This window comes from Serinus canaria, chromosome 2, assembly GCF_022539315.1.
Source record: "Serinus canaria isolate serCan28SL12 chromosome 2, serCan2020, whole genome shotgun sequence".
In the NCBI taxonomy this organism is placed as follows: Eukaryota; Metazoa; Chordata; class Aves; order Passeriformes; family Fringillidae; genus Serinus; species Serinus canaria.
In genome coordinates, this window is record NC_066315.1 from 146924581 (window position 1) to 148078013 (window position 1153433).

The 1153433-nt window shown below is 42.2% G+C and overlaps 9 protein-coding genes across 24 annotated transcripts; 3 read left to right on the forward strand and 6 right to left on the reverse strand.

Moving 5' to 3' along the window:
• Positions 1–6278: 6278 nt before the first annotated feature.
• TRAPPC9 (trafficking protein particle complex subunit 9) lies at positions 6279–456380 on the reverse strand. Of its 5 annotated transcripts, none has more exons than XM_050970901.1 (23): positions 456271–456380; positions 453983–454583; positions 444829–444974; positions 441968–442096; positions 438100–438126; positions 436797–436918; positions 434976–435101; positions 429835–430051; positions 427579–427722; positions 413155–413281; positions 409486–409631; positions 404307–404392; positions 397103–397229; positions 395437–395569; positions 393600–393763; positions 386584–386736; positions 376925–377049; positions 304402–304544; positions 293601–293711; positions 247689–247842; positions 238786–238876; positions 16456–16679; positions 6279–9384 (listed from the first exon to the last, which is right to left on the reverse strand). In XM_050970901.1, the coding sequence occupies exons 2-23, from the start codon at positions 454564–454566 to the stop codon at positions 9205–9207; spliced, it is 3459 nt and encodes a 1152-aa protein (XP_050826858.1). In that variant the 5' UTR covers positions 454567–454583; positions 456271–456380; the 3' UTR covers positions 6279–9204. The 5 variants fall into 5 exon arrangements, with proteins under 5 accessions (XP_050826858.1, XP_050826859.1, XP_018769740.1 ...); XM_050970902.1 differs by having other exon boundaries at positions 456342–456376; XM_018914195.3 differs by having other exon boundaries at positions 456217–456374.
• A 5220-nt stretch (positions 456381–461600) lies between these two features.
• On the forward strand, positions 461601–464887 carry CHRAC1 (chromatin accessibility complex subunit 1). Its single transcript, XM_030227912.2, has 3 exons — positions 461601–461865; positions 462484–462610; positions 463373–464887. Exons 1-3 carry the CDS (start codon positions 461728–461730, stop codon positions 463516–463518), a joined length of 411 nt encoding a protein of 136 aa, XP_030083772.2. The 5' UTR covers positions 461601–461727; the 3' UTR covers positions 463519–464887.
• A 1448-nt stretch (positions 464888–466335) lies between these two features.
• On the reverse strand, positions 466336–524197 carry AGO2 (argonaute RISC catalytic component 2). 2 transcript variants are annotated; one of them, XM_050970298.1, is made up of 19 exons: positions 524005–524197; positions 506891–507086; positions 503046–503166; positions 497031–497212; positions 495041–495177; positions 494773–494907; positions 493566–493653; positions 492686–492833; positions 492369–492488; positions 492093–492215; positions 490296–490429; positions 487838–488022; positions 485811–485970; positions 483056–483146; positions 481386–481580; positions 480107–480241; positions 479240–479341; positions 478688–478887; positions 466336–478073 (listed from the first exon to the last, which is right to left on the reverse strand). In XM_050970298.1, the coding sequence occupies exons 1-19, from the start codon at positions 524033–524035 to the stop codon at positions 477965–477967; spliced, it is 2592 nt and encodes an 863-aa protein (XP_050826255.1). In that variant the 5' UTR covers positions 524036–524197; the 3' UTR covers positions 466336–477964. The 2 variants fall into 2 exon arrangements, with proteins under 2 accessions (XP_050826255.1, XP_050826254.1); XM_050970297.1 differs by having other exon boundaries at positions 497031–497215.
• Positions 524198–532492: 8295 nt separating this feature from the next.
• RPLP1 (ribosomal protein lateral stalk subunit P1) lies at positions 532493–535055 on the forward strand. Its single transcript, XM_009088358.4, has 4 exons — positions 532493–532690; positions 532795–532869; positions 532976–533093; positions 534935–535055. Exons 1-4 carry the CDS (start codon positions 532619–532621, stop codon positions 535012–535014), a joined length of 345 nt encoding a protein of 114 aa, XP_009086606.1. The 5' UTR covers positions 532493–532618; the 3' UTR covers positions 535015–535055.
• Positions 535056–535952: 897 nt separating this feature from the next.
• PTK2 (protein tyrosine kinase 2) lies at positions 535953–725884 on the reverse strand. 8 transcript variants are annotated; one of them, XM_050971676.1, is made up of 33 exons: positions 725720–725884; positions 710853–710910; positions 685588–685614; positions 642058–642284; positions 629649–629815; positions 623649–623736; positions 610479–610558; positions 608941–609003; positions 604362–604416; positions 600691–600831; positions 599895–599972; positions 598795–598902; positions 597734–597851; positions 591471–591501; positions 590670–590722; positions 577352–577408; positions 574817–574914; positions 572035–572119; positions 569172–569272; positions 567797–567912; positions 566871–566971; positions 565829–565918; positions 564432–564636; positions 558197–558308; positions 555773–555859; positions 554475–554612; positions 552633–552764; positions 545845–545907; positions 542919–542958; positions 542183–542292; positions 538504–538659; positions 537945–538025; positions 535953–537104 (listed from the first exon to the last, which is right to left on the reverse strand). In XM_050971676.1, exons 4-33 carry the CDS (start codon positions 642250–642252, stop codon positions 536895–536897), a joined length of 3159 nt encoding a protein of 1052 aa, XP_050827633.1. In that variant the 5' UTR covers positions 642253–642284; positions 685588–685614; positions 710853–710910; positions 725720–725884; the 3' UTR covers positions 535953–536894. The 8 variants fall into 8 exon arrangements, 7 of the variants coding, with proteins under 7 accessions (XP_050827633.1, XP_050827632.1, XP_050827631.1 ...); XM_050971675.1 differs by lacking the exons at positions 685588–685614; positions 710853–710910; positions 725720–725884 and adding an exon at positions 667575–667717 and having other exon boundaries at positions 542183–542289; XM_050971674.1 differs by lacking the exons at positions 685588–685614; positions 710853–710910; positions 725720–725884 and adding an exon at positions 667575–667717.
• Positions 725885–802471: 76587 nt separating this feature from the next.
• On the forward strand, positions 802472–834646 carry DENND3 (DENN domain containing 3). Its single transcript, XM_009090835.4, has 23 exons — positions 802472–802655; positions 808514–808787; positions 809339–809454; positions 809967–810106; positions 815427–815538; positions 816754–816873; positions 817752–817970; positions 818273–818394; positions 818857–819012; positions 820823–820919; positions 822160–822263; positions 822548–822729; positions 823713–824234; positions 825038–825300; positions 825775–825945; positions 826391–826520; positions 827019–827126; positions 827936–828075; positions 829250–829410; positions 830378–830511; positions 830674–830789; positions 830910–831047; positions 833166–834646. The coding sequence occupies exons 1-23, from the start codon at positions 802572–802574 to the stop codon at positions 833364–833366; spliced, it is 3810 nt and encodes a 1269-aa protein (XP_009089083.2). The 5' UTR covers positions 802472–802571; the 3' UTR covers positions 833367–834646.
• Positions 834647–843168: 8522 nt separating this feature from the next.
• Positions 843169–905829, reverse strand: SLC45A4 (solute carrier family 45 member 4). The gene is made up of 8 exons (XM_009088415.4): positions 905734–905829; positions 879308–879926; positions 855163–855351; positions 852588–852767; positions 851402–852477; positions 851203–851302; positions 850010–850221; positions 843169–849156 (listed from the first exon to the last, which is right to left on the reverse strand). The coding sequence occupies exons 2-8, from the start codon at positions 879549–879551 to the stop codon at positions 848794–848796; spliced, it is 2364 nt and encodes a 787-aa protein (XP_009086663.2). The 5' UTR covers positions 879552–879926; positions 905734–905829; the 3' UTR covers positions 843169–848793.
• A 64579-nt stretch (positions 905830–970408) lies between these two features.
• Positions 970409–994122, reverse strand: GPR20 (G protein-coupled receptor 20). 2 transcript variants are annotated; one of them, XM_030232876.2, is made up of 3 exons: positions 994025–994118; positions 981251–981347; positions 970409–971833 (listed from the first exon to the last, which is right to left on the reverse strand). In XM_030232876.2, the coding sequence occupies exons 2-3, from the start codon at positions 981339–981341 to the stop codon at positions 970752–970754; spliced, it is 1173 nt and encodes a 390-aa protein (XP_030088736.1). In that variant the 5' UTR covers positions 981342–981347; positions 994025–994118; the 3' UTR covers positions 970409–970751. The 2 variants fall into 2 exon arrangements, with proteins under 2 accessions (XP_030088736.1, XP_018769936.1); XM_018914391.3 differs by lacking the exon at positions 981251–981347 and having other exon boundaries at positions 994025–994122.
• Positions 994123–1049158: 55036 nt separating this feature from the next.
• On the reverse strand, positions 1049159–1088131 carry PTP4A3 (protein tyrosine phosphatase 4A3). 3 transcript variants are annotated; one of them, XM_030231107.2, is made up of 6 exons: positions 1088001–1088131; positions 1056157–1056968; positions 1054773–1054865; positions 1051361–1051491; positions 1050956–1051030; positions 1049159–1050538 (listed from the first exon to the last, which is right to left on the reverse strand). In XM_030231107.2, exons 2-6 carry the CDS (start codon positions 1056259–1056261, stop codon positions 1050421–1050423), a joined length of 522 nt encoding a protein of 173 aa, XP_030086967.1. In that variant the 5' UTR covers positions 1056262–1056968; positions 1088001–1088131; the 3' UTR covers positions 1049159–1050420. The 3 variants fall into 3 exon arrangements, with proteins under 3 accessions (XP_030086967.1, XP_018769945.1, XP_009086694.1); XM_018914400.3 differs by lacking the exon at positions 1088001–1088131 and adding an exon at positions 1075815–1075831; XM_009088446.4 differs by lacking the exon at positions 1088001–1088131 and adding an exon at positions 1062597–1062722.
• Positions 1088132–1153433: the final 65302 nt, after the last annotated feature.

Sequence of the window (1153433 nt, forward strand, 5' to 3'; positions counted from 1 at the left end):
CTTTGGTCTGTCCCCAGCATTGCTGCCCTTTGCATTGCCACCAAAACAACCAGCCAATGTCCCCAGCACAACGAGCAGAGACAAACTGACCCCAGTGATGGTGATGGGTGGCACATGTCCATTAGTGTCCTGCATGTGCAAACAGATAGAGCATCACCTCCCAGCTGCCAAAACACTGCTGCCTTATCTGCAGCACAGCCAGGGGTGCAGGGAACAGAGAGAGGGAAAATATGACCATGCTCATTCAGGAACAGCTCAAAAAGCCTCTCAGCTGAAGGTCTCATCAGGGAGGTTTGCACAAAGCTGAGATAAAGCTTTGTGCAAAGTTTTTCCTCTTCCCCTGGACATTCCACATGGGTGCTCCCCAGGAGAGCTGCATTTCCCCATCATGTGGCTCCTTGCTGACAGGCTGCCTGGTGCCCTGCTGGCCCAGAAGGTCACCCTGCACCTGGCCCATGGTGGGTGTAGTGAAAAGGAAAAGTACTGGGAATGAGACAGTCCCCATGTTTGTACCACAGCACCTGAGTACAAACCTGAGCCCCATGGAACTGCATCCTGGATGGGGAGAGAGAGGGCTTTGCTCTGTCTGATCTGCAAAGAAATGAGGCTCCTGTGCACAGAGCTGGGGTCCAGAGGTGTGACCCTGGGTCCTTTGAAACTTTTAAACACGTTTGCTAACTTCATTCATGTCTGATGGGACAGGACATGGGGATTTATAGGACAAGGGGAAATGGTTTTAACTGACAGAAGAAAGGTTTAGATTGTTCATTAGGAAAAAAAATCTTTACTGTGAGCGTGGGGAGGCTCTGGCAGAGGTTGCCCAGGGAAGCTGTGGATGCTCTATCCCTGGAAATGTTGAAGGCCAGGCTGGATGGGGCTTTGAGCAACCTGGTCTAGTGAAAGGTGTCACCCCCCTGGCAGGGGGTTTGGAACAAGATCCTTAAGGTTCCTTCCAACCCAGATCATTCTCTGGTTCTGATTTATCTCATCTGAATACACTGGTTGGATAAGTGGATGTGTCCATGTCAGTTTACTTCCCTGGCCTCTCTTTCCAGCCACTGGCAAAAACCAGGCACTTCAGGTTGGAAACTTTTCTGATGCAGGGTGGTGTCTCCTTACAGAGCCTCCTTGCCCGGTGGAGTTTTTGGGAAACACACATCCTGTGACTCCTATTCATATCCAGTGTTTTTTAATTAAGAGGTTTTGTTAAGAACATCACTGATCCCTCCTGTTGTTTCTCTCAACAGAGCTTTTGTGACCCCGAGCCCCCAGCATGGACAAGCTTTAGAGGATGTGATTTTATATAGAAACCAACAGCAGCAACATTTGGAGAGCTACACAAAAGGGAAAATCTGGTAGAGTTACCCAATACCGGTGATGAAAATAACATTCCAAAGCATTTGCACCTATTTTGTCTTAATTTTGTGTGACATTTAAATGCACATTATCCATGGGCTTTGTTCTGACATCCCATGCAAGTGGCTAATATTGATAACTCAAACACCACAGAGCTGGGCAAGGTCCCAGTGCCCTCCTCAAGAGACTTGGGAGGGCTCAGCCCTGACAAGGACTTCAGACAGGGAAAGACAGGAGCATCTTCTTTCTCTTCCATTGTGAAAGGAGTCTTGTGAGCTCTGCAGAGGAATGAGAGATGGGATGGGATGGGATGGGATGGGATGGGATGGGATGGATGGGATGGGATGGGATGGGATGGGATGGGATGGGATGGGATGGGATGGGATGGGATGGGATGGGATGGGATGGGATGGGATGGGATGGGATGGATGGGATGGGATGGGATGGGATGGGATGGGATGGGATGGGATGGGATGGGATGGGATGGGATGGGATGGGATGGGATGGGATGGGATGGGATGGGATGGGATGGGATGGGATGGGATGGGATGGGATGGGATGGGATGGGATGGGATGGGAGGGGCAAGCTTTATGCCTTCCTCCAGGGTTATGGAGGAAGCCATGCTAGGGAAGGGCAATTCTTACCTGGCCTGCCTTGTGTTGAGGGTCTGCAATGCTAGCATCTTCTCTGGTGAGATCTTCCATATAAGCAAAAGGCCAGAGCTGGATGTAGGGTTCATTTGATTGAATTAAATTATCACATTCAAGTCTTATTTCATGGCTCTTCTGTTCTTCTCTTTACTTAGTTTACATTCACATTACTTCTGCACTTGTGTTTTCTCCAGGGATCTGCAGGCACCCTGGCTGGCAAGGTGACATCCTGCTGGGGTGACATCCTTCTGCATCCCTGGAGTCCATACCCCCAAAACACACTATACTCATTTGCAGCAGATGGGAGCACACCCAAATACTGCATGTCTTCCATAAAACCTTTTAATTCTCAGGAGCCTGTGGCCTTTCTCAAGCCAGAGGTGAGGAAAACCAATCATTATTAAACTGGTGAATTGAGAGTTGGGGGTGGGGGAATTGGTGTTGCTGTTTTGTTTGTTCGGGGTTTTTTAGGAACAAAAAAAAAGGATGGAAGGGGCAAAAGTTCCCTGTTTCACAGTTCCTAATGCCACACTTCGTATTAAGGCTCCATTTACAAAGAGCACATCATTCCTTGATACATGTTGAGGTGATTGATGAATCATTTATGGTGTATTGCTATTGAACTGCTGGTCCCCAGAGCTGTGATTTAACCATCTATAACACCTGCAGCTGCCGCGGACACCGCCATCGATAATGCTGGAGCACAAAGTATTTGTGTGCAGAACGTGCTTGCCACATCTAACATTTATGAATGCTTTATAAACAATTTATAAATGAAATCTTAATATACAGCATAACCTATTTTTAATGTTGTGGCAGTTACATAACCCGTTTCACCTTGATTCATCTCAGTTAACTTTGGGCACTTGTGGAGGTGTCGCTCTTTGTAGCCCTGTACCATTTCCCTCTGCATTTTTTTCCCTCCCTTCCTCCCACTGCTCATTTACCCCTGTTCTGCCCCAAAAGTTCTGGTCTGGGATGCTGCAACCTCACAGGCTCCTGTGTGATGATGCAGCTTCTCATCAGCAACTCGCTCACGTGTGCACACACTAAAGGAAAACATTCCTCTGCCTTTTCTTTGCCCTTTTCAACCCAAACCCGTTGCATGGGTTCTGCCTTGTGTGGCCACACAAAGAGGTGAATCAGGCAAAGGAATGGGGAGGGAATGGCATCTCTGCTCTGGATCTGGATTGCTGGGAAGGAGGTGGAAAGCCTGAATCAGACCATGGCATCACTTCAGCCACCAGCCTGGACCAGTTTGTAAGAACATGGGCAGACTTTGGAGAGCAGAAGGGCCCAATTTCTGACACAGATTAGTGATGACATCCTCATAGTCATTAACAAGATGCTCATTGTTAAACTGTTTCAAAAGCTGACCTGATTTCCCTCTGGCAGTGTCTACATTGTTTATTTCAAGCTGAACCCAGGCTGAAGAGGGGCTGCAGTCACCCTTCTCCAGCCACAGCACCAGAGAACTCTGGGCTGTAACAAATTCTCTGCAAAGGATCCATCCCAGAAATGGTGCTGAGCTGCCTCATTGTTAACAGGTGCCTTCCCTTATGCCATGTGATTCCTGAGCAGCTCCTGAGGAGTTTTCTTGTGGCTGTGAAGATGGAGAGGCTGGGAGGATGTGCAGGCACCAGCCCTTTGGGGAGAAACACTTGGAAGAGCAACTGCAAGCAGGAGGTGGCTGAGCCCTGCTTTTCCTGGTGCACAGTTCTGGGGACAATGTGGCTCCCCAGGCAAGTCTGTGCATCTGGTTTACACCTCCAGGGTGCATTGCTGGGGTTGGTACAGCCACACACTGAGCACATCTTGGCCTGGAAGGATCTTCTGCACTGCCAGACTTGTATAAATGCAGTGCCAGATTTTGATGAGATGCCTTCTCCCCTGTGCCAGGGCTCCAGGGAGCCAGTGGTGATGGTCCAAGCAACACAATGGCATGTGGGCCTCCATATCAAGTTTGCAGGTTCAGGTGAAGATTTGCTAACCCTGGGCACAGGGTTAGCAAATTTCCCAGGTAGTAACTGAATTACCTGTCAAAAGCGGGCCTATTAAAGTGTTACTGATGTGTTTTTATTGATGTGTTTAACATTAGGCACATGCTTGGATATCTGCTGAATGAGGAACACAGGGACAGGAAGTGAGCAGTGTACGATAAATGAGATGTCACCTACACACAAAGTCTCACTGGTGTTATGGAATGGATGCACTGTGAACACAATGGTCTAAAGTATCCTTCCAACAAGAAACATAAGATTGTAACACAACAGACAAGATCCTGTTCAACTGAAATATCTCAAGACGCTTTAAGGAGAGCATCAAACCCCAGTTTAGCACCTGAAATTGGGTTTGAAGCATTTTTTCTCCAACATGAACGAAGTGTTTGGAGGGGTCCAACATAGATGCAGAGGAAGGAAAAAAAAGAATGGGAAAATTGATCCTCTCTGTAGGGACCAAACAAAGAAAAGCAGAAAAGTGCAGTGAGTGGAAGAGTCAGTGGGAAGGATGAGTTGAGAAAGAGGATGATGAGAAACTGAGAGCTAAGGAGATGCTGAACAACCCAAGAACCCTGACCTAACCCCAGAAGGAAACAGCTGTCATGGAACACTTGACACAAAAATTTTGTTCAGATCTTTTGTGTCTTCTGCATCAAGAAAAGAGCACGAGTGTTTGCAGAGCTCTGCAAAGCAGCCACCTGTAGGAAAGCCTTCCAATCCCCCCCTGTGCCCACACAGCTGAGCTGCACACCCAGAGCTGCAGAAGGCTTGGCTCCATCCCAGGAGCTGGCAGCCAGCACTGCTCTGGGGTGTGCAGTGCAAGCAGGAGGGAGGCACAGCCCCATTCCAGGGACAAACAAAGTGCCCACACCCAGGAAGAGAGCCAGAGGACTCAAGGAAGGGAAGGTGCAGCTGGCCCTCGCTGAGGAAACCGTAACAGCTTCTAGATTGGGAATCCAAACACAGGAGCCCCAGGACTGACAGAAGGAATCACAGAACCACAGAATAATGAGGTTGGAAGAGACCTCTAAGATCATCGAGTCCAACCTATGCCCTAACACCTCAACTAGACTAGAGCACCAAGTGCCATGTCCAGTCTTTGTTTAAACACATCCAGAGATGGTTTTTCTACCACCTCCCTGGGAAGAGCATTCCAGTGCTTTATTATTCTTTTGGTGGAAAATTTCTTCCCAATATCCAGCCTGTACCTTCCCTGACATAGCTTGAGACTGTACCCTCTTGTTCTGTCAGTGCTGCCCATGGAAGAGACCCCACCTGTCTGCAACCTCCCTTCAGGAAGGTGTAGAGAGCAATAAGGTCACCTCTAAGCCTCCTCTTCTCCAGGCTAAACAGCCCCGGCTCCTTCAAACATTCCTCACAGGGCTTGTGTTCCAAGCCCCTCACAAGCCTTGCTGCCTCCTCTGGACGCGCTCGAGGAACTCAGACAAGGCTGGGCATCAAATGTTTTTTAGTGCTTGGAGTCAGTCTTCCAAGGTGGTTCTTCCAGCCTTTGAGCTGCTTCTTAAAGGATGGAAAGGGTGATAGAACAATGGAATGCTTCGGGTTGCAAGGAACATTTACAGGTCTAGTTCCAATCCTCCAGCCCTGAGCAGGGATTATCTTCAGCTGGATCAGGTTGTTCAGAGCCCTGTCCAACCCATCCTTGAATGTTTCCAGGGGTGGGGCAGCCATCTGGGCACCTGTGCCAGGGCCTCACCAGCCCCAACATCAGTATTGGGACACTGAGGCATTTCACAGAGTCACACATTAAGCCAAGTTGGAAGGGATCCATAAGAATCATCAAATCCAACTCCCACCCCTTCCCAGGACCATCCCCAAGAGTCCCACCCTGTGCCTGAGAGCACTGTCCAAACACTTCTTGAGCTCTGTCAGGCTCTGGGCTGTGACCCCTTCCCTGGGGAGCCTGTTCCAGCACCCAATCACCCTCTGGGTGAAGAACCTTTTCCTAATATCCAACCTATACCTCCCTGGACACAACTTCTGGCCATTTGTTGCCTTTCATGTGAATGCCTCTCCCTCTCCTCAGCTGACAGTGAATAGGCACTGACACAGGAGCCACTCTACAGAGCAGACAGGGTTCACCACCTCTGAGTTCATCTAGGAAGAGAAAGTCTGAGTGAAGCTGAATTTTCAGTTCTAGGGTCCAACACATTCTTTCAGAGACACAACACAGAATCAAGAGATACACATTATTATCAGCAAAAACACCCAACACAACCAAGAGCTACAGACCAAAGAGACTGGCAGAGGTGTAAATAACAAGCCACAAGCATTTATTCAGTTAAAGTTACATAACTTATGCTTCTCCAGTGAATTCATATATGAGATCAACATCTGCTCTCAGCAATGGCCATTTAAATTAGGAATAATTTATTGCAACCACTGGTTCGTATCAGATTTACAATGAACAGTTCAGCTCATCATGTTCAAAATAATTGCCAGGTGTTTCACAGAAAGAAAAAGAAGTTTTCAGCACCAAGAAAGGAAAGCAAATAAGAAAAGTATCATCCTCCTTTCAAGCAGTACAAGGACCAATCATGTTAGCAACCCCAGGGATTTTAAGCACCTTTCCCTCAACCTCTCCCCAAATTACACTAACACTTAAATATCGTCATTCTGGACAAGTTAAAAATGACCCCCAGAAGGAAAAACTTCTTGTGTTTCATTTCTTTCACCAAGACAAGTAGAAGTCTGAGAAAATTGGGGAAGATATCATAAATGCCAAAAGCAACTAAGTGTCCAAGTTGACAAGGGACAGAGTAGTCTGCTATATAATGACCAGATAGACCTTTAAGGGTCAGCTCACACATAAGAACTTATATTTATGTGCTCATATGGCAGATTTATAATGGCATATTGGATACCTAGAAAATATACAGCCAGCTTTTGCTATAACAAAACCTGTTCCCATTCCAACAGCTTCAGTGGGCTGTAGATCAGGATCCTTTATAAGTAAAAGGCACAGGAATGTTGCATCCCAGGACAGGCTCCACAGAACAAGACCCTCCCTTCTCAGAGAAAGATGTTGAAAAATAATTAGAGAACAGTCCCTTAGCTGGATAAATTGGAGCATCCTGGCTACAACAGCATCTACCTTACCATATTTTTATTTCAGTGTGGTCCTTACAAAGCCTTAGCTGTATTCCTAGAATCTGCAAATTATCTTCTGGGAACACTGAATAAAACCCAATTTGGATTTTACTGCAACAGTGTTGTGCAACATAGTCCAGACACCCATGTCAAAACCAAGCTTTTAGAGAAGATGTACTGGTTCAGTTCCTGCTCTCCTTGGATCTTATTGTCCTGTGCGTTGCCTATCCTGTGACAGAGGATTCAGCCTCATGGCACAGTCTGGTCAGCCCAGCTCCACCAACAGAGGAAAGCAGGCCCAACTTTGCTGTTGGACCCTCTTTCCAGGGGTGTCTCAGGCCCAGAGCCAGTCTAAGGAACAGTTTTGTTACTGGACCTCACTGGCACCTCACAGAGCAGGGAATCATTGCAAATAAATCCTCAGCAGGGCTCAGATTTTCATCAGATCAGGACTGAAAACTTCCACCTTCAAGGCTGAGTCCAGAGCCACAGCTGAAGCACAAACATTGATAACACTGCCACAACACGGGTTTTTAGAGATAATACCCTGCATACTCTGGAAATGCAGCTGCCATTCCACAGCCACAGTTCCCTCAGGTTGGGAATATATTTAGGATGAACAGTCACTGGCAAACATGCAATGAATAGGGTTTGGAGCACTATGGGAAACACCAATCACATCTAAAAGTACCCCTGGGCATGGTGCAGAGAGCCAGAGCTGAGCAGGAAGGGTCAGGCCAGGCATTCAGGGGTGCCCATGTTTGCATGAATTCTAGAGAAACACAGGATCTGCAAAGAGGTTGTGCATGTAGATTTAAACCATGTAGAGCTAGCTGGAGTGTCCCTGCCACATCTTGGTGTATCCACCCCCAAAGCATACTACCACCAAATTTAACTGTGCATTTAAGAAAAGACTGAGATAGTTTTTAAACATATGGTCCACGAAATAATGTATTAATCATACAGCTAAAACATCTCCCTGCTTTACATGGGGTAAAAACATGTCTAACTATACAAAAACATTATTCTGGAAAAATAGGCTAAATTATCAGTACATTCAACAACTACTCTCACACTCAGGAATTCCATGGCCTTAACTGCCTAATAATTAAACTTAAAAAAACCCCAAACTTTAGCAAAAAAACACTCAAAAAAAAAAAAAAAAGAAAAATCCAGACACATTTAAAATCAGTATATTAGTATGAAAAATCTGGTGAGAAGAGTTTGCAAAAGCTCATGAAAAGTTATAATAATGATCATGTGATTAATTCTGGTGGATCTTTAAGAGTCTGCAAATGTTCCAAGTGACTGTGACTGTGTAGAAGAGAACTGTGAAAGCCTAAATTCACAGCTAAGCCTTAGGCAGCCCAAAAGTTGGCTTATTTATTCTCTCAAGGACAAAATTCTTTTGCTCTTCCTCACCCTCTCTCCTTTCTAGTTCATAGATCTGCCAAACTAAAGGCAGTGACTTTACCAGGAGCAAGTGGCACTGGGCTCAGGGGAGGGAGAGAATAACTGGAGGCTATTCTTACTTCCAGCAGCACACTGAAAAGCACCACTACTGCTATTTGCAACCAAAGACACCAAATTCTCAGCAAACAAATAAACAAGAGCAAGCCAGTGAACAAATCTAACAGAGATCTATATCCCAAGGGAATATGCCATGGGTCCAGCATAAACCAGGAGGAATTTCATACAGATACACAAATCTCACTGAAAAAATGATCAAACAGGATTATTCAAACAGGATTTAAGACCTTCAAACACATTGCAAAATTCAGCCCTCAAGACTTTCAAACCACTGATATCAATAGAGCATATTGAAGTATAATGCAAATAGTTTCAAAGGCTTTCTGAAAACAGAGGAAACCTTCAGCACTGTTATAATCTCTCTCTCTCTCTCTATCTCCCTCTGAAATTAGCTAAAGCAGCTGTCCAAATGACTGTCAGCCAATTCAGAAAGGGTTCAGCTGTTCCTCCAAAGTAGAGGCTGTGTCCTGGGGTTGGACAGAAACAAGCTGGGGTCAAGCAGAGGATGTGCCAAGCCTTGCTGTGTGCTGTGGGTGATCAAGCAGCACCAGTGCATTCACAGCTTAGCTGGGGCCTCGGGCTCTGTGGCACGGATGTGGACACTGGGAAGGCAGAGCCAGGACAGAGGCAGCTCCCTGCTGCTGTTGTCTTCATGGAATTTGATATTCAGGTAGAAATCGCCCGTGTAGAGGAAGAGAAGTGCTCCAAAGTACACAGAGTCTTTGGTTGGCTTTACCTGGCAAGGAGAATACAAAAATCAGTACAAATAAACCATCAACAAAGCAAATTAATTGCAGTTTGCAATTCATTAGCTCCTTCAAAGGGTCTCAGAGTACTCCAGATTCACATCTGAATAATGCTTTCATACAAAAAGGTAAACGTCTCGTCCCCATCCTAGTAAAAATGTTACTTTAAAAATTTTATCCTGTTATTCACTCATGCAGTAAATCTGTGCCACAGCTCAAAACAGAATATGAACATTTAGGAGTAACTGATTCCAAAACAGAATTTGTTTAAACTAGAGATCACCCTAAATCTCTCCTTAGACTGTATTTACCAACATTTCTATTAAAGTTCTAAATCACATCTCTGAATTAATGTTAAATACATGGTTTAAACACCATTTAACAGCTTAGCAATAAGTAAATTCATTCTCCCTTACTGAGACACAATCTAACTGCAAATTCTAATCAGGAACTTAGATGACTATCATTGAAATAATGAAGTTTAGAAAGAAACTTCCCAAAAACAGTAGCCATCCTGATTTACTTGTCCAAATTAAATATACATAGTTCACACTGTTTTTACATTTATGTATCTTCCTTCATCACAAATCCATCTACAATCTGTATCTTCACAACAAATAATATATCTCAGTCCATCATTTCAGCAAGACACTTCAGTAATTTCTAACTTTAACACTCCCACCACTGTTCAGCATGTGATAATGTTTGAATTAGTATCTGCTTCCACAAGATGTTAAATCCAGTTTCAGGATGCCTAGAACTGAGTTACAGCAAATGCAAAACACCAAATCAACACAGAGCCATTCCACTGGACAGAATTTTTCCAAAAATTGTGAAAAGGCAGCTTCATCCCAGCAGAAGAGTCCCAATAAAGGCTGAGGCCCTGAGACGGGAGATCAGGGCTGTTCCCACTACGAAAAATTTCATTACATGGAAAACTGGGCCATGAACAATGGGTGTGAACTGGGGAAATGCTCATGGACACCCTTTGCTGAAGGACAACTTGCCACTGCTTGGGAAGACCAGAACAGGGATGAGGGGAAGGTCATGGTGGGGAAGAGGGGGAAGGCAAATGATCAACAGAAGATTTCAGGGGTGCAGGAAACTCAAGAATATTCCAGAGAGCTAAAAACTTCCAGCCACCACCTTCCACGAGGCAGATTCTCTGTAGCTTCCAGAAGTGAAGGGAATGAGCTGTTTGCATTTTCACCCATTCTAGCTTTTCTTTTGGACTTTCACTGCTGGGTTCTTTAGCCAGGAGACGTCATCCTGCATAGTCCCCTGGGCTATCAGTCTGCTTTGTTGCACCTCCCTAAACTGGAAGAAGTCCAGAGAGGGGCCACAAAGTTGCTGAAGGTACTGGAGCAGCCTTTCTATGAAGACAGTCTGAGAAAGCTGGGGTTGTTCAGCCTGGAGAAGAGAAGGTTGAGTGGAGGCCTCACAGCACCTTCCACTATTTGAAGGAGTTAGAGAGAAGCTGGAAAAGGCTCTCCATCAGGATCTGTAGTGGTAGGACAAAGAGTAAGGGGATCAAATTTAAAGAGGGGAAATTTAGGATGTATATGGAGAAAAGTCTCACCCACTGTGAGGGTGGTGAGGCCCTGGCACAGGCTGCCCAGGGAATCTCTGGATGCCCCATCCCTGGAAGTGTTCAAGGCCAGGCTGGGTGGGACTTGGAGCAACCTGGGATAGGGGAAGGTGTCCCTGCTGGAATGAGAGGAGCTTTAAGTTCCCTTCCAACCCAAACCATTCTGTGCTTCTATGACTCTAAATTGCAGCTCCTGCACAAGGGGCTCTCTGTTCACATCCTCAGAGCTGGAGAGCCCAGGCTCCCTTTGGTTTTGGTGCTGAGCACTTCTGCTGACCTACAGCAAACTTGTACCAGCATCGTGTCATCCATGTGAGGGATCAGAGCAGCCACAGCTGTTCTCCTGACCCTGTCCTTGGCATCTCCCCTCCTGGCTGGGTACAAGTTCCTGCCCTCTGGCACTGCATCTGGACATGCAGAACAACATCCAAACATGTCCCCTCTTGCTCCCCTGCCCTTCTCCCAGGGCTGCCTGCCTGATTTCGGCCTCGCTGGAGCTGATGTGGACTTTCCTCCAGAGGAGGGCAGAGGCAGGACTAATGCCAGCAGTGGGTGCAGGCAAGCAGCAAACAAAGCCTCCTCAGCACCCTGATCTGCTCCAAGCTCCTGGTCCATTTCTCCTGGTTTGGCTGCACCATGAAGGAAGGAATGTGTGTGACAGCACAGCTCAGAGCCCTTGGCAGGCAGGATGGTGCTCCAGGCTCACCAGCATCAACACCAGACATCACAGTCATGGCTTGGGCTCTACCCACGCCTGCTGTGCCACCACCACCGTATCAACACTTGTGGTTTGGAGAAGAAACAGGGAAGCAAAATGAGCTTGAAACCTTCGCCTTGCTCAAGTGCAGGTGGCTCTGCTGAAGCTACAAGATGTTTCCTTCAAAACAGGAACCAACTTTGAAATGTAAGGCTGAGTCTCCAGTGGGGCTGCCAACAAAGATTCCCAAATGATCAGAAATCCAGCTGCAGCAGTCAGGTCAGTAGAGGGTCACATCCAGCCCAGCTGCTACACCAGGCACAGGACTAATTTTGAGGCTGAACTTACATTTAGGAGTCCAGGGTACCCAAGCTCCTGCTACAAAAGGAGGACACCCAGTCAATGAGACAGTGGAGCAGACACAGAATGGTCTCCCCAGGCAGCCTGCAGAGCCAGAACAGAGTTGCCTAAACACAGGTAACGGGGTGGGCTAAGGCACTGAGGCACCTGCACCGGAGTGGGAAGATGCCCAGGATGTCTTATAGGAGTTCTGGCAGCATCTGGTGGTTTGGATACCCACAGCCCCTGTATGATGGCAAACATCTACTTTTAGGCAAATGGGTCTCAGCCCTGTGTTAATGAGCCAGGTCCTACTTGCTGCAGACCACACCTCCATGGCCTCATGGGGGCTTAGTGGGCCAGCACCCCTGGTACCCCCTCCTCATCCAGGTGTCTCAGCCTGGAACTGAACCCACCCAAATGTTTGGCAAGTGGATGTCCACATCTAAACCAGCTGTTCAACACAAGGATTCACCTGATCAAACACAGAACGAGGCAAAATGTTCCCTAAACTGCCTAAGTCTGAGGACTTGCTCAGCCACTCAAAATGGCCTGTTCAGGTGGTCACCTCCATGGCTGGCAGGACACAGCACCCCACAGCCTGCAGTGCCTGACCCAGACCAAATTCATGTTGTCCTCCAGCCCAGCAGCACACAGCTCTGGTGGTGCCACAGCCCAGATCTGTGCCTGTGTGTGTCTGTTGAATCTTTCATCAGGATGCTGACATTCCTGAGCCGGGGCAGAGTTAAAACAGGTTTTATTAAAATTCCATCATTCATGAAAACAAAGATGAGCAGCTTGTACCTCAGAAATTAATGATTGAAAATCAAGGGAAAAAAGTCCACATTGCTCCTTTGTTCCACCAAGACAGAAGAAAAATTAAGTTTCTAGCTGCATCCTAATCCTTCCCTGATTTAGGCTACCATGTGGGACTGTGATTGCTTAGAACTAATTACTACTTATTTATACTGCTGTAGTACTTAGGGAGCTCAGTTGGAGATTAGGGCTGGTGCCAGCTACTGCTCGCTGCCCCAAAGAGTTTACAGTGTGAATAAAACAGTGCCAAGAAAAATAATTTGTTCCAGATGGGCCACAGAGGACCTGCCAGAAGTGAGCAAATGTTCACCATGGCTTCTGAGCTGATTCAAAATGACCATCTTCTAATGAATTTCTCCTCATCTCCCACTATCAATCGCTTGAGCTTGGGTGTGATAACACACAGAGGAAAAAATCCTGCTTGAAGATAAGTGATGGCACAAGCAGGGACAAGAAGAGAGGATGAGTTGCTGGGAGTTACAGGATTCTCCACAGAAAGCAACATTTTTGGTTTTAATTTGACAAAAAAGCAACTCTCTCTGATCAACTAATTATTCAACAAAAAACCAGAGGTAAGAACTAAGAAAATTCAATAATAGGGCAAAAGAAAAACTTTATGTTGTGAAGCAGCATTAAAAAATTAAAAAATCCACTGTATTTTAATGGAGAAGTTCCACCATGTTAGCTCATGTTTCAAAATCACCCACTGAATAAAAAATGTTAAATATTTAAGTCATAATGGAGAAAGTCACTTTTTCTGTCAAATACAGAGAAAAGTAAGGTTAGCCAAATTAGAAGTTGTGCTTAAAAATGCAGACTTTACTTAATTTAAAATGCATGGAAATAACTCAATATCCTTCAAAAATTTTCCAGAAAAGACTTTGCTTTTTGAAGTATCATATCCAGCAGAGACTTTGTGACACAAACTCAGGCTGCTGCATTGAACTGAGGTAAAAGCACAAAGAGGTGAATAAGCATCACTACATTACTTCCAAGATAAATCTTCTAACTTGGACTTCAAGCCACAAGAAAGGGAAATACAAAATTGTGTGACTTTTACCCTTTCAACAATTTATATTCACACTGCAAAGCAGCACGTGCATCCTGAAAATTCTCATATATGTCCCCTGTCTTCCAGGTAGCAGAAGAAACTGCTTTGAGACTTTTTAATCTGGAATCAAAAATAACAGTGAATTTTTGAGCATGAGAGTTAACATTTAGGAAGGCAGAGGGATCTCTTGGAGGGTTTTTTGTACCAATAATGAAGTTTCTGCACGACAACAGAGTGACTTTTTAGGATGTGAGGAGTATCTGCCCTTGCTGCAATACCTGATGCTCCCACTCCTCCTTGACCACGCACCAGTGATACACCAAACCAGATTTGATTCTCCATCCTCCCTCCCACCCAGCTCAGCCCTGCAATAAATCATGTCAGCATCCCTGTGCCAGTGTCAGTGTGAAGTCAGCCCAATTAACTTAAACTGCTGACCAATGTGGTTTTTGTTAAACTGGACAACTTTGCACAAAAACAAGTTCTCTCAGTGTCTGTGCTGATGGGCCTGCACGGGGAGAGGGGAGCATCTTTCACAAGCAGCTGGGAAAGGGCAGCACCTCAAGCTACTTCCACTAAACAAGAAAAATACTCAAGTGCCCAGGACCTCAGGTTAAAAAAACGATGGGGACATTTTTAACAGCTTCCATACAGCAGCACTGAGTTGAAAACCAGCAGGAAATCTGGTCCAGTATCTCAACTTTTGTTTATAAAAATAAAAAACTCTGTTTGTCTTTCATCCCACACAGCCATGAGCTTCTTTGGTTTTCTAACCAGTGCCTGTCTGACTTTTGGCCAAACTCAGAGCATAAGCACAATTCTGAGCATGGTGGTTCTTCCCCAAAACATCAAATGCACAAACCAGGGCTTCCCCTCATCCCCCCCAAACAGGTGGAACTTTCTGAATCTATTTTCTAGTCCTAAATTAGTTATTATGAGGGAAAAAAGGGCCTCTGGCAGACATAAAGGATTTTCTTCCACAATCAGGCCTCTACACCCCAAAGAAGGTGACCAAGCACTTTCCCTAGGAGCCTGTGTGGTGTCAACACCACACACAGTGAAATGTAACCCTTCTTGTCCAAGAGTCGACTTTTTGCTCATTTCACCTTTTTGTATGGAAAGGAGGGCGAGCAGCAGAAAACAATTCTATTTTTAACTTCTTGGGGATTGTGTTTACAGGAGAAATGTCAAACTCCTGAGCAATGGGGCAAAGGCAGGGACCGTAACTATGAGAAGGCTGCCTGGGCAGGCACCAGAGATGTGACCTCCTGACTTTTTGCCCCGTAGGAGACTCAGTCAGAAGGTAAGAATACATCACACTGACATCTCCCTTTTCCCTCATTAGCCTGCAGGGTCAGGCCCTTTGGCAGCTGGGCATCCAAACACCAGCACTCTGATTAAAAACTCCACATTGTCAGAACCAGAGTCAAAGAAAGCCATCCCTGGATGATTTCTGTTGGCATATTTAAATTATTCAGCTACAAGAACACAGTGAGCCCCCATTAAAAATCGAGCTGATGGTACATTTCATGCTCATTAGCTTTTAGAAATATTTTCTTCTGTGATGCGTAATTGAAAAATATGCATGGTGACTATCTCTGTGATTAACCTTTCATTTCTTTCTAACTAAAGTTCACTTATACATTTAATTTTGACAGGTACATTTTATTACCAATCTGAAGAGCTGACCTAAACAAAGATCCTAAGCACAATTCCAAACACTCACCCCATTCTTCATGTTTATTTCATGAGTTACCAGAAATGCTGCTCATTCCACTCTGCAGCATTGCCTGTGAATTTTCATTCCAGGTATTTTTTTGTTGTATTTTTGGGAGGGAAGGATGTGAGAGTGAGTAGTGTTATCTGTATTTTCAGTGTCTTGCCTTAGAAGCAAAAAGCTCCTAGACTTGAATTTAGTTCTAGAGAAATTGAGAGAAAAATCATAATCTCAATTGTTTTAAAAAGGGGCTCTTTTTTTTTTTGCCTCATTTTATGCATTTTCTTATGGTTTTATAACAGTATGCTAAGCACCCAGGAAATGAACCAGCTCATCAGATTGGCCATTAATGCTTAGCATTTTCTTTTTGCAGTCTGTTGTGTTTCCTCAGGACCTGACTAAAACTGATTTGCTGAGTTCCTTGGCTCAGCCTGGGGAATATTTCTTATGGACTGAAAAAAGAAAAAAAAAGTTATTTAAAATCTATTACTGCAGGCTGTGCTGGGAGACTCAAGGGACTGGCAATATGGTATTGAACATTCAATCTAGGGTTACCCAGTCACATTGGAGGTGAAGCAGTGGTTATAATGGTATCCCATTATCAGCCAGATCTGGAGTGACCAGAAATTGCTGCCTCTGATAATTTACTAGTGGTTTACATGGTAGGAAATTGCAGTATTAAACTATTTCTGAGAGACTATTCCAGATGAATGCAGGAGCACTGTCAGCAATAGCTACCATAATCATGGGGCTTTCCAAAAATTAATCTGCTTTCAAATGCACAATAGAGTAATGGAGCCCCTTTCAAATGCACATTATTCAAAATGCTGATACTTGTGACCAAAGAACTCACGGTGTCGATGTGGAAGGTGTTGGAGCCCACGAAGGTGATGGCATCCTGCAGCTCGTAGTTATGCACCCCATTCTGGTAATCCTGGTAGGGCATCATGGTCAGAGCAAAGGGCCCCACGCTGTGCTTGCTCCAGTTGGTCAACTTCACCTGCAAGGGGACAGGGTCCCCCACCTGGCAGGTCACCACGACGTCGCAGTCACAGATCTTGCCATCAACCAGGATGTCTGCAAACCAAGGAAACAAATCCTCGTTAGGCTGGACACCTGCTTCAGAAACAGCATTAGCCTTGACAGGAGGTTCAACAAGAAACAAGGAACCTCAATGAAACCAGGAGTGTGGGACAGTTAATTCTGTGAGAGAAAACTCAGCGCTCTGCTGTTGTGCAGGGCACCTGCTGGAGAAAAGCCAGCTCATGAGGGCCTGATATCTGTCCTCAGCCATTGAAAGAACTATGAAAAAACCACAATTATGATATATACACAAGCACCAGAAGATATTTTTTAACATCCTCCCTCGAAGGCCAAAGCCACAGACCATTGCTCATGGTTCTGCAAATCAACAGCACGAGGTGAAGGGAAATACAAACAGGAACCATCAATACAAACAACAGCTAGAGAGATCCAGGGCTGGAGGCTCATGTTCATGTGTTACAGCCAGAATAAATCCTTCTGTGTGGAGGTGAGCTTTTTGGAGCAGGACAGACATTGGCAGAATTTGCAATGTAATACATAAATTAAAATACTGATTATAAGGGAAAGAGGGATTTTAAAATTATACTGGAGTACTACAAGCTTGTTCACTCTTTGCACTTTAAATCACTCTGGGATTTCTATTTTTAATTTTCTACTTTTCTTTCCCTTACTGGGACAGCAGAAAATATAAAGCCTCTAAATTGGTTACTGCTGGGACAATGACAGCCAGAGTAATGTGTCCATTAACCTTGCCCATTTGCTTATACAGAACCAAAATGTTTCATTACCAACACACTATGAAATTGCCAGTCCAATTCCCTGCTCTGAAAGGGTTCCCAGTTGTGCAGTATTACTGTATTTTTCAGATGAGGGTTATCTCCAATGCACTATTAATACAGGAACATTTCTATTTCACTATGGGTTCATGTTCAGAGATAAGAGAAAGCCCTGGGCACATGTAAGAAAGCATCCTTTGTGTGAATACCTATCCCCACAATCTCATATGCCCATGAGGCATTTCCATCACTCCTGCTCCTCCTTGGATGCTTGCCTTTTGACATACATCATATTATTCCTCTGCATTGGATTTACATTAGTAATATCCCCTCTACAAGGAAAGACACTATTTTTATGCTTCAGGAGTTTTCACAGAAAAAAAAAAATACAACAAAGGGATTTTTTTAACTTAGTTTTGTTTTGTTGCCTTGGACAAAAAGTGCAAAATGATGCATGTTCTTGTGATGCCCTTTAGCCTGGCAAACTGAACAAGCCTCAACACAGCCACTGGATAAAAAACAAACTAAAGTTATTGCCAGAGAAGAAAAAAGTTCAGAAAGGAATATTTATTCCAGAGGTCAGGCCAGGAAAGCTGAGGCACCCAGATGAACACCTCTCCTCGACCAAAGCTGCCCAAATCCAGCAGTATCAGATTTAAGAGGTTTGGCAAAAAGAGCACCAAAAAACCAAAAAACTGGAGTGCTGTGTCCAATTCTGGCTCCTCATTACAAGAGTGACAGAGACACACTGGAGAGACTCCAGTGCAGGGTCATGAGGAGGATTAAGGGACTGGAGCATCCCTCCCATGAGGACAGGATGTGAGCCCTGGCACTGCTCAGGCTGGGGAAGACTCCAGGGGAGCTCAGCACCGTAGATGAACACCTGGAGGGAGGGTGCAAAGAGGACAGAGCCAGGCTCTTTGGCTCAGTGCTGCCCAGTGGCAGGTCCATGTGCACACACTAAAACACAGGAGCTTCCCTCTGACCATCAGGAAACAATTTCTTTCCTGTGAAGGTGGCCCAGCACTGGCACAGGCTGCCCTGGGAGGTTGTGGAGTCTCCATCCCTGGAGATACTCAAAGCCATCTGCACGTGTTCCATGGCAAGTGGCTTCAGGTGGCCCTGCTTGAACAGGGACAGGACCACAGTGATTTCCAGAGCTCCCTGCCCATCTCTGTGATTCTCTGAAAGGAAGTGATAATCACCACTGCATTCTAGGGAAGGGCTGGAAAACCTTTATGGCATTGGATTTCTCCTGCAGCAGCACACTCTAATGCCATGGCTGTCCTGCCCAACATGATCAATCTCTTCTTGCAGTATTGCCCTAAGATCATGGAGGTGAAGCAGTGGTTATAATGGTATCCCATTATCAGGGATTAACTCACTTGGGTTTCCCAAAACACAAAGAATGTGTGTCTGTGGATAATCTTGATGTTTCCCTGTCTCCTAGCACAGAGCTGAAGTCCAGTTGCTTCCTTCAAAACCAGCACATTTATATCAATTCTTTACTTTTATCAGTTCATGTTTCCAAGCTTCTCCCTGCCAGGTGACTCCTTTCATTAACTAAAAAAAACCCAAAACAACCCACTTGTTTTCTGTTTCCTCCACCCAGTGGGTTTTACTGCTGTACAAAGGGTTAGATCCCCAGAGCAGCAGAAACCTTTGGAAATACTCCCTAAGCTTAGTGGATGAATCCATATTTTCAAGCTGCTCATCAACTGCCTTTTAGCTTCAATGGTCTGCTGCAAGAATTGTAAATGAACCCTTTGCCCTCTGTCTCTACCTTTGTATCTAATAATAGCTCAGAGCATTTCTTTCTAATATCTTCATGAGAAAATAGAAAATCCAAACAAAAGGGAAGCATTTAAGTCTGGTTCAACCAGATTAATTTTTTCTTTCTCATTCCTAAAAAAAAATAAAATAAAAAAATTCAATTCTTTTCGATTGATTTAAAAGTGTGTGTGTGCACACTGTGTGTTTGTGTACATATTGAGAGATAATTTCCTTCCTTCCCAGAACACACTCCCCTCCTGCAGTACCAGAGCCAAGGATCTCAATGAGATGTCAGATGAGAGAGCACACATGGCTGGCGTTGAAAATACTATGGAAAGGAGTGTTTAAAAACAGCCCCCTTTCATCAGGGAGAACAGCTTGGTTTGACAGGCAGCTTTACTCCCTTCCTGACACAGAAAACATCTCATGGACCATACGGATTTGCTTTAATATTTTCATCCATGAGCAGAGGAGAAGCCATGTGCACAGGGTCCCGTTTCTGCAGATTCAGCTCCCTCACACAGATGGCATATAAAAGCTGAGACTGCTCACACCACTGCTGTGAGAGTGAATCATTACTGGCTTCAGAGTGCAGGAGCTCTGAATCAGAAGATGCAGTCACTAGCACAGAAATCAGTCGTGGCTGTATCTCCATCCTACTAAGACTCAGAAACGAGAGAAACAGCACTTGAGAAAATTGGAAGGACCAAGTTTAATTCCAACTGCATATAAAAATTGCATTTTAAAAGTGGCAGCATAAAATCTGGATGACAGAAGGGGGGCGGGGGGGGAAGCATAAAGACCTAGCAATCTCCCAAACTCCTTTAATTAAAAGTTAAATCATTTTTGAAGTAATGCAATAAACCAAGAGAAGGCTGTCCTCCCCACCCCTCTTCCTGTTCATTTACCTACAATGCCCAGTTGTGTTGGCATCCTTGGGTGCCAAAATTACCCTGCAAGGCCTGACAGCCATGAGCAAAAGACAGGCATTGTCTGTGCCACACATTAATGAACAGGCACAGGGCCATTCTCTTTTCCCTCCAGCATTTCCCCAAGTGATTATTGTATCCAGGGAGAAGATGTTATCCAACACATTTTGGAAGGTGGAGGATGAGGCTGCTACAGCCACTGAGAAGGGTGATTGGAAAGCCTTGCTTTTTCATGGACAGCCTCTGCCAAGCCTTTTAGGATCTCCATGAATTAATCTTTAAGATGGAAAAACTGCTTCATGGCCCAGCTGATGGGTGATGCTTATTGCCACCACAGGAAGTCTGTGAGAGACCATTATGTAAAAATAATACATCAGTATTCTTATAATGTCTTTCTTTCAGGACCTTAGAACTCTCAAGAAAAGGGAATGAATGTTACTATCAGGAAGACAGTGACTATTCCACAAGGAAAACTTCCTTTACCATCACCTGCCAGGTGCAGTTCTCTCTACATCACCCAAAGGAGCTGCTTGGAACTGAACACCAAACATTAATAACACTTTGTGTTATTTACTCTGCTCATATCAACTCACAGTAAGTTGTTCTTGCCACTTTGTCAAGTTCCCATGCAAGAACTCATTGGTCCCCCTGTATATCAAGAGTCCTGAGTCATGGCTAATTGCATTTTCACACCCAAGTCCCTCTTTGCCTCTGTCCAAATTTAATTTTGGAAAGCCACATACAAATACATTTAATCCCAGTGGAAATGCATATTCCAGCAATGTTTTCTCTCCTCACTCACTTTTGAGCTGGTTTAAAAAATAAAAAAAAACAGCTGCAGAGAAAGGCAGAGTGGTTTTGCTGATCTTTACAGGGTAGGGATGGAGAAGTTTCCTTTGGATATTTCCCTTTAAACTGGATGTGGAATCCCCAGCTGATGCACTTGCACTGGCCTCTGCCATTCTCTGCAGCTGGGAACTTGGCCCAGGACTGAGCAAACACCTCACAGAGGAATGGCTTTGCACAAACAAGTTGGCCAACAAAACTCAAGGCATGAGATGCCCAGATGAGTAAATACTGCTCACAAAAAAAGAAAAACCAGAAAATCAAGAAAAATAAGTCTTGTCTAGCTTTGCTGTTATAATTGGGGTACTCTGTCAATCAACCATTGCAATTGTTAATTAAAAAATACTGATTTTATTCATCTTGGTCTGTGAACCAGGAGAGCCATGGCCTGGGGAGGGGAGAGGAGCAGCAGCATCACTGACATCTCTGGATAATGTCCATCAGGTACTTTGATGGAGGAAAGCCAAAGACCCAGAGCCCATGCTAGAGTTGCTGCAATGAAGATCTCATGGAATGATTCCATTTTTCTGCGCTCAAAAAATCTAAAATGCTGATTGAAATGTTTGCCCAGGCCAGCTTTCCCTCTAATTGCCTTAAAGAACACAGAAAGGGCCAGCCATGTCTGGAACAACTTCTGTACATTTCTTTTTTTTTTTTTCCTTAACCTTTTTTTGCAAGAGCACTTGTTCAGGACTTTGCAAGGAACTTAACAATGAAAGGGAATTCTTTTTTGAAATCATTTATTCAGAAATAGGTTTAATCAATTCTCTCAATTTCTGATCTTACATTGTATGCAGGTGCAAGAAAAGATCAGAAAGGAGGAAAAAACCTGTACTACAGGCAAACTCTGTGCAGAGCAGTCTTCACACAAGCAAGTTTCCCATCCCTCCCCTCATGCTCTGTGTCAAGTAGTCAACAGATTTATCAGCCTGGTTTTTGGTGGAGCTCAGAGGAGCAGGTGACATGTGACATTCTATTGAGACAACAGGACCCTTGGATTTTCCTGTGCTCCTCTAAAGTATGAACCTAAACTCTGTTTCTCTTTCCCCTCTTTGCACTTGTTCTGCCTAATGTAGACCAGCTTCCTTTCAGTTTCCAAACCATTCCTGCAAATTATTTGCACAGAGAGAGGCAGATTTGGTTACATTCATTTGTGCATGATGAGGTCCTGCAGCCCTTTCAGAGCTGAATACATCCATACAAAAGATAATTCCATGAATATAGAAACTGTATTCCCTGTCACTTTCATCAGGAAAATGCTGAATGGTTATTTAATAACACAAGACCCTCTTAGCTACTTGCATTAAACCTTCTGTCTATGATTTGGACCTGCTCTCTGCACCATACCTGAACATCTTAATTTGGAATAACATCCTCACATTCATTTATTGTTATACTGACATAATAGTGAGGCAAATCCAGCCCCTGCTGAATTTCCCTGCAGTCAGCAGTGCCAGAGTACAGAGGTATACAGATGTTTGTGTTGTAACAGCTTCCAACTACACAGATATCTCACCTTGTCAACCACTGCTAGTCCTGTCCTAAAAACTGCCCTTATACTCCGAGCCTGCTTCTCCAAACCCCCTGTGGACCTGAAGAGTTCAGCTCCTCTTTGGGTCAAGGCCCCTGGACAGTGGTGAATGAAAAATACAGAAAAGGATATGAACAAACTATTGCAGCTTCCTGCAAGTACCAACAACCCAGAGACCTTCAGCCAACATCAGGGCATGAACCAGAAAACAGGAAAGCTGGCAAAGGATGGGATAACTGAACATGAATGTAGGCTGGTGAAAGAGGCAATTGCTTTCACAAGACCTCTGAGCTGCCCTGTTCCTGGCAGACTTCCCATTCCCAAAGATTTTAGAATTAAATTAAGGACACTTTTTTTTTTTGCTCCAAAAGCAATTAAAAAGAAAAACACATTTAAAATCTAGTTCTAGCAACAATAAGCAATTAGTGTTTGATAATTGTCTGTGTCTTCCTATTTAATCACTCTTTTGCAGTGCCCAGTATGCTGATGACAGATCCCAACTGGTCCCATTATCTTTCTTGCCAAATTGTTCCCAGTTTGTGTCTGCTCTTAACTCTGTGGTGGCAATGGGCTGAGGATGCTGCAGCATCCCCTGGGACTCGCTTGCAAAAGGATTCCTCAACCTTGTCCTTTGCCCTGAATAAGATTTCTTCCTCCAAATCAGTGCAATTTTTATGTCCAATTTTAAACTCCAAGACATGTGACCAGCATTCAGTTTTAGCACTACTTGATCTTGGCTATGAACATTTAAATGTGGTACAACCTTCTTCCATTAACTCCAAAAAACAGGGTCACTCTGGCTGAGGAGGGAAGCATGAACGTGACTTGTGCTCTGGGGTTTGACTGCCTCCACCTTCTGCTTGGGTTCTTAAAACCTGAATGCACATTAACCACAGATTTATTTCAGAAATGTGTCAGTGCAGTTTAACCTCCCTGGTTTTGGTGGGAGTTATTTTGCTTCACACATGCCTTTTATGACAGACATTTCTCCTTCCCTAAGAAACTGCTGGCACATGGATGGCACCTGCTTGTCTCATCCTCTGGCAGCCAAGATAACCTGTGATTTGGTGCTTTGCCCAATTTGCTATCAAGTGAAAAATCACATCTAGAGTTTATTCTGCTTGTGCCCAGTCCTAATCTAAATGCACAAGGGCAGATCCCTGAGATTTTAAGATGCTCAAAGCTCTGTGTTTTCCAGTAAGCCTGAGCTCCTTTTGACTTATTTTAAAATATTCCATGACATGGCCCCAGCTTGCTGAAATACTCTCATTTATGAACATGGGCCAACCCTTTTTTGTCTGTTAATCACAAGCAGGTTTGACAAAATTTCTTTTTATTATCTGCTACACAGCCTGGAGGTCAGGCTGGCATACGGTGTGTGCCTTATGTTTGAAATTTCACAAGCCTGGGATCTGCATGTTATTTTAAGTTATTGAGAACTTTATTTCTATACTTGTCTGTGTCAGGACTACTTTCAGAGCATTCTAATCCAGCCCTGTGGGGGGAAAAAAAGGAGGGGAAAAAAGTCCTATAATGCATTTAAACAAAACTAAAACCTATTAGGAAGTTTCATATAACACTGGTTTTGGTATATTGGCAGCTTTGTGCAAAACCTCTGCAGGAACTGAACTGAATCATATAAAACCCTGAATTAGAAGGGAACACACAAGGATCATTGAGTCCAACTTCTGGGTCTGCACAGGACAAACCTAAAAATCACACCGTGACACAACCTATAGTTCACTGAAAGCAAATCACCTCTTTCCTCACTGGATGCTTAACGAGACTTTAAATTTTCTCCTTTTTTTCCTGCCATTCTGCAGTGATGGATGTTGGACAAACCTCTCCCTCTGTAGAAGAGATTTTGAAAAGCCTCATGCCAACTTTGTCTGACTTCTGGCTGAAAAGTTAATGGTAAAAAAGGAGCCTATAGCACTTTGTGCTGTTTTGGGAGCATGTCTCAACCTCAGAGCAGGTTTAGTCTAGACACTGGATGGATTGCAGACCTCCAGGGTCTGTTACCTGCTCGACAAATCAGTGACAAAGGTGGTGATTGTGGCAAGGAGATGGCATTGAACTACAACTGCTCACAGGAGAAGTAATGCCTGTTTAACAACAGAGACACAAAACTAGGCTGCTGTACTCAATTTTGTGCATTCAAAGTCAGATATGTGAGTCCAGCCATACAGTTTACTCACCCAAAATATCATGGAATTAGGCAATATGGAAGTGGATTTATTTCCTGTATTTTCTATCATTTCAAGTGGAAACAGTATTTTCTACATTACCCATTCAACAAGCACAGAGTGGTGCTCTGGATTCTTACAGAGGTAACACCTAATAGGAAGTTGCTGGTTTGGTTTTTTTTTTAAGTTGCTGGTTAAACTAACCCTATGTGTAGTATAATTGTCTTTTTTAAGGCCTGTAGGAAAAGCCCTGTGAGGCAATGTCTCCAAACAGAAGGAACTCGAATGCAGGTGAGAAGAGAGATGAGACAGCAGTATCTCCATGCCCAGATGTACAGAGACAGTGGTGCAAGATGCTTTAAGTAAAGAAGTTATACTGACCATTTGAAGAAAAAGTTGTGGGTCTGTGACTCATTTTTCGTACTTATCTTAAAGAAACCCATGAGACACTGCATGAGATATCCAGGCCCATAAGAATTTTTATCTTTGTAGATCAGCCACAGCCTGGTACGAGATAATGGATAACCCCCATTAACAGGCAGGTAGATGATTTACCACATTTCAGTGGCTGTGTAAACATGAGCAGGAGGACACTGAGCCTCACAGGCCTCCTTTAGCCCAGCCACGACTGAAATGCACCCAGCTGAGCTAAATGAGGGCATCAAACAGGGCCAGGCACAGACACTGCCATCGTGGAGCTCTGGGCAGGGCAGGGGTGACCTGTGGGTACCAAGCCACCTGTGCCCAGTGTCCACACATTGGGGTGCCCACTAAATGAACATATTCTCCATGAAGTTTCTCTGAATTTCACTCACAGCATATTTCAGTCTGATGACTCTTAATTGTTTTAATTTTTTCTCATTTTCCTTATGTATGCTTAGTTCACTTTTGTATTAAAGCATGAGACAATAATCCAGGCAGGTGCAGGCTGGAAACTCTCAAACCTTACTATGACTTCTTTATTCTGATTGCATCCTGCTTCTATATCATGACCTGTCTCAAAATCCAATTTGAATGCACAAAAGTACTGCAGTAATAGATACGTATAGATGGAAGTTTCCAGTCATTCTCTGTGACAGAAATCTATATTTTTCCTTGCTAGATTGGATATGAACACTCAAATAACAATCAAACTTAGAGAACACAAGAAATCTTTAAGCCTAGAGTCATCAAACCAAACTACTTTTGGCCTTTCTCGGAAAAATTTCTGTTAATAATTTACTACTTCTAAAACTGAACATGCTCAAAACCTAGCTTCTGAATTTTTCATGAAGTCCTTTTCTCCCCATACCTGTCTTAATTTCAGAAATAAAATCAGATTCCTTCCTGCCAATCTCATCTTTCACTTTGACTTGATATCCTCTCATGACTCATATCTCCACAGCCTGTGATTAAATCCTGATGCCACTTTCTAGAGAACTTCTCCAAAACTGACCTTTTTGCTCTGCCAAGCCCTCCTCTGAGATCTAACTGGATTATACACCTTAAAAATTAAAGTCGCTTCATCTCTGCTTTTGAGACCTTCAAACTTTCTATTCTCCTGAAGCCCTTGCACATGACCTGGCTCTGTGCACCTGGCACCTTGCATGGATCTCATTCCCAGCTTTCTAGATATGGCAGTAAAGCTCAGCCCAGGCTAAATTCCCACACAATGACCCATCTTATCCTGAGGTCACACAGCAATAACCACAGAAACCTGGTGATTGCTGCAGAGGGGGCAAATTGTGCTCTCTGCTACCTGTGGGTTACAACCTGTGTGCAAAACTACTTCTTTCTCATTACTCCGTTTTATTATTTTTCCTATTCCTCCTCCCTGCTCACTTTTTTTTTACATATACCATATATATATATATATTTATAGCATACAACACAGACAAATATATTTACATGGATGTGTATGTATCTATATCTACATTTATATAGATAGATGATAGAGATATAGATAAATATAGAGAGATATAGATTAGATATAGATATAAAATGCAGGACTATAAGCACTCAGAGACAAAGACTATAACCTCTTAGGGACCACAATACTCATGCTCCTAAGAGCTTAGCAGAACAATTTCTGTGGCACCTATAACTACACAGACCATTTCCCTGGGATGTGAAGATGGCACTGCCCGAGAATCAGAAACAAATTTTAAAAAAAATTCCAAACCTAGCCCTAAATAAATAAAAAAAATCTTTATTTATGTATCTCAGAGCTTAAATCTGGTGGGGCAAGGAAGTGAGCATTGCTTCAGCTTTCCACGTGGGGATTCTGAAACATTTTAGGGAGGATTTGACCTGTCCTGGGAAGTGAAGTAAGGAGCTGTCACTAAGAAGAAATGAACTAATAAGCTACCAAAAAGAACTAAGAGATGAAGGTGACTTCCAGAAGATAGAGAAAAGCATCCTAATTGTAAGTTTTCAAAATCCCCATGCTGGCTCATTGAGGTACCAGCTTCTTACAGGAATAACTCTTACACTAAACCAAAGGTAAAGCCTGAGGATTTACAGGACATGCAGGAAGAGTGTAGAGGGGATAAAAGAAAACCCAACCACAAGGAAAAGTAAATTGAAATAAAAATAATGCTGTTTAAAGGAGAATTCTCTGAGAAAAGACTTAAAGTAAGAGCCTAGAAATCCTTTCTTTCCCATCACTGCATTTTGAGGGAAAGGAAACCTCAAATAACAGCACAACAGAGTGCACAGAGGATGAAAATTTTGTGTTTAAATAAAACTGCAAATATGACATTATGGGAAGAGAAGAAAAGAAACACTGAGTTCAGCTAGACAGAGTAAAAAATTAAATCCTCTTCATACCCAAGACTGCAAGGCATGCCTTGGGCTTCATCTGTCAAGTGCTGCAAAGCATTCCTGCAAACCCCTCTCCTTTCCATTGACAACCCGGGTGCCAAAAGCTTTTTCCTCGCTCAAACCCTGCAACTGTGCTCCAGCCTGGAGAGCTGCTGGGGAAATGAGCAATGAGCAGGTGTCAAATTCTGTCCTTTTATCTCTGGCTTTAAAAGACAGACACAATTGTGTGCAAATCAGCCTAGTGTGGCAGCTGATTAAGTCCCTTTTCTAAGAATTATTTTCCCAAGGCTCTGTGCTCAGGCCAGCCAGAGTTATCAGCTCATCTGCAGACACAGTATGGTGGCTGCTCCACCTTCTAGAGACCCACAGACATAGAAACAGAGATGAGAAATTATTAATTCCTCACCCTCCACATCAGGCAAAGAGCCCTGCACTGTCTGAAAAGGCCTCTCTGACACAGTCTTTCCCTTATTTATGTATTTTGAGATCATGTGGGTACATTTGATACACATTAGTAGAATGCCTGGGAAATGAAATGAGATTGTAAAGTACAGGAAGTTGAGAAAGTTGAAAAAACTAAAGGTGAAAGTCTTCAAAATTCAGTGTATGGAGAGACTTTATGGCTCCTTCAGTCTCCCTCTGAAGTAACGTATCGTTCTGTGATTTTACACGTGAAGTGCAAAGAAGTGCATCGTGTTTCAACCTACAAAACAGGAACACAAAATCCTCCCAAGCCCTATCACCTGCTGAGACCAGATTTTTAACTTTATAAAAAATCCATGGATTTACATTACTTAGGGGTCTGGCAAATGGTTTTTACTTAGCCATGCTGGAAAATAGAGTTGGAGGGTTTTAAATTAAAAAAAAAGGATAAAAAAACCCCAGCTTTTGATGGTTTGAACTGACCTAAGAAAGGAAGTTACCCATATCATACCAAAGGGAAATTTTCCTTGCAGTCTTAATACAAAGCCTGAGTGCATTTCCAGGGATCCTGGTTGCCAGCCCAGCCCCAGAAGCTGTGCCCCTTGGAGGGCAGTACTAAATAAAGCTCCTGATGCCATCTCCATCAGTGCTGCTGTTTGCATAAGCACAGCTCCAAACTGTGCATGTGGGATGTGCCCCTCAGTGCTAACTTATCATCCTTACATCCCAACCAAGAGAGGCTTTACATGCATCCTCAGTATGCAAAGAGGAAAGGAGAGAGGATCATTTTGTCCTGATCCTTTCTAAACAAAAGAAATAGAAGTTTTCAGTGCCAGAGAAATTTTTTCCAGATTTTTTCAGGTCTCTTGCAACAGTTTAGCCTATGCTTTTCCAAAAATATCTTTGAAGTAAGAGAGTGGAGAAAAGCTCATGAGTTGCTTGGAAAGTATATAAAGCAAACAGTGACATATAATGGAAACTGCTCCCAAGAGCATTTGGCTTTCAGCAAGCAAACGGCGCTGGGAGTTAACCACTCTATTATGTGGGTTGTCTTTTCCAGCATTAATTTGTGAAAAAGTCCATCTTTTACACACTTGCAATCCAAACAAAAGAACAAATTAAGAGAACCAAGCACAGAAACCATGCTGGGCAATGGAGCACTGCAGACAAATGCTGCCAGTAATCTATATTCACATTGGATTGCATGAACTGACCCAGAATTAAGTATGGCTGCCCTCTCCTGGAAAACTCTCTGGAACAAATGAAGTTCTCTCATCCATTTCCATTAATGGCATTAGCATGCTTGGTGGCAAGACCACAGCAGAACAACTGGATAAACACCTACAAGGAAGCAGAAACAAGCGACAGTAGAATGGAACTATTTTTCCATAGTAGTCCTGAATATTCCAGATATTCCAGTCCCTCTTGCAAACCAGGGATACAACTGAGCTCACCCAGAGAAAGCAAACTTTGCTTCCTGGATTTAAGTTTTAAAATGGATGTCAAATGTCAGGATGGGAGTAGGAAGAAAACAACTTGCAGTCAAGTCATAGAAGTTCTTCACATTCAGATACCTGAGAGCTTTAGGAAACACCTTTGGAAATCTTGATCTCCTTGACGTTCACTGATCAAATACAACATGAGCTCCAAGGGACTAAATGCTGGCTCCAGGCTCAGCAGATCATCCTGCTGGTTTGTCTTTGTCCACATCTAGAGAGCTCTTTCTTCACTCTTCAAATAGAGATGGGATTTCCAGAACAAATGAGGATGGGCAAGGATGTTACTATGAGTCAGCAAAATGTCCTGACCCATACATAGCCTCAATGATTTTGCTAGAATGCAGGAAGGGTGCAGGTGGTTTCAGCCTCCTACCCACAGCTACATAATCAGCAGTTAGGAAACCATTCCTAGACCTTTCCTCTGAAGGCATTTTTTGGTTGACCTCATTCAGAAAGAATCTCTTAAAATCCTTTCTTGAGAAACAACAGCATAAGATGATAATTTTGGAAGATCACTGGCCAAATCCAAGTTATTACTTCTTCCATAAAGGTATCACTGAGTCATATCTCATGATAACAGCACAGAATTACATGCTAATATTGTAGAAACACTGTGAGATTTCATTAGATTTAGTTATCAAATTGATAATAAAGCATCCCTGATCAAAACAAATGAAAGGAAAAACAGAGGTAAAGAATTAATCACCTTCATGAGAGGTTTGAATTTGAAAGCGTTTTAAAAATTGCATCAATCTTAAACATCCATCAGAGAAGAATAATCTGTTAAATGAAGCATTTCATTCAGTACTACAAAGTTCAGTTCAAGCATTTTAGAAGCTCAGTAGTAAATATCTACAAATGTAGGGTTTTGCTAAAATTTCTTCATTGTTCTCCTCTTTATCCATGTTGTTCCTGACCATTTTTTAATGTCTCCAGTATTTGCCTCTGACAGCATCTACAGTGCAGCAGGTCCTACATGAAAACAGGCAAAATATGTGCCTTTAAATAATCACTTTGTCACATAATGACCAGAGAAATCTCCATGCATGCAATGAGCCCTTTCAAATGCCACATTCAATCTGCCTCAATGAAAAGCAGCTGTAATAGGAGGCAGATGCTCCCCAACAAGTCTGCCAGCTGTTGAAGCCATATCCAGATGTTGTGCTCACTGAGCTCCAAACACACAACCTTTCAGAAAAACAGGAACTGGTTCTCTGTCTTAAAAATGCTGAGCCAAGATCTTTATCACTATAAAATGCAATAAAGTAACTCTACTCCTGGGATTCCTTCACAAGTACAGAACAACAAACCCACAAAACTAAGCACCAAAAAATTACAGAAAAATAGAGGAGAATTGTGTTTGACAGGAAAGATCAATTCCAGTTGTCTTTAATGACCTGAATGATATAAAACTCAACTTTAGAACCCACCCTCTTGTTTTCCCAATTCTATTTGTTGCTGGGCTCCATTTTTACCTTCCAGAGCATGGCAGCCTCAAGGAGAAAAATGCTTTGTATGAGCAAAGGTTTATTTCCTCTGACACTTTTCTTTGAAATCTAATACAAATAAATATCACTGTCTTTTCTGTATAAAAGACTAATAAAATTGTTAAATTGCTTGAAAACCAGGCAAGCTTGAGCTTCTCTTAAACTAATCTAAGTGTTTCTCTAAGAGAAGAAACCCATTTCTGTCACAATGTGCCAATGCTTGTTATTAACGAGAATCTGAAAATCAATTTTTCTTGAAGGTGTGTCACTAACAGGAACTGAATATTCTCTCACATCAAAGAACAACTACCAGTAAAGACCAGCAGGAGTCTGTTGGTATTTAGAAGTTTTATTTAATTTTTAACACCCCAAAGTCATTCAGCAGAATGGATTGCTGTCTTTATCATCCCAAAGCACCTCGTTAAACAAGTGAGTTAATAAAGTATATTCTGCTAACAAGAAAACATGATTTTAAAAGTTCAGAGAAGTGGGAATGAGGAACAAAATTCACAAGCAGAAAACATCCTTTCAACCCAGAAACATGCCCGTGGTTCATAAAATGTAAGCTGCAGTTTGGTTAACAAAATATAAGTGATAATTATGTCTTCTGTGAATAAACAGTATATAACCTGGTCAAAAATACATGGGGATACTTTCTGATAGGAGTCATGGGGATAATTTCTGTCCTGCCCATGGTTTGATGGTGAAGAAAGGAAGAGTCTTCCAGCTTTATGACAAGATTTTGTAATTAATAAACAGGACTGTATACCCTGTATGGCTTTGGCATTTAATATCAATTTATAGAAAATTGGTATTAGGACCTTGCTGAACTCCTGATAGATATAATTATCCATGTATGCACCCACTAGGCTTACAGAGAAATACAGGTAATCACACATTCCAGGTATCAGGTTCATTTTTAAGATAGCTAATTGATTAACAATTAATAATAGTTAATAATTGATTAACAGCTGGGAGCTGTCCATACATAGCAGCTACATCAGACACATTTAACCATGGCAACCTCCTTTGCCCTTTGACTGCACATTTGAGTCACTGCAGCATTTCAGATCTTGGGAGTTCTCATACATTCCTTACCCATCCCTGTCCATAGTTCACTAAATATAGAATTTTCTTCTGAATTATGCCTGTCCAGAAGGACTCCTTCCTATTCCAGTAACAGCTTTCCTATGCCTAAAAGTACAAGGTCTGGTAACACCTGGAATATTTCTACCTGATACCAAGATGGAAACAGGGCTTCATTTGCTCAGTCAGCCTTTCCCTGCAAATGCAGGAGTATTTTGTGCACATATTTATTCCTGCATTGTGAATTCATTGACTTACAATAACCCCAGCAATATATCTAAATATTTGAAAGCAACTGTGGCAGAATCACTTTGGAAAATCCTTCTGAGAACGGCGTGATGTTCATTTTCTTGCAGCCTGCTGAAATATTTACACAAATCTTTGTTCTGTGATGCCATTTGCCTGTTAATAATACTGAGCAGCAATCTACCTTGCCTAGACTTATCAAAACAGTCCTAAATACTTGAATCCTGTAATGAGAATAGGCATTGTCTGAAACTTTGGGCTGTAATGTTCTCTTGGATCATTTGCAAGTGTGGCTCTTTATTGCTTGGCCATGGCATGAAATGCCATCAAAGCCAGCAAACACCATTTCCCTGACTGCCCACTCACCAAGTCCTGGGTAGAACAAAAATGTGACACAGGCTGTACTGAGAGCCCTGGAAAACCACCTGCCAGCTTTGGCTCTGAGAAATTTGTCCTTTGCAGTCACAGGAATGGCCTTTCTGTTGAGATTTCCAGTAGAGAAAAATACAGCTGTTAATTAATAAAACAGCCAAAATTTATCTGCAGGTTGCTTCACTAATAAGCAGAGCCACTATTATGACTGCAGCTTTTCCAGCTTCTCTGCTGCCTTGCAGAAAGAGACCTGGAGCAATGAAGGTAACAGTGATTACATGAAGTGTGTCCTAATACTCCTGAAAGAGGTATTATTCAGAAATATCACTCAGGTGAAGGGGAGATAAAAATTCCTTTCTTCTCCAAAGACTAAAAATTTGTTTGGTGTCTGCTTGCTTTCTCTTACATTTCTCTCCTTTGTCTTCACTGCATTGCTGCCATGGGTCTGTTAAATTGGCAGCACTCAAAAGATGCTTCAGGAATGAATGAGTTCCTACTGAAAGCTGGTATCACATGTCTAACACACCAAAAAGTGGTGATCATGATACAAGACTCTTGATGGGTTCAAAGGAAAAGACTCAAAAGTGGCAAAATAGCCTGGCTTTATGTCCTGGCCCTGACTGCCTATGTTTCACTGCAAAAAAAAAGTCACAGTTGCTGCTCAAAATCACAGAATTGTTTTGGTCTGTAATGCTGTGCCCCCATCTCCATCCATGACCATGGCTTTGCCTTTCCTCACACTCTGCCCTGCCACCAATTAGTCTCAAATGCTCTCCAGCTTCTCCTGTTATCAAACCCAGCTCTTCAGAAAGGCACAAACCTCAAATGAAGAATCAAAATTCAATTTTATCATATAAGTGCTGTCAACAGAGCCATGCAAAGAAATCTCTTATTCTGCATTCTGCATGTTTTGTCTCAGAAAATTTTGTTAACAATGGAAACACCTGATCTTCTTAGTTCTTTAGGGAGCAAGGCAGGGAACAGGCATGGATAGCACTGCTCTGCCCAGCAGGTAAAACTGGAGGAAAATCAGAGCTCTGGTGCTTCTCAAATCTACTGGAAAAAGCTACAGATGTCTTTTGCAGTGCAGCTTTCTTAGGTAATCCTCTACACAAACACTTAGAGCAAACTCTCTTCTCTGTAAATTCTTTCCAGTCCCACAGAATGAGCTTGATAGAGCAAAAGAGGAGAAACAGCCAAATTGGAGATTGAAAAGACAGGTAATCTCCAACTGCAAGAAGACTATGATTGCTCCATGTACTTCAGTAATTGAGAAGAATTACTATTCTTCTGAATTATCCAGCCTAGTTTCAACTTAAAAAATTATGAGACTTCCCCCATATCCTGCAGGAAATACCTCCACAGTTCAATAGCTCTTACTGTCAAGGCTCCTTCAGTCTCAGTTTAAATGTTCCCATTCTAATTTTACCCCATTACTCTTAGTTATTGCTCATATTCTGGCCTCAGAGTAATTCCACTCTCACATGGTGTTGGTATCCTAATATTTCTGTCCTCCTCTACCCTTTGGCAAAGGAAGACATTAGAAATACACTAGAATAAATTAAAATTGTCAGAAAAGCCAATGAATGCCAGATAATTTTAAGATAAATACAATTACAGCAGTTAAAAATGGAGAAGGACTATTAGATTACCAAATGCATCCCTGAATACAGAATACCTTAAATTAATCCAATATTAAATGTGATCTAAGACAAAAGGTCAAGAAGAATATCTTGCATATTCTTTAATTTAGAACTTCCTGGCCTTTATACAATAACTAAAAATGCCATACAGCAGCACCCAAAGGCGTGTTAATTTATTTCACAGAATCCTACTTAATTTCTTTTTAAAAAATGATGCACTTTGTCTTTCAGCAAACTCATCTCCAGTGGGAAGACCTTGGACAGGACAGAAGTTGCCTGTCAAGCCTGTGCCTTCTCCAAGCTGAGTGGGAAATATTTCTGTGCCTGTCTGCAGTCAGGTACAACTGCTGCATCCAACCTCATTTCAGCTGCAGTTTCAACAAACACACATGGGAATGCAGTACTGGAAGAATATTTGATTGTGTTTGTTTACCAACAGTGTTGATGCCAAGCAGCTCTGCCTGGCAAAAAAAGAAAAAAAATTAAAAAAAAAGAATTAAATTTGATTTTTAATAATTCCACAACTCTGATAGGAACTGTGCTACAAGAAATACCATTTCATCATCAGAAGACAGATGGTCTTAATGAAACAGCAATACATCAAAATATCAAACCTGTAATTCTTGTGAAAGTTATTTTAAAGGGAATAATAAATTTCAATACATATTCCTAAAGTCAGACCATGTACCATGACTGTGATCAGCAGCAGTCTCACTTCGGTTTGGTTTGAGGTTTTTCTGTTTAGTTTTCTTTGTGGTTTTACCTGGATTAATTCAAGATACAAGGAATTTCACTTTTTCCCAACATAGCACCCTCAGGGAAGAACAGTCAAGTTGTTCCTAAACTTTTTAAACTAATAAATCCCAGTCAATTTCCAAAATATCTAGCAGGCTTCAGTGTGTTGCAGTCTGCATTTACTTTTAAACATTTTTCTGAAGAACTGAAAAATTGCTTTGAAAACATCAGGCAGCTCAGTCCAGAATGAACTCTGTTCCTTTGAATGACACTGATTCAGATATCTGGGCTCAAGAAAGCATTTTCATGTAACAAAACTCTTCATTTTGGGGTCAATTAAAAATAGATTCAGGAGCAAATGAGGTTCCTTAGCAACTTTAGCAAAGCAGGAAAAACCAGCCATTGCCAACCACGAGGGAAAACCAAAGTGTCTCATCTCTTTGCTAAATTACCTTCCTTTATTTCATTAGCAGCCTCTTCAGGCCTGCTGTTTGAGGGACATTTGCTGCCATGTGTAATGACTTCAGAAAGGACATTTTCACTCTGCTAACCAGGCACAAGGAAGCCAGGCTGTGCTCAGGTGTCCCCATCTTTGTCCTTGGGGTGACTCTGCCCTTTGCTCTCGTGAGACCCCACCTGGAGCTCGGGGGTTCCCAGCACAGGAAGGACCTTGCTGGAATCAGCCACCAGGCTGAGGTGGGGATGGTCACCTCTGCTATGAGGAAAGGATGAGATAATTGGGATTGTTTAGCCTGGAAAAAAGAAGGCTCTGGAGTGAGCTGAAAGTGCCCTTTTAGTATCTGTGAGACAAATGGAAACTTTTCCCAAGGTGATGGAGTGACAGGACATGAGGGGATAGCTTCAAACTGAAGGAAAGTAGGTTTAGATTAGATATAGGAAGAAATTCTTTCCTGTGAGGGTGGTGAGGCCCTGGCTCAGGCTGTCCATATAAAAATGCCCCATCCTGGGAAGTGTTCAAGGCTCTGAGCAATCTGGTCTAGTGAAAGGCGTCCCTGCCAATGTCAGGGGATTGGAATGAGGTGAACTTTGAGGTCCCTTCCAATTCAAACCATTCTGTGATTCTGTGTTTTGCTTTGTGCTTCTTTGGCATCTCATTTAAGAGGTCTTTGCTTTGCTATTTTGATTTTCAGGCACTGTGAACAGCAAGCACTTCAATAACAATACTCTGGTTTGTGTGGGAAAAGTAGTGTATACAGCAACAATAATGACACCTTCTACTTGGAAACTGCAGGAAAAGAGATCTGATAGAACTTGAATAAATGAAAAAAAAGCTTTTATTCATAATGATAAAAGCCTGCAGAGTCCAGAATATCTTTTTCAAAAATTTCTTTTTTCTCAAGATCAGTCTGGCAGACTCTAGCTGGAACCATATGCCCCAAACACTATTTGGATTCTCACCAGTCTTTGGAAGGTCAAAGGGATCAATTAAGATTTTCAGAATTTTCATCCAGGGCCAATTAGTTTTGCAACAAACTCTTAAACCAGGTCTGACCAGCATAATTTGGATATCAATTACAACTCTTTTGATTTGGATTTTGCAAACAGCCTCCTGAGTCACGGGCTGTGTTTAAGAAGCTGCACTCACTGCGTTGCCACACACTGCAGGAAAACATAAGACTTTTTTGGTTATTAATTACTAGCTAAGTGATTGCTATTTCATATCAAAGTGAGAATTTAAAAGCCTCTAGTATGTGTATGACCTTACAGACTTAGACTTTAAGGAGAATAACTGGCAAAACCAGATGAGAATGGCAAAGAGAACACAAAGCACTGGGAAGAAACCAGCCACAACTCCATATTTATGACAATTTATTTTAGAATCTTGCAAATATTTATTTTCCCTTCAGCTGGAAAGCCAGGATGAATCAGGTCAAGGCTTTATTATTTATGTTAATAATATGAAAAAAAAGCCCTGCTAATACACCTCAGCTCTTCCATCCCATATATTACAGTCACTTCTGTCTTGAGAAGGAGAAATTTCCTTGAATTTCTTCCTGATCTTTCTTAAGAGAGAAAGGTTCCTGAGCCACTGCCAGCAGACCAGAGCAGAGCTGTGCTGCTGATGTTTGCCTCTTCCTCAAGCAGCGTGCACCAGCTTCCCTCCACTCCTGTCTTGCACACAGGCTGAGATTTTGGTGAGCAGAGCAAATCCACTGAGCCCTGGAAATGACAACGTTTTCCATCACCTGCTGGATCAAGGAAAGGCTGCTTTGCCTTGGTGTCCTTCTGCAGCATTTTGTATCATTAAATGTTAGACCACAAGGACTGGTAAGAGAGAAGCAGATGCCTCATGCCCTTCTCTTGTCTTTTTACCTGTTTTCCAGGGGATGGTTGCCTTTTATCCTACTCCTTAGCAAAATAACTGTGTTCTGTCTGTGCCTTAGGATTCAAGTATTTTTAGATGCTACATCAAGGCACTTACACTAAGTGGCTCATCAAATAAAGGGTTTAATACCTGGTATGAAAAAGGTACCTAAGTATCACTCCAGACTTAGAAGACCAGACTTTGTTTGGTTTTTTGTCATCATAGCAGAACAGTATCATCTGCTATAATAACAAATATTATTATTAAGCACAGCTATTAACATAAAACTAAATTATTTCCTTTGCCTGAAGAAAATAACCTAACCTATGTCTTCCTTTTCTCCAGCATTTTAACTGCCAACACAAAAAGACCACACACACTTCACAATCCTTTTTAAATTGAGACTTTCAATTCTTTGCAGTATTTAAAGGATCAAATTAATTTTTAGCCATGTAAAGGTGACAGCTCAATAAAAGCCCTAAGCCAAGTTGCACAGGGTCTGACCATGACATAATGGGGGGATCTCAGGGAAACACTGTGCTGCAAAAATGTGTCCTTTTTGTCCAAAAAAAGGCCTGGGCACTGTTGTTGCAGGTTTTACATGGAAGACATGAAGCCCAAAATCTGCAACTGTTTTTAGAAAATCATAGAATATCCTGACTTGGAAGAGACCCACCAGGATTACAGAGTTCAACTCCTGGCCCTGAACAAGGCAGCCCCAAGAACCACTAAGAATCTACAATAAAAATTACAATTTTCAAGGGAGCAACAGAGTTGGGGATGGAAGAAACCCCATTAATTAACCTCAACTTCAAGCTGGATAAAGCAAGCTTTTCCTCCCTCCTAATCTGTTTTGTAATGATGCTTGAACAGTGCAGAGAATTATTTAATCCTGCCCCAGAAGCCACAGTGCTGACTGGCACAGGAAATGCACATCAGTGGCCAAAGGGAGGATCAGATCACAGCCCCCAGGTGCCTGGGGATCTATCCCTGGAAAAGCTCCCCAATTCCTACTTCCACATAAACATCCCATCCCTATCCATTAAACAATAAATTAGAAGGGAGGTGCTCCTAACACAAATTGCAGGGCTAAGGCAATATTCCCCTCTACCACAGTGTTAGATGAAGGGCAATTTTCCCATTTCTCCCATTGCTTCCAACATTTGCCACAAGCACTAATCCTGAGGGTGGAACATCCTAGCTCTTAGGGCTCTCCAATGCTGACTACCCTGCTCATTTTGACTAATAAAAATGAAAGCAAGCAGCACATTGAATGTATCCAGCCATTCTATATTGCTCACAAATTCCCCTGTATTAACATCTCATCTACAGTGCAATGATCTACAATTTTACAGCTTTCCAGCAGCAAAATAAGGCACTATTTGGAACATTCTGTAGAGTTATTTCACATCAAAATAATGGCACATTTGCAAACGGTTTTTCAATCCCTGGATAAGTTTTATCCATCTGCCCCTGAAACCAATCTGTCTTCAATTTTTTAGCTGATCCTCACCTATACAGCAGTATAACAAGCTCCAGTCTTCTACCTGCAAAATGAGCCTGTGATGAGGCAAAAAGTTACAAAGGTACAGAGGAGATTTCCACACCGTAGCTTATATAAAGAACAGGGAGGAAAAAAAATCCCATTGCTTCTCATATTAAGCTTTTTTTCTCTTTCTCTTAAAATATCCCCTGATGTGCCTCAGGAGTTGCAGGGAGAAACTCAGGTTGCACAAGCATGGGCTGTACAACTCAATTACCAAGATGTGAAGGAAACTCGTGTCCTCAGACAGCATCTCTGAGGTTTCACCATGAACACTGCCTGATCTAATTAGGAAACACTCAGCATCTTTGTGGCAATTACTAAAGAAAATAATTATGACATGATATGACCACTGTCTTCTTTCAGCTGGAAAAGCAGCATAAAATGACAGGAAATGGAAGTCAGACAGGAATTAATAAAACAGCCTTGGGCAGGAGAGCAGAGAAGAGATGATTCCATGAGAAGGTACAGGGTTTTTGACTGGAAAATGAGGAAAAAGTAGCACATTGCAAGCTAAGGACCAACAGAAAAAGAGTCCATTTAGTCATAAATGAGCCACAGACTGACCATAATAAAACAGGTTATGCTTGCAGACAGATGCCTATCACAGCTTATTATAAGGAAAGAGCTTTTATGGTGCCACAGCTCAGTTCTTGGCTGTCCTACTGTCACATGCTTGCCCTCAAGAGATACCAGGTGACAATGAATTGACAATCCTACAACCATTAATGGCATGAATTAAATCTCTCCCAACACAGAAACTGATCTGAATCACTGCAAATACTTTGAAGTCCCCAGAGGAGTTAATCTGGTGGTTACAACAGAGAACTGGAAAACAAGTGCAGCCCCAACCTTAACCACTGATCTGCAGGAATTTAATCATGTGAACCTAACTGCCCTGTCTCAGTTTACTGACAAATACAGTATTAACAGGTGGCTCTGGAGTAATCAAAATATGGCAGACACTTTCCAAAACAATGCAGGTGATCAGTGCAGTGCTCATGCAATGCAGAGGTGTGAGTCTTAATTAATGTTTATAAAGTGCCTGAAGAACCTGAGAGAGCTGGCGCCGAGGGAATAGAAAGTATCATTACACTTATTTTGCAAAGAGGCATGAATATGTGATTATAATTTTATTACCCACGCAGATTTATAAGGAGGGTTTGAGCACAAAAGAAATTAAACTTTTTTGACACTTTCTCTGCAGCGCAGGTTCATTATCAGAGCCGTGTATCAAATGAAAAATGTAAATTTAACAACTCACTCTTAAGATCAACTATGAAATCATACCCAAACCCTCACTATCTTCAAGCAATGTGTAAGCAAAACACTGTGTGACAAGAGTGTTTTAAAAGTCAGGATTGTTATGTGGTTACAGCATGACACAATCTCAGTTCTTTCAGAGCATTCATTTACTGTAGCAGCTGTATTTTCCCCTATATTTTGATTATCTTGACATTTTCTAATCATGAGAGTTATAAAATTTAAAATTATATGGCAGGCTTGATAGGCTGCAGATTCACCACCTCAAGTGAAGTTACTTTTTTTATTAAATGTTAAATTGCTTTTCTACAGAAGGAGAGTTGCATTTTGGTTGATTTTTGCTTTTTGAATGCTACCACAAATTTCTTCTGATAATACAGTAGTCTGAGTGACAGCAAAGAGATTTTTCTTTTCAATAATCCTTGTTAAATATTGACCAAAGATGCCAGTTCTGTCTTCCACCACTGAGATTAATTCATTTTGGCACAATAACAGCAGGGGTTTTTTAGTATGGTTCTTAGGATGACTCAAAAGTTTCTAATCTGTTCTTAGAATTTGCACAGATTTCTTTTTCCTCAGCAGCTTTATCAGTTTCAGGCATTTAGGCAGGGTCTGAAATTTGACTGGGGAGGTACAGCTGCTTTTCCTCCTCAGCCCAAATTTCTATAAATAATACTTTCTGTAAAATACTGTCCTCTGCATTTGTAATCAAGAATTTTTATCCAGATGTCCTCCATGCTCCCTTTACTGAGCAGTCCCATTTCCAGTACCAGGTTTCTCTCCCAAGCTCTGTGTCCAGCCCAATTCTAAAAGCTGTAAATCAGCTTAGAGGCAGCTCTACAATTTCTTTGCTTTCAGACAGATTTATGGCACAACCAAAACCAATTCTTTAGCATGACCAGATTACCTATTTCCTACCCTCTGTTCCTTTTCAGAAATTATTTGGCTAATAATAATGCTCTATCACATGGTTTCAGTTAAGAATTTAAACTTTTAGTTTAACTTTTGAAGAGAGAACCTTTTATCAAGCCTCACTTCTTTACAGATACCATTTGAAATAGTCTCAATTTTTTCATATTTATATTTAACTGCTTAAGAAATAGACACAAAGGATTAAAAAATAAAATTAAAAAAAAATACTGCATGTCCTGGCAAAGAAACATCCCAATATGGGATTACAGTCCTCTGTCCTGAATCTACAGCTCACACATTGGACAATGTGGCAAAAGAGTTCTGTGTTTTGACAGATGAAATGTAAAGAATGAAACATATTCCAATGCAGAAGGATTTGTAGGTTTTCAAACTGTAAATGAGTTTTGGTTTTGAACCCCCCAACATCACCAGCAGGAATGTGGCCACTATTAGTCCTAGAATCAGGACATGAATTTGGATCTGAAGCTCAGCTCTCAAGAGGGGGTGTTTGTATACAATGAAATCTTCCCTCTGCTTAAACAGCAAATAAAGTAGGTGCAGACATCAGGTGGATAAAAGGACTGAGATCTTCAACCATTTCTCAGAAGACAACTCTTAGCAAAAAGGCACTGAATACCAAAAGAGAGCTTAAGCTGAGATTAACACACTGATTTCAGTGCTGAGAGTCATGCCAACCCTTGCAGCAAACACATCTGAAATCTTATTCCTTAGTCACATTTTTCAAGAGATCACAGGTTTAGTCAGGCTGACCTAAAGCCCCTCCAGAAAGTCAGTGTACTGAGAAGTCTATTACTTTTACTCATCCACATCTCTCCCCATGGATCAGCTCAGAAAAAGAGGCCACAACACAAAGTCTGCCTTGTTTGCAGAACTCATTCTTCCTGCATATATTTACAGTGACCAAGCTCTTTGTTTAGACATGGAGTTTCACTCAAAATACAGCTATCTCAGAAGGCAAACAGCAAGGCAGAAAGGGAAAGCAGATTATCAATGCTGTCTCTGCAGCAGAGCCAAATGAACTCCCTAAAATACTTAACCCATGAACAAAATTTCTGATGGAAACATCATTACCCAAGACCTTCAGGGAGACCAACGTGGGATGACCAAATGGTTACAGACACAAGGAGCTCAAAGTTAGATTGCCTTTGAAGTAATCAGATCACATCACTCTGTACTGTAATAAAAATACAATGCCTTGGAGAAATAAAGGAAGAAAAGGACTATTTTTCATTCTTTTTTGGTAGATCCTGTGGTGTCCTAGTAACAAAACCATATCCCTTAAACTAACTGTAAAGCTTATGGTGCTGAAGCCTCTCAAAGCCACTGCAACTACACATGTTTTATAGCATAGCAGAAATAACCTCATTTTACATTCTGTAAGGAGAGGAAGGTGGTTTAGAAATACATCCATTTATGCACTCATTTCTATTCTTGGAAATTTAAAAAGATCTAAACAGTCAAAAGAGCATGGTGGGTAATAGAAGAAATATCCTCTTCTACATATGAACAACCAGCCACATGCAGCATAAAAATGTGGATTGGGCACCAACTCCTGTTTATTTGGATTCTTATGTCTTAATATTCCAGCTGCAACGCTTCAGCCTGACTTTGGATATACATAGATGTGTCCTCTCTTAAATTTTAAAAGAAGCATTCAAAATACTTTGCTGTGTAATAGCAGCAGGATGTGTACATTTCATAGCTTGGATCTCCAATCAGACTGAAAAAGCTTTATGAAGGAAGGATCTTTAGCCCTACTGGATCATGAGAAACAGATACAGAGGGGGAAAACAACTTGCTTACAGTCACACCACCACCAAATCCATGGGTGGGAATAGGACCCCAAACTCCTCAGCTCTGTCCCCTCTGATACTGCCCCTTATGTTTGTTTTTAACACACATAAGAAACAATTGCTCCAAACTTCAAAAAAGCAAAGAACTTAAAGCTAGGTAAAAATAATTTTATTCCATTTTCTGCAGAAGAATGTCACCTTTTGAGGTTTGTTTTTATTTCATTTGTAGTTTATTCCCTTTCAGCACAGCAACCAACAGACTCATCACTGCTTTGAAGTCATTTTCTTTTTCCAACACTGGCATTAGCTCCACACACAATTCTTTTCTCCCCTTCAGCAGGGAAGGGTGAGCTGTAGTAGAGCTGTCTGACATAGAATTAGGATATTATTTGCTCTGTCTCTGTAAATACTGTAGTGTATCTACTTTCACAGCTAACTTTTAAAGGAACACAATGATAACTAATAATGGATTTTCTAGGAATCATCAAAGTGGAGACAAGGAAGTACAGCCCTGCACAAAGCAGACTTCTTAAATGAAGCTGACAAGAAAAAAAGTAGAAATAAGTAAAATTTTGAGAGAAGTAACAGAGAGGGTTCAAGAGTGGAGACCCTGAAAAGATCTCCCAGTTGAAGGCCAAAGAGGCAGTTCCAGAGGGAAAGTGGTCAGTCTCTGTCAGCAACAGAGTAATGGGACAATGAAAAACCAACAAGGTAAGAAGGAAACCTTGCTGGTCATCACATCAACATTGGCCAGATGTTGCAACTGGAGATACCAGAGGTAGGAGAGAGGCTGTGGGGATGAGCCACCATTCACCCTTGAGGCATTTGCACTCTGTGCAGGAAGAGGGAACAGACCAGACCTTCCCTGGGTGTGTGGCTGTAGCTTTGCAGCAAACTGGCAGAACATAAATGGCACCTGCCAAAACCCAGCACACAATTTCTTATCATTCCATCACTGGTGGTCCTGCACCCCAGAGCACATCCTGTGCAGCAGGAAAGAACCGATCCCATTTCTCTGCAAGGCAGCTCTGCAGCACTTGGCCAATGCTTCTGCTCATTACAGCTGCTCTGGTCAGGTCTCTGGCCATCTCATCTACCATCCAATGTGCTCTGACTCACTGCTGGTAACTTGGATGAATTTTCAAACCTTGTTTCTGCAGCTGCCTCCAGTCCAAAAAATGATTAAAATAAACTTGTTTAATCTTTCTTCAGTTAAATAAGTTTACCATGACACTGACTTTCCCTTTGCTACCATTTCTGATTTAACCAAGCAGCTTATTTTCCTCTGTTACTTGAATGGTCCTTAAAACATTCCCACAGGTGTTAAACCTACCTCTCCTAAAATATGTTTAATTGAATACAATGTATGAATGACTGGAATTGAGCACTTAGAAAATGACCTACATTGAACACAATTTGCTACTGAAATACATTAATTTGTTACTCATTGCTGCTCTTTTCAGAATAAATGTTACAGATCTTTTCAAAATATTGGTTTAAGAATAAAATCAGCCATTGCCTGACTATGAGCCTATGTGAAGTCTTTTCTTTAGCCCAGTTTGAGCTGAAATCCAGATATTTACCATCCAGCATCTGCCTGGTCATTCTCTTCTTTTCCTTCCTCCACCTGCAAGGGCATCACATCACTTAATCTCTACCAACTGTACCAAAATGCTGTGGCCTAATCTGTCTCTGGAAGACTTCCAATACTTTCAGAAAGCAGATTGCAGTGTACCAGTAATTGCAGTTAAAAAGAGTACATAGCTCCAGTAGCTGTTATTTATTCATCTGACATTCTTAAACATACACTTGGAATACCTACAGAGTTTCAACAACTTCAGTGAAGTCTACACCTGCACTTAGTTTTTCATCCCTGTAATTTGCAGGTTGGTCTTGTGGTTTCTTTTATTGCCAATAATTAAGTGATTCAAGGTAGATTATTTCACTCATGAAAATTTACATTTTGCTCCAAGAAAACATGCCCTGGGAAAGTTGTGCTGCAAATCCTTTCCATTTGTTGTCTCTACCAGGAAACTCCAAGCACATCCCCAGAAATCAAGTACTTTGCTCCTCACAGCTGTGTGCTGCTTCACAGGAAGGAAAAAGGAAAGGAAAAGAAGGAATGTGGTTTTTCACAGAAGAAGGAATGTGTTTTTTCACAGAGCCATGGAGTCACTGAGGCTGGTAGGACCTCTGAGCATCATCCAGTCCAACCTGTGCTCAAAGCAGGGTCAGCCACAGCAGTTTCCCAGGTTCAGACAGCTGCAAGGATGGAAAGTCCACAACCTCTCTGGGCAGCCAGTGTCATCTTTCAGACACTCTCATTTAAAAAAAAAAAGGGTTCTTATGTTTAAATGGCACTTCCTGAATTTCAATGTGTGCCCATCACCTCTTGTCTTTTTACTGGATGCCACTGAGAACCTGGCTCTGTCTCTGCATCCTCCCATCAGATATTTATACACAAGAATAAAATTCCCTTCTCTGGGGTGACTTCTTCCTGCTGTCCAAAGAAGGTCTCATCTCCTTCTTCCTTCACTGTCAGTCAGTGCTAAATGTTCACCACTGCACTGCTCTGCTCTCTGAGAGTGACCCAACAGCTCCCAGCTGATCCATCATCCATCTCAAGGCAGAGTTCCATCAATTCTCCCTCCACTCTCATGCCAAATGCAAAACGTGCTGTGGATCCTCACTACCCTCCCCTGTCATTCCTGTTGCTATTTTTTGCCCCACTTGGCTGTGCAGATCCTATCTCTCTGTAGCCACCTTTGATTCCCAAAGAAGATTCCATTGTCATGGAAGCTGGATCCTCATTGCTGACAACAGTGCTGGCCTCCAGAATCTGTCCACTCCTTCTCTGGTCCTCCCCACTTAGGGAGAAAACAGAAAAGAAAAATCTGGGCTGCACATGCTCAATCACAACCTGCGAAACCATCTGGAAATACCTGCTATGCTCCAGGTTTCCTTGATTGGATCACTGGTGCCCACTTGGAAGGGGACAATTGCCCAGTGGCTGGACAGGCCTCAGCAGTCTCCAGCACCCTGGAACTGAGCCCCTGGTCAGCAGAAAACATCCCAGGAGTGGTCAGGCTGAGAGCTGGGGGTTACAGCCCCGAGGGAGGGAGTCACCTGCTGCTATCAGCCACCCTGCTCTGGCTCAGATGCTTCACTGGACAGAGCTCCCAGCCCCTCATCCACACCCAGAAGCTGCTCTGGAGCTGCAGAGCTGCAGGTGGAGCAGGAGCCTTCCTCCAGAGGCCAGCAGCCACAAGTTTCTGAGTTTGCCATCACAGAAATCTTCGTTTCCCACTCTGATTAGCACAGACACCCAGCACATCCTTCAGGATTGTTGGGAGCTCAAGTCTTTTGTATCTCCAGCATCTTGGAGAAGAATCAGTCACTCTCACTTCTGAGCCAGCTGCTGCATCAGGCACCTGTGCTTTAAGGCCTGCAGCTTCTCCATAGTGTCACCGTCATATTTTCTGAAAAATCTCCTTGCCCAGAATTATTTTCTTGGGAAGCTGAGAAGCCTCAGAGAAAAAGGAAAACAATATTATCTCATTTGCTTCTCCTGTGCTTTGCTGCTTTGGAACGTGGCTGGAGATTGTTTATCCAACATGTGAATTGTTTGGACTTAATGACCAATCATGGTCAGGCTGTCAGACTCTGAGGAGAGTCACGAGTTTTTCTTTAGTATCTTTTAGCCTTCTGTCTGAATCCTTTCTCTATTCTTTAGTATGGTTTTAGAATAGCATTATATCATATCATATCATATCATATCATATCATATCATAATAAATTAGCATTTCCTTAATAAGAACATGGAGTCAGATTCATCATTCCTCCCTTTGTCAGAGACCCTGAAAATACCACATCCATAGCACCTGCTGAAAGGGTGCTTGACTTTCTCCAATTCTGATCAGGAATGGCTGGAAAAAGCTGTTAGAGCCTGCTGGAAATTATCCTTTCCAACCAAAGCCAGCACCACAAAAATCCTTGAAGAGCTCCCAGGAGACCTCTGACAGCCCTAGAGGTTCCCAGGAGACCTCAAAGGAAAGCACAGAAACTGTTCATCTGTTGGCTGCCTCTTCCAGCTGCACTCACCTCCTGAATTTACTGCTGAAAGCATCTTTTTTATTTGGAAATAGAGGGAAGAGTACAACTTTAAGGACAAACAATACAGAAGTCATCAAGTGGAACCTTCTTAGTTTACTAGAAGGTTTACTTTTACTAAATTCTATCCCATCACTGGCCCAGACAGGGAAAATTGACGTTTAATCAGAAATACTGCAAATTTCTACATTGCTTTGACATTATCCATTTTTCTTGGTACCTTTATTTTCCTGTGCAACCAACAGCTGTTACAAATCTCCATGTAAAAAAAAAATAATGAAAATACTTTAATGATTTTTTAAAAGTGCTGGGGGAAACAGAGAAACAATTAAGTTTGCAATGTTTCTATTATTTAAAACCCCTGTACCAAAACTCAAATTTCCAAACATCAGGGGGCCACTGTGGTAGATGAATGAGGCATTACATAAACTCTACAAATGAGGTGCTGATTAGAAACTGCACTAGAGAGAACAGTATCTGAACTTCCCTGGAAGAGACAACATTGGCAGACAGATGACTGATTTCTGCTCTATAATGCTGACATCACTAGTCCAGAAGGAAAGCATTTGTAGCTGTCCTTGCAGCAGTGGTTGTTACTCTTCTAGGACTACAGGTAAAAGTGAAGATCAATGCATTGCAGGGCTGTATTTATGCATTTTTATAGTGGGTGAAGAAATATCTTATTCTCATCCTTCTGTCTTTTGCATTTATAAAAGAAAAGTAATTCCAAGGGTACTGATAACCTACAGCTCCTTCTTCTTAGGGTTGGTTGACTCAACATCAGCTTCCTTTGTGAAGAGCAGGCTAAGGGGGCCATAATCTCACCCTACCACTATTCCAAGGGGATTGTAAAGATGATGGAGACAAGGGGTTCTCAGTCATGAGTAGAAGATCACAATGTGGAGGTTCAGACTGGATATCAGGAAATTATTCTTCACTTGCAGAGTAGTGAAGTGCTGGAAATGGTCACTGAGGGACCAGATCTCTGCTCCCTGGTCAAATCTCCAGCCTTAGAGGTATTTGAGACTCGTTACAGGCAAAGCTGACCTGATACACTTTGGACTGCAGGACTTCCAGCAGCCTTGTCCATGTGACATTTTCACCTCCTGTGACAGGGGCTTTGTGGTGCCTGCAAAGGGTTTTGCCCAAATTGCAACCTGCTCACTAGTGCCTTTCCCTCATTTTCTCAAGTCTGTCTCCTTTCCTCCAGACTTCACAAATTTTCAGGAGTTTCATTGTCACTGAACTCTCTGCCTCTCTATCAAATTGCATAAAAAATCGGTAAGCAAATTCAAAAGACATTTGGGGAGAACGAAGGAGAAAACAAATTCAGAAATGCAAGCACACTTTCTCGTCTTTTGCAGACAGGAATGATCATGCATTTAGTTTTTGTTTTGCTCCAACAAAATGGTTCCAAGGGCCAGTGCCTGTGGTAATTCCTGTCCTTTCCAGGATGTCCTGAAAACAGATGTATGAAGGCACAGAACCACCATTCATCTTCCCAACACATGTACAGACAGTCCAACTCTCCAGAACACTTCTTTTTCTGAGACCTATGGTGCCAACTCTGCCAGACAGGACCCCAGACAGGGCAGACAACTGCTCTGACCTGCTCTTGTAATTCCTATGTTCTGGCTCCCATGTAACATTTATTTCCATCACCTGCTCTGCAAATCCAGATGAGGATACAGGGCAGGACAGAGCAGATGGAACAGCACGTTATGACCTGCTGATGGTATTTCTCCTCATGTAATGACTGAGTGAGAAAAAAAGTTACAGTGTCAGACTCTCCAAAATGCTAAAGCTGAGATCAAAGTTAGCAAATAAAAATGTCAAGTGAAAGATGTTCCTGTGCATCACAAATAGCAGCACTGTCAGGCAGTGAGTCCAGTGGGACAGATCTAGCTGCCCATGTTGGGAAGTGGTGAGGACAGAGGCTGGAACACTTAATGCTTCATGTATTTACCTGGTCATTTCCACACATGATGATTAACACAATGTGCACCCACACAGTGCATAAATGATGCCTGAAATACCAGCTATTACCTAAACTGGGTTGAGAAAAGACAATTTTGGCTTGCTTGGAAGAGATTAATGGTCCATTATACGCTCCCAGGCAGAGCTGCTGGCCCAATTGCTATGGGAAGGAAGACAGACAGAACTCCAGTGAGTTTTTTGAGCTCTGACTCCATCATAAAATGTCTTTTATTTACCACCACCTTTCTCCAAAACCTCCTCAAACCTTCCATGTAAAAAAAACTCACCAAAAGTCCTTTGGGTTTCTTGACAGCAACCTCTGTCTTGATAACAACCCTACATGAGAGAGAACTGTTTGATCTTTCTTTTGTTTCACTATTTGACAAGGTTGGCTTCTGCCTGGCAAGTGAGAGCAGCAGCCTTGTGAATGCCATTCATTAATTTCCTCTTTTGGAAAGAAGCTCAGGCCAATTTCTGAGTGATGGTCAAGGCTTGTATGGGCACCATCTGTCCACAGGCATATCCCAGAGGCAGATCTCCATCGTCACAAATTCCTCACCTACACCTGAACATGTCCCGAGCTTTCTGTCCCACCTTACTCCTTCCACTTCCAGAGGGGGAAATCAGAAATCTCATTATGTTGAACCATTCAAAACCAGGCAGATCTTTTTGTGCCCATCTGAGCCAAAGGAGTTTCGAGAGACTGACAGCATCCATCTGCTTCACCTCAGGGGTCCTGCTACAAAAAATATCTGAGGAGGTTTCCCCCTGGATTTGGGACTGTGTATTGCACATCACTTGTTTTTTCTGTGACTTATTCCTCTCTCATTTTCATTGTTATAATTATTCCTGGGGTTTTTTGGTGGGATTGCTATTTTTATTATCATATTTTACTTTATTTCAATTATTAAACTGCTTTTAACTCAACCCATTGATCTCACCTTTCCCTACTCTCCTCCCCATCCCCCTGGGAGTGGGGAGTGAGCGAGTGCTACACAGTTAAACTGCAACAGAGATAACAACAGTACTTTGCTCATATTCTTTAAGACTCAGAGTATTAGTCAGCTAAAACCCATTAGAAAACCACCCACAAACTTCCAATTCTTTTTTCTTTTTTTTTTTTTTTTAATCGAGAGGCTAAAATCATCTTTGTCAGAGATATGCAAGAGAATTGTGTAATGCACATTTTTTTCTGATTCTCTTAGCTTTTCCTACGCTTCTGAGCTCAAGCATCCCCATTTTCTCTATTCTTTGTCTCCTATTTGCACAAGTTTTTTTATTCACCCATGAAATTCATTAGACATTATTGAACACAACTCTAAGCACAACACACACCAACTAACGAATGGGGAAAAAACCCAAACAAGGATGAGTGAGCATAATGACTCACATGGGACAATTAAAACATGTCTGTAATTCTTATTAGTGCTAAAATTTTACAGCCTGACAATGAGTTAAAACCAACATAGGACTAAAAAAAGCAAAGCAATGCAAAACCACCTTGACAACAAGCAACCATATAAAAAAGACAAAGAGCAACAGTGAGTGAGTTCTGCTAAATATGTTCATTGGCTTCACCATTATCAGCTAAACAAAATCCTATTTTCAATACAAGGCCTTTTTTTGCAGTTCATTTCACTTCTGTTTTACAGGTTCCTGACTGAACACTTGGGATTTTCCCTTTGTGCATGACTCAATCCTTGCCCAAAAATATGCATGGGCACTGGGGAAAGCACCATTACTACCTACTTTCTCCTTATATTTTTTCCCCTAAATTTTACCTTGAAGTTAACCAAATTTTCATGTTCCTCCACAGCTATTAAACTAGGAAATCAGAGCCAAGCAACGTGTGCACACTTCCATCCTTTTGGGTCTCAGCTGTTTCAACAACCTTTTTTTGTTAAACTGTCCAAGAACTTCCTTCCATTCCTAAATTCAGGGCTTTATTCAGAATAATCTGCTCCCAGTAGCTAATTTAGGTATCACGACTGCTCTTCTGCACTGACAGCACAGCCAGCCTGGTCTGGCAGCACTGGATTGTAGGTGGCCTGAATCACTGATCACTTTCCCAAATTCAGATGCTAAAGATAGGCTCCTGTAGAAAAACAGTCTGAATATGGCCCCACATCTCTGCCAGTTTTTCTCTCATGGTTTGAGTTTGTCCAGCCCTGAACCTCTCAACATCTCATCAAGGATGCTGCAAGAAACACTCATCACTTCAGGGTCCCTTTCCTAGAACTTGCACCATAACCATGTCTCTGCTTCACAGTGTCTATCCCTCCTTCTTAATGCTTCCCTTGATTTAAATTATGCCATCCCTATTTGCAAATAATCTGTAGATCCTGTTTATATTCTATTTAATAAAATTTACAGGCTGGTGCTGCACAAAGCATTACTGTCCATGTAATCCAAATGCCCTCCCAACAGGACAGAAATGCTCTCTCATTCAAGCCATCATTTCTATTTGCCTAAGACTTTTTTTTCCCTTTTAGCATCTCTTCAAACTTTTCTGATTTAGTTGAGCTGACTATTAATTCATTTACTTTGTATTTGCCAGGCTTCGTTGCAGTCAAAGCAAACACAGTCAGGTGACTGACATGAAATTTGGTCTGAAATACAAATGGCTGTGAGAATTTTAGTGCTTGATTCTGCCAGCCTTCATTCTAAGAAGAAATCCTGATTTATAAAAAAGGTCACCTTTGAATGAGCAGCAGCAATGCTGATAAAAATCTGCAGGACTGAGCCTTATAAATGCAATTTTTTGCAGGTTATTTAGAGAGAACAAAACAAGCAGACAATCAGATTTAGACATCTGTTTTAAAGACAACTCTGCAAATTGTCTGGAGACCAAAATAGATTATTAGCAGGAAATGGAGTTTTCTTAATATTGAATTTGATCCTGCCCTAGTGAAAATCAATGGAATTTTGTTGCAGACTTTTATGTGAAAGGGACTTACAAACAACATATACAAAAGCAGAGTTACAGGAACTGTCAAGGAGAAAGCTCAGTTAGGATAAACCTTCAATTTCAATATAAAAGCGTTCCTGCTTGAGAATGAAAGCGAAACATGGGAAGAGATAAATGTCTGACTTGAGTGGAATTGCTGAATGCAGTAGTGGAACCATTCAGCTTTCTGTATAATCCATGAGGTAAAAAAACTGAGGGAAAGCAAAGAAAATCCAAAAGACTTAGATCCACAAGGGTGTGGTTCCATGCAGAAGTGTTCATATGGCAAAAACTGGTGCTTCCCTTAGTGATGCTATTTTCATTTTTATATCGTCAAACAAAAATATCAGAATATTTTACCATGTCAATTAACCCAGAATCCTTCTGGGACACACATCCTTATTACACCCATTTTTGCAGACTACAATGACACAGAGTTTGACTCATTAAAGGCCAGAAAATGAGTCAGCAAAGAAAAAGAACCCCAAAGCCTCAATCATCCATTGTCTGCAATAACCACTGAATAACCTCTCTTCGTCACTACTCAGCCTTGGGAATAAAGTCACTTATCTGAGAAATAAAACTATTCCTTACTTGATGTCTCCCTTTTTTGTATGTTTGTTTTCCACTATGATTGTCTCCCAACATTTCCCAGCCTTGCACACAGACTGATGCACTTAATTGTGACAGATACAAAATCCGTCTTAAATCTGCTGCAGTGTTTATACTGGGATGCATAAAAATGACTTTGTGAAACAGAGTCTCGGAATAGAAAACGAGATTAAAAATATTTTGCAGATGAAGACTTCTCTAGGCTATGAGAGAATAAGGCCATACAAACCTTATTCTCCCTCCCCAGATCGCCTAAAGGGGCCCCTACAGCAGAACTATTATCTTTAATCTTATTTTCTCTTTTCAGCATGTATTTTATTTTCTTCTCTCTGCTAACAATACCCCAGCCTCTTAATAGCTCCTGAGTTCACCTCCTAAAGATATTCTGGGGTAAGCCTTGTCAGTATTAGATTTGCAAAGGTTTAGAAACAGCTTGGGCTCTCTCTGTGCTAACAAACACTTAGTGATAAATGCCTTCTCGAGGAGTGTATTGCAGAAGTGATTTGGTCAGTGTATGAGCCAGTTTGCTTTACAAGCATGAACTTCCCTGGCCTGCCAGTATTACTGCAAAATAGAATCATTTTCCTAAATGGTTTCATTAAAGGGACGTTGTGAGGCTGAATAGAAGCTATTGAATGAAAACGGACAGAGTGAATTTTTAGTCATGCCAAACCAGTCTGTGGCATCAGTTACAGAGGTTTCACTGAAAAAAAAAAAAAGAAGAAAAAAAAAGTCTCCATTGCTTTATTTGGAGTTGAACTCATTTGCAATGATTCTGAAAGATTCACTGCCACTGAGGCTACAGAGCCCTCATCAGCCATCACCGAGCCAACCTGTCAGAAGAACCCAGGATGAGTTATTGTCTGACAACGCCAAGACTTTCATTTGCTGTGGAAAATCATAATCTTCCCTTTGCTTCAAACAATTCCCATTCAGTTTCTTCCCCCCCAACTTATTCAACCCATACAAAGCCACGATGGGAATATCAAGAAGGAAGAGCAAGGCACACAGAGCAAGCACAGCCTCTCCTCGAAGGGGAGTCACACTGAGCAGCAACAAATTCTGCATTTCAATGAAAACCAGGAAGATGAGGGCCAGGAGAGCATCATGTGAGACAGCTGTTGCTATTTTTAATGTACAGCAATGCTGGAGCACAGACTGTGCCTCCCATGCTTTGGGATTTTTCAACTTTCCCTGGAAGATGGGAGGATGGGATATCCTGAAGGAATTCCACCTACACAGTAATTTAACATGGCCCATGGGCATGGGCACCAGGATTTTTCTTGCTTCTTTTTCTGCCTGAAGCCCACACTTGAATTTCTGGGAGACTGAAATCCAATCCCTGATGTCTTCAGGCTGGTAATATTGTAGTTGAGTGACACTTAGTGGGCTGTGACAAAAAGAGTTGATGATCTGTCCTTCATTTCTGCTGAATCTCTGTGTGCACTTTCACACAGGAGGGTTTTTTTTGGACAGGTACAAATACAATTTTACCTCAGACCTGCCTCATAAAACAAGTGCAACTGCAAAGTCTTCCACATAAAATCCAAATACAACCATTTCCATCAACAGAATTCATCTCCTCAAACTGCAGCCATGCAAAAGCAAGATCCTCTCTAAATTCATGGAGATAAATACACTTGCTAATGTATTTCCACTCCATCTGTCCTGGGCAGCTTTTGTAGGCTGGGAAGAACTGGCCTGGGATTGTATATCTCACTCCACTGACAGTGGACAGAGCCTGGACTTTCAGGCAGTTCAAATTAAAGGAGATTAATATCCATATCTACACCTACAGTCCACAAGTGAGCTAATTATGCACAAGCTCCTACAGTCACAACCTTAACAGTAATTCAGTGGGATGCCTTTTTATTGTTATCAATATTTTGAAGGCACATTTCTAACACCAAATCCATTTTCAGATAGCATGGGCATAATAACAGTTGAGAAATATGTAAGTGTCACAAGTGTAGGTGGGGTTTCTGTAATTCATCTGGCTTCATATCCACTGCAAAGATAAATATCAATGCATGGCAATACTCTTGGAATTTGTTTATCTTGCTGCTGATTCGTGGCTTATTGGTCATCAAAGGGAAATCAGTGGCATGAAGTTGTATTTCTGTGTAAGTAAAAGCAATGCAAAAATATAATGAGGACAAGCAGATATAAACTTTTCATGGCCTAGGGAAAACACATGATTTAGAAAATGTGTGGTGTTATGCACAACTTCCTATGAAATAAAAGGAGGAAGAGAAAGAAACAAGAAAAGGGAAAGAAAAAAATAAAAGTCTCCTTTATTTCCCTGAACTCTCCTTTCCTTCCAGCTTGCTCTACATTACAGATCCCACATGCATCTCTGTCAAGACAGCCTATGTGGGCTCACTGAAAGCTCCTGTCATCCAAGCTGGGGCCTGAAACAAAACTGAGAGACCAATAAATCATGCTACAAAAGAGAAACTCACACACCACATACTGAGCTCTTTTCTCCTTCCTCTTTTGATTTCCCAATGCCTTTTTTTGGCCTTATGTGCCGCATCTTGCAAAGGCATTTAGCAGATCAACAAAGCTCATGCAGCAAGACAATTAATCCTCATCATCCTTAGTGTGACTTGTGCTAGCCAACTAAATCTAAGATCATTTTCTTTGTGAAATGGGATTGGATCAAAACCCTGGTATCAGAAAGCAACTGAACTTTCCAGAGGTTCACCAGAGACAATTTTCTTGATATTAAGAATTCCAGAATAAGACCTCAAATATCTATTGATGGAACCAATTCATTTCATATATTGATTGAACCTTCCAAGTACTGTGGGATGGCTTTTTTGTAGACTTAATTCTGGTGTTACCTGCAGTAATAATATATTTGTGCAACAGCTGTACATCTGTGTAGTTAATGAATTATCAGAGCTGAATCAGGCCAGTCATTCACTGTGTCTGCTTGTCTAGATACTGAATTTGATAATAGACTGTGCTCTTAGCAACAGGATGAGTATTTCAGGATGGATATATTATGGGGGAAAAAAAAAGCCCAAAATGAGATGACTACTGACTACAGCACAGTCAGAGATGGGAGAAGGACTGATCCTTGGAGAGGGCTTTGACTGAGCCAAGCAGGAAGATTTAGCCACACACAGGGTATATTCATAAAGTATAAAATAAAAACAAATTGGCATCTCCTACCCAGTGTTTCACTCCTGCTCTTAACAGATAATGATCAGTGCTAAAAATACATCAGAAGAAAAGGCAGTCTGGGTACCCAAAGGTTTCTTACTTCCACAGAAAACCTTTCAGAGGAGCCTCTTTGCTGTGATGAAAATCATCTCCAAGGAGGATTGAAATCTCCAACATTTTCAAGAGAGAAATCTTAACCAGTCTTTACAATCATAAATTTTCTCCTCCTATGCAAATCATCACTACCACGGCAAAACCCAAATTAATCTCTGGGCTAATATTCAAACCATTTTGCTGTGCTGGTTTTTTGGGAGGTTTGTTTGTTGGGTTTGGTTTGGGGTTTTTTGTGGTGGTGATTTGTTATTTTTCTTCCTCTGTACTTGAAATGAGTTGCCCCAGAGGCTGTCCAGAGCAGAGTACCACACTCCTTGCTCCAAGTCCTGTGCTCTCAAATTTCAGATGCAATTACTCCACTCTGACCCTTGGAAGTGTGAGGACTTGGACAGAAAAATCTCAGTGAAAAACAGCTCAGAAGTGGGTGGTATTTACAGGCAAACAGTAATTTGCCAGACCTGTGGTTGGGAGGCAATTTCACACATTGCTTTCCAGGATCCAAGGGCCTCTGTACCATGTTTTATGCAACTGCAGCTGAAAGCCTTTTGCACAGTGTGAGCTGCCCAATTTAGTGCAAATCAGTTAGTCTGCCTCCTATATCAATACCTGCCAATGTTTTAGCATAAAAAGAAATGAGGATATTAAGGCTATTTCTTTTTCAGACAGCATCTGGTTGGCTATTGTGAAAATGCTAGGGTAGTTGTTCATATCCATTTTCCATTTAGCCTAAATTAGCCTTTTAAATTTAAAAATACCCTAGATTTCCACAGTTTATAGTTTTTTTGCCTTTGATACCATTTCTGAATTGATGGAAACTTCAATCAGAATGTTCTTAACCTCTGACAAATTGAATATTGGGAGAGTATATTAAGCAGAACACAAAAACTAAATAGATTTTTGGAAGGGTTGTAAAAGGCAATAAACAAACTAGAATAAAAGATAGTTGGAAGAAAAAATAAGATTGATTTGTAAGACTGAGATCTGATTTAGGGCCAGCACTCATTGAGAAGGAGTACCTTGTGTTATAGCAAATAAAAGAGGTAATGATTAATGTTAAAATAATAGTTTCCATTTCAATTTGTGTGGGTACAAGTAAGTTTAAAAAATGTTATGCCTTCACAGTGGTAAATTAGTGCATTTTGCCCACACACATCTTTTTTTTTAAAAAAAAAGACAAAGTCATAAAAAACACAATTTCCCTTTTGCAATGTCTAGTCACTGAGCCAGGTGCAAAATTTTAAGGCTCAGGATTCTCAGCCTCATGTTTTGACCCCAGAATTAAATGACATCATCTCTTCTTTCATTTTCTTGAACCCAAATTCAAAAATACCTACTACCTCAGGGTGCCTGTTCCATACAGTCACAGATATAACATTTTTAGAGGTTACCTGCTTTTAAATCCTCACTCTGGCTGAGGCAGGGCTACAAAATCGAGCTGACCCAGACAATAATTATTGATAATCAGAGAGTTTCCTGCCTTCAGATGGGATGGAAGCACAGCAGTGACAGCCTGTGCCATGTCACTTCACTGTCTGTCTTTCCATTTGTGATCTGAATCTGTGTGCAATGCATGTGATTTAAAGATAATGAAAAATCTGGCTTCAGTGTGAGATCACTGAAAATGTGGTATTTATTTTTCCAAAAATATTTCAAAGAGATGAAACCCATGAGGGTGAGCCCTGAGATCTAGCCAATATTTCCATTGAGAATTTAAGTTCAAGGAGGAGGGGAAAAATAATCTAAAAAAATAAAGGTAAACTAATTCGACTTAGAAGATGCTACTGATGATTTGGAGCAAACAATAAAATTCAACAGGATTTTGATGACAGCCCAAAAATCATCAAAATGCAATTTACTGAAGATGAGGACAAAATACTAACACACAAATCTTCAGTGAGAGAATGCAAATGTAAATATCTAGCTGCTAAAAAAAGAAACCTACCCAAAAACCTGGCTTGGGGACCAGCAGCTCTGGGCCAGACTGGGTAACCAGGCACAAGTGGCTTGTAAAGCAAAATACCAGAGGTTCCTCTGGGCTGTGCTGATGTTCAGGAGAGTCTGGGAGAGCATCACTGCACCCCAGGCAGCGCTGCTGGAGCTCCATCACCAGCACAGCTTTGGGTTTGGCCCACACTGTGAGACTCTGCAGAGGTCAGTGGGAAAAGAGGTCAGAAATATGGTAACAGGAGAGGTAAGAGCTTTCACTTCACCAAGAGGGAGTGTGTTCAGTTATGCTAGAGAACAGGGAAAAGCTGTGAGGGGGAAGCCTGCTTCTACCAAAAAGGCTTTTAAACAGGATGGGAATGGAGACCACAACAGGGCTCAGATGTCCAGTGGGAACCTGGTGTTTATTACATCTTGAAAGTCTGTTTCAGGTAAGATTTTATTTAAATCTCAGCTCCCAGAGAGACATAAATTCCCACTTCTCATATAAATTTTTAATGCACTTCCATTATTAAAGCAAATTTTATTCCAAGGAGCTTTGCCTCTGAAATTAATCAAAAGATTTTTGTTGTACTCCAGATGAAGCAAACGCAGAATTCCAGGAGCCTAACACAGAAACCAGACTTCTATAAATAGACTGTGTGGAGCCTGATCTGCTGCAAGTCAGGGGTGTAGGTCACATATCACATCTCTGCAGGCTGATCAGCATTGGTCAGGTATTGCTTGAAAGGCAGCCCAGGATGGAAAGCAAATAGATTGATTCAGCACTGAGCTCAGAAACACACACTGCTAGGAAATGGGAGCTGAAACTACATGAAATGCTCTGATTTCTCTATACACTGGAAAACAGAGTTTAAGGTGTCTTTTTTCTTCCCCTTCCTGTTTATCAGTCTGCATGCAAATGCTGAAAATAAAGCATGTTGGTTATGAATAGGAGGAAGTTAAATCTCCATCCCAAACAGAAATATACCCTAAAGCATCCCTCCTGGTTCTTCCCACTTTGGGCAAATTAATTCCTGCCAACAGCAGAGGTTTTGCATGACCAACAGGAGCTCCAGCTGGGAGCACTAAACCTAATGGGCCATGCCCATGGTCTACCCTCTGTGCTAAGGCAAAGCCCAGCAGAAGGCCATGGAAGGGGTTTTCTGATTCTGGACCCAGTGCAAAGGCAGAGATGTTCAGCACAGCAGCACTCAGACATGAGCCAATGAAGGGATGAAGATCTAAGGGAGGCAACAGTGAGGCACAAAAAAAGTGTTTGCAGATACAGAGAGGTCTTCTGCCTGCCCCTCCCAGCTGTCTGTGGGGTTACACAGAGCCATGCTCACACTCATGAATTTCATGCTATGGATTTTGTTGAAAACAGGCTTAAAAATGCCTTCCCAATCCTCTTTCCTTTTATTTGGTATGTGACAAATAGTCACATACCTAAATACACAGCAAGATACCTTTAGTGAGAAAATCTTTCTCCTTGAGAGGAGGAATTTGATCCAAAAATCAATTTTCTCATTAATTATTTGTATCTACAGAAATGCTGACACATCAAACAATATACTTGGCTTCTTGTATATTACCCTCAGGTGACAGCCTTTTGCTCAGTGCCCAGAAAAAGATTTTGAAGATTTCAAAGCTGCTGCTTTTGGGGACCTCTCCCCAAGACTGCAGAGATGAAGCAGTTCCAGGCACCTGGCATTCAGAGCTTCTTCACTTACTGCTTTCACATCCTTTCCTTTCAACCACACACTCAAAAAGGGCAGAATCATTTTCTAACCCCCTGCTTCAGAAATGGAGAGGAGGAAAAAAGAATATTTGTAACCTTTGCTTGAAGGTTTGTCCCACAAAATTTCTTTTGTGACACTGAGGGAAAATGGGAGAGGAAAAACCTCCATGGATGCTACTTTGATCTTACACCAGGAACCCATAACACCCTCTGTCTGACTCCATTTTGGCTAGACAGGACTGGCTTTCCTCAATGTAGGAGACAGTAGAGGAGTTAGGTCACGTGCCTGGTTCAATTCCAGCTTCAATCCAAAGTTGCTCTTGACACAAAACCAGAGAAAACTTGGCAGCATCATCTCCCAACCTTGGGTTGAGTCCCAATCAAAATTCCAAATGAAACACAAGGTCCCAGATCTGCATGGAGCCAACGAGAGAAAATGCTGGCACTGAGGCTGGCAAGAGAAGCAGCCAAGTTTTGCTGATATCTACGTGGTGCTTCTCTTTCAGCTGCCCACAAAGAACTAATATTGCTTTGTGTGGGCTATTTGCCCTGGAAATTGGGATCTAAAGCCAATGAGAGGGATGTCATGGGAAGCAAAACTGGTGTCAAGCCTTGTGGCAGGGTCACCACCTCCCAGGTCACCAAGAGATCACAGCCAACCTGCACAGGGCAGTGCTGGAAGTCCCAAAAAGAAAATTTTAAGAATGACTAAATAGTTGATCACATCAAAGAAAACAGATTTGTTTTAACTCATGAGGATGGATGGATGGATGGATGGATGGATGGATGGATGGATGGATGGATGGATGGATGGATGGATGGATGGATGGATGGATGGATGGATGGATGGATGGATGGATGGATGGATCACTACTCACATTGTCTCTGTGTAAGACAGAGGATTGGGGGCTGATCTTTCCAACACATTTCCAGCATGATTAGGCCAAAATCACCAGAACTGTGACATCTTTGCTCACATCAAACAGGATATTTATACAGGGGTTGAAACAGTGCTCAGAATGAGTAAGGATGCCAAATTGCCACTCTATGCTTTCCATGATTCAGCCCTGGCTGCTCCCTGAGCTGCCTTGCAGGACTGGTAACTACCCAAAGCCAAAGCAGCCCCTCACAGGCCTAAGTGCCATGAAATCATAGCCCAGATTACACTGCACAGACACTAAACCAGCCTGTGACCAGCCTCTTCCTCAAACACACTCACCTTTTCATTAGCCTAAACTGAAGGGTGCCCACAGAAGGGAGTCAGACCTCCACGGCCAGTGCTCAGGAGGACGATGTTCTCAGGGCATTGCAGACTGGGAGGAAATTTTTCATTCCCTGGAAGTGGGCAGAGAATCAATAGCTCATTTTTCATGTTATGGTTATTATGCCCAGTGCTTCACAGGCATTGTGTCATATCCAGCCTCTATAGCAACGGCTCAGATTCCTCACTCCTGTTTGCTCTGTCAGTGGCAGTAATTGCAAAAAATCCCCAGGGCTCAGGAGTGTTTAGCTCCAACTGGGAAACACAATAGTGGACCCAGTAAAAGTAAAGTAATAAAGAGAGGCCACACAAATATGAAAACAACTGCAGCATGACACCTTTCCAGCTCCATTAGAGTGACTACCCCGGTGGCAACCCAGGTCCTCAAAGAAAGTGTGCTGTAAATGGTTGGGGTTTTATTGAAAGTGCCTTTCACCATTCTACAAGAATTGCTCCTGAGCACTGTAGAAACATCACAACCCTGCACACACTGCTTGTAGACATCCCCTGCATTCCTTGAGCAGCAGGAGGGCTGGGAAGCTGATAATAACTCGGAGCATGACTCTCCCCTCCCAGGCCTCCAGGCCAGGGCAGGGCAACCTCATCTCTGTATTCAACTTTAATCAACCTGTGAGTGCAGAATGGACACGCCATGAGTATAGAGCTGGGAGTTGAGGGGAGGGAACTAATAGTGTCTGGTGAAACACACCAAGCTATGAATCCCCCAGACCACAGCACAGAACTGAACATACTCTTGTTTTTTGTAAAAGAGCCTGAGACCTGAGAGCTCAGATAAACATTAAGACAGCAACAGCAGAAACAAAAGCAAGCAGGTTGCTAAATATCCCTGCAATGGGCTTGTCTTTCAGGTAAGTGAAACAGGGCATTGACTATAAAATGGCTCCTTGGTGGCAAAGACTTCTAAGCCAGTTTAAGAATTGTAGAATTTTTTGGGCTAGAAGGGACCATTAAAGGTTACCCAGCCCAACCCCGCTGCAATGATCAGGGACATCTACTAGATCAGGTTGCTCTCAGTCCCATCCAACCTGATCTTGAATTTTCCCACCACCTCTCTGGGCAACCTGTGAAAAATTCCAAAAGCTTGTGGGTCAAGGGCTGATTCCAAGAGTACACACCAGGGACTGGACCTGCAGCTCCCCCTGCCCTGAGCAGGATTGAGATTGCAGCAATGCATCTCCAATAGATAAAACCACCCTGTCTCACAAAGACCTAATCCCAGCTCACATCCCCTCTCACAGGTGAGCAATCCAATGCTTGGTGAATTCTGCTTCCCAGTGGTAGGAAGAGCCAAGATGAAAGGATCAAAAAGCAAGGTTTCTATGAGCACTTGGCTGCCACAAGCCAGTCCCCCCTGTGGTAACTTTCCTGACACCTCCTACTTAAAACACCAAAAGGCAGAAGAATCACAAGGCCTGGCTCTCATGGGCTGTATTTGTACTGAAGTTGGACATGGAGTGAGCTCCTGCCCTTGTGCTCCATGGGAGGTTTCTGTCCCCACTGAGCTCTCTCAGGACACCCAGATCAGGCTGTGGCAGCTGCACCACCCCAGTCCCACCCCCACTGCCCTGTCCCTGCAGCAGGACCCTCCTGTGCCTGCCAGGCTCTTGGGGCCAGGGAGGAGCAGGATCAGCAACTTCTCTCACTTCACTGGCAAGTGAAAAAACAATCAGAATGAAGAAGGCATTGAAGAAAGACCCCCCCACACCTGGCTCTCTCCATGTTCCACTGACTGCCAACTTCTGTTCAGGGCTGCTTTTCATTCAATGTAGACTTGGGGATCTGTAGAGGAGAATCCTCTTTTAAGAGCTGCCCTGCAGAGACAATGACAGGGTACACTGCCATTGTTAGCCCTCTACCTTCCATCCCTAACCTCTATAAAAGTTCTTCTGACAGCTTGTGTAGCAAATAGAAGTCACTTGCTACACCTTCAATTCACAACTGTACAATCCCAAAATTTCTTATCTCTGCAAAACATACATATTCATACATATATATATTCTCATAAATATCCTTAAGTGTACAGAAAACAAGAATATTTTATTTTCACCCAGATATACAGTACAAAGGTTGAAGCTAGACCTAACAGACCTAAATGGAAGTTGCCTGGTTGTATTTACAGGAATGTAGAAAACATTTTCATCAAATTCTTTATAGACAAGAAATGAAAAGCACTGATGATTGAACAGCAGAAAAGGAAGGAGAAAGCTGCTTAGACTCTCATTTTCTCCTGACTACACAAGCAAATGATCTATCAATAAAACTAAAAGATAAAAATTGATAGGATGAAACAGCACACACAGACCCTAATTCAATTAACCTGCAGAAATCCCTGCCAAGAGTTTCAAACCAGGGCTGATTTTCCTGTGTATTAATACAGTTTTCACTCACTAGATTTGAAATGTCAGAATAATTTATAGCACCAGAGAGCAAACTGATGGTTGTCTCTGATCAAAAACCTGCAGCAATGTTCCAGCCGTGTTTACAGTATTTACAATTGCTGATACACGTTTGTCTTCTGGTACAAATATTTAGCTTTGGCTACTGCCAGAGCAAAACCAATTGGTCCTGAAAAGATGTTCTACTATTTGCTTTATTCAGTCTCTTTAAAAGGGCTATCTATGCATGTAAATAAAGGGTATTTGACGAAGGTTTTGCAGGCTCAGGAGTGGCCAGTTTTACCATCAGCCTGTGCTGAAGTGGTAATTCATCTGCTTGACCCAGGTTGTGTTGGGCACTGTATTTCCAGGCAGTGAAAGGGGCTGGAATGCCAAATTTCATTAATTCACTTCATCCAGCAACTGCTTTAAAAGGATTTAGCATGAGAAGCAGAGCACAAAGCTATCAGAAGAGCACTGCATGAGTGAATAGAAATTGAAGACAAATGAGTTCCTTGTGAAATACTGCAATCACTTCTTTAAGCAATAAAGAGGTGGTTTGTTAAATAATAGACTAGAACAAGTCCAATAAAATAAAAACTGTCAAAGTACCCTTTTCAAAGTTGCCACATAATCTTCCCATTTTGCTTTCATTAGTAAACAGTAACAGATGATCAGATTCTATCGTCATCTTGTGTGGACAATATCTTAGCAGCATTTGAATACATTACAAAATGAAAGAATACCAGAAGAAGAAAATGTAATGTAATTACCACTTTCTGAAAATAGATTGAGCATAACATTCACTTAATATAGCTCAAATAAAGTGAGAAAGAAATCAAGGATGGAGAAACTGTTTCCTATTTAAGAGCAGATACAAACAGCTTGTCCTAACCATCTCTTCAGCATCCACTTGCCTTCCCTGTCTGTTGGACCAAATGAGCAAAAATATTTCTGCCAAAAGCAGCAGCATGTTACTGCCTGACCTGCAGCCTCAGCCTCAGTCACCCAGGGGGGCTCTGGCTTCACTGGCTGCAGACCTTGAGTCACATGAATCCTCTCCCACAAACACTTTTTCCGTCACAAAAAGAGAATGAAAGGACAGAAAGTGAGAAATTTGCAGTAAATTGTGTCCCAGTGCAGCTGCAGCTCTGCCCTTGCACAATGCCCTCCCGTGTGCACACAGAGAATATGTTTTTCTGCAAGCAAGAGAATAAAAAATGCCCAATTTCCCTCACAAGCTTATGATTACTGTCCCATGTCCTGTCCCTGGCTCCCACCCAGTCTCTTGTGACCCCATCAAAGGAACAAGAAACCCTCTCTGTCCCACTGAGATCTTCACCTCTGCCAACTTGTAGAACATAATTACTTTCTGAGATTTCTGTCCTGTTTCAAATACTGTTGAAATCAATCACTAACTTGAAAAATTACTGGGGACAGGCATACAGACAGCATTGCAGCTACCAATTTCCTTAGGAAATAAAGCTAAAAACCAGCTTCCTGCCTGTATTGCCAGGCAGAAATCCTCCTTCCTTAACCCCCTGTGTCTCTAGCTCTACCTACAGCCATCCTAACTTACAGCCAAGCTAAAGAAACAAGGCACAACCTTGGTTACATCAATCATTAACACAAGAGCAGCTGGTAACAAAAGTGCACAATGTCCATGTATCTGTTTAGCATTAGAACTGCAAATATCCTTTGGCCTTCCTTTAAAAATTCTCAACCAGCAGAGAAAAAAGGCACAGTTTTGAGGGAAGAAATACTACATTGGGGCTTTTCTCAAAGCCCTTTACCCCTGATTATAGAGAATGTTTTTTGTCAATTTGTCAACTAGTCTTCACCTGCTGGGCACAAACTGAAAGGCAGAATGGAAAAAAATGAACCATCACTTGGGTCACCACATCTGCTCAGGGAACTGATATTAGAGGCTGCTTTCATTTAGTTGACATTGACAAGGTGCTCCACTCTAGCAAAATCAGCATGACATCCACTGGCAGAGGCTAAACCTAGAGGAATTAGAATGGGAAATTAAAGATGAATCATAGGGATGGCTGACTTTTAAAGGACATGAAAAATTCAAAGCAAAATATGGTATTTGTCTGAAAATCCTGTGGCACATCAACCAGAATTTAGTGGGTCCAGTGCAGAAATGAAGAAGTAGTAGTTTCTGTGATATTTAGGAACAGAATGACCACAGCAATTCTCCTTCAGACCCAGTCTCCAGATCTGTGAAAAGGAGGGAGAAAGAAGAATCAGGATGCCTTAAAGGAGAAGAATACACTGGCACAGAACTCTGACACCAGGTCTTTGCAAAGAGATTTCACACACAGTTTGCAATTCCAGTATTTCCCTGATGTTTCTTGAACGGGAGATGGGCAATGGCTGAGCTCCCTGTGAGCTCCCTGTGCCTCAGTGCACGATGCCCATGGCACTCAGAGCACCCAGTGGCACAGCAGAATTCTGAAACCCTGCATCTGGGGCAGAGCCATGCCACTGCTCTGCTGGGCACACTGGTGGCTCACTGGGAGCTTTGCTTTTACCACCTGTCAAGTGTGAAGGATGCCCTCAGGGCTTTTCTGTTCACTGCTTCAAGGTCTACTGCTGAACAATATTTCAGTAAAGTCATGTTACTGTTAACTCAGGAATCTTTTTCAGGGGTTAATTGTAAATCTTCAATACAAAAGATAAGACTGTCATTTTTTCCTAAAATAATAGGCTCACACTGTAGCAGGCAACTGCTTTGGAAATTAAACCTTACTCAAAGTGAAGGTAAAAAAGGCAAAACCTATGAAAAGAGAACAAAAAGCTTACTTTTTTTTTTTTTTTTGCCTTCTAAATTCTTTCAATGCTTTTCTTTTACTCCTCTGCTGAAATCCAGAATTAAAACAAAATTCTAAATTATGTATCTCCAGTTTTATCAATGGACACCTTTGATTTTTGTTTGAAAGGTTGCTTACTTGCCACCCCCCATCTGAAAAGAATATACAAGATTTCTGCTGCATTGATAATGTACATGTCTATTGTTAGGAATAAATTTCAGGGAAGGTTAGATGACACATAACTTACTGGGAACCACTCTGTAGGATTGCAGGCAAGGTTACAGTAATGTCCTTTCAACAGGATAAATAACATATCCATTCACCACGAGCCAACCCTGTCATGTTACCTCATTTTAATCAGCCCTTTTATGATACAATATTCATGTGGAAATTGGGCTAAAAATACCCCCTGCCAAGGTGATTGAAGAAATAAAACTGAGAACTTTATTTTGCATATTTTAAGATCAGGTTTTGTCCAGAAATAATGTGGTATATTAATTTGAGTTTCATGTGGGGAAGAGAGGCAATGAAAGCAAGGGGAGGGAAGGAGGAGACGGGCCAGGAGCTGTTGCCTGTCCATCAATGATTAACCAGCCCAGGCTAAAGCTAACACCATCTTCTTGCACTCCTCACAAGCAGTCATTCAGCACCTGTGATTGCATTCAAACAATAAAAATTAAAAAGCCAAATGCTGGGCTTGCAGGCTGGACTGTGACCACTCAGCAGCATCCACAGAAACCCAGGTGGCCAAGTCAGCCCTCGAGCTGCTCCTGGGTGGGTCTGTGGACAGACCTGGCACACATGTGCTTTCCCAGGAGAGCAAAATATTGCTCCTGGGGATGTGTAAGGGGAGGAGGATTTCCTCTGGCTCCAATCCCCACCACACAGCAAAACTCAGCTGCCTAGGGGAGTCATTAAAAGGAGAAAAAATCATCTTGGTGTATTTTAAGAGGTTTGTGAAGGAAAGGGAGAAGCACCGACTTTGTGTATGAAAGCCATGCAGAGCCATGGCATTACGTGGTCTCAGAGCTACTCCCCCAACGGGTCTCATTCTCTGCTTGCTCAGTTTACAAATCAAAACAAGATATTTCATGTGGTTCAGCCTGCAAGCCCAGCCTGGTGCACTGAAAGATCAGCCAGTGACCTTTTCCCCCCAGCATTCTGTGCTCATCCCTGCGCCGCCGAGTCCAGAGACACAACCAAGCTCTGCTGGATCCTTCACTCTCATATTGGCTGTGCCACGCTGACAGCAAAGAAATTTGTATCTGTCAGGTTATTAAATTGATCTAAGTGAAATGAATCACAGGGGACTGAGGCTGAGATGAGGTAGTTCTCTCCACAGCCACATGCTGAAAACCTCCTCCTCCTTTTTCCCCAAATCCTTCAACCAGGCACACACAAACTTCTGTCAGTCAAACTCATCTGAGGCTCAGTTTGTTCATCTTCCACAGGCATAAGGACACATCAATATAATGGAGACCAGGACCAGTCCTGGCAGTTCCATACCAGTGGTTCTGTGAAGCTTTAAGCTGGTTTTTGAAAGGGCATTTTGTCAAGAATAACTGCAGCAGTACTTTTGACTTTATGCAGCTGAACTGAAATAGATGAGAAGTAATAGTAAACCAATTAGAATGAAATTGACTATCACACTGCATACAAAAAAATTACAAGATGATCCTTTTCTGCTTTTTTATGTATAATTCCTCTCTACTACATTGTCATAATAGCCAGCAAAGAAAATTCTCATTCAAAAAGCCCCCATCTGACATTAAGAATTGGACTTTCTCATTACAACTAAAGAACAGCCTCTGTTTCCTCTATTATTTTCTTTTTCCTGGCATAGAAAGAAACCGAGCCTAACCAGAGTGGTGCTTCTGAACAAGAACTTTTACAGGGATCCAAGGGATTTTTCTCAGGGCTCAGTACCACAGCTGACACCATTTCCCATCCACACCTGGCTGATCAGATGCAATGAGCTCTCAGCAAGTTTGCAGATGACCCCAAACTGGGGAGGAAGAGCTGTAAAGGTGCTGGAGGATTTTGCTGTTCATAAGAACATCCAGAATGGGCTTCCAGAAGCTGCACAAGGCCAGTCCTGCATTTGGGAAGGAACAAGCTCAGGACAGGTGTCCAGGCAGCTAAATGCACATTGGATTGCTGCCCTGAGAGCCCAGGCTGCAAGTTCTCTACTCAGCTGCTTCACCTGGGATACAATATCCAGTTTTGGAATGCCCCCAGCACCAGAGAGATGTTGACAAAGTGGAATGAACTCACATGGCCAGGGGCTGGAGCACACAATGGATGTGGAAAAACTCAACAAACTGGGAAAGGAGGCTCAGGAGCTGCTCACCATCAATGTCCTGACAATAAGGGGAGCTTACACAAAACACTGGGTAAGATTTTCTCAGAGGTGCAGAGAAGGAAAAGGGGCAATGGTTAAAAGTTTTAGTGAAGTAAATCTTGATCAGAGATATGGAAAAAAAAAAATATGCACACTAGCAAAAATCTCCCTATCCATGGAGATTTGCTGGTGCTATCCAAGCAATATGACCCAGCCTTGGAGGGTAGACTCCTTTGAGCAGTTGGCTTCCAGAAGGCCCTTCCAAACAAAGTTTTATATGATGCTTAATACCTAGATCTCCATTCTTGAACTTTTATTTTTTATGATGGCTGCTGCAGGAAAAGTCAGGCAAGGGGAGTCAGGATTCTACCACTGCTTTTCAAGAAGAGAGAAATAAGGGTACAGCTTAAACCTGGCAGAAATTACCCACATCTTTAATGACTCCAGAAATGGAGAGACAGAAAGAAAGTCAAAGCCTACTGCTCATTAGAGATGAGGTGACCTCCCTGTTCCTCCTGGTGTTAAAAGAAAGAGCACCTTCAGCTTCCATGCCACCAGGGGATCTCAGTCTGACCAAAAGCAGCTGATCTGCTGTGACTCAGTTCTCAGTTTTCCTTCTGAGGGAATGAAGAAATAAAATCCAGAGGGCAATAGCAAGCACAGGGACAATTATTATGTTCTTCACAACAGCAGCTGTGTCTCTCTTTCACTGTGTCATGCTTAGATCATTTTGAAAACCAGCACCCCTGCTATGCACCCTGCTGCACGTGGGGAGCTCATGGTGCAGCAGCACAGCTCCAGCAGCCAAACAGTGGCAGAAAATCACTCCTGCTTTTCAAGTTAAAAACACAGAGATCAAAGAACAGGGTGTTTTCTAGGTCATGGTGTCAGATTCCAGAGCTCACAGTTATCAGCGGGCTTCCTGAAGAACAGCACAAAGACACAAACCTGCACGGGGGTTTTATCTGGTTAGTCCAGAGAATAATTTCACTACAGGCTGGGCTGGGAACAACAGCTCTAACTGTGCTGAAAACTTCCTATCTTGTACTTTTAATTGTAAGTAATTAAGCATCTGCACATTTTGCTAAGTCAACAACCTTTTAACAAGAGACAGATTTACTCTAAGAGCAATAGAGCATAGAAAGAAAAAATGTTCTTGGGATAGTATCCTGCTTTTAGCATTTTGCCTCAACAACACTTGTGTCTTAATGACCTCAACAAAGGTTTATCAGAGAGTTTACACCTAGGAAAATTATTTTTAAAATTCCTGAACTTGGACTATAGGGAGTTAGATTAGTTCCATTAAAATATTCAGGAGCAATGTAAAATCATTGTGGAAATAGTCCCTGCCAGAGCATGGGGAAGGACTGAGCTCTGGTGATTGGGACAGTAAAAAAGGAAAAGCAGCTATTTGAGTATCTGTGCCCCTTCTCCTATGACTACTGATTGAAATAGTAATTGGGTAGCAAAAGTAAAATTACTTTTTCTTTTTCATAATAGAGTCACTTTTTTTTTACTTTTTCTTTCTTTCTAATAAAATCACTCATATATTGGTATAACAACCCTTATTTTGTTCTGGGCTTTTAAGAAGTTTCCAGGGCATTAAGATGATGAACGAAATACAGACTCTCACAGGGAAATTTTAAAAAATAAATAAATTAAATAAAAACCCAACAAAGCAAAACAAAACACCTACAGTTTTAGTGCCTTGCAGCATCCATCCCCAAAACTTGAAATAAGGGAAGCAGCAGCTGAACTAAGAGTTGGCCATTTCTTTGCAAAACTTTTCATGCTGGGATCATAGATCATGCTTCATTTTTATGGAAGATACATCCTTGGCAAAGAGGCAGGTCTAAATGTCTACAGGCTTTGATCCAAATTTAGCAACTGGAATGGCTGTGTTCTATAAAGCACAAAATACACAGGCCTTGCACATGGGATCTCCAGTAAATAACTTCTAAAGAGGCAGTCTGGAAACAGTGGGAAGGAAACAAACACAGCTTCTTTGTAATAACAGAGCACCCCAAGGAAAGGTATTTCTATACAGATAGCAGGAAATTGAAGGGAGAAGGAAAGCATAAAAATGAAATGGAAAGTTTCTGGTTAACCCATCAGAACTCCTTTACTAATTTTAACTTGTGAGTCAGAGAAATGTCATTGCTCTATTAACGAATCTGTTTGGAACATCAAAACAGCTTTGGATCTGTTATTGATTTGCTTTGTTAAGTGATTAATTCCATTCCTCTCTTTTCCTCATGCTTTATCATTTTATTGAGGTGTCCAGGGGTGCAAAACTTCAGAGAATCCCAGAATATTCTTAGTTTGAAGTGACTCTGCACAGGGCACCCCAACAATCCCACCCTGTGCCTGAGAGCATTGTCCAAACACTCCTTGAGCTCTGTCAGGCTTGGGGCTGTGACCCCTTCCCTGGGGAGCCTGCTCCAGAGCCCAATCACCCTCTGGGTGAAAACAAAAACCTTTTTCTAATATCTAACCTAAATTCAAATAAGGAAAATTCTTTTGGTTTTTTTATCTGTGGAAAGACATTTCTGATAACTCATTGCCCTAACAGCAATATCTAAGTGAACTAGAAATTTAGGAAGAAAGATAACATGAACATTTTCAATTACTTTAAAACTTTGAGACTAGAACCAGACATGCAGTTCTCAACAAACAATGCTGTAGCACCAATAATGTCTTTAAATTGCTTGGGTGAACTGAAGCAATTCAAAAAGGGCATGGTGGAGCTCCTCCTGTGCACTATTTTCTTTCCTGTACTCATACACAAAGAAGTGTGATAACTTCCTTTTAAACTGAAGGATTAACAGCCCCATGGAACAAATATTCATTACTCAGGAGAAAGGGTCTTTGAAAACAAACCAGCCACCATCAATCTTACAACTCCAGCTGACCCCAAATACACACACACACTGTCAGCACTCCTTTATTTCAGAGTTAGAAAGACTCATGCTCTTACTAATATGATCAGGCAAGAAAGTTTATATCAAAGCTATAAAAAGTAACAACATTTTAAGAAAACAGAGGCCTATTAATTTTTCCACAAGCTAAAAGAGGCCTTTGAAGCACCACCCAAAATTAGATGCACTAGGTACAACTTTAATCTGTAGCACTCTGGGCCCTCTGCAAAATATCCAGAATATTAAGAAAAGTATCCTAAAATTTAAAACAGGGAAGTTGCCAATCATGCAGGGGGAAAACTGGAAATGCTGGGTTCCAAAGGGGGAAAGTGGGGAAGAGAAGAAAACCTGTTATTCCTGAAATGAAACTTCAGAAAGCAATTTTTTCTCTTCCGTATTTCCTGCAGAAATAGCTCTTCAAAGGCCATCTCCATGCTCTTTGGGTGACCTTTCTGCTGTTACATTTCACTGCCTGCCCTGAAGGATATCTTTTTAATATCTTGTTAAACGGGGAGAGAAACGTGCAACGAGCAAAACTCTCTGAAATGGAGGCACTTCTGCTTCAGTAAATACTTTGAGGATACATAAAGTGCAAAAAAGGGTCTCATTTCCAAAGGCCAGAGATATTTATAGAGTGCCTTTTAGCAGTGTGTAGGGAAAGTGGTTCCTATACAGCAAAAGAACACGAAACCAGTGAGGGTTTTATTGACTGCTGTACACACTGTCAATGATAATATCATTGTTAATGCAGCTAAACCCATGATTTTAAAATAAACCAATAGTGGCCAATCCACTAAAGTCTTTGAACACAGCCTGACATTTGATTAGGGATTCCAGAATGCAGGAGGAGAGGCATTGCCCTGATCGAGCATTAAATGAGATATTTGGCTGGGAACATCTTTCAGTATCCCTGTGAAATAACACACCAATCCCATTCACCTATAATGAACAGAAAAACAACTCTTTCAAAAACTTATAGAAGATATTTTCTTTCTTAGCCTCATTTTTCCTGCAGTGAGAATTTGTTTAAGCTTTTGTCACCTAACAATGGTTCTCCCAGTTCCTCCTCTTCCATGGGACACAGAAAACTTGAAAGTCTCTTTTGTCTAAAAATTTTGTGCTACATTTTCTGCAAAAGACACCAAATTACCTGTATTCAGATAGACTGCATTTCATATGTATCTTTTCTTTGGAAGAAAACCCTGGCTAAGATTAACAGGCAAGCAGAACTCTGGTTTCTATTTTAAGGGCATTTTAAGGGGACAGAAATCAGGCTTTGACATTAGAACACCGCTCGAGTCAGAAAGTTTATTTAAAAAGTAAAATGTGGGGAGAAACAACAATGCAAAACCCCAAGGTATATAACAGAAAAGATTTCCAACTCTCCACTTTCATCCTTCCTGATCTCCTCAGCAGCAATTGCCTTTTGCAGTCCCTTCTGCCCAAGTGTGCTTGACAGGAAGGCTGTCAAGTTTAAAATTACTTTTTTTTAAATGATAACTTTAAAAATAATTCATTCCCACAAATCATTGGGACAGCCAGGGAAGAGAAGCAGAAAAGCAAAGAGGGAGAATTTACCACCCTCTGCACTCAAAAAATGGATACTTAGAAAGAGCAGGACAGTAAATTTCTCCAATTTCTCCACTTCCTAGTCTGGGAAACTATGAAGCAAACCAGAGAGATCTCTGCAATTCCCCTCCAGCATGTCATTTCTGGCCATGTGTCCCCTCTAATCCAAGGCACAGCTCAGCCCAAACCCAATGTGCTGCCCCAGGCAGTTCCCAGCCAATTTGCTGATGCAAACCTGTGTTTCTCTGGAAAGTGCCCAGGAGGTGCCTGAGGTGAAGCAGTGCTCTTAGAAAAAGCAAATTCTCCTCTTGCTCATGATCCTCCACACCTGGTGATCATTCAGTGATCAGCCCTGACTCCCTAGATCTTACTGGACAGCTTTTGGACTTAAAACAATGCTTCATGTCCCTTTTTTAGATATGTCTATCAAGTAAAGCTTTATATTCCACCTAATGCCTTCATTCACTTGGACATTATAAATTTAAGCTTTAGCTCTCAACCTTAGACCAGACTGTAAAATAAACTTGTAAAAGATTATTTCACTCTCCTCTAAATCAGCACTGGAATAAGAGGTAGAAGAATGCAGCTGACAGGAACTGCCCAGGACATCTCATCAACTAATTGAACAGAGACACAGTGATAATCACTGAAAAAGTCATTTACTAAGTTATTCAATCAATATTATGCTATTTATGAGTTACTGATCAAGTATTTATAAATACTGGGGACAGTTCATCAAAAGACATTAAAATCCACGAGATTCATTGTTTTCTTGAGCAAAATACCCATTCTATATATTTTAACATCTTTATGCTAGAATTGTCACTGAATATATATATCCTTTTGAAAATAAAAATATCTTCTACTTTCAAATTACAGCTTTCCCCACCTACGTGATTTTATACTTTCAATAGTATAAATTACAACTTTCAATAGTCTGAACTTAGACTACAGATTTATTTTAGGTTTTTCAACATATGCTCTGACACACAATTAATTAAATCGACATTCTTTGCTATTATCCTTGTACTGATGTGCTGGCAAGCAAGAGCAAAACTTTTAGCACTTAGGAGAATATACTACTGGTATAAAGAGAAATTTCCTTGGACTAAGAAATTATGTAATATAAATTAGATGGTTTTGAAGAGTTAGAGAATTTAGGTTTCTAGCAAAACATAAGGCTCAGATTTGCCCTCTGGGACAGACGTGTTCTTTTACTAGATTTTACTGCTGTATTACATTTTGATGGGAAGGTCATCCTGCACCCAAAAAGTGAATTAACTTATCTATGGGCCTAGAGTTTGGATTTATGTCTTGAATTATGTCACAACTGATGGACACAGGTGTTCAGCTCCAGAATCCTGGTTCCCCAAAACCTAAACCAGGATCCTCTTGGAATGCACCATGGCTCCCTTGCTTTTTACCACCTGACTACTGAGAAATATAGAATACAATTCTACAACAATCATGAGATTTTAAATTTTTATTAGTTAAAAAAGCATTTTTGAAGGCAATATTTGAGGACTCCATTTAAAGTTTAGATGTGCACGAGATTGTCAGAGCAGAGTTGGGCATGTGGAGATTTTGTAGTGACAACACAATGACTTGGACCTTTAAATAACCAAATTAAAATCACTGTCAAAAAAACTGCAGTATGAAACTGCAGTGTTGAGACGTTTCCATGCAGTTCTGTGTGAAGTATCGTAAAAACTCTTTCACACACACCCCTCCAGCAGCACCTCTGCAGCTGTTCCAGGCCAGGTTGGATGGGGCTTTGAACAACCTGGTCTAGTGGAAGGTGTCCCTGCCCCTGGCAGGGGATTAGAATGAGATGAGCTTTTATGTCCCTTCCAACCCAAACCATTCTGTGATTCTGTGGAAGGAATCACAAAAAGTGCTGTTCCCTTACAGTGCTGCAGGACCATCAGAAACCACTCACGGCGCGCGTAGACGGAACATCTCCACACTCCACATCTTTAAAGTCCCATCTGGACAGTTTATTTAATCTTCACTTTCAGTGCACCATAAAACCCTGTAAGAAGCAGTGCCCAGAATGGGGGCCCTGAGGAAGCAGCACAAACTGCCTGTGGCTAGAACGACTCATTGTTTAGACTGTGGAGGGAGGACAGAGATGGAAAGCCATAAAAGTGATCCATGAGACTGAGTCTCTGGAAAACAATGTGTTCCTACAGCAAATCAGCCTTTCATCACACAAGATGTATTTCAGTATGTGCAAAGCCATTCTGGAAAAATTGCTTATGCTATTGAGCAATCAAAGGGATTTTTTTGGGTGCAGTTCCTCATCATTTCTGTTCATTGTACAGATGGTGGAAGCACAAGCAGACCCTACCCCATTGTTAAGTGTCAGCTTTACTTTGGCAATCCTCCCCATCAAACACTGACTGCCACTGAATGCACCTCACCAGGACATGAGGCCAGAAAAGTGGAGGTTTGAGAAAGCCCTCATCAATATCCTAATGACCTCTCCCCTCCCCAAAGGACCAATCCTCTATCAGAAAAAGGAGACCTAATATTATGGCAGTCATGAAGAAAAAAATTCTCACTTGTTTTTATCATTTGTGACTTACGGATTAACATTTGATTGGCCAAGGGAAATGCTGGAGGATCCAGGTGTACATGCAAAATAAGCTCCCATCATTTACAGTAAAATATTGCCTCCCTTAACCCAAAATAGTATCCTCTATTTAAAAAAAATAATTATATAGTTATACATACATATCTATCTATCTATCTATCTATCTATCTATCTATCTATCTATCTATCTATCTATCAATATATCTATATATATTTATAATCTTTCTACCTGGGGATATCCAAAACCTCATTTAAATTACTGGAGTTAAGTCCAGAATGCCAGAATGCACAAAATTTTGCAGAGCCCAGCTCAGAAATGAGTAAGGGAGATTGCTGCAGTCCTCATTAACATGCTGCATTTCAGTTTGTGTCTTTCCCTTCGGGTAGTCACAGGCACAGCATTTTCCTCTGACTTCATTAATTTTTGCTGCTATCAGGTTTTGAATACTTTCCTCTCAGACCTGCTCTTAAAGCCAACCAGTACAGTCACATTCTAGCAAAATCAGACCAACATCAAAGAAGCCTGTGTTTATGCTATAAAGACCACACAATCCAAAATTATCCCCTCGGTGACAGCACCAAATCATCACACAGGGAGACAGGAGTTTCTCAGGAGCACGAGATGTCACAGCAGGGTTTTAATTTGCCCACTGGAAAATCCATTCTCAAGTGTTTACAGAAAAGTGATAGGAAGATAATAGATGAGAGACACTGGAGAGAGATTGTATCATCATTTCATGCAATTCATTCATATTCCAGCTCCTCCTTGCATTCAAACTAAGAGTCTTGCAAACCTGTGCTGTGACAGCTGTCCCTGCTCTCAGCAGCAGTTCCATGGATGTCTCACCCAAGTGCCTGTGCCAGGCCCTGTGTACTCAGAAAAAAGAACAGATTATGCTCATCTTTGTCATCTCCCTGCTCTCTTTACTGTCAACAGCTGGAGTCTCTTTTTTGGTGTTTAGATGATAAATTCAGTGTATCTTCTCTGCATGGCATGTCTACTGCAATAGGGCTGGGAGCTGTACAATCACAGCAACACCAAAAAACAAACCAAAACCCAAAACCTAAAATATGTTCAGTGAGACATTGACTCTATTATCATTGCACTATAGCCCATAATTACTGCTAGCATAGGGCTACACTCAAGTAATATTTGTTGGGGAGATACTTTTCCACCATGTATTTTTACGAAGTTCAGAGAGATATAGAAGAGTATTCCAAGAGAGAAACAAGTAACCACATAACTGATTTATTTAGGAAGTGAACAAATTCCCAGAGCACTGGGCAGAAGTTAGTTCATCCCCTGAGATGAATTCAGATTCCTGAACTATGTAATTGTCTTTATTTGTCACCATAGAAGTCTTATTAAAATTCAATTCAAACTTCTATTAAAATTCAACCAATCATGACATCAAACACCAGTGTCTGAATTTATACAGATGCCTAAAGGAAAGATAAAGGCTAAAAAGCCTTATCTCCTTCAGTGTTAGACAACAGCCTGTCAGTCAGTTCACCAGTTCCTCTCAAAAGAAGTTCATCCCCTTGAAAAGGGCAGTTTAGTATGTGAAGGGAGCAGAGAATGAGCAACAGCTCAATGTAAGAAGTCACAATAATTGACTGGGAAGTTCTGAAGAGAAAAAAAAAGCAGATTTTTCTTGTTCCCTCCACTGACTAAGCAACAGAAATGCTGTCACAAATTACTGGTGCAGCAGGGATTTACAGGAGGAGGAATCCTTCCAGATCAGACACTATCCCTGGAAAAAGGTAGAAAAAGGAGCAAAGACTATCACAGTTCCCCCCATCATTCCCATTTCCCATTTCCATATCTTCTCCTTCAAGACATCTTACCTCTACAGGACAATGGAAGAAAAAAAAAAAACCAAAGAAAACCCTGAGCCTGGAAATCCAAAGTTAATTTGTCCTTCAGTAAGAATTTATATAGTTCCTCTATGTTAATTATATTAGATATTCCATCATGCAGTTCCCCTCACCCATCCACAAAACACAAGATCCCCAAAATCTAGCTGCTCTTCATAAAATGTGCTTGTGGCTACTGTTTCTTGAAGTCCTGATGAAGAGGTGTAATAGACAGCATTGCAGAGGAATTGTAGAGGTATCAAGAAAAAAGTTATACTGGATTTAAAGACAGCAAGGTCAGAGGCTTTAGCTGTACAGAAAAATTACTACATATTTTGCAAAATTAAACAGAATTCTGATTAGTAAGGAGAGGAAGATAGGGCTAAAAATGTTTCTTTAATGTCAGCTACTGAGGGATGGAAATGAGCAGGTCTCTGAGCATGCAGAGACACAGATCTCCTTGCACAAAGTCCATCATTTGGAAATGTGCACCCATCAAACCTCCAGCACTGGGGAGCAGAGAGCAGCATTTCCCTCAAGGCTGCCTTTGAAAGGCATCTTCCTACAGGCAGAAAAGAGCAGAAATACCATAAACTCTCTACAGTTTACAGACTTCCAGTACAAGAAGGATTGTTCTGGGGCTTTTAACTAGATCTCAGTATTTTTCACAAGCTTGAGGCCAATTGCCCAAGCAATGTCCACAAAGAACAACCAGAAGGCCCCTAGAGATGGAGATCTTGGAGAAATTCCAAAGACAAAACTTTCTTCAGAAAAGGTGAGCAATCCAGAACAATTTGGATTATGGTCTGGATTATCTGGACCCAAACATGCCACTGAAAGGGCCCACCATGATGGGCAATTACCATGTTACAGATTCAGACCTAAACCTGAAGAAAGCAGCCTCTGAAGCTGATGTAACCCAGGGAAAATGGGAAGAACAGGAGGGCTGAAGCTCCCTGAGAATCATGTCAACAAAAAAGTGTCAATAATGTCTTACTCTACTAAGGAACAAAAGCCTGAGGTACAGTAAATCTCTCAAAGTGCCCTTTTTACCCTCCATGTGCATCCTCCAGGGCAGAGACTCCCTGCACAGTAATGCAAGAAGAGGCATAAGGAATTCCAGATGGGCTCCTGGGTGTGTAGATTTGCTATATAAACCAAATCCCTGCCACTGCCTTGCTCTGACAGGACACCCAGAGCCAGGTGAGAGGGAATCTTTCAGCTTGGGCATCTTCCAGTCAGTCAGAAGATATTGCAGATCCTGATGTTTTTCCCTGCACAGCCCAGAGCAGCCACATCTGGAGCTTTTCCTCCATCCACTCCACTGGAATTTGAGAAGCACCAGTTGCCTTCCTAGAGTTGGATGCAAACAGACAGGATCAAACAGAGAGGACAGCTTGTCCATGGAAGGAGTGCAGCCTGGCAGGAAGAAAACCTGGAGAACCAATGCCCTGCCCTGCTGCTTTGGAAGCAGCAGCACAGGAAAACCCTTTGGCCAAGATGATAAAAGTAAATTGGAACTAAAAGGGCACTGCCTACTGCTTTTTTCCCCAGCTGGACACCTTTCCACCACAGGCACAGAGTACTGGAAGGTTATTTTGTTTTGCCACTGGAAGCTTCTACCTCTCCAAGAGCCTGTGCACAGCCTGGCAAGCAGACCACACAGACTCCTGACATTACAGATTATTGGGTTCCCACTGTTTGTTTTCCATCTCAGCCCTTCATAATGCCATCAATTAAAGGCTAAATTTATAACTGGTGTGTTCTTTGTAAAAGAAGTTTACTCAACACTTCTCACTTGTAATGTGATTATTTTTTCTTATGGTCTCCTAAAGTGTTTCATGAAATTAAAAATTGCAGTTAGCTCCAAGACAGGAAAGAAATACTGGAGCTTATTCTAAGCAGCATGGCATCAACCCCCAATTACCGTAAAAAACTATTTATTTAATATGTCAGGGCTAATTGTGGCAGCCCACCCAACACTTCCAAATAAATAATTAACAGCTGAATTTAGGAGCATGAGGTAATCAAGTTATCCACGGCATATGACATGTTAAAAAAATGTATTGGTTTTATTTGAAAAGAGAGGAGCCTTTGCATGAAGAATTTGCTGTTTCTGAGTGTGAATGTATATGTATGAGACAGGAGAGGGGAAAGCTGGAGGAAGAGCCATTATTCACTTATAGCCCTAATTCATAGAAATTTCAACAGCAAGTTTATAGAGGAAGTAATCTACTTTTCCTCTCCTCCTGGTAAGGAAAGAAGTTGGGAAACTAAGAAAAAGTGGGAGAGCATGTCTGAGTCTCTGATTCTACTCTGATATGCATTTAGGTGCACCTAGGAAAGTTTAAATCAGTCCCAGTGATGTCCTATGTAGGAAATAGTTTATAGTTATCTCTGGAGTCTCACAGCATCTATTCTTTTTCTGTGAAGTAACACCCAAGCCTATTCTCACTCCCAAATTAGTTTATGATTTTGCATTTGGTTAGTCTTACAATTAAATTTAATACAAGAAAAGTCAAGAAAGAAAATCACCTTCTCAAAATCCCAAAGTCACTACTTGGGACAGTGATGATATTGAGACCCACAGCCCTTTTGTATAACCAAAAATTACTTCTTTATGAGAAGTCAGGGCAATCAAAAAAAAAAAAAAACAAATACAAAAGTCAGGGCAGGTTGATAAGACACTGCTGCTGCAGCTCATGATTAAATGATGCTTTAAAAAGTTGTGCAGATCTGAGAGGGGCCATTGAAATACACATTGAACTTTGTGGTTTTACACACAAGTCTACAAGTCAAGCTTCCATTGTCATCCCTGCTAGAACTGGTGAACTGGTGAACCTTCCCCAGATACCAGCCACAAGTGTGTGAAAGATTCATCTTCTCTCTTCACTCTGGCAGAGAGCTGTGGTCAGGCTCTAGACATGTTTTTCAGTGTCTTGCAGGGGTTGTTCCAAGTTGCTACATGAGATTATTCCAGGTTTTGGACAGGTTCTCATTAGAGGGACCTAGCCCTATTTGTAACAGGGTCATAAGAGGCAAACGCAGCACAGAACATGGATTATCATAAGAAAATGTCCCTGTTCTACTCACACATGCTGGAATCAAAAGTCTGTATTACACAAATCCTGGAGATGTCCCAGGAAGCACTGAATGCCCCAGGGGAGGATATCCCCTCTTCAAGACTGCAAAAAACTGCTTCTCTCCAAGCCTTTTGCCTGATTTCCTTTTGGAATTCCTTGGGGAGAGCATTCAGCACTACATTCTCAACACTTTTAACAGACCAGTGCCAAGCCATTGCCTGTTTTTTCCTGTTTTCCCATTTTAATTAGTTTGTTGTTGTTGTTGTTGTTGTTGTTGTTGTAAGAGTAGTATACAGAACTGAAATAACTTGGTTTTCACTCTAAGATCCTTTTTATGAAATATTTTGCAGGCTGAGTTTTTCAAATTGTCACCAGCATCTTGTTAGAAAGCACTCCACCACTGAAACCCTCTTATGCAATGCTGCTGCCTTAGGAGACCAAGCACATGGAGCAGGCTGCTCGTTCAGGAGGTGACTTTGTGCCAGTGTGTGACACAGCCAAGAAGGGACAAGATTTGCTTGTAATTTTTTCTAACAAGAAGCTTATAACTGATCCTCTCCATGTGAGGCAGTATTTGAAGAGCTGATCTTTCCACATTGAAGTGAACCCTTGATACTTTATATGGATAAGAATATATTTTGATATGCAAAATAAAATATTTCAGCAGCAGCAGATCAGGGGGTTAAATTTACCAGAAGTCACGGAGCCTTCCTAATCTGCCTCCCTAGAAGAGAAGAATTGATAGAGTTTTTTTGTGAGTATTAGGTATAGTAATCCTTTATATTAAAGGATGGTGTATATTTCCCCATCCTTGGATGTGTTCAAGGCCAGGTTGGATGGGGCTTGGAGCAACCTGGGATAGGAAGGTGTCCTTGCCCATGGCAGAGGGGTGGAATGAGATCATCTTAAAGGTCCCATCCAATCCAAACCCTTTTATCTTTTTATTAAATAGGTAACTTTTCCTTCTAATGCCACACTGCATTAAAAAAATTGTGAAATACATAAACAAGTGATAAGCAGAAATAAATAATTTACTTCTGCATTTGCCATTGGCAATATTAAACCTATAACCACAATGCTGCTCTGATGTCAGAACAGAATGCAGGACAGTAGGAGGGTGAAAAGAGGGTGGAAAAACCCTGGAGGTTGGTCCATTTTTAGTGAAAGACTTTAAAAGCCTAATCTGTTTAGTTTATCAGAAAGATTGTAAAAATTACTTGATTAGTGAGTATCTCTATAGAAAGAAAATTAAGAGCAATAAAAGACTCTCTAGTGGGGAAAACAGTTATTAAAAGTAAGGGCTAGAAGCTGGAGCAGAAATTGAAATTAGGCAGGGAACAGGAGGATTACTCCTATCCTGACCTCTTATGAAGACCAGGGCCTTTCCAACCAAACCTGAGCTTCTGAGCACCAGGTATTAGCAAGGAGGGCCAGGAAAGCTCCCAGAAGAAGGAGGAGATCAGATTGACTGGCACCTTCTCACTGCAGGTGTTTATAAATCCCATGGAGTCAAGGAGATCCATTTGCAGTGGTTAGTGGGGAAGGAAGGAATGACAGCAATAAGCTGGGGCTTAGGATGGGATATCAGAAAGTCTCCTGTCAAAACTGGGGAAAGAATCTGCCAGAAAGTGCACTCAGCAGCTGTGAAGGGCAAGGCTGGGAAGGCTGGGTGGGAGGATCAGGAGTGAAGGATGTGAAGGGTGAATGCAAATAACTGCAGCTCAGCAATTACTGAAGGGACACAGGCAGGGAATGGCAGGAGCAGGGTGGCTTCCTAAAGCAGGGAATATGGGGAATGAGCCCCTCCCCTGAGACAGGGAATCAATCCCTCATGGTTTTGCTTGTGTTCCTGCTCCTCAGTCACCTTCTGGGGGTGAGCAGGGGGGGAGGGCAGGAGCTGGGGTAACACACACTCATCCAGATGGAGACAGAGCAGACAGAGACAAAGCAATAAGCCTAAAACACAAATACAAATTACAGCTTTTCTAGATATCATAGATATGAAATAGATGATATCTGAGTTGGTTTTGGAAAAGCAGGGAGTGTCTGACAGGGATCTAATTTTATTGGGTCAAAACAGCCATTAACAAAGGGCTCTCTACAGAAAAGGAGATCATTTCCCAAGATCTTCCTAAATGCAATGCTTCATAAAGAGACATCAAGTCCATATTAGCTTGTATTAAATGCAAAAAAGGAGGAAAGATCCAGCCAGAGGTCTGCAAGAACTAGGAGTTTTTCCATCTTCTTGGACTCAGAGCTTTTCATAAAACTGATTGACTGCTCGCCCTCTCACATATTTATTCATTTGGCAGCCTGTTTTTCCCAGAAAGCTATCTCAATTCAACAATGCCTGTGGAGCAGAGACAAAACCTGGAAACAGGGAATGATGGATGGTTTGCTGGCATGGCAGTGTAAGAATGGAATGGCAAGGGCCTCATCCACACGTCCTCACAACAAATAGAAGAGCATAAAAATATTCATTACCAGGTAAGAAAGAAGGCAGCATCAGAAAACAAATGGGAGCTAAAGGAAGCCAGGCAGAGCAGGGGAAGACAGAGAGGGGATGTGAAAACAGGAAAGGGAATGTCTGAACTGGTGCTACAACACAAAGATGTCATCCCTCAGAAGGCAAAAGCAGCGTGTTAATCTTTGTATCATGCAAGAGGCAGAAGCCAAAACCAGTCTGCAGCTCCTGTGAGCAGAGCAGGGGCCTGAAGGCATTGCTGCTGCCCCTGCTAAGTGGAACTTAAGGTGCTGTCTCTGATTCCATTTCTGTGTTGTGCTTCCTAAACTGTTTTATGTCATTTTAAACAACCACACTCAGTGGATCTCAGTGCAGGCTGGTCTGTGGACCAAGAGATTTCACTAACAGCTGTTTCCCTCACTTTCCTTTTCCACATAAAATCATGCTGTGTGAGATTATAGTTCCCTGTGCAACCCTGAAGAATTTCTGGGAGAGACTCAGCAGTGGGCAGGGGTGAATTAGTTAAAACAGAAAACTTTCTCCAAATTTCTTCTTGGACAGTGAGCAGTACCCAAGAATACACATGGGAAAAGCAGGACCATTGGGCTTTCTGAAGCTCTGTTGTGTGAACTGGAGACTGTCAGACCCTTCATCCCAGTCCACCTCACAGCCCAGTTCTGTAGTCCAGTTTGTCTGTGCAGATGTTATGGGAAACTCTTTCAAAAACTGCTCTCCTGAAATCCAGGGCAGTGAAACCACCATTTTTCTCATCTCTTCAGAATCCTGAACTCCACCATCCCATGGTCACTGCAGCCAAGGCTTCCCTTGACTTTCAGAGCCCTAACTAGTTCTTTGGTTAAAGGCAGATCATACCCACCCACCAGCTCCTCAATCACCTGGGTCTGGAAGCTGGCACCAATGTAATCCAGAAGCCTCCTGAATTGCTTTTGTCCTGCTCTGATGTCCCTCCAGCAGTTTTGGGGATGGTTAAGGTCCCCTGGGAGGACCAATGCCAGTTTAGATGAGGCTTCTTCCAGCTCCTTGCATAGGGACACCCAGCACAGCATCTGTCCTCTGAACCCAACCCAGCAGCTCCCAGCTGTCTCTCCACCAGCTGATGTTTACATCCTTCTGTCCAAACATATTGCACTACTTCCAGCTTTGTTTTCTGTTTGGTATTAAAACCAGAGAGTGACAAAGTGCTCTGGTTTCTCTTTCCTGTTAGTGACACTCCGGCGCTTCCCAGCTGCACTTGCAGGGATCCTGCTGAACCTCAGCTCCACAGGGAGAATAAGACTAGGAAAGGCTGCATCAAAAATATTCAGAAAATATTTAGAAAGGAGTCACAAATGGAGATATTTCTTGGCCATTGGTATTATGGAGTGTCCTTGACCTTACTAAAGTTCCCTCCTTTCTTCCAGGACATTCAATGTGAAATCAGCACATTTTCAGATGTGCATTCCTGTAGCCAAAGCATGCTCTTGAATGTCTTTATTTTCCATTGCTTTGAGAAATTCTGCCAATAAAGTGTTGTTTTAACAGTTTGCATGAAAACACAGCAGTGACTAAGATCCATTACACTACATTCTGAGCCCAGACACCTAGAGAATTAGCTAAATGTGCACAACCTACCTCCTACATAAGGGAAGATTGTGGTTCACTCTCTTGAAGTCAATGCAGATAAGTCAGTGGAAGGTAAGATAAACAGGAGTAAAGTCTACAGCATTATTTTAAAAAGCAGGAAATACAAAAAATAGAAGTAAACAGACCACAGTCTTTCTGCTAAAAAGCACAAACAACCACCTACATGAAGAAAAGTGGAGTAGGTGTGTGTTGGCCATTATTGATATAATTAGGAACTGTTTTTAAAAAATATGTTTTTACAGAGAAGTTACATAGCAAAAATATGTGTCAGCAAGTTATGTCATTTTAGTTATGTAATTGAAAATTAGGCTTACATACATGACATTTTTTCTGTAGATAAATCTCACAGGATGCAGAAGATGAATATTACAGAATTTAATGTTGCTCTTAAAGCAACAATTACAGATCTTAAAGCTATAATTCCAACATCTGGCATCCTAAAAGTTGCAAAAAGTTCAGAGCTTCATTTGAAAGAAGATACTGCTGGACCTTGCTCACCTTTTTTAAGGTGTTTTCACCTAAACAAGGTAAACTGAAATGAGGTATTTCTTTCTCAGATAGCTGTGCTTCTTCATGAAGAAGACTGGGACGAGCCCTGGAAGTTTTGTACTGGCAGCAGAGAGCAGAGCTGGTGGGATGGAATGGGAAGGGCTGAAGGAGAGAAAGGTGGGGATCAATGGAGGTTAACAGATGAGCTCAGGCTGCAGTGGTCAGCACTGAAGTGCAGGAGCAAAATGTGACCAGAGTGGACAATTAAAGGGATGGAAAACTGCTGGGGAAAGAACCAGGCATTAATTTAAAAAGCCTGACTGTGAAGCAAACATATTCCAAGCTAGGAATGAAACTAAGTTTGTGGATAATAAAAAACACTGTAAATCTTATTAAGCAGGAAGTCTAAAGAGGCTTTTCTCTCATTTTGTACCTAAGAGTCTGAAAATCATTGCATTATTAGATTAGCTTACAGAAAGGTAGTCATTCAATATCCCAATCTTATCCATGGGGAAAAAATTTTTTGAAGAAGATTTATAAAAACTACTGATGCCAGGGCCTATAATTGGAGAAGAAGGATGGTTTAGCCCAGAGTTGGGATGACAAATGCTAGCCCAGGGAACTCAGACATTGAGTTCAATGGGGATTATAAAGCTTAATAAAAGGCAATACTAGTCAGCTCTGGCTCATTTTTTTCCCAGCACTGAGACAAGAAGGAGTTGCAAGTGCTGGCTGCAATTGTTCACACTCACTGAACAGTTTCTCTCTGGCCCTAATCAGAGTCAATGTCCAGACCTAAAATGAGTTCTCACTCCTCGGTCCAAGAGGGACTGAAAGGCTCCATGAAAAGAAACAAATCAGGAAGACAGTTCACAACTGCAAGATTTAGTCACACTGCACAAGTTAAGGACTTGGGGGACCCAGGCTTCTTTGCCTGCTCTGCCACAGTGTTCTTGCACACCTTGAGGCATGCCATGAATTCTCTCCCCTTGCTTCTCAGCTGCACAGCAGAGATAAAAGTTCCTCCCTAATTTAGGAGAGTGCTGTCAGCCAAACAAAAAACAAATAGGGGGTGCTCAGACATAAGCACACTGTAAAAAGTCAAATCTTAAAATTAAAAATTCAGGAAAGGACTTGTATTCAAAATAATGTTAAAGTACAAGCTAAATATACAGGTTTATTTAAACCACTGTGGAATAATTAAAAATTTAAGGGCACTTCAGTTTCAGCACATTTTCATTCACTGTCCTAAACAACATTTTGAATACAGCCAAAGCATGTTCATTAATTCCTAAAGATGCACATAAAATCCTGAAACTGTCAAAAGAAAAATTAGCTGAAAGGAGTCCAGGAATTGAACTTCCAAACTAGTCTGGCATAGTTAGCACAGCAGAAACAAGACCCTACCAGGGGGTAAAAAGAACTTTTGATTTCATACAATTTTGTACCAAAATACTCTAAACTATAAATCAATTTACCAGCTCAGTGTAATGCAAACTGCAAGCTTTGTCAAGTATTAATTATTCCCAAATATTTGATAGTTAAAACAAACCAAGCACAGTCTCAACTCCTGTGACTCACTCAGATGAAACAGAAAAAATTAAAATTTCCAAACCATCACTATATTATAACCAACCTCCTTTTTTTCAGGTGTTGAAGGATAGTCTTTGCAACCTGATATCAACATGGAGAGATAGTTAAATATTTTTCTATCTGCTTTTCACTGCTGAAATTTAATCTCATATGTTACATGTCAGCCATGAAGGTATTAGAGAGCTTCGTGTCCATCACTTTTTAATCATATGCCTGTTGTACTTTCAACCTCTCCTAGTATAAAAAAACTCAAAAACTGGATTTATCCTAGCAGCATTTTGCAGTTCTTTTTGGTTATTTCCTATATATCAGCAAATATTCCCTGCCAGGTTGTTTGTCTGATAGCCTCGATAATCTTAACAGTTGTTTTATTCTTTCTAATGTTATGCTTTGGTTTTGGTTAGCAGAGCTGTTTTCTAAAACTCTCTGTAGCATCAAACATGAACAAAACAGGGAAAAACACATGGACTTTAAGCTAGTAAAGAAGCCTTTACCAAACTGATAAACAGGCTTTATTCTGAAGGGTTCACAGATTTTTTAACTGATTGTCACAGCATAGGCTCTACCCAATATCCCACAAACACTCAGCACCTGCTAGAAGAGACAAACAACATTTTACAGCATTTACAGAACAGCATTTTTAATTGACCAGAAAAGGTGCAGATTCAAGCTCAGGATGTCTGCACCAGTCTCAGTGGGGTGTTCTCTTGAAGAGAAGTTGGTACAAGCCTTTGATAAAGGCAGAGGGCACCTCTGTGTCCCTATTTCTGATGCTGCATTGTTGGCCCTGGCTGAACAAGCTCCTGTAATGTCCAGATATGGAACAATTCTGTATTTCCAGAATTTAAATGTAAAACATCCTTTTTTATCTACATAAAAAATAAAGGATGAGAGGATAATATGCAGTTTCCTTCTGGTAATAAGATCCTTTTTAAGCAAAGCTAATATATTCCTAGTTGAGAAGTAATTACAAATTTTTGCTGTTTCCAGTCTTACTTCAAGTTCCTCTGATTTCTCATTACCCAATCTTTGCAGATATTACACTTATTGTCATTGATACCTCTCCAGAGGTTTTCTGTCAACTTCTGGTGAATCACCAACACAATGAACAATTTCTCTGTACCATTAATATTACAGAACACACAATGGTTTGGGTTGGAAGGAACCTCACAGATCATCCTGTTCCAACCACCCTTCCATGGGCAGGGACACTTTCCACCAGACCAGGATGGTCAGAGACTCTTTATTACAATTATATTTTAAAAGAAAGCACAGAATCCACACATTGCATAACTTCACATTGTAGAAAATACTGAGGTTTTTCTTTCTGGTTGCTTTCTATTTGCTGCAAAAGGCTGATTTTCCTCTGCTGTGTCATTCTCATTAATTTGCCTCCCAGGTTTTCCCATTTATTAACAAAAGGTCGAAAGCACCTGAATGTGAGCAGCCAGAATCCCTACAAGAGGTTTTGTAGGGATCCACCAAATCTCCATTCCTAAACCCCAGGACTTCAAAGAATTTCTTCCAGAGGTAATGACAGTAACAAAATTAATTTTAATGTACTATCTTGGGATAAGTGGGAAACGTTCTGGCACCCCCTAAAAATACATTTTTGAATCAAGAATTGTAATTTCCTGGTAACAGCAGCTCTAAAACTTTTTCCCACATGAATCTCCATCTTCCTTCAGCTGTTGTTCACGTCATTGCAGTGCCTAAGTTGCATATCCTTTGTTATGTTTATATTCTTTGTAGACATTGATGGAGACCATAACTATTAAAGGGATAAAGTAAGGAGTTATTTTCCTTTAAGAGTTTTAAAATTGAAAAATTTGTTGAGAGCCTTGGATCCCCTTCTGGCCCCAGTGGTTCTTGGGTTTGTAACTTTTGCTTCAAATGTGTAGCCTAACAATGAACCCTAAGCTGATTAGAGATGTAAATCAACATATTCTCCTGAAGTTCTCTTAAATTCACAGAAGTCTTCATTCAAAACTGGGGGGAAAATATCTTAGCCCTGACTGAAAGCAACTTCCTGGTGTGGTCACTTGGCACGTTACTGCATCTCAAGGCATTGTATCAAGAGAACATTTCTTCCATAATTTTATTTCTGTGACTACCAAGTCTGCTCCAAGCTGTTCTGAGTGATTATCTAGCACTCATTTTCACTTTCTTAATAATAAGTTGACAGCATGCAGCAGATAAATTGATTCATACAGCCACAAAACTGATGAATTCTGAACTGGAAGGAGATTGCTGTTGCCATGCAAATCAGCAGGAATCCTGAGTTTGCTGCTTTCCCCCTCCTCTCCTCTCTTCTCCACAAGCTCAGGCAGAAGGGAGTTTGTCAAGAAAACTTTGGGAGGGATAAGAACAAGTAGCAGAGGGACAAAATGCTTTCACAGAACAAATAAAAGAACAATTGTGCAGGTATACACAGGGAAGAAAAAAGCTGTAAAAAGCTTTATCAAATAAAACCCTCTGAAGGACCACATCTGTAGTGTGTCCATTCCAGAAGAGAAGAGGACACTGCTCACAAGGTCTCAGCAATGGCAGGAGTGGGAATGGATCAGGATGGCTGCCAAGCACCTCCACACCTTCCTCAGGTGCTTCCCCACACACAATCAGCCTCAGGAAAGGCAGCCCAGGAGTCCTGACAGCTTCACATAAATGTGGCTTTCCCAATAGATTCCACATCTAAGATAGTGAAAGAAAAGTAATGAGACCCCAACCAAAATGTGTTCACATGCACAATAATAAGAATTAACCACAGTAGGTCCCACATCTGTATTTTCAGCCAGGCCATTAACTGGGGCATATGAAAAGCTTCAATGCCCATCAAGATTCAGAGTCATACAAGAAACCTTAATTTCTCCATTTCCTGACTCTTTAGGGATTTGATTTTGCCATTCAGTCTTACCTTTCCTGGACTAACCCTCTTTCAGGTTTGTTTTCAGAAATCACAGAGGCACACACTGACTCCAGCAGCAAACTGGCTTGGGGTGTCTCATAGCCAACAAGTTTTGGTGATGAATCACAGAAGAGCTGACCAAGAACCTCACTGCTGAGATTTACAGCCACACAAATCATGGCCTCACCTTGAAACTGTCTTGAATAAAGAAACTGAAATTTTCCTTCCATCTGCAGAACCTGGTATGGTCCCACTACAGCTGAGGAGCCTGTGCCCCACTCTGTGCAATAAAGACTGTTTTTAAGCAAAATGCAGCTTTAGACTACTGTGGTATTTTTAGTGACTAAGAAAAACTACCAAAGGGAATTCCCAAGCAGTAATGCAATTTAGCAGGCTAATACTCACTTGTACTTTGAAAGAAAACCATTAAATTATGTCAGTATAAAATATGCTGAAGAAATATTTGTAATGTAGGTACACAAACAACTGACACAAACAGATTTAAGGAAAGCTGCCACACAAGGAGACAGTGTTAGGGTTTAAGTTCAAATTAAATCACTTTAAGGTACTTGATGTGTCCATACAAAGGCAGAGGCTTTTGGCAGTGAGAACAGAAGGCAAAGTACTGGGAAGAAACTCTTCACTATGAGGGTGCTGAAGCCCTGGCATGGGGTGCCCAGAGAAGCTGTGGCTGCCTCTGGATCCCTGGAAGTGTCCAAGGCCAGGTTGGATGGGGCTTGGATCAACCTGGGACAGTGGAAGGTGTCCCTGCTCATGGCAGGGGGCTGGAACTGGATGATCTTTCTGGTCCCTTCCAACCCAAACCCTTCCATGAATCTCTTTCGTACAGCCACTCTCAAGGAGCTGATGTTCCTAAGGAGTCCACCCATGCTTTCCACCTCTCAGACTTGAAGTGATTTTTAACTGCTTTCTAATTAAATCAGGATGTTATTTTTCCCTACATTTGCTCTGATTTAAATATTTGGTTAGATACTTTCTAAATCAGACAGGATATTATTTATATGAGAAGTCTGATATTCATTAATGATGCAAAGCAGAGAGCTGCAGCTCTTTCCCATGGAACAGTCTCAGATCACAAGATTTTCAAAATTATAACCTAAAACTTGAAAGCCTGAAATTTATTCCCTCCCTGTTGACCTTAATAAATAAAATCTAAGAATTTCAAAACTTGGTGTCTAGAGTGAAGGAGCCTTTCTTCTTCAGAATATTCCCTCTAAAGATTACTTTTTCCAGGAAAAGCTGAAACAATTTCTGAAACTGTGATGGGTTAATTTCCAGAAATGAAGCTGCACTAAAAACAGCAATGAAAATTGACATTTGACAACAGCACTACATTATTTAGTGCTGACATTAAACAAATAATATCTTTTGCTGCCACTGCAAAGCTTTATATTGCATCTATCAAGCACTTCTCAGGTTTCCAATGCAGTCAAAATGCTAATCAAGTTAAATAGTTACTGGGCACATCCTGATTTAACGTTTGCTTTGATTTCAGAACTGGCAAACTCCATATTTCAATATTGGGCCTGAAGTTCAAAATACTGTGTGGTGTCAGAGAGGAGGAGAAGGACCATATCAGTTATCAGAAGAAGGCCCAGTTATCAGAAAAATGAAGAATCAGCAATCAAGGATTTTTAGATTTTTTTTTTAGCCTATTTGGACCCAAGTTAAACAAAAAGCCAGAGGTAAGGGGATGAATGTTCAACCACACAGACTTCCCATTTGCAAGATTAAATAAAGATAATGAAATAATGATTCTTTTTCCTTCTGCACAAACTAAGTCAGCCTCTGATCTCTGAATACTAGAATACTATCATTATTATGCTGCATTAATATGCAATATAATACTTTTCCACTATTTTGAACACTCTGCAGGAGTCTGGTGGTTAATATTCCATTTTAGAGAAGGCAACACTGTGAAAGGGATGGCAAGTAGCAGGCTCTGGACCACACAATAAGACAGAAGCATCTATTAAGGGTAATTGCTCCATCCTCAGGATATTACAGCATGCTAATATTTCCCAATGAAAATTCAAAGTCTCAGCCCAAACACAGCATGAAAACACAGTGCCCAGCCCTAGCTCCTGGACAAACAGCACAAACTACATTTTGCTTAGGTTCATGCAGAAAGCACTCAGACTCTGAGGGGCCAGCAGTGCCTGCCTAGGGACTCATCCCATTTCTGCAGGCTCTCCAGCTACACCAGCCAGGGCCTGAACCACCTGTTTGCAGCATAATGAGCTATTAGCACCTTTGCTTCAGCAATTCACTGATAAGATGTGTCCCAGCACAGCTCTCTGGGGCTGTAAATGAAATTCCTGCAGTTGACAGATGCTACCATGACAGGGCTGTCTGCCCTCACATGTAGCCCTGATTATTAAACTCTGTAAACCCCACTGGGGAGAGTCAGGGCCATCTAAGCAACCCCTATAGGGATCATCATCTATTTTACAGCTGATTTATGTGTTCCCTGCTGAGAAGTAACACCATGCTTTTAACTGCAGCTGCTTGCTTGTTATCGCACCAGACTCAGAGTGTGGGTGTAAGAGAAGGACTGGGATGAGCCAGAGGCCCTGGTGGGGGGAGGACACTGCACTTGGTCTGAGCACCCTTTTCTTTTGTTTCTTTAATCAGTAGAATCACAGAATGATTAAGGTTGAAAAAGATCTCCAAGATCATTGAGTCCAACTTTTGACCAAATACAACCATGTCAACTAAACCACAGCACTGAGTGCCACCTCCAGGCATTCCTTGAACACCTCCTGGGAGGGTGACACCACCACCTCCCTGGGCAGAGCCTTCCAAAGCCTGACAAAGCCTTCAGTGAACAAATTCTTCCTGATTTCCAGCCTGAATCTCCCCTGGTGCAGCTTGAGGCCATCCTGCCACTGGTCACCTGGGAGGAGAGGCTGATCCCAACCTGGTGCAACCTTTCTGTCAGGGAGTTGTAAAGAGCAATGAGACCTCCAATGTTCACATAAAGAAAAGAGTCAAATATTGAAGACAAGTGTGTTTAAATATTTGAGATTAGAAATACAGAAAGATTTACCAGGAGTTTCTTCAGTAGTTTCTTCCATTAAGAAAAGGCAGCCTGAAGGCAGAGACGTGCTAGTTCAGGTATTTAATGAAAACTGAAGAAGGGGAAAGGCTACTACAGAGCACCTCTCACTGCCACACAGCAATCCACTGTCCAGCCACGAGAAAGAAGGAAATAAAATCTCAGTATTGCCCAGAGGATGAAGATAAGGCTCTGTTTGAGGGTGGGATAAAAGACAAGTCATATTTTGGGAAAAGGTGGAGAAAAGAGGACAAAATCCATCCTGAAGTGGGTAAAGGAGATGCCACTTAAGACCTCTTAGAAATAGTGAAAAACAGTGAGTAGCAAAATTTCTCTGAAAGGCAGGAGAGCTCCCCATGAGATCTTATAACAGTTGAGAAACACAAACATGCCCACATTTGAATAGATAAAAAATTGGAATCCAAGTGATTAAACTGATTTGCCTCAGGCCATTAGAAAGTTTCACAACCCCTGGGTGCTCACATGGAGACCTCCACCAAAAGCCAACCTCTGCAGGGGGAACTTCTCTGGCTGTCAGTCTTGGCCTGCAAGATCAGTGTAGCAACAGAAGCCTTTTATGATCCTCATCCAGATCATCTCACTACCCAACAGAAAAACTCCCTGTGAAAGGGCTGGTACCTTCACTTGTATTTTTGGAGCTGATCTGCACTCCACTGATCATCTCACTTCTTCTTCAGTAGGAAAAAGTCAGCAGCAAAAAGAAAATGCCAAATTTTGTAAGCAATATGTCACCATTTTTTTCTATTCCTTTCACTTAGATTATGATTTTCTCTATGACCCAATTCCTAAATATTATACTCTAGATAACTTCTAAATTTTTTCCTGGAATATGTGAGGTCATACTGTCCTCTTATAAACAATAAAATAAAACATATTAAATACAAGAGCAAATACCAAAATAATCCTCTTCTTTTACCAGATTCATTCTCATCTTTCCTAGATATAAATAGAGAAGAGATTTATGTTTTCTTAGATTAAAAAAAAAACAAACCACAAACCAAAGAAGAAGTTATTTTTATGATATATTTTGGAAAGAATTGAAAATTACAAATCAGTGGTTCATGTTTTAATTGTACATCTCTTCCTGATATGTTGAGAATACATTAGCTCAGCAGTATCTGTAGTTTACAGTAGCAATTAGCATCCTGGGGAGTCAGCTGCAAATAACAAATTCATAAACAAAATAGAATTAATCAAGGGAAAAATTAAAATAAGGAGGAGCTTGCATAATCTTAGGATGACAGAACACCTAAGAGAAGCCTTTGCTCCAGGCAAGGATTAGTCTGTCAAAATTATGGTCAAATATTTAAACACTCTTCTTTTTCCTTAATGGTTTCTGAAGTTAATGCAAGGTAATTATCTAATTAAATAATAACTATATTATGGCCTGTCTAACAATTAAATTCAAATTACAATCACCTTGCTAAACTTCAAGATGTCCTTGCAAATTTTTCATTTCAGTAAGACAAGGTACAGGGGAGATGCTCTTACCCATCAATGCATAAGCAGACAAAATAATGGACAGCAGTGAACAAAACCCAAAGTCAAACTGTTCCCAAATGTAAAGATGTGGAAGAAATGTTTTCTGCCATTACATGGTTAAATTATCAGACCAACAGCAAGTAAAAATCAGCCCATCCATGATTTTGTGTACCCAAGATGGAAAGGGGTGGGAAGAGCAAAGAGCTGCAATCTCACCCCTGCCAGCTGAAACCTGCCCTTCCTGAAATGGAACCAGGCTGGCTTTGGGCAAGCCAGGCCCTTCTCAGGCAGTGGCCCCTCACTATCACATGCTGGATATCAGGCTACAGCAACAGAAACAAATCCCACATGGATTTCTTCAAGCAGTGAGGGAAGAGGATGGACAGAGAGAAGGCAAAAGAGGTCACTTGGCTCATTTACCTTTTCTTACAGGTAACAACTCACAAGAGAAACTAGAGCCACAATTCTGAAATCCCATCATGCTGCTCCATGAAGTGAGCACACACTTCATAGCCTGCTAAAATTATCTGCCAAATTATCTGCCAAGACCCCTGGCCAGCCCTTTACCTGGCTCTGAGCTGGGATCTCAAACTGGGCAGCAATGCATTCCCACTGATTCTTCTATTCAGCTATTCCTGTTATCAGGGCTGTTACTTCACTGGCAATATGTTGGAGTTTTTAGTCACTCCCAATCCATGACAGTCTGGAAAAAGCATTCCTTAAGGAGGATATTTTTAACAAAGCTCAGCATAAAACAGAGAAGAGGCTACAGCACTTCTGACCAGCAGACAACTCCCCCAAGAACACCAAGCTCAGAGATGTTTTACCAGCAGCACACAATTTTTAGTTTGTTTGGGGTTTTTTTTCGTGTAACAGCACTTTACCAAGCATATTTATAAGGAGAAAAACATTTGGAAGAAGAGTACATGGGGTCTACTGGAAGCTTGCTATGGTATATTTAATTTACTTAGAGGTAGTGAAGTACTAAGACAGAAACTTAAAGAAAAAATAAACCAAAACCAGAAAGAACAAAGACAGAACAGAGATAGAATCATCTAAGCTGGTCAGAAAGGCAGGAAACACTGTCTTGGACACACTTTACTTAGGTATACCTTGCAAACTTACAGGAAAATTCACAAGTGCAAAGTTACATCCTTAAACAACAAGATGAGGCTGTTATTGAAGTGCTATGGTTTGTTTTGCATCTCTATGTAAAACAGTTTCCCTTTAGAACATCCTACTGAAAGGCAGAGAAGGGCTCTGAAGTGTTATTTTCCTTACATTTGTGAGAAAAAGCCACTTAATATTGGTTGAGACCCAGAGTATTTTAGGATTGCAAAGCCCACTCAGATTGCCCATCTCGGACATGAAAGCCCTGACAACAATTCCAAAACAGCAGAATTAATACAGTCTTAAAAGAGAAAAATCAATGCAGCATTTGTACTTCTCTTTTTTTCTTTTTTTTTTTTTTTTTTTTTTTTGCCCCCATGAGCACAAAGACATTCCCTAATTAGACTTCCTAACACTGCTCCTGGCTAGGTAACAATTATCACTTCCATTTCACAGGTTGCTAACAAAGGAGTTTTGCTCAATTAGAAGTGAAAGGATCAATATCAGGCCATCCCACATCTCAAAGGGACAGAGGCAGCCTGAAGTGCCTCAATCCACTGGGCGACAAGATAAGGTGCAATTAGTTTTGCTTTTTCTCTGATCAAAGAGAGAAATTTCTAATGGACTGCCCTGCTCTGGCAGAATGTGCCACTACCTTTCCTCTTTGTAACAGCAAAATTACAGTGAAAAGAAACAATTTTCTACAAAGCAACTCCTAAACACAACAGTGTAGAAGCTATTTTGGCAGATAATGCTCAATGTTTTGTGCTGCCTTTATTCTAAAGGCAAAGGGTACACATTTCATCTGAGAAATGTACACATCTGAGAAATGATCTGTACACAAAATGAAGATATCCCATGCCTTAACAGAAAGGAAAGCAGATGAGTCACTTAAAATTATAATCAATGGGAACAATAATCCTACAGCTAAGTCTTGATATTTCTCAAGTACTTTCATAAATTTTCAGAAGGGGCATTTCTACCACTTAAACTAATACAGAGCAAGGGATCAATATTACAAGGGTTTCTGTATTGCACCAGAGACTTGAAAAACATCAGCTTGCTTCTGTGCTTCAGCTCTTCTTATCTAAATTCTCTCTGTTCTCACTGGCCTTCAGCAACACAGTAATTAAATGAACAAGCTCAAATTTTTCTAAATATTTGAAATATTTTATTATTTGCACTACTTTATGCAAGGTATGTATCTTAAAAGTTTTTCAAGGATATTTATGAGCTCAAACAGAACTGATGGAGGGCTAAAAATCCATGCCAGCCATGAGGAGCTATTTTAATTTCCCAGAGCCTTGTATTAACTGGGGCTGGCTTGCCAGGAAAACTCAGTACTGGGCAGGTGTTTCAATTCTTGGCTACAGAAATACTTCATCTTCCTTCTCCTCCCATTTCTTTCAGTCTCTGGCCTTCATTATAAATCTCTGCAAGGTCTTCAGAAAGCAGAGTTGGTCTGACAGTCAAACTGAAAGCCTGGAACTCTGTGGAATGTCCTGCACAGTAAAACCTCCTGTGCATTGGCACAAGAACACCTTGCCCACTTGCTCATTGCTGTGTCTCACTCACCACTTGGGACAAGACCCAAAAAGGCAGCTGGGCCATCCTGGCTCCAGCAGGGAGCTTGTCAGGGCTGTCAGCTCAGGAGTCTGTGCTCCAGCCCATCATCTTCTGCCCAAGACTGTGATGCTCTTATAAACAAGGAGACAGATTATAAACTGACTTGATGGATTGTAATGATAGAAGTGACACACGTGGAAACAACACTTTCTTTTTTCTGTCTGTGTCTCATAATCTCTCTCTGCCTTCCCCCATGACTTGATATTTTCTATTTATTCTCTTCCATATGTTTCTGTATAATGGAGAAAGCACAAATAAACTGCAAAGTACAAAAAGGAGAACAGACATCTCTCTATAATTATAAACCTTGTTGTGTGATGCTTTGTATCTGTTGAGCATTTGGGGAAACAGATTTTAAGAACAGGTTCCATTAACAATAATGGGACAAGTTTCCAAAGTAAGACAAGCTGGTGCACTTCACAGGAGCAAAGGCTTCCATTACAGGCTTCATGTCACATTCATATTTTCTGGAAAAAATCCCTTCACCCAGGATTTTTCTTCTGGGAAGCTGAGAAGCCTCAGAGGAAAAAACAATAACTATCCAATTTGCTTCTCCTGTGTTTTGCTCCTTTGGAATGTGTCTGGAGATTGTGTCCCAACAGGTGATTGTTTCATAGGTTTCTGGTGTGAGTGTTTTCACTCTTTGGCCAATCGGTGCCAAGCTGTGTTGGGGCTCTGGAAAGAGTTACAAGTTTTCATTATCTTTTTAACCTTCTGTAAGTATCTTTTCTGTATTCTTTAGTATAGTTTAGTATAGCATTCTTTAATATAATATACTATCTTAAAATAATAAATTAGCCTTCTGAGAACATGTAGTCAGATTCATCATTCCTTCCTTCATCTGGGGGGATCCCAAATACAATAGCTTCAGGCAGTTTTTCCCTTTGCTACGCTAAACCACTAAATCTAAGGAGAAAAATCTGCAGTTTTTGCCTACTTCCATAGTGACAAAAGCTACAGAGTAAAACTCTGCCCAGGCACACCAATGACAGTGTTGCAGTGAAAGAATAAAAACTGTACTGCTTCCCAAGCAGGGTCAAATTCTTGGTCTCTAACATTGCTGGTTCATTACCTCTATATTGTGTCCACTAAAGTGCTCTAAATAGGCAGAACTACCCAAAGGAAGTTAATGGATGTCTAAAGGCATATTTAATTTGGCATAAACAGGATGACAGAGGAGCATGTGAACTATCAGCACACCCAGCTTCGTTATTTCCATGAAACAACAGATTTACAGTAATGGGCTTTAGCTTGCTTCTCATGAAGGAATTCTTTTGGACCCCATGAAGGAATAGATGTGCACCTGTGTTCTTGTGGATTCCTGAAGCCAATGGAGAAGATAACCCTGAGGTGTGAAGGTGAAAAGATAATGTGAAAAGATAACCAGGTGACCCACAGTGGTCCCTTCACATCTCACCCACCTTGTGATTCTGTGGTTAAAAATTGAAATTAACTTGCAGTTGCTTGGGATCTATATTCTGTTTCAAGTGTTTTAGATGCACTGGTCTGGTTTTCATAAACCATTCTAAATTTTTGCTTAAGGATGTTTCTGTATGATTGCCAAGTCTCCCTTTAAACTAATCTCCCCTCCCTTCCCGTCCACTGTAGCATTTATCATTACTGCACTTATTAATTTTTAAAGGCTGCCCTTCTTCACAGGAGCTAAATAGGAAAAAATGGGAAGGTGGAACCATGACAGATAATATAAATCTGGAAAACAATTTCCTTCTCCATTCACAGCTGCCAAAACCCAAAATACCCCTCTCTTTATGACTTCATGCACTGCTGGTGACTTACAAGTGAAGAAAGAATTCCTTCCCTTGCATTTCAACAAATATGAGGAACAGCAAATTGGCATGGATGCTTCTTTTCAGTAGCAGTCATCTTGTCTGGCCAAATACACTTTTTCCTCCTTCTGTGGAGACAGAGAGATCTCTTGGCTGGCCCCTTTCCTACAGAGTGGAGCAATGCAAATCCAGACAAATCCTGTAACTTCCAAGCATTTTGTCAATTCTGAGCATCCTGCCAGCGATCAAACCCAAAAAGTTTCTTTCCTGCTGAAAATATCACCTGCACTGAGCTAGGAAAGTTCTTTTCCAAGTTCTGCCCCAGTTCTTTTCCACAACAAAACTCTTTGCCATTTATTGTTATGGCATTTAGCAAAAAAACCTCCTGGACCCTCTCGGTGCTCCCCTAAGGTGGTGCTTTAATACAGATAAAGAGGCTGAATAGTCTCCACAGCAATTAGAGATTGGGTTGCTTTTAGGCAAACCATTGTCTTTAAGATCATGTTGTGGCCTACAGACCATTTGGTGCCACTTTTTGATACAAAGCAGTTGCTAAACTGCTGAATTTCTACCCAAATGTCTTTTGGTTTGGTTTGGTTTTTTTCACATGCAGACACATTTGAAAAAATAGTTTAAAACTCAATGTGTTTTCTCTTTAGCCATAAGAAAACTTTCTTTAAAGGAACTGCAATATCTAAAGCAAGAAAAAACTGTTACAGAATCAGAGAATCACAGAATGGATAAGGGTTGGAATGGACCACAGTGGGGTCATCTGGTCTAGACTCAAATACTATAAATTCTGTTTAACCCTTTAAGGGTAAAGTTATCCTGTAAAGTTCCCTTAAAAGTAATTATAAATTATTAAAGCCTCTAAATGTATTCAAGCTGTGGCTGATGGTGCTCTAAACAACCAAAGATATAGCCTGAGCTGCAAGATCAATTTGCTTGTGCTTATTTAATAATAAGAAAAATACTATTTCTGTCTCCCATTCTGTTCAAAAGTAGATGAACAAGTTTTACTTAAAGTTGAAAAGTCATGTATCAGTCTTCAGGCAGATATGAGGATGGGAAAAATTCTCCTCAGAGGAAAAATTCAGAAAGGTTTAATGTCACAGTCAAAGAATTAGGATGGGAATATTCATGCAACCCTAAATGTGAGGATTTTTGCAGCACTTTTTGTAATCAGTGTGGATGTATTTAGGTAAAATCTAATTTTCCAGGGAAATCATAAATGCCTCATTTTCCCAAGAAGCCTGAGGGAGACTGTATGTACCAGAGATAACACAGAGATTGTATCAGAATGCAATATCTTTGGATATAAATAACATGAGGAAGCACAGATGCAATTTCATCAAATATCACCTCCCCAGAGTACAGACAAGACTCCACCTCTTTCCTGGTACACACTGAGCATCATCCTGGTGCATTCAGAGGGCTCTGGATAGCAGGACTCACAACTGCCCCGTTGCCCTGTTTCAAAATGTGCCCCTCACCTGCCAGGTGGTGTTGGGATTTCTCTGGGTAGGCTTGGACAGGGCTAAAAGCTGCTTTGCAAAATAGGAAATGGGGCTGGTTTCAAAGTGTTTTACAGCACAGGTCTGTGTCCACATCCTGCAGCCCAGTTCATCCCTCTAGCTACGAGGCTGGATGCTTCAGATCTTGGCTAGGAAGAACCACAATATCTGCAGATTTTCCTAATATGGTTTTATTTCTCTCAAGAGAGGACAGGAAAAAAATTGCCATAATTTGGCAACTGCAAAATGCTGTTCGGCCCAAAAATTACAAGAGAAATGCAAATATTTCCATGTTTTATGAATACTAAAATAACAGCCATTAACCAAGTAAAAAAATGCTCTTTTATCCATCATCAACAGGGATACTGAAATAAAATACTGTTGTTTCCTCATTCTCCTATTTCAGAGAAAGGCTGCAGTGCAGCTGTTCTAAAAATACTCTTTCTTTTTAATTTTTTTTCAGAATCCTCATGATCACCTTTGAAATTTGTAGCTATAACTTCAATTTAGTATGTGGAAGAACAGGACAGTTCTGAGTACTGTTTCAGATCCTGGCAAACATCTTGAAAAGAACAGATGAGCATCCAAAACCACCAGCTGAGAAAGTGGTAGAAATCCCATTGCTAGATCTCAAGAGCAGAATAAAAATAAATACAAAGAGAAAAGTCAGCTTTCCACAGAGGTGCTGGAATAGGCCAGGTTTTGTTTCAGAGTCTCATAAGTTCAGGTCTAAAATCCTGATAGAACCCCAAATTTAATTCCTTACATTAATTCTCCCCTCTCCAGACACACAGAGCTGGATGCCCATTGGTCTCCCTCTTCTCAGGACACTGGTAATGTTTTTGTGAACCAAAATACATCTCCAGGCCCCCTGAGGGTGCCACCTTTCACAGAGCACTTTGCACATGCAGGTACATGACCAGCAGCAGGGCTGGGCTCTCATCCACAAAAAGAGATCTTTATTTAGCCCTTGTGCCACTGAGAGTTTCTTTAACACAGGCAAATCTTGTTTTCATCTGCACAACATTTTAAAGACCAAATTTTCTTTTCGTTGTTCTACTGAAGAACACTCAAATCATATCAACAATTTGTGTCTTTCTTTTTTTTTTTTTTTTTTTTGCTATCCCCATCACTATGCTTCCTTTTTAAAAATCATCTTTAGTTGGAGTAAAATAGAGTTTTTCTTCTTGTCAGATCAGCTTTTCACATGGGAACTCCCCAGCTTTAGTGTTTGGTCAGGCTGGCTCCTTTCCCCTTTCTTTCTCTCTTGTCCAGCAGAGACTCAGGAAAAGAACAGCAGGAAGTAGAAACACAAATGGGATAATGTCCTCTTCTGGCCAGTTGTGCTGGGCTGAGCCAGTCTGACCCACATGTAAGGCACCTCCCCAAGCAACTCCAGACAAATTTACAGGAGACTGAGCAGAAATTCCACCCCAGTCTTCTCAGACCTGTGGAGATGGCCATCCTTCACTGCTGCCAGGCTGAACAACTGAGACACAGCCCAACAAGCAGCAATCCATCACAGGGGTCCTCCAGGGCATTTAGAGAGGGACATGAAAGAGAGCACCAGGATCAATGTTGAGAAGAGACCAGTTTCAACAACACCAGAGTGATGAGCCACCACAGCATCCAGAAGGCATAAAGTTGTCTGAAGGACTGGATTATCTTTAATTGTGGCCCTTGCAAGCTCTGTCTGGAGACAAAGATGCAAAGTCATAGCAGTTTGCAGCAGTGGTTTCTAAACATTTCCAACCACAAATTCTCCTCCCTGAGCAATGAACTCATTTTCATTTACTCTGCCAGGGTCTTTCCCCCATTTTGAGAAATGCTGGTCTGATGGGATGCACAGCATAACCCATCACACTCCCAGCTCATTTCTGGGATTCTGTATGACCTAAAGGTTCCCACCAGGCACAGGATGGTTTAACCTCACCTCTTCTGTGGAGATCAGAACCATAACTTAAATCAAATTCTGATGACAAGGTCTTGACCCAGGGAGGAACACAAGTATGTGTGGGAGAGCAGCACAAATACTCATTGGAACATTGTTTCTCTTCTTAAGATTTTATAACTTTTCAGTGGATTTTTGTTTTCCCTCAGCAACTGACTTGCCACTAAATAAAGTCCAGTATTAGTACCCTCCACTAAAAATTAAGACCTGAATTGTTTGCTGGGAATTGCAATTAAGGCAAGTCTAAGCAGACAGAGCAGTTTACAGTGCTCTGCCTTCCCTGCAGCCATTTATTAACTGTGTCTGATTTAAAGAAAAAAACAAATGCAAATTTTACACATATGAAAACACCCCACATTGACACCAACTAGCTGATTAGTGTTTTAGATGCAGTAAAATTGAAAGGCAACTTCCTACAAGTCTTTCAAACCTATTCCTCCAAAGTAAATCCAATGGCTCAGTCAGACTTTATATCTTTCCTTCCCCTACCAAAGGAATGGTATTATTATTTCAATTAATAAAGAACATGTGGTGGAGATGCACACTTTGACTTCCAGAGAAGCAGGTGAGACTGTAGGAGGGCTGTGGAGCCCTTTTGCCTCTTGTCAAGTGCTTTCAAAGGTGCTTGACCCCAGGTGTGTTCAGGTTTGCTCAGAAGACCCAGAGAAGCCTGGCCTGGGAAAAGTGAGTGGAAGGAACCATGGGCAAGCTGGTAGGACAAATTTTATGTTCTTATTTCATTTTACAACTACTGTCAATGAGAAGACAGAAAAAAAAACAGAGGAGCCAACAACCAAATTTTATGAAAGTTTATTCCCTAAATATTACTTTTGAGTTTTGTTCTCACAGACCACACAATAATGGGGTGTGTTTATTGGTGGGGGGAGACTGCACTCAGTTTAGCACTATAACAGACTGAGAGACATTGCAGGGATATGTCAGGAAGGCTTGGTGGAGACTAAAATTAAAAGCAAGCCTTACTAAATCTTAAAAATGGGATTGCTACATCAACAGCTTGATGTACAGCTTCTATTGTTGTTCCCAGATAATAGTTCTTTTCTGTACCTATGAAGTGCTTTCTGTATTAAAGTACTCCTGCCATCATAAAACACTTGTGGAAATTAACAGCCAACTTCTCTTCTGCACTGAATATTAATTACTGTATGAACATTTCTTGCCACACAGCTTTCAAAACATCTTCTCTCCTAGGATATTTAATTTCATGTGGAAAGCCATTTTTCATCAGCCTCCACAAATTAGTGAGTGGAGGGGACATGGTGCATCTGACTGCCTGTCTGAACTCCAACAAGCACTCTCCCCACTGTGAGTTACAGGGCTTGAAATGAAACATTAATTATGGTTTTTATTTATAAACAGGAATTGACCAAAGGACAGATATGGAGTGGTAATGGTGGATGTCAGTGGGTTTATTAATAAATGTTAGAGCTGTGAGGCAAGTGATGGAGCTGGGTTTAGTTAAAATGAAATGTTTCATACGTGTCACTGGAGTGAGCATTGCCAATACTGTCAAGATGGAGGAGATTAAAATACAGGTATGAATGAATGTAGAGTGATCAGAATTAGAGTTACAGCAGCATTGTAGGTGAGGGGGATTAATATCAAAAAGATGTTCAGGAGGAGAGAAAACTGTTGAAAGCAGCAAGCCCAGAAGCCCCAGAGAACCAGTAGACAGCAACTCAGAGACAGCCTTAAACTGGCCAAGACAGCAAGGTCACTGGCTGCTTATGGAATACATATATTAGTCCAAATTAGTAATTCTTGTTTGTCACAGAGGACTTCACATCAAAACCAGTTCATACACTTCAACACATCTCAGGGCTGGAGAGGTTCAATGAGATTTCTGAGCACAGTCAACATTAATCATTCAAGAGCTGAAGTGCCTAAATTAGTATGAAAGATACTGCAGTAAGTGCAGCTCAGCCAAATAATAATTAAATTACTACTGTGAAGAAAAGAAAAAAGACAGAATGACTGCACTGTACAAGTCCTTGGTTTGAGGAAGGGGGGCAGAACCCAGCAGAGGTGCCTCTCACTGCTGCATCTCCTTCTGAACATTTCTCTATTGGATGCAAGGTGAATTAAAACCTTCACTAGCTATTTTCTCTTTTTAGACTTAGCCCTAGAAACATTTATAAACAACAATAAATCTTTGCTTCTACACATCTAAGTTGAGTTGCTGCAAAAATGTTTCCAAGATCAGCTTTCTCCACCTCTACTGAAACTTTAAGGAATGTATAAAGTTGTTCATAAAAAACAGTCTAAAAGTTCATACTGTATGTTCCCTACGAAAAACAATTGAAATGATGCTCCATGCTATAAAGTAATTAAATTGTTGCTTCCTTTCACTTGAGTCAAATACTCAAACCCCTCTCACATTATTTTAATTTTCTTCCTGCTTTGAACTGCTATCAGATAGCCCAAATAAAACATTTTGCTGGTCAAAACCTTAAAGAAAGAAAAGAGAAAAATATATCAGCTTTCTAAATTGTTTTTATATAAAGACCCTTTCTTGTTCTTGATAGTATGCCTATAAATAATTAAAATACATGAACAGCAATAATAGCAGAATACTTTTCTTGTAAGGCTTGAACTCAACTTTCTATCACCATGATGAGCCTCTATTTATCTTGCCTGTGGTAATACTTTATAATCATTTTACATAAAGAGGGAGGTTATATCTATTTCAGGGAGGTTATATCTTTGATCTCTCATTATATACACAGAAATCACTTGCAGCTGACAGATCCATCACACTTGCACATGATATTCTTTGTCTGCAAACAAAATACTTATGGATTCAATTTGTTTCCTGTGGAAAAGTGCTTTCCTGCTTCTCTCAGCACATATCATGGAATCACAGAATGCTTTGGCTTGGAAGGGAACTTAAAGATCATCTCATCCCAGCACCCTGCCATGGGTGGCCATCCAGCCTGGCCTTGGACACCTCCAGGGATGGGGCAGCCACAGCTTCTCTGGGCAGCCTGTGCCAGTGCCTCACCACCCTCTGGGTAATGAATTTCTTCCCAGTATCCCAACCCTGTCCTCTGTCACTGTGGAGACATTCCCTCATGTCCTGTCACTCCATCCCTTTTCCAAAGTCGCTCTCCACCTCTCCTGTATGCACTGGAATGGGCTCTAAGGTCTCCCCAGAGCCTTTCCATCTCCAGGTTGAACAACCCAGACTGTCCCAGACTGAATCAGAAATAATTGAAAACACACAGTGAAAATCAAAGAGGGCACTGATTCCTCAGGCAAGCATGAAGAATTCATCACATAGATGATTGTTATTTAGATTGTTTTTTCTATCAACTGACACATAAATACATCCATTTAAAAAAATCCTGCCTGCAAACAAGGCATTTCTAAGGCTGGAACAGTTTGTTGGAATTTCCTAGAAAGCAGAGAAAGTGAGAAAGGTGAAGGAGGCTTTTTCTAGTTTGCCTTATGGAGGGAGCACACAGCCAAGCCCTTTGAAGCACAGGACTTGTTCCCAGTACTGCTGAACCCATCTTGCCTCCAACACCACCTTTCCCATCATGTGCTTCACCCCCTCTTTCTGAGGCCTTGTCTTATGTAAGATCATGAAATTCTTCATGTACTCTCAGCCAGCTGAAGAAGTTCCAGGAATTAAGGACCAAATAAATTTTCGGTTTTTTTCCCCCAATGTCTTCAGTGAATGCCTTAAATAGGTTGTGACCATCATCTGCCTCCCCTGAAAATAGTTACAGTGATAGCTACTAGACCACAAGGAAGACACACAGGGACACAACCAAGATGCCTTGATATCTTCTATCAAATTTGACCTACAAATTCCAAAGGAAGAACGAGGTCAAGACCACTGGGAAAATGAATTTCACAGGACCCATGTACCAAGGAAGAAATATCATCTCAGTTTCTCTTCAACAAACCTGTCCATATACAACTGTCAAATAAAAAATAATTCCTCTGCCTTGAACTTTGATTCCTGCACAAGAACAGTTCATGGGTTTCTCATGTTTCAAACAGTCCTGGAAATGCTGTGCTGTTTTACCTTCATTTATCCCACACAGAAGACATCCCCTGATTTAAGTCAGATTTAAACACGGTATTAAATGGGGAAAACTGCTGTTAGGATGACACAGGCTTATTTACATTAGTCCCAGATTGATCCCAATGATCTGCAAGCAGTTTCCTCTGATTTGATGAGCCATATTGACAAGATGGAATGAATGCTGCAAAGCACTTATTGATGTGCAAATAAATATGCATTTGCCACCAAGACTTTGTACAATATAAGCTCTAAACTCCAGAGACAGGGAAAATATGGGCCCCACTGGGGTACATGCTCTCTGCCAGAGTGTGACTAAATCTACTCTGCTGGCAGAGTAGATTTAAAAACGTTCTTCTCCCTCCCAAGAATGTTATAAAGCTGCATTAACATCCTCAGGCTAAAGTCTCCACAAAAATGAAAAGGAATATTGTTTCTATTTTAGAGATGTGATAAAACCCTATAGCCAGCCACCTACATAGTAAGTACTTCCATTCATCTTGGTAGCTGAAAACCCAACATTCAGATCACTTCTAAGTTTAGAATAAAGGAGTATGGGAAGTTAACCACTTGAGGAAATTCAGGATTGCAATTACCTTAGTTAAAGTTCAATCCTGATTTATCACCCGATTCTTACCAGGAATCTCTCTGTCATCTTTCCAGAATGAATGCAGATGACTGCACAGAAGGCTCAAGGCATATAGCAAATAATATGCACTACATGGATTTTGGAGAAGACATCCTTTCATGAATATATCAAACCCTAAACACTTCATTGAGAAACAAATCCACATCCAGTAGAATGGAAAAGAAACCACCAGAAAACGAAAGGTAAAAAATCATCTCAGCACAAGGAATCAGACAAGCAGACCCAAACTGTGCTTCCCAAAATAATTTAAATTCATGTTTATGATGCTGCTTTAAGTCTCTGCTAAACTACCTGAAAAACAGACCACAGAGTTCATGCACAGAAACTTTGGTCAAAGCTCTGGTTTTACTGTTAATGTGGAATATGAAACAACAACTCATTGTTCATGACCAGATACTATGACAATGAGCAAATTTAAAATAGGCTCAGCACTGGTATCTACAGAGGCAAGGACTGGGCACGTTACCAGCACTTGCTGTACAACTGCTGCCTTACAGTTGTATTAACACTTAATCCTTACCTCTTTCACTTCTCTTTTACAAAGCCTAAGTGTAAAATGGCACTAAATGCAGTGTAAAAACACAGTAATTCCCAGCTGCCTTATTAAAACATTGACAAGGTTGCAGTGAGACGTGCTGGAGAGGCAGCTCTGCAATGTTATTACCACGTGGTGGAAAGAAACCCTGTCTAGAAGGGGAGTTCATTGAGATGATATCTTCATATTTTTTCTGACTGATTACCTCTTCAATAAATGAATATATTCCCATTTTAAATAAACATGAAATTTGTAGATTTCTTCATTATTACTTAATCTCCACCAATAAAAGCTTTTCTGTAAAGGAAGGGCACAGTACCGGGCAGAGATTCACCAAAATCTTTCCAAATGCTGTAGTGTCATAGTGGCAGCACAAACTACCCATAAAAGCACTTAAGCTGCCGGTGCCCAGAACAGCACATAAAATCCAGGAAACTTATGGGAATTACACTGGCACTTACAGAAAAGCTTAGCACACAGACAAATTTCTAACAACATCAGAAAGCTCCATCACTGTCACCAAGCTGGACACATCATGGGCAGGGCCAGTGTTTAGGTGACATTGTACAAGCAGGAATAATCCACTTGAGTGACATCTTAATTAATGGCTCTTGAATTCCTGGGGCATACATGCATTTCTCAGATACTTCAGAATTGTTAAATAATGTGGTGAATCCATTACAACAATCCTGCCTGAAGTTCCTGCAAGTCTTTGAAAAGTTCCTGTAAGTCTTTCTGGTTCCTGCTGTGATCTTTGATGCTCCAGTGTCCCCTACACCCTTGGCAGACAGCAGCATGTAGGCAGGGGCATGGCATTGCTGGGAAGCTGGAAGATGCTGTTCTTAGCAGGAAAGGAATGTGGGAAAATGGATGAAATCAGTAAAAATGATGGAGCTGATTTCAAGCTGCAGCTGCAGAGCATCTGCATTTGATCTCCTGTCTCCTCCATCCAAACCTGGATTTGACCCCTGGGCTTCCTGGCATGGCCCTGGAGCTGTCTCCAGGCTGTGGGTTTCCTGGGCTGTGTGTGATGCTGAGCAGAGCCCCTGGACCCACTCCTGGCTCAGTACCTGTGTGTTTTGCCATCACCTGCTCTAGGTGGAGCCGCTGGCCACCACGGCACCCTCCTGCCTTTGGAGCATCACTCCTCAACAAGAGGCACCTGAAATCCTCACAAATCTTCCTGAAGTGCTGCTGAGCACAAAGCAAGCCCAGGGAAGAGCTGGATCCTATGTTGGGATCATGATGTGACACAGCAGTCGGTGCCTTGTTCCATGACTAAGGGCTGACAGATGTTGTCTGCTCCCTCAGAGTGATCTCATTGGAGTAACACTGCAAACCTGGAGGAGACATTAAACCTGTTCCTGCTCCTGGAACAAAGAGCCATTAACTGGAATTCTCATTCTTACTAACAGCAGCATGATTCTAATGTGAGGATTGAAAGGTCCATGTTCCTGGTGGTCCTCAGGTTTGTGTGAGAGGCAAAGACCATCATTTCCCAAAACATTTACAGTGATAAAACTACCAAGGACGTAGAAATTTAAAAAGGCTTTTATCATAACTGACTATCATTTTGTCCTTTTAATTCTTTAGATGAATTTGGAAGACAAGTTCTGCTCTTTTAATGCTTGCAGAATCCTTTTTGCTCCTGCCATTATCACCCATCCTGACCCAACCAGCTTTCCAGGAAAGAAAGCAATTTACAGTAGGGACATCTTTCCATGAGGACAGGAGTGGTAGAACCTTAAACTGTGAAATTTTTTGAGAAGCAGCACCAACATGGGCACATGTTATCAAGTTTTCCATGTCCCAGTACCAAGATGAATCCACTTTTTTAATGTTTTTATTTTGCATGTGGTGCCTGGCAACAAAGATGGAGATCCAGCTGTAAACTTGTATTCCAACAAAATGGATTTTGAGTTGTAAAGCAGACTTGGACAGTGGGAAAACTTGGTGACAACTGTGATTCCTTCAGACTGGTTTTTCTTCGAGCTCAAATGTTTAACCTTCTCCTGTGACCAAAAGGGACAGCAGAATGCCCTTGCCTAGACAAACACAGTCTAGATATAGAATGTGAAATATTCAGGTGCGTCTCTGAGATAACATTAAATCCACAAACTTATTTGAAAACTAGATTCCTTATTCAAAGGATAATTGATAAATGCTTTCAACAATAATGATTCAATGCCATGAGCATGGAATTAACAACACAAATCCATTGCTCATTTGTGACAATTTCACGGTGAACAGAGATGAAATGTCTTCCAAACCAAAGAGAGGATTTTTCCAAGATTAAAAGTAATATGTAGCTTTAAGTGGGTTAATATTTATGTTAGACCAGTGTAGCAAATCGAAATACACAAAGAAATGTAATTCAAGCTTTAGAGAAAACTGCAATTAAAAAATGAATTAAAATCAAATTAATCTTTGCCCTGTCCCAGTGTAATGATTTAATTGCAATTATGAAATCTGTAGCAGAAAATAATTTAAATTAAGAATAAATTACACATATAACTGAACAAAGGCAGAGAAAGCTAAAGGAGAAATACAGCAACTCAACAATAAAAGGGCTGTGCTTGAGATCAATGCTTATTATTTGCCTTAGGGGTACTTGGGAGTCATCTTCATAACAGAAGAAAACAATTTTATAGCAAACTTGTGAAGTTTTGAATGAAGTAGACTGGCATCTGGGAAAGGATATTTCCCAGATAAACAAATGTTGACACGTGACAGATGGATAGAAGGGCTATTTGAGGACTTCTGTGTGCATTCATGCTTTTCATACCATATTTCTCTTTACAGGCTTCCTAGCAACAGAATTTCTAACTAAATCCCTCAGAAGCCACATGCTCTCTGAAGGACTCACTACCCTCCCCCTGAAAGAGCATTTGTGGGGGGAATTCAAGAAAGTCATTCAGTAAAAGTATTAAACAAATGCTTCTCCTGGTTAGCAGAGAAGTACATGAGCCATCTGAGCTGGTTAAGATGGAAAGTTTTTAAAAATACCTTCCAGACAGGACTTGTTCCAATTGTGCCCCATTTTGTTTTAATAAAGCTGAGCCCTGAAAACATTTCCACTACCCAGGAGAGGACAAACCACACATGGTGAAGGCGTGACTCCTGAAAGGCTCACACGTGGTGAAGGTGTGATTCCTCAAAGGTTTTACAGGTTCGACATGCTCTAAGGGATGAGCCAGGTAAGCACTGGCAGCAATGCTGAAAGCTGTGAGCACCTGTAGCTGTAACCTCCTTGTTGGCCTCTGTTTTGGCTTTTACATTTCCTCTGTCTGTCAGCAATGCTGGAGATATTGTGAGAATATTGGCTCAAACATCGTGAGGTTCAAGACTTGAGAGTGATGTGAAGCAGCCCTGCAGGACAGGGCAAAGGGGAATGCCCAGGGAGTTGACCATGGAGCAGTAAATTTAAAATAATCAAACCACACAAGGTCTTCAAGGTGTTAGATGACACATTTCTCCAAATGACCAAGCATACATTGCTTCTCTGCAATTGAAAAAAAAAAAATTCTGCAGAAAAATCACTGGAGGATGATGGCAACTTCCTTCATTTGCCAAAGGAACAGTGAAAAATAAAAAGCTAAACTATTCTGCTACAATCTGGTATTTCTGCAATTTTTTTCTAAATTTCAGAGGGAAAGATGTCAGAATTGCACTGGAGATGGTCCTAGTAAGGTTTGACCCTGACTGCATATCACATTTTTAACACATTGCAGCAGATATACCACTTGAAGCCATTAATTCAACCCAGAAAGAATATTTTTGAGTATCCAGGACAATGAAAGCAAGATAGGGAAAAAAAGAGCATTATCATTAAATACATTTTTATTCGTAGCCATGAACACACTGGGGTTGTTGCCTTGGGGTATGTTTATTAATATATTTATCTTTTTTTTCCTTTTTTTTTTTCAATTGAAGCCACATAGGTTTTTATGGCTTCTCAACACACACAGTTCAAATAAGAGACATAGGATATAAAATACATCCAAGTTAAGATCATGGTTTGCCATTAATTCACTAACAGAGAACTACATGATTTCCCAAAGATCAAAGCATGCATTTTTAAGCCACAGAGTGTGAATTTATCATGAATTACTCTTCATTTACTGACACATCATAAGGATCCTTTCATGATTTAACCATGCACGGCATATGTGAACTTGCTCAAGTGCCAAATACTTATTACCTCAGCATGTACTTCCCTTAAAATCTTGAAGACACAAAGATGTTCCTCATAATCTCCTCACATGTGTGTTTCAGGCATCTCTTCACCTTCCATTTGAACAAAGACATCATTTTAGAAGGCTCAAATGCCTTATTTGATTGTCCAATTTACACTGAAACTTCTTATTTCCTGCACAGGAATCTGTCTGGAGATTAAAACTCTTCAAATGGATAGTTAGTCCTGTGCTTGCCCTAATTTCCACTCTGGACATGTTTTCTACAGAGTCAGGGCAATGCTTCATCCCACTGCCAGTTCCAAAGCCCTTTCTTGGCACTCTTCTGTTATTTTAATACATACCCCAAGAATCCACAGGCTGTCAATTTCTCTCAGAAGACCCAGGGATCAAAGAGAATACTCCTTTCCTTCTAATCAAAACTAACACACAGCAAGTATTATGCTAAAGCCAATATTGGCTGTAGTCTTTTTGAGTATTGTCAGCAAAATGTGGATACACAAATCCCTGGAGGCAGCAGGGACACCCATGGATGTGGCAGCCCAGCACACCTTGGACTTTCATTTACCCAAGGCCTTGCTATTGCCTCAAATACCCACTCACCTACTTTAGAGCCAGCTCAGCTTTTATGCTCTAGTTTTGATAATTCATGTACTGGTTTTGATATATTATTGGGCATGTTTTATTTTTTCTTTTTTGCCATGGATTTGGGCATGTCCTTTCATTGCCAGGGGACTTTTTGCCATATATTCATTACGATATGGGTCGTAATTTTTAGAGAATCTATTACTCTGTAGTTCACTGAGATATTTCTTAATGCCTGTCACAAGGAAAACTGTAAGTTTTTGCATTTAAAAGATGCAAAAAACCTCACAAGCTTCTGGAATAATTTATTGGATTTATGCCACTTGGTGCTTTTAAATCAGAGTGCTGATGACAGATGCATTCCCCTCCCAAATGCTGACTGGGCTCATGACACAGAGGTTTTTCATCTCAGACTTCCAACATCACAGCATTGATAAAACTAAAGACATCTCTCCATCCCTGGCCACTCCCCTAGCAGACACCTCCAGCTATGTCAAGTCTCTCTGCAGTGATGTTTAACTTTTCCTTGGGTTTTTATTATATAAAAATAACTTTTAGTGAAGATGCACTTGGCTACTCTACCACTGGGAAAGGAAAGCAATAAGGAATGGTGCATTCTTGACTGCTGCATACCTTCAGGGATCAGGTTTATAGGAACCACAAATTAAATGGAACAGATAAATGAAAATCCATCTGCTGTTGGGAAAACCAAGCCTCATAGCCCTGAATCCCCCAAAAGAAACTGTACAAATATGTCTTCTGAATTAACATCAAAGGTTGTGGGGATCAGACACAGATGAAATCAAAATATGAATGTATCACTGACTTTACCATGGTTCTACCTGGTACACTTTTGCAGGAAAGGAATTGTGACTTATTTTGGTGAATAGTCGGGCATAAAGTGATGCCATTTGGGTTTTGCCTTTTCTTTTTATGTTCTCTGTATCTTCATACATGTATTTGTAGCTCTGTAGCCTATTAGTGACTAGTTCTCCTGTACTTATCCTTGGTCTTTCCCTAGGCACAAACACAAAACAAATTCCAGAGCTCCAAGCCCCAGGAAATACAAGGCCCTCCACTTTCTTGGTTCTTCCTGGCAACCAAGGCTGAGAACAACTCATGGACTTCAAGATCCATTCTCATGGACAAAGTACAACTAGTGCTGACTCCAGAGAAGGGGCTTGACCTGGAGGAAATTGCATCACCACTTGTCCTCCTAATAATCAATTTTATCAATTATGCTAATTTCCTAAAACCTATAAAACTGTACTCACCCCTGGGGGTGTGGGCTTTGTGGAAATCTTTCCATAACTGCCCCAGAAGGCCTTCATTAAAGATCCCTTTTTATATTACCTCCTTACTAAAATTATCTGGAGTTTCATTTCCAGGTTGGGCAAAAGGCAAGAACAGCAGTCAAAAAACCCCAGTATGTCACCAAGCAGAACTTCAAAGACATTAAATCAGTGGTTTAGCTTTGAGTGCTTAAAGGAAAACACATGAAATAAAACTTATTTTATGTAATACTAATAACAGCTGCAAGTACCTGGATGGTAAAATTCAGCTTACTGGCAAACATATTTGAAAAACTATTCAAATTTACTCACCGATGTTTATCACAACATTCTGAATCAAAATGTCAATCCCTAATTTAATTTTGCTGAGGAAGAAATCAAGTCACAGTTCAATGGCTCTTTCAAGGCCTGAAAAGGCCTCAGTGAGAAGCTCCTATTTAATCTCCCATCACTGGATAACCCATCTTCCTTAGTCCATAGCTCAGTAAAGTGCTTCATTTAATCCCCTTCTCATTCTAAATATCAGAGGCTGGAACTTTGCTCTTCATTTTGTGTTACAGATTAGCACCTTTGTTTTTGCTTTCTCTGAGAGAAATCCCAATTATGCTGTATTTCACATAAAACTGCACACATAAAACTGCAGTTTCTTACTGTATTCCTTTATTAGTTTCCTTTAAGCTGAACTTAAAGTTTACAGCTTGGCTGTGAAAAATGTATCTGGAATAATTTCTTCCTGAGGTGACAATTGGAAAAGAAGAAAAAAATTTCAGAGGAGGCACATGAACTTTTAATTGAGTATCATGACAATTGTATTACCCCAGAGATACTCATTTGAAGAAAGAATCCTGGCAATAAGACATTAAAACAACTATATTGTCTATGTCTTGGGTATCTTTCATCAGAGGTTCTCAGTGCATCTGCAGTCTTTCATTAATTAAACTGTAAGAGCTCCCAGTGTCATCAAGCAATTACTGCTTATCTCCCCTTAGTAAATACCAAATCAGGGACAGGGACAGTTAATTTCTAGACAGACTTTCAATATGTCCTTCCCAACTGACATTACTTGTATAAATGAATTAGGTTTCCTGGGTGGGTATTTGAGGTGCTGATGAGTTGTGTGAGGCAGAGAGAGACGTGAGGCACAAGCTGGTGAACACAAATGGTTGAACATCCGAGGCAGCTCAGAGCCAAAGGCACTGCACAGAAGTGAACCAAAGGAGTCCCAGGATAACTCCAGCCCTCCCTATCTCAGAAAATGCACAACAACCCCAAAGTCCAAAGTTCCTTTACAAGGAAAGCTGCAATAATGGTTGAAACTCATAATTTCATTGATTTATGCAACAGTTTACATCCCTATGCACCTTTTTTGGCTTCTGTGAGCAATGCTTTCCTCAGGTTTTTGGTCACAATTTTCATTCTTTTTGGACCCATATGCAAGGCCGTCATAAGATCTTCTAGTAGCAGCAATGTCACACCCAACTCTCTTGTAGCAGTAATCTCACACCCAACTCTCTTGTACAATCAAAATGTAGTTCTAATACCAAAAATATAAAGTTCTTACTCCTTCAAACAAACCCAGGCCATGAATTCTCCTCCTGTCTGCTAACATTCAGCTTTGTTAAGTTTTTCAGATGCAGTTTTTATGCTGGACTCTACTCATTATGCTTTTAACGTCCAAGAATTCTGAAGCCTTTGTAAAAGCCTCATGGTTTAAATAAGAATGTATTTTTTACTTCAGTTTAACTTTAATTAGACCTTTGCCACAAGTCAGAATTAAAAAGAGAAGGCTGCCTTCCACAGTCAAGTAGGTGTTTGAATCACCCTGAATGAGCAGAAGTATTTCTTTGGGGCAGATAAGTACTATAAACACTGAGAAGTTCCAGAGCGCAATGGTTTGCATATAATGTAACAGCCTTTTCAATTCAGGAAGCTAAAATTCGTTTCTACATAGGACAGCAAAATTAATTTGGTGGCCTCAGTATAGACCTCTTGGACCTAATAAACATTCCAAACCTCTCTCAGAAACAGTGCTTGAGTAGTTTCTTAAATGAGAACCCAAACGAAATAACTCTGTAAAGCCTGAGGTGACAAAGCTCAAAGGGAACAGTCATTTTGGTTCATGATTATGTTTTCTATAGAAGAAGGAAGAGAAATGCATATTAATGAGAATGAAGGGTTTGGAGAGAGATGACCTCTTCTTACAAACTTTATCTCATTTATATCATCAGATATCAAAAAGAGTCAGGCCACCTCTTCTGCACTGTTGTACTATTTGCTCCAACTTTTCACCACCTGCTTCCAGACAGTAGTGAAGACAGAGAAACTCAAATTCTGTTTCATCTTCAGTGCTTAAAAGATACTGTGGATTAAGATCTTTTATCAGCACTAAGCAATGCATGACTGAAAAATGAGTTCCATAAACATCATCCCTCAGCAGGCTCCAGAGCAGATCTAAAGCCATTGGTACCATATGATACCTCAGCCTCCAACTGCCCCTTTATGGAGCCCTTTGAGTGGTACAGATAAAGAAAAAAAAGTATAAAACATGTAAACATGTTCCTACTCACAATTTTATTCAAATGAAAATATTAAATTGGGGAGATCATTCCCCCTCTTTTAGGCCAAGAGAAATCATAGTCAGTGTAAGTAAGACAAGGAAAATGAAATTTCTGAGAAACATTAAGAAACCTAACCAAACCCCAAGTTAATTCTAATCCTCCTTGCAGTTTTTAAAAAGGACATCTGAGAAATTTCACTTGTGTAAGTTTGATGCCAAGCAATCATCAGCTGTGCAATAAATGGAGCAAAAGTGATAACTTAGCAGAGCCCAAGTGAACCAGCGAGGTGATCTTGTCTTACCCTTTAGCCTTAAGCAGTCACTTGGCACATGCATGGGAGGAGGCCCTTTTCCCATTTCTCATACAGAACAGAATTGCCTCCTATCAGCAGAAATGAACATTTCTCCATCCTTTAAAAACACTTTCCTTCGTGTCTCTCTGTTCTCTGTGAGCACTAAAAACTCCAACAGCAAGACAACAAGCACACTAAAAATGCCAACAGCAAGAATCGCTGCTTCTGTAAAATAAGCAGCAGGAAGCTCCCTAGCTTCTCACATTCAACAGCAACAAACTTATTTTAGTCCAGCAGACCAAAGACACATTCCTGCTAAAGTGACCCTCACTTGGTGGAAGAGCAAAGCCATTTTCACCACTGCTGACTCCTCTTTGGAGCTGCATTGCATCCAACTGCATTATGTGGGGAAGCAGCCTACAGAAAGCACCACAGCAAGCTGGTCTCTAGGGCATCAACACCTTCATGGAATTTTCATGGGCCTCCCTAATGAAGAATGTGGGCACATATGTGAGGGCAGCATGAGAACTCATTGTGTTACAGAGGCTTGCTGTGAGCCAGACGTCTGAGCTACTTGAAAGTCCCAGCAAGTCTTTGTCTGAGAAAACAAGTAAATAGCTCTTTTTATTTGGCCTTTATTGGAATAATTGATGTTGCTATAGAGAACACAGTCATAAATTCGATCATCATTCTCTCAGAAAACCAAAACAATCTTTCTAAGGAACAGTCTGAAAGCAAGCAAAGTAATTTAGCAGATAGATTAAACATGACCATAACTGCAGAGAGAATTTACCTTGCAAATTAAGAGCCTACAGGTCTAAATCTATACACTTGAAATGGTACACAATGCTACATTTTCTCAAAGGCAGTTCCAAATATCAAGTGAAAGCAGAATTTTCAGATATCATACACTTCAAACATTGACTTTTGACAGTTTGTACTTACACAGGAGAAAATCATCCCAAAGAACTGAGGTTCCAATTAAATCTCAAACTTTTTTATCTGAGAATTTGGTGGCCAAAAATCTCTTTCAACTATGGGTACAGTAACAGAAGGGATTCAGGATACTTTTTTTTTTCTAGCCAAAATAACTTTCAGCAGATTTTCACAAAACTCCCTTGTTATCCATCCTTTTGAGTACAGATGCCAGTGACTCCTGGGGGGAAGTTGGAAAAGCACCCTTAGAGACCCTTCTTGCCCTTTTCTGGCCCTTGCTTGCTTGAGTTCTGTCTTGACAATCACTCTCTGAGTGGTGGATGAAGTTCACTGTTCAGACAAAGGCAGCTTGCTCAAGGCATTCTCCATTGGGGAAACCATCCACAAGGCCACTTACATTCTCTTTTCCTCTCCTGAGAGCAATTCATTTAGAAAAAAATTAAAAGGACTCTAGGCTGCAAGGTAGATTTAAACCTGTTATTATCCAGACAAAACCACCTCAGCTGGAGCTTCACCTGATTCTTTAAACTCCCTTCTCTCAAGATGGGAAGATGTAACAATTTTCCCACCAATATGTCTCAGAAAAGTGAAATTTCCCTCATCTTTACATCCTCTGTCAGAAGGAATCTGTGGTTTCAGTACATAAAACATCAGCAATGTAATTTTATGGAAGTTCAGGTTTGTGGAAATCAGATGCTGAACTGCACACAAGGCTCAGCCAGACCAGCACTGCCTCTGCAACAGGTACTCCAGGAGGAAAGGAAAGAGCTTCATCATCTGGTACAGTGGAAGGGGGAGAGACAAAACTGAGCAACAAACTCTTTTAGTTCTTCTGCCATGGTCCCAAAAACACTAACATTTAAAAATACCTTGAATTTTCCAACAGAGGCTAGAAAATGATACTAAACGTTTTCAAAAGTTTCTTCATAAAATACCAATGAAATAGAAAGTGAGTACCAGTTTTAAAATAAAAGTAACTTTATCCATTTCCCAAAAGTTTCTCAGTTTTCTGAAATGCCACTCAGGTCGGCATAAAGTGATTTAATGAAGGTTCCTCTGCACCAAGGCATTCCTTCCCAAACTGCAGGGAGAAGCTGGCAGTCACCCCCCTCAGCATGCCAGTGGCACAAAAACCAGGATTTTTATGGGTCTGCAGACAAGATCAGACAGAAAGAAATAAATTCTCCCTGGATGAGCCAACGGGAATTGCATGTCAGCACTTCATGAGGAATCAAATTTCCTTCATTTATTACAAATCATATTATATTCCAGGAATTCCTATATGAAATAGTCATTCCTCAGGCAAGGTCTCCATTTACTCTTGCCTGAGGTAGACTCTGAGTCAGACCTTCAGAGCTGGGCTCCTGGGTGTTGGTGACACACTGGCAGGGGGAAAAGGCTCTCCCAGCCACAATGTCACACACTGATGAAGGGCAGAGCTCCTTAATTTCAACAGGAACGTGGCTTGGGCCCATCACTTCTGCCTTTCAGAACCAAAATGCATAAATAAGTATCTCAGGGAGTTCTTTAATTGGCAGCTTTCTCTGAAGAGAAGCCTGATCTGTTAGTAAAGAATTCTTGGTAAAAACTCTCAAATTTCTTTGCTCTTAAAGGGTAGAAAATCAAGTTTGTAGCTCCAGTCTGGCCTGCTTCCAAAACCTGAACATCTGCAAACTTTAAATCCTCTTTTCACTATAAACTCAAAATAGGCTTAACCAGGAAAGAGTTTGTACTGATTATTGAAGTCTAACAGTACTAAAGAAAAATTAAAACCTGAAATACTAATTAGTAGTACACCTTTTCCTGATTCAAGAGTGCTCTGTAAGAAAATGAGCAAAAATAAGAGTAATATCCAAAACATTACAATTCTGCTTCACATTTTGAGATTTTGGTTTGTCAGCAAGGGCCTGTGACTTTAACAGATGATTCAAAACCCAGGAAAAAAACAAAACAATAACTGTATTTCCTGGGAAACTTGCCCAAAGTTAAGACACTTATAATTTCTGCATATTAATGAAACAAACAAGACAACCTCATCTATTTTTCAGGGTGTTAGAAAGAAAACAAAAATTCTCCACTGCCTTTACCTTTCCTTAGTCTTTCCAACCATCATGCTAGATACCTTTTCACTTCACAGTAAACCCTTTGAAAGGGAACACTATTGATAACACTATGAATATTCCGTCCTCCTTCCTTCCTTCCTTCCTTCCTTCTTCCTTCCTTCCTCCTTCCTTCCTTTCCTTCTCCTTCCTTCCTTCCTTCCTTCCGTTCTTCCTTCCTTCCTTCCTTCTCCTTCCTTCCTTCCGCCACTTCCTTCCTTCCGCCACTTCCTTCCGCCACTCTTCCTTCCGCCACTTCCTTCCGCCACTTCCTTCCTTCCTTCCGCCACTTCCTTCCGCCACTTCCTTCCGCCACTCTTCTCCTTCCGCCCTTCCTTCCGCCACTTTCCTTCCTTCCGCCACTTTCCTTCGCCACCATGTTTTTCCTTCCTTCCTAAGTGCTCATTCCATCTCATTTCGTCCTTCCTCTTCCGCCACTGGGTGGTCCTGTCCTTTCCGTTCGTTCCACTTCTTTTAAGTCGCTTCCTTCCTATCCTTAGACCTGCTCTCTTCGTCCGGTTCCGTTCCTGATTCTACCTTCCTTGATCCGTTCCGTTCGCTCCTTCTTCCTTCCTTCTAGTCTTCCTTCCTTCCTCTCCTTCCTCCCTCTTCTTCCTTCCTCTTCCTTCCTTCCTTCCTTCCTTCCTTCTCCCTTCCTTCCTTTGCCTTCCTCCTTCCTTCCTTCCTTCCTTCCGCCGACTTCCCGCCCTTCCGTCCTTCCTTCCTTCCGCCGCTTCTTTCCGCCACTTCCTATCTCCACTCGCACTTCTCCGCCACTGTCCTGCCACTTCCTTCTCCTTCGCCACTTCCTTCCGCCACTTCCTTCCGCCCCTTCCTTCCCTCCTTCCTTTCCGCCACGTCCTTCCACCACTTCCTTTCCTTCCGCCACTTCCTTCCTTCCGCCACTTCCTTCCTTCCGCCACTTCCTTCCTTCCTTCCGCCACTTCCTTCCGCCACTTCCTTCCGCCACTTCCTTCCTTTCTTCTTTCATTCCCTTCTCCTTCTCCTTCTCCTTCTCCTTCTCCTTCTCCCTCTCCTTCTCCTTCTCCTTCTCCTTCTCCTTCTCCTTCTCCTTCTCCTTCTCCTTCTCCTTCTCCTCCTCCTTCTCCTCCTCCTTTATCATTTGGGATCAAAATCAAAGAGCTGCTGAGGATCACCAATTTACCTGAATCACCACAGACTGTGGAATCAAAGGACATGCACCAATCTCCTCAAGATGAGCTGCTTTATGCCATGTTCTGATATTTACACCCTTAAAAAGCAAACCTGAAGAGTGATGGAGTATGAAGGCTCAAGGGGAAAATGAACATCTACTCTTATCTACATAACTATTAATGGTCAAAATGTTTGGAGCTGTGTGCAGGAAGTGTTCATGGAGAATGTCCAAAGCTTAGAAAGATCATTATCTGACATGGAAACACACTTCTGGTAACAGAAACCCAAATTTTACTAGCAAAAACTCCCTCAACAGAACCCTGAATATAATGTGGTGGAAGGTAAAGATAATTTCTGAGAAATTATTTCCCAATGGCTTCCACCAGAGAAAGAAAAGCCAGATAACTAAAAACAGAGCAGGCAGACCTGCCTTTGCTCTAGTCCTGTGGCAGAAAGACCCACATTATTCTCAAATTCAGTTTCATTTATTTTCTGTAAGTTCTAATTACCACCAGTACTTTAATTACTGCATTTTTCAGAAGACCCATACAATAACCATTGAAAAAAGTCATTAAAGCTAATGAAAAATCCAATTCCATTGACTTCACTAGGTTGGCTTCCAAATTCAGCTTTTAGAGGCTTGGAGTAAAAAACTTTGACAGTTTACATTATTAAATAATTGAATGTCATATAAATGTCCTCTTTTAGTCATCATTCATTTAATTATCTCTACTGTTGAAATAATGCAATAAGCCCATGCTGATCAGTATGACTTAGCACTTCCAAGTCCAGATCTAAGAATACAAAACCAGTTATAGTATTTTTCCTCCAGAAAGTTCAATTTCAATTTCAGGAGTGTATATCTTCTAATATACCTGATTATTAGCTCCTACTGTTGGGTTCACCATTCAACTCAGACTAGAAGAGAGATATATATTTACATATATAAAAAATTTTAAGAGGGTAAGAACTGCTGAATTCAATTAGGGATTGAAATAAAGAAGGAGATGATAAAAGCAAGATCAAACCTTACCTTTTATGATCTGTATCTCTACAAAGAGATTATTTTCCCTTTTCCAGTAACCTGTCACCCTTTTGTCCCTGGAGTGTAGTTGGTATTCCTTGTTTAAAACTCCGTGGTAGCAAACTGACCACGGTTAGCCCAGATGTGGGATTTGAAGGTAGAAATACTGCTATAAATTTTTTTGAAATGTATTTAAAGTCCATATTGGAGTTTGCAACACAGTGGTATCTGAGGTATTCTTAGAATGGATGACACAATGTACAGAAAACACAGTACTTTGTGTTGTACTGATTAGTACAGACCAGTCAATGTGTATTTTATTATGATTTATTGGTCAGTAATAATTTTCCCATTTAATATAATTTCAGGTAGCAGTATCTCTATATTACATCCATATACCAAAATATCTCAAACTGCATTTACAGAAACTCACAAATATGGATATGTTTACATGTGTGTGCCACTGCTATAGCTTTCTACCTGCAAAAGAGAGATGCTGAATGTGAAACAGAGGTACAGTTCCTCAAGGTTGTAAAGTCCCTTTTATTCACATTAAAAATAATCATGCTTGTGCTGGCTACCAGAAAGGATCCTCAAGCTTTCCATTTCTGCTTCTCACAAGTTGTCCAATTGCAACAAAAGAAACCTGGGAATTAAACCACCACCACTCCCTTTTAAGTATTTAATATTCCAGCTTCATTCATCCCATTCTCTGAATTGTTTTCAGCAACTATAAAATGCAGAGTAACGACAATTTTTTTAAGGAGAGCAGGTTCACTGGTAGCATGGAATCAATAATCAACCAAGAGTCTGAGCCTTTGTGACATTCTTCCAATATTGTACTACCTCCAGTGAGGGATGAATGAAAAAAAAGTCTAAAAAAATCCTACATCCTTCTCTTTGAGCACTGCAGACTTGTACTGGAGGAGATCTCAATTTAGAAAGAAAATAAAACAGAACAAATAAACCAAATCTGTACAAAAGGTCTTGAAACATAACAAGCACAATTCTTGCCATCAATAAGCATGGACTTCTTTAACCTTCTCTGGAGAACTCAGCTTATGGCATTCAGCTTGCACTGGGAAAAAAATGCAAGCTGTAGCATTCTTATTTTCAATCTAAGTCATGCAATGGGATGAATCATGTGCCTGAGAGTGGAGCAGAAAAGCTTGTCACTTTCAGAAATCATTACCTAGGTATGCTGGCTACACTGATTTCCCTCCAACATTACTGAGTAATGAGGAGAACAACAGAACTTCACTTTCTTCTCATGACGGAGCAGCGACTGCTCCTGTCAGTCTGTCTATTACACATAAAGGACTCGGGGCATGAGGAATACTACCAAAAAATTCAAGAATTCAGAGAGCAATCCCAGCCCTGAGGAGACCAGACACCAAGGATGGTTGAGCTCATCCAGACATGATGCTGTCACTTCCACAGGTTGCACCATCTCTAACACACCCACCTGGCCCCAGCCCAGGGAGAAAACAGAATTTCTCAGAACTTGCAGTGTGAACTCTACAACACATGCTATCAGAATCCTCCAATTTATCTCTGCTCACACGGGAACAACTTCTAGAAAAACATCAGGTGCTGAGTGCTGGTAAATCCAAACTCTTCATGTGAGTGCCCCTATGATTACTGAGTTTTGTTCTCTCTTTTCAGAAAAGCAACCTGATTCAAGTCTGATGTCCAGCTTCAGACTCCAGTTTGGTTAATTGTTTCTATGTCACCACCAGGTTTTTTTCTCCAATTTTCCAATTCCTTTCCTCAAAAAAGATATGCACAGTTTGTAATCAACAGCCCAGATCCTTGTCTTCCTACAACGAAATACACTGAGCTCCCTCCCAATCCTTTTAACACATTTTTCTAGTCAGCTGAGCATTTCTGAATCTCATTCAATTTTTCAAAAGTATTTTTATTTTTCTTTATATCAACAGTCTAGATGTGACTATGATGGTCTAAAGATGTAAGTACATCAACATCTGCTCACATGTTGGGAACCCATACAGCTTTAACACAACATTTTTAAATCTTTATTAAAAAGTATTACTTGACAAAAAAGGAAACATAAAAATAACCTACTACTGAAAATGTGCAAAGAGTATATATAAAATGGATATATATAGATAGATATATATATTTGGATTACCATATTCAGGTTTTATCCAGATTTCCATAATGCTGTTACATAAGATAACTGGGAAAAGACTGAATTTAATGCACTCTACATGATGTCTGCTGCCTTTAACAATGAAATCTTGCTGGTTAATGCTTTCTCAAAGGCTTCTTTGTAAGGAACAGGGCCAGCTCAGAGAAGAGGATGGACATAGACAACCTCAGCCTGGGAAACTGAAAACATGGACAGTGAGGTAAACCTCTAAGAAACAACAAGCCTTCCTCTGCATGCAAACACCTAAAAAAATAAAAATGTCCACAGTCTATCCCGACAAATTTGTAAATAATTCTTATTCTGGGCTTGCAAGGGATAGCTGGTTAAAAGACACACATCAAACACATGCAACTGAGGCAGTGTGACACCATATGGCTGTAGACAGCCTGCAAAACCTGCATTATTCCATGATGCAAATTTCTTTCAAATCCAAAACATTTCTGACATTGAAGTATTTGTCCTGCCTTAATGGTAATTTCAAGTGATGAGCTTACAACATGACTACAACAGCACAGTAGGAACCAACTGGAACCTTTTAACTTCACATTTTGCAGGAGTCGTGTAAATTAAGTAACTCTGGTTATCAGTCTCATAAGCAGCTCTAAATTCACTGATACCTGAAAAATGCTTCAGGTAATCAACAAGCTAAGTGAAAATATTTCTGTCTTATAGAGTTAGTTCCTCCCAGATTTGAAAATAAGCATTTGGGTGCAGTGAAATGAAAGAGGCAATTGGAAACCAATTAGCTGAACTGAAAATGGAAATGGTTTCAGCCCCAGATCTGCAATCTGCACTGAGACTTGCATCAGTGTTCTTATTATATCTTCTGCTTTGAATTGGGTTTCACGTGATGAAGAGCTGCAAACACTCCCTGGTTTAGTAGAACTGGAGTATTTTGATATTTATCAACAATGGCAGCAACACAACCACCACCCACGTTTTGGGTTATTTGCATTCCTGACTTTACAGGTGTTTAGGCAAGTGGGATTTTGTCTATTTAGAGATATTAAATTCAGACTGAGTGTTTTCACCCAAGGCTGCTCCTCCACACTTAGAAGTTAATTCACCAATGGGATTTACCACACCTAATACAGCCAGAGTCAGGACACTATGGAAAGCCTTCCTGGGCTTCCCAGTTCCCTGGAATGGGCATTTGAAAAGAAGATATTTGGTCACAGTTGTGCTTAATACATTGTATTAAGGGGCAGCACATGAAACACAATTATTTTTTTGGAGCTGCAGAGATCTGTTAATGAGACACGGCAACGTGGCCTGCTTGCTCTCACTTAATGAACTTTGCTGTAATGGTAACTGGAGAGTGAGCTCCCATTCTTATTTCACCTCATGAGCTTTATCTCTTACTCTCTCCTATCCTGTTGAGGCAGAGGAGCAATTCAGAGGCTGGGGGGACATCTGGCAGCTGGTCAAGGTCGACCCACTACACACCTCCCCCAGGAAATGACTGCTCATGTGCTGGATAAATTTAATTCTGTGCGTGCATCCCTTCCACACACATCCAGAGTTCCAGTGTCACAGACTTCATCCTGAATGCACATGGTATTCCTCAGACACTATCATGTGGCTACAGCCAGACAGAAATACTCCATATGGTGTTGCTACTGTACCTATAAAAAGGCTTTAACGAATTCTGACTTCATCCTGCCACAGAAGAAGTATGGAAATGTAATGCCTGCCACATTTCGTTGCTCTCAGCCTCTCCTGCAGTCTGTCCTCCTGTGTCTTTTCCTCTCTCATTCTGCACAGGAGGCTGTGCTCACCTCTAGCAGGCATCTGAGAACATCCATTGCCCATCTGTTTGAGTTTAAATCAAGCTTTTTCCTCCAATCTGTTGCTCATGCTGCCCATTGGCTCTTGGAAGAATTTTTCTGCTTTATCCCCTCCTTCCTTGAAGCATTGCCTTGGCTTCACAAGGGTGGTGCTGTTGACATGTCAGAGATCACTGCCTATTGTGGTGAGCCACAGCATCTCCTGGTTTTCTTGTGTCCTCCCCAGTTCATTCAGTAATTTCCTTTCATCTTTCACACAGATGGTTATTTCTGAATACAATCTCCTTTTTTTGTCTCTTTGTTTGCAGAGCACCAGTTATTCAGCAGGATTAGCAGGATTTCTAGGCTCCATGCTTGTACAAATAAGAAATAATAATTAACGGATTAGGAGTTTGGGAAAATAAATAAGCAATTTTTCCATTTTCATAGATGGTATTTCCTAATTTTCTTTCCCACTTTAGCACTTATTAATGCTTTCAAAAAAGATACTTTATTTTAGGTTTCTCCTTATTTTTCCTCTTTTTTAAAGAAAAATTATCGTAATACTAGCACTAAAACTATTTCTAAACATTAGAAAAACTATTCCTATACCTCAGACACAAACAGGTGGAAATACAGTCCAGCTTGAAGATACCAATGGGATTTCATTGTTGAACAGGAACAATTTATATCTCTGGCTAGTGGCTGGCTCTCCAAAATCCTCACCAGGATTCATAGACATGGACAGAAAAAGCAGCACTATTTTAGGTTGCTGGAAGAAGGCCATTAGTCACCAGGAACACTTTACAGCTGGTGTACATTGCAGGGGCTGTTGACCAAATGAACCTTTAAAGGAGAGCAATTTTAAGCCTACTAAACTCGGACACATGCCAACTCATGAGGAAAAAAAATCTTGGGAATTAAGGAGCAAAAAGCTCTGTTAAATCACACAACTTCTTGTTCAACATGTGCAGGAATCCTTCCTATAGCCTCAAGAATATGGAGAATCCCATGGAAAGGCAAGTTAAATATTGTCCATTTTGAAGGTGCTAATGAGCTCAATCAGTTCTAAATACACAGAATAAAGGGGGCTGGGTTGTTGATTTTATGTTTGGGGGTTTTTCTAAGTTTCTGGATGCATATTTTCAGGTGATATTTTACCTGAATTGTCTGGTGGCCAAATGTGTCATGAAAAGACATTCAAGCTTAGTGAGAGGAGTAAAGGAATTCCAGGCTAAGCAGTCAACAGGAAACAAGGGAAGGAAGGTATGAGGCTGAGGCAGTTCCAGCTGAATATTTCATTTTGGAGTAGGAAATACACTGAGGAGTTCAAGATTATGAAATAGAAAAGGATTGGTCCATATTTCCCATGTTTTTTTCTTAAATAGTGACAAAGGCCCTGCAGTGATGGGACAACCACAACTTTTCTTACAAGAAGACCTAACATACAGAATTTTCTTTTTTGCTTTGGCTTTAAATTACATTCCTTTGCATCACATAAAAATTCATGGTCTACACTGCTAAAGATCAAAACTGAAACAATAGAAAATAGGTACTGCAGGGGAAACAAAGGAAAATTGCTACTATATTTACAGAAATTCAGAATATTACATTACAGCTACCTTTGGCAATGCTCTAGAGAGAGCCCTACAGAGCTGTCAACAGAGGCTTCAGCTCAGGAGATCTCATTTGTTTTGAAAATGATCTCTCTTCATCTGAGAAGCATCTGATTTCTGGGCCACAATTTAAAATAAAATATAATAAAGAAAGTCACTCAACTCCAACACCTCCAAAGATCAAGGGAACAGAGAAAAGCAAACAAACAAGAACAGTTTAGCAGCCAGTTTCATTTACTTTCACATTTTCAGAAAGCAAATTAGTGTTTTAATATTCCAGGGGCAAACCACAGTAGTTGAGCTGTCAGATTTCAAGACATACTCTGAAGCTGTTCCTCCTCTCAATTTTGTGTATTAAACATCCCATCTGGTTTGGGTCTGATCCAGCAAAACTAACCTGCATCCTTCAAATATCCTTTAAATGCTGCATGCTGGAGTTTTAATAACTTTATGAATATAATGTGTATTCTGCTCTTCCTACTCAATGAATCCAGGGCTTGCTCATATTTCAGTGTTTAGCACTTTGTGTGCCCCTTAAATCCTGCCCTCAGACACATTTAGGAATATTACAGAGCATTCCAGGTTTCCCAGAAGCAAATTCCATTCTGAAATTTTTATCTGAGACAATAAACATTCCCTAAATTACTTTAGTGCACAAAACAACTATTTAAGTAGAGTTCTTCAAATGGTATCACCTTTTGGTATTACCAATCTCATCTCATTTATAGTTTATATGCAGAGTGCTTGCACATTCCCTTCAACATTTAAATATTTATATACCAGTACTGCTCTGGGAGGGAACACATGCCAGTGGCTGTTAGCAGGATGTAAAGCAACATTTGGATTGGTAGCTAGTGCAAACCTTGCTTGACTTCTTAATAACCATCAAGATTTCATCACCATGCCACCCTAAAGCATGGCTGGAGTTGTTCCAGTGCTGTGTTCTGCAGCTCACAGAGCTGGGGAAAAAACCCCAAACTTAGCTCCTTAATACAGGAAGTAACAAAGGCAGAATTCAGCTGAGCAGATGTAGCTGGGTTTCAGCAGTTTTACACCTCCCTCTGCTCCCCTCGAGGCTGGTGGGGGACACAGACATCCTGACCCAGACAACAACACAACAACTCCAACCTTGCCAGTGCCTCCTGCTACACTTCCAGTATTGAAGGCAGCCTCCTACAACAGGACAGCTCATGGACAACTACACAGGGTAACATGGATCTTGTCCTTCCTGATTCTGTTTGAACACATCTTCCTTTCACCAAATATCACCTGAGATCATTTAAAAAAGACATATAATTTTTTTCTTGGATTTTTATACAAACGAAGAGTCTCTCTAACGAATGCAAGGTTGCTATTTAGTTGTGGTGGTATCAGGTGTCAGGTTTTTTGGGTCTGGATTGAAGGCATTTGAGACAATAGTTCATGTTTGGACTCAAGTGTTTATTATTTCTTATCAGTAAAACAGTCTCACTACTGTGAGTTTGGCAGCTTTTCATTAGAAGGCACAAAATGGCCAACAATCTCTTGTTACAAGGTCTTTTAAGACTAAACTATCCAGTTAAGAACTGACACCTGGATTATTTTCCCTTTTAACCAATAACTGATCCCAAAGAGCTGCAATGTGGAATTTCTGCCCAATTACAAAATGCCACCCAAACCCATGAAGAAGAAGGAAGAAGAAGCATGAAGAAGAAACCCAGAATGACACCCTGTGCCCTCCATCTTGCTTCCATCCACAACATACTGAAAATCTCAAAACCTCAATTTCTCACCAAATGATACACCTACACTGCTCTCTGTAATCTATTTCACACTTTTGTGGATTCTAGCCTATCTTGAAGTCTGGGAAACTTTCTCCCTGAACAAGGGTCAAAGTCAGTGCTCCCCTGGGGGTCAGAGCATCCCAGAGCAGACAGAGAAATATTCCTGGTGCCCTGGATTTCCACATTTACTTTCTCCTTTACTCAAATCACAAACCCTGCTTTGAATGGAATAGATTTTTTGATTTGTTGCTTCTCTTCCACAGCCTATAGTAGCCTCTCTTCTAATAACCCTGCTTTGCACCTCTGATGCCAACTGGTGGATTGGTTTTTTGGTGTTTTTTGGCTTTTGGCTAGAAATGGAAAGGGAAATAGTAGTGTGTTATAATATACCTACATCAAACATTAAAATATTATGGTAATCCTTCATGTTGTTAAACTTTGGGCAGACCAGGAAATAATAAATTATAGGCATGGTCTTCCCTCTTTTATGGATTTCATGAGCCATGGAGATCAGTGGGAAAATATCAGGCAGGAACATTTATAATTTCTGCAAAGATAATCTGAGATTCCAGGTTCTTATATACCAAGCAAAGTGACTCTGCTGCTGTTCATGGTGCAGAGACCAACCCAGCAGTTTGGCTTAGAATAAATTCAACAGGGAAGTTGCTCAGATTTATAGATGTTTCTTTGGGGAGTTTGTCCCTGATTCACAGACATTACCACCAACAGATAATGTTATATCTTCTTCTTTGACCTCTTGTATGTCCCAGGACATATAATTTCATTTCTTTCTCCTACTGAAACTCCAGTCCCTTGAGTTTGGACACAAATCTCCCCCACAGGTTTTTAGGAGATAAAGTTTATGGTTTTCTCTTTCCAAGGGATCCAAGATGAACCTCTCCTGAGAAATGCTGGAAATCCAGCCTTCAAAAGGAGCTCCAATGGCTTCAAACACTAAATTTGTATAAAGAAATAAAGTCTGACCAGGCAGGTGAGAGCCATGACAAGTCTCACAGGGTTGAACTCCCTTCCTCCCCACAAGAGAACATTCTCACAGCTCCTATTATTCCCTTTAAGGCTGACAAATTCTATGATTTGAGAGCATGAAGAACTGCTGGAGAGATCTTTACATATATAGATACTCTATTCCATATTGTCCTTCTCATTTTCTCCCAAAGGAAATGGAAGACAGGGATGGAAGGGGTGATACCTCAGCAGGATCCAGCCACTCTGGTTCTCTCATTTGCCTCTTGTATCAGCAAAAAGCTAAAACAAGCCCCTGTGGCACAGGGTTAATGGCTCAAAATGGACTCATGCCTTTGATTTCCTGGCTTTGCTTCCTGAAACATCTGCTGGCAAAAAAAAACTTTCCTGAGAGAGCTCAGCAAAAGGACTGTTTTTCCCCCAAAGTGCAATTCCAGGTATAATTCAGGACTAGAAAAACACACTGCAGAGACAAATCATTATCTAGAAATAGTGAAGTAACTGTTTCAAAGACAGGAATTTCCCTCTAAATGAGAAGAACTAGCAATCAGGAGTGCCAGGAAAACTAATGGAGGCTCTAAAGACCCAAAGTTGCATGGTAGAAGCAACACAACTTCCTCCACTAAGGTCCCCAAAAAGAGTTGATTTACCTTTTAAAGAACCTATGAGCATCATGTAGAAGGCTACTAATGAAGTTTGCAGTTTGCTGCAGTTAATATCATTAATAATGGGCAATAAAACACAATAGATGATATACCATGCTATAATAAATAAAGCACAAATCCAAGATGGTGGGAAACCATTTGACAATCTGAGTAACATCCTTGCTTGGTTCAGAGTGGTGTGAGGAAGAACCACATTGTGGTCACTTCCACAAGGAAATTTCCTGCATTGCAGAATCTAAAATGGGAATGTCTACTTTGGGACCCTGTGGGAACAGGAGGAAAAAAACCTCAGAATCTTTACCTCTATATTAATTATTTCTTAGTTTTCCTTCCCCTCAGTCCTAATGTTGTTTTTATGCAACTATTTGCATTTATTAAATTATAATTTATTTCGGATCAAAAGGAAAATAAACATCTGAATGCCTTGTACTGGAATAGAAAACCAATATGACAAAGAAAACTACTAATATGATAAAAAATTTATATCTAACCAAGGCAGAATATCAATCCTACTGCTTCTGGCTCACATTCAATCTCATGAAGAGGCGGAATGAAAATTTTAAAAAATATTTTAATAAGTAACACCACCCCTGTTTAAAGCAGGATTACAGGGCAAAAGGAGCCTAAGTAAAAGCACACTCTGAAAAATTTGTAGATGCAGAAAGGGTAAGCAGGGTAAATATCAATTTTTTCCCTACCTATTTTTACCAATGAAAGTACTAATGGACCAAAAGGAGTCAGGAATAGCAAGTCCTTGGGTATTTATTCATTTATTGCATTCATAGCCAGGGACAATCAGGTGCCCTAACTCGGTCTCATCGTGACTGGCAAATGGTCACAACCAGCTGACAAGAAAAGCAGAGAGAGAGAGCCAGGAGAAATCTCTCACCTCCCCAGATTTCAGCAGCTCCAGAATCACTCCCAGGGGTGGAGGTCACTGATGTGACTGTGGATGTTCACAGCTCTGCTCCACCCCCCAGCACAGCCACAGGCACGACATGAGCACTGCTCTCTGTTCTCAGAGCCAGCTCTGCAATGTGCACAGAACTTCCAGGGCAATTATGTTACACCCTGCTCTCAAATAAATTCAATTATTAAACAACACCATATGTCACTCCCCTCCAGCTGGAAGCACAGCATAGACTTACTTGGTAAAAAATCAAAACCTGCTGGTGGAAATAGTATTGGGTGTGACTGAGAAGCCTCATTCCCTGCTGTGGGATGGGGTGATTGTGTGATTATAAATTTGGGTAAACTTTCACCTCCTCTCTGAGCACTTGCTCAATTTCTCTTTCATTTCACTCTCCCACCTGCAAAATGTTTGCCTAAGTTCTCACCTCTGCTGTTAAAATTACCTTCCTAGCCTGATGGTCTGGAAATATCCTTCCCTTCCTCCCAAGCTACCTAAGCTATCACTGCACAGTCATCCCCTCCACCCAACGTGTCACCTCTAAAAACAGCACGTGCCTGTTCTTGGCTCTTGATCCTTGCTTTGTATCTTGGATTTTATTCCTTCTTGTGGCCCTCTGCTCCTTCTTGAAGCCACCAAGCCCACAGCCTTTCTTTTCTCCTCGCTTTTGTTCTTATTGTTTCTCTGTAATCCTCCCTCAGTTTTCCACAAATGGAGCTGAAGAGTATCTACTGCTGCAAGGCTTTCCATTAAAAGACTTTTCATTACAGGAAAAGCTCAACAATTTCCAGACAAATTGTATATAAACAACTGCAAAAATCTGAAACACTTAACATGTTATAATCTTGAAACCAGTGCTTTATAACAAGAACAAATTTTGGATTCTTAAAACTATATTTTCCTCCTGTGCAGAAATCATTACCTGCAGAAGTTTTACAATTTCCTCTGGGGTTTATAAGGATACATATTATGATAATAAGGAACACTGGCAGCATGGATTGGCAATTTAAAAGCAAGTTCAGGTACTTTAAAGTCTGTAAGACACACACACTCTGGTATTAATCTTTTACAGCCACCCCTTAGTTGCATCCAAACAGTTTTTTTAATTTCTAAATTTGTCTTTATGTTTAAATTGTTAAAAATATAAAAAGAGAGAGGAACACTAAAGGGCCCAGGACCCTAGAGTGCCACTGCTTGATGCCAGAGTTTGAAGGTGGAGAAGTCAAAATTTTCCAAAAATAGAAGTCCCTGTTCACTCCCTACCTGCACTCTGGTTATGAAACAGATACTCCATGGAAGGGAGGAATTACCTGTGCTATTCCCAACAGAAATTCCCAGGAAGGTTCACAGCTCTGGATACCACGTGGGATTTGGCAAATAAAATAAGGTGGCTCAAGTGGGAAACAGAAAATGCAGAGATAAAAAAGAGCCTTTCCAAGGGGAGAGGCTCTGGACGAGCTGGGATCAGAAATCCAATCTCCAAAACTGAATCAAAGAGGCACTGCAAGTACAGGCTCTAAGCCAGAGATAAATGCATTTTACAAGCTACACCTAAGACAAGACCAGGAAAATAAAGATTATTGTTAAAAAAAAAAAAAGAGAGAGAGAGAAAAAAAAAGTGCCCTACAGAGAACATGGAGAAGAAAAGCTTTGTGTTATAAGGCTTCCAGAAGAGATCTCTTATTAAATATTAAAGCAAGCCCATTATTCCCTTCTGCCTGCTAAGAAATATACTGAACATTGTAGATACAAGATCACCCACCAATTTAGGGTGAAGAGGCTGGAAATAAAAAACAAGCAATACCCTTAGAGATTCAGCCCCTTAAAATTATGGAGTATTTCTCAGAACTAGCAGAAAAGAATAAAGAAGAAATACATAAAACCCAGAACCAGCTACCAGCATGGCTATGATGAAAAGCACCCTTAATTGATAAAGCTTCCAATCCTAAAACCCAGGCACTGAATGCTATCTGACAAAAATCTCATTAATTTAAACACAAGGAGATCTAAAACTTTACAAAGAAAATAGGGGAAGGAGAAACAGCAAAAGACAAGGTAAAGAAAGCAGTAGGATGCTAAGTTTAAGGGGAAAATGAACAATGAAGCCATTCAGTTCATTAGGAATAGCAAGAAATATCAGATAACTAGTTCAGAACAAACAGTAACAGTTTTTGGACATGTTTTATAAAAGATTATGTGGAACAGATACATCTTCACATAAAAGACAACCAACCCTGCTATGGATTGACACTAGCTTCAGTAAAAACAAGAGGGTGAGAGGATAAGGCTGGATAATCCAGTTATACATGAGTTCATATCTGAATTTTAAATGCTTTAAAAGAGCTTAAAACATTTATTAGTAAGTCTGTTTTATAAAATGTAGCAAGTAAAAACATTTCCTTCTCCCACGACTAAGGAGAGCTGTACACAGGAACTGGAACAACAGCTTGTTATATAAATCTGTTGATAAAAATGTTGATGCAGAAAAGCTTGCTAAAATGCCAACAGATAAAATAAAAGCTATACTAATTGGATTTATGCACTTAGAAAAGGATTTATGGTAAACAAAAAACCCCACAATTGCAGGTAATCATAGGAGCTCCTTTAGGCTGCTTTAAAATATGCATTAAAAAAAATCACTCCCTGTGATACAGGCACTGAAAAGTACAAGTGTGGTTTGAAAGACTAATTAGATAAATCTGTCTCAGAAAGTTCAGCATGGCCTAACAAACACAAAGCTGGGGATCCAACCTCTGGCTCAAAAAGTGCCCAGGATGCAGTTTCCCAAAAGTAGAAGGGCACTCATTTGGTAAAGTGTTGCTTTAGACTTGACATTTTATTCCCTAAAAATCCCTTAATGCTACTGGCCACTGTCAGAGGAGAGATACTGGGTTGGGGACACCTCTGGTCTCATTAAAACAGCTTTTGGTGTGGCTGCTCTTTCTACACCCCAAAATGCTGAAGGGAAGAATTGAAGTGCTCTAAGAAAATGTTTGTTTTTCAGTGTAACCTAAGGGCACCTGGTTTTGGTTTGTATGAAGGTTTTACCCCTGCTGGATGGAAACACAGGAGGGCCAGGGTGAGACTTTCTGATATGTGACCTCCCACAAGCCCAGACACAGAGGATGCTACTGAGAAGTTCAGCAGTAAAATGCAGGAAAGGGCTTGTTCTTTATAGGTAGGCACCAGGCAGAGAACAAAAGGGGCAAAGGGCTTCTCAGGTCTGAAAAATTCAGATGACTCTGTCTAGAAAAGAAATGAAACCCCAGTTATTTTTCAATATGCTTTCACTTCCCTGCCTAAATATTAGAAATTGTGATCTTCTCCTACTAAATAAGAGTTTTAAAGGTGGTGTGATCTGACTCTTTGGTTTCCAAACCTCCCTGATAAAGTATAGGAAATCTTACAAGAAAAATATACAATATCCCAATTTTCCAGTGTCCTCCAAGGAAAAATAAGAAATAAATATGAAAGAGACCTCTGCTGACCCTTTCTATGTTCTAAGAAATCCTCAGAGCTAAAAGCAGAGCTCAGTTCCACCTCTCAGAGTAGCCAACTTCCCAGCCCCTGTGTTGCAAAGGCTGAAATGCAGCCCTGCTCTGTGTTTTAAGGAACTTCAGAAAACATCCAGGCATGTTCAGGGTTTAAATGTGTTTGTCAAAAGTAACAGAAAAGTATCAACAGTAAAACAATGCAGAAAAGCAATCATTTATCCTCTCACACAAACATTGGCCTCTATCCACGTGAACTTGCAGTCTCCCCTGTTCAGCCTCAAATTGTCTACACTGAAAAACATGGAAGTTTTCTATTTCTTCCCCAAAATGCACTATTAATTTAAATATATCTGCAGATGAAGAACTTCGTGGTTTTCCTTGTTGTATTTTCTCCTGCTGAGCTTCCAGCATCAGGTGCCAGCTTCCAACAACAGCTGGGCCTCTAAACTTAGAGAATAAATAATTTCTTTGGTGTGAGTTAAGTTCTAGAAGAGTTAGACATTAATTTCCTTTTGAGTTAGACCAACTACCATGGCTACCACAGGTGACCAGAGCTCTTCCCCACATCCTAAAGTGAAGCAGAGCAGTGATCATGATCCCATGAGTTAAACATTGGCCTCATATTGAAAAGCATTGAGAAAGCAGATTCTACCAGGGTCCAGAAAGTGATGAATTCTCTGTAAGGACATTTTCAGCATTGCATTGGGAAGGTCTCAGTGAAGCCAATGAGGTGATCCTGTACAGAGGGCAGCAGACATTTTCTTAAGCTGGTGACTTGCCATGATGCAAATCTAGGACATATGTTTCTCAAGAAAACAACTGAAAGGGCTTTTTTTGGCCTAAAATAAGAGAGTAAATCCATCAGATTTTCCATTTTGCACCACAATGAGGAATAACTGAGCGACTTCCAAATCACTGCTGCCAAAATAGGAAACCATTTGAGATGGCCTGATGAGAAAGAGGCCACTGAGTGACCATTAGCCCCTGACATAAAGGATGTACATCAGAAAGAAGTGGGGACAATGACACACAAGATCAGCTTGCAGTATAGCTTGTCCAACTATGGTATTTCTTTTTGCTCTTATTTGTGCTGCAGACAATCTTTATTTTACTCAGATGTGCCACCAGGCAGTGGCTTCCCCAAGAGATGTGCAGTACTCACTGCTTAACACTACAGGACATTTTCATGAGAGCCACAAACACATTTGGATACAGGTCTGATCCACCCCACTCTAAAGATTGTCCTGGGGTCTTCCAGTCCTATCCCAGAGCCACGTGCTGAAAAGCAGCCTAAATTCACCCCAGCTTGGTACCTCTGCTGTGACAGCCAAGATCTGGAAGTTACTGCACTGCCCATGGCAAAGCAGAGCTCTCTGCTGAGGAAACCTTGTCCAAACAAAATACCCATATCCCCCTGACAGAAACACTTTGACAAACACCATTTACACAGCACAAATGTGTGATTTTAGGGGTTTCCTCCAGGCATGGGATGAGTCAGTCAACAGAGGCAATTCTTTTTTGGTGGGAACTCAATTCTGTTCTGAGCCCTCCATACCAGACACCACAGCCAGGCTTCATGACCACTGGGTGCTGGCAAATGTGCTCAGTCTAGACTAACATATAAAAATCTGCCTGCAGAGGGATAAAAACATATTGCTGTTAATCAAGACAATGAAAACAGGGTAAATCTTGTGTATAAATTAATTATTGGAAATAGAAAAGGGGGTAAGGGATATTCTAATTTTTCTGCATTTTCTAGTCATTACCATTTATTCAGTGACATAAAAAAGCTTGACTTCCATACCTGGATATTCATAGAGCACTTGAAGGAGTCACCAGCAGGGACTTCCTAATTGCAATGAGAATTTCTCAACCTGTGGAAGGGACCATTTCAGAGCCACACCTTGCCTTCTCCCAGTCCAGGAGTTCCACTAATAATTCCCATTGCCAGACATATTTTGCTGTCATGAATGAAGCAAGGTCTAAATGAACCCTTTGAACGTGGGTTTCCTTAGGAATTTGTATCCAAACTGATGGGATACACAAATGGGAGAAAAGGAATAGCAAGGATGAGACATCATTAAACAAACTGTGTCCTTCAATGCATGTCACTGACACCAAAATCACTCCTAAAAATTGAATTCTGTCACTTATGAGCAAAACAGAGTACTCCATTTGGTAAAAGGGTGCTCAGTAGTATTTAACATTTAAAACACTTTGACTGCAGCACACACAAGACGGGACACACCAACCACCCAAGATGACACCCAAGTGAGGGCAGCTTTGGAAAGCTGAGCCTGCTTGCCAATTTTGATAGGGAGGACTTGAATCCTGGCCAACATGTTCTCTTCTCTCATCAGAGAAGTTTCAAGAGTCTCTCTGTATAACCAGGAAAGAGGTGCTTTGTTTTCACATCAAACCCATAAAATGCTGTGAGAGTTGTGGTGCTTGAAGCTCGTTTTGAGCTAATTCAAAGGACACAAGAGAAAAGGCTGCAGAGATGAAAAAAACTCTGCTGGTCATTTTCAACCAGCTGTGAGATCTGGCAATTGATTAGAAACCTTAGCTGAATATTGATGACTGACACAGGAAACAAAAGAAGGAGACAACTTTAAAAAAAATTGGGATTTCAGAACATATTAAAAAAACCCCTTTTTCTTCTACTTGTAAGTTTGAGGCCTGGAGGTGACCCTTCAGAACAACACACTGTACTTACAGAACAATAATTTTTTATATTTTTATATGAAGCTAAAACAGATCTAAGATCGAAAGTCTACAAAATTGAAATGAAACATATGGCTGTTTTAAACTGTTATTAGCCTCATTCAACTTTATCATTAGCTCAGCTCAGAGGTTAAAACATTACATATTTCAGCTTAGCCAGTCATATCTGCTACAGGCATGCTGAATAAATATCATATAAATCACAGAGCCTGACAAGACTTAATAGGAAAAGCTGCTAAATTGACCTATAAATATAATGTATTACAATGCATCAGCTGGTGTTGCCACTTTCTTGGAAACAGTGGAAGAATTGGGATAGTTGTCTAATACCCTCTTACGAGTTTTTTTACATGACTATGGGAAGAATATTCAAAACCTTAAACCCAGGGAAGTAACCCCACTATCAATGTTTTACACCTGAGTTATTCTTCAATTATATGTTGAAATTTACAGCAAGACTCCAACACCTTCCCCTGTTCTAATCTTCTCTGATCTGTCTGAAGCAACACTTCACCTCTTTGACATGTGCATTTACAGTTATTTTAAAATCACTTTTTTGAAATCCAGCAGTTCTGCAAACCCAATTTGCTTTGAATCTCATTCCCTCTTTGCTGGGGGAGGCAGAATTTAATATTCATGATCTTTGCTCCTGTAAGGGAGTATTTGCAATTCTTCTGATACATGTTACTGGGTTAATCATATTTTCTTTCTTGAAATGTATCTTTTGTTCCTACAAAGGTAATGAAGGAGAGTTACTCATCTCCATAATGAATCTTGAATTTTAATTAAACCTATTAGCTGAACATGTCAAATGTTTGTCACTTCCAAAGCAGCATAAAAATTACTCTTAGTAATAAATGTTACTTATTCCCATATTGCCCTGGATTATATTGCAGACACAGTATCTATAACAAGATCCCTATGCTATTTTATGCTATATTAATATGATTTATTATGGTATAACAATGTATTTTATTCACTCCTCTGCACCACCAGCAGCACAAGGATAAATTGTGTTGTAGAAGACGCTGGCATGTTCTGTACAGTACACCCTGAAATAAATGAGTCTGCAATGACACAGACACACTTTCCCTTATCTCCCTTAACTTTGCATAACACACTCAAAATGCTCTACTTATGCATCTCCTACACTGCAACGAGTCTAGTCAAATGAACAATCCACATGAATAAACATAAGGATGTAAGAAGGCATTTGAAAGATCAAAGAAATTAGCAGGGTTGGGATATCCTTTGCCATGGTACCTGAATATCTGATAAAAGTACACAGTTTGAAGGACACTGGAGATGAGAAGCAGACTCTGCTTGGAAAAGTATTCCTAGACCAACAGTGATTTTTTGGATTTCCATGCTATGCCATGCTTAGCACAACAGTTCTGATCTCCTCTAAAAGCTCCTGCTCCAGGATCAACCAGGATCTAAAACTGATCTAAAACTGAACCTGTGCTACCATCTCCTCACAGAGCATCACCAACAGCAAAGATCCCACCAGTGCCATCAACACCAGTTAATTAACACAGCCTACAGTTCTTAATGCCTCCAAGGAATCTGCAGACACCCAAATTATCTCCAAATACTCACTTTGGGGATAAGAAATCCATTCCTCAGATACAACAGGATCTGAAGGCTGAGGAATCACTGGCCATGCCCTCACATCCCAAACAGCTTTGCCTTTGCTAAAAGAAATATATCATGTTGATGAATTATTCCCTTAACTAGCTCCTGTATTTCCTTACATCTGTCTTTTCTTTGGAAACATGGCAAGAACACAACAGTGTTTATAAAGTGAGATGTCATGATGGATGCAGTACAGGTAACTGCATCAAAGGGAACAGAAGAGTGTTTCCAACAATCCAGCACAGCCCTTTCAGGAAGGCTTTAAAGCTTCATGATGATGATGATGATGATGAACAGGCATTAGCTGGCTGTCTTTGGTGAGCTGCCTCCTAGGACCCCAAGGAATAAAAGCAGCAAACACATTTTGCCACACAACTCAGGAAAAAACTACATAGATAACAGAGCCATGAGCAAGCTTTGGAGAGTGGCATAAAGTTCCTTTCTAGATAACTCCTTTCGAAGTAAAACTGGGAAAAATCATGTTGGTTTATTATTATTATTGTTGTTGCTGTTATTATTATTATCTGATAGCTCCAGCTGACATAAACACAGTCAGCTCTCTGCATATTAATATGCAAGTGTGACAATGTCATTTTAGTTTTCATTACTATTAGCCTGTAGGGCAGGAGAACAAAGCACATTAGCATTGAGATATTTGGCTGTTAGAAATCAGTGCTCTCACTCCTGTTTTGATGTGTTTGGTGTAAATGTAAATATAGAAGTGTTTTAATCAAGGAGGGGGATGATATGGAGTATTCCCTGTAGGTACAAGATAAATAAAAACTAACTGCCTTCATAGTGAGCTTTAGATTGTAGCATAAAGCACCCTGGTTTACTCTGTTAAAACAACACAAACAACAAACAGGACTCTTTACCTGGACTCCCAGGCAAGAAAACATGACATGAACCATCTCTTTTATACAATTTTTGTCAGTCAACATCATCCCAGACTTCTGAAGGGCTGGAACACAAAAACACTAATCAACATCAGGGACACTACCATAATTCACAATCTTAATGGATATATTCTTGTTCCATTACACCAAATACTGATTTACTCTGTATTATTACAAATATTGTGGAAGCTGTTTGACACTGATCTGCTTTGCATGCTGGCAATCAAAGAGAAAGAAGTGCATTGACCAAATATGTAAAGAGAAACGTTTTTTTTGCAATCAGATAATTGCCAGAGCAAAGAGTGATGATGCTAAAGTTATAGAGATAAGGACAATCATGGATCTTCATATGGAAAAAAAACTCCATCTAAACTCTTTCCTCTCCTGATTAACTTAGTGCTAAAGCCAAGGTGGCCACATGGAAGCTCTTGGAATAATTTGGAATTTCAGTGACACCCATAACATGCAGAATTACAATAATATAGATAAATAGCCCTTAGAAAGTGACTGAAACAGTAGAATTAGGGAAAAAAAATCACAGATAATGCTTTATATCTGAATAAGATTACAGTAAATGAAAAGAGAACAAGGGTGGTATTTAGCACTAAAACAAGATGAACATGGATGGGAACAGAAATAACAAGTTTTGACCAAAGAGAGAATCAACCTCAGGCTGGCAAAACCGAGATTTCCTCTGCGTTTTCAAATGCACCATGAACTCCCTGGCTCAGGCTCCAAGGAGTGGGAATGACAGAGGACAGACCTGCAGCTGTTATGGCAAAATACCCTGAGGGAACTCCAACAGGAGACACTGCTGGAGACCAGGGGAGGTGGGAGGGAGAGGAGGAACCAGACAACTTCTGCCAGATGCCTTGGGGAGACTTTCTCGCTTGCTCCAAGTGACAGTCACACATCCTCAGCTGAGTGCAGAGGCACATTGCACATCTATTTCCATGGATCTCAAAATGATCAACTCCAGCTTCCATCCTTACGTAAGTCCTTTGCCTCTTTGCTCTCCAACATTCCCAAAACTTCCTCCAGGAGGTTGTGTGAGTTGGTCAGGAGACTCCTCAAACATTTTTTTCTTGGTTATTTAATCAAGCTGACCATGGTCCTCTGTGGCCAACCCAGCATATGCATAATTTCACAGAACTATAAAATGGTTTAGGTTGGAAGGGACCTTCAACATCATCAAGTTCTAACCCCCTGCCATGGGCAGGGACACCTTCCACTATCCCAGGTTGCTCCAAGCCCAGTTCAACATGGCTTTGAACACTCTCACCAAACCAAACAAAAAAACTAACCACAAAGATTAGGTGACTGGAGTCTCTCACTAAAGATACAAATTCAGAGCAATATAAAACTTCTAGGAACAGAGATTTCCCCAGCATCCACAGCTTCTCTGGGTAGCCTGGGCCAGGGCCTCCCCACCCTCACAGGGAAGAATTTCTCCCTAATATCCTGCCCTCTGTCCCTTTGAAACCATTCCCTTTGTCCTGTCACTCAATGTCCTTGTCCAAGTCCCTCTCCAGCTCTCTTGCTGTTCCTTTAGGTACTGGAAGGTGTCACAAGGTGCCCTCAGAGCCTCCTCCAGGCTGAGCCCCAGCTCTCTGTCTCACAGCAGAACTGCTCCAGCCCTCTGAGCATCCTCGTGGCCTCCTCTGGACCTGCTACCACAGGTCAATGTCCTTTCCATGATGGAGACCCTGGAGCTGGATGCTGTGTTCCAGGTGGGGTCTCTGGATATACAATGGATACAAAACCTCTTTTCAGCATCTTAACAACACACAAAACACTGCTCCACACCATCATTGCATGGGTAAGTTTCTGCTGACTTTTAATAAATGACTTATGTACAATTTGATCACTTCCACAGCAGTAACAACCCAGGACAGTCTTTGGAAACTCCATCCAATGATTGGCAGCTGCCAGTCAATGCTGCTGGGCACTCAATTCAGACTAGACAAAGCAGGATGATCCTCCAATGAAAAAAAAGGCCAAAATTTGGCTCCATTTTTGTTACAGCTATTAGAAATTCAACATGCAACAGTTGTTGCAACTTCTTGCAGCTGATAGGTTTAATTAGCTGTTGTCTGATACAGAGCCAAAACTATTTTAATCATCTGTCTTAAATAATTATTGACAAAATTAAAAAAGTACTCAGATCACAGAAAAAAAAAGAAGGTACAAGCAGCACTCATTCTCAAAGCAACTAGAGGGGTGAAGGAAAAGCCCTCAACTCCTGCAGGAAGAATGATTTTTTTAAGTCAAGGACAATTGTTTAGACATGGAAATAGATCAGAGCAACTTCCCAGGACTTGCTCTGTGTGTCCAAATATAGACTGCCTTGAAATTCATCATGATACTTTATAGCCACACAACTGATTTAGGAAATTCAGACCAGTCTGTCTGGAAACATTTGGAGAAAGGAAGATAAAGAGATAAAATCTACAGTTACAGCCAAAAAGGAACAAATTATTTTCTGATAACCACGCACATGCAGTTATCAACTGAAATACATGCAATTACATTAAATTAATTCATATTTTAAAAAAAACAAAACCAATAAAAACAAAACCACCAAACCAAACAAAAAAAACTAACTAGGAAGATTAGATGACTGGAGTGTCTCACTAAAGATACAAATTCAGAGCAATGTAAAACTTCTAGGAACAGAGATTTCCCCACATGTCCATGCAAGCCAATGTGTGGAGAAGCACAACTGTGTCTGCTAGAAAGGATGTAGAGAAAATGTTACAGATCCTCCAGCCTTATAAAAATACAAACCAGTAATTCTTCTTTTCTTTTCTCTCTCCTCTTAAATATTAATTTCTAGTAGTCAAGCAAACACTCTGTAGGCTAAAAGATGCTTGTTTCATTTTTCTTCTACAGAAGAAACAGAGCAAGGATGCTGTAATGATGATTCACTTCAAGAGAGGCAGATGGATGTTTTGGTCTGATGATCTGATGTTGCACCACATACCAATGTTGATTAACTATTACTGCTTAGCATATGAAAAGACAGAGTCCAGAAGCACAGCCCATTCATTACTTTGCTAGTTCACATGTACTTTAAATGAGTATTTAAAAATGCTGCATCCTATCAGTGATGGATACAAAAAAAGTGATCATCAATTTACAGGCCTAATTATGCTTAATTTTCTAGAAATTACATGAGGGGTAGAATTAGGGAAACATTTTCCCTCCATGCACCAAACCATGCAGAAGGAATTTAAACCCAAAGAAAGCTGCCCTTAACTGATTTACCTTGAGAAAAACAGGGAATCCATCCATCCATCCATCCATCCATCCATCCATCCATCCATCCATCCATCCATCCATCCATCCATCCATCCATCCATCCACAGATTTAGCAGAAAAGATCCTGAAAACTGTTTCTCCTTTCCCATTTCTTTGTCTTCCATAATGAAACTTTTCTGTTCTACACAAACAGCATCAAAGGGTTTGGGTTGGAAGGGACCTAAAAGGTCAACCAGATCCAAGGTTACTGCCATGGGCATGGAAACACCTGTTCTGATAAAACTTCCTCAGTATCCACAGAATTCCCTGTGTGTAGTTCACACCTCAGCTCAGGCAGGGTTCACACCAGAGCAGACACTCCACAGACATGTGGAGCTTTTTTTGGTGGTTGTGTCAGTCTGAATTTCTGCAGTGTGCATGTCCATTCCACTGGCTGACAGGAATGTGCAATTGTGGGGTGTCTACCTGCATACCCAGGGCTTCTCTTTCTGCCAACGAGGGCAGAGATGAGACAGAAGTGGGAATTTTATGTAACACAATAATAAAAGAAAAGCCTTTTTGTAAGAATATAATCAGATGAGCTATATTCCTCAGGAAACTCTTAAGCCTGAAGGATTAAAAGGTGTAAAATATGGATATATTTCTTTGGGAGGAACCAATACATGCTTTGCTGTACCTGTGAGTTAATGCACTGCCTCACTTTCAATTTAACCCATTCCACCCAGACAGGCTGATGTAACTTTTGAGCTTCAGCTGGTGTAGAGGATAAAAGGAGGCACAGAGTGTTACCATGACCCTTTAAAGAGGACAAGGGAAAGCCACATTCAGGAAACCACAGAAACACAGAATGGTTTGGGTTGGAAGGGACCTTCAAGATCATCCAACCTCCTGCCATGGGCAGGGACACCTTCCACTAGACCAGGTTGCCCAAAGCCCCATCCAGACTGGCCCTGAACACTTCCAGGGATGGGACAGACACAGCTTGCCTGGGAAATGTCTTAGTGCCTCACTACTCTCACAGCAAAGAATTTCTTCCTAATATCCATTCACCTCTTGACTGAATATTGGATATTGATTGGTAACTTCTTTCAATTTAAAGCCATTCCCCCTTGCCCTATCACTCCATGCCCTAGTCCAAAGTTCCTCTCCAGCTCTCTTAGAGCCAATTTAGGGACTGGAAGGGGCTCCAAGGTCTCCCTGGACCCTTCTCTTTCTCAGACTGAACAGACCCAACTCTCTCAGCCTGTCTCCATGGCAGAGGTTCTCCCACCCTCATGAACTTTGTGGTTTCCTCTGGGCCTGCACCAGCATTTTGGGGGCCCCAGAGCTGGATGGTATCTATGTAAACAGAGCACTGTGATTAGGTATCACAGTCCTGCCTCCAGAGGTTCTTCATTTTACAGATTTTGATGGCTTCTGCCTCATGAGCTCACTAACATTTTAAATCTGTGCCTTGTGGTTTGGAAGCCTTGATCAACACAACTTCCACAGACCTTGAAAATACAGGATCAGCCCTGAAGGGCCAAGTGCTCCCCACTCATTTTGTGGCCCCAAGATTAATGGTATTTTGAGTATTTAATTCCTTGCATACCAAGCAGATGTGGGGAGCAGGAGCACCTTCTAAAGATGACTCAGCACTGACTTTCCAGGGAAAGGTGTTCTGATATTGTATAGTGATGACAGCAGCACCAAGTGTGGGCACAGAGGTATTCACATCATATACAAAGGGAAAAAAGTGAAGCATCAAGAACATGATTAAATGAATAGATCAGACAGCAGAGTCTATTTTTAAAGTTCCAATAATAACCACCTATGAGAAAACAAAATAAAAGTGCTTGAGGAGATCAGCCCCAGCATCAGCTGCCCAGTGTGCTCCTCAGCTTTAGGGACACAGACAACACAGAATGAGAATATAAAGGCTATTTTGGTCATAGTTTCATGTACTTTCATGTACTTTAAGTTCTTGCTTTCTTGACACAATATAAACCATCTATTGACAATGTAATTCTGCTGCCATACCTTCCCCTACCAGAAAACATCTGCTTGATATTTTTTAATTGATTATCCCAAGGATGTTCCAGGACTGTCTGCTTGATTTTTGATGAGTTTGCAATGCACTGAGATGTAGCAGTTTGATTATAAGGAGACCACATCCAACTAAGAGGTGTAATCAGTGAGCACACGGCAGTTACTCTTCCCATGTACTTGCTATGGATGTTATCCAACTGCAAGTACAACCTAACACATGTACTCTACTAGTTGTAGAGTCTGCAAGCCTAAAGGAGGGTCAAAACAAAAGATTAAAAAAAAAAAAAAAAGTCTTTCCACCCTAACTGCCAAATTCTGAACTTCTGTTTCTGCTCCTTGGAGACAAGCAGTAGTATTTCTGGGTTTGCAGAAGCAGCTCGGGAATGTGTGAAATTTAAGACATGACTGGACAACATCCATGCAGCTCCATGCTGTACTTCAGTCTGCTGCCTCTTCCTTACAGAGCAGAAGGGCTTTTGCAGAGCTCCAGGGCAGGTGATCTGTGCCAGGCCAGGTGCAAACCTCTCCCACCCAGCCCGTGACACGAGCTGAACACATCACTGGCAGAGCTGCAGCCCGAGCTCCAGCGCTGAGCGCTGCCTAAAGCTCTCTCCTCCTCTTCCAAATGGATTAATTTTTAAAGATAACTTGCTTTTCTCTTCCAGCAGGGAAAGAGTGGGGACAGACTTCCAAAAATAGGCTAGCCTGTCACAACTGCTAACTGTCACACAGTGCTGAGATTGGAGCTGATCTCTTGGGGAGGCGGCTGAGAACAGAGGGGAGTAAGGAAGCAAAGAGAAAGAGTAATTTCTCTTTCCATAGCCCAGCCAGAATGAAAATGAATAGGCAACCTGTAATCAATCACAAATAATACATAAGCCAAAAATCAGTCATTCTGAGTAAAAATACATAAACCTATCAGTTTAGCAGCATTTATTAGCACAAGTGCTATATTCTGCAGCATCAAAAATGATGCCCAAATGTACTCTCTGATCAAGGTCTCACCAGGAAAAATACAAGATTATTGCCCATTTAAACAAATTGATCCAGCAAATTAAACCAAAATGCTCTCTTTAAATTCAATTTTCAAAATGCTGTCCTAAAAAGGCTCCTGTCCACATGGCCTCTGCAGTACATAGACACTGAAGTCACAAGATGACTAGAAAAAATGATGCTTAGACTTTTGTGAGATGAAGCTCCATTCAGATTACACAAATTGAAAGCTTATTTTAAAAAAAATTTAATAAACCCACTTAAACCCAGGCAAAATTTGCCCAGTACCAAATATTTAAAGTTAAAAGAGAAGGTAGGAAAAAAACTACAACTGCATCATTATTAAATGGATGAGAACATAATCTAATTCAACAGTGATCTTAGCTCTGTGCATTCATTTTATTAAGAGGACTGAAAAGGAATATTTAAGAACAAAATGTTATTAAGAAAGTCTTCATCATCCTTGCTGATGTTTTTTTCTTTCCCACTGCATGAAGGAAATGGTTTTTTTTCCTGTACAATCCTTGCCAATAACAGACTAATTTTTTTCCATTGCCTGCCTTCGTCACATGTTGTTGTGGAACATTAAGTGTGCACTTAGTTGAGCTGCAACACCAGGTGTTTTCTGATGCATCTGTGTAAGATGCTAATCTCAGCATCAGGACAAAAATGTAAAAGATGACATAAAATTGGATATCACCACTAATTTATGAATTTAATTTCCCTTTTTGGGTCTAAAACAGCCCACTTGTCTGCAGACAACAACAGGCTTTTGTTGTGTAGAGTCATGAAACACTGATTTAATAAGACAGAGATAGTGACTGAAGAAGGTTATTTGATTTTTTGAATGATGACCATACCTAGAGGCCCCGGGAATGACACAGCCAGGATTTCAGGGGCTGGGTACAAACTGTGCCAGTGTGGGCTCTGCCTGACAGCCCCTTCCTTCTGCATGCTCACTTCTTTATTTGTACTTCTGAATACCACTCTCACAAAACAGAACAGTAATGGGAGCTAAGTTTTATAATTATAATACTTCTTGGATCCTATAGAAAGCATTGCTCTGCTCCAGACATGAATGTGCAGTACAAGCACCAAGTATTATCACTTTCCATGGATAAACACTGTAGTGCTCCTCCAGAGCTGCACACCAAGGGGCAGATCCCAGAGTCCAGGGGATCTGACTCTTGGGACAAGAGAGCAACAGCTTCAATTCCTGCTCCTCAACAGAAAATTCTTCTACTGAATATCTGTGATAACCCATTAAGGTTGATTTGATAGGGAATAGAGATGAGTAAGGCCTGTGGCAATGCACACCATCATTAGAGTCATCACTGAGGGCTCTTACACAGGTGTATCACAGCTTTGTCCTCCCCTCCAAACTCCAATTATCAAAATAAAAGCCTACTTAAAGAAATAATAACCAGTGGCAATTTTTTTTCCTTAATGTCAGATATAAAATAAAATTAATTCCAGTAAACAACTATTGAACTGAGAGTCTGAAGAACAGCACATAGAAAACACAACAGACCTTTTCAACAAGCTCTTGCTGGGAGCCCTTTATTCTCACCCAGTGTTTATGGGAGCCTTTTATGAGAGCCTTTGTGGGGCTCATCCCTATCAGAGCAGACACAGTGATTACTGTCAGGGACAGTGCTCTAATAACACACATGGCACCTTGCTGGGAGCCAAAACACCCAAATATCAGCAGCAAAATATCAGCCAGATCACAAAACAGCCAGATAGGAACAAAACAGCAGCTCCCTCTGGGTACAGCAGGAGAAATGCTTCTGCAACGAGGAGGTGACTGGAGTCCTAAGGCAATTATTTTGTTATCTAAAAGTGGCTTTCAAATTCAGACATTCTGCCCCAAGACCTGAGCAAAGCAGCGCTGGGGTGGCTGCATGGAGGTTTGTCACAACAGTTCTCAGATATTAACTCTCTTCTAGTACAAGTAGCTCAGGGAGAAACAACAGATTTTATGTGTATCACTGGCTCTTTGATCATCTCCTAATGGAAAATTAGACCTAACTTGGATCTTCTCCTTTTGTGTTAGGGATATTCATGCATTATTGGTGGGTTAATAGAAAGAAGGGGGAAAAAAAGACAAATATCTCTAATGAAGTAGTTATAAAAGACCATGGCTTTAAAGCAACTGATTCTTCACAGAAAAAGGCATCTAGAAACAATTTCTGCAATTTCTTCCCTGATCTGAATCTCCTCAAAGATAGTTCTTCCAGGCAGATGGCAAAGGAAAAAATAATGAATGTACAACATGGCCCTTACTTATCTCCTGAAACACTTTGGCAGCCTCAAATATTGGCACATCCCATGGCTCCAGCTCAGGGACTGACCCTCTCTGAGAACATCCATCCTTTGCAGTCATCCTAATGAAGGGGCCAGTGTCAAGAAGCAAACTTTGCACTGGTGGGGAAAAACCTCTCAATTCCACATTTCTGGATGGAAGGGCAACTGGATTTCTGGATGGGAAAGACAAGTCTTGGAGGCACACAAAAAAATTCTCTTCCACTTATTTTCTCAAGTCAAATCTAAAGGCTTGCCAAACTGCTTGGACACTAACATGCATTTACCAAAGCAAAGTACTGATTCAGTGCCCTCACTGGAACAGAATGATGGTTAATACTTTTTGCCAATTATCTGCTCCTACCTTTCCATTACTGAGATGGCAGTGCATGTATCACAAAGGGGTTTTGAGTGTGTGACAAAGAGTTTTGGCTACTGAAAAATAGTCCTGCACAATTTGCAAACCCAGAAGGTTATTTCAAGACAAAATTGCCATGAAACACTGTCATTTAAATAATGAATGGCTATGCTTGCTCGCTTGATTTCTTTCTTCTAAAATAATTTTTCTTGCTTTCTGTCAGTTGGCAACAAATTCATCTTAACATTTGCATTTCAAGCAAGAAGAGAAACCCAGACAGTTGCTCCAAAAGGGTTGGAAAATGTTCTCTGAACTCTGGTATGTACAAAGCTATCAGAGCCATTAGTAGTTTGCCAGGAATTCAGGAGGAACCCCACCTTTGCTTAGAGGATTTGGAAGTTGCTCTTCCCTCCCATTTGAAAATGCTTTTCAGTCTCATCCCACTCTGCAACATCCATTCATTCAGATGGAAAAGGGCACCTGATTCTGCTCTCTCCCCATATCCACACAAACAATAATTAAAAGTCCTTGGCATAATTTATGAGCAAAATGGCTCACATGGGGGTCAAGGTTGTAGTTGCTGCATTGGGATTTTTTTTTGGTGGTGCTGTTTTATCACCAACAGTCACTGTGGAAATCACAGGTCAAGTATTCAAGTAAAAAATGCCCATCCAAGAATCATCAAATAGGTCCAACTCTCATTATTATTCAGCAACAAACCAAAAAAAGGGCTCCACTTCTACCAGAGTTCCTGTTTGCAACAGTCTACCTTAAGAAAAAGAGACATGTGGAAAGAAACCCCATTTCAATTGCTTACACCACTACAGAGAGCAGGGCAATTTTGGGCAGCAGATTTTAGCCCTGTTAGTATGAAAGAACACAAAACTAGAGCATTTGTTTGGGCAGAAGGGAAAAATAATTAACACCCCCCCCTACCAGGTTTTGTACAAATATTTGGCTATGAGATGCCAATGAAGTCAACTGGTCAAGCATTTTGTCTGATAATTTGAGTTTGCAGCCTCATGGACACAAAGAATCTCCTTTAGAAGCCATTTCAGCTGATTTCTTTGGGTACTGTGGGCATTGGTCAGAGGTGCCAGGCTGAAAGGCTGCAGCCTTGGCATGTTCTCCTCCCCCCTCAAATGGTAAGGAGCACTGAACAAGTCTTCCTAACCCTACATTCCACCCCAAAGCAGCCTGACCATCCTTTTGCTGCAGTGCCTTACCAGTTAATAGTAAAAGAAAACAGTGCACAGACAACACTGCTCAGGAACAGCCTTGGATTTTTTTTAATCTAAGGTAATAATGAGGTTAAATGTGATTACTTCACTGATTCATTACCACATCAGAGTTCACCATATATAATTTGCTGTGCATGTTGGCACTGAACTAATGGTGTGTGGCATAAAGAATCTGATTGGGAACTGGACACAGGAGTTATACAACTTCAGACACACACAGGTATAAATGCATTTAGAGAGACAATAAAGATCTCCACAAACATTTCCACTCCTGACTCACTGGGTGGGATGCTTTTAAAAACTGTGTCATTTTATCTCTGCCTCTAAGACAGCTTCCTTGTGAAAAGAGAGAAAATATTCAAAGGGATTAATTATTTTTTTATCATTTCCTGAGTATTCAGAGATCCCTCAATGAATTATTTTCACTGCATTCAAACAGGCAAAATAAATCCACCACAGGCTAATTCCTAACTCCCTCCCACCCACAAGTAAGTCCTAACTGTTGCCCACTTCCAAGCACAAAAAAATGATAAACAGCAACACCACAGACTTTTAGGTTAAGCTGAAATGAAGAGAGATGTAACATTCAAAACGATTTTAAAATATGGGCAACATAAAAACCACTGAAGAAAGACACAAGATACAGAGCCACTTGTTGAAAAATGTTTCATTTAGAAGTTCTAGGAAAGATTAGCATTGAGGAAATGCAGATGTGAGAAAACAAGAGATTTCTTATCCATATTATTAAAAATGGCACATACATTTGTTATACACACACACACACACACACACATATATATATATATATATATAAAGACTGTTTAACTTGTACAGGCAGAGGGTGAGTGAGATGGCCTCCAAACATTGTCATTTTTGGAAATGATATCATTCTATGGAAAGGAAGCAATGACTTTACAAGATGAACTGAGGGTGGTAAATCCCTGTGGAGAAAACATCCTCCTAGGTACTTGAATAATTTATAGCAGCACGGTGCAATGGTCACTCCTGGTAAAATTCTGCTGTATTCAAAGATTCCACCAATTCAGAAGTTTTAATCATTTTATATATTAAACTCAGGTCTCTGCATTAACACAGCCTTTCAGAATTAAAAAGGTTTTCACAGTAGCATATCAAGTGGATGATTTTAATGGCCTTTCAAACACAGTGCCAGGCAGAGACTCAAGTGACACAGCTTTGAGGAGAGAAAGTGAATTTAGAGGCAGCTATATATATTTCCTTATATTTCACTTTATTTCAAAATATAACACTAGTTCTAAGGGATTATAAATGCAACAATTTAGCATTAATGCCTATTGTTGGAGTCTCTAATGAAGAAATTAAGCCCCAAATCCATCTGCAGCCTCATACACAATTGTCCTTTGCATTTTTTATCCGTAAAGATGCTCTAACTCAGAATGACTTTTGGTTACATTTTTTCTCACAAACTAAAATAAATACCAAGAGAAGCTGGCAACATTCAAAACAATCATCCCTGAGCTCAAAACACAAAGATAACAACCCCAAACAACAGTTATTAAAGAAAATAGGCAGAAAACAGTCCTGTCATCAAAACTTGGAGGCCCAAGGCCATCATCACAGACAGCTAGAGCACCCAGGAGGTGACAAAGGTGTGCATAAAACCTCTCACAGCTCTGAGAGTACCCAGCACCTCCAGCTGCCCAGAGCCAAGCAGGAAATAAACCAAAGCTAGGTAATAAACCCTGCCTGAGGGTACAAAATGTGGTGCAACTTTGTCCATGGGCATATTTACACATGCACACCCCATTAGGCAAAAAATCCTTCCAGTTTCTGAGAGCTGCTCCACAGCCTTTGCTCATTGTCACAACTTCTGCTCCTTTCTGACATGTTGCATTTTTTAACTCCTGTGAAATAAACTCGTGGACAGTGACAGCCCAGACCCAAAACCAGACTAATGAGAAGTCTGGTAGGAGCTCAGCCTGAAACCAGAACTTTCTTTGAGAAGTTCTGCACACAGGTGCAAGTTCAGCAGTGCTCAGCACCTTCTATGTCAATGTATCAGGGCCCATTTTAACTTAAAATAAACAGCTGCAGGCTCCCAAATCAACAACTCCAGCACAGCCTGGCAAACCTGGCAGTCAGATTTCAGGGATCTCAATCCCATCTTAAAATACTTATCTCTGTTATGTTTTACTGGAACATCCTTGTTTGCAAGGATACTCCTAAGAATGAATACCTGGTAAAGCAAGTATTTAATATAGTATTGGTTTATAGTATTTACTATAAACCAGTAGAAATTTCTTCCTTGGATTTTTCTGTGTGTGTTCAGATTATTGTTCACACTGTGTGTAAGGCTGCCTTTAAACTCAGCAGCAGAAGGGCTCATCTCTCATGCACCACACTGCTCTGAGGAGACACAGCTTTTTGTCTTCAGGTTCATAGGACCTCTGCTCCTACTGGCCTCAAAAGGACAACTTAGGCACAGACATCAAATGTGCCTTTTATTATCTCCCAAGAACATGGCCAGTGATCAGGACCTTGCAGCATGCAAAGCAATTTTCTCTATTTTGTTACCCAGAAAGCCAATCAGTGAATGTAGTGATTTTCCTCTCAGGATCTGCATTTATTTTTAAAAAACATGATTAATGGGTCTTAATGTAGCAGCAGCTCTTACACTTGACAGCAAATAAAAACTCAACCCAACATGCTCAACTTTAAAAAATGCATAAGAGTAACTAGAGCAAAAACAAAGCAGTTATGTTCTACAATGCCATCTCAGGTCTGCTCCCAGAAAGCATTAGCAAACTAAGATATATTTAGTAAAAATTAAGGTGGCACTATATGTCTGATTTATTCAAAAACCTCAGAGGAACTGGGAAAAAAAAAAAAAAAAAAAAAAAAGAGAGTTTTACTTTCATCCCTGCTTTTGTGTTCCTGAAATGTTAGCAACCATGGCTACCAGACGTCAGTGTGCTCTCATTTTCATCACCATGAACTACCAAAAAGCAACACATTCCCACTAAACTTTCTTCCTCTCCCTCTTTTTTTAAATAGCAGCTTCACATAGTTCAGTATCAGCACAATGGCAAGGTGACCCCACATCTCCTACCCTTTTTTGCCTAAGAACTTGTGAAATCAGCACTTCTTAACCTGCAGGGTAGATTAAAATCAGTGGTAAAAATTCACAGAAACATAAAACCAGAGCATATCCTGAGTAGGAAAAGATCCACAAGGATCATCAAGTCCAACTCCTGGTCCTGCACAGGACACACCAACATTCCCACCACGTAACCAAGAGCATTGTCCCAACACTTGGTGAGCTCTGTCAGGCTTGGGGCAGTGACCACAGCCCTGGGGAGATGTTCCAGTGCCCAGCCCCTCTCTGGTGAAGAACATTTTTCTAACACTCAACCTAAACCTCCCCTGGCACAGCTCCAGCCATTCCTTTGGGTCCTGTCACTGATCACCACAGAGATCAGGGCCTGCCCCTCCTCTTCCCCTCCTGAGGAAGCTGCAGACCAGAACTTGGCAGCATCAGTCTTAAACAACCTTTGGACATTGGTGCTCAGTAACACCTGGGCCAGAATAATCTACAAAAAGAACAATGAAGTCTCTTTTCTTCAGTGTTCACTTACTTTGGAGACAGGAAAATGAATACACAAAACATGTAACCCCCTGGGAGAATTAAACAGGGGTGGTACTTGCTGGGAGGGGAATTTTGATTACCTTCAAACACATCCTGGTTCTCCAATCCCAAGCCAGAGCAGCATTTGTGGGATAAGAGGCTGCCTGTCTCCTCTCCTCCCAGAATAAGCATCTGCAGCAGCTTAATTATCAAGTTACAAATAAACATATTCAGCTTGGTGCATACATTCAATTACAGATAATGAGCTCTAGACAAAAGCTATTGAACTATAACTGAAATTCTATGAGCCAGTACACAACAAACCAAGATTAAATGATATGGACTAAGGACAAGGCAAAAAAAATTCTTCCCTTGCAAGGCATGCAAAGTAAGGAGATTTTTCTGGGGAAAATCTGACAAAGAGGTGATTGTCAATACCTATTATTTTCTCTAGTCTCATCCATTTTTCATAATGTTCCAGCAAAAGTTCAAGTGGTACTCAAATTGCTTCACTCTGACTGTTGCTGTTAAAATGAGATGTTTACAAATAAAAGCTTAGTGTTTGCTCAAAGTCCAACTTTATAGTACCATCAGGATGAACCATAATGTGCCACATGCCTGCAAATAAAAGCTAAGACAAAGTGAAGCCTGAAGGCACATTTTGGAAATTTCTGTAATTTTAAACTCTGCAGTGATACACCAAATAAACTCCAAGTATTAGAAAGTTGGGAAATTCAGACACAGAGTTACTTTAAAGGAAATGAAAACATCAAGGGTTCAGACAGGGAGAGATGAAGTCAGTGGAAAACCCTGACGTCTGTCCAATGCGTCAGGCACGGTCAGGAGCTGCACAGATTAATTTTCTCCAGCTTCAAGACAATTTACAAATGTACATAGAGTTCTTTGAACACATTATGACTATGAATGGCTATGAAAATGTTTTGCTCTCTCAGTTTCCTGACATATGGGAGTGCTCTTTACATTGGCTTTTTTCCTTATAAACTGAGTTTTCATTTGCAATGGAATGAAGATTCTAGGATTCTGCATGCAAACCTTATCAGAAATACAGTTTCTTTATCTCTTCAAAAAGGGCCTGTTGTAGTGTCCCATCTGAAAGGCTTGCTGTAATCCTTCATCCTGGATTTAGTTTATTCAGATTCTAAATATAAAATAATCTGGAAATGTTAACAATTGCTTCTGTTCAATATCTGCCCAGTGGCTGCAAGTTCTTCATAATTTTTATTTCAGACACGTCAGTTCAGACTGCACTCTCCTGATAGCACAAAATTAAAAACTCAAGTGCTGCCTCCTACTTCCAGCATAGCAAAACCCAGACACAGACAAGCAGGATGATTACAGATCACAGAGGGCTTTTGGAAGAGGTATTTCACTTTGTTTCCTATTGCTAGAGAAAATTGATTTCTCTAACCACAACTTGCAGCAAGCTTTCACAAGACTGCAGCCATGACCTTACAAGCATCCCAGTCAGCCCCTGGATAACCAGGGAGGGAGAGCAGGCAGCTCTGAACAAGTTCCAAAGTTGACTTCTTCCACATCAACAGGATGCTGAGAACTTGCTACACAGCAAGAAGAGACACATTTTCCTCCTCTCCAGGGTAACTGCAAATTAATGCAATCTGCCAACAGCCAAGGAAAGCTCACCTCAGACAAAAGAACACCTTCCAGTAGACCTGGAGCATGTTACCCTGACAAAACCCAGCTGCTTTCTCATAACTCAGCTGTCAGATGCCACTGTCTTGGAAAGTATTGCTCTGAAAATACCTGCCTCCAGAACCCACTGGCATGATAATTCCATATACAATGTCTCTGCCTCTCCTCTTGGAGCCACCATACTCTGCTGTTGGGGCTCTGAGGTCTCTGTCTTCCCCTCTTTACAGCTGAGGACTGGAGCTGTATCTGGAAGTGGCCACAAGCCTGGCAGAGTTCAGGGAGTGTCTGGATGAGGCTTTAAGTCAAATCATGTGGTTTAGTTTTAGGTAGCTCTGAAAGGAGCAGGACTTGGACTCAGTGATCCCTATGGATCCCTTCCAACTTGAGAGTTTCTATGATTTTATTATTCTATACAACCCTGTTTCTGTTATGCAAACTCCAAAACTGTCAACTGACTCCTGTCATCCAGGACCTCTTGTAAGGATGAAGGAATTTTTCTCAGAAAATTTAGTCTGAATGATTACATAGAGTGAGAAAAACTGGGCCAGACAGCAAAAACAGAACAAAAGAACACAGAGTTTTGGGTGAACAAAAGTTAAATTTGCTTCATGTCCCTGTAGTAGCCACTGGCTGCTGCATGGCAGTACCCAGTGAATCAGACTTTCTAATGAGGTGAGAGTCAATCTTTTGCAAGGATAAGCTTTGGATTTATTTCCTCAGGTATTTTTACAGCATAGGACACAGCTTGTCATTTCAAATGATCTGGTTCTCTCTCAGCTGTATCAATTCTCCTGCTCCAGTCTTGGCACTGAGGCACTTGATGTTTATTACTTGGTGCCTGGCACAAACTCTGTGTCCTGGGAGGTGACTGGCCTCACACAGGCTGGGGTTAAACTCAGCAATCAGTGCCAGCAGCTGAAGAACAAATCACCCAACAGCTCTGCTAGGGGGTCAGGGATGGGTGATTGGAAGGATGGAGATAAACGTGCAGAACTTTTGAGGAGACGAAGCCCCCTGATGGACAAGTGACATCTGACCTGACCCACTGCTGGCAGCACCTCTCTCTGAATGGGAGACCACCATGGGGTCACCACAGTGTCTGCAGCTCAGTGGAAGCTGAAATTATATGAACATTTTATAAATACCCAGATAAAAAACTTCTTCCAGCCCCATACAAAAGGCTGCTCTAAACAAGGTAATATTGAAGGTCAGGGGGATAAAGCCATCTGTATAAACGCAGAGGGGATGAACCAAACAGATCCTCAGGATCTATTACTGTTGTTCCCAAAAATACCTTCTGTCTCATGTTGGTGCCTAAATCTTATCACCAGGCTGATTTAAACCCATCCCTTTTGGTCAGCCACACTTAAATCTGTTTTACACATCAAGTTAATTGTGGTGTCTCCATGTCTCTATAGTATATTTCATATTTCTGAAAACTATTTTTTTCTTATGACTATCCTGTTGGAAGACTCCAAAAGAACAAACAAACAAACAAACACCAAACAAACAAACAGACAAACAAACAAACAACACAAAAAACCCAACAAACCACAAACTTGCTACTCTAAATAATGTGCAAGCATCAATACCTAGTTGTGTCTTGGTTCCATTACAATTGGCATGCTCTTTTAAATAAACTGTTATTAAGAAATAATTCTAGGAGTACTTGTGCTACTAACAATCTCTGCTCCCAAAAAGGCTGCACAGCTTTTTCCTTCCTCAAATCTTTCACATAACTTAAATAAAATAGAAAAGAAATATATCTGCTCAATGGAACTACCGGGAAAATTCCATTAATTCACCCAAAAGCAAGACAACAGATGAGCACATGAAAGCTCTGAACTAGGAAGACATTTTCAGGGACAGGCAGCAATGGGAAGAAATTGCAAATATTCTTGTTAAAATTATTTTTCTTGAACTTAAATCTAGCTGTCACCAATGATCCAAGCTGTGAGAATGCTGAAAACTCTTCCCCTGTCCCAGCAATTATCTTCATTCTATTTATAAACTGTGCTCATTTGTGCATTGCTTGTACAGAAGAGGAAGGGAACTTGAAGAAGCCAGAGATGGTCAGAACCAGGGCAAACCAATGTAGCATTTATTCTGCTATGAATAATATGCAGTGATGAACAGAGACAATGAGTGCCAAAGTGCCACATCTTTGTCAAGAACTGAATTTCCAGCTCCTGATCCCTGTCACATTTTCAGGATGCAATTTTAGAAAGAATTTTGAGTTATACTTGCAAAGAGTTTGAGAAAAATCACAATGCAGTGTTAGAACAAATTCCCAGTAGTAACATCCCCATTTAACTAAAAAAAAATCTACAAGATTAAATTTTCTGCCACTGGAATGTGACAATGTCTGATGCAAACACTTTAAGGATGAAGCAAATTTATAAGTGAGCTTCAAAAGCTCTCTGGAACAAAAAGCAAAACTGAAACACAAAAGCTGAGGGCCAAAGCACACAAACTAAAGTGAGGCACACAAACTAAAGTGATGTGCAAGCAAAAAAGGTTTGGTACAGAATTTTCATGGAATTACAGTCCGGCCAACAGAGGTTCAGGAAAGGAAAATCATCCTTTCAATATGAATTTAAACGAACCAGTTCTGATCAGGAATCAACATCATCTTAAAAGTGAGCTAAAAGTGCCACAAAATATGTTCGAGACCACATAAGAGGAAAAAAGAAGGCAATTTGCCTAAAAGCTGAAAAAAATAAAGCAAAGCAGAGAATATAGGACTTGATTTGAGAGGTGAGAGCCACACAGTTTTGGAAGTGAAGCCAAAGCTCTTGTGACCTGACCAAATGATGAACTGGAAGCCGTGTGTGATGTGTTTGGTACAGTCAAACACACAAGTGAGGATGTTCCTGCAATGATTTCAGTTCCCACAGCAGCAGAAGGGCACAAAGAGTGCCAAGAGGGTCAATTAAAAACATTTATGAGCAGCTGAAGGACACTGCCACAAATCTCTCCAACAACATGAATTCCCCAATGCCTTTTGCATCCTGTATCCAATGCCTGGGCACTACAGGAGCTGAAATAACCCTGGGTGGAATAACACTCAAGGGCACCTTAACAGGAAAACAAAGGCCCAAGTCAAAATGCACGTGTGAAAGAAGCTGATGTTGCTCCCCTTGAGCTGGATTTGGGGATTTTCTTCCTCTGCTGTGGGAAAGAAGTGAAATTCACACAGCCCAGCTACTGCAGCCACAGCTTCTGTCATTAATATACATTACAGTACAGTTCTTAAATAAGGAAACTTAAATGCATTTTCTGCCTTCCCTCTAAGAGTTAGGTGAGTCAAAAAGAGATACAGCAAGTAAACCACAATAAAATCATACCCCCAACATCTTAAAATAATTGGTTTTGATGACTATCTCACTGTCCACATTTAATTTTTTTTAAAATTCCAAACAAGTGAAAAATAGAAGAGCCAGCACAGTGCTGTTGTTTGATGTAATACTTGAAGGCAGCTATAAACAGATCCACGTTAGAGTATTTCCTCTCATCATCTAATTTCAGCCTGGCTGGAGTCACACACCTGGATGGGAGGTGTGAAGGACACCTGGGCTGAGGAGATGCTGCATGGACCCCACAGATCCAGGGAAGCTCCAGAGGGGGCTCTGAGCTCAGCTGGGGGGACCTGTGGAGGTGACAGGTGCATATTTACATCCTGGCCCTGACTGAGAGCAAAATCCTTTCAAACAGCAGGGAAGGAGTTCTGTTTCACTGAAAGCCACAATCCTAATTTGTCTCTGAGTGAAATGCAAGTGTCAGCCTTCCTGAAGAAACAGTCACAGGGTAAAGAACTGGTTCTGCCTTTCTTGGATACTCCTAAAATGTGGGAATCTGCTTCTCCCACTGCCCCCAGCATGAAAAATCTTTATCAGGAGCACCACCCTTCTCCCACTGTTACATCTTTGGGACAAAAAAGTTACAATTACTCAAGAAAAAAAGGGAAAGACAATGAAAATGGCTGTGATGCTCTGCATTGCCTTCCAGGTAAGATCCCCCAAGCCAGGCATGTTGAAGAATCTCTACACTGTGGCTCATGATGACAATTTTCCTTTCAAACACACATGGCCAGTCTTCCAAAAAATCATGCAACTGGTGTGGTTAACCACTCCTGTAACAAATCACTCCTGCTCCCATCATTCAACAGCTTTGTCTAGTCTTCTCTTCATCACTTCTGCTGATAATAAATCCTCTGCATATTTCAGAAATAGTTTGGCCACAAAAATATTCACTTAAATAATCAGCAGTGTGATCTCTCCACTGGTACACATGTATTATTCATTACTATGTAATCTCAGCAGCTTGCTCAACATGCCTGGGGCTTCTTTAACTTCCCACAAAAAGGCTGACAGAGAACTTTTTTCCCATTTTTAAGCAACCACAAATTCAGTTTAGTCTATATGCTATAACTTTTCCGCTTCCTCTTCCTCCAGCTCATGAGCATAACAAATCACAGGAAAATCCAGCACGAAAAAGTTTGACTAAATGATTTCTAAATTCATCACCAGACTATAGTTTCAGTCTGATGTTGGGATATAAGTTAACCTGACTGTGTTTGCACTCTTCTCCTTCTATGCGAATAAAGAATAAAGCAACTAAAGTAAAATTTTGACCTGTTTTCTGTGCAGGAGTTAAAAATCCTCTATGTATGATAGCAAAACCACATTTGCTTCATGAAGCAGAAATTTAAAATGGGCAAAATCCTTCTACAAATACTAAGAAAGCGAGTACCACCACAGGAGAAGAGGAAGGACAGAGAAACATGAGAAACTTCATCCCGTTTAGCACAATGAGGTTGGCATAGGCACCTTTTTCGAGGAAACATCTCTTGAGTAAAAACAAATCAGCATGACTCACTAAATCTCACTCACCTTGTAGTCACCAGAGGCCTTTTCACTGCTGAACTTTGGAGCTCTCAAATGTAGATTCAAGCAGGGTAATGAGTGTTGCCAGGCTCAGAACAGCTTATTTCTACTTGCCACTCATTCCTGCAATTGTTTCTTGCTGAGGTAAACTCATCATCTGAGCTACACTAAACCAACTCACCAAAACACCTTCCCCAAAGCTCTGCAGTAAGTGATTCCTGCTGTTGCAAAGGAAACCAGGCTGCAAAGCAAGGCTCTTCTTGAGAATGAAAGCCATTTTTTTTCCTCCTTTCATTACTTTAACTGCATCTTTGTCTTCCCCAGCTAGGACCATGTGAGTTCTGGCCTTCAGCTCTGTGACCTTGCCATTCCAGTGTGCCACGTTATTTCCCCAGGGATAACATGCTTTCTTCTAAGCCCTATGGGATGAAGGATTCTGGGCTGCCACCTCCAAAAAATTCTTTTCTTTCCCATCCCTTTTCATCATTGTTCAGTAGCTCAGATAGAAGCCAAAAGAGTATTTCCAAATAACTTTGCACATGCTGCCAATCTGTCGTGTCCCAGCGTGGCTGAGCAAGTGTGTGAGGATTGACTCTGCACCTCTAAACTGCATTTAGTGTTCTCATACACCAGTCAATAAGCAATTCACTCACAAGCACATACTAAAATGACATTGATAAAAAGCTCATGAATGTGATTCAAAAGCAATTGAACAGGTGAACAGCCAGGTGCCAGCTGTGTGCAGCCCATGAGAAGAAACATGAAGCATCTTCTCAAAAGCCTAAGTCTGGATTCTACTGGCAAATGGATTTTCAGGAGGTTTTTTGCCTTATGAATTTATTTCTAAATTCAAAATAGCTACTTTTGATTAGCCATCAATAATGCAGGATGCCTCTGAAATAACAGTTATTCTTTCCATTCCACTATGAAAAGTGCCAAGAATAAATCCTTCCATTTTTTATGATAACCGAGTAATGGAAAAATTCTACTAACCCAAAGCACATTGCACTGAATCTCACTAACTCACTGATTCCAGCAAAGAAGCCTTTCAATGACAGCTCAAAGTCATATGGACAATCAGGAAAAAAACCCAAAGTGCTTCTAAAAATCAGAGCCTGTGCTCATGGTCTGTCAATTAACAGATGACCAGGTTTTTGAACAGGTATTAAGTAAATATTCTGACTTGCTTTTAAGACTAAAAAGCCCTCTTGTTGATTATGTTAACATCCTCCACTATTTGACATACAGGCTTGAACATTGTTTTAGCACATATGACAGTTCAGGTCAGGTCCCAAAAAGCAGGTTGTGAAATTCACATCAGTGACAAAAATAACTGGGTCTGTAACACACCTTGAGAACTGCCAGAAATGCCTGATTCTTATGAAGAAGCGTGATCTTTTTAAGCATGACTTTTGATGTCGTACAGCACTGCCCCATATGTCCAACCAAATGCCATTTTTAAACCCTGAGGATATATTTAGCACCACATACATCATCCTACTGTCGTCATTTCACTGAACAAAGCAAAAGACAGGATCATGCTAAATGATGCAGCCTCAGCTTGTGTCAGGAGCACAGCAGTGAAAGGACTGCAATAGCAATGATGGCTAAAACGCAGCCAAGGAAGCTGAGGAAATAAGATGGCATGGTAGATATCAGTGGGTTTGAATTGTGAAGTCAAGAATAAAGAATGGAAACATAAAACAAGCTGACATAGGAACTGTATCTGCTCCTGACTAATCTCTGCTCCCCTGCCACTCGCATAAGGCACCATCTGATCTTTCAAGTTCCTGCATGCATGATGAGCTCTTGGCTACAGCCTGGGCTGGTGCAGCCAAATCTTTGTGATTCCACCTGGGCAGGACAGAATGCAAGTTATCACTTCCGACTGGCACCATTTCCTATGCCCAGAGTGACCCTGCATGACAACTCTATGCCTCATTACACCAGCCAAGAAATTAATGTACATCACCAGCCCTGTAAAGCTTAATGTCATCTCAGCAGAAGCTTGAATTATTTACCACAATTCAGAACAACTGACGAGTTTGGGGTTTTTTTCAGAGCAACATTTAGTAAATAATAAAATGTAACTGTTTTGGAAAAGAACCTACAGATATCTTTTGTTATTCTGTACTCAATGTCCATCACAACAAATCATTTGTTCATCTCACCTTCCTGCTAATAAACTGTCTTTCTGATGTCTTTGGAGCCTCATCAATCACTTTGTACCACTTTGTTCTGGTTTGTAAAGGATGAGACCCCCTTTCCCCAACAAAGTTGAGTACACAATCCTTTACTGAACAAAGGAGAATCAAAAAGCAAAGCCAACTCATTCAGCCTGCACTGAAGGACAGAAGCAAGCAAAACAGCTCTTGGCACGTATCCGAGTTTTAAAGTAGGCTTTAGAATGTGAGTTTTGTTCAGTTTTTAGGGAGGTCTAGAAGGTACTTAGACACACTTCAGAGAGATGCTTCACCATCAGATATTGCTGATCAGTCCTAAGGGAATCATTTTGGTTTTACCATTTACCCACAACAAAACCCAGTCTTTGTGCTGAGCAGTATAAACAAAAATATCATCTAGTAAAGAAGTATCAGAGTGAACCAGCTGTAAAACCAGGAGTTTGAGAGGAAAGCAAAGCACAGCCAGGGCCTCGTGCAGGAGTCCTTGATGCACTTCAGGTGTCCACACCAGGCAGCTGCTCCTTCCTACAGCTTCTGTTCAGAGCTTCCCCTAAGACACAAAATAACTTGTCCAAGCTGCTAAAACCCACCAGAGCAAACAGGAGAAATGCCAAAGGATGTGTGTGCTTGGCCCCTCCATCCTCTCCATCACAAGGCACCTTCACCAAGCAAAAGCAGTTAAGCCCTGGGCTTAATTTGGACCTACAAACAGTTGCTGCCAAACATAAAATCACGAAAGTTGGAAAAGACCTCTAAAATCACTGAGTCCAAACATCAGCCTGGCAATTCCAGGTCCACCACTAAACCATGTCCCTAAGCACCACATCCACACCAACCAGACAAATCCTTCATATTCTTCCCAAGTTCAATAGTATTTGGGGTCCTTTTCTTCAATTTTTAAAAAACTGATAGCTCTTTAAATGACATTTAAGTCCTCCTCCACTATTTTTAAATTTGGGGTTGGCTACCTGACAGGTTAAAACATAGTAAGAGTGAACAGAGATAAGTAAAAGCCTAATTCCACAGGATCAGTCAAAACAGACTAATAAATGCAGGGAATAACAAGTGAATTCATAGTACAGGTGTGCAAGAATGGGATTCTGCTCTCAGCTGAGATGATTGCCTAAAGACTTGACATTAAATGAAATTCCTTCTCACATAAATCACTTCAGTCAGAAAACACATGCACCTTTCAAATATTTGGAAAGGAAGTAGTTAATTTTGCTTTATTCCTTGAATGTCCCAATTAAGACATTTCTACTAAATTAGGAAGGCATTTTCAGTATTGATTTGGGGGATTATTGTCAGCATTAACTTGATACACATTTCATCCAGTTCTTCAAATCCAGCATTATCAAGGTTAGACTGAAAACAAAATCCATAGTTAGACTTTCTTGAATTTTTGCTGTATCAAGGAAGGGAAAAAGCTTCTCTCTTTTCTCCCCATGACAGGCACTTTATTTCCCTTGAGCATTTTCAGAGGAAAAAAAAAAAAAAAAAGGCTATTTTTATAGAATTGTCTAACACAGAAAGCTCATTTTTGGAGCCCAGCTCTGCCCAAAGGACAAGCGAGGCAAAGCCACTCACCTGCTCCTCTGGACAAATCTGTTCTCATCACCAAGAATTTTCTGGTCCATAATAGATCATTGTGCTGTGTCAGTCTGGGAGATCATGGATTCATAGACCTTAAATGGTTTGGGTTGGAAGGGACCTTCAAGATCACCTCATTCCAACCCCCAGCCATGGGCAGGGACACCTTCCACTATCCCAGGTTGCTCCAAGCCCCATCCAACCTGGCCTTGGACTCTTCCAGGGATAGGGCAGCCACAGCTTCTCTGGGCAGCCTGATCCATTGCAGCCCATCAGATAATTCAGGGAACTCCATGATTTCACAGGGCTTGTGTCTGCAGTGAAATATCCCTCCTGCTGGCTCTCTGGCCTGGAAGTTTCCCTTTGCAAATGCTAGGTTGGTGCTCAACTCTCCCCAAGTTTGCTCAGAGTTCATGAATCCTGAAACTTTTGACATGCATGGGAGATCACCCCTGAGGGACAGGTTACCCACTCCATCCTGTGCTACCTGCTGCTATAATTAAACAAAACCTCAATTTCTTCTTCTCAGGACTTATCTTGCAGAGTTTGCTGGGCAGTGGAATCCCCAGAGATCCCACAGCTTCTCATTCTCTGCCTAAACCTCTGAGACACCTTAGGGGACTTTAAACTCTGCTCTTCCTGTAAGTGAGAGAAAACCCCAACTAAAAAAACCTTCATATTAATACAGAAAATAAAAAATAAAGCCAGAGTGTGAAGTTAGATTAATCCAGGTACTCAACCACAGAGAGAAATGACTGAGAACTGCCACCAGTGCCCAGGTCCCAGCACACCTGAGGTTCACATGAAGGTCTCCATCTCAATTCACACACATCATCCTCTTGGCAATCTCTTTGCAATCTCTGCAAGGCTTCAGGGGTGAGACATCCAAATTTCTGTTGGAAGAAGAGCTACAGAGCAAACAAGGGATGAAAGCAGGGCAAATCAAGGAAAATCTCTAATAGAAGTGGGAATGAGAGGACAGTCAATTTAGAGACAGGCAACACTGCATACCAGGTACATTGTTAGAAAAACCACCAGTGATAGCAGCAATTGCCAAATATTCCAATTATTTCTGCCACCAGACAACACAAATAACAAATGACTGAAAACTAAAGAATCTAAGCACAGGAGTCATCCTCTGGTCGTGATTGCCAGTTCCTTCAGATAACAAGGGCTGAAAATTTCAGAACACGAGAATAATTTCTAGGGAGTCAGACCTGGGGCTTCAGATAGAGAATATACTCATGGCAGGAAGGGTGGAAGGGCAGAGCACAGCTGACAGTCCAAGGCACACAATCTTTTTCCTGTAGCACAAATATTTAGATATGCTACCCAGAATGCCCAGACCCAGAAAAACATTCTTTTTTAAAGTGTGGCTTGATTTACTCTGAATCCAAATACATTTTCTCTTGTTCTGCTATCAAACTGAATACTAAGAATACAACAGCACTGCAAGACAAAAGCACAAGGACTGCATGTACCATTTACCTTGTGTACTTACATTGCCTGTGTGGGTCAAGATGACATCTACTTTTTCATCTAATTCTGGGAAGTATGAAATATTCCATCCCAACTGCAGCAAAGTGAGATGTCCCATGGTGGACTTTGTCCTCCTCCTGTCAGTTCTTTTGTTACACCTTTGCTGAAGAAGCTCCAAAGTCTGTAACAACATCCTTTTTGAAGCACCCACTCCTGTTTGGAGAAGTTCCAGGATTCAGGGTAGCATTTTTCAAACGTGGAACATCACTGCTTTGAGAGTAATGTGCTGAGATGAAACACTTCACCTGTGTTTGGACCATAATCTTATTTAAGCACAGTAACTCAGAGCTGCCTGTGCCACAGCAGTGTGAAAGATATCACACCACTGATCCTGATTTTAACTATGACAATATGTTTAGCAAGAAGATGTGTGAGGAAATGTTCAGGCTGGATATTAAGAAAAGGTTCTTCACCCACCAGATATCTGAGCATTGAACAGGCTTCCCAGAGCAGTGGTCACAGCACCAAGCCTGACAGAGCTCAAGGAGCATCTGGATAACTCTCTCAGGCACATGGTGTGACACTTGGGCTGTCCTGTGCAGGGCCAGGAGTTGGACTCAGTGGTCCCTGTGGGTCCCTTCCAGCTCAGGATATTCTACCATCCGATACATACCAGTCTTGCTTCATTCTACATTTATCTGCTGGTCAAACTTTGCTGGCTTCCTAGTTTAGTTCCATGCCTTCAGAAGCTTTTTTTTTTCCCCAGTAGAACACATTAAATTTTTCCTCTTGCCCCTCCAGATGTACATGACATCAGATAAGGACTCTACCATCTTCTCAGGCCATTGACAAAGAAATTAATACCAAAATTCTAAGATTTTATATGAAATTTTACTGGAAACAGGTTCTGAAGCACTTTGAACACTTCAAACTGATTGTATAAAATATAAAACAAATTCTTCCCTTTCCTTCATATGTAAAAAGTTCTGCTTCTGTAAGAACTGGGGCATAAACCATGATGAAATGATGACTTTCAAGGCTTGGATGCAGAGGACAGTTAGATGTCTAGGTAGAACAGACACCCTCGTTTTCTCTTGGGAGCTCTCCTGTGTCCCCAGGGGAGTTAAAACAAAACCTTCTTACTTCATTCAGTCATTGCTGAATGGTGGAACATGTGAAGAAGTCCCTGGATAAATTTTGAGGAGAAAGTCCCACTCCTCTGGATATTTAAGGACCTTTCAACTGTATTGTTTTGGGTTCCTGACTTTAATATGTTTTAAAAAAATTACAATCTTAAAAACGAAATTCAAATAAAAAATGAAAATACTTTGGTTTAATTATTAAGGATTAGATAAACTGCCTGATAGTCTGAAGTGCTGAGCATCCAGCAAGTCCCAAAATATTGTTTGGAACTAGACTGACCACAATTTCTACCTGAATTCAGAACAGAAGTGCATGGGGTCAGGTTTTGGGTGAGTTTTGTTCAAATCCCTGGGCAACTTCACGGTACAAAAGATTTTACCATTCATAATTCAGCACTACAATATTGGTAAAATTGATTTACATTAATCTATTTGTAAACAAAAAATCCAATGTTACCAGTGGAATCCTTATGATTAACACACTTGTGTCATACTTATGGAATTGCTGCCTTCCATACTTGAAAGCCATTCAGGCAAAGCCAAAAAACAACTGAAAAAAACCCAGCCCAAACTGAAACAAACACCAAACCAGAAACAAAATGCACATGACTACTGAAAAAAGAGTAAATAGCCCATAGAAGTGGAGGCTCCAGGGGATGCTGCCATCTACAAATTGCCTTATTTAGGATTAGCTGGTACACAAAAATGACTGAAAACTTGCCTGAAGAAAGGATATTTTAAATGGTTTTAACTAGCCACGTGAACACATTTTGAAAAGCACCAGCTCATGTAGGAGTACACATGAGCAATATGGCAATTTTCTGGTTGGACTCAATGATCTCAAGGGTCTTTTCCAACCTGAATGATTCCATGATTCTGTGATTGGTGGTGTGCAGCTAAAGTGCTTCTCCTCAGCCTCTGGCAAAGTCACAAGACCAAAACAGTCCTTGGCATCATCACTTAAGGGAATGACATCAAAGCACAGCGAAGACAGAGACACGGCTCCTAATTAGCTCTGTCTTACTTAACAAGGGTGATAAAACCCAACAGAGAGGAGAAAGGAGCTGTTTCATACAGGTAGATATGAAACCTCTTTGGCTCCTCACTGGGCACCTTGGGGCTCTAGGCTTGTCCCACATTTAAAGCACAAAATTCATGATTCTGTAGAGAGCACTGAGGATGGTTTTTAAGAAGTACCAACGAGCTGTACTCAGTCCTTAATTTTTGGCACTGATGTGAAGGCTCCATTTGGTGATGCATCTGCAGTGCTGGGGAGGTGTTTGAAAGGTGGGAAAGAGGGTGATTCCCCTCCTCCAGCATATGCTGGGAGTATTTGGTGATTTCAATACACTTTCCAAACACCAGCTGTGGTCAACGGGACCTTCTGTTTCTGTGTGAATTGCTGCAGCTCAGGAAAAATCAGAGAATGGTTCGGAAAGGCTCTTAAAGATCATTAAATTCCATCCCCCAGCCATGGGCAGGGACATCTTCCATCACCCCAGGTTGCTCCAAGCCCCATCCAGCCTGGCCTTGGACACTCCCAGGGATGGGGCAGCCACAGCTTCTCTGGGCAGCCTGTGCCAGGGCCTCACCACCCTCTCAATAAAGAATTTCTCCTTAATAGCTGATCTCAATCTCTCCTCTTTTAGTCCAAAGCCATTGCTCTTGTCCTGTCACTCCAGGACCTCATCCAAAGTTTTTCTCCAGCTCTCCTGGAGCCCCTTTTAGGCACTAGAAGGGGCTGCAAGGTCTCCCTGGAGCCTTCTCTTCTCCAGGCTGAACAGCCCCAGCTCCCTCAGCCTGAAGCCATGGTGGAGGTTCCCTACAGACCCCTTATGGTATTTGTAGCCCATGCTACAAAATGCAGCTGATTTCTGTGTTGGAACATTGTCAATGGATGGAATTCATGCTCAGATACACAGATTTTTGCAAAGCAGGTATTTTTTATCATCCATTGCACTTTTTGGAACTGTTGGGTGTAAAACATACCTACAAATGCTCCTTTCTAATGTTAAGTATTCTTTATGGTCTGACTAGACTAATTACCAATGAACAGCATAGCAGCTATGTCCTAGAAAAAAAAAAGGTAAACTTTTAAAAACCTTTAGGTTCAATTTTCTTTACATGCTTTTGCTTCACTGTGTTTCTAAATAGGCAAAAAATAAAACTTGTTATTTCCTTTTTTTTCCTGGAAATTCTGGTAGAAACTTTATTCTGTTTCCCTTTGTACTCAATACTGTAGATAAATAGCTTGAGAACAAATAAAAAGAAAAGAAATAATTCATCCTGTGATCCTGGATTCTGCTGACACCAAACTTTTTCTAAGAATATGCATTATCTACTCACAGTACTGTTAATTCCTGCAGCACTCTCATGTTTTGTTCATTAGCTTCCTTTTAGCACTCTGAAGAGTCAGGGAAAAATATATGCAAATGGAGCAGAAAACAGAGCAGGGGCTAAAGAAGTTTTCTAGTTTAACATGAAGCTCCAGGAGCAATAACATTTTCAAACAAATGCAACACAAAATCCTCCCACACTGCAGTGTAACAATCAATTTGTTTGCCCAGAGAACTTCTAAAGCTCTCATAAAGGAAGAGAAATCTAAGACAGACACCTCAACAATATCGGGAGATGGAAATCTGTAGCAAAAGCTCCCTACAGCAAACTGCAGGCAAAAAAGAGAGCTTCCAATGAATAGACACAAATTCATTTAAAAGCAATAATTAGCAGTCCTGTCCTTATTTCAGTAACACTGACCCCTTTCACATGAGTTTTCATGCAGTGAATGCTCAAAATAAAATACCAAAGTTGGGATTTCTTTGCAAAAGGAAAAACTACTCAAAATGAAAGATTTCTGGGAAAAACTGGAAAGGTGTATGAACATGGAATGCTCCAACAGTACCTTATTTCAGAAGCAATCTACCTAATCTCATCCCCAATGCATGAACTACACCATAAAACTGTGAATAAGGCCACGCTTCTATGCATGTGCCTACAAATTCAGCCATTTTCACAGAATAAATGAGAACATGGACACATTTGAGAGGAGGGAGAGCAGTTCATAGAGATACAGAAATAAAGTAAAAGTAATGCCATGAAGGGTGCCATGAATACCACCTCTGATACTGGAATCTGTACCGTGTTTCCCTTAAATAAAACTCCCTGTAAAGATGCATTTCATTATAAATTCTAGAAGTTTAAAATAAATGGCTTCCTTGAAAGAGAAATCTTTAATAAAGACAGATGCTCTGCAGATGCATCAGTGCCTGTTCATTCTTCTTCCTTCCAATTAAAAGACCATTCTAACTCCTGTTTGAATTTTTTCCCATCCCAGTGCAGTGTATTCCAGAGGGCTGCAATAACACAACTTCACACACCCATCCAAACAGGATTTCACATCTGCCCAACAGGAACTTTGCCTCAGATTCCAATTTACTCCATAATGGATTACATGGCAGAGATTCATTCAGCTGATTTCCATAATGACAACAGTAGCTGAAAAGAAGTACTTGCCTGCTAAATGGAAATGTGACATCAATATTAAGGTAAACATTCGAGTCTGTTGAATACTTTACTGGCAGCCACACTATTTTAGCTTCAAAATAAATTTTCCCCAAAAGCAGCTTTTATTTCATTTCAAATCCATCAGATCTTCTGGCTGCTAATTCCCAGAGCTGCTCCTTCAAGTTTTTAATCTTATCTTCCAAGTGTGAAAGTGCTCCAGACCAGCACTTTTAAGCACAACAGTGCAACAGTTTTTGAAAGCTATATAAATCGTGTGAAAGACTACCCTATTAATCCCCTTTCTTATTACCAATTTTTCTCTTTTATTTACAGGGCTTGGGGACTTGAAAATTCAGTTAGTCTGAGAGAAAGAAGAACTTCAATTTCACTGGGACCTCCCCTCTGGCTCTTGACATTTTCAGAAACCTGTGGGACAATACCATTCAGGTCAGCCCAGACATGGAAATTGTGCTAAGCCCAAACCAGATCAATTTTAGTTTGTAGCTCTCAGATAACGACTTTGTGCTCAAGGCATTTCACAGAGACACCAGCAAAACAAGATATCTACCTTCAGAGTATCAGACTGGTAGTACTAAGAAAACCCTGGCTAGAAAAAAGGTTGGTAAACTGATAAAAGAGCACCAGAGGGTAGAGAGGTAACTGGTTGGTTTATTCTGCTCACAAGGACCAGTATCTTTGTGCCAGGTAGGAAAAAATTATCATTTGAGCTGTAAATAGTCAACTTTCCTCCTTTAGATGCAAACATCTGCAAGTAGCAGACACAGAGGAACTGAAAACAAATATTTATTAGATAATTACCAGAGTGCAAGCCTAATGTTTTATGGGACTTTTGTTTTTTAAACAATAATTCTCCAAGGAGAGAAAGGATTAAGATGATGCCAAATGCCACTAATAAGCCACTGTTGAAATGTTTTATTTATCTTCTCTGAGTTAGAAGGGTTGATCTAAGTATCTGGAAGTTATGAATATTAAAGACAAGCTAAAAAACTTGTCTCTAAGGAAGCAAGTTCTGGCTGATAATGTAACCTTTGGCACCATTCTAATCTGGGCCATAAAATTGCACCAGCCATCTGGATCAGGATCTCCCTAGGCCAGCCTCCTTTTCCCTCTAGTGGTGCACTGGCAGCTGGAAGCACTCTAAGAAAAGATTTGCATCTCTCCAAGCTCCCTTAAAGGAGATGCCACACATCAAAACTCTGTGCTTGCCCACTCCAGATAAAAACTGAGTTTGCTGCAATTGATGATCTTACAAACATCAACATCTGCATGGCCAACTCACAGCACCAAATGACCTCCACCAGCTCACCCAACCTCTTCAATACCCATTTGAGAGAGGGTCCTCATCCCATCCATTTCCCGGAGCTCAGACATCGATGGCATTCGGTGCCACCGAGACACTTCAGGAATTTCACAGGCTCAAAAGTTTCTTGCCTGCATCCCATCCAAAAATAAACCTTCAAAGATATGAGTACCCTTGAGCTGTGCTCAATTCCTCCTTGTCACACATTTGGTTTGCTCAGAGAATTAATTGGCTTTGTGGGGCATGAAGAAACAGAAATGGCAATATGTACCTCAATTAGACTCTATTTTTAAAATAATTTTAAACTTCATAAATTATGAGACTTTAAGGACTTTAACAAGTTTGCTTGATTCACTTTGATCAAACAAGGTTAGGGACTCATTATACCCATACATGCAGCTGTTTAACAACATTAAAATACACCATCAAGTCAATCTTTCTCTAAGGGACTTCGCATCACACAGCAAGCAGATCTAAAAAGCCCTGTCATTTGCAACTGGCAATCATCATTCTGGCAGCACTGTAAGAGGCTTTCTTAATTCCACTGGTGTTTAAATTCATGAGCCAAAACTCATCATAAATTGTCTTTTATGGCTGTCAAGAACAATGATGGATATTCTCTTATTTAGCCTTTTGTGACTTATTGGGAGCCTCTGAGTGCCTGAGAAGTGTTTGCTGCACTGAACAGTAGATTGAGACTCTTCTATTTTTATGTTGGAAAGACACAGCACATAAAGTAACAACCTTAGAGCCTGCAGTCAGAACCCACTGGCTCTTTATAAGCAGACTTACATCAGCTCTTAATTATTTTTATTGAAATTCTCTTTATTAGAAATTTTTAGCATGGTGAAAATAGAGGGTGAATGCTGCAACTCCAAAAGAAAATGCCGCCTTCTGCCAGAAAACCGAGGCTGCTTTGCCATGCTCTGCCAGAGCCTAAGGGGAATATAAATGGACTGAGGAGGAAACACATGATTTGTCACTGATAAAATAATCTGGCATTACAAAAGGACCAGCAGCCACAGCTCCACCAAGAGATCAATAAAAGTGCAAATAGCAGCCTCTTTAGAAATCATTGCTTTCCCTCCAATATGTGGTGACAAACTCTGTGACAGCATTTACTTCATGCTATCAGCCTCATTAAATAAAGCAGCCTGTCCCCATCCACCCACAAGGCCAACTCCAGAAGTCTATGGAAAATATTGATTTTTCTTGACTATGTTCAGGTCAACGATGCAAGGCAATAAAACAGCTTAAGACAACTACTCCCTTTCCAGCTGGTAATTAGAGCCTTGAAACCCTGTTTCTAGGTCTTGGTCTGAGATCTGTTGTCAATTCACTTTGACCTTAGGCAAGCAAATTTCAACACAGGGGAACTTGGTGCTTGCTGTAAAATGAGCAGAGTTAACTTCTCTCAGAAGGCTGCTTTGCTGGCTTTGTGACTTTTTGATCCTTTAAGGTTTAATGATGTGATAAAATGCATTTCAGTTTGAGTTTGTTAGATAAAACACATCCTCAAGTGGAATCATTACATGTGAATGGTTATGCACCTGAGGATCTGGGCCAGGAATTGAGCCTCCCTGTAAGTCAAGGAAGAGGAACAAGCTCTCCAGAGCACAATCTCCAGAGACACCCTGCACCATCACTGGAAGGAGTTTTTCCTGTATTGCCACTCCTGAGAGAACTTACATATTTTCCTGGAAAGGATGAGGTTTAGAACAGCAAAGAGACACCATTGAGAGAGTCGAATCCAGAAAACAAGAAAAAGCAATTTCAATTTCTAGGTTTAGGTAAGACACAGAACTATTTCCCTGCTATTGCAAGGACCAAAATCAGCCTTTTCCTGCTATCTGCTCTGTATATATCCTTTAAATACTGCACAATGGATGGAGCCCTGAGGAACCAGCTGAGATATGGAAGCTCATCTTGCCACACCTTCCATATAGACCCATCCTTAAGGAACAGACATAGAACTTCGTATTTTTTTTTTTTTCTTGTTGGATTATCTGATCCTTCTTGGATTATTTTTACCATTAAGAGTGAACATGTATAAACACCACTTTTTCTCCACTCCATACAGCAGCTGATAGCTGGGGCAGTTGCACCCCACAACAGCTACAAGAAGAACCCTTGTGTCACACTCTACACTCACAGAAGGAAAAAAAAATCTTCAGGTTCTGAAATTTATTAATATGGAAATAGCTTAATGTTTTAAGAGAAGTAGAAAGAAAAATTGCTGGTCTCTTCAGCAGTGTTATTCAGCCTTTTATTGCTCTGCAAATTTAGGCAGTGACCTATGGGGGATTCCTGTGTGATTCCAAAATTTGGAGGAGAATCCTCTTCATCCTGAAGTGCTCAGACAAGCCTCAACAATAAAATCAAGGGTTACAGACTAGAACCAAGCAAACATTGGTTATCCACATTATAAATTCAACCTGTTTCATTCTCTTTCCTCAGGCCATCTGCTTCAATTTTTGAAGCAGACAGCATGAGAAGAACCTGAGTTTTGTGGCATTCCAGGAGGTTAACCTCTTTCTAGTTTAGGAGCTCAATATTGAAGGCTGTTACAAACATCAAGCATCCTTAACTACCTTGCACACAGAAAGATACACAAAATCATACAAAGTCCTTGAGACATTTGGAGTTTGAGGCTCAGCTTTGAAACAAGAAGAGCTATCATCTTGTTCCCCATTTCTGAGAGTACAGCCCGTGACAGCAGTGTGCTGACTGTTCTTGCTCAACTCTGATTTCAAGGTGATTTACTTTTCTTGGGCACTGCACACCCACCTGCTGAGAGTTAAACAAAATTTCCATCTTTCTTTACCATTTGGGTGATCACATAGCTCTCAAAGGAACTATGGTTTATATGTTCCAAAAATATCCATCCAATCACTTGAAAGTAAATCTTGTTCCCTCTCTTCCTTGTGGAAAACAGAGTAAAAAAGGGACAGCTTTTGAGTCCAAATGTTGGTGCAAACTCTATGTACTTTTTCAGTTTTGGCTTAATATTTTCCCAGCAGCTGCATCCCAAAAATTGTGCACATGAGCTACACAGAATCTCAAAAATATTTTGAAGACAAAAATGTTATTTAGTAGTGAAGTATCAAAAATACCAAAATTTAAATCTCTAGATCTGATTTTTGCTAGATGCACATTCAGGTTGTTAAACTGCCTCTTCAGGATATATTTATAGGATTTGTATGAGCAAAGAGTTCCACAGAGGCAGGGAGCTTGATTCCCATGGAAAAACACCTGCTCCTCCAGCCAGCAGAGCAAGGCACTCACTTGGGCTCTTATGAAACCTCCTGGTCAACACTGGGCTGCCACTGACTCATTTCATACTTTTACATTTCATACTCAATGCCACCATCCAAAAAGTGACAGGAATCCAATATATAGATAAAAATAACAGAGTAGTTTGGATTGGAAGTGACCTTGAAGATCATCTCATTCTACCCCCCTGCCCTGGGCAGGGACACATTCTCCTAGACCAGGCTGCTCCAAGCCCCATCCAACCTGGGCCTGAACACTTCCAGGGATGGGACAGACTCAGCTTCTCTGGACAGCCTGTGCCAGGGCCTCCCCACCCTCACAGGGAAGAATTTCACCCCAGTCTCCCATCCAAACCTTCCCTCTGTCATTTGAAGCCATTCCCCCTTGCCCTATCGCTTCATGCTCTTGTCCAAAGTCTTCTCCAGCTCTCTTGGAGCCCCTTTATGCACTGGAAGGAGCTCTAAGGTCTCCCTGGAGCTTTCTCATCCCCAGGCTGGACATTTCCAGCTCTCTCAGCCTGTCTGAGCCCCAAAGGCAGCTTTAACCTTGTCACCAGCTGGCCACAGTGGTGTAGTACCTTGGGCTGATTCACCTCACCCTCCTGGAATGATTCAACCACAGCATCAGCAAGAGCACACAGACAAGAACTCCTTTTCCATCTCCAAACCACAAGTGCTGTCTGAGTGTGGCCTTTAGTGCCACTGCAAGAGCTCTGAGTGATCCACCAGAAGTGTTTTTTCTCTAGCAGTGAGAAGACACAGTCTGCTAACACAGCATCCCAAAGTAAACAGGTACTTGACACCCCCACACCGTGCAAAATCTTTAAGTCCTGGTGCAAACAAAACCATTTTAACTTATAAAGGACATCAGATTTAAAAAGTAGGACTAAGAAATAATTTTTTTTTAATGTTACAAGAGGCAGGTCTCAAAACTGTTCAGAACAGCAAATGGCCCCCAGCAAAAAGAAAGCAGAGGGAGATAAATAAAACTGCATCACCAAATGAAAGAGCAGCTCGCAAGTCTCTCCTTTTTTGGGTGTTTTCACCATAACTTGTTGCCATGAGCAGACTAAGCCTGGAACATTGTTTTCATATTGATGAGGAAAAAACCTGCATAAAGCACTACTCATAATGTAATGACAATGTACCAGCTTATTAAAACTGTCCTTTTATTTAGCTTTATGAAATTGCAGGAAAATTAAAAGGTCTTGAATGCAAACACAGTTCCAATGTTCAACACTGCAAGCAGGAGAAGAGCAGAAGCAAAACATGAACATGCTGAAACATGAACAAGCTGAACTTTTTTTTAAAGCCATGAGGACTTGAAACTGATCCAAAAGAAAGTTAGTACTTTGTGAAATTTGAAATCAAAAGCTTTTAGAAAAGGCTGGTACATAGAATCTCTTCCTTATTTGCCTGCAAAAAGCAATAGGATTTTGTGAATGGGCCCTGGCTCACAGTGCTGGAGAGATTTTTAGCACCATCCTTTTCCTTCTGGTTTGTTGTGTGCTTTCAAACCTAGTGATGTTAAATGGCTGTATGAAAGCCATGAAGTCTGGTATATGGGCTGCAAAAGTAGACATGAAAAATGAGGAAAATAAGAATGTGATGGTTCAGCTCAGGTCCTTCCTATCAAGGCAAAGTATCAGCTAAATATAATAATAACAGCAGCCTTAATTACAACAGTCATCTTCAAATATTACACAGCTTGACAAAGCCAACTGAGGGACAATCATGGGGTCAGCATCAGAGCTGGAACAAAAAACAACTCACTGACTTTTGGGAAATAACAAAAAACAAGTGTTAACATGCAAACACAACTAAGACTAAGAAACACTTCAAGATCTTCTGTACTGTCATTTGTCACTCAAATGCAAGCTGTGCTTGCTCTCAGATCATGGCTCTCTTAAGCCATTATTTGAAGGAACTTTCAAAACAGCCTTTGAAACATCTCTCAGGTTGTTAAATTCCAACCTGATGAGGCTTTGGAGTTCTTTGTTTTCCTGTTCTCCCATTTATCCTTAGATACTTCCCTGTTCCTCAGCATGTGGTTTCTGAAGAAAGGGTAAAAATGAAAACTTTCTATTGCTCCTTTTTCTATATTCTGCAGAACCTTAAACATAACCTCACCATTTTAAAATTAGATGTTAAATTTGTAAAGCTTACTACACATTCCTGCTTGCACTGCTAATTAACAGCTTAAAATAAAGACATTCATGTTCTTCAACTCTGCTGGAACACAATTATAGAACAAAACACCATAGAAAAGTCGAAGTAACTGAGACAGGCTGTTACTGAAATGCAAAACCAAGCAGGAGAGTAACCAGCAATGTCAACTTTCTATGAAGAAAATACTGGGCAACTGAAACTTAGAAGATATTTTGGGGACCAAAACCAGATATCTATTGGATGGAGAGTAAAAAATAATTGGAAATTGGTAGCAAAATGAGGTAATGCAAAGGAAAAATTCTTAACAGCATTAAATTCTTGTGCTTTAATTTAGTCCTACTGTATATAAGAGCTACAAAAAGCAGACTGAATATTTATAACTGAACTGGCAAAGCAGCAGTTTTGCTGTGTCTTTTTCATTCAAAATGATCACAGTTCAAGAAAAGGCTCAAGGATGGAAGAAGTATCATGAAAAGACCTAAAATCTTGAAAAAGAGGAAAGAATCAATCTGGTCATCCTAATGGAAAATGTCAAACCCAACAACTTTCAGGCTGATAGTTCTGCCAAATATTATTTATGTGCATAAAAGTAAAAGCTGTGTCCTTTTCTGTATGCAGCAATCTCAGAAACAAGTTAGCACTGCTGACTTTGGGCCAGGGTGTTACACTCAAGGATTTAAGGATGAAGCAGTTCAGATCAAAGACAGCACCTGGCAGCCCAGGATGCAGCTGAAGTGAGGAGATGCCTCAGACTGGGGGGAAAGCTACTGATACTTAGCTGCACCCATCCAGTGAGGGCTCAAATTCCAATTTTTCAGCCAACAGGACAATAATCAGATGTTACCATTGAGGGGAATTTAAAATTTAGCAGCATGCTTTGAATAGTAAGACTATTTAAGAAGCAAATCTCTTTCTGAATGGTAACATGCAACACATGGTCAAGTTGTGAAAGCAGCTCTTAAATCCCCATGGTCTTCCTCTTTCCTAAGTGACCTTGTTCTATTTCCCCTGTTAAAAAACCCTCCCTGAGGCCCTGTGTCCTGTGTCATTTCCCTGACTTTTCCTTAATTCCCTGGGAAACCTTTCCTGGTGAAATCTGTTATTTCTAGGAAAGAATGAGGACAGAAGAGAGGGATACAGGGCTGAGGTCTAACATAGGGAAGCACAGTCCCCACTCCGTGGCTGAGGCAGCCAAGCCAAGGAGTGAAGGAGCAGAACTCCAGTGCTGCTCTCTGTGGTGGAAGGTTTTGCTTTGTGCTTTATTTCCTCCTCTCAAGTTCTCAAAACACCACTGAGGTGGGGCTTCACTCACCCAGCACTGCTGTGTGCCCTTCTGGAGCCTCTTGGTTATAAAGAAGCTGCTGAAAATGAGGGAGCTCAGAGTTAGGGCTGACAGGGCCTTAAAGGAACAATTTCTTTCTGCTTTCTGCAGCTCCCACCTGAGAGTGGGAAAGGAGAATTAAACAGCAACAGATTTCTCCATTTCTTGAAGCTCGAGTCAGAACCGAGTGTAGTCAGGAATCTTTTTGATTTAACACAACATTACATCTCCTATAGAAGTGACTTGGGAGGAGTCTACTCCAACTTCCCATTTACATGGAAGAGCTGCTGTACTGAGCAATGCCTGAACCACAAGCCTACAGAACATTGCCATTAAGAGAGAGCTCCAGTATGTTCCACAGAATGATAACATGGTTTGGGCTGGAAGGGACCTCCCATGGACAGGGACATGTTTCACAGCCCTGCCCAGCCTGGCCTTGGACACTTCCAGGGATGAGGCAGTCACAGCTTCTCTGGGCATTTTTCAGTTTAGTCCACAGGTCTGAAAATCAATCACCTCCTCTCCATACAAATGGAACATGAGGAATAAATAATCTCTAAGCACAGAGAAAAGGCAAGAGTTTATTTTGGTAATGATGCTCCACAGAAGAGCTGGGCAAAAAAAAAAACCCTCTAAGACCAAGATCAGTGTTTCAACAGAGACTTTTTCATTTTCAGTTTTATCTGATTTGTGCCTGTACAGGCAGCTCCCTTATTTCTGGAAAGCTGTAAGACAACACTGGGCTACTTTAATACAAATTCAAAGACACACTTCTGTCATTTTTACTGAAAGTACTGCACCATGTACCCAGATACAAAAATATCTGCTGTTTGGCTTCTTACATAAATTGAATAATAACAGCTAAATTATTTCTAAATATTCCATGAAAACTTTCCATTGTCATTCAAGACAGTTTCTTAAAATGTCTGAGCATTATTAAATGTCTCAGCATCTGCTTTTTTCTTTGGATTTTTTGATCTAAAAGCAAACTTCTGGTAATGTTATATTCACATGTCAAACAGTTCTATGTGTTGTTCTGTAATTAAGCAAAATTTAATATTGGGTGATTAAAATATCAGATTGCAAAGAACTGAGCTTCTCCAATATCTTATTTTCAAATAAATTGAAATTTTAAATAAATTCTTAATTGAAGAATAAGCAGCAAAGAAAGCCAATTTTCACTTAGCACTTACTTTTCCAAAGTTTTGCTAAAACAATGCCAATCTGATTCTGAGGCAGATATACTCCCAGTTTGAGCACTGCATCCTCTCTTACAGTTTTCAGATGTTACAAATTACATATAATGATTAAAAAGCAGCCCACTGAAGCTGAGTACAGCACAGGCCCTTGATGGATCAGTGGTTTCTCATATTCTGCCTCCACCCTTTTCCAATTGCAGCCACTCAATCACACATAAAACCACCAAATTCTGCCAAAACAGAAATGGGTGCTTTCCATTTTACCTATTATTACAAACTTTTGCTTCTAGTAGGAGGACAGAAAGGTAAACATGGGGGAAAAAAGAAATCAGTCAGTATTCAACATCTTTGTGTACCTGAGAAGCCATTGTTTTAGGTTTTTTCTTGATGTACTGTTTCTCAACTCTGCTGGAATCAACAGCAACATCTCAAAATTGTGACAGATTTTTAAACAAGTCAGCAATTACAAGGTTTCTATGTTTTTCCTTCCATATTCAGAAGATAAGACTAAGGAATACTAAAACTCAAAACAAATACACTATTATGAAAGTAACCACTAATTTGGGAGTGAGTGGCTAAACATGCAGGAAGTCAAGGAAGAAGTTCTGGTTATCAACAAAATAAAATATTAAAAGGAATAACCACATTATCCTCTGTTCCACCTTAGAATAATACTTTATCAGCAGTAAATAAAAAGGAAACTGAGAAATTTTCAGCCTTCTGCTTGCACAGCTTTAGTTAAACACAGAAATCAAGGTGTGGGCTGAATTTCACTGAATCAGTGAATTTATACTGACATAAAACTGCAATGAGACAGAGCTGAATGGGAACTATATTCCTGCAGGCTCAGCTATTTCACCTTCTCTAATAATACCTGTAGACCACTGAGCTGTTGACATATTTTTTCCCACTAGGAAGAAATGCTGATGGTAAGTATAAATATGTCTATATACAGAGAGATAATAAAATTTTTAATTAATTCCACCTATAGCACCTTGTTACATTTTTCTCTTACATTATGACACCTCTCCTGCAATTTTAATTCTTTTTTAAAAAGCTCATTTTTTATTCAGGCTGCACCTCTTCTCAAAGTTGTTTTTTGGGTTTTTTTTTTTTTGCAAAGGGAAATCTGCAGCATGAATATTGTTAGGGCTCAGCCCATTGAGTTATCCAACCTTTTATATTCATAGGGTACACACAGGACTAAGATATGATCCATTCTTGGCAGCACATTCTCTGTATCACACACTAACATAGCATCAGAATATGGAATAACAACAACCTCAACCACAGTTTTTCATTGTTATTCACTACATGTGCAGGGAACCCATTTGTTTCAAATTCTTTATGAATTCAACTCAATATGTTGCAAAACAGTCCTGAAAAAGCCTCAAGTCAAATTGCCTAAAGTAAATAAAGAAAAGCAAATTACTTTAAATTCTTCACCTCTCCACTTCCTGCAAAAACACAAGGTTGTGCATATTGCCAAGTATCTTTTCACAATAATCAGTTTCAGAGAAACTGGAGATAAAACAAGATTAGCAGCCTCTTGCATCCACTCCCCTGAAATATTAACAACCTCTGCATCTTTTCCAGTGTTTTCAAGCAGAGGAGAGAGTCCCACACGTTTGGGCACAGAGAGCACTGCTAAAGGTGACTTTTCATGGGCCAGCTGGTGCCTTCCTGCCCAAGTGCTTAATCAAAACCCTGCCTGGGGGTAGGATCCAGCTCAAGAGCAAGACCTCTGAATTTAGTCAGCTGCAGGTGGGATTGCCCACGTGCAGTTGGTGTTTCCAGCCCCATGGAATGGAGATGGAGCTACCAAAGCTGGTGATGCGCAGGAGGAAGAAGAGCACCAGGACAAAAACTCCTGGGAACTGCTCTACACATCCAACCTTTCACTGCTTAATACCCAGCAGGCACCCAATCACACTGAAATACCCTTTATAACATATCATAACACACATATCATGCAAGTTTTTACACACATATCATAACAGCATAATCTATCATGTGCATTTGAAATTTCTTTGCTAGGTTTTAAGACATTTTCATGTGCTTCAGAAGTATTTTACTTCTGGCAACTTCTCCCATGATTAAGTCTGTAGATTGATCAACATCAGGCAGTAAATTTGGACAGTGCCCATCAAACATAAGAAAAAGTCCAACCTGTTTGGATTCTCACCTGGTTATTCTCTTGCTGTTAAATGGAATGGTCAGGAACATACCCCCTGCATCTCCCATTCCAGGTTTGATAAAACCAACTCCCTTCCCACTCTTCCACTTGCATAAGAAGCCACAGTTTAATACCTTCAAAGAACAGTTGGCACCTTGTGGAAAGCTTAAACAAAACATTCCATTTTGAAGGAGTTTTCATCATGGGTTTTTTTTGTTGGCTTGTGTATGATGTATAACATCAAACTACTTGTTCAGGCAACACCTCTTTTAAAGGTCCTGTTCTCAAAGAGAACAGTGGTTTCTACAGCAACCAGATGTGAAATCTTAAGTCCAATATTAGCACATAAATAAAGCAAAGTGTGAAGGAAATAGTTCCTTTCTACTATAAAGAAGCAGAAAACCCAGCCTCAAAGAGGTTAGTGAAAGAGCTATACATAAATATAAAGTTTCAGGAACTTTATCAGCCACATCAATTTACCAAAAGTTTCTTCAGCAGTTATATTGAATCATAAACATCCTCATCCTGTGTGCAACAAAAATTCTCAAAGTCAGCTCATGTATCACATTTATTTCATGCATCTTCATAACTCAATATCTTAATATCTTTTTTCCTGATTCTCTCCTTCTTTGGCATAACCAAGCAGAGTCAAATCTTTCTGGAGACTCCAGTGTATGAGCAGTGTGCTACATGGAAAAGAAAATTTTGGAGGAAGACCCAACCTAAGGAGCATCAGCAGGGCTACAGAGATGGCTTTATCAGAGGGACACACATAAACTAAAAAGGTCTATGTGTCTGGACAGTAATTGGAGCATCAAGATGTGGATGAGATGACAGCACTGAATGAGAAGAGAGCAGGGAAGGGTGCTAGAACATTTGCAAGGCAGTCATGGGGTTATACTTTTAAGCAGAGATTAAGCAGCTAATTAATTGATTAATCAAAACAATTAGCTAGATGTCAAATCACCACAGCGGCAAATTTAAAGTCAATTAATTCAAATATTCAAAAGAACAGCAAATAATTAATAAGGAATTAAAGAGTTTGTTAATTATGTGGCAGTAGATTAGTTATGCAGAAAACTAAGTGAGAAGCAATTAATTAATTATGCAGAGAATCAAATGAACCACAAAATATTTATGCAAAGAATCCCCACAAACGGGCAGTTTAAAAGCAGATGGTGGGAAAATGCTGGGGTATGTTTAAAAAAAAAAGTTAAATAAGTTTCAATTGCTGGCTACTGTAGTTAGCTGAGCTATTCAGAAAACCATTTGAAACAAGAATGGAAGTGAGGTCAGGAATCATTTGACTGAGGAGAATCAGGCTGTCAAACAGATCTGTGCCAAAGACTCCTGGAGACTCTGGTTGTTATTGACATCTCCAAGGGGCAGGTCTGGTTTAGAAACACAGGACAGTGAAACTCAAATGGATACTGAAGTAAACCTTTGTCACATTATTTTATTATCATAATGTCACCATATGCTTTGCTTCTCCCCTTTGCTCACTGCCCCAGTGCTGTACCCTGCACTGTGTTCAGTTTGGACTGGAAGTTAATTAGGATTCCTGTCTTACATTCATGTGTAAATTGTCGTGCATACAGCTGTAGTTTCAGACAAAAATAACACTCTGCACCAACATTATCTCCAAAATTTAACTTCCCCAACATGCCTTGGTTAAAATTGTAAATGAGCTGCATAAAGGAGCTGTGAAAAAGGCTCTGTTTACATCAGTAAAAGGGAGTGAGATTCACATTGTGGTGTCAGTGGAGCTGGAACGGAGCTTACACAGATGTGATGCTACAAACTCTCTGAGCAGTGCCTCCACGTTCAACCACAGATAATACCAGGCCTCAGCAAGATGAAATGTGGTGTCTACTGAGAAGAGATATTTCATTTCAAATGCCTGATTCATTACTCAGAAGACTGAGATGAATTTTTAACACTTCAGCTAATGCTGGCTTATGGGGAAAAAAGCCCCACTCAGATGGAAATGATCACAGGGCTGGAGCAGCTTCCTTAGGGAGCCAGGCTGGGAGAGCTGGGGGGCTCACCAGGAGAAGAGAAGCTCCAGGGAGACCTGAACCCCCTTCCAGCACCTAAAGGGGCTCCAGGAGAGCTGCAGAGGAACTTGGGACAAGGGATGGAGTGACAGGACAAGGGGAAATGGCCTCAAACTGAAAGAGGGCAGGGTTAGCTTAGGTATTAAGTAAAGATAGTAAAGAATTTCGTTACTGTGAGGTGGTGAGGCCTTGGCACCATTGGCCCAGAGAAGCTGTGGCTGCCCCATCCTTCCCAGACAGCAACATAGAAGCTTTTCAAATGGAAAAAGAACTGCTAATATTTTTCCATACTTGGAAAATCTAGCCTGAAAATTTTTGTTCAGAATTTTAAATTAAAGCAATCTTTTGGGTAAAAACATTCACCCCGTTCCCCTCAGACCTGCAGAGGTTTAGAGGGGACATCATAAAAACCTGACCTGAGTCTGGAGCTCCAACATGAAATGCTTCAACAGCTGTGTGCAATTTGGGATAGAAGCACTATTTATCAAAGAAACATTTCACATGTTCAGGAACATGGTCAGAAACAACACAGAGTTTTGCAAATCTGAACACAGCTAAAGTGGAATAAATAAATGGCCACAATAAAACACCATATTAACCTCTCCTTGACTTAAAACTGACCCCCCACTATCATTTCAAGTCAAGTCTCAACAGAGAGAGACAATCACCATAGCTGAAAAGGCCTTTGTGCTCCCTTAATAGCTGCAATGAAAATCACTTTTAGGAACCCCAGCTTTATCACCTGGATGTTTTCTGGAAGTGTATTTGTCATTTAGGGTGACTGTAACCTGACAGGTTATCTGCACTGCAGTGAAAAGCAAAGTAGTTTTTATTTTTCTGACACACACCAACTACTGAATGATGCCACAGGAATATAATATGTAAACTCATCTTGGCATATAAAGGCATTTAGCAGAATTGGAAGGTATGTTCTTGTAAGTGCCCTCCCCCAGACTTCTCTCCAGCCCCTTGCTCTGTGAGATGCTCAGTCGTAAATAAGAAAGAAAATAAAACCAGTAAATGATACTTAAAATAGTATTAGAGATAGAGTGGAATGAGCTTCTTGCCAAGTGGGGGGGGGGGAATCAATATTATTTAACACATTTCTAGATTGCCAAGCACCAGAGCACACAGGAGCTTACAACAATAAAAATACATTTCAATACAGGACCAACAGCGAGCAGCAACAGAATCGATCAGGAGCAAAGTGAAATGCAGGAGGCTTTGGTTCCAGCTGAGAAAGCTCTCCTGTCCTCCCAGAGCAGCCTGCAGAAAGGAGAGGGGGCTCTGGCTAGAAATTCTCATGGTTACAGCAAAACTAAGGAAAGCCAGCCTACAGCTAAGGTTTAGAATTGAGAAAAAATGTTATTAAGTGGAAGGTAAAGTAACTGAATGCACAGGATTTCAAAGTGACTCAAAGGTAACAAGAGATGGAAATGCACCCCAGTATTATTTTTACAAAAATAATCCTGAATTCATTGCAAGATTCCACATTTAGAGCTAGAAATACATGTGCTAGTCAGGGACAGTCACAGGAGATTTTTTTTCCAGGAAGAAAAACCTAAAGCTTTCAATGCAAAAGCCTATTGACATCAAAGATCTCAGTGTACCACTTTACTCTGCCTAAGGACTCACTTAGAGCAATGAGCATTTCCTAGATTTACAACTGAATTTTAAGTAAAAAATTAATTTCTTCCAAGTGTTCATTCATTAGTAAATGAGAAATAAGAAAAAATGTCATTGAATGCCTACTCATACAGTACTTTATCTGACTGGGAAATTACTTCTGTTTTCAGGGCAAATATAGCATTTTACACATAGCCTTAGTACCACCCCCCCACACACAAAATCCATCTTCACATTGCTGTGACTCTTAGCAGCTCTGAGCATAGGAGGAAAAGGGGGAAAGAGCCTCAACCTTCTGATTTAGATAAGGGCTGATGAAGTTTTCCCAGATATCTCTGCTAAGAAATGATGTTCAGACAAATCCTGAGGTATTTTTCCAGATAGCTGAGAGGCAAGTCTGAGCTACTGAGTCAGTCTGGGTGTCCAGAAGCTCAACCCCCAGTGCACATCAACCCCATGGGCAGCAATTCCACATAACCCAGCAAACAACATCCAGAAGTGTGTGCTGACATTGCCATGAGCCCAGAGACCTGTGAGGGAACATGCAAATGCTGCCTAATGCAGAATGACATTTCTCTCCCAAAAAATCCTGCAGTGGAACATACAGACATGTGCTCAGCACCTGATACATACAGTGCAGCTGGTCCCCACCTCCTGTGCAGCCAGAGGCTCTGCTGCTCTCCCCTCTGGCAGGACAAAGAGATCTCCACACGGTGCAGAGAAGTGCAGGGGTGCCCCAGCATCACCCCAGAACAGCCAAGGCAAAGCACAAGACTGGGACCACCAGTCTGAGTAAGGACAGAGGCAGGGGAGGAAGGCTTTTAGCCTGGGCAATCTGCAGCTGGAGCTTCACAAAGCAAAAAACTGAATCCAGGCAAAAATGTCCACTATCCCTTTTTACCTGGTCACAGCAGGGTTTTAATCCAAGTTAAACTCCTCAGCCCAGTGTCTGATTCACTGGATGAAATGAGGTGCTTTCAGCCCTCAAGTTAAACAAAAAATGATGAATTTTAGTTTTAGGCCTGGCAGTGTGACACCAGCCAGGGCAGTGACATCTTCTCACGACCCAAAACCTGGCTTTGCAATATGTAGAAGCAGAAGATCTCACATTCCAGACCTCCAACTGGCCTCGTGCCTTCTCCAGTTAGGCAGTCTTTATTAATATTATCAATACAAGGAAACATATGAGCCAAATGCTTTTATTGCTTTCCTAATCACCTTTATTGATATTTGCATGGAACCTGACTCTTTTCTCAGTCCATCTGTTCCTGCTGCTCATTTATAATGTGAACTCTTAATTCTGCCTTGTTAGAACTGGCTCATATGGAGGTAATTGTGTCAGCAAAAACAAAGGATTGTGATTTCTAGAGGAGAATGGGAAGCAGAAGATACTAGGCTTGCTATTAATGGCATTTCTAATAATCTTTAAATAGAACTGCTTGTACATACAGACCTTTTCAGGATGTATTGGCTGTATTAAAAAGTCAAATAAATGTTAAACTAAAAAGCCAATCTTTTTTAAAAAGAGTAAAAATATTATCTCTTTTAACCTTTCTTGAATGCAGCCAGAGGAATAAGCAATAAGATTTGTGGTGTTTAGAAGGCACCAAGCTAATTTCACTACCTATGAAATGTTTAATTACACTAGCCAAGAAAGAATAATTTTTGACAGGATAAATTATATCTCCTCTATGCCACCACGGGAGCAGCCCACTAAAACATTTGTAATATAGACTATTGATCCTGTGCTTTGTTGTGCCACAGTAAATCTGAGATTCAAGCCTGCTTCACACATCCTAATCCATATGTCCAATTTTATTTTTGAAATAAATATATATGAGAAGGACCTGAAAATTCCCTGAGCTCACATCAGGCCTATTCAAGAACCTATTTAATTAATTGTAGTTCATTTTTCACTGGGAAAATAAAATGGTATGTGTAAGACATTCACTACTTCATTAGCAACTTTCACATATTTCTAGTTTGAAACTCATTCAATTTGCCAGGATAAATGCCTTGATTTTTCCTCTCTGCTTGGTAACAGCATGCAGGGCAATAGAAGCTGGGAAAGGCAGCATTTTTCTTTGAGCAAATTCTACTCAGCAGGATCCAAAACCTTAACTGGAGAAAATCACCATAATTTGTTGAACATTAAATGCTCAAGAAACACTGAGCCCCACCTTTCTGAGAAGTTCTGGAAAAAAAAAAAAAAAACCCAAACAAAGAAAACCTGTACTTTTTTTATTAGTGTGTTAGCCTGCAGAAGTTAAATCTGATTAGGGTAGTCAATAATGCTTGGAAATGGTGATGCACAACCCCAAAGAGCTCTTTCCTAGAAAACTGAGCTGTAATGAATGAAGCAGGCACAGCCGCAATGCAGAGCTCTCCCAACAGCCAGAGCTGAGAACTTCCCCACCAATCCTCTAAACAGCAGCTGTGATTTCTTTTCCTAATTACAATTCACTCCCATCTCCCCCCCCCAGCCCAAACTAATTTTAACCTAGCTTCTTGTTAATTAACTACATTAATTGCTAATGCTTCTTGGCAAATTTAGCCGGTTTCTGCAAGCACTGGCTCTAATATCTGAGTCTAAATGCAAAGTCATCCTGATAAAATTCATAAAAATCTCTCCCTCCAGCCTTTACATACCTCTAATTCAAAAATCTATCTTCTCTTTACCTGAAATCTGGCTGTGAAGTCCCAGAAAATTCTGAGAAAATCACTGCTGAATACACTATAAGCCAGAAATTAATCGAGCACACTCCATGCTATAAACCTCTGCTCTTCGGGATATTTTCTCCTCAGGGTCTCTGGATACACCATAGTTACTAATTTCTGAATTTATTAGGGGAAGAAAAATAACATGCAAGTGCAAAGTAATTTTATCCAGCCCTAAAAATACATTATTAAGTACTGAATCTTCTCTGAGATTTGGAATTTAATGAATTAAGGAATTCAAGTCACCTGTAATGGCATGGAGCTGAATTTAGCCACAACCATTATTGACTCAACAGAAGCCACTGGGATTTAGCTTCATTGAAAGCTGTTTGTTTATTTATTTAGGCTTTCAATTATTTATTTACCCAGGCACTGAGCAAACTATAGATTTCAAAATGCTGGCTTTTATGACTTTAAATTAGCTTTCAAACACTTATCTGTGCATTACAGCAAGGCAACCAAAGGATGTCATCACAATGATGTTTTAGCAGGATTTTAGGGAAGGGAATCTTGCATCATCTCCCCTTTGATTAGCCAGGATCTCCCACCCCAAAAACCCAACACCTTGCACTGAGAAAGTGCTGTGGAAACACTTTATAAACAAATGCTTATTGAAAATACTTGCAGAATGCTACTGCACAACTCCATATTCAGGTTTTGTGCTTTGAACAGAGGTAAAGAAAATAAAATCAGTGAACAGTAGCATCCCCCTACTCTTGTCTTGCCTCCTTCCTCATGCACTTTGCACAAATCTGGAGCAGGACAAAGGGCTTTTAGGAAATTACCTTCTGGAGAAGCACATGCTTTCCTGCCATACTGTTCACTGCAGGGATGACCCTGCAGTACCTAGAAAGAAGTGACCTCCCCCAGAAGCGTGGACATCACTCCAAGCTGTGACTCCAATTTGTGCTAATAGGTCTGTCCAAGGGAAGCCATTCCCCCTTGCCTCCTTGCTGCTGCTCTCAGCACAGGACCACTTCCAGCAATGAGGTTTGTTAACCACAGCCCTGCAACAAGACTGGTGAGAAGGGGAAAAAAATACCTGAAGGCATTTGAAAGCAATTTTAGAAATGAATTCTTCAGCCACATAATAACAGCACTGGGCCTTGGAAAAAAGGATCTGCCAACTCAACAAACAGGTAACTGAGTACACAGGAGAGTGGAACTGCTGGAAAATAACTGCTAATAGGTCTGGGTAGAAAAGGGACAACTTCATCTGCACCAGGACTTACATCCACAGCAACCTGTTCTTGCAGCAGAACAGGCAGTTCACATGTCTTGGTCCATAGGGTAATGAAAAGCTCTAAAAGCTATAAAATTTTCACTCACTCATTACAAAGTGAAAACCATTACAGTGTCAGAAAGGTGTCATCACTAATTTGTCTCTGCACCTCTTTGATAAGATAGGTTGTGATTTTAATGTATGTCTGAAAAAACACACCGTGTTTGCCCTCTCTATTCAATCTTTAAAACCAGTTTTCATGATTTTATGTACTGTTTAGGCTTTTCCCAGTGGAGTTTAGAAATACTCCTGAAAATTTTCCCCCTCAAATCCAGAATAAACTCTTTTTTCAGAAGCCCTTCAGAGCTGAAACCACAACTTCCAGCAGAGGAAGGACTGAACTAGCATTAATACAAGGAGTAATTGGGAATAAAACCCACCCTAACTCAAAACAGTCTTCTGAAAAATCTTCACAGCTCATCAGTCCAGAACCCTGCCAAGCTTCTTCATTCTCTCAGATCCTAATCTCCAGCACTGGGAAGAATAGCCAACTATATCAGCTAACCAAAATTAAGTGTGAGTTAAAGTAGCAAGTAGACAGAAGCAGCTCACAGAATGCATCCTCACCACAAACACAAACAGCAGCAGTTGGGATTTGCCAGAATTGCCACAGCATGTGACTCCTGCCAGATTCCCTGAACAATTTTAATGTAAAACCATAGAAAATTCCATGCCAGTATAGGAGAGCTCTCAATACAATAGGTACAATAATAAATTAATAAACTTCAACAGATGTATTTCCACAGTGGAGTTTCCTTGGTACCATAACTCTAATAAATGTACCATTCTTCAAAACTCAGGTGGATTTTGGTCTAATTGCCATTTATACTAAACTTTTTTTTTATAAAATATTTCACTCACCCATTTTTATTATTTTTCCTTTTAGCTATTTCCAAAAAGATATCAATTCAGCCCCTACCACTAATAAGCAGAGTCTCCAAGGGTTCCACTTACACCTGCACAAAAAGTACCAAATTAAAGAAAAGTCTTTGCTTCCAGCCAAACTTCACATCTTGTGTGAGATTCCTTCAATTTAACTACACACAGTTAAGTATCTGTTAAGTACAATAAAATATATTGGCTTACAAATCATGTGTTTATTTACTGCTAGCCTGCCCCATTTGTAGTTGCAGGAATAAATTAATTTATTACAGAATCACAGACAGATTTGGGTTGTAAGGGACCTTCAAGATCATCTCATTCCAGCCCCTCCCATCGTTTCTGCAAGAACTTTGTTCAGATTGACAGAATTTGGCTCTCTCTTAAAAAGAAAAAGGCAGAACTACAAAAACCCTGCAATCTAAATATATCAATGCATCTGGTAAACAGCTCACATGATGACCGTTAAAATCTATCACTGGAATACTACTGAAAACTACTGCAATATAAACTTTTGATACATTGTGCTGTCTAGAGTTTTATTCCACCATGGCAGCATACACTATCACACAATTTAAGAAAATACAGCAAAGGATATTAAATACAGCAGCATTGATCAGACAGTTCTGTCTTAGAAAAAAAGGGGCATAAAACTGAAATATGTAAACATTACTTCATTGTGATGGCCAGCCTAGGGCTGTAGTGCAAACCAACAAAGGGAAATTGTACTCATGTGCATCTAAATATGGGGACCATCAGATGATCAATAGCTACTTTCTTGCTATTTTTCTGTCTAAAGAATCATAACACAGTAATGGCTGCAGCAAAAAAATCATTGCACAGCTTCATAAATTTTCCCAAAATAAAAAAAAAATTAAAAAAAGAGGCACTTTTCATTTGTGAGCAATGCCTCAAGGCTGATGGTGATTCATCCTTAAATGTCCATCTAATCCCAAAAGAGGGGCTGGATCTCTCCCAGCCAAGGCAGTCATGAGCCTCCCTCCAAACCCAACAAGGTGAAGGGAGTTCCCTTCAACACCTTGAACTTGGTGGTGTAACTTGGTGGTGCTCAGAGCCATGTGCAGAAGACCAAAGACCACCAAATTCTTTACATGCTGTTCACTGGAAAGCTTTAAAAAGAGCCATGTTTGGATATTTCAGGAAAAAAATCCATTGCTTTCCAAAATTATAGCTTGCTTATCAGTTCTCCACAGCAGGGAAACACACAGGGGACCTGTGGATTTTAACACATGATCTGGAAAATTATCAACTAGCATAGTTATGAAGTTTGCTGACAACAGAAAATCATTTGGAATATTTAAAATCAAAAGTTTGCTGCAGCCTTGCTCAAGGCACCCAAGTGATGGGGAGATAAAATGGGAGCCCCAACTGCACTGCTGGGGGAGAGATAAAGGATATGAGAGTGAACTTAACCACAAGAAGAAGGGAGGGATGGGGGAAAGTGTCTTAAGATTTATTGTTCCTTTCTCAGTATGCTACTCTGATTTCATTGGTAATAAATTACATTTTTCCCCCAGTCAAGCCTGTTTTGCCCATGACAGTACCTGGTGAATGATCACTCCCTGTCCTTTTCTCACCTCATGAGCCTTTCATTACATTTTCTCTCCCTGTCCAGCTCAGGAGAGCAGTGACAAAGTGGCTTTGTGGGCACCTGATGTCCAGCCAAGGTCAACCCACCTGGATAAAGCACCTGAGGGATGGGGGCTGAAAGAGCAGCTGGAATGCAAAGGGAAGCAGAGCTCTCTGCTCTCTGGAGTGTAAGGGAAGCACTGACAGCCTCTTCCTCACCACCACTCTGTGAAGCAATCTCAGCTACATGGCAAACAGCTCTGTGAGAGCCACAGCACACAACACAAACCAATTATTATTGTGAGACAATAATAAGGAGAGCAGAAAAAAAAAAAAAAACCACAAAAAACCTCCAAAAGGTAAGGCCCCAAAAAAAAAAAAATCAAAACCCACAGTACTTTCAACATGAGAAAAAAGCCAAGCATTTTCATTATATAGCTGGTAAGCCAGGAACTGATACAAATGTATAAAATCAGGAATTATAAAATAAAGATGACAAGGGACTAATTCTTCCACAGTTCCACATGGCACAACTGGGACAAGAATACAGTTAGCAAGTGACAAATGTAAAGGAAACCCTTGAAAATACATTTCAGACAGCACAGATGAGCTGTGGGACTTTACCACCACCAAATGCTACAGGGGCCACGAGTCCAGAAGCCCACAGAGAGATCAATCTCACTTGTGGAGCACCACACCATTAGCAGCTATTCATTCACTGGAGCTGCAGATGAGAAAGTCCTGAACGTGTCGTTCCCAGAAGCTGGGAATGTAAATCCTGGCCATGTATTTATGGGAAAGCATCATGTGGCATTGTCCCTGCTCCTCACACTCCCTTCTGAGCCACCAGCTGGGATTGGAAGACATTCTGTGCCAGCAGAAGAAATAAACCTGTGTCCTCCTCCTGCAGGGCAGCTCCTGTGGGCAGGTGGACAAACATCTGCTGAAAGGCCCAGAAGGGGAACTGGAGTGCCCCAAGGGGAAATGGAGTATCCCAAGGGAAAAACAAATCAACTGGGAACTGTAAGGGACCCATTACACAACCCCATCCTCCTCCTCCCTGCTTCTGTCTGCAAAGGAGAGTCTGATTTTGATGTACTGAGTGGTCACCTCACTCCTCCCCCCAGTTTAGGTGCTCCAGTGCTGTGGGATCCTTTCACTTTCCTATTCCATGTGCTGAGCCTCTAATATCACAGATCTATCTTCCTGCTCCTGGGCAACTTCAGGCAGTCTCTTCTTCCCCAAGAGAATATTTAAGGGCAGAAATGTGGTTTATGATACCAAATTGTCTAATGTTTACAATCTGTTTCTGTGTAAAGGTGATCATTTTTCCAAGCAATATTAAAGGAAATACAACAGATGGCAAGGGCTGGATAAGTAGTCTCCTCTCCCAATTTAAAATCTATAGTATTTTACACAAAAGTAATTTTAACTGAAAGGAAAATCTAAGTGGTCATTCATCACTGGGCAGAAATGCTGTTATGAGTCTCCAAGTCTAAGAGCTGAAGCTGTGAGAGGCTGAGATCACTGTTCCCAACAAGTAAAAAATGCTTTTTTTAAGTACTGATATAAAATTCTGCTGCTTGGTACTTCCATTACAACAATTTCCAAGAAAATTTTACACCTGTGATACATATTTAATAACATGGATACCTTACACATCATTAACTTCTGCTGACACTTTATCTTTTCCCTCTTTTCCTTTAATAATATTTAAATTCTAGAGGATGATTTTAAAGTATCATTTCCCAGATCTTAGAGTACTACTGTTAATGCCTATTAGGTTTTCCAGCACTATTCTAATGAGATTTTGGGAATGATTCCTACTGTTGCAGTTGAGTTTAGACATCTGAACAATCTGTAGGTAATTTGTAGGCAACTACTTCAGAAAGATGACAATTAAGACACTTGGAGAAAGCTCAAATTCCCATTTTTTTTTCTCTTTGTAATCAATATGCAAATTTAGGCATTTAAAACCAGATGAGAATTAGAGAAAAATGGTACATGTATAAGTAAAACAAGCACTGTGACTACACTCCCCTTTTAGTAAATACCTTTAAAAGAATAAAATGCCTATTAAATATTATAGTTTGTCTACAGTTTTGTCAGCATCATAATGGAAATAAATCTTCTGAGGGGGATCTGAATTTTACAAGGAGAGTAGGCATGGGCCTGGTTAGAGATGAAATAAAGACAAGAGCAGATGGTTAGGCATGGAAAAAAGGCCAGAAGCTTGGTGTAACAGAAGTGATGGACACTGCCTAAAAATCTAGAAACAAAAGGACTATGAAAAAAATCAAAGTATATGTAGAATAGTCTGTTCCAAACAAGATGAGAAAAAAATGGAAAGCCAAGAGAACACAATTTATATGACAGTAAAATGAAAATGAGGAACATCAGAGGCAGACCTAAAGCTTCCAGCTGATGATTCAAGCTGACATCGTGTTTGTCTGTCCAAGACCACTACAAAATAATTCCATAAGTGTTGAAGAGATGGATTAGGAATATTTCCATCTAGTAGCCCAGAAAATTTACTTCTAATCACATAAATCACTCTTTGGTCAACACATTCAGTACCAGTTTATTTTTATAATAAGGTTCACCATCTTATAACATGGGTAAGAAAAAAGACATTTTTGAAGCATATATTAATTATTACTAGAATAATTCTGAGTACAGCTTCCAACTTGAACAGTTCCTTGTTTCAACACTCTAACAATTTCAGAATTCATTTTATCAGCAGTCTTCAATATGAGAGCACCATAAGTCAAGCTGCAGTTTCCACTGGAAATGGATTTCACTCAGAATTATGTACTGAAGCACTGGAGGAAGAGGCACTCCAGTGCACCAGACAGGGAAAAGGTATTGTCCCTCAGAAGACTTAAAAAGCACCTAAAGGTCTATAATAAAATTGATGACTTCAAGAGTGTTTATACTGCTAAAAGATTTTAAAAGCACAAGTCTTAAAGTTTTATGCACACACTGAGTGGCAGGAGGTTAAATGCTCTTGTGACTCTCATGGATTTAAAGTCTCACAAATGCAAAACAACCAGCTGTGAAGAGACTGCCTGGGAGGACTGAGAGCAAACAACTCCATCCTAATAAAAAGGGGAAGGTCTCTTACATTTGACTATCACAAGTAATGAGCTAAAACAGAAATAAAATCTAAAAAATAACCAGGTTGTCTTATCACCTCCAGGTGCAGTTTTATCTAAGTGCATATTCTGATCATAAGGACCAAGCCAGTTTTCAGTTAAAAAGGTAAAGAAAAGCCCTGATGTACAAGAAGAGATTGATTGATTGATTGATTGATTGATTGATTGATTGATTGGAGTTCATGCTATTCAAAAAGGGACATTTGTGAGTAATGTCCCTGCTGCTTGGAAAATGTTGGAAAGTGCAAATTCTCCATCTCAAAACAGCTGTAACGATGCCCATTTAAAAAGTCAAATCTTCTCTCAAGAGAGAGAATGCACAGAGACATTTTAAACACTGACAGAGGGAGCAGAGCTTTCCTCAGCAACCAAACAGTGCCTGTTAATGAAGAAATCCTCAAAATGCCAAACATTATTTGAAAAGGAGTGTAGTTTTCAGAATAATCAAGTTATAGCTTGAAGTTGCTTTGAATCAATGTTTATATGTCATTCTGGAATTTCATAAACCATAATTTCAGAGAAAACAGTGTCAGACTGTAATAACTTTAAATTTTAATTAAATTTTCTTTAAATCCAGGAAACTTTCATTACATGACTTGATGGGCAGGCCATCTTAACATATGACAGGTGAAATCCTTGTTGTCACTCACCCAAAAATCAAATTCTTAAGAGGTAAAGTAAAACCAGGATTTATCTCTGAAAAATTAAAACCACACCCATGGGATGGATGACATGTTCCAGTCAGGGAAACATTCAGCACTTGTGGAAGCACCTAGAAATACACTGTCCAACATGCAAATGGAAATTAAAATTGCTTCAGGAAAAGAATTCCTGGGCTTTATTCACATGGAGGAGAGAAGACTGAAAGCTCAGCAGCATCAGTTGCTGTATTTTGCAAAGATAAAAAGAAGCAGCAGAGTAAAGTTTCCCTTCACCACAGCTACAGTTGAGTGTCTCCCAGGAGTACAAATATTCAGTAATTAAGAGGGTCTAATCAGCTCCCAGGACCCACCTCACCATTTCATTTTCTTCAGACTGCCAATAAAGATGCCAATTACAGCTAAATATAACAGAACAAGATATGCTCTTGTGAAGTACAAAGAAAGATCACATCTCATTTCAAACTGGCCATCAAATAGCTAATAAAGTCTAATGGGCTTTCATTGCTTTGATTTTGAATACAAGGGAGTAAACTGCAGAAAAAAGCTTTCAGAGCAGTTGTCCCACAACTCAGCCAACTCTGCCAGGTCTGGGAATGTAATAAATACATTGTTTTTTCATAGAATCAGAGAATCGTGAAGATTGGAAAAGACCCCTAAGACCAACTATTAACATAACACTGCCAGGCTCACCAATAAACCATGTCCTAAACACCATGATGTCATTTACATTTTAAAAAATACATATGTTGAATTTCCTGACCTTCTCCAAAATAGCAATAGTAGGGTTGATGACCCACACCATCCTAAATGAAACTGTGAAAATTGAAGTAAAATGCACAGCATTTCACTTTTTCTCCTTCAATCATCATGGTCTGTTCTAAAACAAAATTTAACAAATAAATAACACGTCACACACATTTTACCTGCCCTACTTATTGCCAAAAGTAATCCATCTTTACATACTGGGCAATTAAATATTGCATATAAAAGGTACTGACACTATTAGAGCTTCCTCCCCCTGGCTGAGTAGCAATGTGCAGAGCCTGCAATTTTATTTTTACAGAAGGAAGTCATATACCCCTTAAGGCTGCACAGCACAGCTGCTAATCTTGAATCTCTCTCTTACATCTGGATCAGTAAACTCCAAATGGGAATGAACAAACAAGGTAGGTGGTAGATTTTAAAAGGCAAGTGAAACAAAAATAGAAGGATCTTTTTATAGTAAGAAAAGCCTGGGGGAGATCTCACCACCTCTTGTCTCTGCTGAAAAATGCTATTTGCTTTTTAATTAAACCTTCTTCAGTCTCTTTTTGCAGCCCAATTTTCTCTGAGTGCCAGCACGTCTGAGGAGATGAAAAATGCACTGAGTAATGAATTTTAGATTTGAAGAAGTCAGCTCTAGAAATAAAAAAGGCCTCCACACATAGCCAAGATTTGAAGGTGAAGTGATTTAATGGCTGACTCAACTTATGATAATTATCATTATTCATGTTGTGGTGCCACCCAGAGGCTTTGTGTTAGGTACCATACCAATAATACAATTCCAACAATAAATCTGTTTGCAGAACTGTGCAGGGGTTGAAGAGCCCAGGCAGACTTCAAGCCAGAGGAAGAGCAGAGCAGTGGCAAGAGGTGGGAAATGAAGCTCCAGCAGCTACCAGCACTTTATCCAGTATGGGTTTGGTTCTTAACAGGAAAGCAAACACTTCTAGGGAAAATAAAATAACCTGGGACAGGTCACTGTCCCTGGGAGCAAGGGAGAGAGGACACCAAGAGTGACAAATATTGCAGCAAGACACCCATGACAGAATGGGATCCACCCATCTCCTCCTCCTGTGTTGTGAACCTTAGCACTTCAATAGGCATGGCAGGAACAGCACAGGGAGAAGGAAATACAGAGTACAGTGCAAGCTGAGGGGAGGTGGAAGGTCAAAAAGAGTAGTTAGAGCCAAGGGGGAATAAAACCAGAAAGGCACCAGGAGCAAGGGAGGTGACTGTGGAGCAAATGTGAAGGGTTGGTATTATGTGGATAATTTATAATGAGTCAAAACAAAACAATAATGCATGGCAATGTTGGTATAATGGAATGGCAAAAGGCAATTGGATGCTTCAAGTGATTATCTTTAGGCTTTTTAATTTGAGATTATTCCTTACCCAGTGACAATGCTACACTTTCTTCATAGTAAATTTAGCAAAATTCTTTGTGGGCAGCTGCCCACCACCTTTCTTACACAAGAAAATCCATTCTTTATATAACTCTTCAAATTAATAATTAAAAATAATTATGTAGAAATTCTGATTAGACATACCCAAACAAGATCAGAGTTAAGAGTTGTAGGACGGGGGAACAGCTTGAAAATGCAAGTTTAGAGGAGAGGGAGGAGCCAAGTTACTGCCAGTAAGAAGGGTTCTGTCAGATGTCTCAAATTATTCAGCTGTATCCTTCACCCTGCCAATCCCAGAGCTCATGTAAACTTGTCACCAAAATTCAAATGCAGTAAAACTCACATGAAATTCAGCTTTGCTAAATTGATAGAAATCTGACCTTCATTGTAATCACAGCAAAAAAACAAGGCAGTAACTTTCTATGATGCTGTGGCTATGCCCTGGGAGCTCTGCAAGGTTTACTTATTTTTAGTAGTAACCCTCAGTCTCTCTTCAAAGGATATTCACATCTGTGATGATAACAACTATTCAGATGTTTTGACCTGTGTGTTCATCAGATCCAACTAAAGAAAACAAAAATATCACTAAAATAATTCCAATTATTATACCCAAAATCAGGCTGTTCCACAAGTGCCTTGGAACTTGGCTGGGGGACTGCAAAGCAAAATATTCTTTATTTGCCATGAGAACTTAAACTCAGCAGCAGTTATATTAATGTACATTTTCTGCTTCACTTCCTTTGACTTTATCACTGCTTATCATTCACAAGGTTTTTTCAGTCCATACTTGTGCAATCAGAAGGTTATCAAGCACCAAAAATCTTTAACCATTTAACCAGCCCATCCTCTGTGTTTATTAAAGAGAGGTGTCCATTTATTCTCACAGGCACTACTGGTTAAATGAAACATAACTGCAGCCACTAATTCCCAGTCAGCCCTGGACACAAAGTCAGTTATTTCATCCTTGTAAATTAACAACTGGAAACAGCACACCAAACAAGTAAAAGCCTAACAAACAGGCTGCTTTCATTACACTTCATATCAATAGCAGTTGTCAAAATGAAAACCAAATTCAAGCTTCATTTGCTTCCCACAAGCCATTAGGAAATGTGTAAGTTTCTGTTTTGATATGCAAAGGAAGCCTTTATAGTCTCATAAATGTAAAAATAAAAGAACTAATTTATGCACTCATCAACAATGGAGGATATAGCTTGACAAGTTTATATGCCTGAACACACACCCACCAATTAAAATGGTGAGGATGGGTAATCACAAAGATTTCTGGTGTACCACACAGGGCAACCTCATGAGGCTGGCATGACAATCAGAGGATCTTGCTCCTGGAGAAGACATCTGCTCCATCTCCTTCTCCCACATGAGTGTCTTGCTGCACCTAATCATTTCTGAGAAATTTCTGTCTTGTTGGACCTCAGAGGCTTCCACAGTGAAGCCACCACAGCCTCCCAAGACAACCTCTTCCCATAACTTTGTAGTTTTTTTGGTTGTTTTTTTTTTCAAATACACTGCATAAAAATACACTTTTCATAGAACTTTATTTCAATTTTTTTTCTTTTTAACCAGAAGAACAAGAAACCTGTTATTTCTGTGTTGAGGTTAACCCCAGCCAGCAGCTCAGCCCTGTAAAGCTGCTCACTCACCCCTCTCACTGGGATGTGGGGACACCTGGAAGGGTAGAACTAAGAAAACTCATGGGTTGAGACAAAGACAGTTTAGGAGGGAAAGCAAAAGCTGTGAACAGAAGCAAAACAAACCAAGGAATTAATTCACCCCTCCCCATGGGCAGGCAGGTGCTCAGGAAAGCCAGGCTCCATCCAGAACAGTGACTTGGGCAGACAAACATCACCCCTCCTTCCCCCAGATTTTACTGCTGTGCCCAACCTGACAGGGTTCATGGAATATCCCTTGGGTCAGCTGTCCTGGCTGTCCCCTCCCAACTCCTGGTGCATCCCCAGTCTCCCCTAGCAGGGCAGAGGAGGAGCAGAAAAGGCCTTGATGCTCTGTAAGCGATACCTAAAACATCCTCATGGTATCAACACTGCTTTCCTCACAAATCCAAACCAGCCTACAAGCCACTGTGAAGAAAATTAACTATCCCAGCCAAAATCAGTACAAGAATGAACTTATTAGAGGGCTGTCATGCACCTCCTGGTCTTCTGTCAAGCCAAAAAAAGATTCTCTCATTCTGCTCTCAGATCCTGCTGTGCAGGTGTCTAATCAAAACCACAACTGAACTCTGAATTCTCTGCCTCCGACAAAGGCACACCAGAGAATCAACAAAGGCTTCTCTTCTGAACTCAGAAGCTTGTCCTTGTTCCTATGAAAATCCTTACATTTTTCTTCAAGTACTTTCTCTCCCAGCTTTCCTGTATATTTGATGTATTCTAGTCCACCATCAGGGCAGGTAATGAAGATACTCAGCAATACTTTGCTAAGCTCCATTCCACAAATCCTGCCAGTCCCAATGAACCACTCATGATTTTTCTACAGGTGCTTTTCCAAGGAATTCCACATTCCTGTACAGAAAATTAATCCAAACCATATCCCTTCAGCTTCAGGGGTTATGAGAAGGAATGCCAAAAACCTTACTAAGCTCCCCAAAATACATAACCTGGTTCTTCTCTGTCCTTAGAGATTGTCACTTCCTCCTGGCAAAACTAGATTTTTTTTTCCCTTTTCCTGCTCCTTAATTTTATTCTCTTGTTTGAGAGTATTAATGCCTTTGATTTGTATTTTTCAACTCAAAAGGATAACAACAATTTCAATCTGTATAACAGTTGTAAATGATGAGGTGGACATACCAACACATCAGAACCTGTTACTGCCACTTTGATGAGCAGCACCCATACAAAATTCACCAGAAGTGCCAAAAACCAACTCCAAGGAGAAAATGCAGCTGTTGGAAAGGGCAGAAGCATGGCACAATTCACATTCCTTACATCCCAGCCATTGCAAACAGGTTGTTGACACTTTAGAGTGTGAGTGCAGGGCTCCTTCCTGCTGCACTCCTGGGTTATGGCTCCTTTTGCACAGAGCACTGGGGCTCTGCCACATGAGGCTATTTCAGAAAGGCAGTAATAAATGGCTTTGCAGGAACACTGATATTTTTGTGATTTTCTTGTCTGGCAATGACTGCAGATTAAACTGGCTGAGTGGGCACTTAGCAGGGCACTTTTTCAATTATGTACCTTCACACACCCTCAGGTTGATACAGGTGTCATAAAGAATGAACACAATACACCAAACCTAAACAAGGCATTATTTTAAAAGATACAGATTTATGTTCCTGAACAAACACCAGCAAAAACCAGCTGCCTTATCTGAAAGCAAATGTGCACCAGGACAGCTGTAAAGTATTCCTGAAATATTTTTTCTTTTTAATGCCATCTTTTAAACAGATTCTTAGTAAAAAGTACCAAGTGTCTTTAAGCTGGTTGTTTGGAAACAGAAAATCAAAGGGAATGAGAAGCAGGAGTAGCACAAACAGACACATTCCAGTTCAAAAACTGGGATTTCCCAGGTGAGTGCAGCTCTACACTCACTGTAGAGGAAAATTAGCATGAGAATATTAAGTAGAAATCTGGAATGTTATTGCAGAACTATTTAAAAACTTGGTTGTACACCCATCATCTCTGTGAGCAGAGCTTTGTAGAAGTGCAGGGATTTTACAAAGCTGAGAGATTTTAGAAAATGCAGACTCCTTTCTGATGGAAAAAGAATTCCTTTCTGCAGAAATTCAGATGAAAGTGAGAAGAAAAGCATTTTTGTCCTGCATTTGTAAATTAGAATTCACACTTGTAAGAACTGAGCAAACAGGAATTTTTATGCTCTCACATCACAAGCCCAGGTCTCCTTTAACACAGCTCTCTCACTGGAGCCCTCACACCAAAAAGGAGAGGAAACTTTGGGGTTTTGCTCATGAATGCTGAGTGAGGTGCTAGGAAAGTATCTTCAAGACCAATTTTTGACAGAAAGCTGCTCAGCACAACTTCCCACTGCAGGGAAGGACAGAGGGAGGCTGGGAAAAGCAGAGAACATTGGTCCCCAGTTCTGCTTTTTCCATACTTATTTCAGAGTGCTGAAGAGCCCAGTGGTAGCTCTTAAAAACTTCACCTTACAACAGTAAGAAGTTACAAATTTTCAAGTAACATGCCAAGAAGGTCACTCTGTTTCCCTGTAAACACAACAAAATGCCAAATGCATTAGCCAGAATTTCAGAGGTTAAAATTTTACCAGGTAAACTTGACAGGTTTGATGCAAAACTCAGAGATAACCACAGTGACCCATCTTTACACATCTTTCTGCTCCCAATTCTTTCCTATACCCAGAGCAAAAATTGCAGCAAAATAAAAGTAGCAACAGTTTAAACACTGCAAGACACCAATCCCTCTTTGGATTAGTAAGAAAGAAATAATTTCATGAATCAGTCCTTGCTTAGGAAAACCTGTGAGAGAGAAGTGATTCTTGTGTGTGATGATTAATCTCATCAGCATGGATGAGAAGAAGGCTTTTATTGACAAACAATCTTTTTTTTCATCAAAAATTTTGTGATGAGAGAAAGCAGACCTGAAAAAAGCAACTTACCTCCCATCTGGTTTAAAGCATCTGGTTCTAATGCTACTGTAACAAATCTTGCTCAGATCCAAAATATTGCACACTTCAATACTTCTCCCTGTGCCATGGAAATTAGTTCCAGGGGAAAATCAACTGACACAAAGTGATTTTATAGAAGGATGACATTTATAAAAAATTAATGTTTTGCTAATTGATTGGCTGGGGCAAAACATGGAGCAACTCAGCTGAGTTTGAGATTGATGACAATGCTTGCAGAGTGGAAAAGGCAAAACTCTTTGTGCGTCTGATTTGGATTTGCTCAAGTGTATCATGTGCCATAAGAAAACAAGGTTGAGTCAATCTCAGCATCTTCAAATTAAGTTGTCCCTTTCCAGTAACTTTTTTTCAAAAATATATTTTATTACTTCAACCAAATTTGACAAAATGAGAATTCCTAAAGTATAATATTCTGAAGGGCTTCTCAATAAATTAGTGTTATAGAGGTGAGGAACTTCACCAGTTCTCAAACTGAGCTAAATGGAAGAAGAAAGCAAATACCTTTTAGCTTTTACATCCAACACTTTCATTTTCAAGTATCCTCCTTCATCCCTGCCTACAAAAGAGAAAAAAACTCAACCTCCCTGCATCTCCCAAATGTCACCCTCCAAAATCAGGCACAGCACAGTTTTGCTCTCCCAGGATGTTCCAGCAGGGGCCTGGGGAGACACCTCAGCACCATTTGTGCAGAGCACTCTGGCAAGGTAAAGCAAAGATAACATTAATGCACATAAAAGCTGTCACTTGCTTTTTCTTTTGTTTTCTAAAGTGCCTGAAACAGAAATGGGAGATATCAGAGTTGGTTCAAGTCTGAAACAACACCTGAGAGTCCACAGCAACTTCTGTGTTCAGTTTCTTTCTTCCACTCAGGGCACAAACACAAAAGAAAAATAGTATTATTTTTTAATTAATGGAAAATATCTTCCAGTGTCATTTTAATAAATATCAACATATCAATATCACAAAAAGAAAATTGAGTCTCTGTTGACTCTTCCCCTTTATGACCAACAGAAAAGACAGAGACAAGACATGGAACTTCAAACTTTTCCTCTGCTGGTTTCCAGCCAGCTGTCTCCACCCTGTGCTGAAATTAGAAGTAACCAATACCTTCTATGAGTTGTCAATTTTAAATCTTGTCCATTCATTTGGGGAGTCGTTTTTAAAGTACTTATCAATGCATTTTACTACAACTCTCTCTCTCATTTTTTTAAAGATCCAATTTGCATTTCCTTTCCCAATTCATCATGACAAAATCCCATTTATTTAGACCCCCATTGCCATTAAAAAGGCCAAATACTTCAAAATAAATTTATTCAGCTAAGTTATTTTAATTAATGAACACAATTTGGACAGTTTTTTAAGCAGTCCTAAGGAAAATACTTCAACTGCTTATTCCATAAGCAGGCACTTTTTCCTAAGAGCAGAGCTCCAGAGTGAGGTCAGATTTGCCAATATTCTGCTTCAGTCTGGGAAAGAAACCTTGCAGAACTTTTGACTGATAATTTCCCTTCCAAGGTGATTGATGCTGACCTTTCTGCCAAGGTCTGAGGTGCCATTTTCAGACCAGAGACTCCTTCCCTCAACATCCAGCAGTTAAGTTCATAATAATATTTTCCTGAGAACTCAACACAGCATCCACAGCATCCTGTAATATTTCACATTTCCAGCTCCAGCTCCCTTTCCACCTTGTGACACAGTCTCAAGTCAACACTTTATGTTTTCCCTTTTTTCCCCAAGAGGAATTGATGATGCTAATGAACACTTGGAAAATAAAACCCACAAATTAAGAGCTCTCTCATGCCACCAATAAAATGACAGATGACAGCTCAGAGTCACTGGTTCAGCATCCTGGAAATCACTGAGGGATTATTCCACTTGGCCCTGTGTGGGTGTATTACACATTATTAGGCTTCAAGCAATACAAATAATAGATCTAAACATAACAGAATGTAATTTTTATCTTTGTTTCATCTACACAAGCCAGGGACAATTGATGACTTCCAAACCTTCAGAGCAGACAAGGGCACTCTTATTTCAGGAGCTGAGATTATCAAATGAACTGAAAAATTTGCAGAACTATGTCTTTCCCCAGAAAAAAAAAATTGCATCACCAGCAAAGCATCCACCAGCATTGTTTCACCACCTCTTGAAATTTGTCATAACTAAAAAAAATGTTGAAAATTCATACTTCAGGAAAAAAGCTGAAATTAAACTTTCTTCTTTTAGTTCTTAGGAAGACTGATTTTCCAATAAGGAAGTAAATACTGTTTTCTCTAAGCCCATGTCACCCTTCACACAAATGACACAATTTGCAACAGGTCTGCAAGGCTGGAGCACTGCAATAGAACTCCCCTCAGCCTTCCCTAAAAATCTGGGGTTTATTAGAAGAGTTAAGAACTGGACTGCTTCCTCAAGAAGTCAGGATTTCTCTATCTTGTCCCTTGCTGACCATTTAGGATGCAAAGAACACAATGGTCTGCAATAATCCCTTTTTCTCTGCTATGCAAACCTGCCAAGCCAAATGCAGTCACTGCTTTCCCTTTGACACCCCAAACTGAGACATCCTTGTCTGCAATTTTTAAAAACTGTGGTTGCACTTGACATTTATTTCCAAACCAGGAGCCCTCACACAGGCACCCCCTTCCCCCTGAGCTCCTGAGGGAGCCCCAAAGAGAAGGAGCTGACAATGGAGCTGAGGAAAAACTGAATTAATGCTTACAAGAACCACCTGCTTTGTGTCTCCAATTCTCTCAGCTTAATCAGAGCCCAGGGCAACACTGCTTAATGTCAAAATTACCCACTCCCTTTGCTACCAAAATACATCAGTGGTCTGAAAGCAGTGAATAAAACCCATGTCTATTATTAATGTATATCTCATTCATTTCTATTGCCATCAACATTTGAAAACTTTTTACTTTTTCTCCTTGCAGAAGAACACATTTCCTAGGAGTGCAAACACTGACAGATTGAAGGTAAAAATAAAAAAAGAAATATAGATGAACACATAATATAATGGAACATCCACTGAGATGAGTAAAAAAAGATTTATAATTTATTTATAGTTTATGAGAAAGAAGATTTTGCTCTTTGCTTTGAGAATCAGGAGAAGCACTTACAATGCCTCCTAAACCAGCAAGAGCCTGGAGCAGCTCCCACATCCCTACTGCATCCCCTGACTTTTCAGGACATGGCTTTTACTTCTACTGATGCTTACTGCAGGTAACATCACTTTAAGCACCTAAAAGAAAATACCACACACATGTTAACAAATTATGCACCTTCCAGTGTAATGATGAAGGATTTCTCAGACTCTCATAGCAAAGTGAAAACCTTATTACTATGGCTTCATAAAAATGAATGTTTAAAAAAAAAAAAAAAAAAAAAAAGAAGGCATTAGCATGAAAAAATAGATGTTAAAATACATACTATTATCTACTTTTTTTTAAAATTTCCTCTTGATTGGCAGTGCTGCAGGCATGCAGTTTGATGTGTTCAGGGAGAGCCATCCCAGCTCTCTGCAGCTGCCCCCTGCAGGCATGAGGATCCTGCAGCAGTGGGGGAAATCCATCCTGGAGCACTGAGAAAGTGCCAGGGTGTGATGGAAATCACAGGACTGAGCTCTGCTACATCAATTCAGGAATAGGGAGGGCAGTCAGTACACTATAGTAATCCAAAGCTGATTTCTTCAATATTTGGGCAATTTTGGATTTTTTTAGACAGCTTTCAACTACTTTGCAGACATTGACAGAGAACTTTGTACATGTGTTGTATTATTGTGTCCCTAACACCAGAATGATCTGGGAGTGAGCCTGTGCCTTCTGACAGTGGTGAAACCTTAAACCTGAAAAGAAGAAAATCACTTTTTTTAGTGTTTGAAGAACCCCTCATTTTCTACATTGCCTGTTGAAGAAAGGCCAGACTGTGCCAAGCCTTCTGAGCAGGGCATAAAAACCCAGTAAAACTCAGGTGTGCAGGGATAATCCCCCCTCAGGAGACCAATCTCAGAGTGCTCTCATGGGAAACCATTGGTTGAATGTGAATCTATCAGATACCCCTGGCAAGACCAAATTTCAAAGCTTCAGCTGCACATGGGGGCTGCTGACCTCCAGTTCTGAAGGGAAACTCTGCCATGAGAACCATCCCATTTCTCTACACTGTCAAGAAGACATGGACTACACCCACTAGGCTTAAAATATTGACAGTTCTATAAAGGTTTCCAGAGTTTAAAAAAAATCCTGAGTACAAGCTGGGATGGTTACTTGACATCAAAACAAAATCATCTCTGATTTATTTCCCATGTTGGGCTGCACATCAAGAACGACCTGAAAAATTCAGTATTGTTCACCAAACATTCTGAGCAAAACAAAGGAACTCCAGCCACTAGCTGAGATATTGTTGAAAGAAGTTCAAAAGTACCTCAAAAACAATTGATGGATGGCTTTGTGAACTTCCATGATACTTAAACAAGGATAGATCTTGCTGGAATTCTTCTCTGAAGTGAGGATTGCTTTGTACAAGGGAATGGACTGATCACTGACCATAATAGAGAAGAGAATCCCTTTTTTTTTTTTAATTTATTTTCTTTTCCTGAAAGCTTCCTGTTAAATTCCTTGTCTTGGATGAAATATTACTGTAGCAAATTGTGAAATTGCAAGAACATGCTGCAGTGATAAAAGCCCAGTTTGCTGCAGGAGCTAGCAGGGAAAGGAAGGACAAATCCAACTGGAAAGGCTGAAGTGAGACCGGGCACAACCCTCAGAACTTCTGGTGGAATAAATACAATTTTTCCTACAATATGAAGCAGAAATTTTCTTTGAATAGAATTTAATTTAAGGACCTTCTAAACCAAACCCTTCCATGATTCCATGGCATTGCAGGGTCACTTTCACACCAGGGTCTGTACATTGGACTTGGCTGCAGATTCAGGTGACCAAAGGAGGTTATCACTCATTAAGATTCTGAATGAAATTAAGACTTTTCCACACAATTTAAAATGAGAGCAGGAAGCCTGTTGGTTTAACATCAGCATGTTCTGACTGTGAAAGAACTGCCCTTTGCTTGACTTTAAAAATGAGGGAGAAATGGAATGTTAAATTGAGCATTTTATATAATAAATATGATTTTGTTCACTTCAGCTCCCTGAAGTGAGGCAGGTGCCTGGATTTATGCCCTGGACTAAACCACTACATTGAACTTCATTTGATAAATTTATTAAACTCGGTAAGTTTGATGGAAAAAGATAGAAAAAATGCCAAATATGGCAAGGATTAGCTGAAAGCTGAAGTTTGTATGTAATCACCTGCTGTTTCACTCCACAGACAATGCAAGCCATGGTACAGCAGGGACTTTCTGTGCCCTTTTCACCCTTAGATCCCTTGCTTGGTGACTCATGTGTGGTTTGTAAAATATTTCAGTACGAACTGATTCTTGATACTACATATTTCCACCTTCAACTTCTATTCTGTCAATTCAGTTCCTAAAAGAGGAAGAATGGGAAGGAAAAGAAAAAAAAAAAACCAGCAGGCATGGAAATTATTTTTAGTCCAGCCAAAGAAAGCAGTAGTGCAGAGAAGATAAGCTCTCCTGGTATGTCATGTAAGAATTGGGTGCAGACAGAAAAAATAAAATTCACAGCCTATAGAAATACCTTTTTGAAAGCTTTGCTGCAGTCACAGCCTGCCCAGAGCCCACAAAAAGCCCAAGAGAACTCAAGTCAGAGAAGCTCAGAGTGCACCAGGAGAAGAAGCCTGAATGAGCATCCCTAAGAAAGAAGAGTTCACTCAAGTGTGAGACTGCTTCTGGTTTTAATTCTGATTTTATTACAGGTCCCCTTTAGGATCTGTCTCTACAGATCTGTGTCCCATTTATGCACAGGGGGAAAGGAACTGCACCATCAACCAAGGATTTATAAATGAGGGAAGAAGTGGGAGATTTCCTAAAGGTTGATTTTCCTGCAAGAAATACAAAGGCAAAAGCAATTTCCCCAAGGAAATGAGAGAAGGGCTGGTCCTGCAGGATAAGGGGCAGAGTGAGGAGCTGGCAGATAAGGGCTCTGCTGCTCTGCTCCTGATTCCTGGGAGTAGAATTTGGGAAATTTTTGACACTGTCAGAATTTTCTCCCAGAAATATCAGCAGAACCCCAAAAAGGTCAAGGTCTGGATATTTTTAGTTTATCAAGGAGGTTGATGGAGACACTGAGTGACCTAAAGGCTCTCTGATAACCTTGGATTGATGCTGTACAATTATTAAATGAAAACTGCTGCATCATTAAGACCTCTTTCTATATGAAGCATATTTTAATTAAACACATATGATTTTAATTCACTTTCCATGGTATGGCTTGCACTGATATCTGCCAGGTGTGTTTGACAGCCAGAGCAGGTAAACAACTGAAATCCAGTAAAATAAACCTACACTGAGTCTATCCTGTGGTAATTTTATAGAGAAAATGGCTTTATTGCACTTCTTTCTTAGGCAGAACAGGAACTATGTAAAATTAGAGGGATGTAGCTATAAAAAAAACCACAGGGGAAATTGGCTCAGTGTGTATATCACTTTACACTTGGTTTTAAATAATTATTTTGTAAAATATGTTCTCACTGAAAATTATTTTTCTGAAGACAGTTTTACATTTCTTAGTTTCCTGTAATCACACAAGGAACTTCAGCAAATACTGGTGCCCACTCACTCAGGCAGCATTGGTGGAAAGTTAAATACAAAGTACATAGTGAGCAGGGAAAATGCAGCCAATCTCCTCTTCTGAAATAAGGCTCAATGACTGGAATTTATGAGCAGAAATAGTGGAAAATAAAATTGTTTAGAAAATAATCAAAAGTCATAACTATAAATGCATCATATTTAGTTTTCTTTTTAAAAGGCATTGCAAATTTGTTTTTAGTTCTATATGAACATAAACATACAAAATATCTCATTTAAAGACAGCAGTTTTTAAAATATTTATAACAATTAAAGTCTTCAGAAGAAAAGTCTCCTTGGGATTAAATGCTTGTTAATCAATTTGATTTGTATTTTCAGAAGCACTTGTGCTAGCCATCCTGTACAGATGCATTGCCAAATTGAAATAAGAAGTTGGTTAAATTCAAATGGATTTTTGCAATTAGGAGCAAAGAAAATTAATCAATCCAATCCATACAATCCTCAATATTGTTCCAAAATACAGAGATGCAGCTAATAAATTTCCACATTCTTCTCTTCCAAACATTTTTTAACTCATGGAGCTGCCATCCACAACTGAAAGTGGCCCATAAGGGAAACTGTCAAGACATGAAAACTGATTTTCCATAATCTCACCAGCAGGCAAATGCCACAGCTTCTAACACCAGGAATAACCTGACATTCCTGAACTAAAATCAGATCACTGCTTGTTTTCCACCATCATCCTCCCCACTGAGTTCCTGAGCAGAGGAGATGAGCTACACAGGATACTCTCCAGGCATCAAACCAAGTCAAAATCAACCTGAAAGTCAAGAAAGCCACCCTCTTCCTAAGCACAAACTTCTTTTCAGGCTTCTCTGCATCACAGGAAAAATGGAAGCAAATTTTGCAACTAAAGTCTCACTCTGAAAATCTTAAAATAAAATTTGTAATTTGAAACTGGTTCTTGTGGCAGGATTTGGTTCAGGCTACAGTTTAAATGCTCCTTGTAAGCCTGAAAGGTCTTGGATGTTCCCCTGTCTAGAGATCAAAGGACTGGGCCAACCTCATCAGCTGCTGCAGAATTTTACATTTCTGATGAAATAAGGAGCTGCTGTGCTCCTCCAGAGCAGAAAGAAACCTCAGAAATCTGCACCATAACTCAAATTCTGCATCTGCTGCTGGTCACACTTGGGCTGAGAAGGAGAACTGTGCAATAAATTATACTGAGAGGGTAAAATCTGGGGCTTCCAAGCTTTGTTTGGAAGGGATGTTAAAGATCATCTCATTCCAAGCCCAGCCATGGCAGGGACACCTTCCACTGTCCCAGGTGGCTCCAATCCCCAACCAGCCTGGCCTTGGACACTCCCAGGGTGCCACCAAAACAAAAACCAGAAGCAGCTGCTCCAAATGCTGCACTGGGCAGTGCACAAGGAGAGCTGGGATTGCCTTTGACCAGAGAAAAGAAAGGACTTTTTAAAATTTCTTTCCTATTTTTTTGTCCCTTCAAAGCAGTTTTCAGGCCACAAGCATAACAGCATGTGGGAATCCAAAGCTCATTGAGGCATTTCTATAACAGCTGATTTTATCAAATACAGTGATTTTATTGTAATAAAAATATTGAATGAGAAATACTGAATGGCCTGACTTAACTACAAAGATTTTCAGAAACATCTAGAATAGAATTTTTATTTCTCTCAAGTTCATGTCTGTCACTCTAACCTGTGAAACTTAATCTGAAATGAAAGCAGAATGATTTTTATTTTATTTGCCACTTTGTCAGGGATTTGAAACCCATATAAATCAACCTCTTTTATTGTAATTATTTACCCTCTCCTTAAAGTAGAATTACCACTTGTGATGTTTTCCTGCATTATGATTTCAAATTTCTGAATGAAAACATTCAACAGATTTTTCTTTCCCTCCATTGTATCATCATAGATTGTTGTCCATGCAACTTTCCAATTTTTTTACTCAGTATTTTTTCTTGTCAAACCTTGTGGAGCTGATTTTTGAGATTAAACCTATCCTGAGATGAGCTGGTTTTTCTAACAGCCTTTGTCACTGAAGAGAACAGAAAAAAATTCACCTCAGAGTAATTTCAAACAATGGAATTAAAGAGCTACAAAACAATTTCAAGGGACACAGGTCAGCACAAATGCCAGGATTATGAATGGCCAAGAAAAATAGAAAGGGGGAGGGAGATGAGGAAAGAACAGGCCCTTAATTCTGGATTGCAATGAAACATTAAAATTCTTTCTGTGGTGAAGAGTGATCCCTGCTTGTTCACTGGGGCTGATGAATGCCACCAATTTCAGTTCAGCTTCACTTTGCTAAAGGGCTTGGAGAAAATTTCAGTAACAAAAACCAGAGCAATAATGTCATTATGGCTCTTTTCTCTTTCTGAGCTGGAAAATCACAAGTGTGTATAATAAAATTCAGCAAAGAGGGAAGAAGGGTACTTCAGGTGACCTGGGGATGATCATTCAAGAAACAGGTTATTGGAAAGCATTGTACTAGCAGCCTTTGCAGAGCATGCATTATTTAGATAAACTCACTTTATTTACCTCTAAATGTTAAGCAATTCCTGTGTGTAGCACAAGAATTTATAAGCTAATTTGCTGACTTGATTTGTCCCTCTTTGCAGTGAAAGGACCACATCAGTTGCTTCATCTACAGATTCAGAGTTTGGGAAGAAAATGGTTTCAGGAAAAGACAGTAAATAATCCTAATTATTCTAATTTAAAACTACCAAACTAAATCAATTAGAAATCCCTTCAGCAGCCTGTTGAGTCTAGAACTCAAGGTTCACATTTCTGCCCTTTTCAGCATTGCTTTCCCATTTATCCTGTGTCACACATTTCTGGCATGCTTAAGAATATGGAAATATCATAAATACAAGACAATTCTAACCAACAATATGAAGTCTCAACACTGCCCAAGATCCCATTAATACAAAGACCTGTTTCTTTACAGTGTTTCTAACTTCCTATTTAGTTTTGAACATTTTTAGTTTTGAGCATTTTTAATAATTCTCAACAGCCATACATCAGACTTTGACAAAGATGGTGTGTGTGTACCTTATAGGATTTCTCTTTATGAAATGTTTGCAGAATTCAGGACACAGCTTAATTAAGAAATACAGAAGTTCTAATCAAACACATTAAGAATTTTACACATTTGCAAAGCAGCTTGTTGGAGCATATTTTCATCCCTTAAGGATTTGCTAATTGCAGAGTAACCAAAATATTCACGATACCTAATTGCTTAAAAAAAAAAAAAAAGACAGAAAAAAGTCCTTCATTTGCAATATTAATTAGTTTCAATATTTCTTTAGGGCTATTATACCTCTTTCTGATACTCTAGATTGTTCCATTTAGTGAAAAGCCAAAATGCAACAGCAACAAGTATATATCCTCTTTTCAGCCTGGGAAGGAACAGAGGTGGGAGTTGGGTGATAGGAGTGAGGGAAACTGCTGCAGGCCAGAGCCCACCCAAAGCAGCGCCAGCTCTACTCTCTTATTCCATCTGTACTCTCACATCTCCTTCAGGTTTGGTCATTTACACTTAAACACACAAGACAGGAACTGAAAGAGCTGCTCCCTCCTAGCATGACTCAGAATCCTTGGTGTCCACACAAGGTCCTGAGGCTGGAGATGCTTCACAAAACCAGCAAGTTCAAACTACAGTGAATCCTTTTTTAATTTTCTTTCTTATATTTTTTCCTTTTTTTTTTTTTTTTTTTAATATATGGCTTTAATATACCCATATTCAAACTTTAATTTGGTCTGCCTGGGATGGTAAATAGCAATGCACCACACTCAGCTGTTCTTATGAAGAATGAGTTGCCCATAATCTGTGTAATAGAACAACTCTCTTGCTAATCCATCAAGCACTCTGCCAAGGACACTGCAGGGACACCACAAGCACCAGTCCCAGGATTTCTGCTCAGGATGGAAGAATTTGCTGGGATAAGGGAGAATATAATTTGTTGTGACTAACAGATTTCATCTTTTGAAAATAAAAGTCACTCCACAGCAAAGCTCTTCTCTGCTGATCCATTTTTTTACCACTGTTAACATTTGAAAGCTGTGAGGTTTGCAGCTACCCAGAGCTGGGCCCCAGCATATGCTTCTCCCTGAACTTCAGTTCTTGACAGGCAAATCAAGAATGGATGATTTGGCTGGAATGTGACACTGCACACAGGTCTGAGTGGAAGCCACACAACTGCACAGTCCACTGAAACCACACCTTGTCAATCAGATTCTCAGATTGTTCTGAAAATCTTTTGATTAGCCAGCACCAAGTTCTTTCAGAAATTCATTGAGAATTCACATTTTTTTCCCTCTTTGAACTCTGCAGGAATTATCTTCAAGCAATAAAATCAGATTGCCAGCCAGAAAGGCAAAAAAAAAGCAGGAAAAAAACCCCAACAACCCAGCACTTCTATAGTGCTCATAGCACTGCAACATTTATGAACCAGTGAGCTTTAATGAAAGCTGCAGCATTCAGCTTTTCCATGAAGCATGATGAGCTTTCCATAAATTGCAGCCACGTTTCTCCTAGAGGGATATGAATAAAGTCTATTTACAGAATATTCAGCAAGTGGTTGCAGGGTGAAAATATCACTTGTTTCTTCAAAAAACTAAATTACCAAGTTTCTGTATCCTAGATTCCACAATTTTTTCTTCGCCTCCAAATGTGAACTTCTTTTGCACAAATACACACTAACCAGATAAACTGACCCACACACAGCCTTAGGGCATTTTTTGTACATGTAAAGATGCAAAGGGAACACTATAAATGCAAACACATAAAACTGTGCCTAGAAATAGAAACAGCAGCAAAGGCATTTTATGGAAAAATGTGAAAGCAGACAGAAAATATGGACATCCTTGAATGAATACCAGGATGATCAGGGTAAAGGAACAAAGACCATTAAATCTTGAAAATTCCCAATTTGCCTTGGCCAGTTTGATTTAGGTGGCAGGAATATGTGCCTAGTGTGACAACCACAGGTAACAATTATTCACCCAGAATTCATTATGTGGTAAAATCCTATTTCCAAGGAAATCAGATATCCATTAGTCTCATGTTTTGCTTTAACTTGATATATACAAAAGTTGTATGTTCCTGGACAAGGAGGGCATAATTCCAAAATATTTTTTTCATAACATATACAAAAGAATGTGCATAATTAAGAGCCAAAAGCCCTTTCCTACATCAGGCACTTGAGTCTAGCTAAAAGGTAAGAACAATACTCAGCAGTGTATTCATGTCAGGGTTCAAATATTGCTAATGCTGAAACAAATTAATGACAACCTTCAACAGACAATTAAAATTTTAAAAATCACCTGTTTTGAAAAGGTCTGAGGCTGTTAAAATTCCATGTGCATTTTGTCTCTTGGAATGATGAAAGCAGCCAACAGCTGATAGAATGTTCTACCATAGGTTCTATTATTAAGCCATGTGAAGAGGCATTGGCAATTATTACTAATTTTATTTTAGGCATCAGCACAGAAAAGTAGCTGGAAGAAGTTCTTTTCAAAAAATTCTCTCAGTCTTTCCAGACAGATAAAATGCAGCCATTTTCCCAAAGAAAATGTGTGGGGTTTCAATACCTTGAAAGGTCAACCATTCTCAAAAAATTAAGTTCTTAGAAGTCCTGGTGTTATTTTGTGGAAGGAAAACCTAAATAATAATGAAGTTAGCTTGGCAACAAGCTTCCAGGGAAGAACCAACTCTCTAAAGAAAATATTAGAGAAAAATTATTAAAATTTCTGAGAGGGATATTTTCATAGAAAGCATTCTCAAGGTGCCCAGGAAAAAATGGGAGTTAAAATAAAAAGCCATTACATCTACTGCATGACTTATTTATATGTATTTATAGACTCTGTAGCAGTACACACCCCAAATCTCAGGGACAGTGAAAAACACAAACAGGAAACTGTAAATACCACAAATTTGCCCAATGGGTTCAAGTAAATCTGGATTATTTTCAGCATATGTGCTGATCAGTAGGACAAGCACTGAACACAAATACCTGCTGCTGTGGATTAAAGCTTATTTTGTGGGGTTTTTAAAATGAAAATCATGTTGTCACACTTCCAAGATGATGCCATATACTTTAGCAGATGAAATTACACAAGGAGCAAACAGTTGTCTATGAACAAGTTTTCCTGTGTTAACCTTGCACCTTTTTAACACCTTAAACTAAGGCAACAGATTCTGAGCTCCCATTCTAGAAAAGCTTTTTAACCCTCACAACTTGATTTTCCCTTTCCTCTCCATAACCCCAAGTCCTTCCTCTCACCTTAAATTCTAAATATAAATAATGTAACTACTGAAGAAAAGCCCCAGTGCATGTAAGGGGCCTCTGCAGAGATCTGTGAGGAAATTAATGGGAGTGCTGGGGTGGAAACATGGAACCAAACCTGGCTCTAGTGCCCATGTTGGGGTTGGGAAATCACAAAAGAAGGGTGGCACCACTGCTTTCCAAAGCCTGACTTGGCATTTCCTTCCAGTAACAGGACTGGCCCTTCTCTGAGTGGGGTCTGCAATGGCTGATGGCTCAGCTCCAGTCCACCTACGTTCTTTAAAACTTCAGCAGCCACTCACAAAACCCCTTCAACAAAACTAAACCAAACCAACCTATCCAAAGCATCACAACAGATCTACAATAAAGGGGGAAGACAAAAGCAGATATTGTGAGAGTTGAAACTTCAAAATTTGTCAGAAATTTATTCCTTCCTCTTTACTTAAGGGCCTCCACACTTAATCCAAATGCTATATTCTGAAACTCTGGGTTTATGGTATTGAGGTGTGCTTGCAAAGCACTTCAAAAGTGGGATGTAACTACTAGGAGTGACTTTATAACTATAAACTATCAATGGAATGAATGGCATTTTTCATTTGTCTTTATTCCTGTTCCAAAACATGCAGTGAGAGTGTTAAATGAAAGATGTTACAGTGCAGTCTCTATACAACATAGATTAGAATAGATTAGATTAGATTAGATTAGATTAGATTAGATTAGATTAGATTAGATTAGATTAGATTAGATTTTAAATGAGATTTTAGGAAGAAATTCTTTACTGAGGGTGGTGAGGCCCTGGCACAGGTTGCCCAGAGAAGCTGTGGCTGCCCCATCCCTGGAAGTGTTCAGGGCCAAAGTGGTCAGGGCTTGGAGCAACCAACCTGGTGCAGTGGAAGGTCCCTGCCTGTGGCAGGGGGGTGGAATGAAATGAATTTTAAATCCAAATCCAACCCAAACCATTCTATGATTCTGTGATTCTACAATTCCAGGAAACTAGAAACAGTATAGATACTAAATAAAGTGCTTCCATCTGTGATTCAAAGCAAACTTCATACACAAATAACAACTATACAAACCTCCATAACCTCCCACATCATTATGTGGGTATCAAATTTAATTCCAATTCTGTATTTCCAACCCTCTGGGACAAAGCAGAAACATCTGTCTTTATTTCAGCTGCCAGTCTAACAGTATGCTTTAAGATAAATCACCCTCCATGAATAATTAATACTGCTTTCTCAGTCAGATTTGTGATTATTAAGTCATTATTTGTTTGTTTTCAGTGATGATTAATCTGTTTTCCCTTCTCATTCTTAGTCATACAACTCTGGAGGAAAACGAAACCCTCAGATAACTTACAAATTCTGGTTAGAACTGAGCAGTCAGAAGAGCTTTGTATTTCCAAATATCCAGCTGAAAAGGTACACAGACCAAGGGATATTCTGCACTGGGGTTTCCTGTGCACAGAAAAAACCCTGGGTTATAAATTACTCCAACCCTGGAAGGTGTTGAGATTGGCACACTGAAGCCCAGGGACACAGGCATTGACCATAAAACACAATTCTAATGAGGATCACATAAAGAAGGGCTGGGATAGGAATGAAGGAAATTTCATGTCCTCAGCAATCTATTTCCTGTCTCTTTTTGGGAACAGAGGATCTGAGCCTGCAATTCTCAAAGCAATCAAGGCAATCATCCCACCAGCCTTTCCAATCACTGATGCCATAGAAAACTACTGGCATTTCTCACTGGGTTTGTCTTCTGTCAGAATGATCTGGTAAATCAGCACACAGAATCTGCAACAAATTAGGTAGTAAAAATACACAAAGTAATTGAGGAAATCATCTGGAGGAAGATGGGTGAAAACTCCTTAACTTGCCTTGGCTGGCAGTGATACAAACACCAGAGCCAAAACCCAGCACACAGCTGGGAAGTGGAGGATGCACAAAGACTGCAGCAGCTCTCATCTTAGGTCAAGCAGAAAATCCTCCCCAAACTACACTTGAGGAAGGAGAAGGAAAGCAGGGGGTGGCTGGGTCAGGAGGACACTGGGAATTTGACATCCCTCCCATGTGAAGTTCCTCTGAGCCTTGAAAATGGGCTTGGAATAAACTGAGCACAGATTTGTGGATCCTCTATCTGCAGTTAAAAATCCAACCTCTTCCTAGAGGTGGCTCCTTGCAATTCCAAGATCAGGAAGGTCTCTGGATATAAATATTGCTGTGATGCTGAGGGGGATATCCAGAAGTCCTCTCAATTGGAAGGACAGAGGCCTAATGCCACCTCACTGCCAAGCCAGGGACAGGCAAATGGAGCAACAAAATAAAATCTGTCAAAAAGGCAAACCACAACTGAAAGGACTGCTCCTATGGTCTGAACTAAAGATACTGACAGCAAGTCAGTGCAAAAAACCATTTGCTTGCTTATTAACCAGGGATGTTGCCAAAAGCAAAATACAGTCACATAGTTTAAGTGTAATCTCAAAATGGGTGTGAAAGTCCCAGGTCATTAAAAACCCTGAACAGGACACTCTGTTCTGACCAATCATTTCCCAAGCTTTATTCACCACCATTCACTCCCAGAGCTTTTTTCAGCCAGTATAATGAGTCACTCACTGGTTAAACCAGGAGGCTGAGAGACTGAGCTTCCCACTATTTAACTGTCTTACTTTGTAGCCTGAGGCAAAGTAATGATCTTTTCTCAGTCTGTCTATATGTAATATGCACATTATGCTTCTCTCAGGGATATGATTTGTTCACTGATGATAAAAAACATCTCGGTGTTCTCAGAAAAACAGGGTCATAAATCCACAAGAGGGAAGCAACAGGGGGAAAACAACTGTCTTCCCATACCAGTGCAGCTGGACAATTCAGAAGTTGCAACAAACTTTTTACCTAGAATTATACCATTCTCCAACAACATGTTCTTCAACAGTTTTACTTTAATTTAAAAAAAAACAAATCTTCCCAAGAGAGCTTCAAGCCTTGTAAACATAATGTTGGCCAGAAGAAGAGAGTCAGAAGTTCATCCTGCCCTCAGAGAAAGAAACCCATTTGACAATTCCAGGACTTCTACTCTGGAGCCAGAAGGGATGAGATCTTCCACATCACCCCACAAATCCTGGGAGAAGGGGAACAGAAAGACTTGAGCTCTGCCAGTTCAGGAGAACCACACAAGCCCAAAAAACTGATGGAGATGCTGTAGAGCATCTCCAACAAGCTGAGTTGGAAAACTGACGTGGGAGAGGGAGTTCAGGAAAGCAACCAGATAAAATGGAGGAGATGGAATTTGCTTCTGCAGTTAAACAGAGTTGCTCATTTATTTTATCAAAATTCCACTGGAGCCTTGGTGAGCAATGCAGTAGCAGAGGCTGATAATGACATTTCTTCAGAAAGGCACAGCAGGAACCAGGAGTTCCAGCAGTTCTGCAGGAGAATTTTGCAACCTTTTTTTTTTGTTTTGGGAACTAGTTAGACACCGGACCTCTCAAAGATGCTATTTGCTCAGAGTCATGTCCCATGTTTCTAGCTCATATTTCACTTTTCACTTTGTTCTTAGATGCCAAACATGATGTCCAAATTAGACATCTTCACAGGCTGTGCTTCCCCACACATACCAACATTCTCCCTCCATGTTCTTAAAATCCTGCTTGAATTATTCACTGTACAGCTCTGAGGCCCAGAGTTATTGGGTGAAAAGACAAAATTATCCTTTAATCTTCAACTTTTACTACCTAGGAACAGATTGATTATGTTAGAAGTCACAGGTATTCCCTTCAGAAGTGTCAAGGAATGTTTTGAAAGGAATTTTGTTGGCCTACTGAAATACAATTTGGCAGAAACATAGATCTCCCTAATGAAGTCTTGGCTTATTTATCTATATTTTTCTTGAACACAACACAGAAGAATTCTGTGAATTAACAAAGCCAGTATATATTTCTGTGTAGCTGCTTAGACCTCTGCATGGAACAAGCCTGTAGGTGTATTTGTGCAGCAAACAAATTCCATCTGTGGGCAGGCAATAGTAACAGCACCTTTTATCACATCTTATCTGCATTTCCAGCATGTCAATGGCACACAAGTGAGAATCCTGAACAAAGAGGAAGATTTTACTCTGAGACTTACTCATTTAATTGACAACAAGAACAACAAAGTCAATTTCCAGAGTGCTCTACCCTTTCAGCATCCCAATTTAGATTTTGTCAACGTGAATTGCATTGGATCCCAAATGCTGAAATGCCACATAGAGAGAGCTGCAGTCAGACAAGACAACCTTACAGCTCTTAATTCCTTACAAATCTTGAATGACACCCAACCACGAGCTGGAAACCACAGCAGAAATGAATCTAAAGACTCTTCCAGAGATTCATGAGAGCTTTAAACAGACAATAAAACACATCAGCACTTACCATCCACCAGCAGCAAGTCATTAGCTGCAAATGAAATACATTCACTTAACAAATAGGACTGGAATCACAAGTCATCCTGGCTTTGCATGAGGGAGACAGCATTAGCATTGACAAGACTCCCAAAATGAGCAAATTTAAAGGACAGGACAATTCAAATGTTAACCACTGCCTGCAGCCTTCTTTGCAAAAGTGTTCCCAACACTGCCACCATCAAACAACTGCTGCTTCAGATGGCAGGGAAGTGCCAAGACCTTGCACTTGGTTTTAATTTGAACTGGATCTGCAGCATAGGCTGGGTATATACAATAAACTGAAGCCACAGATTGACTCAGATAGATAAACTGAACTCTCCAGACACTGCTCTGTTACAGCCAATAAAGTGAAGTGAAAAGATGACACCCTCAGATGTACACACACAGCTTTGCACGCTCCCCACACCTCCTGAAACAACTCAGTCTGTCTCTAATAACTATCCCTGATGGTTCAGATGTTGCAATGATATTTAAACTGAGAAGCCTAAACTGGAACTTCAGCTGTGTCAGGAATCATTAATCCTTTTATAGAGTAACCAGGAGCCAAATCCATTTTGTGATGACAGACTGCAAATAAAGGGACTTGCAGGGCCATCAAACATGCCAAGAGCATTGCTGCAAGATGCAAGGTAGGTATATCAGGTCAGAACTATATCATTTCCATATTTCATAAGGTTTGCCAAGTTCCAAATTAGAGGCAATCACATAAATCTCAAAACATGACAGTAAGAAGATACAAATTCCCCTTGGTTAACAAACAAATGAAGACAAGAGTATACAAGTCTCAGATAAAGAAGAAAGGAGAACAGAGAAAACCACCCCCAGAAAAATAAAATCATTCAGAGAGCAGTAATTATAGGCAAGTATTCTTGTCTTCACTACAGACACAGCTTTGACATTTCCACTCTCTCACAAAAATTATGTTTTTAAAGTATGAAACCAGTAAAAGACAACTGCCAACTGCTGCATGTCCATTGACTCTGTGTCAATACAGGCTGGAATGTCTTTACTCTGGGATTATCTTCAACCTATCTCTACACAAGGAAGAAATTCAAGGGAGAATTTAATGATTACAAAGTGTTTTAGCAGCTGACTTGCATTGAATTTTACAAATTTACAGCAAATATTGAGTGTCAGTAGATACCAAATTTCCCAGCCTTCAGTTTCAGGCCAAGGCACAACCAAGCAGAAGCATTTGCCCACTGGACTCCAAAAGACCTTTCTTTGGTTTTACTAACAAAAACCACCAATGGTAAGGGAAAAAAAACAAAAAAAACCCCAAAAAACTCCACCAAAACAAAACAAAAAAGAAAAACAAAACAAAAGTTTTTTTAAATCCCTCTGTCTCAGAAATGTTTGTCTAATAAAGCAAATTGGGTGGTATGTGAACAGATAACTGTGAAAACAGCAACTCTGGAAGAAAAAGAAAAGGATGTCATAGTGATTGTAAAATTTCAACAAAGACACAACCCCTAAAGTAATTCCAGCCAGTCTAAGCCCTAACAGGACTGAAATAGCCTAAGAAAGCAAGAAAGATTGCAAACATGGGATTGCTCAGGACTAATGAGTACAAAAAGAATCAAGATTAACTAGAGGGGTGGAGGACTCACATACAGCAACACTCTACCAGCTAGAGCTGGTATAGAGCATTTTCACAGAAAATAAACACTTTTATTCTATTCTAGGTCACTAGTCTGTGACCTAGAACTAACTTTCTTTCCCCACAACACCTGGGCTGTGAAAGGTACAAACATATGAAGCTGTAATAGATGTGAAAGCCATAAAAAATAATTGATTAATCTGCAGTTATTATCATGGATTATGAGTTTATGTCATTTTTTTATCATGTTCTCTGCTGATTCCTTTTGTAGTCCAAATGAGCCTCTCTCCACCTGTGGTCCCTGTTCCAAAGTGGCTCCTGTTCCACATGATGGTAAAGCTGAATTAGCAGCTGAATTAAGAGCTGCCCCCTGCCCTGCTCTGTGCCCGGCCCAGGGGTGCAGGACTCAACCTCTCAGCCTCATCCCACCCAAAACCAGAAGCTATTCTTCTCTTCTGGTTTGGTTTTGGTTTGTTTTTTCCTGCTGCTCTAGTGAGTTGAATTGAGTCACTGTGCCATGAAGTGACAGAGCCAGGAACACCTGAGTTTCTTTCACATAAGAGTGAGAAATGAGAGATAATGTGACTAAGCAACATCTGGCAGTTTTGATAGGAACAACCCATTACTGCCTTGTCTTTTCACAAAGCTATACCCTCCTTCCTCTGTCTTTCCCTTCAGCCAATGTCCATTTACCTAAATCTCATTCCATTATGAAAAAAAAAAAAGTAGAATTGAAATCCCTTCAGTTTTCCCAATTCTTTTTTTAAAATCTTTCAATTTTTTGGTTTATTTATGTAGTGAGGACAGGAGCTGCCTGTAAATGTGTGCTCACTCTCTGCTGCCGGGCACAATTCTTGCAGAGGGAACAATTTATCAGTTACAACCACAGGGATTTAGCCAAATACTGCACATACAGAAAACTTGGGAAAGATGGTGTTAAAAACTGGTTTGGGTATACAGAAAGAGTAGAATTAAAATAATTTCCTGATATGAAAGAAACTGTTTTAAAAAGGTATGGGATAATGGACTCCATGTGTCAGAAGATAGGAACCTTCAGCAGCAAGACCTTGAATAAATTCTCAGAGCAGTACAATTAATTTCATTATACCCTGAGAAGAAAGTGTACCCATCAGTGTATTATTGTACTCACACTTTTCCTATGCTACATGTTTGGTGAATAAAAAGGGTTACATAGCAGCTTATTATTATTAAAATATGATTACAGTGCCTGTGTCTCCCCAAGCAGCAAAAACCTCCAAACTCATCCTCAGAAAAATCTTTTCATTTTTATAAGCCATCTGTCAACAGGCCATTTCTTTTCTGCCTTCCCTTTGATCATACAACCCTAATTTTCTCAATGTGGCAATTAATCTCTCTTCCCCCTGATTTTTATATAAAGATATTAGAAAACCCTCTGAAGCCTCCACACTGTAGACTTAACTAATATATGCAGACTTTATTCCTATAATTATGCTTCCCCCCCCCTTCTCCCTTCTCTCTTTCACATATCAGCTATCATATCTTGTTTCAATAGGACCACATGATCTTTTTATGCTCCCTGAGTACTCACCCAGGGTGCTACAAACTGTCCTGTGCCAGATTTAATCACCCACCACCCACAGCTCTGCTCCTGAAATCACCCACAGAAATGTCCAGGCTCTTTCTCCTATGGCAAACTCCACACTGATTTTATGCCTCCCGTTCATGCACTGCACTGCTAGAAAAATGAATGGTGTAGATGTCAGGCAGAAAAGTGTGTGCCTGAAATCCTTCACTATTTTGGGAGATTGTCTTTTGCTCACATTAGGTCTTATCTCCTTTAATTAAAAAAAAAAAAAGTAAAAAAAAATTAAAATCCCAACTTTCCTAGAATGAATCTTTTGAAGAATAGGTATTGAGACAGTCTTTGGGAAAATAAAATCATCCTCCTAAGAAGCAGAACATTTAATGTGATTGGATACATCACTCCCCAAGCCTTCATTTCATGCACAAAATCCTTTTGATGCTTTATACCTTCAGTGTCACAATAAAAATATCTTCTTATTACTGAGGCACGAGAAGAGAGTAAACAGCAGCTGTGTGATAGCACTGATGTAGCAGAACAAATCCCCCTGAGGATTCTTGACCTTTCAGCCTTGCTTTTCAATGCTGCACCTAAAAATAGCTTTTCTCCACTGACAAACATTACAGCTCCCTGCTGCAGAATAGCAATGAGGAGCTTTATGCTCTAATGGCTTTGCTAAAAATAGAATCTCTTCAATGCTAAAAGCTCTTCATTAAAAGGATTAGTGACTACAACACACAACAGGAGCAGTCAATACCAAACCTCAGGCTCTGCAGCACAGGCTGATTTTAAATTTACTTGATTTTAAGGTTTATGAAGTAACTGTGTAATTTGGTGAGTAAAACGGAATGAAAAAGAAACCCCTCCCCCACTTCCAGGCAACATTGTGGAGGGCTGATTTTGATATAAAATTAATAATTTGAGGAATCAGCTTTCTGCTATTCTCGCTTTCTCCAGTCCGATGCCAAATTGACTGCATAATGCAATGTCAAAATGGAGCACAAAGCCACAACAAAACTGATGTCAGTGCTTGAGCATAACAAATGATCAGTTCTCTGCTAGAGCAGAAAAATTCCCATTCCTGCTTGGCTTCAGACAGGGATAAAATTCCCCCAGGGCTGGGCTGTGGCTCGCCTGTGCTGCAGCAGGTGCCACACTTGGGGACTGAAGCAGGAGGGTGACAGAGGCAGGGAAGACAAGGTGAGCAACAGAATGGGAATCCCTCTTGTCATGGCAGGGTAAACACTTGACAAAGCCAGCTTTAGGGGTTACTTTGAGATACACTGGCAAATACCATTAGTGATGCCCCAGCCATGGGAAGAAGACTGAATACAAAATGTTATTAAAGCTGAAATAAGGCCCATTTTTTAAGTGATGAGTTATCCCAACATGGCAAGAGTAAAATGCTGACCAGGAAGTCTGAAGCTTCCAGGAAAAAGACAAACATTACTTGCCAAATGTGAGATAAATCGACCATCTACAAATATTAGAAACAGGCAAACTTGTCAAATATTCTGTTCACAAAAATGTGTCTGAAGCATTCAGAGATTTTAAATTTCACTGATACAAATGGTGGAGAAAGAGCAGTCAGCCAAGGAAATTGAATCTCTCTGAGACTGATTGTATTTGAAGATATGCAGTAACTTTGCATATCCACAGGTAAAAGGAATCTATCCCATTCCCAGGTGCAGTTCATTTGCTCCCATCTCAGCCTGGCCTGCAGAGCCACCTCTCCATGAGCCACAGCAGCCAATGCTCACAAATGGGCCACTGCATGCTCCAAGCACTGCCCAGTCCTGGGCCCACCCAAGCAAGACTTCAGCCTCAAATAAAGGCTATTTCTTGGAGCACCTCCATGGGTGTTGAACACCTTATCCCAAAACATCCACCAGACAGAAGGTGATTGGAAGATATTTACTGAATATCAAGCCTTCAACCCACTGAGGATCTTAAGGACAGGAACATCTGTCTATGGAGCCATTCTATATTTTTAATTGACAAACCAGTGCACCATCTGATTGCCTATCAATGAAGTCCATTCATGGGTCTTTGATTCTTTGTTCTAAGGTTCTGAAAATATGGTCCTGCTTCAGTACTTTTAATTTGTTTGAATTAAAGCAGATGTGGTAATTTTTATGTTTTTTTTTAAATAAAAGCCACAGATCTGAGTACTTGAAAGCAATTGCACATTTAACTATATTCTGGGTTTTCCTCTTTTATATTTGTTTACTTTGAGAGAACAGAAATTTTATCAAACATAAACCAAATTTAGATTACCAAAATAACTAAGGATGGCTTTTCCCCCTCTGACATTTAGACAAATGGGAAATTTTGATTGCCTGCAAAAATTGCTAATAGGCAGAACTGAATCCTTTTTTTCATTTTAAATTAGAGGATTTGCTACTAACATGCCATATGCTGTGTGATATGTTTAACAGAATGTTACACTTCTAATTGCATACCAATCAAGGCCTCATATTTTTCAACAATTAGCAGAGTATAAATTTCCTTGTGTCGTTGGTGCTTTCAGGCATCCAACACAGTGCCTACAATATTTTAATCCACACTTCTTCCAAATCACAAACATGATTTCTCTTCAGTGAGAGACCTCCAGATGCAGGAGACTGAAAAGGAGAGGATGGGGGCAGAGGAGAAAGAAAAATGTATTTCTACTGACAGAACCATTCTTCTGACTTCCCAGGATTTCCCACAAAATTCTAAGAGATGCCACTCCAAAAATGGGGAGGGGATCCGAGCTGGGATTTGAATCTCTTCATAATGTCCTGACTGGATTATATATATATATATATATATATATATATATATATAAAATATGAAGAAAGAAGTCTGCAGCTATTTCTGACATTTAGGGATCTTACAGAATGAATTTATCTGTACATTCAAAAATCCCCCATTTTCAGGGGTGAAGAAAAGGGATGTTTGATGTTCTCTAGTCTTGGCAATTACATCCAGTTTGAATGGAGTATGAGAATGGAAAAAATCAGGAAACAGCTCTCCAGGTAGATCTTGGTAACTTTCATTTTTAGGCAGCAGAAGGTATCCAGTCCTGATTTTAACCATACATTTCAAGACATTTTATGCTGATCATAGCTCAGTTTTTATTTGTATCTATTTACTCGCTATTTACTATTCAAATTTCACTAACAGCAATGAGTCTTCCCATCATATCATTTATTATTTGTAATGGAGCACAAGTAAGATACCTAATGAATAATAAGATAGCTTGGATTCATTTTAATCCCTGTTTCAAAACAGAAAAAATCCCCAATGACTTTTCTCCTGGCCATTATCACAGATAAGTGAAATTTTACGGAGTAGAAGATTTACTTGTGTTTATTCCTGTGTTTGCAAACTTTAACAAATTCAGTTTGCCATCAGAATATGAAGTAATAAAATTAAAGACTGGATAATCACTGCTTATAAAGGTGGTTGCAATGTGGTATTAATTGGCACATACCATGTACACAAATTTCATTTCTAGTGAAAAGCTCAGGGCCAGTAGAAATTCTTAGCACTGGAAATATTTGAAGCTGCACATGCATCTCCTGTTTCATCAGTGTTATCTCAGAAAACATCTTCACACAGCCTCCTTTCTAGATTTTTACCTGACTGGAAAGGCACAGGAGTCATCACTATATTATTTCAGTTTAAAGCTTCTTCTCAAAAGTGGTTCAAAAACTCACCTGCTGCAAGTTTATGTACAAATAATACCATCCAACAGTATTACCTAATGGTATATTGGGAGTAAATCTGAATGCTCTTAGCATGAACTTCTGGGAACAAAGACAATAACTGAACAGGCGAGGGTCACATTTGGAACCTGTGCCACTGAGAAATGTCCCCAGTCCACACAGAATTCAGAGGGGTTCTAACTAGAGGAGTAAACTATAATGTGAGAGAACTGATGACACAGCCAGCCTGCTTCAAAAGCTCTGAGGAGCCATGTTTTAGAACCTACAGGCCACAAAATCTGAATAAAATGCAGTTCCGGGGTTAAATGACATCTCTGGTTTTCTGCAACATTTTGTCCCTTCCCCTTTAAATTTAGACATGAAACAATTTTCTGCTGAGTTCATACCATCAAAATATCCATCTGAACTTAAGGTTTGCTGATTATTATGGCACTTTGGCAAACAAACAGCTCCACAGTCTGAAACTCCAGTTGAATGACAGAGGTAAATACCATCTGTGGTATTTTACATAAATTAGGTAAAATGACTGGATTATTACCAAGTTGCCAGCACCAGAGGAATACAAAAGACATTTTGAAGGAGAACGAGAAGGATTAAGAATGATGCCATGCCATATATCAGAGTTGTTGGTGATTTCACTCAATACATGGCCTAAGAAATGATTTCTTACACTAACAGAAGGGTTTGTGAAGGTTAATTCTGCATGATGAACAAGTGGCTGGATTTGTTTTACCCTCTCAAAACAGCAGAAGAGTTTCATTGTCTGCCACCGTGCCTTTTGAAGAACAGCTTGGAGATTATCAGTGCCAACCTCTATTAGAGCTGCCTCCCCTATCAGATGTGTATCACTTCATGTCACACTCCTGCTCCCTTCTGCTCATTTTTACTTGTCTGTTTCATGCACAGCATTCTCAGAGGTACAAAACCAGGTACTGTGACAGCCACAAAGCCAAAACAATTCCTCACAAGCAAACAATCCTGTATTGCCTCTTTGTCATTCTGTGTCTTTTGTCATTCCAGATTTTTTCTTACCTTTGTGTAGCATCTATTTGTTCTACAGAGATTTCTCAGTATTAAAGACTCCAAGGAACCGCACTAAAACCTTCCCAAAAATGCAGTTACTGTGTAAGGAAAACGAACATAAACTTGAAATTCACTTGCACATCTGGGGCTGCTAACAACTGTTAAATTTCCAGCCTGTAAGGCTGACACTGTTTTATTACACTATTGGTCATGGTGCTGAGTACTTGAAACTTGAAATTTAATCAAAATTAACTTCTAATGATTTTGGTGCTTTAATTATTCTGTATTTAATCAAAGTGACTACATTATTATCCATCTTAAACATTCAAGATCTTACTAGAGACACACTAGAGAAACACAGCAGCAATTTGTCAAACACTGTGCTGTAGCCAGGCACCAACAACTCTCACATTGGTCTTATTCATAAACTTTGGTATGAGCCAGAAGGTTTAACAAGCTGGATTTACTCCATCTCTGCCTGTTTCAAACTCCTGCTTGTGAGACAGGCAGTGCTGGTTTCAACAGCTTACATCAAGTTCTGTGAAATACTAAATATTCACTATAACTTGGTGGTTAAAGAAGGACATAGAGAGCCTTGGAAATGATAGCACAGATTCACTTCAAGGTGGATCATTAAAGATCCGTGTCAGGAATAATGCTCCTGAAGATCTAAGCTTGTCAAGCAGATCTAAGAAAACAAAAACCACGCTTTACACCGGACACAGACAAAGGCTACTGAGATAATTGTGGGGTGAGAAATAAAAAAAAACCACCCAAACCCTCTGCTATCAAAGAGACTGAGTTAGTCCTGACTGCTGCCTTGAGATGCACAAAAGAAAGAGCAAGAGTGATAAAAGGCAAACAGAAGAGACTGAGAAAAGCTATTTCAACTAAAGAACAATATTGACATGAGAACAAAAGAGCTGGAAATGAGTCACAAATAAATTTAATCTTGAAATTCCTATTTGCAGTAAGGATCTCAGACAGAGCTCAATAAGTTTACAAAAGGCTCTCCAAACAAAATTATATTGAGACACCTTCTGCAGTCTACTGAATTAAATAGCATGAAGATGTATATTTCATGTTATGAGATTAATTTAAAGCAATATGCAGACAAAGCACAATCTACTGAGTACCCATGAGCAGAAATCATCTCCTTCAAACAGAGCTGAAATGTTTGACAAAAACAGTTCATAATTAGGGAATGGTGAGTACACTGCTGATTAATACCTTCATCAGGAACAGATGTTCAGAAACTCACTCATTGATCCAGCAAAAATACATACAAAATTATAGCTGCTAGGAAAACAGAAGAGGTCATTTTGACTCTAACAGGCAAAAGTTCAGGTTGCTCACTCCAACTGACAGCTTCTCACTGACCTTATTTCCATCCCAACCTCAGATCTGAGATTACACTTCTCACTGGCTTTTATTTTCTGTGCTTCACAACTGCTTTTTGGCTGTTTGGTTAGTGAGATAAACCTGGATGTGTTCTTCCTGGAAGTGATGCAGTTATGGGAGAAGAGAAGTGATGCAGTTGTTGGGAGCTAAGCACCACGAAGGAGCTCAGTGTGCAGGACAGTGTGACACCAAACCATGTGGGGTCAGCTCCTCTTTTGGGGGATTTATGCCTGGGCCTCAATTACTGGGCACAATGAAGGAGCTATAAATATGTCTCATTTCAGAGAAAGGTTCCATGTGGCCCAATGCAGAGGTGCAAAGTTTACTCAGCCTGAGCTCTGAGGAAGGCCAAGTCCCAGCCAAGAAGCCCTGCCAGGTCTGGGCTGCTGACTACACCCTGGCAGGTGAAATCTCCAGCTGAAATCTGCAGCTTGTGAGCAGCCTCAAAGCAGCTCTGAGGCTTCATGTCCTGCTAAAACAAATTTACTAAATGTCCCACAGGTGGGAGCACTGATGGAAGGCTTCCCACCAGAACCATCCGAGGCTGGTGCACCTGATTCTGCTCTCAGTTTTCTGATTTATGGGCTCCAAAACTTTTAATATCTGGGTTTTTCCTTTGACTTCAACAACTCAACCCTATCTTTCACTCAGAAAACTGACAGTTGACTCTTTATCAATGCACAGAAATGTAATTATCTCTGACACTTCTTTTAATTATTGAGGATTACTCCTGCTGCCTTTTCTTTCTTTCCTGAAGTTTTCACATGAAGCAACCAATTACTTCTCTGTGTAATTCCAAACACTGTTGAGCAATTTTACCCTTTCTATATCCAACTAACATTTTTAATTGACTCTTCCTTATTTCATCTCCTGTGTCTGGCCTTGATACAGAAATTCTGTAACAGTTCTGTATGTGTCTGATATTATTGAGCCACAACTTCATATGACACTAAGCAAAATGCAATGAGTAATAAAAACCAACTCGAGTATCATTTGACAAAAGTCCTTTTGTACAAAGCCATCCTACAGAATGCATTTGCTCAGCTTCCCTTTCATATTCTGAGATGGAAAAAATGTCTCTTCTCCCTCTGTTACTTCTTCTAATGTGTCCACAGGTAATGAGAAATGTTACTAAAGTGACCCTGAATTTATGCTTAGTAAGGAAACAGACATTGTATAAAAAGTCCAAGTTCCCTATTGAGCACACACTATGAAAAAATACACACAATTAAAGCTCAGAAAATATTTTGTGTTTCACTGGCTCCTTTTGTAAAATCAAATCAATTCATTATTCAAATTAAAGAAATGAAATTAAATTGTATTATTTTAATTAAATTTATTAAGTTTCTTAATCCACAGGTCAGGAATAGAAAATAAAAAACATAAGCAATATCTAGTTCTCATATTGTTTTACGAAAGGGACAACGGGGAGATGCAATAGGCTGAGAAAAATCACAAAATGGAGGAAAAAAAAATCTCATATGCTAAAAAATAGACAGCTAGATGTCAAACTTGAGAGAGACTGAAAAGGAGAAAATGAGAGGACATGAAAGAGAGCACTTCAGTCAAAGCATATGTTTCTTCATACAAATCTGTCTGCTCTGATCTCTGTGCTGCTGAGGTTTTGACAGTTGGAAGCCATTAATTTCAGAATTACAAGGCTTACTGAGCTGGATTTATGGTCTTTGCAGTTGGTAATTCACTTCTGCTTCCTTGATGAAGTAAAGGACTACTTCAGAATGAGCAATGAAAACGAAGCCAACTTCCCTCTCCTCAAAACATCTGGAGAACTTCTGCTGATGGAAGGTCACACTGGCCTTAACCAATGAGTCAAAATACCTGAGGTGGGGGAAGAACTCTTGGAAATACTTGGGAAAATTTGCTTTTAGTAGAACAAAATCAAAGGGAAATGTTCAATTTATCTTGATTAAGTACAAACTTCAAACTGCAGCAGAGTACATGAGCACTTCTACCCAGAAGATGCCATGGTGCAGTCAAATGTCAAATTTTGCTGGTGAAAAAGGGCCTGATCCCAAGCCCAGCATGGCCAGTGAGGCAGCTGCTTTCATTTACAGCATTCCTGGCTTTCAGTCCCAAGCATGTGCATTGGCTTTTTTAGGGAAATAAAACCAAAGCTGAGAAGTGTCAGCAGCCAGAGAAGGAAAGCTCAGTGTCAGCCTCTGGACTGAGGCCTCCCCTCCTGTTTACTGCCCCAAATCAATCTCATGTAAAACCCAACCTACCCAGGCTGTCCAGAGCAGTCCTCCACTACATTACCATATTCTCCATTTCTCATTCTCTACTCACTTAACTATACAATTTGTTTAATTGTTGGACAATTAAAATCTTACCTGATCAAAGCATTTTTCTTGCTTCTCTTGTTAATACATACATCTTCTGATCTAATTTCCATTTTTTTTAAGTTGTCAACAAGCTGAAACATATTTTTTTTCTAAATTTTTATTCAAATGGTATTTTCTATGTTCATCAAAGTTATAGAAATCTATTTCCCTGCAGATTCACTGATATTTTTTCACCAACTACCTTACAAGACAGCTTTTTTGTCTTTTCAATCTTCTTCCTTACAATTATCTTCACACAGTTCTTTTTCAACATGTAACCCATTGTCATAATTAATACAGTAGCTTTTCATTTTTTAATTTGGATGTTCATTTAATCTATTATTCAATTTACTTCTAACAATACCTAGAAAATGAAGTACCTTGCATAACTGCATGACAATTTATCATCATTATGGTGTTTCTCAGTCACCTATTATGGCTTAACTGAAATGTCATGAGGAATACTCCTATAAAGAAGTAAATAAGGCAGGGCTGCTCTTTTTTTTTTCTTTTAAAAATATAATGGTTTTCTAAATTAAATATTGAACATAGTCACTCAACACAAAAAAAAAAAAGTATTAGGCACATTAGGCCTGATCAAGCTTGAATGAGTTAATTTTCCTTCTTCCACAATGTTCTGTTTCATTTTCTCTTTTTTTACTGATTAAACACCATTTTTTGGTACTTTCTTCTCCACCAGTATCTCTACTGGAATGTTCTAAAACCCTTAACATTGTGCCGAAAACCATCTCTGCTCCCATGCCAAAAGTTGCCCTACTTCAGCAATTTCTCTGCTCTCCTGATGGATTCCTGGAGAACAGTCAACTCTTGATTTTTCTAATTAAAAAACCTGCATCTCAGAGATACTGCAACTCAAAGCAAGCAGACTGTAGATCTAAATAGTGAACACAACTCACTCACCAGATTTTCTCAGCTTTGGAGAATTTTATTCAGTGTAATATCTTTATATTATAAACTTGCTAATAGTCTTCATTCCTAGATCACCTCCAAGGCTTTACATTTTCTTGTTCTGGTTTGGTTTGAGCTCTTTTCATTAGAGCTTTGGACAAATGTCACATACACCTTTCCTCACAGCTGAATTACTCTGGTAGCTCAGAGTAACACCCAATTAAATAATTTCCAGCCACTTCAGACAGCTGAACTTGTAGCAGATTTCTGAGTTATTTCTCTCAGAACAGATAAACACCTTTTTTGAACTACATTTCATCCATTTCATTAATGGCATTTGGTTTTTGAGATTACTGAAATATTGCAGAAATACAGAGGGAGACTTTTGACCAAGACCTGCAGTGGCAGGATGAGGGGAAAGGGTTTTAAACTGAAGATAGCAGGTTTAGACTGGTCTTAAGGAAAGAGCTCTTTGCAATGAGGGTGGTGAGACAGTGGAACAGGTTGCCCAGAATACCTGTGGATGATCCTGGACCACTACTTGGACTTCTCCATTAGTATTTAGTGCCCCATTTTCCCTCCTAGTCTTATTGCTTTGTTAGAAGTGCTGGACCTGAAGCTCCAGCTGCCATTTCCTTCAGAAATCTGATATGCAGTAACCACTGGCACTCACACAACCTCTCTCAGGCCATTCCATAAGAGGTTTGGTGATTTATTTTCACTTCAGGGTGCTCTATTTATTCTTAGCATCTTTCCCTTGAAATCACTACTGATCTGGTTGTATCTGAAACCTTTTCTGTGTGAGTTCTTCTTTTCAATTTGAGTAACCAAAGCTTTGGTAGGGATCAGAAAGAACAGCTGCTTCAAAACACATCACACAGCAGTGTGTTTTGACATGAGAGACCATTATTCCTGTGCCAGGTGCCCCAGTTTCATCATGTCAGTCCCTTTTTTCTGAGTACTACCCCAGTCCCTCAACACTTCCCAAGAACTAAAGCATGTTGCTTGCTTGGCATTGCCAAAATACCCTCCAAAACAGCCTGCACACAAGCTGCTAAGATATGGAAGTGTTCCCACCTCTCTTGGATCCTAAAAATAAAAATAAAAAACCTGAAGATTTTTCTAAATGGATGAGAAAGGTCGGTTACCTTGCAAAATCCATTTATCACCAGACTGTTTCTCAGTTTTGGTTGTCCTGTGAATCAGACTGTGATTTTCTACCTTACAGACACCTTATTCTTGAGATTTCCTGGCTAATGCTCTTGGTTCATCTTTCCAATGATGACAATGGCCAGACTACTGTAATGCTAAAATAGAAATAATTGTAGAATAGTTTAGTTTGGTGAACAAACACAGTAACATTCACTATTTATTTCAAGGGCAGGCCCTTATATACCCTGCTGATTTCTTTGCATTTCCAAGTCTGTGTCTATATAACACAAATCATCTTGTCTAGGGCCTGGGAGGGGTTTGTTTATTAAAAGAGAAAGTAAAACTACTTCCTTACAGCTCCCCATTAAGTTCAGTCTTTGAAAACATATCCAAGACAGCCTTGGAATTTCAAATATGGAGCAGCAACGTTGTAGGACTGCCCTGGCTAAAACCAAACTCTGAATAATGGTCCTGTGTGCAAAGATCTGGCTCATTTTAACTAAGCCCATGGGGACAAGATTGTCCAGGGGACATCCAAAACACAGCTTAGAGGTGCATCATTTACTCACTTTGTAGTGTGGTAGACACTACAAAATATTTTCCTGTGTATTTGGGATGCAGTGATCTCACACTGCTGAAATCCCTTAATCACATGAATTATGGAAAGCAAGATTTAATTATTGTCTAGGGTCAGGCTGGAAACTACAAAATAAAATTGGTGTGCAGCTTCAGTAATTAGTGTTAATATCCACAAAACATAAAGCTGTGAAAACTGATTTGATTTGGTGCTCTCTAAAACATACAGTTAATAATTAAGATAATTTATTTTTAAAGCAATGCTTCCGTAAGATGCTTTGTGAAACTCAACCAGACTGAACTTCCAAACAAGCTGTCATGAACCATATGTTCATCAACCATTTCAAAAGACTTTTAAATCAACATCTTCTATTGATTCCAGCTACCTCTAAGGAACAATTTAACACCACCTTCAATTCTGAGTTTGTTAGTTTTCTCTAAGTACAATATTCCTACATGCTGCAGTAGGCACAGAATTTATTGTAGGCACACAACAAGGGGTGCAGCTTTTTCTACCAATAAGTAAATAGTCAAGACTTTGTCTACTGCACATCCCTTTTCTTATTTATGACCTGAGCATCATCCAGCAGCAGTGATTTCAGTTCTCCTGTCATCACATACTAGGAAATAAAATGCACTGCATTGTGAAAAGGCATCCAAGTACACTAAAACATTAAAACTGTACTGAAATTCACATTTTTTTTATGAAGAAGGGAAGAATAAATGAAATGAGTGAATGAAATAAAAGAGTGAATGGAAGCAAAATCTATTTCTGGACTTTTTCCATAGTGAAGCTTGACAAATGCATGTTTCTTGGAACACTACTGTTAGCAATATTAGAGTTCATGTATGATCATTGATTTTCAGTTATTCGGGTAGTTGCTGTGGAGAAAGAAAAGCATTTGTTTGATATATTAAAACCTCTAGCACTTTTCAGTGTCTACAGTTCTAAATTCCTAAACCATTTTACTCCAATAAATCTTCCCTCTAATACTCATGAGGGTCATCAGGGAAAGATTTCTGTACCTGGTGCTTGTAGGCAGTGAGGGAAGTTAAGTTTATTTCACTTTATGTAGGAGAACTCAAAATAAGTTTCTTTTGTGAAAATTGTTTACAGCATTCAAAGTATCAGGAGCCTCTTGTTTCAGAGGAACTTCTCACTGAATGCAGGAATATCCCAAGCCCAGCCTGCTCCAGAGTCAATCAGGAGCCAATTTCAAACTCAGTTCAAGTTCAAACTCTACCTCAAGTTCAATAAAATCTGGTGCACACATTTGTACCCAGGATAATTTTGCTATGGAAACCAGCAGAGCACCATCAAAACTGAGAAGTGTTCTGTCCTGGGATTTTTCTTGCTTGCAAAGTCAGTGGCATAAATTAAATAAAGATTGGGGAAGTCCTGCACAGGCAGCAGCCACAGATGACTCCATCAGATCATTTCCAACCCCAGCATGGCCCAGACCTTTGAGGAGGTTTGGTTCTCCTCATTACACCCTGCAGGCTCTGCTTCCTTGATTTGATGGTATTAATGTATTCACCTCAAAACCACAGCTATGCCTACATTTGGTTTGGTGCCCAGCTGTAAAAAGAAAATACATCATAAATTTTAGAGAACACTGAACCTGCTGGTGTTGAGCAAGATGATGCTTTTCAATTACATGTGATTTACTCACCTGCCTCACAGACAACTTGATTTTGCAGAGATGTCCTAAATCTTAAAATCAATTCTAACAACACATTAAGAACTCTCTTAAGAACTCTCACTCCAGCCTTTGAAGTATTTTCTTTTTTTGTGATTCCTCATGTCTTCAATACTTTTCCCTTCCCCAGTCATTAAATTACAAAACAAACTATGCACTACAGATCACTTTTTTCCCCTCTCTATGAAAAATTTCAAAGGTAACTTCTTACCCTCAGACCAAAACTTCAATGTCACCGACTTTTGATTCTATTCTTTGCCTTGTATTTAATGAAAAAAGGACAGGATTGTCAAATTTACATGAAAAATCATTTCAATATGCTTTCATAATTCTAGAGATGTAATATTAACTCTTATATGAATTAAATATGCCAATTTTAAAAGGAGTGTTGGAGTACAGCTTCTACAAATTTGAATAAGAGCCAGTCATTTTTTTAATCAAAACCATGTTAAATATTCATTCATGTTTCACTGTGAGCACTTATAATAAAGTAAACCCTTCAATGTGACCAGCAGTGCAGCAAAATCCTTGAATAATCATAGAATCAATTTTATTGCATAAAACTAAGCCAAATTTTTAGCCAATTTATGCAAAGGCTCTGTCACAATGATGGCCAGTGGTAAAAAGTTCATATTGAAACACAAGTTATTGTCAACACACAGAAAAACAAAACTCAAAGCAAAGCCAGGTTGTAAATCCAAACACTGTAATGATTAAAAGGAAAAAAAAATCCATCTGATGCTACAATATTGCAGTATTTTAAACTCTTCACATGTTTCCATGCCTGTAAGAATTGAATAGGAAATGTATTCTGGCCCTGAAAGAGAATTTAAGTCCAAAAGAGAGTGTGTCACATTGTCTAAGGGCCTGTACAAGGCACACACATCCCCTGGCTGTCCAAACATTTCAACAGCTCCTTATTACTCCCACCTACCAGTCAATAACAATCTCTTAATTCCTCCTGCATCCCACACACTATTACAGAAAAAATCCTCCTGTATTGCCATGGCACAGAGCCTGGAGGGACTGCAGGAGCTGCAGGTAGGGTTACCTGCCTACAGCACTACCAAAGATTTAACTGCTCAATATTCAAAATTATGGTGAACTAAAAGAAGCTAAAATGTCTCCATTGTCTTTAATTTTCAATTTTTGCTCTTGTCTCCAAGTAAAATCAGCCATTTAACCAAAATGTCCTTTTCAATAATCTCTGCAGTAAACTACAGCTTCCACATGGACACACTTTGTGTGTTATACAAAATAGATAATATTCATTAGCAGTTTAGGACTGGAAAAAATTCAACAAAGAAAGTTAAGAAGAGTTCTGCAAAACTGAACTTGCCACTAGGAAATGCCATATGTAAGTGGTGGCAAACCAAGCATTCAGTATCCCACAGGATCTGCCTCTCCCTGTTCTGCACAGTGTAGAAAATTAAAATGTACAACACCATCAGTCAACAGACTGTGCTTCAAAGGATTTTGCAGCTATGAAGCAGAGAATATCAAAGTTTTGGCTGAAAACTCAAGTAACTGGGACTCTTTAAGTGAATTAATCAGCAGCATGAGAAATAACCAACTCCACAGGAGATTTTATTGTAAATCAGTGCTATGTTCATGTTTTTCAGCCAGTGCATCAAAGATCACTATTCAGGCAGGAATGCCAGGCACAATTCTATTATTCAAAAAGCTTCTTTTACTAAGAAAACAGTGAAATTTGGCATAAAGATAATTAAAAGGAAGAAAAGCAAGGGTACGGGGAAAAAAGAAAAACACGTTTTTCATCCTTCAGATGATGTCTTATGCAGAAGTGCCAAAGGAAGGTTTTCCCCCACAGAGCCCAGGTTACAAACCTGCTGATGGTCAAAGCCACTCTGCAGAGCCAAGAAGTGACCGCTGATCTCACAACACACACCTGACACAAACCACTGGTTTTACTGGTCCAGGGCAATCATGGCCAAATCCCACCAATCATACCAAAAAATGCTGCCAAATCCTTAAATCCTCTGAAGAACTGAGGCCAGGTAAGCTTGATTTCAGAGGTAGCTGGTTATGGCTAAAGTTGGACATACAACAAACTACTTTATTTTTCATCTTCTCATCTACCAAGTGCTCACAGGTTTTAACACATGAATTGAGGGTGATCAACATGCTTGAAAAAGACCAAAGAATTAAGAGAACACAAATAATGGAGTTTGGGGTCACTTCAATTTTAATTATTAACACAGGCAATAGTGATGGATCATTGTTCCTTAAAGTTGCTCCTCATTAGGTCATCAAAGTATTAAAATATGGAGCATAGAGTTAAATTTGCTTTAAAAGCAAAAGCTTTGGCAGCAGTTTGCTGATGACCTAGGGACTTTATCTGAAAGTAAAGTTGCAACTCACATGGAAGTGTTGGGGATGAAACATCCCATGTTCCAAAGCTTCTGAACAAGCCTTGGTGAGAACCTCAGACAGAAGGCGCATTACTATGACTCTCCAAAATTAAATTAATTCACTTTTTCATTGTGGGAACATCATTCTAAATAGAAAATTAAGGCAAGTAATTCTTCTGTGCTACCCAGAGTAAAAACATTTTCTGCACCTCAAAAGTTAGTAATGCAATTGTCTGGAACATAATAAGAAATATATCACAAGGACATTACCATTCATATGAAAAAAAATCAGATTAATTACTTTAAAAACACACACTGTAAGAAAAAGGGGAAGTTTAAGTAGCAGCCACCTCTCCTACAAGACAACTAGAACTGAAAATTACAGGAAAAAGTGCACAGTCAGGTTTCCTATTTACTATCAACCAACAGTGGTACTTAAAATAAAACAGATATCAATTCTACATTTATCTTCAGCGAAGTAAAACAGCTAAAGGAAAATAAAATTCCTATCAAATTCTCCACTATCACACAGTCAGTAAATCAAAGCATTATCATTCTCATGCTGCTGAAAAATACAAGCCAGTAGATTCTCTATAAAAGATCATCAATCCATTTTGACAGCACTCACCCCACTGGAGAGGAGCCAACTGCAGATGCTCCAGGACCAGCTGATTAAGAACCCCTTCCACACTCGCCTCCCCTTCACGCTTCAAGGAAGGGTAAATTGGAATTAAGGAAAATCAGAGAGGAAAAAAGTATGTGATATGCACAACTTTTATTATTGCAAATCAAAACTGCAATCTGCAGATTCATTAATATGGTTTATTAACCCATAAACTGACCGACAGTAAAAGTACAGCAGTTGATATCTTCTGAAAATAAAAATTTAATTCCACTGAGGATGGTTAAAGCAAAGGTAAAATATACTTGAACCATAATAAAACACGAGGGTAAAAAAGTCTGGGAGCTGCAAAAATGTAAAACCTTTATGCAGGATGAGAATTCAGAATGATAAATCAGGAACAATCTGAAAACAAAGAGGTTAAAATTTGATAGGGCAATAGAGAACAGAATAAAATTTCACAGGGCAACAGAGAACAGAACAAATGCCTGCCAGCATATCCCTGACTGCAGACGTGGTGCCAGTTCCATGGGATGTTGGACACTGGCAGTGTCATCACTGAGGGCAAACATCAGAGCAGAGCCACAGGCACAGAACCTCCAAGCTTCCCTTTCTACCCTGCATGAGCTCAGAAACAGGCCCAGACTGAAAAGAGAACAAATTAGGAAATTGTTCTTACTCTAAGGACAGCAGAGCACTGAAATAAACTGTTGTGGACAGAAGAATCTCCTTTAAAAGGGCTTCAAAACAGGTTACACAAGTGCTAAAATAAAAGCATAGACAATATCCAGTGTCATGTAAAGCCAGTATTAAACACTTAAACAAATTAATAATAATTTTGTGTGATGAGTCAATCAAGATAACATTTATTTGTAACAGGAAGAGCACTGGATTTCTTTTTTCTAATTCTCTGACTGCAGAAAGGCACTGAGTTCATAGGGCTTGGAAGCACATGCAGATGTCAGCAGCATCTTGTGTCCCACTGTAATAAAGGAATGAGCTCCTAGTGAGATTCATCAAGATTTCAACCCACTACTCTGAAAGTACTGGAACCCTGGTCCTCAAAAATACATCAAAAAATAAAAGATTATCTGAGTTTTTATCAACAGCTTCTAAATGTGATCAGTCCCTTTTCTGTAAACTCTGGAGATGGACACACAGCATCTGACTGCTGAAGTATAGATTCACCTGTGGCAGTTAAAATTAACAAGCACTGCAGATAACTAATTTCTACCACAGGACATAATCTTGCAGGGTCTCCAGGAGATTTAAAGAAAAGTCTTGAAAGCTCAGAACAAGCACAAATCTAACAGTGATTGAAACTCAGAAGCTCAGAGATGATGGAAGAGGAAAATCAATACCAAGCACAGGATTCTTGCCACTATTTTTTAAAATATTCTCATTATGCCCTGAAAAATGTCATAAATAGCACCTTATTTTTTTTTTTCTTCTAAGGAGACCACAAATAAAGAATTCAAAAACCCCAGAGAGTCTGAAAGCTGTAAACACCATTAAAGAAAAGCACCTATTTGGAAAACTGAAGGCAGCAGAATATCACCTTAGAATAGTGCTGCTGCTGAAAAATGAGACTCAGAACACCAGCACAACTCAATAATTTCCATAAAACACACTAGAGGGTAGAGAATAATTTGAATTACTTCACGGATACAGCAGATAAATAATTCTGTTATCATCTCTTTAATCTAAGGACTGTAAGTGAGAGAAAACACTAATAAAAAGGCAGTATTTAAAAGATGCTTTGAAACAAAGTGGCTGCCATTAACTGTAACATTAAACTAACTTTAATGTAATTTACTTACAACAGACTCACGGTGCTGCCTGGAATATCACAAATTTTTACTGTTTAGAGCTTCATGGAAAGCTTAATGTCTCAACTAACACTATAAAATTACTATAAAACAGGTGATTCTCCCTTCTTTATGGCTGGTAAATGCTACCAAAGCAGACCCATGAATTCAGAGGTAGAATATTCCTCCTGGAACATAAAACCACAGGAGGCAGTGAGGCACATCTGGGGTGCTGTGTCCATTCAGGCTCCTCAGGACAGGAGAGATGTGGAGCTCCTGGAGCAGAGCCAGTGCAGGACAGCAAAATGAAAGGACTGGAGCATTTCTCTTGCAGGGAAAGGCTGCGGGAGCTGGGGATGTACAGCCTTAAAAAGAGAAAACTGAGGGGGGACCTCAGCCCTGTCTGTCAGTGCCTGCAGGAAGGGCTCAGAGCAGAGTCAGGCTCTGCTCAGGTGCCCAGCAATGGGACAGGAGGAATGGGCAGGAACTGATCCCAGGAAGCTCCACCTGGACATCAGGTGTAGGGGGATACAATAGAAGAGGGAGCTGGAGTCAGCTGGCTGCTGGGAGAAGAAGGAAGAGTCAGTGCTTAGAGGAGCTGCCCACGAGAAACATCAAGGAGGCAGGAACCTTTGGCAATGTGGAACCTTTGCAGTACAATGACAACAATCAGGAATCATTTCTTCCCTGTGCAGTGACCAGACTGCCCAGAGAGGGTGTGGGGTCTCCCTCTCTGGGGTTATTCCAGCACTGTCTGGACACAATCCTGTGCCTGTGCTCTGGGATGGCCCTGCTGGAGCAGGGAGGTGACACCAGGTGACCCCACTGTGGTCCCTTCCAGCCTGAACCATTCTCCAATACTATCGGGGTTTTTTTGCTCACACATTTCAGAAAAGAAGTTTGAAATCAAACTGAGCAGTTATTGCAAAAGCAAAAAAATGTTTAAAAAAACCCCGAAAACAAACCCCAAACCAAAAAAAAAAAGGGGAGGAGCAACAAAAACAACAACAAAAATAAAATAATAAAACCAACAAACAAGCAAACAAAAAAAAAAGCCACCAGAAAAACGCACAAACTGATTAACAGAGAAAAAAAATATGTAATAACCCAAAAGTACTTTAAGCTTTCACAGCCCAAATTTTCAGATAAATTTCCTTATTCTGTCACAAGCACCAAGCTCATTTTTAGCACACTGCTTATTGTCATCCAGTGGCAAAATGAATTCTATAGACAAGAAATAGCTCAGTGAGTGTCCTTGTAGATTAATCTGGAGCTTCAGGGTCTTATTTGTTTATTTGTCAAACAAATGGATGTATTAGTTTATCTTAGCTACATGGCCATGGATTGTAGAACTGATGAGAAATTTCAATTTTCACAATTTTATGTGAAATAAAAATGTAGCATCTAAATGGTTAGGCCATGCATGGATTATTTGACTCATGAAAAAAATTGAATTTGTCTACTGAGATCATTGAATGAAGCAGCAGTAAGGAGACTGGGGGCAAAGGAGGGCCATACAACCAAAGTGGACTCGTTAAAACATAAAGGAATAAACACATAAAGAAATTATATGTTCAGATGGACCTACAGAGGGATCTGGATCATGGAATTCCATCTCACTGATCTCTGTCTCATGACTACATTGTCAGGCAATTACATTACATTGTTCATTATAGGACAAATACAAAACTGAAATTTGCAACAAACTCATTTCCTTGGAGATGAAAAGCGACGAGAATAAACAATAAGAAAATATAAAAGGAACAAGAGAGAAAAGCTTAACTCCAGAGTTTGCCTAAGACAAAGCCTTTAGAAGTCAATGAAAGCAAAGGAGTTGAACAGGGGTTGCCAAGATACCCTTTTATTCTTAGCTCAAAGTCAAAGCTGATAAAAGGCACAAGTGTAAGATCCAGGATTTAAAATTCATTGAAAAAGACTTCCCAGATAAACACGAGTACAGGCTGCCAAGGTGAAGTCTGACCTTGCAGAATTTATCTACTTAACCAAATCTCCACACATTTTGCTGAGGTCTCGCTGCCATCACAAACCTGCTCTTCTGTTGGAGCCACATTGCTGACCCAGGCCTCCTTTCCTAAAGTTAATCTTTGTTATTAACAACACAGGCATCTGCCAGGATTCAAAAAGTTGACTTCCAGCTTCCAGCACAACAGTTCATATTTAACAGCTCAAGATATTTTCATCTGCACAATCAAATCAGCCCCAGTGGGCTAAGAAACACACAACCACCAGATGCTGTTTAAAAAAAACAAAACAAAAAAAAAACCAAAACAAACCTAAAAACCTAATTTTTCACAGTTGACACCCTTATTTCACGTTTCTGTAGCAACAGATTGAATATGATATAAACTGCTTCATACCAAAAACCTAATGACAGTCAAATGAACCAGTTATTTCCCCAGGGAAAACTTTGGTCTTTTACACTCTCTGGGTTGCCTCATGTGTAGCTGGGTACTCACAATTAGAACACAGTCTGTTACCTAAAACCTACTGCTTAAAAAGACAATTGGTTTTAAAAAATGGCTTCTCTCTGGAAGTTACTCATGTTTTTTCTCCCTACAGCACTCCACATCTTGCATCCTAAAAGAAATTATTTTCAGTACATATCTCCTTTGCAAATAAAGGCAGGTGGGAGAATGCACATAATCATAAAAAATAGCAAATGCTCATAAATAAGAATTATACTAATTAAAAATAAATCTGCATGAATTGCACATTTTATTTACAGCAGTTGCCTTATCCATATTTTAAGCTTTCTGCTTGATTATTATTGTGGAATTTTAATATTAAAACTAATTATAAGCAGTTATTTAGGGTCTTAAATAATAGTTATTTTTGCAAACAATAAGAAGCAGTACAGAAATTTAAAGAAACCTTTACTGATGCACAGAAGTTCCACAAGATGTAATACTCTCATAGCTGATGATTCATATTTATGATCAAGTCATCAAAAGTGGAATAGACACAGAAAAGTGAATTTCAATAGGAGTTATCAGTAATTTGCTGTCAAGCAAATGAGATGACTCAAGGTTCTGTCTGATAGATGATAATTTCAAAATCCTGATTGGCTGCTTCCATGCTGAAACACAAAAACATTTATAATTTTAATGTATTTGGAAAAGATGGTAGTGTTCACAAACCTAATAAGTGAGTGGAATTTATGAAGATCATTGAGATGAAGTGACGAAAAGTTTCAAGTGCCACCCTAGAAGAAATCAACAAATTGATAAATGAAAGTTGGGAATAATAATTCAGTCAGTTATGCTGAACCACATGCAAAAAAAATAAAATATTAAAGAATAGTTCTCAGAGAAAACATCATCTCTGAAACCTGGAAGGTCCAATCTTATTCTGTGAGAAATCTCACCTGCAGTATTGCCTCCAGCTTTGGAACCCACATATTGAGAAAAATAGACCTATAGTGCAGGATAAAATCAGCAATATGACTAAAAGAAAATGTGCTTTGAAAGAAAATTTTGGCAATTAGGTTTAAATATGGTAAACAAACTGAGGAAGGAGCACAAAATGCAATTCAAAAAATGTAAGGGAACATTGCAAATAAGACAGACTTCCTATACATCACAGATATTAAGGCTGAAGTAAGAAGAAAAAAGTCTGAGTCTTAGAAAAGTTAAATATGGAACATGATATTTAAGGTGGCACTGGAAGTCTGTCTCACTTTTTGAAAGGCTGTTAGGGCCAGGTTTAGAATATTTTCAAGAAAATGACCCCAGAATGTTAAAGTCTCATTTCACTGAAATAGCAATTCCTTCACAGTACATTAGAAAATTTCTCTGGCTGCAATCAAACCTGGGGATAGCAGAAGATGGATGAAGGAAAGAGCTGAGTTTTCAGAAGTCATTCTCTGACCCAGCCCTCTGCCCAGCTGCACAAATCACAGAATAATTTATATTGAAAGGCAATTCCAGTCACTGTCCAGCCCTGTGCTCGAAGCATGGAAAATACTGAAATTGCACCAGGCTGTTCAAGGCATTGTCCAGGATTTTTTAACATCTTCAAAGACAGCAATTTTACAGCACTTTTGGACAACCTGGTCCAGTATCTGAGTAGCCTCATTGTGAAAAGGAATTTTCCTAGTACCTAACTGGAATTTAGCAGTCTCCTCATGACACACCTTGCTCCAAGGGTCAGATGAACTTTGCTGACTGCTGTAACTCCCAGGCTTTGAGGAGGCTGCTCCTGGAGGCCCAGAAGCTTCACTGGGACCAGATCCAGAGTCCCTTCCAATCCTGCCTTCCCCAAAGTCTCCTCTGCTCAAGTCCAGAGTCATTGTCCTGCCATGTGCCTTCCTCACTTCCCTCAGGATATTGTGCTCCATCATCTCAGGACAGCTGCAGCCAAACTTCAAACACTCCAGCTGGATCATTTGTTCAGGGAGCAGATCCCCCACAGCACCTACCAAATCAAACCATCTGACACCTGTACACAAAAACTGCCCTGAAAGGGTTTCAGAAATAAGCTCACCTGCAACTGGATGACTTCTTCCAGTCCTTAAAGAAAAGTTCATCCAGCTTTGCTTCTGCTTTGGGTGGTCTGTAACAAACACACAGCACCTCATTCTGTTGGACAACTCTGTCCTTGGTCAAAAAGCTTTCAATTGTCTCATCCCTCCTTTCCTAACAATTCCCTGTGCACACTCTAATTTCTCCTCCACATGCTTTTGCAAGTCCTGGTATAAGCATCTGGCATGGCCACACCTCAGGGCAGATTCTGTGACACTAACTCACCTCAGCCCATCCCCTTCCCATGCCATGCACACAGAGATGATGGATAACAAAGGGATCTCTTGGCATTACCATTCAAGAGACTTGAAAATGCCTCCTCTAGGGGCAAATATCAGCAATTCTATCCCTTTGTCATTTTGCAAATTCTTTTCCTCTCGTGGCTGCACTGAGGCTGACTCCTGAAGAAAACAAGGCTAAAGCAGCTGAACTATCCATCCATTTCTCTGCCTGTCTGTCCATCAGTATAAACTCTCCTGACCTGTGTCCAATTACTCTGATGGGAGAAAAATATCTCAGAAACCAAGTTTCTTATACTTAGCAGAATGGAGAAAAGAATATTTTTTTATTGACTGGTTCACATCTAAATATTGCTGCAAGAAATAAAAGGATGAAGCCAGAGATGTTCAGGTAGGACATAAGGAAGAATTTCTTTATGGAAAGGGTTGGAGGGAGTGCCCAAGGAGGTGGTGGGGCCACCATCCCTGGAGGTGTTCAAGAAAGGACTCAGTGTGGCACTCAGTGCTGTGGTTTAGTGGGTGGTATTTGGTCCAAGTTTGGACATGACGATTTTGGAGGTATTTTGGTAACTTTTCCAACACTGATGATTCTACAATGCTATGGGAAAGACTAACTCTAGTTGGGACAAGACACCTGGAAAAGAATGCACTCATTTCTTCAAGGATTTTCAAGCACATCTGAAACTTGTTGCTTTTCATGAATTAATGAGTTTTACTTCCTGGAACAGAGAGAAAAATCATAACAAATATTAAAAATACAGAAACTGATGGTTGCACTGAATTTAGCACACAGAACCCACACACTGTTCTAGTGGTGTCTAAGGTACTGACTTTCATGTCAGCCACAATGGTTCTAGGATCAAAACTGGGGTTAAATCCAGAACCCAGAATGGATGTAAACAGTGTTGCCCAGCAACTGGAATGAGTGAGGATGAATTTTTACACCTTGACAAAATGATTACAACTGTGCACTCAATTCCAGTGTAAGAATTCATCTGTGCTATCACAGAATATTTATATCTTCCCATAACACAGACATTTTCTAAGTGAGTTCTGGTTAAATATTGACATTTTTTGCACAAAAGGAGCTCTCTGAAACGTTGCTTGGGGAGTCTGGACTGAACCAGGCATTAGAAATCTCATTTATGTCTCCAGCCTTGCCTTTGACAAATCCTGATCTGAATTAATCACCACAGGGTGGTTAAGGTTGGAAGGGACCACTGGAGGTCATCTTGTCCATCCCCTGTTCAAGCATGAACATGATCCTGTTCATGTCTCCAGAGCACAGGATTGGGTCCAGGACAGCTCCTGAGTATCTCCAGGGAAGGAGACTCCAGAGCCTCTCTGGGCAGCCTGTGCCAGTGCTCAGCCACCTTCACAGTACAGAAGCTCTTCCTCACAATAATTAGTAATGAAACCTCATTTCAGATCACTGGATTGAAGTGTAATTAAAATTACAAACAGATCAAGCATGATTTGATTGCCATTATTCTCTCATCTTCTGCCACCCCCTATCATGTGAATTTGAGGATGATCTGAGTGAAAAATATAAATCTCCAGGGAAGTGCTGAGTGCCATCACATGGCTTGGGGGACTGTTTACTGTACAGAATGTTTCCTGAAGAAAATCATGAGAAAGTGTATTTTTGACAAGGCAAGCACAAGATTTTTTATAGCAATCACGAAATTTATAGCAACACCATTGGTTTATTTTAACTCTAAACTGAATGCTATTTCTTATTAATAATCATAAGGCAATATTTTACTGCATTTAGAATTATTGTGGGGATTTTATGTTTAGAATGACTAAGTCATCACACAAGTCCTGTCTAAGCCTTAAAAAGCTACCTAAGATTAGATACATTACTAAATCTATAGACAGGACTTGGAAATAATTTATTCTAATATGTTCTAATTTACACAAATTTAATTAAATATATGCAAACTCTCTAAATCCAGCTTCATTGATTTCTTCATGATTCAGTTACTCAGTGTGGGGGAGAATAGAAAAATGTGACCCCATGAATCTACTACTCAGCAATCCTAACTACACTTCCTCAGTTCCCTAAAAGCTGGGAAAAACACACAGGATTTATGACATGCCCAGTGACTCAGAAAAAGCCATTATAGGATGACCCAAGCATTGCCTAAATAATATACAGCACAATTAACCTTAAACAGTCTATAATTATGATAAGCTTCACAGTTCTAATTACTTTTTTTTTCAGTAACACTGCCACGAAGTGAGTTGAATTATAAAATAAAATGTATCAGAGGGCATCTATTTATATACTTTTAAAGCAAGTATTTATGAAAGGATATAATTTTCCAGCAAATATCCAGCTTGCTGTTAATCTCCAGGCCTCTTGCTTGTTGCCTTTCTTCTTCCAGCTGCTTTGCATTTGCCAACTGTGCCCCATCAGTGGGGGATTCTGGGAAGCTCTCAAAATTGAACTTGTCCACTTGGATGGCCATGCTGTAGCAAAGGAAAAGAAAGAAAAAAGCCAACAACATCATTCTTGCTGTTATTTCTGCAGAAACTGAAGAGCACTGTGAACACAGGCACTACAATATCAATATACTGGTTTCAGTGGCAGCCAGTCTGCAATTAATGATATAGAAACCATATGGTTTATGCTACTGAAAACAGAAGTCTAAGCCTGTTGATGGTAAAAATGTTTTAGAAATCATCAGTCAACATTTTAATGACTTTGTGAGTGGTGCACAAGACATTTATTTTGCAGTTGCAAGCAGGTGACCTCACTGTGGTTCTGCAGAGCTTCACCTGCCCCTGCTCTTGGTAGGTGCTCAAGACCTGCTGAAAAAAGCAACAAGACTGGGCCAAAAGCTGAACTATATTCTATTTAAAGTTATTAATACCAAACCTTACAAAAGGGAAGCAGAATATTATATATGAAAGTGTCTCCTAAAGTGAACTGTAACACATTGGAGAGTCCATTGGTTTCACAAGGCAACTTCCTCCCTTTTCCTTGCAAAACTCAGGAAGGAAAAACAAAATAACCACAGAAGCAGGGCCTTAATGTGGCCCTTGGACACTTCTCTCCTGCTTTGTGCATCTTCATGAATTACAGACCATATTAATTTCAATATCACAGTAGAATTCATTGGTAGCAAATGGTTAAATAATTGCTTTATTAAATGTACGGTAAGGCAGAAAAGGTAATCAAATTAAATATAGTACACTATAATGCATACTAAATACTGATATGTTAAATTATAATCACTAATCTAATAGAAAAGGGAATTTAGACCAGCTCACATCACATGAAATGTGGTTATGGAAGATCTAATATACTATGCTGCCAAAACAGCTTTAATTTCCTGAATTGTCTGAAATAGAAAAATAATTAGGAAAGAATTAAAATTTATTGCTCTTGAGATGACTTTGCACTTAAGGAGACCAAGCAACAGCTTTGAAAACCATTCAGGATGAAATGCAACTGCAAACTGAGAAGCAATCTGGGAAGGGCATTTCACAAAACACAAGATTACTATTATCCTTTTAGCTATTTCTCCATATAAGGAGGAAAACATATTCCAAGAATGTTGCCAAAAGGAAAACACCAGTAACAAATGTCAACAAGAAAGAGCTTTGAAATCCCTCCAGACCAGAAAGTATTTTCTATAATTCTCATTAATTCAAAAGAATCTTGACCCCAAAAGAAACTGGGTGAAAAGAGATGGCAATTACAAGGAATTATCTAGAGCTTGTGAAGTTTGCAGTGGGAAGATGAATTCAAATAAGCTTTATCAACACCGAGTAGAAACTGATATCTCAGGAGAAGCTTCTGAAATTCCCCCTTCAGCATTCTAGTGTCCATGCCCATGGAAGGGGGGTGAAACTAAATGGCCTTTAAGGTCCCTTCCAACCCAAAACATTTTATGATTTTATGACAAAAAAAGTTCAAATACAGCACTCAGGCAAAGGTTTCTATAAGCTCCCACTTCTGCAGCCTGCATCTTTGCTGATCCTCACATCCCAAAGGCGGAGGAATTAATCTGTTCCTCTCTAAGGGGGGGTTTTGTTCTGGCTATTTTTAATGCAGTAAGAGATCATTAGAAGTTCTTCATTTGCATGCAGAATCCACCAAGTGCTGGGCATATTCAACAGCTAAAGATGAGTTATAAAAGTGGATCACAGTAACTGCCAGAATCAAGCCAGAAATAAAGACCATAATGAAAAACACCCAGATACAATCTGAAGAGTGGATTCTGAAAAAAAATTACCAGGCCTGAAACTATGACTAACATCAATTCTTACTGGCATTGAAGCATGATTTGATTCTGCAATGGCAGGATGGGTTTCCTGGATTTTGCACAGGCAATGCACATGGACAACACAACTGGAATATTTTAAATCTCACAGTCTTTGTGTCCAAGATCACTCCACCCCTCCGTGGTACGAGAGCAGACGCAAACCCAGTACTTCATTTCTATGATATACACAATAATGCTGATATTCTCACAGAAATATAGTTTGTTTCCTATAGCCATATTTTAACAAATTGCCTTTGCTTCTGAAGAGTCACAAGTATTTAGAATCCATCACTGAAGGGACCAGGAAAACAGCTCCCATCTAATTAGTGTTGTGCTTTTCTGAGTGATTGATATCTGAGAAATATGTTCCTGCCTAACAATATTTAATAGGCAACAGCAGCATTCAGATTACATTCCTCTGTTGAAGGATCCTTGCTGGCATTGTGGTCAGTATAGTAATTTTTGTCTGGAAATTAAATATGCATGCAAGCACTTTGTACCCCAACAGCCTCCAATAAATCCACATCAGCTTTAGGAACACAGCCTAGACTGCTCTTAACTCTCCATTGTGCATTTCTGCTTGAAGTAACTTTTATTAAGCTCTAAGTTATGGAAAACTTTAGTAAACAGGGCTCTCAGTACTCAGAGATTCTACTAAGTTTTCAAATCTTCTAACCATGTTTTTATTTATAATGTTTATCCTGTATTTAGCACAGTGGCACCTCATGTCACATGAGAAGCTACAAAAACACCCCCAGTGACACAATTGCCAGCAAGTAAGTGAGGAGTCTGAGTAAAACAGAACTACAGAGAGAAAAATATCCCACCAAACAGTACTATGAACACAGCTCTAGGTAGGATATATGAAAGCAATAAACAGAGATAAAATAAAATGTTTCAAGACTATAATTCCTCTCAAAGCAAAGCACAGCAGAATTAAATCCTTGCTCTTTTTCTTGTAGGTATCTGCATGTTCTGCTTCTCTTGTGTTAAAAAAATCCATTTTAAGTTTTGTCTCTGCATTTTTTATCTGTAATGTTGCTTCAGTATTTTTTCCTCAGCCTATGGAACATGTAGTACATGGGAAGGCTATGCACAAGAATCAAAACAAAAAATAAATACCATAACCTAAATCAGTCATTCATCCTGAAAAATGTACCCCTACTCAAACTCAGCTTCTTCACTTCCTTTTTTAAATACAAAGATTTCTCCCATCTCAAGAGATGCATTTCCCCAGGGAGGTGTTAACAAGGGGATGAACAATTCCTGGAGCCAACTGATGGAATGATAAAATGGATAAGCTGGACAATGATTTACAACCACTAGCTAAAAAGAAAAGGATCTTTTTCAACTTTTAAGTGATGTCTAGATATGGACCTCACCCTGAGGAAGGAGAGGGCAGTGACAGGCAACCTTCTGAACACCACCAACTTTGTCACTGGGCTCAGCATTGGAATAATGAGACTGAAATGTGTTTTAGCCAAAGGAGTCATTCTCTGCTGTCTTCTGCAGTTACTTTGTGACTTGTTTCCTGTCAAGAGATCTCTGCACTCTCCCCAAATTTGTCCTTGCTTGTTGTGATATACAAGAATCTATGGATCTATAAAGAAAAAGGCAAAAATAGACAATTCAGTCTGAAACAGGCATTCAATTTGTTGCAAACAGCCAGGATAATGGCAGCTCACATTGTGCAAGGGCACCTGTTCCTTGCCCTTTACAGTAATTACATATCAGGGAAAACAGAGATCTTAAAACTCAAAAGTTCAGAAATAAACTTGTTCCAGGAAAAGGGACTAGAATTCCATTTTAACTTCTTTGCCTCATGGGGAGCTATCCAAATTTCCTACTAGATGAGTTTTCAATAAATAATGAGATATTTGTATAAAAACACTGCATTGTGGAAAAAAAAAAAAAAAGAAAAAGAAAAAAAAAGAAAGAAAGAAAGAAAAAAAATTAAATATCCAATTCTGCAAATGCAAAACAGGTCTCATTTCTCTCTGGCCAAACTTGTCTGAGCAGGAGGAGGAATCAAGCAACAACAGTTTTCATGAATAATGAAACAACCATGTTTTGAAACTACTGGGTTTTGTCATGAAAGCAGCCCAAGCCATTGTGACAGCTCCTCAGACAACTGAGCACCCTTACAGGGATGCAAATTATTCAAATACAAATGAAATGGATGCAGAGGAGAAGGTCAGCTCATTGGCAATGCTGATGATGTGTCTGCAAGGTATCATCTCCCGTCATCTGTCAGGATGGCTTACAGGGAAAAAAGTGACAAATCTCCTGATGGCACAGCCAACATCTCAATGACAGTCACCTGAAGTCCCATTAAAGTCACAGTGCAGAGCTGCTAAAGGCACTGGACAGCTCATTTCACCTCTTCTCAGAAAAAGAGCTGCAACTTTACTGGAAATCTTACCCTTCCCTGACAACAAAACACTCAGCAGAAAGGATCTGCAGGCAGGAAAACAACTTCCTGCAAATGACATCACGACTGCTCCCGAGCCAGTGGCTTCAAATCCTCCTTTCCCAAAGCAGTGCCACTTAAAACCAAGCAGCACTGACAGCTTCACAGAAATGGCAACTGGCAGAGAAAATTCATAGGTGAAAAACTGAGAAAGGGAGCATCACTGGGCGTGCTGCAAACTCCTGCCTTTGCTCCTGGGAGGACAGGACTCCTGCCTCCTGCTCCTGGGCAGGGCCCAGGTATTGCAAACCAAAGACAACTTTGAAGGGGAAGGTGAAGGGGAGAGAGAATGATGGGTCTGACTCCATCATCAGCAGGTTGATGAATTATTTTATTATACTCCACTATGTACATTTTATCTAAACTGAATCTCCAAGCACTCACTCTGCTCTCAACTGCACAGAGCTGCACTCATCCCCGATTCTCTCGTGACTGTCCCGTGACAGTCCCACACACACCTGGCCCTGACAGGCCAAGGGAATAAAACATCCTCCCTTTGGGTAAACAATCTCCATGCTGCATTCTACTTCAGCACAACACATAGGAATTGTGTTTTCCTTCTCCTCTGCTTGTCTCCCAGCTTCTCTCTGTTCAGAGAGCATGTGAATACCACACCCAGGCACATCCCAACCACCAGTGATGCACCTCAGATCTTTCCAGGTCCTCCTCTGAATCTATAAAGTGAAATTAATTATGTGACACTCTCCAAATAAAACAAGGTTAAGAGCAGGCATGGTATTAAAAGAAAAGCAGCAATCTGGTCAGTATAAGTAGATTTCATCTTTCATTAAGTAAATAAAACACTGCTGCTTAACTTGGAAGAATAAAATATAGAGATAGTCCTTATTTAATTATCCTTAGGAAAAAACAATGTAACAAGAACCCAAAAACTCTTCCTCATGACTAACTACCTATTTAAATACTATCATCCACAGAGGAGTTTGCAAGCTGCTTCCAAAATGAAGCTGACAGGAGGCAGTTGGAGACTTTATTCAATATTATGTTTCCTGTTCATCCTCCTTCCTTATATAAAGTAGACAGTAGGGACACTATGCCAGACCATGTTACTGCCACTTATACAGAATGATTATGTGCATGAAGAGTCCCTGTACACTCAATGATTTTAAATTTCAGGAAAAGAAGTGATGATGATACTCTTGTTCTCACATTCAAGAGGAGAAAAAAAAAAAAGCATAAGGCAAGTTTCCTCTTAAAATTTTGCCTGATTCTTTCATTGTGTAATCTCACTTGTAATGTATAACCTCATGTTTCAGGTGCATGGAATTCCACCCTAAATAAAAGTCCTGCATTTGGTACCTAACTGGACATGATGCCCCAGTATATAATAATTTACAGGCAAAGAGGGACCTCAAGAATCAAATATCTTGTGAGGTGAACACATATGTATCATTGGCTGGAAATAATAACATAAAGTAATGCAAATAACATACACCTTGTGTTGACTTGTAATTACTTGCCAGATTTAGAAGTACAATCTGTATTTCATTCACTACTATAAAACACAACTGTAAAATTCAGAAGCTCAAGTGACCCACAAGTACTGGTCTTCCCTCCTGGCCTAAAGCTGACTGCAGAAAGAAAAATGATGGTTTTAATATCTGAACCGTGCAGAGCAGAAGATAAATTTTTGTATTAATCTCGAGAAAGGTCAATTAAATTTAAAAATTTGCATTTAGAAAATAATTATATATTTAAAATAATTGAAGAGGAGATAGAAGTCGAACTCTAGTGCTGAATATTCAACAGCTTAGACTTATCTGAGTTACAACATTAAAGAAAATAAAAAGTTAAACCAGGAAAGAATTGTTCCACTGGATATAATGTAATATTAGAAAATAGAGCAGTGATAAGAAATAGTTGGCTACATAAATCTTCTGCTTAAATGTGATTATACTATGTATGCTGGGCATATAGCTTCTTAATTCCTAACTCCAAATCTGAAAACCATAACCTGCAAATGAAGAGGCAGAACAATTAACTTCAACTTGCTGCTTTTTTCACTTGCCCATTTAAATAAGTCGGGCTCCCATGGCAATCACCATGCAACAAAGCTTTTAGCTACCTAAAGAAATAAGAAATTTAAAATAATAATAATTATGGTTATAGCCTACTTTATGAATACACCCATTTCCATAGGGGGCATAAGGATCATTAATCAATAGCCTTTCATTCTAGGAAATCTGGAAAATCCAAAGTACAGTAATACTTGAAGATTGATTTAAATATCCTCCCTTTACCACAGCTGAACGACACAAGGATTTCAAAATTCTCTTTATCCAAAATAAAGCCATACTGTACCTCCTACCTCTCTCTCAGTGGAATACCAATAATCAGAGAAATAAATGTCAAAATATATATGTTCATATTCAGCTGCTCATTTGTGTAATTCATTATTGCCTTCATATGGCAGGAAGTTCAGAAGAAAACATATGCAAATTAAAACCATGGAATTTTGTGCCAGATATAACAAACAAAACCAAAAAACCTCAATTCCACAGTCATGCAGTTACCACTCCAGCTGACTGAATCTGCTCAGGAAAAGACTGAGAAGATTGCCCACCCCAAAATACAAACAGCAGAAATAAGAGTGGAATGAGGTCAGCACTTCTGTTCAAAGCATCTTGACCAAGGAGCCTTGAAAGAAGGAAAACCAGGTGCTCACCTGGTGCAAATCTGATTTGCATTCTCACACTGAGCACTGAGGGACAAAACCACCAAATGTCTCCTGGAATGTCCCAAAGAAACCAGAAATGCTGGTCATGAATTATTTCCCAGCCTGGGTTCTGACCTGACCCAGCACTGATGGCTTTTGCTGGTCCCAGAGCCCTGCAGGATTGGAGTGGAGCTGGGGGTGGGCAGCACCCCAAAACACTCAGAGGGATCTCACAGCCTCCTGCACATGAGAAACCTGGAGCATCAATTCACTTTCACCTATGAGAAAAAAGAAAAATTCCCAGTGCTCCTCTTTTAAAGGAATAGGACTGGGACATGTGGCACACAACTGGAAGGTTGCTTCAGAGAAGATGCTGAGATCCTGCTCAAAAACCAAACTAGGGGGCAAAAGCCCCCAGGACAGCCTGTACATCTGTGAAATTATTTACATGAGAGGAGTCCATCTTAGTGACTACTCCAGGGAAAAGACAGAGATACAGAACTTTATATAAAACATAAGGAAAATGTAAGTTTTTCACAAAGGAAGTGATTCAAATATTTTTTGGGTAGAATCACAGGATGCATGAATGCTCAGCGTGCAAGAATACACATTTCACCATGGACTGTCACTTCAAGATGCAATTAGACTTTACATTCAAAATTAATTATTAATTTACCATCTACTTGCTTGTCTTCTCTTTTTACACACAAAGGTAACATTTTCCCTTTTCCCAAAGCACTGCAGCAGAAGTTCATCTCAAGATGATTTAGTGTAATAAACAAACAAATCTTTTTCGAGTCCCTGTTTTCCCAGTATAAGCTGTATAATTTTATCACAGCTGCAACTTTCACATTTTCTGTTCAGAGCACTCACTCTTTGGTGAGTCTCTTGAAGAGTCTATTGTTTCAAGCTAACCCAGTCCATTGACTTTAAAATATTTATTTTGCCACAGACATTGATTCTTTTCACCTCTAGATTCTATTACAGATTCTCAAGTCCTAGATGCAAGTTTTGTGAGTGATGCCACACTTAAAAAAGGAAATCAAGACTCTCTGCCAAAGAGCAAAGCTGGGGAACAGCCAGGACATCCTCAGTTTAAGAAACCAAAGCACAAGAACAGCAGTGAACATCTCCCAGCAAAGCAATGTGGTCCATGAGGTTCAACCTAAAGAACTTATTCTTAACTAGTGACAGGAATAATGTTCACAGACAGGAGTGGGAGCACAAAGGCTTTAATCATGCTCCAGAAATCTCAGCTCACAGTGAGCGTGTGTCACAGGTTCCAGAGCAGTCAACTGCTCAGCACTAATACCAGAAATGATACACAACTCACTCACCCACACACAATTTCACCTAAACCTTTTTTTTTTCCCCACAAAAATCTTTGTACATATTGTAAGTTTATTTATTGCTTTCACCAGCAATGACATCTGTATGTGTGTTTGGAAGCATGCTCAGAAACAAGCTATTTTCAGAAAACAAACCAGCAGGGATTGCTCACCCTGGAGAGGAAAATGCCCTGAGGACACCTCAAAGCCACCTTTCAGTACTTAAAAGAGGGTTATGAGAAGGATGGGGACAGATTTTTCATCAGGACTTGTAGTGATAGAACAAGGGATAACGTTTTAAACTGAAGATAATAATGGGTAATAAACCAAGGTGCTGCTTCTACTGCTCATTACACTCAGCCTTTGGCAGCCCTGGGTGCAGCTTCAGCCAAATGCAGAGCTGGGGTTGCTTCATTTTCATCTCATGTTTATGCTGATTTACCCTCTCACACTTTGCCCCACGTATTGCTGAGCTGTGTTAATTGTCTGATGTGCTTTACCAGTTTATCAGAAAATGAACACAGCTCTAAAACACCTTGTTATTTTAGCCAAAACTCCCCATGGAGAAATCACCATCCCACACAACTCCCCTGCCAGGTGCCCTCCTACTCAGTGAGCCTTGAGCTTGAGCTCCCCTGGGAAAGGGCAGCAAAGCCAAAAGTCCACCAGACTCAGATGTGAACACTACAGCTAGAAATTCAGGATTTATTTCATTATTGTGATGGAATGGTGCTCATTTAGGAGCAGTTTCCTGCCCCATTAACCTCCCTTGGTCAGTTAGGGTGGCATAGAGCACATATTATATATGGCCTATGGGTCCTGCTCACACGGGGCCTGATGTGCAGGCAGTGACCAACCCACCTTCAAAGAACAAATCAAACAAACCACCAAAGCCAAATGAGATCAAGCAGATTTTTACTCCTGCTTCCTGTGGTTCAGAAATAGCTTGAACACAGTAGTCTAAATTTTGGCCAGGGAAATTCCACCTGTCAGCAAAGCCATGCTCGGGAAGCTCTCCCAGAATGTGCAGCTGTGTAAAGGATCTCAGAGGTAAACCCAGGATCTTTGGTGCCACTCATAAAGCAACTTTTCTTGTCAACTTCATATACACAAATCTCTTATATGAGAATGAATTTCTTCACTACATTTGGAGGAAGTGAGGGCAAAGGAACTATAGAAACTACAGGGTAAGAGCAGTCAGCTCATGGCGTCTGAGACACCTCAGTTTTAAAAATCAACTTGTCTGAGCATCCTTTCCTATCATGGCAAGCACAAAGCCTCCAGCTGTGGAACAATTTAAAACAAAACCCCCAAAATATGACCTTCCCATTACAAGTTTACACCGAAGGTATAATTTGAACTCTGCTACAAAACTTCTTCAGAATTTTCATGATTTTTAGGGGAAAGTGTTATTCTTAAAATGAGGCATACAGTTACATGATAAAGAAGTGACAAAACTTTTTATTTAAATATTTCTTCATATCTACTTGAAATAACTGTTTGGAATTGTCTAGCTTTAAAAACATGGAGATTTTAGACTAATCTTTATAATGCTTCATAAACTAAGAAGGGATTATTTCAAGTAAAACACTAACGTGGTATTTAGAAGCTTTGGCAATGTTTTAAATTATTTAAATATTGAAAGTGGTTTATGTCATAATTCTTTTTAGCATTGAAATTTTAAAAGTCTTTTCAATCACCTAAATCTAAATTTTATGAACTAAGAAACAATTTTTATCAATATTTAATCAACATTCTGTTATTCTCTCTTTATTTGTAATATTCCTTTACATATCATAAAAGTCCAGAAGACGATGGTATCTAAACATCTGCCACACAAATATTCCTTCAGAAAAAAAAGGAAACTGAGAGGTAAATTTCAAAGATATTGAAATAGAAAACAGTTCTTTGCCATCTCTTTTGTGAAAATTACATCTACTTTTCACTCATTGACTAGATTTTTCTGACTATAAAAAAAACAGGCATATCTAGATTTAGGCATCTATTTTAAACTGAATTCCTGTTTAGGAATCAGATTTATTCTCTGCCTTTAAAGAATGGCATAATTATCATAGTTTCACTTCCAGCTTATGGAAGAGTTGAAATTCATTTTATATAGATCACCAACATGATTTATCTTAAAATTATTTGTGCCATCAGGCTACCAGTTCCTGCAAAGAAGACAGAACCCCCCAAAAACCACAGAGGGCACAGACATTAACCTACACAGAGCTTTGGGCCAATTTGACAGTTAAAAAAAAAAAATGTTCTTTTCTATCTACAAAGAGCAATTTAATATAGAAATTCCAGATCCAGAGCATCCCAAAAGGACAGACTACTACTACCAGAAAACTTGTACCCCAAATTGTGCAGCAGTTTTATAAACTCCCCATCCATAGCTAAGAAGTCACCATGGTTCTGATGCACTGATTTCCCTGAGTTACTCAATCAAACATTATAAATGGATTAGAGGGTTAATACTAAAACTGAAAGTGTATTATTATTAAAATTGGTTGTATATACCCTATGCTAAGCAGACAATGCTGTAAATACACAAAGCAAAGATTACATGATCTGCTTTGTTCCCAATCTAAGCCTTTCACACAAAATATTTCCTTTTATTACTTACTATTCTCCATTTCTCTTCTTCCATACAACTACAAAAGAGATGCCATCAAGCAAGCAAATCGAGGAATAAAGCTGCAGAGATTTTTTTACTCCCATTCATTCCCATTGAGCCTCCCTCAGGGATATACAAATTGGAAATTGCTAAATTGTCATCTAATAGGGAGAAACAACGTAGGCGAGACCAATTAAGTAAAAGGCAGAAAGTTGTATTACACATGTAATTAAATTAAATTCTTTGACTAGACTACATTAGAATCATTTCCAAAAAGGACAAAACTCGACTTTAATCAGCACATGACACATTGTAGGACATGTCACTAAAATTGTACATTAGGAGTTTGGATATTACCAAAAAGAGCATTTTTCTAAATTGTAAATTAAGTTACTTCCAGGTGGTAGGAAATTGGCTAAACAGCAGCATTCCCTCCTAGATATACAAGACTTTAATGATGCATAATTGAGTACAAAGTCATAACAAGTAGTTTTCTTCTCCTTTTTTAGCTGTAATATCCTTCAGCTGGGTACCTACACACATTTTTTTCAGTGGGACTGTTCTCTTACAGAGATCTCCAGAACCCAGGAAACCACCAGATCAAATCCCCACCTTAGCTGCCAAACGTGAGTGACAGCAACTGGGGATAATTTGTCTTGTGTTCACAAACATCATCAAAAGGAACAATGCAGTGGGGAAGAAAAAAAGTGCAGTGCAAACAATTCTGACAAGGTCTGGGTTCTTCATCTCTTGTCATTCTCAGCACTGAGCCCAAAACCTGCTCACTGTAGGCACCAGCTCAGCCTTCTCCTTGTGCCACTGCACAGCCCCTGGAGCTGGAGCCCAGGCTGAGATGGAAATAATTCCAAAAAGCATATACAAGGGATTGTCCTGGACTACAGGAAGCAGAAGAGGAGGAGAAGCAACATTTATCTCTGCCTATGGTGCTTTTCCCCACTTTCCCCTTCTGGAAATTGGCTAAAGCAGGCAAAAAGCCATCAGCACTCCATTCTGAGAAGAGCACTATTTAGTTCAACTATTAATTGTCCTTCTAGATGATAATCTAATATCAGAAATTGATTGACAGCTCTAAGCACAAAGTGCCTTTTGGAATTAAATCAATTCTGTGATTGTCCAGCAACCAAGGGGGGGCAAACATTTTCACACCCTCTGTGCCCTAGGTCAAATTGGTATTTTCCTCCCAGTAATTCCCAATAACTCATTTTTTATCTATCTCTTTTTTTGTTATGTTTCTTAGATAATACCATTTCAATGGCAAATCTCTGACTTTCTGTCTAAAGTTCCTATCCTATGGGAACACATTTGCCAGGGAAGCTGAGAAATCCTGGTTGAAGCATTATCATTACTTCAATATTGGAAAAATCAGCTTATTTTTTATGTCATACACATACACAAATTAAAATGGAGACTCGGAAAGGAAAAACAGTGATCTGCTTTCTTGATTGAATAGCATGGAAATGCAGAAAATGAAAAAACCACATGGCTTAAATTGCCTTAGGAAAAAATTAACCCATTTATATGAAAAGAACAAACAGCTTTTAAAAATTATAGATATTTTTTAACGCTAATTATTTGTATGAACCAGTTCCTGTGCACAAGGGATCAAATGTAAGTGAGTTAGTGTAGCTGACAGCAGCAGTGAGAAAAGCAAGAGGCCATGAGAAAGACAAAAACCAGGGCTTGTTTTGGTGAGCCTGTTCTGAGGACAAGTAGTACAGACATAACCCACTGTCTAATGTCACCCTGTGCTTGCAAATATCACTGTACAGGAGTCCAGCCTGCACAGCCTCTCAGATAATGCCAGATAAATGGCAAGAAGCTCTCCTTCAAATTACACATGGTTGGTTCTTCCCAGAAAGGGAGACATAATGACAAAATAGAAGGGATAACACAACAAAGAAGCTGCTCTGAACCCACATGGAATGGCCCCAGAAACAATGAGCACTGACATGAAAATATTCCTTATGTAAATTCAGATTCCATCATTAGAGCCTGTGTACATGTATTTATTGCCTGCTGTCACCATGTAATCAGCTGTCACTAATCACCCCATGGCTTACTCTCATAAAATTCTCTATTTCATATTGGAGATCATGACTGAATATTCCAAAGTCCCATCCTATTCAAGTCCTTGTGATTCAGAAAGAAAATAAGTGACAGCTTGAAATAGGCTGCTAGTGAGGCCCATGTTAGGAGATGCTTTCCATCAATACACCAAGAGGGAAAAAGAAAATATTGGTGAAGTGTGATGTGGATTTATTGGGCCTGACATTGTTGGGCTCAGCAGAGTTGCTGTAGGAAGAGATGGGGAAAAGGCTGCTCATGAGTAACACAAAGCACAATAACACAATAATAAGAAGCAGGTTACAGCATTAAAGAACACAGCACAGCTCAGTATTTTCTGCAGTATTATCATTGATATTTTAAAAAACATCTCAATGACTTACAACAGATTTCCCTTTCCAAATTTACTACTTAATGAGTCTAGACCCAAACGAAAAATATGACTTCACTCAATTTTCATCATGATGCCTCTGCTCTTCTACCTTAAAATTAATGATTTTGAATTTCTTAACATTCACCTTTCATTTCATTTTACATGCATACTGTGCTTTTCCCTCCAGTGTATAATAAATAATATACAATACAGAGTGTAATGCCTGGGAATAAATCTAAACTGAATTCAGGGGGGGAAATGAAACAGAGTTGTTACATTCATGTCAGGATCCAAAACAGCAAGGTCTGATCAAGCAGCTAAAAAGACAATGCTTGTAACAATAACGGGTATCAAATATGTAAGAAGAGAAAAAAAACCCACCAAACCCTAAAGATTTCCAAGTGCATGGACTTAAAAATGGTGAAATATTTACTTAGTCTACCAATTCACTGCATTCTTTAACTCACATTTCTTCCCAAGTTCAGTAGACTTCATAATGCAGTTTCTTCTCTAAGGGTGAATACTCTGATTGTTCCATGATTTTTATTGTCATAAGCCTTTCTACCACAATAAATTACCCTTTCTTGGGACAGCTTCAGAAGGGATGGTAGGTTTCCTGATGTGAAGGTACAAAAAACATTTTGTGTTCTGATGTACCCTTTTTATTACAGTGGAGAAATCATCTATTCTCAATCTCAGCTCTATTAATAATTAAAAAGGGTTTTTTGCAGCACAAAATCTTTTTCAAAACATCAACAAGTCTTTAGACAACACCTTTGCCCTGCCCATAAATGCTCATTGCTTAGAGTGAGTTAACTTATAACACTTTCTTTAAAATGCATTTATATTCTAAAAAACTATCCTACAGTTTATTGGGTCACTGACTCCAAATCAAATTTCTTTTGTTTATCATTTAATTCCTTCCTTCCAGCCTTCTAATCCCCACACTCAGATTATTAATGGTTTTTTTCTTACTCATCACTATCAAAACCAAACTTTTCCAAAGTCACTGTTATTCCCAGAAGAGGAAGAAATACAAAGAAAGGACAAATTTTGTCCAAGGAACAAGAATTCAGTTAAAAGTTCTGTAGATCATACATGGCCCAGGCTATAATGACTCTCCATATCACACTGCACCCCAGCAGGCAATCAGTTTTTAGCATTTATAAACATGGACATTTATTTACCAAAAACTGGAAGCTCTTTTAAGATGCCCATGTCCACTTCAGTGCTTATGTTCTGCTTGCACTCAACCTCTGATTTAAGTCACCTTATTAGCCTCAGCCCCATAACCTCACCCAACATCTCACTCAAGCTCTGACCCATCCACATGCTGCTGGAAAATGACCCAAAAAAGGATATTGTAATTCCCTAGCCCCCTCCAGCTTCTCATGATGTTCAAACTGAATTCAATATAAAAAAATGAAACAGATAAAGGGAAGAAATCAGCTGAGTATTGCAGGTTTTACAGAGTTTGTCATCAGTTCCATCCGTTTGGGTGTTAAATCATCTCTGGCCTCTCCACCACCATTAACAGAGGAGTTGCATTTTTCCTGCTGTCAGTGCCTGTCCAGTTGATTTGGGGTAAATTCACCACTCAGTTAAGCTCAGAGAGGCTCCCAGACCATTCACTTCCATCCTGAACTTCAGGCCATTTTCATAAATCAAAAGATCAAGCAGCTGCTGGAAACTCGTTTATGGTAATATGAATATAATTACTGCAGCTTCAGTGAGCTCTTCCTAAGGTATTTTCACCAAGAGCTGGAACTGAGGTAAAGCATCCATCATTAATCCCAACCAGTGAATCAGACACACAGCTGGGCTGGGCCAGGAAAGCACCCACAGCAGAATCCAAGCATTGCTTGGCATCCCCCACACATGAAATTCCAGGTGGGCTCAGTGCTGAAAATTAAATAAAGGACATTATTTCTGATGTTACCTTTTTTGTTTGGAACCCAGAAATGGCTCAAGCACATCAAGATGCTTTGGGCTTCATTTTGCACTGTGAGCACCCACCAGGACCTGGAACATGATGGAGCCCAGAGCTCCAAAGCACTTCCATGGAACACAGATCCTGTCTCCCAACCAGGGAGAAACCTAAACAGGCTAAGGGCTGAAGATGAAAGGCTCCTTTTTGCAGATGCTGGCCATGACTCATCATCAAACAAAAAGCATGGCTCAAATTACCTCCAGTAAGTGGAACAGCTGCACAATCATCTCTAGAAATCTTTGTACCTGTTTGAAGTAATGACAAAAAACCCCTTTACTTAACCTGAAGTGCCCACATCTAATGCTGCAGGGACCTCCATATGCAGCTCTGGAGTCACAGAGACTCCAATTACACATCCTGGTACAGAGAGGGCTTCTCACCTACGAAAAACCGATTCTATTTACACAAGGACATGCAAAATATGAAATGCACACCAGCCCCCAACCCTCCTGAAGATGGATAGATACAAATCAGTTTTCCTCATGAAGGGATACAATTTTATTTCAACCTCAATCACAACACTTAACTTGAACCACCATTTTCTGAAATTTAAAGCCTCTGTACTTTTTTTCTCTTTTTTGTCACAAACCAGCTGCTGTAAAACTCTTTTCTTCTCAAGTGAGAGGAAACCTTGTGAGGAAGACACTGAGTAATGTTTCCAAACAGCTTTCACAGGCCTTTTTTAAGGGTGGAGGAAAAACTGGTGGGCAAAGCAGTTGTTCTCACCAGCAAAGTGCACCAGTGCTGCCTACACTGGTGTTGAAACACACATGAACCTGAGGGAAGGTGACAAAGAGGATGGTTCCTGCAAGATCTGGGGTGCCACCATTCCTGGTGTGTTTCAACAACTGCCCCCAAGGCAGAAAAGGGGCAAAGACAATCTCCTTGTGAAGCTGAAGATCCTTGCAGGAACTCCATCACAGGGTGAGAGAGCTGATAGCAAAGCCAGGTCAAACTCAGAGATTCCCAACAGGCACAAGGAACTGCATCTTCCTGATCTCCAGCTCCTTAAACAATGGGATTTCTTATTGGCAGAGAGCTTTGTCTCTTTGTCCCTTCTGAGAAAACACAACTGCAGCTGCAGGACATGCCCACTGCACCCACCTGTGACACAGCAGTGACACAGACCTGCCTCAGTTCTGCACATCAGCTTGAACAGCTGTGTAGGGAATAATGCTGGGGAGGGGAAGAATTCCAGGTATCTCAAGGATGCAGAGAGATTATACACTTCCATTAACATACTTGTGTTGCCAAGAAAAGGCCTGCAAGGTGTTCTTGGGAAATTCTGTGGAAGCTTCATGGAAAGAAAGACTGAGATTTAATCCCTGGAATTACAGAGGAGCAGTGGAAGCTCCAGGAGGGCATCGATGGCGAAAATGCTCACAGGCACAACCAAAGCTGAGGAAGACAATTCTCCTCTTTGGCTGGGGCTGCTACATGCAGCTTGACTGAAGTCTGCTCCACCTCTCCCTGTGAACACTGAGACCTTCCTCATACTGGCTGTTCTGAGACTTTTGTTGTTTTCATTTGAATGGAGGAAACCAAGGGAAGATCAAACATCAAAAATCGAGTGAGGCCATCAAAGCCCAACAGCTTCAAAGTCAACACCCACAAATTCAAACCTCCTTCAAAGCTCTCAGAACACAAGCACAGCAATATTCTAGAAGAGACATTAAGGAAAATAAATGCAGCTGCAGTGTCATGTTAAGAACGACACAGGCAGATTATCTCCCACAGATGCTCACAGATTTTAAGGGCATTAATTAATTGAGGAGAAGTTGAAGTATTTGGTGACAAGCAGAAGGAAACACATCCCTGCTGGAAAGCATACGTGGGACAGTCACTGAAAGAGGAAAAAAAAGCCCATCTATATCTATTTAAAAAAAAAACAAAAATGTGTCAAAAGCCAACTACACAAAGAGAACTGACGTAGGTGCTATAAAGCATTTTTTCCACCACCAGTTTTCATTAACAGAAAAATACCTGCAGATCCTAGACTTTGATCAAATAATGTGTGAAGAAGAAGCAAGGTATTTTATGAGATTCCAAGACAAGCTTCTCTTAATCCCATCAGGGAAAAAAAACCCAGAAAGACAAAATGCAAGTCATTGCTGGAGAAACTGCCAATCTACTTGTACCTTACACATGAGCCTTTCTCTGGGCAGTCTCAATTGTAAATTTATTGTAAATTTAATGATTAATGTGCAGGTAGGTAAGTTATGGTATCTATTTTTTTCCTTTGGTTTAAATTGTTGATTCAAACCTTAGACTAGTTTAGGTAAAGCTGGGGCTTGGATTTTACCATAAAAATGCACTGGTTTTCAGAAATGCCTAAAAATATAGCATAAAGATGATACACAGTACAACTTATACCTGTTTGGGGTTTTTTAAGGCAGAAAACTACACAACCAGACCAAAGCAGCCAGAAGCTGCTTCCCAGCAAACACACAGTCTCATTGAATCATTAAACCAGCACAAGGCTTGAAGGAATAAATCTCAGCTTTCAAGTGCAAAACAGATTTTGGTTTTAACCACTGAGCCATGACCACTGTCTCTTTAACAATGCTATAAAAAGCTACTTGGCTTTTCAAATTTAAAAAAAGTCAGTGTCACATAAATACACTCACAAAAGATCTAAAAATAACTTTAAGCTGCCAACCCTCAAGGTCAGAAGGAGCAGATGCAAAGAAACAAAGCTCTATGAAGGGTTTCCAACAGGAAAATACCACTGACAAAAGTGAGGGTGTTGCCACTGATCCACAGCTATTTCTTTACAGTTCTTCTGTACCAACTTCTGCTGAGTTCTGCCCAAGCAGTTCTACCCCTTCAGTTCTCATCAGCTGCTGGTGTTGAGAGAACATTTATTCAAACTTACTGACTGAAAACAAACTTTGGTGTGAGTCCTTTCCACTCTTTACAAATGATGTGCTGAAGGAGAATAAAGATGGATATATTTGAGGTGCATGAAGGCAGAAACCAGCAATTTTCAGCATTTCAGGGTAGTACAGAATGCCTCATTACCACGAGTGCAGAGGTCACAAACAATGCTGATCCTGCTACATCAGGAAACTTCTCCCTCTGAATCCGCTAATGGATTCCTCTCCAGCTCCTGATGGAAACCAGATCATCACAGCCCAACCCTTCCTTTCACACACTTCACAGAGTAGAAAATCAGAGTGGAAATAGTGGCAGTGATGGGGGCTGAGACTGCCTTGAGAATTTCCTTTTTTTGGCTGTAGCAGGTCCACACTTGGCAGAATGTCCTGTCCCAAGGGAGAGAGCTGCTCTTTGTGGACCTTGAAGAAGAATCTGACAAGACCATCAATAAGTGAGCTCTGAACACCAGTAAAGTGATTCCCTGATACAAGAGTTTAGGGATTTCGATGATTCTGCACTGAGCTGAGTTTATGGGGCTTGCAAAAGATGAAGGACTGAGCCTGCTCTCCTCTGATGTGAAAGTCTGATTAAAGGAATCAAAATATTTCAAATCTGATGTTTCAAGCAAGCTCCCATCCCCTGAAGCAACACCTCTTTTTGGTTTAATTACTATTATGCCTTTTTTAAGCTTTAATGTTTTCCTTAAGAATGGGCACAGAAAGAATTTTAATTACTGAAGTAAGAAGTCACAGGCTGAAACAAAGCTGTAAGAAATACTCAGCCTGTCAAAGGTGATAAGGGTCTCTGATTATCCTTAACTGCATTCCCTGGGCTCAGCATTTCATTAAATTGCAATGCTCTTTTCTAAAAATAAATCTACCACCATATCCTGAGGGTCTTTCCTATTTTTAGTTAAAGCAATGCACAAAAATACCACTTTCCTCATTAATTGTATTTGATTTTCAGTTTCAGTGTTACTGGTAAGATTTGTTAAGTTTGGGTAATGCAACCTGAAACAAGTCATGAACATTAAAACAGTTTTTTAACTCACTTTTATTAATTTCCTTTCAACTGGATGAATGAATAACTTCCTTGGAGAAACTACAAAATACTTTGAAAATCAGGTATTAAATTAAATGAGGTGAATTTGGCTGTTACATCCTTGAAGAGCAATACAGTCAACTGTGGATCTAATTAGTTGAAAGGTGAAGAAACAAAGTAGAAAGGGTGGTCAGGCACTGGAGCAGGCACAGCCAGGGAAGTGGTGGCATCACCATCCCTGAGGTGCTCAAAAGAGACAAATGTTGTGCTTAAGGACAAGGTTGAGTGGTGGATCTGGCAGTGCTGGATTAACGTTTGGATTTTCCACCCTTAAAGATTCTGTAATTCCATGAATGAATGAAGTTTTTTCCACATGTGTTAACAAAATTCTTCTAGCACATACCAGGATAGAAACTGTTTGCATTTAATAATGCCTGATGAAAAGTTGTGGTTGTTTTTTTGTTTGTTTGTTTGGGGTTTTTTACTGAATATTATATTAAGTAAAATAGCTGACTCTGTAGTAAAAACATTGTGTATTCATGTGGGTGGAAATCTTAATGGAACATTGAAAAGAACAAATTTATTTTCAAATGAATCTTTTTCTTGATGCAATGGGCATAAATGGTTCTGCTCCACAGAACAGTTATCTAACTGGGGAAACCAACAGGAAAGCTGAATTGATTTAAGTGTTAACTGAAACTCAGAAAACATTTTCTACAAGATGTCAAATATCCATTTCCATTCTTCATTGGCAGAAGTTTCATAAACATCAGTAAGAACAGGAAAAAAATTGAAACAAATGCTGTATCTGAGGAGAACAGTTGTGAAATTCCATAGATAAGTTTTAAGTGTGACACAACTGCAGAATAATTACTTCTAGAAAAAACACAGAATTATCTCATGCTTCCACAAGGCAAGATGCTCTTCTAAATGAAATACCTAACTCAAACATTGGTAACTTTTTAATAGTTTTGAAATGTTTTTAAGCTGAAAGAGCAGAGTTTTAGGTTAGGTATTAGGAAGAAATTCTTAATAGGGTGTTGAGGCCCTGGCACAGGTTGCCCAGAGGATTTGTGGATGTCCCATCCCTGAAAGTGTCCAAGGCCAGGTTGGATGGGGCTTGGAGTAACCTGGGATGGTGGGAGGTCCCTGCCCATGGCAGGAGGTGGAACTGGGTGATCTTTAAGGTCCCTTCCCACCCAAACCATTCCTTTGAAGACTAAGCCAAATCAATGAAAAAGATGAAGATGTGGAAAGGAAGAAATGAGGTTTGATCTGGGGTCCCAAATCAACAACTGACTGAAAATAAAGCTAAGGCCACAAGGAAAGGGAAACTACATGGCAAAAAAATTCAGTATTTTGTATTCCCTCTTTAAAATAAATACAGCAGTGTTCTGAAATGAAGACAAGCCCAGCCTAGGGTCATGAAGACAATTAATGGATACAAATATTTGTCATACAAGACAGAGAGAGAGCTGGGAGAGAACCCAGAGGAAAGAAGGCTCAGGAGGATTTTATCCATAAATTCTTGATGGGGGCAAGGAGTAAAGAAGCCAGACCCAGGCTCTTCTCTGTGGTGCCCAGTGCCAGAACACAAATCAAATTTGGGAATTTTCACCTGGACACAGTATAAACCTTTATTCTTGTGAGGGTGCTCTGACCCTGGAACTGCTCAGAGAGGCTCTGCAGCCCACAACTGTGGCTGTGATCCTGTGACCTTGCTCATAAAATTATCAGTTTTGTCTTCAAACTAGTTAGGAAGACTGGAAGGAAAAAAAATAGTCTGAAGGTTATTCCAGAATGTCCATCCTCTAATATATCCCAAGTCCAGATTTTGCTTACTAATAAATAATTAGAAAGTAATGGGGGAAAATCTTCAATGCAAAAATAAATGAAGTATTCCCAATTATTAAAGAGGCTGAAAAACAGAGACTAAAACATTCAGGGGATTGTTCTAGATGAATAAATATGCAGAAGAACAGCATTTCTATTTATCAGGTGGAGAGTTGGGATTTTTTTTACATTCAGTACTTCAAGGATTGCTTGCAGAAGGCACAGTTAGCTCAGAAAACATGTTTAGCATAGTGGAAGAGAAATGTACACAAGAACTTCTGGGATCATCTCCTGCTCATTATCCCTGCCCTCACAAAAAATGGAAGTTTTCTTTTACATTCATTTCCTATTGCTGTTTCAATTAATTTCACCAAAATGAAATGTCTGTAAGGAAATCTCCAACCTTCAGCTACTCCCAATGTCTAAACAAAATACTGCCAAAAGGGAAAGGGGGGGGGGGAAAAAGGAAAATTTTCTTTTGCTTCCAAAATATGTTTACTTGAGATAGGGAGCAGCTCAAGGTGAAGGGATGAGAGAAAAACAGAGACTAAACCAAGAAATGAGTGACAAAGAGAAGAGGAAGGAGCTGCAAAAGAAGCCCTGAGGAATTTTATAATTCTGGGGTTTATATGTGGCCACTTAATGCACCGAGAATTGACCCAAGGCAGACAAAATACACATTCCAGCTGAGCACCTGATGTACACAGCCTGCAGAACATGGAACCTAGCACCCAGGGAAAAATACAGAGAGAGCACAAACCCAAGTGAGCCCATACAGGTGCTCTGAAGCAGCAAACAGCTCCCAAAGTGAGCTCTGAACTTCACAGAGTTTTTAGGATAAAGCTCAACCATCACAACAATTGCAGAGCTGCATTGTACTAAAACTTTTATTTACTACAGTGTTTGTGGCTGCCAGTTCACTCAAGAACAACATTCTGCATCAATAAATCCCTTTGTTCAAGGAGTTCTTGATGAACAGGGAACTGGGTCCTAATGGGAATCTCAAGGGCTAAGTTCTGTCACAGGAGGAGGAGGCTGCTGGGTCAGAGAGTTTTAATGAATATCAACCATTACACACCAGGATAGCTCAGGTGACAGGTGAAACATCATTAAATTCCAGATAGATGAAGAATTTGTTGCAACAGTTAAAGTTTTATTCTCTTTCCATGTAGGAAGGTGAAAGCTAGTGCAGATAAGCTCAGTATCATTTATCTTCTAGCAGCATTCTGAATAACTAACAACTGGGATGCAACATACTCCTTCCTAAATTGCATTTCAGGGATGACTTTCTGCTGGGTTCAGAGGGGGAAAAATCCTCCCTGATTACTTTCTCAGATTGATTATCTTGCAACAGATTAATAAGCAGAGCTGACATGGTTCCCTGCCCATGGCAGGGGGGTTGGAATATATGTTCTTTGAGGTCCCTTCCAAGTCAAAGCATTCTGTTATTCTGTGACTTTATAAAGCAGTTAAAGGAACTCAAAACAGTATGTTCATTATGTGACATTGATTCACTCTTCATGAGCAGACAGCTCTCCTACACCAGAACTATAAAACCTTCTTATTCTCATGTTCTCTCTCTAGCTCATCAAAATGTTCCAAATGTTCCAAAATCTCTCTGGCAAATACCTGACTCAAGGATCACAAAAATACTGACAACAGCAAGTTCAGTAATACAGAAATAGCAATAAGGAGAAAATTACCAAAACAAGTAAAGCACTGTTCCAACTTTACACCAGTATGTTCAAAACAAGTGATTTTAAATTAATTACTACTGGTGAGTAAAGGAAGAAAAGAGAACTAATATCCCATCAGTAAATCACACCAAATCAGCTAATTTGGGTATTTTTTAAAATTTAACTTCTGTAACTTTTACTTCCTACACTTGCATTTTCATTCCACTAGCTAGTAAAAAAAAATAAAAGATACAAAATTGTAATAAAACTCTCCATCATTATTAGGCCTTTTCTGACTCCTGACTGTTTAATTCCTTATTGATTCTTTCTTTTTTTAATCATATCCAAAATGAAAGTGATTCTTTGCCTGCTGAGGACAAATCTGGAAAGAAATCCATGAATTTGCTGAGCAGCATAACAAAGACTATCCTGTCTCATGGACAATACCCTCTGTAGGAGCAAACCTTTCCTTTACCTTGACAGATGCAATTCAAAATGGGGTTAGCTGTAAAATCAAAATATTGAAACTGTCACATATAATCACTCTTCTGGCACATCATGCAGAACTGAACCTTTGCTTTATAGACAAGAAAGATGGTTTATTTCTTTAGCAGAGCAAGGTCTCAGGATGATCCAGACTCCTGCTGGGGAATGCAGAGCCTAAGGAGGAAGATGAGCACAAAGCAGGGACCAAGCCCAGAGCAGAGGGGAGGAGTTTGCACCTGAGAGGGGACAATTGTCCTGCTGGGCACTGGACAGGCTGCAGGCACAATTCCCCTCTTGGTGCTCTCGTAACAAGCACAAAAGAAGGGTGTTGTGCTTTTTAAGCTCTCAGGGAGATCAACCCTTCTGTCCTGATGTTTTCTGTTGTTTCACTGATCCACCTGTGGCACAGGAACCCAAAATATTCTCGTTTCTTTCACTATTTTTTTCTTTCTACATTTCCATTTTATTAGACTGTGACCCTAAAATGCAAGTTTCTTTCTAGTCTAAGAAGTCCCAGTGTTGTCTTCTCCATCCCTGGCCAGAATCTCTGTGTGTAAATCTGAAATGACTGAATGTGGTATACAAAATTTGAAATTCATTGCCCTAAATCAGTTTTTCATGTTCTCCAATCTAATTACTGCTTGTTGCATTTCACAGTCTCAGCAAAGATTACAAACACCTCATCAACACCACATATGAGCATCTGCATCATTATTTCCAGAAATATTTATTCTTTATTTCCAGATCCCAGACATTCTGAGTTGGAAGAGCACATTACTGCTTCTTTATCTTGTGCATGTTATTAATGTTTTCCAAAACTGCTTCTGGGAAGTCAAGTTTTGTTTCCCTCAGGTTATGTAATGTATTTCCTTATCATGTTCTGTACATTATTCAAGACCTTTGACAATAATTAGTTTTGCTTTAAACACTAAGAGAACAACACTGGGTTTGGAAACTTGACAGACTTATTTCTGAACTGAAGCAAGGACAACTGTTTAAAAAACAATTAAATACACAAGTAACAGTGAAGGATGATTATTAAGAAAAAAAAACAATCCCAATCAAGCAACAGAATATTGCCATAATATGTATTATTTACATTAGATTATTTTAAACCCCTGCAGGTCATTATTTCTGTGTAACTTCAGTGTAAATGGATTAGACACCACACTCAGCAGTGAATAAGTTTAATTTGTATGATCTGAACCAGACTTGAAAACTGATGAACTTCCAAGTGATCAACTCTCAGCTTGTTTGTTTTTCAGTGGGTTCAGAAAAGCAAATTTGATTCACTGTTAGTTTTTAATGCAACTTATTTTAACCAAGGAATTGCAATTGCATCCTCCTTGTGGAATCAGGAGGGTTGATAATCAATGAGGAGCTAAAATAAAACATGCAACACACCCAGAGGTATCTGTAAGGCATCACTGATGGATTTGTCAGAATTTTGGGACAGACACTGACAGAACTTTTGGGAGCCTAAATCAAAACTACACTTGTTTTAGTCCAACCATCCAAGGAGCTCATCAGAGTAAAAAGGGTTAGAAGTAGAAATAGAAAATTACAATTCCTTCCTCAGATTTGGGGTCCAAATTCTACTGAAACAGCTTCCTACTGCCTTACTGCATGCAGTATTGTGACTACATCAGTTTTTAATTGGACCCAACATGCAGTGAAGGTACCAAGGTTAAAACTTTCACCAAATGCCAGAATGGAAATCAGGAATGCAGGACCTCTTCTTCTTCCAAGCAAGAACTGAGAGCCCAGAACACATCAAATTTCTAAAGGTGCCCAAGCACTGGGGGATATTCCACACCTAAGAGATGGCAAAAAATGATATTTTATCTTCAGTTTTACTTTTCATTCCATTTGCAATCATTTGAAGTGAAGCACAGCACAGGACACTCCATTGGCTTAAATTACTGTAAGGAACAGAATCTCCTGTCCACAGAGTAATGCCTGCAATTTCTACCATTTCTATTTCAACAATTCCACATTACTCCATGCCTAAATAAGGAGACTTTTTTTTTCTTTAAAAATCTAGTCTAATTTTTATTTCTGTAATTCCTGTATACATTTCTCTGTCATGCAGTTGCTACTTCTCTATCTGAATCAGCTTAAAATAATCAAAATATTCCAAATAAAGCACAGCAAATAACCCCTCAGGTAGTCTGTACAGTTGGACGTTATTATTCACCTTCACTAAAGAAAAAGACATCTGCACTGCTTGTGTTTTCTCAAGCATCCTGCCTGTGAGGCTTAGCTGTAATTTGGATGCCACAAAAATATGCTCTTGTAAATAAAGTAATTTTGAAAACCTGCTAATTTCTTTAAGATCCAAGTATTTCATTCTTGATGAGAATCTATTCAGGCTTCATGCACAGATGGACACAACCTATTTGTAGTTTTTCTTCAACAAAACAAAGTAAAATATTTTGCCAGAAAAGAGGGTACAAAAAACCTTAAATCAAACCCAAATTTTCTTTTAATAGTATTGAGATACTGAGGTATCTCTCAGAAGTCAAAATAAAATTAAAACCCTAATAATTTTTTGTCTAAGAGATCAGACACCCACCACAAGCACTGCCATCATTTTGAAGTGACAAATTTAAATATATCATTTTAAAGTGACAAATTTGCTTACACTTCATAAATTGATCTTCAAGTTATGAAACTCTGATTATTTTAATTACTATATGACACTAAAAGAAAAATTTGAATGGGAAAAGCAGCTTCTGGCTTTCTAAGATTCTTTCAACACTCCTCAAATAAAGGCTAGGAAAGGTAAAGAATAGACAAGATAAAACTCAAAAGCTTTCAGAGTGAAAATGCAATTGTGAATATATATATACATACATCTGTCTCTACATATATCTATACATTTAAACATATATGTAAAAGAGTCTGGAAAAGGGTGAGGCACAAATCTCTGCATGGGTCAAGTCTGAATTAAAGAGAACTGCAGGAAGCTCACCAGTAAATGGAGATTGGACTTTGATTTTAAGGTCTGATAATGATGAAAATTCCCCCTTCAGATAGCTAAAACCAGTGTATTTGCTAGGGAAGAGAAAACCCATGAAAGAGGGAGAATGATACAAGGGAAAGAATCTCCAGATTTTCTGGACCTAGGCAAAAGGCAAGGCAGATTTCATATCCAATCAACAATGTCAACAAAACCACCTTTAAAAAGGGGTAAGGAAAAGGTCAAAGAAACTGAATGTGACATTGGAGTGTGACATTGGAACTATTTCTCATCTTGGAAAGAAAAAAAAATTAAAACCATCAAACAAAACAAACCCTTTTTAAAAGCAACAGATCTGAAAAAGCAAGGGGGAGAAGCCATCAGGCTGGACCCCAGAAGGGCCAGTTTTTCTTGGACACCACATTCCTTGATCACTGAAATTTCAGGGAGACCTTCCAGCATCTCCATAAGTCACTCATCAGCTGCTCTGTGGGGACCCCTCCTCCCCCTTTCATCATCCAGGACCAAGTCCCATCAGAGGCAGAGATAAATGCCTGGACTTCTAAAAGTGCTCTTCAAACACTTTTGGGAGCAGAGAGAAACAGCAGCTTAAAAGGAATCCTGGCTGAGGAAACTCAGTCCTTAAGAGAAAGAGCACTCTTAATACTGGAATTCTGCTCTTTGTGGAGTTACTGTGCTCCTTACAGTCAATATAACAACTTGTCTCAGGTGCAGATAAAACTTCAGAATCCTTTAGGGGAAAAAAAAAAAGAAAAATGAAAAAAAAAAAAAAAACCTGGAGGAAAGCACAGGGAGTATTTGGTGAAAATCCTTCCCTCTGAGAAATTTTAGCAACCACTACATTCTGTACAGCACTGCAGCAGATTACACCTGTGCTAGGTGACCCAGCTGGAGTGGGGGCATGGCACTCTCTGACCTCCAAAGGCCACTCCAACCTAAAAGACCCTGAGTGATGCTGTGACAACACATTTCATTGAAGGTTTTGACAGAGCAAGCTCATCCAAACTAAAATGGTCCTAGAGTTCCTGAATATTTAAACTACATCTACTGTCACTAATGAGAGATGGAGAAAAGACTGAATGGCTGGAGCTGTCAGGAGCATGTTCCATACTTCAATACTTAGGATAGGATTTAATGCCATTTTAAGCAAGTGCATTTTTGCTGCAGATTTTATTAGAGAATTACCCTCCATGAGTTTTCACAAGCCTCTTACTGTGAGCCATTCATAAACGGGATTCACACAGCAAGAAAGCACAGAACTGTATCAACAGCATGAGCACTTCATTCAGCTTCTAACTCTGCTTGGTTCTCCTGAAATTTCCAGGCCTAGAATTTAAAACAAACTGCAAAGTAAAATCTGAAAAAAACCAAAAAACACTGAACACTTTTGGTAGGTCAGCTGAAATTCTTTTAGAATCAGGTGCATGACTAACTTCCATTGAAACTTTTTCTAGTTCCTCCAACAATTACAAAACCAGTAATTATGACTTATTAAATACTTTCTGCACACTTAAGTGAAATACATGAGAAAACATTTGCTACTACAACTTAAATTACTATTTTCCTCTTTTCCATAATTTGTATTACCCCTTAATCTTTTGTAATTCCTGCAACAGCAAGTGTTCAAACAGAAGTACTGATCAGAATCACTTTGTCTCAGGGAGAAAACACACACAGGAAAAAGGCATCCCACTGCCAGTTTGTATCTTTTTATATCTTCATTTTGTTCACAGTGGATCTGTGAACAAAATGAAGATATAAAACTGCTGAGAAGAACAAAAAGTCAGAGTCAACACAAATATAAAAGTCAAAAAGTCAGAGTCAACACAATATAAAAGTCAAAAAGTCAGAGTCAACGCAATATAAAAGTTAACAAAATAAGAAATAATCTTCAGTAGGTGTTCAGCTACAAATTCTAAGCAGCAAATGAATATAATTTGATACATAAAATTAAAGTTTAAATGCCTCTAAAGCTTGAAAAATTATCACAGCATGTGAATGCTGTTTTATTCAACCCACATTTAATTTCAGATTTCCAATAGGACTCAGGTACTTCCAGGACTGACCACTGGAAGAAATTATTTGTCTTGAGCAACATTGCAAATTTCTACATGATTGCAAGCTATCATTTTCATTTCAGATCACCATTGCTGATGTACTTCAAATAAAAACTTCTGGAAACCTTGAAGATGCTCTATCCAATGCCCAGCTCAGGTATTTCCACCTCACTCAGGCAGGGCAGGTTCAGCTGCTGCCAGGGCAGTGAATTCAGCACTCAGCACAAACCCAGAGGAGCAGATTGTGCTCCTGCCCTTGGCCTCTTCCTGCCCACAATATCATTCCCCATTTTGTCTCTCAGGTTCCAAATCACACCTTGCATCTCTTTAATAACATGCTCACAGCAGATGGGTAAAAAACCCCATGGGAGGGACTTTGTTATCCCAGGTCACCCATTGACCAAAGTTTCCAAAAAATGAGCAAAGTTCCAGTTCTCAATTCTGTTCCTGTTCAGACATTCCAAGTGAAGAATACAGGAAAATCTGGAAAACTCAACAGTGTGTCAGGAACTGTAGCACCCAATACCTCAGGGAAGAGAATGAGGGCTCTACAAACCCATTGAATTGGCTTCACAGTGACAAAATACCAATTTTAGATCCCACAAAGCTCTGCTAACTTCATTTTAAATTATATGAAAGGCAGACTTATTGTCAACAAGATATAAATCCTGTCCATCTACTCAGCGCAGAGAAATCCTTCTTCTTATCCTTCATGCTAAAGAAGAATTAAAATTGCTAAAAGCCAATGACAGTCTTCCAGATTTGTTTTGTTTTGGTTTTTTTTTTTTTTTTGTTTTTGTTTTTTGTTTTTTTTTTTGTTTTGTTTTGTTTTTTGGTTTTTTTTTGTTGTTGTTGTTGTTTTGTTTTGGTGTTTGGTTTTGGGGTTTTTTGGGGGTTTTTTTTGTTTGTTTGTTTTTGTTTATTTTTTTTTAATTCTAAAATAGGCTTCTGCTCAAAGTTATACACAGGAGGAAAAAAAAAAAAAAGGCAAATGAAACACAGCCCTGCACAGCCCTTGAGGATGTATGTAATTCCCAGGCCTCCATTATTTCATTATTTTTTAAATTTCTAGCTTTGTAGCAAATTCCCATTCCCAGGCATGAAATGACAGTCCTTGTAAATTTCTGCTGAGGAAGCATGGGAAGAAAATTGAATTGTTCTAACCAGTTTTAGTGCATGATTCTTGGATTTAGGCATCATCCTTGGTGCTTCAGAGTCAACACTGAATAAATGTCTCTTACATCTTCTGAGCTTGCCTTGTGCTAAACTAAGTGCTGATCTACATCAGGACTGAATTAATATTACAGTGAGAAAACTCAGTGTTTAAAGGCTGGGAAGTTTTAAGAGGTTTTCTCTTACATTTCAAAAAGAAGGAAAAGGGCAAGTGACTGCTGGCTGCACCTTTGGGTGAACTCTGCCACACAGAGATGGGCTGAGTGCAGAACAGTGGCTGAACACACATCTGTGTCCTGCACCTCACTGCAGCTGAGAATTTCCTTTCCTTTCCTTGTCGGCCTTTCCTTTCGGTGCCATGGGACAGGTACGGTCCGTGCCGGTATGTCACGTTCCGTGCCTTGGGCACGTGGCAGGGCCTTTCCTGTGCACGTGTCCTGCTGGGAAGTGCAGTGCCTTGCCGTTCCTGTCCGGTCCTTTCCTTTCCTTTCCTTTCCTTCCCTTTCCTTCCCTTTCCTTCCCTTTCCTTCCCTTTCCTTCCCTTTCCTTCCCTTTCCTTACCCTACCCTTCCCTTCTTCTATTCCTTTTTCCATTTTCCTTTCCTTTTAACCCCTGTCCTTGCCCTTCTCTTTCCCCTTTCCCATTTTTCCCCTTTCCTCTTCCCTCTGACTTTGTTGCCTTCTTTAAGGCCACATTTTGTGCCCATATCTGCAGTCCCATTTCCCTGTTCAGCAGAGCTCAGCTCTTCCCTCCCCACACCAGCAGTTCCCAGCCCCACTCCAGTTCAGATTTCTCCTCTCTGCTGCCAGGGATGAGCACCCTGGGAGGGCTCATCAGGTCACTGCTCCCTCCATCCTGGGCCTGGAAAATGGAGCTGCAGTCAATCCAGCAATTAAATGTGAGACTTTTCAGCCACTGGAAGTGCAGCAGTCACCCTCTAGTACACCTACAGGAAATTAAACAGTGATACCATCAGCCATGAATAACTTTTAATTCAACCTGCTGCACGGGCAGATACCAGGTGCCTGCATCTGTACCAAGAGAGCACCTGGGCCAGGTACCAATATAGCTCAACACAAGGCAGCTCTTCTGTTTATCACAGGCTCACTTGAAATGAGCTTTCCAGCTCCTCAGGATATGGCTTGTTTCCCTCTATCGCTGCTGGTAGTAATATCTGCTAATAAACAACATGACTAATATTTGATAATAAACAATAGCAGAAGCCTGCACAAACCAAACCCATGTCTCAAGAGCACTGATATTGCTTCATATCAAAACATTTGGAGGACAGATCTGATAACCTTTTAGTTACCACTGGAAGTTATGATTTAGATTTTTTTTTTTCACAATGAGGAGCAAAACACAGAGTTTAGCTGCCAATTAGTCCAACCCTGTAAAGCATTTTCTCACTAATTCTCCTAATTCATTCCACTTAGGATCTGGAACTCAAATGGAGGAGGAGGGGATGAGCTAAAAATAGCAGCAGCAAAAAAAGAAAATGAAAAAAAAAAGCCAATTAGTAGGAATGGAGGAATTGCCACAGTAACCTTTGTCAGGATAAATTTAAGGTATAATGCTCCAAGATAGTTTCTATGGTGACCATGGGTCCTTGCAAGGTACCTCTAATGAGAAATGCAGTATCTGCCACACAAGCAAGCAGATGCAGCAGCAGCAGCCCAACAGCCTATTTAAAGACACTTTTCTCCCTGCCCCCTTTTTTCAAAGAGGAAAATAAACTGCTACTAAAGTAGCTTTAGTATGTGCATTTTTTCAGTTTTTTATTTCAGTCACTGAACTGTTAAGATCTCAGTGTAAGATTTATCCAAATTGAACAGGTTAGATTTATAAACATTACCCACTCTTTGCCTACTCTTTGCAAAATAAATTCAACTCACAAGTCATCCAAAAACTCCAAGGAGTGAAAGGTTTTTACCTAGAAAAATTACATAGATACAGGTTTAGAGAAGGAAAACAAGAAAAATGTTTGTGAAAAATCTTGCATAAATTCTCTTATTTTCCAAAACAATGTGCAGCTGTTATAATTTTAAAAAATGTATTTTACTAGATGGAAACTATCTCAGATTTATGTTTGGTACTTTATCCAAATATACACAGACAATACTCAAGAGCGAACAGCTTAAAAAAAGAAGGTTTCTCTTTTTTCCACACAAAGTCCATTTCATTTCCAGTCTTCACAAACAAAGTCTCTTTCAAATCTGGGCTGGCACTGCCACCACAAGCACCCTCACTAAGAACAAGCTCGGATTAACTTGTGACAGTACACACAAAAGGACACAGGTCCCATCAGGACCCTCAATAATAAACTTCAGGACCATGAAAAAATGATAAAATGTGTGCTGCTTCAACTCCCTGGCAGCTCTCAGAGTGCTGCAGCCAGCTCTGGGCTCCCCAGCACAGCAGAGACCTGAGACCTGGAAAGCCAAGGAGAGCCATGGGAACGCTCCCAGGGCTGGAGCCCCTCTGCTCTGAGCCAGACTGGGAGAGCTGGGGGCTCAGCCTGGGCAGGAAAAGGCTCCAGGGAGACCTTAGAGCACCTTCCAGGGCCTGAAGGGGAGTGAGGAAACCTGAGAGAGACTTTGAGCAAGGCCTGCAGTGACAGGAGAGCAGTTTGAAGTGGAAAGAGGGCAGATTTCAATTGCATGGAAGGAAGGTGGCTTTTATGATGAGGGTGGTCTGGCACAGGCTGCCCAGAGAAGCTGGGGATGCCCCATCCCTGGAAGTGTTCAAGGCTGGATGGGGCTTGGAGCCACCTGAGGTGGTGGAAGGTGTCCTTGACCAGGGATGGGCAGTGGATGATCCTCAAGGGTCCTTCCCACCCAAACCATTCCATGTTTCTACCATTTCTAGATAAACATTGAATGGAAAGGTTTGTTCAACACCAGCTCAGCCTCAAACCTGGGCACCATCAAAGCCTGGGCATCTGCCAGGGGAACTCAGCTGTGCTGGGAGCACAGAACAGCCCTGGCTCACACACAGGGTCAGCCCCTGCTCCCACCCTCACTGCTCTCACACACACACTTCACTGCAGCTTGCCACTCACAGTTTTTCTTGATCAAGTTCTGGTTTTCTTCATCCCAAACTGAATCTTCATGCAGTAAAAGAATCCTTTTCATGCCTCTTCTTAATTAGCAATAAATTACTAAACTGCTTTTTTTTTGCCTTTCTCAATGCTAAAGGGGCAGCTTCTCTCCTTTTAAACACTGCAAATTAAATACCAAAATCTTTCTTTAAGTAATACATCTAAGCCCAAAGCACTCAGGAGAACACACTGTGAAAACCAGATCAATGGTAGCTTGTGATTTAAATAGGTTAAATGTGGGTTTGGCAACTTTGCAGCCAAGCTTTTGCATTGATATTAGCAGGTGTTAGATCTCCTTGAAGCTGCAAAAGCTCTGCCAACTCATCAGGAGATGCACAACTCATTAACTCAATTTTGATATAAAAGATAGGGCTGAGAAGCTTCCCTGATGAAGTAACCCTGGAAGGAAACTTTGGTGGTGAGTATCATTTATATGTAAGGCCCTCACTTGTCAAAGGAAAAGGTTTTAGCTGAGATAATCCCCTGGCTGGGATTTTACTGCACATTTCACAGCCTGCTATTAACAGAATTAATATTCTGCCATGTGTTCTGCAGAGCTGACTTATATTTCAGTTTCAACTATTTTTTTTTAAAAAAGACAATGAATAAATACTTCAGAAAAAATCCTCCTGACCTAGTAAACTGTCAGAGCAGGAGTCAGTTAAAATTTTGTCATGCAAGCAATGACTCAGTAGATTCTTTCCAAAAGAAGCTTTGTTTATAGAGACTTATACAGATAAGAAGAAAAAAAAAAATAATTCTATGAAAGGCACACTAAATCTCTGGCCCAACCCAGTGTTCTGACACACTGAGTTTATCTAGTTGCAACAAATAGCTGAATTTATCCAGATTGTAACTGTTTTCTTGTGCAGTTTATAACTCTTTCAGCTGACCAAAAATATTAAAGCAAATGTTGCTCTCCTGCTTGTCCACTGCCTTCCCCTCTCAGTTACAGCCCAGACCTAAACCCACCTGCTTGGCAGCAGAACAATCCAAGGGAAAGAAGATGCTTCAGAGGAGAATAAGCAACAGGGGAGAGAAGAAATGGAGTATTTGAAGCACCCAGAAGAGCACCTGCCATTGGTGAGGAAAATCTCTACTCCATCCCAAAATAATCTACTATAAATGGCCTCCAAGCAGCTCCTCTCCTCAGCAGTGCAAATCCTGCAGCAACTGCATGTGTGGGAACACTCCAGAAACCTTCAGGTTAGGAGTCAGGAAAAATCTGTGGACAACAGCAAAACCTTCACCAAGAAGTAAATAATTCAGTTTGTGCAGAGAAGAACCAATAAACCAGTTTCCATTCAACCACCCAAACAACAGTTACACCAACCTGCAAAGTTTTATCCTGTAATTGGCTGAGGGGAAAAAAAAAACATACTGCCAATTATCTTGGACTATTATACTTTAAATATTTTTATACTTCATTCTTCTATTCACAATGTGCGCTTGATTTTCTCTTTTTTCCCTTCAAGTGTAACACTGGATTCTTCTCTCATATCAGGTTCCCTTTTGCAAATATTTTTTTTCCTAGCACTTCCTTTCAACTTAAATAGTTTTCAAGTATCATCTTCCCATTTGGTGAGATCATTCCAAAGAAGTGAAAACATCCTGCCCTGTGCTGATACAAAACATTCTGCTCAAAAAAATGCTTTTTTTGGCTCACTACTGAGCCATGGGTAAGATTTTCACAGATGTATTAAAACCTGGATCCAATTCCTAAGAGGTAAAAGGCAGCCCTGAGCTCATCATCCACTATTTAAAGCTCAGATTTTTTTTCCAGCCTGTTCATCACTTTGGATTTATTAAGACTGAAGTTCACGTGACAATTCATCATCTTGTCCTCTCTAACTCCTCACATCAGCTCCCTCCTCCACAGTCCAGCACCAGGGACCTTCCCAGCCCTCTCTTCACCCCTCTTCCAACCCAATTCCAAACACAGCTGAGCAGTTCAGGGCCCAGCCCCCATTCCAGAGGGGCTCCAATGAAGCTCTACACATTATTACTCCCTTTCTTAATTCAAAACTTTCCCTTCCTATCCCAGAGCAGCTTGGTTTCTCTATCACCTTCTGGTGGGGAACTCCTTCCCATGTCAAGAATGACATTAATTAGACCCTTCTCACTCTTCAAGCTTGTTCATTCCTGACCAGAACTTCCATGTTCTGGAAATGGATAAGCTCACAAAAATGGATTTATGAGCCAAATCTTCCCTGTATAAAACCCTGTTTACTCCTTCCTAGTTCAACACACTTAATCAATGCAGATGTACACATAAAACTGAAATAAACATGTCCATAACTTTCTTTAGCACAAGTCTCCCTCTTTCCTCCATTTTCTTATTTGATATATTAAATCTGGAATGTTTCCTAGATGTCAGGATCTCTCATAGCCTGAAAGCACCATATAAGATAAGGAGCAATTTGATAAATGTATATATGGAGGTTTTAAACACATCTCTTGCACTAGGCAGAAATCAAGGCACTACATAATCCAGACTGAGAGTTGCTCTCCCACTGAGGGCCAGGAAATCAAACAATTCCCAATGATCTCATTTCAGAATTGTCAATTATGCTTCAAAAATCCAAGGCTAGAGCAGAATTCTTCATTGTTATGAAGAATTAGAAAGAATGTGCATTTTTGCAAACCTCAAACAAGGCAAAGCTTTCACTGGAGAGCCACTGGAAAAGTCGGCTGGAGTGGACAGAAAAAGAGGTTGAAGAAGAAATATTACAGATTTAACATCCCCCTTTCTCTGCCAAGATCAGAAACTTTTATAGGGCAAATCACAAATTGTATTCAAACTTAGCAGAATACTGGTTTTTGTTTTGTTTTTTTTTTAATTCAGGACCTTTAAATATTTCCATTATTTCAAAGAAGGCTTAAACTTTTTGCCTGTGATCCCAGTTATTATGGTGGCATAGGTGAGGGGGGAAGAAAACATAATTTCCAAATCAGCATCTGGTGACACATTTGTAACTGCAAAATGAAAATGTCATAAAAGGCTGGCTTTATATGCTACAGCATTTACTTAACATCTTTCAGTGATCTTTTCAAATCACTGTTGTTTTAGCTTTTGTTTCCAGTTAATGAAGGCAGAATTAAATGGATGTCAAGAGTAAGGAATAAATTCAAGCTGATGAAGCACTAATTTTAAATGAGTGTTCTCTTTGAAGGAAATGCTCACAAACTAGCTATTTTAATTATACTTTTGATCATTTAAAACAAATTAATAGAAATTGGATATTTTAATTTCTAATTTCAGGAAATCCATGCTGCACCCTCGTGATCTTTTACAGAACATCAGAGAGCAGGCAGGAAGCCAAATGTGGGCAACATCTGAGTGTAACTTTCATAAATCCTTTGGCCATTAAGGCAGACATAACTGGCAGCCACTCAAGACAATCTTCTTTCATCCCATTAACGCAGCCACCGTGTCACCACAGCCACAAAACACAGCCAAGTGCTCCTCAATCCAGGGACTGCTGTGCTCTAAATTAATCTATTTATCTACAGATATTGATCAAACCAGGTGTGACCTGGAGCTGCACCTAAGCCCAAAAGCTCAGCCTCTTACTGGCAGCATAAACAAAAAACGACCTGAAATGTGTTAGGAGGGTTTTCCACAAAAAATGAAGATGATGGTTAATTGGGAAATGGACTAAAACTATTCAGTTACCTTCACCACTTTTTCCTGCAATCTCTAAAGAGTCTAAGTGCACCCAGAGACCCTTCACTCCTTATGTCCAAGCATCCAAATATCATAACAGAGCAATTTATGGGGCAAATATATTCCAGTGAGCTTTTTATCTGTTTGGTGAACATACAAGACACCAGGTGACAGTGAGCAGAAAAAGTATTGCTCCCAACTGAACCTATGGAGGAGGACTGTGCAAACTCACATTGCTAATAACAACACACTACTGAAAGTGAGACATGAGTTAGAGGTCAAAGCCTTACCAAAAAATAGCACTATGCCATTTGTAACAGCTAAAAAACCAAATAAAAAAGGCTAAGGAAAAAAAATTGTCCTCCAGAGAAGGGTTAAAAAAACCCCATAACAGATAAGGACAAATTATGGAAAGACAGGAAGTCTTGGAGGACAAAAGAAAGCAACAGAGAAACCAGTTCCCACGGACACATGCCCATAACTGCTGGCTTTGGGAAGAACTGGGAAGTTTACCAATGAGTAAGAAAATTTTCAAATCAAGGAATAGTGTAGGTTGGGAGGTTCCTCTGGAAGTATCCACTCAAACCTGGAAGTTGGCCATGGAAGTTGGCCATGAAGCCCCAGGATGGCAGCACAGCACCAGGCAAGTAAATGATTCTTTGCATTGCTGCTCCCATCCAGGCACAGAGCTCAGGGCAGCTCCCCCTGCCTGCCCAGCCTTGGACACTGCTGCATCCCACTGGGTAAGAAAGAATTCTGAATAACCTCTGCAGCACAATCTCTGCAGCCTGCCTTGAATTCACAGTGCAAGGCAAGTCTGACAGGAATTTGGGCTGTGCCAGCTGTGCTGCAGCTGCACAAATCACTCCCCCACTTGTCTGTGTCCTGTGGAGGGAACCCCCTCTCTGCCATGGTTTCACTCAGGACTCCCAAGTTTCTGACATGGATTTCAGGAGGAGAGAGAGCCAACAGAACATCTCAGGGGTGCTGATCACAGGGCAGGTTTGAGACAAAACAGAAATTTTGACTGAGTATCCATCTCACAGAAATAAAGACAAACGTGGGGAGAAAAAACAATGTTGATTAATGCAACTTTCCTTTCTCCTTCAGTGTTCAGAAAACCTACTGGAAAAAGGACAAACCCCAAAGTTCCATGGAAACTTTTCTTCCTGGGAATATTGGTATTTTTGTATTTCATTCTAGCAGGGAGATTCATTCACAGTGAAAAGCTGATAAAGTTCACCTTTAACCCCCCCTTTTTTCCATCACCCATCCATGCTGAAACACGATTTTCTAGAACTACAGTCTGATTTTATTGGTTTGAATATGAGTAAATTAAGGGCAAGCACAATTCATTTTAACCCTGACTTCCCTCAGGAAGAGGCATTTCTTCCTGTTTAGCTTGTTGTTCCATTGTTATCTAATGAATGAAACAATTATCATTTTTCTTACATTCTTACTTCTTCTTCCACATTCCTTGCACAAAAATGAAAACCCAAGAAAAAGGTATTAGAACTTCAATTTTTTTAACAAGCCTGCACTTTGTCAAATGCTTTCACAACTGTGCCTAGCACCCAAAACTTTCAATATAGAAATATTTTTTTTCAAGTATTGAGGAAATTAAGGAGGGAAAAAGTCTGGCTTTTTCTATGAGAAAAAAGGGGTTAAAAAAAAAAAAAGAAATTTTAAATCTGAATCCTGAAATCAATTACTCTTTTTTCAAGAGACAGCTTTTGAGCCCTGCAAGTCCTATAACCTGTAATCTACTTAGGATTTTAGGGGAAAGTGAAGATGACTGGTCTGGATTTTGAGTGATTTATAGCTCATTTAAAACTGGAAGAGCAAACTCGTGCTACATCTGTGGGATATTTTGTATAAGGGCCAAACTACCCAGCCATGTTTATGCTGTACCCTATTAAAGTGAATAAATCCTGTCAGAGACAAACTTGGCCTGTGCTCACAAAGCTCCTGTTTCCCCAGCTGCATGCACAAAATATTATAAATAGTGCAAATTGGGTCTTCTGAGGCCAAGGCAATGTTCAGAGAGGTCAGGAAAAGTGCCATGCAGGCTAGATGCAGTGAGTTAGTCACTCCTGATTTAGGAAAAGGCAACAGAAGAAGTGGGAAAAGAAAAAGAATCTTATGGAAAGTGATGGAATAGCACAAGAAGTGCCTACCCAGTGCAGTAGCCCAGGATTGACAGAATCCATACACTGAGTTTTGGGGAAGGGAGGGAAGGGAAGAGGAGAAATAACCCTCTCAGAGCAGTCTGAGAAAGCTGACCCAAAGGAAGCTCTTCATACCAGCAGCTGGAGAAGGAAAGCTCACCTCAAATACACATTTCTTGACAGAAAAAATGCTAAATTCAAATGCAAATCACAGGAAACAGATTGTCTGCACATTCCCTATGGAAATACACCCTCTCTGTTCAGAAGAAAAGGATGGTATTGCACTGGGGACAGGACAGGGAGTGGAACAGGAACATAGTGCTGAGCAACCTACAAGGGCATTTGTTTTCATCATCATTACAGGGATAGAACACTGCAAAAGGCCTTGCAGTTGGGATGTGTGGCAACTGCAGGCAGATCTTTGGCAATTCCAGGGAGATCTCCTCAGAACCAGCCTTTGTGAAGGTCTTTGCCTCCACTTCTCCATGGGGGAGATGGCCTGATAATGCCTGAGGCCTTGAAATCTCTTCATTTCCAGATGCATTCATACACAGCTCAAAGTCCATTTCTTCATTCCCATGTTCACTTCCCTTCACCTTTTCAGGAGAGCCCTCCTCTGTCCCCACCTCATACAATGAATTAAATTGCCTTTAAATTTTACTGCACTTGGCAAACCAAAGCCGAAATCTTTTATTTTCACCACTCACCTGAATCTTCTCCCATCTGATCTCCTCTTTGTCCTGTGTGTGTGACCAGAGCTGAATATCAAAATTCCTTCCTATCATTCCCTCCTTCTGCTGGCCTCTCCTGCTCTCAGATCACATCTGGGTTTTGCAGAGCAGTCACACTGATCAGCCCCCAGTTGGGATGGATATTTCACACTTTCCAGAGGAACCAGGACCAGGCAGGGACAAGCTTGGAAGGGACCTCAGAAGAGCATCTGCTTTTCATGCAAATGGATTCCTTGAGTACTTCAGCTACAAAGCAGTCCAAAACTAAAATGTCTCTTTATTATTTCTTCTATTGCTCTTTCATTTTTTATTATTATTGTTTGTTATTTTGCCATTCTATAATTTTTGCAGAATCCTCCCGCAGCATCTCCAGTTTTTGCAAAGTGCTTTGAAATAAATATGAACATCATAACTGGTTCATACTCTGAATCTGACCAGTGCTAGATGTATCACCCTTTCCTACCCAAACAATTCCTTTAATTATTTTTGTTGAAAATAAGTAATCATTCACTTAAAATTATGTACTATGTTTAAAGACTGATTTGGCTATTAGTAGAAAAAGGCAAGCCTTAAAAAAATTAAAAGTGCATTTAACAACTGTCAAATAAGACACAAAATGAAAACTATTGCCCTGACAACAAAGGGTGATTTTCATGTTTTAGTTAATACAATTTGACTTGAAGGTATCTCAGAAATATCCAGCTGGCCATAGATTTAACATGAAGACCAAGGGCAACTGCTGTGAAATTTTATTTTCTCTTGACAGCAGGCAAAGCCTTAATCATAGCAGCTTTGTCTTTAAAACACAAAGTGTAACAGCAATGTATGGAAAAAATCATTAATCTCCCATACAGACAACATGCCCTGTCATAATCAGACACACAAATTAAACACTGACTTGGCAGCTGTGAGAAATAACAATCATCATTTACTTACATATGGGCAATAAATTTATTGGGGGAACTTTTGGTTCAAAACAGGGCAGAATTTTTAGTTCTTGCTCCCTTTGAAGGAGAACTTATTTCAAAGTGTTTTCCAAATGTGCATTGTTAACTAATACTGCAGAAATTGCAGTGTACCACTGCAAAGACTTCACAGCTCAATTAATGAAGGCATTTACATCAAATAATTAAGCAGCAGAAATGGCACTCATAATTAGTATGCAGACAAAGGGCTTTTAAAAATTCTTTCATTTCCATGGATAAAAAACTACCAGACTATGGGATAGAAGGTATAAAAGTGAAAATAATAATTTGTTTCTTTAATTATTCTTGTCTCATTAGAATGTAACAGAAAAAAAATCAAACCGGGTGAAGTCAATACATACAAAAGTTCACTTAGCAAAACTGAGCAAAATATAATAATGCTGCTGACTATAAAAAAAAAAAAGAACAAAACTTACTGTAGAGTACATGTGTAAGCAAACACACTCATTTAACCCTGTAACCCTGCTAAAAGGCAGGGTAAAACTGCTGACCCAGAAAGGAAGCCTGAACTTGAGTGTTGACTTTGCTACTGTAGGATTTCTTCAGCTTATTTTTAATTAGGTGACTTCCAATTAAAAAAAATGAAAAGGCCAAAATTCCATCATGTTCTTTCACATCAGCATCCCCTGGGTCACCAGCACTTGTCAGAACTTGTAAATTTTGCACAAAAGTCTCTGATTTGAATTACCAACAGAATTATTGCCTCATTTACCATGACCTCTCCTGTTTGCTCTCCATCTCTCAGCTCCTCACACCAGTCCTGTCCTGGGCATCCCAAGCTTTAATCCCTGTGGTCCCCACACCAAGGCCAGAACAGGCTGAAGAATCCAATGTGTGAATGTGCAGAGCCCAGCTGTGGGGTGCCACACATGGGGAAGGCTTCAGCAGCCCAGCTGTGCTGTGCCACAAGGACAGAGGAGAGAACTGATCTGCTCAGACCCTCCCCACCATCAATCTTCCCCCAGTGCCTCAGACACACCGTGCACAGAATGGGGATGGGAAGGCAAGGCAGGGTGTGTGGTACAAAATGAGATATCCTGGGGCACACAACGAGATTACATCTATTACCATAAATTATGAAGTGATTTGGGCATAAATGAGGGCTGTCATGAAATTTAATTTTAATGGTTTGATAACCAAGTAAGAAACACAATAATTACCATACCTATGGTTTTTCAGTAAATTCAGATCACTGTTAGTGGCAACACTTTTTTGTTCACAGACATTAATACAAATCCCTCCAAGAGCTGTTTGCTATATTTTTCCATGTCAGAGCACCTGTTGATTACCTTGTTGCTGGGATAAACAAGCTCAGATTTCCCACTGATTACATTCAAAACATTTGCACTTTGCTCACTGCAAAACTCCTTTACCAGTGCAGCTGACTGCTGCAAGAAACACTTTTTCTTCTTCAAGAAACTGGAGACTCAGCCAGTCCAGAAAAAATCTCTGGAGGCTGAGCTTTCCAATAGCAGACATGAGAGAATTTGCTTCCTTCATCATCATCACACATCCTATGTTCCACTGGAGAGGTGAACAAAACAGGTTGGTACCACTGGGTGAGATTTGAAATTAGCTGAAGACATTGCCAACACCTCAGCACCACTCACTGCAGCCAGAACTTCCATGGATTAACTTGGCTGACACCTTTTCATCAGGACACCAGGTCTCCAGTGCATTTCCCTGTGGATCCTGAAGTTTTAAAAAAACTCCTGCACACGTAAAGCAGCAAAAATTAATTTGAGTTGGAATTTAGCTTTGCAATAAGCCCTAAAATTATTTTCAGGAGTTCAACAAACGACCATCCAAAACTCTTGCTCCTCTGTTTTCTTCAACCAGCCTCACAGGAGAGGGAGGAAAAATCTCCAGTCTTTTCCTACTCTGCTCCAAAGAAATCTTGGTTCTCTTCTCTCTCCATCATAATCTTGGGAGAAAAAAAGACCTCAGACTAAAACATGTCACTAATTGCCCCACAGTGGGATAGGAAGGAACATTTCAAGTCATGTGGAAAGCAGAGATGGGAATGTGAAGTCTCTAATTAACATCTTGGGATATAGGGGGGAAAAAATGGCTGATCCTTCATTTGTTTGTCTGCAAAACAAGCAATGATGAAAGACAGAAAGATGAGTGAACAAAATAATCACTGAGCCCAAATTATCATTTCTGACTATAAAATGACAGGGAGCAAAATGTTTCTCTCTCCTAAAATAGAGGGAGAAGAGTGTCACTTCTCAGAAACACTGCTTATATATATCTCCAAGAACAGCTACAATGCACACAGTAAATAATCCCAATTATTGGCTTAAAAAGTACAGCAAATTGTAAGTTTAAGCTTTTCTGAAAGCTAAAATGATAATTTTCACTAGTCAGCAGAATAATCTTACTGTAGAAAAAGTCATCTATTTTCCAGATAGTCTTTTAATGGCCTAAAGAATGTCTCTTTTCCTAAGTAATATATTACCAGTTTTTCCTGACATATGCAGTGTTATTGTAGCAGCTATTATTGCCCTGTCTCTAAGTTAATTGAAGCAAACTGCCTTTCAGACCTTAAAATAAAAATATTGTGCAGCATTCTACACATTTGATCCATTTTACATTAATATAAATAAGACAGAGAACAGGGCAGGGTTGGAATGCACCAAATGATGTGGATATTACAAAATGGATCCCAGGGACTGCCCTTCATGGGCTCAGAAAGGTTTGGCAGTGCCAGCACTGATCTACTGCCCCAGACTTTTTCTGGCATTTCTGTTTTGAGGTCCTCACTCTTCCCATTGCCAGCACCATGGTCAATTGTACACCTTCATTATAAATCAAATTATATTGCAGAGAGGGTTCTAATAAGTGCAGCACCCATCAGTATCCCTCATTTTCCATGGGAGCAATGCATGAATCCCCTGCAAATTCCCTCTCAGAAGGGAAAAATTTACATTCTACAGTGCCCACTCTGTAATGTAGAGCAGAGAAGCAACACATCAAAATTTCCAAGTTCTTTTACTTTCTAAACATCCAAAGTGGGAAGCAAAAGAGGCCCAGACTAAGCAGGATGCAGCATTATCCTTCTTTGTAGGTCTGGAGGCAGAGAATATGAAAACACTTAGAGTCCCCAGCAATAACAAAAGGGACAAAGAAAACAATTTCCTGCTACCTCCACTCTGTCAGGATGGGAGATTTCAAAGTGAGAGTGATGAATGGAGACAGAGTAAATTACAAAAGGAAGAGCAAGTGACCAAAGCTGGCAAAAAGTTATAATTTAAATAAAGGTAAAATGAGGCAAACATTAAGAATGAGGACAGCACCAAAAAAGGTACAGGGGAAATGAAAGAAATAATGAACTTGACTGAAAAGCCTCTCTTGAAATATTAATCAGGTATTAATAACAATCAATATCCAAAGAAAAAAATTCCTCAATGGAGACTCTAAAAGAAGAGGGATTTGTTGAAAAGCTTTGGATACTTAGGTTGAAAACCTTGGTTCAAAAGCAGATTCCAGGGAATGCCTGCCCTGTATTAAAATGCAAAGATCTGGAGCCATTGCTTAAAAAAAGAAAAAAATTCTCCTTTTATTTTTTTCTTTTTTTTTCCCCAAAAAGCAACAAAAGCCTTTTCCTAAGAGCAGGAAGCTGATTTTAAAGCCCAGTGAATGCTTCACCTGCTATTCTGTAGTAGATCTACTGGAATAAAAATTAAAGCTCATGGCAACATAGGAGCCATATACACAGTTTTACAATGAAAAGCACTTACCTTCAAGAAATAGATAATAAATGAGTTTAGAACCAATGGAAAACTATGCAATTTCTAACCAACATGAAAAATGTATTTTGCCATAAGAATAAAAATAACTTTAAAGGTTTTAAATAGCTGCAACACATATACAATCTCCTTTGATTAATGACTGTTTCAAAAGACTTATTGAAAGGGTTTTTATCCATTACAATGTAATGATTTAAAAATATTTAAATTTAAATCCATAGAAGTAAAATTGAATCAAAGGGATGCAAAGAAATTTTATAACCTGATTTGTAGCTTAATTTCTATCCGTTATATATTATCCCAAAAAACTGGGAATGAAAAATTTCCAGGGGTTTTAAAACAATAAAAACAGTGAAAAAAACCAAGAGGCATAAAAATAAAATTAAAAACAATATAGATAGGAACAAGAATATTTTGGTGACTGTTTTTAGCATTCACATTCTCTGATAAAATCCCTTCACCCAGGATTTTTCTCCTGGGAAGCTGAGAAGCCTCAGAGAAAAGAAAAACAATTCTTCTCTCATTTGCTTCTCCTCTGTTTTGCTCACGTGGAATGTGTTGGAGATTGTTTACCCATGGTGATTGTTCCATTGGATTCTGGTGTGAGTTGTTTTGACTCTTTGGCCAATCAGGGCCAAGCTGTGTCAGGACTCTGGAGAGAGCCACAAGTTTTCATTATTATCTTTTTAGCAATCAGTAAGTATCATTTCTGTATTCTTTAGTATAGTTTAGTATAGTATTCTTTATTATAATATAAAGTAATAAATTAGCCTGAGAACATGGAGTCAGATTCATCATTCCTGCCTTCGTCAGGACATTCCCAGCAAATAAAATAAATGTTTAGACTGCTTTTTAAAAAAGAAAAAAGGCAATTCTTTCCAAATAAAAGGAAGATCTGTATGTTACTGATGGTTTTGTCCCTTGCTTGGTAAAGTAAAATTCAACCTGAGTTTGAGTCAACACATTTCCACTTGGTTGTGCTTTGGGAGTCACCAAGGCAAAAAGCATTCCCAATGTACTGCTATTTTACCTGTTCTGTGATTCTTTTTGACAGCTGCATTCCTTGCAATTAACGTGGTTTGACTTTGAACTTAATATTCATCCAGAGATTTGCAGACAGGAAAACATCTCTCTTTAACCAAGTTTCTGAGCTGCACGGCTTAAACTCTCCCAGAGAAGAGAGCAGTGCAGGGAGCTCAAGAGCATTTGAGCTCCTTTTCCACATTACCACCTTTCCAGGATGAAATTGGAATTCAGATGCAATGATCACCTGAAGGAGATTAACCAGGCAGCCCGGAGCTACAGCCAGCAGCAGGAACCTGAGGCAGGTGTGTACTGGCAAATAATGGTTAATAATGAGCTGTACATCACTCTGCTAGGGTGCTAAGAATCAATAGCCACAACAGCCTGCTTCATCTGAAATATATTTTCCCACAGAGATTGGAATTGCTTTTTCTTCAATTCTATTTTTCTTTCCTGGAGTTTTCTTTGTAGGAAAAGTGAGGAAATGGCTGGGGAACCACATAACAAAAATTTAGAACTGGGAAAGGATAACAAACTACTGAGATCAGGTTTTAACACCAGGATTACATTCAGAGCACATGGAAATTACATTCAAACACTCTACAAAAGTTAAATGAGCTGTACACCTCAGTACCAACTGCTTTGTATTTCATTATTTCCAGGATCACTCCATGCAGAGCCCAAATAAATTTACTTGAGATACTGCTAAAACTCAGTGATGCACCTCCAAGAAAGAAAACTTTTCTATTCTTTGACATGTGTACAACGTTTAAAAAGAACAACAGGCACCTAAATGTCATCAGTTGTGCACAGAAAAATCCCAGGGCTGACTCTGGGCCCCCTTGGCAGGGGCAGCACTCACCGCTGGCACTCCCCGGCGTGCAGAATTAAATCCTCGTTGTTCCTGGCACTGATGGTCAGCTCGTGCTCTGTGGAATTGAAGACATCCAGAAGGAGATGGCACTGCCTGGTGCTGTTCAGATGGAGGGAAAAAAACACCTTTTCAGTGATGATATTATTGTAGGTTTATCAAAATGAGTATTGATACATGGATATAAATATAAATACAAAGAATTCGTGCATTCACATAGAGGTTTTATCTCCTCCTCCAACTGTAAAAATATCCTTATCCTTACAAAAACAATCTTTTTAAAAATAGATTTTTTTTTTTCTAGAATTAAGCAAAGGGTGCATCCTAAAAAGCTGTCCCATGACAATTCTGTCCTGCACAATATCAAGCCTCACAGCATTTGTTCACCTCTCTATAGTTTCACTTTGCAGCTATCACATTCACTTCTGCAGAGAAAGCCACAGATATTTTTCAGTTCTTTAAGCCTTCACATAAAAAGAAAAAAAAAGAGTTGCATTATTTTAAATTACCTTGACATTACCTCTTTAAGACACAAATTTGCAAGCAAAAATTTAAATTGGTTAAGGTTATTATAAAGGAGAAATTTCATTTCCATGGCTTGTCTACAGACCAAAACAGCTGGCAATTGGAGCACTTAACCTTGAGAAGAACTTCTCTGAGAAGGAGAACTTTCTCCCCTCTGTAAGACAGGCAAGCACAGGCCCTTCTCACAGAAAAACTCAATATTTGTTGGCTACTATCCTTCAAATGCAAATTTGCCCAAATGCATTTGATAGAAATACACCAACTGAATATCTGGCAACCTCAGAAAATAATAGTGACAAAGTTGCAGAATAAAAACCTTACTGCAGAAGTTAATTCCAATAAACCTTTTAATTATAATTAATTTTATCATAGTCACCATTCTTATTAATTATGTTAATAGTAATAAAAATAATAATGTACTGTTTAATGCAATTAAGTGTTAATATTTTCAATTATTTTATTCATATCAAGATTCTGGAATTTTTTTCTAATTTACAACCTTTTCTTCCTAGTGACTATAATCAGAAATAGCAGCATTGATAAAAATTGAATACACATGAAAATTTATTGGAAACAGGTACCAAAATGCCAAATCCTATCAGACAGCTGCAACAACACTTTACCAATCTATCTGAAATTCCAGACTTCCCAAGAGGCTACTGAACAACCCAGAAATATCCCCAAAAGGGAAGAAAGAGGATTATTGGTGAAAGTTGTCAAAGTCATCCTTCAATGTTAATGATCAAGCTACAGCTGTGTCTAGAGCAACCAAAAATATATATTTAAAGTTATAGTTATGGTTATTTACTGCACAATTGTTTACAACTGACCTGAAATGCCATTCCAAAGGCAATTAAACTCAGAGGTACAAGAGTTTAAAAACTGTTCTTCTCTGAAATAGGTTCTCTGGTCTAAAATACAACTCTGTTCTGAAAATCAAAGAAGTCCCTTGCAGAGAACACACAGGAGGAAACGTTTTGCCAATCCTTGGGTTGGGAACACTCCCAGGACAATCCCAGGAAGCTGAGGTCACCAAGTGACAATAATGTCACCTGCAGCCAGGCACTGCAGGACAAGCAAGCACTGCTGGGGTCAGGACCAAGTCTATTAGCAAAAAATTTAAAAAAAGCAAAAGTGGGGGTGGAGGCTTTTTTAATATATATTTTAAGAGATTTCTCTCTCTTTGTAAAACCCCAATGACTGATGAGTATAGAGGGGATGCAGGCAGGCAGCTGAGTGCCTGAAGCAAACTTGTCAAAACTCAGGAATTTAGAAGAGATAAGGAGATGTGGCTCTTGTGAGAAACTTCCTTCCTCAGAACTCACAAGAAAGAAATAACTGGAAGGGCAGTGCTTGAGTCAGTTACCAGAAAGGAATGGAACAGAAAAGGGGGAACAGCTCTTATCAGCTTCTACCTCATCTTTGGCAGAGTGGAATGAGACCAGTGAAGTCTCAGACAGCCTCTGCCTCTCCAACAGATGCAAGGTGATGGTCTGGAGGAGCAACTTCCAGTGCAGATTAGTTTTTAAAACTTCATATGTAAAGAATTTGTTATTTCTGCCACAGCAAACCCAAACAAAAAGCATTCAAGCCTCCTGCAGTATCTTCGGGCAGCAGAGCCAAAGTTTTGCAAATAAAACAATTCATGCCACAAAGGCACGAATTCATTCACTCACCTACACAAGCAGCTGACCTTCAGGACTAAACAACATTGATTTTAAAAATTCCCAAATATGAATTCTTGAAAATTATTCACCACCACAACATTTATTTCCTCCTCTTCCAACACTGCACAAAACAGTCACAGGAAAAAATCATTCTTTCTTTGTAATTTTAAGTAAATTCTCAAGGGAAATCTTTAGGTAAAAAAAAAAAATAAATAAAACTTTAAGTTACAGAATTATTACAGTACCTTGAAAGCTTAGAAGAATAAGATATTACTGTGAAAGAATTGAAAGTAACATTAAGACTGTAGGAAAAGGTAGCACTAGATCTCCAGAATAAATACAGGACAGTATCAAAGAGACTATTACAGCAAGGAAAGCCAAACACAATTAAAGGTTTCTTTGTTTTGTTTTTTTTGGGGGATTTTCTTTGGTTTTTTTATTAAAATAGGAAGCTTCAAACAGAAGCTCCATCCAAGTAAGGAAACCAAGAAAGCATAAGCTCCAGAAAATCGGATGTAATGCCAAAAAAAATCTAAAAAAAAAAAGGAAAAAAAGAAACCCTGAAGTTTTTAAAGAACAATTTGCTGAAGATCTAAAAAATAGCAGGAATATTTTTCTTTTTTTTCTGTAACTTTCTGCAATCAGTAGGACTGTGTAGAACTCATGATGCTGAGTTAGGAAAGTTCCAGGAAAACAAAGAATTAACAAGAAAGCCAAAAATTAATATCAATTTTCCCTCCAGCAGAACATACAGAAGGCCATCCTTTGCAAGACAGGAATTAAAGAATTTATTTCAGGGTCAGTAAAGGAGATTTGAGAGGCAAATTATATTCAGGCAAATGTGATAAAGGAACTCCAGTAAGATTTTGCTGAACTCTTACATTTAAGTGCAGTCAGAAATGTATTGCTTAAACCAAGCTCTTGACCAGAAAATTTCAAACATCAAATTGTTTTAAGGATTTGAAGGCAATTGACCAAATCTTAAACCACTACTGCTGACCTCAACACTATGTAAACAGGTTTTATTAAAATCTGCCAGCTTAAAAAAGAAACCCTAAAACCACTCAAAATAACAAATGGATCTAAAGGTGATTAGATGACAGACCATAATGCCCTACTGACATGTTTGGAAGAGAAACCTCAGTCAAAAGCCACAGAATGCTGGAACTGGAGAAGATTTGCCCATCCATGCACAATTTATTCTCCCTTTCCCAAACTATCCACCACCATGTAAGAGTTTACACTACATATTCAATTGGTGGAGGAGGGTGGATTTTGAGTCCTCTAAGTTTAGTTAATAGGTGTTAGCTACCATTCATCCCAGAGAAGGCAGAGAACACCACCCCCCACGTTTCCCATATTCTGAAGGGTCACCAGTGGCTTCCCAGTCTCTTTTAGGGTTCATTATTAATTACCAGCTCCTTTTGAAGGTCTGGGATGAGCACATGCAGAATAAATCAGTTTCTGTTTGGGTGGGGTGGGTTGGTGGTTTAGGATGGTGTCAGACACACAACATGAAACCATCACCAGCTGTGCTGGACCAGGGACAGAACAAAAGTTCATGAGAGGGTTTGACTCTTCTTTGAAGGAAGGAAGTCTGGTCTAAAAGCTCAGCCTACCAAAAAATCACAGCACTCAAAACATTTTTCCATTTTGATAATCTTCCTGATTTGTTCATGATGCTTGCTTTTGAAAAATCTTTCATAAATGTCATGTTCAAGATTTCCTTTCACAAGTGACACAAAACTGCAGAAGGTTCTAGAGATAAAGCACTAGAATTAGAAGGAAATATTTTCAACAGATTGATTTATCATCTGAACATCTCAGAATTGCAAATTTAGTCAATGCTGGCATCAAAAAACAATTAATTTTTTTTTTAATTGAAAATTTAGTTAATTCAACAATGTCTTAGCGATTTAGTGTATAAAGGAATTTCTGTTATCATCTGCTGTAGAATTGAGAACACAGCACAAGCAAAAGTTAGCAGCACAATGAATCATGCTGTATTTTTAAAATCTTACAATGCCAGTTATGGTTCCAAAAACAGTCACAAAACTGGGGCCATGGGAACTTTAGGCAAGTGACAATGACACTGTGATCTAAAAATCTCTTTCAGGAGGATTGTGATTACTTGAAATGACAGCTGAGGATATTCTTCAGTAACACTGAACACAGAATTAAACCCCAAATGCAGCTGCAATGATGGCTCACTTCAGTGAACAATCTCTGCAGTTCTGTCTCCAGCTTAGTTTAAAAGTCACTTTAAGCAAGAAATTCACAGGAGAGTTGGCAAGTTTTCTGCATCCTGACTCATCTCCCTTTCCCATCAACTGAAATCATGGAGTATTTACAGATCCACTTCTTAATTTTTTTTTTTTTTTCTTTTCTTTTCTTCTGTTTTCTTTGAGCAGTCATTGCTACACAGAAAGGGACAGACAGGGAAGAGAAGCTTTGGCTCTGGAGACAATGGTGTGACAGATGACAGCCCTCTTCTCCAAAATCCACTGACCAGCACAATGATCTACACCACCTTTGTTGATGCTCTTGTGTCTTCAGTAGGGTCTCTTTAACTGAATTTTTAATAAATTATCTAAAAATGGAGTTCTCAGTACTAACTTCAGATGATTAAGTCAGTTTCTCCATCTTACTGGCAAAAGGTCTTCTCACAAATTCCAAGAAAAGTCCTCATCTGACTTCTCCCAGTTGTAAACCTTTTCACTTATGCTAAATATTCCCAGCACATCTATAAATATTTGCAGATTTATGTTCTGACATCTTCATGTGTCAAACCATACATATTTAACATCTGGATCTCAAAAATCAATTCTCTCAAGCTGCAAGCTGCTTTCTGCTGCTCTTTCATGAGCCCACTGCAATGTTACACCATTAGCAGAAGTTAAATACCTCTGATTACCAAGATAATTTAACTATTGGGTGTAACCTCCCACATGTCATGAGCTACCACTCAGTAGAATCTATATTGAGCTCAATAGTGTATAAATAAGGAATATATTTTAGAATGTCATCCACTCCTGAGAACATTCATATAAATCCATTGCTTGACAGATTTTCCTAATGATTTGTCAGTTTAATTGCACCAAATGAGAGCTTTATTTGCTTTATTTAGTTGAATTTGCATGGTTCCCAATTTGACTGACTTTTATTATTAATATTTTTCATTAGCAAAACAGTGAATTTAATACTAATTATTTTCTCCATGTAAAAACATCAGATCAATTTAAACAGATCATATCTTAGTCCTCCTCCAAACCAAACATCTTGCTCTTCAAGCACCCAAACAAGAGAGGTTTTCCTCCACCTTTCAAAGCTCTATGACATCTTGAACACCAAAATATTAAGAAAGAGAAGACTATAAGCAGCTGCCTATCAATAGGTGACTGATTCTCATTCTGGATGTACGAAATGTGAACACTTAATTTAAAAATCTGGCTATATAAAACCAAGGGTTTCAGAAACTGCTACATAACCTTTTATCATATTACAAAAAAGACTGTTAGAGCACAGCTGAAGAAACAATGCTGTTTACTCTTTCCCTTGTATAATTTGTAAATATCCAAAAATCAGGATTTCTGATCCAAACCTTACATGTTGCAATTTGTTGTAGTGAAAACAGGGGCAACCTTGGAAACTGGAATAGAAATTTTAAAAATATGCCTGATTTTATTAAGCCTCAGAGTTCTACCCACCCAGCTGAAGACCTCCTGAGAACCCCCACCACAGCCAAGACTTCTCTGCCTCCAAACCCTCAGTGAAACCAAAAACAGCATCCCAACTTTAAATACAGAACATGAGAAGTCTCAGACTAGGGAGCACCCTGCAGCCTCTGCTGTGAACTGATGTCTTCTGGACAAAACCAAATTATTTCATCTAAGGATGTACATTAATGATACAAAGGACAATCACCTTGAACCTACAGTTAGATGAGCTGGCACTTTGAGTTTAACAGTGTCAGACCTGATTTAAACACAAGAACAGAGTCTAAGGCTCAGTAATTGCCAGAAGAAATCTGCAGCTGATGTCTCGGCAGCTGTACGGTGGCTTTAAGATAGAAAGGAAAGTATTCTTCCCCACTAAAATATTAAAAAATTAAAACTCTTGTAATCTTGAATTTGTAGAATTGACAGGTAAGAATGTCATTATATATCTGGATTCCCAACTTTGCTCAAAAGTGAAGGCACCATCCCTGAGGATTGACTTCATCTACAAATTCAGACTGTCTCACCACATTTGTAGAAAACAAGACCAACATTTTTTGGCCTTTGTAGGCTCTTATTAAAGACACTTTTGTACTGATGGCACAGTGGCAAGGTTCACAAGGGGACCAGCAGGTCCCTCACAGTGGGCAGAGCACATTACTTGAATTCTTGTCAGACCCGCTGTATTTTTTTCTGGCATTTTTCATGCTCTTTTATGAAGGCAAGAAGGAAGGACATTCAGTGCCCATGAAAACTGGCAGATAACACACCTGAGAGAAACAACAGGTATAAAGAAGATTGTTCAAGACAACCTTGATAAGCTTCAACAGCAGACTTGCTTAGGGCTAACAGGACATCAAAATGAGGAGGAGAGTCACCCAAAACTATCAACAGAATGTCTCCTTACACTGAACCATCTGCAATCCATCTCCACTGGCACTTTAGGGTCAGACCATGGGATCCCCAGTGGCAGCCTGGAACCTGCTGGAAACTGCTCTGCCTGGAGGCCTGGGAGCACAGCAGGGTTTGGGGCTGAGCACTGTGTGGAATCAATTAATGTGGCAATGCAATGACAGGAGACAATTAGGACAATTTTACTACACAGATGTATCTGCATTTTATGGTAAATAAGTGGTTCAACAAGTAGATCCCTGAAGCCCTTCAAGATTTCATTGAGCTGCAGGACAGAGTGGGAGAACTTTCAACATTAATTCCTCATCCCTTATATCCCATTCCAGGGTATTCCTGATGATGCTCCTGGGACAGTCCCCTCCTTGCACACACCAGCAAGCAGAGCCAAGGATCACAGGGAACATGCTCAGAGGGAGAACCTCCCAGCACAAGGCTGCTCTGCCAGCCCCTCTGGATGCAGGAGCTGAGGGAGCACAGGGTGACACCCAGGGAAGGACCTGGGAGCAGATGAGGGGTTCTTCAGGGATGTTCTGTCAGTTCTTCACTGTCAGTACCAACAGGAGGGCTGAGATCTGACCCAGAATTGGGTGAGGGCAGAGCAGAGATTCCAACCAAAACTGGGTGTGGGCAGAGCAGAGATCTGGACCAGAATTGGGTGTGGGCAGAGCAGAGACCTGGACCAGACTCAGGCAGCAGATCAGGCACTGCAAGGGCTGCACCCACTCCATCTCAACCACACAGAGCAGCACAGACAAAGGTTAAAAGGATCTGTTGTCATAACTAAACAACTGAAGATATATTTGAGGTGTGGCTAATGAAGCTTCTCCCCGTGAGGCAGAACTTGAGCACGAGTGGAAGATATAATTTACTTAGATATTTAAAAAAAACCAAAAGCCAAGCCCAAATCCCCAGTTGTTTCGGTGATATTTCCCATGCACTTCTGCTCCAGCAGCTAAAGAGAAGAAATACCAATTAAGTTTGGAAAACTTCTACATAAACAATAATCTTTATGTTACAATGGGGGGAGAAGTGTTTTCATTAACATTTTTCCTGAGGTTTTTTTCACTAAAGGCCTAAGGGAAGAATCAATGCTCAGAGACTTTTTAGCTTGATTTGACTTTTTAAGCCCAGGAGTTAGTTAGCTAATGTTTCTTACTTTTGTGGAGGCAAAAATGTAAAATAAAAACAATAAAATGAAAAAGAAAAGGAAAACATTTAATCCAGACAATGAAAGCAATGATAACTTCCATTCTGCAATGACAGCTAAGGAGGTGAATTATAAAATACAATTTCTTGTAATGACTAAACAAAAATAGCTCAGCACCTCAGACAGTACTTAAGCAATGAAGACTCAGTTGTAAACCAAAAGGAAATCAGATCTGAGTTTTTACCAGAGGAAGTTTAAAAAAAAAAAACCCCGAACTTATAATTTGCTGTTTCTGTGTCTCAGATATTGGCAGAGATTATCAACAGTAAAAAACAGATTTTTTCCTCTAATGATAAAAAGTTTTCCTTAGCAGATTGGGGTACACATTTCTGCCAGTTTTTACTCTAAATTACAACATCAAATGCCATGGCTTCTCCTTCTGATGGAGAACCTGCACAGGGATGCAGAAGAGCAAAGGAAGAGTGTTACACTTCACTAAATCTAATAACATGGAACAAGTAGTAAGAGAGAAGAACACAAAATCCATTCATGACTTAGCAAACAACATATACCTAAAGTAACAACCAAAATAAAAAAAGCTTTTTGACAGGTCTGGTGAGAAAACATTTCTGAGAGAAATGTAAATATTACAGTCTTCTTCTCTAAATCAGTAAAGCTTTTAGGCACCCTGAAAAGCAGCCACTTCTTCAACTACATCACCAACCATCAAAGCACTGAAAGTTTCCACTGATTTAACTGATCAGAGTGGTGAACAGGCAAAGGATGAAGCAAACACACACAAGGTGAGATGAACTGGAGCCACTGAGCACAGCACCAGCTGCCACAAACCATGGGAAACTGTCCTGCTAACACAGAAACTCTGAATGAGCACCTCCAACTTTGTGTAAGGATTTCAGGATTAAATGCCTGCCCCACATCAAGAACTCCAGAGAGCAGAGTGACAAGGCAGAGGTGGGATAACCTTGGCCTACACAAAACACAGCTGGGGAAGCCAAGCACAAAAAGCCAAAATCCCAACAAGGGAGAGTCAAATAAAAGCATCAAGTTGCATTTGAGGCTTTTATGGAATGTTTGCAGCTTCACCCCCAATCCACCCTAGAAGGAATTGCAGTGAACCACAGAGCAGCCTGTCCACTAAAAAGATATATTTTGAGAGTATGGAGAGCTTTTTTGACACTGAATGGAGGGAACTAGGCATTCATATAATAAATGAAATCTGGTTATTTTATCCTCTCTAATGAGTCTTCTTGAAAACTATTTTTAGCTGATGCTGTGGTACTTCCAGGTTGTTCAAGAGAGATCACTTATTCACTCTTGAAAACCTTTCAAAGGCTGAAGAATGTGCCATTGCAGGGATGAAACTGAACATCATTAAAAAGGGACCCAGAATTTTGCAAACAGTTTTTCTGGATACCGTGTTCTGACTTTGCCGAGCAGCATCAGATCTGCTTTACTTGAGCAATTCCTAAATTAATAAAACCATGTTATGTTACACTTTCAAGCAGCAAAATGCTCAAGAAACTTGCTTACTAATAGAACCATATGGTTTCATAAGAGCTGGACACAAATGACTCATTAAAAATAATCTTGTTTGTCTCATTTTGTACAATTTTTTTTTAAAAAAAACAGTTGCAGAGTTTCAGTATCTTTGCCTAACATAAAATTCCTTTGCTATCTGCAGAGGTCATTATTTGCTGTATCCCCTGTGGGCAAGAACAGGATCCCATCCCTCTTGGCAGTGTCATGATTACAAACTCCACTCCCTTGTCAGTCATCTTCCCTTCAGCAGGAGCAGAAGTTGCTTTAAACAGATGTTTTAGCAAAAAAATCCTATCTTATCACTCTTCTTGCTCCAGACTCTCCAACTTTTCTTCATGTTCAAGCCTAAAGCTTTCCTTGATGGTTTAATTCTTCTGCTCACAGCCCTGTTTTTCAGGCTGTGTTGCTGCCACAGGCTGTCCATCTATCCTTGGACTTTTCTGCCATGGTACGATACTGGCAACTCAATTCTTTCATTTGAAAATTAAATATTCACCCAGTACCTCCTAGACTGGCATTTCCTTCTTGCCCATATTTAAATTTCTGAAGTCTGTCATGAAAGGGTCCCAGGCCCAGCAGGGATCTCTTGGATCAATTAAGTTCCCTCTCAAGTATTATTATTATTGGTGTTGCACACAAAACTGCACAGAAATAATCTCAGAATTTAATCAAACCAAATTTTTGCTCCCACTGTGCATAGAGGGTTTTTTACAATAATCCTACTAATTATTAAAACTGACTGCATTCAGTGGCTGATAAATTTTATTCAAAAAGATTTTCATTATCACAGCATTTGACCACCATCAAGTGTTGCCTTGATTTTGAAATTCACTATGGCATGTGAAACTACTCTGTGGTTTACAAGAGAAAACAAACACCAATGAGAGTCTGGTCACAATGCATCTGTCACATCAGTCACATGTGCATTTTCAGTGAGGTTCTTTTACAAAAACTCCAAACTCTCTAATACACACCACAATTGCTAAAAGATACAGAAAAAAGTCATCAAATTGTACAATAAACATGAGATTTCCAATCCCTGCTAAAATACATCATCATGAGAAAACATCTGAACCTCAGAAGCTGCTGAATGCACATGAATTGCTTCAATAAACTCCTAAATTAGCAATTTGGAAAACTTCTTCACATAATTCTTTACCTACATCTTGCTGATGATATTAAAAATGTTTCCAACATGGTCTTTAAGTTATATTCACTGGAACAGAGACAATGAGTGAGATTTCAAGAGTCAGGGCAAGGCTCACCTTGTTGCTGGCAGGGTACTGATGCGAGTGAAGAAAACAGAGGGCTCCACCTCCACGTGCAGACCCAGGGCAAGGTTCCTGTAGTATCCTTCAGCATGTCCTGGTCCACCAGAGTACTTGAAGTTCAAAATGGCTTCCAGTGTCTAGAGAAATAAAAGTCAATTCCTTGTTAGCTATTTTTCACTACTGTGCATTTCACAAGTTCAATTAAATTAGGCCCCAGAAGTGATTTGCAAATTTGCTTTCCTAACCCATTCATTCTGTTATCTCAGGAAAAAAAAGCAATCTAACAAATAACTGCTGCTCAGGCAAACAGTTGCCTAATCCTTTTGAAAACTAAAGAGTGCAGCACAAAGTCAGCTGGACTTCCCTTTACATGATTCCTCTCCATATCACATTCAACATAAAAAAAATGAAAAAAGTTGCTTAAAAGAGTTAGGGTTTATTCAATGCTGCACTCCTTCATTCTCTTGAAAAATATTCACCACTTCACTATCTAATCAAATGGAAAAGCTTCAAGGTTTGGGGGCAGATAAAGATTATAGAAAGCTAAAAGAATCTGGTCTCTCAGCAAGTCACTGCAAACTTACTCTCATGTCCATGAACTAACAACACCTAACTGCAAGGACCTTGTCTTTGTGTTCATTTTACAGGAACTGGCTGGCTAGTAAATATTAGAAATGATTGTCTAGCATGAGCCTTCTGCACTCACTGCTCTCAGCAGCACTGAGCCTTTACTTCTGTGAGGAAATTTGGGGCTTTGTGTCTTTGCCTTCAATGAACAGCATGGGAGCAGCTTCCCAGCACAGCCCCACGTCATCATCAGTGCTCAAGCCCAGAACAACCCTTTGACTGATCCAAGGAAATTATTCACCACCTCCTCTTTCATTATATTCCTGAGAATTTGGGAAATGGCACTGGATTTTTTATTTACTCTTTTTATTCAGGTCCTCGGGCAGCTGCTACTGCCACACCTCAGAGCAGGGACAGAGGCAGTGCCAGCCCTGCAGCCTGAGATGGATCACACATTATGCTGCAGACTGTTTATGGAAGGACAGACACTTCTTAAAAGGCTTTAGAAACAGCACCCATTTCGCCTTTGTTTGGCTTTTAGCTCATATTTTATTAAAAAAGGCAAAAAATGCCAAGCCTCAAGTCAACAACTTATCCAGAAAAGCAAATCTATTTATCAGACACCATCAAGCCTCAGAAAGGTAAAAGCACTCTGCCTTTCAACAGAAGACTCACAAAAAAATTTATGAGACCTGTTATTTTTTATCACGAGCTCTAAGGAACAACTAAAGGATTTTCCAACTTACAAAAAACTCCATTTTTGTTTGATACCATTCTAAGTCTGGCTGAAGGAAAAGAAACTGAGAGAAAAATTTTACTAAAATAACCACAATTCAGTGATTTAAAGAATACCAAAATCTAGAGTTTAATGTTCTGCTGCATGTGTGCACTTAACTGTTCTGCCTATTTCTGACTCACTTTCAAGTGGAATAATTTTAATTCTTAATTTAGTTTCATTAAAATTCATGAGAGCCACCTTACAATACAAATAAAACCCTTGACTGGGCACTCTGGACATACCCATCTACTCTGTTTATGTCAATTCCTAATTTGTACTTAATGAACTCAAGTTTATGTTATGTCAGAAGAGCTAATCAATATTAAACACAAAAATAAAAAAGCACAAACCCATTCAAAACATACTTCATCCTAATTAACCAGCTGGACCATTTCATAAAAATCAGAGCCAGGCTCTGTAAGTACAGGGATCTGACACTACTTATGTTGTAATGTGAGAATGGACTTCAATTTCAATTAGGGCATGGTGGAAACTCAGTGCATGTTCTGCATTATTGCTGTAATGCTCAGAGTCCTGCTGGGAAAAGCTCCATGGTTCCCTCTGCACAGGACCATGGAAAAAAGCTGCTTTTGCAGGATCAGCCCTGTGTCATTACAGGTAAACACATATCAGAGTTCAGCTTGAAAGGTCACAGAGCATCACTGTTCCAGATTCAAACTCCTTTCCATCCTAGACCAAGTGAAAAACCTCCAGAAAAAAGGCTACAAACACAACCATTATGGGCCACTGATGAGCAGGAGGGTTTAAGGGCACCATCCTAATTTTGGTCCTTGTTGCAGTGAGGAATTTGTGGGGGAAATCCTTGCTGATGATGCTGTGTCTCCTGAAATCCCACTGGAGAGAACAGGGAAAAGGAAACCCAACCATCTTCTGTTAATCCAGACAGCAGGACATCCCTTCTCACCCAAAATGTAAGATCTAACTGGGCACAGTAAAGACTGAGGAGACAAGAGATTCTGACAACTGCAGAACACCAAACCTCTGTTCTTTTTCTCTGTTTTCTGTTCTTTCTCTGGCCATGATGGTTTGCAGGAGTCTGTGAATGTGCACATGCACACAAAGAAAAAACAGGCAGACTTCACATCAGGACTGTAGATGGATGTGTAGGGGAGGAGCATGACTGAAGGAAATTTTTTTTTTTCAGGAGCCTTCAGGTGGTTAGAGAAAGTTGCATTGCTTAGGATTTATGCAATATGAACAGAAAAAATATTTTAAAAACCCACAACAACAACAAAATTCAAAACTTTAAAACCTCAAATATTACTTCACCTATAACATGAACGATTGATTTTCTATCTCTGTGATAGAAAAAAAAAATCCTACACTTTCATAAACTTACAAATTTAAAATAATATACCACTCTCTCCCACAGCACCTGCAGTGAATGGCCCAAATGTTATATAATGTTATTTAAACTGACCCCAGTTTAAATAATGTTGTACCCTGACTCCTTGTGAAACCTACAGAAATCCCAGCCTGAGCTGCAAATTCTCTTCATCCTTACAAATCCCAACAGCATCACTTAGATTTCTGCAAATTGCATCCTGCAGACTGAAAATGAGATGGCAGGGTGGCCCTGTGAACACCATTCTTCCTGTAGATTATCTATAAAAAACAAAAGGAAGGAAGGAGAGAGTGCACCAGGCTTTCAGGGCAGGCAGGAGAAGAATATTGATAACTGTTGAACACATTTGAAATTCAGACACCTGTGGACTTTGGGGGATTCTTGTTTTTAATACAGAGCTCCATTCTGGAAACTCAACAGTAAATATTTACTGTGATGGCTTTGGCTTGATAAATTTTTTATTATTTCATTGATCCTGCCCTTTATTGATGCAGAAAAGCAAACAAAAATGGTTCTGCATCTAAATTCCAAATGAGAGATTCTTAACCAACAGCACCCACTATCAATGACACCTACCAGAAATATTCTGCAGATAAACTATCAAAAATCCCTGGTTTGGTTTTTCATGCTTTTTTACCTCAAAGTATTTTCAGCATAGAGCTGGCACCAGCTTGTTGACTCATAATAAAATTTAAAGCAAAGTTAGAAAGGAGCTGAGGTTTGATGCCACAAATGAGAAGCAATGGGCACCAAAGTTTCCTCGCTCACTGGCACCAGTCAGCTCCCACCTGCCAACACCTCAGTGGTGACTCTGAGCAGCAACACCTCTAATACTGATTTTTAATTGCCAATTCATTTGCAATCCACAGCTCAGAGCAAGTATTTCTACTGAACTACTACCACAGTACTTCCTCTACAGAAGCAGGGGATCAATTTTAGCAAGAATTTCCACCTAATTCTATAGATTACTGCTGCTCATGCAGAAGCTGGGGCATTACAGAGAACAGACAACGCAGGCAGTGACAAAAGAAATAGAGAAATGAATGGGGAAAAGCTGTGTGAAGGGCATTTCTTGTGCTGGCAAGTGAAATATGGTGCTCAGCCCTTTCTCTCAACTGAGACATGGTTAACTGAATACCAGACTCGAGAAAATTTTCCCCCCAAAAAAGTGCTCAAAGTTCTGTGTGGCAAAGAACACAATTTTAGCTGAAGAATTTTCTTAGACCAGACCATGTTAAGGAACTATAAATCAAGGCCCACCTGCAGAGATGCAATCATTATATGCTCTATGTAAAGGAAAATAAAACTTCCAGAGAAGAACACAAAGCATCATCACAATTTGTGAGCAAGGCTCTCATACACTGGGTTTTCAGGTCTTTTCTAAATTCCCTTAGTACAGTAAAAATGACACTAAGTAGATCTCAGCACTTAAAAGAAGATGAAATGTCAGTGCTACAGGCAGTTTGCTCCCAAGGAACTGCAGATGCTGACTGCAATGACTGAAGAAATACCAGACTGTAGCACTGCAGACTCCTCCTTAAATTCACAACACTTTAAAAACTAAAGGGGAAAAAAATAGCATGAAGACCAAACTCAAAAATATACAAATTCTGAACATAATCTTTCTATTTTAGCTACTAAATGGCTTCTAGAACACAATTCTCATTAATGAGTATAATTCCTTATGCAATTAGGGCTTGAAATTTGAAAAATACTTTATTCTAGGTGTGTAACCTTCCAATAGACCTTCCTTTGAAAAAAAAAAATCGAGATTACTTGCCCAACTGTAAATATGATTTATTCCCAAATCCCATCCTGCTCCTGATCTGCTTCTCACCCAGATTCCCATTAGCAGCTCTGGCTCCACACATTCCTGAGTGTTCAGCCATTTGTTCTGACTTTAGCCCCTTTTCTCACCTGTTGCCTCGTGTTTTCTGGTTTGAGGACAGGACATTTTTTCCTTAAACTCACTATAAACCCCAATTTTGTTAAATGCTCTCTGCCTCCCTCCCTCATTGCTCTTCTCTGACCATTCCACTCTCATACTCAATTCTGAGCAACAATCAGTAAAATTCTCAAATTCTCATTAAAAAAAAAAATTAAATAAAAATGTGCTACTTCATTAGTTCCATCTCACAAAAGGCACCACATGATCTGTCTCAACAAAATGAATTTCCCCATTTCTTCTACTGGGTGGAATGCTGAAAATCTTTCAAGAGCTTTGTGTAAATAAACCATGGATCAGGAATTTCAGCTGCCTAGCTGTAACTAATTAAATGATCTGGCAGTAACAAGGATAAAGTGAGTTTCTCTAATTAACCACAATCTTTTCAAGGGCAGCAGGTGACCCTGGAAATGCTCAAGCTCCTGACAACAGCAGAGATGTCCCCAAAAATGTGCAGAACTGGATCAAGTCCTGCAAGCTTTTAATCCAAGCATGTGGGGTATGCTGGTCCAGGAACACATTTCAGATACAAATACAGGGCATGGACACAGCTGAATCTTTCTTTTTAAAGAAAAGGCAAAAAAGTGAGCATTGGGAAGGAAATGGAGATGCCTAAATAGCTGAAACCAAGGAAGATGAGACTCAAATACATCAAGCTTCCACTTTGGAGCAATTTGTGAACACAAGGATTGGGTCTATGTTTAGCACTGAGCTCCAAACCCAGTCCTGGCATTTGGAAATGCACACAGCTCTGCCTGTGTATTCATCTGGCTATCAAAATTAATATAGATTAGCACTTTCTTGAGCTTTATTTACAATGAAATAATAAAAGAATTCCTGTCATTTTTTTTCTTCTTCCTCTCATCACTGAATCTACAGTCCATGGTTCCACATGGTAACCTGACAAAGAATAAAGTCTATTTTAAAAAAAGAGACTTAAAGGATGATTTTGTATAAAAAGAATGAGACTTAATAGCAGTGTTGGGAGAAGCAAGTGGTGCCTCTGTGTCCATGGGCTGAATATCCTCCTGTCCACTTGATCTCAGGAGGAAAAAAAGGAAAAAAAAAACCACTCCCATACTGCTAAGGAAGAAAAGCAGAGACACTTCTGGATACCTTCAAATCCTATAAGTCTACTTGGGAGGACAAAAATCTCCAATCTATTAGGGAAAAAAATTCTAGCAGTTAAATGACAGAAGCATTTATTTCTGTATTTATTCATCCCCAAGGAAAGAACAGCACTGCTGGAATCTGGGGTTTGAGATCTGCACAGCTCCTTAGCATGGAGCCTCTGGACCCAACTCCCTGAAGGACTTGGACCTTGATATCCTCAAAGAGTTAATTCAAGGTGAGTATTATTTCAAAATTGAAAACAAATGTTTTCTCTTTAATGTCTGTAGTGTCTGGCACAATCATAGGCTGCCCAAGAAAGGTCCATGTTAAGAAATGAAGGTAAGAATTTGAACATGTCAACAAATATTTAGGAAGTCTTCTGACTGTGGAAAACACTACCTCATTATTATTATTATTATTAAAAATAATAATAAATTGAATTTTTACATTAAAATAATAGGTGGGATAAAGTGCACAATGATATCACAGAATCATAGATTCACTAAGGTTGTAAAAGACTTCCAAGACCATCAAGTGCAACCATGGACCTGAAACAGGCAGGGAGAGACCCATTTGCTTTGCAGGAAGAGATTTATTCATTGCACTCTCACTGGACAGTATCAATCTCTTCACTCATGGCTAACCTGTCTTATTTTCTGATACACTAAATGTCCTTTAGGGTTTTTGCATTTTCATAGATTATATAATTATCCTTTTTTTTTTCCTACAACATAAATCCTATACTTTTGCCTGCATGCCAATCCTGAAGAAAATCTGAATCCATGGAACACTTCATTGATCAAGGTAGAATTCCTAAATTTGCCCAAATAAGAAAAGGAGACTCTCCCTGTAGATATTGTTCCTTAGAGCACCAAACAGTGCAGTAATTGATAGCAGGAGCCCTGATACATGCATTACAAAAAGGATGTGCATATGTAATGAACTTGTAGTGCATATGTAATCATCCTCCTGGACCCAACTGCAGCACACACTCTTCATGCTAATTTTTCTCTTCTGTATTCCACTGAAAATACACTTGGCAACTACAAAAGCCAGGATAAAATTCTTAACAACTGATTAAGCAATGAAATAAACTGTGCCTCTGCAGCAAGTCAGACCTTCACATGTACAAATTCAAACAAAGCCCACATGGCCACTCCTGTTAAGTTTCTCTATCAGTCTACTACACAATTCAATGTCATTTTTAGCACCTGTGTTAACAGGTGACTTTACACACCCAGTCTAGTGAAGAAGGTGCCTGTTGTGTGCAGCTCTGGTGCAGTGTTACTCAAGTGACTTTCAGCAGCAATTCTTGCACCACACCAGAGTTTATGGAGCTCATCCATCCACATTTCTGTCTAGTTAAACCCCTGAACAATGAAAGTGCTGCATCTCTCAGCAAAAATAGCACAATGGCAAGTAGCTGAAGCTAAATATAGCTCCTGCAGGCATACACTGGGAATTAAATAGTACATTTTACCCCTCCCCAATCCTAAATCAGTAAGCTTCAACAAGGAATCTCTAGTGAATACACACAGGAGCTCAATAAATCCCCCTTAAGCTTACAAGGCATATTCTGAATCTGTGCAGGCTAAAAATAGCCATGTTTATAATGAGAATGGAGATGTGAGCAGAATAACATTAAGTTTAAAGGCAGGGCTGGTGTAGTCACTCTGCATTAACAAATAGGGTGAATCAAAGGTCGCTCTAACAAACAGATACACAGGCTGACAGATAAAATATAATATCCAGCAATCTTGTACTGAAGAGCATTCATCTCTCATTAAACTCTGCATTTCCTAATTGACTATTGCAGCCACACATTCACAAGTGATTTTGTGCACATTTTTTAGCTGGAATACAAGCTGTTAGTTCCTAAGGACAGAAGGTAGGAACACACAGCATAATTCCCTTGGACAATATTCCCTCCTAGAGTTTCAATCCCCTCTGGAAATATTCAGGAAATACTTCATTATTTTTGTTGTATTAATCACAGAAATCTGCCTTCTTTAGTTAAAGGCAAACTGCATCCAGGCCTCCTGGGTTCCACTATTGCAGCTGGATGCCCAAGGGGCTGATGCCCATTCTCAGCTGCCTCAGAGGTTTTACCTCCCTCAGCCTGGGTCCCAGCACTGCTGACCACAACTATCACAGCATCTCATTCCTGGCTGAGATACAGAGGAGAGATTAAAAATAATTTAAACACAAGTAACTTTTATGTGGAACATTCCCACTGAGAGTTTTCTGTCTGCTGACACTAAACTGCAAAATGTGTTAGAAAAACGTGCTGGAGAACAAACCCTGCCTGCTGGTCTTGGAGGATGAGAAGAAATGGAGGGACAAGTCAGAAGACGTGTTCCTTAACAGCTTCTCTGGTTCTGAAATCAAAGAATGGCATCAGTTGGAAGGGACCTTAAAGACCATCTCATTCCAACCCCCCCTGGCATGGGGACACCTTCCACTAAACCAAGTTGCTCAGAGTCCCATCCAGTTTGTTCTAGAGCACTTCTGGAAATGGGGCAGCCACAGCTTCTCTGGGCAACCTGTGCTAGGGCTTCATCACCCTCACAGTAAATAATGGTTTTGCTTTTATCTAAACCAAGCCTACTCTCTTTCAACTGGAAGCCATTCCTCTTTGTCCTGTCACTCCAGGCCCTTGCAGTCTCTATCCATCTTTCCTATTGGCTTCAGAATGACCTCTTTGTGGCCTTCCAGTACCTACAGGAAGCCATCTCTCTTCTCCAGGCTGAATAATCCCAACTCTCTCAGTCTTTCCTCACAGCAGAGCTGCTCCATCCCTCCAATCATCTTGGTGACCTCCTCTGGAGTTGCTGCAACAGCTCCATGTCCTTCCTGTGCTGGGCCCCCAAGCTGGACACAGCACTGCAGGTGGGGTCTGACCTGAGCAGAGGGGCAGAATCCCCTCCCTTGACCAGCTGCCTACAGTGCTTTGGATAAATCCTGCCCTGACTCTGAAGTAGGAAGGTAGAAACAGAGAATAAATGCGGGGACACATGTTGATAAAGAAATCACAGACACACACAGACACTTCCAAGGGGAAATATATGTGGAGGCTACCTGGTTCTCCCAGCAATGGCAAGAAACATGCTGGGTGCTGTAAAGCAGCATCACTGCACCTATTTCCTCACCAAAACCTGTTCAGTTCACCCTCCAGGCAGAGTCCCCAAGAGTAAAGGCACAAATGCTGGCAGATCCCTTCTCACTAAAGGCACACCCCAGTGAGAGGTGGATAAAACCCCAATGGGGGCATAACAAAGATACTCCTCCAGCATAAAAACCCCACATGTCACGAAACCCTAAATGAAATTACAAACAAACACAATCACAATTCAGAAAGAACTTCAGAAAAAACCAGAAACAAGTGCTGAAGAAGTGACTCCCTGCTGGGACTGACACCTCTGCTCACTGCTGCTGCTCATTCACAGGTAGGTCACCTCTCACTTTGGAGAAAGGGAGCACTGGACTTTCTTTTATGGCCCCACAGCACATCTGCCTGCTCCAGACTCAACAAACCAGCATTGCCTCCCAGAATATATTCCAAATTTACCAAGGGAGACTTTCACAAAGCTCTACAACACTACTAAGGTCTGCAAATGGTGAATCCATGGTGAGTCCTCCTCCAACCTTCCCACAAAAGCAACACCACCAAGCCTGAAGAGGCTGATAAGCAACAACTTCAAGTCTCTGGGTAACAGCACAAAGTTATTCAGTTTTATTGTTTTTTTAACAATAGTTAAAATTTTATTGTTTACTCTTTTATTGTTTATTTTAACCAAGTTATTTCAGTTTTATTATTTTTTCATGCTAAACATTTCTACACTGTTTCGCTCTTCCTCAACCCCTCCCCTGTTCCTTCTATTTCCACCATGTCCTTTGTGAGAAAAGAGGGTAAGATTGCACACAAAGAGAAAGAAAGAAAAAACTTCTTGGTTTGTTCTCTATTCCTTTACTCTCTAATATTCTATTCCTAATATTCTGTTTGCCTTTGTAGAGCATCTCATGCTTTCAAGATCTCTACCCTGCACTGCAATGGTTAATTCAGAGTCCATCACTTTGCATTTGGAATTAAGACTCCAGATTCTTCATGTGCATTAACTTCACCATGCACATGTGGATCAGTGCTGATCTTCACCTCCAACTTTAACCCTCCAGCCCTATTCCAGGATAAGCCTGTAATCCCTAAGAGCTGGCTTCCATGTGTGCTACCCTTGCTGATCTTTGGCACATTCCTAATCACCCTAATGCCCAGATCTTTAAGAGCATGCACAGGCACAACACAATCCCAAGGAATGAGGCAGGAGACCACCCTGCAGTGTGCAAATGAGCCCCTTATCCTACCTTGAACCAGCTCAGCTCATGATGGGACTTCACTTTCATCTCCAGCACACTTGCCTCTCTCAAAGAGCTTTTTGTCAGAGCCTCTGGGAGTATTTTAGGAATCAAGTGAGCAGTATCAATGATTTTCTCTTTGCTCAGGAGCTCTGTACATGTTTCAAAGAACTTGGACAGATTTGCTTACCATGACGCTGCCCTTCATTAACAAAACCCATTTCAACAGTACCCCAACAAATGTACCCTATAATAATACCCTATACCCCTAACAACATATATACCCTATAACCCAATATAATAACTCTGAAACTCTGCAGTTTCATTTCTGGTTTTACCACATTTACCAACAGTAAGTGTAAAGTAACTGCTCCTAATTGCACTGCTTCCCAATGGCAACACACACCTTAACCTGTCAAAGTTACAAACTTTTGAACCACCAGAGAATATGAGAATAATATTCCAGACTAAGGAGGAAGAATCACACGTACCCCCCTATGGGCACAAGAGGGTCCAGTTTCTATTTTACATCACAGGGCTCCATCCCACACTAATGGTTTCATTAAGGTATCAAATCCACTCACTGTTCAAAACAGTCTGCTGAAGAAGCCAGTTCCCCTCACTATGTGTATAATTTTTATTCATAATATTATTGTACTACACTCTGAAGAATAAATATACCTACATCCTAAAGGATAAAAATCCTCCTCTTCAATAAATGAAGTATCTTTAAAAGAAACAATGCATTCAGCAAACCAGGAAAAAAAAAATCAATTCTATAAAAGATTCTTGGAACTGATCAGATTTTTATAGGAGAGCTCTTTGGAATTCTTGGGTTAAACAATCATCATTTTTTCAGGAATTCCTCTGATTAGAAGGGATAAGCCCAATTAGTGAATTTTCAAAAGTAGAAGCAAATGAAGAAAGGGGCTTTAAAAGAGGAATGCTTGAAGAACTTTATCTATAGATCTGTTTATTCAGCACAGACATTAACACATAAATATGAGAGACTGAGCACTTCAGATTTTTCAGCTGCTGCTTGGGTTCGAAAAAATTGCTCCAGTAGCACAATCAGTTTTAAAATCAGTAAAGTTACTGAGCTAAATTTATCACCGATTTAATGAGTTTAATGTGGAATGAATAGTGCAAATTCCTTCTCCTTAATATGATGATCAAAACTAACAGAATAAGAAAATAGTGAAATTATTTTTCAAGAACTAAGACTTCAGAAATTAAATTTGTCCTCTACTCTGGCCAGAAATGGGTTCTTTGAGTTGCAGAAAAGCAACACTTTCCATTCTGATACATCTTCTTTCCCTGGGCAGGCTCTTTGAAAGTCAATCTGCCAAGCAACCAAGCCTTTAGTCACACCAGTGAAACACACAGCCAGTGCTCCTATGAACTCTCTGTATGTGATTCCCTCAAAAGTTTCCCCTCAGGACAGGGAATCTGGACTTAGCTCTTCAGTAACCATCTGAAAAATAATTGCAGATATGAGTCAGACATAGAGATGACACTAAAATTAATTTCTACTCTTTGCTGGCCCCATTCTGGCACAATTCAGCCTGGTGGACACGGCCTCTGCTGGCTGGCTCCAGTCCCACCTGCACTGAGGAGTCCTGAAGGCTGAGAATATACTTTAAATTCTGTGATGTTACCAAAATATACAAAAAAATTTTCCAGAGGCAAAGGTCACAAAGCAAATGAGAGGTGTGACACAGTGCTCTCTCAGAAATACAGATTTATAAAGGACTTGTCAGTGACAATTTGACCAGTCTGCAGCAAGTGTTTGGTGCTGATTTCTGAGCATGAGCTCAGACAATACTTGAACCATTCCCGTTTTCAAGCTGCCACTACTGACACATCTGTATTCTTCACACAGAGCAATAACGCTCCAAAAATAGCAGATCATCAGGAAGGAAGGAAGGAAGGACCTGGTACCTGATGTTTAAACCACTATTTTGATTTTATTTAGGATGCCAACTTGATTCCCAGCCTAAGTGGTTAGCACACACTTCAAACAATTACAAATGCTTACTTAAAAAACACACTGAGTCATCTCTGAGCACTTCATAAATATGCAGCAGGAAACTCCCAAACAGTGACTCATCACTTCAGAGGTTTAAAACATATTCATGCATTTTCCAACTGTTACTCATACTCGATTAAATCCTAAGTAAAACCCATCCTTGTTCTGTGAATTCCACTTGACCACCCATTAAGCTTGGCTTAAGAAAAAAGAGCACAATGGGAAGCAGAAAACTGGGAAGTGTTGATTCTTAACAGCTCCTGTAGAAACACTATTTAATCTAAACAGTCTTTGTATATTCTTTATCTTACAACTGATGCCATGTGTGGCTTTTGTCTTTACCTTATTTTAAATGAATGACTGAGGAAAGCAAACAAACAAAAAACCAAACAAATTTGACAACTTGTTTTAATCTAGAAAAAAAGGAAAACAACATGCAAAAATCTCCAAGTTTCTTCTCCATAAAATTCTATTTGTGCACAACTATTTAGAGTTGCAACTCAAGAATCCATACTCACTCTTGGCGAGACAATGCACTGAGATGCTTTAGCTACCTATTCCTACATAATTATGATGCTAAGAATACCTGCTTCATGGGTTTTTCTGATGAACATCACCATAATACTTCTATTTCATCCTGAAATTGATTTTTTAAAAACTTTAACATAATTTAAAATGGTATTACTGCAAACATTGTGATTTCTGTAAAATTAACACGAACTCCTACTAAATTAATTTACCTAAATCTTAGTACAATACTGGCTTTGTTAGAAAACATTTCACCAAAAGGCAAGTTAATGTATCCACATTGTAAAAAAACACAGAGGTGTTAATGCTTCCCATTTACAGCAGCAACACCAGCTAAAAGACACGAGTAACTTTTGATATGATCCCAGGCAATTACACAATAGTCAGTAGTCAAAAGAGTCTCCTATTCTTGAAATATTTGTATAGAGTACTACATTTTCAGGCAAAAAAAAGAGAGCAGGGAAAAAGACAATTCAAATAATTATGATAGAAGAGCAATTTTATTTTCAAATTCAATTTTATTTAACCAGAATGATGGGTCTTTGCTTTATTTAAAACCTTTTTTTTTTTCTTTGTCTTTAGTTTGTTTGGGAGATTTCAGGTGTTTTGAGGTTTCTTGGGTGGGATTTTTTGGTTTTGGTGGGTTTTTTTGACAGGAGTAATTACATTAAAATTAGATTTTTTTTAAAAAATCAGATTTGTTTAAAATTGTCTAAATACATAATGTCAGCCATCCAGAATTCCTTCTGTGCCCACTCCCCTTTTTTTTAGCTCAATAATTAGAACATGGTCAGGAATGGTATCATTTAAAGGTCAGGAACTGTTTGGCAATAAATTTGTTTGACATCCTCATTAACAGAAGAAAAACTAGCCAAAAGTTGCTTTTAAAAGTCAAGCAACACCAAAGCATCAATACTTGACTCCATATTCCTGCATCTACATGACAAGTGTCACACCCTGCTTTAAAAAACATAATAAGATTATAAAGAATCAAGTTGTTCTTGTCCATCTCTAAGATTTTAATTTTATCACACCAAATGGTAAACAATCTGTTTGGCAACTTATGATCTATTTTTACCAGGTAGCAGGAGTGAAACTTTTTCCTACTGAATTAAAGACACACAAAAAATCAGTTCAAACATATCATCATCTCAGCTTTAACATAGGAAAAGTGTAAATTACTCCTAAGGTCTCTGCTTGAGAGTTGTTTGGTAATTGTTTGCCTAAAGCAACCCACCTGCATTCAACCCAGGTCAGAAAGAAAAAGAAGCTAAATGTTTTTAAAAGAAGGAAAGTAACTTTCTAAAGCAGACAAGAAAGCCTAATGAGTTTTGAAAAATGAAATTTATGAGATTTACATGTAATATTACAAATATTTGATAATATACCTGTGCCAAGCTAACTGCATTAAGTTCAAAATGTTAAAAAGAAACATCCAAGTTTAAAATATCACAGGATAATATGAACCACAACATTGTGATGGCACCTGAAGTCAGCCCAGTTTTGGAATAGAAACTGGGCTTCTGTCTCCTACCATCCTCTCTTTCCATCCACTAGAAGTTATAATATTCTGCTAACTGGTATCATTTAAAAATAAACAAATAGAAAACAGAACAGAAATTTTATAGGTTTTTTAGATAAGTTTCCCCTGCCCACTATACTCTTACACTTTTTTTAATCAGTTCACCTTGTTGATAATCCACCATGGGACTTTATGGGGACACTTTCAGGACTTGGTCTGTCTGGATCAGGAAGAGGCTTTTGTGGTCATCTTATTTCTTTACTTTGTTCTTGAAGAATGAAATTGAAACATTTCAGGGTTAATTACAAGGGTTGCATCAAGAGAATCACCAGCAGGTCAGGCCAGGGGTGATCCTTCCCCCTCTGCTCAGCCCTCCTGAGACCCCTCAGGAGAGCTGTGCCCAGTGCTGGGCTCCCCAGCCCAGGAGAGACACAGACACTGGAGCAAGTCCTGCCCAGGGTCACCAAAGGTTGAGGAATTTGACCACCTGAGGAGAGACTGGAATGTTGAGCCTGGATAAGAGAAGGCTCAGGGAGATCACACCCATGCATATGAACACCCAGTGTGATGGCCTGAAGAAGATGGAGCCAACTGGGCTCTAGCAGAAAGGTGAGGAGCAATGAAATACAGAAAATTCCCCTTAATCACAAAGAAGAGCTTTGTTACTGTTAGCACAGACAAATGCTAAAACAGGTTGCCCAAAGAGCTTATAAAGTGCCCATTCCTGGACATATCCAAAATCTGAGTGGACATGGCCATGAGAAACCTGCTGTAGCTGCCCATCCTTGACCAGGTGTGCTGGGCCAGACCATCTTGAGACATCCTTTCCAAGAGAAATGATACTGGGAGAGCAAACTGGGAGGTGCGCTCGATCCACGACCAGACATTCAAATCCATAAGGTTAGATTAGAGTCTGAAATGAAATCCACCCTTCCTCAAAAGCATTGGCAGCACAGACATCTCCTATCCTCAGAACTCCCTGTTTCACTTTAAAACTCTGCAGGTTTTTTGCCACTTTTCTTACAAAGTAAATCCATTTTTGTCACCAGAGAGAGATGATGATCCAATTTCTGCAGCTCCAGTGAGGGTTTCTGGCTGCTGAGGTCTAACATCCTGATGGCAGAGCTTCCATCCTTTCAGCCACTCCTTTTCCCCTTCTCAGTACTCACTTGCTAAACCTCCCTTCCTGAGCCTTCTGATCTGCTTCCACAAACAGAAAATTCTCTCCCTCTCCAGAAGGTTTATGTGGGCTTTCTGCTTCTTTTTTCTACCTCTATCAGGGTGGGATTGAAGGCACTTGAGATGATGGTTCACATTCAGCCTCAGGTGTTTATTGTTTCTTACCAATATTACAGCTCACAGCCATGAGCTCTGCAGTCTTTAATTAGCAAGGCACAAAATGGCTAACTCTTGTTACAAGGTCTTTTAAGGCTAAACTATCTAATTCAGAAATGACACCAAAATTATTTTCCCTTTTAACCCTTTTAACACAATAACTAATCACTCAAAGCCTGCAATGCTGACTTTTCTGTCCAATTACAAAATACCACCCAAACCCATGAAGAAGAAGGTAAAGAACAACCCGTCTCTGCCCTAAAACCTCCATCTTGCTTCATATTTATTGCTATATTCTAAAACCCAAACTCTGAAGTTTTCCACCCTGTGTTATTACACACTTCTAGCCAGCTACACACTCAGTGCTATTAATCAATTTTGGAAGCCTTCTCCACAGCCTCAGGACAAATGCAGTGCTCTCTTACAGGTCTGTGCCTTTCAGCACAGAAAGTTTAAAATTCTCAGCATCCAGGGTTCCAAGAGTTCAGAATAGGAAGCAGGCAGGACACAGGAGGCAGGAATCTTCCTGCCACCTTCTCTGCCACCCAGGGAAGCCATTGGAAAGAGCACAGACCACAGCTCCTCTTACCTCAATGCCTCCGAGCTGAGCTGTGTAACGCAGGTGAGTGACTGAGCATTTTTAAGGGTTATAATCAACTTCACCACTTTCAAAAGTGCTGTGGAAAACAGTCTGCACCATTCCAAGTATAACCCAAACTCATAAAAGTAACTTCCTCATGCTCTCAGACACTTAAATGCAGTTTTTGTGCTTGATTGATGGAATCCATGTCCATCACTACCTTGAGCTTCCCTCCACTTTTCGGGGTGCTTCACTGAGCACAAGTAGAAGAACTCCCAAGCTTTTCTCAGCAGGGTTCAGCCACCTGCTTCACTGAGCTCTGATGTGGTAAGGGAAATAAACAAGGTTTCTTTTAAGTGTATTTCCTAATTTTGCTCTAGTTTAATCCTTTCCAAATACATGACATAAAGAGATCCAAGGGTAGGACAAGCAAGTGTTCATGTAAGGTTTTCTAAAACATGGTACAGCTAGACAGCATTTCAGCCTGTTTCCCACTTAATATTTCAAATCATATAGATAGAAAAATGAGAAGGAAAAGTGAGAAGACAACTCTTACAAATTTAAATAAAAATGGGGTTGCTTTTGACATACATAAATTCCACCTTTTCCATTTACAGGATTGCCAGTTGTCTTGAATTTTGTCACAGGAGACTCCCAGTTTTCATAGACCTGTCATGTGCCCTGTCAAACAAACTTACAAGATATTGTAAAATGTGTAGAGGGAAGTATCTTTCTACTGTGGTGTGGGGATGACAGCTTTATGAATGATGTCAAGGAAAAATGTTGTTCTATAGAGCAAATATCTGGCAAGTTATTATACACTGCTCACCCACTGCCCACATTACTCAAATGTTTCAGGCCTTGCTCTCCCTTTCTTCCTGCTTCAATTTCAACCATTTTACTTTTTCATAGGCTATTTTAAAAAACACAAAGAAAGACTAACACAATAAACAATTTAAGTTTGGTAATTGGAGAGAGAATAATTAGGGGGTTTATCCATATAATGGAGATTATAGTAGAAACTTAAACTACAAATGTCCTGTTAAGTGGCTGCATGTTTTCACTAACTCTCTTAAAGTAATAACACCATGTTATGTCTACTCTCATATTTTGAAGTGCTTCTTTGAAACATCTGATGAAATAATCAATGCATGAACATACAAAAACAAATCAAAAATAAATCCTGGCTTGCACTAAGAGTTCTAATACAAATCCACACCCTAAAAAGTTATAAATCAGTACAATAATGTAAAGAATAGATGGTTTTTAGTTCAGATTTCTTGTAGCTCACAGCTCTTAGTACTTGCTAGGATGCATCCTTAAAAATATTTAAAGTAGTATGTTTTAAATGCTCATTTGCTGTTTTTTCTTTCAGTGAAAAAAGTATTATACAACATGTCTGAAATTTTCCATAGCTGGACCCCTGCTCACCTGCATTTACTGAGATTCACTGCTATAATCTAAAAGGAAGAAGTCTTTATCCTAACTAAAATAAAATTCACCAATGGCACAGTCTGCAGAGAAAAATTCTCAGTTGGTACTTCTAAGAAATGGCCACATACAGGAACAAAACCAGGATATCTAAAGAACAGTGCCAGAACACAAAATACCTCTCAACCCACTCTCCCAGTCACAAATAGCATGAGATTTCCTTGAAAATGACAGGAGAAATGGGTGTGAATGTCTTTTTCTGCACAAGATTAAGCTGAATTCTATGTATTCAGTAACCCTCACTAATCCTCTCTTCTCTGATCCCGCTGAAGGTTTCTCTGATTCCAGAAGAACTTTCACCATCTCCCTCCTTCAAGTGTTTCTTCACATCTTCAAAGACCTCCAGTATGTCAAGCATATGGACTGTGAAGCACTGACTTCAAAAGCAAAACAAAAGCCTGGTCCCCAGTCTATGGGACACACTCATGTGTCCACTAATTGTGCATTACAGTTTCTGTCAGTGTCCCAAGAGCCATCAGGCTCAGCAGCACACTGGGTCCCAGATGTGGAGTTCTAAGAAAGTACTGGCATCTTGTTTGCCATCTGTCAATCAGTGCACAGGCACAGAGATGGTTCAAAGCAGGAGGTGACAAACTGCAGTTGGCAGCTTAAACCATCACAGCACTTCCCAGAGGTGCTCAGGGTGCAGCAACAGTGACTTTTTTGTTCATTCCTACCACATTATTCTCCACATAAAATTTTTCAGCCTGGAAAAGAGAAGGTCTCAGGGGGACTTAATTGCAGCCTTCCAGCACCAGAAGGGAGCCCACAAGAAAGATGGAGAATGACTCTTTACAAAGGCATTTAGTGAAAAGACAAAGGGAATTGTGGCATTCACATTCTCTGAAAAAATCCCTTTACCCAGGATTTTTCTCCTGGGAAGCTGAGAAGTCTCAGAGAAAAGGGAAAAACAATTCTTATCTCATCTGCTTCTCCTGTGTTTTGCTGATGTGGGATGTGTTTGGAGATTGTTTACCCAAAGGGGATTGCCTGATTGAATTCTGGTGTGAGTTGTTTTGACTCTTTGGCCAGTCAGGGCCAAGCTGTGTTGGGAATCTGGAAAGAGTCACAAGTTTTCATTATTCTCTTTTTAGCATTCAGTAAGTATCCTTTCTGTATTCTTTAGTATAGTTTAGTACAGTGTTTTTTAGTATAATATAGTAAAATAAAATAATAAATAAACTTTCTGAGAACATGGAGATGCATCATTCCTGCCTTCATTGGGGCATCCCTGCAAATGAAATAGGGGATGGCTTCAAATTGAAAGAGAGTAGGTTTAGGTTAGATATTAGGAATAAATTCTTTATTGTGAGGGTGGCAAGACAGTGGAACAGGTTGCATGCATTCCATGATTTTATGAAATTCTGTGTTACTCAGTGATATGTTTGATCTATTAATCCATTTTGCTCTAAATCCTCCCTGATTTGCAGCAATGTGCCACCTTAAAAAAGATCACTGTGAATTCACTGAAATGCCCATCATTGTAATGCAGAGGAAATTATCAAACACCTTGAATTATGTTAACAGAATTTGTAAAATTAAATTCTGCAGTTTGTCATTCTGCTAAGGCATGGTTGAGGTATGGCATTGACTTCAAAGCTCAAATATCCACAGCCTTGTCTAAAAGATCTCCTTTTATCCCACAGCACAGTGAGTCTTCCTCACTTCTGGAATACCTGTCCTGCACTCATCTCTAAGCCTGCAACTATGTGACAGGTAATACATTCAGGATTAATCTAATATATTTTAAGTCATTATTAATGGAATCCACTAATCTGCCTGTGCTTTTAAGTGGTTGTATCACTCAAAACATTAAGAGATGTGACAGACAATTCCTGCATGTGAAGTTCCAGGTTGCTGATTTATCCACACATGTGGAATGTTTACTTTAATCAAGCTAAGAAGTTGGAGTCAAATGTTTCAATGTATAGAAAAGCTACTCAGAAATTCTGCTTTGTGCTGCTGCAGATACACAGCACCACATGGAGGAGAGCACAAGGAACAGGAGAAAGTATTGTAGTTTGATTTCCTGCACAATACCTAAAAATCATTATCTCTGAAAAAGTCTCTTCTTTGTAAAAAAGCCCAATGCTCCAAATATGCCTGAAAATGTTCTCACTTCAAATTTTGCGAGTATTTTAGCAGCAAATTACTCATTAAATTCACAGCTAAACAAACTAAAATTGGGTTCTGCTCTTAAAACAGCAGTTCCTTTGAATCATCATGATGGATGGTGTAATAAGTGTTTTGCACAGCAATATTTTTGTGTTTTAATTACACACACACACAGCAGAGCTCCCAGGTGTCTTCTCCTGCACCAGCTCACAAAGGATCCCATTATCCACTGTTACTTTGTCCCAACTTGAGGCTATGGAATTTTATCAGGAAGATCTGATGAGCAAAAAGACAACAAGGAGGGCAAAAGGATCCTCTCACTTTTGGGTGGAGGTTATTTCCAAATCTCAAAGGCTGCAAGAGAAGGAGAAGGGCAGGAGGGGCAGCCAGCCCAGAGGAGGTCCCCCCTGTAGCCCAGGGATATTTCCAGGGGGATTTTGCCCCTCTGCTCTGCGATTCTCACCTGGAATGCTGCATCCAGCTCTGGGGCTCCCAACATCAGAAGGACATGGAGCTGCTGGAGAGAGTCCAGAGGGGGCCACAAAAATGCTCCAAAGGCTGGGACATCTCTGCTCTGGAGACAGTCTGGGAAAGCTGGGGCTGTTCAGCCTGGAGAAGGCTCCAGAGAGACCTTAGAGCCCCTTGCAGTGCCTGAAGGGGCTACAGGAGCACTGGAAAGGGACTTTGGACAGGGGCTGGAATGACAGGACAAGGGGGAATGGCCTTTAACTGAAAGGGAGTAGGTTTAGATTAGATACAGGAAGAAATTCTGGGCTGTGGGGGTGGTGAGGCCCTGGCACAGGTTTCCCAGAGAAGTTGTGAACGCCCCATCCCTGTCCAAGGCCAGGCTGGATGGAGCTCCTGGTTAAGTGGGAGGTGTCTCTGCTCATTGGACTGGGCCAAAATCAGCACCACCAACACAGGTGGACAGTTTACACACACAAATACCAACCCTTGGCCCTTCACAACAAAACATTCCTCACCATTATTCCACTTTCTGGCAATGTGCAGTCTTGACTCTTGCCTGTTTTTGTCCTCATCACCATCCATGAGCTTTTACATCTTACTCTGCCCCCATCCTACTGCTGGAAGGAAGCCAGGAGGGGTGTCTGGCAGCCAGCCAAGGTCATCCCACAATACTGGAATTGTCTATAAAAACATAGTTTTAATTTAAATTTTCTTCTTACTTATGCTCAAATGGGTAATTTTTTTTCTCTTTTAAAATAGCCTCACAAAACAACTGCTCTCAGTCACTCAGCAGCATCCTAACATGAACTCACTTCTCTTCTGACTTCTTTTTGGATATCATTTGATGTTAAAATTTTAAGCAATTCTTGGTAGTAATCCAGTGTATTTGTTAACAATAAATTATATCCTGGAAATAACCAGAAAACCACAGAAGATCATATTCAGGATCATAATAGGAACTCAAAAAGGTTAATCAATGAAATACAGCATGTAGAAACTTAACAACATGTTCTTGTACTTCTAAAGACTGTGAAGAACCAAATCTTTCTGGGTCTTCAACTCTATGGCTCATTCCAGATATTGTATTTGTATAACCCAAAAAATAAAGCACTCAGCACTTCATGGATGTCAGACTGACAGATTAAAATTAACAATAATAATTGCTCTCAGTATTTACCTTTAAATTGTCTTTCCTAATATATTACCATTGAATCCTTCATTTTCTGTCCTTTTCGGATGATTAGTTCTCCTGTTCCAGCCCATGTGTCATCAAGAGGAACTGCTGACTTGGTCTAAACACAAGCAGCTTGTCAGAAACATCACCAAATCTGAGTTAAATATAGGTGGTGACCCATAGTAAATGTGTCACTTACATTGTACTGCACCCTTACCAGTTCCAAAACCAAAAGGAGCTATTCACATTTTATATTTTTGTTAAGTAGAAAATAAAAGGTACATGGGGTCAAGTTACAGAAGATTTCAGAAGTGCATTTGAGCTGTGGAAAAAGAGAATATACAGTTTAAAAGTCAATAACACAGTCTAAAGAAAGGAAATCCTTCATCTTTCAGAAGGCAGCACTCTTACTTTGGGAGAAGGCGCTGATTTTATATCCTACTATTTAAATACATTGCTGAAATGATTCTATTTCTGCTGAGACATAAAACCCGATTGTTTTCACATGCAGAGAAGTGTTAACCTTCATGTTTTGGACAAATTTCATTTGGACAATTACATTCCAACTACTCCTGTGATTTCAAATGTCTAAGAGTCACCAGAACAAATGACACCACCTTAGCTCTGAGACCAAAACATGAGGCTCTAGAAGGTCACTGAGATAAACAGCAGTGTATGGGTAGACAGTTTCAAATGCCAGCAAGGCAATTTGTGTAGGATATAAAATGCAACTGAGAATTAAGCAGCATTTTTGAAAATTATGCTGAAAAGTTTATAGGATCTTTGGTTAAGTCATAGGCACAGGTTAGGGACAGATTCATTAACCCAAGAAACTAAGTTTTAAACAGTGAGTCCTTTATTTATTAATAAAAGCTATTTCTGTGTTCAATGGAGTTGCTTTCTATAATTTGGCCAAAACCCTGCTTTCTGTGCAGAACCTCTGTTTTCAGACACCAGAGAATGGAGTAAGGATAATTCTTCACACAGGAAATACTGGATCAGAGGGAAACAGGTAAATAAAACAAGGAGTATAAAAAATTCATACAAAATAATGACTGACCAAGTGCAAGAATGAAAACATTATCTAAAATAGCCTTGAAAATGGGTAAAGTCAAAGCAACACATTGCTATGAACTGTTTAGGCAAGATTTTAAAAATAGAACTTGCTTGATTTGTTGGAAGACTTAAGACTACAGTATCAAAGGCAGAATTTTATAAAATTCTTGAGAAGGGTCAGAATTGGATATTATTTTTCATAACATTTATATTTTTTCATATAGGAACTTTCTCTGTTAAATCAACTCCATGCATCAAGCACGAAAATTGAACCAAGGTGCTTCAATTGTTAAAAAAATTGGGCAAAACAAAGACTTTGGAATAAGGGAAGAAATAGACAAGAAGAAAATAACTAAATCCTCTTTTTGAAATATGACAGGAAAGTTTAGCACTTACACTAAAGTTTTTAAGATAGAAGCCATTCAATCGACTATATCTGATAAAAAGAAGTATAAAAGTACTTCTTTTATGGTATAAAGTACACCAGGAAAATAAAACAATATTTTCTGACTAGATTTATTTACTTGAGATTACTTTCAAGACCTTGCATTGCCATTGGTGAGATAAAATATCCTGCTAAAATAAGCTATCACTCATCAGAAAAAATAGATAGAATCACTGAAACAACACTTGACTACTTGACATCCAACTGCACCTAGCAAACCATAATCATCTTGCTGAAAAAGTTTCTGAAGCCCTCTCTGAGGAGTTTATACACTTATCCCAGAGTAGATTTATAAATATTTGGTGTCTTCTATAGTATTAAGTGTGTATCATTAAGTGTGTTTATCTTTTGGAATAAATTAGCACCTAATGTAGCAATCCAAAAGGTTGGTTTCCTTTAGAAGGGATGAGATTATCAGTCTGGTTCTTGATGCACCTCAAACTTACACTCAACCACTTCCCTTTGATATCACAGAGATTAAAGCCAGCCTTTCAATGACTCCACTAAAATTACCCTACTTTTTAACCTTTGATGGTAAAATCACTCTTCTTTAAACATGAGATCCACCTTTTCCTTTAGTTAACAATATTTTCCATAACACTTCATTCTGTTGAACACTTCAGTCACATGTAAATAAATGCACAACCCATCTTAATCCTAAAATACAAAACCACATTGTAAAGAGGGAGCTAAAGACTGTAAGCAAATGTTGAATTATTTGTTAACTCACCCTTAACACTTCTAAAAAAATTATATTAGACATTTGCAGCATGGCAATGATTTGCTCTACAAGATGGTATCACTTCATGAAGACATTTTATATTTTTATAATAGACATTCTTAAAAAGCTCATTAGTACTTTACTTGTAGTGAATCCAGTTCATTCATCTGAAACTCATAAAACACACCTATGCACTGCTTAGGAAAGAGGAATTTCCTAAATGCTCACACTCCTCTGTCCAAATCCACTTAAGGTGAGGAGAAGCAAGATTTGCCTTGATCCACAGTTGCAGAAAGGAATTAACTTCTAAACACACCCCAAAGTGAGATAACAACACAAACAACATTAAATGTTGGCATCCAAAATGATAATTCAACTTAATTTTTTTTCCCCATAAAGGAGGAAAAAGAGACATAAAACAGGAAACTAGAAGAATGCCAGCAATGATGACGAGAAGCACAGGGGAGGGTTACCCCCAGCATGGCTCCAGCACTGCTCACAGAGTGCCATGGGAGATCTCCCTGCCATGGGGAATTCCCCAGGGTCCCTCCCAGAGCTGCCCAGCCAGGGAGCAAAGCCAGGGCAGCAGCACCAGCAGAGTGGAGCAGCCTCATGGGAGCAGGCAGGACAGCAAAGACTCCTACACTTTGTAGATTTTGCATGTCCAGTGGCTGTGGAACCCTCTGAATCCTCCCCCTCAGGGAAATCCTCAGGGTCATGCCTTGGAAGAACAGATGATAAACTTTTCCCCACCCAGGCTGATAAGGAGGACTCAGCCCATGGGGCTCTGCAGCACAACTGCCAATCTACACTAGATTACTTCTCCCATTGGCCAGCTGGCACTGCCCCCCCCAATTATTCATCCCTCATCCCCCCTACAGGCTGCTGCTCTTTGCCCTGCCCTTTGCCCGCCCCTGTGCCCTCAGGTCATTGGTCACTGACCCCATACTTACACCTGTGCCCACCACATGGTTTTGTCTTTGTCCCCTTGGCATGCTTTGGAATAAACTCTTGCTGGAATACATCATACAAAGACCCTTCCTGCCTGTCCTGTGCTGAGCTATCTGTGCAAGGACTTGAAATAGCTGTTACTATGGCCTTACTCTGAGCAGCTTCTGAAGGAGACACTTCAAAAAAGGTTCCAGCAATTCTACCACCCTGCCACACTGCAACATGTGGCAGGTTGGGCACTTGCTTATTTTGAGGGCTTTGAGAGTGGAAGTGTCACATCCACCTCACAGCAGCAGCACGTCCATGCAGAACTTCATCTCTGCTCCCCTAGGTGTTCAGGCTGAGTTTGCCTGATGGATCTGGAAGTTTACTGCTGGCTCACTTGATGGATCAGCTACAGGCTCTTTTAATGACCTTCAAACAGCCTGCTTCATTTTCTAAAATAAAGCAGTTCCTAAGGTTTTAGTTAGAGGCAGTTCAAAACTTTACCTTTCAAAGAAGAGGCGATGGAAAAACATTCCTTACTTTTTACTTGTTCACCACATCCCCAACAGTCTGACAGGTTATTTACAGGAAAGCAGAATCACTGTTTTTGAGGTCCTCATCTTGATACCAAGAAAATTACTTTAAAATCAGACATTCAGTCTCACAGAACTTTAGACTTCATAAAATAGCTTAATGTTTGTTGGTGAACTTAGATAAAGGTACAAGAGAATAGGAGAGCCCTGTTCTCTCCCAGATCCTCATTCATAAGGTCCTTTTGACCCATTCCCTTAGTACTTCAAGACAAGGGCATTTAAAATTCAAGCAATGAAAACAATACCTAGAGTGTTATTAATGCAATGAGATCAGTTAATTTGGACTAATAATTAAGCAGACTAGTGAAAATGTATCTAATTACACTGCTCACCAAATTAATGTTCTGATGCTGCCACACTGTTTTTCGTCTGCCATCTACTTTTCTTCAAAGCAACAGCTTGGTGAGTTTTTTCACAACCAAGCCAGTACTTTGGAACTGGTACTTCCTTGACCATTCACATCTACAAAATCTGAAGATCTTGGAGTACAGTGAGTCCCAAACCTGTTTAAATTGGCTGAATTAGGATGTGGCACTGACTGCAGAAATCACAGCTCAATGCAATATTGCACAGGACAAAACCAGGCAACATTGCAGGATGTTAATGTGCAGTCTCAAACAAAGCAACTCAGCAGAAAAGAACACAGGCTCAATGAATTGCCCAGAATATTGGTTTTGAAGCATTACACCTGTCTCCCATTCTCTGGAGAGATATCATAATATTATACATGACAAAGTCAATGCGCATCTTAAAGGATTAAGAGACAAAATACAATACTGAGACAAAAACAGGATCTGGAAATTGGGGGTTTTATTGGTTTTGTTAAGCAAGATCATAGCCAAGCAACACTCTTTCCTATAATTGTACTGACTGAAAGATAACTGAATATCTGTATAGCTCCCAATTAGTCCTCTTTCAAAAAAACCTACTAGCACAAACCGTCAAAGGGACAAAATTGAGAGAAAGATAAATTCAAAGGCAGTAAGTACACCCATTGACTGGAAGTTCCTTCAAAGTTGTAGGCCAGAGACAACCACCAGAGTACAGAAAAGGAGAGCAGTGTAAGCCACTGAGCCAGAACAGAAAAAATATCTATAAATAAAAGGACTCAAAGGTCCTTTTTATATCTGGATAGCCAAGAAACAGACTTTTTGCAGATCAACTGAATCCTGCATCCCAAGTCAACATCATTCAAGAGGTACAAAGTCCAGCACAAAAACAGCAGCAAGCATATGTAGGGATTCACCATTCCTGGAAGTGTTCCAGGCCAGGCTGGATGGGCCTCTGAGCAACCTGGGATAGTGGAAGGTGTCCCTGCCCAGGGCAGGGGGTTGGAACTGGATAATCCTGAAGGTCCCTTCCAACCCAAACCACTCTGTGATTCTGTGAGTCTAAGTACACAGCCTAGACAGAAAAAAGAGAAAAAGGCTCCAGCCTTGAGCATTTCATGATGCAGAAAAATGTACATTATAAATACACATTAAGGTGTTTTCTGTTCAAAGCCTGCTTAATCAAAATTTCCATTTTTCCATAGTATAGCTAGAATCTCCAGAGAGTTTTTATTTGTTACTTTTGCAAGTAATTTAACCACTTTTCGTTCCTTTATGGTAATAACTATCAACCTGAGAATTTCAGCAACAAGGAAAAAAAAAATCTAATCAGAAGTGTCAAATGTGAGCACAATATTATAGCTGAGTCCACTAAACCCAACTAAATATGACCTTAGAACCATCTAGCTCTCACCATTTTATAGCAGGAAATCAAATGAAAGATACATTAATATTGCTGTGCACATACTGCAAACACATGGTTACACAGGAAAAAGTGATCTGTTCTTCTAGGTTATTTTGAGTAATTATGTACAGGAATATCAAGAACTGACAAGCAAATCAGGTGACTGCTGAAATTTGGGACAGTAACTTCAAGTCATGCTGAAGACTTAACAAAACACCATCAGCCTTCATGTAAACGAAGACTAACTGAAAAACGTTTAACAACATGTGGAAGGATTACACCTGAAAACATTACACTGAAACATACACTGCCTCAAAACTCTGCAGAAACACTCATTGGCTACACCCAGAGAAGCTGAACATCACTAAAACATGCATGGCAGTAAGTCCTTCCTCCCTGCAAGAAAACATTGAAAAAACAAAACCATCACAAAAAAGCCAGCATTTTCCTTCATATATTATCAAATGATTGAGAATTTTCATGGTTAAGAAGGTTTTATGCAATATTTCATCCTCAATAAAAATTTCCACTGTTACTATAAAACCTCTGAAACTTCCAAATTAATGACTTAGGAAGGCTATTTTGGTTCAGAGTGTATCAGTTATAGTGTCTTCTAAAATATTTATAACTAATAGTAATTAGAAAGAAATGGTTTCATGTGCAGTAAATCCTTAATATATTCTGTGCAAGGTTAAAACTTAATAAAATACCTGCTCTGGCAAACTGAATTATCACCTCCATGTGGATCACTCTGCTACTTCAAATTAACAAAAAAGAAAAATCAATCTTCCTTGAATTAAAATGTCTCCATCAATAGGCTGAGTTCTAAAAAAGGTAACAGAACTAGTGCTCAGTGCACTTAAATCTTTCACAAGTAGTAAAAATAAACTTCATAAACATATTTACCATGTATAAATAAAATACTCCCTGCATCTTTCCACACTTCAGGTGTACACTGCTTAACTTGGCCATGTTCAAAGTATCCATAGTCAAAAAAACAAAATAAATCTCTATAGGCAACCAAAACATTTCTTTAACCATTTCATCTCTGCAAGGAACTGCTGTATATAATTTAACATTTCATTTCAACACTATCCAGGATCTTGATAAGGAAAAATAAAGAAAGGAAATGGGATAATGTATTGTTTAATTTCATATCCCTGTTCAGCTCTGAAGTTTTAAAAATTGTAATCAGTTAATGCAGTTGAAACTGATCATGGAAATAAAAATTAAAAAATAATACTGGAATGAAATAGAAATAATGAATAATTAATCCATATACTAAAGGTTAAACTACTTATTTAAGGGACTCTGTGCTGAACTGAGTTTCCATGATCAATAAAGTTACCAGTTGTCTTGGTTCACACATGTCCACTGCATTTCCTGTCCCTGCTGTGTCTGTCAGCATTCTGGACTGCTCAGCCAGGTAATTAACAACAGCTGCTGTTAATCTGTTTGTTTTCATTTAGAGTCTTCCACAGATTTCCTACCTTTGGCAGTTTAGGGAAAAAAGTATTCAAAATATAAGGGGAGGAAAAAATTCTGGTTTTTTTTCAAGCTGCAATACTATAACATACATTTCTTTTTCAATTCTCTTATTGCTTAGTGACCTATCTGCCATATGATACTTCGGTCTGTAACAACCTAAAGAAAAAAATAAATGCCCTGTTGAATAAACCCTTAAAATAAATTACAGCTGCATGACACCCAAGAAAGCAAAGGCATTCTAAACTCTGTACCACAGATGAACAAAGAATTCACTCCTGCTTTCTCCAATTGTAGGCTAATAGTGCTCTCTGACCTTTTTATTTACCATACCTCTTAAAATCTTTTTCTAGAAGAAATATCACAATTGCAGAAACTTTAACAATTCTCCTGTTACTATAATCAGTTTTATTTTCATGAACTAGTTCATTAGAAGTACAAAACATTAAGATACTATTCAGTTTATAATCAAAGTCATTCTGATATGAGAGATTTGCAAATCAACCCAAATGCTACAGAATGCCAGAAGTTGACTTAAAGTTTTTTAATCCATGAAAGTTGTCTACTTCTTATATGGACCACTGTTTTTAGTTACAGCATTATTTTATTTTAATTCAGTTTTGTGTTCCATCTGAAACAGCTTTGTGACTATAAATGAAACACTCTCCACCCCAAGAAATTAATTTAGCCATGCTCAGCCAGATGTAGCAGATCTTCATCTTCAATCAGGTTTTCCCTGAAATGACTCTATTACTCGTCTCTCCCAAAGCCAACAAATGAACTAGTGTTGCAGATTTGGATTAAAATTTGGTTACTTCCTATTTAGTCCTTTTTCCTAACTTGAAAAACTCTGAGAGTCTTGATAGAAAAGCTCAAATAACAGCTGTTAAGTCATCAAAAATTCAATGTGCAAAGGATGAGAATGGTTTCCACTGGGGACAGGACAAACATGAAGAGGAAGAACTCACAGAGAAAAGAGGAAAAGCTGTCTGTAGTTTTCTGCAATAGCAAAGGCTGGAGATGAATAAAAGCAGACTGTGGAACTTCTTATCATCAGATCTTCTTCCAGAAAGGCCAAGGCATTGCTTCTCTACAACTTTTGAGGGAGCATGATATAGACTGGATGTCCTATCAAAGTCCCCCCCAGCTCTATTTTCGGTGGTTTGTTTAGCATCTCTCATGTAAACATGGGCTGGAAAATTCAATAATGGCTGCAGGAATAGTTGTTTAAGAAGTCAGTATTGAAAGTGAGAACAAACTAACTGAAATCCTGCTTTTCTCTGGGAAAGCTGCTTTCCCATTAGGTCAAATAGGAGCTTTCTAATAATATTATGCTACAAAAGCTTATCATAAAGCAGTTTTATTAACTGAAGCTACCTTATCTTAATGGCATACACATATGAGAACCTAACATTTGCTTTTGGTTAGCCAGGAATTTGAAAATAATTTAGGTTTTACTGACTTTGGTCTCAGCTGCAAAAAGGACATCAATGTCTTTGGCAGCTGCAGACTGGATAACCTCACCTCTCAATGAAGAAAGATGACAGAGTAAAGTGTAATGAAAAACATAAAGTATAATTTTGTAGTAATGCTCTGTCATATCAGCAATCTCCTGTCTATGACAGAATCTCTAATTTTTCAAGTTCTAAACTTTGCCTGTATTACTGTGTTAACCATTCACAAGATGAAGCAAACATCAAGTACCAGAAAGCATTTCATGATTCTAAAATATTAAAAGAGAACTAATGTTACTGGTAACATTAAATACCATTCCTACAACTTTCTTCAGGTGAATGACTAATACAACCACCAGGACTAGCATGCACATTTTTCTCATCAAATATTTAAAAAGTAGTATTATTTTATTTTTTAAGGAGTAGTGATCTAGCATTCAAAATAGTCTGGAGATATAAATGCTTCTATACAGCTGAGAGACTGTCTTTTTTTACATATGAATTTATTAGTGCAAAAATGCTTACACAATTTTTGAAACATTCCAGTCTAATAATGCTGTTAATAAATGCATAAAGATATAGCAAATATTTATCTAAAAAATCCTAAGCAAAAAGTTCTGAAATATGACACAAAAGATAATACTCTTTATAAAAAAGATAGCATAGCTTTTCAAATACAGGACATTAACCACAGCCCTGCTATCTTCTTAGTCTGAAAGTGCATTTTCACTGTTTCTTTCAGCATTTCAGGTCAACTCTGATCCTGCTTCAAAAGTTAGTCTTCACAGTGCACTCATCTGTGCTTTCAGTTATTTTGTGAATCACAAAGTAATTAACCTTTATTCAGTACATTTCTTGTTCTGTGACAGGCATGGCATTTCTCCCTCAAGCGTTTCCTCAAAGAAAAAACCATTTCTACTCTTCTGTTCCCAGAAATGTATAGAAAGATACACTGCTAAAACTATACCAAAAGACTAAAATGTAAGAATGGTCAAGAAAAAAACTCATCTCTGCTACATCCCTGTAATATTCCCTATTGGTAATGAGGTCAGAAAATATCCTTTACAGAATGTTCTGGTCACTGCCAGGAGGCTCTGGGGAAACAGTTCCTCTGAACACACATCAAGGAGCAACAAAAGCCAATGGCAGCTGGGGGAACAGAGATCCCAGCCTGAGGGGGTACTGCCATGCCTGTCCAGGGGCATGAGCAGGACAAAGGCAAGGACATCTCCACCTTGACCACCAGGCCTTTGTGAGCCATGGCGGCATGGTGCCCAGAGGCCGTTGTGACACTGGTCTGCACAGTGACCCAGAAAGCAACAAATCCCTGCAGTGGCCACTCCCAGGAGAGGAGCTCTCTGAGGAGGCAGCAGCTTCTCAGGAGGCAGCAGCTCACCTGGGAGATTGTGTTCAGTGTTCAGCAGAGCACTCCCACAGTGTTAAAGAAGGAGGATGTGAATGCCAATGGTGAGCTCCATGAGGGGCAGCCACTCGTGGAGGAGCTGGTTATGGGATGGCCCAGGCACAGCAATGGCCCAGAGGCAGCGAGCCCAGCTGGGAACCTGGCCCAGCCTGGCTGCTGTGGTAGCACCTGCCTTGGGGCCAGGCCAGGGCTTGCAGGCACATGGGGGACACTGTGCTCCCACAGCCACCTCCATCCCGTGCCTCCTCCTGCTTCCCACAGGTGACCCAAGGGCTGTGACAGACAGCACCTCTGGTCACCTGGACAAAGAACATGCAACACAGCAGTGACACAAAGGCACAGAGAGTGCCGGTGTCGGACTTGCCGCCTCTCCATGGCCCTCTGATGCCACTTGCTACTCCGTACCAGCTCAGCCCCCGAATGCATAGAGAAACATCTCTAAGAGTCACGCTGCCCCATCTGCCAGCAGCAGCAGCACAGGCAGCCCCTGGGCCTTCTCCCAAGGGCACAGCACTTCCTGTGGGCCCCAGAGCCAGTGGCCACAAAGAGCTTCTCCCACCTTCAACAAGGGGTGTTTGCCTGTTGGCAGGGCCTGCGAAGCACCTTCCCAGGCAAGGAGAAAAAAAGGGCTTTGGAATGGGTCATTGGAAAGGCATGGCGATCACCTGTGACCAGTGCAACCCGCATGTGGTGTGCCGCTCTGCACTGCAACCCAGCCGGCTTGGAAGCACCTGGGGCACTCTGAGACAGAGGTGCTCACCAAGGTGCAGGCAGGGCATGGGGGCAACACCTGTGGGGACCTGTTCCTGGGCCTGGGCCCATATCTGCGTGAGAACAGGTCCATCAAGTCCACTTTGAGACGCCCTAAGTGGTTAGGTGCCTGCCAAGAGGGGGAGGGAATTCGTTGGCCAGCCAAGCAAACTGTGCGTCCTAAGCAGCTGTGCCCAGAGGATGAGGAGGCTGGAGCAGCTAGAAGAGATGAAGACAAAGTCTTCCATGAAGAGATGCTTAGAACCATCTTCTCCTCCCTGGATGACAAAGAAAGACCCATGAGGTCCAAGTGCATCCCTCAGCAATGCATCAAGCCTCTCCCTGGAGCCAGCTGGAGGCCCCTTGGTCGTGCACAGCACTTGCAGTGTGACCAATGACACTGCAGATAAGACACAAACCCGCTCAGAACTTGTGTCTCTTGACCACCTCTTGGCTGAACTGTGCCCTGTCACGGAAAACACGCTTGACTTGTGATTCTCTTGTCCAGGACTCTGCAGGAGAGGCAGAAAACTATGCAGAGATCGCACATCCTGACCTGTGGGCAGGCCTGTGCCCTGTTCTGGCGACTTGCTGTCCTGTACATTTCTCTACAAGCTCCTGGAAATGTGGGAGGAAGAAGAGCTCCATGACAGAGCAGTGGTACGAGAGTGACAGTGAGATAGTGAGACAGACAGCATGTTCTCCTCCCCACTGCAGGAGGAGGAATCAGAACCACCAGCTTCTCCCATGGACAGCGATCACTACATCGAACAGCCAGCCTCTCCCCACAGCATAGTTTGAAGACGCAAACATGTCTGCCTTGACTGCTGACCCTGCAGAGGAGACAGACAAAGCAGGCATGGAGGCAGGCTGTGCCCATGCCGTCCCTCCCCAGGAAAAGCCCTGCAGGGAGGAGCCGCCGGCAGGAGCTTGCCCGGTGCCTGCCCCAGCCCCTGGCACACAGCGTTCCTGCTTGCCCCGATGGCAGCGCAGCCGTCCCGCAGCCCCCGGCCCCACGGCTATGGCGCTCCATGGCCAAGACAGCCTAGTGGGCTGTGCTGCTTTTTCTAGACCAGCACCAGGACAGTCACCAAAGATGCTGTCACCCAGAGGACGCCCAGCTCCCTGGGGCAACAGCAGGTCTCAGAAGAAACAGCACCAGGGAGTGTCAATGCTTTGATGGATGGGAGGATGGTGGCCAAGGCAACCACTTGCCAAAGGTAGGCCTTGCTGCCGGCCCCAGCCCTTCACCCTCTAGCCACCAGCAAGACAGCCTGGTCAGGGAGAGCTGGCTGATGGAGGATGACAGCGCTACCTTGTGCATTCCACACAAGCTGACTTTACACACGGGCTGCATTTTTAAGGGGGCATCCCTGCCCTGCCCCAGCCTGGATTCGAAGCTGAGAAATGCTCCTTGGGCATCAGCATTGCAAGTAAATGAAGGCAAACTCATCCTGTCTTCATATGACAAATAGGAAAACGCCTCCCTGTATACCTGCAACAAGGCCTGGAGAAAGGTGTTAAGCCCAGAACAACGGCCCAGGGTCCTCACTTCCAGAAGAACTACTGGGGCCCCCAATGCAAAAGCACAGTGTGAGGAAGGAACGATCAGACCCTGCTGCAGCCAAGACAATTGGACTGTTCTCTGCGTGATCCCTTCCCCAACCCTGCCCTGCTCTTCCCTACACCCCACCACCACTAGTCTTCCCCATCCCACCACCACTCGTCACTCACTGTCCTTCTCAGCCTCTGTCCCACATCCTGGCTAGATGGTGACAGTGAGAGGGCGACAGTCCCCCTCTTTCGGGGCTCCATTAAATCCCAGCAAGCAGTGGAGGTGCAACATGGAACAAAAGGCCACAGCACAGACCAGGGGGCACTGGGCTACTTTATTTGATGGTAAACTCCCTGAGTCCTGGTAACCCAGGCAACAAACTGGGGGTAAACAACAGCTTATAAAGGGGTGCAGGTCTCAAGGGAGGATACAATGTTCAACTATCAGGAGAACTGGGCATGGAACACAAGGCAAGGAATATAAGGGAGTAAAACTACATGGGACAAGAAGGGTTAACAACTGCATGTATGGGGGGGAAGGGGTTTGAAACTTGGCAGGAAAGTAGCTAAGTAACAAACAGATAAACCAAAACCTAGCTCACTTGAATAACAAAGGCAGGTCTGTGTTCCTCTAAAACAGGGGGAGGAAAAAACCCAAAAGGACTACCAAAGCACAAATCAAACAATAAACCTGCCAAAAAAAAAACCACATTGCCACAACCCTCTTGTTAAATAAAATCCCAATTGGCAACTTTGGTAGATGGTCTCATTGGCAACTTAATTTGCGCACAGAAATCTCTCACTAATCCCATCTCAACAAGGCCACACATATGCACACAGCACTTGAGGTGTGGCCTCCCCAGTACCCAGCACAGAGGGACAGTAACTGCCCTGGTCTTGCTGGCCACACAGAGGCCAAGAATTCCACTCTCCTCCTTGCCCGCTTGGGCACATGCCTGTCAGCCAGCACCCCAAGGCCTTTCCTGCTGGGCAGATTTCCAGCCACCCTGCCCCCAGTCTGGGCCACTGCAGGAGCTTCTTGGGACACAAGGGCAGAACCCAGGCCTTACTCTTCTGAAACGTCACCCTGCTGGCTTCACACCACACAGCCAGCCTGTAGAGCCTATCTACCATCGAGCATACCAACACTTCCATGCACCTTGGTGTCATCACAAATTTACTACTGAGGATACCCTCTATGACCACCTCCACATCCACAGGACAGACACTGAACAGGACTGAGCTAGGGGACACTGCTAGAGACCAGACAACACTGAATGTGACACCATTCCCCACCACTCTCTGGACACAGCCATCCGGACAGTTCTTAACCCAGCAAAGAGTGCCCCAGCACAAGCCCTGGACTGACACCTTTTCCAGGATTGTGCTGTGGGGAATGCAGTCAAAGCTTTTACTCAAGTCCAGGGAGACTCCATGCCCTGCTTTTCCCTCAGGCCTAAGGCGATGCCCCCGCAGCCCAAGGTACATCAGGTTGCTCAGGCAGGATCTGCCTTTCCTAAACCCAAACTCCCTGGGCCTGATCCCTCAGCTGCCCTCTCTGGGCCCCCTCACGATGATCTGCGCCAGAACCTTGCTGGGCCCCGAGGTCAGACTGACAGGCCTGCAGTTCCCCACAGCCTCCCTGTGGCCCTTCTTGGGCATGGATGTCACACTGCCACCTCCAGTCATCTGCCACCTCCCTGAGTAACACGGAATGATGACAATGAAGGATGGGAGAGAGGCTTAGTGAGGGGCTTCCATGGGCTTCCTCAGCCTCAGTGGGAGACTCTGGGCCAGGCCCAGAGACTTGGCAGTGTCTAAGTGGCTGCACAGGTCACTAACGACTTTCCCCAGGATTGCAGGGGGTCTGTTCTGCTCCCTGTCCCTGTGGGCCAGCTCAGGGGACTGCTTCTCCTCAGGAAAACCCATCTGACTGTTGAAGGCTGAGGCAAAGAAGGCATTCTATACCTCAGCATTTTCCTCATCCCTTGTGATTGTATTCCCCTCATCCCCACTTCCATTATAGAAGGGCGATATTCCTTGGCTATCTGGTGTTCCTAATGGTTTTTAATAAAGTCTTTTTATAGTCTTTTACAGTAGTGGAAAGATTAAATTCAAACAGGTGTTTTGCCTTTTCTGATGATCTTTCTACCTGGGGTCAGGGAAGGGACATATGGGGGGCTGGGAGGGAGTCACACTTTGGCACAGCACATGGCTTCCTTGGGGATGTCTAGGGGAGGAACATACATGGTGTGAATATAGAGAGCTGTACGTGTCTGGGAGAGGAGCAAGCACAGCCAAAGACAAAGAGCAGAAAACTAAAAAAGGCTTTTCTGACCAGGGGCATGTCACCGACATATTTTATGAAAAATCCTTTCCTTAGGATTTCTCCCCTCCTGAAGAAACTGAGAGGCCTCAGGAACAAACGTAAACAATTCTTATCTGCTGCTGTGGAATGCAACAGGGGAAATCTCTGATTGGCCTCCTCAGGTTGTTTCCAATTAAGAGCCAATCTCAGTTCACCTGTCCGGCCGGTCTCAGTCTGGGAGAAGACCTTTGTTTTCACATTCCTATTCTATTCTTAGCTTAGCATTGTAGTGAAATCCTTCCCTCTATTCTTTTAGTATAGTTTTATATATTATCTATCCTATAATAATATCAAGCCTTCTGATACATGGAGTCAACTTTCTCGTCTCTTCCCTCATCCTGGGACCCCTGTGAATGAGACAACAGGGGCATCTGCATGAAAACTGCCAGGCCTCTAGGACCATGGGCAGCCATGGCCACCAGGCCGTTGTGACCCGCGGTGACACCGTGCCCAGAGACCATTGTGACGCTGTGACGCGGGTCCATGTCAGGGCCCTTGGGGCTATAAATACCCTGCAGGGGCCACTCCCAGGAGAGCAGCTCTCTGAGGAGGCAGCAGCTTCTCTAGAGGCAGCAGCTCACCTGGGTGATTCTGGCCAGTGTCTGGCACAGAACCCTAAAGATGTGGAAGCAGCAGGAGGGGAATGCCCATGGCCAGCCCTGGCAGGGGCAGCCACTGCTGTACAAACGGCTTGGGCCAGCAGCTAGGCAGGGCTACAGCCTGCCACCTGTGCAAGCCACACGTGGTGTGCCGCTCTGCACTGCGACCCAGCCGGCTTGGAAGCACCTGGGGCACTCTGAGACAGAGGTGCTCACCAAGGTGCAGGCAGGGCATGGGGGCAACATCTGTGGGGACCTGTTCATGGGCTTGGGCCCGTATCTGCGTGAGAACAGTTCCATCAAGTCCACTTTGAGACGCCCTAAGTGGTTAGGTGCCCGCCAAGAAGGGGAGAGAATTCGTTGGCCAGCCAAGCAAACTGTGCGTCCTAAGCAGCTGTGCCCAGAGGATGAGGAGGCTTTGGTGCGTCGTTTGCGCAAAAAGAGAGAGCAGCTGGAGGAGATGGAAGACAAAGTCTTCCATGAAGAGATGCTTAGAGCCATCTTCTCCTCCCTGGATGACAAAGACCCATGAGGTCCAAGTGCATCCTTAGCGATGCTTCAAGCCTCTCCCTGGAGCCAGCTGGAGGCCCCTTGGTCCCGCACAGCACTTGCAGTGTGACCAATGACACTGCAGATAATACACAAACCTGCTCAGAACTTGTGTCTCTTGACCACCTCTTGGCTGAACTGTGCCCTGTCACGGACAACACGCTGACTTGTGATTCTCTTGTCCAGGTGTCCGTGGGAGAGGCAGAAAACCATGCAGAGATTGCACATCCTGACCTGTGGGCAGGCCTGTGCCCTGTTCTGGTGACTTGCCGTCCTGTACATTTCTTGACAAGCTCCTGGAACTGTGGGGGGAAGAAGAGCTCCATGACAGAGCAGCAGCAGCAGGAGAGAGTGACAGCGAGCCAGACAGCCTGCTGTCTCTCCCACTGCAGGAGGAGGAAACAGAACCACCAGCTTCTCCCATGGACAATGATGCCGGCACCAAGAAGCACAGCCAGCCTCTCCCCACAGCATAGTTCGAAGACCCAAATATGTCTGTGGCCTCTGCCTTGCCTGCTGACCCTGCAGAGGAGGCCGAGGCAGCCGGCATGGAGGCTGGCTCTGCCCAGGCCGCCCCTCCCTGGACACCTGCAACAGGCCCTGGGGAAAGCTGATAACCCCACACCAATGAACTGGGCTCCCCACTTCCCCAAGAATTACCAGGATCCTCAGTGCAGAAGAATAGAGTGAGTAAGAATCAGTGGGACACTGCTGAAGAAAAGCATCTTGGAATATGCTCTCATTGATCCCATCCCCACCCCAGCCCCGCTCTTCCACATGCCCCAACCCCACCAGTTATCCCCATCCGACCCCCACTCTTCACAGTCTTTCCTTCTCACCCTCCTCTTTCCCGTCCATATTTCTCTACCCCACATTTCCTGTTAAATAAAATCCCCATTGGCAACTTTGGTAGATTGGTCTCATTGCCACGATAATTGTCAAACAGGAGTCTCTCGCCAATTCCATTGCAACAGGGCCACACACAGCCCTTGAGGTGTGGCCTCCCCAGTGCCCAGCACAGAGGGTCAGTCACTGCCACGGTCCTGCTGGCCACACTAGTGCTGACACAGAAGGCCGGGATGCCGCTCTCCTCCTTGCCCGCTTGGGCAAAGGCCGGCTCACATTTGGCCACTGTCAGCCAGCACCCCAGAACCTTTCCAACTGGACAGATTTCCAGCCGCTCTGCCCCCAGTCTGGGCCACTGCAGGAGCTTCTTGGGACACAAGGTGATGACCAAGGCCTTGCTCTTCTGAAACGTCACCCTGCTGGCCTCACACCACACAGCCAGCCTGTAGAGCCTTCCTTATCTCCAGAAAATCAACACTCCCACCCACCTTGGTGTCATCACAAATTTACTACTGAGGATACCCTCTATGACATTCTCCACATCCACAGGACAGACACTGAACAGGACTGAGCTAGGGGACAATGCTAGTGACCAGACAACACTGAATGTGACATCATTCACCACCACTCTCTGGACACAGCCATCCGGACAGTTCTTAACCCAGCAAAGAGTGCCCCAGCACAAGCCCTGGGCTGACGGCTTTTCCAGGATTGTGCTGTGGGGAATGCAGTCAAAGCTTTTACTCAAGTCCAGGGAGACTCCATGCCCTGCTTTTCCCTCAGGCCTAAGGCGATGCCCCCGCAGCCCAAGGTACATCAGGTTGCTCAGGCAGGATCTGCCTTTCCTAAACCCAAACTCCCATGGCCTGATCCCTCAGCTGCCCTCTCTGGGCCCTGTGATCCCCCTCACGATGATCTGCGCCAGAACCTTGCTGGGCCCCGAGGTCAGGCTGACAGGCCTGCAGTTCCCCACAGCCTCCCTGTGGCCCTTCTTGGGCATGGATGTCACACTGCCACCTCCAGTCATCTGCCACCTCCCTGAGTAACACGGAATGATGACAATGAAGGATGGGAGAGAGGCTTAGTGAGGGGCTTCCATGGGCTTCCTCAGCCTCAGTGGGAGACTCTGGGCCAGGCCCCGAGACTTGGCAGTGTCTAAGTGGCTGCACAGGTCACTAACGACTTTCCCCAGGATTGCAGGGGGTCTGCTCTGCTCCCTGTCCCTGTGGGCCAGCTCAGGGGACTGCTTCTCCTCAGGAAAACCCATCTGACTGTTGAAGGCTGAGGCAAAGAAGGCATTCCATACCTCAGCATTTTCCTCATCCCTTGTGATTGTATTCCCCTCATCCCCATTTCCATTATAGAAGGGTGATTTTCTTTGGCTATCTGGTGTTCCTAATGGTTTTTAATAAAGACTTTTTATAGTCTTTTACAGTAGTGGCAAGATTAAATTCAAACAGGTGTTTTGCCTTTTCTGATGATCTTTCTACCTGGGGTCAGGGAAGGGACATATGGGGGGCTGGGAGGGAGTCACACTTTGGCACAGCACATGGCTTCCTTGGGGATGTCTAGGGGAGGAACATACATGGTGTGAATATAGAGAGCTGTACGTGTCTGGGAGAGGAGCAAGCACAGACGAAGACAAAGAGCAGAAAACTAAAAAAGGCTTTTCTGACCAGGGGCATCTGCATGAAAACTGCCAGGCCTCTGGGACCATAGGCTGCCATGGCCACCAGGCCGTTGTGACCCGCGGTGACACCGTGCCCAGAGACCATTGTGACGTGACGCGGTCCATGTCAGGGCCCTTGGGGCTATAAATACCCTGCAGGGGCCACTCCCAGGAGAGCAGCTCTCTGAGGAGGCAGCAGCTTCTCTAGAGGCAGCAGCTCACCTGGGTGATTCTGGCCAGTGTCTGGCACAGAACCCTAAAGATGTGGAAGCAGCAGGAGGGGAATGCCCATGGCCAGCCCTGGCAGGGGCAGCCACTGCTGTACAAACGGCTTGGGCCAGCAGCTAGGCAGGGCTACAGCCTGCCACCTGTGCAAGCCACACGTGGTGTGCCGCTCTGCACTGCGACCCAGCCGGCTTGGAAGCACCTGGGGCACTCTGAGACAGAGGTGCTCACCAAGGTGCAGGCAGGGCATGGGGGCAACATCTGTGGGGACCTGTTCATGGGCTTGGGCCCGTATCTGCGTGAGAACAGGTCCATCAAGTCCACTTTGAGACGCCCTAAGTGGTTAGGTGCCTGCCAAGAAGGGGAGAGAATTCGTTGGCCAGCCAAGCAAACTGTGCGTCCTAAGCAGCTGTGCCCAGAGGATGAGGAGGCTTTGGTGCGTCGTTTGCGCAAAAAGAGAGAGCAGCTGGAGGAGATGGAAGACAAAGTCTTCCATGAAGAGATGCTTAGAGCCATCTTCTCCTCCCTGGATGACAAAGACCCATGAGGTCCAAGTGCATCCTTAGCGATGCTTCAAGCCTCTCCCTGGAGCCAGCTGGAGGCCCCTTGGTCCCGCACAGCACTTGCAGTGTGACCAATGACACTGCAGATGAGACACAAACCTGCTCAGAACTTGTGTCTCTTGACCACCTCTTGGCTGAACTGTGCCCTGTCACAGACAATGCACTGTCTTGCGAGGCTCTGGTCAAGGACTCAGAGATAAAAAAGAACGCAGAGATTACACATGCAGACCTGTGGGCAGGCCTGTGCCATCTGTCTGGTGATTCTCCATCCTGCACCTTTCTCGACATGCTCCTGGAAATGTGGGAGAAAGAGCTCCATGACATAGCAGCAGCAGGAGAGCATGACAGCGAGCTAGACATCCTGGTGTCTCTCCCACTGCAGGAGGAGGAAACAGAACCACCAGCTTCTCCTGTGGACAGTGATGCCAGCACCATGCAGCACAGCCAGGCTCTCCCCACGGCATTGCTCGAAGATGCAAACATATCTGTGGGCTGTGCCTTGCCTGCTGACCCTGCAGAGGAGGCCAAGGCAGCAGGCATGGAGGCTGGCTCTGCCCAGGCCGCCCCTCCCCAGGAAAAGCCCTGCGGGGATGAGCCACCGGCAGGAGCTTACCCGGTGCCTGCCCAGCCCCTGGCATGCAGCGTTCCTGCTTGCCCCGCTGGCAGCGCAGCCGTCCTGCAGTCCCCGGCTCCACAGCTGGGGTGCTCCCTGGCCAAGACGTCCCGGCAGGCTCTGCACCACCTTTTCTTCTTCAGCTGCCTCAGGGGGCAGCCAGAGGAGTGAGCCCGGGGCCAGCAGCAGGACGATGGCCAGAGATGCCGGCTCACCCTGAGGACGCCCAGCTTCCAGCGGCAGTCGCAGGTTCCAGAGTCAAGGGCACCGGGGAGAGAAATCATACAATGCACCAAATGGATGGATGGTGGCCAAGGCAACCTGTTGCCAAAGGTAGGTCCTGCTGCTGACCCCAGCCCGGCATCCACAAGAAAATCACAGGGCAGCCTGGTCAGGGAGAGCCAGCTGACAGAGGATGACAGCACTGCCTTGTAGAATTCTACAGAAGGTGACTGTAGGCCTGGGCTACATTTTCTGTGGGCAATCCCCACCCTTCCCCCAAGGCTGCATTAGGAGCTGAGAATTGCTCCTTGGGCCTCAGCATTCTCTCTTCACATGGCAAATAGGAAAACACCTCCCTGGATACTTGTAAAATAAATTGGGGAAAGGTCTTAATGCTTGATTAGTAACCTGAGGTCTTCACCTTCACAAGGACCTCTGGGACCCCCAGTGTAGACACATGCAGGGTCAGGACAGACTGAGAGGATGCTGCTGGAATCCAGCATCTTGGACTGACCTCTGCTTGATCTCTTCCCCTTCCCACCCCAGCCCTGCTCTTCTGCATATCACCCCACCCTCAATCTTCCCCACCCCCACTCTTCACCCTCTCTTCTTCTCATCATCCTGCTTTCCCATCCCTATCTCTCTACCCCACATTTCTTGTTAAATAAAATCCCCACTGGCAACTTTGGTGGATGGTCTCATTAGCACCTTAATTTGCACACAGGAATCTCTCGCTAATCCCATCTCAACAGGGCCACACATCTGCACACAGCATTTGAGGTGTGGCCTCCCCAGTGCCCAGCACAGAGGGACAATCACCACCATGGTCCTGCTGGCCACACTATTGCCACAGCCTCCTTGCCCACCTGGCCACACACCGGCCAGTATTTGGCCACCGTTGGCCAGCAGCCCCAGGGCCTTTCCTGTGGGACCAGCAGTGCCCTTTTGGCCACAGAGGCCGCCAATGGGATCCTGGGGTGCATTAGGAAGAGCTTTGCCAGCAGATCAAGTGAGGTGATCCTGTTCCTCTATTCAGCCCTACAGAGGGGCATCTGGAGTGTTGTGTCCAATTATGGGCTCCGCAGAACAAGAGAGACTTGGAGCTCCTGCGGTGTGTCCACTGGAGAACAAGTATGATTAAGCGGCTGGAGCATCTCTCTTACAAAGATAAGCTCTGAGACCTGTGCCTGTTTAGCCTCAAGAAGCCACATCTGAGAGGGGGCTTTTATCACCCTCAGGAGGGTGTCATAGGATGGACCTTCTCAGTGGTGCCAAATAAAAAAATAGGACAAGAGGCAACAGGCAGAAACTGATGCAAAGAAGTTCTACCTCAATGTGATGAATAATTTTTTTACCAAGCACTAAACAGTTTATCCAAAAAGTGTGTGGAGTCTCCCTCACTGGAGATACTCCAGCACTGTTGGGACACAATCCTGTGCCATATGCTCTATAATGACCCTGCTTGAGCAGGAAGGTTGGACCAGACAACCCACTGTGGTTCCTTCTAACTTGATGCATTCCCTGATTCAGTGACATCCTAACACAGACTGGCTCATCCTAAAGTGGACAAAGTCTTTAAACAAATCAAAGTCATCTCCCACCTCCTTCTAGTGGAGAACAAAAAACTTTCAGCATCCACTAGGAAGGTAACATTGCAGGGCACAAGAAGTCCGACATTTCTAGATTGTGGAAAGGATAATTTTTTGTCACAGATCTTGAACAGGCCTTAAAGATTCTTTAATCTTTTGCAAACTTCTATGTGCCTAAAGAAGCTCTGTTGCTACATGTCAAATTACTTTTACCTTGGTAAAACACATACTTTTTGTACTGATCTGCTTACCCAGCACTTTAAAGTAACCAGAGTATTCTTGGCTGCTCTTTTATCAAGAGGAAAGATGGATGTCCTTTCATTAAGGCTATAAAAATTAGTTCCTTGTACTTAGGAGTCAGATCTTTCTGAAGCAGCTTACTCCTTTTTCTCATAATGGAGTGTTGTGTTGTATTAGGTTGTTCTGTTCCCCTCTCAGTTTGTATGTTCGATTGTTCTGTTTCCAATGGCTCAAGCCCGGTTCACTCTGCCCTCCTCCCCACTGCCGGTCATCCCTGCTCCCCCCCCCAGCCTTATGAATCCTTTCTTTGATCCCTCCCTGGTGCCTGTCTGTCACTTGGCACTCCCTCCCTTCCCTCTAGAAACTTCTAGCTGGAGCGTCGAGTGATTGGATCATGGACCAGGACCCCTCCCTCGATGTATTCCCGTTGCTCTGTCCCTAATGTCAATCCCCTGCATCCCACTCCCCTCTGGTTTCCCATTCGTCCAGAGGTGGTTTCCTCCCCTGTTTCCCCTGCCCCCTTAAAAGCTGTTGCACGTCTGGGGTCAGGGGTCCAACCGGGAAAATTTATTAGACTCATAAAAGCCTGACTCCCTCGGCTGGACTCAGCTCTCTCTTTCTGTTGGCTGTTGCTGCGAGCCCCGTCCGACGCAGGGAGCTGCCTTCCCAATAGCGTGGGGCTGTATCCCTAGGCGCTGTCTCGGGTGAGACCCACCCGAGAGTGCTGCTGCAAGCAGTGTGCTGGTTGCTTGCCGGGGAAAGGGAGGACAAGCCTACCCCCGACAGCTTGCTGCTTCAATGGAGCATTCAGCTTTCATCAGCAGTGCTTCCACTAACAATCCTAAAACCAGCCTAAAAAAACCATGAGGAGTCCTTACAAGGAGTCTGGCAGCAATAATCTTCTCTTAAATACAGACAGACCAGATAAATGCTGAGCTGGCCACAAATTTCCAGACAAACAAGAACTCACTAATGATGGATTTTGAAACTAAGAGGAATGGGGCAGTTGGACAACCAATCATTTGCAGGATTTCTCTTATGATTTAACAATGCCAAGCTGTGCTAGAAAAAAATGTAGCAGGGAATTCAAGGTTCCTGGAAGAGTGGATGTGGGTGCCAAAACTTAAATGTCACTATCAGACGACATTCAGAAAAAAGTTTTGAGAACCCCATTCAGTTAACTCGTGACCTCAAAGAAATCTGACCAAGCTCATCAGTCTTCTTTAAAAGACCAGGAAGAAGAGAAAGGCCTTTGTGATGTTAAGCAGAACATCCAAAAACATGGCCCATATCTGCATGGTGAGAATAACATTCCTCCCCTTTTCCAAAGACCAACTTTCAGAGGTTTTAACTTGTACCACAGCATTCAGGAATTACAAGACTACATCTCTTTTATCCCCTCATAACTGTCAATGTTCTATATCAGTTTTTAAAGAGATCGGGGGAAAAAAAATCTCAACACAAACCAGACATGGCCTTTCAAGGAAAGTTTTGCAAAGTAAATTTCTCTTTGTCACTTTGTCTAAGTACATTAAAAATTTCAGCCACAGTTTCCTAAAAAGGAATGATTTCTATGCACAAATGGGTGGAACTCTCAATGTGTTGCCCCAATACATGGAATTGGTTACCCCGTTATGAAGTCGGTAACATTTTCAAAGATTAAGTAATATTTTAGGCTTACTGAGTTTTTTATATAATTTCATATTTCTTTTAAATCTCAGTTCAAATACAGGCTATTTGCTTGAGACTTTTAGGCATTTACATGCTACCAAAAACATGTCATGCAGAACATCTCAGTACAAGGGGATACGAACTGTTGTTGGCCATGCACACTTGTCGAGAAGTGAGTGATGGAAATTATTATTTCTTAAATGGAAAGCAACAAATATGCCAAGCAAAAGATGAATGACAGCAACTCAATCTACAAACCATATCTTCAAAATTCTATCTGTTCTCAGTCAAGAGAACAGGAAACTGAGATACACAAATGCAAACAAAGTTTGTTTTAGGACTCCAAGCAGAAATAAAATCCATTCTGAGAGGTGATACTCTTTGCAAAAGGCTGTATATAATGTGTTCTTTGCCAAACACCAGAGGAAGGTACGTGCTGTATCACAGATACTATCAGTAACTGGAATTCAATATACCCAACGGCAAAGCCACAAAAATGACATTTGATACCTAAAACCAGTATCTCATCAGTAAAATAAAAGGAGAAACTTGCATTTAAAATTAACATTAGGAAATATGACTGGATGCCTCTTCTTTATATCTGAAAAGCAAAAGCAATGTGACCTAAGCCAAGCACCCTGTGTCTTAACAACTCTACAGCTCCGCACCTTCCTGAAGAAACAAATTCCTACCTTTTAATCTTTTCCTCTTAGTCAGCCAGTGTCATCTGCTTCAGTTAGGATGAGTTTCAGCCAACACTCTTAGCCAAAACCCAATTTCAGTGACACACTAATCATCTAAAAAACCTGACCATCTGTGTTTCATGAAAGAGAGACGTAAAAATGAGTATTAGCAGCATATTGATGAAACTGCAAACCAATCTGTCACAACCTCCTTTGCAGTCTCACATAAAAAGCACAGTTGGCAGGAATCTTAAAAAAATTCCATGAGAAAGCTTCTGGAAAAGAAGAAACAACTGCTTCAAATAACTCAGTTGTCTGGAAGAGAATAAAAAAGGGAGTAATTAAAGCATGGAACTGCCAAACACTAAGATAACATGGCGACCTGGCAACCATCTCTCATGGCCAGTGAAACCAAACACAGAACTTGTGCTTCACATGCCCTGTTGGCAATATAATACTACTAAGCAATAAACCCAGTGTGATTTCTGCGTGTTTGGAGGAAGTAGATGAAATGTACTTGAGAACTTGACAATGCTCAAACTTTTTTACCTTCACAAAGGACTCCGTAACACTCCATAATATAAAGCAGGAGCAGCTGTCCTTTATTCCCAGTGAGAATGCTCTCCTGGCTCATATTAAACTTGGCATCCACTGTGACTACAAAGACCATTTCATCAGAACTTTGCATTTCTCCTTGCAGAACTTCTGAAATTCATATTGGTGCCAGCCTCAAATTTCCCAAGATACTTTTACACTCAATCTCTACCACTTACAATGTTTACTCAACACTCAAGTCTCATCCAGGAATTTGCTGAGGACACATTCTGTTTCACCATCTGGATTTTTCATATATTGGATGGTATCAGCCTCAGCATCATCAAGGAATCAGCCATTTCTGCCAAGAAGACAAAGAGGTCAGTCAAGCTCAAGCTGAGGTTGGTAACCACACTGGTTGTGCTCAACCATGTTCTTCTCTTTAACATGTTTGGAAAAGCTCCATCATCTTATCAGAAACTCAACTAGACTGAGCAACTTATGAAACCCCAAATCTGCCTCCTTATCTTCCCTTTAGCTAAAATAATAAAATTTTTCAGTCATCAGGAGCTTTTCTGAGTTACCAATCTCAAACCTTTTGTCGCTTCACTGTGAAAAAAACCCTGTCCATCACCAGACTTCAAGAAAAAATTGATTGCATCACTTCAAAAATCACACCTGGATGCCATTTATGGAATGCTACTCAACAATAAACTAACACTTTCCTTCAGAATTCCCCTCTCTACCAAGACCATTTTTTGATGCCCTCCAGCATCATTTTTACAAATTTTTGGGGTTTTACTATAACTTCAGATATTTTTTTCTTTCTCTTTCTGTACGTTCCCAACACCAAACACCAAGTTCTCCCACAAGTATCTGGGTATCTGCCTCATTTCTAGACACAACTGGGCACATCAAAATCTGGGTATTGAAAGAGAAAGATAAATTGCAGCATGACTCACATTTCTGGTGCAAAATTTAAGCAAACCCATGAAAATAATCTGGATTTGTGTCCATCCACTCCTTACCATCTTCACTATTAGAAAACACAGACCACAAGCCTTCACTGATTACAACAAAAGTTATTGGCAAGAACACCAGTTAAACCTGTAATTGCTATCAGCTGCATAAAAACACCTGCATTACTTGAACATTTTTGAGGGTTTTGTTGAAAACTGGGCATAAACCAAAATTATTAAGGAACAAGCCACTGAATTATCTTTTTTAAAAAAAAATAAACTGCTCAGCAAATTCATTATATTTGATCACTTAACAGCAAGAAGCATGAAAAATACTAAACAAAATTCCTCTGAGCAGTCAATCTAAACACACTTGGTTTTTGAATTATGTAGCTCCGGTTGTTACTGGAACAAACCAGACATTCCCATGCTTTGCATCCTACAATGGACAGCAGTACCTCTCTGAGGAGAAATATGACAAGTAAGGCATGAAACAATCATCACTCTCATCTATTCTCTGTATCAAACAAGTTTTTAGCACAGATGCTGCCTTTGGGCCATCTGGACAGCAGGCTACCTAGCAAATCCAGTTCTCTATTTCTCTTGTTCCATGTTGAACCTGTCTTTTGTCATGGTCTCCCTAACATTTAACAACAATGAATTTTACAATTTGCATTATGCACATTGTGAAAACAAGCTCCCTTTTGATTATATTAAAATTTCTCCACTGCTGAAAAAATCTATTAATACTGGCACTGTCTCCTTCTAAATATTAATCTTAATACAAATCTTCCTACAAAAACAAATTTAATTTTAGTTTCCATTTTTCAGGCAGGTGTGATATGTATTCCATGTCCAACATATAGCAGAAAATGGATACATTCAGTGACAATGATGATGCACTAAAAAAGCATACTGAGATTTTTATCATTACAGTCATTGTATAAAAATCAGTATAGCTTTTTTTAAAATCTGTAACCAAACAAACAAATTCATTGGCAATTAAAATCTACCACTGCTGTCCATGAACCACAGAAGCCCCTTCCCCAACTCCACAGCAGTAAAACCAGACTGGGTCCTCTTTTCCAGCATGGTGCATGATAACAAATCATCCCAAGCCCTGTTTAACCATTGTTCAGAGCCTGTTACTGTTACTCATGGCCCCACAGTGCAATTCCCTACAAACCCTACAGCACAAGCAGAACAAAAATAAACCAAAGATCTCCAAAGCACTGAAAGCTCCACAACCACACAGGTCCACACTCTGTTCTCTGGTGTCTTTTTCAGTCATGCCACAGTGCTGCAGCTACAGGTTCCTTACAGGGCAGGCACTAAAACCAGAGGCTGTTCAAAGGTGGAACCTGATGGCCTCACTCCAGTCACATCTTCAGCCTCCTCTGTGCTCAGACAGAACAAACAAAGGGCAGCTGAGTCCCAGGATCTGCATTAATGCCACCCCAAAGAGTCACAGAGTCATGGAACGCTCCCAGGGACGAGGAGTGGGACTAAGAAAGCTGCAGAGTTCCTTGGATCATGTGGGGTATAGGCCCAAATGAAGGCATATCCAAGGCTTTCACAGGACACCCAGCCTCAGCCAAGCTGTGGTGCCAGGCAGCCACGGCTGAGGCTCTGCAGCAAAGAGCATCTCACAAACCCTGCAGCACAACACACAAATGTCCGGCCATGGGAAACCTTTCACATCAAACTTCACCAGAACACAGATGAATCACTAATTGAGTACAATTCTGTTATTTCTCCAAAGGCCCAACACTAACCTCATCAGCATGATGACTTTCTACAGTACCGAGTGTGTGCCCACACACACTCCTGATGTACTCGGTGTCAATCCATTACCAATGCAACATGAAATAAACCCCACTGAAATCAAACTGCTTAACAATAAACACCAACAAAATACAGTAAGAAACCCTTTTACAGTTTGTTTCACACCCAGACTTCAGAATATGTAATACTCAAGAAGTTATTGCTTTTTTTTCTTCCAATTATAATTTCATGTGCTTTTCTGCATGTATCATTTCTTTGATTATCATGTCTAGCTTTGTTCATTCTTGCACTGTAAAAATGTGTTGGGATATTAAAATGTTTCTAAGTGTGTACAGATGTATAGCTTCTATTTGAGCAGCTCGGGGACTGGTAACCATGGCACTGCTTCCAAGAATAGAATTATCATCTGTAACAGCACTCATGCTGTGGCAGTTGACAGAATGGTTATAAATATATCTATTAGCAGCCTGAGCTGAATCTTTAAACAGCACTATAGGGACAGCAGTTGGCTAAAAATAGCTTGACAATATTGCATTTGAACACTTGTCCTCAGAAACACTTTGTCACATCCACAGAGCAAATTTCAATTTTTTTTTTTCCTGCACAAAGCTGAAAATGAACTTCTGTGGCACACAGGAGACAGACGGTGTGACATTTTTTGACCTCCCTCCCCCCTAGAACACTACAAATAAAAGCACAACAGCAACAATCTTGAAAAGGCTGCTATAAAACATGAAGTAATGCCTAGAATTCAAAGTACATGAAGCAAGAGCGGAATCAAAACTCATTTTTCATGGAGGGAAAAAAAAACACATGGCAATCAAGAGCACACAAATAATCTGTGTGAGCTGCTGGAGTTCAGCTTCATTCTAACACACTTCCATAGAACTGGAACAGGGAAATGATGGCTCCACAGTTGTTACTAACAACTGTATGAGCCACCACTCAACATGAAGAAAGAAAAACTGTCTCAAAACTGGTTTCTAAATACAGACATACATTCTCAATAAATATCTTTTGCTTGTCACTTTTAATATTTTCCTCATCTCTTTAATCCCAGTTGATACCAGTGCAGTAATACCCCTGTGACCAGTTCAGCCAGCTGATGAAAAACAAACCAGTGTCCTTTATTACTCAGGGAAATGCCTGCATTTCTTTAAATTATGAAATACAATTGCTAATTGCCTAATAATCATCTGTACACTGGAAAATGTGACTCATCAAAAAAAAAGGTTATGAATGATGAAGATCTCTACAAAGAAAAAGATGTGCTCACAGAGTAATCATGTCACATAGTATAAAGTATTTAGCTGAGAAGAAGTCTCAGGAGGTTCTCTGATCAGCCCCACTCAATGCAGGGCTAAATTATAGCAGGTGGTTTTATTGAGCCAAATTCTGAAAATGGAGATTCTACAACATCTCTAAACAGCCATTTTGTGTCTGAGTGAACAAGAAACTCCCTAATATGTGACTGCATCTTTTGTTCGAGCTTGTTCCTACTGCTTGGAATTTGGGTGATGCCCAGTGACAGACAGTGGGCACAGAATGAAACACAGGAGGTTCCCTCTGAACACCAGGAAACATCCCCTAATTATCAACCTGTATCCAGCACAAATCCAAACTATAGCCCCACACCAGCCACGATGAACAAAGTTAACTGCACCCAAAACCAGCACAGGGTGAGAGCACTGGAACAGTTTCCCAGGAGGCTGGAGAATCTCCCACCTTAAATATACTCAAAAGTGAACTGGACACAATCCTGGACACCTGACTGCCTGAGCAGGGTGGAACAAAGACACTGTCCAGATTTGCCTTCCAGTCTCAGCCATTCTGCAGTTCTATTATTGTTTTTTTCACTGCTCATTTCCCATATGAGCCCAGCTCCCTTCACTCTACACTCTGCCACCAGGTAACACCCTCAGCCTCCTCCACCTGGGGCTGCAGAAACCTCAGATCCCACCACATCCATCGTGGACCCCACTGCCCTCAGTCCAGCATCTCCTTGTCCGTCTTACACCAAGAACCCAAAACTGGGCACAGCATTCCCAAGTGCTGGCCAGAAGGGAAGAATCCCTGAGCCTGCTGACCACACATTTCTTGGTACATCCAGTTGGAGTTGGCCTTCACTGCAAAGGCACACAGACACTGCTGACTGTTCCTCCATCAATGTCCATCCAGTTCTCTTCTGCTATGACTCTCTATCCAGTCAGCATCCAGCCTATGCCATTGGTAGGGCAAGAGAAGTATCCAATTTTATTTTATTTTATAAGCATAAATATATGTGTGTGTATAAAGTTTCATTAACAGTGGTTTTGAAGGGTATTATCTACATTAAAAACAAGAAATTAAACACAGCTTAAAATGCACTGAACTTGTGTTCTTCAGCAGTAAAGGTAAGACCTTTGATATATACTTCCAAATGCAAGGGAAAACAAAACCCAAGGAAAAGAAAAATTATCTCCCAGCCAAAACTAAATACAGCTTCTAAAATAGGTTTGAATTACACCTTCCATCTTTCGTGATGATTACTTAAAGATGAACTACAACTTAAATAGAACAAGTTCCACGTGTTGTATCCTTAAAGCTTGGTTTTGGTAAGGGAATGTAATCTGACATTTAAAACTTAGATAATGAAAGCCAACTCCATCATAGTATGAGACTTGAATATTCAGGCGAGAAAATTAAGCTCTTGTGATAATTAGAATTGCTGTTTTCATAAGGCATATGGATCAACTTGACCGTGGCAGTGAACTCAGGCTGCAAGGCAAAAAGAATTAACACTTCTACTCAAATTTGCCCATTATCAACTACACTTTCTTTAAAGTTTAAACACTTCCAATCTTTTTTCTAGATTTATCACAGGGGAATTAGAACATAGAGCACATATTACAACTGTGAACTTCTGAAAATCTACTGACAGTACTACTCCATATCTCTCTAGGATTTCTGCATATCTGCCAAGTGATATTACCACCATGAAGACTTTTCTCAACCAAAGTGTGATGCTGAGGACTAAAGAAAAATCATGTCAGATCTGGTAAGATACTTCATCTAACAGGAAAATTAATGAGAGAACAAGCCTTTAGATTGAGCAATAGCTTGACTGATACCATTCCTTTAAAACATCATCTAGGTAGCTGACTTTACAAATAAAACAAAAATTAGGTTAAACATCTATGCAAAGGAAATTAATTTTTGTTCCACTGAGCTTCAGTGTCAGCTGCAAAAGTGCTGTTATTCCAAGGATGTAAAAGCTTTGCTAAGATCTCCAATTAAAACTATACCACAAATTTAAACAGAATAATATCTGACTATTAGTTTTTGACTCTGTCCTGGTATAAATATTTGGTTAAGTAGAATTTCACAGGATCACAGAATGAGTGGAAGAGACCCACAAGACTTACCAAGTTTAACTCCTTGCTCTACACAGCACCATTCCCAACATTGCCACCCTGTGCCCTGAGAGCACTGTCCAAACACTTCTTGAGCTCTGTGAGGCTTGGTGCTGTGAGCCCTGCCCTGGGGAGCTGTTCCAGTGCCCAGCCACCCTCTGGGGGAAGAACCTTTTCCTGATATCCAACCTAAACCTTCCCCAACACAGCTTCAGGCCATTCCCTCAGGTCCTGTCACTCACTGGTCACCGCAGAGCAAAGATCAGTACCTGCCCCTCTTCTTCCCCTTACAAGGAAATTGTGACTGCAATGAGATCTCCCCTCAGTCTCCTCCAGGCTGAACAGAACAAGTGTCCTCAGCCACTCCTCATGTGACTTCATCTCCAGACACTTCACCATCTTCTTCACCCTCCTTTGGATGCTCTCTAACAGCTTTACATCTTTCTTACATTGTGGTACCCAAATCTACACACAATATTCAAGATGAGGCCCCCCCAGTGCAGAGCAGAGCAGAACAATGCCCTCCCTTGCCCAGATGGTGATGTTGTGCCTGATGGCCCCAGGACAGGGTTGGTCCTTCTGGGTGCCAGGGCACTGCTGACTCACATTCAATTTTCCCTTGACCAGGACTCCCAGGTCCCATCCCACAGCTGCTCTCCAGCCTCATTCCCCAGTCTGTCTGTACATCCAGGGCTGCCCATCCTTGGCGCTTGTCCTTGTTGAGCTTCAATGGCTGCTGATTGCCCAGTCCCTTTGTTCAGGTCTCTGTGAGGCCTCCCTGCCTTCAAGGGCATCAACAGCTCCCCTCAGTTTTGTACCATCTGGGAACTTGCTCTGTGTCCCTTCCAGTCGTGTGTCCAAGTCATTTATGAAGATGCTGAAGAGCACAGGGCCAAGGATGGAGCCCTGCAGAAGCCCACCAGTGACAGGTCACCACTCTGATGTCACCGCTGTCATTGTCACCCTTTGTGCCAGTTGTCACCCTGACCCATCCCATGATGTGCTTACCCAGCTGGGGGCTGAACATTTTGTCCAGAGGGTCACCATGAGAGGCAGCACTGAAAGCTTTACTGAGATCCAACAAGATGGCATCTGCTGGCTTCCCCTGCCCAGCTGGGCGGGTGGCCTGCTCATGGAAAGCAACCGGGTTTGACAAGCAGGACTTTGCTCTCCTGAAGCTGAGCTGGCTGTGACCAATGACTGCATTGTCTTCCAGTACCTGCATTGTCTTTTAGTACCTCCCAAAATAATCTTCTCCAGGCACTGAAGTGAGACTCTCATCAAAATGACTTTTTCTCCTCAAGTAATTTGTTGCATATATTCTCTTAGAAGTAAAAGAAGAATACCAAAAGTTGCCTGAATTTATTATAATTTTATCAGATGGTCTAAAATTAATCATTAGCAAGTATCAGTTGGCTGGCTGCATTGACACAAATGGTCTTGATTGGATAAAGCACAAGCTACTGAAGTTCAACACAGACAGAAAAAATAAAAATAAAGTAATTTTAAAAAATCCTACCACTGTTTGATATAACAACTTCAGAGCAAACTAACATTTATTCTGAGCTGTAGCTGACTATATTTATGGGTAGTGTGTTTTATCTCAGTCACAGTGCCATCTGGTGACTATTTATACCCTTATACATTTTAAATAGATGGTATCTTTTAGGCTCATCCAACCACCTTATGTCATCCATTAACCTCCTCCTAAGTCTGATCTGAAAGTGAGGACAGGAACAGTTCTCGAGGAAATGGAATGATTCCAGATTTCCATTTTACATGTTCTTCTTGTGAACTTGAAGTTCATTGCGAACAGAGTGGACTTAAGCACTAAGATATATGAATATTGCCATAAAAGAATAAAATTTCTGTTGCTGGAAAGGAAGAACATGGTCTCAAGAAAGAGATAAAAGGATACATGGAAGGATTTGCTTTTTTTTTTTTCTTTTTCTTTTTTTTTTTTCTTTTCCCTGGAAATCAGCCTCTAAAAGCCAGCTGTGCAAGGACAAAGAGCACAAACCGTCGCCTTTCAAGTCCTGCTGCTAAAGTTACCCCAGCTTTCATTGAAAAAGTGGTGGCAGATACATCCATTTTGTGAAGATAAATCAGTATTGATCAGCTTACTGTGTCCACATATGAAAAATTCAAATAGACTTCCCAGACTTGTTATATATTTTATCTCTTTTAACAATTTCGAGCAGTTATGAGCCAGTTCTGACACTTTGATGAAAGCAGCAACATGGGAGAAAGATTTATGTTGGTGTTAACCTTTTTTTTCACCTCTTCCCCAAACTCACAACAAATATTCCTGTTATTATTCACCCTAAAACCTTCCCACAACAAAATAAGTGACAAGACTGTAACACATGGCGTATCTATAAAAGTGGAACACATATTATGCCTGGCACTGCTTTTTCTTAATAAAAAAAAATGCTGTATGAAAAATACCTGATTAGAATTAAGGCAGAATATTAGAATTAAGGCAGAATAGACAATTCTCCAAAATCCCCATGGCAGAGAGACTGAACTAAAGGATTTTTATGGTCCCTTCCAATCCAAACCAGTCTATGATTCTATGCAGCCAGAAACTGTTTCAGTAAGAAAGAGGCAGCTATTGGACACAAATTTTGAATAGACTGCTGTCTCTCCTTCTTTCTGGAATAAAAGGATTTTATGTAATATTACACTTACTTCAGGCTTTCAACAAGCATAACCAACTTCATATAAGATGAATGTGCATAGTGATGAGTTAGAAAATTAATTCATATTGTTGTTTCTTATGCTGATACTACCTCAATTTCCAGTCCAATATCTATTTTGTTATTAAGCATATTCACATGGAATCAAGTGTATAAACCACTAAATATTACTTCAGCTGCTACCACCACCAGCAGTAACGAAACATTTCAACCATCCCATAATTAAACAGTTGGGATGCTCAGAGAGAATAATTATTTCCTCTTTCTCTGTGGAAGACACTGTCACATTCCATTTAGGGATGAACTTTCAGCAGGCCTGCTATTCACTGCATAAAATAGGAAAGGCTGTTGTTCAAAACCCCAAATCTGCTCTTCTGATACTTTCACTGGAAGAAACTGCTCTGATTCCACACTCAGTAAAGCAGAACTCTTCTGAATATGTTACACAGGTCAACAATTCCTGGTTAGGTTTTCTTTCCATAAACCCTGCTATTAATAATTTTTCCATTATTCACTGTTTTCTAGAAAGCATTTCAGCCCCCAAAAGCTAACAACCAAAAGTTTTGGTTTTCAAGGGTAATGCAACCTACTCCTGACAACAATGAGCATACACAACTATTTGATAAATTGGAAGGGAAAAAAGACCAAATCTTTCCCAAGTAATTGTAATTAAACTCATCTATTCTCTTTCATTAATATTCCAGAGTGCCACAGAATCATTTTCTATTCCCTTGAATGAATATTCATTAGAGAACTGACTGGAACTCTTGTCCACTTCCCTCATGTGCTCATAATTTCAAACCAGCTCTCATCCAGGCTGGGCAGTCTTGTAACACTGCAGCGTCCTAGCCAGGAAAGGGCCTGAATTTGCATTATTTGTATTTCTGGTGCATTGTATTGACCTCACAAGGCCTCAGGACTGAGATTTGTTCAATTTGCTCTGATTGACCTGCCTGCAACTTTATTTTATGAGCTGTAGCTGCCACAACAATTTGTCCACCTGAGCAGGATACCGTGTCTCATTTGTTTTAGTTGTGTGGGCCAACCACAGCTTTCCACACAGAGTTGCAAGAGGCAGTTACTCTCTGGAGAATGAGATATTCAGGAACAGGTTAATCATGTGGTGTAAATAAATAAAGGCCCTGTCTGATGACAGACACTTTGAGAGGTGGCTGCAGCACAGCTGTACAAGCAAAAACCCCACAGGCTGTAAATCACTCACCAAGAATCAGATAAAGAAATGCAGGTACACAGCTGGACAAAACCCTGCTCAGGGCTAGCAAGAACAAATAACATCTAACATATGCTGATGTGGGATGTAACAAGGAACCACAGGCCAATGAAGAAAAAGTAAGGTGTAAAAACACATTAGAAAGTGCATCCTAGAAAAGAAACCACCTGTGGCATGTTCCACCCAGTGAAGGACACCTCACCAGCACTGGGAAGAGACCAAGCACTGGGAGGGTGGCCAGAGCTCCTGCCCCTCCTCCTCTGCAAGAATTTGGTGTAGAATAATTCCAGCTGAATTATTGTTCTTCCTGCAATGATTCAATCTGGACTAAGAAGGACTAAAAGCTTACAGTTTTAATATTAAATACTGCACTGGCTTAGCCATGTAAGGTGTTACTTTCTTGTTGGCTGTAAGACAATAAAGTGGCATCAGGTCATTTCCAGAGGTGCCTCCCAACCTCAGCTGTTCTGAGTCTGATTCTGTGAATGATGCCTTATCAATAAGTAGCTGGATAAATAAGCAGATGAGATTGGAATGTTTCTTGAACTCTCTGTGCTGTGTTCTCCTATCTGACCTTAGACTTACAGCTCTGCTATATTTGGGACAGATATTGTTCTGATTTTTGCTGTACAGCTCCTAGTCAGTGAACCCAGCTCTGTAATGCAACTATTATTTTTCCTTAATGGATTAGAACCTAAAAGTTCAAATAATTTTATTCTTTTACTTATGTTTTTCACCCATCAGTGATGACTGATGTTCAATATACCTTGCACTACATATTCTCAAGACTTTTTCGTGTACTGGTGAAAAATGCCACAGGAATGCTGCAGTTCACTCAGGAAAAACAGAAAGATGATAGCACAGCTAAAAGAACACAGTTTGATGCTGAAAAAGTCTTCCCATTTTTTTATTTTTCAGAACTTTAACCCTGAAGTTCTTGGATGAAAAATGGCACAGGGCAACCCACAATAAAATGAAAAAGTAGTCTCCAAAGAGAGTGCACTGCCCTGAATTGGGCTAAGGTCTTGAAAAGGAGACTTTTGATCCAAAATTACTGTTGTTAAGATTCTGGGTCTTCTGCAGTTCTCAGAAATATTTATGTCAAGAAAGAATAGTTGACAAAAGTCAACCCTTAAAGTACACTTTTATAATAAGTGAAAAATCTTTTATAATAAGTGAAAATTCAAAATGCCTTTCCTGCTCTATTCAAGCTGAACCACTCCAAGCAAGTGCCCTATCACCAGCCTATTCATCTGCCTGCCATTAACAGCTTGTTGTAACAAGAAATCTCCTCTTGACAAGAGGAAGTTACAAAATTTCATTCCAACTGTGACATCCCAACCACTGCCTATCACTTTTCCCCTTTCATGATTAAAACATTCAGCACAGAACCTCGGGGTAAAAATTCAGTTCACAGAACTCCAACAGGGTGAGGTTTCATTGAGGTTTTCAGAACTTCACAGGAGAAAGTGAGAAGAATCTTTCTACATTTACAGACATCCATGCAATCTCTTACTCAGTGGAAATAAAACAGCCCCACATTCAGATTAAACAAATAATGGTGGCTGGGTTTTATTCCATTATTAAGTTAAAATCAAACAGGAACACTGGAAGATGCAGTCAGGTTGCAATTGAAACAGATTTCTGAAAATAAACAGGCTCAAGTGCTTGACTTCAGCTTTCACCTAAAGTAGCATCTTCAAAAGTAGCACATTTTCAAGCATGTGTTAAACAGAAACAATAGCAGTCAACTTTCCATTTTAAATGAAAAAATTTGTAAACTTGTTTGGAAAGAAGTAAATTAAGAACTGACAAAAATGACAGCTGAAAGCAGTAGAACAGTCATGGTATTTTTTTTCTAAATATAAATCAAGTAAGACTGAAATATCTTCAGTTTCATTTATAAAAACATGTTCTATTTTTCTTTTTTTAAATCTACCTACGTGTGTACAATTTTAACTGGCATTATTCAGTTTAAAATTGTTTTTCATACTGCTGAAGTTATAGTTCTCTTTTTTAAATCTCCATGTTTATATACTATCTTAACAGCATTAATCAGTTTTAATTTTGTTTTATAATGCTGAATGAATTAATTTTATCTTGCAGTTTCCAAGTTACTTGTAGCTTATGCAGCTCAAAACCTGAACCATAGATTAGAAAACTAAAAGCACTGATAAATATATTTAACGAAAGTATATAATTTTCCAGGGAATACATGATGGAATTATATATAAAAAAAAAAGAAGGGCCACAACAAGGGAATGTGAAAGCTACATCAAGCACCCATCTCAGCTTAGTAACCAGGCAGTCTTCAGTAACATTCCTCAAAAATGAGCAGCTCCATATCCCTCTGCTCCAAACCTAAACATTGTACTCACTCAAATCTCTTTCCTGTGTGCTCACAAAGCCTTGCTTGCTTTGGGGTTTTCTTTCTGCAAACTCTGCTATTGAGTGTTTATACCACAGATCTTCAAACATTTCAGTAACTGAGGGGTATCGCTACATGTAGACTACTTGGGCTTACAGGCTTAGCCTGGGTACTAAATAAACAGGGATATTTCAATTCTTTTATGTAATGGAATCTAAGAAAAATGATCTTTCTGAACACTTTTCCATATTATGCAATCTGAATATTCCCAAATTGGTTTAGTGCATTATAGTCTTCAGGGTTTTTTTAAATCTTAGAAATGTAAAAACTCATAAAAGCCTTAAAACTGGTAATTTCAGTCTTTTGCATTAATTGTATTCAAGACCCAACAGATCAAATACTTTCAATAGAAATTTAATGTGTCTGCTGAAGAAGATCTCTCTTCACTGTTATTTCTGGAGTTTTCCCCACCATTTCATGGTACAAACCCCCAGCACATACACACAAAGGATGTATTTAAAATACACACTCCAGTATGTGGATATGAAAATAAATTACATTCCACAGAATATGAATCCACAAATGAAACATTTGCATGCATTTATAAAACAGGTTTGCCATTCACAGTACAATCCACCTTGTGGATATTTAAATAATAGGAGGGAATCATATTTGCACCATGCCTAAATTTCATTCTTGAAATAATAAATTCTGATCAGGAATTCCTGCTTAGATTACACTTCAATTTCCTAACTTAAATAATGTCCAGTTCTATGTAGGCAACAATACTTCTCAATTTCCAACAGTCATTTTTCTAGTCTCTCTTCAAAATCAGTCACAAGTTGGTGGTAGGACAGGCAAACTCCAGGTTATACAGCACAGGGAATTTAAGTATCCTGTAAGATTTTATTTTTGCAAATATAATGAACTCTCAGTCATGCATAGCCTACAAGCAAAAAGATAAGTTAATTTAGACATGCATTTTCTAGCAGTCACTAATTACTTAACACAGCTTTATCTTAAACCATATATTAATGGAAAATGAAAATCTATTTAAAATTAAACTCTGTGAGGAAATGTGGGGAAATTTCATTTGGGTGGCATAATAAATAAAAGACTTAACATTCAATCAGATTTCTTTAAAAAAGGTTCAGATTTTAGTAAAAAAAAAAAAAAAAGAAGAAGGAATAGGAAAAAAATAAACCACCAGAAGTTGCTGGGATGCTGTGATAATTTAAGCTGAATTTTATCCAAATATCACACAAGTTTGGGTAGGACATAAGGATTAACACGTTCAACACTTGCCAAGACTGCCACAACACTGCAATGTCCTTTTGAATTCATTTCAGAACAGGTGCATCCCTACATTTCCAAGAAGGATTCCAGCAAGACCCAGCTTGGAGAGGTCCCATGACAGGGATGGGGATGGGGACACTGCTGACATTTTCACACTGCAGCCACAGCAGTCATGCAGAACTACAGAAGTTTCAGAGCCTTAACTCCTTCCTCTAACTCCCCACGTGAAAAAGGAAAGGAAAAGTGAAAACCTTCTCAGGAGGAAGCAAGGGAAGCGATGCAATCAAAAGGGGAAACGTTGACAATTCCCTTCTGTTTATCTGCAGCTAAATTATTTTGTTTATATCACTGCTTAAAACCTCTAGCTGCAGGAAAAAAAAAAATCTTAATTCCTTCTAGGAGGTCATAAATTTGTTTTCACTCTGTGCCCTGAATATTTATTAAATATGCAGGGTAGCAATTTCTAATAAATTATATGATCATAAACTGATAGACCTGGAGAAGTGGCACTGGCAGGCACTTAGGGAAACTCCTGAGACAGGGATAAAACCACCAGCAGCAGCAATCACAAATACTTTAAAGAACTTGGACATTATCATACAATGTAAAGGAAAAGGCAAGGAATACTCAGATTTCAGATTTTTCTGGTTATTTTCCTTGCAGTCTAATTTATTCCCACTGATTGCTACTGAGCTAAAGCAAGGATAGGCACACAGGAAAACAGGACCTGGACTGAATACAGAGAGGAGATGAAAAGCATCATCCTGATACTGTTAGTTCACAAAAAAGGTGTATCTTTGCCTCATCACAGATAAAGCATTACTCAGATTGGGAGCTGTATTTGCCCTGGAGTCAAATATGGAGAAAAACCTCAGCTATTGCTAAATTTGTGTGACAATAACCAAAAAAACCTTTCTTATTCTTCCTGTCTCAGCAATTTTGGTCACTATGTCTCTTAATAAAAAGTATTTAGATATAAACAAATGTATTACAGAAAAAGTGACATACAGACATTCATCATCATTTCACCTTAAAATTAATTTAACAGTAGGCTTGACTCAATCAATCTCTCTTTTAATTTAGAATACCCTAGAAAAAGCTCAGAACCTGGTGGTTAGGTTAAAAATTGAAATATTGAAACTCCACATTTGATCTTCTCCATCATTTCAGAGCAGCCACTCCAGATCTGAACCTCCTCCCCAAGTACTAAATGCTGCAGAGAAACTCTAAACCTGTAGTGTCTGTTTTTCTTTAATTGTTTTCAAATCAAACAGAGCCTGAACAAAACCCAAAGACAAACCTGCAAGGAAATGCACTGCACTACACAGAGCATGACATAGAAAACACTGTTTCAAACCTGCTATTCTTTAAGATTTTTCCCAATTCATAAAACAGCAGGAAAATGTAAACCAGAGAGCTGGTGATGCAGAGAGAGAATTATGGAAAATTTCAGTTTATCCTGGGTGAAGAGCTAAAATTCAAGGCTTATTTTTAAGGGTTGGAAAAATAAAATGCCCACCACAACTCCAAACGGTAACCAGGCAAATTTAAAGAATACATTTTTAAAATACAGGAATAAAAGATTAAAATAATTTGTACCTTCCTTCAAAGGAATGCAGCAAGTGGTGGGGGGGGGGAAGAGGGGAAAATAAAAGGGGTCAGTGAAGCTGAGAAACTGTGCTGTGATGCAGAACTCCAGGCTGCTCCAGAGCCAGTCCTGCCTGTTTTTTAGGTTAGTCCAAGGCCAACTCCTTTGCCTGGCTGACACAATTTTAATGAAGAGTTTCACTGTTCTGCAGATTTTAACCATTTGAGCACAAAGTATGAACAGCTCCTCACTTTGTTTGCTGCATTCTGAATTTTTAAACTCCTTCCAAAAAAAAAAAAGTTTTCTTGTTTTAGAGACCAAGTTTACAAAGGACATTTTTCATTGTTTTCCTAATCCTGGAACCTGCAGGTTTTGGTGTCCAAAAGCAAGTTCCACTTCTAGAAAATTCAGACTCTGCTGGGAGAGCACAGGGAGCAGTGGCCAAGCAGTTTCCTCTCTTTCCTGAGATACACAGAAAGACTTTCTAACCCTTCTGAAGGTAATTAAACCTTCAGTCACTGAGACAACTGCACAAAGTTTTTACTTTTTAGTTCTTTTTAGCAAGGACATGAACCAGATAAGAATCAGAAAACCATCAATCCAAGATCATGAAGTCCAACCTTTCAACAAATATCACCATGTCCACTAAACAGCACCACAAAATGCCACATCCAATTGCTTTTTGAACACTTCCAGGGATGGTGACTTCCCCAACTCCCTGGGCAGCCCCTTCCAGTATTTAACAACTCTTTCAGTGAATAATTTTTTCCTAATACACAATGTAACTGTTTTGAAATAAGGAGATTTTGTTGGTCTGAGGAAGGAAGGTAAAAATTAGATGCAAATGAAAATGTACTAGAGTCAGAATCACAGACTTCTATCCCCATTTGGTGTTCTACAAATCCTCAAAAAGTCTGATGGTCATAGTTTGATTTTTTTTTTTTTTCCTGAGTAAGATGCAAGCCTGTGAGCTGAACAAATGAGGCAAAGAGAGCATGAGCTGAGCCTTACAGACTTTCACACATTAGGATGGTACAAGGTACTCAACAGATGGCAAGATTCCTGAAAAACACAGCCAGGATTTTGTACATGGCAAAACAACACTGAGTAGAAAATACTATGAGAGATGAGAAGAGACAAAAAAACAAAAACCAAAATAAAAAAGGCAAAAAAGCTTCAAAGAGCTCTATTAAAAGAGTTAATATTAAATCATATTAACAAAAGGCATTTCTAGACAAAGGTAGAAACATGTCAGTGTTCCAGAGGAGGAAAATCAATGACACAGACTTTGCTGTTCTGATGTTCTTTGTGCATGGGAGACGCTCTGCAGGTGTCAGAACTGATCTCCTGTCCCTGGACAGCACCAATAGGAGTTAGGGGCAAGCAGAGCTGTTTGAGAATCCTGCTCTCAGGTTGTCCTTCTGGTTTTATTTTCCATGCATTCCTCACTGGAGCAAGCTGGATATTATGAGAATGGACATTAGAGAAACATCAATCAATTTTGTCCAAAATGCAGAATGTGTTTTTTTCTCAAAGCAAAATTATTAAGTTGATTAAGTTAACCTGAATTCCTCCTGCCCTTCTCTTCCAGCCAGTATTCCCTAAATATTTGTTCCTGGAATATACAGACCCCTATTTATGCCTTCCTGTTTTTGAGAGATTCAACACAAAGATCCAGGAGAGCCTGGTGTGATGATCACACAGCTCAGGAACACTTAGCCTGGCACTGCAGAGTGCAGAAAGCATCTTGTTTTGCACACAGTTATGTCACAAATTCTGATTTTCAGGGGGAAACAAGATCCCCTGTATAGAGTAAATAAAGAGAGAATGTCCATAGGCTCATTGTGTTGCCTTTTCCATCAGGGACTTCTCAAAGCAAGTGGCTTCCACAAAGGAGGTGAAGTGAGCAGAGCTGCAACTACACAAACATCTGAGGATTGGAGTCTTTGGGTTTTGTGGGAGTATTTTTACTCTACAGAAATCAAAGTTACTATTCAAAGTTATTAGTAAAATACAGGGTTATAACTGCTCAGATCTGGGGACAGCTTTTACTTTTCCTCAACTCACCTCCTTTAATTTGAACATCACTCCCAGGAATATTCACTGAAGTAGTATAGAACAGGATAATAAAATTATTTTTACTTTTATTAATTTTTCATTTAAAAATCTAATGATCACCCACAATTTCAACTCTATTCCATCCAGACTTGGAGATCATAACCCACACTTGGATACCAAGTACAAAGAACAGTTACAATTCAAACTATTTTACTTCTTTTGTGGTAGAACATTTGCCATGGTGAAGTTATGCATTATAGTTGCACGACAGTACCCCCACAAAGGAAACCTTAAAGGTCAGTTTCAAAACTGATACATTCAAAAAAACTGTTCAGTATTATTAATAAAACTTTCAAACTTTACAGAAACACAGCTTCAAGAGCAAAACCAGCACTTTGGGGGCAGTCATCACTGAGCTGTATAATAGTGAAGGAAAAGCAGTGTCCGCCTTCCTTCGGAATTTGACATTTCTGTCATGCACAAAAGTGCTGAATAAAATTCTAAAAATAATTGGTCCCACATTATCTCATTTACAACAAGTAGAGAAAAAAGATACCTAGGGCAGAAGGCCTTTTATTTGCTTTAAAATCCAGTGGTGAAAATTGAAGGTAAGACAAATTAGAGCTAATGGTAAAATGCACTTTTAAAAGGCTATTTCACCATTACAGGAGCTCCTGTAAGGATGGAGAAAGTTTTCTGCCACTGAAATATTTCCATAAAATTGGCTAACTTCCAAAAATGCCTGCTTCAGCTCAGAGTTCTTGGCTTGATGCTGAAACCTCAGAGGTAAATTTATCAGGATCAGATTAGATGGGTGATCAGTAGAAAGTTTTTCACCAAGGCTACAAGAATGGATTCCCAGCATCTGGATAACATTCCAATTTTTTTATAACTCAGATCATTTGCTCTCCATTTTTAGCTATTCCCCTCATTATTCTAGCTTGGAGTACCTATAGTCTACAGGGGATTACCAAGCAAGCAGATAAACTCAGGGAGAGGATGTGGACTGCCAACAGCACTGCACTGACCAACAAGAGGTAGAAAAACAAACAATAACATGGAAGAATTCAAACAAAAAGACACAGACAGCTGCTGCCCACAGGGAACAAGCACTGTGCAAGGGGCAAAATCCAGAAATGGCTTTTGGTAAAGGATCAAGGTTCTAGGCAAAGAAATCCTAATGTTGAATTTCTCCAGCAGTGAAGAAAGCAGGATTAAAGATAATTTTTTCATATTCTTAAGAAATAAGATTACATCACCTGTTTCTCACCCTCTTCATGGGATGGAGCATTTGGTGCTTATTTTGACAATATTCCCATCTCTACATCTTGTGTGATCTTGGGCAAGTCACTTATTCCTTGTTCTGGACTCTCAGCTGCTGCATCAAATGGCAGCAACAGGAATATTTGTTTATGACTTGCATTTAATAGTAATAAATATATTACTTGCATTTGCACAGTGTCTAACCAAAAATGAGTATAATTTCACATAATTACTCAATAAAGTCACTGAAATGGACTGCTCACCTTGCTGGGCATTTGATACAAAGATATAACCTAGCTGAAAGTAAACTTGATAAAATATTAGACACATTAGTTACTGCCATGAAGCAATCTAGAAGCCTCCTTGCTCCAGAGATTTACTTTATTACAAAATATGTATTTTAATTGCTTCTTGTCATTTGTCTTCTTCTCTTCTCAGACCTACTTCAGCTAAACCAATAATGTTTTAAGAGCCCCAGGTTTAAAATTAGCAAGTCATTCTGAGTTCTCCACTCTTACCAATCTGCAAAGTCTGATGTATGATGCTCACTGTATTTAATAACTACAGACAGCTGAAGCACATCCAAGTCACTTAACAGTAATATTTATACTAATTTATCATCAAACTACCTCTAAGTGGTGCAGCAAATACTCCACACAAAAACAGCATGCACCAGTTTAGAGGATAAATTTCCCAATGTAATATTCATAGTACTTTTGATCTTCTGCTACCAGAGAACATGCTTTTTATTCCATTTAAACACAAGAACATTAGGAATTTAATTTACTCTAAGATTAGACCTACAGAAAATCAGGTCTAATGAATCATAGAGAAACATCTAAGAAATGTCACTCTATTTGATCAACACCCTCAAATTCCTACACTTTTCCCTCTTCACATAACATTTTTTTCATCACCTGCTTTTCCCTCTCTCACATCATCAGTCACTGCAATTTCACAGGAAGATCAGCAATTTAATGACAACACAGAGAAACCAATTTCATAAAATGACCAACAAAATATGAGCTGGATCTGTTTTATCTAACACAATATTAAAAGCTGCACTTATTTCAGTCTCAGGGCGTTTTCCTCTTTGTCTTACAAAGAATTTCCTCTCCTCTACTTTTGATAGTTTTAGATAATTTTCATTGCTTGAAAATTTCAGCACTTTGAAGTCAATCTTGTCCTACTCCCCCTAACAAAGAGTCAGCCTCTGACTGATCAATGATAAATTTAGCACATCATCATCATTAGTACTAAATTAAAAAGCTTGAAACACACTTGTAAATAAATTGAAATTCTGTTAGCAATCCCTCTTGCAGACCATCTTACAAAAAACTTACAATCTATCACATTTAAAACTTGGTTTACCCATAAACAGCAAATGTGGAGCTTGCTGGGATGATTCTCCTGTCACCTCCCTCAGTGAAACCAAGTTGGTAAAGCAGATTCTGAGGAGCCCTTTCAAAAATGCTTTGGCATCAACTACAGCCATCACAGTCTGCACTTCCCATTTCTTCTGAGCAAAACTGCCACACCTGACCTACCCTTCTGGAGTCCCCACAGTGATAAATTACTAAACTTCATTCTCTTTCTCATATTCCTGGGGAAGGCAGCTATTAAAAATGCCACTTCTAGCTAAACAGAACATTCACAGTCCAAAGATTCTACTTTCTTTTATCAAGATGCTCTTTATCTCCTTGGTCAGCTGCCCAAAAATCAGAACAAAACTCCAAGCCTTACTATGATCTGCCTCTATGATTGAGGATCTAATAATATTTTTTAAAAAGTTATTTGAAATATTAATAAACTGAACTTGTCTGCAGATTTATTTATTTATTCTCAAATGGAGAGAAAAAACTCTGGCACAGTGTTTATCACAGCCTGCAGTACAGCTATTCTTCATTACTTGTCAATGCACTGAGTTTTGTGGGTAAAAGACCACAGAAAATTATTAAATCAATAACATTTATGGAATTTCAAAAATGTTCCATCAAACATTTGGAAAGAAAACATTATCATATGCAGGATGAGCAGTATTTAAGTAAAAATGCAGCACCAGGCTGAAACCAACTTCAGCAGCAAATGTCTGGATCTACAACACAAGTACTGTAAATGTACACAGGTAAGAGAAAAGTAAATAAGGCACCTGAAATAAAGAGTGGTCTTTGATCCAAACCCTGCCTGACCTCCCTCATCTGCTCTCATTAGAGGAGGAAAACTGAACATGCAAGAACTTGCAAGTGCAAAATTAATGTGTAAAGCCCCCAAGGGATTCTGGATTTGTGTCACCTGACCGTGGAGCACACAGCAGGTCACATTCTGAGAGCTCCAGGCTGCAGGGGCCCTCTGACCTCTGGAAGAACATCTTGAAGAAATTTATTATCTAATGCAAGAGCATTCACACAAACATCTCAGTTTCTCATTATTCTTAAAATTTCTTACAGAGCTGACTGGACTTTCACCACCCTGTTCCATATGTTTATTCCAAGCCTCCCTCCCTCCACTTCAAGTTTCCAGCTCAGCAGGTCTTCACATGAGCCCATCTTTATTATTTCTCCATTATTCTAACCCTGCCAACTTCCCCTCCTTTTCTCCCCTCACTTTCTATTCAGCCAACACCCTCTTACAAAAGCCAACCTCAGTATTGAGATTTTTTTCCTGACTTATCACAATGTCATTATGGATGTGACCACCTCCAGCTGGTCCCATAAGCTCTGTTTATTGTGTTGGTGTCAACTTTCATTTCTCTTTGTCCATCTTTAGACAAGGAAGGGATGAAGTGTGGTTTACACAGGAGATTGCACCTGCAGCTACTCCTGAGGAGAGATTTGTTTGGCTATAAGCAGGGTATCATCACTTGTTTTCTGAGTGACAATGAAGAAAGTCCAAAAAAAAGTGATTTTGACAGGCAGACAGTGAATCCATACAATTTTTTTCCTACTAATACTTTATAAATGTTTTAATCCTCCTTTAATGTCAAATAAAATGGGCAAAATAGAAAGTTCTAAACCATTTTGCATTGAAATTGTAGATGCTACTGTGCTAATATTGAATGTACAATACAAGACAAGCTGAATAAATTGAATTTATCCAAATCCAAGGGGCAGTAGAGTTTTTTCCACTCCTGGCTCTAGGGAATAGATTAAGTCAAGTATTTTCTAAGTGTTCTGAATTACAGTCCTCTCTAGGGCACAGCAGACTGTTCCTTTCTTGAGAGACCAATTCACAGAAGAATAGAGGAAGAGGAGTGGAGAGCAGAAATTGTGTGGAATACTCAACTATTTATAGAACTCCAGGCAAGATAAGCAATGCTGAACTGGGCAGGGAAGGAAGCTAAAAGCATTTAGACCCAGACTGCTCAAAAATTGCCAGCTTTCATCCAGATCCAGATCATAATCAAATTTTGCCAGACAGGTACCAACTGCCAAAAACCCATTTCTCCCTTGTTTTTGCAGAACGACTCTATTTTTATGATCCACTTTAGCTCAAAGAAAACTGCAAATCTTGGCCAGGAAGGCAATAAAAAACACCTTGCTGACCTGGCAAAGGTTGATGTGGCTCACAGCTCCAATCTGAGCAGGCTTCAGGAGATGTGAGTGGCCTTCTGGCACTCACATCACAAATTCTCAATTATAAAAATAAGATATGTTATTATTTTGATAGAAATCAGATTTGGAAGAGAAAGAGCTTTGCTTTTTTCTTTTTTTTTTTTTTTTAATATCTTCTACAATCCTGAAAGTTATTAAGGAAAAAAGAGATAAAAACATAAAACCTGACATGTTTAATGTTTAATACTGAGGGGGAACTCAAGGCCACACAATTTATAAGCATAGTAATGAATTCCAAAACAGGACAGTGTGGAAGTACAGCATCTAAACTGGACTATATATTCGTGCCTAAGATTTCATTCCTTTATTCACATTTCTTCAATGAAAAGGAATCTTAATTTCAGTTGTGTTCTATAGACTCAACATCTACTCTAAATTCAGCAGCACCCAAATTATTTAAAAATTAAAAAAAATACCACTTGTTCTGTTTAAGGGCTTAAACTTAGAATAGATATTAGGTTTATGAATAAAAGGAGTTAGAACTTAAAGTATCAACAGTATAAAGTTTATCCCTATTAGCAGCACACTTTCAAATAGAAGAGTAAAGCCTGAGAATTGAATAGAAAAAAATCCAATTAAGGCCTGCATCTCATCTTAATACACTGCTGAGTAAATCAGAAAAGATACATTAAAGACAGTGTGTTAAATTAAATTAGCTCTACATACTGTATTTTAGCACTTCCTACCATTTACTGAGAGTGCAGGAACAGAGCACTTTTATGGGAGTACTTAAACCCCTCCAGCTTCTGCAGCTGAATCTCCAGAATTACAGCTCACATTCAGGATGCAGAGGGAAATTCTCCTGAACAAACAAGTCTCAAAACAAATAAAGAAGTCAGCCAAATCCCTTATAAATTATAAACCAGCCCTGTCTGCCAAACAACTGCCCAGTAAGCACTGGGAATGTTTAACAGCTTAAACCAAGATTTTAAAAAACTCCCAATATGCTTTCAAAGTTTTCATCACTCAGCTGAAAGAGTTCTCCATTTCAACTCTTCATTTGGGTTGGACTGATCTCTAAAGCTCCAGCCCATATGGAATGAGGACTGAAGTGCCAGTTTGTTTCTTCCATCTGACAAGAACTAGACTACACCACATAATCTCAGCTTCCAAGCATGAAAAGCAGTGCAGAATTCCCCAGGTTCAAACTGACACTGTGTTTGCTGAGAGATTATGGCATCTGCTTACATTTCTCACTGCAGCTTTTGCATGAAGACATAGAATAGTTGAATATCTGAACACACTGCAGCGTTACTCAAAAAGTAACAGATTCAGCCTCTAACCTGATATTCACACACCACAGCAATGGTGAAAGGCTGAGTTACCCCAAGCAGAGTAATTCATCCTTTCATGCAGATGCACCCTGGAACAACCAAGGAGTTCAGACAAGGCTCAGCACAATAACCCAGCACTGAACAGCAGAAAACTGTATCTGAACATAACATTACACCCTGAGATTCTATTCAGCTTGAGGGTATAGGCAAGCTTTATGATGAGGTCATAAAGCAATTTTTACACTGAATTTATGAGCTCATTGTAACAGTCATTTCCAGAAGCCAGTGATTGGTTTATTAGGAGACAGCCTACAGCAAAATTGGAAACAGAGATTGCAGAGAAGCTCGACTACAATATCCAAAACTGAAGCACAAAATCTGCAAGGCAAACAAGTAGGGAGGGAAGGTTTAAGCATGAGGCTTATAAATATCTGAACAAGGATATTTCAGAATCAGCAACACGAGAAGCATTGATTTACACTCACTTTCATTTGCAGAAATTCACTTTTATTTGAAGAGGAGCTTATGCACAGCATGCAGGATTGAAAAATAACCACTACCCCTGAATATTCACACCAGACACCTATTGTTAAATCATGAATAAGTGACAGCAGAGTGTTTTCACCACGCATACAAATTGTTTAAGATCCATCTTGCTTCTGAACTTAAAAACTCCCACTTGCTTCTTACATTAGTCCTTGTCAAGCCACTCTAATTGGCACAACAATAAACCAAATGGAACCCAGAGCTCATCCCAAACTGCACTGTGAGGGACAAACAGCCCACAAACCCAGATCTGTTCTGCTGCCACAGGGAGAAACTCAAGGATCTTTTAAAGAGGTTCTAGGGAACTCAAAAAGGTTCATAAATATCAAACATTTTGAGACTCAGCATCAAAGGGAACCTTGGATCCTCTCTCATGTGCAGATCCCAGCTTGTTTCATTTCAGACAGCAATGTCTGAGCAAAAGCATTTGACAATGAACATAATTCATGTACTCAAAGACACCCAGTCTAAACCAGAGAGACTCAAATGCAAAACTGCAGCAAATTCCTCAAAACTCAGCAAAGAAAACTGGACCACAGCACATTCTTATGGTATCTAGAAATTCTTAATTGACTGGATTGTTTACAGTAACCCCCTGTATCTATGGTGTGGAATTGATCTGGCTTTCATTTTAAGCTATTGGTGGTTCCTATGCTGCTTCCTACTAAAGAGCAGTGTTAAACCAGAAGTCACAAGCAGAAATCCACATTATCACAGAATGACTGCCTAAAGAGGCAAATCCATCTCCTCAGTTATAACAGGTCATTTTTTCTGATCATTTACCCACTACGCACTATGTCTGTCCATGTACATGGAGACTTAATCATGTGCACAGCCCAATGAATCAAAAAAACATTTCTAACATAGATCTAAATAGTTTTGAGCTCCATAGGCATTTTTAATCCAAGCAGATCCAATTATTGGTTTATAGTAGTTTAACTGGGACAAACTCCAGGCATGCTACAGGTGATGTACAGCAGTGATGCTCATCAGGCTCAGGACAGAGACATTTACTCAGCAAAGAACTTCTAATGCTGTTGGAATGTGTATTCTCTACTCAACATATTTCTGATCATCTGAATGGTTCTTCCATCACAAAATACCAATTAAATCAAAATTCATTCCATAAACCTGACAACAGGATCCAGCATGTGCCTCCCCACCACAGTTTTGCTGCACATGCTAAAAACCAAGTTTCTGCTTACACCCCTTCAATACCCTTCTAACACTATCACACAGATCATTGGGAACCCGCAACTTCTTGGTTGCCAGGACAACTGACTGACAAGCACAAAGTGCACCAAAATGCTTTTTTCTTTGTGTACTTGGTGCAAAGTTCTGCATTTCTAGATTTTTTTAGTCCTATCTCGAAGTAACACTCCCATTGCCACTGTGACTGAGAAGTGTCTATAGGTCAGACATTCTACACAAAGCTCTGAACAAAAAAATTAATGCTGGACATTTTGTTCACTTAAATAGCAAATTATTTCCTCAATCATGCTCATTTATATTTACAAACAATTTGGAAACACCTTACTATGTCATAAAAAACAAAGGCTTCAGTAATTTTGCTAAGACCTTTCCTATGCTGCAGAATCAATTGATGATGAATTAGCAGTGCTAATGATCCAAAAGAAACACAAATTAACAGCTTCACCTGTTTATTGCTCAGATAGAACTGTAAATATTCTCACTGTGAAGGAAGCAAATTCACAGGCAAAGCAAGTCACTGAGAAAAGCAGAGCCTGAGTTTGCTTCTCAGCCAAACACACGTGAAGCCAAATTTTGCCACGTACAACACTCACTCTAATTCCTGACAGGATGAGCTGATGCAGAACATGGATCTGTGCAGGGAATGCTTCAAATACTGAACACAACACAACATTCACCAAAGCTGGGAAGAGACCAAGGAAGTGCTGCAGTCCATTATTTACAATCTTTCTTACTTTCATCTCAAATTATATCTCCTTCAAATCCGGCCAATATGAAGCCAAATTTATTTCATGCTCTAAACAACAACTTTACACCTTCAACAGGTAGGATCTGCCACAGAAAAGCAAAGAGCAGTTTAGGCCAGGGCAGACTCTTGGTAGGCACAGTGCAGCTTCCACCTACTCAACTCTTCTTCCACCTACACAACTCTTCTTCTACCCTGCTACTTTTATTTACTTTTCCTTTTACTCTCTCAACTATTCTGTTTTATTACTTGTACGAACATCACTGAAAAAAACTCACTGCAAGAAAGCCAAGAATTCACAGAGAAGCACCTTCCTACAGAGCAAATAGCTTGAGAAAGCACCATGAGGTGAGCTGACAGCTCCCCCAGAACACCACAGGGACAGCCAGCTCTGCAATTTCCACTCTTAGCCTGATCTTTCTTCACCTTTTTTGTTTGTTGGCTCTAATATAACAATCCAAACACAGAACATCAAGCTGTGCTAAAGGAAACCAAAGGGAAATATTTATGAGACAAGGAAACCTTTGTTTTTTAATCACACAACAAGCCATAGCACAGTACAACTAAAAAACCACAGGTTTTACTTATTTTGGTGTCATTCCCCTACCTTGACGTGACTGAAATCACCAACTTTGCTGCTTTCTTGGGGATTAAGAGGTTTGGTCTCCACTCTTGGTTTGACAACCTGCCTGAAAGGACTGGAGAGTGGGAGTCCACTGACACTGATTCCATCTGGAAAACAGAACAAAGAGAATTACTTTTGCTTGTCTCATGCTATGTTTTGTTCCAATTAATTTATATCTTATTATCAAAGGGAGAGAAAAGACACAAAAAGTAATATTAACCTTTTACAAAAAGACAAAACAAAAGACAAAGATTATTTAGCTGTTTCTCCCAGGACACCAAAAATTATCAAACTTCAACACACTAAAAACTCAGTGAATATCACAGGGAAGGATGGAAACTGCATTTGAAATACCACAACAGAGATAATAATAAGAGTTAATAATATAAAATTAGTTTTAACGTTTACAGTATTAAAATAAAAATCAAAGATTGTGGTTTTCCATGGCTGTGTGATCCCATCAGCTCCTTAGGATCCTTTAATTAATTTCTAGTACAAGGATTTCTCTTTAAAGTATATATTGTGGAAAATGACAGAAAATAGAGATGTCATGTTTTGTACATCTACTAATGCAAAAATAGATAAAATAGTTCTCATTTATAAAGGAGGCAGAATGGAAACTTAAGGTTTCCATTGTAAGAGTCAACAAAAAAGCTTAAAAATACCCTGAGAGGAATGTCCCCAGTTTAGTGCTTACTCCCAGTCTGGATACTGGCACAGACAGGATGACAAAGATACAACACAACAATTTAACAGCTTCTGTTACTGCCAGCAAGGTGTAACCTGAAGGTAAATAAATGCCCTGCAGCACATTGGGGGTGCTCAACCCAAAAACTCTAAGCACAAATTTAAAATGTTTGAAAATTACTGCTGAATCAAAAGAATTAGAAAAACAAGAGAATTAAAATAAGGAAGCTTTAACAAATAGTAAAAATAGATTCAGTATTTGTTCTTATTTAGATTTTCATTCAAAGAAGAGAAAGACTTTGTTCCTTGATGCTGTGCAGAGCAACTGCAATCCACAAACACCAACTAAATACAAGCAAAATCTCATGAACAGCAGCAGAGACACACAGGAAACACCAAATTGTGAGACAAAATCCAAAGAAATTTCCTAAATTGCTCCTATGAAATCCAGGCATGTTGAGGATACATTACTCAAAAGAAACCACAAGAACAAGATGGAACATGAAAGGGGTTTTGCTTCATTCACCTTCACAGGTATCCAAAGGAGAAAACAAAGGGAGTATTCCCATTTTCCCTTCCTTGCAATTTCCTTCCCTAAGTAATTCTAACATGCACCTTAGCACTGAATTAATATCCTGTTCCATCAGTTCCTGGGGGAGAGCAGGACAGGAGGGGAGAGCACCCTGCCCAGGCAATGCAGCAGGACCATGAACAAGACAAAACACAAAAATAAATACAGAACTACATTTGATCACAGGCTTTGAAAGCTGCTCTTTCAAAATGAAAATTAGAAGTTTTAATTGAGGAAAAATATTCTTCTCCAACTGATGAATGATTTGTACTAGTTCTATATTTAGAACAAAAACTGACACTGACTGGTGCATAAAATTGCAAATTAACACGTGAAAAGAACCAAGTATGAAAACCTGCATGGCATTAGTCAGATTTTCCACTTTTTATATGGAATGAGCTTTATTTCTTTGAGAGAAGAATAGATAATACCTAAAACAACATCACAGAGATACAGCTAATGCCCTTCTTAATTACTTTATCCTTTAAAATCCCATTTTATTTTTAATTTCTATTGGGGGGGTGAAGAAAAGACAATAGTTTAAATATTTTCTCTGGAAAGAAGACATTTTTAACTCTCTGTCTGAAAAAGGTTTTCTAGCAAAGGAGATATCAGGATGAAAGGGAAGTCCAAGGTAACTAGTAGTGGTTGAACTTTCTGTCTCCAGTCTGTGGCATTCTCAGAGAGCCAGTGCCAGGCACTTTGTGGTGCTGCAAATGACTCAGCCCTTCTCAGCCTGGACTGCTCAAGGCAACTTCTCTGCCAGAGGACAAAAAAAAATCATTTTCTACCACAAACAACAATTTTTGTAAATTATTTTGTTTCTTCTGTTCTTTGATCAGGCAGCAATGGGGAAAAAGACCTTGACCAGCTCCCCTGCAGTACATTAAATAGTCAGACTGGGGGAGGGAAATCCTGTTAAAAACCCTGCTAGGCTGCAGAACTTAATGGTGGCAGGAGAAAACACTGAGCACCAATGAAGCAGTTCTCCAGAAGTTTTACATTATTGATACTTTTTTTTTTTGAGATTTCATACATTTTATTTTCCTCTCATGAACTTTAGAGAGATGAAGATGCTAAATCCTCCATAGTTTTCTTTTGTCACTCCCTGCTGTCAAACATCCTGAGCAGCCTTATACTATATAAAAAGTATAATTATCTTTCTACTCTGTCCAGAAATTTTCCTAATTTCAACAATCCACACTGACTATTTCCATGGTAACAGCATATGACCAACACTTTTCCCATGGTAACTGCAAAAACACAGCTTGCCTTTCCAACATCCCAGTCACTGCTGTCACAACAGAGCAAAATCTCTTACCAGCATTTCCTCTCTGCTATCAAATGTTAAGTAAATTGTCAATTTAACTTCATTAGCCACTTTCCCAGCACTGTGCACAGAAGAATCCCACAAAATTTCTTACTTGAATGAGGGAAGTGCATTCAGGGAGTTAAACCCCTAGATCTACAATGCAGTAACTGAGCACAGAAGGAGGAGGTGGCATGGGACAGCTCCTGGCCTGTGTCACACTGTGCTGTGCAAGGACCACTGGCCTGACCCAGGGGACACAAATGGATCCACTTTTCAACAGGTACATCACATCTATGGAGGTCCCAAAGGAAACACTTTAAAACTGTCCCAGTGACACCACAGAGCTTGGGATTGTGAGGCAGTGTCCAGTGTTCCAATGTCACACAAAACAGAAACTATGGAAGGTTTTAGGCTGAAGTGCTGCTTCTTTCCAGGAGAATTCCATATGATCCAACAGCAGTGCAGACCTGCTTCCTGCAGCTTCCTCAACAGCAGCACAGGGACCCTGAGAGGGGCAGGAGGAGGAGGAATCCCAGAATCATTCAGGTCAGAAAAGGCCTCAGAAATCATCAAGTCCAGCCTGTGACCAGACATCACCATGTCAACCACACCAGAGCCTGAGTGCCACTTCCAGTCTTTCCTGACACACCTCCAGGGATGGAGGCTCCACCACCACCCTGGGCAGCCCATCCCAGGGAGGGCAGGAGGAGCAGCTGGCCTGGAGCAGGATCCCCTCCTGCAGCCCAGGGATTTCTGGGGGGATTCTGCCCCTCTGCTCTGCTCTGGGGCTCCCAGCACTGAAAGGATCTGGAGCTGCTGGACCAATTCCAAAGGAGGCATCGAAGATGCTCAAAGGGTTGGGATGCCTCTGCTCTGGAGACAGGCTGGGAGAGCTGGGGCTGTTCAGCCTGGAGAAGAGAAGTCTCCAGAGAACACTCAGAACCCCTTCCAGGGCCTAAAAGGGATCCAAGGAGAGGGACTTTTTGCAAGGCCATGGAATGATAAAACAAGGTGGGGGTGGCATCAAACTGACAAGGAGAAATTCTTTATCCAGAGCATGATGAGGCCCTGGCACAGGTTGCCCAGAGAATTTGTGGATGCCCCATCCCTGGAAGTGTTCAAAGCCAGGTTGGACAAGGCTTGGAACGACCTGGGATAGTGGAAGGTGTCCCTGCCCATAGCAGGGAGGTGGAATGAGATGATCTTGAAGGTCCCTTCCAATCCAAACCATTCTATGATGCTATGTCACAGAATCATAGAGTTTTTGGAAGGTACACAGCTTACTAAATGCCACCTCAACCCATTTGTTTATTTTGTCAATTCTTGCCTGATTGAAATTTCAAAACAAAAACCTCTTGGTAGGCAACATCCCCTAAGAACACTGTAACAGCTTTGAAGTACTTTAAACATGCAGAAAAAGAGAAAAAAAACAACTTGAGACAGGAGACAGACTCTGCTTGCTGAACTTGAATGCCTTTTCTTTTTTTTCCCCTAGAAAAAGAGAACTGTATTCTCATGATGTGTGCAGAATTCTAGAAACTTGCTGTGTGCAGCAACAAAGAGCAGAATAACACCAGAACACACAAGAGTTTGAGGCAACATAATCCACCCTTCACACCTCAGGTGAGCACTGAGATGCAGCTCCTTCCCTCTGTCAAAAATGTGCTCAGGACCATCACAGGAGGGAGCCCAGGCAGCAGCACTCCAGGCAAGGTTCCTGGGAATGCAGCAGCTCTCTGGCTCCCAGGAGTTGGGCACAGCCAACTTGAACCAGACTTAAACTCTTTCTTGAAACCCCATTACCTTTGAAGACAATAATTAACAATAACAAATGCACTGAGGTTGTTGAACTGAACTAAAATTGGAAGATAAATTTACAATAAGGGTGATTGCAATGAAAGAGAACAAATGAAGTGTAAAGAAGTTCATAATAAGCACCAGAGATTATGTATGCAGGTTACATGAGATGCTAAAATAAAGTGCCTCAGCAAAGGAACAGCATAACAGGATGGCAGCTTTATTGGCCTGCATGTGCCAATAATCAATTGATTGTTATTTGCCTCATGTCTGTCTTAGTTATTTACATTGTGAAGATCTGGGGTCTGAAACACCAGCTCTCTGTGTATTTGTGTAGTGGCTGGAGTACTGTGGAACTTAGATACTGTTAAAAAATCCCACCCTGTATTAGGCAAATCATGAGACAAGATGATTTATCTGGTTTAAAGTGCAGTGGGAGGAGAAGAGGGCACCTTATCTTCCGTAAGTACTAAAGCTGGAATGCAAGAAAAATTTTGTAGTTTTCAAAAGAATTAGGAATATTTTTTAAAGTTACATAGGGATGAATTTATTGAGGACACAGAAGCATCTGTATTTTAAAAAACAGAGCAAAAGGGAACAAAACCTGATTTACTCATTTCAACAGTACAACCAAACTGACATCCTCAAACTGCAGAGACAAAAAAAAAAAAAATTTCTTAGAAATGAAGTCACTTCAAAAGAATACTCAGAATATTTAAATGGAATAAAGGCTACTAAGCAGAATAACATGGAAATGATAATACTGCAACATCTCTGAGGACCCCAGCACCATCATCAGTGATACCATTATCCTGATAGAGTCCTCCAGGCTACTTAGTTTCTTGGAAGAACTGTCAAGAGAACATTTAAATTCCAAACCAGGTATTATTCCAACAAAAAAAAGCAGCTTTGTCTGTACACTATGTAAGTGCAGGGACATTTTAAAGTAGACAAAATCTGGCCATTAAAGCAGAAAAACAACAAATGGAATCTGAAAAATACACTGGTCTTGCATACCAATGTTAAAAACTATTCAAGATTAGCGCTCCTAGAGATTTGCTATTATTGCTCTGCAACCTTTTTTCCCCTGGAGCGATGCCTTCAGTTTTAGCTTTCATATTTCCAGATTCTGTACTGCATTAGTTTATAACTCTGAACTTCAGATAAAGTGTTGGCAAGTTCTCCTCATAGCTCAGTCCTTTTCCAGCCCCAGAACCAGGGACACCATTGCAGCTTCAGGCCCAAAAAGTGCAAACAAGAGAGAATTGAGGAGAGCAAACTGGGAGGGTGGGACTTCATAACCTGAAGCTGTAATTGGACAATTAACCCCAATATGTAAAAGGACCAAAACTTATAAAAGTGTGAAAACTCGTGACTCAGGGTCCATCTTGGGTGGAGCCAGGGCCAGGCTCTTGCACTGCCCAAGGTGTGTCCTTTGAAGGCCTTTTGAATAAATCCCTGCTTTATTCCTTTAACACTGCCTAGCCTCTGCTCTGGGCAGCCTCTCCAGGCATCAAGAGAAGGGAATGAGAGACTTAAGGCACAGATTTTTCTTCTCCCTCAATGTGTAATTAATTAGTTCCTTTGATGAGTTTATGAATTTAAATATTCTCACACTTGTCTTTAGGTTCCCTATACAGGGAATAAATGAACATTAATATCCTACATAATGAAGTACTTATTGCAAATTAATTCATTAACTTTGCAAAACTCTGTCCCCATGTAACAGGAGCTTTGTTAAAAGCCTCAAACCAGTAACTGTGTACAATACAGTCCAGGAAGAGCAGCTATTGTTCTCACCCCCTTTTTAGTGTCAGGGAAATGCTGATTTCAGAAACTGCACTAGAATAGCTGGAAAAGGGAATTCATTATGCTCATAATATGAATATCCTGATGATCTTTTTAATCACCTTAACAGGTGAGAGATCTCAGTGCTTCAGCTGCTTGCACCTGGCTGTACCAAGCAGACCAAGGGATTCCCCCTGCCTCACCCAGTGTAGCAACCTCAGAATCAAATTAAATGCCTGTGCTGACCTTCTCAGCCAGAGGAGGAACCTTGAACAATCCAGCTGAGGGACAAGAGATCCAAAATTTCACTAAGATTCGCAGCAAATATGGATCTCCCTGCATGGATCTCCCAAATCTTGGTCAACTGGTTGTAAGATATGGAATCACAGAACTGCTAAGGTTGGAAAAAACCTTGAAGATCCTCCTTGTTCAACTCTCAGCCCAGCACCACCATCATGTTCACCACTAGACCATGTCCCCAGGTGTCACATACACACATTTTTTGGAACATTTTCAGGGCTGGAGAGGCTGGTGAACAGGGCAACCTGTTCCAATGTTTTCCAACCATTTCAGTGAAGAAATGTTTCTTTACATCCAATCTAAACATCCCCTGGTACAATTTGAGCCCCTTTCCTCTCATCTTGTCTTTTGTTACCTGGGAGAAAAGACCAATGCCCAATAAAATTCAGCATAAATAAATGGGGGGAAAGAATCCTAAACTTTTCCATGCAGCAAGAGGCTCTCAGGATATCATTTCTTTTGAGAAGCAAGATCGTGGAGTTGTGGTTCACACATTCATAAATTTCCCAAACCAATGTTCAGTCAAAAAAGGAAATAAATTGTGCATTACCCCATGATTGTAAGCAAAGTAATATAAAACAAAATAAAGAGCACCATTAGGTCATCACATGAGCACATAGATCAGCTTTCAAATAGTGTGTACAGCCTCCCTCAAACAGACAGAAATGAGAGTTCAGAAGGGACAAGGCTGACATTGGAACAGTTCCCATAACAGGGACAACCAAGCTCTCAAAACATAGAAATCCCCAGTCTGCTGTGACAATACCCTGGGAAAATGCATCAATTACTGCAAGAACCACATTTAGAAAATGTCCTGTTACCTCTCATGCAATTAAAAACCTGGGAACACAAGGCCACCAGTAAGTGCAAAGCTGCTAAAAAGTAATTTAGCTGTGACTCTTCTTGCCACAGCATGTTGTGAAGTGCTGACAGGAAGAATAAAGAATTTTAGGAAGGAGAAACCCACTAAGGATGAGTAAAAGTGCCTAGCACCAGAGAAACCCTATTCAGCCCTGGAAGCTCCTAAGCTAACAAGAGTTAGAGGCCTGGAGGAAGACAGAAGTAAGTGCACAATTTTTCCTGTATTGTCCCACTGGAATCTGTTCTTAGCCACTGTCACAGTCAGGATATTCCCTGGATGGTCACTGATCTGATCCTGTAAAGCCACTCATGGTTTTGCCTCCTTTAATCTGGAAAAACACCCAACATTTTTCTCTGTGAGGCAGCACACCATCAACACACCTCAGCAATTCAGATTGATAACTTGGTTTACTTTCCAATTGGATAAATGTGTATCATCAAAACCATCAGTAATTTATCCATTCTGCACCATGTCTGATTACAAACAGTGCAAAAGGAAACAATTCCAGCAGCAAATGAAAAGACAAGGAAGTAAAAATTGCCTACTAAAGACATTGCTTTAAAGAGACAAAAGTATTTTGATCATCCTTGTAAATGTAGCTGGTCTTCAAAAGAAAAAGGTACCACAGTACCCTATGATTAAAAGTCATGTCATAGTTGATTTTTCTAGCTCTTTACTGTTCTTCCCATCAGGCTCTTTGGAAACTTTAGCATTTGTAAAGTTAAAAGCAATACATAAAAATAAAGTAGCAACTAAATTTTCAATATACTTAACATCCCTAATAGCACTTTCAAAGGATAGAGAGTACACAGCACCCACAGATAGCAAAGTTCCAGCAAAGCAGTAATGGATCCTACTCCTTTATCATCACTAAATGAGGAAAGGTTGGATTGCTCCAGCTACACAACCTTTCAGAGGAGCAGGAGGTAGTAGTAGAGTAAAAATGGTGTTCAAAGATTTTGTTCATCTGTGGTCCATTAAGAGCTGGATGCAGGTAAACAGAGGCCAAAATCCAAATCCCACAAGTGTTCAGTGTCCCATAAGAGCTGGATGCAGGTAAACAGAGGCCAAAATCCAAATCCCAAATCCCACAAGTGTTCAGTGTCCACACCATGAAGTATCTTCACCTCCTACAGAATACTTGGGGTTTATGTTATTTCATCAGAAAAGCTCCTAGACCAGTGCAGCTTCAGAGCTTTTTGGACACAGGGCAAATGAAGGGAACTTTCCATATAGATGTGTGCATATATATCTATATACACATATTTACTATGAAATCTCACTTGCTATCAAGGGGAATTTCTCAAAGTCTCAATTCCCTGGCACCTGTGTTTTCACAACGTCAGGGTGTGCTCTCCCTTCACCATCAGCATTTTCAACAAGCTCTAAACTGAACTGCAGTGTAGCAGCACTGTGGGGTTTGAGCAGTAAAGTTTTAAAATATTTTTAAAGTATCTTTATATTTTACATTGGGGAGGTTTCAAAACCAAAATCTTTCAATCATTACTAACAACTGCTATAATTTTTGTCTAAATGCATTTGCAAAGTAACTCACAGAAATCATTCCTATTCAACCTGAATAGGCTCTGCATGTCATTTTGTTGTATTCTTCTGTACTGAAAAATTACTTATAAAGGTAATGCAGACCTGCAAATGGATCCTGGGAAAAAATCCAAATAAAAGAGAGTTTTTAATACAGGACTATCTTGTTTTATCAAGGTAATTTAATCAGGGCAAACATATCAGACAAAGGAAAAAATACAGAGTAGAGTAATTACTCCAGAAAGACTGTGTGTTTATTAGAAAAAGGAAATCCTTATTACAAGTATCTGGTACTTGTAATTCCAAATAATTCTAATAGAAGCCAACACTGCAGCTTCCTTTTATTCAAAATAAGTTTAAATACATGGCACTTTCTCTGCAGTACAAATACTAGGGGGATTCTGCCTTAAATTTCAACCTGTCACTTTAGGCAAAACTGCACTCAGCAATTATTCAGAATTCTGCAATCCTGGATAATTAAATAATCAACTCCATTCTATTTTTCTTTAAACCTCAAAACCACTGTCAAAAATATTTCAAAAGAAAAGAGGGCAAGGTCTCATGATGGGGAAGTGGGCCAGACTCTCGTGCCCACAGGTGTCTCAGAAATTCACCCTTCAATCTGCAGGGCTCAGCCAAGGGTGGACTTTGCTTTACAAGAGACAAATACTCAAACACGCAGCCACATCCCAAATCAGTTTAACACAAAGGGCACAGCAATTAGCAAAGTGTTTCCAGCAGCACATACAACCCTCCTAAGCAAGGAGAAATGAAAAACTCACCATCACTGAGATCCTGCAGAAGGTTTTCTTGGCAAGAAAAGTCCAGCTTCACTTTAATGTTTACAACAAATGTTGCAATCTTTCCAGGTTTTAGAGGAAACTGGCAGAGGGTGTCTTCTAGATTCCAACTCAAGAAATCTCCATACAGCTTCTCTGTACCAAAATAAGTAAATATTTCATAAGCATAAGCCCTGCATTAATCAAGTTTCAGTTCTGAACTGCTATAGAGAGTACTAACCAATCTGTCACGTCCTGTTTAATCTAAAATATTCAGAATTAATGTATTAAAATTAATGTAGCACTAGAAAGATAGAGAAGTTACTGGGTGCTGACACTGACCTGGAATCACACAGATCACAAAGCTCAAAATATGAATTTAAGTGAAGAAGATCACTACCAGGAAAAAAAAAAAACCACTGCACAATAGGCAGCTTTAAACATAAACTTTAAATATAGCCTGCAGGGGTTCTAAATGTTCATGTAGTTTTGAATCCTACACAGTTCAGCTCAGGAGGTGTCACATGAATGCAGAGCACTTTTCATCAAAATAACCCAAACTTAATCAGCTGAAATTCTGAAACAGCTGTAACATCATTCTTCAGTCATTTACTGAGCAATAGAGAAGGCTAAGAAGAGTACTGGCTTTCATCCTTTTATAAAGTCCTTTCTTAAAGCTGAGAAGCAGCTTTTTATAAGACCCAGTCATTAAAGATGCCAGACAGAATCAGTCAGTGACAAAAGAAAATTTGTTTAATAAATTATGTGTCATTTGTCCACTTGATATAGGGCATCTGTAATTATTAAGTCTTCCCCCATAAGTCTGACATGCCAGAAAATTATACAAGGTGGGGGGGGAAAAACCTCAGAATTTACTTTCCATCTACACTGGGTCTCCAGTTCTGGCCAGGGTCAACCCACCCCACCCATAAATCCATTCCTATATGCAAGACCAGACAATGCTAAATACCACTAGAAAGTCTATTGGTACAATCAATAAGTGTGATGGTTTGGCTGGGAGAGCCCTAAAGATATATTTATTGCTTTATTAAGCAATGCATGTTATCTCCAACAGAGATATTAGAGAATTCTTCTGAAAGCTCATTTTAAGACATTTTGAGCACAGCTTTGCATAACAGGGACCACTGAAAGTCACACAGTTCATCTCTGTATCCTCCCAGGCTTGGTAAGAGCAAGGTAATTAAAATCTGCTGTGGTTTCAGAACCTTTCCAAAACCACCATCTAAGATCCACATGTGAGGGAACAGGGTGGACAGACTGCCTCAACTGCCACAACTTGGAATAAAGGGTCTTTCAAAAGCAGCAATCAGAATTCCAGATTATGTCCAAACCACATTGATTTGCACAGGAACCTTTGGTTTCCCTTTCTAGGAAAAGAAGAAGACAGAGAATATTTTTTCCATTAACTTCTACCTAAACAATAAAAGCTTTGCCTGAAAGATTTTCTTCTCACAGAGCACCAGATCTTATCTTGTGTCTTTCCCCATCAAACCAATAGTGCAGATTTCTTTATATAAAAAAAATAAAGACAAGGCAAAAATAAAAAATCCTCCCAAAAATTATTTCCTTAATCTCACTTCCACCTCACCTAATGATTTAGCTGGAACCATATCACCATTCTGATCATTTTCTTCTACTTTCAAGAAAAAAGGTCAGTTAATAAGTATGGCACTCTCTATCCCCTTTTTCTGTTAAGTAAAAATCCAAAATGCTCAAGGAGTCCTTTCCCTCAGTGTAAACAAAGGACATATCCCAAGCACCAAACTCTTTCCAAAATGTGTTTTCATTAAGTAAGAGCTCTATTTGAAGACATTACAAGTGAAAAGACTTTTGAAGTGAGAACAGCCCTTGCAGATACTTTCTAATTAACACCAGTAATTACAACGTGAGATCTAAATGCTTGAGCTAAAAGCTAAGCTCTAGATGTGGAGAAACAGCTAATTTATATTTATCTGACACTTGGTTGTAGTTTAACAATGTTGACCTTGTTCAGTAACCAGTATTACAGTGAATTTTCCTCTGGCTTCAGACCTCAGTTCAGTGAAGGCTGAACTGGGGCAAACCTGCATTCAGCTCTTTCTCAAGTCCAAAATCTGTGTTCAGCAGAGTTACAAGCAACTGTTACCAGGAGTTGCAAATAGCAACCTCTTTCATTTTACTGGGTGCTAAATCACTAAAATCCTAACAAATATCACATAAAAGCTTACCCAGAAGGTAACTTTGGGTCATCCTAGACCACTCTAACTTTTAACAGATTTTAAGGTCTGCCAAAGAAAGAGTCCACACTGAATTTTGCATAGAGAAAAGACAGAAAAGTCTTCTGACAACACAAGAACCTCAATTATTTTCAATCTTTAATCCCCTGGTAAATCTGGCTTTTTGCAACAGTTTATTGTATAAATTCAAAATAACTCTCAGTTCTAATGCACAGGCATTGGCATTCACACATTTTAACTTCTCCCAGAGCTGGTGGATAGAAATGAACCTGCAGGACTTGTTATGCTTTTTCCAATGAGATAACACATTTAGGAAGGAAAGAAGTTATTGCACAGAAGCAATTGTGTTCAGAGCAGACTGAGAATAACTCTGCAGACACCAAAGGTCAGTGGACAAGGAGGGGCAGGAGATGCTGCAGGTGCCAGAGCTGATTCCCCTGCAGCCCAGGGGAGCCAGGGGAAGGATTCTTCTCCCTGAACAGCAGCAGGACCAACGTGGGATGAACAGAGAGCCCCCAAACCTCCTCCCTGTGCCACTGTGGGAGAGGATAAAAAACCTGGGAAAGAGGGAGTGGTGGGGGGAGGTGTTTTCAAGATATGTTTTAGTTTCAATATATACTTTATATAATTTTTATATTTTACTTTAATATATTTTTCAATATCTATTTTCAAGATATTTTACACTTCTTATTATCCTGTCCAATTATCTTAGCAATAAAATTAAATTAATATCCCCAAGGTGAGTCTGTTTTGCCTGTTACAGTGATCACTGAGTGATCTCTCCTGGTCCTTAACCCCTTAACTTCATTATATTTTCTCCTCTTCTGGCCATTTGTGGAAGGGAATGATAGAGCAGCTTTGATGGTGTCTGACATCCAGCCAGGGTCAACCCACCACAATAACCCAACTCCAGTCTGAAAGAATTTACTAAATTTTCTTTAGCAAAAAAGGATAAATAGATCTAGTTCTGGATATTCACAGATCTTCCTGAACCTCAGAGGAGATTTTTCATTTGTGGTCTGGCAGATGTGTTCAAAGGCCATGGGAAGAATGCAGCTGGACAGGTGAACCTACATTTGAATTCCTGAGGTCTGTCCCTGCTAGGAAAGATGAGTGAGGATTTTGCTGCATCCAGGTTCATTCCATGTGTGTAGCTGGGCTCACCACTCATGCTAAGATTGCCAAGTGGGCTCTTCTCAAGTCTCAAGTTTGAAAACACCAGGGTTGCATTTTCCCCCTCAGTGGATCAAATAGTTGGTTTCTCACAGCATTTGGGCTGCATTCCCTTATTTGAGACACAACAAGCCTCTAAAAAAAGCTGACTGGAGCCAAAGGGAAAGCATCCAGCTCTGCACAGGTCATCTTTCCAAAAAAAGGATTAAACTGTCTGACCTGGTGAGGGACAGCGTAAGGTGACACAGAGCTGACCCTGACAGCACGAACATGTGATGTCCAATCTGCAGATGCCCCAGCCTGGCTCAGGGGTGCAGTGAGACACTAAATGCCATGACAGATGTGTCTGTTGTGGCAGCATGACAAGTCCCTCTTGCTGATCTGCCTCAGGATCTGTTCTGTAACACAGGGCTCCTGGAGGACTCAGAACCCTGGGATGTCCTTCATGAACTGCACAGGGGGAGCTGCAAATTCTTATTTACCTGAGGGCCAGAGCAGAAAACCCACAGAGCTGTCCCTGATGGTGACAGAAGAGAGGTAAGGGAAGGCAGGAGTGAAAGTCTAACCTCCAGAGGTTCTCATTAACATGGCACCACTCACAACAATGCCAGTGGAGTTGGCTTCCTCAAGGACATTGACTGGCTATAAATCCAACAACAGTAAAAAAGAGAATGTTTGCCATTTACAGCACTCATCTTTGTGCTAAAAGCTGTGGCTCCAGAAACAGAAAGTAGGGAAATGGGTCAGGCAGGCAGCAGCTGCAAGAGATTCACAAGCAACTGCCAAGACAAAAAGAACCAAAGGAAATGGAGTGTAACAAAAGATGACTGAAAGCTCTTTGTGTTTGGCTGGAATTGGCCAAAACTTCTCATGGGCTCCTAAGCTGACTGGCAAGCTGTGGTCAGGCAAATGAAGGTGACCACCAGCTCTCAAGGACACCTTGAACAGTTTGAACAGGCACATTTCAGCACAGAACAACCAAGGGACAACTTCTTAACACCCTATGGACACCTGCACGTGCTCTCTTGTAACACCAAGAGTTTGTGTGGCTGTTAGAGATGGTTTAATGCCCTGTCCCCAGGAGTTCCATGCCTGTATTCCCTGACCAAAAGGAGCTGCTGACATTACAAACCTTTGGTTCCCTGCTGGCCACCAGAATCCCATCTCACTGACTGTCAGCCCAGCCTCATGCATTTGTATCAATTTAGGGTCATCTAAAATGGAAGAGAGCCCATGAAAAAAGGCAAAGGTCCATCCCCAGCACAAGAAAGACCTGTTGGGAAAAGTCCTGAGGAGGCCACTAAGTTATCACAGCAGCTCTGCTATGAAGACTGAGAGAGCTGGGGTTGTTCATCCTGGGGAAGAGAAGGCTCTGGGTAGATCTTAAAGCCCTGTCCCATGCCTAAAGGAGCTCCAAGAGAGCTGGAGAGGGACTTTGGACAGGGCAGGTAGTGACAGAACAAGGGGGAATGGCTTCAAACTGACAGAGAACAAGTTTAGCTTAAGTATTGGGAAGAAATTCTTTACTGTGAGGGTGGTGAGGCCCTGGCACATGTTTCCCAGAGAAGCTGTGACTGCCCCATCCCTGGAAGTGTTCAAGGTCAGGCTGGATGGGGCTCTGAGCAGTCTGGAGTAGTGGAAGGTGTCCCTGCCCGTGGCAGGAGAACTGGAGTCCAAGGTCTCTAAGGTCCCTTCCCACCCAAAACTGATTCTGTGATATCTGCAACACCTCCATGCAATCACATTTGAAATCACATAATTATTGTATGCTGAATATAGACTATTAGTTCTTCTAATTAGCCCTTCCAGTGCTTTACACTGTTTCCACAGCACAGTCATTTATAGAGTTACACTTAAGTTTCTTTTTTTCCTCCAATAACACAGTTCATCTCAAGCACACAGCTCCAAACACAGGGGTGCATTTCACTTCTGTGAGACAATGCAAGAAACTGAACACTCTGCTTGACAGGACCCTGGATCACCTTAAGCCCTGCTTTCAAAAGAAGGTTAAGATGATTTCCAGAGGTCCCTGCCCACACAGACATTTCTGACTGCATGATTCTGATGGCACAGTTCTCACACTGTCAGAACAAATATCATTCAGTGCCTCTCAAAACTCACTTCTGTTTTTCTGAGATCAGGACTTAAGTTGCATTTTTAGAGTATGCATGCTTATCGCTTACTCAGCAGAAATTTCCTTTTTCTGATAATTATTGTGCCTAATGACATTAAAGACACTGCCAGACACACAAAGAGGCTTCACTGCAAACATCTTTGATAGAGAAAGAAAATATAGGATGAAGTACAATTAAAAGTTTTACTGAACTTAGAGGTGAGTCTGTCAACTATTCTCCTTTTCCCCCACTGCCTTTAACAAAAGTTGTCATGGAGAGATGGTGGTTTTAAAGCTGGCATGAGTCTCAGTCTCTTTTTCAACATTGTGAACCCATTAACTGTGAAATATTACATACAATAATTCTGATGAACATGTGACTCACAGCCCATATATTCCACTATTTCATACATAAATTTCTCCATTTCACTTGAGTGCTGTATTTGGCCTCTCCATTCCACACATGCAGCCCCTGGCCCAGGAGGAGCATGTTGGAATATCTGAAATAACAACAGTATGCTATCATAGGTTTCAGCTCCTAAAATTATTCCTGGTAACAAGTCTCAGACCAAAAATGTGGAGCTGCCATTTTGAGATGATTGGCAACTCCTGTTGGCTGAGGTTGTGGAGAAGGGGATACTCTGTTATAAAAAATCACAAGCTTGAATACTGAAATGAACAGAAATCACAAGGTATCACGCTGCATTTTAATGCTTTGGCACTGACAGAATAAAACCTGCAATAAAATAAGGTATTTCTACTGTCAGTAAAGATTATGTGCTTGTCACCTGCAGTGCTTCTGTTAAGATCATTTTCATAACAATCCCTCAGAGGACAAACCAAAAAAAAAAGAAATATACATCACAAATCAAAATCAGGATTCACCTATCAGACCACCTTTTAATATTAACATGGACAGAGCTTTTCAAGAGAATTAAGTGTACACAGGGGATGTGCTGTATTTCATCCAGAACTTCAATTATTCTTTTAACTCACAATAGCTTATTTTATTTATTGCCCTGTCTTTGAAAGTCTTCTCTCCATTCTTTTTCTTACTGTTCACTGAGTAGGATAGAAACAGGCTTATTTACTTCCACTCCCTCAAGTAGGACAACATTACTGCTAATAGTAATTTATTTAATGAACTAATCAGCATATTTAGACATAAGGAGAAAATAATTTAGACCTAAGAGTCTTCCTCATTACAAGTAATTGCCTCAGGATTTTTCCCCAAGTAACAGTGAAATTAAATTTAGATTTCCAAAAGGCAAATGACCCTTTAATACAGGGATGGTTCTACAATTTCCTTCATCTTTCTATATTCTCTTTCATTTCTATATTCCTACAATAAAATCAAACTGAATTATTTCAGCTCTGTAATGGGGACTATGATATTTATTCTAAACTGTCCTAAAAGAAGTATAACACAAATAATCTCCCTTTCAACAGAGAAGAAGTCAGGATAAATATTTCCCAATATAAATCAGCATACACACCCTTGGTGTTGACTGTTTTTGCTGTCACCTCCAGTTTCTCCAAAGGTTCTGTTCCAATATTTTCTAATTTAATGATGAGCTGCTGGGTCTCTCCATTGTACAGCTGGACAGAAACATTAGTGGAGATTTCATCCCCTGAAGAAGGCTGAAGTGTATGAGCAGACCTACAAAATGTGACAAATTATTATGATGAATATGTGAAAAGCTTCTCCTGGTTACTCTATTCACTATTTTTGGAAGATGCAGAAACTACTGCTGAAGACACTAAATAACAGTTTCCATTCCCATTTTTAGAACCACTGAGGACCAAAATTAATAATTTATGCATAAGACAAATCAGATTTCAAGCAATATAGAATAAATATTCTAACTCTGAAAGCTTGTTAAACTACCTGCAAAAACTGTAAGGAAAGGGAAAGGAAAACAAAATCAAGAGCAGGTTGTTATATTTGTGGGGCTCCCAGATGAAGGGAGGAATGATGAATCTGACTCCATGTTCTCAGAAGGCTCATTTATTATTTGATGATACTATATTATACTAAAGAGTACTAAACTAAACTATACTAAAGAACACAGATAGGATACAGACAGAAGGCTAAAAGATAAAGAAGACTCGTGACTCTTTCCAGAGCCTCGACACAGCTTGGCCCCAGTTGGCCATAAAGTTAAAACAATTCACATGTAACCAATGAAACAATCACCTTGGTAAACAATGTCCAGACACATTCCAAAGCAGCAAAACACAGGAGAAGCAAATCAGATAATTATTGTTTTCATTTTCCTCTGAGGCTTCTCAGCTTCCCAGGAGCAAAATCCTGGGCAAGGGATTTTTCCAGAAAACATGACAGTGACAGCAGGTCACTACAAGGAGCAGGTTTAATGGACAGTGCAGGGCACAAACCTCACAGCAGTGGATCCAGGGAAAAAAATTCCCAGTGTGAAAGGTGAAACAATGACTGGAGCTGAACTCTTTGGAGCATGAATGAGGGAAGGAGGTTGCAGAACAAGACAAATGGGCAGAGGTTCCATTCCTGACTGCACTTTTTGTGCTAATGCAGACTGGTCAGAAGGCATCAAGGATACAAGGACAGAAGTTACTGAGATTAATGACCAATAATTCCACTTCTTTTTGCAGGTATTCCTGCCATCCTTCCCTTTGATCCTGTCCTTCTCCTTACCACAAGACAAGCAGCCTCCACAAACAGGAGGAGATTTCAGTCTTTCAGAACAGATCTGTGACAAGGACTTCAAGTATTTTTTGATCATTCAGAATGTACTGTCATGTACTGATAGCATTTCAGGGCTCTGAAATTTGAGCATGTGGAGTGAAAATGAAAAAGGAATTTCTTTATTCCCCCTCATATTGAGAAAAAAGTATCAAGGAATTATATACTAAAAAGCAAAACAAATTATGCTTTCAGTTACTGTATAAATGTAAAAGTACTTATCAGTGATTCTTCTTCTTCTGTCTATGTTTCTCTCTTATTTTTTCCTTTCTTCTGTGATAATTGATCTGAGTTAACAGTCACGCCTGGACTGGATTTTTAAGATATAAAGAGTGAATTTTTGGCTTGATACATCCTTTTTGCCCAAAACCAAAGTTTTGAGCACAAAAAATATTGCAAAATTATTTCTGCATATTTCTGTGAAAGTCCATGGTTTCAAGCAGTAAAACAAAAACCTCAGGTTTGTATTCTAAAGCAAATAATGCAGATTTAGATTATGTCCTGTTTTACTCAAGCATTGATGATGCACTCAGGTGGAAAAGCTTTTATTCAGCATGTGACTAACACTTAAATACAACCTAATAAAATCATCATTTAATTTAATTTTTCACCTTGGAAGGGAGGTGCTGATCTGCAGCCTTGGCAAAGCTGGAATGACTTCAACAGTGCAGCCATTGGTCTTCACTCCTGGCAGATTGTCCAGAAGGCAATCACTGAAGACTCCAAACACTGAAGTATGATAACCTGAGTTTTAGAAGAAAACATGAGTTATGTTGTGAATTTGCTGTTTTCTGGCAGGTCTAAAAGTACCCAAACCACCACCTTCTCCACAGGAAAATCTTCTCAGGACACATAATATATGTACAGGACTTTCAAACCCCTGAAATAGCAACATGAATAGCAACCTGACAATGTACAGACAACACATGTTCACCTCTGCATCTGTGGCATGTAAAATAAAAGAAATTGTAAAGAGCCTCTGATTTCTACAATGCATTACAGTAACTTCTGCAGAATTCTTTACCAAATCAACATCACAAGTCATGGCATGGATACCATTTATACCTGTCACCAAATTCCCTGGGGCACATAAAACATGTCAACCTTCAACACATATTCCCTATTTCCTCAGAAAAATGTTTACAGGAAAGAATCTAAACATCCAGAAGGATAAAAGAATCCTGAAGGAAATTATTAATGGAAAAAATATGCAGGCATAAACACAAACACCTGCCATGAAAGGCTACAACTTCTGAAAGTTCAATTTAGTAGAAAAATACCTTTCCACTGATTCCTTACCAGGCAATGTTTATGAGTTATATCTGAAGGAAAATTTGATACATTGACAAACAAAAAGCTGCCAAGTACAGAAATCAACTCCTCTACTTGCAATACATTTTTAGTCTGTGGAGCTCAAAGGAGACAACTACAGTACAAATGTTCTGAATACTTTGATGCTATTCTGTATTTACTGAAATAGTTTCTGAGAAAAAAAAAATCACATGAAAAATTGTTTTATGAGCAGACACAAAAGCACTTAAGAAGAACTCAGTGAGAAGTTTCTTCAAGTTCAAAGCCATCTTCTTTTAGAGCTTAGCTTTACTAAAATGGTTCTTATCCTGTATCCCAACTTTGCATTTCAGGAAGACATATTTAAAAATGTGATCTGGTAAGATGATTCACTCCTACTACATGTTGAATCCATCCTCTCCACATATGCCTCCTTTTCTAGGTCTGCTAGCCTTTTGTAAAAGCTCTTTAATTTTCTTCCTCACTACAAACACAGTTTTATTTAGGCTTATTAATGAAATGATATCTTGACTGCAACAGGCCATACACCCTGGCTAAATTGTTTCCACGGAAGCAATCTGCAAAAATTTCTGTAATCTTACATGAACACAATTAATTAAGGGAAAAAAAAAAAACCTGCCAGATTATCTTCTGCATTCTTAAGAAAAAAGTTCAAGTAATCCTCCTCAGAAGCTTTCCAAATGAAAGCATTAATAAAGGGGAGCTGGAGTTCATTATCCTCTTCCTCTCACACATGAGATACTCCAAGAATGTGCTTGTTACTGCTGCTGCAGCCAAGTGATTCATCAGGCTGTTTTTAATGAAGCCTGGTGCAGGGAACAGATTCCCTGTGTTCCTTTTTTCTTTTCCTTACCCAGGAGAATTCAGAGTGGGGAACACACACGTGGCAAACAAAGCCATGCAAGCCACAGGGGTATAAAAGTCAGGTTGTTCTGCCAACAAGGAGTGAGTGGAGCCATCCCTTACCATTGACAGTGATCTGCCCTGTGGTTTGGGGAACACCAACCAGAGTCACAGGATAGAGCCCAGATTCTGCAGGGAGGGAAAGGGCAGCAGGGAGAGATTCAAATTCTACTCCAGTTGTCAAGAGACCCTGAAAAAACACATTACACAGATAAATCCATTTATGATATACACTTACATTTTTATGCTACATACTTATATTTTAATCCCATGCATTACATCAGCCAAACTTTTATGATTTATTCCAATTTACTCATAGCAGTTATTCTGGGTTTGAGTTGCAGTGACTGCAGCGTGCATCCAGAATTACAGCAGGGTTTGTATTCAACATGGAAATGTGTTCCAGCAACTGAGCTGGGAAAGAAAAACTAATAAAAATTTACACCCAAGCCCAGTTAAAAAAAAAAAAAAAAAATCACAGATATCATCTGCATGGTGCTGGTTTGTACCTCCATTTAATTGTACCTGTGACTTTAACTGAAATATTTGATAGATAGTGAAAATCAAACATCAATCACAGATCTTGCTTAGCTTTAACTACATGCCCAAAATATGTTTTCTAAGAGGAAAAAAAAATTGTATTTACAGATAACAGGGCAAGTCTAGCTTAACCATCCAACCTAAATATTTCAGTGAGTTGGAATAATGCATTCATTTTGCTGAACTGATCCTCTCAAGCCTAAATGCCTGCAGTTACTCCCTTAGTGTCAGAGAAATCTTTTAGTATTCTAAATTTAAAACATAGGACAAAATGAGAAATTAAGCACAAAAAAAAAAATCATTGAAGAAATTTCTGAGCACAGCATTACAGTTATTAGTAGACTGGGGCTTTTCTTTAAGCTTGGTTAATGAATTGAAGATGCTTGAGCATAGAATGTGCTGTTAAAAAAGTAAACTTGATTTTGGAAAGCATATAAATCCAAGTTACCATTGTTTTTCTAGACACGTATTTATTTTTATTTTTGAGTGAGGATGCTACAAAGACCTCCATCAATAAAAGCAGTGAGCACAACGAGATTAAATCTCAACTCCTGTGGATGCTTCATGAGAACTGAGACCCTTGTTAAAGAGGAATGTACTTTTGTGAAGAGAGATGAAGAAACTCACAGTTTGAGCCACAGAAAAACACATACCATATCCAAAATCTCTAAAATCTCTAATTCACCTAAAGCTACTCAGGCTTTGTGGAAAGCTGCATTAGAGAACTCTGTCCTTGAGACTGCACAAAATTCCATTTCACCATTGTGCTTGAGCTGTAAATAAATACACTGTCAAACCCTCATTTCTACTGAATTTTTGTTTTCCTCCCATTTTACATGAAGACTTCAGCTGTCAGAAACCATCCACAAAACCACAAGTAAAACCTAACTTTGTCTTTCTATGTATTCAGCACCCAGTGTATCAGAGCACTGAGACTCTTTGATTCTTTAATCCTTCCAGGGGGATTCACCCCATAGAAATGGGATGAACATTCTCTCTTTAACACTGATGTAGCTTCAATTTTCACCACAATTCTGCTGCTTTTGCTTTGGCTGAAGCAAACCTTAGAACACACAAAAAAGCTGACCCCATACACTCTCCAGAACTCACTTTTAAAAGTGCTACAGAAGGCTTTTAAACTTTATTTTAGCCTCAAAATCACTTGGCCTAATGATCTATCACTTGGCATAATATTCAAATACATTTGAATTATTCAGGACTCATCTCAACTAAAAACTTTCATCCAAGGACTTCAAGTTCCGCAAAATCAGTGATAAAAAAACCCCCAAACCCTCCAGTGTCTTGTTTACTATCAGCTGTAGCAAATGTAAATTAAAAAACTGACAGGGACCCCTAAATATTCTCTAATATGTAATGCAAACCTTGAAAACAAAGGGATTTTTTAGAGAACAAACACAATTTAAAAGCCAGAACACCTGCACTAAGCACACACTGTGCCTGGACTAGAAATTGAAGAGCTTCAAGTGCACTAAAACAAAACCAAGAAAGCAGCAGTCAATTCCCCCCCTTTCTGAGTTCTACTAATCAGTAAAACTTCCAAGTTTTGAAAAGTAAAGACATTAAGAAAGCATTAAAACTCATCAAAATGGGGAAAAAAATCAGTATAAAAAGAAATTAGACTTCAGATTTCCAGACATAAATTGAAATCAAGATACTTACCTTTAAAACTTAGTGACTTTTAAAAGACAGTGACATATCTTAGAATGTCTGAAAGATGATTTCAAGAGCACAATTTGCTGAATTGCACAATTCTGCAACATTGCCCAACATTGCCCTCTGGTGCCTGAAGTTTTGCAGTTTAACAGTGAAAACCCAACCAAGGCTGAAGTACTCTCACATCCATTAACTAAAAAATTTCAGCCACACCACCAAAAGTAGGGAAATGTGTTGGATTTCTTTTCCTGAGAGTTCTTATTACCTTATTTCAAGTAGTAATATTTAGTAATCATTTAGTCACCACTTGGTAATCATTTATCTTTCTGACCCTACAGGAACAGATCATCCAAATCCAAGTTTTCCTCCAGGGAATATATGAGTCAGGCACACAAAAAAATGTTTCCATTTCTTTGTATTCTTATAAAACAATTTAAATTGTTTTAGAGAGAATGTATGCATGCTTTCATCACAGCATGTCTTTCAATCACTTCAAATCCCATTTTAGTTTTAGAGGAACAAAACAACTTGCATGTAAATGGCAGCATTTGGGGATGCTGTTAAAATAACAGGAGTATGTAACTGCCTTTTTTAGGCTTTACTTACCAATCCCAAACTGCAATCATTCCTTTTTTAAAGTAACACGACCTTCAAAGTTACTTTCCATGCTGAACATACTCGTATACCATGCTGTCAAATACTTTAAACAAAAACTAAAATATTTATTTTAAAGGAAATTTTCCCTACTATTTCTAATATGGTTATTTCAGGTAGAGCTAGAAAAACACCAAACACAGCCATTTTTATTCTTTTCCCCCCTTCACCTTCCTGTGTACATTCTTGTCTAAAACATTCTCCACTAAATGCAGTGTAGCAGTAATTAAATATTCCCTCAAGACAGCAGAAACAGCAAAAGATGTGAACTCAGGAAAGAGCAGTTCATGGAAACAATTTAAACCATCATAAGCAAAGTTGTGGGACTGATTATACATTCAGATTTATCAAAATTTTAGATGCTCTTTTTAAACATCAAGGTAGAGCTCTTGACTAATAGCACAATTTTCAAGTTAAAAAAAAAAAACAAAAAACAATGGCCATTCTTTAATGCATCATTAATCAAAATACCACACCTGATTGTGTTCAAATAAATACAGGTCCCAAACAGAAGGAAAGCCACAGAAAAGGCTTTATAATACTTAGTCATTCTTGAAAAATGACTAAGTATTATAAATTATACTATTCTCATGGGTTAGGGGGTAGCATTTTTTTTTCCTTGATATTTATTTATTAAATATTGTTTACTGTATTTATTAAATATTTATTGATTTCTTGATATTTATTTATTAAATACAGTTTACACTGTCTGTAGATCTTGTAGCTTTCTTGGAACCATGGCTATATTTTCCACAGTGAGAACAGAGAAAATGCTTTCCCTCAATACATAACATTACCTCAAAATTTCTTTTTTTTTTTTTTGCCTTTAATAGGAAACTTGATAAAAAAAGATGAAAAAGTAGTTGAAATCTTAGAGAACTTAACATTTTGCACTGCATCTTCATATGTATTTTAGTAGTAAATCAGAACAAACTGCAAAAGAGCTGGAGGGCATCACTCAGAGACCTGAGCAAGACTGTACAGAAATCAACACTCCTGGCAGAAAAGGTGAAGTGGTGACACAAATGTGCAGCTGAACATCCCCTCTCCAGGTGACCTGCACCAGCATGGCAAGAATATTCTGTCTAATCCATCACAGCCAGCTCTGGTTAGGCTCATTTTTGTCTCTCATTCTGCTGATTTAGGGTACCTGCTGAGTTTTATTAAAGCATTTGTTCTGATCAACCCCAAGATCTCTCCTACTTCACTTTATTGACTCACACAACTGTGGGAGCTAATAATTCCATGCTCCATGATTGAACATTTCCATTTGTCATTTTACAAACACTACTGCACTTTCCATTGGACCAGCCTCCTAACTATATGGACAAAATAGAAACATGAAATGGAAAAAGACAGAAAATGAGCACAGAAATGGGGCAGGAATGAAGAATAGGTACCTAATTAGAGTCCCAAATCAGAAATATTCATTACAGGAAATTAACAGTAAAAACAAGAAAAATAGGCCAAGATACTTGAGAACAATAAAAAAAATAACAAAAGAAAATCGATTGTTCAGGGTTTCTCATCAGAGCAACACTAATCAAAGTCTTGTGTCCACAGCTTCATATCAAGCCTAGAAACTCAATGCCTTTTACTTAAGCACACCTCAATTAACCTACATGGACTCAGCATTAATACTTCAATTAATGAAAAAGCTCTGGAAGCCTTTCCATGGGGAATCATTCTCCTTAACAACCTGTGCTCAATATTAACTTGTTTACCATCACAACAGAAATTCAACAAACAGAAAGACAAAGTAGGAGAAGTACCATGGCAAAAGCCTGGATTTCCTTTCACATGAAATGAGTAATTTATCAGAACAACAAATCTAAACTGAGGGAAAGGGGAAAATTTTAAAAAATAAATAAGACTGTAGATTTCAGTACAGTTATATACTGGTGGATGGTGGAGCATGGAAAGGACAAAGGGAAATTAAAGCAAGCAATGGAAAACTCAAAGATGATTGGAAACAAGCCTGAATGATCTTGCAAAGGTGAGGTGCTGAGTCAGGCAGGAGGAAAAAAAAAGTTGTGGGAAAAACAAGTTGAAACTGCCACTAAATGGCACAAAAGGATACACTTGCTGTGAAATTGAGTCAGTGAGAGTAAATAATCAGAAAGAATCTGATAGGTGATGAGAAATCAGACAAGAAAAGGGTATGGGGACTGCAGGCATGGGTACATGTTAATAATAAAACACACCATTTTAAAATATTAACCAGCCCTCTGAATTATTAAAATGAAAACAGAGGAGTTTATTCTTATGATAAAGTAATGCCTATTCCCACAATCCAGAAAGTTCACAGATGAGACTGGAAAACCAACAACTTAGGCTGGAAATAAATTGTAGAGGTCATCTTGTTCAGCCCAGTGCTCAAAGCAGGGGTAACTTTGGGGGTGCTTTAGGGTTTTCACATCCTGTTCACTCAAGTTTTAGAGATTTCTAAAGATGGAAGTCTCAGGTTCTCTCTGGACAAGCAGTCCCAGTGTCTGATCCCCCTCCTGCCTGGGAAAAGGGAGTTTTTATCAGGGAGGGAAGTTTCCCAAGGCTGCAGCTCATCCCCTGCCTCCATCCTTAGCTGGGCACCTCTGGGAAGAGCCAGCTCTGCTTTTGCTGCACTTTCCCATTTTGGGATTGAGCAGAGCAGTAGGAATTACCCCAATATTCTTCTCCTCTACAGGCTGAACAGATCTCGGTGTTTTTGTCATTTGGGGACCTCCAAACTGGCCTCAGTTCCAAAGACATTGTCTCTAAAATTCCAAATCAAGGGGAAAAAGCACTTTCCTCAACTTGCTACAGTCTTCATAAAGAAACAAATCTACCAAAATCAACCTATTTCTCCAAGTGAGGCCACATTAGTGAGGAGCAGAATTTCTCAAAGCACTGACTAGAGTTACATTAATCACTTCAAAGATTTGCATCTGGCTGGCAAATTAATTCCTCTTGTGCTTTCCAGTGGAACTGGAATTCAGTGGTAATTCCAAGACAGAACTTTATTACAACAACAGGAAAGAGAAATATTGGTGCTACTACACTTAATTTGCTCAGGGAATGGATGTTGTGTAGACCTACACACATAACTGCATTCTGAATTCTTGAGTGCATGGAAGCACTCAGAAGTAATTTCCTCATTAAGAAATTTTCCAAGTTTTTTAAATATATAATGACATAATTACTTACACAATACAAATTAGACTGTAAATCAAAATGTTCTTAATCAATTAATTCCCACAGAGACCCTTCTGATGTGCAGCTTTACAACTACTTTTTCTATTAACTTCTAAAAAATTGAATACTTCTGTGAAGGTGAGAGAAAATGCTACTGGAGAAAATGGCATGTTGTCTTCCAAGGATTAATTTTATTGTGCTATAAAAACAAAATCTTTGGCATGTTCACTTCCCATGGAAAAGCACTTTATTATATGTGGTTTATTATCAGTAATTTAAGTCAACTTGTTTGACTAAACACTGCAGCAGACATATCAATAAAAACAAAACCCAAACAAAAATCATGAGTAAATAAATGTACACTGATTCAATTAGCCTGACAGAACAAAGGGCTCTAAGAGATGTGATTTATATTTAAGGCAATACTAAAGGTAAAAATATTTAGCATAAAGGAAAATGCTGGATTAGGACTGAGTGGATATTAAGTTGGTCTGGTAGTTACAGAACTTTTAACCTTTAAATGGATAACATTTTTTTTTTAAATCCTGTTAGTTGGAATAAAGAAAGAAAAAAAAAACCCACAATTTCCTTTTTTTCAGGATACAGTGCAAGCAGCCAGCTGAAGTAGTAGTAAGCTTGAGCTTGATCCTTCTAGCCTCACACATGTCTCCAGTGGTTTGGCCTTTTTTTTCACTCCCTTCTGATCATCTGACATTAGAGTGTTTTCAAATAACATAAATCACTGGGAACAACAAATCCAGGGGCTGAAGTTTTTATTAAAACCCAAAGCTTCTCAGACCTAAGTGTTTTAGTTCATCAAGTTTTTAAATTGTGGTCAGAATGGGAATTTGAAAAGCAAGGATGAATGCAGACTTTTAAACAACAGGAGCAAGGGTATAATAATTATGAGGTTTTGGGTTTAATTATTACTTGAAAACCAGTCTATGTAAATCATGTAGCAGGAGTTCTACTCAATGCAGAAATGTACAGAACTGTTTTATGGGGGAGTGCCAGTAAAGCATTTAAACACTCTGAGTTGCAGAGATTTTTCTTTTCAATACCTCATCTCCAAAAATATGAGAAAATTGGTAACACCACACTGTTAAACTGAGCTTATGCTGGCCTAAACCATCTTTAAGGAATATTTATACAAAAACATATTTGAAAGTCCAAATGAGATTTTTCTTCAGAAAGAGAGTAGAAAGAGAAGATTTAGAAAGATGCATACCATGTTTTCTACTCGGAGCTCAAAAGGCATCGGGTTGTACACCATCAGCTGAACTTCACACACATCTCCCTGCACCCACTGGAAGTCTGCAAGGAATAATCACAGAATTAAGGCAGGAACTATCTAATCATAGGGTTATAAATGAACAGCAGCAGCTGAGCTGTCAGATTGCTGTAATACTTAATATGTCTCTATAATCTCCACAGCCCAAGCCCTGCTCAAGAGCATTGTGTGACACAAGCTGTAAATCCCAGGCAAAGCAATAGGGGAAGGGACTGGAAATGTTCATTAACACAGCAAGAGTGCTCCAAAGACCCAAGGCTTCATTGGCAAAATTAACTCAGGCAGCAATTCAAAACTCTACTTCAACACATCCTTCATGTTCAACACTTGAATAATTGGAGTTTTGGAGAGTAAACATGGCCTTGACTTTGGAGACCTGGAGAAGAATCAGCCAGGTAAGAAATGAACACAACAGCAAGAAGGAAACCACAAGTTCTCATACAGGCACAGATGATTATATGGAGTAAATACAGAGACAATGAAGTAAAGTGGGCCAGGTAACAAGATGAGCCTGCAGTTTATATCTTAGCACAAGAGACTGGTCAACTTTAAAGATACTTCACTCTGCCGATTTTAGGGGGGTGGGGGGGTTGAGTTTTATAATTTAAGGAGATGAGGCTGGACTAGTGGAAGGTGTCCCTGCCCATGGCAGGGGAGTTTGGAACTGGATGATCTTCAAGGCCCCTTCCAACCCAAACCATTCTGTAATTCTATGGTTCTGTGGAAGATGATGGAGGTCAGCAGCAGAGATGCAAATTTTGAGTAATTGTTCAATGCAAAAAAATTATATCATATCAGCACTTCATAACCTTTTCAGCCCTCAAGTTTGTGTCTACCTTCCAGATTTCTCACAGTGAACCACATGCATCTGAAGAGCAGAATTTAAACTGAATGTGGCAAGATTCTCCCTGCAAGCTGAGGATTTGCAGTCCAAGTAAACAAAAGGTGGTTTAATTACATTTGTTAAATAAATCATGATTACAAGCTAAATTATAGCATACAGGGATTCGTTCTTACTAGTTTACCCAATGATTTTAACATACATTGCTAACAGTTCTTCTACTAGGATATTAGGAAATGTCCAGTAAAAAACCTGGATAATCAATATTAAGACTTTAATGCACAGTTGAAGCAATCTGTACTCTAATTGTACATTCACAATCATTTACTTTCTGATTACATTTTGCAGGCAATATTAGAGAGCTCAAGGGAGATGTACTTAATGCAAATGTTTAACTCAAATTAATGCTAGTGGAAATTAAACACATACATCCACAGATGTTAATGGGTGATATTACTGTGAAACCTGAAAAGCAAAACTGTTGATTAAAACAAAACATTCACATTCACAGTGATATGAGGTGTTCTCTACATTTCACATTTAATTGCTTATTAGTGTCCATGATGTCTTGTGCATTCTCCAGCCCCCAAAACAGCCAGTGACTGCTCTGCACGGGTACAGGGTTAACCTTTGTGGATTACTACAGCAACAAAGGCACCTGCAGTAGCACAGCAGTCCTGAATCTCCACATTCTAGCAATCACCACACTGAGGAAAGTCTGTTCTGAAAGCACAACCACCCAACAGGGCTCTCCAGGCCCAGGACTCATCCCACCATGATTCACTTATGCCAATGATGTCAAAGCTCTGGGACTGGGCCAAAGCTTCCAGCTGGTGTTTGTTCCTCATGCTGGGGGCATCAGGGTAGAAATATTTCAGGTGTGGTACCTTGGGGCCAACACCTGATGAAGCAGATTGAGGGATCCCATCAGGATCCTCAAGGTCTGGCACAAAATCCCATTGCTCATCACTGGGGAGCCTGCTTTTCTCCCTTTGCTCTTTCCAAGCTAGTTCAGAGCTCTGTCAGCAAGCCCCATTGCTCCTGTGCTAGAACTCCTTTTACATCTGAGAAAGGCTCATCCCATCAGGTGTCAGCAGGCCAGGTGTTGATAGATGGTCAAAAACCCCACATTTTTCCCATTGACACCAACCTCGAAGCCATGCATCGATGGAGCTGCCTGGTCCTATCAATGTTATTCCTTGCTTCTGGAAGGATCAAGGAAATCACTCCTGTGCTCCTGATCCCTCCACCAACTGTCCCAGGGCCTTGAAGTCTCTTTTGATTTGCCTTGGACTTCTCTTTGTTGTTTTGTTGCTGTCAGTCTGAACAAACAACAGCAGACAGGAATCAGGGGGTCTTTCTAGCTGGAATTTTCCAGTGATGTCCCTTACCTGAGCCCCAGACCTTCCATGAGCTGGGTCAGGTCTGCACATGGAGCTCTCTGCTCTCCCTAGAAGGGAGGGAGTCTCCTGTGAGGACCACCCTTCTTCTCCTGCTAGCAGAGGAGGTTGTGATGCAGGGTCCAGGTGGTGCTGCTTTAGGAGGTCCCTCTGCCCCAGAAGGACCCTCAGCCACCTCATCAGTTGTTTGGCCTTCTCATTCCAGAGCCTCACCCCTGTTGTAGAAGGTGCCAGTCCTACTTGTCACAGGAGGAGGAGGAACCTTCTTCCTGATGCATGCAGTGACCTGGTTCCATCCTTCCCCTGTAACAGATCCCTGACTGACAATCCCTCCACTCACCACCCTGCTGGGCTTTGAGAGTCCCTCTGCTCTGAGAGTCCCTCTGCTTCTCCACTGCAGAGAGAGGGAGGTGATCACTCTACTGCCCCCTGGGCTTGTCAGGAACAGCTGTGTCCAGCCCTGGTCCCCACAGCTGGGAGGGACACAGACAGACTGGAGAGGATCCCAAGGAGCACCACAAAGGTGGTCAAGGACTGGAGAACCTCCCTGATGAGGAAGGAGTACAGAGTGGGATATCCTCTCTGGGGTGAAGAGAAGGCTCAGGGGCAATATCATCACAGTATTCCAGAGCTCCAAGGGCTGCTTAAAGAGGACAGAAACTCTTTCCTCGCAAGGAGCCACAGGAAGAAGACCAAGGGTAACAGACACCAGTTGGACTGAAACAGGTTTTATTTTCTTACCAATTTTTTGTTGTTTCAGTAAGAACAGTGATTCAGTGGAACAACCTCCCCAGGGACATGGTGGAGTCTGAATCAATGGAGGTTTTTGGAGATGAGATTGAAATCCCCTGTGAAAAATGTACCAGGGCAGTGCTACAGAATTGTTCCTTGGGGGAAAAGGTTTTGAAAGGAAAGGTAAAATGAGCTATATTTGTGTCAGCTAATACAGGTACAACAGAGCTGCTGGATTTACTAACAGAACTATATTAAATATTCTTGCTGCTTCAGACTATCAGCACTCAAAACCAACAAAACACTTCATGTCAAAAATCAGGAGGTTTATTTTTTACGACTAGCATGCTATTAAAGCAATTGAACTACAATATAATTATCCCTGTTATTGTTTCCAATCAGAAAAGCTTATCAAGTTGAAAGCTGAAAACATTTCAAGACTTTCTAAGGGGTTTTGTTTCCCTTTGGTTTGTCAGCAGTGCTTGATTTCCTTTGCTGTAAAACAATAATTTAACCAAAATATGGAGTACTGTCTCCATGTAAGACAAACAGTTCATTTGCTATTGTTGTTTTTAATTAATGTTAAATACATGCCATTAAAATACTCTCATTAATTTCGAAGTTAATACATTTCTCAGCTTCTTTCAAAAGAAGTATCTGCTATTATTTTGAATTTTCTTTTGTTTGCTAAACTTTGAAACATTAGAGGCTTTTAGCAGCGACTGCAATGTTTATATACTTCAAAAGACAAATGCTGTACAGGATCAGAAGCAATCAGACATCTCCTTAGGCTAAATAAAAACCTAAAAGAAGAATGTTCACTGTAAAATGTAAATCTCCTACGGTACACAAAGCACCAAAACAAATGCTAACCAGCTCAAAAATGCAGGTTCCTTTTGTATCAGTCAAGGAATGAGAATATTGCTTTGGACAATGATGTGACAAAACTGGGAATAAGGTTTTATTTAAATGAAAAAAACACGACATGCTATAGCTAAGAGATTAAACGTTGAAAATTTAATAGTAATTAAACTTTCAATGAATTATTAAGAGAAATCAAGAGACCATTTTAAGATGTTCCCCTATGTGCACATTTTTTCAATTTATCCTTTAACTAATTCTTCTTAATCTTTTTTTAATTTCTTTTCTCTTTTGACATGAAAGTAGTGCTGCAGCAAAGTCACACTGAGCCAAGTGCATCCAAACTGCCAGATCATCATCCCTGCCTCTGCACATCCCAACTGTTCCTGTTTCAGCTGTTTATTGAAAATACACAGCACCATAAACCCAACTGGAAAACCCCGTTGTTCTTCCCAGGGTGAGGGATTTCACCTTCCTCATAACCAGGTCCTCAGCAGGGGCACAGCCCATTTTTGCTGGAAAGAGGAAACCACAGAGACTCTTGGAGAACTGGCCCTGCAGGAAGGCACAGTCCAGATGAACAAGGAGCCAAGGTAAGATAAAACATCCTGCAAATTTCAGAAGTTTTTACAGTCAGTTCTCTTCCACAGTCACACAAATCTTTTTTGTTCTGACATTGATGCCTCTGGTAAAATTATCACGCATATGAGAGGCACAAAAGCCACAAAAAGAACTACCAATATTTGTCACTTAATCCAGGATTTAAACAAATTTCTAATCTTTTTCCAATGGCACAATTACTGCACTGAAAGGCTTTATAATCTTTATAAAAAGAAAACTACTAATATTCCTAACAGGGTTTAAAGAATTTCTCTTGGCTGATCAGGGTCCAATCAGACAGTTCATCACTCTGAGTTTATGTTAAATCAGATTAGGAAAAGGAAAAACCAGAACAGTGCATTTTCCTCAGGATACTGAAACTGTGGTGGCTGCCAAGCAGAGCATGTCAGAACTAAGTTTTCCCTGAATTCTCTTTTGTCTGAGAGGGAAATAAAACTAGTTTATCTTTCTTGAAAAATCAATATTACCATCTATGAGACTTTATTCCTCTTCTGAATATGAAACTGTGCCCCAGAGAAAAAAAAACTTTGTTCCTTCAGGACTTGAGGCTAAAAAACTGGTTATCTCAAATGAAAGACAGCAATGTTCAAGTTTGCTTTCCTTGACCACAGAAGATTCTCTAATTTAACAGAAGAACAGAAAATACTGTAATTATTCTTACCTATTTTCTTATTTCGTTCTTCCCCACGACTGTGAGCAATAATTGGAGAATATATGAAGGGGCTTTTGGTTGACACATTCTGACCAAGTAAACTTTTCATTTTGTGAGGTCGAAGACTGGTTGGGAGGTTCAAGAGCTTCACAGATCTGGTGAGTAAAAATAACTCCTAATTATTTCATTTATTCAATTTTGTAACAGGTGGCTGTGTTAAAAAAGAACTGATAAATATGGAATATAAGTCTGAGAATAAAATACCTGAAATGGAACACTTGGAGCAAACATTTACAATACAAAAGGAAATAACACCAACCCAAGGAAATTGCAGTTTCAGAAAGCTCTCAGAAAACAAATAACAAAAGGAAAAAATCTTCTTTAGAAACCAACCAAGGCAAAACTAGCCAGAACAGTGATTTGAAATCCAGCTATTAATTTTTGAATACAGACTAAACTACAACTCCAGTAGAGAAAGCAGCCAAATATTCAACTTAAGCCCAAACTAGAATCCAGACAAGATTTCCTGGGCAACACAAATAAAGAAACTTCTCCACAGTGAATAAAGCTGATTTTAATACAGTGAAAATGCAGAAGGAAGGAAATGTCCCAGAACTTTGAGGGGGTTTGTTAAACAGCCAGACAGCAATTACAAATAGAAAACAAATTATTTATAAGGTTGCATCCCTGCTAGACCCAAATCCTACAATGCCATGCAGGGAAATCAATGTTCTTCCATTGCTCAGGGGAAAGTAAAGACTAAATCTTGAGCAGAAGAACAAGCAATAAATTGGTGGATATTCAGTAAAATCAGAACCATTCTATAAACCTGTAGGACACCTAATTACTTCAGATCAGGAACTCAGCACAGTAAAGAACAGAAATATCAGTATCACACTAATAGAAAGTAGACACCCACAAGAAACCAAGACAATGTGTTTCTGCTGAAAAATAATGCAGCTGTAAGAGTAACAGAACACAGAAAAGTTCCCTCTGTGAAACAAAACACCAGATAAGAAATTACTAAATAACACTAAAAGTAGGTTGAACAAGAAATAAATCACATCCATATGTTACATATTGGTGATACTTAGTGTCAGCATCAAAATCATGCGTAAAATCCTAGGCAATGAACCTGAGGAATAAGAAGGAAACTGAAAGAGACCCCTGATATTTCATATTTTAAAACCTCTTCTGATAGAGGTTTTTACAAATTAGAATGCAACTTAAAGCAAAAATATGAATTAAACTGATTTGAGGAAACAAACATTGAATTTGATATAGAGGTGATAAAAAGGGATTTTATTTTATATACAGAGCAAAGTGCTTTGGCTCCTTCATGGTTATTATATAAATACTGGTGGCTAACCTGCTTTACCTGAATGCATGATAGTGGAAGGAATGTTCCTCAAACATGTATCAGAGAGCTCTACCCTCACAGGTCAGACATAGAGAGAGCAGATTTTAATTCCTTTGTGTGAAAAGCTTCAGTGGCCTGACACCACTGAATGCAAATGAGTGACAATTAAGAATTACTGACTGATTTCACTAGCTACCCAGCAGATCAAAATCCTGTATTTGGAAAATGCTAATTAAAAACAACCTTGCTTAGATGGGAAAGAAAAAATTTTTTTTGTTGTTTTTAAGAAATCCCACTATACTAAGTAAACAGAGGGAAGGGAAAAATGGCACAGAGTTAATTTGAAGTAGTAAGAAAAATATGCAAGGACAATAAAAGCAGCAGTGGTAAAAAGAAAGAAAAAAATTCTGCTTTTAAATATATTAGTAAGACAATTACCTTTAACACAGGTAAACCATAAAAATGGGAATAGTGCATTTTTTATCTGAGAAAATACCAGATGATGATTTAATATCGAACATGAGTAGTGAAGTATAAAGATTTTACCTTGCCAAATCTTTTCTATTGACTTTAAAGTACTGGGGAGAAAAGGCAACATTGCCACTGTGTTCCTGTTTCACTGTGGCATTTCCATGTCTGACAGTATTTTGATTAAGAAATCCACATCCAAAATATGCACCCCACATTAAATGGATTAAAACTCGTAGACCATGAAATGCCAGCAGTAAACAGAAGTCATCCCCATCAGTAAATGTGTGTTTCTAGAGGGCTCTAACATGGATTGAATCATAAGCTGAGGTTATTCAACATTCATCAAAATGATATTTCCACACATTTATAATTGATGTCACAAAAATTAGCACAATTTAGCTCAGAGAGCTCTGCAGTCCAGCAGCACAGCTGGTTCCCAATGGGCTGGGCAGCTCTACAGCACCAGATCTGCTGGGCAGATGTAACCAGAGCCTTTACATGTAAATTCAACTAACATTTTATTGGAGCACAAATTTTCATTACTATGGCTTTTATAGAAATTTTAACAGACAAGAAGGAGGAGGAGAGGAGCAGCAGTTCTAAAATGTTAAATAAAGCTGGATTCCTCACCCCATGGCAAAACAGAAGGGGCAATTCCCAACATTCCAAGCACAGCCAGATCAAGACAAGTTGACAATTTAAGTGGATGTTTGTCCCCTTCTCTCTAATTGACATGAAGTCTTTCCCACTGCAGTCTTGGGAATCTCTTGCCAGAGTTCTGACTGCTCTCTTCTTCCAGTCTTTACTCCCAGGTAACAAGTGACAGGATAAAAGGAAACAGCCTCAAATTGCACCAGGGGAGGTTTAAATTTGGTCTTAGAATTTTCTTCATGGAAAAGGTTGTCAAGTATTGGAAGAGGCTGCCCAGGGAGGTGGCGGAGTCAACATCCCTGAAAGTATTCAAAAAATGTGTGGATGGGGCATCTGAGGACATGGTTGAAAGGTGAACAAGGTGGTGGTGCTTGGGTTGATGGTTGGACTTGATCACCTCAAAGGTCCTCTCCAGTTTTAACTATTCCATGGTTCTATGATGCTATGACTAAATTCATGACTCCCATGAAGAGGATTCAATCAGCATTTGCCCCATTTTCTTCACTATTCAGAATACTTCTTCTGAATAGGAATTATCTTTCCTTCAAAAAGAAAACGTTTTCTTTCACTCTTCTGTTATTGATACCCAGGGGCTACTTTCTCTCTCTCTCTCTCTCTCTCTCTCTCTCTCTCTCTCTCTCTCTCTCTCTCTCTCTGTCTCATACCAGGCTTCAACCTGAACAAGTTATTATCCATTGGCCTGACTGCATGATCCATTGGCCTGACTGCATGATGTGCCTGAATGGAACTGAGATTTAGAACAGGTCACTGAAGGTGCCAGCTTGAAAATGCAGCATCTGGAAAGGGAGAGGTACAAAAAGCACCATTTCCAGGTGAGTTCCAAGCTCTGTGGATGGAGACTGCATCCACCTCGTGGACCTTCAGTATTGAAATGATTAAGTATTCAACTAAAATCTCAGCTGCAGCAAAATAGCTTCCTTCAATTGAATAAGAAACTGTTGAAGGACAGTTCTTCAAAAAACAAAACTTCTCTCTTGCTGAAACTAAAGGCCACAAAGTATTTTCTGGCCAAAGGCTCTATTTTTGATCAAGAGCTCTCAAAACAATTTGACATTTTGACATTTTTCCATGTTCCTGTGATCCACATGCATAAAGTGAGATGACTGCATCCTTTCAGTATCCCTTAAAATTTGACAGGTACTGTGAAAAAGCTAAAGATTGTGTTTTGGTCTTACTTCACAATAGGCAGTTTGGTGAAGGGAACAGGAGGGAGCTTCAAACCATCTGGAAGAGTGATGACTTCCATTGTCCCAGGGCATTTTGCCGTGTAGCTTTCCAAGCTCTGCGTGACATCTTTCTTTTCTAGAAAATAAAATTGAAAAACAATTTCAAACTCACATTTAATTGAGACTATAGCCTTTTTTTTGTACAAAATAACTCAACTGGCATGCCAACTAATTTCTGCATGCAGCACTTGGAGTTATGTTCAACCTCAACAGATGGATCAAATATAAATAAGTGACCTTAAGCAAAAGAGTTTTCTAGATTTCTCAGAATTTTTCAAGTGTCAGTCTATACCTACTTTTTTTAGGGTTTTTTATTGTATTGTATTGTATTTTGTCAAAAACACAATTTTTTACCATTCCACCTATTAAATCTATATATCCAAACAAAACAATCAGCCTCACACATACTAAGGTTATTAATAATAGCATTATATGGGAACAAAGACTGCTCTGAAACATTAGATTAAATAATATCAAAGGCAATGAAGAGAAACAAATTACTTTTGATATTAACTTGTGTGAAAACTATCTAATCCTCAAAATAATTGTACTGTGTTATGCTACTAAATCATAACAACAGGAAAGAAATATTTTCTTTAGTTTTGCTTAAAAATACAGGAACATTCAAACAAACATATATTATTTGGGTTATCTTCAAGAATGTACAATGATTGCATATTAGTTTTATCTAGCAATTATTTTCAACAATACATAAAACTGTGTCTCCAGAAAAAAAAAAAAAAAGTCTATTTGGAAATATAAATCCTCAACACAAAATTGTATTTGATCTTTATGGTGCCTTCCAACCCAAACCTTTCTACAATTTTATGATTCCCTATTTCTCTGATGAAATGGAAATCTGCAAACAGAGAAAAGTCTGGCAGTGTTTGTTTAGAGAGGAGAATGAGGCAGCTGAAAAGACCTATATTGTTCTGAAGTGAATATTCAAAGAGTGTTGGAAGGAACCTTAAGGTCCAACCTCCCTGCCATGGGCAGAGACACCTTCCACTAGACCAGGCTGTTCCATGTACATGCTACCAACAGAAATAATTATTCAATATCAAAACTGTATCTGGAAAATACTTAAAACATCAAAATACTCAATGATAAAACTAAATAGGAAAGGGGAGGGTGATAACAATTAGCTATCAGTAGCAGTACTACCAGAAAAACCTGACGTGTTAATTGGGTTAGACAGCAAGGTTTTGGTAGCAGGGAGTGGCCTTTGGGAGAAGGCACCAGGGTATCTCCATTCCAGACAACCCCAAACCAAACCTGCTGCTGACCAGAGCTGGGCCAGTCAGTTATGCTGGTGGCAACTCTGAGAGAGCATATCTCAGAAAGGGTAAAAAATGCTGCATAGCAGCTGTGAGAGGGAGGAGTGAGAAAAATGTGAAAGAAACATATCCTGTAAACCATGCCAAAAATACCAAAACTTGCCCAAAACACCATCTTGGGCCTTGAAAAGCACAAACATCCAGCAATGCTTGTGCTGCCCACACCAATCCAGCTCAGTTGGTGAATTCTACAGCCACAGGAGTACACACTCCTTCAAAGCACATCAACATTGATTGTAATCCCCTTCACTGTGGAATTAATGGCACATCACTGACAAATTGCCTTGCTCGTGCCTGTGTTTCACTGAGCCATTCCCCCCATTTTAATTGCCTGTAGGGAATGTTCCCAAAACCACATTAATTAGACATCCATATAGACTGAGAGCAGCATAGCACAGCCAGGAGCTGTGGTGGTTCAAGGCTGAGTATTACCATCAAAATTTCAGGTTATTTGCCATATTATGAGCATAGTGCAAGCAGAATTCACCCAGATGGAAATCTTCACAGCTACCAGGAATGATGAAGGTAATGCTACAGCATCTGCTTAATTGTGCTTGAAACCAAAGGTCTGCCATCCCAGAGCACTGCCTTTCATTCCCCAGTGTGAAATACTGTCAGTTATTGTTCTCAAAGAAAGCAGGCTGCCATTTGTAAGAATTTGTTTACAGATTTTTCAGTCACATGGTTATTTCCTGGCAGCAGCTCCCCACGCTTTCCATGAGAAAAAAGCCAAACCAAACCATTTTTTCTATGTTGATGTGGTGTGAAACACAGCTTTAAACATGCTGCTGCCAGGCCAGCAGCTCAGTTCTTTTCTTAACACCACATCTCAGCCAAGATGCTGAAGGAATCCACATCAGCAGGACACAGGAAGCATTCACAATGGAAAAGAACTGCCTAATCCTGCCCAAGAGCCACTTCTGAAATCCAGCACTGGAACCTTCTCCCTCAGGAGCACCTCAGCTCCCTGACCCCTGTGCCTTAATGGTTGCCAAAAACCTGCTACAGAGATTGCAGCTCTGAATTCTCACAGCTTCTGGCTGCCTGACATCCTGTTCTGACAGAACCTCCTGGGAGGAGCCACTGAACCCCTCAACCTCACTCCTGACCCACAGTTAGGAGATTTCTGTGATTGTTATCACCAGCACTTACCTTTTGGAAAAGAAGGGACAAAAACCAGCTGCTCTTGGAGGTCTTTACCCACCTGGTGCCTTCATGCTCATACAGGTCAGCAGGAAGGCAATCACCACTTGATCCTGTGATCTGTGAATTCACCTCAACAGCTTTAAAAGCCTGTCCTGCAGCTGGGAGCACTACTGGATACTGTTGTGTAGATATTAGAGACTCATTTATTGAGTGAGGAGTGACAGCTTATTTTCTCATCTGGATTAACTATGTTCACAGGTTTTTCCCCTCACTTTCTCTCCAGACTCACTGTAAGACCAGGATCACAGAATGCAGAGCCTCTGGCAGCACTGGCACGTGAGCACATTCTGCTCAGTTTGTTCAGTATAACCCCACTGTATTTTCCCCATTTCATACCAAATTGGCTTTGACTGCTTCTGACAATCAAAATATTTGCAACTTTTTTCCACCCATACTCTTAGAATTTCATTGCTCAACTACTTCACCTCAACATAACAAGCACTGGTTTTGTGTCCAAGCTGCTTCAAACCTTCTTCTAATATGAGAACACAAAAATCTGAGAGCTTCAGATGCACAGTCAGAAACCATTAGTGACTGAAAGCTACTAAATGTGTTAAAGACAAGACTTTCTGCTCGTTTCACAGTCCTGTGGAGCAGTAATTCACAATAATGGAGCCATTGAAAAATCAGACCAGGACAGGACACAAGGTCAGTTATAGACTAACATTTTTAAGCACTTCTGTAACTGTGATTTAACAGTGTAACACAAACAGCAGCTCATGTCTTGGCTGATAACAGAAAATTAGAAGAACACAACTGTTGCAACTGTGCTCTTGAAATATCTGAAGACATTTAAAATAGCTGTACTTGGGTTCAATCACTATCCAAGGCAAATAATAAAAACACAGCATTTATTCTTTGGCAACAATTGGTTGATGTTTTGTTGATTAAGCCACAATGTCCCCTGCAGAACAATCTACAGCCAGGTGAAATACAGAAAGGGAACATTTCCTGTCTCACCCACCAATCCCACAGGAACAACTTCATGTCCTTATGGAGCTCACTAAAATATTGAAAACAAATAGCTCAACACCTTCTGACTCCCATTTTACCTCAGTGATAGGCCCAGAATCAACATTTTAACAAACACCCTTATTGCCCAGGGTGGTTTGTGCTGGCTGAGCTTTCTCCTTCTCCCTTGAAGACATCAAATAATGGTCACAAAGGAGAAGTCTGAGGAGAGCTCCTGCAGCAGTCCTGACTCAACATTCTCATGACAGACTCAACCATTTCCTTAATGAGTGAACAGTAATATATAACAAGACAGAAAAGGCAGTCTGATGATAGGAAAAAATCAAGAGAAAAAGCAGTTTTTGCACCCATAAACATAGATATGACCTTCCACTGCCTGGAGGGAACGTACAAGACAGATGGAGACAGACTTTTTACAAGAGCATGTAGAGACAGGGTAAGGGGAAATGGATTCAGACTGACAGAGGGCAGGTTCAGATGCAATATTAGAAAAAGAACTATTTTCTGAGGCTACTTCTGGCACAGGTTGCTGTGGCTGCCCCATCTCTGGAAGTGTCCAAGGCCAGGCTGAATGGGACTTGGAGCAACCTGGGATAGTGGAAGGTGTCCCTGCTCAAAGCAGAGATGGTAACTTTAATGTTGCTTCCAACTCAGACTACTCTGTGATATTTCCTTCACACACCCACACAAAATGAGAATTGCTTGGTGAGCCCTAGAGAAGAGAAAGTCCATGTCTGCTTCCAGGGGAATCTTCAGTCTCACTCTGCCATGAAAATGCAGTGTACTCTTTAAACCAAAGAATTTCAAAAAGGCCACAAAATACATTAAGACCCTCCCAAAAGCTGCAGTAGGAATTGATTATTCACAGACAGCAACCACCACACACCTTTTACTCTGCAGTTAATCACAGATTGCAGGGGGTGGGCAAAGCTCCTCAGCCTTTCAGGCAGTGCCTCTGGTCTGGGCAGGGAGCACCACATTTGTGTATTCAGGGCATCTCCCTTTCCCAAGCACAGCCAGGCCAGAGGTGTGAGCAAAGCACCTGGGCAGGACCTGCAGGATCAATCCACTCCTGCATCACCAGGGCTGGAACTCAGCAGACAGAGCAGCTCCTCTCCCTACAGGCAGCACCCTCTGCTTTTCCACCCCATTAACTCTGACAGGGATTGGGTGATGGCACTTCCTAGTTTCAGTAACAAACAGCACCATTAATATTTTTCTGAAAAATACATGGAACAGGTAAGCACAACTTCAAACTGCTCAGAAATCTCATACTTGAACAAGCTGCTTTGACAGCAACACAGGAACCCTGAGGGTTCATCCCACTACTGCAATAAATGTGTGTGCTCCCCACTGACTCCAAAGCTGTTCTTAGGGAGAAAGGCACTGGCAGCCACCAGAGAGTATGAATCCCATTTCTTTAAGAAATCAAGCAACATAAATCTCTAAATATACAGCAGAGACTAATGAAATTCACTGTTTGACACAGAAAAGAGCAGAAACTAGAAGAAAATAATTAATCTATGCTATGAGAAGAGTTAGATCTGCTTTCATGAACAGAGCATCATGAACTATATCAGACTGACTCCACCCACACAAAGGATTCAGTTATTTGCTGTGTAATAGCTCATCTTTGAAAAATAAGTTCTCAATTTACTACTAACTTTGCAGGAAAAGGGGAAGAAAATAATATTTTAGAAATGAATGAATATAGCTGTCTTTTAGAAGCAGAATGTTTTCCACTTCTAAAAAGACTGCCACAGAGACAAAGAATAGGAAGAGACTATTAAACACATCACAGTCTTCCATTACAAGGCTTTTAATAATTGTATAAAATGTATACACATGAAGTCCCTGCCAGTTTGCACCAAAATATTTCTATTTAAAACCTGACTTAAAAAATCGACATAGCTGAAGACAATTCATAAAGACACTATTAAAACTTTCAGTGGCTGCTTCTCCACCACATCTCAGAACCTCAGGTATCTGCATACTTTCAATACTAAAAGTATACATTTTGTGCACACAAAATCAGTATATAAACCACTGAAATCAATGCTACTTTTTTCAGGTTAAGGAACACCAGGAGTCCTACCTTTACAAAAAGTGGAATCAATTAGACATAGATAACTTCTATAACAAAAAATGAAGTTCAGGACTGCTGTAAAGCTGCTTATGGGCAAGGCATGTTTTGCAAATATTCCCAGATACAATGGTGTAACTGTTAAACACATCTGAATGTGGATTTCATGTGGAAGAAGCAGAGACAGAGGATGGAAGGAACAACAAATTCAATTCTGCAGGACATTTTCCCCCATATACTGTTATGCAATGTGGAATGAGGAAAATGAGGAATTTGGCCAGAAAGGTTTATCAGGATTCAAAATTTCAATGTCTTGACCAGTGATCTAAACTTGCTTCAGAAGAGGATGGTTTAACTGTTGAAAAAAATGGGAAAGTGCCTGAAAAACTTAAAATGAAGACATGTCAGCTCTCTCTCCTAATGTACAGTTGATTTTTCCCATCCTTCTGCAAAAACATCTCTTCAGTATCACTCCTACCCCACTCATCTTCCCTTGGCACATCCACTCACACTCAATGGACACCACATGGGGAGCTCACTAAGGTACATGGATAATCCATTTTTAAACATGGATATTTCTTTTTCCATATAAACTGCCAATTGCAACAGCAGCCTTGACTCCAGTGCTTTAATTTGAATTTAGGGTGAAGAGCAGTATTGAGTCTGTTAAATGTCATATAAAATGTATTTGAATTTTAGTAATATAGCACTTCCTAAAATAGCTTCCTTTGGTACAAAAAAAAAATTAGCACTTAATAATACAGCACAAATTCTTCATGTCTTCATCTGTCCAACTGAAGTAGCTCTTCCCCAAAGGAATTTCTTTTTTTTTTTTTCCTGGAATAAAAACCTTGCAATGTGCCTCCAATTGCACACCTGTATGTTTTCCGCTCAATAACTGAGGGAAATCACACTTCTTCAAGATCACAGGTACCTACATGAAGACAGCAATTTTGGGCTAAAGCTCAAAGACTTCATTTTGCTCATGAGTGACCTTAAAAAATTAATAGGAAAGTTTTGCCATAGAAAAGCATTAACTTACTGTAAGAACTGAACTGCTGATCATAGCCTAGGAATTTGGCTATGGCATTGGCTGGAGTTTTTGTCTGTACCTCACTGGCACACAAGTCTAAGCAAAGATAAATCACATGTCAGACTTTCAGGCTGGTCTGGAATGCTAAATATTTGATTCACAGTGCATTATTTTTGTCATATAACATACGACTTAAAAATTTGTTGTGTTTCATATTTAGTGCTATGCAAATGAATTTAAATATTTTATTCCTGTTGCTAGTTTATTCTCTTTCATTCAAACTTCAAAAAAAAAAAATCAGAGTCTAAAAGACATTTAATTCGGGTAAATAAACTACACCCTCTTAATAAAGCAGTTTGAGCAAAGTTATTTAATAAGTTGTCTTGTCTCTACAAAACACAAATTCCAGGGAGACATTCTAAAGTTGGGGGTTAGAAAAAGCAGGAAGAAGTGTAGCAGCAACACAACAGTCCTGAAGTTTGATAGCACAGAACTGATGAAAACACAGAGGCAGATGAAAAGCAGCAGAAGTCACAGTACCATGATGAATAAAACTTAACTGGCTTCTAAGGAGTCTCCTTCTACTTCAAATAAAATCTCCCAAGTCTTTTATTCCAGCACATCAGAAAGCATTTCCATTCAGGCTTTTTTAATATATTCATTCTTAGACCACACTGTGCCACTGCTATACATCAAACACACAAGGTGACAAGTCTGTTTAATTACATTTTTATACATATATATACACACATACACTTATTTATATATAAGTACACAGGCAAGATATGGCATTAAGCTGAAGCTGTGAAATATTTCAAAGTAATGGCTAAGAACTACCCAGGCTGCTATAAATATTGTCTGGTTATTATACTGTAGATTTCCATCTTCATCCTGAAATCAGTTAATTTAAATATTAGAAGACCAACCAAAGTAGCTCCCTTTTGAAAGGTTTATTGGTTGGGCAATACCAACTTGCAGGTACTTTGTCAGCTGAAATACAACACAGTGCATCAAAACCAGTTCATCAGTGTCAGTTAAGTAAACCTCACTCCAACTCTGAAGTTTACATCAAGTTTTAATTTGCACTAAATTCTCTGTTCAGTCTGATTAAAGCATCATTCTTTTTAGCCCTTGCAGTCAGTAACATTTACCTTTCCAAAAATGAATTTACACACTACAGCTGATCTATGCTGCCCTAATTTAAATGCAATTTAAAGTATTTTAAGCATTGCAGCACAGAAGAGAAGCTATAGAGCAAAGCAGTTGTGCCTTCATTGCACAGCTTTGGGGATGACCTGTGCCAGCACCAGCAGACTCTGGAAGGGCAGGATTCCACCACAGGATCTCTTATCCTCCACTCTCAAGTAACATCATCACAATCAAGTCAACTCTAGAAATTCTTCCAAATAACCTTGGCTTGGCAACAAATTGTGATATTGTCACTTTGGCAGTTTCCTAATAGCTGACATCTGCTTTGACAAGTGCTGCTTTGGGCTGGGGTAGAGTTAATTTCCTTGACAGTAGCTGGGCTGGGGCTGTGTTTTGAGATTTGTGCTGAAAAGTGCTGATAATACAGGGATGATTTGGTCATTGCTGAGTACATGACTGGGAATCTCTTTCCTCAAGACCTTAAACTCATTCATTTATTGTTTCTATCTCTTTTAATCATTAATGAACCAACATCTCCTTAGATTTGTTGTTGCCTTTTTTTAATTAAGAAATACTATATCAACTAAATCACACTCATTTCAATGCTCCATCATTCCTTGAAAATAAATCATGCTTCAAAGACATTCCAACCCCTTCCTATTAAATCACAATTATTCACACACCTACTAGTATTTCCTAGAATGCACCAGTACTGAGCCAAATTTATTGAACTCCAGAGGGGTTCAAAGGATGGAATTTGGTTTACCTCACTTCAAGAGAAGCATCCACAACCAGGGTCACTTAGTACTGAGAGGGCCACAGACGTGTAAGGGGAGTGATGAATCTTGTAAAAAGAATCACTGCTGTGGCCAGGGTCACTAGGAAGACTATGACATAGATATATCAGTTGGAAGAACTTCCATCCCTCTGGAACTCTTAAAAAAATACAGCAATGCACTTGCCATTTGTAATTCTAAAGTGAGGATAAAAACACTTTACAAAATTAACTGCAACTGTAATTCAGCTGTTTAAAATTAAAATGCTTTTAGTGCCTTTTTGAACCTTATCTGGTACCTGAAATTCATTACTGTTCATTTTACAGTTCAGATCACTCCCCACCATAAACCACCTCTAATTACATTTCAAAATAATTTCACAGATTTATTCTCTGTAGAGAAAGGACCAGCCTTGGAATCTTCTTTCCTAAACAGAAAACCTCGATCCAAATGTTCTGATACAGCTCAATCTTCCCTGAGTGTCTCTTTCCATACCTCAATTATCTTTCTGTTCTGGCAGGATTCCTGCTTCTGTGTGAAGTCATTATTTTTCATGAGTTGAGCAAGTTACACCTCAAAATCTTTTCTGGGCTTATGTCTTTATTTGTAATATTTATAATCTTGTTTCCTCTAACCTAAATATAAAAAATGGGAGAGAAAAAAAAGAAGAACAGCAGCGTTATGAGAATAGGCAGGAGAAATGGCAAACAGAGGGGAGAAATGGTGAGCAATCAGCTCAAACTGAAATGAGCTGAAACTCTCAACAACTCTGGCTACTGCTCTGAAAACATGGGGAAACCAGAAAGTCACAGCAAGATCTGAACCAGAGAACAGGAGGCAGTGAGATGAACAGAGTCACAAGCTGCTCCAGCAGTCCCTCAGAAAAAATATGCCATTTTAAATTATTCTATGCCCAAAAGTTATTTATAGGCTCACAGGTTATTCTTATCTCCTGCTCTAGTGAAATTCATTTAGCCCAATCTCTGTGGGGAGGTAGAACCCACCAAGTGCCTGTGCAGCTTCACTTCATTTTTCCAGGTTTGGATGGAAATACAGGACAATGTTACAATTTTAAGATCCTCAGAAACCAAGTCTGGTCCTTATTGCTGCTTGGCAGGAGGGCTACAAAGAGTTAAAGTCATTTCCACATTCACTTGTGGCCTGTCAATTTTCAGGAGCCCAGTTTAATATTCTTCCTTATTTTCCATACTTCCACATAGCAATTTGAAATTTAAATGACACTGAGGGAATGCATATGCAATCTGTTCTATAAATAAAAATGTCTGAAATACTGCATAATTTCCTCTTTCAAAATGCAAGATGGAAAGACATATTTTAAGAGTTGTAAGACACCACGTCTGACATCACCAAATTACACTCAGTCCAGGCTTAGCTATCATTTCTGAAGATGAACAAGGTTTGGGGTTTCTTTCTTAGATCAAGCTCATCACTTCTTTGCAGAGGGCACAACCTCACCCCGCTAGCTGACATCTCACCTGAGCACAGCAGGCTTGAAAGAAAAAGGTTCCAGAAGTGCTTTCACATTAATGGTGGGAAGACCCTCAGCTACCAATAAGTCCAAGCTGTCAAGGCATCAGGGTGGCCTTCCAAGCCAACATTGACAAGTCCCTCCCAATTCATCTACAGGACGAGGGGAAGTGAAACAGCATTCAGCAGAAATTTTGGAAATTCTTCGCTAATTACAATGATCTCAGTACAGGCTGAGAATAAACATCTTTAGTAGTATCCAATGATTTAAGAAACTACCACTTAGAGGAAGGACAGACACACCAGGATATTCTGGGAAGTTCTCTCAAGGACAAAGACATCCAAACCCCTGGTCAACAGATGAACAATGACTTCTGCTTGTTTAATGCAGAATCATCAGAGAGTCAGTAGTTTAATTCATTGAATACATGACAGAGCAGTTGAGAGCTCAGATGTGAAGGCTGTCACCTCACCTCAAGTGCAGCAACAATAACCACAGGACAGGAAGATACTGGCAGGGCTACACTGAGAATGCACATTTCCCAAACAACAAAATAGATGAACCTTGAGGATCTTTTAGGAATTAGCCCACAAAACAAAGAATGGAATACTCCTACTCCTACTTTCATCCCATGCTATGCATGGCAGGTGAGAAAACTTCACCTCAGCGCATGGAGATCCCTGCCACGAGAGGCAAACAGCAGGAATCCTGAAATGCTGGAAACCTGCTGAATGTCTGAAAGAACATGAACTTGCAGGGGTGAGAGACTGTTCTGATCCGCTCAAGCTGAAGGGAGTCAAGTTTTGCCTTGATCCACAATGCAGAAAGGAATTAGGTTCTGAACATACCCAAAAAGAAGAAGATTAAAACACAGACAAGGTTAAATTTTGGGATCCAAAGTGATAACTCAACTTCATTTCTTTGTAGAGGAGGAAAGGGGAAAACAGGAAAGTAGGAGAATGCCAGCAGTGATAACGAGAAGCACAGGAAAGGGTTACCCCCAGCGTGGCTCCAGCACTGCTCACAGAGTGCCATGGGAGATCTCCCAGGGGTCAGGGGCATTCCCCAGGGTCCCTCCCAGCACCAGCAAAGCAGAGCAGCCTCACAGGAGCAAAGGACAGCAAAGCCTCCAACACTTTGTAGACCTCACAGATTTTTGGCAGGTTGGGCACTTGCTTAGAGAGGATTTTGTGAGTGGCAACCTCACATCCACCTCCCAGAACAGCACATCACTGGTGACCTTCATCTCTGCTCCCCTAAAATCCATTGGCTGCTCCCTGGTACCCAGGCCAAGTTCACCTGATGTTCCCAAAGTTCATTCCTCCCTCCCCTAAAAGAACAACATCAAAGTCTTTCAGTGGTCTTCAAACAGGTGCCTCATTTTCCAAAAGAAAGCAGTTTAAAGCTTTCACTTTCAAACCTCAAATCTTCCCAGAGGCAATGGAGAAACATTCCCAACTCTGTACTTGTTCACCACAGGACTGCCTTGTGAGTGGACAGTCACATTTCCTCAGCAGCTGTCTCCATATAATTCTGTGTTTAGAGAGCCCCTAACAGATGAGCCAACTCAGCATTAATTGCACTCAATGCAAGCCACAACTCCTTTAAGTTGTATTAATATTATCAGTGAAGAGCCACAGTAAAAAGGCATTTTTTCCCAAATATCTGACATTACTCAATTCAAATCCACTGAGCTGTACACACAGTTTTGTTTCAAAAAGCATTATGCAAAAGATAAGTTCAATTCCAAACAACTTTGCAAATGCACATTTTAATTCTCATTTAAAGAACGTGATTCTTAAGGGCTTGTTACCATTAAAACATAATAGCTTGAGATTAGAGGTTTTACACAGAATTTAGTACCTCTTTTTGCTTTGCAGAAGACTGCATTTTACATATTTCTGCAACCGAACAGCTTAATTTTAAATCAAACTTTTAGCTTCCGTGTTGTTAAAATAGTGACTGACATCTCCCATTTACTTGATGATACTCTTTATTTAGATTTGCCAGTCTGTATGGTTGGAGATTCAAGTAAATTCAAGTAAACATAGACAAGCTGTATTTTAAAATGTGTGATTGAATTAAAACATTACATTTTGTTTTAAACACAAACCAGTTTTGACTATGCATTTGTGTTCCATTAATAGAAGCAAGAGTTTCTAATTAATTGATCTCGATTTCATTGGTGCAAATAAATCTCAGCAGCTGAACTTCTAATTGGAGAATAAATCAGTATCCCAGCTTCAATTGAACTAGTAAATGAACAGAATTAAATTTAAAAATGAGAAAATGTTCCTTTTCTGTGTCTAGAAGCAGCTAATTCAGAGAGAAAAAGGGTTAGAAGGTCAAGTTCCAGAGCCAAATGTTTAGCTGGTAACTTCCTCTCAGCTTAAGAGTTTTCACTTCTATTTAGTCTAATTTTAAAAATGATCTGCAAACTACCCAAACTTTAAATACAAGAATAGGATTTAGCAGATAATCAGTAACAAGCTTTAAAAAGATGAAGTTTATTTAGGAAAGAACACATTCAAGTGAAAACTGACTTTCCGAAAGAGTGAGTTTTTTCTCCACCCTTAGGAACTGGTGACTTTCTGTGCAGTAGAGAAAACTAGGAAAATCTGAGCACTCTTGAACTCCAACATCACTGCATTATTTCTGTTTTCTAATTAAACCTTCAATTGATTAATGAAACCTGAAAAATTCAGTCATATGGCATCAGAGAAGAACTCAATGACACCTTTTTGCCAGTTTATAAGGGAACAGTTCACAGTAAGTACCACTGTAACCTAATCCTCTGCCTTCAATTCTCTTGCTTCTGTCCTTTACTACAATTCAAAATTGAAGATTTGTTGGTTCATTTTTCCTAATATTCCAATATTTTTAGAAGAACTATAAATTTAAAGTAATTTTCTATGCTAAATGAACTCTTGCACAACATCAGGTTAGACTTGATGATCTTGGGAACCTTTTGCAACCTTAATGATTCTATGGTCACACAATATCAATCTCAGAAGAGTTACCAAAAAAAAAAAAATACAGGCCAGACATACACTTCTGGCATTTCTTATCAATAGAAGATACCAAACTCAATAGCAAGTTCTATGTTGGATGCATTGAGGGGAGAAGGAAAAAAAATATTCAACTGTTTTTCAAGCACATGGGAGAATATTTAGTTTGATTTTTTTCAAAGGCACTAAACATCAGAGTTATCCTAGGCCTTATGAAACTGGAAGCTTTACTCAGACATACAATGTCTGAAGGCAAAGAACACAGAAAATTCTTGTCTTTGAGAGTTCAAACCTTTTTAGCATTAGGGATTAACAATATCACATGTGGAAATGCAGAGTGGAAGAGTTTAAAACCTTGTCTTCAGCACAACTTTCCATACATATATCAACAAAGCTCCACTGTAAGTCCTGGTAAATCCAAGGACCTTTTGACAGGAAGATCTACAGGCAAAAAGCAAATTTATTCCAGTTTATCAGTTCCTCTCTTTCCTCCAGCATTGATTTGAGCCACTAAACAGAGGGAATAAATCAGGCAAATACCTAAAGTTTGCCAACAAAGTTCTTTGCTGCAGGAGTCACTAAGGGGAGACATTTGGCCATAACTGAAGAAGAAAAAAAAAAACCTACACATTTTACTTCCATCCCCTTTATTGTAAACAAAGGAGTAACTGAGGAAATGCATTTTTTACCTAGCTTACTGAGAAGCAAAACCAAATTTTAAAATCCTTTAGCACTCATTAAGATCATTGGTCTCATTAAGCTGGATGATAAACAAGTCACATGGAATATTTTTCCTAATATTCCTAAGAAACATAATACAAAACAACAGTTGTCACTTTTGGCTTTTTCAGGTGATTCTGTAAATGTTACATGGTCCTAAGCCACAGGAGGGTCCTCACACCCATCATTCCCATTGCTGAAAATCATCCACAGACACGTTCATTGCATTGCCAATCTTTGACAAATCAAACCCTGTTAAAATATATTGCTGAATTAAAAAGAAATAAATAAATAAACTGCAGAAATGTAGAGGAGCTGAAGGCCACTGTCCCAGTTAAACACTGCTTAACTCATGTCCATCACATTCAGCTTCTAAAAGTTAGTAACACAGAATGGTTTGGGTTGGAAAGGACCTTAAAGATCACCTAATTTCAACTCTGTTGACTGACTACCATCAACAACCCACTCAGGCATACACAGAACTCCCCAACTTTCCTGCTCTCTATTCCTTCCCAAAGCAATTCTATTTCAAAACAGAGTCACATTATTTGATTGTGGATCAGAAGAAAGTGCAAATATCTGCTTCTTTAAAAATCCTACCTTGGTCAGAAAGGAAATCCAGCATGGTCTGGAGCAGGAAGGAGAGATGCCTGACACACAGGGCAGGATTGCCCATCCTCCTGGAAGCATAGACCAGCTCATGGAGCAGACGCATCTGCACTGCAGCCCATCCCCTGTGAGTTCCTGGGGAAAATGCAGGCAATGTATCATCATTATAGTTAATGCATTGTAAACTTGGAAATCATCACAAACACGTTGGTTTTGGGTTTCTTCACAAGCTAAGCAGTAATTTTACAGCACTTATACCAATCACCCAGTGGCTGTTACAAAATCCAACCCTTGTACTCAACACAAAAAATAGGATTGTTGTATTTGCTTGAATATCTAAACATGAAATCAAGTTTTGTTTTATATGCTAGTCTATTGACTAATAAATGTACAATTAAAATTCTGAAGACGAAGTTAACACTCCCCAAAAAACCAACATTATAAACAAAACCTTTAAAGTTTTTTTGGTTTTGTTTTTTTTTTTTTAACTCTCTGGACAATGCACATGAAATTTCATACAGAAACTGAAATCATAGAGTCACAGAATGGTTTGGATTGTAAGGGACCTTAAAGATCATCTATTTCCAGCTCCCTGCCATAGGCAGGGACACCTTCCCCTAGACCAGGTGGCTTAAAGTGTCCATTCCTTGGACACCTCCAGGAATGGGGCAGCCACAGTTTCTCTGGGCAACCTGTGCCAGGGCCTCACCACCATCACAGTAAAGAATTTCTTCCTAATATCCAGTTTAAACCTACTCTTTCAGATTGAAGCCATTTCCCCTTGTCTTGTCATTCCATGCCCTTGTAAAGAAAAAAAAAACTACCCAGAAATTCTTAAGTCTCTCTAAAGATCAAGCAAGAGATACTTTTTTCTAAATGCTTTCCCAGCCAATAAAAGCAATAAAACTTTAGAACACAAGGCACATATCCCGATTTCCAGTCTTTAAATTTCAGACTATGAATTACTTCATATTTGTAGAGTATCTATGGGAAGAATAAATAGATGATCTTAACATAACCTTCCTTTCAGAACCATAATATGCAGCACTCTTCAAGAAGCTTAACCTGCTTTTAGTAGTAAGCAACAGCAATAATTTTTAAATAACAGATATTTCGAGATGTTCGATACTTCATAAACTTCAACAGCCTTCCTTGTAATATCACCCATCAGCATTTGGCAAACTGTTTTAGGAATATTTACTGCAACCAAACCTTCAGAGTTTATATTTTGAGAGTCTCATTATTTTTCATGTGTGAAATGTCATTTCTATCTTAGAGTTTGCAGTGATCTTTCCATATGTCTCTAAAAGAGCCATTTCGGGAGTAAAAAACGAGACAACGCGCTTCAGTGCATCATGAAGGTAAGGTAAAATGAAAGATAAATACCAGTCATGTCCTTTCTTTGCTATTTTAACTATAATTTCTTGCAGAACTTCTACAACTTCTCCCAACACAGTCCTCTCCCAGGTCACAGCATATTTTTCCCAGCACATTCCCTCTTCCCAGACTCTTAGCATACTTCCACCGAGTGCACTTGGCATTTGCTACCTCCTCTCACATATAATTTGTCTGGCAAATCACAACACTTTTAAAAAACCCCAACACTAACCATCCACAAATACAGCTCAGCCCATCACTTCCTGCTCCTCTCCTGCAGCTAAAACATTTAGGGAATGGTCCCCAAAACTGCTCCTCAATACACAATGCAAGGTTTTGGAAAGGTTTACTCAAAAGGAGCTGCCAAGCAGCAATTTAGCTGTCTCTGATCTCATTCGTGGGAAAATGTGACATATTTGACCCTATTAATTACATTATATGTATCTATGTGTGTCTATATACAAAAATATGTAAAAGGATTTTTAATCTTTTTTTTCAAACAGCTATAAAACCAAAAGAAATACAATTTCTGATGGAACAGCTGAAGGCATTTTAATTGAAAAAGTAATCCAGAATAATATATGACCTTTTTATGTACTGAGAAACATATTTTTCAAAAACATAAGAAACTAAGTTTTCATAAATAACACATAATTACTTCCTGCAACCAGGGAACCACAGCAACACATTCAGCAGTGACTTGCAGAAATTTGAAATTACTGGAACAACACTAAGAGAAAGTGAAGGCACAGTGTTAAACAACTGCTTTATCTGCTGCCCTGGTTTGGGATTAGCAAACAATTTAGGTGCAGTATAAAATCTCTCAAAGAAATTATTATGGGAAGCCAGCTAAGTGGCAATCCCACTGACCTCTGCTGAAGTCCTGAGGGTCCAGGGAGAGGCTGTAGCCAGGCAGGGTCTCCAGCAGCAGCTTGTAGCAGGCCCTCCAGCCGGGCTCGGGGATGCTGGGCGCCGCGCACTGCATGGCCGCGATGCGCTTGAAGAACGCCGATTTGCGGTGGAAGCCGATGCGCTCGTACAGCTCCGACAGGATGCTGTAACGCTGGATCTTCTCCTCTTCTGAGAGCTGCAGTTGGAAGGGAAAGGAGGAAAGGGCTGGTTTTTATCAAAGAGTGCTGAGTTTTAAAAAACAAACAGGAGGAAAGACACAGTAGCAGACATTGGTGCTGCAGAAGGCCAGGGATTTGCACATAGCCAGGCATGACAGCTTCTGCAGCCAGGGAAAGTTAAGCTTGGTTCAACTGTTAATAAAAACTGCAAAGATGAAGTTCTGCAGCTTCAACTTTATTTGTAAGTGATACTAACAAGTAAACAGTCAAAACAGTCAGTAACAGCTAAACAGCTCCACATTTTACAGAAGATACTTAACATGATATTCATGTGAATGAAAGGAGTGCAAAAATATACCACTTCCAAGATTTATTGATTCACTAAGATTTTTATCCCTTGAAGATTAAATCTAATCTTGAAATCTCAGGCTATGAAAGCAAGAAACTACTGTCTCGATTTTTATGTCTCTAATCTTGTAAACCACAAATTTTTCATTCCATGAAACCGTACTGTGATTTATACACCATGAGATTGAATCACAGAATCATAAAATTGTTTGGGTTGGAAGGGACCTCAAAGATCATCTTGTTCCAACTGCCTGCTATGGGCAGGAATGTTTTTTCTAGACCAGCTGGCTCTAAGCCCCATCCAACCTGGCCTTGAACACTCCCAGGGATGGGACATCCACAGCTTCTCTGGCAAAGCTGTGCCAGGGCCTCACCACTGCTTTGCACAAAGCAAGTTTTGGAGGGCAGCAGTGAGTTCAAGGGGAGCTTTTCCCAACAAGGCAAAAAATAATGTTAAAGTAGCAAAATGTCATAGAAAGACACAGTCCCAGATTTCTTCAGAGTCAAGTATTGGAACAGATTGCCCAGGGATATGGTGAAGTCACCATCCCTGAAGGGCTTTAAAAGGTGGGTAGATGTGACACTTGGGACATGGTTTAGTGTTGGGCTTGCCAGTGCTGAGTTAATGGTTGGTCTTGAGCTCTATTCCAACCTAAACAATTCCATGATACAGTTGCACACTGCCAACAAGTGAGGTGGAGTTTAGTTAAAGTCCTGTCAGGCTTAAAGCTGAAACCAACTTGATAAGGAACTACCACCATGTGCTCCTTTAGCTTATCAGTGTATTGGCCTAAGTCCCAGGTAACTTAATTCCTTTTGCCTCTGGCCTGAATGACAATCTTGCTTTGGAGTCAGCCAGCCATGAGGAGACTGCCACAGAAACTCTGGATGATTCCTGCTCTGTGTCCCAGGAACCAGCAGTGCAGAGCAATGCTGACACCTAGTGCACAGGATCTGGCACAATCAAAAGCAATAAAACGTACTTGAAATTACTCTAAAGCTGCCAACACGTTTTACAAAGTGTTTCAAGTGACAAACTTCACCCAAAAATAGCCCTAAAGGACAGAAACAGCAATTCATTCTTCAAAACTGGAAGAATCAATCAGTTTAACTTCAGGCACTTAAAGGCTTGGACAGTCAAAGGGAAGCTGCTCACCACACTGGCTTAGGATTAGGTCTTGTAAGCAGAGCTTCAAAATGTCTTTTAGCCACTCAAATCCTGATATAGTTACAAAAAGCAGTCTGTTCTCAAAAGTCACTTCTAATTTTAGACACAGGGATATGAGACACATCAAAGAGGAGTTATCAGAGGGCACCACGACCTTATCTGACAGTTCGAATTTTTGTACTGCAGGATATGAAGAAACACACAGAGTAGCAAAGCATTTTAGAGAGTTTCAGACAATTTTTGAAGCTGAAATTTCTATTTTTTCAGAACTGACAACAGAAGACAGTGCCTGACACAAAAGTACCACCCATCCCTAAGACCAAGCCCTGTATCATGAGTTGTGAAAAAAGGTAATTGCACCAGGGTGAAAAATTTCAGAAACCAGTGCAGCTGGAAAAAAACCAAAAAGCACAAAAGGAAAACACAGAAAAAATTTGGAGAAGTTACCATAGATCCCAAAAGCAATCATTCAGAAAGAACACGAGCTGTCATACTGAAGTCACCTGTTTATGCCATTTTTAACAGGTTAGAACAATGAAAAATATGGCAGCAAAGTTGAAAAGGGCACAAGCAAATGATCAGGAAATTAAGCCAAAAAAAAAAGCTTTAAAAAACCCTGTCAAAAGCTATTCCTTAAATACAAATACTGACAATGTTCACTAATTCTTTAAGATAATAAAAGACAGGGCAATGCTATTTAGGTAGCCAGGAGCACTCACTAATAATTGGAACAACTATGAGAGGCAGCAGATTCCCAGAAAGTTTCATTTTCATCGTATCTAAGTTTTACCACTGTTACATAACTTATTGCTTAATGGTTGTCCCCAAAGTTAATCAAGTATTTTCCTCAGATGCAGAAAATCTTTTTTTCATCACCACAAAGAGAGCAAAATTGCATTTTCCTAAGCACAAACAGTTAAGTTATGTGTTACCATCCAGGAATTTAGGAGAAGAAAAAAATGAAAAAACCCCCCACAGATACTCCAAGTAATTAATCCTGGAAAGATTGCAGCAGGCATTCTACAGCCATTGGTGCAGCACCTACAAACATCCTTCCTAACCTCACAAATTTATAAAAGCTTAAAATGGCTGCAAAACAGCTACCACCTGAAGCAAGCATTATTTCCACCTGGGTAATTTTTATTTGACTGCTCTACCAGACAAAGCTACAGCTGAAATCTGGAAAGGCTGTAGGTCACTCTCCAGGTAATAGAGACAGGTTTTTTTCCTCAGGCTTGTTTCAAGTCAGGCTTTCAAAGAATGCAGCTTTTTATTTGTTTTTTAATTATTCCTTACTACATTAAAATTTTATAATCTCACTTTCTCTGTAATTATATTTTACAATTTATTCTTCATAACTGGATGCAAAGTTAAGTCTTATTACCCTGCAGCTCATCAGAAAATACCAATTACATGATATTACTAGACTGAGTAGGAAATAAAATGTATGGATAGGAACTAGTTTTCCTGTTTATAAGTCTTACACTTTAACCTGTGAGGTGTTTTTTCTGCTGCAGAATATTGGTTGTGCTGATGTTCTATTTACCTGCAAATGAAAAACACTGTCCTACAGTTTATTCCCTCAGCTATCCCAGGATGACTCCTCCTCATGAGTTAGTCCAAATTATAAATACAACTCTTATTTGTTTCCATGCTTCATACATTAAATCTTAAAAAGCTGTAAATACAATTCCCAGCCATACCTCTCTTTATGGAAAACACATTTCCCAGCCCTGGGGAAAGCCCTGGAAAGATTGTCCTACAGTTCTTTCACACAATAATGCCAGCACAATCTCTGCTCCAGCCCTGCAGAGATCCCAGTCTGTACTGGTTTGGGCTGGACTGGTTGCAGGGTCACTGCTTAAATCAGAGTGGTTTTCATGTTGCCAAGCTTTGTGTTTGTGTATCATTAGGCAATACATATCAGTTGTTGAAGTGGCAAGTACTTTGTCTTTCACTGGGTGTTGGGGGTTAGGATTCTTCCTTTTTTGTTCTTTCTCTCATGGAATTTTGTCCCATCTGTTGGTAAGAGACAATAAGGATCATTACTTATTAAAAACAATGGCCAAGGTGGGGAGGGGTGCTGCTGACTCTTCTCTCACCTGGGGGTTTTCTCTTTGGGAAGGGCAAAAATACCAAGAGATTTTGGTCAGAGGGTGAGGGTACACACACCAGTAAAGAACTGTGATTCCTTTTCTCAGGTCTTTGCCTGAAAGCCTCAGAATTTCAGAGTTATAATAATTTGGAGGGAAGGTGGGATCACATTTTTTATTCCAAGGGAGGTTCACCTTCAAACCAAGACTCTGGGTCTTAAAGGTTTCCTCTGATGAGAAGTGCAAGTTGCAATATCAGTGGTGTCAGGGAGAACAGGGTATTCTCTTAATGGCACTAATTGCTTCCAGAAAAAGAAACAACAGTGTTGGAGTTAGCAGGCAACAAGAATAACAGCAGCAAAACAAGAGAATGGGTGAACAACAAAGGGTGCAGAACTGCCAGCTAAAAACAGGTTACAGAATTAAAGAGAGGGCCTTTAGCACTACAAGGATTATGGCAATTAAGGCACTCTCTAACAAGATTGATGATTTTTATGACAGCTTATCAATTAATTATTGTCTCATTAACGCTTTGTTAGAAAATTTATTCCAGAGAAAGGATTTTTAGCAAATGAAAGAAAGTGTTCTACCTCCTTCATAAATCTGCTGTCCCTGTCTGGGCCTAATAAGGTCAATGGTGTAGACTTAAACTGCTCATCTTACCAAGATGTAATGAGAAAAAACCAAAATCCATTATGAAACCTAACAGCTTTTTATTAATCCTTTCAAGCACACCAATCTCTCTGTGAACAGTGACACCAAGCTTGAGACACTGCTCAAGTGTTAATGTTGTTTTGTGGTGATATTGAGCACTTTCCACACAGCTCCAAACACAGATTTCCCCCCTGAATTCCTTTCTGATTTGGCTTAATTAAGACTTTGCACTACACAACAAAAATTCAGTTGATTAAGAACACTAATCAGACCCTTCAGCTCACTCTGCAACAGGCCATCCCTGATTTGCTCAGTTTCACTGAATGAGATGCAATCAAGAAAATGTTTAAAATCCACTGCAGAGCAGTCCCAGGCAGCTGTTTTTCCCCAGTACAGCATCACAAGAGAACAACAATGGGATTTTTTTTTATTTTTTTTTTTACTTTCACAAGGGAGAAGAAGCTACAGAGTTTAATCTCAAACTAAGTCCTCATGTTTTTAGATGAACTCTCAATACTTTGTAACCCAGACTCACAGATGTGAAAATCCTCAGAAGTCAAGCTCTTGTCAGAGGGAAGGCAGTGGTACAGAAAATAAACTGGAGACTCCTGAATCTAAGTAACTTTCAGTATATTCTGTCAAATGACAAGAGAAAAAAACCTGGACTTTCCAACTGACCTGCCGCAGGTTGATATAAACTGCATTCTGCAGAAACTCAGAGGCTTCCATGCTCCTCTTCTGCATTGCCAGGACTCTCACAGCCTTCACACAAGCTTCCAGCTCAATCACCCCAGCATTCTTGTACTTGGAGAGGGAGAAAATTAAAATAATATTGAAGTATTGCACCTGTTAGATTTTATGAGCATTTCTGCTCAGCACATAAATCAGCTGTCACATCCTCCAAACCCAGCAATTCCTTAATGCTAATGACTACACTGTTAAATTATCAACATATGCCCAAGTGAAAGTTAAGGTGTCATCTAAAATATTATTGTGCAAAACAGCTGGTTTTAGCCTCTTCACTCACTGCTCTCATTTTGAGACAGAGCACAGCTTCAGCCTGAGAGTTCAGGTAAGGAGAAAAGCTGGGAATATTGGAACCATTTGGGGTAACCTCATATACATGGTTGGTTGTGGGTGCTGCATCTGCAAATTCTACCTTTACAATGCAAATATTTTTATTGCTGCATCCATTTTCTCTTTAATTAAAACAATAATCCTGATGAGAGAATTAGAAACCAATCTGAGTGTTCCAATATTTGTTTGCAAAACATTTGCAGTAAATGACTGTTTAGTGATTTAGCTTGCTTAAGGAAGCTAAGGAGACAAAGCAGATGTGCATTGAACTGTTTGTGCTCAGATAACAAACAGGCAATTTTCTAGCCAGACAATCTGGTCTGGTGATTTCCTCAAACAACACTGATACTGGGTATTTGATCTGGCCCACCTTCTGCTGAACTTAAGCTCTCCTCATGTATTTCTATTTGAAAACTAATGGGGGAAAGAAAGCTCAATAACAAAATGTAAGACTTCCACAAGCAAAGCTGTCACATACTGCTCTCTCATGCATTTTTATTAGCAAAAGCAAATCAGTGGAGATTGAATCTATTTTAGAAGGTGCTAGAAAAGTTTTTTCAGCTGAGTGAGAACATAAAAAATGTACAGAAAGTGCTGTTTCCTCAGTATTAGAGCAAGGAGTTACTCTGTAGGTCTGGAACAGACAGGAGGTAGCTGTGCTTGTCTTGAAGGGTTATAAATCAGTTCTGACACAAACCTCTTTGTTATTTCAAGTGGAGCTGCAGTGAAGCACAGTTATTACTTGCTGAGAGCACAGTGCATATTATAAATAATCAAAATATAAATATCCTGCCTTAAGCCCAACTAAGTCCAATAATTTTATACTCCTAGAGACATCACACCCTTTCAAGATGAGCAATGTACCCTTAAGGTAACATTAAAAAGCTGAATGCATCCTTGACAGTTATTGTTTTACTGATGGATTCTAATTTATCTGACACTGTGCCCAGAACTATCACCTTTCATTGCTCCTGATCATAAATTAACTCATGCACACAATTGAAACTGTTTCACTTGGAGAGTCTCCCTTTAACAGGGACATGAAAATGCCTATAATAAATATTTATAAGCTTAGTCTAAAGATATTTTATCAAACAAGATAAATACCTGAAATTAAAAAGTGATTAAATAACTCCACTGCAATAAAATAAACTTATCTTTAATGTTGATGTGGACACTAAGCCACTATTTTCACAATAAATTTTTTTTTTTTTTCTTTTCTTATTATGACTGCAGACATTAAGCTTCTTTTCCATCTTAGGCTCTGAGCATTTGCACAAAAACCTAAAAAGTGCTCCAGTAGAGCTGGAACCTATTTCCAAACCTCACTGCCATGCTTTAAAAGATCCCCCAAAACCAAAGCCTCAGCCGTTCACAGTTGGAAAGAACTTAAGGTGTTCATTTATAAATAATGAGGATTACCTTGCCATAGTAAGAAATGGCTTCTTTATATTTTTCTATGATGTCTTCAGGACTCAGGCAGTTCTTGGCACGTCCTATCTCAGCACTGGTATCTGCATTGATCCCGTTGGAAGTCAGAGCACCTGGAACAGAACAGGGTCAGAAATGAGCACAGGGACTCTTGGCAAATGCTAAATATCTAAAAAGCAAGCTAGGGTATGCTGTAGGTTTGACACAGAATACACAAGGTACACATGCCCTACCTAGACAGAAAGGAAATAATCTTTCACTTAGTAAAAAAAATATATTTTCATGATTTTTAGCCCTTATCTGAATGTTTAGAGTATAAATTTAGATTGCTAAACTTATACTATGGCCACATCTGAATAGCTGGTTTCATTCTTTGAACTATTCCTTCTTCTACTTTAAAACTGTGTTTCTAAAGCACACCTTAGGGAAAAAGAAGGCTCAGACAAAACAGTAAGAAGATGGTTTTCTTATATAAGAAAGAAGGCAAGAGACAGCAAGGGTCTATATAAGGGATAAGAATTTGAAATAGATACCAAGGAAATCTGGGATATTAGAAAGAATGTGGAAATTTTATTTTTAGAACTTGATTTTATGAGAGTTAACATCATAAAAGTAGAAACATATCAAAGGCTTGGCAAGGCTCAATACCTTCTTACATATTACTTAATCTGTAGCATTATACTTTAATTTATTTAGGATTATACAATAATTGATTTCTCCAAGAGGTTTCTCTGCAAAAATGGCAAAAAAAAAAAAAAATCTGTGTTTCAGAGCTGGCCCTAACAGTCAATAGACAGTTAAAAAGTACTGTGAAAGATATTTCTGAATTTAATCAGGGAGCAGAAAGAATGTTTCTTTACATACTTAAATGCTAAGGCAACTTTTTTTAATATGTTTATTAACGTTAAGGAATCAGACCAAGCACGTTTGGAGATAAGGAGTATTTTTATGGAAGTGAAAGATGTTTGTTCATGATGACTGAGGCAGCACCATGACATTACAGAACCATATATGACCATTCAGGGTGGTCACTTCAAAAATATTTTTAAATCCTCACTACTCATGGAAAGAAATCCTGTTGATTAGAATTTACTGAGATACAATCACAAAACTACAGCATTTATTTTGTGCCAGTTACCCTTCAGCCTCTAGAATTTCTCAAGATTTATAGCCAAAAACTGAAGCATCCGGGATCACTACTAGTTTTGGCAAGTGACAATAACTATCTATACAATTGCAAAACACATCAATAATATAAGAAAATAATTTGGAAACATGCAGGAAAATAATGTACCTGGATCAATGAGAACTTCTTGTGCCCCTAAAAGGAGGAACAAAAATGATTTTTTTCAGCCTTAAATAGAGCCAGCAAAGTAAGTTCTTATAATGCTTTATAACATCAGGCTTGAACAAAATCATCAGATTCATCAGGGTTATCACTGCTGATGTGAAGGACTACCAGTTATAATTTAAGTAGTCCCTGTATGTTAAATCTCATTTTGTTAATAAATAAATAAATGTAAAAGTATATAAAGTTGCAATGAGTTCTAAGACACACTAAGAAGAATTTCAGAATTTTCAGTGTATAATTTAAAGCCACATCTTTTTCTCTTTATCTTTTTGTTTTGGTCAGCAAGTTTCCATTACAGTCCACTTAGTATTAATGCCACAACCTACAGTACTTACATCTTCTTCATTTAATCTGCACAATACTCTAGAATAAAATTTCCAAGTAATTTTATCCCTTTTAACTGTCATTAATTTCTCTCCATCTAATTTTCTGAATAATTGAGTCACATCAAGGCAATAAGCCAGACTGTCCATGTAAGAGCTGCCAAGAGTCCTGCAGAGCTGGATTACCAGCATGGAACACCTTGTTGCCCTAAACTTTGGTTAAACATGGCAATAAAATTGTTCATCTCAAGGATTAAGCAGTCAAAACCAATTATTTTATCAGCAAGACAGACCCTCCCTTCAGTTGATTTGCTCAGATTCCAGACAAGTGAAGCAGAGGTTTAGATCTAGACTCAAATATACACCAATACTTCACTCAGGTGTCATAATTCTGCCTGGGGAAAGAGGAAAGTCAGGCAATAAAATCAGATCTTAGAACTCCCAACAAATAAAATCCAGTGGAGAAATCCAGAACAGCCAGTGACCTAAGCATAAAGCAATCCAGACTCATCTTGTTTGACATACAAATCCCACAACTGACAGACCACATCCAGACTTCCTGGCCAGGAGGAACTGAGCAACTCAGAATCTTCCTTTACACTGAAGGCTGCAGAGACACATCCAGGAATTCCAGGGGACACAGCCCAAACCTGTCCCCATACAAACAAAATGATTTAGATTTGACCTGAGAAGTCAAAGCACCCTTTTCACAGAATAGTTTGGGAAGGGACCTTAAAGACCATCAAGTTCCAAGCCCCTGTCCAAGGGCAGGGGCACCTTCACTAGAGCAGATGGCTCAAAAACCCCACCCAACCTGACCCTGAGCATTCCAGGGATGGGCAGCCACAGCACAGAGCAGAAACTCATTTCTGTTTTGGAGCTTTCTTTCCAAAGTTTTTTCTACATAAAGCAGACACCCCATCTGCTGAGCAGCCAGGTCCTAAAAATGCCCAAGAATGGAAATCACAAGGGATTCCAGAGGAAAATATTTCTATTGGCTGGATCTGGGCAGGAAACTTCATTCTGTGAAAGCGGAAGTACAGGCACAAGAGGTGCAATTCCAGGTACAAGAAAAAGCACTAAAGGTAATTCTCACTTCTACATGTCTCAAAATCAGGCAAAAATTTTAGTTCCAAGTGTAGCATTTCTTGATTTGTGCAAAATTTGGAAACTCCTTTTGTTTTTTTCTGGCTTTATCCCACAGAAAGATTCAGTGGAATTTGTTCCCCAGATTGAGCACTGTCCTCACAAAATCAATTACAGTGAAAGAGACTATAACCAAAGGTGCAGTTTGAAAGGCTTTCAAATGAAAGGCACTGCAGAGTCAGGAATAGGTAATAAAAAGAAACTTTCAGAAAACTTTGTAGGAAAATGACATCACAGCAACAGCTGTTTGGCCAGAGGGAGCTCAGCAGTTCACACCAAACACAAAGATCATAACTAGACTTAGGGAACAGTATCTAATGGGCCACTAAGTAATATTTGGATGACAAAAAAAACCTGTAATAAGTTTTTCTTCACAGAAAAGTCCTTGTAAAATCTTATATGAAACTAAAACATGTTTAAAATACAGCTACACTAACAAGTTTGCAAACTGGACTTTGACATACAAGACAACTTAAATAAAGATCAGCAATAATACACCCAAAATAAATTCAATTATTCTGGTAGCTGTGACTTGTTACCTTCTTTAGCAACCAGGAGTACCCATGACAAACAAACAGATTGCAACATCTCCTGATAAATAGTCATTGAAAAGTAGATAAAGGTCACTAACCAGGTGAAATTGTAACAGCCAATGTGAAATGCATTCATAGGTCATGGGACCAAATGCACAGATTTTAATGACTAGGTATTGTATAAAAATTAGTATTCTGTCCTGAAATAGGGTAATTTTACTATCACAATTATCTGATTTCAATACATACAGTTCATAATAAAGGTATTACAAAGCAAGTGTTTACTAGATTGTGACTTATGAAAGATTAAAGATAGGTGATTGCTTCTTTTAGATGAAGGAATTAATTCTGACCACATTGCACACAAGAGAACTTAACACCACCCTTAAACCCAGCTATATTTCAGTCCTGAGTGAATGCATACACAGCAGCAGCTGTGCTGGGTTAGCCCAAAGGCCTGTGTAACTCACATTAATCAATGTATTTCCATTCTCCTACCCCAGCCCAGCCTCTCCTGAAAGCCACAGAACCTTTAGGAGCTGTAACACCACGTGACAAGTGTCAGGTTATGTGACAGACTCATCTGCTCAACCACAGACGAGTGGAGAGGCTCAGTGACTATCAGCTGAACCCAAACAACCAAATCAGAGCCAAGAGAGCTGTGGGGGGGTGAAGCCCAGCTCAGTTACCCCAGCAGCTCTCTGGATCCCCTTACAGACACTCTCGGGGGTCACTCCTACAGGGATATGGGGCTCACTGCAGGGAAAGAACCTCCTGGCATTGTCCAGGATTCCTTCTGGGGTGTAGGGGATGAGCCAAAGACAAGAAGGAGGGACTGAGGCAGTTTAGGGAACAAGCATGGAAAAGCAGAGGGGAGGGCATGTGTGTGTGCTGGCCTAAGCACCAACAACTGGAATGGGCTCTGGCTCTCAGCCTTGTGGGTCGAGGTGCCAGCAAGTGGTGCAGTGCAATGCCAGCTCCTGGATAGACTGAGGCTGTGTGTGTTCCCTGTGTGTTCCTCCAGGCGTGCTGGGAATTCCTGCTCAGCCTCCTGTCTGCCTGGACCTGGGGCCATGGAGCTGCAGCAGCCTTGCCTCTCTCACACACACCACCAGATCTGGTACCTCTGGATGGCAAGGAGTTCCATGTCACACCTGTAGGCTGGATAAAGAGTAACTCCTCTCTCTGCTTCTCCCTCTGCTAAGCTCTGTTTGATGTCCTCCAGTTCTCTTGAAACAAGCACTGAACCTGTGATCCCTACCCATCTCTTTCCACAATGTTCACTGTATTACAGATTGCTCTCATATTTCTCCTCAGCCATCTTTTTTGCAGTCCAAGAGTTTAGAAAAAGTATACTAAATCTTAAAAATTACGTTGGTTTATTGACATTCCATTTTAAAAAAATCTTTTTGTTACTCATTGACTTTAGAATAGCAAACAAACTCTGAATAAAATGTACCCAACTTAATTCTTTTTAATACATGCAGCCCTGCCAGATCCTATTTTATGAAAACTGTCTGCATCTCCTCCAGCAAAATTCAAACACAGACAATAACAATCAGGTGAAGAAATCAAAAGCTTTGCAATTCTGTGCAAAGAACATTTGTTAACATTAACACCAAAACATACAAATAACTGCAAAAATCTAAAAAAAAAAAAAAAAAAAAGAAAAAAACCTAAATTCTTCCCCAAGCCTCCCTGCTCTGATTAATGCTGTCATCTGTATAATTTTACAGAGTTAGGATGTAGGGAGAAGTTTTCAGATATTTAGTGGTGGCAAACAGAATAAAAGAGAAATGCCATCCTTACCTGGCCTGTGCCTGTTGCCTGCCTCAGCAGAAAGAGAACCTCCTTGAGCCCTGCGAGACCCAACTTTACCCCCAGTGCCACCTGGGTAGTGATAGATGACAGAGGCTGAGCACAGCCCCTCAAGGGCAGCTGCAGAGAAAAGGAAAAAAACCCAACAGGTTAGTAGAGACATTTGCAGGAAGTGAAGTATCCTGTGGTAAAGTCCATTTATACAAACAAAATGTGCCTGAAATGAGATGCCTAATGACAAAGCCCATGGAAAATTCTGAGATATTCAATGTGCTTTTCACCTCTGTGCTCACCCTCAGAGCCCCCACTGTCCCAACCCACTGAAAGAATCTGCAGGAGTAAGAACTTGTCACAGTAGAGGAAGCTCACATGAAAAGCACTTAATCCAACTGGATGCAATTCCACAAAACCAGGTAAGAAGCCAAGAGAGCTGACCAAGGTAAAAACCACTCTCTGGACACCTCCAACAGGTTCATGCTCATTGAGGGAGGTTTCTAGTGGCTGGGAAAATGGAAATGTCATCTTCTTTGAGAAGGAAGTACCAGCACGCATGGATCAACATCAGCTCCCTGGATAGGCTCCAAGAAATCCTGCTGGAAGCACATCAAGTGAAAGAAGGTGGCTGTGAACAGCTCACATCGATTTATTGAGGAGAAAACAGCCTTTGGCAACCTCACTGCCCCCTCTGAGGAGATGCTAAGCTCAGTGGACAAAGGAACAGCAGTGGATGTTGTGTATTTTGGCTTTCAAAACATCTTTGGACATGGTCTCCACAGAATGCTTGCAGCCAAATCAGGAAGATTGGGATAGCTGGACTATAAAGCAGGTGGAAAATCAACTGGACAGCCAGACTCAAAGGCTTGTGATCAGCCAAATGGCTGCCTGTGACCAGTGGGGTCCTCAGGGGGACAAGGCCTTCATTAACTGCAGGGATGATTGCATAGAGCACACCCAGAAACTTCCTGGGTGACACCAAACTGGAGGGCAGGCCTTAATGCAGAGAGAACTTGCCAGGCTGGAGACAGAGGCTGGCAGGAGCCTCATCCCAAAGCAAGGCTGGTGGGAGGCCATCAGAAGGGCTGGAGGACTGGAGCTCCTGGCATATGAAAGCAGAGAGAACTGAGTTTGCTCAGCCTTACAGAGCAAGAGGCTGAAGGCTAGTGCTCCTGCTGCCTTTAAAACACCCAGTAGGGAAGAGATGGAGGCAGGAGCTTCTCAGAGATGCCAGAGTGACCAGATAAGAGTCAACAGAAGTGGACACAAGAAATTCTGCTTTAAGCTAAGACAAATTTATGTTTTGTTGCTGAGTTTTTTCAAATTATAACCAACAAAATGTTAGAACAAGTTGCTCAAAGACTATTTAACTTCCATCATTAAATATGCCTGAATTCAACTGGACAGGTCCCTGAACAACCTGATATAACTGGCCATGATAAAAGCAGGAGATCAGACTTACAGACTTATCAAACTATTTGGATTGGAAGGTCTCTAGGTAGAATTTGAGGAATCCTGAGCCATTTAAGTTTTTGGAATTGCAGAAGGAAAGAAGTGGGAGGTCAAAAGGTGTTAAGGTTTTCATTGCATGTAATCTACAGGGCCACTAGGAAGATAAGGAAAGCTAAAAGCAGAACTGGAGACAGTGATTGTCCTGAAAGGTATGAAACTGAGAAGCAGAAATTGTGCTCAAAGATCATTTGTATGGCCAATAAATAACAAAAAGCAGGCATGGGGAAAAAAGGAAAGAATGGAGGAAAGGCAGGGAGAAAAAAGCAAATCCTAAACCTAATATGAAAGGAAGATATGCCAGTGGAAGTTTAACACTTGCAGCTTTAAGAGATGTAAAGGCAAAAATCTCTTCCTAACAGTCCACAGTGGACACCCATAGGAAATATTTTTAAAACACCTATACAACCCAGTGAATAAAAATCAAATACTTTCCAAGGAATCATGAAAAAATCAGACACAATTTTTTTTAAGTACTACAGTCACACAATTTATCCTGTTTAACATTCCTAAATACATTCCTTTCTCATGTGTTATGACTACGTCATGACCATGACCATTCTCATATCTTATTGAAGTTTTGCTTAAACTTCATTCTTCTTCATGAAAAATGCGTATTTTATGATTGGCTTTTCACAAATATTAAAATGAATACTATATGTGTTATGTTAGAAAGCTATGCTGCATTAATTTTCTTAAGTAGTGTGTTAAATATAGTTTTAGGTTGTAACATAATGTTAAAATAGAAACTATGCTATGTAGGATACTTTTTTTCTAAAGAAAGGACTGGCACCAGACAGCAGCCACAGGACACCTAAATCTTTCAGAGAAAAGAGAATTTATTGCCCCATTAGCAGAAGAAACTAACTTCTTCCTGCCTTGCTCAGCCATGACGATGCTGTCAGGATTCAGAGGAAGAAGCGGACCCTGACCAGACAGAATCCTGTGTTTGAATGGCATTTATGCATCATGTATGAGGTGTGTGAATATGCAACAGGCTGTTGTTTTTAAGGGTTAATCCTCTGTTAACGGGTGTCCTTTTTCAGGCTTATGTTGCCCAGAAAAGGTACCGAGAAGTCTGTAACTCTTTGTTTCTATTGTCTCCTATCGTACTAATCCAAATTGTCCAAATTATTATTACTCTAATTATATTATTATTTTTATAACCATTTTATTACTATTAAACTTTTAAAATCTTAAAAACGAGTGATTGGCGTTTTCCACATAACTCACACCTGATATCCAGATTTTGGTGACTAAAATCATTACTACTTTTCACAACACCTAAGGAAATTATCAAGGATAATTTGATTTACTTGAGATTCCAACTGCCACCACCCAAGTCCTACCTCCAAGCCAGAGGAAGTCGTTGACAGAGCGCAGCAGCTCCACTGCCATGTGGTAGTGCACCAGGGAATCCTGCAGCATGCCAGCCTGCAGGCACAGATCTCCCACGTGCTTCCGCATGCGGCCCTGGCAGCGCTTCTTGTAGTGTCTGCAAAAGAGAGGTGCACTTCAGGTACTGCCAGGGAATGCTGCTCTGGGCTAACAAACACCTCGAGGCAGTTTTCTTCCCTCCTTCATGGCAGATCAACATTGATTTACTCTCTGACTCTAAGCAAATATGAATGCTAACTAATGTAATGTGCAAAAGGACCAACAATTTGAGGATATATTAGAAAAAAGTAATGTATCGCGTTTTGACTACACAGCTAGAGTCACGTGCCCTGAAAAACTCCAAAGCAAGGTTCCTGCAGACTACAGTGAGTATTTGGCTGCCTTGCCATAGCTGATATGCCACTTTTTTGCTTTTCCAGTACATCCAAAAGCTCACTGTTAAGCCAGGGTGGTCTCTTGTTCTGCCTTTTTCCTGTCCCTCAGCAGGGGATGGATTGTTCCTGTGCTTCCACGGAGGAAGCTGTTCTAGAATAAATCCTACAACTCCATGGATGCTCCCATGGAATCCCTCACCTTTTGGCTCTGAGCATATTAAAGGTGACCTTTCCAAAATCCTGCTCTGGGCCTGTCTCCTCTGCTGAGACCCTCTCCACATACAGCCCAAAGGTACTGGGGGCCCAGAGCCCCCTCAGACCCCCCCAGACCTCACAAACCTCCCCCTGCTCCCAGACCCTTCTTTTAAAGGGATGATGAGTGAAAAAGCACCATCACTTCAGGTAACAGCTGACAGGGTTTCTCCTCCTACTCTTTTTTTACATGTTAAAATAAATGGTGATGTTCTTCCCAAATGAACAGACAAAATGACAAAACCTATTGAAAATATTCAACAGACACCTTGGTACAGCTGAAAAGGCAACTTGGGCATAAATCTGTGTGACAAAGGCACTAATCCTTCCATTTTGTTTGTTTTTTTAGCACATTTCAGCTAAAGAAAAGTTTAAAAAGTAACAGATGCAAAGCAAGACACACTGGACTTAAAGAACTCCTCATTGCTGAAGTGATAGTTCAGAACAACTCTGTTCTCCCAAATCCATGAAAAATACTCCTGTTCTCCCTCCTGAAAAACTATTCCCTAGCAAGAATGTCCTTGCACTATAATTATAAAATTGTTTTATGAGGAAGAAATTTAAATGTCAATTGAGATATTTTATTAATTTATCTATGTTATTTTCAATACTATATCTTGTTGTTCTAACAGTGCCTTCCAAGTACATTCAGAGAGGTATGAAAGTTTACTTTACAAACATCACACCAAGGAAAAACAGACTCTTATTTCTTTGGATAGTTTAAACTAAAATAAAAGTCTATCAAAAAAGAAAATTTAATTAGAAGAATTGCTGCAGATGTCATTCTTTATTGTATACATGAAATCCAAAGAATCTGATAAAAATACAAAGAACCAACTTGGATTGATATAGTTGTAAACTTTGAGCTTTTAGGAGATTTAATTAATTTAATTTAAATTAAGTTGAGCAGGTTGTCCAGAGAAGCTGTGGATGCTCCATCCCTGAAAGTGTTCCAGGCCAGGTTGGATGGGGCTTGGAGCAACCTGGTCTAGTGGAAGGTGTCCCTGCCCATGGCAGAGGAGCTGGAAGGAGAGGATCTTTAAGGTTTGTTCCAGCCCAAACCAGCCTTTGATTTTTTAAAAAGTTACTGAGACTATTTGAACTTAGCAACTTTAAACAAAAAAGAAACCCAAAACAATCCCTAAGGTTACACCCCCACTCCAGATGCTGAGCTCTTATTCCCTGGAGTGAGACCAGAATATAAAAGGAATGCCAATGTTATGGAATGAAACCAGTTTGGGGCAGTGGGTTTTTTTTTTCAAGTGAGGAACTTCCCAGAGGACCCCAGGGATGAACTGAAATGTCACTGAAACAATCTCCATAAGGCATCTGAACCAACTGTCCTCATGAAATCTGTAACATAGAAATGACAAAAGGAGAAGAGGCACAGAACATACGAAATGTAAGGGTAGGAATAAGGACATTCATTTATTTCCTTTAGATTTGAAGGCAGAAAGGCCAGGAGGAATGGCAAGAATCCAAACAATTCCATGTCACTGGTTTATTTGCCTTCTAGGCTATCAGTTTGGCTTGGGTAGTTTACACCACAGAGAAGCATCTTTTCAGCCACCAAATAATGTCTCATTCCTAGCAGTTGGTTTGGAAAAAGGAGATGAAGAGAAAGTAACTGATTTATTTGGACAGGGGACAGAAATTGAAAAAGAAAAAATATCTAGAAGTACAGACAATAGCCTTATAAAAACTGAAGAGAGAAGCTATCAGAACCAGTGTTATTGTCTACAAAAAAAAAATAATAATAAAAGGAGACAAGCAATAGGTCTCCTATTGCTTCTCTCCATCTAAAAAGCTACAAATCATTCCTATATAAATGTTTGCGCTTTTCTGATCTACCACACCATATTCACAATTGATGTGAAGGTGTTGATATGTTGATATTAAATGAAGCTCAATACAACTGTTGTTCTTCATCTTTCAGATGAGTCAGGAAGTGAAATATTTGTCTTTTATTTTTCAACAAGCATGTATTTTATAGATCTTTTAGGAACAAAAATGTAAGAGAATTCAAAGTGAAAGCTAAAGCTGCTCTGTATGAACTATGGAAGGGCACCAAATCTTACCAAGATTTCAGTCTAAGCTTTGAGTTATAGAAAAATAACTCCATCAAAAAGTTCATTCACAATCTGGAATCAGCATTGTACAGGAGAGTTTAAATTAATTATAAATCAGATTTTCCTACTCTCTGCACTCCAGAATGAAAATAACATTGTAAATTTTAAATTGCTTTAACTTTTTTTTTGTTTTTTACATAAGTAGTGGAATTGGAGAATGACTGTTTCCTTACCCAGCAATAATTCCTCTCAAAGATGCCACTGCTTCCAATTCCTCCGTCTCTATGCTTTCAAGCAATCTTTATGTTTATGAACAAATTAAAGTTCTTATTCTCTCAAAACTGTACTTTATAAGCTTTCATCCAGATTTTCCAGCTAGCACATGATTAAGTTCATAAATATGAGTCATACAGCAAAGGAAAAGAGATGATGCCTGACTCCTAAATCAGGACCTGATACCAGAATAGTTTCAATCACACAGCCTCACCACCAACTCTTCCTAACCTAATTCTGCTGCTGATTTATGCCCAGTCAATATATCTGAAGTTTGAAGGCATTTATTCACCCAGACATCAATAAATATTGCTCATAAAACCACTGTTCTTTGAGAAACTCTCCTTTATTTATAGAAAACCAGATAATTTATTCCTGGTGATGAAGAAATTTACTATTAATTATTCAAAAACTGAATTCACTCCACCTATTTTTAGGCTCTTCAAGGTATTGCCAAGACAGGATTCATTTCCTACAGTCCCTGCAAGTCATTGCCATCCTCACTAATTACACTAATTACAGAGTAAGTTTGTACAAACAAATGTATAAACTGTCTTAATTAGGCAGTCACAATTAAGTACAGTGAATTCAATTACTTCAAGTATGTCCAAAAAGACAAAAGGCAAAGACTTCATGGAAACGAAACCCACTCTCCACAGACAGCAAAACTTAATTCATTTCACCGTTGGGAAGCCTCTTTTTAAAATAATCTAATATCTACAGAATCAGGCCCTTAAAATCATGTCCAAGGGACTCATTCTTCTTTTGTGCATCCTGGGGTGCAAATTTAATGGGAAAAATGTCCTATTGCATGTATATTCATATATATATATATATGAATATATGTCTCAGCAGAAAATGATGATTGCTCATTTTAATACTGAGATAGTTTTGCTTCACAGCTTTAGCTGAAGAACTTGAAAGTGAGAAGCTTACAGATATCTTCTCTCTGAATTACTTTTTATCAAAACACTGTTTAAATATTTAATCTTTCTCCTGCTTAATCCTAATCTATTTAGGGACAGGAAGCCCACATAAATTAACAATTACTTCCTGTAGGATAAGAGGACAACCTTTCTCTAGGCCAGTTCTTGCAGCACCCTACTGCCAAGAGCAGCTCCTATTAATTTTTCCTCTAGAAGATCATTTACAACAATAAATTTCGAAGAAGCACCCAAAGTCTCCCCCTACAAACCCCCTCCTGAGTGTGATGCACTCAGAAACACCCCCAGGGAAGGCAGTGCCACCTCAGGCAGGACCACCCACGGAATGCTCCTTGGTGTCAGTCACCCAAACTCCTCTTCTGAAGGTCCTCACCACACAGAAAAATTCCACTGACTACAAAACTACTTTAAAATCCTATTTGCTAAAGTTAGTTGGGTTAATGCTCTAGAAAACACACTCTTCTATTCACAGGAATCACCACAATCATGACCAGTGACCACTGCTACCACATCAAAGTGGAGGACAATAAATCTGTTCCAGGAACTACGAAGAACTACTTGATTTCCATTTCTGCCTTCTTTGCTCTATAGGATATGTGCTTTATTCTTTCATCTCCAGCTCTTTTCTAGTATCCCAGGATAATTTAATGGAAAATTTACTGCAATAGTGTTATATTTTAAGACAGAATTTATTTTCACTCCAAACCATCCAGAAACAAGTTTGACGGAATTTCTGGATCCTCAAAATTTGGCTAAATTTACAAACAAGAAACATGCAAAATCAATTCTCAAAAGTGTATTCATGCAAAATGCTCCAACAAAAATTTCCATCAAGTTCTACTAATTCCAGTTAGCATGCAGAACTATAGATATCACCAATCATAACATTATCCAGACTTCAAGAGACACAGCTACGGCATTGGATCAACTGCCAGAACTTTTGAATTTGGAAATCAAACACAGGCAGCAACAGCTTCATGGCTTTGGAGTTTAAAAAATAAAGCAAATTCCAGAGGCCAGCAGCCACCTAAGCAGACTATGTGTGTCCTACAAAAAAACTCAGCATTGCTACCAAATATAATTGCCAAATGCGCCGAAAGGGGGCAGCTGCAGTGGTGAGGCTCCAGGCAGCAATTATTTTTGTGTGTACTGAAAAAATAAAGATAAAAAGCAACACTAAAATATGCAATGAAGGCGAAGTGAAGAGGCAGGACATGGGAAAAAGCTAACTATTTTCAAAGATACACAATCACATCCTACCTTTTTAGACCCAACAACAAACTCACAGGGCAGTATGAGAGAAGAAGGGGGGGGGAAAAAACAGAAAGGAACAAAACAGAAATTAGAAAGACAGAGAACAGAAAGAAAATTAACAGCCACATACACATACTGAGATCATCAACTTTGATAAACCAGTGCACAAATCCCAGCTATGACACTTCTATAAACAGGGCCCTACATCCTCATCCCTCCACAGCATTAAATGATGCCAGTATTAAACAAAGAAAGAACCTAAGACACAAACTGATGTAAACAACATTACAATGAGCTTATCCAAGTAGATTTACAATCATACTTAAGTATGTTTATTTTTAGCTGAAAAGAGAAATAAAATAGAAAACTTAAAACAAATGGGATTTTCAGTATTTCTGGCACATATATTTCCTAGTTTTCAGTTTGTAGGACATTTTTATCATCATGAGAACATGTGTTTCCATTGTTCTCCATCAATCTCCCAGCCTCTACAAATAACTATCAAGTGCAACTGACTTCAGAAACTTTTTCAACTATCCTAGCAGCCCTGTGACCACATAAATATTTTATTCCATTTACAGCTGAAGAAACAGAAAGAAAAAATAAATCAATTTGCCAAAATCCCCACTTGGCTGAATACTCCAGGAATTAACCCAAGGTCAGCCTCTCAATCCTACAATTTCTGTTCAACAGGACAACATTTCTTTAAAACATTTTAGGACTTAACCCACTATTTTTCATACATAAAGTTCTCTACCAGCCAAAAAAAAGTTCTTCTACACACAAAATGCAGTGAGTTTGTGTATGCTGTCATCTCAGTCAGCTCTGGGAATGTGTCTCTCCTGCTCATTATACAAGCAACTTGCAAAAGACAAAGATAATCCTTACTTTTCCCAAGAATTGCCTTATTTGAAATAATAATTAATCTTCCTAATTTATGAGCTTTGCATCTTAAAGGAAGCCAATCATTTGACTTCAATGGCAATTATCATGCAACCAAGCTAATGAAAGTCTTCTAACTGGGTGAGGGAGAAGATCAGGTTTATATTTAAAGCCCTGATCATCATATAAGTATTAACCTTAATATTTGACCATAAAATACTTGGAGAAGAGTATCTTTTAAGATACAAACTATGTTCAATAGTTTTAATTAGTCTCCAAACCATGTGATCAGAATTATGTGGCCCATGTAAATTCTTAGCATATTTCCCTCAATCTATCACCCCAACAGCTCCAGGTTACAGCTGCACCACAGATTTAATTATACCTTTGCTACACACTGCCATTTAACTTCAATTTTAGAGGATATAGGAAAATATATGGTTTTTTTTAGCCTAAGCAGGTATCCACAATTACAGCAGCAGAGACACACCCTCTGTTACAAGAACAGAGTGTGCCTTCTCTGACATTTATTTAATAGAGAACATTTGTGGTTTTAAGTAATTGGTTGCACACTGACTGGGAGGTCAGGATACATTATATACAAAAATTGCAAACAGACAGAAAGTATACGGAAAATATCAAGGGACTTTCTTTGCCTTTTACCCTTCAGAAATTTCTACCTGTTCTAGAAAAAGCTGCTTCCTTTGCCTCACTATCTGAAGATCATCATGTTTTTATTTCTTTCTGAAAAATCATTATGCTGACAGACTCAAAACCAACAAAGTAGCAAAAGTTGTTCTACCAGATGTATCCACTTCCTGCATTCAAACAACTTTGAGCCCTCCCTGATCAGAATTACACATCCAATCTTGCAAAAACAGAAACTGCTCTCTATTGAAGAAGGTCCTTCCTAGCCCTGTCTCTCCCTGGTATGAAGTGATTTCCCTTAATTAGTCAATCTGTCACTACAGAAGGGAATGTGCTAAAATAAAATCCTGTGAACTGCATCCCAAGCACCAAAAAAACTCACAAATAATAAAATGCAATGTTACTATCACTGGCTCACATCCAAAGACTTTGGCTTGAAAGTGTAAGTTAGTTTAATAAACTGAACTGAGTTGATCCTTATTCCATGGACCTGAGTTTCTGCTTTAGAACAGAGGGCAGAAATGCATCAGGCTACATGAAAGATGCCTAGAAAGGTTTCTGTGCTAGAAATATATTTTCATTCAGCTTTCTGAAGTTTTAATGTATAAATCCTAAGTTTTAAAACAATCAGAAGTACTAACTCCACAGTAAAATAGAACTGAAGAACTTTCTCACTACTGAACTGAAAAATTAGAATATTTAACACCTTTTCCTTGAGCAGTTTGGTGCAGCAAACATTTCAAGTGCATCCATTGATCCAGACTTACTGAAAACCTGTTTGGTATTCAAACCTGCCAGCAAGGGTGTGTGCAGAGCTGAGCCAGTGATTAACTCTGGATGAACCCCTGTGTCTACAGGCAGGGTCACACACCTTCCATTCTGCAAAGAACTGAAGCATCACACTGAATCTGTTTGAACTCCTCACTGCAACAGCATCAAACACCTGCTTGGAGATGTGTGGGCACACATTCTGCTGTCACTCCAGCTCCCCACCAGCTCAGAGCTTCACAAGGAGTATTTCCCACTAGTTACAACACAGCCACTGCTCAGAAATAAGTCATTCATCTAAGACACCATTTCCAAATCACAATTTTTTAGAAGACACAACTGAACAGCAGAATCCATTCTGATTTTGAGATTCTTGGCCAACAATTATCATTTTCTACCTATTTGTAACAGGAAATTTTGATTACATTCAGCCAAATTTCATTCAAGCTGAGTAATTAAAGACAAGATTCAAAACACATCTTATCCAAACGTCTCAATTTTACCACCCAGGTGCAAAAAGCAGTAACATAGTAATTCATACTGATAACTGAAGAATAGTGCAGGGACAAACAGGGACCAACAAGTCAGAGCCAGTTCAAGTGCTCACCAAAGAGGAGCAGGGCACTGGGGTACTGATGGTCCTTCAAGCCACCACAGATAATTTAACACAAGACTTCAAACTAATTACAAACCTGGAATGCTTTCTTCCTATTTCCAAGGCCAGGACCAACAATGCAGGCAGAGCTGATTAATTTGATCTAAAAGCTGCACAAACCTGCCTGGACACCTCTGAGCTTTTACACACAATAAAAACCTCTGATATGAACACCACTATTTCCACACACAGCCTGAGTTTTCATAAGGCTTCCCCAACTCTCTCTCTGCCAGGACAAAAGGTGGATGCTTCCATCCCCTGGATTTGACTGCAAACAGCAGAGTCAAACAGATTTTGCACCTGCCTGTAGCTATCAAGCCAGAATTACTTATCCCTTGCACAGGAACTATGCAACACTCAAATCTGACAGATGAATATGCAAATGAGGAGGAAGGAAAAATGGGGGAAGAAAACTCTAACATACAAAAAAAACCAAACAGGTAGCAAAACAAGACAGGGAAAAAGTGGTAATAAAAAATTACATAAAACAAAGAAGGACAGGGAAAGAGGCTGGACTTCACCATCAAAATAAACAGTCATTGTCTCATAGAATGAAAAAGTAGATAGAGATTTAAAGAGAAAAAATACAGTAAGTAGGATAGTCAAATACTACTCAACATGATATAAACAGAGTTTCATTGATGCTAACTGAATCTTTTTATTAATACTGTATATATATAAAACACTGGAAGTTTTCCAGCAAGTCTCATTACAGCAGAATCTGTCAAACCACTCCTGTGACTTCTTCCTGCTATTTGATGAGCTTCATCAATTAAATGTATGTATAAAAACAAGCTCAGAACATCAAATATGGTGAGACTACACATTAAATTCTCTTAAAACTACAGCAAGCAAACACAGAAAGATCAGGGCACAGCTCTGTTGGAACAAGGCTCACCCTGTCCTAATAGGCTTATCCTAAAGGCTGGCAAGCGCCACAGATGGGGCTTTTTAAGACTTGTGAGCTGACAAAAGTAGCTGCTTACCTACTGTCGGTGTCCAGACCTACAAAATCCTTCTTCTCAAAAGGAACACAGAGCAGGGGGATCTTGTCTCCAGACTTATCAGTGGCTCTGTCAAGACGTTTGGACTCCAGCACTATGAAGAGGGACTCGATAAAATCTTCTATTCTCTTCTCCACAGTTTCACACTCATCATAACTGGCATAAAACGCCACATCTGTGCGGGACTGCTCTGCAATCTCTCCTTGAAGCCCAAAGACAAACAACCGGGAATCATAGAGAGTAGAGCCGTACATTTCCTTCTGAAGATGGAATTTTTCAAAAGTCTGAGGCCATTCCTTTGCTGAAGAGCACTCTGTGATCGTGATCAGCCCCACGACCTTGCGGTGTGTCTGAAAATCCCCCCACTCGTTGTTCTCTGGGGGATAGTGGTGCCTGTATCGGATGTAGAGCACTCGCTGCGAGTCGCGCACGTTCACCTGGCTCACGGCTGAAATGCGCTTGTAGATCCTGAAAAAGCTCTCTTCAGGGACAATGCCAATGGGCTGAACCACGACCAGGAGGGTCTGATGATCCTCAGCACACTGCATGTAGTCAGGAACACTCATTTTGCATCAACTGCAGGCTAGTGAAAGAAAAACGCATATTATTTGTTAACCTTCAGAAGTACACGGGGTTGTTGAATCAAACCAAGGCTTTGATGCTAAACACTTCTGCAGCCTGAATTTATGTGCTACAATACCACTGTTTGTTTCATTATTTTACTAAATCTTCAACCATGCAACCTACTGACGTTGCACTGTGCACAAGGAGTACTTTTAGTCACTTGTCAAACAAAACTCTGTAAATAAGGGCTTTCCAAGTGAATCTCATTCCCTGTGCAGCCACAAGCGAGCTCATACAAGTCTCTACTGCAGCCACTAGGTAGAAATACCAGCTCGGGACAGCCTGTCAGACTCAGGCTCTTCAGTCCCATTTTCTTGGAGAAATATGCAAAATTGCGTGCAGTGAGATGCAAACAGGCACCAAATCAGGATCACCAAACTTTACACAGCTGTCAGTGTTCGCACATGGCCAAGCAGAGGAAAATCAGAACCAGAACACCTAATTTTGAGGAAAAGCAAAGTCTTGCTTTCTCAAAACACACATAGGAAAGGACCAGGCAATGTTTTCTGCCTTTACGTTCATGTATTTAGAATCCCTTTTCTCCTGAGCTCTCTAAAACCGATTACTGCACTGCAACTGAGTCTTGAATGAAGATGCACATCCCTGAATCCTTTCACGTCTAAAACCTCCTGGACCCCACAGATCCCCTCATGAATTTCAGCTCCAAAGCCCTCAACTGTAAATACCACCAAAAAGCCACAAACAAAACCCCAAACCTCCACAAAAACAAACACACGGACTAAACAAAACAAAACAACACAAACTCAGCCCAGCTTTAGATTTGACACCATTGGTTTTAGAAGCAGAACGAGTTCCGAGCCCACGGGGACACAGGTGACAGAGAAACAGATGCCTTGAGGAAACGGGCTCCTCAGAACTATGGACTGCAGCTCCCTTGTCCCACCGCACTGCCCGGGGTCTGCCCAGCAGCTCCATTCCCAGGCTGCAGCCCCATTCCCAAGGTGCAGCCCCATTCCCAGGCTGCAGCCCCATTCCCAGGCTGCAGCCCCGTTCCCAAGGCAGCAGCCCCGTTCCCAGGGCAGCAGCCACATTCCCAGGCTGCAGCCCCATTCCCAGGGCAGCAGCCCCGTTCCTAGGGCAGCAGCCCCATTCCCAGGGCAGCAGCCCCGTTCCTAGGGCAGCAGCCCCGTTCCCAGGGCAGCAGCCCCGTCCGGGCACTTCCCCCAGCAGAGGCCGCAGCGGCTGGAAGCTCCCCCCTTTGCCTGTCCCCGGGCACACGCCGTTTTGGGCCGGCCAAGTCTAGGGAAAAGGAATGAACTGCAGAAGAGCCAAGCGCGGCGGAGGCGCACACCCCCCTAAGCTCCGTCAGGGACAGCGAAAGGCGCGGGGGAGCTGCTCTGGGGGAGAGACTCCCGGGTGGCAACCGAGGAAGGGACACTGACAGCCCGGGCAGGAACAGGTCTTTGGGCAGTGACGGCGGGCGGTAATCGGGGAAGAGACACTGACAGCCCGGGCGGGAACTGCTCTAGGACGGGGAGACGCGGTTGCTGGGCGGTAACCGGGGAAGGGGCACTCACAGCCGGGACGGGGGAACGCGGCTGCAGGGCGGTAAGCGGGGAAGCGGCACTCACAGCCCGGACGGGGGAACGCGGCTGCCGGGCGGTAAGCGGGGAAGCGGCACTCACAGCCGGGACAGGAACCGCTCTAGGACAGGGGGACGCGGCTGCCGGGCGCTAGGCGGGGAAGCGGCACTCACAGCCGGGACAGGAGCCGCCCCGCTGCCGCCGGAACTGACGGCAATGGCCGCTCCGCCCCGCATGCGCGGCCGGCCATGGCGGGAGAGTCGTGAGGGGAGCGAGGCGATTTTCCGCCGTTGTCCGCGGTGCTGCTCCCGGGGCTTCCACGGGGACTGGAAGCCTCTGCCTGGGAACATGAGGCGTTGCTCCAAGAGGAACGCAAAATAGGAGTGGACGAATGACTGATTCACCTGGTGAATTTTAGCCGACAGTATGAAAACCTAAAGGGCTCTAGCTAGCCCTTAGAACGAAGTGAGCCTCCCTGGCATTCCCAAATCCCGAAATTGGTCTGGTGTCATAGAATCATCCAGTGCAACTGTCAACCCAGCACTGCCACTGTAACCCCTAAACCACATTGCCAGACTCAGATGCCTCTGAAACCCTCCCAAGAATGGTGATTCCACCACCGCCCTGGGCAGTGTATTCCAATGCCGGACCACCCGAATAGTAAAAAAACCTTTTTTTTCGAATATCTAATCTGCATCTCCCCTCTCTCATCTTAAATCCATTTTCTCTGATCCTCACACCGTTGGCACAGCAAAAGAGGCTGGCCCCAGCTCACTACAAGCTCCTTTGAGGGTAGTTGTAGAGAGCAATGAGGTCCCCCCTGAGCCTCCTTGAGAAGAGGGAGATCTTCCTCTGAGAGGAGTTCTCAGTCATGTAGCTTAAATGGCAAAATCTTGAAAACTGGAAGTATAAAAACTCCAGAAGTATGAGCTTTGTATGAGAGTTCAGATGAATTTTTGATAGAGGATGTGGGAACCTTAATGATGTTCGGTGAGGCAAAGTGTGAGATGCTGCACCTGGATGACCAAAGCCCGGTATCAACACAGGCTGATTGAGAGCAGCCCCACCAAGAAGGACTTGGGGGTGCTGGTGGATGAGAGGCTGGATGTGAGCTGGCCATGTGTGCACTTGCATCCTGAAAGCCAAGCATGTCCTGGGTTGATCCCACAGTGCGGGCAGCAAGTGACGGAGGGGATTCTGCCCCTCTGCTCCACTCTGGTGAGACCTCACCTGCAGTGCTTCATCCAGGTCTGGAATCCCCAGTACAAGAAACTTCTTGGAGTGGGTCCAGGGGAAGCCATGGAAATCATCAGAAGGCTAAAGTGCCCCTCCTGTGGAGACAGCCTGAGAAAGTTTGAGTTTCTCAGCCTGGAGAAGGGTCCAGGGACACCTTATTGCAGCGTTTCATAAAGGGGCCATGCCATGACCTAAAGTAGTGTCACTCCAACAAATTAACTTCAGTAGAACTCGCAGTGTTTGAAAACTTTGGATGAACAATTGCATTTAGGTAGAATCACAGAATCATTTAGGTTAGAAAAGACCCTTAATATCATCAAGTCTAACCTAGTACTGCCAAGGTCACCTCTAAACCATGTCCCTAAGAGCCCCATCTACATGGCTTTTATATCCCTCATGGGATGGTGACTCAACCACTTCCCTAGGCAGATGCTACCAAAGGTTAACAACCCTTTTGCTGGAGAAAGTTTTCCTAATATCCAGTCTAAACTTCCCCTGGCACAACTTGAGATAATTTCCTCTTGTACTGTCACTTGTTACTTGGAAGAAGAGATTAACCCTCACCTGGCCACAACCTCTTCCCAGGTCTCCTCAGCCACTGTGGCACAAGCTGTGGGCTCCAGGCAGGTCTCTCTGCTCCTCTTGGGTTTCCCTAGTTTGGGAGACATGAGGAAAAACAGCAGCGTAAAAGGAACTAGGAACTGAACAAGCTTTAGCCTTGACCTTCAGTTATCTCCCAAAAATGGACAAAATTTCCCAGAGGGAAATGAGCTGGAGAGATGGCAGCACCAGCTGGCCTCAGAGTCTCAGACAGAAGCTGACCAAGCCCAACAGCAACATGGCCTTAGGGCCAGACAGGGATGGGGTGTGCTGAGCCTGGTCACTCACAGCCTCCCTTCTCCTGCCAGGGGCAGCTCCTGCTCCCTTTGTCCTTTCTCTAGGAGACAGAGACTCACAGAGACAACTATACCTGGCCAAGTTCTCACTGGCAGAGGGGAAAGAGCAGCTCTGAGGAGCTCAGAGGATCCTTCACTGTCAGAACCCAGGAAATTCCTCTGGCTGCCCTGGAGGACTCGAGCTCCTGCCCAGGGGGTTCAGAGACCTTGGCACAGAGCACAAGACCCCTGTGCCTTTGATTTAGCCCTTGGATAAAACAATTACCAACCTTATGTGAAGAATTACAAGCCACAAAAGTTTAAGTAGAATGATAGTGAATTTATCACGGGGTGAAAAATAGACTTTTTGGGGGTTTTTAGAATGGGGGTCCAGGGAGGCAAGATGGAGGAATCTGGGCATGTCCAGCCTTTCTCCTTCTTCTTGACCTCCATCATCTGCTGTGATGTTGGCACTTTTAGATTGGTTTAGAATAACACAGATGACAGGTATTGGAAAGTTATTGTAAATATTGTACATGTAGTTTTTAGTATAAAGACATAACACCAGGGGCAGGCAGAGTGCCTCTGACTGTCTTGCTGAGCAGACCTCGGCAGGACAAGAGAAAGAATTTTATAGATAAGATACAATAAACAACCTTGAGACCGAGAAATGAAGAGTTCTGACTCCTTCCTCAACCGCCGGGCTGGGAAAAAAGACTTTCTAAGTTATCTCGGGGTCACTCTGACCAACGAGAGACCCCAAGACTTCACCGGTGCCTTCCCACCACCAAGCTCAATACCCTCAGAAATCCTGGCAGTTTGATGAGGTTTATTTGTACATTGAAATCATGGCAGTTTGATGAGGTTTATTTGTATATTGAAATCATTAAAGACCCCTGTGGTATTTTTGAGAAATTCACTGCTGGAGTAATGTCAGCTATCTCCACAAGATGTCACAAGATAGTCAGGATGAAGAAAGAAACCAATCCTTCCAGACATCCAGACAGCATCCCGGGATACTTCTGCTTCCTTTCAGATATAACATCACACAATGGCCTCACATAAAATATAATCTCAAAAGGATTATACAGCCTAAAAGATACCGATTATCTGCAATAGCTAACTATAAATGATGATTACTCCCCAAATGCAGTAATTTTGGAATTAATAATATATTGTTGTTATTCTTGCACTTCCAACTGCTCATGGTGCTATATTTTATTAATAAATCAGTATAATCTGTAGCCTTGACCTTATGTAATCGGCAAATTCTGTATAAGGTAGCAACATTCAGTCAATAAACTCCCTGTGTTTTTCATTTAATGATTCTTCATGGGTACATTCCCTTCTCCCCTAAATTCCATGTGAATTATTATTGTGAATTCTGGAAAAGGTTCTGCTCTTCTCTGTCATAGTAAGTAGAGATAATTTAATGGCCTTAGCAGATTTCTTACCAATACAAACCATCAGGCATGTTGTTTGTAAAGCATACTGGAAACTTTTTGATTGAAACCATTAATGAATTAATGGAAACAATGTGTCATCACTTCTGAAAGTGCTCACTCACCCTGCAGCTCTTACCCAAACAGGCACAGGCAAACTTCTGGAGCAGACAATCCCAGCATCAAAACCCCAACCATAAGCACTTTACCTTCCTACAGCTACAACCTTCCTATGCAGCATGCCCACAGTGTAAACGTGGGGAATGTGTTAATAATGAAGATGCAGCCCCATCATCACTACATAGTTTACATGTGCCCTCCCCACCTCCCCCACAGCTCTGACAAGTGTCAGGATGACCAGACACATTCCCTGGTACTGTACTACAGCTGCAGAAGTGTTGAGCAGCCTGTAATTACAGTTTGGGTTAACAACTTTGTAGGCAGTGGCCTGTAATCGGGATAAACACAGGAGATGCCCAGTTGCCATCAAACAAGCTCCCCACCCTCCCGTGCCAGCCTGGGGCTGAGGAGCCTTGATGAGAGCTGAGAAAGGGGAAGCCCCAAGGCTGCTCCTGCCTGTCCTGGGGCAGCAGGAATCCACCCAGGTGGGAAGAGTGACTGGAAAGCTGCTCAGCACAAAATGACATGGTGGAAAAGGACCTAGAAGTGCTGGCTGACAGCAGCTGAACATGAGCTGGGGTGTGCCCAGCTGACCAAGGAGGTCTCCTGGGCTTCTGTGTCAGCACCAGTGTGGCCAACAGGACCAGGGCAGTGACTGTCGCTCTGTGCTGGGCCCTGGGGAGGCCACACCTCGAGTGCTGTGTCCAGTTCTGGCCCATCAATTTAGGAAGGACGTTGAGGTGCTGGAGCATGTCCAGAGAAGGGACACAAAGCTGGTGAAGGGGCTGGAGCACAAGTCTGACGAGGAGCAGCTGGGGCTGTTTAGCCTGGAGAAAAGGAAGCTCAGGGGTGTGACCTTATCAATCTACAGCCACCTGGTGATCGGTCACAGGTTGCACTCGATGATCTCAGAGATCTTTTCCAGCCTACTTGATTCTGTGATTCTATGAAGGGACTCGCAGCCACCGGAGCCTCAGCGCGTCCGAGCGTCCCGCCCCCGCCGTCCACCCTCAGCGGGGAGGAGAGAGCCGGCGGGGCCGGGGCGGCCGCAGGGAACGTCCCAGGGTAGGTACCGGTATTGCAGGGAGATGTAGGGAGCTGTAGTCCGGATCCCGCTGCTGCAGGGAGCTGTAGGGAGTTGTAGTCCCGGCAGGAGGCGGGTCCCTGTGCGGGTCCCGGTGCTGTAGAGAGCTGTAGGGAGCTGTAGTCCTGGCTGCGGGCGGCTCCCGGTGCCGTAGGGAGCTGTAGTCCGGGCTGCGGGCGGCTCCCCGTGCCGTAGGGAGCTGTAGTCCGGGCTGCGGGCGGCTCCCCGTGCCGTAGGGAGCTGTAGTCCGGCTGCGGGCGGCTCCCGGTGCCGTAGGGAGCTGTAGTCCCGGCTGCGGGCGGCTCCCGGTGCCGTAGGGAGCTGTAGTCCCGGCTGCGGGCGGCTCCCGTGCTGTAGGGAGCTGTAGTCCGGGCTGCGGGCGGCTCCCCGTGCTGTAGGGAGCTGTAGTCCGGGCTGCGGGCGGCTCCCCGTGCTGTAGGGAGCTGTAGTCCCGGCGGCTCCCGGTTCCGTAGGGAGCTGTAGTCCGGGCTGCGGGCGGACTCCCGGTGCCGTAGGGACGAGTAGTCCGGAGCCCCGGTGCGTGAGCAGCGCTCCGGCCCCCGGTGCGTAGGGAGCTGTAGTCCGGGCGGGCGGCTCCCGGTGCTGTAGGGAGCTGTAGTCAGGGCTCGGGCGGCTCCCCGTGGAGGAGCTGTAGTCCGGGCTGCGGGCGGCTCCCCGTGCTGTAGGGAGCTGTAGTCCGGGCTGCGGGCGGCTCCCCGTGCTGTAGGGAGCTGTAGTCCCTGCAGCCGCCGCCTACAGCTCCCGGCGGGCCGTGCCCTCGCTGCGGCTGGGACGGGCGGAGATGGCGACGGCGCGGCTGAGCGGCACCGAGAACCGTCTGGTGTCGCTGCCCCTGTCGCGGATCCGCGTCATCATGAAGAGCTCCCCGGAGGTCTCCAGCATCAACCAGGACGCGCTGTTCCTCACCGCCAAGGCCACGGTACCGGCTCGCCCTGCCCTGCCCTCGGGCCCCCCGCTCCTCCCCGTCCCCAGCTGAGGGGCCTCTGCCCTCGGAGCGCTCCGCGGCCCCGGGCCGGGCTCTCGCTCCGCTTCTCTGTCCGCATCCTGAGACCGAGCTGACCTTAAAGCTGCCCCGAGTCTAGAAACACAGAATGGTTTGTGTTGGAAGGAATCTGAAAGATCATCTATTTCCAAACCCCTGCCGTGGCCAGGGACACCTTCCACTGTCCCAGGTTGCTCCAAGCTCCTTCCAACTTGGCCTTGAACACTTCCAGGGATGGGGCGGCCACAGCTTCTCTGGGCAACATGTGCCAGGGCCTCACCACCCTCCCAGGGAAGAATTTCTTCCTAATATCTGATCTAAACTTACTCTCTGTCAGTTTGAAGCCATTCCCATTTGTCTTATCACTACATGCCCTTGTAAATAGTCTCTCTCCATCTTTCCCGTAGACTCCTTTCAGGTACTGAAATTTAATGAGTCTCTGCACTGAGTGCCCAGTGTATGTGCAGTTAAATACAGTGCTTCTGCCTTTAGATAGGGATCAACGATATGTCTGAATTCTTAGTCTGACTATACAGTTTTGTTTTAATGTTTTAGGAGCTTTTTGTTCAGTATTTGGCTACATACTCCTACAAACACGGCAGAGGGAAGGAGAAGAACGCTCTGACGTACACTGACTTGTCTCATACAGCAGAAGAGTGTGAGACCTTTCAGTTCCTTGCAGGTATTGCTAACACAAGGGTAAATCCAGTGTCTGCTTTGGAAAATGAAATCTTGCTCTTAATGCTTTGTTTTGTGAGGGCAGAGTTCTCCTACTGGTTGTTGATCTCCTGCTTATCATTCAGCTGGAACTCATAAACTACTTCCTTAGAAACATTTCTTTGTGAGTGGAGATTTTTCTGCTGCCTCTAAATTATACAGTTACACTGTAGACACTTCTCAGGATATTGCCTTAGGCATTTCCTAAATTCCAGCAGTTCCATCTGAAAGCTTTTTGCCTGTGAAAGAAGATCGTTGCACATCTTTAGGTGAGAAGTTGTGTGGACCAAAAATGACACATGGGAATATAAGTTTTGAGAAAAGAAGCTTCATCATATGGTGCCCCTATGCTTCTAGATACATACACACACACACACACGTTTTTACTGATACTTGGATTTTATATTAATGGCTCATTGGATCTAAGGCAGTTGAGCTCTCTGTTTTACAGCAAATAATTTACGTTAGCAGACATTAAAAGTTGCCAGTAATCAGTCATGAAATAGAGTCCTTATCTTTGGTTACTTGTACCATAAGTGGGTAACTCCTTCCTACTTTTACAGCAGTGTGTGGGTCAGGCTGACTTACCTGGTTATTCACCTAAGGTTTGTTAAAAATAGTAATATTTCTTCTTGACTTAATTTCTTTAGTGGTTTGGATGCAACAGGATTAACAAGGCAATGCAAGTATTGAAATTGACTATAAAAACAACAATTCTGCCTTTCAGATATCTTGCCAAAGAAGATCCTAGCTAGCAAATACCTAAAAATGCTTGAAAAAGAGAAGCGAGATGGAGAAGTGAGGGAAGACAATGATGAGGCTGAGGAGGAAGAGGATGAAGACAAAGCTGTTGGTGACAGTGTTGGATCTTAAGGCCAATGGAGAATTGTTTCATAGTCGATCCATTTTTCTATTGTATAAAGGATGTTATTTTTATGACTGAGAATCCAGATGCTGGATGTATTTTTACACTGAGCCATCTGCTTTTGCTTTAAGAAGTTTAGAAATTGAACTTTGTACTCGTTGGAGAATGGAATTCTTCCCTCAGAAACACAGTGGGGTAGGAAGAGACAGTGCAAACCTGACAGCAGAGCTTGGTCAGATGATTTGAAATGACTTTGTCAGACAATCATTACCCAAATTTAAAATTTCTTACAGGTAGCTTTCAGTTCAAAAGCTCCAAAAGTGGACCAAGTCCATTAAAAAGTTGTCTGTAAAAGCAGTCATGTGGGGACCCAAATGGGAGAGGGGATCCATGCCAAGAGCTAATGGTGGTTCTGTAGCTGTGGTGGTAAATGGGGTAGAAAATTATGTAAATATGTGCATCCAGAACCCTTTTCTTGAATGAACTCCACTTCTGCAGTTTCTCTTGCCAAAATGCACATTGAAGTCTGTTAATTGTGGGTTCTTGAAAAAGAACAGCTCCTTTACCATGTGAGTGACAGAGATGGATTTTTTATTTGGTTTTGGTTTGCTTTTCTTTTTTTGCTACAGAAATGGCAACCATCCTGTGTAGAACTTTGCATGCAACTTTTTAAAATAAATGATTTGTATGAAAACTTGACAATGGATGCAGAAACCTCCTGTAGTTCTTTCTAGTTTCAGTCACACACGTGCTCAGTGTGGCAATGTCTGAGAGAGAGAAGTGACCAAGATCTGTCCCCAGGGGTGAAAAATGCCCCAGGTAAGCCAGGGAATGTTAACAGGTAATAAAAACCTCCCACTCCAAAAAAGCTGGGCAGCAGATTGGCAAGGAATTTGTCTCAAGCAATATGGAGGGCATGGTTAAGTTACCAGAACTGAACAGCTGAACAATTTCTCTTGGATTGAAAACACAACCACACTCAACTTCTCTTAAAACATAGCAGGGAGCTCCAGCATCTCCACAATCCAGCACATTCCATATTCTAAGAAAGCCAAGTGGAGCTTAGGCAGGTAGGGTCAGGGACTGGCAGAGCTACTGAGCCACACCAGAAATGCTCCTGATGTTTTAACAGATCAGAGGATGCTGCACTTTAAGAAATTTTCCTGAAGTTGCCATAAATGAAAATCATATTGTGCCAGGAATGCTGCAGTGAATGCTGAGTAGAGCTGGATCCCTGGGGAAATTCCCAAGTGGGTAAAGGCAGAACTAAACCATTGTTCCAAGAGTTGGTTTGTGCTTTTTTGTTTTGTTTTGTTTTGTTTTTTCGTTTGGGTTTTTTTTTAATATTATTAAAAGTGCATGGAGATGGGTGGAAAACTTGAGTGTGGAGTGCTGTTTGGTGGGAGGGGGTATCAGTTTTTTGAGAAAGAAAAAAAAGATTCACCTGCACAAAATTGTACAGTGACTATCTAGCAGAAACAGGGATGAGGGCAACAAGCAAATACCTGAACCATGGGTGGTTCTCTTCAACCGAAGAGAGGAACATCCCCAAACAGCCCTGGCAGGGGTCTGACCACAGCCCCATCCCTGCACCCTGGGGACAGGAGGCAGGTGGGAGAGGGGGGAAAAGGGACTGGGAAAGGGGATGGAAGGTGTTTTAATTTTTGATTTAATTTCTCCCCTAATTCCACCTAATTTGTCATTAAATTATATCCTTTTCCCTCCAGTCACATCTGCTTTGCCCAGTACAGCAGCTTTTCAGTGACCTCGCTGTCTGTACATCAGCCCTTGAGCTTTTTAATCCTATTTTCTCCCTCTGTGCAAACTGCATCATTTAACAGGAGCTTCCTCAAAAGTGACCAAGTATAAGGTGGTGTGGGATTTTAGGCAGTGGAACCCAGGCCAGGGGACACTTTTGGATTAATTATTATTATATGATTATTACAGACATGTTTCTATTGTTTTTTCTCCCGACAATACCAGCTTGTGAGACCCTTCCCCACCCCAGCAGTGCTGCTCAAAAGACATAAAGTTTCCTAAACTTGCCAAAATGACAAAAGAACTGTGGTTACTAAGTATAAATCACCACATTTCATCCCTCTCAGAAGTTTCCTGTGGGATGATGAACATATTCTGTGAATTCCTGAGCCCAGAAGAATGTGCACACCCTTCTGGATTCATTCAGCCAGAATCCTCGGTGGGAACTTCAGAGCTGCCAGAATTGCCACAGCCCTCTCCAAGGCCCTGCAGCTGCCAAAGCTCATTGCCATCAAACCAGTAAAGGGTTATTTGTTTTCCCCAAGAGCCTGACCCAGAGCAAAACCTCATCCAATTCAAAGTGGTGTTTCAAAAAACAATGGAAAAAATAAAGGGAAGAGACAGCTCTGAGTATTACTGAGTAAAACCAATTTGTGTTTGCAGGGTTGGGCTCCCAAAGGAAGCTCCTTGGCATCTCTGCAATTCTGTTGGATGCTTTATAGTCACTACCAGGTGCTACATTTTCTTCATTTAACAATTGATCACTGTAGGGATTCACTTAGAAAGAAAAAATAAAAAAGGAATTTCAAGCATGGTTTCAGGCATGTGGTTTCCAAAATGTACATCTTCCCAAAAGAATTCCAGGATTACAACTTGTAAGCAGTTAAAGCAGCATGGATTGGGCCTGGCTGGGCACAGAGAGGGTGGAAGCACAGGGAAACATCCAAACACAAACACAGGGAGAAATGCAAGGGAGGGCAATGGACCAGAGATTTTGGCAGAGTCTCACAGTGCATAAGTAACTGCAGAAAATGGCCAAATATTAAATGAAAAGAGATCAAACAAGATCTTGTAAAGATGAGGAATTTTATTTTATTGACATTCTATGCGGCAAAACAAAATTGACACCATACAAAATAACTTTATAAAATATCATTCACATCATTATTTTGTCAGGAATTACAGCATTCTGAGCTTGTTACAAGTCTTCTGTTTTGAGGTGAAAAAAACTATGCTAAATCTTTAGTATTAGTTGTATATATACAGTAAGAAACCAGAACAGAACCTGTTAGGTTTTTCATGAGTTTATTGCAAAAGTAGTGCAAACTATTTTACCTTGCAAGCTGTAAAACAAACTTGGAAAAGGACCCACCTAAGCTTAAAAACATGACAATAAATGCTCAATTTCACAGCCTTTGAAGCTTCCTTCAACAGTTCTCAACAAAAATTCCCCATCTCTGCACATTTTTAGATTTTCACTGACTCGGAAATGAAGGAGTAGAGGGTAGACCTGCAGTAGGGAGCAGGCAGAGAGCAGGAGGGTCCTGATCCAACATGGGACACTGCTCTTACCCATGGATTTGGGGAATCACCCCCAAAATACCCACCAGTGGGGCAGGTTTGGTCACTGTGTGCCCCCAATTAATCAACTGCCCCTTTCCACAGGGGCAGTTTCGTATTTGAGAAAAGAGTCAAGAAAGCAGAACGAGCTGAATAAAATCCACAAACCATAATTAAGAATTAGGAACATGTATTGTCTGTTTTAGGAATATAGTATCCTTTTCCTCCTTTTCTGAAGTCTATAAAGCAAATTTCCATGGTCCCCCTCCCCGTGTGTACACACTGCAGGGCACATCCCACCCCAAACTCCTGCATGATCCCAAGGCAGGATACTACATTCTGCGAGATCCAGAGAAAACAACGGCCTAAAACCCTACTGGGGTCCCCCAAAGCAAACAGGTAGCTAAGTCGTCTCCTAAAAAACCAGAAAAGCAAACAAATGCTACATGAAAAATGTTAAAGAAACAAAATGCAGCATATTCAGGCTCTTTTTTATTTTTTTATCTTGAGGTACCTATATAAATATTACCTTCTGCCCAAAGTACGATTGGTTTTGTTAAAAAACTAAAGTCCTTATCCCGAGCCAATTGCAGGGCAAACATTATTACTGAGAAAGTGCAACCATGCTGATCATTTATCTGCAGCATATTAAAGGATGATTAGGCTTTAGAAAGTATAGCTTAAGTCTAGACCTGATGGAGCAGTTTTATAAAAACACTGAACAGAGGCATTTTCCTTTTGCTCGAGTCTCTCTGCAACAGAAAGCCTTAGGAAACAGCTGGGGAGTCCTGCCATGATGGAATGCACTTTTATAATCCCATATATAGATTTGTTTTTTCTTTTAATATTTAAACTAAATATGATTTTACAGCAAAGATTCCCCCTCTGTAGTAGGTACTGGTAAATAGTGGATTTTTAAAAAATTTTTTAAACTTCAAAAAATGATAGCATATCACAACTTAAAGCTTTCCAAAAAGGAATTCTTTTTGAGTAAAAAAGGTTCACGTAGTAGAAAAAGTTTACACATAGCTGTAAACTGTCACATACAAAACTGCGGAAAGGTCAATGATGTTTTATTCCCTCACCCCTACACGTGTATCCCTTCATTTTATATTTATATATGTACACATACACAAAGTCATGTGCTATGTGCATATATAGAGACAGAGATGTAGAGATCTGGGGTCAGGATTAAACATTTCCAAAACCTTCTTTATTGGGTATTTCTCTTTGCCTAGGTCAGCTGTGATACATGATTTTACAACTCGCTACACCAAAAAGTATTTTCAAATTCAGGTTTTTGTGGCGCAGTTAAAAACCATCTGCTGTTTTTAATCAGGAACATGAGTTTTGATTGTTGTGCACTGGGGAGAAAAAAACACAAAAGGCACAAAGAATAGAACTCAAATCCAAGATTGTTGTTTCAGAACAAGAAACCCAAGGGTTTGGGCCATGGATGGGGTTGGTTTGGTCACCTTTGCCAAATCTCCTAGACAATTTGAGTAATTAGCACCCAACTGGTTACATGAGGTAGATCCAAATTGGAAAAAAAAATAAAATAAAAGCAAGCTGGGTCCCCAACACTTTTTTTTTTTTTTTGCCTTGATTAAAAATGTTTTAAGGATCCTATGTCAGTCATAAGAAGTGGAAGCAATGGCACCTACCCAAAAGCAAGCACGGAATTCAAGAATGGCTTTTTCTGGGATGTAAAATTTGAAGTGTTAAATCACAATCCTCCTTCAGGCAGGTATTTGCTGGCAGGGGGAGGGAGGAGAATAGGTCTGACAACAAGGACAACAAAAAGCTGGGATTTGGGAAAGCCTGTTTGGGGTCAGCTGCCAGAGGAATGCCCAAGAGCCTGTGACAGCCAGCACCCAAAGAGGCATCACAGTACAGACAGCTACAGGTGTCCCTTGTTTCTCACATCAGGAGACTGCCTTGACTAACACTGAAGCTCTACAGGAACATCCTCCTGTAGTTAAACAGTATTTTTGCATACTCTGAGAGGAATCTGACACATTTATCATTTAGTTAAGGCTTAATTTAAAGTGGTGTGGCCACAGAGCATCACACAAGTGCTCACCTAGGGCAGCGAGAGAAGCAATGGGTGAGTTCCACCCCCTGTGACCCCCAGCACTGCCAAGTGATGCCACAACCTCCATGGCAAACCCTGCAGTGCCAGGGATGCCCTGCAGATCAGTTGAGGGGAATTCTGGGCCTGGTTTTGCATTACAAGTGCTACTCTCACTCAACACTACTCAACACACATTTAGTACCACTTGGAACAACCTTAACATCATAGCTTTCTTTTTTGCTCAGAAAAAAAAACAACAAACAAACTTTAAATGGTTACAAAAACATTCTGATTGGAGGGAACAATTACAATATGAAGCTTCTGGATTGATTTTTGGTTCTTTTTTTTTCAGTTATTTTATAAAAAATAATTTTAAAAGAATTTTTGAAACTATTAGAAGATTAAAACCTTAAAAGATAAAGTCAGTTAATTTTGCAATGTACCAAAATTAAAGCAAAAAAAAGATTTAAATCAGTATATTCTTTTTTCCATCTTGCCCTCCCAGGATCAAGTCCAGCACTCTGCTGCACAGAAATCTGGGGCTGGATCTTTACTTATCAACTGCCCTAAATGCTGAAATCTTTGTGATTGTACAATAAAATACTGCAAAAGCCAGGGAAATTGTGCTTTTTATTTCCAGCCAAATACTGCCTTGGTATCTTTTACAGACAACCTATACACTCTCCCTATCCTGTCACACATGTGTGTGCACACACACAGAAAGGGACACAGATCCAAAAAATCTACTAAACTTTATCAACAAATTACAGAATAGAAGTGGTAACATTCTTCAGGATGGCACAGAACTTTGCCAGATGTAATTCCTCATTGCACCTCATTGAAAATTTGATTTTCCAAGAAAAATATAAAACTTACTCCTTAATGGCTTTTGATGGTTTTTTGGTTTTTTTTTTTCCTCTTAGTTTCTTTAAAATACAGTTATGAAGTTGTCATTTGTTAATGAGATGAGCAACTGAAAGGCTCAGTCTTTAACTTTCACAAGAAAATCTAACAGGAATGACAGACTTTGGATCAAATCCTTGGTTTTTAATAGCATAGAAGCAGTGCTATAAAACAGTGAGGTTTGAGCACCTCACAGTTGATGCAGAACTTAACTTTGGTGAAATCTAGAAACAAAATTCACTGCATCTTGTGTTGGTACATGAGGGGTCTGATCCAACCCCCAGCAGCTGAAGCTTTGGGGTGCCCATGAAGCCCAGACAGGATCTGCTTTGAGTCAAGTACATATCAGGCAAAAATGTGCAATTTCACAAAAACCAGCATGACTGAAGCTTCCTCTGATCATGACTTTAAAAGCAGGAAAACCTGATAAATACAGAAAAGAGTCCACATTATATTTTTTTTTTTTTTCTGACAGGAAATCTAAGCTAACAAAGCAAACACAAACAGCACCAGCCAGGGGATCAGAGACTCCCAAGCTTGCCTGCTGACCTGTTCACCATTCATGCTTGCCAAGCACACCCAAAAAAACCCCAATAAAATGACCAGAAAAGTTTAAATTTATATTTTGGGGACAACTCCTAGGCTTGCTGCCAGGTCAGACAGCATCTGCAATCCCTGCTGATGAGCAGAGAGCAGCTCTGCTCCAGCAGGTGTTTAGCTGTGCTTAAAGAAGGGAGGAAAAAAATAACAAAGTCCATGGTTCAAAGTTCAACAGCACATCCAAAATGTGGGAAAAAAATGTAACTAAAACTTGTGCACTCCTGAGAGCCTTGTGGAGAGGATTATTCCCTTTGACACAGAACTGCCATGCAAACCAAGGCTCCTCAGGGAGCCTCAGGGAGGTTGGTTGGTGAAGAACATCCCCAGCAGGTTTACACTGGATCTGCTGAGGCAGTGCATAGACAAATCCAAAGGAATTGCTTTTTTTGGGGATATTTAGGTGGGAGCAAGGAGCAGCCACAGCCTGCAGCTGGTGCTGTGGGTTTGCAGGGCTGCCACTTGCAGAACTCCTACAATGAACTCCTGCCAACCTCTCATCCCTCCAGATCCAGCAGCGCCCCTGGCCCAACCCAGCCAAGTCAGAGCTCCCCAACACCAGAAAACAACTCAGGGTGCTCAGGCCCTGCAGCCTTCCCCTTCTGGGATGGGGCCAGCAGATGGGTGCAAGGGTACAGGATTTCTCAGGGGCACTTGCAGAGAAGCCAGAAGGAAAGCTAAGAATTAAACTGTCACCTTAACAAGTGCTTAAATTGGCAATTTTGAAAGAAATCCCTCCCCTCATTTCCTCTCTCATTTCCCCAAGGCTTGGGGAACCCAGAATTTCTCTTATCTAGGGCATGAGCAGCACCAGCATGGAGCTCCTTCACTCCCCCAAACTTCCTGATGATCCTGGGTCTGCCTTGCCTGGAAAACACAAAACTCTGCTCCCACCAATGACAGACAGAGGAGCTGTTCAACATCTCTGCACAGTGCAAGCCCTACCAGCAATAGTGTCCACAATCTGCAGTGCACAATGTAGTGAAACATCTCCTCCAAAGTAGCCACTTACCCTGCACTTCACACTTTTGGGGGGCCTTTGTTAAACCATGACTGAGAACTGAACCAAACTGACAGGATTTTACCATGTTCAGTTATCAATGAGCTGATTTAGAATAGTTTATTCAGTCATTTGCAAAATCTGGGTTCCACAAAGTCAGGACACAAGCAATTCTCCTGCCATGGATGAGCTTCATTAGTGTCTAGGCCCAGAGATTAGGGGAAGGAAATTACAGGGAGCACAGAATCTCAGGAAACTCACTCTGACAGGCCAAAATCCACAGCAGAAAGCCCAGTTACTTGTAAATAAAAATCAACTTTAACACTGCTATGAAACCACACCAGCACACTGTGCTCCAGCAGATAGTTCTGTCAGCAGAGTGGTTTGTTCTGAGATAAGGAAGCTTGTTTGGAATAATTGTAAACAAAATCTGCTGTATTAACACAGTTTTCTACAGTTTCATTTCAGATCACCTAAAGTACCCTCAGTCCACGTGCACTGATGTCAAGGTTGAGTTTTGGCCAAGCCTTTGCACAGAACTGAAACCAAACAGTCCCAAGATGAACACACTCAGGTTTGGGGCTGTTTTTTGGTGTTTTGGTTTGTTTTTTTCCCCACATTTTAGAGTTTAGCATTTTCTGAGCAGGGAATAAAGTATTTTCATTCTTACAGTTGCAGGTCACCTTACCTAAAAAAACACATTGAAAAAATAATCCAATACATATTTTTTTGCCTCAGACTCAAAATGTATTTCAAGCACCTTCATGTCATTTGCAGAGAAAACCTGACATTTTCTGGCCAACAGGTAAAGTACAGAAACATTTTTCATTTGGGAAACAACAGTATAGAAACTCAAGTGAAGGGACAGGTCACAGAGGGAGCTGCTGCTATGGAGTGACCCTGACCAGAAGCAGATGTGCCAGATGTGCCACTTGCCAGATCTGGTACCCTCTCAGTACACAGGGATGCCTCTGGAAGACAGAGGGAAGGCTGAGCAGCCACCCAGGATCACAGTATGGCACTGCCCAATAAGGAACAGACCAGGACAAGCCCAGTCCCTCTGGGAGCATTTTGGCTGCACAGTGGGAAGTTCACTTCAATTAATTCTTCCATGAAGGAATACAGGAGGTAGCCTTGAACTGCACCTGCTTTGAAACTAAAGATTCCCACAAACCCACTTTTGTAGTGATTTGGCCAAGCAATTACATTCAAATTAACACTTCAAAGAAACTACTCTGACAAAGTAACTGAAACACCAAATGGGATCAAACGGGTTCTGTGCCACACCAAGCATACACAGCAACCCCTTCCCACACAATTTGGATTAAACCCTCTCAGAAATGCATCTTTCCAGTCATTAACCCTCAGAAACAGAAGGCAGAACCTGCTGGTTTGCACCCTAACATCAGCCAGTGGGGCTGGAGTTGGGGTCTGTCCTGTCCCTGAGGGTTCTGGAAGCAAAAGGCAACTGCTGATGGATGGATGGATGGATGGATGGATGGATGGATGGGAGATCCATGGGCAGCTCAGAGCACTGAAACTCTGCACTGCCCAATCCCACACCATGCAGGGACAGACAGCCAGACATCATAACTGGATCCCAAATCCCTGACATTCCACTAAATTCTGCCACATCCATGGACTCTCCTTCTGCAACACAAGAATGAGACAAGCAAGGAACACCTGGGAGAGCTACATCTGATAATCCAAATATTACATGAATGCCATCAGTCATCAAACTGATACCAAAACTGGCATTTGAACCTTGCACAGACAATGAGTACAGTGAGAGCTGAAAAACTGCATCTCTGTGGTCTGGGAGAAATGTGCACAGAGGAGAGAAGGAAGAAATGTTTTATAAATTCAGACAAACTCTAAGTATTTCCACTGTGATACAGAAACTGTGCCCTTCTTGGATTGACACCATAATGCACACAAAGTCTAACAGCATTTAACACCAAAGCTCACACCTCAACACTGGAAAATATGGCAGTATTCTGGAAAATAGAACAAGGAATCTTGTTATATCCCCAGCATTTCAGTACTTGCTGTGCAGAGCACTATTTACAGTATTTTCAAACAGCTACAGCAGATGCAAAAAAAAAAAAAAAATCTTACAGTAAAAAGGGAGTTTAAAAACCCAACAATCAGTGCAATTACCTTCTACTTGAAGTTTTCCTTAAGAAAGATGGCATGTGTGCATCAAGAAGCATGTGACCAAATGGAATATAGAAGTAAAAAACAAAGGACTGCCCTGCATTAGGAATGGGGAAAGCCACACCAAGAGAGATACTATGGTAGGAGAAGAGCATTAAAAAAACAGGAAAACAAGTGAGCTTAATTACACTAGTCTCAAGTGTGAAAAATACTGAGAACTCTTCTTACATTCGTTTAGTTAATGAGTAAAAGATATATTATTAAAAAAAAAAGTCCCTTATGGGTTATTTATGCCACCAGAGGTGCTTATTTGACTGAGTCTGCTATTTAACCAAAAGCCTTTGGGCACATACATGAACAACTTTAGTCAGAAAGAAAAACTTAGAAGCATCTTAGAAACTTCAATCTTTTCAGAAAAAAAAAAAACCTAAACTCCTCACAGCTCCTCTCCAGAAGTTTTGATTTGATAATCCTCGTGGAAAAACCTCTGGTCTTATGTTATAAATATGATCCAACAAGAACAAGACTCTGTTACAACAAAGGCTGCAGGAGTTATCGAGAGAGGCAGAATTAAAGCCAAACCTTCCCAACCTTTTTGCTTTTACAATCAGGGAATGCTGCCTGGGGGCCTGGATGGAGATCAAAGGGATTTGTAACCTGACAGATCAAGAAACAAGGGAATTCCTGTGCCAAAGCCTCTGGAACATGGAAGATCATTGATTGTAATTCACAAAGTCAAATATTCTAAAGCAAGCCAAGCCAAAAAAAGGAGCTCTAATAAAACAAGTGACCTCACTCTGTACATCAGTGCATACACACACACGTGTCAAATTGCATAGGGCTGTCTTAAATGCCACATCAAGGCAGAGACAAATCCACCTCCTTCCAGCTTTTCCCAACAGGACATTTGCTCCTAAGGATCAGCTCAGTTGTCTCCTGGGGGCTGGAACAGATGGAGTGGACTCGTTACTCTGTTCAGCCACTGCAGCAGAAATTTCCACCACCAAGCAAACTTCATTATTGCATTAGATTTTGCACATCAGGGGAAAAAAGACAAACTTTTAAGTATTTTGTATATTTTGACAGTACTTGTCACCTCCCAAGAGGAGCACTTCACACTTGCTGATGCTGTTTTGGGGGGGGTTGTGCCATGGGACTCCTTTGAACAGGCTGGAAAATGCCCCAAAGTGCCCAAGGGTGGCACAAATTTGATTATTGCTGAGCTGACCTGGACAGTGACCCAGACTCAGAGCTGTGACCTCAGCTGGCACTTCTCCACCAGCAGCCTGGGGGAGACAGAGACTTCTTGAGCTTTGTGCTGACCTGAGATGTTGCTGTTCTACACCAGACATGTGGGAAGTACAGAATAAAAAATAATTCTAGGATTTTATGTGTATGTGGCAGGTTTTTTTGGACAGGAGACATTTTAGAGTATGTAATTTATGTTAAAAATATTCCCAGAAAGAGAGGTGCTGGACTTCCAGCATGCTGTACTTTACAAAGTATGTACCTAATCAGTATTTTTTTTTTTAATTATTCACTATTTCACCACTGGTGGGAGGGAAAAGGAGGGAGATACAAGTGAGACATGAGGCTTAGAAATTAATTTGCCCATCACCAAATAAATACAGACCTACTTTACACCTTTACCAGTTGTGAAGTCTTTCTGTGAATCACAAGGCATAAAGAATTAGCAGTACTAGAGGCTTAGAAAGGTCTGTAAAAGGTAAAAATGTCCTGAAATGGACATAAACATCCCAAGTTCTTCATACTTAGGGAAGGAAAGCTACATAATTTCTGCTCATTCCAAGAGAATGCACAAACAACAGCTACTCTCAGATGAAGGGCCTGCCTAAAACTCCTTCTCTCAAAAAGGAAATATCTTAAATAGGATGCAGTGCAGTCCCAGGCTGCTTCAGAAATGAGATTTAAGGTCAAGACAGATCCTGCCCTCCTCACCCCATCTGACCACCTGTACAATTCCACTGCCCCAGATCTGCACGGAAAGAGGGGGATGAATTTCACATCCAAGAGGTCTCTGCATAACAGACAGAAAATAAGTTAAATGATGTCTTAAAACTGATGATCTTTATCCTATTTGCTAAGAAGAATTCATATAAAAATAATTCTTATATAAAACTCTGCCAAATGAGTATCTTCACTGAAACAGGAAAGCTCTGAAGGAAACACAGAGAAGTGCAACACACCCACCACGGGGAGGATCTGCAGCTTAGGGGTGCTTGAGGGGAGGTAGGTAAAACCTCGCTGGCACACAGCAAGACAGACACTGCTACCTAGGATTTGCTTCAAATTTACAGAAATCTGTATTTATAGAACTACAACCAAGAAGACACTGGGAGCCAGCAGCCTAATCACCCAATTAGAATAGTACAAATATGATTATTCCATTAACAGGTTTTACATTTCACCTACAAAACACCGACAACTGACACACTGCTACAAGGTGAAGATCTGAACTGGAACTATGTACCTAAAAAAGTCTTTATGCAGCAAAGGTTGGGCATTTTCTAGCTTATCCAACACCACCTGGTTGCAGCTGACCTGCTCTGTGGCCCAGAGCTCTGCATGGGTTAAAGCTACTTGCCCATCCCAGTGGCCAGAGGTAAAAGTGTCCAAACAGAGACTGAGCAGCTGCTTGGAGAAAAGGGAAAAGACAAAGCAAAATCCATCAGTGGAGGAGAATGAAGGTTTTTCCAACCTGCCTCTCAGCATCTTATTTCACTTATCCCACAGAAAAACAAACAAGATCAAGTCAGCATAAACAACTTTCCTGGCCTTTTTCCATTTTCTCCTAAACCTGCTCGTGGCATCGTCATTAGTGCAATGGTTTACATGTGTGTTATGGTTTTTATGAATCCAGTGTGCAAACTAACAGAAGCATCTGTCTCATAATTATCAGTTTTAATTAATGCTTCTCCTTAGAGAATGGCAAAACTCTCACGTTTCCTATGGATCTTATGCATAATGAAGAGAGCTTCACCTCCCTCCCTAAGTAAACTTCAGTTTCCTAATTTTTACCTTTACTGCATAGATTCTCTGACTTGTGCCTAACTTCCAGCAAGCCACTCTCCTCTAGCAGAGCTCCTGCTTCACCACTACTCAACATTTAAATAAAATACAATTGTTTTGTGCTTGAATGAATGTAGGATGTTGGTCTTGTGTGCGTCTGAGCCGCAGAGGTAAAACCTGCTGTGTTGTGTGCACATTGAAAAAGCCTTTCTGCAAATCCCAAGCTACAATAGACACTGGCTGCATCTCTCTCCTCTCACCACATCGATTGCATATTTTTTTTTTTTTGCATTTGAGGAGTAATGTCCCCACAAAAAGGATCTCACTTTCTAAGTTCAAAGCATTCTTGATATGTTAACAGAAGTATAATGAGCACTCCTTAGTAAATAAAAATAAATAATAGCATCTAGTCTATCACATTAATACTGTGAAACATATATAAAATTTACATTAACTCAAACAACAGTGAAAAAGGATTGTACTGTATTTATCACCACAGACCCGTATTATTTAGAGACTTTGGAAAGTAAGTGTCACAGTCCTGTATGACAAATTCTAAAGTTAGCTGTCAGTATGATTTTAAAAAAAAATCTTTACAAATTTTTTTAAATGGCACATTTTCTTCTGCCAATCTAACTGGAGCTATTAAAAGCTTAGGTACAGGTTTACTCTTTTTTTTTAAGCTCATCTTTAGTCTATGAAAAACATTTTAAAATGCAGCACAATAAAAAACATTCAAGAACAAGCTTCAGAAAATACATTTGTCCTTAGACACACAGAGAATAATCTGAGAATAATCTTTATAAGACAATTAGAAACCAGAATTTTGTCACGCTCTTATTTTTGAAAATAAAAATTTTGTAAATGCATCTAGAATAATCAAGGCTTCATAAATACTCAAAAAATGCTTTGCTTTCCTTTGTACTTAAAGCTGATTCACAGCGTTTTAGCTCATCAAACCTTAGTATGAATTAGATCTTTCCAAATTATCAAAACCAACTCAATGAACAGCAAACTGAATGAGGAGTTTTGTGGGTTGGGTTGTTGGTTTGTTTTTTTTTGTTTTTCTTCCCTAAGCCCTGAGATTGCAGCTCTTGATTTAATTATAAAATCTGGGTCTGTTTTATACCAAGCAGCTCAGAGATTTTTGGCAAACCACATTTCCGACAACAGTGGGGTTTGGTACAAGAACGCAGTTTGTGATCAAGTCTGAAATTCTGGACGGAAGGCTTCCTTGCAAATGGGAAAGAAAGGAATAAAGATGCATCACTCATTGCTGGCTGTCCCTGGGCTGGGGCATCTGTTGGTCTAAGTGCAGCTGGTCTGGTGTGAATCCAACTCTGCCTTGTCCGGAGCCGCTGAACATTAAAACATGTCAAGCAAAGTACATCGTGCGCAGCGTGTCCTGGTGCACCTGGACTGCCTTAGCAAGTGCTTGGTGGTCTCTGCCGTTGCTCTGGCCAGAAGTGTGGCTTCCTTCAGCACTGAAAGAGAAGTGAGGGGGGGGGGAAAACAAAAACCAACAGGTTGGGGGGGGGAAGAGAAACCCTATTGTCGCCCTGATTTTTTAAGATTTTCTAAGCCTTCTGATGTTTACATTTTTGTAACAAACTTTCTCACACACTTTCCGTAAATAACTTATTGTTTTGCATTCTTTTATGGAGGAGGAGAAATTTGATGGACTCTCGGTTTGTCCAGTGTCATTGGAGAGCTGGCACTTTCACCCTACAATCCACTGTCACTTTTGGAAATCTATAAATGTTGGAGTCAGAAAATAAACTCCCCTTTTTTCACCTTGAGAGCAGCGGTGTGTGCGTTGTGTTGTTTCGTGTCCTATAATGACACCCTATTTAATCTGCCTTTCCTTGCATGTGTTTCTGTATCATTACTTTCTTCTGAACAGAATGGTCAAACATTAATTACCCTTAAAGCACCACTGAGGTTCTGAATCAGAAAACAGCATGTACAGGAATATCCTCTGCTTTGTTTCAGCAGCAAGAGCAAATCCACCCTTGAACTGCTGAGGACACCACTGATCCCAGAATTGACAAGCCCCACTGCCTTCTAATTCTGCAAAACTGCAAAGGTCTGAACTCACCTATCGTGTTCCTTATCCACCAGATGGTACCTGGCCCTGAAGGCCACCAGGTGAGCGTAGTAGGCGGGGGCAGGGATGGAGACGGAGCGCGTGCAGCGCACGTACGTGTGGCACAGCTGGTAGGTGAGGATCTGCAGCTCGTCCGACGAGAAGCGATTGTCATCCCACAGCACATGGTAGTGAGAAGGTCTGCTTGTTCCCTGGAGCCAGAGCACACAGCTCATCAGCACTCCCAAACATCTCCTGAGCTTCCAACCTCTGCTGGGAACTGCAGTGAAATGGCTGCTTCCTCAAAAACCACAGGCAGCAGTTCTACACACCCCAGCTAGTTTTTCCCTTCAAAGGCAAACAGCCTCCTTCCTTGCTGCCTATCAAACCAATCCCTTCCCCTTTTTTGACAGGGCTGTGTTTCTGAAAATTTCACCTCTGAAATGAAATGATCATACTGAAATGCACTTTCATCTTGGAAACCTCAGATCTGACAAAAAGCCATCAGACAAAGTAGCTTTAGTATAAACATTAACAGATACCATGCCACACAAAATGCCTTACCTGAATCCCAGCATGACTACACAGGTAGAAGTCAAACTCTGAGGGGTGGGTGATTTTTGTGTCCACTGTGGTACCAGCTGGAATGTTTCCACTTTTTCCAACCTGTGTAAACAGGAAATGCAAAGACACTGAGGTACAACACAAAGGATTTTTTTAAAATTTTCAACTGTATAGCCAGGAAAACAATCACAAAAAAAAATCTATAAAAAGCACAAAGTGTAGAAAGATTTTACAAAACTTTTAATTTTGTTCCAACTGAAAATTTGGAGCGTCTCTACTACAGAGAAAGAAAAAAAGAGACAAGCTGCAAAATCTTCTTAGATATTACCTAAAAAGATTTGGTTTTCTGAATTATGTAAAAAGAATTTCCTGCAACTGGATTGTCAAAATTCTTTTCACCTTCCCATTCCAGGATAGAAGTAACTTTTCCTGTTTATACCTGGACAATCCTTCCTTGTCAGACAGGCCACCTCTTCCCTCAAAATCTCTTCAAAGCAGAACATCAAAATACTCTTTACTTTCAAACAATTTAACATCTGTAACCACAGCATTGATTAATATAACAACCACCTTCATGTCAGCTTTGGGAGTTGCTCATTATTGCCTTGAAGCCTGGTGGGGTCCAAGTGCTCCCACAGAGAAGCCTGACAGAAGGAAAAAGAACATGGAAAGCCCAGTCTGTGAGCAGAGCTTTGCCATGAGGAACTCTCCATTCTCAGCAACAGCTCTTGAAGAGTCTCCTCTTCACACAGGAAGTGCCCAAAATTGACTTGTGGAGTCTGATCTCCACCCAGAAAGTGCCACAAATGAGCAGGACCTGGTGACCTGGCTGCCTGCTGGAGCTCTGGGGTCCCAAGCAGAACATACCCGTTCGTTTTTATCCGTGCAGAAGAGTCTGGTGTGGTGCCTTTTCTGCACCACTATAAATGTGATGCCAGGCTGATAATCCTTCTCCAGTTTAATGCAAGCCTCCCTGATAGCCAGCAGCTCGTGGTGGAGAACCTGAGCCACACAGAGAGAGAGGTGTGATCAACATGAACCATTGCCATCATACAAATTCCTCTTATTTATCTACAGATGTTTTTCATTTATCCACAGATAATTTATCATGTTCCTTCTGGCACTGTCACTCAGAGTAATGAGATATCAAAGCTTTCAGGACCAAATCTTAATTTCTTCCCTTGATGAGGGCAAATTACATCAGCAGTTTCCTGAGCCAGGAGAGAGCTGCTTCCAGATTTGTTCAGCTCCAAGCACGAGGCTCAGACTAATAACCTGCATGTCAAAATCTCCTTAACTACCAAATACAAATGAACATTTAATTAGGCTGCTGAATGCAACACACTAATTATTTTCAGACTAGAACAAGGGATAAAATCCAGAAGTGGTCAGCTGCTCTTTCCCAGCTTTGTGCAGTCCCATGCAGGACTACAGATATCAATAAGGCAAGTGGAACAAACCAAAAAGCAATTATTTAGACTGTGGGTTAATTGTACATGAAAAATTCAGTGAAAACCAATGACAATTGAAAAGAGAATATATCAAAAGTTCATACAAAGATTATTTTATCAATTCAAGTTTAGCAAGTGATCTTTCCTCTCTTCCCCCTGGATTTTGACAAGCTGACTCAATTCTGTATCTTTTATTTACACACATAAAAACTAGAAAGAAAAGTGTACATAAATATCTTTAAAATATATAGAAAAGTATTTCATAAAATATGGTACCAGCAAGCAAACAAAATAAATATGACAGAGGATCTGATGAGATTTATCAGAATAAAAATGACTGAAAATCCAGTATTTATTAATCCTCTTAAAAAAAAAAAAAACCATATAATTTTTCTTTACTGCCCAAGTTATATGAGATACAGTCTGACTAATATATCCTAAATAGGAAACAGATGTGGAACATAACTTGAGTGCTAAAACTACATTTTTTCACTAATAATTCTGTCAGAGAAAATATTTTAAAGGGGAAAAGTACTTTCAAAAGCACATGAAAAGTATGCAAACACTTCTCCTTGTTGAGGGAAGATTTGTTGAGGTTTTACTTCTTGTAACTCCAACCACATAGAGGTGGAATTTTAAAATTCCATTACTACCAGAAAACTACACTATGAGAATTTCAAGAAGACAAACAGCACCTGTTGGAACTGCCCCTCAGAAACACCATCCCTGTAGAAGATGATTCGAGTTGGTTTGAACCTCGTTGATTTGTAGAACTGGATCAGCAGCTCCCTGACCATGGCAGCCAAGTCCTGGATGATTTCCTGGCGGTGCTGCTGCACCCGCACCGTGGCACAGTAACGGTTGGGATGAGCATCCATGCTTCCTACAACCTGGACAAAATGCTTGCCATCAAACCAGAGAGCACTTAAATAAAGGTTATTTCATGGGATGACTGCACTGTCTTAACACTGAGTGCTTGGTCTGGCAAAGATGTATTTGGAATTAAAATGTGCTTGGAAACAGCTCTGGGTTTAGTTCACCTGTGGCAGCACACCCTGCTGAAACAGAAAACTTGCTTTAAATCTAAAAGATTCTTTTCCTCTTTGCACCTACAGGCACTTAAAAACTCAAATACAGTGTGGAGCACTGACACCCTGAAGCCATTAAGACAGTTCAGACTGCTGCATAAGAGTTGGAACTCTGGAACACCAAGCCTGTTTTTTGGATCCATCAAACTGAAATGGTGATGGACCACAGAAATATCCACACCCTTTATCAAGGGAAGGGATTTTTCTGTTAATGAAACATTAACATCCATATCCTGTAAAAGTGGCATGGGACTTAAAAATAAACAACAAAAAAAACCCTAAAGAAGTGAGCACATCTCTGTCACCGTCATATTTTCTGAAAAATCCCTTTGCCCAGGATTTCTTTCCTGGGAAGCGGAGAAACCTCAGAGAAAAGGAAAACAATATTATCTCATTTGCTTCTCTTGGGTTTTGCTGCTTTGGAATGTGGTTGGAGATTGTTTATCCAACAGGTGAATTGTTTTTACTTTATTGGCCAATGACGGCCAAACTGTGTCAGACTGGAGGAGAGAGTCACAAGTTTTTCTTTAGTATCTTTTAGCCTTCTCTAAGTATCCTCTCTCTATTCTTTAGTATAGTTTAGTTTAGTATTCTTTAATATAATATAGTAACATAAAATAATAAATTAGCCTTCTAAGAACATGGAGTCAGAGTCATCATTCCTCCCCTCCAGGGGAGTCCCAGACAATACCACACATCTCCACCTGGCTCTCCCTGGACACACAGGTGCAACTTTTTAAAACAGATACATGACATCACCAAAGAACTTCACTATTAAACAATCCTGAGCAGCCACTACAGGTGTTTGACATAGCACAAGCTTAAGACCAGACCATTCCCTGTATTTAAGAAGTAAATTTCCAAGAGATTACTGCACATTTTGTGTTTTCTAGAAGCTTGAGTGCCCAGAAAACACAGCTGAGCCAGCCTAGATCCCTATCAGCAGTGAAGAAATTCTGAATATTTCTAAGTGCTGAAGAAGCAGATTTAAACATGCACCAGCTCATAATCAGGCTGCTAATAAATATCAGCTCCCAGAAAAGCTCCTCTGTGTATCAGCAACTCAGGCATTTTACAAGCTAATACACACATTTAAGTAATTAGCATCAGAGCAAGCTCTCTGAAGTTTCAATAAATTCCTGCAGAAAAATAATTTATAATGCTGTAATTAGGCAATCAGAAGCAATGGACCACAAAAGGACTGAAAGCAATAAAATGCATTAGAGCTGAGCAGCAGGAGGGAGCTGGGGGGAAAGAGCAGGACACAATTTACTCACTGCAGCAATGGAAGGCTTCTTCCCATCCCCAGCTGGAGGGTGAGTTACATCTGCACCAAGGAATATGACAGGCTGTTGGAATACTGGGGGTCTGGCAAAGAGAAGGGAAATTTGAAAAAGCAGCAAGTTTTATGCTTAATAAAGCACATTAAAAATCAAATAAACAGCACTCTGTACTCCTGCAGTGAATTCATCAACAACTGGCACTTGATCAGAGTTGGTCACTTGTTCTGTGGCAGTAATTAAAAATCCTGATTAAGGTTCTCATGCTAAATACTTAGGAAGATTTTTAAAGCACAGCTAGTTGTTGCTGTTAATTAAAAATTAGTTTTAAAATATATCTAGCTTTTTCTAACTTGAAGAATTGCAGTTTTTATCAACTGCACCAAAGAAAGAAGTAAAAGTTGATCCCTTAGTAACAAATTGCATCTGAAAAAATTAAATAACTGTGCACACATGCTGATGCTGTGAAAAAATATATTTTTCCTAATAAAAAACAGTCTTGGTAAGGAAGTCCAAAAATAGTAGGTATCAAAGTTATTATCTGCAAAGTAGATCTTTTTTTTAAACCAAGCTTGAAAGTTTTAAATAAATCTTTAGGTTAAGATATTAAACCACTGCACCAAGAGAGGAACACCAAAGCACTTCAACACAGGTTTTAAACTTCAACTCTGTTCCTTAATAAAACAATTTCAAACAGGAAACCTTGGGCCACCATAATTTCTTTGTGGGGGAATGATTTAATGGTTATGAAGATTAATTTATCTGTTAGCAGACCTTCTTTAGAAGAAATGGGAAGATAATGTTGGGGATTATTAGGCTTTTTTTCTTTTTTTCTTGTTTCTTTTTTCTCTCAGGGAATTTTCTTCCCATTTATTGCCTAAGAGATGATGAATGGGCTGTACTTAAGAGACAAAAAAAATAGCTGGGGGTCTTGGAATTCCGTTAATTTTTTGTTGTTATTTGGGTTTTGTTATTGCTGCTACTGTTGCTTTTTTGTCTACATATATATATATATTCCAGTAAAAACCTGTTATTCCTTTACCCACATCTTCGCCTGAAAGCCCCCATAGTTACAATAATTTGGAGGGAGGGGGTCATCTTTTCCATTCCAGGAAGATTCCCACCTTCCTTGGCAGACACCTGTCTCCTAACCCAGCAGAGGTTTTGGTGCCCAATGTTGGGCTCCAGGCCATTGAGAGGAAATGCTGAAAAAGGAATAACAGTTTTTGGGTAACCTAACTCTGTGTGCTGAACACAGAAACCTCTTTAGGCACCATGTGGTCTAACTTACCCTGGTTTGGTTGGCACATGGCTGTGGTTACATTTTGTGCTCCCATTTGCACCTCTTTATCTAAACATGGATCCTATGGCTAAGGTTACTGTGGCTGTTCCCCAGTTTGCACAACAGGTCAATAAGGTCAGCAATTCCTGGATTTTAAACTTCCTCTGGCATGTGGACACATGGCTGTACAACTATCACAGGCTAAGTCCATGGCTGTGGGGTTTCATTAATGATGGTGCCCATTGTGAGGAAGCACTACAGAGGGGAGTTTTTCCCCAATTCTTCATCCATTTCTTTGGATGTACCCCACCCCAGCACCTTTTAAAGGGTTCAATTTTTTTTTCTAGATGCTGATATCATACAGTGGCTGCTGTTGCTGATAGGCCTAATCTATTTAGCACTTAGAGATAAGGTGGGACCTGTCCTGGTCAGGTAACCACCCTGACATCCACCCCAGAGAACAGGGATGGTGCCCAGGAGCAGGGGACACTGCCCCACAGCCTGACCCTGCCCCACTGCCCATCTCAGGAATGAACCACCCAGACTGGATGGGGGTATGGAGGAGACAGGCTGGGTGCTGAGGGAAAACTGCTCCCCAGCTGGTGGGAAGCCCTCTCTCTCCCTGCCTCAAAGAGGGAAAGTCTGATGGTGCAGCTGTGGAAGCCACAGACATTCCAGCTGTCCAGGCTCCAGCTGAACCATCCCTGCCCCAGGACACAGGTATTGATTGGGTATGTGTGAGGGAGCCAGGGTCCCTTCTTGTCTGGGAGCAGCTTTTAATGAGTGTAAGAGAGAGAACTGTTCAGAGACAGAATGCAGGATCACCATCACAGAATGCCCTGGCAGACCACTGAGCATGGGATCCAAGAGAGAGGTGCCAGTACTGGAGGTACTTTCTGGGAGGGATGGACAGCACAGTAACAGCCCTGACAAGGTCAGTTGCACAGGGCAAATGTTGTGAGCCTGGCACATCCAGGGCCACCCCAGTACTCCACCCTCATGGCAACAGTGAATGTGGAGAGACAGTGGGCTCCACAGCCAGCTAACTCAGGAATTTTGAGAGCACAGTCCAGAGCCCAATGAAGGCTCACACCTCCACTGTGGGTAAGAGTCTCAAAAAGAAAGTTGACCAAAAAGAAAAGGCACTGCTGTTCTAGGTGGTCTCTGTTTTTGAAAACTCAGGGCAAATAGAATATTAGAGATTTTTCATTCTAGTGACAGTTGTGTACTTCAGTGGCCAGATCATGAAAACAATACTTTTATTATAGATTTCAACAGAAACAAGTATTCCTCTCCTGTCTTCATTACCTAACTTCTGCAGGACTATTTATTAGAAGCCAAAAGACTTTGTCTGAAGAGTCACTCAAGCCACAGAGCTATGGCTGCAGATAAAAGCTCCCAGTTATCTCAGCATGTCTCACATTTTCTTTGCAAAACAAAAACCTCTTCCCCTTAGAAAGATGAACTTACCTTCCCTGTGGCAGTAAAATGTTATTTACACCTCCTAATTTGACATTTATTTTTAAGCAAAGGTTGGACAGAGTTTGTGGTGTTGTTCTTTGGACGTTTTTCATCTGCACACACTGAGTGGCCATTCCCAGCACCGTGTCGCCAACGCGCTTCACCTCCGCTGCAGAATGAGAAAAACAAAATACAACATTTGCAAATTGCAAATCAAACCATGGAGGAGACTTGAATTCAGTGCCAATTAATTACCCCTGGAGTTTTAGTGAAGTGGTGCTCAGCTTAAAGGAACACAATGAGACTTACCCCCAAACCCACCCAGCCTCCAGAACCTCCCCCAGTTCTGCTCTGCTCCATCTAACCAGTCCTAAAAGCAATAACTAAAGGCACTGCTGGCTTATATTAACTAAGAAATTGTAAATTAATTCTTATTTTACAATTGTAGCATCATATCATCAGCTTGGGCTAATGAGGTGGGCAAGGTGGATAACATTACGATATTGAGCACTCGTTGCATTATTAAACACTGAAATAGTAACAGTGTAGTGCAGTAAAGAGCTGAGAAATATTCAGCCAAGCAGTTTGGCAGTTCTTCACTGCAAATTTATCACTTGCATAGGAAAGTGGCCAGCTCAGCAGACAACAGTCCATAAAAACTCCAAGAAACTCATTAAGTACTGTACAATTCCAATAGTTAAATCAAATCCTACTGTTAACAACAAAATTGAGACTTCAAGGTTTTCAGAGACCCACACACTCTTACACTCAGGGAAGAAATTTAGGCTCCAGGACTGATGAACAGAGAAAATGAACCCATCTTTTTGGCAACAGAAGAGGGAAAGAGCAGGGTGGGAAGAAAAGACAAGACTGTGGGTATAGGAAGTGCTGGGTATGGAAAAGCGTAGGGTGAAAATAAGGAGAGATGATTAGAGGGAGCAGAAATAACTATAATTAAAGATAATGACAAAGAAAGAATCAGAGTGGTACCACATCCTCTCAGTGGTTAAGTAAAGGAAAAGAATTCCCTTTTAATGCCAAACAGGAATAGTAAAAATGTCATTTTGCTCTAAATTTCTATTGTACAAATTAGAGATGAGCCACTTTCTTTGCAGGCTGAACTCAAGGCGGGAAAAAGTACTATTCCATTAAGGTTCTTTGCTTAATTTCTTTTAATCTTCTAAGAGATTAATATTAAATTTGGAAAATTATTTTGTGCTATATTAACATGGTGAGGGATGGGATAGAACAAATCTGCAGCTGCTTGGTAGATCTGATCCACCAGAGAAGAGTCCATGTAGCTATGGGAGAAGAACAGCGGCTGCTGCTCCAGCTGGGCAAGGTAAGTGAAAAAGGAGGGAGGCAGGACAGGAAAAAAACAGTTCTGCCTATAGGAAGAACTGGAAAATGCATGGTTTATGTAAACATACTAAAGCCCATGTGTGTATGCAATGTAAAATGCACCAATTGTCACTGTTTCCAAAAGAACGTTTAAGTTGCTGGATTTTCACTTTCTATGCACCTGTATCCTTGCAACCCGAGTTAAAAAACTGAAATTAAAAGAAAAATAAACAAAAATCTCCTTCACTCAACATTTTTTGCCAAAGGAAGATTGTGTGAGTAAGCAAAGGTGTTCTAAAAGCTACTGAGTTCTTGAAGTCATTACTTCTTCAGTCACTTGGAATTTTCAGCACACAAGTTTTATTAAGCATATTATAATCCACTGCCTATCCAGGTCAACCTCACCAACCCTGTGCTGGCTTTCTCAAATGCAACCAGCAGGGAGAAACAATTTAAAAAGCATAGAGAAACAAAAATTAATGGGCAAAACCAAATTAAAAGCATAGAAAACATACTGAAAATAATTAGGTCAATATAAAACATCACGCAGCACAAGAAAAATAGTAAAATTAATTTACAGCCCATTTCCTAACTGGAATTTATAGAGTTAAACCAGCATTAATCCTCTCTCCTTTGGCTGGCTCACAAAAACCACACAAAACTGTGACTGAAATGCACCATTTCCACTCACTGACCATAGACTGGTGTTTTTCCTGGCAAAATGACCACGACCAGCTGCAGCCCAGTGTAAGTGTTCTTGAGGTGTCTGAACATGGGCTCCACGCTATCGGCTCCCTGGGCATATTTGCAGAAGCAGGGCTGCCCCTGGATGGGCATTCCAGCATCCCTGGAAATCTTCCTCAGCTGTTCTGTGAAGGACCTGGGCAAGGCACATAAAGATATTACATCATCAGTCAGTCAAAACCCATCTTGGTTTTTGATCTTCCTTTTAATGGAACAATCCTGTTAAACTTGCAGAGTCATGCTGTCCAAAACCCTGGGAATTTAACCCCATGTGCCTCTTTAATTGCCAATGCCTGTGTAGTCAATGAAGACAAGACAGGAAATATGCTGTATAAATAACACCATTAATGAAAAAAACTCATTTCCAAAGCAAATTCTACCTTATTGCTATGGGAAATACAGGATAAAATACTTTTTGCAATAATGACAATTTGGCAAACCTGCCCTAACAATAATTGCATGTTACCACCAGAGAAAGGGCTGGAGTTATTCCTTTTTTTCTTCATGATGAAAACAACCAACAGAAATTACCAGCAACTGTATGAGTGAATTGCTTTAGCATCCACAATAATGCACAGTTTCACAGATACCAGAGGAAATGTGTGTCCTGCAGGTGAAGGCAAACCTTGTCCTAGGCTGGAGAAAAAAAAGTCACCCTTTGATGGAAGTGGTCAGATATGGAGACAACCAAATTTCCTCCGAGGCTTCCACCTGAGAGCCTTTTTAGCTCACTGATAAAAGCCCTTTTTATTAAGTTGGAGTGGGTACCCCCCCACAGTTGTCTAAAACACTGCTCATCTCCACCACAGGGTGCCAGGGTATCACTGACTGAGAGGGTGTGAAGATTTAGCTTCTTCCAAACCTGCTGTTAACTTGAATGAATCATAACAGCCTGTGAGCTCCAGCCCTGCAGCCTGAGGCTCCTTGCAGAAAATGGGTTTGTCCTCTGGAAAAACAAGCACTCACTACAGCAGAGTCAGTGGCAGAACATCTCCCCATCCCTGGGAGTGTTCAGTGCCAGGCTGGATGAGGCTTGGAGCAACCTGGTCTAGGGGAAGGTGTCCCTGCCCATGGCAGAGGGGTTGGAACAAGATGATCTTTAAGGTCCCTTCCAGCCCAAACCCTTCTGTGATTTCAACATTCAAGTCTGAAACAAGTCAGGGTTGAGTCCATCTGGAAGTACAGTGCCTACTGTAGGAAGAAAAGGCTCTCTCTCTGTTCCCAAGAGGTAAACCAGGATGATTTTGAAGACTTTTAGGGCAACTGAAGGTGTTTCCTCTGATGAATCAGCAGCATTTGAGTTCCAACTTGATCAAAAAGATGTAACAAGAGACCACAAGATGGAAAAGGATGCAGACATTTTCCTGGCTTGAAGCAATGTCCTTTCATGGTAAATACAAACTCATTCTAAGCCATCCAAATAATTTTATTTTGGCTCATTATGTTGAGGACTTCTGCCTGTTTCTCAAAACTGAGTAACTTGGCTTACACAGCATTTCCACTAGAAGCAACATCATAGAAGGGAAAGTTCTCTGGCAGTGCCTGGAGAGAACAAGTCCCTCCCTTCCTCACACAATGGGCAGTAAAAAGATTCCCACTGTTTGCTCATCACTTGTTAGGGAAAAATTCCCAAGCTGTTTAGCAAACCATGTGAAGGAACAGAGCCATGGCAATGCCACTGGTGTAAGCAATCCCTGCCTTGCATTCACCTCCCAGAGGGCAGCTGAGTCACTGCCAGGGCAGCTCCACTTGTCCATGCATGAAGGAAAGCAGCTGCACGTGGAAGAAGGGATCAGACATGGATCTGGGCCTGCACACCTTCCCTGAGCCAATGGCAGATGGCACTGTAACAACAGTCTTTGAACAATCCTGTCCCATCCTAAGATAAAGAAACCAAATCTGGAAGTTTCATTCAAACACCTAAAGCCAACAGAACAACCAGTCCTACCCATCTGGCAAATACAGCAACTTGCACATTCCAGAAACTCAGAAGAGGAAAAGGGTTTGGACAAAAAAATTTCCTTTTAAAGAAATTCTACATTAATATGGTCTACTCCATATAACCAGGAAAGGAACCTAAGAGAACACACGTTAGCTGGCACTCTTGAGAAACACTCAGTGATAAACACCCATCATTACAACATTTCAGTTATCTTAAACCCTGTCCTAAGGCCTCACAGGTCAGAAACCTGCCATAAAGCAAAAATGGCTTTTGTTAAGTCTGATTTGGAGGATTTCCTGATGCTGGCATTGAAATCAGACTGGCATCATTCAAAACACCAAAGAGACAGAAGATGTACTGCTGTGTGTTTAACATTTTAACCAAAAATATGTTCTTAATAAAAGTGAAATCATGACATTTGCATCCTTAATAAAAGATAAAATCACCACCTTACACAACACACTTACTTAAGATGAACTTCAGTGCACTGGCGCTGGGGAGCAAAGCAGGCAATTGCCCAAACCTTTATTTCAATTCCAGTGTGAAATTGTTTATTCCTCATGTCCCAGACACCTTGCACTGGTGTAGCAATTGCTTTATTCTGGAAGATAAAAATTAAATATTAATGCAAAACTTGACTGATGCTAAACAAAAATTAGCTTTGCTTCTACTTCCCTCTAAGTGGAGGTGATTTACACTCTCAGGTCACTCTCTCCCCTGTACAAACATCCATCCATCTTATAATAATCATTCTATCACTGGAGCAACACAGCTTCTTAGCCAGGTGAAAAACAAAACTCACATTGTTCATTTTTATTGCTGATCATTGCCTTTGGTTGCATTTATCAGCAACAAACAGAAGTTATATATGGGAAGTAAGATTCATGCTTGGTATGGAACATTAACAAGAATCTGCATTTCTACAGTGACTTTAAGGCTGCTCAGTGAACTTTCCAAGGGAATATTTTACACATCACTAAGGAGAGATAAACAGTGGTTCAAAGTCACTCACACAACTCCAGAGAAAATATGAACAAGCTGAGAAAGGTGATCAGTTATTCAACTTGAACCTGTCCAACACTTTTATTTCTCCCACCAAGCAGATATTACTGGGATGGATTATCTAGAGGATAAGGGATGTAATAAAGCAGCTAAAGTAATTCTGGTGATGTTAACTACCTCAATAAAAACTGATAGATGCTTTAGATGTTACCATGATGTCTTCCTTCTCACCTAGCAGCAACTAAAGCTTCTGGGCATTTTTCAGGACACACACATGAATCTGATAATGGATTTTGCAAAGAGTTGTGTGTGCTGAAGGCAGTGCCTCCCCCAATATGACTTTCAAACATTCATCTGCCATTAAATTCCCCCAGCCTGCTGGTGGCAGAACAGTTCATGAAAGCAGTCCCCTAATCAGGGTCAGTCCCCTGGGGTACCTTAACCTGCCAGGGAAGGGGGGTTTGAGCTAATTTGCCTGAGTCACCTGAAGAATTTTAGACAGGAAACTCAAGATCCTCTCCCATTATGGGTTTGGAGGCGCCAGTCTGCTGTGCACAGGGACAGAATTTTATTCAGCAGGCAATGCATGATCTGCAGAGATTCATCAAAGGCCTCCACAAATGAAATTAATCCCAGCTATTAAAGCTTTCATCTTGCAAAAAGTCCCAGTATATAACTGATGGAAAATCCTGTTCCTCAAGTGTTTTTACAAAGATATCACAGGACAAAGATTCTGTCAGAAAGGCCATCTGAAAAGCCATTGTAACATAAAAACCTGTGGGTAAATATTCCAAACAGGAAGAGACAGCTCTGGGGAAAGACTGACAGAGATGACACCTCAAGACATCTGCCCTAAACACAGCTGCTCCACCCAGAATATTCAAAACCATCCAGAAGTTTAAGGATATTTCAGCATATTTTCAAATATATACAGTGATAATTGAAATGGTCTTTGTTCTTCTCCATACACATCAATGAACCACTATTTGCAGGCTGCTTCTTGCAACACACAATGAGAGTGTTTGAGGCAGAAAAAGGCATTTTTAACCCAGCTTTACTTTCCAAAATAAATCAGCAAGTGAAAGAGATGTAAATCAGCCAATACATTTAAGGATTTGAGAACCTAAATTCAAATTCTGAACACAGCCATGCCAGCCCTCTGATTGCACACAACACAATTAATTGAAAATAACCACATTACAGAGGCCATCACAGCTGCTGCTGGAAGCCACCACAGACTGTAGGGAAGCCACTGGACATACCCTGCCTCCATAGAGGATGGAGGGAGGCTGAAGGACTCTGCCAGTCACATCTGTCATTTCATCCTTGACCATGATCCCAAACTCCCGGACATAAGGGTCTGTGTTGAAACTGGCGCTCCGCATCTGAAATGATCCAAATGGACAAAACCAAGCTCACAACTGTGTGCAGTGCACAAACCTATCCTGAGTGCAGTGCACAAACACATCAGCACCTGCTAAAGGTGAGAAAAATGAAGCCCATTCCTACACCTGCCTCGTGTCTGGCACAACACTCACCAATTTGCTGATCTCTTCCTGCCGGTCCGGGGCTGATCTGGCAGTGGCTCGAATCATAGTGGAAGTTTGATTGTCAGTGAGTTTCTTGATGCATCTTTGTCCTGCCACTATGTTGCACACCTGAAATTTCCCCACAGAAAGAAAATTAAACACAGTCCAACTCTTTTTTTTGGCTCATGGCTTTTCTTTCACTGATGCACCAGAAGATTTCTCAACATTTGGCTGCAAAAAAACTGTCTGCCAGCATTTGAACCCTTTTTCCCTCTGACCCCCTTCCCTCAGGCCCAAAATACAGAATTCTCTATGAGTTTACTTGCCTCCAGAGGAAGGTATGTGTGTTTCTGCTCCTGTCCAACTTGTAAACATGGAAGGTGAGGGTAGCGTAAAACTAATTTATGCCTGTCCTTAAAATACTGAGCTACAGTGCATTCAACTGTTTGTCCATTCTCCTGCTGAAGTGGGAATCTGTTGGAATGCAAACATGGAAAGCAGCTATTACTTCATGCAAAAAGCTTCCCCCACAGTTCCTCTGTACATTTTTTGGCACAAGTTAAGCTTACTGAAGGAGGATGAAAGAAAGCCCAAACAATTAAAAACCAGATTCAGATACTCATCAGTTCTCTTCCTGTAAAAAGCTGGTATCAGTTTTGTTCCTTATATTGCTTCCTTTAAAATGGGAATCACTGTCTCCATATTCAAGTTATCTGCAAATCTCTGGTTGGTAGTTAAAAAGAAACTGCTGCTGATAAATTTTTTCCAGAGGAAAAAGAGATCGCAAATAAGCAACGCCAGGAGGCTGATCCCAACTGGCACTACTTTCCTATTCCAGTTGTGGGAAACATCAGGCTACAAATAGGACACCCTGTCCTTCCAATTTTAAAGAAATCCATAAATTACAGAAAAAAAACCCCAACTAACCAAAAAAACCTCCTAGATCTAAACAGAGCAATTGGTTTGACTGCCATGATACTCATTATAGTATAAAACTAGAACTAAAAGAACAGCAAATTTGGGAAAATATTTTGAGGTATATTTAAGGGTATTAACCAAAGAAAGCATCATTTTTCAAGGCAACGTTCCCCACCTCAATAAGGCAGGTAAGGTATTTTTCCAGCCTGAGACCAAACATTCACCTAAAAAGCAGAACAATACTACCTGAGACCAAACTTATACTTAAAAAGCAGAAATATAATTTACGTTTGGTGACTTGCTGGTCGTCTGGTGACATTGCACACTCTGTACTTCCTTTTCATTTGTCCACAGTGTGTTATCTCCACCTTCAGACCTGAAAATTGGAAAGCACAAATCACTGTTTCTACAAAATCAAGGTGTCAGCCCTAAACTGCTACACAAGACCAGTTAAACAGTGTAATAAAGCCATTTTATTTAGCCCCAAAGGGTAGCCCAGACAGAACTCCAAAAGCAAAGTCTTAAAATTCAAACCTCCTGAGCTTCAGCCAAAGCTCAACACAGAATTTCAGAGACAAGATGAAATCCCAAAGGCCCCAGAGCTCACAGATGGTGCTGAGCACATTCTGCAAATTCCAGTGCTGGAGCTCTAAGGAAGCCCAGGATGGGGAAAGGACAAAAAGGGCACACAAGCTCCTTGAAACAAAACCCTTTATTTATACTTTCTGTCTAAACATATGGGGTCTGTAAGACCTCCAACTCTTGCAATGAACTGGGGGTGTGGGTGGAGTGGAATCCCCAAACAGCCTCTCCAGGAGCTCATGGGAATGAGGCCACAGGGAAGCAATTTGGTGACCAATTATCCTTTCAAAGCACAACCAATGCAAACTCAGGATTTATTTATACTTTCCCTGCTAACTTCTAGTTGGGCAAAGATAATTTTGTTGATTTTTTTAAGAATATGAAAGGAAGATGCAGGATGGATTTATGAATTTAGTCTTTTCAGAGCTGCTTGCTTTCTGCCAAGAGTATCAGGAAGGAAGGACCTCCATTTTGCAGAAGAAGCCTTCAGTGAACAAAACCAGTAAGATTTCTTCCTCCTGTTCTCTTTGATTCAGTCACTACTGAATAATTTCTTATTTACTTCCAAGAGAGTATATGCAGGACAGACGCCTAAGTATGCAAAAACACACTGCTAAATTATTAGTAAAATCTGAAATATGACAAACCTGGTATCAGTAATTGGAAAAATTTAAGATTGGGTAATTAAAAAACCATGAAATCCAAGTCTTTTGGAAACATTTAGAAATCATCAGACCAGGAGCTGGAATATTCCTGTCATGAAACTGGGATTGGTACTACTGATATGTTTCAAAAGCAAAAAATAGGATTTTTTTTTGTCTCCCAATAAGGCAACTGCTGTAGAAAACATTTAGAACACATAGTGGTAATATATCAGACAGAATAAAGTAGCTGTATATAATTTCCCCATTACCTTTTATTTCTTTGGTAAACTTTACCCTTTGGGAATCTGTCAGAGGTTTTTGTTGTTCTTCAATACTTTTGAAGTCCAGAACTTCACAGACAAATTCAATAACTGGCTGTGCTTTGTAAAATGCAGTTGCAGACACTGCAGACAAAAACATTAATGGTGTGTCACAGCAATACAGAGGAAATTCTTAGGAAATCAAACAAATTGAACTAAAATTTTGCCTTTCCATTAAGGAGCAAGAAGAAACAAGTAAATACTTCCTAGTACCTACCATCAATATTTAGCATCATTTTCCATAATGAAGGTCTGACTGACTGATGGAAGCCAAACCAAACTTCTCTGCCACCACCCAAAGGATTTGAGCACCCTTCTGATGCTGTAAAGAAAGATCTCCCCACAGGAGTATACCTGCAAGAAAACCAATAAATTCACATCAGAAAACTAAAGGAAAAATTGCAATAAATCCATTACTAATGCAAATTCCTTTTCACAAAAGCACAGAAATATCAGTTTTTAAAATCACCAGTAATCTGACATTCCTGGCCAGACTCAGGTTACACCTCTCAAAACCCAGCTTGTTACAGTAAGAAACTGGCTGCTACTCAGGTTTAAATTTAATATATCTACTAATTCCAAAAAAAAGCATCAATAACTTTTTATTCGTATTTTATTAAAACTTCAGCTGTGCCTCCATAAGAAAAGAATTAAAAGTCTCTGCTATTAAACCACCAAGGTAACAATCTCTCCCCATACTCTGAATTATGGACATTATGTGAGGGTAAATAATTGATCTAATATTTCTGATCTAACCTTCATCTTGATAATTAAGCACTGGCAAACTCAATAGCAAACAAATCATATCCAGAGCCCATGTGCTCCTCTGAACAATGGTATCTGACATTCTGGGCTCTTTTCTGTGCTGTAAAACCTGATGAAAGTAATTTTATGGGTTTTTATCCTAAACTTGAGGAAAGTCAACATAAGGCTATTTATAGACACATACATACATTTAACTCATATTACCTGTTTAGAGCTTCAATATGGGAAAGTTCAGCCCTACTAAACTTTGCTCTTTTCTTTCTAATTAAATTTAATTTGCACAGTGGTCTTAAGTGACTTGTTTCACTGCAGCAGAATTAAGCCCAGTATCTCTCGGGTGTGACTGAAAATGCTGTAGGTCCCACTTGAAAAACAAACAAATAATTTCCAAGTTTTTCTTTCCTATCAAAATAGCCACACAGGGTGACATTAATGTGCCCCTAACACTGCAACCTTTACACAAACTGGCAATAAACATCCAAGGACACACAGGAACAGGGTAAGAAGTTGGTTTAAATCCACCTTTCCACATCTACTGTGGCATTTACATTCTCTGAAAAAATCCCTTCACCCAGGATTTTTCTGCTGGGAAGCTGAGAAGCCTCAGAGAAAAGGAAAACAATTATTATCTGATTTGCTTCTCCTGTATTGTGCTCCTGTGGAATGTGTTGGAGATTGTTTACCCACGGGTGATTGTTCCATTGGATTCTGGTGTGAGTTGTTTTGACTCTTTGGCCAACTGGGGCCAAGCTGTGTTGACACTCTGAGAAGGAGTCACGAGTTTTCATCATTATCTTTGTGGCATTTAGTAAGGATCCTTTCTGTATTCTTTAGTATAGCTTAGTATAGTATTTTTTAATATAATATAGTATTATAAAGTAATAAATCAGCCTTCTGAGAACATGGAGTCAGATATATCATTCCTGCCTTCATCAGGGCATTTCCCAAAAAATACAATAATCTACCAACCTTCAAGCACTTCCCTCTCGGGGAAAGCCTCCTTCTCCAAGGCTAGAGAGGGAAGTGGGAGATGGCAGAGTCCCCCTGACCTGAGACACACAGCCATGGGCCAGCCTAACACCTCTGGGGAAAGACTCTCATGTCCAGGCTGGAGGCTCCTGATCCCACCAGGTGACCAGGGAAGCACCAATGGCCTCTTGCCTGAGCCTGCCATTGCCACACAGCCACAACTGCCACACAGACTGCCCAAAGAGCCACCAAAACAAAGTACTGGAATGCTCTTCCCAGGGAAGCGGTAGAATCACCATCTCTGGATGTGTTTAAAGAAAAACTGGACATGGCACTTGGTGCTCTAGACTGGTTGAGGTGTTAGGGCATAGGCTGGACTCGATGATGTTAGAGGTCTCTTCCAACCTCATTATTCTGTGATTCAATGAAAACACCCAAGTCACACCTAAAGCACCTCCAGGGCTTCCCCTCACCTCATGGAAGGCAAGTGCCTCATGACCACATCCAGGGCCTGGATGGTCTCAAAGGGGACGCTCGGCAGCCGGCCCGAGAGAGCATCGTGTAAAGCCTGCAAGCTCACACAGGACATCCACTTGATGGCCACTTTAAATATTCTGTCCTTTCCTTCTCCTGGCAGAGTGACCTCCAGCTCCACCTGCAACAATGCCAAACAACAAACCAAGATGATTCTTTCCATTGGAAGGGGGGAAATCAGAAGATTCAATGGATTCCTCTGAACAATGCCACGAAGCAGGGGAGGAGACAAAAAGCGAGGATGAAACAACACCATGCATTAGGTACAGCCTCTTTTTACAGCCCCCATCTTCCCCAAGGGGTATTTCAGAAGCCTGCAGGGCCTCCCAGCTGGCATCTATCTCCTCTGTGAGGCAACACTGGAACTTGGAGGCGCTCATATCAACGGGGAGGTCTCGGTGAAGATCCCATAACCCGATTTCAGATCCCTAACACGCCCCGGCGCGTCGCTGCTCGTGTCAGCTCCTGCACGCCTAAAATAAAGCATGGGGTGTCACCACCTGCCAAGATTCATGAATTTCTGGTATTTGCTCTCACCAGAGTGCTTTACATACTGTTGCTGCAGACACAGCTCAAACAAGAGAAGAAAAGAGCTTTAAAAGAGAAAAAAAAAAAATTATCAATCACCCAAAACAGAAAAGCCACAAAAGCCACCAAGCCACAACTGTTACTTTTAAAGTAAGAAAAGAGAATAAATTACAACCTCCAGTGCTAGTGATGGTATCAGGTAGGAGACAGGGGAACCTCTTTGCCATGGTGTGCCCTACTTTGAATTTTTTGCTTAAAAAGCAATGGCAAACTACATTGTGGTAAATTGCTTCAGCCAATTACTTGTAATTATTTGTAATGCTGATTTCTCCTCTGGCTTAAAACAAAGGAAGTCTGAGCACCAAGGTTTTTAAGCCGACTAAAATTAAGGCTTGTCTGAAATGATCAGGAGGTCTGGGAGTGACTACAAGAATTAAGAAGATCGGAGTATCCTTTGTGCTGGATACAAACAAAAACATTGCATTTTCCCTGCTAGGGGGCTTGCAATTTAAATCTAAAAGGCATTCACTTAAGAGGCAAGGGGTAATTAGCAAAAATAACAGGTGGCTAACAGCAAACTAATATCTGCCAGCATTTGGTCTTACAACAATTTGCTTCTTTAGTCCAAAAATGGGAAGGAAAAATAAAGCACAAATAAGAAGTCTTCCCATGTGCCCCCCAAAATGAGTGGACTATCTATAGCAGGGACACAAAATTAATATTACAGCTGAATCTCTCCTCCAGCACAAACATCATTCCCCAGGGAGACTGGAGCAGAGGAAGGAGCTGCACAGCTGTGGGAGGGCAGTGGGAACAGAGTCTAATCCTGGGGTCACTGCTGTGAGTCTGGCCCAGCTGAACCCCACTGAAAGCTGTGCAAAGAAACCTTGCTGTGGTCTACAGCTCACACAGGCTGGAAACTTTCCATGAGGTCTTTTTTCCACCATACCATCAAAAAGTTCTCAACTTGCATCTCACTTACAGCAGATGGAAGATGTCTGTCACACCTGACCTGCACTTTCTTTTAAGCCTCTCCTCCAAATCAAGTTTCATCATTCCTGTTTGAGCAGCCTGGTCCAGTGGAAGGTGTCCCAGCCCATGGCAGGGCTTGGAGTAGGGTGGCCTTAAAGGTCCCTCCCACCCCAGCCACTCTATACTTATTCCCAATACTGCTCATACTCAACTCATCTGATTACTGAACACTTTGGTGCCCTTAATAAAAAAAAAAAAAAAAAAAAAAAAAAGAGAATACTTAATTTTACTTTTTTCCTCTCCTGGCATCAATTTACAAACCTCCTTCACCATGATGGAATGGGAGATGAAGAGCAACCTGTGCTGCAGTAACCTTGTCCCTGGTGGAAATGAAATTAAAGGATTGAAGACTTTCTATTCCAGGTGCCCAGCTGGAAATACCACTAAAAGTCAGCAGAGCTGTGACTGCTGAATTTGGCCCGAAACAGTTTTTACTGCTGGGTCTAACTCCAAATGAGTTGAATTAGGAGTCACTGATAAAATAAGCAAGGTATAAATAAAATTTTCCTGTGTTTCTTTTATTAAATATCTCACCCAATTAAAAAAATAAATAATGAAAATATTTTAAAAATGTCCCTAATCCACATCCAAAAGTTCACATTTACTTTTTGGCACTGCTAAGCAGAATTTTTCCTCTCTCAGTAATATTTTATTTATCCCACTCTGTATTTTTGAGGACAAATGAACACTCTCATGTTTGGCAAAGTAAGCAAAATATGAAAAAATTAGGACAAAGTAGTTTTAGACAGGAATTTTACCATGTCCTTTACTATTAGGGATAAATCCTAAAGCAAAATACAAGATTTCTTTTCTTCTCTATCCCCAAAAAATGTCAGGATGCTACCCGGTCAACCCACTGCTAAACTGCACCAGAGGTGACTATTTTGCAGCTAAGGGAGCTAAATGAAAGGGATTTTACTGTCAGGATGCAAAAAATCATTAGACCTGTAAAAAATTTTTTGAAATTTTCTGAATTTCTTAAAAAGAATAGGCCTTGAAGCTGATGTGGTCTGAATGAGTCACACAAATCAGCATTATCACTGTTTAAAAAAAAAAAAAAAAACCAAAAAACCCAAAAGATTACACCTGACCATGTGTTTTGGAGGAATTCTTAGTTTTTCTTCTTTTCCAAAAAATAAATGCAACTTCACATGATTATTTTATCATGCTCTGAGCATACAATGTACCTTTTCTCCATTAATCCCAGAGATTTTCCTTCCCAGGGATTCAGAGGAAAACAGATTAACAACAAACTGTGGATGTAGGCAAGAGCTCTGCTTCTGTCACGTGCAGAGTCTTTAGCAATACTTCAGAAAGACAAACTCAGAGAGGCAAGTTTGTGCCCCAGACAGGATTAACATTTTCCTTCTGGAAAAGGGAATAGCAGCAGGATTTCTGTACCAAACTGCTGCTCTGTTCATTCCTAATTACTGTTTTTCTAATAAAAGACTAATGAAGATGTAGGTTAAGATACATCAGTTGCTCTCGAATCTTGCTAGGTGAGAAAGCTTCCAAGTTCAGAGAAAATTAAATTCCAGCTTTTAACTGCAGAAGGATATTTTACGGAAATGCACAAGTAAAGCAGAAATTGAATACAAGGCTGCTGTTAGAGGTGACCTGGGCTTCCTGTGTAGAACCTACAAGGAAAGAGGAGACTTTTAATATCTTCCTACCTTGGCACTGTCCTAAACTCTTCTTTCTTCTCAATATGCAGAAGTAAAAACTAAGAAAATATCATGTTAATATTTACATATTCCGTATTTGTTCTAAAAGGTCTAAAAAATGAAGCAATTAAAGAGTGAAAAGAAGGTACACTAAGGGATGAATGAAAACAGATTTGATAACCATGAAAGCCAAACAGAAAAGTTTTTATATAGAAGAAAATGTTGTTAAAGAAGCAGAGCTGCCAGCAAGTACAAAAAAAAAAAAAAAAAAAAAAACCAAGCCCAGAACAACCACTACAACAAGAGATGAGGACAGAGTGCAGAGTGCATTAATTAAATTAAAAGAGCAACAGGAGGAGAAAAACCTTGGCAATTTGGGGTCAGCCCTCTGTTTAGCATCAGCTTTTCCACTACCAGTGCATACTGCAAGTCAGTTAAGGTCTTCCCCATAGATTAATCACTCTATTTTCATTAATCTTTTCAATATGATCCTAAATGTAATCAGATGTGCAGTAAAGCTGCTATATTTGCTATGTACAGAACAGTCAAAAAAAAAAAAAAAAAGCCACCAAAGAAAGATAATCTAATTATGCTGGAGGAAAATCCTAATACCTACAAGCTTTATAGTGGTTTAAATCATGCTTAAACCAATTTAGCACCATGTAAAAATTTCCTTCATTAAGCTAAATTTCCCCACATCTCATTTAAAACAGCTCAAGATTTATCTCTGTCAGCTCTTTCCTCCAGGGTAATGTTAATATGTGTGGAGCAGAACAAGGGACAAAGCCCTATAACCTTGGGAAACAGGGGAAAATGGGAGTTTCTTGAAATTGAGCCTAGTTGTGAGCCACAGATGAAACTAACTCACGCTGAACTCCAAACACCCTCCCCAGTGAGCACCCACTCCTGAGGACTGCTCTGGCAAGACTGGGAAAGGATGAGATGATTTCTTGGGTGAGATATTCCTTCTGTGTCTGCTGAGCAGACAGGACTCTGTTCCTGATGCTTTGGATTTTACAGCCCACACACACTGAAATACACATGGGAAAACTGAAATCTAGGGACAGTGTGGCAGCAGGAAATGCTCCTGATGCCCCGATTCCTCTGTGTCCCTGCAAACCAACAGTGTAACCTACAGCTGGGAAAAGGCTGACTTGGAAAACTTGGTAAACTCTGTCCCATCCAAAATGGTTATCAGAGCAAGGAGGGACAACTTGCATCTCATAAAGTCTCATTAGACCTGAGCATTAATCTGATCTCTGTTTAGCATGTATAAATGAACCATTTCTCATTTACCTTTACTTTTATTAAATGAAGAACTTTATACTTGTCATAAGGTAGTTATTAATCCATAATTTGTAAAGTATTATAAGGCAACTCTGCATACATCCAGAGTTGTTCAAACCCCTAAGAGACTCTCATCAAGTCTCCTTCCACACCTGTAAATACTTTGCAGTCTTGTGTGTCAAACCTGTAGGAACTGGAATATTGTATGTGAAAGCAAGGGGAAAAAAACACTAAGACTTTTAATGATTTCTTTATAGTTTTCCCAGACATTGCCCTATCAACTGATGAAAAGTAATTAACACTGGAGTAGAGTCTGACCTTTGCTGCATGGCATTCACTTAAACAGATTGGGAGGAAATAAAAATTACACATATGAGATTAAGAGCTTGATTCAGGCAGAACTATTAACTACAAGCACTGCACAGACACCCAATATGAGACAGCAAACAACAGCCTGAGCTATTCTATAGCTGCTGAATTTCAGAGGGCCTGAAAGGTTCCCAGTTTCCACATTTCTCTGTATTTCTCTTTTCCCCCTTATGTTTTATTTTTGTCTAAAGCTGTAATCAACTCCCAGGAGATGGAACAGTCCTCCCTGTAACTGTGCACCCCCAGCAGAATGGAACTACTGCAGTACCAACAAGAATGACTGTGTCCTCCCTCAGGGACTCACCTGAATGACAACAGGGCACAGAAAATTCATTTTGCTATTAGATCACAGATGCACAGGCTCAATTATTTACTAGGGCTCGTGTGTTTGCATGTTCCAACAGAGTCCCTTCCACTCCAGCAGTCAATGGGCACAGGAGCAGCCACAACCAGAGCCCAAAGAGGTCACTGCCCCACCAGGAGCTGGCAAACACACCCCCAGTCCTCTCCAGCAGCCCCAGGGCAAAGATTGCAGGTCTTAACCTGTGCAATGTAAATTCATTTGGCTCTCAGTCATCAAGGATTAGGGAGGAGAGGCTCCAGTACAGGCAACAGAGAGATGGAGGAGCTTCTTTCAGCTACTGATAGTGAGAATAAGCTTAGAGTGGGCCTTGATGAGATTAGTGAGGTGCCACAACAGCTTCTTGCTGCCCAGAGCAGTATTTCCCTCCACTGTCCCATACTCAATTGTGCTCTCCCTTTTTCCTTAGTGCCACTCTGGAGACTGTCTGCTGTATGGGGCAGCTGATCCAGCTCCCTAAAGCAGCAGAAACCACACCAGTAGGGAGAAAGAGAGGGAGGAATGAAGGGATGTAGAACAGGGAGAGAGCACTGGGATAGCAGCAAGCTCACACTTGTGTCCTGGCAAAGAACACCCTGAGCAGAGTGGCAACAACACAGACATCTATTGCAGAAAGAGAAAATCAGAAACAGAAAATCAGTTTCCATTAGTTATTAAAAATATTCTGAAAATACCACATTGACATCTCTAGAAATTTTCTATTTAAAACTTACTTTATCTCTCCCAATGGGAAGTGGCATAGCTGTATAAAGATTTTTTCTTCCATCAAACACTGGTTTGCGATCCCCAAAAATCTGGGTTTTAAAGTGCTGAACCATATGCTCCACTATTTCCCTGAAAATGCAAAAAGATTAGGTTAATCCAACTTTTTACTTTGAATGTTAAGAGGCAGACAAGGACTAGCACTAATATTTACCAACAGAGGCATTAGGTAAATTAAAAGGTTGTCCACTCCTGTCTATTAAAAGCAAGATTTGTTTGACTGATCTGAACTGAAGGCAATCTTTTCACAGACTGAACTCTTTTATTAAAACTGCTCTTTTTATGGTTTTTCTCAGATTTAAAAACTTTCCTTCCTCTTTTGTGTGACCTACTGGAAGTGGAGAAGTGAAAGCTCGTGCTCTCTCAAGCTCAAAACAAGAAGTGCCTGGTGGATCTGGGGCTTCAGCTCCCCCATCCTACAGCCCTTTCTGCAGAGGACCCTGGACCAAAAGCTCAGCAGGCTGAGAAGCTTCCAAAAATATCATTATCCCAGCTTAGAGCCCCAAAGTCAGGACAGCAGTTAATGCCAACAATAGTGAAATGTTTTGCAGCTCCCTGAGAAAAAGAATTTTGAAATGCATTTTTTTTCATACACACAACAAAACTGGGACCCATCCAACAAAACTGGGTATGTGCATTCAGTGGAGCTGTGAACATTAACAGTACACATTCATTTAAAAGTAGCTGGAATTAGGTCTCATTTTTGTATGAACAGGGAAACCACTCACACAGCTCCTGTCAAACCACAGTGTTTACACACTGGCCATCCAAAGCAGCTCAGCAGTCAATGAGAGGTCAGCTGGAATAATAATATTTTTTGATGCCAAAGGTCTTTTGGTCCCAGTGTCCCAGAGAGACATCCCTCAGTGCACCTGTACTACCCAAAATCCATCTGCAGGCTGCAATCTTAACACACAATCAGGGGCAAAAGGGCATTAAGAGGATAAAGTGGCAGAGAAAGGAAACTACTGCTCCCCCAGCACTGCTGACAACCACCAGCTCACAGATGCTGCAGGTGACTGTTCATGCACCCTGACTTGGCAAGGTAATTAACCCAGCACTCAGGTAGGTATTACAGTGCTGCAAAATCTGAGACAAAACTGAACTCGCTCAAGAAAATAACTGAGACTGTTTTAATTGTCAATTTCTTCGCTGTGTCCCAAGGTTCATCTTAAAATAAGATGTGGCCACTGAAAGAAACTCTGATTTCCTGCAAAGCATGAATCAAACCTGACCCAGTAATATCTGCCTCAAGTCTGCAGGGTCTGAATGAACAAGCATGTAAATGGGAGGGTGGGAGGAAGGAGGTGTTTCTCAACCTTAAGATTGAGCATGGAAACCCCACTCTCCCTGAGCAAGTTCTTCCATTTGTAAACTGCCTTATATAAAAAATGAACAGTTCCACTTGATTTGTTTTAAAGCTTCAAACCATATCCACAATTAGCAATGGTGCTTCTCAGCTGTGGGTGGAGATATTTTTAAGAAAAATAAGTTATTTTCTCCATGCAAAGTTAAAAGAAGAGACATTTACCACTTCATTAACTTCAGCCCTTTGGGACGACTGCTCTACCCAGCCCATGCAAGCTCACCAAGAACCCTGGGCAGGCAACTGCAGGCAGAGTTCACCTTGCACAAATCCTCCAAAGTTAAATTGAGAGCACCCAGAGTGCAGAACTAAGCTCACATTGCCCACTCTGCCTGTCCAACTACCCAAACAGATCTGGCCTTTCTGCCACATGTACAGAACTGTAGCCAGACTGTATTGACTCAGGAGCTCGTTGTCCCAGCTGTTTTCCAGTCCTGCTCCAGGCTCCTGTCCCAGTGTGGAACTTGCATCTACAGTGGATACACCTGCAATTGGGTCTGCAGGGTTACAGTGCAACTGGAGTAAAACTGAAGAACAAAGCTGACACACATGAGGGAGTAGAGCAAAAAATAAAACCTCCCTCTCTCCTTTCTAGAGGCTACACCACATAAAGCAATGATAAAAACTACTTACTATATACAAGTGAATTATAGAACCAAAATACTAGAAATCTGTAAGGCAGCTGTAAAAAAAACATCATTCAGAATTAATTTACATGAGCATCCTGCGTAATCCTATATATACACATTTGCACACACAGAAATACAGGTATAGACATAGATCACAGCTCACAAAAACCCAGGTGCAGGTGAGTACAGGTACATCTACAGAATAGAGCAGTAAGCACTCAAAAGAAATAAAACACACTTCAGTATGTGAATCCAAATTGTATTCCACCACACCACTGCTGAATGCATCTATGGCAACTCTGCTTACTGCAAAAGGCATTTCACCAGGGTAGATCTGTACCTGCTCCTGTCACCACACAAGAGGAGTGACTAACCTGACCAAGCAGAGCAGGTCATTAGCAGGCACTGGAGGAAGAATTTGCTACTGAACAGAGTCTGCCTTTCCAGTGAGAAAAACTGCTTTAGTTTTTGTGGCAAGCACTCCCACACTGGACTGTAAGGGAGGTGCTCACACAGAAAGCACCCATGAGCTGTGCAGCACTTGGCCCCCAGAGGAGCTGCAGAGGCAATCTGGATCAGCCAGCAGCAGCTGGCACAGCTGCAGTGGTGGCAGGGACAGCAGTTCAGGAAGCAAATTTCTCACAGCTTCTCTTATGAAAAAAGTGACTGCTCCAAGTGTTCTGCAGTGCTCCAATGCAGGAAGAGCATCTCAGTGAAATCAGCAATTGCCCTTGGGCAAGAAGAGAGTTCAGCTTCATGCACTTAACAACGGTGTTTGCTTTTAAAATTAACCTCAGCTCTTGACTAGCTGAAAAATTAAACTAATAATAGATCACCACAGGAAGTAAAAAAAAAAAAAAAAAAACAGGGCAGCAAAGCACAGTGATGCTGCTTTGTGGAAACATTATCATTACCAACTGCACAGTGCAGCAATGGAGAATGCCCTCAGGTTTATTAACTCACATAAGGAAAACTGTGGCTTTCGGGTGGCTTTTTTGACTCCACTCTGTTTGTTCTCATGACAGCTGGTTCCACCCATGTCACCTTTTTTAACAAGGAAAGGCTTTGCTCTTGAATATATAAACAAGCCGTTCCAATCCTCTACAGTCAAGGTGTAGTTATGATGATGACACTTGTGGTTTCCAGCTGGTGCCAAGTCTCATTCTCAAGTTTCACTTCTGGCAACGCTGCTCCTTTTTCAAGTCAATGAAGTTGCACACTCCAACAGGGCACAGATGCCAAATGCAAGACCTGGCTGCTTGTTTCCCTGGACAGCTGATCCCTGTTTTCACCTTGCTATCTCTTTCAGGAGCATACTTTTCCCTTATATAGAATCTACTGATGAAGGATAATTTTTTACCTGTTTTAGTAACTCCATAATCCTCTCCCACAAACAAATGGGTTTTGCCTCCTCTTGTGAGCAGGGTAAAGGTGGGAAAACAAGGGGGTATCACCATCTCCCTGCTGAAGGACTTCAGCCAATTACACCCCAGTATTTAATAAGAAATCATTTTTATCAAGTTGGCTTATACTGACCCAGCTTCAATAGAGCTAATACAGCTTATCCATCTGCCACCAGAAGCTTCAATCAGCAGCATCTAAAGATTCTGACAAAATCAATCCAAGTAAAGATTTGGAAGAAAAAAAAAGTATATGCATATCCTGTTAATTGAAGTGATCAGTAAAATCACTGATTAAAGCCAGACAACTTTCCAGACAGCAGTGAGGGCACCTGGCTCCAGCTTCTTCAAAGAAAAACAAGACTGCAAATAAACTGAATAAAGGCAAAGCATAGTGTTACCTGTTAACTCTTCTAGGACATTTTTCTGGCTTTATATCCAATTCATAATGGTAGATATCTATTTTAGGAATGTCCATTTCAAAGAAGTTGGCCTGCAGTTTGATTGTTCTCCCAGAAGTGCCAAAATCTGGTCGAGGAGGAGGTTTAAAGGCATATCCCTGTATTGGTGGTGGCAATGGGGGAGGAGGTGTGAGCACTGCAAAAGAGAGAAAACACAACTTAGCCACCAGCTGTCTCAAACTGACATTTCAGCAAATTGTCAGGCTATTAGACCAGTGAAGCCCAGCACATTTAAACCATCACTCTCTTTAAACAACCTAAAAAATGAAAAAAAAGCCCAAACCCTGTTTTCAGGAGACCATGAATTCTGTTTTCTCTTTCTTTCTCATGCTGGCTCACAATTTGTTGTATTTCATAGCCCCAGTTACTGAAAAAAATCTTAAAATCAGTTGTATTTTCCTACAACAAGTCAGCTGGGTAGGAATTTCACAGACCAAGAAGGAAAGCAAGAACCAAGCTCTTCCTTGCAGGGAAGAATCTTCATTTTAAAACCGATCTACCCACATTCATTTGAGCAAACACCTATGAAATGGAGTTTCCACCACTTTCTTCTGTGCTGCAGCTCTCTGCAAAATCCTGTATAAGAACTATATCCTACTGCTTCCACCACACAGAAAACAGAGCAAATACTCTACTGCTGCTGTGCTCAATTCTTGAGCTCAAACATCAGCTGTTGCTCAGACAACGTGAAGCAGAAGCACAAAGGCTGTTTGCTGTTGTTTCAATCCAGGAAAGTCCATTAAAAATCCACAGAGAAGTGTGCAAGGTACCAATCTGAGTGCTCAAAACTTCTGCAGCCTCAGTGCTCAGGTGTTCTGTGCTCTGGAGCAACAACTTGCAGCAAAAATCTTCACGTGTGAAATAACCCAGGAGGTTTCTCATTACTTATGTAAGAATTTAGGTGTGGTTTCTTAAGATTATCAAATTCAGTTCTCTGCTAGAACCAGAAACAATTCACCTCCCTTCATTAACAAATCTGTCACCACTTTTCCACCCTGGAGTTCTCTAATGCTCAGAAAACATCCTTCCATTATTATTTCTTTTTTGGCAGGTTATATTTGGGGGCCTTCATACTGAGTACTCCTGACTGTACTTCTAGATTTAAACCAAATACCCATTTAATACTAAATTCTAGGCTATGCTCCTTCTGTTAGTCCCTGCTCATAAACCAGGCTTCATCATCCTCATCCTTCCAGTGATTTCTCCTGGAGAAGACTAAGTGATAACCACACTTGTACTTCCACCTCTCAACTGGAAAAGGCAGATTAGTGAGCCCTAAAGTGCTTTTGCCTGCTGTACCACAGCCTTTTAAAGGCCATCCAGTGACCACTCAGGGCAGGTGCACCCATTTCAGTTGCTTATGATCACCTCCCAATTCCCTATGAACTCCCAGCTATATTGTTTTTAATAAATCTATTTTTCTAATCCATATCTATTCACCTGCTGCTTTCTGAATGATGCTCAGATTCTCCTTTTGCTGATAATGCCTCCTATACCTCTGATGAAATTTCACATACTTATTCCTATCATTTATGCAATATTTGCTAATGAACATTTCATAATGAACATTTCATTTCAATGCTAATGAAATAATAAGACCATCCCACCATTAGTAGCATCAATTCCCCATTTTACCCCTCAACACTTCCCATGGCCAGTTTCCCACTCATGAGTATCTCCCTATTTTTACCACCCTCCTAACAGTCAGCACCAATTTCCCCATGCACCAAATACTCAATCAGATTTGACAATGGGAAAATGATAGAGGGGTTTGTTATTATTTTTGAAAATTTTCTTTCTGATGTTATCTCCCAGATATATTCTATGGCATCCACCCTTTTAATTCAGGCTACTGAAATCCAATTTCCTTTTTTCCCTCCCTTTTATAAACATTGCCTTCAAAGACTCTGGTTCTCCTACATTAATTCAATCAACACATCAAAGTCACTTGTTGCTGAAGATCTGCATTTCCACAACCTAAAACTTCATGTTTTAGTACTTCAGTTTTGCTTTCAATGGCAATACAGCAATTTTTATTTGTGTATTAATCATCCACAGTGCTACTGCAGTGTCCACAGCTGGCCTGAGAAATGGAGCCAAATATCACCTTAGCTCTTATCTGTAAGCCAGCCCATCTGCCTCTGCATCTGACCTTACCTACCTCCATCCCCCAAGGCAAGACAAAACCCAGCTCACTGATTCTGCTCACCTGACTTCTAAGACATCAATTTTCATCTTTTCCCAACACTTCCAGGCGCTCAGCTGACTTCACGTTTTTCTGATGGTGATTAACTGGCTCAGGTGACCCTGCAGTCACCATGTCCCCTGTCTAGAGTGACAAATTCCCACTGGCTGTGTCATTCAGTGGAAGGAATCCTCTGCTGTGGACAGGACACCTAACAGAGCTATTGACAGCATTGCCACTACAGCTGGGAAGTAGCAGAAAAAATACTCCCACAAATATTTGTACTTGCAATACACCAAAGGTTTCTGTGATCCACCTCCAAATCTGATCAAGAGGATGTGCACAAAGCAGCCACTTCTACTCCTCCAGAATCCTGTCTGCCATCACTTCCACCCCCTCTCCCAAATTTTAAAATAATCTGTCTCCCACATGCATTTTCAGTCACTCTGCTGCTGAATCCTTTACAGATCACCACTGCTCACATTTTTATTTTCATCTCTCTGTAACAGAACGTTCCCACTTGAAAATTATGTCCAAGTCATTAACTTTGTTCTGTGATTTTTGTGTATTTCCATGATTCCCATAACACCACCCATTATAAAATATTTTTATTTTCTGTCCAGGCTCCTGTACTTTAACAGTTCCATTTCTTGTTAACCACACTCTGCATTCCACATTGCCTTACCACTATTACCTGGCCAACTGTTATCAATATATTGATTTCCCTTCTCTTTTCCAATGATTTTTATGCCTTCTAACATTTCTGTATCTACTGCCAAATCCTAATTCCACAGCCCTTCCTTTGCTGTGCCGTATTTTGTACATCATGACTAATTTTCAAAAAGACAAAAGAATTAAAACTAAAAATTTGAGGTAACAAGAGAAGCACAATGGAAGGGGACACACATCCCCACAAGCTATTTATGCCAAATTAAGAAAGTTTGTAATTAAGCAATGCATCCTCCCTCTGTTTTAAAATGGGATTGTTTATGCTTCACAGGGGTACAACAAAGCCAAATCTGTAAGTGTTCAGGGATCAACATGGACACACGTTGCTCAACAATCCCACTGCATTCCTCCACTGGAGTTTCAGTGACAAACAGTGAATAAAAGTGAGGGTTCAGGCCCATTTGTGAGACTAAGATGAAATGCTGAGAGAAGCACAGATTCCTGGGGAAAGATGTGAAGGCAGTTTTATAACCTGCATGACTCACAGAGATAAAAAAGCACCAAGCTGCCCAGAAAGCAGGACCACTGCCACCTTCTATTTCCGTCCTAAACAGTTTTCTCAATTATTTGGGTTTTACAATCCAATTAAAGAAAAAAAAAAAAGGAGGGGGGGTGGTGGAAGCTATTTCTGGCTCAACTCCCAAGGCAAAACTTATTTAGGGCAGGGTGTTGCTTCAAGGAGATAAGTACTGTTTATTAAACAGCAGCAGTGCCCAATAAGCGCTCAGCCTACATTTGTGCCGCCTGAAACAGACACGGATGTGTCAGCTACAGCACCAGGGATGGGAACTGAGCTCCAGGGACAAACACCAAATATTGCAGCCACCCAGCTGCATTCACCTCTTGGACTACTGCCTCAAATTAAGAAAGCAAAGTCAAACTATCACGTGTAGAACTCATTGCAGCAAGCAGCTGTAAAGGGTAGAATCACAAAAGCTGGATTTGGTGCTGACAGAACAGAGAAATAAGGCTTGACTTTCTATCAAAGCATGAGAGAAGCCTTCAGCCTTGAGCAGGAGGCACAATTGCTGCATTCAAAGTGATTCAGCTGCCCCATCTCCCTGTTCAATCACCCCTGCAGAATTCCTATCGCTCACTCACTCCCTTTTAAATGTGACAGAAGCTGTATCAATACAGGAATATTTTCCTTAGTGCCAAGGTTTCTACTAGGAAGCTTTTGCAGCTGGATGAGGTGTGCTGCAGAGGACAGCACTGGACATCTGCGCTGGAAGTGATGCCCTGCCCAGGGAAACCTGCCAAAATTCATGCAGAGACACCTTCATGAACACAGATGCTGCTTCTGGAGACAGTTCTCAAAGCCTTAGAAAATCCACATGCATGCCTGGATTTTAGTTTTAAAATGCTGTCAAGGAAAGAAGGGACTAGAAAAAAGATGAAAGACTAACAAACTGGAGCATCCCTGGGGTAAGTATTGGAAGCTCCTCACTCGTTTGCCAGATGATAAAATGAATAATGAGAGCATTTCAGCCTTGATATGATGATTGAGACTATCAAGAGCCCCCTTTTCAAGGTGTGAATTAAGGTAAGCTGGGTGTGGAATAATGAGGTGCCCACATGCTGTCTTTAGGCTCACTTTTATCAGGAGAGAAACCAGACTTTCTATTATAATTCATCCCATTTACATAAACAAAATGTTCATAGCTATCAATCTTAAAAGCAGCAATTTCCACCAAAAAATCTGGAAAAGACATATATCAGAAAAATAACAGTCTTGTGGCAGTTTTATGAAATAAAATTAGCAATCAAGCAAAATTACTCTCTCAAAAGACGGGGCGGGGGGGGAAAGGTGGCAGTAGAGGAAACCTGGATAATCACAGAAATGCTGTGTTAGTAAAAATAATTTTTGCAAATTGAAAACTATTGTGAACACAAGGCTGGCTGCTCTTACTCCTGCACATTATTGAGGATCAAAATCAGAGATAAAAGTGACTCATGGAGTGAGCAGACCAAGACACTCCTAGTCTATAAAAGGTGTGAATGAGCCACACACTTTGACAGGCTTCCACTCTAAAATCCACACAGTTATGCAATGATGGTTTCTTCAGGACCATGTGCTCCATTAACCATTCTCCAGACTTGGAGCATTTATTTCTTTTGTCCTCCACCATTTTTTAAAGCTTAACTGCTGGCCTGCTCAGCATGCTAGAAGTGCTGCCAGTCAGCATTAAACTTGCACATTGGAGATTTTTTAGCAAAGAATTATGCAATTTTAATGTGCAGTCAGAGGCCTAATGAGTTACTAAATAAGAAGGGGCCAAACAAGTTGCATGGAAGGGCTTGTTGACACAGGAAACCATCTGAGCATAATTACACCAGTACAATTATATCAGTAAGCTTCCTTGTGTGGCAAGTCATAACTCATACTTAATTACCAGGTGATGTTTTCACAACTCTCTGTAGGTTTTAGCATTGGGCTCATGCAATCTACATTTTCCAAGAGGAAGACTCTCTAAAACCATTTTTCTAAAATTTCAAAATGAAACTAAGGTGAAGGAAGCCTTATTTGAAAAGATCACTTTGGGATAAGGCTTCCAATATCAGATAATGGGCTGCTCTTCCAGATCATCACTGAAGGTGTTTCAGGTACAACCACTGTGCACATTCACTGCTGCCTCCAGGTCAGTCTCTGATGCCATCACACAGACCCAGAGAGGATGCATCGCTCCTTGGGCAAAAAAAGGGATTTAATAACTTGTCCTCAACTACTGAGCAGCTATTTTGCCTCCAGAACTGCAAGAAAGAAATAAACTGACAAATGTGTTCATCATGACCAGGTTAAAAAGAACCAAGACTGGCAAAGGAACACCCTCCAGCAGCTGCTGCAAAGGAGCAGAGGATCATGAACACAGAGCACCATAGGTGGGAAGAGACCAGGCTGACTTGTCACGTTTTGAATATCTTAAAGAACAGAGTTTCCACAACACCTCTTACAATCTGTTCCACCCTCATGGTAAAATAAACTTGCCTTCTATTCAACTGGAGTTTCCTGTGCTCCAACTTCGGCCCTGTTCTGGTGCACCTGCCACAAGACCAGCTCCATCTGCTCCAAAGGTTCCCCTCAACCCACTGGAGAAGCTGAAGATCACCAGGATCACCCCTTCTCCTCCTCTTCCTACCCACCTGATTCCCTTCACCTCTCCTGGGGTGCCACATGCTCCTTCCCCCAGTGCCCTGTCACAGGGCTTGCAAAAGGGTCATGTCCCCTCCTGGAAGTGCTCTTTGAAGTGGGAGAAAGGGAGACTTGGAAAGGGGACCCCACACCAGGGGAAACAGGATTTCCACAAATAGTTATTCAACTACCAGTAACAGAAGGAATTCAGAAACATGTGGAAAACACCCAGTACACATCCTTGACAGGATCTGTGCAGAGTTTTTATGTATTCTAGTCACATATAAACAAAACAAGAAAAAAAAAATACAGGGAGTTCAGCCTTTTCTTTTTAGGACCCAACTAAAGAAAAACTTGGGGCTCTCTTCAAGTTTTCTGACTGTCTGGGTTTTGTAAAGAAGTTTAACTTCTGGCTTTCTGTTAAGAGCCGTTAGGGAATGATAGGAGAGAGGCTGGCAGTGTTTTCTGTGAGATAAGGGAAAGCCAAAGCTGCAGCTCACAGTCCCTTGATATTTTAGGGACAGGGGAATCTATATGGGACCTGTAAGTCTGTCTGCTGCTCATTAAGGATGTTTTAGAGCCTGGAAACCAGAAGTTCTTCAATCAAGCAATAACATTCTTGATTAGATAATGCACAATAAAAATGTTACAGCGGTACCTATTAATCTCTAAGAACTCAACAAGCCACAAGGAGAGCAGAGGAGATGATGTAATCAGATTTTCAGTTGTCATTTTTGTCAAAGCTCCATTCAGAGGTTCTTCTGGTCTCAGTGAGCAGCTACCACACTTTCTAAGCACAGCACATTGCATGTGCCAAAGTGGGCTACAAGTAAAAGGGCTGCCTTAATACCGATGAGCAAAAATGAAGGAGCTGTCCTCACATTTGGTCATATTTTAAGGCCCTTGCATGACCACTGAGATGTTTGATGCTACTCTGCCAGATTGCTTCCAGTTTCTTAGTGCTGTAGTATGAAACTAAATACCTTAACAAAGAGTGAAAGTATTGGATAAACAGCACTGCCTTCATAATTGTAATCTCATTATGTTCAGTAGACTACTCCAGACATAATTTTATTGAATAATGGGCACTTCCTGTGAAAGAATTCACGCAAGATTAACTTTCAAGTCAACCCTTTTACCTACTGAAAAATGTCCCTGCCCATGACAGGCAGGTTGGACAGGATGATCTTCAGAGGTCAAGCCCAACCCATTCTGTGATGATTTTGTCTGGAGTAAGTAATCAGTTACAGATCTGCAGCTCCCTTGGTTACCCTGATGCTTTTTTGACCTCTGCAGGATACAGACACGACCTTTTCACAGTGCCAGAAGTGATGTGATCACTGAGAGCAGAATCACTCCCAGACACCAAAGGTGAGAGCTGCAGTCTCAGATGAAAGGGAGAAGAGAGACATAAATCCAGCTTGCTTTTAAATCAGGGCCACATTTCAAAGAGGAATATGTAAGAACAAAAGAGCTGAAGAGGAAGAGCTCAAGGCTCCAGCAGAAAGCAGAATGGTTCTTTCCAGCCCACAAGCTGCTTCTGGACAATGTCAATGAGCAAAAGGCACCAAGTGTTAGTACTCTGCTTTCCTCCCACATTCTCCTTGCAGCCTTGACCTTCCACGTCATCCTCCAATTTTCTGAATACCAACAAGCTGCTTCTCACCACCTACAAGTGGGGTGAGCAGTGGCAGAGCACCCAAAGTGCAGAACTTCCATCCTCACTGCTCACAAACCAGGTGCCTTAACCAATCCCTGCACGTGGAATTTCACCAAGTCCTACCACAACCCTTCTTAAGGGCCACAGAGAAATGCTTTTAATTACAAGCTGCAGCTTGAATTAAGTCATCCAAATAGAGAGCCTCAGCCAAACAATGGAGGGATGCTTATGGCTTACCCACAAGTCAGCAGCCCAGTTTGAAGTTAAATGTGAATTCAAAGTACAAAATAACTCCATCTTCAGACAAACTTCTACTCAATGAAGGGGGAAATGGAGAACATTCTTAGTGCTTTTTATCACATTTGACCATCATGATTCATTCCCTTTTCCATGCCTTAGAAAATGATGCTGAACTAACTCCAGATGTCTTTCCTAACAATTTGAAATACAGAATATAATGGTATTTTCTGCATTCATAAAAAGCAATGCCTCCATTCAATACAATCTCTGTTCTTTGCCATTTCAAAAGACCCAAAGTGAATAAACACATGTATTAAGAGGGAACAAAAAAACCCCAACCCACCTACTAGCATCTACTGCTCCCTTCAGGCTGCTTCTCCTCCAAAGAAAGTAAGACCAGAAATTCTATATTCATCATCCCACATTATGCTTCCCTTACCTCTTGTTTGCATTTAGGTTAGGAAAGAAATGTGGCTCCCCCTCCTTCTGTACTACCTGACACTTAGAACTGCACAGGTGTGTAGGAAACAGCCTAGCCCACCCTTCACTGGATTTACTTGGTTTGGTTTGGAGTCACTACAAACTGATAAAGACTTCTTCATACATCAGGATTGACCATCCCAAAAAATTTAACTCACAGACTGAGGTTTCCATCACTGCTTGGTGTGACCATGAGACAGACAAGCAATTCCATTCAGTCCCCAGGAGCCACAGTAAATCCAGCTGCTGCCAGGTGCAGAGCTGAGCTCAGCCAGGGGTACACAGCCCCATCATTGGGTACTTCCACACCTGCACAGCCCAGCTGCCATCACACAGCCCCACCAGAGCTGCACAACTCACTGACACTCCATCACCTCCACACCTCAGGCATTCAAGGATTTCTTTTTCCTCCCCAGAAACAGTAAGAACTGGTTTCTGCACTACAGCCCACGAGGGGATGCTGGAGAGATTAAATCCCCTGAAACAGAGTCAGAGTTCTCAGCAGCGCTCCCCCAACACTTCTCCTTCCCCTGCCATCACACCCCATCCTCTCCTCCTGCATTTCTAGAGCCATCAGTGCCCACATGCACACCAGCTCCCCTGAATCCATGGGCTCTAATGGCTCAGGCTCTATTCCATGGCCATTGGCATGGCTCTCCATGTGCTGTGCCTCACCAGCTGGGAGCTGGTGCCACGAGGCCCCAGATCCATGTTCCCTGTGGGATCTGCATTGTGCACAACTTAATGAAACACAGAAATGATTTGTCCTCAGCTAACTAAAGAAAGAAGTCAGGATGGTTCTGTTTTGAGTTGTACCTTTGCAAGCACATTTCATACCCACACAAACTTTGGCTGGCAGTGTTTTTGTGCAAAATCTAAAACTAAAAATTAAGTTGTCTGAATTCCTTAACAGTTTTTAATATTAAAAACTCAACTGTAGAGCTGTAATTCAGAAGTAGTCATGTCTTCCTTGGGAAAAAAAAAATCTTTTCCCATACCCACAGTGGATTAATCTACAAACACATGAACACTCTCGTGATTTAGTTTCAGAATAGAAAAATTCCCAGCTAAGATCCGAGGTTATGCTGTATTTTATCATCTCCTGTGGTTTCCAGAGATAGGGCTGTGGTTTTCAGCATTACTGCAAAGAGGGCAAAATGCAGGTTCCTAAGAGTGGAATAACTGAGCTATTACAGAGTGTAGGCTGGCAGCAGAAGTCCCCTATCAGAATTTTTTTTTCCATACACCTCAGGGTTTTTTCCTCCACCTGCTTCTTGTAAGCAACTGATGTTCTCATATTACCTGATACAAACTAAAACTCAGCTATGAAACATAAAAAAGTCACATAAAAGTTTGCTACAGAGAGGCCTCCCTGAAATTTGACATTAAAGGGAATTTGCAAGACAAACAATTAGGAAAAAAACACCACTACTGTGTTCTTATCACCTAAGGAGACCCAGACAACAAAGCGTCATTTCCCTGCCCTGGCAGGAAGTTTCCTCCTTCTGAAAGAAGCTCTGACTTTTAAACAACACACCCTTATGCAAATATTCTGAATCCCTATGAGTTATTCCTAAGAATTCCCTCATTAAACACTGAAGCTCTTCCCAAAATGAAATGCACTGGTTCACCGAGAAATTAATTCCTCTGCATTGTCATTTCAACTTGAACCTGGATTTCTGCTCTATTTTATGTTTTGTTTTGCTTACGGTTTGGAGGGTTGGTGGCTTTTGGGGTTTTCTATTTAAACCCATGTCTCTCAGTAGAGAGAGTTCTGTTTCACAACAGAAATAGGAAAGCCAGCCGAGCTGAAGTTGACAAGCAGCATTATTTAGGTTTCACTGGCAGTAAAAAACCACAAACAAGAGAAAACCCTTGCTCTCCCAAAGCCTCATCCTCCATGAGGATTTCAGATACGATGGAGTATGATGGGGCAAGAGTGTAAAACCAACAGAGAAATTGATTTTAAAAGCCCACAAAAAACCAGCAGAAAGGGAGCATTCAGTGCAAACCACAAGCTGTATGAAAGGACAAAGAAAGAAGTTCATTATCAAAGTCAAGAACACAGCAACATTTAGACAGGAATTTACCCTCTCCAAGAACAGATGCCTTTCCTTTAATAGCAAACACTTGCTAAACAAGTTTCAGAAGGTACATAATGAGGCCCCAGTAATAATTATGTTTTAAAGTTTTATTCATCTACATGACAGGTTTAACTTCAAACAATTTTTTGATTGATCTAGCTAAGCCAGTGAAACCTCCACTCTTGGGAATTCTCCTAAAATTGGCTTATTTAAAATAAATCTAAATTAGCACATCCACACACACTTCCTACTACTAAATTAAAATTAAAATTTCATTATTTTCTCACATTAATAAGCTCTTGTGTAAATTTCATGACTAAACTAGGAACATAAAAAAAGCATTGCAGAGACAGAAAGTTGCAATTCTCTGACATGAGCGGCTCAAACAGAGCCACCAAGGTGTCCAACACTGCCAAGGCAGCTCCTCAGTGGCCACAAAAGTTACTTTTTTCCTAGACTATATACAAAATCACAAATATCACTTGATACACTTGATAAGTTTCAGAAGTGTATTTTCAAGCTTCCCAAGATAACATGCTGAGATTAGCTTACTTCTCAAAAAAATGAAAACTTGAGTTTTGCTCTGCATCTCCTCTTGTCACACCCAACACAGGCTGGAAGTGACACAAGGAGACTGTAAATTCATGTACTGTTTAAACACACAGTCTTCAGACTTACACATATTTTATTGAGAATATTCTTCACCTTCTGATTATAAAGCAGCTTTTATGAGAGAATTCAATCAGGTTGTGCCAGGAAAGCTTTTGGGAAAAACTGTAGAGCTCAAAGCTGCAGATGTAGAGCCCATAACTGGAGTTATTCTGCATCTCTGTAAAGTTAAATATTTTAATGCTTCTCCCAAAGACAGAGACTTGCATGACTCCAGACTTAGTAATGTTGGGATCTGGTCCCCAACATTTTCACTGCAGAGGGCAATAAACTCCCATACAAGACAGACCACAACTGAGCAGCACTACAAAAAATAGAACAGGAAAAACAAATTACAACAGGAGAGAACAAATCACTCTCACCACACCTGTGATTAAAAAACTAAATCAATCCCTTTCACAACCCAAACAGTAACAAAACTTGGTAGCACTGTGGACAGCTCAATGAGGACCCAATTCAAAAGAAATACCTCAAAGCAAGCTTTGGACTGACTTGATTATGCCAGGATCCACAGTTCTGTCCCATCTAAACCAATGGGTTGCTTCCACCTTGGCTGAGTCCAGTTTTGTAAAGTAATATAGTAAACAAACAAGCAAACAAACAAACAAAACTTTCCTTCCTAGAAAACCTGGACACCAGGTGCCACGTGGCTTCACAGCTACAGCACAGCTACAAAGCAGGGCATTTAGGAGAAGCAATTTTGCTTAACACAAAATGCAAAGACAGAGTACAGAAACAGATGAAATAATGCTTACACAAAAACTTTTTATTTGAAAGCAACAAATATTGTTCTGAAAAAAAAACAATAAAAGCAAAGCAATTAAAATAGAGAGGTTAAAATGAATTGCACTAATCTGCGGTGCTTACTAAACAGACCAAAATACACCACTGATTAAAACAGTCCTGAGTATTTAAAAATACAAAAATACAAGCATCACCTCAGAGTTGAGGAGTTAAAAAAACTCCACTTCCTGGACAGTACTAGAAAGTCTCTTCAAAGCACAACTTCTTAGAAATGGCTACCACAGGGACTCACAATTTACAGCTCTGGTGTAAAACAAGAGAGACACTACACAAACTCAGTTTGCCTGGGGTTGATACTGTCCAGATCTGTCTTTTCCCAATTTCTGCAGTATAAAATGTGTAATGAAATTTTTAAGTTCAAACTTGTGTATTACAATATATGTGGGGAAAAGAAAACCCAACCAAAAATCCCTTTGCACTGAATTCAAAGGGCTGTGCTTCCCTAGTCAATAGGATAAGAGACATTTTACATTCTAGGGGGCTGCTTTGTGAGTACATCAGAAAGGAAGAAAGATACTAAAACAAATTAATTGGACAATGCATGGAACAGATCCCTACCCACAGCCACTACAGTCAAAACGACGTAATATTTTCCACCAGCTTTTTTTTTTTTTCCTCTAGTTCATAACTTCCCAAAAATAAGATACTGAAGGCTGACTTTTCTTCATTTAGAGATTTATATATAATTTCTGGTAGGCTGAATATTAGAAACTTCATCACTAAAAACAGAACCAAGTATTTTGCATAAATATCAAGTAAGGGAGGCAAAACACCAAAATTCTGACAGCCCTTACAAGTTCTGTGAAGCTGTTGCCAGGACAGGCTTAGCCAACATGAACAGGACTTTCAGCAGGCATGAAATGTTCCTAATTAGTTAAAACTATCTGTGTTTGCAAAGCCAATTTAGCAGAAGTTTACTGTGTTCATTGGCCGATCCCTGCAATTTCTGGGAGGCCAGAAGTGTTTAGAAGGCCTGGTTTCTGAAATGGAAAAATCGCTCCCTCCTATACAGTTCTAAGGGGTACAAGAACATCAGATGATCATCTAAGGCATTTTTTCTTACTGGATTAAAGCATTTATATCCCTTTTCCACCCTTCTGTGAAAGAGAGGCAGACTGGTGGTGACGGCAGTGAAGGAAGGGCCACAAATTGTGAAAAAAGAACTTTCCTGGAAGTCAGGAAGGTTTGGGTGTTCCCTGCACTGCTTCTTTACATTCCCATGCACCACTAAATATGTATGAGCACACAACAATTCTGCAAAAGTAAAAAACTTCAAGATGAAGTAAAAATAAGTGCACACAATCCCAGGTAACTGCAAATTCAGCATGAGAATCACTGCTGAAAAAGATGTTTCACTTTTCAATAGCAAATAGCATAGTTCAGTTCACCAAGGAAAGGAGAAAGTTTGGTGTCACATCTGACACCACCAATTATCTTTCCATCAAACCACCTCATCTTTAAGCCACCTGAAGACAACACAGTTATCTGAGGCAACATAATGATACTGAATTTTTCCTTCCTTAGGAAAATATATTGGTCATGACAACAACATATTTGAAAAAGTCATGCTGTGTTTTGTAGGCTGTAACTTTGTCAAATTCAATTTCAAGTTTAGCAAAAACAAAAAGAGCTGAGGCTGCATACAAAATTTTCATTCCCTCCTCTTTGTGTGGCAGCTTACAAGGAGTTTCAGCATAAATTTATGGTCTAAAATTATGCCAAAGAAACTGGATGATTCTGCGATACCAGCAGCAGAGTAAGACCAGGTCCCCATCCACCCCCAGGAGAACAGAAAAAGATTTTTTAAGAAGAGAAGGACAGACCTTTAACAGGATATACAGGGGAAACTGTGCATCCACTATCACTGAAACACAAGCTAAGAGGACACTGGAGGATTAAATTCAAGCAGATGAAGATATTATCATTTTTACTACCCCAGTTAAGGCATGAGCACACCCTTCCCTGCACCACATTATAAGACTGAAGATTCCCAAAGAGAATCAACATCTAACATCCAAAATCTTCCAAGAAAATATATGGATGGCAAAAACAAATACCTGCACTGAAAATCAAAACAGACTTGTAAGTTTCAACAGTCTATTCACAATTTTTAAAGGGTAACTTAAAACTAAATGACAAGAAAATAACTTTAGTTCCACTAATTTAATAAAGTTTTTTTTTGTGCTAGGGAAAAAAAGTTGGTATTTCAAATGCAAAGCTATAATCAACTTCACACTCTTGTTCAGACAACTGCTGCTTCAACAATAAATTAGGACCCTCAACCAGGCAAAACCAAGTATCCTTTCAAAGAATAAAAGAAAAACCTGTGGTGTGCAAAGTTTAGAATTAATAAATACATTAAGACTTAGAAGTTCAAGTTCCAGAAGTTTATGCAGCTTTTAATCAAGTCTTTTAACTGAATGCCAGTACTTTTATTATGACATTTTCATGTCCTTCTAAAAATAGTACACCAAAAAGTAGCAGTACCAAGATTTTTCTGCAAAAAAGAATTCCCTCTCAGATTTTCAGATTCTTGACTTTTCACTCTTTCTTGAAGCTAAAAAAAGGGTATGGACACAATGTCACAGCAAATTCAACACCACATCAAGAACTATTTGGGAAAAAGCAAAATGGGATCTTTAATTTCCTAATTATGGAAACAGTGACTTCATGACAACCCCTTCGTGTACAAAAAGCCACGTTACTCCTGACATAACAGCATGTTTGAACAAACTTTGCACGTTCAGCAGCAATGTTTTGAAATCAGTCAGATATGGCCTCCTAACTTGCTTGATACTGTTTCCAGAAAAAGAATTAAGACTAAAATATCAAACCCTGTGGCAAATGCAGCAGTCCCTCTGGCAGGAGGCCAGCACCAGGGGCACCTCGGATGGGCTTGGCTGCACAGCCCAGTTCGGACACGAACTGGGAGAGCAAAGCAGCTCCTGCACATCAGCGGGTCTGGAGAGGGCAGCGGGACCCGGACAGAGCAGAGCTGAATGGAGCCTTTCCTTGGTGTCAAGGATGTGCTGACAGACCTGGAGAGGCTGCAGCTCTCTGCTGTGTTCACAGCAGCTCCGGCTCGGTGAGAGGCTGTAAACCACACTTGTGCTCTCTGCTCCGAGCAGGATTTCACACACAGCGGGTTTGTAGTTTTCAGATTAACATGTGGCAGGGGACTTCACAGTCCCTGCTTCCAGGCTGGCTCACAGAACAGCCACGCTCTAATAAAAAATCTCCACGATGCCCTGCCTTGTGTGTGGAGCGGAGCAGGAAGCTGCCTGGGCTGCCAGAAGCCACTGAGCTGCTGAGGCTGTCCGTGGATGATTTCACAGGAAGGAAGCAGAGCCTCGCTCACCATGTGGAGAACAACTCGCAGCTCCCAGCCCGGCACAGACACGGCCGCTGCCCAGCGCCGCGCAGGGGGAAAGGGCTGAGCCACACCGATAAACTCGGAAGTAAACAAGGCACAAGATGAGCTCGGCCGGAGGGAGCAGAACAGCAGGAGCCCCAGACACACAGCAGTGACAGCACACAGACACCCAGAACTTGGTGAAAGTACAGCAGGGTCAGGAGCCCGAGGTTAAGAGGCTGTTGTTTCAGGAAGGGGAAAGCATTCCTCCACACCAAACGAGGGTCCCTGATAGCAAACAGCAGCCAACAGCTGGGAGATCATTCCAAGTGAAAGGGAAACTGGTAGGATCGGATAGAGAGTAAATAACGAGACTCCCACACATGAAACTACTCTCAGCACATATGACGGTAATATTTTTAATTATCTGTCTCCTTAAGCACCATTTCGAACAAGATCTATCACCAGGAGGTGAACACAGCAACAGCCCGATGTGAGCCACCAAGAGCACCTGTAAAGTGAAAGTGTACCTGTGCCTGAGCAAGGGAACCCGACACCAGAAACAACCAAAGGATTACACCTCCAGTTCTACAGTTATCGGTGCTGAAACGGGCAAATGATGTTACACGTGAAAGCAAGATCTTGAACATCACTCTGGGGACACAAAGCTGTAGAGATCTGTCTGCCTGCTGTGCCAGCAAGAGCGCGGTGAGAAAGTAAAACCAGAGGAACTGTACTTCAACAGGAAAACAATCATCCTGATTATCTTTCCTGATTATTGCCCCTTCAGGAGAACCAAGTCAGAGGGGAAAAAAAATAAAGAAAAAAAAAAAAAAGCCAGCACCTAACTATGTATCCCAAGATATGAATGCTTTTACAGAAGCATCTGTAAGAGGACCACTAAAAGGCATCTCAGTTACTGGTCCTGTATTTCCCTACATTAAACCTTGCTAGATTATCCCTCCGAGGAAAGAAATTTTATGCAAAACAATTGGGAACAGTAGCATAAAATAAAGTTTTATTTATTTTGAAACTTTTCTAGAAGAAAACTAGGTGCCAGTCACCCAAACACTGTTGTTTCTACATAAGAATTCTCGCCGCAGAAACAGCCTAACACTAAAAAGGAGAAAGCATTGTCTCATATGAACTGCACAAACTCGCACAGTATTAATCTGTATTTCCCCAAAGTGATACTAAATGTCTCTAAGAGAGTTGCTAGCCCTTCTTTACACGTCCACCTTTCCTTTGCTCTCAGATTTGCTCCCACCACAGAGCGAGCCCGAGGACACCTCAGGCTGCCCTCAGCTCTCCCAGCCCTCCCGACGTGCGGGCGCTTAGCCCGCACCTCCCCAGCACAACTATAGCGGCGCGGCCGCTGGCGAACACGCGGCCGGCCGGGAATCCCAGGATGGAGCCGGGAGAGAGGAAATGGAGACCCCGGTCCGCAGCGGGAGCTGCGCCGGCCTCAGGGCTCGGCAGAGGGAGGGGGGAGCGGGGCAGGGAAGGCGACCCTCCCCTCAGAGGGGCCTCCGGACACGCGGCCCTGCCCGAGGTGGCGGCGGCGCCCTGACCCTCCTTCCTCCCCCGGCCAGCGCGGCCGCCGCTCCAGCCAGGCCCGAGCCGGGGGGGACGAGGAGCTCCCGAGGCCCCCCACGGACACGGATCGGGAAAGCCGCTCCGGGAGGAGCGGAGGAGGGAAACAAACCCGGGCGAAAGCTCACCGGGTCCGGCGGAGGGGGCTCCCGGGTACATGTCTCCGTGTGTGCGGCGGCGGAGGCGGCGGCGGCTCCAGGGGAGGGCACGGGGGAGGGAGCGAGCCCGAGCCCCGGCTACGCTGTCGGGGGAAGGGGAGGAGGAGGAGGAAGGAAAGGGGAGGGGGGAGGAAAAGAAAAGGGGAGAGGAGGAAAAAAAAAAAAAAAAAAAAAAAAGAGGGAGGAGGAGGAGGAGGGCCGGGAATCCAGGTTACTCGTCGGCACTGAGGAGCGGGGAGGGGAGGAGGAGGAGCCGCGGGGTCACGGGGAAGGGGCGCTCCGCCCTCCGGCCGGCCGGGCGGGAAGCGGCCGCGGCAGCGGGACGGGGATCCGCGGCGCTGCCGAGCCGAGGGGCCCCGCTCCCAGCCTGCAGCCCCGCCTGAGCTCTGCCCGCAGAGTCACAGAATCAGCCAGGCTGGAAAAGTCCTCGGAGATCACCCGACATCACCACGTCAACCGGACCAGAGCACGAAGTGCCATGTCCAGTCTTTATCCTTAAACGCCTCCAGGGATGGTGACTCCACCACCACCTTGGGCAGTCCGTTCCAATGTTTAATCACCCTTGCTGTGAAGAAACTCGTTTTCATGTCCAGCTAAACCTCCCCTGGTGCAGTTTAAGACCATGTTCTGTCATCCTGTGGCTTTCAATGAGACCTTGGAAAATGACTTTGTGCCTCTAGCACTCCATACCTCTCCCTGTTACATGTTTGAAAGGTATGCTGGAATTATATGGATACACATACTGCTGGATCTTCAGTTAAATTTGGATTTGTTTGTTTATATTCTTCTATTCCTACTGTTGCTCTGAAAACCTTAGCTCAGTTACCTCATGGATTCCTGTAGCCACTTTTAGTCATATCTATGAAACCCAGTTGTGGTGGGGTTGCCTCATTGTCCTTGTCAACCAGATAATGTATGGTACTGTACACATGTAAAGTTTAGTACAACCAGATAATGTACTGGGGAAAAACTAGAAATGATGTGAAAGAGTCAGAGTGCTGATGAGTATAATGCACTGAGATCCTGGAGATATCCCTGTAGGAATCTAAAAGACATGGATGTGGCATGTGGGGATATGGGTTAGTGATGGGCTTGGCAGTGCTGGGTTAATGGTTGGACTTGATGATCTTAAACGTATTTTCCAACTTAAACAATTCTATGATTCCACATCAGAGATGATAATTCCTGTAGGAACTGTCATCATTTTGAAGTCACCTAATTAGTACCTCTTCATTTCAGAAGAAAGTAGGAAAAATAAAGTTAAACCTGCTAAGGAGGCAAAGAGCAAGTCAATGATGCTCACTTCCACTGGAGTTACCTACAGAATTCCAGCACAGCCATGATCTATACTTTCAATCACCTCCTCCATGTTTATGTGGAAGCCTTTAAACAATTCATGCAGTTTTTAGCCCAGAACAGTCAAGCCCTATCAAACTCAACTGAATTCCTTCACCAAGTATTATCTGCCAAAGAGCAAGGCAAACATACAGCTTGCAGTGTTCATCAAGCCAATTATCCTTCTTCATCAGTTCATATCTCAAATAATACAGAAGCATCTCACTGTTCCAAAGTATTTACTCTCCCCTTTGGGTCATACTTGCAGATATTCAAAGGCTGCTATTAACAGCTCAGCTTTCACTTCAAGTGAACTATTCCTGAAACCATTGTCACCACTGGAGTTTCCACTGGAGTGATTTTGGATTTGTCTCTATTCCAAGCTTCTGAAATTGCTGGAAAGTAAAGATTTACCCGTAACTATAAAGAAATAAAGGACAAAATTATGGGTCAACTTTAGTTTTAAAGTAAAGCCAAGCAGCTCTAGCAAAAAGATAAACAAAGGAGCTGGCCAAGGAGTTGCCGTTTTCCTCCCTGTGAGGATCTGGGTAACATTTTTTCACAACCACCAATAATTTCTGGTATATAACCTTACTAGAGGCTGAAAAAGAGGGTGGATGGGGAAAAATCCCCAAAAACAAGAGCCAGAAGAGAATTATCTGAGACATTGGGCCTTTCTGCTGAGGCAGCAGGAGAAAAATATGCAGTTTCTGTCTGTCATCTAATTACTTGACGCTATATTTAAGCCAATCTCTTCAACCTGATTAGAAATATAACTTTCTCTGAGATTAGACATACTATTGTGCCTGTTAGACCTGCATTTAAGAAAGAAAAGGGGATAAAACACACTGACAACTTTCTGGAAATGTTCACTGGACTAATTTGGTCACCCTGGCTATCAGCACTGACTTATGCTGAACCTACAAGTCCACTCTGGTACTGTGGTAGCAGTTTGAAAATTATAAGCTAACAAGCATCACAAGACAGGTGAAATATAAGGGGAGGTTTTACAAAATACTAAACACTCATCCCACAGTTCTTTCTGGCTCCACAGGACCCTCTGCAATTGATTTCAAAAGTTCCCTGAATAACAGAGATCCTGAAAGTGGCAATTAATGCCTCAAACATCTTAGATTGCAACACTCTTGTACTGATTTAAAGCTGATTTCTCTGGATTTAGCACTTAATAAGCAAAAGCATTTGTCACTGTTCATACAAGACTGTAGAATTGCACAGTCAGCTAAATAATAAATCAAATTGTTTTATTTAAGCACAGTTTTCCCATGTGGGAGTGCTGCTGTTCCTCGGGTATATTTTCATGGTTCTGAGCACTTCCAGCAGCATTTCTGCGCAGCTGAGGAAAGAGAGTTCCAGCTCTCTTCTGCCTCTCTTCACACGCTCATTTTGGGCCATGTCACTTGCTTTATTTCCAATGCTTTCTGTCACTCACAACTGCTGTTTTGGAGCACAGTGAAACCTAATTATGTCTTACTGGGCCATTTCACCCAAAAAAGGCTTCAGTTCTTGAAAAGGTTTGTTCTGAAAGAGACGTTTGAAAGCTCTGTAACAGCATTCTTTTAAGCATGGTCTTTATATGCTGTATTAACAATTACATGGTAGTGTAAGAAGAGCTGCTTAAATGTTAAAATTAGGTTTTTCTAAAGGAAAAATAACGAGTGACTGTTGGGAACAATACCTGTCTTAACTGCTGTATTTCAAGATGACATTTCCCAGAACTGATATCTGTCACAGAAGTAATTATTAATTTTGGAAAAAAGCATGTTCTAATAATTCTGGAAGGAAAGATGGTATTTAGGAGCAGCATTTAAAAATCATTTATAGCAGCGGCAGCAATCTAGGGAAAATATTTTATCTACATATTGGCCAGTGACAAATGATAGAGCTTTTCTTTTGATGAGAAAACAAACCTTGATCTCCCTAAGTAACAACCATTACTTCCATTACTTGCATTTAATTCCATTAAATGGAATTAATTTTAAACCTCCCCAGAGTTTATAAATGTCTGACTGTCCTTTTTACAATGATAGAGTATCATTGTAAAAAATTATACTGTAAAAATTTTCACAAAAATTTTCACTCAGAGCTGAAAGGTATAAATTTTATTCTTGACTTGGAGGAGATTCAGGGTTATATTTGCCACCTCTCAACTGGCCTAACTTTTAAGTTGTTATCCTGGAGTAAATGCATTAGACCTGTCACATATTTTGCATTCTGCTTTAGATAAGAATTTAAAATCAGAACCAAAGTGAAGAAGTCCATGGCTCTATGCCCTAAAGTGTTCACATTTTACAAAGACTTTGAGGGTTCTGGTCCCCTGCTCAGGAACTGTTTGTTATTTTAACAATTAAATATTTAACCACAATTAATCCACGGTGGAGGAACCAAAATAATTTATTTCTGAGTTTCTATAATCAGATAACTGTCCCAACTACCAAGCTACAAAGCTGCATTTGATTTATTTTGTCAAATGAATTGCAATAATAATTTCTAAATAAACAGAACAAAACAAAACTACTAATTATCATTAGATTACTAACTTCAGTTCACTCAAAAAGAATTTTTCCAGGTGATCAGGATCAATAATGCAACAATTCAACTCGATGGAAAAGATGCAGCACCACCTATTGGGGATGTGTCACACACACTGGTTGTTACAGTTTCAAGAAGTACCAGAGTTTTGTTCTTCATTGTAATGACCTTATTACTAGGCGGGGAAAACCCCAAAACTAAAACTAAAAACAACAAAACAAACAAACAAAACAAAAAAACCCCAACTACGAACAAAGGGACTTTCCAAAAAGAAGATAAAAGAAGTAAATACTGTACCTGAGACTGTTCACCAAGAAAAAAGCATGTCCCTGAGTGCCACATCTGGATGTCTTTTAAATACCTCCAAGGCTCTTGGCTCAGTCCCTTCCCTGGGCAGCCTGTTCCAATGCTTGACCATCCTTTCCATGCAAAAATTTTTCTTAACAGTGAATCTAAACTTCCCTGAGCACAACTTGAGGAAATTTTCTCTCATGCCAGCATTATTACCTGGCAGAAGAGACCAACCCCACCTGGCTTCAGCCTCCTGTCAGGCAGCTCCTTCCCTCCCCAGCTTTGTTCCTTTTCTTCAGACAGGCTCCAATGTCCTTCTTGTAGCAAAGAACCCAAATCTGAACACAGGACTCGAGGTGTGGCCTCACCAGTGCTGAGTTCAGGGGGGGAATCACTGCCCTGTTCCTGCTGGCCACCCTTTGCTTTTGGTCACTGAGAAACTGCAGCCTTGAGAGCTGGAGAGAGGCAGCTTAAGGATAGAAGAATCACCTCAGGAAGGTTAAAAGCAGCAACAAAATAGTAAAGCAAGGACAAGAAAAGAGAAAGCAACTATCAACTTCAAGTCTCCTTGGTGAAGACCTCTTGAGTTTGACCACTTTGATGACCACCAGTGGCCTTGGTCATGTTCTAACACAGCATCGGCTCTGTGTGAACATCACAAAGCTAATTCAGGGTGAGGTGCTAAGGGCTGACTGCTTTGTGTATGATAATGACAGATCTTGCTGATGTTTTCATCTTCCTTGGCAATGCACAGGCACATCCAGCCAGATCTCTGCCACTGCTCCTCACCATCCATCCTCCAAGTGTCAAATATCCACCTCAGGGAAGTTTCATAGCCAAGTTACTTGCTTTGTTTATCATGAAGACAGCCCTGTGTGATCCTGCACCAGTCTGCTAGTACACAGCTGAATCATCATCCTAAACCTCACCAGCCTGGGAATAACTCACTACCCTGGAATAGCAGAATACACAGAAGAATGTAAGGGGGAATATTTTTGGTAGTTTTGTTTATTTGTTTGGGTTTTTTTGTTTTGTTTTTGTTGGATTTTTTTTGCCTCCATGTATTTGCTGTAAATTCATCCAGAACAGAGACTTCTGCTCCAAATGGATGGTGATGTGTTAGACAGTAAAAGTACAGACAGTTACAGCATCAGAGGTGAAAAATTTCCACTGCAAATTTCTAGACCCTTGGTCTGCTTTATTTTCCAGTTTTATTAAGTAAGCTGTATTAATCAGCAATCCTGATCACATACCTAGGCTTCCAAAAGCATTAGGAAGCAGCAAAACTGGGGTTTCTTTTGGTTTTTTGCTCTCTTTTACACAGTGATTTGTTTTCATCAGAACTTTCTTCTGGGCTCCTACAGAGCAGCTTTATCAGTGTCACTCAATAGATGCAGCAAGACAGCCATGAAGCAAGGATGCAGGCAAATCTCATTTAATTAACATCTTTGCCAACCAAAGCCTAAGCTTATGTGAATGTCACATTTAAATTTTAGGTCTTCATATTTTATTTTTTAACAACCTATCAGCATCTCTAATAACTTTTAGCTTAAGGACTGTTATATCAGAACTGTTACAAAACCATGTCTTATTAAACACATAATTTTGTTGACAGCCTGCACACTTCCAGTACTCATCTCCCAGGCCAGCAACATTTGCAAGTTTATTTGATTGAAAAGGAATCTTATTTCTCTGCTGCTACTTTTCAGTCAAGATCATCATCTCATGGACCCTGGGACAACTCTGAGGGCTTTTGCACAGGAGACCTTGGCAGCCCTTGAATGACACTCACACAAGTCCCTGTGAAATCCCATCCTCAAGCACCTAGCAAAGACAGAGGTTCCTGGATATTTAATCCCAGTGGAAAGGTGCATTTATTTGCTGCTTTGACTTAGGTACAAAAATGGAGACAATTGTCCTGTGCCTTGAATAGGAAGTTTACGTAAATGCTTAAATTCAGAGTTGTTGACTCCACTAATAGGGATAAGCACCCACAAATTATGCACTGCATCACTGTGCATTTATCATCTCCAGCAGTGAGGAGTGTTAGTGAAATTTGTTCAGTGAAATTCTCAGCTGTTTGTGATCCTTAGGCAGGGATGGATACAAGAGGTAAAGTCCCTCTTGCCTACCTCAGTTTTCACTTGTAACAGTCTAATAAATCCTGAGATTTCTATAAAGGAGCAGTCCAAAATCAGGCTAGATACACTTTGCTGGTAATAGAAAGTTGTCATTTTAGGATTCTAAAATTTCAAGCTTTTTGCAATTTTTTGAATAATTTTGTTTAAGTTTAATTAGTTTGACTTATTTGGTTTGGGTTGGAAGGGATTTTGAAGGTGAGATAGCCCAGCCCCACTGCAGTGCACAGGAATATCTTCACCTAGATCAGGTTGTTCAGAGCTCAGTCCAGCCTGGATGGAATCCTGTCCCTCAGGCATGTCAGTCACACCACTCAGCTTGGAATTATCTGCAAATCTGCTGAGGGTGCACCTGATCTCCCTGTTCACATCTTTGATGAAGACTTTAAATCATAATGGTGCCAAACAGACCTGAGGGACACATCACTGATCTCCTTCTGGACATTGAGTCAATCACTGCACTGTGGGTGTGACCATCCAGCCAATTCCTCATCCACCAAACAGTCCACCCCTAAAATCCATCTCTCTCCAATTAGACAGAAGGATGTTGTGTGGGACTGTCTTGAAGGCTTTATAGAAGTCCAGACAGGTGACATCCAGAGACCTTCCCATGTCCACTCCATGTGGTCACTCTATCATAGAAGGCCCCTTGGTTGATCAAGCAGGACTTGACCATGATGGAGCCTGGCTGTCCCAAATCACCTCCATGTCCTCCAGGAGTGCCCCAGCACAGCTTCTAGGAAATCTGCTCCATGATCTGCCCCACCATGGAGATGAGGCTCATCAAAGACACATCTGTCAAGAGACAAAAACCCAGAGAACATTCATTTTTCACAATCCGATGACGCCTTTGGAGCAAAACTCTGGAATTTGCTCAGGCTCAGCAGAACCACACGTGAAAAATGTGTATTTTATGATTGGCTTTTCGCAAATATTAAAATATTAGATGTCTTATGTTAGAAAGTTATGCTGTATTAAAATTTTTAAGTAGTGTGTTAAATATGGTTTATATTATAACATAATGTTAAAATAGAAACTATGTATGTGAGATATTATTTTAAGAAAGGAATGAGGTACCCGCACCAGACAGCAGCCACAGGACACCGAAATCTTTCAGAGAAAGAGAATTTATTGCTACATTAGCAGAAGAAACGAACTTCTTCTTGCCTTGCTCAGCCGTCAGGATTAAGAGGAAGAAGCGGACCCTGACCAGACAGAATCCTGTGTTTGAATGGAATTTATGCATCATGTATGATGTGTATGAACATGCAACAGGCTGTTGTTTTTAAGGGTTAATCCTCTGTTAACAGGTGTCCTTTTTCGGGCTTATGTTGCCCAGAAAAGGTACCTGGACGTCTGTAACTCTTTATTTCTATCGTCTCATATTGTCCTAATCCAAATTGTCCAAATTATTATTACTCTAATTATAATGCTATTTTTATAACCATTTTATTACTATTAAACTTTTAAAATTTTAAAAACAAGTGATAGGCGTTTTTCACACACAGAATCCCAGAACCACAGAGCAGGTGAGGTTGGAAGGTACCACAGTGGGGTCACCAGGTGCCACCTCCCTGCTCCAGCAGAGCACAGGATCGCGTGCAGACAGCTCTGGGTTATCTCCAGGGAGGGAGACTCCGCATCCTCTCTGGGCAATCTGTTCAGCGCTCGGTCACTGCACGGGAAAGTTCTTGCTCATGTTCGGGTGGAAAAAATCACAATACACAGTCCTGTAGCAAGGGTTATCCTGCACCTTTTCTTCCCGTTTTATTACGTACAGAAAACGGAGTGTTTTAGCGAGGCAGCGATACGTGAAGTAGTTGTGGGGAAGGAGGACTTGGGTCCCTCAAGCTGTGCCAGGGAGCTTTAATTTGGATCCTGGGAAAATGGCCTCACCAGAGGTTTCACCCAGGGCAGTGCTGGGGTCCGCATCCCTGCAGAGATACAAAAACCGTGGGGATGTGGCACTCGGGGGCACGGCGGGGACTGGCAGTGGTGGGGGAGAGGCCGGACCCGGGGCTCAGCGCTCTTCTCGGTTTTAGGGGTGAATTATTCCCCGTGAGGGCGGGGAGGGAGCGGGAAGGAACCCGCGCGGGCACCGGCCATGCGCGGCGGGTCACGGGGTGACGTCACTGATGACGCAACGCGCACCGCCATTATAAATCCGCGCCGCGACGCCCGCTCCCTTTCGCTCCGCGGCGGCCCAAGGTGCTGAGTCCTTCGTACGAAGCTAAGGCCGAACCACCCGGCGACCAGCACCGCGCCCCGCCATGGCCTCCGTCTCCGAGCTCGCCTGCATCTACTCCGCCCTCATCCTGCACGACGACGAGGTCACCGTGACGGTGAGTGCGGCCGCACAAGATGGCGGCGGCCGCGCGGCATGGCCGCCTGAGGGGCCGCGCCGGCCCGGGCCGGGCGGGCTCTGAGCGCCGCTGTCTCGTTGCAGGAGGACAAGATCAACGCGCTCATCAAGGCAGCCGGAGTGAACGTGGAGCCTTTCTGGCCGGGGCTCTTCGCCAAGGTGGGCGAGAAGGGCCGTGGGCCGGGCGGGGGCGGCGTGTGGGGTTTCCTAGCGCAACTCCCGCCAGTGTTAAGTGGGCTTCTCTGCCGCTTGTCGTTCTCCGCAGGCGCTGGCGAACATTGACATCGGGAGCCTGATCTGTAACGTGGGAGCGGGCGGTGGAGGGGCTCCCGCTGCCGCCGCTCCCGCGGGTGGTGCCGCGCCCGCCGGCGGAGCCGCCCCCGGTAAGTGGCGGCCGTGTCCTACCGAGGCGCGGGAACGTGGGTCCGTGCATCCATGGAATGGCTGGAGTTAGGAAGAGCTTTAAGGCCATGTCATCGTTTGAGCCTGGCTCAATGCCAGTGCCCCCACGAGATCACTTCCTTCCCTGGCACCCACTGTGAGATGTGATCAGAGACAGAGCAGAGCAGGCTCCAACTTGAGGTTTAAGGGAAAAAAACTTTATTAACCTAAAACTACAAAGGAAAACACTAAGGAAAACACACAAAACACATAGAACCTAAGATAAAAACCTTCTAAATTTCTTCCTCCTCCCCCCACCTAGATTTCCAATTCCATTACCACTAAATCTACCCTTTAGATAATCAGTTCTCAATTCCTCGAGAAGAGAGGAGTCTCTCTTGCACCACAGACTTCCTCAGGAAACAGTCGAAACTTCTCGTGTTTCTATGTCACATGTGGCACCGCTCGGAGAACATGTCTAGTGCTCTCACTACTGCACATGGATCAGAGCTGCTTCTAGGGTTTTTCTCTTTAAGGATACTTTGTCTAGTTCCAAAAAGAGCACAGTCTCTCTCCTTTTGGGACACTTGTCCCCCCCCAGATTTCACCCCCTGGGGCCGAGGGGTCTCTTGAACAGAGATTATCTTCTTCCTCTTCTTTGAAGCGGAGGGCATTACTACCACTCTCTTCACCCGTCGTCTCTGTTCACACTCTTCTACATCACTGTACTCTCTTGGCTCTGAGCCATCGCTTCCCCCTAGAATGCAGTCTCTGTGTCACAGGAACACAAGGGGTTCTGCTGTGGCTATACAAGAAAAGTCTAGCCAAAGGCCACTCTATCATCTCCTCTCACCTAGGATACTTCTTAACATATTCTCAATCTCATCAACTTCAGGAGGAATCAGCATTTGCAAGGTTTCCATCCTCCCCAGAAGGGTTAAAAGTCCTAGGCTCTGCCGGTTTGCTTCATGAACTCTCACGCCTGGCTGCCCTGCTGGGCACCCCCTCCTCTCTCCTTCACGCAGGCCGTGCTATCACTAGCACCGGCTCTGTCTCTCTCTCTCTCTCTCTCTCCGGGGGCGGAATGGAGGATGGCTGCCCGAAGCCCTTGCAATGTTCTCCTCCACCCTTGGGCCCAGGCCTGGCCTACCTCCGGCCACATGGCTCCCCTCTCCCCCCCTGCCCAGCTCGGCCGGGCAGGGGGGAGGTCTACTCACTCTCAAGCGGAACTCAAAGAGGAAGTTCCCCTGGGAGATCACAGCTTTTAACCCCTGTGTTCTCAGAGGCGTATCCTGCCCTCAGTGGACAAACCAGGTGCCAATATTAAATCTGAACACTGATTGGCTTGCCCACACCATCACAAAAACGTCATTTCTTTTCAAACCACGACAGGCCATCTCTTTCCAACCTCCTGCCGTGGGCAGGGACAGCGTCCTCTAGCCTGGGCTGTTCAGAGCCCCATCCAACACTTCCAGGGATGGGGCAGCCACAGCTTTGCAAGCATCAGTTTCAGGAGCTCTTAGCATGTGGATTTTGCCATGCAGCGTGTGTGAGTGTTCGTGAGCAAAGCACGCCCTCCCCTTGAGAAAGGGGGCATTGCACATGAAGTCAGTGTACAGGATTAGTGTTCCCTCAAAATTAAGAATGCTCTTCCTGTGTGTCATCAGGATCATGCAGAGCATCAGCATCTCTTTTCAGGTTTTTTCAGCCAGGGCTGCTGGCTTAGGTTTTAGGACTGCTCAGGGATTCGTGCTTGATGTTAGTCATTGCATATGACAATCTTTTGTGACAACTGACTTCTCTGAGGTTTTAAATTGGACAATAAATCCTTTCTCTTTTCCAGCTGAAGAGAAGAAAGAAGAGGAAAAGAAGGAAGAATCAGAGGAATCTGATGATGACATGGGCTTTGGTCTTTTTGACTAATTAGTTTTGTACCAGCCTGGAATAAAGAACACCTGCTTGTACTCATGTCTCTCAGGTGGATGTTTGTGGAGGGTGGAGAATAGTCAAGTTACCTGCACCTCCTGAAACTGCTGTCATGAATGCTCAGCTGGGGCTTTACAACTTCCGCTGTCAGCTTTTTGGTGTTTCACAAGAACAGTTAAAGCTGTAAAAGGCACCCACAGCCTCTGGACAGAGGGAGGAAAGAAATCCCAGTGAGTGGGGTGTGTGATGGCAGCCTGGAGCTGCAAGATGGGGATCTGTTCAGCAGAAGAACTGAGGCTGGGGTGCTGCTGCAGCCTCTGGTGCTGACACCTCTGGTTACAGCAGCAGTGCAGCTCCTGGGGCACCTATGCAGGGACAGCTGTGGCACAGCAAGGCCAGAAGCTTTTTAGAGTGGGGAAAAGGCTGCAATTCTCAGGTGAAGGGCTGAGGTTGTGTACGGTACAGAATGTATTTACCTGGCCAGAAAACTGGTGTGGAGGGTAAGTGTGGGAGGTGATGTAACACTGCACTGGAGCCACTTAAAAGGCAGGAATTTCATAAATAGCTTCTGAACAGGACTTCTCCAGAGCAGTTGAACAAGGTAAGGAATGCATTCCAACTGTGTATTCCAGAGCATTTGAGGCATTACAGAATTCCAGGTGTATAAGAGGGTGTCCCAGAGTTGGGGAGGGGGATTGTTCCACAAACACTGATGGACTCTGGACTGCCCCACCTTTTACATTTATATAACAACTTTATGATTATCAACTCATTTATATTTAAAAAGACACAGGTACCCAGGGAAGAATTCATTTGCATTACACACACATGAAATAAAGAGTCAGAGTTTCACTGGTAACACCTTTTTAATAGGTCAAAGTAACTGTACAGTTCATTATATTCTTCCTGAGAATAATTTATATCCCTCAACAGCAAAAAGGGAGTGTGGTTTTTATTTTAACAGAACAGATGGCATAACTGGAAAACCAAGGAAAATCTAATTACACTGCTCTACTGTAACTCCTCCCAGGCAAGATAGACAAAAGGATGGGTTAGTTAACTACAGTGGGTTTAAAATAGTCATCATGGCTTTAATCTGTCTTTATAAATTATATAAAAATGGGGGACATGAATGGTTACAGATCTCCTCTAAATGCAGCTCTGAATTGCTCTGGTACAAAGCAGCATTTTCACTTCCAAGGAAAACAACATTGCTACAAAAGAACTGGCACGTTATCCTGGTGAAAAAGACGAGTGTTCAGTTGTGTCCTACAGCTAGTTCCAAACAAATGCTTCACACGGTCACGTAAAAGTAAAAGGCAGGAAGATGAAGAGGGCTTTAGTTTGTCTTGAAATGACTGAAGTCTTGAAAATATAGCTTTTTATTCTTTCTCTGTAAATCGTGGTTAGCATATTGCGACGTAAGTGTTCTAATAAAAAAAATTCCAGTCTGGATAGTTCATATACTGTGGGCAAGAATTCTCAGCCCTGAGGTTTCCCCGAATTCTTCACAATATCTTTCTCCCATCTGCTGCTCCAACAGTTTTGGCTCCGAGACCATGGCCCGGTGGCAGCTCAGTGCGAAGCGTGTCCCATGCGATGGAGTGACCTGCCCTGTGCCCCAGCTCCGAGGGTTCCTGTACAAACCTCAGCTGCTGCTGCTGCCTCGGCCTGAATCCCAGCCCGGCTCGGCTCTACCAGAGAGACTCGGTTAAACTGTTGCAATGAGAGAACCCCAGGGGTCGGTCAGGTCTGCTGAAGCCAGAGGTGCTGGAAGGCCAGGACTGCGCTGGGTGAATCCTCACTGCTGGTGGAAGGTGAAGGAACATCCTGTCGCAAGCAGAATTCCGAGGCTGTTGATGCTCTTCCCTCAGTGCTTAGTGCGGTCTGGACTGGTTGATTTTCAGTCTGGCTTGATCAATAACATCCAGCAGGTTTTTGGCATCCACAGCCAGGGCGTGAGCAGCCGTCAGCATTTGCTTCTTGTACTCCTGCTGCAGGCTGGTCATGACATACTGCTGGGCCAGCTTCATCTTGTTGATGAGCTCGGCCAGGTCCGAGTTCAGCAGCTTCTGTGCCATCTCAATCTGCAACGAGACAACCCTGTCAGCCCTGGGGGTCTGAAACACTGCACTCACAGCAGTGCCCCAGAGCCACAGTGCCTGATCCCTGACCGAAGCTGGGCTGTTTCTGAAACACCACGGGAAGCAGCAGATGGAATTTGGCACCTGCTGAGCCACCCACTGTTAAACAGCACCAAGACCCAAGTAGTGGATTTTAAACCACAACTTGGCATTAACAGCTTGTAATGGGTTTTCAGGTTCTTCTTAGCTTTACTCCCTTTACTACTGAAGCAGCTCTAAAAAATGAAACAAGAAGGCAGATATAGGTTACTTAAGCACACAGCTAAGTCAGCATGAACCTCTGAGATGGCACTTACAGAACCATTCCCTGGCTTTCTCAGTACCACACTCATTAAAGGTTTTGGAGGAAAACTGTTTTAATTATGAACTTCATTGAAAGCTCTCAGTCATTCCTTATCCAGAACTACAGACAACCTTCCAGCTGCACCAAGCTCTGCTCAATTGCCTGTTCAATGACTTGGTGTGCAAGCAAATGACAGGTAGCATCTGCACTAAGAATTAACCCTCAGCTGAATCCCTGCTGTGGAATAGTGGGGTTTATGTCACCTTCCTATGGGTGACACCTCTATCCAGTTTAAGAATCCTCACTAATAGCCTAAGTTCATGCAGCAATTAATTTTAATGAAATTCATTTAATGCAGAATTATAACCCAGGAGTTCAGACTGCTCAGGGAGTCAAAAGGTGTGCCTGTGCCATGAAGGGAGCACCAAAACCTGTCCCAAAGTGCTGAGGCTGATGGGAAAGGCAGTGGCTGAGCACCAAGTAAGCAGAGCTCCACATACCTCTCTGTGGGTGCTTGCAGGGAGCACTGGGAGGGTCTCATCTACTGTTGCCAGTAAAGTTCTTAGTGCCAAACCAACCTCCTAAGAAAAAAAGATTAAAGAAATAAACTTCAAAGACTTGGAAGAAATGGATGAGAGAATTTTAAGAGTGCAAGAGGCAGTGGATACATTTAATTGTTCATCTGGATATGGAGAGAGTTGGAACATGCCTAAGGCACTTCACAATCCCACCTGCAATTTATTTATTTATTTTTTGATGGTGATAATAGTTTATCACCATCAAAACAAGATGCCAAAGGCTTAAGAACAAGTTTTTCTCATAAAAAGTGAAAATGTGGAGAAGACGGCACACTGCTCAGGACTCTGGACAAGCACAGGCAAGCTGGGCATGAAGCAGTGCTGTCCACAATAGCGAGCATGGAATCCAAAGCTCCATCCTCTGAACACATGAACACAAACAGCTTTTCTACTTCCAGATTTCCAGAAGAGTTCTCCAACACCACTTCAAGACCTTACTCAGGGTAGGAATACACCCTGACTTTAGGCATTGCCCCCATACCTTCACCATGGGCACGTACTCCTCGGGCGGGGCCGGCTGGATCTTGCTGGACATTTCTATCACCGCCTTCACCAGCCCCGTGACGTTCTCGTAGACTTTGTCATTGGAGCGGTCCAGGTTGGCCGTGGGGGGAGGGCTGATCTCCTGCGGCTGGATCTGCAAGCAGAGAGCGGCTGTTGGACCTCCCGTCCCCAGCAGATGGGGCTCGGCCACTTCCCAGCCGGGAAGGGCTCGGGTTCCCCGCCCGGCCCTGTTGCTGCCCTGAGCTGAGCTGGCCGAGCACGCTGGCTCTGGGATGAAGGAAGTTTCTTTTAGTTCTTCTGACTGAACCTGAATCTCTGAAATGACACTGGGCAACTTCTACCAAGGTTTCCCTGAAGAGCTTCCAGTGTAACACTCAACAGAGAAGGAAATAATTTGAGGCATGAGAGTACTGAGTACTTAACATGTCTCAGTGGTTCAAGTTCCACTGCGAGGGCAACAGGTATCAGGGTCCCTCGTTCCAGAAGGGCTTTCTGTGCTCCAAAATAATGTCAGAGCACACAGTAACATACTGATATGTTAAAGAGAGAACTGGAACAACATCATCCTTCCAAGCCAAACTATTCCATGATTCAATGAGATTATTATTTTGTTAGTAAAAATCTAACAGCATGTTAACAAAAATGGTGTCACCAGTACAGGTGGGAAACATGGAATGCTTTTAGACAGTTGATTTCCAAGAGATCTGAAAAAAACCTCCTAAGTCGTGTGGTCTTTACTCAAGTAAAACTTCCAACAAGTCAGATATGTCTGGAGTTAAATCCAAGACAGACTGAATTAATCCCAGGTCTGAAATGAAACAAACTTTGCAAACATCCTTTGTAAGGTCCTCAGTATCTCGGAACTGTAACACTACCAAGCATCCCAGTTTCCTGCAGCTATTCCCTACAATGAGATGCCCAAGCAACAACTTATTGTGAGCAGAAAGTTTAAAAATTCCTGATTTCCTCTGGGATCTGAGATGGTTCATGGTGCTTCAGCTCCCTACACGGGGTTACTGCTGGCTCTCAGGACTGGTTCCAGCTCCAGAAAAGTTTCACTGCAAGTCCCTGATCCACTGCCCTGAGGAAGCTCTGGAATGCTTTGATGAGACTTTAAGGAAGGAGTGCAGGATTCAGGTGATTGCATTTTGTAGCATTTCATTAAGTGGATACCAACAGCTACCACAGAGATTGAATCTAGTGCATTGATCAGAAAATACCTCAGGAAAAAGAGTACTGTAATTGCCTCAATCAGCAGGGAAAGGCTGTGATTCGAATCAGTTTCAGCAATCAAGAAGTTAAAACAGTCATTTGGCAAAGTCACATGCAAAGACATTTTGGAATAGGGCACGTACACACACGCTCACGCACTGCTTACCCTCCATGGCTATGGTTGAGCAGAATGTGGGGGGAGGTTAAAGAAATTTACCAAAAGAAGGGAAAAAAAGAAAAACAATATTAATAAAACTCAGCAGGAAAAAAAAAACAAAACAAAAAAAACCCAAACCAAAAAAACCCAAAACATGTGTAGCAATCAGAGACCAGTTAAAAGCCTGCAACGAAAACGCATCCTCACCAGAACCGTCAGCCACTCGTGTTAGCTCTGGGCCCTGTGTGACAGAAGAGCTGCTGTGCACCCCTGTGGGCAGTGGAAGGGTTTGCCATGCACCCCATGCTTCCTCCTGACTCAACACACGGGCAGGAGTTCATGCAAAGCTGGACAGGAGCAAGCCAGTGTGGCGAGCAGCAGAGTGGTGAGTGGAGCAAGGGCCAGGGAAACCTGTCCTGGGAACATTGCTGGTCCCTCTGCACAAACAGTCCAGGACCCAATGCATTTAAGAAAATTTTGTATTCATCTTTCTGGAATTTTTGGTTTAGGTAAGTCATGGTGGGAAATACATGGTCATTTAACTGTGCAGGACTTGTTCACAACAACTCATCACAGCCATGGCCGGGAACTACCAAGAACCCATTCTAGATCAGTCCTAACCCTTGGAACTCCAGAGCCAAACCTTTCCAGACAATGGACATTGTGTTTCTCAGCCCTTCCTTTCTCTTTGTTTATACCAAATATCAACACTACTACTCTGCAGAATTTTGAGTTTCTTTGTGGAACTTGCTGGCTCTGCCTCACCCAGGAGCTCTCTGGAGCCTGCCCTGAAGGTTCCTGAGGGCAGGAAATTCCAATCCTCTTCATCTGTGCTCTCCCTGAAAAGGGAGTCTGAACTGGGTGTACAGAAAAGGGAGTCTGAAATGAACCCCAGAAGCATCTTCAGTTTAGGACTGCAACCATTAACAAAGCTGTGCCAAAAAGTAATGGGCTGTTTTCTTCAAGGGGCATGTAACAATCCAATTCCAAGAAAATTTTGACAGAAGAAAACAAAATCAGCCCTTCTTTCCTACTCAAAGAGCTATTTAGTACACAAATCCTGTTTACTTGTCACTACTGATGTCTCTGACTGCTCAGGTTTGTTTGTTGTCAGAAGTCTGTATTTCAAAAACATTTTTTCATGTTCCAGCATCAGCATTTAGAAAGGAAATTTTAGAGAAGCTGAATTTAGGAACACATCTGTTACTGCTTTTTCACGTTTTCTGAGGCTTGGCAGCTCGTAAAGCACTGGCATCAGTTTATAATAAATAATCCTGCTCAAATTCACCACTGCTGGCTATTTACACTGATTCTTAAACATTCCAATAATCCCAGAACACGAGCAGGAGTGAGGCAGGCTGGCAGTGGCCGGGATCAAGTTGTGCTGAACACACTGCTCTGATGGCAGATTCTGAATTTCATGTTCAGATGAACTGGGCTTTCTCTGCATTTCCTTAAATCACCTAAAATAACGGTCACTTATCCCAACTGCTGTGACCACCACACTATGGATTCCTGTTCTTTATTACAGGCCTGGCAGTTCTGTTTCCTGGAGATTAGAAAGATGGCAGAGAACCACAAGCAGGAAACAGCACACAAAGGGATGATTTTGGGAGTGCCTGACATCCTTAGGAGCAGTTCTGTGGACACCAACTGCAGGAGGGGCAGGACACTGCACCCTGCAGCAGCACCTCTGCTACAAAACCACTGTCAAGTTTCAGTTTTGGCTTTATTGCTATTTATGGGAAATGAAACAACACATCAGGAAGTACCTCACTCCCAGGTCAGACAGCCCATTTCCCCTCTTCCCTTGTTCACCAGAGCTGGTAGGATTTGAGGAGCCCTGGTGCTGCAGCAAGAGCTTTTTGAGCACTGCAGGGGAGTTCTCACCTCCTGTGACCAAGGACTGGAGACTTTGGTGCCATCTGAGTACCTGGGATCCCTGGGCATGCTCCATGCTGCTCAACAGGGAGCTGGGTCCATTTGGGACACCTCATCATTCCAAACTAGAAATAAGCTCACCTGGGCAGGTTCTAGGTGAGGAGCACACTAAATCACAGCCAGGGAGAACCTGAGTTTCCCCCCACTCCCCTGGAGAGCTGCCAGGGCATGTTTGCCCCAGGCCATTATTTACCCATGAAGTTCAGTTCCCTTTGCTTTCCATGGTCTCTACTTCAGGAACACCAAACTACCTCAGAGCTGTCACGTTTGATCTGCTGGAGTATTTCACTGGCAATGAATAAAGTGGCCCTGGTAATGTTCCATGTGCTGGGGGCGTTTCCCCTACCTTCACACCCTCGTTGTAGCTGTCCACGGGGCTGTTGAGGCTGGCCAGGCTGCCCAGGTGCCCGGGGGCTCCGGGGCGCGGGGGCTTCTTTGGCGGAGCCGCGTGATCTGCTTGACAAAACAATTGTGGTTTTAGAGCAGCAACGTGTCAGAGGCACCTGGCACCCTTCTGCTCTGCACTGCACAGGCTGCCTGTGCTCTTCTCTGCCAGAGATGGGAGATCTTTAGGTGCAGTAAATGCACTGTTTGTGGGAGCTGCACTTTATGAGAGCAGGATTGTTTTAGTAAATATTAGAAACTCCTTTTGTGGGGTAACTGCTACTGCTCTGGGCACAGCTACCCCAGCTCTGAGATGGTGTCATCCCTGGTACCACAGCTGAGTGCCAACATGCTGTGTGAATCTGGGAAACTGGATTTCTTCCCAGCAAGAAATTGTGTGATTCACTTTTGAGACTGAGAAACCCAATTTTAGGTGTCTACTGATGCTTTACTTGTCTGAACTCCACCCTGGGTGAATTCCCACTCTGACTCAGCTTGCTCTAGACATTTCCTGCTTGTTGATCTAAACACTTCCTTGGCTTTGCTGACTGCATGTCTGGGGCCTGCACGGGGAACCTGAACACCTGGAACTGAATCCACTCTGAATGGAAATACCACCATGAACTTTTTTTGACTACTGCTGCTACAAGACTTGTAATCAAATACTCAAAATGTCAGTATCTGCATTTACTGCTTACCTGGTTTTCCCACAGGCTGATATATGTGCTGGTTACCAGCCTATAAAACAAAATAAACATATAAAGTAGTTATTGCAGTGCTTGCAGCTCTCATCAGCACTATCTCAATCTCAAACACCAAGAGCTGCCAGCTCTCAGCACATTTCCCAACAGCTGAAAATACATCCCAATTCACCATCCTCAGTCCATCACTACAGATCTTTTACTTACAGAACAATAAAAGACTTTTCCTGTGTTTTGTACTGCTCACAATAGCCCTGGCCTCCATATTCCACTTCATCCTTATTACTCAAATGTGGTGAGACAGTCACAGGCATTTTCAGTCTGTGTCCACAGATCCAACTGCAAAGGTCAGTTGGTGGTGAAGGAGAAATGACAACACAACAGATAAACTGCAGAACTTCCTGCTGAATGGTTCTGTAATGGGAACACGTTTTAAAACTGGTTTGCTTTTTGTTTTTGTTGCAAAGCTCTTAGTCAAGGCCCATTTGGTCATCTATTTGGAAGAATTTAGTAACAAACTGAAGTGACTTTCCCTGGTAATTGCATTCATCCATCCTTCACACCAATCTCATCACCGCTGTGAGCAGCCCAAGTGTCAGCACAGCACTAAGGAATATCTCTGTGTCAACTGCCCTGGCCCTTAGGGGTGATCTTAACTCCCCAAAATTCAACTGGGAATATCATAGAGTGGACACAAAGAGGTCCAGGAAATTCTGTGAAAGCAACTTCTTGGTGCAGGTATTAAGGAAGCTGACTGGGAAAGGTGATTCCTGGAACTGCTGTTTGTAAACAGAGAGGGACTCAGGGGCCAAGTGCTGAGCAGTGGCTGCCTCAGTCATGGCAACCACGAGGGAGTTGAGCTTCAAATTGTTGGAGGGAGGAGAAAAAATTCCAGCAAAACCTTGGCTATGGAGGGGTGGACTTTGGGTGCTTTCCAGGAAATAGTGAGGTCCCCTGGGAATCTGCTTTTGAAAGAACTGGAGTCCATGGATGTCAGGTGATTTTTAAGAGCAATCTTTAAAGAGCACGGAGGCAGACAATACCAGACTGCTGGAAATCAAGCAAGCAGGGCAGAAAAGGGCCTGGCAGAGCAGGGATCTTCTAGAACTTAGGTGGACAATGGAAGTGTACAGACTTTGGAAAAAGGGACAGGTGGCATCTCTACAGAGATGCTCTTTGCCACTGCAGGGAGAGAATTTGTGCTGACAAAGCTTGACTGCAGTTTCAGCTGGACAGCACCACAAGGAGGGCTTTTCTAAAATGTCAACAACAACAGGAGAACCAGAAATGACACTGGTCTGTTGCTCTGTGAGGTTGGTCACCTCACAAACAGGGACACGAAGTGGAGACATTCAATCATGTCATTATCTATGTTTTGTGCTGTTAACCTAAATATTTCAAATCCGATAACCCCAGGGGGAAAGAAAGAGACCAAGAGAGAGGCAAAAGAATGACATCCCACTAGAACAATTCTTGCCTTTTTACTTCCACAAAACTGTGTTGAAAGTAAAGGTCAGAAGAATGTGATCAGACAGGAACTGCCAAAATGTGGGTGGTAACTTCTTATTTGTATCACTGCCCAGTTTCTCATCCTCCCAGTCAGAAACTCAAATTGACTCACAGCAGCAATAAGCATTTCCCACTGCAAATGAAGTCAGAGTTATGTTCTGAACCCACTGAGAACTACAAGATCAAATTCTGTGACTAGAAATGTAGTTACCATGAATTAGAGTCTCCTTTAAAACCCATTTTGTCCATGACCATGAAGTGTTTTCTTCACACTCTTTCAGATGGGGTGTGACATTGGACCACCTCATCTGGGCAGACAGGACTTCCCCTGGAAACAGTCTGGAATCTGTAACCTGTGGCATGAACTGAAAATCTCCTGGGCATCTCAAAGCATCTTCACAAGCAGCACAAAATGCAGCAACACTTTTCTTGCTCTTATATAAAGATGCAACAACAGCCAAGGCTGAACAGTAACGAAAAATCTTCTCCAAATTCATGGAAAAAAAACTTAGGAGCTTCCAGACATGAATGTCTCCAGAGACCATGCTGCAGTGTGTCACTGATACACTCATTCATGTCTGTCTTGGCTGCAAATGCAGGAAGAATCCCTAAATTCTTCAAAAGTGAAGAAATGCTGAAGTCATAGCAGGAGTTTACAATTGGATCCCAAATGAAACAGGAGGGTGGATTTAAAATATCCACTGCTTTCCTGGGAGAAACAGTGGATGAACCAGGTTTGTGTCATTAGCAGTGCCTAGCCTAATCCCCCTTTTCCAACAGTATGATCCAGAGATTCCAATGGCAATTCAACAATTGAAGAGATGGTTTGAATTAAATGAAACAGACGGGAGTTAAGCCACTAAGAAAGAACACCCGAGCTGCAGCTGCTGTCTGGGAATAAAGGAATGGCTCTGGGGTTTATTGCAATTGTTTCATAGTGGATCATTTACCCCAAACAGATTTCTGGGTAATACAACAGCAACATTTACATTCCTTGTGAGAAAACCCTTCAGATATTTAAACAACTGCAAAAGTTACTTTAATCCTGCTTCCTGTTGACAGAACTTGCAGAAAACAATCCCCATTTTTAAATAAAAGGCCCAATTCTACAGCACATGAGCACTTGGAAATTACTGTAACATATTTGTGGACATTTTAATATTTGTTTCAAGAACAGCTTCAAGGGGAAAAAACAAAAACAACCAACAAACCCCAAATCCCCCAAACTGCTGCACGAACCACTTTGCTGTGACTGCAGTTCCCAAAGAGGCTGAGCCTCTTGGAAAGCTGTACCACCACATAATAACAGTGGAAACATTTAGCAAAACCTTTAAATCATCTCCCACCCCCAAGAGCATGTTCTACCAGGAAACTGGAGGAAGAGCTGGGAGAGGAAAAGATCCCCCACACTTACAGGGCCCTGGAGACCTCCATCCTCACGGTCAATGCTGCCTCTGGAGTGCCTCATGTCGGGTTTCTGAAACAAAAATCCAGGGATTCACTCTGTGCTCTGCTCACCCAGTGATGTGCCCTTGGCTTAGAGGCAGTGTAAAGACAGGAAAATCCTGTTAAAAATGCACACTGACAAATCCAGATGTCATTTCACTCCAGCCCCTGCGCCCCCGCTGCCGCCACCGGAGCCTCGGCTGCTCCTCCTGCAGCCGCCCCCAGCACAGGAGTCAAAATGCTCCAATAAATATCTAAAGTGCCACTGAGCTGACACAACATTGGAAAATCTGCATTTTAGTTTTCTCAAAGGCAGCAAAAGTTGGGGTTTTTTTCTGGAAAAAAAGCAAAAAAAGGCAAAAAAAAAAAAGCTTGCTTCCCAACAGCAAAATTCCAACCACAGGATGAGAAACGCTGCACATTAATTCCCACTTCCTGCCCCAGGATGGCTTAAATGTACTTGGCTCCCTCTCCAAGCAAATGGGGCCAATTACTGGAGCTCTCTAAACACTCCTTGTGGATACAGCCAGCCAACAAAGCCATCCAGATGCCCTTTTCTTCCCAAACAAGCAACAAACAAATTTATATTTCATGTGTTTTCAGCACAATACAGGATTCCAGGGCTTGGTTGTTCCTAAAAGCAAAATTAAAACCACACCGATATTGATTTTTTTTTTTTTCACACCTAAACCAGTCATTTTTCTCAGAGAATATCCTAAGTTGGAAAGGACTCACAAAAACCACTAAGTCCAACTTCTGGCCCTGCAAAGGAAAACCCCAGTTATCTCCCCAGCAAACCCATGTTTTATTTATTCTTCAAGGACAACACTGATTACATGGAAAGACAAAGGAATAATGGATGTGAAGCCAAAGTTAATACTGATTTGAAGACACGAGCTCAGCAAAATTAGAGCGTGCTTCTTGTGCACCAATTCTGGCACTTGAAAACAGGATTTATCTGACTCTCTCCTATGAGAATGGATGAGGAGTCACTGAAAACTCAAGGGATAAAATGGTCACACACAACATGAAAATAACATTTTTTATTTAGAGAAATGTAGATGTAGCTAAACACAGTGCCACTAAACTGACCACATGTTCTTTCAGGGTTAATTTCAGGGGACAAATACATCCTTTTCTTGTTTTAAGGCTATTTGAGATTCCTTCCTCCTGTAAGAATACTAAAGAATAATTCCAACTCACAAATCCTACTAAGTGACCCTAAAAACCAGCAGGGCAGAAAGAACCTACAAAAACACACTAATATTGATCTTCTGTCATTAAAAATAGTCCAGCTTTGCTGCCAGTCTGTCAGAAGGGCTAACATTTGGGATTTTCATTCAGTCTTCTGCAGACTGAGTGAGGCACAGCCAGAGACAGTCACTGCCTGAAACAACTTGCAGATTAAAAATAGAAAATCATATCAGACAGGGAAATATTTAACCCCCTCTTAACATGAAGAACTGAAACAGACACAAGTGGTCTCCTCATGTTTTTCCAGGAATTTGTGACAAATTTTAAGATGAAACCTACCACTGACTCATCTCCAGTTTATTTCCTTATTACAATAATGGATTTTTTTCTGATTAAAGTCTCATTTGATATGAGTATGTCTGAAACTTCACTAGACAGGTAAAGTCATCATTCTCATAGTATTCTTCAGCTATATTAAATAGTTATCCTTGTTAAATATCCATGTAAAGCATATGACAAACTACATTTCTATTACACTGATGCTCACAATTTGCCATGTTCACTTCTAGCCAAGCAAGTGCCCAAACTCTTTGGAAATAAGCAAAGACTATTTCATCTCAGAGGTCTGTAATGCTCTTTACCCTTATAGCAATTATTACTCAAAAAATGCACCTTAAACCATAGAATGGTTTGGGCTGGAAGGGACCTTAGAGATCTTCTCATTCCAACCCCCTGCCATGGGCAGGGACACCTCCCCCTGGACCATCTAGACCATGTCCCTCAGCCCAGACCCCAGGGACAATGAAATACTGAGCACTTTAAAAGAGCCAGAAGAACAAAAATGCACACAAGTCCAAGTAACAGGACTTTTTTTTTCCCCTAGTAATATAAGCAAAAACTTAAATTATCAGACACAAAACCCATCTCCTCTCCTTGTCTTGCTAAGAAAGTCCCTCCTGCTGGCATCCAAAGGCTCCATGTCACAGCAACAATTCCATTCCCCAAGTCTCCACCAGCAGCCAACATGCAGAACATTGGGTTCCCTCCAGGACACCCCATCTTGGACAGCACACAACCCACAGCCCAGGAACTACTGCACAGAAAAGCTGCAAATGCTCCTCAAATATCACAAAAATGGTGATTATTAACTTGGCCCCCACACAAACAGGGCTGTGAGGGCAGTGGTGCTGCCCTGGCATCTCCCAAGAACCTGATCCCAAACTGCAGATCCCAAGTGCCAGGGGGGGATGGCAAAGCTGAGGGACCTTGAGCAGCTGCACCCCTGTGACCTGCACAGCTACACCTCAGAAATAAGGAAAAAAATCTTTCCTTATTCCAGGACATAAACTTCTCTCAACTTTCACAAGCATTCTCCTCTGCTCCATCAAATCCTGGGTAGTCAGGAACACATGCAATAAAAGAGAAATGTTCAACTTTTGTGTCCAATGACTGAGAAAAGTCCCAATTACATATTCACTGATTTTAATGTTCTAATAAATTCTAACAACTCCCATTGACTAAATGATATTCTGATTTATTCTTTTGTGTAGGTGTGGAAATGTCAGAAGGTAAATTATTGTACAGTAAAGGTGATTTTGATGATCAAAAACCCATTGTATTTTAAAGTATTATTCAGCAGCAGTTCTTCCACTTCTGCAGTTGCAAGAGCTTTGAGCTCCTCATGCTGCCATGACACAAATGCACTGCTGAATTTTTAATTCTGAGATCCTTCAGGTGTGAATGCAACATCCTCTAGGTCAACAATCAGCCTCACACCAAACCTGTTCTGTACATCACACACCATTTCACCCAGAGAACACCCTGCCATCTCCCCAGTCCCTGCCATGGCTCTGGACCTCCCAAAAACCACAAAGAGAAAGAACTGTATGTTGTTAAAATCTTGCAGAAAAACAAAGTCCTTCAAAAGTAAATGGATTTTTTTATTTTAATAAATAAGCCTACTATCTGAAATCTTTGGAAATGTCAAGAGGAATTTTCAGACAGGATGTGTATGTTGACAAAGTGGGACACAATCCACTTTATTTCCAGTATTTCTGGTTACTTGCTAATAAAAGAATATGTAAGCCTTGGAGTTCTCAGGACATGCTGAATTGTAATGTCTTGGTGGGATTTTCTCAGGCTTAAAATTAGAATCTTATTTTAGCAACAGTTCACATCAATTAGACTTGAATTGCAGTTCTCAGTGTCAAAATAGGACAAAAACCACAACTATGTGGGAATTTCAGAAAAAAAAACCAATTAACCCAAGCATGATAAGGAAAATATGTGAGTTATTTCTTCTTAAGCTATCCCAGAAGGGACTTGAAATTTCTTAGTACAAAGCTGTTCTGTCTGCTGAGGAGTTACTAAGAGGCATGCACATATATATCTTTATTTATCTGATTAAAAATAATGTACATAACATCAGCACAGCCAGAAAGGAAGGTTCAAAGTGGAATAAAGGAAGGAGCAGGCAATTAAACAGGCCTAAAAAAAAGAGGTATGTAAAATGTTCAGAGATAATTTTTGATTGTTTTAGATTGTTTGTAGTGCAGCCATTTCATCTTCCACCTCAATGAGCCCTGGACAGAGACTGTGTCCTGTAGTGATCTGCACCAAGCTTTAGGTGCAGTAATGCTTTGTGTCTCCTGTTCAGCTTTCTCCAAAATAATTCACCTATTTCTGTCCTTCCTGGAGATGCTCATCCCCACAGCACATTTATCAATAGTGCATGAAAATTTAATCAGCACAAGTTTTAATCAGTGTCCATTAAAGCTGGCAGAGCTGAAGTGCTGCCTCCCCACCCTGTCAGGGGATGGGGTGTCAGTCCTGGATCCCCCAAAATCAACCCTCCACCAGTTCTCACTCTCCAATTTGGTACAATTTAAAATCAAACACTTCTCTACTCTTTCAGTTTTTACACAACGGATTTATTTTCATTCAGGAGCTCCCCACAAGGAGAGACCTGTTTGTTTTCCCTTTTTACAGCAGAATTTCCAGAATTCTGGATTGTGCTAAGGCTGCAGCTTGAAAACAACATTTTTATCCTTTCAAGTACTAACTAGTCCCATGTTCTCCAAGGACCAGTTTCAAGCAAACTGCTCACACTGATAACAAGCTCCCCAGCGACCAGCACATTTCCATTTCAATGCCCCTGCACTGAATTCCCCATCTGGGGAGTCCCCTCCAGCAGCATCAGTGCTGTTTACCCCTGTACCAATATGCTGTGAGTTGTATTTTCTCCCTGAAGAAGCAGCAATAAATTTCAAGTCATGAGCAAGTTGGTGTTACTCTGGGGAAACAAAAATTGTACTAACAGAAACCCACAGAGAATTTTCCATCTTGTTGCAGTGTCTTACAATAAATCATTTGCAGTTGCTCCCCTGTGAGTCCAACTCTCAGTAGTACAAGTGGGATGTGCTGTAGAGCCTGAGGATTGGGTAAATAGAGCTGTTTTTGGAAGCAGACAGTTTACACTGAGAACACTACACACGGTTACAAAAGTTAAATATTATAGTTAAGTAAGTTAAATATTAAAATCTGACTCTACTCTGTTGTTCTCTGTGCTGAAAAGGACAAATATTATTTGAAACCTGTCTAAAGCATGCAAAGGAGGGCCAGATTTCTTCTCCCTAAATCATGTGGAATGAAAATAGAGGAGGCCCTTTTTCCCAGAGCAGAAATGTTGTCACTCACTAGAGGACCCTGGCCAAGGAGCATGTGTGTGTGCAATACCTGGCTTATTTCTATGCTGGACATCATTATATGGCCTTAATGCCTCAATAAATGACTTATTTCCCCATGTTTGGACTCTCATGTCTGAATTGTGGATATCTTCAGGAGACCTGCAAGGCTTCCAAGAGTGACTCCCCACTATGACTTTTCCACATCCTCACCTCCTCAGGGCTAAACCCAGAAACTCACCCACATTGCTCTTCCAAGAAACACCCATCTGTAAACTGAATATTCTCCTGACACACATCCTGCCATGGGCTCCTAACATGGGGTATAAATTTGTAACAGGCATCCAAGGGTGAACCTCAAAGTTTCTACAGTCAAAATGTTAATGTGGAAAGAAAAAGAATTGAAATCTCTTATGGATTCCAGTTCCTCAACTGAACAGATGCAAGAGAGAAGGTGTTTGCTCACAATAAAACTAACACAAAATGGAAACACAGCAAATCTCTCCCAAATGCTATGAGTGTATTACAGATAAAAGAAAAATCAGCAAGTTCCTTCTCAATGTCAATTTGGGGGATGATAAACACCCTAATGGTCCAGAGATTGAATCAACAAACACCACAAATAATCATCATTTATTCTACACAAGAAATCAGAAAGTTTTCTGCAGAAAGCTCCCACACAACCTACTGCCACCCTGCAAAGTCAATGCCCCATTGACAGAAAGCTGATTCCACAAGAAGTTCTTTACCATCTTTAAAGCTTTAATTGTCAGTGGGATGATTTTGACCTCCTGGGTTGTGTAGGTCACAAGCAACTGGTGCCACACAAGACTGGAAAAGCTAATGCCTAAATTAGGGAAGAAATTTTCCTTTCCCTTCCCTCTCTTCAGACCAAGCAATCTGGGCACAGGGGTTTGTTTGCTGTCACCCCAATGGGAAACTGCAATTCCCAAATGGACTTAGAAGGAAACCAGTTTCAACACCCATTAATCAAAAGTCACTTCTTAGTTCAGGCACAATGTGGATCTCAGCTGGAACATGTCCTGGACATGGGGGAATGTCCACAGCAGCTCCAACACAGGAGATTTCCAGACTGAAACATTCCTTGAAATATGCCCAAGGTCAAGCACAGGGCTGCTGTGTGTCACAACCCACACACATCACTGTAAATTATCCCCTGCCCCGTGAGCCTCAGGCACTCACAGCCTCCTGGTGACATTCTACTCCTACCTTCTAGTCCATCTGTAGCCATCAGCCTCAGGAGAAATTTAACACTATTCAATTTGAATTTCGTCAACTGGGAAGCCAGAGCTGAACCAAAACCAACATACACCAGTGGCACTGACAACAATTCTCTGTGGAATTGCAGAGAAACATAGCAGAACATCCCATTACCAATGATTTCTTCTTCCTGCTCGTGGTGAGGTTCAGAGCTTTTCCCTTCTCACAGAACTCTCTCTTATATTATTTCTTCCCACTAACATGTGCCATTATTCCTCTAGGGCAAGGCTGGGTACAACTCTTAGCACAGCCACAACTCTGAGATGGCTGATGGTTACATCTTTTTTAGGGGTAGAGTTCTGTATAAGAACAAACAGGCAACCTCCAGATGGGCAGAGAATTATACCCACAACTTCCCCCACACAAACACTCAGCTGGATAAAATGAGATTCACCAAAAGCCACAGCTGTTCCAGAGATCTGAACTATGGCTCTCACTAGCTGAACACTTATTTTAAAACCTGTTTCCAAACCCACATTTTGGGGGTCCTATATCTTGTAAATTTTCTCCTTTCACAGAAGTGACCAGTTTTAACCAGCTGCAATACAAAACCCCAAAATGAGGAGGAATTAAGAAGCTCTGTGAAACAAAGAATTACCAGGAATCGTTCTTCTTTTTCGAGCCAGCGCTGATCCTCCTCCATCTCCTGCTGCTGCCGTATCAACCTCTCCTCCATGAGGTGTGTGGGCAGAACCTGGCTCATCCCCCGGATGTCCAAAGTGCCTGAATCCTGCAATCCACAGCAAATTCACTCAGTCTCACAGTTTAAAATTCCTATCAACAGGTGCAAGAACTTAGAGATGAAAAAAGGAAAGTTTTTTAGAAGTCAATTCTCAGCAGCAGTCAAGCAGAGTTTCTTCAGCTCTTCCAAAGCTGAAGAAGAGCAGTGGAAGAAACTCCTTCTAACCCTACAGTTTTTATCTGCCTTGCTCTTAGTCACTGCAACCAAAAAAGATTTGAAAGATTCTGTTCTGTTTTTCAGCAACATTGTCACTTCCTGTGTTGAACTTCATTTAAGCTGGGCAACAAAACCAGACTTATCAATTTTGTTTTCTTGGTCTTGAGCAATAATGTAACCATCCAGTTGTTAAAAGCTACAAGATACATTTTTTAAAATCAAAACAAATACACTATTCAGTGTTAGCCAACAGTGGCAAAGCATGTCACAAAAACATTTTTAATGAATTTCTGTCCAAATATTTACGGCTGTCTTAAGCTTACAAAGCATGTCACAAAAACATTTTTTTAATGAATTTTTGACCAAATATTTATGCATGTCTTAAGCTTACAAATACTCCACATACCATACCCCAATGCTGCCTGGAAATCATTAGGAAATAGTGTATAAATTAGTATTTTTTAAAAACCCAAGGGAAATTTGGTAACAAAGTTCCCTGTATTCCATAGACCACTTAAATGTTTATCAGGAACACAGGGAATAGAGCTGGTTAGAGAAGAAACAAAATTTAAGACAGAAGCTGCACAAACTGAATCTTTGTGGAAGGAAAAAATGGAATTAAAAAGTGTGCAGCAGCAAAGAATAGGAAAAAAAAAAAAAGACAGAGGGTTAAAGGGGGAATTAATTTTATGTTCTTCAGCAGCTCAGTGCAATCACGACAGGCTGGAGAGCACCCAGAAGGAATTCAGCTCAGGAACAGTCTTTTAGACCCTTTCATTTTCTCTCTGGGTAAGTTACAAAGAAGCCTCAATCCTTCAGCTGTGCTGGGGATCTCTCAAGAAGTTTTTTTTATGAGTGTTCCCATCTCTGTGAACAGCAGTAAGTTCCAGTAAAGCCTTCTCTTAACAAACACCAAATATTTGCTATCATTCAGTTAGATAAGTAGTAACAACTTCATCAAGAATCCATGTGAAGTGACACTTCATGCCCAGCGGTCACCGTCCTATTTTCTGAAAAATCTCTTTGCCCAGGATTCTTCTCCTGGGAAGCTGAGAAGCCTCAGAGATAAAGGAAAACAATTCTTATCTCCTTTGCTTCTCCTGTGTTTTGCTGCTTTGGAATGTGGTTGGAGATTGTTTATTCAACTGTGAATTATTTCTGACTTAATGACCAATCATGGTTAGGCTGGGTAAGGACTCTGGAGGAGTGATGAGTTTTCATTATTATCTTTCAGCCTTCTGTCTGTAACCTTTCTCTATTCTTTAGTATAGTTTAGTTCAGTATTCTTTATTATAATATAGATCATAAAATAATAAATTAGCCTTCTAAGATCATGGAATCAGATTCATCATTCCTCCCTGCAACAGGGATCTCAGGAAATACAAGACCCAGTCCACTGCAGTGAGGCAATTTTAAAAGCACCAGAAAAACTCAGTTCTCCTGTAACAGATCTACCTAAATAATAGTAGTAATACAATTTATAATAATAAAAAGTGCATTGAACTGTAGGGAACACAGCAGCAGATGTGTCAGATCTCCTACCTCCATGTTTGGCTGCCACACTGATATTTCCTGAGGCCGATGGTTCCAGGAATCTGCTTGATCCAGGAGAGAAGCCTGCCCAGGATAAATGCTGCCTGCCATGGATGGTATCCCATGAGAACCAGGGTAGCCAGACACCTTTGGGGGGCAAAAAACCCCACAGGGGCAAAAACAAAGAGAAAAACAAAGATATTAGTAAGACCTGTGCTTCCCCATAATGGAAACATCCCCTCCAAGACATGAAAGCACAGAAATGACTCAACTCAAGCAGTCACTGAGAGGAAGAAGGAGAAGCAACATCAGAAGAAGGAAGCTGAGCCAAAATATGACACCTGTTTTAAGTCTTTGAGGATGTTCATCATAACATAACTATTTTAGAATAACTGCAACAGGACACAAATACAGCTTTTGAGTATTTTATGGTGCCTATCAAACCAGCAGCATCAGAGCATGCTCTAACCTCTACAGGCAAGGAGATCAAAGTCCTCTGAGGACAAAACTCAATCTATAGATACATATGTAAGAGCTCCACATGCAGAGCTCATGTTCCATTTAATAGGAGCCTGCAAACATCAACCTACAGAGCCCCATAAAAATGTACCCCCTGCTGTACCTTACAGGCTTAAGGCTGGAGTGGCAGCATGTAATTAGTGTGCTGAGCTGAGTGGCCTGGGAACTTCTCCACAGGAAAATCCAAGTAGTTTTAATGAGCCTGAAGTACTTATTAAATCAATGAAAACCTCCCTCTCTCCATGGAAAAAATCCTCTTGACTGAGACAGCTGTAATGTGGCTGTAGCCTCGAACAGACCTAAAATTGCTCAAAGTCCTTTAAAGACAAACTTTTGTTCTGAATTTCTTCAGCAGTTTTAGGAAGAAAAGCAAAACCTGTGAGTATACAATGTGGTGGAGCTAAAGGCAGCAGCTATCAGAACACAGAAAATAAAATACCAATGACCCCAAGGAAAGGTCCCCAGTTAATGCCATTTTATAAAGCCAGTGATTTCACAGCTCAGCACAAATGTCAACATGAACACCACATTCCCTCAATAAATATGGAAATGTCTGATGTGTTTCACTGCAGTTTCAGGAATCTGAGCACCACATCAGATGTGGAAATATTTACCATCTGGAGTAAACCTACCAGGCTCACTTTGGGGTTTTTTTTCCTATGTAAAACAAAACTCAGAACTGAACTGAATTAAAATAAACCATGTAAGAAGTGCATCAATCCCACCAGCTGCATCTAGGATAGAGAACCACATTTGTAAAAATAAAAACATGGTTTTAAATGTAATACCTGGTAATGATTTGGTTGTACCATATGCTGTGGGCTTGGATAAAACCCTTCACTGGATCTGGGGCTGGGGTAACCAGGTCTACTGGGCTGGAAAGAAAAAGGAATTTTTAGAATCATTAAACACACACAACTAAACCCAGAAAATTATGTTTCAGTGAGACAAACATTTACAGGTTTGGCAAATTTCAAAATAACCCCAAAACAGATTTTCTGTCATTACAAACACTTTTTTTTAAACAACTAAAATTAAGTTTTCCTCCATTTTTGCTTGGCAATGGATGCAGCTGAATTGTTTGCTCAGTATGTCAATAATAATTCTTGCTCTGTGAATTCTTTGTATTTATTTAATTGCTTGCACTCAGTGACCTGCTCTGTTCTGTTCAACTCTAGAGAGAACATCATCTAAGAACCTAAGTCTTAAATCAAATTTCCAGGTGCAATACAGCCTTGTTTCCAATTTTTGCTGTTAATTTGCTGCTTTTGTGACTGCTCTCAAAAGTAAATTCTTTTGTTTCAGTAAGAATAACACAAACCAAATAGATTTATTTGCATGGCTATTTCCACATGGTATTCTGAGGTATAAAGTTAGTTCTGATTATTAACTTCTGTGTAACTAATTACCTCAACATGGAAAGTGCTTTTGATCATATTCTGAATCTCCTAAGTTATGGTTGAGGGTTTATTTTTGAATAAGGAACAGCATTGCTGCATACTTCAGGAGGAGAAAAATTAACCAAAGAGGGAAAACCCCCCCCCCAAACTTCATCATTCTGCAAAGGGCTCTCTCAGTCAGTCCTTATGGCAGTTAAAGGCAACCACATTAATTGGAGACTGCAGAATTGATCATTGCTTGATGAAAAAATTCATTCTCATTCTGGGCTAGGATGTTTTCTGTCTTAGGGTTCTAACAGAAATATCGCTGTGAGATCCAAGTGATCTCATAGTATGGATTGTGAGACTTGGGAATTGTCTGAGGATGTGCAGGAGTTTTAAGACCTGCAACACTTACAATGAATCAGCAGAAGAATTTAAAAATCAGCTGTCCCATTAGAAAATTAGATAATAATTAAAGAGACAAAGCCTCATACCTACAAGATTCCACTTGTTCCAATGCCATTATTAAGCACATCCATATTTTATACAAAAGAAATGTATTAAAAAACCTAACCAACAACAGCATCAGAAATACAGTTTATTTCTACAAGGACACAGACACGCCCTCAAAACAGATTCTCTCCAGTGGCAGAATTAACTGCATTTTAAACATATCTTTGGTCAAGTGTTTCAGTTCATACATCACACACAAAGGTGCTCATTTCAAATGAAGCATTATACTGGTTCAATTTATGCAGTTTATCTGCTTCTGTAACTTGGAATATTGTCTGTTTAGATAAACACCAAATCCTGCTAATTCATCTCAGATGACTAAACAGGTTGATGGATTGTTTGCTGTTTCTAACTCTGAAATGAAAACAGCAATTCCACTGCCCACATTTTCTATTTGCCATCAAGGTACCAAAATGCAGAACTAAGCTCAGAAATCTGATCTATCAGGCAACAACCTGGAAATGGAGAAAAAAACACCCCAAAATCCCCAAACAAACACAAACCCTCCCCCTCCCCTCAAACCAAAACAAAAAGTTGCCTTTCTAGGAGTGCTGGAGAATGTGTTCAGCACAAGGTGCCACACAAGTACTCCTGGAATTATTGTCAGAATTAATATTAATTAATTATTATTCCAGAACCTGGGAGTTCCAGGAATTCACTACAAGCTATCAGGACACAGACAATACAGTGGTGACTGCACAAAATTTACATTCTTCAAAACACAGGCTCGAACTTTCGAGCAACAACTTGCAAAAATAACTCAGAGGGGAAGCAGAGTGAGAGGGAACTGGTGAGGTTGGACTCCCACAGCTGCAGAAGTCATCAGTGACATCCAAACAGGACAGAAATGAAAATGAAGTGGAAACTAAACCACGTACACTCCTTGGAAACAAACCCCTCATTTTCTGTCCAGAAGAAGGAAAATGCAATTAGCTGACTCCTGTCCTGTCACTAATGTGTTATAAATAAACTTCATGCTGGCCTGAGAGCTCATTAGCCAACAATTTACAGGAGTGCTACAAGCAAGAAGGAAAAGGAAAAGCCAGGAGACAGTTTTGTGGCAGCTCTGGGTTTCTTTTACAATTTCAAGTACAAAGAGAAAATCTTTAAAGCAGTATCACAGCACAGATCAGGTCTAAGCACAGTTCAAGCAGAGCTGGGTCATTTCAGGCAAAGATTCCCAGATGGGGACAGAAGTAGCCAAAATGCCGTGGTTTGAACCAACCCATCAGGGCAGGCTCTGAAGAAATAAATGGAATAAAAAGAAAGTTTATGTTTGTTTTTTGTTAAACACACGTAATTTGCAGTCTTAGCTACCTTGGGAGGAGCTTCATCTGATCCTCCTGAGTCCCAGGACACCGTGACTTGTCGCCTGGATTCCATTCTCATTCGTTCTTCTTGCTGCAGCTTCTCTTCCTCCAGTATTGTACTAAGGAAAACACATTGTAATCAAGCAAAACTCCAGTTTCAGTGACTAACAAACCTCTCCCCACAGCCCTTGCAGTTTTCAGACTAATAAACAGTACTTAACTTGAAATGTCATAAAATTCCTGAGAGCCAAACTTATTTTACATATGCTGGTTTTGTGTCTGAAAACCAGTATCAGGAAGAAATATTTCTGTAGGATTACCAGGGAGCTTTTAACAATGAAAACAGCATCACTTATCAGAAAGCTGTGGTTGATCTCACACACAATTTTTTTTCCATACCAGTTCTTTTTATGTGCAATTACACAGAGAAGTCCTCAAAGAAAATCAATCAAGCACTTACTTGCATGAAAGCTTAATCTTCACAAGAAAATATTCTACTGAACTGCTGCAAAGGTTCAAAACAAACTGAAAATTTTCTTTACTGAAACTCAAGAGCTTCAGATCACTGGGATTTTTTTTTTCTTTTGTTAAAGAAAGCAGTCAAAAATACTTCAGCTCTTACGTTTTAGCCTAACCAGGAACACATTCAGCCAAGCAATTTAGCAAAACAGAAAGATCTGACAGAATTCACTCAGCTTCTAAGCATTCAGGTCAAAAGGCTGCATTTTCACAAAGTACAAGACAGTAGTAAAACCAGTTTGCTACTTACCACTGTTCTGACTATTAAAAAGCCTGTTTGAAGCTGAACGTGCTCCTGCTGCCCCCACAGCCAGCCTCCTCCCAGCTCTGCTATGTGGCTTATTAATGTTGGATATTTGCCATTTGAAAAAGACTCAGAGAGAAGCTTTGAAAGAGGGAGCTGCCAATTCCTTGGAGCCGCACGCTACACGGACAGTCTGGAGATGTGAGCAGGGCAGATTGTTTCCATATCACTGTCCCCAGGGTAAAGACAATCCTGTGGAGGAGCTACTCCAGCTTCTTTATCACTCAGGAGTTTCCAGAAACAAAGCTAAGTTCTGAGTTTATAATCTCCTGTTCAGCCTGCTAAACAACCACCCAGAATTACTCATTCAGGGGATGAGATCAACTCCAGCAATCTATTCTCATCGTGGAACTTCACTGCTTATTTCAAGAATAAATTCCTGCTGGAGACAAGAACTTTGCTTTTCCTTACTCAGCCAAAAAAACCCCAAACTATGCCACTTCTAAAAGGCAGAGAAGCTTGTCTCGCTGCAGCTAAATCAAGTTTATAACTATTGCTGCAATTTCAATCCATCATTGCTGAAGCAACACAAGAATGTGGAACAAAAGCAAAATCAGAGAAGTTATTTGTAAAAGTCACCCTGCTAGAAGTACCATGGAAACACAGCCACAGCCTAACAGAGGGAGTGAAGAGAGAATCCTTCTATTTTACCTCTCTCTTCCTTCAGAATAAGGAAAATGCAGGATTTCCTACTTGAACCCACGAAGAACTGGCACAAACCCCCTGATTTAAAGCAATCTCACACTTCAGGTATCCTGTATTTTTATACAGCATGAGAAAGCAGCCAACACACAGCCAACAGCCATGAACCATGATTATCATCTCTCAAGACAAGACCTCAGGATTAGAAAACCCCTCAACAAAACAAGGCAAAAAAAAAAAAAGTGTGCCCAGATTAATGAAAGAGAAATGAACAAAATGTAGGTTTTTAGCTGTTTTTACCAAGCTGTTGGTACAGCAGTTGCTCTAATCTGAGCAAAAGAATAGAATGGAGCTGGCTGGTAGTAGCTGGCTAAATTTAGAGATGGCTTACTGACAATTTGGGGCCATGTGTGGAATTTGTCACAGCACAGTCCTGGTTTTCCATAAAAAGGAATGAAACCCCAATACCTCTGCTTTGCTATCAAAGCCATTTTATCTGTGGTGCCCCAGTGTGCAACACCATCATCGTGCATCGCCAGAAATGACAAATTTCTTTTGAAATTACTTCTTTTTCTTAACACAGGCTCAGCTTTTTGCCTTCCAACTGCAGTTCATCCTCCCTGCTCTCCCACAGCCTGTGCCATCAGGAGGTTCTTTCCCAGCAGCCCAGAGCAGCCTGGCCAGAGGCTGGAGGGCTGCAGCAGCATCTGTACTTGGATGCCCTTGATTCTGCTGACAAGAATATAAAATAGAAATGCCTCAGAGAAGCACTACTAGAAAAAACCACAAGGAATAGAAATGACTCACAGAAAGGTCTTTGTTTTCACAAAGGGAAGACCGGTCTGTGGATGAAGGAAGAGTGTGCCAAGAGATATTTTTGACGTTTCCTCAGTGCAGCTGCTCAAGTTCTCTGAACAGTTTATTAGAATTTTCAGAAGGTCAGGAGAAGTCAGATCTAGGCATATTTTCCCAAACTGCACATATTTTTAGCAGCAAAGAGGAGCAAGCAGAGAATTCTATCCCTGTGGTTCCCCTAGCAAATCTTGAGGTAGCACAGACAAATTTAACTCAACTTCTCTGTGAGGTGAAGTCTCAAGAAAAATCTCAACTATTAAGTTTGCATAATTGATAAACTTACTTAATTTACAAAGAACTTCTTACTGAAATTGGCCTGTGCCAGCAAAAAAGAAACATTTATGGGGACCTTCAGGGTAGGAAGACTTAAAATACTGAACTGTATCCTCATATTCCAAAAGGCATAGCAGCACCAGTGTCTCTTGCTACAGTGGTGTGGGAACCTACATTAAAGTGCTGACCCCCAAAATGCAGCTTCTTTCTTTCCCTCTGCCACCCAAAAATACAAAGTTGGAGGCAGAGGAACACACTTGCACCTATTGTTCTAGCATGAAAGCACCTTTATATGGATAATGGACTATTCTTAATGGTCACAGGCAAAGAACAGAAGAACAGCAAAGCATCTTGCAGCCCCCATCATGTATCTGAAGTATGTGTTACAGTCTTTTTTTTGTCAGAATGCCATAAAAGAAGACTCAAACTGCCCTCACCTTTACCAATTTTCATTTATAAGCAACATTTCAGGATCTACATCAAATGCAGTGACAAAAAGGCTCAAGTCCAGCTCTCATCAGGTAATTATCTCACTGTTGTCATTTAAAAGCATAGTATCTCTCTTTTTCCCCCCCATTTTTTTTAGAGCTGTTTCAATGTGACCTGCAGCCCCAGGATGCCAGTGGGGTGAAACACTTTGTTAAAACCTGTGACCAGCAATGGGCCACCGTGACACTGTCACCTCTGCAATGACACAACTGCTCCTTGTTTTGCTATCTGTAACAGAGCGGGTTCATGAAAGGTACTTTAAACAAAATTTGTTCCAAAACAGTGAAAAATGTCATGAAATGGCATAAATTTGAAAGTTTAAAGTTAAAACCCTTTTATATTATTTACCATTTATATTATTTATATTATTTTGCAAGACAAAAAATCTCTTCTACACAAAACCAGCAAGGCAACACACATTTCCCAATTAAAAAAAAAATTCCTACATTCTAATTCTGACCAAGTCAGAATTGCAGGAGTAGCAGGGTAGCACCTCACTGCCATGACCTAATCTGACTTTTAACCCCCCTCCACCTCTTGAGAAAGGCACTTGGAATGCAAGGATAAATTACATTTGGAAATCCACAATCCACCCATTTGTTTCTGTGTTTGCTGGGAAGACTGACTCAACCACATCCACTTCAGACAGATCAAATGCTATAAAATTACTACTCTAATAACAGTACTTAAATTCATATGTAGCAACAAATAACAGTGCATAAATTGTGCAGAAATCAGCACCTTTGCCTTGCACAATCAGCTGCAAATTCAGTTTAGGTAAAGCAGCTGTTACTATGAAACAGAAAAAGCACCAAATAACAGAGAGCATGTGAAATGCTTATGCTCCCATCAATGCTATTCCAGATGCAGAAGATTTTTCCCAAAGCCATGAATTATTTTTTTTTTTCATTAAACCAGAGAGAGGTGAATGCTGCAGTGCTGTATCTGGCTCCAAGCAAACATCCAGTCTGCTCTCAGCTTGAAGAGACTGCTCTGGACAGCATCCAGAACGAGCAGCAGCAACACCACAGGGAAAGGCCACCAGGGAAATCGCTTGTTTTTGCAAGTTCATGGGAATTTGAGTTCTGAAACCCAATCCTCCCAAGCTGCCTGAGACTGCCTCAACATCAGGGAATTGGCAACCTTTCCAGTGAGAGGCTGGCTCTGTCTGGAGCAGCAAAAAGCAGCCCTAAGGACAACCATGCTGCCTAAATTTGGGAGATAAAGGTCACCAGGTTGGTGTGGCAGAAAGTTCCCTGCTTTGGTGGGAACAGAGTGAAAACTGGATTTTAGGGTTGCAGTGGCCCCAGGAGAGAGATTGCCATGTAAACAATGCTTCACATCTCCCAGCATGACCAGAGGAGCAAACACTCCTCCACAGTGGGCGCACTTTTCATGCAGAATGAGATGGAAGCGGTGCCTGGAGGTCAAGTCTGATCTCCTGCTGAAGCTGGGCTCCCTGCACAGCAAGGGCCAGGTGCTCTGAGCCTTTTCCAATCAAAATCTGAATGTCTGCCAGCATGGAAATTCCAGAGTCTTTCTGGGTGACCTGTTTCAGAGCTCACCCAAGCACGCTGGGAAACATTTTGATGTGTAACCAACGAGACCCTGCCTTGCTGCATGCCCTGAGTGCTGGTTCTGAGGACAGCCAGGCTCTTGGGCACACTCCAGATTTACTCATCCTCTTTCCTTCCTGGTGAGACACTCTCCCTGCTTGGATTTACACACCACAGCCATCTTCCAGTCACTTTCAAGGGCTTCATTCTCATCTGTGCCAACCAGCTTTAAGTTAACAACCTGGCTGCAAATTATCAATCATCCTGTACTTTCAGAGCCAAAAAGAGACAAAAAGCAAGTGAATTGCCAATTTCCACCTATTACTCAAATCACACAACTGTGTCACATCTTTTTCTTGCAACCCCTACCCAGCCCTGACATTCCTCCCTTCGTGTTAACTCCACACAGTCAATGGAGGATGGAAGTTATCTGTGAGAAGGGTCAAGTCTTTCCTTAGTTCTACAAATTATTAGTCTACACAGGAAGTCCCAGAGTAACAGATGGTGCAACTGCATGAAATTTTAATAGGAAAAAACTTCAGGTCTTCCAGTTCTCCATACAGCAGCTCTGAGACAGCATCATAATTACATTCAAATTGTCTCTCATTTTAACCACCAGTAAATTATCTTAAACCATGAACATTCAGTGACAGCAAAAACACAATACTATGAAAATAAAACATGCCACAAAGCACAACTTTGAAATAAAATCTGGAGTAAAACCAAAGAATTCAACAATGAATTACAAGAATTCCCAATGTGGATTGCCAGTGAGCAAAACCTAAGTATTAATCAAAGCTTGTACTGACTTATGCAAAATACATCCTGAGCAGTCGTGAAATCCAAAAGTCACAACATTTGTGACCCAATTTGGTCACAAATATCAAATGTGCCTGCACATTACCTCAGTGATGTTTCAATGCTTAAATACCCCTCCCATTTTGGGGCTGGTGATATCACTGGAATATATTACTGCAGAATCAACTAAGGTGTGAATTTAGACTGGTCTGCAAGGTGTGTGCTCACATTCATTCCAAGATAAACACAAAGGTAGTTTATATCCTGGTTTACAAAGAGCAAAGGAATTTCTGTCTATGATGCTGCATTTACTGCAGGTTCTGCAACTGCCCTATGACAGCTGTGACTGTGCAACTACTGTGCTACATGCCAAGAAAGTAACTTCCAACAGGACTCACCTGATGCTTCATTTACTTAAGATAAATCTCTACCACAGAAGCCCACAGCATGTTTGTTTAAATAATCACTCTAAATTCTTTTTACAATCCTTCCCCAAGGATTGTAAAGGGGACAGATAATTTTAGTTACAATTATAAACAAATTGCAAGTAAAATGTGCAGTTTTTCTTGGGAGAGAAAGGAGGTGATTCATATTTCCAGTTATTTGAATTTACTGCCTTACCTCATTTTCTCTACCAGATAAAGCCCAGTTTTCCCAAAGACCAGCAAGAACCTGGCCATTTGAAGATAAAAACTCCAAACACCGTGCCTCATATTTTCCACAGAACCAAAACACCATAACAGAAGGTAAAGCAAAAAGAAATATTTCTGAACAAAGGAAATGATCTCTCAGAAGTCAAACCCTACCTGAGTTGTGCTTTAAGTTCAGTAAACCTGGGTCTCCTGCTGGGGTCGTAGGCCCAGCACTTGGTCATAAGGCTGTAGAGGGTGGGAGGGCAGTTTGGAGGCATTGGGAGCCGCTCACCGTTCTCGATCCGCCCAATCACATCATTGTTCTTCACCCCCTGGAAGGGCTTTACCCCGTGCATGAGGATCTCCCACATACACACACCTGAGGAACACACACAAAACCACCTTTGCTTCACTGCCAGCAAACAAGGAGAGCTGTACAAAGAGAAAGAAACCCCAGTTTTGTACTAATAATGCAATTTCTTCCAAAATGAATAACCAGGGACTTGGTTTGGACTTACCTGCAGCAGGATCACACACACAGCACCAGCCTCACCTCCTGATGAGGCAGAGTGACCCACAGCTGGCTCACGCAGTCTTTTACCTGCCCTGAACCACTGCTTGCTCATATTCAAATCTCCTCTCTTATAAGGTAAAATGTGCTTGCTTTTCCCTCTGACTCCTTCTTCCAACTGGCTTGTTCTGACATGTAGAGTGCATTTTCACTTTGAGGGGTTTTAGGGTTGGCACTGATCCACATTTTTTGTGCTGAAAACATGTAATAAACCAGTTTCTATTTCTGTCACTTTAGAATTGGCCAAAAAGTTCCATAGGCTTCATTTTTCCAACTGACAGTACTGGAGTTTTCTTCAAACTACTATAAACCCTTCACTTAAAAACATTCAAATTTAAGTTGTAAAGAAGGTGAACTGTCCTGCTCTTATTTCAGTCTCATCACTTTTGTGTTCTGTTTGTACAGGCCAGCTGTCAGCACCAGTTGGAGCACAGGACATTAGATTCATATAAAATGTTGTATATTTGGGAAAAAGATCAAGGTTTCAGGACTTGTCTATTTACCCTTGTATTTAATGTGCTTCTGGTTGCATTTTTCAAGAGGCCAGGAGCTATAAAAGTTAAGTGGGAATCTAGAATTAAGGATCTGGAAATTGGGTATCTCATGGGATGACTGCACATTAAGCAAGGAAATGTATCTCAACATAAAGAAAATGTTAAAATACAACGAGAAATAGCAAATGACAATGGTACAACACAAAAAACCCAAACCAAAACAAACAGACAAAAATAATCTCTGTCATAACTATGAGCTAATTTCCTTGCCCTTTCATTTCTGTCAGCTTCTTACCAGAGATAAAAAGGCCCATGAAAATTCAGGCTTATTGGAAAAGGAAAGAAAAATTCAGAGGCGGAAAAGATGCTGGAAGAAACTGGATTTTCAGAATGCACAGTAAAAATGGTGACAAATATTTGGAAATTATTTCTTTATAGCAGTCAAAATCAACACTGGACTTGTCCAAGAGGACACAAAGATCCCTCCCCACTTGGTTTTCACTTACCAAACATCCACACATCACTAGCTGAGGTAAACCGTCGGAAATTGATGGACTCTGGAGCCATCCATTTGATGGGTAATTTTCCTTTGGAAGCTACAGGGAAGGCAAGAGGGGGCAGGCTGTTATCCCCACTACAGAGCTCAAAAAAAGATTCTGTTCCCAGTGAAATAATTCATAGGCAAAACCCATCTCCAGTGAAGTACTTCAAATATCGATATATACGGATGTTTGGCTTTACATGAAATGGAAAATGAACCAACAAAACTAATAATAATAATAATAATAATAATAATAATAATAATAATCATCATCATCATCATCATCATCATCATCATCATCATCATCATCCCCCAAACCTCCCTTAAAGACCCCAGTAACAAACCCCAAGATACACCAAGAATTGATCACGTCAAAATTATTCCCCCTCTTTGCAATTAAAAAGATAAAAAGTAGCTCAGCAAAGTGAGACAAATAAAATGAGGAAGCACAACAGAGTGTAAGGGGACAGATAATGGATAATTTAAAATACATGAGACCAGAAAAATATTAAAGATGAGATTTATGTAGTCATGGTTTAATAATATACACCAGCTTTGGAATGCTACTATTTGGTACCCAACATGCAATCTTTATATTCCTGCTGCATTTCCCATTCCCCATCTTTCAGGCACTTCAGGATCTCTCAGCTGCTGGAGACACCAAAGCTTGGTATTCCACCCAAAATGGGGCAAGAGTAGCCTCCAAAGGCAGTTTTGTACTGAATCTCCTTAGTCCAATGGCATCTGAAGTGTGCAGCATGCAATGACAGCACAAACTCAGCATTCATCTGTACCCACAAGTGAGTTTGATCCTTTTTGCACCTTAAATCACACCTTGTGATCCTTCTTCTTAAGCACAAACAGGGATTTACTGCCATTAATTAAGTGTTGAATAACTTGCCTTTTTATACAAATGCACCAGCTAGACCAAGGAAATCTGATTAATTCCTCAACAATGGGGAAGCAACTGTGTTTGCACTGCAAGAAGGATCCAGAGGTCCCCTCACCTTTGTAGTAAGTACTGTCTTCCATGTATCGGGACAAACCAAAGTCACCCAATTTCACACAGTCAGTGGTAGACACCAGCACATTTCTAGCAGCAATATCCCTGCCAAACAGAAGAAACAGCATTCCTAGTAACTTCAAAACATGAAGTGGTGAAGTATCATCACCTTAAGAAAATTTATTTCCTGCCCTGCAAATGTAAGGAACTGGTTTAGGATTGCAGTCCTGTAGGAGGTTTCCTGGTAAGGAACTCAAGTTCTCATGGCAGAAAACAACAAGATCCCCCCTGAGCCTCCTTTTCTCCCCCACTGTTACATGTTCTAACATAAATATCTACATATCTATGCATAGCTATTACTTTACATGCAAGTGTTTGCTTATACATTACCACAAGACATACAGAATTACACAGTATTTAAACACAAGTGAATTGTTTAAGTTCAAAATGAATTCTACTTCATAACTGGAGTTTTATGAACTCTTAGTTGCACACAATAAAAGGCTGAAGCCAGTCTCTTCTCACTAGAAACTCATGTTCACGTTCAAGGGAGTAAAATTCAAAACACACCATGAAGGAAATTTAGGTTCATTTTCTGGTAAAGCAAGTACTTGTATTTTATAAATATTTTATTTCCCCTCCTCTTTACTTTAGAAGCCATCTGCCCTTGTTTTGCTTTTCTATATCTGAATGATTACAGTTGACTCACAGCTTGAAAAAAATACTGTAACCACAAAGCAACAACTGAAAATTATTCCGACTGAAATCTGGCACCAGCTCCCAGTCAATCCAGGAGTGAACCAGCAGGTGTCACCCTTGAAAAGGGTGTCATTTTAGTGGAAACCTCTGCAAAAATGACACTCCCTAAAATTTTAAGAGCGGTGACATATAAAAATAGACAGGTACAGATAAATATGTATGGAATCTTACCTATGTACAAATCTTTTGCTCTCTAAGTAGGCAAGAGCTGTGCTAAGCTGGTAAGCATAGAGTATCAGAGAGGCCAGGTCCAGGCTGTACTTCCTTACTTGCAAAAACGACCTCAGCTTTTTGCACCAAGGAGGAAAAAGGAGAAAGAAATTAGAACAAGAAAATAACAAAGCTGAAAAAGGCATATTTCAAATTGTGAAGTTTGCATGAGTATCAATGGGCATGACTTCCTTGCCTTAAAGGCTGGATTAGGAAAATAAACTTCCTATGAAGAATTGTAACTCTGCCTTAGAATTCAAGCAGTTTTTCTATATGAAAACTGTTAAACTAAAAAAATTCCTTTCAGTCTCCTTCTGAAAAGCATCTGCTATTGCTATTGCAGAGTGAAGCACTATTGGACTTTTTGTTTTTTTCTGCCCTTGACTGCAGCCTCCATTTATGGCCTAAATCACTTCAGAATCTAACAGGACCTGGCTAACCCAAACACAGATTGTTCAGTATTGTTTTAGAAGCATTCATTTTAATTATTAGTTTTAACCTACATGTGCTAAAACAACTGCATGTAGCTCAGAGTGACCAATATCAGTGCAGAATATTTGTCAGCTCTATTCCCATAATAAGGCAGGCAGAACCTACTGGAAGGTGGCATTAGAGTGTCCTTATTGATCAAAACAAGGCTTTGAAAAGTGATTTGGGCACTGGACTGGAAATCTATTGACAGAAGATGACTTCTCCACTACAGGTTTTTCTATCCATCCCTCCCGTTTTATTTTGGAAAATGCACTGCAGTTTGATAATTGCAATGACAATCATATGATGTTGTATGAAATATCAGTGCAGCTCACATTTTCAGAAACAAGGCTCAAAGAAAATTGATTAGAAAAGGTGGGATCTAGTTTTCTTTAAAGCATTCATCCAAAAAACATAATAATGAGGGAAGTCATCTTATCTAGAGCCCCTGCTGCAGATATTCTACAGGAAAAAAAAACCAATATAAGAAATTCAATGTTTCAAGGGAAAATGCAGCATTACTCAGGAAGAATAAAAGATGTACAGTTTACTCTGGAAGGTATGCTTGCAAATGCTGTTTAACTGATTATCACATTATCATCATCTTGACAGAGGTCATGCTCTCACTCTGGAACTGCAATTGAATGCTCTGAGAACTCTGACTAAATCACTCTGGAATGAGGTGATGCAGTTCCCCTGGGGGAGGAGAAGGTCAAAAGCTGCCACTCCTGTTTCTGAGTCCATAACTCTGCAAAGGAGTATGATATCATGCTTGATGGCATGTTTTAGTATCATGAAGTGTTTTTTCAGCCTTTTCTGTGAGCTAAAAGAGAGGAGAGCAGAGCTGCACGAGGATTTCTCATACCTCTCCCAGTGTACAGAGCTCCATGATTATCCAGACTGGGTTTTCTGTAATAACCCCAATGAGCTTCACAATGTGGGGGTGATCAAACTGACGCATTGTTACTGAAAGGAAATCACAGAATTCAGTGCATTACATAAAACCTTTCTTAAAAATTAAAACACCCCTGCTGGTTAAGCATTAGCCCATGAGCAGAGAAGATAATCACAGGACTTCAAACAACTGTTGCAAGCAGTAATTTCTGGTCATTCCATGTGCTGAGGGCAGGTAGAAAGAGTGACTGCTTGAGCTTTGCTGTTCTGCACTCACAAAAATGCAAACTGCTGTGGAAAGTGCCAGTCAGGTCAGGCTCTGCCTCTCAGCCCTGGATCTGGGTATGAACATAACCTAAGTTAATAAAATAACCTTTCAAACCAGTGTCCAACCAATTAATCTGTGCCTTTCTACTGGAAGAGGAGGTAAAACCAGACTGTATAATTCAATTACTGGAAAAAACATGTTTGCTAGATTATGATATGGACAAAAATCTTATTTAATCATTACATCATTTTATTTCCCATGGAGTTAATGTCAGTGCTGGCAGCACAGCCACAGTATGTTTTACACAGTATGACACAGGAATTAAAGAACCACAGAATGGTTTGGGTTGGAAGGGATGATCAAGACCAGCCAGTTCCAATCCCCCTGCCTTGGACAGGGCCACCTTCCAGCTTGCTGGCCCCAAGCCCCATCCATCCTGGTGTTGATTACCTCCAAGGATGGGGCAGCCACAGCTTCTCTGGGCAACCTGTGCCAGGGCCTCACCCCCTCATCAAAGAATTTATCCTAAAATCAAATTTAACCTGCCCTCTTTCAGGTGAACCCATCACCCTTGTTCCTATCCCTGCCCTCCCTGATAAAGAGTCCCTCCCCATCTTGCAGGCATCCTTTAGGCACTGAAGGTGCTCCAAGGTCTCCCAAAAGCCTTCTACAGGTGTGACAACCTCAACTCCCCCAGCCTGGCTCAGAGCAGAGATGCTCCAGCCCTTGCAGCATCTCTGTGGCCTCCTCTGGTCTTGCTCCAACAGCACCAAGTCCCTCCTGTGCTGGGGATCCCAGGGCTGGTTCAGCTCTGCAGGGGGGTCTCACCACAGAGGAGCAGAATCTCTTCCAACACAGACGTGGCAAAACCACCCTTTCTGTATCCTTGACAAACATCCCTCATGTGACCCTCCTGCAGCATCTCCTCCACACTTGCAGTTTGTGTGGTGCCAGCAGAAATACACAGGGATTACCAAACTGCAAAATCTGCTTCAGTCTGCCTCAAGTTAGGCAAGAATAAAACCCATTTTCTTCTGCTTTACACTAACCACAAGCCAAAACCAGGAGTTGGTTTTGGATTTCTATTCTGATGAGCTCTGAATTATCTACTTCTGGATACACAGCAACCCCAAAGAAATCCTTGGACAACTGTGTTTACAAGACCAAAAATTATAATGGTTTAGTAACATATCTTCCTGAAAAGAAACTTTATGGAAGATAATATATTCTTTGAAATATTACTGTTATGAATAATACAGGGAAAATTGCAATAAAGTAAACATCCCTGTCATTGACATAGCTTAAGGAATAAATAACATGAAATGTCATACAGGCAATAACAGCTGCTAAATCTTTTCAGAATTGAAAACTCCACCATAGGCAAACCTCAAAATATCTTAATACTCCTAATATTAAAATATTAGGAAAGAAATGTATTAATTCAGTGAAGTAAGCAACTGTTCTGAGGAAATTTGCAGTCTCAACACAAGACAAAGGCAACAGATGGGAATTAGAATGAAAAAGAGGAAGAAGAAATGGCAAAACTATTAAACCAAAATTGAAAAGTATTATTTATGTGTTGACTACAGCAGCATTTCCTAATCTGTCAAACTTGAAGCATAATAAGGAGCATTCAATGAGCAATTATTTTCTACACTGCCAGGAGACAGCAGCCTACCTTGTGACTGCTGAGTTATTACTGTAAGCAATGGTATTTACTGCTCCAACAGATAGAAATGCAATGGAAAAAATTACAGTAATTTACAAAAAATATGACATTCAAAAATGAGACTCTATTAGCTATTAACACAGGTCTTCTGAAGGAGCTGAAAAACTCCTTGAATAAAGGAATAGTGAATAGAATATACTGTAATATCTGACCACAACCAATTACTTTACTGAGAAAATACAATTATCTTTATAACATTCAGAGGCATACAACAGCAGGGGATAATAGGCAAAAATGAAGGCCTAAGTGCCATATCTTAATTTGCTTCCAAAACCAAACAATAGAGGAATCATTAATTTTAATACTCTTTAAAAAGTTTCTGTTCCTATTCACCCCAACAAAAAGCCTTCCTCCACACATGAAATGTGCTGCTTGGGGAATGCAACATTTGTGGCAATTATTTAGAAAAATGGCCTATTCTGGCATAGATTTTAATTCTGAATTTCCAAAGCAGATCTCTCTTGGACACAACATTTCTAGCAAGAACAACTACCTGACCTTCCAAAGCAATAAAGTGGAGAAAGTGCTGTGGGGTTTTTTAATTCATTAAGGAAAAAGAAGGAAATAGAGTATCAGATCTAATGTTCCAGAATTGATTCTAAAGCCCTACAGGAGGCAGACATCAGCACTCAATTTGGAAAATCAAAGAACCCACATGCAATCACACCCATGGGCTATGCAAGGACGTAGAGCAGTCCCCTGGCACCTGCTGCAGGAGGGGAAAACATAAATATTAATAAAGTATTGACAGCAGTTTAAGAATTTTCTGGTACAGGTGGCCACTGTCTTTGCAAGAAATTACAGACATGATTCCAAAAGAAGTTGCTTCATACTCACAGGCTTCTTGTAAGAATTTTTCTCTTACACTGTCTGAAGTGCAGTTTTTACATGTTTTGATTGCAACAGCCATAGCTGGATTTTCCTGAAAAATATTATTGAGGAATAGCTGAAATACAAACCACCAAAAACAGCCCACCAAAAGCTGGTCCTTAAAATTCTGGCAAAATTACTTTGGAAAAAATTACTATTAAATAAAATACCTTTAGTTGAGAAATTACATGCTGAAAGCTTCAGTGTTAAAATACCTTTATCATCAAGACAACTTGCATACAACATTTACATCTAATGTGTCTTGGAAATATTCAATGTGTTTTAAGCCTGTTAAATTGTGCAAAAATTATGAAAAAAGATGGTAAGTTTAACTGAATAGTACTGTAAACTTTTTGTGCTATTGAGAAAGGTAAACTCTTGACAATATTTAGCAAAAATAGAGGAAAGAAAGAGATATGTGCCTAAAAACCACACTTGGCTTGTACAAGCAACCCAGAAAGCCAAATAAAGACTTTTTGTGGCTTTTTCAGAGGAAAGATTGGCTGCAATTGTGAACCCAGAGTACAAAGGAAAGTAAAACAAAGATTTTTATATATTATTTTCATAGTCAGTCAGATCAAGGCTTTAACACCAGGTTCAACAGAACCACATGTATCAAATGGATTTTCTCATCTGATTTCTCATCCTCTAAATACCCAAAAATAAGAAGTTCTTGATGGCTTGAGAGCAGCTGAAGTGTTTTAAAACTAAGCTTCTGCATTAGGAACGAGCTTGTTCAAGGACCTGCATGTCCTCCTTCCAAGTGGGAAACTGGGAATTGTCCAGTGTTTAATGAGCAGTTTACAAATAAACCTTTCCTCAAAATGCTACAGCACTGATGAATGTCCTTATCCAATTTTTAAGGCCAGTAGGAAATGAAGATTCAGAATTATGTTCCATCTCTGCTCATGCTTGGTCTATTTTAAATCTGTTCCCAAACAAAAATTACCAGAATTAGAATAGTATTTATATTTTGCAGGATGAAGTGTCTTATTTTCAAAGTTGCTCACAAAAGAGATCTTCAAGCTGACTTTGCAGGAAAATATTGATCTAATTCTTTTCTCACACATCAAATGCCCATAAACTTACTGAAAAAACTGATAGTAAATCATGATTTTATGATTCCCTTATGAAACCAAGATTGAATAATCAGCCTGGGGATGAGACCTCTGGATGCCTGCCAGACCCATCCCTCTCCTGGTGTTGACATCAAGCTTTTGAAATATCCTTTAACCAACAGGGGCATCAAAAGGAAGAAGCTCAGTGTCTGCAACCAGCAGAGAGATTGTGAAGAACAAATGTTGGAAAAGGCCTGATATTGGGATTTTGTTGATCTTTTGGTTTTGGAAAAGGAGACAAACAAGTGAGAATGTATCAGACTGGACACATTTTCTGTACTGAGCAGGAAATGGTTTTTAAATGACACTTTGGGAATAATTCCACAGTTAATCAGCCTTTAAAGACAATCTGGGATTCCTGGATTGCTTACAGCTGAGCAACAGGATGCTGTATCTGTAAATCCATTTTCCATTCAGTACCCTACACTTGAGCCTGGCTGTGACCCTTCAGGAATACCTGGGAAAGGTGGATGCTGTATCAGAACTTTACAAGTGCAATGAACAGGGATAAATGAAATTTTTGAGATTCTGAGCTAGCAGAACAAGAGGCAAGGACTATCCCCTGTATTTTTGCACTCAAGCTAAACATATAAAGGCTAAACTACCATGTTATTAGAACTAATCTTACACTGATTTTAAGATTTCTTCCCAGAGTGTAAGTTACACTCTGTGACCAGAACATTAAAATTTAGTGACATCACTGTTCTGTTTTACCTTCCCATATCCCAGTGTCTTAAATGAAGTACATTCTTATTAATAAAATAAATCCACAGGTGGTTGTTTAAAAATCTCAACAAAGAATGCCTGAGTAAAATCCATTTTCCAATTCACAAAAATAATGGAGACAGCCAACATTTTCAAAAAACAGCCCATAAGAAAAGGGTCTTTAATTAGTTTTACAGAGCTCTAGACTTAACCACCATTCACCAAGTGAGTGAACCATTCCACCCTGGTACTCCTGTTAACTTGAACCGAATTAAATTAAAAATAAGAATCTCTCTCAAGGCAAATTATATCAGATGTGCTTTCTAAATAAGGGTATCAGAGCAGACTTCAAACTTGCCTGAAACAGAACATTTATCCTAATTTACTTAAATATTGCACTGAAGCTTATTTAACCCACCAAGCCCAGGACCCTAATCAGCTGTTGCTGAAGTTAGAAGCACATTATTGTTCTCAAGAATTCTTGTATAATCTATCAAAATTCCAACAATTTCTTCTAATATGAAATATTTATTTTATTTGGGGTCTTTGGTGAAATTAACTATTTTTTGCAGTTTTCTCTTGCTATTTTACACAATTTTTTGATGTATTTAAACTGAAATCTTAGTCTTTCTAGAAAAACTCATGAGCACCACCCTAAATTACACAAGTCCTGACAACCTGCCTGCTTTCACTGAGGTGACTCTTGTGCATTGGGATTTTGCTGGATCAGTGTCCAAGTATTTTGTACTTTATTTCAGGAAAACATAGGAACTTTATTAGGCTTTGTTGTGAGAGAGACAGCAAGACAACTGTTATTTGTTTTGGAAGATTCAGACCAAGACCTCTAAGAAATATTCTTTTCTTTTTTTTTTTTATTAACCTAGCAAAGTTTTATTGTTAATTTTTGTTTGAGAAGTGAGGCTTACCGGGCTCATGTAAACTCCTTGGTGCACATCTCCAAACTGTCCTTCCCCAATGCAGCGCCCCAGCTCAATCCTCTCCCTTTGAATTTCATAATCTCTGGCTACAAGAATATAATGCACTTGAAATATTAAGTTTCTGCTGAAGGGCAAGGAAATAATCCACAAGACACAAAACTCAAAGTAAGTCACTCAAATGTCTCACATATGAAAAACTAAGATTAACATTTGCTGCACACCAACCTATAGAGATGCTGTACACACACAGTGGAGACCTCTCAAACCTCTCAGTTTGAACCAAAGCAACAGGAAAGGAACTGTAAGATTGTTAAATTAATTACAATGCACTTATTTCAGTGCAATAAACATAATTCAATCCTTTTTAATTACAGCTGGTGAACGACAAAGCACACAAACAGTTTAAGGCAACACCAATGATGTTAAACTCGGCACACATCCCTCTGGCTGTTTAAGAGAACTCCACCATGTGCTGGTTTAGATTTTGGAACCATCAACAAAGCCCAGAGAACTTTTAAAGAGGTAACTGCAAGAAAAGAATACAGGAACAAGAGGATGGCAAATAAAGACAAAATGAAGGAGTGAAATTTTGAGTGCACTACACCTCTGCCAGTGTGTAACTGAAATAAAATTGAGATGTTTGGTGGCTTTATGCAATTTTGTTAATGTCACAGTTTAATAGGCTGAGAATATTACTGCTAAAAATGGCTCAGCACTTCACAAAACATGTAATCAATTGCAACTGAATTATTTCATTTGCAATTTAATTTCTAGCAGACATGGAAAAGTATTTCAGGAATAGCAGAAAAGCATGCACAGTATATGTTTTCACCTCTACTTGTATTATTCAGAGAAAAAATTATAACCAACCAGCTTAGAACTTCATAACCTTGACTTTGACATCACTAACACTACAGAAGTAATGTCATGTAGAGCTGGCTAACAAGGTGATAAATGCCTTTTTCATCTCTTTTTTTAAGTAGTGCATTTTCCTCTTTAAAATCCCAAAGCTAACTGGTTTAACTATAAATAAATAATGTTTATTAAATGAGAGTGAATAGTAAGCTTTAAAATTCCACATCATTCCAAACTGCAAGCATACAGGGATGGGTAAAGAGTCTCCTGTTACCTTCATCTATTCCATAGCTTTCTGCAGTGCAATTAAGAGAAAAATCAAATGCTTACTTAGATAGAGCTTCTTAAAATCAAAACAGGACAAACATTTTTCAACATGAAAAAAAAAAAAAAAAAGAAGAAATACTGATGCAATTTAAAGTTTACATTAGCAGAAGTCACAGGCCTATTCTTGTGATCTTTACTGACTCAGTCCTTTGGGAGCTGAACACTTGAGTCCCCTTCAATCCAGCAAAGCACTTAATGAATTTCCCTCCCCAGCCCATCTCATGGGGTTTGCATTGAAGCCACCCTTCAAGTGTTCAGCACATCCAGGGCTGGGCCCACAAGTAATTACTGCCATGAGAATTTAAATAAAAAAAGGTTGGGGGAGGTGGGGGGAGGGAGAATAAATTATACAAAGTTAATCTGTTAACAAAAATAAAGGATATAATTTATCACACTATGTTTTGATCCTGAAACTATGTTAATACAATATGTAGTCACTTAACTGCAAGATATTAAAAATGCTCTGTTCATTTCTGGAAAACATATATTCTTGCTTTTCAAATACTGATGTTCAAATATACATATATGTTTTGTAAAACATATATTCTTGCTTTTCAAAGGTTTTCCACAGCTGTGGAAACAATGCTGTGAACACTGAAGGATCATGAAACATTCTGCTCCTTGGTGAGCTCAGAAATCTACACAAGTTCATGGTCCTTCAGCAGAACGTGGCCCCAGCTCAGCACCATCCTCCCCTCTGACACTGACCAAACCTGATGCTTTTGGCAGGGTTCTGCACCAATGGATTGTCTGCTTCCAGAGAAATCCTTGGTTGCCCAAATGCAATGAGAATTTCCCAGATGCAGCTTTTAAAAAATCTGAATATTGGATTTTCATGTGAAATGACTTGGCCTTGACAGTTTAGGATTATATCATAATTCAAACAGGCTGTAACACAAAATCCTTGTGGTGGCTACAGCACCACTGTTTTTACTTCAAAGATGAAGACTTTGAACTTCTGTGTTTGTTTCTGCAGTTTTCATCTTTAACAAAATTGCATGTGGTACAGTTGAGTGTTCCTTTCTCATGAACTGGAGAGCATCACATCTGTCACAGAGCAAGGTGAGATACTGACAGACAGCAATCCACAGAGCTTGCCACACTGCCTGCTCTCATCACAGAGACCTTATCCAATCTTTAAGTGTTATGTTCAGCATCACAATAAAAAAAAATTTCCCTATTTTGAGACCAAAAAAAAGAACTTCACTGTGAAATCATAACTAGCAGTAAAGCAGAACATTTTCTTTGCACATTTATTAAATAAGGTTGAAATATTTCAGTTCCTGCTAAACCAAGGAAGCTTTTGGATAGGACATTTCCCAAGTTAACCATGGCACTTACTTGAGGGCATTGTGTAAGTGTCTTCTTCATCTATAATCTCTGCATAGTCATCAGTCTCTGCAAAGGGAGGAATTGAAGAGTTTCGGGAAAAGCAGATGAAAACAATTCCAGAACAACTTCAATGTATCAAGGCTGGTATGTCCCAAACCCCAAGCTCAGCATTGCTGGATCACATTTAATACAGCATGACTAAAGCTTGCTCATGCATAATTCATGATATGATAATGACCTCAGTGCCAACTGCATTACATCACAGAGATGCACTCAACAAAGAAGAAAAGGAAGATTCGTTTGTATTCAAAAAAGTTCAAGTTTTGCAATTGGGATCAATCTAAACTGTTGATTTAAAATCTTTTTAACAGCAAATTCCATTGCAGTAAAGAGAAAAAATTATGAATCAGTTAAATTGCTTTACCTTCAGTAAAGTGTGAATAACAGTTTCCTATTTTTTGTGTCAAACAGGCAGAAGACACCAATGATGTTCCAGGGCAGCTTCCCCCTGCTGTCAGTGTGGCCAGCTGAGTTATTTACCACAGAATCTTCTAGAGCACAAAAACCTTTTTTAAGCCACACTCTCTTCCCCATTTTTCTTACCATTTTCTTTGTTTAGTAGAAATTCACCACTAGTTTTGCTGTCAGGACTCAAGATTTCATGGACAGGTTTTTGGAAACAACTTCCCCAAATTTTCAGAAAAATGACAGTGCATTTCTTCCTCTGTTTAAAAATTTCAACTTTTACATCATCTGTCCTCAAAATGGTTTAAATGGTGTCAAGTCATATCAGAAGGTCTTCCCTTGCCCTAAAGAACTTCCAGTGTGTGGAGGTCATTTCCTAAAGGTCAGATCAATTCCTCCAGGGGTTTTAAAGCCAGTCCACAACAGTGGGTTCATTTTTTTACTTCAAGGCTGTCAAATTCTACTCACCAGCTTTAAACACAAAGAGAGGCTCTCAAAACTGAGTCATTTCTAAACCCCTTGTGCAGTTTTTGTGGTTGATTTCAGGTGATCACACACTGGAAAGCCTCTGAAGTGATGATTTCCTCCCCCTTTTCCCCTGTCTGCCCTGGAGCACATGGATACATCCCTACAGCTCCCTGGCATCATTTCCAGAGCCATGGCTGGGATGGGACAGCCACAGTGAGTGGGAAGGATGGGATGGACCCTCAGCTGAACCCAGCCCTGAAACCAGAGCAAGGCTCATCAATGTTACACACACAGACAAGCAAGAGGCTCAGTTTTCAGGCAAACTGAATATTCAACAATTAGGAAAGTACAGGTTGCCTATAACCTTTGAAGTTCAACACACTTCAGGGAGAAAGTGTAATTTTATGATCCTAGTTTCTTACTACTTAAATAAAATTAAAGCTGTTTTTTCTTTTGAACTCCTGTAAGAATACACCAGGTAAAAGCAGAATTGGTAAATTCTGTGTAAATTTAAATTTTGCTAGGCCATTTCTATTTGGGACATAGCAAAACACAGTCACCTAATGAAAATGCAATAAATTCTAAAGACAGTGCACAATTCTGAATAGACAGAAGACTCCAGAAGCACTTATCTATTTCTTGGTATTTTATTCCCTACATTATAAACTAATGTTTTTGTAAAAATAAGCCTCAGTCTCATTTTTTTTTCAACAAAGCTTAATAAAATAATCCCCAACATGATGGAGATAAATCACTTTGTTTCCCTCCAATATTGTGACATGATTTTGTTGAAAATACCAGAAAGTTCTTCATGTTAGAAAATTGACTGGATGAAAAATATTGTAAACAACCTAGTAAAAATTTTTGAAGTCTGGAAACCAAACTGGTGCCACTTAAAGGACCCCAAACACTTTTCACACTAGGTTACAGAACAGTGTTTTCAGAATGTGATCAATGGCAGGGCTTGTTCATCTGTCTATTTTCAATTAATGAGCTAATTCATACTAAAAGCATTCTCAGAGCAGCACAGAGCACTTTACATGCTTTTGATACATTGCTCAGAACCATCATGAAACCAGAAGTCTTCATAATCAATCCAAATAAATTAAATGTACACAATTAGCTACACAAACATTTCTTGTTCTACATTTAACAATCTGGAGAGGAATATATAAAAAAATAATTCCTATGTATGTCTGCCATTGGTTTTGGGAATTAGAGGAAAATTCAGTCCAGGCATCAACACTGATGGGCTCAAAGTGGTCTGGAACAAAGAGAAGTGACCTCCTCACAGAGGGGCTTGGGCCCAGCATTAATGCTAGACTGAGACTGTTACCAGATCTCCCAGAACTGGGTCTGCTAAGAGATATTCCAGAGCCTAAACTGAGCCTAAAGCAAAGCTGAGCTGGGCAGGGCTCTCCAGACTGCTCCATGAAGGAGGATGTGTCACAGCAAACTCAAGAGCTGAACACATTCAGGGATTCCAGAAGTCCTTGGTAAGTCCAGAAAAACTCAGATTTAATAAGAGGGCTCATCATGCTGCCCTCCTGCACTTTTTAAACCCAGCAACATCATTTGTTAAGATTCCTGGAGATGGCAAAATGAACAAGTTGCTTTCAGGAAAAGTTAGTGGTGATCACACACGTGAATGAGCCAATCTGAGCTTCACTAAATCTGAATTCATTTATTAAATGTAGGGAGAAACATCCCAGGATATTGAATCCATAATAGCTAATCTGTGACCTTAGGTACACGTTTGAACTTCCCTTTTTCATAATTTTTTCTCATTTATCAGAGCTTGTAATTTACAAAAGAAGATAAGTTTCAATAAAAAACTATGTAGGGGTAGTATATGAAATATAATTTTTAAATTTATGACAGAAAAAATGTCCTTTTGATGTTAAGAAAAGGAAGAAAATTGTGTGGTATTATCTCTAGCTTATATCTGAAGGGAAGGAGATGAAAAGTTAATACACCCCCTTACTCTTTACTGAAAGAAGGTTACAATATGTCATCTCTATTTCCTCTTATCACCCTCCTTTGCATATTGCTTTTATGCCCTTTTAGTGCCTCCTACTTAGAAGAATAAAGGTACACACACTATTAGTAGCAGCAGTTTGATTCTTTCCCAACATTCCATCCTCTTCTAAGGGATGGACTCCTTTAGAAAAACAGCCAAAAATCTCTTTTAAAAACCAAACCCCAACCTCTTTTCAGAAGAAAAAAGACTTAAAAAGTCTGCAGAAGTTAAATATTTTGTAGTAAGTTTCAAAGTTTTCAAAAGAAAACCCCAAACATTAAAATCAGTCTTTAAAATGATTAGTTTGAATAGCCGAAACCTGGTTAATATTCATGTATTGAATCTGCATTAATCTATCTTGTACAGCTTCTTTTAATGCAAGGAGCACTTTGATGCCTTTAAAGCATTACTCAGTAGACTCATTTCTCAGGTGTTACATCCCCTGATCTCACCCACTGACCAAATCATGATGATGTAACCATTTCAATCAAACTGGACACTTGCAAACCTCTAAACCTTCTTTGCATCATGCCACAAGTCTCATTGCAAACACATGCATCACCACATCCCTGCGTGTTTGAAATAGAATTTTTCCTTTTTCCAATTCCAGTTCAGCAGGAAGCATTAGTTGCACAGCCTGTAAAGTACAGTATTTTTCAGCTAATACCCAAAGCAGACCACTTTTTAACACTAAAAGCTCTATCAAATGTATTACTGAAATGTGCATTAAGTGGTATACGGAGATAAGAGTTGCATATTGCACGTTAGTAACACACAGACTAGAAAACATATTACCGTCCCCACTAATTTCATCTGCAGATCCAGGTGGCATGCAAGGAGAGAGAAAAAAGAGGGGGAGAGAGAGGGGACAGAGAAGGGGGAGGGGAAAATATACTATTAAATTCATGAGTAATCCAAAAGTATTCAGACTGTAGTTATCTTATATACCTGACTCAAGAGAAACCAGAAAAGCAGCAGAATTTAAGACTTCTCACCTAAAACCCAAGGGACAGAGATATGCTCTAAGAAGCTTTTATGATGAAACAGTTAATGACTTTCAAACACAAAGGTACACAAAAATTAAATTTGGAACTGGTTCTTTTAATGCATGTTAAAAATAGTCAATTTCTGGGTTTATTCAATACTTTAAAGCAGTTCTCCTACAGCCAGATGAGTCGACTCAACTTGACTCTGCACATACACTGAGGACTTTGGATAAGCAGAGTTGGTGTTGACCCTTCCAGATGAACTCCTGAGCTATCACTAAGACATGAGTGAGAAATGGAACCATCTAAGTTTTAATGACACAGAGCATTGTGACTTGTACAAGGCTGAAATTTAATCGAGTGGCAAAGAGAGCAAATCTACAGGGAAGATTTCAAACAAACACCAGATTCCACGTGTACTGCAGCAGCCCTACTGCACACCAAACCCCACAGCACAAGCTAAGGCAAGTATTTTAGACAGTTTCTATAGATAACAGGGAATTCTTCTTACCCATAATAAAGCCAAACTGGTCTAGATCAGTGCTGGACCAGTATGCAGCCAAAAGCATCGCTGTAGTCCGTGTTTAATTCAAAGTGATCTCAGCTGATGCTTATTGTTGCTATTCTGTTTCATCCATAAGCATGCTGTGTCAGGGGTCCAAGAATGAAGTCAAAATATATTTAGCAAAAAAAAAAAAAAGATGGCAGTCAAGGGCTGCATGACTGTTTCAATAAAATAATTTAGTATGTTTGTCATTGTAGCATATGATGTTCGAAAACATGTTCCCCATAAAAACAGGGACGAGCAAGCTGGTAACGCTGCACGAAAATCCAATTCAACAGCAGGAAAACATAACAAAATTATTCTTGGAACTCTGTTTACCTGAGACTAAAGTAGTTTACAAACAGTAACTGAGTTAGTATATTCAGCTTTTGGGTTAATAAGGCAGCCTAGACAAAGAGCAGAGCAGTACCCTTGGGCGGCGACTCATGGGCACAGAAGACGAAAGGCAGAAAGCGTCTAGCTTTCTTTACTTTATGCTGACAGTGATTGACTCCTTTACAAAGAGGCAAGAAAAGGAAAGAGAAAAAAAAAACAGAAACAAATTATTTGGAAATAAAATAAAAGAGACTGAAGAGAACATCTACAACGAACGAACATAAAAGTAAAGGTTTACATTAAAATTCTGTATACCCAAACAAAAATACAAATGTCTCTGAAACTCTAAAGCATTTTTGGTGTCTTCCTTCAAATTCTTTTCTACAGTAATTCATATTTCAGTGTTTAGAAGTGAGACTAGAACCCATTAAAAAGTCAGATTATGCCAGCTATGTACACCATTCATTAATACAAAGAACATTTATCCCAGAAGTGCAACCTGCTTTTCCAAGATTGCCATCGAAGTTCTGTCAGACTTGTGTGACAGCTATATTCCAGCTTAAGGGGCAGCCACCAGACTTAAACATGTATGTATTGACTCTCTGAACCCTTAAAACAACACAGAGGGATGATTTCACATAGCAGGGTTACAAAGAACAAGGGAAATACAGCACTGACAGATTCTGTGATCTCAAATCTGCCACCAGAGTCTTACTCCCAGTGCAGACCTGCCTTGCCAATGGATATTCCAGCTCTGCAAGGACCTCTGGGTGAACAGCCCATGGCAGCCTCACTACTCCCTTTCCCAGTCACCCCACTGCATGTTTTAGCAAAGTGCTTATCAGGATGAGGGAAATTTTGGAGTAGGAAAAAATACCACGAAGCCATACAAGGTGAGAAAGAAGGACTCAAGATGACACACAGCACCTGAGGACACCTGCTCCTTTTATTTCTCTTGTTACCTGCTTGCACCTCTCTGCTTTCCCATTTTTCCTCTCCCCAAAGAAACATGAGAAGTGGTTTAAAAAGCCAATTAAATAAAAAACCTGCATCTTGGTGCTGGTAGCTCTTCACAGCCAAAACTCAGGAGTGAGGTCCAGCCACCTGGAGTTACACAGGCTGGGGATGCAGTGCTAAAAGAGAAGCCCAGTCCCACAGCAGCAGCTACTGGGACAGAGAACCAGACAGCAGTGGGAGGAGTGCAGGAAGGACAGAAAAGGAAAATTATATTTGAATAAAAGTAACTTCTACAATCAACAAAAACTATCATAATAACTGCTGGGTGACTGAGCAAATAGGAATCATTAATCTGGAGGGAAAATGCACATATCAGAGAAAAAGACAGAACATTAATCAGATTCACTGCTAAAAACTAAAAGAGGTGCAAGGAGAGGGGAAAATTCTTGACTAAGTGTATCAGTATTTCCATTTGTCTTGGTTTAAAACTATTTAAAGGGGAACACTCTGAGTTCTCCCCCTTGATAGTCCTAAGGGACTTCTCTTCCTGACATCACATGGCAGATAATTTTCAGCACTGTCATTCTAGCACAAACCTCAGGTAACACTCATAAAAAGCTTCAGACACACTATGAAAGAAAAGGAAAAAATACTGCAGCTGGTTTAAGCAACCACAGAAAGGGTGTTGACATGAGAATGAGGGAACCCAACACTCTGTACTGAAAGAGAAGAACAGGTATAGAGTCACTGCAGGCAATGCAAGCTCTCAAAGGGAGGAGATGCTTCAACTCCTGACCTGCCTGCTCAGGCTACAGAGCTAATTTAAGCCTGAAGTGCTGAACCCTCACACTGACAGGTGGGTAGCACAAGCTGCTGAAACCTGAGCAAATCAACTTCAAATGAAGGACACATTGCAAAGGTAAAAGTGTTTTTAATTCATGTGCATGCCCTGATTCCCTGTGATGGTCCAATTCCGCCCTTGCATTTCAAACTCTGTATTTATGATTTGCTGTCTGGAGTTTGTTCAGCTGCTCTGCCACAATGAATGGAAGATGCTTTGTCTTACCACATCTGCAAGTCTAGCTACACAAGGAAGTTGATTCCAATGAGTTGGCTTGAAATTTTAAAAAATAGAAGTTCTAACACTTTCCCAGAAGTCTAGAGAATACCATACAAAATGGATGGAAGGATTTCCAGCATTCCACAGCAGCTTCCAGCCAGGATATCACTGGTACTCAAGAATGGGCTGAAAACTGCACAGGATTTATTTATTTAGTTTCTCTATACAGTATTCACTAAAATTATTGTGAAAAAAAAATTTAAAAGGCAAAAATAAGGAAAAAAATCACTTGCTGTGCAATAACTATGTTAGAAAGAAAGAGGCCAGGCTTTTACTGCCATTTTTTATAGGGCAGTTATTACTGGAGCTCCTTGTAAGGGCAGAGAGCAAATACTGGAAGGCTGAACCTGAAAATATCCCGTTCTATTTCACTGTACATTCTTGAACCAGTCTGAGGAAAAACCCTGAAACAAAAACCTGTAGAAAGAATAAATCATTTTTTCAGCTTTTGAACTCAAATGAGCACTATGGGGTTGGCACATCAAATATGTTTCTACATGAACAACAAACCCCCAAACCTGCATGGAATATTTCTCCAGTCACAGCACACTGGTACTATTTGCACAGCAGAAGTGTCTGCTCAAATCCAATGAAAGGCCCACAGAGGAGGAGCACAGGAGACTAAAAACTCCTTGACCAGCACCACAGGCTGATGGAATCATTGCAGGAACTTCCTGGACAGTGATGTGGAAGAAATCTCTTCAGACTGTCACCACAATTCATTCTGGTCTTTTTATGCATGAAAAGAAGCCTTTTAGTCAGTCAGGCTAAAATAGGAAAAGATAACAGCACCAGTCCATTCAACTGTGATGGGAATCTGAAACACTGTAATTTATTAGCATTGAGGGCATTTTCAACTATATTATCTTATTAATCAGTGAAATAGCTGGGTGAGTTAAGAAGCAACTCCCTCCTCCATGAACCTGGAGACTAATGACTTGCTCAAGGTTTGTAAAATTAATCTGCAGTAAACTTTAAGCTTGAATGTCTCCCAGTGCTGTGACCATATGGCAGAGCTAAAGCTCTAACAAAGTCTTTATATTCCTCAAATTACTTAATAATTACTTGATTTGAATTTATAACTATGCCATTTATGGCAAGTCTCTTAAGTCTTTCTTTTCAGAAGTGAGCTGTGTAGTGCAATAAAGCTGAGCTGTGACACAGTCCTAAGTGCTCAAGATACAAATTTTCATCTAAAAAATTAATTACATTTCTCACCTTTGTCTTTTTGGAGTGTATTGAGTGTTGAAAAACTGCCAATAATTTTTCAACCTCAAGCAAAGGCCACCTTTTTCCCCACCAACTAATTCAAAAGGAGCTAAGAAATCCAAGTCCTACACAAGAAATTCTTTCAGACCTGAGCACAGGGTAGACCTTCATGTGGAGCACAGCAATCATGTCACAGAGCCTGCTCTGTACTCTGCAAGCAGAAGTGATTCAATAAAATTGAATTTGTTTTTCCATCCTGCTCACACTTTGCTTTGCTGGTGATCAGCCTCGACCCAGGGCACACAGGTCCTTCCACAAGCCAGCATCTCCTTCATTCAGAGCTCTTTGAAGGGCTGTAACACTGACATCAGGGGTTTTTCCCTCTCCTGTTTGTTGTGTTTTCACATTTGGCTTCTGCTCTATAGGAAACCTCCTGAAAGTCTCTTTTACTCACAAACTATACCATAGAGGTTTTTTTTTCCTTTATGATAAAATCTCACTTAAATCATGCTTACCTCCTTCAAAACAGGCTTTTTTTTTTTTCTATTCAAACTGAAATTTCAGCTGAATGTCATGACTAGACTGGCAGCTCCCTCAAACAGGATCTGTTCCTAAGCAGCACCTCTCATTTCACTGCCATGATCAGGAGTTAATCACAGTGATTAAAATTTAACATTGTTATGTTACAAATTTGTGATTTTAAAGCAGAACCTGGAAAGTTGCTGAGAAGCCCCTCTTCCAGGATCCTAAAATCCTTCAGCTCCTATACAGATATTTGCTCCAAGAGATCAAATCCTCCATGGGGCATGTTACTGAATATATCTAAACCATGGGATAGAGAGGCAAAGGCACAACCAGAATTATTAGAAACTCCTGCCATCATTTCATGATGCACTTAGAGCTGCACCCCTTTGAGTTTAAAATGCTGCCTGTGTTACTGACAGCAGCTGCACCAGCTGGGGAGCAGGATAACAAACCAGTTTCTCTTTAATATACTTATTTCCTTCTTAAGGGTTTGTGTCCTGGGGTTTGCTACTCAGGTGCCTTGAAGACTTTGCTTTATCAGCTGAAACAGGGACTGTATTTTCAGAGACCTTTTAATTACCTTCACCAAATAAGCTCATAGTAAAGCTGCAAAACCAGCACCTGCTTTAAGCAAGACCAACCCTGTGGGACATCCTAAAATCCTCTTCAGACACATCCCTTGTGCTGGCTACTGCAGGACAGCTCACCTCTCCCTTCCTGTCATCTTCCCACTCACAGCTCCCTCCCCACAAAACATCATTTTACAACAGTACCTGAATATCCAAATGCCAGGAGGGACTGCTTGGAACCACAGGAGCCTTTAGGTTGAAAAAGACCCTAAAAATCATCTAATCCAACCATTAACCCAGCACTGCCAAGAACTTGCCAAGACTTGTTCAATGCTCTGCCTCTTCAGTGAAACACATGGGCTTGAAATGTCACATTCTGTGGCACTGCATGGAAAGCAGCATTTGAGCTAGGATTAAAAAAATTCATGAATTCTCCAGGGCAAAGGAGGCACAGTGATTAGCCAAGGGATGCAGAAGCAAATTTATTCTTCCTAGTGATATTTACATAAGCAAGGAAGGGGCAGAAGAAACCAAAGAACTCTGTGTCAGGAGGAATTTATGTAAAAAGGAGCAAGCAGCTACTGCTGTACTGATTTCATTTTATGAAAAACTTTTTGTAATACAGAATGGACCAGATAAGTTATTATTTTTGGAAATATGTGTATCTGGAAATACAAGATCACCTTACCAAGGCTAATGTTTGCTATTTAAAAACAAACTGCTGGCCAAAGTAAGTTCCTTTGGACTAGAGCAGAGCATTTTAATAAGGTGTCTCCAAGCCAAACAGTGGAAATACAGTCAATAAAACTAGAGTTAACTGGTGTGCTGCTTCTTACACATTTCATATACTATTTGCACAGAGCAAGTAGTTTAGCCTTACCATTTCCTGAGGGTACACCCTTGGCTAAGTACAAAGAACTCTTTTTTTAATGCAGATGCAGAGGGAGAAGGAGGTAAAAGCTGCAATTCCCTATTAGCTAAAACACTCATTGTTTCTGGTGAATCACAGCAACTTCAGCCAAAACATCAGATGACTACCAAAGAAATCTAAAATCCAACTGATTTGGTTTCACTTATTTATAGTAATTTATAATCTTAGACACAAATGTGTTGAAGCATAAAATCACTATATTTTTCAAAAGGAGGGGAATCTGGCAGGCATCTTAGTTACACACAGTGTCTACTGCAAGGAACAGAGAATTTGAGGAATCAAGGTAGACAACACCAGAAGAAAGAGAAGCAGCAAGAGGCAAGAAATTTGTCGTGAAACCTGGTTCAGTGACTCCCAGATCCAGCAATTTGCTGTTTTGGATTCTTGAAACCAACTTCATCCCTCACTAGTCTGAAAGGACCTTTACTTAGAGGAGGAAAAAAAATCCAGAGGATTTACAAACCTATCTTTGTGTGCTTTGGAGTATGGAGCACTTAGAAAAGACCAAGTTTTCACTTCACTAGACCAGAAATATTCCAAAGTATGTTGGTAAGTACTTAAAAAAGACAAGGTGTCTTTCATGAACAGGTTCCTTTTTAAACCTGCAAAGCTCCAGACAAATACCTGAACTTTCAAACCACCAAATTATGTTTCACACTGGGTTTGGATGTTGCTGGCTTATCCCAGTTTTGGTGGGGAACTCGCTGTGAAACTTCCCTTTTGAACTAAGTGTATTATTACTATAAATGTATATGAGTTTTAAATCTTTTTGCTGAATCTCTGTTTTAGATTTTTGCTATTTATCATTAGCATTGGGAAAGCTCTAAACAAAGAGGAGCAGTGTCAGTGAAACCAAAAAGCAGAGTTAATTTATGATTTATCCATCAAAGGTGTGGAGCAGTTGTAGATGTCACTGAGCTACAAAAACTCATCTGAAACCCCAGGCTCTGATCCCCTGCAGAGTCAGCAGAGAAAAGCTCCTGTTCTGCACCCCAGAGCTGCCTCTGCCCTGGCTGCTGTCAGGCCCTGCTGCCCTGGACTGGGCTGGGCTAAGCATCATGCAGAGCTGGTGCCTCCCTTGTCCCACTGATGGGTGAGCTCTGTCTGACAGCAGCAGTGACACTTCTCCACATCCACACCAAGCATCAAATCATTTATAACAACCTGATTCCTTGGGGGATTCAAGGGATTCTTACAGAAAGCAGCTTCTGAGAATAACCCCTGTCACGTGGGTTCATCTCAGCAATCTGCCTCTGCTTTAAATTTAGTATGATGACACACTCAGTGCACTTTAATTAACTTTGGGGGGGAAACACAACAACAACAACAAAAAGTATTTACATGTTCTGTGTCATTATATTGCAAGAAGAAAAAACCCTTGAGACTATATATTAAATGCATTGGCTTAAACCATTCCAGCATTTCCAGTGGTTTGTAGCATGGTATAAAAACAAGCATCAAGCACAATAATTTTATTGTGGAAGGATATAAAACATTCCTACAATACAAAAATAATACCTAATTGGGTTTCTTTTTTGGTATTGGCAAGAATGAGGATGATGTTTGCTGGTTTAATTTGATTGCACTGTTCACAGGAGCCAGCTTTGCAGTGTCCCTGCCATTCACCTGAACCAGCAGCTCACCTCCAGCACTGCTCTCATTTCCCCCTCATCCATTTTCATGTGATGCCCTCAATGCCAGAGCTGGGGGCAGTACAACTCACTTCCTACATCACTTTCAAAATGCTACTTTAAAAAGAAGTGTTTGTGCTCTGAAACACCTAAGAACTTCAGAAGACACTTAAATTTGCCAAGTCAGAGTGACAGGAAGAAAGGTTCATGAAGTCAACATTTATTATTGTTTTTACTATTAAAAGTATTATTGGCATGCTCAGAAAAAATGAAGGAGTGAAAATCTGAGGCTGCAAACAGCCTTTTTTGTCCTGAAAATTAGCTTTTTTGAGGGTGAGTGGAAGAACTATACAAAAGCACAGAGCTAATCTCTTCAGAAATTTTAACTTTTTTTAACAGCTAAAATGAGCCATAGAGGTAAGAATCCAAAGAGAACATGCTGAGCATGCTTCATGCTTATCCACCTGATCTAGCATGCTTGCTTGCCAAGCACTGAGGAAGAAGAGCTGCTATTTGACTCTGAGAGGCCACAGTAACTGGTGAAGCTCTATTACCCCACTGTAGCTTTATCCTCATTTTATCTCAGATCCTCTCACCAGTTTTCTTGCAGTGATTATTTGAGTTTCCTATGCCAAGCAGTGAATCTTAAATATCTTTCAGAAGTGGGTAAGGGTGGGGAAAGGAATCTGAGAAGTAGGAAATTAATTAAATGTCTACGTATCTTTCCTCCTTACTGTATGAAATATGTTGGGGTTTTGAGTATTTGCCACTAAGAGCTCACATAAATGTAAAAGTGGGGCTGAAGCCTCCCTCTAAGGGGAGGGAAATCCACTGAGTCACAGTATTGGTTCTTCAAGTTTGTGACCAAATACCAGAAACCTATTGAAACATAATATAATCATAATATAAATCTTAATAATACAGATCATACTATAAATACTTTTTTGCATTAAAATCCCCTTAATAAATATTATGTATACTGATTTAGAAATACAATTTCTACTAAGACACTAATAAGACTCAATCCTTCAAAATTATTTAGGATTCTGTAACAGGAACATATTCTCTCAAGCATAAAAGCTCCATGTTAACTTAGAGAATTCTTAGAAACCTACAAAGAACAGAAACAACATGTATTACCTCACATACCCATCCTTCAATTAACTTGTCATTTTAAATAGCAAAAATTAAATGCTTTTATCTAAACAGCTACAGAAAAACAGCTATTAGGTTCCTCCTTCCTGTAAAGCAATGATTAATATTTAATTGCCTATTTTCCCTTTTCAAAGCTGCTCCCTCACAATTAGCACATACTCAGGTAATTTCAGTTCTAGCCAAGACATTCTACTTCATCCCAAAGTTAAGTGGAAATTCTGACAAGCTTTGAAGTAACTGCACAGATGTGGCTGTTGCATAAAAGTTTCTCTTTAGAAACTTCTCTAGGAAGGCAGCACAGCTCCAGCTTGGGGCAGTCAGCAGCCCTGGAGCAGCAGTGAGTGGAAAAGCTGCCTGCACCTCTGCCAGCTCCAGAAATAAACTCAGCTGCTGGCTTTGGATGAGCCTTACCTGACACAGAGACTGTGTGAGACCTCACTCCTTGCTTCTCATTGTTGGCCAGCCTGGAAAACAGAAGTTGGAAGTGCTGAATGCTGTGCATTCTTCACAAGCACTGGGAGCTCACCCCACCAGGCACCTCCTGTAATTAGCAGGGCTGAGCCACCTCCCCAGGCTCAGGATGAGCAGGGGGAGAAGGCAGGGAGGAATCTACCACTGCATCCTGTCTGGGGGAGTGAGAGTGGCTTTTCATCAGCACAACGAGTCACAGAAACCTGGGGAGCTTGAAGGAAACCACAAAACCCAAACTGTGCACACTTTTAAGATGTGTGTAACCTGACTGTGCTTACACTTTCTGTGTGACCTGTGGGAAATGGGGTATGAATTGAGTTTCTGTCTGTAAAAAGACTTATCCTGGACTATTTTGAATTAATTTACATGTCAAACATAGAAAACCAATCGCATTTAAATGTAGCTATTTATAAATAAACAGTGCAAACAGTTTAGCATCACTCCTTTAATTAATTACTGATGGATTCAAAAGAAACAGCCTAAACCCCAGTCAAGTCTTTTCCAAAACATCCTGCTTTTGTTATTGTCAAATATGGGATGCATTAGGCACTTTTGTTCTCTGATTTTCTTTCTGGTATCTTTGTAGTTGAATACTACTGTGTTCTTTTTATGCCCTACCTGCTATTTGTCCTGGAATCCAAAAGCAACAATAAAAATGGTTGTTATAAAGAAGTTCCAAAAGCATCACTATTTTTCAAAACCTTTTTTTAAATATATGAGAAAAGAAAGCACAAAACTTACTTTGGTATGGATGGTAAAGCTCTTTCACCTTCTGTGTAAACAAGAAGAAAACAGGATTAAAGCTTTTGCACGTTTTCAAATAACCACTCTCAAAGTGAAATATACACATGCCTGAAACAATAATCATCACAATCTCTCAGGGAAACTGAGAGAACTCAAAGAATGTTCTATACATGTATAAACAGCAGCACTATCAACAACTCCTTCTACCCACTCACAGAGACCTTCAGGCAAACTCTCATCTGAGGGAACAACGTACACAGAATATAAAAGCTGGTTTTTATTCTTAACAAATAACTCCAATAAATCACTTGCAGAACGTGTGACACTATCTCATCTCGCTGGTAAGAAATGCTTTTCTTTTATCTCCAAGATGTCCTAAGTTCTAACATATAAATAAAACAATTCAATCCGACTTGAATTTCCAAGTAAGACAACTGAAATAAATCATTAAAGCACATATTATCATATTGATTTCACACTGGCTTGAGACTATACAATAATAATGTTTTGTGCCAGAAAGTAAGTCAGCTTTTTGTACACTACATTCAAATCCTTGCCAGTCTTTCTTTGAAAATGCTAATGTGTGTGAGACCTTGGATGTACCTATTCAAAGGGGTTTTTTTTCCTATTGGATTTGATGAAACCCTTGGCATTCCTGAGGGGAAGTTACTAATCCTTTAGCAGAACACCTTTTCACTAGATTGGAATATGCAGGGGAGGAGAGAAGATGGGTAATAAAGTGTCTTTCACTCTCTAAATCAATGTAGCTCTGATAAAGTGCCCTGAGAGAAAGGCCACACTTGAAGAAAATGGTGACATAAAATGTTCAACAAAACAATGTAAATTCTCATTTGTTTTTCTCCCATGTTAAAATTTCCAGGAATTATAGGCGTAAACAACAGTCTCACCTTTGTGTATTAAGAGACTGAGCAGAGAAATGCCCAAAAGCCACACTCAACATGGCAAAATACACTATCTTGATTCATTTTTTCTCCTGTCTACAGGTAGAAAAGCATCATTTGGCTCAGCAACATCAGTCTGTTTTGATCTGTTTGATTATGGGTGTTGAAAAAGAAGTTGCAGAAAAGAAGAGGAACAGAGGCTGCAATTTCAAAGCCCTGGAGCAGCTCAGCAAGGTGCCAAGAACAAGCACCTGAGCACCTGGAACTGGGGGGCAGAGGGAGAACAGTAAGATTATATAAGCAGGTGGGAGATAAAGGTACTGTGATATGTTAGGGTAAGTGATACCTTTGGGCAAGGAAACAAAAGGCACAGATCCACAGAGATAGTGTGGAGTAACAAATATGAGACCAAGGGAGTGGAGGTGCAGCCTGGCAGTAAAGCCTGGGGGACAGGTACCCAAAAAAGAGACTGTAATGGGCACAAGAGGCTCAATCTGACTGAAACTGGGCAAAAGACACCAAGCTTGAAGAAAAAGGCACAAGAGTCCTGCCCACTGCTATGCAAGCCTCCCCAGGGCTGTAAAGAACACTCAAAAGAACCTTAATTTTTACATGACACCTACAGCTGTCAGCATTAGCTGTGAAATCATCCTGGGTTCTGGGTTACACCAATTTATGCTGCTACTTCTGGTTGTTCCAATGCTGCTCTTAGACTTGGCAATGGATTTCAGGCTTAGATGGTGCTGATTAATCACACATGTTACTGCTGGAACATAGAGTCTTCCTCTGCTTTAAAAGAACTTCATTAAATTGCACAGTTAATCTTATTATTCTGTATTTTTAAATCAAGGTAATGGATGCACTATTAATAAGCAGCTACTCAAAATAATTCTCCTTGCTCTTTAATATGTAGCTCCATTGCATGTTAACTACATCCCATTCAAACTGAATTCTAAAGATGGAATTTTAATTTCCCCTAAGGCTTCTTTTTGGTAAAGTATCATATTTGGGGACTTCAGAAAGATCAGTGAATGATTTCATTAGACTTGATAGGAATGATTTCATAACACTTGCAGGGCCACAATGCTTCATATGTTCAAGATGCTGAGATCAGATCAGATCTGACTTTTCCCTCCTTCAACCTCCTAAAAAAGTGAGAAATACCACAGGTGGCAACTGCTAGTGTGTGCTGAAGTCAAACACTGCCTATCAAAGAGGATCTAAAGGAGATAAAGAGAGAATCTGACTTTCCACTGTGATATTAAATTTCCTTAAAGAAGAGAATCTCATTCTGTTCCCATAAGGCTCCATCCCACTTTCTGAACAGTTTCCTATCAGTGCCAAGTGCAAAGCAAGGGTCATAATAAAATGTAATAAATCATAACAAAACAAAATCTTGATTCCATTGTAATAGCAAATCCTTTCTCAGCCCTTTGTGAGATAAGGAGAATGTGAATAAAAGTGGTCTTACACAGTGAGCAGTAGTTTGATGTAGTCAATGAGTCTGAAGAACAAGAAAAGAAGTGAAGGAAAGATGAAAGAATTGAAGGGAAAGTGAAGGAAAGGTGAGAATTAAAGCAGTCTGGAAAACTGTGAGGAAAAGATGGGGATAGACAGAGAAAAGCAGAGACTCTGACCCAAGTGAAATGAGTATTTGCTTCCAGATCCACTGGGAAATCAAGCAGCACACAGGGGTCCACCATACCCAAAACTGTTCCACCTGATCATCCCCCTTCTCACTGTCCCCTGCTGAACTCCACAGGACATAAGTGGCTTTGTGCTCATTTGCATCAGAGCAAGAGACCTGGACCCTTGCCCTCTGCTGACGGAGCTGGGAGATGTGGACAAGGCAGGCTCAGCCCTGGGAAGAAGGAAGGAGCACCCAGAACTGCCTGGAAGCCACAGCCTGGTACCTGCAGGGACTGGTGAAAGGGACAACACACCCCATTTGTGTGCTGGAGATATGTGTCAAGGGCAGGGCTCTAAATGGACAGGGGAAGCTGGAAAAGCAAGTAGACGTTTTTAAAAAAAACCAAAAACACCACACAAAGGTATCCAGGTATCAAAAAAACCCTCAAACACTATGAAGTAGTACCAGAGGTGCAAGGGGGTTGTAGTCCTAGGGGGTTGGAACATATGATTTTTAAAGGTATTCTTCCATGATTCTAGGCCTCCTCCATCACTGGATATAATTAAGGAAAAAAATAATCAGCATGGAACTCCTGATCCTGCAGACGCCCACATGCTCTGGATACAAACTGCTCACTTCAGGCACTGGTGCTCAAGCTGGTGCTCATCCTTTTACAGTTTATATCCCAAATAAAATAGCAATATTCATTAGTACCCCTGCAGGTCTGAAGTCAAAATTTCTTACTAACAGCATCCCAGTTAAGGCATATGTTGTTTTTCACAAGCTGAAACCCACAACATTTTTGCCCAATTCCATATTTTTTAAAGAAATGGGATTGCTGTGAAAGCAAAATCACTGAGGGGCCAAACTACAGAGGTAACAGTATCCTAAAAATGGGAACACATGTTATCAAGATATTAAATCAAAATCATGCCCAGGGTAAATCTGGGTGAAAACAAAAAGCACTGTAGTGGAGAACTTCACCAACTACTTAGATTTGTTATTTTTGAACACTTCCTGGGCAGCTTGTTCCAATGCCTAACCACCCTTCTGGGGAAGAAATTTTCCAAGCATCCAATTTAAACCTCCTCTGGAACAACTTGGGACTGTTTGCTCATGTCCTGTAACTTGTTACCTGGGAGAAGAGACCAACCCTCATCTGGCTACAGCTTCCTTTCAAGTGGTTGTAGAGAGTGATAAACACCCCACAACCTAAAACCTGATAATCAGGTCAACTTTAATGAATTTTTTCATTTGTGCTCTTGGCCTGTAAGAGGTAAATGTGATAATGGAAATACAAATATTAAGTGTAACATTCCCACATGGGTCTAAAGGAACCTATACATCTAAATATTTATGAAAAATAAAACAAACAGAATAGAAAAATGCCAAATACTGTCCAGGTCTTAAACATCACCAAGTGCTGTCTCCAAATTAAGAGGAACTGGATCATTAATGGATAGCATGACATATATCACAAAACCAGGCTCTGTTAGTAATCAAGAAAGACAATTTATGAGGACACTTGCAATAAATGTAAATTTACAACAAAGAGGGGATGGGAAAGCTCAAAGGGGGGATCAAACACATCTGAGGGATCAAGAGTTGCTCCATGTTTTGTTTCTGATGTGTCTTATACAATCAAAGCTCACCATGGAGGGATCTGGGAATACAGATCATGATGGGGACAGCTCTCCTATGAAATGTTTAATGTATATGTTGGGTATTGCTATGAACTTCAAAAAAAGAAACCTCAGACAAAAGAAACCCAGAATTTATTTTAACTGGAGGGGTTTTCTTCATGTGTGCATAAAGAAGACTGTTCCCACAGTGCTACCTGATGTTCCTGTTCAATCACTGCTCATTTGCTCCATGTTAAAATTCTGTGTTACAAGAATAGCACACAAATAAACACCCTGCATCAGAAGTATTGATTTATCCTGCATTCACACCTACCAGAAACCTCAGTGCAGGGCACAGAAAAATCAGAGATATTGCCCTTCAGAGAGCTCAGTCAGCCTAGAAGATGTAGCAGCTGCTGCTCAGAAAGTCAGGTAGGAGCAAGAGAGGAATTAGAAAGAAAAATTGCAAGTAGAACAGATCAGTTTTGATGGGCACCACCACCAGTTTGGAAGTGGCAAGGACTGGACAAAGTTCACATGTGCCCCTAAAGGAAAAGCAGAGACAGAGTCAGAGCCATCCATTCATTCAGGGAAGAGGTCATGTAGAGACATGAAAAGTTTTATAAGATCAACTGAGGCTACAACAGTTCAAGCTGGGAAACAGCCAATCAAATGGCATTAGAAGGAAAGTTTTGGGAGTGAACAATAAGGATTGTAGCAGACCCCAAACCATGATTTCTCAGAAAAGAAGAAGCACAAAAGACCACCACTCATAGGCACACATTAGTCCAGAGACATGGAAATCTTGGATTGTGATGCCTATTTTATTTTTAGAACAATAAACTGTTATTATCTCTGTTGCTAGCTTATCCTTTTAGTGTGTCTGATTTTGGGGCCAATGGTTCATTATCACCCAGCTGTGCACCAGGTTGGCTTGGAGAGCTGAGTTTGTGTTGAGGGAAGATTTTCATTTGTGTGGAGATAAAGCTGCACAACTCACACAGGTTCTAAGAAAACAGCTTGTGTTGGAGCTAAAGGTCACTCACACACACTGAGGGTCAGAAAGAACAAAAAAACCATGCAAATTTAAGAATAATTTGAAACATTACCATGTGCTGTAAAAATATACAAAATATTTATGTCAAAATCTAAGACCCTAAGGTCACATTTCTTTATTAGTGAATGCTCAAGTTTAAGTTTGGGGATTTTTTTTGAGCCACACACAGGGGAGGGTGTTATAGAAGGACCTGGAAAAGACCTGAATTATGTTAACAACATCACCCCAGGGAAAACCTGTGGCAGAAAAAAAACCAAGAATGTGGCTAAAAGAGACTCAGTTTCACATTGGAGAGATGCTGGGATAGTTTATGTACTTTCCTGTACTACAAACATGGAAGAAGGAAATAATTTATTGTTCTAGAAAGCAGCAAAGTTGGATGAATTCCCATGGGTAAAGATGAGAACAACATGAAAGAAGAAAATTTCATTCTTAAGCAGCTTTGCTTACATATTTCTCAATAACTAAAGCTGTCTGAAACTGGAAACAATTCTACTGAAATGTAATCAAATTCTTTCTAAAACAAGGGGTACCTGCAACCTCATCTCACTTCTTGAGAGATGTTACAAAAACAACTGATAGCCACTATACAACTTATCTCTGCTTTAGTTATTTTATGAGAGAAACTCATGAGACCTCTCAAGTTTTTTTATTTTTCAAATGGAGATATTTCACTACCTAGCAGAAAGGCAGAAACTAAAAAATTACCACTCACAAATGCATTTTAACCAACCTCACTGAATTTTCCCTTGTATATTTGGAATCATGTTATAAGATAGCACACCCTTGTTAGGAGTGCCTTTAATAATTACAATTCACTTCTGCCAGTTAAATTTGGAATTAGTGTAAAGCAGTGATTGCTGACACCAGCCTAAGCAATTCTCAGCCACTAAGCAATTTTTTGATGCAATAACAATTTATTATCAGCGTTTCTCATGGCTCCTCCCTGAGAGAAAAGAGCCCCCAAGTGAGAGTTTTTCTGCTACCTCTGTCTTGTATTCAAATGCAGACTGAGCTGTGAGCAGCTCTGAGGCTGGAGGTGTCCTTACCTTTCTGAGGCCTGATGATGAAGGACTGCGTGGCCCCGTTGACCAGCCGGCAGTAGCCGTCGATCAGGTCTGCCATGTTCTCTGCAATGGTTAAGGATGGTGCTGTCACTGTCAGAGGCTACAGAAGGGAAAAAAACAAGGCACCAACAAAGAGGAATTATTGCAGTTGCAGACACTGAGTGGAACAGCTGTGTCATTGCATCAGAACTTTACACACGCCTGCAAAGCGTAAACAGAAGGATGTGGGTGAGCAGGGAGATTCCTGCTTCAGCTTTTGTGCAGCAAATTTCAAGCAGGAGGTTCAGAAAGCACAGCTGGTAAAACCCTCCACCTAATGTAGTGTTAATTTGGGCTTCTGAAATGTAAACCACTGTTGAATACAACTGCTATGACTTTCAGAGTTACAATTAAGACAATTCTGAAGAAGTTGCTTATTCCTTAAAGCTCCCACAGGTGGAATCTTTTTTCCCACCCTCTGTAGCAATTTGTTCTTTGCCTAAAAACAGCCCTTCCCAATTTCAAGAATGATTTTTAAAAACTAAAATGTGTACAGTGGAAAAAGAGATGAGAGACATACAGGCAATCTATTAATTTCAATACTACCAACATTCATCACTCATCACAGATCTGTCACTCTCCCTCAATCCTGCTCTTCCACTGCTTTCTGGTGCACTGGACCAATAAAAAGATTTGATTTCACTTCCAGCACTGCTTCCATGTAATACAGGGGAACAAATTTTCCTTCTTTCATATGTCCTCCTTACATAAAAGTGGAATTGCTCTGTTTCCTCTCCAGGATACAATACATATGCACAGGCTGCTATTAAATTGTATTTAAGAGCTTCTGTTTTTATAGTAAGCTTCTTCTAAGAACATCAAAGTCTACAAGCACCAGATGCAAAACATAAAACATGTAATGAACTTTACATTTATTTAAAAACCAAACCCAGAAAAAAAGGCCAATATAGAGAATAGCCACATTAGGAGTGTGTTACATCCCACTCCTTGAAAGGAAAAACAAAGCAGTAAGTTTATCACCACATACAGTATCAAAAACATACCTCAGGGGCACCTGCTATCTTGAGTTGCAACATCCCTTTTCTGTCCTTGTCTTCACTGTTTGAATACTGAATGGTTTGCACTTGATTGAAATCTGCTAGATGGGTTGGCTGCAGAAAGAAAACACAAAAAATGAGGGAAAAAAAATCAAAATTACAGCAAAATAGCCTGTCTTGATCCCAGGTGTTGCAAAAGCACAAGGACACTTTGATCCCCAAACTACACGTGCAGGTATCTGTTCTCTGTTTCTTTCTAGAGTTTCACTGCCACTCACTCCCAAGACACACAAACATCCAGCGTGGCTGGAAAAGGAACCCAGCTCCACTGTGCCCACAGAGGTCACTGTTGAGCAGTGCCAGGCACACTCTGAAGTGGGAACAACCTCTTGGGTGTCAACAGAGAAAACTCAACAGGTTAAAACCACATGGACACAATCCCAGCACCCCTCCAGACTGCTGGAAAAGGTTTGTTCTTAGCTCTGTGCTCCTGATTTCCCCATCTTTTCACTGCTTTTGAATTCATTTCAATAGGAAGCTGGACATGGGCTCAGCTTAAGCTGTGATTGTAAAGCTCCCAAACATTTTGCTGAAGAATCTGTCTGGACAGAGCTCCCTTGCACCATGGGGGTGCACAGGAAATACTGAAATACAGCTGGAATCAAGTAAGGAAAAGGCTGTGAAGGATATGAAGAAAGTAAATAAGCAGTGCCTGCACAGATGTGCTCACCAACTGGTTAAACAAGCTCTGCATTTACACATTCCTAAGAAAGAGAACAAATCAGAATAATTCACATTTCATTGGTAAGAAGTCCCCACCAATGCTTCAAATTCTGCAAGTGAGTACTCCACTGGGTAGGAAAGCCAACAAATTCAGTGCTAAAGCTGACACAGTCTTTGTACCTTAGAGCAGAGCTTTTCCTCTGATCCCAAATCACAAATTAATACCTGACTAAGAGCTGTACATGCTGAGAGATCCCAGCTCTGCTGGGTTTAACCCAGAGATCAGACTGGTCACTCCCCTTTCTGTGACACCCAGTTCACAACAGGTCATGGCTGTTAACACACTGACTGAGGAAAAACCCACAAACCAGAAGGAGACTTACATTTGCACCCTTGTCTGTCAGGTAACTGATTCCTTCTTCTGGGCCAATTGCCAGCTCTACTGAAATAATCCAGCTTGACTTGGGAGTCAAAGGAGAAAGGGCAGAATTTCAGTCATAAGACAAGGCCTTGCTATGGAATACTATAATCCAATGTGGTAATTACAGGTTTAAGTAATTAATATCTAGAAGCTTTACAACTCTTCAAACAAAATTATATTGAAATCAAGTAATTCTGTAAGTGGCAAAACCCCTCATGACTGTTTTCCAGGGGATCTCTGCTACTCAAACTGCATTTCCATGTATTTTATCTTAGGTCTACATGAGAATTATGGATTTCCTGTTATTTCCTCTTCTCATGAACATTGATATTCAAGTTATAATTTCTCATGGAGTCTCCATTTTCACAAACCTTCCAAACTTGAGGCACTTCTTCAAAATTTGTTTAAAATAGGTAGAGATTAACGGGTATTATGTGAAAATTTACTAACAGAAGTTGACAAGTTTATTTCCTTGTGAAAACAGCTGAAAAAGCACTTGACTTTCACAAACAAAGCATCTAGAAAAATATTTCATTTTACATACAATTCTTACTCAAATAATGAATGATGATTTATTTTAAACAGTCAATGGAGAAAGTTCTAAATAAAATCAATAAATACCATTTGTTGCTAATGAAATCAAATTGTCTCTACATGAAAAAAGGACGTAAGCAAAAAATGATTGCAGAACCAAGCAAAAGCAATTGGACTGAAAACTCCAGAATGGATTCTAATGACTGTCACATTCCTCTACTTACACCAAGAGCACACTTGAAGCATTCCTTGTCAAATCTGTACACTGGAGAGAGGATTTCAAAGAACTTCAAAATACTTTCTTCTCTATTGAGGTTGGCAAATTGTCGAAATGTTTGTTGGATTAATTTCCGTAGTGTTTTGGCCTGTGTATCAAAACATTTGGAGAATAATTACTTCAAATCTAAGAGCTGAGGGATATTTTAAGAGTTTTGGTCACTTAGTAGAACTAACAGTGTCTTTATCAACAAAATACAGACAATTCTCAAGGAATAAAAAAAGCTTCCAAATGTAAGCAGTAGTTCTGCCTTTTAACTTCTGTTTAGGATCAACATTATTTCTGCTCTATCACAGAGAGGATATCTAATAACATTTTAAATAAGTTATAATAGAAGACCACATGTTAACCCTTCTTGGAATATTTATTTCAAGTTCCTCATTTCTCTCAACTTCTGAACTGTGTCCCAACACAAAAAAAACTAAAACAATTTATACCTTCATATGAGTTTCTAAACCTAAACCACCATTCTCTCTCTTACCTGCCAATAACAAGCCAACTGTAGCTGTATTCTAATCTCTGCACACAATAACTTTGACTATCCATAATAAAGTGGATTCTTTCAGTCTGATAATAAGCAAAAAAACATCAATATAGAAAGATGAAATTTAAGTAGTAGACTGAATGCAAAAAGTAAACCAAACATTTAAACTACATTGACTATGTTGTCTAGCACTTTATTAACTGTTTTCAGGGTACAAATAACCACTTAGAGCAGTACAAAGGATAGCTAAACTAACACTTTAAAAAACTGAATTATCTGCCTGTACATAATGTATAATCCCTGAAAGGCAGCCACTCATATGAAAATAAAAATAAAAACAGGGACTGAGAAGCAGTATCTCTAAGATGCCCCCAGTCTGAACAAACTATCAAGAATTGTGAATAAAAACATTGGCCTTAAGTGACTGAATGGCCTTTAAAATTAATCTTCCAACTAACAACAATGACAGAAAGCAAAACCATGCTTATCTTTGCAATATGTCAAGGTTAAGAGAGGAATTACCACTCTTCCTCCATGCAAACATATCTGAATGTCCCATTTCAACAGCAGTAAAACTCTTTATTCTCCTACACTGCCTGTTAACAGCTCCAGGCACTACACAAATACCAACTTCCTTTTGTCGTTAGCACTTCCAGGCAGATTAGACACTCATTTTTAGAAAGCCTTCACAGAACGTTCAGAAGTCAAAATAGCCAGAAATGTTTCTGTGGAGTGTTAGGAGTTACTAATCCAAGGGTGCTGCATATTCACAAAAGGATCAGTTTTGCAATGATGTATGCACAGGTTGGAAAAAAAAGCCCTCTCAGCACATACTAGACTTCCAAATTACCAAAGAAATCTGTAACTTTGGTGTAATTCCAAATTCTTTTGTCAATTTAGCAGACCCAACTCTAGGGTGGATCATTAAGGAGTCAGGAAACTTCCCTCGGGCACCCAGGGTCTACACTGGACCTCCCTGGTATCTTTATTTTTACAGAGAAAACCAACTTCAAGGCAAGTGCAAACCTCAGCCTTAGCTTATCACTGGCAAATACCAGGAGCAAGACACAACAAAATTAAAAAGCATTTGTCAGCTGGTGCCCCAAGTATTTCAGCTACTCAGTTGATCAGAAATTCTGCCCATAGGTTGTTTTCCTGACCAATTCCAGCATCACATTTCCTGCCAGGAACACTGGCATATGTTATCTGGCTCTTTTCAGTCCACCAAGAAGAACTGGTCACTTTAAATTTTAAGACCACAAGCAAGGTGTAAAGATAGAAAGTCCATTAGAGTCACAGGCTGGTTTGGGTTGGAAGGGACTTTAAAAAGTCCATCATGTTCCACCCCCCCTGCCACGGGCAGGAACAACTTACACTGTCCCTGGTCACTCCAAGCCCCATCCAACCTGGCCCTGGACTCTTCCAGGGATGGGGCAGCCACAGTTTCTCTGGGCAACCTGGGCCAGGTCCTCACCACCCCCACAGGGAAGAATTTCCTCCCAATATCCCATCCAGCCCCACCCTCTGTCAGTGTGAAGCATTCCCTGTGTCCTGCCACTCCATCTCTTGTCCCAGGTCCCTCCCCAGCTCTCTTCCAGCCCCTTTAGGCACTGGAAGGAGCTCTCAGGTTTCCCCAAAGCCTTCTTTTCTCCAGGCTGAACATCCCCCAAACACCTCTTCCATAACAGAAGCATCTATCAGAAATATCTGCAAATAGCAACTTTAAGCAAAATACACTGAAAACTTGCTCTTAAAAGTATTTCTAAGAACCATTGTTCATTGTTTTTTTCCCCCTCTGTGTTTGTTCAAAGCAGAGAGAATTGAGAGAAATAATTAATTTTATATTTCACAGCTATTGGGAACCTTCTTTTTCCTGCCAGTTCAAATTCCCTGGTTTTCACAAAGTGGAAGAGCAATTTAAGGATCTGGACTGATCCTGTACTACTTTGAACAGGGATTTCATTTTCACTGAAAAGCAGACACACTTTTCCTTCCCTTGTTTTTCTTCTTATGTCCAACATTTTTCTTCGTGTCTTTACAAGGTTCCTACTCAGCTTCACCTTCTGGCAACTCTTGCTACTTTTTTCTGCTATTCTCCCCACTTCAGGATTTCCAAAGTGCAGTTTTCTTGGTCAGTCAGTTTTCTGGCTCCATAATATTATTTTTGAGACAGTTATTCATACTTTTACGTCTGGAGCCTTTCACCACAATTTTTCCCCATTAGCAGAAAATACAGTTTCAGATAATTGCTTAAATTAAAATGCAGAGGGGATTACTTAAATCCACTTGACTTCATTAGCTTCTGATTTTCAAAAGTCTTTTGAAACAAAACCTTGTCATGACAGACCTTTTGTGTTTACCCATTTAAATTACAATGCAGATTCTTTCCAAAGCTCAAGTTGAATTCTATTATCTCTATAAAGCTCCACTGCTCACCAAAACCAGCTCCAAAATAGCAATTTATGATTTATACTTTCATGTATGAATTGTAAGAGACATTTTACCAGGACATTCATATTGAGGTGGCTATTAATGTAAAATACTTGGTGACCATTCTTAATCCCCCTTTTCAACACACTTGAGAAAAATTTGCATTTTTTACTCTGAGAACATATGGACTTCAATGGGAGCGAGATTCAAGGAACGTTTATAGTCTTAGCTAGGATTAACTTAAGCAGAAATTACTGGAAATCTTCCTTGAATAAGTTGGATACAGTCTTGAGCAAGGAAGGCATCGAGTTTATCAAGTTTCCAGTAAAATATTCTTTTTTCTTACATGTTCCCTTCCACTTTCTCCAGAAGTCTCATTTTTCTTTTAGGGGAAAAAAAAAAAAAAGTTATTTGATCCAAGAGGCTCCAAGGACTTATTTTGCACTTTTACCCCCAAGGTTTGAGAGGCAGAGCTGTGCCCCTCTCACAGCAGCTCAGCAAGGCCACGTGAATCACTTTATCCCTGTCCTGCCAGCTGCATGACTGGGATTCAGATCCCACCAATCCCATGGACAGCTTGGATGTTATTTCACAAAGCAAAACTGCACAGCAATTCCCTTAGGACTGTATAGTGAAAACTATAATGTAATTTTCAGATTTCTGACACTTTACAGCAGTATGGGATTGACTGGGACTGTAATTACCTTCACTGAATCTAGTAAACTCTTCGGGAAAAACCGTCTCAAACCAACATCTTTCCTGAAAGAAAAAATACACACAGCATTAATACCAAAAACATTGTGCAGTATCACATTTCTCTTTTCAAGGTGGTGCTTTGGGTCTGGTTTTTTGTTTTGTTTTTAACTAGCATATACGATTACTAAACCATTTTCCTAACAAGGTCCTTGAAAACTTCAGAGTAACAAACAGACTACCAGTAAAATTCTAATTAGAGACACTCCAACATCAAATGTGGCACAGCAGCATTTTCTAGTTTAAACCCCAAAGGATATTGAGGATATTGTTGAAATTGTAGAAATATTGTTATATTCCTACTATTATTTAACCAGGTACCTGTGTGGAAAGTCTGTTATTTGAAATGGTGGCTTGGGCACAGAGGAGTTTTGAGAATGAAAACTGTTATTTGTACACACTTTAATAATTTCAAGTATATAGAAAAAATATTCTTAGAGCATGTAGTCAGGTGAGAAGGGAACAACATGGGAGCAGAAGATATAAAAAGAATTACAGAATGGTTTGGTTTGAAGGGACCCTAATGACTATTCAGTTGGCAGGGACATGTTCCACCAGACCAGGTTGCTCAGAGCCCCAGCTTGGCCTAAGGAATCCAGGAATCCATCCTTTGAAGCACTGTAATTAAAAGGATGTTTAAATTTCTACTATTATTTTTTCCTCATACTAAGCAAATAAAAATTACCAACTTTTTCCTGCAAGCAGTCTCACTTTTTGCCACTGTAAATCAGGTGACTCTGAGCTCAAAATTTGCAAACTGACTTTATCAAGCTCACGTTCACACCTATAAATTGGGTTGCAGCCCTGGTTTGAGAACCAGAGCCAGTTCTGATGTGCTGCACAAGCTTATGTCTGACATGTGTTTGTGTCACTACTACTGAACATCAGCTTCAAAAAAAGGTGCTCAAGAAGTTGCCAATGACATTGGTGCAGAAGACACCACTAAACAACCAAATGCAAAAAACTCTCATGTAAAAAAGGAAAAATAAGAGAAAAATATAAATAGGAAAAGGATTTATGGCTCAAAGGTGTTATTTACTTTTTTCCTTTAAATTTAGGACGTTACCATCTGTTTCAAATATTCTTATCTGCTTCTGGAACAAGTATGAAAGCAAGCTTTCCATGAGTGCATGCTTTGAACATCCCCAGAAATACATCTGGAATTCTGTCACTTGGCAAAGCAAGGAGAAGCTGTTAGCAGGCAGAGATACTCAGAATTTATTTACTGCTACCTAACAGCACAAGAACAAAACCAACACTAAAGTCAATATAAAAAGCTCACTCAAAGAATAAACCAGGGTATTTTTAAAGCTCTCTGAAGATGAGTAGCATACAATTTCAGACTAAAAACATCCTCAACCAGGAGAAGCAGAATGTTCATGTGCAGCACTGGCATCTGTGCAATGACAGTAAGCTGCAGGATTATAAAACTTCATAAATGTTAATTCCTTCCATGCATTTCTTCTCAAATGCAAATGATACTCAGTTTATCATCCCACACAGTTAAATGAATCTAACACACTATTATCATCTAAATAATATGCAAAGACATTTTGACAGGGATATTTTAGTTTAACATTAAGCATTTCAGAAAGAGTTGGTGCTTCTGAAATGAAGCACCTCCCATCACCCTGGTATCCCTGATTTTAACAGTTCTGCAGCACAGGACTGCCACAGCCTCATTTGATTCATTACTAGGACGAGCTGGAGTGCAGCCTTTTGTACAGATCTGGGTGCAACAAACTGAGAAGAAATTCTTATGCAGAGTACAACAGAGCACAACTCTTAACAAAACTTGTTAATAAAGCATTTCCTGTGTTCAGCTGAGACAGCAAATTTATTTACTGGAGGAGAATTTAACAAAAGAACCACACAGATTTAATGCCCTGGCCAGCAACAACTTATGGATACCTATAAATAAGAGAATAAGCACTGGAAATTGGAACATACAAACAGTTCTACACACACAACCCTACGAACTCCTACCCAGCTGTGCTCTGTGGGGTGGGATGGCCAACAAGGGAGACACCAACTCAGGGCTCTGGATGAAGGATTCAGCCATCTGGTTTCTGATTGCCAACAAGAGATAAGCAGCACTGAGAGCCTGTTCATGCAGTTCTACTACAGCCTGGCACTTAACCTCATCTACTCCAGCTACTCGTGGGCTTAAATCTGAATTCAGTTTTTTAATGAACAAACTTCAATGGGATTAATAAAACACCAACTACTCATAGGTGATACTGCTTGTCTTACAATGATAAGCAGCTTTAGGCAGCATATATCATGTCTTTTTCACCTCAATTCAAGTTACAACAAAAAAAGTAACATTAGATTAACATAATAGACTTCAACATGCATTTTACCAAATTGTGGCTGCACCTGTTCCTTCCTACAGCTCCCATTTCTGTACTTGTAATTATCCCTGTTCTCACTAACAGGCTTCACAGTTATTATGAAGAAATTCTTCTTTCAGTCCATGAAGGCCCAACTATTAAAGGCTACTTAACAATTTGATCCCATCTACCATTTCCCACCCAGATCTGTTCTCACATGACAATCTGATCAAAGACAAGTATACATGAAATAGACATCTGACAAAGGCAACCAAGGAGCAATCACCCCCAATGCAAAAAAGGGCCATTTAAAAATTGCTTTCAGCTGGTTAAGTGCCTCATGATGTCCTAAAACCAGCAATCCCCCCACAAAAAAACACCAAAAAGCCTCACTTGAGCAATAAATATTACTTGTGCAGTTAAACATTTATGGGCTATTAAGGTGATAAGATCAAATTAATGCATTTTGGGGATCACTGGCACTTTTTGCAGACCCTTTCCAGCTTGTAATTATCTGTTCATAGTCAGTTTAAGGTGGTTTTATCCTTCATCTCTCCCAGCTAAATCCCATACAAATCACATCTTGGTTCTCAAAAAAGAAAAAACTTTTAAAATGCACAATTCTCCACATCCAATTCCACATGGCATTAAGCTGTTACATTTTGCATATCAGGGTTTTGCTTCACTATGCCTTTCACAGCAGCAATTTATTATTTCCTACCAAAGCAGTCACTGTCTGAAAAACACAAACTGAAGGAAAGAAATCACTGTTAAACTGAAAGCAGCACCACACTGAATCCTCCTGGAACTCTCACCTGTTACAATTATTAATTTATACTTTGGGTGACCTGTTATGACCCTGCTTTCCTTTGTCTCATTCTTTCCAAAGTCATTAACCTAATTACTCATGCTTGTAGCTTCTGACTTGCTAAAAAACTGACTTAAAAATACTTTACTCAAGTTCTTACTTGAACATATGTGTGTGAATTACACCAACCATAACTCACATACTTTCAAATCTTTTTTTATATCCCCTCTTAGTCCTGTCTATCTGCTCATCCCCTTTATTTTTATTAGTCTTTTCTCATTTTGTGATGTGTTTCCTCAGCCAGAATGTTTCTACTAATATTTCTAAAGAAATTACAATATAATTTTCTATAGACTATTTCGACAGACAAAAACTTGAAGTCCTTAAAAAAATTTTAAAAGTCCCTAATTCAAACAAAACCAGAGTTTTAAAAAATCTGAATAAAGGAGCACTACAGAAATACTAAATAAGCAGGCTATTAATCAAAGTTATCTTTACCTAGTAATATCACAGATCCCTCAAAAATCCTTGTAAACTTGTTCATTGTTGTATAAAATCTTACATTCTTCCTCCAAATGCTCTAATTTCACATCTTTAAAAGTTAACACTCATTTGTCATTAAAAATAAGATTTAAAAATCCAGACTTCACTGCTGCAACAACATTTTATCCCAATTTTGTGTTAAACTGTACAGGATCTTTTCACAAGGGTAATTAGTAGAGATGAGCATATCATTGGTGCATGTATGTCTGAAACCTTATCCACTATATAAATACAAATAAAACCAGTTTTCAGGTTTTTGCTAAAAAGCTGAAGGACTTTGGCTTGCTTGAACTGAAGCCATCTCCTGCACAACACAAATAAGTAAACAAAATACTTCATTACAAGGATGCTCCTTGGTCTTCTTAAAAATTGGGATACTCAGATAAACAATAACCTTGTTAATTGCAAGGTCACGTCTCAGAAAATGCCCACAGTGAGCAAACAGAAACAAAAACAATACCACAAACATTTTCAAGTAACTCAAACTTTACCACAAATGAGTCAGCTGAAGAATGCAACTGGGCACAGAAAAACACTGAGGAATAAAATCACCTCCCAAGCAGAGTTGGTGAATCCCACAAACATTAGCAAAATTGCTGAAAACCACAGTGAGCCTCCTGATCAAGTTTAAACCACTCCAAACCTGTTTCTCTGGAGAGTTAAAGGCATTTTCCTACTTCAATGGGTTTCACCATCCTCTTCTCACATTAAATAAAATTCTTATATCTTAACAACCTTGATGGAATAGAAAACTTACACCAGAGCTGTTCTGTCATTGAACTGAATTTATTGTTCCTGCTGCAGAGAAGGGACAGTTCAAACCTCAAGCTAGAGCACAATACTTACTCTAATACTTCATAGTTGGACTTCTTTTCTAAAGCATTGCCTCTCATCTCTCCGTAGGATCTCCTGAAGTCAGGAAAAATATTTGAAAGCAACAATTAATGGATAATTCAGCCTAAAACTACAACATCAACATAATCAAAACTTCCACTCAGCATCAGAAAACATTGGCAGAATGAATTCAAAGGTAAGTATGAAGTACATTATTATTCTACATCAACAGATCAGATTTTTATTTTACAAATCAACTGCATTTTAGATGCATTTTAAACCACTGCTGCTACCAAAAGTGACCTAACCTGGCCTTCAGCAGCTCCTTTCCACCTCACACTGCACTTCCTCCTGAGAGCCCCCTGTGCTTGGAACAGGGAGAACCAGGGGATGGTGAAAACTGCTCCAATCCAGCCATGCTCACATTAACAAGTAAATTAATAAATAGGAAAGCTTTGTTGGGAGAGGGCTGAGATCATTGTTGTCACAGAAAAAAATGCTCAGAAATGCTCAGAAGTTCATCCATGAGAAATATCTCAAGTTCATCCATGAGAAATATCTCATCAAAATGTTCTGAAGAGCCACAGCTTGAGAAACAAGGAAGGCAGGACCTGGCTGACAACATCATCACAGATTATTACATTCATCCCACGTTTTGAAATAAGGCACAATGATTTTGTAAGTGCATAAGAAGTTTGCAGTTACACAAAGAATTTTTGTTTTCTCTGGGGCTATCAGCAAAACTTGCAACAAAGGCATCAGGTACCCTTGTGATACCTGGGAAATTTCATAAACCTAATTTTTTTTTTAATTGGGAAAGTACTGTTCAAAGGACACTTATTCTCTCCAAACAAGTTTACATTTGTCATTAATTTCTTATCAATTTTACTTCTTCCTAATCTCCCTGTGTGAGACATCAGCATAACTAAAGCAAATGTTTCAGGCTCGAAATTCTCCATAAATTAGCAAAACTCAACACATGCATTTCAAAGCTGGGAACCCTCTCAAGGATCTGTTAATCTGATATATTTATCTTTATTTTCCAGCTGTCTATACAGTTGACAAGAACGCCAAAAATACCCAAAAGGATCCTTAAGATTTAATCATTTCAAAACAGCACATTAAAAATTGAGAAATTACGGAGAGGAAAGGTAGCAGCATTTATCTATAATTACATTCTTTAGCTTCAGGATTTATATATGCAGAATCATAAGACTATTTACTAAATAACACCACAGATGCTTTTTTTTAAAACATACTTAAATGTACTCTACAGGCCTCTGAATTATTCAGATGAAGAATTCACCCAAAAGGCAGTACCAAGATGTAATTAATTAAAATTTTCAAATAATGTTAATTTAAAAATCACTAGAAATGAGTTACAATACAGTCTATTCAGTTTTTCTTCACACTCCTTCATAGCAAAAAAGGTCTTATGATGTTTTATTCAACTCTACTGGTCAGAAATTGATGAACTTTAAGCAGTTTCAAAATTAATGTATATATTCTGTCAGAAAGATGTTGAATAATAAATTAAATTATCAGCTTACCGGATTTCAAGGCAACCTAGTTTCAAAGCAATTTCCTGGTCCACTTGATCTGCTATTTCTAACATATAGTCATTTTTCACCTACAGCAAAAGAAGCAGGTAGGCATCACAGAAAGATCAGTTCAGTGCCAACACAGACTAAAATACTCCCCAACAACTTTCAAATGAATACATCTTAATTTTCTGGAATGACAATTCACAGTCCAGGAAGAGAAAAAAGAATTTGTGCTCATATTCTCCACAAAAGAGCTGAACTTTGGTAAAAAACACATTTTGACCACAATGAACTTGATTGAAAAATTTCTTGTGTATGTCAATATTGTTGATGTTTTAATAAATAGAATCAAAATTGAGAGGGACTGAGCAGATGGTCACACCTGCATTCCAGCTGGGAGAAGGCAGGCTGTGCTCTTGAACTGTCCTGGTCAACAGGATTTCATTGTCTAGGCAGATCTAATCATGCAAGTAAAACTGATAAATGCCCAAGAATTACAGTGAAAATAAAAATGGAAGTAAAGAGAAAAGAATGTAACTGTACTGCACACTGGCATAAAATAATGCTGAACTAGCAAGAAGAACCAAGAGTGAAACTGAGTGGTGACCATATAGAGCAGGAAACATTTCAAATCTTCATCTTGTTTTATTTACCAGCATGGATGTGGGCAGAATCCTATTTTTTAGGTAATACTTTCACCACAGTGGAGTAAGAAATTTATACAGTACTAACAACAACAAAAAATTCAGTCAGTAAGAGAGAACAGAACCAGCTCCCAAGATATTCACTCTGCAAATCTTGCACCAGTAAGAAATCTCAGCAGCTTTTCCTTAACAGCTCCTGTTTTCCTCTTATGAAAACATCAAGTTGCTATTGAGATCCTAAAGTTGCAGCGAGTCCTGAAATCCCACAAAAATCCACGAGACTGACTTGTAGATAAAGAGGAGATGATACACTCTGAAAGCAGCACACTTCACCAAGAGGGTTTGGCGAGTGATGACAAGTTGTAAGAACAACTCGTTCAAACTACTACTGCTAGGAAATGCATCAGTTGGGAGGTAAGGAAGTACAGCAGTGGATCCAACAGCTGGAGGTGTTCTCCACTCTGCATTCTCCTTGGAACATGTGAGCATCCACCTCAGCATTCCCTCAGCACCACTGTGGCAGCTGCTCCTGCTCCAAACCATAGACAAATCCCTAAAAACGTCCTGGACCTGAACTGCATGAAAAGTTTTAATTTGTTATTGAAAGACATGAAAGAAGAAATACATTAAACTGTGCAAGAATAAGAAATGAATTATTACAATAGCTGAAACATGAGAGAAAAAAGCTTCTTACATTTGAATTCATACAGGCACTCAATATGACAAAATAATGAGCTTTCAACTATTGTCAATTCAATTCCTACAAATACTAATGAGACAGGAGAATAATTGCCCTTCAGCATCATGTAGTGTGCTATTTGTACACACATATGGAAATAATAATTCTGTATTCCCATAGTAATAGTATACACAATATAAATTAATAATTCTCCTCTTCATTATGCTCACAACTTTAAATAATTGGATTTAGATTGGATATAAGGGTGATTTCTCCAGTGAAAGGGTGGTCAGGGATTGGAAACAGACTGTTCAGGAAAGCAGTGGAATCACCATCTCTGGAGCCATTCAAAGTGTGGCTGCAGCCCTTGGGGACATGGTTCAGCTGTGGATGTGGCAGTGCTGGGTTAGTGGTGGATATTCCAAGTCTTTTACAACCTAAATGGTTCTGTGATCCTATAAACAGCAAAATGCAATAAACTACACCAGGATCTCTGTTCATGAGAAATGACTTTGAACTGCTCCTGCACTAGAGCTGTCAGACAGAAGCTCAGGGCAGGTAAATCAGGAATGGAGTTTCAGGCTGCACAAACTGCCAAAAATGACCTCTGCAAACACGTGGATGGTGAGCAACAGCACAGCCCTCTTCACCTTCAGGTCTGTGTGGGATACCTCAAAATGAAAAAAAAAAGTGTTGAACATGGGGTCAGATCATATATGGATACCCAAATTCCAGAAATTGCCATGCCCTTTTCCTGAGAATTCATGTACAGCCTAAACTACTTCACCTACCAAGTGAACCTGTTCACAAAATCCCTTGGCTGACCTGCCCTACATCCACCCAAATCAAATACCCATTGACTGACCACTTCTATTTCATTAAACTTATTTTTTCCCCCTGAAACTACAGATTCAATTTTTTGAACCATTTTAACAATTTTGCATCACCAGGAAATTTCAAAGCCGTTATCCTCCTATTACTTGAGGTACTCAGACACCACAAAGAACTGGCTGCAGCAAAGTGGTTTTTCAGTCCTGACACACAAAACCTCCACTCAAAAATGCTAATTTAAGACCCACTGTGTTATGATCAAATGTGGATTCATTTATCTTCACAGTTCTTTGCTTTGTGGATTCCAGTGCTCCAGTGCTCAATTTGTTAAACTAAACAGCTTAAGAGCATCTCCAGTTTCATGCAAACATAATTTTAAAATGCTGCTAGCCTCCTATTCCATAAATAAATAAGCAACATTACCCAAATATTTAAAGTTTGGGGTTTATCTCCTCTTGCCCTGCAGCTTGTGAGCTTTCACAAATTCCAGTCATGTTCCCAGTTTGACTCTGCAACTACAGACACCAGATATTGACTAAGAAAATGTAAAATACCATCCCCCATTTCAACAAAATAGAAGGGGAAAAAGAAGTATTTTACATTATGTACACCTACTTATTTTAGTGGTTAAACTTTCTGAGTTATAAAAGATTATAAGTTTCAGGAAACCTGTGGTGAGAATCCAGTGGTCTGGATTTAACAGTGCCTTACTATGGATAGCCAAAGGTGCTTGGATCTTCCCTTTTTTCATAAACCTGCCTGCACACATTCTTCTTTCAATTTCAGCAAGGGAAAAAAAAAAGTAGATGCAATTTCTACTCCCAGAATACCAATGAGAACTTCTCTTATCACCTTTAATTTTGCTTGACTATTCTCTTTGAGATGGCATCAGATCAATGCATGAACTAATGCCTGTGCAGAGATTAGATAAGAATTTCACAGGAGGTTCAGCACAACCTCCTAAGGAAAAAGCCTGAGCAAATATTAAATGGAAGAGACATAAGAGATAATTTAATGGTAATTAAATGCACTGTCACAAGGCAATTGAATAGTTTTCCAAGAAGCCTTTTGTGTTTGCTCAATTATAATTTTTTTTATTATTATTATTATTATTGTTAATATAATTAAATGAGAGAAATGAGAATATTTTCTGGGTCAGACAAACAAAGGCCCCATCTTCAAGAGCACAAAGCCTATATACACACAAAGGCACAAAAACTGAACTCTTAGAAATCTAACAAAACCCATCAGGTTTTTTCTGCTGACTACAAATTCAGCAGTATGTTAAGAGAGAGGATGAATCCTTCCCTGTGGGGTTTGGAGATCCTGTTATCTGTGAGCTTGTCACACTCCCTGGCAGTGTGTGCAGACCTCCAGCTGCACCTCCTATGGCTTGGAAATTGAAGTAACTGAGCAATACCTGGAGAAGCTGAAGAACACATCTGTCTATATATACACAGATATATAAACACACACATCCTTTTCAAGCAGATCAAACACCACTGCCATAATCTCCTCTGCAATTTAATTGTTCAGAATGGGATCTCTCCAAAGGCCAAACCAGTAAAAAAACCCCACAGAATGCTATTTAATATACCTTAATTTTACCTAGATTGTAAGACAAAACTGATTAATATAAACTAATCTAATTTTGAAAAAACCAGCCCAAAAACCCAAGTGGCCAAACAAGAAATCAAAACAGCAACCCCTGATCTCTTTCTCAAGCTCAACAAAGCCTTTAAGGTGCTCCTATTAAACCTGTGTGCCACTTCATCATTTACACCCCATACTGAAGACCAGATGCTCTGGCAATGATAAAATTACATGAAGTCTGTATTTATCTCCAATACTTTATGGTCACAATGTTACAGCAATAAAAATGCAGAAAGATCAGCAAGGCAAACTCTGGGACTGACACCAGGATTAAGAATTCAAGTGTCAACACTGCTAAAATCCTGTATACTTTTTATTTGGTAACAATCCAAACCCAAAATATGAAACTGAAGTGAGTCACTTTGGTGTATGTTGCTTGGAACATATTTGCTTCCACTGAGTTACTCATTTTGTATTCCCACATAATGTGCTTATCTCAACTCCCCGAGAAAAATACATTGGAGAACAGTTTAAAGGAGGATAGGAGACAAAAGGAATTTATTGCTGCAAACTGCTGTGCTGATTTCAAGAACCTTTTGCCTTGGATTTTTTTTAGTATGTTCTAACAAGCTGAAGTCAGATTTACAGTCCAGCAGGTGCATGCTTTGGGGGGAAAGGATTAGTCTACTTAAGTTCCATTAAAATGGAATAATGGAAATAAAAACTGCTTCAGGCTTCCAGGCAAGTACTACTGCAGTGCCAGGGGAAGCAACTCTGCTGAAATTTGCTCATTCACAGGGTGGCAAATCAGAATTAAAGTGTGACCTAAACTTCACATTTGGACTTCTTGGCCACAACAGCTACAAACAGACTGGTACAAAAAAGGGCTGCAGTGGGGAAAATAGGAATGCCAAGCATAAAGGCACCTCTCAGAGGCAGGAAAAAGAAATCTTTCACCTGTTCTGATAAAATTAAAAATGAAACAAAATTGTCATTGCCCCCACATACAGAATACACATCACCTACCACCAGTGAATAAATGCTTAGAAAGGGCAGTAATATCCAAAGGAAAAAGGATTTTGAAATCCCACATAATCCTACACCATATTTCCTGATTTTTTACTACCCTGATATTCAGCAACAAGTGACTTTATTTAAAACACTTTTATTCTTAACAATTTTTTTTTTTTTTTTTTAGCCAGAACAGAAATCTCTCTTCTGTCTCCAGTATTTTGGGCATCAAAAGTTCAAAGATACTCCTAAATCACAACAAAAGAAAGGAGGTGAACACATTGTGAACTAAGAGACTTCTACCACATGGAAGATGGGCACATAAACAAAGGCCCAGTTTTATTTATGATGTCAAGACTTATAAAATATTTGGTTTTTTAACTGAATGGGGAAATTACTGATGGTGTCACTTTTAACTTCTCAAAATCTACCAGAAAATAATGGACAGTCTCCCAGCTACAGAAATGGACAGCCAATTCCAGATGGAACAATTTAAAATAAAACTTGAAAACAAGGAAAGCCCATGTTTGTGAAGATGGAGAAATTAGAGAACAGCCCTATGCTATGATTTAAGGAGAAATCTATCACTGGCCTTGTATTTTCTAGACCAGCTGCTACTTTCAAAAGCCATCTGCTTCATTTTCCTGCACACGAGTTTTTTATGCAGCTGCAGTATTTCAGAAGAAGGTTCACCCTGGCTGACAAGCAGTTCATAAAAACACCATGCTGGATTTAGATTTCTTTATTAAGAACAACAGTAAAATAATTCTGAACTTGGCAAATGCTTTCCAGTTTAGGGATTTTTTAAAAAAATCTATTCGATACTGTGTCTTAAAAAGATATTTTAGGTTTAGACTTGTTTATAGCCTTATAAATTATTACATAAAATGATCAAACTTGACATTGAATTTTCAAGCATAAATACTGTGGAAATTCTTTAGCAACAGTACTATCAAATGGTGTCTCATAAAGGGCAAATACCAATAATTAGCCACTACTTGCTTTCCCAGCTTAATGTTACCAAGAAATTTCCCACAGGATAAACTCCAATTTTTTAGGAGGACAGTTTAAAAATAAGCAATCTATTTCTCTTGCTTTTCTTTCAATCTCTATGACCTACTTACACAACTTAGTCCTTTTTCATTTCTTTTTTTTTACAAATTTGCACTTCTTTGAACGCTGCATTTAAACAACCCTTCAGTGACTAAGTTCCCACTGAAGAGTTAAGACCATACCCAAAAAGAATCATCCCAACATATGAGATATTTAGATAAGGAAACAAAGAAAATGTCTTCTCTATTCCATTCAGTACACAGAACACAAACAGTAATTACAATCATTTAATGAAGCATGAAAACAAAGATTCATATTACATCACTTTTTCCTTATCCATTTGTTCTACACATTTATTTTTAGCTGGTGCTTTTATATATTGGGAAATTATGTACTTCCACTTAGTTGGTGAAATTTATATTAAGAAAATACAACCTGCCTCTTAATTGTCCTGAATATGCAATAATTTGTTTATTCTCAGTAATTTATCTGGATTTATTTTTAACAGCTCAGGTGTGTTCTAGCACCTGCTTTTAAACATTCAAGTTTCTAACTCTGGAAGGTAATTTGGTGTTGGGTTTTGTATGTTATAGCTCACCGTCAGCCACCACAGAATTCAACCAGGATCTACCTCTGTTTTACACCAACACACAACACTTCTGGTGACACCTATCCTACCAAAATCCAGAGAAATTATTCCTGCCATTTACCAGTTCCAGCTTCTGTAATGAAAGACCAGAATATCTCAATATATCCATGGGAAAATCTGATCTTCAGCAACCACTTTTGTGACCAAGACAAAAATCCAAGTACACAGCTCATTTGTTTTCCCCACAATTTCCCATTCAAAATTAAGAACACTGCTCTGCTCTGCACCTGCAGCAGGTACAACACACAATTCCACCCCAGTCCATGACACAACCCTTCTGTGCATCCCACCAAAAAGAAGGATCCCAGATATTCTCTCTGCTTTCAGCTGTATTGCTCCTTGCAGTGTTAAACACACCACAGCATCACTGCAGGACAGACACATGATTGGGTTAATGTGGAACAGCCACCCAGGATAAATTCTGCTATCTTTAAGGACCAAACTGCTCCTCCATCCTTGTTTTCCAGGTTTATGTAGGACACCAAATTTTCATCACTACTAAATCAGCTTGGAAGATCAGGGTCCCAACCCTCACTACAACAGCCTCAGAAATCTGATGCAGCATTAACCCTGAAAGATTTGTGCCTCATCTGCTCTGAATGAAGCCCCATATGCACAAAAGCCCAATGTCAGCTTTTAATGTCATCAGTACTTTTAGGAGCCACCTTAATGATCATAATGGTAGTTTTTAAAATATACACAGGAGGGAAACACATATGTGTTCCCACCCCTATTCACCCATCTGATAGTATTAAATTTGCTATAGGAGATAAGTCAATATTAGGGAAAATTAGGGCTTTGGCCTCATCTAGGGGAGTTAAAAGCCCAGATCCAGTATCAGGATAACATTCATCTGCCATCTGCCCTCAGCTGCTCCTCCTCTCTGTGTCCCAAGGTCACAGTCTCTATATTATCTAGGGGTGATCTTTGACATCTCTAACTAGTTTTGGAAGCTCCTCTGTTAATAATAAGGGCATTAGAGATGGGCTGGAGGGAAACCAACTTGTGACAAGGCATTGTTAGGGGCAGAGCAGCTAAAAATGGTGCCGTCTGTCCGGGCAGGCTGAGCTCCAGATGTCACTGCAAGAGAAGCTGCTGCCTCGCAGCCCTGCCACAAAGTAGGACTGGACTCTTGGGAGCCATGCAGAACTCAAACTACTGAACAGGCCTTGCTCCCAGCTCCTTTTATTCCTCTCCTTTCCAACACACAGTTTGGAGTTTCTAGATCAAGAGAGTCCTAGCATCTACATAAATCAACTTTTCTGTGGGTTTCTTTTTGTTGTTATACACAACTTAATCTGCTAATTGCAGTCACATTTGTTCCAGACTACTAAAGAGACATTTCCACACATCAGTCCATGGAAACCTGGCTCTAGAATTTTAAATCTATCAGGCTGAATTATGAGCTATTTGAGAAAAGCCCACAAAGGATGATTCTCACTGCTCTGGCTGACAGGTGGAAATTTTAAATCAAAGCAACCCCTTTCCTTTGGCCTGAGCTTGGCTGACCAGTTAGGAGGTGTTAAGGAATAAGAGGAAGTTTCACATTCCTACCACACAGCACTAAGGCAAAGCAGACATTGGGCACACAACATTTGTAGCCAAAGCAGCTCCACAACTCTACAAACAGCAGAGCCTAAAACAAGAATGTCAGCATAGTTTGGAGGGTGTAAATCAACTTTTACAGGAAAAAATAAATACTTTATAGGATACTGTGAAAATCAGCAACTTCAGAAACCTACCCCTGTCAAGGAAACCTCACTTTTAATTGTCTTTTCAAGCTGTTAAGAGCAGACAGGAGAGGTTCAGATTCATTTATATTTTTATCAAAAAATATATTTTTAGTATCTTTTTTATCAGCTGCAGTTCTTTTATTGCCACCTTCCTGTAGGGCACAGTTTATGCCTCAGCCTTTAACTCTTCATGAAAGATCTGCTGGGTTTTGTGTGGATTTTTTTTTTGTTTTGTTGAGGGTTTTTTGTTTTAAATAGGCTGCCAACATCAGGAACAAGGCCAGCTTTTCTCCCAGTGTCCTTCATTTCCTTCAAAGCTTTTCCTGTCAAAGTCATTTGCTTCAGGTCTCCTATTTTTATTAGGGTGTAAGAGATGTTGTTATTTAATTAGGTTAAAGAGTCTAATTCCCAGCCTGCATTTTAAATTACATCTCATGCACCTAAGTCTTATAAAACTTTAATCATTAAGTTATTACAATAATTGCCTGGACTTAAAATTTCCTACATGTCAGGGACAGACTTATAAAAATAATTTAATTTGCATGATGTATTTATCTGCCACAATATAAAGAGGTATTTCATTTAATGAAATACCTTTTGAGTGTGAACATAATCTTTGCAGACACTACAGAGGCAGAGAAAAGAAGTGCCAATTGTCCACAAAAAACTTTTTCTCCGCTTTTTCTGGGGATGTTTTTGCCTTTTTTTTTTTTAAACTTTTTCTTTATAAAAATAGAGTTTTCTTATGAAAATGAACCTGCAGTGTACTTGTCTGGTGAGGCACAGAGCCCTCAGAATTTAGGCACAGAATTCAGCTCAGTTTTTTCAGGGCATCACTGACCTGCCCTAACTCAAGATCATCCCCTGATTGCAATTTCTTCTTACACAAACTTTGGTTAATTTTAAAAAGTAAATTCAAAACACAGTTCAGTCCTGTGGTCTCCTTTATTACATAAATGAACATTTCCAGGCTAGCTCCACACTGCAGGCTAAACAAGGCAGCAGAGAAAAAATTCAACACTGATAAAAACAACCCTTTCTTGATCACTGGGATCTTAAAAAAAAAAACCAGAAAGTTACTTTGAAAGTCTTCTGTTTGAAGCACAAGGACAGCAACAATGGAACAGCTGATGCCCAAGAGCTGCCCCCACCCCCCATACAGATGCTTACTCCCTTTTCATCAAGGGATAAACCATCTCCAATTACTGCAGGCTAACATGTTATTCAAGGATAAATGTGTGCAGGCTCTTGTCCCACAATAAAAGGAAGGCAATTCAAGTAGCTTACGTCTGATTCTCATTACATGAATGTTTTTTAAAAGCTGTATTCTATCTTCACTTGAGATATGGCTCTTGTTGCTCACTCGGCTACTAAGGCAAAAAAGAGGAGCCTGTCCCCTTTATTTCCACTTCCCAACAGCCATGTCACTGGAACTCAGGGAGAGGAAGGCACCCACTAGGAATTTCACCAAAGCTTATTTAAAGCAACTGAAAATACTCCCAAAAAGGATAGGAAAATGGTGAAATCTTATTACTCAAAATCTGCGATTTTTAATTCTCCTTTTGTACCTTTATGTTCGTTTTCTCTGAAAAATGTTAATAATTCATACAGAAATCTAGGTATCTTCACTAGAGACTTACAAAACAGCCAACAGAACACACACACACACACACACACACACACAAAGGATGCCACTTCTTGATAAATCTTAACTTACTTACAGTATTTTTATTCACTGTACTACACTTTCAAGGTTTTGTGGGTGGGATTAGAGCTCACTTTGGTTCAGATTTGGGCATTCAGTACCACAGGACACAACTGAAGGCTGGCACATAAAACCTGTGCAGTGAGCATCTGCCAACTGTGGAGACAACCATAAATCTGGCTTTTCCTGATTTTTGAATACTTCAGCCTCACAATAAAAACAGCACTGGGTGGGATCCAATTTGCCTAATGTGGCTGAAACTGTAAGCAGTTGGGCCCAAGGGAGTAATGCAGTCCATGCAGAATCACCACCTAAGTGCTCCACAGATTGAAAAAATAGAGGACACCCCTGAAGTCCTGTCACCCACTGCCTCTGACACCTGCCAAAGAGAGCAGTAACAAAACAAAAAGGCACAGTTCCAGCATTAGTTTGTTGATCAAAGCTCTCAAGTGGGATGTGAAATGACATGACTGGAACACACCACTCCTCCAGTGAAGGGGAATGACCTGAAGATCAGCCTCTCCCCATCTCTGGCCTCAAAGCTGAGGCACAGCCTGAGCACAAGAGGCATCTTTAGAGGGACTGATTCTGATGTTATTAACGAGTTGTGTGGTTTCCCCCTGCTCCCACACACCAATTTTAATCCCTTGCTGTCCAGCTTGCAGAATGAAAGGTCTCATTAAGTGCCCTGCTTTCCACTCCCAATTAAGAGCAGCTCACGCCCACCGCAGATGGCAGAACGAGCACAGCACGTCAAGCACAAACACTTCTGGGCACAGGTTCTTGAGCTGGTCGAGACTCTTGAAGATGAAGAATATTCAAAACCAAAGAAAGGTCACAGCATCCTTAAAACAGTCAAAAATCAAGGAGAAAATAGTGATTTCACATATCAAGGCCAAGCTGAGAAGCCTGAACTGCAGCCCTTTGCAGAGGGCAGTGCACTCGCTGCAGTGAATGGGAGCAGTCATGCATGTGCAGGCACAAACGTGTGCCAGCTTTGGATTTAACAGCCTGGTAATTGTGCTCTGGGTGAGCTGGATGAATAAACCCTGCCTGTTGACAGTGATTAAAGTAACATTTTGTTATCTTTACAAAATGCTCTGTACTTTTCCAGAAGTTGAAGATCACTTGAGGATTTAAACTTTCTTCTTCAACAATACTGTGGGGCTTGCAACTCAGATTCAAGAAAATCATGAAAATTTCAATTCCCATGGGTGACAGAGGTAACCATGTTTCTTCTCCTTCTCCATGAACTTTTAAATTTGTTGCTATACATTTTTAGTAAGACAAACAATGTGTTTGGTTATTACCAAGTTAGCAGAAAGGTTCCCAGTCTCATTCTGACAAGAAAATCACAGGCATCTGGTCCTCACAAAAATCTTTTTTTGCTCATTTGTAACATACAAGACAGCAATGTCTTTGAGTTTTACATTGAGAAAAGCCAATTTGACAACAGAGGCGTTGTTTCTGTCAGATTTTTAAAATTTTTTAACTGGGTTCTACACTCCTTATCTCTGACAGTTACCTCTGTGCAAAAAGCTCAGGCTATGTATGCATGTATGAATTCTGTACATTCTGTTGCTCTTGCCTACACACAACATGATGCATCTGACTGAGAGCAGTGGTTAAGCAAAAGATGTTAAAATGTTGCAGGAATGACACTGAGATAGGAACAGAATGTGAAAAATCATCTTTCCCTGGTTTTTATATATCCCCCCCCCCTCCAAGCCCTGCTGTGGGCCTGGCTTATGATGCAGTGTTACTGCTTAAATTCTTCTCTTGCCTTCTTTTCATACGTCACTGCTGCTGCCTTAACACTTTACCACATAAAAGTTATTGTCCTAGTTTATCCAAGAGGACATGTGAAATTTATGGAGCAAAGCAGAATTATGGATAGAGAATGACAGTTCTGGCAAGTTCTGCACCTGATTTCCATGACAACGGAGACCCAAATACCTTACAGCACCCCAAAACAAAGAGCAGTGACTCTTAAAGAACTGGATTCAGAAATACCTCACTATAAAGTGAAAAAGAAAGGGGAAGAGAAAATAAATGGGATTTCGTGAAGAGCAAGGAGACAAAAACCTCTGATTTTCATTTTATAAGAGCACTGGGATTCAGGGCACTGTCAGATACAGGCAGCTGTCAGCTCTGCCTATCAGTCCCAATGACCTTCCAAAACCTTCTATTCTGAGCCATTTGCACCCATTTGTAATGATTTCTCCAAATTTAGTTAGAAGTTAAGAAATATTCCTCTGGCATTTCAAACCCCTTGCTTTATAGAAACAGTTCCCTGAGGCAGAAACGAGAGGACACTGCAGGCTTGCCAGGTGTTGAACAGGAATTATTTTGGAACTCATCACCCACTTTTGCATCATGGGAAACACAAATCTCTTGTGTTTAAAGCCAGCATGAAGGAAGTTCCCTGCTGCTAAAGGAAAAAGGAACATGACTTTGTTGTACAAGAACCCCTGGCAGTACTACACGAAAAACTCACCAAAATTCAGACATTTTAGGCTGAATCCAGCATAGCACACAAATCACTTAAACTAGAATGTGAAGTCAAAGGAAGCACTACAGGAGAAGTTTCTTTTCAGAGGTCAACTTCATCATAGATCAATATAAAAACTGCATCACACAGTAAAAAAAAATTAAAAGTAATTTACCTAAGACAAGAATGTTGTGTGCACAGTTGTGCTTGCTGGAAGTAGTGTAACCATTTTAGTCCTGACTCCCCTTAAAAATACCCCCAGGAGATTTTATTGTGAGCTTGTCAGTGTAAAAGCAGAATAAAATAATTCACCTGAATAAAATTAGAATTTAGTGTTTAATTTATAGAAACTTTGACTATTACACAGTTTTAGTAATCTCTTAAAATCTTTTAAACCCAAGAAAATAACCTAAGAATGTGAGTGGGAAAACCATTTGATGGTTTGTAGTGAAATTGTCACTTATTTTAAACTTAAAAATAAAAATAAAGAAATTCATCAGTTTAATGAAGTGTGAATTAACTCTACGAAGCCAGTGGAACAACAGACAATTTTATTTGAGTTAGGACAATTATTACCTGCAGAATCACCTTGGTTTTGGAACACATTCCTCACCACTTCTCGAGCAGAAAGATGCCATGGGCTTTGTGCCCTTTCTGCTTTATATATGCAACCTAAGATTTTTCCATTTTTCTGTTTCTGCAGTAATATGCCACCCACATAAACAAACCCAGAGTTTTCTAAGTTCAGCAAAATCAGCAAAAGACAAAGCTGAAGAACTGAACATACCTGCTGATAGAAAAAATTTAGAGTGGGTTTGTCCTCAGTGAACTGGTTTAGAAATCCTTTTGGCAAATACCGAATTCTCAATTCATATCTGAAAGGCAAGAAGAAGAGACTGTTGAGCAGAATTAAAATTAAGATTTAATCAAAACATTCTTAAAAATACAAATAAACTCAAAATAACCTTAGAAAACGAATGGAAAACTTCCTTTTTGATTAGTCAAGAGAACTAAACTGGAATTTATGTGTAACAGACATTTCACAGAGATGTTTACAAAGGACCTTTGTAACAGAAGCAAACTTAGAGCCTTGCTGCCTTCTCAGAGCTCAGAGAGTACTGAAGCATCAAGACTTGGAGCAGATAAGCTCCAGATCCATGGGAAGGGAGGCCCCAGTTAGGTGACAACAGATGAGCTGCCAGAAGCACTGACATGACCCCTGGCAATAGCTTTTATCTCTGCTTGTCACAAGCAGGGACTTAAAACGCTGATCCTGCTGCTCCAGGAGTGACAAACAGTGTCACTCACCAGGGAGCCACATCCTACAGCAGAGCAAGGAACACGACTGCTCCTTCTCTGATCTATGCTCCAATATTCACCCCTGGATTTTCCACAGGTTTTGAAGGGATTTTTCTGTAGAAGGGTTCTCCGCTCCCTTATTCATCATCAAGACACATGCAAAAGCCAAACAGTTTTGAACCTGACAGTCATCTTTTTAAGAAAATTCTACACCAGAAGTGAGGGAAATTCAGATTGAGCCTTGGCCCACGACCTACACCAAATCTGTATCACTTCCCAAACCTTAACTTCTGCTTCCAGCCCCTACATTTAGTAACATTTCTTGTCATAAACTTCTGCTTTCAATCCCTAAGCTTAGTATTATTGCTTGTCCTGTGGTAACAGCCTACAGTGTTTGACACAGACTGTTTGCTTCCTCCTCTGACACATTCCTTCAATGAAAGTCTGATAATGAATGTCTCCATCCCTTGGGCTGTGCCAACACAGCATATCCTCACACACACTCTTAAAAACACTTCCCAAAGTAAGTATATTTAACAATCTGCTCATGATAAGAGCAAATATTACAACATTTCTATCAGTTGGTTTCAGCAGGACAAGAACTTCTTTTCAGCAAGTGATTTGCCTGTAATCAAGATTTACTAGGGGATTTGGTAAAAAATTTACTAGGGGTAAGTGCTGCCTAGGTTTCCACTGCAAGCAGAACTTGCAATATCCTTATTTACTCAGAATTCATTGAAAATACACTGTCCTGTAAGAAACCATTAAAATAAGGAAAACGTCTGGAAATTGTAAATACACACACTGTATACAAACAAAGAATACTAGAATGATGTCTTGTAGTATGGCAATAGATTTCATAATTCCTGTGCACAGAAAACATACTGTTAAAATAAAGAGTGAAGTGCGGGAGGCTGAGAACACCTGACAGAGCAGATTTGCTGTGGATACATGGGAGAAAAGTTTTACTCTGAGTGTGGTGAGGCCCTGGCACAGAGAAGCTGTGGCTGAAGTGTTCAATGCCAGGCTGGATGGGGCTTGGAGCAACCAGGGATAGTGGAAGGTGTCTCTGCCCATGGCAGGGGGCTGGACTCAGTGATCCTTAATTGTCCTTCTCAATCCAAACCATTCTGTGACACAAGGATACAGACACAGATAAACAAAAAAAAGACTCTACGTCTTTTAAGACAAACTCTCACAGATTACTTTCATATGTAAGGGAACATGGAATCACCTTCTATTGCTGATCAGCCTTTACATTTCATGATCCCCAGCAGATAACTGGTTACTCACTAAAATTTAGGTGTCAGCCAAACTGTACCTCCAGGTGTTTATGTGCCAGGGAGAGAAAGCAGCACGAGCACATTATCCAGAAAAACAGAATCTGTCCTGGTTTTTATTCTGCCATATCCACTAAAATCTACTTCCAAACACAACTGCAGAGACTGCCATGGAATAAGACTGTGTAAAATACTTCCTTCCTTTTTGGGGGCTCTATAATCCAGTGCTTTTTAGAATGACAGAATCATTAAGGTTGGAAAAGACCTCTAAGATCTTCAAGTCCAACCATCAACCCAGCACCACCACCATGTCCACCACTAAACAGGGCCTTTAAGTGCCAAATCCACACTTTCTTTGGAACACCTTCAAGAATGGTTACTCCACTGCTTCCCTGGGCAGCTTGTTCCAGTGCTTGACAGTCCTTTCCGTTAAGACTTTTTTTCTAGTATCCAACCTAAATCTCTCCTGCAGCACAAATACAGTGAGAAGCAGCTGAGGAAGCAAAGGAGGCTCAGGGGAGACCTTATCACTCTTTACAACTCCCTGACAGGAGAATGTAGCTAGGTAGGGGTCAGGCTCTTCTCCTAAGTAACAAGTGATAGGATGAGAGGAAACCATCTTAAGTTGCACCAGGAGAGGTTTAGACTGAATTATAGATCAGAAAATTGGATATTCAATATCAGAATAAATTTCTTCATGGGCTGTCAGAGACTGGAAGAGGCTGCTCAGGAAAGTGGGGGCATCACATCCCTGGAGGGATTTAAAGGATGTGTATATGTGGCACTTGGGGACATGGTTTAGTAGTGGCCTTGGCAGAGTTGGGTTAACTGCAGGGCTTGATGACCTTAGAGGTGTCTTCCAGACCAAATGATTCTGTAATTCTAGGATGCAGAATGCCATTACTCTCTGGGATTATAAAACCAAGAAACAAAAAACAAACCAACAAACAGAGGAGAATCAATCTCTCTCCTTTATAGGGACATGTCTTCTTAACTGATCAGCCATGAAAGTGCTGCTTCTTGCAACAGGCTCTCATGAGAAAATCAGGTAAGGCAAAGCAGCTCAGCTGGGACAGTGACCATGAGTGACCTTCATTAGCTATTTATAACCTCATCTCAGCCTGTGGGAATGAAGGAGCTGACTTCCAAAGGCCAACACAAGGATGGGCTCAATTTTCAATATCCTCCACATTTATGGCTTTGAAATGCAGCCAACTGACAAGAATGACACGTCCCTTTCTCACAAACCAGGTCTGCTCTCAGAACAAGCATCTCAGCTGAGGATCGCTCCCCTTATGTTTGGTAAGTTATTCCTGGAAGATCACCACTCTGCTTCTGCTCTGCCCCTCCACTGGGGCTCAGAAGCACTGACACACCTCACAAAGGTGGGCATCAACAGAGCTCACAAGTTGGGCAGTGAGTGAAGTGACCCATCCACAGCAGAGTGAACACCACACAGCAGTTCTGGGAGCTTCCCTGTCAGTACCAAGCACAGGGCAGCTGGTGGAGCCAAAAGAAAAAGGATGATCCAACTCTTAATAACTTGTGCCACTGAAAGAAAGAATCTGGCCAATTCCAACCCTGCCTCCAGCAGGCTCTGATTCAGTTCACATCAACAGGAAAGTAACCAGAACACAGAAGATAAAAACCAAAAGGGCAAAGGGAAAGTCTTGTGTGAGTTTAATGAACTGAATCAGCTCACTGCAGACTTATAGAAGTATTAAGGCTCATAGAAGGAAGGGGAAAGGACTGGATAACTGGAAACCAGAGAAGAGACAACACAGAGTGCAGCAAGGAGAGGGACAGATCTGTTGTATCAACTTGGTCAACTCATTAAACCATCCCACAGGTGATCTGTGCCAGGGCTTTTGTATCACAGCTACCAAAACTCACAGTCCAGGACTGCTGAGCACTCAGGTGTCTCCTACCTGTCAGAGCCACAAACATGGATGTCACCTGGTTACAGGGACCTGCTTTACAAACCCCAACTACAGAGCTAGGAGGTGTCTGCCCTGTGGGGAACAGGCTGCTCCAACACACACAACTCGTTATGTGAACCTCCTGATATTCCTTTTGTGTGACATAACACACCAGTGAAAGGAACAGGTCTCTGGCCCAGGTCAGTTTTGTCAGAGACATGAAGGACAGCAGCTGTGCCTGCTGTTCAAGGCTCAGTATTAACACCAACCCTCATCATTTTGTGTAGCTCTGATTTAAGAGCTCCACATCCTGCGAACCCTGGCTCACCCACCTGGGTGATGGATTTTATCCTGGTAACTTTTGTGTGCAACCTACTGACAATTCATGTAATTTCTAGTACCTAGATAAGTCCAGAAGAATTCCAAGATGTAATTTGTGAATGCTGTGAATACACAAACCTTTAATTTGGATGATAAAAACAAAATAATCACGTGAGGTATTTAGTGGTTTATAAACACTATAGGAAGCTTTTCATTCAAGAACCATTCCAAGACTACTTCCCCTTTAGTAATCTAAATATTTCTACAAGTACTGTCATATGATCTTAGACAGTTTGTGTTTTGGCATTACAAATATGACAGCAGCATTTTGATTATGCACAGCAAATCTCTCTGGGTTTAAAAGGTATGTCAGGCTGCATGTATTTGATAACATACTAAATGACACTTGGAAAGGTATTGAATAATTTACACCTCATCATAGCTCTTTCATGAGCATTTTACACAATTCCTTTCCACAAGCTTCAAAACAATATCAAACTTTGTTTTTAAAACCAATTAAATGTGTTCTGCAATGTGTAGCATGCAAGTTGCATTGCCTTATAAAAAGGGAATTGACACTGGTACACTAGGTAACAATTTCCACAGCATAAATTATTCACATCTCACACACCACTGGATAACACCACTAATCTCAGAAAGGATTCAAGAATTTCCTCCTTTCTAAGGTGTGATTTCACAATATTATCAATGAAAAACTTCTTGTGAGGGAAAATACCTGTGTAGATCACAGGAACAATATAATATAACATACATAAAAGAGAATATGCAACATTCCAGAAACACAGGTTTAAAATATTCTTAATTTCTTTGAATTTGTGGAATTTCTTAAAATCAGAACCCTAAAGAGAATTTATAAACTAAATATTGCCAAATGTGACATCTGCTAGAATATAACAACTCCACTTGTGAGAAATTATGTATAGGGTATTTACAATACTTCTGCAGAAGGTATGTACATCCTTTAAAAGAACCAGCAACTTCAGCACACTTGTGGTTATGAACATAAACCACAGAAATAGAAGCATGACACCCCTGTAGTGAACAAGTAAGCACTGTAACCTATCCCTGGTTTGATCTCTATTTGATTTATTGGTATTTTACAGCTCCCCATTTTCTCTAGCAGACAACTGGATCTTTCTGCAAATAAACTTTAGTTTCCTCTTGTCTTTCTACCAAAAAAGTGGAGAGAGTTTCCTTCCCTCCTGTCCTGAGTGGGTATCACCAGCTTACCCTCCTAAAAAGCTAAAGAAACTTAGGTTATGCCACTTCTTTTAATCAACTAGCCAGCTGCATAAAAAACCTCAGCAAATGTACCCAGGCTATGAAAACCCCAAAATTCTGCAGTTATCTTTCTACTGTTCATTGCTCCTGGTATAACTTGCGAAGATCACAGTGAGAAGGAAGGCAGATGTCACTTACTGCTCTGGGTCTCAATATAAGTTAGTTTACCAACTGAGAGATTTTTCAAAAGCAGAGGGATAAAATGATCTTTTACTGCATTTCACTCTTTTCAAATCACATATCTCCTGCTCAGTCTATAAATAAATACAATCAGTATTTAACAATATCCTTTTGGCTTTATTTAAATAACAAGATTTATCCTTTTAAAACTGCAGCCATGTGCTGATACCAAAACTAGGAATACCATTCTTGTCCTTTTAAATATAACAAAACTTGCAGATTCCAGCACAAATGACTAGGAGATTTCTGCTCCTATTTTATGCTTCCTCTATCCCAGGTTTCTCTTCAGTTTGCAGGAAACCCCTTAAAACAACAAAAATCCTTTAAAGCAAAAAAAACATTGCTGACAACTTTTAGTGAGGAGTTTGGTGAGTTTATTTCCCCCATTCCACCAGCTCTATTCCACTACAAGATCTTTCTTAGATATTTTTTACAACAAGGCAGGAAGACTTATATGACTGACATTGAACAGACTTATATTCTTACTTCCATTCTTCTGGAGGGTGGGCTAGTTCAAATTTCTCTCTCACATTGGACACCCCCATGTCCAGGTGTAGCCAGTGAACTTCCTCAGACTGCAGGTGACTGAGCCGTAACCCATAGCAGGCCACATTCTTCACTTTGTGACAGTCCACAATCTTCTGAATTATGCCCTAAAACAGAGAAATACACACTCCTTACAAACAGTAAAATACAATAAATAAATAAATAATTTTTAAATATTACCATGTAATACCCTACAAAAAATACTAAGTAGCATATAGGTAGCAACTTCATTAAAAATACTAAAAATATTGTATTATAAGCTACTCTTTGACAAAACCAATTACAATTACTGAAGTTTTACCAGCACGACCTCAGAAAACATCAGTAAATGTGTTCTATGCATTTCATCAGATTCAGGCCAGTATTTCCTCTATGTAAAACAGAGTAACATAAAAGCAAAAATTTCAAAAGCAGATTTGTGGATGAAAGCAAGATGTATTAGTTCAAAAAGCCCACCAGCAGTCTTTAAAAGTCACTCTCCATCAAGAACCAGAAAATCATCTTGGACTTTCATCCTCTTCAGTGCCCCACCAGCCAGGATTTCATAGGTCACACCACAGCCTTTTGGTTTCCCTCCCCTCCTCCCCAACTTATTTGAGATTCAGCAGAAATCCCTTATAAAACCAGGCATTTAGGAACATTCTCAAACACAACAAATGTGGTTTGCCCTCAGGGAAATTTTTAGAGTTTGAATATCTCTTGCCCAAGAAAGGAACCTTTTACATAAACCTGTAGCAGATTGCCATGTCAGCCATCAGAAAGGTCTGGCATGCAGTAACTAAAAATCAGATGTGTTAGTGGAGCAGGGATGAGCAACCTTTCAGGTGCAGCATGGCAGGCTGTGCTGCTCTCATCCTGATCAGGGAGCCAGCAGGAGCTCTGCTGCCTCCTCACAACCCTGTCCAAGGGAAGCTGTGTCTCTCTGCAAGGCAGCAGATCCCTGCTGCAGGAGCTCAGAGCTCAGCAGGAGCCAGGGCTATGGCTGCTCCCAGACTCTTCTCTCAGGCACTCCCAAGCCTTTGCTTCTGTGCCTGGAATGGTCTGAAACTTTCCTACTGAAAATGCTCACACAGGTACACACACACACACACGCACACATGCATGAAGATGCACAAGTGATTCTTGCTCAGAATTCCAACAAAACATCAGCACATAACCAGTGGAAGTTCCCCAGGAGCCAGAGGTGACCTTCTGGAGTGAGTTGGGTGAGAGGGTTTTCTATAGGATGGTGTTTTCAGCCTGGAGACAAGGAGGATCAGAGGAGCATTTCTGCTCTCTTTAAGTCCCTGACAGGAAGGTGAAGCCAGGTGGGGGTCAGACTCTTCTCCCAGGGAACAAGGGGCAGGATGAGAGGAAATGGCCCCAGGCTGCACCAAGGAAGGTTTAGATTGAGTATTAGGAACAATTTCTTCAGTGAAAGGGTAAAAGCTTTGGAACTGGCTGCCCTGTGAAGTGGTAGAGTCATCATGCCTAGAAAGTGTTCAAAAACCATATGGATGTGGCACTTGAGGACATTGTTTAGTGGTGAACTTGGTCGTGGTGCTGGGCTCATAGTTGGATCTGATGACCTAAGCAGTCTTTCCCAACCTAAATGACTCTGTGATTGCTTCCCAAAATTTCTTGTTTCATAGCCCAAAGAAAATGTTTAAAACCCTGATTCTGCAAATTAAGCGAGCAGAAAACTAACTGCAAAAAGAGAATTAAGAAAGCACTAAATCTGAAGAGAGGGGGAAGATGACACATGTAGGAGTGGAATCATGCTGTTGGTGAGGTGATATCAAGCTGTTAAATCAGCTCACACATCTCCTCAAACTGCAACCTTTAAATAATCTCTCAGAAGCAACACAGTGCACAGAGAAATGTAAAACAAAATTCTTTCGAGCCTACAGGAAGGAAACACAAGCCATGTTTAGTAAGTTCATGGAGACTGAGAAAGAAGAGGTTCCATCAAGCCCAGCAGGACTCTGTGTCTAAGAGCAGCAATGTGAACACCCTCAGAAGCATCTTTTTAGTTCAGAACCTGCAGTGCCCCAAATTTCCCTTGTGTCCCATGCCCTGGGGTTGGACATCCAGTGCAAAGTGAATGGCGAGCCCAGACCTGAAGGAAGATGGACAGCAGCAAAGCAAGCAGGAGGCTTGCAGAGGCTGGTATTGTGTGGGAGGGAAACTTCACAACACTGTGGGCAAATCCAAGCTTTCAAGCAGCTGGCAGCACCACAGACCCACCAGCCACAGCCTGTCCCGACAGCCAGAAGGTGCCTGAGGTGCTGGGAACAAAGGTCTGATGCAAACGAGCAACTCCCTGCAGGCACCTCGGGAAAACAACTCAAGGAGGAAGCAGAGAGGCCACAGATGGGTGCCAGGGATGAGGCAACACCAGGCAAGCACAAGGGAACACTTCCCCCAAGTGCTCTCCTAACCTCAGCCTATTTTTATCCCAGTGGATTTCCCAAGCCAAGCATTGTTTTTGTCATTCATCAGCCTCCAGTGAAACTCTTCCAATTACTCATCCTGTCTCCTCTTAAAGCAGTTCACTTTTTGCAACCTTCCCCAGCAATTCCAAAGGTTTATTACCAGGTCAGTGAACAGGTTTTAAATCTGCATTTAATGTAAATTGTTTAAGTTTGTTTTTGCCTGCATTTGAGGCTCTTTGTATCACAAACTACAAAGGAGAGCAGTTGCCTGTATCCCTGGAAACACTCACCACCACCAAGCACTCTCAGAAGAGACAGAGGCATATTTAACCTCTTCTTCACCCAAAGGACAGGCTCTGCTTAGTTAGTAAAGCCTAACATTTTGGCAGGCAAGCTCTGATCCAAAGGGAATAGTGCCAGCTTTTCTCTATGCAAACAGAAGAGATTCACTCATTTTCATCCCTTCCTGCACCCTGCACAGAGCATGTAGCATGCAGCATTACATTTTTGAAATCCATCCCTCCCCCCATGTCTGACACAGTCAGTTGATAATGAAAATGGAGGCACGTGTTCTCAGATGATAGTTACTCCTGCTGTGATAAGAAATGGCTTTGGAAAGGAAAAAATTATGGTCAAATTATCTATGACCATGAACTACTGAGACAACTGATGCATAAGGCTCAGCTGAAATCATTAGTGCTGACTCAGGAAAGAATCAAGATGGACATCTCAGACCCTCTCCAGTCTTCAGGCTGGGATTTCAATAGGGCTGAAGAAGTCAGGTGTCCTAATTCCCACCAAAACTGAGCAAGATTTTAAGCCTTTTTTGTATCATCAATCAAATCTAAAGCCACCATAGAATCTAAAATAAAAGACAGACATATTTTCTGATTTATATGTGGTAAGGTAGTTGTTGTCAGCCCAAGAAAATAATTAGTAACAATTAATACATGCTGCAACTCAAGGAAAAGCACAAACACTAAGGAGACAGCAGAACAGGTGCACAAGAGGTCAAGTGCAAGTGTTGGAAAATATATTCCAAAAAGCCATGTATTGTCAGGAAGGAAGAAGTGGTGCTTTATATGAAACAAACACATCAAGTGCTTCTCTTTGCTGTGGTTTAGGAAAGCTGCAGAGCTCATTCCAGGTGCTATCAATTCACAGTCTGAACCAAAAACTGGAGAAATAAGGAAACATGGTGATTTAGACACTCAAAATGGCTGGTTTGCAGTCGCCAGTAAAACATCTATTTGCCTATGGACTTTTTTAATAAACCAGAGGCTTTGAATTTTAAAACATTTAGAGCCACACGTTTAGTCCCATCAGGAGAACCCAGCACAGATCAGGGAGCCTCATCCAGCCCCAGGGACTTGCCCAGCCCTGGCTGCTCTTTATAAACATTCCAAGATTAATCCCCAAGGCTTGCACTGGCACTGCATTCAGCATCAGATCAGTGCATGTAACTCCCAGCAGCAGTAAATAACATGTTCAGTCTCCTCAGGTCCTGGGCAAGCTCCACAGATCCAGTGGAGACGCCTGGAGTGTCCAACAAAGCCACTGCCATCACTCCAGGATGGGTGACAGCCTCTGTGCTTTCCACAGTGGCTCTGTGAGGAGCCCTGCCAAAGCAGCCTGATGTTCTGTGTGGCACTGATGAGAATGTTTAATCAGAAGTTTCCAGACAAACAACTTAACTGCTTAACCACTGCACAATAGCAACTACAGCATCCTGCTGAGACATGTCACCACAATCCTTTAGCTGGAAGCACGGCCAAGGAAATCTGAAATCTCTCCAGACTCTACTGCAACCAGCCTTTCAGCTCAGGAAACTCCTCAGATGGATTGCTGAGTGGAAAAAACCAGGTAAGGACCATCAGTTTCAACCTGGACCACAAACTCCTGACCTCAAATCAATCACAGCTAGAAGTACCTGTTGGAGAGGTGACTCCAGCAGAAACCTATTCCAGAATGAGATTTCACTTTGGGAACAGGGGATCCCTACATGAATATAAATTCCTGTGAGGAGTTTTCATGTGTCTGTGAGCAGCTCCCTACAACTGCAAGGCACTCACACAATCATCTGCCACTTGAATGTGGTTTACTGTAATCACGTTGTTTTTAATTAAGTTTCTGAAGCTGACATTTACATTCTGAACATAAAATAGACTAGTACAGCTGAACAAGAGACAGTGGGAAGCCTTCAGAGGAATTTCTTATCAATAACAGGCAAGGGATAGGTGACCTTTCACTCCCTTTACCCCAGAGAGAAGAAGAAAAAAGCTTTTTCTACAAGCAGAAACCTGGATAGCACTCCTTTTTACTCACTTGTCTAAAGAAACACAGATATGCATCACAGCTAATTTAAAAAATAGATTAATATTTGCCCTAAACTAGGAGAATGTGCCCAAAATTAGAATTTACAGTACAGTATATTTAGGAGAATGTTGAAAAATCAAGACAGACCAGAGAAAGGCTGAAAGGCACACAGTACCCTTGGCTCTCCCAGTATGTATCAATAATACTTTGCCTCTGTAAATGAGTGAAAATGAATTGATTGCTTGTAAATTAACAAGACTGATGTGCTACTATGAATAAATTGAAGACATATAATAATATACTCCCAGTGTGACTACAAACCTAATTTCCTTATTTAGTTGGAAGGAGAAAGTTTCTTGCACCAGAAAAAGTCTCTAAGTAGCAACTCTGACATAGGCACAGCGTGCTAATGTTTGTGCAGCACTTCAAATATGTCAAACACTATCAAGTACTGTAACTCCTGATGACAGATTTATATGGGGGGCTTAAATGAAAAACTGAACAAAAGTAAATAGCAAAGGTCTGATGAAAATTAATTTATCATTTCCATACAGGAGAACCCTAGAATGTGCCCACTACACCAAAATCTGGGCTGTCCTCAGATAACACTGTGTCTGACAGTCAAAGCACAAAACCCATATTCCTCTTTTTCTCATTACTGCCCTTCTCCAGCAAGCACATTTGTGTATCATATGATAAACAAGACTGGGAAACTGATGAGGCTGCACAAGAACTCTGCCCCTGAAGCCCAACAAGTTCATACTGAAAGCACAGCCTAAGACAAGCTGTCCTGCTGGCAAGGATCCTGTCACCATTCCAGCACAGACACCTCAGCTCAAGCAACACATCCACCCAAGTGCCTCAGAGCCTTTCATACTCAACCATGCTCAGATCTGTCATCCCAAATACCTCTCCACACCCACACAGAATTCCACAAGGAACCTTCCAAGCACACACTGACAGCACTGACAGAGCAGAGCTGGTACAGCCCTGCTTTCCAGTCTTCTTGGATTAATCAGCACTTTTCTGATCCTACTGCACACTTCCCAAATTAAGGCAATGCTGTTTGAAAAGATGACAATAAATTTAGTTTTCCAGAAGCTTAACATTCAAAGGAGTGTGGGCAGCAGGGCAAGGGAGGGGATTCTGCCCCTCTGTTCCCTCTGGTGAGACCCCACCTGCAAAGCTGCATCCACCTCTGGGGGCCCGGCACAGACGGACATGGAGCTCTTGGAGCCGGTCCAGAGGAGGCCACCAAGACTATGAGAGAGATGGAGCAGCTCCCCATGGAGCCAGGCTGAGAGAGCTGGGGCTGCTAAGCCTGGAGAAGAGAAGCTCCAGGGAGAACTCAGAGCCCCTTCCAGTGCCTAAAGGGGCTCCAAGAGACCTGGAGGGGGACTTTTTGCAAGGGTATGAAGTGGCAGGATACAGGCAAATGGCTTTAAATAGAAAGAGAGTAGGTTTAGGTTAAATATTATGAAGAAGTTTTTTTTACAATGAGGGGGTAAAACACTGGACCAGGCTGCCCAGAGATGTGGTGGATGCCCCATCCCCAGAAACACTCAAGGCCAGGTTAGACTGGGCTCTGGGCAACCTGATCTAGTTGAGAATGTCCCTGGCTGTTGCAGCAGGGCTGGAATAGACAACCTTTGAATGTCCTTTCTAACCCAGATATTCCTGTGATTCTGTATTTCACTACTCCCTATCCTCAGATGCTCTGGCAAAGTCTAAGAGCCCCCTTGGATCCAGTTTTTGTACAGTTAAAACACTGATGCAGGACATTGACTTAAAGCCATCTGCAGATCTATATTTTTCAGAAAAATGTCAAAGGACTATTGAGATTAGGTTTAAAATGTTATTTTGCATGTGTGTCTCATCTAAGGGTATCAAGAGTATTTTGCACAAATAAAACAGGCATTCCAAAGCTCAAGAGTACTTTTGTCTTAGTATACTGATTATCACTGTACCATACACTTTTTTGTTTACATTTCAAGATTCATAATTTTAAATTCTTGCTACCTTTCCCAGGTTCTCGGAAGGGAGGCACCTACAAAATAACCATACAACCATGCCTTGTTATCTGGTACAATTCATGCAGGCACACAGTAGAGAAAAGGTAGGAAAAAAAGGTCAATCACACCAATTTTCTAGCTCTTATGCTAGACCAGGAATGATTTTATACATTTTTTACACACATCCATTTGATGTTTGAATCGCTGCGCTCCAGTCTGCTTCTATACATCAAATAATTCCACTGCCTCAAAGCACATATATCACTGTACACACACAGAAATGAGATTTGAATATGAACCATTGCTGTAAAGAGCTGACTTCACCAAAAATACTAATCCAGCTTTGACTCCTGCCAGCACTCACAGCCTCCTTCCACAGAGCTTTGTGTGACCAAGCTGCTCCCCCATTACTAAATCTAGTAAGAATCTATTTAAATCTAGTAGGAATCTATTTTAAAAAAGAAAGAAACCCAGTAGATAAAAAACTCATCCAATTAATATATTTGCATTTCCTTTACATATTGCAGTAGACACACCAGGGCAGCTCCACCCCATGACCATTCTCCTACAACTCTTCAAGCTTCTGGCTTGGGATGAACTGAGCAGCAATAAAGCACATCTGGCCATTCTACAGCTGAGGAGCAGTGAGTCCAACTACTGGCTACCTGTCAGTAGTCGGGATCAGTATTGTGTAGCCCAGATCTGCTCCAGAGTAACCACAGCAATATCTGGCACCTTTTGCCCAGATACTGGCTCTCAATAACACAGGTTTGAAAAAGGAGGAAACTTGGAGGTGAGCGGGTGGAATCACAACTGGAACTGAGGTTGGACTGACAAGCCTCTTGCCCTTTTGCAGAACAGGCAATATCCTTTTCTTGGGAAATGCTTGGAAGCCAGGAATGCTGCTGAGGATGGCAAGGAATGTTCATCAATAAGGCTTTAATACTCTGTCCCCTCGTGGTGCAGTAGCAGCACAGTGCCAGCATAAACAGGCATTTCCTTTCTCCCCCCAGCCTTCTCAGCTGTGTCAGTCTGCAAGACAATGCAGCTAACAAGATTACAGAACTGATCTGGATTTAAAACAACAGCAAAACAATCATTCATTTAAACTTGGATTGAGTTTGCCAAAACAGTCACACCACCTATGCCAGCACAGTTATGGTGGCAGCATGAGAAAACAAACAGCAAGAAGGAAGCTGGCCCAGCTGCCAGCTGAAACACGTGTTCACCAGGACAGCATCTGAACTGCAGACCTTTGCACTACAGGATCCTCCCATTCCTCCACCACAAACTGGATCTCCACTCCAACTCGCTGCTCTCTTGCACCAAGAGGTGAAAGTACAGCATGGATTGAATGGGAGAGGCAAACAGGAAAGCAGATGGAACACATAGGAACACAGGAGCACAGCTCAATTAACTGCTTCAGTGAAGACCCAGCTGAATGTACTTCAGCCCTTCCCCTAAAGCATTCAGCTTAGGGAACAGACCAGAATACACAACCTTCCAACCTGCACACATGCCTTCTACCTGGGAGGAGCAGGCTTTTGCAGGTAGACAGGGAAGCTGATGAATTTGCTCTGGTCTTTTTGCAAATGGGATGAGATGTAGCCAGTGCTCCTTGCATTTAGTTTGTTGTTGGTTTTGGGTTTGTTAGATAATATCCTTCCCCTTAGGTAAGGATGTACTTGTTAAATTCAGCTTTTTGAGTTCTTATTCTGTCAACATTAAGGAAGCTGACATTTCAAGGTGCTATTGCATAGGAAAGTAAGAAAAGGACATTTGAATTGTGAACAGGTTAAGAGAACCCCAAACATTATTTGTTTAAGGGCTCTAACCATGCTTCTCCCCAACTACAAAAATAAGGACCAATCTGACAGGATAAAAGTTTTAATGCTATCTCTAGCCAGCTTAGGTTTTAGACAGTATACCAAAATTGGAAGGAATAAAACCTTTCTGATGATCAAGGTGTGCCACATGGCTGGCAATAACCTGGTGTGAGAAACCAGTGTATTAACCTGTGTAACAACCTTTGTGGTTGTTATTTCCACATAAAAAATGGCTTTACTTCTCACAACTACTAGCTAAGAATCAAGGACAAGCTTTAAAGGCTGTAAGTTTTTAAAAAGGTGTAATTGATGCAAGCTGGGCACCTCTGGGACAGAAAAGGAGACTGTACAGAGGACCTGAACTTCACCAAAAGTCACCTTTAAGGACTCACACAACCTTTCCCAATGACCATTTTCTAAAAATCCCAGATCTTCTCTACCCACTCCATCTGCTACATGCATTGCAGTCTTTCTTTCCTTTTTCCTCAATTATGAATACAATTCTGCTTCAACCACATCTGAAAACACAGGCGATTTTCTCATAAGTGCTGATCAAGACTCATGGCAGTGTTTACTTTCAGGGTGCACTTGAGACCAAAAATTCCAACTCAGCAACACCCACCTCCTCACATGCCACACCTGAGGCTGTGAGCAGGGCAGAGAATGCCCTGCATTCTCTCCAAGGCTGAAGCCTGGAAATCCCTTTGTGCACAAGCACCTAGACACCACATCCAAACAAGCCATACCAAGATAAACAAGGAAGATAAACAACTTTTCTTTCCCTGGCAAATGTTTGGCTGTGTCTACATACACATTCACAGGAAGAGACCACTGTTTGCACATTCATAAAAGCCTTTTCTTTCTTTTGGAAATGAAGCATGTCTTTAGTGTAACACCAAAGAAAAAGAGGGTAATGAGAGCATGCCAGTTCTTTGAAATCCAAGAAAGCAGTTCCCAGAATTGGGAAGCTGCTCTTGAATCCACTGCAGGGCACAGCCTTCATCCTTCTGAGGAAACAGCAGCTTTTGAGGGACTAAATCAATCCAGAATAAGCAGAGGTCCACAGCTCAAAATTCTCATCAAAGCAAAGCCTACATGTAGCCACACTGCTGTCTTGGTGAAAGATATTTTAAAACAAACAGCAAGGAAATCACAGCCCAGCCTTTTAAGGGACTCCTACAGAAAGCTGATTTCTCTTCATATGAGCTTAACCACCTGATTTTTAATGAAAAGTGTTTCCCTCCATGACCAAGGAATTTTGTAGAAGGTATAAAGCTAAATCACTGTTTCTACTCTACACTCTAGGATATTGTATCTTCTTTTTATTCCTTTTTTTTTTTTTTTTTTTTTGAGAGGAAAAGGCTTTTTTATCACTGCTTTGACTGTCAAACACACCCTTCATTAACAAAGGCAAACTGCACTTTGTTAGAGACAGATGATGTTAGGAACCACAGATCGGGAAAGAAAATTCCAACTTTACTTTCCCTGGGTACATTCCATAAAGTCCTCTGGCTTTAGCAGCAGAAACACCTTTAATTGGATCATCTGGAGATTTCTGACCAAGTCTGACTCCTAACACTGGGAATGTACCCCAATACTGGAAATGTTCCCCAGCTATCACCAGCAGCTGTGCTGACAAGGCAGTAGCCTTGGAAGACCTTGTTTCTTTTTCCTTTTCATTGCAGAGCTGTCTCAAAGACATTCACCTTTGAATATTCCTTCAGAGCTCCTTGGAAACAAACCCAGCTCCAGTCTCCTCCCTCAGGCTGTAATTCAGGAGAAATGGCAGAGTCTCCTCCACAAAAGGAGGCATAAAAACCTTACAGGCTATTTTAATCTTAAATTATTCAGCTTGGTTGAACAGCAGTCATTCCAATGGAATGTAGGCTTGTACTCCAACAAGGGTTTACTGTTTCTAAAATAAATGTCATGGTAATACATCAGTGCTAGACCTTTACTACCTGCACATTCACATTCAACAGTCACTGTCCCAGTTGAACAAAATAACAAAAGAAGGACATTTGCTAAAAGAAGGAAGTTTAACAGCTACCCATCAGAACAATACAAAAATCCCATTCTTTTTGGAAACATCCATCCAATTACATGTAAAAATTAAAAATTAAGGCAAGCATCAAGTAACTGCTACATGCTTGTTCTTTTGATCCCGCTTTTATAAAAAAATGGCATATTCTGGCTTTCAAAAACAATATATAACTGCCAACTGAACTCAGCACTGAATTTCTTAGCAACTCCAAGTATCCTTAAAGTCCATAACCACAGGTATTCCTGAGCTGGAAAAAAACAGATTTAATATCTGCTTTTGTTTTCCAGGGTCTTACATACTTCTCTGGAAAGACAGTCTCCACTTCAAGTACTACATTAAGAGCCCTGGACATTTATCCACAGAAGAGGTTTGCAAGGTTAAAAACGTACTGAGACATAGTTTTCCTCCTCTTGTACCAAGTAATGCACTTTATGAAACAAATCAATCAGATTAAAGATAGCTTAAGTCAGGGAGAAAAAACGTTTCAAGTGGCACCCAAAAAAACTTTACTCCATGTAAAGAAATGTAAGCAATTAATGATAATGATTTCTGCTGCTGAACCTCTGATCTGTCCACTCACCACACTATCCCCACACACAGACAGGAGCTTATTGAATTGACAAGAGACAGATTTTCTGATCATCACCAATGAAAATCCCTGGATTTCACAGGTCTGTGTTCAAGATCACAAGACCTCCTTCACTGAGGAATCCTCTTGGGCCTTTGCACATGCAGCCATGCTAGGAAATAAACAGTGGGAAAGGGAGATAAGCATTCAAAACTCTTCATGTTTTTTTATTAACTTCATTTTCTCTTGCACAAAGGAAACTTATTAGAGGACAGAAGGAGAAAACAAGTCTTCTTCACTCCATGACATCTCTCTCTCTCCAGCAAAATCATCTTTGCAGTGGAATTTGAAGAACTGTTGGAAGGAAAGAGCAGATGGGGACCTGCTTCAACAGCAAGTACCTCACAGCAGAAAACAACCCCACACACCACCTACCACCCTGCAAGATTCTGCTCTAGGAGAATAATTAAAAAACAAGCAAACCACAAAAACATTTGATATGCTAAACTAGGCTTAGTTACAGTTTAAGTACCACAAAACCTCAAAAATTTAAAGGATAAATGCAGTAAAGATCTCAGCATTAGAGAAGATATAAGTTCATAATAAAGTGTTCTCATGCATATATAACATTTCCACAGAACTCTTAAGATTACAGATACTTATTCTTTATGAAGTCACAACTTTTGGGTTTTTTCCACAGATGAATTGAAGGACAATACAGTAAAAACAGGAGCAGCAAGTGACTAGCAGGGGGAGAGGATGGACAGACTGTCTGGGGGGGGAGAAAAGGGTCTCTTCAGAGCTCCATTTTCCCCTACTACAGGGGAAGTTTCCAAACAGTATTTCTTTTCCTAAGTGATGTACACATTATATTTAAACATTTTAAGCACATAAATACGCACATCTTACAATTAAATACATTAGTTTCTTATTTTTTCTTTACAACATGCAAAATGTCATTTCATGTCACTTTCATCCCTGCCTCGAGGTGTCACACAGGTTGGTACCACTTAAAGTTCCTGAATTTATGCAAAATATACAATGGGTCAAGATTATTTTAAAACAAACCATGCAACTTTTGTGTTTGTTTGCTTCCAGATTTTTGCCTCCCATTTTTGAAGATAACACTTCACCTAAGGATGGCATAAGAATGCTGCAAAGGGACTCACTCGGACATCAGTGGCGTCTCCATGCCGGATAATGCTGGCCCACATGGTCGGCTCACTGTTGGTTTCAAAGTAGTGGAAAACCTTCAGGACTCGTTCCATGGCCCCTGGGGATCGTTCCATCCCAGTACTGAGGTGAGTCTTTGCACCTGAACTTGGGGTGTGATTCAAGTTTGGGTCAAGGTAAGCTGCTGCCATGGTTTTGCTGGATGCTAGGTATCTGTCATATTCTAGGGAAAGGGAAAAAAAGAAAGAAATTAATTTTAGTTATGCATGAATCTTATACTTCTTCATACAAGGCATTTACCAGAAAACCATGAAGATTCACTTCCTTTTTGGAAAGCAACTAAAATATTTATGTATCTACAAACATAAAAACCTACTGGGGTGACTACCAGAGAAACTGGTAGTTTCTCTGATAGTTTCTCCAAAGCCCCTTGGAGCGAGTGATTTGAACTTGAACACCACAGTTATTTACAGAAGTGGTATCTTCAGCAAAACCTCTTCCATTTGTTTCCCAGTGACTTAACCCTGGTCTCTGACAAAGCCTTCAACACCAAATACCAGCTTTCAGTTCAAACAGTTTTCATCCTTATAATCCTCCAAGTCTGGTCCTACAACAAGCCTCTAAAGAGGCATAAGGAAACCCCAGCACTGAACTGGAGGCTCTCCACTAAGAAGCCACACACCAACACCAGGCTCTCCTGTTTCAAGGCTAAAACAATGGAATCTTCACTCCTTTTGTGTTGGTTTGGGAACCAGTGGCACACAAACCCACCCAGATTGAAGTTCATTATTCAGTGAGGAACCATTTAGATTACAGCTCTCCCCCGCCTCAGCAATTCCTGAACAAGTAGCTAAGTTTTATTTTCCACCAGCCTGATTTCAAAGTCTGATGGCAAAAGGCACAGACCGTGGTATGAGTCTGCATGTCAAAGGAGAAAGAAGAAAATTGCCTCTTGGCTACTGCTCCTAATTAGTCAGCCACAAGCAGATGGTGTCTGAGAAATCAATGCAGTCCAAGAGAAAAAGAGCAAAGAGCACCTCCTCCCTGCTGCCAGGCTAGAGCATCATTCCAGTATGCTGGCTGCAGAGAGCAAAGGACTGCAGGGCTCTGCTCCAGGCCTTGGACAAGTGCACAGAACTTTCCCTACCTCCTCCTCACAGTGAGGCAGTTCTGAAAATGTGAAGTTAAAAATAAACTAAACTTGATCTTTTTGGCATAGTGCTCTGACCGCCTTGCTGGTAGAAAACTGAACGCCTGAGCCCTGGTTTACTCACTGAGAGGCACAAGAGAGACCCCAGCTTCCAGCTGAGCTCCTGTAATGCCTGGCTGCCCCTCAGAGCTTCAGTCATCATGACCCTGCCACCTGCCACGGGGCTCTGCTGACCTCCCCAAAAAACTGGCTCAGAAAACGATTGGGGGGGAAAAAAAATCAAACCAAAAACCCAGGTGATTTGGTTTTCAGCACTGGCTTAGTTCCATGCCTGGAGCTCTGAAAAGGAAGAGAAGCAGCAGTGATCAGGATGAGGGAGAGCATCTCCCCTCCAGCAGCAGCTGTGATAACACCAGCCACGGTCAAAACACACCATGAGCTCAGCTAACAGGAATTAGCACCAGCAAAATCAAGGCTTGAAATCTTCAGATTGTAGATAACATTTGTGAGGCTAAAACCTGACTGGAAGTATTAAGCATCTATGAAATCCAGACCCACCAGATAGAGAAGAAACAAGAGCCCATCTGGGCAGGATGTCTTTACCTCTTGAATAAATGGTTGAATTGCATTCATCCCAGGGAAAGATAGGAACTTACACTGGACAGACAGAAGGCCTCTAATGTCCTGCCCTCAAGGAAGATGGTAAGAGAAGCCAAGGAGAAGCTTCTCCCAACACTCCCCCAGTGTCTGACCCTTGAGGGACTTCCCCCACCTGCCAGAGTTTCCTATCTCTGTGAAAACTCAAGGAACCACTACAGCTTCATTGTTCCTCTTTTCTGGCCATCAATACAAATGAATTAAGCCAACCTTAGACCCACATTAAAGCCTCTCCTCCTCTTCACCTCTCACAAGAACAGACACAGATCTGGAAACGACAGCAGCCCCTCAAGGAGCCCATGAGCTGTTTTTACACAAACATTGCCTTTAAAGCTGAAACAAGCACCAAAATCTCCCCTCTAGCACACTAACACCAAGACAAGACTATACAAGCTCCAAACTGCAGGACTCCTTTCCTGTAAGGTTAAAATAGCCATTGCTAAACCCCAAAGGTCTGCAGGGTAGGGAGTTTCACCAGGACAAATTCAGGCAGATGAAGCCCATCTTCCAAATGTTGGGAATGAAATTGCACTCTTCAGGCTCAGACAAGGCCACTGACCTTGTGCAGGATGCTCTACATCCTTCAGAACAAACCACTCTACCTCCAGGTCACCGGTGAAACTGCTGAGCTTTATTTAAAGTTTACATAAGCAGACAGCAGGGAGAATTGCCACAACACAAAGCAAAAATGAGTCATTTCTTCACAGAGAATCAGAAGAATGCCTGCTTTAGTATTATATTAATTCACCACACTCCAGCCCCTTAATACACACATTCATCAGGTTTTATGTGGCTGAAGAACAGCTATCGAGGGAGAAAAGCTATCGGGAAACACCAAACCAAGCATTTAGATGTCTAGCCATAGGCTTAAATATGGACAATCCCCATCCCTTGGGAGCAGAAAACAGAAAAACAATGCAAGACTCCAGTACCTACACACTGAAGTGCTCTTACAAGGTGTCATTTCAGTGGACAGGCAAAACACTATTATAATGTTTCCATACTCATCAAAATGTGGAATTAGACATCAGACTGACAGTACTGGGTACGGGGTCAGTTTTCACAAGGTTATATTTCACAGAGGTTTTTCGAAGTAAAACAACCCTATCCACAAAATTAGAATAGCAGTTTTCCTTCAGAATTTGATCATCACTGGTTCCTTACAACTTCTTTTAAAAAGCCCTAGGTTTACTCTATAAAGCACCAAAGCAGCAATAAATCTGATAGCTCCAGGTATAGAAACACATGCCATATCTCCGGTTATGGACCTATTAACATTCCCATTAAAACCAGCCCCTGGGTTTAAGCTTGTAATGTGACTGTAAAACTCTGCCCCAGGCCAAAACTTTGTAAAACACAGCTGCTGTTAAACAACTATTTTACAAGAGCTGCCGGGTTGTTTTACAATACAAAGAAAGCTCAGATAACAACACCACGATGCTTATTTGGGCTGTTCTAAATTCAAACCAGACTGGTGAGTAATGCTGCAATTACACATCTTGGTTTAAATGAGCAGCTTTAATCCTCTTAGTATTAAATAGACAGGTAGTGTGTGCTACCATGGGCCAGAAACAAGCTACAGTCAACTAAAAGAAGGCAGATTTAGATTTCATAAAAATCAGAAATTTTGGACAGAGCAACCTGGTCTAGTGGAAGGAGCTCTTGCTCATGGAAGGGAAGCTGGAACTAGAGGATCTTCAAGGTCTCTCCCAGCCAAAACCATTCCATAACTCTATGACTTAATTCTCCTATATTTTATTGGATATTGTGGTATAAAAAGCTAATGGTCTAAAGTCAAGCATGGTCAAATTTCTTTGTATGCAAGGCTCTGTGCCAGCATCCCTTAGAGCTTCCAAGAGGAAAGACTATTGTTCTCCCAGTGCTTGCACTTCAGAGAAATCCCTGTGCCTTCTCAGTAATGTCAAGGACTACTCCAAGACTGGGGGAGGAGCAAAGCAAACCAGCCCTGGCCTGGTGATACTGAGTGGGTCTGTTGAGATGCTGCTGTTGTACCCAGACTACAACACAAGACAGTTTCCTTTACTGTGGTGGGAGTACCTGAGATTTAGGCAAGTTGAATCTGCCTAGAAGTCACTTCCTCTCAATGTGACTCTCCTGACACGTTCCCACATTCGCTGACAATATCAGAAACAAAGTCAGTGTTATGACTTCCAGTAGCACAATCAAAGTTCTAAGTCACGTTTCACTATGAGCTTTGAGTACTCAGAAATTAAATCATTTCCACTAATGAGACAGTCAAAAGTCATTAAAAAATATTTAAATCAATTAACTGCAAATTGGTTAATAAAGTGATAGTAGAGTCATCTCATAAGGAAAATGGTTTCAATGCAAATAATGTCTGCAACATCAGCAGTTTGATAATAAAAAATAATTTAAAAAAAAAACAACACTTTCTCCTATTAGTGTTGGCTGATGGCCAACAATGCAGAGCTAACAAGTTCACATTACAAGGAACCAAGCTGTAATTATTCACATTATTCACATTGTGACTCCACGTTGTCCTTTGTAGATACCATGAAATCTTATTATTCTTGAACCTCCACATTCTGATCCCCCTCTAAGGCTTGAAGGCACTGACATCTATGAGCTAAAGCCCCTTCCAGGTAGCATTTCTGCAAAATAGCTTGGTCCATCTAAATTCAAACCTATACAAATCTGAAAGAATCTATTGCTAATAATAATAAAGAATATAATAATAATAATTATAAAATCTAAAATAATAAAGATAACAAAATCTATAGTAATAATAAAATCTATTAGAAGAATTAAGAATCTATAAAAAATACAGTTAAGATTCAGAGTTCATTTCATTCTCTGGTCCTGGTGTAATAATCCTTCTGCAAGATTTAAAATACTTTCAAATATTACTTATTTATTAAAGTAAATAAAAGATTAGATTTAGATTGCTTGCACCTTTGACAAACAACGCTGCTTTACTGGACAGACTGACTGGACAGCAGCGTTCCAGAGGACCTGGATGTCTTGGTGGACAACAAGCCAACCACAAGTCAGCAAAATGTCCTTGCAACCACCAGGCTCCTGGGCTTTGTTACAATCCTGACAAGAGAGACATGGACATTATGGAGACAGTCCAATGAAGGACCACAAAAACAGGTCAGGAATTTGTCTGTCATACAAGGAAAGGCTCAGAGAAATGGGATGGTTTGACCTGGGGAAAAAAGCTCAGGGGGATCTTCCAAATGTGTATAAATACCAGTAAAGATGGAGCCAGACTGCTCCCACCTGTGCCCAGTGAGGACATGAAGCAATGGGCATGAAGGGACAAAACAGGAATTCCCATTTTAAGTATTAAGAGAAAGTTTTTGCACTACACAGGTGGCTGAACACTGCAACAGGTTGCCCAGAGATTGTGAAATTTCCATCTGTGGATATTCAAATCACAGCTGGACACAGTCCTGAGCAACCTGCTGTAGGCTGACCCTGCTCTGAGCAGAGGCAGAGGAGGATAAATCTCCACAGGTGCCTTGCAACACCTGGAATTTTGTTACTTGGTGATAAAAACTAAATTAAGGATTTATTTCACACTCTAAAATCATAAAACTATCCAAAATACATATCACATCAGAGAGTAAACATCTTGTGCATTTCAAGCTCAATCCATTTTCACAGCTTGTATTAAATCCTGCTGGAACTCACCTTGCAATTATTAACTTGACTATCTCAACCTCACAGACAGGAAAGGTGTAAAGTACAATTTTAACTACCATCCCCATGACAAAGCCTGCATTTTTGGAGCCTGTGTTGAGAGTCAGCACATTGCTGACTTTTAGTATTCCCATCACCTGATACAAACACATCCACACCACAGCAGAGAAGCAGCAAACATGCCAGGTGTGTGACAAGTCCTTTTTGCATTTCCTTGATGTCAACATCTTGTTCCATATTTAAGGATGAAACCTGGAGAAAACCATTAGGTTTGTGATTTCAAATGAGGGACGGATGCAGAAAGAAAGGAGAAGGGCTATTTTTTTCCTTTTATCATCACTTTAGCCTTCAAAGACATCCAGTAATTTCAGCTATTTCCATAAGTCATGTTGGAATGTCCCTGTTTGTTCCCTGCTGAGTTTATTTTTCTTGTACTTCTTCTTTCAGCTAATGCTGATGTTCAAAAGCAGAAGAAAAAAGGAGCAATCCTTTGTTCCACTTTACCCTGCCTTTCAGCTATGTTCACTGGTTTTGGTAATATTTGCTATGACTACATCCAAGAACACATTTATTTATTTTTTTATTTATTTCTCTTGCTGCCTCTTTTTAATCCCTTCCTGGTCACTGCTTTCTCCCTACTCCTCCAAATATATGTATTTTTAGGCGCAGTACTTGTAGTCAAAAGCATTGATCAAGGCTCTCAGGTCAAAGTATAAAGCCAGACACATTAAAACAATTTTAAAATCAAGTTCTTAGTACCTACTTTGGCTTATATCATCTCACCAAGTACTTCACTGTATCAGTATGAAATGGAAAAACAGTACTGGCAATACCATTTTTTTCCCCTCAGGGAATACTGCCTGAACAGTTACTAAATCTATGTCTCAATACAGCTGAAAGTTAATACAGACCAAAGTCAAAACAAGTATAGCAATACAGATTGCCAATATGGGAACATTTATTTCAATTATAATAATGTTTTAGGAGATTAAATGTTCAAGGGAGCATGAAGGAGGAATTCAGACACAGCGTGAACTACAAGACCCACATGAAGTGAAGCAGTATGACAATCCTGGGCCTGTGAATGTAAGACAAGTATAACTCACTAAAAATCAATAATAAATAGAGTATAAATTAATTAATGTATCACCTAAGTTAAATGAAACCATAGCATATTCCCTGTACAGCTGCTGTGGTTAAAGGCTGCTGAAGAACTCAGAGTGGATTTTGCTGAGTGCCAAAGAATTTTGAACTCAGAGTGCATTTTGCTGAGTGCTGTTTACTGGGGTAGCTGCACCTTGGGATGACAGGATTGAGAAGGTTTCAGGGACAGAACAACTGTTAAATATTTGTCCTGTCAAGCAGCAATGTTCCAAATGTCCCAAGAAGTCTTGTACTCCTCCACCCTGCATTTAAAACACCACCCATGCTTCTCACTAAAAATCCCACAGGATTAAGTCCTAATGTACCTTTAAATACTCAGTTTAACCCAATTTTATTGTAACATTACATAATCTGTGCTATCAGCAATTCCCTTTGGAGTTAGCACCGTTTTCTATTTTTAATATTAAAAAATTAAATAGAGAGGAAACATCAGTTGTGTTGGGAATACAAGAAAATCAATGTCTGTACAAGCTTTAATTAGAACACAGTATCCAGTTAGATACTTGCCTAATTTCTCAACAGCACTCTGAACTTTCACTGTGCTCCCTTGGCACCACTGAAATTCAAATAAACACTAATCTCCCCTTGCATTTTCTGTTCCTTGCTTCTAGCAAGCTCTAGAGAATTAGAGGGGTGAAGTTTTATTTCAAAAGGCACCAGAGAAATGAGCAAGTAAAAACTGTGCAATTTTAAAATAAAGGTTTAAATTAATTTCTGTGTATTTTGCAGCTGCACTACTTGCTGGCAGCAGCCCTTCCTACGAAAATTGAAATAAGAGACTGAAGGAAGCTGTGTGAATTCAAATAATCTTTTCTAACACTCCTGTCTGAAACACTGCTCCAAGGAGGATCCACATAGCCCAGCTCTTCTTCCAAACACCTTTAGAAGCAAATACAAGCAGGAAGAGTTTCCTGTCCTTCTAGAATAGTAAAAACTAATGAGAATTGGTGATGATGATGATGCAAGGGTGTCTCTCTGAAATTAAAAACCAGAAGTCCCTGAAACTAGAGGCAGCAGAGGAGGGCAATGAGGTATCCCAGCTACACACTGTCAAGGCTTAACACATTTGGCTTTGGCAACCATTCGATTTTACCTGGGATTTCCTGGTTTTTTATTACTGAATGACACCATCCCAGTCTATAATTCAAAATGTTCCAACTACCTTTTAATGTTTAACCCCCTTTAATAATTTTAACTGTCAGATAAAAGGCACTTAAGTGCTCAGAAGGAACAGCATGACAACAGCCTCGCTGTTGCTGGCAGGGCAATGGCCTCTTACAAAATTCAATGACCTGTAAAAAGTTTTCCTTAGGCCTATTCTGGCTCAGGTGCTTTTCAAAGCCTCTGGTATATAGGCAGAAATGAAGAAAACCATGATTCTTTACTCTGTACTCTGGCTAAGTCAAGCTAGAAGCAAATAAACATACACTGTATGGACCACTTCAAGATTTTTATTAAAAATAAAACAAAACCCAACAAAACATAACAAAGCCTTAAAAAGGCAATTTTAAAAGCTATTTAGAACACCTCATTCACTCCAAACACATCATCAGGGACCTCTTCAGAGTTCTGGAGTCAGCACCAATGATTCCATACTGCTTTGTATCAGAACAATTTATGGATTCCCCAGCAGTGCTTTCATCCCAGGTGGATGCTCCTGATGTGCTGTGCAGGGCTGAATCCAAACCCAGGACTCACCACCTCACTGCAGCTGGAATTGTCCCTTGGACAGGGTCCCTTGTTCCCACTCTCTCTCCAGAAAAATAGGGACTTCTGTGCTGTGCACTGCCCAGCTGAGGGAAGGGCATTCAGTGATTTTGCTCTTTTCAATCCTGATGAAGATCTGAGGTTTCTGGTGGGGTTTTCCAGTGAATGCATCATTAAATCTCTGAATAGAATCATCAACACTGAACAGCTCTGAAAATTGGCAACATCCAAGAAAACATCTTTGGTGTCCACTCAAAGCATTTTTCAGTCTTTTACCTTCAATCTATACTAACACAGGGCTACTGAACCCTTCTATAGATTAATTAAAGCATGTCTAATATACCACAGGTCCTGAAGTTTGACATTTATGCGATACTGAGAAATAAGGAATTCACAATTTTAAGGAAAAGCTCTCACTTAACTCGATTACAATATAAAGTGGGTTCAGAATGTGTGTTTTGGGGGTTTCCTCAAATGCACTAAACAGAGAGGAGTCAGACTACAGCTTACCAAAAAAGGGATGTTAGAAAAACTAATTCATTTTTCCTAGAACCATCTCCACTACATATGTCAGATCAGCTAAAAATTTGGCTTTGCATGAGACACAAATGACCAAAAGGGTTAAAAGTTTTGAGCTGAAGAAGGTAACAGCTGCAATCAGACCATTCTACTTCCAGCTGAGTCATTACTTCCTCAAGTTTTTAAACCAGGGGAAGAAAGCCATTCCAACTGGTATTAACCAGTCAAAATACATTTAATTTAGGCCCCCGTTCAAGAGAGTTCTCTGAAAGTGGAATTTAGTACTTAAAAGGATAAAATATTGGACCTGTGGTAGAAAAATTAATTAGAACCTGGAGGAGGTGGGTTCAATCCCCTAAAGCAAGATAAACTTCAGTACAATTAAGCTTCATCGGTTCTGTCACTTCCAACTGGGGAAGGAATCATGCAGGAACACCACAAGAATAATCAGCCACAGTGCATGTGGCACTATTTTCAACTCCTCTCCAACCCCCCCTGACAGGAGACATCCTGGGTCAAAACCCCATCATGCTTTGCAACACATGAGCCATAAATACAATACAGCTTGTGCCAAAACCCTCATCAGCCTTTTCCACTAAAGCAACTGTTTTGGGTTACTCCATCTAGTCCATCCCATCCCACCTGAGATGACCCAAATATTTATTTGTTACTGGCAGTTACCTCATTTCAAACAACAGGGAGTGGGGTCAGAAATACCAGAAATATCTAATTCAACTGCTACACATTTCAAAACCATAAGTAAAATCGAGTCTTTGCAGGTTCTGTGACAGCCCATCTGTGGTGAATTAGCACAGACCCAGCAGCAGAGGCCCCAAACCACCAGCATGAGCATATCCTCATCATGGCAGGGGAGCAAAGGAGGCAGGGGTGACTGGTTTAACATCTTCATGGTGGAGAAATTCAGGCACACCTGAAGGCATCAAGTCAGCAGGTTTCACTAGCCCCACAAGAATTTACTGCACCTTTTTAGAATGTATTTGATAATGGACAGGTATTAAGTAAGAAGCTCATAAAGATGCAACTTACTTTACAGTGCATTTTTCTTCTATTCAATTATTTCCCAGGAAACAATAAATCAATTCCCACCATCACAGTGATGAAATATGCAATTGGTGTGTGACAATCTCACCATTTGCAGAAACAGCAGGTGGTAATAAATTAAGTTGGTGTTACACAAACAAGACACCTCCATAAGCTAACACCACACACATAGAGGTATCAATCCATCCCCCTTCAAGTCTCTAATAGAACATACAGGAATATTAATTGGAGAGGGGGGATGCACTTGAACACATGCAGTTTTTAAAAGCTGCACTGACTTGGCCTGAGAACACAATCCAAAAGGATCTGGCAATTAAAACACCTTTGCATATGAGCTTCAGGAAGCAGAGTTCTTAACTATTTGCAATCTGTGCTCTTAATATGCTTGAATTTATTTTGAAATAAATACTTCACAGTAGCTAGAGAGAAAACAGAAGAACAATCTCCTTCAGCAAGGAGTGTGTATGCTTTAGTATGTATGAAAATATTTCTGCACAAAACCTGAATGTTGTGACAAAACACCTTCCACACAACAAACATGCAGCAAGTCAGAGGTACCTGGGTCAGAAGTACCTGGAAACACTTAAAACCCTACATAAACTGAAGAGGAACAAGCATTAGGAAAGACTGCAGAAATGGATAGAATTATTAAATATTCCAAACAAAGATGACAGTATTTCATCAGGTTACCAAATTTTAGCCTGAAATTGGGTCTTTGGGATGTTTGTGACTTGGAAGAGGTTCTGTCAATGCTTACTAAAGGCAAGGGGTAGGTGTCTTCAGCATCACACAACCCCTTGCCAGCAGAGAATTGTGGAATAAGTTTTTTCTATTTTACCCCAAGGTTCAACAGATAAGTCAATGGAATTTCTACAACATCTTTTGCACTGTCCAAAAGTCCAGAGAAGCACAACTAAAATAATGAAGGGGCAGAGCAGGAGCCTTGTGAAGGGAACCTAAAAAAGGCAGGACTCCAGATGGGAGCTTGATCAATACTTACAAGATCCATGAGGATGGTATTAAAAGATTCTCTAAAAGTCTCTAATGCAGTGGGTACTGAAGAAACATAAGGACAGGCTGCAGACAAGAGTCATGCTCACACATTCTCCTGAGAGAGTCACAAGTAGGAGATGCTGTCCAAAGAGACTGAAACACCGATGGGTTAATTCTTTTTATATTAAGAACATCCATAAAAGCTTCACTTTTTGCCTCTGTTATTGAAGCTGAAATACAGAATTATGGAATGGTTTGGCTTGGAAGGGAGCTTCAACATCATCTTACATCATCTCATTTTAACCCCTGCCATGGGCAGGGACACCTTCCACTGTCTCAGGTTGCTCCAAGCCCCCATCCAACCTGGCTTTGGACACTTCCAGGGATGGGACATCCACAACCTCTCTGGACAACCTGTGCCAGGGCCTCACCGCCCTCACAGGGAAGAATTTCTTCCTAATATCTAATCTAAACCTTGTGTCCTTCATCTTAAGGTGGCTCCCCCTCATCCTGTCCCTCCAGGCCCTTGTCCCAAATCCCTCTCCAACTCTCTTGTAGCCCCTTCAGGCATTGAAGCCTCTTCCTCTCCAGCCCCAACTCTCCTAGTCTGTCTCCATAGCCAAGGTGCTCCAGCCCCATGATCAACTTAATAGCCTCCCCTGGACTTGTTCCAAAGGTCAAATATAAACCTTGGGGCTTCCACAAAGTTCAGATGAAAAGACAGATATGCAGCTTTGGCAGCTTTTTCATAGGCTACATATATCAAGTCAATAGATGCCAGTGCAACATGATGATTTCCATACTCTGAAAATCCTGAAATCAATTAATTCCCATCTATGAACACATCCAAAAAGCCTACACTGTATATATTCTGATCCTTTAAAGGGCTCATATAGTTATGTTAAAAACAAAACAAAACAAACAAAAAAACCCAAAACAAAAACTAAGAATATTAAAGCTGTCCCATCACTCAGGCCTTATTTTTCAAGATTTTTGGAAAACTATTGTCTGAGTTTAAGTTCTCATGTATAGTTTAATATCCAAAGATCATTAAAGGAATTTGTCTGGTTTCTTAGACATGCCTGTGTTAGAAGCTGGGGAATTGATATATGATCATTTCTGAACAGCGTATTTGTACAGAGGTTTGAGTTAATTTCTCAGAGGCAACTAAGGTGTCACCAGAGGCTGCTACACCAACTTAATAATTTCTCCTTGCTGCTGCCAAAGCTGCAGAACTTGCTACCCCTTTCCTCCCTGCCAAGCATTTCCTCATCCACTCTTCCCAACCACGGAGCCCTTACTTCCCTCTGAGTCCTCCTGCTACTGCTGCTTAAATGATTTTTGAGTTGCTGTTACACATTAAGACAGAATAAATCAGTCTGGGCTTATTTTTTTCTGGTTTTGGTGAGGGTTTAGTGTTTCTTGGGGTTCACAGTCTAAAACTGACACTTCTAAGCCTCTGCTGCTAAACTATTCAGTAACATTCACTGATTTTCAATACTTGGTCAAGAGAGAGGTGAAGATGAAAGACAAAGGGGGGCAGAGAAGAGGTAGGAGATGAAGAACTATTCCATTGCAATGGTTAAAGAAGGCAAAAACAATTTGGAGAAAACACCAGTATTACAAATTCAGGTGTTATTTCCAACTTCAACCTCCTCTTTTTCCTCTTTCTTTAAAGCCATTTATCAACTCTTAGCTGGTACCCGGACAAGTTTGACCAACTTAATGGACAGATGTGAATAAAAAGACCAAGAATCTTTACCAGGGGCAGAAGTTGATGGAATTCTGCGGGAAACAGGATAGACAAGTAAGGCTTGTTTGCATCTGATACAAGAAAGCTGATGAGCACCTGTAATTTGCACCAAAATCAACAAGACAGCTGATCACTGAGTATTATGGCACCATCCACAGGTCTCCAGCCAGGCACTGGAATTTTAAAGAGGTGACAGGAACTTTGAACAGGTAATGAGGTGCTTCTTTTCCACCAGAGACCAATTGAACACATGGCAGAACAAGTAACTACAATGACATGTAAAGGAAAAGGTTAATTTGAGATATGCCTGGCACAGGCAACAGCAGAATAAGCACAACTAACCTCTAATTATTTCCCATTATTTTGCAAATGTCAAAGTATGGTCTTTAAAGATGCTCAGCATTTGTCAGAAACATGATTTCATTACATTTTAATCAGCTGCAGAATATTTCACTTATCAAGTGAGTTTCATGGCTGACAGGAATCAGACAAGAAAAGCTCACTTAAAACGCAGTTATGTTCTTCTGTCAAAGACAACACCACTCAGAGGAAAATCTGAGACATCAAGAGTTAATACGATTTGCTCTGAAAAAAATGAGCTGCAAATGATTTTCACACTCCAGAAGGAAATTAGTTTTCCCACTTTAAGAGGTGAACAGAAGAATACTTTGCTAATACAAAGAAGAGTACAGAGCAGCATACTTGATGAGACTTCATGGTTTACTCTACCCCTTTAGGCAAAATAAATAAAATTTTAAAAATAAATAAATAAAGATCAAGCCCCTAAACAAAGAGCCCCAAGCCACTATTTTCCACTTACTGCAAGCCTACACATTTAAAAAGTTTTAAGAAAGAGCAAATTCTGATTCATTAATGGGCAACACTAATTCCTTATTTAAGATGTCACTTAACAGTGGCTGAAAACATCCCTGGCTCCACCCTTCTTTGTGGAAAATGCATTTTTCACAGCAAGAACCTGAGCTGCACAGACTGTGACACTTAGAGCAGAAGTGAGATAGGCACAGAAAGGGTGAAGCTGAAAGAAAAATCCCTCCAGGAACAGATCCCGGCAGGTTCTCCAGTGCAGAAGTGGCAGCACAGCCCAGCCCCATTTCCCCACTCACTGTAATGATCCCCTACCACGCTCAAGGTCAGAAAACTCAACTGCTTTCAGGACTTCTTCATCAGATTTGAAGTTTCTGGGGCCAACTCGAACTGTGGAAGACTTTTCTAAACACCAATGCATGCTCTTTTTTTTTTTTTTTGAAAACTAGACAACTCAAGATTCTTTGCTGTTTTAATTAATCAAAAGAAACTCACAGCATAAAGATCTTGGAGATGTAGACAACTAATACCAAAACTAAACACAACCCTGGTTCAGTTTCTATTTACTACATTTTATGATATGCAAGGTAATTTATTAAAAACATCTCTTATCCATCTTCCCTTGAATCCCAAATCAGTCATAGCATTTAAAAAGACCGGACTCAAAAAAAGTTAAATTATTTCCCTGATGAGTCTGCCTTCATTGTTAAATTCTGTCACCGGCAATGTCTGATATAAACCAACCTAAAATCAGAGTTGTTGCTTTTAGAAACTGGACAAATGTTAAGGAAAAAAGCTAAATACTTTTTTCCTCATTTTTCAGATGTAAGACATAAATTTAAAACTGGATTTGTTCTTTCAGAGTCTAATTTAAAGAAGACATTATATTGCTGTACAGCAAATATTAAACATACAGATTGATCTCAATGTTTTAAAAGGCACTTAGCAAAGATGTATACCAATATAAGGTATTTACAAAGAAATTATTTTGGATAGAATTTCTCAGTTCTTACAGGACATCTTGCAGGAAAGGCTTAAATTCCATGTTTGTTTGTTTCAATGCAAGAAAATTAAGATTAAAGGGAGATAACAAATTAGGCTGGGAGTATGACTATAAACATGTTGTTTTGACAGAAAGCTCTGAACTTATAAATCAAGTTATTATAACACTTATATAATCTTCTCTTACATGCTAAACAAAACAGTTCACAGTGATAAAACAAACTGCACCTCTCTGGTCTGAAATGAAAGAGAAAAATGAAAAAAACCCACAAAATAATAATTAAAGTAAAAAATAATAGTCCATCTAAAAACGTAGTGCCAAATTACACAGTACCATCGATGTCAAAGAAAATACAGGCCAGAATTAACAAATCCACAACCTAAAGTGTTCCAGATCCACTTTTCTTCTTCAGTAGGGCCTTAATTCTGCAAAGCAACCCCCACCCCTGTGGATTTCCAGCAGACTGGAATACACAAGTGAGTTGGTGGTGGTGAGGGCTGGAGTAGCTGAGTGCACCTGGATGAGGCAGGAGGAAACATTCAGCACCTGAAAGGACCCAGCCATTCAAAATCTGCCCAGTCAGTCACAAAGGACACATTTTATGAGCAACTTTATTGCAGTGCAGGAGGGTGTCCTTGGGAGAACAGAAGGGCACAGCTCAGTCCTACCTACTGCCTGATCTGAGGGATACTTTTCCTAGCAGAGAAAAGAAATAAAACAGCACATTTTTATTCCCATATACAACAAAGCTGGAGCAACATTAATACTGTAAGTGCAGACTGGATATACAGAGCAAGGAAAGTCCTAAAAAGAGAAGGAAAAATATTCAAGAATTTTGTTGAAATAACCTACAAAAAGTTATAGATCAACTACTGTTTTGTACAATTATTGTAGGGTGGAAGAATCACATGTACCACAGAGAGAAACAAAACTGAAATTCCTTATAATTCCCACATTAGGGAAAGGGAATGACTCTCACTTCCCAAAATGTAGCATTATTCCAAAAAATCACACCCTCTTGTTTATGTTCCTACCACTGAACAGGAAAATACTCACTGGATTGAGACATCAGTGACTGATTCATAAAATAAAATTATTATTCTTGGCAGACATAAAAAACTATTTTAAGTTGAGGTTTGGTGTTCTCCCTCTTGATTTTATGTCTCTAAATACTGCGCTAATCTTTCCTGAATTTCCCAATACCATGCTGAACAAAGACAGAAGATTTGTGACTGCAAGTTTCAAAGCTGTCTTCATTTCTCATTCTTCTGAAGATGCACAAGCCTTCGCAACCACACAAGTAACTTGAGACACCTAGATGTAAAAATCCTTCAGCCAGTATTCTTGACCTCTGTGAACTCATAAATACAGACCCAAGCATGATCCCATCTTACAGCCAGTTCCAAGTATGAGAGTTTTTTCCCCATTTTGATGGCTTTTTCCTTGTTCCTGAATATTTACACCTAAACCCTCCCACTGTGGTTTATTTTAGTTTGGCTTGACTGTGATTTTAACATTAGAAAAACAAACTAGAAATAAATCTGGATTAAACAGAAGTGACTGCTGCCATTGCTTTTCTCTACTGGATAACCTTTGTGTGTTTTAACTTGCCTGGCTTTTCCTACAGGATGGAACAGGAATTTTGAACATGACCTTGCTGTGTATCCAGGAGTACCCAGGGTGTGCTTGTTCCTGATTCCAGATAATCTCATTTCCAGCTGGTTCTCTCTCCCATCTCCAACAGTCACTGCTCCCTCCCAGAACAGACCAGACACAGAAAAAGCACAACTATTATCTCTTCAAATTTTAGGAATTAACAATTTCAGAGATTCCAGAGTGATTTCAGCAAAAGCAATTAAGGACTTGGATAATTCTGAGTAGAAGACTACCTGAAGGAGGGTTTATCACAGAAATTATTTGGCAGCCACAGCAAGTGCTCCTGTTCCTACTACAACACCTTGGTTTTCATCAGTGTGCCCAAATGTATCACAGCCAGAGCTGGAAAGAGAAGTGAGATGTGGCAGATAAGAGCATTATTCCAAAAACATTTTTATTGCACCTCTAGAATGACAAAAGATATTTAAATTATATTTATATGTGCAAGTTTGTTACTTCAAACATGAAGTCCAACACTACTGATCAATACAGGTCACACAGCTTGTTCCAGGAAAACTAAATTAATGCAACCAAAACCAGCAAAAAGTTTGTTCAGTATCACATAAAACCAGAACCCATACAAACACCAAAATTATTCTGGAAAGAAGAAAAGTAATGGATATTTTCCTTCTGAAGACTTGATGATGCCTTGCATTCATATATTCAGTTTATATATCCTGTATCTATAAAATAGTATACATTATATTTTATACCCATATACTTTATACTCATATATTTTATATTCGTATATTTTATATTTTATACTAATATACTTTATATTTTATATTAGCTACTCTGTGAAATACTACATGTATGTATTTTAAAAAATATAAAAGTAAAAGCAAAATATTGAAGAGATAAATCTTTCATTTCAAGGACAGAACAGAACAAGGAAGAAATTCTCTAGAGTGAGGGTGATGAGGCCCTGGCACAGGTTTCCCAGAGAAGCTGTGGCTGCCCCATCCCTGGAAGTGTTCAGGGCCAGTTTGGATGGGGCTTGGAGCAACCTGGGATAGTGGAAGTGTCCCTGCCCATGGCTGAGGGGGTTGGAGTGAAATGATCTTGGAGATTCCTTCCAACCCAAACCATTCTGGGGTTCCATGGCATCCTCCTAATTATTCTGCGTAAGAGAACCACAGGCACTAAGTCCTCACAATTATAACCAGAACAAAATCCTCTTAATTTTAGGTTCAGAAACACATGCAGAAAAGACAACCTTCTGCTAAACCTGGTTAGCTGATAAAACATTAACTTACTGACCTGACAGGCACCACCCCTACGTGCCCATCCCACTTCTGTGCCAGAGGACACTGACTGGAACAGTTCAGGGTGTAAATCTTAATTTCTTTGCCACTCTCATGATAAACATGACATAGGAATCAGCCCTGAACTGGGAACAGATACACAGATCCCTGTCACCTGAGCAGTGCCTTTTCCCTCTGGGGAGGGGATGGGATGGATATCTGCAGCACACACATGCTCCTATTTGACAGGTACAGCTATATAGAACCATAAATCAGAGATCTTTTAATTCTGCCAACATGAGTCAAGACTGCTGCAATCAAACACCTGAATGGACAAAAAGCTGCTGTTTAAGTACCTGGCAATGGAATTCATTGCATGGGAATCATTTGTTAGGATCAAATTGAAAAGGCTGCTCTACTCCAAAGTATCTTTGTTGCAATTCTTCAGATTATCTTGACCAACCATCGCAACACAGCCAAGACAAAACCCCTTTGAGGTGAACACACTGAGATTTCAGGAACATGATTCCTACTATCTCCCCATGCCAGCAAGAACAGATCATTGCTGACTTGCAAACATATTAGCAGAAAAGTTGTGAGAAGAGTTTCAATCCTATTGCCCCTTATCTTCCAAAATCAGCTAAGAAGCTACAGACCACACCCAGTTCTTTCCCACTCTCCTTCCCAGAAACTAAGATGTAACAGGACTGCAGACCATTACTCACCCTGCAATCACTTATGATGAAAATGTTCCTTGCTCCAATGACCTCTACATGGATATTAAAGGAGAAAACTCAAATGGTGGGAATCCATGACCAAATACTGGCAATTAAGTGACTAATTTTGCTTCATCAAGAGGTACTGTTCAAGTGAGTAAAGTCTGGTTTTACTTTTTAGTTCTACAGCACAGCCAACTGAAGGAAAAAGTTCAGCTTTGAGTCCCAAAATGCCACTCTTCAGTTCATTACCCTCATCCCCTCTTGATGTGACCCTGCAGAGGACATCACTGAAGAGCTCAGTTGCTGTGAGCTGCTGTCCCAAGGCACAGCAGAACTGAAGCACACAATGATTTTATTCCTGTATTTACTCAGGATGAGGAGAATTAGGCCATGGAAAAAGATGCTTCTCCTTAGACATTTCCTCAGTAAAGCAAGAGACAATACTTCATTTGCAGATTCCAATTTAAATAGAAAGTACAAACCCCTAGTGCTTGCTGTTATGGATCTGAAATCACTGGCAGGAGAGACACTACTTCAGAAAGCAGTGACAGTGCTTGGGGAGAGAATTAAGCAATCTCCCTTCTGGCAAAGTAACAAACCTCGGTTATCAAATGAATAAATGAAAGACGGGAGTTTGTTTACAGATTATTTTCAATAAAATGACTCAGCAGGATTGAATACACACAGAAATGCTTTACTTAGTATCTATGCTAAGCTACATTAAATATCAGAAGAGGACAATCCTACCCTCTTTCCATAGGCCAATAAATACAGAATCACCCAGTGCTGGGCAACCACCAGTTACCTCCACACCTCAGCAAGCCCTCCATCACCTCCATACCTCAGCAAGCCCTCCATCACCTCCACACCTCAGCAAGCCCTCCATCACCTCCACACCTCAGCAAGCCCTACCATCACCTCCACACCTCAGCAAGCCCTCCATCACCTCCACCTCAGCAGCCCTCCATCACCTCCACACCTCAGCAAGCCCTCCATCACCTCCACACCTCAGCAAGCCCTCCATCACCTCCATACCTCAGCAAGCCCTCCATCACCTCCACACCTCAGCAAGCCCTCCAATCACCTCCATAACTCAGCAAGCCCTACCATCACCTCCACACCTCAGCAAGCCCTCCATCACCTCCACACCTCAGCAAGCCCTCCATCACACCTCCATACCTCAGCAAGCCCTCCATCACCTCCACACCTCAGCAAGCCCTCCATCACCTCCATAACTCAGCAAGCCCTCCATCACCTCCATAACTCAGCAAGCCCTCCATCACCTCCACACCTCAGCAAGCCCTCCATCACCTCCACACCTCAGCAAGCCCTCCATCACCTCCACACCTCAGCAAGCCCTCCATCACCTCCACACCTCAGCAAGCCCTCCATCACCTCCACACCTCAGCAAGCCCTCCATCACCTCCATACCTCAGCAAGCCCTCCATCACCTCCACACCTCAGCAAGCCCTACCATCACCTCCACACCTCAGCAACCCCTTCATCACCTCCATACCTCAGCAAGCTCTCCAATCACCTCAACACCTCAGCAAGCCCTCCATCACCTCCACACCTCAGCAAGCTCTCCAATCACCTCCATACCTCAGCAAGCCCTCCATCACCTCCACACCTCAGCAAGCCCTCCATCACCTCCACACCTCAGCAAGCCCTGTCCTTGACAACCCAGCAGGAAAAACTGGCACTGGCAGCTCTCAACATGGATTCAACAGGAGATACTGCAGGGATCTCACTGGTCTTGCATGATGATGAAATAATCACGAATGATACAATATTTCTGTAACTCTTCTAATCAAATACATTTATGTTGTCCTGTACTTAAGCTTCTTTTAATAGAATATTTACAAAGATATTTCCTTATGTCTGGCTTTTGTTTGTTGTGCTGGGTTACAGAATTCAGCAGCTTGTACAGATTTCCCTATTATATTGTTATAGTGTATATTAACCTATAAAGTCTCCAGTTATTAATAATTCCATTAACAAATCCATATCAGATCATAAATTTAGGAATACTTGTGAGGATTTTTTTTCCAGACAATTAATGAAAAGTACATACTCTTTGCTGGCACATCAACATTTTTACAAGACACGAATTTGCAACTATTCAATTTCAGCAACACTACAGCAAGTGAAGGGTTGAGACAACCTAATAAATTTCTTACAAATACAACACCAGTCACAAAAGCTCATTTCAGTACCACAGTCCTACCAATACAAGCTTCCAAAGGAGACATTGCCCAATGAATCGCATTTGCTAAAAACACAAAAACAGGTAAGAGATCTTCTTTGGTATCCAATGTTGAAGTACTGCAAGTGTTGCCAGGCTAACTGGGCAAACAAATGCACAAATTATGCACATGTCTGCAGATGTATTTTACATACAGAAAATAAATATGCACAAACACACAATGGGAGTTGTGATAAAGAAATTTCAAATATAAACTGAATAAGAAAACAATTAGGGCTATAAACTCCTGGTTAACTTTTCTGCTTAATGCATCATTTCCAACAATAAAACATTCACTTGGGTTCCAACTTCCACACTTTGCTGTTAGACTTGTTTTCCAATGCTTCTTTAAAAAGGATATTTCAAACATTTTGTTTTCCTTACTGAAGTTTTAGGTTTTTTCCAGGCAGCTCAGAATTTAATTCCAAGCTGCTTCACTGGCTCATTACCAGGTGCTACAATTGATAAGATCACACATCTCCATTACCCAGGGAATGCCAAATGCTCCCCCAGCCCTTTAAAACAATCACTTTCCTTTCTTGTAAGAATATCTCAAGCTCCATCTTCCATTCCAGTCGTCTTTGAATACGGAACAATCACCCCAGTGGGAATGCAGCAGACTCCCTGAGCTGCACAGTTCCTGTATTTTGAAGAATATTGAGCTACCACAGGCTGTGCTGTAACACTGAAAGGGAACCCCCCTTGCTTTTCCAGATTATTTTTGACCTTTAAATATATACAGGCATATCAGGAATATGATACTCTGAGCAAACCAGTCTAGTGGAAGGTGCCTCTGCCCATGGCAGGGGAGCTGGAACTGGACAGTTATTTAAGGCCCCTTCCAGCACAAACCATTCTGTGATTCTATGAACTTTTTGCCTTTACAAAGTAGTGGTTTGATGAGATTAACATTATTTTTCTTCTTTCTACAAAAACCTCACCAAAAAACCCAAAGAATTGAAGAGAAGTTTTTCATGGTTTGCAAGTCTCATAGCTCAGGAAGCTACAAAGTTATTACTAAGTTTAACAAAAGTTTAGGCAACCTTACTATTCAGAAGGAAATGGCCAATGTAGCCCATGTGGTTAGCCAACAACAGACTGTCAAATGACAGACCAGACCTTTCCTAGCTGAAGACTTTTCCCAGCTGTTTTCCCCTCAGACACCAAGGGAAAAGCACTAAATGTCACTTCTAAACTACACCTATAGAGCAAAGAAAAAAATGCAAGAGCAGGTGCTTCCCTCCAGTCACTTTGACTGAAGCTCACTGAGAACACTCACACTAACAGAATAGCTTTTCTTCCTTTCTATACACAAGAACAATTATATTTCCATGTTACATATACAATGTCTGCATCAAAGAAGTAGGATATTTTGATTTAGAGATTATTTACCTGCTTCCAACCTTCACAGCAACTTCCCTAACTCCATTTTCTATGACTATGTCCCTCTTAGTGATAACCTATCACATAAAAACTTAAAGGCCTGTTGGACTGAATGTTATCACTCTGTCAGCAAAAAGCAGAGATTTATGACATGGAGATGAAGGAGAAACAGCTCTGACCTCCTCTCTTATGCATCCAACTGTCTTGCTTATATTCAACACATGACCAGCAGGTCCCATCTGAACACACCCCCTCAATCAGCAGGGCTCACCAAAAAACAAACCCACAACATTTAACTTGGAACTGCTTCTCTCTTCCAAAAAAGATTGCAACATTTGCAATAGGCCAAAACTATTTCCCAGCATATTAAATACATTTCACAACACAGGTTAAAATTTTTAATATTTCTTTTAAACAAGACCAGGTTTTTACTGAATTTGGTTCAATTATTTTAAGCCAGTATAGATTTTCCGTGTTAGTTTGAATGGCTGAGTTCAAGAACTGATCACCCTGCAGTAACAACTCACATGGCACACACTGAATTACATCAATTAATTGTTCATAAATGACTAAACCGAGCTCTTCTGGAAGTTATTCAAGAAACTTCCTCCTCCTTGGGGTGGATAATTCACAGACCTATAGCAGAGCCACCCAACTACCCTTGGCTGTCACGTTTACACTGCTTTCACCCAGTTATTGTGTAAGGTTAAAATGGCAGGAATTCACAGGAAACACAAGAAAAAAGTTCACCAGCAAAAGTATCTAGGTCGAAGTGTAATACATTACACTGTTAATGATTTTAACAAATTTCAGAGATGTTAGTGAAAAGTCTTTGATGATCCATGATTACTTTCTAGTCTGCTGTTACAGACAGAAAGGAAACACCCCTGTATGATACCAGCACAAAGTTTCAGCACTTAGCTGGGAAAGGAGTGGTGACTGCTCAAGGATCAAGACAGCCACTTCAGCATCCCCTCGAAGCTGTAACTGAGCTTCAGAATGATTAGTCCACAAGACCTGATATTTTAAGTTTTAAACTACTTAATGAGAGGGAGGAAGCAGCCAAAAATGTCCTATTCCTATCCTGACTAAAGTAATACAGACTTACTGAGAAGAAATATGCCAGCAACAAAGTACACACTTTCTCTTCATTCACCCATCAGAATACCCTCAAATCTGGAGTGTACTGATCCAGACTAAATTATTCAATTCAGTAACACCACTTAGATTAGATTTAGATGTGGAGATGAGGCAAAAAAACAACAACACAGATTTACACAAGTACTTTCTAAAGCAAGCAAATATCTTATTCTCTGTAGCAGTCCTACAGACAGAGCCACAGAATTGGCTGCAATTAGGTCATCCCACGCTATCGCTAAGAAGATTTGACGATTTCAGATTTAAGAATGCTAAAAAAAAGTGGAACCTCTGTATGAACACAGACTCACTGAAATATTTCAAAGCCTTTTCAAAGAACAAACATTTGCTGAGATCACACCTGGTACAATGAAAGCTCAATCTGTCCCATTCAAAAGAGAACAGAGCACTTAGAAAGAAGTTATGGATAATAAAACATACACCTCAAGATCCCATTTTAAGACATTATAAAATACTTAAAAGTTTTATCAGTTTTTGCTACATGCAACCTTACACTTTACCAGAAAAACCAAGAGGCAGAATAAAGACATCAGAACTAAATGGTTCTCTCATTAATATATTACCTTTCTTGGACTGCAGATATCTCACAGCCCTTATCAAAGTAGGCCAGATCCGTCTCATTTCCCTAAGGTTAAGCCGGTGAACAGTACACAAAGTAATCATCGACTAAGGCATGGCCACCATTCAATGACAAATATAGCTCAAGCTATTTCTCATCTGTCCTATTTTTTGGGGAGGCTGTGATGAAGCTTTTTCTAGAAATCATCACAACTGGAAGCTGTGAAGATCCTGGTGCCTTTGTCCTCTTATGCAACCCCTGGTGCTCCCCTTCTCCCCCCAGCAGGAATAACAAGAGATTACAAGGCTGCTCTCCAGATTTTGGGGCAGAGGGGATGGACAAGCAATCTTCCCTGAAGTCATGTTCTGAGAACAGAGGCGACCAGATGAAGAGGTGGGATCATTTTTCATTCATTTCAGTTGCTGGAATGGGGGGCGGGGGGGGGGGAAATCAATACCTTTTATCATGGCCCAATGCAGCAGTCCCCAGCCCTGCTGGGGCATCCTCTGGGACAGGAGTAGGGGGGAGAAATTGATACCTCAATACTAAGCAGCCTGAACAGCAGATGGCAAAAGCTTGCTTTTGCTTTCAGAAGATTCTTTCTCCCTACTTTTAAAAGTTACTTTCTGGAAGGTACCTTCATCCTGACCCTCACAGCAGTCCAAGGAGATGAATCCCAATTTCCTCTAATACTTCTGTTATCCAATTTATGACACACAGATCTGGCACTGTTGTTACCCCCTTCACGGTAAACAAGTTTTACTAGAAGCAAAGGACACTCTGTATTAGCTTTGTTTCCAGCTACCGTTACTCATTGTTTACTAAATATTATTCCCTTGTGAGCTGACAGGTTCTGTACTTCGTGAAACCAGGGTGTGGTGTTCCACTTCTCCCATTTCTAAGTCGATTCTACTCTATGTGGTATAATGTGCCAATGTGTGGCAAGGACTAGTTTAGCACGAATATTTCTGAACGGTGCCGAAAGCAGGCAAAACAAAGTGTTAAATGCTTCTTCGTGTGCCCTCCTAATTACCACACAATAAAAACTGTAAATAAATTTAATGTTTTTCTCAAACAACTAATCAGCAGCTATGCCTATCGAATCCTTAGCTCAGATACGTTTGCCCTGTACTTCTGAAGTAACTGGCTGTCCGTGATCCAAGATCACAGTGACGCAATATTTCACTGCCAGTTTCTCTTCCAAAAAAGAAAGTACATTGAAATGAAAGCAAGCACGAGGAAGGTTATGCTTACAACCAGCAACATTCAACTTTTTACAGTTGCTTTCCATCTAAGGAAGATTTGATTCTTTAGCTACTAACAGAATTTCGACCTTAATCCCTGTACAATCACATCCACAACTCCAATATAGAAGTAACGTTCAGATGATAATACGGTAAATATTAAAGTCTTGGGATGCAAATTAGGATTATCACGTGAATGACTTTCCCAAGTCCATCTAACTATGTTAAGCCTCAATTTCAAGTCCAACCGTCTCACTGTAATAAATTCATGCTCTGTGGCTACTTATTGTCTCAGTTTGGGGGTGGATAATAGCGGTGGCAAATTCAGAGATATCAAGTAAAAACATGTGAGTCTTCCGCTCCCTACGATCAGGATCAGACTTTAAAACTACTTCTTCTAAAATGTGAGTGAAAGCAGAATCACCCTCGCAGCGGCTTCAAACATACAAAGATCACAAACAAAGCCATCAGATCCTCACATCAGTGCAAGTACAAACCAAACAGCTCAAGCGCTCTTTTCATTTCAAATCATTCTTAAAGGCAGAGAGAGAAAAAAAAGAACCACAAAACCCGAAGCATCCCAGCTGTCAGGTGAAGCAGCTCCTGCGGAGGGGCAGCTCCGCACTGCAAGCGCATGACCAGAATATTTATTTTCTAGCTTGGCTTTGCGAGGAAAAAACCATAGAACCACAGGTGGTAAAATGTTAAATAAAGAGGGAGAGAGAAACGCATACATACATACACACACACACACACACTTAGATATAAATAAAAGGACGGAGTACCTTTAGCCCAGCACATGGGGAATGGGCTGCAGCCGCTTTTCTCCATGCAGCCCGCACCTGCCCGCCTCGGGGGCTGCTGCCCGGCCACCTCCAGCAGCCACATACACAGAGCGCGCTCGATGCCGGCCAGCTCCGGCACACAATGTCCCGATTCAGCGCTCCGGGCTCCTGCGGGGGGAGGCTGGAGCCGCCTGGACGTGCCGGATCCCGGGAAGAGGAGGGAGCCCCGGCCCTCCCCGGGGCGGTGCGCCTTCACCTGGCTGCGGGGGGAGCGCTGTCCCCCGGCCCGCCCGGGGCTCCAGCGCGCTCCGCTGCGGGGAAGCCGCGCCGCTGCCTCATCTCCCCCCGCCCCGGAGCATCATCCACCTCCTCGTCCTCCTCCTCCTCCCCGGGAGCGGTGCCGAGGCGGAGTGAGCCCTGCGGAGGAGGGCGGGCAGAGGCGGGAGGCGATTACCCGGCTCCCATTAATATGCTAATCCCCGTCTGCTGCCCGCGCCCGGCCGTCTCCGGTTCACCCTCTGCGCAAAGACAGAGCGCTGGAAATGCCGCCCGGCGCGGCTGCGGACCGGCCTCGCTTCGCCGCCGCTGATGTTCCTGCTCCCGGCTGCCCCGCACCGCCCCTTCCCTGCCGCACCCGCGTTTTGCCATCGCTTTTACACATTTGCTGTGTCCCTTTACCGACACAAGCGCCAGGCATCCTAAAAGCAAAACTTCGCTCTAAGCGCATGGGAACTTCCCTATAAGCGCCGGAGAACTTCCCCCAACTTCAGCAGGAATTGGGGTCACACGCTCCATCAGCACTTGCCTCACTCCACGAGGTTACGGATGGAAGAAGCCTGGCAGTGCTGCTTGGCCCTAAAGAATGAATATCGCAGCCCACGCCAGTCCTTAGTGCCACATCCAGCCCCCTCTAAACCCGGGGCTTCTTAATTGACTTCTCATCAGAAGGCAAAGGTCACTTCAAACATTCACCCCAGATGGGATGGTGAACGGTCTTTGTCTCTTCTTAACTTTGTAGCACCTAACACCAAAACTGCTTATAAACAGTTTTGTTTTTAAATGGTGAATATAAATACTGCAAAAGCCGATGTTAATAATAATCACACAACCAGGCAGAATGTGTGTATGGAAATAAAGCAAATATCCATTTTACAGCAAAGTATTTCACAAAAATTATAAACAACTGTTTCAGCTAGAACACGTATTAAAATCAACAGGAACAAGATTCCCACTTATCATTACAGGTCTTTATATATTCCACGGTTATCTCTTCTCACTCCCAGCCCTTAGCAGTAAGGCGTGAGGCTTATCCAAGACTAGAACCAAAAGGGAATTAATCTAAAGCCAGCAGCCTTCAACTTAACCTATCTATCTGCCTACTTGTAGCAGCATGCACTCCTTACAGCATATGTTTAATTACCATTCTTTACTGCCATCTCATTTCTCAATATACTGACTGGCCTTGCAGAATTAGTGGTGTATGTCAAAATTCTTGATTAAAAAAAAAAAAAAGAAGAAAGGAAGCAGCAACTGCATTTAACTATTGTCTGCTTCTCTATTTAAACGAGAAAAAATATTCCGTGGTAAAAAAAAAAGAGAGAGAGAGATTAGGCCACAACCAGGCCCATCAGATGTTCTGCATCACTGCTCAGGCACAAAGCTCTTTCTGGGGCTGAAGAAAGCCAAAGGGAACTGAAGACATGCCTGGGTGCCTTCCTCCCCCCACCACAAAGTTTTCCAAGCCCCTCAGTGCTACACAGACAGACAAACACTTCTGGTGACAAGGTCGATTATATTTACCTTCAATAATAAAGCAAAACCTGCTACAGTAAATATTTAAACCCCCAATTATTGTAGTTGTGTGGGTACAGAAGGGGCACAGACAGGCTCTGTGCCTCTCTGGTTCATGCTGCAGCTGGCAGGGCAGGAAATCTGCTTTTACACATCCAGCTCTGCCATGGGCTTCCTCAGTGACCTTGAGCAAGTCAGACTTGTTTCCTTCGAAAAAGGAAACTGCAAATACTTCTTCAGTTTTCCTTAAATTGATTTGATCTGTGCTCTAGGGTGTACAAAATATTTTTTAAAGTGTGTTTCTTCCATAAAAAGAAAATGTTTTCCAGAAAAGCAGATTAAAAAAGATCTAGAAGTAAAAAGGGGAAGGTCTAAATTAAATTTTATTTATTAAAAAAAACCCTTTAAATATCAACTGGTAAGTGCATTACCAAGGACAGTTTTAATAAACAGAATGTGTGGACTCTGTATTCTTTACACTTTTAACAGATGAGGCTAATACAGATTATCAATCCAAGTGTCAAGAGATACCGCCTGCTCATATAATACCAGTATTATATTCATTCTTCTCAAGGACATACCTTCATGGTTTTGTATTAGACTACAAAAATGAAGGGAAAACTAAGTACTTCATAACATGAGAATATTTTAAATTCAATTGTAGAAGCTGTCCAACATTTTACACCCTGAATATGTATTTTTCACTTAAACCCAGTGCTTCCCTGATACTTTTTAAAAAATACTTAATATCTCTTTGTTATTATAAGGAGTACACAGTGGACATATGCTCATTCTCTTCTTTCAAATAACATGATAATATTTCTCTGCACAAAAGGAAGAAAAAAAAGGCCAAAAGCATAAAATTTATGTTCTGGAAATGTTCAGAAACCCCAAAATTCCAAGTTGGAGGGAGGAAGGCAGACAGGGATGAAGTAGCAGCAGACAAGGCACAAAGTAAAGAAAAAAAAACCAAACTTGAGAAGTCAAATACATCTCCAGTATACAGAGTATATTGAATATTTACAACATTTTATAAATACTGCTCATCAAGTAGCTATCTGAGCAGCATTTATGTAAAGTAATCTGTTTTAAGTAATGCCAATCAGATTATACCATTTACTGAGGTAAGAAACATCTGTCAGAAATTAGGGCTGTGGAACAGGAGCGTTGGTTCTTGTTGTGCAAGATGCATTTGCTGACACACACTGATAGTATGTGTGTAGTAGTCTCTGTGTAAGCAATGATGATAACAGTTACCAAAGAAAAGCCTAAAAAAAGTATTTATTACAAAAAGAAAAATTCTTAAGTTTTTACTAAGAATTTGTAGAAGCACTGGCCATTTTCCTTAGCACACATTCTAACCAGAAAAAAAGCTCAGACTACCCCAATAACAACAGACAGGCCAAGGTCAGCTAAGAAATGGCATTCTGCCCCAAGGAAATTCAAGTTAAGACTTTTCTGCTATGACTATGATTTTGGTTGCTCAATTTCAGACTGCTTTTAAAGACTACTGATTATCAGCATCAGCTTTTGGAAAGCAAGAGGGGAGGAAAAAAGTCAAATGCTTTTTTTTAAATTGTATCAAGGTATTAAGTTTTTAATTTCTTTTTTTTGTGGTGCTGAGCCTGTCTCTTATTGATGCCACCTTCAAAAATCAAAAAACTCTGGGGAACAAAGGGTTAAACAGCAGGGGGTTTGTTTTTTACAATTGTGAGACATATAAAAGGTTGTCTGTTTTTTTCCACTCAAGCTGATCCAAACAAAAACAAAGATCAGGCCCATCAGACAAACTAGCAAACCTTGGCTTTCTCCATGGTCAAGTCCAGAGCTGGAGATCCTGGGGGCGTTCCAGAGATCTCATCAGCACAGAACTGACCCTAGTTTCTCCCTCAGTAAATGGCATCATTAGGAACTCTCTGCTATTCAACTAATTTTTTTCACAACAGTTAGTCTCTCTCTTCAAATTTTGATCAAACTGGCTGGCAAGTTGGAACATTGTTAGGAAGGGGACCAGGACAGATCCAAACATGTCCAAGTTCCACTGGGCTGAAAAATCAAACTGAACTAGGATTTGGAAACTGTGAAGAAAACAGACAGATTGGTACTGGGGTAGTGATGGAGAACAGAACAGAAATTTCAGTTCCTTTTCAGCAACACCTCAGCCACCAGATGAACAGAACAGGAACAGAGATCTGCAGGGGAGAAAAGAGCAGCCCATTCACTTGTTAGAACAAAAATGAAGAGCTACAGCCCAGAGCACAGCCATGACATCAGCATCACGGCTGGAGGCACCTCTGCTCTGGAGACAGGATGAGAGAGTGGGCAATGTTCAGCCTGGAGAAGGCCCCAGGGAGACCTTGGAGCCCCTTCCAGTGCCTGCAGAGGGACTTCTGACAAGGGCACATGGTGATAAGACAAGGAGGAATGGCTTTGAACTGAAAGAATATGTGTTCAAATTAAGTATTAGGAAGATATTCTTCACTATGAGGATGGTGAGACACATCCAGAGAAATCCTGGATGCCCCATCCCTCTAAGTGTTCAAGGCCAGGTTGGGTGGAGCTTTGAGCACTCTGGTCTGGTATAAGGTGACTGTGTCCATAAAAGAGGGGTGGGAACAAGATGATCTTGAAGGTCCCTTCCAACCTAACCCGTCCTGTGATGATGATGGTGATGCTTATTATTATTTTGGATTCAATAATTCATAGTCACAGCCACTTCATGGGCTACTGTTTATCATTCTAGTAATTACTAGAAGCTGAAGAACAAAGGCAATGTTTTGAAGGAGATCTGCATATTCCTGTAGGAGATGGAGGAAGAGTTCCTTGCATTCATCTAGCTGATAAAGAAAGATTTCAAACCAAGTTTACCCTCAGAACAAGTGCAGGATTCTTTTGGTAAAGCCACAAATGCTTTCTGCCATGACAAGTGCAGCCCATAAAGCTGAGGGTACCTGATGAATGTTCTAAAAATTAAAATATGTTTATTGATTAAGTGACAATCTTCTGCATCTGAATTAATTTGCTTTTCCATGTTGGTATCTGGAATTCCCCAAACGTGCTGTCCAGACACTGTAACTGCACCATAATCTTCCTTCATCTTCATTCCCTCAAGTGAGTTCTTTGTGTGAGTTTTTTCCAAATATTCTAATAATTCTTTGGGTGCATGCATTATTTAAAAGTGGAAAATAGTATCCTACCCTAAGTGTCCTCTTAGCTAAAGTCAAACAAACATCATCTCTGTTCACAGGAACTACTGAAAAATGGTGCATTGTAATTATAACAAATCCAAAATGACAACTCCTGACCTCTGCCTTACTCTAAACTCAGGTTTGCTAAGGCTGTTTTGGAAATCTGCCTTGGATTACCTGGTCTCTAAGTCTATCATCCTTGCCCCCAAGCAGCCCTTTCTGCTCCACCCACACCTCCTCTAGATCAGTTTCCTCCTGAACACCCTTTGCCAAAGGGCAGAGAAGAGAACAGGGTGATGAGCTCCAGGACCTCCAAGGGTCTCTGCAGACTGAGAAGCTCTGGCATCATTATCCTGCCACCAGAGATGGTCTTTCTTATTTAACTCTGAGCATTCTGACAGGCAGAACTGAAAGAAAAATGATATTTTACTTTAAGTGTCAAAATCCAAGCCTGGTTTTTCAACAGAAATGATTCAGCACAACAGAGAAGCAGCATCACCTCTGTAAATTCATTTTAGACTTTGCAATATGAGCAAACTCTAATTCCATGCTCCAGACTACATTAGGCCATTTTTCTCCTGAAGAAGAAAGATAAAGAGCACTTAGATAACTCATTCTAGAATATAAACTGCTGAGGATCTCTGCTTAAGACATTCTTCTGGCAAAAAGTCAGTCCAATACTGAATTTCTGGTTATATTTCTCCATTTGGTGAGCTTTATAGTAGGATAATCTTGGGTATTCCCAAAAAGTTCAGAGTTTTAAAACAACACTTTTGACCTTCTGAACCATGGTCACCTGTTTAGCCTTAGGATCATTTGAGCTACATTTTAAAATAGTAGTTGACAGAATTCACTGGTTTTCTTTTCAAATCTTAACCTATTGGTAGTAGTGAGGTGGGGAGCAAGACAAATCAGGGTATTGGGAGAGAGCAGGAGGAATTTAATGTTAATGTGGTTTCCCACACCTCCCCTTCCCAAGGGATCCTGTGATGCTGTGCAGCAGAGCAGGCAGCAGTGCAGCCTCCCAGCCTGTGCTGTCAAGACAACAGGTGTTAAAAGGGACACTAAGTTAACTTTAATTTTATTATTCCATAAATAAAGACTAGCCATTTTTTAAACCCATATGGGTTGCATTAGTTTTCAGGCATGAAAGTTGTAGCAGATTTCCCTGTGGGTGGACTAAGCTGCTCATCTTCTCCCACTTCCTTCCATTTACTTTTTGAAGACTACTGTAGAGAAGGATAAAGTCAATGCCATGAAAGATGAAAAAGGTTTAAAATTACTCCTTCCTTAGGACACTGCTTCAAAAATCTCTGTTTCTTCTTGTTCTAGGCTATTTACAAAAAAAATCCACCCAACAAAACCATTTCTATCCTCAGGCCATCTTTGAGAAGTTCATTCACTATTCCATTGTTTAAAGCTAAAATCTGCTTCATGGACACCTGGAGAGAAGAGGTGAAAAAATAGAGAAAAAGTGAATCCTACACATGCTATTCCTTATAGAATTTGGTCTGTGACAGATTCACTGTGCTTATCAGTTTGCACTGCATATCTTCAGCCTCCAGTGTGGGGTGACTGGAGAAGGAGTCCAGAAGTAATCTAAATGGTCACCAGAACCTTCCTGGACCTTACAAAACTTCCCTTTTTTAGCAAAAACATTCCATTTACGAGGTAAACACAGTAGAAGGTATCTGAAGGGGATGGACCCCAGCCCTTTGAGCTGTTTAAAGGAATTGCATTCTGTAAGGATTACTTTTCTTCAGTGGAGGGGATCCAGGAGTGGATCAGTTGACCTTACAGATTCTTAAAATCCACCTTTATCAATTCAAGGGTAACCTAGAAATAATTAGCCACAGTTTCTAAGAGGGATATAGGAAAATGAAGTTGCTTCTGGGTCAGCAAATCTCCTCAGTGTCTCATTTTATCTGCTGCTTTCTTCTCTCATCTATCTAAGAAGCAATTAAACAAAAGAAAGTAAGAAAGCTGTGCAGCCACACAGGGTCGGGTATTTACCAGAAATGGTGTCACCTGGACGTGTCTTCCTTGTCCCGTTTCTCCTCCAGATGCCAAATACAAAGCTAAAACAACAGCTCATCAAAACCCTTTTAATTGCAAACATCATTTTAGGAAGAAGTTGAACCTGACTCCCAGTGTTACATAAACCACAGATATAACACCAGTAACTCCTCAGACTCCCAAGCTATTAAATGCAATTACAAACTGAATAAAACAGTAATCCATGACCTCAAAATAATGCAGTATTTTTCCATTTATGTATGAAAACACACAGGGGGAACAGTTCATATTGTATTTCTTAGTGAAGGATGAGCATAGCATAAATCCCTTATATATTAACAAACTCTTATAGGCTGAAGCAAAGAGCTATTTAAGTTTAAAATTCCAGAGTCACAGAATAAATCAACAAGCTAATGCTGCTCCCTTCAAGTCTAAGAAAGCAGAAAATTAAAAATTAATCTTTAATTCTTACAGAACATCTTTTTAAAGTTTTATAACACAAATATTAATGCTTCTCTATTACCAAGGAAATTCAGTGCCTAAGATATCAAGCAAAGAAAAGCATATTTTAAAAAATAAGAAAATATCGTTAAATAGGCACAAATCCCCCTGCCTCTCTGTAATTAGCAAAATTTGGATTGAAACATTTTAAAAAAGTGTTTGAGGCTTTGTTTACAAGAACCTCCAGTACAGGCCAGGTGTAGCTGAGCCTCTAAGACACAGAAAATTCAACTCCTATTCACTTTATCAATCCCTTTTCCTATTTTGTACCAAGAAGGGATATTCACTTTTCAGGAACTTTCAGCTCCATTGCTGCTCCATGGGACCAGCAATAAACTTCCAAGGAACAGCTCCTCAGGCAGTCATTTTATGCTGCTATAGGGAATCAAAGGTCATCCTCAGCTAACACAAAATCTTATTCAACACAAAATCCACCATCTTAAATAGCCTCATTTGCTCCTCCAATTACACAAGACTACACAGTTCTGCTGAACAAGTTCTGTTTACCTAGGAAAATGCCTGCAGAGTGGTGTCAAAGAGCTCAGAAACACAAGAACTTGTTGCTTCATTTTAAGAAAGGCTTCCAGGAGCTCAGCACCAAAAGCAGCTCAAGTTAGTGGAGGTAACCAGCTGTTACAGGATGGAGCAGCATTCAGTGTGTCAAAGGCAGCACATATCCCCTCTCTGCATCCTTTCATAGCTGGAAATTGATGAGCAGACCAATGCAACCACTGCTCTGTGGCTCCAAACTCAGCTGAGCTTTAAGTGTAGTAAGCTTTACCCAGGGACTTGACAACCTCAGCACAAAATGCTTTGATGAAGCTGGAAACAGATGTGCAAGAATGCTGATATAAAAATGAAAATAGGCAAGGCCAAGATGTACAAAACCAACTGATACAGCTGGGAAAGATGTTTGGGCACAGCCCTTCTTCAGATCTGAAGAAAGATGTTAAATAAGTATCCTATGTCTTCAGATGATAAACAAAAGATCAAAAAGCCAAAAAAACTCCTTTCTGATGGCAGCCTGAATGACCTACTTTACCAAACATCACAGGGCCAGCACTGTCAGCATGTAACAGCATCTGACAGGGCCAAGAGCTCATCTCTTGCACAGTTCTGAGCTGCAGAGCACAGCTTCCAAAAAACCTCTGGTACTGCTCTCCACAATCCCATTTGATGCATTTCAAGACTCAGCACTCAAGCTTTTAAATGAACATGAGTCCAGAACAAAGAATTATCAGTGCCTGCATAAACAGAGGAAGAATATAAACCTTGTCCTGCCACACAGACACGAACAAGAAATGGCATAAACTTAAACTGGGAGTAGGAAAGTTCAAGGGCCCTGAAATAAATGCCTAATAAGAATTTTTATATTGCAGAAGAAGATGTGAAACTGTCATCTTAATAGGTTAAATATCTTCAAGGAACGACGTAAGTCAGGTCTGCCTTGGGGTAGGACAGAATTCCTTCACCCTCAAGTTTTGAAGTCATTAGACAAAGCCTGATCACTGTCCTTAAAACTTCTACTTAATACTCTACTTTTAGAAGCTCTATATAAAAATCTCAGTAATTATGTTTCTAATGTTTCCAGAAGCTCAGTGGTAGTCACTACCTCTAACACTTCACTGAATCATAATCACTTCACTCCCTCACCCTTCTCTATTGCAAAGCCTCAAGTTTCAATAATACCTTTTACTCCACCTCTTGGAGGGCATGTAGATGACCAGGGAACAGTCAGCAGGAACTTCAGTGCTAATCAATACATTTTTTTACTGGGACTAAAAGCCTTAGTAGCAGTCTAACCTTTCCTCAGTACCATAAAATACCCTGAGTTGGAAGGCACCCACAAGAATCATCAAGTCCAACTCCTGGCCCAGCACAGGAACCCAGACAATCCCACCATGTGCCGGAGAGAGTTGTCCAAACACTCCTGGACTGTCAGGAGTGGTGCTGTGACCATTTCCCTGGGGAATCTGCTCCAGTCCCCAACCACCCTCTGGGTGAAGAACCTTTTCCTAATATCCAACCTAAACCTCCTCTGACACAGTTTCAAGCCATTCCCTCAGGTCCTGGTCACCACAGAGAAGTGACCTGTAGTGGAGATCAGAGATACTAGTTCAGCTGCTCTTCAAATCCATGAAAATTGGCTCCACTAAGACATCTGAAGACAATGTGAATCACAACATGAAGTCTATTAATCCTAGAAATACAGTTCCAGTATTTCTCTGTATTAAGCCTTTAACAAAAAGAGTTATCACAGATAATTCTCCTCAACTGTCTTGGAAAAAAAAAAAATCAAACCATGTGAAACCATTCCAGTAAGTCATCTGAATGGACAATAACTAGAAACTTCAAAGATCATCTTAAAGGAATAATTAGTGCACAAAGATATAATCTGAAAACATCGTTGTGCCAGAGTTAAACAATGTAAGAATTTCTTAAGAAGTTTCCAATCTATCTCAAATGTAATTCCAGCCCACTAATGGAAGCACAGGCACTTAACAGCCCTCTTCTGTTATCCTGATCCTTCCTCATAGTAAAGTCCTGAGGAAAAATGTACTTGCTACAAGAACAGACTTTGTTGTTGTTAAGTCTGACCCTTCCATATGAACACCTGAAGAACATCAGCTTTATACCTGACAAAAGAAGTTTTGCAGTTTTTCATCTTCAAATTAGTGGTCCCTAGGGAAAAGACCTGCAAGCTATCATATCTTAAATATGTTCGAATTTTAAATATTAAATTTAATATTTTCTCCTGAAAATAAAAAAGGGAAGGGGGATGGGGAAGCCATAGGTATCAATTTTTCTTCTTACTTCCTTTTCCCAGTTTTCACCACACAAAGCCAGCACAAACAAGCTACAAGCTAAGGGCATAAGGAGAAGGTTCAAACTATACATTAAGAATGTAAAAATAAACTAAAGGAAAGATCATATAATCCTTCATTTATGGTCATTTTAGGCGTAACTTACAACAAAACAGTTGATTAAAGTTCACCATGCAATGTTTTTCCTCTTGGTTCACTGTAGTCAGTGATGTTTCTCTTCAAACAAGCTCGTGTGTATTTTGGGAGAAGATCCCAAGCCACTCCCAGCCCAGGTCTTGCAGAACAAAACACACACTAAAAACTAACATTTTGTATAAGCCAACTACACAAGATCCAGCTTGATATTGAGATTCTTTCAGTCACACTGTTATCCCCACCCTTCCTTTACTCCATAGCTGTTGCTGTGAAGACCCTGGGTAGTAACACACTCCAACACTACAGCAAGGGGTTACAGAAATTCACAGAAGCTGCACTTTCTGTGGAACAGTTGTATAAAAACAGTGAATGCATCATGAGCATCAGCAGAACAGACTAAAGAACATGTATTTAGGAACTATGATTATTGGACTCTTCAGTTTCATCTTCTCCTTAAGTAATTCTGCACCAGAACAAGACAGTTTGAGTGACTGTCACTGAAGGTTTTGTGCTGTAAAGGAGCAGCAGAAGCTCATTCCCAAAATTCTGATGCCCTGATTATAGCACACTGCTCTCCATGTGCCAGGCTGGCTCTGTTCTTGGATTTGTTTTTTCTCCTGCAAAAGAAGATAGATGAATTCTCCAATCACTCTTAGCAGATACACATCCTCTACCTTGCCTATACAAAAACTTTTACAAACAAAAAAAACCTGCTATGACAAAAGTAAAAAATAATCCTGAAACCCCTAGCCAGTTATCAAAATCCCTTTAAAATGTGCAACCCCCCAATGTCCCATTTTTGTAACTTTGAAAGAGTCCAGACAAAATTTTAATTCAGCTCTCCAAGTGCATCATTAGAATAACCTTTGCCAACATCCCTCCAGCTGTCTGCACAACCACCAGCAGCCAGTTTGTCAGCAAGAACACCCATGTGGCTGTACAGAGTGCAAAGAACTTTCCTCACTTAGGGAATGCCTCAGTTGAATATGAACTGCCAGGTCCTCCATATCCACCTGCACTTAATGGCACAGGACCCACAAGGAACCATTTTTGCTCTGTATTCCTTTGACACCAAAACAGGTAAACATCTTCTCAAAGTACATAAGCATCCTGTTCCAAGCAAAACATTACTACAAGTTATTTATTTTTTGACAGCATGTAGTACAGAGCTCAAAGTTCTGCTGCAATTCCTCTGATACTGTACCAACACAAATCTGTAGTTCAGTTTCACTAGTTTCTGTCCAAGGTGTCCCTTCAACCCCATAAAAAAAAAAAAATAAACCCCTAAGAATTGTCAAGGTTTTCTTTTTTTATATTTTGTCCAAAAGCTCTGTAACTTGCCTTTTTTTTTTTTTTTTTTTAAGAAGAATGCCAACTGTTAGTGAGTTTAAAATAAAGCACTGAATGATCCCCACTCCTTGCACCTTTAACTACACAAAACAAATTCACAAATTAACCACCTCTCAGATGGAAGATTGACAAATCTCTCCCTGGTAACCTGGCTGAGCACTGTCACCAGGTGCACACATGACACTGAGACTCAAGTTTCTTGTCCATCCTCAGTGAGAAAATAAATATAATCTTATTATTTCTAAAATAAACTTTCCGAACTAGGAATAAAATCACATACACTATCTAAAAGAATGAAGAGTATGTGCAGCTGACTTCATTCAAAGCTGAACTGCATAACTGTAATTCAGAATATTTCAGGTTATCCAAGGTGAAGCAGCCACACCTTTTTCTGCCACTTGCAAAAGAACAATTTTCCCTAGGAAAAGTATCCTTGTCCCTCCAAACAGCGTAATTCCTAAAGATATCTTTTGAAATATGAATTTCTAAGGAAGCAGATAAAAATTTCCTATTTGTTCTAAATGAGAAATTAATTAAAACAAAGAAAAATATCTTAGATACTATACATTCAAGTGGTACATTTGCATACGATGCACCCTTGATTGCTGGAATTCTTCCACTTTGAGATGGCTGCCCAGGAATAAGGCAAGAACAATCTTCACAGCAGTGTGGGTGTCTCCAAAACCATTGGAGCCAGAACTACAGGAAATGATAAGGGAATGTGCTGTACTGCTGATTTGTTTATTTTAAAGTGTCAGACTTTACTGATCCAGCTTGTTAAAATTCATAGGGACATGGGACAGAGGACCTGAAGGACCTTTCATGTAATCAAATCTTACTCCCTGCCTCCTTATGCAATCATGTCATAAGCCCATTAAGTGCCAAATATCAAATTTCACTTTCTTTAAGCATAAAATCAGTCTAGAGCAGGTACTAGTGGTGCCACATCATTCCCAATAAAACTGGCTTATGTCCTGATTTTTTTTTTTTTAAATACATACTCTCAATTCTCTATATTGAAACTTCTTTTCTTCTACCCCCTCTCCTTCTTTTTCCTCTATCCCTATACACAATCCCAAAAAAAACCAATGTTGTGCAGCCAGGGCAAGTTTCTTAACTATAAATCATTTCACAGACTGCCCTGGCAAATGGGGGAGGTTGCTGACAGCTGGAAGAAAGCAAATGGAACTTAAAGAGGGGAGGGTCTGGATGACTAAGGCTGGTCACCCTTACCTCCATCACTGACAAAGTGATGGAAGTGACAACACTGGAAGCCATTTCTAAACAAATGAGGACAATAAGGTGATTAGAAATAGTCAGCAAGGATTTATGAAAGGGAAAACATGCCTGATCAACCTAATGAACTTCTTTGATTAAAATACAAGCTTGGCAGATGAAGAGTTGTCATTTCTCTTAACTTCAGCAAGACTTTCAACACTGTCTCCCATGACAGCACCATAACAGACAAACTGATGAAGTTATGGACTGAAAGAATGGACAGAGAGATGGCCTGGAAACTGTCTGGACTGTCAGGCTCAAATTTCTAAAGGAAAAAAACTACAATTTAGCTAACTTGCAGTTTCTTGAGGTGTTTAATATATCTCATCACCTCAGTATTACTACACAGGTCAGCCTCACTAATAAAAATGTTTTTCATCCCCAATCTTGCTGTTGCTCTTGCCCTGTGGGCAATTAGCCATAAAATACAGATGGGAATGCAGGGAAGAGGGCAGTGTCAAAAGCACAGCCAGAATAAGCCAAGAAAGTTTCACTGGAAAGGTTGGCAAATACACAGATTTCATGTCAAGGTCTAGGCTGTCACCTCCCCAAGCCTTTAACACAAAAACATGAGACACTAGACACTGACAGTTTACAAAGGATAAATACATTGCTTTTCCTAATATCAGAGGCATATAACGATGGGAAAATGCAATTTATGAGGTACAGATGACTAACCTTTTAAAAGAGAATTCTAAAATATGAAGATTTAATGCACAAATAACAAGAGAAACTTCTTCCAAGTGACATTTAAGCTTTGTCAGCAATAACCTCATCCAGCAGTAACAGCAGTATAGTGATAGGGAATTTGGAAATCTAGCAATAACACCTGCCTTGCTGATAGGGAAAAGAATTCAAGCTACAGGCCATATCTGCATCAAAAGAAAAGTCCTCTCACATTTTCAGAGCTGTACAGGGCATGCAAGCAGCATGCACTATTCTAACTCAACAGCACTAATATTTCATAAACTTGTTTTCAGTTCCATACTCATTACACAAATAAAATAATTTCAAATCTATGAAAACTAAGTTTTCTGTTGCTTAAACCCCAGAATTTTTAGTAACATTTTCAAAGGTTCCTAGAAAAAAAAAAATCCTGATTTTTGAACGGATTACTGAAAGTACAGCTTTTAGAGAAGTACAGGTTTCCTTGTGCAATCCCTTCAGCACCATGCTAGGGATTCTAAAATGAGAGGAACTGTTCAGTCTTAGTGCAGCTTGTATTTAATTCTTACTTAATACTGAAGTGACAAATCAAAAAGCCACTATTTTGTACTTTTTTTTTATTCTGCCTACACAGTTGGTTACCTTTTCCCCCCCTTTAAGCAGGGATATTAACAACAGCTCTCTGCTCATGCTACTGAGTTTATTCTCAGCTGCATGAATAATCGTTGCATAATTTATTACCCTCTGTAATACATGTGAACATTTATTTTAAGAATTCTGCATAACCTCAATTCTGTCAATTCTTGCCTACTGCAACTCTGGCAATACCTCAACTGATTTTTAATTTTCTGTCTTTTAACATCGTAGGAAGAACCCAACTCTTTGGGGCTTCTGAAATTCTGGTTGCTGTATTGAGGTTCATCACACAGGCAGGTGTAGGTTTAGGGTAAGGAGGATCTTTTGCACAGCACAACATTAAAACCCCATCTCCTACCCAGTGAGTAAGAGGAAGGGGAAGCAGGAGGTTGTTCCAAGGCTGTGGAAAGTGCCAGGAGATGAATCTGATTTCCTTAAGTGGATCATGAGCAGGCCCTGTGTAAGCAGCAAGGCCAAACACACCAAAAGACTGAATGAGGACATGCCTTTAATTCAGAAACATCTTTAGGTTGAGCTGAAATTGTGTAACTTTTTTTTTTTCCTAAATGAGGACGTGGAAGTAAAAATAGTTACAAAACCATTTAATATTTCAAGATAACAATGACAGTGTGCAAACAGTGCTTACTTAAATTGTACATTATACAGCAAAAAGTGAAGACAAACCCATCAGACTTAAAATAAGCTGCATATCTGAAATAAGACCTAAGCAAAAGATGTGTATTTCCTATTAATTTTTCAATACTTTATGTTAGGAAAGATTTTATTTGACTCACCAGATATTATCTGGAGGAGACATCGAGAACAAACAACTGTACCTGAGATTCAATTTTGGCATAATGTTTTATTGAATTTTAAACCAAAAATCCAGTATATGTTTGTTTCTTGTATTTGTCTTTATTTTCCTCTAGTTGTTTGATACAGTTTCTTGCTTCCTTAATATTTCTTCATTCTGGTAATGAAGACATACTTGCACTGCAGGATCAGGAACAAAGGACCAGCTCTTAGGAAAAGTCCCCTACATCACACAGATGCTAGAGCTGTTTTAAATTCAGAACGAGACAAAATCCAGGAGGGATTGCTTTTAATCCCAACAGTGTCAACAGAGAAAGTTTAACTGCATTTACCAGAGGAAACCAGTCTTTCATGCCCTCAGGCATGCTGTGAACACACTTAGGTTGCAAGAGAACTTCATTTATAGACAGAACTGTGTTCTCTACCCACCTTCAAAATTATAATATTTTAGCAAATTGTTCTCCAAACCCATCCTGGTTGATATTCCAAAAATTCTCTATGCTCATCTCCATAGCCTCAATTGCAAGGCAGTAAAAACCCAAGCTACCCATGAACTTTAAGCAGTGATACAGATTAATTCAGAATAACTCTCCTGAGTAATGATTTAACTAACAACCTCATCAACTAATGCATTCTCCTGCACAGAAACAATCCTTCCTTACAAGATTTCACTATGAAATAAGTGTTCTGGATGACCTTGATATACCACTGCCTATATCAAATTTAGGTATAATCCAACCTCAAACAAGACATAACAATAAAGACACCACCTGAAGAGGTCTCCTTACTGCAAAATCTTTAAACACTGCAAAAGCCTCCCCAACATATTATGATGAAAATTTAGAGCACTAAAACCAGGTGGCAAAAGTGAGAACATTTCTAGTGACATCTATTGTGCACTGCTGAAAGTGGCACTCAGGAGAAAAAAGTTCTTTAAAACTCTAAATAAGAAAATACCATTATTTATTACAAAGATGAGTTTTGATGATTTCAACTTCCCATCCGAATACAGAACCTCATCTTTATTCAACTATATTATATCTTTTATCCAGGCTGCTTTTCTGATTTATCACATTTCTTTTGAATTTTAATCACTCTTTTTGTGCTGGTATTATTGGCAGATAAAGACAAACCAAGTCCATTTTCATTGTCATTAAAAATACTGTAATACCACAGGACAATACAGACCTCTGTGAGACTCCAGCCTTCCCTTCTGACAACATTTTTGGCATATTTTCAAAACAAGTTTCCTTAGTTCCCTTACCAGGAGGTGCTGCCACATCTCTGCCACAGGTAAGCCATGGTGTGTAGTTTTTATATCCTCTCTGAAGTCCTCTTGCCATGCCATGGGAAAAGCTCCTTTATAAATCCTGGGAAAACTTCTGTCCTCTATCAGTACTTGCAAGACACAGTCTTGGAGTACAATTAGGACACTCCCACACACAGACTCAAATTGAAAAGAATAATCTCATTGTGACTCACATTCACACCAGCCAAACTTTTCAAGTCCCAAATATAAACTCAGAAAAAGTTTCATCACACATCCTTGTCCTTGAAGCTGCAGAAAAAAACCTAACAACAACCCTTATTTTCCTGTCAGCCTGACCTAAACACCAGGTATTTATTTTTCCAATATTTTCCATAAATGCCTGCTTAACAACCACTCTCAGCATTCAAAATAATTTTAAAGACATCATCCTTAAAAGACTTCCACATTTAAACTTCTCTTCACTGCTTCAAGAATACATGACTTTTTTGCAGAGGAGCTGCTCTGAAGTTCTCACAGAAAAGACTACAACATACCAGCTATCAAGCTTTTAACTGAAATTGCCATTTGATTCCAACAGGAAAGAGCAGCTACCTTCACAGCAGGTGTTAATATCAGCAAGAACAAATGAAAGAATAAATACACAACCAAAATCACTACGGCAGAGGGCAAGGATAAAAGGCAGCAGGCCTAACAGCAGATATCCAATCCCTTCATCAATCAGGAGTAAAAGTGCACTTCAGTCAGGATTCCAGAATTCACATTGCAACAGGGAATAGATGGATAAATTCTACCTACTATGGATCGGGAGACAGCCTCACTCTGAGCTCTGCTCATCCTCACTCTCAACTCCAGCCCACAGCACAAATGAATGCATCAATTTTAAAACTTTGTTAAAGGCCAAATGTAACAAACAATAAAAAAAATGCTACTTAAAAAATTAGACCAGCAGGGTTGGGTTTTTTTGGTGGGGTCCATGTTTTTTGGGGTTTTGTTGTCTCTTTTTAGGTTTAGGGGTTTTGGTTTTTTTAAATTTTTAAACACCAGTGATAGAAGAGTCCATTAGAGCAGCTCAGCCACAAGTCACCTGTGACTCCAGCCAAGTGAACACTGTGTCACCTTCCCCACTATGACCTGGGGAGATTCCTTCCACCCATAACCCCCCACCAAGCCCATTTCCCTGCACTCTGCCCCTTTGAACCACGACTAAAACCATTTGCTGCTGCTCCTAATCTGCTCCCCTGCCAGCTGTATCCCACGTTCTGCTGAGTTGCTTTAAGCATTAGCTATCTCACACACATATTTAACAACTGCCTATAAATACACCTCAGTTACCTCCTCCCCTTGTCAAAATACACCATTAAATGGAAAAAAATCTGTACCTCAACAGGTTGTGTTTTGACCTCAGATCCCCACATGACTAAGAGCCATGACAATGCCAGTAAGAACCAATATTCTGATTATATAAAAGCATGACTGTATCGTAAGCAAGCCCTTAAAAGCTGCCTGCTGTCACATCAAGACATAACTGAAAAAAGAGAACTTACCTGCTGGCAATGGAAGTCTTGAAATATCTGTAACAATAAAGAAATACATTTAGAAACAGAAGAAAAAATAGCTCTACAACTGCAGCGACCTCACAATTTTTCAGCAAGGCCATACTTGTTTAATAAAGCACATTATCTGAAGCAATTTGCTGGCTGCTATGAATGCCACATGCAAATCAAAAGCATTTTCCTTGTCTCACCCTGTTCATTAACAGGATTATGCTTTGCTCACCTAACTGAAGGACAAAGATTATACTGAAGGCAATGAGTGTAATTACTGCAGCAGAATACAGGTCACTACACACAAATGAAGTGTTACGTACAAAATTCAGCATCACCTACAGAACTTCAGAGCTCAGAGTGTCAGGGATAGTCTTTGCAAATGAAGAGGACTCTATAAAATGTTTTCTTTATTCTTAAATCTTCAGAGAAGAAGTAGTCAAGCTTGCAAGCAGATAAGCATAGAACACAAGAAATAATACTAAAAGAAAGGACACTGATTTTTGTCACCAACACACATTAGGCACAATTGCTGAACATTTTCATAGTAAATGCTAAGGCTGTCTTGAGCTGCAAACAATGACCACTGTCTCAGAGTCTAAACAGAAAATATAAAAAATATGAACTAGAAAAATAGCCATTATATTAAACTGTAAGTCCTTATATTGTTCCTGCCTGCTTTTCTATTGTCATCTCAGTACACATCATCATGACTGGGACCTGAGGTGCCCATCAGAGTTCAGAAGAGAAACAAGAACCCACAAAGCTAGAAAGAAAGAATTATGCAAGTCTGCCATGACATGGATTGGGGACACACATCACAGGGCATCATAGGGTTAATGAAAATAAATAAATACTGAAATAAATACTACTGGAGGGGGGAATGAGAAAGGGCAATCAGTAAAATAAACAAGAGAAAAACTGAACTGAACCTAACAAAAAGGTCTGCACAGTTATTTGGTTACAGGAAACAGCAAAGCTGAATAATAAATTGTCACACTGGATACAAAATCCACATGGCAACTGAACTTTACCACAGGTGTAGCAGCTGAAACAGATGCAGAGATTATAGGGGCAGATGGTCACTGCTCTGCTACCTATTAGAAGAAATAATGAGGCTTAATAAATTTATTAGCCCTGCTTTCACCAACAGATTGTTACAGTTCATGTCTGTGGCCAGAAAACATGATGAAACTTCAAAAACAAAGAGAATTACAGCCAAAATTTTAAAGCAGCCCACAAAAAATTTTAAAAATTCACTGCACTACTCTGAGGAGATGATGAAACAGCAACACAGAAAGTTGAAATGCACTTAAAGCAGGAAATCAAAGGCAAACAGGACACCACAAAAAACCCAGAGAAAATACTGAATGCCTTAGTCTGGTAGAATTTATATAATTATCAATTTATACAATTTTTATAAAGACAGTAAATTGCATTTAAAAGATGCTCATCATGCTGTCTGCTTAGGATCAAAACCATCTTACATGTAAGCTATGCCTTGAGACAGGTGATGCAGCCAAGGAGACACAGAAACTGCAGGAAGCAAAAAACCCAACAGCTCCTGCACAGAATCCAAATCAGCACATATGGAATGGAGTTTTCATCCATCAGAAAGAGACTTGCAGTGATAATTAATTTGGAAAGTTACATGAAGATAAATGTTGCATCATTTTTTGTTTGTGTATGTTTAATTGTTTCCATGCTCTTCTTTTTATGAAGTCACAGAGAAATTCCTGTTTGCCACTAGGCTATACAATACAACTGCAGCCACATGAGTAAAGCATTTAAAACTGTGGATTAGGAAATACCATTTTTGATTTTAATTTATCTACAGTGACAGAAACATATGTTTCAATTTCAGTTTTAATTAACAATTATTGAAATATTTAAGTTACTACAAACACTTTAAAGTGCATTAAAATCTTTTAATTTTTGTGTATTTGGGATGTTTTATCACAGCATTTATTACTTTTGAAGCAGACTCTTTGGTTAAATGTGCCTACACAACAGATGTCAGGAAAATAATGACAAACATAACCCCAAGAAAAATATGTTATTACTGTTATTATATACACACAGGCAGAAAACAATCACTTACATCTCAGAATTTAAACAGGGAAAAGCTCTGCAGCTAAGACACACACAGAGATTTTTAACTTCAAGAAGACCTGATCATATCTCAGTGTTTGTCCCTAACACCTGAGCCGCTGTTTCCGCTGTCACCTCTCCTGCCAGCGCTCACACAGATCCTGTTACTGCACCAGGACCTTCCCAAATGGGGCACTCAAATATAGCAGCAGTGCTGATGGTGTCAGTCCAACACTGTGAAGATTTCTTACTTCCATGTTCCACTGCAAATTAGTCCCACAAGTGCATTAACTGAAGAGATGCTGCACCCCTGGGACAAGTTTACTGAACAGCTTCCTGCAACTGCACCTTCTTCTATTACAATGTAGTGCAAGAGACTGATTTTTACCATTAATTGACATACATTAGATCTAAAAACAAACTGGACAGAAGAAATTGAAGCCTGAAGGTTGGTTCAGTATACTCAAAAGTGCATATGTGCACTTAGCAGGTTACTTCTATGGCATTACTCAATTATTGCCATTAAGCACAAAGTCCTCTACAGGCTGATGTATTTTAATTTTAGCAAACACCAGCCACTGCAGAAATGTCAATTCATAAATGAAATAAATATTTCACAATTCCAAAGATAACAGTAACAATTCCACTCCTTTGTGTATCCAGACACCACAACAATAAGTGAAATGCTCATTACCTTCAGGTGTTCCTCTAAGTCTGGAGTCACTTTAGGAACTTTCTTATCATTGAGTTTGCCCCATCTCTCCAGCTCACTCTCGTATTTTCTGGCTTGAAACCTCTTAGCTTTATTTGCAAAAACGGTTTTTCATTTAAAATCTAACACTGAAAAAAGATGAGTGGATTCTGGCCACACTTTACAAACTTCCTCCACAGAGAGGTAAACTGAGAGTTTACCTCAGGCAGCCACTCATTTCAGGTAGCTTTTACAAACTTGCCTCCCCTGCTGTGTAAAACTTCCCCCTTTCTGAAGCACACTACAGCAATTCAACCTCTAGAGAGGAGAAATTCAACCAGTGCTGAGTTTTGAAGAGGAAAAAACCCAAACTTAGGGTTTTAATCTGGTTTGTGACTAAAATGAGAGGCTTGAGAGCATTTTGGAGAGCTGTCCTGTTGGGAAGGATTCCCTCACATCAGCGAGGCCTGGACTGACTTTTCTCCTACAACTCAGTTTCCGAGTGCTTGGAGTGCTGTCACACAAACCACATTTACAGCAGCTGTACAACAGGAACCAATCTTACTTTTTTATCTGCTCCAAAGTAGTTCTTCAAAGTGAAATCTAAAATGAATCATATTTCAAGTGCTGCTGCTCCTACTGATCCTTTCAAGGGATCACTCGTGTTCTGCATTTATATTCTTCAGTATCTCCCTGTGCTACTTGGCAGGGAGCAAACTGCCAGTTTGAACAGGCAGAAAGAAAAATTACTTTCACATTATATTCTTTATCATATCCAAACTTGTACATACTTTGTAAAAGCTAATCAGTTCTCAGAGAAAACTGATTTTATCCCATGTAGATATTGGGAGGATGGAGCAGATGGCCTCAAGAGCTCCTTTCCAAGCAAGGTTCCTGTAATATTGGATATAGATGATTGTAGCAGATCAAGAACAAGCTGAAATTACATTAGGGGTGCTACAAAATAAGAAAGATCCTCTGCCAAAGAAAACTTGCCAAGTAAACCAGTTATGAATTCTCCAAAGAACAGAAAGGACAGTATTTTAAAGAAAAAATACTATTATTGCTTCTATATGCACTTAGATGGCTTTGGGCACTACAGTCCCCAAATAGGCTTTGTGGATCCCAGCACCAATAGTTTTTTCTGATTTATGGATGCCTTGAGGACCAGATCTCTCTACCACTGTTTTTGCTTTTATAAAACTGCATTTTACATTGCAGAGTTTTAATGAATGTTTTCTTGAAAATGGAGCTGCAATTTAAAATCTTCCTTCCAAGAGTAACATCTAATCATCAAAACCAGGAATGTTTTGTGAGCTTCCTATTCCTGCCTCAAGGTAAAACCAGAATATGGCTCAGTGCACAACTCCAGAGGCTCAGACTCTGCCCCATCTGCAGCACTGATCTCTTTCCAGAGCTGTGGTAAGCAGCAGACCACAAGAAATTTAATCCTGTTCTCCTGCAGCAGGAGCTGGCTGACTCCAGCCTAACAGCATTCCCTTGAAATTAATTCAGATATTCAATTCACAAACCAATCTCTCTTTCCAGGGAAAAGTGGAGGCTCGCAGCACACAAGGAACCACAGACCACAGTCTCCAAGAAGCCAAGCAGCACATGTCACTGGACAACAATCCTTGCAACTAGATGAGGAATATCACAGACTCAACACAAAATGCCATTTTCCTATTTAGTCACAGTACCAAAACAATTTAGGAATACAGATGCATATTCAGCTTTTAGCCTTTGTGTGGCTGCTCCTGAAGGATGTTGTCTTAGAGGCTGGATCCAACCACCTGGAAGTCTCCTTTCCTGTATTCTCTGGCAGGTTTAAAAGGATGTTCCTCTGCTCTTCCATGAAACTGAGATCTCATAATCTATGTAAAAATATTTTTCTTTTTTTTAAACAGCAAATAAGTAAACACAAAACACAAGTAAACTTTAAAAAGAAAGAGCTTTGTAAAATTACATTTGTTGAGAAACTCAAGGATTTATCCATCTAATCTACTGAACAAAGACCTTGAAGACACAATGAATTCATCCTGATAGCACACCTATTAAGGAAAAGCTATTAAAATTTTTCCAGTATGATTAAAAGATTGTATAAACCACCAGTTGCATTATTTCACCTATGTATTTTTTTTCTCCTTCATGATTAAAAGTGCATCTCATTTGTAACCTACATCTAACCTACTTCTAATTTAGCAATGTGCAGGGCTGAATGCTAACAACCTTTTATTATATCATTTCACATTAAGGCAGCTTTTTAGGGCAATTTTCAATGCAACCCAATAAAATCCTTTCATTTACTAGCCATGTAGAATGACAGAAGTACCTCACTGTAAAGGACCATTTTTCCTAAACATTTTATTATATTTGCAAGTCCTTAAGTGCTCCAACTGTTTTGGCTTTCAGTAGCAGCCCCGTTTTGCAAACACCAATAGCTGACACAGTATTCAAATGTCAATCCTAACAGCACTAAAACCACCATTTGCTTACTGAGATTAGAGTTTTTTCCCCTTATTGACATATTTATTGCATTTGCCTTAAGCACAGCAGCAGCTGAATATCCAGCTTAGCTGCAAATCTTCATCTGTTACCCTGGGGAGAGATGGAGGGGGCACAGTTATAGGACAGACACCTCCATCCACTAAACCTGGCAGCAGTTCCTTTGTGCTTCAGAGATCAGAAGAAATTCAGCATTCAAAACCACACATCTTGTGTTTACAGCCCTACTTCACAGGAGATCCACGTTGCACTGGAGTCCCTTATTATCTTGGTTTAAATCTTTGCTTCAGCTGTGAGTACCAGCAGTAATGATTTAATGCTCTCATTTCTGTCTGCTGAAAAGGTTAACGAGCAAGCAGCCGACAATGAACCGCTGTGACACCCTGCAACGTGCACAGCCTGTGCTGTGCTTTTGAGAAGTTCTCTTTAAGCACTCACTAGTTCCAAGGCAAGCTGCTGCCTCTGAAACACAAAAGCCACACAAAATTTATCAAGGAAAAACGAGAGAACACACTGAAACACTGAACAGAACATGAAGGGTTTTCTCAAATTAAGTGTTTGGTTGATAAAACAAGTACAAGGCAATCTATGGTGTGATGATCACCACATCTGAAACAACTTAAGTGCCTTTAAATATGCAAAAGCTTTGTGGTGCTGCACCAGTACAAGCACCAGATGATTCATCCCACACCTCAGGAACACCTTCAGTTCATATCTGCTTCCATAATTTCTCCATTTGTTGTCAGTTTACTGTCACATTCCTCTAACTACCCCCCTCTTCTGTATGTACCTGCTTTCCTCTTCCTATTTGAAAATAGGAATTGGGTCTCCTTAGCTTACAGCATCTACACCAAAAAAATCATTAAACAGTTTCAAATCTCAATTTCCCCTCTCCTACTTCTCCAAAATCACTCTGTTCATGCTTCTTAAATACAAGAAACTGAAAAAATACAAACCCTGATTAAGACCATCAGAATAATCCACCTGTGTTTTCCTGCATCTCAGCTGAACTCTGCCCTGAACTCTGTATGCACCTTGACACTTCAAATTCATTTACACCACATCACTGAGCATGACCACTGAGTTATCTATGCAGCCACCAGGAGCCAAATTTTCAACCAGGCACACTGAACAGTGGGATATTAACTGAAAAGGTTCTGGTGGAAGTTACATTTAAGGAGATTAAGAAGAGCTAGAGAAATCACTCAGTCATTACTCAGGGCAGGTGGGATCAATCTCATTACATACTGAGTTACAGAACATGCAGTATCTAAGCAACTCAGATAAAGAATTTAGTCTCAGTATCTACACAAGTACTATATGCACCTTTTGCCTATGGGGAAGAGACATTTGGGTAGAGAAGTTTCCCAATAATTGGTTTTATTCAGCATCACAAAATGGGTAAGTGAACTCTGCAAGTCTGCAGGTCATATTAAGCTCTTATGGGTCAGCAAAAGTCATATCAACGGGGGAAAAAACCAAGCATCTCACAAAATTAAGCAAGTTGCTAAGACAGCAGCTGCACTTCAACACAGGGTTGTGATGTAATGCATCTGGGAAAAAATTTCTGAGCAATACCTCCTTAACCAAGTAACACTTGTACTTTCTCCAGTTCCAACTGCGGGAGGAAGGCTGAGTCACTGTTTTCTCTGAAATCATCAGCTCCAACTGGAGTAGCTGGCCAAAGGCAATAAAACATTGTGTCTCATTAGAAAGGGTACTGAAAACATGGCATCTAAACCTATTACTGTGCAAAACAAAAAAGCATCAACATGCTGTGTCCAGTTCTGGTCTCTGCACCAGAAGGAGGCAGAGATGTCTAGAGCTGGGCAGCTGAAGTGATTGAGGGATGGAGCAGCTGCCAAGGAAGGCCAGATTACCAAATCTGGGCCCCCCTCAGCAGGGAGGACATAGGGCTCAGCATGAACATGATCACAGAACAACTGGAGGGGGTATGCAAAGAAGAGAGGGGAAAAAAATAGAAAAACCCAAATCAATGCAGAACCACAATTCAACAAATTCTGCCAGTCTGAGCATTAGGGAGCATTTGAGGAAATTACTGGAGATTAGGTTCAAACCAGTAAGAGTGCCCTCCCCACAGCAGGCACTCAGCTCCCTGCAATTCCTGCAAGAGAGAAGGATGCAGAGAGGTGCCACCAGCCAGTGGGCCAGGCATACAAACTCTGTGTAAATAACATTTTCTGCTGCTCTTGAGGGTCAGTGCTGGGCTGGGCAGTCCTTGGTCTTATTTAGCAGCATCTCCTCTATCAGCAACACCATGGCCAGTGATTGTCTCCCTGTGCTGGGCACTGGGGAGTCCACACCTCAAATCCTGTGCTCAGATTTGGGCCTCTCATGACAAGACAGACACTGAGGGGCTGGAGCATGTCCAGAGAAGGGAATGGAGCTGGAGCACAAGTCTGACAATGAGCAGCTGAGGGAGCTGTGGGGCTCAGCCTGGAGTAAAGGAGGCTCAGAGGGGACCTTCTCTCTCTACAACTCCCAGACAGAAGGTTGGAGGCAGGTGGGGGTGAGTCTCTTTCCCAGTACAAACAGTAGGACAAGGGGAAACGGCCTCAAGTTGTGTCAGGGGAGGTTTAGCCTGGTCAGGAAAAACTCTTTCACAGAAAAAGCAGTGAAACGCTGGAAGAGGCTGCTGGGGACAGGGTTGAGTGGTGGCCTTGGCATTGCTGGGTTAACAGCTGGAACTACCCATTTTAAAGGTCTCTTCACACTAAAATGATTTTGTGATTCTCATGGTCTTCAACTCCCTGTCATAGCTCTGTGAAGTCAGGAGCTTAAACATCACCTCTAAGGACACCTACTCAATCAAAAATACTGAATATTCTTATCATTTAATGGTTTATCACAAAAGGAGATGTGTTTAAACGAGCCCAGGAAACTTTAAAAGCATTTAAGATGTTTAAGGAGGAACATGTGTGTGCTGGCAGTAGTTCAGATTTATCAAGAACATCTCCAGTGCTATGATCTGCAATCACATAATCCTGATGGAAATATTGTGACATTTTATGAACATAACAATTCAGGCCCTCAGGCAGGCTTAGGGAAAGCTGTAGACATGTATTCTATACGTGTGTAGCTACCCCCTATTTGTACTACAGAGCACTCGCTCTTCCAAGTGATACCTTTAGTGGATGTTTTTCTTTCAAGAAACATTGTCTTGACATTGCTTTCTATGATTGAAGCTCCCTTGTCATTTTCCGTGAAGGACTTGTGACACACAGTGTGCCACCACAAGTAACCCACGTCTTCAAAAGGTGACAGGATTGTGTAGTTCCTGCACTGAAATACAAATTAGCTCTACATGTCAGTGAAGGCTGGTTTGTGCTTTGGTTTGACAGGAACTTAGCACAGAGGTGTTCCAGAATGTAAAATAAATGTGTTTCCAGGTACAGAAATGAGCTGTGCCAAGGGCACAACCAGAAGGGGAGAGAATGAGGAGGAATTACTTCAGGCAAAGTATTTAAAAGTTCAAAACAGAGCTGCATATCCCAGACCACAATGTAAACTTTTTTCTTAGAGGGGGGTCAAGTGGGAGTTCTGTTTTGGTTATAAAATGGTAACTAGTTAGAAGACTTTAGAGTAACAGATTAATGATGCAACAAAAAAAAACAAAAAAAAACCACCCAAAGCTTCTTTTTTAGAATATAAGAACAGTATTTTGCAAGTTTTGGGTGGTTTTTTTTGTTAAAACACAAATTCTTAGAAAGTTGGGCGAGTCACTTCCTTTCATGTTTCACCACTGTAAAATTATGCTGTTTCCATGGTTCTGGCCCACACATGGATTCCATTGTTACAGCAGTTTTTCAGGAGCTGGAAATAAAGTTTTACATTTTTCTTATTTGAAGTTACAGATGGGTGAAAGAAGGTTGAAGATAATCAACGCAGGCAGCACAGAGTGGGGACAAAATATTTAAGAGTTTTCCAGTAAAGAAGACACACAAAATAGTTTGTCAGACTTTTATCAGCTTTGCACACACATTGTTCTTAAGTAAAACAAAAAAACACACCAAAACAACAACAAAAAAACAACCAAAACCAAACAAACAAAACAAAAACAACAACAAAAATAAAAACCCAAAGAATCACAAAAAAAGGGGGGGGTTAACACTTCCAATGCTTCTTAGATACTGACATAATGCCTAAGAAATAACATGTTTTATTGCTCACAATGGGATTACTCCAAAGTGTTCACAGCGAGTTTGACAGCAGCTGTCCAAGTTTTGCTCTATACACAAACCTGTCTCAAGAAATAAGATTAAATTCATTTGTAATGAGAATACCAGGGTTTTCTTAGCCTAATTGTGACACCCTGGATGAAGAAAGAATTTGCTTCAGCTGGAGCTTGTTCTGAAAGTGAAGCACAACATCCCTTCACACCAAGTAGGCATTTACAGCCAGAGCTACAGAGGCTGAAATCAGTTCTACAGTGAAAACAAGAGAGTTTTGGATCTTAACCATATATAAGAAATAAGAGAATTAAGGACACTAACTGTGATAGAAAAAGTCCAATAAATTCACCACCATATGCATGGGAACAACTCCCTTAATGCCATCTGGGTGTTTCCACAAGTCTTAGACATCCTCCCAGGGACACATGTAACCCCACTTTCAAATACTGTAGTGTTTGGAGACACAACATGCTGCCAAGTGTCATTCTGCTGGGGGGGGAACGACAACGAAGACACCAATTCAAGAATTATTGACAAATAATTTACTTGACCTAGACCTTGATCTAGGTCAAGTAAATTATTTGTCAAACACCAGAGCACACACAAGGCAATGAGAATTAGCAAGGAGATAAAACCAAATGCTTTTTCTGTCATTTTACAAGAATACACAGTTCTTCATAAACCAAAAAGACAGAGAGCCTACCTCAGAGGGTAAACAGGAGTTGAGGGTCAACAGAAGACAATAAATCAGGAAAGAGCAGAAGAGACATTACAGAGCAATATATTATGTATTCATCTAAACTGACAAAATTCTCTTTTCTTAATATGTTGTATGTTAGCAGTAGTTGTGTTAGGCCGGTTCCCTCCTCACACCACAACATTGATGCACTAAAAGAAATAGAGAAAAAACTTTCCCATGGCTTCTCTTTTGCTTTCTCTGTCCCCTTTTATAAAGTTTTCCAGATGGAAAATAGAGAATTAATTAAGACAGCAAAAAACAATGACAAGTGAGGCCGGGAGGAATTAAAAAAAAAAAGAAACAGGAAAAAGAAAAATACAAAATACACACATACATCAGGACAAAGAAACTCAAAGAGATGAGTGACAACACTAAATTCTGAAGGTAAAGAGGGGGCAGTGGGGGACAAGAGTGCAGACAGAAGAACTGCAGCACACAACATGGGACAGGCTTTCTTCTCCCAATTGGTTCTGTCATGTCGCCGTCGGAGAGCGGCTCAGAGACAGCGGCACTGGTGTAACGGGAAACCCCAACAGTTCTGCTCTGCAAGGACCTGATCAAAAGGGGACCCAGTTGGTTTGACAGAGCACAAGACACCTGCAGCTCCCATTTCCCATTGGCTGCACCTTCCCAGGTCGGCCATTACTCATCTGGGCAAAGGCAACAAGGCAAAGAGTTTGTTTCCAACTCCTCACGGCGCGAAGTCAAGCGTGTATGATTAATGGATTCTCATTTCCACAAACCCACTGAAAAATTTCAGCTTGGCATCATTAAGATTCTATCAGCCCTGAATTGCAATTTAAGATAGCATTTTCCCCCTTAATCTGCTGCTCTATTTAATCAATTTAATGCACAGTAAAAACTTAATTTGACAAAATTGAAAGCATTATTTCTCCCTGCCTCTGGCATGAAACAGATTAAGACCACCAGAAATACTTGCAGAAAGATCCAAGATTCATTACATATTGGGTGGCAGATAAATATTAGATATGCTATAAACTCCAAGTCTAAAAGCTGTGGATTTTAGTTAATGCTGCAATTACTCCCCAGCAGCTAACCCGAGTCACGCTTCCTACACAAGGCATGACTGTGATTTTTGAAGTCAGATCTCCTAAAATACTACTTTGTACCATGCTGACAAACTCCAGACAGCAGGGCAGAAGGAAAAATGCCAGCAACGACAAATTCTCCTGTGTAGGCTTCTGGCCAAACCCAGGCTGGATAAAGGCACAGGTTAGAACAGAACATGTTCTAGGTCCAGGATGAAATACCAGTTTATACCCCTACCCAAATTCAATTTCATCTACTTAGATTATCCACAGGAGGTATAAAGACAGTGACAGAAGGCTGCCACATAAATGTGTTTGGAGGTCTCAACAGACAGTCTGAATCTCCAAAATAACCCAGGTTACAGGAGACACATCCACAGTTCAGTCCCAGAGCTGGAGGTACCCAAATGGTCCCAGGGTGGGAGCTGATTCTCCAAGAAGCAGCTGCTCTCATCCCATGGCCAGGGCTAGAGCACCATGGCACATGGTACTGTGAAAGGAACACTTCTGCCTTCAGGGCTGTCAAACCAATTTTCCTCATAAATAACTAACAAGCCAATTTTATGGGCAGTGGCAGGGAGAGGAATCCTGACGGCGTGCTGCTCACAAAGCACGCTCATTACTTTCTTAGCTAAGAATCACTAAGTCCCTTAGAAACTCTGACTTGCCCTGTAAGTATTTAAGTAGAGTATTACAAGTTTATTTAAAATGGATTTTAAAGCTATGATTTTGTACCTAGACATGACTTCTTAGAAAAATCAAATACAAAATGCATCTACTGTTAAAACAGTCTGAAATATATTATTCCTGCTGATGTTAAGAAACAGTGCTGCTTCACTTGAAAAGTACAAATATTTCAGTAACAGCTTTTCCCATTTATGTCAAGGGATTACATAGTGTATAGCTGTACAATTACATCTTACTTCAACTTGCTTTGTTGATATATAAAATGTAATACTTATGGTGAATACCTACCCTGCTGATGTGTAACAATTCCTTATCAGCAAACCAAGCTAGCTGGAGCATAAAGGAAATCATGATGCAGTCCTTTAAGAATAAAGAGAAAAGAGCCACAAATACCCTAATTATATAAGGGTATTTGGTACAGTCCTGTGTAGGCTGGACTCAGTGAACAAATATTTTCTGCACAAAGGTAAGAATTCAAGACTACAAAGAAGTGTACAGTATAAATGTGGCTTTTGCCTCAGCAATGAGTGCTGGGAGGCAGAAAAACGTAAATCTTTTGTACCACAATATAATCCATAAGAAAGGACAGCAAGAGTAATAAAGCCTAAACCAAAAGAAGTATTGTTAAGCTTTTAAAATTCTTCACTGATACTGCAGTTTATTCCTTGCCCCACCATTTCACAAGAATGAAAATACATCAGTTCACCTCTTTAGTTATTTCAAACAAGGATATATTATCTGAGACTTATTCTCTAAAAAGCTTTTCCATTTCTGATCATTCATTGGGCATTGAAACAGGGAAGATGAGCAAAAAGAAACCTATCCAGCTTTCTCTGCTTCTGATCCAACTTGGACAGAGTCAGATGCCACTGAATTCCACCAGAGTAAGAACAAAGAACTGAACTTGGTCACAATGATGATCCAGAGCAGACCTGACAGTTGTTTCATGCACTTCTAACCTCAGTAACAGGAAGAAGGTGAACATTTTTTTAATTACTCTATAATCTACTTTTCACTTTATCATGTATGAAGTGTCAGGTACCCCAGTACACTAAATTATTTAGCATACATTGTAACTGTATCTTCTGCCTCTCATAATGTGCAGAATAAGTATGCAGTGATTATTTAAAATTTTACATTAAAATACTGAAAAGAACATTTAGTTCATCAAGGTCTCCAGTTCCCCAGTCTTCCCTCTCCAAATTGCTCCTGAACGTATTGTAAGACTCACCCTGTGAGTTCAAGCTTGAGGCACAAATAAGAAAATGGTCCAAATTAAAAACCTTATCCAAATTTCCAGTAATTATTAAAGAGACTCATTTTCAATCCCTTCAAGATCTAATCAGGTTCAGAATGGACATGAACCTAAATTTGCTTGAATACATTAAAATAATTCTGCCACAAAGTCAGGCAGGTACTGCACAAGGATGCCTGTATTTCAGGAACTTCTGAACACATCTTTTTCACTATATGAAGAAAGAGATCAAATTAGAGAACTGCAGTGTGTACTTACACCAGTGTCAGCTCTAGTACAGTTAATATTTACCTCCTCATCCTGCAAACTAAGCATTTGTGACAGTACAAAGGAATTTTAGGCTGCATATAGCAAACAACTTGTCACAGAATTGAAGCTGGAATAAGTTGTATTTGTCTGCTGCAGCCCCACAGAAGAAGAAATGCACAAGTTCTTAGTAACAGGACACTGAAAGCTCAGAACAAACCACAGGAAGCACAAAGGACCAAAAAGAATTTTTTCACCAAAGTAACAGGGATGTAAACTCTGCTGCCACCTCAATGCAATCTAACTAAATCCATTTATCTCCCTTTTCCCCAATTCCTGAATCACAGAGTAACAAAAGTCATGAGGCCCAAAGGAAACCTATGTAGTGTGTCTCCATAGCCAAGAGAAAAACCACAGAAATCCTCTAGAAGAATTTGGGGTAAACTGGGTAACTCTGACCTCCTCAGGTCCCTGGAGCAGATCTGGCTGGATTAGATCTGTCAGATGCCTAAAGCATTCCCCAGTAGCCCAGCAAGGCTGGAATCACAGTGGTTTGGGCTGGAAGGGACCTTTAAAGGTCACCTAAATTCCAACCTGTCCACCACAGACACTTTCCCCTAGACCAGATTGCTCCAAGCCCCCTCCAACATGGCCTTGAACACTTCCAGGGATAGGGCAGCCACAGCTTCTCTGAGCAACCTCAGCCAGTGCCTCACCACTAACACAATTAAAATATTATTAAGAAACACCAAACTTATATTTGAGAAACTTTTCCAAGTAGCTTAAGAAAGCATTATTTACCACACACCCTTATAGTCAACACCATGGCAGTGTTCAGAACACCCCTGAGCAAGAAGGCAGCACCAGCATCACTGTGGCCCCTTTATCCAAAGCCAGCACAGTTCTGAAATTCACCTGACCCCCCAGCCCCCTCCTTCACAGTGCTCTGCAAGGTTCAATGTTCCAAATGTCCCAGGTCTGGGGGACATCCAAGGGGAACTCACAGAATCATCTAAGCTGGAAAAGACCTCTGCAACTGATGATCAGTCTGAAATGTATTTATTCCTGCTGTCATCAGGAAAAGAACAGAGGTCTTTTCCTGCCTAAATGATTCCATGATCCTGGGTGTGAATGCTGCTGTTGCCAGCAGCAGCTCCTTCCAGTTGTGGTTTGAAGCTTCTGCCTTTTGCAGTTTGGTAGGAACCAGTTCATGGCCAAAAAATAGATGGGGAAGAGGATAACAGAGAGATGGCAAGCAGCACAAGCCTTGTTATTTGGGAAACTGAGATAACAGCAGACAATATTGTCATTAATAACACAACCACAGAGAGATGTCAGGGGTGGTGACTGGCAGTGGTTTCATTCTGTCCAAGGGAGTTTCTGTGCTGGGAACAAGAGCAACTTCTGGTCCAAACCACCTGGGACAGAGCACAGACACAAAGGCTTAAACCACTGATGTATGATTACAATGTACCAGCTCTCATTTAGTTCGCCTCACAAAAAGCAAGAACTAAAAAGGATTTTGGGTACTTCCCACACAGACTTTTCTAATGAAGACATTGTCTAATGTCTACAGACAGATGTGACAATGTCAACAGGTTGGTAATTACCAACAGCTCTAAAATTTGAAGTCGACAAATTAATTAGACACTGTTCCAAAAATCACAAAGTGCAGCTTTGAGGCTGGGCAGTGACTTTGCTATGACTCAACTCAAAAGCTCTTGCCAAAACACTTGAATGCAAGACTGCTCAGTTTCACCTTCCTGAAGTGTCCTACATCCAAAATTTCTGATGTCTATTTCTGAAAAGTCTGGCTTTTGTAGAATTTAATACTAATATCATAAAATTCCAACTGCTCAATATCTTCCTCAAAGTACAAAAATACCAAGATATACTGAGAAACAAAGGACTGACTTTATTCTTCCAGGATTTAAAGTTCCAGAGGATTTGATTCCCCACTGCCTCCCTGGCCTCTATTGCAAACCCTAAAACTACAGTCATTCAAAATGCCAATATACTGGGGTTTGCAGTGGGGATAAGGAAATAGAAACTTTTTCCACACAACACTTTCAATGATGCTCCTTTCATATAGATCATGAATGGATAAATTTGTCTCCTTATAAACTGCTGATGGTTGGAGCTACATCTGTTGTCCTCTGGCCAACTCTAACATTATTAAGAACCAAATGAAGACAAATCCAAACACTTTTAAGTAGCATAAAATATTAAAAACAACTCATATGGCCTCAGACAGCAGCCACAAAAATTTATTTTTTGGGACAAAATCCTCTCATTCAAGAAAAACATGACAGATGTTTTTATTTATTTATTAAATTTATTTATTTCCTCTGTATTAAGCTGTGAGACTAAGTGAGTGGAAACCTATTTGGGGAACACTCCTGGGCTGGATTTGCAGCCCTGATTAATGCCTAAATACTGATATTTGTGACTGAAAGCTCCAGAAAAATCTAGGTCTTTTGGGGTCTTTGGGAAACTGAATGACACAAGAGGGACAAGGTCAATGGTAAGAGTGCAGAATTTTCAAAGATTTTACATGCAATTAAAATTATTTTTGCATTAGAAAACTTGCCAGCAGTAGCCTGTTAGTTATTTTGTTCTATCCTTATTCTCCTTTCACATTTACAGGCATTTCAAAGAGCAAATTGCACAAAAAACCTAGTTAATATTAAGTTTGTGAAACTGGTTAAATACATGAACCATGTGTGTAGAACATACTGTAATTTATAATTCAGATCCCTTGGTCTCAGAACCTCCATGTGTTAGTCTGGAGCTGGAGATCAATTAACCACAACTCTTAAGTGTTTTGAAGCTCAAAACCCAGCAATGCACAAATCAATATTTAATTTGCAGTCTGTGTAGGAGTTAAAAATGTATCAGAAGCTATGTACAGAATATATATTATAAACCACAAAATGAAATAAATTCTAACATGCACTACACCAACAGCCTAAGCAATTAGAGATGAATATTTCAATGTAATTTCTATTAATGCCTCCTGAATTTAGCAAAAATTTGTGAACAACCAGCCCATTTAAGTTACAAATGGTTCCTGTGTATCATTATTTGCATCATCCAAGACCATATTTTTCCTGTCTATTTCTCTTTCTACCAAAAGGAATATCGTAGTACTGGAGAGGTTTTCTTGTCCTTGAGCTGTTCACATCCCTGACTCCATCCCTCCTTCAAATTTCGGTATTCTTGAGAAATCTGAGATACAGTGGGCAGATCAAAACATGTCCTTGCTTCAAAACACATTTTAGGCAATTTCAATGATATGAGAGAACTGTAAAATAAGAAAATGCAAAGCTACCAGGATTTCCTGAACAGACTGGCTGTGATGTCAGCCCTCAAATCAGCTACACAGAAAACATAGATGCTTTCAAATGTGAAAATCAGGATTAACTGAACTGGGCCAATTTGCAGAAATTCTACATTGCTGCCACTTAACAGGCCTGAGAAAAACAATAACTCTATCACCCCAAAAGGAACCAACCTTTTGATCAGTTTCTGTAATCTTCTAGAATTAACCAGAAAAATTTTAGCCCTGAGGCTAAACTTTGTGTCCTTCCTACAAACTGCTTTTCAAAAGTCCACATGTTCACAGTCATTTATCTTGAAAAATTATTAAAAAAAAAAAAAAGGGAAAAATAGGTACATACTAAAGCAACAAATTTAAACTCCATCTAACTCACTAAAATTATACAGAAATTGTGTAATTTTGACAATATTTCACAGTTCAGATGCAAACTGATGAATTAAATGTTTTCTTTAAAAATATAAACAAGGTGAGGAATTTGAATGAAGTGACTTCGTAGAGCCATCCAGTTGAGTGCAACACTCCTTCCCCACCTCGGTGCTTCCACAACTTGACCACTAAATTTAGGAAATGCAGAACTTACATCAGAGAAGCATTAGATACCAACAAAAAATTAACTCTGTATTAACATTTCAACTACTTTTTCAATGTGTGATGCTACCCTGAATGTAACATCCGCAGATTTTCTTTGATCCTTTAGTGAGAGTTTTAGTCAGAAAAGCTAAACTGGCATCTTCTGACCCCTATTTCTCACACTCCTGGCACATAGATAATGCAGGGATGGCAGCAGCATTCTCTGGACATATGGATATATGAATACAGAGACCATAAGGATATTAAGAAATGTACATTACTGTTTCCCTTATGTCCTTCTTTCTCCTTTATGGGGAGAGAGGTGCATTAGGTTATGTCTTCAAAGCTACGTGTTTGTTATCAAAAGTAACACCAAAACCACTAATTCTTTATGTTAATATCAATATTCAGTGATTTTTTATGTCACTCTACTCTGGATTTATTGTGGAGGTCTTGCTTAAACCTTCCCTTCAATAAGTTGAAGAGTAGCTGGTGGAAGTTTCACACCACATATGTTTATACACACACACCCCCCTCAAAGAAAATCTTCCAGGTAGCTTTGGCTTGGCTTCTCTTCAGACCTTATCAAGAGGAACACTCTGAACTGAAGCCCAGATTTCACCACCCACACCAAATGTTCTATTCTTCATTGAATACTTACATGACTACAAGAGCTCCTGGAAAAAGTGGGCCTTGAATTAAAAACAAAGTCACCAAAAAAAAAAAAACAAATGTTCCAAAAGGATGCAGAAGTCAATGTTCATTTACCTTCATTCAGGGCCCCTCCTCTTTAGGATTTAGCATAGAGTAGAAGCACAAGGCTCAAACTGGATTCAAATACATCCTATGCCTAGGAAATTTTTTTTTTTAAGGTATCAAAGGAGGATTCATAGAGAGCTCCTAACACCACACAAAAAGGAGGTGCAAATTAACATCCTGCTTGCTTGGGATTTTTTCCAAACCAAAAATAATTATGCAGAGGCTTCTAAGGTAAATTATTCACCATATTAAGAGTCCAATGCAAATTTATATGGAGAGGGATTTATAAGAGTCAGCATCAGTCACATTAAAGGCAGAGGATTACAGACTGAATTGTTCTGTTTAAAATAACTATGATGCAACTCAGTTTAGACTACCAGGAATATTACTACTAGCAAAAAAACACAAAAAGACTTTCAGAAAGGGAAGGAAGTATAACACTAATTTATTTTTTACTACTAGAAAAAGCCTACCACTCCTTTTGGATATTGCTCTTAACAGAGATCATTTAGAAAAAAGGAATGGGTTGAAGCAAGAACTCCGTGATTACAGCTGTCCCAATTTCTTTGGACCTTAAAACCCTCTACAATTCTGCCAAGCTTTTACCATCCTCTCCTGAAAGTTCAGCTGAGTAGACTGATCCTGAAAGAGGGAAATGACAACACAGCCACCTGTTTACAATACATACAAAAATAACCTGGAATGCCAAGCTTGGGGTCCTGTTGACAACCATGACTTTTTGTGTGCCCTTTTGCTCTGCACAATCTAAAATCTAAAAAAAGAAATGACCTTTTTTTTTAACGGGAAACCTGGTTAGTAATTTAAAGACTGCACCTTCCACAACACAGCTGGGAGTGGACTGCTAACAATAAACCTTCCACTTGTTGTTAAAGGGCAACATTTCAGTGGCACCTGGAACACATATTAACTCCTGCCAGGTGATCAAGGCTCCCTCGTGGTACAGAAGATTTCATCTCCTTTAATGCATTTATTTTCAGGTGCAGTTACAGACTCTTGTTGCCTCTTTGTGTACTCTGCATCCTCCTTACTAAAAAAAATGCTTCCCAAGTTGCGTATGTTTGGACTCTTGACAGGGAATTCAAGTTGTCTGTTTTATTTCTTGCCTGGAAAAGAGAGTGCTGATACACAGCTACTGGTCAGAAAGAAATAAAATTAATCATATCACTTCTCATAGTCACCTAGTCTGTACTCAAGACAGCAGTACACACGTGTGGGCAGTACACAAAAGCATAAAAAATAAGCCACTATTTTTGCTAATTCTTGTTATTGAAAATGGATTTCATGAAACTCAAGCACATGAAAACACTGGATTATTTCAAAAACTCAATAGTTGCAAAAGAAATTCGCATCTAAGGAATTGTGATGCAACATCTCAAAGAAACAGAGAATAACCAAACCAAATTATCTACAGGCATCAGGCACAAAGGGGAGTCAGGCTGATTTTAAAGGTTTTACCCAGGGTGTTCATGTGTAACTGATGTGTCTTAGAAACAATGAGAAGGAAAGGAGTCACATCAGAGGCTTCCAACATCATCCCATGATTTCCCACCAGCTTTAAAACTAGGAAAGAATAACCAACCCTGCATAAACAAAATGAGATTACAAGCAAGACAGCAATACCAGAGAAAACAGGGAGGGTTTAGTAAATCAAAAGTGAACAAGGACTGTTGGCTCAGTTGGTCAGGGTTTGATGCTGATAAAACCATGGTTGTGGGTTTGATCCCTGTATGGGACATTCACTTTAGCTGGACTCAATGATCCTTATGAGTTTCTTCAAACTCAGATTATTTTGTGATTCTACTGAGATGAAGGGGAAAATAAATAAAAGCAGTATTTTGTTGGTGCTTGTGAACACCGTGTGCCAAAATGCAGGAGACAAGCGATGGTTTTCACTTTGCACAGGGCTGATAAGGGCTAGGCTAAAACACCAGGCACAGTGAAATTCCCTGCCTCCCAGGCAGTGCTAATTAAAACACGTGTCAGGAAGTGCACTTGAGCCCACTTCCCTTCAGAGGAAGCTCTCCATGAATGTCTGCCCGGAAATAACCCAGATCCTTCCCTTAGCACAGCACACACAAACCAACCTTGGCAGCCCCTGGGCTGGCACTTGCTGGTCCTCCTGCCTATCAAGTTGGCCCTTTTTTTCCCAAATATTTTATGACATGTCAGTACATTTGTATCCCCTAATGTTCCTTCTCTTGTAAGGACACTCATTCCAACCTGCCCCACACTACAACTTGAGATGCTACACTAATAACAAACACTGTCATAAAAGCCTGGAAACCTTCACTCAGTTTTTAAGGTAAAAATGGAAATTTTTAAGCCTTGAAAAGACTTGAATCCATCTGGTTTGAATCTTGGTCTTTCTTATGTTTTCAGAAAATTCTCTTCAGGTTTTCTTCTTACAACAGGAAGGTATATTTGGACATCAAGGTTGTAGGGAGCTGATTCATTAAGTATCTGAAACCTGGACGTATTGGAAAGTTAAGAAATCTACCACCTAGCAGTGAGGAGCACATTATCACTGATTATTTTGTATAAGAATGGTCTTGTTCAAAGATTCAGAATATCCTGCTGCTTTTAGAAACTTTCCTAGGCCAGAGTTAAAAAGTTTTGTGCATTTCCTACACTAAACAGCCAGAGCAGACCTTAACCCATTAACCAAGATAAAGGATCCAAGGCCAATTTTACATAACCACTGAGCAAGCTAAGTGTTCTCAAAGAAGCAGAGCTACAAACTTTACCTCAAGTAATAACTAGAATATCATTACTTACACCTACCATTAGAACAGCATGGAAGGGAGCAGCAGCAGCAGTGCATGGCTATCCCTGGCATCATCAGAATGTGCTGCTCCAGGCCCATCCAAGCTGCATTACCAAGCAGAACTATTTACGGAGTGAGACTGTCTTCTGCTTGATGTTTCCCTATTCACATTTACAAGAGGGCTAACAACCAAAACAAATATTTTGTTTGGGATCAGAAGACCTTTGGCACCTCCAGAGGGGAAACTGAAGCTCTGCTTCATTCTATCTCACAACATATTCCAAGATAATCCAGACAGGCTGAAGTTTTATTGAACTCCATGGAGGGATGAAACAACGCAGGACAATACCCCAAACACTCAAATTTATTCCCCCAAGCCCACTTAGTCTCTGTAAGACACAACAGTTGCTCTAGGGACAGGAGGAGGAGTATCAGCTGTGCCAAGCAAAGGCCAGGACAGAGCTCAGAAAGGCACCAGGCACCACAGAGGGTGGTTTGTGTTCCTTACATTCAAGCTCACTGCTTTGAAAACCCTGGAGTTGCCTGTCAGCACAGACAGAGCACAGAGCCCTTGGAAGGGCCCAGCCTGAGAGAAGAGGATGTTCTGTACTGAACTTGCACACATGCAAGCCCAGCCTGCCTGGAAGACGCTGAAGTTTATCCTAACCTTGGTGGCAAAGTAAATCTTTCTGCAATGATCCAGAAGTCCAGAATAACAAACCAGTCAGCAAGCCCAGCAAAATTCCACTTCCAGAAGCCAGGAGGAGCTATAAGCATGTAGGTCTTCCTGGCAAGGAGCAACATCCATTAATTATCTTTACACTTGAGAACAGAGTGGTTCTTTACACCTTCAAGTGCCAACTGAAATCTTTTGAAACAAATTTTATGTCAAGAGAAAAGCCTCAAATGTATTAAAACAAAATTAAATGCATAATATCCAAAACACACAATAACCCAGATCTCTGAGATTTCACTAGGGAAGTATTTCTAACCATAAGACATAAAAGGGACATTCATTTCTCCATCTGCAGTACTGTATTTAAACAAATGTTATGCTGGATACAAGGTTTCTCATCCAATACTAGCTTAATTCCACCTGAAATAAAACCACAAAGCTGGAAAGTACCTGAAGTCACTTGCAGTAGAGATACAATCCAGAGAACATCCTTTGGAAGCTGCTCCTCAGGTGGAAGGGCTGGCAGCACCTCCTGCCAATGGCTGACCAGCATGTTTGAAATCACACAGTAAATACATGTAAAATGACACATTTTTATCTACAATGCCTGCACCAATACCATGGTCAAACACTGACCTGAGGAGTAAGTCAGAATTATAAACCTGAACAGAACTGCTGCTCATAATCCCTATTTTATGATTTTTTTGTCTTCTGCACTCATTATCTGAGAATCATAGTATTATTTTGGTTGGAAAAGACCTCCAAGACCATTTAGTCCAAGCATCAGCCCAGCACTGCCAAGGCCACCATTAAACCAGGTCACCAAGTGTCACATCTACATATCTTTTGAATATTTCCAGGGATGGGGACTCAAACAGCTCCCTGGGCAGCCCGTTCCAATGCTTAACCATCCTTTTGGTTAAGGCATTTTTCCTAATATCATCTAAATCTCCCCTAGAGCAACTGGAGGCCATTTCCTCTTGTCCTGTCCCTTCTTTCCTGGAAAAAGAGCCCAATCTCCACCTGTCTATAAGCTCTTGTCAGGCAGTTATAGAGAGCAATAAAGTCCCCCAAGCCTCCTTTCCTCCAGGCATTCAGGGATTCTGGATGATGTTAGCAGAGTCATTTTGTCAAGTTTGCTGTTTTTCTTTCATGGCCTTGATACCTAGTGAGTTAAATACAGAACTGCCGAGTGATTTCAGTGCTGTTCAAATCAGCGAGAGGTCTGCTCTGAGTGCAAATTTGAACTGTTACAACAAAAACAGGCATGTCAGAGCCCAGACCCAAAACTGAAACCTTTCATCCTAAGTTCTGTGACTCCATCCAGTACAAACACTAATAAAACCATGGGATGAAGAGGTGAAGGCAGCACTACCACAACACACTTGAAAACTCCATCCTGTAAGAGAAGACTTGAATACGTCCTGAACAGACAAAGGGACTGGGAGCAAACAGGTTGTGATTCTGTGGAACAAAGTATGTGATCACATGATGAAAAGACTATCATAGTACAAGTAACAGCTTGACTTTTTGCAATATGAATACAAAAAGTAAATGTTTATAAAGCAGCTGGATAAGTAAGAGATGCAGTACATTTTTTTGTCACTGCCACTGGAAATGTCTTGGCAGTATTTGCATATACAATACCACTTTCAAAGAGCAAGTAGCACTATCCTTTCCTCTTATCAAATCTCCAGCCAGAAATAAATAAATACAAAAAAAAAAAAATCAGACTTCAATATAAACCTGACAAATCAGAAGTACTTGCAATCTACACTTAAGATTTTCCACCGTTTCCTCTTACTCTACATTATACTTCACAGCCTTATTATTCACTGGGCTGGTTTTTTATGAAGTCTTATCTAGGCAGGTACTGCAAGATATTTACCGAACAAACTAATAAATACTTTGTTGTCATGGTTTTACCAGGATATGACTCATTGGAACCACGTATTCCAGGGAGCAACTGGCTTCACTTCACAAAACATACAAGTGCACTTTTTGCTTTGTGACATCACGACAGTCAGAGCTGTTCCTTTCAAAAGGTCAAACAAAATTAAAGGAAGCATTATAAACCCCCTGAAATCACAGATCTGATTTGCAGGCCTTTATATATGATAAAATGTTTTGTTCCCACCCCCCTGCCCTTGTTTTCTAGATTTCCCACACTATTAGTTTGCCATGTCCAGGAAATATTTTTCAAGTGTCTGGGTTTCCATATGAATCCTAAGTCAGAATTAACATGAGACACAAGGCAACAAATTTTGATTTTAACTGATAAAAATATCAGTACTGGTTCCAACTGAAATACTTTGGGTTTCTTCCAACTTAAGTGAAGGCTACTATTTTTTAAGCCATTCAAACTTTTTCTTTGGAGTGGTAAGAGTAGATTGGAATTCCTTAGAAAAAACTAACTGCATAATATAAACAAACATCATCCCATACCAGAAAAGGGAAGGGAAAAAAATTGTAGAGGAGAAGCAAATATTCATCATAAGCTTGAAAACTGAAGTTTAAGAAAAGCTGATGACATCCAGGAGTAAGCTACTGAAGAATAAAGATATCTATCCCTGCAAATTTAGATGGTCAGGAGACATTAAGTGACCCTCTGCTGATTCCTGAAGATGAAAACAGATTTATATTATGGATACAAGATCACAGCCTGAAGCTCCATTAGGGACCTGCTCCAGGTGAAATGCAAGCAGCCTTTGCTCTCAATTGTATCACAGTCCAGGCAAGAACATTAATGACTCTAAACTCGGTGATATCAAAGCTTTAAATAAGGGTAACCACATCCACAAGAGTTAGATTCAAAAGTGCTCCTGAAGTAGCAGGAGATTAATTTTGTCACCTGCCAAAGCCCAAAAAAAAAAAAAAATTCATACAGGCTCTGAAACCACCAACCACAGGGAAGGTTGTAGAAAGGGGAGGAAACCAAACCACAAAGAAAAAATAAGGATCCAACAAGTTATTCTAGCCACACTCAAATGTAAGAATATTCCAAACATCCATATATATGAGCAGCAGTAAAGGCAGAAGTCAGAAATACCAAGTACAGTGAGAAGTAAAACTGAAATTTTCAAATATAACCATTCACCCTGGAGACGGGGTGTCACAAGGAATCAAAAATATGCAGACCAGAAATAAACTCCTCTAATACAAAGAATTCTGTGGATTGAACTTCTCTACTTCTGCTTTCAGCTAAACTTCTTCAGATTAGGCTATGCACCCCTACAGCAAAGATTTTGTTTTATTGAGACCCATTTCTTCTGTACTACAGAAATGCAGAACATGAGAACACAGAATTATTAGTAGTATTTTGCTCCAAAAGGCAGCACATGGGACTGGTCAGACAATTTTCAGCCAAGTGGCTTTGATAGGTGAGAAAACACCTTGCAAACTCCTCCCTTGTACAGTAAATTAATTGCTGCACAGGTCTGCCCACCTCTGTACCCTCGGGCTGAATGGAAGGACCATGAACAGGCTGTCAGAGAAAAGCCAGTTCTGGGAGGCTCAGGAAAAGAAACAAACCAAGAAATTCTGTTTTAACACCCACTGTTTAACAATCAGGATTTTCAACAATAATTACAAGGAAACAGCAACAACAAAATCTCATTTTGACCTGCTTTACCCAGAATAAACTCAGTGTGAAATTGAAATCATTAACTGCTGTACATACCCTAAGTAGACTTTCCAGCTCTCAGCAGCAGGTGGTCAATACAGGATGAAACAAAAATCTGAAACAAATATTTAGAATTCATTAGGGTGTTTTCTTAACTAATTTTAAAGCAGTCAAACATCCAAAAAACTTAAGAACAAATTAACTGATATTCATGCTATGAAGACAAGATATCCACCTGCAATACACATCCTGTTTTACAAGTGCAGATTATTTAGCTGGACGTTCTTTTCTTAGGAAAATAACAAAAAAACTCACCCTAAAATAAAACACAGAAGAAGTTTGTAGAAGCCAGAGATTTATATCTGAACTCAAAACAGACAAGTTGCCTGAAATCCTGTTGTTCTCATGAAAGCAAACTAAAAATTTCCCAAGTTATAGGGATTTGCTCTTTTGAAGAAGAAGGAGGGTTAAAGCATCACAAAATGAACCTCTATTACTGAAAATATACATTTAACAGCAAAAACAAGTGAGTGCTGAAAACCATGATGAGTGATTCAAAACATTAGCAGCATCCAGATCTAGAATTAGAAAGTGCTTCCCTGGAAAATGAAAAGTGTGTGGGAGGAACTAGTGAAAAGCATTTATCTCCTCAGGGTATGTGCACCACAGGGCAGCCAAGCCAGCTCTCAGCTGAAGTAACAAATATATAGATATTGCTCAATGCACACATAACAGACAGAGAGTTGTGGGTTTGTTTCTTAAAGAAAACAATTGATCTATAGGAATTCCAGAGCCAAGCAATGTACAGAGTTGAGTGTATTACTTTGCTAGTTGTTTTTCTTCTTTCCCTTTCAAACAAATATATACTATAGGGACAAAGACAGTACCAGAAGAAAGCCCAAGCTTATGTACTATGCTCTTAAAACTAGATTTCTAAGAACTGGTTCCCAAACTTTATTTACTTCAGATACTTCATTTTCCACACACATAAAGGCCACCAGAAGATTTAGGGAAAAAAAATCTCATGAGATAAAGTAATATTAAAAATTAAAATAACCTCTGCACAGTTTCTCTTAAGGTTTCATCTAAGCTGTAATACACTGGGTGCAGGGGGGAGAAAAATGAAATACTTCAATTTTAATATAAAAACCAGAAAAAATAATCACAGCATTTACCTGAAATACACATCCATACCCCAGAGGAAAAAAATCACCAAGAACTTGAACTGCTTTTATGGTGCTCCATAAGATGAATGGCACTGCCTCCAAACCCTGATTTTATGGTTAACAGAATCTGCCAAGTCAGGCTGTCCCACCATCTCTGCCAGACTGAGGGGCAAACAACAGCTTTCCCCAGAATCACGCCTGCTCTGAACGTTTCTATGGAATTAGTCATGATTTGGGCCAATTTGTAAAAACACTGATAATTAACACAATGGGAATGATATCATTGCAAGTCTTTTATGAAAAGGCAAATTGCTCATTAGACTGTTTCTCAGACTGAGAAACCCATGCACTGATTGATTTAACTGAAGATGTTTTCTGATAAGGCAAAAGCTACTTTTAATCTCCAATGCCAGTAGTAATGACCTTTCCCTACTCTGGGAAGTTATATCAGAAACACCCTTGAAGTGCTTGTTAAAATAATTGTGTATGTAATACCACAGGACTTACATACAGCATCAAAAAAAAGCACCAAATGCTAGAAAAATATTATTTTAATTGCTGAGGCATCAATAATGCAAACACTTGCAGACATGTTAAATTTTCCACACAAGTTCTCTCACTGATTTTCAATGGAAGCACCCACGTGTGTAAAATTCAGTGTACAAATGCATGGCCCTGTGACTGCATTTGATGTTGGAAGGCAATCCCAGAGGACAGATAAAGGGCCTCTCATTTGCTCATTAGCTGCTTCAAGTAATGCAGTCAGGACAATCCAAACATGGGATCATTTCTTCTCCCTCACACCAAAAGCCTTTGCCAGGCACACCTTCCCAATATTTGTTTTCACAGGTTACTTACTGATTTACTTCACTCAACAATTACTTTGGAAGCAAGTGGTAACAAGAACTCTCCTATGCTAAACTCAAGTCCAAGCAGTTGTAACACTTCTTAAAAGACCAATTAGTCTCCTTCTAATAGGGATAAAATGCTGAAAGCTTCTAAAGTGGCCAAAAGGACATTAAACATTAAAAAAAAATTGTTTGGCTTGAAGATCTATGGATCTTACAAAACGGTTTCTTTAAATAAAATAAACCCAAACAGGTACATCTGCTCATGGGAAAAAATTTAGGAGGGAGGGGGATTTTTCATAGCTTTTGAAATTTCAAAACCTTTTTCCACATGAGAAAGGTTTTCAGTAAAGTGGTGTTTAAACATTAAATTTAACACTTTTTGTGGTGGAAAACTATTCCATTTCAGACTTTTCCCAACCAGCTGCAAGTCACCCACTTGGTCCAGTTTTGCTTCCTTATTTTTCCATATTCTGTTTTACCTACCCCGTAATCCCTTACTCTCCTCCTAAAATCAACACAGAATTCTACCTGTTTGTAATTAAAAGATAACTTATTTGTAGATCTAAATGTCCACATACAACACCCGAAAGTTTAAGTTTTGTCCTCCAGGATCATTCTATTCCCTCTCTAATTTGACTCCTTCCCCAAGGACATCATTGAACCAATAGACAACTACCAGTATCCAGGAGTAAAAATCTTAATTTATCTTCCAGGCATGGAGCTCCTTTCTCAGCTTCCTTATGTTTTCAGCTACCTTTAAGTTCTTTGATTGTTCTCTTCAAGAAAATTTGTCCTCTTCACTCTTTTCACAAACAAATACCTCCCCTTCCAACCCCTTCCCAGATTCCCCACTCCATTTCAACACTGCAGTGACCTCAATGACTTCAATCTCCACAAAGCCAAAGATGGACCACTAAAGGCCAACATTATTTGTTTCACTTCCCTCTCCTAACCCTGTGTAGTGGTTCCACAAACTGATTCACAGCAACAAAGCAAATAAACAATTTTATGCACTGCAGCATTATATCCTTGCAGAACACTTAATCTGGTCTCTGCTGATGCCCCTTTGGCTCTAGAGTGAGTCAAAGGAAAACTCCACAAAGATCACAGCAGACAGGAAAGGCTTGAGGAGCTGTGTCAGTGCAGGGAAGGAACAAGAACAGCAACTGCTGGGCACAAGTAATATCTTCTGTAGCAGAGATGAGACAATTATAGCCAAGCTATCTGCAATGTTATTCCTCCTGTAGCTGTACTCTCCTCTATCTTCCACAAACAACTGAATCAAGTGAATTTTGGCAATCACTGAGCAACCACAAACAAATTTCCATCAGTGAACTGTACACTGTTCATAGGGAATTATTCTCCAGCCACTTGTTTTAAGGAGGCAGAAAGGACCTAAGATTTAATGTTTTAACAAGATGGGAAGTGAAGCATTCCATAGGTCTTTTGAAAAAACGTAGTCTATGAACATATATATTTAGGACACAAAAAAAGGGGGATGAAGCTGCATCAGTGGAAATTCAGATTGGACATGAGGAAAGGTTCTTCACAGGAAAGGGGGTCAGTCACTGGAACAGGCTCCCCAAGGAAGCAGTCATGGCACTAAGCCTTAGTTGGACTCAGTGGTCCCTTTCCTCCCTTCCAACCTGTACATCCATGCAACCCTAGATTATCTCACCACTGCCCAACACCTCAAGCAGTGAACTGGGCAACAGACCTGTCTGGAGCACTTTCAGCAGCAGCACCAAACCACACCCATGCAAAAGAATAATTACAACACAGCCCTGAGTATAACCTATTAACAAATGACCTCAGGAGAAGCCCCAGAACAGTCAGGGCAGCTACTGAATCCCAGACTGACTCAAAAGCACCATTTGCACAGACAATGCTGTGAGGATTTATTAGTCTTGCTTCAGAATAATTAGCATACAAGCACTAAATTCATCTGACCATTGCATACTGGTTTGGCCACATGAAGAATCTAGTCCATAAAGCAGAATCTGGACACCTCACATAGAACCCAAACATAGAGCCTAAAAACATCACCCCAAAACACACCCTCCTATGGCACTGTCAGCTGCACCACCAGTACTTCTGCAGAAAATTTTAACCAGGTTGTTATAACTTAATTGGAGAAAGAAGTACAAACATCAGTAAGAACTCAATTCCATATCATACTAAAAACACACACACAAAGAAAGAGGCCATACTTACTATCACCTCCTATTCACATGAGCCATCAGATAAAATCGGCTAAAAAGACACAGCTTTAACAACACAGAACACAAGTTTAACATAACTCTTCAAACTGCTGTAACACAGACTCAGTTCAAAAAACTATCATATTTCAAGCAACAGCTGTGCATTAAGTACTCACATTCTATGCACATGGGCACCACTCTCCCCCTCCCCACTTCATTTTGACTGTGCTCCAAATCCTTTCTCAAACTCACCACTTTCATCTTGCCTTTCCAAAACTAATCTCAACCTAGCTACCCACAAGGTCTTGCCTTGTTTGTCTACTTCCATCAAATTCAAGAGTAAGGTATTCACAGAAATGTGTTTTATGTACATTTATTTTCACAACTTGTACAGTCCTCACCCTTTTTATACTTTCACTCTATGATCTCTTCCTCGGTATAATTTGACCAATGTTCCTACTGCCACTTGAGAATACTGGTGCTCAGTATCTATTTCCACAGAGGTACCAATGGCTTTTGAAAGAGGGAACTTCAGTGCAATCCCCATTTAATACCAAAAAGCCACACAGATAAATAAATTACAGAACTCCAAAATCTGTTTCCGAGGAAGGGAAGCGCTGTTCAATACTCTCTTCAGACTGTAAAAACAGTTTAAAGGTTTTGTTTGCCTTTAAGAGAAGAAAAAGCTGATTCAGTTGGAAAATGAAGCCAATGTTACACACTCCTGTCTTCAAGAATTCCCTCTCCTCTTCTGATGAAAGGAGAGCAAGGCCCAATGCTGGCTGCTGGCAGCACTGGAACAGCGTGAGAGGAGCACAAAGAAACCCCCCCCCACCCCCTCCACTGAGCTGAATCAGCAGGGGCTGGGAGCCTGTGACACAACTCAACTCTGGCTTCATTCAAATCCCCATCTGAGGATTAATCGTGTGCTGCACACCAGCTTCCTCTAAAGGGGCCTAATCTTCCAAAAAAAATCACTTGGTTATTTAATAAATTCATGTAGGTAGCAAATTCCCAGAGTACCAAAGCTCAATTTCCTATCCAAATGAAATACTGTCAGGAACTCCAGGCAGGAAATGGAACAGAAGTGAATTCAGTGGTACATCCCACTCCTCCTTTTGACTCCACTCTTTGACTAAGTTTTACAGAGGTTCTGACTGAAATTTTTTTCCTATCCACAACCCAAGAAATAGAGGGACTAAACTGAATCTGATATTCACAAAGCATTTGAGAAGAGACCAAGTCAGACTATTCTTCCCAAAAAACTTATCCCATTTACTTTTTTTGACTATTTCTCTTATAAATTTCAATCCTCAAATTGTACCATCAAAATACATGGGCAAAATAAAAACAGTATTTTTCACCTATGGAAACGGATTGATTTTTCCTGATAACCATTGGTAAATATGTATAAAACAATGTCTGTACATATTCACTAGGGAGTACAGTAACTGCAATTCTCCTCCTTGGTGGAGATTCCCCTCAGCCACCAGCTGAAATCCTACAATTTACAAAGATGATCCTTAACAAGAAAACCAGTTTTTCAAACAGATTAAACAGGTTTTAATGCAGATGACAAGAAAAAAGGCTTCCCTTTACTTCCACACAAATTGAGGTGTTCTTAAATGACATTTACTTCCCCAAACCACAGCAGTTTACACTAATTCCCACACACTGCACAGATCCACACTCTTAGCTTCACCTTTTAGCCTAAAGGCACCATGGAAACTCAGATGCAGCACTGAAGTGTTAATTTCAACAGCTTCTGCCTCGAATTTTTAACCTAGAGACTAAAAAGCTACCAGACCCATGCATTTACTCTATCCTAAGGATCATCTCAAATGCAGGCTGCTCTGTGAATCCCAACTTTCAGCAGCAGCTGTACCAGGTACAGCCAGCCTGGATTACATTTTGCCTTCACACATATTTCCACTAAAGATCACTTAATTTTGCTTCCCAATCTCAATGGCAACTTGTTCCTTCCATGGCAAAATGCAGACAAACATTCTGATTTGCTTTAAAACAGATTAATTTGAGTTATGATTAAGACAAAGCCTAGTGGTAAAACATCAAATCCAAACTATCATGGTGAAGAGTGAAAGACTGACAGAAAAACAAAGAGTCAAGAGACGTTTCTATTATTCTGAAAATAAAGCTCATCTTGTTAGTATATAATAAAATATTGTAACTAATTAAAGGGCAATAGTAAAAGAAATAAGAAAAGTCATCCTAAGACCACTTTATCAACTTGTTTGTAGAGTTAAAAGTCTTGCATGCTTTCCTCCTTGAAATTAGATAAAACAGCAGCTAAACTAATAGCTGTAATATCAGTAACCAGTTTATAGTGCTGTTTTCCAAGTCCTGTGTAGGTAATATCTGCAGAAGAACATGAAAGTTTCATTTGCAGAAAAGTTTTTCTCCCCATGACCTTTCCATCCTTCCACAAAGGAAACACAACCTGCTTTGCCTGGGACAGATTCATATGAGAGCTGCATGGTCTCAGAAACTGCAGAGATAACAGAGAGCACAGGAGCTCAGAGAGAATTCTCAGCAGCTGGGCTTACTGTCAGTTACCTTTTGATTATCACCATAATTCTGCAAATAACAACCCCACATTCTTTACCTGCTCTCATCACTAAAATCAGTCCTGGACAGGATTCAAGAGGTCACCTTGTCAGGCTCACTCCTCAGGTAGGAATGAACATCATCTCCTTTCTGACAGATGCTTAATTTGTTCTTGAAGATTGTCAGGGATGAATCTCTTCTCTAATCTATTCAATTGGTTTGTTATTCTTGGAATTACAAGTCTTCCTCCCCAAGCAGCAAACCAAGTCTTTGGTCCAATTATTTCAATCAACTAATTCTCACTTTAGTCCTTGTAATCCGTTATCATCTTTATCCTTGTAGTAGCATAATGCATGGGAATAACTTCTTATCTCTTGTTAAGTCTTAGCATCTTAATTTGTTCAGTTCTTGGATGTCATATTCTCAGGCATCTGCTACTAAAAGCATCCAAAAAAAGAAAACCTCTTCTTGAAGTCCAGTGCCCAAAACTGAACAGAATTCTAATTAAATCCTACCAGTGCTGAATCCAGCAGAAAAATTATTATTTACCCCCTTGCTACACCACAGCAGAACATGTCTTTACGTGCACAGCAGAGGTTAATCACAAACTGAGCACCCATCAATCAATAACCTGCACACCCCAGTTCACTCAGCTCTTGCAGGATTTTAAAAGCATATTTTGGGCAGAACATTTGAACAACACAATTCAAAATGCACTAAACATGGAGTAGTAACAGAGGCTGTAGAGCTGAACAAGTGCAGAAAACAGCCGGCTTTGTGATTTATACAAACTGAAGTGGAAATGACAAGATAATTAATAAACTAACTGAAATCTAGAAGCCTCTAGGATATAGTGCTTAAGCCTGAAATAGAAAATGAGAGCTGATAAAAATTCAGAATTACTTCTTTAGCCATTAATTAACAGTGTTCCCATAATGGAGCTGTTAACACCAGAGTAAGAACTGAAACTGTAATTTGTAACATTTGCAAAGAGCTTCACTGAGAGCGAGAGACCAACACATGTCAGCAGTCTGTGAAGGTTTCCTGGGTGAAAGCTGGCAATGGAAAACAAGTTAAAAATTAAACAATATTAAATAGTTTTTGACACAATTAAAAATGGAACTGAAGTGATTTTAAAACTTCCCAACTTGTGGCTCATTAATTGGGAGGTACAAGTCTGTGTACATATTATCTATCAGCCCTTTTTCTGCCATACTTATAAAATGAAATGTATTTTATTTAGCAAACAGTTCTGAGTTAGGGCATGATGAGGGGTAAGGAGCACACTGACAAACATGGATTAACTGCTGTGGCCATGCCAAGGTTCATCCCAAACTGTAAGATGGCACCTTAAATTTACAGCTTGGATCCAACATCACCGTTTGTGCTTCTCCGGGTGATGGGCAATTCAAAGCCTCCACAGAAAGCACCCCAGAACTGAGGTGGTTTTGTGCCAGGGCTCACTGTCCTTATATTAAAGGGAAATAACAAACACAGCAGCTGAATAATCTGCCATTGAAAGGTAAAGAAGCCACAAGAGGAGAAATAAAATGAGTCCAAACTTGGGATACTGTGACTGTGTTGGTGGTTCCCAGTTGCTTGCACCTCACCTGGTTGACAACACCAACATCATCAGGCACGAAGGGTCCTAGACAGTGGCAAAAATACAACACCACCTCCAAGTTCTGGAACTTGGGAGGGGAAAGTGTGAAGAAACAGGGGTAAGGACTTGTACCAAACTAAAGTATGAAATTCACCTTTTTACAAAAAGTTAGTTCCAACAACTAAATGACAAAGGTACCTGTTATACATCGCTTTTGTGCCAACACTGGGAAATCCATTACGAATCAACTCTGTCTGTAAAGAGCTTCCCCTACAAGAGCATCAGTAAAGCAGCAGTGGGGATGGAGGAGCAGACTGCTAAAACCTGAGCTACACCAAGTCATAAAAGAACCACAAGAGCATTCAACCACCAGCAAAAGGAATTTCTGCTTGAAAAGTGTATTAGAAACAGCAGGGGGAAAAACTGGTAAACAACTTGGTTGGTTAACCAAAAATAAAAAGAAACTGTACTCTTTTAAACACTAACTTTTTTTTTCTTCTTTCTGTATTAACCTTTACTTGAAAAAAGGAGGCAATAAAAATGCCAGCATACTAACCCAGAACATACACTATTTGCCCCTGTGAAGACAGAAAGTCTGGAACTGCCCAGTTAAAAAAGAAATCAAGAGCAAATACCTATGTGCAAGTAAGAAAATGGTGGCAGATTTTATGCTTTCCTACTACCTTCATAGAAAAAGAATTTAAGAGATTGCCTGAAATCAGTAAGAGGAAATTCTCTTTTGAAGATCACAGAATTTCTGAATCTCAAAGCTGCAAAGTATTACTGAGAACAAACTTGCCTCAGCATTCATGCTGAACATAAAACCTACAACACACAGCATGAAACAGGTATTGATTGATGTAAATCTCCACCACTGGGTGTAACTCAGACATTGGGATTTCTAAGTCTCTCACTAGTACCTTCAATAGAGTAATCTTGGATGCACTGCTAGGAAATTACCTATTAAATGCTGATGGAGCAGAGACCTTACTGGCTGCTGTACATCTCATGGATTATATCACTGAAGATTCCAGGCAGTGCTTAAGGCCTGGGCAAAGAAGTGGGTACCTGGTTAAAAAGGTGCATTCACAGCTGCAAAACACATTATTTAACTCATTCTGAGCCTCAGCTAAACCAAACTTCTGGTTTTGCCCCAAAACCTAATTATTTGCAGCAAGAAAACAGGAAACAAGATTAAAAAAAAAAAAAAAGAAAGAAAGAAAAGAAATCCTCTGCTGTTTCAAATCCTTCCTCCAAACTTTAATGGGACTACAGGAAAAATTATCTCTGCCTTCCAAAGACACTTTAGAGGCTCAGATAGTCTGCTCCCTCTCTCCTCCTCCAAACCAATATAAAACAAAAGCAGGAATTGTGAATTTCTATGTGTGGGTAAACAATGCAGGATCCAAGCATGGCAGCAGGAAGCAGGAGCAGTTCAGAGTCAGCAGAGCCCTCTGACCCCTTTCTCACTGTCCCAAGCACTGGAACAGCTTCAGCTCACTTCTATCTCTGCAAAGGCCACGAGTGCCTCATTAAAGGACTCTTGACACATACACAGGCTAAATATTCCACATTTATTGTACAACATAGCTGGATCGACAGCAGTGGCTGCAGGACACTGATGCAGAGGGTTTGCTTATACACTTCTGGGCAAAAGGAAGGAAATTATTCTGGGGTCTCGAGTTAAATTACAGTTCCATGAGCAGGCAAAGGGCCAACATTAGAGGGACTAACTCTAAACTGACCTATACTACACTGTTACCAAGTGGGAACTCTGCAGCAAAATGAAACAGAGCTGAGTGCTTGTCAGGTTGCCTTCCCAGAAGAAAAACAAAAAGCAATGCTTCCATGCAACAGGAAGCTACCAAAAACTACTTACAGCTCCTTTCATATGCCGCTTCTGCACTGAACGTGACAAAAAGGAGCAGAGGAGTAATGCAGAAAAACAGAGGGCAGAAGAAAAGTCCTGAAGTCATAAGCAAAAAAGGAAATCCAACCCAGGAGAGTTTTGCCAGTTCAGCCAAGGATTGCTGCAGAGCTGAAGAACATTTAAATACACCCAGAATTCAGAATAATGCAAGTGAATCAGAGGTCCTCTAACAAAGCCTGCTGCCTTCAGCACTTGTTAATGCCTCTTCCATTCGGACTTTTACTTGACAGAAGTTGCATTCAAACCCTGTAGACCAGATTTCAGAAACTATCTATCTTCCATTTTCTTCCTAATCCATAAACCACAGACACCACCAGTGAGCTCCATGTTTCAAGCACTGTCAGAGCCAGAGAAAAATCAGTTTCTGTGATTGTCCTGCCACCTCAGAAACTTTTTCTTCCACACACAACTCCCTGAGTCAATTCTCTCCACAATACATCCCTCTGATGTGCTGAAAGGTGTTTGAACTGCTGAAATTTGCATGGAGATGCTTGGAAAGCTACCACACACCTGGGCAATCACAGCTGTCTCTCTTCTGTCTGCTTTAATACAAATCCAGAAAACCAGATCAAGCCACACAAAGTTTTTGTGGTTTTGGTTGTTTGATTAAATTTTTGTGGTTTTTTTTTTTTTAATAAAAGCCCTAACATTCAGAGGTCTGCCCAAATACAAGATTTTTATCCCAGCATCAGGAGCACAATGCTGGACAAGCAATAAACTCCTATATGAAGAGAAAAAAAATACAGGAATGGGGTAGGGAACATGAAAATTTAAGCCTACAACCCCAAACACATAGGTTTTTAAACTGTTCAGCCCCTAAATCACCACTTTTTTTTAATAGTTTTTCTTATTAACCATCAACCACTGCCTGAACATGGAGAGCAAGACATGAGGAATGAAAGCTTTCAGAGAGATCTACTCAATCATCTCCATAGAAGTCATTGCTCTCCTACACCCAAAAATCCCCTATTGAAAACCAGGTATCTCTCTGGATACCACGTTTTCAACTTCATTTCCCATTCTTGCAGCTTCCTGTCTTTGTGACAGACACAATAAACCACATTCATTGAACACTGGTAGAACACACAACTTTCAGGGCTTCTAAGTGGCATTATATACACACCAATAGACTCACTTGAAATTGCTAACAATTTATAAACTCTGCTCTTGCATTAATCTGCATCAAGGTTCTAGGTTTGTTTGCTTTTTTCCCCCAAACACTTAGACAGCTTTTAGCACATATGTATCCTGCAGAAGTTACCATTCAGGGAGACAAGGATCACTGTAGTTCAGGTACTAAATAAATGCATTCTGAATTGACTTTTAGAGTGTTTTCCCATCATTTCTGCTCTTACTCTACACAAGAACTCAAAGTGATGCAGTAAGGATTTCTTTGTTGCAGTTTTTAAAATCCTGACCTGTAACTAAAACCTTTTGAAGAAATTAAGTCAATATGTCCACATTGTCTGTGGTACCTGAAACTTTAGAATTACACTAACATGAGATGAGAGGAAACACACATTTAGTCTGGAAACCACATCTGATGGAGCTAAATATCAGTCACACCAGGAAATAGATCTGGAATATGAATTCCAGTATGAATTCCTTTTTAAGTACCTTCTGCCCAGTTACTGACATTTATCCAGAATGTGAAAATACACTTTAGGCAGTAATCTACATAAAATGTAAAGATATAAAGATCCAAAGACAAATAAAAACACATGAGACTATTCAAATTTTGTATGTTTTAATAGAGATTTAACAGCAAAATTACAACCTATTTATAGTTACCAATATTCTTCAAAACTACACTTTGAGAAGACAGAAAGTTACTTTTTATAGGAAAAAGCATTTTTACATAAATCCTAAAAGATGTAAAATGGACAAGAAAAGCCTGCATTGTTATTATTATTATTATACCAAAATAAAGACCATACTACTACTCACAGCAGTGCCTAGCAGGTTGAAAAAATCATTTTGTTATCCAAATGGCAAGAAATAAATTATTAATTCTTTAGTTATCTCCTAATGGAGAAAAAAACCAACCCACCACATTCATAGATGCATTAAAAAAACAGAACACAATCTCCTAAACCATCAAAGCCACCTCTTGTACTACTTAATCTCTAGAAAGCATTCCTGACTTTTCTCTACTGCTATCATCCTCCCCAAAATATCTATTAGCTTGGTGGAGTTGACAATACTGAGCGTTCCCATTCGATTATAACTCATATGGCAAACCATTATACTAAAAAAAAAAAAAAAAAAAAAAGCCCTTTCCACAACAGGTAACACACTCTGAAGCAAAGTCACATCACTAGGTATCTTGAAAAAATTTTTAAATCTATTCCAGCAAATTACACATTCAAGACATGAGTGCTGTCCTAAGAATATTCCTTTCTGGATGAAGTATTCCAATCGGCTACTAGTTGATTGCTGTGTCCCTGCACGTGCTTAGCACCTTTAAAACCCAAGGCTGAGGCCAAGAACAGCACAGAGTTTTTGACAAATAAGCACTATGTCATTTTCCTCTCATGTATGCATTTTAACCTTCCTGCAAAACAAAAGGTCAACCAACACAAACATCAATCCCAGCCACGTTCCACAAAAACTGCATTTAAGACATAATAGACATAATAGCACAAAAGACAAATTAATTTCAGAACTGTTTTTCTCTTGTTGAGTTGACTGCAGAGTTTTACAGTCCTGAGAGAGACAATATGTCCAGCAACCAGCGTCTCTTCCCTTTTTGCTCTGTTAACAGGATCTCAGATTTTAGGTCCATTAAATTTCCTGCATGGATTGATCTCAAAGATGCACACACACATTCTGTACAGAATTTCAGCCACAAACCCTGCCTAAAGAAATCTAAGGGCTGTGTTCCCCATCCATAAATCACACCACACAGGCAAAGGTGTTCCCACAAAGGGGGCAGGGTAACAGCCTGATTTCAGGGGTAACAAAAAAAGGACAGGTGGAGAAAGGAGGTGGTGGCATTTTGGACGTGGACAACATCAGTGAGACAACAAACTGTTACAAATAACTGTGTAACATTTAATATTTTCTGGCCCAAATCCAGTTGCCCTCCTGACCTTACCCAGGTTTAACAGAACCACAGCCGATAAAGGCAGATTAGCTTTGAGGAATGTAGGACTTTTCCAATTAATCCAGGACAGGGAAGAAATATATCAAACAACCTAATGCCAAAGGAGTGTGAATTTTAAAGGGACACTGCAATACCACTTCACTCTTACACTAACATTTGCATTAAATATTTCAATATGAATTCCCAAATGTTTCTCTTTACAAGTGAGCCTTTTGTTTAATGCTTTTACTAAAGGACTGGTCTTATCCCAGTGAAACTGCCAAAAACTGGGCTCCAGGCTGATGCTGCTCCAGTGCCAGGGCCTGCAGGATACGCTGCTCCCAGAGCACTGGAATAGGACTAACACAGAAACAACACAGCCAACACTGTTTCAGCCAGAAAACGACAAAAAAAAAAAAAAAAAAAAAAAAAAAGGACGGGAAAGCAAAGAGTAAAGTCTAACCCCTGTCCCAAAAAAGCATCCTCAGAGCACAGGAGGTCTGGGAAGAGAATAGATGTGAGAACTGGACACGTACAGCATATGCTTCACAATTAGTCGCGGGGATTTGAGGAGAACGATTCTCTGTTACAGCTGCAATTCTCACTGTACTGAAAAATCATGTTTACAACCGGAAAAAAAGAAAAAATATCACATTTCTCCAAGAAGTGCAAAGGCTGCTCCGCGTGATCCAACTTCTGTGGCACCCCCGGGCCGACTAGAGCCGCTCTGAGGGGACGCCGCTCCCTTCCCCGCCGGGGGCTGTCCCCGGGTCAAGGGACCGGAGTGCTGCCCCGGTTCTCTTTGGATCACACGGTACCAGCGAGGGCAGCACCAGAACAAACCAAAAATAAACCCCCAAAGCCCACACACCTAAAAAAAACCCCAAACCCTAAAGAGAGGAAACCTCAAACACTTCCCCTGCGCTACCGCTCCGGCTCCAAGAGGCAGCCACGGCTTTACGCGCTCGCCTGAGGAGGGGAAGGGGCAAAGCCAGGCGGCCCGGCTCCGGCGGCGAGGGGACACCTCCTTCTCCTCCCTTCCCTTTCCCTTTGTTTACTTTACGGACCGTCCCGCTCCACCTCGCCGCCTCCCGACACATCCGGTGGGACCGGCCGGGGCTGCGGGGCGGGCAGGGCGCAGGGGGCGGCCGGATCCCCCAGGGTGGAGAACGGGGCAGGCGGGGCACCAGATGACCTCTCCCCGCAGCCTCCTCCTCTGCCATCCCCTTCCCATCCTGCTTTCCAGCGGAGGGAAGCGGCTCTGCCCGGAGAGACCCCCAGCCCACCGCGCGGTGCCTCCTGCGCCCCGGTGTCCGCGGCAGCCCCTCCCCGGCGACACAAGAACGGGCGGCACTAGGGACAATCTTCCCTTCCCTGCGGAGCCGCCGCCGCTCTCCGAGCCGGGGGCTGGGGCGGGGGACACGGAAGGAGACGCCACTGCCCCTCTACACCCCCTCCCCGTGATGTAAATCGGGGCCGCTTCGCCCGCCCCTCCCCGGGCAGCGCTCGCCGCCGGCACTCACCGCGCTGCGGGCACGGCCGCCTCCGGCGCCGCGGCGAAGAGAAGCCGCGGTGGAGGAGGAGGAGGACGAAGAGGAGGAGAAGGCTCCGGAGGGTCTGCGCGGGCAGTGCCGCCTCCCTCCTCCTCCCCTCCCTCCCTCCGTCCCTCTCTCCCCGCCCTCCCGGCGCGCTGCACCATGGGATGCGGCGCTGCCCCCCCCAACATGGCAGTGGGGGGGTCACGGTGCCGCCCCTCAGGGAGCGAGGCGGGGGAGGTGGGGAAGGCGCGTCCCGTCCCCGCGCCCGCCTCAGGGGCTTTCCCCTCCCTCCCTCTTTCCCTGCGTCTCTTGTTCCCCGAGGCAGCGCAGATCCTGACGGGATCTGGCGAATTTGCTCGGGAAGAGGCGAAGTTTAACCCCTTGTCCTGGCAGCGGCTGGCACAGTTGTTCTTCTATTCTAACACTGCGATATTCCGGTTGTGGAGCCTCCGTCCCTGGAGTTGTCCCTGTGCCTGTGCTCTGGGATGACCCTGCTTGAGCACCAAGCTCTAAGCAGAGCCTTGGCTGCCAACGACAAGGTTGTGGGTTCGGTCCCCGTGGGGGCCATCAGAAGTTGGGTGAGTCTCTTCCAGCTCAGAATATTCTGTGTTCTGCGACCCACTGTGGTCCCTTCCAACCTTCCCAAGTGTGTGGTTATGTGAGTCTGTGATAATCTCTTTCAAGGAAATAATTGAAAGAAATTTTTAAATGGCCACAGTGCTTTAATGCCCATTAGTCTTTGTGTATATTTAATTAAATGTAAGTCTTAAATCGCAGGATCATGGCATGGGAAAGGTTGGAAGGCATCAAAGTGGGGTCATCTGGTCCAACCTCCCTGCTCAAGCAGGGTCATCCCAGAGCACAGGCACAGGATTGTGTCCAGAGAGTTCTGAAATACCTCCAGTGAAAGAGACTCCACAGCCTCTCTGAGCAATGTTAGAGCTTCCTGGGATCAGTTCCTGCCCGTTCCTCTTGTCCAATTGCTGGGCACACCGAGCAGAGCCTGGTCCATGCTCTGACCCCTCCCTGCAGACACTGACAGACAGGGATGAGATCTGTTTTCACTCATACCTTCTTGAGGCTGAACAGCCCCAGCTCCCTCAGCTTTTCCTCAATAAAAGAGAGATATTCCAATCCATCATCTCTGCTGAACCCACTCCAGGAGCTCCGTGTCTTGTTCTGAGGAGGCCAGAGCTCGACGTTCCGGACGAAAGGTGGGAGTTGGCCTCTTCTCCCAGGCAAACAATGACAGGACAAGAGGAAATGGCCTCAAGCTGCACCAAGAGAGGTTCATGATGGACACCAGGAAGAATTTTTTCATGGGAAGGGCTGTCAAACATTGGAACAGGTTGCCCAGGGGCAACCTGTGGAGTCAAAATCCTTGGAGATGATCAAGAAATGACAACATGGCGCTCTTTGCTGTGGTTTAGTTGATGTAGTTGTGTTTGCTCAAAGGTTGGGCTCGATGATTTTGGAGGTCTCTTCCAACCCTAATGATTCTGTGATTCTGGGAAAGAGCCATTTTAAATGTCTCTGTTAATCTTTCCCTTATCTCTTGTGTCAGCTGAACTCAGTTTTTGCTCTCCTGCCTGCCCCAGGCAGCTGGATCTTGAGCAGATCCCAGATTTCCACCTCTGGAAGTTACCGTGTGTCTGGAAACTGGAAACTGGAGACAGGGCCACAGAATCATAGAATATCCTGAGTTGGATGGGACTCACAAGGACCATGAAATCCAGCTCATGGACTGCAGCTAACAAGGGCTGATAGAGAATTACTCAATATAATCAATGGTATTTGGAATGTGAACTTCACTGGTAAAATCTGGGCAGTTTTCTTCAGGCTAAGTCCCACTCTCAAACTTATCTACATTTATTAGTTTACCATGCACCATAAGGAAACTCAAGGGGGATGTGGAACAAGTAAAGATCTAGATTGTAAATGCAGTTTTTCAGGTGAATCTCACCTGAAAAGCCCCAAGCTCCTCCAGGAGCCTATCCATTAGGTAAGCTCTGAGCATGATACAAATGCACTGAGCACCATAAAAATGATTCTTAGAAACTCTCTTTTAAACAACAGTCCAGTATTTCCATCCATCTTTTCCAGAAATGCTGGGACATAACCATAAGGCTGTTGGATATCCTGGAGACAGGATACCATAACCAATTTCTACTGACTCTGGATCACTATGCAGTAATCAAGGGAGGAAGGGAGGGAAGAATGATTTCAGTTATTTTATAATTATTGGTCTTGGGTTCACTATTGGTGCTCTTGCCAGAAAGGGTAGAAATGTACTAATTGAAATTACTGATGCCAGAGGGTTGGGAAACATCAATAAAGAGATGTTCATGGTAACTCACAGGAAAAATCAGATGCTCCTGAGGACTGGAATGGTAAAAATGGAAGGAAATGACTGAGAGAAATAGGAGCATGTGTTCTGATTAATATACAGAGAAGGGGTGGTATAAATACTGGAAACAGAAAATGGAAAATGGAGCTTCATAAATTTTTATGATACAGTTATTACCAACAGCAGGGAATTGCACTAAATGACCCTTCCCAGAATTTGATCCCAATTACTGGTCATATCTCCTCTGTCCCTGCTTTCACCCAAAGATGTCAGAGTGCTGAAGCCTCTGAGCAAACTTGTGAAGAAGATAGTTATCCCCATTTTTCACATTGGAAAGCTGAAACAGTATTTGAGTTGCCAAAACTACAAATAATTTGCTGGATGAACAGGCCTAAAAGCAAACATCTCCTCTCCAGGGCTGTATCCTGTGCATTCAGGACAGCAGCAATACCTACTTTCTGTCATGCATTGGATGTCCAATTGATTTCATATAAAGATTTAATAAACATTCTTCATTTAGGCATTTTTTCAAATGTCCTTGCTTTAATAAACAGTCATTATCCCTCTATTTTTAGAACTTTGTGCTCTGCAGATTCTCTGAACAACATCAGTGTACCAATTCTCTCCAATTTACAGGTGGAAAACCTATTAAAGAGTTATTTAGGTGATTTATTGAGGAAAGAGAATAAATCCAGAGCAGTGGTAGAGCTGTGTATCTGATTCTTACATTCTGTTCTATCTTCTAATAGTTTCACTTTTTCATATGGAAAAAAAAAAAAAAAATGTTATCTGAAGTCCCTGGGAGATTTTCCATTGGTTCTAATGGGATGAAGGCAAGCCCAAAATAATCTATCAAATTGATGGTTTGTAGTAAATCCTGAACATTCTGTTTCAGGTCCTGGTGACATGGTTTTTGTTGGTTTCTTGTTGCTTTTCTTCATCAGAAAATTGCTTGTAAAAGCAGAAGCCTTCAGCAATATACTGACTTTGATAAAAATGTGAGACAATCTCCCTTGAGTTACAGAATACAGGTTTTAGTCAAATATAAAGAAAGCTCCATAAAAGCTGATAATTTGAGCTCTTAGCTGGGAGAGGGGAGCTGTGGTGATGTCCAGTGAAAATCGAAAATCTCAGCAGAAACTCGTGAGGCACGAGCAGGGTGATAGTCAGGGTTTCTGTCAGCACTACAAGGCACCCACAAACAAATCCCTTCCTTCCTTCCTTCCTTCCTTCCTTCCTTCCTTCCTTCCTTCCTTCCTTCCTTCCTTCCTTCCTTCCTTCCTTCCTTCCTTCCTTCCTTCCTTCCTTCCTTCCTTCCGCCACTTCCGCCACTTCCGCCACTTCCGCCACTTCCGCCACTTCCGCCACTTCCGCCACTTCCGCCACTTCCGCCACTTCCGCCACTTCCGCCACTTCCTTCCTTCCTTCCGCCACTTCCTTCCTTCCTTCCACCACTTCCTTCCTTCCGCCACTTCCTTCCTTCCGCCACTTCCTTCCTTCCGCCCTTCCTTCCTTCCGCCACTTCCTTCCTTCCTTCCTTCCGCCACTTCCTTCCTTCCGCCACTTCCTTCCTTCCGCCACTTCCTTCCTTCCTTCCATCACTGTCTGATTGCCCCTATTTTTCTCAGTTAAGTGAGGGAGAGCCCTGGTTATTAGCCCAAATCTCTACTCAGCTAAACTTTTATAAGTTGTGACTTGCTCCTTCTAAAATTCTTGTTTTCTTCTGATTCTTGAGAACTTGTGTAGAAATGTAAAATGATTTTCTTGTCTGTTCTGCCTACACAGAGGTTGTTGGTAGGTGGAAAAGGCAACTGTCCCCTATAGTTTATTAAGGAATGATTAATATGGAGGGAAGACATTTAGTTTAATACTACTGGTATTATTGGAGCAGTCCATGCCATTACCTCATTTAATTTACAGGGCTTATTAAACCTGGTATAAACAAAAAGGTAGGAAATTTCATTATGGTGTGGCATGTATTGTCTTTCCTTCTATTAAGTGGCAGAGCTGGGGGTAATGGCTCTGAAGAGAGCAAGTTCTTTCCGGTGTTTGGGAGCACAGCTGCAGCCAGGCATCCTCCCCTTTTCTGCAGGATGGTAAATATTCATTAAAGGAGCCAGAGCAGGTAGCTCTGAACTGCAGGGTATTTCAAGCTGTGTGATGAAATAGGGATTTGGGGAAAAATGAAAAGAGAAATTGGCAAGATGCTAAATATTTCATATAATACACAGTAACATCCTTTATTGTAAGAGGATTTTTTTTAATCACCTAAATCAACCTCAGATGAAAAAGTCAACTGCATATGTAAGGAGTCTATATGGTACTCTAGCATTGATGAAGAAAAGTTCATAGTAAATACCATTAAAGGCACCAAAATGTGAATGTTTATACATCTCTGCTTTGTTTTGGATTAAAAAAAAAAAGAACAAAAACATTATATCAGCATTTCTGGACAGTGTCTGGAGTGGGAGCTGAAAGGAAAGTCACCAGTGGATTTTTTTCTAATTTATTAAACAAAACAAAACACAAAGAAGTTCTTAAGGAAAGCTCCAAGGGAAACGGGCAAACCCACACAAGATCAGGAAGGAAATTTCAGGTAAAAAATCTGGTGTGAGAAAAACAAATCAGCAGCTGGGGGACCCACTTGATGAGTTGCTGTTATTAACTAAGACCTCCAAAGCAAATGTTAATGTGTTAATTAGAGGCAGGGTAATAACCTCCTAGATTTCCCAGTGGGAAACAAAACAAAACAAAAACAAGACAATTTCTGTTCTGGATTTAACTGGCTGAAACCAAACATGGCATGAAGGGAACTCTCCCAGTACTGAGTCTGCATTTTCTGATGTGGGTTTGCAGCATCACTGCCCCAGTGGCACTGTACAACATTCACCTGACCCTGCAGCATGACCAGTTGTAGTCCTGGGACACAGGAGTTCATTTATCTTTCTAGAAAATCAAACAAAATCCCTCTCCTGACTGGTAAGAGAAAAAAAAAATCAAATCCTTTGATTTCTAGAAAGATGGGAGAGGTCCCACATTGGCCTAGTGAGACTGCTTCTAAGGAAGGAATGAAGTCAGGACGCTCTCAGGTGAAGCCCTGGTGCAATAACAAGGGAAGTAAAATTCATGATATATCCTGGAGGGCTGAACTTCCCAGCACAGAGTCTTGTCTTTGCATTTTTTTCAGCTTCCAAGACTCAAGTCAACTTCTTGGGGCTTTTTTCCTCTACCAACCAAACCTCAGGCAAACTTGGTGCTGAGCCAAATCAAACCATGTATTTTAAAACTGCATTCTCTTGAGACCCAGAAGCATGAAGGAATGGAGGTCTTAAGGATATTTAGAAACATGTGAATTCTTTGACTCATATTCTGCTCTTTTCTATAATTTTGGTGCCTTGAGCTGTGGTGCCCACTGTTCCCAGGAAGGCTCAGGAGGGAAGGAAGGTGTTCAGGACTGTGCCCAGTCAGTGGAGCACACTCCTGGGACAGCCAGGATTGGAGCCCCAGGGCTTACATTCCAGGATTGCACTTGGTGGCTTTCCCAGTAAAGACAGCCTTTCAGCTAGTTCAGTTCTGAGCCAACCCCAGATCATTTTATTTTTACTTATTCAAACTGCTATCAAAAAATCTCTTTTTTAAAATGTATTTTGTCCTTATGCAGTCCTGGTTCTTTGTCATTAAAACATCGAGTCAGTTCCTTGCAGGAGCTGTGACAGTTGCATCATACTCTGCTCTCTGTCAAATCCCTCCCCAAATCCCTCCAGCTGCTCTGGAAGCTTACGCTTTTCCTAGAGCCCCTTGATGTGTAAAATGTGTGCGATGTTTTGATCAAAGGAGTTCTTGTACTTAATGCAAATTTCAGCACACATACAGCAGTTGGATGTGAGTGTGTGGATCCAATCCTTCCATCTCCACTGGGCCCCCAGGACATCAATCCAGCAAGGAGAGCAGGGATGGCTGGTGCAGAACACTTCTGCTTCTTTATTTTTAAGTCTATGTTAAGCTTGCTCTATGTATGATAATTTTAGCTAATATTCTGAATGCCCATCAGCTAAAAGGTTACAATGACCACATCTGAGAAAACTTGTCTTTTTTCCTCTCACATTTTTTCTGACATCTGAGCAAACAACATAATGAAAGATCTCCTTTCTGCAATTCTTTTGGACACTTCAAATGACATTTTAGATACCAGAGAATCATTTTCTGAAAATGTGTTTTCAACACAGACCCAAGTACATTAAGTAGAGAGACTGTTTTCTGTGGGAATTAGTGGTCATTGGTGATCAACCTCACGCTTACTGAATGATTTGGAAGGTATATGAAAATTGATCCTTACAATGTTTTCTTTATTTTCCAGTCTTTGTTCATCTGTGCTACCTAAAAATTTCTTTGTCAGTTTGAAGCCAATCCCCCTTGTTCCCCTTAGTACATGCCCTTGGAAAAAGACGTGCTAAAGGCACATCCTTGTCCTCTATCCTGTTTAAGAGAAAATCCTCCAGCATTACACTTCCCTCTTGGTTAAAAGAGTTACCCTAAGTTATAGGTGAGATGCTGCTGACCTGTGTGAGTTCATTTCCCAATGGCTGCACAGAGTCCCTGCTGTCCACATGAAATCATTGCTTAGGAGCCACTGAAAGAGTGACCTCAGAAATTTAAGTCAGCCAGGACCTAGAAAGATTTCTCTTGTTCCTCTGATTTGTTAATCCTGTGCTGCTTTGACAGCTGGAATAAAAATGGAATAAAAGAGCATTGTAATTTTCTTGAACTCTTTAGTTGCCTAATTAAAAATTGATAATTTATTCTCATTTAGGATTCTGTAGAAAAAGGATACTGCTCTTGCAGTAAAACAAAGTTTTTCAAGAGAGTCTCTTGAACTTGGACCAGATAAACTATGGAGCTAAAAACCTTATCAGGTGTGTTTAGAAGACATTTCTTTTCATGTTACATGCAGTTCTGCCCTGGGTCTCTCAGTACAGGCACAACAATTTTCCGAGGTGTTCTGTGAAGTGCCTTTGTGTCTGACTGCCTCAACACCTCACCTGAGTTTATTTAATTTGTAGGAAGAATATTGCACACCAAAAAAAGGTGAGAGAGAGGAAGACCTGTGGTTTGACTGAAAATCACAGACTCATGGAATGTTTAGGGTTGGGAGGGACCTGAAAGATCATCTCATCCTGCCAGGTGCATTTCAGTTTACACTGAAATTTTGCTCTTTGGGGCAATCTAACATTCCTGCATCAATGTCACCATTAGGCATAGAAAAGTGAATTGATAGCAGGTGTGTCTTCTATAGTACAGCTTTTAATCAGAATTTGTTCTTGAAATGTTACCCTCTTGCTTTAGAAATGCGTGTTTTACACTTCACAATATTAACTTTGTAAGAGTATTACTTCTCAGCATAACAGATATACAGGATTTTAACTGTCACATTGTTTACAAGTCAGAACCAGCAGTGCAGTGTTAGCTCTTTTTATCTGCTCTGAACTTCATGGAGTTTTTAATGTCAGTGTTTTGATGCCTCAGGTTCTAGTCCATAAAACTGACATAATAATGTGATCCTATGGGAAGATACCAGGGGTTACAATTAGGAGAAGTTCAGAAAAGAGATTGAAGTTGCTGAACACTGAAAACAAAGTGTACAAGCCAGATTTTTTCTCTTTCTTCCTACAGTTGTTGTTTTCCCAACCCTCTTATCTGTATCTTAATAAAACCCCTCCTACAGTTACAGTGAGGGACTGGAGCTGTGTGTAACAGAGAAGCAAAGATTTCCTTACTGTTTTGTTTTGATGTTGCTAGATCAGCTCCTGCGTCAGACTGTTTTTAAAATCTGTTTATGTTGAGTTAGTTACAGGCTGAGCTGCTTTGTTTATTTACCAAGCAGGTGCAGCAAGTGTGGAGATTTTTTCATGCTCCTGTTAAGTGTTGTCTCAAACTATGATTTAAATCAGATTAATGTGACCAAAATGTAATAAAGAGAAGCAGTAAATATGTTACAGAATATGTATTAATATGTCATAAAAGATCCTCTTAAGACATTTGGAAGATTTCATGTTTTGAATGCAAATTCTTGTCCTTAGATGTACACATTCATAGAACCATGGAATTATGGAATGATTTGGGTTGGAAGGGACCAGAAAGATCATCCAGTTCCAACTCCTATCCCATGGGCAGAGACACCTTCCACTATCCCAGGTTGCTCCATGCCTTGTCCAACCTGGCCTTGAACACTTCCAGGGATGAGACATCCACAGGCAACTTCTGCCAGGCCCTCGCTACTCTCTGAGTGAAGAATTTCTTCCTCAAATCCAATCTAAACCTGCTTTCTTTCAATCTAAAACTATTCATGGTATAAATTAGTACTCTTCTTTTGCAAAAAATTATTAATAAAAATAGATATTAATTTTCCAGTTGTTATTTTGATCACAAATGCAGGTATTCACTCTTACTATTGGATTTCTCTTTGTGAGTTGAAAAGTTTTAAAGCAATTATTTATGTTTTTCTTGGATAATTGTATCCCAAAAGAAGTCTAACTAATTTTGTGCAAAAGGTTGCTCTCTTAAACAAGTTCCTTTAATGTGGTACCTGAGAGATTTAACCACTGAGCTATTTGAAAGCAGTGTGGTTGCAGAAAGGTAGAAAAGCGAATTTTACAGACATGAAGTTTGGCACTGCAGCTTCTGGAATTTCAAGTTTATCTGTCATTTCCCTGCAGTGCAGACTACACCATTTCTCTAGGGCTGGAGAAGACTTGCAGCTCTTAATAAAGAGCTGTAAATAAAAGGTTTATTTACATCTAGTAAAAATTAAGAGAAAGTCCTCAGCACTTGTTCTTCTGTGGATAGATCCAGTCCCTGCCCCACTTCAGGCAGACTCTGCCTGAGAAATACTTCACAGGAAACAAAAATGGAAAAGAACAAATTCAATTGCAATAGGAGTGTTATTTTTAAGCTACTGTGCTGAACAATGTCCCCTTAGAAAAACAAAACAAATGCAGGACTATTGAACACAATAAATGAGGAATTTAGGCTTCTGTTGCCTTTCTTATGCTGCAGCTGTAGTGTGAATTATTAGAATTACCGGGAAGTCACCTGTGGAATATCTGACATCCTCAAATACAGGCTTGATGATGTTTATTTTTAAGCACATGGAGCAACAATCCTTCATTATTTTGCCTTTTCACTCTGAATTAAAGTATTTGTCTTGAATTTCAAGAGACAACTTGATACATTCATGCATGAGCTAAAATAAACCGCAGTGAGCCCACAGAGGAAGAGACTCTATAGGAGAATGGCTTTTACTCTCTTCGACTGGCCAAATATTTGCAGCTTTGCAATGACTCATCCATTTTCCTCTCTTCTTCAGCAGAATTTTGGAAGAAAAGACTAAGGAAGGAGCTAATGACACTCCTAGAGGAAAAGAAGATCAATTCCTTTGTTTGGTGGTTAATTTTATCTGAACCAAATCCTTTGTTGCCATAGTGTGGCCACGGAAATGAGCAGAGTTCATCCCAACTGAGGAACAAGCCCTTAATCTTCTGCTTTTGTTGATATTTATTTTACAATAAATGCTACGATTTAGCATCCATTATTATTTTTATGCAAGGAAATACTTGGGATTGGGGATGTATCCTGATAAAAGTTTGGCAGCACATAGATTGGGTCATCCTGAATGTTGGGACTAAAGGGAAGCTCATAAATCATCAGTGCAGTGTCCTGCTGCCACCAATCACCTCATGGCATGAGCCTGATCCTGAACTGGAATTCACCCAAAAAAAAGTCTGTCTGTGGTGCTGTGTTTGCCTTTTCCCTCAGGCTGTAGGTTAAACATTCTTTCCTTCCCCTTCCCTTCTTTTCTCCTGTTCCTGCCCTCCTTGGATAGGGCCAGGGTCATTCTCTGTGGCAGATACATTTTGCACCCTTGGGGTTCTCAGGCCTGCAGTTTCCTAATGGCACAGTTCTTTGGGACAGAGTTTGGAAATGTTAAATCCTCAGAAGCAATAATCAATTAAAGTGATCTCATTTCTGCCTTTTCATTCCAGCCCTGTGCACTGCAACAATGTCAGTAAAGATGCTTGAGGGACTGGGTTGGGAACTGGGCTATGGAGCCTGTCTGGCAAAAAACCCATATTGGTTTCTCGACCTTATATGATCATTAAATATAGTTAAAAGTTGGAAGGTAAGTACCCACAAGTGTGCATATCAGTTCTGTAAGCCAGAAGGGAGGAGAAACACCTTCAGGTTTACTTCCATTTATTTAGTTTTGACCTTACGGTTAAAGGGATGAACTGTTTTTTAATTAAGGAAACAAACAGAATCATAGATTCATGGAATGCCTTGAATGTTTAGAAGGGACCTTCAAGATAATCCAGATCCAAATCCCCCTGCCAGGGGCAGGGACAGCCTGCATTAAACCAGGTTGCTCAAAATCCTATCCAACCTGGCCTTGAACACTTCCAGGGCTGGTCCAGCCACAGCTTCTCTGTGCAACATGTTCTGGTGTCTCAACACTTTCCCTCTATTAGGATTTCTTTCTAATAGCCAATATGAACTGCCCTCTTTCAGTCTGAAGCCATTCCTCCTTGTCCTGCCACTCTATGCACTTGTAAATAATCTCTTGTAAATAATCCAGCAGGTTCCTTTATGTGCTGGAAGGCCAGAATGAGGCCACCCCTGAGTCTTCTCCAGGCTGAACAATCCCAATTCTCTGAGCCTTTTCTCACAGCAGAGCTGCTCCATCCCTCTGATCATCCTGGTGCCCCCTCTGGGCTGTCTCCAACAGCTCCATGTCCTTCCTTTGCTGGGCCCCAGGGCTGGAGGCAGCTCTGCAGGTGGGGTCTGACCAGAGCAGAGCAGAGGGGCAGAATCCCCTCCCTCACTCAGGCCATGCTGCTTTGGATGCAGCCCAGGACATGATTTCCTTTCTGGGCCATTTTCACATTCCTGATCCCTTTCTTCATGCCTAAAAGAAAAAACCACACTCAGACCTTTGTGTCCAGAATGTACCAAGGACAATTGCACACAGGCAAAAGAGGCTGTGAGAGTCATTTCCAGAAAGACTTTTTCAGTGCTTCTACCTGCATGTTTCAATAACACCTGCACCACTGTGATGTGTCATCTGAAGAGCTCAAAGGTTCAGGTTTAGCTAATGGATAGCAGTCACTGAAAGAAGGAAGGATTCCCATCTGCAGGCACATCAGGAGGTACCTGAATGGATTAAATGCCTCTCTCAAGGTCAGACAAAGAGTTGGTGGCAAAACTGGAGAACACTGAGAGGTGAATTAATATGTCCTGATGGCAGCCAGCTGCCTTGCTGCAGCTGTGCTCAGAACATTGATCTGATTCTTGTGGATACAAGGGAACTTCTCTAGACAAAGGATCTCACATAAAATCAAACCATTTATCAGCCCTCAAGAGGAGCAAACTGTGAAGTGTTAGGCTGTCACCTCTGTAATGCAGGCAGCAATTGCTAGGCACTAAAGCGGTCATATTTTCCCTCTCCCTCCTTGATGCCTGTTTCCATAAAGCCTTGGTCCTGTGGAAAACCTATTTACCAGACTCTTAGCTCAGTAAGCACATATTCTGGTCACAGAGTGCCTCAGCCTGCAAACCCTTCACTGCTCATGCTCTTTTAAAATGCAGTATTCAAGGACTTTGTATTTTGACTTGCTAGTCATGTTTCTGGAAGCAGAAGCACCTAAATTATAACTCAGTCCCCAAAGGCCTGAAAAGAAATGCACAGCTTCAGTTCTCGCAGCACAAGTGGTGCAAAAGGTTGCTTCAGAGGCAACCTACAAACTTGGCAAACTAAGGGTAAATTAAAAACCACTGAGTTGAAAAACTTCAGACAATGTTCTTAAGATATGCTTTAACATTTGAGCAACGCTGTATTGATCAGGTGCTTGGTCATTGTAGGTCCCCTCCAACTAAGTATCCTATTCTATTCTGTTAAAAATTTTAAAAAAATGGAAAGCCCAAGGTGTGGATATATTATAGAATAAACAGTATTATAGAATATAGAATATTATAGATAATATAGAATAAATATATAGAATATAGAATGTAACAGAATATTCTATTTATTATAGAATAAATCCATACTCTTTTCCACCATGCATCTATTCCCACTGGAGTTGTACAGTAGCAGTAAAGGGAGAGTAAAAACCTCAGCAAGGTGCTGTGCACATCTCTGATTCTCCCAGCACTACCTCAGCTTGTGGCATTCAAAGGAGATAACAAAGCAAATCACAGCTTCCTTCCCAGGTGGGTAAATATTAAAACAACTGCAGGAAGGGGTGAGCAGTAATTCACTGCCCACAGCTAAAGCAGAGATACCCCAATCCCCTCTAGCTCCAGGTGAGTCTCTGTGGCAGAGCCAACAAGCCCATGAGGTCACATAGGGGAATGTATCAAAATTAATAAATCATCAAGTCTGGTGAATACTTCAGAGGGTGAAAATTTATTTCCCCTTGGCTGATCCTGGCTTTAATGTCATCTTGAAGTGCCTTTTTTTCCTCATCCTTTCTTACAGAAGACCACAAGTACCTTTGTCTCCCCTGCAGGGACCTGAACATAGTAAAAGGTCACTGCTAGATCAAAATGAATGTGCTTTTAAAAAGGAGCATTTCCCTCAGTTCCCAATCATGCCACAGTAAAGCTGTAATAAAAACCATACAACGTTTACCTGCATGATTTTTATCATTTATCAGAGCATATTGAAAAGCAGATTCGTTCTTCTTCCACCAGTCACTTGTTCTTGCTAGATTTACACTCACTGAAGCAGTAATAGTGCCAGATCTTGCAAGGAAATATTGAAACCCTAATTAACTTGTTAATTCTGTGAGTGGGCAGGCCCCTTGTTCCCTCTGGAGCACAAGTGATTTTCGAGATATTTGTTTGGGATTTCAGGGTGTTTGCATATTGTGTATGGCTCCTGTGTACGTGCTGGTATGTGTGTGGGATGCCTCTGGCTGGATTTGCCTGCAGCTGAGCCTGCACCACATTCCCCTTGGAACAGGCAAGTTTTCCAATATAAAAGTTTAAAAACCCCCCAGTCCTCTCTTATTTTATTTCAGCCACTGGATAAAAGGCAGCAGATCACATGGCTCCTCCATGGAGCTGTGTTATGGTGTGTGTCCCCCTTGGCTGTGGGGTGCTTGGGAAGATCAGTTTTCAGCATCTGTCCAACAGCAGTTCAGCCTGGAGCAGTCATACACTGCAGAGGTTTTCCTGTTCAATTTTTCCAATAAAAGCTTGGTGCTGCTAACACCAATCTGATCTTCTCTGGGAGGTGGTTAAGCATGTGGCTAGAATTTGTATGAACATGAATAAATTTGCTTGTGTTTCCATGCTCCCTTCCTACCCTGCTGCCTCTTTGAAAGTCCTGGTCTAGTATAAGGTGCCCTTGTCCATGGCAGAGGGTTGGAACTGGATGATCTGGAAGGTCCCTTCCACCCCAAACCATTTGATGATTCTGTAAGTCACCTCTGCTATGGCACATCAGAAATGGCTGGGAGAACAATATTGAGACTCTGCACTGAACCTGCATAGAAAATACATCCAGGCTGTGTGTTTCTCTGTGTTGCATGAGAAACCTTGGAGAAAGTAAGTTCTTAATGCAAAATTCAGACCTCAAAGCATTAAAAAATGTTGGTATTATGAAAACATTTTAAAAAGTTTTGAGCAACTGTGGCAATGGCTGTGTCTCAGTAATCCAGTTTATGATGTGGCCCTTCTTGTCCCAAAGCTGTCTGGACAGAACAGGGGTGAGACATTGTGCACACTCATTTGTAGCAGTTTCTTCTCACCATTAAAGACCAAGGCACTTCTAGGGGGGAAAACAGGCCATGGCTTTGTAGCCAGAAATCATGGAGAAGCCAGGGACAGTTCAGGTGGAATTGGTGTCACTGAAATTTAGGTGGAATAGTTTTATTTCTTAGTTTTGAGGGAAGGATTTTAGATGCTTTAGGGACAAGAAGGCTTTAGGGACATGGGAGGCACCTGTGGTGCAAAGAGTTGGAACTGGGAGAGGTAAGTCCCACCCTTTGGGAATGAACCCCATTTCCAGCCCCAAGGAATGCTGAGGTAGCACTGAAGGACTTGTTGCTTCATGCCTGCCTGACAAGAGGCTGGAGGCACATGAAAATAGCTCAAAGCAGCCCAGCTGCTATTATCTCCTTCAAGTATCCCCCAGAGCAAGAGTGAGGTGCTGCACGCAGCTCTGCTCCTGCAGCCTCCTACAGACACTCACCCAGATGTTTCAAGGTACAGATGTGCCCTTTGCAGGGGAGAAAACACCCACCCATGACTTTTAAATCAGTTTTTCCTTTGATTTGCTTCCTTCTGGGGCATTTGTCATAACACTTCCAAAAGCACCATGTATGTAACATGGTTAAAGCTGAGCATTAACCTTAAATGTTTTTTCTCCTCGTTACATTGTCCTTAACAGTGCCCAGTTACATTCCCCATGTGCTGAGAGCAGGAATTACCCAGTGAATGTCAGCAGAAGCCAATGTTTAGGCTTTTATTATCACTTGATAAACCCATGTACACCCCATTAAGACTGAGAGGAGTTCTATGTGTGTATCAGGGGGGAAAGGGACCATTTGCTCTGGAGTGCATGTAACTAATTAAAAATTTAAGACCATATAGTACATAATTGTATTAGACTGTAGGTTAATGCTCCTGAATGAAAAAGGCAGATGAACTGAAAGGCAGATGAAATGCTTGTACAGAACAAGAATCCCTGGCTGCCTCTGTGCAGTGAGACTGTGTGCTCTCTCTCAATGGCCCCAGTATTCCCTGCTCAGGCTGGCTCTGGGGTTGGGGGCTGATGGAAATGGGCAAATCCCTGGCTGTGACCTTGGTCAGCATCTGCTGGGCAGGAAACAATGCAGGGAAAGACAGGACAAACCTTGGCACCTCTGAGCTGTTTCACATCCTCTGCTGAGCTGGTTTGTGGTGTGGTTTTACTCCCCAGAGCAAGCAGTATCCATGTCCTACTCCCACCTTTCACCACACACCAACCTCTCAGAGCCATCAGAGAAGCCCAGGTTTGAGGCAGCTGCTCTCCTGGGAAGACCCCATTGGCAGCAGAGCCTGAATTCCTGTTGATATCAGCCTCCAGAGCAGTTCCAGAAGTGTGTGCCTGCAGGAAGGGTGTCACCTCCCTAAGAGCACGAAGCCATAAGCCACCAGAATGGTCCAGACATGATGCTCAGGGGGGCCTAACCTGGAGTAGAAAACACAAATCCTTCTGCTTCCTATAGAATTGTGTTTCAATACACAAGACTGGTGTGGAGCTGTGTTAGAGTTAATATAACTGTTAAATAGCCAGTCATCTTCAACAAAGACACAGATAATTGAAATGACACAAAACTGGCTGTCCCTGCCCAAAGAAAGGGATGTGCAGGACACATGGATGGAAAACAGTTTCCACGAAGCTGAAAAAGATGTCCCAGCCTCTGGCACAAAGATGGTAAACACAGTCCCAAGAAAAAGGACCTGGAATTAATTTTTTTAATTGATTCTTATCCAGATCAAGGAAAAGAAACCTCCTAAGTTTTTGTAAATAAAGAGAACAAGACCAAAGAAATAACCAGCTCTGCTACAGGTTTGATATCAATCTAGGAAAAACCCACAGGAAATTAAAACCTCGTATTTCAGTTAATGTACATTTCTGACAATCATTACATTTTACTGCAAAATCCATGGGCAAGTGCACAGTCACACTTTTTAATGTGACTGTCAGCTTATTCCTATTTCCTTACAATCCTTCTATGGTTTCAGAAAGCCCCAGCAACAAAAATCTCCAACATTTAAAGTTTCTGTCATGTGATTTACACCCCTAAAGCCACTGCTGGTTTAAATTTCACATCTATTCTGGAAGTGAAAGTTGAGATGATATTTTTTTTTGTTGTTGTTGTTCTCTTTTATGATAAAAGAGCAGCCACTGAATTAATAGCAGGTCAGTATGAGATATATTAGAGTGTGGTTTGGCATTTCTGCTGAGAATCTCCTGTCATCTCCACCACCACCCACAGACACCATAGCAACCACACTGCGGAGGGGCTCGAGCGCACACACTCGAACGTGCTGCTACATGAATGCACTTCTTGTTTTGCCATTGTGATGCTGAATTCATTTCAGCTGCAGTTGCTCCTCCCTGGAAAGCTTCGTTTTTCCACTGAAGACAAAATAAACAAACAGCTCCAATTTTGCCCTTTTGGAATGTAGCAGTTGTGTAGGATTCAGCTGCGCGGGTGATTAAGGAAAAAGTCCTCAAATTATATCTTGCACTTGCACAGAAGTTTTTAGCAGTGCCATAAGAAAGTTGTCTTTACAATCAGCACAAGGTTCAACTAGAAGAAGCCACAATTTCTTGAGAAGTCACCACAGAACAATACTTGTTTATTCACCAGTGTTTGAATATTTAAGTAGTTTGTGCAATTATTCTTAAGCATAACAGCCTGAGTTTCAGCAGAGCTGGTAAAGCTTATGCAAGTCAGTAATTTGCTGCAATTAAAAATATGCAGCTTGCAAAATACAGGAACACTGTTTTTAGCACATTCTTATAATGTGTTAAAGACACTTTTAAAGTGTGTTAAAGCATCCAGCTTGTTCTTCAGCACATACTTTCTTCACAGTTTGTTCTCCTATGAAAAGCTACCTCCAACGGTGTGGGCTTTTCTCAGCTACTGTTGTAATCCCACTCTGTTACGCCCACTTCCAACTTCTCCATAACCCTGTATATCGCTTCCAGGCATTAATTAATTATGCCAATCCTTGTAGGGTTCATTAGGCAAATATTTCACTTCAACACTGCCTTACATATTGTCCGAGGACAGCCCTAAATCCAAGAACAAATTGTTCCTGTTACGTATTCACCGTTTTTGTTATTTTCCCCTCATTGTGCTTCCAGTCATCTCCCAGCAGAGTTGAGAAGAAAAACCCCCACACAAAGGGAGGGACTGCAGTGCAGGCAGGATCTGCAGCCAGATGGAGTCATCCTGATGTGAACCACCCGTCTGACCTTTGTGTAACTGTCGTGTTTGGCTACTGGCCTTTGAAGTGATGGGATAAGATGTCTCCAAAAGGGGCAGGTAGGATGAGGGAAATAAATGCTGCTGAGATATGGGCTCAGGAAATAACTGATTTTTAATGTCTTTCTCATGCACAGTGTTCCGAAGTGTTGCTGCTCTCCAGCCTTTTCCCTTTTCTCTTGCTCAAGAAGGTCAGTGCAATAATCCTTCCTGGATTTTGGGGGGAAAGGCACAGCACTTCTCTGCCTGAGCCTGTGATCTCTGTCTTCTGGTTTAGCTTCTCTCTTGAGAGATCAGATGAGAGCTTTGGGAGTGCTTGTCCTGAGACCAGGCTATGCCACCAGATTCACATATCTCAAACAATGCAACATTTCTTTGGCACCAGGATCAGAACAGAGACAAAAACCACAGAATGGAAACAGAGCTGGAGGATCCCAGCCCCAAATTCTTTGGCCACATTCACGCTGAAAATCTGGTGTGCAACAGGCTCCTGGTCCCTGGCTGAACCAGCTGGGGGACCTGTCAGAGTGTGCCAAGCTCTGGTTGGAGCAGGCACCTGGACTCCTCTTGGAGAGAAAGGTCAGTGTGTCCCCCTGCTAAGGTGGCAGGATGTGGCCAAGGTGTGCCCCTGGTGTGGGAACTCAGAGCAAGGCTGGTGGCATGGGACACTCCTGTTAGCAAGACTAAAGACAAGTGATTCTGAATTTCTCCCTGGAGGTTCTTGGATCAGTGTCCAGCCACCCTTTAACTTTCTTTTGATGAGCTAAATGGACCAAGCTCCTTAAATCTCTCCCTGCAAGTCATCTGTCGCAGACTTGTGTACATTCTTGTGCCTCTTTCTTGAATTCTCTCCAGCTTTTCAGCCTCCCACTTGCTTTGTGGATGCAAGAGCAGGGCACAATGTGTTGGCAGCAGTTTCAGGAGATGGGGAATACCCAGACAACATTATCACCCTCTTCTCCCTGAATTTCCTCTGCTTATACACACAAAGATTAGCTCAGTTCATGGACAGCTGATTACTCACCATGACTTGCAACCAACCCTTTTTTGGTCATGGCCTTCTAGGGTAGAACCACTGCAGCCCCCACCAGGCAAATATCTTCTTTCTCCAATGTTGTGACTTAACTTGGTTGTACTTGCTTACCTTCAGATTGCCAATTACTTGTTGGTATCATTGACCTGGGTTCCTTCTTTTGGCCATTTCCCAGCCTCATTCATCTGAAAAATTTGTTGATAATGATTGAAAGGGTATTTTCCCCTAAGTTGTTGATAAAATACAATAGTATAGAGCCAAGAAGTTAGTCCCTACGGGATCTGTCCAAACACACACCCACTCTAAGAAAATATCTCTGGTTATAATAATATTTAAGACCTGAAGTTAGCCAATTCTTAATCTATTTAATGTGTTTCACAGTGGTTTTGTATTGTTTTAGTTACTTCATCAACATTTTGTACTATTACAAGACAAATTTCTTTCAGAAGCCCAACATCAATTCCCTCATCAGTCAGACTTAAAATCTAACAAAACTCCTCTGAGCTGCATTAAAACTGGGGTAATGGGAAATACAGTATTAAAATGCCACATTTGGGTATCAGCAGCAAGGTGGGAATGCCAGCACAGTGCTATAAAAGTTATCTGTGCCCCCCCCAGCCTTGCTCTTGGCAAGGTGAGAAGCTCCTGCAGACAGTGCTGGTGTTTCTGGCTCTCCCCTTGAAAGCTGGTTACATGATCCACTGAGCAATGTCCTGGGAGAGAATCTGATTTTCCAGGGCTAATGTCACCCCTTTGTAACCAGAGAACCTCTTTTTTGTAATTCATTTGTAAGCTGAAGATGTTAAAAAAAAAAAAAATCTGATGTGTTGGAGGTAACCTCAACCTTCCATTCAGATGTGAACAAAGTGCAGCACCTCAGTGACTTCTCCAGCATTTGGAGGGCAGCACAAGTGGAATGAAATTTTGAGACAGGATGTTTTTTCTTCTTCCCCCTGGGTGTCTGGTGTGATTTTTATCAGGAAATAAGATTTATCAGATTTTCTTTCCTTTCTCCAACTATAGCAGCATCTCACATGAAATGTTTCTAATGTATTTGCCCTGATAGAGAAGGAAGCAATGGGGTTTAGGTCATGGTACATATTTTAGTGGCCTGTAAGTGGTATGGTCAGCACAAATTCATTCATTTCCTTGGGTGCAAAGGTGTAATTTAAACAGTTGTCCTTTTCAAAGGCACTTTTTGAACTCACAGAAAGGACCTGTAGAATTTGCTCATCTGCTGCAGGAATGAAATTCATGTGTTTGCTGCAGCCTTGAATGTCTTGACTTCATATAAAGGTGGACAATGAACAAATTATATATACACACACACAATTAAAATTAAACAATTGTTATCTGGATTTAGATTTGAGAATGAACAGAATGCTAATGAGATAATGTCTAGGCATCACATGCTCTCACTTGGCACAAGAATGTATAATCATGTCTTCTACACTGTCTGTACTACTCTGAGGACAAATTCTAGAGATACCTTTTCAGTATTCCATACCTATTTATTTCTATGCATTTATTAGGATTAGGTAGTTTATAATTTCAATGTTTCTAAGTGTACCTAAATTCTGATTTAATACTTGTATATGACTTAAATATAAAGTTCTAAAGACCATGAGAAAACAGGAAACACTGGCACGGGAGCTTAACTCAGCAAGGGCAAGGCTGTTCCACTGGGAACTGGATCTGCTGCCTAAAACTGACTTGTTTGCAGTGAAGCCAAGTAACACTTTCAGGTTCAGTTTGATTCCAAAGCAAGGATTTTTCAGCAGCAGCAGACAGAACTGAAACCATTACAGGGACAAAACAGGAAGGCAACATCTCTGCAGCCAGGCTTTGATTGATGCTATATGCAATTCAGGGAGGCTGTGATTGCAGGACTGTGTGTCTGACCACTTGCAAATCTCATTCCAACCACAGCAGCCACCCAGCACAAGGTGGGTAATGGATGATCTGAGTTCTTATCACTCAGCAAACTCTTTGGGGAGGAGTTCATTCACATAAATAACAGAAAAGAAAAGGAAGGTCAGCTTGGAAGGGGTGAGCAGGTGGGTCAGTTGGGAGATGGAGCAAATCCTCTCCAATGATCTTGCTACACCTGCAGCTCCCAGTGGTGTTCCAAGAGTCCAGCACTGCTGAGAGCAGGAATCATGAGGCAGAGATGCATTTTTTTTCTCCTCCCCGGATCTCCAGGAGGGATTGAGAAAAATTTTTACTGCTGGTAATCATTAATCACTCTGAAACCAAACCTGGCCTTGCAGAACTAACCATGCAGTCAGAGCACTGGGAAAATTAGGAGGGGGAAGAAAGTGGTCAGATGGTTTCTAGATGTCTCAAATTTGGGGGTTCCCATATTTCATTTCTGTGATTATTTTGTAGTCTCAAAAACTACACTCTTGAGAAACATTTATTTTTGCATGACCTGCATTTTTCTTTGGACAGTTACATCCAAATATTTCAATTTATTATTTCCCATTCAGTTCTGAGTGGGGAATAATAAAGAAATAATAATTGTGTCCTGCTACTCTCTCATCTATCTGCTGGTTGAGTCTGTTCCAGTTGAGCATGAATGAACCTGTGTTGTGCTACCTGAAACAGGGGGAAAATCCCAGTTGCAAAGCCACTGTGCTCACCAGCAGCTCTGAAACCTCTTGATCTTTACTGGGACAGACAAGGAGCTGTCTGAAAAGCAGAAAGTCCCAATATAAACTCGTGCATACAAACTAAAGGATACCGGTTCGATGCTGAAGTTTCTTTCTGAATAATTGGCTTTTTACAAACTTTGTGTCCTGTGGTTCCTCTGTAAAAATGTCATTTAATAGGAGCATGAGGTTCCTTTTGCTTGTCCCTCTCCAGGCTCCTGAAGGCAGATGGATAAACACATGGGTGGGCAGTGATGCTGAGAAATGAACCCATTTCAGTCCCACATTTCAGGACCCAGGTGCTGGATCCTCAGGACTCAGCAGCTTGAAGAACTTCCTTACCCACCCCTGGGGTCCACTCTTCACTTCCATGTTCAGGTTCAGGCTCTTTCACTCTCTCAGGATTCCAAAGGTGTAACAGCAAGTTGTGGCAGCTGAATTTTCCTGACACACTCTCAGCTAAAACTCTTGAGTCACCTTTTTTAAGATTCATTCTTTTAGCTGTCGTTTCATACATCTTTTCTGCATGTTTTTATTTTCTCCTTTGGGTCTTTGCACTGGTCAGAGTTGCAGTAAGCAGCAGTCATTCGTGGCTGACACAAGCACGTGTGAGGGAAATGGAGAGGAACATTTGTTTGGAGAGGAAATAAAGGTGAACAATCACATGGACCTTACAGACATGATGAAACACAATAAAACACAGATGGCTTCAACTTTGGCACTGAGGGAGTAGAATTGTTTAAACACAGGCATTTAAAGACCATACAGATAATTTCCAGAGAGGAGAGAGGTGATCTACTGTGATCTACTCTGCAGCTTGGACATACCCCCAGCCTAGCAGCAGTCTCGTGTGTAGGACTGCCTTGGCCTTTGCTATCTGGCAGGTGGCTGTCTCCCTGCCCTGGGCTGGCTGGGGGATTTTCCCATCTGATACTTTGAAGTTGGCTGTTTCACCAGTACTGTGATGTGGCAATGTATGTTTATGATCTGTGGAGCACCTCAGGGTGCTCAAGACCCTCTGAGGCCCTCTGTAAATGCTGTTATTCATCAAGGAATAACTGAGTCTTTCCTTTAACTGTGAGCTGGGATCCTTCCCAAACCCCAATGCCACACTCAGCTGTTTATTATTTTTACTAGAGCAGTGCCCAAGGATGAAATGGGGTGGGGGTGCCTTGTACTGAATGGTGTGTGAATATAAATGTCATCTTCTCACTGACAAGAGAGGAGAAGGCTGTGGGAAGGGAAGTGTTTTATGTGCTGTGTCTGAGTCTTTCTTTCCCAGCTCAGCAAGGAAAATCAGAGGCCAGTTTTTCCTCAGACCTAACCTAAAAGTGAGGCCTACAAGAAGAACAGCCCCATCTGAGAAGCTTTTCACTCATGATGGCAAAGTTTCATCCCAGGGACAGTTCACCCAAGCAGGTTCAGTGCCAAATTTAAGCTGAGATGAACCACATCCTTCCTGAACCTGCTTCTTTCTGTGATTAAATCATAAACCAAATCCAGATGTAGACACTTAATGGAGAGTTGCAGTCTGGGATGAGAGGAGCGCCCAGGAAGAGAGACTGGGTGCTCGCTGTGAGGAAACCCCACAATACCATTCTGTACAAACAGAAAGGTCCCTTAAGACATGTTGAGTCAGCCTTGGGGCAGAGCCACACACCAATCTCCAGCTCCATCCCCCTTTCATTTGCTTTACAGGAGATAAAGCAATCAAAGAAGATCTGAACCCTCCCAGCTAGAAGGAGCAGTGTAATGGTGGGAGAATGTGCATCCAGCCAGAGCAGGACAAGTAGAAATGCTGCAGTGAATTAGATGTTGTGTGTCTGACAAGAGACCAGTCAAAGCTGCAACAAACCTCCATTTATCCCCATGGGAATGTAGCATGTCTTATAGGATGCCAAGGACAGTATTCATGTTAAAAGCAAACAAAAAAAGGTCTTCTGTGTGAATTAGTACTGAGTGTTAGTACCTCTCAGAGGGGTTTGGACTCTCTTAGGTTTTTTGGGCTGCAGCACTCTCAGGGCAATTAGTAGCCTTGCTAAAAATGCACCTGCTTAAAGCTGTGATGAACCATTATGGGTTTAATTCCACAATTAGCGAAAATGCAGCTTCCAGAGCCAGCACTTTGGGGCTGGAACTTGTGCATGAACAGTAGTGCCTGTGGCTTCCCTGCTTCCTGGCTCCTACTGGTTTAGAAAGGTTCCAGCAGAGCCTCTCCTCCTTTTGGCATTTTAACATCAATTTTTGGCAGGGCTCCACCATATCAGCAGTGTATAAAAATACAGAATAAAACAAACACAACGGAAGGAAGTAATTGTGAACAGCACACAAGGCCCTCCTGATCCAAACACTGGGCCAGCTTACTGAAAGATTTCACCTCCAGCACTTTTACTTGTTTCTGCTGCCCATTCATTTGGGTTTCACAATGTCCAAGCCTCTCCACTAAGCTGAGACCAATTTCTTTTGAGATGGACCCAGGCTCTTGGAAGCTGGTTAGAAAAAATGGAGATACTAGTTTTGAGGAGGAAATTCTTTGCTCAGAGGGAGATGAAACACAGGGAAATGTTTCCTAGAGAGGTGGTGGATCCCTCATCCATGGAAACATTCAAGGCTGGGTTAGGCAGGGCTCTGAGGAACCTGATCTAGTTGATGTCCCTGCTCATTGCAGGCAGGTTGGCTTGCATGAACTTTAGAAGTCCATTCCTGTCATCATGATATTTTCTGGAAAAATCCCCTGGCTCAGGATTTTGTTCCTGGGAAGGTGAGAAGCCTCAGAGAAAAGGAAAACAATATTATCTCATTTGCTTTTCCTGTGTTTTGCTCATGTGGAATGTATTTGGAGATTGTTTACCCACAGGTGGTTGTTTCATTTGTTTCTGGTGTGTTTTCACTCATTGGCCAATCAGTGCCAAGCTGTGTCGGGGCTCTGGTAAGAGTCAAGAGATTTCATTATTATCTTTCTAGGCTTCTGTCTGTATCCTTTCTCTATTGTTTAGTATAGTTTAGTTTAGTATTCTCTAATATAATATAGTATCCTAAAATAATAAATTAGCCTTCTGAGAATATGGAGTCAGATTCATCATTCCTTCCTGCCACGGGGCACCCTGCAAATACAAGCCATTCCAACCCAAGCTGTTTTATGATATATTAATTACAGTAAGATTTTACAGAATCACAGAATGAACAAGGCTGGAAAAGACCTTTAAGATCATCAAGTCCAACCCATGACCAGACACCTCCTTATCAACGAAACCATGGCACTGAGTGCCACGTCCAGTCTTTTATTAAACACATCCAGGGATGGTGACTCCACCACCTTCCTGGGCAGACGATTCCAGTGCCCAATCACTCCCTCGGTGAATAATTTTTTTTCCTGATGTCTAACTCCTCCTGGTCTGGTTGAGGATTTCAAAGATGCTTTGCTCTGTCAAGAGAGAACTACTCCCCACCAGGGAGAGGGATACCAGTATCTGCTGTAGTGCTTGTTTGACCTGGTCCCATTCCCTTCTTGCTGTAGTTATGAAGAGCATTTTCAGAGACTTTGAGGAAGTTTTGGTTATTTCAGGAATGACTGCCTCCTATGCCTGGAGCAATTATTGCTACACCTCCTCTCTGGCCTGCTTACATCTCCCTGGACCAAAAAGCTGCCATTGATAAGGTGGTGTTTGATACCACCATGCGTGTTTTTCTGCTCCTAAATCCCATGGACCTGCCAGGGCTCAGCTTTGTGAACAAAGCCACTGCAGATGCACTGCACCAGGTGTATCACCAATCACAGGCTTGTCCTGCTGCCCATCAGCTTTGCAGCACTGAAATTTGTCGTATCAGTACCAAGTTGCATTGCTTTATTTTCCCATTGTAGTAATTTATTCTTTGGACTTTGTGCTGATATTTAAAACACCCAACAACCAAATGTAAACACATGCTCTGACTCAGTCGTGGTGTACTTTAAAAGACACAGCCTATAAACATCCTTTCCTGCCGAGGCCCAAACAAAGGCAAAGGGTTTTCCTCTGAGCAGGATGCTCAGAAGGTTGGCTCTGAATGTCTTCTGCAGATGCTGTGGAGTCCCCTGCAGCTCTCTACTTTTATCCTATTTCTTCTATGAATTTTATTTATTACTCCCCAGATTGTCTGACTGACAATGTTTAATAGCACTCCTCAGTCATGCTGCCTGGTGCAGCAGGGCAGAGGCAGTGGTTTGCCTAAAAGCAACTTCCAAAATGCCACTGGCAGATTTGTTTCATCCATCGAGGCAATTCACATGCCCAAGCAAATTGTTTAATTTCCAGTGGCTGTATGAACATTTTGCTCCTTTATTCTTCATGTTTCTGACAATGACAGGAATTGCAAGTGTTTTTTAATTAAAAGAAATTTGAGATAATTGCCAAAATGGAGTGAGAGGAGGCTGATTTGTATGACTGGAGCATTAAAACTGCTGACTACCACCTCTGTGTGAACCTGTGTGTGCCTAAGAGAAAAGGTAGAAAGAGAAAGGAAAAGAGACTGTGACCTGTTTAGTGTAAAATGCAGAGATATTAAAGCTATAACTATCAAAGTTGGGGGGGATACAGTGAGAGGTGAGTGTGTGGTGCCTGTAAAGGGGATTACAGACCATGGCTTCACATTAAGAGGTGAGCTGCTCCCGGAGCTTTTATCCTTAATAAATGGAAAGAAATACCAGGTAATGGGAGATTTCAATCATAAAGATGTATGCTGGAAGTCTCATATAACAGGAAATAAATCTATTTAAGTTCCTCAAATGATGTGTGATCATTTTCTAGCCCAGGAGATATTGCACCCAACACGAGATAACAGTATTTCAGATTCCATTCTGACAGATTGGTTGGAAGCTGACAGTATCTGAGGAACATATGGCTGGGACTCTGTTTCAATAGACCTGCACAGTAATGAATATATTGGGTAGCTCCAAAGGGATAATTTCCTAGGATTTAAGCAGCATAAAAAGAATGAAAGTTGGGCTTTCTATAAGAGGATTTTACCAGCTGACCAGCCACCTTGATTTCACAGTGATGTGAGGGCAATTTTGATTAAAATCCCGTCCTGCTAAAAAGGCAGGATGTCACTCAGTGTGAGATAAATGACTTAATAAACTGATTGGGACAAATAAAATCTACATTAAAGTGGACTGGTGCAAAGCTGTGCTATCCCCACACTGCCAGGGAAAGGTGGGGGGCAGCTCAGGGGAATTTTGGCCTTTGATGGCTGAAATACTGCATCCCATTTGTATGTTCAGGTTTAGAAAAGGTGGAAGACTGGGATGAACTGATATGGGTGGAAGGGAGAAGATGGGGACAACCCCAAGGATCACCAGAAATGCTTTGTAGTCAGATGTAGGAGCTTTGTGTAGTTAGTTTATCCAAAAGAAGCCAAAGGGTGACATCCCATCTGTGCCTGTGTGCTTTGTGGGGAAGCACCAGGTAACTGGGTTGGGAACAGGGCTAGAGGAGGAGATTCTTGGAATTGAGCTGGTGGTTCTTCCTGCCTTGAAGAAATCTCTGAATCTGTGAGATGCTGGTAGGAACACTGGTGATACTTGATTATACAAAGTTTATTCAGTGTTTCCTGGAATGATGCAGCATTGTCTGCCACAGGGCGCAGACTCAGCAGGCTGCTGGCTGAGGCTGGTTCCAGCAAGATACACTTGAGGATCAGGCTCTCTGCTTTTGTATGGAGTCTCATGAGCTGTCAAACCCTATGTTAGAAGCAGTAGATGAGAATTTTGAGCCCTGGAGTCCTGGCATGTTACTAGAAAATGGGAAAAATAAGAAATACTGTGAAATGGAAAAATATTGTGGAAAAGGCTGGAGGTTTTATGTAAAACTGCCTCTAGCTAAGCCACTACATTCCCCCTCAGGGAACCTGTATCCTCATCTCAGCTCTGCTGAATGACAACTGGCAGCTCACTACCTTCCCCTGTGTCCATTGCCTGGATGGAATGTGGTATTTTAAAGACCAAATTGGCATTTCCTGTGCACAATGGCTCTTTAAGTGCTTGCTGTTGTGGTTACATTATGATTCCAAAGCAGGAGAAAGTTTCTTTCCCTTTGCACCAATAATTGAACTTACCTAGAATGAGACATTGATGGGCTCTGGAAAGGCAGAAGGAGTGATGTCTAAACTGGCCTGAAATTCAGTCAACAGCTTGTAGCATCTTCATGAGCCTCTGAGTACTTGTTATTATGTCTTCTGTCTTCAAAATCATGAAGGAAATCAAAGAGAAATCTGTGAAGATTTTGCAAGGGGTCCAATGACTATTTCTTAGGAGTTCTCTGGTAAACAAAGCTTTCTTATATTTTCCCCCAAATTAGTACTAATAGTAATTAGTACCATATAAATACTGGATAATCTCTCTCATATCACAGTGCTTTCCCAGGGAAAGGAGAGATAAAAAGATATGTAGGATCTCTCTGGCATTTCAGAAGGGCTGTTTCCCAGTGGCTCAATAGTCTGTTTCAGAAAACTGGAAGAAAGAGCCTTGACCTTGTTGAAACTCATCCATCTGCAGAGCTCAGTTTCTTCAGGTATAGAATTCAGACCTGCAGTAAGACCTTGTGTGCTCACAAATCCCTCATGGTCCTCCTGCAGAAGAGTCACTGTGCTGAGGGGCACTGAAATCCTTGTCCCCAGCCATTCTGCCCTGGATTTGAGAGAGAAGAGCCCTTAAAGACAGAAAACATCACAAAGTCCAGCATGGAAAAAAACTTGCACAAAAAAGTCCAGCTGTGTGTGTGAGATTCAATTCATTTTAGCTGCCAGACATGGACAAACTCACTTACTCTGGCCTAACACCACTTCTTTTATTTCCAACACAGGGAGGGCACGGGGGCTCTTTGTCTGTAGTAAGTGTTATGAAAGTTGAAAGAAAAAGGGGAAGAATAAACCCCTCCAGCTCCCCATGGCTAATCAGGTATTCACCTTGAATGAGTACTAATGAAAGCAGCACCACATCAAAGGGGAATCTGGCTCCAGCTGAGGTTATTAAAAAGTTTAGGAGTAACAGGGGGCCCCTGACCAGCAGAAGTGACTGCATTTCACACTCTGTTCTGAGGAGGGGAATGAAGCCCTGGGCTTTTCTGCTCAGCTGCCACCTGCTTTGGGGCTGTCACCATCAAAAAGAGACACTGGGGGAACTGGCCTTGCAGACAGGGATGGGTTTTTTTTCTCAGGAACTCAGTATTTCTCTTGCATTCTTCACACAGACATTACCAGAAGGTAACAAAACCAACAGTGCTGACTTGATTTTTGATGCATCAGTGATAGCGAGTTCCTTTCTGCCACAGCAGTAAAAATATGTTAAATATACTGAACAAAAGAACAAAAATGTCCCACTTGCAAACCCAGTGGATGAAAAATAAACATGGTTTTGTGATAGCAGCTCACTGGGAATGGGATACTTCCATCATGGCCTCCAGCTGTACAAAAATGGAAGAGGTGAGGAGGGAGTTCCAAGCTGGGATAGAGCTGCTCCAGTGCTTGTAGGTTACTTCTGCTGCCACAAAATGTATTTTTGTATCAAATAGTGCTGCAGGTGAAAATATTTGTATCAAATAGTGCTGCAGCTCTTTGCCAAGGGCAAAGATAGGGCATCTCCATATTCCTCCATCCTGAACAGGATCATGCTCCAAACACTCTCTTTTTAAATCAAGAGCACTGAAATTTCTTGGTGTATGAGCTCGAAGGAATCTCTATTTCTACCATCACTGGGGAATTTTCCTCTCAACTTCAATAGCATAAATGCATACCTGCAGGTTTGTACACTTGGAGACTGGGGTAAAAATTCTTCTCACATTAAGGCTTAAAGTCCTTAATTTTTCTACCTTTTTGTACTTCTGTTATCTGTGATAAGGCCCTTTAAGTGCAAGCTGAAAGCAGCCAGGGTTTATGTACAAATAATGGCACAGCCACTCCCAGCTAAGTGATACCTAATGTTGGGTCATTCCTTCAGTCCCCTGTAGGGCATCAACATCCAGATTTCAGAGTAAGCTGATGCCAGCTGAAGCCACAAGAATCTGCTGTGTTGCACACTTGAATCCCATGATCTTAAAAATGACAGAACTCTCTTCAGCTCCTGCTGAATTCCCACTAAGAAGATTCCAGGAGCTGAAATGATTGTCCTGGAAGTGTAAGGTCCTTCCCAGGTCACATGGCCGAAGGAATGTGTCTGCTTGTGGTGGCTGTTTTGGGGATTTTGCTCTCTATTATTTTATGAAAATGTCTGCAACTGTGAAATTGAGGCAGGAAGGCTCCAGAGCAGCAAGAGGAGGCACCAGGCATGACCATTTGTATGGAAGAGACAATGTTTCCAACCAAAAAAAAGGCATTTTGGCCCTGAGTGACAGGGAGGAAATAAAAATAGAGAGACCAATGACAGTGTCTGCCATTTGTGTCTTACCTAGCCAGAGAAAATAGGAGTTTAACTACACAAATACACTGAAATGTGCCAATTTTACCTGGCTCTGTCGCTGATTTCTTTTTCATCCTGAGTTTCAACAACAACATGGTTTGTATGAGCTGAGCATTAGCTCACTTCAGTCTCTCCATGGTGCTGTGGTTTACGTGGTTCACTGATTTTCCAGAGTCTGGCTGAGGTGCAGATAGGCTGCTCTGACTGGGAAAAAAAGAGGCCAATGTGCTTCTGAGTAGTTAATATATTTATCCACTCAGTATTTACTGAAGTAGACAAATGGGTTTTCCATGTTAAAGAGGGTCATGGAGTCCAAAGGGGGAAAAAAAAAGCGTTATTAAGTGTTCCAGAGCTGCATACAAAATATATATTTGTGCATTTCTGTATGTGTGTGTTTTCCTAAATGGGTGGATTTGGCTTAGAGTAGGTTAAAAAATCCCATCAGAACCAGGAAGTCTAAACTGTGGCTTAAAAATTCCTTTTACAGAGGAATGAAATTAGAGTGATGGAGGGAGCCCCTCAGCCTAGGGCTGACCTTGGTGGAAATGACCTCTCTGCAGCACAAGGGGCTGAACCCCACAGGTCTGAGAGCACCATGAGCCCCATCTTGCAGGAGACCTTGGAATTCCCACCCTGGGGTTGGTGAAGCAGCTCCCTGTGAAGCCTCACCAGGAAAGCAAGACCAGCATAGCTCATCCCACTGACCTCACCAGGGGTTAAGGGAGGGGCCCTGACCTCCAGCATCCTTTCCCCAGCTGTGGGAGCTGCCTTTGTTTGAGACCTTCATTGTTCAGGTCCTGGAGAAGAATAGGCTGTCCCTAGGAGCAAATCACAAGAAGAAAATTGCCACACAGGCAAAAACTGTCCTCATGTCCTGTTTCCAATAGAAATGGATTTTTTGGAGAGCCTGGTTTCAATAAAAAAAACCAAAAAGAAAGAATTGGAGGAGGCATTGCTTTTCATGCAGTGCCAGTAAATAATTGCAAAAATTTGCTTGTTTTTAAAGAATGGCATGACCAGGGACAACACAGGGTGCTCAGGGCTGTGTAGACCTGCCAGATTCTGCACCAGTTCCAGATTATTCTTCTCCTTGAAAACACCCTGACTTGGGCATTTTTCTTCATCTCCCAAAGCTTCCCCTGGTGCTGGACTAGAATGGAAACATCAGCTACTTCTCAGCTGCCCAAAGGAGTGTTGAGCCACAGTGGTATTCCTGTGTGAAGATATTGATCCTGGCACTTGACAGACATCAGACAGGCATTGGGGCCAGCACTGATTCTCTTTGGCCACTGCAAGGGGACAGCATGGTCAGGGTGGGATTGCACCAGCAACCCTCCACTTCATCAAAGCTGGGCACTCCCTGTCCCTAACAGCCTCAAAATAACCCTGAGACAAAATATTGCCAGAATATTACAGAAAGTCTTGAATTTATGACTGTAAAAAACCCAAGCATACAGATCTATGTTGTATATAAATCACACTGTGGGTTTTTTCCTCATGATTTACCCATTTTCCAGGGAGTACTGTTTGCTTTGAATTTATCTGTTTTATTTATACAGAGTTAAAGCCTTCTGGGTTTTGTAGTCACCATCACTCAACTAGTGAGTCCCTCGAGATTTTCTGCCTTGCACCCTGTAGTAGGTCCTGCTAAATTCCATTTGCATGTCTACTCATGCCACAGAAAGTATCACACCTGCTGGCAACTGGAGTGTGTTCATCGTGGGGTTAAGGAGCTTAGAAATGTAGGAATTTTTTTTGTTTCGATTGTCACTCTTATTTTGGAGCTTTTAGCCCAGACTTTACGAGCTGTTGGCCATGTGCTGACACCCAAAGCATTGGTGGGGGCATTTTTGCCACCGAAATTCTTGTGGCAGGTTCACTGTCCCTGCTGGGTCCTCTCAAGGCTGTGCAGGTCCCGTGACATCAGCAGTGCCAGGACAAAACAGGATGCTGTACCCAACAGGTACAGGATGCTCTTCCTCCATATAAACACATGAGAGGACTTTGGAAGAAGTTTATATCAAATCTCTCTGTTTCACCCTAGAACAGCTGGTTTGGGGTTTTTTTGTGCTGTTCTGCCAGTTTGCTATAGAGACACTGATGTGGAGCGATGATCTGAGCACCTTCTGCATTATAATTCTAGAAGAATACTGTTCCTTCTCTGTAGGATCAGCTGAGAGGCTCCTGTGGGCAATGTCAGGAGAGCCTACAAATGCCACAGGCATTTTGACCAGTTTGGGGTAAAGCAACCCCCCCAGTGCCAGTGTGGCTCTTGTTCCTATGAGTTCAAAAAAGCTTTGTCAAAAGAATTAGAAAAACTTTGCAGAAGTAGGACAGTGGAGGGACTGCTGCTGGGGGTCTGCAAAACTATTGTTCCCAGTTGGTGGGGAATTGCAACAAAATATACCAAAGTCAGCTGTTTGAGGAATCTATAGCCACAGGTGCTGCTTAAGCTTTCCCACCCTTGAGCCCATCATGATCCACTCCAGAAAACAAACTCCCTCTTTAGTATATGGAACAGCATAGGGGGAACAGGAGGAAAACTCCTGCTGCACACCCCAGACCACAGATAAATAGAGATGACAGCAATAGTGATAACTAGTGGTAACAACAGTGATAAATAGAAAAGAAACAGGGCCATGTGGCAACCAGCAGCAGAAGACAGCTCTGTGCTTGGCCTTTCCCATCCAGGACACAAAGGAACATGGAGAACCTTAGAGGCAGCATTGCTTCATCTGCTGCTCACAATGGGCAGCCTCAGGGTGTTTTTAACCTCCCTGGTCAGGAAGACGGAGGCAGAGTGTGGGAACTTGGGCAGAATATTCAGGATGGCAAATTACTGAGCTTCTTAGAGGCAATCATAAGCCTTAGGGATGGCGAGGCTCTTAAAGGAAGAGGAGAAGAAGACTCACAAGGGACATTGTGACTGGCTGGACCTCATCCTGCTATCTCCCAAAAACTATGACTTCAGGGAATGGCGTGGGAAGGTGTCCTGCCCTAATGGGAGAAATAAGACAGCTCTGCCTTGAAATGTCTGGGCAAAGATTAAATGTGACTTGCTGGAAGAAAGAACTGCTGTGATATTGTGCCAACGGGCTGCAGAGCCGTTCGTGTCAGGATGAACTCTCTCTGTGAGCAGCACGGGGGCCCCGTGCCTGCCAGTTACAGGGTTTGGGGAATGCATCCCGTGCTCCTCCCTGCTCCTGCAGCAATGCAGCCTGGTGGGGCTGGAGCGTGTTCTTCTCTTCCAGAAGCCAGGAACTCATTGCTACATTTTTTTATAACATGATTTTCGTAGTTCAAAGCAAGCAATGCTTGTTTTAATTAATGAATATGTTTCTCTTTTCTTGCTTCTTGGCTTTCTGCCTGGTCCCGCGTTTTCATGCCTTGAGAATAAAATGTTTCATTCAAAACAGAATCTTCTTTGTCCCTGTGTGGCTGCTGCTCAGAGAGGTGAAGAAGCTGGGGAGGTGGCCGTGGTTTCAGTTCTGGGGGTGGAGAAGCAGAGAGGGACAAATGGGCTGGATTACAGAAGAACAGCAAAGAAAGACAAATTCTGTAGCACTCACCACACTTAACTCTTCCAATTTTCCAAAAGCCGTGGCAAATCCTGTTTATGCAAATCCTCACCTTAGCAGCTTTCAAATATTTTTAGAGCCACTGGTGTGAACAGAAGTGGAAATTGGAAGTATATAATCCCAGCAAAACTCTGTGTACCTGTGGAGTTCACTGCAAACTGTGTGAGTAATGATGTGGCACATTTAACTGGTGTTTGGTGACCGCTACCACCAGCATCAGCTGTTTTTTCACAGCTCTGCTTTAGCTTATCAGCCCTCCTTGATATTGGGCTAAATTCCAAATAAAGCAGGGAAATCAGCTGGTAATTCATTTCATGTGTTACATTTTTTTTTTCTCCACACTTAATTGAGCATTCCACTTTGAGTAATCCTCAGCATCAGATTAAATCTCTATTGATCTCATTTTAATGAGCTCACCACTGTGATCAACAGCCCCTTCCCCCGTGGCAGATGGAGATGTGGCCATCCGAACATACAGCAGAAATACTTCATTCCAGAGGGGTGACTCCTCCTCCCCATGACCATCCTCAGCACCCCATTACCCCAGAGTCTGTGCACCCAAAGCCAGCAGATATGTCCTGCCCTTTGCCCTGAGCATTTGTGAGGTTCCTACTGCAGGGAATTGCTGTATAAATACTGCCAAGAGCTTCCTGTTTAGAGATTTCATTGCTGAGAGGCAATGTCCATGTCCATCAGAGTGAAGGCAGGTAGCTGAAGGCTCTGTGTGAGCTTTCTCCTGTGCTGCAGGGAAACCAGGAGTGCTGGAGTGCTTGCAGCTCTGACTCCTGTTTAAGGGGGAATATTGCAAATTCAGGTCTAGGACAAATTAATCTTGTGAGCTACAGAATTGATTCCACTCTTGCAATTAAATTTTCACTTGAGATTAAACTATAAAATAAAGGAAATCTCCCTTTCCTTCCTTATAATGAAAAAAAGAAAGTGATTAATGAGTGTTTAAATCCTAATGACAAACACATCCTAATGACCCAGCACTTTATGATTTGCTGCACCATAGCATTTTGTAGACTTCATGGATCAAACAATTTGTAGGGTCAGCTAATCACACCTTCTACCTGGCAAAGGTCATGGGCACTTCCTCAGTGATTTCTGCACACAGTCCAACAGCTTGTATTGGAACTGAAGAGTTAAACCCTTTTTGAAGGACCTTGATGTAAAGATAACATTCGGGTGGTCTTAGGGAGGGAGTGGGAAGCAGTGTAGTGCTATGGATGAGACAGTTTAATGGAAGTCTCATTCTCTCATGGTTTAAGAACTTGTATAATCAAAAAATGTCAGATACTAAGTAATATATTAAATCTGTATGTCCAGTTGTCATGAGTTCCTGGCAAATGGCATTGCCCAAGCACAGCTGAGAGGCAGCAACCAGGGCAGGGATGTTGTCTCATGTCTTTTAGCATGAAGTGTGCAGTGTGAATTTGCCAACTCTGCTCATCATCATTTTCAAGTTTGCTTATTGATCACTTGCTTTCTTCCTCTTCCTTATCTACGAGAGACAATATGTCTTGCATCAGCAGATTGTGATTAATAGTCATGATGTGTAATGACATTAATTAGCAATAGCAATTGCTAATGATTAATAACAGCAGCTAAGTGAAACCTTGGCTGCAATGATTTATTTTAGTACTTTTATTGAGCTGTGCATCTGGCAATATTGGGATGCTGCAGCAGCTTCAGGGAAGAATGTCAGTGTGGGGATGTGAAGAGCTGAGAAATGTGTTGAGTGAAGCAGATGTGTGGACTTGTCCCTCCGTACTGCTGCACACAATGATCCACTGGGAAATTTGGGTGCTTTAGTGGGAGGGAAGATGGAAGCTCATCATGCATTGGGTCATGAAGCTTCAGCACAGGTCATAGGATCATCAAATGCTTTGGGTTGGAAGGGAACTTATAGAATCTTCCAATCCCACTGCCATGGGGTGGAAGATTCTAGACACCTTCCACTATCCCAGGCTGCTCCAAGCCCCATCCAACCTGGCCTTGAACACTTCCAGGGATGGGGCATCCACATCTTCTTTGGGCAACCTGTGACAATGTCAGTAAAGAATTTTTTCCCAACACCCAATCTAAATATCTCCTCTTTTCATTTAAAGGCCTTCCCCATTGTCCTATCACTATCTGCCTGTGTAAGAAAAGGCTCTCCCCTTCTCTTTTATAAGTTCCCTTTAGGTACTGGAAGGGTCTAAGGTCCCCCCAGAGCCATCTCTCTCCAGGCTGAACAAACCCCTCTCAGCCTCTCTCTGAAGCAGAGAGGCTGCAGCCCTCTGATCATTTTTGTGGCCCCCTCTGGACTCACCCCAACAGGTCAATATCTCCTTTGCTGGGGACCCCAGAGCTGGATACAGTGCTCCAGGTGGGCTCTCACAAGGGCAGAGGAGAGGGGAAGAGTCAACTCCCTCAACCTGCTGGACACCTAGGTTGCCTATTAACCATGAACTCCAAAAGGGTTTGGCCAAAATGTAATCTGTATTGCACAGATTTTTTATAGCTCTTTCACAGGGAAATGTTGTTTTAATGCTTTAACTTGTTTTGACATTGGATGGGAGACAAGCCAGAAGCACAAACCAATAATCTCCACTGTTGCTAGGAAAGGCCTAAAAGAAATTCCAGCTTGAACATCCCTGCACTTTGCTGAAACAAATTGGAAATGAGAATTTTGCAATAGGGGCACATAACTGTTGCCTACTACCCAGCTGAACGAAATGGAAGGAACAGGCATGTCTTCAGCATGGCCTTTGTGCAGATTCCACCATCTTGGAGAACTGAACTTGCATTTGGATTAAATACAATTATTCCTTTTTTCCTCCTGCTTCCTATTAATTATATGCAATTTACTCTGAAAAGATCTGTTACCGTGCTAATCTTAGCAATTGCCGTACTGCAGCGAAAACATTGCCCAGCCCTCTACGTCTGCAAGCGCTTCCAATGATGAAATTTCAAATTAAAAAGCAGCAACAAAAATATCCTGGACCACTTTTACAATTTCCCTCTGTGGCACAAAGGTTTCTAAGAGAAACATTTTGATTTATTTATAGCTACTTCTGCTACCGCTGCAGTTGTTTTTGTGGTCTATTCTTTCTAATTTAAGCTGCAGCATGAGGCAGTACCCGGTTATTTGATTTGTCTCGAACGAGCCACGTAAATGAATGATGCAGGCAGTGTAATAATAGTCTGTGTTGGGCAGGGACTTACAGCCTGGGTTGTACAGAAACATCCCACAAGCTTGAAGGAAATGTGGGGCATCAGAGAGCAGCATGGCATGAGACTTTCCAGTGACAAGCTGGTGGCTGGAATGCAACTCTAGGTAACTGTGGTGGAAAGATCATCCCAGTTCTGAGCACTGGGAGATCCCATGGGGTTTCCCATGCAGATGAGAAAATGATCCTAGAAGTAGATTGTGAAGAGGTGAAAATCCCAGAGAGCACAACTAAAAAACTTGGACAGAACTCTGAGTTTTGAGTCAGAAGTGGGTCCTGCAACACAGGCTGACTTTCTCTGCAGGCTTTCCTGGAGTTCCCAGCCAAGGCTGTGTGAAGAAACCCTGATCTCTTGTGGCCCACATCGTAACAATTTTGGGAGCACTGGACTGGCAATGATGGGGTAACAGCCACCAACAGACTTAAACAAACAACATGGCCTTCTCCTCTGACATCCAAGGAGCAAAGGCCTCACTGGAACCAGTAACTTGCAAACCAGTTCAATCAACTGTTTAGAGCAAGACATTGTCTTTGTATGAACTTTGCCAAGTGCTTTGAGGACCCCCTACAAGACACATCCATTTTATTGCCATCACAGCTGGTGACAATCTGTGTCCTGGGAAGTTCAAAGGATCAAGTCAGCAAATTCTTCTTGGTTAAGGCAGTGATCCTGGTGGAGTTGCAGTCCAGCCAACCCTGCCTAAGCAGCTACCACATCCTGAAAACTCCTGGACATGAGATCATAAAATCATGGAATTGTACAATATCCTGGACTGGAAGGGATCTGCAGGGATCATTGAACTGCAAGTCCTGTCTCTGCACAGAACAGCCCCAAAATCCACACCTTGGGCCTGAAAGCATTGTCCAAACACTGCCTGAGCTCTGGCAGACTTGGTGCTGGGGTCGCTGCCCTGGAGGGCCTGTTCCAGTGCCAGGATCCATCTAAATAAATGTGGATCTACAGTGTGGGTCCTGAGAGCTCACACCCTGGTCACCTTTGCAATCAGTAGGGTGAGAGGCACCTGCCAGTTGAACACAGGGTGTAATTAGTGTCCTGAAGAAGACCCCTGCATGGTTTGGGTGAACAACACCCTATACTTAATGCCAATGACAGGACCAGTTCTATCTTTGAAGAGCACACAGACCACTAGTTTAGTTTAGATGTGGATGTCTTGAATGACATTAAGTGCCTCAGTAAAGGGGACAAAAGCTCTGCTGGCTGTCACTGCAGAACCTGCAGGCCGCTGTGTGTTCAGTGTCACACCTGCCAGCCCTGGATAGAAGTCTGGGGTGACAAAGAGTAGCCCATGTGGCACTGGGTGTCTGGTAGCCAGATGGCCAATTGTATCCCAGCCCTGGATTTCGTGAGCTGCTCAAGTGAGGTGAGATGAATCATATCCTGAGTGTCATTGCCTGATCCAAAAAGTCTTCTGCAAAATTCCTCTGAATGTACCTAACCAAAAGAAAAAAGGGCACTTAGGGTGCCAAACCAGCTGAGGATGGCTTTGGTGAACACTGCACTCTTTCCCACAGTGCTGGGGCCCAGAAAGCATTTTTGAAAGCCAGGCTGAAAGGAGGAGCCCATTTTGTAGCCCATGTGCTGCCCAGAGGTGAGGTCTTAGACTTGTAAATGGGTTGGGTTGGAAGGGACATTAATGATGTTCTGGTGCAGCCATGGGTTTTGTGTTTCCTGTTGGTTCATTCCACACAACTCCTGGGCTGGTGTTTGTGGGGTCATGTTGTCTATATAAAATGCCTTGCTCTCCCCAGGGGCTGCAGAAGGATTTCAGTAAAAAAAAGCATGTCTTACTGGGCTTTTGCTTCCATGGTGGGACCAATTTTGCTGATGGTTTTGTGGGACACAAAAATAGCCTGTGCCTGGAACAGAGCTACAACCAGAGTGAAAGTTTGTGGGGCTGCAGATTGTCTGACCCTAGATTGGTGGTAAATGAAAACAGGAGACCGAACTGAATTTCCATACCACAATGTGGCTGTTTGACTCACTAAGGTAATTTGAAACCACCTTTCAGATTATTCCCCTCTGCTCTTGATGCAGCCTAGTGTGCAATTTTTCAGTGACAGCACCGAGCTAAGTAGAGTCAATGAGGGTTAAAAGGGCTTAAGAAAAAAAGAGAGTCATGTTTGGTCAGGTTATTATTATCCCAGATCGATCCCTGCAGGATTTATTGGGCAGCCCATGGAATGTTGTACTGACACAACTGAGTGGGCAGCAGGAGGAGATGTTGGGATTGCTCAAATTGACATAGCAGTGAAAGTGTTTGCCAGCCTATGGCATGAAGGGAAAGGACTCCTTTAAAGTGAAACTCACTGGAGTGACTTATCTATTCACTCACTTATCTACTCACTGACTTATCTCCTACTGACTTATCCACCCAGATCTCTATCCCCAGTGCAGTAAAAACAGATTAAAATATTAGAAGACTGGGTCTTTTTTAGGTTTTGTTGAAAAGAATTTGATGCACAGAGATGTTTGTGAAAATGTGTTCAAGACTTCTTGGTAGATAGCATGGAAAACTCTTAGAAAACTCCTCAGTGCAGTTTGTCATCACAGAGCTGCAAAATGAAAGCTAGAAATGAAAGTGAGGCAAATCAAGACAAAAACATTAATCATTCAAAAAACTGCGTATCAACCCAAACCATTCTATGAGCCTATGATTCTATCTGAAATAGGTGATCCTCCATCTCTGGGGGCTTTTGGGAACCTAGGAGCTCATGGTTGTAATTGTCAAGGGAGCTAAGGTGACTTGGCATCTCCTTTTGCACTAAGCAAAGTGCTGAGCCCCACTAACTGCAGTTAAAATCTCAGCCTGTGTTTCTTATTACCACTCTATATGGAGTTTAGCCCCAGTGTAAGTGTAATACATTGAGCTTATTATCCTCATTTTCCAGCACAGCAGAACTGAATGCATTTACAAAGCCTCTTAGAGGTGATTTGACTATGCAGACACTCTGCAGCCTGCTGGTTTTTCAGACACATTTAGCCCCTGTTGAGGAACAGAAATCCTTCTAGGCTGATATTGGAGCCATCTGGTGATGTCTTTTTCAGTCCAGTAAACACTTCTGGGTTCAGTTTAGAGGATGTCAGTACATAACAGCTTATTTAAGAGCCAGAACTGGGTGACTATGAAAAGCACATGCACCTTGGGGATGATGCAAATGTGCCGCAGAGATAATTCCTAAATCTAATGGTAAACAGGAGATACCTGAATAATTTATCTTTAAACACGGGTTAGAGGGTTGAGTGGGGTTTTAGTGGCATGTCTGAAAAATGACAGCAAGCCTCCTATTTTGTGGGATGATTTGAATGTCAAAGTGTTTCTACATTGAGTGTTCTCCTGCTGTACTGCTTGGAGGAGAATAACACCACTGATCCATTGGGCTGCATGTAAAGGATGCCCAGTGGCTCTTACACACAAGATTAGAACATGTTGCTCCCCTGGAGGTGTTTCTTGTCACCACAAAAAGACCCTGGCTCAGCACCATGCCCAAGGGAAGCAGGTCACCTGGTGCACCTTCTTCACACACCCTGGCTTCTCTTTGGATCTTTCCTGTCCATGATGGGATCAGCTTAACTCCATGGCACTGGCAAGCTCTTGTGAGCTCACACCTGTGTCTGGCTTTGCCCTTGGCAGCTTTTGAACTTTCTGCTCAGGCCAAGGTAATTTATGCAAAGAATATTACTTAGTTTTGGCATTTAGAAATAACCATCTTCTGATGGTATTTCCAAAGGTCTTTTTGTTACTGGGTTTTCTCTTCATTGAAGTGGCTCTCAGTAATTTGTGCTGCAGCTGTGACGGTTCCAGGAGCTCGTTCACTAATCAATATGAGACACGCTCACACATCCAGCTGCTCACATCCCTCCCTGTTCCTCCAGGTCAGTTTTTCAGGCAGCAGATGTGTCCCAGTCACCCCCTAGTTTGGGCACTGATTTGGCACGCTTTGCTTTCTGCATCAACGCCTGCAGCACAACAAGGCCTTGCTGGGAGCCAAGAGAGCATTGTACCCTTCTCCTTCAGATTCCTCCCTAACAACTGCCCTTTCTCCACTTGTCTCCATGGGCTGAAGCAATAGGAAAAGCTTCCAGAAAGCTTTCAAGCAGATATTCCCCTTGTCCCTTCACTTCCAGACATGGCAGGTTCTCCCTCCTTCCAGTCTAGCAAACTGCTACACTGTGCCCATGACTAAGCCACATGCTGGTACTTGTTGCCTTGAGGAGCTTCACCTGGAGCCCTTCATTTTCTCTTTTCTCCATGGTGGTCCTCATGCCCCCACGCCTTAATGGGATTGCAGGTTCTCCTGCTTGCAGCCCTGTCTGTCAGGCTGTGCAATGAGGCATTTGCCTGCTTTCAGGTGATGTCAAGCCATAACTAATACTTTTAAAATTAACTGCTAGAGGACAAGGTTGCGAGATGGTTCACAGACATTTCATATTATGAGCTGTATTTTATGGTGGAAATTAATTCTTACAGTCATTCATGAGTGCATGTTCTTTCCCTTTACAGCCCTTTGCTTCTTCCCTGGCATCCATTGCTGTTCTCTGCATGGCACAGTGGTATTAGGAGGCTGAGAGTGAGATTTAATCATATTTGTGATCCTAATTAGCAGGTAGGTGTTGTTGGAAAGGATGGTCAGGCTCACCAGACCGCATATTTCCACTAAGTCCTCTGTGTTGATCCTGCTGCATGCTGGTGCTGGGAACTGCACCAGCAAAAAACCTTCTGTGGCACAAAATATGGAGGGCTCTGTGCTGGTTTAGCTCCCTGGACTGGCACAGTGTGGGTCAGGGACATAGCAGTGAGGTGAAAGGGAAGTTGTGGGATGCATGTTGGGGTCAGGGACAGCATCACGGAGCTGGACATCCTTCTTGGCAAGACATAAAAGTAGGTTGGCTCCAGTGTTTAATAAAATCACAGTTACCCAGACCCCTATGGAGCTGTGTATCCTGTAGCAGCTGCCCTTCAGTTCCAGTGTGAGAAGTAAGGTATTGAAATTTGTTTCAAAAATAATTTATTTCAACACTGCAGTCTCTTCTTCTTCAGGAGATGGTACATCAGATGGTATTCAGGCTACCTCTGCCCCTCTTAGAGGAATGAGATAAACAACAAAGTGAGTCCTGAGGTTTGCCAGCCTTCATATCCCATCTCCCCCTCAGCCTCGCATGTCTGCCCTGATCTCTGAAACCTTTGGGACAAACCAGAGGATTCTTGAAATGGTAATCACAGCATCCCCAGGCTGGGAGAAAGAAAGAAAGAATGGCAGGCATGGAGGGTGTGATTCCCTTGGTGCAGGCAGGTGGAAGCTCTTCTCCATGGCAGCAGACAGTGTTCACAATCACAGGACTGGGCAGCCATAACACAGACCCCTGAGGTCCTCTCTCCAAGGTCACAGGGGTTGCACAGCCCTGTGCATCACACCCAGCACGTAGGTGCCTTCAGGTGCTGAGTTTGTGCTCACCTGGATTACTCAGCCTGACCAAGGTTTGCTTCCTGCACAAGGTCTGTGTTCCTGCCAGCAGAGATCTGTAGCATGAGTCACTGCAGTGGGGCAGCTGGCTCCTGCTGGTGTCTGCTAAAATCTTTACACCTTTTCAAGCTTCCCAGGCAGGTCAGCTTTGTGATGGGAGCTCAGTGCAATATTTGGGAATGGGGTTTGGGAAAAGACTCAAAGCAATACATTCCTTGGACAGCTCAGGGGTCCAGAAAGATCTCTGCAGTCAATGTAAATCTCAAACTGCTGGTATTTCCCTTCATTCAAAAATTGTTCAAACTTAAAAAGGGATGAAATGTACTCCTCATGGGAAGGGAGCCTGCTTGTTTGCCTTTCTCTGGTTTATTTTTGAGGAAATGACCTTTTTGAGCTGTTTAGCAGCTGCTCTCTCTCCATCATTTATTTTGCTTTTAATATTTTCCAAAATTTAAAGAAGTCATAACCACACCATCCCAAGAAGGAGGACAGTATGAGACTACTAAGATGGTTTAGCCAGGCAATCAGTGGAGATAAATTTGTTGATGAATAGGCATCCTCAAAACCAAAAATCATCATGGCTCTGATCAGAAAATAATTCATGGCTTATTTGATGAAACCAGACTGTCACCTGCATGAAATTCCCTCTGAAAAGGGAGGGAGAGGTTTGTCTGTCTGGGAGCTGTGACCATGCTCCTGATTCACTGCACAGACTCATTACAGCACACTCTAAATAATCTCATTCCCTGGGGACTGACTGCAACCAGCAGCTGCCAGCAACCAACTTGTCTGGTGTTTCTTCCTCTTTGTTGCAGGACTCCCCACCCGCAGGTTTTTAGGGGACATGGTGAGAAAGAGGCATTTCCTGCCCCTTGGAGGTGCAGAGGAAGGGAATGAGTGCTCATCTTTCAGTTCTGACCATGAGGAAAGGACTGACTACAGCAGGGAATTGTGTATATGAGATTTTGGGGTCGGTGGAGGAATCCTCACATGGGGAAACCATGCTGCTCTTTGAGTGTCATGCACTCACTTCTATACCTGACCAAAACCAACAGTAAACACTGAGAGGAAACTCTGGAAAAAATATGCCAACTCCTGCACTTCCAGCACCTAAAAATCATGCTCTGGAAAATACAGATTCAGTGGGAGCACCTTAGTCCCAGCCCTTCAGCTTAACATGAACTGTCAGCTCTTCAACAGCATAAGAAGCTGAAGAACAGGTTGGTATTGTGCTGCTGCTTTTGTAGGAAGCAGCAAAAAAAAAAAAAAGGAATTATTGGATGCAGAGGTAATTGTGATGTGCTGTGGAAGTCAGAATGGCTTTTGTAAAAGGAAGTCCTGCCATAGTCCCTGGAGCTCTCTGGAGGTGTCAACAAGCCTTTGGATAAAGGATATCCTGTTGATATAACCAGCTTGTATTTCCTGAGAGCTGCAGACAACATCTCTCACCAAAGGCTTTTAAGGAAAGTCAAGGCGTAAATGGAAAGGTCCCTGGATGAATTAAAAAGGAATGAATTAAAAAAACAGGAAACAGAGAGTGGGAGCTCATGGTCAGGTCTTGTGGTAGAGGCTGAGCAGCAGTGGTGTCCCCTGGAGGTATGTGCTGTTTGCTTACAAACTCATTCATTAACTGGAAAGGAGTAAACAGTGAAGTGACAAGGTTTAGTCATGATACAAAAGTCCTCTGGGTAATAAAGGTGATTGAAAATTATGAAGGATTGCAAAATCTCAGTGACTGGACCGAGAAATGATGCCAGAGGGGAAAAGCAGCCCTTGGTTCACACGTGGCTCTGAGGTGGCCAAGAGGGAAAAGCTGGGGCTGTAACAGATAGCTCCATGAAAATATCAGCTAAGCATATTGTAGCAGTAAATAAAGAAAATAAAATGTTGGGAATTGCCAGGAAATGGGACAGAGATCAAACCAGAAAATATTATAAATAAATAAATAAATAAATTTAAAACATTTTTTAATAAATTATTAGTAGTAATATATAAATACATAAATCTATGGCTATTCTAGTTTGAATCCTGTGAGCAGCTCTGGTCCTCTCACTTGAAAAGGAAACCATAGGTAAAAAAGGATTCAGAGGATTAAAAGGCTGATAAGAAGTATATAACCACTCAATAAATAAGTTATCTCTTCAATTTAAGAGATGACCAGGATAAATCTATAACATCATGAACATCATGGAGAAGGTGAAGAGATTGATTTCTCATTGCACTTTTCAATAAAAGAAGAAGGAAGCAGTGATTTTAAGTGGGAGAGGACAAGCTCAAAGGAAAAGGAAGGAAATGACTCTTCATGCCTGTAGTTAAACTTTAGAACTTCCTGCCACAGTGTTTTGTGGGAACTAAAAACTGATGTGGCTTTAAAAGCATCCCTTCAAACAGGCTCTTCGAGGAAGGGAGAGATTGAGGGTTATTAATAAACCAAGTCCACCTTTTCAGGAAGTCCCTGAACTGCACATGATTGCAAAATAGGAGTCTGCTTTTTACTCTCTTCCCAAAGCATCTGCTTTGGCTGATATCAGAGAAGAAGTCTTGGAGACAACTGGTTCTTGGGTTGCACAAAATCACGGAATGCACTGACCATGAGGACTTTCACAGTGGTCAGTGTTGCACATTTTTCCCAGTGTTGCTGCGCATTTAAAACCTTGTCATGGTTTAATCCCAGCCAGCAACTCAGCTCTACACAACCTCTCACTCACTCCTCCCTGGTGGGATGGGGGAGAGAATTGGAAAAGTAAGAAAACCTGTGTGTTGAGACAGAGACAGTTTAATAGGGGAAGCAAAAGCTGTGCATGCAAGCAAAGCAAAAAAAATTAAAAAAAAAAAAAGGAATTAATTCCCCACTTCCCATGGGCAGGTGTTTGGCCATGCCCAGGAAAGCTGGGCTCCAGCACATGCAACAGTGACTTGGGAAGCTAAACACCACTGCTCTGAATGTCCCCCTGCTCCTTCTTCTCCCAGCTTGCTGAGAATGATGTCCCAGGGTATGGGATGCACCTTGGGTCACTCAGGGCCAGCTGTCCCACCTGTGTCCCCTCCCAGCTCTGTGCACTCCCAGCCCACTCAGTGGTAGCGTGAGGTTAAGGAGCAGAAAAGGCCTTGACTCTGCTCAGCACTAATAAAAACGTCCCTGAATTGTCAACACTGTTTTCATTACAAATCCAAAACACAGCTCCATAATTGCTATTATGAAGAAAATTGCCCCAGGTAAAACAAGTACAGACCTCAAGGACCTGGCCTGGGAAGCAGACAAAGCAATGATCTCAGACACTCAGGTGCTAGTTTCCTTTCAGCTCATTTCCATCAGCCTGTGCTCACCATTCCATCCTTTGGTCTATTATTTCCAAATTTCATTTTTCATTCACTCTTATGGGAACACCATTTGCAGTCATTAAAAAATTTAGGATTTTTCTCCTATCTAAGGTACACCAATCACAAAATATATTAATTCTTGGTATATTATTTCAAGTGCTATATTTAACTAAATTATCCCCTCTTCTGGAATTGTTTGTTATTCCTTTGGTGATAGAACAGCATCCTGTTTGCCTGCACATACTGCAGCTGCAGATTTTTAGTGAAATCCTCATGGGTTTCTTGAAATAGCTTTAGAACTGAAACCTCCCAAACACTGCAATGCACTTCCAATTTATTTAACCAGATCCTAGAGTGAACTGACTACTCCTATCACATTGTTATTCTTCAGAATGCATGACCATGGTGTCTGTTTAGTGCAAGGGCTTTAAAATACCGCTAAATTTTGCAATTTCATCTTTACCGAACGATGTGACTCAGCTGGGCAAATTCCAGAAGGTGTGTTTGCTGCCATAACCTTAACTCAGTTATGCTGCACATCCTATGTGAATAATCCATTGTCAACCACAGGAAATGGGGATCTTCAACTACCACAACATGATTATAGACAATGATCCATCAACTGCTAGTTCTGAGTAATGTTAATCACTTTCCTGAACACTTGAGTTTAGATACATGGATAAATAATTGATTAATTCAGCACTATAAATTTGGGGAGCTTGTGAGAGCTAGGTTGTGCTGCTGTTAGAGAAACAGCTCCATGTCTTAGTAGTATTCCTTGCTTTCCATATTCTACAAGTATTTCTCTTCCTCAGAAGGAGAGCCTAAGAGCTGAGATTGCTAATTGCTTTTTGAAGAGGTGATCTTCACGTGAAAGCTTTATTTTATAAACAGAATAGGACTGAGTCCAACCTAAAAGAGGCTAATGGAATAAGGATGTTGGTGTCAATTATATATAATAACAACTGTGTAGCTTTGGAAAATCAGAATCTGAACATCTGCTGCTAAATAACAGTGAAAAGCAGAGTTGAAGACCTGGCTGTTAAAATATCCAGCCAAAGTAGCTCCCAATTAATCCCTGGGAGATGAGAGACAGATTGGAAAAACTGCCAGTGCCAGAGGTTTCAGTCTTCCCAGACACATATCCACTGTCCTTTCTAGCAAACAAGGTTCTGCCATCTCTAACTTAACCCTTTGGCTGCAGTTTAAACTCATCACATCTGACCCACTCCCAGGGAACATGAAGAGCAGTTTACAATTTCCCTTTCCACAGCCACCTTGCCCACTCTCATGTACAATTGTCTGAGCAGCTCTGGGTAGGAGCACTTACCTTCCTTACAGAAAGAGAAATGAGAATGAAAATGTTGGCTTCTACTGTACTGTCCAGCACATTACACAGATCTGCAGAATATCAGCTTCTTGCTCTTTGGTAGTGATGTAAGCCTAAAATTAAAAGCACAAGTATGGCATATCTTTAAACCAGCCTACTCTCCTCACCCAACATGATGTTTTTCAAAGATATCTGGACACTACAATGATCTCCATGCAGAGGCTTAAAATTGCATCAAAAATAAAATTAATAAAATAGCAACATTCTCTACCTGAAGTCCAGAAAAATGACTAGGAGCACTTGAATTTTGAAAGTCACCAAAGAGCTCATCCCATAATGACAACATCATGGCAAATCAACACACTGGGGTCAGTGACATTGTATTTCACTTAGGAGAGCAGAAGGACTTCCTAGAAAGGGAACTAATGATGGTGCCTTCTGCATGACAGATGATCTCACATATGGAATCCATTTGGCCGCAGGCAGAACCACCCATCGAGCAGATTACAGCGATCCTCAGCTCTGCAGCTCTCTGCAGCTCCAGCCACTCTGCCAGCACAGACGGCTTTACATCGAGTACTTAAATATTCATTACCTCCATCCAGCAGATTAAAGAAAAAAGAGTAAACTGGAGATACAAGACTCCAAAGCAACAGCTGACAATATAGGAGATGCTTTGCTTGGTGCATCTGTTGCACAGATTATGGATAAGGAGTTGTCCTGCTGAGCCACAGCTTCTCTAGAAATTGTGTGTTGGAGGACACATTTCCCATGTGACAAGCTCCAATCCTGCGTCTCTTTCAGGGTATGAGGGAGCTGCCTCTGTTCCTTCTGGCATCTTTATTCCAGTGCTTAAAGATGTTGTTTGGGGAGTAACAGAGGAAACCAGAACGGCTGAGAGGGGTGTTAGGTTTCTGCCTGGATACAATTAAGCCACTGTGTTTGTGATCGGGGCACTGTATATATGATCCAATGTATATACAATCAGGGCACTGTATACATGATAATATACATTTACAATCAGGATACTGTATACATGATTAGGGCACTGTACCCAGTGGAGATGGGCTTCTCTGTGTTTTCATATACAAATCTCTTAACCTTATTGCTCATCTTATGCTGCCCCTTGTTTTTCTCAGGAAAGTCGTGTTGAACTTTGTGAGTTAGTGCAGGTAATACTTGGGATTGTCCCCCGTTTTAATGGTTATCACCACTGACACCAGAGCTGCAGAGCAGGAAAGCCCAGTGACTGCTGACTGATCAGGATTAGGTAGCATCTATAAGTGGCTGGCAGAGACAAAGCTCAGACCAAACAATCTGCTCAACAATTCACCCTGCACACAAATGCTGCCCTTGCAGGCTGAACTTCTAATGAACTGCAAATTACAAACAAGGTTACCAGCAGCTTATCACTTGCTTCAAGTGCTGAGGATAAAGAAAGGTTGCAAGGAGTTGCTAAAAAACACAGCAAGAGGCAGGAAATGTGTTCCATTAAAACAAATTAAGGGCAAGGAGAGATTGGTGGTTTCTGGGGTTACATTAAAGGGCTTTGATGAACGGCAGCTCCCAAAGGATGGTATCAATTATCTGCCTCAAGACTGGACAAACTGGTTGCTGTGTAAGTATCAATGCACAGACAGTCCTTCTCACATCATCTTAATTCACATTAGAACAGCTATCTATTCCTTCTCTCCTTCTCAGCCTCATTCCTCCTCTCCTCTCACCAGCACAAACCTTTATTTACACTCTGGTTTTTTGACTCATCTGTGACATTCTTCTCTTTTCTAACCCCCCCCTTCCATTACCTCTGAATACTCTCACTCCTTTCAACCATCTTCATCCTGTCCTCCTCTTTCAGTCATGCTGTCCCTGGAATCCTTCCTCTGTCACAGACAAGATCACAGCCATCCAAGGTATTTTTTCCAGCTCTTAGGGTTTTTAAGACTGCATAACCTCAGGGAAATCTTCCATTTTTCAAAAAGGGGAGTGCAGCAGGTGAAATTTAAGGGTTGTGCTATATAGGACATAAAATCTAGTGGTCAGTCACATTTGGCTCTATTTCTGGCACTCTTCTCCCTTCACCATCTCAGAGGTCTTGTCCTCTTCATCTCACAATTTTTTCCCTTACAGGGTACTTCCTGCTGGCACTCCCATATTGTATCAGAAAGAAAAGTGTTGAATTTATTCTCCACCTGCTGCCTTGAACCCTCTTCTTTTGAACAGCTCCTTCCCTCATCTCTACTTCTACTGCTTATCTGTAACTGCCCAGCTTTCCTCCATCATCCTTCTTCTCTTATTTAATTTTCTTTCAATTTTATTTTATTTTATTTTCAATTTTTTCCTTTGTATTTTTGGGTTTTTTTCTTCACCATCTCCTCACTTGGTTCTTAATCAGTTTGTTCATGTAGATGGGGGTTTTAGGACTAGATTTCCAGGGGTACCAAAACCAGGACAGCCACAATCTATTTTTTCTTTTTCTGACCATTTGCAGAATAGATGTTCAGTTCACTGTTTCCTCATATTGATTTCCTCAGCAGTTATTCACAGGGTTTATTCTGTGAATTGATTCAACATTAGGGCTGTGTTATTTCCACCTAGCTGGAGAAGTAGTGTGATGCTGTTTTCATTCCCTGCATAGTCAAGGGCATGAAAGATCAAGCATGAATATCTATCTGATCTTAGTCATTCATCCTGAATGTGGAATGTGCTCCCTATCAATGCTTTTACCTGAAAATAACTTTATAATTTGCAGAGTTATGAACTTAGACATTAAATATAAACACTGACTTATCCACTGTTATATCTAACATTGATTAAAATTGGAAAGAAATATTCTTAAGCAGTTAGTTTTCATACATTTCCCTTAACTGTAATTGCCTCTTTCTCTAGCCAGACAATAAATCTACAGCAGAGATGACAGTTTCATGATTTTTAGTCCACAGATACTTCCTCCCATGTATGTAAAAGAATTAATAGAAACTGAGAAAATTCTGTGACTTTCTTGATTAAATGAGGTAGATATGGGCTACTGTTTGGATCTCTAGTTTTTTACTTCATAGATAATAATCTTAGCTATCCTGACATATGGACTGGTTACTTAGGGAACAACTGGGAAGCCCGTGTTGGATTGGATGGGTTGAGAAAGGAAAAATCTAAACCAAAGCTTGTGTTTAGTCCTAATGACTGCTTGGTCTGAATGCATTTACCAGAAACACCTCTGTGGAACCTTGCCTGCAGACAGTCTCCAATTCCACTTTGCCTCTGGGTGGCCTCAGGCTGGTGTGCCACCAGGGTGGCCTGACAGCAAATGAGGAGGACAGACAAGCTTCTCACTCTGGTGCTTTCCTTTACCTCTTTTTCGTCCATGATTCTCTTTAATTAGATACTGATATGGTCTAAAGCTTCTTCTAAGGTGAACATCCCAAAATCTTCAATCCTCTTGCCAGTGAAACAATATGTTCTTATTAACCTCATTCTATCAATGTGGAAGTTAAAGTGACTCACCATGGTCACAGGTATCAAGTACCTCACAGAGCAGGGCCATCAATTAAACCAGCAGAAAAACCTTTTGGAAATTCTGGAGTAGAAGGCCCTCCAGAGACAACATAATGATCATAATTAATAAAAGTGGTCATGTGGCAGAGTGCTGTGACTTTGCCAGCTTGACCAGTGAACATCCCTGTGGGATTGTACCTGGGTAGAGGGACACAAGCTAAGGATATAGAGTCTGGCTGCATAAATTTGTCATTAGAATTTGGGAAACCTTGGGAAGCCTTGTAAAACCTTGGCTACAAAATATCTGCTAGAGCAGGATAAAAGAGGGTCCTGGTCCAAGAGGCACCGAGAACACATAACTCCTAATGAAATCTATGAACGCTGCAGTTTCTCACCCTCATGTAACAGAGGTCAGGGGGCTGGGAAGATCAGGGGAAAACTGGAGCTGAGCAGACTCAGTCTGGCTCCATCTCACAATGTAACTGGAGAACATCTGTGTGTTTGGTAGCAGACTGTGATACAGTGGCCAGACGTACATTCACTGTACACTTTCTTTTGGGATGGGTTTGAACTTTTGAGATGGGTTTGCCTGAGCTCCCTCTGCTGCTTTGTCAGGGCAAATAAGAGACACCCACCTCGGGGAATGAGGAACCCAAAGTCAGGTACAGCTGGCATATGGCACAGATGTGCATTGGAACTAAAAAAAACTCAGCTCAAAAATCTGGGCTGGATATGAACCAGTGTTGATTCCAGAGAGGAGCAATCTGACCCACCCTGAAACTGATGAGTCAAACTGAAGTCCATGTCCTGGAAAGGGCTGCAGAGGCTGAGAGGAACCTCGCACTGAGCAAACACCTTGGACAAAGCTGCCCTGAAATGAGGCGTCTTCAGCATCCCAGTGTTTCCAAGGCAACCAGAGCTGGAATTCAGTTCTGCTGAAAGTTCACCAAATCCAGGCTTTTTCAGGCATAATATTTTTCACAGGCTGAACAAGCATCTTTGGAAGTTGTTTCTGAACAGTGGCTCTAGTGTGCATGGCCATGTTAAGCATCAGCAAGGGCACAATAGGCAGACGTTACACATTTCTGGAAATGAGAGGCAGCTCCTTTGCCCTCAGTACTGTTATTGTTTCTTGGGAACACAGACATCACTGTACTGTTGGATCCATGGACATTTGGTGGGATCACTTGTTTCTGTGAGTGTTTAGTAATGGAGATATCAGTAGAAGGTGGAAACAAGCCCTGATATCTCTTTTTTCCTGATGGTGTAATATAATTCCCTATATAAAATAGACACCAAAGTATTTGTCTCCCTTCTGGCTTTTGGGGGTTAAGTTTTTAGTTTTCAGTGTTGTAAATATATGTTCCTGTTACCACATCAAGATTTCTCATGTTCTAGGTTTTGAGTGCTCTCTCATTTGTAACTATGTCAAGCAAGTCATGCTCTAAAATCGTAATTTGCTATTTCTCATCTCTTTGAATGACATTTTGCTCTTTTATTAAATGAAAGGGAAAACAGGCACTCTTAATCCATGTGTCCTAGACTGTTCATAGTTTGATTTATTCCATCTTATCCTTCCTTCCCAGATAAATGGTTCCAATCCTTTAGGTTTGTTGTTCATCGCTGTGAGAACGCTGCTTGTCCCTGAACTACCCAATCCCATTATTTATTTTTGAAACAGACTAACAAGCACTGAAGACCGTCTTCTGATGACAGCAATCACATACATTGTGTAACTAAATTATATAACCCTTCATCCCGTCCTTTATATAGATTCATCTATGTTTGCTTTTTGGATGTGGCCACACAGCAAACGCAATTCTCAACTGACCTTTCTCCAGTAATAGCCAAGGACTTTTCCTGAGTTAGTGCTTATCCTAATTTATTGTGGCACAAAGGCACACTGAACTGTGATAGCTCCATGGTATAACTCCCAGCTGTGCACATGTATGCCACAGGAAGGCTTTCCACAGAGAGGAGCTATCCCAAAATCTCTGGAATGGACTCCCATGCAGATAAGTCCTAATTTAGGGCCACATTCCCGTCTCTAGTCAGTTTGGGAAGATTCATGGAGCTGCATAAAGGAAAAATAAATGTACAAGCCATGAATGTTGCCATGGATAGTGGAGCAGGGAGTGCACAAGGCTGGTGTGACAGGGTGGCTAAATAAAGTGGAAGTGACACAGTGAAAGACCTTGAAACATGCAGCACAAAATAAAGTATTTCCCCAAAAGACAGATCACTCAATTAAAAAAGAAAAAAAGCCCAATTTCTAGGCAGAATGAGCTGTAAATCTCTGTGAGAATAGAGACAGGAACGTTCGTCTCAAGTTACAGCGAGGGGCAGTAAATCTGCAGGTAATTCTCCTAGCGACCGTTCAGCACAATGATGGACAAAGGTCTGCAGGGCTCTGCAGCCTGGCTTGCAGCTCCTCCTGCTCGTACATTTAGCTTGGAGAGTCATACACCAGGTCAGGCTACTGGGGTTGCTTTTGGGTACTGCAGGATGGAGAGCACTGCCTCAGCAGGCAAGACCTGTGTACTGAGATACAGGTGTTGACAAAGATATGTGCCCTGCCAGTCCAAACAGACCACATGCCAGAAATTTAAGAACTGAAGGCTTCAGCTGAGTTTCACTAGAGAAACTCAGCAGAGCTTTGACAAGCACTGAAGCTGCTTTCCCAGCATGTTTAATTATCAGATCTAATTTAAATGGCTGGGGAGCTGCAGTCGGAGGGGGAATCAGTGAATCTCAGGCAGATAATGGGGTGTTATTTCCTTCAGAGCTGCTCAAGACTGAATTTTTCTTAATAATGTTGTTAAACGTCCCCAGGACTGCTGAAGTTTTGTGTTACCATGCTCCTTTGTGCTGCCCTAAGACTGACAGCCAGATAAATCATTCCTTCTGCTGTAATTTGGAACCTGTGTGGAAATTCTTTTGGGAAGGTGCAAATAGTGAGATCAGTCTCTTACATTGCTGTACACTGGCAATGGTCTCCGTGGTTGGGAAAACCACGTCTGAGTCCAGAGGCCAAGCCAAAGAGAGAGGAGATGAACTGATGGACTGGAGGGTTTCTTTATGTGATGTCTAGCGCCTTGCTTACTGGGAAGCTCTGGATACAGCAGCACTTCCCTCAGCAGCTGCAGTTATCCCGTCCCAGCCCATATCTCCAACACAATCTGCTCCTAAAATAGCCTGTTCCTCTGCACAGAAGTAGGAGATCTCATTTTCAAAGCATTTCCTCTGCTGGTAGCCTCCCAGCTTTTACTCACGGTGCTGGTATCCAGCACTGCTGCTGCGAATGGGCAGCAACGCCCATGCAGAGGGAGGAAGAGAAGGGACCCAAGGAGAGGAAAAAATCACCTCCCTCCACAGTGCAGGAAGCAGGGAGAGGCCACGTGCCAAAGGGCCCACACAAAAAAGGCAAGGTCTGGTCCTGCTTGGAGAAGGATGGAGGTGGGGACAGGTGGTCTGGTAGGTGTCTCAACACAATCCATACAAGGTGCTCCTGCAGTCATGTGGCAGTTCACAACCAGAAGCATCAAGTGCTACATCTTGTCTGAAAGCCATGTGAGAGGTGATGCAAGATGCTACCAGCAGGAAATTGTTCATGGTGGGCAGAAAGAAACACATTTGTCACCAGGAATGAGCCCCCATGCTTTCAGCAACAGCTCAGGTAGGAGACTGCCATCTCAGCTGCAATGGAAAGAACAGCCATGCTCAGAATCTCCCAGGTCCTGACCTCTTGTCCTGATCCAGTGTCTTCTCAGAAACTCTTACTCAAATCCTTACTTTCAGTTACCTTACTCAAACCCTTTGGTCCAGAGTCATTCATCCTTGACCTGTCCATTTCCCTCACCTCATATTTTCAGTGCACTATAAAATTTAAGCTATTTAAAACTATTACAGACCATGCTTGCCATCTCTCCAAAGTGCAAAACTATCTATCTATCTATCTATCTATCTATCTATCTATCTATCTATCTATCTATCTATCTATCTATCTCTGAAAGTTCTCATATGTGTGGACACAGTGTTTCTGATTTCAGCCCTGTATTTCAGCAGCAAATTCCCCAGCACTGCACAGGACTTTGGTAAGTGCATCTCAAACAGGATTTATCTCAAGCCCCTAAAAAGCACATGTACACAAATTAATATTAATTACTAAATTAATATTCATGTTCTCCCTCTGTGATGATTTATCTTCATAGATCTGGGTTTGGCAGTGTCTGCTTCCTTCATACTGGGATCCTTTCTCTCCACCTGAATAATGTGTTGATATGAGGCTTCAGGTAAATGGCCAAACTTTAATTTATCTGTCCTTTAAACCAATTGTAGCTTCACAACTACAATTCTGTCTTTGTTATGAAAGTCTTGTGGTTTTCTATGCTCTTGGAACATCACTGCTGGCTAAGCATTGCCTCCATGTACCATAATACCTGGTCCTGGTCCAGCAGGAGCTCATCTCTTCCCTTCCCATCCACCTGCATGGCTTGTGATAGACAGTGATGGATTATTCATGGGAAAGACAATGTGAAATTTTGAGCTAGCCTTTTTTCTCACTTTCTCTGCTAAAATGATAATTTGAAATATTTGTATAAAACCCAACCTATTTCCCCAGTGGTTTGGGTTTTTGGTTTTCTGTTTTTTTGTTTTGTTTTTTTTTTTTTTTTTTTTTTTTTGTAGCAGAAATCACTTTGTAGTAAAATGTGTTTTTTGAAGCTAAGGTGAGGTTTTGCCAAGCTGTTTAAATGCAATCCAGCTGTCAGAAAACAATCTTCTCCCTTTTATAAAAATACCAAATCCACCACCTCCTTTCCTCTTTCACCATCCCGCTCTGGGCAACATCTGGAAACAGTCTAATTAATGATCCTGAATATAACTCAGCAAAATTCTTTCTTGGCAGAATGCTAGAGCTGGACCATAAAGTAAAGGCCCTATGATCTCCTGATTGTAGCCAGATCCTTGCTCATCCCACAGATCTTTCTGCCTGGGCAGGGCTGAGAGAGTTGCCCAGCAGCCTCCTGCTCCCCATAAAACGTGGGCAGCCTCAGCAGTGAGGTAGCAGCTCCTGCTGGTACAGAAGGGAGATGAGGAATTGCTTAGGAAGTGGTGGGGCTTTATCATCACACCAGAGCCATCTGCATACCAGTTGAAATCCCACCAGGGGTGGGGAGGTGATTTCCTTCCTGGCAAAATATCCTGCTCCAGCTGCAGCAGGGCAGCATGAGTGCTGAGAGGTGGTCACATCTGGCATCTGTGCATCTGTGGTATGGCTTGGCTCACAAGGGCTCCCCACAACTTGCAAAAGGGATACTTCCCTCCCGTTTTCCTTCTCTGTTGTACCTTGGATGGAAAGAATTTCACAGCAAAAACTTTGTTGCAGGCCCCCACAGCAGGAAAATGTTTTAGTGATACAAAAATAGACCCGAAAAGAATTCCTTCGGATCCTTGAAGATTCCCTGCATTAGAGGTAGACATGGGTTTGAAGTGAATTTTCCAGAACAGAAGTGATTAGTGCAGAAATCATTGAAAACAACTCAAGAGCTCCCAGTTGAAGGGAATATCCAACAACTCTGGCTTTCAAAATGTAAATAGGAAACAGCTACAAAATCTTATCTGTACTTTGCAGCTAATGAAAACACTAGTCTCTCCTGGGAGCCAAGTCTTTGCTCTAATTTTAATGCATTTTCTTAGGTTTTCCTTAGCTGTGACTAATTTGTGCTGTCAGGTGTGCCTTTTTTGAAGTTAAAAAGCATATCTGAAGTGCTATAACCTCCAGCCAGAATATATAAATTAGTGAGTATCCACATCTCAGAGAGTGTCAAGTGAGGGGATGGCACTCAGCTGTCCTCCTGCTCTGCTGAGCCATGGGTACAAGCAACCTCTGCTCCCACTGGAGCCTGTAGGGAATTCTTCCCAGGCGCTGTGCTGGCCCCTGGCATTATGTGAGCTGTGCACAAACAGCACTTGGACTGTCAAGCACAGAACATTCAAAAACTAGACCTCAGCAACCTCCTAGAATGTGTTTAAATAGCTATAATTGTGTATATTTAATTATAACTTCATTATAATGTATAACTTCAAAGACTTCACCCACCTGCTTGCTCTGGCTGTGTTCATGTCAGAGATTAAACCTGGCCCTGTTGACCACACCATAAAACCTCTATCCCCAGGCCCCAGAGCCTTTTAGCCAAGGGTCAAAGGCTTTTGGAGACCCTGGGGTTAGAACTTGGGGGAGTGGGGTGGGCTGGAATGGCACTGAACTGTTCCTGAGTGCTGTTCAGCTGCTGCTTCCTCTGGTTCAGCTGAACCCTGTGCTCAGCTCTGCTCAGTGATCCAGGGGGCAGAGAAGAGAGGGCTGGAGGAACCCACAAGCAGGCACCAGCCCTGCATGGCAGGTGTAATAAACAGTGTGGACATATCTTATGGTGTCAGTGACAGATGGAATAACAGGACACCCTGAGTTCAGGAGAGCAATTCAGGGCACCTGCTACCCACAACTAACAGGCCATGGGGGCCAGGCTCTGCCAAGGCTGTGTAGGAAGTCTCTGAAGTGTTGTTAGAAGTAAAGATGGTGTAGTAATATAGAAAAATGTTTTTAAGTGCACTTCCTTCTGTGGGTAGTTTGGGATCCACATGGCTGTTCCCACCAGTGGGACTATAAAGACCAAAGGAACTATGGTCTAACCAAGGAGAGTTTCAGTTGAGGTGTTCTGTGCCACCTAATGCTGTACATTCAGAAATGGGAGGGTAGGCAGGGATTTGGACAAGGGCCAGAGATGAGATTGCACATGATTTACACTTAATGTCAGGCATGTGACTTGCTGCCTACAAGGCAAGGAGTTGTTTGCACATAACTGTATCTGCATTGTCCCTGCAGCTGAGCAGAAACAAATGATTGTGCACTTGTCTGCAGACATTAACCCTGCAGAGTAGGGAGGCTTCTTCCACCAGAGCTGGATCTGAAACAGCCAGTATGAACTCCTGAAAAAGCACAAAAGGTGTGGATGTGTGTGATGCAATTAATATCATGACAGTGAATGGTTTTCTACTGGGAATGCAGACAAAGGAGGCTTTTGTGTGTCTCCACAAAGTTGTCAGCCCTTCTCTCCATGCCCCCTCAATAGAACTTATTTTCTTTAAATAGGGAAATAAAAAGCAAATTTTTCAAATTTACCTCTATCTATCCTTGCTTTTTGACGTGAAGAGTAGATAAAGACATAGGTGCTTCCCAAGCAACAGCATATGCAAGCTGAGCAAAAATCCATTCAGTGCTGGATTCCAGAGGAGAAGGTTTGGATATTCTGTGCTACCTAGAAAAAAACCTGCACAGAGAGTGAAACAGTTGTTATTTTGTACCATCAGAGCATTTTCATTCTAATGACAGCTGTGTCTTCCTGTCTTTCTCCAATGCTGGCTAGAGCTAAATTCCTTATTTTCTGATTGATTTTCTGTGGAGACTTGCAGAACCATGGCACCTGATGGATCTTCCCATCCTTCCTCTTCTTGCTAATAATATTTACATCTGTTTTCAGTCAAATAAGACAAAAGGGCAAAATGCTGAACAGAAGTTCATGCCACCTTTGTGATACAGGCAGAAAAACCAGGGTAGAAAAGCAAAGCACCTGTAAGCATAGCTAGTAAAGTAAAGGCTGCAAACTCATGCATCATTAGAGAATCCAGGTGGGAAGGACAATCTGGTAGGTGCTGCTATTATGGGAAAACCTTTACTTGGTGATTTTGCTTGGAAGTCAGTCAATCAGGGCACAAACCTTCAGGAAACCAGGATTCACTGGTGCTGGTGCTCAAAAATTTGTTGTGCAGGCACATTACAGGTTTTGCAGGTTGCTACGAAGAGTTCTCCTTGTAGCTGGTTTAGCAAAACTTGGTGCACAGCTACATCACTGCTTCCTCTTAGCAAAGGCCACACCCTATGCTGCAAATGCAGTCTGATCTTTGAAATAATTCATATGCCACTTAACAAAACATCCAAATTTACCCCTCTAATCAGAGGTTTGCAAAGCATATAGATTCAAACCCACATCCAAACAGCACACAACGGTCACTCTCTTCCACACCCTTCACTAAAGATGCCTTCAGTGCTGCTGGTTCTCATACCTGTGATTGTAGCAAGTGGTGTTTGGCTCATACCTGTTGAACTTTAAACCATGGGACCAAATTTCATCTGTAGGTTATTCAGGTGTTCATTGAGTGCTGCTTCTTTATGTGAGTACTGCACATCTCTGCAATTCTGTTGCATCACACAGAAATTAAATATGCCTTGAAGTGTCAATTAATTAATCTTCCCTGTTCACATTTGGACTAGTCTGGGAAATATGAGATGATGGGTTTCAGCTTCCAGGGAGGTGGCCAGTGTAGCCGAGGCTGTGGATGTTGCTGTGATATATCATGCCCCTAATATCTAAAAATTTGTATATTATTGACTTCCTCAGATAGCAAAAAAATACAACAAAAGTTTTGGCTTCCAAATAATTTTCTGGTATTTTGAATTCTGTGTCAGCTTGTGAATTGTCCTACAGACTTGTGTGGGTGTAAATTGGTCACACTGGACAGAACTTGATTGAGGAAAGTGGCAGAGATCAGGATTTTTTTCAATAGCTTCTCATATTTTCAAGCCTGTTTGGTAACCAGGCAGTGGATAGAGAGATTCCAGTCATTCTGCAGGTGACCTGGCATACTTTTTTAAAGTCATTTGGGATATCTGAGCTTTGAAATGGTAAATATCATCACAGTGCAAAATCCCCCAAGGGGGAACATTCCAAGATTTGCAAGAACAGGTATTGAAAATAATCAAATGCCAAATGTCATCAGCTTTTCAGGCACACAGAAGGAAAAATTTGTATATTAACCCACAGCAATTAACAATCGCAGCCAAGCCATGTTTGCCACTACTCCAGAGCATTGTGAAAAGAGGATGGATGAAAATGAAACTGGCTCTTTAGCTGAAGTGACATCCTGAAAAGACTTATGGCTACAAACCCCTCCAGAACCAGAAATGCCTACAACCCTCTTTGAAAATATTCCTTAAAGTTTTTGTGTTAAGACTCAGCAGAACCACTTCTCCCTCTAGCTCTGCCACTACTGGCTGTCTCTGCTGGGCGTGATGGGATTGCACTGGGACAGTGAGGAAAGCGAGACTGGAAGTAGAGCATAAGCTCTAGACTTTAACTGGTTTGGCTCAGTGATTTTGGAAGTCTTTTCCAATCTAAACGATCCTCTGATTCTTTGATTCTATTCCCCTGACCTAAATGATAAAATTTGCCATATCTGATACAGGCGGGAGATGGTCTGAATACGGCTCCTAGTGGTTAAAGACATCCATGACACGTTTTATATGAGCTCGGCTCATATTTATGAGCTCTTGGGAAACTGGATGAGTAACTCTTTCCTTTCCCTAGAATTATCCATAGTAATATTTTTTTTCCTCTTTTTTTTTTTTAATGTGATTTTCATCCTTGCTAGAATGCCTGGACTTCCTCGGTAATGAGAAGAATGACAGCTGTGAGAAAAAGGATGCAAACACAGAACAATGAATAGTGCCCTGATTCCCAGCTTTCACAGGATATTTTAAGCAACTCGTTTTGCCTTTCCCTATCTGTCTTCCCCATTTGCTCACTGCTGTGCATGTTGCATTTTGGAATTTCTGTCACAGAAAATGATCCCATTGTGACTGAAGCAATAAAAATCTGAAATGAAAAGCTAATCCTGCCCCAAATTGCTTTTGAGGTGTAAGACATGAAACAACAGATGGGTACAGTCACGGAGGGGAATTTAAGGCAATGGTGAAGCAATCCTGATGAGTGTGATAGGCATCCAGCACAGGGTATGAGCTGTTGCCAAGGCTTCTCTATTGTTGCAAAAGAAATTTTAATGAAGGATTTGAGAAAAGCTAATGAGAGAGCTCTGTAAATATTTTTGTAAGCCCAAAGCATGAGAGAAAGCGTGAAATTGATTGTTTGAACATCTAACAGTAACTAATTTGTGTAGTAAGTATGATACCCATGAATTTGTAATGGAGGTTATGAAGGTTAATTCATGACCATGTCTAAGTTGTTTAAATACCATTGAAGAGTATTGTTAAATGAATCAGGCCAGGGAAAAGTCTTAGAATAATTTTTTTAAAAGGCAGCATGATTTTAGCCAGGCAATGAGTGCAGCAATTGGAAGCTTCTAGGCCATAACCTTTTGATATCAGCAAAGGAAATCATTAAGATGAAAATTGCCAAAGGGATTTTTTAGCAAATGCAGTCTCTGCTGTATCAGATTGGGTTTTATTTTCATTTTCAGTGGCTAAAATACTGGTGGCTGCTCTGACTTCAGTACAGTATGTGTTGATTTCAAGAAATAAAAGACATCTCACTGGGGGTGACAGAACTATTTATGTGTGTTGGCATGGAAGAACAAAAATACACGGCAAGACTTAGAGCCAGCACTTTCCTGTCAAAGCAGGAAGCCCACCTCAGCACAAGTGAGGAACTGTAACAAAGGAAGCATCATAGCTAAACCCACATAAAATTTGGGTTTGAAACTATTATTTGGTACAGAAAATAGCTGTCAAAGAACTTAGACTTTTAATCACATAAAACTCCTCAGAGGCAATTCCTGACATGGCCCACTGACCCTGAACGCTCTTCATCTGCTGTAGTGAAGACAACTGGGAGCACCACTCTGAAAAAGGCTTTGTATGAAGTTACAGTTATTTGTGACATGTAACAGCATCTTGAATACATTTCCCAGAAAACAGACCCTCCAGGTTTTGTATACTTTTGAATTTCTGCAAAGATTTGTCTACTACTATTTCTTAAACTTATGAGGTTTTCTCTGTCCTAGTTTAAAGAGCTGAATTTAAGGTTGTCAAATCTTATCTCTTTCAAAAAGCCTTTAGAAAAATCTTTCTAATGTGATCTGTGCAAGATAATTCAGGCCTGAACAAATGTGACCCCTCTGTGCCCTATTCCTGCCTAGACAGAAGCAGTTGCCTGCAGCTGTGTCCATCTTGCCCTCAAAGGCTTGTTAAAGTGCCACTTGACACACTAAATGAATTTGAATGAATATTTTCTGTCATTACCAATTGAAATGACTCCTGTCTTCTCCTCATGACCTTCAGAGCTGGAGCCCATAGAAGAACAGCATTCTTCATCTTCCAGACAATTATGTGTCTGATCATCCTACACCAAAAGGGAAGTTTATGACATGGGAAGTATTTCCCTGTCCTTGAAGGGAGGTGGTGGGCTAGATGATCTGTGTAGGCTGATGTTGAATTAATTTAACAAGTCCTGAGCTCTGGTTTCAAGCAAGCTCAGACAGGAGCTCACTCTGTGGCTGTGGACACATAGGCTGGGGTATTTTATCAAGTCAATTTTTTTAAAGTCTCTTGAAACCTGAAACAGGATTGATGAATCTCAGTGAAAATCAAATATGCAGTTTTCCAGGAGTATCTAAGACTAGGCTTACCAAGAATTAAGTGGCTGTAGACTAAAGGACCTTGGATTTTCTCAGCTGGAAGACGCTGCACATAAGAAGGAAGATAAAAGGAGTACTTTGTGGTGGGGGAAGCCCCTCAGTTACAGGAAACAGTTCATTGCAAGTAGATCCCTTGGGGTAAACAGGACTTTTGATTTCACACACTGGCAGGAATGAATAATTGTAGCTTTTTTCTCCTCTGTTATCAGCAGCAGAAGAGAAGGGATGGGAAGTCCACAGTTCAACTGCATTTTATCTGATTTCTGTTTTTTAGAGAAAGGGTAAATCATTTTCCCTGAAGTTTCTTCAGAGATGTCCTCAGCTGCCAAGAAGTCACATGGCCATTCATGTCTAATTTATATTGGCTGAAACCACAGTCACAGAGGCAGCCTCTGAAAATTTCTATTAAGCTACTTCAAACTCTATATATAAAAACATAGTCAAACCAGTAGGTACTTTTGAAATTCCTTGCCTCCATTTAGGATGTGTTTACAAAGAAAGAATAGAAGAAGAAAGTACACTCTTCATCTGTACTTGTAAGATCTCCTTGTTTATTAAATTTGAAGAGCACTAGCTGAATAAAATATAACAGAGGTAATTATATCTAGTAATCTGTACATCTACTTCAGCCTTTTACCTTCCCTGTTCCCAGTGTTTCTTTGCTTTGAACAGATGGAGTAAGGTAAATAAGTTGGATAAAATAAATCCTGTGGAGCTACTGTATCTGTTTTATCTGCACAGATGTGAAACAAAGAAGGCAGCTCAGGTCCTGAGTGTCAAGGCATGATGGCAACCAACACTGTTTGCCTGACAGAGAAGAAAGCTACTCACTGATTATTCCCTTGTGATTTTACAGACATGAGACATGGTGAAGAGAGGTGCAGATAGAATTATTTTATTTCTAAACTAGAGGGCACAAAAAACAGCATTACTGTGCATCATACAGAAAATGCTGCTGGTACTACTTAACAGGAGTGGACTGTCAGGGAAGACAAATCCAGTTTGTTAGTTTTTGTTCATCTGAACTATAAACTTTGAGCTAACCTCTCAGGCAGAGTCATTTGCCAGTCTTAGTAATTGTTAGCAGTCAAAACAAAAAGGCGCAAAACCCCTCCATAATCATCTGCTTAGTCATTCCAATGACAGACTAAGCACAGAATGCCAGATGACTTCCAGCGTGGGATTTTTCCCTCATCAATTGTAGCTGGGAAGATGCAGACACACAAATGTTTCTTGAGAAACTTGCATTTTTTCCTTATGTATGTATTATTTATTCTTGCATCTCTGTACCCATACTGGAACAGCTAAGATTTATCACATCTTTATCAATCTTTAGGTACCATCTGAAGTATCCAAGCTGAAATCCAGTCTAAGCTTCTTCTGTTCTCAGTGGTCTCATCTCAATGTCAGTTTGAATGCTGCTCTAAGTTGCTTCAGTTGTTACAAGTAGGGAGTACACTTTCAAAACTTAGCAAGCATCTCTATATCCTGCTGGGTGTAAGCAGTATCTACAGGCCTAAAGAATGACATGCTGGAGAGAACACTTGCTTTGGCCTGCTAACATAAAAAAACTACTTGGCAGTGAAGCTCAGAAACTCAAATGCTCTGGAACACCCTTACCTGTCACCAGCTTTTGCATAGTTGGTTACTTGTGGGTAGTCTTGGAAGATGGGCATTATCTGATTACAGAGTAACAACTGTTTTCTTATACCACATTGGCCCGCACCACCAATCAAAAGTAGACATTTGTTTACAGTTCCATGATTTGCATCCAGGATATTTGTACACCCTTACAAAGGCAGGCTCCTTCCAGGAAGAGCATGCATGTTTAGAGGGTGCCACAAACAGCTGTCATATCTGTCATAGAAATGCATACAGCATTTCCCCTTTCTTTCCCAGGAAAATCACTATCACAGAATCACAGAAGAGTTTGGGTTGGAAGGGACTGTAAAAATCATCTCGTTCCAACCCCTGCCATGGACAGGGACACCTTCCACTAGACCAGGGTGCTCAGAGCTCCATCCAACATGGCCTTGAACACTTCCAGGGATGGAGCATCCACAGCTTCCCTGGGCAACATGTGCTAGTGCCTCACCACCCTCACAGTAAAGAATTTCTTCCTAATATCTAATTGTAAATCCACTATGACATTCTTCACTTGGCGTTGCCAATTCCTTAGCTGTCACTGGGCCTGTAACTGTTCTGCAGCTGCTGAGGTTTGGGAACTCTGTTTCTGTTTGATCTGCAAGAACCCTGTTTGAAACATTCAAAGCAGGTTTCATCAACACATGCAAGATAAACATTGCACAGTACTCACCAGTAAATGTGTGCAGCCTTTTTCCAAGCTTGTACTTGGCTTATTCCTTTCAGTGCTACCAGAAGTATTTTTTCTCTGCTTCTGGAAAAAAAGTGGACACTAGTAAGAGCAGAGGATTAAAACTTAAAAAGAAAATAGCTGCACTGGAGGAAGGTAGATAGCAATGACTCCTGCTCACCTTTGGATGTGAAATCCATCAGTACTTCAGTCTGCAGTAACTCTGGTTTGCCAGCCTTTAGTACTGCCTTGTTTCGGGGTTCTTGTTTTTCTTAATTTGTTGAGAAATCATCTGTTTTACATGTATCAAGTTTGTATTTATTTACCCCCCCCCCAAAAAAAAACCCCAAAATACTATGAAAGTAAAGAACTTAAACTGACAATTGAAAGAATTTAAATTGAGAAAGTTTTATTGTTTCAGTCTCTGCAGTAGTGGATTTGACTTTGGCTGGCTGACAAACACCACCCAGTTGCTTTCCCTCTCCCTCCTCAACAGGATGAGGGCAGGAATGAGATGGAAAAGCTCACAGATCAAGATAAAGACAGACCTTACCAGTTATCATCACAGGCAAAACAGACTTGGGGAAACTATTTTAATATATTGCCAATTAAAGATAAAGCAGGATAGTGAGAAGAAAAGATAGAGCTGAAAACACCTTGCTCCCACTTTCCATTATTTCCTAGGCTCAACTTTGCTTCTTTCTTCTGAACTCTTGTACACCCCTGCCTCTCTCTGTTCAATGCAGGGGGATGCAGAATAGGGGTTGTGGTCAGCCCATGGCACTTCCTCTCTGCTGCTCCTTCCTCCTCACACTCTTCCCCTGCTGCAGTGTGGAGTCCCTTTCATGTACTTCTCCAGGGTGGGTTCTTCCCATGGGCTGCAGCTCTTCAAGAGCTGCTACAGTGTGTGTCCTTTTCATGGGATACAGACCTTAAGGAACACACTGTTCCAACACAGGTCCCCCACAGGCCACAGGTCCTGCCAGAAAACTGCTCCTGAGTGGACTCATCTCCACAAGCTGCGGAGTTCTCTGGTGTGGATTCTTCACAGGCTGCAGCTTCCTTCAGGGTACATCCACCTGCTCCAGAGGGGTCTTCCATGGGCTCCAGGAAACAAACCTGCACAGTCTTCTCCATGAGCTACAAGGGAATCTGCCCTGGTGCCTGGAACATCTCCTCCCCTCCTTCTTCACTGAACTTGCTGTCTACAGTATTGCTTCTGTCATATTTTTCTGACTCCTCTCGGCTACTGTGCAGATTTTTTGTCCTTTCCTGTTTTCCCAGAGGTGCCACCAGTGTAGCTGATTGTCCCAGTTGTGTCCTGTAGTGGGTCCATTTTGGAGCTGGCTGGCTCTGACACAGGGGAGTCCTTGGCCTCTTCTCACAGACATCACCCCTGCAGCTCCTCCATTGACAGCACCCGGACATGGTCACTCAATACACCGTCTCTTATAAAATGTAGGATCAAAGAAAAACTCAAGTTGAAAGGGAACTCTGGAGGTGTCTAACTTAAGTCCCCTGCTTGAAGCAAGGCTAGCAAGGAAATTAGACAGGGTGCTCAGGAATGGGAATTTCACCTCTCTTTATCAATTAGAAGGAATTAAAACTGGATGGGTAGATGATTTGCAGGAGGGGAGACCAGAGATAAATTTGCAATTCAGACTTAAGCATTACTGAGGGTGGCTGAATGTCATGAAATTGAAAATGTGAAGAGAAATCAGTATTGGCATCCCCACAGTTTGCAGTGAGATGTGTTCACATGACAGCAGGCATGTTACAGCTATCACTAACTGCTTCCTTTCTGCCTTGGGGCAGAATATGCAATGAGAGTGAGGAAAGGTGGAGAGAAAACGTTCCCTAGGGGAAAGACTTCATTTAACAAAATCTGGATCCTGATGGCTTTAGGCACCATTGGAGTGCAAGTTCTAATGACTTCTGTAGGAACCGTTGAGAGCTCCATTTGCAAAGGTAAGGGTCAGGCAGTCTGTAGACTCTGTAAAACTCTGTACAACTGAAATACCTGATGATCTCAGCCTCCATCCTGACCCTTTGCTTTCACAGAAACCTTGCATGTTTCTCTGTGGCAAATCAGAAAAGGTCTTGTACATGACAAAGGACAAAATTATTCACTGGCCATTTCCATTATGCTTTTCAGTGGTGCTTTAGTTACCAGATGAAAACAACCTTTATTAATGTTGAGCACTGAAACCAGAGAATACTTTAAGAGCCCCTATTTTTCTAGTGTGCATAGTTCAGGGTTACTGTGATCACAGGCAATCTGACCCCTGTCATCCTAGGGAATGAGAACAGATGCCTGGCTGAGATGCAGCACTCCCTGGCCTTGGAAACAGGTGTCCTGAGCTAGAAATCTCATGGGAGAGGTGTCAAGAGCTTGATGTGCTCTTTCTATCTTGAACAGAATGGGAAAGCAGAAGTCAGTATCTGTTGCTTATTCACTGGCAACCTTTGAATCTTCATCTCATTCACCTTCTCTTTTTCCTTGCTGGCAGCTGGAGGGGTAAGCACACCATGTCAGAGCTCTGCTGTTGACTAGAGAGGTAGCCATGGATGTTGTGTTACCATAGAGTGGGAATGTGTTAGAGTTGGCTTTGCTGTCTGAAATGAGAGAGGTAGTGAAAGATACTAAGGAGAAAACCTTGCCTGATGATGTAAGTGAGATGCAGTTAAAATTAATATGAAAGCAAGGCCACAGACTTTGCATATTTATGCAATCACTTGTCTGGAGGATATGGCTGTTATATTTAAATTCTGATATTTATTTTAACTAAGCAGAACTGAATGCCATCTGTATTCAGAGAATAAAGACAAAACAAGCCCATGTTGTTGGCTGTGCGTTCTGTAAGCTCTTCTGTGCCATGGGGCTGCAGGGCACCGAGCATCAGTGGTGTTATAAGCCCCATGGGGTATTTAGGTGCTAGGAAAAATAAATTCAATAGTTGGCTTAGTGCTGAATTACAAATTCCACTCAGTGCCAAAGCTTTAATGCTGTTTATGTTTAAGGCTTGCTTTTTGGCTGTGCTGAAAAACAGAAGGCTTGGCTGTTGTAATTTGACAAGAATTAGAAAGGTCCAGATCACTTGGAAACTCGAGGGCTGCAGTCTCACAAACAAAATTTGCTGCTTTTTAAAGATGTTAATATTGAAATAAATGCAGCCTTTATATCATATCGTAACTCTATACTGCAGCACAGTGCCTTGTAGCACTTTTCTTGGCACTGCTTTAATAATAAAGTCTTTGATTCCTTCCTGGTTAGCTGATTGGTCTTGTTACAGTTACTCTAAAGACTTCCATATTGAGATTCAGGATTTGCTCCACAAGAGACTGAATGTTTCTGGACAGTGCATAAATAAATTACCTTCTTTCCTTTGAAATCTTTATCATAATTGCATGATTTGCAGGGGTAATCATGCATGTCATTATAAAGAGGTGATTGTATCTTGTTCAAGTCAGTCAGCTCTCTACTGGCGCTGCAATATATTGGCAACAAATCTCTGAAAGAAAGCTTCCATGAAAAATCTTAAATGTGGCAGAAAACCCAGAGAAATATGAATTAAAGAAGAGACTTTTCAGGAAAATCTGTTTGTAGATTCATTTATGAACTCCACTAATGTGCTTGCTCAATTAAACAATGCTGGTTTTTTGTAATTAGCCGAGGAAAGGAACCAGAAATTTTGTTGAACCATCTTTTATGAGCAGCATGTACTGTGGTCATCAAAGACACATGGATTCTATCAGTGTATGATTGGCTTTTTGACCTATGAGCAACTTGCAGTGCCTGAAGAAAGGTTTGAAAGGGAATGCCTCACACGGCTGAGCCAAACTGCACATTCCTAACATGCTCTAAAAATCACCTCTCCTTTGGTGCAACAGGGACAGTGCAATTCACAATTTATATTCATGTCCTTTCCAGCCATGTTCGGTGAAGGGGCCAAACGGGACAATCTGCTGAAAGACGTAAACCAGCTTTCCTTGAAAACAATGGGGAACTTTAACAGAGATACCAGAAGGCAGTTGGTTATTGTTGTGCTGTTTCCGCAGCCTTGGACCGGTGCCCTGCTCTGCAGGATGACTGAGCTCCACTCGGAGAAACGCCTCCTGCCCTCAGGCATTTCCAGGCTCAGGTTCCAGTGCGATAGTGAGTTGAGTGGGATTGATCCTGAGGAATAAAAAGGAAAAAAAAAAAAAAAAAGAGAGAGAGGGAGAGAGGTGAACGCTTAACTTTAGTAAAGATGCAGCAAGTGAACTTGCCTATACAAATAATGTAGTTGGGAACAGAACGGATAAGAAAATGTTGTTGTTTATGTGTTCAGTCGGCACAATGTGAAAACTCTAAACAACCTGTTTTTTTTAGACAGGACATAAAAGTAATTACCATATTCTATAAAAGTACAAATAAATTTATTTCTAACTCTAGCTTGGTCTATACCTGGTTTTAGTTTTTCATACAAACTTAATACAAACTATAATTCTATATGTTTTTATATTACATCACTTTTACTCTCAGTAGGTGAACAACATTGGTGACCATATTACAGGAGCTATGAGCTATGAGTCTTCTGAGTCACTGCTTGTCTTAGGAGGAAGCTTTCCCAAATCATATGACAAACTCCTTTTCCACCCCAGTAACTGTCTTTACCCTCACAAGAACTCTTAATAAAAAAAAGAACTCTGTTTATTTTTTTTTTCCACACAGTCACCATGAACACTCCTGTAACATATTGTAGCTTGGCAGGTAAACAAGCTGGGCTCCTGGTGTTGTGTGTGCTCTGCAAACAGAGAAAACTAAGAGCCACCCTTCAGGAGAATCATCCTGCACTAGGAAGGCCAGATGTCATTAATGGTTTGCTCTTTCTGACACTTGAAAATGGGACATAAGGTTAATCTTTGTGGACTATGAACCCACTTTTATAATTTTCAGTCATTTCCATTTATGTCAGTTTATGTTATTTCCTCATGTAAAATGTTATATTTTGGTGGGTTTTTCTTATAGATTACAGGTGAATTAACTCTGAAAAATTTTCTTACCACCAGAGAACAGTAAATTGACACAAGGAAAACAACATTAGATTCAACTGTGCCAGAAAAGGAAGCCTAAATTGCTCTGAAAATTATTTAAAATATTTTTGATTAATAATTCACCCTGGTAGGTGAGATATTCTCTCTGCTCTTCAACTAACTGGATGCCCCTACAGAAAACTGAAATAGCCACTACAGAGGAATAAACAAGAACCACAGAAAACAAGACAGTAAGGACACACTGTCAGTTAAGGTTTCCAACCCAAAAATTGTTTGTTGTTTGTTTTTTTAAACATTAGAAGTGCAACATGGAAAACAAGCACAGACTATTGGGTAGTGTTTGTACAAATGCCCTTTTCTCTATAAAGTCAGTTGTGCAGAATCCTCCTTGTTCTCACTGTAGAAGTTGACACATGATTAACTAGGAGTTAATTATTTATGAGGTTGTGTTCTGCCCAGTTTCAGTCATACATGACACAGCAACATGTGCCTAATACCTATATTTGATATGTCAGGCAATATTTAAATACACTCCCTTTATAGTGCTATACCAGTACACCTAAAAGTAGATGACATGTTTAGCTATGCAAATAGTTGAACTTTGTTTTCTGTCTGTTGCACTGTTAAATCTCTAAGGAACCTTGTGTGGAAATAAAGCAATATGGGCTTAATTATAGAATCAAATACAAATGTTGTTTAGACCTTTGGAGGTCTCTAGTCCAACTCTTTGCTCAAAGCAGCAACAACTTCTAAGTTAGATTGGGTTGCTCTGCTTCTCATCCAGCCATATTTCAAAAATCTCTAAGGAAGGAGGTCACACTGGCTCCTTGGAGAACCTACTGAAGTGTTTCATCATTCTCATGGTGATAACAGTTTTCCTTGTATTCAGTCAAAAATCCCTTGCTGCAACTTTCAGCTGCTGTCTCCTGTGCTCCCACTGTGTGCCTCTGAGTTTGTGTTGCTCTACTTTATGACCTCTCTTCAGGAGAATGGCACTTGGATTCTCCTAAACCTTCTCTTACAGCTGCTCTTCTTTTCAGCCTTCACCCACGGTAGCACCCACAGCTTGCTGAGGACATCTTCCACCCTCTGCTCCACATCCATGGGGAAGATGCCAAGTATTTTTAACCTGCATCAAACACTGAGGAATGCCATTCACTCAGGTCAGATTTCAAGCTGGTTCACCCCAACCCTTCAAACTGATGATCCAGCCAGTTTTCAACCACCTTGTGGTCCATCTGTCTTGTCCACATCTTCCTAGCTTTGGATACAACGGTGTGAGATTGTTCTGCCCCTTCTGTGCTTACAAAAGACTTCCATGAGGCTTTGCTCCATAATGTAGCACTGTCTGCTAGGAATGAGGAGTGGCAGCATGGAATGCTGACAAATTGGGATGGTCTCACATTACCCACAGCCACACTCCCTAATACCTGTGAATTCTCTGTATTAGGCTGCTCTAAATGATACTTGGTATGTGCTGCCTTTCTGTGATTCTTCTTAAAGCATTTTTTATCTGGAGATAAGCAGAGGTCACTTGGAAGCTGGTTATTTTACATGGAAAATAAGATGGCTACTCTGGTTGGATCCAAGCTTGGATTAATCTTCTTCAACAGCCTTGTTATGTGAATATTTAAAAATGAAAAACCTATTCATATATGAAGACTTCACCAGCTTAGAGAAGATTGTTTCTTATATAACAAAGATAATTTTGTTTACATATGCTGTTTTTTCATAACAAGAATGATGTAAGGGCTGCTACAAAATATCAAGAGGAAAAGTGTTTGGCTTTTAATATGCACTGAACTAAGCTAAAATTAATTAAGGGTGAAGTTTACTATATGGTGCTTTTGTTCAACTATGAAACTGCTGAAAGATCTTTTCTGAACACAGTGGAGTATCTCAAGAGATTCCTCAGATTCCAGAGAGAAAAAGCAAGCATACTATATTAAATTTAAAAAAGCAAAAAGTAGTTCATAGTTATGAATGATGATATCTATGCTGATGTATTTTAAGGTTTCTTACAGTGATGCATACAAAAAGCTATTACACAAAACCTGGTCTGTCTGAAATTTTATTTTCTGTACCTGACTGACAATTTTTGTGCATTAATTGACCTCTTGTCTATCTTGTCCCAACACTTCAGGAATTCTGAGTCTGCATTTCTCTTACAGCAATGCTGTAAAAGAACAAATGTTATGAAATCTTAATGCTACTATAAAAAGCAGCTGCAAAATCTCCTTGGCTGCCTGAGAGTGTGCCAGATGGTAAAGAACTAGAAGTATAATACATGTCATATTAATCCAGTCAGATTTGAGGGACACATTATGCATCCCACATAAATAAAACACCGCTAAAACTGCCCCTGGAGTGATGAGATTCAGGAATAAGCTGTTCTGTAGCCTCGGGAATATCTCACAGTATCTACAATGCAAAGTGTTTCTAATATTCAGAGCACTCACATTAATCTGGTTCTTTGCCAAGGCCTGACAGCTCTGTGTTGCTACATCTCTCTAGATGCTGGGCCTGTGATAAAGCTAATCTCCTTTTTTTCCTCCTAGGACTTTCACCATTTTTTTTTCTTTAAAAAATAAAATTACAGCCAGCTTCCTTATCAGAAATATAGAGGTGATGAGAAATAAGTACTGTATTGACACCCAAAGCTATTTCCTTGGGACTCAGTTATCCCATCACAGAAAAATTGTGTTCATTTGAAAGGTCACTGACTGTACAACTGGCTGAGGATTTTCCCTGTTTTGTTTGCTATAATTCTAACATCTTGTTTCCTTCATAAACGAAATTTTAACCCTCCTGCTGTGTTAATACACAGAGCCCCTGAGAAGGGCAGAATCATCCATGTCAGAGAGAACCTCAGGAGATCTGTAGTCCAGCCTCCTGCACAAAGCAGGGTCAGCTGTCAAGTCAGCCCAGTTTGCTCAGAATTTTCTTCAGTCTCTTCTTGAAAACCTCTGAGGATGGAGACAGCACAGCTCCAGGCCTCTGCTGCCTGATTTTAGTACATGCTCTTTCTCAGAGGTGACAGAGAAACACAACAAAATCCTTTGGCACATGGGGATAAATCACAGAGATGTGAGCTTTAAGGGGCATTTCCCTAGAAAAGGTTGAACTGGGGGTACATTTCCATAGGTCTGGAGCTGAGGAAATAGGAGGCAGCAGATGACTTCTCCAGCACATGGGCAGGTTCAAGTTAAGATCACATCCACACTGACACATTGTAAAACCTGCTTCATTGCTGGCATTTTTCTGTAATGCCAGTGAAACACATCCATGTATTCTTAAAGAGATGCATGAAAAATTACAGGCAATGTTGCAGAAAATTTGTATCCTGTAATACTGTAAATGGCAACAGCACAAACCAGACAAGCCAAGTAAAATAGAAAGAAGATGCAAATAAAACCGTTAATAGGTGCAGAGATCTCTGAACTGTCCTCCTTCCCCTCTGACATGTCTTTGCTCAACCTGGTGATCTCTTACAGAATAATTTTGAGGCCAAAGTCATTGCACTCAGCTAGACAACACCTGAAACAATAAAGAATTCTCATAGTAGGTTTTGTAGCATTATTAAGAATGGCAATAAGTCTCTGAGGCACTGAGAGAGAAATTTTAAGTCTGTGCAGAGCCCTAATTTGAAAATCCTGATTTGATTTGCATAGTCAGTAGTTGCTTGGTTGCTAATTTCAGTGTAAATTTAGAAAGTGAACTGTCCTGAATGAAAGAAATGTTAGGTCTGTCAGTAAAGATCTTTCACTGCAGATTCCCAGAAGTCTCCTGCTTCATATTATGGAAGAAGGAATATAAAATGAGAAATGCTAACATTAGAGAGACTATGTCAACCTGACTCCCTGAGTTTTGTTCAAAATAAATTCCTCGCCCTATGAATGACCTTGATGATAAGAACATAAGAACTGTATTTAGAGATAAGGAGTTTAAAATCCTGAGAGGTGGTGTTTTTAAATGGACTTCCAGACTGCAAAGAGTTGTCTGATATGTATTAGAGCAGCACAGGTCAAGCTGTGTGTCCTGTCTTCTCTTTGGCTAGAACACACAGTTCTTACTGGACAGAATAAAGATTTCTTATTTATGCAGTTGTGCTTAGCATGGACAGAGAAATCAGAATTGTGGAACTGTCTGGGTTAGAAGTGACCTTTAAAGGTCACCAAGTGCAATCCCCTTGCAATGATCAGGGACATCTTCAACCATATCAGGTAGCTCAGAGCCCTGTTCAGCCTGACCTGAATACTTCCAGGGATGGGGCACCCATCACCTCTCTGGACAATGTATCTTCCTGTAAGCCAGGCAGTGGAAGGCAGCAGTGGACTGAGTTTCAGTTCTCACCTACAGATACTGTTATGCCACAACCTTGATCATAAGCCCAAGAAAAGGATTTAACTATCAATAAACCTGCAGAACATGAGTGATGTCTGTATTCAGTTTCAAAATGAAAATTCCTGCAGACCTTACACCCATCATGGTGAAACTCTGCAGGATGCACAACCCTCCATTAGTCACTGTCTGAAAAGGGGCACAAGCATGAGTGAAAATCAGACTTTTCCATGTTGGTTTTCTGCAGTTGTCCTGTCTTATTTATCTATGTGTGTTGAGGGGGTGGTGGGGGGGGGCTCTTTCTTTAATCTTACCTTTTTGGCCAACATACCTGTAAAATCCCTTGACAATTCAGCTTCAGTTGTGCCTTTGGCTTTCCTGATCCTGCATCTACACATCTGGGCAGTGTCCCTATGTTCTTCCCAGGACACCTCTCTCTTGTTCTACTGTTTGTGCATTTCCTTCTTACACTTCAGGACCAGGTGTTCCTGACTGACCCATGCCATTCTCCTGCCTTCCTTACTTCATTTCTTACACATGGAAATTAAATGCTCTTGCACTCAAAGAATTTTGTCCTCAGAGAGTGCCAGCTCTTTTCAGCTCCTTGAGAGCAGTTTCCCAGGGGGTGCCATTCACTAATTCTTTACAGGGCTGAAAATTTGCTCTCCTGAAATTCAGAGTCCAGACTCTTCATCTGGCCCACATCCCTAAGGACTGAGGTGTCTGCAACTCAACAAGTCACTCAGTTATTTTATAAGCAAGATCACATCAAAGAAACACAACCGGTGAAATTATTTTCTCCCCTTAACAGTCTGGCTAAAACAGAAACACTGTATTTGGAAGGTAAATTAGATTCTATGCCAAGCGAATCTCTAATTATTCAGATATAGCCCTGTAGGTCTGATAAAGTTGAATATATATCAAGAACCACAGTTTTCTCTGCATTAGGCAGCCAGTGCACCTAGAGAGTCAGCAAAGAAACATTTACTGTATTTGTCATCTTACCAAAACACCCCACATATTAAAAGCTAGCATTTCTTCCTCAGTTGACAATATTTTTTAGGAAGAAAATTACTCAAGCTACGTGAATCTCTTTTAGCACAGAGGAATTCTTCTCCACGTGAATGATTCTGTCTCTTAACAGTGACCCCATATAGCGGGTCTCTTGCTTCCAGGGTTCTTGAGATTTTACCAGATTCACATTAGCACCTTTCATCTTGGAGCTCTGTTTTGATAATAACCTCACTGTATCTTTGCTTTGAGTGCTACATGAATTATGAACAAGAATCATCCAGAATTTATAATTGAAGATAGCAGAGAAATCAGAAGATGATCATGATACAGATTAATTTACTAGGGGTGACCTGAATTGCTTAATAGCCTTGGTTCATTTGTAATCTTTTTAATAATATGGTCAAATGCTTGGTCATAGTCATAGGTCAAGCAATGTAAGATGTAGGATTGTCATGTTGGAAGTAATAACCCTAAGAAAACTATATTGTGTTGCAGTGGATAACTAATTAAACACTACACCCTTTCTGAATGATTCATGTATCTGTCTGTCTCTGTTTTAATTAGGTGGGGATATCAGTCAGAAACAGCAATGTGATTTACCACTGAGCATTCAGCAATAATACAGCTTTGCTTTTGGTGTACCCAATTCAAAAATAGTACTGGAAAAAAATTTGAAATTTTTGAGAAAAGATGCACAAAAGTGATCAGGGATGGAGTTTTAAAAATATGAGTTGTATAATCTTTTAGAAATAGAGATTAATAATTTTGAACTCTGCAGAGAGAAATCTTTTAATAGTAAAAAGTCTGTTCAAGCAACAGCCAATGTATGTAACATGATCCAGTGCCAAAGAGCTAAGCTAAAAAGTGAAAATAAAAATGAGATGCCCAACATTTAACAGCGACTGCTAACAATTCCTATGACATTGTCTCAGCTAGAAGTTACTGCATTAATACAGGATTCACTCTGATTCTGTGACCCGGGCTACACAGGCTAAACAAGATTGTTTTAACCATCCCTTATGACCTCAGAGTTCATGAATATAAATCTTTGAACCTTGGATCTCCTTCTAACACTTTGGAGAAGTGATCCCTGAAACTTCCAGGTTTTCAAGAATTTTCTTCTTTAAATCACGGCTGTATGAACAGTTTCCTATATTCTGGGTGTGTGCCTTCCTCAAAATTTGAGACAACCAAATATAATCCTGAGCTTTAACACAAAAATTCAGACAATAAAACCCCCATGAAATAATAAAATCACCTCGTTCTTTATACTTTTTGAGACCTGATTTGACTCCTGAACTGATAAGAAGTTCATGAAATCCTGGAACCATTTAGACAGGGAATGTTTTTGCATTTAAAATACCGGAACACTAGTCCACAAAAAAATGTTTGTGGTTGTGATGAAACTTTATCTCGCACCTCGAGTTTCAGAGAAACCGATCTCTGGTTTCGGGTACTTTATGCTCCGGTCCCGGAGGAATTACATTCTCTCAGTGCAGATCTGCACAGAGCCAATACATACGGAGTGACTCATGGTGTATTTAGATTAAGCAGCTCAAGAAGAAACCTCGGAGTTCCCTGTGCTGTGCCGCTGCTGCTCCAGAGGGGAAACACGGCGCAGCCTGCACCGGCTCTGTGCTTACAGCCCGTGGAAACTGTGACCTGTGGTAAAGTAAAGAGAAAACTCCCGTGTAGTGGCAGTGATAGTCCTGATGAGGTGACACAGTCCTGCTGAGTCACCTGCAGCAAACAGAAGGGAATGGCTGTGCTCCACAAGGAGCCAGACCATGACATCACCCACATCTGACAGGGTGACAGGCAGCCCTGAGGCACCTCAGGCCGTGCTGGCCAACAGCCCCACGAGGAAAACAACCCGTGGAGAAAAATTAACTCGACCTTGAGTCGGGAAGTGTCTTTCGCAGGGGCTGTCCCGGTGAGACACTGAAACAAGGTAAGGAAAGAATGACGGAATGGTTTGGGTTGGAAGAGAACTTGGAAGATCATCCAGTTGCAAGTCCCTGCCATGGGCAGGGAGCAGCTTCCACTAGGGCAGGCTGGTCAGAACCCCATCCAGCCTCGTCTGGAACACATTCAAGAGATGGAGCAATTAAGTCCTTACCTTGTTGCTTAAAACTAGCAAATGTTATAGTCCTTTGTTATGTCAACGTGGAAATCGCGTGACTGTAAATCACAAACCCCATCACTAGTTTTTAACAGGACCAGAGGAATCTCAGCCGCTCAGCCCTGCCCTCAGTCCCTCAGCCCTGAGCTCCTCAGCCCCTCAGCTCTCAGCTTTCAGCCCCTCAGCCCAAAGCCCATCATCCTCCAGCACTTCATCCTCGCTCACAACTCCCAGCCCCTTAGCTCCCACCTCTTATCTTCCATCCCTCAATCCTGAGCCCTCAACATCTCAGACCGAAGCACCTCAGCTCCCGGCCCTCCGGCCCTCCGCCCCCTCAGGGCCCTCACTCCAAAGCCCCGCCCCCGCCCGGCCCACCGCACATCCTACCATTATGATTGGTCACAGCTCCTTAGAGTGACAGGATTATAGCCAATCAAAATGCGTAGAGTATGACCGGCGGGGAGGGTTCCCGTGTGCGGCCCGGGCGCTCCTCCTCACCTCGCGGGGCGGGACCGGGCGGCGCTGAGGGCGGGAAGGCGCCGCTGTCCCGAGGGAAGGAGCCGCTGCCCGCAGGGAAGGAGCCGCCCTGTCCCGGCTGTGCCATGGAGGACGTGCTGCCCTCGGGCCTGCTGGAGATCTGTCTGCTGGTCGGTGCGCCCACAGAGCGGGTGCGGGCGCTGCTCCAGGTGAGCGGGGTTCGGGCGGGCCGTGCCAGTGCGTTTGAGGCTGGGTTTGTCAGCGTGTGGAGCTGAAATGTCCCGACAGAAAGTTATTTTGACAGGCGAACGTCAGCAAAACAGGGAGAATTTGGTAGCGGTGTGAGGTAGCTGCACTTTTCCAAAGGTCTGAGTTTAGATGGAGAACTCACTGTAGGCTTATATAAGCAGGGACAGCAAAACACTTAACGATGCGGTTTTTACTGGGTGTTACTGCACGACCTGTCTCCGCTGGAGAGAAAAGCAAAAGAATAAAGGCTGGTCACTCTTATCCTCAGGAAAACACGAGGTCTAAATCCCTGTGAGCTCAAGTGCTCTGAGTTTGGCGTGACCTGAACCACTTGGATACGGCAGGAGCTGGTGCTTCGGTTACTGCTTTGAATACGTGGTTTATAATTTGTTTATTATTTTCACATGCGGGCTCACAATGACAGCGCTCTCCTCCTGGTTCTGCTCAATTCGAGTGTGCTGATGGGTTTGTTCCGTACCTACGAGCTGCACCGCAGTGGGAAGAGCAGTGGTGCCAGCACGTGCAAAAAAAAGGCCAGACAGCTCCCAGGGATCTCAGTTGCTCTGCTTGAACTTGAATTTGATTGTGCTCTAATAGCTTTAGATAAAGAAGTCTTTGTTGGGCTTGCTACTTGTTCACTGGCTCAGGAGACGGCTTTTGCTGATGTCAGCTTCTTAAGTGATAACAGCCAAGCAGAGGTTCACATTCCAGGATCTCATTCGTGTGTACCTTCAGAATGGGAAAATACTTCCTAAATGTCAGCACCAGACTTTTGAAATCTGTGTGTACGTGGTGTTTTATCAGAAGTGTGAGAAGTGAACCGAAAGGAAAGGGAATTTCTTATTCATTCCAGTTTGCTTAGTTCTCACTGCTTTCTGAAAAAAACCCCTGTGGGGCAACAAATAAGAAATTTGCTACAGAAAGCAGAAGCTGTTCTGATATTCTGATCATACTGCAGGTTCTGAATTGTTTCTTTGCTCCCGATACAAAAAGGTATCAGAAAACAAAGTAGTCCTTTCTTTTGTCAATATGAACTTCAGTAAAGTCCATGCAAACTGTTGCATCACCGGGTTTTCAGTCACTGTCTTAGGGAAAGCTTGCAGATTTACTCCACTTCCTTTTCCTTCTGCAGCACTATCTACATGAGGAGAGTGGAATATGTTTTATGGCTAATTTTAGTGATTGTAAAAAGAAAAGACTTTACTGAGAGAAGATAACATTCTAAATGAAAGAAGTGGATCTCTGATGATATTTACAGATTAAACAGTGGGTAAAATTCTAGATAGTGCTTCAAATCGTGGTCTTCACAGTGTGTTGGTGCATTCTTAACTGCAGTAAACATGGAGTGATAAAGCAAATGAAGTCAGTGGGACAATGATATAACCCACCCCCAGAGTAAGAAAAGTTTTGTATGACTGACCTGTTGTCAATGGGGACTCCAGGAAAAAAAAAGTAGTTTTCCACTGAAGCTCCTGAAAAAGAAATTTCTGGGCTGTCATCCATTTCTTATTCTTATTGCCAAGAAAATTGTCACTCTTTCCATTTGAAAAGATCTAAGGCTGCTATTTTCAGCTAGAGATTTCTTTCTTAGCGCTGGAAGTGTGTATTTTGTAAGAATAAAATGAACAGAAGTGATGCTTCTTTTCCCTACGTTATCTACAGCTATAAAGCTGAGTTTTGGTTTGGCAAGCATGTGCAAGCTGTCTGTGACATGTCTCAGATCTTCAACAGGTTCCATCAGTGGGTTCTTTATCTGCCCACCCCACTCAGTGGTACAGAGCTGTCTCGTGCTATCTGGCCCTGCTGATGCAGAACATTTTTCACCAAAACAATTTTTTCTGCTTCTGTAATGCCTCCCTGGCTGTCAAGGTGCCTGAAAGAAATGAGGTGTGATCAGATTGAGCATCAGTCAGCAGTGTGTGCTTCTTGCAGTGAAATGCACCTGGAAAAGCCCTAGAAGTGAATCCATGGAAATCCTGGGAATCAACAAAGCCAAGTGCAAGGTGCTGCCCCTAAGTCAAGGCAGTCCCTGCTGTTGGTACAGACTGGGTGATGCAGGGAGCCCTGCCAGGGAGGACTTGGGAGTGCTGGTGGATGAGAGGTTGGACATGCCCTGGCCATGTGCACTTGCAGCCCAGAAAGCCAAACATGTCCTGGGCTGTATCCAAAGCAGTGTGGGCAGCAGGTGAGGGAGGAGATTCAACCCCTCTGCACTACCTGGAGTGCTAATCCAGCTCTGGGGTCCTAAGCACAGGAAAGACATGGAGCTCTTGTGGTTGGGTCCAGAGGAGGGCCGCAAAGATTATTAGAGGAGCACTTCTCATATGAGAAAAGGCTGAGAGAGTTGAGGCTGTATGGCTTGGAGAAGAAAAGGCTCTGGGGTCACCTTATTGTGGATTTTCAGTACCTGAAGGGTTTCCAAGAGAGCTGGAGAGGGACTTCTGACAAGGCATGGAGTGATAGAATGGGAGGAACAGCTTTAACTGATAGAGGGCAGGGTTAGATTAGATATTAGGGAGAATTTTACTCTGACGGTGGTGAGGCCCTGGCACAGTTTGCTCAGGGAAGCTGTGGATGCACCATCCCTGGAAGTGCTCAAGGTCAAATTGGGTGGGGCTTTGGGTGGCTCAGTCTAGTGGGAGATGCCCCTGTCCATGGCAGGAGGATTCAAATGAGATGATAATTGAAGGTTCCTCCCAACCCAAGCTGTTGTGTGATTGTCTTATAAGTAACTGTGCAGTGGCCTGCATCATCAGGACTGTGGCTCACAGGCAAAGGGAAGGGATTATTGCTGTTATTGTTATTACTCAAAACCCTTGGGTTCACATCTGAAATATTGTCTGACATTTGGGTACCTTTATACTGGAGAGCTGCTGGCAATCAAGAGTGAGACCAGAAGCAGCTGTGCTGAGGGCTGGGGGATAAGGGAGACAGAATCTCCTTCCCAAGGGACTTCTGAAACTTGACTGGATGAAACCCAATGCAACCAGACCTAATGTCAGCCTTATCATTAGTTTGAGCGAAGTGTTGCACAAGAATCTGCAGAGATCATCGCACAATTGTTTGGGTTGGAAGGGACCTTAAAGATCACCCAGTTCTGATGCCCCTGCTGTGAGGCAGGAACACCTTCCACTGAACCAGCTTGTTCAGAGCTCCATCCAGCCTGACTTTGGACGCTTGCAGAGATGGAGCATCCACAGCTTCTCTGGGCAACCTGTTCCAGTGCCTCACCACCCTCACAATAAAGAATTTTTTACTAATATCTAATCTAATAATGCCCTCTGTTGGTTCAAAGCCATTCACTTTTGTCCTGTTTGTCCTGCCCAATCTAATTTTTCTGAGGCTTCATACTTTCCCTGTCTAATTATTTGTTAAAGAAACCAGTTCTTTCATGACATTCAAAGTGAAATTAACTTCTTCCGTGATGGGAAGAGGAGAATGAGGTCAAGGAAACACCAGATAGCTGAAGTCATGCTCTGATTTGTGGTTTCAACACACTACTGTTTGTGTCTAAATAGTGCAGTCATTGTAAAAGTCTGTCTTTTATCAGTGTCCTTTACAGCAGTGCTGTTACAGAAACACCATCAAGTGGGGATGGAGTGAAATCCCCACTGCTGTTGCTAAGAAGCTGTGTATGATGCAAGGAGATTTGGTGGCAAAAAGCTACAAAAGGGAAGTATTTCAAAGTGAAGAAATAACACTAGCAGCAGAAAAGTTGTTCAAATGTTCAAAGAATAGCAGAAACAAGTGAATATTGTTCTGTTGCTGCCTCTTCACTATCCCTGAACTCATGGAGTAAGAAAATGTGACTTTGGCCAAGACATTAATATGGGCTGACTCAAATGCTGGAGACTGAGTCAGTGGGTCAGTGACAGTGCTGACAGAGCTGTTCTGTAGGGAAAAGTGGTGTTTAATGTCTCTGTAGTAGTTCAAGACATCAAGGATCTGCCATTTCAGGAGCTGTTAGGCTGTGAGGCCATTAAACTGCTGGCTGCCATCCAGCACTTCGGAGCACAGAGATGCCTCAGTTTAAGTCACGGATTGCCCTGTCAAAGCAACTCTGTGTGAAAACCTCAGCAGGGCAAATCTGCCAAGTTGAAAATGCTGCTGCTGGAGTACTGTCTGTGTTTTTCTTGCATAACAGCCTCAGGGCTGAGCCTTAATTCTTAATTTCCTCCTGAAATATTTAGCTGTGTGTTAGTTTGAGAGTGATAATGGTGAATTTATCTGTGTTTCCAGTTTTTTCACTACCTTTGTTAGCTGCCAACTAAGGAAGTAACACTTGACGTTCCTAGCATGTGAGGATGTGGCACTCAGTACCCCAAATCATGATATGCTTTTTAAAGTCACTACTATCTTTTGACTATCCCACTGGATACTTACCTGAACTTTTCCACTCCAATTTACTTCTAGTTCAGGCTCTTTGTTCATTAAAAAGTGTGTTTTTTCACTTCTTATTTTTAGTGAAGTAGTTTCTTTAGCATATCCTGTTATAAACAGAGTTTAGTTTATGGAATTTAAGAGACCATAACTAACATGTCATGAAGCATTCCTTTACATTTTTCCTATGATGCTCAAATGTGGAAAAGAAAACTATTAGTGGACATATCTGCTGGGATGTAAGAGCTGAGACTTCTGTCTCAAAACCTGGACAGTGGAAGATTGGCAACAGAGCTTTCTATGTTGTAGTTTTTTTTTCTTTTTCTTTTTTTTTTTTTTTTTTTTCCCCCATAGGGAAATGATGGGTGAGGCCAGCGCTGGTTCTCAGGGAGCATCTTGCATCATATCTGGTGATAAAAGCAGCATGTATGCTTTACCTCTTCTGACTTTGAAGATGTTTGCAAAAAGTTAAAAACAAAACAACTTTTTACCACAGTGGGGCTCGCCTTTCCTGTTTCCAAATATCCGTTGGTTAAACAAAGCGTTTGCTTGTTTTTTTAACCGTGGAGGAAGAATTGAAATTGCAATGAAGTAATTGGAAATGCAGCTACTTGGCTTGACTGTATGGTCAAGAATACAAAAAGTGCTCCACAGTATGAGGAAATCTCTCTGATCACTTCCTGCCCAGCTTGTCATTGCAGGGCAGTGAGGGCTTTCAGGCCAGTCATACTTTGTAAAGCTGCCTACAAAAATGTTGTAATTTCATACATGCTCTTGGGATGCCTGTTACACTGAGTGATCAGTATATGGAGGGATTCTCATGGCTTCAGTGTCTTACAGTTGTATTTATTGTAACAACGCTTGTAGTTTTTAATTGTTCTTTGTTAATTGCCTTATAAAATTAAGTGTTGTCTTGTGAAAGTCTGTGTTTGTGTTGTTTAGGGTTTGGTTTTGGTTTTTTTAAGGTGCATATTATTTGTTCTGAGTTGAAAGAAAGCTTTTCCTGAAGTCAAACAATGACTTATCTAAGAGGCTCAGCTGTTTCTGTTTCTTTTCATTTATTTACTGCCCATTTTTTTGTTGCTGTTGCCAGTGTTTATTTTAAATATAGTTTAAGTATATCTTAACACTGAAAAGGAGGAAATATGGTATTTGATATCTGTTAGTTTCTTTTGCCAAAGACATAATACTGATATGGGACATTTTGAATGATGGATTCCTTGCCTGCTAAAAATGCCCATTTTCCTTGCATTAACTTGCATAAAGCAAAAACTTAAAAGGAAAAATCAATTATTTAGGAAGCAGAAAAATATATTTGACACCCACAATTTTAGGGGTAGAAGAAAACCAAGGTAAAAATTACGAAAAAAAACCCCCACATATCAGGATAAGTGTCATCTTAGAGTTTGGTTTTTTTTGTTGTTTTTTTTTTCTATAGGGCACTCAAAGAAAACTCAGAAATCTTCCTCCCCTTGATCCAGAAGTTCTTTCAGTATTTGTGCCTCCGTTTATCAGCAGAGATGATGTTCAGATGATTTATGCTGGTAATAACTTGAGCAAAAGCAAACGCCGCTCCTTCCGAAAGAAAAAAGAGAGACCCAGGGTTGAAAATGGCAAGGGCCTCAACGGGGAGCAGAAAGCACCTGACACAGAAGATGTGACAGTTCCAAAGGACATTGATCTTATTGCTTTGCCACAGCTCTGCTTCCCAGGTACATCAGGGTTCACACTTCTTGTTGAGAACTGTAAATATTAATGTAAATATTTCTTGACCCATAATTCAGCCCTTAATTTTTAGCCCTTGTTGGTAAATCTTGGTTTGAGTGAAGTGCAAATGTGCACACACTTGAAAAATTATTTTTCACCCCAAAATTGCTGAGTACTCTCTCACTTTATATTTTGATATTTTGATATGCCTGAAGTAGTGAATATTTCCTCCAGGTTTAATTGGAGAAATTTTAATATGTATGTCATTATTGAAGACCTTTTTAATATCTTGTGGAAAAAAGTTATTTAAACCCATTTCTTGTATTTTGCCTCTGAAAATGCAGAGTAATTTCATTTTTGCTTCTTCAGTAATGTGCAGCTTACAACCTCTGTAACAACCCTTACTTCAAATGGACTGTATATTACATTTTAATCCCTTAAAATGAAGCATTTCTCTTGAAATGAAGTGGCAGTGTGCAGTATTTGTCATGAATTGTCTTTCACACAACGGTAGTTCAATATATGATTAAAAATATGGTTGCTGCCTTCATTTCAGGAGGACTTTATGTAACTTCTGAATTAAAAGAGGACCACATCCATTTCCTGGTCTTCACTGACGTCTGTGGTAACAGAACATATGGAGTTGTTGCGCAGTACTACCAATCTATGCAAGTATGTTATTTAACTCGTTCTTCTATTAAAATTTATTAAAATATATAAAAGCAAAACACTTCGAAAATAATGTGAGATTTAATTTGTCAAATTCGTTAACAGGTGTATTTTTATGTTAGGAGGAGTACAGGACAAATCATACTTTTATGTTGCCATTTTAAATGAAGTACTTTGGAACACACTGCATTGGGAAAAATTGTTATGGACTCTATTTAGGAGATTTGGATATTGAGGAGCAGACTTTATCCCCTGGGTGTTTTTTTGATAAAGAGTGTTCTTTCCAAACAATGAAAGATGTTCCTTCTAAATACATTTTGTGCTGAAATTCTCTTGAATACATGTTGTTTAAGTTTCGTAGGCTGACAATTTTCTGAAGACCTAAAGGGAGATAGACATCAAAATCCCTTTGAACTATAGAGGGAATTGGATATCACATCTCTAAAGTTCTCAAGAAAATATCTGCCATAAATTCATGATTAACATAAAGTCATTAATGTGCAGTTTTCTTGCAGGATGGCTCCACCTCCTCAAATGGGCAGGGCCCTTGGGAATCCGTGCAAACTGGGAAGGTGCCTGCCTGCTTTGTACCCTGTGCTGTTTGTGTTATATCCAGATACCCATATTTTAGTGCCCTCAAGGATTGTCTCTCTTGGTAAGATTTTCTCTCCTGTGTGTTTCTGCTGGAAATGACTGCAGGTTTTTAATACCTGAATTTGCTTGATGTGATCAGGAGAGCTGTGTGATGCTAAAGCAGTGGTTAGTTTTATGTTAAGGTTGTGGGGGAGAAGAAAAGAAGACATGCTATGTCAATGCTGCCCAGACAGTAAGTGGAAATTCTGAATACCAAGGGTATTAGTTATGATGTTGTCTTCATTTTCTTTGGGGGTTTTTGCTAATGTGTAGGGAATGGATATTTTACAGATGTTATTGGCTTTTGTTTGGAGTGGTTTTTTCCACTCTTATAAAAATTGCTTTCAAAGCACAAAAAGCTTTTTATAAAGCACCAAATAAATGTCATAAGAACGTGAACATATGTATTAATAAGCAGTTAATGACACATTAGGGAAATAATCCAAGTCATTTGAGGAAGTAGAGTGGTTACTTGGATGTTGTAGAGCTAGGAAAGAAATTCTTATGATACACTGGTTAGAAACAGTCAAATACTCTGCAGTGTAGATGATGTAAAAGCTAAGTGAACATGGATCTATATTATTATTAAGTAATTTCTCTTATTTTGAGGTTACTTTACTGTTAAATTGTTAAGATCTATTTGCATCTATTTTGGATTAAAACCTTCTCACATCAGGGAACGTGCCTGGGTACATGGGCCATTACTGTGTGTCTTCACTTGCAGACCTGTTGTCCAAAGGCAGAAGAGGTTTTCTTCACTAAATTTCAGTCAAGGTTTCTAGAGTCAAATCTGAATTCAGTTGCAGGTGTTTGCTTCTTGTACATAGGCTGAAAGATGTTGGGGTTCTAGGTTGGAGCTTGAGTCTTCCCCTTTGTTCTGCTGTTGCTCATACCCCAAGCAGATGAGCAAGGGAGCACTTCCTGGGTGCCAGCTGAGGTGCATCCCCAGCCCCTCTCCTGTCTCCAGCCCAAATGAGACCTGAGCACTCATTTCCCCAGCCCATGCACCACTTCTTCCCTGTGCTGTGGATTTGGATCTTCTTGGAGTGCTGACTGGCTTTCCCTGGGCTGCATGAAGAGAGCCCTGGAGGAGTAAAGCAGTGCCTTCCTCCTGGGCATTTTAGACATTGACTCCAAAAGGCTGTGAGATCAGAAATTAGTCACTGTAGCAGCCCTTTTAAGGGCATGTACCTCTGCTCTGTCATTTTTAAAGCATTAGTGAAGGGGTTTAATGTGGACAAGGCACTTCAACATAATGGAAACAGGGTGTGCACAGGTCAGTGTGAAATCAAAATAAATGTTCAGTGAAATAAAAAGGAAGTGTTTGTTTTCCTTTCTCCTTTCCTGCCCAGATCACTCCCCCCCCTCCCTTTATATTTAAGTGAATTACATCAGCCCTTGGTATTGCAGGAACTGATTCACTGCTGCCTTTTATAAGTCTCAAATCTCAAGTTGTGCTAATCTGCATATGGAACCCTTCCAGCTGCGACTACACCTGTGGCTACTGTTTCCATCCAGCTTTTATAGTGGGGTTCCTGCTGCTTTTCTACTGTGAGCTCAGCCTGTGAGAGGACTTACCTCACACCAGCTTTCCACTGGGTGGGAAATGGATTCAGTTTGACAGTTACAGTGCTCATCAGTGGTTTATGTAGAGTATTCATAAATGAGTAATTTCTTCTCTGAAGTGAGGCATCTCTGAGCTGGGAGAAGCAGTCAATTAGCAAATGGATTTTAAAAGAGCCCACTGAGGGAGAAGTGGGAAAATCTTCAGGACAGCCATGGAAAATTCCAGCTGTTGTGAAAGTCTTTCTAGTTCTTGTATCTATTTAGAGGAGACAGTAACCAGATAGAATTACCCCTCTAGATCTGCCTCTGCCTCTGGCTGGGTGTTTTAAACTTAATAACTATTTAAACATTATAATGAAACACCTCTGCCTTGATCTCATATTGTAGGGTTTGGCACCTATTTAAAGCATTAATGTCTACAGATGGCTTTTCTCTTTTGAGTCTGTATTGGTTTCTGAGAGGAGTTCAGTTGATCTGTCCAATCTGAGCTTCAAGTGATTTGTAAATATGTGAATAATTATAGGGAAGTTCAACAGGACAATAACTTTCCATGCTAGTCTTGTGTGTTGTCTTGGTCTTTTAACTGGGGAGTTTTTCACACAGCTGCACTGCTCTTCCCCTTTTTGCTGTTGTGTCTGTGAGATGGGAGTGTGTGCAACTGAAGGGGGGTGAATGCCAGTAACAGAGCTGAATTTGGTGTTGGCATTTCCCACAGTGCTGTAAACTTAACTGATTAGGTTTCCATTAAATTTTATTCTATTTTTTTAAATTTTCTTTTTCTTGATAGTATTTAATGGCTCATTTCAGAATGTCTGCCCTTCTGGTTTCAGCGGTTTTGGAGTTTTTTTTTTTAGAAAAAGTGTTTCACTGTGCTAGAGTACACTAGGGTGGAGGGGAGGAAAGGGGTGGAGAGGTACAGGTTTTCCTTATTTTGGTTGTACTACTGAAATGTTTCCATGTGGCATGAAACAGCTGCTGGGCTGTGTGGCTGTTCTGAATGCAACGTAAACAATTGCAGCCAAGACCTCTATGAGATATTTTGAGTGTAGTGCCCTGTACAGCTGCAGATGTTCAGACTTTTTGGGACATTACAAAGCACTGACATTATGTTTCTGTAAACCAGAAAGGGACTTACTGTGTGTCATCAGGTGACCAATGAGTTAATAATCTAATTAAGTGTTCTCGTTGCTTGAATGTACTCAGGTAGCAGTGCCTCTTATACTTAACAAATAATAACACCTTCAACAGCACACTTGTATCCTTGGTATGCTGCAGAGCTGTTTTGCAGGATGCTTCAACTGATTAATCATTCTCCAGGCAGGAGTTCTGAAAGCATTTGCTGGTGGACCTCAAGCCACCTATTTCTAGTGTGTAGCCCTTTCATTGTGTTACCTAGTGCAAGAATGCTGTTGCTCCTGAAGATCTGATGTTGAAGTGGCATTTAAAGGGGTTCTGCTTCCATCCAGGATGATTTTTTGCAGCAAAAGGTTACTTTTTCCTCTAGAATTCTGTGCATAGATTATTTTCTTCGGTACCTAAGTGCACAGAATTGCTTATAGTGAGGTGGAACTTGTTTTTCGTCAGAACAATCATCAGAAGTATTTTTTAATGTAAGTATTCCTAGATAAAGTCCTGGTTCCTAAACTTTTTCAAGTGGCAGAGTAAAAATCACAACTGAAAACTGAACCAAGCTGAGATGCATAGGCTACATCAAGCTATAAATCCAGGTAGGTGCTTTGAACTGCAAGGGAATCTGCAAGCTGTCATCATCATAATGAAGGTCTTTGTATTCTATTAATTTTGTAACTAATTTCCATATTGCTAGCACTCAATGCTTCCAAATCCAGAACATTTTGTGTGGGGTGTGTCTGCCTTTCTCCAGAGCAAGCAGATGTGCACCTAAATGGTTTCACAGCACCATTGTGACTGTTGGATTATTCTACATTTTTTGAAAAGGTTCAGTTTAACTTGAGAGGTTTTGGCACTTTGCACATGTAGTATTACCTCAATCTGTTATACTGCATGAAAAGTGAAATATTCCTGGCAGTAATCTCCTGGATGAGCTCCTGTCTTGGATGGATGAATAGGCTCCATTCAAACAGTAAATCTTCCAGCCTCTGTGTTCGTCCTTTCAGCTGCCTTGAGAAAAGGTGGGAGTGTGCAAATATCTCCCTGCACTGAGGCAGTACAAAGGGCCTATTCTGAGCTACTCTTGCTTTCTGAAACACCTGTCTGTGGACAGTTAATAGCAGTAATGAAAGGTTCATAAACTCCTTAGCTCTCCACTTGAGTGTTTCAGAGATTACTTCATTTATTTCTGCAGACGTTTGCAGTGCAGAGCTGTCAGCTGCTGTTAAGCTGCATTAATGGGGCACCATGTCCTGAACAGGGAACTCTGAGTCTCCTCTCTGTACATCTGCTGCTTTCTCTGTCATGTTGTGTCTGTTGTGACATTTACTGTCTTGGTAAGAGCTTTTTGTCTCAAAGGAAAGGAAAAAAAAAAAAAAAAAAGGCAGGTCTGCTTACTCTGTTTGGCCAAATCTGAGACATCACTAATTGTGACAGAGTATTTGTTTAAATGATTGGTTCAACTGTCTGATTTTCTTTGATAATTCTTAAATTCCCCTTTCTCTGCACCCCTGAAGAGCTGATGGACTTTTTAGGAATATTTATGTAACAGCCCAGGGCTTTCTTCAAATAGGAAAATAGTGAATTTAAATATTTCATTTGAAAGGCCAGTAATATATAACAGAATATGTTTGGTTTTTTCTTGAATCAAAATGATGTACACAAATGTGGTGTCCTGGACACTTATATATCTCTTAACCTATTCACTTGCTTCCTTCCTGAAGAGCAAGTGTTCTTCTGTAGGAAGCCAGTAAAGCTGCAAATTGAAGTAAAACCTCCAGGGAGAAGAAAACCGTATTCAGTTCCTAGTTTCTATATATATAGATTTGCAAGCCTAGATTTCTGATTTTGTAAATATTTGGGGTTTTTGCTATAAATGTGCAAGTGAATCTTCTACTGAACAAAACACCCTTTGTGTGACCACAAATACCTAACCTGGTAATTGATACATTTCAGAAATGCTGTGGGAATTAGTAGTTTTCAGTCTTGATTGTGTGTATATTAAAATGTAACAGAATTTATTTGGTGTACAATATAAAGCATGTGACCTTTGCTAGGGTAATACAGTTAAAAACCAGAAATATTTAGCAGGTTTGTACAAATGTTCTGATTCTTGGTGTGGGCAGGAGTGGCAGCAAAGAGCAGCGTTCATACAGGCCTAAGCCTTATGCTAACTATGGCACTTGCTTCACATTCCTCTGCAGTCAAACTCAGGTCTTCAACCTCTTTTTCCTCTGGTGCTGTTTTCCATCTCTGAGCTGGTGTCTGATGCTTGGGATGGAGGAGCAAAAAGTGTTGATGCTGTGGGTGTTGGTTCCTCAAGCAGTCTTTTGAAGACACTTGCTGTAGCTACACCTCACCATCTCACCTCACACATGGTTTCCTTTGGCCATCAAGCCACTGTGCTGTGTCCCCTGATGGATATAATGCAGCAGTATTTTATGCATGGGAGTACAAAAAACTCTGCTTCTGACACAGAAGCATCATTAAAATTTAATGAAGCTGCTCAAGTATCTAATAAATTAGAAATTAATTAGTTGAAATAATAGCTTCATTACTCCTAATAATTTTTTCTAGATTATCAGCAGAAAGAGTTTTTGTGTTTGCATGTTACTATTGATAAGTAATTTCCTATCATTTAATTACAGCTTACTAGTGCAGCTACGACCTTTGAGGGATTTAGATGTCGAGGAGCACATAAAAGAATTTGCAGCAAAGCTGTTTTTAATCCCCAGCCCCCCACCAGGATCACTCCACTTGGTAATTATTCCTCTGAATTTCATAATGATTTTAACATTATGTCTTCTAAGGTACTAAGGTGCTGTTTTTAATAACCTGGGTGACATTCATGAGTGTCAGGTCAGAGATTACTTGGTGATGTGAAACTGATGTCAATACCTGTGCTTTAAAAATCAGGCTATGCATTATTAGTAGAGAAGAGAACAGTGTGACCAGGATTCAGGCTGGAGTGCTGGCATACCAGTCATATTCTTTAGTTTTCAATACTCCTCTGGGAAGGCTTTGCTCATGCCAGCTATTTGTGGTGTGAGATGATGCCTGGGCAGGTCAGGGAGCAGCAGAACAGTGTGCAGTGGATGAAATCTTGAGTTGGCTGCTGCCTGGATAAGACCAAGCTGAGAGGGGAAACTCACATCAACATTTGTATTCAGTGCTGTGTATTTGTTCCTTTCTGACCCTTCCCAAGTTCCAGCCAGATGTCAACTGGGTCAGTGATTTCAGCACACACTGTTAGCTACTGCAGTGGCTTCTAGGGAAGCAGAACTTCAGCCAAGGGCTCTTCCTTAGCTGCTTTCCTTGACCCTGGGATGAGGGGTTAGGAGGGGAGGAAAAATAGCATAGCTGGAAAATATCTGGGTGTTTGGCTAAACCAGCTGTGAGTGCTGAAATGTGCAGCACGTGCGGGACCTGACCCCCAGAGATTTGAGCTGAAGTATCTGAAACACAGAGAGACCTCATTCCTTTTGGCTTGTTTTATTTTCTTAGCATGACAACCTATGCTTATGTATTTTGTTCATATTTTTTGCTGTTTCCCGTATGAATTTTATCAATAGTTTTGGTTTCCCTGTTGTATCTACAAATATAAATTCCATTATTTTGTTATGCTTATATTTATTTTGTTATGCTTATATTTGCATTTATTATGCTAGAATAAAGCAAGTTTAATTATGTTACAAGATGTTTTAAAAAAATGTACTGGCCAATCACTCTATGAGAATGAGAGGAGACAAGAACACATTAATCTTTCAAACTACTCATTATGTCTTAATATTTTCCTCTCTTTTTATTTTACTTTTCTGCAGTTTGCAAATACCTGTCTTCTTGCTCTGAAATAAAGTTAATATTTTGTAGTTGGAACTAAAATCCTGAATTAAATGTGCTGTGGGAACATTCTCATTAAGGACTAAACAGAAACCATGTGTTATTTCTGTTTCTGCATTACCTGTTATAATGCAGGTGTTTCATATGAAACCACTTCAAATAATAATTCCTTCTCGAGAGGATCCAGACAGTCCAATTATTGACTTGGATCTCCATCTTCCATTGCTGTGTTTCAAGCCAGAGCAGGTGCTGCAGGTAAAACTAACTCATACTTCTAAATGTTTGAGAGATTGACAGTATTGGTAATTTGTAGTTTAGGAAAAAATAACCCAAGATGTTTATTTACTCAAAAAACTTTATAAACCCAGGAATTCAGAATAGTCTTAATTCTGAATATTGGAGCTGTGGGAAAATAAACTCTACTTAAGATACTTTGTTATTGATAGACCTGATTAGATTAGGAGTATTACATTTCTTTGCCTGTGGTCTAGAAATAGGTGCTAATTTTTTTAAGAATATATTTTAAAATGTAACTACTCAAGCCAACTGACAGATTTTATTTTGAATTTCCCCTATATGCATTTCCACAAGATTTGTAATAATTTTTTTCATGTTTAAGAAAGGAGCCTGTGGGAAGGATTGATGACAATTGGCATTCTCATAGAAGTAAGGTGTAAATGGTGTGGAAATACAAAAAGCTATTTGCAAAGAATTTTTTTCAGTGTTTCACAGAATCTTACAATAATGTAAGCTGGAGTGTCCTTTGTAGGTTTCCTGATCCAATTCCCTGCTCAAAGGCCACCTGTGAAGTTAAATTAGGTTGTTTAAGGTCATCAGTTTTATCTGAGCTACTTTCTCTAAGAAAACTCCTCAATCATGAGAGCTGGCAGCTCTGCCTTATCTTTTTCGGGTTTTGCCCAAACATGCATGTTATGAATAAAAGTATCTGAAATCCTAAATGGTGCAGCTGATGCATCTTGAAATGGGCATGATTTCATTTTATAAATCTGTAAGGTGACTACTAAAAATGAGAATTTTGACGTTGACTCTCACAAGCGAATGAAATATTTGCATTTCTAGTGTGTTCTAAATACCTCTTTGCAAACATTTTACCTTCTGGCTTTGTTTTCCAGATCATGACCTGTATTTTGACTGAGCAGAGAATTGTTTTCTTCTCTTCTGACTGGGCTCTGCTGACACTCATTGCTGAATGCTTTATGCTGTACCTTCACCCCCTTCAGTGGCAGCACACTTTTGTGCCCATCCTATCCAGGCAAATGCTGGATTTTGTGATGGCTCCAACATCTTTCCTCATGGGATGTCATATTGATCATTTTGATGAAGTGAGCACGGTATGTTTCACACCATTACCACTCTTTTTTTTTACTTGCAGTGCATTTATCCCCTTCCATATTAGGGCATGTGAGATTACTAAGTGTTTTATGTATTGGGATTAACGTCTGTTAAGGCAATTGCATTTATTTTTCTTGAATGTAATTGTTTATTTTTCTGTACAATTTTCTACTTGTGGAAAAAATTTCAGTCCTTTTCTGGCTTACTTCCTTGATGAAATTAATTGTCTGAGAAGTATGTAAATAAGAAGTAAATATTTTTGCAATAAATGTACAGTCATTCTATTTTCTTTTGTTAAAAGGAAGGTGAAGATTTAATTCTAATTAATATAGATAATGGAGATATTTCACATTCAAAAATGGTTGAAGAGGAACTTGAGATTCCAGATGTTCCAGCACAAGCAGCAGAAACTTTCATAAAAAGGTAAGAATATCTTGAAGATGTGTCTATCTTGGAGCATCAAGCATGGTTAATGCACTAAGTTTTTTATTTTGTACTATTTATTATTATGATATTATTTCATTCATATAAACCCCACTGTATTTTAAAAAAGGGCAAATTGAAAATTTCACATAATTGGTATGGAAGTGGCTTAAGCAGTCATAATCACCAAATAATTCTGCAACAACTGGAATGCATGTTTCTTTTTTATTATTGATGCAGATTATATTCTGAACTTTACAAAGAATACTTGAGTGCACTGTGATTTAATTGAGTGGGGCTCCCTGGAATCTTGTTAGCCTGTCAGCACTTGTAAATCAATCTTGCACTTCTCTGGCTGTAAGATGCATAGGCCTTAATTACTTTTTTTTTTTTTTTTTTTTTTAAGGTATGAAAAAATTGTTGGTGTTAGGATGTAAGTTAATAGTTTTCTTCTGTCTGTAGAGTGGAGGGTCTGCAGCTGCACTTTGATCTGGAGCTCTGCCATCTCCGAGCCAGCACAGACCTTGGTGAGCTCCAAAGCTGCAGGAGGGCTTGGCAGCAGAAACTGAACATGGATGTGCAGCAAACCATGTTGCAGTTAATTGTTAATATCTTCAGGTAAGTGGGTGTGGTATTTTCTATAATAAGAGCGTGTGATACAGGTTAAGGCCCTTTAGGCATCAGTGGAAGTATTCTCATTTTGTCTTACTTTACAGATATTTTGTGGAGCTTAGGTTTTGTTAGGGAACATGAGAAGGAGGTCCTGTAGCCTGATGGAATAGAAGTCATTGGTTTTGATGTATATATACATTACTAGAATATTTTAGATAAAACTCTTCTACTTTTGAGCTTGTCTTTTGTAGGAAGAGTTCAGAAAGAGAAGTGCAGTCCTTGGAAAAGCTTAGGGCCTAGCAGGGATATCAATCAAGTGTTGGTCCCTCTTGTTAGAGGCACATGAATGCAAACCAGGACAGGGTAGAAGAACTGAAAGCAGGAACAAGAGTTCAGAACACCTGAGTATGTTTGGACTGAGAATGGATGAGATCCCTGAAGAGTGCAACACCTGAGAATGAAGGAGGGAGAGGAGCTTAATGTTTAAGCTCAAGGGCAAAGTGTTGGCATGAGAAGGGACAATTGGCCAGGAGCTGGACTCATTGATCCTTGTAGGTCCCTTCCTGCTCAGGGTATTCCATAATTCTATGGTAAGAAATGTGGCGTACTGGCTATGTTTGGGACTGTCATTTTAACAATGATGTGGCCTCTTGCTGGAGGTGGTTCTTCCCTTTGGATCAGTTACTGAATTGCTCACAGGAATTCTCCTTGTTACTTTCAGTCAGAAGGAGCTGGGTTAATTTACAGAGTCCAAATACCAGGTGTCTGTTACTGGATCAGCTTAAAGGAGTGTTCCTGCAGGTGTCTGGACCCTCCAAGAAGGACAGTAGCTGCTGGGTGTGGGGAATAGAACAGCCTTTACAGATAGCTGATTATGGAGTCTGAAATGCATTTATTTCCACTGTGGGATTTTGTGGATTTCAGTGTTTGGCAACAATAATTCCAGACAAAGATGAGGAGAAATGCATTTTTGCTCATAACAGCTTGAACTCTTTAATGCACTAAACATTTGGCTGCATAAAATGAGCAGATGCTTTGCTCTCTAAGAGATAATGTGTATCACAAAGGGGTTTATTATTTTGCTTTCTTTCTTCTTTCCTTCAAACTTTTTCTTTGTTCTTTTTTTCAGCCTTATTTCTTCTATCTCCTAATTCTACCAGCATCCAGGAGTGAAGGGAAGTACCTTTCTGATGCAATTCTGTCTTCAGCAAAGCATTGTAGTGATTTTGTGTGTGGAGGTTCCATGTTTAAAGCAGACAGTGCTAAATTATACAGAATTACCTAGAACTGTTGACCATATCTTTTCCTGACCCCATATGGTTGGATAAACTTTAAGAAGATGTTGTAAGAATCCTGTTTTTCAAGTGCCTGTTACAGATGCAGTGTGATGGGACAGTGTGAGGTCAGGTCACATTTTTCAATTGCCCATGATAGGTGCACTTGTCTTTTGTGCTCCAGTGGGTTGTGTGTGATTCAGGAACTGTGTATGTGAATGGATGCTCCAGGATTGGAGCCTAAGTCATGATTTACACAGATTCTCATTCATGCTTTACTAAGTCTTACAGAGTATATGTGAGTTTGGCAGCAGATAGACTGCCTTACTTGTAAGAATTTAAATTCTTTTTTCTATGATTTAGTAACACAGACTTGTTCATTAAAACTGAGTTTGCTTTCTAATACTGCAGCTCGTTTCTGTTTTGTCTTCTGATGCTGCAGCATATTTCTAGTAGTACCAGTGGACTGCTGCTATTTCAGAACTATGACTTGCTTACCAATCTCCAAGCAGATTTATCTATTTATTTATTTTTGTCTCCAGGGAGGTGAAAGACCATCTAAATTATGAACACAGAGTGTTCAACAGTGAGGAATTTCTAAAAACAAGGGCAATAGGAGACCAGCCGTTCTACAGAAAGGTAAATTCAGTGCTGTGATTATCTGCTATTAATAAATTTGTATTTTAGGATTAATGCCATATCTGCAATTTAAAGGTAACAAAGTAATAAATCCTGTATGAGAAACAGTGTTTGTTGGATAAAGCTTCCAATGGAATGTTGTTGCAATGTGCAAACATTCTTAAAAGGAAACAGACTTAAAGGAAAATCTTAATATATCCTCAGGAGAGAAATTGATTGGAAATCGTAATGTTATAAATGAAATTGTGCCAATTTTATGAATTTAAATTTAATATTAGTTAAAAACTCAGATGTACATATTTAAGTAGAGGTTTGAGCAGCTGACTCAAATACCAGATAGAAAAGTGGCAGGTTTGCTTTCAGGTAAATCTTAGAAAATTACACACTATGGAGTAGTTACTTCTGGTGTTTTGAATTATATTAAGAAAACTCAAAAAAATCCACTAGAAAGGACTGAGATTTGGAATCTCCTGAACACACAATTGCTGGCAAATTATGCCACCTACTGGAGGAATATTGGAAACTGGAAATCCTAATGCTTTTGGAGATGCTGTTTTACATTGTGCATTGCAAGTGGATTAGTAAAAGGCATTTGAACATATATATATTAGACATGTTGTATTGCCTCAAATCCCATATTTCATCTTGTTTAACTGTGCAGTGATGAGAAGTGGTGGCTTTCCCTCTTTTTAATTTACACCTGGAGTTTTTTGTTGTGTCCTCTATCCTAAAAGTAGCAATTTGACCTTTTTAGAAAGTTAACTCTGGATGACACCACAATAATTACCTGGGCAGGGAACAATTTTGGGGATTACCAGAAGAAGATATGATTCACTTGTCTTTTCAGTATGATGACATAATGTTAATTAGAGTACTCCCAAATTCTTATTCCAAACCACAGACAGTATTATCAGCACTTGGTTTAAGTAGAAAAGATAATAATAAACTTGTAACTCTGTTTTGCTCTGTTTTGCTCAGTATTCCTCATTTTTGTTTGGTTTCACCTCTTGGAGGGCAGTTTGAGATTACTGTTTGCCACTATACAAGTATCATCAAAGTCCAGAAAGTGAATGCAAACTTAATTAATTTTCTCTTGAAGCTTTTAACCTTTTTATTTTTCTGATTTCTAAATTGGAAGGTCTGAGTTTTGCTTGTGTAAAGGTAATAAAAATTATCAAGACATGCTAATAAAAATGTAAATTTATAAATGATCGACAGTTAACTCCTTTGTGTCTCACAGGTTTTAGAGACCTACATGTTTCACTCATTCCTTAAAGCTCGTCTGAACAGAAAGATGGATGCTTTTGCTCGCCTTGACTTGAGTACCCAGTCTGAAGAGGATAGGTAGGAAGAGTTTTCTCTGTTCTTACTTTGGTTTTGAATCTTCTGGTGGTATCAGTGATAAAAGTCCTTTTGTCTCTATTGGTATGAGTTTAGGTCATCTACAAATAAGATTATGATTAATTGTGAACTCATTTAATTATGATTATTGTAAAAGGATTACATGAACAGATGTTGAAATTGTAGATTTAATACTATTATACAAAAAAGAAAAAAAAAACAGGCAGTAATTTAGTGTGTATGTGTGAGTTCTGAAGCTAGTGATGTGCTGTTTTTATTTTCCTCAGGTTAGATTTGATGTTTCCCACCCCCAGAAGGCTGACAATAGAGAAAATGGCTTCCAAGCGCATGAGTGCCGCGCGCAAGGCCAGCCGGCGCATGGTGATCAGCATGCCCAACCTGCAGGACATCCACCTGCCAGAGGGCCCCTGCAGGAACTCCTCCCTTCGGAGAGTGGAGAGAGGTGTTGGTAAGGGAACACTGTCATGGACAAAGACTCTGCTGTTGTCTTTTGGAGTGACATCACTGAGTAATTTGAGCAATGTTTGAAGGAGATGGGGCTGTTTAGCCTGAAGAAGAGGAGGCTTAGAGATGACCTTATTGCTCTCCACACTTTCCTGAAGGGAGGTTGATCTCTTCCAGTGGGCAGCACTGACAGAAAAAGAGGGCACAGTCTCAAGCTATGTCAGAGAAGGTATAGGTTGGATATTAGGAAGAAATTTTTCACGGAAAGAATAATAAAGCACTGGAATGCTCTTCCCAGGGAGGTGGTAGAATCACCATCTCAGGATGTGTTTAAACAAAGACTGGACATGGCACTTGGTGCTCTAGTCTGGTTGAGGTGTTAGGGCATAGGTTGGACTCAATGATCTTAGAGGTCTCTTCCAACCTCATTATTCTGTGTGATTCTGTGATTGTCACAGAAGCACTGTCAGCTGCTGGGAAGACATGATGGGCTGAGTCACATTGAGATGGGGCCTGTCTGTGCTCCCCCTGGCTTGTGAAGTCAGTGTGTAGCCTGCTGGAAGTTTTGTGGGACCACAGAAGAACGATTGGTCCCAGTGGGATTGATATTGGAGAATTGATTTCTCACCCACCTTATGTCCAGTTCTCTACTACCTTATGTCCTCACCCACCTTATGTCCAGTTCTCTACTACCTTTAATTTAAACACAGGCTTAAGTTTATCACTGTTTAATGAGGGGTTTTTTTCTTTCCTTTTTTTTTTTTTTTAACTTTTCCAGAATTGATGAGGGAATATTCTCATAATAGAGGTGATAGATACAGAAATGTATTTGTGTCCCTAGCACAGCTGTAGTCCTTCTTGTTTCTTGTAATTGCTTGTTGCTGTGATGGGGATTCTGTTTGTTGTTTGTAGTATTGCTGGTTGTGAAGATATTTACACTTCTGCTCCTTTCCCTGATCACTGTACTCTCTTGATGTTTGTTTCTAGCTATGAGAACACCCTCCAAATCCATCACCACGTTCAAAATCCCCGAAATTCACTTTCCTCTGCTGTTCCAATGTGTTCACTCCTACTACACAGACTTCTTCAACCACCTCAGCAAAGCTATCAGTACCTTACCCCCTGAGAACTCCGCGTTGCTGGCAAGGTACTTCTACCTCCGGGGCCTTGTTAGCTTGATGCAAGGGAAACTACTAAATGCACTTTCTGACTTTCAGAACCTAGAAAAAACAGACTTAAGAATTTTCCCTACTGATCTTGTAAGAAAAATAGTGGAGACCCTGCCTCGCTCGGAGCGCTTGCAGGCAGACCGCAAACCTGAGCTCAAGAGGCTGATAAGTCGAGTGATGGAAAAACAAAGGGAAGTTCTGAAAATGGATGACCATGTAAAAAATTTCGAATTGCCTAAAACACACATGCAGCTGGATGATTTTGTGAAGAGAATTCAGGAGTCTGGGATTGTCAGGGATATAGACACTATCCACCGGTTATTCGATGCCCTGACAGTAGGTGAGTATGAGGTTGTTGGGGGTTTTTGATTATTATTTAGCATTGTCGCTTGAAAAAGGGAGATTTACTCAAACTCTTAGTGTTGTTTGGTCTGTCAGTGTCCTGGGAGAGCTGAGCCCCTTGTGCCTGACCAGTCTGTCAGTGTTCCATTGTGGAAACCCTTCACTGAACAGCTGCTGCATGGAGGGTCCTCTGTCAAACAGAGAGACCCCTCCTGGGTGTCCTTTACCCACTGCCAGCACCCTTGCAGGACTTGCATTAACAGCTTAAATAAGAACACTCTCTGTTAGTAAAATTATCAGAGGTTAAAGTCTGAGAATTGCTGGTTGTAATATTTGACTGCAAAACTACATTTAAAGCAATATATTAATTCAAAGCCTTATATGGACGAGCTCTAATCCCAAGAGCCAGCTGGAAATAATAATTCAGTGTGCCTAGAGTATGATTCTTACCCAGCAGGGGATCCTATAGGGAAGAAGACAGATTCAGCCTGTTGACTGATCCCAGAATTTATGTGGAATCTTCTCTGACTTCTCCCTGTTCTTAACTCACTTTTATACTATTCCTTTATGTTTAGGTGGAGCTGGAATGACTTTAGTCACACTTTTTACTCAGTGAGGGGTGGTTCTACCTTTCAGGGGGGGATCTCAGGATAGTGCCTGAGATAACCTTGGGATGGGGACATGTCCCTAGAATGTCTATCTTTATATGCACAGTTTGACAGTTACTGTCTTTCTAAACCCATCTTCCTGTACAAATCTGTGTAATAGTTTCTCACACTAAAGGGCTTTTAAATTTTTTAGGACAGCAGAAACAAATTGATCCTGAAACATTCCGAGATTTCTACAACTACTGGAAAGAAACTGAAGCAGAAGCTCAAGAGGTGAATCTGCCACCAGCAGTAATTGAGCATCTAGATAAAAATGAATGTGTGTACAAGTTATCCTGCTCAGTTAAAACCAGCTATGGTGTGGGGAAAATAGCTCTGACCCAGAAGCGCTTGTTCCTGCTGACTGAGGGAGGCCGTCCTGGCTATGTCCCAATTGCTGCTTTCAGGGATATAGAGGTGAGCATCAACTTCCTCTCCTCTGGCATGCCTGGGGATATAGGTTGTGTCCCATTCTCCAGAATGAGCTGGCTCTTAACATAAGGTTTCAGTAAGGAGAGTAGGAAACAGTGCTGAAGTCACTATGAGAGTCATCAGGTAAAATTCTGAGAGTTTGGACCAAAAATTTCATGACTGAAAATCAAGAGGTTATACCCTCAGAGAAATGGATATGGGGTAGATAAGTTTAATAATACAAACATTAAATGTGCCCATGTGACTGAGGTATCAGTGGGTCAGCTTATATCCACTGTGGAGCCAAGGCTGTATGATGATGTTTAAATTTATTTTCATAAATCCAGCTTTGCTTAATTGGGTGTATGGACAACTGAAATAATTAGCTGTAATTAGACAAAGCTGCCCTGTGGGCTGAGTGCTGAATCATCTGTTATTTGGGTACATTCTCTTTGTTTTCTCTTTCCTGTAACTTTCTAGGATGTTAAGAGCACAACTGTAGCTTTCCTTCTTTTGAGAATACCTACTCTGAGGATTAAAACATTATCTAAAAAAGAAGTCTTTGAAGCCAACCTTAAAACCGAGTGTGATCTCTGGTACCTGATAGTGAAAGAAATGTGGGCTGGAAAGAAAATGGCATATGATCACAAGGTATAAATATAGGAATTTGTTACCAAATAATATGAAGAATATGTTGTCTGTCTCTGTTCTAAGTAATTCATGCACTAATCTTAGAATTTCCTGGTGCTTCTCTCCCATAAAGAAAGATCCAGCTTGGAAATGGGTATCCATGCTACGTCTGCTGTGTCTTTTCTTATGGTTTTGTTTGCATATCCTCTATCAAGGTTTGTTTGCATATCCTGTGTCAGATCTGAAGTATTCCTGTAATAACACTGGCTTCTGACTCCCTGCTCCAAGACCTGGCTTGGAACATGGGATGTGGGAGTGGGGTCTGCCAGCAAGTGGCAGGAATTGTGCTGCAAGGCAGCAGCTGCCTGGTGCTTGTGCTAAGCATGGCATGTGTTGTGATTTTGAGCATGGTGTCTTGTAAGAATAATGAGCAATAGATAAACTACAGTAAGACTTCTGTCTTTAGGATCCTCAGTATATCCAGCAAGCACTGACAAATGTTCTCCTGATGGATGCTGTGGTTGGTGCCCTGCAGTCCTCCAAAAGCATCTATGCAGCCTCTAAACTGTCTTATTTTGACAGGATGAAAAATGAAGGTCAGTCACAGCAATGCTGCAAAGCCTGTTGGTGTTGCATCATCTCTTTCTGTTCTTTCAGTGTGTATTTCTGCTCTTTCAGTATTATGTTTTCAAACTGGTTATGTTTAGAAATACAAGAAGACATTAGCCTGATTGCACTTTCACAAATGCAATTTATTTAATAGTAAGTAGAAAGTTTACGGTTTGGTTGGGTTTTTTTTTTTCCCTTTTTATTCCCCCCCCTTTTTTTTTTCTTTTTGTTTGGTTTGGTTTTGGTTTTTGCTTCTGTCTCCATCTTGGATGCTTTGTTTTTGTCCTGGTTTTTTAGCCTCCTTGGGTGTTGGATATCTCTACTACCAGAATTCATACAAATGGTTGTTTGGGCTCTCAGCTAAAGCTACAGGGAAAGAAAAGTGAGAAATGTGAATGAATAGTGTAGAATTGCTATCTCATAAGAATTGGAGTTCTATTTCAGCCTTAAATCTGCACTTCATTACCTTCTAAAATCTATTTTAGTGCCTATGATGGTCCCCAAAACAACTTCAGAGACACTAAAGCACAAGATCAGCCCCTCAGCTGGTGAGACATTTCCACGGGCAATAGATGTCTTGCTTTATACTCCAGGTAAGGTGATGTGTTGCTCTCTTTAGGTTAGCCTAGCTTTAATTAGCCTATAAACCACATTATCTTATAACACCTGGTATTATGCCTGCCTCATGTGTTCATATTCTGACATGGATTGGTTGTGTGTTGAATACTAAACCAGAAAAATAATTTAAAAAGAACAGTAATGTTGCATATTAAGATACTCCAAGGCATAGTTTTCACTGTCTTAATTTGCCTTTCTCTGCACATATGCCTTATCACAGACTTCAATTCTGTGTTAATGGGCTGATTTCTCATTAAGATTTCTGGCTCACTTACTGAGCCAGGTGGATGGATGAATGATGCTCCCCCATTGATCAATATTCATTGTTAGGTTTTTATTTTTTAGTAGAGTCCGGGGAGGGGGGAGTTAGTTTGAGCCACAGTGCAAGGAAATGTTGGGGAGGGTGCTGGATTCAGTGGTGCTTTTCTTTCTTCATAGTATGAGAGGCTTTGATGGGGTAGACAAGTGAGTGAATGTATTGTATTTATAGGGTTTAAAAGCCTTACTGCAATCTCAGTGAGCTCAGCTCTTAGTCATCAATGAAAGAGATTGCTCTGCTCTGAGTATCTTTGGAGTGGAAGATTAAATCATTGGGTGAACTCACCAAATGGATGATAACAAGCACAATGCCTTGTGAGAACTGTGTCAGTCAATAACTGATGATGCAAACTCCAGAAGATCCATTTCATTACAAACCTGCTCTGCCTAATAATGGCTTTCCCACAGGTCTCCAAAAATATAATGTTTTCTTTGACTTCTCTCCTCTTCTCTGCTTTATTTCTAGGGCATCTTGACCCTTCAGAAAGACTGGACAATGCTCATCCAAAACTCTGGTGTGCTTTAAATGAGGGGAAGGTTGTGGTCTTTGATGCCTCTACCTGGTCTATCCAGCAACACTGCTTCAAAATGGGCCGCTCTAAACTGGTAAGACTGGCACAGGATCACAGCTCCTGCTGCAGCTGGGTGTGCTTTTGTTGCTGTAGCCTGTCTGACCCCAAATCACATCATTCCTTAAAAGTTGAGTTGTTTTTGGCTTCAGTTAACCTGGAAAAGTGGAGATTTTTGAGAAGAGCAGAAATGAGGCTAAATGGATTAATAGTAAAACAAGTCAGTGTGGTGAGAAATGATGGATTGGATTTACGAGGGCCTGATGGGTTCCTGGAGCAGGAAAGCAGAGTTGAAACAGTTGAAGAGAAAGAAAGAATGAAAGACAACCCAAAGAGAAGAGGAATCCTAGGAATAGATAAAAATTCACCCATACTGAAGAACTGGAGATTGGGAAGAGGTGTAAGGAAACCAGGTAGATGTTATTGAAATAGAGATAGAGCTCTAAAATAAAGTGTTTGAACCAGCAGGTGAAAGGGAGTGGTTTGTGAAAGACCACTTGAAAGAGTAACTCCCTTTGTGAAAAGGGAATCTGAACCAGGCATGCAACCTGGGTGAAAATCACACAGTAGGGAGAGCACACAGGAAGAGGGATTGAACATGTTACTTATGTGAAAGATGAAAGAGATTGCTGTGGATGAGTGTGGGAGAGAGTCAAAAAGGGAGGGGTAAAGCTGATGGTGAAGAGCTGGGTGAAGGAAAGATGGAATTTCAGAAGAGTCAGATACCTAAAAGAAGATAAAAAAAGTTGCAAGTGGTGGCTAGAGGGAGGTAAGTGAAGAGTGTGTGATGGAGGGGAAGGACATTCCTGAGACAACAGAGGAGATGTTTTTTTCTTAAACACTACTTTTAGATTGACTAGGAAGTGTGGCTGTATTGGACAGTTTGATTGGCTTCCAATCCAGAGGAAAGGAGCACACAAACCTCTCTAGTTCTCTTGATGCCCTCTGTAACTTCTGCGTTGGGCCAGGAAGCACACTTTAGTCAGTCCCTAAGATAAATTATTAATCCTATTTACTGAAGGATAAACTTTGCAAAGAGATCTGTCCTCTATTTATAGAACAGAGCAAAGGATAGAACACTGGAGAGCCAAGTCTTCATCTCTACAGTGATCACCAGCAAACTGCAGCATCTGAATACAGCCTTTTCCATGTTACATTAGAGACTGATTTCTCTCCTAGGCTTTATTTAACCCTGAGCTGTTTCTCCCCAGACTTGCATGGTCATGGTGGAACAGAGTCAAGTGTGGATTGGTTCTCAGGACTCCATGATTTATATCATCAACACCCACAGTATGTCTTGTAATAAGCAACTGAATGATCATCGCTCTGATGTCACAGACATCATCGTGGAGAAGAAAAATGGAACACCCAGGTAGATCTAATCTGATTTTCCTAGATGTTGAAAGAATTTATTGTTTTAAATGGGAGGGTTTATCCTGCTAATCAAGTCTTCATTTAGCTCATTTTTGTAGCTCCCATATTGTGTATGTCAACTAAGAATTTGCTTTTTAAATAAAGAGCCCTGAGTAGTTTGGAGCAAAGAGGATAAAGGAGTGAATGCTCTTTTGGATGAGGATGAGAACAGCCAGGAACTGACAGTTTCCAGTGAAGAACTGATACAGATGCAGTTTAAAGACCACTTCACTTTTGCTTTGAGCATGTCGTTGACTACATGTTTACAGCAAGCTTCTGGATTTTTCCTGCCTGTTTATAAAAAAAACAAACAAAACCCATTTATTGTTCTGTTCAGGCAAAATGTTTTTCATCCTTTGGTAGCACTGGGAAGATATTGGCTGAAGGTCTTAACCTGCTGTCTTCCCATGGGAAAAGCAGCTCCAGGGTCAATAGGTCTGCCAGTGGTGCAGCAGGTGTGACTGGGTTTCAGGAAGAAATTGTTTAAGTGTTGTTGGAACCTTCTGAAAAAGGTTTGCTCATTCTAAAACAACAAATGTTAAAGGTAAAAAGAAAAGGGATAGTATAATTTGTTTTCTCAGGTGCAGTAACAAACAGGAACAGTTTGAGATATTTTTGTTCTAACTCAAGAGAAAATCTATCAGACAACATTGTTCAGAGGAATTATAGGGCATGTTTTGTTATGCTCTACTCCTCATGCATGATGTAATGTGCTGTCGTTCACTGAGCTCTGAGTTAGCCTGCAGTGTTTCTAGTTGATACAGACTTTATAAAGGATAATACTGAAGATAATTTAAAAATGAACATTAATTTGGATTACTGTAAAATTGGTTATTTTGCAAGTAAGTCTCTTTTGTGTGTGCATTCTTTTCTGAATATGAAGGCACATTATACTTCTTAATTTTTTTTTTAATCTGTGCCAACAGTGAAGCATATTCCAGCAGTTCAGATGGAATGGTGATTGCTTGGAACATCAGCACTCTCAAAGTGAACCGTGTCTCTCAGCTGCCCTGCCAAAATCTCACCTCTATGAAGCTTCATAATGACCAACTGTGGTGCTGTAAGTGCCTTCCTCAAATTGTAATAATTACAAAAATCATCTTCACATAAAGAAACAAGACAGTTGTTGGATGTTCCATTTTATTTTGCTTTTTTCATCCATGTTTTGTAGAGATGGAAGAAGTAGGCACCTGTTACTAACTCTGTATCTTTAATATTGAAGGTACCAGAAGTTGCATTCTTGTAGTGTCAACCCAGGAGTTTGGACCACAGATGAAAATTGAGCACCACCTGAAGGATGTGTGTTCCTCTTTCCTTGGCTTCCAGCTCTTTCCAGAGGTATTGCACTTACTCTGGTGATACAGTTTAATGGAGGCAGGGCCATGTGGCATTACAAGCCCTGGTTATTTTGATACATTTTCTGTCAGCAGTGCTTAAATGTATCTTTCTGTGCTTTAGAGAGATGAAGTGTGGGCCTCTTACTCGGGGAGTAGTGACCTGTACATTTGGAACACAAAAGACCTTTCAAGTGCCCCGCAAAAGATTCATCTTCAGGATTGCTCTGAGATTACTTGTATGATAAGAGTTAAAAATCAGGTGAGAGACATCTGGGCTGGTTTTTGCCTCTTGTGGATTTCTTTACTGAAGTTTTGTTTGTTTGCAGCTCTCATGTGCTGTCATTGATTCCTCACTGGGTGGGTGCATAAGTACTCAAGGTTTGAAATATTGATTCCTCTTTGAAATCAGAGAAGCTAAAGACTGCCTAACACAAATGGCTGTTGCAGGTGTACCCCAAAATGCACGGCAAGCAAAACCCCTCATCAGTTGTTAAATGTCTGGTGACATTTATTAGGCATTGACATTTCCAAGGAACTGTAGAAGTGGAAAGTTTAGGTCCTTTGATATTTTATCTCAGGGCTCCTCAAACTAAGCCTTGAAAAAAGGTTACCAGACAAACAACAAATGCCAGTTAATTGGCCTGGTTTTGTAGATGACCTTTTCCTTGATTAGTTAGCACATTCCTAATTCAGGACAGACCAAAGGAGCCAATGGATTCCTGCCTTGGCATCTTGTGTCCATGTCAGTATTGGCCTCTGTGCACAAGCTTTTACGTGGTATCAGGAGCTGTGCAAATGATTGTAGTTGTGCTACCACAGGGGCCCATGCAAGGTTACTTTGCAAATAAATAGCTAATGTATATCGGCTGGGAAAACTACTTTTGGAATCCTCTTCTCAGATTTTCCCTCCTTCCTTCCTTTAAAATGACTTTTTTTTTTAATGGAATAGGGAGGTTTTCTCTGTATTCAGCCTCTGGTTAGACTTTTGTACTAAAATGGAAAATCATTTTAGGATATTCTTCCCCATGGCAGAGATTGATATATTTAACCTCTGTTTCAAGGGAGTGAGAGGATTGTTTGGAACCCACCAAGGCATTAAACTCTCTTTAGTTCTACTGAAGAACTTTGTTCCTTTTTCTCTTCTTTAAGTAATTTGTCAATAAGTTAAACAATACTGAGCCCAGTACTGACCCTCGGGGGACACCACTAGTGACAGGCTCCAAGCAGACCCTGTGCCACCACTCACACTCCTGTTTCCTCTACACAGCAATGAGTTATGGAGAGTGAACTTGCAGCCTGGTAAAGGCTGACAACAACATTGGTAGGACTGTCAGTCACAGGCTTTAATTAAAAACAAGCCATTGTTTTTCTTTAAGAAACTGGGGAGAAACTCCAGCATGCTCTGTCTATCTGAAATGGGATGTGTTTGTCTGGCACCTTGGCCTGTGTCTTTTATTACTTATTATTTGACCCAATCTCTGTGGCTGTGATTTCATTTTGAACTTGCTGGTGTCACAGTTCCCTGGAGAGCAGCAGGTTCATGAATTTCACTGCCAGCCCTGTATAGAGAAGTACTTCTCAGTGAAACAGAACCATTTCTAGTTCCCACGTGTCCCTGACTTCCTTAATTTCAGGGTGGAACAGTGGTTCTACATGCAGTTTATCTGCTCTTCTGTTAGTTCATAAGCCTTTTCTAAAGGCTCCTTAGCTGCCTTCTCTCTAACCTAAGGAGTCTTGGCTTTTCCATCTTCCCTGTGAGGGTGATGAGGCCCTGGCACAAGATTGCCCAGAGAAGCTGTGGCTGCCCCCATCCCATTCAAGGCCAGGTTGGATGGACCCCTGAGCAGCCTGGTCTCATGGAATCTGTCTCTGACCATGGCAGGGGATTGAAAGGAGATCTTTAAAGTACCCCCAACCCAAGCCATTTTCTGATCTTTGCTCATATGACCCCAGGACACAGCTGTTCCTTTCTCTTGGCAGTTTTAGTTGCTCTTCCCTGGATTTTCTTTGCTCTTGTAATTCCCCTGTGCCTTACACAGGGGTGAGGTAGAGCAGCCCCAGTGCAGGCACAATCGGCAGCTGAACATTCTAGCATGGGGCACAGGGGGTTTCCTGTACTGAGGGAACCAGAGGGGAGCAAAGACAACCACCAGGAGCCCTCAGCTCATGCCACAACAGCTGAGGAGACTTGGAGGTGGCAAGAAGCAATGGTGGCCAAGCCCCTTATTTATACTGATAAGGAAATTTTCAGTGTTTCCCTTTTCCAGCCAAGCAGGAGGGAACCTTCACTGTACCAATGTGCCACATAAACTTCCTTGACTGTGTTCTGGACTGAAATGTGAAATAGAGAAAATGAGGGTTTGTTTTGTTCCTCCAGCTGTGGGTTGGCAGCAGTGGGAAGCTGCAGGGCAAGAGCAAAGGGAAGATCTATGTGGTCAGTGCTGAGAGGAAGAGTGTGGAGAAGGAGCTGGTCGGCCACGCCGATGCGGTGAAGGCGCTGTGCTCGGCAGAGGACAGGTACGTCCTCAGTGGCTCGGGGAAGGAAGAAGGGAAGATTGCCATCTGGAAGGCCGGATAGCCACGTTATTCCAAATGGGTCTGCCTCCTCTGGGGAAAGGCAAAGACCTGGGACTGTGTTTACTTCAGCATTTTGCATCTACTTCAACCACCTGCCAGTGTTATTGTCTTGTATTTGTTGGGGTTTCCATCCCTGCATTGTAGAAAATGGAAATCGAAGCAAATGTTCCCTCACACCTTGTCCTGCTCCTGCACATTTGGTAAAGGAACAGAAATGGGAGAAGACAGGTCACTGTCCTCCAGCTGGACATGAGATGGTGTGGAGGCTTGGGGTCATGTTGGCAACACCAGGGCCAGCTCAGTAATTCCATGGGAGCTCTCTCTCAGCAGTGCAAGGTTGATTAAAAAAAGGATTTAATGATGTCTTTACAGCCTGTAATAGGTGGAAAAGGGCACTGAAAGGAAAAAACCAAGTGCACTTGGACTTACAGAGTTGTCACTGTGATCATCTTTGTGAGCTCAGAGCTGTGGGTGGGCAGTGTCCCTTACCCTTGGTGGGATTTCTGGAGCTGTTTTGTTTAAAATGCAGGCACAGGCAGGCTCTCCCCACAGCACTGAAAGCTCCTCCAGCTGAAACAATGTATTTCCAATGAATATTTTATTTTTTTTAAATGTATTTTTTCTTTGAAAACAATGCACAGCACTTGGCATTTGGAACAGTTTGTGAAACTGATTTTTTTTTTATCTGAAGCATTAATTTATTTAATTCCGTATATATTATACTTGCTTTTGGAAGTACCTCTCAGTCTCTGTGCAGACCAACCTCTGCCCCTCCTACCTTCAGTTCTTGTTTCTGCAATCAGAGGAACTGCTGTTATTTTAAGTAAAACCTGCTTCATTTTTAAGTTCTGCACAGTCCTGAAACCCCTCTTCAAACCCTGGAGCAAGCACCAGGGGCTGCAGCCTGGAGGAGTCTCCAGAGCAGCATTCCCTGCTTTGTGCCTGATGCACAGTGGTTTTTCCACTGGTGACATTTATCTGCAAGTAAAACAATACATCTGTGCAAAACAGTTTTATCTGCGTCAGTGCGGAGTGGAAAACGGTGTCTAAAAGACTGTAAATAGAAGGACAAAATGGGCTGCTACTTTTCTTAATAAATATAAACCAGTGTAGAGCTAAATAGAAAGGTATAAACAACTGGAAAATATTTTGACTAGAAATTTTATGACTCTGTATAATATTTCTGCTGATAAAAGTTTTTATCATAGCATGGTAACAAAAATTTACTTTTTTAAGCTTTTATATAAATTTAAAAATATTAAACACTATATTGATACTCTGGCCTCTGTACTTTGTTTGTTTTCCTGTTGATACTCGAGAATGATGATTTTAGCACTGACTTGCTCCTCTCTATGTGCTGTAAAAGTAATTGCCTGGGGTTTTCTCTCTGCATGTTCTCCTTTCTGAAACAGCTTCTGCTGTAACATGTCATCTTTTGAGCCCCATATCTGTGACTTTCAGACTCCCTTTTTCCTCCCCTAGCTTGGTCAGGCTGCTTGAGGTAAGTGACAGGAATTAAATACTGAATTTACTGAACACACAAGGGCTGTTAATGAACTTTCCCTGGCTGCAGAAATGAACCAGCTGTACCAACCTGCTTGCCTCCCTGTTGCTGTCTATTGATTTTCATTCCTGGCATACTTTTTAGACCTGGTTTTGTCTGCTTAGCTGGTTTTTAGGTACTCACTGACCATCTCAGCTTTGCTCTAGGATTTCAGCTGTGGGAATGGACCTGCAGTCACAGCACTGAGGTTCTGTTCAGTTTTCAGTAGAGTTTCAGGTACTTCCCGTGGGTCCCTTGGTGGTGGGAAGGCACCTCTGAGCTCCTCAGAGCTGCTCCTTTCTCCTCTGCCAGTGAGAGCTTGGCCAGGTGTTGTTGCCTCTGTGAGTCTCTGTCTCCCAGAGAAGGGACAAAGGGAGCAGGAGCTGCCCCTGGGAAGGGAGGCTGTGAGTGACCAGGCTCAGCACACCCCATCCCTGTCTGGCCCTAAGGCCGTGCTGCTGTTGAGCTTGGTCAGCCTCTGTCTGAGACTGAGTCCAGCTGGTGCTGCCATCCCCTTCTCTTCTCTCTCAGGGAAATGTTGCCTGTTACTTGGAAACCTCAAGGCTAATGTTTGTTCAGCTCCTTTTTGCTGTTGTTTTTTTTTTTTTTTTTCCTGATCTCCCAACCTGAAAAACCTGAGAGGAGCAGAGAGACCTGCCAGGAGCCCACGGTGCTCTTGGTCCTATGGTCCAGTTTTTGGAGACACTGTAGAGAAGGGAGTTGGACTCAATGGTCCATATAAGTCACTTCCAAACTGAGTTGTTCTGTGATTCTTTGATCAAACCAAGGGATGGCAGTATCTGCTTCCAGAAATAACCCAGCTGTGGAGATTGGAGCTGCTTGGAAATTCAGGCTGTTATGTGCAGGCTGTGATCTCCCCAGTAGGGCCATGCAGGGAGGGGAGGGAGGAAACAGCCCCTTCCTCTGCCTCCCAGCCTGTGCTCACAGGCTCCTGGGGGGTTTCATGGGACTAGGCCCCATTTTTCTTCAGTGCCAGCTGAGTCCTTTCGGAGGCAAATGGAACTAAACCCCATCTTCACCCCCTGATGTGCATTCCTTACCTGTCTGCATCCATTTCATCTGCCACTGTAGCCTCCAGAATTCCTCCTGGCATCTTGCTTCCCTCTCCATGGTGACTTCTCTGGTGTCTTGGCACAGGTTCCCTGCTCTCAGCAGCAGTGGGTGACCCTGTGCCACCCCAGCTGTCAGGACATGGACACTGCTGCACAAATGCACAGGATGCTACCACCAGCCACTCTTGTCCCCAGGATTTGGGCCACTGTTCTGCTGAAACTCGTCTCTGGCCCTGCTGGGTAGCTGCCCCAATGTGAGGGGGTGTGGGGTGTCACCTGGAAGATGGTGAAATCCCACAGGCAGAGCCCATGTCCCCACTGAGCTCTGTGTGCAATAAGTGTTCCACAGCCAGGCTCACAGGCTGCTGTGGGGTCTGTGAGTGCATGAGGTTTTGGCTGGGGATGGAAATGGGGACCATGGGGACAATATGCCACCCCTGCCCGCCAGGATGGGAGATACCCTGGCTGCTACAGAGCCTGGAGAATGCAGGGACTGGCCCCACTGGGGCAGACTGGGCTGGGGGAGGTATAATACTGGTTTTTGGTTGTTCTTGGTTCAGACTGAGAAGTTGAGGCAACGCTGGAGCAGCTCCTCTCCAGGCTGTTCTGAACCACTCCAAGGCCACTGTGAGTTTTTCTGTAACGAGCAACAGCTCAGGAGGTGACCCAGGTCCACTGTCCTCACCCCCACCCCAGCACACTCTAGCCAGCCCAGACCCAGAACCCTGCTCCCAGCCAAAGCAGGGACCTCCTTCTCCTGGACAAGGATCACAGAGTCCCACTCCCAGGGCCAGGGAGGAATCACAACCCCTGAGCAGAGCAGGGGGATCACCCTAAAGGAACAACAGATTGCAAGAGGTTTCTGCTTCTTGTCCCTCTTTCCAGGCCTCATCCTGCCATGGTGCTAGAAGGGATCAAGGAGGTTTCCCCTTTTCCTACACATGGCACAGGGCCCCTTCACTTGTCATTGTGCCAGGAGAAGACAGGGATGCAGGAAATTCCCTTGCACCTAATCCCTCTATCACTTTGGGCTCTCCAGGTACACGTGTCCCTCAAGGTGAGGATGAGCCCAAGACTCTGCTGGGCAGAGTCAGGCCAGGAGGGGAGGCTAGTAGCTACTAGGAAGTAAGTCATCTCTATCCCACCCAAACCCAGCACAGCCCCTCTCTGGGAGTCCTGCAGGTATCTGGAGAGGCTCCTGCACCAGTGAGGAAAGTCCCCATTCACCTCTCTGTACTGGTGAAAAAGCAACTGCACAGGCTGTATTGTACCTGATGTACAGTTTAAGTTGTCAAATCTTCCTTAAACTCACGTCCACGGAAAAGTGTAAGGATGAGTTTTGTTTGGCCAAAAGGGGACCTAGTGCAGTTGCCAGAGTGCTCACTTAGCATGTCAGAGCTAGTAGCATTGGTGGCTGCATTCCCCAGTGTTTTTAAGGCCGAGGGTGAAAAAAACAGCTTGGATGGCGGTAACAATGTGCTGGAGGATAGGAAAGCTCTATGGAGAGATGTGGAGAGGCTGGATGGATGGTGAAAGGCCAGTAGAGGTGAGATTGAAGAAGAGCAGGACCTGGATCCTGCCCCCATGTTCCAAGACGGCCCTGCAGTGCTCCAGTCAAAGGACAGAGTGGCTGGAAATCTGCCCAGCAGGAAAGGACGTGGCGGAGCCGTCTGCCAGCAGCCAAACCTGAGCCATTGTGTGCCCAGCTGGGTAGGGAGGCCCTTGGTCTCCTGGCCTTCTGTGTCAGCACTAGTGTGGCCAGCAGGACCAGGGCAGTGACTGTCCCTCTGTGCTGGGCACTGGGGAGGCCACACCTCGAGAGCTGTGTGCAGATGTGTTGCCCTGTTGAGATGGGATTAGTGAGAGATGCCTCTGCCTGAACTAAGTTGCCAACAAGACCATCTATCAAAACCAACAACAGAGATTTATTGCACTGTAAATGTGGGGATAGGAAAGAGGAGGGTGAGAAGGAAAGAGGAGGAATACTGGGTGGTTGGGGTGGGAGAATAGAGGGGTGGTGCTTGGGAAGTACTGGGGTGGGGTGGGGAAGAGTTAGAGTGGTGTGGCATGGGGAAGAGCAGGGCTGGGGTGAAGTGAGGAAGAGATTAAACTGACAGCAGTCCAAGAGGCTGGGCTCTGCTCTCCAGTAGCATCCCCTTGGTGTTCCCTCACCCTGTGTTTCTCTGCACTGGGATCACGGTGGTTCCTCTAGAGGTAAGGATGCTGGGTCATTCATCCCGAGTTAACACCTTTCTCCAGTTGTTGTTGGCATCCAGGGAAGCATTTTCCTATTTGTCATGTGAAGAGAGAACAGGTTTGCCTTCATTTAGCAGCAATTCTGAGGCCCAAAGAGCATTTCTCAAATCCTACCCCTAGCTTGGGGCAGGGTTGGGATGTCCCTTGGAAATACAGCCTGGGCCTAAATCCAGCTGCTCCAGGATTCTACAAGGCAGTGTTGTCATCCTTCCTCAGCCGGCTCTCCCTGACCAGGCTGCCTTGCTGGTGGCTTGGGGGTAAACGGCTGGGGCTGGCAGCAGGACCTACTTTTGGCTAGTGGTTGCTTTGGCCACTATGCTCCCATCCATCCATGCATCCAGTGTTTTCATCTCCCTGGTGCCATTTCCTCTGGGACCTGCCGTTGTCCCTGGGAGCTGGGCATCCCAAAGGTGCACCGGCATCTTTGGCCATCGTCCTGCTGCTGGCCCTGGGCTCACTCCTCTGGCTGCCCCCTGAGGCAGTTGAAGGAGAAAAGGCGGCGCAGAGCCCGCCGGGCCCTCTTGGCCATGGAGCGCCACGGCCGTGGGGCCGGGGGCTGCAGGACGGCTGCGCTGCCAGCGGGGCAAGCAGGAACGCTGCATGCCAGGGGCTGGGCAGGCACCATAAAAGTTCCTGCCATGGGCTCATCCCCACAGGGCTTTTCCTGGGGAGGGGCGGCCTGGGCACGGCCAGCCTCCATGCCTGCTGCCTCGGCCTCGCCTGTGGCATAGGCAGGGGAAGCACAAACCAAAAACCCCTTTGGCTCTTAGGGCAGTGCCCTGGGGAGAGGATCGCTGTGCCCCTTGCCGTCGGGATCACTGTCCGGAGTAGAAGGTTCTGGCTCTTTGTCTTCTTCTGCGGGTATGAGAGATAACGAGCTCTCTTCCTCTCTGTCCCCCTCTCCTGCTGCTGCTCCGCCAAGGAGCTTTTGTCCCTCCTGCTTTTCTAGGAGCTCGTTTAGGAGAGCATCGCAGGATGGCTCCTCGCCAGAGGGAGAGCACAGGTGTGCCAACCGGTCAGGAGGTGTCGTCTGTGTGTTGTTTTCTGTCTCTCCTGCTGACTCTCGGGTCAGACCCGAAATGCTGCACAGCCCCTGGGAGCCTGCAGCAAGTTCCGGGATGACACTTGATGCGTCCCTGGGGACGCATCCTTCTTTGACTTGCCGCGGGAGAAACAAGGCACTCTCTGGCTCTCTGTCCCGCTGCTTCTCTGTCCGGGAGCTCTTCTCGCTCCCAGTTTTCCAGGAGCTCCTTGACAGCAGCGTCGCAGGACAGAGAGTCATCAGAGACAGGGCACAGCTTAACCAAAAACTGGTCGAGAGACACAAGCTCCGAGTACTCTGGTGTCTCTCCTGCGGCATCTTTGGTCACACAGGATGCGCTGTGCCTCTCTAAATGGCCTGCAGCTGGCTCCAGGATGGGGCTTGGTGGATCTCTGAGGATGCTCCTGGACGTCATGGGGCTTTCTTTGTTGTCCAGGGAGGAGGAGATGGCTCTGAACATCTCTGCACAGACTTTGTCTTCCATCTCCTCCAGCTCCTCCCTCTTTTTATGCAAACGATGCACCAAAGCCACCTCATCCTTTGGGCACAGCCGCTTGTGCCATGCAATTTGCTTGGCTGGCCAACAAATTCCCTGTGTCTCCTGGCGGTGCACCTGGAGGTTCTCAGGGTGCACCTCTTCCCTCGCATATACGGGCCCAAGCCCATGAACAGGTCCCTGCAGGTGTTGCCCCCATGCCCTGCCCGCACCTTGGTGAGCACCTCTGTGTCCCAGTGCCCCAGGTGCTTCCAAGCCGGCTGGGTCGCAGTGCAGAGCGGCACACCACGTGTGGCTTGCACGGGTGGCAGGCTGTAGCCCTGCCTTGCTGCTGGCCCAAGCCGTTTGTACAGCAGTGGCTGCCCCTGCCAGGGCTGGCCGTGGGCATTCCCCTCCTGCTGCTTCCACATCTTTAGGGTTCTGTGCCAGACACTGGCCAGAATCACCCAGGTGAGCTGCTGCCTCCAGAGAAGCTGCTGCCTCCAGGGAAGCTGCTGCCTCCAGAGAAGCTGCTGCCTCCTCAGAGAGCTGCTCTCCTGGGAGTGGCCCCTGCAGGTATTTATAGCCCCAAGGGCCCTGACATGGACCCGCATCACAATGGTCTCTGGGCACGGTGTCACCGCGGGTCACAAAGGCCTGGTGGCCATGGCCGCCTATGGTCCCAGAGGTCTGGCGCTTTCCATGCAGATGTCCCTGGTCACAGAAGCCTGGTTTAGGCCGTTGCCCCTCAATTTGCCTTCAGTTGTTCTTCTCTCATACACCTGCAGCTCTCTCTTGTCCCATCTTGTGTGATCCGGCCCCTAAACATCCTCAAGGAAGCCCTGTGCTGTGCCAAAGTGTCATTCCCACACACCTCACCATGTGTCCCTGCCCTGATCCCAGGCAGAAAGATCATCAGAATGGCAAAAACCTGTTTGAATTTAATGTGACCGCTACCTTTAAGGGCGATAAAAGGTTTTTGTTAGAAAAGATTAGGAACACCAGAGCGCCAAGGGAAAATCACCCTTCATTAATCGATGTGGGGATGAGAGGAACATGGTCTCAAGGATGAGGAAAAGGCTGAGGTGCAAAATGCCTTCTTTGCCTCAGCCTTCAACAGTCAGATGGGTTTTCCTGAGGAGAAGCAGTCCTCTGAGCTGGCCCACAGGGACAGGGAGCAGAGCAGACCCCCTGCAATCCTGGGGAAAGTCGTAGTGACCTGTGCAGCCACTTAGACACTGCCAAGTCTTGGAGCCTGGCCCAGAGTCTCCCACTGAGGCTGAGGAAGCCCATGGAGGCCCCTCACTAAGCCACTATCCCATCCTTCATTGTCATCATTCCGTGTTACTCAGGGAGGTGGCAGATGACTGGAGGTGGCAGTGTGACATCCATGCCCAAGAAGGGCCACAGGGAGGCTGTGGGGAACTGCAGGCCTGTCAGCCTGACCTCGGGGCCCAGCAAGGTTCTGGCGCAGATCATCGTGAGGGGGATCACAGGGCCCAGAGAGGCAGCTGAGGGATCAGGCCCAGGGAGTTTGGGTTTAGGAAAGGCAGATCCTGCCTGAGCAACCTCATGTACCTTGGGCCGTGGATGACCCGCCTGAGGTCTGAGGGAAAAGCAGGGCATGGAGTCTCCCCGGACTTGAGTAAAAGCTTTGGAAAAGCCATCAGGCCAGGGCTTGTGCAGGGGCACTCTCTGCTGGGTTAAGAACTGTCAGGATGGCCGGCTCCAGAGAGTGGTGGGGAATGGTGCTGCATCCAGAGTTGTCTGCTCAGTAGCTGTGTCCCCTGGGCCCAGTCCTGTTCAGTGTCTGTCCTGTGGGTGTGGAGAAGGTCATAGAGGGTACCCTCCGTAGTAAATTTGTGATGACACCAGGGTGGGTGGGGGTTTCGACATGCTGGAGGGTAGGAAGGCTCTACAGGCTGGCTGGATGGTGTGAGGCCAGCAGGGTGCGGTGCAAGAAGAGCAAGGCCTGAGTCCTGCTCTTTTGTCTCAAGAAGCATCTGCAGTGCTCCAGGCTGGGGCAGAGTGGCTTGAAATCATCCCAGCAGGACTGGACTGCTGATTGACAGTGGCCAAACCTGAGCTGATGTGTGCCCAAGTGGGCAAAGGGGAGGGTGGCATCCTGGCCTTCTGTGTCAGCACTAGTGTGGCCAGCTGGATCAGGGGTGTGACTGTCCCTCTGTGCTGGGCAATGGGAGGCCACCTCGTGATGTTGTTTCTGTTGTTTGGCCCCTTAAGGATGGCAAGACAGACGTTGAACTGCGGAGGCGTGTCCAGGTATAGACTATGGCACTGGGAAAGGTCTGGGGCACAGGTGTGGTGAGGAGTAGCTGAGGCATCTGTGGGGTCTGAGTCTGGAGGAAAGGAGGCTCAGGCAAGAGTTTGTCATTCTCTCCAATTCCCTGTGTGGAGGTTGTAGTCAGGTGGGTGTCAGCCTCCTTCTAAGTCACAAGCATTGAATTACAGAATCAACTAAGTTGGAAAAGACCTTGGAGATAATAAAAGTCCATCCTATGAACAGAACAAGCTGAAATAGCCTCAATTAGCACCAGGGGAAGTTTAGATTGAGTATTAGGAAGAATTTCTCCATATAAAGGGTTGCCAAGCACTGAGAGGGACTGCCCAGGGAGGCGGTGGAGTCACCGTTCCTCAAGGTGTTTAAGGAAAGACTGGATGTGACACTCAGTGGTCTGGTTTACTTAACAAAGGTGGTGATTTGTCATAAGCTGGACTCAATCTTGAAGGTATTGTCCAGTGTAATTAATTCTGTGATGATTCTGTGAAAAATGAACCAAGAGCTGCCGATACTTGTTCTGAGGAATTTCGTTTAGGAAGAATCACAGATGAACTCTGTCAAGGAAACTAGAAATCAAATGGGACAAGTGAGGTCTCCACTGCAAGTTTACACATCAGCTGATGTTTGTGATCTGGCTCCAGCTTTCCCTTCTTGTTTGCAATGGTCCCAGAGGTTGATGAGTTTGGATGTGAACTGATTCCTTTGGGAGCTGCTTGTGGCTATTAAATCATAGACTCAGAGGTGATTGGGGAGACCCTCAGCTCTTCAGCCCTAGTGATGGCATGAGTGGTGACAGATTCTGTGTGACAGCCACCACCCTTTGTCAGAGCAGAGCCTGGAGGTGGGGACACACACCTACCCCAGGTATCCCCATTTTGCTCCTCTGTGCTGTCTCTTGGGTTACACCTGAACCCTGCAAGTGTCAAGTGAGTTTAGAACCATCTCTGAATTGCAACACCTGCATTCTTGCCAGGCAATGTTTGGCAGTGGCATTTTTGGAAATACTCACGAAGCTCTGGGGTGCAGGTGAGTGTTATTTGCCTTGCACAGCTCAGGGACCAGGTGTCCCTCTGCTCACCTTCTCTACAAACACCACAGGGACACAAGCCACCAACTCTTACTGAAATGTTTATTAAGATCGAACTTCGGAACAACAGATTGGAACACAATGTCTCATGGAGTAGAATATTTCTAAACTGATTTTTTTCTTTTCTATGCATAAATGAAAAATAAAATCAAGATTATACAAAAAGAACAGAAAGTGCAGAACACAATAAAACAGTTCTCATGCAACAATTTTTTAACCTTTAAACAGAAAATAAGCTCAACAGTGTAGAAATAAAAATCATACATACATTATGCCGTCTACGCACTCAAACATTCATCTGTGACATCACTTTTCTTTATCCCTTTTTCCTCATAAAACAACATTATGTGTTTAACACATGCTTATAAACATTGCTAAACTCAGCAAGAGCTATTATAGTGCCCCAACTTAATAAGTTGATAAAAAAGTAGTTGTCATATGGCCAGTTCACAAAGGAACTAAATATTCTCTTTTTTTTTTTTTTTTTAATTTTTTCCCCACTATGAGATGCCTATATGCAGCTTTCTAGTAATATGAGGCATTTAAAATAAGCTGGTCATTTGGCTACTTAAAGGGCTTAGTGTTCATGTTACATCAGGCAAAACAAATTCACATTGGGAACTGCCAATTTGTTGAGAGAAAAGTCAGGATTTTGGGATCATTTACTACAATTTGGCTGTCACTAAGGACTGAGTAGGTGCACAGTAAATAATGTGACACTAAGTTTGATTAAATGCTCCCAGAGCTTCACCCCAAACTTCCAAATTTAAGAATAAATGTGCCAGAGCAGGTCAAATTGAACCATGCTCTGCATTTTCCTTAACATTTTAGCAGGTTGCAAGGGCATCAAAAGCCCTTTAATTACAGCAGACGCTCTCTTTTGGTGGGGGATGTGTTTGTCCTCCTGGGCACCCCTTGTACTCGCATGGGCGAGGGAAGCTGAGGTGGAAATTCAGGTGAAGCTGCTCAGGTTGAGGAACCAAACCAAATCGGTTTTCCAGATGATTTTAATTTAAATGACAGGAAAACCTGGAACATCTTAATGAGCAGATCACTGGGTGTGAGTGCCATGCCAGGAAAAAAAATTGAGCCTTTTTCTTTGTTTTCTGAGGCAGTTTCTGAACTGCTGAGCCTCAAATTCAAACCCCAGTTGGTGTTTGAGCTGCTGCAGCTCCTTTGGATGCAACATGACAAAGAGAAAACTTTGGGTAGCTCCACTTTTTCCAAATGACCATTTTGTGACATGCTTTACAAACGTTCAGCTTTGTCATTTAAGGAAGGAAAACAGCTAAAGGACTCTCTGGAACCATCAAGTTTCTGCAAAGAAAAATAAAATTTGGTATTTCTTCCACACAGTCATCAGTAACATTTCTGTGCAATATTTGGTGTCCATTACATTTATTTGGCCTATTCAAAGGAAACGAGGACAAAACAGCTGCAAAGAAAACCAATTTCTCTTTCACCACAGACACTTCAGATGCCGAAGCTGCTACATGTGCTTGGAGTATCATGCAGGAGTTCATTTGTTCATTTAAATAGGATACATATTTATAGCTGAGCTTGTCTTGCATCGGACTAGGATGAGGGAAACCTGGAACAACTCAATTGAAAACATTGTGGAGTACAGTGACAGCAACCAACAACCCCCAAAGAGTGTCTGGAAGTGTACAAACACACACACATCCCTAAAAACCCCCCAAATCTCAGCACCTGCATCCTGTGCTTCCCTCTGCCCAGATGCCCCAGCTCTCCCAGGAACAGTGTGACCCTCTCTACCTTTACTCATAGATGTGACCTCAACCTGCATGGCTGTGAGATCTGGCAGCCAGGAAAATCCTGCTTTTCATGGTGGATGCTGGAGGAAGCCAAGCTCATCCCAGACCAAGAGCAGGGGACATGTTCTTCATGATGGAAGTGAGGTTTTAATGAGGTACCTGGCAAAAAGCACCGTGGTTGTTGCTGTCATTCCAAGTGCTGGGGGGTTCAGATGAGGTGGGAGAGGGATAAGAAAGACTCAGTCCTTGCCTGTCAGGAAAACCTCATGCAGCCTGTTCCATCCTGGGGTCTGAGTGCCAGCATTGGCATTGATGTGCTGGGAATATTTCAGAGCCTAGAAAAAAGCTCCAAATGAAAGGGGAAAAGGACACTGTGTGTTTCAAGAGCACAAACCTCCATTGGATTTACTGACCTCCTCCCTCCTGATGATGAACAACCCCTATCTTTCCACAACTACTCACAGTCAGCGCCAGCAAAACACCATATTTGTGTTATTAAAAGGCTATTTAGGCAATAAATCTCTATGAAAGTCAACCAACCAGCAGGAAGAGAAACTAAGAAATTATTGCTTCTGGAGTCTGAAATTGCTGTCCACAAACAGCACAGATTTCACTGGACTGAAACAGCTTAACAGGGCCAAACCCACACTGCCCCTTTCCAAGGGGTGACAGTTAAAACTCCTCTGCTCTCACAGGAAATATCTCGAGATGTGCAGCTGATCAACCCCAGCCCTTGAGGGTCTGGGCACCAGCAGTGCCTAGTGTCACATATCACTGCAGCAGAGCATGTTGAAATTGTTTAAAGTATTGAACAACACAGAATTGAACCCCTAAACCTTAGTCCTACTACACTGATGGTCCAATGGGATGACTTCAACTAGACAGGCATACAAATAAAACAAAAGGTGTTAGTTGTCACCAGGAATAACAAACGGAGCCACCTAAAACTTCTCTTTCCACAATCTCTGCAACAAACACAAAACCTGTACTACTTTAATTATAGCCAAAAAAAATAATTTCTGTATGAAAAGAAAAAGTAAGGGACAGATGAAGAAATAAATCATTGCCCACTCTACACTGAGCAGTTCTGGGGCTAAAAGAGAACTTTCACATCCAAGCAAAAGCCCTTGGGACACCTCAGTGGGTGAAGCCAGTGTGGGGGTTTCCCAGGCTGGCCCAAGGACAGGAGGAGATGCTTTGGCTGGGGCTCCCCAAGTTAATTCTTCTGGCAACACTACAAAAAACTTCAGCACATTTACAATGAATAATTATTTCCTTTGCCTTTACCAGGGAGTGAAATCAGCTTCCTGCTGTGGCAGTGTGTGTATTCCTGCGTTATGAGCCCCATAAACAACTCCAAACACAGATTTTAATATCCAGCTCTTAGAAATGAAGCCATGCCAAATGCTGACAAAACTGGCCCTGCCCTGCCTTTGCTTGAAGCTTCTGGGTTCCAAATGAAAGTCCTTCCTCCATCCTTGCCTTTCTCTGGCTGAGAAAGCTCCATGAACATGGGTGAGCTCACTCCTAAAATGGTTTCATGTTCCCTCTGTGGGATCTGAAGTCAGAGGGAGCTTCAGCCTCTCCACCCTCTCTGCAGCTACTTGGTCAGTGTGACAGTGCAGTGAAAGAGATCTTGGCTTAGAAAGTGCAATGTGGAGTAATGGAGATTTGATCCATGCTGGTCCATGGAACCCTTGGAAAGAAGGTAAGGCTGGCACCAGTCAGAAGATACAGGTTTTTAAACTGTTGAAGAACCTTTCCAGCAGTAGAGATTAAAATAAGGAGTACTTGACAGCGGTTGTTTAACCAAAAGCAGAATCTTCAAGGAGCTTCAAAACTAAAATATTAAAGCCACTTTAAAATGTGTAACTCAGCATGTAACTTGCATGAATGCCAGAACATCACCAGAATATATTAAATGTAACTGAGATGATAAAATTCACGGCAGAATTTCTCACAACTGCTTTCTTCAGTAAGGTCTCACACTCTTCAGTAGTATTGCTCCCCTGGCTGAATGCAGTTCACAGTACATGTTCTACATAAAAAATATTCACCATAGAAAAAGAAAGACTTCCTCAAGACACTTGGAAAAACAAATACAACCCCAAGTCCTGTGTGATTACATGTACTTCAGTGCTCTGTGATGTCACCAGCCTAAAAACATCATCACCCTTGATAGCAGAGGCCATAGGCTTTGACTAGAAGCCTTCAGAGAAACCCACGGATGCCACCTACAAATACACCCAAACATCCATTTCTCAAAAACATTGACATTTCAAGTAATTCATTAAAAACTGCTTTTCATATTGAAATACAGCTTCTTTGTCTGAATGCCTGGATTGCAGCATGATTGACACAGGCATTTGCAAGTCTTGGAAGAGGAGGAGTTTGAGGCAGCAGGAATCTCACACCGTGCTGTGTTTGCCTGTCCAGCACTGGATTGAGGCAGCCCGGGGGGCCCAAGGCAAAATGAGTCAACAGCATCACAAACATGTCTTACAAATGACAATTGGAAGTTTGTGAAACACAAGTTTTGAAAGCTGCTTTAAATGGCTGCTGGATAATGATCCAAACCTATTTCAAATCAAGTTAACATAACTCTTTGAACCTCCTTCCAGAAAAGTATCTTTGCACTGCAGCTGTGTCCTGAATCACAGAAGGGGACATGGAGGATGTGCTGACGACATTGGTACGGCAGCTCAGAAGAGCTCTGGCCTACAATTCCTCCAACACAGGGACTGGAACAGCAACATTTGAATTTTAAGGCCTAAAAACTGTTTCTGACACAGATTTTTATACACCCAGACTATGCCATAAAGTGACGGAGGTAGGCCTTGGGTTCTCCTTGTTGTACTGACCCCATGCCTTTACCTCGGCTGCTGCATTCCCAGCCAGGAGGTTAAAGGATTGTAAAAAGTGCAATTAATCAATGACTTCCTTTCCTTACGGAAGAGAATCCGCACGCCCCCTTCCACAAAGCTGACCCCAGAGATGCCCTTTCTCCGCGGCAGCTTCATCCAGAGATGATCAGGTTTAAATGCTGAGAAAACCCCCGAGTTCACCAGCACGTGAAACTCTCAGCTAAAAATTGTCACAGCGTATTCCAACAACATTCATAAAATGCAGCACTTGTGATAAAGAAACCTGTGAGTGCTGGTCACCTCTCCCAGCTGCTGCTCCTTCCATCTACAGCTGAAATCCAGCACCCAGTGTCACTCTCTCCTGACAAGCAGCAGATTTGGGAGTGGTTGTGAATAGTATGACTAAAAGAATTCACGGCAGTTTCTTAGAAACTGCAGTAATTGCTTTTTTTTTCTTTGAAAATAATTGCAAATAAAAGAAGTCTGCAGTAATTGCACTAAGAAAAACATGAAGTCTAAAATTAACGTAGCTGTCAGACCAGTAATATCATGCTAGTGAAAAAAATCGATTGATGCCTAAGCATAGAGAAATCTGAAATGTTCAGACAAAAAAATGGCAAGAGACTATAGGTCGAGATAACTTCCATTTTCTGTTAGTTTAAAAACAGCTGAAAACTTAATTTTTCTAACTGCTAATTGTATACACTGTGAGTCTCATGCAGATTAATAAAACTTACTTGAAATCTAAATGTATTCTTAATAAAAAAGTGTTCAGAAATGACGGTTCTAAGTTGTAGAGAAAGCAATTAGCATCAGAGCGACCTGCTCAAACCTAGAGGAAGGACTACAGAATTTCATTTACATTTTTGCATGAAACTGCCTTTTCTTCTGCAAATTTTAGCTACAAGTAGTGAAGGTCCTAATTTGCTTTCCTGGAAACAAAAAACCCACAACAAAAGTTCTTGATCCTGCACCTGCACTCCTTGGAATGTGGGTGAACAAGCGTTGGCGGCCTCACACGGCTGACTCGCCCTCCGGCTCCGCCGCCGCGGCTCCTTTGCGGGTCAGCTTCAGCACCGTTGGCTTCTCCGTGCCCGCGCCGCTGCCCTCAGCTGTCTCTGGAGGACCCAGTCCCTTCGGCTCTTCCTTTGGCTCTTCGTTGACTTCGGGGTAAATCACCAAGAAAGTCGCTGTCAAAAAACCCAGGAAGGATCCCACTGAAGCCACCATGGGGATGACTCTGACCGTGCCGACCATGTCCACCACGCCGCCGAGTGCGGAGGCCACCAGGATCTGGGAGATGTAAACCTGACACGACAGGATGGCGCAGTCGATGCCAAACCCTCGCTTCGAGTTCCCAGGGCTGTGGTGAATGTACTGTGAAAAGACAAGAAATGTGGTAGGAGGTAAAACAGTGGATGAAAGCAATACTTAAATACCAGAACTCTCCTCAAATTTCTCAGCCCCATGGTCAACTTTACATCATCTTTGTGCAGCGCCATGACACAACTGCAGAGCAAGAGCCTCCTTATCTGCTTATCAACAGCCTCCTCAAGACCCTGCAGCACGAGGCAGGTATTGACAGGGTCACTTCTAGCCCACATCAGCTCCAAGATTAGGTTTTGTAAAAACAACTTTACATGAAACATTTGGTATTACATGAAACATTAATTCTATGATCATAACAAGGAATCACCCCCCCAGTTGCAATTCAGGAACTCGTAACAGAAGTTCCTCCTGTAGTTTGTGATCCAAATGGAACAGTGGAATGACACTGTTGGGAAGTAAAACTGTCCTTGTTTCCAGCAGAATTGTTTTGCTTTATGAATCCCCAAAATTACAGCTGCATTTCCAGGCTCATTTCAAAATCTAAGACTGTGAAAAACCTGAGTAACACTACCATACCACATCACGACAGGAGTAACAACTAGATATACAGTAAATATTCACTCCAATAATAATTTAATTTCTCTTCATCTGCCATATGCACCCAGATTGTATTATAGGAAAAGCACAGGAAAAAGCAACCGTGACCTTCTCTGAGCCAACTCAGTGCCAAGACTATCTGATTCCAGCACCAGCTCCCGCTCTTTACTATTCATTCAAGCTTTGGCACACATCCCAACCAAGCAGGTATCTTCAATAACAGGATTTAACAAATCTATTTTGCTTAAGAGAAACATGGATGTTCTGCCTTGATTCACATATATACTCCAAATATTCCACACACCTGTTTTATCTCATGGTATTGTCCCAAAAGCGCATAGGGGCAGTAGGAGATGCTCATGGAGACTATTCCCATCGTGCTGATCATTATCATGGTGACGTACACATTGGGGAACATGGCCATCACTGCAGTGCCAAGGGAAAAGCCCAGTGTGCCCAGGATGTAGATCACTTTTATGCTAAGGTCGTAGTTGTCCAAGTATTTCTGCAACAAGGCTGCAGAGATAAAGAATAAAACAGGAATCATAGAATGGTTTGAGATGGAAGGGGCCTTAAAGACCATGCAGTTGCAACCACCCCTGCCATGGGCAGGGACACCTTCTACTATCCCAGATTGCCCCAAGCCCCATCTAACTTGGCCCGGAACACTTTCTCTCGGCAACCTGTGACTCACCACCCTCACAGGGAAGAATTTTTTCCCAATATCCAATCTAAACCTACTTTTTTTAGTTTGAAACATTTCCCCTTAAATATCAGTTTACTCACTAAAATTTTAGGGGATTGATGTGGCCATGGCAGCCCTATATCCTGTTTAGGAGGTAGATGCTCATATTTGGGCTGTCTGACCAGCACAGCCCCGCCCTCACTGGGAACAGGATGTGTTCCTGCTTCAGAAAGAGCCATCCCTACAGTACTGAGCTGAACAGACATGCCTGCTGTGTGCTGCAAAAGGCAGAATTTAACTTTGGCAAAAACTCTCAATTTCAGAGTCTATTGCAAGTGCAAATTATCTGCAGAATGACTTTCAGAAATACATATTTATAATTTTGATTTTAAAACAATCTTTGCAAGAACCCTCTTGCATATGCTCAAATCTACCAGGCATGATTTTAGTTTCCTGAAGGCTTGTTAAATGCCACTGAATATCCTTTGATTTCATTTTGTGCTTTATGCCACTTAACCATCTGTTCATTTTTCCACCTCTACATTTGGAGGAACTTTTTAATATTGATTCTTAAAGAAGCACTTCCCCTATGACCACAAGAAATGCTTTTCTAAAATATCCTTTACCTTAAACAAGGAGGTGGATACCAACTGAAGCAACACTATTTCAGGAGGGACAGGAGTTGGATGATCTTTGTGGGTCCCTTTCAACTCAGAATATTCCATGATTCACTTTTACCTTAGGTAAAAGTGAATCATGGAATGATTCAATGCATGAGGTGCATTCCACTGTGTGATTGCACAGTCTCTTACCTGAACAAACAGCAGCAGTAGCAGCATAAATCACCAGCCCCCAGCATCCCATCTGAACCCCAGCATTGTAGGCGTGCAGCTCAGTCGAGTTCGAGGGGGCCTGCAACAGACACAAACACCAACACCCCTTTGTTGTACTGAGCACATCTCAGAAATGAGGGACTCTGAGCAGGTCTGCCCATGGGAACGGCTCTCCTACCTTTGGATCGCCCTGGAAGATGACCTGTCCCATGAAATCCGTATAGAACACAGCTTCAGCAATGATGGAAAACCAGGTCAGGAGATGGCAGACGCACAGCCTCAGCAGCTCCTTGGGCATCTTCAGCATCGACAGCCACAAGAGCCTGACGGTGGTTTCAGTCTCGCCCTCTTCACTCTCCGTGTCCCCGCTGGAGTTGGTGGTGCCGCTCTGGTTGCGGTGCCGGCAGCGCTGCCGCTGCCGTTTCTGCATGTCGTAGATGTCGTTCATGCTGCGCGAGGACTTGATCAGCACGATGGCGTTGGCACGGCGGAAGCGGTACCGGTGGGAGCCGATCTTGCCGTAGTAGGAGAAGGTGTAGGACGGCTGCCGGTAGAACATGTGCCTGCGCCGCCGCATGGAGTTGGAAGTGCTGGATTGCTTCATGCCTATTCTGGCGTGGCCATTGAGGAACTCCTTTGGTAGGGAGCCGTTGATGTTTGGGACTTTATCTTCATTTAAACGATTATCAAGCAACATTTCCTCCTCCTTCTCATTCTCCCTGAGGAAAGCAGACAGGTGGTTGAGCTTGGATTTCATGATCTCCTGGCTCGTGTTGTGGGGAGTGTTTGGGTATGAAGCATCCTGAAAAATGGAGGGTTCGATGTCATGCAGGAAAAGCAGCTCTGATTCAATTTCCAATGTGGCATCAGGCATGTGCAGAACTGAGTCACTCTTGCTTCTCACAATGTTCACCTCAAGGAACTCCATATTGAGGTCATGCTCTGACTGAACCTCATCATGGAACATGGAAGCTCCATAGGGCTCTTCCTCACTAATTACATTCAGCCGATTCAGAGGGGGGAGGCTGCCACTGAATTTGGCACTGGAAAGTGTGTCTCCTTCGTCATCGATCCTGTCCTGCTGAGGGTTATATTGCTCTTCTTCAATGCTGAAAAGGTGGAGAGCAACGGAGACAGAGAAAATAATGGCTGCAAAGAAAAAAAGGACTTGCTCTTGAGACTTAAAAATGCTACCCAAGAAGGTCTGTGTCCAGTCCAGCCCTCCTAACATATAACCAATTGCTCCTCCAAGACCTGTGGAACAGAAAAAAGTGAGACATGAGTTCAGGAATAATCAATTCAGCCACAACCTGGTCTTCAGGAAGACTGAACAGCTGCCAAAACCATCTCAGCTAACTCCCTACCAGCTGAAAATGCATGGATGTTCAGGGCCATGTCTTGTTCTTCACTGTCCACCACATCCAACAAGTAGGCCCGAATTGGCCCTTCGGTTGCGTCGGCGCAGAAATCCAACACCACCACCCCAAGCACCGTGAGAACTATTCCAATGGGCTGCTTGTCTGGGACATCACCAATAGCCAGACCTGGGGAAAAATGGGAGAGGTGTCTGAGCATCTCACTTAAAAAGGGCAAACTCCTAAGAACAAGTTTAACACCTTAAGAGAGAGGTGGCCAACATGTTTACAGCAAAAACTTCTTTATGGAGCAAAATGGCAATTTCAGCTCTTTGGCACAGGATCATGGAAGGCCTGGGACACAGATGGTTTTTATGTTCTTCAGACTGACATTTATCAAAATGTTATTTTTCTAAAGCATCTCTTAAACCTCTGGGAGCACTGGATATTATTTCATATTCATCCCATGTATTTTCCTTCAGATGCTGAAGGCTATTTTTATAAAAGACAGCCATGGTGGGAGAGGGGAGCATCCAAAATGACATATTTCATCTGTCAGACACATCCACAGGTAACTGCACTGCTGGCAGCACTCCTCACACAATGCTTAATGTGCAGTAGTCACAGTACACCAGGATAAAGTGAAATTTAACCCCTTCATTGCTCTCTTTGCTTTCCTTAAACATTTCTAGATTGCTTTTTATAAGTAAAACTTTTAAGGATGAAGCAACATGGATGTATTTTGCATTGCAAAAGGCATCAGTCAGCTTCTGTTGACAGCATAAGATGAAATTCTTTTTGTCTACAGAGTAGAAAGGCAGCATTAGTGCAGAGCTGGATAATTTGTCATGAGATGAACCAGTGACAAAAGCACAAATTACTTGAATCATAGAGATTTAGAAGTTACACATGTGAGGCTGATAAAACCATTAGTGTAACTGATTAAAATGTCTGTGGAAGGAGATGAACTGGCTAAGCCACCAAAAATCATCTAAATCTCAAGCGCTGATTCCTGCATATTGAATCCTCATTTATGCCAAGCTCTTTGAATGCTAAAGAAATTTATAAATGTTCCACATTCAGCTGAACCCTGCAGCAGAAAACACCAACACTGCTGTAGATCTGCTGTAAATCTGAACAGGGCAGGAGAGAACAGAAGTTGAGTAAGGTGTTCTCCTGGGACATGGCTGTATCACAATTGGGATTAGTCAACCTCTGTGCTCTTGGTTCCCCTCCCTATGACTCCTACTGCCAGAGGTCACATTATGAAAGAGGGTCTGATACAGTTTTTGCAGCATCTCCTGTTGTCCCAAATTGCAATTAGGATTGCAAGTAACTGGAGACTGAGGATAGGCAAGCAAAGCAGAAAAATTGACAATATTTTGTGCTGATTTATTAAAAGGCTTCAGAATAAGCCTATAAACTGAGCCTGAGGTTTGCTTGCTGGTATCAATGGCTTCTGATCTAAACTACTGTATGGAACAGAGAGCTCTTATCACTTAAAATCTGGTAAGGGGGTTGCAGCCTAACATCCTGCAAACATCTGGAGGAAGAGGAATAAGTCTTGGAGACACAACAACTAAATACAATTGATGACAACTAAATACAACTGATATCAAACCATACAGTCACCCCAGGACCATGCCATATGATAACAATTCAAATAAATAATATTTATTGTTTGGCTAAATTAAAAAAGCATAAACTAAATGTTGTCTATTTGAATAGTTCCTCCACTGCAGTTTGCAGAGAACTGAAGCCAATCATATGGCATTCCAGTCTGGCTTCAACAGGCCAAGGTAACATTCCACTCATTTCCCTCAATTAGTAGACCTGCTTCACAATAGAGCTTCATCTAACCCCAAAAAAGAGAGCCAAGAGGATGTTATTAGGTGCTAAGTTCCTTTTGTTTGCAGCAGTCCAATCATTTTGTAAACATTTTCCTAAACCTACTTGCTGTCACCTCTCCTACAATAAATTTACAAAGAGATTGTAGATTAAATTCGTAGTAAACTATGTTCAAGGGAAACTATTTTTACCAGCTTTGATGGGGGTTCAGGAAAAATTATTTTCCCACATAGTTTTTGATAAACAAATACTAAATGTGCTCTGGACTTTTTCAATACTGGGTCTAAGAAAAGCACAAGAAAAAGTGAAAAGATAATTTTTGAAATAATGCTGGAAACAGGATGTGTTGCCAGATATGCATTAAAGGGAAAATGGATCACAACAGGAAACATTTCCCTGTGAACAGGTTGCTACAATTTTCCCATGTCAAGGATCGACCAAATTCGTCTCAGTGACTGCAAACATTATGCTGGCAACCATTGTATTAATAACATTGTTATTAATACCAGTTACAGCTAGGATTGCACAATGCTCAGCACAGTGCTGTAACTTTGAGTTCAAATAATAACAGACAAGATGGACGGAGCTCAAGTGCAGGGTTTTGGAGATTTCTAATGATTTTAACATTAAATATGAGGTAAACCAACTGCAGAACATTATCTTTACTTCCTGCATTAAAATCCCAAAGCAGGTACATTAGCAGAGGATGAATGGAGGGGATTTCCTTGTTATTTACCTATCACAGAGCCATTAAGGAAAAGTGCAACTCCAAAGAGGACCCCAATGCAGAGAGCAAGGATAAAAGGCCGCCGGCGGCCCCAGCTCAGCGTGCAGCGGTCACTGGCCGAACCTATGAGTGGAGTGAAGATCAAGCCCAGGATAGGGCTGAGGAACCAAGTGAGGCTGTAGTATTGTTCAGGAAGACCTAAAACGAAGACAAAAATGATGGAAAGGTTATGTGGTACATACCAAACATCTCACTCTATACATGAAGTTTTGTTAAAGCAATGAAAAGGGTAAATTGAGGGTAATTTATCTACAGTGAATTCTCTCCCAACTTAAAAACTCATTTAAGATTCTTTAGCAATGTTTAAAAAACAGCTAAGGAAAGCACAGATTGTTTGCCTTTCAAATACCAGGGCAATAAGAAGTAACAATTGGAATATTTCTGCTACTGAGTCCTATTGATTTGTGGAACATAAAACCAAAGATTCTGGGGGGATTGGAAGCTGCCTGGCTGTCATATATACAGATCCCCTGCCCAACAAACTTGTTAAGATTCAAAATGGAACATTATAGTGGTACTACTTTCATCTAAAACCAGCCCCACAAAAAGATTATTAAAGATTTAATGGACTTGAGAATGAAGGACAGAATTTGAATGTCTTGTGAAATGTCCCATTTCTAAGCACAACAATGTTTACTTACAAAAATGAACGACAATAAAAACAACAATTATCAATTTTTCAGCAACTTCGATAAATCCAAGGTTTCCTTGTCCCCACTGTCTTTTCTTTCTTTAAGAACAGAGATGACTATTCATAGGATCAGATGGGAAAAAATTAAAATTTCCTACATAGCACTTACTAGAAAGCAACAACTTGCTAGAAATAATTAATTTCTGGAGAAGAAAGAGCTCCCAAGCCCTGCTCTGCACATCTCCAGCACGGAGCAGTGGCCTGCAGATGGCAGACTGGCCACAGCAGCAGCCACACTGGCTCCTCTGGGACCTGCCTCCCACTTGTTTATCAGCACTGGGCAGGTAACACTCCAGCACAGTTCTTAGAATAACGTTAAAAACAAAACAATCTATTTCTTGCAGTCCAACTGATGCCAAGACAGAAAAACTCAGTGTCTTTACCCCAAGAAGGAAAACCATTTATTATCCAAACCCATATTTGGTGAGTGCTAGCAGCATTTGACCTTTGCTGGAGATCAACCTGTACCTTGTGCTCCCTGTTCAGCACATTGAGGCATCCATTACCAAGCAGGATTATACCAATCCCTGCCCAAAATAGCCTCTGATGCAAATTTGGAAGTCTAATCTGCTGCTGTTTAAAAGTAGCACCAAATCTTGACTAGCAGCACTGACTTCTTCCACGAGGCAGATCAGATTTTTCCAAGAGTGTTGTATACTCTGTGGTGATGAAGAGATTATATTGCAGAAAACAAAGCTATTTTATGGCATATGTAATCAATTTCATCATCAGGATTCAAAATCCAGGTCTGAGGCCAAGGTCTGTGTGATTTGACTCAACTTTGGCTAATGAACAAGCTAACAGTGACAGCTGCCCTGATGAGTCCAGAGTTATTGGAAGGGACCTGCCCCTGCTGAAACTTCCCAACCTGTGTTTGCCATGAACCTTGTGCCACAGGGAATGGCATCATGGTTCAGCCACCCGTCCTTGTTATAGGCAGCTGCAGGCCTGCACTGAGGCCAATACTCCCCATCAGTACTTACCATGGAACTGCTGATTCCTTTTGCACAGGATTTAGATCTTTAGGAAAGGGCTGTGTTTGTACAGGTGGCATCATGTTCACATCATGATTCAAATCACTATCTCCTGCTTAGCTTTTCCTGCTATTTGGTGATGTCTTGGCTGACATGGCAGTATTAGCTGAGGCATAACTCTGAGTTTGTTTACATATCAGACCTAAAGCTCTTGTTCAAGAAGCCACAGTGCCTCCAGACTACAGCATTTATTTGCACCATCCAGCTTCTCTTCAGGAACACTATCCTCATCAAAGATGCAAGTCAGGAAGCCAGCAATTCAAGCAGAAGTGCAAGGAAAACTTCCATCCCCCAGTGGTTTTAACATTCCCTTTAACCTCACCAGGTTCAACAGCTTCCCAAGCACACAAGAGCAGGTTCAGCCACCTCATGTTTAACTGGCATCTCACCTGCTCCAAGATGTTGACACTTACGAGTGCCTGAGATGGCTTAATTATGGGGAAGAGGAAACATTTAGTTCAAGGCAAGTAAAACTAAAGGCTGGGCATGATTCATCTAGGGTGAATGATTTTTCTGCAGGACACAGAAGAAATGGCAACATGTAAATACTCATCCCATTTAGCCTGCACAGAGCCATCCTGGAAGCAGTGGTTCAGCACCCAAGGTTGCTACTGTGTGAGGCCAAGTCCCTGCAGAGTCTGTTTCAAACACAGTGAGAAGCTGCAGCTTAACCAATGTCATGGATCTTTATTGCAGTGATCACCAACATCTGGAGTAACTTGATGGCGTTTCACTGCACGAGGGCTGTGTGTTGAAAGCAGACATTTCTTTTCTGAATTATGTTGTGACTTGTGAGTTATGAGCTGGGACGTCTCAATCGAGCTCATCCATCAGTAAACACTTGCGAGACGCTGGGATGGTTTGCAGTAAATCATACAGAGACTTTAAATAAACACAGGGGTGAAGGCTGGCAAGAGCTCTGTCATCAGCCTAACAACCCTCATCACATCTTATGTGAAAAAACAATCAAAGAGACGCATTTAAGTAAAATGGACACAAAGATTCTCTTTTAATAATCCAACATCCATTGAGACAAACAATTTGTTTTAATGGAGACTGTGAGCAGAAACAAGGAAACACTGGTATAGATGAGGGACAAGCAATAGAAGGGCAAATCAGGGACACCAGGGGTTGACACAGCTCACTGTCCCTCTGTCCTTGAGGCCACCACTTTGTGTCCAGGCTGCAATGACACTTCTCTGTGGTGTTTTAACAAAAAAAAAAAAGTTCTGGAAACACACAAACCATTTGAAATGATGATTTGAAATTACTTCTTCAGAGAACTAAAAACTGTTTACAAATATTTTTCCTTCAACTGTAAAACCTGCACATTTCTAAACTGGACAGATAGGTATTTTTTATGCTTTATAGCCACAGCTAACTGTCATAAAAATGTCCTAAAATTATTAAAAAAACATTCAGTACTTGACTTCAAGTACTTTCAAGATCAACTTTGCATGTAATAACTCAAAATCAGATTAAGGTCTGGTTTGATTTTACAGGTCAGTAAAAGGGAGGAAAAAAGGTTTTTTACCTAACCTTTGATGCATGACTAAAATTAATGAGTTTTATCTTTCCATGTGTGAGTCAGAGGAGAGAGACTGAAATGCTTGCTTGGGAAGAATTTATTTTTACTTATTCCAAAGGGTGATCTTCATAACATCTAAGTATTATAAATAAAAGCCTAAATCTAAATATTTACAGTGAAAATGGCTTACTTTGCAGAAGACATGAATCTCAATGATTTCAGAACAAAGCCATGTATGTAGCTTTTATGGAAGGGTAAAAAGGACACTTGAAACCCCAAGAACATTATGTTTCAAGATTCTTTTTTAGAAAAAAACACTTTGATTTTTTTTTTATTGAACTACTCATTAGCAGCCAAAATATCTATCTTTAGAAAAAGAGGCCACGATAAAAATCTATACAAGAATTACTAGCCCCATGCCAAGAAAACTGGAAGAATTTCTAAAAAGTTTTGAGTGCTCCCCCAAGTAAACAGGAAATGGATGACTTTCAAGTGAAACACAATCCATTCCCATAGATTGGGTAATGGCAGGAATCACTGACATGAGCACAACCTGCTTTCTCTCTTGCTGGAGAAGCTATGCCATGGGACTGCTTCCATAAGCTAAATGGCAGGGCCCTGATAAATTGCATTCCAAGAGTAAGCCAGCAGTTTATAAATTCATCATGTGTGCTTTACATACAGTTATGCAGAATTCCAAACTGTTAGCATTTATTAAGTGATGTGTATGGCTTTACTGTAAGTATGTAAACTGTGAGTTTGTCACATCAGAATGTAGCTGGTTACTCAAGTGGAAAACAACTGAGTGGGGTTAGAGAAGACTCCTAGTGGGAAGCAGGCACACATAAAAACTAAAAGCAGTACTAGAAAAAAATTAATCTGCTGTTGGGAGAATTTCCTCCTCAACCTGACAGACTCCTCAGCTGAGCAATGCACAGGCAGACAGAGAAATCTTTGTAGCAATGGGCAGAAAAGTGAATTATCCAGAGTTTCCTTTTGTGTTTGCTTTCTAGATCTGAAAATTGAGATGTGTAATTGATAAACTCAGTCTGCCCAGTGAACCAAAACTCTGAAGAGCTCTAGTGCCCAGAAGAGTCTTCTTTCTCTGTACAGATTTAGGTGTCACCTCTGATGTCTGTGCTTAGAATTGCTGCTGGGAAATCAGACTTTCATAAAGCTCACAGCCATGTTCTACCAGGAGTTTTCCAGGAAAGAGCTTTCTGAGGCACTGAGCACAACCTCCACTGTTCCCGTGAAGTGAGACTTCAAAAGGTGCCTTGCAGATGCTTTTCCTAAAATTCATCCTTCATGCTGGCAGAGTCAGCAGGACCTTCATCATTTCAACAGTAGCTTGCTTTAGTGCTAGACATTTTAATATAAATGAGAACATTCCAGACACAAGCAGGACTCCAACCCCAAAATACTATTCTTCCCTTAAAAGAGGCTGTTCTGGTTTTAGTATCTTGAATGTCTGCACACATGATGTGCATATTTAGGTTGGCGTGTGTGATTTGGCAGGAGAAGAAAAAATAAAAGGTTTAAAATTTAAATACTTAAAGAAATTGTGTGTGTATATGTGGGTATGTCCATGTAAAAACAACAGAAACCCCCCGTAAGTCTTCCAGAAGCTTTCTGCCTCACAAGAATGAGCTCCAGATATGAAACTTTATAGAAGTTCTGTCTGCAAGGGCATTAGAAAGTTGAGGAGGGTAATTGCATATCCTAATGGTTCCTTTCTCTGTATATGTATGCTGCTAAACCTACAGAATGTCACCATTTTATGCAATATTTTAAAATGGGAAGACAGTTCAGAAGGCAGCTGAGGCAGGAAAGACAACAATAAGCAGAAATGTAGAGACAGAGGGAATGTTTTGACACCAAGAAGTTCCTTCTGACGCCCCCATTCAGTGGCAAGGACTCAGCTGGGGGGTGTATTTTAAATAAACTTGGCTATGGTTACGTGCTGGGCCAGCAGCCCTGCAGCATCCAGTCTCTGACGTGCACAACAGATGCACAGATGCTGGCTTGGACTGGATTTCAAGGCAGCACAGCCATAAGATTGTCATCCATTTGACAGCCTGTCCACAACCTCTTGCAGCCAGAAGTGAAATGTCCCAACTGCTGAGAGCTGCTGTGTCCCCCTAGAACAGGCCACAGCTCAGCTGGAACTGATTTTGTATGGCCAAGAGTGGTTTCATGCAGCACATGCCTTTACCAAAGGTTGCTGAGATACACATGCAGACTCAAAGGCCAAAGCAGCTGCATCCCATTACCAATTTAATGCTGTTCCTTTATTTTGTCTGTAATTTTCCACCTCCACACTTGCCTTGCCAGGTAGCAGCTCTTAGAGCAAACCGCCATCCACCAACTTGGAAAAGCAAAAGCAGCCTGGTGGCCTTACGGGGGAGGAATAATAACCGGAGGATTATTATTTAGCCTTTTACTGACAGCTAATCTGAGGAAACACTGAGGAGGGAAAAACATATTGGATAAACAAGGTTAGTATTTGTGACTGAATGTGAACTGAATGTGGAGCAGGTCACAAGGCAGACTCAGAAGTCTCATACAAATCAGTGAGAAAAAGAGCAAAACACAACAACAGCTTCTGTTAGGAGCGACGACTGCCACTGAGACCCTTGTAATATGGCATTTCCCAGCCAGCTACAAACAAACAGGACACTGGCTTCTAGTAAATAAGGGTTTGTTTTTTCCCAGACAAAAAAAGTGCCCAACAATAGTGGGACCAGCACTGCTCACGGTTCACAGGAAATGCTCACTGTGTCACCATCAGTCTAAGGGCTGCGTGAGGTCACGAGTTACATGGAAGAAAGATTAAGTCACATGCAGCAGTTTCTATTCAAAATCTCTTTTTGATAAGTTCTATTGGGGGAAAAATAGTTCTTTATAAGCTTAACAATAAGATCTGATATGGGAATAGGATGCTATGGTCCTATTTTCATTTGTTAGAAATCATCACCTAGAGACTTGTTTATACACTTTAAATAAACACCATACAAATTTCTGAATGAACACAAGATGCTGTCGTGCCCTGCAAATGCTTTATATTCCACAATTTTATCCTTGTATAAAATATTGTGTGCTGCTAAAAATATTTCACATTGATCTGTTTAAAACTGCATTGCTTATACAATCTGCTTTGTTTAGACTATTTTTAAGGAGTGCACCAAGCAGAACCAATCCTTGTCAAAAAGCTGTGGAAAAGTTCAAACTCTGCTATCTGTTTTTCATCTTACAAATAAAAATTATACAAGCCACTGCAAACTGAAGCAGTTTAGCTTTGGAGGATCTATATGAGGAGTAGGGGTTTCAGAGCAATTTCATAAATTCAGCCAAATATGCATTCCCTTACATTTAAATGAAAATACGGACTTGCCACACATTTGTGTCTCCCAGAGAAACTGCAAACAAGCTGCAATGCCTGTTCTGACACCATGAAACTGACCACATATTGTTTGCTTCTTGCTATCTCCCCTCAGATTATAGGATTTTTAATGGCTTCAAGTGGGATCTTGAGCTGCCAGAGAAACCATACCCGAGCCAACATTTGTTGAACCAATGCACTGGAATAGGCCTGACTGATGGTCTGAGCACTACTGAGGTACAGTCAGCACTTGTACATAGAGTTTGCTGCACCCAAGAGAAACCACATTCTAACTTCTGGATTGAAACAGGAACTCTGACCAACAGGGAAGGGCTAAAAAAAAAGCACAGAAAGCACAGTAATTGGTCCTGGTGCCCATTACCATGATCTGAACAGTGAGAATACAAGCTTTTAAGAAGGAAATAATTTTAAGTACTTCTTGAAATCAGAGTCTGCCAGCACATGAAATGAGACAGCCTTTAATTTGCAGCCCTAATGCAACACTATCTTACAGCTGCTGGGGTGATAAGAAATGAAGCTTATACAGGACTTCATTTTTAGACTAAAAATTTGTTTTTCATTCAATGACTCCTGCCCAGCCTCCATAAGGCACTTGCTTAAGCCAAGTGCTTGTTCAGAACCTGCTTGGAAGAAGCAGCAAACAGCACAACACTGGTGAAAAATTGACCAATACTTGTGATCACGGGCTCAGTTCAGTTGCAAGAGAGCAGGTGGAAGAACTCAGAACAAAACTGTGAGGTTTTTCATTGCTGCTTAGCTTCCTATATTAAAATGATTGCCCAGCAAGCTGTCAGGCATCTTGATTCGCTCAGTGTCTCAGGAACAACCTACTGCATAAACAGCATCTCAAAACTGTGGCTTCCATCTCCCCACTGGTAAAATTCACATCCTGAAATTCCTCTTGTGCCTGTGGAATCAGAGCTCTTGTGCTTAGCCTGCAACATTCAGGAGCTGTCAGCACATTATCCCCATGTCACAGGCAGGAGTACGTGAGTCCTGCGAGCCGAACACTGTGGGAGCACAAACATCAGCCACTTGCAAGAAGTCTCTCTGTCTCCCTCATCCCCCCTCCTTAAGGTCTTGTCAGCAGGGATGGCTGAACAAGGGCTGGGATGCTGAGCTCTCAGCTCACTCTGCTGCTCTGCTACTGCTCTGGAGGATATTCAGGTCTGCCTCCTCTGTGCAAACAAGGAATTTTTTGTGGGACACAAGACTGGAGGGATAAAGCACAATTTCTCCATTGGATGGGGTTATGGGCACTGAAGAGAGTGATAACCAAGAGAACAAATAATTAATAGGGATATTGCAGAGACATAAAAAACATGCAAAAACCTGACATCCAGGGGCAAAAAGCAGAAAATTTTTTCCAAAACTACCAGCAGAAGTCAGTTGCAGCCACCCTGAAAGGGTCAGGAAAAACCCAGAAGACCAAAGAGACAGTTTGAGGGGAGAGGGCTGGGGCACTGTCTGTCTTCTAGGACAGGAACCTGCTTCCTGCATTGCTGTGATATTCAAACCTTCTACAGCACATTCAGACCTTTAAAATGCACCCACATTTCTGCTTTAGTCACTCCCTATCATAAGGACAGTACATAAGACACTCCCTATCATCAAGACAAAATCTGCATCTACATTAGAGACACAGAAACAAATAATTAATAGGAAAATTAAAATGATGATATTAGGTTAGAGATGTAGGAAAACTGTCTGACATTTTCTTAAAACTTGTATTTCAAATTTTTTATTTCTTTAGGAGATGGATGCTAACAAGTCAGCAGAACTCCCAAAAATTTGGAAACTATTTCATGCCATGTCTGCACCTAGACTAGAGCCATCCATTTTGAAAGACCAGCTAACTGGTAATAAAACAAAGCCCTTGCCCTTCAACAGCTTCAGTACAGAAATATTAGTGTGATGTTTCTCACAGAGAGTTCTGGAGGTGTTTTTAAGCTGCAGAAGAGTGATATCTCCTTCTGGCAAAGTTGTTCTGCCTTTTGAAACTCCCTATGCAATAGCATGCCAGCAGCAACCACGGTGGGTTAAATAACACTTCTGGAAAATGGAATTAAGGAAATAAGTGACAAGCCTCTTAAAGGATTTCATTATCCAGCTCTCCCATTTTCTGTCTCTGCTCAATTATTGCTTCTCACCCTCCTACAACTGTCCTCCCCTTCTCATATTTGGCAGCTGTGGGAGTCGTCAATGTTTCATTAAGCTCTGCTGCTGCATGGCTGCTCTGCCAAAGTTGTAGAAAAGTTTATGTGGCTTTCCTGACAATTTCTGGTTTATAACCCAGTTTTATGGTGCTGTGTCAGGAAAGAGAGGCGTATGTTAAGAGAAGTGAGCCAAAGGTATGTGTGGAAGGGGGAGAGGGGAAGCAAAAGCCTGGGAACAGCTGAGGTTTGAGGAATCAGAAAGAGAACACATGGGCTGATCTGCAGGCAGGCAAATGTGATTTTCCTTTTAGCATGATCACAAATGCTGTCAAGCATAGCTTTTAAAGCTTCCATTATTTATTTTAAAGTTTCTAATCCTCCTACTAACCTACTTACTTCTATGGTAATTCAGGTAGAAGACTGTTTCAAGCTTACTGCTTTTATAACAATCCAGTTTCCTACTTCCTTATCCAATATTGACACATATGTCTATTACTTGATTTATTTGGTACTCCTGCTGTTGCAGAGGAGGAATCAAAAGCAATGCATATGACCTGCCCTGCTCAAGGAAAGGCCACAGAATTAACTGCTGTTGTAGATTTTTTTTTTACTGTAGCTAATTAGCAATTCCTACAGGTTCCACTGAATTATATCCTTATCAAACCCACAGTATTTATTTTTGCCACAGTGTAAAGTGACAGCTTTACTTATGACAGAAGCGGAACCTTTTATGCTCAAATACTGAGAATGCCAAACAAGCTTTCCCCATGCTGCAGCAGGAAAATAAGCTGCAGAGAGAGCAAGGAAACACAACATTGCCAAGGGCTCCCACCTACTGCTGAAGCTGATTCACTCAAGTCTGCCAGATTATCTGTGCTGTCCTTTTTGGCTCTTGGGAAACTTGTTTTTAACTTTTCTTGCTCTCTCACGTATTAACCAATATTTAGTAATATATCACTTTGACACTAATAAGAAATTTGCATCACAGTGTTTAACAAGCTGAAATGGAATACAGATTAAATCTGATGCAACTTCCAGTGTGCTGAACCAGCACTAAGAAAAAAATTTCTTTTTAACCACCACTGTTGAGCAGCTTTAAGGATATATCAGAGGTGTTTACATCCAGTAAAAAACTGAAAACTTTCTTCAGTGTTCCAGAAAAACACAGGTGGTGTTCTGTATCATAGAATCACCCAAGGCTGACTTCATAATGTCAGGGTATTTATTCCCAGCCTGTCTCCTGTCGCTGGCTGGTTAAGCAAGCTGCAGATACAGGACTCGAAGGTCACACACACAACATTAGCATCCATTTCCCTTCACTACTAAGTGTCTAAATGTATGCAGGCCCATGTATGACTGCAGCAGTCAATAAGCTGTTTCAGCACACCGATCCTTCCCTCACCCTTATGGGATGTAATTGAAAGGCAGCAGCCGTCCGTGATGCCCCACTTGGGCTAGGCGCGTTACGTAACGCTGCAGCACTTCCCGCTCCTCTGGCTGCAAGATTACACATCAATTACTGTGACATGTGTTGCCTGAAGAGATGTAGCATCCCAGTTTATCCAAAGCTCAATAGGGTTTTTCGTCACTGTTTCTAGAATATTGACAAATTTATAAACACAGGACTTTGGCTTGAGTTCCTTGAAAATTCCCAAACTCAAGAGGTTCCTACACACACACAGAGAAAATCCTTCAGCAACCTGTTCTGTTAATCAACAGTGGAGCTTTTGTTGCAGTGATTAACACATTAATACCCTAGAATATGATCATCTACTTACACGGCTGAGTCAAATCCCAACCAAAAACTCGTGTTAACCCCTAGCTGTAACTCCAAGTAGAGCCAAACCTCAACTGTTAACTCTGGGTATTTAACCCAGACTGAAGCAACCCTCCTACCTACTAAAAAAGTCTGGTCAACAAACAACTTTTCACCTTAAGAACAAGTTTTTAATTAAAATCATACTGGCTTAAGGTAGACCTATTCAATATGGGGCTGCCCAGCAGCACCATGAGGCAGCAGTAGGTGCAGCCTGTGCCCTCCCTGCTCTGGTGCTGTTCTGCTCCACAGGGCAAAGAGTTTGTGCACAAAGAAAGCTTTGAGTACCATACCACACTGCTCTACCCAGACCTTAAGGGTAGGTGAAAGCCTGAATGACATCACGAAGCAAGGGCAAGCAAGATGATCAGCAGGGCTAGGAGATCCCAAATGTTTTGGGATTTGCTCATGGCCAAGACTTTTAAACTACCATTGTAGAAAACACTGGGCTGGAAGGTATCACCAAGATATTAATTCCTATCCACTGCAGCAGAAGTTTCCCTCGATGTGTCTGTTCCACTCCACCAACTCCCAGGCCCTAGAGAATCACAAAAGATCTGGTTCACCCTGCCAAACAAATGACTGGCATATACATAGTCCAGCATGGCATCTGCTCAGTGTATCCAGGAACAGAACTTGAAAAAGGAAGGCAAGCAGACTTGAAGGTAGCCAAAAAAGTATTTTCTTTTTGTTGAGCAGGCAGCCAGAGAGAGTCCGGTCAGCACAATATTTGTGCCCTTGAATTGCAAGCAGCAAAGAAAACAGTTCATTTCCAGCCTCAAGAGTAAAAGGAGCTTGTCTCTGCACATTGATAAAAATCATTCTTTCCTTCCCCAGTTTTTAGAATTGACTACATGCTTGGAAGTCACATGAAAACATTGACTTAAGGAGATGGTTTTTGGCCTGTGTAGCCCTGCTGACACCATCTGAGAACCCTTTTCTTCCTGGGGATTAGTGACCAGACAGTTGATCTTTACATTTCAGCTGGGATCACATTTTCATAGTCCTTTTAAGGGTCAGAAGGTGGTGCAGGCAGCTCCTTCTACAATTACCCTGATTGACCCAGCAGAAAAAAATGTAATACCCTAATAAATGTTATAGCTACCCAATATACACTTCATATTCCAAAAGCCATTTCCCCCCAAACTGCCAGAAAAGAAAAAAGCTGAATTGATCCTACCTACACTCCTCAGCCCATTGACATCATGCAGTCTCAAAGTGCTTTACTTCCCTTTTCAATACTCAAAGCCTCACAAAAAAGCACCATTCTCATGACAGGCTTACAAAAAGTGCATTGTTAATTGTTACCATGCTGAAAAATCAACCTTCTGGACTTTCTAAAAGCATTTGGATCACAGGTTTGTTTATGACAGGAATAAACACTCTGTCTGGGATCATTTTGGTCATAACTGTGCTACTGGGAAGCTCTACCAGAAAGTCAGCAGAGAGTGGTAACACAGCATCTGCTTTTTAATTATTTGCTGTTTTAAAAGTGTTGCTGAATTATATGAATGAATATATAAGGAAACATGCTGATTCTTCTAACTCATTATTCATTATTTGCTTAAAAAAAAAAAAAAAAAACCAAACAGGCAAATTTTGCAAATAACCAATCCTAAGCCCCTAAAGAGAAACTGCATTCCTCTATGCAGTTGCCTTTATTGAGGTTAATTCCTCATGTGGCTACATCAAGCGGAACAGAAATCCTATTAGTGCTTTCCCTGTTTGCTGCAACAAATGAACAGCATGTTGGAGTTTGCAGGCACAGTTTTCCATGTACACTGCTCCAGGAAAAACACTGCACTTCACCACAGGCTGAATGATCTCTAGATATAAGCATGAGGACTATCAGACAGAGAGTTTTAATCAACTGAGGATTTTCCCTGCCAAAAAATGTGGGTTTTCTCTGTAGTTATTCATGCCACCAACCACCTGCCATGTGGTAAAGCATTATAGAAAACCAGCCTCTCAGATGAAATTCTGGGGCTGATTAAAGACAGTGTTGATGTTTATGGAACCTGCCTCAAACTTTCAAACTTTCCTTACTGGCATGTTTTGGCTTGAACGTTAACTTACGTGAAACACGTTCTATACATGTACAGGGGAGATTTAAAAGCAGAGCTGCTTTCACATTGAAGTCTGCTAAATTCTAGTTAATAAACCCCTTGATCTTAGTATTTTGAGCTTGCAGGGTCATAGTACAGGGTTGCTCTCATAGGAAATTTTAGTAACTAGAGCACAGTCTCAGGCATCACTCCAAATAACTCACTCACTGTGTCCCAGAGAAGTGGCTCCCCACCCTCACTCAGCTGTTTAAAAATTATATAACTTCATTTGTACATGAAGGATAATGAGATCCATGGAGTCCCTTTGCACCAAATAACAGGAATTGATAGTCTGGAATAAAATGGAATAATGCAAGATGAATATGACATCTTACTGCAGACTCTTAAATGTGATCTTTACTCATATGTATTATGTTGCCCAATCAGTGAAGCTACACCTGGAAAGATACATTTACCAATAAACCTGAAGTTAAACAAGCAAAGCACACCAGCACAAACAATAGCAAACATTTCCTTTCCAAATGTGCAAATTATGACAGTTAGACTCCACTGGAGAGGAAGCAGAACAGAACTCTATTCCAACAACCAGATAAGTGTTTTTATTTATTATATCTCTCTCCATATGATTTTTCTTGCCATTTAACCTTACAAAAGGATGGAACAAGTTATATATTATACATACATGCATATATAATTATGTTACATATATATGTTATTTATACATAAATTACAGGTGTAGCAACACAGCATTATTCAGTCCTCCAACAAAGACCCCGAATAATATTTTAAGATTCAAACCTAAATAATTTGCAAGATTTGGCAACCCTGTCATACCTGACAAAACTTGTACCAGACTCTTCTCCTGAATGTTACTGCTTAGAAACATTTGAAAATTTATTTTAAACACATTTGCCACACCACTAGGGTAGGAATACACAGTGCAGAAAAATAACCTTCCTCTCCAATTATCTCCATAACCTCTGGCACACATTGACTCCAGACCGATGGAGTCCCTGGCACAAAATTTATGATGCATGACTTTGACAACCTCAGAGAAAGGGGAGCACTTGGTGCACTATTGCTTAATTAAATTACAGAGAAAGAACCACCCTCAGCCTTTTAACTGATTACAAAATCTTATTTTCTCATGCCAACTTCAAATATTGTGAAGGCTCCCCCATGCACTTCTTGAGCTTCTCCAAAGTTACACAGTTACACAGACCATACTGGGGGGGACCCAAGAAGTCATTGAGGAAGGGGTGTCAACACTGCTGCTCACCACAGGCCCAGCCATGAGCTCTGAGATGTCAGCCAGTTTGGGCTTGAAAACTGTTTCTGGCATACTTCTGTTGCTTGTACCAGAACAGAAAGAATTTAACTTCTCTTTTAATTTCATACAGATGACAGTTTCCTTCTGCTCTTATTTAAGGTCAGGATTAAGTAAGCATTATTTGCTTTGTGTTAGAGGGTAGGTTTAGATTGGATATTAGGAAAAAATTCTTCTCTGTGAGGCCCTGGTACAGGTTGCCCAGAGAAGTTGTGGCTACCCCATCCCTGGAAATGTCCAAGGCCAGGTTGGACAGAGCTCTGAGCACCCTGGTCTAGTGGAAAGTTCCCTGCCCATGGCAGGGGGATGGAACTGGATAGTCTAGAAGGTTCCTTGCAGCCCAAGCCATTCTATGATTCTATGTTGCAAAGGCATTAAATCAGGAATACCCAAACCCTTTTTTTCTAAAAGAGCAAATGTAGTGCAGAACTACTACAGAGGTGATAAACTTACAGGTTTAAATTTCTGGTTGCTAGACCAGAGTCTAGCAACCAGAAATTTATTCCTTTAAAGTTTTGCAGAATAATGACTTAAGGGGAGGAAAAAAGAGCAAAGAACACTGCATCTGCTTTTCTTTTCTGCTGCAGCTTGGAAGAAAACAGCAGATCAGATATTTCAGTGACATCCAATCGCTGTACAAATTGTTTTAATTGCAGCTGAGTATGATAAACAATCATTTTGAAGTCACCTGATGCAGTCCATGTAAGACAGCAGGTATGCCTGCAATGACTCTTCCCTGACAGAAAATGTCTGGCTTGGTCGGACACTGACTCTGACTTTCCAAAACAGGCAAAGAAAACATAACGAATACCACAACTGTCTCCACTACAACTAATTAACCCCAGTAAACAATCATTTATCTGAATACCCGAGAAACTTTGGTTTAAATTCATGAAGATTCTTCTCAGAGTGCCCAAGTTTAATATTAATTTTAGAACATTTAATTTAATATTTATTTTCCTGCCACCTACATGAACTCTTAAGGGCATGAACTTGTTCTCTATTCTCCAAAGAAATACTTTACTTTCCAGAAGTGTCCAGATATAACATTTGTAAGAGGTATTAGAACACTTCCAGATCAAGAGCTCATTTAAAGCAGGATATTTTTGGAATTTGCAGATTATCCTGGGAGGGGGGGGGGGGGGGAAAGCTCAATTCTGATAGACTGAATTATTGAAAGACTATTGTTTACAGAGCAGCACAACTGATAAAAGCAGGAAATTCATGTTTTTATACAGCCAATACAAAGAATACACAGAAAACGATCCAGATCTGTTTATCACTTGAGTGAGAAAGAACAGACACTGGGATTCAGGGGAGGATAGAAATTCAAGGTGAAGATGATCTGAGCAGAAGTTATACAAAATTTATGGGCATAATAAAAGCAATTGCACTGCCTCATGACGGGACACTTGCCAGAGACAAAGCTTATACCAAGGAGAGAATCAGGCCATTGTAGGGACTGAGCCTTTCTGTTCACCCTTCCCTGTATCAGCAACTCCATGGGAAAAGCATTCTTGCTATGGAAATGTGTTAAGACATTTTTGAGCCAAGTGTGGAAGTTCTCTCTTCACATGGACCACTCCCAAAAGCCTGGAAAGATGGCACCTAACTTTGCTGTAGAAAAATGTAGCCCAGAAGTCACCACTCCCTAAAAATAGAAGCTCAGATTCAAATTCTTCAGTTTACATGCTCTATATCTACTACCCTGGAAAAAATTCACCTAGAGGCTCCAACTGAAGATCACCAAATGTTAACAGAGTTGGATTCATCTGTTTTTGGAAAAATCTGCATCTCTGCTTCGCTGTGCCCAGCTATTCAAGACGTCAGGAAGAGGGAGATGTTTATGGAGTTACATGAGCTATAGGAGATTTATCCAAACCAATGCAGACATAATCCATAACATGGATTTTCCCTATTTAGTTTAATGGACTTGTATTAAATATTATCAAACTGAATCAGTAGCACAAAACATTTCCAATAATTTCTTGCAAAACAGCCAGCAGGAAGTGTATCTGAAACCTCTTCAACTGTTGTTTGGTGAAAAGAGGGTCCCAGAGGGGCATCACAACAGACAGACTCTTCCAACAAGCACACAGAACACTGAGGGGAACAGAGCTCACAGGGCTGCAGCTCTGACAATCCTATATTAAAACATTACATGAGTTGGCCTGCTAACAGTCTTTTAATTTCCAAAATGGCTTAATCATATTTCCTTGAAAAGTAAGACTCCTGTTCACTAACAAGTTTCCAGCTATTCCCTTTTCATAACTTGTCTCTCAGTTCACATTGAACAGAAACCCACTGAAGTAAGCTGTGGGGTCGCCAGTCCCAATGCTGGGCATCCAAATCTCAGTTCTGCAAGTCTCTGCCACCAGAACCCCATCTAAGAGCTGAAAGGTTTCTTTTTACAGTAAAGAGCAGGCAATTGCCTGCTGGAAAATTGCCGTGGTGGCAATTACTTTGTAATGAAGGAGCATGGAAGCACTATCATGTTTCACCTGTTATTGCTATAGCAAAGTTACCTCTTGGTCAGAGCTGAGGCTCAAACTCAAATTCTGAGCAGAAAAATTCATGTATGTACAATCAAGGCTTCTCCTGACATCTTGTTCCAGATGAAGGTGTTTAAACAGAAGTACAATGAGATGTTGGGCATGTAGTGGAAAGCAGATTAAGAGGAAAGGTTTAGGCTAAGAAAGACACTGCATAAATGTGTGTTTAAAATTACTCAATTTTAGTGCATTTCCAGGAGGCCAAAGTCTGTCCCTACTTCTCTCATCTTTTCCCCACTACTCACAGGAAATCTTAGTAGAAATCCAGGGATCCTGCTGTTCCTTTATTCCCATCTGTGCCCATTTCTACTCTAGAACTGCTCTTGAAAGCAGCAGAAAGGCTTGCCTTGAGTCTCACAACAAGGTGGGTCTGGTATGTGTGAGAGGAAAGAATTTCAAGTCAATTTGGTGACCTAATGATAAGAGAAATATACAACAGACAGAAAAAATAATTTAATGGTATTGGCTGACATGAAAATGTTAAAAAAAGTTCTTTATTAATATGGTCCCAAACCCAGCTCACCCAGTTCACTAACTAAACTTCCAGTTAGTTAGTTAGTAACTGAATAGTTCTTATTTCTGTGCTTTACTAGATCTCTGGGCAGGAGAAAAGGAACTTGGGAAAGAAGGTGAACAGAGATCTCAAAGTACACCTAAGTCATGCCAAACAGTTTCGCCTCTCCTAACCCTTGGCTACTCCAGATAAAAGGTAGGAAGCATGCTTGAAATATCTACAGGTAGGAAGAAGCAACTACATAAGGACAGAGATGTACATTTCCTTCTTAGAGAGTGATTATTTTTGGAGGCTTCAAGCTCTTCTGACAAATCTCAGACTAAAATGTCTATGTCAAAAAAGAGGTGAAATCTTATTTGAAGAAAAGAGGTGAAATCAAAAATTGCTTTTAAACCTCCATCCTTTGCTGACAGCCTGCATTTTTACACAGTTTGCTTTACCCTGCACTGTGCTGCTTTTATCAGCCCACAGTGTTCAGACCTATTCATATTTCTTGTGTCATTTACTGATCACTCGCTCTCTATCCTCAAACCACACAAACTCTAAAAATAAAAACTTCTGAGGATTCAAAGAGTGTTCACACAACAGTTTTTACTGTGAACACTCTTTATGCTACAGGAAAAAAACCCAAACCACATTAAAATTCCCACAGTACACAATTAAAAGCCCAAGGAATTCTGTTAAAGATTTGGAATGGGAAAAAGGAGCACCATAATAAATATGAACCTTATTTTAGAAGAAGTTTCTCCAGTGAGCCTTATTCAGCCAAAAAAAAAAGGGAACAAAAAGTTACCTACTGGTAAGTAGCAATAGGAAACATATTTCATGCTATGGGGAGAAGCCTCTGAAGCTATTTGCACTTAATTTCCCTCTCCTAGAAAGGCTTTTCATCCAAACTCACAGGCGGTAGAAGCCTAGAGCCAGCAGGAATCCTCACATTACCCAGCTGAAAATCTGCCATGTGTTATCAGTGGTGCCTCTGAATGCCAGATTCAGTGTTACTTAAAGAAAAAACAGAACATTGATATTAAAAAATGCTGTAAAAAACAGCTCTTGCACAACTGCCAAACTGCATGGCATTTGCCTTCATATGGAAATAAAGCACATGCTCCTAACTGCCCCCAGGATTAAAAATCTTAACAGTTCCATGGCATATTTCTTTTAAAAGGGCTTTAAATATATCTTCAACCCAACCTTCCACTAAGGCTATCTGTGCTCAAAATCTCTGCTGCTATTGCTTCGAGATCAAAAGATATTTTATTTAAGAGTGATACATGATATGAAAGCCTGCTTGCTTGTTAGTTTAAAAAAAGTACAGTAAAATTAGTCTTACACAACCCCTTAGTGGGCATAAAATTAGTCAATAAGTAAAAAAAGATGGGTGGGGAGGTTTTATAGAGCAATTAACATGTGCCTCAGGCACAGTATTTGCAGTCTTATACATTCCACCACATGAGATGTGAATACAAACTTTACAGGATCTTACAGACTACCTAAAGCTAACAAGTCTGAAAAAAGGATTTAATTGTTTATTATTCCAGGTTTTCTGGATCCACTGTATATTCAATTCCTGTCCTCAGGTTAGCTGTGTTACAGCTCTCTCTTGGGACAGGTTAGCTCTCAAGCCATTTATTCTTCCAAGGAGAAATTCAGATTCTGCAATTCACTCTCAGCATCAAATGCAGCCATGCCTGGGAGCACGAAGGCAGCTGCATTAAACAGGAATTTAACTTCCAGGTTATAGCAACTCAGTTTCTTCCTGGTAAGACAAGGTAAGGTAGGACACAGCTGAAATGGAAGATGAAGCTTTGCAGAAAGGCAGTTAAAAATACATAACCTTAACGTAACCCCTGGCAGAGATGAGGAATACACTCAACTACTGGAGCTGAGCTGAAATAGACTCAGTGCTGCTTTGTGTTGAAGAGCTTCCTCCATCTGCAAGAGGCTTTCCAGCCACTCAGCTCTTTTTCATTTAAATTACAGGCAGCCTCTAACAGCCCATGCAACCCTTTGCTCCCTTCTTCCCCAAGAAATCTTTCAGGTTTTTAGATTTCCTTTGATCTCAGGCTTAGCCTTAGGAAGGCTATCCACTTCCAAAGGAATTGAGTCAGCAATTGATACCTTAATTCCTTTGAAGAAACAGGCCTAGAAGCCAATTCATCTGTAACATTTCATGCTTGGTTTCTAAATACATCTCCATAATCTCCCTTTACCTGCAAGCATTCTTCTCAGGCAGGTATCAACACTACATTTCAATAGAGAGAATCACTACAGCAAACTAAAAGAATTCACTCTGGAATATTGAATCTCTTCTGCATAATGAGTTCTCAGCTACCACAGAGATTTTCTCAAAATCAGCAGTTTGAATTATTGCTTAACACACTTTTTCCATACTGGCAATTTCACATGAACTACATTTCAGGACCGCTTATGCATAGTCTGCTAAGCTTTAGGCTGGATGAATTTTGAGTGTTAGACAATTTCTTTTTTAATGAGATATTATATCTGCTTTAGCTGTAAAATAACAGCCCAAACCCCTGAACAGCTTTCCTATGTATATGAGACTAGAGCAACTACAGCATTTTGCTGATTTGAAAGAATCTAATGAGAGAAATAATTTCCAAACAAAAATAATCTATGATATTCTGCTCTGTGTAGCTCAGCCTTTCTTTTTAATGAAACCTAATAATTAGCAGTGACCTACACAATTTCCAGAAATTCTATTTTTCAGTGTTGTTGCCTAAAAACAACACTGATGATCAGGGTTAAGCTAAAAATGACCAACTTCAATATTTAATGGTAGACTAGCCAATGTTTACTAGAAGAACCCATTAACTCTCACAGTAAAACAAAGTGATGCCATCACAGAGACGCACTCAGATATGAAATGCGTAAAAACCCACAGCTATTCCTGCAGCAAACCAGACAAGCATCCCTAAATTTAAGTGACATTATAAAGGTAAGCAGCACATGTAAACTCATTTTCCTTATGTTTCCTTATGAAACTATGCAAATGTACATAGATACTTTTAAAGAGCACCAGTGAAATATATTTAATTGATGCAGGGGAATGAGGAACAGCTCTGGTGCTGACAGTCACTTCTGGATCTATTAACTATTCATAAAAAACTCAGTAGCACTGAAAGAGCCTTTGAAGCAACAGTAAAAGCTTGACAAAGCTTTTATCATATTAAATATAAAATGTGAATTTCATGTTTACAGCTACTACTATTCATTAGTCAGACAGTGAGTTTTTCATGCTGAAAGCACCAGCCACCCCAAGCCACAAAATACAGGTTTGTTTTTTTTTTTCTTCCATAGTCCAAATGAAAAAGGCACAGGGATCCCACCTTTCAGAAGAACTAAAATGAATTTACATCTTGTATTAAAACCAAAATTTTGTTTGAATTAAAGTAGAAATAATCTGAAATTACCTGAAATTATTTATAATTGGTTTTAAGTCTTATTAACAGAAGTACTGTATTGTGATTTCACTGAACAAGTTTCTTCAAAAAGCAGTTTCTCCATGTTTACACCACACCAGTCCTTGGTTTCTCCTCCTTTTACTTTTATTCATGTAAAATCCCGTGCAAAATAAATTTATCATTTATCCAAATCTTCCATGAACTTATGAACTGGGATGATTTTAGAGACTTAATCCTTAGAAGCCAAGTTTAATGATGGAAGAAAATTCACTGTCATTTTTAAACAATAGCAGGGATTTTAATTCTCTCTCCCACATAAGCAGCATTAAGTACCAGATGTTTCAGAAGACAAAGGCCTCATCCTGCTCCTATGGAATTTGTAGTTTCTGGGCAGGGCTAGCAAACAGCAGTGTTAATATTCAAGAATAACATGAATCACTCAGTTTCTCAAAATCCTTGGACTCATGAACAAGTAAAACTTAAGTTCTGAAGGTGCTGAAAGCTTATTTTCTATTTAACACTGGCTGGGAGAAACTGCTTATTGAACAGGTCCCAAAAAGGTTAATGGAGATTTTTAGAGGTTATAACTTCTGCAAGTGTCAACCAATATAATTTCATCTGGACTCTAACTAGAATTGTTATATTTGGCATTTTTTTACATTGTTTGAATTCTCAACAAGTTCACTGCTTCATTTTGAATTCTTAAGCTGCAGATACTAAGAAACCAAAGAGAAAGCTATAATTAAAAAAAAGATGTAATATATATTTGGCTTGTACTGTTGCTAGGCTACTAAAGCCCAGATATGACTACAAGGCTCTTATAGATTTGTAGCTGCATTTCTGACACAGCAATGTAACATCAATTATAGCAATAGAGACAATGATTAAAGTCAGAAATCAGAGTTTCTTTCAGTGGGGTGCAGTAACTTGGGTGCTTCAGCACCTTTCCAATTCTCAGTATGCATTGAGTCAAGCAGTTTTCACTGATTCTTTCAAGTTCTCTTGTAAAAATTTCAGAACTTCAGGAAACTTAAACACAATGAGTTCAACCACCACTGAACTGGAAAGGGGCCATCCAAGTGACCATCTCCTTCAGCTGATAAAATCTTGTGGGTTACAGAAGTAGGACAGGTTGGTCATCTGCCAAATCATAACTACACCTCTGATCCAGGGTACTCAAACTGCAAAGAAAGTCAAAAGCTTGCAAGCAGAAAGCGTGTAACACCATACTAATGTGGCTAAGGTTTTCATGGTGACATCTGATAAGAATCTCAGATTATTTCAGTGATCAAAGTTTTCCCAGGTACAGAAAAGCACAAGCACACTCTGTAAAGTTTAATTGTTAACATTCAACACACTGTGTAAAGTGTCATCTTTTTTTGGATACCCAAAAGGCTTCTTGTTCTTCAGTGTATTATAAGCAAAATTGGTTGAGTCACCCCACTTTCCCAGGTGCCAATTCTCAAACATAGTTTCTCGAGCCAATTTAATCTCACAGAAACTGATCTTTGCTTTAACCAAAACAAGAAGCAAAGGGAATATTACATTAGTTCGACAGCTATATTGCAACCCCCTCCAGTGAGGAATAAATATAGTTCATGCTGAGGCAGACAGATGTTGAGGTTGATAAAGGTAAACAGAACCATGTACGAGGTAATTAACAAAGAGGCCAGATAAGTCACCCGTGAATAACTTAACCCTTCAGTGAATCCAGCATTGTTTTTAGCCCTGCTGAGGGCACAGGAGTCAAGCAGAAAGATTTCAATTAGCTCCCAAAGTACTAGCATTTGTAACTGCTGCCTCAATTTCTTATCTCTGTGGCCTGGAACATCATTGCTGCATGCCCACAGACTTTGACATCTCTTTGTTGATTTGCAGCTTTTCTAGAAATGGAAGCCCTCTTCTTCCCTTCCCCCAAATCCCAATGTTATTTTGATCACTGGAGTTAGGAAAGAAAGGAAGAGATGTTTCTGAGTTATCTGGAGGAAACAGCTAGAAAAGCTCACAAAAGTAATGTAAACTGGAAGATGGGTCAGTAATTAGGAGGATGGTTTATTTACACTATCTGACCTTCCCCTATGGTAAGGTAAAGTCAGCTTAGCCAGCTGTACATTTTAATCATTCAAACAAAGCAAACAAAAATGTACAGGTCACTTATAAAACCAGGGATCTTCTCCATGCAAAGCAGGATGCAAGTTTTTGAGTTTACAATAGACAGTTGTTGAATCAATGCTGCTAGTACAAGGGACTGAAGTCTCTAAATCTCAACTTATCCAAAAGGCAAAACCTCAGAACAAGTTACAAACGTTACAAACATTCCTAGATGAAGCTTCATGTGTTTTATTCAGCAAGTCAGGTTGATCAAAAAAGCTCTTTTTTTTTTGGAGCTTTTTAGAATCTGTTTTAACTATGCAAACAATAGATCCATGAAGACCATCTGATGAGCTTTGAAAATTAAAAATTTCGGGAAAACATAGAGGCTTAACTCTTCAGCATCTCCCATGGGACTAACTCCACTGATTATTCACTCCACTCAAAATAAACCAACTAGCAATTTAGTATGAAAACACATTTTTAACTGCAGCAAGACTGCATGAAAGGACTCGTACATCACATGCTCACAAGTTGAATCTAAAATGCCTTTTTCTCACGTCAAACAAACCAAACCCCCCATGTGTTTCATTCAAGATGCTAACCTGGAAATTTTTAAACAATGTATTCATTGAACATTATTATTTAGTTGGTTTAGAGTTTCTGTTTGGCCACTGCTGAGCAAGCTGTAAGGCACACCTGCACAGGTAAGCCAAAGCAAACATATAATATACAAATATATGGACAATTATACAGTACACACACATGGTTGGTTTACACCCCACTCAGTCTGGCCTTTCCATTCCGTGTTGTGTCATATTTTCTGATATACAATTGACAAGTTTCTGTATTTGATAAAGGCAATATCAGGTACTCTTAATAACATAAACAGTTTATTTGAAACCTAATGACAATACTCATCATGAAATTTAACGCTGACTACCCCTAGTCTAAACCACACCACTCACCCAATATCATCTAAGGCTATTGGTTTCATAGTTTATTCATGTGTATTCACATGCTGTAAACTGCAGATTAATCACACAAAACAAGATTCTCTAGTGGTTAGAAATAAATGCAGTAGTTCACTGGAAAAAACAATTTATCTAACTGTTTAGATATTGTAAAGTACTGTAACCTGAAGCATTTCTCCATAAATTAAAAAAATGCTTCACTGCACTCCTTTATAGCCTAACATTGTTTCTAGTTTCTAAGACACTTACCTCATGGTAGAGAATTTTAGAATTAAAACAGGTTACATTTTTTACTGAGGGAAGCAATATTACACAGAAGATGAATGCATGTAGAAATCCTTCCCATTTAAACATGATCACACAGTTGAATCTGTGCTACAGGCACTAAGGAAAGAAACCAAAATCCTTTTTACCTTTTGTATCTTTAGCTCGCAGATGCATCTTCCCTCTTTGCTTGGCTTCAATCAATGCAAAAATATACAGAAAGCTTTCACTCGCAGAAATGAGAATTACTTACCAATTTGTAACAAAACAGGTGTTACCAAAGCTGTCTCCATGGCATAACAAAATTCCCTGCCAAACATTACTGCACCATGCATCACCCACAGGCGTATCGGTATCCGGTCTATGGATCCTTCACTAATGGTCTCCTCCCTACTTTCATTCTCCTTGTTTTCTGGTTTCTGAAGCTGTGCCACAGGTAGATCTTGAACTTGCATAGATTCCGAGTCAGCATTCTGAGGAGCCATTTTCATTACCATAAAAAATATATATATTTGTTATATCTATATAAATAATACTACCATAACTCCACGAACAAGTTAGGGTGTCTTCTCTTTCAGCTTCTGTTCCTCAGGCAAGTAATGCTTATATTCCTCTTGTACAAACAGGTATCTTGCAACTTCTTGTAGAGATACGAGACATTAAGAATGAAAAGCTATTTGGTAAGAATTTCAACATATGGCTTGCTGGTTTACTGTGAGTTAGAGTTAAAAATCCATAATTGCCATTCAGTTAATACCAGTTTCATAATTATTATTGAAGAAGTGCTGAAGTTGTTATTCGTGCTACACAGAGGTGGAAAGGCGACACAAAGAGGTGCTCCACTGTTAATCCCCATCGAGTGGCTGATTAATCTGCAACAAAAAGCAAGCATTTAAAAATTTCAATAGGCTTTTTCAGGATATTGTGTCCCCCCCCTTAACCATATAACCTATTTCCTGCTTCATGCTTTCTATTGTCCTTGCCTAGAGTAGGGTCCTTTATTCCACATTCCCTCCTACCTCTGCACTTTCCATTGAAAAGCAGTTGTGCCTTGTATTTAAATGATGCTTTACTGTACTCCAGTTCCTCTGGTTTGTGGTCCTATACAAAGCCACAGAAGAATGTCAGGGTACTTGTCCAAGATCCTCAGAACACCGGGCACAAGACTAAAATTCTGGGAAATTTAAAGCAGGTTGCATTTCAGAAACAGCATAGGATATTCCAGTTCTATGCCAGGAAGATGATTCATCAATTACCATGGTCACACACACATCTCCATTTAGATTTTTGGAAGTTGCAAGTTACTTTGCAGTAACTATCACACCATTTTTTACTGAAGATATTTCTCAAGGAAGCATGAGCAAAATAAGCCATGATGAATATAACTAAGGACTGATATTTAAATATTTGAACTTTAATGAAAATATACACAGAACATGAATTCATCTTCTTTCTGCCCACAAGACCAGACTATCTTACTCCCACATCCTGTGAGGCTGCTGAAATTTGTGAAAGCAGGATGGTACAGTATCTTCCACATTAAAATTATTAAAATATATTCTAAACAGGTAAGACAAGCTTCTTCTGTGCCTTCCCCTCCTGTGTGCCATAGACAAAATCTAAGCAGATGTCCAAATACTGAATCATGCCAATCAAAATGAGTTTAAGCACTTAGGAGAAGAAAACAAAGCATCTTATAAAACGTAAGATTACATAAAGTTTGTATTAGAAGGATGCTTGTTTACATCTCTGCACACAGGGTGACTGAGCTGTGACCCCAGGACAAAACCCCTCAGGGATATGGTTCCATGAAATGCTGGCTCTGGCAGCAAAGCTGACCTCAGTAGAAGTTCCCCACGCTGCAATTCCCTGTCTTCAGCTGTGGCAACAAAAACTCTTTGTGGGCCTGAGCACACACCAGATCATTAAGTGGTGAGCCTAAAACTGAGCCTTAGGAAACAGATGCCATGGTTGGTGTTTAATCACAAGAGCAGCTCTGTTTCAGTGGGACCTGAGACACTGTTCTACTAAAAGTGCATCATGAGAACACCATCTTGAGCACTCCCTCCTGCTGATGCTCTCCTTAGAGTTGTTTATTGCACATATTTTATTCTTCCATTCAAAAGCGTGTTTTTGGTACACATATTTTCTTCTTCCAGACTCCCCAAGATTACCGGAACTCTCACATTTCATCACCTCAACAACAAACTAATGCTAAAATTTTATATTTAGCTGGAAAAATCTTTAAATAATGAGAGAAAGTTAAAATAACTTACTGAACTAGAGTATAAAGCAAGTGTTAAGTTCAAGGTTTTATCTATAAGCATTAAATAGCTCAGAACAAAAAGGACTTGGAAAGCATTTCTCTACCCACTCAGAATTAACAGAAATTAAGATGTAAGTAGTTTATCATAAATGTAAAGTACTCTCTGTATTAAAAAAAACAACCACATCCACCTTACATAACACGAGTTCTGAGAGAGTAAAGCCTACAAAATACATGTTCTGGAGTAGAAGCAATTATTTTAATTACAGACTAGTCATAAAATGTTTAACTGCTGGCAGACTCAGGCATCACGACATTCAGTAGAATTTGAAAGTATAAATGTGAGCCCTTATTATCCAAAACTCAGCAGAACATCTATGTTACATTACAGACTAAGGGTCATGGATTACTCTCCTGCACAATCTGGTTTAAAGTCTCTACTGTTTTATCATGACTGATTTCCCCTCCTGTAAAGGATTTAATTCCCTTTTCATAAACATCTCCTTCCATATGCAGTTCCAGGGTGAGGCACTAAGGAAGGCAGTTCATCACTCCAGAATATTCTGTGATGCACTGGGGCAGCCTGCACCTGGCAAGGAGGATGACACCAAGCCAGGAGCATTTGTTCTGGGAAAGGATAAAGAGGCAGGACAAAAGCAGATATCTGAGATTTAGCCCATTTGAGCAAGGCTCTTAAGGGATGACTGAAAAAGTTATTTCTGAAGTGGAAGATGATGGGGAGTGATCAGATAATTTAAGAGCCAGGAATAATGGGTGGTAGATGGAGGTAGACTTCGAAGCTGTAATTGACACAGATAAGAACAGCATATTTTAAACATGCCAGAAAAAGCAGTTACAGTGTTCAAGTGCAATAGGAGGAGGCACAATGGACAGGTTTTATCTAAAAGAACAGAGAATTACTGTTCCATTATGTCAATTTTGTGGTAAGCATAACGCTAGACTTCCTGCAGCACTTTCATCTGACTCCAAGTGCACGTCTAATACAGGAGCCAGAGAATAACAAGAGCCTCTCAGAAAGGTCTTCAGTTCTTTCCTAAGCCCTGCTCAGTTGTTTTCATGTTCATTTTAGACTGATATATATTCAGCTTCTTTTTTTTCCAAGTTCATTTTAGACTGATATATATTCAGCTTCTTTTTTTTCCAAGTTCATTTTGAATTTGGCAAGATTGAATACTGGCATTCTTTCTTGTCAAAGAGAGAGAGAAATTCATTTACCTGATGTAAGTAAACAGAACAGAGGCTTTTATGCAGCAAAGAACTCCAAAGTAAAGGGCACCTGAAGAGAAGCTGGATTAAAATACCAGTGCAGAATTCTCTGATGTCTGCATCCAGCACTAATTGTTTTTCATGGCTGGTTTTCAAGGGTATTTTCATAACTAACAACAAATAAAGCAGTAGAATGAAGAATTTCATCCATGGGAAAAGATTCCTGTTGGGCATTGTACACAGGTTGGGTGGGAAGAGAACATTAGATACAGAAATATTTCTTATCTTGCCGAGTGTTTATGAGAGGAGGGGACTGATGACACTGGCTCTTTGTCAGCTTAATTGCACATATTTTACCCTGACTTTTGGCCATGTTTTAGCAATGACAAAAACATATAAAGCAATAGTTAATATTCCCACAAAACAGGTGAGTAATATAATCCAAAACCTAATCTGTAAGCAAAATTTTATAAAGCTTCTCAAATTGCTTGCAGTCTTATCTTTGTTGTACTTTTACTACCTACCTTCCACTGAGGCATAATATGACTGTGTCAAACACAAAACATGTTACAGGCTTGACAAATCAGTAATCCTCAAATAGGTACTCTTAACAGACAGAGCCTATGAACCATCAAAGAACCAAAGGAAAATCACTGCCTTTCCTCAGGGTTTGCCAAGGAAGAGGAAGTGTTATATAGGTCATATCTGTAGCCCACAATATTCCATGGTTTTCTTTTTCCTAGGGAGCACTATGATCTTAGAATGCACAAAGAGCTCATGCTACATAATTATCCAACATGATGCCTCGGGCAAATGACTTCTATCACACATCTCAGTGTGTTTTTAAGTTCAGGACTTGGGGGTTTGACAAGCAGTGTTCCTGCATTTGTGATGCCACCATCTGGAGGCCAGCAGACTGGTAGCACACCCATCAATGCCAAAATAAAACGAGGTTAACTGTGATCCTGCCCAAATTGCTTAAGACTGTACTATTTTTGATGCATATTTCCAGATCTCTCTTGCTAACAAGGAATTGGAATGCACTGTTTGACAAGTAACTAGAATTTCTGAACCAGTGCCAAAGCATATGACTGTAAGCTGTGGAGTACACAGCACATTTCAGGTAATCACAAACGTATTTTTCTGAGCTGTAATAAAGCTGGCAAATAGGAGACAGTTAAATGGGCCCAACTGCATACCACGAGAAGATTTCAAATCTTTAGGATGGGCATACCACGAGAAGATTTCAAATCTTTAGGATGGTTTTCTTCCTATAAAGCCACTGGGCATTACCTCAGGCATTTACTGGTGTAGGAAACAATCTCAGAAGAGGTGGTATGCACTAATTATAAAAACCCAAAACCACAAAAATAAGCACAGGCTATGAAAAACTGGAATGAACAAACTGAAAATGATGGAAACATTTCTGTCCAAGCACTACTGAATATCTAAGGAAAAAAGGAGAGAATTGAACAGAGATAAACTACCCCTTATCTCATCCTCTTCTTTGAAGTTTATTGCATTAACTTCCAGTCATTCATGTAGTTATCTCCTGTCTTCAAGATCTGCCTTTTCCATTATCATGACTCTCTTTTACATGCAAGGATACAGACTGACCAAAGCTGTCTCAAATCATGAAGAGCTGCATTCAGTTTTGCTCACAGGAATTATTTTCTAATGATGTTGGAATTACTCTAACTCAAAGATTCTACAGTTAAAATAATTTTATCTTCTTGATGAGGAGAGGAAGGATGAAGAGACACCTTGAGCCATCATTGCATACAATTATTTTTCATTGTTAATCACTACCTTCACAAGGGAAAATAGCTAAGAATCAATTAATCAGTTATTACAGAATTTAAATAGGTTTTAATAATTCTAGTCACAGTAGTCATGGTCACATTAGGACCTGTCAGTGATCCATTCTGCTCAACACATCCAAAAGCCCCAAACAACAAAAAAACCCAAGTAGGTGTACTTCTTCATTAAATTTTCAAATATTTACTTGGGAAAAAAGTGTAAGACTGCAGAAGCAGCTAGTCTAATAGGAGAGGATTTTCATTCCTCCCAGAGCCTTACAACTTGACCTCCTCCAATGCTTCAATGAGTGCATCCCACAGACATCCATGCTAGCAACCACACTATGTCACCTGGGAATCATGTCAGATTGACAGGCCTGTAAGTGCCCAGTCATTCCATTTATTTGTCAAATACTTTTCTGCCAAATTGGTTTATGTTCAGGTTTTCAAGTAATCTGGCCATATCTTGAAGAGTTTTCTAGATTGATTTAAGTTTAGCTTTAATATTAGCATTAGAAAGAAATGTATTCTGAGTTTATCTGTCTTTTCTTCAGGCTGAGTAAGTGTTTGGCTGAGCACTTCTACTACCATGTTGCATATAAACATCACTTATTATTCCTTACCACAATTCAATGGGTTCTGCTTGGGCATCTGACTGGCTTGTGAAAGGACACATCATTTGGGCTTGTGCCTTTTCAAGAGTAAAATGGCTTTGGTCCAAGCATAATTGCTGGTGTTTTGAGTTCAAATGTTCTGTGCTCTACCACACCAACAGACAAAGAGAATGCTTCTGTAAAAGAACAGTTCTTAAAGGTAAGACTGACCTTTAATCCCTCCTGCAAGCATGGCTGCACCACCTTACAAAGCCTTGTCCATTCTCTAAAAACTACTCTATAAGACCAGGCAACTGATTTTGTAAAGAAATATCACATAAAATACATTACCAGCTTATTCCACTGCTTACACTCTAGGTTGCTCATTCACTTTAAGCTGGTATGAACAAGTACTTCCTCTAAGAGCACCGTTCTGCTCTTCCTTTTCTTTGCCCCTTGTTCCTTACTCCCACTGTTTCCTGTGCAGCCACACGAGCAGCCCAGCAGCAAACCAGACACTGTAACTGATCCAGGCTGAAAATGAAGCTGACAAAAACATGCCCAAGCAGCTAAAGAAATCCTTTCTAAAATCCTGCTGGCTGCAGGGATCCGTACCACAGTAACAGGGAGGCACAGGAGCGGCTGGAAATGTCCCTTTGGGCAGCAATACCCAAAGCCAGGGTGAAATTGCAGCTCACAGAGGAAAGGAGCTGTTGGTGGGTCCCTGAGGCTACAATGTCAAAAAGCAAACTCATCTGCCCAGCTCCAGACACCTGCTGTGCAGAAGGCAGAAGGATCCTCAGGCATGCTGGGAGAGCTCTCTTGCGTTGTACTTGCCAGATGCAAGGCAGAACACCACTTGCTTGGCCAACAGGCAACTATTTTCTCCCTGGCAGTTTTGTGGCTCTGTTGCTAATAATTAGCTGCTGTTTATAGTAACAAAACTGGTGACAAGGGATGTTTTTTTGGCCCATGTCAATACTGAAATGTTCAGCCACTGCACTAGGAAGAAAAGCATCTAGAACACATACCTGGAAGTTTTGGCCCAGCTGGATAAATGTGCTCAGCTGCCCTACTTGAAGTTCAGAGGAAGGGCTGTATCCTTCTGTGATCTGATGAAGTTCTTCCATTATAAAAGTGTAGACAAACTCTAAGACTTTCTACATAGGTGAGTCATAAGGACTTTGGTTCAAAAGGGCAGCAATTATAGGCAGGCAGTTGTTTCAATTCTCTTTAAGATTTCTGACAACTAAATGCAAACATTGAAAGCTTTGTAGCTACTACTTTCTAAAAACAGAACTGTATTAACCCTATCAGAGGGAAAAGACTACACTTGTTCAGGAATAATTTTTTAAAAAATCAATTATATCATGTATTATTTAACAACATTTTCATATATGAGATAAATTACCTCCAAATCCTGAAAGTCAATCTCTCACTTTAAAACCGTCTTACATTACACTGGACTGACCTGTTGTGAATCACTAAAACCCTGCCAAAGGAAAAAGGTTAAGGCTAACTGGGTGCAATAAAGAACCACATTTGACATGTCCTAACATCTAATTCATCATTTAGGTAATCAAAGGCATTGAAACACAACAACATAAACCAGCTTCTTCCACAAGGACATCGTGGCCAAACAACCCTATGACTAATACTGACTGCTGGTCAGCAAGTTCATCTTGAAACCTAAGATTTGAAAAAAAAGAAAAAAAAAAAGAAAAAAAAAAGAGAAAGGAGGCATTGGAAACAGCACAGTGCTTTTGCATCATGACCTACTTTTGAAGCTACCACACAATTTAGGCCACAGAAGCAAGGTTTGGACAGGGGTAAGTCATTCTGCAGCACGTTGTGAATTAAAACAAATATGAAGCAATCCACCTCACACGGAGAAACAGCATTTTTACCACTTCTTCCAACACAAACTTTTGCCTGCCTTCAGGACTCCTCACTCACTCTAAGTCAGTTGATGTCTTTTACAACCTTGCTGTTTGAGCCAAAACACGATGTTTTTAATACAAATTCATCTCAGAGAAGCAGATGATGCTGGCAGCTTAACGCTGAACATCTGACATCCTCTACTCCCCCAACAAATAAATATCCAAACCACAATCCAAAACATAAAAGGAAGGGTGTGAACAGCTTGATTTTGGAAGGGTTAATGAAGACTTGTTGCACCCTTTCCTTGGTATGTATACAAAATTCCAGAAATTATTAAAGCCTGACAGGCTTACAAACTCCAGCCCTACCTAAGTTAAATCTTCCACAGGGTTTCCTGCTTCCTTCTTTCCATAAAGCGTGGCCTTGACTAGAACCCCTTTGCTTTCTTGGGACCCTCTTTCCACCCCCTCACAGCTTACTCAGAAAATAACCCAGAGTAAGATTTTGGCTCCTGCTAGAAGATGTGGTGATGCAATCACAGATGGCAATCTGGGCATGATGAACTCCCCTGGTGGGAATTTTCCTGCCTGGACTCATGAGGAGGAATAGAAAGCTCAAGAGCTACGGTGGAGAGGTGAAGGTGCTTGTGACATCAGGGAGAACAGCTTTGTAAGACAGCACTATTTCATCATTATTTGTATTTGGGGGCCAATATAATTTCTCCATTCATTACTAGGAAAAATACATGGGTGTTTATGCAATTACTGAAACAATTCTGGGAAGCCATCTTTTTAAGAGGGATCCAGAATTTAATGTGAGACAGACTTTATTCAGTGGATTGGATATTATACTGCTCCCTAAAGGCATAGCCTGTTACTAATATTAGATCAGATTACATTGTTAAATCATAGCTGCTGCTGTTTTTAGTAGGAAATACTTCATTTTGTTAAACTGGAGAGGTGGCATTATCTGATTAACTTGTATTTTGATTTACTGATATGCAAAAAAGTCATATATACTCACATTCATGTTTATTAATACAGATACATTAAATAAGTAAACAGCTAAGGGAGTATGTGCATAAATAGCAGTAGAGAAGCCTTCAGAGCTAATAGAAAAAGTAACAGCTGAGACCAGGGATGCTGGGAAGAAAACAGGCACTAAGAAGCAGTTTCACAGCACAGCAAGCACATAGGCATGCTTGATTTGTGAGGGCCGCATCTCCAGTTAGCAGGTTCTACATCCAAAATTAGGTAAAGGGCAAGACAGCAAGCACTAACAGCTTTCAAAATCAAAAGCTAACAACCAAGTCACCACAAAAGCAGAGAACTCAAAACCTCATGGGGACAGAGATCACTCAGGCCAGTGTGCAAACATGGTATTATGGGCTGACACTGCAGCAAGCCGCTAAGAAAACTCACTGATTTGGTCAGATAGGCACAAACTTCAGTCTGGCCTGACCTAAAGCTATGGTTCAGCTTGGAATGTCCTATTAAAAGATCCTCCAGTTTTTAAACCGTGTTGACCCCAAATGTTATCTCCCATCAGAATTAAACAGAGTTGTTCCCTCTGTCTCTATGAAGTAAAACAACAGAGGAAAACAAAATTAAGGCTATCATCAGCAAACATCTTAATACATAACCAAGTGGATTAACTGCACCAATCCCACCTTCCTGCAGAAGGAAGGGCAATGTCTAACCCAGCAGGGCTGGTGGTGCAAGAATAATCCTACTGGGACATTGTTCCCAGTAGCATTTTTTTTGCCAGTTCTTTCACCAAGGCTGACCTCCCAAATGCAGTGGGGAAAATGGAATACACCAGAGTAACCTTTGCTGATTCTCCAGAATAAGAAATACTATCTATAATAGGTTGAGACTAGAGTTTTGCAGGAATATTCATCCATAAAAATAGTCAAGCCAGGACTGATAACTTAAACTGTATCTGCAAAGTTAGACATCCCTTGCAGATGCTACAGTGAAAAGCACATTATTTTCACATACTGGCATTTAAACTAATCATATTCACTGCCTGAAAATTCACAGGCTGGTTTCTTCAGGCTGCAAATACTTAAGAAACCCAAATACTGACAGAATATCTATTAGACAATTACAGAAGCTATTCAATAGATCAAGACAAAAAAAAAAAAGAGCACAGCATAGATCTTCATAAGCCGACTTCCTCTAGCATATCATTAATGTCTGCAAAGTCTAATTCATTGGAATTATCTTCAATTACCAGTCCCTAAACGCATTACCATCATTCATTCTCAGAAAACTCTGTTAAAGGAAGCTTTTGAAAACATCCCTAGAATTTTGTTCACCCTCCAACACAGAGAGCGAAGTCAGGTTTTGACTGGATTTTAGTAACTCTGAGGAAATAATTACTCCCTCATAGAAAAACCAAAACATCTCAGAAGAGGGTTTCTCACATTTCAGATTCTCCAAAGGGTTTGTAAACAAGTAAATATAACTGGTTATATCATCTTGCACTAAGTGCTCTCATTTTACCTTGTTTGAGTGGACTCACAGATCAAAGGGGAACCTCATCACCGTGATTGCTTGGTAAAGAAACCAACATTTACAGGCTAACCTGCAGTTTGAGCCCACCCCGACTCATCATGATTGCTGGAAATTGTCTCCTGTCAGCACAAGGGAGAGAGATTCCTTCCCTACCCCACCCAAGCTTTGCCGAGCTTCCCTCCATCTGAGCCAAGGAAAATACTCTAACATCCCTTGATGAAGTATTAAATGGAACTCATCACTTCAGTACTGAAAGAAAGGAATAAAAGGTGTTTAGAGATAACATTTATTTCTTACTTACTTCCTGGCACCAAAAGAATACCACCTCCTCCTAAATCTGCTGCAAAGGGTGTGGTAAAAGAGCTGCTTTCCACCCCTCTGGGCTCACACCTGCGATGCACGAGGTGGTGCTAATAGAGGAAACTGCAGGTTTAGGGTGCAGCACCTTCGGTAAACATCTCCAGCGCCTCCCTTTAGCAGCACAAATAATTACAAACAAACGTTGAGAAAGCACACTCCATAAAAAGTATTGCTGGAGCACTTGGGCAGATCCCTGCTCCAGTTTTTGAGGCTGTCCCAAATACCAGCGTGACAGACGTGTTTATGTACACTGCCATGAAGTAGAGCTATTTGATTTAGTTTCTCAATTATTTAAATAAACATTTGAACTGACCTAGCAGTGATGCACAGCCTGTATATTTTAAGTGAGGTGTAAGATTACAAAACAAGACAAACAAAATTAAGAATTCCCTCTTAACCCCAATAATTATTAAACCTTAAAATCAGAGAATTTGGTAAATAATATGGATAAATCAGCACTTTAAAGGGTTGCATCACCACACTGATTTCAGACCTTATTTACAGCATTTAGGATCAATACAGTAAGAACTTCCATAACCAGTACTTTTAATAAAGTAGGGAACCCACACCACATAAGAGTTACGCCTTACAGGAGACAGAAGTACAGGTGATAAACGGACTATATTTTGGCCAAGTTACAAACCATCCATTTTGCAAATAAAATGCTTTAGATAGCTGGTTCATAAGCAGCTCCATAGAAAGCTGAAGGCCACATTTAAGAGCAGCTTGATCAGGACATTTTGATTTTGGATGATGAACAAATGCTATTTTAGAATGTGTTTTGCCAAGCTCTAACCCTGTTAGAACTGTCAGGATAAGATATTTACTGACATGTACACTAAAATAATAAGAGGTTACAAGTGCTTGGCAGTTAGACTTGATACATGAAGACCAGCTAGCAGGGCAATATTTAGAGGACACAAACCTCTTCCCTTTGTGACTCTGGAGAGCTGTGATATACTTGGCAAAGGCTTGCCAGAATTTGGCATTTTTACCTAATTTGGGAATGACTGTCAGCTGCTCTCCTCTTAGAGGATGCACAAGCTCCAGCCTCCATGCCACTTCAACAGCAGACATCTGGACCACTCTGGGGTGAGACCTGCAGCACTCCTGCACCAGAGAAGTGTTTGTACCCTGCTGTCACATCAGTGCAATTACTAGAAGTTCTTGCTGGTGAAAATATTTGAAAGCAAACCCAGCTCCCAGTCTAGGTTTAGCCCTGTCACAGTCAGCTCTGTCAGCCCCAACAACTTTCCCTGCATGCTTCCAGCAAAACACACAGCTGCCATGCTCCAAGGGAAACTCAATATATAACCCAAGGGACAAAGCTGCTCTGTGAGATGGAGGCAGATATCATCCATGGAACTCTAACCATCCTCATTTCATCCAGATCATGGGTCTTGCACCTCTCTAAGACCCCACATAGACAAGTTTCCAAGGCAGAGTGGTTAAGAGGAATCAATGGATTCAGCAGCTGCTCTATAACTACTTGTTACAAGGCAGCTGGGACTACCTCAAGCAGGTTGTAAAGGCAGTAGAGATACTAATGTACATTTGAATGCCTTGAACATTAGTTGCCCTTGTGAGCTATTATTCTCACCTCCTGTCAAACAAAACCAAAACCAACCCACCCAAACAAGCAAATGCTGTTTGAAAGGCATCTAGCCTCCTGAAAGCATTTTGTCGGAGGTTACTATCAGATAACACAGATGGATTACCTAAAACATCCTTGGTGAATTAATCTTTCACATGCTAAAGCTGCTTTTCTTGAATATCCATAAGAGCAAAACCATTGCTGCAATAGTGTCTACAGGACTAGGCAGGCTTCTTCTAGGAAGGGGAGAGTTTCTCTGCATTAAAAAGGTACTTAAAATCAACAAGTCATAGCCAATGTTAATTTAGCTGTAAGATTCAAAGTGATTGCACTTGAGTCATTCTGCAGATACAGGGCTGCTGACATAAAGAACAGGGCAGTGAGAGGTTCAGCCTATACAAGCACGACTGATTGTTTAGAAAACAAAGCTAATCTAGTGGTTGTTTCTTTATGCAAGGCTAATTGAATACCAGCTGGAGTGCCTTTCCAGATCATTCTTAGAGGCAGAATGAATTTGTGGTCAGATAATATCACAGGTATTTCTCTAAGTAGGCAGAGCTGCTTTAATGTGTGCAGGCACTGAAAGCAGCATATGTGAAGAGCAAAACAATGAAGGAAACACCAGAACTGAAGTGCACAAAGTAGTTTGATACTGAAGTGTAACAGATGAGCTGGCAGGTTATCGTACTAGACATCTAATATCCTCAGAAAGGGATGGGATCCTCTCTGTAAAGTGCACTTAGAGAACAAGCAATCTCTTTTGCTCATTCTATTACCCTGGATAGATCCTGAAATCTCAAGCCAAGGGGGAAATCCAGAGAAAGAAGTAGAAACCTGAACAGCTGACAAGATGAATTTGTCTTTGTGCCTTTATTGTTTAAAGAGACACCAAAATACACGTGCAGTTAGTGTAAGCTGTCTTCAGAGGAAGGAATATAAAAGGGACTCCACAGACTGAGTGTAAATAACAGCTACAGCTTCAATTCAGGACTGAGTATCTCCTAATAATTTTAAAAGGCACACCAACTACAGCTTGGAGAGTGGGTGCTGATTTGAAGAATAAACAGGAACAGCAACGTCTTGTTTAGATAAATCTTTAGAATTAGTCTAACAGGCGCCTAACATTAAAGGACCTCAGCTCAGGGACTGTAGGGCTATTCACAGAACAGAGGAAGAACTCACTAAACTGTGAGCTGATCAGTGAATGCTGCCTTCAGCACTCTTGGTCTGAGGCTACCTGCTTATGCATCTCACCAGACTGACAGGAGCATTCTCTAAACTTGAGTAATAACATCTAGCAAAAGTGTGGGCTTCATGAGGAGAGTTAAGTAAAATAGCTCTCATTCATAATCTGTCATCCACACACCTTTATTATAGTGCTTAAAGTCTGTGGTTCCATCACTGACTTTTCCTCACCTTGCTCCACTCACATTCAGTCTGGATTCATCTCTGCTGCTCTGCTCAGATGGCAGAAGAAATACCAGAACAAGAGTTTTAGTCTCTACTCTTTTCTGTGGTTTAATCATCTTTATAGTTTGGCAGCAGCTGTTGGGAACAGGCACACCACAAGACAGGGACTCAGCTCTGTAAGCTCTCAGAGCTTTCTGTTCTCTGATCCTAAAAGTATAATGGATGCAGAGTCTTCTCACTATTCCTCTGGAACGCTGAGCCTGACCTCACAGTATTCCAAATGTTACATTTCCAACTGCCTGATCTGTCAACTCCTAATCAACTTGCAACTTATTATTGCAAGATTCTACTTGCAATAATATAGTAAATGTCTCAATTTTCAAAACTGTCTTGATGTTTGTCTTCCAGGAGATTGCCCACAGCAGCATCCCAAGCTAGAAGTATCACTAATGGCAGAGGTCAGACAAAGGATGATGGGAGCACACATACACCTGGCTGAAGCTGTTTGGTATTTCTGACTAGATAAATTCCAAAGGGATGTTCTCTTTCTGTGCTGCAGAAGAAATCAAAGGCTTGCATCTATGGAAGGAAATAGGGGAGACCAGGAGGAGAGTTGTCATATCTACCAGGGGATGAGTTAAAGTTACAAAACTAAAGTCAGGTACTTGAATGAATACTGCACATACTACCTAATCACAATTTTTCAAAGAGTTTTACATGTTCAGACTATTTCTTTAAACAACTGTTCTACTTTTAACTGAACACTTTCTCTTATCAGTTTGTTCTGGTACAAGATAATGGCTTGGCTTCCACCCCAGTTCCCATGAAGATAGTTAACACTTACAGATTCCTTTCTTTAACATCACAACCAGCTAAATCCACTTATCACACATGGAATTGATAATGGATACAACATTAATTCCTGAATTATTTTGCTGTCTCATTATCTGCAAAGCATTTGTAAGTAACAGTTTATTGAAATTAACAGACTTGTCATTCAACTTTACCACCCCACGTCCTTGAAAAGCAGACAAAATGTTGTTACCTTCATATAGTGATACATATAGCACAAAGTAGTTGAAGTGCTACACCTGCTTGAAGTACACAGCTGTTAAGAGCAGGCAAACGAAAAATATGAAGTAAATGAGGCTTTAAGCAACTGGCAATTATCCTGGTGACATTAACTTTGCCTAGAATTTATAAAAGCCTTGTGTAAGCACTTTGGCATATTGGATAACTTGTTACAGGCCTCTGGTTCAAGGAAGAGATTTTAGAATTGATACTAGACAAGTAGAATTGCCTGAATTGGGTCACACAAGAAGTCTTCCAAGGAAATCCTACTCTGAAACACATGAAGTTTTTTATAAATTAGCAATCACGTAGGATTTCACAAGTCTTAATAAGTAGTAGGATGTGCCATGCATTCCTGAATATATTCAGGCTCTGTCAAACTTTGATGAAACCATTACTGAAGTGGGTGGGACACTCAGACTCAAAGGGCATTACAACAGCTCCCACAACTTTTGCTGTGAAGAGTAGCTGGAGTATTCCAAAACAGTATTCCCAAGAAGGGTTTCAGGAGCTTTCTGGTGTTGGTCCAGAAATATTATCAGCCCATGCACTGAGAGCAGGTTTACTCAACAGGGATCTCTCTGTAAGGATTCAAAAGCATAGTGTGAAATAAAACCAAAAACCTAACAAATATTTATTCAAACATTGCTTCCTGATAGTGGTTTAGAGAAGGGATTGCATATTTTTTAGGAAGACCTGTGGATTCCAGCAGAGAAGCACAACCGAAGTCAGTACATCCTGTTTAAAGAAGATATTCTCACTTTTGTCCTAATGTTCTTTTAGAGGTGAGGATCACCTCATATGACAAATGATTCCCCATCATGCACAACAACATTCAAGCCAAACACTTCAGTAAGCAAAGCATGCTGTACATCAAATTGAGCCAAGCAGAAAAAAGTGAGAGAGAAAATAATCAAAAGGACAGGAGCCAGAAGACATGACTACAAAGTCTGAAAGGCATGAGATTATTTCTAAACAAAGTCTCAACAGAGGGTTTCAAATGTAGAAGCTGTTGAAAGAACAGCATGACCTGATCTCTCCATCAGGAAGGTAATGATTGGCCCAAGTTGTAACAGAATTAGAAAATATTTTCTAGATGCAATGGGTAACAGAAGAGCTATTATCCATCATAGGAAAGACAACCAGCAGATTCACTCCTTCCTTGCCCCACTCATGGATCAACTTCTCATGGCTCTACAAGCTGAGGTTGCTCCCTGCCATTCTTTCATCCTCCTTGTGAGCACACAGAGTTTCCCATCTCCCAGAGCCCACAAAGGCACAGACATTTGCATGTGCTGTGTGTGTAGGTGCGAGTCTTCAGCAGTAACACAGGAAACTGAGGAAGAAAACTATTCATTTCTTGTAGCTTGTGAACGGGAAAGTACATCTAGTATTTGACTAACAAAATCTTAATGCAAGTTACTGGTCAGTTCAGAGGTATTTGACATTTTACACTTTAGTCACTTGTCAGAGTGAGGAAGCCCTTAGGGTACTGAACCTTATTTTAATGAAATGCATGGCTTGTCCTTCTGGGCTGTGTTTTATTTTGGCAGCTTTACTGAGAACATTGTGCTTAGTCATTTTACTTTTTCAATTACAGGACCAGCATATGCAATAAGCTAATGTTTTTATCGTTTGAATAATCACCTGACAGATTTTCAAGAGGAATAAGATTTGATTAAAGCAATCAGCAGTTAACCATAATATATCCTTAACTGTTTTAGGTTTTGAGAGCCTAAATAGATTTGAAATAATTTAATGTTGCTTTGCACAGCAGTCGAGATTTAACAGATAAAAGAGGGGCACCACATCCTTGTTATCTCATTTAAGTGCAATCCATTTATCATCCTGTTAAGGTTTTATTCTTCTAGTAACAAATTTCAAAGTTCAATGTATTGTCTCTATATAAAGATTTCTGCAAAATACATGGGCAGACTTTTGACCCATAGACTTCTTTAGAGAAATACATATGATCATATAGTAAAACAGGCATAATTCAAAAGGTCACTTCCATTTTGTTTTAAACCTTTCATTTTAAGCCAAAAGACATTTAAGTTTCAATTCCACATTAAAACAGCCATATGATGCATTACTATCCTTGTATTCTGGTTTTCAATCAAGCTGCAGTCAGTTTATGTTAACTTAATTGGGGTAGAGAGTTAGGGGATAAAAATGTCTTAGTTTATCAGGAAAAAATAAAACCTGCAGGAAAAGAGTTCACATGGTGCCTGTAAAATTCTTCCTACTTATCTGTAGTAATGTGAACAGCAGCATGCATAACTCAAACAAGTTTTTGCTATGAAAGCTTTTTCATCTTCCTCTGAGGACTTTGTGTGACCTTGCTCACCACTCATACATGAAGTCTGGAAAAACACAATGAATATAAAATGTGCAACTGTATTCTGTATTTTACCCAATGAAAGAATACTTGTCATGTTACAATGAGCATCAACCAGGCTTTAACCTTCACTGGCAAAAAGAGCAAAACTCAGCCTTGAAAATGTGGAACTGAAATTTACATAGACAAATTTCCCAGGTATGAAATGTGAATTCCTTCTGAAGAACAGAGTAACCAAAACAGACTCCAGTTTACTTTAGGACACACGGGCTAAATCAGCCATCTGGGTAGGATCTTCAGAGCCTTGATCCCAGATTTCTTTGCTGAACAGAAAACAAACTGCACACATGTATGTGCCTTCTCATATGCTTTTTATTAAACACTCCCTACCATGAGAAGCAGGCTGGACAACCATTTGCTGAGATTAAACTATTTCAGAAGCAGTTCAATGTTGCACCCACAGCTGAATCCCACCAGTCTCTGAGCACTGGCACCTGTCTGTCACTTTGGATACATCTTCCCCACATAGGCTGGGAGTGAAACCCCCCACCTACCTGAAGAAAAAAAGCTTCCCAGACTTTCAGGCTTTTGCAGCACAATCTACAGTTTAATTCTGCACCTAAACTACCTAGTCTTAGAAGTGAGTGAAGATCTAACATGAAATTACAGGCCCAGATATAAACAATGCAGGATGTATTCATTGCTCATGTAAGCCTGCTATATTTTCATTATTCCCTGCAAGGCTGGAAGAGTCACAGCATTATTACAAACCTAAGCCCTTTCAGATGCAAAAAGACAGACCTGTGCAGCTTTAGTCTTAGCTGTTCACATCAAGCAACTCAGAGCACCAGTTTGTCCTGTGAGGCCAACAGATTAATGAAGGAAAATTCTGGGCTCTTGCTTACTTTATCAGATAGGATGGAGTAGAGAAGTTTCCAGCCTTGGCTTCCTGCTTTCCTCTCAGTCCAGCCCAATATTTTAAAAATTTCTCTGGTGAAAGCCAAGAATTGGCCAGTGTTCTTGTTTTTCTCATTCTTTGAAAAGATATGACTATTACCTAGACAATGAGAAAGGAAGTTATTTAAATCCGACATCAACAGTGCATAAGAAAATGAAGTTTTATAATGGCATGAGCATAACTGCATCAGGTAAGAATTAAAAATTATGCTGGACAGTCATCAATGCAAAAATAAGGAACCCAGTTTTATTAAATATTTTGATATAGGCAGGCTTCCACTAAGTTACAGGGAAATGCAATATTAATGAACTGAATGCTGCTACTGGAGATAAACCAAGTGTTGCTTTCATTTGCACAGTACTTTCACCCTGACCACATTCATTTAGATGCAAGAAGGAGAGGATAGTGCATAGTGAAAGTATTATAAATACAGAGTTGAAATATCCAAACATATGCCCTTATTAGAAAATATACCTTTAGTATTAAAGCTTGGAGAACCACCACCAACACCTCTTTATTTCAGACTATTTTTTTCCATAGAGAAAACAATTTTACTGTGAATGTCTGAAGCACAGAACTGCAGCAACTTTCTTATCCCATCTTCTAGGGCAAGATCTCAAAATCTTTTTGACAGCAGCAATTTCTGCATGTAAAGCTGAAATCTTATTCCCTACTTAAATAATTTGTCTTTTGTATGCTATGGTGTGTGTGTGTATCCAGTTAATAATAATTATATAATTATATGTAGAGACTTAAAGCTTTCTCTGGTAGTGATGTTTGACCATGGGCCACTTAACAGCATGGCTTTGTCAGTGGGTAGCCCCTAAAACTTCAAAGGCCAGAAAAGGCGATCAGGAACACATCAGTTACTAAGTTCCAAACAGACAGAATGAAGCTGTGATCTCCAATCAGGGCAACTCACCAGGTTCATTGAAGGACCCTGCAAGTGAGATACTCAGCAACACACAGACTCCTCACAGAGCCACCCAGACAGGGAGTCTGTTGACAAAGAGCTTCTGAAAGAGGCTGAAGCGCAGGGAACAGCGTAGCCAGTATTGTAGCAGTGATAAATTCAGGCATTAATTACAACCAGTTATTCAGTAACCAGCCTTAACAAAGAACTGGAACTGATCTCTTAGAATGTGTTAATTTCAGAGCATAGTTAATGAGGAAGAGAAAACTAAGTGCAGTTGAGGGAAATACCATGCAGTGTTGGCCTGCTGGAATGAGCTGGAAGTTCGTAGTCTGATGAATGTACATGTTTCGTAGTTTGCAGTAACTGAGCACTGGGGTTTTTTTGGTTTTGTTTATTTGTATCTTTACCACAAAGAGGTAGGGTGATGCAGTGAAATTGTTCAAGGAGCAGAGTCGAGTTTATACTGTATATCCCTGAGACTCATTAGGTTTTACAATGTCAAAGTGATGTTACAGACATCTAGCAATGACCAGGCTAAGAATACCCCGGGACAGAGGGTATTTATTTAAGTCATCACACCAAGGCTATTACTTGTCCACAAATATATCTTGCTGCTCCTAACTTGTAAAATACTAACAATGTAATAGCAAACTCACTAGACACACAGGCATCTGATGTTAGCACAAAATTCACTGTATGGGAACCCAAACCCTTTTATATACAGCTTAACTGGGGGCTACTACACAATTAAACAGCAATGGTAGTGTCCAGGTCATATGCATACAAAGAAGATTAGAAATCCCACTAGTGCTATAGGGTCAAAAGGCTTATTTTCAACTGGCACCCTGAATTGTCACGCAAACTATTCCAGAGCAATTGTCTGGAAGGGGACACACCTTATCTGATTCAATTCCATTTCTTCAGTAGACTGAAAGATCTGCTATGCAGCTGCATAATGAGAGTTTTGAACAGACTGTACCTGGAAGATGACAAATTAGAAAGGTGATTTGAAAACAAAGCAGCAGAAAAAGCTCCAAGTGTAAGGCCAGAAATGACTGTAGGAACATGAAGGGAACAGGTAACTGCCCATTCACTCTCTTTTTTCAGTTCATTGAAGGGAATTTGACTTTTAGGAAGGTGGAAGTGCTGCGATATTGGAAACAATTAGAGTCCCTCTGCACTGAGAAGTGGAAGCCTTTTCCCTCTACACCAAAGTTAGAAGCAGAACAAGAGCCAAGAAAAAGAACAAGCCTACATCACAAGCTGATTCCTCCAGCTACGAATCAGACAGCAAACAGGACGTGCACTAGAAGTGCTGGTGTTAAAGCAAGCTGTGCATTTGTTTTGGGTTATGTTTTGAACTCTTGGGAGTTAGCTGGCCAGCCACACTACTCTAAGGAGCAATAGTTCAGACTGTCAGATCACTCCTATGGGAGTACCCAGAGCCAGACTGTTCAGGCCAGTGTACTTGCTCAGATATTCCCCTCATGAAATGAAAAGGATTTTTTTATCATGCCTTCTCCCCCTCCCCCCCAAAAAAAAAATCAAACAAAAAAATCAACCCCCTCAAGTTACCTGGAGGCCCAGATCCAGCATCAAGACTATTAAGGAGTTGACTCCTGTTTCTGTTGTTTGTACCTCCATGTGATTGATAAGAAAGTTGTAGGTTAAACAATGCTCTTTTAAACATTCTGGAAGACTGTTTGCTGTGTGTAAGTGATGATAGGAAATTAAATGGCACAGAAATCTGACTGCTCTGCAGTCATCGCTTGCTGGGTTAAGCCACTGTTTTCTGGATGTGGTCCAGAAAGATTGATCATATATTCAAGGGCAGAATGCAGAAGATAAGAGTGACATGCCGTTGTGCTTTTGTAAAAGAACACTGGGTTCGGCCCCCAGTTAGATCATTTATTTATCTGGCACTGAAGGGTGATAATGGCTTGTTTTCAAGTCTCCAAAATAAATGAACTACACTGCATGCAGAAGTAGTCCAGGCCAGCCAGCAGAGGATAGAAAATATGCAGGGTCAGCATAACACTGGTTTCAATTTCAGTTACAAAAACATTTGATCTCTCATTTAAAACAAGATGAGGAAACTAGGTCCTCTCTCCACTCTGCTGAGAGAACCAACCTTCCCTCCCCAGAATACTGAAAAAAATCCACTTCAAACACAGTTCAGCAAAACAATTCAGGGTAACACCTTTCTGCTGCCATTTACACACTAGAATTTTCTTTAAAGTATCTTTGGCTTACTCTAGAGACTAAACCTTATCTCCTACCCTTTTGTGCCTTGCTACATGGGCAGCAGCTAGTGACTGACAATTTCAGTCCCCTCCCAGAACACCTCAGGCCACCAGACTAGTCAGTCTTATAACAAGCAAAAGAGATTGAGTCAAGCCTGAAGTATCAGGCCAGCCAGGTCTCCTAAAGCTAAAGTTAAATTGTCTTTAACCTCCATAAATGGGAGTCCTGGAAATCAAGTCCTCCCCATCTTTAACTGGGTCTTAAGTTTTGGTAGTGGTCCACATTGTAGAGACCAGCTTCCCATCATCTATAGATTGAGATTCATGTTTTGAGCAGAATACATGCCAGCAAGAGCCAAACCAAGGTCAGGAGCAGCTCTTAAGCCAAACCCAATCATTACCCAACAAAAGCCTTGTGTCCTGATGCTTGCCAGAGTCACTTGCCAAGAGCAAGTTTGATGAGGAAACCTGGCTGCTTGTCCCGAGTTGTTACAAAGCCGCATGCCAGCTGCAGTCTAAATGACTGCACAGCACTTGTTGGAAGTACCAGCAAGAAGGGGCTTTAGTTAATAGCCACTGTGTGCCAGTTAGGTCACAGCACAAACCACTCCATGGCTCAGACACTGCTCGGAACCCATCACTGAGATGCCCAAAGCCCAGCTTTTAACTCAAGGCAAATTCAGTCTTGGGCAACTCTATTGGAGGTCTAGATTTAATAGCAGGAAATCAGCTCTTTTTCATGCAGAGTACCTTGTTTCACTTGGAGGAATATTATGCTTTTTCACCACACTAAAGAGTAATAATTTTATTTAGAAGAGCAGTAATTACTCAGTGCTTGGATACAAGAGCCCCTCACAGTCCGAGAAGCAGGATATTATATCTGTTTACCAGTAGAAGTTTTGGGTAGTTTCTCTGGGCAGGGCTGTGACCCAACTGCAAGATGTGTGGGTAACTGATAAGCTGCTGACCGTAAAAGTCACCTGACAGCAGCTGCTTACTGAAAGCACGCAGTCCCTAGTTCACAACAAGCCACAGCTTAAGAGGGTCTGCTGCCATGCTTGGTTTCTGGGCTGCCCAGCATCTCCTGTCTGAAAGGTGACCCTCAGGTTGAAACATCAGCTGCCAAGCTACACACATGGTGTCACTCATCTTGACAGCATTTGCTTCAACTTTGTCAACTGGATTGTTTTCTGATTTTGCATGGAGCCTTAAACACATAACAGCTAGAAATTTTATTGGACTTGATACAGCCATTACTGGGCAGGTGTAATGTTCTGCTTAGAAAAAGTATTGTTTCACTCATATCATGTTTAATGCTGGTGCATTATGCTAAGCAATGTTCTCTGCACTCTGTAATCCCCAAGTCAATGGACTACTGCTGAATCAAAGTCTTCAGTAAGGCTGACACTAAGCTGAAGGACCATGAGCTCCAACAGAACAGGTATCAGATCAGTTAACCTCTAAGGGAAACAACTGCCCACAAGGCTGTTCTGTTGGCAATTTTGGTGAATTTTATGCTTATAGCTGGAATAGATCACAGCTTGGCGTCTTGCAAATATTACAGATATAAAGGTCATGGGAGTGACCCTTGCAAAACTAAAACACAGCACAAACAGTTCTTCACAGTACTCATTACTCCACAAGCTGCTAAAGCTTCCTCCTCTGTCATGACAGCCTTGTCACTTCCACAGGGCTCTCCTGGAAGATCAGCTGGAAAGCTCCATTAGCTTTGCCTCTGTTCAGCATGCTTTTACACTATTAAAAGTAGCCTATAGCATTGCAGTCAGTTTGAAGGGCAAGTGAAGCTTGTTTTTGTGTCAAACATGACACCAGCACACATACACTGTTGCTCAACAGACACTGCTTGATCATTTGAGGAAATTATTTTAGGATGGCTTATGTTGTTAGAGGGGCAGACAAGTTACAGACTACAAGTTAAGCTCAAAAGCCGCTGCCGGCTCCAGCTTCTTGTGAGGAGCAACATGAAGGATTTCACTGGTTTTGCCTACCACGCAAGTAGCAGTGCCCACATACTGCCACTGGAACTGGCTTTCTACTCTAGGAATTGATGCTGGAAGTCATAAGAAGCTCAAATAAGCAGTGCATCACAAGCAGAGTTTACAGACTAAGACAAGATCAAATGCTCCTGTGTAAAGGAACCTTTTATAGCTTAAATCAGTGTCTGCTGCAAGCCCTGAAGTGTTACATGCAGCTGTGTTCACAACTGCAGGCATCACCTGGCAGGTCATTCCAGCCATCATTTTCCCACCCAGGAATTCATGACCCCTAAAGCTTCAACATCTTTTCCAAGCTGCTCAGTTGGCAACATCTTTTGACTGTAAGAAAAGTTTCTCAAATGTTAGATGCAGGTTCACTGGTGAATTACTCTACAGGTACCATCCAATGTTAATATTCTCCTTGCTTTTATAAATGATCCATTTAAGTTTATACAGGGATAGAGGCAGAGTTCATGAATTCCTGCCTCTGCATACAAGCAGAGTAACATTATATTACCAAGTCTTCACTCCTGGATTCTCTGGCAGCTAGAAAGTTGAGTGAATTTAAAGGTAATTAACCTTGGAGGTCACAGCCCCGTGAGACAGGTCCAACTTCAGCCTGCTCTCTCAGAGCCTGGATTTCCACCTGGAGGAACCAAGGCAGTTACTTCAGAAAGCTCCTCAAACAGGCTCAACACTTGCTTCAGTGTGAAAACTTAAGGTCACATGCACTTAGACATACAAGCATGTGCATTGTTTCAGTCAGAGTTACACCACGCTTCACTGGAAGCCACGAAAATATTCCACTTGTGCCACCCCACTGAAAAGGCACATGAACAAAGTTGCACTTCTTGAGTTTTGCTGTAACACAACACAGAAGGAACAGCAGGTTCACTAGCTGTCAGTGTTCCTGCCACCTTCTCATGACTAATAAGGACACCTCCAGCAGAAAATCTCCCAAGGCAGCAAAATACAACTGTACTGAAAACAGACTGATTTTTTAAGGCACATTTCATCTTGGAGGGAGTGGATTGCCCTCAATTGCAGGCAGTCCCCACAGCATCCAAGCAAGATCACGTCAGCAGATACTGCTCATTCCTTTCTCAGCAACAGACTCCCAGAGAGCAGCAGGCTCCTGCAGGAGTTAACCCACAGCTACACAGGAGGGTTTATATGTAGAACCACACATTTTCCTTTTGCTGAAGATGCCTCAGTCATACATAATTGAACACAAGAACTGCTATCATTTACTTGCTCAGAGAGACACAAGCCAACCCATGTAAACCAGCCTCTGACACTACAAATACCAAACTAAAATAGAAGTTGTTCCACTGATCCCACCCATTACATAATGGAAATTGTTATTTTGTCATGAAAACTCCCTTAAGTATCCAATTTAATCTCATTAATACAGGAATGAAGTTCTCACTTCCAAGACAGCAGCTACCACTACCTTTGACATAAACAGGAACTCACAGATGTTTTTGGATGCATCAGAGACTATTGGATGCATCTTTAGGAGTTTAAGGAAGTGTCAGCATTTCAAACTTACAGTAAAAAGCACTTCTGTGAGCATTTATAGCCAAAGTGTCAAGTAAATAGTTTAATCTCTTGTCTGAAACCTCTTCCCTTATTTAGGAAGGGAAAAATTAGGCATGTTGAACATTTCATCAATCCAGTATAATCACTAAACAAACCAAGCAAGGAAGACCTTATCTTTCACAGTACTAGCAGGAGGGAAGAAGTCACACAAGCCACAGCAGTGCAATCACATCAGCAACCCCCCTCTGCCAGATATTTACAGAAAAGCCCGACTTGGGGAGGGAAGCAGAAAGTATTCACCAGCTCACTCTTTGAGCTCAAGCACCTGCTCAAGCCATATTTCATTAAATATTTTAGTAGCACTGTCTGATCACAGCAGTGGAACATGACGCAGCTCACACTGGAGCAGCTTTTGCAGAGCACAGAGGATACATACTGTAACAGTGCAATTCCTTCCCACAGATCCTCATAATGATGCAGTTATTTGGCTGTGCCCTGTACCTAGTGCTGCCTCTCCTTGTAGATCCAATTCCTGTAACATCTCTTTTCCTGAAGGAGAAAACATCTCCTCTAACATTCAATATCCTGCAATATCTGTCCTATGCTTTCCCACTTGTAAGTCCCTGAATTAGCCAGGCTCCAGAAACATTGATTCACTCACCGCACCCAGTGCCAAGTCAGAGCCTCGGCAAAATCTTTTCCTCCCCTCCTTTTTCCCCTCTATACCTACAGCATACTGAAGGCAAAGCACTTTAACAGAAAACTGCCCCATGGAGAGAGTATTTTTCAAGGTCAAGCAGAGTTTCTGCACCTGCTAAAGGTGCTAAATTGAGGCATGTTAAGAGTTGCAGATAACTGATAATATGATCTTACGGAAAACTGATGCATTCATGGAGTTTTAAGAGCAAAGTTGGAAGTAATTTCTTTCCCCAGTACCCTCCCACCATCATATCAGGCAAGGAGAGACTCAATTGTTTTGTGATAAAGCTTTGAGATCAGGTGACAGATTAAGCGTGGAATTATTCAAATGGCAGACTACTGAAGTTTAATAGTCTGAAAAGCCACACTAATTTCCATCTTTGGTCCCTTTGTCAATTCCTCTTCCAACGCAATCCTAAAGGGCACTTAATGCATTTTGATGAGAAAGAGGTGGCTATCTCAGACACCCCAAACAAGCCTCTCCAAGATCACCTTACTCATTTCTCCATTCATTCCTCATCTCTTTCCCACCTCAGTAGCCCAACATCTCCTTTGACCCGATTTCTCACCACAGCACGTGGCATTTCCAATTTCCACCTCTGCAGCCTAACATGTCCCTCACGTCCCAAGATCCTCACTGTCTTCCCATCTTCATGACTTCACATACCCACACCCCAAAGCTCCTCAACCCTCTTACCTTTTCAGACCCATAACTCCTTCACCCTAAAAGCTTTTCAGCCCCTAACCCCAAACCTTCCTCATCTTCACCCCAAGGCTTTCCTCACCTTCACCAGCCCCTTACCTTCCTCACCTTCACCAGCGCCTTACCCCAAACCCTTCCTCACCTTCACCAGTGCCTTACCCCAAACCCTTCCTCACCTTCACCAGCCCCTCACCCCAAACCCTTCCCCACCTCCAGCAGCCCCTCACCCTCCTCACCCCAAACCCTTCCCCACCTTCACCAGCCCCTCACTCTCCTCACCCCAAACCCTTCCTCACCTTCACCAGCGCCTCACTCTCCTCACCCCAACCCTTCCTCACCTTCACCAGCGCCTCACCCCAAACCCTTCCTCACCGTCACCAGCCCCTCACCCCAAACCCTTCCTCACCGTCACCAGCCTCTCACCTCCCTCACCCGAAACCCTTCCTCGCCTTCACCAGCCCCTCACCCCCGTCACCCCAGAGCTCCTCAGCCGCCCCTCGCCTCCATACGCCGTCCTCACTCCAGACTTCCCTCACAACCCAAGCTCCCGCCGCCCCCGTTACCTGTCCCCGGGTCTCCCCCAGCACCCGGGACCTGCTCCGTGCGGCGGAGGGGGGAGGCGGCGGCGCCGGGGAGGGCGGGGGGGGATGAGGGAGGGAAGGAGGGAAGGGACGAGGTCACTGTCGGCGGCGCGAGCGCGGCGGCACCGGGCAGCGGCGGCCGCTTTATACCGGGTCCTCGGGAACCGGCACCCGCTTCCGCTTCCGCTTCCGCCCCCTCCCGCCCCCGGGGTCATGAATATGCAACGAGAGAGGCGTGACCTCCCGGGGGTACGTGAGGTGTTGTTATGAATATGTATCAAGAGGCGTGGCGGCCCTCTGGCGTTGGGCGTGATTCATGAATATGTAACGAGGGGCGTGGCCTCGGGTAGGGTGGGGACGGGAGGGGGGCGTTGCTGGGTGACGGCGGGCAGGCTACGGGGGCGCCCAGGCCTCCGTCGCAGGGATGCCCATGTGAGGGGAGCCGAGGCGGCCGATGGCGGCCGATGGCGGGGTCGGTGTTGGAGGGTGACAGCGTCGCAGAGTGACACAGAGTATTCACCAGTCGAGTCCCCGCGCAGGACAGCCCCAACAATCCCCAGCAATCCAAACAAACTCTCGTGCCTTCGAGAGCAGTCCAAACACACCCTGAGCTCTGCTACGCTTGGTGCTGTCACCACTTGCCTGGGAAACTGTTGCAGTGCCCAACTACCCTCTGGGTGAAGATCCTTCTTGTAATATCCAACCTAAACTTCCTAGACATGACATCAGGGCATTCTCTTGAGTTGTGTCACTGGTCACCACAGAAAAGAGATCAGTGTCTGCCCCTCTTCCCCTTACAAGGAAATTGTGACTGCAATGAGATCTCCCCTCAGTCTCCTCCAGAGTGAACAGACCAAGTGTCCTCAGCCATTTCTCATATTCCTTGTCTCCTCAAAGCCCTTCAGCATCTTCAATACCCTCCTTTGGTTGCTCTCTAATAGTTTTCTATCTTATATTGTGGTACCCAGAACCACACAGAATATTCAAGGTGAGGCCCCCCCAGTGCAGAGCAGAACAATGCCCTCCCTTGCCCAGCTGGTGATGTGCCTGATGGCCCCAGGACATTGTTGGTCCTTCTGGGTGCCAGGACACTGCTGGCCACAACAGGCCTATTCATCTTGCCATCAACCAAGACCCTCAGATCCCTTTCTGAAATGCTTCTTTCCAGCATCTCATTTCCCAGTTTGTGCAGCAGGTTTTCCCTCTGCCCGTGGTTGAAGGATAAGCCTGTTGGCACCGCACCTGGGTTGAAGGGGGGCTCTTGGTTGGAATGGGAGCACAAGTGGCAACCTGAAGGTGGATGGAGGCTCTGCTGCACTGTCCCTGCCAAGGTAGTGGGCATTTTCACAGAAACAGAGCACAGACCCCCTTGCTCTTCTCAGGCAAAGTTGTGCCAAGTACAGCCACAAGCCAACAACCTGGGAAGTGCAGGAGTGGGTGCTGTTCTCTGCCTGAAATACTGCAAACATGCTGGCCCCAAGTTGCTGAAATTGTCCATCATGAAGGACAATAATACCTTTTCTTCATGTTTGGCTGCAGTCAAGGTCCCATCCTGTCTCCCTGCCTTCCCCTGCTGCTCTGCCCACCAGAGCCCATGAACTGCCTCTCCTCATGTCCAGCCCAGCCCTGTGACAGGGTATGTGCCAGGCCACCATGGAGAGGGTGATATGTGACATTTATTATGTATTTGTCTGCAGAGCACAACCCTCAGCACACAGCGCCCAGTGACTCTCGGGACATGAAAACACTTCATTCCCCATGGCAGCCATAGCCCTGCCAAATTGGAAGAACCCTTTGCAAACTTGCCATAAAAGACTGTGTTTTTTTAGTGCTGGTGTGTGTTTTTTTTATTCCCAATTAAGGTCTCCTAGATTTAATTGTGCTGACTGCATTGTGCAGGCTAGCATGATATTTAATTTTCATTACTTACATAAACTGGGGATACATAAAGCAGCCTGCAAGTGGCATGTAAAAATGCACGTTGCATTGCATAACTGTAATTGTTTTCTGTTTCTTGACACACCATTAAGTTGATATTCCAAAACAAGTTTTTTTAATGGTGAATTTCTTCTTCTACAACTCATGAATAAATAAACTGCAAAGCATACCAGACTTCAGAAAGGAAAACCACAGAAGGCAAAATGGAAGAACTGTACACATCTATTAAAAAGTAAGATGAATCTTGAGTCTAACAGAGAGACTTGATTACAACTCCTAAAGAAAAAAAAAATTGAGCAATATTTTGTTCTATGATGCTGTTATCAATATGTTTTTTGTTTTAGGCTAATTCAGACGGAGGGCTGAAAAGCATGCATGACCAGTCATGCACAACTCACTAAATTAAACATCCTCTGGTGAGGATGTCCAAAGTCCATTCAAAGAGTGATGGTTTTTAAGACATACTGCAGATGTTTATAAACACAAAAAGTGGCCAAATAATTATCTTAAATAGCCAAATGGTGAAGATAAAGGATACACACCCATAACAGCCCAGTGTAACACCTACTCTTGACAGCAAAACAACATCCATTGTATCAAAACTATGATACACATGAATAAAATATTAAAGGTTCTTCAACAGAAGAAACAAAATATACCTATATTTATAGAAATGTCTAATGTTCTCTGGTAAGAAAAAAGTCTTTAATGACTTTAGTGGAAATTCTGAGACCCTAACACACCTAAAAACACCAAGAAAAGATCTCAAGGTATCATTACAACTTCTAAGATGTGCTCCTTGTTACCCATGAGTTTGTGGCAGCCCCAGCTACCTCATGTTTTGACACCTCATTTTAAAATAACTGAAAAAAAAAAGTAAAAGTACTTATTTTTCACTCCTTTTGTTGCCTGCTGTTGCAGTGAAGTGTGATCCTTACCTCAGCCTGACATTTTAGACCCGTTCTGGCAATGTCCAGACATGTCCAGACGTGTCCAGATATTTCTCCATGGTATTTCCTCATGTTATTTTCACTCAGAAGTTGTTAATTCTCAGCTTTTAGCTGAGCCTAAAGTCAGAAAGGGGAATTTTCCATAAACCAAACATTTTAGTGTTAAAAATGTGATTTTTTATATTGAGTGAGGGGGTAGAAAAAAATCCAAGGAAAGAGACCCACCTTTTCCCTCTGAGGTTCTTACTCAACTCCAAATATTTAACCCATAATAAATAAACGCACTCTCATGTCTTGGCAGGGGAGGAACGAGTGTCAGTCAGGAGCCTGATGTGCTGTCCAGACGTGTGCTACGTTTGCCTGGGAGAGGGACTGGGAGAAAAGCCCCTGCACTGAGGCTGAGAGCAGGATTGGAGACAACCCCTAAACACTCCCCTCAGGTCCCTCCTCAGGAGGGTGGCGAATCCTGTTCTTTGGAGAGTCCCTAGGCAACGTGTAGGGATTTGAGGTACTTCAGGGAGAGCTTTTTTTAAAGAAAGCATCCAGAAGTCACCTTAAAATCTCTCCCTGGTTCTTGGCGTGCATGTATCCACTTCAGTGAGTCACGTAGTTGGAGAACCCCCCCAAGGTACTGATCCCTTGCTTACCCTCACTTCCCCTGGTTTGCTTGGCATGGAGTACCCAAGGACTTTAAAAGAGAAATAACCTACCGGACCTCAGACCACTGGAGAGCGGCATCCTGCTCCAAACACCTTGCCTTGTGTCTTGGCATAGATGCTGGAGCAAGGGGTCTTCCCTATTTAATGAGATGTTAGTCAACCAGACAGCAGGCTCATCAACAAGCTGCCATGAGTTCTCTGTACTCCATTTCACAGGTACTTGGCTTACCAAATTGTTATGAAAACTCACTATCCAGCCAAGCCAAACAAACACCACCCCCAATATTATTTTACACGCGTGTCAAAAGAAATAACTTGCCGCAGGCCAAGCGGGTTAAGGAATTTTACGAGGCTGCGGCTGATCCTCCCTTCTCCCCTCCCTTAGACAGTTAAAGAAACGTTTGCATGATGAAAGGGGTAAGGGAGCAGAGGACAGCTGGTTAGGAATTAATGAAATGTTTGAGCATTATCATGCGATAATGGATTTAGCTGACTGTTTGCCAGTGTTCAGATCTAGTGTGAATTGCTTTATATGAAACAAGGGGATTCCTAGATTATACAAACCTCCTGAGAACGCTGCTGCTCCTAAATCCTTTCAAAGCTTCGATTAAAAAAAAAAAAAAAAAAAAAGGTAATTCTCCCTCTGGGTGGACAGAAGTCCTTGGGATTGTTTTGACTTGCTTTCAGACTTAATGATATTTGACACAGCCAGCTCTCTGAGGTGTCTCCTGATGGGGAGTGGCCGTGGGTTTGGGAAGCCTGAGGCTATGCTTGAAGCAAATCTGAGCACCCAGAAACCCAGGTGAGGTCTCCCAGCCAGGACATTTGTAAACAGGACATGAAAAATGAGTCTCAACTTTTAGACATTTGGCCTGTAACTCAGCCCCAGGGTGATATATCTGATGGGAGACCCAGACTCTGGACTTGAAACTGCTGTTTATCCTTCTTCCCACCCTCCCCCAACACATGCTGTCATTACAATGGAACTTTAATGGCTGTACAAAATGGCCCATGTCCCTTGATGCCTAGTTTATGGTTTTTTTCCCCTAAAAGCATTGGGATGCTTCTTTTTTTTTCAGATGTGAACTTGTGGCTAGTCAACTACAGATATTTTATCTGGACACAGACAAGTCTCAAGAAGGTTTTATGAGGAAGAGATGGAGATTGTGTGAATTTGTGACTGGCACCCAGACAGGCAGATTTTCAGGTCCGTTCAGGTTGCCCATGTTAGCCAAAACTGACTTCTAATTCTGAGAGCCAAATGGCTTCCAACAGAACTCAAGGTGTAGAGTGTGACTCAGCCCTTTGCCCTGTCACCAGCCCAAAGTCCACCCATCTGGAGCCAGTTGATTCATGCCACCCCAGAGCAATGTCAACAGTCCTGAGCAAACAGGGTGGTGGGGGTGTAGGTTCCCTTTGCCCTCGTCCTGCACTGAAACCTGGATTCCCCCTGTGCTGGGCATTGGTGAGGTCACACCTCAAATCCTTTGTTCACTTTTGGACCCCTAACAACAAGGACATTGAGATCCTGGAGTGTGTCCAAAGAAGGAAAGTGGAGCTAGGGAAGGGTCTGGATGACCCTTCTGGATGAGTCGCTGAGGGTACAGAGGGTGTTCAGCCTGGAGGAAAAGAGGCTGAGAGGTGCTCTTATCACTGTCTACAAGAGAGATGATAGAGGTGATCTCTGTCACTCTTGGGGAGATGATAGTTCATTGGTGGACTTGGCAGTGCTGGGTTAATGGTTGGATTTTATGTTCTTAAAGGTCTTTTCCAATTGAAATGATTGTATGGCTCTAAAAGCAGTAGCTATAACTTCTCTCACATCACCCTCATATGGGAAATAAACAGCTCATAATAGCAGTTCTGTTACAAGGTGCTCCTGCAGGCTGTAGGATTGGGTTTGCTGCTTCTGCCACTTGTGAGGCCTCATCATGAGTTCATGCCTTGAAGAATGAGAGCTCCCTGTCATTATTTTCGTGGTTTGCACAGCTGAAACCTGGTATTAATGGCTGCAGAAATTATCCTGTCTCTTGAGTTTATGTGGTCTATAATTATCTTCACAATAAAACTGTGAGGAATTAAGCATCAGAATAGTTTATAGGTGTCAAGGGGTGACATGACAGTCCTTCAAGAACTGTGGCTTTCAGTCCTCAAGTGCCAAGAGCAGTTAAGATGCTGCTAGACAGCACTTAAGAACTGCAGGGCTTTTTCAGTTTAGTCACTGCTTCCCTTGTCTTGGAGAGATCAGAACCTCTAATTTTAATTATTTTTTTTACTTCTGTTTACTTTTCTGTTTCTCTGCACTTGGGTAATGAGCCGAGATTAGTCAGTTTTCCTTCTGAGCTACCTCTTATGAAACCATGACTGTGAGGTTTATGAGGTTTCCATTGCTGCACAGGGATATTTGTATTTTGGTTGCTCTATTTTTATTGAATAACTGATATAATTTCATCATATTGTGTGTGCAGAGAATCAAAATCCTGAACCAAAGCCTGAAGTACAGGAGACTGTTTAAGTCTGAGATGATTTTCAAGTGACTTAATTCACATTAGCTTTACCCTGGTGAAAGCTGACTGGCAATATTTTCAGTTTACACTGGTGAATATCTAAAAAAAGACCAGTTACTCTTCTGCTTGCACAGACTCCTGCTGCCTCCCATAAAGCCAAATTTTCTGAAATTTCACCTCAGATATGTTGTGGCCTTTCAGTACTTAATGGAAGCTTATAAAAAAAGATGGAGAGGGACTTTTTATACAGCCAGAAAGTGATAAAACAAGGGAGAACAGTTTTAAACTAAAAGAGGGGAGAGTTATGATTAGGTATTTAGAAGAAATTCTTTACTGAGAGGGTAGTGAAGCACTGGCATGAATTACCCTGAGAAGGCGTGGGTGCCCCATCCCTGGAAATGTTCAAGACCAGGTTGGATGGTTATTGGAGTAACCTGGGATAGTGGAAGGTGTCCCTGCCTGTGGCAGGGGGATTGGAATGAGATGGGCTTCAAGGTCCCTTCCAACATAAACCATTCTGTAGTTCTTGGTTGCTTAATGCTTTCTCATAATAACACAATGTTTCATGGATTAATTAATAGATGATAGGCAGTTGTGCTAACCCAGAGAGAAGAAAGTGCCATTTCTTACCGGATCACCACACAAATGCTTAGTTTGTAGCTCTAGACACTAAGTGGTGACCTCTAGTTAACTGAGCATTTATCCCTGTTCACACTGCCTGCTTGTTTTGCAGCCTTGTGGCTCCAGCTGGATTCAAACTGTGCAGGTGTTACTGGGCACACTGTTTTGATCACCAGGTGGGACCTGAATCCCCTGTAGCCTTCTTGGAGGATTCATTTTACTCTCCGCTCTGCTAAGGCCTGTTACAACCACGTGCTGTGATTTATCTCATCTCTCCCCTTGCTTAATCAGTCACATACCTAATTAGTGTTTGCAATATTTTGGGTCCCAGCATAAACAAATTGTTTAGCCCTGTGTCATCAAAACTGCATCTGGACAACCATCAGCATTCTCAATTTTTTTGGAAAATCCTAGGAAAGAACTCAGAAGCTACACCTGTGTTAGTGTCTTCTGCAGATATGACTCAGTGTTAGCAGAAGCCAATGAGCAATCACAGAAATGGACACTGTTGTGCTGGCTGTATTCAAAGTGTTTTCACATTTCCATGAAAACATGAGTAACACTCACCTGGGTGATGGAAAAGCAAGTTGGATTGGCACTGGTTGGCAACAGGATGGAAAATTAGTATGTAAAGAACCTAGTGATTAAGATAATGAAAAACAATGTTAAGAGTCTTAGGTGAAGCCAAGTTTTGCAGCCCTCGAGCTTTTAGTTGTGAAATTGTTGGCTCTTGTGTTGTTTCTGAAATAGAAATCTATTTAAATTACTTAAGCAACCCAAGTTTCAAGAATAACCCCAAGCAGGCTGTTTTACTTGTGACTGAGAAACCAAATTGGGTGAATACTTTTTATTCTAATTGCTTGAATTTCCAAACACAACCAGAGAACCAAACAGCTGCAGACCCTAAAGTGTTTGTTATGAAAGTAATTTTAAACTTTGAGGAAAAAATGAAATGCCAAAGTTGATTGGAGTGGAAATCCCCTACAAAATACTGAGATTTTTTAGGACTCTTTAAATCATTTCCCCCCACCCCCAACCCGCTGTTCCTAAAAGCTGAGTGTAAACTGAAACATTCACAGTTTTTGAAATTAATTCAAAACAATTGTTTTGAGTTAGTTATGTTTAGCAATTTTCCCCTTTTCCTAGACCTGAATGTAACCCCAGTCATTGATTTTCATGGAGTGTTGGACTTGTGAAAGTCCCTCTACCTGAAGTACAATGTGGATACTTCACTGTTCTTGGGCTCTAGCTTTGCTTTTCAACCTAAATGATTTTAAAACCACTTACTCACAAAAGGAGTAACTTTTCCTTTCCTTTCCATCTCCTCGTGCTCTATAGAATCATAGAATATCTCAATTTGGAAAGGACCCATAAGGGTCATTTACTCCAGCTCCCTGCTCCTTGCAGACCCTAAAACTAAACCTTATGACATTGTCCAGGCACTGCCTAAACTCTGTAGGGGCTCTTACAAAGAACCCGACAAATACAGTGCTGTCCTTAAATGACTGCACTGGATACAAACCTTTTGGAATGTGGTATAGTTAATGCAATTTACAGACATTTTTGTGGGGATAAATACATGGCAATGCACTGTGGAACCCCAGAACTCTGCCTGAGGAATTGTAAGAGTTTAGTATTGGGATGAATCCGTTCATCTAGTTGATTTGGTAGAAAACCCTAAAAAAAAGAAGTATAATTTTCTGTTGAAGAAACTGCATGCATTGACTCGTGCCATGGTCCTACACCTTGTGTGAGCCTGCCAAGGCTGGCAGGTCATGGTCAGGCCCTTACACAGAACAAATCAGCCTCCAGTTCTCACTTCTGACTCCTATAAAAACAGTTTCATTTTCCACTTTCTCCTCAAACAATTTCATCATTTTCCTTCAAACACTTCCCAGACCTTCCAAGGGCTAGAACACAACCTGCTGAAGGGGGACCTGAAGGTGTCCTATGTGCATGAACACTGTGCCAACAGCAGAGGCCAAGAAGATTAGGATGGAGTTGTGCTTTCCTGATGCTCTTCTTCCTTAGACAATCCTATTGGTTCAGCAGCTTCTTTCCTGATTTATATTGGGAGTCTGGCAACTAAGCTTCAGACTTAAGCACCTCAAAGACTCAAGGCTGCTTTGGTAGGACCAAAAGTTTTGTATTACTGTCAGAATAGGAATAAAGAACTTTTCTCCTTGAATGGGTCCCAGCCCATTTCTTTGGACTGGTGATGCATTTACACTGGGCAGATGGATGCTCTCCACAGGGATGTGTTGGCCCTCACCTGGACCAGAGCACAGAAGGACAACAGATGATTTGAATGGAGATGATTTGAGAGCGGACTCAAGAGGCTACAGCTGAAGATAAAGAAGTTTGTAAAACTGAGAGAAAGTTCCTAGCAATGATGTTATTTGGGAGGTTTAACAAGCTCCCCAGGGAAGTACTGTTCCTGTGGATATCTTTGAGAAGAGACTAGGAGAAATGTTTTTAAGGAGTTTAGATTTTTCCTGTCAAATAATTGGCTGTATTTCTGACAGAAAAGGCCTCCCCCAGTCCCTATTAAACAAGAACTGGCCGGAGTGGATTGCCCCAAATTTGAACAAAACTTTTTTCTTTTTTCCAGTTGGCAAATATTTTATATCTTTTCCTTGCTCTTTCTCCTTCCCTTCCTCATTTCCCCCCCCCCCCATTAGTGGTTTTGGTCAGACCATAGGCATATATTGCAGGAAAAAATGTTTTCACAATTGATGAATTGAATTCATAAATGCCTTTAAAAAATTTTCAGTCAGTGCCCAGGTAGTTTCCTGCTAACCAAGTATTCTCCCAAACCGTTTCTTAAAGGACTGTGTCTTGTTGTTGACTGCAGACTTGAACCTGTTTTCCTGTGGTTTGAATAGATACAAGGGCTCTCTACCACATGGATTTACTCACATCAAATACCACAAACCCCATATTTCAGATGAGCTACAAATCTCCTCCTCTAAGAGCTTATTTTAACAAACTTGCACCATTTCATCCTCTCTGTGGTTTTGATGTCCCTCTGAAATGCAGCTGAAGCCAAAATATTTAAAACTTCTTAGGAAAAGGGACATGCTGCTTGATCAACCTCTCCTCCTTAGATTACTGGTGTAAAATTCAGAGGCAGGGACAAGCCTGTAAATTGGAACCGCCCAATATTTCCAGGGCTTGAAGGCTGAGTTTTGAATGCTTGAATGCTGAGTTTTGCCCCAGCTTCCTGAGCTTTGTCTGAATTTTGCACTTGAAGCCAGCCCTGGGGAAACTTAGAGCTCTTCACACCTTTGCTTTTTTGTCTGTGGGTGACAAAAAACACAGAACTGGTGGTAGCAGAGCTCTGGCAGCTGCACTGTTAATGGAAGAAAGGAAGAAAGGAAGAAAGGAAGAAAGGAAAAAAGGAAGAAAGGAAGAAAGAAAGTCTGTTCAGCTGATCCATGACCATCTCTAGCTCGTCCTGAGATGTATTATTTGAACCACAAAAACCCTCCACACATTTCATGCCTTGCAGGGATGGATGTTCCACCACCCGTCTCACTGGTGGTTTGCAGCTTTTACATTGTTTTTAATCAGAAAGAGTGCAGAGGTGCAGAAATACCCGTTATTTTCAGAGTACGAAGTATCTTCTGCATGTGTGTGTGTGTGTGTATTTCATTCACAGACTTTACTTTCTCTCAAATGACCTATGAGTATCTCTTGTCTCATGGAATTGAGTGTTGTTTGCTTGTTCACAGCTTCCTTTCCTTCCGTTATCCAGCAAAGAAAGTTTGTTTAAGTGGCTTTTGTGAACTCTTTCAAGATCCCCAGAAGGATGATACAGGAAACAAAGAGTTTCCTTTCTATACAAACTTCTAGGGTGTTCCCATAATAGCCTGAAATTTATCTGCCCTCAGCAGCCTGCAATGGGACAAAAAATTAATGGACTGTCAAGGGATCAGGCCAAACACAATTAACATATCAGAGAGGACAGTTTGGAATAAGAAAAAAATCCTGCACTTACACAGCACCTTTTATCCCCTGTTGCCAGACATTTTCTTTCTGCATTTCCAATTACTTTACAAGCTGGCCATGCTTTAACCATCCAGCCTGAAATTTTCCATAATTGCTCCCTGCCTCACGTTAAATACATTTTCAGAGAGCAGTGAAGGGGGAAAAACTTCAGACAAAAAAACCAACCCTCTTAAAAAGATGCAGTTATATTGCACTGAGCTTAAAGCTAATGAATTTGGTTTAGGGGTGTTTAAGCATTGTCCCTCTTTATTTTCAAGAGCATGTTTGCACCTCAGGAAGCCAGAGTTGGAATGAGACTCCTGGCACAGCAGCAGGGCTGGGGATGAGAATCTGTCACCATTGCCATGAAAATGTATCTGGGTTTGTCCAAAGATAAACCACAGACAAACTCTTATTTCAGTGTTTTAGAGGCAGGTTTATACCTTGGTTTTATGCCTTCTGACTGCTGTGCCCATAGTTTCTGCAGCCCCCCAAAAAGCAGCCCCTGTAAGCAGAACATCTGGACAGGGCGCCGACAAAATGGATTCTCATCCTTCGGAATTTCACCTGGTGTGACCTGGCACTGTGGGTGAGATCTGGGAGGATTGTAGCACTGGGAGGGAGGGCAGGGCCCGTGCTGAAAGCTGACAAGGTAGAAATGTGAGTCATTAAAAGGCAAAGACCAATCTGTAAAGAAACAATTACTTACATATTAAAAAAAAAAAAAATCTGATCTGGAAGACACGTTCGCCTGGTGGTTGACACTCCCTACAAAAGCCCTGTGTTGTTCCAAAAGTCTCCCATGAGATGAACAAACCTTGCCAGGAATAATCACACATCTGGAGTTGAATAATTGCTCAACTAAAGGCAGGCAGTGAACAGATAGGGAACCTGTGCTTTGCTTTTTCGGCCCGCTTCCTTGTTTTCATGGCTGTGCACTGCTCCGGAGCACTGGGACTTATATTGGCCAGAGCAGTCAGGACATCAGAAAAAAAAAAAAAAGCTTCTAAGCAGCAGCTTCACGGCGTGTGTTGTTTTTAACTCCATTCATAAAAGCAGCGAGCTGGGCTGTGCGAGGCGGGCAGGGGCTCTGAGCTCTCGTGTCTGCTTGGAGCAGAAAGCTCTCGACGTGCTCGAGCCGAGCGCCGGCAGTTTCATACCCTTCCAGCACTAATCCAGCAATAAAGAAAACGGCTTTAAGCCACTTCACACCCATTAGTGCTCTCCAGAATGCTAATATAGCATAGAGATGAAAGGACTGCAGCGAGGGGAATGAGGAGATGTGGGTGACAGCTTCACCTCCCCTCTTAGGGAGGTTTGGTTCATTCTCTCAAGGAGCAGAGGCCACATTTGGGGAGTAAATGCCGTGGCAGCACTGCACCGCAGCACTCCCAAGTCATGGTACTCAGGCATCATTAATGACAGGGTTGGGGTGCCTTTATATTTTAGTGGTAATTCATGGTTAGCCAGAAACCTGATACTTGATCTGCTGCAGCCTGGAATGCCAAGACCATTTTTATGACCTGTATTTGTGTGGCCACAGGTGGGAGATGATGTGAAAATCATTTGGTAATAGCAATTAGCACAGTAATGGTTTTTCTTTCTTTTCTAAATAGGCTTCGGAAAATTAATCTTTTTTAAATTATGAAGCAAGATTTGTCACTTTTAGAATCAAGGGCCTCATGTTTACTGAGAAGGGTCTATGCTTAGTGCCAAGAGCCTATATTTTTTCCCAACCCAAAAATCCTCTGTGGTCAGCGCTATTAAAAAAGTCCCCAAGAAAAGGTAAAGAGATTCTGCTAGAAAGTCTCATGAAGGAGAGAAAGGAACTGAGGAGGATGGTTGATGGACCATCTGGGACTTCACAGGTTTGAAAACAGGAGTGTGGTGGAGCTCCAGGATGTTTACACTGCAGTAGGGAAGGTGAGAAGGGATTTTGCCCAGAAATACCTGCAGCAGAAGAAGGTGCCAGTTGAAAGCAGGCTGTCAAATCTATTAGAGCCATTTGCTGGAGATGAAAACAAGAGATGTTCCTGCTGAAAATCAGGACCAGAGTTTAATTAACTATAGGAACATCCTACTGAGAAGCCATCCTGTGAATTCCTATGTGATGGCTTGGGGGCATTGCCATCAGATGTCTCAGGTGTCCCACGAAGCTGCTCATCACGTTGTTGTGGAGATAACCTGCTTTTCCCCTGGTTCCAGATGAATGCCAGAGTCCTGCTGCAGATCTCCAAACCTCAGGACTGTGGATACCCCGGGTGCCTGCTGCAGGACTGTGCCCTACTTTTGTGTTTCTCATTGAAAGAGCCTCATCAAGGCTCTGGAAAAAAAAAAAGCAAAACAAGGACAAAGTTCTGCCCTTCCACTACTCTGTTTTCATTTACAGCCAAATTCTGCCGATCTTTTAGTGCCTATTTAAAACCTCTATTTCCTTCCCACTAGTCTGTTTCCGTGCTGGGGAACGTGTTCCTTTTTTCTTTTTCTTTTTCTTTTTCTTTTTCTTTTTCTTTTTCTTTTTCTTTTTCTTTTTCTTTTTCTTTTTCTTTTTCTTTTTCTTTTTCTTTTTCTTTTTCTTTTTCTTTTTCTTTTTCTTTTCTTTCCCTTTCCCTTGTTTCACAGTCCACCTGATGATACTCATCACTTATCACTCCAGGCACACAAGGACCCTGAACTGAGCCCAGTCTATGTGCAGACACTGTTACATGAGGTGTCAGAGCCTGCTGCATATCCAGGGGAGGAGACTGTGCCTGATTTTCTTGGCTATGACACTGTGGCTCAGCCTGGAACTGACAGCTGTGGAAAATTAATGGATGGGTCCTGTTTCCAGGAATGGCCATCAAGGTCATGGTTTTGAGGCTGTAAGGGCACAGCCCTTTCCTACTAGCAGCCAGTACACATTGCTGTCCCCTCTTCAGATGTCACCATGTCACCAGATCGCTGTCACATGAGGACGCTGTGAGTGAGGGGGTGACTTTGGCTACCCAGCTTGTTTTCATGCCCAGGGACTCTATGAATATAGCTTGATGATGCTCGAGGTGTAACTGAAACTGCTCTGCAGACACAGCTCCTGCCTGAACTGTCCCTGCCCCTTGCAAGGCTGAGCAGAGGAGTTTGTCCAAGCCAGCCTTCAGGACAGGGTCACCCTCTGCAGTAGTGTGTACTCTCTGCTGAGGGTACTGGCCTGTTTAGTGCTCTTCTCCATCTGTTTGGTGGTTGGCCCACTTGAGTGGAGCCAATTTGCTTGCAAAGAAATAGAATTTTTCCCAGGCACAGAAGCCAGAGATTAATCCTTTTGGGCATGGAGGGTCTGGGCTTGGAATACATTGAGCTCTGTCTCTGGGCAGTTTAATCTCACCAGCCAGAAACCTGTATGGATTTACACTTCCATATGAAACTGTTTGATAATCATGTTGCCATGGCTACATTTGAATCCTGCAATAAATGTGTAATTTCACACATTTACATCAAAAGGAGCTCCAGAACATACAGCTGCCTCACAAAGCAGCTGATCTCTCTCCAAAAGCACTTTCCATTTTTAACTCCATATTATTGTACTCACTGGTGTGCTTCTTTTGGGAGGGGGGTAAGGAGTGTAGGGCAGGTTTGGCAGTCAGGTTCCTGAGGTCTGATCCATACTAAGGTTCCCTCAATGCTGGCAGCAGGGCAGTTGCCCTGCTGGGGTCAGAGCAGCCATTTCCAGGGCAGTGCTGGTTCTGCAGCCACACCAGCTACAGGGAACTGAGATCCTTTGAAATTAAAGAAGGACAAAGTTAAACACAAGGTCCTGGTGTGCACAAAATGCAGGGACAAGGACTGAGAAAGAGGAGTGGAGTGTGAGGCTCTGCTCAGAAATGACACCCACCTCTCTTAGCAGTTTGGTCTCTTCATTGCCTTTTTATCTCACTCCTCTCAGGTCTTCCTCCCTGGTTCCTTGCCTCCTCTCTCCCACCCCCTGCCAACCTGATTCCTCCTTATTTCACCAGCTAGCTTGTCCCAGTGTTTTGCCCCCAGGCTACCTTTCCCTCCAGTGCTCTCTGAGTTCTGTCCTACTTGTGATGGCTCCTTGTCCCACAGACACCCTCTGTTTATCCCATGGGCAGCTTTTTCCTTGGTCCAAGCCTCTTTCTCTGCCTCTGACAAGAGACAATGGGCAGGGAACTGTTAAGAGGGGCAGGTCACAGGGGGAGCAAAGAGGCTGTACCAGGATACAGCTTCAACCAGCAGCAGCTGAATGAAGTGGTAGATGGCACCCACTGATCATCAGATCTGGAGAGAAATTTGCATCCAGATTCTCTCCCTGCTGACTTAAACAGATTTTTTCAGGAACTTGAAACTTGGACAGTTCTGCCTTTTTCCTATAGCAACAGCAGCTGGAACAATGTTGGCACCAAGGCAGGGCTGCAGCTGGTCTCCTCCTTGCTCAGAGCAAAGAGGTGCTGGAGAGTCTTCAGCAGTCACAGAATATGGACAAAGCAAATATTTCAGTTGACCTCATGAATTTACTGTTGTGTGGAGAGAGAGGAGACTTGACTGTGACAAGTGCCCAATACTGACAATTTCTGTGTGCGAAACTGGAAGAAGGAAAAATATTGGAAAAGCATAAGATTCTATTTCTTTTTTTCAGCTGTTTATACAATTGGAAAAGTTAAGTAAGTCTAATTATTGAGGTTATTGGTTTTAATGAGTCACCACCTTGTTATTATTCCTGGTTCCTGTTGCCATAGGACAAGAAGCTGCAGCTGGGCTGAGCTGTGCTACGCAACAAATCCTCATGCTTGCTATTCCAAGATTAAGACATAGGAAAATGGGTGGCTCAGACAAATGGGAACATGGAGAAGGAAAGTGATATTTGCCAATGTGTTGTGTGGCAACATGACCAGTATGCAGATATTGGGAGCAAAGATGGATTTCTACCAGAGACTGATTTTTGGAGGTTTTTTGAGGAGCACTTCCAAAGACATGATAGAAAGGAGGTTGGCCACCATTGTGGGCTGGTTGTTGGTGGGAAGGGCTATGGACAGAGAAGTCAGAAGGCACTGAGAGCAAAGATCTGAGTTTGGTGTTATGGAAAGGGATGAACCAGTGAAGGGATACAGCCTGAGAAACAGGACAAAAGAGAAAGGTTAGGAGAAAAATCTCAGTGGTGGTATCATGAATGGGTAAGAGTGAAGTGTGATCAAGGCCCCGAGAAAGTGCTTCAGTAACAGATGAAGGAAGAGATATGCAAGAGATTTACCTGCAGGGCTGGAGAAGCTGGGCTTGAAAAATTCTGCAAGGTTTAACTGCAGCCTAAATTCATGGGCTTTGAAGGAGAGGTATGAAGTGGCATCAGGAGCAGTTGCCTGCATGGCAGATAAAGCATCATATTGCCCACTGTGTTTTGAGAAAATTTAGGTAAAAGGTTTGGGAGAAAAGGAATATCAAAAACTCTGTTTTATCCAGGCTGGGCTTTAGATAATAATTAGACACCCATGAGATATCCTGCAGTCTCAGATGTCACTGGAGAATCTGTGCTTGAGTGTGCATGAGCATGGGAACCAGCTGTGGGTTGGGATCAGGCAGAGCCCATGGGGTGGAGGCAGGAATGTACCAACCCCCAGTGTTTCATCGATTGGTTTCAATTGATCAGTTGTGTAGAAACAAAGCAAATAAAGTTTCTGGTCTCTTGGATGTTGCAGAAGGTGTCAGGTTTGCTTGCAGCTGCTTGAGCTTGCTTTTTCAGCTGATCAGGCACTTTCAGTTCTTTCTCCAGGATGGCAGAGAAAAGTCCTTTTGAACTGGGCTCAGAAATGAAAGGGAAGATCTGCTAGAGCAATGGGCTGCCCGACAGGTTTTCTTTCCCTCTCAAATGCATGCAAGAGTTCCTACTGAAAATTTCATGGGAGAAACACAGGAGGGGTAGAACTAAGTATGAAAGTCATCCTCAAGCAATTGGCTTTTTCCCAGTGTGGCCCCTCCCGGTAAGCGCCACAAAAAGAGTGGCACCGTCTTTTTTCACCCAGTTTGGACACTGTGTCCATTTAGTTCTACCATCCATAGCCTGGGAGGAGAGGGAAACCCTCCCCTTTATTTCTATGGCATGGGTAATGTGTCTCTCCTTTTCACAGCTACCAAAATCTGGCATTTCCTGTTCTATTATCCATTTCCTAATACTTCCCAGGACTTAAAAGCTGGACTCGGCCAAGACTCCAGAGGGGGATTAGCGTGGACTTGCCTTGGCCGTGGATGACCTTCATTCTCTTTAGCATTTATTCTTTCTAGAGGATTGAAGAGGAGAAAGGGAGGGTGAGCCACAGCTAAATCCTGTTCTTGGATCTCCCTTCAGCCATTGAAGAATGAGCTGAGTGCCTAAATGAGCCCAAAAGGCACCGTGGGGTGAGGCAATCACATCCAAGCTGGATGTGGTGGCCTCTTCCCAAGTTCCTGAGCTGCCACACGCTCCAGCCGTGCTTCAGCAGGCAGGACAGCCCAGGGACTCTGGGGACTGTGACAGGGCTGCTGCCAAGGCTCTGAGCTCCCCTCTGGGCAACTGAAAAACAGCAAAGACACAGGTCATGAATGCTGTCTGGAGTGAGTGACCTGGATGTGTCTGCCCAGACTTGGTACAAAGAGGCAACGTGGCCCCGGCTCCGTTGCTCCCAGGGCTTTGTGCCGGAGGCTGAAGTGGATCCTGTCCAATGTGTGGAGAGCCACAGCTCTTGCCCAGTTGCAGGAGAGGCCTCTGTTCCCTCTGGTACCCAGAGAGGTTCTGCAGACCTGGCTGCACAATAGACTGGTCAAAATGGATGCCAGAAACATCTCTGTCATCACTGCCAAACTTCTCGATTACAGATTGCTCTGCAGCCTAGCGCAGCTCACTGAGGGGGAATTCAGATGCTCCGATGAGAACTGCATAATATACTGGCAGCTGTCCATGTCTTTTTACTTTTGGGGCCACTTAACTTTTTCACATATCATGCCAAGCCCCCCCTGTGCAGCACCACTGCTGTGAATTTTGTAGGTTGCTAAAGTTAAGCTGTGTTTTTCTTTGTGTGCTGATCATTGCTTTCTCTGTAGACTTGTGTATATGAGAATAGTTTTCCTAAAGTCTCTTGCCTCTCTTCCAAAGCACACTGAATCCTCTGACAATGTCAAGAATAACCTGGCTTACCACCCAGCTCATTCTCTCCCTCTCCCAACAGGTACTTGCTTGAAGTTTGTGAACACAGGTTTGTGAATCAAACCCAGAAGTTCCCAGCTCACAGCACAGTCGTGATCCCAGACAGAAGTTGCTTCCATGCCTGACAATTAGGTAAGAATTACCTCAAATACCCTCAGAGAGGTCTGACAGGACAAGTGCAGGAGGCATGGGAGGCTGATCAGACTGACTCCAGTACTGCACAGGGACAGGGCTCAATCCACTCTATCCACTGAATCCATGACTATGGGGTTTGTTTCTTCTCTGCTTTGTAAAATCATATGATCAAATGCTTTTCCTTGGGCATTTGCCGCTTCTGAACATTATTTTGTGCATTGCATTACAAATAAAGGAAAATACTCAATTTCTGCTCCTTTTTTGTTTGCTTGAGGATCAAATTTTATATCCCCTTTTATATCCTTTTTTGGCAAGTTAAAATTAATGGACTTTTCAGGGTGATCAAGGGAGAAATAGAGTATCAGTCTCTTATCAAATGAGATAACATGGGAAATGTTAATAGAGAATCTTGAATAAATACCTTTTTTGCCCTGGTCTTCCCATCAGATCAGTGTATGGGGTACCAGGGCCAGACAAGTAGGAGAAGCATGGCTGCTTTTGCTTCCTCCTCCCTCCTACATACAGAAATGAGGGACATGAAGAGATTGCAAGCTTGGATCAAAAAGTAGTGGCTGACAAGGAGCAGAGCTGCTCCTGTAGAAGCATCCTTCCATCTCTGCCATGTGGGAAGAGAGGGATTTTGGCCATTTCTTTCTCTTAGTTATGAACAAATAGCACATGGCCATCACTCACCACTAAGAAGCCCAGTTAATGTATCTGGTGATACACCCTGGCTGCCCTGAGGTGCTGTTGTGCAATGGAAGTTGATAAATTGGGCCAAAAAAAAATGCATTAAAAATCTCCTTGCTTCCACAGTAGCTTAAACTTCAGGTCAGAGTGGGTTCAAAATACACTGGGCCATAAATGAGACTCTACAGACACTATCCATTTCCCTCCACATTTCCTTTTTATCACCAAGAATTCAGCTAATTTAGCATAACATCCCAAACAATAGGAGTTAGTGTCAGTGTTGAAGAATCAACACTGCTTCTGCAACCCCCTGCATGCCAGCTGGGAAGAGTCAATGTGCCCTTCCTGGAAAAGCTGTTGCAGTGATAAGAAGATGAAGGATGTGTTATTAGACTAGTATGCATATGCAAGGTCCAGGATCTCAGATTTCTGCAGAAAGGTGTGACCTTGTCTAACTTAAGTTTGGAAATAGATGATCTTTAAGATCCCTTCCAACCAAAACCATCCTCTAATTCTGTCTTCAGCAGAACTGGTGACATGAAATGGTTTAGTGCTTGATTTTCCATGACGATACCCCTCAGACTCTGTGGCCACCAGCACAGACACACCAGTGCTACGTGAGAGCCCTCCCAACCCCTGCCATTAGGGAAAAACAAGAGCTGGCATGAGATGGTAAATGCTGCCGTGCAGTGTTCACAGAAAACCTGTTTGCGTGGGATGTGCTGGAAAAATTGCTCAAGAATGGTGCATTCTCATAAGAAAAATGATCTGGCTGGTGTTCAGGTCAGTGGTTTTGTATCAGGGCTGCAGGCTGTGTGGTTGTTCCTGTATATGGTGCAGCCAGTGGCAAAGTGTTTGCTGTGCGTGTGATACAATTCCCCTTGCTCTGGGGTGTTGGAGGCCCTTGCCCTCACCCAGTTTTGGGTCTGGGTCCATGTTCTCAGAGCAGCTTGCACTGACACAGGGCTCCATGGCAGAGAAAGGCACCCTGTGAATATCACCCCAGGAATACAGGGCAGTCTTGATCAGTTTGCTGGTGGGCCTTCAGCTTTTCATGGTGGGAAGGTGTGAAGGATAAAATGCTATGCCCATGTCAATAGCAAGTGAAAGCCAGGATTCTGATGACCGTGCTTGGAGAGGTTTCTGAAAACACAGATCATGAACATTCTTCCATCATTAGCAGCTGGAAGAACTAAATTACAGGAATGCCCAAGTGTTAACTGGTACCTCCCAACCTCTGCCTAACAAGCTGTCAACAAGGCACGAAGGGACAGCCTTCACTCCATCTCCTTTTTCACCTTAGATGAAGGGGGAAGGAAGAAAACATCTGGAAGGTCTCCTGCCAGCTAGAGAGCTGTAAAACCTCCCTCCCTCATTGTTCTTGCTCTCATACCAGCAGGCCCCCAGACTTTGACCAGCAACATTGATCTGTGATTGGTTTCTGTACCCTTCAGGACTAGAACCATCTGCAGGACTGCCACTAGCACCAGCCAGCCCCTGTGATTTCATGGGGTGAGGTTTAATAGGCATGTTTTAATAGTAATGCTCAGTAGAGAGGGCTCTTTTTCCTCAACAGTAATAAACAAAATAATACAAACAGTATATTTAATGAATGAAAATGAAGTAGCCCTCCAAGGTAGCCTGCTACTTCTGCAGAGGATGTGCTCTTACACTGCTGAATGGTTTGGTTCTTAGTCAGTCCTGAAGCAGCCACTGGGAATGAGACTAGAGTAAGGTTATGTCAGAGGAAGGTTGTGCTTTAGTTTCCTTGTGCCACTGCTTTTAAAAAAATAGGCCTTCACAGCAACTGCTCTTTTCCCTCTGGAAGGAGAGCTGAGGCACAGATTGCAATGCAAAGTTTAATAGAGAAATGAGGAAGGAGCAAATTCCCCTTTTCTTGCAAACACACAATATCTCTCAATTGTGGCCTTGTGCACTACTGACAAGTACAGACAGTGGTGGGTTAGTACAAGGAGCACTCCCTGCCATCACAAACCCTTGTCCCCTTCACATCCCAGACCTGTCCCAGCACACACCAATGCCATCTCTTCCTTTTGATCCCTGGTCACCTTCTCTCCAGGAAGATTCACTGCTATTTGCCTGCTTTTCCAATCCCCATCCTGTCCAAATCAACCCTGCCAAGTCACCCTCAATGGCATTTTCACTATGCCACCCCAGCTGGAGCTGTGAATCAGCTTGGACCTTGTGTCCTTGCTGTGTCCATGCAGGAGGTCCTATGGGAGCACCAGGCATTTGACACCAGCTTTTGAGGAACAGCCACCAGTTTTATCCAGGAGATGCCCAAGACCATGAGTGCTGAAAGCTCCAGGAAGGATCACCATGTTAAACCCAGCCAGGCTGTCCTTTTAAATGCACAGCCTTGCCTAACACTCATCACCACAGCTACAGTAATTCCTTGGCTGTACAGCCAGGTTTGGGGTACAATGAGCAGTTCATGTCTCTTCTCCCCAAACGCAGATGCGCTTTCACACCCACACACAAAACCGGGGTGTAAAAACTTCCCTGTGATGGATCTTTCACAGGCAGCGTTTCTGGGAAGGCCTGGCATTCAGATGGCAGGCAGGACAGCTGGTATCAGCAGTGCCTGTCATTGTGGTGTCAGGGCTTTGCAAAGCAGGGTCTGTCTTTGAAAAGCTTTTTTTTTTTATTTTTATTTATTTATTTTTTTTATTTATTTAGAGTAGCCCTCTAAGATAAAGTTTTCCTGCTCGTGACTATCTCAGAAGAGAAATCATATAACAATGTTCCCCTGCCTTGGGATTATTGTACCATTTCAAAACAGCAGCCTGGTCTGGTAATTGTGCCTTTTAACCCCTCTGCCAGGCTGCCTCCTTTAGCTGCCAGCAAGCATCTTTTTTCCCAAATTAACCCGACCATAATGAGCTGCAGCAGAATCCGCATAATTGCTCCTTTTTGCTCCATACAGCCCGATTTACAAAGGGGACATTACCTACAGCAGCCAGCCCTGCTATATTCATTATTCCTAAATTAGGTTGCGGTATCCTTATGCTCAGATACCACCTTTAATCTCACACTCTGCCTTCAGCGGCACCGCTGGCTGCAGCAATCCCTTAAGATGCCCTCTTTCCATCCTCTCCCAGGCAAGCAAGCCAGGACGCTCCCGATGGAGCCGGCAGTCCCCCGGCCAGAGCTGCATCCCCCCTTGGAGATCGGCATGCAACTTCCACCTGCGCGGGCAGGCGCGGAGCACTCACGTTGGTGGCAGCGCGGATCCCTTTCAGCAGCTTAACTGCGGCTCATTTTTAACCCCGGCCAGCGGATCTAAGCTGCTCTCCGCAGGGCTCAGACGGAGCTGCCTGCATGACACCGAGGCATCCAGACGCCGGCTCGCCAGCTGACATGTCAAAGCAACGTCGTGGTTAGCAAGCTCATCAACAAATCGACTGACAACCCACACATCGGCGGGAGCGGGTCCTTGCGTTCCGTGCCGCCGCCGCCGCTCCGGGTTCGTGCAGCCCCGTCGAACTCGGTGTTGCTATCTGGCGTTTTCTGCCGGTGTCTAAAATAGCATCAGGAACGTTCCCTGTTGATTTCCCCGGCAGTGCTTGCTGAGCTATGCCGGGGACCACGGCTCCCACAACCTGCCTGCACGCAGCACGTTAAAAACATTTTCTTGCCTTTTCCCTCCAAAGGAGGTGGAGAGGGGGGGAAAAAGCCCCGTTGATGTTTTTTCTGCCCAGCTACCAGCAAATCCCGACCTTAGCTAATTCTGCTATGGCTGAAAGCAGAGGATGTCTGCAGTGCAGGAAGCTGATTTGCTGACTTACCCTTCATCTCTCCCAGGAATGCCAGGTGAAGAAGCCGGCCTCTCGCTCCAGGAAAGAGCCACAAGAAACTGGGCAGCAGCCACTGCAGAGCCGGATCAGAAGTTCGCTCCCTCTGTCACAGTGTGTGCAGCTTGCCAGGTATAGCCGGGATGAGAACACCCCGTGCTTTTCTCAGGATGAATGAGATCAGCACATATTCAGTCAAGGAAAAAAAATAAATATATGTGATGGTTTAAGACCCAGAGGAAAAGTGTTGGTCCACAAGTTGCTCTGCTTTACTACTCAGGATTTTCTGGGGTGAATTTCATAGGGAGAGGAGCTTCTCCTCTGCATTTGGTGTTGTTAGATGTGTTAAAAAGCAAGCAAATGGTGGTGATATCCATGGGGTAGGCAGGAACCCATCCTTAGCCACATGAGGTGGAGGGCATGTGAAGGACACCCTTACAAGCAGCAGAGATGCCTTTATAACCTGCAGGCTGATGCCTTTTGACTCAAACCAGCACCTTGCTGTTACAGGCTCCACATGGGCTGTGCAGATCCAGACTCCACTGGTCCTGGCTTTCCTGAGTGGAGTTGTTTGGATTAAAGTCTCTTCCACCTGGCTGCTCCATGACTCCCCAGGTTGACAAAGTCCCTTTCTTCTGCCATGTCTTTCACATCAAGCATCTCTCAAGGCTCATCACCTTCCTGTCAGGCTGGGGATATCACTGAGCTGAAGCCCTGGGGTGACAGGGAGGCAGAAAAAGGGCAAGAGGTGTTCAGAGGACTTGGGTGGGCTGAAACATTTTGGTGTCAGGGTTATGGCAAAGAGAATCTTGTATCTCTGGGTCTCTATTGTTGTGCTGGGGGGATCCTACGCTCTAGTGCAAGAAGCTCATGGCATGGCAAGAGTTTTGATGTCTGCCTTGGTCTTAGCTAATGGTTGGGAATCTGTGGGGCACAAGGAACATGGCATTTTCCTTTAGTCTTGGAACTAGAGTGACTGCACTGGAGGAAAACCAGATGATTTACTCAGGATCAGGCCCCAGGGCTTCTGTGGCTGACAACCCAGCTCAGGTCCCCAACTCCCTGGCTTTAGCTACTGCCAACCCCCTCCCTTTCTCTCTCCCAAAGCCCAGGGCTGAGAGCCACTGAGGCACTGACCTCTGCCATGGACTCTCTGCATAACTCTGGGTGTGTCCCTGCACCTCCCATCCCACTCATCTGCACAAAGTTCCTGTGCAGCTCATCCATGCAGGGAATGGATTCCCTGCCTCCCCCACCTGGCCTTGTTCCCTGCTGACAATGAGACTGGACTGTGTGGTTTGATGTGGCTGAGACAGTCCCTGTGAATAGGCTGAGGGGAAGCCTGGCTCCCCCGGTGTCGCCTCAGCAGGATGCAGCAGGGCAGTGTGCTGTGCTCACCTGTCACCTGCCAAGGCCAGGTTTGTTCTCCTGATCAGCAGAACTCATGGATGGCTGCCAGCCAGACCCCAGGGGAGGGTTTATCCCACCTGTACTAAAGGTCTGGCAGAGCCTTGGGCAACTTGGTACTTGTCCAAGCAAGTTGGCTTCAACTGATGGATGTGCTCAGAGCCCACTGGGTGGGAGAGCAGGGAATGAAGCAATCATGGAGGGCCAGAGAAGATGCAGGAGAAAAGGCCATTTGAGGGCAAGCTTGGCAGGAGTCCTGGGGACATGATCCCCTGGGCCTTGTAATCTCTGAAGTCACAGCACAGAAGGGCAGTGCTACATGGGTCCCTCTTTGAAGGGTGGGCAGTGGGGATGATGGACCTCCCATCATCTCTGCAGAGCTGCTTCAGTCTTTGACCAATGAGGGGGCAGTGGGCATGTTTGGAAGCTACACACAAGACTGAACTAACCTACCTCAGATAAGGCTTGGATTAATTAGTCAATACATGTTAAGTGCTGCAAAGATTTAAGGCTCTGCTTAATTGTTAAGTAACTCAATCATCAGTGGCTGAGTGGGATGCCTGAGGCGGAGAGTGGATGAATCAGCCCTTCTCTGGCAAGTGCAAGGTAATGAGGGAGGAAACTTTTCAAGGCTGGGTGACAGTAGGATGGGTTGGTTAGGGGACAGCAGCAATTACTGAGGTCATTGGTACTCACACAGGTAGCCCAGAGAAGCTGTAGCTGCCCCATCCCTGGAAGTGTTCCAGGCCTGACTGGATGGAGCCATGAGCAACCTGGTCTGGTGGAAGGTGCCCCTGACCATGGCAGGGGGTTGGAATGAGATGATCTTGAAGGTCTCTTCCAATCCAAACCATTCTGTGGTTCTATGACTGGGAGCACTTAGGACATAAAAAAATTGTCAGGTCCTGCATGGAGCAGCTGGCTCTAGGGAGCAGGAGCCCCTTAGGTGATGGAGGGAAAGGCAATGATTTCATAGAAGAAAGAGGTAAAAAGACCATGAAGAACTTTATTGGGCTCTTCAGGCTTGTTTTGGCCAAGTCACTCTGAAAGGGGTGGGTTTGGGGCTGAACCAAAATGCACTGGGGGACGTGAGGGTGGTTTGGGTGAAGTGGGGAGCACTAAATGTGCCATGGACTCACCTGTCTTCCCTGCAGGCACTGGCCCCATGTAATAGGCTTGGGTGGGACATGGATCTGCTGCTGAGGAGCCAACTTGTGTCCTGCAGGGACAGTTCTCCATGCAGTGATTACAAGCTGAGAGGGTTCCCATCAGGAATGTTGGTGCAGTCCAACACCAACCTGAGACATCTCTTCTGCTGCCACCATACAACATATCCTGTCACTCAGGGATGAGATTCAGACCCGGACCTGTTGCCTTGTTTCTGTGCCAGCAAATTGCATCTTCCACAGTCTCTCTATTTGCCCCTACCTTGCTGAGCTTTTCCCTCTGCTTCTCTCCATGTGGGAGCTTCCCAGGTATGTCATGGAATCTGCTCCCAAAGACCTTTGAACAGGGTAGGAGTGTCCTCAGAGTCAGCCAGGGTGTTTTCCACCCCCTTGTGAAAAAAACCACCCCCCCTTGAAGGTGTAACTCACTGATACTGAAGCTTTAACCCCAGGGTTAATCCCTGTGCAGAGGTGACTTCCAGCCATCCATGATCATGGCATCTCAGCCAGGTAAGATGAGGGACTCTTTGGCATTGTGCCACATCCACACACATATTCCCAGGGCTTTCTATGAGGCTGGATGTGGGAAAGACCTATTTACCTGGCATCACTCTGGCTGGAAAAAGCCTCTGAGCGCTGCCCTGGTGAAACATTAATATTTTCGGAAACAAGGAGCGGGTAGGAACAGCCTGTACTGTTGTGACAGAGCTGCTTGCACGAGATGAACCTCACTGCCAGGGTTGGGATGGGTGCACGTGGCTCATGTGGGATAAAGGTATGAGCTCTGGAAGGGCCAGCAGGACAGCATGGAAGCATTAGCAAACAAGCCATAACTGCTTGCTGTCTTACCCTGCAGGCTCCCACATCCCTGATCCCAATCCTTGCCCTGCAGCTCTCTGTACAGAGCAGCACTGCCACAGGCAAGCAGCCTGGATGAGTTGCCTGGGTCTTGGATTAGACCTGCCTTATTCTCAGAGAATCTGAAGTCACCAGCAGGCAGCCCCCTGTCCCAGCACCAGCTGCGGGGCTTGGCGTAGGTTTGCAAGGCACCCCTTGACCTCAGCATCGCCCACGTCCTTACAGCCTTGCTTTAATCCTTTTTTAATTAACTGCTGAGGGGTGTGATGGTATCAGAAGGGTGGGAGGGGGGTGGCCTGGGGTGTTTTGGGCTTGGTGTGTGTGCCAGCCAGCTGGGTTTGTTTTGTGCGTGTCAGATCTCACAGGCGAGGGCTCTCCCTCCAGATCCGGCTGCAGCTCAGGCATTGTGCGGATCATCCCTGCGGCTCTTGTGCTGCTCCGGGATCCTGCCATGTCCCACCTGGCAGGTGCTGGCAAATCAAAGATTCGTGTGAAATCGGCAGCTGAAAGGCACAGTGGCTTCTCTGACGGCACAGAATGCTGGGGGGAAGTTTGACTTCAGTCAGAAAACCCTGGGGAGATAACCAGAGCAGAAATGGAGTGGCCACAGGGATGTCTGAGATGGGAATGGGGGTGAGGTCAGCAGTTTGTTGGTCACTGAGATCATGCAAAAGGCTCCTAAGGGGTTTGGGTTTATCAGTGCTTGGGGGTGGGTTTTTATAGGGATTCAACAACCTGCTTGTCTGGGGTTTGACTTGAGGACAAGGCATATCCCAGCTTTCCACACCCCCTACGTCTCCACCATGGGGCACCTCCCTTGCCCAGAGTGTCTCCAGGGATCTGATACTCCTGGGGAGAACAAGTTGCACACTGGACCTGAATGCATTACCAGGATCACTAAAAATGTGTGTGCTGGCATCAGCGGAGACCATGAGAGCACATGATGTGGAGTCTTAATAAAAGTACAACCAGATAATAACAGCCACAGATCCTGTGTGTTTGTCCTGCACCCTCACTGTGATTTCTTTGAGAGAAACTTGTCCAGCAGATGTTAATTTGGCCTTTCCTAGTCCTGATGTGGGTCTTGGTTTTTGAACATCTGAGAAGATTTTGTGTAACACGGTCTTGAGGGGAATCAGGGGCATCAGAGCAGGCAACAGAGCACAGCTGTTCTTGGCCATTGTGGATGATGAGACACAGCTGTGCCCAAAGCAGCAATGAAGTTCAGAAAAGAAGGAGCTGACCTGGATGAGGTGGATGCAAAGACTTTCCAAGGGATAAACAACACTTCAGTCCCACTGGGAAAACCAAACCACATCCAGTGATGTGGAGCAGGGGCCAGATGTGTTCAGTCAGTCTGATGCCCTCCTGGCTTTAACTGGTGGAGGCTGCAGACCACTGTGAACAGCCACCTGTGGTAGCTGGTGCACAGCAGGTTCTCCATTGCTGGAAATCTCCAAATCAACACAGCAAAATTATTGCTCAAAAGGAAATTGTGGGCGTGGCAGAAGTGGTCAGTGCTGTGTTTTGCAAGAGGGCAGATTGCTGAGCACTGTTCATTCCATGTGCCTTAAACCCCGTGACTCTGAACCAGATGCTGGTCACAGGTCTCTCTTAGCCAGAGTCATGAGAAGCTTTATGAGCATGTTACCTGGCCAGGAGGTGCTTACAAAATCTCTCCTTCCTGTGCACATAAATTTGGGGTGACTTTGAGGGAGCCATCCTCATGCCTTGTCTTTGCACTGACCTCACACAGTGAAAGAGGTGCCTGAAATGAGGGAGACATGTGGATGTGCAATGTCTCTGCCTGCAACACACCTGTTTCCCTGCAAGAAAAGCATGCAGGGGTCCTGCCCACCCCTGTGTTTGCTGGCCCCATTCCCAAGCTGCTTCCTTGGCACTGGGATGTGCACATGAAGAGCAGAGCACCAGAGAGGTGCTTGGTGGGAGAAACCTGGGCTTTAAGGAGACAATGCTTAATCAGAAGCATGACCAGAAGGTGGAGGGCAAGGAGATGGATGCATAAATTCTCCTTGATGCCTCAAACTGCTGTCCTCTGTTGAAGCTGGGAAGTTTGGCTGCTGCAGGAGCCTTGCCCCAGCAGAGGCTCCAGCATGGGAAGAGATTGCTCACAGCTGGGTCACCTGAGAATCCTCCTTGACAGAAAGCTTTCAGAACTGTTTGGCCAGACGAAGGTCCCCTCAACTGCTGACATTCCTGCTCTCATTTTGGTTATGCTAAGGATAAGCTTTAAAAAAATCCTGAGTCAAGGCCTCATGAAACCTCCCTCCAAGTACAGGAATGCTTCACTTTGAACTTTTGTTGTTGGATTGCTTTTTTTTTCCCCTCAAGATCCACTGGCTCTGGGGTTGGCATGAAGTCAAATGCTCTTCAGTGAAGTCAGCCTTTAGCTGGAAGCAAGGCCAGTTATTCATCCCCTTTTCCCCAATGCAGCCAGATATGTGTTGCTCTCCTGAAGCAATGCTGCTGGTTTTGTATCCCTGCCCCACAGCCCTGCTGATCTTCAACACAGAGGAGCCTCAGAGTCTGGCTCAGCACTCAGCAGCAGCTGGTTCAGCTGGTGGCAATGTGGAATTTTGCAGGCACCAGGCTGTGTGAGGGATCGGAAGTAACTCAGAGCTAACCTGCCTCTTTCTCCTGGGGATGAATCATGGCAGTGTCTAAGCTTCAGGCAGCAAAGAGGGAGTGGAGCAGGGCAAATGCAGGGTCACAGAAAAGGGGATTTCTTCATTCCTCAAACAGTAGTTCACTTGTACAGAGCTGTGGTGCTGCTTGGCTGCTGTTTTTCTGCATTCTCCATGGCTATTCCCCAGGGGGCTCATTAGAAGTACAGGGTTTGTCCCCATGGCACTGTTGACTTGGAGAAATGGCCACAGCTCTCTGCAGAGTGGAGCAGAGCACATGTGCTCACTTCTGTTCTGGGGCTGGAGAAAGGGTGGAGCAAAGGAAAGATGGAAAGGCATCAGCTGGAGAGATCAGGAGGTGTTGGGAGGGGAAGGTCTGCCAAGAATGGGCCACAGCCACAAAACCAGAGCTCCTGGCATACCCCATGGGGCTGTGGGATTGACCAGCCCGGCTACACATGGTCTGTCTGTGCTTCCTACAAGCTGGGCCTGTGTTATACCCTGACCTGTGCCCACACAGCAGCCCTGCTGCAGACTCTCTGCCAGCTCAGACCAGACCTGGAGGCATCAGGAGATGCCCAATGAATGCAGGCAGTGCTCAGCCTGGGGATGGGGAATGACAAGCCAGCAGGACCATAGATGAGACAAATGGGATGTACCTGCCAGAGGCAGGTCGTGCCTTGGCTTTGTTCTGTTGAGCTGGTGCAGCTCTTGGCTGGTCACCCTTGGGAGAAAGGCACCTGCATTGCAGAGTGTGTTCAGAGCAAGGCAGCCAGGCTGCTCTGCACCCTGGTGTGGTGGCACAAGGGTATGTGTGTTACCTGTGGTGCTGTGTCATCTCTTTCAGTTCCTCCTGACAGTGTCTCAGACAAAGGGAATTGTGCTGCTATTCCCTCAGGCAAAGGGAATTGTGCATTAGCACGGAGAGCTGAGGAAGGCACAGAGAGCTGGCAGGGGAATTTTTATACCCCAGAGCTGATGGCCAGCTTTGTAGATATTTCTCAGCTTGTCCAGAGTGGAGGTTTGGCCATGCTCTGAGGGATGAAGAACCTCTGGGGTTTTCCACTTGGAGAAGATAAACTGGGGCTCGGGGGAAACCTTGGAGGCCCTGCCAGGACCTAAAAGGGCTACAGGAGAGCTGCAGAGGGAGTTTTGACAAGGGCCCTCAAGTGATAGGACGAGGGGCAATGGCTTCAAACTGAGAGACGGCAGATTTAGATTAGATGTTAGGAAAAAATTCTTTACTGTGAGGGTGGTGAGGCACTAGCACACGTTGCCCAGAGAAGCTGTGACTTTCCCCATCCCTGGAGGTGTTCAAGGCCAGGCTGGATGGAGCCCTGAGCAACCTGGTCTAGTGGAAGGTGTCCCTGCCTATGGCTGGGGGTTTAGAGCAAGATGATCTTGAAGGTCTCTTCCAACCCAAACCATTCTATGATGAAGCAAAAGCAAGATGTGAAAGAGAAGGGCTTTTTAAGAGCCTTGATTCTTCCCATGGAAGGCTCCTGTCATGCTGGGTGGAGAGGCTCTGCTCTGAGACCTTGGTCTGCAAGGGCCACATGAGGGGAGGAGGCAAAGGCAAGCACGGGCATCCTGGCAGGCCTTGAAAACATGAGAGAGAATTGCATGTGCTCAGTGAGAAGGAAGAGCTGGCAGAGAACCTTTCCCCTCCCCTTGCATCTGTCCAGGGTGAGCAAACACCAGCTAATCTTCATGACACTTGCAGAAGACGAGGAAGCACTAGAGCACCATAGTGGTCAGTCAGTGAAACCACAGCTGCAGTGACATATGCTGCATAAACCCACCCCTCAGGCAGGCTCAGCCCATCAGGAGCAGGGCTGAGCTGTGTTTCCCACAGCAGGTCAGGGACAGAACCAGAGGGGAGCCCAGACATCCTGTCTTGCAGCTCCTGCTCTTGCTTCTGTGCCTCAATGAGCTCAACCAGCCAGAGAAATAACTTGTCTAGGGGGCTGTAGGGGTGAGGAAATAATTAAAAGCTGATCTGGGCTCCTGCTTTGGAGGAAGAAAACTCCCCTCAATTATTTTCTTAATGATTTAAAAGCACCCTTTCATCTCCAAACTGGCAGGAACCTTCTATTGTTTGTTTCTCTTATGTTTGTTCCTAATCAGTTTTTGCTCAGCAGAGATGGACATGTGGGAGCCAATTTATCAGGCAGAGCAGAAGAAACACATGAAATGGAGTGGAGAAAGTTAGTTATCAGCAAATACTTAAAGACTTGCTGCCAAAGGTGCAGGAGCTTGTTCTTGCTGCTCACACAGATATTTGACAAATAACAGGAGGAATTTGTTGGGAGTTGATTACATTTTAAACCCAAATAAAAACAAAAGTTGTCACTTACTGCATCCAGACTTTCATGCCCACAGCAGCCGTGTGTACCCACCAGTCTGGCAGCAAAACACTCACGGCCAAGTAATCTGTCCAGGATTCCCTGCAAAGCCATGGAGGACAAGGGATGTCACCAGCTGAACCTCTCCATCCTGTCCCACATCTGAAAGTCACCAGGATCTATTCACTGGTCTTTGTGTCCAATCCTGAATGTCCTGAGATCGTGTATGGAGATATGCTAGGATCTTGCTGGCTTGTTCTGCCAGGTGCCACCAGAATGTGCTGCTTGTGTAGCCTCTCCCTGCCATTTGTTCCTTCTGGTGCATCCACACAGAACATCCACCTTCCCTCCAGTCTGAACATTTCTGTTATGGAGCCCTGCACAGCAAAGGAAACCTTTTTCACTTGGAGAGGGGTCAGGTACACAGGACACTGTGCTATTGCCACACCTGGAAATAACCAGAAGTCACCTGGGTAAGATCGTGACCAAAGTTTGAAGATGACCCTTCTCAGAGCAGGAGATTGGACTGGAGACACCCAGAGGACCTTTCTGACCAAAGTTATTCCATTCTCCTCAGATAGCACACAAAAGAGAAGGTCTTAGTTTAGACAAGAGGAAAGGAAAGAGAAGGGGGAGCAATAACTTCAGTGTCCTTCATAGACCTTACTGATACACTTTGAATCATCAGCTGTGTATGTGACCCTGCTGGCTGCAGGATAAGCTGTGCCCGTTCCCTTCACAAGGCTCACAGGGACAGGCCTGTGATGGCTAATGAACAACCCCTGCATCCTTCAGCTGATTTCAGAGCCCAGTGTGGGCACAGAGCTGTATCCCATGTTCTGCCAGGAGTGGAGGCATTAAGGAACAGGCAGCTTGCCCAGCTCTGCAGTGATGCACTGGCAGCAGCCAGACTCCAATCTCTCAGCCCTCTCCATCTCCAGCCAGGCTATCTCCAAGGATAGCCCTGTGCCAGACTGCAGATATGGTTTTTTCCAGGTCCCTCCTCTGCACAAAGCCTCAGAGTGCTCACCAGGGTCCCAGAGCAGGCCCAGCCCTGGCTGCAGGCAGGCAGAGATGGTCCCCACCAGATGGGAGTGCTCTCCATCTCCTGTCCATCTCTACAATCAGAGGTATATCTGAGGGCGGGCATCCTCTGGCTTTTCTACCGAGATTTGTCCTCACCTCTGATGTTATGGAGGGGACAGAGAGACTGTGAACCCACGCTTTGCTTAAACCCTTTGATCCCAAACATTGTGCTCTCCTCATTCACCATTTTCACATCACGTGTTGAAAAAACCTTTCTTTGGACTTCTGAGAGCCCTGCATTGGTAAGATAAACAACTGTTGGTCAGCAGCAGAGTTACTGTTATGCACAGTGATTGCATAAGGGGATTTCCTGGCAACTTAGGAAACTTGACAGAAATTCAAATCTGAGAAAAAAAATCCCTTCTTGAAACAAGGTTCCTCAAAGAGCTCAGGGATGTGGTAACTGGGCAGGACAGACAGAGACAACAATCCTGACCTTGCCCCAGTTCAGCCACCCTGGTTGCCTTGGGCAGTTTCCCAGCCTGCCCTCCAGCACCAGCTGATTCTCCAGTCACAGAAGGGATTTATCCCCTACCTGCCTCAGAAAGTTTTAGTCATCACTCAGCTGCTGAATAACCCTCTTGTCTGAATTCCCCTGCAGGCCCAGAAGGACTCTGCTTATCTAACGCTCATTTGCCCGGATAATTTGAAGGCAGTTCCAAGCACTGTGGAAGTGACCTGCACTAAGTCAGCTTTTCAATCCCCTCAGCTGCAGTATCAGCAGTTTTCCTTGTATTTTTTTCTTCTGCCTGGTGCAGACTCTGACATTTCTACTGTCCCAAGCATCGTGTTTACCCTGCTGGGACTCAGAGGATGAGTGGTGGCCCTGGTTTCTACCACAACCTGTGTGTTACCTTGCCTGGACCCATGGAAACTCCATCACAGGGGATCTTTTGCAAAGTAATTGATCTTATAAGCCTTTTTTTGTCTCATTCTTGAATGCTTGAAAGTGGCTCCCTAGAGCAGGTCTGGCTTCTGAGTACAGTAGTAGTAGCTTGTTCTTGCACTGTCTCCTTTTTGGGTGTTATTAATTAATTCTGCTGCTGTTTGATGTTTTACTGGAGGGCTTGTGTTGCATTCTTGCTGCTGGGGAGATAAGCTGCAACCTTGCCATGGGCAGAGCACAACAGGTATTTAGTTCCAGTGCTAATACTTTCCAACAAAAACTTTTTATTCTATGAACAATCTCGTGCCTGGCTTTGAAACACTTTCAATGGGACCATTCAGTGCCCAGCTGCCTGCGTGAACGTATGTGAAAGTTACTCAGACAATCGCCTTGTGTTTGCTCTCCTCCTCCCACTGAGTACCCAGCTTTTCCTGAAAATGCTAATGGGAGGTGGCAAAATCATCCCGAACCTCTGAAATTACTGAGTCATCTTTTCATACCTTTCAGGGGCCAGTTCCTGCAATAAGTAGCTAAGGATGTTGATTTCTGATATACTGGAGATAGGAAGCTAATACTGCCTTGCTTTCTCTTGATGTGCCCTTCCTGCTTCATCTTCCATGACTTTGAATCCTTTCCCATTTCAGCCAAGTCTGGTGAAGTGCCAGTGATGGTAGATATCACTTTTGCACTTTACTATCAATTTTGCAAATAATAATTGCTGGATAAAGGTAAAGGCTCTTTCAGTGCCTCCACTAATGGAAATACAATGCTATGAGGACACTACATATTACCCCAGAGCAGCAGTTTCTAAAATCTCCAAAATCTCTCTCTAATAACCCTTCCAATCTCTTTAAAGCAGGTTTCATTGATCCACTTCTCCAAGGACAGCTTGTTCATTGCAGTGAATGATTTGCAGGGGTTTGTTAGGTCCTCTGCCTTACCTTGTTGCCCTTGTAGTTTCCCAGTCTGGGACCTGGACTTGAGCTGAGAGACCACAAAAACTGCCACTGCAGGAGGGTGGCTTTGTGTCCTGGGTCATGCTGGTGATGGAGGGAGGATCACAGCAGTATTCTCCAGCCTTGATCTCTGTTCTGGTTAAATCAACTCCTTTCGCCACTCATGAGATCCACCTGCAGCCTCAGAAGCAGGGATTTATTTTCTCAAGGAAAGTATTGAAGTTGGATGGGTTGTGATGGGGGGACAGGGGGACAATGGGAAATGGCTTTAAACTGAAAGAGGGCAGATTTAGGTTAGCTATTAGAAAGAAATGTGTTACTGTGAGGGTGGTGAGGCCCTGGCACAGGTTGCCCAGAGAAATTGTGGCTGCCCCATCCCTGGAGGTGTTCAAGGCAGGTTAGATGGGATTTTGGGTGCCCTGGTCTAGTGGAAAGTGTCCCTGCTTATGCCAGGCAGTCAGAATGAGATGATCTTTAAGGTCCTTTTCAGCTGAACCATTCTGTAGTTTATGACACTTCATTGTTTTAGACTGGAGACCCAAGGTACCTGAATTGAAGGCAGAGAAATGGCAGTGAAAGATATCGTGGGACTTTTAGATCACAAGTGGATGAGACTAAATATGAGGTGGGATCTTTTCAGAAATAAACTCATCTGGTTTCCTGTTTTTGCTCTGTAGGGAAGGGCCTTTAGGAGACCCAGACACACCAGCAGATCACAGCTCTGCTGTATGTCTGTTATATGTCTGCTCCTGGTGGGAACTCTCTGGGGACACCCATGTCCTGCCCCTAGTTCTCTATCCCAGCTATTTCTTAGTTCATCTTTTTTTCCTTGTGCTTGCTTCCCTTCCCTTTCCAGCTCCCAACTGTCCTGAGCTGTCTTGCAGACTCTGACCTTGCCACCATAGCCTCCTTCTCCTTGCACACCATTTGCCTTCATCCAATTATCATGTTACCTTCTGCTCTTTGAGAGGACTTCGGTCAAAAATCCTCCCTCTGTGCTGTGTGCTTGCCAGGTCTGAGCAGGAAAATACAGTTTCCTGCTATTTCATTATCAGCAGTCAGGAAAGTTTCTCCCGCTGAGGCAAGACACTCCAGTGAATTACATCCATCCTCAGCTGACTCAGAGGAGAAAACTGGTGTTAAATCCAGTTCTTTCTGTCCCTAATTTTCCCCTTGTAGCTGCACCATGGATGGCAATAAGAAGAACAGAGACATGAGGCTCATCTCAGTTCCTGAGGGGCATCCTCAGAGCCCCTGCACAACTCGGCCTTATCTCCTTTGAGGAGAATATATTTGTCCTAATCTGAGCTGCCAGCTCAAGGGGAAGCCCCAGTGAGGGCAAGAGATCCCACAGCTTTCCTGTGAGGGAGCAAGCCCAGGATCTCCCAGAGTCTCTTGTTGGGCAGCAGATAGCAAGGATCTTTTATTCCAGGTTAGCTGACATGTTTTCTGGTTCTATAGCTGGACATGGTTCTTCATCACATGTATATGGCTCTTGATGTGATTTTTCCTGGGACAGCTGCTATGTGAAGTACCAGAGAAGGTGGTGACAAAGCTGCCCATTGCTGTATCTGTTTGTAGAACTGATGCAGAGGTGCTGTAGATTGTGACAGATTCACCCTCCACAGTCAGAGGGAAACAGGCATGACTAGGACATCTCATCCTAGGGAATGTCTCCTCATGGGTGCTGTGGAATCTGGATGAAAGGCCACGTGCAGACACCTGCTCCTGTCTGCTGTCACCTTAGGATTCAGACAGGAATTGCTGAATTGACAGATCTCACTGCAGTTTAGGATAAACTGGGAACTAAGAGAGCCTCTGGCAGAGGGAACAGCAGAACTACTAGTCCCTAAGGGAGCTTGGCTGAGCAGGATCCATTTTGGCAAGCAGCTGGTGAGGTTTCTTTGACAGTTCTGCACCTGCAGGTCTTTCAGCCAGACCCATTCTCCTTGGCAGGCACAACCCTTGTCTGTTAAAAAGAATGGGGCATGTGTGACTGTAAGCACAGTGTTGGGGTCTATGATTCATGAGTCAGAGCTAGAAATCAACCAAAGAGAATAGTCAGCAGGGGTGAGTCACTGCAGGGTTAAAATCCTCTTTCCAGGTCAGTCATGCAATTCAATCCAGCCACCTTCCCTTCCTTCCCATGGATGAGTGTTTGAGCACTTACACTACAGCATCTTGTTTAATGAAAAGGATTTATTTTGATAGATGGAAGGCTTCTGGTTATGTAATTGCCCTTGTAAGGAAGCACAAAGGAGAATTTTAACAATATTGCTGGCTCTTATGCAAGAGTGTTGCCAGTGTTTACTCTGCAGACATGTGAATCTCCTCTGTCATTTGGGCAGAAAATGATGCCTTAATCTTCTAAGACATTTATGAAACATTGGATTATGCCAGGATCAGTGTGCTATCATCTGCAAGAAATATACTGGCTGATTGGATTGCACAGAACTTTTCAAGGGAGGTTTTATATTTAAACTTTGCATTTCCTTGCTGGTAGAACAGCAGATATCAAGCTCTTAAGAGCCTTGGATAAATCATGAGGTCCTGGTTCTCAGCAATTACTATCAGTGGAAAGCTGGGCTTGTGCATCTGTCAAGAATAGAAGCTGTATGGCTGATTGCTGGTCTCCTAGATACATTTTCATCATATTTCTTGGCTAAAGGGAATTATAGAGACCTAAATTGCACAGTAATGCTGAGAGGCCATCCTGAATCTTATCTGTTCCCTGGAGAGCTGTGAGATGATTTAATGACACAGGTTTAGTGTATCAAGTCACTGGCTGAAGCAGTGACTTGAGAGCTAAGTTAGGAACATAATAAAATATAGGACACCAAATCAACTTCAGCTAAGTTTGCTCTGGCATGTGCCAAAACAATTGTTCAAATTTGAGAAAAAAAATCCTTTTTGGCTTTATTTTTGTCTTCCTGCTCCTTTGTCATATGGGAGGTTTCTGGGAAGTATGTTGTAATGCTGTTATAATGCATTATATGGGCTTATAGTGCAGGAAAGCATCTGGGATTAAAACCTGGTTTTCAGCCTCCTTTGGTTCATGTTTTGCAGCAGAGGTGCAGCCCATCCATGGTTTCAGACAGCTGAAATAGGTTTGTGCCTCTGCATGAGCCCCAGCACCCAAATTACTTTGATACCCAACAGCCCACGTTGGAGCCTTTGTCACCTCCTGTCTTCAAAGTCTTCTTGACCAGAGACCTGGACTCACAATAACCAGTTCTGGAGGCTCAAGACGTCTTTCAAGGCAGTAGAGTTCAAATCTTCAGGTTGTAAGTACCATAAAAATGCTGTCCTTTTAAAAATACCCTTTTGGGTGTACTTGAAGTCATGTGCTCAAACAAGTGTCAGATACATGTAGTGTTGGACACAAATAATGATCCTCTTGCCACTCTGCTGACTGCAGTTGAATGCTGGCCTAATCTAGCAAATGTTGACCTTTCTTAGGAAGTCCAGCTCAGTGATTCCCACACTTCTCCATGCCCAAAAAAATAAAAAAACTGAGGCTTACTACAAGTTAAAAGGAGATACCTGGTATCCTCTGGAAATCTGGTCACAGTTCCTGCCCATAGTACACAATAGTCCTGACTTATTTACTGCTTTTCACCAGATGTTTGTGAATCATCAATCACCAGCCAAAAGTTTTCCTCCCACTTCTTTCCTCTCCAGTAAGACAGCAATGGATCCACTAGTTCTGACCATTCCTCCTCTTACAGGTAGGGAAACTGAGGCAGGAACTTGTCAGAGCTGGAGTAAACAAATGTTGTGGGCCTGGATGTTCTACAGGCAGGTTAAACTGAGATCTCTCAGGACTGGTTCAGGCATGCTTGATCTTGCCTTGGGGCAGAGGGAAGGACAAGGTCACCTCCTCATGTCCTTCCCAATCCCGCTCTCAGTGGTTTGAAGATCCACCCAGTTACTCTGGAAACAAGGCCCTCCCATCAGTGACACACACATTTCTTACAGTCTGCTTGTTTATGTCTTACCAATGTTCTTGTTCCCACAGTGTTTTCAGTGCTTGTGGCTCTGGGGCCGTGAGTGGAAGATTCAGGGAATGACACACACAGAGATCCTTGAGCAAGGCACTCACCCAGGAATGTGAATACCCCCAATGCATGGCAGTGGGGAAGTGCAGATGTGCTCCTGACCCCAAGGGAGGTACTAGGATGCCCACTGGTACATTTTGGGGCTCAGAGAGAGTGTCAGCATGGTGGACAGAGATTGTGCCACCAGGAATGGCCAGGGCTTCCTGGGTGTGAAAGGGAATCTTGCCGTGGGTGGGAAGGAGTTAATTTCTTCTTGGATGGGGAGGGCAAAGAACTGGGTGTGGGTCAAGTAGGCACATAGTGTGAAGCAAAAGAATGGGATTACCTGGGAGATCTGTGGCTGGATGTGGAGTAAACAGTGTTTTGAAACCCCTTTGAAATAATTCAGCCTTCCCAGAGAGCTGTGCCACAGCAGGGGAGGAGTCCCTGGGTCACCCTCGTGTGGGGTTGCAGGAGCAGGATGGGCAGGCTGGGAGGCTCTCCAGTGTGACACTTCCAGAGGCACTGAGAGCACAGGGACACCGTGACTGCCTCACCTTTGCCCTGCTGTAAATGATTAAACAGGGTGCTGAGTAACAAAGAGTCCTTCCCATGGCCCTGGGCCAGGAGGAGAAAATCACAAACTGCATCCAACAACCATCCCCAGTGGTAATTCCGGGGATGGGGATCCAGGCTGGCTGTGCAGCCATAGCCCAAGGCTCTAAGTCACCAGCCTAAAGAAGCACATAAGGAAAGGCAGCTGAAATAGAATCTACAGAGTCATGCAGGTTGGAAAATACCTCTAAAATCATAAAGTCTGACTATTAACTCAGCACCGCCAACTCCACTACTGAATCACCTCCCCAAGTGGCACATTTACCTGTCCTTTGAATCCCTTCAGTGATGGTGGCTCCACCACTTCCCTGAGTGGCCTGTTCCAATGCCTGACTACTTCTGTGAAGAAATTTTGCACAATATCCAACTGAAATCTGCCCTGGTGCATCTTGAGGCCATTTCCTCTTATGCTGTCACATGTCACTTGGGACAAGAGACCCACTCCCACCCGGCTACATCCTCCTTTCAGTGAGTTGTAGAGACCTAGAAGATCATCCCTGAAACTCCTTTTCTCCAGGCTGAGCCTTCCCAGCTCCCTCAGCTTTTCCTCACCAGACTTATGCTCCACACCCTTCCCCAGTTCTTCTCTGGACATGGGTTAACTGCTATTTATCTGTCTGACTCACAAATAAATACTGATCATGGGTCTTGTTGCCAAAACCCCTGCTCAGAAGCAGGAAGGTCAATGACCTGCTGGAGGGAGGCCAAAACCAACTCTCTGGCCCTGCTGTGCTGTTGCTCAGAGGTGGATGGAGGCAGAGGTGTGCCCCAGCCACGCTGCCTTGGCAAGCTTTCCACAGCCAGGTCTGTCCAGGGTAACCTGAGGTCTGCTGTCAAGACAGAGGCCCCCAGACCTACTGGCACAGAAGAGAAATGAGAGAAGGACAAATGGCTCAACTGATGTTATTCCAGAGTCCACAAAAACCTGCCCCTTAAAGAACTCTTCCTGACATGAGGCCACACTGGTGTGCACAACATTCACATTGTGCATCCATGCTTGGTTGCAAGACTCTGTGATCTCAGGATAATTCAGGTTGGAATGGACATGGGGAGGTCTCTGGTACAAGCTGTGGCACACCTTGGGGAAGGACAAGGAATCTAGTTTGTCATGTGTCACTCCTGGGGAGCAGAGGGTGGCCAGTAGGACCACCCTTTGCTCCCCAGGAGTGACACATGACACATGACACATGACAAATGCTGGTTTCTGACTGGAACAGTGAATCACTGTTAATGATGGTCAGCATATGCAGCTGGGCTTGTCTTCTCATTCACAGATGTTATAAGCTTCCAGGATGGGTTGAAATATGTAAATATATTCAAAATATGGATGTAGTGTTTGGCTCATCTTGAGATTTCCATGCAGATGTGAGATTCATATAGAAGCCCAAAATTGAGTTAATCAGGTGCTGACGTTGTGGCCTTACCACAAAGCAAAACTCTTGTGTTGTTACTGATGTAACTGATGTCTCTCAGTTGAGAACAGAGCTCTATGCTCCTTTATCATGGAGAGTGGGATGTCAGAACATTCAGCTGTAGAGGAGGGAGCTGTAATATCTCCGTGTAACTGGTGGGGAGCTGCACCATGAAGAGATTCAGCAGGTTTCAGTCAGAGGTACATTCAAGGATCTCAAATAATGTGTGGTGCTTATGTTTAGGCAAATGGGTTAGCTGTACATTCACTCAGTTAAATTGCTAATTAGTCTGCCCTGACAGTGCTGATGAGCTCCTTGGTGGCTGTAATTTGAGACCAGGCATTAACACACAAGGAGACACCTGCAATTAAGCATTGTAAGCTGCATCTGCCTCCTGTCTCCAGTGGCTTTCCAAATACCTCCTTGGAGGTCATGCAGGAAGGTTGTGATGGAGATGGAAAATGCTTCTGGATCTCTCAACTCCTCGACTTGCACACTTTCACCATGCCAGGGTCCTGACATTTCTCATGTCCCCACTTCTTCACGTCCTTCCAGCATCTCCCCAAGAAGCCTCTTGGTTGTACTTTGAGGCTCAGGCCACCATGGCTGGCTCAGAGAAAGCCTGGGACAGGGTGTCCTCTCCCATGATGAGCACTCTGAGGTGCTTCAGGGTTAGAGGTCAATGACAACAGCATATAAGATCTGCAATAACTCTACTATTCTTCTAATTGACAGAGGAATAGCAACAATTGCTATCATTAATATTAATAACAATGGAAGTAAAATTAGGTATTAATAGCTACTGTTAATTACCTTTACCGTGAGAACTCATGAAGTTCAACAAGGCCAAGTGCACAGTTCTGCATATCCACTGGGGCATTCCCAAACACAAATACAGGCTGGGGGGCATAAGATGGATTGAGAACAGCCTTGGTGGTGGTGCTGCACTACTGACATCTGCCGCTTGCTGCTTAGTTTCCTGAATGGGCTTTCGACAGTGCTGCAGAAAGCACTGGATGTGAAGGGAAATAGCCTTAATTCTCATTGCCCTGATGGAGCTTGAGCACTCAGTACTGCCAGGCTGGTTGCTCCCTATGGATAATTCATCTCTAGAGCATAAGGATGCCCTTAACCATGCTCCCACTCCACAAATTGCCCAGCAGTGCCATGTGCTGTGAAACCAGTGGACATGGAGCATGTTACAGACTTCCCCAGGATGGGGCAGAGAGAGCTTCTGCTCTGTGGAATGGTGCTGGAAGAAGGAAGGCAGGGTTACTGTTGTCTTACCCCTTTCTGGGATAAAGTCACACCAATCTCTGCCACCAAAGATAAATGTTCCCCTAGGGACAGCTTGGCGTGAGCATGCAACCCTTGGCTCAGGGTGTTTCTTGGCTGATTACACCGGAGTGGTTAAAAGTTTACAGTTGTTTCTAGCAAAGGGATTTGAAGAGCAGTAGCCTGAATTTGTTGATTGTGCAGTATTTCCCACAGGAACTTGCAATTGTGTTTGAAGTGTCTCAGATGATGAGGTCTGTGTGGGCAGACTCCTGTGTGGCAGCATCTTGTCACATCTTGAAGGTGTTGTTATGATGTCAGCAGGAGAAGGGATTTTGTGTGTGTTGGAGAATTATAATAGAAATGCTGGGATTGGAAAAAAATGGAAATTGGATGAGGATTGATATAGGAGCACCAGAAGGGACAAACAGCAGAGGGCTGCAAAAATGACAGGTGTAGATGGCCACTAGATGAGCAAATCAGCAAGATCCCAGCACAGCTACCTGCAATGTCTCAGGACACCCAGTCTGGGAAAGAAAAGCCAGTTAGTAAATCCTGATAACTTGCAAACGTAGTTCAGGTTGGAGAGATCAATCACTAGCAGCTTCTTCAGGGATAAATAGGTGCATCCAAACCCAGCACACTTTCACCAGCCTGGGAGAAACCCAAGAAATGTGCTGAGAGCTTGATAGTCATTGCCCCTGGTGCCTGGAGCAGAGAAATGTTGAAGGGTGATGGATACTTATGGCTTAGGATGTGACAAGATTCCAAGAGTGTGCTGCAGTGGGAGTAAGCCTCATCCATTCATATTTCTGTAACCAGTGAAGAGCTGCCCTTGGATATAAAATTGGATTTGAAATTGCCTTTGCCTCTGAGTCATTCCTGAATGTCTCCCCATTGCTATTTGTCAGATGCAATCACTCCACAAATAGCAAGTAGTGGCAGAAGCAGCAGCTGTGGCCCAGGGAATACACTGCAGACTTCAGGAAAATGGTGTCTATAATGTGCCCAGCTGATGCAGAATTAATCAGGTTTGAAAAAAGAACGCTGCTCTCACACCCTGGGGGACTGTACCTAAAAATTCCTGCCTATGCGGATCTTCCCATCCTTGACATAATTTCTAAGAGAAATAAATGAGTTTATCTCCTACATTGCCTGCAGACCTTTCACATGGAAATAGTAGGATTAAGGAGATTAAGATTTAGCTTCAACTTGGATAAAGAACAACAAAGAATGATTAACACTTGAAATGGTTCCCAGTCATCAGATCTGAACTCCAGTCTCCCTGTATTTCCTCCAGTGAAGAGCTTTTCTGTTGTGTTCACTGTTATCACATCTGATCCCATAAGACACAGGAGTAAACCAAATTGTTTCCTGTGTTGGGATGGGTTGGCTCTAAAACACCCAAGGTTTGGGCCATGGAAGATGTAGAAGGCATGAAAGAAAAAGAAGACTGGTGAGGTTTATGGGATAGATGGAGGGAAGTCTTTTCTTGAAAAGGACCAGGACAGGGTCAAGGAGGTGGAGAGTAGAGTCCAACTTTTGGGATCTTGTTTTCAGGTGAGCAAGAAGAAGAAGGTGAGAGGCCATAGGCTTGGAGGGGATCTGAGTGATTGCTGGGAATCATTCAGAGGAGATCCTACTCCTGCAGGATTCAACCCTTCCTACATAATCTAGGCTTTCTTCCTGAGCAGCTGCCTGCTTACACAGGGTGATGCTCAGCATCTTAACTGGATGCAGCATGTGAGGTCAGGAAAGGGCATGGGATCCCTGTTCCAGACCTTGCACATCCTCATACATTTAATAGTGTTCTGGAGACTGCAGACCAGTGCAGACCAGCTTAAAGCCTTCCTTGTCTTGGACTGACCATCAGGTTTGTTTATAGAATAACTTGATCCCTTTTTGTGCTGCCCCATGTGTTAGATGAGACACAGATGTTTGCTCTGACAATGAATCATTACCACAGCTGTAGCTGTCAAGAAAGCTGGTGGATTTTGCATCTGGATCAGGGAAAGTCACAGCCTTTAGCATACTTCAAACTGCAGTTCATATGCTTTTTTGGGAGTCTGGGATCAGCCAGACAGATCAATCCCAGCAAAGGAATCTTTCTCTGTGACTAGTACAATAATAAATTTAGAGTGAAGGGGCTTTTAATCTCTTCTTCCCCTGCTCAGGACTCCCTGTGCCTGGTCTGCCCTCTCTGCCCTGACAGTTTATACTACTTTGATCAGGGATTCACCTCATCTCCATAGGACAGTACAGCAGGGCCTTGCTGGCCTCTAAGGTTTTCTGGTGTCACTACAATGGCAGTTCTAGGGTCACCCCATGTGTGTGTGAGTTGTATTTTCAAACACATGGGGAAAAGGGACTTGGATCCTTCCTAGAAAAACAATTTGTGCTAACGGTTTTATGGCACGGTGACTTATCTGCAGGACCTGACCTTCACAAAGGTCTCTGGATACACCTCTTTCTCACTCTCAGCATAGCTGGATTTCCGTATCCTATTCCTCTCTCCTCTAATATTCACTGTGGTTCTGTAATTTACAACTGTTTGTCAAAAACAAATAACATTTATAGACCATCAGAAATAATTCATGAGCTTTTAAGCCGGTGCAGAGAGGCAGTCTGTGCATTTGCCACTTACAGCCAGACCCAGGTGAAGGCATTGACAGACAGCATGGGAAGAAATGGGAAAGTGGTAGGAAGAAGCAGAAAATTTAGATCTCTTGAGCAGAAGTAATTTTCCTGGTCCATTGCTGTCATGCTGTCTAGTCAGTGCAGATGTGTTTTCTCTTAGGGAAGAAATGCAGCTCCTGGAACATTTCCTTCTCTTTACAAGGGAAGTAAAAAAAAAAAAAAAAAAAAGCCTCTGGGACTTTCAGGGGTTTCATGTGTTTCATTTAGAGGAACAAGAGGACACAAGTGATGTCACTGCTCTCTGCCATGGGCGTGCACTGAGAGCTCACACCTTCATATAAGAATTAAAAGCTTTAAAGTAAGAGGATAACTCTGAGGATGCTGGAAAAAAGAAAGGGAAAAATACTGAGCTAAAGCTGTGTACATGTAAATAGGAGTCAGAGAAGTGAGGGAGAGTGACTTCTTGCCCTCATAAGGAGGACATGTAGATCTCCAGGGTGAAAGCAGAGGAAAACGGTACATGCCCCAAGGGAGATTTGTATTTGGCTCTCCTGGAGAAATAGCCACTGCAAACCTAAAGAAGGGAAGTTATCCATAACCTAGAAAATACAGGGAAATATTTTCCATGCCGCTCTGGGAGATCAGGAAGTTATTTTTGTTTCTGTAGCACAGTGAGTGTCTTTGGGAGCATGTGCAACAACAGAGTTTTCAGCGGCTCCCATTGTAATTGCTCCCATTGACCTTATCACTAATAAGTGCAGGATGTGAATTATAACGGCAAAGATGTAATCGGAGAGGCCTGGAGACAGCTCGTCTGCAAGGGACGAGCAGTTGCTATGACAGAGCCTCTCACAGAACTCCTTCTCAAGTGGAACATCAGGTAAAACAAGGACTCTGCTGCTTCTGTTGATTTCTGTATAATTTAGGGGATAAGTGACTTCACTGTTTCCCTGGATGTGGGAGGTGAGGACATTTTTATGATCATGAAGGACAGAAGAATGTCATGTTGTTGCACTCCTGGTGGATTACTTTGATATTCTGCACAGCACTCAGGCTGTGAGGCTAAATGTTATTCTTAGTTATTGCTTATAAAGTCACGACACATGCAGGAATGCACCAGAGGCAAAGGATCCAGATCCTTCCTGATTTACAGCAGCTTAAACACCTTTGATGGTGGTATAGCCATTTGTAACAGCTCAGAGTCTGAGCTGAAGTTTCCATGAAGGGTAGTACCAGGGGTTTAGGAGGGGAAAAAAAGCCTCTGGTCCAGCACCTTCCCTCTGCTGAACAGTGCAGCTGAGTGAGCAGTGCCTGACACTGACATCCTTTCTTATAAACAGGGCAAGGCAAAAAGATCTGGAGCTGTGCAACATGTGCTTTATGTCTGCTAGAGAAGTAGTATGTCAGTTCATCCCCTCAGTGCACAAGGTGTGGTGAGAATGCTCAACCAGACATGTTCCACAGGATTTCTGAAGGGCTTGGAGGCACAGGTGTCTTTCAGATGCCTCTGCTAGATTCTGAGGGCTTGGAAGCTGTTAGGGAAAGGAGTCTCTGGAAGTTTCTGTGAGCATCGGTTTTGCCACTGCTGTAAAAGCATCTTTGAAACAACAGGAGCTGCCACTCTTATGGCTGTGGAGCCATAGGGCAGGCTAAAGGCTGGTGAGAACCTGCAATCTCTAGAGAGAACTGAGAAAGATGGTCTGAAATTTATCAGCAGTGATGGATGTAGATATTTTTCCAGGGCATAATGGTTTGAAAGGAAAGAAGAGGTAGAAAACATTCCTTGCAATGATACATGTGGCTACCTGGTTGACTCTGGGAGGATTTATCAAAAGGTAGGAAAACAGAATCATAATCTGCAAGTGTTCATGTGTCCAGAAGGACAGTGGGAAAGGGGTCAGTTTGAAGGGGAATGGGATCAGCAGGCAGTAATATGTAACTGTGAAGTATATCAATGCCAGGGATTCTTGTTTTAAAAGCAAGGGATACATTGTTATTTTAAGAGGACAGCTTGTTATTCCTTGACAGCATCTGATTCACATCACAGCACCTGAATCCAAAAGTGAAGGTTTTCAGATGGAAATGAAAAATCAGCACAAAGGAAGTGCTAAATAAACAGAAATCAAGGGATCTGGGGATTTCAGACCTTGTGTACTTGGAATAAAAAAGGCCTAGCCTCTCCTTTTGATCTGAGAGATGCTGTTGAACTACCACATGCATGCACCAGGTAAACAAGTCCCAGACATCTCACTGTGTCTTTTGCCAAAACCCCACAATATTTCAGGAACATCAAAAGATCTTGATGTTTATCTGACTGTGGTTTTGTAAGGAAAGAGGCAAAACAGAATTTTGTCTAACTGGTGTCTAAGCAGACATCTGCTGTAGATCAGCCTGTACTCACCTCTGAGACAGATTTCTGCCACCTCCTCCAGCCATCAACCAGTTTGCTTCACTTTATGGACTGCTCAAATTTGCCGAGTGGGTGTTATCCCCAAAAGAGGAGACTGAAGGCTGGTGTCTCTCAGCAGAACTTGTTTTCCATGTAGGCCACCTTCCACTTTTGGCCTGTGTCTGAATTTCTTTAGCTAGATCCCAAAGAGTCTTGTCATTTGCTGAAGTTTTGTAGCACATCACTGGTGATAGCAAGGAAATTCTGCAGAGCTTGGTGTGGTGAAGCACAGGGTGTTGTGCTGAACAACATCCTGGAGATCTGGGAAAGCACAGGGCACGACTCTATCCTTGTCTGCATCAAGTAATTTTCTCTGTTTTCTTACATCTGCATATCTGAGCAAGGTATTGCCAGCTTTAGGGCAGCCATAGAGACGTAGCCATAATACACCCATAGCTTTATTTTGCAAGAATGAAGAATTGTTGGCATTGCTATAAACAAACCTCCTGAACATGGCTGCAATGAACCAAACTCCCAGGCTCTCCAGAGCACCACTGCCTTTTCCAACTGCCGGTGTCTCTCAGTGGGAAAGGCAGTGGGACTCAGTGGGTAAAACTGCATCTCTGAAGGCAATCCCAGCGACCTCTGTGCCATAGAATGCTGGGAATGGTGGGGTTAAAGGGAACAATTTGCAAGCATTCTAATTCTTCACCTGTAGTAACCATGTGTCACATGTGAATACAATCTCTATGCACAGTAAAATCTTGTGCTGTGTGTGGAGGGGTTTGCATAAAATCATAGAATAGTTTGGGTCAGAAGTGACCTCTAAAGGTCATGCTTTAATGTAGGGTGAATCTGAGCTTTACAGCACAGTAGCAGGCTGTTATTTTTATTCCTATAGCCTCAGACTATAAATACCATACCTATTTATTTTGACCATTTGGGCTTTAAAAGCCTGTCAGAAACACTCCTTTCCAATTTGCTGTGGAACTAGGAAGAAGAAAGGGAAGCTGATGGTAAGTGCTCCTATATGCCTGTTGTCTGCATAAATGATATGTGAAGTATGAGCTAAAACTCAAATGCAAATCCATGGTGCTTGATCCAATGCCAAGGGAAAGCTTGAGTTCAATTGCTTCAAGGCATATCTGTGTAGACAGAGGCAATTTGAGGTTAACTGAGATGAAGCCACTGCTAATTTCACTTATTGGTTATAACCCTGGGCAGACTTGAACCCTCTCCCAGAACCAGAATGTCAGCTGAAACACTGTGGCTGCCTGTACTGCAGCAGAAGGGTGAAGTCTTGGAGCGGTTTGCCTTAGCTGGGGGTGATTTTGGAGAAGTTTGTGTCTGGAGTGCACAAAGACTTCCTTCAAATGATGCATTTCCTTGGATTAATGAAGACTAAGCTTTTATGGAGATACAGATCAGCTCGGACATTCCTGAGAATGCAGTTTCCAATCTGTGGGAAATATGATGTGCAGAGACATAATTTACATTTTTAAATATACAGTACCTCATTTCATCTTACTGTGAGCTTCCCTCTGCATGCTTAATAGCCCTTCTGAAGACTTCTACCATGTTCTCTGTCTTGGTAGGATCTACATGCAACACAGGCTGGAAACTGGCAAATGTTGTCCCAGTTTTTAAGAAGAGCAAGAGGAATGACCCTGGTAACTAAACTGGAAGGAGCTGTTTGATTCCCTCAAAGGCAGAGAGATTTTGATGAAATAGAGGGCTGGACAAACACCAACCATATGGAGTTCAACAACAGCAAGTGATGGGTTCTGCACATGGGATGGGAGAACCTTGGATGTATGGACAGCCTGGGATCAGTGCTGCAGAAAGGGACTGTGGGTCCTGGTCAATGGAAAGCTGAATGTGAGTCAGCAGTGTCCTGAAGCCAAGAGGGTCAGCCGTATCCTGGGGCCAACAGGTATAGCATCACCAGCTGAGCAAGGGAGGGGACTGTTCTACTCTGCTCTGCACTGGGGTGGTCTCACCTTGAATATTGTGTGCACTTTTTTTGGGCACCACAATTCAAGAAAGACATTAAGCTGTTAGAGAGCATCCAAAGGATGGTGAAGCGTCTGTAGGGGAAGTCCTACCAGGACTAGTTGAAGTCACTTGGCTTATTCAGCTTGGAAAAGAGGTGACCAGAGGATAGTCCTTATGACAACTACAGCTTTCTCAAAAGGGGAAGCGGAGGGACAGCATCAGTGTCTTTCTTCTGGTGACCAGTTACAGGACCCAAGGGAATTACATGAAGCCAACTCAGGATATTCTATGATTCTGTGATTCTAAGCTTTGCTGGCTCCTGTACTCTCAGCAAGGAGGATTATTTGGAATGCAGCAGGGTCTCTTCATGAAAGTCACTAATGTTTTTTCTTCTTCCTTGTCTTTGGCTGGGACCACCCTCTACTGATGAGGTTGACTTGGGTGTTGTCTCTTCAGGGACGGAAGGAGGAGCCTCTCCCACCACATTTCCCTTCATGCAAAGGATGGACTCAGAGTTTTGAGTGAGTCAGACCAGAGCACTCCATCTATTGCTCTCTGAGCTGTTAGCACTCTCCTCTTCTCTTCAACCACCATGACTCCAGACTTGGCAGCAACCCCAGAGTCTCAGAAGGACACCTGCTGTACCCAACACCCCTGCCCCATTCATTCTGCTCCTGCTGGCTTATGCCAGCTCCTCTCCCTGGATGGCTGTAGCAGTGTTTGCCCTTCTCCCCATGTCTCTCTGCCTTCTCACACTACAGCTTTGGTATCAATTCAGATCTGAAGGGTTGGGCTCAGCTCACCAGATGGATGTGAGTGGGAAAAGGATTAGGTGGGTCTTGTGTGAGCAAATGAAGGGGAGAATAAGTACAGTCAACATTTATGTTAAAATTGTCTCAGCTAGGATGTAGATAGCACCCTACAAATATTAGCCAGGTTAGTCCTTCCTGCTGGAGTTTCCAGAGCTTCCTCTTCCAGAACCAGGCTAAACTAAAGTGCAGAGAAAGAAACTTGTGATGTGTGCCAAGGCAGTAGCACAGAGCAATTAGGTGGGAGCTCATCTCTGCAAAGACATCTTTGCATTTTAAAATAAATTCACGCCAGGGGTGAATTGAGAGAGCCATAATATCTAATACCAGGGTAGGTTAATGTTTTAGGGTAGAGGGTATAGGAGACCCCAGAGTTCTGATGGACAGCAGCGCTGAGGTGGTAATGATGCCATTTCTCCACATGGATATTTATTCAGATGTCGCCACTCACTGCACTTCCCCCATGGAGTCTCCATTTCATTTGCAAGGATGGGGACTCCTCTGCCTTTGAAATAACAGCCTATGTTGACCCATGGGACACAACTCTGCAGAGAATAGGGGAAGGGACAGGTTTTGGAGTTGCCTGGCTGCTGCACACAACTCCTTCTGACTGATGCATCACCACGTTTTTCTGCATTGCTTTGTCACTCAGAAACAGATCAAATCCCCAGCCAGGTGAGCTGCCCCCCTCCTTAGGCTGGGTTGTAAAAGAGGCTGCTTATGTCAGATCCGTGCTCTGTTTTGGACTCGTGTGAATTGCTGTGTCACCATTTCACTGTGGATCTGTTTGGGAACAACTCTGCAGCTGCCTCTCCTTCTCCTGTTTTACTTGGAGTGAAACAGTCGAGCGTTGTCCTGAACCATTTTGAGTGTTCTTCCTTTGTGGCACTTTGCCTGAGAACGAGATGAGTCACAGGCAAAGTGCCACAGGTTACATGCCCTGTCCTCGTGAGTGTGAATTAGAGGGAAAGGCTCCGGGATTACTGGTGATTGTCTCCCTGAGCACCTCACCGAATCATGAATTTCACAGGGCTGGAGGCTGTTGTGGCCTCCTGGTCATTTGGGTCCTGCTTTAAGGGGGATGAGCTCTTCTGTTCTGCTCTGCCAGCTGGGAGAAAAACCTGTTAGGTCTGCCTGACCTGTCAAATTGTAAGGGGTTCAAATGGATTAGGAAAGGAACGTCAAAAAATGTTCCCAGCATATAGATGCCTCATGGCTTTGCAGCAAGGCTGTGTCACTGACAGAGCTATGTACAATGAGGGGCAGAAGTGGGAGAAGGGAAATATTGTCTCCCTTGATGCATTTTGAACCCTAGAAGTTTCTGCTCCTAAGGAAAAACAAGGACGAATTAATCACCGAGAGTTACAAGCAGGTCCACAGAGTGCAGCAGTCTCAGGAAATTCAGACTATGCTATGATCAGGGAAAGCAAAATGTACTTTTTGTTACAAACATCTGAATCACTTAATCAACCTTTCAAAGCTGAAAGATGCTGTTTGTAAGCAAAGCAAAAGAAGTCTGGGTGAAAAGGAAGTATTTATATTAAATATATTGTCGTAAAATAAGTATTTATGTTAAAAGGTAGAACCAGTGGAGGATCAAGTGGGAATAAATTGGACATGGACATCTTCAGCTTGGGAAGGAGAATAGTGTTTCTAAGCCTCTGAGACTTTTTAGGAAACCTTTCCAAAGAAAGGCATCAAGCCTTTCCAAAGAAAGGCATCAAGCGTGCAAGAGGTAAAGTTGAGGAAAGGACTGCACAGGGAGTGAGGGTGTGGAATTCATCAATATTCTGAGGAAGGCATTGGAAGGAGATGATCATTGCTGTTCTGAGTTTGTTATGTGCCATTTTGACTGGGTTTAATTATTCCCATGTTTCAGGGTTTCTGCCAGGAGGAATGCAGAACTTTGCTTCAGGTTCAGTTTGTTCCTGGGATTTTTTTTTACTCCTTTACCAGTTAGCATTGGATGGACCCACGTCAAAGTTAGCTGGAGGCAAGGTTGAGCACTCCACTTGTGCTTTAAGAAGAAGAAAGAAATGTTTTGAGTGCCCAGCTCATTCTCACACCCAAAAATTGTCCCAGAGTCAGACCTAACGTCAGAGAGGAACTGGGCTGGGTCCTTCCTTCTCTGTAATGCAGAGGGTGGGTGACATCATTTGACATGGATCTATGACCTTGGCAACATACTTGCTGTCTCTTGCCTTTCTGCAATGGCACATTGTACTTGGAGGATTTTAAGTTCTTTACATTTCAAGTCTTTTCTTGATTGTGAACTTCTGGGGATGCCCGTGAAGGGCTGTAGTTGAGCAAGACCCTGAACAGAGCTTTTTGGGAGCTTTTTCAGACATGCAGTTACTGCCTGGGGACAATGCATAAGGTGACCATGGTGATCTGTTCTGGAGCTCTGTGCTCCAAGGTAAGTGGTTCCCAGGACTGGTGTGTGGTGACTTATGAGAACCTTTTCCTTCTGTGTAGTGACTTGGTAACCCAGAGGAAATTCCTGATGCAAGCATTGCCTAACCAGGAGCACTTTTTGTTTGAGGGTGGAAGGGATAAGTCATAGCATTTTTTTCTCTTATTTGCTAGCAACTCAAGAAGATGACAAATGAAACAATTTCAGACAGGAAACTGTCAAAGTCTAGTGAAGTGCGTAACTGTGCAGGTTTGTATTGGAGATGAAAAAATATTCCCATACATGCTCCAGTGATGTGACTGACTCAGTCATGGATCCAGCAGTGCACCCATGCTGGATAACAACAGCTCTCGTGGAGGCTTGGGCTTGGACCAGTTGTCCTGCAGTGGATGTGTTCCAGGCCATGACAGCAGCTCTAGCCACCTCAGCAAAAAAGTCAAGACATAGATAGTGACCTCCTCATGTGGATACAGGATGAAAGGGGTCATTTAGACCAAACCAGGGCTTCATCAAATACAGAGGAAGGATTTGTAGTGGGAAAGGTTATTCCAGGGCTATCTCATGGCATTTATACAAGCATTTGCAAAGGTAAGAACAGGAGAACTCTTCTTGTACAGTTGCCAGCACCACCCATATAGGAGAAGGGCCTATAGCAGGCTGACATCCCTTCCAGTGCTTGACTAGAGGAGCTACCCCTACACAGCATCACCCAAAGCCAACTCCCAGCTGTGACCATGCCCAAAGACAATCCCCAGCCCTGACCATGTCCCATGACTGACTGCTGCTGGTTTTGGGAGCATGTAGGCTGTTCAATGCCCTGAGCAGCTGAGCGATGGGGCCACAGCTCAGTTATCTTATGTGTGGGGGTGGGCAAAGAGAGGAGAATGTCCTCTTTCCTGTGTCACAGACTGAGGGAAGCAGGGCTGCCGAGAGCATCTGTGGGGTCCCTCTATTGCTGAGCCTGTGCTTCTTACTGTGGTCATAGTGGTTTTTGCCTTGGCCACAGCTGTCAATATCTGGTCTGGGTCCTGCTTCTGACTGCAAGCAGCTGGAGGAGTGTCCAGAGAGCTCCAACACCCTGGGTCTGGTCATCGAGGGGACAGAGTTGGGGCCCTGCCTCTTGGGGGAAGAGGTCTGAGCACTCCACCGAGGGACGGAGCAGATGTCCTGTCCTTGAGGAGATGTGGTCTGAGCTCCACCACAGGGGAGGGTGCTCCTGCCTCTTAGAGGACACAGTCTGAGCACTCCATGGAGGGTCTGCAGGTTCTGGCTTTGAGGGGTCAAGGACTGAGCCCCACCACAGAATTCCTGCCTCATGTGTGCCTTGAACCTCACTGCACAGGAGGGGTATCCTGTCTCTGAGGGGACATGATCTGAGTTCTCCCCAGCCAAAGGACAGAGTGAGGGTTCTGCCTTAGAGGAGGCAGAACTCAGAGTAGTCAGAGCCCCTACTGCAGAGAAGGGGAGTCCTGTCACTGAGGGGATGGGCGACCGGTCACTGAGGGGACGAGGTCTGAACCCCACCACTGAGGAAATGAGGATCCGTTCACTGAGGGGACACTGTGCCCCGCGTCAAGGGACCGAGGGTCCTGCTAGAGAGGGGACAGGATAGAAGAAGTCCCGTCTCTGGAGGACGAGGTCTGAGCTCGCCGTGGAGGCGCTGCGGTCCCATCCCTGAGGGGCCGCTGCTCTCCCGCCTCGGCTTCTCCCTCAGCGCCATCTCGCGGCGGCCGCGCTGCCCGTCCCGCTCCGCTCCCCTCGGCCCGGCCAGGCCCCGGGAGCCGGCGCCGAGCTCCGGCTGCGAGGGGAGCGAGGAGTGGGCACGGCCCAGCCCTTGTGGGGGATCTGCTGAAGGGCCCGGTCCCTCTCCGCTCCCCTCGGCCCGGCCAGGCCCCGGGAGCCGGCGCCGAGCTCCGGCTGGGGCTGGGGCGGAGGAGAACGAGCAGCTGGCACAGCCCAGCCCCTGTGGGGGACCTGCTGAGAGGCCCCGGGGGGATATGGATATGCTCTGCAGCTCCCCCTCCGTGACAAGGCTGAGCATTAACCCCCTCCCACTGCTGTGCCCGAAGGATGCTTTGTCCAGCACCAGGCTGCCTGGAACACTTCCCCGGATGGGACAACCACAGATTCTCTGGGCAATCTATGCCAGGGCCTCCCCACCCTCTGTCTTCACCTAAATGCAGCTCTGGCGACCATTTCCAGTCATGCCAGAGGTCCTGAAGCAGGGAATGCCCTGGGGTAGTTGTGACTGACCCTCGGGTATTTGGGGACAAGCTCTGAGTGGGACAAGAAACCACAAAATCATAGAATCATTTAGGAGGAAAAAGACCTTTAAGATCATTAAGTTCAACCATTAACCCAGCACTACCAAGTCCCCCACTAAACCATGTACTTAAGTGCCACATTTACGTGTCTTTCAAATGCCTCCAAGTTTGTGAATCCTTCACTTCCCTGGGCAGTTTGTTCCAAAGCTTTACCATCCTTTTCATGAAGACATTTTTCCTAATAGCCAACCTAAACCTATGCTGGCACAACTTGAGTCCAATTCTTCTTCAGTCTCTTGTTACTTTGGCGATGTTGACCCCTACCTGGCTACAGCCATTTGTCAGGGAGTTGTAGAGAATGATAAAGGTCCCCTCTGAACCTCCTTTTCTCCAGGCTGAGCCCCACAGCTCCCATAGCTACTCCTCACAGGACTTGTGCTCCCTCCCCTTCCTCAACTTCATTGCCCTTCTTTGGACTTGCTCCAGCACAGTCTTTCATGTCATGAGGGGCCCAAAACTGAGCGCAGATTTTGGGGTACAGTCTCCCTAGGGCTTACTAAGTTCAGGCCCATGAACAAACAATGCAGTTGTCAGCAGTGAGCTGGGGACCCTACCAGGGATTTCTGCAGAGTCCAGCACACCAAGATGTGCATGAGGAAACACCCAGGGCTCCTTGAGCTCTTGTAGTGAGGGAAACTGAACCCAAACTGCATTAGTTAACAGAGTGATTAATATTCTGAGGTTGAAGGAGATACTTAAATGAGCTGTACAGATGCATCACTGCAGCAGGCATACAACATGGAAGCCATGACATATAGGATTTTGGCAGCTGACCTGAAGCAAGAATTCATGATCTAACGGAATAATTTGAGTTTTTCCATCCTGACAGCAAAATAGGATTTTCACCATAACTTTCTGGACCACTGGGATTTCTCTGGGGATTCTGGGCTGTGTTCAGCAGAGGGCAGTGGTTGGTTTGCTCACTACTTGGCTGGCAGTGTTGGGCCTCTTAAAACACTGCCATGCTATTTGCTGAAATCATTCTGCTGCAGAATATCCAAAAGCGCTGTAGAAAAGGATGGTGCAAGCAAATCCTCCCTGCCTTGCATCAGTGTAATGCAGAGGTAATGGTGGGTCACTGAAGTCTCTTGGGGAAATTCAGCAAACTTCCCTCTTCCCATCCTGTATGAGTTTACAAATATAGACTTTCCAAGGAAAAAAGATGATGATTCCTTGACCTTGTTTAGATCTTCAGATTTACTGCTCCTTTTTGAGAAGTTTGGCATTTTGTTATCCACAAGTACTTAATTAAAATAAATAAAAAGAAAGCTTAAACCTGTTGCATGTGTTTATAAAATTTCCCTAAACAGTAATTGTAACCAGTAATGCTTATATGCGTGAAGGATACAATACAGTGTCTTGTCATTAGGGCATTCTGTTCCCGTGGGAAGGGAAGAGATGTGGAAAAAAGGGAAAGATTCCTTTAGCACAGGGATAGCAGCCACCTGGACCAAGCAATGTGTCCTAAGTGGTCCTGGGAAAGTTACTTAAACACAGCAAAATTGGTGTGAAGGTGCTCTGAGCTGCTCCATAAAGCTGGGGAACGGGATGCTGGGGGACAACTCCTGTGATGGTCTCCCTGTGGATGCTGAGGGACAACTCCTGTGATGGTCTCCCTGTGGATGCTGGGGGACAGCTCCCTGTGATGGTCTCCCTGTGGATGCTGGGGGACAGCTCCTGTGATGGCCTCCCAGTGCATGCTGGCATGGCAGATGCTGCTGTGGGAGGGAAGCCAAGGCTGGGGGTTTCTGGCCAGTTGCTATGTACAGGGCTGGTGGCAGCTGACATGACATTGAACTTATTGGTGCAGAGCAGCTGTGGGGTTGCTGGAGTAGCCCCGTTTTAGGGTCCCACCTCTGTGCAGGAAGAGCTGGGTTCCTGGATGTACTGGTGTGAGTGAAGATAGGTGAGAAGAGAGGGGGAATGACTGTAACAGGGGCATAAGTGCAGAGCAGAGCTTGTGAGGAATTGGGAGCACTCAAAGTGAAGGTGTAAAATAAAATCAAGCACTTGGCCATGATTTGCCTGCCCACCTGGAGCCCTTTATCCTACTGTGTGCCTGCCATAGTCCTGTGCCCTGCCCCACACAGGTGTGTGGGGCTTTTAAAAGTGAAACGTCAGTCAAAATCTTATTCAGGAAAAATTAACTGTACATATTAATCAAAATCAATATATTCTATATTGACAGAATATTCCATATGGGAAGGGCTGTGAAAACACTGAAAGATGAAAGGATCTGGGCCAAATGGAGTCTCTGTTCTGGTGCAATACCCAGGACAATTGTAACACCAGTTCTGCCTGGTGCTGAGCATCCTCTGGTCCTGCTGCAGGCAAAAGGGATGAGACCTCACAGCAAGAAGCCCAAGTCTAAAAAGAAATGATGGGATATTTACACCTGTGTCCCAGCAGCTTTATCTTTTCTCCAGTTGCTGAGGAAAGCCCTAAGGCAGGCTGTTTCCTGTGATTTTATGCACTGCGAGCTGAACAAAGAGGATCCCCTGGAGAGCTGTTAGAACATATTTAATCTGTGAAATATTTTTGCTGATGGCAGTGAAAAAAATTGTGCCTTGCCATGTACGGGAAAGAAATTTTGTCCTTGAGGGGAACTGGAGGGAGAATGAAGGGCTCTCCTTCCCCACTAAGGTTGCATTAAAAAGCTCCCTCCCCCAGAAAAGTTATCTTGTGGTTTTGATCTGCTCATGTCATCTGCTGGTGCCCATGCTGCTGTGTGCTCTCCCACCACAAACACTCTTGGCAAGGGGGAAACTCCCCAGACCTCTAAGGGACACCCTTTGATGTGGTGTATATAAACTCCTGACATGTTTCACTAGAACCTGAATGCAGAGACTGTGCCTTAATTTTCTTCTTGCTTTCACCGCATACCTCCTCATTGTACCTGTGTCCTGCCTCTCATCTCTCTGGTCTCTTCAATATATGCATCTTCGTGGTGAGTTCATTCATGTCTGTGAATCCAGTCCCCAGTCACATTGAAGCATTTCTTTCTTTTACCACATGCACACACAAGCACATTGTTATACAAACTTATCCCTTTGGATTTATGGTGCTTTTTTTTTTCCTGCTTTTTAGGTGTTTGCATTCTCAGGTGTTCAGCCACATGCTGGGTTCCTTGGGCGGGAGATATTGCAAAGTCCCCAACTGCACAATGCCACTGGAACTGCAAGTGAGAAAGGCTTCCAGGAAGAGACCAGAACAGACACCAGGCACTCCTCTGAAATCATCCATGGCTGCTAGTGAGTGCTGGGTTGGGATCTGGGTGATGTCTCATATGCACCACATAACAAGAATTTCAGGGTATATTAAACAACCCACAGGCCCCCACTGCCTACCACAGAGGAGAGGACTTCCCTGCCTGCAGCTGCCTCTGCCAGTTCCTTGCCCTGTTGATCCATCACACAGGTACTACTGCAAACACACACTCCATATTTGCCACCCTTACATGCACAGCTATATTCTTTGCAGGTGTCCTACCCTCCTCTGTGCATCCCTTCCTTGGGATTCTGCTGCTGCCTTGCTCAGCATTGCTGACAAATAACCCTCTGGGATGTTCATGGCAGAACCAATTGATTTTTCTTGCCTCCCAGCATCTTGTAGCACAAACAGCTGCACTATTGTTGATGAGAGTTAAGTTACAAATGGCACATCCACATCCCTTGCAGTGGCAGCTGCTGCTGTTGGTATTACACATGGCAGCTGGAGAGAAAACATACAGAGAGAACCCTCCCACCCACTCCTCCAATCCATCTGGGTTTGGGAGGGCTTCACATGTGGCTGCCAAGTGCAGAGCATGTGGGCTTTGCTGGGCAGGTCTAGACAGATAACGTGGTGGCTGAAAGGAAGCAAAAAAAGTTAAGGATGCTCTTTGATGCTGGCAGATCTGGAGTTCTGGGTGGCGGGTATGGAAGCACCATGTTCCTCTCTCCTGGAACATCAGTCTGGTGTTCCTTGGTTCATTTGTATCACCCTGCTTCTGCCCCAGTGTAAAGAAGGGGTTTAACCTATTTTAAATTAAATGGTGGATTAACTCCCCTCTGTTCCCCATTCCCATCTTTCTCTCATGCCTCAACCTGGAAAAGGCAGCTGAAACATCTGAAGAAGCTCAGCAAATAACCACCAGAAAGACTGACCCTGGAAACACACCTCATAGGAAGAGACAGAGTAATTTAATTTTTTTGGAATGCAGGAATAGAGGGTTGTTTACAAATACCTTTGCTGGGGAAAAAAGGTCTGGCATCTCAGGGTGGAGTTATCTGTTAGACAAAGAGCAAATATCTGTGGCTTTGGAATGTAACACTGCAAAGACAAAGAAGGAGATGTATCATCTCTAAACCCCAGAGAAATTAGTGCAAAATTTGAGGTTTTATGAAAAAGAGACTCCAGTTTAAATGGGTGGATGCTGGGGTGGCTGGGAGAGGCTTTCTCACCTCCATTAGTCAATCAGTAACCTTAGAGAGAAGTCCTGCTGGCTTCCAAATCCTTCCACACTTGAGAAACAGCAGGGTGGTGCCTGTTTTATTATTCCATGAGTTAATATACCCTACAGTGACTTACTGAAACCTCTGCAGGTCAGGTACAGTACGAGCAGTGGCAGAACTGTTAGGCTTGTATGGATAAACCATCCAATCATTTGCTTTAATTATGACAATACAAATCTGCTTGCTTTATGCAGTGTTTGTCATAAGATGAATCATGGTTACCAAAATTATCGCGTAGACGATTCTGTGTATAATAGCAGGCCAAGAGGTTAGAAGAGGAAGGGTTTCCGGGTTGGGTAGGAGGCACAAAGTAAAGCTACCAGATAAACAAGCCATAACTTCTGTCAAGAACCTATCAACAGATTCCCACCACATGCTCTGCAAATGGGCAGCTGTGCAGAGGAGTCCGTCTGAACCGGCGTCTTGAGCGCACCGTGTTTTCCAAGCAATGTGGGCAGGGTGGCATTTCCAGCTCTAAATACTATCAATCAAGTGAGGCCTTCCCTGGGAAGACAGGATTTGGGCAGTCTCCAAGCTATCCAAAACATCAAGGGGTTAGATACTGGGCTTTGGTCTAAGCTCCTGTCTAATGAACTTCAGGAATGAATTTATAAGGATCCTTCTCTGGAGAGATGCTGACTTGTGGGATCAAAGGACGGATGAGCCAACAGCTGGGCTCTGGCCCAAGGCTTTCATGCCATGCCCTACTCCCATGTGGACTTCCCCTAGGCAAGTCTCTTGGGGGAATCTGTTTAACTAATCTGCAGCAATTTCCATTTTTCTCCATCTGTAGAGACAAACAAGCACTTCTAGGCCTGTTTTAGAGTCCTCTTTTGGAGGAGACGGAAGTAAAACTGCTCTAAACAAAACCTTCACCACTATTTTGCTCCTGGGTACTTGAACCCCATAGAGGGAAATTTGTTTGGTTGCTTTAAGGTCACATCAGTGAGGTCATATTAAGGTCTACTGAGGGGTTAAATAGAAGTCAAGGGGTGTCCTGCAAGGCCTTCAAGACATCCCCAAGAATGCATCTTTTGGCACTGGAGTTCAGACTAGTCCTTGCTCTTTGCCTTTTCCTACTGAAAAGATCACAGGTGGTCTGCTTGGAGGAGACATGTTTGGATCAGAGTTCTTGACACATGATGTGTGAGTCTCGGGGATGGTCCTGTGCAGGGCCAGGAGTTGGGTTCAATGATCCTTGTAGGTCACTTCCAACTCAGTTTTTTATGATTCCGTTACCTTCTCATTGGGATGGCAGAAGCTCCTCTCTGTGAGCTTTCCCTGAGATTGCTGTGAGGTGAACAAGGACTTTCTCCTGCATGTAAACTCAGCCTTTTTTCATCTGACAGGCTCTTTCTTCTTGTGTAGCAGCTGGAAAGAAGAACCTCAGTCCTGAGCTGGGCTGTTAGCTCTGCATACAGCCATGAAGGAAAAGCAAAATCCCTTGTGTTAGAATTCAGACCCATACCTCCCTACGTAAATTAGTCTGATCTCTGACACAATTGACAAGAGTCATAAAGAAGGACAGTTTCAGGAAATAAGACCTTGATATCCTGCCAGCATTGGCTGCTTAGAAGAACACTTAGAGAAACTCACATCTCTGCCAGGGAAGTTTGGGTGCTTATTGACGAATTTGAAGAAGGAATCAGAAAGATGGGAAGTGTGTGAGTCATCATCCCATGACATATTTGAAAGGTATGTAGATGTGACACTTAGGGACATAGTGGTGGCCTTGACATAGCTGGGAGAAGGGTTGGACTTGATGATCTTATACACCCTTTCCAACCAAATGATCCTATGATTCTATGGTTGCAGTAGATATTGTCCCTGGCATCCCCATTAACCTTCAATAGCTGAACAGGGCCCACCACAAAGCACTGAAATACTACTGAGTGATTGATTATTTCTTGTGTTAGGGGACATGTTCCATCCCAGTCTGCCCTGCCTGGGGTGCCCTGCAGAGCATGGGATGTGTGCTGTGATGTGACATTTCAAGTGGCACCACCTATCATAAGCCTCACTCAGAACTTCCCATGACAATCCTGCTTGTCACATAGCCAGCATTTACAATGGATGCTAATATGAGTCCATGAGCACCCACACCACACCAGATCCCCTCCTGCATCCCCAGCACCCTCTTCCCAAGAGTGTAAGGATAAAGACTCTATTCCTATTTCTCAGCACACTGGAGGCCTTCCTGTTTTTTACTGCAAGACCACAAAAGCTCAGACAAATGTGGGGAGATCACACTTGTCCCTTTCCTGGGCCTCACCATGGGAAGGCGATAAAGTGCCCTGCTTTAAAAGCTTTTTCTTCCTAAAATGGGAGTCTTCCAGCTCTGATCCAAGCACTGGCACCCTCCCCAGAGCTCCTGTTTTGGGACTAATTGTGTCCAGAAGGGGAAAAGCAAGTCAGCTCACATTTGTTTTCCTATGTCATCCTTTGTAGGGTATCATGTCCCTGCATTCTCTGTCTCTTTTCCCTTGTCCTACTTTCCTCATCTTTGTTCTTACTAGCTCTGCCCTTCATGGAACAACAGCTTGTTGTTTAACCTGTTGGGTCCCTCTCCTTTCCTTCCTCCTTTATTACTTTGTGGCTTGGGTTCCTCTGCAATAACTTCCTCATTTTCCTCTGTCCCAGAACAGCTCTGGAGATCAGACCTGTCTTCTCCCAAATCCTTGTCCAGAGCTACTCCTGCCCTTACACCTGGAAGATAGGTACAGATGGCAGAGTGACCTGTGCTCATATTCCTAACATGGCAATTCCATTTTCCTCAGCCTTTCTGCCCACCGAGCCCACACCTGCTAGCAGTGCTTACTAATGTTGATTAGCCTGATTAATGAGATTCTTGTGCGCATATCTCAGAGAGACCAAACCCCAGAGGGACAAGGAAGGAAGAAATTGCCCTTGCATGTGGCTGTGTTGTTTCCTCTTGGCAGTTACCAAGAAGTTGTGGAGGGAGGGCAAACCTTTCTCAGAGCCCAGGAGGAAGCTAGGCTGGCAGTTAACCCCATGTGTGGGGTCAGGGGCTCATTTTCTGGTGCAGAATTTGAGATCTTCAGCTTTGCTGGGCCCTGATATGTTTGCAGCATGACTGAGGGCTGGCTGTTGTACAGGTTTGCCTTGCTACAGGGTTCTGGGCTTTAACAGGAAAAACCTTGCAAAGACAGAAGTGCTTTGAATCATGGGCTGTGCTGGATATGATACAGGTGAGACACACAGCAGGGAGAGAAAAACATTAAATCGTTTCAGGATACCCTTCCCCTAGCATGTCAACAGACTGCAGACATCTGTGTGCTGTGACTCAGGCTCATGGTCAGAGATTTTGTGTCCCAGGAATGACTGAGATTCCCAAGAAATACATGAGTGATTTTTCACCACCTTTCTTTGCCAGCCTCTGGGCAGCTGGTAGAAGAGGATATTTCTAATTCTCTTTATAGGATTTTAGATGCACAAGAGAAGCACAGCACATCAAAGAGGAATGAATGCTGTAATTCCCTGAAAGGTCGGGGCTTTTTACAGAGCTCTTTATTGCTGTTAAGCTCTTTAGGGAACGCATTCTGTCTACCACAGACTCAGTGGTGGTAGTTTGACATGCAATGCCCATCCATCCTGATTACTATTTCAGCCTCTAGGGAATGATCCAGTTCCTCAAAGACTGCTAAATACTGTATTGAATTTGAAATCATCGAGAATTTGGCATCTAAATCTTTAAATACTCTGCATAAAGGACTGCCCTGCAAAAGCTGACTCGTGTGTGTGTGCTTTACCTTGGCAGTTTCTGCATGTATTCAGTGATGTGTGGAATCACTCACATTGTCCTTGGAAGTGTCTTTATTTTGTTGTGTCTGGCTGTTCTCAGAGAAAGGGCAGACTGGAGTAGGAACAGGACAATTCCCATCCCTGTTGGTGATTAACAAGAGGCAACCCAAGGAGATACCCTGAGCAGTGGGACGGTGCAGATCAGGGGGTGAGAGACCTTGCCCCAGTCTCCAGAAACACAGAGGGATACTTCAGCAGCAATAGGAACTTTTGGCAGGTGGAAGGTGCCCCCAAAACCATGTCATTTGGGGAAATATTTAGGAAATATAATAGAAATATGATGATAGCTGTGGTTTTGGTTCTGATTTTCAGCTTTGTGCCCTGAGCACAACTGGGTGATTTTAAATAGGACAATGGTTTAGCAAGTACCACACCCTGAGGAAAAGCAAGATGGTAAACAGTATAGATTAAATAGAAAGCTCAAAAAGTCACCAAAAATAGGTTAGTTTGTGAAAAAATGGATATCTTTCCAATTTTAAGAGACTTTGATAAGGAACCAGACTCTCTTTTGGAGCTGCTATAAAATGAAGAACTACTGAAAGCTCTGGATAAGGCAATAGACATTAAAAATAAAGTGAATTATCCAGTCTCAGGAGGCTTTTATGGAGAGTGTATAGTATACTGACAGTAAGGAGAATTCAGACCACCACAAGTGAAGTTTACAGCAGACAGACAGAGCTTTGACTGAGATGTTGTTTAGGAACTTAAAAAAATCTAAGCAAATAATCTTAGAGATTTTATACTGACCTCAAATGAACAACTGAACTGAGAAAGATGTTAAGACATTTCTGTATATGGCAAAAATACTGTTGATAGCAAGAGAATGGGAGGTGTGAATCTGTGGGTTGTTGGAACAAAGAAGCTAAAATAAGCTATGCACAGGGCCTGCACATTTTCTCCTGTTTCTCTGAGTAGCCATAGCAAAACAGTGCTGTTAACAGCTCTGTATATGTGACACACATTTTCATTACAAGCAGCTTGGGAGGCCTGGAAAGATCTGAGCATGTGTGGTGGGTTGGTAGGCTTGAGTTTTTGGGAGTTTGCAGGGAAGAGCAGATTTCTGAGGCAAAAGATTGCTTTCTCCAGGAGAGGGACTGGTGGAAAATGGTGTCAGAAATGTGAAGTGGCCAGTCTGGCTGAGAAGTCAGAGCATGATCCATGTGGGCTGATGCGTCATGTGACAGATGTTGGCTGTGAGGTGCCTGTATCAGTGATTTACTGGAATAAAGAAATAGATGAGGCAGAAAGAAGCCATTGTACAATTGGGCCCTGGGAAGTGAAACCATAGTGCCACAGTGTTGGTGACTCTCATCACCACCCCTGGAGGGAAAATCCTCTTCAAAGGAATAGAGGTTCCAGCAGAAGGGCACTGACTCAGCTGTATTGCTTGGGAAAGAGCTCACATTGCAGGTACTGGCAATTACAGACTCCACTGGAACGGGTACTGGAACACCCAGTTCCCTGTATTGCAGTGATATTGATGGTTCAAATTTTATACTCGTTGGGTTGGTCAAGGAAATAGGTTAGGTGAAACATATATGTGTTGCAAGAAGCAAACTCTTGCAAACCCTGTTGCAAGAGGCAGTTTGAGGCATTGTTTATGTTGTGTTCCTTTGGAATGGAGATGGCTGTACCACCGTCAGATCTCAGGGAAGCAGAGTACTCCAGGATGCTCTAGCTTGGACCAATGTCTGCTCTTCTTACAGATAACACCAGTGAGAGCTAGGAAAAGCTGATCACTAGACTTGATGAATTCATAATAGCCTTCCAGATGGAGTGGCCCTAGATGTGAGTGAGGAAATGTGGAGCAACATTAGCAGTTGTTGCTGTTCATGCCATAAGTTTTGCAGTTTTCCTAGGATAATTTTTTTTTTTTTTTTTGCACTTGCATTGTTTCTTTGATATAATGTCATCTAAAACATTCCCCCACCATTGGGGCTAGAATTTTGCAGCATCCTTTGCCTCTTTAGGCATTTAAGAGCCTTTAAACATGGCTCTTTAAAACATCCTAGTGAGTTCATCCTGTGCTGAATTTTAGCTTAGATGCCTGAGATGCATTATTTTTCTGTGGTTGGAAGTATTGGCTTTTGAGTGACTGAGTGGATGGACTGTTGGGGGAATTAGGACATCAAGCCCTGGTGTTACAACATGCCAGGAAGAAAAACCAAACCAGAGTAGTATAGCACCATAGTTTGGTTCTGGTTTTCATCTTGGCTGTTCCTCAGGGAGACAGAGCAGAACAGCAGAGTTTGCTGGGATTCATGTTCATTTTCACAGATTTTTGTATACTCATTTGTAATTCAGGGGATTTAGTGATCCAAATACAGGTGGGACATATCTTTAACCTCTCCACAACACAGACAATGTGTAGAAAATATATACATTGACATGTATATTTTCTTGATGCCAAGAGATTTCACTGCTTGACTTCATCTCTTCCCTGAGAAGGTTTAGACTTTTTCAGGAAGGAATGAATAGTCACTAGTGACATGTGGGCTAGAATACTTTCTTTCCCATTTTACTGGCATCTAAAATCTTTGTTGTGGATACCTCTGGAAACATCCTTCTTGTCCTTTATTCTTAAGTATATAGGCACAGAATCTTTCATTACAAACCAGAGCTATCCTGCTTTCTAAGTCATCCTAGAAGTGTTGCATTATGATGACAAACATACAAAGAAAACCACAGTAAAGAGTTTGTTGCTAGCAAAATGTCTGTATTAAAATACAAAGAAAACTTCCCTGCTGGAAACACTAATTAATGGACTCTCTTTTGTATGGTACTAACAGCCTTGTAGGTTCCATCTCCAAACAGACCCCAATGTTCTTGAGGAATAAATTCCACCACTGTCGGTCTGAACCTCAGCCTAAAACACAGAGTTCAAAAACTATGGTATTGTGCATCCTATCAATATTCCAGCATCATGGCACTGGCTTACTGCAACATGTCCCATCACATGTGGGTTATATCTGAACACTGCTCGGTGATGGCAAGCTCAGAGGGCTTCCTATTATGTTTGAGAAGGCGATGTTTGCGTTGGAACCCTTGGAGTTCTTGTTCATACCCAGGATGTCTGCATTAGTTTGCTCTGGCTCGGTTTTCCTGAAGATGTTTTTCATGGTTGACTGGAAGTTATTGGTGACAAAGCAATAGACAATGGGGTCCATGCAGCTGTTGAGGCTACTCAGAGTCACTGTCACATGGTACACGAGGAGGCTGACGTTGTGGGGCATGTCTGGGTTGATGGAGATTGCAACCTGTAGCACGTGGAAAGGAGTGAAGCAGATCATGAAGATGATGAGGACAGTGATAAGGAGCTGCACAGCCCTCATTCTCCTCTCCCGACTCTGGTGCATGAGGTTGGGCTTGGACAAGGCACACATAATCCTGGTGGTGAAGAAGATGATTATAATGAGGGGGAAGAAGTACTCGCAGACCATCAGGACCAGGATCTTGGAGAGGCAGCACTCAGCAAACCGTATTGCCATGGTCAGGATGGAGAAAGTCACCACAGTGGCAAAGATCCAAATGAAGATGCAGATCCCCTTGGCACAGGTGGGGTTCCTCCATTTACGTGAGGCTTCCACCTGCACTATTGCCAGGTAACGGTCAACGCAAATGCATGTCAAGAAGAGGATGCTGCAGTACATGTTGACAAAGTAGCCAAAGATGTGAACCAAGGAACAATTCTTGCAATCCCCTGCACTGTAGAACATGATGATCCGGACAGGCAAGGAAAAGCCCACCAGGAGATCAGTTACAATCAAGTTGATGGTGTAAATAACAGAGGTGGTTTTTGTCTTGGTACGGAAGCAGAAGACATACAGTGCCAAGCTGTTCAGCACAACACCCACCAGGAAAATGATGGCATTGACTACCATCAGGACAATCCACAGTCTATAAAAATCTGTGAACAGTTTTTTGTCTGAGTGGATGAACTTAGAGAACAAGTTGATGTTGGAGTTAGGTTGCTCGGTGGAGTTGATAGAGTCAAGGGCTGGCATTTGGGTGGAGGAGGTCGGCATGGTCACTGACTTCCAGCAATCTGGAAGAAAAGAAATGGAGGTATAGTGATAAATATGTCAGCATTCCTTAGGGCTCAGAATCTTGTCACTGAAAAACATTTTAACCAGCATGCTTGCACATCCTGAATAGTAGATCCCCATCTACCAATATGGGATTACCAATAATTGCAAGGAAAATACCTGGGCTGATAATTAATATCTTGCAGTGATTCCAGATGCATGTTTTAGGGAAGAGACACACACCCCACTTCAAGTTTCTCTTCCTTTTCCTTGTACAAAAATGATTTTAAGGCCAGAAGACATTTGCATAACCATAACCCCAGAATTTAATTCCTGAAATATCTTATCACATCATATCCCTTGCCTTGGGCAGGTGATCCCATTAGAGAATTACATGCAGCAGTGTTTTCAGGAGTGGTAAGATTTCCCTGAAATCAAGGAAAGGCTGAATTTTCTGAGAAAGCAGAAGCAGGTTGTGTGGCATCTACAGATCTGTGTTCACAGCAACAGCAGCCAGAAGATTTCAAGCTAAGGGTGTAAGCCACTGGTCCTGCCAGGGTTTGACAGTTTAATTTGCAAATCATTCCTGACTTATACACTATTTTAAACTGATTTGTATATTAAAAAGATTTAAAAAAACTCCAAATATATACAGAGACTTGGCTGGTTTCAATAAAAATAAATGGTTGAAAAATGTCTGGAATATCTCAAAGTGGCTGGGCAGGGCTTTGAGGTTAAAAAAATCAGCTTGGATCAGCAGAGAATGATGCTGAAAGAGTTGATTTATGACGGTTTGAAATTCCTGCTAATGAGCCAAATGCAGAAGGACTGGGAGACAAGGAGCTGCAAACACATTTCCCAGTGCTCACAGAACTGCTTATGGGTATATCAGTGTGGAAGTCTGGAATTGCTGAGGGAGTCTGGATGTCCAGCTCTCCCAAGCATACCCCATCCTCTGGCAGAATTTTTCCCCCTCCTCTAATCTTTTTTGCTGCTTATGGGGATCAGGAGGATGGACCAAAGGTGCTGTATCACCTGTGAGGTTCTTCAAGCTGTTGGTGGCTGTGTACAAAGTGGAGGAGGAAGCTACTTAGGACAAAAGTGAAAAGTAGGTCCTGAGGATAGTCCCTGCTGGCCAAAAGAAAATCTTCTGCAGGGACAGTACTGAGTCCAGAGAACACCACAGCAGTTCTGAGCCTGCCTCATGAGTGCCAGAGCCTTCTTCTGCTTGCTCAGCATGTCTCTCTGCATTTCCTGCATACAACACTCCTAATGTATCTCACCAGGGTTTGGCCAATAGTCAACATTTAAGATTAACAGTCCTTATGGGTGCTACAGCCTAGTTGTGATTACTCTGCTTGGTTCATTCAGCCAGGTGAGTGTGAAGCAGAACATTTGTTGAGAAAAAGGAGAGATTAGGACTGAGAATTTAGAAGACCAGGTGTGAAAATTCTTAGAGAAGTGACTTTGCCGTCATGATGGATCTTGGGTTTGTTGGCCTGGAATCTGGGGATTGCTCTAGTTTCTTCTTGCCTCTCAGTCTGTGGAACTGGTTTGAAGGAAAAAGCTAGTTTTTAATGACCTTGAGCTCAGAAGGATATTTCTAACCAAATGTCAATTTTTAAAATTTAGATAGTCACTGAAGCCCAAGGAATTGAATTGTCCATTGGAATGGCTGATGCTCAAACATAAAGCCGTCCTGTGACCCAACCTAGTGCCAGAATACACTGCAGGACTGAAATCCTGAAACCTGGGCTCAGGCCACCTGTAATGCCCCAAAGAACTACTGGGCAAAGAAGAACAATGTTAGTTTCTGTTCCCTTTTCCCTCTTGGCCATCTCCAGCAGTAACCAGACATTGGAACATCATCTGTTCTGAGAATGACCAGATTACCTCACCCTGCAGTGAGCTCAGGTGGCAGCCGAAGTAGCACACATGTTCATGGCATTTTGTCTGGGTCTGATTGAGCCTGCACATTCCTGAGGGAGGAGTCTTGTCTCTTTGCCAAGTACACTGTCAGAGAAAAACAGGAAAAACTGGCCCCAAAATAAGCTGAAGGTAGTGGAGTTGCAAAGTCTGGCACCTGAGAAAGATGCATAGGGGGGAATGATGCAGAACCCTGGCCCATTTTCTACTGATTTCCTAAAAATCTCACCATCTTCTCTGTTTGTTTGTTTCACTCTTTAATTGTGAAAACAAACTGAAATGAGCAGATGCCTGGATCTGCTCCCAGCTTTCTCTTTGCAGATGAAGAGGTGCACTGTGGAAGCCAAGGAATAAAGAAAGACTGTGATACCCCTGGAGTGCACTGTGAGCTTGTATATCTGTGTTCAGAGACATACCTGAGCAAAGGGAGAAGACAAAATTATTCATCCCATCTCTGAACTTGCACTAAACTCTATTGAATTCCACATGCATTTGTCTTCTCATTGTAATTCCATGGCACTGGCTTTTTGCTCTGATTTTGCCTCTTGTAAGTAGCTTGCCTCCTCTTGAAGATTTTTGTTCAGTCTGAGATCCCTTATCACAAACACCTGATATTCATCTTATTTTGCCTTTCTTGTCTCAATGAAATCAGCAATTCCAAATACATTCCAATGTTCCTTATCCTCACAATGCCTTTGAGGGATGTAGGACGTGTTACAGACAAATAGAAAATTAAAATAATCAGCATGTACAATGTCTTGGCTTACATAGCCACCTTTTCTACTGAATCCCATGTGCAAGGAAATAAACTCCAGATATTGTAAACTGCTGAAAAATAACAGGTAACATTGTCTTTGCCAAATTAAATATGCAAAGAAGTGCTGCATTAGAGCTTTCCCAGTCTATTGCCGCCCTAACTGAACTCAAAATCCAAACAACTACATGAAAGAAGTCCCAGCAAATTTAATTAATCCTGAAGATTTCCTCCCTGACAGTCTGTGGAAAAGCTGCCTCTTGGGCTGTGGTGGGAAAAATCTTCCTCTAATCAAATTGTTACTGATGGATGTTTGGGTGAATGGCCTCTTCCTTTCTTTGTGGGACTGCTCTCATCTCATGGCTCACAAGCAGAAAGGATGGAGAACTGGACTGGCAAAGCAACAGAATTCTTCTGAGTGTTTTTAATGAGATAGAACTGGACCAAACCCCCAGTTTACAGCTGCTGAGGATTTTTCCATTGTGGGACTCCAAGCCTGTGAGAAAGGTACATTGCCCCATTTTGCAACACAGAAAGACAGCCTGACCTTGTGTCTGAGCAAAGCTAAACAGTCCCAAAGATTTTGAATTCTTCCCCTGTCCAAGTCCAAATACTATCTCAACCAGGTCTCTTTCTCTACCATCAGACATACTCATGCAGGTGTTAAAGTGAGTCATTTCAGCTACTCATCACCATGACGTGGTGGCATATGGAAGTCAGTGAGGGGCATGGCTAAATTAATGAGAAGCTTTGCAGCCTCTGCAAACCTTTATTTTGCTGTGTTTTGCACTATTTATTACTCATGACTATGACACAAGCTCATGCAGAGCTGCAATAATCACCTTTACTTACAGTGCGAATAGATTTTGGGTTAACCCCCTTCCTAAAATCCTCAAAGATCTTGGAGCTTAGTCTACTTCATATCTTCCTGAGCTCTCAGCCCCCTAGATTTCCATGTAATCCCTGTTTCTTGGAGCTGGCAGTCTGCAAAGCCCAAGATGGGTAAACATGCATCCTTTTGAGTGCTGTCTGACCGTGCCAGTTGGCCTAGGCTGTTATATTATACCTCTCAGGCTGCATTTTGTCTGTCTGGCTGGAAAACTGTGGGTAGCATTTCCTTAAAAGTACAGCAGGAATCTGGGTAGAAATTGGATAAAGGGAGGGACAGAGAATGGAGGTTGACCTGCTTTCCCTCATTCTGATAAAAGTCCCTGCTCAGCACTGGGAGAGGGGACTTGCTCTGAAATACTTTCTCATTGTTGTGTGACACAACCAGTTCCATCATTCTTGGGCCAAATAGGAAACAGATGGTCACTGTGCTGAAAACAGGTCTTGCAGCCTCTTCCCTCACTCACTCACTACTTGGCATCACTCTTGTTAACTTAGCATGGGCAGCTCAGTGCTGTGTTTGCTCCAGGAGGAAATTCTTGGCCATCCCATATTCCACTTCACCCAGCCTTGTGCCTGGTGACAGCCTTAAGGCTCACCCTGACCTTGCTGAAATTAACGGGGTTCACTTCCTTAGCCCAGGGGACTTTTGGATCTGGCTCAGCAATTCAAGTAATAGGAAACAAAAGAAAAGGCAAGTCAGACAACTGAGTTTTGTCCTAACTTCATGCCAAAAGGATTATTTATTGGTGTGCAGAAAGGATCTCTGTGTGCAGACCCAGGGAACACCGGAGCCACACACTGGGATCAGAAAGTTGAAAAGGACGTTAACAAGCACGAGTGTAATTTAGTATAAACAGCTTCAGCTTTTCTCATCTCCCTGAACTGGAACATCTGATATGGCAACCTGTCTCCTCTATCATCCTCTCTGTTCCCTTCACCCTGTCCTGCCTGCTAGTGTTATTCTGCTGCCTGGGGTGGCAGCAGTGTGTGTTTAGCTTTTCAGCCTTCCTGTGTTTAAAGTTCCCTGGGTGATTTATCATCATATTTATAAATGAAGGGTTAAACTCACTCTCTTTCAATTTAAATTGTATTATTCTCCTTCTGGCAAGCTCTCACTCAACTCTGGATCAAACTGGCCAAATATGGTATTTTTGTGCATGTCGACCTTGCTCTATATGTGGTAGAGCTTGCTCTATGTGTCTTGTGCTCAGCCTGGGGAGGGTGGGTTTGCTGACAGGGGGAACAGAGAAAAAAAGGGAGAGAAAGAGAGTGAATCCAGCTGCTGAAAGGAAAAAACTGGTGCCCATCTGACCCCTGGGCTGTGAGAAGAGAGATACTTCTGGGGAAGACAGATTCTACTCCAAAGCAGAAATGGGGCTATTCTCAGGGCAGGTAAGATCCCATTTTTGTGGGCTCTCACTTGATTCCTGGGCACTGAGGTCTCCTTTAAACCTCTGTGTCTGAGGGTGGCTGGAACAAGTGTGTGAAACACCCACCTTCTGGGAACTTGCAGTTAGAAATTGCCAAATCCAGAGCAGAGCTGGATTATTCCTTCCCTTCCAATGCCATGGACATAAAAGGGACTTTGGAGACACAAACCAAATAGTTTTATGAGTGTCAGATTAAATGACACCTGATTTCTTGCAGTCTCATGTCTCACAGTGGCTCGCAGGGCTGGGGGAATGCTTTGCCCTGCCTGAGATGCTTATTATAACTTTTTCCCATGTGGACACTTGGCTGCCTTAATGAGCACTCACATTCCAGCTCTTCCCTTGGCTCCAACACTTGTTTGACTTTCTCCTTTCTTTGCTGCCTAATTTCCTGAAAATTGAGGTGATCTTTCCCTTCTGCCAAATTCTAGTTGAAATTAGGCAGCAGATTGAAAAACATTAGGAGGATGGAGGAAATTGGAGCTGACAACCACACAAACAGGCACTGAGAGTGATACTTGTTTCCTCTAATGTGAACCTGCAAGTCATTTGTTAACATTCTCCACTACACATCCTTTTATTCAGGTCTTATTCTCTGCAAATTCACAATTGCTTTGGCATCGAAACACAGCAAACAGGGCTGGATGGTTTCTGTGAAACAGAGTATTGCCTGCTTCTCATTGTTTTCCTGAAGAAAAATAATTTCAGATTTATGCCAAACCATGGGAGAACCAGCCTGACTGGGACAGATGACAGCTAATTGCTGGGTGTTGGCACTATTCAGCCATGGTCTGCTTGCCCATGTGTCATAAAGAGTGTGATGGCCAGGAAGTCCTACTTTGTCTGGTTGTTTGAATGGTCATGTGCTGAATTGCAACTTTTGTCTGGAATCACAGAATCACAGAATATCCTGAGTTGGAGGGGACCCACAAAGATCACAGAATCCAACTCCTGCCCCTGCACAGGACCATCCCCAAGAGTCACACCATGTGCCCAAGAGAGTTATCCAAATGCTTCTTGAGCTCTGTCAGGCTTGGTGCTGTGACCAGTTCCTTGGGGAGCCTGTTGCAGTGCCCAACCACCCTCTGGGTGAAGAACATTTTCCTAATATCCAATCTAAGCCTACCTGGACACCAGTTCAGGCCATTACCTCAGGTCCTGTCACTGGTCACCAGAGAGAGGAGATCAGTGCCTGTCCCTCCTTTCACAAAGAAATTTTAACTTCAGTGACTTCTCCCCTCATTCTCCTCCAGGCTGAACAGACCAAGTGACCTCACCTCCTCCTCATACAGCTTCCTCTCAAGGCCAAGAGAGATTAATCCCCAAAATTGACTTTTGAATCTCTAATGTTGGCCATGAAAATCAGAGTTTCCATCTGGCAAGGGGGAAAACTTGTATGTTGAGTCTCAGGCATAGGGGTAATCCTTCAAAACCTGTAAGCAATCACAGACTGAGGATGTGTGGAGGCTGATGCAGTGCTGGTTGTTGGGTTGCTGATGTGCTGTTGAGCTGTTTGCCTCCTGCCTGAGATGCCCAGTTTGCCTCTGTGTGCTCCTCCATCTCCAAGGCCCTGCTGTGGAAGGGCAATGGATATTGCTCTGTGCTGTGATCTGAGCTTCAGCCACCACACCGAGTTCAATGCTGTGTGCACACATGGGTGGATCCTGTGCTCTCCATGGGCCCAAGGCTAAAATCACATCCTTTGAAGGTGAGGCACCCACATCCCTAGCTCATTTTGTGACAAGAAATAGTTTGTGGGTGCCCAAGCAATGATTTAGTCCAGCAGGTCACCCTAGGTCATGAGGGATCACTGCCAGTTAGATGAGGGAGAGCACTGCTCTCTAAAGTGCATTCCTCTTCTCCACGGGGCAAAGTGACCCAGATGGGACTGATGCCACTTGGCTTGGACCAAATGCCAACTCTGCATCCAGGCTTGAACCTGCTGCTTAAAACCAGGTGACAGATCACAGTCCTGGACACCCCAGAGACAATATATTTAAAACTTGGAAAGGTCTGCATGGTTCTCCCTCAGCCCTTGTCCTGAGCATGCCTGAAAACACTGAAATGAAGCTCCCAGAGATACACAGAGGAGAAAATTCACATATGGGCAGATTTCTTATGAGTTTATGGCAATTTGCAGCAGCAATGCCTCAGTCTTTGAAAGAAGGAGACCTGATGTGCATGTATAAACAAAAAGAGAAGTGGGATTGTAAATACTTTTCCTCTCCAGACCTACAAATATCCACTCAGCAGTGATGGGCACCTAGAGGTCCCCCAGCATATCTCTGATGAGGTTTGCTAGTACTGGTCACCTATAAGAAAGGCAATAATAAAGGGAGTTTGCCTCTTTTTGCTTGTTTATACCACCCTATTTAGAAAAGTCCCTCCTGAAACATTTGGATATCTATGATGCCTTATCAATTCCACTGTACTTTTCATGTCCCTCTTTTCTGTGTTATCAGATTTTGGCCAGTGACAGAAATGCCAAGTGTCTTGGTGAATGCTCTATCAATCATGCTGCTAGCATTTAAAAGACCAATATCTCATACCCTGTCAGAGCTTCTACCAAGTGCCATCTGTCACAAGGGAGCTTGGAGTGACATCTCTGCAGTAGGTGCTGTGTGTTTCCAGCTCGGTTACTTTCAGAGAAATCAGAGCATGACTTCTTGAGCATCCCTCTCTGTCCCTTGTGGACCATTATACGTGAGAGGAAAACACATATTTTTGAGAGAATTTTTTTCCAAGATGATTAACATTTTTTTAAAAAAAAGTTACATCATAAACAAAACATATAGATTAGGGCTCTTATGGGTCCAGCCAGTAAAGATGGATTTGAGCCTCCCTTCTTAGGAGGTTGTAACAGTAAAAGAGAAATGCGTTTGATTTTATAGGGATTACAGTAATCCATCGAGCGTTTCCAAGGTGCCCGGGACAAAGTGCTGGAAATGTCAGTTTGGAATAACAGCTGTTGTGGCTGTGTGTAAGGAGAACTGTGCAGTAAAAATTACCATATAGGCACATGCAGGACCTTCACAGACAAGCGCAAAAACAATAACTAGCCTGTGTGCTGCTGCTTGCTTTTAAGAAGGAAATTTTTAATTGCAAATTTAGCACTCATTGAGCACTTTCTCCTCTTTCTGCCTTCAGCTGCCTGCTTGCTCTGTCCTTTGAAAAGAAGGTGAGAAGGGCAGTAAAAGAAGAACAACAGAGCAGAGTTCTACTGTTGGGGAAATACCTGGGCTCCTGCACAGCCAGGGAATACAGGACTGATGAAACAATGCTCACACCCCAGGGAGCACAGGGCACCACTGCAGGTAGGGATGCAGGGGTGATGCAGAGGGGTCAGGTGTACCAGCTCCACCACCCAGCACTCATTCCAACCTGTGCTTCTCTCTTGGCTGCAGGGAGAAACTGAGGCACAGTGACATGTGTGGTCTTGGCCTGGGGAATGCAGCGCGGTGGGAGACCCAGTTAGGGAGCAGAGATTTTTTGAGGCATCCCAGGATGGACAACCATGTCTTAACCCTTTAGGAGGTGGTTTCTATGGTTTCTTTAGCAAGGCACATATGACAGTGTTGTGCAGACCCCACAGTGCCTTCAGAGTTTCACAAATTTTGGATTCACCAGGTTAACCTTGAAAAGCTCAGTGTTGCTGATGAGTGTGCTGCTGTGAAAGCAGAGAGCATTTCTGCAGGCATCTGCTAAGGAACTTGGAAAGGATCTGCTTTCTCCTCTGCTAACCCAGCAAGTGGGTTCAGAGAGGGAAGACAGCACCTCTCCTGGAACTGAGCTTGCACCCTGCTGCATAGACAAACAGGTAAAACATCCCCACTTGCAGCTGACCCCATTCCAGGCAGTGTACCATCTCTTCCCTTGGCTTCCAAAACCTTTCTGAATGCATTTCACCAAAATTTAATTACCCATGGGATTACACATATACAAACAACATCACCCCCCTCCTCACAAGAGCTGTCACAGTACATTTCAAGGAGGGAAAGCCTGAAACTTTGCACACTTCCATTACCCTCTATCTCCTTGAAGAACAACCAAATATCCTTACACTGCCCCAAATCCCAAGAGCAAAGAAAGTCACAAGGGAGAAGCTCCTTGCAGCTAGCTCCTTCCTGCTAGCTGCTGGCACAGCCTGGCTTTTTCGGTCAGGCACTTCCCAAGGGATTTCCACACCTGCTGCATGGACAGAGCCAGAGATTTCCCGAGCTTCTCATCCACGTGTTCAGTGCAGGACCCTTCCTGCTACCATCCCTTTCAGGGCTCCCTGTTGCAATAGCCAGGACTAGGAGTCCTATATCCAGCAAATTCTTCCTGGCCCCCCACTGTATCCCATCCCAGGACCCCCTCTTTTTCTCTGACCACTATCCCAAAGCATTCCCTGCAATGGTCCCTGCAGTGTATTCCTGCATGAAGGACTGACTTACCTCTGGCCTGATCTCCCTTCGATGTTAGAGGAGCTGCTGGTAAGAAAATTTCCTTGTGGACCTGAGTGCTATCAGCCCAGGAAAGAGACATCTGTTCCTACAAGCAGAACAACTGGAGTGACTACAGAATATGAAGAAATGCCTAATCTCTCTCTTGCGTTCTCTCCCTCTCTTCCCCCTCCCCACCCCCCTTCTAAATATAGCCTTGCAACTAATGGGAAAAAATATACACTACCAAAAAAAAAAATATTTCCACTTGTCTGTAGTGTTCAGAATTTCTCCCCAAACATCTGGCTTCTTGCCCTAAATCTCTCTGAAATTTATGAAGTGCTGTAAATGCTGAAGAGGGCTCCAGCCGTACTCACGGTGCTAATGCCTGAACATCTCTAGTAAACTAAAACTGCCCCCAGGTCAATTTCCTTGTGTCTCTGTGGGAACAAAATCTCTTTGCTGGGAACTTGCCAGCTCAAGGCCACTGCAATGCCACCACCATGTGTGACATGAGGAAAATACCCCTCTGTTTTCTTCCTGATGTGAACTGGGATTAGAGAGAAGCATCCCTGGCAGCTGCCCGAAGGTGCTGAACCAAATGTCACAAAGCCTGTGATGTGCTTTGAACCAACCCAGCTGTCCAGACCCTGAGAAAACCCCTGGCACAGAGAACCAAAGGGTGACCCTGCACACTTTGGTAGTGCTGCTGCAGTCATTTGGGAGAGGAGATATAGAGTTCTGTCCAGGGCTGAAATGGCTGAGCATGGGTGGCAATAGAGAGTCTGAGGTCCACCAAGGAGCCCTCCAACATGTTCCTCCATCCTCATACAACCCTTCCCTGCTGGTGGTAGAGTCATTGTGGGTGTCAGGTGTCTCTCAGAGTGGGGATTTAAGTATCTCTACACCCTTGGCTACATGAGAAGAGACTGACATTGTACAAAGCAGAATGAATTATCCCATTTTTTAGATGTGTTCAAATCTAGAGCAGCTTTTAAGACATCTCTGATAGTTGATGCACTAAGGACTCAAAATCCCTCAAGTTCCATCTCAAGTTTCACTTCTTGCTCTAAACTGGTACCAAAACCTAATCTTTTCTTGAGATTTGCACAGATGTTCTCCCCAGGAGCTTTTCAGTAGCTTTAGAGATTTCTTCTGGGAGAAAAGGCAGAAAAAAAGCACAAGCTTACATCAAGATTGGTTGTTTAGAAATACAGAGAGGATGGATGCTGAATTTTAGTATCAGCCCTGGCCTGCATCACACTTTAGATAAAGACAACACTGGTGCCAATGCAATAAACATGCAGGATATGGCCTGTCACAACACGACAGGATCAACTGAGAGGCATTGAATTCCAGGTCAAGAGGCCAAATCCATAAATAGAGGAGAGGTAAACTCCACACATGCGTGTCTCACTGGAGCACAAACAGTAGCTGTGGTTATTAGAGAAGGTTGACCTCATTTTCTGGAATTACTTTTTCACCCTTGGATCTTTCCCAGGAAGACTGAGCTGATCCTTTTTGTCTGGTTATTTTATTGATTTTCTATTTTGAGTTTCTGCACACTGAGGAGCAGACTGTTCCCCCAGTTTCAGGAACATCCTCCTTGGCTTTATGAGCCCCCTGATCCAGGCATTCCACAACTGACCTCTAGCTCAGGCATATGCCTGAACTTTCATTTGTTTCTCACTTCCATATGCTTGGAAAGCAAGTGTGATTGGAAGGTCTTCATGAGCCCTGTCTGGGTGATCATCTTGCCTTCAGTTCCCTCCATCCTGGAAGTTCAACAAGGGTAAAAACAAAGAGAAGAAACCAACCCATGGTCTAATGTTGGGCAGGGTGCGTGAACTTGGACCCCATCAAGGCAGCAGGACAGGTTTCCCAGAGAAGCTGTGCCTGCCCCATCACTGGAAGACTTCAAGGGCAGGCTGGATGGGACTTGGCGCAACCTGGTGTAGTGGCAAGTGTCTCTGCCATGGCAGGGGGTTGGAACTAGATGTCTTTAATGTCTCTACCAACCCAAACCATTCTAGAATTCTATGATTCTGTCATTCTCAATGCCTATGGTGGCAAATGCTGAAGTTTTCCCCAGCCTGTCAACAAAACTTTTATATTTGGGAATGACTCTCTGAAGTTACAAATGTGAGACTGTAAGAAAGGGATGACTTTTCTCCAGGATGAGCTATTGGTACCTGCACTCTGTCCACCTTCTCTGGGAATGTCTGGTTCTTCCTTTGTGAGGACTGGTTTGGTTTTATGCTTCCACGTGATACATGAGAGCTGCGTTCCCATCCCTGTGCATGGGATAATCAGTGCCCTACACTCCCCCACTATCCCAGCCTCTCCCTCCTTGCTGGATTTAGAGCTAGGCTCTGAGTGGCAACAGCTGCAAAGTTTCAAGTTGTGCCTGAGATAGTGCAGAACATGCCATATTGGGAAGCAGATGCTGCTATTAAGGTGGAGAAGGCACATCCGGGCTCAGGGCCATGCTTTGTCCCAGACCCGGTTCCCACACTCAGCTTCAGGAGGAGTTGCAACCATAGCTGATAAATGAAGAGCTTCTATCATCTCTTGATTTTCAGTCATTTATCACCCTCCCAGAGGGAGCGAGAAAGGCAGGAAAAAAACAAAAAGTAAGGCTTTAGTAAGTGGAAAATTTTCAAGCTTGTTCACTGAATATACAGCAGTATTAAACATTGGAGTGAGAGATTGTAGGTGGAAGAAGGTATTGGCTCAGTCAAAATCAGCATGTAGAAGGACTAATAATGATGTCAGGGAAGGATGCTACTAGCCCATGGTAATTCCTAGCAATCCCTTAACCTTGCCATATGGAATAGGGCTCTGGTTAAAATCTTCTGTGTCACAGTGCAGAAAAGCAGGAGGCCAGACAGCTCTGGAGGGAGGTGGAGAGAAAGCTGATACCAAATATCCCTCTGGGAAGGTGTGTCCTGTTTTTGTCAGGAGAAGGGTGTACTCTTCCAGTCCTATTTAAAAAGGGAATTAAGCATCCACTGATCCCCTGCTGTGGGAGAAAAAATGAGATTGGGCACTGCATGGGCTCAGGGCATATGGCCAGATCCGCTTTCAAGGTGTTTCTGTTGACCAGCTCTGCAGGGACCCAAATCCAATGTCCAAACATGCCTGTGTTTTTTTAGGAAGCTGAATTTATGTTCTGTTATACTGAACAGATCCTCACAAATGAATTATTTTCTTCAGCACTGAGGGAGAATTCTTACCCCAGAAGGTGTTGGACATAGACATAACAGTTCAGAAAACTGAGGAGCCTTTACCCATGATCATGACTATGAGCAGGTCACCAAAGAGTGGGATCCTCACTGCATGGAAGGCACCGAAGAGTAGGATCTTCATTGTCCTTACTGGAAAACCTCTTTTTAGCATCAGGCTTGATGGAGAGGCAATGATGTGAGCTTGCCAGGGAGTAACCTTTTGCCATGGCAGATAAAGTCAATGGCATTGAGGAGAGTTTACATTAATTTTAACCCTTCCAACTACTCCTCCTTCTGGTAAATCTACCCTAGAATATCCTCAGGTCTTAAAAAGTGCTGGAAAACATTCATGTATGTGTCTATGATATGCACTGCCCAGGAGCCCTAAAATCTTGATTGTTGGGATGCTGTGAATCAGAACTGACCCAGAGAACCATGTAGGTTCTCACAGGTGGACCAGATGTGGATAAATTTCTGCACTGGACCACATTCCAGGAGTCACCTTTGATTTAGGGGGAAATATGTGGGCAACAGAGCTCTCCCCAAATATGTAGGAACTTTCCACCTAGGTCAGGTGTTCTTCAGCCCCACCACACTTCCTTATCATAAAGAAGTGACACACTCTTTATGTGTGGGAACACACTCCTCTTTGGTGGCTCCTGAGCTGGTACTTTATGGAAGTAATATCATGGCAAATGGGCAGACCCTGAAAGCAGATCCAGGGTTTTTCTGGTGCTTTTGGTAGAATCCAAGGGAAGTCCAGTTGAAAGAACTTTGAAGATTGAGGCTGGCATCTGTCTCCAGCCTGGTTTTAAGCTTGTAGCCCTTGCTTATTTGGAGCCAAAGAGAGCAATGTGGCTTCATCTGCTGGGCTGTTGAGAGGTCATTCTTTGCTGTTCTTTTGGTGATCCAGGTGTGTCATGCTGGGACATCTAGAAGATCCAGGGACTGCTTTGGGATCTGAGTCCTGAGACATTCAAGCTGATTATGCCTAAGGTGCAGCTGGAAGGACTGGAGGAAAAGATCAGAGCTCTCTCTCTTAATTCTTAGACAGAACCTGTTTCAAGGGATGACCTTTGTCCCTTTGCCTGCAATGCTGGGATAGAAACACCAAATATACAAAAAAATGTGAACTACTTATCCCTGGAGAAGGAGGGCTTGGATTGCTCTCCCAGCGATATTCAATACTCCCAAGGCTTTTTACCTGACTGTCAGCATGGGCAACAGAGGCTATGGAGAGCCACAAAAGATGGTCCAGCTGGCTCTCTTGATGGCATCTCAGCAGGGTCTAGAGGCAGCTGTACCTTTCTGACATCAGCAGCTCTGCAGGACACAGTCTGTGTCCTCTGCCAACTGCTCAGGATCACAGGCACTTCCCAGCACTTTCTGGACTGTCACTTGCTGTCCTCAGAGGACTGCAAGGGCTGGAGGCCACCATAATTTTGTATCCCTTTCTCTGAACAAGCTCTCCATCTGTGTGTTTGTGCAAGGAGGGAGATCAGATTCTCACCACATGAGGCCTCTGCTGGGATCCAGATGTGATTCATCTGCTTGATGAGGGACAGGGAAAGACAAGTGGTGCCCTAAAATGATGGCCATGGCTCCTGTTGGGTGAGTCAGGCACGGGGGAGGAGGAGTGTTGGAGCCAGTTTCCTGCCTGCCTGCTGCATATTTGGGAATTTGCTTTGCTGACCACTGGCTGCCCCTCCATTTTTCTCCCAAGGCTGTGGCATTTTTGCTGATGGACCTGTTGAGCTGAAAGAAAAATGAAGATGTCTGCAGTGCACAAAGAGCTGCTCCACTGGGCAGCCCTGAGGTCTTTCCTGAGTGATTTGGAGCATGTTGGTCCTGCCTATCTCTGGTTCTTGCACGACGAGGGATGTGAAGTCCCTTACCTGTTATAAATGCACCCTGTGAGGGTGAGCCAGGACCCCTCTCTCCATCCCAGTCTGCCCAGTTTACCACAGGTCTCACAACTGTGAGAGTTCTGACAAGTTTCCTCAGTTCAAGGCACCAGAAAAGTGAGCCACCAGGACTCTCTGACCACCCAACAGAGCATATCATGTCTCAGCTGCCCCTACTGATCCAAACCTCTTTGGGATCCTTTGCTGGGTCCTGCTGTGATCTTTCTGGCCCCCCAGTCCAGGTCTGGCCAGTGACCTCTTGTTTTTTTTTTTTCATTTTTTTGCTATTTTTTTTCAAAGATTCAGAAGCTAATTGCCAAGAACTCAATGTCCAGTGTCATAACCTCACTGCAGAACTCTCCCCATTCCCAGCAAAGTATTTCCTGTTGGTTTCGTTTGTCACTGGGCACACAGGGACACTAGTTCTTGAAGGGGAAAGCTACACGGGCTTTGGGCTTTGGCATTACTTGGGCACCATGCCCTAGGAGGTCAGTTCTGGGTGGAGTGGCTCTTGCCCAGCTCTGGTTTGAAGGCTGCAGAGCAGGAATTGGCAGGATTGTTGGTCCGGGAAGGTTGAAGAGCCCCCAGAGAGCTCTCAGCACTCTGCTCCTGTGTTTATGGCAGTGGGAAGTGCAGTGTGGCAGGGCTGAGCTGGAAAACCTTGAACTCAAGATGTGCTGTGCCCTGCAAGGATGCAGAGGCCAGAGGAACATTTGAAAAGCCATGGAAAGGAGTTGTGGGGAATTTAAGGACCCAGTCTGGTATCTCCACCTGCTCTGATTTAGCAGTGACCACAAATTTGTGAAGGGGCAGCAGGAGGCTCCCAGGGCCATCTGTTCAACTTTTGGGGTTTTTGCTATATTAGTAACCTAGCTCAAGAGGAAGGACACCTGCAACTTGGAAAATCTGGTACTTGGACCCACAAATCTAAAAAAAGGCTTTAGAGAAAGACATCCTCTCTCTGCTCACTCTCAGCAAACATGTTAATCCTCCTCTCCCATTCCCTTTGTTTGCCTGGTTTGGAGAGATTTGGAAGGGCTCAGGGCAGAGCTGTCTTTTGTTAGATGTGCACAGAGCTCAGCAATGCTCTGATCTGGAACAGGGCATCATAAATCTGGGGGATTATCATAGGAAATGCCACAGTGATGAAAAGCCCTGTAGGAATGGGAAGAAAAGAAAGGGCCCCATTTGGGAAGAAAAAAAATCCCAACAACCACCCTGCTGCTTGCTTACCAGTGATTCCTAAAACTGCTGCCTCTGGAAGAAGCTAGTTCATTTGCTGATTTTTCCCCCCTTTTGTTTTGGAGTGGTTGTGTTCCTTTGTGTTCTCAGCTGCTTAGAATTACAGATCCTGTCCTTGAAGCAAGTTCTGTGTGAGTGGCCTCGCTAGGGACAAAAAATCCCCATTTTCTGGGGAGGTGCCTCAGTTTCCTTAGGGTTGAAACCATCCCTCTAAGCACAATCTGCAGAAGTGATCTGGGAAATATTCAGGAAGGAAAGGAGGGAATCACATATGTGATTTACTGGAAACCGCAATGCCAAAATAATCAATTTTCTCCTAAAAACAAATGGAACAGAGTGCTGAGCAGCAGAATCCAGCTGGTACTATTTGTGGTGATGGTGATATGTTTGTGTATGGCATCATGGACCCTTTTGTCTACCACCTGGAGCAGAGAAAACCTGCTGAGACCTGAGTCACGTGGAAACATGATTGTTCAGAAATCCGAGGGGACATTTTCTCTGTCTGGGATGTGATTACAGACAGCATCAGTTGTCCCTGCTGGTGAGGTCTTGAACTCAGTGAGATGTGGTCAGTGGATGGCATGATGGAGGGAAGACCAAAGCCCAGTTTGTGCTTAAGGTCTCAAAGCAAATTTTTTATCAGGAACAAAAGCTCCACCTGTCACTGCTGAATCATTCCTTTCCATACCTTCATCTTGGTACTGATAGCTTCAGTCTTTGTTATGTTTGGAGTACTGCAAGGTTTGATTTGCCTTTCATGTCACCTGGAGGGATTATTTTCTACAAAACACTACTACATGTAATAAATACTGTTAAATTGACTAATGAAAGGGGATGTGTTTCTGACTTGGAAAACATCCAAACCAAACCAGCTGGAATGACCTGAGGACCAGCAAACGTGACCCATGAGGGCAGACCAGCAGAATTGGGCTTGTTTAATCTACAGAAAAGACAACAGAAGGCAAACCTGATAAGTGCTGTGAAGATGTCTGGAGATGTGCCAGGCAGATTCCCTGGGAATGGTGCAAGGTGGGTTTGTCTTGCATGGTTTAGTTCATTAACACCAGTCTGGACCAGACGACCAGCCCAGTTTGTGATGGTTTCAGTGCAGAGACTTCCTTTGGGTAAGAGGAATCCTACTGCTTGTGTCTCCTAGGGCAGGGATGTGCAGTCAGCATCCCTGTCCTCTGTAACTCAGAGCTAGAGCCACAGCAGCAGCCAGAGGTTCCCCCATGGTGCCGGAGCCACAGGTTAATCCCATGGCTGTAACACAACCTAGGATGGCATCTTCTTCTGGGCAAATTCTGCTGGCTTGTTTAAAGCAAAAATCCAGCCTGCTGTGATTGCTAAACTGGGCTCTGCTTCTTTGGGTGTCTTTCCATTTTCCAAGAAAAATAAACTGCAGGCTCTGTATTTTTAGATATGCCATCTGATCATAGTTAGTCATATATCAGTCCCAGCAATACTGTCCCCACAATACTGTGAGTCAAGATGCTGGGCTCCATTGCTGAGCTCCCTTGGGCAAGAACCAGTGGCTTGAGCCATCCTGGGTGTATTAATAAATCAGAGTGTTTAAAATAATCTTACACTTCCTTAGGTAAGCTGCTCACAAAGAATAATACACTTGGGAATTATTAATGTCAGCATCTTAGGAGCTCTGATTCTCTGGGGGAACTTGATACTGTTGTGAGTGGGAGAAGAACAGCCCTTCTGTATGCCTAGATTAGATCTGTATGAGACAGATCTAATCTAGGCAGGGGACAGAGGCAGCACGACTCCTCTTCCTTTCTCTCTCCTGCCAGTGACTCCGATTCCTGACGTCTGCCCCTTGCTATTTCAGTCCTGGGTATCCTCTGAGGTGGCTGCTGGTCAGAGTGAGGTTTATAGTGGCCCCTTCAAAATGCATCTGATCAACCTGCCTTGCACAATAGTGCACAAATGTGGACTAACTAGTGTATTTTAAGCCTCTTGCTCATTTTCCTCAGCCTCCACAAGTCTATGTCTCTAACACCACTTCAGCCTGCAGACAATTTTCTGTGTGTTTGATCAAAGCAGTGGGAAGCCTCAAAGCTGGTGTGTGAAAAATGCCTGGTTCCTGAAAGTGTATTTGTTGTGCTACTTTATCACTCTAACGAGAATCAATTTATCCACATAATTGGTAGCTGGAGACAGCATAACACAGCTTGGCAGCCTGGATTTTTCTCAGAGATGTATTGCTTGGCATTTTCAACCCAGGCAAAAGGAGCCAGCCTGGCTGCCGGGGAACTGCAGCTCTGTGAGTGCCAAGCAGGTGAAACCCAGCATGACAACTCAGCTTTCTCTCTCTGTCCTGCCAGAAAAAGACTTTGGGGATAAAGATGAAATTGCACCTGGCTGAATGTCTCACTTAAGGTCTCTTCCAACCTGAGCTGCTCTATAATTCTATACTTTTTGAACAAGGAGTTACTGATAGGACAAGGGGGAATGATTTTAAACTTGGATAGATTTAGATTAGATATGAGCAAGAAATTATTCACTGTGAAGGTGAGGAGAGTCTGGACTGGGTCACCCAGAGAAGCTGTGGCTGCCCCATCCGTGGAATTGTTTAAGGCCAGGTTGGACTGAGCTTGGAGCAACCTGGTCAAGTGGGAGGTGTCCCTGCCATGGCAGTGGAGTTGGAAGTAAGGTCCAACCTTTAAGGTCCTTTCCAACCCGGATTATTCTGTGTTTCTGTGATTCTGATATGCTTAATAATGCATTAGCCTTTCTATTGAGATGGATAATGACCAGTTAGACTGTGCTGGGTACAGGAAACTTTGCCTGCTTACTTTGCTCTGCTCAGGATCAGCTGCTGGAACATGGCCAGACCATCAAGAGGGTGATCACACATCCCACTGAGAGGAGAGGCTGGTTGCACACTGATGGCTCTGTGTGGTGGACGTGTGTGACCTCCAGTAGTCTCCTGTCCTCTGCACTTGAGTGCTAGAAACCTCCTTCATGTCATGCAAGAAGCTGGTTTTCCAGCTGAGGCTGTCTCAGTGCCCTCCCCTGCTGTGCCCAGGTACCCACTTTACTGCATCCTTCTGAGTTCACCGCTCTGAGAGGACCCTGCTGGGTTACAAATGCCAGTGCTGGTCTCTGTGTGGGTCAGTGTGCTCAGAGCTCAGTGCTGTTTCTCCTTGCTAATGCTTACCTGCAGCAAACAACCTACTCTGATGTGTAGGTCTTTACAGTTGTTGGTAGCTCTGAATGAAACAAAATTTTGGCAAATCTCCACAGGCATCCCTGCCCTCATCTATGAGGCTAAGGACTATTTGTGATAGACTCAGTATGGGGCAGCTCCCCAAACTGACCCAAATTCATCTCCCTAGGTGTCCCATAGACAGGGTGACAAATTCAGTACATTCAAGGATGGGAAGTTGTCTGCTGGACCAGCACACAGGAAGCCATTCCCTACATTTTCAGCCTTAGAGGCATTTCCCAGAGCCTCATATTTTGGCAGGTATTTGTAGATAAGGTGGCTGGAGCCATGGAGAAGAAGGGACATTTGAGAGTAAATCTCTTCTGCGTCAATGTGGAAGCCATCCTTTCTGTTGGGTGGTAATGACTGTAGTGGTGCTTTTCAGGCTGTGATAGATGAGATGTACATCTTTTATAGATTATGTGTAAGAGGTAATAAAGAATTCAGTTTTTCTGTGTCTACACTAATGGTGTATTGATCCCAGTAAATATCATGCTGAGACTGAACAGCAGCATCTCTGGTTAGTGTCATCCTGATGGGTGACATAATTTCTTTGGTTGTCACAGCCAGCTCAGCCTAATCCCATCTGACCCCCACAGCTTTACTGATCCTTCACTCTGGCTCTGGGCTTCACTTTTCTATTCCCCTGATTCATCCTTCACCTCAGCACAACTACTTCTGTCTCTGGACTTTGTCATGCTTGGCTGGACTCTGCTGTGCCTCTCTGGGATTTACTGGATGGGAAGTGTTTCCCTGCTAAGCCATCAGTAGGATTTGCTCAGCTATTTGTGATCTGCAAAAGTGTACAGCTAACAGCAACGAATTAAAATGCAAGGATGAAAAATAGATGAGAGGCAAAAGAGAGAGCAGGAAGGGTCCTTAGAGTATTTACAGATGAGTTGGCTAAGAAGTGGCAGACATTCCTCAGAAGGGGCTGTAGATTTTACCATAGATGTCATGGGATATTCACTTACATGTACCTTTAGGTAATTAGAAGTCTCACCTCCTCCTAAACCTGGTGACCGGACAGTTATATAAACCTGCTAGAACAGCCCAGGGTGGAAAGAGAAATCACAGAATCATCGAACCACAGCATGGCTTGGGCTGCAAGAAACTTTAGAGATCATCTAGTTTGAAGCCCCCTGACACGGCAGGGACATCTTCCACTAGACCAGGTTGTTCAAAGCTCCATCCAACCTGGACTTGATGTCCAAAAAATGTGAACTTTGAATTTTACTCCAATGGGGAATTTTTGTCTCTCATTTTAAAAAGGGCTCAGGGATTTGGATCCCTGATTTTGGGCATCACTGTCCTTAATGGGTGAGGTTTCTCTGAACATGATAACACCTGCCTGCTGAACATCCCCCTTTACTTGTCTCCAGCTCCTTAAAATGTGGACTGCCAAAATCCTGCAGCCCTTCTGACAACTTGGAGTGCAGGATTTGGTCTGAAAGGGGATATAGGGCCAGGACAGCCTGCATCCCTGTGAGAACCACGTCATCCCAAGGGCATGATGCACTTGAGGGGGAGCAGAGCTGTGGTGGTGCTGTACGTGCGCCTGGTGGGATTTATTGCTGTGTTCAGCAGCCTCCTCCGTTCCGCTAGCTCTGCCTCGGAGAGAACGTGCTGTGAGAGATGTTTCATGTGCAAATCCTTCCTTGGCCTTTGCCTACTGCTTCAAAACTGGGGAAGAAAGACTTTTAGGGTGCTTTTGGCACCTTTAGGCTCTGCAGGGAGGGAAGAAATGGCTCCATGGCTGTGTTATATCTCAGTGCACTGGGGACATGGGGGAGGAGGCTTGAGCAGGGTGAAGGAAAATGCTCTGAAATAGATTAATAAAGTAGCTGCTCAATTGCACTGCTAAGTTTCCATGTGCCCTTGTAAGAAAGGATGGAGGAAAGATGGGGATTTTCCTTCTAACTGTGGGTTGGCAGAGATATCTGTGCACAAAGGAGATGGAAAATGTCTTGGTAAAGAGGTTTCTGCCAAAGGGAGGCTTCTGCCCTCACTTTTGCTGGCAGATGCTACAACAGGAGGATGGTGGGCATTTCTGCCTCCCTTTTCCATGGCTGCCCAGCTTTCCCCTGCTCAGGGAGAGATTTACAGAATGAGCAGAGATGCAGCATTGCATTTAATTGTGGATGACAGAGGTTTTCGCCCTGGTGGTTTGAAACGGGGACTGTCACGCGCAAGTAATAGGGATTAAACTTGTATGTCCACTGTTTTATTTCTGAATGGAGGAGTTTTAGCTTTGCAGAAGGAGCTGTCATTTCAGGAAAAGGGCTGGCTTTTTGCTGAAGAAGAGCAATTGGCCCTGGCATGTGAGAAATGTTAGAGGAAAAGGCGCCTCCTGTCACCAAAACACAGCTGAAATGATTCCGAAGAGCCACGTTGCCAATTCATCACACTGCCACTGAGTGCGGGTTGTGTAAACACTGGGAGATGCTCTCTCTGTGCTGTACTGTGGCCAGACATGTCCCAGTTGGCAGAGACTTGCCAACAGACCTAGTGAGGCCATTCATGCCTTTCAGCCATCCCAGCTCTGGCCCAGCCACTTCCCCCACCCACACAGCAATCAAAATAAAGACACTTCCATATCATTTCCCAGGGGAAAGTTTTCTGCTTCCTAACCTTAAACTATAAAGTTCATTTTGAGCCTTCTCAGATCACTTTTTCGTGGTCTGAGTCTAAAAATCCTGTGTCTAACTCTGCATCTCTATATAGAGACACTTGTGGGATCCACAGGTGTTTGTGCAGCTGGACTTGACACAAGTAATCTGTATATGGAAGTTTACCAGAAATACTCAAGTTTTCATGCAGAATCCCTCACAGGGCTCTTTACCATCCAGACAGATAATTCAGTTTATAGAAAACCCAACATTTACCTCCGTGATGCTCTTTTCCTTTGCACCAGCTCTGAACTCCCCAACCCTCCTCTATCTCTCCAGCACCTGGTGAGGAACACTCTCTTTCCTCTCCAGTTCTATTCCTACCCACGTGGAGCCATCTCGCATCCAAACCCTCGTACTCCGCTCCCGACCCAGCTTGCAAGAACTCCCATCTCCATCTGGATGCCTCCAAATTCTCAGCCCAGCCGGGATCAGAACACGCTGCCTTCCCAAGCTGCAGCCGGTGAATGTCCCTCCCTCTCCCCCTCTCTCCCAGCCCGAATCACGCCTCAGGCAGGACTCACCCTGCCGGAATGAGAAAGCTCAGCTGCCGAGCCCGGAGCCCGCTGCAGATTGCTGGAGAGAGTGGCCGTGGGCTCGTTCCCCGGCGCGGCGCGGGGATGATACAGGAACCAGACCTCCTTGGTTTACTTTTACGTTGACGTCAGTGTCTTTTGGAGCCTCCACGGCTCGTTTTGGTAAAAAGGATGTCTTCAGGGGAGAGGGGAGGGGTCGGGAAGGGAGAAGACTGAGGATGAGCTGGAAATGAACTTTTGTGATGTGAGCAGGCAGCGGTGGGAGGTTTTAGGGGCTCATGCTGAAAGAGGAGGTGCTTGTGGAGACCAGGTAATCCTGGGTGTAGCTCATCACCTGGAGGTGGGTACACTGGAGACCTGACCCTCACACAGAAATCATAGAAATCTTAGAGTGCCTTGGGTTGGAAGGAACCTTGAAGATCATTTAGTTTTAATCCCCTACCCATGGGCAGGGGCGCCTTCCACAAGACCAGGTTGCTCAGAGTCCCATCCAATCTGGTCTTGAACACTTCCAGGCATGGGGCATCCACAGCCTCTCTGGGCAGCCTGGTCCAGTACCTCACCACCTTCTACACAGAGAATTTCCCTCCCCCAGCCCTGTACACTCACTGTGCAGCCAAAGTGTGAATGGGCATTTTCAGGAGGTGTGGACAGGGCTGATAGTTGTGAGGGATTTGGAGAATACCATCAGAAAGCAGAGCCTGCAAGTGAGATCACTAATGCCAAATTGTTCTCAGCAGATCAATCACACCTATGCTTAGGGTTTCTTTTGGCCATGAGCAAAGCCAGATGCCTTTGCATGACCACATAACTTCCAGGAATTCCAGACTCAGGCTTTCATGCCCTAAATGCTGGTGGGTTTTTTTAGGTTTTTGTTGAGTAGTGCGATGCAAATCATTGAGCACTTGGATCTCAGAGCCTCAGGTAAGGCAAATACAGAATGTGCCCCAGTGCTGCTGGACCAAATGTAGTTAAGCAATTAAACCTGTGCTCTCTTTGAATCATGGATCACTTTTCCAGCTCTTAACACAACTGGTCTATCATCCATTATTAGACCGTCTGTACCTTGATACAAATAATTTATTGTGGACTTTTATGAGCAGGCACTGAGATTGGTCTGTGTGAATCCAGGTACCAGACTCATAAAGAGCACCAAGGACCTGATGACATTGATGTATTTGGTTTGGAGGACACTTGGCTATGCCAAAAAAACCCTGCAGGGAGCAGGGGTTTTAGACAAGGAGGCATCATCTGGTGTTTCCAGGATGAGTGGTCTGTACTGGTTTGTTTGGAAAACAGAAGTGAGAAAATAGTTTTTTACTCTGATGTACCATTACTGCAGAGAAGAAGAGACAGAAAGAGAAAGCTCTTGTTGTTCAGCACATCCATGGCAGAGCCAAGTAATAAGTCCAATTTCTTATCCATTGGATCATGCACTCCCTGTCATAAATAATTCTAGTCTCAAAGGTTTCTGGTGTCCTTGTCAGAACCAATACATTGTTCATGCCTGAAGAAAGACAGAGTCTTATAAAAACCAGAAAAAGAGTTCCTTGTAAATCACCACATCTATACTTAGAAATGTGTTAGACTTTTCTAAGCTTCAGTTCAGAGCATATAAAGTGTTTTTTTTTTTTTTTCCAAGTTGAAAAATCCATCCAAAGGTCAGTCAGAAACAGGAATAAAACTGTCTTTCTAATCTCAAGCTGCTGTAATAGCATTTTTGGCAGTGAATGATAAACTTGAGCAGTTGAGGTTTACATGACAGATGAAGTGAACATGTCTTTGTCTATACATTAAATGACCCAGAACTGGCCCTTTTTCATCTCTTCTCTCAACCTATCAGACTATTTATAGATTTTTACTACAAATGGACCTCCTGAACAGAGGAAGGCAGATCAGCTAGATCTGAAGAAAGCATCACAGTGGAGCTGTGCCCATAAAGCCATCATTCCTGGGCAGGAATCCCATTTTAGTGATAACCTCCCAGGAATATTAACTCTTCCTTTACCTGAAAGGGATTTTTAGAGTCTTTCACAGTTTTTGGCAAGTGTGAAGGGTTGTTCTGGGAGATCTTATGATAATATAGGTGTTAGTTTGAAAGCAAAGTACCATATTCTGGTTAGAGCTCTCATAGACATCCAGGAATTGAGATCTACTGCCCCTGCACATATTGCACCTGGCTGCAGGAATTTGAAAGTCATAATTCAATAATTCAGAGCTCTCAACTTGAATGAAAAGTGGACACTTCTCATTACATAGTCCTTGATGGCTAGATGATGATAACACTCAAGGATGGCAGAGATGTGGGGGCTTTTCTCTGTCATGCCTCATAGATAAGAAAGCCTTGCTGAAGACCTGCAGTTCTTGCTCTGTTAACTCTGGAGGAATATATTCAGGGTCTGTTTTTTTTTAAATATCCTATGTTCGTTAGAGTGAAGACTCTTCCATGACCTTGGCTATGGAGCTGCACAATAATGTGCTCTGTCTGTGCAGGAAGTCCTAGTGGAAACCAGGAAATTTCTACAGCAGTGGGGAGGAGGCTCTCATCCCTGGATATTTTATCTTGGTAACTGAGGGTCAGGTTAGCTGGATTTGAATCCTGCTATGTACAGGAGGGACTTTGCAGTGAGAAAAAGAGCTCTCTCCCTATTTTGAGTGAGTTTCCAAGCTATTGCATAAAAAAAATATTTGAATAAGCAGGTTCTTAATTTTTGATGCTCTTCTGAAGGGCTGGTTGTGCAGAGGTGCCTCCTGGGCTGAGCTGCCACTGATATCAGCAAGGCTGAGTGGTGAGGTGGGTCTGGTGAGCAGACCAGATCTGAAAACACAGGTACCTCTAGGCTCAAGAAGGTGTCTTCAGCTTCACAGTGAAAAATATTGTCAAGTGTCCCCTAGCTACACTGGAGACTTCAGGTTTCAGAGCAGCTGGTGAAAGAGAGGTTTAGGACCGCAGTTTTTGACATATGAGCCTGAGGTGGGAGCTAGGGAGGCTGTAGGCTCCCAAACCTTCCAGGAGGATGATGTCCCACAGATCCTCTGCTGGGGGGGCTGCAGTCTGTGGGATGTTTCTTCTTCAAAGTTGAACAGCAGCTCTCCAGGCCCTTCAGGGAGAATTTGACTGTTCCTTGCCTTTAGGATGCCCTGTTACATATTCAGCTGCTCATGGCTCCAAGCAAGATGCTCCTTTCCCCATCTTCCCTATTCCTCCAGGACAGGGGCCCCAGGCAGTGTCAGACTCGTAAGGCTTCAAACATCCAAGTATTTTAGGTACTTAGATGAGCTGATGAGCTTTCCAATCCCATGCTGTGTAGAGGAACACAGAGCAGCTGGGAGAGCGTAGATTTAGCCTGGCACATATCTGAGGAGTTTTTGAGGATGGAAGAAAATATTTCCTGCAGCTCCTAGGGCTGGGAGCAAAGGTGGCTCTTGGAGCCTGCAGGAGTTTGGCTCTGTACTTTGAAGACATGAACATCCAAGGTATCCTGGGGAGAGAGAGCAGAATGGGCTCTCTCTGCTCCAACAGCTGCTTCCAAACCACTTCTGCAGGCAGGCAAATCTGCATCATTCCAGAAAGAGCAGAGGCCTCTCCAAAAGTGAACATGCAGAAGTGGAGTCAAAGAAGAGTTCAGCCTTTCATGCTGCCAAAGAAATGCCTCTCACCCAGTAGAGGACAGCACACCACTCTTGGAATCCTTGTGAGCACAGTGGGAGCTCTTTGCTTTAGTAGCATTTGCAAAAAGCATCCCTTTCCCAGCCATCCTGCTGTGTCCTTCTTCATAGCCAGGCTGGTCTGCGAGAGGCATCAGAGCTGGCACTGGCACACAGGACCTTGTGGCCATGTCCCCGTGACTGGTCCCCAGCCCAGCCTGGCATCCTGAACTCTGCATGTCAGTGCATTTCATGGCATGGGCCAGCATGGCTTGGCTGAGAGGAGAAAGCAGAGAAGACAAGCTTGGGGTTGGACTCTGTCTGTCTGTATGGAGGTGCCTGGTCCCACCTGAGATGCTGAAAAGCCACTGAGCTCACAAATCTTCAGCAGGACTCGTGCCTCACCTCCCAGCCCTGTGAGGAGTGTAGGTTTTAGTAAAACATCTCAGGCATCACTAGACATCAGAGCACAGATTCAGTCTGGTGTGAAGGATCCTAAGTGTTGGCCGTTTCCTGTTCACTGGGTGTCCAAATTCCTGCTCCAGTCACTGGTCATCCAGTCAACACAGTTGGGTAGCCTAGACAGAGACTCAGGCACAAACCAGGAGGGTCCTCAGTCTGTTGCCTACATGTAGATGCCATTTCAGACTAAATTAATTTCATGCTAACTTTGTGTTTGCTCTTTGTTTGCATGGGCTTCCACCTGCCATGACTGAGTGCCAAGGGACAGGTCCAATGGCTCAAGGTGCCACCAGGTGCACAACCAAACTGAACCCCAGCACCATCTCCCAAGCTGGGTGGGCAGTGGTTTTGTCACTTGGCCAAGTGATCAATGGAGGGATGAAACAGCAGATTTCAGCCTCTTTTCATTTAAACCCTTGAGTAGTGATTGAGCCATGTGATCAATGTGGGCTGTGTTGGTGGGATGGAAAGCAAGAAGAGCTGCTAGAGGTGCTGTAGCCAACCTCAGCTCCAAAGGGAAAACTCCACAGCTAAGTTTACTGGCATAAAGGACAGAAGCAGACAGCAGGAGGATTTGTCCATGAAGACATTTCAACACTGTCCACACAGCTGTCTGGGGTAAATAACAGCTGGATTTTCACAGTGCTCCCATGCTACCCTGACCACTCAGGGATTCACTTATGTGTTTCCAAATGTGTTTTTTCCTCTTCCCTCACAAAAGCAGCTTTTTGTGAATGAGAGCAGGTCCATCAATGGGAAACAATGGCTCATAAAGATGTAATGATTCATTTGGAGCCCTGCCAGGGGTTATTGTTTCTCCCAGTGAGCTTTTGCCTGAGATGGAGGTTGCATTCAGAGCCTGCAGTTTCCTTGCTTTGCACCTCTGTGAAAGGGGCTTCAGTGTGAGAATACTGGGAATTTGGCTAAGCTCATTTTGCTATGAACTTTTCCTTTTATTCCTTTCCCATATTACAGAAACTTAGGTATGAGACCAGACCCAGAGAAACACAAAACTGTATCCAAGGATTTTCCTTACCATGTGAACATGTGGATATTTTTTCCCACAGTGACCAAGTGAAGAAGCAATTTACAACCAATCCGTGTCTTCACTTTTCCTCTCCTGAGACGTGAGCAAATCTTCAAGAGTTTTTAGTCAATATCTACAAAGGCATTTGAACATACAGTACTGCAGTGCTACTGTGATAACCACAGTGGAGCAGCCTGGTCCCGTGAGCTGTCTGGCTGTGTGATGGCACATGTCCTCCTTTCTGTTGTGTAGGAACACATGTTCCCTTCCTTCTAGGCTTGCCATGAGTAAATACTGCCCTGAGAAATCATTCTTCTAACACCAATAAAATCTGTCATTTCAAATTTTTTAAAGCAGTCTGTTTTGTAGCTATTTTTGGGAGCTCTGCCCTGTGTAAAATTCCATGCCCATTTCAAATACACTTACTACATTTCTTCCATCCGTTTGCTCTGCCATTCTGGCTAAAATTAAGATTTAAAATAAAAATAAAAGCCCAACAGCAATGTTCTGTACAGGCCAAAGTGTCTCAGACAAACTGGCAAAGCAGAGAGATTTTGAGGCTAAGTGGCCCAACCTTCAGAGTCCTTAAGGCTTAACTTTCCATCAGTCAACAGCACAACTCATGTGGGTCTTAGTTCAACTGGTCAGAGAAGGGCACACATGACTGATTGGTTAATGGTAGATCAACTGGCACTTGGGAATTTTCCACAGTTTAACTTTTCATGGAGGAGGTTGGGTGGAACCACCTGCTCCCATCCCTGCAGTGCAATGGGATGGGTGCCCAACAGCATAGCAGCAATGCCAACACCAGCTGGGCTGGTTCCCAACCTTGACAAGGGCTATCACAAGCTGTGTATCAGAGAAACACCAGTTCAGTGCAAAAATGGCCCTTTGTGCACTTGCACCTTGGCTGCTTAAAGTGACTTTTGACAGGCAACATGCAATTCTTCACTGCAAGGAATATTAAGTGTTGGAATGGGCTGCCCAGGGAAGTGGTGGAGTCACCACCCCTGGAAATTCAAGAAACAGCTGGAGGTGACACTTAGTGCTGTCTTTTACTTAGCATGGTGGTGTTTGGTCAAAGGTTGCACTCAATGATCTTGGGGGTCTTTTCCTATTTCAATGATTCTGTGAATCTGTGGTTTCATTTTATATGTGGGTATGTAATCAGTGACCATCTCTGAAAATGCATGAGCTTGGACATTAGAGGGATTTATCTATCCTAGAGTAGAAAAAGGGAGGGAGAATTTATTCCCTTTTATTTCCAGTTCTTCCTGCCCTACTCTTGTTAAGTGTGTCCTTGCTCTCTCTCAGTCAGTTTCTGTAAGTGTGTGACAAACTCAAAGGTCTGTGGCTGGTATGAGTTGAGATGTTTGGAAAAGAAATAACACATTTGTTTTATGTAGATCAGTACAGCCAATGGAGGAACTGCCAGGACTTTATTGGGCCAAAGTCAGCTGGCTGGAATTAGGTGGACTTCTTGGCAATCCCATCATGTTGATGAGTAAGTGACAAGAATCTGAACATTACTGATGCAATCCTGGTAGGTTAATGTTTTGCAGCTAAATCTCGTGTAGGAAAAAGGTGGAGAGGGACTTTTGACAAGGGCATGTAGTGATAGACCAAGAGGGAATGGCTTTAAACTGACAGAAACTGGATATTGGGAAGAAATTCTTTCCTGTGAGATGGTGGTGAGGCCTTGGCACAGTTTTCCCAGAGAAGCTGTGGATGCCCCATCCCTGGAAGTGTTCAAGGCCAGGCTGAAGGGGGCTCTGAGCAACCTGGTCTAATGGGAGGTGTCCCTGTTCATGGCAGGGGTTGGAACAAGATCATCTTTATGGTCCCCTCCAAACCCAGACCATTCCATGATTCTATGATTCTATGAAATCAGTGGGAGTTTTCGTTTCTGTCCTTTGGCTTCTAGGCAGGATCTTCCACACAAATTATGGTAGGCCATGTGTTATGCTCTGAGACAGGAATGAAAGAGCCGTCACAGAACTTTATGTGTCTTTACTTGAGATGCATTAGCTGTTCCTGGTCTTCTCCAGAACAGTCGTTTTGGATAAGAGAGTTTCCCAAAACAATTTGTTAAAAACCAACCAATTGAAACCTGAGATGGAGCGGAAAATTTTTTAATTCCTCTTCTGTTTAAATTCCAGGTTGTTCCTGGCTGAGTGCTCCTCTACCTATGTGTATCTACTGAGTAGCCTTGTCTATACCCAGAGCAGGGGGTGACAGCAACCTGCCTTGCAAAGGAAGCTCTCTGGGCTATCCCTGAACTACAGTTTAAAGTAGTCAAGCTCTTGTATGGATATGGCAAATCATCAACATGCTCTGTGGTGTGTGCAGGAATATGTTCCATAGACAAATTCACTTGTGAGCCTGAGTTTGAAAAATGCAAAATTTGCTCCAGTGATGCAAAGGAGACCTAAAAGGATCCAAATGTAGTAATTTTTTTTTTAATGTCTGCTCTGGCATGGAGGAAATAAAGATAGTAACAGAGAAGGTAAAAAGACTGGTGGTAGTGACCAAGTTACTGCTCTCAAGGAAGTGTTCTCTAGAGCTGAAGGCCACATTCTGAAGTTGTGTCTGTCTGTGGGTGGACAGGAGTCATGCCTGAGCTTCTGTTTGTTTCCTCTGCTTTGGTCAGAGCTCTGCAGTCTTTTCACCCTCCCCTCCCACCCAACTGCATGTTTCTCCTGCCCCAATTGCACTGGGAAAATGCTGGAGTCGGTTCCTAGGAACTGACTCAAGAGAATTGGAAGTAAAAGGGTCTTGGAAAAATGAAACATTGCTTAATCCCATGCTGGATCAGTTCCTCAACCAGCCTTTCTCTGGATTAGGAGCATGGGAGCTCATGTGTGCTTGGGAGGTTTTGGCGGGTGAAGCAGGACTGGCCTTTGCAGCAGCAGTTTGGAGACGACTTCAAGGCCACACTTGGGCCTTGAAGGACACAGTGACATGGGTCATTACCCTTCTGAGCTGGTAAGGACACAGTGCCATGGGTCATTACCCTTCTGAGCTCAGAAAATGCTTCTTTTCTGATGTGCACTTGGCCTCTGACATCGCCGCCTGCGCTGCTGTACCAGCCTGTTGGAGGGGATGTGCTGTGCAGACTTGGCTGATGTGCACTGAGGCATCAAGCTCCCTCCATCTACTTACACAACTGGTGGTAGCCACCAACCTGCCTTCAGCCAAAAGCCTGTCAAGAAGATGCATTGACACAATATTTAAGGAATAGCTGTCCATTGGTATATTTTATGTTTTTTAAATTTGCGCTATATAAAGCCTTTCTGTGGGCTTGAGCAAGGAATCGAAACTTTTTCCTTTAGGTGTTTACTAGAAACAGGTACACATTTCATTCCTGGAAATTATTTCAGTCCTGTTATTGATTTGTTTCTATTGATGGCTTTGGGAGCTTTTGGCAAAAGACCATGGGTATAAAAACAGGGGAAAAAAGCAGATCTCAGCAATATTGTTTTGATTCCATGCACCCAATGACCATGTGGCATAGATTAATGGGAAACTGATGTTATTTATCTCTGTCTGCCAGCACAGCTCTGAGGCAAACCCATATCAAGCACTGAAAAACAAATGAGAGCTGTGCGGCTGCTCTGTGCTGTTACCAGAATCAGCCACCGGTTCTAAGGTCTCCAAAGGTCACTTCTGACTGCTTTGGATGGGACACAATGGCATAAGCATGACCTCCTATCTAGATGATATTTTTTATGACCTGTCTTTTATGTCTTTGATCTAATTAGGGCTATTGTGATATCCCATTATTTGTAAAGAGTCTGTATTTGTAAGTGACATTCTGATCTCTGTTCTTAGTTTCAGTTCTGTTCTTTCACTTTCAGCATTACTGAGTCAAAATTACTCCTAAATCTTCTCTTAGGTTATCCTGGGTATTAAAAGTTCCCTGGTGTGCCTGCAAGGGCACATGTGGCCTCAGTAGAAGAGGAGACAGTCTCCAAGACCAAGTGTAGAACCTGGTGATGCTGAGTGTGTTGCTGCAGAACCAGCTCACCCTAGTCCTTTCCAGGTATCCCTGCTGCTCTTCCCATTTCCTGCACTTCCTGTCCTCCTTCTAGAGGTTCATAATTATTTACCAGAAAACACTCTGACATATCTAGTGAGGGAGATCCTACCCACCTGTGAGAGTGAGGATGAGGAGCTTGTTTGCTTCAAGGGAGGAAGAAAGAAGCAGTGACTATCTGTGGCTTGATGCTGATCATCTCCTCTCCTGGCTTTGGTGGTTCAGCAAAGGTGAGGCATTTTCTCCCAGGTTTCTCCAGAGCCTGGAAACCAGTGTGATCTTGGCATGTCTGTGGAGAGTGTGATGTTCCCAGTTCTAGGAAGTGCTGCACTGGGCATGCTGTTTCTTTGACTGGGCTTTGTGCTCTGGCCAGTGCATTTACTGCAGAGTGCTGCTGCAAGGGCAGCATACCAAGGGCTTGACTCAGCCCTTGCTTTGCTCTTTATGGGCTCCCAGTCCAGCAGAGCCAGGATGCTTGGCTAGCCCAAGGTCATCTCCTGAGGTACTCAGATGCTTCAGAGAAGTGCAAACCCCTTCATTTCACATGTGGAAAGTGGATTTCTGTGGAGGGTGAGTGAATAGCCAGTCCCAAATCACTTTGAGGGAGGCCAGGTGTGGTGCATGTTGCCTTCTCCGTTATCCATTAACCCTGCTCTGGCCTGATGCAAGAAGTCCAATAACCTTTTTCAAAGAACCAAAGGGAACAATCTGAATCACTTGAGGATGAGTCAAGTTTGGATGGATTCCCCACAGGCAGGCTTGGCAGCTGGCCTAGCATTCTTGCAAAAGGATTAACCTGTTCTGTCCCATCACAGCAAGTGGGGGAAGAGCTCTTCTCAGAGTGGCTTGTGTTTCCAGACTAGAGCCCACCATGCTCTGCACAGCTGAGGGTTTTTGGGGAATGCACATCAGGTGCCAAGTGCAATGTTCCTGGCACCTGGGGACACAGATGGGGACCGTGTGCTTGAGGAGTAGGCTGAGGTGAAGGGGGCAATGACAGTGATCTGGAGGAGCTTTAGCTGAACAGTTTTCTGTGATTTCCCTCCTCATTCCTTGTCTTGTGATGCATTTCCCACCAGTGAGGGCTGTGACCTCTGGTTCTTCTCTCTGAGTTCACTGAGAATTTTGCTATGGACATAAAGGGAAGAAATACCTCGCCATTTCAGGACTTTGAGCAACCAAGAGTCACAAGCTAAACCTCCAAATCTGGTAGAGATGCTGGGTTTGGATGTATGAGAAGATCATAGAATATACTGAGTTGGAAGGGACCCACCAGGACCATTGAGCCCAGCTCCTGGCCCTGCACAGGTCACCCCAAAGATCATAATACGGTCCTGAGAGCGTTGTCCAAACGCTTCTTGAAATCAAACTATTGGAGTCAGATGATCAGGAATGGTCAGGCTCCAGTTATCTCAACAGGGGCTTTTAGTGGTATTTGAGATACCCTTGGAAATACTGGGTGATCAGTTGGTTCAGAAGGTCGAGGATCTCCTGTAGTTCCTGAGGGGACAAATCTTCCATCCCCAGGTGGACTTCCCAGACACTGGTGTGAGACACTTTTGGAGCTTGGAGCTTGCACAGGCTGTGGGATGGAGCGCAGTGGCTCTCATCCTTCTGAGGCTGGGTGACCCAATTTCTCAGCTTGCCACTTCTGGTAACTTTTTGTAGCTCTTTTAGGGAATTTTGGGCAGGATAGTCTAACTTTACACAGATAATGCTTCTATTTGGGAAGTAGAAGACGTATCTCTTCAGCATGCAATATGTTCCAGCTTCACACCCCTCCTGGCTGGAAGGCAAGCACAGGTGCCCACATGGAGGCTCTGTACCTGCTCATTTGACTTCTTCTTTCTCACTGAAGTTCTTCCACCTTCAAAGGAGCTGAATCTTTGGGTTGAAAGATGAATTTCCAGGAGCTGTGTCAGGTAGGACATGCAGCAAACCCAAGGTACAAAATGTGTTCTTCTCCTCTCAACCATTGCTGTGTAATTCTCATGGTACCCATACCCATAAAACCCTTTGGTCAGGTGGTTGGAAATTCATCTCACTGTCTCCAGGGTGGGATTCAACTGTGGATGGAGACCCAGATGTGTGGGAGTCTCCATGTCTGTGTATCCATGTGTACTAGCTCTGAACTCCCGTTATACCTTGCAGAGAGAAACCAGCCAAAAATGTCTTGATTCACTTGCAAATGTGTGGGTTCCTAACACTGTGTGAGATGCTTCCCAGCATCTCCCTTAGAATCCTGGAATGGAAGAATCATTAAGGTTGGAAAAGACCTTTTAAGATCATCAAATCCAGCTCAGCCTCTAGCTGCTCACAGGGATTTGGTTTTTCAAATCCTGGCTGCTTGTTGTCCTAAACTTTCCACCTCTCTAAAACATCCCCAAGGAGCTGGAAAAACAACCCAGGTATCTCCAACTTTCCTCCAGCTTCTCAGAAGCAAAGGAACAGCACAGCCTGAGCCACTTGTCCCCCTCCTTTTCCCAGCTTTTCCAAGGGAACGCTCTGGCCTGTCCTTCTGCAGTGTTTCGTGACACCAGTTTCTCTGAAGGCAACACAACCGCAGGGCAGAGGCGAGGCACATTCCTGATAGGACCAAGATAGCTTTTTCCCATAGCTCCCAGGCAGTGGGAACAGGGCACTTTTTCAAAGGACTGCTGTGCCTAAAGTTAAAATAACAGGAGGAACAGAATGGGAGATCCAAGCTGGATTAGAATGCTTGGGGCTCGATTCCTTCTAATTGAAGTAGAAAAGAGAAGATGACAAAAGGATGCACTTGGTGAGTTTCCAAAAATACTTGTGTGACCATTTTGATATCTCTTTGGTCTCACAGCACCACGGGAATAAATCTGCCTGATTTGAGTTTGTACACACAATCCAAACTGCAGCTTTGTTTTGTTAACAGGGATTACCCAGGCCTGTGGTTTTGTTGTTGTTTCCAAAAGATTTCTCCTGCTGTTGGGGTAGATGAGTCCCTCTTCCCACTGAGTCCCTCTCCTACCCCCCCATGGAAGAACAATATTGATATAAAGTCTAAAACACTTAAAATCAGATGGGCTGAGTGTTGTTTTACAACTTGGAAGCCCCAAGCTATCTTTGTCCCTCTGATTTTTCCATAATTTTACAAGTAATGGAAAATCTTGTCTGCTTTCAACCTATAAATCTCCATCAGCTACAGAAATGCCTCTCATGAGAGAATAAATATATGGGTGCTTTGGGGTCACCATGGTGTTGTAGGTGACAATCTTTGAAGCTTTCACAATGGAGCCTGTAAGAGCAAAGAAGGGGAAAATGCTCTCCTTTTTATTTTAAAGCTATATCTCAAAAAACAGGAACTCGTGCCAGGACAGTTTATTTTGGTTAAAGCCAAGTCGTGCAGCAATTCCCTGAGGGAAGACTGAACTTGAGAGCAGAGAGCAGGAGAGAGACAAGCCTGGGGGGAGGCTGAGTGTTTAATCAATGCTGCGTGATTGTTGACGCTTGGGAGCATCAGCACCAGTTTTGGATCAGGTGAACAATGTTCTCCAATGTTACACAGTCCAGACTGCTGTAAGCCATGAAGAGCACCTGGAATTTAAGTCACAGCTGAACTCACCTCAATGTCACTGTAGCTTAGACTTTGTGCTGTTTTGTCTTCATGTGTCCCACCACGGCTGGAGCTGAGGGGATGCACAGGCCGTGTCTACAGCAGTAAATCACTCAGGAGCATCCCAGGAGCATAAACATCATCTGTAGAGTTAAACTGGATGGGCTACAAGGCAGGGACTGGCTGAGCAAAGTCCCTCCCACTGCAGGATATCAGGTTTGTGACGACCCGAGGATTCTGAACGTGCATAAGTCTGTGAGATCTGACAAGAGGCATCCCAAAGTCCAGGGGGATTTGGCTGAGGCAGTTGCCAAGCCACTCTCTAAGATATTTAAATAGTCATGGCAGTCGGTGAAGTCCCCAGGGACTGAGAAAAGGAAAACATTGAACTTATTTTTAATGAGAATAAAGAGAGTGACCAGGAGGACCTTGGGAATGACTGACATGTCAGACTAACTTCTTTTAGCACCACAAAATCTTGTGATGAGGATTTTCACAGTATGACCATATCTCGCATGAAGAACTGACTTGCATTTTGCCTTGAAGATTCCTTGTTTTAGTTTCATTAGATTTCCCTAGATTTTGCATTAAAAAAGACAATGAAAAAATCACTACCCTTTCTGTTCCTTTCATGGTTTTATAAATCTCTGTATCTTTCCTATTGCTTTCTCTTTTTTTTTGGCCCAGCCTGAAAAATCCTGGTGTGCAATTCACTCCTAATTTTCAGCATGCCAAAATCCAAGATGATGTTTTCATGGTGCTTCCAAACCAAGATCTTGTTCCAGCCCATCATTTCAATCTGTGTTTTGAAACCCCTCTTAATCCACTTCCGATCCTTCCCACATGGAACTAGCAGCACAGCTTGATCCTCAGAGCAGCTAAATTTTCCACACAGAGAGCTGTGATCATTTCATGGAGAGACAGAAGGCAGCAGAGATAAATGTCAGTGGCAACATGTGGCTGTTAAATGTGAGCAGAAAAAGCAAAATTCACCCAAGGCCTGTGAGAGTACGTGTTACCTCCTCCTTGTTCACCTGCCAGGGACATGGAAAAGCAGCTGCAATTCAGGGAGGCAGCTCTGACTGTGGGATTTGAAATCACACCCTGGGCTTTGGAGCCAAATCTCTGTGACTGCAAACTCCAACTGAGTGTGTGAGAGCTGCAAACAGGAATCACTCTGGCCACACATCCCCACTCCTTCCAGGAACACCATGACTGCAGCCAGGGCCCTGGGGACTTCTGCAGTGTCTTCCATTCCTCTGAAGTCCTTTGGAGAACTGGACAAGCTGGCTTTGCCTGGAAAGGGAAGAAGGCTTATCCTACTGGAAAGCAGCTGGAATGAGCACAGATCAAAGCTACCCTCAGACACAGTAGTGGAAAACATTGGAGGAGGAACTTGCAAAAAACTTTTTCTACCCTTTGGATAAGACCCAGCAGGATAAATTTTTCCAGTTCCTCAGATTTCCCTTTGAGATGGTTCTGGAGGGGTTGGCAGTGTGGGTGTTGTGCCTGTCACCAGGTGGGAGGGAATGGATGAGCAGCAAATGTTCAATGAGAAGCAATGATCAATGTTCAATGATCCTCCATCCTGCTGGGCTTGGGTACCCACCTGCTGGATGCTCTTCTCCCATCTAACATGTTCGGAAAAAAAAATGTTTTTCCTTTTCCAGAATTCCTGACCAACTCATTCCCACTCCACAGTTGTTTGTCCCTTTGTGTACCCTTGTTTTATTTTTGTATTCTGGAGAAGCAGGTGTTTGGAGAGAGAGCTGGTTGGTCTGAAGTGCTGCATCATCTCATCTCACCTCCAAAGGATTTTCTGTCTCAGGAGAGTTTTCCTTTCCATCCTCTTCTCACCAGCCAGATTCTTTTTTCTGGGAATTGCCTTCCTGAATCTGTCAGTCCCTTTTTGCCATATCTGCTGTATTCCCTGGCTGCAAAAAGAGAATTTTCAAGCTGCTTGCCACAGTCAGGATTGACAAACCCTTGTCAGGAAATCGCTGGGCAAGAAAGGGCTGCTGAGAAGGCAGATTGTCATTATAGACCAAAATATTCCCATTGAGGACTTTGGCAGTTAAAAACATGTAGTTTAATGGCTCTAAGAGGTAATTACTGCACTCCTGTGCTTTTATTTTATTTTATTGCACTTTATTATATTATACTTATTACTATATTTTATTACTTACTTGAATTTTATTACCTTTTTCTCTCTAAAAGAATCCTCAGCCTTTTTTTTTTCCCTTTTTTTTTCCAAATAGAAAAAAAAATCTCACCTCAAAACATAAAAGCAAAAATTATGATTTGGCTACAGTTAGATGAAAATGAGTATCTTAGGATTAATCAGAGAGAGGTTGCTGCACCACAGCCAGTTCCCATGTCTGGGTCAGCAGGGATGCATTCCCTGGACAGTGCCCTGCAGCACGTGCACCATAATTTGGGGACATCAGAATGACCAGGGCTTGCCATATGGGGAAGGGACCCATGCCTGTGAATGGCATCTGTGGGGTAGGGGATGATGTGGGACAGGGGCACCCCAAGGAACCCTTGTGGGGAGCACTGTGGGGCAGGCTGGGTCTGTGCCCAGCATGGGCAGGGGACCAGGGGAGCAGACAGGGCTGGTGGCAGAGCAGAGATAAAGGCACTTTTTGACATTGGTTTTCCTAATGCAGGAAATGTGAAGTTCCAAGTCCCCTTATAAGGAAGAGTAGAAGAGGAGCCATGAATCATGGCAGGGAATGAGCTGGGGAAGGACTGCAGGGCACACGTGATGGAGAGGTTGAGCTGGGAGGAGCCACAGCAAACCTGGAGCAGCATGACATGCCTTTGTCCTCCTGCAGCCTGGGAGAGCCCTGAGGACATGGGGACTGAGTGTGGGAAGAGAAAGGTCCCTTGAGTCCCTTGGCTGGGACCACAGATAGTTCTTCTCCTGGGGAGGGATGAAGGAAGGGTACTGGGCTGTGCCCAGCCTCAGCAAACATGGACTTGTGCCTCCTCCCTGTGCTGTTTTCTTTGTGGGTGCTTTGAACAGGGTTACTCTGACTCACCTGAGCCTGTGGGGGAACCTGACCCCAGCCCAGGTGAGGTATGAACAGGTTACAAGGACATTTGGAACAGGAGCCCAGGAAAGTGGTCACAGCAGCAAGCCTGACAGAGTTCAATAAGTGTTCAATAAGGGATCTCAGGAACTTCGTGGGATTCTTGTGATAGTCCTGTGCAGGGCCAGGGGCTGGACTTGATGACCCTTGTGGGTTGCTTCCAACTTAGGATATTCAGTGATTCCATGGTTTGATCTCTCTCTTCCTATCAGGACTAAAACCAGACTGCAAATCTTCAGAGTCACTGGCAGATCTCCTCCTGACTTCAGCAGCCTCAGGATTTTACATCATTGCTGGATAATTTGCCCAGAACAACTTTGGCAGGAAGTATTAAGAAAAAGGATCCTGTAGATGACCAGTGGCCAGCTATCACATATGAGTCTCTGGATGCTCTTATTCACCATCTGTATTAACTCCAGATGTGCCCAGATTGAAAAATATATTTGGGGAGCATCTACTGACCTGACACAGTGAAATAATTTCCTCCAGACTTCCCATTTTAAATTATTTGTTCCCATCTTTCTGCTCCTTTGTAGCAGAACCTGTGGGATTGCAGTTGGAAGGGAGGAGATGGGGCAGCTTAATGGCTTGATTAGCATTTTTTTCCTATTCCTGACTGGAAAAATCACTCTCACCACTTCCAGGGCAGAAGCTCATGAGAGAGCAGGAGCTCTTGGCAGTCACCATCCAGTGCAATGGAAGGTGTGCCAGCACTTTGGGACATGGGAATGGCGTGGCAGCGTGGACCATGTCCCACACAGTACCTAAATCCAGTTCTGAGCGTGAGACTGTGCCACAGCTGTGGGACTGCTCAAGCTCTGTGCCACCAACAGCTCTGTGCAGAGCATGTTTGGAGCCAGTGGCTTCACATAAATCATACAATCATTAATGTTGGGGAACATGTCTAAGATCATCAAGTCCATTAACCCAGCACTGCCAAGTCCTCCACTGAACCATGTCCTTGAATGCCACATCCATGTTTTCTGAGCACTTCCACGAATGGTGATTCTACCACTTCTCAGGGCAGCTTCTTCCAGTGCCTGACCACCCTTTCAGTGAAGAAATTTTTCCTATATCCAATCTAAACCTGCCCTGGCACGACTTGAGGCCATTTCCTTTCATTCTGTCCCTTGTCACCTGGGAGAAGAGACTGGCTCTGGTCTCTTTTCAGAGAGTTGCACAGAGTGATGAGGTCCTCCCTGAGCCTCCTCTTCTCATGGGGTCTTGGGTTTGCTCTTGGGGAAAGTGTGGATGCTCTTGGCAGGGGCACTGCACAACCAAAGGGATGGATCCAGAGGGAAGGAGCAGCTGCTGGTTTGTGTTGGACACAGGATGAATGCAGCTTTGGGGGTGCTTGGGCTTTGGGTTTTACCTGGTCATATCTGGTTTTCCTCTTAGCTGGTGCCAAGTTCAGTGTGAGAATGGTTCTGCACTGGCTGCAAATCCATCTTTCCTGCTTAGTAAAACTCCCAGATCTTCCAGAATTTGTGGCAAAGGGTGTTTCAGAGAGCATCTCACTTGCCATAAATTATGTTTCACTGGAAAAGTTTTTGTTTTGAGTTGAAGGATAAAGAACTGGCAAATCCACCCCTTCCCATTACTGACTTGTTTTAATGTTTTATTATCTGCATTGTTTAAGCATGTGCTTAATTTTTCTTTTGAACTTGTTTGGTTTCCTAAACACAAGTTTGAGCCATGCTGTCAGACATTAAATCTCTCCTGCAGACACTCCAGAGGTCTGTGCTGACCTTTCCTCACTCTTCCTTTGCCTGTAGACAGCTGACCACTGGGGCAGAACAGCTGATTTATCCTGATGTAAATCAAAGCACAAACATTGCCCCAACCTATTTTTATTTGGCCAAGAGAGATTACTGAGTACAACTGTGATTACAGGAATGCCATGGGTGACCTGTGTGAAATCTGGGCTGCTGACAGGCACAGATAATCCTGCATGATGCTGTTATGACTCTCACCATCACAGCATGACCTGTGGCAGGCACAAAGCCAGGGCAGGTATCAGGCAGGGTCAGTGTGCAAATACACACAGGCACAGGGAGCTCTGGTATTCCCAGCTTTCTCTCCTGAGCCCAGAAAAGGTCTGGATGGGGAAACAGAGTCCCTGTCCCCATTGCCACATTTGTGCCTCTGATTTTGGACTTATATCCCTGTACCTTGCACTCTCCCCAGGTTCATGTAGCTCAGTTTTGCCCTCCAGCAAGCTGTGTTGCTTTTCTCAAGCTCCTCTTTATCAACTGAGGAGCCAGGGAGCATCCTGAATAAAAGCTAGAGAGCAGGACACCTGCTTGAGAATTGCAATTTTGCCTCAAATAGGTGGGTATGAGCCAGATTTGCCCTGTGCCAAATCTTGATTTTTCATTGTACATTCAGCACTGTCAGCTAACCCTTTTACTTTTTATTTCTTATTTTATTTATTGCTGTTTTGAAAAACCTGAGACTTCTACTGTGGTTTTTTCCAACAGCACCTGCCACAGAGGGAGTTGGCTGCTAAGAACAAGAATACTGATCCCAAAGCCTCTAGCTGTGCTGGCTTTCCATCCTTGCCCTGCTGCAGCAAACATCTACCCCTTTTGCAGAGCCGGAGAGGTGGTTAAGAGGCAGCAATCTCTGGTTCCTGTAGTTCATGTGGAAAGCTTATTCTGCACCCACTCTTATCTAAACATGCCTAATCCCCAGCAAGCTGCTTCAGCTCCACTGGCTTTACACTCCAGGCTGTTTTGAAAGTGAATTTGTAAAGACATTAACATTATTTAAACAGTTTAGCCACAGAATTACCCAGTGGTGCAATCCAGCTGCCAGAAGAGGAGACACAGGGCTCATTTGCACTGTGGATCAAACAAAACTTGGCCAAAGCATGTGGGCCCTGGAGGATGCCAAAACCAGGGGTGATGGACGGAGTGAGAGCTCACTGGCTTTCCTCTTGGCAGGAAATCTCATCAAGTGTTGGGTTGTAATTTTTTTTTTTTAATGAGCTCGTTTGTGTCCAAATCGGACCAAAACCAGATTTGTTTCCCCTTGAAGCCTCTGGAAGACTGGAAGGAATTAGGCTCCTGGTTGTCCTGAAGCAGCTGGCTTCACAGGGAGCACATTTCAGCTGGTGGGTCCAGGGCTTGGGTTAGGGACACGTGGGGAGATCAGGGTTTGCAGACAGGGCTTTCCTAAATCTCATGGCAGACCTCACCTCTTCCTGGGCAACATCCCCCTGCTCCTGGTTTCCCCTAAACTCAGGAAAAGTCCTTTTACACTGCAGAAAGTACTCAGGGGAACCATGCTCAAGAACTTGGGGAAAGACTCTGGAAATGGAGCTTTTTCAGACAGTTGCAGATAATCAGTTCCTCCAAGCTGAACATGTGACAAGGGTGATGGGAGAGGTGAGGCCCTGGCACAGGTTTCCCAGTGAATCTGTGGCTGCCTCATCCCTAGAATTTTCAAGACTGGCCTGGGTGGGACTCTGACCAGCCTGGTCTATTGAAAGGTGTCTGTGCCCATGGCAGGGGGTTGGAACTGGCTGGTCTTTAAGTTGCTTTCTAATCCAAATAATTTCATACTCCATGACTCTATGGCATGGTCCTTGTCCTGATGCAGCTATAATAAAATAGATAAAGCATAGAGGAGTGGAGAAACTGAGGCACAGACACTTCAGATGATATCTCTGAGAATTAAAGTGGGTGTCCTACAAAAGTCAAGCTTTCCTCCTGCAGACCCCAGTGTATGTGACATTCAAGGCAAGATCTTTCATATTCTATGCATTCATATTCTGATAATGCATAAGAGGGCAACTGGTTAAAGCAAACCAAAGTTGAGTTGTCAAACTTGCTGAGGAGTCTGAATCAGGATTGTTTTTTCTTACTTCTCTTTTTCTCTTCACTGCTGTCTTAGGACAAGCCCTGAAATTTGTCTTAGTTTGCAATAAAACATTATCTTATTTACCAGTATGCTTCCTTTTGAGTGCATTGCCTTTCTTGGCTATTTGATTTCATTCCTCTGAAGCTTTCAGCCGTGCAGCCGGGAGAAACAACAGGTATTGTTTTATATTTAGACTGAATGTTAAAATCTGGAACATGAAAAGCAACAGCAGCTGCTGGAAGGGCTCAGACCATCAGCTCCCTCTGCTGACCTGCAGTGAGGAGAAGCAGTGCAGCCAGATTTTGGGATTTCAGGAAGACTGAGGACTGAAAGGACCTAGGGCAATATTACTCCAGCAGCGCAAAGGTGGGGACTCAGGGATGACTCTCCAGAGACCCTGCCAACTCAAAAACTACAGGACACCAAGAGAAATTTCTGAGAGCCACGTTTGAGAAAAAAATAGGTGGTTGTTCACACACTGTGTTATAAAACCTGTAGAGTGCCTTGCTGCAGGAGGTTGTGGATGTGCAAAGTTTGTGTACTCTCCAAAAGAAACTGGAAAAGTCAAGGAGAAAAGTTCACTGATGACTACAAAATGCAAAGATCCCTTTCCTTACCTGGGAAATTCCCAAGCCACAAGCTGCTGAATCCTGGGAAGTGTTTCAAGGAAATATTGTGACACATTTGTTCTAAGCCTATGTTCTTTCTTGGGCGTCCACTGCTGGAGGCAGGATGCTGACTCACACAAGTTGTTCTCCTGCTGGTCTCAGGGGATGGCTGAAGGGTCCAGGAGAGGTGATGTATGTACAGCTTGGTGCACCAGAGCCGCCAGGGAACAAGAATGTCTAGGATGGAGTCAAAGAAATCCTTATTTTAGTGGGAAAATGGATGCAGTTATATTCTGTTGCTGTCTCAGCCTCCATGCTGAAGGAACTGACAGTGTGGAGATATTTACCCCAAATGGAGACATCAAAATAGCCCAGAGGATACAGACCTTGGGTTCAGACACAGCCTGGTGACTCAGGGTTTTCTTCTGAATCCTGATTTTTGAGCTAGTGGAAACAGGCTGACATGACTGACATTCAAATGTAGCCTTGTAGGATGAAGAAACTCTTATCAAACCAGGAGATCATAATTTGTACACAGGTTCCATCATCACTGGTGAAGCCACTGCAAAGAATAGATGGGAAATGATGCATAAATAGAAAGAAGCCCAAAATATAATGAATGTTTCTGAAAATCAAGAGGTTGCCTTAATACAGCATGACATTGAGCTGGAGAATGGTGATTGTTTTGAGGTGTCTCCTCAGAGCTGTTAGGGGAAATGCTGCTCTGGCACCCTGGGAGCTGAAAAGTTTGTTTTCCTCAGAGCTCACAGGAAAGATGGCACAGTTGCCTAACACTATCACCAAACTTTGTGGAACCATTTAGGCAAACAAAAGGCAAACTCAGCATTTATGTTTCCTGGTTACAGATCTGTACCTGATTTGTCTATGTCTTTGACCCCCACGGAGAAGTTCTGGATAGGATTCAGTTGCTGAAACACTTTATTTAAAGTAGATCCTGTGTCTTTTCTAAAGAGCCTTATGTGAATGACTTGGATACCTTTGAACACCTTTCTGACTGTCTCCTTTCAGGCAAGTAAATCCACCCCAAGCTGAATATCTACTGGAGGTTGGGCTGGATTGAATCCTAGGGTTGTTGACTGTAACTTCAGTGCCTGTAGTGGAAATTCAGACACCAAATTTACCTGGGAGCACCCAAACAGGGGTGTCCTCACCTGGAGGGAGTCTCAAGCTGCTGTGCCTCCTAGGTGCCATTCATGCAAACCATTTCATCCTGTTTTCATTTCTCTCAGGCAAACTTGGGAGGAGAGAGCAAACATTTGTCTTGTTACAGGATAATGCCCCCATCCTTCACATGTAAACCCCTGGGCACACAAATGAGGGATGATGAGGAAGGACTGGCCTGGAGTACAATTTTCTTGGGGCTTTTCTGTCCGCTGACGAAAATGGTGGTACTTGTGACAATATGGGTCAGCAATTAGGTCTCTGTGGTCTTTCCAGGCTCTGTTCCATTTTCCAAAGACCCCTCTGTCCAACAGGACAAGAGCTTCCTTTGCTCTCAGAGCAGGCAAGGTAACAGTTCTAGGAAGAATTTGACATTTTTGTCAGGTTGGCCTCAGCATTCCTTTGTTTATTTATGGTGACATCAACCATGACGATGGCTTACAGAAAGTTGTGCAGCTCTGGAACTACATTTTCTTTTTTCCTTTGAAGAGCTCTCAGGAAAAAAATGCTACATTCCCTGGGACATAAAGCCTTCACTTGATGGATAAGAGTTTTGTTTACACAAGAGCTGGAGATGAATGCCTGAAAAACCCATGCCCTAATCCTTCTCCTTACTGCCACAGCTCTGTAAGATGAGAGCTCATGTCACACCTGCCTACTTCTTTCATCTTTTAAAATATTTATTCTTCTTTCCTCCATAAAGGTTGTCAACACTTCTCTTCCTTAAAAAAAAAAAAAAAAAGGAAGAGAAAAAGAAATTGGCATATTTCCAAGAGAATGGCATCTCCAAGTCTATCATGTTCTAATTTTCTCTGCAGGACTTTCAGAAAGGAGGTGTTGCAGATAGATAAAATGAGAAATAATTTCTGCCCCATCAGACAAACTGCCCAGGTGATGAACCAGACAAATAAAGAATAATTACCCTTAGGGTGTGTGTATAATCCAGACCCTCCCATGCCTTGGAGCATTGCATGGCACTGCCATGTCAGCAAATCCAGTTGGGCTGATAAAGCTCCAGGCAAAATGAACTGTAGTGCATGTCTGCCTGATTCCTGTCGTGTTTATCTACTGTTTAATGTGGGGGCTCCTGGGCAGCCTGGGCTTTCTGTGAACCTTCAGGATGCTTCACAGCTGCAATGCCCAGAGCTGGAAATTCCAGGATGCTTGCCTGGAAGTCTGCCTTGGAACCTGGCCTCTGTTCCATTTCCTGGGAAAAGAAAGAAGCCTGAAGAAATCTGTATTTTGAAACTGCACTCCAAAGACCCTTCCCAGTACTATCACCTTCACCTGCACAGTGTCAGCAGCATGGGGAGATGAGGACAGAGTCTGAAATCAGCAGTTAATGAGCAGCCACGGGATGATGGTGCTATGGGGCAATGCTGGGATGCTCCCAGCCCCATGCCTGATTTACCTCATCTGTCTCCTTGATCTGGCATGACATGATGGGTTAGCAAAAGCCACTTGTATCCTGAGCACTACCTAGTGTGGGCCATGTCAGCCTGTGGGGCTTTCTCTCTGGGCAGAGCAGGGTTCTGATGCTCAGCAGCTCCTTGATGAACGTCCACCCTGCCATGAACCTGCCCTGAGCAGCCTGATGGCTCATGCTCACAGGGGGGAGGTTGGCTCACACAAGGCCTCTGCAGATAGAAAGCTGATGTGCAGGTACAATTATAGCAACAGTGAATTTGCTGCCTTTCTTTGCCCTTTTTTTCCCCAAGGCTGCTTTCTGCTGCCACTGAAACCACTGGATGTTTTGTTGTCAGCTGAGATAGGATGAAGAGGAGCAGCTTTCATTCATGGCTAGAGGTACAGAAGCACCAACCCACCAGGCATAGAGCAGCCCTAATTCCTTCTACCTTTGCTGCCTCTGTTTTTCTCAGGGCTCAGATTAACTGGTCTCAGGTTCTGCCCCTTGGAACCAGTCATTTTGGTGAGGACAAGACATTGCATAGACTGAACTGAAGACTTGACTGCTGTAGACAGAAGGTTTTTGCCTTGGCTTGGGCAGACCAGGCAGCACTGTGCACTTCCTGGGATAGCTTTCCTAGACTGAGAAATCTGTGCTGGTGGGAGCATCCTACAGCCAGGTCCTTTGGAGAGGTACAGCATGGTCATCTCCACCACTGGCAGTAGGTGCAGTCCTCCCTGAGCTCACTGCCTGGTGACCTGCTGGTCAACTATCTTCAGCTCAGTGTGGGGAAAATCCTGGGAGAAGGAACATGCAGTTGTCTGTTCCTTATGTGGAGTCATTCCCTGCCTTCCTCAAAAATGCATTTCACATTATCACTGATAACTGATCTGATTATTACAGATTAACTGTGCTGCTGAAGGGTTGTCAACTTCCAAAGCCCACTCAGTCTGGGTGGAAGCTCAGGACACAGTCCAGCTGTAAAGTGCTGAGACTGTGTGGATATGGGAAGAAAATGCCTTTTCATCGTTCTTCTCCGGGAAGGACTCAGCACCTTCCCAGGCCTTGTGTGGATGGGTGGGGACAATGAATATAAGCACAGCAGGGCATGGAGGACATTCTCTTTGTTGCCTGTTTTTCAGGTGCCTCATGTGGTTCTTTCCAAGATGGACACAGATCAATCTGTGCTGAAAAAGGTACAGAGAGCCAGGAGTGGCGCAGAATCCCAGAATGGTTTGGGTTGGAAGGGACCTTAAAAATCAACCTGCCCATCCCCAGGTCTGTCCATCTTACCATCTGTCAAGGTACCAATGTCTGCCAGGACAATTTCTTCATTCAACTTGGACATCTTCACCTCTGATCTTGTTGCTCAGTGGCCTTTAGAGACATGTCCACCCTGGATCCACCCCTCACCTTCACTGTGGACAGTGATTCTGTGAAGGGTGGACAGGAAATGGCAAATGAAAACCAGGGAATTAATCAGAAGGAGAAAATCCCCTATTTGTACCCCAAAAGACCTTTATATCTTGTTCTGGAATGTCAAGGAATAGTTTTTTGGTCTGAAGTTGGGCTAGATGGAGGTTTCATTATTGAATCATGGAGCACTGTTATGGAACAGATGCAGTTAGTCCTGTCCAGAATTCAGGACACTCTGTTGGTGAGAAAAGGCCTGGAAAAACTCTCTAGCCACTCTTGCTGCAGAAATTATAATATGTGTGTGTGCTGCTTAACATAACTTGGAAGCTCTTATCGTTATCAGATGCCATCCTTTTGTCATCATCATTTTTCCAGCATTGATTCCTGGCCCTCTGGCCCAGTGGGGAAGAAATTCTCCATCAAGAATTGAGGGGCAACCCTGGTGATGACAAAATTCTTGGAGCTGCCAGACTCAGGACACAGCAGGTTGGTATCAACACTGCTGTGGTCATGTTAGTGGGGCCAGCATGTGGGGAAGAACTTGGGATGTGCCAGAAGGCCACCTTCTGCCCCCAGATGGGCATGTGAAAAAAAGGCCATTTTCTGTAACTTCATATGATTTTTAGCATCTTTAAAGTGCCCTTTTCCATGTTTGAAAGCTGAGTGAAAATAATTTTCAGGTTCTTGGCAACTCACTCTGGAGGGAGAAGGTTGAACCACATAACCCCACTAGTTCCTTACAAATTCAGCCATTCTGTGATTCTGTGACTAAATTGATAACATCAATTACATGGACTGAGATGTCTGTCTCAGGGCATTTTTGAAGGCCAAAATTATTGCAGAAAAATTAGAAACTTTTTGCGTAAATTACCAGTTGGACAGAAAATAGTGGATTTAATGCAAATAAGTGGTTTACCACTAAAAAAAAAAAAAATTAAGAGTCCTAAAATGTTGTCAAACTCTTTCCCCAGACTGGAAGGCACATATGAAAAAATTGAAATGAAGGCTGAGAACATAATTCAGTTAAAAAACACAGGCAAGGAATTTAGGCTCCTTTTCTGCTTTTAATTTGTTCTCTAGGGGACGAAGGTTTTCTTGATTGTACATATTATAGGACATTATTTTTCATCTGGTGGTGGTAAACATTTCTCAGTTTGTGACAGCTTCATGTCTGGTTAACTTTTTGCAGGGTACGCAGGTTAATCAGCAAAATATTTGATCTCTGTTGAGATTAATGACACTTAGGAAGAGGCTGCACCACGAAAATTAACCCTCTTGAATTACTTTTGAATGTTCACTTCATGTGTGCTTTATACACCAGTTTTCCTGCCAGAAAAGCCTTCCACTGGCATTCTCACCACAATCTCAGCAAAGGGGAGACACACGAGAGGCAGATTCGCTTCTTCCTTTGCACAAATATTTGCAAAATAAGAGTGGGAGATTTTTGTTTTGGTTTGGTGGTGTTTTTTTTTTTTTTGGTTTGATTTGGTTTTTTTTACATCTTTGCCCATGTCTCTAGCATTGGCACCCTTGATATAACCAAGTCAGCCCACATTTCTGAGTCAGACAGCTGGGAAAAACACAGAAGTGAAAGCAATTCACATATTGCTGGAAAAATCACATCATTAAATGCCAAGAGGTTCTGACTGAAAGGATTGAGAAAGAGGCAAATGCCAGTAATTGGCCCCGAGACAAATTTATTTATAGCAAAGCTTAAGCAGGGTGAAATCTGGTCCTCCGGGTTCACCTCTCAGGATCAGGCCCTGGGTCCTGTGGGATTTCATTTCTCAGAGAACCACAGGGATGGCAGATGGGAAAGACTTGTTAGGTCACCCTGTCCTCATGCCCCGGCAGGAGCGGGACGAGATTGTCTCTTCTCTTCGTTCTCAAGTGCCTCATCCAGATTTAAACTGCTCCAGCAAGAAGACTGTTATTGCAAGAAAATTCCACTGCCCTCGTGGCCTTCTGCAAAACCACTTTTTTAAGGCTCTTGACGTCCGTTTTGTCAATTTCGTCCGAATTGGATCAGAAAAAAGTGAGAGTACCAAACGTGACCTTGGACACCTCAATCTATATGATGACTTAAAATTGAATTACATCACAGTGAAATGTGGACTTCATACAGTTAGAGCTAATTTTTTGCCTATCCTTTGTGTTTCTTTACATTAAAATCGTTGGATTTCTTTAAACTTAAAGTAACTTCCCAGTGTTTGCAATACTTTTTTTTCTTTTTGGCACCTGCACTCTGTACTTGCTTGCCTGAAAGTTGTTGATAAGTTTTCAACCTTGACTTCCTCTGGCTTTAAGTTATTTTTAATCTGTGGCTTTATGTCCTGTTTCCAGGCTGTCTGAAATAACCACTTTTATTAGCCATGTGGTTATGTTATGCATGCTTGGCCCTTGGTTGGGTAGGAGAAGTGCACAGATATCCGTGTAAAATCAAGGACAGGCACATAAAAGACCTACTGTAGCAACTGGAAATATTAATTTTTTTTTTTTTTTTTTTTTTTTTTTTTTTTTGGTGCTAAAAAGTCATGGGAAAATATCAATTCAGCAGGCACAAAATTCTTCATTTGAAAAAAAAAAAAAAACAAACCTGGGTTAAAAGTGATTTTACTGAGTCCAAGGTTAGATTTCAGTGGAAGCTGGCCAGGATTATGGGCCAGGAACTCTGGAATCTGCCAGATTTGGAGCCCTGGGTGAATTCTCAGAGGGATTAAACCCAGGAGCAGGGGAACGTGGGTGCTGCCAGTGGCACTGCAGCACAGTTGGTATCAATTTCTGATGTGGAATTGATAAAATGCCAACTGTGGTGGGCGTGCACCACGTTGGAAATTTTCCAGTTTGTAGGAAACTAAAAATGAGGCATTTACTGATATGAATCCAATTTGGACAGGAAATTTTTTTCCTGTCAACTTGGGAACTGCACTCTCCTGCCAATTACAGTCACAATTGTGTCATTTTGTCTGTGAAACTCTCAGTCTCACGAATGCAAATGAAAAAACCTGTGCAACTTTAGAATCTCTGTTTAGTTTGTAATACAAATGAAATTCATATCTCTGGAGATGAGAGATGCCTAATTTTCCAGATGTTCATGAGATGCTGTGCCACATTCCCTTCCATGCTTGTGAAAAAACCCTGAGAAATTATTTTTTCAGCATTATTTTAAAAAGAAAATTATTAGACGCTGAATAAAATTTTTCTTTCCTTTAAGGAATTGAATTCTATGCCAAAGCCAGCCCTTGTTTACTGTAGCCCTCGTTGTATGGCAGATATGCAAACACTTATACGAGAAACTTCCATCTTCATAGGAAGGTATTTTTATCAGAAATAATTAACATCTGAAAAGAGTCAGCTACAATACACATGGGATGGTCTGTTCAGATGCTAATAGGGGAAGAATTTAAATTATGGACTCATATTTAATGCTTAACTGTTGGAGGCCTGTTGTAAAGTGAAATGAATTTTGCTCTCTCTTTTTTTAGTACAGCAGGGCCTGCTTTGTTTTTCAGAGTTGGCTTTTATTCTACCAGAAAATGGCAATCTACTGAAAGAGAAGCTCATGGGGTGATAGAACAAGGGGAAAACTGAAGGAGGGCAGGTTTAGATTAGATATTAGCAAAACATCTTTTACTGTGCGGGTGGTGAGGCTCTGGCACAGGCTGGCTAGAGAAGCTGTGGCTGCCCCATCCCTGGAAGTGTCCAAGGCCCAGTTGAATGTGGCTTGGAGCAACCTGGGATAGTGGAAGGTGTCCCTGTCCATGGCAGGGGGTTCAAAAGTGGCTGATTTTTAAGGTTCTATCCAACCCAAACCATTTAAGCATTCTATGAAAATTTTGGAAGCCCTTGTGAGCTGCCATGAGAAACACAATCAACACTGCCTTGGGAAGGGAAGGGAAGAGAGAGAGCTAAAACTGCAGCCCACACATTTCTGCTGTGGAGAAGAAAAATGCCTGCTTGTGCCTTCTCTTTCCTGCCTCAGAACCAGCCAAGGAAAGTCTGTTTTGCAAAGATTAAAAGGAAGATAATTTGGGGTATACAAACAGCACAAGGAGCAGAAGGTGTTGGTAAGAAAGGCACAGCCTGAGAGGCTCCTCAGAGTTTCTAAAGCCAGTGGTGGGTGTTGGAGGGTGTGGAGGAGGACAAGCAGAGAGATGGAACTTCTCTGATCACAGAGAACAGGTCTGCTGGTCACAGCAGCTGGGAACTGCTGTGAAGGATGAGTTCCAGTTGCTGGTTTTGTAGGCAAAGATAGAGCAAAGTCCCTGGCTGCCACACTGACTCCTGGTCCCATTAGGAATAGTCTGAGCCATGCTTGGGCAAGAAGGGCAGCAGATCCAAGGCCAACCCATCTGCACAGGCCACTGATGCCTGCAACAGTAAATTGTCCTGAGTCAGGGAATTTCCCACTACTCTGAGCTCAGTGGGAATGACCAGGACATACCTGAACACTCCTTACATCCAGGACCAGGTGGCTGTGTGCAGATTGTCTGGTGGGAAAGCCTGGCTTTAACTCCTGGTTTTTGTGTTAGGGAGAGTGCTGGCTGTGCCAGTGGTTTGACAGTATGAAAAATGACATTCCAGTGTGATCCCAGGAGTGTTTCCCTGCTGACATAGGGACTGTTGGCCTTGGGTTAAGAACAGAAGCAGGATCAACTCTGCTTGGTTGAGCTCTTGTGGGTTTTATGAAGATCCCTCTCTAACAGAGTCCCTTTCTAGTTATTCAAAAGTGGTAAAAAACCAGCATTAGTTACATCAGATGTGCAATTATGGATTATTCTGCTTTCTTAGCTGTAAGGCTCAGAGGGTGCTAGCATCCTTCCCTGGCTCTGGGGCTTTTCCCATTCCTAATGAGACACTGCTGGTATGAGATGGGAGGCAAGGTGCAGGGGTCTGGAAATGGATCAGTTTTCCTCTGGAATTAGCTTCATGCATGATTCCTTTTAAATCAGTCACTAAGGACTGCCTGGGGGAGGGGCTGGTGGGTCCCATGGTTGGGTGGGAGCAGGACAAAGCTCAGCTCTGATGGCAACAGGGTCTCACTGGGGAATTCCAGCAGCATCTGTGTGCTTCCAGCTCAGGCTGGGGTAAACTCTGAGAGGCTGATTTATGAACACTCTGGTCAGATGAAGGTCTCAAAGGAGGTCATAATTTCAATTAAACTGTGAGTTACAATGCATGGGGCTCTTCACTCTTCATAGGGAATATTATTATTAGCAACTGCTTCTCCTAGCAGGTTATTCTGGTAGGTTCTCCCCAGAGAACAGGCCAGCTCACAAAACCTGTCTCATCTTGTTATTTTTATCCAGGAGCAGCTGACAGTAAAAGTGACAAAAGAATTGATGGGGGAAGTGGTCCAGAGCATGAGAAATCCGGTCGTAAAAGGCAGAGTGTTTGCAATAAAATATCTATACATGAAGGGGGTGGGGGGGATTAGAAGCAGGGCTGGACAGAAAGCAGAGAAACAAGTTGTGAAGACAGAGGAACAAAGTGTAAATCCAGCTGTCAGGGCTATAATAACCATTGGCACCTTGGTCTCCTTTTCCTCAAGGGAGACCATGGGCATGCCAGTGTCCACCATGGGACGGTGGTTGAACCCATAGGGATGACAGGATGCCATGGGGTGAAAAAATGGGCTTGGAGCCTCCCAGGGGCATAGGCAGAGTCAGCAAACCCCTCTGCTGCTGTCTGTCTGGTAGAAAGGGTCTTTCCTCTGATGAGCAGGATTGCTGCAGGGATTTGGGATTGGGAGATGCTCTGGGCTGCAGAGCAGGGCAGCAAACCGTGCTGCAGGGTCAGCAAAAGCAAATCAGGAAGAAAAAGATGAGTTAGTTAGATGGATAAAACAAGTGTGTTGTTTAACTGGCCCAGCTTTTTGGGGTTACTCTCAGCCCTTTGCAGGGTGTAAGGCTCAGGAGAAGCTGCTGTTCTTTCCAGTTCTGTTTGGGGACAAGGAAGAGATCAAGAGCTGGCAGCAGAAAGAGCACAAGAGACACCAGCCCAAAGGGAGGTGAAGTGCTTTTTCACATACATCAAAGAGCAAACTGGGTGGCATTAGACAACAACCTCCTGGTGAGGTTTCTTTTGGTGCAATTCCTTGGAAATCGATGCTGAAAACAAAACTGAGTGTGAGAACACCTCAAATCTCTCTCTAGGCTTGACCCAGTACCCTACTCTTCTATTTCAGAGGTGGGAGGGGGCTCCAAAGCATGCCTAGGAAAGGAGGTGCTCTCAGAGGGCACAGTGGTGCTGTCTTGAGATGTCAAAATGGGAGTGACAGCTTCCATAACCACACAGCATTGGGCATGAGAGCCGGCACTGGGGAAAATGAGGGTGATTTCTGGTATCAAGCAGGGGATTTTCAGTGTTTAGACTTGTGCTCCTGGCCTGTGCTGGTTTGGAGATGCATCCATCCAGTGGGAACAGGGGAGAGAAGACAAATGAGCACCAGAGAGGACCCTGAGGTGTATCCAGCCAGAAAAATGTAAAGAAAGGAAGGAAACTAATATAATTTTTCCTTTGGCAGCCCCTTCTGAACTGCAGGATGTTTAACTCTGAAATCTGTCTCTGTTACACTCACATGGAGTAGCCTTGGCTGGGTGATGGGATCATACAGGGGACAGGAGCTGTCTGTGGCATTTCTGTCAGCATTTGGGCTCTGCAGGCTGGTGCAAGTGGCCAGGGGGGTGGGATTCACTGGTCTGGAGGCAGAAGGAAAGCTGAAATGCAGCACAGTAAGGATCATGCCTCTGAGGCTGATGTTTCCCACTTTGCCTCATGTAGCTGTGGTGCTTTGGGGCACCCTCCTGCAGCCATTGCCCCGTGGTGTGGATGGGCCAGCTCAGGCTTCACCTTCCCCATGCACCCAGAGTGATGCCCAGCATCACCTCCAGCCAGGCAGGACACCCAGGAGACCTCCTAGACATCAAACTCCTGGCAAAAAGAAGTGTGATGAGTTCTGGGCATGCACCAGGTGCACCTCTGAGCCTGCCCCTGGGCCACAGCTCTGCTCTCTGGGTGAGGATGGTCCCTGCCCTGAACCCCCTGACTCACACAGGGAATGCCACTGGCTCAGAGGGGGATCTCACCTCTCATCCCAAATAATTTGGCATATGATGTCAGTTCTGTGGGGGAATCTATGCTAATTAAACCAGCAGAGGAAGGTCTGAAATCTCCTGTTTTCCATGGGCTGCCACCATCCCAGGCCAAGTCTGTGTCAACCACAGAACTCACCAGACAAATTGTTCTTGTTTGGAGGCAACCTTTCTCCCTAGCTGCCTCCAGAAACTGAGTCAGCTGGCATAAACCCTTCAGAGCAGGAGCAGATCTCCTCTCTAGGCATCATCTTCTGCTGGGCTGCTGGCTGGGAATTGGGGTATCACAAGAGGTGGGATGTGAGGAAGGCAAAGTTCTGGAGTGTTACCTCAGCATCTGATCCTGATCTGTGATGGAGCCATCTGTCCTTGGAGAACCTGGGACCAGTTCATATTATGGATATTAGAGAAGTTTATTTAGGGAGTGACAGGAAAGAAACCTCAAGATGTTTTGAGGTGGCGGCAAATCCTGTAGGAAAAGATAAATCTGTTCTCTGGGAAGGGTTGGGGGTTGCCAATCAGGTACCCACTCTGTGCTTAGTGTGCACGGTATCCTGCAGGCACGAGAGGGTTTCTGCCTTTATTTCTGAGGCTTGGCTTTTCTTATCATGGTTAGTTTAGAGGACTTGATTTATACCTTTCTCCAGCCTCTCAAAGTCCAAGTGGCTGGTGGATCCCAAGAGGTACATGTTGCTCATTGCTAAATGAAGTCCACACTATCAAAACCCTCCCAAACCAGCTCTTAGCTGCTCTTGGGGCTCTTCTAAGAAATCCTCCCCTCCCTGCTGAAGGCAGTGTTGAAGGGAGAGAAGAAGTCTTAAGATCAAGGGAGAAAAGAGGAAGATGCAGGGCTTGGCACTGGAGAAAGGCTCCTTGGCTTGCTCCCCTGCATTTGGATGGTGCTGAGGTGCCTGAGCTCCATCAGACACCTGCATGGGCTGTGAGGGCACAGCACTTAGTCAGGGTCCTGTGAACATCCAGAGGTTGAAGGGACACAAGGAAAACTCCAGCAAGCCTCAAGAGCTTTGCCAGGACCCTTTGCAATGCTCTGGGCATGCTGGAAATGGATGTCCTTGCCAGTCAGGAAAAGACAGAAAGAACCAGATCCCTGGGAAAGGAAAATCTCCAGAGGCTCATGGAAAACCAGGAACACAAACTGATTTACAGCAGTTGAAAACCTGTTCTCCACATCCTATTAAATATAGAATTATGTCCTTAATCCCCAATCTTTCCTTGTCATCCTTGTAAAAAAATAACTGCTAAACTCTGCCAGTGCACCTCTGTCTGCTGCCCCTTCAGTGAATCTGAAACACAGATGCCCAGACCAAGACAGACCCTGCCTTTGTTTCTCAGTATTTTAGGGATTTCCTGGTATAGAAGTCACAGCTAGACTACTGTGCTAAGATATCCCAATGAAATCCTCCACAATGTTTTATAAATCCTTTGTAATCTCATGCATAATGTTGGCCTTCATGACCTCCTTTGGTAATGAGTCCCACAAATGAATTACATGCATTGTGTAGAAGGAAAGCCCTTTCCATTTGCTGGTATCAAACCCTTTGCCTGCCTGACTCTGGATACTGGTTGGGTTCTAGCATGATCAGCATTTAGAAAACATTTTATTTTTGTCCATATTTGGCCCTAACTAGTTCCCAGTTTAAGGAATTCCACCTCAGAAAGCATAAAGGGCTTTATTACCAAAAATGTGTAACCTTCATTCATGATAAAGACTGGCTTTGACTGCCATCTGTGATAATTTAGGCTGAATGGGAGAAACTGAGAAATGGTGAAATCAAGAAATTTATGTAGAGTGTTCACAGGAGAACGATGTTTTAATCACTGAAGTTTTCAAGTCTTCGAGTAATTTGTGTTTATTTTAGCCTATCTTTATCCAATGAATAAATAACACTGGGAGGAAGGAAGTCTTTATTAAGGGTTCAGCCTCCTTTCCCTGTTCAGATGAAGAATTTAGAGATTGCAATAAATATGCCTTTGAATCCAGAAAAGGCTTTTCAGCAGAACGAAGACAGGCCAACACTAACACTCCTAATCAAGGAAAGACAGACAAATTAAAGTCATCAATCCAAAGCCTTTCAGGCCTTGTTTCTACATCAGAAAGATTTCTGGGTATAACCTGAAAGCCCAAAGGTCTTGATAATGAGACCCAAGTCTGTCACGAGTGTCTTTTCTGGGTAAATATTGGCAAATTTGTCTAGATCTGACTGGAATGTTTTCTGATTAATTTTTTTCCCCCCATAAAAGTGCTGATATAATTGAAACTGAAACTTTCCATGGGAACATACCCATTTCAATGAAAACTCAGTTGAGAAAAATTTCTCAGGGCCCCATCTGAATTTGGGGCCAAAACCAGAGGGGCAGGGATTTTTTGTGCCATTTTATCTGAGCCTGGGGGATGTGGAAATCCCACAGCAGGGGGATCACAGTGATTAAAATCCCTGCTGCTGTGAATATCAGCTTTTAGAAAGTGGAGCAACACAGACCTGACAGTAGAGCTTCTTTGCAGTGATGATTAACCATGTACTGGGCTCTGTTATCTTGACTCTGAGTCCAGTTTGGGAAAGGTTGGCAGCCTTCCAGACTGTGGGATTCTGGAATAGCAGGGGTAAATACAGTTTCACTTGTGGCAGTGTTTGGAAGTTGGGTAGCTGGGTTGGATCAGGATGGAACAGAGATGTGAACTCTGGTAGGTGACTTGTCTGTGGGCTGGGTGAGATAAAGTAACCACATCTGTCCCATTCCCTCTGATTTTTTGGGGATAAAAATGATGATTTAACTTTTTTTTCCTCAGTCAGAGAATGTGGAAATCATGGTATTACCCATTCCATGGAAGAGAGGGGAGAGACAACTCTGTGCAGAATTTGCCCCCCAGCTGCCTTCATCCTGCTCTCTGTTCCCTTCATCTCTCTTCCCTGAGCTCTTCCTGTGTTCAGAGGTTGCTTATCCTGTCGTGCAGGGGATTGACACCTCCTGCAAACACATCTGCCTGACTGGAGAGATCAGCTGGGTCATGGCTGAATTCCTTGAGAACTTCCAGAAGAGAAAGGTGGATGAATTCCCAGTGAGCTCTGTCACCAATTTATGTAGCTTGGATCCATAGCTGCTAAACAGTGACTGATCAGGGTTTGTTTGACAGCTGTGGTCTAAACCTTTGCGCATGTTAATGTTAGGACATATTTTGGTTCTGATGCAGAATTCCCCTGGGATCGGGCTGTGCTTGCAGGGGCAGGTGGGGGATGGAAATTTTCACTGGCTGTGACCTGGGCTTTTAAACCATGGCAGTGCAGAGCAGGTAGTTATAATTGCAGTAGCAATGGCAGATGTCATGTGCCAGTGAGGTCAGGCTGCTTTCCTCAGTCCTGCCACCGTCCCCCTGCTTCCCCCCAGAGCCTTCCTCCCCCTCTGCCCAGGAGGGTGATCAGGCTCCCATCTGAACAGGTAAATCACATTCACAGTCTTGCTCAGGTAGAAATAATTCCTAAAAAATGCTGGACAGAGATAGGCCAGGCTGGGAAGTTGCATCTTTCAACCAACTTTCATCCTCTGCATCCCCAGTGTGAAAATGGGGCCACTCCCCTCTTGCTGGCTGCTGCTTTTCAGACCAGCATGTCAGAGATCTGTGCAGAAACAGCTCAGTTTTCCCAGAGAATGTCTTGACAGGTCTGTTTTGTGTCCAGCTCTGCTCATCATGCTGGTTTTTGTCCATGCAGGTGTTTCTGTGTGCAGCCCACAGCCCTGCTCGTGCTGCATCCCAAACCAAGCCAAAGGATTGGCAGAAGATGAGGTACAGAGCTTGTGGCATGAACTCTGCCTCCCACCCTCTGGGCTGTGATCCCCCCTGGACAGAGATCAGAGGGCACATGCAGGGTCTGTCCTGTCACCCTGCCAGCACTTCCCATCCAAGAACAAGCTTTGTAAACCCAATTGCTCTTTACTGAGCAGCTTCCTGACAGATTCTGGGAGCACTGGGAACATATATCAAGGTGGAGAAAATGCTGGTGGCCAGGCAGACTGGGATGGCTGCGATCTGCCTCTGAGAGTGGGCCCTTGGGAGATGCTGGAGGGGAGCCCCAAAAAACTCAGAGACTACAGAATCTGCTTAACATCACTGCAAAGTCAGTGCTGCAGCATGTGGGGGATCAGTGATCAGAGATGTACCTTTATCAGGGTTCTGGGCAAGCTGCTTTTAATCCCCTGAGGTGGGAATACCTACATGTCTATTTGATGTCAGGGTGGTCATGGCCTGCCAAGAACAAAAGGAGCATTTGGACAACACTCTCAGGCTCATGGTGGGATTCTTGGGACTGTCCCATAGAGGGCCAGGAGCTGGACTTGATGATCCTTGTGTGTCCCTTCCAATTCAGGATATTCCATGATTCTGATTCTGCTGGGCCAGTGGACAGGACAATTTCTTTGGCTGCTCTGAGCCCTGACCTTGCTCTGGGCAGGTTCCATCCCCCTCTGCTCTGAGCCCTTACATCCAGCCATGCTGTGATCCCTGTGAATGTTTCCTTGTCCTGGACCCAGTGAAGGCTGTTTCCTCTCCTGCCTGTCTGTTGCCCACAGGACAATGGCAAGAGACAGCAGTGAATTCCTATGGGAGCACACCTTAGCAGGACACACTGCAGTGGGACACCTGCCTGGCTCAGGGATTTCAGCAGGCATCAGCCACTAACACACACAAAAACCCAAACCAAACAATCCAGAGGTGAAATCCAAAGTTTGCCTTTTCAGGGATGAAGCTGGAGATGGGCTGGCATCGCCATCTGGTGCAAGTTCCCAGAATTAACCGAGCAGCTCCAGTGAGGAAATGCCTGCCTGGGATGGAAAACCTGACCAGAACAAGGGTGGTGTGGCTGGTCCCACACCAGCACTGCTGCACTGAATGGCTCAAGGGGAGATGACCTCCATCCTCTGCATTTTCAGCCTGATTCTCCCCTCAGAAATATTTGGGGAGCAAGTTCATGAGTGCTGGGATAGAGGAAAGAAAGAAAAGTAATGGGCAGTGGAGGCTGGACCCCTGGTTTTCATAGGGAGCATCTGAGTCTCTGGGGTTGCTAAAAGTTTTCTAACTTATTTTTAAGATAAATGATCTTTTTATTTAAGATGGACAGCTGAGATCACACCAGATAAAAAACAGTTTTATTTTCTAGTCATGGGAGCAAATAACTACAGAAGTTGCTATATAATATAACTCAGTAGCCAAATAGCTAAATTTTTATTTTCCTCAGTCTCAGTATTTTCATCTGCTTCTTTTCTGTCTAAGGAGAAAGCAAAACTGAATTCACAAGGCACCACCAACACAGCCCAGCTGAAATAAGGATCTGGGGCTCTGTGTGTGTCATGGCACAAAGTTAAAAGCAAATGTTTGGCACTAACCTTATTCAAATGAAAATATTTTATTTGAGTTTTCCGGGAAGAAAAACAAACAAAAAAATTTGAATTATTTGAGCAAAACCACAGCTTTTTCTCACAGCAAAACTTGATTTTGCATAACTTGCCTTTCCTGCTGAGCAATTGTTCCTGCAGACAATTCCTACAGCCCTTTCAGAAAGGCAGGGGATCACCAGCTGGCATCTTCTGGGCTGTTTGTAGTCAATTAGTTCAAAGCAATTAGGCAATTACTGAGTGTTACTAAACTGGAGTTCATTTCAACAAACTGGAAACAGCTGAGGAATTTGGCATCAAAAAAACAAATCCAAAGGATTTCCCAAACCAGGTACTTCCATCTCTGCATCCCCTTTCAGAAAACTTACCTGTGATGTTGCCCTTGGCCTTGTGACAGTGAAAGAACATCATCACCTTCCTAGGCAAGGGATCACAGAGGTGTCTGAATTCAGCACAGAATGAGGCAGAAAAGCCTGTCCTGAATCCACTCTGGAAGGGTGGATCAGTTGTCCAGATTGCTCCAGCAGGGTGCAAAACCAACCAGATTATTTGGGGAGTAGACTGGGATCCCAGTCATGGGCACCCATCTGGATGTTGCTCTAAGAATATTTTCCCTTCCGTCATGTGGCATTCTTTCCAAACAGGAGTTGGAGCAATAAAAAGCAGAAATGAGGTTTGGAATTGGGGCTATCCCTAACTTTACAGTGCAAGGCTCTAAAAGACATAAGATTCTCCAAGTGTCTGGGGGTTTACAGAGAATTACCAAGTTGCCTAAACATCTGGTACTGTTCAAAATACCCTACAGATATTTATGGAAGGCCACTAAACCCTTCAGACACTCATCTTCTTGGGGCAGCTGGAGGTTGATGGGAACACCCCATCTGGTCTGAAAAACCTGTGTTAGGACAATAAACTGGATATCCTGAGTTGGAAGGGACCCACAAGGATCCTGGAGTCCAACTCCTGGCCCTTCCCAGGACAGTCCCAGCAATCACACCGTGAATCCCCAGTCAAACCCTCCTCAGCTCTGTGCACTCCTGGACACCTCATGTTGTGCTGGACTGGGTCTGGGCCCTGGGGAAGGTGCAGAGTTGTTCTGGTGGGACTGGAGAAGAAAGCACCCGAAAAGGAGTTCTGGGTTTGTGCCAGATCACTGTAAGGAATGATCTGAAATGCAAGGAGGATGAGCTGGAGCAGCAGACGAGCACAGGGCTGCTTCCCAGCACTGACTTTGCCCAGGGTCTTCAAACGACCATGTGAAAAAAATCCTACAAGATCCCAAACATCCTCATCTTCCTTCTGATCAGCTGGGAAATAATCACTGAGATTTATTTGAACTGAAGTTCACAGTGGCAGATGTTGGTGACCCTCTGTACTGAATATCCTGTTTTAGGAAAAAAACCCAATCCTGTTGGATCCAATACCCTGGTCTTGAACAGGGTCCTTCACCATTCTGTGACACACTGGGTGGCAAAATGTCTCTTGAATGCAGTGGCCTGGATTTGAATGGTTGTGGAGAGGGATTTTTGACAAGAGCATACAGAGAGACTACAAGGGGAGTGGCTTTAGGCTGAAGGAGGGTAGATTTAGATGAGGTATGATGGAGAAATTCTTCCATGTGAGGGTGGCGAGGAACACTACCCCTGGAAGTGTTCAAAGCTAGGTTGGATGGGGCTTGGAGCAACCTGGTTTGGTGGGAGGCGTCCCTGTCCATGGCTGGGGTTGCAACAAGATGATCTTTCACATTTCCCAACCCAAAATATTCCATGATTCCATGAATGATTTGATCAAATCAATATGTGACTGAAGACAGAAACCTGTGTCTGGTCCCAGTGTATTAATTTTCAAGGGGGAATCACTAGGGAAAAAGCTGTGAAGGTTTGTAGTGAAACAAAATATATTCCAGCACAAAGGCCACTAAATATATTCCAGCACAAAGCTGACAACAGCTAAGGCCACATGTGATATGCCTCTGGAATCCTAGCAGGGTTGATTTATCTTGGTGTTAGGCCTAATATACTTAAAAGCCCTTTATAAATAACCCAGGACCTTTTGCACTTGCTGTTTTACAGACTTGCTTTGTTTATTTGACTGGTTGAGCTGGGCCTGTAATTTTTAATGAAAATAAACTCCTTGTCAAGGACCTTTTCCTTTTGGGACCTTCCAAAGGACACATAGAGCAATTCTGTGCTTCTTCCCTGCTTCCCAGCAGTCCCATCAGTTTTTATCTCTTTGGTTTATGAAAGGCAAGGCCTGGGGAAAGGTTAACTGAGCCCCCATGGGTTGTGTTTCTTCAGGCCCTCAAAGCAGAATCATAAAAATCATAGAATCACAGAAAAGTTTGGGTTGGAAGGGACCTTAGAGACCATCTAGTTCCCTGCCATGGGCAGAGACACCTTTGACTATCCCAGGTTGCTCCAAGCCACATCCAGCCTGGCCTTGAACCCTTCCAGGGATGGGACACCCCCAGCTTTTCTGAGCAAGGAGTCTTCTAATTTTGGGTTTGGGTTTTTCTGAGGGGTAGGCACTCAACATGCAAGTAGAGCTCAAGTTCAGCCCAAAGGATCAAGAGGAATCCACAGAGGAGGGTGGGTGAGGGGCAGGCAGGTGACCATGGTCACGGTTTGGAAAGGGGATAGGAGGATAAATCCCCTCTGTTCCTGTTCCTAACATCCAGCCTAAATCTCCCCTGACACTGCTCCAGCCATTCCCTCAGGTCATGTCACTGGTCACCAGAAGGAAGGAATCAGCTGATAGGAGGAACTATATTTGCTACATCTTTATTTACCACTCTGTTTTTTCTCTTCTGCCCTCTGAACTTCAGGTATTCTCCCTCTGGGATGAGTTGGTTCATTTTTTTGCTATAGAGCTGTTTTTCCCCTCTACTTTACTTATCTCTGGCACCAGCATTTTTCTTCTAACAGATCCTGGGATCAGCAGAGGGAGTGCAAGAGCAAGGAAAAGAGAAATGCACACGCTGAATGTGAGGGGGTTTGATCTGAGTGCTCTGAGCCTGGCTTAGGGATGAATGAGCCCTCTGGAGAGGGGACCCTTCTGGCCACCTGCTGAGTGAGTCTTTCTGCATTTTCACACAAAAAAAAGAGACATCAGATGTTCTCAGTAATCTTTCTTCTTGTGCATATGAGAAAATCTCCTGATTACATTACAGCAGCCACAGAAAAAAGCAAATCAAGCAAGTGTGAACTTGGGATCCGGGTTAAAAGATTTTCATCCAGGTTATTTAGAAATCAACAACATTCACACACAAACACACAGAGGAAAAAAAGTAGAAACTTGTGAAAATCACCTAGTCAGCTACTATTTCACCATTTCAGAGAGAACAAAGGAGATGAAGGGCTTTGTGCTAGTCAGCAACGTGACTTGGTGACCCTTGGTTTGGCAATGACAAATGTTGTCTTTGTTATCCAAAAAATCCAAGGTCCTCACATCTTGCACGTTGCACAAGGTTGCATTTAAGTGCCACTGAGGCCAAGGAGATCTGAGCACACAGCTGAGAGTGCTCTGCTGAACCACAGCCCCAGCCTGTAAATATTTGTTAACTTAGCCCAAGAGCACGGGGAACACAAATCTTACAGATCCAATGAGTGGCTGGTGTAGCAGTCAAGGCACTCGACCCTTTCTCTCATTTAACAAAACCAGAAAAAAAAATTGTACTTAACTATTCAAATATCTGCCCTTCATTAATCTTTCCCCTGTAATTATTAGCCCAATAAGCAAGCACATCATATAGCTACCTATAAGCACAAGGCATTATTGCCCATTTCATTTGCACTGGAAAAAAGCAAAATAAATTCTCTCCAAAGCATTTAAACTGTGCAATTAAGATAAAGCCCCAAAAAACCAAAGGCCTTCTCTCACATCTCTCTGCCTCATCTGTGATGAGACCATTTTTACAGTGTTAGCTCCCCAAATAATGACACAATAGTAATGAGCACAAATGACTTGAAGGAGGAAAAAACCTGAACCAACACTCACAAAGTATCTCAGGGGTTTCAGCTCCCCTTACCCAGTTTGATGGAGGCACCATGAAGATCTAGACTGAACAGATCAGCTGGAAGGGTGCTTAGATATTTTGCTGAATTTGGGGTGCACCCAGCCTATGCTGTCTGATCCCAGGCTGGGGAAGCCTCTTTCTGTACTTTACTACTGAGAAATGCTCACCAGGAGACAGCTCCTGCCTCCCCAGCCTCTGCACTCCTGAGGAATGCTTTAACTGGGAGCACTGAATGTCCAAGGTGAGGTGTGTGGCTTTAGTAAAAGGAAGGTGTTCTCAAGATGCTGTGGTTCTCCTTTTGGAAAACCTCTGGAAGAGCACTCTCCCTGGTGCACCCTCCTAGAACCACTGCTCTGGAGACTGTTGGGCTTCTTAAAATCCAAGATCCAGGAGCAATTTCTTGGGCTGGCCCTGAGAGAGCTCATTCAAGAAGGGTTGGGTCCAGCTGCTCCAAGCAGTGGGGTTATTTCATGAACAATCTCCTGTAAGGATTGTGACAGGACCATCCCTTGCTGTGCACAGGGTCTGCCCACCAGCCCCAGGGAATCTGCTCCCTCAGTCTGCAGAAGACCCTTCTGCAGAGCAGAGCCCAGGGAGCAGCAGATCTATGCCCACAGAAAATTTCTACCCTCGTGCATGGCACTGGCTGGAACAATCCTGGGGCTGTTTTTCTGGCACCAGTTGCTTTTCCATCACCAGTTTGCTGTGAGTGGCTGCAATTCTCCCAGAGCCTGGAGCAGCAGGGCAGAAACACTGCAGAAAACTCATTGCAAACCTGCTGTGGGTGCTGCAGCAGAAAGCTGAGAGCTCTGGAGTGTCAGGGTCTTTGGCCAAGGAAAAGACCTTGGCCATCCCAATGGGAGCCTGTGGAGGGCTCTTGGTTTCATTTTCAGATGTGTCTTCCTTCTCTTGTGTCCCAGAGCTGTGGTGGTTTGGTTAGCCACCCTGGGGGCATCCACCTGAGCCAGGCAGGAGATGTGGAGGAGCCTTGTGACATTCCAGTGTCCAGGTGACCAGCCATGGCCCATCCCTGACACCCTCGAGCCATGAGAGTTGTTATTCCCAGACCTGTTTAACCACTCTCACGTTTCCTGACAGCACAGGGTGGTGGAGGTTATCAACAATGATTGTTTGATGTGTTTAATTGGCCTGCAGTTAATTATATATTATTTCTTATAAAGAAGCTCATGAAAGAGAGCTGCCAGCATGGCTGATGCATTTGTCATTCACATGGCCTGCCTGGGGGATGGCAAGGTTGGCCTTGTTCAAGTGTTTTAGGCTTGGCTCAGGAACAGTCCACTCCAGCTGGAGTCACAAAAACCTGCTCCCAGGTGCTGTCTTTTGTTCTATTTAGTCTGTTTTATTCTACTTAGCCTTTTATATTTTCCTGCTGTTTTCTTCAGGGAGCTTAGTGGGGAGGAAAGAAGGAGAAATGAGTTTGCCTTGTCATGAATTACATCCCTTCTGTCTCCTTCTCTCCTCTAAGACCATGGAGTTTGCCTTAGGACCCTTCCCTGGTGCTGCAGGGCTCCTGGAGAGGTCATTGATATCCCACATGTGGCTGGGCCAGCACTGGGCTGGGCTGCAGCTCTCCCACCCCAGTCACATGTGCCAGCCAACCCCACTGTTCACTGCCCACCACAGACAAGTGAAACTGTGCTCCAAAAATGGGTCAGAATGCTCCAAAAGAGGAGAATTGATCAACCAGCAGATCAGTGGCTGTTTGAGGCAGCACCTCAAGCCTCCAGGCTTCTCTGTCTCTGCATCCATGCCCTCATCTGCTGCCTCATCCTCCAACCCACGGTGGTGTTTTCCTCCCCAGGCTGGTGGCAGGGTTTGAGATGCCTCCAGAAGGAAACAGGTGCTCCAAATGTAACTGAGCATCATCATGAAGCCACATCCTACAGCTCCTCCTTCCCAATCCAGCATGTATCCCACCCTGACTTAACCCCAAACCTGAGGCTTGCATCTTCCTACATCCTCTCTCACTTTTTATTGCAGGCAAGTCTGGTGTGATGGAAAATGCACCATAAACCAAAGCACAACTGTACAAGGCTGTGCAGAGACTCCACAGCGAGGTGCCCCCTTTCTTTTCAGGGGTCAGAGCTGAGAAATGGTCATGAGCCCTTTTTTCCCTCAGAAGGGATGAATCCACAGCTTGTCCACCCTGCACAGCAGCAGGGCTGGGCTCAGAGCAGTTTGTGTAGGTCTGCAGAGGGGACATTGTTCTCCATCACCCCTGGGGCTGGCAGTCCCCAGAAACATGACAGGCCAGTGATGGTTTATGGTCTCCCCAAAGTGCCAGTGACAGAGAGGGGTTGCAAGACCCCAGGGAAGGCTTTGCAAACCCAGCAGGGATGCTCTTGGCACAGCAAAATGCTTTGACACCACAGCCCAGCTTTCTTCCCTCGTTTTCCTAAAGAAGCAAGATTTATGTGAATAATCCAGGCAGTTACAACCCAAATGATGCTGAGTAGAAGAGCCCTCGAGGAGATTTTGTTGCCTCCAGATTTGTAGGAGAAAAGCAGCCCCTGCCCTTGGGATTGTGGCACTGAGGGGCCCCTCCCTGTGCTTGGAAAGATAGAGGACAGAGAATCACTGGTGCAAAAATGGGCTGAGCTGTGCCTCTCCACCCTGAAAGATGTGCCTGAGGGACATGGTGCTATCCAGAGGGACCTGGACAAGCTCGGGAAGTGGGCCATGGAATCTCATGAGGTTCAACAAAGCCAAGTGCTGGTGCTCACCTGGGTCAGGGCAATGCCTGCTGTCAATCCAGGTACAAGACAGACATGGACCTCTTGAAGTGGGTCTAGAATGAAAAAGATCAGAGGGCTGGAGCACCTCTGCTCTGGAGACAGCCCAGGACAGTTGGGGCTGTTCAGGCTGGAGATGAGAAGGCTCCAGCAAGACCTTTTCAGTACCTAAAAGGGGCATATAAGAAAAGTGAAAAGAGACTTTTTAGCAGGGTCTGCAGTGATAGTTCAGGGGGCAATGGCTTTAAACTGAAATGTGAATTTAGATTTGGTATTAGAAAGAAGTTTTAAAACTTCAGCACAGGTTGCTCAGTCAGTTGGTGGATGCCAGCAAAGGTTGCTCAGTCAGTTGGTGGATGCCCCATTCTTGGAAACGTTCAAGACCAGGTTGGATGGGGCTCTGATCAATCTGATTAGTGGGGTCTGGATTAGATGACCTTTTAAGGTCCCTTCCCACCCAAACCATTTTATGATTCAATGATCCATGGAAGCCTCTCTACCACCTGCCTCTGCCCAGCCTCCATGCAGAGCAGGCACACTGGCTGTCTCCTGTGCCAAGCTGGATCAAGGCTTGTGGAGGGGTGGATGCTGGGCATCACCTCTCTTGGCTGTTCACAGCAGGACTGACTTCCATAAATCCCATTTGCAGCCTGTTTTTCAGGAATAAACCATGAAACCAGGTGGTTTTTCACCCAAGCTGCTACTCAAACCAACGTGGTTTTCCAGGCCAGCTGGCACTGCAATTCTGTGCTGGACAACGTGGCTGAACCTCTCCATGGTCTCACAGGGGAGAGTTAATGGCATCTCCTTTTGCCTTCAGCAGGACACGGAGGCTGAGACAAGCTCTACTTCCCAACAGGAGGGCACCAAGGAAATGCTCCATTCGTCAGGGCTTATTCCCCGTCCGGGGGCGATGGTGGATGATGGGACCAGGCAAGCCCTGCCATGTGTGATGGGAGGAGGAGAATTGAAAGGGTAGGACGCTTGGATTCGTCCCGCTGGGCTGTCATCTCCCCCCTGGATTTATCACCCAGCGCTAATGAGAGGCAGCCGGCGCTGTGCGATGCGGACAAGCCCCGGCTCCGCTCTCGCAGGCGGGGAGGGCCGGGTTTGCCACGTCCTGGCAAAGACGCTCCAACTCAGCTCGTGTCCTCAGGAGCTCTCGGGCTGAGCCGGGGGGTGGTGGGGAAATGTGAAGGGCAGCAAAAGCGAGACAGGCTCTGCTGGGGCAGGCACATCCCTGAGCCAAGCTTTTCTTCTGGCAGCCGGCTCCAGGCATTCACAGGGGGATTATCTTTTCTTTCTTCTCTCTCTCTTTTTTATTTCCCCCCCTCCTGAAGTGTCTTGTATGGGCCCTAGAGGGGAGAAGATTATTTAAACCTGACGTGTCCCCTCTGGTCCTTCTAATGTTGCCAACCCCGCAAGGCTGGGGATGCTTTTCCACCTTTGCTCACTGCTCTATCTGCCAGGAGCTGCGGATCCCACCCTCCATCGAGCCATCCCCCAGGCCCTCCTTGGATGGAGGAAGAGGAAGCCGCCCTCACCACCCCGAGAATCCCCCCATTGTCTTCCCCACTCCTGGGAAGCCCCAGTGACACCGCCAGGGCTGCAGGGAGGGGAGGAATCTCGGACAGGATGCAAGGAGCGAGAAGGACCCGCAGCGCGGGTTTGGTTTGGCAGCCCCGTTCAGACAATAAAAGGTCAGGCTGCAGAGAAGCTTGTTTTGTTGAGTGGTTTTTTTTTTTTTTTTTTTCAATTTCCCTGGCTTTTGTTCAAGGCTGTGTCCTTAAGGACGGGGATTCTCTACGCCGGTGGCAGGCTGAGAGCACGGGTGGGCGGCTGGGTCTTTGTCTGGCGGGGTTTTTAGTGTGCAAATGATTTTGCTGGAGCACCAGCTGCGAGAGGAGGAGGAGGCTGGGCTGGGTGTGAGCTCAGGGAGAGGAGGTAAAACTCTGCATCAGGATTTGGTTTGGTTCGATATCTGAAGTATCTTTTTATTCACACTGAAGTTTTAGAGGTTTTCAGGGGACCCAGAAGATGAGGAATTGAAGCACATGCTATGGAGGAAGCTGCATATGTGGAATAAAATGAGGGCAAACAGCCCCAAGGAGAGCCTGGGATGAGGCAGCAGGAGGGTTTGAGAGCATGCTTCAGTGGTCTCAGCAGATCAGCTGCTTCACCTTTTGATTTTGGGTAGGATTTGACATTTTTGGGATGGTCCTGCTGCTTCATAATCTTTTTGGGGCAGGGACATTTTCCTAAAGCTGTGCACCCTCCACTATATCACCATCCCTGGAAGTGTTCAAAAGACACTGAGATGTGGCTCTTGGGGACATGGTTTAGTGGTGAACACAGTGGTGCTGGGTTAATGGTTGGACTCAGTGATCTTAAGAGGTTATTTCCAGCCTGAATAATTCTATGGTTCTGTAAGCACACCCAGCCTGATCCCTGCTGTCCCACAGCCCAAGGGTCAAGGACAGCAGTACTCTGCTGTCACACACAAGGAGTTTTGCAGGGTCACTGTGGCTGTGCCTCTCCTCCAGCTCAGGGAGGTGAGCTCAGGCCTCACCTGGAGTATCCTGCCAGGCTCCCCACAAACATCTCCTCTCCTTGGCCGCTGTGCAAAGAGACACAATGAACCCTCATGACTTTAGAGGCTGCCATAATATCTGTCTTCTATCTAAGTTTCATACAAACTTCAGGACAAAGTAAGGAAACCGGTTTTTGGGATGTAGAACAGGCTCAGCCCAAGCAAGCCTGGAGCTCAGATCCTTGGAAGATGCAAAGGCCTTGATGCATGGGCCAACACCTTCTCCTGGTCTCTGGTACCAGTGCTAATGTGGTGCTGAGCCTCAGGAGCCTGCTGAGCAGCAAAACTGCCTTTGTGGGCCAGACATGGCTAGGGGTGATGTCAGGCTAGTAATAACAGCAGGCTGATTGTTAATAAAAACAGTCTGATCTAGAATCTGATCCATGAAAGCATAAATAATAGAAATATAAAAAATGCCAGTCAATGTGGTTTTCTGGAGCAGGGGTCCAGTTGTACCAGCTTGATGCCATTATTTTAGATCATAAGGTTGGCCCATAAACAAAACTGTGTATGTATTCAACATGCTTGTAAAATATTAGATTTGTACAGTGTGGTGTTCCAGTGGGGAGAAAAGCACCACACATCAGTAGAGCATGTGTTAAATGAGCTAAGAGTTGGCTGTCTGACAGATCTCAAAAAGTGGTGATCAGTGGGCCATCACCAGGATCTGGATCTATTTCTTCATTGGAAAATCCTTGGCCCAAAGTTGTGCAGCCTTTTCCTCCAGTGAGCCGGAAATAAATGAGAAATTGCTCCTGAAGAAGCTGTGAGGGGAGAAAAATGGGGTAGAAAATGGACAAACACCCACAGGGACTGGTCAATCCCTCTTAGTATGAAACCATTTCACAGAATCATAGAATCATTAAGGCTGGAAAAGACTTCTAAGTGTATCAAGTCCAACCATTAACCCAGAACCACCATGTTCACCACTAAACTGTGTTCCCAAGTGCCACATCTACAAATCTTTTAAACACCTCCAGGGATGGTGACTCCTCAGCTTCCCTGGCTGGCCTGTTCCAGTGCTTGATCCCCCTTTCTGAAAAGAAATTTTTCCTGCTATCCAATCGAAACCTCCCCAGGTACAACTTGAGGTCATTTCCTCTTGTCATTTGTAACTTGGGAGAAGAGACCAGCCCCCACCTAGCTCCAACCTCCTCCTTTCCTCCAGGCCTCAGCTCCCTCAGCCATTCCTCCTCAGATTTGTTCTCCAGACCCTCCCTCAGCTCCACTGCCCTTTTCTGGACAGGACATGTTTTCCACCTGCATTTCCATGCAGACTTCTGTCCGTCCAGCTGGAAAGAACACCAGTGGTGGATTGAGGGATCAAAATGTGAGGGGCCCCAGCTCAGCCTCTTCAGGACATGATGGATCACAGCTGATGGAGACAGAGACATCTCATTGCAGGGCTTTGAGTGTGGTAAATCTGCATCTCTTGATAGAAACATTCCCAAGAGAAAACAGAAAGTTTGGGTGCCTAAGTTGAGTTTGAGTTATAGGTGCATGTAGGGAAGTGATGTAACTGCTTTAGATGAGTTTGGAATCCACATCTGAGGAGCTGTAAATGTTGAAATCCTCTGACAAGCTGTGGATGCCCCATCCCTGGAAGTGTTCAAGGCCAGGTTGGACTGGGCTTGGAGTAACCTGGGATAGTGAAGGTGTCCCTGCCCATGGCAGGGAGTTGGAATTGGATGATCTTTGAGACCCCTTCCAAATCATTCTGTGATCCCAGGATTCTATGGAACTGAGTACAATCACACTTTAGAGAGGATCCTGAGCTGTCTGTGGGGGTGGCAGGCAGTCTGGCCATAATTCCCTCTGCAGCCAGGGACATTTTAACCATAACAGACGGAGCTGGAGGGGACAGGTGCAGTGTCAGGAGAAGGTACATGCCCCAAGGGGAGTATCTCTCCAAAATATCCTTCAGTGGCCCAGTTTTGCACACCATGAGCTGTGAGACATCCTTTTCTTCTCTGGGATCTTCCTAGGACTACAGAATGATTCAGGCTGGAAGGAGGTCTCCTGCTCAAAGCAGGGCAGTTATGGGGGTGAGCCCAGTTCCTCACAGCTTTACCCTGAAATATTCCCAGAATAGAGACTGGATAGAACGAATTGGGGAGCTGCAAACAGAAGAACTAGACTTCTCTTGCCAGGTGTGTCCCTTGGCTGCAGCTGGGGCAGTCACAGCCGTGCCTCCCTGCGTTACCCAGCTGTGTTGCCTCACTCAACCTGGCAGATTTACAACGCAGACAGAGCCACAAGACAGCATTTGGCAGCTCCAGGTGAGGTTTCATGATAAGCCCTTTATCACAGCCCTTGTTTTGAGTGCTGAGCAGCCATCCATGAAAACCGAGCGCCCTGAACGGGGCCCCCCAGCACCACCCTGGCCGTCCTTGCCCGTCACCCACGGCTGCCTGAGCGCTGCAAAACAAGGCGGCCGTGCGGTTGTTTGCTTTAAAGATCAAAGCTCATTTAAATGCATTGCTTCTCCCTGTCTCCACCTGATATCCAGACAAGATGCCCTGGCTCAGGTGAGTCAGCCCCCGGCTGAAGTCAGCCGCAGTTATCTCTGCCAGGCGGAGGCAGCTCTTGCGTCCTCCCCGTGCCAGCGCCGAGCCGCCAGGTCTCTCTAATCCCCTCCGCCCCCGGTCCTTGGACCGAGCCCCGGCTTGGCCGCGACACGTCCCTGGAGGCTGCCCGGGTGCTGTGGGAGAGCAGAGCTGCCTCCGCTGCTCTGCGAGCCCCAAGGGAGGTGTTGCAACAGGAGCCAGCACCTGCAGCCAGGGAAGGGCATTTTCATTTTCACAGCCACCGCTTCTGCACGGAGCTCCCCGGCTGCGTGCGGCACATTCAGCTCTCCGGTGGGATGCGGGAGAGGCTGGCAGTTGAGATTTTTCCTTTTTCCCTCCTTTAAAAAAAAAAAAAAACAAAAAACCAAACCGATAAGCTGACAAAGCTCCAGGTGGCTCTATGGCAGTCACGCTTTTCTCCTCACTTGCTGACGCCGACAGAGAGTGACTCAGCCCTTTCCGAGCTCCCCGCAAGCCTCTTCTCCTGCCACTCAAATGTTCTTTCTCTCCCATGCTTAAAACGAATTCTGCCCCGAGGTGCAGCACGGCTCCTTGCTGTGGTCATGGCACGGGGTAGGGATTTGCAGGATTCCCTTTCTGAACCGTGGGGGTTGTTGCGTGAGCCTGGGCAAAGAGTTTCTTCTTCCCCTCCTTGTTCTGTTTCCCAGGGAAAGCTCCCAGGGAAAAACCTACCCCTGGTGATCCGTGTTCCTGTATCTTTGCCAAGCAGTGCCTTATTCCCCACTTGACTTTTCAGCTGTATTTGTTGCAAACATTTTAATTTTCTTTCCAACCCAAGAGTTGCCCTACATTTTCATCCCTACCAGCATGGGAGTTTCCAGATGCTGCAATGCAAGCAGGGCAGCACCTCCCACCTTCCAGCTCTGTGTGCCCAGACCTGGGGTCTGCCAGGTCCTGGGGGGAAGTGAGACCCTTGCCCCTGCACAACTCATGGTTCAAGACTCCCTGGACACAGAGGGAAGTGGGGAGACCCTTTCAGGCAGCAGGATGTCCTCAGGTGGAGGTGCTGCAGAAGGGCTGATCCCAAGCAGGTAGATGGGATCTGTGCTGAGAGCTGTGCTGTGCCTGGGAAGAGACAGTGTTGGCCATGGCAGCCAGCAGCAGTCCAAAATAATCAAAGGAAGGTTTCATCATGGTTCAGAATGTACCAAGGCAGCCCTCAGAAAACATTTTTTAATCCAGTCTTATGAGACTGCACTGTGGCTGGTCTGGACTTTACTGAAGACCCTGCAACCTTTGCTTCCTTGCTCTGTGGAGACTTGTCTTGCTGAGGTGGGGTAGGAACACAGACAGGGAGAGCTGTGAGCCATGGCTCATCTCCCAAGGCTTTGGAGTCTCCAGCATGGTCTGTGTGAGCCGAGGGGTCTGGGGGTCCCTCTGTGGTGGAGGAGCTCTGAAAGGAGTGTCCATGACAGTCTGAGATGAGTCCCTCCTGAATCTATGGTGCTGTCCCTTGGCCTCTGATGACTGGAAAGGGAGTCAGGGATGAACCCAAGCTGTGGATGTCCACCTTGAAGTGTGTGTAGGGGGGTTTCACTGATTTTGTTGTTGGCAGGACTGAAAGCACGGCAGTATGTGGCTGTGATGGGCCTTGCAGGTACCAACATCCTCTGCTGAGAACGGTTTAAGGCACTGTGGACCATGGCACCAGTTGGGAAGAGATCAGAGAATCATAATTGAGTTGGAAGGGATCTTAGAGATCATCCAGTTCTATCCCTGCCTCCACCATGGGCAGGGACCCCTACCAGATCAGGCTGCTCCAAGCTCCATCCAAGCTGGCCTGGAACACTTCCAGGGACGGGGCAGCCACAGCTTTTCTGGGCTGATCCCTGTGAGTGGCCAATTTAGCATTTCCCAGAACCCCCAGATTAATGAACTTTCACATTACTCATCTTCAGGAGGGCAGGGACTTGTGCATGGAATGGCAGCAGCCTAACAAGGAGAGTTGGGATCGGGCTTGCAAAGGGGTGCACGTTTTTGGGTGACGGAGAGCAAGGAGGAATGCAGCAGGTAGGAGCCAGCATGTACAGGCAGGAGCGTGGGTGGGTGTTTCTCCAGCACACACGTTGTGTGTGTCAGCAGTCCCCCGGCCCTCCTGCTTGAGAAGAGAGGCAGCAATTAGGCTGATTGAAGGCCCAGTTGCTTCTTGCACAAGGAGGAGGCAGTGCCCCTTGCAGCTGCGGTTCAAAGCCTGCAGGAGATAAGGATCTGCCGTGCCAAGCACTTGGGAAGTGGTGGGGGAATCCAAGGACAGCTCTGGCCACACCACCCTGCTTCACCTCTGTCTTCTTCCCAGCTGGCATCTGGCTTAAAATCGTTCCTTAACCTAGAGCAGCACAAAGGGAGTTTCCTCCCCACTCTTCCATTCAACCCCCATGTAATTACCTGGAAGCTCACACAACTTTATGTCAGCTTTCCTCGCTCACCAGCCTGTTTGTGCAAGCTCCAACTCCTCAGCCTCCATGGAGACTCTGGTCTTTGCCTTCCTTGGTCAAGGGGAGCAGAGTTAAAAACCCAGCTGATTTAATGAGATCAGGTGAGGCCAGTGTAGTGTGTCCTCTGGGTGTGTTCCAGGGTGTCCAGTTACGCTCTACTGGATAAAAGATCATGGAATGGTCTGGGTTGGAAGGGGCCTTCAAGATCATAGAGTTCCAACTGCCCCAGCATGGCCAGGGAAACTTTCCTCAAGATCAGGCTGTTCCGAATTCCATCCAAACTGGCCCTAAACACTTCCAGGGATGGGGCAGCCACAGCTTCTCTGGGCAACCTGTGCCAGGGCCTCACCACCATCACAGGCAAGAATTTCTTCTTCTAAACCCACCCTCTGTCAGTCTGAAGCCATTCCCTGTTGTCCTGTCACCCCAAGCCCTTGCAAATTCTCTCTCCAGTTCTCTTGTAGGACTGGAAGGTACTCTAAGGCCTTCCTGTAGCACTTCTCTATTCTCCAGCCAGAACAAACTCCTCCATACACTTCCACCCTTGGCCAGAGTTCAGCTCTGCCTTTGCCTCCCACATCCTGATAATTCCCATTAGCAGCACCAGGCACACAGAGATGTACAAAACAGTGAATGCTTTTTATTTCGCTGCTGGAGTGTAACCACTGTAATTTCATAAAACTCAAAAAACCAAAAAAAAAGTGATTACCGAAGGCGTACTTTTTTTTTTCCTTTTAACACAAGACGTTAAGTAAACAGACAAGTTTCTTTTTAAAAAGGTTATAAAGTGTCAAGATCCTATACCTCATCTGCATATTCAAAGTGATGCCATCTGATACAAAAAGCATTGGGTACAATAATTTAGCAATGGCTCAGACCAAAGGAAAAAAAAAAACCAAACCAAAAAAACAAAACCAAAAAAACCCAACAACAAAAAAAAAAGTCATCTGGGCTCAATCTACACACTACTATGGTTGCCCAGGGGGTTAAAAAGGAAAATATGCAGTTCTTTGTTGCACAGAAAGGAACAGCAGGGAAGTGGAGAGTTCATTGGGAGATCATAGTCTGAAGGGAAGCAGCGGAACGCCCCCTCCCCGGGAATGTCTGCAAGAGCCCGGCCCAGGACTCCCCCTCTGTGCCAAGAACCAGCCACATTTGTCTCCCACCAGACAGAATCCCATCCAAAGCCACCCGCCAAGCTGCACCTACCCAGAGTGCTGGCAGCAAAACAGATCCAAGACCTTGGAAACTGCATGGAAGTCACGAATCTCCCTGTGCGCTCTCCCACTGGGACTAATAAAAACCAAACAAACCCAATGAAAAAAATAAAAAAGGAAACGACTCGTTCTATTGTGGGTAGAGCCAGACTCTGCTTTCTCGGGAAATCTGTTCCACATAAACCTCTGAAGCTCCCAGCCCAAGCACCAGTGTCAGCCTTACTGCAAGACTCATAATATCAATTTACAAATGCAAAGTCTTTTCATGTGTGTCACCAGAACTTTCTGAAATTAAGGGCTGGACATTCGGGATGGCCACGTTTCCTTCCTTCCCACCATCTCACCCCCTCCACATGCTCCACCTGACTGGAAAACAAACAACAGAAGGGATATTTGAGGGCATATGAGTGCTGTGTGCTACTGGTGAGAGGACACAGCTACAAGTAACTGCTCAGATTTATTCCCTCACATGAGGCTCAGACATGACTGACTCCTGGGTAAAGGCTACAGGCTCTTGGTTTGACGGTTGGGGCACCTCTGTTTTGCCATCCCTTGGGTCTCCAAAGCTCTTGCACAAATTTGGAGCCTTGTCCCTGCAAATTGTGGTGGCTTTCCATGGAGGGTGAGGGGGTGGATAGGGGTGAGAAATTTTTAAAACCCAGTTTGAGCCTTTGCTTCTGTTGAAAAGGGCAGGATGAGGTGGCTGGTTTGTAGCCAAAGCCATGGGGGTGTCTGCTCCCTGTGACATCTGCCAGGACTCGATGGAAACAACCGGAGCAGTGACAGCATTGGCAAATACATCAGATTTTTAAGGCTCTCCTTTCAGCATCTTGGCATTTGATGTGAAATGAGGATTAGTGTAAAAAGAGAGAACCCAAGACCAGCCCAAACCATGAGCCCGTGGCTGCTTAAGCCTCACTCTGTTGTTGTCTACTGAGCTTCAACCTTCCCCTTTGCTTGTCTCAAGATTTTTGAGCTCTTCTTTGAGATTCATGACCCAAATCCCCCTTGGAAGAGCTCTCAATTTCCTCAGCCTCTTGCTTCTGTAACCTTCTCTAGGCTGAAACATCAAGGAGCTGGTACCTCAGAGGAAGGAGCCCAAGTCCGTATTAAAAAAAAAAAAAAAAAAAAAATCCCAAATATTTGGCAGTCCAGCCCAGAGAAACTTTTGAATTCAGCCCTTCATGCAAAACAGCAGCTCTTGGGCTGCCAAGGTATCCTTTCCATGGAAGCAGCACATTTTAGGGTTAAGGGGGAGATATTCATGAAAAAAAAAAAAAAAGGAACAATATCTAGGACAATTAAATCAACATGATTTGGTTTGTTGGTTTTTGTTTTTTTTCAGTGAATCATAAACTGAGGAGGATCAAGATGCCACTGCCAGCCAGATGCCCTCAGGATTTGGCCACATGGCCAGATCAAGGACTGCTTTTATACCAGAACCTCCCTAATTTTAAGGTGATTGGGTTGATGCTACATAAAGCAAAGCCTGTCCCCCTCATGTTCCCCCCAGGCCAGCCCCCCAAGCTGAGGCCCAAGTCAAGTCTTGCTCAAGGACTGTTAGGAGGCTGAATTCAAATCCCTCTGTCTCCAGCCTGAGTCCAACTCAAAGGCATCGTGGCTGAATCCCAGGACCTCTTGCCCTGGGCAACGTTCCAGGTGATGCTGCCATGAGCAGGGGTGAGGAAAACTCATCTTGCCAGTAGAGAAAGGTCTCCAGGCCCATAAAGCAACAGTTCCCACAAGGAAGGGCATGGGACTGGGAGGTTTCCTGGCTAGCAGGGACTGGGGCTGTCACCACCACAGTGCCAAGCCACCTCCTATGTCCCTGGGGAAGGAGCAGCACCTATTTTAGCAGCAGCACAGACCCAAGCAGGAAGGGGATGGTGACCCACCCAGCAGGGTGCTCTAATACAGGGTCAGGCCTTTTTATCAGCCAAATCCAAACTATTCCCAATCAACACAGACCCTTCAGCCTTCTCCACGAGTCATGGGAACCAACAGCCTGGGATAGAGCAGGAGAAACCCAACAGACTGAGGGCTCACCCACAATGTTGGACAATCCCAAGGTGTGTGGTGTGACAACTCCAGGGCCACATGTGGACGGTCCCCAGCTCATTCAGCACCACAGCTTATCCCAAGGGATGACCTTCCCTGCCCAGCAGTGGGGTTGGCTCCCATCAGGACAGGTGAGGTGGTGCTGGAAACAGCTCCAAACACCTCGGCTGCTCACCCATGTGGTGGTACAAAGCAGGCCCCAGCCTCCTGCAGGTACTGAAGGTGTCTAACCAGCCTTCCTCCCCACCTGTCCCAAGAGACCAACGCCCTGAAGCGAATGTCTCTGGATACCTACATTTTGGAAGGCACACAAACCTTTGGAGAGACCCAGCTCAGGGTCAACAGAACACTGAGGGAATCTCAAGCTGCTCAGCCTAAAACCCCAAGAGGTGGAAGATCAGCCCTCCTTGTCCCAACAACTGTGATCCTCTGCAGCTGAGGTGTGAGCAGCAGTGAGCCCAAAGGACACCTGGAGCATCCCCTGGGCCACATGTATGTCCTGACGGTAGTGGAGGGCAGCCAGCTGTGACACAGTGCTGGGGATCAGTCTGGGGGACCATGGGTCACCTCCTGGGCTCTGTAGGGCAGTGACAGGAGAAAGAATGGCCAGAGGATGTGCGGAAGACAAACAGGGTGTTTTTTAAGTTTTTTTTTTCCTTTAATTAGCAAATTTCTTGTTATCCTCATTAAAAGAAAAAACCCACCCCCACACACCCTTCGTGCCCACTGCTCCAGCTGCTGCAAGCATTCAAAGGCAGAAAGTTGAGAGATGTTTCATGTCCCAGCTCAGGGGCAGCTCTTAACCCACCCCAGGTGGGTGTGTGCCAGGTGCCTCGGTACAGACATGGAAAAGGCAGGTGCAAAATTAGGTGATGTGCTCTTGCCAGGAACACCCAAAATCCCCTAGGAGAGCTGCAGCCCAGCCCCTTGGCCAGCAAATGCAGTGATGGTGGAGGACATGGATGTGCCTTGAGAGGCACACTGCGTCCTCAGGGCACTGCAGCCAGAACTGGGGTTTGTGCCACAGCTCAGGGGTGGGGACAGGACAGCAGAGAACCCACCACCCTGGGCACTGAATTCGGAAGCTATAAATAAGAGCACCCCACACTTTGGGGGACCCAGTGCTGATCCAGCACCCCAGCAAAGCTGAGTGCCTCAAAGCCCTGCTGTGGTCCCCGAGGTTCCCAGCAGCTCTGCCTTCACTGGAGCAAGTCGCCAATGAGCCCCATCTGCAGCATCCTGGCTGGCACTGAGGCAACAGGGAGGTGGTGAGGTGACAGAGGGGCCAGGAGAAAGGGAATGGTGCTGGGGGTCTTAGCTCAGCCCTTCCCCTGGTCACAAGGGTCACTGAGCTAAGAACCCCTGTCACCCCTCCCTGCCATCACCACCTTCCCCGCTGAGGCCACTGTGCCATCCCCACCTCCCTCCCTGCTGCTGCAGCCCTTATTTATGGGGAAGAGGTGGGGAAAGGTTTTTCTGGGGGTGCTCTGGCCCTTCTGCATCCCATCCCTTCTCAGCTGGCAGGGCCCTGCCTGCATCACCCCAAACCAAGCACCCTTTGCCCACCCCTCTCAGTGCAACAGGAGGGGAAAGGGGAGGAGTATGGTGATGAAGAACAGTCACACAAGCTCATTGCCTGCTAACGCCAGGAGTCTAAGGGCAGTGCTGCCTTCCCTCCTTGGGGCTGCAGCTAGAGGGAGCAGCCTTTTTTGGGGATCCAGCAAGACGAGTGTGCTGTGAGTGCTGGAACACACTAGAGATGCTCCATGTCCCCAGCCCAGCCCTGGCAGAGGGGCAGCACACGGGGAGTGCAGGGCTGGGCCAGGAGGTGAGGGGGTGGGATGTGTGCGAGTGCCTGGGGGTCTGTGCACGGATTTTGGCAAGAGGTCATTGAGGTTACATGATGCAGCATTTGTTCTTGTGGTTATGAGGGTCCTTAAATCGGAGTCTCTGCTTTGGTCGGTATTTTTCCAAGTACGTCAGCTGCTTGCTGTTGATGGCTCCTCTGCGCTTCCTGGGGGGACAGAGAAATGCCAAACAATCAGAGGGGTGGCACAAGATTCTCCCCATCTCAAAGCCTCCCTGTAAGGGTGCTGAGCCCCCCTGCCTGGAGCAGAAAGGGATTTTGGAGGCTGAAGGCAGGTGCACACTCCAGGGATGGAGACAGGCACTGACCCCAGCAGCTTTCCTTGCTCATCCACCCTTAGAGTCCCAGGACATGGAGAGCTGGGGAGGAAACATGTGGGGCAGAGGTGGGGTGATTGCCAAAAGCCCCTCAGGGATGCTCCATGCCAATGCCTTGTTTTCACACTCCCAAAGAGAAAAGCAACCCCAGTGTCACCAAAAACCCTAAACCCTGGGACATGCCACATGTCTCCATTCCCTCAGAGAGGGACTTTCTGCCCTAACAACACAACACTGCTCCACTTACTGTCGGATGAACTGGATGGCATCTTCATACTTCATCCCACTCTCGATCAAGGCCAGCGCAACAAGGACAGGAGCCCTGAAAGGCAGAAGCAGTGGCTGTCACTCCCCTGTCACACAGTCCAGAGGCTGATATCCATCATTTGAAGTTCAAGGAGAAGTTCAGGTAGCAAATCCTCCCCATCAACACCGATTCCCACTAAGGTTTCACAAAACTCTGCTCAAAGAGGGACTGGGAAAAGGAAGGAGGAGTATTGGCATGGTTGTCCCTCTCCTGCCTTCATGGGGAGTGGCAGCTGTGACAAAGCCCTGCTCAGAGCAGAGCTGGGGAAGGGAAAGAGAGCTGGCATGGTTTTCCCTCTCCTGCATCCATGAGGGGTGGCAGCTGAGGTGCTGGGCTCGGACTCACCGCCCGAGGCCGGCCACGCAGTGCACAGCCACGCAGCACCCGGGGTCCTCGCAGAACTTGGTCTTCAACAAGTTGAGCCAATCTTCCACAATCTTGCTGGGAGGAGGTGCTCCATCATCAAATGGCCAATCCTGCAAGGTTGGGAAGAGAGAAATGCTGTCAAGTCTCTGGGGAAAACCTTTATGGGGTTGGTTTTTACTCGGGGTGATGGTGTTTGGGGCCTCAGCTGCAGGGAGGTAGAAGAGTGCCAGAACTGAGCTCACAGCCATAGATAGCTCTGTGGGGATACAGGTGGTTTTGTGGCATCATCTGGCATACAGGAATTCCCTGGCTGCTTTGGCTCAGTGTTTGAAGCCACACAAATCTAGATCTGGAGTCCTTTGGCCTCCTATGGACAGGTTCAGCTTACAGGAGCACCTGTAGGATCTGCAACATGGTCCCCATGACCTCCTGCTTCTGCAGGCCAGGATGGCCACCCCATGCTCTATCCCCATCCAGATGAGCTCACGGAGCTTTGGGATGATGCAGTTCCCATCCTCCCCACTTCCAGCTCCTAATTCCAGAATTTGGGAGCTCACTGTAGGAACTTTGGGCAAAGGTGGTTTGAAATGGTTGGAATCTCAGAGCTTGATGTGGTGCTCAAATTCAGCTTCCTGCAACACATGGAGGGGAAGACCAAAATAATGGTCTGGGGACCCACTAACACAGCCCTAAAGAGAGAGTCAAAGGGAGGGAGATCACTCCAAATGGGGCCATTTAAATAACATCCTTCAGAAAAAGCTATTACGGGACAAACAAAAATATCCCATCTTCTGAGCTTCATCCTCAAGTTGCAGGAGTTCAAAATTGGAGCATGGTGAGGAAGTTGGTCAAATGGATTCTGCATTTGATACTCCTCAGTCCTGGGCTTAGTTATGACAGGTAGATGTCTCAAAATGGGGATTTCTTTCCCAAAATAGATTTGTCAGGAGGAGTGTGGCCACTGGCTATGCAGCACTGGAAGAGACAGACAGGAAGGGCAGCATCCCTTGGAGAGGATGTGGCTCAGTGAGCCCCAGAGGGTGGGGGGTACTGGGCCCTAATCCTAGATTTTGAGGAGTGAGTCACTAAGCTGCTGTGCTGGAGTCACCCTTGGTGTAAGATGGCAAAATAAGCTGCTTCACTTCAGTGTTTGAACAGGTGGTGAGATTTCTGTTGGGATTTGATAGCAAAGGAACACGCTAGGCTTCAGGGTATTTGTAATGTTTGAGCCAGCCCCGCTGGCTGGCCTGTGCCTGTCCTGCAAGGCCATCTCCTCCTGCAAGGCCATCTCCTCCTGCAAGGCCATGTCCTCCCTGCAGCCATGAGTGCAGGTCAGGGGCCCACACCAGGGATGATACAGCACCCTACAGAATCATCCCCTGATGGAATGGTTTGGGATGGAAGGCACCTTCAAATATCATCTAGCCCAAATCTCTGCCATGGCAGGGACACCTTCCACTATCCCAGGTTGCTGCAACCTGGCCATGAACACTTCCAGAGATGGGGCAGCCTCATCTTCTCTGGGCAACCTGTGCCAGTGTCTCACCACTCTCATGATAAAAACCTTTTTCCTTATGTCTCATCTAAATTTGCCCTCTGTCAGTTTAAAGACACTGCCCCTTGGTCCACCACTACCTGCCTGTGTAAATAGTCCAGTTCTCTTGCAGCCCCTTTAGGGACTGGAAGGGGCTTTAATGTCTCCCCAGAGCCTTCACTTCTCCATCTACAGACCTATATGTGGTCTACATATAGAGGCACAGAATTGCTTAGGTTGCAAAAGCCCTTTAAGACTGTAAAGTCCAACTGTTAACCCAGCACTGGCAAGGCCACCACTAAACCATGTCTCCATGTGCCACATCTACAGCTCTTCTAAACCCCTCCAGGGATGGTGACTCCACCACTTCCCTGGGCAGGCTGTTTCAATGCTTGACAACCTCTTCAGTGAAGAAATTTTTCCTAATATCCAATCTAAACCTCCCCTGGAGCAACTGAAGGTCATTCCCTCCTGTCCTGTTGCTTGTTACCTGTGAGAAGAGACTAACTCTCACCTGGCTACAACGTCCTTTCAGGGAGTTGTAGAGAGGGAAAGATCTTCCCCAAGCCTCCTTTTCTCCAGGCTAAACACTCTCAGCTGCTCCTCATCAGACTTGTGCACCAAGATACATTTATATGCCAAATATATATATGAGGATACAGATAAAAATATACCAAACTGTGTATATCAAATAAAAATATATACCATGATATCTCAATAATAAACAGAGATTTGATATAATTATAGAGATATTTCTGTAGCTGCAGAGATACATCTATCTATAGAAAACCAGGTTATAGATATCTCTTGATTTGCCTTATATAGTTTCTATATGGTTATAGAAACATTGATATAGAAGCTATTTAGTTTCTATACAGTCTTGTATAGTTTCTCTAACTCTCTCTATAAAACATATCCTAGATATGTATCTCTCCATGTAAGAGGAATATAAGAGATGTAAAGAGGTATGGATATCCTAGCTATAGAAACTCAGACTGAAGGCTCCAGTTAGAAATGGGGTAAAATGCAGAATTTGGTGTGTAAGTGAGCAGATATGATCTCCAACATACAGATTCTATATATGCAGGATGCAGTGATCTTTCCAAGATATATCCATTAGAGACATAGATTGCATCTGTATCTAGAGACATCTGCATCAGGAAGATCTGTATCTAGAGAGCCATGGGATTATCCACCCATATCCCTGAGGATATAAGATAGAGCCTCCTCTCTCCCTAGGATATACATTATACAGACAGAGCTATATAAAGAGGTCCTACACACAGAGGACCACCCCAGGAGTCACAAGGCATTTACAAACCCTTCCCTAAATAATGAGCAGAGCCTCACTTCCCAGCTGGAGCTGATCTCCCTGGCAGTGCTATCACTCCTGACATCATCTCCAATTACCTATCAGCCAAGATACAGCCCAGGCAGCTGCATGCTCTGCCTTTCCCAGCTTGCTGCCTGCTCCCTTTCATCCCCCCCAGCTGCACCAGCCAGCTGCTGGAAGAGCAAAAAACCCTCACAGCACCCCCCAGGATAAGATAACGCCGGGGAGAATGGGAACCACGCGCATCTTCCCCGTGGGATCAGATGCTCTCATCCCTGGATGCTTCAGAGCCTAAGCAACAGGCAGGGAGGCAGCTGCCGACTCAGCCAGTGAGTCACAGTTTCGGCTGCGTGGGCAGCACGTCTCTTTTTAAAGCACCAGCCTCAGCTCAGCACAGCTGAGCTTCCAGCTCTGCTCCTGCCTCAGTGTGATGCTGTGCTGGGCTACTGGGGTGTTTAACAGCCCCAAGGGATGAGATTTTTAAGGGTGGTGTTGGGGCAGTGCCCATCCTGCTGCCCACCTACCATGACAGTGATGCCGTCCTTCTCCAGGGGGGTCTTGTCATAGGTCACTTCACACACTCGCACGACCGTGGTGGCACCGTACTTCTTCAGGTCCTGGGGAGGGAAGGAGAAGGAGGGGTCTGAACAGACCCTGCCAGATGCAACCCAGTTAACCCTGACACATCCAAGCCCTGCTATGACCATGTGGAGCAGTATGGACCATAAACAGGGTTGTGCCCCTTCTCTGAACCCTTCGCACATGGTCCATCCCTGTCAGGCACAAGGAAACGTGAAATCCCAGGACATCAAAGCCACGTGGCCTTGTAGGATTTCTAACCAGCATCTTCATGACTCCTCAAAGTCATGAGTACCAATGGGGCCATTTATTTTTAAGCCCTGACAGCCTCATCGGCAGGGATTTTATACCTCAGGCAAAGAAACATCCCTGACATGGGTGCCAGTCCTCTGAAGGAGAAATTGTTTGTGCCTGCTGAGGTCACACTCCTGATGCAGAAATGCATGGAGGCAGCTGTGGGGGAGTCATAGCATGCCCTGCCAAGCCGAGCTCAGCATCTCACAGATGGCTCAGGGGGGCTCCACCTCGCTGCTGTATCCCATCATCACTCCAACATGCTGCAGGCTCAGGCGTGGGACTTGGGATGCTTCCAGCATGGCTCACTGCCCGGCGCGAGGATTGCCCCCGGATTACGCGCCCGGTGCGCCGGCCTCGCCGGGAACCATGAGATCATCCCCAGTGATCCACCTCCTTTGTTCCCCCTTGGGCGCTCACCAGACCGTGGTGAGCCCCACATGCTCAGCAGCCTGGCCAAAAGTCTAAGAGACTTTGGAGGAAAGAGGAATTTTTCTCCCTTCCCAGTTGTGTGGTTCCCATCGCCCTCTGCAGTGAGTATGGGGTGGCTGTCCCCAAATCACAGCCACCTTCCTGTCACCCTGAGGCAGTAGAACTCACACAGCTGCTACCAGTGTTGGCTCTCCAACACCAAGCTCTCCAGCACTACCCAACACACTCTGGGCATTGGAAATATGCTGGGATATTTGAGATCAAAAGCCATTACTGACGTGCTGGGAGGGACAGGGCAGGTTGTGTGAGTACCCATGTGCATGGCTTCAAAACCCTGTGACATGACGTGCTAGTGGGTCTGGCAAGGGATGCAACAGGAATGGGGAAACTCTGCTCCATCTCTACTGTGCCCAAACATCACACTTGGGGTGCTGAAAAACATCCCATCCCAAAAAGCTGGCAAAGATTGGACCCACTGCCCACCCACTGCCCTTTGGTGCTATGGTACCAAAGGGGATGTGCTGTCCTCTCATCAACATCAGCTTTTAGCCCCAAAAGATGCAACTGGACCCTGGTTCCCACCTTCCAGCCTCCCCTCCTTACCTCCAAAAAGGTGCTGAGCGTGGCATTGGTGGGGTTGTGGGTGATGAGGAACCTCATGTTTTTGTAGCAGACCTCCACGGGTGCAGGGCGGTTCATCCGGGCCATGGTGGGGACAGTGGGAAGGTGAGGTGGTGCTGACAGTGGCAGGGGACAAACCCAAGAAAAGAGTGGTGTGGAGGGGCAAAAAAAAAAAAAACCAAACAAAAACCCAACGACCCCTCTGCGCCTCAAAAATAAAAATAGAAGGATCGAGAACTCAATATACAGACGTTGTGCAAATAATCCCAACTCCTGGGAGTGCACCGGCTTCCTTGACACACCACAAGCCTCCCGGGGGGGAAAAAAAAGCCAGATGGGGGGGAAAAATAATATTAATGAAACAATAATAATAATAATTAAAGAAAAAATCCCTTTGCTGTAGTGTTGGCGTCCTCTGCGTGTGTGCGATGGCGAGCGGCTGCTGCCTCCGGTGCCGCGCGCTCCCGGGCGCTCTAGAAAGGCCTCTGCATATGGGGGGTGGTTGGTGGTGGCGGGAGGGTGGCCCCCGTCACGTTACCCCATCGGGGTATGTGGAGTACTTGGGGGCGGCACGGGGGACCGGGAGCCTACGGGGCGGCGTCGGCGGCGTCGGGCAGCGGTGCCTCGCTGGGGCGATCCATGCACGGGAGCCTTGAATGGTTGAGTCGGAGGGTCGGGGTGCTGGGTGGGACGAGGAGAGGCGGCCGGGGGCTGCTTCACAGGGCGGGCTGCCGGGGACTGCGGGGCTCACAGCTGCTCCTCAGCACCTCCATAAATCCCAGTGCAGAGCGAGGCTGTGGGGGAGAGAAAGGGAAATGCGGTGGTGAGAGTGTCCTCCTCCCCAAGGAAGCTCCTGCCTGGTGTGGGCACCCCTGAAGGCACCATTACTTTCTACATCCCCTGCGAGCATCCCTGACCATTCTCATCTTAACAGCAGACCACAAATGAGAAAGTGAGGTGGTATTTAAAGCTAAAGCTGAAATATCATCTGGAGAGCTGGAACGGCACTGGAAAGCCAGAGGGGTTAACTCGCATTTCACCTGCAGAATGGAAAGCACATGGCACGGAAGGCCTTGCTCCCATATACCACCCAACATCTGCACCTGCTGCTGGATTTAAGCATCCAATTAATTCCAGATGACCTCTCTGACACCCATCCAGATCCCCCAGACCTCACCTTTGTGTCCCCAAAAGCACGTTGAATATCTCCACCCCAAATGCACGCTGTGCCTGAAACCAGCTGCCGCTGCTGCTAATCGGCCACATGCTCCTGGTGCTGGGCTCATGTCCACTAAATGCACCTCTAATGCTCTTAGGAGAATTAAGCTGCCTGCAAATGAGCTATCTTGGGGAGGGGGGGGCGAGGAGGGGGTTGTGTGTGTGTGGTTTTGCCATGGTTAGTGATGGATGTGTCTCTCTGCCTGCTCATCCACATTCCCACACTGCTGGCACATCGCTCCCAGTAACAGGACCCGGCCCCTCCACCCGTGGCATCTTTGCTTTCAAGGATGGCAGTGGGAAGAATTAAGAAAGAAAATCAACTCCCACTGTGGAAATACTCAAATCCATGAGATGATGGGCCCAGTGGGGAGGTAAGGGCTCTGCCAGCCCCACTCAGAGCTGAGGGAAACCCAGCCAGAGCCTCCCCAGGTTGTTCCCAACTGGACTCTTGTTTTGAAACTGGTCCTTCCCCAGGTCAGCGGCTGCTTAGTGTCGGGTGGCCAGAGCCTCAAAATAGACCATAAGCACATAAGTAACCCAAGCCAGGCCAGCAGGCACCCCCTTGGCTCTCCTCACAGAAGCCAGAAACTTTCCCCTCTGGATTGTTTCACCCTTATGCAATGAGACAAGGTGGGAGTAGGGAGATGAGCTGAGCCCTGACCAGCTCATAACAGCACCTGGGTGCTGACAATGGGTTTGTCCATGCCTGAGCATCATTTACAACGTGTTTAACACCTCCTGTTTCTCCAGTGGTACCCAGGAATGAAAAAGTTAAATAGCAACAGGAAAAAAGCCAGGTGAGGTATCAGGGGAAGCAGAGCTGCTCTGCTGAATGTGCCCCAGTTTGGCTGCTAAAATCATGAACTCTTCCCAACAACCATCTTCCATCACACCTGACTAATTTTTTTTTTGCCCAAAAAGAAGGGGATAATGCTATCCCAGAGTCCTGCAAGGATGTTCTGCAAAGTTCAAACCCTGCTTGGGCTTCAAGGGATGAGTGGGACATTCAGGGGGGACGACTTTCCAGTCCCCATTGAGAAATCAGATTTTAGCAGCTGATGGAGGCTGGGAGCTTGGCCGAGGCATGGGAGTGAGGTGGGAGCTGCCTCTCTGCAGCATTTTAGGTTTGATTTGGAGCAGCTAAACCCACAGATGATGCTGAACCCCCCAGGGTAACTGATCCTCCCCACCTGGACCACAGCAGCTGGAATTTTTGCTCAAAGCTTGTAACGATCATGCAAGGTGGGCTGGAAAACCTGCTTCCCCCACAGTGTTCACCGAGCTTTTTCAGTGATGATCCCACCTATCACTTTGTGGGGTCAGCTTCTTCCCAAGACAATCTCACAATGGCTGGGTAAGAACCAATTTGTTATTTCTGGAGGGTAATTCTGGGCTGGTTTTGGCTGTGTGGCTCCTACATGTCCAGCTGCTAATCTGCTGGCCAGCACAACCACAAAAAGGGATGGGAGGTGGGAGAGACGGGCAGCCACAGTTGCCGGCTCAAAGGGAAGAGCTGATGCAAAGTAGGAATTGCCCCAAACCATGAGCTTGAAAGCCCAGTTTCTCTGAAACAAAGGACTTGAGGATATTTTGCTTTTACTTTTCATGCCTTTGCTCTTCAAGCTTTCAGTGTGTTTAATGCCATCTGTCCTAATGATTTGATCTGATCCTGACGATCTATCTGATTCGACACACGAGCACCGGAGGTGCACAAGGGAAAGCATCAAAAATGACTTTTCTCCCTCCAAACAACCTCATACCTTGTTTTAACCTGCTGCCAGGGACATTAATACAAACTGTGCCCATGTTTATCCATGTCCTGGATTAAATCCCACCTGCTGAGCAGCCCCGTGCGGCTGGGAGCTGCTGCCAGCACCAATGCCAGCACTGCCCCCTGTCATCATCCAGCACACAGTTCATGCTCCATCGGTGCTCTGGATCCTGGACAATTTTTTATTGGCTTGGGTGTGCTCACTGCCAGTAACGGAGGCTCAGTGGGAACCGCCTGCCTACGAGAACAGCGAGTGCTCCTTTCCCACAAGGTCTCCTCTCTCCAGTGGAAGCGTTTCAAGTATTTTGGCAATCACACATCCCAGCAATTCAGTCCCGAAGTCCATAAATCCCTAATGGGTATTCAATCACAAATCATCCCCGGCGGTTCAGGCTGCGATGCTGATCTCCATATTAAGCGTGGCAGAACAATGTGGAAAGGGGAATTTCAGCTAATATTAATAACCTGCCAAGTGGAATATAAATCCTTCTCATTTGAGCGCTCCGGGGGATCTAGAGGAAGCATGTGAGGACACAGTGAACAAGCCCTGGATGAGGATGCTCAGCAGTGGAGCAATGGCCTGTCAGGCTCAAACCCGTCTTGGGGAACCTCGATGAAAGGAGCTGTAGCCAGGTGGGGGTTGGTCTCCTTCCATGTAACAAAGGACAGGACAAGATGAAACAGCCTCAAGTTGTGCCAGGGGAGGTTTAGATTGGGCATAAGGAAAAATTTCTTCACTAAAAGGGTGTTGAGACATCGGAGCAGGCTGCCCTGGGAAGTGGTGGAATCAGTATTCCTGGAAGTGTTCAAGAGGCATGGATGTGGCAAATGGTTTAGTGGTGGACCTGGCAGCGTTAACAACTGATCTCAGAGATCTTTTCCAACTTTAATGATTCTATGACTTTCTTTTCACCATGACTGTGGAAATTTCTGCTTCTTACACAAGAATTTTGCAGCCAAGAGCCCACCGAGGATCCAGTATGAATACACACCAGTGTGGCGAGGGAGCTGTGAAGGCTGCTGCTCTTGGGAATGGGGACCCCTGAGCCATCACCTCCTTGTCTTACACCCCTACAGCTGAGGGGATCACAGGGGTCTCTGAAATATTCCTTTCCAGTGTGGCCAGACCATTACAAATGTCTTGGCCACATCCCAGATGTCCAGGGACTGAGCCTGCAACAGAGGAATGATGCTGATCTTCCTCAGGGCAACCTGATGGAAAATAAAGGTCAGATCTTCTTCACCCAGAGACTGGAAGAGCTTGGGTGGAGAGACAAGCAGCTGCCTGACCTGATGGCTATGCTGCTGGTACCCAGCTAGCGGGACAGATGGTGGAGTCAGGTTTTCCTAAACACAGCACATCCCCAAGAGAAGGAAAAGGAAGCTCTGCAGAGCCAAAGTGTCGCTCCACATGAGCTTTAGCAACGGGACTCGGAACAAAGGCTCTTACTCACCCAAACAATGTGTATCTCACCCGTACATAAATATAGCGATCTCGGAGTGAGCACATCTCCTGTTCAAAGTTCATCTTCAGAGAAATCCAACAAAACACCCAGCTGTGTCACACTTTCTTGACCTCTCTCCTGCTTTCAGCTCACGTAGCAAGACACTGACCAGCCCTTTCCCCTTTTAAGGCTGACGAAGTCCTGCTCTCCCTGCTCCCAACAAGCACTTCCATCACCCTGAAAACTGAATCCAAGTTTCTGAGCATTTCCAGTTACCATCATGCAGAAGTTTCTGCACACATCCATTGCCACTGACAAGAGTGACCATGGGAAGCAGGTCTGTGAGGCTCAGCTGCACACATAAGATCTGTACCAGCAGTACCACCAGTGACACCATTGCCACCAGTGTCACTAGTGCCACCACCATCACTGCAACCAGAATCAGCAGCACCACCGCTGTCACCATTGCCACCACAACCACAATGACTACTGCCATGAGCACCACCACTGCCACCAGTGTCACCACAGCTATCAGTAGGAGGACCACCACTGCCACCAGCATGACCAGCACCACTGCCACCAACCCCACCACTGCCACCACTATGAGCAACCACTGGGTTCCACCAGCATGAGCAGCATCACCACTGCCACCATCACCATCACTGCCAGGGAGAACAGGTCCCAGGACACAGAAAGCCACAATGCTGTGACTGTCCCCAGCCTGTGACTGCAGCTGGGACACAGCCAATGTGCTGAGATTTCCTCCAGTTGCATCCGCACGGAAGGAAACAGGAAAGGTGCAGGAGGAGGGCGACGGAAACCAAACACCCAGCAGGAGCCAGCATCTGTGGGGAGAGGTGTAAGCAGCACCAGCACGTCCTGCTGCAGGGCGGGCAGAGCTGCACAGAGCAGATGGGATGCCCTGGAAAAGCCATGCTGAGTACCATGGTGGCTGTCGGGTACCTGCTGCCAGGAGTGAAGCAGTGCCCAGCACCATCTGCCAGGGAAGCACTGTGGGGTTTTTCCTCCAAGGGGTTATTTTTTAGATTCTCTTGCTGCACGTGATGTTTTCTGAGCAAAACACGACACGAAGGATTAAAAATGCACAGGTGTAGAGGGAGAGTGATGGGGGGCTCTTGACAGCCCATGAAAACACACCTGCAAGATAAACCAGGTCATGCATCTTTCCCCACATCCTTTTTGGTGTGCAGTAAATACTGGCTAACATGAAATTTTGCCAAAGAAAGGTATGCAGCCCTCGATTTTACAGCTCCAGTTGGACTTAAGGAGTTTGATAACATTTAGAGAGCAGGGAAAGATGCCAGCATGATGTTGGTGTGGAGATTTGCAAGCAGGAGGCACTCAGGACACCAGGAAAGAGGGAGGAATGGGGAAACTGAGGCAGCCAGCCAGCCAGATAAAAAGAAGAGCAAAGTCTTCCCAGCACTGAGCAAGCTGGGAATGCACCAGAGGCACTGGTAACATGATCAATCCTTTCTTATCTTGTATTTGCACCTTTTGTCTTTGAAGAGAAGCTGAGGCACAGAGTGGAAAGTGTCTACAAAGGTCCTTTGGGAGCTGTTTTTCCCTCTCACCCAGATTCACAACCCCTGAACACAGACCCTGTGTTCACACTGGAATTCTTGTGATGCCACCAGTGTCAGGGCTGACTCTCCTGTCCAGAGCTCACAGGGCAATGGCCTGGAGGAAACATGATGCTTCAACCACCCCTTCAATAGCCCTTTAGCTGGAATTTCAGCTTTTCCCTTCTCATGCAGCCCCCAAGCAACTTGAATTTGAGGTCTCCATGGACAGCTTTTAAACCTAATTCCTTCTTGTACCAGAAGAGATTCAGCAATCAGAGAATCATAAAAACCACAAAAAGGCACTAAACCTTCCACACGGTGAGGAAAAGGAACCCCCCCCAGCTGAACACAGTCCCCCACCCATCCATCCCACCCTGTCCCCAGCAGTGGACAACTCACAGGCAGCCACTGGTGGCCCTGCTCACAGTGAGATCCTGGTTTTATGATCTGGGATATCCCCTCCACTGCCTTCCCCCAGCAGCCACGAGGAGCTCGCAGCCGTGTGCCGACGTCAGAGGTTTTTCCTGGCTTGGATTTGAAGGAAAAGGAGGAAAAAAAAAAAAAAGAAAAATGAGGGGGGAGGAAGAGAGGCCAGCTCCATGGGGAAAAGTAATAACAGGCTTGGGGCTGGCTGCCTCCCAGATCTACAGAGGGTGTGCCCCAGAGGGTTTTTTTGGGGAGGGGTGAAAGGCTCGGTCGTTTGGGGATGGATAGTCCCCACGCTCTGGGGCCCGATGCACAGGGAAGTCAGGCTCCCCAAATACTGGGGGCCAGCTCCCCCCATCCTTCAGGAATTTCTTTTGGCCAGAAAAATAAGGGGGAAAAGCAATTCTGTGTATGATTGGGCATTTCCAGTCTTCAAGCCTTGTCCAACAGTTTCTTTGGAAAGAAAAGAATCCCAAAGCAGTATCCTCACCCCAAAACACACGCTGGGGGCAAACTGACCACAGTGGCTCCCCCCAACAAGTGCCATTGCCATGTGTCTCTCCCACCCTGAAACTGGTGCAGCTGAACATCTGTTCAGCTTTTTTCTTGTGGTTTCTCACAGTATTTTGAGCAAATTTAATACTTGTGGCAGGTGGCAAAGCTTGGGGGTGGGGGTGCAGAATGATGTGTTTTTTGGGGGAAACACAAGAAACAGCAGCACACTCCTGGGGAGGGCAGGGAGGAGCTGCCATGACCTCCCCTTTGAGGTACAGTTGAGCCTGAACCTCTGTCCCACAAGACCGAACTTTGCTATCTGCAATGTCCCTCCTCGGTGGGGGGATTCTGATGGGAAGCTGTCCCTACATTACCTGGTCAGGCCACCAGGAGCCCTGACCCAAGGCCACCAGAGCCCTGTCTGCGTCACTGGCGCCTCTTGCACAATCCCCAAGCCAGGCTGCGGTGGCTTTGATGGAAGTTTGCAGATGAAGGGTGCTCCAAGGGACTCAAATCTACCCAAAGGGTGGATTTTGACCTGCAGACAATGTTGAAATAGTGTTCTGTGACATGCTGGGGATGCAACACAGGACAGAACATACTCTGCCTGTGATGTGTCCCACGGACAGATCTCTGGTGGCATCAAGCTATGGTCAGGATTGTCCAGAGTAGCCAAGCTCTGGAGAAAGGCAGCTCTTCCAAGTCAATGGCATCAGGTTTAGAGGGTGTTTGTGGGTCTCTGAGCTTCCTCCACCATCCAGAACCTGTGCTGCCTGGGGTTGTTCCCCCAAGCCATCTTGCTGCTGCTCTGCACCTTTTGTTTTACACATTTTACCCCATGGAGACTGGGTCACACAAATCGTAATAGGCTGCTGGGAGGTGGCAGCCCCACCAGCCCTCTCCTGTGTGAGGGACACACAAAAACACTTCTGAAGGCAGCCACCAAGCCCATGGGGACAGTGCTGCAGGGAAACCCCTGGGTTGTTTCCTCCTCATCCTCTCCAGCCACGGCTATTGTCACCTTAACAGCAGAAACTGCCCCTTGAAACAGCCCTTCCAGGGATGTCCCTCTTCCAGCAGGATGGGACAGAGATGCTCCATGTAGGTGAGAAGTGTCCCCTCAGGAGTATCAACAATACAGAGAACACAACTGAGTGTCAGCCAGGATAATTAAAAGCCATGGAGCAAGTGAAGGGAGATGGGAAAACAGGCTGCTCCTGGGTAGGATGTGGCAAGGTCTAGCAGTGCTGTCAAGACCCCAGAACACATCGTGCTCCTGGCTGCTCCCATTGAGCCCAGGTCCTGCAGAGATAGTTTTCCCTAAAACCTTCTTCCAGAAAACTCCTTAGCTCCAGCAAAAAGCCACAGCAGAGCTCCGTGGTTGCCACAGGACAAGTGCTCTGCAAAAGCAACATGTCAACAAAGCTCTAGGGACAAAGGTAGGTACTTCCAAGCTGCCAGTTTTGGATGCATGGCTACAACATGGCCTGATCCTGTACCTTCTCCTACCCTCCTGGACCCAGCCATCCTCAGCAACAAGGAAAAAATCCTATGGTCCTGCCACCCTTGTGCAAAACCCCAAAGTTGTGCCAAGAGATGTCCCCCACTCATGGGAGCTCGCAGAGTAAATGCAGGTGGTCTTCTTTCAAATAGAAGATCAAAGGGCCTGAAACGCTGAAAGTCACAGCTGTTCTTGCTGGAGGGACAGCAATGTCTCCACTCACTCTGCCTGGTGACGAGGCAGTAAAGCACTGCCTCGTCCTCAGCCTGATTTGCACCTTGTCCACACAGAAGATGGGGGACTAAACTGGAAGGAGGAGGAGGGAGGATCAAGCATCACTTTGGAGAAAGGAGATCAAGGCAGTACAGAACTCAGATTGCTCAGGGTCTGCAAACCATAATCATAGAATTGTAGACAGATTTGTAAAATCATTCAGGCTGGAAAGGATCTCCAAGCTCATCAAGTCCATCCTTCAACCAAGTACCATCCTGCCCACCAAACCACTTTCCTGAGTACCATGTCTACCCATTTTTGAACACTTTAGGGATGTTTTCCACCACTTCCCTGAGTAGTTCATTCCAATGCTGAGTTGCTCCTTCAGTGAAGAAACTCTTCCTGATATCCAACCTGAACCTCCCCTGGTGCAACTTGAGGTCTTTTCCCAACTACAGAACTTCTGAAACTCAAAGCCCCTTGGAAATGCACCTTGCAGATGAGCTCAGATGGACATAAAAAGGTGAGGATGTGGCAGTAGCTCTTTCTCCAGCTCAGGAATTGGTGGTCAGGGAAACCTCACTGCAGGCTTTCACTGTATTAAAGAGAGGTTGAAAAAAAAAGATTGAAAAATACTTTTACATGGGGCTGTAGTGATAGTACAAAAAGCAACAGCTTTAAATTGAAAGAAGGCAGATTCATATTGAACATAAAGAGAAAATTTGTTATGATGGGACTCGTGACAACTGAAACAGGTTGTCCCCAGAAGCTGGGGCTGCCACATCCCTGGATATGTTCAAGGCCAGGCTGCAACCTTGAGGCCTTGAGCAACCTGGTTGCAATGGAAGGTGTCCCTGTCCACGGCAACATGGCTGAAATGAGATAATCTTTAAAGGTCCTTTCCATCCCAAACCACTGCATGATGCTCTGAGTGCCTGATGGCCAAAGTGGTTGGGTGTCACCACGAGCCTTCCTCTGGGTTCTCCACATCAGCTCCCACTCAGCTTCCCACTTGCAACTTTATCAAGTGGGGTTCAAACTGGATTCAAGTTAACCAAGGTATTAAAAAACCCTTGCTGGAACAGGACACTCTGAGAATTAGGAAAATGAGATGAAAAACTGAAAAATCCTTTGGGCTGGAGCCCTACAATGCTGCAGCTTGGGACTGGTGGTTTTGGGCTGCAAAAATGGGCTCCCCAATTACCATCAAGCCTGTCTCTTTCTGGGCTGCACACCAGAAGCAGGGAGCAGCTGCTGCAGCCCCAGATGAGCAGAATTTAAATCACATCCTCACTTGTCACACAGAGAGGCTCTGGCATGCCAAGGCTGCTCCCAGCCACTGTTGGAGGCAAAACCAGCTAAAAAAAGATGGCAAACTATATGGATCCTGGCACTTCTTGAACTTAAATGAACTGTCTTTTGATACAGAAGATGAAGAGTCATCTAATCCTGTTCCTGTCATTCACAGGAAGGATTTCCAGCAGTGGCTTTGTAAAAGCCAGCAAACGCCCTGGTATTTCAGGAAGGGAAATTGCAATGATTTGCATGAGCAAAAAGCTCATGTCAGAGCCACTGTGGGATGATGATACTTGGTGCTCTTTCCATCCTGTCAGGGAAAGCAAGGAGAAGGTCATGCAGCACAGCCAGCTGTCTTTGATGGACTGCACCCGGGTAATTCTGGAGATCACTGAAGGAGAAGGACCACATCCTCAGGAGAATGTCAGGATGAGGAAGAAATCCCTCCTGTCTAGAGAGGAAACACCACCTGAACACCATAACAAGTGGGAATGGTGCACCCAGAAAAACCAAATCCAACAGTGGGATGTTGCAACCTCAAAGCACCTTTCCAGACTGATACCACTCTCGGACAACATGGAGGTGAAGTGGTCATCACCAAGTGTTTTTGGGGCTGGAAGAACCTTGCAGTCAGCATCACTTCTCCCCAGAATGCCAAAAGGTTGGAAGGAGAGGGTCTGACTGTTCAGGAAGTACCCAGGAAAGCTTACACACAAGCATGCTTTGCCTTTGACTCTCTTTCATCTAGATTTTTGCATAAATCTGGTGCTGCCTTTAGGGAAATGCAAATTCCCTGGAGAAAGGGGAGCGTTTGAAGGTGCTGGCTGTTCTGACGCGCCAGGCAAGGAAGAGACGCTTTTATCACCTGAAAATTAAATAAAGGCTGAGATGTGAAGCCTCTCCACCCTGCTAAGCAGGAAAACTTCCTCAGCTCCTAGGGCCGGATCCAGTAGGGATGGGACAGGCAGGATGCAGCGTTTCATCTGTGCTCTGCACATCCTCCCCAGCCCCAGGGGTGAGCTTTAATGGCCTGGAGACACGCAAGCTGCGCAAGCTGCTCCGGCTCCGCTTGGTTTCCCGGCTCCTCTTGGCTCCCTGACTCCTGGATGGTTTCTGAGGCATTTTGACACCCCGGTGTGGGTGGCATTTCCAAGCCACCCTTGCTGTGCTGGAGCAGGCTCTAATCTAGCTGAAAGCAAATGAGCTTCCCTGGGTAAAGGAAGCTGCAAGCCCAAATTCATCATTTATGATGAAGCTGACTGATAATAGTAAACATTTCTGGGGATGAACATGCACATGCTCTGCCTCTCAGCAGGGAAAAAGGAAAAGGAGGTGAATGAAAAAGCTACACCAGTAAGAAGCTGTCTGGGTTAAATATTGGCTCTGAAATCCATCCAGAATGGTCCCTGTCCCTCTGCTCCCAGGGGCACATAAGAGGGTTTCAGCCTGGGGAGGAGGCAGACAGACATTCCCTTCTGTTGGCCCTACATGTATCCTGGGAAGGTTTTTCTCCACCTCTTTTTCCTGCTGCTTCCTAAAGAGCCAGGCTGCTGCAAACAGAAAACAAAACATTGAGGAATATCTATGGAGACTTTGCAGAACACCCAGTGCTGAGTTAAGGCTCAATTAATTCCCCCATTGTAAGCTCCTTTGGTACAGAGAAAAAGCAAAATTAGGGCATTCCTATTAATATACCTGGCTCCATGCTGAAATCCATACTATTTCAACTATCCTAGAAGAAAAACCCTACACACACAGATGTGTACACAGTACTTCAGCAGTCAGCACAAAGATGTTTTGCTACTTCACAAATAATTTAAATTTGGCATTGCACATGACAACCAAGAGCAAAACAAGCCTGGTGTGGGCTGGACCACAGTGGGACAGAGGGAGCAGAGACAAGGGACACTGAAGATGTCCCCTCCAGCCACAGGATATGGGGCTCATCTGCTCCAGGGAAAAGTCAGCAGGTATTGGTTTGGCTCAGTTCTACCAGCACAAGGCTGTCTTGGCAAAGGCACCATGGAGCCGATCTTGCCTTGGGGGAGTTAAAAAATAAATTTAAAAGTTTATTTTCAGCCTGATCTCTTCCCAGCCCATCTCTCTACAAACAGGCAGCTGTACTGGCAGGGCACTGTGGGCAGCACCGGGACAGGCAGCCAAGGGTTGCTAAATGAGCACTGTAATTCAATGCTGAGGCATGGGGTGAAACTCTGCCATGTGTTCCCACAGGGAATTTCTCTGGCATTTTCTTTTATCTGCTGGTCGATAAAACATCCCCATCCTGTTTCCAGATCTCCTGTAAGTGTCATTCGTCACACAGATGGAGCACATCCTCTCTGCTGTCATTAGCACGTCCTGGGCATTTACTAGAAACAGAGGGACTTCCCTCAAGCTCCACCAGATAGTGGCACCTGAAAGACTGTGGAGACCTCAGCAAGAGACTTCCCTGCAAGGTTTGGAAATTCCAACCAACCTCTCCCATGAGGATGGACCCACAGCCTCCCTCTCTGAGCCTCGCCAGCCGGCAGGACTGTGGTGATCTGCATCTGGCTGGGTGCACCCATGGAGCCATCACCTAACTCAGGCACAGGGAACTCCTGCCCCAAATCTGCTCCCAGGAGACTGGCACAGTGTAGGAACAGGAGCCTTTAGTTAACACTAGGGATCAACTCTGAGCTCACACACTTCTCCAGCAAAACTGCAGGAAGGAGCATCACTGCAGCATCACTGCCTCTAAAGCTGGTGACAACACCACCAACTCCATACCAGGAGCACATCCCAGCCACTCTTCCAGCTTGCAGCCACAGCACCCAGGATGAGGAAGATTCACAGCATGCAGGACCAGAGTGCATCCCTCTGATGCAGGGCATTGATAAAACCCTGGTCTTCAACCTGCCCACTTCAATAAAACAAACAACAGCTCCATGAAATTCTCCCCTAACTTTAGTGGATACCAATTTTAGCCCAGCTGCCTGCATGACGCCTCTGCTTCATTTTTATGCCTAGCTTCAGGCAATATTCTGATTCTTGTAATGCCTGAAGACAGTTGTGGGGAATATACAGCCATTTTTAAAGCAATGTCAAAAATAAATCAGTGTTTTAAAGGGAAACGGGGTGGGGGTGGGGGGGAATAGCCTTGTTCTGAAAAAAACCCCAAACAAACCTACCTAGATTTGCTGACAAAAACCACCAACATGTGAGACACTCCTATTCTGATCCCCATCTCTGAGCCATGAAATCACAAAGCTGGACCATGGGCTGCCCCACTTGTCCACAGCTCACTGCCACTCTGTGATTGTTACCTTGGCGGAATGCAATAAGGTTACAAGGCTGTCCTGTGCAAAAGCTTTTTACACATTTGTTGTCATTCGGATGGGTTTAAAATCTGATGAGTTTTTTTCAACTTTCATTTTTGGAAGTGATTTATCATGGCCATGCACTTTAGCACTAAATGGATGGGGGATGCTCAAGAGCAACTCTGGGATATACAAAAGGTATTTCCAAGTCACACTAACCCAGCCTTGTACAATATGAGAATTTGAGACAAACTTTGTCTCCAAATCACGCCTTTCTCAATGAGTTCATTTTCAGGAAGCTGTCCCATCCACTAACCTCAAAAAATGAAAAAATGTCTCTGGCTCGCATCCATTAAACCAGATAAATGAGAGTTTGTAAGTTCATAACTTGAACTGAAGTCAGAAAGTTTTGTCTTTCGTTTTCTAGAGCTGATTCACAGCCAGACTGACCCGAAAGGTGGGCTTGCTTCAAGTTTTTTGTCATTTCAGGGTTCATTTGCAGTTTAAAGTGACGCTGTTTTCCTGCCTGAAGTCTCCTGTGCTCTCATCCTAGCTCAGTGCTGGCACAGCTTCTCTCTGCACTCCCCAAAGCCTGTGTGGACACACTTTTTGAACTTGATAAAGTGAAATGCCCCTGGATTTGCTTCTTTGCCAGAAGTTCAGAGGGATGTCAGGCAAGGATTTTGATCCTGGGGCTGTCTGAGCAATCATCCCTGATGCTGAGCACAGGAGAGAGCACCACCTTGGACTTATTTTTATCTCTAAAAAGACATTTGAGCTTTCCAAACTGAGCTTTTCCCCTCTCTGCTACACCAGTACAAGAATTGTGAGCTTCCTTATTTCACTGAACCCAGCTGTATTTCTGGTCTGCAGAGTCAACAAGAGGAGCAGCCAGCTTTCTGGCTCCCTTGGAAACTCTGCAGTCCAAGAAAATCAGACGAAACATTTGAATGTGCTCAAGCTTGTTCATCAAGAGTCTGATTTCTGAGGGACCTGACCCCGCGCCCAGGCCGGCCGACGCTGCACCGACAGCAAGATTTTTGGGTCCTGTGTGGAATACTCCTGCAACAGCCCTGCTGCCAAGTCTTGCAAAAGTTCCCAAGCTGAGGAGCTGGACTTGAGGAGCATCCACTGCAGGGTTCATGTGAGCTGCTGAAACATCTCAGCTCACCGAGGAAGGGTCAGAAGTAGGGAAGGACGTGCACCGTGCTGACTACGACTCAATAAAGGCAACAAAATACCTACAGAGGACTGTGTGACATCTCACACTGACTGTCACAGGAGGGCTGAGGTTGGAAGGGACCACCTCCAACCTCCCCAAGGGTGAGGCATTGCTATGGGCATCCCAGCCCTGATGCCTTGGCACCCTCATGGACATCCTGCAGATCAGATGGTCACTGCAATCACATGTTACCACCATACCTGGATTGATGGATGAGATTCCTGATCCCAGCTACTTGAACTGTGCTCCTCTGAGGAGATGGAGCATCTAAAGCACATTTCTAGAGTTAAAGGATATAATTTCCTCCTTTTGCCCTGCCCAAAGTCACTGAAGGACATGGAGACACAGATCTCCCTTCCCAAATGCTCTCTCTCAGCTCCAAACAGCACCAGACTCTTTCACTAGGGTCCTTCAGAGACAGGAAATGCACTCTCAACCCCAAAATGTGGTGATCACTCTGGATCCTCCAAAGAGGCTCATCAACAAGGCCCATCGGAGGTGTGGTGCCTGGTCATGGCCCAGGATAAGGCATCTGGCTGAGCCTGAAAGGTGGAAAGTTCAAGTGGCTGTTGTTTATTTGGCTTTGCAGAGAGCAGTCACCCAGGCTGAACGTGGGCCAAGCACCTTCCCATGGCAGGAAATACTGCTGGAGTCTTTAAATAACCACCAGTGGTCAGGGCTTTGGTTTACAGCTGCTCTGGATGGAAAACCATCCCTCACTCTGTGTCTACTCCAGCTCTCTCCTCAGTGTAAATGTCAACACTTCTCTCATTACCTCCTAGGTCTTCATGTCCATATCCACCAGCCCCACGTGGAAGCTTGACAGAAGCAGGAAAAGTTCTCCAAGCTCAGGCATAGAAACACATGTGGGCTTCTTATCCTTTGTGAAAGAGAAATTTTATGTCCTACAGTCAAAGCTTCCCTTTGCTATTGTGTAAATTCGTAGCTCCCTGGGGCTCTCCTCACCCTCCCCATCCTGCTTTAAGGTCCACACACATCTCCTCACACTCCAACACTGAACTGCACTACCATAAGTGCTCCTCACCTTCCTGCAGCTGGACTGGTGTGTTAGCAGTTCATATGATTAAAATCAAGAATAAAATCCTTCCTCCAGGGCAAGTAGAAAATGCCAAGATGTCTCCACAAAGGCTTTTCTCAAGTATTTCCCTAGGGTACTTGAAATCAGAAATCTTGCCAAGAACTTGGGTAGAATGGGTCACCCAGCAAATCCTGCTTTACTGATGGAAAGTTCCCAAAAGCTGTTTCACTGGGAAGCCTGGCTACTTGGGCATTTTGGCTTGCCAAGACTCCAGGGAACACAAATGATTTTTTTTTTTTTACCTATAGCTGTTAACATACTAACCTAAAATGATGGGCTGGTGAGAGGAAGCTCTGTAAATAAGCAAAATAACATTTTACAGCTGGAAAACAAGACCTTGTCCTGACCTCCTCTCTTGGGCAGATTCACTGGCGCACAGCAAACCAGTATTTTATTTTGAACTGTGCTTGTAAAAAGTTAAAAAAAGCTGCTTCCTTGACACTTAAGTCAGGTAAGGACACAGCAGGCCAATCTGCCACATAAATAAGCCAGCTCTTGTATACACATGTGTTTTAAAATAAGCTTATGAAATATAAACACATGGGCTTTAACAAAAAATAATTCAGCCTCACTGAAACCATTTAAGTGGGGCTGAGCCAGGCTTCAGAGATTCTGCCCAGGGCATGCTAACTTTGACCCAAAAACCCCTTAGAGACAAATAGAACACTTTCATAAACATGCAAAAAGGAGCAAAATTAAGTATTTTTCTGAAGGATCATCCCTAGAGCTGCATTTCTGTCTTGGTTACAGAAAGAAGAGATTGGGGGGGGAAGAGTTTCTTCCAAGCCGTGTGAGCACATTCCACACTGCTCACCTTCGTCGTACCCCTGAGATGGGCTATTTTTCCATTTGTCTATTTGTCCCTGGCCTGTACACCCCAGGAGAGGAGCCAACCACCAAGAAACTTGGGTTTTTAAAATAAAACACAGCCTTGGCTTCAGAGGGGCAGGTGCAAGGGGAAAAACTACTTTTAACCCTCATTCTGCAAGAGGGGAATGCTGGGACCCCTCTGAGTGGTGCTTGTCTGAGTTTAGAAGATTTATTTGGAGTCGATGGAGACATCTGACTGGTGGTTAATCCTGGGGCTGGGCACTGGGGCTGGGGAAGTGGACATCAAAGCATTCCTGCATCTGCTGGGGAAATGGGAGAGGCGGCACACAGAGCCCTGCCTCCTCCCTGTGTGGCTGCTGGGGCTACAGGCAGCACAGACATCAGCTTGGGGCTCTCCAGGACCCAGAAAAGCTGTCTAGATGTCTGAGCAACCCCCTGAGGATGAATCTTCCCACTTCATTTGCTGGGTTTCCACCTTGCTGCAAACACAAACATGAGGAGAGCCCTCATGAGCCCTCTGATCATTTTTGTGGTTTCCTCTGGACCTGTTCTGACAGGTCCATGTCCTTCTTGTGCTGAGGACCCCAGACCTGGGCACAGTTCTCCAGGTGGGTCTCACAAGGGCATATTCTGTGATTCTGTGAAGATGAGTTCAGCAAACTCACGAGATCTAGGTGTCCCTAGATCCATCCATCTTGGGATCCATGGTGGAAGCTTTTCCTACCACTGACAGAGGATGGTTCAAACGTCTTGTGAGCTGGTTCAGCAGCAACCCAAGAGTTAGCATCTGGCCTGGAGATGAAGAGCACATTAAGGATTTAGCAGGACCTGACAAGCTCATAAAGGGCAGCTATGCTAACTTTGTCAAAGGCTGGCATTCAGGACTTCTCCATCCAAGGAGCCAAACAGCCTCAGGCAAGCCGCCTCAGGGGAGTTCTGGGTACACTGCATAAATCTCCAACCTTATTAAAGCTCCAAAGACTACAGAATCCAGCTCCTGACCTTCCCCAGAGCAGAAAACGACAAAACGTTTCCTGTTATTTATAGCAGCTGGAGAGCCTGATGGGAAAACCCCACTTGTGAAACGTGGGCTGCTTGCCACAGCTGCTCTCAGGGAACGGTCAAGCTGCTCTGAACTCCAGCCTGGATGGACCATTTCATCCCTGGGGCCCATTCAGCCTGGGCAAGACCACATCCAGAGGCTGCACAAGAGGAACAGGCAAAAGGATCTTGCTCCTGTTGGCTGTTCCAGGTCATGTTTGCATGGCCAACTTGAATTAGACAAGGCTGAGCATCCCAGACAGGTGGCTTCATCTGTGGGATACAGGCACGTGGCCACCTTTGAGGAGCACAGGTAATCTATATGAGGCTCCACCTGGATGCAGCTGACCTCAACTAGGAGGCGACTGTCAGCTTTTTAGGGAAACTGAGGTGGTGGGCCCCTTTGCCCACCCCCACTAGGTGCCACCCCCTCCTCAAAGCATGGCAGGACAGGCACAGGCATGTTTATCTGCTGGTAGTTGGATTTCCACCACTCTGGCACGCATGGAAAGTGCTTTCCAGCACGTTCAGTCACGCAGGTGCAGGAAACCTCACAGCCCAAGGTGAGCTCTTCCTGCACCAGGATGGGCTTTGCTGCTGGGAGCCTCCCAGCACTGGTCCTGCTGGAGAGGAGCTTTTGCTGTCATGCTGTCGAGGAGGATTCCCAAAGCTTCTGTCTTGGGCCAGTGCCAGTGTGGGTGTTCTGCTCGCTCCCAGGCCGAGAGAAGCAAGCTGTTCCTCATGCAGGGCCGTGAGATGCAGTGAAGGAACTTGACAGCCATGAGAGGAGCAGCCGGCTCTGGAGCTGCCATGATGGTAGCTGAAAGGCTGTGGTGGCACCCAGGGACATGCACTGACCACTGCCCTGCCACAGTCAAAAATGAGCCATTGGGCTGAGGGTGGGGTGACAGTGAGTGTCATCAGTGTCAATGCAGCAGTGAACAGCTGCTGGGATTTAGGAGCACACTGGGAACAGCACAGATCACACTCTGGAACTTCATCATGAAGCTTCTGCTCCTGTCCAGGTAAGGATGCCTTGTGTAGGATTCATCTTGAGAGCAGAAACCTGAATTTAAGGACCCAGGAGCTTCATTAGAGTCATCACAAAAATCACAGAATGGTTTGGGTTGGAAAGGAACTTCAAATGTTGTCTAGCCCAACAGTATTTACTCCTGCAATGATCAAGGAGACCTTCCCGTAGATCAAGAGACCATTTCAGTCACCTGGTCCCAGGCTTCTTGACAGGTTCCTCCTGTCCTCCTCTGTCACAGCTCTGCTGTTGGTGAACCTGTGTGGCCCCATGGCCAGTGTGGAAGACTGAGATCTTGACACATCCTCAACAACAAAATCCCAAACCAGAGCCATGGTCAAGGCCTAGGCACATCTCCAAAAAGCCCAGATAGATTTTCTCCCAGGGAGATCTCAGCCCTTGCAATGGACAAGTTCCTTCCAAACATCCCCAGGCAGTTTGCCTGCAAGTCCAATTAATAACTATATTTTGTCAACAAAGTCGGGTCAGCAGCAATTCATAGGCTTCACACTGGTTAACCTTTTCCCACCAAACAAGCCCAGGGATATTTTGACTCTCTGCCCTTGAGAAGTTTATTTGTGTAGGATCCATCCACTTACCAGCTTCCGGCAATGAAAAGACATACAAGGAGCGTAACTGCTTTCTAATAGTTGGGGAAAGATTTGATGGCTGCGGTCAGGGTTCCCTGGCACTGGCTCTAGAAAAGCAGAGCACTTGCCAAAGCCACCTGAGAGAGTCCAAGAGGCTTGTAATTAGCCCAGGAGAGAAATCAGAATGAGTGCAACAGCCCAACCATGCCCCCAGATGCAACAGTATCTGCTGCGGAGAACCTGGAGGTGTTCTACTTGCTGGAGGCAAAATGCGTGGTCTGGGATTGTGGAATATTGAAAGAAGACTCAACAGAGAAGAAACATCAGAGAAAGCCATCCCTGCTTTCAGCCTTGTCCATATGCCACCACCTAGGAGGAGATGACTCAACACCAAACCAGTTCAAGATTCCCCATGGCTTTTCACTGCCCAGGACACCACATCTCATCATCTGATGCTCACTGGATTTTGAAGCAAAAGCAGAAGAGAGGGATCAAGGAAAAAGGCTTTCTTATCCTTGGCCTGGTGAGGATTTCATGCCTCTCAGAAGAAGGACCAAGGAGCAAGATTTCTCACCTTCCTCCTGAGATGTGTGGGATGCATCCCTCAGACCAGGATCACAGGCTGCTACAGCTCACAGGTTGTTTCAGCTCCAGGTAGCCCAGAAAGCTTCACCGTGATTCAAAAGGATTGGCCAAAAGGGATTCAAGTTGAGACTTCCTCACTGCCTGGGCTCTCCTGGCAAATGATTAACAGATGCTGCACTGGCTGGGGAGCTCTTCACCCAGACAGAAAAGCATCTGGCAGGCCCATTACTGCCTTGTGTGGCGGGTGTGCCCTAGAGAGCCTGGAGATTTATTGCCCAGATATAAAGTGACTGAGCTCTGTCCCAGGAGCACCACGAGGGAAAAGCAGAATTTCTTCATAAAAGAGCCTGCTTATTGCAATTTCAATTATTTGCACATGAAGGGGGGGCCAGGAGGGCAAAGACACCCCAGGTGATATGGGGAGCTGACACAGTGCTGGCTCCAGTGGGTGCTGCCAGCTAGAGGATGATGTCTGGTTCAGTGAAGGAATGGGCCATCCCAGAAAGGGGTAGGGAAAGCTGTGCCTTTTAACAGCAGTTGGGATGTTTTCTTCAACACATTCCTCTCCCTCCAGTAATCTTGTGGGAGCCTGGAAAGACGGGTTGTGAAATGCAATTTTTCCCTGCTGGCAGCTCTGTGGGGATGCCAGGAGCCAGAAGAGCCTTGCACAGAGGAAGGACCAGTGTCCATCACACTGCAAACAAGAGACACCCGTAATTAAACTGAGAGATGAGGAGAAAGCCTTTCCCACCATATAGCTCCTCCCTGGCCTGGATTGCCCCTGCATCAGGATGGACTCAAGAGTGTCTCAGACTGGGTGAAAGGATCAAGGGCATGCTCAGCGTGATGCAATATTTACCTCTTGAGATCTGGGTGAGGTCACGCATTTGCATCACTTTGGGCTCTATTTGCTTATGGATAGAGAGTAAAACCCTTCAGGTTTCAGAGTAAATCCCAGTTTGGAGCAGTAACTGGGAGAAGAGCACAGTGTGGGATGCACTGGCTCCTAGGTGGCTACTCCAGGCCACATGGGTCCTTATGTGGTGCCTGAAATCTCAGTCCATCCCATGGATTGGCAGAACATTGGGCAGTATCTGGCAGCAGTTTGAGAGGACACTAGTCACAGCCATGTGCTGGGCTGAGCTGTGCACGCTGTGGTGTGTCTGTGTGACGTGCCTTCATCCCCCTCTGCTTTCAATTAAAGCCACTAATGATTTTAGCAAGGGAAGACTGAACCAAGTGCATCCCTGGCAGGCTCACTAACGCTGGCCAGATGTGCTGCTCCTAGCAGGTGCCACAGTGGTTGCAAGTGTGCAGGTGGCTTTGCAGGGGGAAAAAAAAAAGTAAAAAGAAAAAAAAAAAGTTATGGGTCATTGCCATCAAACCAAATCTTCCAGACTCAGAAAAACTGAATGGAGCCGGTCCTGGATGCTTTGCGGTCTGGGCTTGGGTGAGGCCCCAGGGCTGTAATGGTTTTATTTAGGGCATGCAATAACCTTTGGCTCCTATTGTATTTGGGTCTGCCAGAAAGGCAGTTGGTCTGGCTGGATTAAAGCTGGTGGTAATTACATGCCAATGCCTCCTCTGTAGTGAGGAAGGGCGAAACTTAAAAAGAAAACCACATGTGCACATCCCTATTCGCCACTTCATGTGGGGACACCCCTTAACCTCCCACGAGCAGAAATCCAGCTCATACTCAGCATTAACACTTTGAAAAGTTATTGACAGCACAGTCCAAAAAGGAGGAGAGATGTGGGAATGCTCCTGGTGTCAAAATGCATTTTGAAAGCAACCAGATTCATCCCCTGAAGGACACCCTCTGCCTCGCCCAGCCATCAACCCACCCAGCAGCCTTCCAGCCTTCCCTGCTTACCCCAGTGAACGTGCCAAATACAAACCAGATGCTCCAAAATGCCTGCTTGAAGACATTCCCTTTCATCTGGTAATTGCTGCTTCCGAGGGAAAAGATTTTAAGTGGTCCTCAAACCCTCTTGAGTGACCCAGACACCTATTTTTGTCCCTTTTGGGCTTCTGAGCATCTTTGGCTTTGGCATCTGAGCCACCCTGCTTCTCCTCATCCCCTCTTTCCGGCAGCTGATGGCCAGTCCCAGCCTCCTTGGCAGCATTTGCACCCTTAGGACTGCTTTATTGCCACCCACTTGCCATCAGCCACGTGCAATCCAATCCCACTCCAAGGGGTGCCATGATGCCACTGAGATGGGCAGCACTGCTTCCCCAACATCAGATGGGCACGGTGCAGGATACTCAGACTGTGGGGTGAAAAAATGAGGTGCAGAAGGCAAAACTAAGATACTATTTGCAGTAATAGCAATGATAACAGCTCCATCTAAAACTACAGCAGGAGGAAATCCACACACCCCCCAAATCTGACCTACACAAGCCTGAACTTAAATGAGGTACATCTGCACTGAGGATTTTCTCTTGTCCTCTTCAGTCACTGCATTTCTAGCTTTGACAAATAAACAGCCAGTCCTCAAACCTCGGGCTCTTTATTGCTTGTGGTTCCTTCCCCTTTGTTTCTAAGAAATTAATAACAGGAGGAGAAGGTTGCAAAACACACACTGACCTCTCCTTTAAATACAGTGAGAAATCAAATAAATAGGGAGAGAGGAACAAGGAAGATCCACTGCAGGCGGAAAATGCCCAGCTGTACCCACTCTGAGTGCTGGAGGCTGTGGATGCTGATTTAGGCAGCGAGAAAACGCAATGCACAAAGCAAACCCAGAGATAAGCACAGGGTGTGATGCACTCCTGTGCTGGTGCTGCAGCTGTGAAGGAGCCCACAGGCTGCTCAGAAAAGATTTAGGAAGGGAAGTTAATGCCCAATATGATGTGCTTAACAACCATGGCCTGGAGGAGAGGAGCTGGGGGTCAAAAATCACTTAATGTGGAAAGATGCGATGGGGTCTGCTGGTTTCCTCCTGGTATCTGCTGCTGATGCTCAGTGCCCCATCAGCATCACTCTCCCTGACAGTGGAGATGAGCTTTAGTGGGAATTGTGTTACACCAGCCCAGCAGCTTCACTGGAAACTGGGAGATGACAATAATCCTCCTAATAAACTGCAGAGGCCAGCTCCTCTTTGATGATGCCAATTTCTGCGTGGTTTAACGAGGGCACAGAATGATGGAAGGACACTGCAGGGGAATATGAAATCCTGCCTCAAATGGACACATGCTGGTGCAGTTTAGATTGGAGAGAAGGAAAAAAAAGAAAAAAGAAAAGGTTCTTAACTAAAGGGATACTTGGATGAAATAAGGAGCTGGTGAGTGATGGCACCTGGAGCATCCTTCCTTCCATCAAAGGTACAAGTTCTACCTGACAAGGTGAAAGCAGAGGTCTAAATTGGGATGGATAAGCCAGCATCTCAGTATCACCAGAATTAAGTACAGAGATCCCAAAGAAAGCACATAAAAGGCAAAGAAAACCCATGGCAAAGATGCAGCAGTGAAAAGTATGGTGAAAAATTATCATCCTGGGGGGAAAGCAAACACCTGTCAGCTCTTCTCACACCATCCTGCATAGTCCTAGAGCTCCAAAAGGGGCCAGTGGTAAGGAGCCACGTGTGTATTTTGACCTGATGAACTTTCACATTTTAAATCCACTTCAGCCTTTGAGCAAAGTGCCTGGCACAGCTGTGCATGGGAAATGTCAGCTTCACAACACCAGGGCTGAGATTAGTAAGGCCAGGAACACGAGCCCTGGCACTACCAGAAAGGAGAGGGAAAGGTGCTACTGAAGGCTGCACCAGAAAAAAAAAAGCTCATCTTCTGCCAAAACGGCATTTGCATTGCAAAAGAGAAGAGTGCTAATGAAATTAGATAATGGTTTCAAATCTGAGAGCCTTTGCCAGTGGTGAGGATGGTTGGTGTTGTCCTTCTACAGGCAGGGACTGTCCCCAGTGAGGATGTCAAGAAGCAGCATGGTGTATTTTCTTTTTCAATGGGTGAGCTGCAAATCAAGTTGCTGGGGCTGTCTTAACTGCAGGAATGAGGAAGCCTAGATGCCCTTACACCCCTCCCAGCCATGCTCCACCAGGAGCTCTGGGGTTATTTAGGTTGGCAGACACAGAGCACTTGGCAAAGCCTGCCAGAGGATAAATACCAGAGCAGGGAAAGGAGCCATCCAAGCTAAAAGCCAGTGCGGGTACAAGAAGAACAAGGCCAAATGGGTACGAGTCATCCACAAATAAATTTAAGCTGGAAATGAGAGCAGTTTGTATCCGTGCGAGCAGCAAGGCTCTGGCAATAGCTTTCCCAGAGGACTTGCCAGGGTCAAACAGCTCATGAGTTTTAAGAAGGAAGCTGGCAGGGGGTTTGTGTCATGGTTGCTTGCAAAAGCAGGGGGGGACCAGCCAAAAATTGGTGGTGGCCCTGGGGCTGCCTTCAGCAGGACATGGGTCTACAGCCACAACCCACATCCCACCTGTGTTGATGGGATATGGAGGGATGCAAGCACATCTGCTTGCTCTCGGAGAGAGCAGGAAGCAGCATGGGGAGGAAAATAAAAATGCACAGCTCCGTTTTTCCAGCTGACAGGAGCTTAAACACAGGCTGGGAATTGGGTTCAGGGCCCTGTGTGAAATTCAGCTTGGCTTCTCTTGAGACAGCAGCTCTACTCCCCGAGCACCCTACGAGCATTTCGGTAATAGCAGGGGAATCAGACCTACTTGTCAAGCGTGTTGCTATTTGTGCAAACGCTCTGTACCAGAGGGAAGCTTGAAGAACAAGTCCCTTTTTTATAGTGCGTTGGATGCTGGCAGTGAGCCTGCAAATTAGAAGGAATTCAGAGAGGAGCAACAACAACAACAACAAAAAAGCCTAAGGGGCTGGAGGGATTAGTTTGGGAGGAGGAAAAAAAAAAAAAACGAGCTAAGTGTGTGGTCCAGTGGATGGGACTTTGGGTTGGGACAGCACTGGGTTCTACCCAGTGCTGTCCCATCCACAGCAAATCTCCCTGTGCCATGTGCAGGTTTCTCTATCTGTCCTTAAGAGGCAAGATGTGTTTTCTGCCGCCTCAGGAGACAGCTCTGTCATGCCCACACAGAAAAAAAATTATTTAAAAACTACATATATGATAGAAAGTTCAGTAAGAAGCTGCCAGAGTAAAGGTCAGCCGATGAACGAAATCAGTTTGAGCTGGAAGCAACTTAGCCACAGCAATGAAGGGTGTGTTCGGAAGAACCCCCTGCTGCAATGATTTTTTTAGGGTGGTTATACCCCAAATTAGCTCAGTTCACCCCCAAACCTGCTGAACTGCTCAGAGAAGTACAACATCTCCAACTGGATGTAGTGTTGCTATCGGCATCCTAATTTTTTGGGGCACTGAGAGGGGCAGGAGTGACCTGGATCATGGGTTTAATCATCAGCCTTCAGCCTGGCTGCACTTGCACTGGTGCCAGGGCCCTGGAGAGGGGACTTGGGCAAGAGCCCAGAACAGTCTCTGCAGGGAAAAGCTTGGCTGTCCCCAGCTCGGGGTACTCAGACTCATGGGGACATTCCTGTGACCAAAAAGTTGCACCACTCTGGATGCAGCAACACATCACCCTGGGGAGCACCAGCACAGGGACATCAGAGCCTTTCAGGGATGAGACCAACCTTCCAGTTTGTTGACCAAACCTGCCCCTTTTAGTGTCTGTCACACAAGCGTGGATGAAGCTGTAATTTGCCATGACGGGATGCAGGAGAGGAGGGGACACAGAGGATGAGACAAGCCTTCCCTTAAATGCCCCCTAACACCACCTTAAAAAATAATGAACTAGGGGCAGTGGAGGTTACTAGTTTGGTATGAGAATTTTCATAAGCATGAGAAAAAGAAAGACCACATTGCTCTAAAGTTTTTTTTTTTTTTTTTTTTTTTTTGTTGTTGTTGTTGTTGTTTTTTTTTTTTTTAAGCAAGCTTCAGGGGCTCTGGGAGAGTAAAGTTTGCTGCAAAGTTTGTTTTCTGTTGTGCCCACGTTACCAAGCAGAGCTGGCCGTGGAATGTGCGGCCAGGGGCACCCGGCTGTGCTGCACCCCTGGGCAAGGCTGGTGGCCAGGTAGGATGGCACGGTGAGGGTCACTGAGCCTTCAGCATTGCCTCCAGCCACCCATCTTCCCAGTTTAGCACAACTTTGCTTCCAGCAGTGCCCCATTTCCAACAGTTGTGCTGCACATGCAGCTAATAAATAAACATCATATAGACATCAATAAAGTGGTTTTTAGATGTTGGGATAATCAGGGCAATTGCCCTGGCGCCTTTCCCCGGCGTGCCAGGGTGCAGTGCGGTAGCCAGCAGCTCCCAAACCCTTCTCCGGAAAAGTTCAAACCCTCAAATACTTGGAATTGCTCTTTGAGGGAATTTATTTTAAAGCTGCTTTAACAGCAGCTGGGAATTACCAGGGAGGCACTTTGCTCTGCTATTTCCCAGCTGCTGACCCCGTTCGCATGAAGGGGGCCCTGGGCAGCTGCCCAGCTGGGACGCTTGGGGACATGTGCCGAGCCAGCACTGCCTGGAGTTGCACCCAAAATTCTCCTTGTCCCAGCTTGCAGCAAAAGCACAGAGAGGGGCTGTTGTGCATGGCAGCAGTGAGAAAAATTAACTCCCACATCCAGCAGCGAGGGTGTGAGCTGCGATGTGGTAGAGTTATCGTTTAAGACCCTGTTCCCATGAGGACTGAAAATTGCACCCAACCATGTTGCTTCCTCCCCAGAGCAAAAGCAGAACTGGGAAGCTGTGAGTCTCCCAAAAACTAAATCAACATCTCAACATGTTGGTGGCATGTTGTTTCTTAAGAAGCATTTTAGTCTAAAAAGAAAAGGGTTACTGAGCAAAATCAGTGACAGCAAGTCAGCAGCTAAATGTCATCAGGACTGCGAGCGACAGGTCCTGATGGAAGGCTGGAAAATGCCACCACGAGAGCTATGGTTGCTCCTCCTGCAAACCTTCCACATCCACATTTCCCTCAGAGGGTTACGGAGCCCCTGTCCCCTCCACACCTACATAGGGACACCATGGCCACCCTGCCTGACTCAAGCCCTGGGGATGAGCTGGGAGCCTTGGAATAGGTGCAGGTGGCTGGGTTGGGTCTCGTGGCAGACAGAAGCAACTCCAAGCCCAACAGCTGCCAGATGTGAACCCACCTGCAGCCACTGAGTAACTGAAGTGAAGGGGCCCCAAAGCCACAGGCAAGGGTTGGCCTGATAGGCATCAGCCCCCTGCAGCACTTGTGGCTTTCTTCTCCCTGCTGTCACGCTTGAAAAACATTTGTGGAAAAACACAGCAGAATGAAGAGGGTTTGAGTGGCAAGCTGGAAAAGGAGCTGGGGAAAGAAAACAACTTGGCAATAAAGGAGGAGCTGAAGGACACAAGTGTTCCCATTTTGGCTCCCAACTCCCTAGGGCGCCGCTTGGAGCATTTATTGACCAACTCGCCTGCCCTCGATGAGCTGGCCTTGCAAACTGTGGCAGGAGGGAGGCTATTCCTGGTCAAGGCATGTACAGCAGCAACACTTCCTTAACTCTATAATCAACCAGTGACACACAAAACACACAGTCAAGGACTTTCCTGGAGAGGGCTCGGGCTCTGCAGCTACTGCACCTGCACCATCATCACAAAAAGCCATCAGGTGTTCTCATGAAATGCTTCAGAAGTCTCCAAAAAAGAGGAAAAAAAGAGCTAAGTCCAGCCAGGCAGACACAATCTGCTTAAAAAAATCAAGGTGCACCCTTGACTCCAGCAGTGCAGCACACAGCGAGGACTGAGTTGCCTCTCTCAGTATTAGAAGGAAAATAATCATTGTCATGATAAAAAAAAAAAAAAAAAAAGAGATGCAGCCAGGTCAGGTTCATTAAGGGTGAAAGGTAATGGTTTGACTCCAATCCCAGCTGTTCTCCCCAGCATTGATACGATCTTCCCAGCACAAGTCTGCGCAGGAACTCGTCATCCCCCTGTTCCTTGCAACACGATAGCACAGCACATCGCCCCCAGCTCCCAAGTTAAACATCTTATTAACTGCAGTGACGTAAAAGAGGAAATCTCCGAGAACTATCACAGAGATGAGAAGGAACACATTTACCATCAATAGGCAATGATACCGCTGCAGACAGATCTGCACATAAAGCAGCACCCAGCCCCTCCTTCCCCTCCCTCCTCTAATCACTCTGTGTCATGGGAAACTAAACCTGACATCCAAACAGCCCCGATACCAGACACTCGCTGTAAAAATATTTTTAAGATTGAAAAACAACAAAAAAACTTGCCTTCCAGGAAACCATTTGGATACAAACCCTGCGCAGCTGCAGCCACCCTCGGTGTCGTATTCATCCCTCCTGCTTCGGGTTCGAAAACAGGCAGGGTGGGAAGGGGAAAGGAAATAAACAAAAATGGGGAAAAGAAGAAGAGGTATTGCAGCTGATGAGCTGGGAGAGGCTGTTGGCAAAGTGGTCCAGCAATCATCTGAAATTCAGACGTCACGTGTGGGTTCTGTCTGCAGCTCCCGTGCAGCCCAGGCTCAGCACTTCGCCCAAGTGCACACGCAGCAATTCCCTGTGCCGAGCTCTCCCGCCCCACTCCCACATGCTTCCCAGCCCGTGCCCCATCCCAACCATACCCAGCAGGTTTTGGCACTGCAAGGTGACCCAGCTGCTCTGGCCACAAAGGTGGATTTTTGCTATGCAAGTGCAGGGCACGCTGAAAAGCATCACTAAGCTGCAAAACCACCCTCCCTTGCAGCTTCTCCACCTAAATCCCAGCCCTGCAGGCAGTGCTGTCTTCTCCACCAGGATGCATCAGAGGCCATCACCCCACTACATCATCTGGGGCTGGTGGGGGGTCCCACTGGCCTGGAGGAGTGCCCAGAACATGCTGTACCTGTTCCCGAGGCCAGCCTGTCCCTGGGCAACCGTGGGCATGTCCAAAACCAGCCCTTGAGCTCCCTGAGCTGCTGTGCTTGCATCAGAGAGCAGTGGGTGAGCCCAGACACCTCTGGGGTGAGGTGGCAGCCAGCTTTTTTCTTTCTTTTTCTTCCCTTTAATTTTCATCTGGGACATTGCTTTAGAACCAAGGGATGCCTCAGGCTCCATCCTGCACTGTCCCACACTGCAGCAGCTCCTGGGAACTCACCAGGATCAAGCAATCACCAAAAGTCCCTCTGCAAAAGGCCATGATGTGGATGCAGAGATCCAGCCCCACTGTTCCACCCCAAAAATCTTCAGGACAACTAAAATGATTTTTTTTTTTTTTTCTCTGCTTGCACCCATTCTTCAAACAAATTAGCAAGAGGAATCAGGAGACTGAATGTTCCACACCGCCTCGGCTTCATCGCCCGGCTGGAGATGCATCGCATGGCACTAAAGTCAGGCAGATACAGTGGGACTAAAAAAAGAGCATGGTTGCTTTTTTTTTCTTTTAAAGCCGGATTGCCTTTCACGGTGACTATATTTATAGGTAGAGCTGTTGAAATTTTAAGGGCTCCTTGCCACAGGAATCCGGTCGCATCTCGTGTTCGCAAAGTGGCGTAACTTGGCAAAAATGAACATTTAATAGGCCAGTGGGTGCTGCTTCCCTTCCTTAATTTTGGGTTAAATCAGAAAGGGAAAAGGACAAGATGTAAAATTAGCCTCGCACGCTGCTGCCATGTGCCACAGTCTGTATTTTACAGATTAGGAGCGTAACAGACATGGGACTTCACACCCTCCCCTAGAAAGGCACTTTCCTTTTCAGTCAATGACCAAAAAAACCCAGCTTTCGCGGGTGTTTATTTTTGCTTTCGGTTTGTCTATCCGTGGCACACACAAAGCCTCCTCTGCACTTGGTTTTATGGTTGAAAAATCCCGTCAGGGTTCAGCTGCAGAGTGGTAAAACTCGCTCTCCCCGTCCAAAGCCGCCCGGGAACACCACCCGCCAACACGCCGCAGCACACGCTGCCCAGAAACCACACAGTCTCAGCCCAAAAGTTGGCAGTTTTCTTACACAACAGCATGCTACGCTGCTAAACCCTTTTTATTTTAATTTATGCTATAAAAGCGTGTTACACCCTGTCCAAAGACGCTACCACCCCACTGAGCACGTCTGGATGCTAAACTTTGATTCCCTATGACAATGCGTGTCTATTTAAGACAAAACCCAAACCATAATTAAAGTTATTGATAGGAGACGATGTTTACTGTTTGCTATTTTAACATCTAGTGCTGTTGGATTTCAAGCCACTGATTTCCATGGCTTGCAGGGGATGATGAAGCTGGAAACACGCCCTGATGTTGGGGTTTTTGATGTCTCTCTGGGCACTTCTGCTGTCAAATCAAAGAAATTCACTTAACAGGCCAATCCCAATGGATGCTTCTCACTCAGGATCGTCTTGACTGGAAGCTGAGTGATTTTTGAGCCATCAAAGCACACATAAAAATAAAATAGCTGTAACAAAAGCTTTTTGCTTCTGCAAGCAGCCATCTCCCTAAGCAGAACCAAAGGGCGATGGCTCATGGCACACACCTTTTGACACAAGTTAACCAAAGTTCAAGTTTTAATGTTCCCAAAAGGAACAAATTTCAGATTGGAGCACTAATAAAAGTTGCTTTACTTGCCCAACTGGCAAATTTGGTGGCATCCGAGATCCCCAGAAAGTGGCTGTGTCAGGGACTGTGCTGCATCAGCCCCTGCCAGCTGGGCAGTTAACTCTGAAGCCAAGTGGTAACACACTGTTAGGTCCCTGGATGTGCATAAATATTGGTGCAGAACACTGCTGAGCCCACAAGGCCCTCAGCTTTCAATCCACCTGCAGCATTTTTCTTGTAAGCTATTATCAACAATGTGATAAAAAAAAAAACCAGTGATCCTTGTAACAGTGGAATTTAAATCCAGCTTACAACCTGGTAGGGAGATTTATGACATTTTGTATACAAACAAGCCACCAGCCCCATTTATTCATGTTACTCTTTTTCCACTCCTGCCAATAATATACTACTTCATTAAGGCTCAGTTTTCTTGCTGATCCTCCTTTGGCCAGAAGGTTGCACATAAACCCAACCCAACAGCTCCAGACACTCAGCTGCCCTGCTTACATTTCAGTTCCTTCGAGCAGAAAGATGAAGCTGTAACCAAATGAACCAGAGAAATTGGCAGCAGCACAAACTTGACAGATTTCAGCTAATTGCTTGGATTAGTAATTCCAGTGGCACGCAAAAATACATTTTACCTACGGCAGAGAAAGGCATGGCATGGGTTGTCCTCCTGCTACGTGACCTGCCTGCCCAGGGAATGGGAACCACTGGCATTCCCAAGCCCCCACTCCATATCAAGGCCAGGAATGGTTTGTCAGCCTAGCGAGACACGCTCAAATACAGAATCACTGAATCATCCAGGCTGGAAAAGACCTCCAAGATCACCAAGTGCAACCATCAATGCACCACCACCACGTCCACCACAGAACCGTGTCACCAAGTGCCACAGACACACGTTTTCTGAACACCTCCGGGGATGGTGATTCCACCACTTCCCTGGGCAGCCTGCTCTAAACACGAGCCAGGAGAGGCCAACCCCGCCGCAGCTACCGATGCAGGGCAGCCCCATTCGTTTGACGGAAACATCCTTAGGGATGGCGAGACCGGACAGCCTGGAACACGGCGCTTCCCCCCTGGGGCCCCCTGTGACACCGATGGCTACGTCCGGCCCCGCACGGGGGTGGAGAGGCCCCGCGGAGCCCTGACGGTGCCCACGCTGCATCCCACCCACGGAGCGCGGCGGGATGGGCTCTGCCGGGATGCTCCGTGGCCGCACACGGGGTGGGGGACTGCGGCACCGCGCGTGGGCTCCCAGCGGGGCTACGGCGGGGAGGAAGCAGTGTGCGTGCCCCCCGCACATCGGTGCTGTGGGTCCCCTCCCTTCATTTTGGGCTCAATCTGAAGGTGCCGTAGCCTCGCTGGGAGCTGGGGCGGGGGGGGGGGTGGGGGGGACGACGCACGCTGCTGCCGCCCACCAGAGCCCCAGGACGGCTGCGGCATGAACCATCACCCCGCTCCGGGGGGACATCGCCCGGCGCAGCCTCTTCCGCACGTCGCGGTGGCCCCGCAGCCGGCGGCGCACGGACCCCTCCCGCCCGCATTGTTGAGCGGGCGGACCCACGTGCGGCCACCGCCGCCGCTTCCCCTCGCCCGCCTGCCTCCGCGCCCGCGCACTGACCTGCCCGCCGGCTTCGCTCGGCTCCTCTGGGCTGCGCTCGCCCCGCGCCCGGCTCCCGACTCCGCTCGCCGCCCGGCCGACCCCGCTCGCCGCCCCCCTCCCGCACATGCAGCCTCCGCCGCTGCCGCCGCCCCGAGCGCACCCGCGCACCCGGCTCCGCCCCCGCGCGCGCGCCGCCGCGTCACGTGGCGCCCGCAGGAGCCAATGGAGAGGGAAAGGACGGTAGAGGGGGCGTGGTCTGTGGTGGGTGTGGGCGGGGCTGCAGAAGGGGCGGTGCTTGTGGGAGTAGGCGGGGTCAAGGGAGTGAGGGGAGCGTGAGGGAAGGGGAAAGGGGAAAAGGGAAAAGGGAAAGAAATGGAAGGAGAGGCGCTGGAGCAGCTCTGCTGAGAGAGCTGGGGTTGTTCAGCCTGGAGAAGAGAAGGCTCCAGAGAAAACTTAGAGCCCTTTACGATGTCTAAAGGGTCTCCAAGAGAGCTAGAGAGGGACTTAGGACAAAGGGCTGGAATGACAGGAGAAGCAAGAATTGCTTTAAACTGCAGAGGGCCAGGTTTAAATGGGATATTAAGGAAAAAACTCTTCCCTGTGGGAGTGGTGAGGCACTAGCATAGGTTGCCCCAAAAAGGTGTGGATGCCCCATCCCTGGAAGTGTTCAAAACCAGGCTGGATGGGGCTTGGAGCAACCTGGGATAGTGGAAGTGGTTCCTGGGAGAGTGTTGGAACTGGATGAGCTTTGAGGTCACTTCCAACCCAAAATATTCTGTGATTCTATGATTCTGTGATTCTTAGAAGAAGAAAATGAAGATGATGAGGAGGAAGAGGAGGCGGAAGAAGAGGAAGAAGAAATAAAATGGTGATGACAAGGAGGAAAAGAATAAATATGAAGGAAGAGGAGGAAGAAAGAAGGTAAATATAAAAAAAGAGGAAGACAAAGAGGAGAAAGAAGAGGAAGAAGGAAGAGGGAAAAGAAAGAGGAAGGAGAAGAAGAAGAAAAGAAGAAGGAGAAGGAGAAGGAGAAAACAAAGATGACAAAAAGGAAGCTGAGGAAGACAAAGAGGAGCTTGGGGGCAGAGTGAAGGGGACCCAGCACAGGCCTGGGCTCAGTGCAGCAGTGTCTCCTGTCCTCTGGGGTGAGATGCCCTTATCCCCTGACCGATCAAGGGCGGAGGCTGCCCATTCCTGAGGCTATACAGGATATATTTAACATCTCCCATCAGTGGTTCTGAGTACATGTGGGGCACAGGGGTCACCCAGTGTGTCACAGACTCAAGCTGGCACAATTCAGGAGCTGCTGTGACTTTACAGCCAAGGCCCTCACCTCAGGTTGTCTACCTTTGTGTCTGCAACCTGTGTCTTGATCTGTGGTGTAAAGAACTACCATAAATTCAAAGGAACAGGAGCACCTGATGCCATTGCAGGTTTTCATTTATTTCTAACTTGCTGTGGACTCTCTTAGGAGAAGTCACTGCAGAGGCAGCCAAGGGCTTCAAAAAATGAAAAAAATAATAGGGGGCTTGGGGTCACAGGCACAGAGGGATGAAGTGATTCCTCAGGAGACCCAAACACGTAGAGATGAATATCAGGAAATGCTCAGATGTTATTGCATTTTAAGGATATTTTTGCCTTTTCCTTGAAAGGCACTAAACTGGTGTCCTTTAAACCAGAATAGTCTGAGGGTGCTTTATGTTTCTGAGAACATTGTTAAAGGATGCAGTCCTCCTCTCTGGTTAAGGGATGGCCTGGAAGCAGAGATTATTGAATATCCTCAGTTGGAAGTGACCTACAAGGATCATCGAGTTCACCTCCTGCCCTGCAGAGGACAACCCCAAAAATCACTCCTGAGAGTGTTGTCCAAATGCTTCTTGAGCTCTGTCAGGCTTGGTGCTGTGACCACTTCCCTGGGCATCCCATTCCAGTGCTCAGCCATGCTCTGACTGAAGAACATTTCCCTAATATCCAACCTAAACCTTCCCTGACACAGCTTCAGGCTGTTACACAACACAGCCTTGGCATCCCAACCTGTTAGGACCTACAGCAAGTCCTCCAGCAGGGCTTGAGTAGGGCTGATATGGCATATGACTGTCTCAAAAGAGTAAAGGAAATTAAAAAAAATACCAAATATTACCAAAAATTTACCAAATTTACCAAAATCTCTTTAACACTTATGAATCTTATGCAACTACTGTGTTATATGTGTAAATGTATAAAATGGATCCTTGGATAAAAACTTTGGAATCTGTTGATTGATTTCAAAGGATATTCAACACATTTGGTGTCTGCAAGTTTGAAACACGCTGCTGGATGAAAGGGATTTTCATTCTCTCCTTCCCCTTCCCCTCTCAATGCAGAGCATAAGTTTAACCTTGGTTAGGCATCAGCAAATTCACACCTTGCAAAGAAGTCTGCTGAGAACAGAAAAAAACCTGTGATTTCCCTTGCTATTGACATTTAGGTTCTGCTGTCTGACTCCCTGCTACTTTTTCGAAGTGAGAAAATTATCTGGTTTTCACATTGACTTTTTTTAATGAAAACTCAGAGTGTGACTTTTGGTGGTGCTAAAATCAGTCTGGCAAAGCCCAGGGAAAGCTCTGGGGGGCAGAGGTCCCTCTGCTAACACTGGTGATGGTGGGACACATGGAGAAGTCTGCCTGTGACTGCTTTCTTTAAAACCCAAAAAAACCTGAGAACTGAAACAAACAAACAAAAAATACAAAGAGAAATGTTGCAGTTGCTGCATTTGGTTGGGTTTTTTTGGTCAAATCTTTTCTTGTTAGAGCAGCATTTCCCTTCCACAGGGATTCCCAGGCACGATGGAGAACTTGAACTTGGCTCTGTGGGAATACATTTGTTTTTCTGCATCCTTTATTATTTGTAAAAACGACAGACCCGCCTTTCTCTCAGCCACAGCAAATGTCAGGAATCTGGTTTTTATTTAGCAGAGAACCTGAGAGTGGTGGTTGGCACAGCCATTCTTTTTGCTTCCCATCTGAAATGTCACATGGCAAATTGTAGCACTCGAGCACAACCTCAGTTTGACAGCTCTGGCAGAAGAAAAAGGGCCAGCAGCATGAGGCTCCACCACATTCCCTCAGAAGTGCTGTCAAACCCAGCTTGATCCCTCTTACATGGGTGAGGCCGAAGGGTTGCTGTGCCTGAGAGTGTTGCTTCTTGGCCGGGGGTGTAAATTCATACCAGTTTGGCTGATGCTCTTGGGCACCACAGAATCAGAGAATATCCTGACTAGGGGAGCTTTTGTCCATTGTGACCTGGAGGGGAAATGGAGGCATTAAAAATTGATGGGCAATGCAACTGGGGAACACCTTCAGGTCTCCTGGCAAGCCTGAATCCATCTTCAGTCAAGCCTCTGCCTTGCTTCTTTGTATTTTAGAAAAACAAGCAAAGAGAAATGTTTCCACAATCAGGTCATAGCCTTAAGAGGATCAAGTAGACTTCATGTTAGCTTCAATTTCTGAATTTGAATGGGTTTTCAGCACAAATATCGACAATCTCCGGTGCACATGAGCATCCTTCAGCATGCTTTTCAGCCTAATGCACTGAAAAGCAATGTGGAAGGATTGTAACCTCTGCACAGATGCGAATCCCAGTGGGCCGTGTTTGCCTTAGTGTTAGTGGAAAGCCTGGCTATGTTTTAATGTGTACTTGTCAAAGTGCTTGTATTACAGCTGGGACACTTTCCTGGATCTAGCCCATGCAGCCTGTGTGTTTGCAGAAAGGATAGACATGCAATCCATACACCTGCTTTGTCTAAATTTCTGTAATCTTTTTTTTCCCTGCCCCTTCTGTCATTTCCATTTCAGCCAAACTCAACTTTCTTCAAGCCAGGACACCATTAACAGCGAACTGATGGAAAAAACAACTCTGTTTTTTGCCACCTGCAGACAGCACTTGTCACAGCCTTTGTGTTAAGAGGGGGAAGCAGCAGAAAAGTGATAACTCTGGGTTGGAAAGATTGCAGGAGGAACCACTCCTCCAGGGTAGGAAGTAAAACATGAATTCTTGAGATGTCAGTGTTGGTGTTCCAGCACTCATACCTCCTTTCCGTCCACTAAATGTTCAAATTGAGCAAGTCCTCCACTGAATTTCTCAGCCACTGGAGCTTGTGTCTTGACCCTCTACACCAGGTACTTCTGGTCCTTTGGTGAGACAATTATCACATCATGTTCCTCTGGGGCTGCAACATCTCAATGAGGTTTCCTGACTCAGACATCACATTCATGGGCATGACAAGCAACCTGGATTTCTCCAGCCAACAACTGCTATGTGTTGACTACTGGTTACTTTTTCTTTCTGGGAGAGATAAAAATGTTGAAAAATGCGAAAAAACCACCCCAAAACAACACACCAAAAAACCCAACCCCAAAGCCTTTGCATTAGTTCTGATTCAAATAATATTTTTTAAATTTAGTTTTCCACCAGTAGAGGCTAAAGATGGAGCACTTAGCTCTTCAAGAAGAGTAATTTAATAGCTAAACCAGCACTTGGAATTCACTTGAAGGCACTGACTAATTCAGCACATGAGCGAAACTGAAGTTCACTCATACGTGGTAACGCCTTTCTTTTTCCCACACTCATCAAAACCTTGTTTGCCTACTTCACAGATTCTCCAGGTATTAATAGCCAGTAAAGGCTTCAGAACAGAAAGAGCTTGGTCCAGAGACTCCAAGGTTGCACTTGCATGTGAAAGAGATGGGGTAGGCTATGAAGGGAACTCTACCTCGGCTGTAGATATCCTGGTTTCTTACAGCTGCCCTCCTACACAGCTGAAGCTCAGTCCTGCTTTCTCAGGCACAGGGCATAGTCCTGGGCTTTTCTCTGGGCTGAGAACATTGTTAAATCCTTGCAGGCACCACAATCTGGAATGGCATTTTTAACCACATCAGGGAAGGCGGGATGGGTCTCCCAGGGCAGGGCTTCTTCACATGCGGTCCCTGCATGCCTGGTGGTCCCCAGTGTGTCTGAAGGTGGTCTGCAGGATGATTGCAATTAAGAAAATGAAACCATACACGTTGCATTCCCATGCACGCAAGCAACCAGTCAGAAAGGAGGATGAGGTAAGAGTAGCAGATAAAGATTTTGAGTTTTAGGTCCTGGTGATGGTTTCTTCATTGATTCTCAAATTTTGTGCTTTTTTTGGTGAGAGGAGCTGAATTGATCATTTGGTTTAGGGAGGTTGGTGTGGGGCAGCTGTTTGCTCCACCTCATCTGGCACTGGAAACCAGGGCTGGTCCATGCTGCAAGAGCCCTGCTGCTGCCAGAAGGTACCTGCAGCCAACCCCACATACCTATTCAAAGCACCTTCCTTATCCTCATTACAGGACATTCTTGCATAATCTTCCTTGTATGATAAGGAACAGTGCCTACTTTCTGTCTCACGCCCAGGCCTCCAGACTTAGCCAGGCCTAAGGAAAGGACTATTCTGTGTAACCAGCTCCACCTGGGAGTGTAGACACATCCTAAGGACATGATACTATCTGGATGGGGGGAGAGGGTGCTGTCCCAGGCATCCAGCACTGGGGCTCACCTGGCTGGTGTAGAGACTGAAATTTGAAAAGGGTGAGAAACACAGCTCTCAGAAATTTCTCTGTGCTTCAGAGGAATTTCCTCTTTGGTCCTATTAGAGAAAAATCTCCACAGTGCTTAATTTCTTTTGTTTGGGGTAACTTTGCTGTTTACTCTGGGGAGGATTTTGAAATGGTGCTGCTGAAAATTGACTGAGGGAAGGGGGCTTGCCCACCTTCACCTCAATAACAAAGTGTCTGAATTACCAACTGAACCTCAAATAAATTGACCTGACACCATTCAAACCAGTAGAGCCCGAGGATGTACATAGGGTAGATCTCTGGCCCCAGCCATTTGTTCTCCTATGAGGTCCATAGGATCCCACTTGGCTGGTCCTGCATTCACCCTTCTGTAGATGATCTCAGTATTGATGAAAACATCTTTGATGTGGGTTAGCTCAGGCTACTTCAATGAAATGTAAAAAAACCGAGCACCTGGAGCAGGATCTGGCCTTTCCCAGGAGGTTTGGTTGCATTCAGTGATGAATGTGAAAGATACTCATGGTTCCTGGGATGGCCAAGGCAGGGGATGAATGAATCAATTTGCACTTGGGAGCATGGTGGGGAGTAACAGGGCTGTTTTTTCCTTGCAGAAGTGCTGGTGATCCCACACAGACCTGCACTGTTCAGGAGAAAATAGCAACTTGTCTTGAAGCTTAAATTGGAAAGAATTCTACTTTCAGTCCTCATGGGCCATGGTTTAATACTGGTGGTGGCAGCAGAGTGAGCAAAGCCTTATAATGATTTCCTCTCCATTTCATGGAAGGTGGAGGCAGGCAAATGTTAAGTGACTTTCCTAAGGTCATGTAGGAAATCAGTAGGGCAGGAGCTGGGTCATTAGAGCATCCTTTCTCCAGAATTTAACAAGAAGTGGGCCAGAGGTACAGAGAACTAACAGGACTTGCCCAAGGTTGTGGAACCATCCCATCTCCTGAGGCCCTGACAGCAAGATTATCACTCACTTCCCGTATTTGCACTGCAATAGGTGAATGGGAAGGGGTGTGTGGGGGAAACAAGCCGATTGCCATTAATTCAGTTGAGCTTGACTGGACATGCACAAGCAATCTGGAAAAGGAAATAGCTCTAGTTCTGTCTGGTTCAGCAGAAACTCCGCCCACTGAAGCTTTCCGGCAGGAAATCAAGTTACAAACATTAAATGATCTGAGCAAATTCTCATACACTGATCCTACCCTGGGGACCGGACACTTTTGCGAGCTGCTTATTGAGGCTGTAGTTTCAGATACCTTAACCCTTTCTGCAGGGGCACTTGGAGGGCATCACAGTTTCTTGTGCTGGCCAGGGAGGAGAGATCACAAGCAAGGAAAAAAAAAAAGGATTTACAACTGTTGGGGGCCATTCTTCATCAATAAAGAAGCCCTGAAAGCTGTCTTTATGTGGAAAAAGAAAGGGGAAGGCTGGGGAGTCATTCTTCTACTTGCTTTTCCTACTGAAAAATTGAGATCTGTTGACAATATGTTTCCTGGAACACCCTAAAGATGACCAAAAAACGTGTGGTTTCTGGCACCAGCCTGACTGTGCAAGTGAAACCTCTCGATGGAGAAAGGAACCAAATTGTACTTGGACTATTTCAGACCCTTTGTTTTTCATTAGGAGAAATGCCTGAGAAACAATGAGTTGTCATCATAAAAATCCACCTACTGCTTCATCTAAGGGTTAAAATAAGTTGTAATCTGCATTTAAATGATATGATGAAGCTTAAGGAAATAAACCTTGATTCTTGGTAATAGCCTTGAGATTTAAAACAAAAAAGCACAGAGAGGAGGGGAGCTTTTCTTTTCAGAGAATGGGAAGCAAAAAGAAGCACAGTTCATATTTTTCTCTTTATCCAATTACTGGTAATATAGATGAATGTCTGACACTGAGGAAAGAGGGGAGTGGAAACTGCCTGCAGAGACAGCGAGGCTGTTTTTCACATGCTAGCTGGTTTGGGGGACTTGCAGCCCCTCAGTGGATTGCTGGAGAGTGGGTGGGTGGGGATGGCCCCTGCAAACAGTGCTTCCCTCCTGAGCCAGCCATGTCTCAGGTTTCCTTTCTTTTTGCTCGAAGAAGCAGAGCATCTCCTGTTGAAGGTCACAGCTTTGATCCCCACGGCTCACTCTCGTGTTTATGGATGGCCATTATTAGTAACACAGGGTAGTGCATGCACTGCTCCGTGCCTGCCCTTGTCTGACTGCAAGGGAGCAGGGGCAGGATAACAAAAGAAAGTATAAATAGAGCCTTTTTAAAAGCCTGTTAAATAGGAAGAGACTTTTAGGGAGGAGAGAGAAAGAATGAGACGTGTTACCATAGGAACTGGCAATAGTTTATTTAAGAAGGGCAAAGAAACAAACACCACAAAAAGACTAAGCCAAGAGGACCTGGGGATTACTGAAGGAATATGTCAGGATCAGACAGGAAGGGCCAGGTAAGAGCTGTGAGCTTCTACAAAACTGTGCTGAAAAAATTCGTCTCACTTTACCTCTTGCAAAGTGGTCTGCAAAATGTTACGATGAAATGTGTGTTTCCAGTTAGGGAAAGTGCATTTCCAGGTTTTTTGAGGGAGGTGAAGGCTGGAGAAGGGCATGAGAACAAATGTCGTGTTGGTGAAATCATCAGGAGCAAAAGGCCATGTTACCTCTGACTAATCTGAACCCACTTAGTGCAAATTCACGCTTTTGGTCACCCTGATGTTAGAGGAATAGCAGAGGATATTCTGATGTGTTGAGGATGAGTAATATTTTTGATGATGATGATGATAGCGATGATGACATGGTTGCCCCATCCCTGAAAGTCTTCAAAGCCAAGTTGGATGGGACCCTGAGCAATCTGGTCTAGTGGAAAGTGTCCCTGTCCATGGCAGGGAGTTGGAACGAGATGGTCCTTTCCAACCCGAACAATTCTATAACTCTATGATTCTCTGTTATTTATTGCTCCTTTTCCCCCACAGAAAAGTTCTCAGTGGGTCAGGAGCAAATACTGAAGAGTGAGAGTGCTTCCAGCTGTGATGGAATGGTTCTGTCTGTCTTCCTTATCCCAGCTGCTGTCTTTACTTCTCAAATGTTTACTCTGGGTTTATGTATTTTGTAGGTAAAACAGCTGATTGTAACAATTCACCTTCATTTTTCCCATGCCCAGAGGACACATCCTATCTGAGGACCACCTTGTGCTAAATGCTGCATGTTGATAGGACAGAAAGATGCTTTCTGGTCTGAAGAGAACTCAACACTAGGAGAGAAACAGCAGATAGAAGAGCAGGTGTGATGATGCTTGGAAAAAACACAATGGGACTGTCCCACTCTTGGTTTCAGAACCTCAAAGACCAGAAGCAACTCAAAAGTCCCTGTAGTTCAGGTCTCTCTTGCTGTTTTGTTTTTAATCTTTTAGTTTCTAAATCAGTGTAAGGATTTTCTAGTCCCGGACTCGTAATTTTGAAAACTTCAGGTCTGGTACTACTGGAAGCGTTCTAATGATGGAGAAGCCACAAAGAGAGAGCACGTGTCTGGGAGAAGACCTAGGAATTGCAAAAGTTGTTATTTCTTTTAAGAACTGCACCAACAACTTTTTGAGAGCAAGAGAAACAGTTGCAAAAGCCTCCTCCCTCTCTGCAGTGGAGGAAGGACACCAAAACTTCTGTCCTTTCTAGCTTCATGATATCATGTAAAGCAAATTCTGTGTTTGCACTATGGAGAATCACAGAGCAGGAGAGTTTCTATCAAGAGGCCCCTTCCTCTTGCTGAAAAGGAGGCAGATTTCTTATAAGCTGTGGAGTGTGAGCTGAAAGCCCTATTTCTCCTTAGAGTAATCACAGAAGCATAGAATGATTTGAGTTGGAAGGGTCACTAAAAATTATCTTGTTCAAACTCCTCTGCCAGGGGAAGGGACACATTCCACTACACCAGGTTACTCAAAGCCCCATCCAACCTGGTCCTGAACATCTCCAAATCCGAAAGTTTGTTCTCAGTTTATTTCTCCAACACGTCTCTGCTTACTGAGTGCATTGCAGCAGCAGCACCACAGCAGCACCACATTACTGATCCTCTGGGTGAAGTCTGAGGCACAGCTTGCAGGGTTGATGCTTCTGTGAGCCCATTAACATAGACATGTTTGGCAGGGGATGGAAATGAATTCATCCAAAAAATGCCTTAGGTTACCTAACTCAGACCAGTTTTTGTGCAAAGCCAAACCTATGGGTGTCATATTTATTTTTAGGTTTTGAGCTAAATTCTCTTCATTTTCTCCCTCAAAGCAAGAGGCGAATCAGAACCCGACTGCTCCACTTTCTACATTTCCCTGACCCTATGGAGAGTTATCCCATATGCCCACCCATGCATGAGAAATTCAGGGTGAGCATTTTCGGAAGGTTTCACACAGCCTTTGATGTCTCCCAGCCTGGGAAATTTGTCCTCCTCCTGCTTCCCAGCTTCGAAGGTCTCACTGTGGTATCTGCAAGAGATAACGCTCCCTTTCGCAGTCTGCACTCCGGGTCAGCCTGACTGCTTGCTGTGGGACTGCAAAAGGGATATTTCCCTCCAGATATTGCAGAAGGGCCCTCTTGGAGAGGCTGGCCAGCCTGCAGAGCTGGGCAGTCCACACCACTCCTCCCTTCTCACAGAGATTGAGTTATGCCAGGCTTTGACCTAAGTGAAACTGCTGACGGTCACAGGGATTTGACTAATCTCCTTAGGTCGCTGTGAAATTTGTGATTCCTTTTAGGGAATAGAACTTTTTTTATGATTTTCTTTTTTTCCCTTTGGGCTAACTTGCAATGTAAAAATAAACTGGAGCCCATGGTGGGAGATTAATTTCCTCCCGAACTCAGGAAGGGCAGTCAGTCAATGCAAGATCCTCCTGGCCCATCCCAGGAGGATGCTGCTTCTGAATTCATTCCTGGAGACAGCTGCTGTCCGACCTTGCCGTAAAACTTCCTTCCCCCATGCTCTTCTCCTTGCCCTGCCACAGCCCTGTGAGGTCTGACTGCAGCCCCTGGGCACAGCCTAAGACATTTCCTTCCCCCCTGGCTCTGCTCTGCTTCGGAGCCTTCAACTAGCAATACTTCTGTGGCTGGGGAGCTGAAATGATAAAATCCTAATTTCTAACCATATTTGACCTTTTTCCTAGTGAAGGGAGAGCCCACATCTCCACAGGTATCCAACATCCACGGACTTATGAGTAATTTTGTCTTCATTTTCATGGCTCAGAGAGCATCTTTGAAGCCTCGTCCCAAGGTAGTTGTGTCCCTTCTGTGCAGAAACTCCCATTCCTGTGGTTTTCCCAGGATGCTTCTGCCTTTTTCTAGAACTTGGGAGGGTTTTCCTCATGCCCATGATGCATCTCCTACTTGATCAGCATTAGCCCGCCTTTCCTGGTGCTCTGATCCTTCCTGACCCAAATTACATTTAAAGTCAGTTTCATTATAAATTCCTCAAACACCCTTAGAAGAGTTGCAGTTTGCCATTGTGCTCTTGTACCCAAACCTCTGCAGAAACCCTAGACCCTTGTGGAGGTTTGTACATGAGTGACAAAGAAACCTCCACAAACTGCTCAATGCATATGGTTGCTGCACAATGCTTGTATTAGTCAAATAATTAAGAACTGGTTGCTCACAGAAATGCCAAAGCCTGGCTAAGTTTTTTTTGCTGTGCTCCAGGGGTTCCTGTTCTGGACATTCCCATGAATTAAATTGAGTGAGCTGGCAGGGAAGAAACAGTCTCTGAATGTTGGCATGAAAAGCCCACCACAAATTCAGCTGTCATTGTCCTTCTGCTTTGAAAGTTTTAAGCCCTTCAATTAGGGAGAAATGACAATACCCAGAGTGGGATTCCTTCGCTCGTATTTTGGCATGTAGAGTTGAAATGTCTGGCTTTGGATGAACTAGTCACCGTCAGCTCCCTTTGTTGCCAATGCAGAAAAATAGGAAGAACCAGAGTGTGATTCAATCTACAATAGTGTCTGAGAGAGGTCAGATGAATAACAGACTGTAAAGGAAGCTGAATCTGTGTGGCCAGACATAAGATTCTATATTTTAGAGGTCTAAATTTAAGTGGAATGAATTCTACTCCTGTGACTCAGGTGGTAGATCGTGCTGCAATGACAAACTGACTATGCTGAGTAATGCAGCTCTGATTTCGTGACTTACCTTCACCTCTGCCTCTTTGCCTTGCCTGTGTAAAGGTGCAGCACTGTGCTGTTGACTCATTTCTTGGCCCTCAGTGGCAGGACTGTGCCAGGTAGCATCTAGCTGGGCACAGAACATGAGCTTGTCTTCTGGGGCTGCAACCATGTGGCCTTACCTTGTGCCTTCAGGTTGCTACATAGTCTGTCCTCTAAAGACAAGGCACCTCTGAATTAATAAAAGTGCTGGGGCATAAAGTCACATGCAAGGTCTGAAGAGCTCAAGACTGCCACACTGAGAGGTCAAGAGCTGGCTGAGGGCTCATGGTGTCTGGAGAAGCTGGGGAGGGGGCCTGGGATAGGGGCAAGGAGGCGAATGTGGTAGGGGTGAACATGTGAACATGAGTAATTAAAGGCACAAGATAACAAGAGAAAATATTGGACTCATGAAAAGTGGGGTTGAAAGGCAGGCTTGGGACCACCATGTAATCTACCCTAACATAGGGAGTCACATCTGGGTTCCTAAAGCCAAATAATGAAAGAGGTGATTTTGCTGGAGACTTTGCTGCTTGTTTCCTGATCCTTGGGTGTGTGTCCAGTGGTTCACATGGTTTATTGTGCAACCAGCAGCGTTGCCTCCCTGTGAGCTGCAGCGATGGGGATTTTATTCTCACAGTGCATTACTAGAAGTTCTTTTAACGTTTTCCCTAGAATTCCCTGGCTAGGTTATCCCTAGAAATCACCAGCTGGGAAGCAGGATTAACAAGCAGTTGTGTCCTCCTTCTCTGAACCTCAAGGGCATGTCATTGACGCCACTCTGCTCCAGGGCCCTGCTTCCCCAGTGGGAATCTGTTTCTTGTTCCCTGTGATATGTGGCAATCCTCTGCATTTGAAATAGATGTGCCAGACTGTGACAGGGAAAAGTGCCTAGGGCAGGGCAGATTGGAGAGAGCTGGCAGGGACCAGAGTCACAGGGTGTCTCTTGGGTGCATTTCTGCCTCTCTTGCTTCTTCTGACAGGGAGAAGAGGACACGGCTCAGGGCTGTGCTTCTCTGTCTGAGCCAAGGACATGGAGAAGCTGTGCTTGTGCCTCTGGGTATGTGTTCAGAGCAGGAACATGATGCAGACAAGAGGACAGCAGAACCTGTCTAAGTGCTGCTACCAGGTAGCACCATCCAGGAGGGGAAGGTGGTTTTGCAACAGGTATTAAGGGGCTCAGATTCAGAGGTAACCTGTTCAGTGAAGAGCCTCTGGCAGGATGGAGGGGACACTTTCCCCTATCCCAGTGTCTTGATTTGGAAAGACAGGAGTCTGCTAAGGAAGGCAGGAGCCTCCCCTGAAATGGAGAATGTAAACCCTCCCCAACCCTCTGAATTGCTATAAATTTTAAATTAAGGGGCTCTCAGGCAAAAAAAAAAAAAAAAACAAACAAAAAAGGGAGCAGGAAATAACAGTTCTTTAATAGGAAAGGAAAAAAAAGGATAAAATAAACAATGCAGTACACTAGAACAACACTGACAGAGTCAGAACTCAACCTGACACCCTGTTGGTCAGGGTGTTGGTAGCAGTCCAATTGGAAATGTGGCTGCAATCCTCCTGGAATGTCAGGTGTGGTTCTGTTGGAGCAGGGGTCCTGTAGAAAAGGGTGTAGTCTTCCTCTGAAGATCCAGAAGAGGCAGCTGCTGTTCCTCTGGGAAATACAGTGGAGAAACTGTGCAGTTATTCCAGAATGTCCGGATTATATCTGGGTAGGAATGCTTGGCTCCTCCCTCTGGGCAGAGCATCTCACAATGGGATACTCTAGTTCTTATCAGTCATGCAGTGACATTCAGTAGCCTGTTATCAGTAGATGCCACCTCCCGAGGGAGGAGTGATTGTGATCACTCAGAGAGAGAGATAAGACAAACTGCCCACTTGACAAAAGACAACTGCCATACACATGGTAATAAAATACGTCTTGCCTTGCAGTCTGGAACACTAAAGTTGCTCCAAGCCCCATCCATTCTGGCCTTGGAACACTTCCAGCGATGGGGCATCCACAGCTCTCTTGGCAACCTGTGCCGGGGCCTCACTACCCTTACTGTAAAGAATTCTTTCCTAGTGTCTAATCTAAACCTATTCTGGTTCAAATTAAAGCCACTTAAATGGCCTCTCTAGTCACTGATCCCTGTCCTGGCTAGTGCCAATGCTGTCTGAAGGTCCTTGAGACTCACCTGGAACTTCTTTGCTCATGATCTGGGCCAGTCCTGCCTAGAAGTTGTAGAGTCAAGTAAGTTCAGTTGTTTGCTCCAAGTGCTCAGAGACAGGGCCAGCTGGGCAAGGAGGATGTTCCACTATCTCCTGTTGTGAGATTCTTAAAAAAACCAGAAGCTTTTCTTCTTCCACAAAGCCTAAGAGACCCTGAATACTTTAATTCATGCTAGCTATTAGTACAGTGATAATTAAATAATGATGAATGCTCCAGAGGGAAGTGCTCACTAGATACATGACCTTGCTGCTAGAAATTGTCCCTTCCTTTCTGCTCATAATGCTGGTGTAGCTCAAATTAACCTTTGAACTGCTGAATAGATCCACATAATCCCAAAGAGATTTCCATGCCAATCTGGTGGAGACTTATGGGAAAGAGCAATGCCTTAAATTGCAAGCCGCTTGGTATGGGAAAAACTCCTTCCCATTTCCTCATTCTTTGTAGCTTTGAGTTACTGATTGTTTGGTGTAAACACATGTTGGGTGGTGCATTAGGCTGTGGTGAAGCTGGAATTTTATCCTGAAATATGTATGTGGTGATAGGATCATTATTCATCCCTGCATGCCATACCTGCTCCTGTGGGCACAACTTGTTTTGTCAGTGGATGCTGAAGGGGTGGAGCAGTGAAGAAGTTTGGATCCTGGAGGAATGGGTCAGCCTCCCATGAAGTGGTTTGTGGTACTCCACACCTGAAATGGACTCTGTTTTCAGGGTGCTGAGATGATGAATGCATCAAGAAGTCAAACCCTTTTACCACAGAAGGGCAAAGGTTTGGAGGTCTGGACTCTGTGTCCAAGTGCTCTGCTGCTGGCTGGGTGATGTGTCTTTAAAAGGCACCAAGATCCTGGTCCAAATGTTCTTGTCTCACAGCAGTAAAAGCTGAGTTATTCCTGGGAGTGCTTTGCTGCCTAAGGGAGAGAAGGATCTGAGCCACAGATAACCACCTGAAAGTGCCAGCCCGTGCAGAGGAGTTCAGCTGGCAAGAGAAGCCCTGATGGAGGCAGTGAGTTGAATGCAGGGATTTGAAGCCATTCATCCTGTGCTCCCATGTGTTTGTGTCTCCCCTTGGTTCCCACGCCTCTGCACTTCCTTGTTTAGCCCAGGCCCGGAAGCAAAACTGCTGAAATGCAAGGAGGAAAGTTATTCTCATGGTGTTTCCAGTCCAAACAGAACCAGGAGGGAGAGAGGAAATCTCATGAGAAAGCTTGACAGATTTTCAGCCCGGTCCCACTCAGAGCTGTGGAGCTTCTGGTGTTTCATCTGAGCCTCTGGACCCAGAGCTCTCACCACATTTCCATGTGCCTGGAAGTCCCGCAGCACCAGAGGGGGATGACAGCAGAGCTGATGTCCAGGGCCTCCTGCAATCCCATGGATCTCAGCTTTCCTCTGATCCAGCCCAGGTTCAGTGAGGAGTGCTGTGTTTGCTGCTTGTTCCCACCATGACAAGGATGGTGAGGCTGTGGGTGACCTCTGCAAGTGGGAGATTTTTCTGCTGGAAATGAAACTCCTCCTTTCCTCACAGTCAGGCAGGATATCCAAGATGGAACCAGAGGCTTTGATCTGGAAAGCAAGTCCAGTGCTCTGCAATAGCACCAGACCTCTGGGTATCTTCTCTCCTCAGATATCTCCACATTTCCCCATGTGAGATGTGTGGTCCATCAAGGGAAGAGGTGGGATGGAAGGGCTGTCCTGGAGCATCTCTTTTGAATGCAGAGTCCTAGAAATTGGCACCAGTGCAATCTCCTGACAGTGTGGGAGAGGATATCAAGGAATTAGTTGGATGTTGCATCCAGGCACTGTCAGACATCATGCTAGGGTGTGGGAAGAGGAAGAAGCACCTGTTCATCCTTGGATGGTGCCTCCTGAAGCCAGGATGGTCAGCTCTGCATTGCTGTTTAACCCAGTGCCACCCTAATCCCTGTCCTTGCTCACATCCTCTGGATGTCTGATCTTGTTTGCCTTGATTTCCTCCCCAGCAGTGGTCTGTGCTGGCTAATTGCAGACTCTGCTAAATCTAAAAGTGTTTCTTGTGTATTTGGCTGTAAATTTGTCACCCCTTGCTGAATGATGGTGGCAATCAGGAGCTTGCTGCTTCCCCAGCTTTTGTTTTGCAGTGCAGCTAATGCAGCAGCAATTAATCCCCCAGCAAACACAGCAGAGGTGAATTCAGCACTGCTGGGGACAGAGATAATCTTGGGATAATTTACAATTGTAAAGCCATGCTCAGAGCAGGAGAGACCTCTGGGACTTGCTTTGCTTTTCGTTTCAGAGGGAAGGCTGACTGAGTGATAGAGAGCTGGCATTAGCTGGTGTATTTGTCCTGTTTTCATTGGACCACTTCCATCTTCTGGAAAGGAGGAACTGGCTTTGTGATGAATTTTATCTCACACAGGAGAGATGAGCAGTCTGAAGATGGTCTCAGCTGAGCAGTGAGAGAAATGAGAAATGGAAGCTCTGATTCTTCCTTGTTGTAACTGTGAGCAACTTGCCCCAAAATGGTAGAGAATCCCTAACCCAAATAGCAGGGATTCATGCTATTTGGATCTTAAGGAATCTTAAGGATCCCTAAAGACCCCCAGGAGTGATGTTCTGCCATTTATTTGGTTGTATAAGGACCCCAGGGAGCAGCTTTTCGTGGAGGTGCTTCAGTCAAGTGTGTTTTAAAGTCCCCTGGGGCCACCTTGGCACAGGTCTCAGTCGCATCATCAGGTATGAACAAGCTCCTACACAAAAACCCTCTGGGATGCTGCTGGGGAAGAAAATTCTTCATTGAATGTGGATTTTCTCTTTGCTTCTCAGCCCAGCCTTCATGGGAATGTTTTCCTTCCCAGGAGGACAGGGGTATGGGCTTGGCTGGGAAGCACTGAAGAAATCCTGAGTTCTCATTTCTCCAATGAGGTGAACACAAGTTGTTTCAATGTGTGAATCCATTTCACAGGTGTTCCTTGGAACAGATAAACATCACCAGCATTTTTTTAACCCACGGATGGAGACATTTAGTCTCCACAATGTTATGAACTAGAGCCAAAGCTCTGCAGACCTGTGGGGAAGCTGGTGATGTGTTGTGTACTTAAGGTGTTATTTTAGGGTCAAATGAACTAATATTAGGAATGGCACCCAAACGTTCACTGAAGGCACTGGGAATGTTTAGCAGTTATATTTTGGAGAGGCTTTTCTCCCCTTAGTGACCCATAACAGTGCTGTTTTATGCTGAGGATCTGGGATGATGAGGCAGAGCAAGACTAGGTGTTCAGACTTGTACAGTAAAGTGGGAGAGTCAACAGGGTAGGAAACACAAACTCTTACCAAAAAAAGGTGAAGGACAGATAATTAAATGACCATTTTACAAACACATGACAGGTAATGAAGGAAATTAATATCAGCCATTAGGGACTTGTCAAGACAAAGCTTTTGGATCAATCAAATTCCATTTGCAGGAGTTGTCCTGGAAAGGAGAGATGCAGTAGCTGCCTTGGCTCCAGCAGGGCTTTCGTCAGTAATCTTCTAATACAGCTGAAGCACAACTCAGATGCTCAGATGACTTCTGAGAAGGATGGTGGTAGTGAACATGGGTCTGCAGGGTGGATGGATGAATCCAGAGGAGTATTATTCAATCTGTTGTACATGCAGAGTCAGGAAGGGCTGAGAAAAGCACTGGAGGATGAGACTGGAAGGAGAGGGACCCTCAGTTTGTGGAATAATGGCCTTTCCAAAGTAGGGTGAGATTCAGTCAGGAGGCATGTTGGGTGGAATAAGGCAGGAGGAACGTTCAGCTGCATGAAGACAGGATGGGGAGCAATTGGTTTGGGCAATGGGTTAGAGGCACTGTGAGTCAGGAAATCCGCCCTCTGGAGAGAGCAGAGAGAGCACTGGGAGGTGTAAACAAGCACATCACCTGGTAGTAAACTCAGAGTTTACTACTTAGAAATGGGGCAATGTATTTCTGGATCTAAGTCTAGAATAGGGTGAATGAAAGGTCTCAGAAATTGGTTCAAAGAACAGGGAGTTTTAGCTGAAAAGGAGAAGCACAATCTCCCTGGGTCATTGTGATGGTTTTTGTGATGTAAAGAGGCTGCTGTAAACAGAAAAGAAATGTCCATACTGTCTGTTGAATTTCTATTAAAAATGTATACTGAATTCTCCTGAGTTTAAATATAGCTCAGCTAACAGAAAAGGACATTCTTCTGGGAACTGGGATTGCATACACTTAATTAATGATAATGAACACTGCGCAAAGATTTTGACTGCAACGTATTTCAGCAACACTTAATCCAGTCTGGACATCTGTAATTTGATAAAGTGCTTGCCAAACAGGGGTGGAGGGAAGGACTAATTATATAGACTACAATAACTTCTCTTCCTATGTTCAATATGATATTCACTGTCAGATGAAACCTCTTGGAAACTTTGCTCTTTTCTTTTATTAAATCTGTCTCTTTAGTGGCTTTTAAACAAGAACTATATTATTCATTTTGAAATAGCATATCCAATGAACTTGTATTTTTCTTTAGGTCTTAAATTCAGTCTGTTATGAATTAATTTGCAGTTCTGACTGGCTTGAGCAATATGAGGCAATGTTTTGGTAGGTAGGTTGTTTTTCTGCCTGTCTGTACCCCTGCAGGTGTTGATAGATAAATCAGGGTGTGGAGTGTCTGTCCTCATCAAACAAGTGAAATGGTGAGGACAGGGCTGTGCTGAATACTTTGGGGAATGGTGGCTTCTCTGTAGATACCTATCACAGAATTCCAGAATAGTTTGGGTCAGAAGGTTCCTTAAAAATCATCTCATTCCAACCCCCTCCCATGGGCAGGGACACCTTCCACTAGACCAGGTTACTCCAAGCCCCATCATTCTGGCCTTGAACACTTCCGGGGATAGGGCAGCCACAGCTTCTCTGGGCAAACCTGTTCCAGTGTCTCACCACCCTCTCAGGGAAGAATTTCTTCCTAATATCTAATCTAAACCTGCCCACCTTCGGGTTGAAGCCATTATGAGTGCAAGGTTTTCACCAAGGATGCAGCCAAAGCCACTTGGAGTGTGAGATTGTGTGAGACACTGAGAAGATTGTGTGAGATAAACAGCTGTAAGGCTGTTGTCCTTAATTAAATGAAAAGGAATGTAAAACATGTGCTGAATTGTGGACCTGCTGCCCAAATCCTGCTCAGCTGGTGTCAGCAGAGGAGACCCTCATGGTGGCCAGTCTCAAGAGCTCATTGCCATTCTAGGATGTATTTGTAGGGATGTCCAACATCTTTTGATCAAGGAGGAGCATCTTCAAGTTGTTGCCCAAACCTTTGGTAGCCTCACTGGACAAGTGACATGTCACAGGTGCAAGTGGTGGCAGAGGCAGCAGATGCATAAAATCATGGAATGGTTTGGGTTGGAAGGGACCATTCAAGATTATGTAGTTCAAGCTCTTGTGCCATGGGAAGGAACACCTTCCTCTAGATTCCTTGTATGCATGGACAGCTCTGCTGCCAGCCCTTCAGGGAGAAGCCAGGAGAACTCCACAAGGTGGCATTCCTTGGGTGGGTAAACAGGGTGCAGCAGATGAATGCTGTTTAGAAATCTTAAAAAAAATATTTTAATACAACTGAGTGTCAGCTTTCTGCACAGTGAGCTGTTGGATCCAATTTCTGAGTCTGTTCTCAGTTTGCCACAGCCAGAAGCACAGCGAGGTGTACTTAGCCCTAGAAGTATGCAGAAAAATTACCTATCTCTCAAGTGCTTTTCTCCCCCTTTGCTGGAGGACTTCACTTGCTGAGCTGCTGTGAGATAAAACAGCAAAGGGAGAAGACTCCAGGCCCTCCTGCATCGCACATGGCCAGGCACAACAGCACTGCTGTGCTCTGGCTTTTGTTTGCCAGTGGCAGTGGAGAGGAGTTGACAGAGCCTTGGCCACATCTGCCTCCTCCTCCACCCATTCTTCATCTCCAGGAGCTGGGACTTCCTGTGGTTTGGCAGGAGTTCTGTAAACATGTTCCCCAAAGTGCCTCCCCCTGCCTGCCACCGCCTCACACTCTTGCAAGAGAGGAAACACCACAGCCGGGAATGTGGAAGGGGATTTCCATGGCTTTAATGAGGTCGGCCTCCTTCTCCAGGCCATGGGATTCCTTCTGCTGGCCCCTGTCAGCCCTCAGGGAGATCCTGCCCCACTTGGTGGAGGGCTGGGCAGTGCCCAAATGGCACCAGGGGTGGTTCCCAGCGTGGGGCTGCTCAGCTGGCTCCCTCCCAGCTTTCCAGCCTGGTGACCACCTTCCCAGGGTTTTTGTTCCCCTCCTTTAGCAAGGGAACAGGAGGGTGAAGCAGTCCTTGGAGGAGAGGGCGTGTGAAGGAGACCTCGAGCCAGGGGAACAGGGGTTGCAGAGCGCCCTGGCTGCCTTACAGCATGGGGCTGTTCCCTGTACCTCTGTGCCATCTCCAGCTCCAGTCTCCTCTGGGGACCCATTTCCTGCCCGTGGACGTGTGTGTGGCACAGAACATCTAAATTCCACAGAGCTCTCGCTAAATTAGGGGTGCATCCCAGTCGGGACTCATCTCCAAACCCTTCAGCCCTGCCAAGGCTGCCCAGACATGGGCAGTGCTGGCTGGCAGGGGTCAGGGCCAGTACAGAGTTAAACATCTGCATCTTGGACCATCTCCTGAGTCCAAAGACCCAGCCCTGTCCTGCAAGGCTGTGGGGACATGGATACTGCTCCTATTCCACTTCTTCCAGGCTGAGGTATCAGGTCCAGGCTGTGGGCATTTCTCCTGGCCCTCCAGGGGCCTCCCCGGTGTGATATCCTGAGATCCCCCCAGCTTGAATCACCAGCCCTGGGGTGAGGGGGGGAATGGGCTGTTGCTTTCCCATGTGGGGACGAGGAGAGGGGGACAGGCGGAAAATGCAGTGCATGGGTGACATCTAATGTCGTATTGGGGTAACACAGGCTGGGTTTTCCAAATTATCCTACTAATTGTGTAAGGGTTTTGGAGTGAACAGGATGATCAGGCCCATCTGGCTTTAAAGGGGCACCTTTTATTCCCAGGGGTTTGTAGGTTTGAACCTCCCAGCTCCAAAGCTTTTTGGGAATTTTAAAAGGTATTTCAAAGGCTTTATGCTTAAAATGTTAATCTATAAATGACTGTACTTGGAAAGCTGAGACTGTACTTTGAAATAAAACATTTTAGGGTCTTGTAAGGGGAATTTCAAGATTGAAGATTGTTTACTTGCTTAGATCCACTTTTTGGACAGTAAGATTTGACTTTTTGCCTTGCTTTGTGAGGGTATGTAATGAATGCATATATACATATATAAATATTTAACTTGAGAAACTGTTGCCAGAGAGGAAAGAACTGTGAAAGAAGATTCCTTCACACTGTCTCTTCCTGTGGGAATAGCTTCTTGTTTTTACTGCTACCACCTTGGAACATGTCCAGATCTAGGACTATTCCCATCTCCCTGCTTTGTTAGGTCTTCACAGATAGACAGCAGTCAGCAAATCTATTTCCCTTCAATTGTCTAAACGGGGAGTGCAATTAAATTTGATCTCAGGTTCCCAGCCTTCACTTGGAGCATGGCTGTTCCTTTTTCAAACCTGAAGAAAGCCTTTTCTCAGCCTGCAGGCGTTGGTGGTGCCATGGCCATGGGGGATACCCACCCCTGGAGCATCCTTTGGGAAAGTCCCTGCAGAGAGCTGATCTCTGCAGATGGCAAACAACAGCTTTGTTCTGGACCCTGCTGTATTTTCACAGAATTATAGAATTGTTTGGGCCGGAAGGGACCTTAAAGATAATTTACTTACAACACCCCCTGCCATGGGATCAACAATTTTTAGTTGATATTGACCCAGCAGCTTCTCCTGATGTGAAAAGTGAGGATGACAGAGAAGCTGTTGCTCTCCCAGGCAGAGAAATGTTTATTTGGACATATTATAGCTTGGGTCCTCTATTTTGTAAAACCTTCATGTTCATGAAAGATTCGTCTGCACCAGAAGTTCCTGTTCCATAGATGAATTTGGTATTGTCCCTATTTCTGGTTCTTCCACAAACTATTCCCAGTTTTTGGCCAGATTTTTAACCAGAAGGTGCAGGGAATGCCTTAACTCTTGCTCCTCAGGCTAAGTTCTTCCTTCTCTTTCCCTGCTTTGAAAACCAGCTGCTTTCCCCCATCCTTCCTGCACCAGCCTGGCCTCATTCCCAATTTCCTGCTCCCAGGGCACAGCTCCAGGTGCTGCACCAGAGCCACCACAGTGCTGGCATGACCACGTTGGATTCGCAGGGCAAATCAAAGGGTGAATGGGGATTTACAGCTCAGCCCAGGCATTTCATCAGCCTGGAATAGCAGGAATAACTTTTCTTTCCCTTTTCCTCAGCATGCCACGTTGTGAGGGAGGCTGGAGCCTTCACTTTCCCGGAGGCTGTTGGAGAGCTGAATTAATTTGTGAATGTTTATAGTTTCAGAACCTGCTGCAGTGCCTTGAGGAGTCACTTACAGCCCCATCAGTGGCTCATTGATGCCGTGGCTCATCGAGTCCAGGAAAACAAGCATCACCAGGACCAAAGCAAACCCCACTGCTCCTCTCCTGCATAATGATAGCAATTAGTGCTGGCTGGCACTTTGCTAGCATTAGTTAATTACTCCTCAGAGCTTCCTCCAGGAGGAGAGTTGCTATTTTTAGCATGTTTTACACTGAGAGAAACTGAGGCAGCAGTCTGAAGGTTGTTGAAGGAGGGAGGGAGAAGAGGACAGAGGCCAGCACTGTGACTGCAGCCCTGAACATGCCCAAAGCTGCTCCCTTTGCCCCTCAGTCCGCTGAGACACGTTTACTTGCACAATCCAATCACATAATTCCTAATGCCAGAAGGTTTGTTTGCGTTGGAAACAGCATTTTTTATTTCAAAATGGGCCATTTGCCTTAACCCACCAACAAAACTTTCTTTTTTTTTTTTTTTTCCCTCCAAACTGGCCATTTTTGGAACATGAAAATCAAGGGTATTTTTGGCTTTCACATTGCTGCTCTCTTATTCTGTCTTTTCAATGCAAAACTGAATAAATTGAGAGAAGGACACAACTAAAAATGTCCAAATGCACATACACAAAAAGGGGTCTGTAAATGTTTCATGTGCAGAAGGTCACTGGGATGCAAACCCCTGTTCTCCCATAGCCCACAGACTGAAATCAGCAGTAAAGTTACCTAATTCTGCCTGGATGGTTTTAACAGCTCCAATGTTTTGAAAGACAAGTATGTTCTTTAGTTTTCCAAGCCAATAATGTATTGCTTCTTATCTGTGTTTATTAGTTCAGTTTTTACTGCCCCATAAAGTCCCTTAGATGCTGGTGAGGAAAGATGTCTGGTAGATTTGTCTAGGTAAGTGCAGAAAATAGGAATATTCCTGCTTTGTAAAGATGCCAAGCACAATGCTGTTGTGTAATTTTACTGTTTGTTTTGCAATATATGAGGGTTTTTTTCTGATGCATCCAACTTCTAGGACCTTCTAACCCATTATATTCTCAGGCTTCATGATAAAAAAAAGTTCTAGCTGAGAAATACAAGCTGGAAATACAGCAGAATGCCAAGGGTGAGATACCAAGGTTGTTGCTGCTGCTGTTTTTGTTATTATTATTCATAAATGTCAAATTCTCTTGTGGTTTTCAAGCGGGGCATGTGGGTTTTAAGGCCTGACTCAGGGTTTTTCAGTGTCTGGGGCTGGCTGGAATGACAGTCACCACAGTGGGAGCAGTCAGCACAACCAAGCACAAGTTTTAGCTTCCATCAGTTAATTTATTTCCTGGCCTATAGGTTGATAAATATGACATTACTGATCATTAACTAAACATGTAAATCCTGGGATTCATATAAATCTGAAAATTTTCCACTGATACGGATTTGTTTATCAACAGGCAGCCTTAAATAGGGCTGCTACTGATTTCCAAAAGTATGAAATATTTTCTATAAAATTAATTTTTTAGTTAATCAAGAGGTATTTTGCTGAAATTCTTGTATGTCCTACACCCCCATCAGGCAAATATACTTGGGATTCAGTGTACATGTCTGTCTTTCTGCTCTCTTCTGGTTTACATGTCTCAAGTGCACAAATTTCTGCCAAAATCCTGGAATCAAACATCTGCCTCCCTGAGGAACTCCAAGGCCAAGCAGGGAGACAGTTGTTTCATTTTCCTTGTAAAAGACCCATCTCTTTTCAGACTTGAACATCTTCATGGTACAGCCCCAAATCACAAGTCCTGAATCCTCTCAGTTGACATCATGGGGGTTTGGAAGGTCCTGTTTGTGCTGGTAGTACCCAGGGAAAACAAGGAAGATGCAGAGCTATCCCACTGGAGAGCAGGCACGCCCCTGGCTCCTCAGGAGATGGAGCTTCTCCAGCCTTGAGAACATCTTGCCTCTTTTGCTCCTTCTCCTCCCTCTCCCATTCAAGTTTTTGCTGGAATTGAGGTAATTTTTCCAGTTTGTCCCAAGTACTTTGGTATTTGCCTGTTCAGGACTCGGCTGGGAGCAGGCCACAGCTCATGGCTGTGATGTGATGAATCCTGTCTGCCTTCAGCCTCAGTCAACACCACCACTGTATCTCTCTGGAGTGCCAGCAGTCCTCCCTGGACATGCCTTCCTCTGTGCCTTCCCAGATTTCCAAGACCTTTTCTCCTTGCTGATGGATTCTCCTTGCTGATGCCACTTTTTAGGAGCACGGTCCTGGGGGCCGGCCACTGCTCATCTGCTGAGCAGGAGGGCTGGAGGAGCTGCCGCTGCTGGGATGCTCTGCAGTGCATGAACACCTGGGAAGAACTGTTGTCTGAATCTTTTCCCACTCCCAGGGCTGAGCTGCAGGGCTGGTGGGAGGAAGATACCACTTTTCTCCCTTAAATGTTTTCTTTTCTTGTGCATGACCAGAGGTTGCAGGTTTCCAAGTCTGTCTATGAAGACAAGTGTATTTATGTGGGCAGTTAGTGATAGAACAAGGGGAATAGTTCTAAACTGAAAGAGGAGAGATTTAGATTGGATGTTAAGAAGAAATTGTTTCCTGTGAGGGTCATGAGGCCCTGGCACAGGTTGCTCTGAGAAGCTGTGGCTGTGCCATCCCTGGAAGAGTTCAAGGCCAAGTTGGACAGGACTTGGAACAACCTGGGATAGTGGAAAGTGTCCCTGTCCAAGGGAGAAGGTTGGCACGAGATGGTGCTTGAACGTCTCTTCCAAACCAAGCCTTCTTTGATTCTGTGACTTTCAGTAAGTAGTTTTGCCATTTGAGTGCTGCTCTTCAGGCCTTCTATAGTGGGATGTCTTTGCCCCTGCCTTCTCCACTGCAAAGCCCCCCAGACCAGTCTGATCTTCCCAAGAACAAATTATGGTCCAAGAAAATTCATTTCTCTCAGAAAACCTCCCCCAGAAATTGTTCTAATCTTGCAGAAGATTCTTGCATACATGTTTTAACCTTGCAGAAGATCATCCCCATAAGGGAGATTATCTCACCTCATTGAGAAGAGGGTTTGGCCTGTCAGCCAAGGGATGGCAGCTGCCATGCAAAAAGGTCTCTGTGCTGGAGGGAGGAATGAATTGGCATAATGCAGTTATCAGCTGATCAGGTTTCTTTAAACTCATTTCCCTCCAGCCCATAAGCAGAGAGAGGCTAAACCACTTTTTTTTTTTTTTTAATGTTATTTTGCAAAGTTATTCTGCAATTCAGTATTTGTTTATTTTTCTCCTCCACTGTCCCAGAGACAGCCACCTGGTCTAGTGGAAGGTGTCCTTGCCCATGGCAGAAGAGTTGGAATGAGATGACCTTTAAGGTCCCTTCCAACACAAACCTGTCTGATTCTGTAAATAATAACTAAAGTAAAGGCTTTTCTTACTGCAAAATAAGCCTGCTTCTATCTCTGTGCAGATGGAATGGCTTTTATTGCTTTTATTTATTTTTTTACACATACATTTGGGTGTAGAGATAATCCTCAGACACAATCTGTTCAATTCTTCCTTGAATATTTTTATCAATAGGTTTCTCACAAGCTGCTGAATGTAAATCAGAATTCCCTGGAGCACGTTTTTTTGTTATCTCCAAGAAATGAGAAACAATCCCCTGATATGGAAATCCAGGTATCTTGTTAGAGATAAGGACAACTCTCAAATAAATAATTTCCTTATTTATTTTAGGTGAAAAATAAGAGTAACAGAAGAAAAAGAAAAGATAAAGACCCAACTCTGTAGGACAGACAGGGTTTGGACTATAAAATGAGGTTGCCAGTACTTAATTTTAAGTCTCATTTATGGATTGCCCTAGTGAATTTGCAAGGTGATTTTTGTCTCCACAGCCCTATTTCAGAGGTGTAGAGGAGGTTTGCAGGTTATTGCTGTGCATTAGGCAAACTGAGGCCGTGCTCACGTGTAGATGAAACCACAGCCAGGGGCCGTTCCCGGAGCAGGTTCGGGGATTCAGCAATTCCAGCTGATGTGTTTTGGAAGGGGGACAGACTTTGGCAGGCAGGCCCTGGCCCTGTGCCCAGGACTAGGGCTGGGTGGACGTCAGCAGCTTTGGTTCAGGGAGGAAGGTCGTGTGAAACTGCTCTGCCCACCCTCGCTGCCGTCTGCGGCCAAAGCCAAGGACCTGGAGCCAAGGGCAGAGCCTCACCCGTGCCGTGCCTGGGATTTACATCCTCCCCTGGGAGCCTGCTCTGGGCAGGGAGAGCTGCTGATGCCTGTCACCCCACAGAACCCAGGCAGAGCTGTTTCAGGGGACACACTTTGCTTGAGATCCTCTCTGGGGCACGGGGTGGTTTCAGGTGGTCCTGCACAGCCTCCGCCTTCCCCTGGAGGATATTTCCCCCTCCAGTTTCACAGCACTCTGTGGGTGCCTGTTGGAACCCTGGATGCTGAGAATTTTAGACTTTCTGTGCTGTCAGGCACTGACCCTCAAGAGAACACTGCATTTGACCTGAGGCCATGGAGAAGGCTTCCAAAATGGAATGACAGAACTGGGGTTGTGGGTGTGCAGTTTGAATAGAAGTGTGTAATATCACATGGTGGAAAACTTAGACTTTAAGGTTTTAGGATATAGTAATATACACAAAGGAAGATGGAGGTTTTAGGGAGGAGGCTGGTCCTTCTTCTTTACCTTCTTCTTCACCTTCTTCATGGGTTTGGGTGGTTTTGTGAATTGGATTGAAAAGTCCATATTTTGGGCCATGGGTGATTAGTTATTGGGTTAAAAGTAAAAATAATTTAGGTGTCATTTTCTAATTGGACAATTTATCCTTAAAAAGCCTTGTAGAGAGAGATACATTGCCATTTTTTACCTTGTTAAAGTACTGTAGAACTCACAGCTTGTGAGACATGGATGGGAACTGGTGAACATCTGAGTCTGAACAAGAAATACCAGCTCATGATTTAATCCTGACCTTGTCAGAAAAGAAGCAAAGAATCCATTAGGTGCCTGTTGGTTTGATTTCCATTTTCACCTGTTTTCCAGTAGGTTTCACTGCAGGCACAGCTCCTTTTGCTCCTTTGCCAGGTGTTGGTGGTTATGGCTCAGAGTATTGAAGGGATGGAGAATGGCACAGCAGCTGTAGGATGGATTTGATGAGTCGCATACAGGGGATGCTTTCTAAAGTTTCTCTGTGCTTGTGAAGCTTACTGGACGTGTTCAAGAGAAGAAATATGGGAAGTGTGTAGCCATCCATCATCCTTTGATGAATTCTGGTTATCCAGCAGTGCATAGTCTTGCCTTTTTCTGAGATGAATGTGGAAAGCTGAAAAAATACCATCTCTTTCCCCCACGATAGTTATTTTTTATTATCTATCTACCCGCTGTTTATTGCCCAGTAAGAGGGAGGGTACTCTCCTTTTCCTCTTTTAATCAGCCAAATTAACTTTATTTGCCAAATAAACCTTTGCAATGAAATCACAAACTACCTTTGATGTAGATTTCCACACCCAAAAGCTGATCTATGATCCAATTAAAAACATACAAATGTTTAGTCAGTGTGATTGTTGTTTTTGCCATGTAAGGGAGCTGGAGCTCAGGTCCTGGAGATTTGGGCTGTCCTCCCAGTGTGGGAGCTCAGGGGGGCTGGTGGGTGACCCCACCCCACTGCTTGATACTTGTGAGCCACTCACAATCAGGAATTTCCCTTCTCCCTCTTCTCTGTAGTCCCCACCTCCTCTATAAAAAAAAAAGAAATTACCATTTTTCAGCAGATTCATGTGGATGAGTGCTGGAGTTGTGGGGTCACCTCTGAAGATTTAACTTAAATAGATGGCTTTTTTGGTTTTTTGGCTCAGATGTCTGGGCTCTGTCCCCTCCTTGAGCTTTTTGATAAAAGATTCTTAACTGCTTTTCTTCTTTTTATTGGAAGTGTAGAATATACCATAAGTTTCTGGGCCGTGAGAGATTCACAGGCAGGCAGAAAAGGCGCCAGCCACAAACCCCTGAGCTCCAGCTCCTGCCCCTCTGAGCTGCCAGCAGTCCCTTTCCTTGCCACCGTTTTCCTCTGTATATGATGGAGATATTTTTTTTCCTGCTAATTTTTTTACCTGTCATTTAAGTGGATTTTGGCATCACTACAGCCATAGAACTGATAATTTTTCACTTATAAGACAAAATGATTTCCAGAGGGAGGGGTTAATTCATGTTCCAGTGCATTGGAAAAACTTCTTCCTGCCAGGAACTGTTTTTTCCCAAGATAGAGAAATTCAACAATACCAGACCTTTGATTTCAAGTTGTTTTTTTTTTTTTTCAGGTCCATCATCCAGCATTCCCTCAAGTTCACCTTAACCTCTAGCATATCTTGGCAATGACCTGATTTTTCATGTCACTGGTGCCCATTTGATGCTGAATTTGCAAATCATGTGCACTTCTTTACTAAGATAGAAGCGAAATATGGTTTTTATGCTCTGACTTTTCCCCCACTGTGCTGGGAGGCCATGCTGGGTTATCCTGAACTGCTCTGTGAAGCAAGGAAATGAGAGCAATTACTTCAGCCATATGCTCGAGACCTGCTCACCCTTCTGAATCCCAGAGGTATTTTCCAAACCCTTCCCCTCGAAGGTCCTGACTCTCCATCACTTGTTCTGCAATTATTTCTGTCATATCAGAGCTCTGAATGCTGCCCAGAATCAGAAGAATGGTGGTTTAATCATATTTTTTGCTGGTGAAAATATAGAAAAGGATTAGTTTTAATTTTTAAATGGAGGTACACAGGTTCCTTAGATAGTGGTCCTCCTTAAATTCTAGAGGCAGGGTTGAAGAGGAAATGGCATATTGACTGACAAACCAGCTTATTGCCATTTCTTTCTGTGCTTTGTGAAATAATAGCTTCAGTTTGCTCTGTAAGAACCAAATCAGCCTCATCCTCTGTGTGCTCAGTTCCTCAAAACCTGCCCCAAAGTATCTTTCCATAGTTGTTTAACAATGTGAGTAATGTTTAATTTAGGCTTGTAAATATTTTTCAGCCCAGTTGCTCCCAGACTGTGCATGAGATCACAGTACAGAAGTTAAAAACACCTCTTAGTCCTGCTGACTTCTTCATGCACCTCAGGATTTATTTAGCCTTCAGAGGTGCTCTGCTTTCCCAGACACAGGAATTCCCTGTTACAGGAATGGCCCAGATCCCTGTGTCCTTGTCCTCCTTGTAGGAGTGAGCAGAATGATGCTTAACAGTTCTTTAACATTCAGGAGTTTTACAAATGTGTTTTAGGCAGCTGTAGCAGACACAGGGAGGTGGGGCCAGACAGGTGCAAAGTCAGGTACAAACACAGCACTGGTGGGAGGAAATAGGAAGGAAATGACCATGAGGAGGTGAGTGCGGCTGGGAAATTACATTTTAAAGGATCTTGAAACATCTTTGTACCACCCCTCTTCCTTCTCACTGCAGGGCAGGGGGTAGATATAAAAGGAAGATAAAAGACACTTTCAAAGCTTGTATTTGACACTGAAATTGCTTTAGACAGTGTGAACACCAGAGAATGCATGGATAAAGATTTCACCTCAGGACAGGAGACAGAAGCTGTTTGAGATACTGCAACAATTAAGGAAGGTCTTTAGTCTGCAAAACTGAAATAAAATCTGACATTACATTTTCCTCTAACTCTAGCACAGTGATGCAAGTCTATCTTCAAATAAATATATTATTTCCTGCTTTAACCTTGTCAAGTGATGGAGCTAGTTCATCTTTTATGTCATATCTAAGGGTCTGGGAATCCTTTGAGCAGTGCTCTGGTGCTTTACTGGTTTTCTGCTAAGTGAGAGAGATGCCACATTGCTTTGTGGTGTGCAAAGGGTGCCAACAATGGTGTCCACATGAGGGCTTGGTGTGTCATGTCAGAGCAAGAAATGTCTTTAGATAACTTGCAACAGTTGAGAAAACTCCATTTACTCCTGGGAGGGTCTCATGTCTGTCAGTAGTTTCTAGGTTTATAGGTGTCACTCTTTTTCAGGTGAGGCATCATCTACATCACAGCACATTCCACGAAGCGCTGAGTTGGACTCGATCCTTGTGTGTCCCTTCCAACACAGGTATCCCTGGCAGTGCTCAAGTCCAGGCTGGATGTGGCTGGATGGAGCAACCTGGGCTAGTGAAATGTGTCTTCTCCAGAAGCACAGGTCTTCTGTGCACTCCATGTTAGCATGTGCCTACATCGAGTCTCTGAGGAACCTCAAAGGGGTCCCATTTCTGTCCCATTCAAGCCAGTGCTGCCTGCTCAGTTATGCACCTACAGCATTATTCAGAACATGTGGCACCTTTCAAAACATAATATTAGAGCCCTGCTTTATCGTTTCATGAAGATTCATTTTCAGAGGGTTATACCAACTCTATTTAAATTAGAAATCACTTCCATTTTTTATGCCTGAGGATTCATAATAAGAACAACCAGAGCTCCCAGGCACAAATAAAGAAGTGAGTGAATTTCTCATCAGGAAATTACCACTGAGGTTATTATTGACTAGCTTTTGTTTTTTTCCTGATCATTAATGTCGTTCTGCTTCTCTGAATGCCTTATTGGCAAGGAGCAGAGTGAGCATCCCATGCAGCAAACAGAGGAGAGGCAATATAAATGTAAAATTAGTTAAGTGCTGTGCTGCTATTTAATGCATTCTTGCAAGCTTAAAATGTCAGGTAGGAATTTTGCTTAGAGAAAAGAAAAACTGACCCAAAAGGATGGTTTTTTTACCAGCATTTTACTCATGAGATCATTTACATTGACACTGGGTATGATTTCTTTTGGAACATTTTATTTCTTTTTTGCTAGTACAAATTACAGCACAGAGGTGGGATTCATTTGCTAAATGAAGATGCTCAATGCTATCTGACATGCCTGGCAGCATCCAAAAATCTCTGTGGGCAAGACAGAAATAGCCCAGAACTTATGAGTGACCGACCTCTTCCTGGATCAATAGCTCAAAGGCATCTGTGTTACAGTGAATCCTTCTCCAGCTGACTCTGCTCACCACAGAAAGGACTTGATTTTCTGGACTTCCAGGGCAATTTCACAACATGGCCTGTGATACCCAAACTGCCTGGGAATGGCAGAGGGACACTGGAGGTCTCTGCTCTAAGCATCTGAGTGCTGCCCGTAGTCTGCCTTGATTTTAAAGGGAAATCAAACACTATCACACAGCCATCACCTACATGTGGACATCCTAAATCCTGAGTGCTACCTGTGATGTCAGCCTGGGGTGGCTCAAATCCAGCCTGGATTTGATGGATCCTCATCTAAAATCATGTGCCAGGAAAGGAAACCAGTCAGGAAAGATCTGTTCATGTGGCTGATCCAGCATGTGTGTGCGTGCAACCCCAAACACCATTCTCATCACTTACATGAATTCTGGAATACAAATGACACGGGCTGAGGAGGATGCGAGGGAAAAGTGCAACCTGTGGGGAGGAACCTGAGCTTGGATTTCTGGAATCATGATGTATCTGCTTTGTCTGGGCTACAGACTGACAGCCACAGATGTAGACTTGGCTGGATCATGTTGTCATGGATGGAGTGAGACACTTAAACAGGCTTTAACCCTCCCAGTTCCATTACTGGGTAAATCTGCAGCAGAACTGGAGTTTGTAACTGGGACTGGATGGGAGGCTGGAGGGAGAAAATTTTTTTCATCAAACAAGCAGGTGAAACTTCCAGGCTTTAGCTACCCATTAGTTTAATTATTAGGTGATAACAGTAGTTAAAAGGCATCGCTATTAAGGAAGGTCTCGTTAATCATTTTGATAAGAACGAGAAAAGCATATTTATCTCAGTGGCAATGAGATGTAAATTAGAGGAATTCTCCTTTTTCACCCCACTCACAGACACTTGAATTTTCCTTTAATTACTTGCAAATAGCATCTTATTCAATTAAGCAGCAGAGCAGAACATAACCCCCTTCCCGACTTCATAGGCTCTCTCTTGGCTCTTTCTGTGTGGTGCCAGAGATAAGTGAAGACCTTTCTCCTTACAGAGCCTTCTTGGTCAGCAGCATTAGCTTCGTTTTATAGAGGCAGATCTGAAGGACACAGAGAGATCAAACAACATTCTCAGAGCCGTAGAGGGAATGGGAGGTGTCAGGAAGACCTGAACCTGCTTCTCAGAGGGCTGACACTGCTTGTCAAATCAACAGCAGGGATTTTTGCTTCCTTTATAATCTGCAAAGTGATGATAACAGGCTTCTCTGCATGGATGATTGGAAATTCCTGGAGGTGGCAGTGGCAGAAGCAGTTTCCCCCTGCTTTTCCTTGTTTGAAAGGAAAATCAATGTCAGTGGTATAGGCTATAGAGTGATGTTGTGCTAAACTGTTCCACTGTTGTCCTGCCCACTTAGTACATCTGTCATGGGCAGGGTTCACTGCTCGCTGAGCATGCAGTAGCCAGGAATGCAGTGCAAATGACAGCAGCCTGCTTGTCTAACCCTGTCTGACTAAACCTGAAAAAATCCACCTCGAGGTTTCTTTGTGAACCCTTGAGCTGTTTGTTGTGTGTCCTGGGGTTGAAAGAAGTTCACACTCTGGCACAGAGCACTCTGACCTTTGCTGTGGCTAGGTGGGTGCCCAAGTGTGCCTCCCTATTTCTGAAAGATGGAGCTGGAAAGAGACTCCAGATATTGGGTGCACAATGTCATTCCAGGGTAGAAACCTCCCTGCAGCATATCAGGCTCTTCGTACTGCTGAGGATGAAAAATGTGGGGTTTTCACACATATCTGGAGAGTTGGAAGTGCTCCAAGGGTAGTCCACAGGCAGGACAGGACACCACCCCAAGCCTGCCAGAGTTCAAGGAGTGTTTGGACTATGCTTTCAAGCTCATGGTGGGATTTTGGGGGCTGTTTTATGCAGGGCCAGGAGCTGGACTCAATGGTCCTTGTGGGATTCTTCCAACTTGGGATATTCTATGATTTGATGACATTAGGGACTTGGGCCACCATCAGTTGTTCTGGGCTGCAAAAGAGAGTCCCAGAAGCCACCTGGAGGGTTTGGGTTGTCCATTCTCTGATCTCCTACAGTGTCTGAGGACCCAGATAGCCTGGGTCAGCACTGCTGCCAGGTCAGGGATGTACACAAGTGCCTTTTCTGGGCTGTATGGGAACCAGCTGAAGCCTGGCAGCTGCAAGCTGGCCATGCCTGTCCTAACAATGCCTGTGAAAAGCTATTGTCTGCCAGGGCACACACCATCAAATCCCCTTTTCTATTTGCAGCTCTTTGGGTTCACGCCATGTGTTTGAAAGTCATTTTCCCAGAGTAGGCTGACAAATATGAAAAGCCAAATGCCCTTCTCCTTGCAGAATGGAAGGAAAAGCCTAAAATCTTCCTTGCCTCTTCCTCAATATTCAGTGCAAGAACAGATGGATGGAATGTATAATTCCATAGGAATGCAGCTGTAATTTCATGTGAACTAATACCCAGTCGTTAAACCAGCTACCAGAGAGGAAAAAGAATCCTTCAAGCTGGTTTTAACAGACACCTGGTCCCTCTGCTTTTGCTTGTTTTTCTGCTACCAAGATCCCTCACCATTTCTCTGTGTGGAATTCAAGATGAAAAGAGCATCGAGAATTTCCTGGCATGGTCTGGGTGGATGGATGTAGAGAAGCTATGGTAAGGCAGGATATTCTTGGAGCTGGAGTTTTTCTTGGATGTGAGCCCAGGATTTTTTGGATTGGGGCCCAATTTTACTGAAAGGTTCATGAACTCTTGAGGACTGGGCCCAGATTTCCTCTGTCAAAGCTCCACACAGCTCTACTGGGACAGACTGGAGCATACCATAGCTGTAACCATTCCACGAGAAATTTTGGCCCTGCAGAGTTCAGCTCTGTTGTGTTTGGCCATAATTTCTGCAGGTGAGATGGGAGGTCAGCACCCTGGGGAAAGGGGCTGCAGTGCTGAGTTTTACAGTGGGGCGCTGTGCATGGAGAAATTAGAAGGTCTGGGGTTTACATCCCTTCATCTTCTGTGTCTCCTCAGCCATTTACTGCCATTCTTTCATCCCTTTACCTATTCCCTTCATTGGTTATGCCCACCATTCCTCCGTGGTGATCAAGAATTGTCTCCTCCAGAACAGAACTTTTGTTTTTACGCTGCTTTGTGCCCTGTGCCCTGGAGATGCAAAGCCAGGGGTGACCCTCTTGGAACACACTGTAAGGCAAGGAGAGCCAAACCTGGTGAAATCTCATGTACTGCTCACTGAGCAAGAGTTTTACAACAAAAAAATCTACCCATGAGAAGCTGTTTTGGGGAAGACTCACTGCTTTATTGCAAAATAGCCTGGAATTGAACTGATGTTTACATGCCCGAGGATAATCAGGAATTAGGACCCTGGAGATGACAGAGAAGCTAAAGTTATATGATGGTAGGGACATTACCAGTGAGGCCAGAGTCCAAAGGTCTCTGCTTAGCCATCTTCACTGTTTTAAGGCTGCTTCAGGACTGTTTTGAACAAATAAAGTGCAACACTATATACACCAATCTCCTTTTTCCTCTTCTCTTTGATTATCCTCCCCATTCTTCTGTCTTCTCCACATTTCCAGTTCTAGTTCCCAGTGCACAGCTGCATTTCCTGCCATCCTTCAGGATTAACCTGAAAGCTGACATGGAATCACAGAATCACTTAGGTTGGAAAAGACTCCAAGATCATAGAGTCCAATTTTTGTCCAATCACCCCCTTGTCAGCTAAACCACAGCACTGAGCATCATGTGCACTCATTTCTCAAGCACCTCCAGGGATGGTGACTCCACCACCACCCTGAGCAGCCCATTCCAAAGATTAAGCACTCTTTCTGTGAAGAAATACTTTCTGATATGCAACCTGAAGTTCCCCTGGCACATCTTGAGGCTGTGTCCTCTCATCCTGTTGCTGGTTGCCTTTGAGATCCTCATGGAAATGTCTCTGGTGGGCAGAGAGAGAGGAATTAGAGAAAGGACAGTTAATTGCCTGGTGCAGTAGCCCATAGCACACACCTTGAGGTGCTGCAGGTGGTCCTGGGACCAGGGGGGAAGTGTTGTTCCTCCTGACCTCTATTAGCTGGAGGTGCCCACATGCCCTGAGGCGTGCATGTTTCTCAGCCTTGACAAAGCTCTGGAGATTCTGCTTTAAATCATAAATAAGAGAAGTCAGGATTTTCATGTTTCTCATATAGAATGGCTTTCCAGAAGGCCTGAGGCACTCTGGTTTATTGGCAGAACTGCAGCGTGTTCAATCGCAGGTGAATCAGAAATGGATGTGGTTGTACAAGCTCTGTGAGGTCTGGACATCACAGCCAGAAGTCTTGTACCAATCACACTTGTGCTCCTACTTCTCTGGATATATTTATTCTTGGATTTAAAAAGTATTTTTCCCATGTACTCCTAATTGACAAATGGATGGAATTAAGTTACAACATTCTGGGGAATAACAACCTCACTGCTTGATTTCCATCATATGTAATGTACTTCATAACTTAGGCCCACACTGAAGTTCTTTGCCAAATTATAGCTTTTTGGAGCCAAGAAAGTGCAGTTTTCCACACTTTTGCTGTAATGTGCTTCCTTGCTGGTAATACTACTTTGACAAATGCACCTTTCTGCTTACACTGATTTGATTAATTTTACACTCAAGTTCTAACTGTGGTGGAAGAAATTGCTCATAATTTTGATAAACTTATCAAAGAATTTCCTTCCAATAAAGTTACCTTTTTGAGCAACTCCAGGTGATCTATTGTCTTGAGTTCCCTGGAACCCCACCTTACTGGAGGGCAGTGGAATTTGAATAATTATACTGTGTGTGGATGTACTTGCTGTGGAGCTGGCAGTAAATATTACTTTTCTACCCCATCTTTCTTTTCCTTCTCAGGAATAAAGAGATTTTTCTTAAGTACATTATACCCTTCCCATGTTAACTTTTTGTTAATCATCTAAGCCATTATATTTTGAACAAATGATTCAATGCCTTGCTAGGCTTGTGTCTACATGAAAGAGCCATTTATCAAAAAACCATGCCTTTGGGAAAGAAAGCTTTTTCACTAAAATTAAGATTATCCTATTGTTTGACAGATCCCATTGAGATCATCTACTGAACCCAATCAAGGACCTTCATAATGATATGAAATGGTAATAATAAGGTAAGGTTCTGTTTTCCTAACTCAGCCAAGGGCATATAATTAGGTGAACATCAAAACTAATTTTAAAAGTGCTGTCTAATAATGTGGCCTATTTTGCTTTTACAGGCTCAGTTGGTTCCATTCTCTTATGGCTTGACATTTCAGTGTAAATGTTAGTATCTGAATTTAAAATAAAACTGGTGGGGTTTTTTCCAGTTTTCCCAGGCATGTGTGCACTTTCTAGCTGATGCCAGGTTTTATGGGTTTTGGATTGTTTTTTTGGTTTTTGTTTCTCCCCAGGTAGTTATTTAGGATTAGAAACTCCATAGATGGACATCATCACAAGGGACTGGGCTCTTGGTAAAGATTTGGGGTAATTTGGTGACAGGCTGGCTCTGCAATGTTCTTTCTATGATACTGACTGCTCCAGTTCACCTGCAGCACTTCCCTGAGCACTGAACATGTGGACAGCCTATCCAACAGCCCTGTCTTGGATATATCCCTCTTCCTGCTTTGTATTCCTCCACTTATGCTTGGATAGAGCTTTAAGCCAACTCTTATCAGGTGCTTGTTTTCATCCTCTGTTGGCTGATGTCATTCTTTCTTGCTCAATAAACCCTTATTTCAAAAGCCAATAAATATTGCATTAGTTGACTTGTCAAGGTCACCTTCTCTCAGCTTTTCTTCTCTGTAACTTTTTTTATTGTCACATTTAGGGCCATGTCCATGTTTGTGCAGCATCTATAGCACCACCTTGGCCTTAGTCTCTCCTCTCTGCTTTTGTGGAATAAGGATCAGCTGGTGGCTGTGTTAGTCACCTGGGAATTATATCCAGAGAATCCTAGAATGGCTTGGTTTGAAGGGACCGTCAATATTATCTTGTTTCAGCCCCCTTCCATGGGCAGGGACACCTTCCACTGTCCCAGGTTGCTCCAAAACCCATCCAACCTGGTCTTGGACACTTCCCAGGATGGGGCAGATACAGCTTCTCTGGGCAACCTGTGCCAGGGCTTCACCACCCTCAGAGGGAAGAATTTATTCCTAATATCTAATCTAAACCTCCTCTCCTTTACCATTAGCCCTTGTCCTATTACTATGGGAAGGGGCAGTAAAAAGTCCCTTCCAGCCTTCTTGTAAATAAATTCTTATTGTAATTAAATTCTATCTTTTGCTGTCCCTATTACCTTTACCATGGCTTCATAGAGAAAACAAGTTATGAAGAATACAAGAAAGTTGTGGGTGTAAAACATGTTGTAATGCATAAATTTTTGCCAATCCATTTTCAAGTGGGGAAAACAGTTTGATGTCTAAAGGGTTCAATAATGTGTTCAACTGTCATTTGAGAGCAGTGAAGGAAGAGAAGAGAGGTGGCAGCTGCCCCATTGCTGGAAACTTTCAGGTTTAGGCTGGACAGGGCTCTGAGCAACTTGATCTGCTGAAGGTGTCCCTGATCATGGCAGGAGGGTTGGACTTGGTGACCTTTAAAGGTCCCCTCTAACCCAAAATAGTCCATGATTCAGTGATTTATGGCTTGGCTGGCTTCATTAGCATGGGATGGCCTGGCACCCCACCACAAGGAGTGAGTTAGAGGAAACCATTTGCTTTCCCTTCAGGAATAAAGTGAGTGAACCCACTAAAATCAGCCCAAATCTACTCTTACCTCTGTTAGTTTTTCATGGGAGAAAGCAGCTCCATTTCTGGTGATTGGATGGCAGTGTAGCAGCTCATGTCATTAGTGCTGGGCTTCTGTTTCAGCCCCAAGAAAGTTTTTGTTGTGCAGCACAGCAAGGCCATTAATCAACAAATCAGTAAAAGCACCATGAAATCACTCCAGTGATGCCTGAAATGGAGAATTTTTGTAGGCAATAACATAGCTGAGACTGGAACATTGGCAGTGAGGTGCTTCCCAGGGACAGGGTTTGTGTGAAGGGGTGGCAGCACTGCCCTTTGCTGTTTTAGGTGGTCACAGTCACCAACCTTTGCTGCTGCTGCTGCTGTGGGAGTGAAGGACATGGAGGGGCCAGTTTGGGATCTCCAAACTGTGAGCTCAGAGGCTCCAATACAGCAGTGGCTGCAATTGCTGGCTGCAATGACTTCTCTGACTTCCTCCCACAACCACATCCTGAGCTACTGACGAGGATAACAGCCCTTTTAGTGCTTGGGTCAAGCTGCAGAAACATTTGAGTACTGTTTCTTTTGTAGAGCAATTTCCTCACAGTTCTTGTTTTTTTGATTTTTTGTTTGTTTGGTTGGTTTTTTTTTCCAGAACAGATACTCAGGAAAGGTTAATCTTGGTATCCACTGATACCCTGTACCTCCTTGCTGCCTCTGCTACTTTGCTCCCATCAGGGATGCTCTGCTCTGGCAAGACTTGTCATACATATGAGGGAGTCTCAGATTTCCAGGTGGGCTCTGCATTTCCCATTTTGGGAGCTTTGAGAGGTTTCCTGACTGAGCAGGAGAGGGCAGCAAAACATAGAGGTTGAGAGAGAGAGGGAAAGAAATCCCCTCGCTGAGCATGCAGGAGTTCATATCGCAGTTTCAGGAAGGGTGCCCTGGTGTGGAGTGGGATTTGGGGTTTCCTGGTGCTGCCCGTGGGGATTTCTGCAGCCTGGACAGGTTTGCTGAGGTGGGCAGTTTGCTGTAATTCACACCCAGAGCAGTCCTGCAGAGTACACCAGGCTCAACAGGGAGAATCCCTGCTCCTTGGATGGTCAGAGAGATGGAAAACTTGATGACCTGCAGAGAAAGACATGTCAGAGCCAACTGCCTCAGAGAACAGCAATATTTTCACTGAGAACTGTGAATGTGGGGCCTTGGAGAAGGAGTTACCTCTCTTCTTTCTTGCCCCATGATGTGCAGCCAAAAGCTTCCAAACCATGGAACAGGACAAAATTTCAACAACAACAAAAAAAGGATCAAGATCTTGGCAAAGATGGGAACAAACACAGTCCATATAACAATTGGTGTGGAACAAATAAGGAGTGTTGAGGAATGCAGTTACTGTGGCAACCTGGTAATGATAGATAACAGCAGTACAGAGGTGGAAATAGAAGTGAGAACAAGGAAAGCATCGAGAGGTACGAATATGAGAGTCAAAACCTGGAGCAATAACATTATTGTCAGAGAATTAAAGCTGAAGCTATGCAACAGCATTGTTATGGTGCTGGTGTTTAATTGGCAGAAGTATGGCCAGAGACAAGTGCCCCTGAATAAAACATCAGTTTTCAGGCATGGTGGGTATGGAGACTATTAAGAGGTAAGTGGGGGAAATGGTTATAAATCTGAAAGCACAGGAGAGATCAGATGGATACTGGGGCATCCTGGAGTCACATCCCAGAGCATTAGGAAGCACCAGATGGGCTACAAAAAATAGGAAAGGGGTTTATTGCATTGGGGAAACAGTGGTAGGAATTAACAAGGGGTTCTCAGGGTTGTGTGGGGATATAGAATGGGACACAGTGTTATACACAGACCTAGTTTTGAGCTTAGTAATTTAGTTATTAAACTTCCAGCTGGAGACAAATCTTCAGCAAAGACCCTACTCTCACCTTGCTGACTGCACAGATCTTCCCTAGCTGTAATTCCTGGGATTTTTTGGATCAAAAGCTGACATGAAGTGACATTCTGGGGGTAAGGCTGGTGGAAATACTCTGCCACTTCCCATTAACATCCCAAGGATGCTGTTCAGAACCAAGGTTCCCAACTCTCTGGAGATATTCCTAGGTTTTCTGCACACCCTCACAAGGATTAATGTGCAACTGCACCTGATTGCTGCCATGGTTTTCCACTGCCTTGAATCAGGAGTCAAAAAAAAGCTGCCTTTTTGTGGATACTTGTTGAGGATTACAGAATCATGGAGTGTTTTGGGTTGGAGGGCACCTAAACAGTCACCTAATTCCAACAGCCTTCCATGGGCAGGGACACCTCCCAGTAGACCATTGTACCTGAAATAACACCCTTTTTCCCCAGCAAGGGGGCCAAATAACTTATCCCAATGCAAGGGGAAGGTTGTACAATGAAGGCCTGTAAATCAGGAGGAAAAAGGGCAGCCATGGCCAGGCAGTGGGAAATTAATTGTTGTGGCAGCTGAATGTGATTTGACACTGTTAGTTAGCACATTAGTTTTGATGGGAAATAAATGTCCCTGTCTGTGGGAAAAGGTGCCATTTTGAAAATTGCTTTTACAGAAAAATGGAGCTTCAGTGAAATGAGAAAAGAAAAAACATCCAAAACACCAGTGATTGTACAAACATTATGTTGTGAAGTAATCAATACTACTCAGAGGAAAGATGAAATATACTCTTTTTTTTCATCTCAGCACATTTTCAGATAGCCAAAGGAACTGTTACTATAACAGGCAAATACATAAACACAGTATTGGAAGGATGGTAATATAAAATTAGGGTGAAATAAAACAGAGTAAGAAAGTCAAAACAAACCCTCTGCTTTACTGAAACAAAACACTTCAACACCAGAGTGAAATGAAGAAGTCAAAACAATCCAAATTTCCCGTCAAATATTTCACTAAAATCAAAATATTTCAACACAATATCTCTGTTTCCAAGGAATCTTGTTTACAGGTGGAAAATTGTTGTGTAACAGATGCTTCCAACTTATTGTAAAGTTGAAAGCACACCTGAAAACCAGCATTTTTTGTGGCCAACAGAGCTGGACAACTTTGGTTTTATTTTTATTTTTATTTTTTTTTTTAGTTTAGGGAAGCATCACAAGAACTCACTCAAGGAAAGAACATGTTCAGTAAAGTGGGGAGTTTCTGCTGTGGTTGATGCTGTTTTCCTGACATGCCCATTGGAAATTGAGCAAACATTCTCTTCTGCTCCATGGGGAAGCAGAGAGGGAAGGATTGCCATTTCAGCACCAGTAACATGGAAGTGCTATGGTTATTAGTGACAATCTATATTTCAATACTGCTCAGAGGCCTCAAATAAGATTAGTGGCTCATTCTGTTAAGCTATATGTAAACAAACAAGCATGGAGTGTTTTGTAAAGTAGCCTTTATCTACACTAACACGAGGAAATAAGGGAGACCAAGAGGATTTTTTATGGCTCTGAATTTATAGAAGGGAGAAAAATTATGATTAGCTATGATTATGAATAAAACTAGCCAAAAAAGACAGTTAAATTTTGGCTCCTTGAGGCCAAGGTGATTGGGTGTCTCATGAGAGTTTGATGTTTTGTAGAGGATTTCAATGATACTACCTTTGGATTGCCTGTCTGCCCCAGTCTTACCACAGAAAGCAAATTGAAATCCAGCTCTTCACTGGGACTTTTCATTCATATGAAATTCCCACTGAAATGGTTGGATACTGTCCCAGGAGTCAGTCTCTGGGGTATGACCCTTGTGGAAATCTCTAACATGGAATTGCAGAAGTCTGCTTACTTTTATGGAATAACAATAGAAAAATTGTTAATACAACAAACAAAGGGTTCAATGGAGGTTTTTTTAAACCTAACACAAAATAATTGAGAACTACTTTTGTGCATTCTACTCCAGCTGTAGCTAAATGAGCCCAAACCAGTCTGAACTTTGAAATTTCTGTCCCCTCAGTTAAACTCTTGTAAGCCCAGTCTGTGGCACAGTCAGAATCTCTGCATGTTTTCTGTGTGCAGCACAAAGTACTTACAAAAAATTAAAACCCAGAAAACAAAATCAAACCCACCCTCACATCCCCATTTGTTCAGCTCATGTGGTGACCCTGAACACATTGAGAGGTTCAATTTGCACAATGAATTTTGGGGCAAGATTTTTATCTTGGGAGCTTCCATATCAAATCCTTTATTACATTCCTGTCTCTTATCCCTTTTTGCCTTCCCACATGGAATTGATGCTACCTAAAATAAAATCCTTTGGGGGTAGGGAATTTCACACACTAGAGTGTCTCCTTACTTTGCATCTTGATTGTTGTACCATTATGGTTTTTTTGCACTAGGAAATGTGAGTTCTTTTTCCTAGGAAAGCCAGGTAAATGCAAGCTGCTGTGGTCCCAGGATCACTGAGAGTTTTCCTGGATGATCTTCTGTTCCCCATGTCCCAGAATGTTTGGGTTTTATGTGACACAGGGACTTGATTTGGAGAAGACAACTGAGCCTCCTGTAAAATGAAGTTAGGATAAATCCATATTAAAAGCCAGTTCACTCTGTGGCAAGGACAAATCAGCTCTGCTGCTCCAAAAAGCCATTAGGTGAACAGCTGAAATGTTTCAGGGTGGACAGCAGGGAAATTCAGCAACTGGTGTTCATCAGAACTGCATTTCCTGCAAAAATGTACCTCTCTGCATCTGTCCTTCCATTTAGAGAGAAATAGTCTTCAAGCATCTGCAAGAAGGAAAAAGTAGGAGTGGTTACTCCATAATTAATTATTTTCTACATTCTTATTTGTAACTTTTTTTATCTTGACCAAAATAACATCACTGCCAGCCAATTCCCCTGTACCCCCCTGCTCCCCCAACAGCAAAAAGTGCAAATTGAAATACATGATTTTTGACTATTTTTCTGACCTTTTTAGGTCACATAAATCTCAGGTTTGAAGCTGGAGGCAAGCAAGCAGAGCCCCAGAGATGCAGGATATAAATGGAGATGAGTGGCTGTTGGAAATGGGGTCTGCATGTGTCGAGGCTGCACAGATCCATCCTCCCTTTGGCAAACCCCATTCTGCTGCTGAGGGCTGCAGACCTGCCTCCAGCTCAGGGAATTCACTCTGGCTGCACTTATGGGATTATTGATGCCTCCCAGGTGCCTTTCCCACCAAACCCCTTCTTTTCCAGTGCTGGAAAACATGACAGGACTCACAATCACATCCCCTCTGTAGTTCTTCACGATTCTGGGCAGTGGTTTTTTAGTTTTGATAGTCTCAAAGTCCTTGCTATGCCATTTTGGCATTAAAAATGGCTCAAAGCTTCTTAGCAAGAGGCAGAACTGATCAGGGTCAAGAGCTGAGCTGCTCCTTCTATGGGAGAAGAGGAGCAAAAAGATCTTGCATTGTGCAGCAGATTTGGGATGGAAATTTGCAGGAGATTTGGGATGGAAAGCTGTGAAGAGAATTTGCAGGAGATTTGGGATGGAAAGCTGTGAAGAGATGAACTTGCTACACCACCACAGCAGTGAAGGGTTTGGATTTATCCTGAGAAACTGTCAGAGGTCTGAGCCTACTCTCAGTTCTAACAGATACCCTTTTTTCCACAGCAGAGCTGTGGGGATGTCACAGGTGGTGTGTGGGGACAAGCACCCTTGTTTGGGGTGGTGAAGGAGAGGGGACACCTTTGTGCATCCAGAAAAGGGCAACAGAGCTGGGGAAGGGTCTGGAGAACATCTGATGAGTGGCTGAGGGAGCTCGGGGGGTTCAGCCTGGAGAAAAGGAGGCACGGGGGGGATCTTTGCTCTCTACAACTCCCTGACAGGAGGGTGTAGCCAGGTGGGGGCAGATTCTTCCCCCAGATGACAGGATGAGAGGAAATGGTCTCAAATTGTACGAGAGGAGGTTCAGATTGGATATCTGGAAATTTTTTTAATGGAAAGGGTGGTCAGTCAGTTGAGCAGACTGCCCAGGGAGATGCTGGCATCACCAAAGGATGTGTCACCTGGGGATATGGTTTAGTGGTGGACCTGGCAGCACAGGATTAACTGTTGGATTCAATGATCTCTGAGGGCTTTTTGAACATTAATGATTTTATGATTCTACAAGAAAAGCGGGGGCTTGGAAGGAAGAGGAGGATAAAATTTCCACAAATCCTATTACTGAGAAGTTCTCAAAAGCCATGTTTTTGATGTGCACCCAGAAAATGAAATCAAATTGTTCACATCTTCCAAAATCATAGTTTAAAAAACTCAAAACTTTTGAGCTGTGAAAGGGTGATGGATTCTTACAGGAAAAAGGAATCATGTTGTGGCACCTTAGGTTGTTCATCCTTGATCCATGATGAAGGCAAATGTTCTTGAACTGTTCAAAACTGAGGTTTCTGTAACCAAAAATGCAGGGTGTAGGTAAATTGTTTGTCCTCCTTTTATTTTTGCGGAAGGAAGAAAATCTCTTGCTAAAAACCCAGCAAAATCCAGCTTCCAGTTCTGATATTTTTTCTCAAATACATGAGTGCTTCTATTTTGTTTTCTTCTGGGCTTGGGGAACTGTGCAGAAAGCAAAGTTAATTTAACCACTGGGACAAAATTACAAGTTTATTCCTTAACAAACAAAACAAAATATTCAAGCTTATGGCTAGTAGCAATGGTTCAAGAGGGCTTGAATCCTGGTATAGTCTCTGGAGACAATTTTTTTCTGAAGAAACAAAAAATAGAAACAGGCAAGAATTTCCTCTCTACAGAGAAACAACACTCAATCAGTTTTAGTAGATAAAATGTTTTCTTAACTCCTATGGCATTTCACAATTGATGAACATTTCCAAAATAGAGATAGTTAAAATATTATCTCTTTCCCACAAGTCATTTTGGCTTATATTCTGACTTTGTTACTGTTGTGACCCAAGCTGTTTGAATTTATAATCTCCCCTCTCCACCATCTATGCTGGGATGACTAATTAATGTTGCTGCCACGTGTAATTGCAATAACGAATATCTCGTACCCTCACATTGTGTTTTGATGTATTTTGCTATCATTTTGAGCCAGGGATCCAAAAGAAGACAAATATTGTTGTGCCAGTCAATGTTTTTGCTCATCTAAGGAACAGAAATAAACAGTCCCAGGGTCTCTTAGCTATGTCTGTTGATTAAAACCATAGGAATTAGGCTGGATTTTCTACCAGATCACCTCTGCAAAATTGTGGTTATTAAATTCAAGGTGGTGGCCCTACAATTAGGAAGGTGGTCAGAAAAGAGGGGACCAGAAACTTGCTCCATTTTCCCCTTAATTTGTCTTCAAGAAAATGGAAATATATTCAGGGCTTTCTCTCATTATTTCTCAGAAGAAGGAACTCCAAAGTTATTGCATTGAGGAATATTAAAAAATGCTTTTCGATATTAAAACTCAGGTACCAATGCCTGGAGAACCTATTTTCCTTGAAAAACCTGTTTTCTTGAAAACTCTGTCAAACAGATTTTCCCCAAATCAATGGCATCTGCAGTCACTAGAGCCAGGAATCTTCATCAGGAACAGATTCTGTGGAAAAGCCCTCTGGCGCAAGGACTCCAACTTAGATTCTCACCAATAGACCTTGTGCCTTGCCACCTTGTCTCATTAATATACTTCACATTATTTAAAGTTATTTTGGAAATATTGAACGTGTGGTGGGAAATATCATAGAGATGTCCAAGAGAAAAAGGAATCCTCCATATCTAAATGGCAGAGAATTTTTTTTTTACAGGAGGAGAGGGAAGTTTGACACAAACTCCAAACATCAGTTTAAGTGTTGAGCTGCTACTGAGAAAATGAATGTAGAATGATGATATGAACTACCTGGAGTTAATCTGGCAATCTAAAAGAATATTGGATATCTATACAAAAATGGATATTTATTAAAAAACCCCCAAAACACATGAGAAATGAAAAAAGGGCAGAAGTGAAGCATTCATCCACCTGAATGCTATGAAATCATTTAATCTGAGAGTCCTGGAAATGGTACTTGCATTTGGATACTTTAAGGTTACACCACACCATGTTGAGAATTTACCTCTGTGTTTTCCAGAGGGAATGCCAGATCTTTATTGAGTGTGGGCTGTTTTCTCTCAGGGCTGAAGGCAGGACAGGTGGGTCAAGAGGTAAAGGCATGTCAGGCCTGTGAAAAAAGCAGACATCCAGGGGAGAGAAGTTTTTGTGCTGTGAAGCTGTTAGGCATTAGTGAGCTCATGTCTGCTGCCATTCCTCCTGGAGGAATTCCTTAATGTGCAAACCTTCTTACTTTACACCTTTTTTAAAAATTTTATTTTAAATTTTTCTTGCTGTCACACTGAGCACCAGCAATGCTTCACCAGCCCTTTCAGCACCTTGCCTGAATCCTGTCAGCTATTTCACTCTTCCTGGAGACACTCTGCAGGGTGCCTGTCCTGTTTCTCCTTCCGTCTCCTCTTTTCCACTTTTCCATGCTGACCACAGCCTCTGCAAGCTTGGGTTAGACATTGGATGATCCTCGTAGGTCCCTCCTCAGCTGAGATGTTCACACGGGTATCCAGTGATAGGAAAAAGGGGAAGGGCCTTACTATGGAGGGAAGGTTTATATTAAATATTAGAGAGAAATTCTTCTCTCTGAGGGTGGTGAGACCCTGGCACAGATTGCCCAGAGAAGCTGTGGCTGCCTCATCTCTGGAAGTGTTCAAGGCCAGGTTGGATGGGGCTCTGAGCATCAGTAGAAGATGTCCCTGTCCATAGCAGGGGGTTGGGACTGGATGATCTTTAAGATCCCTTCCAACCCAACCCATTCTATGCTTCTATGATTTCACTTAGGCATGAGAAAATATTTTTTTTAATTTTCCTTTTTAATTTTGTTTTGAAGGTGGACAAACAGTAGAGCAGTTTGCCCAGAGATACTGTGTCTCCCTCCTTGAAGATGTTCAAAACTCAGACAAGCAAACTACTCTGGCTGACCCTGTTTTGATAAGAGGGTTGGAATAGGTGTTTTCTGTTCTAAACTCAAATATTCTGTGATCTTCCTGTAAAAACATCCTAAATTATTTCAAACTAGTCTCTTTATACCTGAAGATTAAAGCAGGGAAATGAAAAGAGGAAGACTGTTAAGTCTAAGGTTTTATCTAATACTCTTGAACTTCTAAAAGCTTTATTCTTTCTCTTTTCCTTTCTTAGTCAAATATCAATTAGGTTAGCACCATAGTTATATAATGATACCCTTGTTATTCCCTTGTGTACAGTGAAAAGAAGGCACTTCATCTTCAGAGATAAATGATCCAAAGGTTTTTCCTTCTGTAAATCTGAGACAGCCACAACCCTTCAGCCCCTGCAGGACTCTTCTCCCAAAGTCACAGTTAAATCAGTGCCACACTGAGTAAACATGGGCTCTGCCTTACAGCCCAGACTATTTTGGAAGAGACCTGAAAAAGATTTTGAAGTCTTTTCTCCAGTAAATAAACAAATATCCCCACAGCTGGATAGTATCCTTCCTTCTCTGCAAGGCTTTATATGCATATTCCTATTTAAATGTCTTTGTAAGTGTCCAAGAAAGTAACACTTCTCTTTGTTTGGAGGATCTTATTCTAGTAAGTCTTTTTTTTAAAAAATAGGTAAGTGTTCTGGTTTGAAAGCAAAACCAACGTGAGACTCCAAGTCAGAAATACAATTTATTAGGAAAAGGGAAAAAAGCCCCCAAAATACATGCAATAATACAAAAGAAAAACCACTGAGAGAGTCAGAATACAACCTGACACCCTGTTTGTCAGGGTGTTGGTAGCAGTCCAATTGGGATGGTGGCTGCAGTCCTCCTGGAGTGTCAGGTGTGGTTCTGTTGGAGCAGTGATCCTGTAGAAGGGTGTAGTCTTCCTCTGAAGATGCAGTGGAGAAGGCAGCTGTTCCTCTAGGAATCCAGTGGAAAGGCTGTTTTGATGTCCCAAAACCTCAGACTCTATCCAGTTAGGAATGCTTGGCTCCTCCCTCTGGGCGGAGCGTCTCACAAAGGGATGTTGTAATTCTTATCAGCCCTGCAGTGATACTCACTGGCCCATTAACAGCAGATGTCTCCTGGGAGGGAGGATTGGTTTGTGGAAGATAAAGAAAACTGCCCAGTTAACAGAAGATAACTGCCACACCTCTAACAGATGGCAAATAGAATACATATTGCCTTGCAATCTAGGACAGTAAGATTTAAGAAGTGGATGCAGGTTTTCTGCTTTTGCATGTGTTGTTAATCATACCTTCCTTGATCATTGCAGTGTTGTGGCAACACATGGAGGACAAAAGGCTGTTGTTCTTCCTTCTCCTTTTTTTTTTTTTTTTTTTTTTTTGATAACCTGAATTTATTTATCTGTAACAACAGAATTTTTCCCAAATAAATTTGGAGCCTAAGTCTCCTGCCATCCCCGTTGGGAAATGTACTGCCCTTGCTAGGCTTGAATTGCATCACACAACTACTTCCAGTGAATTATTGAGTCCAATAACATCCATCACCCTGGCAAAATCTCAGGGTCTCAAAGCCCTCTCACATCTTTGTTGACCACAGCTGCTGCAGCCCTGCAGTAGAGAAATGAGCTCACTGAGGAGGCCCATTTCATTTTTCTAAGGACTTTAAAGATGATGGTGGGAGTTTAAAACCAGAATGAGCAGAAAGCAGTGGTAGGAGCTAGTCTCAATAGATGTGTGTTTTTCAGCAGGAAGGTGGGATGTTATCAACTGAAATAGGCTGGAGATTGAGCACAACTCCTGGAAGCTGCTTCCTGGGGAGGTGGAGGTGTCACTGTGATAATGCAATCACAAAGTCCTCCCTGCACCTGGAGAAGAGGAGCTGCAGTGGGGTGGTTACTGAGTGCCCTTCCCATTTGCAAGAGAGGAGGATCCCCTTGATTTCATCTGCTCAGGAAACAAACCCATGGTCTGACTCAGGGTTTTTTTCTGACTATTCATAAAGTAGATCTTGTGGTTATGAAATGATAAACTGATGAAGTGAAGTTCTGATGATGCTTTTGCCCAGAGCAGAGAACGGGGAGGAACAAAAGAGCTTTCCTGTGTCCCATACTTCCACTTTTATCCACTGCTTCCCATAGGATTGCTGTGCTAGCAGCACTCATCCAGCAAGCCCATGGATCTCTTCAATTTTCTGTTATTAAACATATGTGGTATGCCAAAAATGCCTGGGGTTCCTATGCTCAAGTAGGAAAGTTCCTAAAATCAGTAAACTCACCAAACCAGATGATGGTAGGGTGTATCAGAGAAGTGCTATTTTCTCTTATAATCTGTACTTATACCCCTCTATGAGTCCCTGTGTTTGCCACACCCTGGGATAGGACACCAGGAGCTCTGATGAGTCTCTACAGAGGCACATCTCATTAGTTATCTGCAAGTTCTGGAGACCTTTCAAGGTTATAAACAAATGGCCAAGGGGTCCTGAAGTCAATAAGCAGTGTTTGTGTTGTGTGTCCAGCCTCCTGACCCCTCCTGCTTCCAAGAAGAACTTTATCTGCTCCAACATAATGGGAATCCATCTAAATAGATGGGAATCCATCCAAAAATCTCCCCAAACACAAAGGGATTTGGAAGCTCAGAGTCTGTGCAACAGTAGCAATGAGCTGTTGGTAATTAGGCCTGGTTGGTAATTAGGCCCTGAGCAAGATGGTGTAGTGGAAGATCATGGAATGAGATGATCTTCAAGTTCCCTTCCAAGCCAAAATGTTCCATGAAGCTGAAATTTCACTCACATGATATTCATCTAGTATCTAGCTTTGAAGAATTTGAAATACAGCATGGTGTGTTCAACATTTTATTAAACATTAAATATGCCTAACATGGATGCCAGGCATTGGCAGAAATCTTTTCTGAAGAAATTATTCCCCACTTTAAATTACAGCAAAAATGGAAAGATTTGGAGCCTGAGAGAGATATTTCCTTTTATGAAAATGCTGTTACTGGCAGTCCTTAAAGGTGGGATCAAGGGATTTAATAAATGTAATTTACTTTTTATTGCTGCTCAGAACTGGAGCTACTTTGGAGTGAAATGGGGATGTGCTGTGGGAAAGTGCTACCCTGAATCTCTCCCCATCAAGCAAATCTGCCCCAGAGCGGTATTTTAGGGCAGTGTTTTGAAATGGGAAGGGTAAATCTGCAGGAACCATGTGTGCCTTTGCCCTTTTGCTCCTTTAATCCACTCAATCACATTTGATTCTTGTGGCTCAGAAGCATTTGTCCAGCTGGATTGTCTGGGAACTATTCTCTCTGATATCTTTCTAAGGAAAGTTGATTAATTAACACATTATTGAGTGTTGCTCCTGTGCTGCAATGGGTCTTAGCTTTGCAGAGGGAAGATAGGCCCTGTTCCAAGTCCTTCCTTCAAAGCAGCATCTCTAAATTTTAACTGTTAGCTAAAGGCTGCAATTCTCAGACAGTCAAGAGTAGCTTTCTTCTTATTCATTCTCTGTTAAAAGAAAATTTTTCCTATTTGTAAAACAGAACATCATCCAGAAAATCATGTAGTTACTAAACTGAACACCTGGGAATTTCCTCAAAGGAAATTTAAGTTAGCCAAAACCAGCATGAGGATTTTTCCTGCAGCAGGGCAGGATATAGCCTGAAACATCCTTCTGCCTGACAGGCAGGAATGAGTCTCTGGGAACCCAGAAATACAGCAGGAAATATTGAACTTGCAAGGAGAAGTGGTGGGGAAAATGCTGAGAAAAACACACCTACTACCAAAATTGCTGATCTGTGTCATTTGCAACATCCTGAGGAAGGTTTTAGTGTGGTTTTTCTTTCCCTTCAGCAAAGTGCTCACAAGCCTGCTCTGCTTGAGGTTTGCCTACCAGCACTGTGCCAGCAGCATCCTGGGTGGACTCTGCCTGCCAGGAACTCACAGCCTCTGGAGTCTCCAGTGCTGATGGCTGGGCAATGTCAGCCAGAAAACCAGGTTTCTATCCTCTTCTGGGGAAGAAACACTGAGGTTTCACTCTGGCCTGCAACTGTTCCACTTTTTGGAAAATTTAAGTCTCCCATGATATTGATTTGGCCTTCTTAGACCTTTGCTTAAGAGGTCAGCAGTGGTCCATGAAATCACTGTGTCCAGCAGCTGGTCCAGCCACAGAATGGAAAGCTGGGTCTGAAGTGGGGTGACAGTACTCAGGGTAGATCCTTCCACTTCCAAACTTTGCCTGCCATTTTCTCACAAATATAATAATTTTAATGAAAGGAAAAAAAAAAGACAAACCCAAAAAAACCAAACCAAAAACCAAAACCAAGGGAATGGTGAGATTCTCAGAAGAAAGCAGGAAAGATCAAGGAAGTTTACATTGCCTCAGGTTCTGGAGTGCCTAGGCTGTAAATCCCAGTATGATCCTAGGAGGTGAAGATTGATTCAATTTCCCTGAAGAGCATATCTTGGGGTAATGTAGCTGAACAGGAAGAGAAAGGGAAAGGAATTCCTTAAATGTCAACAGCAGTTCTACCCCAACTTCTAAGGATGCTTTAGAAAAATCCTTGTAAAGCTTTCTTTGCTTGAAGATGGACTTCCCCCTTTGTCTTGTCTGAGAAGCAAACAGATTCTTAGGGCATTTCTCCCTGAGATGCTGCAATGAAGCATCTGGTCTTTTGACAGTGAGAAAATCCAGAATGGGAAAAGACTGACAGAAGAATGGAGGGGATAATGTTACACTGACAGCAGTTATCCCTTTCTGTGCTGCAGCTTGGCTACATCCTGCTGATTTCTGAATTTTTTCTTAAATGAAAAGAACACACCTGTCTGTAAAAGTCTTTTTAAAAGCCTTCAGATTGGCACTGATACTATATAACAAATTTTGTTTTAAGCTAACACTTGTAAGGGTTCACTTCCTTGATAAGCTTGGATGGTGTGAGGGATCAATACTTTGAATGTTAGATCGACCAAAAGAACAAACAGATTCAAAGGCTTGGAGTGTGAAGAAACACAGACATTCCACATGACTTTATAATTTCATTCAGATTGCTGCTTAATTATCTATCACAACTTTTTTTAGAAGAATATCTGACTTTTATTAAGGAGGTCAAACAGTGGAGATTTCCCTACATCCCATCATAATCAGCTCCAATAATTACTTATTCTCTGTTAAAATAAGTATTTAATTTCTATTTCAAACTTTGTTGACTTTCAGATAAAAATTAATATCTAGATTTTTGTACAAATAAGAGAATTCTTAAAATGAGAGCTCCTGACAGAGCAAAGGGTTGCACGTCATCAGAAAAGTTCTTTTTCCAAAATAGAAATGAAACTAAGTCTTGTCATCTCTTTCCTCAAGTGCAAAATATATCAGTATTACACCTAGAAACTGGAAGTTAACTGGGCAATGAAGGAAAATGAGCAGGTTGATACCAATTTAACTGAGATGAGAATGAGCTCTTTGGGTTTATTGTCACCAACATGCAGAAAAGTAGTTCAGGGAGGTGGCTTTCCCCTTAGGGCAGTGGCAGTCAGTTTGAAAAATGAATCAGTTTCCTATTTTGAGAAGTTTTACTTGTACAGGCACAGAAACTAACACAGCTGGCTCCAGAATTTCGTTGTATCATAAAAATAAGCATAGACACAGAGATATTTAACAGTTTGCCTTAGGAAATGGGAATTCTTCTCTTTCTAAAAAGAAATGGAAAAATAAGCTTATAAGCAATGAAGTGTCTCATGCCCTAAACGCTGCTGCAGTTCTACAGTTGAGGAACTGGAGAGCTCATAGGTTGTCCAAAAGAACGTTCAGCAGTTTTACCATCTTTGTGCCTGATCTCTTCTATATTCATTGCTGCCTTTAAGATAATGATGCGTTGTGATTACCTTTGCAGGCAGGGTACCTTGTTCCAGGAGGGGGTGACTGGCACCACTCAGAGCTGAGCTGCCTCACTCAGCTGCAATCTCCCCTTGACCTGGAATGATTCTGAAGTCAGAGAGACTTTTTTACCAGTGGCAGATCTTTGGTAATTGACTGATATCATGCATAACCTTGTAGTTTGGCAGCTTTGACTTGTCAGATGGCACTTTAGAATCAATGTTCAAATGACTGTGCAAATCAGTAACAGAGTGACTCTTGACCTCAAACTTTAGGTCACACTTTTGCAACCTTTTATTAAAAAAAAAAAAAACAACAAACCCCACCTTTTGCTAATACCTTTAACAGTGGTTCTTTAAGTGATCTAAATCAGCCATTCACAACGTATTGGTGTAGTTGTCAGGATGGGAAGTAGTATCCTTGATTGCTTATGGCAGCATGGAATAAGTCTGAGTCCCAAAGAATGGGCTCACCACCACTGGCATAACTGGAGTGTAACTGCAAAGCAAATTACATTAGTGAGAGGAAATACTGAAAATGGTAGAGGAAAAGGAATTATTTGTAAGATGTTAGGCAGCTGCCTAGAAGCCACCTGTGAGGACAGGAAAAAGCATAATGTAGAGAGACAAGATCTGAGAGAGGGAATAGAAGGCAGGGGGGCAGCTGAGTTACTACTGTACATGTGAATTGAACAGTTACAGAAGTAATTGCAGGAAGAAAATTAGAAAACACAAAAGTTGGAAGAAAATATCTAGATGATGCCCATGTGGGCCCCACATTCACCTAATCCCCTGAAAATTAGGAAACAGTGTCCCCAGAAGACTGGGATGGTGATATTCAGGGTGATCCTGATGATTATGATAAGGGAAATGATGATCAGTTGTTTCCCTCAGGTTCCTCTGAATATGAGACTATACCGATCATTAAAGTAAAGCAAATCTAATTCCAGTTGTTCCCTGAAATATCAGCTGAAATTTCTAATGGGATTGGGAGCACAAATTTCAGCACTAACATGATAGGACACCAAGAAGCAGGATCTGTGACCTGGGCTGAGGAGAGTCAAAGTCACCAGAGGAAATGGAGCAAGTGTTATTCACCAAACCATGAAAGTTAAGTTATGGCACCCAGGCAAGAAGCACATTCATCTACTTGCTTTGTGATTAAGAAGCCCAATGAAAATATTTTGGGGTTTGATGCTTTGACCACATGAAACAGGTGCCTGCCAGATGGCAGTGTGTGGTTCTTACAATAAAGCCTTTAATGGTTAACTTGACTGAATTCAAAGAGACAGAACAGAGACATTCCAAGTGGGGAAAGGGGCTTCTATCTTTAATATGAGCAGTTAGACAAGTTGAGCCATGAAGGGGTGACCTGCTTGTAAAACTCCAATGAGACTTGTTTTGTTTTTGCCTTTCTAGGACTGATCAGAAAACAAAACTGGAAGCTCAAAAAAAAAAAAGGAGGCTCAAAGGAGACTTTAACACTCTCTACAACTCCCTGAAAGGATGGCTGTAGCAAGGTGGGAGTTGGATGCTTCTCCCAGGCAACAAAACCTGTGGAAATGGTCTCACGCTGCAGCAGGGGAGGTTTGGGTTGGACATACAGAAGAATTTCTTCACTGAAAAGGTGGGTAAGCATTGGAATGGGCTGCCCAAGGAGGTGGTGGTCACCAAGCCTGGAGGTGTTCAAGATAAGTCTGGACATGGCCCTCAGTGCTGTGGTTTAATTGACATGGAGGTGATCAGTCAAAGGTTGGACTCGATGATCTTGGAAGTCTTTTCCAACATTAATGATTTTGTGATTCTGTGAAATCAGGAATGACACAGCACATGTCCTCTGGAGATCAGGTTATCCATTGGAGGATTGCTCATCCTTCTCAAAGGAGAACCCATCACACACATCAACACAGCCTGACCCGCAGGGTGAAGACCCTCACTTCTTTATTTCTGCTAAGTGATATGGTAACTATAGACCATGCACCACATGTCTTCCTCAGCTGTGGTTGCAATCTGCAGCAAAAGCAATTAAAAGGGAAGGCAATGAGGGCACCTTGACCACCGATAAAAAAAAAAAGGTAATTTGGGATTATGACACTCACTTTGAAAGGGTTTCCAACCTTGGTGACATCTAGTTAATGACACTTTTTACCCCATTGATGGTAAAGCCACAGCTTTTCTTTTAACAATACTCAATGCTTCAGTATCTGCCTTATACCCAATTATTGTGCTGATTAAATCACAAAGGAACTGTCCCCTATCTGTTAGAACATTCAAGTATGAGCCCCAAATGGGAGCAAATGGCCAGCTGTGGATGTTAATGCCTGACTGGACAAGAACAGCAAGGATTGATTTGTGAAAATAATGCTGTCAAGAACTACAACATTTGCCTTGATGTTTAAGAAAATGTCAAGATGGAGTTGAAACCCTTGAGATTGTGCTTGCATATATTGGAAATGGATGTATCTGTATGAGAACTCTGTGTGATTCTGTTTACAGAAAACACCACCTTAGAGACATATGATCACTTTATTAGCTATATCTGTCCTTTTATCAAAATGATGGGATGTAGCTTTAACAATTCAGCTCCCTCACAAATCACAATTGCTACGACCCAACTCTACACTGTGTCAAGTTTCATTGCCTGCTGGAGTGAATCTGTCCTGGCAAGAAACTTGCAATATGGTGATCTGAGTCCATGCTGAAATGGACAACAGCACAACAGACAAAGAATATGGATCACCACCATCATCAGGCAGAGAAGATACACCATGTCCTGAAAAGAGTAGAGAAAGATAGAGAACATTTCTGGTGGGAAGCTATTTTTGGATGGCCACCCACAGCAACTGGAATTTTGAATTTAGTGTTGCATCCAATTGTAGTTTTGTTAGTTTTGGCTTTATAGTGTTTACTGTTTATAATCATCTTGTATATCCATCAGAAGATAAACCAAATTACATCCATCCAAAATTTAACCACAGACAATGAACTGATTACATGAATTGTTATATAATTGCATTAATTCTGACCCATAGAAAACCTATCAATTAATTGGATGCTTACTTCTAATCTGCAATATGCCACATATTTATGACAAAGAGGCAAGAGATAACTGTACTACTACTCAAGGAATTGGTAATGTGTATTAAATGTAGTGACAGGGTAAAGGGACTCAAAGCTGGTCATAGGATATGATGTATGACCTCCCCAGTGCCCAGCAAAGAGGGACCATCACAGCCCTGGTCCTGCTGGCCAAACTACTCATGACACAGAATGACAGGATGCCACAGGCATACATCTGAGCAAAATCTTGCCCCTCTGCCCCTCCACCGAAATAAAGAATGGACATTTTCCTTGGCCCTGTTTTGTTATTAATCTTTTTTTATAAACACACTTTTTAGAGTCTTTCACAGTAGTGACAAATTAAGTTCAAATGGGGCTTTTGAATTTCTGAATGTTTGTCTTCATGAGGTCAGTGCCAAAGGCTGGGACAGATGGTGATGTGGGTGGGCAAAGCACTTTGGCACATTGGCACAGGGCTTCCTTGGGGATATGTAGGGGAGGACCAGAAGGTGGGACAAGAGACAGCTGCAGGTCACTGGGAGAAGAACGAGCTTCGGCAAAGTTGAGGGGCAAAGGCCTTAAAAAGGCCTTTGTGTCCAGGGACATCAGCATGGAAAGTGCCAGGCCTCTGGCAGGAAGGGCAGCCATGCCCACCAGGCCTTTGTGGCCCGCAGTGACATCGTGCCCAGAGGCCATTGTGATGCAGGTGCATGTCATGAGCCTTGGGGCTATAAATACCCTGCAGTGGCCACTCCCAGGAGAGGAGCTCTCTGAGGAGGCAGCAGTTTCTCAGGAGGCAGCAGCTCACCTGGGAGATTGTGGCCAGTGTTCAGCAGAGCACTCCCACAATGTCGCAGAAGCAGGAGGCGAATGCCCATGGCCTGTCCCATGAGGGGCAGCCACTGCTGTACCGGCGGCAGCAACAGGTGAGGGCCGGGGAAGGAGGGACAGCCTGCAGTGGGACCTGGGGGAAGCCCTGGGGCAGAGACAGCCAGGCCTGGCACCAGGCCATGTTCTGTGCCGGGCCCAGCACTGGGATGGCCCAGGCACAGCAATGGCCCAGAGGCAGCGAGCCCAGCTGGGAACCCGGCCCAGCCCGGCTGCTGTGGCAGCACCTGCCTTGGGGCGAGGCCCGGCCTTGCAGGCACGTGGGGGACACTGTGCTCCCACAGCCACCTCCATCCCGTGCCTCCTCCTGCTTCCCACAGGTGACCCCCAGGCAGCCCCAGGCGGCACCTCAGGTCACCTGTATGACCATCACACCCATCCCTGGCGACAGGCCCACGCTGTTCCCCATCCAGTCACAGAGCCCCACCATGTCCTGCACACGTGGGGGCAGCCAGGAGGGCAGGCACTCAGTGCCCCGCAGCCGTGTCACAGGGCCACAGAGATTGTCTGTGTGCTTAAAGCTGCCCCCTCTGTCAGCCACAGCAGCCTCTGGATCCTCTCCCAGAGGCACAGCATGTGCTGTGGGCCCCATGGGCAGGGGCCAGCCAGAGTGTGTGCCACCTCCTCCATGGGGCACTCTGGCTGTGGGCAGAGCCCAGGGAACGCCTTCCCTGGAGAGCAGAACTGAAGGGCTCTGGACTGGCTCAGTGGCAAGGCAGGCACACCCCTGGCCACCCGTGACACCTGCACATGGCGTACTGCTCGGCACGGGGATGCAGCCGGCTTGGAAGCCCGTGTGGCGCTCTGTCTCTGAAAACCCGCAGCCCTTGGACACTTCTGTAAAGGAGCTGGAGAAAAACTGTACTGGGGGAGGTGGAAGAGCTCCCAGAAAAACAGGCTGCAGGAGAGCGAGACAGCGACCTGCAGAGCGCATCTCTTGCCTCATTGAAGGAGAACGAGGGAGAGGAAGAAGCTTGTGCTGGAGATCCCTGGGGCGAGGGGCACAGCAAGCTCTTCCTCTCCTTAGAGCCTGAGGAAAACTCAGGTTTCTCAGCTTCTCCTTTGTCTGGAGGCCCGTGTGAGGACAGTGCAACTGAGCATGCTGCGCTTCACAAGCAGCCGTGGGTGAGGCCTGAAAATTTGTTTCATCCCAAGCACAAAAAGAGAGAGGAGTTGGAGAAGGTGGAGGAAGACAAAATGTATGCAGAGTTCTTTGGAGACATCTTCTCCTCCACGGACAATGAAGAAAGCCCCAAGACATCCAGCTGCAACCTCAGGGATCCATCAATTGCCAGCCTGGAACCAGCTGCAGACTCCTCGGTGCCACTCAGTGCTTGCAGTGTGACCAAGGAGGCCTCAGGAGAAACACAAAACTACTCAGAGCTTGTGTCACCTGAGCTGTCGGCAGACTGAGGGTCTGACTCTGAGGATTCGCTGTCCCTGCAAACTCTTCTGAACGAGCTCATGGAAAAGTGGGAGAAAGAAGAAGCGGCAGGAGAGTGGGACAGAGACGTAGAGAGCCCATTGTCCATCCCGCCGCGAGACGAAGAGCTTGAGCCATCGCCTACTCCTCCGGACAGTGACCTCAGTGACCAGGAGCACAGCGAGCCTCTCCCCAGGGCACTGCCCCAAGAGCCAAAGGGGTTTGCGGGTTGTGCCTCGCCTGCCGATGCCACAGACGAGGCCGAGGCAGCAGGCATGGAGGCTGGCCGTGCCCAGGCCGCCCCTCCCCAGGAAAAGCCCTGTGGGGATGAGCCACTGGCAGGAGCTTGCCCAGTGCCTGCCCAGCCCCTGGCACACAGTGTTCCTGCTTGCCCTGCTGGCAGCGCAGCCGTCCTGCAGCCCCCGGCCCCATGGCCGTGGCGCTCCATGGCCAAGAGGGCCCGGCGGGCTCTGCGCCGCCTTTTCCCCTTCAGCTGCCTCAGGGGGCAGCCTGAGGAGTGAGCCCAGGGCCAGCAGCAGGATGATGGCCAAAGATGCCAAGATGCCAGCTCAACCTTGGGGATACCCAGCTCCCAGGGGCAGTGGCAGGTCCCAGAGGGAATGGCTCCAGGGAGATGAAAACACAGGATGAAAGGATGGATGGGTGGATGGTGGCCAAGGCAACCACTTACAAAGGTAGGCCCTGCTGCCAGCCCCAGTCTCTCACCAAGCTGACAGCAAGGCAGCCTGGTCATGGAGAGACAGCTGAGGAAGGGTTACAGTGCTACATTGTATAATCCCACAGAAGCTGACTTGAGGCCCAGGAGCATTGTGGGGGTGCATCCCCACCTTGCCCCAGGCCACATTTGAAGCTGAGAAATGCTCCTTGGGCCTCAGCATTGCAGGTAAATGAAGGCAAACCCATTCTCTCTTCACATGTCAACTAGGAAAATGCCTCCCTGGATGCCAACAGCAGCATAGACTGGAGAAAGGTGTTAACCCTAGATGAATGACCTGGTGTCCTCAACTCCACGAGAAGCACCAGACTCCAGTGCAGAAGTTCAGGGAAGGGAAGGACCAACAGGACACCACTCGCAGCAAGCATCTTGGACTTTCCTGTGTCTGACTCCTTCCCCTCCCCACTCACACACTTCCCCACTCAACCCCACTCCTGCTGTTCCCCAGCCCACCATTGATCTTACCCCTCTTTCCTTCTTACCCTCCTCTGTCCCATCCCTATCTCTCTACCCCACATTTATTGTTAAATAAAATCCCCATTGTTCACTTTGATAGATGGTCTTGTTGGCACGTTAATTTGGGCAGAGGCATCTCTCACATCTGCTCACATCTCAACAGGGCCGCACATCTGCACACAGCACTCGAGGTGTGGCCTCCCCAGTGCCCTGCACAGAGGGACAGTCACTGCCCTGGTCCTTCTGGCCACACTAGTGCTGACACAGAAGGCCAGGAGTCCACTGACCTCCTTGGCCACTTGGCCACACATTGGCTCACATTTGGCCACTGTCAACCAGCACTCTGAGGGCCTTTCCTGCTGGGCAGATTTCCAACCACTCTGCCCCTTGTCTGGGGCACTGCAGGGGCTTCTTGGGACATAAGGGCAGGCACAGGCCTTGCTCTTCTGAAGTCTTACTCTTCTAGCTTCACAACATCCATCCAGCCTGGCCCCATCTGCCTGCAGAGCCTTCCTACCCTCCAGAAAATTGACATTCCCACCACCATGGTGTGGGCTGCAAACTGACTGAGGGGGTCTCATTCAGATAATTGGCAGAAATATTAAACAGAACCTGCCCACCTGTGATGATATTTGTGAAAACTGTGTGTATTTGTTACCAGCAGTTTGGTTGTGCTTTGGTGAGACTGGATTTACGATGGTGACTGGTGGCAATGATTCATCTGCTCCTAAAACCTGTGTATGGAAGAGTTGCAAAAGCCAACTGTTAGTGTCCTTAGAGTTTTGCATAAAACCAACAGATTAATAAAGCTCTTTTGTGATTTTGAAGCGCTCCTTCCTGCTTTATAAGAGAAACTAAACTACTTGAGGTCAGAGCATTTTTAAGTAGATATGCTTCCCTAGTTAAAAATATGGATGTTTCAGGGAATTGAAAAAAGACACATGGTTTTCACAACAGTGGTTATTTTTTTGATTGTTGGTTTTTTTTTTCCTCTTTCCTGATATTGACATTTCAATTTATGCTAATTTATACCACTTGAAAAACCCAAATAAATCACTCGGGCGGAACTGAAGAGAGGGTGAGTGTAAGGAAATTAAAATTATGAAGTTGATGTCTGTGCTAAGATAGCACTTGAGACACAAAGCATTTGCAATCACTGTAGCATGCATCTAATCTGTATGATACTTAATTAGTTTTTCAACAAGTGGTTTGAATTCCTTTGAAAATTTGTGGACCTTTGTTTATTGCTAACCAGCCTCCTCATGTCCACACAATAAATGATCATAGAGCTGGGGCCATCTGGAAACCTGAAAACAGGATGTTTTTCAAGTCTTGATAAAGAAAGATTAAAAAAAAAAACAAAAACAAAAAACAAGAAAGTATCAAAGTTGTCTCTCTCTTTCCCAGTTATTCCAGCCAGATAAAATTGTGGGGAGGGTCTTCAGACAGCTGGTTTGATCTACTGACTTTTCTTTTCTGTGGTATTAAGAAGAAGTTTACATCAATGGGCAGAAAGGCTGAAGGATGTGAATTCCAGAATGCTGCCCATGAAGACAAAGTAAATATTCTGAAACTGGATCTGAACAAGGAGTAACCATGGGCAATCAGTCTGAAAGCAGTCACAGCCCCTGGAGCCAAAACTGCAGGAGGATTAGTTGGAGATGTTGATAATAAGACACAAAGATACAATGCTAATCAAGCCCAGGCTGGCGGTGCTCATCCAAAAATTGTTCCAGAATGTAGAGACCCATTGGTTAGAGAAAAACTGGGAGGAAATTCTGTTGCCAAAATTTCTTGCTATCAGTGCTAGTCTAGGTACTGAAAGAGGTTACCCAGAAAGCCTGTAGAGTTTCTGTCCTTGGAGATATTAATCAGATTTCTGGGACAAGGCTCCAGGAATCAGATCTAATCTCAAAGCCCTTTTTTGACCAGGGGTTTGGACAGGAGGATTTCTTGAGGCTCTTTCTGACTTGAATTTTGTTATGACTCTGAAAACTGTGTGTACCCTTCTTAAAAGAGGGTGAGCTACAGAAGGTACAGGGAAGGACAGCACGGACAACGAAAATGCGGTTTCATAGGAAAAAGCATTTTTAGGTAAGCCATGACCTATTCCTGTCTCAGGTTGCTCAGAAATCTTTGCTAAGCTTGAAGGAGACACACCATAATGAGCAATACTCATACACCATGTAATTGTTTGCATCCAGTGTGCTTGTACAGACAACTGCAGATATAAGGACATATCAAACACCGGGACCAGCAGGAGAGGCACTTCACACTGGGTGATGTACAGAGCTGTGGGAGATGAAGGATTTGCCCTTTCCTGAGGGAACAAGTTGCTGTTTAGCTGGTCAAGTGCCGGAGATAAGACATGCAGGGAGTCACTTTCCTCTCCAGTCCCCTGTTTTCATGAAGAGGGATTGCAGGGCTGTCACCTTAATAGGAAATAAACCAGAGCTGGAGAGGAAAGCTAAATGTGCTCAAATGTCTGTGAGGGCCTGGCTGCAAGGACAGCCACCTACGAGGATGTATCCACAGTGAGGGACACAGGAGAGAGTCTTTGCCCAGCAGAAGAACAGAAGAATCTACAGAAAATCAGATAACTAGAGGGACACAGAGAGAGAAAAATATCAATATTTGCACATCAAACAATATTTTTTTTCACTTCTTCGTGTATTTTTTTTTTTAAATATTTTTACTTTATTGCCACAGGTAAGTGAGAATGCCAGAAGTCTGGAGGCAGTAAAACAGCCATGGATAAATTAAAAGTGGGGGGGAAATGCCGTCAAAAGCCATTAAATGTAAGGATCACACCTCTGTCAGAGGAAGTCCCTAATGCTAGAAAATGATTACTGTGTGCTGACCCTGAGCCAGATAACTGATCTCTGATTGTACTATGTTTTGCTCACCACTTTTGTTCCCATAAGTGTTTAATACATAGTTTAATATATGGGTCTAGAACTGACCTACTGTGAGAGGCATTACTCATTTTAGATGGTTTTCTGGCAGTCACATCAAATCTGCACAATTCTGGAAACGTTCCCCAGGAAAGCCCAGAGATGAGAGGTGATGGCAGTGCTCTTGTTCCAGCACAAACAATTAATTTATGGCAGAAATTTCCAGCTGAGGAACTGTGCCCAGAATCCCAGGATCATCTCATTCCAACCCCCTGTCATTGGCAGGGAGACCTTCCACTAAACCAGGTGCTCAGAGCCCCATCCAGCATGGCCTTGAACACTTCCAGGGTTGCAGCATTCACATCTCTGGATAATCTGTTCCAGTGCCTCACCACTCTCACAAGGAGGAATTTCTTCCTAATATCTAATCTAAATCTACTCTCTTTCAGCTTAAAGCAATTCCCCTTTGTCCTGTCACTACGTGCCCTTGTAAAATATCTCTCTCCATATTCATTTTGAGACTACTTTAGGTACTGGAAGGGCCTCCAAGGTCTCCCCAGAGCCTTCTCTTTTTCAGGCTCAACAATCCCAGTTCTTTCAGGCTTTCAAGGAGTCTGGTTACATGAATATGGTTGCTTCCCTTATACATCTATGTACTGATAACTGGGTATCTGCTGCCTTGGAGTAGTTGTATGTCAGAGCACTACAGAAAGAGCCTGAACTTTTAATCCTGAAGGAGTTGGAATGAAAACATCCCACTGGCCAAACTGGAGCTGTATAGCAAGACTCCTTTTTCTTGAGTTAGTGGAATCACTGTGGTGCCTTTCAACAATATTTCAGCACAAACCCTAACCCCTTTACATGGCCATTAATCTCACATGCCAGATCTGAGCATAGTTGGAAGCCTTTAGCAGAGATAACACAGCCACAGAGGCTGCCCTGAGGTCAAAGCCTGCTGCTGTGGAAATGAAATATTTGCATAACCTTTTCTTTCAGGAATTTATGTGGTGAGCAAATGCACTCGTTCAGGCTGCTTCCTCAGTGCTTCACTGAAGCTGCCAGACAGGAGACAAACAGTGCAGTGTATTTTTGGGAAAGAACATGATTATCAGCCCTAAATGGACAAGGTGGGGCTGTGATGGGAGTACAGGCACAGTTACCCTAGGCAGAAAGTATCTAGAGGAAGCCATGATTCGGCATGAACACACCCTCAATCTATCAACCAGCTCAATTGCTTGGTCTCCCTGGACACCCTGGGCCCAGACACTGTACATCAGGACCTTGCTTTTCACTCTTCCTGTGGCTGTAGATGTGTGAGATCCTTCTCAGACCTGGAGTAAAGTGGATAGTGATCACTCCTTGTGCATCTTGGAAGATAAATTTATCTCCTGCAAGGCAACCACTGCCCCAGCTCACCAGAGCAAGGTCCAACTCAAGAAGTTGCTCTGTAATTAAACTCAGGGTTAGGAAGCTTTTGTTTTGAATCCAGAACTTGAAGCTACTGCATTTGTCCTGAAAATGTGACCTGATTGCAGCTTTTCAATTCCTTAAGGGGGGCTACAAGAAATCTGGAAAGAGGTTTCTGACAAGGTCATGGAGTAACAGGACAAGGGAGAATGGCATTAAATTGAAAGAGAGATTTAGATTAGCTTTGGGGAAGGAATCCTTTCTTGGGAAAGGTGGTGAGGCTCCAGCACAGGCTGCACTGAGAAGCTATAGCTGCCCCATCCCTGAAAGTGTTCAAGGTCAGGTTGGATGGAACTTTAAGCAACCTGGTTTAGTGGAAGATGTCCCAGCCCATTTCAGGGGGTTGAAATTAGAGAATCTTTGAGGTCCTTTCTGATGCAACCCATTCAGTGCTCACACACAACTGCCACACTATGCTTTGTGGGGCTGCACTCCTGGTGTTACTGACCTTCAGATGCCTTTCTGGCACCCAGAAAGAAAATAGTTGCTGACAGCTGCCACTCCTGCTCTCAGACTACTCAATTATTTGTTCTTTTCCTCCTAAACTGCCTGTTTTATTTTTCCTAACTTTCCTTTCAATGTGTTGTACATAACTGGAGAAAGCTACCAATCCCATCTGCCCAGAGAGCGACTATCAGTGGATACAACTGTGCTTTTATTGTTTCCTTCTTGTTTAAAACCAAACAAATGAATCTTTTCATTGCATTTAAGACTCTCTTATATTTTCAGAAAGCACATATTGTTCCCTTCTGATTTCATCTGACAAAACACATACTGGCTGGTTTCAATTTATTTATTTTTCTTCCTTCCTGGAATTTTCAAAGCAGTGAAATCATCTCAGTCATATTTACTCTTCCATTTGTGCAAGAGAATCAATAGTTATTGTACCTCAAATGTACCAGAGATATTCTTAGGTGTGAGATAATCTTATCCCTGCCCAATGCTGTGTGGAATGAATGCAGGTTCCCAAAGAGATGCTTTTTATTGAGAATTTGCTCTGACATGTGCCCTTTATAGAAATGCATTTTTACAATTAGAAATTAAGAAGACTACAATAAACCCCATCATGAACAAGGAAAAGATTAAACCCTCAGCATGCATGAAAGTTTTGTGCATAATAATGCTTTGAACACTACCAGATATAGTAATTGGCTTCTACTGGATGGTCTCAGAAGAGTCTGAGTGTTTAGAAAGAGTTTCTGTGCAGTTAATGGGCCTGAAAGTCAAATTCATGGTTTTCCTAGCAAGTTCTGAGCCAGTCAAGTTACTAAGAAAGAAGGCAGCTGTGAGTTTTGTGCCTGATCAACATGGAAACTTGAGTTGTGTGAGCAAGATCTGGAGCACTTAGGAGTGTATACATTCCTTTTTCACCAGCATTTCAGGCTACTATTCCTAGGCTGAAATACTTCTTGCTCTGTAAAAACCTCCATTTCCACAGCTGAGAGAGTTTGAGGTGTTTAGAAAAAGTTGTTTGCTCTGAGGTTTCCATATCCCAGCCTATGGACCTGTTGAACACTGTAAGATCACCTCTAAATTATGAACAGAGGGAAAGTAGAGATGGCTGCTCACACCTCCCAGGATGACACAGTGCATCAGAAATGGATTGAAGTGCCTACTTTGAGTGATCAAAGTAGAGGCA

What these genes read in the sequence shown, in the direction of transcription:
- PTK2 (XM_050971674.1), bottom strand. Translation starts at nt 667,677, where the DNA reads ATGTGGCTGCTGGAGGTGGCCGGGCAGCAGCCCCCGAGGCGGGCAGGT. An exon ending in AAAATTCTTACAAGAAGCCT is followed by an intron (nt 569,273 to 572,034) that starts GTGAGTATGAAG and finishes ATTTCCTTTCAG; the next exon opens with TAACAATGCGTCAGTTTGAT. An exon ending in CTGCAAGCACCCACAGAGAG is followed by an intron (nt 537,105 to 537,944) that starts GTATGTGGAGCT and finishes GTCTCGTTGCAG; the next exon opens with ATTGAGATGGCACAGAAGCT.
- SLC45A4 (XM_009088415.4), bottom strand. Translation starts at nt 879,551, where the DNA reads ATGGTAATGAAAATGGCTCCTCAGAATGCTGACTCGGAATCTATGCAA. An exon ending in CATCCATGCATTTTCAGCTG is followed by an intron (nt 852,478 to 852,587) that starts GTAGGGAGTTAG and finishes TCTGTTCCACAG; the next exon opens with GTCTTGGAGGAGCAATTGGT. An exon ending in TACTGCTGCTGTTTGTTCAG is followed by an intron (nt 850,222 to 851,202) that starts GTAAGAGACTGT and finishes TTATCTCTGCAG; the next exon opens with CCTTGTTGCAGAAATACTTG.
- RPLP1 (XM_009088358.4), top strand. Translation starts at nt 532,619, where the DNA reads ATGGCCTCCGTCTCCGAGCTCGCCTGCATCTACTCCGCCCTCATCCTG. An exon ending in GGCCGGGGCTCTTCGCCAAG is followed by an intron (nt 532,870 to 532,975) that starts GTGGGCGAGAAG and finishes CGTTCTCCGCAG; the next exon opens with GCGCTGGCGAACATTGACAT. An exon ending in CGCCGGCGGAGCCGCCCCCG is followed by an intron (nt 533,094 to 534,934) that starts GTAAGTGGCGGC and finishes TCTCTTTTCCAG; the next exon opens with CTGAAGAGAAGAAAGAAGAG.
- AGO2 (XM_050970297.1), bottom strand. Translation starts at nt 524,035, where the DNA reads ATGTACCCGGGAGCCCCCTCCGCCGGACCCG. An exon ending in TGCACTGAAGTTCATCTTAA is followed by an intron (nt 488,023 to 490,295) that starts GTAAGTGTGTTG and finishes TGCCTTGCCCAG; the next exon opens with GTCCTTCACAGAACAGCTGA. An exon ending in ATTTTACTGCCACAGGGAAG is followed by an intron (nt 483,147 to 485,810) that starts GTAAGTTCATCT and finishes TCTCTTTGCCAG; the next exon opens with ACCCCCAGTATTCCAACAGC.
- GPR20 (XM_030232876.2), bottom strand. Translation starts at nt 981,341, where the DNA reads ATGTCTCTTTCCTGGGCTGATAGCACTCAGGTCCACAAGGAAATTTTC. An exon ending in GAAGGGAGATCAGGCCAGAG is followed by an intron (nt 971,834 to 981,250) that starts GTAAGTCAGTCC and finishes CTTTTCTTCCAG; the next exon opens with ATTGCTGGAAGTCAGTGACC.
- TRAPPC9 (XM_050970901.1), bottom strand. Translation starts at nt 454,566, where the DNA reads ATGAGTGTTCCTGACTACATGCAGTGTGCTGAGGATCATCAGACCCTC. An exon ending in GGTCTGGACACCGACAGTAG is followed by an intron (nt 444,975 to 453,982) that starts GTAAGCAGCTAC and finishes TCTCTTTTGCAG; the next exon opens with ACACTACAAGAAGCGCTGCC. An exon ending in AAAAACAGTCAACACCAAGG is followed by an intron (nt 386,737 to 393,599) that starts GTGTGTATGCTG and finishes ATTTTGGTACAG; the next exon opens with AGAAGCTGTATGGAGATTTC.
- PTP4A3 (XM_030231107.2), bottom strand. Translation starts at nt 1,056,261, where the DNA reads ATGGCCCGGATGAACCGCCCTGCACCCGTGGAGGTCTGCTACAAAAAC. An exon ending in CGCTCAGCACCTTTTTGGAG is followed by an intron (nt 1,054,866 to 1,056,156) that starts GTAAGGAGGGGA and finishes TTCCCTCCCCAG; the next exon opens with GACCTGAAGAAGTACGGTGC. An exon ending in AGGACGGCATCACTGTCATG is followed by an intron (nt 1,051,492 to 1,054,772) that starts GTAGGTGGGCAG and finishes CCAACCTTGCAG; the next exon opens with GATTGGCCATTTGATGATGG.
- CHRAC1 (XM_030227912.2), top strand. Translation starts at nt 461,728, where the DNA reads ATGGCGACGGCGCGGCTGAGCGGCACCGAGAACCGTCTGGTGTCGCTG. An exon ending in TCCTCACCGCCAAGGCCACG is followed by an intron (nt 461,866 to 462,483) that starts GTACCGGCTCGC and finishes TTAATGTTTTAG; the next exon opens with GAGCTTTTTGTTCAGTATTT. An exon ending in GACCTTTCAGTTCCTTGCAG is followed by an intron (nt 462,611 to 463,372) that starts GTATTGCTAACA and finishes TCTGCCTTTCAG; the next exon opens with ATATCTTGCCAAAGAAGATC.
- DENND3 (XM_009090835.4), top strand. Translation starts at nt 802,572, where the DNA reads ATGGAGGACGTGCTGCCCTCGGGCCTGCTGGAGATCTGTCTGCTGGTC. An exon ending in GCCACAGCTCTGCTTCCCAG is followed by an intron (nt 808,788 to 809,338) that starts GTACATCAGGGT and finishes CCTTCATTTCAG; the next exon opens with GAGGACTTTATGTAACTTCT. An exon ending in ATTCGATGCCCTGACAGTAG is followed by an intron (nt 824,235 to 825,037) that starts GTGAGTATGAGG and finishes TAAATTTTTTAG; the next exon opens with GACAGCAGAAACAAATTGAT.